Below are 1,153,433 nucleotides of genomic sequence, written 5' to 3'. Positions count from 1 at the left end.
TTATGCCCATCGTTTCCCACACCGGCGCGGGTCTCCGGGGTGGCCGCCTGGTTGGGAGCCGTACCTGCTCCTCCCTTGCGGCATCGGGCAGCTTTCCTCCGCGGTCCGAAATCCAAGGTGGCCGCTGCCATATTAGGCACGAGACCGTGCCTCCTTACTAGATTTAAAGGGACCTCATCCCTTTAATTGCTTACAGCTGTTTCCAATGCACCGGACCAGGGGAAGTATAAAAGGAGACTTCCTCTGCTCATTCCTTGACTTGGCAACTTCCGTGGTTGGTCAGGTCTGCTTGCTTCGGTGAGTCTTCTTGTGCTTCGGATCCTTGCTTCCTGGTTCCTGTCTCATCTCATTGATTCCTTGGTTCCTGACATCTGACTGGCAAATGGTGATTCCTGGTATGTGACTTCAGACTGGCAAGCGGCGATCCCTTTGTGCATGACCTCGGACTGGTAAGCGACGACCCTCTGGCACTTGACCTGGGACTTCTTCTGGACCATCGTATCCAAGGGCCCACCTAAGTCCCAGCAGCCCGGGTCGCTACAGGCCAGGCTCCTTCCAGGGGGACCACGGGCTTCCAGTGGCGAAGATACAGTTAGCTTCTTTGACGTCACGACTCTTCCTCTGCCTCCACGGTCACCTCAGTCTCCAGTGCCGAGGGTCAGCAGGTCACATCCTCTGTTCCGCCTCGCCACCCGATGGGAGAACCTAAGGATCCACTTCCTAAGGTATACTATCCTCCCATCGGCCCAAGAGTTCACAAGCCTGAGCATAAGATTGCCAAGTCCATGGACCCGGTGGAGGTATCTGCCCGCCAGGCCATTTCTGGAATGGCCCAGCATATGATGGACTAGCAAAAGACCCTGGATGCCCTTGTCTCTGCAGTGGAGGGCCTGAACCAATGCTTCGAGGCGTTAGTCCATGAACCCCACTCTGCTGTCTCCACCTGTGGCCTCTGGGGGCCGCTCTATTCGTCAGGGCCCCGTGCAGGCCACAGTGGGCGATCTCTGGCAGGTAACCCCCACGCAGCTCCCGGCGCCCTCTCAATACGCCAGAGATGCAAAGTTTTATCGGGGATTCCTTAACCAGTGCCGGGTCCCATTCTCCATGTTGCACGCTCATTTCCCTACCGACCTGGTCAAAACCAGCTACATCATGTCCCTGCTCAATGGGATACCCTTGATCTGGGCCTCTCACCTATGGGAGAGGAGAGACCCTGTGTTTGGAAACCTGGACCAATTTCTGTCTGCTTTTCGACAGATATTTGATGAGCCTGTCTGTAAGCATACTGCTGTTTCGGAACTACTCCTGTTGCGACAGGGTACTCGGACAGTGGCTGAGTATGCGACAGAATTCCGTACCCTGGCCGCAGAGCTAAACTGAAGGGAGGATTGCCTCCATGGAATCTTCTTGGAGGGGCTAGCCCCTCGCCTCCAGGATGAACTAGCAGCGAAGGAATTCCCGGACAAACTTAATGGCATGATAGACTTGGCCAATCGAGTGGATCGTCGCATGCGGTTTCATCTTCCGGAAGGGAAGGCAATAAGGAGGCCCTTGCCTTCTCCCAAGGGTGAATCGGGAGCCCCCGCACAGCTGAAAAAGAGCCCATGCAGTTGGGCCATGGGAGAATTTCCACACAAGAGCGCCGGCAGCGAATTAAGGAAGGACTTTGTTTCTACTGCGGCGCAGCAGGCCATCAAATAGCCGCATGCCCGGCGTGGCCAGGAAACTCTAGAGCCTAGGACCCAAAGGAGGTCTCTTCCTGGGTGTAACCTCACCTGCACCTCCACTATATTTAAAGGAACCTCGTCCCTTTAATTGCTTACAGCTGTTTCCAATGCACCTGACCAGGGAAAGTATAAAAGGAGACTTCCTCTGCTCAATCCTTGACTTGGCAAATTCCGTGGTTGATCAGGTCTGCTTACTTCGGTGAGTCTTCTTGTGCTTCGGATCCTTAATTCCTGGTTCCTGTCTCGTCTCATTGATTCCTTGGTTCCTGACCGGATTGGCAAGCTGTGATTCCTGATGTGTGACTTAAGACTGGCAAGCGGCGATCCCTTGGTGCGTGACTTCGGACTGGTAAGTGATGACCCTCTGGCACTTGACCTTGGACTTCTTCTGGACCATCGTATTCAAGGGCCCACCTAAGTCCCAGTAGCTCGGGTCCCTACGGGCTCCTCCCAGGGGGAGCGCAGGCTTCCAGGGGTGAAGTTCCAGTTGGCCCTTGCACCGACCTCATGACTCCTTGACATCTCAAAGGTCCACCTAAGTCCCAGTGGCCCGGGTCCCTATGGGCTCCTCCCGGGGGGACCACGGTCTTCCAGTGGCAAAGACGCAGATGGCTTCTTCGACGTTACGACTCTTCCTCTGACTCCACGGTCACCTCAGTCTCCAGTGTCGAGGGTCAGCAGGTCACATCCTCTGTTCCACTTCTCCACCCGATAGGAGAACCTAAGGATCCACCTCCTAAGGTATACCATCCTCCCATCGGCCCAAGGGTTCACAAGCCTGAGCACAACACCTACACTCTGTTTCCTGTCTTTTAGCCAGTTTGTAGTCCACAAAAGGACATCGCCTCCTATCCCATGACTTTTTAGTTTTCTTAGAAGCTTCTCATGAGGGACTTTGTCAAATGCCTTCTGAAAATCTAAATACACTACATCTACTGGTTCACCTTTATCCACATGTTTATTAACCCCTTCAAAAAAATGAAGCAGATTTGTTAGGCAAGACTTTCCATGAGTAAATCCATGTTGACTGTGTTCCATTAAACCATGTCTTTCTATAAGCTGGTCTATAGTTTCCAGGATTGCCCCTGGAGCCCTTTTTAAATATTGGGGTTACATTGGCAACTCTCCAGTCTTCAGGTACGATAGATGATTTTAAGGACAGGTTACAAATTTTAACTAATAGATCAGAAATTTCATTTTTTAGTTCTTTCAGTACCCTAGGATGCATACCATCTGGTCCAGGTGATTTGCTATGATATGATAATACATAATAGTATGGCGATAACATTAACGGCTACATTGCACACTCAGCTTTGTCATCCTATTTCTTTCTCTAGATTGAGGAACTAAAGAATAAGGCTCAGGAGCTGCGCCGAAAGCAACAGAGGTGGCTAGAACGGCTGAGAGTCAGACGGGATGGAGATAGAAGTAAGTTCATAATATGACCATCAGGGAGATTTTTACAATGTCTATGTTCTATTTCCACCGCTAGTTCACTAAAGGCCGATTACTCAGCATGACCCTATCTCTAACTAGAGTTTAAACAAACCTTCATGCAATCATACTTACACTTTGGCAATTAAGTTGGTAATGGACAGCACTGTCATTAAGTATTACTTGGAAAGCACCCTCAAGCCTAGCTGTAAATTCCTAAGGGTCTTCACATCCACTCTTGCTTTTATTCTCACTGAAAGTATATGGTCACTATCCTATACAACTATGTGCTGCCTCTTGGCTCCAGAAGCCTTGCAATGTAATTAGCCAAAGCTTCTAATCCTGACACTAAGTCTAACTCTGAGCCCATATCACAAGTAAGACATCACAAGAACATAAGAACATAAGAAAATGCCATACTGGGTCAGACCAAGGATCCATGAAGCCCAGCATCCTGCTTCCAGCAGTGGCCAATCCAGGCCACAAGAACCTGGCAAGTACCCAAAAACTAAGTCTATTCCATGTTACCATTGCTAATGGCAGTGGCTATTCTCTAGGTGAACTTAATAGCAGGTAATGGACTTCTCCTCCAAGAACTTATCCAATCCTTTTTTAAACACAGCTATACTAACTGCACTAACCACATCCTCTGGCAACAAATTCCAGAGTTTAATTGTGCGTTGAGTAAAAAAGAACTTTCTCCGATTAGTTTTAAATGTGCCCCATGCTAACTTCATGGAGTGCCCCCTAGTCTTTCTACTATCCGAAAGAGTAAATAACCGATTCACATCTACCCATTCTAGACCTCAACAAATTAAATGCTGCTGAAAATAATTTTTGTATGTTAAGGAAACATTCTATGGCCTTGACACCACCTATATGACGTGGATGTCCTATTTCCCTATTCATACACCTCTCTCAGAAAAGGAATGCCCTGTAACTGTATCTATGATCATGCACATCACACATTGTAGCATGTGAGCACATGACATGACATACAATTTTCTTCACAGGTAACAACACCTCCTAGCCATCCAAGGAGGAAGACGAGGAGGTGGAAGATGAAGACAAGGTCCTGGCCCCTGACCCAGCCCCAGCTAATGCCACTGCTGGGGCAGGAGCAGGATGCTCCCCCATAACCCTCTCCACCACTGAGGGTCCCAGTGGTAGCAGTCCAGACCCTCCACCCCAAACCAGTGAGCTCTGGGCCCAAAGAAGTAGATGTCCCTCTACCCATTCCAGTAGAGAATCATCCCCATACTACCCATGGATGTAGGGATTCCAGGACTCAGACTGGTCAACCGTTACTGGCCCAGGGAGTCCCAAGTCCCCCTCAAAGTTTACCACCATTACCTTCTACCTTGCTAAGGACTTATGAGCCTGTCTCATTATATACTTTGCCACCTGCTAATTGTCATGTACAAATGAAATTGGACTTATCCGATGACTGCAGTATTTGGGTGGGAGGTCTGGAAGAACTGGAGGGGTTTCAGGGTGAAGTGCTAGAGAGTCTAGGTGAACTGGAGAAGGTTACTGGGTAAAACAATGGAGGTATCAACAAATTGATACCTCCATTGTTAGATTAAAAACTTAGATTGTAAGCCCTCTGGGGATAGAGAAATACCTACAGTACCTGAATGTAAACCGGTGTGATATCTCAATTGAGATGAATGTCAGTATATAAAAATAATAAATAAATAAATAAATAAAAAAATAAAATTGGTGATTCCAATTATATTCACAAGTATTTTCATAATAGTGTATGCTCATATATGCCACCACATAAACTTCTAGATGCCTATTTGTGCAGTGTCACAATTATTTCAGGCATAAAATATATGCATGTATGTTTATAAAATAGGTAGAGAAAGAATGTGTTTTCTTTCATTGGAAATATATGCATGTGTATACTTTCATACCAGAAAAACAGAGTATTTTATAAATTGTGCAGCTTCCACATTAATCTCTGCACATCTTCCTATGTGATCAAATGCTGTATCATGGATAGTTTTGAAAGTTGGATTCCCTATGACTATGTTTGTAGCTATGGGATATGTCATCAAAAACATCCCTATCATAACAAAATTTCATCTATTTCACTGCCATATTTACATGTTTTTTGTCACTGGAAGATTACTTGAGGTTCATATTTCTGTCCGTCTACCCCCTTTCTATTTTCTATTCTAGTTTCCTATCCTAGCCTCAGGCTGAAAAATGACTGAATGAGCTCTGTGCAGTTCCTTATACATGTTCCTCTCACTGCTGACAGCTAGTAGCAGTTACTCGGGAAATGAAAATGTGTGGCACAAGCTCTTTTCACCTAGCCCTGTATCAAAAAAATATGAATCAGAGTTCAGTGACATTTGGCCTAGAGAAAGGTGAAAGAAGAATCAGTTTGGATCTGAATCTTGTCATGCCTGAAGCAGCAGAAATCATCATGCCAAGTTTCAGAGTATGATGACTGGCCTTTGATGTAAACTGACGTGTCTATCTTTAATTTGAATGGAGCACAAATGCTCTTATTGCCAAGGCATCTTTCCATTTAAGCAACGATTACTGGACAGCACTGAATAATTTAATGGACACACAATTTAAGACCCTTGTTTTTGGTTTTTTACTAGTTAAGTAGTGATTCCAAAATCCTACCTATGTTATATAAATGCCTATGTATTTTATTTCTTCAATATTATACAACTATAATTCTAATTCTTCTCATTATGTCATATGTTCTCTGAAATGTGATTTTCATAAAACATTTGGTTGAATTTTCAAAATCACATGTGCAAAACTGAGCATATACTCACCTAAGTCTCTTCCACTCATATATTCTGTATTTTATAAAAGTAAAAAATACATGTATAATTTTCACTTTCCCATGCTCATGTACATACATAAAAAAGGCTCAGTCTATAGGCATTCTATAGCGCAGGACCGCCCCCCCCTCCCCCGGGTTGAGCCCCTGCCCCCCATTAGCGCAATTTTCTAAAGTATCGCAGGCCCTTTATCTTCTTTCAACAGTTCTATCTCAATTAAACCGGGGGAAAAGCACACAGCCCAGTTGTATTTACAAGTATCTGTCTCTCCTACACCTTATCTGGAGTTCCTAAGATAAATACTCTCAAAACAATTTCAATCACTCTTAAACTTGCAGACATTAATAAGTTTGCCTCAATTCCCTCTGTATTTCACAATAATGGACACAAAAGCAGTCCCTAGGATCAGAGGCAGCAAGAGTCTAATTTCTTCCTGTGTCCCGGTTCCTCTCCAAGTGCTAAAGCTCTCACCAGATAATGTGGAATGGTAATTTGCAAACGTTTCAGCATGGAATTCCCATCAGACTTAACTTTAACAGGACTGATGTATAAAACTGACACTCAAAATCTGCAGCCCTGCTCCTACTTCAGTCCCACCCACTCCTTGTAACTGGACAGTGAGAGGAAGACAGCCGATTCCTTAATTTCCCCGAGGCTACTAAGTTTCCCACAGTTTCTCTGTTCCTGCCAGCACTGATAACACAATGCTGTTGGGGGGTTTTTTCTCTATAGCCTGTCACTGCCTGCACTTAAAGAAACGTGTCCTACTGCTCCAGAGTCTCCTCCAATTTCAGCCACAACAGCTCCTTCCCCCAGGTAACAACATACTTAGTGAAAGAAAGGAAAACATGCCATATCCAAGCAATGTTTTCTTTCAGCCCCAGGACTCAGGTCAGTAAAAAGTAATTTCTTTACCCTCTTATTTTATATTTTAACCCCTGGTGACACTGAAGATAGGGGAAGCCAAATCAGGGTTACCTGAGGTCCTTTTTTAAATTGCTTCATTTTTTTGTTATTTGGGGTTTTTGTTCATGTTTAATGATATTTTCAGTTTGACAAACAAACCAAACTCCCAAAAATATTAAACAACTCTAAAATACATCAAACTGGGCCCCTGCAACCCCCAGTCTGGGACAAAAAAATAATCCAGCCTGGCTGGGACCTGGGGCTTAGGCCAGAGCTGGGTCCCTTCTTCCACTCTGTTTATTCAGGGAGCAGGTAAGTTCCATCCTAGCCCCCACTTAATAGGGATGTGAATCGTGTCCTCGATCGTCTTAACGATCGATTTCGGCTGGGAGGGGGAGGGAATCGTATTGTTGCCGTTTGGGGGGGTAAAATATCGTGAAAAATCGTTAAAAATCGTTAAAAAATCGAAAAAATCGAAAAATCGAAAAAACCGGCACATTAAAACCCCCTAAAACCCACCCCCGACCCTTTAAATTAAATCCCCCACCCTCCCGAACCCCCCCCCCCAAATAACTTAAATAACCTGCGGGTCCAGCGGCGGTCCGGAACGGGCTCCTGCTCCTGAATCTTGTCGTCTTCAGCCGGCGCCATTTTCCAAAATGGCGCCGAAAAATGGCGGCGGCCATAGACGAAAAAGATTGGACGGCAGGAGGTCCTTCCGGACCCCCGCTGGACTTTTGGCAAGTCTCGTGGGGGTCAGGAGGCCCCCCACAAGCTGGCCAAAAGTTCCTGGAGGTCCAGCGGGGGTCAGGGAGCGATTTCCCGCCGCGAATCGTTTTCGTACGGAAAATGGCGCCGGCAGGAGATCGACTGCAGGAGGTCGTTCAGCGAGGCGCCGGAACCCTCGTATGGCCGGCGCCATTTTCCGTACGAAAACGATTCACGGCGGGAAATCGCTCCCTGACCCCCGCTGGACCTCCAGGAACTTTTGGCCAGCTTGTGGGGGGCCTCCTGACCCCCACGAGACTTGCCAAAAGTCCAGCGGGGGTCCGGAAGGACCTCCTGCCGTCCAATCTTTTTCGTCTATGGCCGCCGCCATTTTTCGGCGCCATTTTGGAAAATGGCGCCGGCTGAAGACGACAAGATTCAGGAGCAGGAGCCCGTTCCGGACCGCTGCCGTTCCGGACCGCCGCTGGACCCGCAGGTTATTTAAGTTATTGGGGGGGGGGGTTCGGGAGGGTGGGGGATTTAATTTAAAGGGTCGGGGGTGGGTTTTAGGGGGTTTTAGTGTGCCGGCTCACGATTCTAACGATTTATAACGATAAATCGTTAGAATCTGTATTGTATTGTGTTCCATAACGGTTTAAGACGATATTAAAATTATCGGACGATAATTTTAATCGTCCTAAAACGATTCACATCCCTACCACTTAACCCTTTTTATGATCCTCATTGAATAGGGGCAGGAATGATGCCTACTTGCTCCCACTTGAGTCCTGGTGCATTAAAAATGGTGCTGTCTACTTGGAGAATAGCACCAAAATAATGCCACTTCAAAGCTTTCCTCTGATGTGGAGGACACCATTTTGATGTACAGCTGTACATCAAAATGGCACCAGCTGCACTGGAGAAAGGCTCCAAAATGAAGTCACTTTGGCATCATCCTTCATGCAAATGGAACCATTTCTAAAGTACTGAGATACAGGCATGAGCAAGTGGGCATTGCTTCTGCCCTTTTCAGTAAGGATCGAAAAAGGGCATAAGTGGGGGCTCGGATGGAAACTCTCCAGCACTAGCACCTTTAAATGGGTGGAGGGCCCCCGATTTAGCTGAACTGGCTATGGGAAACTCTGGCATGGCAAGATTAGTTTTTTGGTCCAGGAATGGGAGAGGTCACAGGGGCCGAGGGAGGCCCAGCCAGGTCTTTTTTTCTGAAAATGCCATGACTATGAAAATTCCTGAAAATTTTGGAGTATTATCATAGGAGATTATTTTCAGTTCATTCCATTTGGAATGAAACAAAAATGGCCTCATTTGTTACATTTTTCGTATTTGTTTGAAAGAAATGAACATCCTTATTTCATATAGAGTTTTATATATGTAACTTCAATAACATGGGATGCTCATCCTCCATCTATTTATCATGTGCTCACTAATGGCACACTGTTTCATATCTGCTTCATACTAATTGATAACTTGATAACATGCAAACTGTAACCCTTTCTTGGTGGATAGCACATATCCTGAAGGGCTATAAAATAATTTATAACTGGAGCTGTTCTCACACTTCTCATTCCCCTTTCCCGTGTCCCCAGGGTGTGCATCCTTTCTATGGGGGTAAAGACTAACCTTCTTGGCCCAGGTAGTAGTGTTCTCCCATGTGTACACCAACAAACCAGGCAGGACTTGCTGGATAGGTGTCAAATTAATGTTTTCTGTAATTCCTCTTAAAAGGGGCCTCTACAAAACTATTCAGGGCGCTCAGCTAGCTGCAAACAGAGAACTTGCCTGATAAATGAAGGACATGTACAAGAGACAACACTGTAAAACTTTGCACAAATGAGCTCAGATGTCTTCGTAAAAAGAAAACACAACCAATGCACTCTTTTTTCCAGGAATTCTTACAAAATGTATTCAAACCTCAACTATGTTTACTAAAACCCCCAACCCCACCCCTACCCACAAAAAAACCCAACAGGAAACAGTTGCACATTGCATAGGCTCCTCAGCTCTCCTCCACACCTAACAAGGTATACAGCATAGACTTCAAGTTTTTGCCATGATTAGCAGGATCAGTTCTGTCCTGGATGTCTTTAGTCTGGATAATGAATATAGCAGGTTTAAAGAAGCTTAACCAAGAACAACAGTTTTTTGCAGGGGACCAGCCCTAGTCCTTGGCTAGTCACAAAGGAGCCAATGTAATAAAACCTGCAACAAAACCGGTGCAAAAATGTAGCTCCGATATTTCATACCACGTGTTAAAAACACAAGACCAAACTTGATACTGTAAACTAATGGCATGCAAATCAAACCTGTGCTAAAAATCCATGATAATCCCAAAAAGCATGCCAAAACCAGCCTTAAAGCTGAGATGAAAAAAAAAAAAAACCCATGAAAAAAATGTCGTTAAAAACAAGTGCTGGTTTGGAAAATGTTGCAGTGTTCTCTCTAGGATGATAGAAGTGGGCTCACAGGTCTGTGGTACATGGATGTCCAACTGGGGAGGAAATGTCCTGGTGTCACAGGCTGTTCATCCATGGGCAAGAGATTTCTGCATGGGTGTGGGAAACTCTGGCTCAAGAATGACAGGCCTTTGATAAAAATGGAGTCACATCAAAAGAAGATTCAGACCACTCAGTCTTTAAAAATCTCACTTTTGTAAAATCACATTTTGAAATTAGAACATACTAAACATATTAAAAGTATATTAGCATCAGAGCATACCACACATATTAAAAACTTTAGGGATGTGCATTAGTTTTTCACGAACCGAAAAACAAATGCAATTTTTCCAAAATTTCAGAAAAATTAGTTTTTCGGGTTAGTGCGCACTAACGTTTTTCTCAAACCGCGGGAAAAACAAAATTTCCCGTGGCAGGCTGAAAATGAAGCCCGAACCGAAGTGCAGTATTGCTGCACATCTCTAAAACACATATTAAACATATTTAAAAAAACATGGCCATAGTGTGTATTTCATTTTTTTTATCAAATTTAAAATTGGGGCATTTAAGAAAAGGTGTTTCTCATCCTTTTGTCTATGTCCTTGAGTGGACGTTAATGTGCATCTGATTGTTGGTCTGTGATTGTCTGTCATTTTGCCCACTTGTGTGTTTAGAGGGTGCAAGGAGGCTTATGGTTGAGCATGTCAGGCAGATGAGAGGTGACAGAGAGGATAGAAGGAGGATGTTGCATGGTTAATGGAGTGTTTCCAGGAAGGGGTTGATGGGGCAGTAAGAGAATGGCATGCATGAGGTGGTGGGTATACTTAGGGGGAGGGAGAAAAGAAAGTGGGTGAAGGGGTCAGAGAGATGGGAAGAGGTAGATCTAGTTGGTGAAATATCTGAGAGGGGGAGAGCATCACTAAAGATGTTAGCAGCCTGTCAGTAATAAGCAGGACAGTGGATCAGCTGAAGCGTCAATGGTGGGACACCAGTGCGGCTCTTAAGGCCAAACATATCCATGACAACCATCCAGGTTGTACCACAACACCTGGCACCAGCATGGGAGGTATTTCTACAGGTGCCACTGTGTTGGCAGGGCTTCAGATCATGACATTGTCTCACCAACAGGAATACTATTCTCCAACACTGATGTGATGGCAGACCAGCTTGATTGTAAGCAGGATCTTGTTGAGAACATAAGAACATAAGAAATTGCCATGCTGGGTCAGACCAAGGGTCCATCAAGCCCAGCATCCTGTTTCCAACAGTGGCCAAACCAGGCCACAAGAACTTGGCAATTACCCAAACACTAAGAAGATCCCATGTTACTGATGCAATTAATAGCAGTGGCTATTCCCTAAGTAAACTTGATTAATAACCATTAATGGACTTCTCCTCCAAGAACTTATCCAAACCTATTTTGAACCCAGCTACACTAACTGCACTAACCACATCCTCTGGCAACAAATTCCAGAGCTTTATTGTGCGTTGAGTGAAAAATAATTTTCTCTGATTAGTCTTAAATGTGCTACTTGCTAACTTCATGGAATGCCTCCTAGTCTTTCTATTATTCGAAAGTGTAAATAACCAAGTCACATCTACTCATTCAAGACCTCTCATGATCTTAAAGACCTCTATCATATCCCCCCTCAGCCGTCTCTTCTCCAAGCTGAGCAGCCCTAACCTCTTCAGCCTTTCCTCATAGGGGAGCTGTTCTATCCCCTTTATCATTTTGGTTGCCCTTCTCTGTACCTACTCCATTGCAACTATATCTTTTTTGAGATGCGGCGACCAGAACTGTACCCAGTATTCAAGGTGTGGTCTCACCATGGAGCAATATAGAGGCATTATGACATTTTCCATTTTATTAACCATTCCCTTCCTAATAACTCCTAACATTCTATTTGCTTTTTTGACTGCTGCAGCACACTGAGCGGACGATTTTAAAGTATTATCCACTATGATGCCTAGATCTTTTTCTTAGATGGTAGCTCCTAATATGGAACCTAACATCGTGTAACTACAGCAAAGGTTATTTTTCCCTATATGCAACACCTTGCACTTGTCCACATTAAATTTCATTTGCCATTTGGATGCCCAATCTTCCAGTCTTGCAAGGTCCTCCTGTAATGTATCACAGTCCACTTGTGATTTAACTACTCTGAATAATTTTGTATCATCCGCAAATTTTATAACCTCACTCGTCGTGTTCCTTTCCAGACCATTTATATATATATATATATATATTGAAAAGCACTGGTCCAAGTACAGATCCCTGAGGCACTCCACTGGTTACCCTTTTCCACTGAGAAAATTGACCATTTAATCCTATTCTCTGTTTCCTGTCTTGTAACCAATTTGTAATCTACGAAAGGACATTGCCTCCTATCCCATGACTTTTTAGTTTTCGTAGAAGCCTCTCATGAGGGACTTTGTCAAACGCCTTCTGAAAATCCAAATACTCTACATCTACCGGTTCACCTTTATCCACATGTTTATTAACCCCTTAAAAAAAATGAAGCAGATTTGTTAGGCAAGACTTCCCTTGGGTAAATCCATGTTAACTGTGTTCCATTAAATCATGACTTTCTATATGCTCTACGATTTTGATCTTGAGAATAGTTTCCACTATTTTTCCCGGCACTGAAGTCAGGCTCACTGGTCTACAGTGTGATGGCAGGATAGATGGCTATGCATGTTGTTATTTTTCCAGGTGATCATCAGCTTGTGGACCCAAGGGGCCTGTTACAGAGGGGCCTTGCAACTGTAACCAGCTTCTCCTACAAAAAATTGGAAATTCAGCAATCCATTAACTCAATACTTGCAAGGCATCAAAATAAATTGTGTTGAGGACATGTTGATACCCACCCCATAGAGTTTACGAGACTAATATTAAAAATGGCACTTAGCCAGTTAAGTGGCAACACTGAATATCTTACTAAATGGATTAGCTGGCAAGTTTTTAGACAGTCAAGTCAGGGGGTGGGGAATGGGTGAATCAGGGAGGAGTCAAGCTGACTGAATAAATTAAGCGGTTAACTGGATATTAAGAGATAGCTTGCTGATTTATCTTGCCAAATTTAATTGGACTAAAGGGCTGTCCTAAAGTTAGTCAGTTTTACATAATTGACTAACATTAAGATAGCCGGGTATATTCAGCATTGTGACTGCACCACTGAATATATAATGCTAGTTAAGTTGGTTATGTAAAACCGGCTAACTAGCAGAGCTGCTCAGCAACTGAATATAAACTCTACATTAATGGCAGAGTAGTAGGCACTTTCAGCACCAAGTACCAAAGCTCTTCTGATTTCAGAGTCTACATATTAGCTTCTTAGTTAACACTTTCAGTACCCTCGCCAGAAACTGTTCTTGTATAGTAGGGACTTAATCACTTTTGGCATCATACACCAGACAGCATGTTCTACTTCACTTTCGGTACCCACTCAAGAGAACTTACATTACTCTAACTGTTCAACCAATGCTTTCGGTGCCCACTCTAGAGAGCTTGCACAAATTTGTATAATGTGCATCTTTGGCAACATTTACTAGCCAGTGTACACTTTTTGGCTTTTAATAACTAATGCTTTGGTTTGTTTTCCATTTCTAACTTACCCAGCAGTCAGTTTTCACACTATTTCCCTTCTGCAATGGGCTTGAGCCAGGATGGCATGCTCCTCTCAGACTGTCCTTTCTTTTTGGCAATATGGTATCTTCATTCTCTCTCTTCCCTTTTGTCCTTACTCTAAAGCTTCTGCTGCTCTAATTCTTTGGTTCACTCACAAAATTATCAAAAAGAAAAAAATATATATGTAAGCTACAGAAAGGAACAGAGAAGCATTTACAGACAACACCACAATGGACTAAAATGGCCACTAGAAATGTGAGTTAACTTTTACTCCTATCCTGCCTCAGGTGTTAAATTTCCCATGTTAAAAAACATGCACTAATATGCCTCCCTGCTAAAGTGGCTCTCTGCATTGCCATGTAATAGTTAATGGCTTTGTTTAAATGCAATTTTCAAGCACACATTAACCATATTGCTGGTTTCTTAGTGCAGGATTTTTTGGCACTAAAACCCATATTACAGGGGTAGCCTCCCCTGGTCCACAAATAGACCTAGCTTTCAGGATGTGCACAATGAATATGAATGAGATATGTTTGCATACAATGGAGGCAGTGCATGTATATCTATCTCAGACATATTCATAGTGAAAATCCTGAAATTAGACCTACTCCTGGCTCTTCAGGATCTGAATTGGCCACTACCTCAATATCACAAATGAGTGATTCTGCACCATGATATATAACATCCAAGGGAAATGTGCAGAGAAGTCCAAAGACCACATGTTGGTTAAATAAATATTTTACTTGTTTATTCGGTACAGCTACTCCACAGTTTATATAGAACACAGTTCATAAATTTCAACAAATCCCTTGGATTTCCCTTGGATGTTATACACTACTGCAATATTACATATATGAGTAAAGCTATCGCCAAAAAAACCGAGGCTAAAACTAGAGTGAAAACCTATGGTAGGCTCACCACGGCTTATTATATTAGCCTCAAAAACAGGGGGCCACCTTCCAGTAGTACTCCCACCATTGGCAAATGAGAAGCCAGTACCCCCTCATTAATATAAATAAGAACATTTTCACAGGCCACCAGCAGAACCATGGTTAACAGGAAAGAATGATACACAGAGAGAAGGAATAGACACACACACACAATTGAACACTTCAAAAAAAAATCCACCTTTAGTAACACAAGGCACATTTATTTAAAAGAAATAGGGATGTACAGGGATAAACATTTTTAATTTTTTTGGTTCAATTTCAGGAGGATTTTTTTTTTTACCACTAATTTCAGTTTGTAGAATATTTGATTAATTTCATTCATAGAAAAAACCAAATCAAACATTAACCTCTTACAAAAAAAAAGAAAGAAAGAAAAAGAGGCCTCCTGTCCATACCGTTCATCCCTTCTACCTGGAAAAATGTCAGGGCCAGAATCACCCTGTCCCCACTTATCCCATCCAATGGGGATCTGCCAGCAAGACCTAGGCCCAAGCTGAAGCCTTGACCTTGAGTAGGTCGAGGCCTTGGTAGGTTGTTGTGTCCTTGGCCTCAGTTCACGCAAGGATGATGCTTTGGCCTAGGCCGGATCCTGGGAACAGGCCCAATGCCAGAACCCGGTCCAGAATCCGAGTCCCAATGCCTGGACCTTAGCCTATGCTGGAGCCTGGTCCTAAGCCTAATGCTTGAAGCCTGGCCTGGAGGCTGGGTCCTGATACCAAGACCATGGCCCGGACCCAGATCCAAAGCCAGGACCCATCCAAGTGGCCATATCTCAGCACATGGGTCTTGGCCCAGACCCAGGACTGATGCCATGGCCCAACCCAGAAGATAGGTCCCAATGCCTGATTTTAATCTCATTGCATTGGCTGCCAATTAACCATCTTTCCCAATATAAAACAGCCTGCATTTTACACAAAATAATTTACCGTGAAAAAACCGAATGGTTAAAGACAGCCATTTGATTACATGTTGCCCAAAGGAATCTCAGATCGGAAAACAAGGGTCTAGTAACAATTCCCTCAGTGAAGTCAGCACACCTGAGTCAGGTGTGAGAGTGAGCAGTATCAATAGCAGGCCCTAAACTCTGGAGTACGCTGCCAGCAGAAATTAGATCACAAGCAGATATAAAAAAATTTAAATCCGATCTTAAAATATGGCTCTTTAGCTGTGCTTACGCAGATTCTAAGGACCTTTTATTTATTGTCTTTAAGAAGCTGTCTATATTTTCACTGCTTTTAATTAACTTAATGTACTTAATCTTATCTTGCACTTGTTTCTTTTAAATTTTATATTTTACTTGTGCAAATTTTTTAATTATCTTAATTTTAGAACTATGTATCTTTTATTATTGTGTTCTTATTGACAATCTTTTATATTTTATTTCTTGTTATTGTAAACCGTCTTGATGGACATTCCGATACGACAGTATATAAACTCTAATAAGTTAGAAACTAGGGCTCGGCCAAGGCCCAATTCCATGGCACGGTCCAGAGACTGGGTCCTGAAGACAGGACCTCAGCCCTGACCTAGGTCTGATGCCATAGCCTGGTCTAGAGGACTGGTCTTGAACCTGGGCCTGGGCCTAGGCCAGGGCCCAGCCCAGGCCCGATGCCATGGTCTGATTTCAATACCAGGACCTGATGCTCAGGTCTTGGCCAAACCTAGGCCCAATACCACAGCCTGATCAAGAGGCCGGGTCCTGATGCCTGGGCCTTGACTCAGGATCAGGCCAAGGCCCAGAGCCCAGGCCTCAGATCTCCTGATGTGTCTTCTTTCTTCTTCTTTGTTCTTAAATTAAAAGCAGTCTTCTGGCATCACACCAGAGTTAAATAACTCCTGCACATTTTCCCCAGCAGATGCACTATTTTGATGTACGACAGTTCAAGTAGGCTGCCGTACATCAAAATGGCACCCTCCACAGGACAGAATATGCCAGAGTTATTAACTCTGGAGTAAGCAAAGCAAATAGTGTCAGTTGAAAAACAAAGAAGAAGAAAGAAGACACAATGGGCCTGTGTCCAGGCAGAAACACCTACATCAGACAGAGTCTATGGGCTGTGCCCCAACATTGGGTCTAGTGCTGGGCTCTAGCCTAGGACGAGGAAAAAGCGTCATCACCTGATCTTGAGCCTGGGTCCAGGATCTAGCCAAGGGCCAGTCCCAGACATCAGGCTCAGCCTCCAGGCTGGGCCCTTGCATGAGGTCAAAGCCTGGACCAAGGCACAGGCATCAGGACCCGGCCTGGCCACTTCTTGGATACCCCTTGGATCAGGTAAGTGAAGTATTCTGGGAGCTCACATCTTGGCCAAGTTGCTGGTGTCCTACCAGGCCTAGACCGAGACCTCGTTGTTGTGCTGGGGCCAAGGATTCAATCCTTGTTTTGGGCCTTGGTCAACGCCTTAGGTGAGACCTAGGCCTAGGCTGAGGCACCAGCATCATACTCAGGCATACTCTGTAGCCCCTGCTTTTGGTCTCAGCCTATGTCCTAGGCAAGGCCCTGGCCTTGGGCCTAGACCTATGCCCAACCAGATGTTTTAAATGAATTGCATGAATAAGGTATGTTTCATTTGCAGGGCCTTCAGTTTGTTTCGAGGTTCCCCAGATGAAATAAATTGTTTTTATTTGTCGCATTTTGCAAATTCTTTTACAATGAATGCTCATCCCTACCAAGCAATAGGTTACACAGGAAAAAGGTCTTTGCTGTCATTGTTAATGTGCCCACATAGAAAAACTAGTGTCAGTGGGTTTCTGTGCACAATAATAGTGTACGCATTTCTTTTACTGTGAGCATGCTATATATATTACATCATTCATTCAATGCCATGCTATCATGTGTGTTACATTTTTTTGTGAGACCACATTCATTTTTTTTTCTGAAAGTTTTATTCTCTAGGCCTCTTAAGAGTTAAAAATGAATTTAAAACAATGTTATTCAAATTATGCTGTTAGGTATATTAAAATAATATCCCTGATTTTTTTTTTTTAACTGTTCCTAATTGTATGTCAGAGTGTGAAAATTTGTATTCCACATCCTGACACATAGCTCTGACTTATGTTTAACAGAAAAACATGGCTTTAAGGTTTGCCACTTGAATGGTTTTGAATCAGAGTTCTTGATTGTGACAGGGACTCTTGAATTGTTTTAATTGCAGTGTGGATGTGGAAGTGCAGATAAAGAGATAGTTACAGAAGAAAGTGAAGAAGAAAGGAAGTAGATGTCCTGAGTTTGAATGAGTAGGAAAATGAAACTCTGTTCTGTGCAGGTACAATACAAAAAACTTTTCATCAATCCACACTTTAGATGGAAGAAAAAAACAGAAGTACCTGTACATTCTGCTGGTTCTGTTCCCTTTTCTAACAGCACTGATCAATCAGATAATATGCTCTGAAAACATTATGGGCACTCAATGTCCATTCTAATGAAATAATAATACATTAATGCTTAATGACTTTCTTTAGATGGTTTAAAAAATTGACTTAGAAAGCCTCTAAAAATACCAGATAATTTCAGTTATATGTCCTACCAGATAAAATTAAACTAAAAATGTTTTTTTAGGACAATGTATCAGTTGATCCCCTAGCTAATGGATGGCACATGGATCGCATTTGCCATTCACAAAGCAGTTCTAACAAGGAAAACATTAATATTATATGGCCTAATTTCTACATACAGCAACATTTGAGATGTTTCATTGACAAAATAAAAAAATAAAATCTCTGTTCATACCCCAGACTCTTAGGTTTTGCCTCCCTGCAAGCAGATAGAGTCAGATAAGAAACATTTACTGATAATGCTAATTAACCTAGAGCGCCACCTGCAGTCCCTCAGTATTTCTCTGTCTCCAGCAGATGGTAGAGGTATAAAACTTGCAGTCTGGAGAGTATTTTATTAAAAAAAAGATAAGAAGGTGGAAGTTTGGAAGAGTCCTGCCAGAAGGTTGTTCAGTCCTGGTGGGGCCATACCTCCAGGTGGAGGCAGGTGAGCAGGCAGTTGATGACCCTTTGTGTGCTTCTACCTTGAGAGAGTGCTGAAATCCAGTAGTGCCGTTCCATCATGCCTCTCTTCCCATCGCTACTTTGCTGCGCTCCCCATGTTAACTCTAAGACTACTGTCAGGGAAAGTATTTTATTTTCTTTTGAGTAAAAAAAAAATAGGTTGAGTGACTGGAGATGGGGAATGTGGAGGCAGCCTCTCCCATGGAGCAGGTGGATTATAGGCAGTGTGTTTGCCACAAGGAGGTGGAAATTGTTGCAGGCAGCTATGTGGCTGAATGCAGGAGGACCTAATCGCTGGCAGTTGTTTCGTACTGTTCAGCATGCAATGCTGGGGTACTCATTCCCACAGAGGATGGGTAATAAGGGGTCAGCAGCATCATGGCAAGCGAGCTTGCTCACTGCAAACAAATTGTTTTTTACAGAACCATTGTACTTGCTCCTGCTGGAGGTGGGAAGAGGAGTTCACTGGTGCTTTTCCGCACAGAGCAATCAAATTAATTTTCTGGTGCCACTTTACTTGATCACGCTGAGAGTGGGAGGGGAGGTCGGCCGACAGCACGGAGTACATTCCCATTCAGCACATGCAAATTGAATTTGCACCGCCATTGTATGCACTTCCACTGAAAGCGGGGAGAGGAGTCCCATGGCACCATGGCATTCATTCCCGCTCAGCGCAGGCAGTTTATTTTTGCAGTGTCAATGTGCTCACTTCTGGGAGCAGATGAAGGAAGCCAGTAGCATCATAGTGAGATGGTGCTCTCAGCACAAACAAATAAATTTAGAAGCACCATTGTAATTGCTTCTATGGGAAGTGAAGTCTAGGGACATGGTTATGGCATCAATCTCATAGCAGAAGGTACAGAACTCCTGCTGAGAGCAGGAGGAGGAGTTCCAAGGGGTCATGACAGAGGTTCCCGCCATGATGAAAGAGTTTCCCATGATGAAAATCTCACCCAATAAAAGTAGGGCGGCAGGGCCAGGTTCAATGCCTCTGGTTATAACCTGCAAGGGGACGAAAGTTCCATGTAGGGGGATCGCCATTCAGTCACCACGTGCTGCCAAGTGGCAGTTTTATCTTTCTCAGCCTCTCTCTCCTGGGGGAGTCCTAAGGGAGGTGGTTCCAGCAACCATTTTAAGGTCTCGGGTTATTGGAAAACCTCCGGGGGGTGGGGGAGTGGAAGGAGAGGAGATCAGGGTGCGGCAGGTTAATCCTAAAGGGAATTATACTTTTCAGCACTTTAGGGTTGGGCTTTTGAGGGACCCTTTCTCCAGGAATTGTGCTGGTTTCATTCCCTGCTGTTAGTCAAATGTTTCCCCACAGGTGTCCTGGTTGGCTTTACTACTGTGCACCCGAGAGACTGCTTGGTTCCTTCTTTGGTGCCAATTCCCTGATAGAGTGCTCTGAGGATTCCAGTAAGAGTTTGTGGTACTTATCTCTCACCCGAAGGGCAGGACAGCTAGACTCTTCCCTAGTGGGCATGGTAGATTCTGTTTTCATCCAGAGTTGCACTTCACCCATGGGTGTTGCTTTGGCAATACAATTGCTTGAAGGAGCTCTGGTCCACATCTCAATGAGGCAGCCTTTTCATTGAGGATGGGCTGTTGTTGAGTGTCATCTTGAGGCATCTGGTAAAAGTTTTGGGAGATTCCTTTGGTCTGTGGTTTCCCAAGAGAAACTCAAAGGTGCTGCAGTGAGCGATAGAGGGCAGAAATGAGATACCATCCAGGTAGAGTATCTTCCTCTTCCCAGGGACAGGGGTCTGGCAGGAAACAAGCAGAGGCTCTTTGGCAGTACAAAGGCAAAGCTTGGACAGGATCCAGACCTTTTGAGATGAACAGAATCTAACCCTAGATACCCCTGGACAGGGAATCGATAGAGCTAAGTCTTTGCAAGGAAGCAAGGCTGGTGTATAATTCTGAATGCTGGCCTGCTGAACTAGGCCTTACTAAGTTTATGTCATCACATGTCAAATGCATGCTGTAATATGTGCTGTAAAGAAAACAGCTAATTACAACTGCAGGATGTGGGCCAAATCAGTGGGAAGTGAAGGACATCTCAGAGGACATATGTATGGGCTGTATGAGAACCAACTAGAAAGGAAAATGCAGAGACTGATAAGAGATGATTGAAGTCTTCCTACAAAGTATTGTGGGAAGATGAAAATAGAATGGAAACTTGAACCCAAAAGAATGAAAGGAAGAAGGAGAACAGATATTGGGGTACAGATGGTCTAGGGAAAGGAAGCCAGGCCAGAGTGACACATTTAGAAATGATCAACACTTGGCAAAATAACTAGGGAAAAATATATATAAACCTTGTAAGATTGTGACATAAGGAAGGAAGAATCTCAAGGTGTCCGCTATTTCTTACTGACCCTGTATTCTCCTTCCCAGACACTTATATCATAATTAGTCAGTCATTTATAAACTATAGTAAACATCTTACTAAATTTCTAAATTTTCTCTGATCTCATGTCTAGTATATTGGGGCAAGAACCATACACCATACACGACTCTTCTTTTCCGGCTGCCAGGGGCTATTGGCCCACTTTTATGTGGAGTGGACCAGAATCACAGCAGAACAAGGGGTCTTGGAAATAACAAAGGATGGCTATCCATTAGAATTTTCTTGCCAGGAGCAGGAAGCCTACATTGTCTCTTCTTATGCTCCCCATGCCAAATAGGTGGCATTTTGCGGCACAGTGGACTGCGTGCAGCAGCTAGAGGCAATAGTACTGGTTTCTCTGGAGGAAAAGAGAAAATGTTGTTCCATTTATTTTTTGGTCCCAAAAAAGGAAGGATCAATTCCGTTTGGGTGCAGGTGGTAGCTTTAGGCTGTCTTTGGGGTAAATGCAGAGAGTGTCCCTGGCCTCACAATCTGAATCTCATTTGATTTCTTTGAGGGACAAAACATTTGTGGCTGCCAGTATGGAAGGTGTGTCACTCACAGAATCTTAATTTGATTCTGAGGGTGTTGTGTGAGACTCTGTTTGAGCCATTGTGGAGGATGACTAAAGGTTTTAACCCTGAATGTGCTTTTCTTTCTGGTGGCAATTTGTTCAGCCAGAAGAATTTCAGAGCTTCAGGCATTGTTTTGTACAGATCCCTTTTCTTCAGTTCATGGAGAATGGGTTTCATTGCAACCAGCGCCCTCATTTCAGCCAAAGGAGATTTCAGCTTTTCATCTGGGAGGGAACTGGGGAAGGCCCTATTGCGTTGCTGCGCATATTTAGGGAAAATTCTCCTCCTTGCGCCCACTGCCCATACATGGGTGTGTGGATTTTAAAATCCAGCATGCATGTGCGTGCAGCCATCAGATTTTATAACATGTGCATGCCGGTGCGCACATGTTACAAAATCAGTGCGCTCCTTTTAACATTGACCCCTATCCTTTTTCTTGGGTATATGCATGGTTTTCTGCCAAAGTAAAAAAAAAAAACAAAAAACAGTATAAGCTCCTTGCACTTTTTATGCTGAATCACCTGGAGGGGAGGAGAGGAGATGAGAAAGGAGGAGGAGACACCATGAAAAGGAAACAAGGGAGAAAATACTGGCAGTAATGTTCAAACATTTTTATCTACACTCTCATTTATATGAAATATTTAGTGTGGCCTTTCTAGATTTGTGATGTCAATTTGTTTAAAATAGTAAACTTTTTTTTACCATACCCTAGTAAATATGTCCCTGAAATCCCTATTCAATAAACATTAATATATATATTAAGGTTCTCTTCTGCATGCTAAAAATATCAAATATGCAAAGATGTGCATGCTAAAAATATCAAATATGCAAAGATGTGCAATAATGCCTTAATGTGCATGTTAAAGTGGTCTAAAAAGCTAAAAGCATGAGAACATAAGAACATAAGATTTGCCGTACTGAGTCACATGAAAAGTCTATCAAACCTGGTATCCTGTTTTTCAACAATGGTTAGTGCAGGTCACATGTATATTGCATGATCCCAAGGGGTAGCTTCCATATTGCTTATCCAAGGATAAGCAGTGGAGTTTTGTAACTCCATTTTAATAATGGTTTATGGACATTTCCTCCAGGAACTTCTCCAAAAGTTTTTTGTATACATCAACAGTTTTCACCACATCCTCTGGCAATGAAGAAGGGGTGCAGCATCTTTCAACACAGAATGTCAGACCTATTGAGAAGGGTTTTAAACTAGAATAATTGGGAATAGGTGAACAAAATCCAATCCTAAGGTAAGTAAAACATTAAATATTCATATAGGAATAAGAAATATGGGAAAATGGGCAATATTTGGAAAGCTATGTACAGTAATGTTCAAGGTATGGGGAATAGGGATATGCAGAGGGACCGCATACATTACATTTGGTATTCGTATTCGTGGTGGGGCAGATACATTCCATTTGGAAAGGGGGGGGGGTCCCGATCTGTTCATGCATTCCATTCTTATTCGTTTCCCTGCTAAAATGTTATTAACTACAACCCTCCACCCTCCTGACCCCCCCCCCACCCCAAGACTTGCCAAAACTCCCTGGTGGTCCAGCGGGGGTCCGGGAGCCATCTACTGCACTCACACTGTTGGCTGCCGGTATTCAAAATGGCGCCGATAGCCCCTGTGACATAGTAAGGGCAAAGGCAATCTGTGCCATTTTGATTACTGGCAGCCGACGGCCCGAGTGCAGGAGATCGCTCCCAGACCCCTGCTGGACCACCAGGGAGTTTTGGCAAGTCTTGGGGGGGTCAGGAGGGTGGGGGTTTTGTTTAAATTAGCTCCTTTAGATGGCTGAATAATTCGGTGAAGATTTGTTGTATTCGTGGGAATCGCGATACATTTCGCTTCCCCATGAATACAACGAATATGGCCCTATACATTGTGGATTGCCAATTTGTTGCAAATGAATGCACAGCCCTAATGGGGAGTGATGTCCCAGACCTAGAGGCAGTCATGGAAAAATCTGATTTAGATATAGTAGCTGTCATGGACACCAGGTACATGGAAAACCATGAATGCAATTTAGTTTTACAGGGATGCAATCTATTCAGAAAGGACTGGGTCAGAAGGAAGGGAGGATGCATAGCATTACATATAAAGAACAATATTAAAGGAACATTTTTGCTGGGCTTATGAGATTAGGAGGAGGCATTGTGGGTTAATCTGGCAAAAGGGAATGGAACTTCTATTTGTATTATACTGTTTTATCCACTAAAATCTGTAGATTGATGGAATATAAATTGTTTTAAATAAAAATAAATAAAAAATACTGGTGTAATATACAGACCTCCATCTCAAACATAGGGATGGACAGAAATTAAATGGAGGATATTCACAGGATTGCTGTGTAAGGGGAGGTGCTGCTGCTAGGAGATTTCAATCTGCCAGAAGTTGATTGAGACAACCCAGCTGCAGCATCATCTAGAAGCAGGGAGATCCTGGATTCTCTGCAAGAAGATCTGTTCTGTTCACTGTTAATGTTGAGCGCCCCATCCGCGTCCGGCCCATGCATGGGCCTGCTCACCTCTCTGGCTCCTCTGCAAGTCCTGGGTCGGCCTCCCCAGCGGCAGCCGCAAGTTCTTCCAGGCCTCAGCGGCCCTCGGCGGCAGTCGCCGGACCTTCCACTGTGCACCAGGCCTCACGCCGGAGTTCGGCGCCTCGCCCCTACGCACATGCGCGCAGACTGCCAGGCCTCTTGTAGGGCCAGGGGTGGGTCCTAGCTCCACGGAGTGCCCTGATTGAAGGAACTACTTAAGGAAGTCTCTGCCTGCACTTCCTTGCCTTGGCAATCGGGTCACCATTGTATTGTGTGCTAGATTGTCACAGCATTCTAAGCCTTGTTCCAGTCTTGTTCCAGTCTCGTTCCAGTCTTGTTCCAGGATCCTACTGTTCCAGCCATGTCTCCTCCAGTGCTCTGCCCCCTGGGTGCAGGTGCTTCCTGGTCCCTACCAGGGAGCCGTTCTCTACTGCTCCAGAACAAGGGTTCACCCCCGAGCGCAACAGTTAACAGTTATCTGTGGAGATAATCAATCGATGTATTCTTGTGGTATCTTTTATTTCTTCTTTGGATTTAGGTAATATGATGCAAAGTTACTTCAGCAATATTTCTGCTTTGTTTCTCGGTCAAACTGTGAAACTTTTTCTGATCTTCCACAAGTTATCCAGTTGAGAAGGAACGGTTTTCTGACATTTAGACAGGAAACCATGTCATTGGGATTTTCTTTCATTTTGAGATACCTATGTAAATATACCTTAAGGATGCTTTACTTTTTGTCTTCCTGAACAATTGAAAGCTTTTTTAGAGTTTCAGAATCCACCCACCTCCCTTCTCGGGCCTAGCAATTCTTAAAGGGGTTATTATGAAGTTTTCTGCCAGTTTCTTCTATGTTAATACCACTGCTTGAGTATTAACTTCTTTATCTCCCTTAATTTTCTTGGCTCTCTCTCTATTTGTATTACTAGGGTTTGGAAAATGGTATATATATATATATATATATATATATATATATATATATATATATATATATATATATATATATATATATTGGTTTCTTGTATTTTGATTTTCTTAATTCTTATTTTGAGTTTTTAATACCATATTCCACCTGTTTCTGTGACAAAAAAAATCTCTCTTATGTATTTTGAGAATCATTAACAAATAATTTAAAAAAGAATAAAAAAACAGAACCCACATGGGAGGGTGTGATTATGGACCCGGTGCTTACCAATGGGGACAATATTTCTGATGTTGTAGTATATGATCATCTGAGATCCAGTGACCACCAGATGGTGTGGTTCAATATTAGGATGCAAGAGAAGAAGGTTCATTCTAAGGCAAGGGTCCTAGACTTCAGGACAATGAACTTTCTTAAAATGGGAGAGTACCTCAATGAGTTGTTAGCTGGAAGGGAAAATCTGTAGAAAGTAAAAGGGCAGTGGGCAAAACTAAAAGGAAATATCATAAGGGCAAATAATTTCTTTGTTAGGAACATAAAGAGAAGAGGAAAAAGAGGCTGTTATGTTTTTTTATAAAGAAGTAGCTAAAACGGTAAGGGGTGAAAAGGTTAGCATTCATAAACTACAAGAAATAGCAGAAAGAGAAAGACAGTCGATAATATCTGGAAAAATTAAGAGAAGCTTGGAAAGTAGTCAGGAATGGAAACATTCAAAAAGAAGAAAAATAGCAAATATGGGGGGGGGGGTCATTTTTCAAAATGCAATAAGGTATTTAACTACACCTCTTTGGATTGTGTTAGGCAGTGTGATAGCTGCAATGTCTCCTGTAAGGACTATTTCAGCTGAATTGACAGGTTCAGAGGAGAGAGAGATAGAGAGAGAGACTGGCTATAATGGCATGGCCCATAGGTAGGTATTTGTATCCCTATGGTAGGCCCACCTAGTAACTCGAGGTGGGGATTAGGTAAGAGTGTAGGGGGTTAGGGGCCACTTTGACATTCTACGTGACAACTACGAACAGAACAGTGGTCTCTTGTGAAGATTTGATGACCTACGGAGTGAGGAAACTCACTTCAAGATGAGATTTGGGCAATGTTCACTCCAACTAGCTTGTTGTTACCCAGGTAGGGAGTCCATCAAGCTAGGTGGAGAGAACATTGCCCAAATCTCATCTTGGAGTGAGTTTCCTCACTCTGTAGGTCATCAAATCTTCACAAGAGACCACAGTTCTATCATATCTCCCCTCAGCCATCTCTTGTCCAAGCTGAATAGTTCTAACCAGTTTAGCCTTTCTTCATACTGGAATCATTCTATACCTTTTATCATTTTGATTTTTCTTTGCTGTATCTTTTCTAATTTTGCTATATCTTTTTTTAGATGTGGTGACTAGAATTATGCACAATATTTAAGACAAGATCACACTATGGAGAGATGCAGAGGCATTATAATATTCTCTATTTTATTTTCCATTCATTTCCTAATAATTCCCTGTACTCTGCTTTCTTGGCTGCTGTTGCATACTGAGCAGAAAATTGCAATGTATTGTCAACGATGATACCTAGATCCTTTTCCAGAATGGTAATTCCTGATGTGGAACTTTGTATTGTGTAGCTATAATTTGGGTTACTCTTCCCAAAGTGTATCACTTTGCACTTATCCATATTAAATTTCTTTTGCCATTTGTATGCCTAGTCTTCCAGTTTGCAAGGTACTCTTGCAAGGCTTGCAATTTCTTGCAATTCTCTGGTGATTTAACAACTTTTTAAAATTTTGTGTACCATTCCCTGTGGCACGCCACTAATGACCTTTCTCCATTTGGAAAAATGACCATTCAGTCCTACTCTCTGTAACTTTTCTTTTATTGAGTTACTAATCCACACAGTTTAAAATTGGTTATGCACTCTCTAGTCATTAGAACAATTGATTATTGTAATGTTTTATTTATTGTATTTTCTCAATCAACCTTCATCATGTTGAAAATTGTTCAGAATGTGACTGCTCGCATTAATTCTAGTTGGTGAATTTTAGATCACATCGCTCCAGTTTTATTTAAAGAACATTGGCTTCCTATCAGTAGGCACATAAAATGTATGGTCCTATTGTTAGCATACAAGACACTGTTTATCTTCCTCTTATTTGAATGTTCTCTTAAAGGTTTATCAGCTACATGATTGTTAAGATCATCATCATGAAATATATTGTCAATTCCACCAGCGCAACATATCCGCTTAGCTGAACCTAAGGAGAGAATGTTTTGTGTAGCAGGATCTAAGTTGTAGAACAACTTATCTGCTGAACTAAAGGCTGAAAGTTTGCTTCTATGTTTCAGCAGGCTTATACTGATCTGGTATGAAAGTTGATTTTGAATAGTTAGATAGCAGAAATTTTATATTGTACCTATAAGATGGCTTTGTAATATGTAGGCAGAGGAGTCTATTGTTTGTGATTTTGGTCTTGCTCTTTTGTATTATCACGTGTGTATATTGTAACCAGCCCAGAATTAGCGATGGGCAGGCTGTAAATATTTTAAATAAATAAATAAGGAATTGTGTCCCATCACATGTCTTTAATTTCCTGAGGAATCTCTTATAGAGGACTTTGTCAACTACCTTCTGAAAATCCAAATACATTATATCAGCTGGCTCACCTTTATCCTCATGTTTATTTACACCTTCCAAAAATGTAATAGAATTCAAAGTGAAGACTTCCCTTTGCTAAAACTATTTGATTCTTCCCCATTAAGCCATATCTGTCTATATGGCCAGTGATTTGTTTTCAATAATAGCTTGTACCATTTTGCTCAGCAGTGACAGTACACGTACTGGTCTATAGTTCTGCAGATCATCCCTGGAACTCTTTTTTAAAAACTGGTGTTACATTGGCCAGCCTTCATGTCTACAAGAATGGTGACTATTATTTTGAATAACTCTCAGTTTGCAGCAACCCTCTTTTAGCCTGGCTTTAGCCAATCTGTTCCCTCAGAGGACATGTCCATTTTTTTCCCTTCTTGGTCCCTTATGGCTCCTGGTCCTACTTACTTTTAGTTCTTTGGTTGGCTCTATTTCTAAGCAATGGCGTGTGTTGACATCCACATTAGGGGATTCAGGACAAGCTCCAAATATTAGTGCAATGTCTAACCTTACTCTCCCATATCTCCACTTAATCAGTACTATGCATATTCCATAATCAATTGCTGCCTTCTGAACTATAGCCCATTCCCCCTGGCCATCTTCAAACAAGTAGCACAAAATAAACATTTGTTGTGTATAACCTATCTGCTGTTTTACTTTTATTGCCCCAGAGCAACCCCTCTTTCTTCTTCTATTCCTTGACCCTGTTACTCTGCACCCAAATATTGATCAGCTGCTTACTCCCTAAGGCACCCTCACCCAGCTTCCCAATGAAGGTACTCTCTTCTCTTCCTTCTCCATCCTAGAACCTTTCTCTCCCCTTATCCTTTCCGGTCCTTTATTCATAGCCCTCCTGCTTCCCCTTCCCTTCCCCTATCAGTATTCCTTAATCTTACCCTTCTCCTTCCCCCTCCTTCCATTTATCATCAGGTCCCCCTTCTTTTCCAAAAGGATGTCTTCTCTCCTCCTTCCCCAACAAGAAAACCTCCTTCCTCATCAGGGTACCCTACTCTCTTCACCATCATAACTTTTGCTATCCCCCTTATCCATCATTCCTCCTCCCATTAGGTTCTTTCTTTTCTTAAATAAGGCACCTCTTCCCCCTTCCCCACCAGAACATTCTACTTTCTTTCCCATTATACTCCCTCCCCAATCCATTTCCCATCAGGAACTCTCTTTTCCTCTTTTTACATGAGGGCCACCATTTTCTCAGGACGACCTCTGTTTCTTCTCCCTTTACTTTCAAAACATCATTGTTTCCCATCAGGCCCCCCCAATTTCCTATTAGGGTTCCACGCCTTCCCCAATAATGACACTTTAATCTCTCCTTTCCAATCAAGGCAACCTACTTCCTTTCCCATTAAACTCTCTGCCTCCATTCTCCAACATGGCCCTCTTCCTCCCCTTCCCTTTCCACATTGATCCCTCCATTTCCCATCAGGCTGCTCTTTCTCCCGGCCAGTTATTAGATTGCCTGTTCCTACATTGACCAGTACTGTTCACTTTGAGTCATTTAGCTATGGCCACATCTGACCCAAGCTCTCCCTCCCCTGATCCAGCTGTTGTCTCAGGATTTTCTTCATGCACTGCTCCCTCCTGCATCATGACTCCCTGGGTCTTCCTTCATGTCTGCAGCCTTGGGCCTTCCTGCAAACTGCAACAAGACTTTAACTATGTCATTGACCTTCTTGTGCTTACCACTGCCACTCATCAGAGCTGTCTACCAATGACAGCACAGATAGGCACATATAGCACTACTGATTGGCACCTGGCTGTACTGCCAAATTATCTGCCTGCTTCTGTGCCAACTGCTCAGTGGCATGTAAATTATGCTGAGCCTTGTGAAGATTTACTGAATTTCTAGAAGGCCCTGATCATACACCATTGTTGCTAAAGCTCTGGGCCTTCATATCCCATCTGTTGCCATTTTGAACCCTGCCAGAGCCTTCCCCAATACCCCTGTTATTTCCCTCTCAACCCTCTCACACTAACATCCTGGGTGAGATGAGATGCTTGTTAGTTGAGCATTCCTGATAGTTGAATGCCAGATAATGGGACTTTCACTAAATAAATGTATATACATATGCATATATATATACATATACATATATAGGGATACATCTATCTATCTATCTATCTATCTATATCTATATCTATATATATATCTATATCTATATCTTAGTTTTTGGGTACTTGCCAGGTTCTTATGGCCTGGATTGGCCAGTGGCCACTGTTGGAAACAGGATGCTGGGCTTGATGGACCCTTGGTCTGACCCAGTAGGGCATTTTCTTTTGTTCTTATATTACTCCTGGGGGAATTCTATGCACAAAAACTGAAAATTCTGCAAAATTCTGCAAACTTTATATTGCTCAAAATAACACAATTCACATGACAGTCTTTAAGTAATTAACATTTTAAATTATTACAGAAAAAAATGTTTTTACTTAAAGTTGCAGAATTTTAAATATTTTGAGCAGAATTTCCCTAAAAATTCACTGTAAGAGTGTCCCTTCCACTTGCTCTCCCTACTCCCCTGGCCACTTTGCCCTCTCATGCCCCAACTCCTCCACCTGCCAATATCTCTCCCCACCTCTAGGCTCAACCCTTTCCACTCTATTGCCAGTTCCAGACTTTGACCTTGTTCTCAGTACTGCCCCTCACACAGGCTCCCTCTGTCCCTCCCTCTCTCACACACATGCTCCCTCTCTCTCTAATAAACATTTACACACCCTCATACAGGCTCCCTCGCATACACAATCCCTTCACACAGGCTAGCATCCTCACCTATACACAATCCCTTTTTCATGCACAAGAGCTCCCAATCTCTCACACACATACGCACTCCTTCACGATTTCCTCATATAGGCTCCCTCTCTCTGAAACCCACACTCAAGCATCCCCCAGCCCCCTCTCTTACCTCCCATGCTCTCTCTCACCCTCCTGCTATCTGTCACCCTCTCCTCCCCTCCACCACACCCCTCCCCTCATATAGGCTCCCTCTCTGAAACCCACAAGCATCCCCCCACTCCCCCTCTTACCATCCAAGCTGTCTCTCACCCTCCCCCACACCCCTCTCCTCTCTCACACACACATTCTCTCTCAACGGCATCCCCTTCCCCTCATATAGGCTCTCTTTCTCTGAAACCCGCACTCAAGCATCCCCCCACCCACCCTCTCTTACCTCCCATGATCTCTCTCACACCCTCCTGCTCTCTCTCACCCTCCCCACCCCCCTTTTACCAACCATGTTCTCTGTCACTCTCCCCTCTTGCACACACACACATTCTCTCTCACTGGCATGCCACGGGGCGTGCTCAGTTTGCGGAAAAGATGAAGGCCCGGGTGTGCCATTCGCAGCACACAGGGGCCTTCCCTTTTCACCACAAACGGAGTGCGTCCCATGTGCCATGGGACGTGCTCCATTTGCGGCATGCCAGGGTCTCCTCTGCTTTTTTCTGATGTGCTGTGATGCCCCTACTCTCTGTGCGCCACCTGTGCCCGCAATGACTTCGTTGTCCCGCGATGGCTGCTGTCCGTGCGCATCATGCTTCCTGTTTTGAATCCTCTTCTGGTGAGGGAGGAAATTGGTGAAGTGATGATGGAAATATGCAGGAAGGGTGACAAGGGAGGAAATCTGCGAGGTAAGGGAGGAAATCTGAGGGAAGGGGGAATTCTGTGCAAATTCTACATTACGCAGTAGCGCAGAATTCCCCCAGGAGTAATATATATATGAAAAAAGAGAGAGAGAAGCAGACAAACCCAATAACAGATATTTTTTCTAAACTGGACTATTGTAATACTCTTCTTCTGGGCCTACCTACCAACGCCATACGACCACTGCAGCTCTTGCAGAACTCTGCTGCTAGACCTTTGACTAATACAAAGAAATTTGACCATATCACTCCCATATTGAAAGAGCTTCATTGGCTCCCTATTGGCTACAGATCTCAGCACAAAGCACTTTCCCTAATTCATAAATCCCTTTACAATGAGAAGGTTGAATGGCTCAATGCAGCCCTACATTTTCACATACCAGCATGAATAACGAGATCCACTAATACTGGTCTACTACTGATCCCAACACTGAAATCTGCACATATGAACACCGTTTGAGAGAAAGCGTTATCCATTGCCGGACTTAACTTATATAACTCCCTACCACCGTACTTGAGGATGGAAACTAACATCAAAGTTTTAAGAAAGGAGTCAAAACATGGCTTTTTAATCAAGCTTTTAACAGTAACAGCTGACTTTGAGTTTATTTTTGTTTTAGTTTTTTTAGGTTTTTAGGATTTTATTTTTGATGCATAGCTGTTTTAGATTTTATTTCAGATATTTTAAGAAAAATTGATAATACGTATTTAGTTTTTCAATCGTTTATTTTAAAATGCAAATGTGTTATTGATGTCTTCCCTAGGATGTAAACCGACGTGATATGTTTTTACATGAATGGCGGTATACAAAAACGAATAAATAAATAAATAAATATATTCACATTCATTAATCACCTAACATTATTTGCCCTTGTAGCAAATTACTAAGAAGAAACAGGCCTGTCATTTCGACTGCAGAATTGTTATCAAAAAGAAAATTGCCTAATCTGGGAATTTTCAGATATGTAACTTTTTTTGCAATCTAATCTTGATGTGTTTTGTGAGCTGAAATTTCACCATGGTTCTATGTGGGTATATGGGCTTTTGAAAATTGCCCGGTGTTGAGGGTTTAACGCATAAGAGTATGAGTAGCCACAATTCTGTGCATATTTTTACAAGCATAACAAATAGGTGTTCTGTGTGCAGGGCAGAGTTGGAATAAAGATAGCCTGTATGCACAGACTTTTGATTTTCCAAAGTAGGTGTCTAAATCTACTTACACACATATATAACTTCTATCAATCAGGTGTAAATATGTGCGGATAGGTCACACTAGGTTCTGTACTTACCCGCTAATTTTCAAAGTGGAAATATACATATAAGTCCACTTTAAAAATGTGGTCTAAAGCCTGCTCTGCTCTCCCCGGACCATTGGAAATTGCTTTCAACATATTTCAGTAAATATTTGTTGGAAATCTAGCTGCTCCTTAATTATTTATTTCACTCTATTTTTTCTAAAACATATACGATCATAATTTAATTAATATTTCTTTTTTGTAGTTCAAAGATTTGGCATTTCTCTCACATGAAGTTGTCATTGCTATGAAGTATTTTCTCTCTCTCTTTTTTTTCATTTTTGTTAATGCAATAAAATGTATTATAACTATGCTAAAACAGAAATAAGACCATGGCTCCATTCTTAATTAGTATGCAGGATACAAGCATACAACCACCAAGAAATACTAAATTAGAAGTAAGGGATCCAAAGTAGCATGACCCAGTCCAATGCACTGCACAGAGGTCTGGACTGGTAAGTAACCCCAACAAGTACTATATGCTCCTTTTTGAATTAATGGTATAATATACTGTACAAAGAACTATTAGAATTTAAATAATTTCTGTGTTCCTAGTTTTAAATAGAATTGTGTACTGAATTGCCTGTTGTCAAGTATTTCTTTTGTCTATTAGCATCCATCAGGCTAAATTTCATGTACTAGAACTGTATTGCCACATCTGTTGACCTACTATTGTTCAACAGAAGACTACTGTGCCAGGAATAAAAGATAAACAAGAGGAAGTTTACTTTCACTGTTAAGAATTAATTTAGCAGGATTGGTGCAGCAAAAGTGCTAAACACAATCCCTTTACTGTTGTTTGTCAGGGTGTGTTATATCACCCTGGATTGCTTTGTCAATAATCTGCCTGGCCTGCAAGCTCAAAATCTAAGATTGCTAGAATGACTGACAGGCTGGAGATAGCTGATAATTTGAAGGAATTGGAGGTGTAAAATCTTTAAGGACCATGTGTACAGTATAAATGCCAAGATAGCTCCATATCACTCTGTACTTACAAAAGCAACAGCATTGTTAATGGCAGCCTGTCTGTCCATCAAGTTTGCTACAAGAGGATTTATCCCTCTTTCACTCCTTATCTTTCCTTGCTGTGTTTATTTCCAAACCAGCTGCAGAATAAATTACCTCTTTGCCTCCTACCCTGAGTACAATGATATGCTCTGTAGAGTCTGAGACTACAATATGGCACCTTTCAAACTCTCCTATTCCAACACTCTTCAAATTTCATGTGCATATGAATATCTATGATTTTTTTTATCTCATTTCAATTCCTGGAAATATACTTTCAGTTTATCTATTTCAAAAGTCACTGGTATTCACAAGTCATCCCTAAGAACTAGTTTAACCAGGAATCAAATACAGGAGTGATGGCACTAATGAAGCTATACTTAAAAAAAAAAAAAAGTTGATGTACTAAGCAGCAGCACTATTTTGTGTGTAATACTCGGTGTCTTTTTGCATGATAATTGGCTTCTAGGATGTACATGAAAATTCGACCAGCAGAAAGACAGTGCACACAATTTTGCTACAAAGATTTTTGTAATAAAAAAATAAATATTATAACTACAAATCAATGAGGTATAATTTTTTTTTTTGTGAACAAGGTTGTACACAGTAAATTTTGTTCATAGTTTTACTACACACTTCTAGTATCTAAGGAAAACCTTTGCATAGCTGTGCAATTTTTGCATGAATACAATTATGTTCAAAACTTTACTATTTATGAAAGTAAAAAACTTCACAAATTATGCTTCACATGCTAAATCATGAAATAGTGTATGCTATTGCAAGCAGCACACATTATTTCCCATTTTAGAATGCAAAGTGGGCTTTTTCCTCCTCAAAGTATGAAGTATGGTGTCAGTGCCTGCATTCCTTCAGGGTGTCTAATTTAAAACTATGATTACAGGTAGAAACATAATTAATTGTACAAGAAATATAATGATCTAAGCATCAATGTAAAAGACAGATTTCAGCTATGACTAACCTTAACCAAGAATATTTTTTTCATTTTATTGACTAGTATGTCATTATTTCCTAGAAGATATCATTAAACTATGAAACAATGAAGCATTGCTCACATTTAGGGCTCTGTGCAAGCTAGAAACCATCTGAGAAATTGAAACATGACCCTATAAATGGCAGGAAGGTTGATCTCCCCTATTACATGGTTACAGCTGGATTTACAGAAATCATTCAAAATTCAATACAAATGTACTTCTTTATTTCAGCAATGATAATAGGTTTCCTTTTTAAGTAAGTAACATATCCAAATGAAATGGACTACCAGTAACACAAGGAATGAAATATCTTACCATGCATCATGCAGTCACCTGTTGCACAATTCGTGCAGAATCAGATTCTAACACCCACTAAGCAGTCCAAATTAGCATTTTTAATTTCAAAGAGTTGGATGGGGTTGGTGTAAGATCATGCAAGTGTTGCAGTGTGTATGCAGTGGGGATATAACTGAAGGGAAAAGGTAAAGAGAAGGTGTTAAGAGGCTAGTATATGAGTGTCTAGGGATAATATGGCAGGGTATACATGATTTTGAGTTAGGGAGATTATGTACTGTGTAGATTTAATTATTTTATTTAATATTCTTATAGTCCAATTATCCACAAATTGTCCATTGTGGAGTACAATCAAAATACATTGTAAAGCAATGAGGATAATTTAAAAACAAATAAAAAGATAACACAAACTAAAATAAAAACCCATACTTATACATACCATCATCTAATTATATTGCTGCTATTAAGTATGATTATGTTTAGGATAGGCATCCAACAACTAAAATGCCATAATTTACAAAATTTCAAGTACTCTTTCCCATGTCTTAATTCATATAGTAGCTCATTCGATTGTATTGGCCCTATAACAGACAATGTCCTAGATCAATTTGCCTATAAATTATATACCACAATGGTAAGAACTCATAACATTTCTTGAGAAGTGGACTGCAATGCTCTTTTTGGCTCATAACAAAAAAGTTTGCCATTAAGACAAAATGAGTTTTGATAAATAGCCATAAGTAAAAGAATAAAATACTTAAATAATAAACTCTGGGTAATAGGTAGCCAATGCAACTCTTTCATGCACATTGTAACACTGTCCCTCCAATGCAAACCATAAATAACACTAACAGAAGCATTTTGCACAAATTGTGAAACTCTAATCAAATTCTTAAGCAATCCAGTATATTGGGAGTTACAGTAGTCAATGGTGCTAAGCACCATGACTTGTACCACCAAACAAAAATCCAATGATGATAAAATTGTCCTAAGGGGATAAACCAACTTCAGTTTATAGAAGGCCATGTTCACTACTTGTTTAACTATGGTGAGACCACACTTTGAATACTGTGTACAATTCTGGTCGCCACATCTCAAAAAAGATATAATTGTGATGGAGAAGGTACAGAGAAGGGCTACCAAAATGATAAGAGGAATGGAACAGCTCCCCTATGAGGAAAGACTAAAGAGGTTAGGACTTTTCAGCTTGGAGAAGAGACGGCTGAGGGGGGATATGATAGAGGTGTTTAAAATCATAAGAGGTCTAGAACGGGTAGATGTGAATCGGTTATTTACTCTTTCGGATAATAGAAAGACTAGGGGGCACTCCATGAAGTTAGCATGTGGCACATTTAAAACTAATCGGAGAAAGTTCTTTTTCACTCAACGCATAATTAAACTCTGGAATTTGTTGCCAGAGGATGTGGTTAGTGCAGTTAGTATAGCTGTGTTTAAAAAAGGATTGGATAAGTTCTTGGAGGAGAAGTCCATTACCTGCTATTAATTAAGTTGACTTAGAAAATAGCCACTGCTATTACTAGCAACGGTAACATGGAATATACTTAATTTTTGGGTATTTGCCAGGTTCTTATGGCCTGGATTGGCCACTGTTGGAAACAGGATGCTGGGCTTGATGGACCCTTGGTCTGACCCAGTATGGCATGTTCTTATGTTCTTAACCTGGAATACACTATGAAGTTAGTTCAAGCATTCAGAAAATAAAGTAACAAACATTTAAAAGATAAAACAAACCACCCAAGGCATCTTTAAACAGATAGTGTCATATGGCCCTATTCCTGACCCCATGAAAGGGCCCTCAAAGGAGCAGGCTCTTTGGCAGGCCCTTCAGAGAAGAGCTGCTGGTGGTGGCCTGATTATGGGCATCCTCCTTTATCCAGTCCATGGCAATACTGAATGATTTCATGGGTGGGCAGGTGGTGATACTTCAGTTAGGCCAATGGCAGATCGAATGAATGAGCAGGGAAGAGAAGAAATAATTCCTGGGAAACAGAAGAGAATCACAGCATCAGTAATCAGTGAGGTAATTAAATGACAGGAATACAATATAACTATATAAGCAATGACAGGAAAATGTAAAAGCACGAACACTGATCATGTAAAGTGCACACTATTAGATGGAAGGGGACATAGATAGAGCCCTATCCACAGCAGGTCCTAAGCAATGGAACACTCTCCCACCTGACCTCTGACAGGACCCCTGCCAAATCTCTTTCAAGAAAAAACTCAAAACTTGGTTATTCAAACTAGCATTCCCAGATCCCGCATATTAACCAATGGAGGTGGTTCTCAATGGAGGTGGTTCTCAATGGAGGTGGCTGACAAAATTAAAGCTAAAAGAACAGCATTCAAGAAATATAAAGGATCCCAAAGGGAGGAGCACAAAGAAGAATATTTGTATCAACTGAGGGAGACAAAGAAATTAATCAAGTTGGCAAAGAGTCAAGCGGAAGAGAGGATTGCCAAGGAGATAAAAAATGGTGACAAAACATTTTTCAGATACATCAGCGAAAAGAGAAAGGTCCAAAGTGGTATAGTGAAATTGAAAGGTGGTAATGATCAATGTGTAGAGAGAGACGAAGAAATGGCAGAAATATTAAACGAATACTTCAGCTCTGTGTTCACTAAAGAAGACCCTGGAGAAGGACCATCTCTAAACAACAAGAAACTGGAGGGAAGGGGAATAGATGAAAATCCTTTTACAGTAGAAAATGTGTGGGAAGAACTAAAGAACCTGAAAGTGGACAAAGCCATGGGGCCTGATGGGATTCATCCAAGGATATTGAGGGAGCTCAGAGATGTTCTGGCGGGTCCGCTGTGTGACCTGTTCAATAGATCCCTAGAAACGGGAGTGGTGCCGAATGATTGGAGAAGAGCGGTGGTGGTCCCGCTTCACAAGAGTGGGAACAGGGAAGAGGCAGGCAACTACAGACCGGTTAGCCTCACTTCGGTGGTGGGAAAAGTAATGGAGTCACTGCTGAAAGAGAGAATAGTCAACTATCTACAGTCTGGAGAATTGATGGACCAGAGGCAGCATGGATTCACCAGGGGAAGATCCTGTCAGACAAATTTGATTGACTTTTTTGACTGGGTAACCAAGGAATTGGATCAAGGAAGAGCACTAGATGTCATCTACTTGGATTTCAGCAAAGCTTTTGATACGGTTCCGCACAGGAGACTGGTGAATAAAACGAGAAGCTTGGGAGTGAGTGCCGATGTGGTGACCTGGATTGCAAATTGGTTGATGGACAGAAAACAATGTGTGATGGTAAATGGAGCCTTCTCTGAAGAGAGAGCGGTTTTAAGTGGTGTGCCGCAAGGATCGGTGTTGGGACCGGTCCTGTTCAATATCTTTGTGAGCGACATTGCGGACGGGATAGAAGGTAAGGTTTGTCTTTTTGCGGATGACACTAAGATCTGCAACAGAGTGGACACGCCGGAAGGAGTGGAGAGAATGAGACGGGATCTAAGGAAACTGGAAGAGTGGTCGAAGATATGGCAGCTGAGATTCAATGCCAAGAAGTGCAAAGTCATGCATATGGGGAGTGGAAATCCGAATGAACTGTATTCGATGGGGGGGGAAAGGCTGATGTGCACGGAGCAGGAGAGGGACCTTGGGGTGATAGTGTCTAATGATGTGAAGACAGCGAAACAATGCGACAAGGTGATAGCAAAAGCCAGAAGAATGCTGGGCTGCATAGAGAGAGGAATATCAAGTAAGAAAAGGGAAGTGATTATTCCCTTGTACAGGTCCTTGGTGAGGCCTCACCTGGAGTACTGTGTTCAGTTCTGGAGACCGTATCTACAAAAAGACAAAGACAAGATGGAAGCGGTACAGAGAAGGGCGACCAGGAAGGTGGAGGATCTTCATAGGATGACGTACGAGGAGAGATTGAAGAATCTAAATATGTACACCCTGGAGGAGAGGAGGAGCAGAGGTGATATGATACAGACTTTCAGATACTTGAAAGGTTTTAATGATCCAAAAACAACGACAAACCTCTTCCGTAGGAAAATAATCAGCAGAACCAGGGGTCACGATTTGAGGCTCCAGGGAGGAAGATTCAGAACCAATGTCAGGAAGTATTTCTTCACGGAGAGGGTGGTGGATGCCTGGAATGCCCTTCCGGAGGAAGTGGTGAAGACCAGAACTGTGAAAGACTTCAAAGGGGCGTGGGATAAACACTGCGGATCCATAAAGTCAAGAGGCCGCCAATGAAGAGTGGGTGACTCGCCAGAATGATGGCTATTGACACAATACCCTTATTAAATAAACATACACATGCTTACTGTGACTCCTACATCGCTCTAAGCTTCAACAGCAAGAGGTAATGGAAAAAAGGATTTGCACTCATAAAGAGGGGAGTAGCTGGCTTGTTACGGCGGTTACTACCCCAAACCAAATATGCCTGATACTTCACTTTCAATGCATATACAGCATAGCTCTCTGCTTCAATGACAGGGGAGAAGAATAACTGATACTTCACACATCCAGCAGAGCTCTCTGCTACAACGGCAAAGGAGAAGAAAAAGGGTTCGCACTCAAAACGCGGGGAGTAGCTGGCTTGTTACGGCAGTTACTACCCCAAACCAAATGTGCCTGATACTTCACTTTCCATGCATATCCAGCATGGTTCTCTGCTAGGGGTGTGCATTCGGATTGACCGCATTAGTAAAACGCAACTCATATTTTTTTTTTACTTAAAAAATTGATTCGACATAAACGATCGGATTTCCCACATATCGAACATAGATATGTTCGATATGTGGGAAATCGCGATTGTTGAGCCAAAATAAAAATATAAACCCCCTCACCCTCCTTAATCCCCCCCCCGACTTACCACAACTCCCTGGTGATGGAGCGAGGAGTGAGGACACCATTTCTGCAATCCTTGGCGAGAAGCATGTGACGTTGGCGGCACGTCGAGTGACGCCGGCGTCACGTGATTCCCGGCGTGATTCCCGGCGTCGCGTCACTCAGACGCGACGTCACGTGATTCCCGGCAAGTTCGCGCCGGACGGCTCGTTCGGCCCAAAAAGAACTTTTGGCCAGCTTGGGGGGGTCAGGAGGCCCCCCCAAGCTGGCCAAAAGTTCTTTTTGGGCCGAACGAGCCGTCCGGCGCGAACGAGCCGGGAATCACGTGACGCCGCGTCACTCGACGTGCCACCGACGTCACATGCTTCTCGCCAAGGATTGCAGAAATGACGTCCTCCCTCCTCGCTCGATCACCAGGGAGTTGTGGTAAGTCTGGGGGGGGGATTAAGGAGGGTGAGGGGGTTTAAATTTTTTTTTTGCACATATGTACATATACCCAACTCATTGGATTTTTTTTATGTCCATATTGGCCGCAAGTGGGACCCCCTTTCGGACATAAAAAATATGAACATAAAATTTTGCTCTGCACATCCCTATTCTCTGCTGCATCGGCATGGGAGAAAGACTGATACATCACGCATTTCCAGCATAGCTCTCTGCTTCAACGGCAGGGGGAAAAAAAACAAAAACCAAAAACAAAAAACTGATGCTTCACGCATATCCTGCATAGCTTCAACGACAGGGGTGAAGAAAAAAAAAAAAGGATTCGCAATCACAAAGCGAGGAGTAGCTGGCTTGTTACGGCGGTTACTACCCCAACCAAATGTGCCTGATACTTCACTTTCAAGGCATATCCAGCATGGCTCTCTGCTTCTACAGCAGGGGAGAAGAAAAAAAAAACCAACAAGAGCTGTACAACATAGTCTAGGTAAAACAAATAAGCATGGGTGTAGCTTGCTTATCGCAGCGGTTACTGCCCCTACTACCCCTAACTAATCAAGCTAGATATTTCACTTGCATGCAGCTCCATCACTGCTCTCTACATTAATGGTGGGGGTGGAAGGGGAATAGAACAAGGAGCTAAGAGTAACAGATAAGAATGAGAGAAAAAATGTGTGAGGCTTGCTGGGCAGACTGGATGGGCCATTTGGTCTTCTTCTGCCGTCATTTCTATGTTTCTATGTTTCTATGTTTCTATATTCTCACCTTATTTCTCACCCAGCCCATTCTCCCTAAAAGTTTGACTTGACACTATGCGCTCTCAAACTCGCTCTTCCTCACCCTAATCTCACGTTCCCCTTTTGAGATCCACAGACTCCCTCTGTCCTTTGCAATCACTTGGTACCACATCCTCTTCCTCTCTCCCTTTAATTCAACCTAGCCCAAGTACTTGAATCCACCGCTTGTATAAATGTTTTGCTATGTGATTTCAATCTGTTTAAATTATTATTTAAGTTTTAAATTGTTACTTAAGTTGCACACTGTTACTTAAAGTTTGCTTAGATATATCTTGTTCTTTGTAAAGCCCACAGGCAAGTTCTTACTGTTCATTGTAAACCGGTTTGATTTGTATCCAATGCAAGAAGATCGGTATATAAAAGCTAAAAATAAATAAATAAATATATAAATAAATAAATAAATAGGGAGGCACTGAAAGATCAAACAAATCCTGACACTGAGTCCAACTCTAATCCCATATTACAAATGGGGCGCCATCAAATAAAATACCATTGAAATTAATCTTCTGCATGTCAAATAATAATCCTTTGGCCTTGCCACCACCTAATGATGTGGGCTTCCCATAGCTTAGAGAATTTCCCCTTGCCTACACTTCTCCCAAAAAAGGAGTACTTTCTAACAGCCTGTATGTTCATGCACATCACATCATGCAGCATGTGAGCACATGATACGACACACAATTGCTATTCTCTTTACAGGTGAGAACTCCTCATTGCTGTAAGAGGAGGCAGAGGAAGAAGAAGATGGCAATCAGGCCCTGCATCAGCCTCAGTTGCTACTGCTGGGGAAGAGTAGAATGTTCCTCCCCCACCCTTTTCATCACCAGGGGTCTCTGCAGTGACTTTTCACCCCCTCTATTCTCAACCAGCAGGGCCTAGGCCTGAAGGGCCACAGATCCCTTTCCCCATCCCTGTAGGGCCTCCTTCCTATTATGCCCCAGGATCTATGAATGATGGGACTCAGTGGCCAGCTGTTGCTGGCCAAGGGAGGCAAGAATCCTCCTCTAACCATCTGACTATCAACTGCTGCCTTGCCAGAAGCTCCTGATACTTGCTCATTGTCTGAAGAACATGCTATTAAATGAAATCACAGCATGGAAGATAAGGAGCGCACTTGAGATGGACCTTTCTGAATCACTACTCTTTACAACTTGTGCTATAGATGTCCTGTTAGGAGCTGCTTTCAGCTGCAGAAGGCAGCTGCTTACAGGTCTTTTAAGAAATTTCAGTGTCCCATGGACTTCTTATGTAACAGAAAAGAAATGCTATATTTCTCATACTACAGAGATGCAATGTTATTTTTGTGCACCCTTGTGTTGGGTTGAGGTTGATGCAACCTATAAAGAAGGCCCTGTAGGTCCTCACTGCCAACTGGCAGAGCAGACGGTGCAGACTGGACTGTAACTTTGCCTATACCAGCCCCTTTCCCTTTGGGTTGAGCCTTTGGGTTCCAGGGCCAGCAGGTCCTAGGCAGCAGTCTCTGAGGCATAGGTAAAAGAGTTGCTTCAGTGTCTGGCTGCAGCCAAGGTAGACAACAGGCAAGGATGGTCTTGGTTCAGGCTGAGGTCAAGGCAAGTGGAAAACAAGGATTGGTGTGGTCAAGGCTGAAGTCAGGCAGGTGGCAAACAAGGGTAAATGAGGCACAGGCTATGATCAATTCCAAGAAATCAGTCTGAGGGTTGAAAGATGATGGAAAGGCTGAAGAAGAAGGACACTAAGAAAACAACTAGTACTTCTGCTAAGGTAGTCAACCTGTTGCTGAGGCACTGTAGCATTACACGACCAGGGTATAAATGCCTGGCCATGTGACATCATCTGGAGGCACCAGCCAGTGTTGTTCCCACTGTCGGGCTTTTAACTGTTGGTGCACACATAAAGGAGGGCCTGGCAGTCAATCATGGTGGCATCTCTGTATGCATAGCATGGCAGGGTTTTGGGCCACTCGTAGCAGCAGGACATGCATGTCTGGGTGGCATGGGATGAGTGACCTGGCTTGTGGGGGCAGCCCGCAAGCTGACAAGCATATCAGTACCCCATGCTAGCCTCCTCCTCAGGACCCAAGGCTTGAGTTTGGAGGGAAATCATTTGTGGGAATTCTTATATTAGCTGTGGTGCCTTGAGATTTATGGCAGGTTCCCACAAGTTCTCCCTGGGCCAAAATGCTTCCAGGTTATGAGGTATTCTAATTTATTACACATCCTGTGGGAATCCAAGATTATCTCTACTTCAAACTGGGTGTCTTCTTCCACTGCCACATCCGAGGATGTGGGAGGCTTCCTGGAGGGCCAGAAAAGGATCAACGGTTTCAGTAGGGAGACATGGAAGATGTTGTGGATCCTGAGGGTATTGAGAAGCTTCAATTGGTAAGTACCGGGACCTAGTTGCTTTTGAATGGGGTAGGGTCCAATTAATCATGTTCCTAGGTGAAGTGGAGGGGCCTGGAGATGAAGATGCTGGGGGTTCAGGCATATTAGATCACCCTTTTTGAATTGTGGTGCTATTTGGCATAGGTGTTTTCTGTATATAATCTGAAATGGAGAGGAACCAGTAGCACTGCTCACGAGGCTGTTGTGGGAAAATTCTGCCCATGGAAGTAGAAGGACCAAATTGTCCTCCTTTGGTTGACATACGGCTGGGGAAAGGTCTTGAGGACCTGGTTGATTCTTTCAATCTGCCCATTGCCCTGGAGATGGTAGAACATAGTGAATTCCAGGGAGATGCCCAACTTGCGGCAGAGAACCTTCTAATAGCGGGCTGCAAATTGAACACCTCTGTTGGTCAGAATGTGGGATGGCAAGCCATGCAGTCAGAAAACATGTTGAACAAATAGGCAGACTAGTTCAGAAGCTGAGGGGAGACCAGCAATAGGTACACATTGAACCATTTTAGAAAATCTATCCACTATGATCCATATCACAGTGGAACCGTATGATAGTGGGCGATCAACAATGAAGTCTGTGGGTATGTGGATCCAGGGTTCCCTGGGGGCTGGCAATGGATATAACAGCCCCCAGGATCAGGCACAATTAGCTAAATTCTATGCACAAGTTGGACAGAACCTCATGTAGTCTGTCACATTCTCCTTGAAGCGTGGCCACCAATAGTGTTGCAGAAGGAGCTCAAGAGTTCATGCCATGAGAGTCATGCACTCACTTCAACACCTTTTCCTGGAACCTCTTGGGAACAACCGTTTTCCCTGCAGGGATGGAAGTAAAAGAAGCAAGGATTATCCTTGCAGGATTAATATGTCGCAGGGGCCTCTAAGGCATCTTCAGTCAGAAAGGAAATGCATCTGCTCAGAGGTTCTTCTCTGCCAGTTTGTAGCGGAGCTTGAAGTCAAATCAAGAAGAGGGACCAGTGAACCTGCAGGAGGTTAAGGCATTGGGCCTGTGGAAGGTACTCTAAATTTTTATGATCTGTATAAATGGTGATCTTATGTTGAGACCCTTCTGAGAGGTGCCACTACTCCTCAAAAGCGAGTTTAACTGCTAGAATTTCTCTGTCTCCGACTGTATAATTCTTCTCTGCTAGTGAAAATTTCCTGGAGAAGAAAGAGCATGGGATTTTTCTGTGCTGTGTTGACTGAGGATACTCCAACCCTAAGGGATGAGGCATTTACATCAAGCACAAAAGGACAGAAGGTTACTGAGTGCTGGAGACAGTGTCCTTGGGTGAACTCCTGTTTAAGCATCTGAAACGCTTTGATAGTTTCCGGGGGCCAGTTTCTGGTATCTGCACCTTTTCATATAAGGACCGTGAGTGGTGCTGTGATGGTGGAGTATCTATGGTTGAACTGCAAATAGCAATTGGCAAAGCTAAGAAACCTTTGTAAAGCTTGCAGACCCACGGGCTGGGGCCAATCTGTTTTGCGGTATCCATACATAGACCAGTACTGGAGATATTGTAACCCAGGATAGGTAGTTGTTCTTGCTCAGAGAGCCAATGCTCCAACTTGGCATACAGATGGTATATGCATAGATGCTGGAATACTTGTTTCACATGGGATCTATGAGAAGACAGAGACTGGGAAAGATAAGGATGTCATCTAGATATACTACTATGGAGGAGTATAGGAGGTCCCAAAAGATGTCATTCATCATCTTTAGGAAGACTGTTGGGGCATTGTAAGGTCAAAGGGCATTACTAAGTATTCGTAGTCACATCCCTTATATTAAAGGCAGTCTTCCATTCATTTCCTTGCTTAATTCGGATGAGGTTCTATGCTCCCCGCGAGGTCTAATTTGGTAAAGACCAGGGTTTCTGCAGTCAATCAAATAGCTCGGATAGCAACTGTAGGGGTTAGGAATCCTTTTTGTGATAGCATTAAGGCCTCTGCAGTATATACAGGACCGGAGTGTTCCATCCCTTTTTGCTATAAAGAAGTAACCTGCTCGAGTGGGTGAGGAAGATGGGCAGATAAAGCCTATAGCAAGATATTCTTGGATATATTCACTCATAGCCTTGGTCTCAGTCTCCAAGAGAGGTACATTATGCCTCATAGAGGGTTCTTGACAGGGAAGAGCTCGATCCCACGGTCGTAGAAGCGATGAGGAAGCAATGTCTCAACTTGCTGCTTGGAGAATATGTCTCGATATTCCATGTATTAGGGAAGTAGACCTGTCTGAGTAGCATTAATGGTGATGTTAGACGGAGGAACGACAGAGGTGAGGCAAGAAGAAGAACAAGACAGCATCTGCCAGGTCTGACATTAGGCCTGGGTCCAGGCCAAGGCCCTGGCATTCGGGCCTAGCTTCCAGATCAGGACCTGGCTCAGGGTCTGGGTCTTGGCCTAGTCTGAAGCCGAGGCCCCAAGACCCATCCTCTGTGATGGGCCTTAGCATTAGGACCCAGTCTCTTGACCGGGCCATGGTGTTGAACCTGGGTCTGGATTTTGGTGTAGGGCTAGACACAGGCATTGGGTTATGGCTGCTTCACCAGGTCCTAGTGTCAGAACTGAGTTTGGGTCTCGGTTTATCCCAGGTCCAGGCAGTGGGTCTCGGTATCCGTGCTGAGCCCTGGAATTGGGCCTGCACCTGGGCTGAGATCCTGGCATTGGGACCTAGCCTCCAGTCTACATCCCAGCATCAAGCCTAGGCCGAGGTGTCAGGACCAGTTCTTGAAGCCTGAGCTTTGTGTAGTCCAGGCTGACCTACCACAGACTAGACCAAGGCCTGGTCAGTGGATTACTGATGGACTTGGTAAGTGGGGTCGGGAAGGATCCTGGCCCTGGAATTTTTTTGGGTGGGAGAGACAGACAGATTCAAGAGGCTCCATTTCTTTTTTTTTAATTTGCTTTTGGGGTGTTATTTATTTAATGTTTATTTTGTTTTGTAAATTAAATAAAATAAAATGAACATTAAACAAAATGAAATTCATGGAAAAAAACACCCCAATAACAAAATTAAAAAATGAAATGATTTTTTTACCCTTGTACACCCCTGCTGATTTCTCATCTATACAGATAGAAGAATTCAAGAAGAAGGCCCAGGAGCTGAACTGCCTGGAGGGAGAATGGTTAGAGCAGCAGACTGGCAGGCAGGAGGTAGCTGGAGCTAAGTTCTCATAATGCCCAACAGAGAGATGTGAACATAGTTTTTTATTTACTACTTTCATCACATACCCCATATTGCCCTGCCAGGCAACATAACACGGTCACAGTCATCAGCTTGTGCCTCCTTCACATAAGGTGCCATCCATCTTGAACTCATAGGGGTTTATTTAGTTAACTGGAGGACACAGCAGAACCTCTGGGCCCACCTTGCCATGAAGCACTACTTTTACAGCATTCACAAGTCAACTATATAAATAAGAAGTGTGTTAAAACTAACTTGAAGTACCATTACCAGGGAATCTCTGACTCCCTTCCAACAAACTCTTTTGCTATATGGTTACATCATGGTCATCCATGGGTTGAAATCCAAGGCACATTCCAACAAATATCATCCTGCCTTAGGGCAAACCTCAGAGCCATTATTAATATGTAGGGGGCAGTATGTTGTAAAGGACAGCTGTACAGAAGCTTTTGTTTCTGTTAGAACCTAAACCCGAAAACAAACCTTGTCACCCACTTATATTTTTATAGTATTTTAGACAGCAATAAATAGATATTTCTTTTTCTTTGTAGGACCTTCAAGAGTACAGTTTATATTATGCACAAACTGCATTTACCTATAGGTCCAACTTCACTTTATTATTTTATTATGTTTCTTATTTTCATAAAATCTGTTAGCAGATCTCTGGATCTCTCAAATAAACACTGTACTGAAGTCCAAGATGGAGCAATCTTTCTAAGTGACTTGGGGTGACGATTAGAATGTCAAGTTAAGTTTGAATTTTGAGTCTGTCCTTTTTGAAAAAAATAGTCACATAGAAAGATTGTTCCATCTTGGACTTCAGTACGGTGTTCATTGGTGGGCCCCTGTCACATGGTAGGAGCAATGGACAGCCGGCGCCATCTTGTGCTCCTACCATGTGACAGGGGCTGACCAATGGCACCGGTAGCCCCTGTGACATAGTAAGGGCAAAGGCTATTGGCACCATTTTGAATACCAGCAGCCGATGGCCCGAGTGCAGGAGAATGCTCCAGGACCCCCGCTAGACCACCAGGGACTTTTGGCAAGTCTTGGGGGGGTCAGGAGGGTGGGGGTTGTAGTTAATTAAATGTAAAGGGTTGGGATGGGGTTTTTTTTAAACTTTAATGGGAAACGAATACCATACATAACTAATGGACAGATCGGGGTCCCCCAAAAATGGATGTAACAGATTTGGGTCCTGACGAATACAAATACCGAATCGAACTGATGCAAACATCAACCTTCATGAAAAGCAAGCAGCACTACTTGTGCTGCTTGCTTTTCATGAAGGTTGATGTTTGCATCGTCATCTTTCCCATATCATTAGGGATGTGAATCGTTTTTGAACGATTAAAATTATCGTCAGATAATTTTAAAATCGTCCAAAATTGTTAGAGTGCACGATACAATACAAATGCCCCCGATTTATCGTCAGGGGCATTTGTATTGTATCGTTAAATAGGGCGCGGGAAAACTGGCACACCAAAACAACCCTAAAACCCACCCGACCCTTTAAAACAAATCCCCCACCCTCCCGAACCCCCCCAAAATGTTTTAAATTACCTGGGGTCCAGTGGGGGGGTCCCGGCGTGATCTCCCGCTCTCTGGCCACGGCTGCATTAAGAGAAATGGCGCTGGTGGCCCTTTGCCCTTAGCATGTGACAGGGCAAAGGTAGCGCCGGTGCCATTTTGGTTCCTGGCTCCCGACGTCACGCATGCAGGAGATCGCTCCCGGACCCCCGCTGGACCCCCAGGGACTTTTGGCCAGCTTGGGGGGCCTCCTGACCCCCACAAGACTTGCCAAAAGTCCAGCGGGGGTCCGGGAGCGACCTCCTGCACGTGGGCCATATTGCCAATATTAAAAATGGCGCTGGCGCTACCTTTGCCCTCACTATGTCATACGGGCGATGGTCGCCCGTATGACACGCGTGACGTCGGGAGCCAGGAACCAAAATGGCGCTGGCGCTACCTTTGCCCTGTCACATGATAAGGGCAAAGGGCCACCGGCACCATTTCTCTTAACGCAGCCGTGGCCAGAGAGCTGGAGATCGCGCCGGGACCACCCCACTGGACCCCAGGTAATTTAAAACATTTTGGGGGGGTTCGGGAGGGTGGGGGATTTGTTTTAAAGGTTCGGGGTGGGTTTTAGGGTTGTTTTGGTGTGCCGGTTTTCCCGCCCTCCCCCGATTTACGATTTTTAACGATTAAAAAAAAACACGACGATCAGATTTCCCCCCCCCTCCAGCCAAAATCGATCGTTAAGACGATCGATCACACAATTCACACCCCTACATATCATAGAACTGGAGGCTAAGATACTACTGAATAACCTTCCCAAATTTTCTTTGGCTACTGGCTCTTCACAGTCTTCTGGGATCGAGAATCCCAGACAAGATTCTTCCTTTGAATCAGTTGGTGAAGAAATGAAAGAGGAGCTCAATGCTGGTTCGGGGCGTTTCACGTCTGCCCCCCCCCCCCCCCCCCCCAAGCCCTGCTAATGTCAGTCTTGGATGACTCTCTCATCTTTTGCCTTTGCTCCAAAACAAGGCAAAGAAGAACAGGGAGTAGTGGTATATGCTTTCCAAAATTCAATTTATTCTGCTTTAATTTGCCTTCCTCTTCTGCCATTCTGGACCTAGCATGATAGAAAGTCCTGACATAATAAAATTTGTTGAAATGCACTGCGTACTGGCGTTTTGGATATTACAAATTAATTTATTGATACTATAACTGTACCTCTACTCATAGTATCACGCATTGTATTGTGACTCTCTCTTACATACACACATATACAGACACATATACTGTGCAATTGTACTGTGCTCAGTACAAGAGTGCTGACTTCACCAAACAAAAAACTGTTATCCTCTAACAGACCGAAACCCCCCCCCCCCCCTAATAGTTAACCTGGTAAGACTCTTCTCTTCAGTCTCTGAGCTTGCACTTATCTCATTGGTGTCTAGATAGAGCCAAAACAATTGCTAGTACTTCCACAACTGCAATCTCAAAATTGCCTCCCACCCTGACCATCCCCCAATGAAGAGAAACATCTGAATCAGCAACAGTGTACTGCCTATCTTTCTGATACAGTGAATGAGACTACTGCAGAAAGAGACAATTAGAAGCAACACTTTACTAGTGCCAAATCCAAAGGTTAAGCTTTTATAAAACTCTGTAAGTCCTTCTCTGCACAGAGATAGAGAGAAAATATAGACTGCTTCTTGTAAATGCTTGGACTTTATTGTGGAAGGTCATCAGTGTTACTTGATTCAGAATGCAGCAATAGGCTAGTTAAAAAGATGCTGTACCATAATTTGTCCTCTGTATATTCTCCTTGCCAACTTTTCTTGGTTTGCTCTGACAAGGTGGTGAGGTCACACAGGCAAGAGCTGAGTGCTGTAGATATGACGATTTTCACAGCAGTTCAAAGCCTGAAACTTCAATGGGCTATTGAAATGAATGGGAAGCATCAATGAATAGTATGAAGAGTATTTGTTTCATTCATGGGACTCTCCTTTTATTTTGTGTGGCCACAAATTAAATATGGGCTCATTTGTTATGTTTTATCGATTCATTTAAAGCAAATGTACATCCCTACCTCTTATTGAGATTGGATTTAGGACCCAATAAAGATCTAGGTTTCCTAATTAGAAATGTGAATCGGAATCGGTTCTGATTCCGGTTCCGAATCACATCATGATTTTTTTTTCGTCTGGCCCGATCGGGCTTTTTTTATCGGCTGCGCCCGAGCCAATAAAAAAAAACCCACCCCGACCTTTTAAAACTAATCCCTTAGCTTCCCCCACCCCCCAAAACTTTTTTCAGGTACCTGGTGGTCCAGTGGGGGTCCTGGGAGCGATCTCCCACTCTCGGGCTGATGGCTGCCACTAATAAAAATGGCGCTAATGGTCCTTTGCCCTTACCATGTGACAGGGTATCCGTGCCATTAGCCGGCCCCTGTCACATGGTAGGAGCACTGGATGGCCCGTGCCATTTTTAAAGATGGCACCGGCCATCCAGTGCTCCCTCCATGTGACAGGGGCCGGCCAATGGCATGGATACCCTGTCACATGGCAAGGGCAAAGGGCTATTGGCGCCATTTTGATTAGTGGCAGCCGACAGCCCGAGAGCGGGAGATTGCTCCCGGGACCCCCACTGGACCACCAGGTACCTGTGAAAAGTTTTTTGGGGGGTTGGGATAGTGGGGGAAGCTAAGGGATTAGTTTCAAAGGGTCGGGGTGGGTTTAGGGATTATATTTGTGTGCCGTTTTTCCCGCCCTCCCCCAAAATGATGCCATGAACAATATCATGGGGTTTTCCTATCGGTTTCGGGGAGCCCCCGATTTCTGACGATTTTGAAAATATCGTATGATATTTTCAATCGTCCGAAATATGATTCACATCCCTATTCCTAATACATTATGAACCATAAAATTATATTGCCTGTCACCTCCTGATCACCCATCAAATTTCCCTTGTCCATTCTTCCCACATCCTTTCCTCTTATCATTGGAGTTATTTTATGATTAAATTATTGCAAACATGCTAGTTTATATTTCCTGGTAAAATTTAATCTTTTGCTGATTTGGATTCTGTCCTGATGATGTTGTGGGAGTCTCAGTTTAGTGGACCCTTGGGCCGACCTGCTGGAGACTGGGAGTAGATGGTCAATGTCTCTAATGAATAGCAGACTGGGAGGCAGATGTTCAGGCAGGACGTAGAAGCTCTTCACCCTGGAAGCTGGTACTCCCCGGGGAGGAGCCCGTAGGAGCCCAACTGCTGGGACTTAGGTGGCTTCACCCTTGGAAGCCGAAGCCCCCCCCCCCCCCCCCCGGGAGGCACCCGTAGGAGCCTGGCCGCTGGGACTTAGGTGGGTTGTGGATCAGGACAGGTAACTGGAACCAGACTAGGACAGTAGCAATACTGTAACTGGGTTCAGGTTTTGGAACCAGGCAGGAACTATAGCAGGACTCAGGTACTGGAACCAGGCAGGAACTGTAGCAGGTAAATAGGAACCAAGCAGGTACTGTAGCAGGCAGGCAGGAACCAAGCAGGTACTGTAGCAAGCAGACAGGAACCAAGCAGGTACTGTAGCTGGCAGGCAGGAACCAAGCAGGTACTATAGCAGGAACAGAGCGACGAAGCCAAGCGAGTCATTCCGGGGCACAGCCCAACAGGAAACCGGAAAGCTAACCCATTGCAAGGCGAAGACTGGATGGCCGTGGCCGGCTTATCAAGGCCGCGGCGTCTGACATCAGGAGCTGGGCGGAGTCACCACTGGGGGGAAACGGGCCAGAAAGGCGCCCAAGTGGCGCGCGCACGCACCTAGGAGCAAGGCGTCCTCAGGCACCTTCGCAGTGATGCAGCCCCAGTGGGGACACCGCCAAACAGGCCGCAAGCCAGGGCTCTGGAGGTGGGAGCAGGTCCGGGAACAAGGAGGTAAGGGCCTGGCCACGGTGTTTGCAGCCAGGACCGCAACAGATGAAGAGAATATTAGATCTTGAAAGCTAATCAAGAAATGTATCATTATCATATATATTTATATATATATATTTATATATATAGACATTGTTTTTATTTGTTAACCTTTATTTCTGTGTTTCTCTGAGAAATATAACCAGAAACTGATCTATACATATGGAGAAAGCTGAATGACTTATTCCAGATATGATTGCTAGAGGTGTTCGGAATGTGCTGATGGCAAAAAAAAGGCTAGGGCCCATAATGACCTTGAGGTGTACTGGCAAGGCTACTGGGCTTGATGGACCTTTGGTCTGACCCAGTATGGCAAGTTTTATGTTCTTTTGTTCTTAGTACATGTGAACATCCAAACCATGCCCCAACGTGCCCCAAACATGTCTACTTTTTACGCCTTTACTTTCATGTGTAAATATGTGTTTTCATGTACTCTGCTTGTTTTTAAAATTGCTTGTAAGTGCACATGCTAAACATATATTCATACAAGGCTTTATTTTTTAAGTGAAAGCACTTGGAGATGTATTCCATACTCTATAATTTTTCTTTTAAAATAAAGTAGCATAAACAAAGCATTATAAAAGCACACGCTTGACTTGCACCCACTATTTGTGGGAGCAGCTATGAAGGAATATAATAGCACACATACCTTTCAAAATGCCAAGTTCAAGTCTTATTCCTCCAACCTAACCATGCCCTAGAATGCTTCTATTTCACCCACATAACCCAGTGCATTTGCTATAGAAATAGGGAGAAGAGAGGAGTTTCCAGCCAGATCAGTTTACTCATGTACATTGTTATTTACCATGGCAAAAGACTAAAAATTCTCTTCCTAAGTGTTTTATCAAATGACACATTCTCTAAATCAGATGGAAGAATTAGTCACCAACAGTCATATTACAATGGTATGACAGCCATGGTATCTAAATTGCCCTCTTGCTATCTTGATAGGTTGTAGTTTGAAATCATTGAGATCAGCTCAAATGAACTTAATAATAATATTTCTTTGGAATCCTATCAGCAAACAAATATAAGATAGCTTATGACAAATCACATGTATGTATAGATTATGGAATAGTACACACCAGTGATTTAACTTTTCTGACAGTCTTAGAAGTGGTTATATACAGTCCCTAGTAACAAATGTGATTCTTTCATCATTTTGGCACTCAGTGTGGTCAATAGGGATTTCCTGTCTATTCCAGAGATTTTGTGCATGTCTGAGGTTATCTTGTCCTCCCTATATCCTCACTCTTTCTTTGCTTAAGGGGTGTACTTACCGTGGTGCAATCGTTAGTAATCCTTTTTTTTTTTTATAATCACCTGGGAGAAGGGAAGTTCATTCTTTAATGCTTCAGGGTGAAAACTAAACGCTAATGGAAGAATGTTACTTGTTGTAGGCTTCCTAAATGAACGAGTAACAAATGTTCCTTCCTTGATACTAATTGTAACATCCAGAAAGCAAATCTCTTGTTTACTCCATTCCAATAATAAAATAAAACTGGTGAGGGAGCTGTTAAGATTTCAAAGGAGGTAAAGAAGGCCATCTTCCCCCCCTCCCCCACCACCTTTCCCAATGAAAAAAGTATCAGTGCTTCACCTTTCAATGATAGGATCCCTCTAACTGAAGTTGGCTAGAACATTGTCATGTTGATATTTAAATCTGTACAAATGATCTTTGGGATGTAGGCATCAAAACCTACAATGACTTTCTCACAAAACAATAGCATGTGGGACATGTTTTCCTACAGTATTTTTTTTTTTTTTTTACCTCACAGCAACCCCCAATAAAAGCATTCTACAAACAGTGAGATAACTCCAAATTCATTTTAGAGGATGCTAGCTCCTTACCATAGATTTTAAAAATCTTTTGTACTTCCTTCAATGTCATTAAATTCCATGGAACTTACAGAATTAAATGTCACCTTCATCTTCTGGAAGGTCATGAGCTATTTGCCTTTTATACCTTATCTAATCTCCCTAAACCCTGCCTTTGCCAAAAAGAAAAACTTAAACACCATGTTGTGCCATAGGAACAGTTTGGCAGTTTCTTCCCATTTAGGGCATTTTCCAATATTGCATGTGATACCAAAAAGGGGTGTACCTTATGCTAATAAGCATGTGTATCGCAAATTGTGATATCAGCTATGCAAAAGGCTACATTGCCAGTATGCTGCAGGATTTGGAGAGAAAGAGAGAGAAAGAGAGAGAGACTGGCCATATATCATGTCCCATAGGTAGGTATTTGTATCCCTATGGTAGGCCTACCTAGTAACTCGAGGTGGGCACTAGTTAAGAGTGTAGGGGGTTAGGGGCCACTTTGACATTCTACGTGACACCTACGAACAGAACAGTGGTCTCTTGTGAAGATTTGCTGGCCTTCGGAGTGAGGAAACTCACTCCAAGATGAGATTTGGGCAAGGTTATCTCAACCTAGCTTGATGGATTCTCTACTTGGGAACATCAAGCTAGATTGAGAGAACATTGCCCAAATCTCATCTTGGAATGAGTTTCCTCACTCCGAAGGCCATCAAATCTTCACAAGAGACCACTGTTCTGTTCGTAGGTGTCACGTAGAATGTCAAAGTGGCCCCTAACCCCCTACACTCTTAACTAATCCCCACCTCGAGTTACTAGGTGGGCCTACCATAGGGATACAAATACCTACCTATAGGCTATGAAATTATGGCCAGGTGCTCTCTCTCTCTCTCTCTCTCTCTCTCTCTCTCTCTCTCTCTCTCTCTCTCTCTCTCTCTCTCTCTCTCTCTCTCTCTCTCTCTCTCATATATATATGTGTCTTGGACCATTAAAAATGGTCCCCCAGTGGTTGAATGCAGGAAATACAATAGGTCTGGCACTTATCACAGATTCTGAAAATGGTATCACAATTTGTGCTACCTTAGTTCTTCACACAGGTAATTAGCAATAAATGCTATATTAGTATAAAACACACCCCTTTTGCTATCACATACAGTACTTACTGCATTTTGATACATCCAGGCCTAAGAGACCAAAATGCAATTAAAGCAGAAATACTAAGAAAATACAAACATGTATAAATATTTATTGCTTCAAAATTAACCAGTGCCTTTAAACTTAATGTCATCCTTCCCTTGGAGTTTACTTAGAGTGGAAGTCGAGATACACTTGCAGTTGTTCAGGTTCTCTGAATATATATCTTGAATTCTGATGGATAATCAGACAATAGCATGGATAGCGGAGCATATACTTAGCCCCTCTCGCAAGAACTTCTTCTCTCATGGCTATAAATCTTTTTCTTTTTATCTGCATGTTCTTGGTTATATCTGGAAAGACTTTTAATGGATATCCATAAAATTTATGATGCTGATTACGAAAGAAAGTTCTCAAGATTAAGTCTCTATCTGACAAGGTAGCGAACTGGACAAAAATGGTAGCTCTTTCTTTCACAATTAGCTCATGGGATTTTTCCAGTATACAGGTGACAAATCAAACGAGACATTCTCCTTCTCATCCTGTTCTTGATTTTTCCCTTTATCAACTTGAGGTAAATAATATATTCTAACAATTGTTGGCATCACCTGTTCAGGGATTTTAAGTATGTTCTGTAAATAACTCTTAAGCAATTCCCGATGTGTAAGTAATTTTCAAGATTTTCCATTTTTATCATCTGAAGATTTTCAGATTTGATCAAGTTTCCTTGAATGTTTCCAACTCTACCTCCTTTTGTTCAATGCCAGTGATAGAAGATTCAATTTGTTCATCTCTATTTTCTATATTCTGATATTTTTCAATACTTTCTTTCACTAATAAAGTCAATGATGTTATCGACTTTTCCATAGATGAAATAGCCTTCAAGATTTCTGCTAAAGTTACTTTGGTTGGATTAAGTTCAGAGACTTCACATACTACTCGTATTTCCCCTTCTCCCTTGCTTTCCTCCCAGGGCTCACCTCTTTCCTCAGCTTGATGCTATGCTTAGTCTGCCCGACCCCTGGAGCCCATTGACTTCGGGCTCTCTGAAGGCAGTGTACGTCCGTCACTCCTTCTCTGGGTGTCTTTCTCCAAAGCCGTTCTTTCCTCCAACAGAGCAGCTGAAATCAGCTCAGGTCCCATAGTCCCGAGCGGTGGATCCGGTGTGGTTGGTGTGCCTGGGTTCAATGATGTCTCGACGGCCAAGGGGCTCAGCGTCTGCTCTCCACTGAATCCACCAGTGGCCCCTCCCTCTAGCGACGGTTGCACTAGTCCGGCGAAAACCTCCTCGATCCAGGGCTGCCTTGTAGTCGGAATCGGGGTTGAGGTAAATTCTCTTATTTTTGCTTTGCGCTTCATGTGTGGCATTATTACCACCAAAGATTTCAAGGAAATAAGTAAATTCAAGAAATTTTTAGCAAAGCAAAAAAGTAAGATCCGGAGCTCGGCGTTTGCCGTTCATTCTTCAACGGCCATCTTGGTCTCTAATATATTTGAATCTAATGACCTCAGAATCTCCACAGATGAAATGCATGGATTTAGTTGAATCAGTCCTTCAGGGAGGATCTGTGGGCAGTGTTAGTGGAATGTCTATGATGCCCCTTTTAAATTATTTTTCAAGCTATGACAAATATTTTGTTTAGTTTTATGACAATTGAAAATTGGTAAAACCTGAACATTTTCTGTTCTTGAAATTGTTTGGAATGCCACAAAACGTATCAGTCCTCCCACTCTCTGCAGCTGGCACAATTTTAAAAAAAGTATCTATCTAACCTGATCAGAGATATGATGCTCAAAACAAAACTCTTTATCATAGACTACTTGCAAGTTCCTCACCTTTGATGAATACACCACCCTCTCCTCCTGAAAGGGAAACATAATCCTTCCCTGGAACAAGGACCCATTCAGTCTTGTTCCCATTTAAAATCAATTTATTTCTCTCCATCTAAAGAAAAATATTATTTAATGCTTCCTGAGCCTGCTTAATTGACTGATGCAAATCTTGCCCCATAGGCCAGATTTAACTGCACTTCATCCGCATTTAAAAAAAACATTAAGAACCAGGAGATAGATAAAATGGACAAGAGGCTTTAAAAAAATATATTAAATCAAAAGGGGAAGAATAGGGAACTGTTGCATTCATGGACCCTTAGACTGAGCTGGAGTTGACACAATCTTCAGAGAGGAGCCCTGCAGGTCCCCACCATCAGCAAGTGGACCCAGATGAGGCAGAGGCCCAACTGGAACCTTGCCTTTACCAGCCCATGTTCCCTTCGGGTTGAGCCTTTGGGTGCCGCGGCTGGCAGGTCTTAGGTGGGGGCTCTGCTGAAGGCAGTGAGATTCCTCATAGGGTAGCTGGCTCACAGAAGGTGGAGGTCAGGCCGTACCCAGTGACAGGCTGAGGTTGGTGGCAGGAGACAGACAAGCATATCCATATTTTATTTATTTATTAATTGTTATTTTATCTATTTATTATTACTTCTTAATTGTTAACATTATTATATATATTTTCCTGTTAGTTGGATTAACCATGTTCATTGTAAACCGCTAACTTGAAGCGATAGTTACTGTTCATTGTAAACCGGGGTGATATGTATATTATACAGGAACCTCCGGTATATAAATCCTTAAATAAATAAATAAATAAATAAATAAATAAATATCCAGAAGCAGGCAGTTGTCCGTGGCAGGCAGAGATCAATATGTCTGAGATCAGGTTAAGGTCAAACCAGGTATCCATCTGAAGGGAAAGGTGGAATAGATAGCAGGGCAGGAAGGCATGGAGAAGAACATGCAGGAGACAAGGAAGCAGGAAGGCACTGAAGAACTGAAGTGATAAAGGCAAGGATGCTGGATGAAGAACTGAAGACAGACGCAGGAGCAACTCGCACTATAAAGTAGGGGACCTGTTGCTGAGGCAAGTTGCTTTTTGGGCAGCACTGGTGACATCATCTTCAGTGGCCATGGGGCTGTTCCCCGCCACAGTCTCTTTAAAGGCCAAAGGGAGATGCGCATGCATGCCTAGGGGGAAGTATGCATGCTAGAGTCAGCAGCCTCCTGCTGTGCTGGGGAGTGGTGATTGCTGCATGGCAGCCCAACAGGGCTTCCCCGCACCAGCCAATTGTGTGGCTGACCTGGGGCTGCAGGTAAGTATAACGTTTCACAGGGTTAGCCCACGGACTGCAGAGCACAACAGGAACCCTGTGGAATTCCACGCTGAAATGAAAAAGAACCTGAAAATTCCCCCCTTACCCTCACCTCTGCTGTCCTAGTATAGAGAAAGAATCCAATCCACTGCAGCACTGACCCTCCAAAACCCATGGATTTACAACAAGCTAATAGGATCCCATGGTCCACTCGATGAAATGCTCTCGTCTGATCCCAAAAAAATCAAAAGCATCAAAATGTCCTTGTCTCTTGACTGCAAAATAATATCCTTACCTGCCACCAGCACCGCTTCAGAGCTAAAGCCCTTTTTAAATCTTGATTGGCAGATATCCAAGCCATCAATCTACTCCAAGAACATTGATAGCTGCTTACAGATCTTTTTCTCTATTACTTTAGCCAAAAAAGGGCTGTTAGCCACTGGTCTGTAACTAGTACAATCTTAATGATCTAATGAAGATTTTGTATGCAAAGGTGAGATCACCATTTGCTTCAACTGATCTGGCAAGCAGCCCTTGGTCAAAGATTTATTGACAATTGCCAACAAATCCACTTTCAATTCCTCAGGTGCCTGCTTTATCAAAAAGAAAGGGCAAGGTCAAACACACACATTCCTTATTTGCTGACAAAATCCCTTCCAACTCTAATAGCCCTAAAGGATAAAATTCCTCTAACCACCCAAATATTAGTATTTCCTGAATCACTCAAGCCCCTCTCAACCTCCTTTTCTGCAGGCCCTATCCTGGCAAGGGATGCTTCTACCTGTTTCCTACACATAATCATCATCTGTTCCCAGAACTGAGCAAAATTATTCCCTGACAAAACCATCAGAATACTGTCTCCTGGGCAACAAGTTTTTTCCAATAACTCCTGTAAAATCCAAAAGATTTCTTTGGGTTTATTCTCAGCATTTTCAATTTGCTTTTCTAAAAATTTTTTTTTTGCCTGTTGCACTTCGGAGTAATAACTATTTGCATTTTTATGCCACCTCATTTTATCTTCCCAAACTCAGGAATTACTCCATAACCTTTCTATCATTCTAACCTCTCTACACTCTATCTCCAGTTCCGAGTCAAACCATGGGGCTGAAGATCCACATCTATTACCCCCTGTTTTTTTTTTACCTTGAAAACTCAAATTCCAATGCCAGTTAGTTACTAATGTATCCACATGTTCTCCAGCTATCAAAAAAATGGTCCACATTAATCTTAACACATTTTTCTTCCAACCTATTGTGACCCATATCCATCCGGAACCTAAAAGAGATTACTTTATGATCTGACCAGATCTTAGCCAATCTGATAAATTATTTACTGGTAGTAAGTATGATTTAAATATCTCATGAAAAAAATAGAATACTTTTATCATAGTGGGGTTGTTTTTAATGTTGCCACTGATATTTTTCAACATCACCCATCAAATGGAGGAACAGGATGCACTTTTGAGCACCATTATGCTATGCTTTGTCTTGGATGGGCAGGTCAGTGTATACTGGTGCATTGTAATGTTTTCCCCCTATACTCCTCTGAAGTCAAACATTCATTTTGAGATAGATACTGCAAAAAATATTGTAGCATGTCTTTGTTGTATCAATTTAAATTTGGGAAATGGCAGCACCTGTGCTTATGGCAACATCTTAAAAGAATTATCTTGTACAAACTCCATCCTTTACAAAAATAAATATTCAATTGATCAAGAAAATGATATAGCACCAGTTCCATATGTCCTTTTCAATAGCTCATGTATTTCAATAACTCTCTCACAAAGTTTGATGCAAAACTTGCTGTGTTATTCCTTCCTTCCTTCCTGACTGAAGATTTCTGACAGACAAGCATGATGATTCATTTGACAGTGAGTACTGCATGTGCTTGACATGCCTGGACATGTTGCAATGTGCTTGGAATGTAGGGGAAAAGAACAATTTACTTACTATATTAGCATCTTATGGTTTTGCTGCCTGTAATGTTTAAAATTATTGTTGCATTAAAATGTAAAGGGCAAGACTAATATTTTAAAAATTTTGCAAATATCAATGAGCATTCACATAAAAAATGTATAATATAACAAATTCACTCTTCAACCCACCTTTAATGTTATGGAATTGACTGCACTTTGATCCCTTGCTTGCCCTAGTGCAACTCATGCAGCATATGCTCTTTGATAAGGGTCCAATAGGATGTTAGAGAACCACTGGTGGCAGAGCAGGAATTCTTGATGAATACTAATCTACAAATTCAAGGTATATTTTCAAATGGCTTGTATTGGGTCAAAAACCATGCATACTCTTTATCTGCAGACTTTGCATCATATCGAAAAGAGAAAGGGTGCAAGTACGTTTTGCTTTGAAACTTGCTATGGGTGCCATGGCACCTTCTTTTTAATGTGGATAACATTTTGCTGGTAAAGTGCACGCATTCCATACAATAGAAAATGTAATTTACCTGTACACTTTTTCTCTCCTGACCTAAACATGCTCCCAGGTACGTGTTGTACATAATTTCGTGTACACCGGACAGGGCAAATCAGAACACTTTGATTCAGAAACAGATTTCAAAATATAATTTATTCAGCTGTTTCAAGACAAGTGTTCTGGGAGATGCAATTGTGCCCACTATCTATACCAACTAGCATCTCAATAAATCGCTGCCCTGCTCTGACTTATATAATTAAAATCTAACATTCTCGAAGCTTCCAGAATGAATGACGTAACTGGCCAAAGACTTCCTTACAAAATACCTTAGGCCATTGTCATGACAATCTATCATGTATAGGAAATGCTTGTGAGGTCATGCTCCATTCAAATGTAAAAAATCATTCATTTACTAATCTTTCCTGATACCATCCTCCCATCATCCAAGTTCCTGTATCACTTTGGCTTTGATGCAAGTATTCTCTTCTGTTCTTCTGTTGTTCTTCTTTGTTTATTGTAAATAACTCACAGTCTGGGTCTTGAATAGAACTAGGTTTCAATTTTGTAGGTTGGCACCAGGGTTCATTCAACTTGGTTTCAGGTCATTGAAACCAGCATTTGCAAGATAAAGGCTTGCATCCTGATTTCCCTGCAGAACGAATATCCCTGCATTGTGAAGTAAATGTAGCCATTAAAATAGGCCTCTCCCTTGTTGTTGCCAGCAAATCTGTCCCAGAGATTCTCTTCAAGCCATGCTTCAGAAAGCACCCAGAGTTCATTCACCTCTGACAGGCTCCAATACAGCAAAGGCATCTGGGAGTTCTTGGTTTTCTGCTCAGCCTATTCTTCATTTCCCTCTATGTGACACCTTTAATGGATAGGTGTCACATCAATCAGTCTTCGATGCTAAGCCATGACAGAGGAACTTTAAAAGTGTAACCTAACCCCTAACCTTGGTATTTATCAGGTGTAGTGCATAGGTGTATGTCCCTCTAGATTCCCAATTAATATGAAGGATGCTCCCACAAGCATTCACTAGTTAATTAAACATCAGTATTCAAATTGAATTACAAGAATAATTCTCCAGTTCTATAGTTAAAATACAAATATCATACTGTCATAATGATAGTCTTACACATAAAATTTGCATTACATAAGAAGAAAATACTATACTTAAACTAATAGTATGAAGAGAGTGAGTTATTCCTACTAGAAATTAGTCTGCATACTACAAATCATATAATAGTACATCATATACTAATATAACTAAGATAAAACAAGAACTAAAAATTATTAAAAAATAAAATACCTATCATATTACATTGTTTATAAAAGATGCGTCTCTGCAAGAAGAACTGTCTCATATTGAGAACCAGGGATAGAAGTAGGTATGTGTAATAGGGAAGAACGAGAACGAATAAGTGATAACAGTGAAAAAGAACATTGGAAGCAACAACAGCCAAAAATCAGTATACAGAAAATAGCAAATACAGAAAATATCAATTTACGTAACCAAGCAATGGAAGGAAGCCAAGAAAATATAGAATCTAACCATGAATCCGTATCAGGATTTATACCACCTTGTGTATACATAACATGTGATAGATTTCGAAGGTGTTGGAAAACATAGGACATATTATGTTCATAAGCTGCTGTAGGAATATAGGTACAACATGCAGTACCAATGATAACACAAACCCCTCCAGTCGACGCAAGGACAGAATCCAAAGCTAACCTATTTTGCTGAGCAGTAATTGCAGTTGCTCTGAGCTCAGTATTGATAGCATTAAGACCTGCAGTAGTCAAATTAACAAACTGCATAAACTGATAACGAATAGTCTGAATCCACTTAGCATTTGCTGCAGCTTGAACACCAGGTGTCAGCCATGAAGCAAAAAATAATTCAGTTCTACTAAACAATTTAAATTCATCAGGGACATCAGTTGGAGTAAAATAAGCAGAACGACGTACCCGTTTAGAAAATATAGAGGGTGAAAATATAGAAAGAGGTGTAATAAATACAGGAGCAGCTAAAGTCACCATAGCACAAGTACCACGCCATCGAAAAGGAAGAAACTGATAGACAGAAATACCACATTGCCAGAAAACATCCATGAGAGGCTGTGAACCAAATTCTAAATATATAGCATGATAGACAGTATCACAAGAGGAAAGACCTAGAAAAGGTCCAGTACCATTTTGTGAAAAACAAAAAGGAAAGTGGGTAAACGCAGTATGAAACAAAGGGCCTGAAAAAGGAGGTGGCCATGTGTTAATAACAGAAGCAAAATGAGTAAAAGTACAAGTTATTGAAGGTCGTATAGGAATAGCAGAAACACATAATGTAGGAGTATCCGAAGTTCCACATATAGTCCATTTTTCTTTCTCTCTACAAGAATAAGTAAGGTAACTAAGTTGACGAAGTAAATGCTGAGGACACAAAGGGGAAGTCTCATTAATAACAGATGCATTCCACAAGGAAAGCATTGTAGAAGGGGAAAAACCAAATTTAGTATATTGATTAGCATTAGCAGCTGGAGGAATAGAATAAGGAGGTCCAAAAGTCTGATTACCATAAAAACAAGAAGTAACAGAAGAAATAAGGGAAGAAACTTGTGCTTGCATTCCAACAACTGGACAGGCAAGAGCATGATAGTAGCAAGAAACATTTGAAAGAGATAGTGGTATTGTCAGAACAAAACCAGCCATTTTAGTGGTATGAAAATGTTGAGAACACGCAATACAAGGAGTGTTGGGGTATGATGTAATAGCATGTTTATACATCAATTGATACCACATATTGGTAGAAAAAGGTATATGTGTAGGTAAAGAGAAATTAAGCAAACGGTCAGGGGAAAGAATAGTAAAAGAGTGAGGAAGTGAACCGAGTAAATAAAAAACAAATAGATACATGATTTCTAAAATTTATCACTAATAAAGAAAACAAAACACAAGAATTAACTAACTTAGTAACCTATCTAATTGAAATATACAGCTACTAAATAATACTTCCGTTGGTCATAGATTAGTTCTTTGAAGAACAAAACAGTCCTTAAAATACTCCTAAGAATCCTTTAAAATAAAATAAAGTCAGTTCAAGCCCATGAAACTGCAAAAGCAGATTTAAAAATAAAGTCTCATCAAGTAGCTTCTGTGCTGGGGCACAATCTCAAATCAATTAAATGAGTAAAAGTAGTGTCAGCATCTAAACAAGCCGCTGTAGGAGTTAATGTTGTTATTCTGTATGGTCCAGTATACACCGGATCTTTCCAAGTTCTGTGGGTAAAGTTGCGGCGATAGACTAGATCTCCTACTGCATACACCCTCGAAGGTTCTAACACTTTGGATTGCTTAGCTCTGGCAGCCTGTATTTGTTGACTTGCAACCTGCAAATTTTTAAGAAAAACAAACAGGTTATCTGGTACCTTAGCATGTTTCTGATACTCAACTTGTTGAGGTAAATTCATAGCTCTACCCATACACAGCTCAAAAGGAGTGAGTCCTATAGATCTCACTGGGCTCATTCTGATTGCCATCAGTGCAGCAGGTAAAGCTGTGAGCCAATTTTGCTCATAAGCCAACATCAGTTGTCTTAACTTTGTTTTTAGAATTCCATTCATTCTCTCTACCAAACCATTAGATGTAGGTCTATATACAGATACATGACGGCATTTGATATTCAGATCTGATGTTATTGCATGCATTAATTCATTTCTGAAATGTGATCCATTATCTGTCACAATTTTCACTGGCACCCCAAATCTGGGTATTATATGGGTCACTAAAGCTTTTGCCATACAAGTACCTGTTTCTGCTTTACAGGGTATGGCTTCTAGCCATTGAGTGTATGGACATACACACATCAGTAAATATCGATAGCCAGAACAGGATTGGATCATATCAGTATAATCACAATGCCATTCTAAATAAGGTCCCTGTGGTTTTGGAATATGTCCACTAGGGGTCACTGCACCTCTACGGGGATTCGCAGTAGCACATATTGGACATCTGGTCACAAATTGCGAACAAAGGCTTTGTAAATTTGGAGCCCATATACTTTGAGACAAATTCAAATACATTGTATGAGAACTATTATGTAACGGCCAATGAGCTTCATGTAACATCAGATTTAAAACATTCAAAGCACAACACAAAGTTCCTGCCGGATGGATCCAACCTAAATTTTTTACAACTGTACAACCCGCTAATTTCCATTTTGCTTTCTCATCACTAGTTGCTGACTCCTGTAATTGCTGGACTGTTCTTAAACCTGTATCTTTTTGTGCTCTTGTCTGCACTAATTCCTTCACTGCTGGCTGACAAGCTGTCTGTGCAACCTCTTGTGCTGCATAATCTGCCAATGCATTTCCTCTATAGATCCACGTATCAACAGCATGGTGAGCTTTCACCCAACAAATAGCTGTTAATAATCCTTTCTCTCCCCTTTCCTGTAAACGTGATAAAATTAATTCCCATAACTGCACATGTGAAAGAGGTTCTCCAGAAGCTGAAATAAATCCCCTCCTATTCCATTTGCGCAAATGTTCATTAACAGATGAAAATATATAATGTGAATCAGTAAAGATAGTCACCGACTCATTTGAACAATATAATAATACCCATAAAACGGCACAGAGCTCCGCTCCTTGCGCAGACACTTCTGTTGGTAATGAAAACTGCTCACATCTAAGAACTTGATCATCTGAGTTGTATTGAATAGCAGCAAACCCTGGACTTGCTTTTGTACAAGACCCATCTGTAAACCAAAAATCTCCTGCAACTAGAGGTTCATTAGATAGAACAACTTTATCAGGTAAAGGCAGAGCCGTGATTCCACAGGTGTGTGGAAGCACAACTGCTCCCTCTAGCAAATCTTGGAGAAAATTAAATTTAGATGCGTTTGTAATAGTCCTATGTAACACTGTAGAATTCAGTAATATAGCTGAATATTTCCCAAGCCTAGAAGCAGAAAAGGAAATATGAGTATCTCCCATAAGTGTTTTAACTGCATGAGAAGTATGCAATATAATTGGAATACCTGGCACATGTGACTGCAATTTACCTATAGCATCAGCACACGCAACAATACCTAGCTCACAGTCAGAAAATCCTTGTTCTACCACTCCAAAAGTGCCAGAAAAATAAGCGATGGGAGTGCTGTTATTATGTTGAGATGCTGCTGCTGTCCAACCATTCGAACCCTGATAGACCCATAAATCAACTGGACACTTTAAATCAACCAGAGCCAAACTAGGAGCATTTAATACTGACTGCACTAAGTCCTGCAATATTTCCAAATCTTGTTCAGTTAAAATCAATTTATCTTCACTAGCTGGGCTGCCTTTAAGATGTCTTCTCAATGACTTACTTTTGGTACTAAAAGCTGGAATCCACAATCTACAAAAGTTTAACAAACCTAATAAACCTCTTAACTGTTTCACTGTTTGCGGAACTGCCAATTCTGACACTTGCTCATGCAATGCACAACCAATACTCTTTCCCTCTATTCCTAGATTCAATCCTAGAAATGAAACTTGTAACTGACAGATTTGTGCTTTGTCTGAATTTACTTTATATCCTGCCTGTGCTAATGTCTGCAAAAGCATTTCAGTTGCTGTCATACATGCAGACCGTGTAGGTGCTGATAATAATAAATCATCCACATACTGAATCAGCGACACACCCACTGGTAGTTGAGTACGTACTCCCTGAAGATCTTTAGACAGAATTTTAGAAAAAATAGATGGACTTTCTACATACCCTTGCGGTAATCTCGCCCACTGATAACTCTGCTTATCATATTGAAAAGCAGTTAACTCCCTGCTTTGCCAAGCAAGAGGCACACAATAATATGCATTCGCCAAATCTAAAACAGTGTACCATTTTCCTAATGGCTCAGTTTGTAAAATAGTAGCTGGATTCGTAACATTAGGATATTCTACCACTACCATTTCATTAAGTGCACGTAAATCTTGCACTAATCTCCATTTCCCTGAAGGTTTCAAAACTGGGAACAACGGGGTATTAAATGGTGAACCACTAGACTCTATTATCCCATGTTTCAAAAGAGATGCAATTTCTGGTTTAATTCCTTCTTGTGCTTCTCTAGATAAAGGATACTGACTACGCTTAGGTCCTGTATAACCTGCCTTTAATTGTATTTCCACAGAATCTATACTCTTCACTTTACCATACGGATCATTCTCAGTTGCCCACACTGTCTCAGGCACATTAGGAAATTGGTCCTTTCTGTGTGTTATATTAACAAACTGTCTTGCAAAATGTAGTGCTGAGGATTTTGGTGCAAATGAGAGTTCTATTTCCAAGGCTTGTAACAAATCCCTTCCTAGTAAATTTACCGGACATTCTGGAGCATACAAAAACTGACTCATCACTTCTTTTCCTTCTAACTGCACACTAGTTTTTTCAGTTCTCTGTACTAACTTATCCTGTCCATTAAATCCTATTGTACAGATAGTTTCATCTGACAATGCAACTCCCTCAGGAAGTCTGGTGATCACAGATTTGGTTGCTCCTGAATCCAATAAAAAAGTATACGGTTGTTTATTTATATGTATTGTCAACATGGGATCTGCTATTCCTGCCCTAATTTGCACCACCCCTAAAAGTCATTGATTATACCCATTTCCTGCTCTATATCTCTGAATCTCATTTGCAGGATCCCACTGAGGGAATCCTCCTTGTCTCCCTCTATTACCAGTACTGTTATTATCCGGATTGGCTCTACATTCATATGCATAATGCCCAAATTTACCACAGTACCAGCAGTCTATTCCTGGTCTTCTATCAGGTCCAAACCCAGCTCCTTGTGATGGACTCCCATACATTCCTCTTCCACCTATCCCTCTTCTGCCTCGCAACATCCCTCTACCACGAATATTATTTCCTCTGGCTGTAATCACAGCACCTATTAATTGATTCTGGGAATGATTCTGTGGGAAATTCTGGGAGCAACCTACATTACACCCATCCTGTCCCGGTTGTATTTCTGACACAACTTCTTTATCTGAACATACTTTAACTCCTTCTGTCCCTATCACCTTATTTGTCTCTTCCTCTTTTTGTTTTTTCAGCTGTTCAATCTGAAGAGAGCATAACTTAGTTTGAATTTTAGTCAAATCATCCGTGCCCTTATTTTTCTCCCTAATGTACAAATCCCCATAATGGCAGATAGTACGAAACATTTCTGGCCATAATTTACTGTCTAAACTGACTACAAGATCTAATTTTTGTTGGACACTTTTTGGTAAAGTTTTCCTTAACGCTTGGAAAAACAGAGGTAACATTCCGAGCTGATCAAATGGCTGTTCCATCTGCCTAAACCAATCTTCCTGCATTGTTTGCACATGCAGTCTGATATCAGTTATCCCATCCCATACACGTGACATAAGAGTTGATAAATCTCTTTGTGTAGGGAAGTTTTGCCTTAAAGCTTCCCAGACATTCTGACGAAAATGATTAAAAGGATTACCATCATAATCTGAATTAGCTAATGTAATTTCCCTCATTCTAGCCTGTCTAAACAATGCATCTACATCAATTCCAGGCATTCTAGCTAATAATGCTTTTATATCTCCAATGGCTAATGTCAATCCACTAGTTAATTTTTCAAAATCACGAATCCATGCCCCTGCACCCTTGGTTAACGGAGGCAATTGCAGGATTAAATTAGTCAGATCAGTAAATTGCCATGGTGTATACCGAGGGAGAACCTGACCCCTTTCATTAGGTCTCCCTAACAACAGAGGATACTGTGCAACTTCAGCCCCTGCTTGGTTTTCATATTTCTCCCATACCATTAAACCATCATTCATATATTGATCATCCCACTCAGGATCCCCATAAGGACCTCTAATACACTGACGAGCTACATTCATATCTCTAGAAGATAAAGAACCCTGTTTTGGATACGGAGACATATCTCCTCTCCTGTCCTCAGTCCATCTAGATAACCTATCTACCCATAAATCCACATAATATCTACTAGCTTCTTTCTCAGCCACTATTTCTTTTGGTGTCTGTTTACACCCACTCTGAACTATCATAACCAGATCCCCTTTTTCATCTCTACAAGCTGTCTCTTCATCTTTCCCTTCATGTGTAATTATACAGCCCTGCGTCTTACATTTTCGGGGTGGCTGTTGTTTAGGAAAATAATTTCCTATCTTAATTGATTTTATCTTACCCTTTTCCCTTACGCTTTTATCCACTCCTGCCATACTTATAGCACTGTCCCCTGTTGATTCTATGCTCTCAGATATTGGAAGAGTAAGCACTTCTCCAAACCTTTTTCTTAACTCATCTACAGTTAAACCTGGTTGCACAGTGTTAGATGGATGCATTAACCCCTTTAAAATGCAAGTTATCTCCTGCCATCCGTCCTGTAATTCTTCCTGAGGAGGAACATTTCCCTCTACTGGCTGCACTACCACTGGTGCTTTCTCTAATGCCGAAGCTGGGGAAACCATTTTTGGCTTAACTACCACCTCTGGCAAAACAGAAGCACCAGCACTGGGGGACTTAGATTGCCCAGACTTACCCTCTCCTGAATTATCAACAACTGATAATGGAGTCACTGGGAGAGGATCCAACTGCAATGGTTTATATCCTGGGGCTACATCTTGTGGATTAACAGGTCCTAAGTCTTTAGGCATAGTATATACTGGAAAATGCCCTAAATTAAACTGTGGCAATGCTGGGTATAATCCTGAATAACTAGAGGCATGAAGCATGGGATTCTCAGGTGCATACGCTGGGGGTTTCTGGGGCTCCTCAGTGTTTGTAGTAACTGAATCTCTCTGCCTATACCATAAATCAAATACCTGCAAATGCTTATCTAACGATTTCCCTTTCTTAGAATCTCTAATATATTTAAGCAATTGTAACAGCACAGAAGATTGTAATGAGCCTGTTGGTGGCCACATGAAATCTGATGATACTTTAGATGATTTCAACCACTTACGGTGAAAGTCTGTGATGTCCTTACGATTAAGCGGATTAGCCTGAAAAACTGATTCTAACGGAGTTTTCATATTGTCCACTAGATGGCAACCCTATACCACAATCTACTTAACCCACACCAGTGCAAAAAATATATAGCTTATACCCCTATCCCTTTTTTTTTTTTTTTCTGTTTCTAGTTTAAGGCAGTCACAAGGACTGAAGGGGGGAAAAAAAAAAGTCAGAAAAGAGAGAGAACAAAATACCTAACTAAAACAAAATACCTGAATAAAATGAAACATACAATCACTATACATGTGCACACAAACACGCAAAAAATACAGATAATAAAATGAGAATACTTACAGACGTCTTGTTGGAAAAGTAATTACTGTTGATGTTTACCTGGAACCAGCCAGCTTCTTCTTGAACTCAAAAATGCTCCGGGATTACCTCCAGTCTGAACCTGGGAAACTCAATATCTTTGGATAAAAAAACCCAAGAACCTAGCACCAAAGTGTGTCCGCCACACTTAGCACTACAGCTAATAATTATAATAACAACAGCTATTAATGTCCCTTCATGGTAGCCAAAATGTACATAATTTCGTGTACACCGGACAGGGCAAATCAGAACACTTTGATTCAGAAACAGATTTCAAAATATAATTTATTCAGCTGTTTCAAGACAAGTGTTCTGGGAGATGCAATTGTGCCCACTATCTATACCAACTAGCATCTCAATAAATCGCTGCCCTGCTCTGACTTATATAATTAAAATCTAACATTCTCGAAGCTTCCAGAATGAATGACGTAACTGGCCAAAGACTTCCTTACAAAATACCTTAGGCCATTGTCATGACAATCTATCATGTATAGGAAATGCTTGTGAGGTCATGCTCCATTCAAATGTAAAAAATCATTCATTTACTAATCTTTCCTGATACCATCCTCCCATCATCCAAGTTCCTGTATCACTTTGGCTTTGATGCAAGTATTCTCTTCTGTTCTTCTGTTGTTCTTCTTTGTTTATTGTAAATAACTCACAGTCTGGGTCTTGAATAGAACTAGGTTTCAATTTTGTAGGTTGGCACCAGGGTTCATTCAACTTGGTTTCAGGTCATTGAAACCAGCATTTGCAAGATAAAGGCTTGCATCCTGATTTCCCTGCAGAACGAATATCCCTGCATTGTGAAGTAAATGTAGCCATTAAAATAGGCCTCTCCCTTGTTGTTGCCAGCAAATCTGTCCCAGAGATTCTCTTCAAGCCATGCTTCAGAAAGCACCCAGAGTTCATTCACCTCTGACAGGCTCCAATACAGCAAAGGCATCTGGGAGTTCTTGGTTTTCTGCTCAGCCTATTCTTCAGTGTCCTCTCAATGCAGCAACAATATGCATGTTGTGGAAAAATGCACAAACTTTTAGCCACATTGAGGAAGGTAATTTTCAGACAGACAACATGGATAAAACACTTTTCACCCACTGACAATAAATTGATTTGACAATGACAATGGGATCTATTCATATAAAGTTGAGACACAGAAAAAGGTTTGACATATCAAAATAGTAACATTATTTATGTATTTATTTGATTTTTATTCTACCTTTCAGTACTTCAAAGTGGATTACATTCAGGTACTGTATTCCTATCTGTCTTTAAAAATTATGCAGCTCAGAGGAAATGCATATCTTGGGAAAGCGGAACACCCCCTGCTCTGAATACATTATTGTCATCATTACAATACGCATGATACTCACTACTCTTTTTCAAATATTCAGTCATTCTCCTGATGTCACCAAAGAATGGAACAAGTAGAGAAAATACCTATAGCACCTGAACATAATCTGCTTTGAAGTGGCATGAAAGGTGAAGTATGAATTTAAAAAAATACAAAGAATAAGTTCCAACTATGAAGTTGGCTTGAACTATAGGTAAGAAGTTGAAAATATTTGCCCATTCTTCAGTCATCATACTGTTTTATTTCAATATACAGCATGTATGCAACATAAGCATTAATGACTTGAGCAAAAATGAAAAAGAAAGGCAAAATAGAAATCTTTCATTTCTGCTTGAACAATATACTGTCATAAATATAATGTTGTAAAGGAGTTAGAGAAGCCTCACATGTTTTTGAAATGAAAGGAAAACATATACTGTCTTAAATCAGTATTTCACACTTTGCCTTGCCTTTACTCCCTGATGAGCAACTCTGCACCTTGAGATGTACTAGTTCCTTCACAAACAACCCTTCTTCACACTCCCTAACATTGTTGCAACATACTCCCTACCCATCTCCTAGGACAGCATATACTTATAGTTTTGTATGACACAATACTGAGAACACTGCATGAGTAGGGAAAGACATGAACATACAGGACCACAAGCATTTACTGTATATAAATCTAATATTATGCTTTGTAGAATATGGAGGCAATGAATACGCATCAGGCAGCTTTCATGGCAGGCAGGAAGAGAAGGACTGAGCACACCTCAGAGCCCTCTTTTATTGTACATTCATACAAAGGCAGATGATGTGTCATTACATGATTGGCTACTTTCCCCATAGCAACAGACGAGTCATTACACCATTGGCTTGGTTCAGGGGGTGTATACGGATCATTTCATTGGCTGCTGAATTCTATACCTCCTGTCTCCGTCCTGCCTCCGACCAGGGAACACCCAGCCCCTCCCCCAGGAATTCAGGGCCAAGCACAAGCCAGAGAAATACATGATAGTCAGGTATCCTTTCCTAGGCAGAGAGGCTTAAGCACAAGTGATGCTTTTATTCAGTGCATAGGGCAGGGAGAAGGGAAGTTAGTGTTTAAACCCTGACATGGCTTGCTGGCAAGCGCATATTTCCCACATCTCACCCTTTCTGTTTTTGTTTAGGCAGCTCAATAAAGCTTTAGACCCTTACTGAAATCTGTTATGTCTTGTATGGGCTGGAAATAGGAAAAGGGGGATATGGAGGGAAGAAAGCTGAGTCGGCGTGGTGTGCCAGCAGCCGATGAGCTCCTGAATCTCCACATCACCCAGAGCTGGTGCAGCGTGGTGTGCCAACCACTGCAGGGCTCAGGATTCCCTATTAGTCATCTTACAAGACATCTTTGTATGTGGGCTGAGAGCAAGGTTTCAATATGGATATGAGGTTGGGTATGCACTGAATACAGCATCACAGGCAGATAATTAAGACAATTATGGTTATTATAATAGAAATCACCCTTTTGAGACCAGAAATATCAGGGAGCCAAGACCATAGCCAGTCCCATGGAGAAGTTGGTATTCTGTCTGAAAGTGGTGCATCAGCAACCATGGTTTCTATCTGCTCTATGGTATGTGTGAGGTTTGCTTTATAAACTGATATGTACACACAGCAATGAGATCCAATTAATGCACAAACACCACCCTTTAAGGCTAAAATAGTGTACAAGGTATAGCTGTTCTGAAATGCTACTTCTCTAATCTGAGAGACTTCTGTTGTAAGTAGTTTTAATGCATGGACTGTCTGATTAAATATGGCAGTCATCCAGTTAGCTAGGATGTGTAAGTCTCTGTAATTCTTATCATTTGGGTTATATAACTACAAAAGGTAAATCCTTCGTCCCCTCTATACTTTCTGCACCTGCTTGGGTCTCCCACTGCACATCCTGAAATCTGCCAATTGCATACATATATGTGGTATAATTATGTAAGTGTTCAGTGATTAATACAAAGGTTCGGTTACAATATGGATATTTCCCACCTGAAGTCCCTTCCCATCCCCTGTATCATAGTCCCAACAAAGAGCAGCAGTCTCTTGAATACGGCTACCAATGTGTAGTATGGTATTATTAACTGGAGAGTTAATGAAAACACCTCTCTGTAAAGGATAATTAGTCCATACTGTAAGGTTAAATGGTACAGCATGCATCAGTCGTTCTCCGCAGGCATGGGTTGGCATGTGTGTACAGATCCAACAGTCTGTTCGATTCAACAGGTGTGAAAAGTTCTGTGCATCGAGGATGTACATGTTGTCCTGTCAGAGTCCTTGTTCTGAATTCGCCATAGCTGGAGAAATAAGGCAAAGGAGGAGGATGCAGAACACAATTGTTAATGAGTAGGCATTCAGGCAAGAAAAAGGCGGCTAATAAGTTCTCTGGAGTTTTCTCAAGGCCTTGCTGTTCTAAGAGTTGTGCAGATTGGTCGGATAGGGCCTTGATCTGTCCCCAGGTCATGTGGTGCTGCTTTTTGCGAGGAGTCCGGTGTCTGTCCTTCTGAGGGCTGTGGAGGCTCAGGGAGAAGTTTGGGATCGGGTCCTGTAGACCTGGACACCTTTCCATCTCTCCACGGCTTGAAACCTGTGGAAGCAAGCAGAGAAACATATCCTCGTTCCCCATTTTAAGGGAACGGGACCGGAGCAGACATTAAATATTCTATACAAAACTGATGGCTGTGGGTGACTAACCCTAGTCCCATAATGATTACCCATGGCTGTGGTCTTATTTGAATTTGATATGTTTGGATGATTTAATAGTAAACAATACTTTGTTCAGCCAGTCCTGTTTAGGGGAAAATCCAGGGGCATTCCCTCCTTTTTGTTTTTGTTTTGTCAAGAAGCTGTCTTAAGGGTAAGATTGGCTCTCTCCACAATGGCTTGCCCTGTGGTGTTGTAGGGGATGCCAAATAAGTATTTGATGTTCAATTATTGACGAAATTCATGTAAAGGAATGGCTGCAGTAAGCAGAGCCATTTTTCAGAACAGAGGGTAGTCCCATTATCAAGAAAGTTTTTATGCAGTGATCAATTTTCATTCAGTAAAATAGCATAAATGTAAATTAATTGTTTAAAGGAAAAGTCATTTGCAGTAAGCTGAATCACAAATGACAAGTATTTTAGACATTATATTAAACATATGTTACACAAGACTGACACATATTCATTCATCCTGCAAATATTAATTTACACAAAACTGACACATATTCATCCATTCTGCAAATATTCATTCATAGTCTTCTTGACATCAAGACAGACAACAGATAACACATAATTTGAGCTAAAAATCTTATCAAAAAGGTATCAAAAACAAAATTAGATCAAGGATCAAAAATCAAAAGTCAAAAGGTGTTAGAAAAATGTTTGAAAATGTTAAAATAAGCTGCAAAGTGTTCATCTTCACATCTCTCATGGCAGGAAGGCTGTCAGTCTGGAAAATATTAAAAACTGGCATAGAGCAAAAATTTATTAAGGTAAGGATTAAAGTGAAGTTCTTACTTTTTTTAACCTTGCATAAATCAATTCCATTATTCAATTTAATAAAATCAATTTGGATTTGCAAGAAAAGGTTTGGGAGGGATTGCTTTATATGTAGCAACCTCTGTCAGTAAAAATTTTAAGGTTCAGAATTCTGCATAAAATTTTGTGAAAAAGAAAATAAAACTGAAGTTTCTGTAGGACATGATGACCGCAGATCTGAAAAATAAAAACTATTATACAACAGAATTATTAAAACAATAATATAATATAACTGGTAGAATAGCATAGTGCCTCCTAGTGGAGACACCATCATTACTTTTTAGATTGCAACTATTGTTCCAGGTTGCAATCAATAATACTCTGAGCTTAAATTCAATGTGGAATATCAGAATAGAATTTCTTCTTATAATTATTAGAATAGGAAATTAAACACGCTGTTCGCTCAGCTCTGTCTGCTGCACGCTAAAGTGACTGTAACTACTATTAAATGTCCTTGTCAGTAACCTCAGAAAGAAGTTTGAAAGTATTAAAAGATTAACAGAAAGAGAGTGAGACGAGGAAGGGCTAGTGCAGGAATGCATTGAAGGTTGAGGGAAAAGATTTGGATCAGCAGGAGATCTGATCTGTCTGAGTTATAACATATAGAAACTAGGGAGAGAAACTGCAGGACTAAGTCCAGTTTTTTTTCTTTTCAAAAGTTCTCCCTCCCCCCCCCCCCCCCCCCCCAATGAATGGCTACCAAGAGTTAGTAAGAGGGGGAGGAATAGTGTTTCTCAAAAGAAACAGAGCAGAGAACTCCACCCAACGAATTAATCCCTCAGTCAATAGGAACTGAAAGATAGCATTGTTTAACAATTTAGATTGCATCATCCAGAGACAATGGCTGGCAAGGACTTGCTGATTTCTTGCAGACAGATTCTATTTTAATTTACTTTTGTCCTGAAAGGGAGAATCACAGTAAAAATACAAGTTCTGTACGCTAGCAATTCAAACAATTGCTATAAACTTAAATCTCAGAGAAATGGAGTCATTTTAAATGTGAGCCAAATAAACTTTGCAAAAAGGGACATTTTCACATGTAATTTATACAGTAATTGTTCAAATTTCAGTACAGTTTTAACATAAGGCTTAGCATACACTTTCTGTGGGGGAAATACTCTCAAAGTATGCAGATTTTTTGTAACTGAATATCAAAGATTAACAGAAACCACTTCTTCCAAGTCTGCTGTGTCTGCTCAATTACTTTGTCTAATCTGGTCTGCAATAGGTCATTGAAGTGTCTAATTAAATCATTTTTTTCATATTGATATTTTCTTTGCTTGTAACGTAGGAGTCTAATTAAATCATTTTTTTCATATTGATATTTTCTTTGCTTGTAACGCAGGAGTGCAGCTGCCTGGCCCAAGGTCTTATACGCTGATTTCTTTGAAGACCTGGGGGCATAGCCACTGCTCATGGCACTCCGGGCGGCACTCAACTCTATTGCTGCCACACCTGGTTCTTTGTTCCTTTCTGTAATGGGAAAGGCTTGAATCCCTTTCAATAATTCCTCCCTTGTGAGATTTCCATGTTCTAGGTGAAATCCCATGCTGACCGCGGCACATAAATTGTTACCGGGAGCAGTGGTTTGAGATGGTAATTTACCTGGACAAATTGGTGATGCAGAATCAATGACTGTCTCAGGCAATGGCAAATGGGGGTACAGGGAGTTGGTGATTGGTGGGGGAAGGGCTTGCAGGCAAGATGGAGGGAGGCTAGTTTTTCTGACCTCAGTGTTTTCAGTTTCCTGGGGCCTTTTCTCTGAGGTGGACGCAGAGGAAGCCACAGGAGCCATGGTAGGGGACGGCGCCTTGTGAGTGTGTGTCCCCAGATGTTCTATTCCATATTCTGTCCCCCCTAGTTCATGGGTCTTTTCTGTGATGAGAAAGGCTTGAAGTCCTTCTAATTCTTTTCCTGTAAAGTTTTCTTTCTGCTGTTTCTGCTGAAATTCAATGCTAATCACCCCACCCAGGCCAGGTTGTGGTTCAATTGTGCTCAAGGACTGCTTTTCTAAAGAAGGCGGAGAATTGTGAATGGGCTTGGGTGTGGGTATGGAGAGACACAAAGAATTTGCTGTCTCTGAGGGAGATTGAGCATAAGATGGGGGAAGGGTATTCTGATTGAGTCTGCCTGCTTCTAAAAGCACATGGTTTGGAAATGCTGTCTTGAAACTTTTTTTCCTATGTGTTCTATGGCCTCTGTACATTTTTGCCAAATTAATAATTGCTTTATGGGAGCTCTGGGGACCATATGAAGACTATTGCCTATTAAAATCCAGTCCTGGATATTCAGAGTTCCAGCCTCTATTGAATACCAAGGGCAACGGCAAGCTATTTCACTTATTAATTTTTCTAAGTCCCCCAGGCTGACTTGTGCTTTTTTTCTTCTGGTGATGAATAAATGATTCTTGATGATTTTCTGCAGCTCCCTGGCATGTAGCCTTTGCTGTACAGATAAATCACTTCCCATGCTCACGAATGTGGGGGACAAACTTGCTGAAAAATACTTAAAAAATACTAAAAAGTACTTTAAAAATACTTACGATTGCAAATCTGTTGAACGGTACGTACCTAAGCTATGTCCAGCCGGGATGAGCAGGGAGTATATCACGTGCGGGATCACCAGATGTAGAATATGGAGGCAATGAATACGCATCAGGCAGCTTTCATGGCAGGCAGGAAGAGAAGGACTGAGCACACCTCAGAGCCCTCTTTTATTGTACATTCATACAAAGGCAGATGATGTGTCATTACATGATTGGCTACTTTCCCCATAGCAACAGACGAGTCATTACACCATTGGCTTGGTTCAGGGGGTGTATACGGATCATTTCATTGGCTGCTGAATTCTATACCTCCTGTCTCCGTCCTGCCTCCGACCAGGGAACACCCAGCCCCTCCCCCAGGAATTCAGGGCCAAGCACAAGCCAGAGAAATACATGATAGTCAGGTATCCTTTCCTAGGCAGAGAGGCTTAAGCACAAGTGATGCTTTTATTCAGTGCATAGGGCAGGGAGAAGGGAAGTTAGTGTTTAAACCCTGACATGGCTTGCTGGCAAGCGCATATTTCCCACAATGCTTACATAGGCCAACTAGGATGGACAAGATATTCCACAACTTGCCCTTCTTATATTGATAGCTCTTCCTTCCAATTAGTTTAACCTGATGACCATGGAGCTGTGTGGATTAATAAGACCATGATCACTGGCTCATTTCTGATGTCTCTGTGGTCAGCTATTGGGCTATAAAATCACAATCATCATAAATGTGTTTTTTCCCCATAACCTGACTAACCATGGTGGAAACTACAGCATCTGCATCACAAGTCCTTCTCCATTTCTTCCAGGTTATCAAAGGCAATATCACAAAACAGAATGGATCTGCTAATGGTTATTTCTATTCACACAGGTAAGCAACATTTTAAAATTATTTGTATGTTTTCATACAAATCAAATAAGGGTGGAGAAGTAATGTGGTGCACACAATGGAGAAACCACAGTATATTGAAGTGTAGTGCCAAGAAGTGTGCGGATCCTTAAACTTCAAAAGATTAATCAATCAATATAGCAGATGTCATCAATCTTAAATAAGTAGAGGTATGGTAGATGAAATACAAGTAGGTCCTACTTCAATATATTGTTGTTTCCATACAAATAATAACAAAAAACATATAATTTACATGCTTCTACTGATTTGCAAATAGTTGCAGATAGATCGGTTGCCTTTTAGAGCCAATCCCTGGCATCTTGTTTAAAAACCTAACTGACAGGTCTGTAAGTCAGGTGAACTCATGTAAATAAAATATTTCTATGAAAGTTATGTGTTTGCTGAGACTTGCTTGCTATAACCTTTTTCTGTCCTTACCTTGTAATCACCTTGATTTTATTTACTTTTTAGCGTATGAATTATCGCTCATCTGTCCCTCCCGACACATCCTTTGAGGCAAAACATGGTGTCCGTGTCAGGGGACATTTTTTACCTATAATATGTGGTCTGTTCAAGGCAGAGGAGTTTCCTTTGAACAAAGTGGTTAAACAATATGAACTTGTAAGGACACCTTACTCCTTCTGCAATCCCTGTTATTTGAATTGTCCTATCTTTGCAAATAGTTGGAATGTCTTAACTGTAACTAACCAAACATTCACAAAGAGCAAAAACGATCCTAATCATGAAACATTCAATCACACACAAAAGGTATCGGCTCCTACTGATATGATATCAAGGTCTTTCACCATCCATCAAATTATCAAATTTAAAGATAGAAACGGGATCACATCAGCAAGCCTTATGACGACGTGCCTGGTGTCACCAAGCCGTCCGGTCTTATCTATCATTTGCGACCCGTTTATTGGTAGGAAATGTTCATATTTTTGATTGTTTTTTTACGTATCAATATGCTCAAATAGCCCTGAGAAGAGTCTCATGAAATCAATAGTGGTATATCCGTGACCCGACAGCGGCCGTGTTTCGCAGCATAGCTGCTTCCTCAGGAGTCATCTATCAAAATAAAGGTTCTGCGGGAAACAACTCTCCTTCAATCAAATCTTTCGAGACGCCTCTCTAGCCCGGCGTCTCAAAGATTTGATTGAAGGAGACGCCGGGCTAGAGAGGCGTCTCGAAAGATTTGATTGAATGAGAGTTGTTTCCCGCAGAACCTTTATTTTGATAGATGACTCCTGAGGAAGCAGCTATGCTGCGAAACACGCCCGCTGTCGGGTCACGGATATACCACTATTGATTTCATGAGACTCTTCTCAGGGCTATTTGAGCATATTGATACGTAAAAAAACAATCAAAAATATGAACATTTCCTACCAATAAACGGGTCGCAAATGATAGATAAGACCGGACGGCTTGGTGACACCAGGCACGTCGTCATAAGCCTTGCTGATGCGATCCCGTTTCTATCTTTAAATTTGATAATTTGATGGATGGTGAAAGACCTTGATATCATATCAGTAGGAGCCGATACCTTTTGTGTGTGATTGAATTAACTGTAACTAATACAGAAATCATTTGGTAGTTATGATGAAATACTATATTTTTGTCTTTCTTCTTTCAAAGATTTTCAGACACAGCTGAAGCAAGAACCTTTATACAGTATGCAATGGCAAAGGCTTCTTCACTCTCTAGTAAAGGAAACATTTACTCTAGACTTCAGGCCTGTCGTGATGATGGTGGTTAAAGGGATATAATAAGCTGGACAAACTTAGGCCTATAAGTATTTTTTTTGTGTTCTTTCTGAACTTTTGGCTATATGAGTATGTGGCTGGTACCTTGTTTTAGACAGTAAAGACTAAAATAAGAAAACAAAGTTATAGCCACATACTCATATAACCATATGTTAGAAATAAATGGAGGATGCCCAAGAATTTAATCAAACATTTTTGTTTTATTTGTTTATTTTTCCCATTCAAACCTATAGTGCAGGGGTAGTCATTACCAGTCCTCAAGAGCCTCAAACAGGTCGATTTTTCAGGATATCCACAATGAATATGCATGAGAAAGATTTGCATGTGCTGCCTCCATTGTATGACAATCTATCTCATGCATTTTCATTATGGATATCCTAAAACCCAGGCCTGCACTGGTTCTTGAGGACTAGAGTTTAAAGCATATTTAGAATTTCTGCACTGAGAAAGCTGCAGTGAGACTAGTAACTATAGCAACCAGCCACACTTCCTGTGAGAGGTAGCAACTGGGCTGGACCTGAAGCAGGAGAATTAGGTAAGTAGATGAAATGGAGGACCAATTAAGGTGAAGCATTTTTTTAAATTAGTCTATAGCTGGCATCCAGATCAAGTAACACTCATGCCCTCCCACTGAAAAGTTGAAGCATGTGCAAAAAAACTTTATTTTATCTGTTGAATTTCACAATGAAAGCTTGTCTTTTTAGAAGCTGTTATAGTGCCAAAGAAAAGCTTTGAAAAGAAGGATATAGAAGAATTTTTGCATTAGAACTAGGCTTTTTCTGATCTTCACTGCTGCAATAATAGTTCTGTCATTGTAAGAGAGAGATAGCACTGCTTTCTGTCCTTTCACTATGACAGGGTAGAGGAATGGAGATCTAGAAGCAGTGAACAGTGATTTTTTGGTGTGTGTCTGATTCTGCACAGTGCATTGCACTGGTTATCTGAAAACAAATTGCAGCCTTCTTAGTTTATTCTCTTTCTGACAGGATTCTTTTGTGTGTGTTCGCAAAAAGAGTTAGTGAACACACATGTACTGTATATGTGTGTGTGGGTGTATGTGTGTGAGAGAGAAAGAGATACATTTTTCTACAAACTGTGATGGATACACCTAGAAAGATAATCAGTTTGTGTAACTAGCAAGTTTCTTAACAAAGGTGATGTTGCAGTGGATGATCATCTGGAATCCAGTGATCACCAAATTATGTGGTTCATTATTAGGACACAGAAGATGAAAGTTCATTCAAAGATACTAGACTTCAGAAAAACTAACTGTTAAAATGGGGAATGCCTCAAGCAGTTGTTGGTTGGATGGGGAAATCTAGGGAAAGTAAAGAGTAGTGGCTCAAACTAAAAGGAGATTTTCTTAGTATCCAGTCAGATGAATCCAGAACAAGTGGGTTATGCACCTCTACCAGCAGATGAGATGGAGGAAACTGACGTTACAGTATATAGCCCTGTAGTGACATCAGCCTACCAGTATTGTCCATCTCCAGCAGATGTTGGATGTGTATCTCACTACTGGGGATTGCTTCTATTTAAAAAAGGAGAAATAAGGAAAATAAATTTACCCCACTCTCCTGCAGTTGATACCAAAAAGTCCCTCTCCCAGTTGAAAATTCCTGAGGTGATTTCCATGGTCCCTCAGATGACTGTTAAGCAGCTGATAGGCAGTGGGTGCAGGAAGCCGAGTGCAGTGGTGACAGCAAATGCCTTCACCCCCCATAGCTGGAGACCGTCTCTGTACTCAGCCAGGTAAGGCTAAGCTCAGGTATGTGTTAAGAAAAAAGAAATTTAGAGTCAGAGAAGGAAGGTTTTTTTGCTGTAGGGCTTCCTCCTTCCCCCAGTCTCCTTGATTGGTGTGCTGTTCCGACTTTTATCCCGCTCCATGGGAGGTCGAGGGTCATGGGCAGCCTGGTGGGTTGAGCAGCCTCCGTACACTAGGCTCCGCTCTGAGGCTTTTTTGCTGCATGCCCCGTGCTAGGTCTCAATGGCATTTCACGTGCTTTCTATAGGCTTCCCTCTACAGAATTGTCAGTTTGGTGTGTGCATCTAGCTGTGCGTCCAATTTGTACGTCCAGTTTTTTTGGGCACTTCGGTAGGCCTACTAGTTTGTGCGTCCAAGTTAAGTGGTACCTTAAGTGGCCATCCGCTTACATGTATGCATAAGTTGAGTGTTGCTATGTGCTTAATTTTTTACGGTGCCTATCTTAAGGACGCCTAAGTCTTGGGTGCCTAGGCATTTAGACACCTAGAATTGAGAAGCCTAATTTTTGGACACCTAGAATATTTGGTCGCCAAAAAAAAAAAAGACACATGCTTCCACTGCCAATCAGCTCGCTGCTGGTCTAATGGCACTTAATCTAAGAAAGCTGAGTGCCTTTCTCTTGCACTGCCTGTCATATTCAGGCATATCAATTAAGAGTGCCTGTTGATTTGTGCCAGCACATTTTGGAGGCTCAGGGAGAATTATCTTCCTCTGATTTCACTTAGCCTGGTTCTTTCCTGCCAGATGTAGGTCTGGGTAAAGACTTTTCAGTTGGGGCACCTGATTTTGGAACTCCCCCATTTGGTTCTTCAGCAGAAGAAGGCAACTCAATGAGTATGCCTCAGGTACACCCTAGTCTGGATATTTCTACATTTTCATGGATATAATTTTTCTAGGGATTGCATTCCTTTCTTCAGGCAAAGTCCTCAGCCCCATCCAATGCTCCCAGGGGAGAGTTGCAGGTGCAAACCTTGTCTAGACCTATTGGTAAGCACCAGTATACTCCAAGAGTGCCAGCAGGACTACCCACTAGAGATCTGGATGACACGGATGATGCCACAGATGTTGCGGTCCCGACCACCTCCCCCATGTTCGGGGTTGGTTACGCTTACCTCCGCTCCGCTCCACGCAGGGGCACACCGGGGTCCCGGTCCTGTAGGCCTCTTGGTCTCGGTCTCGCCACATGGAGAACCCCGTCCAGGCCGCCCGAAGCTCCGCCCCCCTCTGCTGCCTCGCGCGCGAGGAAGGCCCTTATGTGCGCCCAGCACCCGGAAGTTCGGGACAGCCCCTTCTGCTGACGTCACGCCCCGGATCGCATTTAACCGGCACCCAGTCTCAACTAAACGCCTTGCAACGAGGTTCTCTGAATACTTGTTGCCTTCCATTCCAGTACCTGCCTCAGTGACCTTCTTGTTGGACTTCCTGGTTTCTGATTCCGGTCTGTTCCAGTACACTGCCTACCTGCCTGCCGCCTGCCTCGATCCCAGTCTGTTCCAGTACACTGCCTGCCTGCCTGCCGCCTGCCTCGATCCCGGTCTTTTCCAGTACCCTGCCTGCCTGCCTGCTGCCTGCCTCGATTCCGGCCTGTTCCAGTACACTGCCTGCCTGCCTGCCGCCTGCCTCGATCCCGGTCTGTTCCAGTACACTGCCTGCCTGCCGTCTGCCTCGATCCCGGCCTGTTCCAGTACACGGCCTGTCGCCTGTCTCGATCCTGGTCCACCACAGTACTCTGCCTAGCCTCCGGTCCGCTTCTGAACATCGTCTTCTGACCTCGGGCCCTGCCTCGGACCACTGCTGGACTACCACTCTTGTCCGACTCCAGACCCAGTCTGGTGTCCGCTCTCCTCGGGTCTACTGTCTGACTCCCGCAGGCCAGCCTCTGGACTTTCCTTGCTTAGCCTAAGTCCCGAGGGCCTGGGTCCCTACGGGCTCCTCCCGGGGAGGTTCCGGGTTCCTGTGAAACCTTGCCAGGCACTGACTCCACCTCCCGGTCTGCCATAAGGATCTCTCCTTGCAGCCCGGCCCAAGGGTCCACTACTCCTCTACCCCAGTATCTCAACTGCAACAACAGATCCTGACTCTTTTGAGAATTGTGAAATTCCTCCAGGATTAGAACTGTATAGGATAATATTATGGTTCTTCCATAGAGATGAACTGTCTGCCCTAATTTCCCAGACCTTGAAAATGCTGGGAATACCTGGGACAGATTCCATGTCTGAGCCAAAGAAAAATCCCATTTTGGTTTCTCTGTGTAAAGCTTCTTGTTTTTCCCTATGATGGAGGCCATTCAAGAATTGATTGATCTTGAGTGGGGTACCCCAGAAGCTAATTTCAAAGGAAGTTGGGTTTTGGAAGTCCTGTACCTTCTAGATATGGTGGTGAGAGAGCGATTACATTTTATGAAAGTAGATGCACTTGTATATACAGTCTTTAAGCAGACAACTTTCCCCATGGAGAGAGGAGCGGCCTTGAAGGATGTACACAATAGGAGGATTGAAACTATCCTTAAGCAGCCATTTGAGGCAGTGATAATGACTTTGCAAATTGCTTCTTGTTTTTCCCTGGTGATTCGCTCTTGTTTATTCTCTTCCAAGAGGTTGATGACTCTGGAGTGTATTCCAGGGCAGTTATGGAGCTAGTGGCCACCTTCTTAGCAAATGCAGACTGTGATTTGGTCTGCACCTTAGCCAGAGGGGTGGCTTTGGTAATAGTGGCCAAACATCAGTTATGGCTGAGAAATTGGTTGACCGATGTGACCTCCAAGGCTAACCTCATGAAATTGCCCTTTAAAGGCTTGCTTTTGTTTGGGCGTGAGTTAGAGAAACTGGCCAGTAAGTGGGGGTGAATCACCAGTTCTTTGATTACCGGAGGATAAGAAGCAGAAGCCATGTTTTTTTAGCATGAGAGTTCACGCTAAGGAATCCAAGTGTTTTTGACCCTATAGAGGTGTGACCTTTCAGAAGATTTGACCTTTTAATAGGTCTAAGACTTTTCATCCCAGACAGCCCAGAAGGGGTGTGGGCTCGGGTAATGGATCCTCCTGAGCCTCCCAATGAAGGTTTGCTGATCCACCCCTGGGAACAGGAGATATGGGGACACCTCTCTCTTTTCTATCAGGTGGGTCAAGATCACATCGGATCAATGGGTCTTGGAGATGATATAAGAAGGCTATGCACTGGAGTTTTGCAGTATTCCTCAGGAGGGGTTCATGGTCTTCCCTGCCACTTCCCACAGAAGAAGCAGGCAGTGGAGTATACATTGGCAAGGCTCCTCATTCTGAGGGATTTGATTCTGGTGCCCATATCTAAAGAAAATACAGGACAATATTCAATTTATTTTGCTGTACCCAAGAAAGAGGAATCCTTTCATGCCATCCTGGATCTTAAGAGTGTCAGTAGTCACCTACAGCTGACGTACTTTTGCATGGAGACCTTGCTGCTCAGTGATAATGGTCGTACAGTTGGGGGTATTTCTGACCTCTTTGGACCTGTCCGAAGTATATCTTCACATTCTTTTTGACTAGAGCATCAATGCTTTCTGTGTTTTGCAGTTCTGGGATATCTTTATCAGTTTTGGGCACTGTATTTTGGTCTGGCCATTGCTCCCAGTACATTTTTCAAGGTAATGGTGGTAGTTGTGGTAGAATTGAGAAAGGATGGTATCCTTGTACACCCGTATTTGAATGACTGACTGATTTGTGTTGTGGAGCGCTAGGAGAGCGATCCCACTCCTGGGAGATGTGTGTGCCCTTGGGCTGCGGCTCGACACCAGAGGGGTCTGGAGAGGTGCCGCGGGAGGCGTGGCATGCCCGAGCATGGGCTGGACGGGAGCAGGGCTGGAGTGAAGACTGGCTGACAGGCCCTTCTCTGGACCTGCGCGCTTCGGAAGACCCAACAACGCAATGTTGGTCTTGTGAACAGTCCTCCGACCGTTCCCAGCCCTTTCGGACCTGCCGCAGGGTACGGCACGAAGCGGCAGGCCAGATGGAGGCCAGGACAGTGAAGACTGGAACATGGATTCAGACGAGACTCAGGAATGACGTAGACTCAGGCGTAGACGTGGACTCAGGACGAGGTGCAGGATCCATAGACGTGGACTCAGGCATAGATGCAGGATCCTTAGATGTGGACTCAGGCATAGACGTGGACTTCAGGAACGGGGTGCAGTATGCATAGACATGGACGCAGGCAAGACGAGGACTCAGGTCGAGGTACTGGATGCACAGAGGTGGAATCAGGAACGAGGGCTGAAGGAAGACATGGGCACTGACCCTCAGGGCGCCCTACTCAGGCCACCCGCGGGACTGAGTCGCGGACCACCCTGTCCCATGCGCGCCCTACACAGCCCTGGAAGGCTGGTCGCGGACCACGCAGAGAGCGGGAGAGCACAGGAAAGAGGAAGCAGGTTCGCTGCTCTCCTGGCAGCACAAGGCAAGGATATACGCTGCTCTCCTGGCAGCACAAGGCAAGGATATACGCTGCTCTCCTGGCAGCACAAGGCAGGTTAGGCATCAGGATCAGGAACAAGGATATCTGGAACATCAGGACTGGAACACATATACTGGAATAGGAGACACACCTCTGGGCTGGAAAATGGACATCAGGAACATCAGGACTGGAACAAGAGACAGACCTTGAGACTGGAACGGCAGGCAAACATCAGGGCTGGAACACTGAAGACATCAGGACTGGAATGGCAGGCAGACATCAGGACTGGAACAACTTGACAAGAAGCTTCAACAGGAAACATGGAACACTGGACCTTGCAGAAGGCTGGAATACAAGGCATCTCCTGGAACGAGGAACTCAGGAGTGACCAACTCCTTGCGAAGGCAAAGATACACTGAAAGCTGAGCCCTTTAGTAGGGCTGAAGTGGACAACGCCCAGGGAGGGGTCAGCAGGGGGCCACACCTGGCTGGCCCTTGAAGAGCAGTAGAGAAGCGCGCGCTCGCGCCCTAGGAGGCTGGAGAGAAGAGCTGGAAGCCGGTGGCGTCCCCAGCCACGTGGAGGGCCCAAGGAAGCCGCGGAGCAGCCCTGGACTGGAGCTGGGTGAAGGCAGGTCACTGGAGCAGCTCCCAGCTGCACGGACAGAAGCAGAGAGAGGCAAGGCTGGCTGCGGGGGAAGGGCCGACTGCAGGAACGGCTCCATGCCGTGAGGACAGCCCCAGGGGGAGAGGTAAGACTGCAGGGAGAGTAGAGAGCTGTAGGCACCGGCAGAGAGAAGTGCTGGCTGCAGGGAACTGGGAGAGACTGCAGGCACCGGCAGGGATGGCTTCCCTGCTGGGCAAGGACCCGGGCTAAAGCAGGCACTGGGAGAGACGGCCTGCTTGCTAAAGGTCCCGGGATCGCAGCAGCACGTCGGGGAAAGGCAGAGACAGCAGCCGAGGAGCAGACCACATGGCAGCAGCTGTGGAACCGGCCCCAGCTGATTCAGGGAGAAAGAAGCAGCGTCAGCAGCCCGGCTGGCTGTGGCTGTGAGAGGTAAGAACCTGCACACGCTTCTTGTGGGCAGGAGCATAACAGTACCCCCTCCTCAAAGCCCCCCCTCAAGCCTCTTGTCAACAGCTTGAGAAGAAGGCGGTAGTCCATACCGTTGAGGGCAAGCGAGGATCCAAAGACGAGCTGGTATTTCTTGGCGAGTAACTGTAGCGAGAAGGATACAGAAGCAGAAGACAAGGCAGAAGTTGTCAAGGTCCAGGCAAGACAAAACATAGAACACGGAATGCTGAAGGCGTAGATCAGGCAGGTTGTAGGGTACAGAACCACTAGATGGCATCTTGGTTCTAGGATCAAGGCAGAGGCAAGGCTCCATCCAAGACTTGGCTTAAATGGAGGTCCATAGGCTTAAGACTGAAGCTGTGGTGCAGGCTGGAGTACTTAGGTGCTGATTAATGGTTCCAGAGACTTGGGACTCCAGTGACACAAGGTGGAAGAGCTGGAGCAAGGCATCAAGGTAGCAATGCTAGACGTGGCGAGAAATGATCTTGGTTTCACTAGAGGATGGAGGACATCCCAGTTGGTTCAAGTTGGCTTTGAAGTATGGTGGCACGCTCGGAGTTGGGTACCACACAGTAGTTCAAGGGTCAGGGTTGAAGGGCCCTGGTGACCGAATGACTTGGCAGTCATAAGAAGCTATGCCGTTTAAGCAAGCGTGACTTCCTTTGATGTGTAGATGCAAGAGGGCAGGTGAACTGCTAGTCACTGTTGGTGGTCACAGATGGAAATACACTTGACATGGAACATCGGGTGAAGTCCACAGGTTGGTCACCAGATGATGTTGCAGTTTCAAGCGTGACATCCTGATAAGCATAGTTCAAGATGGAGGGTGGACTGCTAGTCAATGCTGGCAGTCACAGCTGGATTCAGGCTTGGCAAAGCATGTAAGCTGGAGTTCTTTGATTGGTAACTGGACTCCTTAGTGAAGACATTGCTGATGCTCTGGTGGGAAGAACTGGCAGCTCAAGTAACTGGTGGTGAGAGTCAGGGTTAGAGCAGTGCAGAGGATCAAAGAAACAAAAGTTCAGTAACTCCCATCTAAGAGTGAGCCCTAAGACTGGGCAGAATCTTAGTGTTACTTGATGAATAGACACTCACACTCGAGTGGTCCTAGGCTGATGGTAGAGATGGACATCTTCAGGATGGCTTTAGAGCAAGCTGGCAGTAGGCTACTTGGAAAGGCACACTTGGACCAGTACCTTTGCTTGGATGGTGAAGCTTGCAGCGGATTCCCGAAGAAGCTGTTGGACTCGCGCTCGGGGTGGTGAGTGAGACAAGCACGTGGTAACAGAAGTACTGTAGAGGCTGAGCGGAAAGAGCGAAGACATCTGCTGATTCAGCTGGAAGAGATGACTGAGACTCCAGGCCCCATTGGACAGATTACCACAGATGGGGTGCAGGCGCCTCCTGCAGGTCGTCTGGAGAGGTGTACCACAAGCTGGCAGATAGTAGGCATCACTAGTAGCATGGAGAACACAGTGAGCAAGATGTACAGGAAATTCAGCAGAGTAAGCTCTTCTGGGCAGGAACCTCTTGCTGGTGAACAAGCATTCTCGGAGGGAAAAAATAAAAATTCTGGTCAAGATAGTCATGCAGCACAGGAACCAGGTGCTGCAGCATGGAAGACGGTGGTAAACCTGGGTGCAGGCGCCTCCTGCAGGTCGTACAGCAAGTGTACCCAGGCTAAGCAAAAGTCTCAAGAAGGCACTTGGTGAAAACAGGTGCTAGGCCTCTAGCGGTACGGGAAAACAAAAGTTCAAATAAGCTGGCGCCTCCAGCAGGTCGGTAAAGCACAGCGGAAAAACTGGGACTGAAGTTTTTTCCTTTTTTTTTTTTTTTTAAATTCCTTTGGCAAAGAAACTCCGGAACTTGGCACAGGCCCATCACAAGGACATGAACGCCGGACACATGGCCTTCGCAATCTGTTGTGGAGCGCTAGGAGAGCGATCCCACTCCTGGGAGATGTGTGTGCCCTTGGGCTGCGGCTCGACGCCAGAGGGGTCTGGAGAGGTGCCGCGGGAGGCGTGGCATGCCCGAGCATGGGCTGGACGGGAGCAGGGCTGGAGTGAAGACTGGCTGACAGGCCCTTCTCTGGACCTGCGCGCTTCGGAAGACCCAACAACGCAATGTTGGTCTTGTGAACAGTCCTCCGACCGTTCCCAGCCCTTTCGGACCTGCCGCAGGGTACGGCACGAAGCGGCAGGCCAGATGGAGGCCAGGACAGTGAAGACTGGAACATGGATTCAGACGAGACTCAGGAATGACGTAGACTCAGGCGTAGACGTGGACTCAGGACGAGGTGCAGGATCCATAGACGTGGACTCAGGCATAGATGCAGGATCCTTAGACGTGGACTCAGGCATAGATGTGGACTTCAGGAACGGGGTGCAGTATGCATAGACATGGACGCAGGCAAGACGAGGACTCAGGTCGAGGTACTGGATGCACAGAGGTGGAATCAGGAATGAGGGCTGAAGGAAGACATGGGCACTGACCATCAGGGCGCCCTACTCAGGCCACCCGCGGGACTGAGTCGCGGACCACCCTGTCCCATGCGCGCCCTACACAGCCCTGGAAGGCTGGTCGCGGACCACGCAGAGAGCGGGAGAGCACAGGAAAGAGGAAGCAGGTTCGCTGCTCTCCTGGCAGCACAAGGCAAAGATATACGCTGCTCTCCTGGCAGCACAAGGCAAGGATATACGCTGCTCTCCTGGCAGCACAAGGCAGGTTAGGCATCAGGATCAGGAACAAGGATATCTGGAACATCAGGACTGGAACACATATACTGGAATAGGAGACACACCTCTGGGCTGGAACATGGACATCAGGAACATCAGGACTGGAACAAGAGACAGACCTTGAGACTGGAACGGCAGGCAAACATCAGGACTGGAACACTGAAGACATCAGGACTGGAATGGCAGGCAGACATCAGGACTGGAACAACTTGACAAGAAGCTTCAACAGGAAACATGGAACACTGGACCTTGCAGAAGGCTGGAATACAAGGCATCTCCTGGAACGAGGAACTCAGGAGTGACCAACTCCTTGCGAAGGCAAAGATACACTGAAAGCTGAGCCCTTTAGTAGGGCTGAAGTGGACAACGCCCAGGGAGGGGTCAGCAGGGGGCCACACCTGGCTGGCCCTTGAAGAGCAGTAGAGAAGCGAGCGCTCGCGCCCTAGGAGGCTGGAGAGAAGAGCTGGAAGCCGGTGGCGTCCCCAGCCACGTGGAGGGCCCAAGGAAGCCGCGGAGCAGCCCTGGACTGGAGCTGGGTGAAGGCAGGTCACTGGAGCAGCTCCCAGCTGCACGGACAGAAGCAGAGAGAGGCAAGGCTGGCTGCGGGGGAAGGGCCGACTGCAGGAACGGCTCCATGCCGTGAGGACAGCCCCAGGGGGAGAGGTAAGACTGCAGGGAGAGTAGAGAGCTGTAGGCACCGGCAGAGAGAAGTGCTGGCTGCAGGGAACTGGGAGAGACTGCAGGCACCGGCAGGGACGGCTTCCCTGCTGGGCAAGGACCCGGGCTAAAGCAGGCACTGGGAGAGACGGCCTGCTTGCTAAAGGTCCCGGGATCGCAGCAGCACGTCGGGGAAAGGCAGAGACAGCAGCCGAGGAGCAGACCACATGGCAGCAGCTGTGGAACCGGCCCCAGCTGATTCAGGGAGAAAGAAGCAGCGTCAGCAGCCCGGCTGGCTGTGGCTGTGAGAGGTAAGAACCTGCACACGCTTCTTGTGGGCAGGAGCATAACAGATTCGAGCCAAGTCTATGGAGGAGAGCAACCTGGTGACCCACAAGGTGATCTCTCTGTTGCAGGAGCTCAATTGCGTTGTGAACCTGTCAAGAGCAGTCTTCAGCATGCTCAGTCAATGGAATACCTTGGGATTCAGTTCAAAGTAAAGCAGGGCAAGATTTTCCTGCTGGAAGCTCGTATTCAGAAGTTGATGGCACAGCTACGTCTATTAATGAACACTCTGTGCCTAACAATATGGTCCTACCTACAGGTACTTGGTTTAATGGCAGCAACCCTTGAAGTGGTACAATGGGTGAGAGTGCATATGCGACCTCTTCAGGGATCCATGTTGTCTCGGTGAAACCCACGGTTACGCTTGCTAAACACCGAGCTCCATGGCCAGTCTCGCTCACCCAATACTGCACAACAGTTTCAGGCTCCCTGGTAATGGCGGGGAGTAGCTGCTGACATAACCCTTTCTCTTCATGGCCCTGAGTGTGTTCTACTTCCTCGTGGCTGGGAACGCCGTCGACGTCTTGCTCTGCACTCATTCCCCTAGGCATGTGTGCACGCCTCTCTTCTAAATTGAAAGGGCCCACAATAGGAAATGCCCTATGGCCCTTGCTGATAATATCAGGAACCCAGGACTATATAAGGCTAGACCCTGCCTCCAGCCTTTGCCTTGGCAATAGGTCTCCTTGCTTCTGAGTAGTGGATTGCCATTCCTGAGTTCCTGAGTTCCTGCCTCCCATGTTCAATGCCTTCCTCCTTCATTCTTCGGATTGATCTTGGCTTTGACTTCAGACTGGACCTTGACCATGAGCTATGCCACTTGGCCTCTACCTTTGGCTGAACCTTGACCATGCGGTATGCCACCTGCCTCAACCGTTGCCTGTACCTTGATCTAGAGCTTGCTGCCTGTTCCTAACCTCAGCCTGAGCTCTGGCTACATTTATTCACCAGGACTTCCATCGCTGCACAGTCCCCACCTAAGTCCAGCTGGCCCCGGCACCCGAGGGCTCAACATAAGGGGAACGTGGGTTGGTAGTGGTGAAGCTCCAGCTGGGCCTCTTCTTCCCACCACCCTCACCTACCAATCATGGGAACCTGTGGGGCTCCTCCCCACAGGTAGAGTCAACTCCCTCTCAGTCCAAGGGTCCACCAGCATAACAGATTGTCAAGGCCATGGACCTGGCAAGGCTTCTGCTCTGCATGCCATTCTGGGCTTGGCCCAGAAAATTCAGGAATAGCAACAGTTTCTTGAAGCCCTGGTGGTCTTTATGAAGCTTCTTTGTGCCCTCCTAAACTCCTCTGTTCCAGTGGTCATGCTGACTCCATCTACACTGGTGCCTACTGTTCTAGTGCCTCCTCAATGCTCCATCATATGACTTCCAGCTCCTCCCCGCTATTCCGGGAAGCCTAAACTCTGTTAAGAGTTCATCAACCAATGCAACATGCATTTTTGCCTCCAAGATTCGCTGTTTCCAGATGACACCACTAAGATAAATTACATTCTTTCACTGTTGGATGGTAAGGCTCTCGCCTGGGTCTCTCCCTTATGGGAGTGCTCTGACCATATCCTTCGGGACCTCCCATGGTTTTTTGAACTTTTCAAGACCATTTTTGATGACCCAGATTGCCAGGCCACGTCTAGTTCAGAGCTCCTCTATATCCGCCAGGGCAATCATTCTTTCTCTGATTTCACTATAAAATTTCAGAGCCTGGCCACGGAACTCCATTAGGGAGAGGATTGCCTTCATTCCATCTTCCTGGACAGATTATCATCCTGAATCAAGGATGACCTGGTGGCTCGCAAATTCCCCGCCTTTCTAGACTCCCTTATAGAGTTGGCCGGGAGGATTGACCATCACCTTCAGGAGCGGACTCGAGAATTAAAACACTCTAAGAGATGCACGGCCATCAACAATCCCCCTCGGTGTTCCTATCCTCATCCAGGAGCCTCTCCTTCCCCCAGAATCCTGAAAGAGGAACTGATACAATTGGGCTGTGGCCAGCTGACTCAGGAAGAACACTTTTGGTGCTGCCTGGCCGGACTTTGTCTATACTGTGTTGAGGCCGACCATATAATTGTTCACTGCTCAGTAAGGCTGGTAAATTCCCAGGCCTAGGACTCAGCTTTTAATACCAGAGATGGCCATTATGAATACCTGGTCATGCCGTTTGCATTACGCAATGCACCAGCCATGTTTCAAAATATGATGAACGAGAAATTCAGAGACTTCCTCTATGAGTGAGTAGTCGTATACAATATTTTAGTCTTCTTGAAAGATCTGGCTACACATCGCCAAGACATCTCTCATGTTCTCCAATATTTCCATGATAATCGGCTTAATGTCAAACTCGAGAAGTGCTTATTCAAAAAAGAAAGACTCCCATTTTTGGGATATCTAGTCTCCAACAAGGATTTCACATGGACCCTGAGAAACTTAAGTGCATACAAGATTGGCTTCAGCTGAGCAGATTATGAGCCTTACAGAGGTTTCTGGGCTTCGCCAATTACTATCGCAGCTTTATTAACTATTACTCAAAACTGGAAGCTCTGCTCACTGCCCTGATCCACAAGGGGGCCAACGCCAAACTATGGCCATCTGAGGCTGTAACAGCCTTCCAAGAGTTAAAGGCTGCTTTCTTCTTGGAGCCCTGTTTCTGTCACCCAGACCCACTGTCTGGGTGGAAATGGATGCCTCTTCTAAAGGAGTAGGGGCTATCTTGAGCCAGTACTCATCCTCAGGAACCTTGTATCCTTGCTTCTCTTTCTCTAAGAAGTTTTCCCCAGCTGAGCATATGGAATTTGGTGACAAGGAGTTAATAGCCATCAAGATCACACATGAAGAGGTTGGAGGGGGCTCAGCATTGTATCACCATCTATACGGACCATAAAAACCTGGAGCTCCTCCACCATGCCCAACAACTGAACCATCAGCAGGCCTGTTGGGTAGTTTTCTTCACCCACTTTGACTTTGAACTCAAATACAGGTCCACAGCCAAAAACATCCAAGCAGATGCTCTTTCTCACTCCTTTTTGACTGAGGATACCACTGATCCACTCTGGCACATCATAGACCCTGCCCAGGTCCTCCTCACTTCCAACATGACTATACCTCCAGGGAAGATGGTTGTTCCTTGTAAGCACCATAAAAAAGTGTTGAGCTGGTCCCACAATTCCCATGTCGTAGGCCACCCTGGATGAACCCGGACCCTTGCATTGCCTCAACAATTCTACTGGTGGCCTGACATGTAGAAGGACATTTGAGCTTATATGGACTCTTGTCCCATCTACATGCAGCAGAAACCATTGGTGGGATAACTTTGGGGGCTGTTACAGCCACTGCCAGCCCCCAAAGAATCTTGGACTCACATTCTCACTGACTTTGTAATGGATTTGCCTCCCTTGAATGGCAATATGATCATCTGGCTGGTAGTTGACCATTTCTCAAAAATGGCACACTTCACACCATTGCCTGGTCTCCCTACAGCCCCAAAGATAGCTCAACTTTTTGTTCAGCATGTGTTCTGTCTCCACAGACTTTCCCAACACATCATCTCTGATCATGGTAATCAGTTCACCGCAAGATATTGACAATCCCTATTTAAAAAATTTAATATTACACTGGATTTCATAACAGCATATGACCCACAAGCTAATGGTCAGTCCGAATGGACAAATCAGATGCAAAACAATTTTCTTTGGGCTTATGTTAATGTCCATCAAGATGACTGGGCAGCTCTGGGCAGAGTTTTACATAACGCTCATTCTTTCACTGCTGCAGGATATCTCACTGTTTCAAGTCATAAATGGCAAGCAGCCACCACCTCCTCTACTGCTTTCTCTGACAGTACCCTCACCAGAAGCTCAGATGACTGCAGAAGAGCTGAAAAATCTCTGGAGCTATACGCAGCAGATGCTAAAGAAAGTGGGCCTAAAGGCCAAAACATTTGCTGACCTCCACCATAGACCTGCACGTCAGTTCAAACAAGGAGAAAAGGTATGGCACAGCAACCATCATATTCGACTCAGGGTTCCATCTATGTAGCTGGCTGCTCGGTATATTGGGTCATTTACGGTGCTACGACAACTTAGGCCAGTGACGTATCAACTCCATCTACCCACATCTTTAAAAATACATAATTCCTTCCACGTCTCTCTATTGAAATCCCTGGTACTCTCGGAGGGTGCCACAGCCACAGGAGATTGCCTCTGAGAGTGATACTTGTAAGAAGTTCTGGATGTGAGAAGACGTGGCTGGAGATGGGAGTATCTCCTCTCCTGGGAGGGATATGGCCAGAGGAGAATACCTGGAAGCCTGCCTCCAATATATTAGATAAGAAACTGATCAATTAGTTCCACACCTCCCACCCCAGGAAACTGAAACCCTCAGGAGGGGGGCTTAAAGGAGGGGCTACAATTACGCTTGCTGCAGCAAAAACAGTCCCGGGCTCCATTGTAGCAGCAGGAGCCACAGCAGACATCACCCTTCCTCTTCATAGCCCTGAGTGCCGCCCCTACTTCCATGTGGTTTGGGGTGCTGCTGATGCTGTCGCGGCCTCCCTCGTGGTTGGGAACGCCATCGACGTCTTGCTCAGCACTCGTTCCCCTAGGCACACACGTGCCTCTCTTCTAAATTTAAAAGGCACATAGCGGGAATACCCTCTGGCCCTTGCTGATGACATCAGCAACCCAGGACTATATTAGGCTGGACCCTGTCTCCACTTTTTGCCTTGGCAATAGGTCTCCTCACTTCTAAATATTGGATTGCTGTTCTTGAGTTCCTGAGTTCCTGCCTCCCATTATTTCTCAAATTCCTCCTTCATTCCTTTGGACTGATCTTGGCCTTGACTTTGGATTGGACTTTGACCACAAGCTATACCACCTGCCTCAACCTTTGCCTGGACCTTGACCATGAGATAAGCTGCATGCCTCGATCTTTGCATGGACCTTGACCAAGAGCTATGCCACCTGCCTCAACCTTTGCTGACCTTGACCTTGAGATTGCTGCCTGCTCCTTTCCTCAGCCTGAGCTCTGGCTAGGCTTCTTCACCAGGACATCCATCACTGCAGAGGCTCCACCTAAGTCCAGCCATCCCCAGCACCTGAGGGCTCAGCCTAAGGGGAATGTGGCTGGTAGTGGTGAAGCTCCAGCTGGGCTTCTGCTTCCCACCAGCCTCACCTACCAACTATGAGGACATTTGTGGCTTCTCCACACAGGTGGCGTCAATTCCCTCTCGAAGCAAGGGTCCACCAGCATAACAGCCGCAGTCTCAGGACTATTCAATTTGGCTCTATATGCTGATGGAGGTCTCCTCCTGACCGCAGTAGTGGCTACAGCTGGATTACAGGAACTGACAGTGCAAGGGTGCTGGGATGCAGAAGAGTCTCTCTGGAACATCAGTCATTTGGAGGCCAGGGCAGTCTGGCTGGCATGTTTGCAGTTTGGCGAAAGGCTGCATGGTCTAGCAGTTCATCTAATGTCAGACAATGCAATGACTATGGCTTACATAAATTGGCAGGAAGGAACCAAGTGCCAACAAGTGTCGTAGGAGGTAGATCAGCTTATGGAATGTGCCGAACTACATCTCCAGATGATCTCAGCCTCGCAATACAGCAGAAAAAGACAATGTAAGAGCAGACTTTCTCAGCAGGGACCTAGGAGAATGGGCACTATCAAATTAGGCATTTCAGTTGATTCTGGATCGCTCTCCCCTTTCTAGACCTGTGTGGCTAGTTCTCGCAATGCAAAGGTTCTGCAATTCTTCAGATGCAGGAGAGATCCAAAGTCATTGGGGATAGATATCTTGGTGCAGGAGTGGCCAGAAGATAAGTTGCTGTATGTCTTTTCTCCATATCCCATGTTGGGCAGATTTGTCTGAAGGATCGAGTGCCACAGAGAGATGGTGCTCTTGGTTGCTCCAGAATGGCCCAGAAGACAGTGGTATGTGGATCTGTGGTGGCTCCTGGTGGAATCACTCATTCAGCTTCTGGTGTATGGGGATCTGCTGCAGCAGAATCCTTCTCTTCATAAAGATCCAACTCAATTTTGTCTTAAGGTGTGGCCCTCAAAAGGGCTCGCTTGCTGAAATGTGGAAACTCTGCGGCAGTGATTTCCACCTTGCTAAGAGCTAGAATGTTCTCCACTTCCTTGGCCTATATGCAGGTTTGATGAGTGTTTGAGGCCTGATGTGAGGATTGAGGTACTCTTCCTTGTATGGTCATGATCCCACTCATTTTGAAATTTTTACAGGTTGGCATGAGTAAAGGCTTGGCACTTAATTCCTTAAAAGTACAAGTAGCAGCTCTCACCTTTTTCAGAGGTCAGGTGAATGGTTTATTTATTTATTTATTTATTTAAAATTTTTATATACCGACATTCATCCAGGATATCATATCGGTTCACATTGTAACGCAAAAACAAACGCACGGCATGGCGCTTTACATTGAACAGTAAAAAACATGATAACAAGGCATTAACGAGAGGGGGGAACAATAATATGGGAAGTTTTGCAATAAAATTATATACAAGAATTGCAATTATATACATATGTACAAAAGAAAGAAAACTATGAGGTTAATTTTAATCAGGCTAGGAGATAAGATGGGGAAGAGAAGGGAGGAGAGCAAGGAAAGAGGGGGGCAGAGAGAAAGAAAAGAAGGTGGGGGAGAAAAGGGAGGGGAGAGTGGGGCGGAAGAAAGGGAAACAGGGGAGGAGTGTGGAGAGTGGGAACAGTGGTGAGGTATAGTGAAAAATTAAGTGTATGCTTTTGCAAAGAGCCAGGTCTTGAGCTTCCGCTTGAAAGATTTGAGGCATTCTTCTTGCCGTAGTTCAACAGGCATTTTGTTCCAGAGGGTCGGCCCGGCTATCGATAGTGCACGGGCTCTTGTGGAAGTGAGTTTATAGAGTTTAGGAGAGGGGATAGGCATGGTTGCTAGATGTGCTAGTCTGGTGGGCTTATTAGACTGGTGTAAACGGAAGGATTCATTGAACCAGTTCATTTCGGGATTGTATAGGGCTTTGTGGATGAGAGAGAGAGCCTTATATTGTATGCGGGAGGCAATTGGAAGCCAATGTAGGTCTTTTAGAACAGGTGTAATATGGTCATGTCTACGTAAATTGGTCAAGATCCGGGCTGTGGTGTTTTGTAAGATTTGAATGGGATGGATGGCATTATTAGGTAGGCCGAGGAGTAGGGAATTGCAGTAGTCGGTTTTGGCGAAGATTGTGGTTTGGAGAACTGTACGGAAATCGGGGGGATGTAATAAGGGTTTGAGTTTTTTTAGTGTGTGGAGTTTAAAGAAGCCGTCTTTTAGAATGTTATTTATGAATTTCTTTAGTGTGACGTGACCATCAAAAATGATACCCAGATCACGGACTTGTTGAGTAAATTGGAACTGAGGAAAAGGGGGGAGGATCGGTTGGCTTTGGGGTGAGATGAGCATAATTTCAGTTTTATTGGTATTAAGAGCAAGGTGGATGGAGGAAAGGAGATTGTTAATGGACTGGAGGGTTTCATTCCAGAAGTCCATGGTTTTTGCTAGGGAGTCAGTGATGGGTATAAGCAGCTGAACATCATCAGCATATATGTAATGAGGGAGGTTTAGACTGGAGAGGAAGTGACAGAGGGGCAGAATGTAAATATTGAATAGGGTTGAGGATAGGGAGGATCCCTGAGGGACACCTCGGTTGAGGGGGATGGCCTTGGATACGTGATTTCCTAGCTGGATTTTGTAATCTCTATTACTAAGGTAGGAGTTGAACCAATTGTGGGCAACACCTGTAATACCGATTTCAGTTAGCCGCTGTAGGAGAATGGGATGGCTAACGGTGTCGAATGCGGAGGAGATGTCAAGGAAGGCAAGAATGTATGATTGCCCTTTCTCAAATCCTTTGATAATGTGGTCTGTCAGGGAAAGTAAAAGAGTTTCAGTGCTATGAGATTTTCGAAAACCGTATTGTGCGGAGGCCAGGATATGATTTTCTTCTAGGTATTCTGTGAGTTGCTTGTTGACAGTTTTTTCAAGTAGTTTAGAGATGAATGGAAGATTGGATATGGGGCGATAATTAGCTGGATCAGAAGGGTCAAGTTTGGGCTTCTTTAGAATAGGTTTGACTATTGCCTGCTTCAGGGAGAGCGGCACCTGTCCAGAGCTAATGGATAGGTTGATGATTTTTGTTAAAGGTTTGGCAATGATGTTGGGTATTGTAAGAAGATGTTTAGTGGGTATGGTATCAGATGGGTGGGTGGAAGGTTTGGCTTTCTTGATAAAGGTTTCTATTTCTAATGTTGAAGTGCAGTCTAGGGAGGAGAGGGCATTGGTGTAATTGCTGGTTTTTGTTTGATTGATGTTAGGTTCGAAGTGGTTGGTAGGATTGGCAGAGGAGGAGAACTTGGATAGCAAATTGTCGACTTTGGTTTGGAAGAATGTGGCAAGTTCTTCACATTTGGATTTGGCTACTACATCAGGGATGTGAGGGGTAGCTGTTTTAGTGAGAGAATTCACGTAATCGTATAATACTTTAGGGTTGTATTGGAATTGATGAATTTTGTTGGCATAGAAGTCTCGCTTTGTCTTGTTAAGTTTGTCACTATAGAGATTTAGGGAGGATTTAAATTGTGCCAGGTGCGTTTGTGAGGGATCCTTGCGCCAGATCTTTTCAGATTTCCGAAGGAGTTGTTTGAGATTTTTTAACTCTTGGGAATACCATGGTTTCTTACTCTTGTTGTTTTGTGGGCAGACACTTTTGGATTGTAGGGGACAGGTGGTGTTGGCTATACTATTGGTGATGTCAAACCATGAGGTAAGCGCTGTGTCTGCATTGGTGAGCTCTAGGTGGTCAAGTTTGTTGGCGAGAGCCGATGTAAGGTCGTCTCTTGTGCAATTTTTTCTGTAGTGAATGGTTATGTTAGTGTTGTCATGGCAGGTGGGTGTCTTAATGGAAAGAGAGGTTTCAATGAGGTGATGATCTGACCAGGGGATGGGTGTGTGGGAAGGGTGATCAGTTTGTATGAGGGCATTGGTGAATAGAAGGTCGAGGGTATGGCCCGCCTTGTGGGTAGGAAAATGGATAGATTGCTTATATCCTAAAGAATTTAGTGAATCAAGAAAAGCGTCACAGGAAGGGGTGCGAGGGGAGCTATCAACATGCAAGTTGAAATCTCCAAGTATGATGGCTGGAATGTCAATGGAGATATTCGTTGCAATGTATTCTATAAGGGTTGAGGGGTTGTTATGTAGGGTGCCTGGGGGGGCGTATATGAGACATAATTGTAAAGAGGGGGATTTGAAAAGGCCTATTTCAATTTTCGGAGGGGGCGGAGTAGAGTGGAGAATCATGTTGAACTTTTTCTTTATGATTAAGAGTAAACCTCCTCCTTTCTTTTTTGGCCTGGGGATGGAGAATGTATCATATGTTTCGGAAGGAAGCTGATTAAGGAGGACAGAGTCAGTATCCTTTAGCCAGGTCTCTGTTAAGGCACAAATATCTGGGTCTTGGTCAGAGAGTAGGTTGCAGAGAAGGGGTATCTTTTTGTTTAGAGATTGGACATTGAGAAGGACAAGAGATAGTGCAGTAAGACCAATAATTTGGGTAAGAGGGGGGGGGGCGATCATGGAGGGGAGAATAGTTTTTATATGAGAGTGGTGTCGTGGGTATAGGGGGATGATGGGTCTGCGTTTGTTATAGTTGAGGATGGAGATCTGGTGCTGATGCATTTTGTAGGATGGGGTGTTGGGAGGAGGTGTGAGAAAGGAAAGAAGGAAACAAGAAAAAGAAAGGATAATGAGGGATAATTGGGTGATTGGTACAGCTGAGTTGTGGTGGTGGAGAGAGTCACAATAATAGGTAAAAACTTCAATTTTGAGCACAGTGAGAGGAGCACAATGATAGGCAAAACACTTCACTTTTTGAGCACAGTGAGAGGAGCACAATGATAGGCAAAACACTTCACTTTTTGAGCACAGTGAGAGGAGCACAATGATAGGCAAAACACTTCACTTTTTGAGCACAGTGAGAGGAGCACAATGATAGGCAAAACACTTCACTTTTTGAGCACAGTGAGAGGAGCACAATGATAGGCAAAACACTTCACTTTTTGAGCACAGTGAGAGGAGCACAATGATAGGCAAAACACTTCACTTTTTGAGCACAATGATAGGAGCACAATGATAGGCAAAACACTTCACTTTTTGAGCACAATGATAGGTAAAACACTTCACTTTTTGAGCACAGTGAGCACAGCTCATCCTGATGTGGTCCATGTCCTGAAAGGAGTGAAACATTTTTGTCCTCATTTGTGGTTTCCAGTGCCTTTATGGAGTCTTGATTTGGTATTGGATTTCTTAGCGGGTCCTAAGTTTAGACTGATGTGTAACCTGAACTTGCAGTTCCTGACCTTGAAAATGGTGTTTCTTGTAGCAATTTGTTCTGTGTATAGGGTTTCCAAACTGCAGGCCATGTCTTGCCAAGAGTCATTCCTCCAGGTGACTCCAGGGGTGGTACAGCTGCGTAATGTTCCTTCTTTTCTATCAAAGGTGATCACTGACTTTCACTTGAATCAATCCATCTCCCTGCCCTCTCTGGACAAAGAGGAAGAGAAAGGATCCATCTGAAGAAAAGAGGAAGAAGAAAGATCCATCTGAAGAAAATAGAATAAAACATAAGCATTGTCAAGTTAAGTGTAAAACATTGATAAGACAGGTGAAGAGAGAATTTGAAATGTAGTTGTCCATAGAGGCAAAAACTCATAATAAAATATTTTTAAAATATATCTGAAGCAAGAAACCTGTGAGGGAATTGGTTGGACAATTAGATGACCAAGGGCTTAAGGGGCTCTTAGGGAAGATAAGGCCATTGCATAAAGACTAAATAAATTCTTTGCTTCTGTGTTTACTAATGAGGAAGTTGGGGAGATACCAGTTCCAGAGATGGTTTTCAGGGGTGATGAGTCAGACGAACTGAATGAAATCACTGTGAACCTGGAAGATGTAGTAGGCCAGATTGACAAACTAAAGAGTGGTATCCATCCTAGGGTACTGAAGGAACTCAAAAATGAAATTTCTGATCTATGTTACAATTTGTAACCTTTCATTACAATCATCCATTGTACCTGAAGACTGGAGGGTAGCCAATTTAACCCCAATAGTTAAAAAGGCTCCAGGGGCAATACGGGTAACTATAGACTAGTGAGCCTGTCTTTAGTGCCGGGAAAAATAGTGGAAACTATTCTCAAGATCAAAATCGTAGAGCATATAGAAAGACATGGTTTAATGGAACACAGTCAACACGGATTTACCCAAGGGAAGACTTGCCTAATAAATCTGCTTCATTTTTTTGAAGGGATTAATAAACGTTGATAAAGGTGAACCGGTAGATGTAGTTTATTTGGATTTTCAGAAGGCATTTGACAAAGTCCCTCTTGAGAGGCTTCTAAGAAAACTAAAAAGTCAGAGGATAGGAGGCGATGTCCTTTTGTGGATTACAAACTGTTTAAAAGACAGGAAACAGAAAGTAGGATTAAATGGTCAATTTTCTCAGTGGAAAAGGGTAAAAAGTGGAGTGCCTCAGGGATCTGTACTTGGACCGGTACTGTTCAATATATATATCAATGATCTGGAAAGGAATACGACAAGTGACGTTATCAAATTTGCGGATGATACAAAATTATTCAGAGTAGTTAAATCACAAGCAGACTGTGATACATTACAGGAGGACCTTGCAAGACTGGAAGATTGGGCATCCAAATGGCAGATGAAATTTAATGAGGACAAGTGCAAGGTGTTGCATATAGGGAAAAAGAACCCTTGCTGTAGTTACACGATGATAGGTTTCATATTAGGAGCTACCACCCAAGAAAGAGACCTAGGCGTCATAGTAGATAATTCTCTATTCTCTTCCTCTTGTTTTTCCCTTAACTAATTACATTTCAGAACTTTGCAATGTTCATTTATTAATAATGGTAGGGTACAGGAGATGTTCCCAGTGGTTCTTGCTGACTATCTACAAGATGGCACTCACCCAGCACCCCTGATCCTGCTTTCTCTGTTCCTTCTTATCTGATATCCACCATCTCCACATAGGAGGAAAAGAAGAGTCTAGGGGACAGGAACTAAGGCAGAAAACAATTACCCAATTATCTCATAAAAGCACACCGCTCCTGGGTACCTGCAGCCTTCTGGACAAGAAACCACTCATCTGGTTTTAGATGGATAGATGTTTATTTATTTATTTATTTAAAAATATTTATATACCGCTTTATAAAAAATAAATTTTGTCAAAACGGTTTACATTGAAAAAATAAAAATTTTAAAGTAACAAACAAAATCAAAATAAGTTTAAAATATACATAAAATTTAGTTAATAGCTGGAACGAATTCTAGCTTAAAATAAAATCAATCATTTACTCAAAATGAAAAAAACAAAAATTTTTGCCCTGGGACTTACTATTGCAATGGGAGGGGAGAAAAGGGGGCGGAAGAGAATTGGAATAAAAATGAAAGTATAACTAACAGGCAGAGGAGAGAGGAAGGGGAAGAGATGTAATGAAATGGATTGGATAAGTAGGAGCTATGAGTAGGTTAATGGATTATGTTACATGTTGCTTTTGATCTTGGGTGGGTATGTTAAATGCAAGCTGAAAGAGATAAGTTTTAAGTGATTTTTTGAAATGAGAAGAGTTTGATATTGACCGAAGGGGATGTTATTTTAATTATAGTATTAATAACACCAGCATCATAAACGCATACTTGCAGACAAAATGAAATAGTATTAATGGATTCCTTTAGATCAGGGTGGCGATTTGTGGTTTGTATATTTCCAAATATTTTTTAATTGAGGGCAAAGAGAATGTTCTAATCATTGGCAATCAGGCCCAGCATGATATGTTTGTTAATGTTCAGTCCAGCATGGCCCGTCAAGATCAGCAAAACCCCCACAGGCAAAAAAGTTTAATATGAGCAAGTTACTTTCTCCTACTCGTACCTGTCTTTTTAGTACTTTGATAGTAGAAAAGAAGTGAGTAACATTTTATAGTAATTACTGTGTGTAACTGTATTCTTAACAGCTTATTATTATGTAATGGGAAGAACAATTACCAAAGCCATTTATGCTAATAAATAACATTTTATACCCATAAATTAGCTGTCTGAAAACTGTCTCAAAACAGCTAAATGTATACATGCTATTCCTCATATTTTTAGTCACATTTGAAGGAGGCATTTTTTGGGGTGTGTTTTGGAAGGGATTGGAGAATAATATTCTTGGGCCTAGATTCATCATTCCACTATAAATATAGAATACAAATATAGTGGAATGATGAGCCATGAAGAAAAAAGGGGCGGGGAAATTGTGTGCACCCAGCAGAATTGTGGTGGTGCATTTTCACCCACCGTGGTTGTGGCATGGTGCACACTATCGCCCCCACAGCACTGCAGTAAAAGGTGATATCATTTCTGGCACTACTGCCAGTAATAATGTCTAACACATTCTTGCTTGCAGCAGTACTGGAAAAGAATTTTTCCTAACCCCGCACTAACCCCACCCCTTTCCCTCATTTAAATTGTAACGTTGTGATGCGGTCAATATCGCATGCATTAGGGCATTATCGCATTCGATAAGGCTCTACGAACGCAATAAGGCTACATCGCATTTTAAAGAATGATCCCCATAGATTGTAATTTTAATTCTATGTTCATTATTTCCCATACAATATCTATTCACCCAAAATGCAGGTGCAAAAACACACAGATAGTTTGTACTAGTGGCAAATTTCAAAGTAAAAGTATTTGCACACTCTCTTTAAAACTGGAGTAAAATCCATGGGTTAAAGTACCTACAGACTTTGGCCAAAAGCAAACAGTCAGTAAATTGTTTCCTTATTTTTGATTTATGTAAGCTGATATTTTAAATTTTAGAAAGGTATGGCCTATGATATTTCTATTTTAATTGAAGCTAGTGCTTATTTTGTAAAAAGAGGGAGGTGGCAACAACAGGTTGGGAGCCACAAATCACTGGTCTGCATCTGCCAGATTTGTATTTCATGAATATTTAACATTTATCAGTTGCAACTTGTTTTCCTTTCTCAGCCACATAGCAATATCCTTGCTCATAGCAGAGAACTACCAGGAAACAAGTAAACCCCGCACTATATTTGAGTACGCCTATTTTTTCTTTCAGAGTAGAAATAGAGGCTTATTGGTAGGACAGTTTGGGAATAATAACTGTAAGGCCTTGTTTCCCATTGCTATGGGTTGTAAATGTATTAATGAAATTTGTTTAGAATCAAAAACCCTTTGCTCATAACAAGTTGTTCTGAATAAATGAAAAAGAGGATCTATGACAAGAGTTAACAGCATGCTAATCTATTTTAAGCATACCTAGAACAAATTTAAATGTTTTCATGTAAAATAAAGATACAATAATCAGAAATGTGGTATTTAAAACAAATATTTAAATAGCCATTTTACTCAACGCTAAGCCACAACTAAAACTCATGGTGCATGATGTTATTATGAAAGGTAAATCTAAGTATCATTGAGAATGCAGTATAAGTTTTGGAAACCTTAACAAATACAATTATGTATATGGCACAATGATTTACACAATATCCTAAAGAGGAAACATTTATATTAGTGTTGTAACAAAAATGACTTTCCCCAAGAGAGATTCAAAGATGATCTAAGGTTCATATTGCATTAAGTGACAGTGTAATAGCATTAAACTCTAATGTGATATGATGGTACTTTTACTGTGATAAAAAGAATCTAATACAGTCTAATAGTTATATCCTATTAGATATCATTATGATGGATTAGACTCTAATAAGAATATTAATGTGAAATAATATAACATGATGATTAAGCATTCAAGTCATATTGACACATTTCGATCTATTATGTCATGGCCAAGGCAAATCATGAAGATAGATGCCAGATTATATGCATTAATCAAAGCAAAATGCTCCATTTCATAGTTGTGTTATAGAAGCACAACCTTAAAGCATAGATTAAGTCATGTTTATAGAAAAGGGCATTTTTAACAACTTCTCTATTTTGTTAATGAATGGAAAGATGACGAATAAAGATGGCTTAATAATTTAACAATTTTTGTTTGATAACCAGAAACACATTGGATACAGGCAATCATCATTTTTAACTAAGAATCAAAAAATATATTGAACGTTTTTCCCCAGAGACAATGGGACTGATTCACATAAAGGACAGTTTTGAAAGTCACACGGCTACAATGGGATTTACCCACGTTAATCAGCTTTTCTGAAAATGACCCTTCCTCGACATGGTTAAAACTATGGGGCAGATTTTAAATGCTCTGCGCGCGTCGGTGCGCCTATTTTGCATAGGCCGCCGGCACGTGCAGAGCCCTGGGACGCGCGTAAGTCCCGGGGCTTTCTAAAAGGGGCGTGTCGGGGGCGCGTCTAAAATGAAGCGGCGTTTCAGGGGCGTGACGTGGCGGGGTTGGGCTGGGGGCGTGGCGCCGGCCCAGGGGCGTGGTCGAGGCCTCCGGGCCAGCCCCCGGGTCGGGTGATCGTGCACCAGCAGCCCGCTGGCGTGCTTAGATTTACATCTGCTTTTAGCAAGCGTAAATCATGAAACAAAGGTAAGGGGGGGTTTAGATAGAGCCGGGGGGGTAGGTTAGGGAGGGGAAGGGAGGGGAAAATGGGGGGAGGGAGAAGGAAAGTTCCCTCCGAGGCCGCTCCGAAATCGGAGCGGCCTCGGAGGGAACAGGCAGCGCACGCTGGGCTCGGCGCACGCAGGTTGCACAAATGTGCACCCCCTTGCGTGCGCTGACCCCGGATTTTATAAGATACGCGCGGCTATGCGCGTATCTTATAAAATCCGGCGTACTTTTGTTCGCGCCTGGTGCGCGAACAAAAGTACGCGATCGCGCAAATTTAGAAAATCTACCCCTATGTGTACTTTTAACCGCATTAACAGGAGGCATTCCAGGAGGAGGGGGGTGGGTGTTCAGATTGGGGGAAGGAAAATAATGCAAAGAAATTACACTTTTAAATCTACCTGCATTATTTTACATAAAAATGTACCTGTACATAAAGCAGATGCAAAGGTCTGCGGATGTTTTGTACTCACAGATTTCAAATGGAAAGGAGGCACATAATTTGCTTTTGAGAATTGGTGAAAAGCTCACAAATAAAACATACCCAAGGACTTTATTCCAATGCAGGCATTCTTCTCTCTTACTTCAAACTTAAGATCCAAACTGTTTTCTAAGTTTCTTTGTTACAATGTAATAATAATAAGACATCTTGTCATATTATGCCAATGAGTTAAAATGTAAACCGATGTCATATACCCCAATGAATGTTAGTATATAAAAAACAAACAAATAAATACATAAATAAAAATTTGTGCTCATAGGCTTCCAGCTATTTTCCTTGGCTTGGTACGCTCTGTATTGTCTCTTATCTGCTTCACTGATCTACTCTGTTGCTCAAGTAGACTAATTCGCTTCTCGAAATTATGATTTTTCGCACAATCAGGGTGACAGCCTCATTCTATTCACCACTTCATCCTCCACTTTAAATGTCTATCAATATAGGATCCCAATTTCTTACTTAGGATCCTTTTTCTTTTCACAGAAACATGTAGGCCATCACTACAGATTTACTTTTATTGGTGCACTCATGACTCCAGTCCACAATATATTTAAAATCTTCTACTCTGCTCCAGGGTTTGAGCCACATGATACAACAGAGTCTTTCTTCTCCATGAACAGGCAATACTTCCAAAAATGCAATGGTCTTTTTCAGGTGCCTGTGCCTCTACCCTAAATTCTGTTATATTACCCTGATTCCATTTCTAGCAAGGTCATTGGTTCTTAGACTATAGCATCAATGTCGGAATCCCTTCTTTCTTCTCTGATGGTACTAAGAATATGGTTTGCTGCCACCACTGGGGGTAGGAGTGGTGGGGAGGAACAGGAGATTTGGCAGGGAAGACTTGTTCAAAGTAAACTGCACATATGGACAGCAATTTTCAAATGATTTTATCTGGCTAACTAAATAGCTATGCATCTAAAATCCTCAGTTGAAAATTGCCCTCCTTCTCTGTTGTTAAAGTATTTGCATCATTTTACCATGCTCCAAAGGGTTTAAGATGGGGGAGAGAGAGAGAGGAAGGGACATCAGATAAAGCAAGGGGATTTCATTTTCAAATCTCCTCATGTGATTTATGGTGTGGACTTTTCATGAGCTGTAAACATTAGCTCCTTAGTGACATCTAGGAATATCAATACAGTTCACTTTCTCTATGGTTTCCTCCTCAGTGACATGCAATATGGGTGTCGACCATGGCGCCTCAAACCAGTGAAAATACTGAGGACTCTGGCAAACAGGAGGTACAAAAAGGTCCACACATCCACTAGTTCTATAATACAGTAGATATTTGGAATGATAAAAGATTGCCTCAGGTGTTTGGATTACTTAGGTGAGGCCTTATAATTCCTCAGAGAAAGTGGCTAGGATTGTGATCATTTGCTGCCTCCTTTTTGTAGCAATAATAAAGCCACACAGGTTACGCACATAAGTTATGCGCGTAACCCTTTCAAAACCCCCCTGCGCATGCAAGCCCCGGGACGCGCGTAAGTCCCGGGGCTTTGCTAGGGGGCATTCCGGGGGGCATGTCGGGGGCATGGTCCCAGCCTGGGGCATTTCAGGGGCATGGCCGAGGCCTCAGAAATCACTCCCGTGCCGGGAAATCGAATGGCTGGTGCGCGAACAAAAGTACGCGCAGGCGTAAATTTATAAAATCTACCCCACAGTGTGCCACCAAAAAGTTGTTATAATTAGTAGGGATGTGAATCATTTTTTGACGATTTAAAACAATCGTCAGATATATTTTAAATCGTCAAAAATCGTTAGAGCCGTGATACAATAGCAATTCCCCCGATTTATCGTCAAAAAATCGTAAATCGGGGGTATGACATAGTGAGGGCAAAAGTAGCGCCGGCGCCATTTTGAATATTGGCAATACGGCTCTCGTGCAGGTCGCTCCCAGACCCCCGCTGGACTTTTGGCAAGTCTTGTGGGGGTCAGGAGGCCCCCCCCAAGCTGGCCAAAAGTCCCTGTGGGTCCAACGGGGATCCCGGAGCGACCTGCCGTCCGACGCCAGGACTCAAAATGACGCCGATAGCCTTTGCCCATACTATGTCACGGGGCTACCGGTGCCATTGGTCAGCCCCTGTCACATGGTAGGAGCACAAGATGGCGCTGGTGACCATGTGATAGGGACTGACCAATGGCACCGGTAGCCCCTGTGACACAGGCTATCGGCGCCGTGATGAAACCGGCAAACGAGTACAGCGATGGCTTCCTGACTGCCCGCTGGACCACCAGGGAGTTTTGGTAAGTCTTGGGGGGGTCAGGAGGGTGGGGGGTTGTAGTTAATTTAGTAGTAACGTATTTACAGATCGTCAACTTATTGAATTCTCCATACTTCCGCATGAAACGGAATTGACCCCCCACGAATACGTATCACGTACGGAACGAAAACATTTTGCCTGCACATCCCTATTGCCCAACTTAGCATATATGAAATAACATTCAGTGTTGGTGGGAGGGAATACCACCACAATAAAGAGGCCATTGCACCCCAAAAACAAAATAGCAAGGACAAAGGGAAATCATCTGTAGAATATTATGGACTGGTAACCAAAGGAAAATGAGAGCACAATGTGTTAAAAGTGATAGCCAGAGAAAAAAAAGACAATATAAAAAGTCCCCCAAAAGTCCTGAAAGGTACCACACTAGGCAGATAAGTAGGGGGCGTGCCATATATAAAGCATGGATGATGAAAAATGCCATAAGATAAACAAAGTGTTCAGGCAGGAGGGGCCATGGTCGATCCAATGACAAAAAGTTACAGAATAACATAAGTCTAACAGAAAAAACAAAAACCAAAAAAAAGCTGATCTGGAAACAAAAAGAAAACTGAAAAGCCCGATCCAGCACTGCGAAAAAGCAACTCCAGTTTACCACTCTGTGCCCCCAAAATGGCAGCTAAGGCCCAGAGAGCACAAATAGGGAAAAAGGAGAAAAATATAATGGAAACTCTGGGAAGTGTGAGTAACCATTGGAAAAGTCAGCTCCTTGTGACCTTGGGCAAGTCACTTTACCCTCCATTGCCTCAGGTACAAAAACTTAGATTGTAAGCCCTCCGGGGATAGAGAAATACCTACAGTACCTGAATGTAAACCGGTGTGATGTCTCAATTGAGATGAATGTCGGTATATAAAAATAATAAATAAATAAATAAATAAGCCATCCCGGTAGGCAATCAGTGCAGTCGGATCATCATATGACCCGGTCGAATTGCTGTGAGTGAATAGCATTCTGACTGGATAGAGCAGGCCATATTGTGTGCTGACCTCCCAAAGCTGCTGTTGCAGACCCAAAAAAGCCTTCCTGCAAGTGGTGGTGGTCTTGGCCACATCAGGAACATAAAGAAGCCGCATGCCATCAAAAGATATAGGCAATTTAGCTTTGGCATTCGCCAAGATCATCAGAACATGTTGATATCGTAGGATCTTCAATATAATGGGCCATGAGTGGGAGGCATGAGGAGTCAGCAGTGAAGGGATCCTATGGACTTGCTCTATTTCCAGCAGAAGTTCAAAGTGGAGATCCAAACTAATGAGAGTAAGCTGTAGAAGAAAGGACAGCATGTCAGAACCTTCCAACCCTCAGGCACACCAAGAATGTGAAGATTATTGCACCAAATCCAATTAGAGAGATCCTGAAAATCCCATTGCAGAGAGGTAAGTTTCTGTAAAACATGCTGAAGGTCAGCAACAGCCATTTCACAGGAGTCAAGTCGGCACTCCACCGTGTCCAAACGTGGTGCCAAAGTGGCCACATTAGCGGTAAGATCTGAGAGTTCCAACTTAATTGCACAAATAGTTTCAGCAGCTTTGTGGTGGAGCATAACTTTAATTTGGTGTAGCTCATGGAACATGTAATCTTGAGGTAGCATGGCCTGCCCAGCCAGCGACTTCTCCATGGAAGGTGGATCATGTTTGGTCCTCTTAGTCACAGAAACAACTGTGAACACTGCTTCAATTTTATCCGATTTGGTAGCAGACATTATATGGGAGCACACGGCAAACCAAAAGCGAATAATCTCAGAAAATGGGCAACAAAAGCTAAAAAAATAGTAGAGAGATCTGAGGAGCTAAAAGATTAAGCAGCCATCTTCCTTGGTGCTCACCAGCACCCTCCTAGAGAAGTACAGTAGATGGAGAACCAAGGAAGTCAGAGTTCAAGTCCTGTTTCTCCCACTACAGTGTTGTAAAGCTTTGCAAGTCAGGTCACCCTTCATTGCCTCAAGTATAACTGTAAGTTCTCTTGGGCAGGGAGATAACTGCAGTACTTGAATTGTAACTCAGTGAAAATGTGAAAGAAGTGAGTAATTAAATCTAGAAATCTGACTCACACAAAATTACACCTCCTCTTCAGAGGGTATAATATATACAGGTTAGCTTACTGCATATGCATACTTTTTAAATCAAAACGTGTAAGTTATAACTCTGCCCCCCTGGAATGCCTCTGCACTTCTTATAAATGTATGGGTTTAACTTGGTTGTACTCTACTTTTACATGCCCTGTGCCCCTGGGCTATTATATAATAGCCATTTATGCACATAAAACTTGGCTTTAGGCATGCAAACAGCTTTGAAAATGAGGTCTATTCTGAGCTGCTTCAGAGGCATTTCCGGTCAGCAAGCATTGGTTGTGGTGGTTTCATTTCCCGGCACTTACAGTATGCTACATGGATGTTAAGAATGCTGTGAATATGGAAGCCGTGTGAATTTCTGCAAATAGACAACCACCGGTATTATTTTTCAAACTTTGCTCAAAAAGGTTATTCATCAAGCTGTGTTCCAATGTATATGATTGCAACAAGTAGACCACCTTGCATGTAGCAATACCATCAGAGCCCCTGAAGCAGCTCAGAATAGAGCAAAACTCATTCTGAGTTGGGTTTTTTATGGTGGTTTGTGCTAATAAAGAATCCTTGGTGTTTACCGATCTTCTTCTTTTGGTCGCTACTTACAATATTGGATTGGTTTCCAGTTTGTTTCATTGGAACTTCCTGTGTGGAGGTGGCCTCTATTCTTTGCTCATATCCTTTCCTGGAGTCCAGTAGATCTTCTGATTCTCCTCTCAATACCAATAACCAGCACCATTTGCCAGACTTCCTCGTGTTTTATTTCAGCAAATTAAGAACATATATGAAGTATATCCATGAAGAAAATACATCTCCTTTTACTAAATATGAATAACACAGCTAATGACAAAAACAGTATTAAGAAAATAGCAAAATACAAAGTATGGGCATCTGTAGCCCTAACAAATTATTATAAGAGAAAAACAACATTAAGAGAAGTACTATTTAGCTCACAATGCAAATAGGTACTCCAACAAAAGAAAAAGAGAAAAATACAGTACAATCAAGTCAGAAAGGTAAAGTAGGCAGCAGCAGCAGCAGCACTTAACTAAAGATTCTAAAATTGACTGATTCCTATTCCTAATGCTGATTCAGGAGGACATAAATGCAAGAGTTTCTAGATAATGAGCTGCCAACTACTTCAAAGTCTCCAAATGACTAGAGTCATAAAATGTATATCTAACATTCTGCAACTTAACAAAATATTTTCTTGGAAATATAAGCAAAAATCAAATGCCAAGAGCTACAACCTCTTGGCATAAGTAGATATGTTTTGCATGTTTCTTGCTTATCCTTGGAGATGTCTGGAAAAATACATATTTTATGACCCCAAAATAGTTCCTTTTCATGAAGAAAATAATTTTTAAACATCTAGTTTTTGTTGGCTTGAAGTATAAAGGAAGTATATACATATAGTATATGTAACAACTATGACCTCCTTTTGCAAAGGTCTGGCTAATATCTTATTCATATCCAGGAAAATCTGTTCATATCTGACCTAAAGATACAGTACCTCTTCCTCTGTTCATTACAATATGTATACTTCTTATTATCCATTTCTAGTGAGCAGAGCCCCTCAGCTGATGTCACCAACATCTAGAACAGGGCAGAGAAAGTCATTTGGACAAGCACAGGCTATGATATCAGGAAAAGAAAATGACTCAAAAAAAATGTGTTTATATATTTTATCAGCCTACATTGACTCTTTTGAATACCTTCAATAAAAATTGCACACACCAGCTCCACATGAATTATTGTGGAGAATGGATAAATACAGGAAAAATTGCTATGATACTCTGTTATTTATCTAATTTATCTAATAGTTATTTATCTAATAGATGTTTGCAAATAGCACATGCTAACTGCAAATAGTGTGCACCATTTTCCAAAACAAAAAATATGAATAAAACGAGCCTCCGAAATAAAATTCAGCCAAAACATGGACTAAAAATGAATAAATTGAATAAAAAATATATATTGCCTGTACATGTTGTGATTGACCAATCCGGAAGTGGATCCTTGGGCCGACCGCCGGAGGGAGACGGACGGGAGGCAGACTAGATGAAACGATGAATCTTCACCTGGGAACCCGTGACTCCTCCAGAGGAGCTGTAGAGGCCCGGGTCACTAGGGCTTAGGAGTCTTCGCCCTGGAAGCCCGAGATCCCCCCAGGAGGAGCCTGTAGGGACCCGGACCGCTGGGTCTTAGGTGATAACAGAAGAATCCAAGGAAGCGATATGAACCGGGGTACAAGCAGGCAGAGAGCGGAGTCAGGCAGGCAGAGATCAGGAACCAGGCTGGCAAACGATACCGGAGTCAGGCAGGCAGAAGTCAGGAACCAGGCAGGCAGATAAACGATACCAGAGTCAGGCAGGCAGAAGTCAGGAACCAGGCAGGCAGATAAACGATACCAGAGTCAGGCAGGCTGAAGTCAGGAACCAGGCAGGCAGATGAACGATGGCAACTAGCACTCCGAAGAGAAACCTCGTTGCAAGGCGAATTGCAACTTCAAAAGTCCCGGCTTAAATCCCCTGCTCAATCAGCTGACGTCAAAAGAGGCGTGTCTGCACATCCGGGTGCAGACGCCTTAAAACACGGCTCTTCGCGCGCGCGCGTACCAGGGCTGGGGGGAGGAGTTTCTGACGACGTCTCCACGAGGAGACGCCGCTGCCATGCGGCCCTGGAGGCCAGAAACCCGGCGGTTCACGGCGCCACGGAGGAAGGTAAGAGCCCGGTCACTAGGCTAGTGACCGGGATCGTAACAGTACCCCCCACTTTACGCCCCCTCTTTGAAGGACCGGGCCTTCCAGGGTTGTCCAAGTGAAATTGGGACAGCAGAGTCTTATCCAGGATATTCCGCGCAGGTTCCCAGGAATCCTCCTCAGGACCACAGCCTTCCCAGGCTAGCAAATATTCCCACCGACGATTGTGAAATCGTACGTCCCGTACCTCGTGTACTTGATAGACCGGATCCCCAGGAGATGATGCTGAGACATCATCCGGAGTGAGGTGATGATAACGGGAGTGGACCACAGGTTTTAACAGGGACACATGAAATACATTGTGAATGCGCAATGATGATGGCAGTCGAAGTCTGTAGGATACCAATCCAATACGTTCTGCCACTGGAAATGGACCACAGAATTTAGGAGCCAACTTGCGAGAGTAGCCTGAAAGGTGCAAATTTTTGGTACTTAACCATACTTTAGTACTAGGTAGTAGTGTCGGAGCAGCCCGTCTATGACGATTCGCTGTTGTCTGTGCTTTCCGTGCTGCAGACGAAAGACGATGCTGAAGCGATTGCCATAGGTGACGAAATTGAGTCGCTGCTGACTGAGCCGCAGGAGATGCCACCTCCACTGGAACTGGGACAGGAGGTTTGAGATGACGACCAAAAACCGTTTGAAAAGGTGATTGGCCCGTGACAGAGTGTTCATGGTTATTATATGCAAATTCTGCCCAAGGCAACAACGCCACCCAATTATCTCTTTTCTCAGAAATGAAACTGCGGAGAAAAGACTTGAGAGACCGATTCATTCTTTCCGTCTGTCCATTACTTTGGGGGTGAAAAGCGGTGGAGAAATTTAACTGAACCCCGAACTGTTTGCAAAGGGCTCGCCAATAGCGAGCTGTAAACTGAGGTCCACGGTCAGAGACTATACTTTGTGGAAGACCATGGACTCAAAAGATGTGTTGTACGAACAGCTGTGCTAACTCAGGTGCAGAAGGTAGTTTGTCCAGTGGTACGAGATGTACCATTTTAGAAAAATGGTCCACAATAACCCAAATTACAGTCTTACCCTCTGAAGGAGGGAGATCTACCACAAAGTCTGTGGCAATATGTGTCCATGGTTCTGTGGCAATGGGTAACGGTTGTAGCAGACCCCAAGGTCGACCCGAAAGTGGCTTTTGCCTGGCACATACTGGGCAAGATGCCACGTATTCCTGAACGTCCTGACGTACCCGAGGCCACCAGTAGAATCGATTCAAGAGAGTGAGAGTTCTTACTCGGCCGGCATGACCTCCTGTAAGGGAGTCGTGAGCCCACTCCAGAATCTTCCTTCGGTCTCGTCGAGGTACTACTACTCGTCCTTGCTGAGATACACTAGTGCAGTCAAGAGAAATCCTGGCTGGGTCAATGATATACTGTGGAGAGTCACTCCTTTCCTCAAGGATGGTGTTACGGGACAGAGCATCGGCTCGGATGTTTTTAGCGGCGGGTCGGTACTTGAGGATAAAATCGAACCGACTAAAGAACAATGACCATCTCGCCTGCCTGGGATTGAGGCGTTGGGCTTGGGAAAGAAATTCCAGGTTCTTATGGTCAGTGTACACCGTGATTTGGTGCTGAGCTCCTTCTAGCCACTGCCTCCATGCCTCAAACGCCAACTTGATGGCGAGAAGTTCTTTATCGCCGATACCGTAATTGTTTTCGGCAGGAGTGAATCTCTTCGAGAAATACGAGCATGGGAGTAAAGTTCCTGCACTAGAGTGCTGAGAAAGTACTGCACCTACCGCCACACTGGACGCATCTACCTCCACTATGAAGGGACGTGACGGATCAGGGTGTCGTAGGCAAGTATCCAACAGAAACGCGTCCTTTAAATCTTGAAACGCTTTACAAGCCTCTGCAGACCAGTGGCGAACATCCGCTCCTTTCCTTGTTAAGGCTGTCAAAGGTGCCACCAGCCGGGAGTATCCTGGAATAAAGTGTCTGTAAAAGTTGGCGAAGCCCAGAAAGCGTTGCAACGCCTTTAATCCTGTAGGCTGAGGCCACTTCTTGATGGCCGAAACCTTCTCTGGGTCCATGCAAAATCCTGTGGCAGACACAATATACCCTAAGAAAGGCAAAGAGTCCTGCTCAAAGAGACATTTTTCCAGTTTGGCGTAAAGGTGCTGGTCTCGGAGAATTTGAAGAACTTGCCGGACCTGTCGGCGATGAGAATCCAAATCTTGCGAAAATATGAGAACATCATCCAGGTAGACAATGACACAAGTGTTTAGCAGTTCCCTAAGAATCTCATTCATGAGATGCTGGAATACGGCAGGAGCATTGCACAAGCCGAATGGCATAACCAGATATTCGTAGTGCCCGTCCCGGGTGTTGAAAGCAGTCTTCCACTCATCCCCGGGACGGATGCGCACTAGATTGTAGGCTCCTCTTAGGTCCAGTTTGGTAAAAACTCGAGCCCCCTGGAGTCTGTCCAAAAGTTCTGGGATCAAGGGTAACGGGTAGCGGTTCTTTTTAGTAATCCTATTTAAACCACGATAGTCGATGCAAGGACGTAAAGATCCGTCCTTTTTGGCTACAAAAAAGAATCCTGCCCCTGCAGAAGACTTAGACTGACGTATAAACCCCTTAGCGAGGTTCTCCTTAATATAATCGGACATGGCTTTAGTCTCTGGTTGGGATAACGGATACACCCTACCCCGGGGTGGTGTAGTACCGGGAAGAAGCTCGATGGCACAGTCGAAGGGACGGTGTTGTGGCAGCAACTCCGCCTTTTCCTTAGAAAATACATCGGAGAACTCACTGTACACCGCCGGAAGAATTGGCCCCGCATGTGCCAGAGTGATGGGAGAACTCCCAGTAGTAGTAATGCAGGACTGGAAGCACTGTGGACTCCATTGAGCAATCTGTAAATTGTCCCAGTGAATTATGGGAGAGTGTTGCTGTAACCACGGTAGGCCAAGAACTATAGGATGTACCGACTTTTCCAAGACCAGGAAATAGATCACCTCGCTGTGGAATAGGCCGGTCTGGAGAGAAATCGGAGCTGTAACCAAGGAGATACTCCCGGCCAATGGAGTCCCTTGAATGGAGGTGACTCGCAAGGAGGGCTCCCGAGGTTGAGTAGTTATTTGCAGGCGCTCAACCAGAGACTGAGCAATGAAGTTCCCTCCAGCCCCTGAGTCGATCAGAGCCCGAGTTTCAAAAGACTCCTCGGGAAATTTTAAAGTTACCGGTACCGTACATTGAGGAGCAGCGTTCAAACAGCCCAGGGGACACTCCTCCCTTACTCCTAGGCGTGAGCGTTTCCCAGCCGTTCTTTGCAATTAGACAGGAAATGTCCTTTCCCGCCGCAATACAAACACAGACCTTGTGTCCTGCGGCGGCGCTTCTCCTCCTCAGTCAGGGTAGTTCTTCCCAGCTGCATTGGCTCATCAGAAGATGGTGTTTGCGGTAGCCCCCGTAGACCGGGGAACAGAGGCAAGAGGTCTAGACGAGACCGGCGCTAGTGGCGTCATGCGCCGTAGTGGGCATACCTCTCTAGCCCGCTGTTGCAACCGCTGATCAATGCGTCCAGCAAGCTCTATGAGAGCATTGAGATCTTCAGGGAGCTCTCTGGCAGCAAGAATGTCTTTAATCCGGCCTGCTAGACCTTCAAGAAAAATCCCCCGAAGGGCATCATCTCGCCACCCCACCTCAAGCGCCAGGGTGCGGAACTCCAGAGCGTATTCTGCCAGTGTACGTGGTCCTTGGCGAATTTGCAAGAGCTCCGAAGTTGCTGAAGTTTGGTGAGCAGGCTCATCGAACGCGGCTCTGAACTCAGCCACAAAGATGTCCAGACTCGAGAGAGCGGCATCATTCTTCTCCCACATAGGAGATGCCCAATTCAGCGCCTTGTCATCCAGCAGGGAGAAAATGTACGCCACCTTGACTGCATCAGTAGGAAACTGATTGGGAAGTAGAGCGAACCGCACATAGCACTGATTGAGAAAACCACGACAAGCTTTGGCATCCCCAGCATAACGAGAAGGAGCAGGCAGCTGGGTCTGAGTCTGGAATGTGACTACTGAAGCCAGAACCGGAGGCGGAGCCTGTCCAGGAGGTTCATTGTCCATTCGAGTAGCCATGCGCTCAACCGTGGCTACTAACGAATCCAACACCTGTTGCTGCTGCACCAGGCGTTGTGCCAACCCAGGAATGGCCTGAAGCCCAGCGAGATCTGCCGGATCCATGGCCTTGCAAACTGTTGTGATTGACCAATCCGGAAGTGGATCCTTGGGCCGACCGCTGGAGGGAGACGGACGGGAGGCAGACTAGATGAAACGATGAATCTTCACCTGGGAACCCGTGACTCCTCCAGAGGAGCTGTAGAGGCCCGGGTCACTAGGGCTTAGGAGTCTTCGCCCTGGAAGCCCGAGATCCCCCCAGGGGGGGGGGATCTCGGGCTTCCAGGGCGAAGACTCACCTAAGACCCAGCGGACCTAAGACCCGGACCGCTGGGTCTTAGGTGATAACAGAAGAATCCAAGGAAGCGATACGAACCGGGGTACAAGCAGGCAGAGAGCGGAGTCAGGCAGGCAGAGATCAGGAACCAGGCTGGCAAACGATACCGGAGTCAGGCAGGCAGAAGTCAGGAACCAGGCAGGCAGATAAACGATACCAGAGTCAGGCAGGCAGAAGTCAGGAACCAGGCAGGCAGATAAACGATACCAGAGTCAGGCAGGCTGAAGTCAGGAACCAGGCAGGCAGATGAACGATGGCAACTAGCACTCCGAAGAGAAACCTCGTTGCAAGGCGAATTGCAACTTCAAAAGTCCCGGCTTAAATCCCCTGCTCAATCAGCTGACGTCAAAAGAGGCGTGTCTGCACATCCGGGTGCAGACGCCTTAAAACACGGCTCTTCGCGCGCGCGCGTACCAGGGCTGGGGGGAGGAGTTTCTGACGACGTCTCCATGAGGAGACGCCGCTGCCATGCGGCCCTGGAGGCCAGAAACCCGGCGGTTCGCGGCGCCACGGAGGAAGGTAAGAGCCCGGTCACTAGGCTAGTGACCGGGATCGTAACAGTACATCCCTACAATGTTATTGCTATTATACACTTTGCATGGCCTCACTTCCTTCTGACCAACACTGCATATCAAGACATGCTTTTAACCAAACTTCTCTCTCCTGTCGACAGCTCTAAGAACTCATTCCCCAAGCCACTCCTAGGATAATCTGACTTGCATCTTTAAACTGAACATTAGAGTTCAACCTATACAGAAGTAGTGGATGGAAGCAGAATGGAGAAAACAAGAGCATCAGGCTAGGATGCCATTATTTCATTAAAGCTCATTTGCACTAATTGACTCTTTCATTCCATACATACTAGAACTACTGAGAGGATTGCAGGCTAGTAAGGTATCTCTAAAAAAGGAGAAATATCTGGACACAGAGAAAGGACAAATACTACTTGTGTCTTTTGTTACCTTCTGATAGTAGAAACATAGAAATATAAAATATGGTATATAAGGAATATGAAAAAGAATCCAGCTGATATCTCACCTTCCCTTCAATTATTTATATTTAAGGATCCTCTGATCCTTATTCCATTCTATCTTGAATTCTATTACTATTTCTGTCTGTACCACCTCCATTGGGAGATTGTATCATTATTTTTATGCATTTATTTATTTCAGTTTTTATCATGTTGAATTATGAAAAGAAAATTCCTAGAGGATATCAAAAAAGGACATATTAGAAGGTCCATATTAGTAGGCCATGTAGTGGACACGTTATCCTGCTAAAGTTTGCCAGATAACTTGTCCCATATATTTAGTAGGGATGTGCCTTTGTTTCAAACAAATTTATAAACATGATGAATAAAGGCAATTTGTTTCATTTGCGGGGCCCTAAACTGAATCGGGGCCCCCGACTGAAATGAACTTTATTCATTGCATTATTTTGAAATTAATGAATAGGGCTAAAGTCTAGGCCTGAATTTGGGGTGCAGGACAAGGCTCAAAGTAGGGACCATGCGCCCAGGCCCTAGCATGACATGAGCACCTTGGCCTATGTCTAGGACCAAAGCCGGGGCCTCAATTAATGCAGAGGCTGAGGCCCAAAGTGGGGGAGGCAGCCTAGCGTGATACTGGGGTCTCTTTCCTGATCCATTGGGGATATCCAATGGCAAGTCTGGGCTTCAGGTCCCGAAGTCTGGGCCTAGGCTGAAGCCCAATGCTGTGACTCTGCCCAGAGGCCGGGTCACGATACCGAAGCCTCAGATTGGACCCTGATCCTACACTGTGACCTAAACCAGAGAACAGGTTCAGACTCCTGTGTCTAGGCTGGAGCCTGGACCCAGGCCTGATGCCACAACATGGCCTGGAGACCAAGTCCTGACACCAGGCCTTGGTCTGGACCCTGGTCCAACACCATGACCTGGCCTGAAGGCCAGGTACCAATGTCTGGGATTCAGCCTAGGCCAGATCCTGAAGCCAGACCCAACATTGTAACCTAGCCTAGAGGCTAGGAACCAATGATGGAGCATTGACCTGGACCCAAGACTGATGCCATGACTCAGTCCGGAGGCTGGGTCCCAATGCCTGTGCCTCAGCCTAGGCTGAAACCTGGCATCAGGCTTGATGCTGGAACCTGGCCTGGAGGCTGGGTCTGAATGCCTAGGCCTCAGCCTCAGGTCAGGCCCAGTCTTGGAACCCAGGCCTTGGCCCTGCTCCCTCTTCATCATCTTCTTATTTATGACTCTGTTTACTGGGGGAGCCAAAGTTACATACTAGAATTACTGAGAGGATTGCAGGCTAGTAAGGTATCTCTAAAAAAGGAGACATATCTGGACACAGAGAAAGAACAAATGCTACTTGTATCTCTTGACACCTTCTGATAGTAGAAAAAAAGAAATATAAAATATGAGAACAGATAAGGACTATGAAAAAGATTCCATCTGATCTCTCCCCTTCCCTTCACATATTTATATTTAAGGATCCTCTGATCCTTATTCCATGCGCTCATAAATTCTATTACTATTTCTGTCTGTACCACCTCTGTTGGAAGATTGTATTATTAATTGTATGCATTTATTTGTTTATTTCAGTTTTTATCATGTTGAATTATGAAAAGAAAATTCCTAAAGGGTATAAAAGGATATAAAAAAAAGGACATTTTAGGAGGTCCAGATTCAGTAGGACATGTAGTGGACAAGTTATCTGGCGGACAGCGTTCTTTTTATGTATGGCAATTGTAACGCAATGCTATACATCAAAATGGTGCCATCCACTAAGGTGAATGCGCCAGAGTTAATTAACTCTGGCGTATCCCTAGCGGACAATATCAGAAGAAAAAGAGGATGATGAGGGAACAACAATGAGGCCTGAGTTCCAGGACTGGGCTGGGGCCTGACCCTAGGCTAAGGCCAAGGCATTGGATCCAGACTTCCAGGCCAGGCCCTGGCATTCGGCCTAGGTCTGAGCCTGGGTCCCGGCAGAGTCCCCAGTGACAGGACCCGACCTCTGGGCTGGGTTGTGGCATCGGGCTTGAATCCAAGCCAAGGCCCTAGCCAAGGCCCTAGCCAAGGCCCTATCAGGACCCAGCCTCTGGGCTGGGTTGTGGTATTGGGCCTGCATCTGGATCGAGGCCCCAGCATTGAGACCCGACCTCTGGGCCGGGTTGCGTTGTCAGGCCTGGATGTGGGCTTTAGCCTGGGTAGAAGTCCTGGGGTTGGCCTAGAAGATGTGGTAGGCCTGATTGACAGACTGAAGAGTAGTAAATCACCTGGGCCGGATGGTATACACCCCAGAGTTTTGAAGGAACTAAAAAATAAAATTTCAGACCTAATAGAAAAAATTTCTAACCTATCATTAAAATCATCCATTGTACCTGAAGACTGGAGGATAGCAAATGTAACCCCAATATTTAAAAAGGGCTCCAGGGGCGATCCGGGAAACTACAGACCGGTTAGCCTGACTTCAGTGCCAGGAAAAATAGTGGAAAGTGTTCTAAATATCAAAATCACAGAACATATAGAAAGACATGGTTTAATGGAACAAAGTCAGCATGGCTTTATTCAGGGCAAGTCTTGCCTCACAAATCTGCTTCACTTTTTTGAAGGAGTTAATAAACACGTAGATAAAGGTGAACGGGTAAATGTAGTATACTTGGATTTTCAGAAGGTGTTTGACAAAGTTCCTTATGAGAGGCTTCTAGGAAAAGTAAAAAGTCATGGGATAGGTGGCGATGTCCTTTCGTGGATTGCAAACTGGCTAAAAGACAAGAAACAGAGAGTGGGATTAAATGGAAAATTTTCTCAGTGGAAAGGAGTGGACAGTGGAGTGCCTCAGGGATCTGTATTGGGACCCTTACTTTTCAATATATTTATAAATGATCTGGAAAGAAATACGACGAGTGAGATAATCAAATTTGCAGATGACACAAAATTGTTCAGAGTAGTTAAATCACAAGCAGATTGTGATAAATTGCAGGAAGACCTTGTGAGACTGGAAAATTGGGCATCCAAATGGCAGATGAAATTTAATGTGGATAAGTGCAAGGTGATGCATATAGGGAAAAATAACCCATGCTATAATTACACAATGTTGGGCTCCATATTATGTGCTACAACCCAAGAAAGAGATCTAGGCGTCATAGTGGATAACACATTGAAATTGTCGGTTCAGTGGGCTGCAGCAGTCAAAAAAGCAAACAGAATGTTGGGAATTATTAGAAAGGGAATGGTGAATAAAACAGAAAATGTCATAATGCTTCTGTATCGCTCCATTGTGAGACCACACCTTGAATACTGTGTACAATTCTGGTCGCCGCATCTCAAAAAAGATGTAATTTCGATGGAGAAGGTACAGAGAAGGGCTACCAAAATGATAAGAGGAATGGAACAGCTCCCCTATGAGGAAAGACTAAAGAGGTTAGGACTTTTCAGCTTGGAGAAGAGACGGCTGAGGGGGGATATGATAGAGATGTTTAAAATTATGAGAGGTCTAGAACAGGTAGATGTGAATCGGTTATTTATTCTTTCGGATAGTAGAAAGACTAGGGGGCACTCCATGAAGTTCGCATGGGGCACATTTAAAACTAATCGGAGAAAGTTCTTTTTCACTCAACGCACAATTAAACTCTGGAATTTGTTGCCAGAGGATGTGGTTAGTACAGTTAGTATAGCGGTGTTTAAAAAAGGATTGGATAAGTTCTTGGAGGAGAAGTCCATTACCTGCTATTAAGTTCACTTAGAGAATAGCCACTGCCATTAGCAATGGTAACATGGAATAGACTTAGGGGCGGATTTTAAAAACCCTGCGCGCGTAAATACGGCAGGATTTACGCGCGCAGGGCCCTCGCGCGCCAGCTCGCCTATTTTGCATAGGCCGCCAGTGCGCGTAAAGCCCTGGGACGCGCGTAAGTCCCGGGGCTTTCGAATAGGGGAGGGAGGGGGCGTGTCCGGGGGCGTGCCGTGGCATTTCTGGGGCGGGCCCGGCGGCGTGGCGCCGGCGCAGGGGCGTGGTCGAGGCCTCCGGACCACGCCCCCGGGACCGGAGAACGGAGCGGGGCTGCCGGCGACGCGCACAAAGTTACGCCTGCTTTCAGCAGGCGTAACTTTGCCGACAATGGTAAGGGGGGGTTTAGATAGGGCCGGGTGGGTGGGTTAGGTAGGGGAAGGGAGGGGAAGGTGGGGGGAGGGCGAAGAAAAGTTCCCTCTGAGGCCGCTCCGAAATCGGAACGGCCTCGGAGGGAACAGGCAGGCCGCGTTGGGCTCGGCGCGCGTAGGTTGCACAAATGTGCTCCCCCTTGCGCGCACCGACCCCGGATTTTATAAGATACGCGCAGCTACGCGCGTATCTTATAAAATCTGGTGTACTTTTGTTCGCGCCAGTGGCGCGAACAAAAGTACCCGCACATGTAGTGTTTGAAAATCCGCCTCTTAGTTTTTGGGTACTTGCCAGGTTCTTATGGCCTGGATTGGCCACTGTTGGAAACAGGATTTTATTTATTTTATTTATTTAACAGTTTTTTATACCGACCTTCATAGTAAATAACCATATCGGATCGGTTTACATTTAACAGGGGGTATAACTGAAGGAAACAATTCAGGTAAAACAATAGATAACATTAGATATGAATAAGTCAAAGTTACAATCAACTGGAATCGAGAACTTGGAAGCTTATAATAAGCTGGAAGGAAGATGAAGGTAAGTAATAATAATAAATGAATACGATGCTGGCATTGATGGACCCTTGGTCTGACCCAGTATGGCATTTTCTTATGTTCTTATGTTCTTATGTAAAATCACAATATTATCAACTCTAAATACTCTAAACTCTAAAGAGGCAATTTTAAATGATATCTCTCAGGCGGGCCGATACAGTACAATGCGCTCCGGTGGAGCGCACTGTTAGCCCGCGTTCAGACGCGTGTTTTCGACGAGCTAGCTTTACCCCTTATACAGTAAGGGGGAATAGCGTGTCGAAAACATGTGTCTACCCCTCCCCCCCGAAATTAATAGTGCCCTCAACATGCAAATGCATGTTGATGGCCCTATTAGTTATTCCCGAGCGATCCAGAAAGCAAAATGTGCAGCCAAGCTGCACATTTTACTTTCAGAAATTAACGCCAGTCAAAGGCTGGTGTTAATTTCTGCCGGCGCCGGGAAAGTGTACAGAAAAGCAGAAAAAACTGCTTTTCTGTACACCCTCCGACTTAATATCATAGCGATATTAAGTCGGAGGCCCCAAAAAAAAAAAAAATGAAAAATTAAAATTAAAAAAAACATTTTAAATCTGCCTACGGCCCTCAGGTCCGAAGATGGATGCTAAATTATGCCGACATCCATTTTCTGAACTCGTGGCTGTCAGCGGGTTTGAGAATCGATGCCGGCAAAATTGAGCGTCGGCTGTCAAACTCGCTAACAGCCACCACTCCTGTCAAAAAAGAGGCGCTAGGGACGCGCTAGTGTCCCTAGTACCTCTTTTTACCATGGACCCTAATTTGCGTAGGCACCCTCCTGAATCACCCACCCTGGAAAGTGGCCTGTGCACTCGCTGGGAGAGCGGGCTCTTGCCTGCTCTTCCGCGCATTTTTCTGTATCGGCCTGAGGGTAAGGTATTGTCTCCAAATGGGTTCATTTTGCACATACCTTGACATCATATGACAGGATATGTTAAGTATGATCTCAGTCTTTCAAATATTTTGCTAATGCTCTTCTTAAAACTTGTATTGTGCCAAAGAGAGCTTCCTTCTATTCCTTCTAAAGTTTATAGGGTGCAATATGTGCAGAAAACATGATTTGAAATGCCTGAAAGTTGCTTTTAATGAGGCCATTGGTGCCCAATGCTATTAGGAAAAATGTCTTTATCTTTATGTCACATTTTCCTGGTTTTTGATTGCATTATTAGTACTTGAGGATTTTTTCTCTCTCCATCATGCAGTCCACAGAATAATTGCTTGGTACTGACACTTCTATCAACAATGCCAATCTTGGGTTTTCCTCCTTTACCACAATGTCCAGTTTTCTTACATCAAGCTTTTTATCAGTTGAATTAGTGATGTGCCAGACGATCACAGCTTCTTCATTCTCTATAACTCTCTCAGGGGTTTATTTTGTAAGGCTTATCTCGTGCGATAAGCTGCTATCGCACATGAAAAGTCCCTTTTCCCGTGCGATAGCAAGCGGGGGGCGGAGTCGGGGCAGTGAGGGGAGGAAGTCGGGGTGACGAGGAGGTGGACTCAGCGCTGTCTTTGCTGGCGGCGATAAGGTAAGCAACGTTATCGCCGCCAGTAGTGTGCCCAACAGCACCACCTTTCACGGTGGCGCTATAGGGTACAAAAGCCAGCAGCGATAACACCGCTCTGGCGCGATGGCTGCCGGCTTTCGCAGTCCTGCTGGATTCACCATTCTGTGTGAGTGGAGAATTCAGGCCTCAGTGTCATAATTTCAGTGCTTTTCTGAAACAGTGATGTTATAGTGTTTGCTCAGTTTCCAGTGGATGAGCCATGTCCACCTTATAATGTTTTTCTGTATACAGACCTTCTGAAAAGCATTTTGGACCAAATTTTAAAAGCCCATATACATGAGTATGTGGACCACATGCAAGCGATGTGCATTTTAAAAGCCGGAAGTTATGCGAGTATATATGAATGCACATGTAACAAAAAAGGAACATAGAAGTGGTGGAATTAGGGGCAAGGCATGGGCATTTAGATGTGGGGCCAACTGTTACACACATAACTCTGTATTTTAAAAGCAGAAGCTGCAGCATGTGGTAGTTTGCTAGCTGAGCAGCTTTACTGCTGCTCTTAGTGAGGACCAAGTCTGCAGATCTCACTTTTTTGCCCTTACATGACAGGGTGAGAGGAACAGGTCAACTGGGGGGCATGCAGGATGAAGAACCAGAGGAGTCTGGGTGACCTTGAGATTGACTGGGAAACTGGTGGACTAATTTGAAGAACTGTGTGAGCATGTTTTAAAATCCAATTGCATAGGTGTGTTAAAGCCGGCAATGTCCTATGGAAGATATGTGATATAGGTTTACTCAAGTAAAATTAGGAACATGTATTCCTTGTATATCTAGAATGAAAATGATTATGTGAAAAGATTTTTATTAAACATTTTTTTTGTAATTAAAATAAAGGTTATTATAACAAATTATATGTCACTATATGATATATTTTGATTGATGGTGTGATATATTGCTAAAGTTGCCAAGATTATTTTATCCAAGTTGAATTAGGAGCTTCCTTCCGTGTGTTAGGCGTATTTTAAATCATATGCACAAAAGTGCATGTATGATTTAAAATTTGAGCATATCTCCGCTCGCTCACTGATACGCACCTACATAGGTGCATGCACTCATTTTAAAATTAGCCTGTGTGAGTGTAAAACACTGCTTTACCTGCATAACCGGTGCTTTGGAAAATTGCCCCACCTATATACACATATATATTCTCAAAAAGTATCTTTCAGTCATTTAAAATGTTCTATCTGAATCATATCCTCCAGTGAATAAGGTTTACTATCTTCATCTGAAGAGGTAGGAGGATAATAATGCTTTTTTAAAATGATTATTTATGAAGGAGAGGTCTTTTCTAAATTCCTGAATAAAGGAGGTTTCTTCAGTGTTTTCAATGCTGGGTCTAATTCATGGTTTGTTTCGCCAAAGTTGCCCAAAAAGCTTTTAGTGGAAATATCTCTAGACCCGAACTTGGGTGAAATGACCTCAGGATGATTTACACAACAGAGTCCATGAAATCATGAAAATGCTGCACAAGATTTTGTAAGGCCAGCTCTATTTTTATCGTACTGAAACTGAACATGGTATCTGCTAAAAGCTAGGGGAAAAAAGCTCACAAGCAGACACTGAGATTTGCAAGATGTGTTCTAAGTGTAATGACACTCTTCTTTAGCCAGTTAACTGGAAGTAATTGTTTCCCAGAAGAAAGAGTCACTTACAGCTCTATTAGACAATGATAATTCACTGTAACCCTTTCATGAAATATCATAACATATTTTTAGTTAATGCTTATTGCTAGTACAAGTGATTCTGATTACATATGTTTCAATCTGATTTAATTTTTTAAATTAAATATGAATTTATTTCAGGAAACTCAGAAAAGTTATTTTGCTTTTTAAATCTCACGGTTCTTGAATTTTTAAATAAGGTTGACATTGTCCTAACACTTTATCCCAATGGATATTTGGTCTCATTCTCCTGAAGATATGTTGCAACATGGATAGCCACAAATCTAGGGAAGATGAACTGGGCCTGCCTTGGTTTTCCATAGTAACATGATAGATGATTTCAGATAAGGCCCATTTGGCTCACTCAGAGATTGATTTAAAAAGTTTTGCTCATGCAAAAATGGACATATATGCAGGCTAGGGTGGCCCTTATTTTTCATTTTTGAAAATCTTTTCTCTCAGCCCCTAATCTTGCTCAAATATATGAAAAAGTGTTCCTTTTCAAATTTCAGCCCAACCTTAAGGCCCCAAAGGCCTTAAAGTTTCAAATTTCACTGAAAATTTGTATTTCATTTTTAAACATTGTTTGGGAAAATAATAGTCAAGCATAATCAAAAGACAATTTTATTTATAACTATTGTCTTCATACAGTTATTTACATGAAATAAAAACTAACCAAGATATTGAGCAAAAATTAAAACTAAAAGAAAAATACATATTTCACAAAATAACATCTAAAATGGAAATAACAATAAAAATGTAACGACACCAGATTTTACTGCTTCATTAGGCCAGTTTTGGAAGCATCTGGGTACTTTTTTCTGTGTTTACAGCCACTGCTCCCCATACCAGCAGTAACAAGTACTCTTCCTCTCCATCCCACCCCTCCCTCCATCCTCCCTCCTACAACTCTGATCTGCTTCTCCCCATTTGCAGATCCCTCCCACTTGAAGAAGAATTCATCTTTACTCTGCCCACCCATGTCTCCCAGCCAATCCAACCCAAAAATAAGATAGGAACATGTTGAAAAATGTGAGAAGAAAATGGCATCACAGAAAATTGTTCCAGAGCAACATAGCACACTTCCTTCTATGCCAGTGATATAATTATAACCATATAAAACAACTAACAAACAATAAGCACCAAAGAGCATAAGAACTTAATTAGCTGAAACCTCAAATCCACATACTATAGCCCATCTTCCTCCCCCATATAAGAACATAAGAAATTGCCATGCTGGGCCAGACCAAGGGTCCATCATGCCCAGCATCCTGTTTCCAATAGAGGCCAAACCAGGCCACAAGAACCTGGCAATTACCCAAACACTAAGAAGATCCCATGCTACTGATGCAATTAATAGCAGTGGCTATTCCCTAAGTCAACTTGATTAATAGCTGTTAATGGACTTCTCCTCCAAGAACTTATCCAAACCTTTTTTGAGCCCAGCTACACTAACTGTACTAACCACATCCTCTGGCAACAAATTCCAGAGCTTTATTGTGCATTGAGTGAAAAATAATTTTTTTCTGATTATGTTGCTGTTCTGGCCGCGAGCACCGCAGCCAGGCCCTTACCAGAGGCCTGGGTCGCGGCCTGTTTGGCAGTGTCCCTGCTGGGGCTGCGCTGCTGCGAGGTCTCCTTTGAACGCCCGGCTCCTAGGCGCACGTGCACGCCACTTGGGCCCTTTTCTAGGCCGTTTCCCGCCAGTGGTGACTCTGCCCAACACCTGACGTCAGACGCCGCGGCCTTCATAAGCCGACCGCGGCCACCCAGTCTTTGCTTTGCAACGGGTTAGCCTCCCGGTTTCCTGTAGCGCTGTACCCCGGAGTGACTTGCCTTGCTTCATCACTCCGTTCCTGCTACAGTACCTGCCTGGTTCCTGCCTGCCTGCTACAGTACCTGCTTGGGTCCTGCTTGCTTGCTACAGTACCTGCTTGGTTCCCGCCTGCCTGTTACAGTACCTGGTTGGTTCCTGCTTGCCTGCTACAGTTCCTGCCTGGTTCCAGAACCTGAGCCCAGTTACAGTATTGCAACTGTCCTAGTCTGGTTCCAGTTACCTGTCCTGATTCACTACCCGCCTAAGTCCCAGCGGCCGGGCCCCTACGGGCTACTCCCGGGGGGGCTTTGGCTTCCAAGGGTGAAGCCACCTAAGTCCCAGCGGTTGGGATCCTATAGGCTCCTCCCGGGGGAGCACCAGCTTCCAGGGTGAAGAGCATCTACGTCCTGCCTGAACATCTGTCTCCCGGCCTGCTACTCACTAGAGACATTGACCACCTTTCCCAGTCTCCAGCAGGTCGGCCCAAGGGTCCACTAAACAGAGACTCCCATAACAGATTGCAAGGCCATGGACTCGGCGGATGCGCCTGTTCCCTTGGACTTGCCAGGGTTGGCCCAGCAGCTGCAGTATCAACAACAGTACCTTGAGGTCCTTACTGGTTCGGTAGGGGAGTTGTCAGCCCAGTTGGATGCCAGAGCCTCGTCTGCCCCAGAACCAGCACTCGAGGCCCAAGACTCATCAGTGACACAGCTGCCCGCACCCTCTCGTTACGCTGGGGATTTAAGGACCTGCCGTTGCTTTTTGAACCAATGTTTTATACGGTTCTCCCTGTTGCCCCGGAAGTTTCCCTTGGATGCGGTGAAAGTGGCGTATACCTTGTCCCTGCTTGATGGGAAAGCCTTAATCTGGGCTTCTCCCCTCTGGGAAAACAATGATTCTTTGCTAACGGACTTACAACAGTTCATCACGAACTTTCGCCAGGCCTTTGATGAGCCCGCCCAAGTAGCCACAGCTACGTCTGACCTGCTGCAACTTCGTCGGGGGGCTCGATCTTTGGCAGATTATGCAATGGACTTTCGGACTTTAGCCCACAAAGTAGGTTGGCAAGATGGTAGTCTTAAGGCCATCTTCCTGGAAGGCTTCTCCGGATGCATAAAGGATTAAATTGCTGCTCGAGATCTGCCGGAGGACCTCAATGCCTTGATTGAGATGGCTGCCCGCGATTCAGTGGGATACGCTACAGATTGTCAAATGGAGTCCGTTTTGTCTAGCTAATTGTATGAAAGTGCCTAAGACTCCCACACTTCCCTTGATGCACTCTGCCGTGGGTCCGGCCATCCAGTGCTCCCTCCATGTGACAGGGGCCGGCCAATGTCACGGATACCCTGTCATATGGTAAGGGCAAAGGGCCATCGGCGCCATTTTGATTAGTGGCAGCCGACGGCCCGGGAGTGGGAGATCACTCCCGGGACTCCCACTGGACCACCAGGTACCTGTAAAAGGTTTTTTGGGGGGTCGGGAGGGTGGGGGAAGCTAAGGGATTAGTTTTAAAGGGTCAGGGTGGGTTTAGGGGTTATTTTTGTGTGCCGTTTTTCCCGCCCTCCCCCAAAATGATGAGAACCCCCACGAACAATTTCATGGGGTTTTCCTATTGGTTTCGGGGAGCCACCGATTTCTGACGATTTTGAAAATATCGTACGATATTTTTAATCGTCAGAAGCCCGATTCACATTCCTATTCAGTACCCTAGGATGCATACCAGCTGGTCCAGGTGATTTGCTACTCTTTAGTTTGTCAATTTGGCCTACTACATCTTCCAGGTTCACAGTGATTTTGTTCAGTTTGTCTGACTCATCACCCCTGAAAACTATCTCTGGAACTGGTATCTCCCCAACATCCTCATTAGTAAACACGGAAGCAAAGAATTCATTTAGGGGTAGATTTTAATAAAGTATGCCTGCGCGTACTTTTGTTTGCACACCAGGTGCGAACAAGAGTACACTGGATTTTAATAGATACGTGTGTAGCCGCGCGTATCCTTTAAAATCTGGCGTCGGCGTGCGCAAGTTTGCCCAAAATCAGCAGCTTGCACGCGCCGAGCCATGCAGCCTGCCTCTGTTCCCTCCGAGGCCACTCCGAAATTGGAGTGGCCACAGAGGGAACTTTCCTTCCTCCCCCCTGCACCTTCCCCTCCCTTCCTCTACCTAACCCACCCCCCCCAGCCCTATCTAACCACTTACCTTTGTTGCAAAAGTTATGCCTGCCTGAGGCAGGCGTAACTTGCGCGTGCCAGTCCGGCTGCCGGCACGCCATGTTCTCATCCGGGGGCTGGTCCGGAGGCGACGGCAATGCCCCCAGAACACCCCCGGGCCGGCACCACGCCCCCCGGAATGCCCCTGAACATTGCACCGCCCCCGACACCCCCCCCCTAGCAAAGCCCCGGGACTTACGCGCATCCCAGGGCTTGCGGGCACCGCCGAGCCTATTCAACATAAGCTCGGCAGGCACAGGGTGAGATTGGGGCAGGTTTTCGGGGGGTACGTGCATATCTTACGTGCGTACCCCTTTGAAAATCTGCCCCTTAGTCTTTCTGCAATGGCCCCTTTAACCCCTCGGTCATCTAATGGTCCAACCGACTCCCTCACAGGTTTCTTGCCTCTGATATATTTAAAAAAGTTTTTATTATTATGACAATGCTTATGTTTTATCCTATTTTCTTTAGATGTATCCTTCTTCCAATTTTTTAAGGATGTTTTTTGGCTAAAATAGTCTCTTTCACCTCACCTTTTAACCATGATGGTAATTGTTTTTCCTTCCTTCCACCTTTCTTAATGTGTGGAATACATATGGACTTCACCTCTAGGATTGTATTTTTAAACAATGTCCATGTCTGTTGAACACTTTTAACCTTTGCAGCTGCACCTTTCAATTTTTTTTTAACTATTTTCCTCATTTTATCAAAGGTTCCCTTTTGAAAGTTTAGTGTTTGAGCTGCAGATTTACTTATAGCATCCAGGGAGACCACGGATCCCCCTGGAATTTTAATGGATTTCAGGTATTAGTGTCTTTCAAAGAAGTGGAACCCCCAGATTTCCTCCAAAGGCATTTGCTGCCATTGTCAGCTCTCTGTCATTTAGGAAGTTCAAATTGAGCAGTAGAAGTCGTAGTGGCAGATGTTCCCGTATTGCCAAACACCTTTATTCCAGCATCTTGAAAATGTTTGCAGTGTCCACAGCCATTTTCACATGGGAAATGACTCTGCTTAGGGTGAACTCAAAACCAAAGGGGTAGAGCCATCTATAACGAACTTGATCATTCTGAAGAGCCTGTGTAACTTCTTTCATTTCTGATTTCCTCCTGAGTCACACTGGTAATCAAAGTTTTTGTTTCCTTCAGGTTTTTTGGTGTTCCAAATAGCATTTTTTATGTTGATCACAGATATTACTTTGAAATTTGTACATCACGTAAGGTTTTTGAGAAACGGCCAATTGTGAAATTTTAAAACATAATCTCGTGTACATATATTTTCTTGCTAGACAGTAGTTTTTATGATTTTTATAATTCATGTCGTATTTTTGATGGCCATAAGCAATGTAACATGTAACAGAGACTAACATTTTTTAAAATACACCAAGAAACTCTGCCTGATCATGCCAGAACTTGTTCAGGCAAGCCCCTGCTATGCTGCAAGATTCCAACTTGTTTCCATGATGACGCAGCCATATGTAAGCTGCAGCAATGAGTAGTCTCCTATGCAACGTCTGTGAGAATGAGCGAATCATATTGCTAAAACTGTTGATTTTAAAGCTTGTGGATTTAATTTCATATACTTTATGAAAAATTGTGCCAATGTCATAATAGCTGTGACACGTTTTGTTACATCTGTGGTGAGTTTACTCTGAAAGCACAGAAAAGGAGTATGACTGCACTCATGAAGGAGGCATATGAGTTATACTTTGGGTGTAAAATTGGTGTCCAGGGCAGAGCATGGGCTCCTCATATATGTTGTGCATCTTGCACCAGTAGAATGCAAGCTTGGCTGAAAGGTGTGTGACCATCCATGCCGTTTTCCATCCCAATGATATGGAGGTAACAGAAAGATCATATAAATGACTGTTACTTCTGCATGACGATTGTGTCAGGATACTCATCAAAGAACAGGAAGTTTATTGAGTACCCTAACCTTGCTTTGGCAATGAGACCAGCGCCACCTGATGACAGTCTTCCTGTTCCACAACCGCCAGAGGTGTGGACACTTGATGACGAGGATGAGGAGGTAGGTGATGATGGTGAGCCATCAAAGTTGGAAGCTGCGGCTGATCCTGACTTTGTGCCATCAAGATCCAGCGATCCTCATTTAATATCTCAGTCAGAGTTGAACGACCTGGTCAGAGATTTGGCTTTATCAAAGAGTCAGGTGAAGCTGCTTGGGTAAAGGCCACAAGGATGGAATATTTTGACATCTGATACAAAAATTTCAGTATTTTGCAGCCATCATGAAGATTTGACAAAATATTTCAACCAAGTAGACAGTCTGACTTTTTGCTGTGACATCAATGGATTTTGTGCTCTCAGATGTGACCATGACCCAACAGAATGGCGACTGTTTATTGATTCATCAATCTTAAGTTTGAAGACTATTTTGCTGCACAACGGCAATATCTATCCATCAATACCTTTCATACATGCCGTTCATATGAAAGAAACATATGAGAACATGCAGCTACTGCTGAGCCACATTGAGTACTCAAGGTACCACTGGAATTTGTGTAGTGATCTCAAGGTAGTTGCAATTCTACTGGGTCTGCAGCTTGGTTACACCAATATTGTTGCTTCCTTTGTGAGTGGGACAGTTGAACAAGAGATTTGCATTATGTCAGAAAAGTCTGTCCTCTCCACAAGAAGTTGGTTCCAGGGTAGAAGAATGTTGTGCATGACCCATTGGTGGATACAAGTAAGATTTTTCTTCCACCTTTGCACATCAAACTTGGGCTGATGAAAAACTTCATTAAGGCAATGAACAAGCCAAGTAAAGCCTTTGATTATTTGCGGCAAATATTTCCATGCATAAGTGATGCCAATATAAAAGAAGGTGTTTTCGTTGGCCCACAAATCCGAGCTGTGATGAAGGACAGCCACGTGTTGCATGGACAGCCTTCAAGAATGTCATTTGTAAATTTTTAGGCAACTGTAAGGGATCAGACTATGTCGAACAGGTTGGAAATCTGCTTCAGGCATACAAATTGATGAAGTACAACATGTCATTGAAGATACATTTTCTTCATTCCTACTTGGACTTCTTCCCAGACAACCTTGGCACTGTGAGTGATGAACATGGTGAAAGGTTTCATAAAGACATTTTCAAAATGGAAAAACGGTATCAAGGTAAGTGGAACCCCTCCATGCTGGGTGACTATTGTTGGACTCCCATCCACGAAGCGTCAGACAGTGATTACAAATGAAAATCTGCGGCAAAACATTTTTAGTTTTGTTTTGTAGTGCCAAAATTGCCATTATAGCTTATGCCACTACAGACATGTAACAATGCTTAATGTATATCTCACTTTTCTGGCAAATGGTACGTGATACAGACATAATAAATGCATATTTGTGTTCAGCTTGTTAAAATCTAAGGGCCGGATTTTAAAAAGATTATGAGCATAAATATGGAAGATTTACATGTGTAACCGGCTTTACGCATGCTGGGCCTATTTTAAAAAGGCCCGGCGACGTGCGTAAAGCTCCAGGACGTGTGTAAGTCCCGGGCCTTTAGTAAAGGGGTGGTCTAGGGGCAGGGCCAGAGGCTTCCAACAAAGCAGTCATTGCCGCTGTGTTGAAGGATCGCGTGCCGGCAGGCTGCCAGCGTGCACAACTTGCGCCTGGCCAGAGGCAGGCGCAAAAGGTAAGATAAACATTTTGGGGTGGGGGGTTACAGTAGGCCTGGGGGTGGAAGTTTAGGGGAAGGGGTGGTAAGGTTAGGTTGGGGGGAAGGGAAATTCCCTTCCAGGCCGCTCCGATTTCGGCCTGGGAGAGAATGGAGGAAGGCAGAGCGTCTTGGCGCGCGCAAGGTGCACAATTGTGCGCCCCGTTGCGCACGCCAACCCACGATTTTATAACTTGCGTGTGCCTGCATGTGTGAGTTATAAATTTGGGCGTACATGTGCGCGCGCTGGGTAGCGTGCGCACATGTATGCCGTGCACGCTCCTTTTAAAATCTACCCCTAATTGTTTCACCGAAGGTGGTGGAGGAAACAAAATATTCACAGAAATTTGTTTACCTGTGTCACTGAAGCCAAGTCAGCAAAGATCACAATATTGTGGCCCTGCGAAGCCAGATTTGTGGTTTATCCTGCAGCTTTCAAATATGCTTTTTCATTGCATATTTATGGTAGCACACAAGAATGTCCCGTGATCGATTAGCTTACTTCAGTTGCAATGCACAGTGAGCTCTCTGAAGTTCAGTGATATCTCCTGCCACCTCAGTGCTTGAGTCAACCCCCAACAAAATAAAATTACTAATGTCCAGCACCATAGACTACATGGCGGCATATTCATGGGTCTCAAGCACCCCCCTCAGCCACAAGTTTGACCTCCTTGAGTGGTTCTTCAAGTCCTCTATTTTATCCATGAGGGCTTGCTGTTCTTTATTCACCTCCAGATCTGCCTGCTTCAGCTGCTCTAATTTCTCGGCATGAGTGTCTAATCTAACTCCTCTACTCGTCTGCCAATTTCCAGTATTTCTTCCTTGAGCTCTGCAACTATGCCCATAATCTCAGATTTAGTAGCTTTCATATCTCGTTGCAAGTCATGAAACCACTTGTGGAATTCTGCTTTGGAGGGTAAGTCACTGCTTGGCACATTAAAAGGATCATTAGCATTCAGCAGACCTACCTCCAGCGAGTCATGGCCTGCACCATCTGGCATGGCAGCCTCAACTCCCACTCATGCCGTTATTTTAGCATATGTAAATTGCTTGATGTTGATCAATTACTTTTTAGCTGTCATCTCTAGCTAATGCAAGCATCCGTAGCACTGTTCAGCTACTGATGGCAAAGAATCCAGCAGATATTGCAATGTCAGGTTGGGAGATCATGAACTAAGCTGCCATTCAGGAGGTGATATCTCTTCCTCCTTCAGGGCCCTTTAAAATTCCTTAGGTTCCTCAATTCTGTGAAGGTGTAAAGGTAGAAAATTCTTGAGTGCTGGGCCCACTATAGAGAAGGGTAGAAGAATGGAGGGTTGAATATATAATTTAACCAGGGACAACTGACATGTAGTAGTAGGTTATGTATGACAGCTGGCTTACACTGGATGCTCCAGTGAACTGGCAAGCAATGTAGGGAATGTAAAACTGGTAAGATATGGTAACATATGTTTGCACCATTTAAGAGACTTGTTGCAGTGTTTTGAATGATCTAAAAAGCTCTCTGATCATGTTGAGAGGGAGACCTACATATAAAGAATTACAATACCTAGCAAAGAAAAGACTAGAAACTGGAGCACAGTAATACGATTGCCAGTTCATGGGAAGCCCCAAGAGCTGGCGCACTTACCCCCAATGCCTGTAGTGATGCTGCATGGCCGGGCTACCTCAGCAGCTTTGCCTCTTCTGTGTGGCATGAACACTGCTATCCTGGCCCCTCTCCTTGTTCACATAAGAACATAAGAACATAAGAAATTGCCATGTTGGGTCAGACCAAGGGTCCATCAAGCCCAGCATCCTGTTTCCAACAGAGGCCAAAACCAGGCCACAAGAACCTGGCAATTACCCAAACACTAAGAAGATCCCATGCTACTGATGCAATTAATAGAAGTGGCTATTCCCTAAGTAAAATTGATTAATAGCCATTAATGGACTTCTCCTCCAAAAACTTATCCAAACCTTTTTTGAACCCAGCTCACTAACTGTACTAACCACAAACTCTGGCAACAAATTCCGAGCTTTATTGTGCGTTGAGTGAAAAAGAATTTTCTCCGATTAGTCTTAAATGTGCTACTTGCTAACTTCATGGAATGCCCCCTAGTCCTTCTATTATTCGAAAGTGAAAATAACCGAGTCACATCTACTCGTTCAAGACCTCTCTTGATCTTAAAGACCTCTATCATATCCCCCCTCAGCCGTCTCTCTTCACCTTAGGTGCTCGCATGTGCCACGTCCTCAGCTTTAAAGGGTCTGTGGTGGGAAAAGGGCCATGGTGCCCACTGATAATGCCGATGCCTCAGCCCTATAAAAGGGCCCCTCTGACCCTTCCACCTCACCTCAGCAGTGGGTCTCCTACACTTCCCAGAGTGTAGTTTGTATTGCTGTTTCCTATTTCCTGCATTCCTGGTCCTACTCTTTCCCTTGTCTCTCCAGTCCAGCCTACCTCATTTCTCCAGCCCAGCCTACCTCATCTCATCAGCCGAGTCTCACATTGTTTCTCAGCCTGTCTAGCCTCGTCTTATCCAACCCTTACCCTCCTGCCTACCCTGCTGTGTCACTCCTTCGCCTCATCTCCCCAGCCTGTCCTTGGACTGACTGCTGGATCTGACCTTCACCTGATCACTGACCATTCTTGCTTGCCACCTGCCACTGACTCTTGCCTGAACTTCAACCATTCTTGTTTGCTGCCTACCTCTGACCTTGGCCTGGCTCTGAATCTATTCATTCACTACTTCCATAGAGACTGTCACCTAAGACCTGCTGGCACCTAGAACCCAAGGGCTCAAACCGAGGGGAAAGGAATTGATATAGGTGAAACCCTGAAAGCCCCCAATCATGTATTGCCTTTAATATATTTGTGCCATTGTCTGTGACAAAGAAACTTGTATTTAAACTCCTCATTCTCCTGTCTAGCTGCCAACCTTCCAGCATTTCTCTTATGCTGTGTAAACACCCTGTGTGTGTGTGTCAGCTGCTTATCTGCACCGTATGGTTTAAGCTATAGGGGTTTTCCTCTTTAAAGTTGTTAATTGTAACAGCTTACTATTTCACCCAGAGTAATTTTATGTTATTTATAATACAATGATTTTATAACATAATTCAAATTAATACATTTTTATATTCAGTTTTTTATTCATTTATGTTAAATATTGTTTTATTTTATATATATGTATATTAATTATTTATATGTCCATTTCTAGTTGCCCCTGAGGCAGCTCTGTGCAAAAAGAGCGAAACTCGGCCAGAGTCGGGCGTTTTAATAAAGGGCTTTCTTTTATCCGATTCTCATTGTCGTCACTGCTACAAAAAATATAAATAAGACATTTCTGTATCAGAAAATTAATTTTATTAAACTGGCAAATGTGTATTCTTGTTCTTCAGCTACTGAAAATAATTTTTTATTTCACAGATAATGGTTTTTCAAAATACAAATATGTTAAATGCAATATCTTGTTCAAACTCTCAAAAATACTGATTACTGTTATTTCAATATTTCTTTCAGCCACAAAACAACCCTTTCAATCAAAATTGTACTTTATCTAAAATAAGTACAAATTCTCAAAACCCCCTCACAGTTGAGCGGGTGACCAGTGCTCCATTCCCAAGGTGACACCTAGGTACATTAGCTTCCCTGGTCACCCGTCGCTATGTCCCACCAGCCATTAGACCTTATTTTCTCACTGGTTGCAGCATTAAAATTGAAAATAATCATAATTGAAATCATAAAATGAAATATAAAACCCCACTATAAACCTCCACAGTTACTCCCAAGCTATTCAGTCTCACTCACAAATCTCAGTGATACCTAGTCTGCCCAAATCCCATAAAAATCCCCCCAAAAGCCCTCAAAACCCCCCTTATTGTCATATTTTGAAAATTAAAATATCCAATGCCAAATTATCTATTAAATACACGTCCTTGACATTCCCCCATATATCCACCACTAACAAATTCATTTTCCTGAGCAGTTTTAATGACTTTTTATGGTCCCCGGGGACTTCTCTTTTAAAAATAAACATTTAGACTTTAATACTGGCATGTGGACGTACATGTGCATGCATTTGCCAGTTCCAGTCCAGAGACGCGTCCATTTTATAATATATGCGCATATATGCATGCATTTTATAAAATAGCCTAGACACGTGTATATGTGTGCACAATTTTAAACGTACATGCATATGCGCACAGATACCTCTTCTACTGTGTCACGCCGATACCATTACCAGGTTTCCCAGTTGGTTCCCAGTTCACCCAGGTTAGGGGTACGCCTTTCTAAGCTTCCCTAATTTAATAGCCTCCCTTTCCCCCTGTTAGCCCCAACCCTTAAAACCCCGCTGACTAGCCTAGATGTTTTGATTTTATTACTTACATGCTATCCATAGCAGTAGTAAAGTTACGTGACAGGGGAACCTGGAGCATGCCTTTGCATGTAAAGTAAAGTATTTATAAGCACATCTCTTGGCCTTCTTCCGACACACTTATGTCTGCCCAGCCCATACCCACTCCTCGCCCCTCTTTTTGCAAACTTTTTACTTGTGCACACTGTGGGAGATACATGCATCTTTGGGTGACTTTATAATCTACTTGGTGCACGCCGGCCCGATTTGTGCGCATAACTCCTGGTTTTGGTGCACGCAGGGCTTTTAAAATTCACCTTTAAGCTTAAATTCCAGTGGTGGTCACGTCACCAGACCTCCCTCTTATGACTACCACCCTGGCCTGGGTGTGTCAATAAGCACACTAGACTTGTTCCTAGGGCAGCAGAAACCTGGGGTGCAGAAGGTTAGCTGAAGATTTGCTGCCTTTCAATTGTGCTGAATCTCACTCAGCAGAGAACAGCATGCAGGAAACAGGAAAGCCTGCAGTAGACAGATCAAAGGGGGATTATTTTGGGGAGACTAGGAGTGGAGGGTGGGAAAAAAAGGCTGGGGGATGAGAGGGGCATTAGCTAGAGGGCGTAGATCTGTGTATGAGGGAGAAGGAATTGCATATATGTATGTATGTATGTGTGTGTGCACGTGCATGCATGTGTGTGTATATGTATGTCATATTGGGTGGGATGTTAGAGAGGAAAATACAAGGAGGAACAGGACTGAAGCATGGTAGTGACACCTCACTCCAATACTACCCATTCACTGCAATTCAAATCCTCAGTCCCTTGATCTTGGATTCTATCCTCCAGAAACTGGAACCTCCCTTCCTTCTTTCCTATCTCACCCTTCTCTCCAGATCTTGAAACCCAATCCCCAACCCTTCCTACACCATCCTCCCTTTCCTTAATCCAAGATCTTCCTCTCTCTCTCTCTCTCCTCTTGTTATGAATGCGGCCTTCGGATACTGTTATGAGTGCGGAGGCGCGATCATTTCTGGAACAGGTGATGTGAGCCCTTGGACCACGGCACAACTGAGGGAGGAGTCCCAAGACACACCGTGGGAGGTGAGCTGGTATGAGCACGGGTAATAAGGAGAAGGACAAGGCTGGAGCGAAGACAAGGAGATGGAGGGTCTGACCCTCTACCAAACTGTAGCTGAAGACATGGTGAAGAATGTTGAAGATCCAGGCAAGATGTAAACAAGACACTGAAGACATGAAACAAGCAGGGTACCGGATTGCAGGACAGCAGGCTTGCAGCTCGTTAAATTGATCAAGGTGGCAGAGATCAAGAACCAGAGTTCTAGAATAAACAGAAGGCATAGACAAGCAGTAACTGGGAATAAGGACCGTTCTTTGTTCAAGGTAGTCAGAGCACGTGTGGCAAGTAAACAAGTGTCATCTTCATGATGGCAGCAAGAAAGAACAAATCAGCCTTCAAGCTGGACTTTATAGCTGTGATGATGGAACTCAGGAGAGTAAGTAGACAACTTTCCAGCTGTTTTTGGATAGCAGTGGTGTCAGGAGGACTCAAATGGAAGTCCGATATACATAGCTCAAATGATGGAGAATTGACCCTGAAGGCAACTTTTGTCTAAAGAAGTTGGTGAATTCAATATCGAGGAAAGGCTCTCAGTGACGGTCGTAACCGGGAGACCCAAAGAATCTTCACCGCTGGAAACCCGAGATCCCACTGAGAGGATCCCTTTAGGATCCAAGCCACTTGGACTTAGGAGCAGTTACCTGGGGACTAGTGTACAATGAGAGTTACAGAGGATGTGAATTGAGCAGGAAATTGGAAGTGGGAGACCCACATAATCTTCACCACTGGAGACCCGAGATCCCCTCAGGAGGAGCCCTTGAGGATCTGAGCTGCTTGGTCTTAGGTGGGGTCTGCAGACGGTAAGAGTCCAAAGGGAATACCGAGGCTAGGCAGGTGAAAATGAAAAAGCTCAGGATTGCATGGCTAGAAGAGAAAAGTCTTTACTGTTTGGTACAGGATACTACATGTTGGGAAATCCATGAATATTTCAGGCACTCACAAGGGGTGACGTTGTTTTCAGACTTTATGGTCAGTAGGTGTTGCTATAGTACTTATGCAAAGGACTGTTTGCTGAAGATGATTGCTCCGATGACTGTGAAGATGAAGTTCACTTAGGACTGGGTCAAGGAGCCACTACGATGGATGGAGCTTCAAGAGACAGGCTCGAAGACAGCGGAGAATTTCATGGGTATGCAGTGAATCTCCACAGATGAATAGTCAAATGCAGGCACTGGTGAACATCCTTGCAGAAGAGAGTCACTGGTGGAAGGCACCGGGGTTGAAGAATACTCAGTGACTTCGTTGAGCTGTATGGAAAGCTTCCTGGGGTGATGAACTGAAGATAACCGCATGGGTTCCCCTGGGTTCAAGGAAGAAAAGGTCTCTTCAGGAAGATCAGCAGCATGGTGGTGCAAGCATACTGGACCACTGGAAGATAGTAATGCAGTCCTTAGCTTGACAGCGAGGCTGTACAGCAGAGCAGAGGGCAGGAAATCAGGATCCCCCAATCCGGATATTGGTGGCTTGGAATACAGCGTGAAGGATGCTAGAGGACCCATAGTGGCGAGCTCTGGGTGCAGGATCACTCACGAAGATGATCCTGGGTAGGATGCAGTTGCATAGAGTGGAAGCTGGATAAAACTGTGGATTCAAGGTGATTCACAGGAAGGTGACATCTGCAAAGAACCAACAAGTAGTCCATAGCTGGAATCTCTCTTGCGGATATGAAGAGAGACTTCTAGTTGAAGATGGCTCCTATGGCAAGCCCTAGAACAATGCAAGCAGGAGCAGAGTCAGAAGTGGGGAGATGAGGATGAGTCTAGGGTGCAGGTGCCTCCTGCTGGTCGTAAGAACCCTAGACGCAAACTGCGGAGAGAAGCTTCAGGCTGAGAAGACTCCAGACCAGCACTAGGCCAGTGCAAGCAAGGGATGAATAAACAGAGTTGAAGTGAAGACAGGTCACGGGTACAGGCACCTCTTGCTGGTCAGAAAAAGCCAAGACCTGGAGTGGTGTACAATACACTTCGAAGACAAGTACTCCCTGATGCTTGAAGATTCTCAATGTTGAGGATGCTGGTTGCGGAACCTGGATGCAGGCACCTCCTGCAGGTCATGGGAACCAGACAGCTGTAGAAGAGAGACAGCAACAAGAGCAAAAATGGGATAAAAAAAATTGACTAAAGCAAGTGTTAAATGTCCAGGAAGCCAGGAGCAAAATTTCTGGGAAAATATCAAGTTGAAAAAAGTCCAGAAGCTGAAGTAAAAAGTTTCCAGGCAAAAATCAAGGCCAAATAAAAAGTCCAAAAAACTGGAGCCCATTAAAAGCAAAGCTCACTGAGCTCATGGCCTTTGGATACTGTTACCAGCATGGCCTTCGGATATTGTTACAAGCGCGGAGGCGAGGTCGTTTCTGGAACAGGTGATGTGAGCCCTTGGACCATGGCACAACTCAGGGAGGAGCCCCAAGACACACCGCCGGAGGTGAGCTGGTGCAAGCATGGGTAACAAGGAGAAGGACAAAGCTGGAGCGAAGACAAGGAGTCGGAGGGTCTGACCCTCTACCGGACCTGCCCCAGGATGACCAACAATAGAATGTTGATCAATGAACAGGCCTCCGACCATTCCAAGCCCTTTTGGACCTGCCACTGGGTAACAGCAAAAGACGGCAGGCCGGACAGAGGAAGAGGGCAGACGGAGTCTATGGAACATGGAAGACTTTGGATGAAAACTCAGGCGAAGACACTGGAGACGAAGAGTCAGGCGACAACACTGTAGACGAAGAGTCAGGCAAGGACACTGTAGATGAAGACTCAGGCGAGGACGTGAATACGAAGGCAAGGATCAAGACACTGTAAACGTAAAGGCAAAGGATCAAGGCACTGTAGACGAGGAATCAAGGCATAGGATCAAAGTGCTGGGTCGAGACTGCGACGCAGCGTGCCCTACGCAATCCACCCGTGGGACTGGTCGCGAATCACGCTGGGCTCAAAGCAGACTCTAGGAGCAATAATGGAAGCTGATACTGGAACATGGCGAAGATACTGGAGGCCTGCACCAGGGCGCGCCCTACACAGTCCACCCACGGGACTGGTCGCACACCACGCTGGAGCGGAGCAGGTTCGAACGGAGTCTTTGGTATGGACAGATGCTAATGCAAGGGAGCTCCGAAGACTGGGACAAGATTCAAGCACAGGATTCAAGATTCTCAAAGATTCAAAGACAACTCAGGATTCAAGACTAAGAATTCAAGCAAAAGTCTTCCAGAGGCTTGCACTGAGCAGAACAAGATGGCCTTGTACTGTGAGGCGCCCTACACAGTCCTGGTCGCAGACCACGACAATGGCACACCAGGAAGGTGGACATCAAGGAACCAAGGCATGGAGGCAGAGGTGAAGGCAAAAGCATCAGGAATGTCATCGGACATCAGGAGGTACAAGTGAAGGACATCTGGAAGCATGGACGAAGGACATCAGGAACCTGAAGACATCTGGAGATACGGACGAAGGGCATCAGGAACATGAAGACAACTGGAAGCATGAACGAAGGACATCAGAAACATGAAGACAAAGCCGTCAAAGCAGGAGAAGACCAGAGAGGATCTGGACCAAAGATAAGACACAAATGACTGTGGAGCCCGATCCAAATGCCCGGAGTGACTGAAGTGGAGCCCTTTTATAGGGTAGACACAGGAAACAAAGACCAGCTGGATTCCGGTGGGGCCAGGAGCATTTCCTGCTCTGGCCCTTTCAATACATTGAAGAGGTGCACACCGGCGTTTAGAGGAGAGCCCTGGAGGAAGGCAAGACGCCCTGGACAGCGGCGTCTTCCTGCGCAGGGGCAGAGGAAAAGCAGGCAGGCTTTGGAGTGGCCTCCATGCCGCGGGATGACATCAGGGCGGCAGTGGCTTCCCTTGCCATTCGAAGAAGACCTCGGCAGTTGCTCCAGGTCGCAAGGCAGGTCGGTGGCAGCTCTAGGCCACAGAGAGAAGCGAGTGGGCGTGGCGTCCAGGCCATTTGCGGATGATGTCAGCCTGCCGCAGAGGGTCCTGGCATCAAAAGCAGTGGCACTCAGCTATGAAGAGTAGTAAAGTTTGCAGCTTCCCTGCCACAAGGCAGGAGATCCTGGCGGCGGTTCCTGCCATTTACAGAGGAGTCGGCAGCAGGGCTCAGCGGCGGCAACTTGAAATGAGGTGAGAGGCCTGCTTGCAGAGAGTAGCTCTGCGGGCAGGAATGATAACACTTCTTACCCATCACAGACTCCTAATCTTCCCCATCTCGCATTTCCCCCATCCCTAGTCCTCTTTCCTTTTTACACTCCTCCTCCTTTCTCCTCACCCCATTAGTGTACTGATTTCTGTGTATTGGGCGTAGAAGAACCAATCTTAGATTGTTCTATAATTAACTTACAGGGTGTGTCAGTAATGGGAGGGGAGCCTGCCAAGGATACTGTGTCTCCCTGTTTACTCAGTTGCAGGTGGAGAGCACCTTGCACTATCGTCCACCTTGTCATAGGAGGAGTTTCCTGTGCACTACTCTGTGAAATCTCACTCAGGCTGTCTTCAGATTTAATTTAAGGGTATAATGGTCGATACCCAGTTGCACATGTCAGTATGACTAGATCTTGTGGAGCAGTTACTGTATTTTTGTCCTCAACTTTATCCTCATAAGGAGATGGAGGTGGAGGAGAAGTAGGTTTTTCATCAGGAATATGGGCAGGGTTTGAACTAATCCCTTGATGGTGCTCTCTTGTGACCATGAACATATTGAAATAATGCAAGTGGCATGTTAGAGATTTTCCTGTCTTCCTATTTTTTATGAACTGCAACAATTGTTGTAGCACCGGGGCTGAGAAACTACCGTTCTCCGGCCAACTCATAAATGCATCCTGATCTGCCCATACTACCCATTTCTTACAGTGCTTAGTAATAGGGATGTAAATCATTTTTCTGATTGAAAATATCGTACGATATTTTCAATCATCAGAATATTGTACAATATTTTCAAACTCGTCAGAAATTGGGGGCTCCCCGAAAGCGATAGGAAAACCCCTCGAAATTGAGTAATGGATGGCCGGCGCCATCTTTAAAAATGGTGCAGGCCATCCAGTGATCCTACCATGTGACAGGGGCCAGCCAATGGCACGGATACCCTGTCACATGGTAAGGGCAAAAGGCCATCAGCGCCATTTTTATTAGTGGCAGCTGATGGCCAGAGAGCGGGAGATTGCTCCCGGGACCCCCACTGGACCACCAGGTAATTTTAAAATGTTTTTGGGGGGGTCGGGAGGGTTGGGGAAGCTAAGGGAGCTGTTTTAAAGGGTCAGGGTGGGTTTTTTGTTTATCGGCTTGGGCGCAGCCAATAAAAAAAAACCCGATCGGGCCGCATGAAAAATATTCACGATGTGAATCAGAACCGATTCCGGTTCCGATTCACATCTCTACTTAGTAATGTTCTTTACCTCATGGGAGAACAATTCACAAACTAACACTAAGGGACTGGAGGTTCCCATCGCTTGTGATATAATATTAGCTTAGAAATAATTCTCAAAGAACAAGCAGTAAAATGAAACAATAAAAAACACGTTACTTTACTGAAATAACAAAAAAACAATTTTGTTACTCATGTGCGTCCGTGACCTCACGTGTACTCACTGTTCATTGCATAATCGTGCCCGTGGCCCCGTTAGGTTTTGCTGGTTGTTAGAGGTGTGAATCGTGTGATCGATCATCTTAACGATCAATTTTGGCTGAGGGGGGAGGTAAATCTTATCGTCGGGTTTTTTTCTTTTAAAAAATCATTAAAAATCGTAAATCGGGGGAGGGCGGGAAAACCGGCACACCAAAAAAACCCTAAAACCCACCCTGAACCTTTAAAAGAAATCCCCCACCCTCCCGAACCCCCCCAAAATGTTTTAAATTACCTGGGGTCCATTTCTATTAATGCAGCCGTGGCCTGAGAGTGGAAGATCACACCGGGACCCTTCCACTGGACCCCAGGTAATTTAAAACATTTTGGGGGGGTTCGGGAGGGTGGGGGATTTATTTTAAAGGGTCGGGGTGGGTTTTAGGGTTGTTTTAGTGTGCCGGTTTTCCCGCCCTCCCCCCTCCCCTGATTTACGATTTTTGACGATAAATCAGGGGAATTCCTATTGTATCGCGCCTCTGATTTTTGACGATTTAAAATATATCGGACGATATTTTAAATCGTCAAAAAACGATTCACATCCTTACTATTTAACGATACAATACAAATGCCCCTGACGATAAATCGGGGGCATTTGTATTGTATCTGCACTCTAACGATTTTGGACGATTTTAAAATTATCTGACGATAATTTTAATTGTTCAAAAACGATTCACATCCCTACTGGTCGTACCCGCGGTCCTGACCAGATCTGCTAGTCGTACTCGCGGTCCCGACTGGTCCTGCCGCGGTCGCCAGGTTATGTAGAGTTTTTTTCAACCCTTTACCATGCGCTGCAGCCACAAATAAAACTTCAATTTCAGTAACTACAAGAAAATTGTATTAATCAATCTATCAAACAATGTTTAGCTCTGTATTTCAAATGGAGAGACAGAAAGGAAACCTAAGGAAGGACAAGGTTTTGATTCCTTAAGGGAGCAAACAGAGCCAAAGGACAGAATATACTGTTCCTCTAGCAATGCTGTTGCACGTTCTTCTGAGTTTAAACATGTCTTTTTGTAGTCTGCTAAACTTGGCTCACATATACAGCACTTGGTCTTATCATGTAGGCTGCCCCCCCCCCCCCCCCTTCCCAGGGCACCTCACAGAATGATTATTCATTTCATATAATGTGTCTGTTCAGCATTTCTTTGTGTCCTTGTGATTTCTCCCTGGTACCTTCTTTTGCATCCCCACTCATTTTTCACACCCATCCTTGCAATTAAACATTCAGCCTTGTTTCTGCATATGCCCGCCATTAAGCATTCAATTGTTGGTCACCTTAAACAGAAAATATTATTCACCCACAAGGAAATGGACAAGCAGAATGCAGCGATCATACTTTCAAAACCTTCTTTTGCTCATATATCAATGAAGGCCAGGACAAGTGGGCCACTCTTTTAACCTGGGCTGCATTTTCTCATAACACTCATGTCAACGCAGCCACCAGATCTTCCCCTTTCCAGTTGGTCTATGGGAAACAACATCTGCCTGCTCTGCCACAACCTATGACAGTTCCTTTGTCAGTGGCTCAACCTTCTGCCCAGAAATTGCATGAAATATGGGAATGGACTAATCACCTGATTCAGAAAGCTGCTTCCAAGGCCAAGAAAACTGCAGATGTCCATAGAAGACTAGCACCTCATTTTAAGGTTGGAGAGAAAGTGTGGCTAGCACAAGGTATTTATGCTTGTGGGTCTTCTCCATGCATCTGGCTCCATGTTACATTAGACCTTTCTCCTTGCTCCAGCAACTGGGACCCATCATGTATCAATTAAAGTTACCACCTATACTGAAGATGCACAATGTATTTCACAAATTGCTACTCAAACCACTGGTGCTCTCATGCCCTCTAGGGCATCACCTGAACCTCAGGATACCACCATCAATGGAGATATAGTATACAAATTCAAAGAGGTCTTGGATTCCCACTATAGGAATAAGAGAATTGAATACCTAATTTCATGGAAGAACTACAGTCTGGAAGAAAATTCCTGGGAGTCAGCCTCCAACATCTTGGACCACAACATTTTGAGAGACTTCCATCAATGACACCCAAGGAAACCCAGATCCTCAGGGAGGGGGCTTAAGAGGGGGATACTGTTGTGTTCAGCAGTCCACGGGCTAACTCCACAAACTGCCACCCTCATCTCTCAGGCCAAGCCCCAGTCAAGGCAACACATCTTCATGGCAGGGTGCTGCTCCTCTTTGCAGCAACATGCCACCAGTGTGGCATGGCCAGATACCGCCTACTCCCTACCTTCTCACTCCTCCTTAGGTGTCCGCGTACCCTTCACTGCAGAACTTAGGCCTGCAGCAGAAAATTCCCTGCGGTGCGACCCAATGACCTCATATAGCCAGGCCTATAAAAGACCCTCCTGACTTCCACTTCTTTGCCTCAGCAACAGGTCTACCTACTCCTGAAGTAGTGTGTGTTGCTCCAGCATCCTTGTCTTCAATTCTTCAGTTCCAGTGTCCTTGTTATCACTTCTTCAGCTCCAGTGTCCTCATCTTTAGTTCTTCAGTTTCTCCTTTGCTGCCTACCTGTTCCTCTCCATGCCTTTCTGCCCTGCCAATCCATCCCTCCTTTCCATCGGACAGATACCCAATTTTGACCTCATGCTGATCTTGCATATGCTTGACCGCTGTCTGTCACTGACTTGCCTCCAGATTCATTGGACCTCCATCTGCTTTCCCAGCTACTCTATGATAACCTTGTATACCATCAGCAGAGGCCCCTCCTAAGACACGCAGGCCCCGGCACCAAACAGCTCAACACAAGGAGAATGAGGGCTGGTGTAAAAAAAACTCCAGCTGGGCCTCTGCTTCATCTGGGTCCATTTGCCGATGGTGGAAACCTGCAGTGCTTCTCCCTGCAGGTTGCACCAATCTTGCCTTGGGCCAAGTGTTTCCGAACGCAACAGATGCTGTGATGAGAAGAACTTTATATTGAGAAATCAGTCCCCTGAAGAAGCTAAGCCAGTATGGCGAAATGAGGATCCCTTGTCGGAGAGTTGTTGCAAGAGAGGGGAGTAAACTACATATGAAGAATAAAACAGCATTTTATTTCTAGGAATTCTGAGTAATATCTGTTTCATAATGATATTTTATAACTATGTGTGTGTAATGGTTATGTGTGTTTTGGCAGTTTTGTGTTGGGTTATGTTATGTTAGGGTAATGTTGAACATATGACAAAAAATCATTCATTACTAATCAATAATGCTTGTATGAATTGTGCAATAAAAGTGGATCATCATAATACCCATAAAGCAGGGAGATGTGTTTTCTCTCCTCAGCTTTTGCCTAATGGGTCATATTTAATCATGGATCCACCATATATCCATCCAATATCTTGTTTTTCAAAACTATTTTTATAATATTTTTTCTTTTGCAACTAAAAGGCAGTTTAATATAGCAAGTTAATTTCCTTTAGACATTGTAACCAGTCATGATGGAACTTCAGTGTGAAAACCCGACAGCACTATGTTTCAAAAAACTTCATCAGGGGTTTGCACATTTTTTCTTTTGGCCTGAATATCTGCAAAAGTTCAAAAAGACAGAAACAAGAGGTAAGATAAAAGATATAGCACATTCATACAACAACAAATGTAATGATCAGCAACTATACATTTTCTTTGGTAAACTTCAACACTGACCCGTCAGCGATGTCTTTCAACAGTACTGATAATGTGTAATGACTTCCATTTTAAAAGAAGGAATTCTCCGTCAGTGTCTGTCGTAGATCAGTACTGACGTACACCAATGTGAAATGACAAACAGCTGAGAGAAAATGTGTTTTTTTTTTACAATCAGCTGTCACAGTTCTGGTAATATTGTTATATATTTGGTGATATTTGATGATTTAAAATTTGCATCAAAAGATTTATGAATAAAAATGTTTTTATAAACTGGTCTACATTTGAAAAAATGTTTTCTGCTGACCTAATTATTTTTGCTGATTTTACCCAAATGAAAGGCACTGATTCCAAATATGAAGTAAAACAATTTGCAATACGTCAAATGTTTTCACAAATGAGAAATGTTTGATTAAATATTATAAAGTCAAATCTCAAGGATAATAAGAAGTTCTGAAGAAGTGATAGCACGTAATATATTTGTTTCATTCAAAAAACGAGTCTATCGTTTAACCAAGAGAGCAATGGCTGCTCTAGAATAGTTATGATCAAGGTTGTTTCGCTGTAAACACCAGTTGAAGTCTGACATCATGTTTGTGTTCCATCTGCCTTGATATCTATGTTCCATCGTCTTGTTGTCTTGGTGGAAGCATTCTCCTTGTTCTTCGCTCATAGCTCCAAGATTTGAGGGGAAGTAGTTTAGGTGGCTATCAAGGAAATGCAATTTGACACTCATGTTTGCTCACAGTCTTTGAAAAGCAATCAACACATTTTGAACTAAAAGATTATAATTTTCGGCCCTGAAGTTGCCAAGAAAGTCTATAATCACATCAGAAACAGCAGACCAAGCATCCTTTTCTATAGTTTTCATGGTATTGAGGAATTCTCTTTTATTAGAAGCCTAATTTGCGGGCCATCAAATATGCCAGCTTTCAACTTCTCATGTGAAAGAGCAGGAAATTTGGTACACAGGTATTTGAAACACTCACCATCTTGATCCAAAGCCCTAACAAACTGTTTCATGAGTCCCAATTTTATTTGCAATGGGGGGAGCAACACTTTCTGAGGATTAACAAATGTTTCATTCTTAATATTCTTTTCTAGGGATGTGCAGAGGGACACCCTACGTTGCATTCGTGATTCGGATTTGTCGGGGAGCAGATACATTGCATTCAGCCGTATGGCACCCCGATGCATTAATACGGAGATTTCTATTCGTGTGCCAGCTAAAATTAAAATTAACTACAACCCCCCACCTTCCTGACCCCCCCCCCCCAAGACTTACCAAAACTCCCTGGTGGTCCAGCGGGGAGTCCGGGAGCCATCCCCTGCACTCTCACACCCTCGGTGCCGGTTTCATCATGGTGCCGATAGCCTTTGCCACAGGGGCTACCGGTGCCATTGGTCAGCCCCTGTCACATGGTCATAGGTGCCATCTTGTGCTCCTACCATGTGACAGGGGCTGACCAATGGCAGCAATAGCCCCTGTGACATAATATGGGCAAAGGCTTTCGGCACCATTTTGAGTACTGGCATCGGACGGTCGGAGTGCAGGAGGTCACTCCGGGACCCCCAGGGACTTTTGGCCAGCTTGGGGGGGGGGGCTCCTGACACCCCCACAAGACTTGCCAAAAGTCCAGCAGGGGTCCTGGAGCGACCTCCTGCATGCCAGCACTCAAAATGGCACCAATTGCCTTCACTATGTCACAGGTTCTGTCAGTTGGCCCCATTATATATCATGGTTCATGATGTTTTGTGAGAGAGAGAGAGAGAGAGAGAGAGAGAGAGAGAGAGAGAACCTTGCTATAGTGTCTCCTCCCTAGACAGGTATTTGTATCCCTATGGGAGGCCCACCTAGTAACTCGAGGTGGGGATTAGGTATGAGTGTAGGGGGTTGGGGGCCACTTTCACATTCAACGTGAGACGTACGAACAGAATAGTGGTCTCTTGTGAATATTTGATGGCCTTCGGAGTGAGGAAACTCACTCCAAGATGAGATTTGGACAATGTTCTCTCCACCTAGCTTGTTGTTGCCCAGGTAGAGTGTCCATCAAGCTAGGTGGAGAGAACATTGCCCAAATCTCATCTTGGAGTGAGTTTCCTCACTCCGAAGGCCAGCAATTCTTCACAAGAGACCACTGTTCTGTTCGTACGTCTCATGTAGAATGTGAAAGTGGCCCCCAACCCCCTACACTCATACCTAATCCCCACCTCGAGTTACTAGGTGGGCCTCCCATAGGGATACAAATACCTGTCTAGGGAGGAGACACTATAGCAAGGTGCGCTCTCTCTCTCTCTCTCTCTCTCTCTCTCTCTCTCTCTCTCTCTCTCTCTCTCTCTCTCTCTCTCTCTCTCTCTCTCTTTCCCTCTCCCTCTCCCCATTGTGAACCATGATATATACTGGGGCTGACTGTCAGAAACTGTGACATAGTGAAGGCAATTGGTGCCATTTTGAGTACTGGCATCAGACTGCCGATGTGCAGGAGGTCACATCCGGGCCCCTGCAGGACCTTTGGCAAGTCTTGTGGGGGTCAGGAGGCCCCCCCAAATTGGCCAAAAGTCCCTGGGGGTCCCAGAGTGACCTCCTGCACTCCGGCCATCCGATGCCAGTACTCAAAATGGTGCTGATAGCCTTTGCCCATATTATGTCACAGGGCTACCAGTGCCATTGGTTAGCCCCTGTCACATGGTAGGAGCACAGGATGGTGCTGATGGCCATGTGACAGGGGCTGACCAATGGCACCAGTAGCCCCTGTGACAAAGGCTATCGGCGCCATGATGAAACCGGCACCGAGGGTGTGAGTACAGGGAATGGCTCCCGGACCCCCCGTTGGACCACCAGGGAGTTTTGGTAAGTCTTGGAGGGGTTCAGGAGGGTGGGGGGATTGTTTAAATTTTTATTTAGGTGGCCGTATAATTCAGAGAAGATTTGTGTATTCGTGGGGAATCGTGATACGTTTTGCTTCCCCACGAATACTACGAATAGTGCAATATACGTTGCGGATCGCCAATACAGCGAAAATGAATGCACACCCCTATTCTTTTCACCGATCTTAAATTTCTCTCTAGCGGGCCATTGTTTCCTTGTATAATGTTCTGCCGTTGCTCGGCTATCCCAAAAGGCACAAGAAGCAAGGGAATTTTGTGTTACCGCTTTGTTGTCCTAGAAGCATCGATATAACCTTCAGCTTGCCACATAAAATCCAGCAATGATTATTATATTTGATTTTTTGGAGAATGGTTCTCATGGATTCATAAGTTGCGCATTAATTATCTTTTTGCATATTCAGCTTATCTAAATAATAATGTTACGTTATTGCTAAAAGAGTTTGAGTAGACAGCGTTTTGAGGAAAAACCGGATGTGACTGGAGGAAACGGATGTGATTTTTTTGATTCAGCACACTAAAATACATAAAGATCACATTATATTGTAGTCAGCAAAATTGATGTAGACCAGTGCAATTGTTAAATCCGAAAATAATTTAGTTTAAGTTTATTGAATAATAAGCTTGTATCCTGATAAACTTGAGTCTCTCTTTTGTGTATTAGATATCGCTTATAGGTTTGAGAGATTTATTGGCACCTTCAGTTGTATCATACCATGTATCTCATATGCGTAACTGAGCATGATAGAGAAGTAAAGGTTGAAATTCAAATAAATGTATTGTTAGATCAGTAGAAAACAGAGATTGGACTAATATATGCATTATGACAGCATAAAATATTTTTTCAAAGGCAAATGCTGTGATCCCCAGTAGGAAAAGCAGCACTAGCCATTTAATAAGTATCTTTTATATGGCAAAATATACCTGTATTTATTTAACAATAAGTTCTTATACCTTTTAGACATATTTTATGATAAGACTAAAAGAAGTAAATGTCTTTCTAGTTTTCCTATTTCTTTTACATTATTGCTCGTCCAGGTTTTTATTTTGTTTTTTTCTCTAATATGTTGGTCTCATAAGGCACTGGCAATGATTTACTTTAGTTATTTTTGTTGTATTAGTATATTTTCTGATGTTATGTGCATTTTCTTTACTATATCATTACATAGATAATAAAAGAGAAGGAACTTTGTTGCTGCTAGCTTTTCTAATTTTCCTAAAGTACAATAAAGCTATATAATTGTCAAAATCAGTCTTACAGGAATTATTGGGAGCTACATAGCTGCAGCAGTGATTTCCTATCCTCCCTTACTGCAGTCTCAAGCAAAAGTAATATGTGTGTATGAGATCTTCTGGAGGTGAATAAAAGGTGCATATGTATTTTGATAAATCATCTTTAATGTGAATGGAGTATCTAGGTTAACTCCTCCAGCATGGTTCAAATATATTTTCAGTCTATGCTAAATATTTTTTTTTTAAAAACTTCCCCAAAATAACGTCTGTCTCAATTGCTATTCAGATTTTCTTTTTCTGTTTATCCCTATAGAAATTGTGTGAATTGAGCTCAGTAAATGTGATGGCTAATGTCACAAAGTAACATATATTGAAGTAGTCATACAATATATCAAGAAAATCAAAGTAGTCTATTGACTTTGTTAACCCTGTTAAAGGATTAACTTTTATATAACATACACATAAAAGACCCCTTAATAAGATCACACAAGAAAAAAAAAATCCTTTGTCCAAAAATACTACAATCAGCTCCTTAAGCTCCTAGTTTTTAGAAATAGTAATACTACAAGGTGCCCTTATCAGAAGAAAGGTCTTTGTCCATGAAATAAAAAACAGAAACTATTTTTCTGTTTTGTGCTATTTATTTTCTTTACTGCAGAGTAGTTTCAATCTTCTGTAACATACTATCAAAACAAAAAAATTAGAGGGAATTTGTATCTGGCAGGTTGGAATAGTCTGTGGATTTTCTATCATAGTTGCATCAGGAAATGCAATAGAAATTGGTCACAAAATTGTCTTATTTTAACTTCTTGCTTTTCCCATTGATGGGAAACCAAATATCCTAGTGGGTGTTAAAACAGCTTGAACTGGGTACCATTTCTCTGTGACCCAAGGGCTGACATGGACTTTAAGGAGTTTAGCAACTTGATATCTAACATCTCTTCCAAGACTTGTTTCTTTATTTACTAGAAATAAACTTGGCTTCTCCAATTTTAAAGTACAGGGATCTTTTCTTATTTTGCATATATAAAGACTTCATAATAAACATTGCAGAAATTAACATTTCACTGAAATAGCTAATATGATAGATAAAAGGACCCTGGTGTAATATATTTTCTCATCAGGTATCATAGAACAGAGATGTGCACTCATTTGAAATGAATAGGTAAAATGCAATGAATGAGATGATTTTTGTTTCATTCATGGTCCTCTGAAATGAATGGAGGGTGCCAATGGCTAGAAATAAAAGCATAGATATTCAAAAGCCATTTAGATGTTATCCATCTAAATTGCTTAGCCATGATATTTGGTGACTTATCTGGCTAAATTCTAGCCGGATAGCTCTTTATCTGGCTAGAATTTAGCTAGATATGTCAGGGGCATTCCTGGGATGGTCAGTAGGCATTCCGTGAAGGAGTGAAGTTAGCCAGTTAGCCAATATTCAGAGTTAGGCAGGTCTAAAGTTAACTGGATATATCTATCTAGATAACTTTTAAGATAACCAGGTATATTCTGTGGTCCTGCCACACTGCTGAATATTCCAGTTAAGTTAGCTGGATAGGTGTATCCAGCTAACTTAACTAGCCACTCAGCAGCTGAATATGCACCCTAGAACTTTTATCTTCATTTGTGTATGTTTTCCTTTTGAGTCTATGGCATATATAAAGGTATAGCAATAAGGCTAGAAATAATAACAACCAAGCAATGCCTGTGATGTAGTAGAGTGAATGGAGTTGAAACAGGAGAATTAGGCAGGTAGACAGGATGGAAGACAGATCAAAGAGAAGGAAGAACCTGAATCAAGTGACACTGACATCCTTCTACTGACAGGTTTGAGCATGTGCAAAGAAACTCCATTTTCTCTGTTGGATTTCACAAGGAAAGGTAATCTTTTTGGAAGCTATGTTAATGTAAAAGAAAAGATGTAAAAAAGAAGGATTTTGGCATTGGTAAAGTAACCAATTACTGGGGGAAGTAACCAAACTCACAGAACCATTCTGAAACTATCTCCTTCTTTGTTTTAGAGAAGGCCATGCACCCTATAGTACTGGGACTACTGTGGCTGCAGCAGCATATGCCGCAGTTCAATTGGGCTACACTGGAGCTGTCATGATGGGACCCAGACTGTCACGGTAAATGCCTGATGGAGGTCGCTCTTATATCCTGCAGCCAACTACCCCAGTAATGCCAGGGTTACCGCCTCAATATGCATCTTTCCAAGATGTTTTTTCAAAAGAAGCTACGGACATACTACCGCCTCACAGACCTTATGACTGCGCTATTAATCTGAAGCCTAACACTGAGCCACCCAAGGGATGGGTGTACCTCTTCTCCGTGGCTGAGAATAAAGCCATATCCAAATATATTCAGGAAAACCTCCAAAAGGGCTTCATAAGACCCTCCAAGTCTCCTGCTGGCGCAGGTTTCTTCTTTGTGGGGAAGAAGGATGGAACGTTGCATCCATGTATAGATTACAGGGGTCTCAATGAAATAACAGTGAAAGATCGCTATACCCTGCCTCTGATCTTAGAGCTATTCGACAGACCACAGGGAGCCAAAATATTCTCCAAGCTTGATCTGAAAGGATCCTACAACTTACTTCGCATTCGCGCTGGCGATGAGTGGAAAACGGCCTTCAACAACCGGGATGGTCACTTTGAATATTTAGTGATGCCCTTCGGCCTGTGCAATGCCCTGGCTGTCTTTCAAAATTTAATGAACGATATTTTCTGGGAATTCCTACCTAGATGACATCTTGATATTCTCTCAAGACATGACCACCCACTGTTACGCTTGGGCTCCGGTCAGGAGTCGTGAACACCACCCAGCAGGGTGGCTCCAGGTGGAGAGAGACGGGGAGCTAGAAACAGTGTCAGGTTCCAGGCTGGGTCAGGGCAGGCAGCGAGTATCAGAGTCTGGGTTCAGGCTGGGTCAGGGCAGGCGGCAAGTAGCAGTGTCTAAGTACAGGCTGGGTCAGGGCAGGCGGCAAGTCAGTGTCTAAGTACAGGCTGGGTCAGGGCAGGCGGCAGTCAGCAGTGTCTGGGTCCAGGCTGGGTCAGGGCAGGCGGCAGTCAGCAGTGTCTGGGTCCAGGCTGGGTCAGGGCAGGCGGCAGTCAGCAGTGTCTGGGTCCAGGCTGGGTCAGGGCACAGTAAGCAGGGCAAGGCAGGTCAGAAGGCCCGTAGGCCACACACACACACACAGAAGGCCCGTAGGCCACACACCAATAGCGGGGCAAGGCAGGTCAGAAGGCCCGTAGGCCACACACACACAGAAGGCCCGTAGGCCACACACCATAAGCGGAGAAAGGCAGGTCAGAAGGCCCGTAGGCCACACACACACAGAAGGCCCGTAGGCCACACACCATAAGCGGAGCAAGACAGGTCAGAAGGCCCGTAGGCCACACACACACAGAAGGCCCGTAGGCCACACACCATAAGCGGAGCAAGGCAGGTCAGAAGGCCCGTAGGCCACACACACACAGAAGGCACGTAGGCCACACACCATAAGCGGAGCAAGACAGGTCAGAAGGCCCGTAGGCCACACACACACAGAAGGCCCGTAGGCCACACACCATAAGCGGAGCAAGACAGGTCAGAAGGCCCGTAGGCCACACACACACAGAAGGCCCGTAGGCCACACACCATAAGCGGAGCAAGACAGGTCAGAAGGCCCATAGGCCACACACACCCAGGAGGCCCGTAGGCCAGGTATGGAAATCAAGGAAGAAGGCCCAAAGGCCGCGCAAGGCAAGGCAAGGAAAGGCCCGAAGGCCACGCAAGGCAAGGCAAGGATAGGCCCGAAGGCCGCGCAAGGCAAGGAAAGGCCCGAAGGCCACGCAAGGCAAGGCAAAGATAGGACCGAAGGCCGCGCAAGGCAAGGAAAGGCCCGAAGGCCACGCAAGGCAGGCTAGAGCAGGGAGCCCAGGTGAGCTCGATGCCGAAGCACCGAGGCAACTGTCAGGCAGGGTTATAAGGGCACACCCAGAGCATAGAGTGGACATAGGAGATGGACTGGGCCTGTCAGGAAAGCCAGCACTAGAGGGACCCCTGGTGGTGAGGCGGTAGCACAGCAGCCACAGCCGTAACACCCACTTTGAGGATGTAAAAAGAGTATTGCAAAGACTCCGTGAGAATCATCTATACGCCAAGCTATCCAAGTGTGAATTCCACAAGGAATCAGTGCCTTTCTTGGGCTACATCGTTTCCAACCAAGGCTTTCAAATGGATCCACAAAAGCTGGAGAGCATTAAGAAATGGGCACAACCTACCAGTCTAAAGGCTCTCAGATGTTTCTTAGGTTTCACCAACTATTATAGGACTTTCATCAAGAACTACTCCTCACTTACAGTTCCGCTTACAGCTATGACAAAGAAAGGTGCCAATGTTGCAAATTGCTCTCCGGAGGCAATAGCGGCTTTCCAGAAACTAAAAGTTGCCTTTTTGAGCAAGCCGTGTCTCCGACACCCGGATCCCACCAAGCCCTTCATCGCTGAAGTCAATGCCTCAGACGTTGGAGTAGGGGCCATACTAAGCAAGGTCAGTGATTCAAAGGCTTTACAACCATGCTCATTCTTCTCCCATCATTTCTCTCCAGAAGAGAAAAATTACGAAATAGGAGATAAAGAGCTCCTGGCTATAAAGATGGCATTCGCAGAATGGTGCCCTTGGCTTGAAGGAGCGCAACATCAAGTCACTGTCTTTACAGACCATAAGAATCTGAAGTACCTCCGCCATGCACAGCACCTAAAACATAGACAAGTGAGATGGTTTCTGTTTTTCAACAGATTCAACTTTGTGCTAAAATATCAACCTGGAGATAAGAATATCAGAGCAGATGCTCTATCTCGCTCATTCCTCTCAGAGGACATTCCAGAGGAACCGCAACACATCATTGACCCAGAAAGGGTTATTTTGGCAGCTACTCACACAGTACCTGCAGGAAAAACCATCATACCCAAGAACCTCAGAAAGAAGTTGTTAGCCTGGGCTCACAACTCTAAACTGGCAGGACACCCTGGCCAACGCAGAACTCTGTGTAAGCTACAAAACATTTATTGGTGGCCCACCATGAAGGAATACACATTCTCCTATGTTGCTTCCTGTGCAAATTGTGGAAGACAGAAGATGCCACCCGGTCATCCTTGGGGCCTACTCCAACCCTTGCCAGTACCAGTCGAACCATGGACACACATCGCCACAGATTTTGTGATAGATTTACCACTTTCAGGAGGAACCAACACGATTTGGGTAGCTGTACATCGGTTCTCAAAGATGGCTCACTTTGTGGCTCTTCCTGGCTTACCCACCACCATGGAGCTCGCCAAGCTCTTCATCACGCACATCTTCCGCCTACACGGCATGCCTAAGCACATAGTCTCTGATCAAGGAGCCCAATTCACAGCTAAGTTCTGGAAGGCACTATGTAAGAAGTTTGATATTTCTCTTGACTTCACCTCAGCATACCATCCACAATCCAATGGGCAAACAGAAAGAATAAACAGGACACTCAAGCAGTTCATTCGTGCCTATGTGAACACTCGCCAGAATGATTGGAGTGAACTGTTTCCCTGGGCTGAATTTGCCATCAATTCTCATCCAGCAACATCCACTGGATCAACACATTTGAAGTGGTTTACGGACGACTACCACTGCCACCACTGCCACTTCCATTATCAGTGTCATCCCCGGCAGCTCTATCTACTGCCAAAGATATTCAACAACTCAGGACTCAGACAAAAGAAATGCTTCTTAAAGCAGGACTTCGAGCTAAAAAAGGATACGATGTTCACCACTGCAAAGCTCCAGATTTCAAGCCTGGTGACAAAGTCTGGCTATCCACTAAGCACTTAAGACTTAAACTACCTTCAGCTCACTTCGCTCCTTGCTTCGTTGGACCATTTCCCATCCTCTGACGATTAGGCAATCTCACCTATAGTCTGAAATTACCATCTACATTGAAGATCCACAATGTGTTCCATGTCTCACTATTGAAGCCATTGATTCTTAGTGAGTTCTCCAACAAGACATCAGAAGCTACTCCTATAGATGCAGAAGAAGACATCGAATACAAGGTAGATGCTATTCTTGATGTGAGAAAAGGAGGCAGAGTATGGGAATACCTCCTATCATGGGAGGGTTATGGACCTGAAGAAAACTCTTGACTCCTTTAGCTAATATACTGGATAAAGAGATGCTACAGGACTTCCATAGATTGCATCCTGAGAAACCAAGACCTGGTAGGAAACAGTGTGGACGCCCTTTGAAGAGGGGTACTGTTGCATCCGTCGGTGCTAGATGGCATCACCCCATTTTCCTCACCTTGTTCTTGGCTCCTCCCGATTACCTAGGAAAGATGGCTACCGCCACGTCTACAAGCCGACCTCTCCAGCGTCCTCGGAATGGCTATGGTGCAGCCTCCCACCATGCTCCTCCCAGGTACCTACTAGGGTGCGCACATCACCCACATCTTTATTCCAACCTTGGCGAGAACCATGGGGGCATTTCTCCCTTGCTGACGTCACGCCATCCGGGTATATAACCTATTCTAATTTGCTAGCTCATTGAGTTAGCAAGGACTCAAATCTGCTCCTGACTACGTTACTCTGCTGCTTCCGTGCTGCTGCTGGAAGCTCTCTCTCTGTCCTCCGGGGTAACTGCTAACCTGGGTACCCGCTCCTCGGGGGTTCTCTTCTTTATTTCAGGTGCCATACAGGGAACAGGTACTCTGTCCTCGAGGGCCTGCTCTTCCTGCCTCGTGCCTGCATTATCTTCTTCAACCTGATGGAATCGCATACCTACAGCAAACATCTAATGAGTACTCTAACTCTCAGTCTGTCTCATCCACAATACTACCTTGCTGGGAAACCTGCTTCATAACCTTCCTATACCAATGGGGTGAGAAGGGCTCCCTCTGCCGAGGACCCTGAGACTGCTACTACCAGACTGCCTCACTACTGCCACCTCTGGTGGTACTCTTCAAGCTGTATAATAAAGAACTAACTGTGTTTGTACGTTATGAGTCTAGCCTAGTACTGTGGCTCCTCACGTGGCTCCTCCTCGTGGGCATGGTCATCTGCCACAGTATCCAAGGATCCACCCAAACACCGCTTAACCATAACACCGGGTAACCCATTAGAGCTTAAAAGCTTCTTTGTGCTCTGAGCTTAATCATCGGTTACTTTGGAATATAAAGTCTCTTATTAAGCTAGAAATATGCTTAGCTTGAAAGCTAGTAAGATACTTAGTTTATAAAAGTTGACAGAGATGAAACTTCTCTATGATGAATGCTGCATTGTACTATTGCCGGGAGAAAGGTTCCTTTCAGGTACGCTCTTGTATCGCCCGTATAGGGTTTTTAAATAGACGTTGTGTTGTAAGGTCCCTTTTTGGTATTCCTTTTTGCTCACTGTCAAATCGCCCAACTCTGCAGGGTTTCAGAATATCCTCCTTCTTCAAGGATCCAGCAAGCTTGTTGATGCGAAGAACTTATGAACATGCCATAACTACGTATGTGCAATGTAAGTAATGTGTGGTTTCCTCTGTTGTAAATACATGAGAGACATAAACAGTAAACATAAAGTCATAGTCCTGTTTTTAAAGGTGCCCACAATATGGAACTAAGGATAATAGAAGATGTACGCATCTGAGAACGCTTACCAAGTGGTTGTCTGTGATCAGCGCTATTTGAAAATATGCTTCCTATCAAAGCAGGAGTTATGATAGCGTCTGACACAGTGCGGTGCATGCACTGCCATTTTATCTTGAAAAAGCCCGTGAAACAGCAGGGTGCCAGAAACGCGGCTGAATCGCCAGTGTGATTTAGCCAATGAGTATATTTTGATGAAATTGTATCAATTTGACTTCAAACCTAAATATAGAAAAGCTGATGCCTTTGTTACAGAATGGAATTGACTTGTTTGCAATATCAACAAAGAGAATCTGAAATGTGAAATCTAAAAAAGTACTACAGTGACAATGTGTGCCATTCAAACTTGTCATTAAGACCAGCTGGTTCTACTGTTTTAAGTTTAAATATCCAAAAATTCTCTTGAAGGTTAAGTTTTGCTTTGCGATCTCCACCTCTTTTAAATGCAGGAATGTGCTCTAAAATTGTCCACTGAAGGTCTGAGAAAAGGTGCCCTTTGAATATGCAAGGTGGAACAATTGATGTCTTTAAATCTTTTGTGTTAAGGCGACTTTGGTGTTCTATAAGTCTGGTTTTAATTTTCCTGGATGTACATCCAGCATATATTTTAGGGCAAGGACACCACAGTGCATAGATTACATGGTCCGTGTTACAATTTAGGCTTGTAGTCAAATTGATACAATTTCATTGAAATATATTCATTGGCTATATCACACCGGCGATTCAGCCATGTTTCTAGCACCCTGCTGTTTCGCGGGCTTTTTCAAGATAAAATGACAGTGCATGCACCGCACTGTGTCAGAAGCGATCATAGCTCCTGCTTTGACAGGAAGCATCTTTTCAAAGAGTGCTGATCACAGACAATCACTTGGTAAGCATTCTCAGATGCATACATCTTCTAGTATCCTTAGTTCCATATTGTGGGCACCTTTAAAAACAGGACTATGGCTTTATGTTTACTGTTTATGTCTCTCATTTATTTATAACAGAGGAAGCCACGCATTACTTTCATTGCACATACATAGTTATGCTATGCTCATAAGTTCTTCACATCAACAAGCTTGCTGGACCCCTGAAGAAGGAGGATATTCCGAAACCCTGCAGAGTCAGGCAATTTTACAGCGAGCAAAAGGGAATACCAGAAAGGGAGCTTACAACACGACATCTATTTAAAAACCCTATACGGGCGATACAAGAATGTACCTGAAAGGAACCTTTCTCCCGGCAATAGTACAATGCGGCATCCGTCACAGAGAAGTTTCATCTCTGTCAACTTTTATAAGCTAAGTATCTTACTAGCTTTCAAGCTAAGCATATTTCTAGCTTAATAAGAGACTTTATATTCAAAAGCAACCAATGATTAAGCTCAGAACATGAAGAAGCTTTTAAGCTCTAATGGGTTACCCGACTCATATCCAGGAACCCTGTGCAGTATGATGGTTGCTGGATAAACACAGTATTTTTGTCCATAAGTCCACCATCTAGTGAGAAATTTGTGCACATTTTTTGTAATTTAGTTTTTCTCACAGTTTTAGGTTCTTTTCATATAATATTGATGCACTGGGGCTTCACTTTTCTTGAGCTGTTCCCCATCATGATGGCTTTGCATCTACGGGGAGAAAACCTGGACAATACCTGGAAATGCTATTCAGCCAAGCATTTCCATGATTTCTAACAAGCTGCTTCAACGAACTCTTTTTACATCATCTCCGCTCTAATTATATAACCCCCCATCCCCCCTCCCTTTATTTTTTTTTCTCTCCCCCCTTTAAATCTTATTTTAGCCCACCCATCCTGACCCCCTCACCCCTACTCTACCCATTCCTATTCCACCCTGCTCATTATCAACTTTCGCTTCGAATTACTAATGCAGAAGTAAATTATCTTACACTACTGTTAACAATTTCTTATAAGACATCTGTACAATTAGGAATTAGGAATATTGAATAATACCATATTTTAGACATTGTTTTAAGGCCATTTATTTCTTCTTTTAAATGCTATTTAGAAAAGCTCAATCTAAAACATTAAGATTTAGACATATAAGACTTTGTTTTGTCATGTATTTTTTGCTCTTATGTTTAAATGTTATTCAAAAAAGTTATACAATATGTTACTCAAAAAGTTCATTGTTATATGTAATTGCCCACAAGCAAGCTTATTCAACTGTTCTCTGTAAACCGATTTGATTTACATACAATGTAAGAAGATCGGTATATAAAAACCATAAATAAATAAATAAATATAAATAAATGTTGTCTTTAAATCAGACTACAAAGCTATGGTAGATTTCATTAATAATTTGTATGTACATCCCTACTTTTTGGTGGACCTCTTGACAGACATGGTCTAATGCTGCCTATCTTATAATGCATTATTCCAGATCTCTTACATCCCTGGTATCAACAATAAAATTGTTCCTTTGCGAGGAGCACGTGACGTCCGCATCACGTGGTCCACCGCGGTTCCGCTCCCGGACCCCTCGTTGGACACAAACGGAACTTTTGGCCAGCTTGGGGAGGTCAGGAGGCCCCCCCAAGCTGGCCAACAGTTCCGTTTGTGTCCAACGAGGGGTCCGGGAGCGGAACCGCGGTGGACCACGTGACGGCCGCATCACTCCGACGTGACGCGGACGTCACGTGCTCCTCGCATTGGAATAGAGGAATGGCTTCCTGACTCCCCGCTGGACCACCAGGGAATTTTGGTAAGTCTTGGGGGGGGGATTAAGGAGGGTGAGGGGTTTAAATTTTTATTTAGGGAACCGGTGCACGTATGGACATAGACTCAACTTATGGAATTCTCCATATGTCCATATTGACCGAAATTGACCCCCCTTTTCGACTTATGGACTTATGAACATAAACTTTTTGTCTGCACATCCCTAGTGAACATAATGCAAAGTTTGCCTGGGGTTGTGTTGAGTCTGTCGCTGTCCGATGTCTCTGCTCCGCCCACATTACCTTGTTGGTGAATCCCTCTGGAGTTGATGGAAGGCTAGCTGCTGCAGCGTTTCCAGGCCTTCCTTCTCTGGCGTTCCCAGGACCGGCACGATGCTGCAAGCCGCCATGTTGACCAGATGCCTAAGGGCGCATGCACGTGCGCGGCCCGACTGATGTACCGGCGTTGGCGCATACCTCAGGGGCATCCCCCTGAGATGATGTCATCAGCTCCAGATATTTAAGGTCTCAGTTTTCGCTAACAAGATGAGTTAGCAAGGGATAGGTTTACCTAGCTTCCTCCAGGTCGCTGCGGATGGGATTCGCTCTTCGCAAACCTAGCTACTCTGCCTCCCCAGACTTCACTAGAGGTACCCGCTCCTCGGGAGCCTCGCTCTCTCTTTTTCTTTTCAGGTCGCAGTCCGGAACCGGTACTCGCTCCTCAAAGGCCCATGTCCTGGACCAGCTCCTGAATACCACTTCTGCTAGGAAGTTATCGCTGCTTACAACATTAGTGAGTTTCCATCTATCTCTCAGAGCTTTCCCTGGGACCAGGTACTCGCTCCTCGAGGGCCTACTGCATTCCAACTCCTGGGCTGCACTCACACCTTCACTGCTGGTTTCAAAATGGCACCGATAGCCTTTGACCTACTATGTCATAGGGGCTACTGGTGCCATTGGTCAGCCCCTGTCACATGGCCATCGGCACCATCTTGTGCTCCTACCATGTGACAGGGGCTGACCAATGGCACCAGTAGCCCCTGTGACATAGTAAGGGCAAAGGCTATCGGTGCCATTTTGATTACTAGCAGCCGACGGGGGTCCGGGGGTGACCTCCTGCACTCCGGCCATCAGATGCCAGTATTCAAAATGGTGCTGACGGTCAGCCCCCTGTGACATAGTGAGGGCAAAGGTGATCAGCGCCATTTTGAATACTGGCATCTGACGGCCGGAGTGCAGGAGGTTGCTACTGGACCCCCGCTGGACTTTTGGCAAGTCTTGTGGGGGTCAAGAGGGTCCCCCAAGACTTGACAAAAGTCCCTGGTGGTCCAGCGGGGGTCCAGGAGCGATCTTCTGCACTCATGCCGTCGGCTGCTAGTAATCAAAATGGCACCGATAGCCTTTGCCCTTACTATGTCACAGGGGCTACTGGTGCCATTGGTCAGCCCCTGTCACATGGTAGGAGTACAAGATGGCGCCGATGGCCATGTGACAGGGGCTGACCAATGGCACCAGTAGCCCCTATGACATAGTAGGTCAAAGGCTATCGGTGCCATTTTGAAACCGGCAGTGAAGGTGTGAGTGCAGGGGATGGCTCCCGGACCCCCCGCTGGACCACCAGGAAGTTTTGATAAGTCTTGGGGGGGGGGTCAGGAGGGTGGGGTGTTTGTTTAAATTGGGTCCTTTAGGCAGCCAAATTATTCGGTGGATTTGGTGTATTCGTGGGGAATCACGATACGTTTTGCTTCCCCACGAATACAACGAATAGGGCCCTATACGTTGCGGATGAGAAATGCGTTAGAAACGAATGCACACCACTACTATGGTGTGAGTGTTATCATCAAGGACTTGTTACAGAACTCTGCATATCCTACCTACTCACTTTCTTAGTTTCTCTACAGCTCAGCTACCTTGGGATCGCTGTTCCAGTACCTGAGGGACTACAGCCCAGCCGGGCGCTTCCAGTTCACTACTGCCATCTCTGATGGTTTAATATATTGTCTAATAAAAGAACGAGTGTGTGTCTGTCTCCTACACTAAGCCTGACCACTGGTACCTCTCGGGATCTCCCCCGTGGGCGTGGTCATCTGCCACTGGTCCAAGGATCTACCCCAACTATTCTAAATAATAACAGATTGCTATCTCCAGCAACTCCATTAATAACAGACTGCTACTCTCAGCTTTATCAACAAAGCTTTAATAACAGGTTGAGGGGTCTAGTTATCTTCTGCTCTGATTATAGGGTTGGGAACATCTCACCCTCCTGCATAAGTAAACAGGTGTTTGTTAAAAAAACAGGAAGGGTTTGGTTGATGAACCATTCCTGGCTCTAATAGCTGGATGTCACCACCCTACCTAGAAACTGCAAATGTTGCCATTACCAATTAATCAAAAGAAGGCTGCATCATACCTCATTCTTAGGCAGCTCACACAGTGCAACAGTGGCAAACAATTCAATTAGAATTGAAAGGGCCCACATGAGATAGGTTGACTAATAATTGCATAAATAAAGAGAAGCTGTGGTCATGATCTATCCAACTGCAAACTTCTACATTGTTATTGCATGGTGTTTGGATTTTTTTTCTTTTGAGGAGTGGGGTGGCTGTTTTGGGAGCCCTCACCCTGGGGTGCATGTGCAGCTGGACAGGGTTATGTAATCCACATATGGATTTGCTTATTTTATGTTTATATTATGTATGAGGTCGAATGTAAACCGTTTGATCAATTTTTAATTGAAAAGGCGGTCTATAAAAAAATTGTAAAATAAATAAATAAATATGTTATTTTCCTTTCCTGACCCAACCACCTCCCAGGCCCACCTACATTTTACACAGCTAAAGGTACATATATTCTTGAGCCGCACATATTTTTAGCCAGGTAAGAGCTAGTAGGGGTGTGCATTCGGATTGACCGCATTAGTAAAACGCAACTCATATTTTTTTTTTACTTAAAAAATTGATTCGACATAAACGATCGGATTTCCCACATATCGAACATAGATATGTTCGATATGTGGGAAATCGCGATTGTTGAGCCAAAATAAAAATATAAACCCCCTCACCCTCCTTAATCCCCCCCCCCCCCGACTTACCACAACTCCCTGGTGATGGAGCGAGGAGTGAGGACGCCATTTCTGCAATCCTTGGCGAGAAGCATGTGACGTCGGCGGCACGTCGAGTGACGCCGGCGTCACGTGATTCCCGGCTCGTTCGCGCCGGACGGCTCGTTCGGCCCAAAAAGAACTTTTGGCCAGCTTGAGGGGGTCAGGAGGCCCCCCCAAGCTGGCCAAAAGTTCTTTTTGGGCCGAACGAGCCGTCCGGCGCGAACTCGCCGGGAATCACGTGACGTCGCGTCTCAGTGACGCGGCGCCACGTGATTCCCGGCGAGTTCGCACCGGACGGCTCGTTCGGCCCAAAAAGAACTTTTGGCCAGCTTGGGGGGGGGGTCAGGAGGCCCCCCCAAGCTGGCCAAAAGTTCTTTTTGGGCCGAACGAGCCGTCCGGCGCGAACTCGCCGGGAATCACGTGACGTCGCGTCTGAGTGACGCGGCGCCACGTGATTCCCGGCTCGTTCGCGCCGGACGGCTCGTTCGGCCCAAAAAGAACTTTTGGCCAGCTTGGGGGGGTCAGGAGGCCCCCCCAAGCTGGCCAAAAGTTCTTTTTGGGCCGAACGAGCCGTCCGGCGCGAACTCGCCGGGAATCACGTGACGTCGCGTCTGAGTGATGCGGCGCCACGTGATTCCCGGCTCGTTCGCGCCGGACGGCTCGTTCGGCCCAAAAAGAACTTTTGGCCAGCTTGGGGGGGTCAGGAGGCCCCCCCAAGCTGGCCAAAAGTTCTTTTTGGGCCGAACGAGCCGTCCGGCGCGAACTCGCCGGGAATCACGTGACGTCGCGTCTGAGTGACGCGGCGCCACGTGATTCCCGGCTCGTTCGCGCCGGACGGCTCGTTCGGCCCAAAAAGAACTTTTGGCCAGCTTGGGGGGGTCAGGAGGCCCCCCCAAGCTGGCCAAAAGTTCTTTTTGGGCCGAACGAGCCGTCCGGCGCGAACTCGCCGGGAATCACGTGACGCCGCGTCACTCGACGTGCCACCGACGTCACATGCTTCTCGCCAAGGATTGCAGAAATGACGTCCTCACTCCTCGCTCGATCACCAGGGAGTTGTGGTAAGTCTGGGGGGGGGATTAAGGAGGGTGAGGGGGTTTAAATTTTTTTTTTGCACATATGTACATATACCCAACTCATTGGATTTTTTTTATGTCCATATTGGCCGCAAGTGGGACCCCCTTTCGGACATAAAAAATATGAACATAAAATTTTGCTCTGCACATCCCTAAGAGCTAGGCAATTTTCAGCCTGTCAGTTTACTTGCGGAAATTAGTTTCTGAAAATTGCCCTCCCCATTTATTTCAAAGTAGCTCAAAAATTTGACTATTGCCCAAAATATTTTAAGCAGGTTTTGAAACAAAACAAATGTACCCAAAACATAACTTATGCACAAAGCAAAAATATACCGTAAGCATAAAAACTCCGAGTTCTAAAAGATGTGCTAATAACACTTCATCTTTATCCAATTCTTAAATCTGGCCCTTAGATTGTTAGGCTTGGAAATAACTCTCTCAGCAGTCTTTGTAATTATTCTACAATGTCATGATACTAGTTTTAATTTATTCTAATAAGTATGTGCAATTAAATGTTTCTGTATGCCATCAGTTACTTTTGCTTCTTGCCCTCTTGAGCCCTGTATAAAGCAAATTAAATGTCGCAACAACATTGGTTTTATCACTGAGTAGGTAATGTTAATAAACATATAAATAACCACATAGGACATTTTTGGAAAATGAATGCTAATAGAAGCCACATGAGAAATTATGGCTGTCAAGCTATTATACATACATGTGACAGCAGATTATACAATCACAATTAAAATGATCAGCTTTTTTCCAGTGAAATTTTTTTAAATCTTTTAAAATCCTCTCATATTCAGATTACTCACTTTTATAATAAACTGCAGTCATCTTTAGTATATAAAATGAACAATCTATTGCAAACTTGATACTATGCTATGTGATGTTGATCTATTATTGGATATGATTTTCTTTTACTTTTATTGTCATGGGATTCTGCTTGTAATGTGTGTATAGCAGCAGAATAAAATATAGCTAAATTGGGTTTCATTTATAAGTAATGATACACAATATATACAGCAGATATAATGAGCCCAATATTCAAAACGGACCTAGCTAGATAAGTCTGACTTATCTGATTAAGTGGCACAATCTATATAAATAAAAATGTTAAATAGTTTGGACAAAATCGCTAATCTTAGAAACCACTGAACCGATTGCTTTCAAATTTGGACACAACCTTCATTTCGCATACAGGAAGGTTCTTCTGTACTTACATTACAGATATGTCACACCTGTGACAGGTAAAATAGGTTTAAAATTTTTTTCGAGAAAACAGCGACATCTGCTGGACATAAGCGCCATCTGTTACACCTTACACTAACACACACTACACTAATCATTTCGCCAGTCCAGGCCCACATTTCACTTCCATTTTAACACAATTGCGCACTTTTTTCGCCGGAACATAACTATTTCCTTTACAGATAAAATACACCCACCACCCTCCTCATGCCCCCCAAACACATGACAAATTGATTTACTTCCCACAGCCTCCCAACACACAAACCCACCCTCCTCACACCCCCAACACACATGCCAAATTTATTTACTTCCCAGGCCCTCACAACACACACAAAACCTGACAGAAGTCCGGGAGGCTCCAGCGGGGGGCCAGGACTGGTCCGGGACACATCTCCTGCACTACGGCCGTTGGCTGCCAGCACTCAACATGGCGCCGACGGCCCTTTCCCTTACTATGCCACTCGGGGACACCAATGGCGGCAGTAGCCCATGTGACATAGTAAGGGCGAGGGCCCCTCGGCGCCATTTTCAGGACTGGCAGCCGGCGGCCCTTTGCCCTTACTATGTCAGAGGACCTACCGCTGCCATTGCTCTACCCCACTGACATAGTAAGGGCAAAGGGCTGTCGGAACCCGTTTCGGTGCTCGCAGCTGACGGACCAACGCCAATACATCGCTCCCGGACTGCTCCTGAACGCCCGCTCCACCAACAGACATTTTTATCAGGTCTTGGGGGTCTGGAGGGTGGGGGGTGGTAATGAATTTATTGTGAACATCTTGGGGAGGGGTCATGAGGGGGGGCAGGTTTCATTCATTCAGCAACTCTGGAGGGGGCAGGGGGGGGGGCTACTGTTTTTCGCAGGGCTGGGGGAGGGGGCAGGAGAGTGAGGGGTGGTTAGTTTAAGAGAACTTTTCTCATACCGTTGTTTTTTGGGGGAAGGGGGAGGTTCACACACAAATACATACACTAAACTTGCACGATCTCAGGAACGCACCAAAATAGCCCTCCCTAGACCACAAAACAAATTTGGAAGTGCAAATTTGGTTAGGTACTCCCCTATTTGGCTACATAATGCGCACAGACGCCCAGGGACAGACCACATGTAGCACCAACAATTTTAATTTCCCAGGTCTTGGGAGGGGGCAGGAGGGTGTGGGGTTATTATTTGATTTAAAGGGTTGGGATTGGGGGTAGGGGGTTTGGGGTGGGGGTTCCCACAGAAATAGAAAGACAAAGGTTTTCTGATCTGAAGGGTAGGCAGTAGGCGGGGGGAGGTGACAGTGAGGGGAGGAAGAATGAGGGGAGAGGTGAGTGTGAGGGGAGAGAGTTGGAGTGGGGACAGGGGAGGGAAGGGGGGTGAGTGACCAAGAGGGAGGAGGATGAGTGACTGAGGTAAATGAGCAAGGGGAAGGGGGAGGGAGGGTAAAGAACCTGACTCTGCCACTGCAACGCGTGGCCGGGTACCGCTAGTATTGTTATAAACAAATTGTTTAAAATATTAAAAAATAGTATGGCATGTAAATTTGCCAAGACCCTCTGATTCAGTATGTTGTCTTGCTGAGTTTTCAGAGGATTATGCATGTTATGCTTACCTTGTGAAGGAATTAGAGTAATTTGATTTGCCAGAGGCTGAGGGTTCTCTTGGCTGAAGGCTGCTGTAATGAGAGTTCAGCCTTCAGTATTCAAATGGCTCCACAGTAGGACACAAGCGAGTATTTTGTTATCAGTGCAAAGACTGTGTAAAGACTGGAGTTAGCTGCTGATGTAATACCAGTTTGAAATCTTTGAGCAGGATTTCATGTCTAAGCCTATACAGTATTCATGTGTTTGTAGAGTGATCAGGTTTGTTAATTATTCAGTAAAGTTTAATACCTTTACATGCTAATAAAGTGTGTAGCTTCATTATTAGTGCTGGGTTATCAGTTGAACTGTAGATCTCTACAGCCTTAACCTTGCATAGTCTGAAGTTGGTTAACAATGGAGTAGTAACGTACATCAAGAAACTCATCTCACAGATATTTTGCAAGGTTACATGAAATTTGTGAAAGAATTTTGAAAAGACGTTTGGGTCAATTGTAAACTTCCTTAAGCATGTTACTGAAGTATGACTTCTTAGCCTTTTTAACCTCTAAAAAATAATAACTGATACTCGCCTTACGTTCTAGCACATTAGATAAAGATTTGTCTTTTCACTATTTTCTTTCTAGCTGCCTAGTTTGTTGTTTAAGGATTCGAAGATCTGAGTGAAACCAAGATTTGCCAATAAATGTCTTCTGAATATGATAAGAGAGGGGAGTTACTTTATCATATGCATTTTCCAGAACCATGTTATAGGATCAAATCTGAGTGTTCAGAGAAAGATAAAAGAAATCCAATTGAAAATTATTTAATAGAGCTGTTTAATTCTGAATTATTATGATCTTTGATCCTTCTAATAAGAACTTTGGCTTTGGCTGCAAGATTTAAAAATTGTGTATCTGAAAGAGAAAGGAACCAAAGAATACGCCCAAATCAAATATATATATAAATAATATATAAATTTGATAGATTTGTTATGGGAGTCTCTGTTTAGTGGACCCTTGGGCCGACCTACTGGAGACTGGGAAAGGTGGTCAATGTCTCTAGTGAATAGCAGGCGGGAGGCAGATGTTCAGGCAGGACGTAGAGATCCTCTTCACCCTGGAAGCTGGTGCTCCCCTGGGAGGAGACCGTAGGAGCCCAACCGCTGGGACTTAGGTGGCTTCACCCTTGGAAGCCGAAGCTCCCCCCCCCCCCCCCCCCCGGGAGGAGCCCGTAGGGGCCCGGCCGCTGGGACTTAGGCGGATTGTGGATCAAGACAGGTAACTGGAACCAGACTAGGACAGTAGCAATACTATAACTGGGCTTGGGTTCTGGAACCAGAAAGGAACTGTAGCGAGATTCGGGTACTGGAACTCGGCAGGATCTGTAGCTGGATTCGGGTACTGGAACCAGGCAGGAACTGTGGCGGGATTCGGGTACTGGAACCAGGCAGGAACTGTAGCTGGATTCGGGTACTGGAACCAGGCAGGTACTGTAGCAGGCAGGCAGGGACCAGCAGGTACTGTAGCAAGCAAGCAGGAACCAGCGGGTACTGTAGCAAGCAGGCAGGAACCAAGCAGGTACTGTAGCAGGAACGGAGCGACGAAGCAAAGCGAGTCACTCCGGGGCACAGCGAAACAGGAAACTGGGAGGCTAACCCGTTGCAAGGCAAAGACTGGATGGCCGCGGCCGGCTTATCAAGGCCGTGGCGTCTGACGTCAGGAGTTGGGCGGAGTCACCACTGGCGGGAAACGGCCTAGAAAAGCGCTCAAGTGGCGCACACGCCGCCTAGGAGCCGGGCGTCCATGGGAGGGCTCACAGCGGCGCAGCCCCAGTGGGGACGCCGCCAACCAGGCCGCAAACCAGGCCTCTGGAAGCGGGAGCAGGTCTGGGAACCCGGAGGTAAGGGCCTGGCCACGGTGCTCGCAGCCAGAACTGCAACAGTTTTCTGTGATAATAGAATATCAGCAGATGAAAAAGTGAAATCTAACACATGGCCACCATTATGCATACTTTGATATATCCACTGGATTAGTTCTAGATCTGCCATCGCTGAAAAAAATCTGAATTCAACTGGTTTATGAGGTTCATTGTCATGCAAGTTAAAATCACCAAGTAAAAGTAAATGTTCGCTTCTGAGTGAACATTCATTAATACTACTGACAAGACTGAGTAAAGCTGAATTAGTTACCAGTGGAGTCTGACAGGTGAGAAGTATGTTAAATTTAGTCTATTGATGCAATTTAAAAAAAAAAAAAAAAAGACTTTCAATGTGAGACGGTGAACAAAGAAATAATTATTTAAGATTAAGGGGCGTATGACAAATAATAGCAACACCTTTCCCTTTTTCTTGGTTTTGTCCTTTGAAAAAAGTTATAGCTGGGAAACAAACTTGTACTAGATAGGCTTTATCATAGTTCTCTCCTGTGCATCTTTTCTCTTGTGCCTGCATTTCTTCTAACTGAGGAGTTTTGGGGCCACACACCCCAGTATAACCAACAAAGAAGGGTTGGAGAACTAGGATGGCATCCTAGAGATGTACAATAAAACAGTAAGGTAGGGAACCAGAAATGAGATGGAATGGAAGTACAAACTTGTGTTTTTTATTTACATTTTTTCAATTGTTTATTCATGGGACAAAACACATCAAAAAGAAACAGAGTGGGCAAACTAATGGGACTGTAGAAGGGTACAACAAAACAAAGAACAAGAAAAAAAAGGTGGGTGGGGTGGGATATATGTTTTCCTTTTTTTTAAATTTGTTAGTTCTGGGGAAAAAACACCTTAGTATAAGCAATAAACAAACAATATGGAAGAACTAGGCTGAGATCTAAACAGCAAACAACATGGAGGTGCCAAAACTTACCATGCTGATAGATAATAGGCATAGCAGATAGGCAAAGAGGTAGAAGCAAGACCCCTAAAGTGGTATATCTTGGGCATTGGAGGCAGGCATGTGGCAGCAAGACTCCTAAGTTGGTATAATGGGGCATGGCAGGTAGATGGAACAATAGAAGGAAGACATCAAAGGTGATATATAAGGGGTACAGCAGGTACACAAGTGGCCGCAAGACCCCTAAGGTGGTACATATGTATCATGGCAGGTAGGCAGAGCAGTAGCAGCAATGTGGTACAGTAGTAAGCATGTGGCTGCCAGACCTCTAAGGCAAGAGACTTCTCATCAGTTGTTGAGTATGCTGAGCTCCCCTCACTTTCCAGAGACAAAAAATTCACCACCACTAGCACAACTGCAATCTCCATACTGTCTTCTACCCTGATGTCACTTTTGGTGCCACTTTGCTTCTTGTGCTGCCCTTGAGTATTCATTCCACTGTTGTTATATAAGAACATAAGAAATGCCATATTGGGTCAGACCAAGGATCCATCAAGCCCAGTATCCTGTTTCCAAAAGTGGCCAGCCAAGTCACAACTGCTGGCAAGTACCCAAACATTAGACAGATCATAAGCTACTATTGCTTATTAATTACTCTAATAGTAGTTTAAGGATTTATCCTCGAGGAACTTATCCAAACCTTTTTTAAACCCAGTTACACTAACTGCTGTAACCACATCCTCTGGCAATGAATTCCAGAGCGTAACTATGTACTGAATGAAAAGAATGTTCTTCAATTTGTTTTAAATGAGCTACTTGCTAACCTCATGGAGTTCCCACTGGTCCCTCTGTTATCCAAGAGAGTAAATATCCAATTTACATTAACTTGTTCAAGTCTTTTCATGATTTTGTAGACTTCTATCATATCCACCCTCATTAATCTCTTCTCCAAATTGAACATCCCTAGCTTTTCCTCATAAGGCAGCCATTCCATGTCCCTTACCATTTTGGTTACCCTTCTCTGTACTTTCTCCAGTGCAGCTATATCCTTTTTGAGATGCGGTGACCAGAATTGGTCTCACCATAGAGCAATAGAGAGGCATTATGACATCCTCCATTTTATTTTCCATTCCCTTCATAATAATTCCTAGCATTCTCTTTGCTTTTTTGATCACCACAGCACACTGGTCCACAATTTCAATGTATTATTCACTGTGATGCCAAGATCTCTTTCCTGGGTGGTAACTCCTAAGATAGAAACTAAAGCAAAGGATATTTTTCCCTATATTCATCACTTTGCACTTGTCCACGTTAAATTTCAACTGCCATTTGGAAGCCCAATCTTCCAGTCTCGCAAGGTCTTCCTGCAATTCATCACAATGCGCTTGAGATTTAACTAATCTGCATAATTTTGTATCATCTGCAAATGTGATCACCTCACTCATCGTATTCCTTTCATTTATAAATATATTAAAAAGCACCTGTCCAAGTACAGATCCCTGAGGTGTTCCACTGTTTACCTTCTTCAACTGTGAAAACTGACCATTCTCCCTTCTGATGATAACTACTCACAAGTTTTGTTAGAACTGATTGGAAAAAAAACAATTTAGGAGCTCAAAATAAGCTACAGTTCTTCCCTTTAGTTGTTAATGGTAAACAAATTAATAAAATAATTTTTTAATTTTTATTTTAAACTAATGAACCAAATAGAGGTGCCTTACAAAATGAACAAACTACAATGAAAATTATTCCTCAGTGCTCCCCTAATGTGTATAGTATATACCATTTTTCCTCTTAAAAATCCTTTGAAAATTTTTTCTCAAAAGGATGTTCAATGCCACATATTTTTTGTTTTTATTTCAGGGTTTGTTTTTGTTTATTTTTCTCATTCTTTAATGTTTTTTAGGGGGTTCAGTTCATTTGCCATAATGAACAAAATATTAAATGTGAGTATACAAACAAAAAATATGAACTAAATAAAAACAATGGGCCTTGGAAATATCTTCCTGTCCAGCAAAATGTGAACTCAGGGCCCAGATCTCCCAGGCTTGACTTCCCCATGCCCCTCTAACCCCCCACTTCTGGTCCAAAAACTAGTTTTCCTAGCCAGGGCATTTTCAGAACTGCCTGGGAGCTGTCTGGGTGCCCCCTGTTTCAATATGCCAGGGTCAGTAAAGTCTCACTCCAATCTAATTTCTCCCCTTTCTGGATCCTGAATGAAAAAGGGCAGAAGTGATGCTCACTTCCTCGCACCCAGGTTAGCATTCTGGTTTCCTGTTGCGTTGCACCCTGGAGTGACCCGCTTGGCTACGTTTCTCCGTTCCTGCTACAGTTCCTGCTTGGTTCCTGCCTGCTTGCTATAGTACCTGCTTGGTTCCTGCCTGGTTCCAGTACCCGAGTCCTGCTACACTTCCTGCCTGATTCCAGAACCCGTACCCAGTTACAGTATCACTACTGTCCTAGTCTGGTTCCAGTTACCTGTCCTGATCCACAACCCACCTAAGTCCCAGCGGCCGGGCCCCTACGGGCTCCTCCCGGGGGAGCACCAGCTTCCAGGGTGAAGAGCATCTACGTCCCGCCTGAACATCTGCCTCCCGGCCCGCTGTTCATCAGAGACACTGTCCATCTCTTCCTAGACTCCAGCAGGTCGGCCCAAGGGTCCACTAAACTGAGACTCCCACAACAATATCTTCCTGTTGAATGGCTCTGAACACATTAGAGACGTAGGAGTCACTATTGATCCAGAACTTTCACATGATAAGCATATTTCAATTAAAGTGAAAGAGGGTTACTTTAAACTCCTAAATCTGAGACGTCTAAAACTGCTGTTGTCACAAAATGATTTCCGATCAGTTCTACAGGCTCTAATATTCGCAAGCATGGACTATTGCATCTCATTATTTTTAGGTTTCCCGGCTTTTTCTATTTGCCCTCTTCAGGTTCTCCAGAATACAGCTGCCAGAATTTTAACCGGCAAAAAGAGATCAAATCATATTACTCCCACATTAATCGAACTACACTGGCTACCTATTGCATCTAGAATTAAATTCAAAACACTCTGCATATTACATAAACTGATTTATGGAGAGCAGATGGAATGGCTTAACATTAATATTAGATTACATGTACCTCAAAGGAATTTACATTCCACAAATAAGGGTCTCTTATCTCTTCCTTCAGTTCACTCAGTGCACTTAAACCAAGTGAGAGAAAGAGCATTGTCACTGGCAGACCCCAAAATTTGGAACACGCTTCCAACCATTTTAAGACTTGAGACCAATTTTTAAAAGTTCAAGATAAAATTAAAAACTGTCTTTTTAAGAGGCATATTCAGCTTAACAGACATCCTTTTATCTCTTTTAGTTTACTATATATATATATATATATATATATATACTAATTTTAATTGCATTATTTTATATTTTTGTATTAACTGATATTATTTTTTGTTATTGTTTGAGGATATTCTTAATAGTGGCTAGTATGAATATATATTTTATCTATCATTTCTTAATTTGGTTTTATTTGTTTAATTGTTCTTATGCATATCTCTTTTAGAAAACAATGTTTTTGTTAGTAAATGGTTTGTATTAGCAAATTTTTATTATGCTGTGAACCGCTATGATGGTACTCCCCAGTGACAGTATATAAAACCTTATAAATAAATAAAAAATAAATAAATTGATATTACTTTAGCACCCTCTATCAGTGTGGCTGGCACTATAATGATTTACAGCCATACAAACATAAGAGGCAGGCTCCATCTGGGCCAGATTAGTTTTTGGGCAAGGGATGGAGATTGGAGGGGTCCAGGGAGGCCCAGTGAAGCCGAACAAGGCCTTAGGTTTACATTTTGCTGGGTAGGAGGACGTTTCCAGAGCCACAAGAGGCCCATTTTTTTATGTTACAAATACGAAAATAGCCAAAACTTTTGGAGGATTTTCAAACAGGCTATTTTTATGTTCATTTCATTCAGAACAAAGAAAAACAGGCTCTTTTGTTGTATTGTTTGCATTTGTTTCAAATGAATGCACATCCCTATTATGCACATAAACATGTTTTCTGCATGAAAATGGCTTTGAATATTACCCCCCAAATGTTGTACTTAATTGAAAAAAATTCCAAGCCTTTATGAACAGTAATACCCTCTGTACTGATTAAAATGTATTTTTGATAGATTTATTTTTTAATTTGTTTATGTTGTTCTCTTGCAGTTTTTGATCTCACTAAGAGTGAGCAACCATCTTTTGAAAAGGGTCACAGTATGCATCACCAACTATAAATTCTTTACCTCAATGAACATAAAAAAGGGAGAGAGACAAAGAGAAAATCCTCTCAATATATATTTTTAACAGCACATATAACACAGTCATTCTGCTGTGGCTATTCAATTGGACAAAAGATAACATCTTCAGATTGTCAGGCAGCTGTATTAATTTTACACTCTTCTCTGCCCTCCTTACAATCTTTGTCATAAAAAGTGGAATGTGTAATGAGAAAGAGAACATGCAAGTCATTAACAATCTGTGATACCTCATTGCAGTGGCAAAGATAGCAGTCTAAACAGAAAATGGCACATGTAACATTCTCAAGACCTATGCGTGTAATAAAGACTGAGAAGAACATAAAATTGCTTAATTTACATAACAATCATATAGTTATTGTTTTCATAGTTAGCCTCCTGGGCTGTACATGTTTGTGGGCAAAACAAATAATTTCATACACAGAGTATTTTGGCATTCATTTTTTATTAACCAGAATAGATTTCATCTCCTCAAATTACAGTCATTGGATTTAGAAGTTTGTCTACAAGTGATAGGCATACAGTGCCTAGTTTTTGCCTAACCTCATTTTATATGTTGAAAATAAATCTACTTTCAGTTATATTTAAATAATAATAACAGGTCAGATTACTAGCATGTCCATTTAATAAGCCATGTTATGGATATAACACATGATAAACAGGGTTTAATGTGTGCTATCGCCATATCATAGTGATGTTTGCTCAAATTTCCTCCCTCTACTGCGTGCCTAATGCATATAATGCTTTTTCTGTTTCACTGTAAACCGGCATGATTTGCATTTAATGCAAGAATGTCGGTATATAAAAGTTAAAAATAAATAAATAAATAAATAAATAAATAAATAAATAATGCATGGAATAATCAATTCCATGCTAACAAAATAATGTATTTGACTTTGAAAAAATTCAGCCATGTTATATTATTGCACTTCGAGAAGGTGTAGTTATTTGTTCACAGGAACATTGGGTTGCTAATGCACATCCTAATGTCAATAGGAGGTCTGAGAAAGAGACAGAACTCCCAAAAACTGTGCCTTGTCCCCAAATTGATAAATGTCACCAGGGATCTGGGTTTGGCAGGTGCCAATACCAAAGTCTGCCTAGGCAGCCTGCAGTAAAAACATAAAAGAAAAAAATATAAGAGGGAAAGTTATGCGGCATACCCCCTACTCAAACCCCTCCCTTTTACAGTCAGCACTAGGGATGTGCAGCCAAAAGTGTACGTTGGATTCGGGATACGTATTCATCGGGGCCCAGATACATTGCATTCGGTCAAGGGGGGGAAAGCCTGATCTGTTAATACGTTGAATTCAGCATTCGTTCCGTTTAAATTTAATTAACTACAACCCCCCATCCTCCTGACCCCCCCAAGACTTGCCTAAAGTCCCTGGTGGACCAGCGGGGGTCCTGGATCGATCTCTTGCACTCGCGCTGTTGGCTGCCGGTATTCAAAATGGCTCCGATAGCCTTTGACCTTACCATGTCACAGGGGCTACCAGTGCCATTGGTCGGCCCCTGTCACATGGTAGGAGCACAAGATGGCGCCAGCCGTCCATCACTTCCAGAAAAGATTAATTTCCTGTTAGTCTAGGGCAGTTGCTTCTCAACCCACTCCTGGGGGCATAGCAAACTTGTCAGATTTTCAGGATATCTGCAAAAATATGCATGAGGTAGAATTGCATGCACTGCATCCATTGTATGCAAATCTATCTCATGCATATTCATTGCAGATATCCATGAAAACCTGACTGGCTATCTATGCTCTGAGGACTGGTTTGAGAAGCACTGCTCTAGCATAGACCAACACCCTCATCCTCCCCATCCCTTGCCTCAAAAAAAAGCAGTTGTGATCTAGGGCCCCCTGGATCCCCACCCCCACCCTTCCAGATGTCAATTCCTTTAAATGTAGCATTGGTGTAGAGATGTGTATCATTTTTATATATCGTATTGGTTCGTACTTTGTTTTTCCTATGGTAAACTTTGTTTTTTTCCATGTTTTTAGGTTTTTTTTTTCATATTTCACTAATTTGGTGTGCAGTAACGCGCACTAACGGGAGTTAGTGCGCACTAACATTTTCAGTTAGCATGCATTAACTATGTGCATTAACCCCCAACAACACACACTAACAAAAAATTCAAATTTTTCCTAAATTTCGGCAAATTATTGTTTGTTTCAGGGCACGTCAGAAACAGGAAGAATTAGACAATTTCATTGAAATTATATAATTTGTCTAAAACGAATGCACATCTTTAATTGGTAGTGGGGACCTGGAAAGTCCCTAGTTTAGAGGCCTGGTTGACTCCATTTTCCAAAAAGGTATTGGCTTGACTTTGCCGCTATCACGAGAGAAAACTTAGAGAAGTTCTGGCAGCTTTACTGGCTGACTCTTTCAATGCTTCTTTAGAGTTGGAAATTGTTTTGGATGACTTGAGACAGGCAGATGTGGTTCTTTTTCACAAAGGTGTAAGCAATGAGGAGGCTGAGAACTACAGGCCAATTAGTGGTATATTTATTAATATAATTGCTACTAAAACAGTGGATAGTACAGTTTCTGGAATACAATAGATTATAAACCCTGAGGCAGCAAGAATTTACTAGAGGTAGGTTTTGTCAAACAAGCTTGATCAATTTATTTGACTGAGTAGCCAGAGAGTTGAATTGGGGAGAGCGTAGGATGTAATATATTTAGATTTCTGTAATGCCTTTCATACAGGTCTGTATAGATAGCTTATAAATAACTCAGCACCCTTGGTGTGAGACCTAAAGTGACTGATTGGATTGGGATAAATGGAGTTCACTCTGAAGAAAAGGGCATTACTAGCAGTGTGCTGCAGGAATTGGTTCCTGGACCAGTTCTTTTCAACCTTTTCTTAAATGATATTGTGGAACAACTTTCCAGAAAGGTTTGTCTTTTTAAAGATGATATCTAATGGGTAGATTTTAAAATAGCCTCGCGTGAGCCTATAAATGCACATTTATTTATTTATTTATTTATTTATTTAAGTTTTTTTTATATACCAACATTCAAGACGGTAGTCCCATCATGCTGGTTCACAAGAAACAGGGGTGCAATAAACTTTACAATTTGAACAATGGTGCAGAAAAGCAGTTACATGTAACAGGGAATCAATAACTAGGAGTAAGAAGGAAAATCTCTCGCCTCACATATCTCGCCTCACGCAAAGATATGTGCTAGTTTATAAAGTATATATGTAGGTTTTAAAATACTCTTCACAGCATATGACTGCAGCCTTTACACACATATCTTATGTGCTTGGAGAAAGAGAGAGAGAGAGTGTTATAAGGCTCAGCCTGACACTCAATATATGGAGCACTATAAGGGGGCACTTTGATTCAGGGTGAGTTTTTGGGAGGTGGGTTGGGGTTTGGGATTGGTGTTACAGAAACATTCAGAGGTATTCCTCTTATAAGCAATGAAAATTCAGAAGAAGAATTGATTTGTACACTGTAGCCTCTGCTAGCTGCATTTGACAAATCAACTTCTTTTCTTCACTTATAAGGTCTAAAATTCTTTAATGATAGAAAGGGTGGTGGATGCATGGAACATACTCTCAGTGGAGATGATAAAGACATGGACAGTATCTGAATTCAAGAAAGAATGGGACAAGCCTAAAGGATCTCTGAATAGATTACAGCAGTTGTGTTGTTGGGCAGATTAGAGAAACCATATGGTCTTTCTCTGACTTCAGATTTCTGTGCTTCTATGTAAACACTTTGCTGGTCAGACTGGATGGCCCATTTTGCTCTTTACCTTCTCACATGTCCATCTTACTGTGTTACTATTGCAACCCTTTCTTCTGCTTTTTGGATTTCAGAGGCCACAAGAAGTCCCCAGGGCCAAACTCCTGTTATTCATGCACTAATAGCCACTGGGTTGCTTGGGTTTCATCGGCAGGGAAGAGGACAAGCCACCAGGGCCCTAGGCTCTTAGATGTGTGTATCCTATATGGTCTTTTTTTCTCTAGTCACTCCTTGTGTAGTTTGCAGTAGGCTGGATCTCAGAAACACAGGTGGAGATTTGGTGTGGTGTTCAACTAAAGATTTACCTTAAATTAAAAAATAAAATCCAGGCCAAAAATAGCAAATATCAAAAGAATGCATAGTAAAATGAAAAACTTCAAGTGCCACAAACACTTTCTCTGAGTCAATGTCCAAAGTCCTATCTCAGTGATAGGATGTTGGTAGAAAAATATCTCCCTCCTTCTTACAAGCAAACATATAACTTATTCAAAAATCAGTTCTTACTCTTGGGACAATACTGACCCCATTCTCTCTCTGGTTGAAGGCAAAGCCATACCCAGGCAACTGTAGATTCTGCTTTAAATGGGCACAGAGCATAGAAGCCTAGTCCCACTCCCCTCAAGCAGGAGGATAAAAACCTTAGCAGAAAGGGAGCAAGTTAAAACAAAACCCACTCTCTTAAAGACAAAAATCCATTCTTCTGAACTCTCCTTGTGAAGGCTTCAGCTGGGTCACTGTCCTTGCATATCCAAATGGTGCAGGCTAGAGGGCCTACTGGGATTCACCAGAAAGCTCTCCTCCTTCTCAGAAAAGAAATTTGTATCCATCCATACTACTCATGCTCAGCCAATAGGTTTTATAGCCTGAGCTGGACCAATCCCAGTACCCTGGGTGGGAAAAAGAAAATCTTAAGGAAGGTCTTCAAAGATGATAAAAATCTTCAGTGCTAATCAGTGGAAAGTTAGTAAGAGAAAACAAAGTATCCCTTCCTCTATGCTATTTAGTAGGAGTAGGATGTAGTACAAATTTAATTTCATTTTTCATATCATTTTTGGTGGTGTTTTTCACCCATGAATTTCATTTTCTGTAATGTTTCTTTAGTTAAAAAAACAAACAAAAGTAACATTAAAAAAAAGAAAAAGAAAAGAAAAAGAAACAGGGCCTCTTGAGTCCTCCCATGCCCATCATCAATCCCTCCCATCAGGCCAAATGACGGGGCCAGGATCCTCCCCGGCCCCATCTTACCCAGTCTGGAGGCCAGGTTCTGATGCCTGGGAACCAAGGCCCAATGCTGGGTCCTGACCTGGTCCAGAGACCATGCACTGATGCTTGGGCCTTGGCCCATACCTAGGGCTGACAACAGGGCCTGGCCCAGAGACTGGGTCCCAACGTCATGGCTTTGGCCTAGTGTCAGGCCAAGGCCCAGGCCCAGTACCAGGACCTTCTATCTTCTTTCTTCTTTTTTCACTGTTGAAATGACGCCGTCCACTCGAAGGTAATAAACTTTGGCACCTCCCAAGCTTACTGCATCATTTCAACAGTGAAGAAATTAGTAAGATGATATTAGATGAAGATCATTGAGGCCTAAGCACTCACTGGGCCCACACCTGATCCTGGGCTGAGACCCCACATCAGGACCCAACTTCTGGGCCGTGCCACAGCATTGGGCCTGAGCCCATGCCATGGCTTAGTCTTAGGCGAAGGGGTTGGCACCTGACATCTGGTCTGGGCCCTTGTGTTGGCCCTGGGTCATGGCTGAGGCTCTAGCATTGGGACTCAGTCTCTGTACCAGGCTCTGACTTAGGGCCTGGGCACGGACTCCAGCCTAGGCTGAGGACTAGACATCAGAGTTCTATTTCTGGGTCAGGCCTTGGCATAGGGCATGGGTGCATATGAGCCCCAGTATCAAGACCCAGTCTCCAGGCTTGGCCATGGCATCAGTTTTAGGTCCAGGCTGAGGCCCCAGCGTTGGGCCTGTGCCATGATGTTGGATCCCCTTTGGAGCAGGTAAGTAGGGACACTGCCGAGACCCCAGTGTTGCACTTGGGCCTAGGCAGTGGTTCCTGCATCAGCCATTGCCTATGCCTAGGCAAGCCTTCAGCCTTGGCCCTGGAGTTGTGCTTGGGCATAGGCTGAGGCCCCTGCTTTGGGTTTCAACCTATTTCCTAGATGAGGCCCTGGCCTCAAGCCTTGGCCTAGGCCTGATGGATCACTATTTATTTTGTTATGGTTTTCAAAAAGAAAACATGAAAACCAACAAAATTTAATCGGATTTTCGATAGTTTCACATTGAGAACAAAATGAAATGAAATAGGAAATGTGTCTCTTTCCTATTTAATTTCTCCCAAAAGTCTATTCCTAGCCTTTATCACTTTAGAAAATTCCATCACTTGGGTATAGATCCTAGGTGGTACTCTGGGCCCACATTGCCTGTTAGAGCTTCAATGGGTGGGCTAATGTAGATGATGATGGTGTTTAAGGACTGCTAGACCCCAAGGAGTTTTTTTCTATAAGGGATGAGTCCTAGAATTTGGTGTTTGGGTAGTCCACTGGACCACCAATGACAATTTTATTCAAAAATGAGGAGGTCAGATTGGGGACTAGGGTGGTTGGATGAGCTGCTGGCCTTTGGGGGCAAGTATATTTCTGTGAAGGGTTGGGGCTGCTTCCTTTGATACAAATTGCAAAAGTGGTGAGGGAGGGAGAAAGGGGGTCTAAGCAGAATCTCTCAAGGGTTTATGCAACTCACAAGTGGAGGGGAGGGAGATGTTCCAGGGGCCATGTGACCTCTTTAAGGCTAGGCTGTGGGTGCATCAAAACAAGTGTTAACATCCCAATGCACCCTTGGGAGATTAGCTATAACTTCTGAGTTGTAACTATTTTCTAATCAAATAATAAAACTTGCCAATTATTTAGCAAGCCATGTTATTATATAGTAGCATTATTTTGGAGTAGAAATAAGCTCATTTGTATGCATTTGCATGCTAATGAGATTATTTAAATAGGCTTGGTGCTAGAGCTCAGATAATTTGAGGGATTTGAAATACCTGATGTGATCCCTGCCTTAGGCCATTTACCACAACAAAATAGTACTTTTTGTGCAGAAATAGACCAATACAGTTTAAGGGCAGATTTTAAAAGGCCCTTTTGAGGCCGCTCCGATATCGGAGCGGCCTCAGAGGGAACTTTCCTTCCCCCCCCCACCTTCCCTTCCCTTCCCTTACCTGTCCCGCCCCCCAGACCGAAAAAAACCCAACCCCGTACCTTTGTTGTGGAAGTTACGCCTGCCTCTTGCGCTCGTTGGCCGAGTGCCGGCGCATGATCCCCTGGCCAAGCAGCCATACGGAGGCCTTTGTCCACACCCCGCTCCGCCCCCAGATCGCCCATTTTTTCAAGCCCCAGGACTTACACGCATCCTGGGGCTTTACGCATGCTGCCGGGCCTTTTGAAAATAGGCCTGGCACGTGAAACCCACCTATGCGCGTAAATCCTCCTGGATTTACGCACGTAGGGCTTTGAAAATCTGCCCCTTAGTGAATATGGCACTAAATGTGCTGGAGGTAAAAATATTTCAATTCAAAATTCATTTTGTGAGGATCCCAAATGAATTCTTTCGTTTCAAATCAAACAAGTGTTTTTCATTTGAATCATTTTTCATTTGCCATTAAAGTCATTACACTTTCTATTGAGTTCCAAAATTGGGGTTTTCTAATCAAGTGTCTTAGAAATTGTTGGAAAAAATCATCAGAATGGTTAATGAACTCCAAGTTACCTAGAAAGGATACTGGATACTAGATAGTGGCACTAAAAGTGGTATGATTTTCTAAGACTTCATAAACGACCAAAGAGGCACCACATTGGCAGGTACTCTCCAAGTCATTGTGAAAGGAGCAAAAAAGCAGAAAAAATGGAAATAATACCCCAAGTCTCCAAAAATGGGTGCCACCAGCAATGACATGAACCCTTGATGGTGTGTCAAGCGGCAAACTGGCATCAAAAGAGGCATCTGCATCTTAAGGCAACCTGAAGGGGGAATGAAAAAGTGGCAGAAAAAACACAAGGCAGGAACCGATAAAAGGTCCAAGCAGCAGAAAGAGTGGCTTCAAAATTTCAAAGCAGCATAAGAAGTGAAAAGCAGTGCCCCGTCCCCCAGTAAGGTTTAAGTTCTAGAGCATGACAGTAACATACAGTGGCAAAGAGAACGCCAAGGTGTAAGTTCTGGGCATGGAAGCAAGGCAGAGTAGCACAAAGATTTCCAAAATACAGGGTGAAATTTGGATTTTTTTGTGAAATGTACTTGCCAAATGAAAATGCTATCACATTCAGTACATGGAAATGGTTTAACCATGATAGGTGATTTATAGTAAGTTGTAAAGGTTGTTTATTATTGGAAAAAAATTCCAATATTCTGTATTTGAACTCTGGCTGTTGCATGTCTTGAATTTGTGGTTTTGCGTGATTTTTCTCTTACTACTCTAATTTCACGTAACATTCAGCATAATAAATCATTTGAATATCTTTTGTCTTGTGCCAGCATTTCTTCTATTGAATGAAGGGTTTTTTTTTTTTATAAACCACCCCAATTTAATCAACATCAAACAGGGTGAGAGATTCAAGCTGAGATTATGGTTGGGCTGGAGAAAAGTAAAAAGTAGAGAACAGGTGTTGTGCTGTGGTAGTGAAACCTGCATCTTTTTTTGATTCTTGTAAAATTTTTGTCACAGGGACAAAACACCCCAGGCCAGAATCCATCAAACTATTGCATTTGATAGGAAAAGGGGTGTGTTTTATGGTAATAGCCTATTTATTGCAAAGTGCACTATACATATTTGTGTTACCACAGAGTCACTTTTTCACACTTTGCAGTGAAAGAGAGAGAGAGAGAGAGACTAGCTATAAGGCTCTTCTAATAGGTATTTATATCTCTATAGGAGGCCCACTTAATAACGCGAGGTGAGGTTTAGGTAGTAGTATAGGGGTTAGGGACCACTTTGACATGCAGAGTGAGATGTACAAACAGAACAGTGCACTCTTGTGAGATTTGTACAAAGTTCTCTCAACCTAGCTTGATGTTACCCAGGTTGAGAGTCCATCAAGCTAGGTTGTTATTACTGCAAAGTGCAAAAACGGTAAGTCCTATGCGAAACACTAACATAGTGCACATTGTGATAAATAGGCTATTACCATAAAACACTCCCCTCTTCCTATCATATGCGATAGTTTGATGAATCTAGCCCTAAGTCAGAAATTAGGGAAATATGAAAAAATACCCCTGAACCATTTAAAGCACAAAAAACCTGAAACAAAAAAAATCAGTACACATCCCTAATGATTGTACACGTTGTTAATACAATATTTTGTAGCTTGGATCTTTATCTTTATTCTCTCTCTTTACTTACTCATAGTTTGGGGTCTGTACCTTCCAACCCAGTTGGAGTGACGAAACATGGTCTGTGTCGGGGGATTGAAAACAATACACATTTACTAATAAAAGTGGGAATTGCCTTGCAATCTTGTATAATTGACTGAATTGCCTTGCACTAACGCTAGCCCGTGTGCTCCTACCATGTGACAGGGACCAACCAATGGCACTGGTAGCACCTGTGACATACTAAGGGCAAAGGATATTGGCACCATTTTGTAGGGATGTGCAGAGCAAAATTTTATGTTCATATTTTTTATGTCCGAAAGGGGGTCCCACTTGCGGCCAATATGGACATAAAAAAAATCCAATGAGTTGGGTATATGTACATATGTGCAAAAAAAAAAATTAAACCCCCTCACCCTCCTTAATCCCCCCCCCAGACTTACCACAACTCCCTGGTGATCGAGCGAGGAGTGAGGACGTCATTTCTGCAATCCTTGGCGAGAAGCATGTGACGTCGGTGGCACGTCGAGTGACGCGGCGTCACGTGATTCCCGGCTCGTTCGCGCCGGACGGCTCGTTCGGCCCAAAAAGAACTTTTGGCAAGCTTGGGGGGGCCTCCTGACCCCCCCAAGCTGGCCAAAAGTTCTTTTTGGGCCGAACGAGCCGTCCGGCGCGAACGAGCCGGGAATCACGTGGCGCCGCGTCACTCAGACGCGACGTCACGTGATTCCCGGCAAGTTCGCGCCGGACGGCTCGTTCGGCCCAAAAAGAACTTTTGGCCAGCTTGGGGGGGCCTCCTGACCCCCTCAAGCTGGCCAAAAGTTCTTTTTGGGCCGAACGAGCCGTCCGGCGCGAACTTGCCGGGAATCACGTGACGTCGCGTCTGAGTGACGCGGCGCCACGTGATTCCCGGCTCGTTCGCGCCGGACGGCACGTTCGGCCCAAAAAGAACTTTTGGCCAGCTTGGGGGGGTCAGGAGGCCCCCCCAAGCTGGCCAAAAGTTCTTTTTGGGCCGAACGAGCCGTCCGGCGCGAACGAGCCTGGAATCACGTGATGCCGGCGTCACTCGACGTGCCGCCGACGTCACATGCTTCTCGCCAAGGATTGCAGAAATGGCGTCCTCACTCCTCGCTCCATCACCAGGGAGTTGTGGTAAGTCGGGGGGGGGGGGGGATTAAGGAGGGTGAGGGGGTTTATATTTTTATTTTGGCTCAACAATCGCGATTTCCCACATATCGAACATATCTATGTTCGATATGTGGGAAATCCGATCGTTTATGTCGAATCAATTTTTTAAGTAAAAAAAAAATATGAGTTGCGTTTTACTAATGCGGTCAATCCGAATGCACACCCCTACCATTTTGAATACTGGCAGCCGATGGCCCGATTGCAGGAGATCGTTCCAGGACCCCCGCTGGACCACCAGGGATTTTTGGCAAGTCTTGAGGAGGTCTTGGAGAAGTCAGGAGGTCTTGGGGAGGTCAGGAGTCCCACCCCCCCAAGAGTTCCCCCCCCCCAAGACTTGCCAAAAAGATATTACCAGAGGCTCCCAAGAATTTTCTTCGGGACCAAAACCTTCCCATGATAGAAGGTATTCTCAGGTTTTGCCTCATTTGCGGACCTCAACAATGGTTTGACCTTGTATTCTAGATCATCTTCTGCAATGATGGAAGATGGTTCCTGAGATTTGGAAGATAATTCACTGATGATGAGTGGTTTCAGAAGTGAAACATGAAAAGCGTTATGGATGTTCAATCCAGGTGGTAACTTCAGACTGTAGGTAACATTGCCAAGACGTCAGAGGATTGGAAATGGTCCAACGTAGTGAGGAGCAAATCGAGAGGAGGGTAACTTCAGTCTAAGGTGCTTAGTGGATAGCCAGACTTTGTCATCTGGTTGAAAGACAGGCGCTTTGGAATGATGAGCGTCATAAAACCTTTAGGCTCGATCACTCGCTTTGAGTAGCATTGCTTTCGTCTGAGTCCGTAATTGATGGATTTCTTTAGCAGTGGATTGAGCTGCTGGGGACGTCACTGAGAACTTCAGTGGAAGTGGCGGTGATGGTAAACATCCATATACCACTTCAAATGGTGTTGATCCAGTTGTTGTTGCTGGATGAGAATTAATGGCAAATTCAGCCCATGGTAACAGTTCGGCCCAATTATTCTGAGGGCAACTCACATAGACCTGAATGAACTGTTTCAGGGTCCTATTCATCCGTTCTGTTTTGCCATTAGATTGAGGATGATAGGCAGATGTATAATCTAGAGAGATGTTGAAGAGTTTGCACATTGCCTTACAGAATCTTGCCATGAACTGTGATCCTCGATCCGAGACTATGTGCTTCGGTAGGCCGTGGAGGTGAAAGATATGGACTGTGAAGAGCTTCGTAAGTTCTGAGGCTGAAGGTAAGCCAGGCAGTGCCACAAAGTGGGCCATCTTGCTGAAGCGGTCACCTGTGACCCAGATGATATTCATACCTACAGAAAGGGGTAGATCAACTACAAAATCAGTAGCGATATGCATCCAGGGCTGTTCCGGAGCTGGAAGCAGTTGCAGCAATCCCCACAGTTAGCCAGAAGTAGGTTTGTGCTTGGCACAGTTGACACAAGATGCCACATAGGAGAGTGTATCTTCCGTGATAGTTGGCCACCAATAATACTTCTGCAGCTTCAGCAGGGTACGGCGTTGACCAGGATGGCCAGCCAGCTTGGAATCATGCGCCCAATAGAGCACTTTCTTTCTGAGATGCATTGGCACAATGCAGCGGGCACAGAATGAGTAGCCGCTTGCCAACTTAATAGTCAGAAGCTCTTTGTCACTGATCCCATAATTCTTCTCTGCCAGAAAGAAACATCGTGAGAAGAAAGAGCAGGGACGTAAGGACTTGGAATCTCCAGTCTGGCTCAGAACAGCCCTCACACCGACGTCAGAGGTGTTGATCTCTACGATGAATGTCTTGTTGCGGTCCGGATGATGTAGGCATGGTTCCATGGAAAAAGCAGTCTTTAATTCTTCGAACACGGAAATGGCCTCCGCAGACCATTTAGAAGCATTGGCCCCTTTCCGGGTCATAGCAGTCAAGGGCACCGTTAAAGAAGAATAGTTCTTTATAAAACTTCTATAGTAATTGGAAAACCCCCAAAATCATCTCAGGGCCTTCAGGCTGGTAGGTTGGGACCAGTTCTTGATACTTTCTAATTTTTGGGGATCCATCTAGAAGTCATCTTTAGACACAATGTAGCCAAGAAAAGGTACGGAGTCTTTATGGAATTTGCACTTGGATAGCTTGGCATAGAGTTGGTGTTCTCAGAGTCTTATTAGGACTTGCTTGACAACTTCTAGATGAGTAGACAGATTCTGCGAAAATATCAGGCTGTCATCTAGACACACTATGACACTCTTGTACAACAAATCCCGCAGAATGTCATTCATCATGTTCTGGAACACAGCGGGTGCCTTACACAGGCCGAAGGGCATTACTAAGTACTCAAAATGACCATCTTGAGTGTTGAAATCCGTTTTCCACTCATCACCACTGCGAATCCGGACTAAGTGTAGGCCCCCTTCAGGTCAAGTTTCAAAAATATCTTGGCCCCCTGAAGCCGGTCAAATAGCTCTTAGATTAAAGGCAGGTGGTAACGGTCTTTAATCTTAATCTCGTTCAGACCTCGATAGTCGATACAAGGACATAAGGTTCCATCCTTCTTCCCCACAAAGAAGAATCCTGCGTAGGAAGGCGACTTTGAAGGTCTAATGAAACCTTTCTGTAAAATTTCCTCGATGTACTCGGACATAGCCTTATTCTCTATTGCAGAGAGTGGATAGACACGTCCTTTAAGAGGTTCAGTGGCACAGTCATAAGATATGTGTGAAGGGAGGATGTCAGCAGCTTCTTTGGAAAACAAATCACTGAATGATGCATATTGAGGCGGCAGTCCTGCCATCACTGGAGTTGTAGGCATGCAGAGAACAGGAGAAACTTCCTTGAGGCAACTGCCATTCTAACCTGGGCCCCAGCGGGAGAGTTCCAAGGAGGACCAGTCGAATTGAGGCTGATGCAACTGCAACCAGGGTAACCCCAGAATGATAGGGTTCATGGCCTTCTCTAACACAAAGAAGGGGATTGTCTCCATATGGAAGGCTCCGGTGCAAAGAGTCACTGATTCGGTGCGATAAGTCACATCACCAGGCAAAGGCTCTCCATTGATGGAAGACAAGAGTAGTGGAGCTTCTAAAGTAATGAGTGGAATCCTCAAATGTTCCACTAGGCATCAAAGTATAAAGTTGCCTCCTGCCCCCAAAATCCACAAAGGCAAGAGTTTGGATTGTAGATGATTCGCACGTCAGGGAGACTGGTAGAGAGAGCAGAGGAAAAGGTGTGGTAAGGCCTAAGAACAGTCCTCCTGCAGGACTTAGGCCTGTCCATTTTCCGGATGAATAGGGCATGTTGGGACATCGTGAACAGCTTGTCCACAGTACATACATAAGCCATGTCTTTTCTGGAGTCTTCTCTCTTTTGAAGACAAATGACTGCGACCAATTTGGATCGGTTCTTCTCCACTGGCAACAGGTACAGCTGGAACCATCTGAAGTGCAAGTTTAGCATGAGTCTCCTTCTGAATCGGTCCTTTATTAGGCTTGAGTTCTTTCACCTTATCACGAAGCCGGTGGTCATTTCTAGTAGCCACTAGTTCATCTAGCGAGTCAGGAGTCGCACGAGCGGCAAGTTCGTCCTTCAAGCGGGTATTCAGACCTCTGAAGAAGAGAGTTTTCATGCATCTAAGTTCCCAGCATAATTCTGTAGCAAGAGTCTTGAACTCTATTGCAAAATCAGCCAGTGGTCGGTTGCCTTGCTTCAGGTGACTGTTGCTTGCAGAACCAACAACAGTCACTCAAGCAGGATCGTCAAAAACAGATTTAAATAATTCTATAAATCCATCAATATCCTGCAGGATTGGATCCTTATGTTCCCACAGCATTGAAATCCAAGACAAGATAGAATATAAGTAGTCTTGGAATAGGCTGTGGAGAAATGTGCAGGCTGCAAGACAAAATACATGCAGCATTGGTTTAGGAAACCTCTGGTTCTTTGAATCTCTCCAGAGAAACGAACTGGAGCAGCCAGAGGTACCATAGTCTTTATAGTTACTTCAGGTAACTGACCTTCATTACTGGAAGTAGCGCCTTGCATCTTCTGTGCTTGCAGCTGATGAAACACTGAAGTGAGTCTCTCCAATGCATCTTGTAATTCAGCAGTGCGTATGGCCAGGCCTGGAATGGCCTGCAAGGCATTCAGCTGTGCTGGATCCATGGAGTTAGCAATCTGTTATAATTAGTGAGGTTTGGGTGGATCCTTGGATACTGTGGCAGCTGACCACACCCACGGGAGGCAGTCCCGTGAGGGGCCACACGTCAGGCTCAGCGGGGGACACACAAACAGAGATTGATCTTTTATTAGACAATGTGATGAAGCCACCAGAGGAGGCAGTGGTGAGCAATAGAAGTAGCCCAGCTGGGCTAGTATCCCTCAGGCGCTGGAACAGCGATTCCTCTGGTAGCAGTGCTGTTGTGCAAAGAACTGAGAATAATAAGTACAGTGGAATATGCACAAGCCCCAATATGGAAAACCCCAGGATAGGGAGAGTAGGCCCTTGAGGAGCGAGTACCTGATCCCTGAGAGCTGAGAGGCTTGAAGGTGATGTACTCACACAGTGGTTCCATGTAGGAGATGATAGGGATGTGCATTTGTTTCATTCGTTTCATTCGTTTCATATACAAGCATGTAATATTAAACGAATGAAACAAATGAAATGAATGCACATCCCTAGGAGATGGCACCAGGGCTGGAACGGAGGCAGGCACTTGAGGAGCGAGTACCTGGTTCCAGGGAACAGCTCTGAGGTGAAGATGGTAGTACTCACTGGTGTTGACGATAGCAAATCCTTCCAGGCAGAAGAGAAGGTAGAAGCAGGCAGCGAGTCAGGGAACATGGGCCCTCGAGGATCGAGTACCGATTTCCTGATAGCGACCTGAAAAGCAAGTGAGGCCCCCGAGGAGCGGGTACCCTGTTAGCATTAAGTGTCCAATAGTAGATTGGAGGCAGAGTAGCTGGGTACGGAGAGCAAATCCCATTTGTAAGGATTTCCCTTGCTAACTCAAAGGCTAGCAAACAAAGTAGGCTTTAAATATCCGGGCAGCGTGCCATCATCACAGGGGGATGCCCCTGAGGTTTGTGCCAAGTAGGAAATAAGAGGGAAGGCCGCGTGGCGCGCATGCCCTAAGGTACAGATGGAGCATGGCAGGAGGCAGCGCTGAAACCGGTCCAGTGACGCCGGAGAGATGGCAGGCAGACGCCGCAGCAGCCAGGTGTCCATCAACAGCAAGAGGAGGTGCAAGGAAAGAAAGGTAGGCAGAGTGAAACCGTCGAGAAGGGTCGGTTGCAACATCAGCCACTTATCCAGCTAAATTATAGCCAGATAAGTAGTTACCCAGCTATAGTTTATCTGGACAAAAAAAAGGAGCATTCTGGGACATTCCATGGAAGAGTTATGTTATCTGGCTAACCTATCTGAATATCGTATATATCCAGAGAACTTTAGATAAATGTACACTTCTAGTGTTAGCACCAGAGTAACACTGGAAGTGGCTGGGATTGCATTACTCTGCTATTCTGGCATAAGAAATGGCTCCAATTAAGGTATCAGGTGGGAGGGCTTCTGGTACCAGCACTGGGAAGGTGGTTGGTGGGGGGGGGGGGGCAGTAAACAAAGTTTTCTTTTATATTTAGTGGGGAGAGAGGGAATAGGGAGGGTCGAGCCTTGCACAGTGGTTTACTTTTTATTTTAAACCTTATGAAGTGGTTGGGAGAAAGATCTGGGTCAGCAGGTGGGTGATACTCAGAAAGGGGAATCAGGCTGAGAGGCCCATGAGTCCCATTATTTGATTTTATTTATTTTAGTAAGGAGCACTAATTACCCACATATCTTTTGAAAATATCTGGGTAAGTAGCAAGTTGGCCAGATAACTTTAGGCCTAAATAGCCATATAGCTGGCCAGTTAGACATAAAGTTACTCAGCTATATGTAGCTAGATAACTTTATAGTATTATATTCAGCAGGACATGTATCCCACTGAATATATGGGATAAGCTGTCAGGTTAACTTTAGCTGGATAACTTATCCACTACCTAGCCAATATGTCTTAAATATAGCCCAAATCAACCATTCAAATCAGTTTCCTTGGAAAAATACATCTTCCCAATAGGATAAGTAGCACCATTCCAATAAAAAAACAAATAAGAAACTGCTCCCAACATAGTAAACACTATTAGAGGTCACCCCATTGTTTTAGAGTAGCTTGCTGTCTAATGAAGAATTGCAGCTGAAATATGGAATGTGAAGCTTCAGTCCAGTGTTTAACCAGTAGTGCTTCAATCTTTTTAGTGCAGATACAGCTTTTATGCTAAACAATCAAAATGTAACAGGATTTTTCGCTTTAGCTACATAAAATAACTTGCATGGGCAAAGGATGGCATACACAATTTGCAAGGTGTTGCAATCAAACCGTTCTCAAATACAGTGTTGCAGCAGGAGTGAAGGATGTTGAAAAAAAATGAATTTGAAAACAATTCTCGCATACACAACACTACTTACACTTGAAAAAAAGTCGTTGTAAAGAATCCATACTCTGAGAAGTAGTGCTTTATGTGTTCATCAATCTGTCATGTAAGCTATGTCCGCTGGTGTGAGCAAAAATAGCTTTTTCCTCCAAAAATCTCATATACAGTTAAAATGTTCCAGTGTTGAAGAATAATCTTTTGATTATCATATGATCTTGGAGTAAATGGTAACATATATATTAAAGGACACTTCTAATTTTGTTTGCAAAAGAATATCTCTATCTGAATGTAGATCCTTCTTGAACACACAGCTGTTGACCTTAGAGGGATACAATCTTTGGAAAAACTGCTCAGCCATGCAGTTGGCCTGAAATCTGTATTCTTCCTTGGTGGAAATGCAAAAAATTGGCCAATTGGAATGTTCCGGAGACGTTGAGGGTGATAACTTGAAGAAATGTAACAAGGTATTTCTGTCTATTGGCTTATACAATGACTGAAGTAAATAATAAGGCGCAGCCCAGATAAAGAAGATATCATCACTAAAGTGTACTCACATCTTTATGTGGGCCAAAAAGAAGAGCTGTAGATTTATTTTTCTTTAAAAATTGTTACATACAAACATGCTACTGAGGGGCCATTGTGACCCTCATTGCCATGCTTTTCATTTGCTGGTAATATTGAAAATGAAAAAACTTTCTTACGGTTTCCAAAAATGCTACCCCGGAAATTTCAAAGATTTATTATTTACCTGATCAGAAAAATGTTTCTTCAATGATTGATCAACTTCACGGTCCTGGTGACTGAGATGGATTTCTCGACTCTTTTGGAGCATTCCACCTCTGAATGTATGGAAATATTGAGCCTTTTGCTAAGCTTTACCAGGGAGACAAATACATTTTGGACCCTTACATTTTTTTTTCGTCTTACTAATATAGTTTTAATGAGACAAAGAATTTTTATTTTCCCTGATGTCATCAGTGAAATTCAGGTTAGACAGAAACTTTTTCTTATAAAGAAGCTAGAGTTTTAGCTCTAGGTGCTTTATGTTACATTTTCCCTGCAAGTGTGTAATTAAGCTTCAAAGTTATAAATATGTTTTCATGGATCCCAGTGAATTGGAAGCTTTTTGTGCAAGGAAGGGTGGTTACTTCTGTTGGTGAGGATGAAGTGCTCCCTGTTACCTCCTAGGTTCATCCTGTTAGATTAAATTTGAATGTTCTTCTTTTTAATTTCTTGTCTTCTTCTATGCCCGTAATGTGGTCTAATATAGCCATAAAACATGTACTTTCTTTGAAGTATGATTATTTCTATATATCATTTGAATGATGGCATGCATTTTTTTTTAAGCAAGGTCTCTTGGGTATTAACATTTTTGTGAAGCCAATAAAGATAATAATTTAAATGTCTTAGCGCAATATGGGCCAAAGCGCAAATGAAATTTCTTTGTTCAGTGAACAAAACCATGGGCTCTAAACTGGCAGCAATGATGTTCAGGGTGGATTCCTGATGGGATGTTTTTATACAGAGCAGCAACATCCGTAGTGAACAATATCTAAGTAGAATCACAATAGTTGAAAGATTGTAATAATAATTGAATGAAATGAGATGAGTCACGGATGGAAGAGGGGCAACTAAGTATCCACATATTTGGAAAGAGGTTCAAGAAGTAGGGATGTGAATCGTTTTTTTGATGATTTAAAACAATCGTCAGATATATTTTAAATCGTCAAAAATCGTTAGAGCCGCGATACAATAAAAATTCCCCCGATTTATCGTCAAAAAATCGTAAATCGGGGGAGGGCGGCAAAACCGGCACACCAAAACAACCCTAAAACCCACCCGACCCTTTAAAAGAAATCCCCCACACTCCCGAACCCCCCCAAAATGTTTTAAATTACCTGGGGTCCAGTGGGGGGTCCTGGCGCGATCTCCCACGATCTCCCGCTCTCGGGCCACAGCTGCGTTAATAGAAATGGCGCAGGTGGCCCTTTGCCCTAACCATATGACAGGGCAAAGGTAGCGCCGGCGCCATTTTGGTTCCTGACACCCGACTTCTTGAGTGCAAGAGATCGCTCCCGGACCCCCGCTGGACCCCCAGGGACTTTTGGCCAGCTTGGGGGGTCTCCTGACCCCCACAAGACTTGCCAAAAGTCCAGCGAGGGTCCGGGAGCGACCTCCTGCACTCACGCCATATTGCTAATATTCAAAATGGCGCCTGCGCTACCTTTGCCCTCACTATGTCATACGACCCCGATTTACGATTTTTAACGATTAAAAAAAAAAAAAAACCAGCCAAAATCGATCGTTAAGACGATCGATCACACGATTCACATCCCTATCAAGAAGGGTAAAATCCTTGAGACAATAGGTTGACCTGAAGGTGTTTCAGTGATTTGTGAATTTTTGGAACTAAACAGAAAACTGGAAAACAGGTTGCTAGTTAAAGATATTTGAGTACATGTGTCTGGATAATTTTATCTTAAATGGCTATATTCAAAAGATATAGCTGGTGAAGTAATGAAAAAAACACACCATGTTTAAAAAGTATGCAGAACTGTAGTTCCCCCCCCCCCCCTCCCAATAAATGTTTGGAAGTTATTTCATTCTCCCCTTCCTCCCCAAGTCCTCTAAAAAATAGTGATACAATTGTGAGGCTATTGGACTGAGACCAGCTCCCCCTGAAATTTCAGAAAATATATGTGCCTCCAGGCCTTCTCATCAACCCAACCCACCTCCCTCCTGCTACCTCAACCCACCACAACTTTATCACTATCTTTAGGGTGTATGGGGCAGGGACAGGGGGAAATCAGGCACAATGTCTCAGATAACTTTCAAGCATTTAGTGGCATGGGAGGTGTTGGGGATCGAGCCTGCAGGCAGTGCCGATGAAAGGGTATCCAGCCACCCTAGGAAGTGATGTCCTCACTTAGGGGTAGCACGCGCTAGGGGTGTGCATTCGGATTGACCGCATTAGTAAAACGCAACTCATATTTTTTTTTTTACTTAAAAAATTGATTCGACATAAACGATCGGATTTCCCACATATCGAACATAGATATGTTCGATATGTGGGAAATCGTGATTGTTGAGCCAAAATAAAAATATAAACCCCCTCACCCTCCTTAATCCCCCCCCCTGACTTACCACAACTCCCTGGTGATGGAGCGAGGAGTGAGGACGCCATTTCTGCAATCCTTGGCGAGAAGCATGTGACGTCGGCGGCACGTCGAGTGACGCCGGCGTCACGTGATTCCCGGCTCGTTCGCGCCGGACGGCTCGTTCGGCCCAAAAAGAACTTTTGGCCAGCTTGGGGGGGTCAGGAGGCCCCCCCAAGCTGGCCAAAAGTTCTTTTTGGGCCGAACGAGCCGTCCGGCGCGAACGAGCCGGGAATCACATGGCGCCGCGTCACTCAGACGCGACGTCACGTGATTGCCGGCAAGTTCGCGCCGGACGGCTCGTTCGGCCCAAAAAGAACTTTTGGCCAGCTTGAGGGGGTCAGGAGGCCCCCCCAAGCTGGCCAAAAGTTCTTTTTGGGCCGAACGAGCCGTCCGGCGCGAACTTGCCGGGAATCACGTGACACCGCGTCTGAGTGACGCGGCGCCATGTGATTCCCGGCTCGTTCGCGCCGGACGGCTCGTTCGGCCCAAAAAGAACTTTTAGCCAGCTTGGGGGGGCCTCCTGACCCCCTCAAGCTGGCCAAAAGTTCTTTTTGGGCCGAACGAGCCGTCCGGCGCGAACTCGCCGGGAATCACGTGACGCCGCGTCACTCGACGTGCCACCGACGTCACATGCTTCTCGCCAAGGATTGCAGAAATGACGTCCTCACTCCTCGCTCGATCACCAGGGAGTTGTGGTAAGTCTGGGGGGGGATTAAGGAGGGTGAGGGGGTTTAAATTTTTTTTTTGCACATATGTACATATACCCAACTCATTGGATTTTTTTAATGTCCATATTGGCCGCAAGTGGGACCCCCTTTCGGACATAAAAAATATGAACATAAAATTTTGCTCTGCACATCCCTAGCACGCGCACATGTACACCCAATTTTATAACATGCGCGCGCAGGTGCATGCATGTTATAAAATTGGAGGTCGGTGCATGCCAGGGGGTGCACAATTGTGCACCTTGCGTGTGCCAAACTGCGCTGCCTTCCTCTGTTCCCTTCCCCCTAGCCTGACCTGCCTACCCCTTCCCCTAACCTCCCCCCCCAGCCCTACTCTAACCCCCCCCCCCCGACCTTTGTCTCACCTTTTGTGCCTGCCTCCGGGCAGGCGCAAGTTGTGCGCACCAGCATCCTGCCAGTACGCGATCCTCCGCCCCACCCCTTTAGTAAAAGCCCGGGACTTACACGTGTCCTGGGGCTTTACGCACGTCACTGGACCTTTAAAATCTGGTGCATAATCTCTCTCTCTCACACACACATGTAATACATACCTCAAAATGGAAAATACCCTCCAGCTCCGCTCCTCACCCATACCAATTTTTATCTCATCCGTCCTTTCAAAACTGCTGCCCTTACCAGCTTTACTCTGCCGCTCTGCCCACTTCCAGCACCCTAGGCCACCACCTATCCTGTCCAATGCTTCTGCAGGCCCTGCCTGTAGGACAGCTAACATTTTCTTTTTTATATTGTTTCTCTTTTCTTCTCTTAACCAGCTATATCATTTGAATATATATGTATCAAGAACTTTAAACCTGTCTATATTCAGACATAGTTGGTTAAGTTTGAAAGTTATCTGGGAAATGTTACCTGGCTATCTTTATCAGAACATTTCTCCCACTGAATATCCCTGATGACTTACCTAGCTATCTTTAGCTGGATAAGTTATCCATTCTTTGCTTTTCTGAATATTGACATCAGTGCTAATTTCTTTCATTTTTCTTCTAGAATATGAACAGCATTTTCTGTAGTCAAATTTCTTACTTTAAAATCTATCATTTCATAGCTAATATCCACAATTTTAGTATTTTTTGATTCTATAGATTTTCAGTTTACCATTCAATGCTTTTGTCATAATTGCCAATATTTCCAGTACTACATACTTGGCAGTTCAAGAACATTCTCCATTTTAGAATCAAACTGCTTGATTGCTTTCCTTTTTCTTTCCTGTTGCTTTAATGGCCATCTATTTCTCCAGTTGTAATATGTTTGTCCATTAACTCTTCATATATAATTAGAGTTAAAAATGGTACCTGCAGGATAAATTCTGCTATGGCTGAACAAAAAAAAAAAACAAACAAACACAGGATGATTCATGGAGCCAAACAGATGTATATCTTACATCCTCAGCTATATTACATGACCAAAGAAAGTGGTTTTAAAAGGGTGATTGCCATGATTTTAAAAAAAGCACCGTCTCTTTAAAAGTGATTTCTGCAATAAGAGAGAGAAGACTATGATTTTTACAGAGATGAAGATATTTTCTACATTTCCCTCTCAGGGCATATGGTAGAGCAAAATGTCACAGGTTGTTTAAGCTAGGTTTTCAATTTTGCAATGAAAGAAAAAGAAAATGAAAATGTCAATATTTCTCCCACAGACTCTAATGGGAGCTATGAAGCTACATAAAAGACCTTCCAGAGATATTTCAGCCCTAGGTGGAGATTTGAAGGCTATAGGAAGCGATTAAAAGTCATGTAAGTGTGCTGTGAATAATTTTGAGACTTACAAGTTTGGGGGAGAGGTAAAATTGTTAGTAAATTAATCTTTAGCTTGTGTGATTAATTAAAAAGAAAAACTGGGTAATTTTAGTGTGTATATCTAACTAAAAGAAAGGAAAGGTGGGTAATTATTTTTGTTAGGGGTGTGCTTCACTTTTTTTTATGTTGTTTTTGCTTCAGTCCATTATCTGATTTAATTTTTAAAATGGTTTAGGGGATATTTATTTTGTGATTCCCTAATTTCACAGTTAGTGTGCAATATTGGGATTTAGCTCACATTAACTAAAAATATTACCAATATGTTAAAAAGTGTCAATTGCGGAAGCAGTTTGTTAGCTAGCAGTATGCTTCTGAATTCCCATTGGCTGTCTCCTTAGAAACTTGTTTGTGTTGCTAAGGTTGCAAAGTGGTAGTTGAGTGGGGTTGGCCAGTACCTGGCAGCAAGTTTAAACAAACAAGTATTGTGATAATAGCATCAAGTTCTAATTAGTAAACAATTAAAAGCATGTAATGCAAATGCATATTTTGAATTTACCAATTCCTTTGTATATTAGGAAAGGGGCTCAGGCATTTTGGGATTATGCATAGTTTTAATTCTCCTGGTGTGTGTCTGTGTATTGAGGAGATGACGGGTGAGAGGGGAAGTAATTGCAGTGACTGTATGAGGTGATAGGTGGGTGAGAGACTGGTTGGGGTGGGGACTAGTAAGAGTGAGGCAACCTGGTGTGTGTGGGTGGGAGTAACCTGTAACTCCATACAGTCACCCCAGTCACCCCTCCACAAAACCCCATGCTACCTCTCTCTCTCTCTCTCCCCCACCTATCACCACATATAATCATTTCAGTCATTTCCCCTCTCACTAGTCACTCCTACACATACCAGGCTGCCTCTCTCACCAGCCTCCATTCCAACCACTCTCTATCTCTCCTCTTTCATCCACATGCAGTCACCCAGGTATTCCCCCTCTCAAGAGTCACTCCCACATACCAGGCTGCTTCTCTCTCACCAGTCACCTTTCCAACCAGTCTCTTGGCCACCTTTCACTCCATACAGTCATCCCAGTCAATCCCACTCTCACCAGTTACCCACAAATCCTGGGCTATCTCTCTTTCACCAGTCTCCACCTCAACCAGGATCACCCCTACCTGTCACACATACAGTCATCCCAGTCACTCCCCATCTCATCAGTGACTTTAATACAAACCAGGCTGCCTCTTTCTCACCAGTTACCACTCACCACTCCAACAAGTCTCTCTCCCACTTGTCACCCTATACAGTAATCCAAGTCACACTCTCTCTCACCAGTTACCCCACATACATCAGACTGCCTTTCTCTCACCAGTCACCAACCAGTCTCTCTCCCGCCTGTCAGCCCATACAGTCATCCCAGTCATTCCCACTCTCACCAGTCACCCCCACATACACCAGGCTTCCTCTCTCACCAGTCACCACATTCTACTCTAACCAGTCTCTCTCCCACCTGTCACTACTTATAGTCACCCCAGATACTCACCCTCTCACACCCACCAGGGAAATTAAAAGTATGCATATCCCAAAATTCCAGGCCCCCTTTCCTAAAATGCAAAGGGTTTGGCAAATTCAAAATATGCATTTGCATTTGCATTACATAATTTTGCTTTTGCTGACTAGAAATTAATGGTATTATTATATCACTTGTTTGTTTACATATGTTACCAGGAACTGGCCATCCCCCCACAAACACTACCTTGGAACCTTTGCAACATAAACAAGTAACTAAAGAGACAGCCAATGGGAATGCTGAATCATACCTCTAGCTAACAAATTGCTCCCCCATCTGACACTTTTTTAGTTAGCACATTATAGTTAGTGCGTGCTAACATCCAGTTAGACAGCACTAAGTCTTTTTTCGTTTTGCAGTCTTAATAAAACAGGATGAAATAGACAATTTTGTTGCTGTTTTCTAATTCATTAAAAATGACTGCACACAAAAGGCTGGATTTTTATTGGCCCACACGCATAAAACACAGGGGTTATGCACACAGCCGTGCCTTGTGTGCACCCAACGCATTTTCAAAGGGGCCTGGCCACACACGTAAGCCCTGTTGCACACAGAAGAGCCAGGCATCAGCAGTGGGGTGGTCCAAGGGGCAGAGTGGGGCTAGAGGTGCCAGGTACAGCGGTCATTTGCTGTTGTGCTGGGGAATTGTGCGTCGGCAGGGTGCTGGCATGCGCAACTTCCTTTGCAGGAGCAAAAAGTACGTTTAAAAAATGGGGAGGGCTAGGATAGTGATAGGGGCTGGTAGGATAGGGGAAGGGGAAGGGAAGTTAGGGAAGCCCAACGATGCATCGCCACACAAATTTGCTAAATTATACCTCCCTTGCGTGTGCTGACAGGGATTTTATAAGATGTGCGCACTAGCGTGTGCATGTTATAAAATCGCCCATCTATATGTGTGCGCGGGGTAGCTCACGCACATGGATACACAAGCATTCTTTCTAAAAATCTACCCTTAATTTTTATGTTCATTATTAAAAGAAAGGAAAGGTAGGTAATTATTTAGTGTGTCTTTATTTCACTCTCACCCACCCCAAATTCCTCTCACCCATGAGTATATTCTTTGATTTATAGACTCAGTCCATATAAGAGAACTAGAGATATGTTCACACCAAAAATCAATGAGGGATTTATTTAAAATAAAGGAATGACCCAGCTCTTATCAATACATTAATTATTATTTCCAGGCAGGATAACATTTAATACTTCTCATAAAATTAATAAGGATATGCATCTTTTAAAAAATGACATATCTGAAACGAAAAGACCCCATTTGTTTCATTTGTGGGGACCACAAAATAAATGGGGCCCTTCCCAAAAATGAAACATATCTTATTTGTTTCATTCATTTAGCCCTCATAGACTTGAATTGCTCATTAAAGTCTTTGGAGCAAAAAGATTCTAATAGAGGAGGTAATGTGGAAGTCTCCATGGCAACTGTGACTCATGTGTGACCTCAAAACATGTCAGGACTTGTGGGAAAGGGGAGCAGAATGCCAACATCATCAGAGTGAATTCAGTGAGGCAGATGTTGGGTTCTGAGCATGTACGAGGAAAGAACTCAGACTTTCATTTTGTGTTGGATTTTGTCTGGGAAGGGCAAGCTTCTGTATGAACTCTCACAGAGTTTAACAAAAGACAAAGCACAGTTGTACAAACTAGAAACATTTCAAATCATTTTGACTGCTGTTCTACTGCACTAGTCTTGGTCTCATTGTCACACTTACCCACTGAGAAAGGAAGGGTTGTGACAGGCTTCTAGCAATAGCAGTTTGGCACAACTTTTCCTCTCTCTTTGGGGAGGGTGAAGGACAAGTTGGTAGGGTTGCCAACTGGCTCCAGATGTTCATGCAGGTACTTACTTATAGTTTTACTTTTCCTAGGAAATGCAACAGGGAAATCAGAATAAGTCCCGGCATGTAATGGGGTGAAACCAGGACTGGATCAACCTGCCCTGAAAATCTGGAGCCAGTTGACATCTCTACAGGCAGGGTGGGAGAGAACTAGATCAGTGCCAGCACCGAGTGCTTTTTTCTCTGTCTGAGTCTTCAGTGCAGATAGTGCAGCCAGCAAGAAAGCAGCCAGTGGACACTTTGTGGATCCTACTTCTAAGTAGTGCACAGAGCGGAGCAGTTTCAGCTGTGCTATGTATGCACTAGTGAAGAGGATGACACTGTATTGTCTCTGTGTTTATAGTTCACACATACACAGAGTGATGTAGTCAGTGATATTATACACTAACACTACATACAATCAGTTCCATTCGAAATAATAAAGATTTAAAAATCCCTACCATTAAAATCCTCAATTGGCACTGCAGTGACAAATTAAAGTGCATCAAGTCTGGGAAAAAGCTTAGGCTGAGGGAAGAATTTAGGTGGCAAAAGAGGCCCTAAAACAGGAACACCCCCACCTAAAATTAAAAGGAATCTTTTCCTATCGAAAATGACAGGAGTGGCAGGCAGTTCCAGCCAGAAGAGATTGACATATGGAGAGGATGTGCCACCACCACTTGTTGCTCTCCCTATTGTTTTGGAGGGGAGGGAAATAGCAGGCAGTAGCAGCAGCAGCAGCAGGGCAGTAGAGATAGACATGCAAATCCTAAAACCACCAGCAGCTCAGTTTTCTTTACTTAGCACTGAAAAGGTAACAAAAGTAGTACTGGCAGAAGCATCATCAGAATCAGAATCCCCTTTTAAAAGGATTCCCTGAAAAGGAAATTGTACAACTATTAGATGAAGAAAGTTTTAGAGGATTAATAATTACCAGCATATTAGCCTCCACTTCACTGATATAGGAGAGAGAGGAAACTGGTGATGTTGGTGAGGGAGAGCAGGTGACAGTGCATGAGTGATGCCCCTGCCACTGTTTATCAGGGTCCACCCACCTCCTCCTCTACTCCACTGCCAGCAGCCACCTCCAAGGATATAGACTAGGATGCATGAAAGAAATCTGGGATCCGGAGGCACTTCTAAGTCAGAGAGAAACCATGCTTGGCTTGCTGCAATTATTGTGCCAAGGATAGCAGCCAAGGCAGACCAGCAGCCGCCTGTCAGAAGGCAGAAGCGACAACCCACAGTGGAGGAAAAGGGGTGGTGTTTGGTAATGATTGCCTTTGATGATCAGCCCTTGCAGTTAGTGAAGAATGTGGGTTTAAAGCATTTTTTTGCAGGTGTTATCCCCAAATTACAAAGTCCCCTCCAGGATCACATTTAGTAGAAAATGCATCCTCAGCTTGCAAAACCAGTTACTAGCCTTAACAGAAACATGGGGGTAACCTGTACAGACCGGCATTTACTACCATAAGAAACTTGCTTGGCAGCCTGGATTGACCATTTGGAGGTTTTCTGCCATCATTACTATATTACTATGTATTCACATCCCAGCACTGCTGGCTAAGGCAAAGGGAAGCAATATGGGCCAGATTTTATAACATGTGCGCAGGCGTAGATTTGTTCGTGCAACCCGGCGCCCTCCCGCTCCCTGTGACCACCGGATTTTCTAAGTTCTGCGAACTTAGAAAATCCAGCCCCATGTCTAGTTACATCAACACACATGTGTATATGTTGCCATTTTATATGTTGTATCAAATGTTATGCTTTTAATTATGATTTTTTTCATTAATTTATATTGAGTTTTATATGTTTGTTTATGTATTTGAACCCCTGAGGCAGCCCCAAATGTAAGGGGCGAAACTCGGCTAGAGTCGGGCTTTTTTTAAAATCATGTCTCCACAAAATACAGATTCTGATCGGACATCTAGCATCTATTCCACTTTGTTTCCCTATTCCTTCTGCCTGCCAGTCCCCAAACACCACTACAGAGACTTGACTACACTGAACACTCTCCTTCTGCCTGCCAGGCCCCAGATATGAGCACAGTGGCCCTGCTGCTACTGCTCTGCCTTTCTACCATGCTTATTATGAATGTGCATGGGAATTTTGGTGAGTAAAACCTGCCAGCTAGCTATGAAATATGATTTCTGCTAGCTACAAAGCCATTACATCTTTAGAGACCTATCCCATGGCCATTATCAGTAAGTCATAACCTCCCCCTTATAGCCAGTGCAGCAGTATGTGACTGTATTTGCTTAATGTTAAAATATTGGCTGGTAAAAGACTGTGATTTGTTATATTGTAGCTATTTTTCACAACCTAGTTTCAGGAGGAGTAGGCCAATATATTAGAGGCCAATCATTGTCTCCAGGAGGGGAGACAATGATTGGGGACAGTAGGGATCTCTATGGCCCCACACTATTGGGGAAAAGTCTCAATATCTTTCCCACTATCTATAGCACATTGATGAACTCAAGCTTTGTAGATGCTGTAAAGTATCAGAACTAGGGATGGGCACAGATTTTTTTCATGTCATTTTCATTTTGGGTTGTTATCTGTTTAATTTCTTTTTTAAAATGGTATAGGGATGTTTATTTCATGTTTCCCTAATTTTGGAATTAGTGCACGCTAACTGGATGATAGCGTGCACTTCCTACAGTTAGTGCAATCTAACATTCAGTTAGCGTGCACTAAGTCCAGTTAGTGAGAACTAACTCAAAATACTAATTTTAAGAAATTTCTGTTTCAGGTCATTCCTGAAACAAGACTAGACAATTTTGTTGCCATTGTCTATTTTGCCAAAAATGAATGTACATCCCTAATAAGAACACCTGCAACAATGGTGTGATAAGCCCCCTGCTACATCAACCAATATCAGCCACTTTCTCCACTGCAACATCCACTCCAGATCAGTTGTAAGCTTAGCTAGTTTAGACTTAGGTATTAAATGGTACAGAACTTATTGACACATATCACAGTATAAGAAAGATTAACAATATCAATCAATAATAAGCTAGATGCTAGATAACCCAGTATATTGATAAATAATCACAATTAAATCAGTATTCCTAATAAAAAAATAAAAGGTCCACCTATAAATAATCAAGTATATTAATAAACAATCAAATACACATTAAAAAAAATTAAATATAAATCAACCAAAAAGAAATACTTAAAACAAGGTCAGTTCCTATGTACACTTAAGTCCAAATGTGTCTTATTGAAAAAAGTGCAAAAAATGTAATCATAACTAGACCATAAAATACACACATAACATACATTATATCAAAGTTGAATATTGTTCATTCATCTACCCTTGTAACCAAACCACTGATCTCTGAAATGCTGCCTGTTCCATGCACAGGTCCCCAGAGGCAGGCAGAGCTCCGGAGTTTTAATATGTGGATGAAATGATGGTGCAAGGAAGAGAGATTCATTTTTCTAAGGAACTGGGGAACCTTTTGGGGAAAGGGGAGTCTTGTCTGAAGGGATGGACTCCAGCTTAACCAGAGTGGAACCAGGCTGCTGGTGCTAACCTTTAAAAAGGAGATAGAACAGCTTTTAAACTAGAACAAAGGGGATAGCTGACAGTCACACAGCAGCCATGGTTCAGAGGAAGGTATCTTCAAAGGAGACTAATGAAGCATTAGAGTCAGGACATCCCAACATAGAGGATCCAATAATAAGAAAAGTAGTCCAAGTGCCTATAATAAAACACTCACCTAAGCTAAAAGATTCCAATTTATCCCTGTCAACTAAAAAGCAGAATGTAAATACAAACAAAAAACACACTTTGCAATGTTTGTATACTAATGCAGATGTCTAAGAAGTAAAATGGGAGAATTAGAGGGGTAGATTTTAAAAAATAGCGAGATTGCGTACTTTTGTTCGCGCACCAGGCGCAAACAAAAGTACGCTGGATTTTATAAGGTACGCGCGTAGCCGCACATATCTTATAAAATCCGGGATCAGCGCGCGCAAGGCTGCCGATTTTGGGCAGCCTGCGCGTGCCGAGCCGCGCAGCCTGCCTCCATTCCCTCCGAGGCCGCTCCGAAATCGGAACGGCCTCGGAGGGAACTTTCTTTCGCCCTCCCCTCACCTTCCCCTCCCTTCCCCTACCTAACCCACCCCCCGACCCTATCTAAACCCCCCCACCTTTATCCATGGATTTATGCCTCCTGGAGGCAGACGTAAATCTACGCGCGCCAAGACCCGACCCAGGGGCTGTTCCGGAGGGCGTGGCCACGTCCCCGGGCCGGCGCCAATCCCCCAGGACCCGCCCCCCTAACACCGAGTCACGCCCCCCAAACGCAACGCCCCCGACACGCCCCTTTCAGGAAGTCCCGGGACTTACTCGTGTCCCGGGGCTCTGCGCGCGCTGGCGGCCTATGCAAAATAGGTGCGCCGGCGCGCGAGGGCCCTGCGCGTGTAAATCCGGCCGGATTTACGCGCGCAGGGCATTTAAAATCCGCTGGAGAGTGTATAACAGTGAATGATGGCATAGACTTAATTGGCATTTGAAAGACATGGTGGAAAGAGGTTAACCAATGGGATAGTGTTATACCAAGGTACAAATTATATTGCATTGACAGAGAGGAGCATCTTGATGGCGATGTGGTGCTTTATGTCTGGGATGGGATAGAGTCCAATAGGATAAAGTTCCTGCATGAGACTAAATGTACCATCAAATCTTTATGGGTAGAAATGCCTTATGTGTTGGGGAAGAGTATAGTGATAGGAGTACCCTACTGTCCACCTAGCCAAGATGGAAAGACGGATAGAGAAATGCTAAATTAGGGAATAATAATAGTAATAATGGAAGATTTCAATTACCCCAATATTGTCTGGGTAAGCCAAACTTCAGGGCATACTAGAGAGAGAAAGTTCCTGGATGGAATAAATGACAGTTTTATGGAGCAAATGGTTCAGGAACTGTCAAGAGAGGGAGCAATTTTAGATCTAAATCTCAGTGAAGCGCAGGATTTGGTGAAAGAGGTAACTGTGGTGGGGCCGCTTGGCAATAGTGACCATATTATGATCAAATTTGAATTAATGACTGGAAGAGCGACAGTATGTAAATCCATGGCTCTAGTGCTAAACTTTCAAAAGGAAACTTTAATCCAATGAGAAAAATAGTTACAAAAAAACCCAAAAAACTAAAAGGTGCAGCTACAAAGGTAAAATATATTGTTAAGAAATACCATCCTAGAAGCACAGTGCAGATGTATTCTACACAATAAGTGTTATACCTGAAGATTGGAAGTTGGCCAATGTAATCCCAATATTTAAAAAGGGATCCAGGGATGATCCGGGAAGCTATAGACCAGTGAGCCTGACTTCAGTGCCAGGAAAAATCATGGAAACTGTTATAAAGAATAAAATCACAATAAATTTAGATAGATATGGTTTGATGGAGCACAGCCAACATGGATTTACCCACGGGAAGTTTTGCCTCACAAATCTCCTACATTTTTTTAAGGGGTGAATAAATATGTGTACAAAAGTGAACCAGTAGATGTGGTATATTTGGATTTCCAGAAGGCATTTGACAAAGTCCAGCATGAGAGGCTTCTAAGAAAACTAAAAAGTCATGGGATAGGAGGTGAAGTCATTTTGTGGATTGCAAGTGGATTGTATTGAATTGCAAGAGGACCTTGAGAGACTGGAATATGGTGCTTCCAAATGGCTGATGAAAATTAATGTGGAAAATTGTGAAGTGATGAATATAGGGAAAATAACCCTTGCTGTAGTCACCTTGTAAACGATTGTGATCTATACATGGAACAGTGGTATATAAAAAGTCCAAATAAATAAATAAACCAATAAATAAATACCTGAATGTAATTTACTTTGAAGTGTTCAAAAGTGGAATAAAAATAAATAAATAAATAGATAAATAAATATATAAAAAGTGGCATAAATGCCAGCCTAAGGCTCCACAAAGGTGAAAAGGGTTAACAGGCTTCCAGCATTGACTGGAGTTCTCCAAAGCACTGTGTGAGAAGCAGATAAGCAGCAAAAGAACACTCCAAGGAACAAAAAGAGGATACCAGCAATATTTACTTGAACACTTGATGGCATCACGAGAAAAGTCCCTTATCGCGTGTGATACCAAGATGGGGGCAGAGTCGGCCCCGGAAGAGGAGGAGTCGGGGCGTCACCGGGGCCGACTACGCGAAGGCGCCGTGGACGATGAAAAGGTAAGGGCCTTTTCGCTTCCTATTTCGCGCCCAATAGCTACACCTTCTATGGTGGCGCTATTGGGTGCGAAACTGGCAGCGATCACACCGCGGCGGTGCGATCGCTGCCAGCTAGTGCAGGGCCGTCCCCCCATTTCGGCCCCCCCACCCCTCATAGGCCTGCGATACTTTAGAAAATGAGGCCCTAAGTTTGTTTTGATATGGTTGGAGCATGACATGCTGAACCTGGAAATGTCACCACAATGGTTAAATTTGAAGCATGGCATGAGGTAGCTGGTAGTGTCAGGCCACACTGGCTATAGCTGGAGCAAGTCAGGTTTATGCAAAATACACTAGGCCTCAGTGGATATGGTTGGAATATGGCATGCTGAAGTTGGAAGTATCAGGCCACAGTGGTTGTGGCTGGAGCAATACAGGCTTATGCAGGATATGTTAGGCCCTAGTGAATATGGCTGTAGTATGTCATGCTAAGTTTGGAAGTATCAAGCCCCAGAGGTTGTGTTTGGAGCAATACAGGCTTATGCAGTTTGATACAGTCCTGTGCAGGAGTCTTATAAATAAATTGACCACCCTTGGTATGCAATGTAGAGTGACTGACTTAGTTAGAAGCTAGCTGCATGGGAGGCAACAATGGCTAGTGGTAAATTGAGTTACTCTAAGGAGGAAGGCATACTGGTTCATAACACTAGAAGAGTGCATCAGGGATCAGTCCTGGTACCGGTTCTTTTCAACATTTTCTTGAGCATCATGCTGGAAGGATTGTCAGGAAAGGTTTGCCTTTCTGCCAATATTACTAAAATCTTCAACAGATTGAATGTGCTGAAAACATGAGGAGACATTTAGTGAAGCTCTAGGAATGACCTAGAAACTTACAACTGAGATTTAATGCTAAGTAATGCTTTTAGGGTCAAAAACCCAAGGGAGAGGTCCAGTTTTGAAGGTAAAATTCTTCTAAGCATGAAAGAAGAGCAGAATCTAGAGGTGATTGTATCTGATGATGTTAAGGTGGACAAACTGCTGAATAAAGCAACAGAAAAAGCCAGAAAGATGCTTGGCTGCACAGGAAGAAAAATGATCAACAGAAAAAGGGAGGTGATATTGCCCTTTTTATAGGTCCTTGGTAAGTAAGAATACCATATACAATCCTGGAGACTGTACCATCAAAAGGATATAAACAGATTGGAATCAGCCCAGAGGGTAGCTATGAAAATGATCAACAGTCTTAATTCTAAAGCATATGGGATAGATTTAAAGATCTAACCATGTATCCTGCAGAGGAAAGGCAAAATAAGGGAGCTATGATAAATAAATTTTAATATCTCAAACATTTCTATGAACAGGAATTTAGCCTCTTTTTCATGGAAGAGGGTGGAATGGGGTAGACTTATGAGTAATCTTTGGAAATATTTTTTTACAGGGAGGGTAGTAGATGCATGGAATATCCTCCCAGTGGGAGTGATGTAGACAAAATTGATATCTGAATTCAAACAAAGCATGGGATAAATGCAGGTGATCTCTGAGGGCACGATGTAGATTAGATGGGCCAAATGGTCTTTTTCTGTTTTTATGTTTCTATATCTATTTCTAAGAATTTTGATGAAAATTATATCTTACTCCACAACAAAGATGAATATCTGATTTATGCATGATACTAGTCTTTGTTGTGAAGAGAATCTGAGGTAGATCTTAAAAACGTACACGTGCACATACTTTTGTTCGCACAACCGGCGCAAACAAAAGTACACTGGATTTTATAAGATACGTGCGTATCTTATAAAATCCGTGGTCGGTGCATGCAAGGCTGTGCAAAATTGGCAGCCTGTGCGCGCCGAGCCGCGCAGCATGCCTCTGTTCCCTCCAAGGCCACTCCAAAATCGGAATGGCCTCGGAGGGAACTTTCCTTCCACGTCCCCCCACCTTCCCCTCCCTTCCCCTCCCTTCCCCTATCTAACCTACCCCCCAGCCCTACCTAAATCCCCCCCCCCACCTTTGTTGTGCAAGTTACACCTGCTTGAGGCTGGCATAACTTGCACGTGCCGCCTCGGCATCCCCCGGCACAGGCCGCAGTGCCAGGGAACTCTCGACCGCCCTCCTGGCTCGCCCCCAAACCATCACCACACCCCCGGACTCACCTCAGACACACCCCCGGCCCGCCGAGACACCCCAGACACACCCCCTCCTGCCCCTTTTACGAAGCCCTGGGACTTACGCACGTCTCAGGGCTTTGCGCATGCCGACAGCCTATGCAAAATAGGTGCGCCCTGGCTCATAAATCCGGCAGGATTTATGTGCGCAGGGCTTTTAACATCTACCCCACTATTTTCATCGTTGTAGTTTATCCTTCCACTCATTGGGTTTTTTAATAGTTGGTTTTATTTCTAAGAGTTTATATCAGGTGCGGACATTGTTTAAAAATATCATATTGGATGCCTAGACCAGATGTATTTCATACATTTAAAAAATTAAAGGAAGGCCAAACAATTGCCAGCATTGTTAATATGTGAGGGTAAAAGAACTTCTTTCAAAAATTTGAAAAATGATCCGTCTGAAAAAAAATAGGAAAAAGTATAAACATTGGCAAGTTAGATCTAAAATCTTGATAATTGAAACAAAAAAGAACATTTGAATAGAAACTGGCTTTAGAGGCATAAAGTCATAATATCATCTTTTAAAAACTATAAACAAAGCAGGAAGTTTGTAAGGGAGTCAACTGAACTGTTAGATGATTAGGGGGTTAAAGGGGCACTTAGGGAAAACAAGGCTATAGCAGAAAGACTAAATTAATTATTTGCTTTGGTATTTAATAAGAAGCATGTTGGTGAGATATCTGTGCTAGAAATGTATTTAATAGTGATGATTTGGAAGAACTGAAACAAATTATGGTGGAACCTGAAAGATATAATAGGGCAGTTTTATAAATCGCCTGGACCAGATGGTTTATATCCCAGAATTCTGAAAGAACTCAGTTACAGATACATTACATGTAATTTATAATCTATCATTAAATTTTCATATTGTACCTTAAGATTAGTTGGTGGCCAATGTAATGCCAGTTTTTAAAAAGGTGCTCCAGGATAATCCAAGAAACTCTATAGACCAGAGAGTCTGACTTCAATGCAGAGAAAAATCATATAAACTATTCTAAAGAACAAAATCACAGAACATACAAAAAGGCAGGGTTTAATGTACAATGTCAGCATGGATTTACACAAGGGAAGTCTTGTCTCACTAACCTTCTACATTTTTATGAAGGCTTTAATAAATATGTGGGCAATGGTGAACTATGGATATAGTATATTTGGATTTCCTAAAAGTGTTTGATAAAGTCCCTCATGAGAGAATCCTGAGAAAATGAAAAGTCATGAGATTGAAGGCAATGTTCTATTGTGGATTATAAACTGGTTAAAAGATAAGAAACAATATGACTCAGTGGAGAATGGTAAACAGTAGAGTGCCTCAGAGATCTATACTGGGACCAGTGCTTTTTAATATATTTTAAAATGATCTGGAAATGGGAACTCTGAGTGAGATGATCAAATCTGCGTATGACACAAAATTATTCTGAGTTGTTTAATATCAAGTAAATTCTGAGAAATTGCAGAAGGACCTTGCAAGAGTGGAAGACTGAGCATCCAAATTGCAAATAAAATTTAATGTAGACAAGTTCAAAGTGATGGATAAAGTAACCCACACTGTAGTTACCCAATATTAGGTTCCATACTAGGAGTTACCACCCGGAAAATTATCTGGGCATCATCATGGACAGTAATTTGAAATCCTATCTTAAGTGTGTGGTGGCTGTCAAAAAAGCAAACAGAATATTAGGAATTATTAGGAGAGAAATAAAGAATAAAATAGAGAATGCCATAGCACCTCTGTATTACTCCATGTTTAAACTGCACCTAGAGTCCTGTGTGCAATTCTGGTCATCATATCTCAAAAAGAAACAGTTGAACTGGAAAAGGCACAGAGAAGAGCAATCAGAATGATAAAGGGGATAGAACAGCTCCTTAATGAGGAAAGGCTAAAGAGACAGTTGAGGGGGGATATTAGAGAGTTGTATAAAATCATGAGTGGTATAGAATGGGTAAAAGTGAGTTGCTTATTTACTCTTTCAAAAAATAGAAAGATTAGGCGATACTCAATAAAGCTGTTAAGTAGCACATTTAAAACAAATTGGAGAAAATTATTTTCACTTAAAATACAATTAAACTCTGGAATTCATTACTGTAAGATGTAAAAACAGCACAGATGGGTTATTCAAAGATATGGGCAAGTTGCTGGAGAAGTCCATAAACTGTTATTAACTATAAAGACTTGGGAAAAGCTATTGCTTATCCCTGGGCATTAGCAGTATGGGATCTTTCTGCTTTTTGGGATATATGCCAGGTACTTGTGATCTGGATTAACTACTGTTAGAAATAGGATACTGGGCTTGATGGACCCTGGGTCTGACCCAGTATGTTAATTCTTATCTCTGTATGTTCTAATTGGTAGTGGAACAATTTATAGGCAAAGTTGAGGATATAGAACATCTATGATGGCTCTTCTTCCTGTGCACCCCATATATCTTTTATGTAGCCAAAATAGATATAGGGCCTTATTTTCCAATATCGCATTGGTAATGCATTAGGGGGCGTTACCAATGCAAATGCATCGTGTGCGGCGATGTTTTTGCCATTCACGAAAACATTAGCGCCACACGCAATGTTTTCCCACTGCACGATGATTCTTTCATCACAGTGCACAATATTTGCCAGTTGCCACGATACCTCCAGTCAGCCTGTTTCAGGCTCCCCAGGGGGGGAGGGGAGGGGAGAGGAGAGGAGAGGAGAGAGAGAGAGAGAGACTTACTATAGTGTCTATGCCCTACATAGGTATTTCAATCCCTATGGGAGGGCTACCTACTAACTTGAAAAATGATCCGTCTGAAAAAAAATAGGAAAAAGTATAAACATTGGCAAGTTAGATCTAAAATCTTGATAATTGAAACAAAAAAGAACATTTGAATAGAAACTGGCTTTAGAGGCATAAAGTCATAATATCATCTTTTAAAAACTATAAACAAAGCAGGAAGTTTGTAAGGGAGTCAACTGAACTGTTAGATGATTAGGGGGTTAAAGGGGCACTTAGGGAAAACAAGGCTATAGCAGAAAGACTAAATTAATTATTTGCTTTGGTATTTAATAAGAAGCATGTTGGTGAGATATCTGTGCTAGAAATGTATTTAATAGTGATGATTTGGAAGAACTGAAACAAATTATGGTGGAACCTGAAAGATATAATAGGGCAGTTTTATAAATCGCCTGGACCAGATGGTTTATATCCCAGAATTCTGAAAGAACTCAGTTACAGATACATTACATGTAATTTATAATCTATCATTAAATTTTCATATTGTACCTTAAGATTAGTTGGTGGCCAATGTAATGCCAGTTTTTAAAAAGGTGCTCCAGGATAATCCAAGAAACTCTATAGACCAGAGAGTCTGACTTCAATGCAGAGAAAAATCATATAAACTATTCTAAAGAACAAAATCACAGAACATACAAAAAGGCAGGGTTTAATGTACAATGTCAGCATGGATTTACACAAGGGAAGTCTTGTCTCACTAACCTTCTACATTTTTATGAAGGCTTTAATAAATATGTGGGCAATGGTGAACTATGGATATAGTATATTTGGATTTCCTAAAAGTGTTTGATAAAGTCCCTCATGAGAGAATCCTGAGAAAATGAAAAAGTCATGAGATTGAAGGCAATGTTCTATTGTGGATTATAAACTGGTTAAAAGATAAGAAACAATATGACTCAGTGGAGAATGGTAAACAGTAGAGTGCCTCAGAGATCTATACTGGGACCAGTGCTTTTTAATATATTTTAAAATGATCTGGAAATGGGAACTCTGAGTGAGATGATCAAATCTGCGTATGACACAAAATTATTCTGAGTTGTTTAATATCAAGTAAATTCTGAGAAATTGCAGAAGGACCTTGCAAGAGTGGAAGACTGAGCATCCAAATTGCAAATAAAATTTAATGTAGACAAGTTCAAAGTGATGGATAAAGTAACCCACACTGTAGTTACCCAATATTAGGTTCCATACTAGGAGTTACCACCCGGAAAATTATCTGGGCATCATCATGGACAGTAATTTGAAATCCTATCTTAAGTGTGTGGTGGCTGTCAAAAAAGCAAACAGAATATTAGGAATTATTAGGAGAGAAATAAAGAATAAAATAGAGAATGCCATAGCACCTCTGTATTACTCCATGTTTAAACTGCACCTAGAGTCCTGTGTGCAATTCTGGTCATCATATCTCAAAAAGAAACAGTTGAACTGGAAAAGGCACAGAGAAGAGCAATCAGAATGATAAAGGGGATAGAACAGCTCCTTAATGAGGAAAGGCTAAAGAGACAGTTGAGGGGGGATATTAGAGAGTTGTATAAAATCATGAGTGGTATAGAATGGGTAAAAGTGAGTTGCTTATTTACTCTTTCAAAAAATAGAAAGATTAGGCGATACTCAATAAAGCTGTTAAGTAGCACATTTAAAACAAATTGGAGAAAATTATTTTCACTTAAAATACAATTAAACTCTGGAATTCATTACTGTAAGATGTAAAAACAGCACAGATGGGTTATTCAAAGATATGGGCAAGTTGCTGGAGAAGTCCATAAACTGTTATTAACTATAAAGACTTGGGAAAAGCTATTGCTTATCCCTGGGCATTAGCAGTATGGGATCTTTCTGCTTTTTGGGATATATGCCAGGTACTTGTGATCTGGATTAACTACTGTTAGAAATAGGATACTGGGCTTGATGGACCCTGGGTCTGACCCAGTATGTTAATTCTTATCTCTGTATGTTCTAATTGGTAGTGGAACAATTTATAGGCAAAGTTGAGGATATAGAACATCTATGATGGCTCTTCTTCCTGTGCACCCCATATATCTTTTATGTAGCCAAAATAGATATAGGGCCTTATTTTCCAATATCGCATTGGTAATGCATTAGGGGGCGTTACCAATGCAAATGCATCGTGTGCGGCGATGTTTTTGCCATTCACGAAAACATTAGCGCCACACGCAATGTTTTCCCACTGCACGATGATTCTTTCATCACAGTGCACAATATTTGCCAGTTGCCACGATACCTCCAGTCAGCCTGTTTCAGGCTCCCCAGGGGGGGAGGGGAGGGGAGGGGAGAGGAGAGGAGAGGAGAGAGAGAGAGAGAGACTTACTATAGTGTCTATGCCCTACATAGGTATTTCAATCCCTATGGGAGGGCTACCTACTAACTCGGGGTGGGGATTAGGTATGAGCGTCGGGGGTTGGGGGCCACTTTCGCATTCCACATGAGACCTACGGACAGAACAGTGGTCTCTAGTGCAGATTTGCTGGCCGTCGGAGTGAGGACGCTCACTCCAAGAAGTGGTTTGGGCAACGTTCTCTCTACCTAGCTTGATGGACACTCTACCTGGGCAACAACATGCTAGGTGGAGAGAATGTTGGCCAAATCTCCGCTTGGAGTGAGCGTCCTCACTCCGACGGCCAGCAAATCTGCACTAGAGACCACTGTTCTGTCCGTAGGTCTCATGTGGAATGCGAAAGTGGCCCCCAACCCCCGACGCTCATACCTAATCCCCACCCCAAGTTAGTAGGTAGCCCTCCCATAGGGATTGAAATACCTATGTAGGGCATAGGCACTATAGTAAGGTTCTCTCTCTCTCTCTCTCTCTCTCTCTCTCTCTCTCTCTCTCTCTCTCTCTCTCTCTCTCTCTCTCTCTCTCTCTCTCTCTCTCTCTCTCTCTCAAAATTGACCCCCCCCTATGGACTTATGAACATAAACTTTTGGTCTGCACATCCCTAGTACTGTATTCTGTAAAATATTGGTAGCCAGTGTAGAAATTTAAGAACTGGAGAAATGTGATCTGACCTTTTGTGATTACTGAGTAATCTAGCAGCTGCATTTTGTAAAAGTTGAAGAGGAGTTATGGAAGAAGCAGGTAATTCAAGTAGTAATGTATTACAATAGTCTATTTTGGTAAATAGTAGAGTTTGCAGAACAATGCAGAAGTCAAAAAGTATTTAGTATATTTTCTGCCTTTTCTGGACTTAAATGTTTTTTTTCTTGTTTTGGAACACTAATTTTATGTGCACTGCTTTTGGTTGGTGTTGTGTCCGTCAGTTGCAGATGGTTGCAGATGGCTGCGACCGTTCTGCCTCACCTCTTTTTTGCCTTTCTCCACCTCCATGGGGAAGATGGCTGCCTCCAGTGCCGAGTGCCGAAACCCTCAGCGTCTCCAACTCAGCATGGGCCTCCCCGTCCACCATGCTCCTTCCCATGGCCTCCTAGGCGGGCAGGCGTGTGCTTGCATGCTGCCTATGCGTATCTACACATCAAGGCAGGAACCTCAGGGGAATCCCCACCGCATGACGTCAATACCTCCGGGTATTTAAGCCTCCGCTCTGCTCATAACGAATGAGTTAGCAAGGACTTCGGTTTAGCTACTCTGACTGCTTCTAAGCTGCATGCTTAGACTCCTTGCTACCCTCTGGGGTATTCGCTCCTGTAGAAGCTCTGGGCACCCTTTGGGGTCTTCTACTTCTAACTAAGACAACTGCTCCTCAGGGGTCTTTCTTCTCTTACAGGATCATCTGTGCTTCCTGGTACTCACTCTTCAAGGGCCTATCCAGCTCAGAGGTATCCTGCATAACGGACCGCTGGTCCCACCTTTACCAACTACCAGGAAGATTCCTGCACTACTCTTCAGTGAGTACCTCTATGATCCAGCTCTCCATTTCCATCCACCAGGTTGTACATCTAGGTGAGACTTTCCATCTGAGGCTGTCTGAACATATTGGCACCTTGCTGGACTTCAGTGCCATCTCTTCCTGCATTATTACCATCTATCTACAGCAGTATAATAAAGCTTTCCATCTCCATTGTCTGCTCTCTGAGTCTAGCCTATCACTGTGGTTCATAAGAACATAAGAAATTGCCATGCTGGGTCAGACCAATCCATCAAGCCCAGTATCCTGTTTCCAACAGAGGCCAAACCAGGCCACAAGAACCTGGCAATTACCCAAACACTAAGAAGATCCCATGCTACTAATGCAATTAATAGCAGTGGCTATTCCCATGGGAGGAGTCATCTCCACAACAACTAAGAGTCCACACTATGCCTCAAACCCAACAATTGGTTGTCTCTTGGTTTCCACAGATTAATCCTACTCATAGCCTACATCCATACATTTTTCCAGATGCTGCAAGTTGGATAGTGCTCAATAGTGTCTGAAGGTGACCCCCAGTGAAGGGGTATTACACCCAAATCAAATACATTCTAACACATTTTATTACACTCTACAGGTGACAATAACATTTTATTTATCTTGTTTTGTACTGTTTGTAATTTATATATGTTTTTACTTGTTTTTCACCTCAAACCATAGGAAGGGTACTGGTAATAAATCATTTAAAATAAATTAATAAATCTGGATAAAGTCAACCAAAGTTGTCCAGTTAACTTGGTCCTGACACTAATGGTTGAATATCAGTCTCTAGGTTTCTATGTTTCAATGTGTTGATTTGAGAAGATAGGTTACCTGAAATGACATTGGAGGAAAATAAGTAATTTAATGTAACTGAATTATGAATAGATTGTTGTGTGGATAGATGGTTCAGTGAGAAAACTTTGGAGAAGCAGATTGTGGTAGTCAATGTTGGAGGTAATGAGAGAGTGAATATAGGTTTAATAGTACGTTCAGAAAGAAAGGGGTGCATTTTGGTAATGTTACAGTGAAAGAAGCAACACATTTTAGCTGACATTTGGAAGTATAAAGAACAGGAAAGAAAAGAGTTGAAGATAATACCAATGTTACCGGATGAGTGTCTGGGAGAAAGAGTGTTATTTATTTATTTAAAAATGTATTTAAAAATTGTTTGTATACCACCTTTGCAAAATAGTATTTGATCAAAACGGTTTACAGCAATACAAATACAATTGTAGAATTAATAATATAAAAATGTAAAAAACAATAATATAATAAACCACAAAATAATATCAACTACAAGTAAAACCTAACCACAAAATAATATCATATACAAACAAAACTTAACATTAATGCCATAACTCAAATGCCAGTTTTGAAAAGAAATAGAAATAAGAGGAAAAAGAAGGGGAGTGAGGGAGGAATGGAGAATGGAGGGAGGGGAGATAAGAAAGAAAAAAACAACTGTCAGATTATAACAAGAACTATGAATCTAGTCAGTACTGAGTTTATTCTTTTATCAGGTGTTGAAATGATTTGTTGAATAAATTAGTTTTTAGTGCTTTCTTAAAATCTTGTGTATGTGATAGAAGGCGAATAGAGTCAGGTAAATAATTCCAAAGGAACGGAGCAGCCACAGAAAAGGCTCTTTTACGAGTTAACTCTTGCCTTGCAGTTCAAGCAGATGGTAGATCTAGCAAGTTTTTTTGTAAGAGATCTAAGATGTCTTTCTGGTTTGTAAATCCTAAGAGTTGTGTATAGCCATGTGGATGTTGGGTTATGGATTAGAGAATGAATAATTGAAAGAATTTTATAAAGTATTCTAAATTTTACAGGGAACCAATGAAATGAATAAAGAATAGGAGAAATATGGTCTCTGAGGGATGCACCTGAGAGAACACAAGCAGCTGAGTTTTGCACCAATTGCAATGGATGAATTGTAGAATCTGGTAGTCTCAGATAGAGCTCATTGCAATAGTCCAACCCTGAAAAGATCAGGGCCTGTAAAACAGTACGAAAATCTTGGATAAACAGCAAATGACGCAATCTTTTTAGAAGATGAAGCTTAAAAAAATATTTTTTTGTGATGGCAGATATATGATTTTTCATTGATAAATTCTTTCAATTATTCATTCTCTAATTCATAACCCAACATCCACATGGCTATGCACAACTCTTAGGATTTACAAACCAGTAAGACATCTTACTGACCTCATTTGACATACTGACATCTGACATCTTACTGACATCATTTGTCATGCAGAAGTAACAGTCAGTTATATGATCTTTCTGTTCCCTCCATTTCATTGGGATGGCAATCAGCATGGATGGTCACACACCTTTCAGCCAAGCTCACAGACTATTGGCACAAGATGCGTAACATATATGAGGAGCCCATGCTCTGCCCTGGTCACCAATTTTGCACCCGAAGTATAACTCGTATGCCTTCTTAATGAGTGCAGTCATACTCCTTTTCTGTGTTTTCAGAGTAAATTCACCACAGATGTAACAAAACGTGTCACGGCTATTACGACATTGGAGCAGCCTCGGAGGGAACTTTTCTTCCACCCCCCCTGCCCACCTTCCCCTCTCTTCCCCTACCTAACCCGCCCCCCAGCCCTACATAAACCCCCCCGACCTGTACTTTTCACGTTGCGCCTGCCTTCGGGTAGGCGTAGGTTGCGTGCACCGGCCGAGTGCTTGCGCTTGATCCCCTGCCTAGAGGCCCTACGGAGGCCTCTGGCCACGCCCACAATCTGCCCCAGACTGCCCATGCCTCATCCCTTTTTTCAAGCCCTGGGACATACGCTCGTCCCGGGGCTTGCGTGCGTCACCAGGCCTATGCAAAATAGGCTCGGCGCGCGTAGGGCTTTTAAAATCTGCCCCTAAGAATGGGGCTTTAAACATCTTTTTGAAAAGGTTTCCAGCTGCCTTGGATCTTTTCCTGGTGGCATGTTTGAATATATTCTTATTTTCTTCACTCTTTTAAGAGCTTATTCTACCACTACTGATTGAGTAATTGCACTCTTCTGAAGCTTGGTGATTTTTAAATTCTGTACTTGACATCAAGTTTCTTTACTACTGGGGCACAGGATTGGATATTTTCTCATTTTTAAATCTTTCAGGATATGATGAACCGGAATTGCTGCTGTGTCAGATGGAACTTTCATTATGAGAATAATGCTCAAGATGTCTGCACGAGAGTCTTTGCCCTTTCATACATCCATTCCAAGGGCTTTTCCTAATTTGTTCGGAAACCTGGAGTAGTAAAGGTCTTCCAGGTGAGATGAGTGTTCCTGTGTTTCTGGAGAAGAGTTGGAAGGAATTCCCATTGAATACTCTTCAGATTAAAGAGGAGAGGGAACAATGATCCAGGACTCCAATGAGGAAGCTGTTGACTGAGGAAGAGTCCTTGATCATCTCAGAGGAGAGAACTCCTGGCACATGACCTCATAGTAGCTAGAGTTCGCTGTACTTGAATGAATAAAAATCTAAATAAAATACATGGTCAAGAGGCTTATATGTTTTCTGACCTATTGTGTGTGGTAGAACATCTTCAGATTATATATATTAGTTTACCACTCACAGGTTGGTTCCACAAGTGGCTTCACTCACCCATTGCTGGCCAGACACTGGCTCTACTCTCTGACATGGCCTGGAGTGCCTCCAACCTCCCCAATTATGCCTTTGCCTGGTTTCCACGACATGCAACTGGAGAGATGATGCTGCTACTTGCTCCATGTGGTGCTGACACACCGCCATCATGCCACTCCTTCCTGTGGCCTGGAAGCACTGCCAATGCTGTCTCTTCATGGTCTGATCACTGCTGGCCACCTGCTAGGTGTGCATGTGTATGTCTCTTCAGCTTTTAAAGGGCCCATGGCAGGAAAAGCCTGCAGCACCCTGGCTGCCCTATATAAAGTCTCTTCAGTCTTTGCTCCTGGCCTTCACAAGGTCACAGGTCTCTGATTTCTTGTTTCTTCTCCTGTAGTTTCCTTGTTTTTGTTTCTGATGCCAGGTCTTCACTCCTGATTCCAAGCCTCTGGTCCTGCAAGGTCTCCTATGGTCTTCATCTCATTCAGTATCCTGGTGTTCAGCCTGGTTCAGTATCTTTGTCTGTGGCTTGTTTCAGTGTCTTGGTCTTTACTTTGTCTGGGCACCTGGTTTCCTCAGCTTGTGCAAGCATTCAGCCAGTGTCCTGTCTCTTCAGTCCATCTCTGCATTCTGGTATTTTCAGCCTTCAGGCCAGTGTCTGGGTCCAAGTCTTCTGAGTTCCTGAGGTCTGGTCTTGAGTCCTAAGTTCCAGATCCTTCTCTTCTGGAGCCTTAGTTCCACCTTGTTCTGTTTGGTCTTTGTTCTCATTGTTCATCTGGTTCCTCATCTTGCTGAGACTCCTTGTCTTCAGTCTTCACCTGGTATTTCATCTTGCTTGGACTCTGTTTCTTCAGCTTCAGTTTAGCTCATGCCTGGATGTACTCACCTGTCAATCATGTGGACCATGGCTAGCCCTGAGTTTGTGCAGGTCATGTTGTGGCACAGGGGCTCATGCATATCTGTAGTCCAAAAGGGGTTTTGGAGTGGCTGGGGGGCTACCCTCAGGACACTAATCATTGGGGTTGGCATCTCTGACACTAGAATAGAATGTTATACATCTTCTGGGCTTTTGTAGATTTTTAATTGGATGCCAATTGGAAACAAGAGGCACCAGAGAACAAATAGGATCTGGTGTTTCTAGACACAGTCCCTTTGACAACAATTTCATTGGTGAGCGTGCTCTAGTAATCGGTGGTGGAAGAGAGGATCATATTCCCTTCTACTCCTATAAAGAGCTTGCCATTATCAGATATAGTTGCATAGGATGATTTGCAGTTTGATGGATTGTTGCTTCTAATGGGTAAAGATGTTGATAATAGATGTTCTGGGGCTTGTTGTGTCAAAGACTTTTGCATCAATGGCATCAATGACTTTTTCATTGATGGCACCAATGAATTCTTATATGTTGATGGTGCCAAAAGCCTCAATAGCGTTGATGGGGCTCTGTGTATCGATGGCACTGATGTAGCCCTGTGGCATTGATAAGAGCAATGTAGAATTGTTTGTTGATGGCACTGATGTATCATGTGTTGATAGTGCTAATGCATTGTGCATCAACAGTGATGGTGCACACGATCCTCTGTGCTTCTTTGGTGCCCGATACTTCAGTTGTTCAGCAGAGTGGCTCTTACTTTTCTTTGATGCATGGAAGATATGTTTACTCAACCCCAAGAATTCAGCCTGTCCCACCAAAGGAGAACATATTTTATAGGAACTAGAGCTCAACTCTCTTTCTGGTGAGGCAGATGAGGCTGTGTTATTGGGAAGAAGATTGACTGTGGCTTCTACGAAATGTGCACTTTCCTCCATTTTCCAGACCCTGGAACTTTGTAACAATTGGCTTGATCATGGTCTGGACTCATGCAATGGTAGCAGAGTTCATGGCCATTTCTAATGGACATTTGACTGCCACAGATAGTCTTTAAACTCACTTACTATGGCATTTTTCTTAAAAGACATTCCAACAAGAATGTTTTGATTTATTTTTTGAGAGAGAAAGTTAGTAGTAAAAAGTGATGTTTGGAGGCTGCTGAGGCAGTCAGACAACTTTAAAGATAAATGCTTTGAAAATATCTTAGAAAAAATAGAGGGAGATAGAAATATGCATCCATTCTAGTGCTCAGATGAAAAGACTGAGGGGTTCATGAGGCAAACTCTGAGCAGGAATTCCTATACTTGCTCAGCAGAGCAAAGGTTCTACTAACTATGAGACAAGGTCCAGTTGGTGTCACTGGATGACATCACCCACTTGTTGTGACTAATTCAGCCCTGCATATTGATGGAAAAACACAGTTTTGGTTTACTGAAGGATTAAATGCCTTCTGCAAAATACTACATAGATGGTACAACTAAAAACTGGTGCTGGGAACAGGAGTTATCCTAACACCCAGACATTCAGTTGCAGAAAATCAAAGGAAAGAAATATGCAAATGATGTCCAATTCAAATGCTTCCAGTCAAAATGTAATTAAAACATTAGTAAAGTAATGCTACTTTTGAATATCTGACCAAGATTTTAAAAAGGCTTGTACAAAGGGTTTACAACAAAGGTGCAGTGAACTGTCCTAATCAGGGCTAGGTATTCCCCAACTGAGCTATCAGCCTTCACAGTACAATTAAATTAGCCTTTTACTGAGAAGCTTTTTTCTTTCCCATTAAAGCATACAGTCTGTGTTGCCTGCAGGCCTTTTCAAGCAGCATGTTTCATTCAAGTTTAAGTCTCTTATAATCTCTCTGCAAAGCTCTGTTATATCATTGTCTATCATGCAAGCACATTATACCTTAAGTTTCAAATTCTCTTTCTATTACACTTTCTAACAGTTTTAAGTTTTAAAGAAAGGTCATAATCAACAGCAATAGAAACTTTTAGTTAATCCACAGAATAAGCTCATCATGGAGAAATGAAGTCAAAGCTCTCCCTCTTTTCCTGAACATGGGCTTCAGACTCTGGGAGAGATCACATCGAGGGATACAAGAGCATTTAAATCTCAGTGCCCATCCTTCATCACTCCACTTAGCCTCCCATTGCCAATTAGTGTGCCAATTAGTTCTAGCTGAATGTTAGTTTTAGTAATATGGACACCTGTTCCCTAGGATCATGAACAAGACCACCGCCATGTTTCAGATAAGCCATCAAAGAACGATCAAATAGTTTGGAATTTTGGTCATCCCCTCTGATGTGGGTCGGAGTTGATCCAGTGATCCAAAGATAAAAGCACGTGGGTGTATAACCAAATGGGTTATAGTTCTTGGGGATGATGTACTAAAGAGCAATAAAGGATATGTGTTACTAAGGCTTTCAGCCTATCATGTGTTTATTGGGAATAAAAACTTTAGTAAGTCATGCCCAGTAATTCACTGGTTGCTAGGGAGCTATGCTTCCATAGTAATTCTTCTAAAGAACTACTCTGAAAGCATACACTTCAACACTTGCAAAACAATTAACATATGACTTACCTTGGGTAGCAACATGTAGTATGCGCATGTTGAGATGGCTGGGCACAGTCACAGTCTCCTGGGTGTAGCAGACTTCTGGTGGAATCGCTCTAGCCCATCCATCAAAGTTAAGGGAAGAGTTGGGTGGTGGGGGAAATACATTTCTGTAGGGATATTTGGATTTAAATGGTTGGTTAGAAGGGTGGTGGACAGCATCATGGGAACTACAGGGGGTAAAGGAGGTGAGGAAAGAAAAAGAGTAGGAAACTGTTGACTTCCCTCCTTTTCTCTCTCCTCAGTCATCACAGCAGCAGTCATCTGGGAGGATCTGTGGGTTGTTGGAGGGTTAATTCTGGAGTTAGAGTTGGGTTAGTGGTGTGGGGGATAGTGCAGTGTTTTGCACATTGAATTTTTTAAAAAGGAGAATCTCACTTTGAAGAAAAGGAGTAGGGGGGAGAAGTTAGATAAGCGATGAACGGGACTCTCTCTTTTGCTGATGAACAATTTATGTAACCATAGCGAAACAGTCAGCTGATAGCTGGATCTTAAACAATCAGGGAGAGACAGAGCTGGTTGCGTGGTAGAATTCCAAGATGTCATGCCAGTTGGGTCACCCCTCTGAGGCCAGCACTGGTTGACCAGACTTGAAGCAGTGGCAGCAAGGGCCTTTTTTTGTGTATCCAGAAGAGTGGAGGCACAATCCAGTGAGGCACAGGAAAATGAGGGTCAGGCAGTTAAGCAGCAGATGGACCAGTGAGGCAGAGTTAAGGAGCCATGTGTGATGTGTAAGTGCAAGTTGTGATGCAAGTCCCAAACCCAGTTAATTGCTGCTTTTAGTGAAGTGAGCACGAGGATGGAGGATGCAAGTGACACAGCACATGAGTGGTATGGATGCCATGGAGGCCAGTGACAAGGGTAGTGCCAGCGTGCGGTAGGTCATGTGAAAAGGGGAGATAGAGGAAGGTGTTGAGCTGTCTGGTGGCAGGTAACATGGGGGTGTGGGTTGCTTTGCCAACAAAAGGTTGCAGAGTGCAACAAAATGAGGGGTGTACAAGGATTGGTGAGTGAGCCATTGTGACACCAAGGCAGGTAATTCCTAGCCTGCTTGGTAGGCAGGGATAGAAGAGGTGGTCCTCAAGGATTCTTACACTGCAGTTGGCAAGAGGGAAGGTTCTGATGAGGGGACACGTGCAGAGAGGGCATTTTGAATATGGACAGGGTTTTCTCAAGTGAAATTGGGGGCCTGTGAAGCAAGTGTGGAAGATTAGTATCCTATCTCAAGAGGCTGCAGGGGCACACTAGCAAGTCAGGGTTGGAGCATGGCCTCTGGTGATAGAGTACTTCTAAATGTTTGAGTGATCAAGACATGTTAGAGGGAGTAGGAGTTTTATAAACTGAGGTAAGGAGGTAGAATTTGGGATAGATCAGGATCTGAGTGTACAAAGAAGGAGGGGGTTGTAGACTGGGGGAGGGGTATGTGGTGAGATGGGGTATGATGAGGATTGGAAGATTCTTCATGTGAGGGAGGTTTGTTTTGGGCAGAGGAGAATAGGACTGGGGTATCAGGGTGGATAAGCTGAAGCTCTGGGGAGTGGGGCAGTAGTGGGGTGGTAGGGGCAATTTGATAGGTCTATTAATGGACATTAAAGAGGGGCATGGTGAGGGGATAGGTTATCTTTTTTTTTTTTCCAGTTATAGTAAGTGGAGCTACTGCAGGGAAATACTGTCAGTGGAGGATTGGCTACTCTTTGGAGATGTAGCAAGGAAAGCCAACAGAGTTCTTTGAGGTAATGGGAGGAGGAAGATTGACATCCCATGATCTTTGGAACCAGTTGGCCACCAGTGGTAGTTGCATAAGGTGATGCTATGGCACATTCAGTACAAAATAAGAGCAGTAGGGACAGGATTCAGAGAGTGAAGTTGAGGATGATGGTAGTAGTAATATTAGAAAGTGGAAGAAGAAAGAAAAAAGGAGAAGGAGGGATAGCTTTAGATTATCTTCATGCTTTGATTCTAATACATCATCCCCTTCAACTTGGGGGGGGGGGGGGATAGGACAGAAAGGAGACAGGTAGTAGAGATGAAAAAAGCACCAGAGAGGGGGCTTCTGGCATTGATAACATTGACAGAATTGTGGGAGTCGGTACCCATGTCCTTGAGAAGAATGATTAGAAAGCATAAGTATATACTGTAGATATATTCAGGTTGCTTGAGTATTTATTGGTGGCTTCATTGATGAGGGTATTTGTGCTGAGAAATTTGAAAGGTAATATCATGGTGAGAGCAAAGCATATTCCAGGTTTGAATTAACAGAATTGCCGATGCCTTGTCTTATTTTATGTGATCTGTGTTCAGGAGTTTCAACCATGGGGCAGACAAAGACAGAACACCATTTCCAGGATTCTTACAGCATGGGAGTTGCTGTGCAGATCCCTAATACCAGCAAGACACACAGCATACTGCAATGGATGTCAGAAAGTGATGGAAGTTTTGCAGTGGCAGGGATGGCAGCTGAGGAGCATTATGGAAGAATTATTAATCAAATATATTGTTTTGATAAAGAATACAAGTGCTAGAAGGGCAGTGGTAAGTAGGGATGTGAATCGTTTTTTGACGATTTAAAAAAACCGTCAGATAATTTTTAAATCATCAAAAATCATTAGAGTTGCGATACAATAGAAATTCCCCCGATTTATTGTGAAAAATCATAAATCGGGGGGAGGGCGGGAAAACTGGCACACCAAAACAACTCCTAAACCCACCCCGACCCTTTAAAACAAATCCCCCACCCTCCCGAACCTCTCCAAAATGTTTTAAATGTTTTAAATTACCTGGTGGTCCAGTGGGGGGGTCCCGGCACTGGACTTTTGGCAAGTCTTGTGGGGGTCAGGAGGCCCCCCCAAGCTGGCCAAAAGTCCCTGGGGGCCCAGCGGGGGTCCGGGAGCGATCTCCTGCACTCAGGCCGTATTGCCAATATTCAAAATGGTGCCGGCGCTACCTTTGCCCTGTCACAGGGTAAGGGCAAAGGGCCATCGGCGCCATTTTTATTAACGCAGCCGATGGCCTGAGAGCCGTTGATCGCTCCCCACACTCCCGCTGGACCACCAGTTAATTTTAAACCTTTTTTTGGGGTTCGGGAGGGTGTTTTGATTATCGGATCAGGCGCAGCCGATAATCAGAACTCAAATCGGGCTGGGCAATAAAAATTTTAAGATTTGGATCGGAACCGGAACCAATCAGATTCAGGTTCCGATTCACATCTCTAGTGGTAAGCCATATAACAAGGTTTTCTTTCTTGACAAAGCAATTGGGGTAGGGTAACCAAAGAACCAGTTTCACTTTGTAAAGGATATTACAGAGATGGGCAAAGTTATGGGTAGACTGGAGGAATGGTGGTGGCAGATTACACATAACATTTTGGAGCAGTTATTGAAGGTACTTCAAGACATTTGTACTGAAGACTTTATTTATTTGGAGTTGTGTTTTTTTTATTTCCATTTTTGGTATGCTGAGTGTTGGAGAAGTTGTGGCAAGTTCCAGAGTAAGTAGGGAGAGTTAGGGTTTGCTGTTTGAGCATGTTGCCTTAACAGCAGATCAAGTGTGGTTGTGAGTTTGGAGGTCCAAGATGGATCATGAAAGGAAATGAGTGGAAGAAGTTTTAAGAATGATTCAGATGTGTGCAATATATTCTGTGTGGAATATCTGGAACTATGTGGCAGTTAGACTAGTGAGGAAGGGCACTTCCTGAAGCAGAGAGATAGTACACTGTTGATGCACTCAGTTCAGAGCAGTGATATGGAAGCTCTTAATGCAAATAGGATTAGAAGGTGATAAGTTTGGAACTCATTCCTTTTATATGGGGGCACCCACTAGAACAGTGGAGGTGGATATATCAGTGACAATAATAAAGCAAATTGGGAGATGGCAGTCTGGAGCGTATATTTCACATTAGATATCAGGAGTGTGGAGAGTGATGGTTATTTCTCTTTCTCTATTTTAATTGCAGATCATATACAGTTCAGAAAGCCCATATTGCTGGTTGGACATCCTTTGTACATTGCACTGGGTGGAGAACTGTGAAGAGCCCTTGGGAGTTTAACTTTGGTTTGGCACCTCAAGGGATATCATAGGAGTGGCCTGGTAATCAAGAAATGTGATGGTTCCAACTGCTGTTGGACCTGCATCATCATTTGACTTGGTAGCAGCATCCAGTAGAACTGGTGGAACATTTAGGTGGAACATTTAGGAGATAATGATTTGGGATAATGGACTTGTAAGCAGTTAGGACTTGTAAGTAGTTAATTAGGGCAGCAAACTTGGTAGAGAGAACATTGTACAAATCTACTCTTCTTTCACCTTTCGTAACTCTAAATCACATTAAATCTTCACAATTGGTAACTGTGCTGTTTGTACGTATGACTATGCATGTAAAACTGCCCTGCAAAACCCACCTCACCCCACAAACCTCATCCCGAGTTACTACTAGTGCCCCCTCTTACAGTGGTATAAAAAGTTAACTTTATTGTGAGCCTCTACAGAGGTGCTCTCTCTCTCTCTCTCACTCTCCCCCCCCTGAAAAAAAATGTAAAGCTATTGCAGGCATAACACTGAGAAAAAACATGTAGTTATTTCTGGTTTTAAATCCCATGATAGAATGCGTTACATTATTGCACGTAACATTAAACAGCCCTAATTTCCATTTTTCCCGCCTGAACTCCTCTTACTTGAATACATTTGCATGTGAAATGTGATATTTATCACGGACATTAGCGCTCTAACGCAATTTGATGAATGACCCCCTTAGCTGGATAAGTTAGATATGCTATTCAGCAGGTTTAAAGTTAGCCAGGTAAACTTATCCAGCTATTAGATAGCCAAGTTTATTTAGTGGTGCATCCACGCTGCTAAATATCCTAGCCAAGTTATCTAGATATGTTTATACGGCTAACTTTCTCAGCCAGATAGCGGCTGAATATAGACCCCTGAAAATCTATTTATTGAACAGATCTATTCCTTTAGCAGAGAATTTTATATTGCATTTTAGATGTTCACATCTTTTATTGGTTATTCATTTAATGCGGCTTTATGACATTTCTAATTTTGTGAATAAAAAATATTATTTTATATTATTATTATTAATCTATTTGATTTTCAAATAAATCAAGTCAACCTTGATATACAAAAAGCACAGCCAAACAATATACAGATACAAAAAGAAAAATATAGTCATAAAGTATATAGATTGCAATTATTTAGTTCACAACTGGGGGAGAGATTAAGAAAGAAAAACATTACAAAAAAGAATATCAGATTTAACTACTAAGGCTAGGTCCATAAGTACTATGATACAGAATCAGTTAGTAAATCCCTATTCTGCAAAATTCCTTCCAGCTGAATTAGATCGAAAAAGATATATTTAACGCCTTTCAATTTCACAACACACTTACATGGGAATTTTAATAAGAAACTAGCACCAAGAGCAGTCACCCTTTGACGTTTCAAAAGAAACATTTTCCTTCTCTGCTGTGTCTCCTTGACAACGTCTGGAAACATAGCAATCTTCTGACCCAAAAAAGATGTATCTTTAAGATGAAAGAATAATCTCATCGTCCATTGCTTATCCAACTCCTGCACAAAAATAATTAGAAGAGTAGCTGTATCTACAACTTCCGACTGTGGCTGCTGTAAAAAACCTGAACGATCAAAGTTATCAGAAGGTAACTCAATCTTACCCAAAATCTCAGAAGAAACTACTTTTTCTTGATCAGGCAAATAATATACCTTGGAAATTGAAGGCACAGATTCTTTAGAAACTTTCAAATACTTTCTTCAACATTTCCAAAGAGGAAATTAAGGAATAACATTGAAAATTAAGAAATCTCAAATTCTTCAGTCTAGTATAGTTTTCCATTGTGAGGACTGGCCGAGCAAAATCATCTGGACTGGAGCAGTAAACACTCTCACGCCATCCTTTTCTCTTGCAATTTTACTTTATTAACTTCATGCAGCAAAATAAACATCACAATACTGCCTACTTTTGAAGTCTTCTGAACACACAACTTCCCAGAGTGGTTCAGATGCTCCTAGTGCTGGTGGGACAGGGTCTCTCTATCCCAGTTGGGCTTACATTCTTATTCCCATCTCACTAGTCAAGCCCTCTGGGTTCCTCCTGCCCAGCAGGGTCCTGCCCATACAGTATTCTGCCTTTTGGGGATTTATGGTGGACCAGGCCTCTAGCCTGGTCCTGCACAGGTTTATAGGGGAAAATAGGGGCACTCTTTCACAGAACTCTCCCCCTCAGCTTGGACCCATTGAGCCAAGCATCCTCACTCACCCTGTATTCTAACCAGGGTGTTGCGCCCGTCGGTCGCAGACGGCTGCAACCTTTCCTGCTCACCTCTCTTTTCCCTGCACCAGCGATTCTCGGAGCCATGGCGGCCTCAGCCTGCAAACGCCGCCTTCCCCAGTGTCCCCATGATGGTGTGGATGATCCTGACCGCCATCTTGAATTGGAGATTACCTAAGGCTCGCGCACCAGGGCCTCTCTTATTCATGTCATATGTTACAATGTTTTTTACTTCAATAGTTTAATCAATTGTTATCTTGTTAAATGTAAAATAGGGCAGATCTCGCCCTATTCAACCTGTTACCTGGAAACCGATGTGATATCTCGATCGAATGTCGGTATACAAAATAAATAAATAAATAAATAAATAAATAAATGTCATGGTGGGAACCTCGGTGGCATCCCCTTCACATGACGTCACCCGCAAGAAGTATTTAACCCAGCCAGCCTATGCTTCCTACGAGTTAGCAAGGACTTCCTTCCTGTTTATTCCACTCCATTCGGAGATGCTTCACTTCACTACTTGAACTGCTTCCTGAACCTCGGATATAGAATGCCTTAGGTACCCGCTCCTCGGGGGCCTTGTTACATTCTGGCTATCGGCTTCTCGGAGGGCCTTTCTGCCTGGAGATTCCGGTTATCCTTATTCGGGACCTAACCAGTTCAGCCTTGTGAGTACTACTATCACTTTTACCATCTTGCTGATAGAACCACTGGTGTACCCCATGCCTAGGGCCACTACCATGCTCATCCCAGCTACCTGTCTACACTATGGAGTAAGTTCCATCATCTTCTTCACTCTGCTGATCTCCTGCACCTCTCTGAACTACTACTCACTGATCCTCGGCATAGCCCACGCTGCGGGCCACTTCCAGATCTACCCTGAGGGGTGTCATCAGGAGAGGAGTTTCCTGGTGTATCCTGCTCTGTGGGCCACTACCAGGGATATCATCATTGAGCAGCCTTACTACTCTGGACTGTGACTTCTCCCCACACTGTGGGTGTCATCTACGATTCCAGTATAATAAAGTCTCTCACTTCTGTGTCAGACTCTGCTGAGGCCAAAACTATTGTATTGAATCCCCACAGGGTTCCTCCCTGTGGGTGGAGTCAGCTGTCACTACAATCCAGGGTCCACAACCACACTGGATTATAACACAGGGAAGTGCTTCATATCGCTGGTCTCCTCATCAACACTCTTCCACACTAGACTTGGGCCCAGGATTCTAGGTTCATGCTCAGCCCCTCCTATTAAGGTTACCCTGGACAGCACTACCACACCACCCAGTGTACTATTCATGTAGTGTGTACCCACAGTCTTTTTACTTAGTCCTTTGCTGACTCTGGGTTCAAATTCCACAACGGAGCTTCTTGGACTAGCTGGAGGACATCAAGTGCTGGTTCCTCTGTTACCAGCTGTAAGCACGTCCTGGCATCTGGTGTCTCCTTTGTAGAGACATTCATTGGTTCCTCTATATACCCAGTTGCTGGGGTCTACACAGCATCACCCTCTAGGCTCTCTGTGATCTCCTCCTCCAGGTTCTCTACAGTGCCTCCCTCTGGGCTCTCCATGGTTTTCTCCTCTGTGATCTCTAGAGTGCCTCCCTCTGGGCTTCCCACTGTTTCCTTCTTTGAGTTCTCTGCAGAACCTCCCCCTGGAGTCTTCATCACACCTCCCTCTGGGTTCCTGTGGCATCTCTCACTGGAGTCTTCACAGCGCCTTCCTCTAGGGTCACAGTGGTAGCTCCCTCTGGGGTCTCGGTGGCAGGGCTCTATCTGGCTTCCCTGCCGATTCCACGCTGCATAACACAGGCCCTCTATTCCATCCCTTTTGTGCACTCTGGGTTGCTGCTTCCTGGTACAGCTACAAAGCTCCACCATAAGCTCTCTGTTTCTTCAAACACAGTTCGTGCAGAATTTAGTCATTTGTACCCCTGCTGCCAGCTTGAACTGCAGCCAGGAGCATCCCTGAGCTGCTGGGCTCCCACTGGATTCTCTGCAGTGGCTTTCTCAGGATAATTGCCTATGCTTGTTCTACTTTCAGGTAGCGTAAGCTCCCATTTGTAAGAGTGGCAAGAAGAGCATTGTTTGTTTCTTGGATCTTTGTAAACTTATCCCAGGTCAGCTAGCTCTGTCTGAGGCTCTCCTAATATTTCCTTTCATAAGAATATAAGATATGCCATACTGAGTCAGACCAAAGGTCAATCAAGCACAGTATCTGGTTTCCAACAGTGGCCAATCCAAGTCACAAGTACCTGGCAAGTACCCAAACATTAGTTAGAACACAAGCTACTAATGCTTATTAATTACCGTCATAGCAGTATATGGATTTATCATCTAGGAACTTATCCAAATCTTTTTTAAACCCACTTATACTAACTGCTGTAGCCACATCCTCTGGAAATGTATTCCAGAGCTTAACTATGCGCTGAGTGAAAAATAATTTTCTTTGATTTGTTTTAAATGAGCTAGTTGCTAACTTCATGGAGTGCCCCCTGGTCCTTCTTTATTTGAGAGAGTAAATAACTGATTTACATTATCTTGTTCAAGTCCTTTCATGAATTTGTAGACTTCTATCATATCCCCCCTCAGTCGTCTCTTCTCCAAATTGAACAGCCCTAACGTCTTTAGCCTTTCCTCATAGGGCAGCCTTTCCATGCCCCTTATCATTTTGGTCACCCTTCTCTATACCTTTTCCAGTGCAGCTATATTCTTTTTGAGATGAAGTTTCCAGAACTACACACAATATTCAAGGTGTTGTCTCACCATGGAGTGATACAGAGGCATTATGACATCCTCAGTTTTATTGTAAATTCCCTTCTTAATAATTCCTAACATTCTGTTTGCTTTTTTGATCGCCACAGCACACTGGGCTGATGATTTCAATGTATTATCCACTATGATGCTTAGATCTTTCCTGGGTAATAACTCCTAAGATAGAACCTAACATTTTGTAACTACAGCAAGGGTTATTTTTCCCTTTATGCATTACTTTGCACTTGTCTATGTTAAATTTCATCTGTCATTTGGAAGCCCAATCTTCAGTCTTGCAAGGTCCTCTTGCAATTTATCACAATCTGCTTGAGATTTAACTACGCTGCATAGTTTTGTGTCATCCACAAATGTGATCACCTTACTCATTGTACCCCTTTCCAGACCATTTATAAATATATTTAAAAGCATCGGTGCAAGTACAGACCTAAGGAACTCCACTGTTTTACCTTTTTCCACTGTGAAAACTAACCATTTAATCCTACTCTCTGTTAGAGATGTGAATCGTTTTCCATATCGTCTTAACGATAGAAATCATGTGGCAGGGCAAGAAAATCTTGTTAGGCACGATTTTTTAGTTAAAAAATCGTTAAAAATTGTTTTTTTCCGATTAGTGCGCACTATCGGGAGTTAGTGCGCACTAACTGAAAATGATACAATTTGACACTTTTCAGGTCAGTTAAGGTCAGTTTAGGAATGAATATGTATTCCTATTGGCTGCCCTCTTATTTATTCATGTTACCAAGCTTCCCACTGACAGTATATGGGGGATGGGAAATGGAAACAGTTGGTAGCTTGACAAAACAAGTAATGTGATCAGTCAATGTGACTAGAACTTGTGCCCTAACCCTGATACCAGGGGTATTGTGATCTTCCTGCACACAGTGCCCTATCCCTATTAATACCAGGAGTGTTGTGATCTTCCTGCACACAGTGCCCTAACCCTGGCACCAGGGGTGTTGTGATCTTCCTGCACACAGTGCCCTATCCCTATTAATACCAGGAGTGTTGTGATCATCCTGCACACAGTGCCCTATCCCTATTAATACCAGGAGTGTTGTGATCTTCCTGCACACAGTGCCCTAACCCTGGCACCAGGGGTGTTGTGATCTTCCTGCACACAGTGCCCTATCCCTATTAATACCAGGAGTGTTGTGATCTTCCTGCACACAGTGCCCTAACCCTGGCACCAGGGGTGTTGTGATCTTCCTGCACACAGTGCCCTATCCCTATTAATATCAGGAGTGTTGTGATCTTCCTGCACACAGTGCCCTAACCCTGACACCAGGGGTGTTGTGATCTTCCTGCACACAGTGCCCTATCCCTGGCACCAGGGGTGTTGTGATCTTCATGTACACAGTGCCCTATCCCTATTAATACCAGGAGTGTTGTGATCTTCCTGCACACAGTGCCCTAACCCTGGCACCAGCGTTGTTGTGATCTTCCTGCACACAGTGCCCTATCCCTATTAATACCAGGAGTGTTGTGATCTTCCTGCACACAGTGCCCTAACCCTGGCACCAGGGGTGTTGTGATCTTCCTGCACACAGTGCCCTATCCCTATTAATACCAGGAGTGTTGTGATCTTCCTGCACACAGTGCCCTAACCCTGGCACCAGGGTTGTTGTGATCTTCCTGCACACAGTGCCCTATCCCTATTAATACCAGGAGTGTTGTGATCTTCCTGCACACAGTGCCCTAACCCTGGCACCAGGGGTGTTGTGATCTTCCTGCACACAGTGCCCTATCCCTATTAATATCAGGAGTGTTGTGATCTTCCTGCACACAGTGCCCTAACCCTGACACCAGGGGTGTTGTGATCTTCCTGCACACAGTGCCCTATCCCTGGCACCAGGGGTGTTGTGATCTTCATGTACACAGTGCCCTATCCCTATTAATACCAGGAGTGTTGTGATCTTCCTGCACACAGTACCCTATCCCTAATACCAGGGGTGTTGTGATCTTCCTGCACACAGTGCCCTATTCCTGATACCGGGGGTGTTGGGATCTTCTTGCACACATCCCGGTATCAGGGATAGGGCATTGCATGCAGGAAGATCACAACACTCCTGGTATCAGGAATAGGGCACTGTGTGCAGGAAGATCACAACACCCCTGGTATTAATAGGGATAGGGCACTGCATGCAGGAAGATCACAACACCCCTGGTATCAGGGATAGGGCACTGTGTGCAGGAAGATCACAATACCCCGGAGGAGTGAGGGTCAGGCAGCTCCCCCCTGTCTGTGAAGCCAGCCTCTCACTAGTAATGCAGGGAGGGAGCTGTCTCAGACTTCACCATCCTCCCCCCCCCCCTCCCCCACACACCATTCACTAGCTGGGACATGGGGGAAGTCAGGAGTGAGGGTCAGGCAGCTCCCCCCTGTCTGTGAAGCCAGCCTCTCACTAGTAATGCAGGGAGGGAGCTGTCTCAGACTTCACCATCCTCCCCCCCCCCCCTCATCCACACACCATTCACTAGCTAGGACATGGGGGAAGTCAGGAGTGAGGGTCAGGCAGCTCCCCCCTGTCTGTGAAGCCAGCCTCTCACTAGTAATGCAGGGAGGGAGCTGTCTCAGCCTTCACCATCCTCCCCCCCCCCTCACCCACACACCATTCACTAGCTGGGACATGGGGGAAGTCAGGAGTGAGGGTCAGGCAGCTCCCCCCTGTCTGTGAAACCAGCCTCTCACTAGTAATGCAGGGAGGGAGCTGTCTCAGACTTCACCATCCTCCCCCCCCCCCCCCTCACCCACACACCATTCACTAGCTGGGACATGGGGGAAGTCAGGAGTGAGGGTCAGGCAGCTCCCCCCTGTCTGTGAAGCCAGCCTCTCACTAGTAATGCAGGGAGGGAGCTGTCTCAGACTTCACCACCCCCCCCCCCCCCTCACCCACACACCATTCACTAGCTGGGACATGGGGGAAGTCAGGAGTGAGGGTCAGGCAGCTCCCCTCTGTCTGTGAAGCCAGCCTCTCACTAGTAATGCAGGGAGGGAGCTGTCTCAGACTTCACCATCCTCCCCCCCCCCTCACCCACACACCATTCACTAGCTGGGACATGGGGGAAGTCAGGAGTGAGGGTCAGGCAGCTCCCCCCTGTCTGTGAAGCCAGCCTCTCACTAGTAATGCAGGGAGGGAGCTGTCTCAGACTTCACCATCCTCCCCCCCCCCCCCTCACCCACACACCATTCACTAGCTGGGACATGGGGGAAGTCAGGAGTGAGGGTCAGGCAGCTCCCCCTGTCTGTGAAGCCAGCCTCTCACTAGTAATGCAGGGAGGGAGCTGTCTCAGACTTCACCATCCTCCCCCCCCCCCCTCACCCACACACCATTCACTAGCTGGGGCATGGGGGAAGTCAGGAGTAAGGGTCAGGCAGCTCCCCCCTGTCTGTGAAGCCAGCCTCTCACTAGTAATGCAGGGAGGGAGCTGTCTCAGACTGGTATCAGGGATAGGGCACTGAGTGCAGGAAGATCACAACACCCCTGGTATCAGGAATAGGGCACAGGTTCTAGTCATATTGACTGATCACATTACTTTTTTTGTCAACTACCAACAGTTTTCATTTCCCATCCCCCCAACCATCACCTCAGTTGGAACCTTGGTAACATCAATAGATAAGAGGGCAGCCAGCCAATAGGAATACATATTCATTCCTAACTGACCTTTACTGACCTGGATAGTGTCAATAATTTGTATCATTTTTTGTTAGTGTTCCTGAGTTTCCATTTCCATTTCCCATCCCCCCAACCATCACCTCAGTGGGAACCTGGTTAACATCAATAGATACGAGGGCAGCCAGCCAATAGGAACACATATTCATTCCTAACTGACCTTTACTGACCTGGAAAGTGTCAATTTGTATCATTTTCAGTTAGTGCGCACTAACTCGGAGTTAGTGTGCACTAACACGATTTAACGATTTTTAACGATAAATCGTTAGAATTTCTATTGTATCGTGTTCTATAATGATTTAAGACAATATTAAAATTATCGGACGATTATTTTAATCGTTAAAAAACGATTCACATCCCTACTCTCTGTTTCCTGTCTTTTAACTAACATGCAATCCACATAAGGACATCACATCCTATCCCATGACATTTTAGTTTTCTTAGAAGCCTCTCATGCGAGACTTTGTTGAATGCCTTCTGAAAATCCAAATTTACCACACCTACCAGTTCACCTTTGTCCACATGTTTATTCACCCCTTCAAAATAATGTTGGAGATTTGTGAGGCAAGCCTTCCCATGGATAAATCCTTGATGGCTGTGTCCCATATAACCATATCTATCTAAATGTTTTGTGATTTTATTCTGTATAACAGTTTCCACAATTTTTCCTGGCACTGAAGTCAGGCTCACCAGTCTTATCTTTTCTGGATCACCCCTGTATCCCTTTTTAAATATTGGGGTTACATTGTCCATCTTCCAATCTTCAGGTCATCGGATGATTTTTATCGACAGGTTACAAACTTTTACTAATAGGTCTGAAATTTCATTTTTTAGTACTTTCAGAACCTTGGGGTTTACACCATCTGGTCCAGGTGATTTATTAATCTTCAGTTTGTCAATCAGGCCTACCACATCTTCCAGGTTCACTGTGATTTGGATCAGTTGATCTGAATCATCACCCATGAAAACCTTCTCCGGAATGGGAATCTCTCCAATATCCTCTTCAGTAATCACTAAAGCAAAGAAATTGTTTAATCTTTCCGCAATGGCCTTATCTTCTTTAAGTGCTCCTTTAACTCTTTGATCATCCAACGGTCCAACTGACTCCCTTGCAGGCTTTCTGCTTCGAAGATATTTTTAAAAGTTTTTATTGTTAGTTTTTACCTCTTTGGCCAAGTTCTTTTCAAATTTTCTCTTAGCCTATCTTATCAATGTCTTACATTTAACTTGCCAAAGCTTATACTTTATCCTATTTTTTCTGATGGATCCTTATTTCAATTTTTGAATGAAGATCTTTCGACTAAAATAGCCTCTTTCACTTCACCTTTTAACTATGCCGGTAATCGTTTTGCCTTCCTTCCACCTTTCTTAATGCATGGAATACATCTGGTCTTGATTCTAGGATGGTATTTTTTAACAATGTCTATGCCTGTTGCACACTTTTTACCTTTCAGTTTTTTTCTATTTTTCTTATTTTGTCAAAGTTTCCCTTTTCAAAGTTTAGTGCTAGAGCTTTGGATTTATATACTGCCCCCTTCCAGTCATTAATTCAAATTTGATCATATTATGATCACTATTGCCATGCAGCCCTACCACATTTATCTCTCTCACCAAATCCTTTGCTGCACTGAGAATTAGATCTAAAATTGTTCCCTCTCTCTTCAGTTCCTGAACCAATTGTTCCATAAAACTGTCTTTTATTCCATCCAGGAACATTATCTCTCTAGTATGCCCTGATGTTTCACTTACCCAGTCAATATTGGGGTAATTGAAATCCACCGGTGGATTGCCTAAGTGTATTCTTGCACCTTCTTCGGTTGACACTTGCTTATGTGCAAGGTTTGCTTCTGTCTTGGATGGTAATTGAAATCTCCCATTATTACTGCACTACCAGTTTAGTTAACTTAGCATTTCACTGTCCATCTCACCATTTTGGCCAGGTAGACGGTAGTATACTTCCTATCACTATTCTCTTCCCCAACACACAAGGGATTTCTACCCATAAATATTCAATTGTACATTTAGTCTCATGCAGAATCTTTATCCTGTTGGACTCTGTGCCATCCTGGACATAAAGTGCCACCCTGCAACCAAGATGTTCCTCTCTGTCATTGCAATATAATTTGTACTCTGGTATAGCACTGTCCCATTGGTTTTCCTCTTTCCACCATCTCTCTGGGATTCCAATTAAGTCTATGTCATCATTCACTGCTATACACTCTAATGCTCTCATCTTACATCTTAGACTTCTGGCATTAGCATACAAACATTTTAAAGTGAGTTTTTTTGATTATATTTATATTCTACTTTTCAGTTCACAGGGATAAATTGGAATCTTTCAGCACAGGTGAGTTTTTAATTATAGGCATTTGGACTACTTTTCTTATTATTGGAACCTCTCTGTTGGTATGCCCTAATTCTAATGCTTCATTAGTATACTTTGAAAATACCTGCCTCTGAACCATGTGCTGCTGAGCGACTGTCGGCTTTCCCCTTTTTTCTAGTTTAAAAGCTGCTCTATCTCCTTTTTAAAGGTTAGTGCTAGCAGCCTGGTTCCACTTTGGTTAAGGTGGAGCCCATCCCTTCAGAAAAGACTCCCTCCTTTCCCAAAATGTTCCCCAATTCCTTACAAAACTGAATCCCTCTTTCCTGCACCATTGTCTCATCCTCACATTGAGACATTGGGGCTCTGCCTGCCTCCGGGGTCTGCGTGTGGAGCAGCTGGCATTTCAGAAAATGCTACCCTGGAGATTCTGGATTTCAGCTTTCTACCTAAGAGCCTAAGTTTGGCTTCCAGAACCTCCCACCCACATTTTTCTATGCTGTTGGTGCCCACAGGTACCTTAACAGCTGGCTCCTCCCCAGCACTGTCTAAAATCCTATCTAGGTGACATGTGAGGTCCACCACCTTCGTACCAGGTAGGCATGTTACCAGGCGATCCTCATGCCCACCAGCCACCCAGCTGTCTACATTCCTAATAATCGAATAACCAACTATGATGGCCAACTTAACCCTTCCCTCTTTCCTGGAGGCTCTGAATTGACACTTACAAACTCCCTTAAGTCATGTTTCCAGACTGCTCATTTTGATTTTGCTCTTTCTTTTTTTCTCTCTCACACATTGATTTATTCAGTTTAAAGAGGAACCATGCCCTGTTTCAGCACAATGTACAACTGTGGGCTTTTTTCTCTCGCTCTCTGCTATACTTTTTTGTTTCAAAAAGGAAAAAAGTAAAGCAAAAACCTGCCTCACTGACTCTTACCATACTTTGATACAGGCCCTCACTTTAGTCAGAGCTTGTCTCTTTAGTCCACAGAAAACCTAAACTTATCCTTCTCCAGGCCCCACACACTGCTTTCTGCTTTCAAGCCAGTTTCATTCTTCTCTTTTTTCCCCTCTGTACTCTGCAGTCTTAGCAGCATTGCTTGGATTGAGTGTGCTCTTTGAGCCTTACTTTTTTGCCATCAGCTGTTTCTGTTAGGCACCACAGCAAACAGACTTTTCTTCCTTCCAAACAAACTTTTATCTTCTCTGTGCTCTGGTATACACTACAGCAATGCTTGCCTTCAAACTTCTGGAAGATTATGCAGACACAAACTTTTCTTCCTTCTTGACGCTTTGGGCTTTTCTCTGTAACAGGATCAGAGAAAAAAATCTCATGCAAGACACCATATGTGAGGACTGGCTGAGCAAAATCCTCTGAACTGGAGCAGTAACCATTATGACTCCAGACTTTTTTCTTGCAATTTCACTTTATTAACTTCACACAGCAAAATAAGCTTCACAATACTGCCTACCTTCACAGTCTTCTGTAAACACAACTTCCCAGAAAGGTTCAAGAGCTCCTACTCCTGGAGGGACAGGGTCTCTCTATCCCAGCTGGGCTTACAGTCCTATTCCACTCTCATTGGTCATGCCCTCTGAGCTCCTCTTGCCCAGCAGGGTCCTGCCCATAAAGCATTTTCCCTTTTGGGGATTTAAGGTGGACCAGGCCTCTATCCTGGTTCTGCACAGGTTTAAGGGGAAAATAGAGGCAGTCTCTCACACCCATATTCTCTAGCTTCTAATGGAATAATTGATTGCCCTTTATTAAGTAGCACCATCTGTGGCTTGTCTATATATGGCCAAAGTTGAAGAGACATATATCTGTCCTTCCCCCCTGTTTAAATATGTAAGATTCTATAAACACTTCATAGATGACTTATTTTGGATTTGGGTGGGGGATGATAAGTCATTGCAGATGTTTAAACAATGGATCAATCAGGTGGATGATAATCTGGTTTTTACTTTACAAATTGATAGATTTTGTATCTCCTTTATGGATATGAAAATATATTGGGAAAATGGAAAGTTAGTACCTACAGTATATGTGAAGCCGACAGACAGGAATTCTATTCTCCATTTTGAATCCTTCCATCCAAGGAGATTAAGGGAATCCATCCTATCAGTCAATTTCTAAGGTATAGGAGACTCTGCCACTCCACAGATGAATACAAATATAAGGTGCAGCAGTTGATGAAAAAATTTATTGCACGGGGGTATCCCAGAAAATGTGTGAAACAGGCATTCAAGAGGGGTTTGTATGCTAATATTTATTTATTTATTTATTTATTTACGGGTTTTTTATATACCGAGGCACGTTTGCAAAACATCACCTCGGTTCACAATGTAACATAACTGAGCAACAAGCTTTACAATAATAACATTTTTTTTAACATATATATATATAGGGATAACTTGTTGATAAAAAATACTCGCACTAACTTAGACCGGACGGTCTGTTGTATACCGTATTGCTCTAAAGTGATGTCCATTAAGAAAGCTATATTAAAACATTGGCCATTATTATTATTATTATTATTATTTATTTCTTTTATATACCGACATTCAATCGAGATATCACATCAGTTTCCAGATAACCAAGAGAATAGGGCGTAGTCCGCCCTATTTTACATTATAACATGGTAACCAAAAAAAAAACCAAAACAATTATAACATATTATAACAGTGGTACATGGAACAAAAGGTTATAGGATATAGCAAAAGGTTATAGAAAATAACATATGTACATGAATGTGTTGTTGATAAAATAAATTTAGGATTAGGGACTTGTTGGTTAGGTAATTTAGGAATAGAGGTGGGGGGGATGAGGGAAGGGAGGGGGGAAGGTGGGGTGGGAGGAAGTAGCGGAGTGAGGGATTCAGGGGGGTGAGAAGACTTGAGTATGGGATGAGGTGTGTTGCGTTCGGGCAGGTTAAGGGTCGGGTGGGAAGGCTTTTAAAAACAGCCATGTTTTTAGGTGTTTTTTGAAGGTTTGCAGTGATGGTTCATTTCTATTAAAAGCTATTCCGGGATTTAAGGAATTCACTGTGTTTGCATTCACAAAAGGGAGAAATTTAAGGTCTTTATTAGCTCAAGAAAGAAAAAAAAGACAGGATGCTGGCAATAAAAGTGTGGGTCAGATAATATGCTAGGGATATTTGGTATGTAGAAATATATTGGTAGGTGAAAAGTTTCAACATTTGGGGAAGGAGATAATGTATTTTCTGAAGGGTGAATTTTCCTGCATGTCTGAGAAGGCCCGTGCCAACTGATATATATATAGGACATACTAAATATGTCATGACGTATAAGGGAGATTTAAAAAAGAAAAAAAGGGGGAAATAGAATCCAGTTCCGCTGCAATGAGACGTTGACTGTAGGCGTTTTGAGGCTTTTACTGCTCGTGAGGGAGCTCTAATAAGAGGAAGGAGAATCCATGCCCAGGTGAGGTGAGACGCTTGCCGTAGGGGTTTTGAATATTATTGGAGATAAATGATGCATGTAAGTATTATGAGTGATTATTGGAATATGGGATATATGGTGGTAAGAATGGAGAATAAAGATTTGATAAGGTATTTGTATGCATTATAGGTTTATGGTGTGTTTTTGGCTGTTATCATGAAGCAGTGAGGAATAATGGAATAACATTGACATTATTAGTAAGTACATGGAGATGTGGTGTTGAGATGTATGAGATTAAATTTATTGCTGAGAGATGATATATACGATAAATTATTTTGTAGATGTAATTCCTGCAGACGGGGATCAGAATACATTCAGGTCTATCCTGTAAAGTGCGGCCGCATTTACCCTGCTCCTAAGCCGCGTTTTACTCACTTTCCAGCCGTGTTATCCCTTCCTGTGATCCAAATCCACTATAACCTACTCCTACCGCGTCCTAAAATCTCCGGCCAACCCCTTCCGCACGCGGCATGGATATTGCATGCAAACGAGCGAATTAGCTATTCCCTAGCATCCCGTAACCCGCGCCCCGACTATCGCTATCTTTCCCTGCCGTTTTGTCGCGCGTTTAACCTGCAAACTTACCGCCTACCCTGACCCTGCGGTAGAGGCAGGGGTAAGGGTAGGTGGCAAGCTTTCCCCCAGCCCCCGCTCACCTGCCCCAGCCATGATCGTGGGTGCCAGTCTCCGTGGCAGCCCCAGTCCTCTCCCCTCCTCCCGAAGCAAAAAAAAAAAAAAAAAAGCGAAAAAAACGTTGCAGCCCCCCTCCGATGTCCGGAGGGGGCTGCAAAAAGTAAGTTGCTTCGCCGCTGTCAGTTCTTCCCTCCTCCTGGAGCTGCTTTTTCAGCCTTGCTCCGGGAAGAGGGGAGAATAGACACTGACAGAAGCGAAGCGAAAAAAAACAAAAGCAATTTTGTTTTTTTTTCAAAATTTTGGTTTTTTTCCAAAAGCGACTTAATTTTGGGATCTGTCAAGATCCCAAAAGTAAGTCGCTTTTGGACGCCTGCACAACTTACTTTTTTTTTGCAGCCATCAGCAGGAACACATGGCGATCGTGGCTCCGGTAGCTCCTCCCGACGAAGATGGCCGCCTGCACGGGGGAAAGCGTGCAATTGGCCGCTGAAGACGTGACGTCACGACGTTTGGCGTCACGGGATGGAAAAAAACCAAAATTTTGAAAAAAAACCAAAATTGCTTTTGGTTTTTTTTTCGCTTCGCCGCTGTCAGTGTCCCTTCTCCCCTCCTCCCGGAGCAAGGCTGCTTTTCGCGCCCTGCTTCGGGAGGAGGGGAGGGGGGACTGGCAGTCCCAACTTCCTGGTATCTGTCATTTCAAATGACATTTGAAATGACAGATACCAGTGTGGCGTGAAGTGTTAGGCATGCACACCCAGGATACTGTATAGGCGCTCTATCCAGTAAAATGGGTTGCGCGGGCCTAAGGCTTCATGGATGCGGTTTACATTTACATAAAATTAATGTTCAGGATCGAGCGGTAGGTGTGCTGCACTGTGCGTGCTGCAACTGCAGGTGCCGCAGGCACTAGCGCAGCTCTTCCTACCGCTCGGTACAGGATAGACCCGATTGAAAGAATGTTAATATTGGTATGAGTTGAGTCAAGTGACATCGGAGGTGTAAAAGAGTGAGTAATAGGATTTAGGTTATATTTGGTTGATTTGTATTTTGGCGAGAAATTAGTAACATTTTGTATATGTACTGTAGGATATTTGGGGCGCCCGTGCACAGTGTATTGAGTTTGGAATTGCGGGGAGTATTGACACTACCAAGTTCATGAAGATATTGAAGATATTGAAGAAGAGAAACCCCTGAAGAAGCTACATATGGTGAAACATGGGTCCTTGTAGGGTTGTGACAATTTTAATATATGTAAAAACATCTTGGTTGTGGATATCAATACATGTAAAATATTTAGGAGGCAAATGAAAACATTAGTATTAAGAGGAGGTTATTAATTTTAATGTTGCCCTGTGAAGGGATATGGTGAATGTAGATGGATGAATGTGAAGGATGAATGTGGAGGTACTTTTAGGGGATAATTAATATTAGTGCAATAGGGAGGGTGTGTGCACAAGTGGGTGTCTAATTGATAAGGATTTAAATATTTAAATGAATTGAAATGTTATATATTAATTTGCTGATATATTGAAACATGTAATATTATTTTAATAATTTAGTAAATAAAGTGTTGTAATGTGACATGTGTAATAATTAATATTACCAAATACACTATCCTTAAAGAAAAAATAGACACATTAAACTCCAATAACAACCTTTATGTAAATCAAGAAGTTAAGATGCCTATAAAACCAAACATAAGTTGGGTTACTTTTGAAACTGTTTCATCTTTGGAAATCGAATCTCTTATTAAAAATCTTAACCCAGCTAAACATCCATTAGATGCCATCCAAGTTTGTTTTCTTAAATCCATTGCAGACACGATAGCTCCATTCATAACCGATATCGTTAATGCGTTGTTAACTGAGGGTATCTTTCCTGACCTATTAAAGAATACGATAATCAAGCCAATTCTGAAAAAGCCATCTTCAGATAATATTCAATTAAAAATTTTGAGACCTATCTCCAACTTATCTTTTTTAGCTAAAATTTTTAGAATCCAACAATATCTTACTTCCTAATCAGTTCGGATTTAGAAAACATTTGAATACTGAAATTCTTTTAATTGCTCTTATGGATACAGTTTTAAGAGATTTTGACACCTGTAAAAGCTATATTATAGTGCTTTTAGATCTATCTTTTGCATTTGACACCGTTGATCATAGTATTTTATTGAAGCGACTAACAGAAATTGGGATTAATTATATAGTTTTAAATTGGTTTGCATCTTTTCTTAACAACCGGTCGTACCAAGTTAAAATCAATAACTCCACTTCTGATAAAATTCCCCTACAAACAGGAGTTCCTCAGGGTTCTACATTGTCTGCCTCGCTTTTTAATGTGTAAGTTTTACCAATTTGCCACTTTTTAAATGGTCTAGGTTTAAAATTTTATCTGTATGCGAATGATATACAATTCTTGGTTCCCACAGAAAAATCGGTAGAGCACACATTAGAAATTATTAATGTTTATAGTCATTAAAAAAATTACTTCAGCATTTACGATTAATTTTAAACATGGACAAAACAGAAATTGTTTTACTTAAATGAAAATGTCATTTTAACAGTATTCCAGCACTGACATTTAATGATAATATTAAAATACTTCCTTCATTTTATACACGGGATTTAGGTGTTACTATTGACACAGATTTCTCTATGAAAAAACACATAGCTACAAAACTAAAGGATGGCTATTTCAAACTGTTAACTTTACGAAAGTTAAAACCTTTTCTTGAGCATAAAGACTTCAGGTCTGTCCTGCAAGCTCTTATTTTCACAAATATAGATTATTGCAACTCTTTGCTCCTTGGTTTACCTACTTCCAGTATTCAGCCTCTTCAGGTCTTGCAGAATGCTGCTGCACGAGTTCTGATAGGCCAATGAAAATGTGATCACATTACCCCTATCCTGATAAAATTATATTGGCTTCCAATTCATTATCGTATCCAATATAAAATTGCCTGTATAGTTCATAATGTTATATATGGAGAACTGAATGGCTTAACACATCTATGCGCCTCCATGTACCGCAGAGAAACCAGATATCCGCCAATAAGGGGCTTTTATCAGTGCCTACAATTAAATCAGCAAGACTCAGCCATGTAAGAGATTGTCTTATATCTATTGCGGGAACAAAAGTCTGGAACTCACTACCAACGCAGTTGAGACTGTCAGCAGAAAAAAAGCAATTTAAATCTGAATTGAAAACTTGGTTATTCAAGTGTGCTTTTGCAGAGCATGAAACATCTTTACAGAGTACGAATCTTTAGATATAAGCTGCAAAACACCAGAATATATTATGTGCTTAACCTCTATGAATTCTGTTTTTATTCTTATTTTATGTTTATAGTAATTAAGTGTATTGCTCCATACTGCTATTCATATTTATGCAATTTGATATTTTGTTTTAGATTTATTTTTATTTGATTTTATTTTTTACTCTAACAGCTAATTTATTTAATTTTCCTCTTTTATGTAGTTTTTAGCTGTTACTATTTTAACAAAACAATGTATTTCTTTTGTTTTTAACTTGTAAACCATTGTGAAGGCATGTCTGATATAACGGTATAGAAATGCTAATAAACTAAACTAAACTAAACTATTAATATTAGGATTGCCCTTTATTAAGGCCACATTATATTCATTCAGTTTCAATAATTGTCTCATCCAGTTCCTTAATTAAAAGTGAATGTTGATTCATCTGGGTGGACAAAGCACCTAAAGAATCTAACATTGAGTCTATTTTTGTAGAGACAGGTCCTTCTAAATTGTTGATAGTTGTCCATAGTACTTCAAGAATGATTACTGCAGGTTTCTCCAACAGGGAATGACTCACTACTTCAAATCTATTGGAAACTAATGTCATTGGATCCCTCCCACTCCCGTAAAGATTCAAGGAGCTCCCCATTGCAGAGAGAAGAATGAGTGGCAGTACTAACTACCACTGTCCCACTCCCAGTTAAAATTTGAGTCAACAAATCCACTTGCAGGAGAGAAGGACCATCAGGATTTAGAAAAATATATCTCATCCAGAACGGAGCCAAAAGCTCCAAGTTCTCAATGTCTGAAATACCTTGTCTCTGAAAATTAAATACCTTAAGAGTCAGCTGGGAAGAAGAAAAGGGGACAACCAGCTGAGATGGACAAGTACGAGTACTGCCTTTCCTCTTCTTACCCATGTTAATCCAGAGGCACAACAAATCAAGGAGAGATTAGCCTGGAATAAATTAGATATAGGAGTGTTCCTCTTTAGTGCAGCTTTGGTGTGTCAGCAGCGACATGCCACAGTGTACAGGTCTTTTAAAGGGACCAGGACTTCTTTTATGATGTCAGCGGGAATGCAAATTCACCATGGGAAGATCTCACAAGCTGGGCCGATGTTAAAACTCCTCTACACAATCTTCCCAAAAACGCCACAGTGCACTGCTATTTTAAAGGGAACAGACCTCCTTTGATGGTATCAGCGGGAATGCAAATATTAGAGGATAAATATTAAATACTATATATAACAATATCATGCATGTTCCTGTTATGCACAGACTTTATCACTAATTTTCAAAGTAATGTTATATACACAAAATTGATTTGAAAATGTAAGAGTACAGTTCTCTTCTGGTTTGCCCATGAGTTACTTGCAGAAAGTTACATCTGCCTCTAGAAGCATGAAATTTCTGCATGAAAGCCCCATCATTGCCCCAACTTCACACTTCCCTCCCCCAAAATGCTAGCAAAAGTGCATATAAAAGTATGTGTGTTATTGAGTTACATGCATACCTGCCAAAGCTATATTCAAAGAGCCACTAATACACATAAAAGGGTTGGGTTTTTTTTGTACAGATAAGTAGTTTGAAATTTACCTCCACAATGTACTCATTCACATAACTTTCATTTATTAATTGTTCCACAAAGCTGAATGAAAACTTGTAGAGAAAACTGCCTTTCTGAAATTATCACTTTAGGATTCATGTATATTCAGATTCCATTAATTAATCTATCATTTCGTCTTTGCTGTCTTGTGCCTTTATTCTTGGTAACAAACAGGTTTTATCTTCTATATTTTTAATATTTTAAAATTCTTTATATATCAATTGGCAAATTGGAAGTTCTCTAGACATTTTAAAAAGCAGAGTTACTGAGTTACAAAGTGAATTATTCTGCAGCTGCAAAATCAAGTGCTTTAGCTGAGTTAATGCTTTTCATTTCTTTTGCATGTGTCAGCATTAATGGAGGCAAGTATCTATAAAGCCTAGCATGTGAAGATGGTGCTGAGCAGACTAGATTCAATTCTGTTGAATGCTTTTTGCATTTTTTGGAATAACGCACAAAAGGAGACTTCAAATCAGGCTGAACTTCAAGCAAAGGTTAATGCTATTCTCTTTTGGGTTCAACCACCCACTTTGCTTAAGGTCACTAGTTGAGGCTAATGCAGCACAGAGGGGCTGCAGCAAACTTGGCATCTCCTTGATTAGGCTCCCTGCTGATCTAATACACATACCAGCTCACTTGCCAAGTCAAATAACACATTTAGTGAATTGGAAATAAGATTTAAGTGGGCCAGCACAATGCGGCTTGCCCTCTCATCTTTTTACCAAATCCTTCTCTTTGTATGCTAGACTGTGAAAACTGCTCTTGTTAGAGGACTTAATCTTCATTTTTTCTTGTAGATTATTTGGAAACAGGTCAATTGAATGTTGGAACTGCTAACTCCTCCTACCAAAGAAAGAAGCTGCTTGTGGCACACTGATTGCATCATTTAAATGAAAGGCTTGTATTATTAAGAAGAAAATACTGTAGTGGAAAGGCCTGCTAGAATGAAGGGGAGCCCTGTATTAATTGCAGTCACTTAAAACAAAAAATAAAAAAGCTGATTTCTTTGTCTCCTGATCTGCTTTCACAAATGTGCATCGAGCTGTGGGTAATGAATAGGAGTGACCACATCAGTATATATTAAAATTCATCTCCCATTACTGCACTTTTCTAGCTTTTAATATTATACAATAAATCCACTACCAAGGTACTTCTGTGTGACCTTCATAGGAGTAAGTTGAAGCACTACAGCTAACATTTGAGTATGAGTTGTTCTCACTTGGACCAGCATATAGATAAAACTAAAGAAGAATGTAAGTAGATGTTCAGAAAAATATTATGTTCATTATAATTTGAGTTTTTATATATGTTCTAGTAATCTCTGTAACTGTCTCATATCTCTGTGGTAAACATTCAGTTTCATGTTTTGATCTTTATGAGCTGCTTATTTCTTGTAGTCCAATAAATATATTTGAGCTTGTTTTCTGAGGTTCTGAAATCTCACTTTGTGTTCCTAGATATTCCACTGAACAATATGCAACCGAGGACTAATATTATTACTTATCACTGAAAAAAAAGCCCTTAGGATGCTTCAAAAGCACCCAAGACATTAAGAAAAGATTGTAGCTAATCTATACAAAGACAATTAAAACTTAAGTAATGGGGTAGTTTTCAAAAATGTCTAACTGGCTAGACCTGAGCTTTAAGGAAATTTTCTCTGCAAATTGGCTAAATGTTCACTAGATGGCTATATTTAGCTGCTCAAAAAGTGGGCATTCCTGGATAGTGCACTTAGCTGCTAGAGTAGTAATACGTTTTCAGTGCTTTAATTTCCCCCTCTAGTGTTTCTAGCAAAAAAAGGAGCTAGCCATGTGTATTTTACCCCGCTCAAAAGATATCCTTATTCCTCCAACACTGACTCCCTTCTTGAAAGAACCCTCTCTCAGTAGCAAACTCTGCCCCCCCCCCCCCCCCCCCCCGCCCCAAAAACCGATTCTCCTGCCCAAAAGCAAAAAAAGTGCACACATCCTCACCCAGCCCACCCCTTCAGGACTACCTTTCCTGGAGGGACCCTTTACCTTCTTAGCATGAGAGCCCCTCTGGGCTAGAACAATGCCTACTTTCTCCTGCTCCACTTGCACTAATGTTTTGTTTTTTTAATGTCTTTATTTATTTAAAATTAAATTCCAAGAATACATCTTGTTAGGAAAAGTAGGTAAAGTTTAGATAATGTAAATCAAATAAAAATAATGCAATCAATCTATTATACTTCATTTAAAAATGTGAAAGAAAATCAATCATCTCCATTAAATGTGTCTGAGTTATTAGAATCATCTGACAATGACCCGGTGGAAAAGAGTGGAACTGTTTTAGTAAGATTTGTGTTCCCATCGGATAGAGACACAGTTCTAAAGTTATTTTACGTAATAGATCTGTGAAATTCTATAACTATCAAATATGGATATACCCGGATATTGCTAAAACAACGCAATGAAAAAGGAAAGAATTTTTGGAATTGAGACAATTAGTTGAGCAGATTGGTGCCCAAATGACATTGCGATACCCATGTAAATGTTTATTAAAACTCAATGAAGTTAAATATGTGTATTTTGAGCCTCCGGATTTAAAAATCTTCTTGGAGGCAAAAAATTTAGGGAATAATAATGGCTGAGAATTTGACGTAAAATGGAAAAAATAGGGTGCTGTACTTTCTTTTTTCCTTAAATATATTTAAAGAAGAGCTCTATATGATATAGATTGTTTACTGCTAAAAAATTTCATAGTAACATGGGTATAATATCTTGGATTTTTATGTAAAGTGATATGGGAACTTATTGAATTTAGGTTCCAATATTATTTAAAACTTTTTGTGTACTTTGTGTATAATGAGATAATATTACCCGCATTCTGTTTTGACATGTTATGTCATAATAATTGAAAAATTAATAAAGTATAAATAAAAAAAAAAATAATAATAATGCAATCAACAAGAAATAACCTCACTTAGCACATAAAAGTCCACCATTTACTGAAGTGGGTAGATGTGGTCACAATTAATATTTCAAGAAAGTTAGAACACTAACAATAGGAAAAGAAAGACGATTCCCCAATTTTTAACAACATAATTAGGACACAATTATTCCTCAATTTTCTCTGACATCCAGGGTGACTGAAATCAGAGTCCCTTCATGAACCAGAGTAAGTTGACAAGGTTAAAAAAAAAACACATTTTATATTTTGATATTTAACAAAACATTTTGAGGTAGATTTTGGGAGATGCACAGATTTTATAACATGTGCAGAATATGCATGGTCTGGTGGAAAGTGCCACTGTTCCTTTTCCTCCCTCATCACTGAATTTACCCAAGTGAATAATGTTGCCATTGTGATCAACCTGCTCTCTCTTCCTTTTCCTTGGGTCATCCACCATTGATCCAATTTCAAAGTGATTATGTTGCCACTGACCCTGACTAGGGGGATATTTGGAGGAAGCTTGTTTGAAGTGAGGGACCATATACTTGCAGGATTTGAGCATTGGATCAACTGGCAGGAACTTTCAGAAGGGGAAAATTTGAGGATAGATCATTTGGTAAGGATTTGGCTATAGGGAAATGGGAAGAGGATTGATGTAGAGACTGAGAGTGAAAGAAGGGAAACGACAGCATCAGCTGGAGATTTAAGAGAGAAGCTGAGGTGAGAAGGTATTAGCTGGGAATATGTGAGAGAAGGACTAGGAGCAGAGAATACTGGGAAATGACAGATAGGGAATGTGGAATTAGTGATAAATGAATTGGAGATACAGTAAGAGAGAAGCAATTATAGAGGATTAACTGGGGTAAAAGAAGAGCTTGGAGATGACAGAGGATCAGCTGGGATGATGCAAAATGGCTTCAGTGGTTTTAGAATAAGAGATTGGGGATGTGAGAGGAGCTGGAGGATGTACGAGGGAGTCAACTGGAGAGGCAGAAGAGAGAGAGGGTCTGCTGGAGGAGAAGAGACTAAGAAAAGTAATTCTCTGGATGGGGTGGAGGTTGAGGAGGGGTGGAGGGTGAGAGAAAAGATCAGTTGGAGTTTGAAAGGAATTAGCTGGCGTACAGAAAGAGTAAAAGTGGAGTGATTGCTGGAGGAAAACCACCCCATGCTAATTTGTTGTGGTCATTGTCTGCCAATCATATACATTTTCAAGAGCTAAAATCAGGTCATATTGGTGAAAAGTTTGGGAAGCTTTGAATTAGGGCCATAAAATAAACTCAGAAAATGACAGGCTTCCAATAAAGACATTTAAACACTAGTAGGTTATCTTCCCTTAACCATATTCCTGTGATAATTATAGTGACAACATTCTTGGCTATCTGCAGGATGTGCAATGCTTTCCAATGCTGTCAATTTTTAAGATGAAAAAAGCATAGGCCAAGGCAGGATCACATTTTGTTTTGTTTAAAGGGGCCATATTATTTGTATCAGGGACCTGGTGGTCCCCCTCAGATCTCCTCAGATAGGGGAGGGTGAGGCTCACTTAAAGATCTCTCCCTCTCTTTCATATATACTCTCTCGTTCACATATGCTTTCTCCCTAGCACACTCTTTTGTCCTCTCTTCTCTCTCTCTCTCACATATCTCTCTTCTTATCTTTTACTCATACATGTACTCTTTCTCTTGACCTCTCACTCATATACCTCCTTCAATCATATGCTCTCTAACTCTAATGCACTCCATCATTCTCTCTCTTTTCACATACCTCCCCTCCCTTTCTCATTGATATACTTCTCTTCCTTTCTTTCTCACTCTTATACACTCTCCTCTTTCACTCAGACACTTTCACTCACATATACCGCTTTTTCTCTCTCTAACTCCCACTCATTCTCACTCACTTTTTTTGTTGCCACTGATGGCCCCTGGGGACCTCCATTCTTTTTTAGCCACCAGTAGGATGGGATCTTCCATCTGCCCTGGGGCCTCCCGTTTTTTTCATCTGACATAATCAACAGAAACCTGACATTGCTCTGACACACCCAACAAAAGGCCTGTGAGGATGATGGTTCCTGGTAGCAATGGGCTGGACAAAATAGAGCACTGGCACAAAATAGGTAGACCACATTAATCATGCTGACAGGCTGCTTCAGGCTTGTGGGCTACACTTTGCCCACCTTTGGCATAGATTAAATTGGTAAAATCAGATACAGTGAAATATCTACATTCCAGATGCAATTAACATAGTTGAAGTAAAGCATTTGATTTGTTGCTACTTCAATGATGTGGGATTCTGTTTTCAGCCTTCCATCAAAGACTACTCCTAAATTTTGAACATTATCTGTTGGACATAATCTGTTACTTTCCAACATCTGTTGAGGAACACCTATACCCCATGGATTTTTCTCACATACAAAGCTTTCATCTTGTAGAGATCCATCATAGATAATTGACAAATAGCAATTTCCTAATCTACTGAAGACTTCAGTTGAACTGCCAAATTACACTATCCCAATCTTGATCTAGGGGAATAATGATCTGGATGTCATCTGTATAAATATAAAAATGCAAACCAAAATTACCAAAGTAACCAATGGTGTGAGATAAATATTGAATAGAAAGGGAAATAGAACAGATCTCTGTGAAGCACCATAAACTGCACTCTTTAGAGAGAAACTAATATTTCCAAGAGCAATTGATAGCTCCTTCATTTAAAAAGCCTTCAATCTCTATTTCTTTTAGTATATTCAACAATATTCCATGCTCTGCAATATCAAATGTTGCGGAGAGGTCAAGTAGACTAATTAAGATCTTGATATCTATCTGCAGTACAAAGCTTCTTTTTTAAAAATAAGACCAAAATAATCCTCATACTATATCTGGCTCTAAACAGGGCTATCGTTCATCTGACAATTGATGCTCTTCTAAAAAATAATGGGGCCGATTTTAAATGTTACGCGCGAGGGGTACATTTGTGCACATTACCCGGCGTGCACAAATGTACACCCAATTTTATAACATGCACGCACTGCCGCACGCATGTTATAAAATCCGGGGTCGGCGCGTGCAAGGGGGTGCACACTTGTGCACCTTGCGCGTGCCAAGCCCAAGGGGAGCCCCGATGGTTTTCCCTTTTCCTGCCAAGGCCGCTCCGAAATCGGAGCGGACTTGGAGGGAACTTCTTTTTTGCCCCCCACCTTCCCCTCCCTTCCCCATCTAACCCACCCCCCAACCCTAACTAAATCCCCCCCCTACCTTTGTTTCAAAAGTTACTCCTGCCCAAGGCAGGCATAACTTGCCCGCGCCGGTCAGACTGCCACCAGCCCCCGGACCGCCCATTTTGGAAAGCCCTGGGACATACGCGTGTCTGGGGCTCAGCGCATGCAGGGGTAGGTTTTTGGGGGTTACGCGTGCATCTTATGCGCATAACCCTTTGAAAATCTACCCCAATACATTTGCTCATATACTGTTTGCACAGTAGCCTTAGCTAGAACAATATAATAGAAATAGGATGAAAATTATCTAAATTATTCAGATCTGGAAAGGACTTTTTCAAGGCAGGTCAGATAGTAGCTCTTTTCAAGAAATCAGGGTATCTGGCCTCAGAAAGGGAGACATTGATAATATGCCGGTTAAATTCAGTGAAGTCAAATTTAGCTGTTTTAATTAATCACACTGGATATTGATCCAGTGCATAAGATGTTAACTTAATATTCCTACTAGTTCATTGCACATTGTCTGAATTTATTGGGTGATGTGAAATTAAACTATCGACAAGTGGTAATCTGGGGCACCATGGCATGGTTATAAAATGACTTGCTCAGTTTTAGATTTAACTGAATCAATTTTAATTGTAAAATGCTTTGCAAACCCCCCATACTCATCAGTGGATGGTTTGATAGGAGAAACAATAGCTCATAAATTAATTAGATTAGATACTATGCCACGCAATTCTATAGTAGAACTTTTTGTTGATGTAATTCTAGATGAATACAATTGCTTTTTTATATCTATTACAACTGTGTTATCTATAGAGATGAAAGACCTGTACACTATTTTATCATATAACAGCCTTTTGTTTCAGACTCTTTCTTGTTTAAGTTTCCAAATTCCTTATAAATCCAAGGATTGGGCGTATGTTTCTTCCTTGGGGCAAACTATCTAATACAAGAAAATGACCCATCTTAGCCATTTCTGAGTATCAATATTCCACTGCTTCCTGCACTGACAAATTTTCCCAAATCTATCTTTCAAATATAACAGTATCTATAAACTTATCTGACTGTACCCTATTCTATTTTAATGTTGATTTTCCAAAGAAACAATCAGCATATGCTCATGACACTGACAGAAGTCACTAATTAGTTTCAACTGTTCCCATAAGGAAGAAAAGTGCCCAATCAATTTCTCAACAACCTAAATACTTTATATATTGTGAGTATAATAAAAATTCACTATATAAACACTAATGAACCTCCCAAATTTGAAAAAGAATTTCCAAAAATTAGAGCACCCCCTCAGCACCAACATCACCACCACTTTTATGTTCCTTTCTAACTTGTGCTTAACAAAGCTATCTAGGAGGGAAAGCCTGATTCATCATGTGTCATCTTCACTCAATCATACCTCTGTTACACATATAATATCAATATTTTCTTCCAGAATTAAATAATGAATTAATTCTTTCTGAACTGATTGTACTTTTAATGATAATTACTTCATGGGAGGCAACAAATTCATATTCTCCCCAACAGACAAAATATTAAAGTCAATAATGATTAGAATGAACAAAATATCAAAATATACCAATGAGGTATTGTTGCAGTTCTGGCCGCGAGCGCCGCAACCAGACCCTTACCTCTGTGCTCCTGGACCTACTCCCGCTTCTGGAGGCCTGGTTTGCGCCCTGTTCGGCGGCATCCCCACGGGGTCCGCACCGCCGGGAAGCTTCCCATGGATGCCCTGCTTCTAGGCGCACACGCGCGCCACTTGGACGCTTTTCTAGGCCGTTTCCCACCTGTGGTGACTCCTCCCAGTTCCTGACGTCAGACGCCGCGGCCTTGATAAGCCGGCCGCAGACACTCAGTCTTTGCCTTGCAACGAGCTTACCTCCTGGTTCCCTGTTGTGCCGTGCCCCGGAGTGAGTTGCCTCGCTACTTGCCCCATTCCTGCTTGCCTGCTACAGTACCTGCATGGTTCCTGCTTGCCTGCTACAGTTCCTGCCTGGTTCCAGTATCCGAGTCTTGCTACAATTCCTGCCTGGTTCCAGTAACCGAGTCTTGCTTCAGTTCCTGCCTGGTTCCATTACCCGAGTCTTGCTACAGTGATATTTACCCCCTTCATGATAAAATATCTCAGCACAATAAATGAGCTCCTAAGTTTGGCAATGGAAGTGATTTTCACAAGGAATTTTGGTAGGATTTAAACACGGCTTTCCTGGTTCACAACCTGCTGCTCTAACCACTAGGGGTGTGCATTCGTATTGAACATAAATGTAAAACGCTACTTATTTTTTTTTTTAACTTAAAAAAGTGATGAGACATAAACGATCGGATTTCCAATTTATTCAACATGGCTATGTTGAATAAGTTGGAAATCGCGATTGTTGATCCAAAATAAAAATTTAAACCCCTCACCTTCCTTAATCCCCCCCCCCCCCAAAGACTTACCACAACTCCCTGGTGATCCAGCGAGGAGTGAGGACGCCATTTCTGAAATTCTTTGCGAGGAGCACGTGACGTCGGCGCCACGTCGGAGTGACGCGGCGTCACGTGATTCCCCGCGGGTTCGCGCCGGAACGCTCGTTCGGCCCAAAAGGAACTTTTGGCCAGCTTGGGGGGGCCTCCTGACACCCCCAAGCTGGCCAAAAGTTCCTTTTGGGCCGAACGAGGATCCCGGAAGCGACCCCGCGGGGAATCACGTGACGCCGCGTCACTCCGACGTGACGCCGACGTCACGTGCTCCTTGCAAAGTTGGTCAGAAATGGCGTCCTGACCCCGCTGGACCACCAGGGAGTTGTGGTAAGTCTTGGCGGGGGGGGGGATTAAGGAGGGTGAGGGGTTTAAATTTTTATTTGCACATATGGACATATACTCAACTCATTGAATTCTGTTTATGTCCATATTGACCGCAAATGGGACCCCCTTTGGACATATGGACATATGAACTTAAACTTTTGCTCTGCACATCCCTACTAACCACTAGGTTCCTCTACTCCATTAAGGACCAGTGTATGCAATATCATATCTATGTAAAAAACAACAGATGAATTATCATTTGTGATATATTTTCTAAACAAGACTAATCTTATTTTGTTTCCCACTTGACTAGTAGCTTATTCTATTGAAATTGGTGCAAACTCATTGAAATACAGGACTACAAATAACTGGCTATGCCTAGACAGGCAGATAAAAAACAAAAAAATCAAACAAAACCATTAAATGGTTTCATAATATGCCTAAAAACATACAAAATAAAATTTGAAAAGCAATAGCCTTTGAAAAACAGATTTTGCATAGAAAACTTTAACTTGTGTTAAAAAACAGAACATTTGCGAACATTTATGTTATTATATGCCTACACGGTAAAGGGGACTTGTTCCTGTTTCTTTTTCCATTTTTCACCAAGTGAAAAAATGTTTTAAGTGATAAAATTGCTTCCATAGTAGGTAATGGGGGTTGCACATGAGCAGCAATACTCAGGCACAGATTTACAACAGAAGTACATTTATATGGGTTTGATGATTTGCAGAGATGAATAAAAAGCATGTATTAGCTGGGTTAATAAACTTTCTATTTGTGTCTGCAGTTGGGATAAAGAGCTTGTATGGTCTAAATAGCTTTTTGCAGCCCATGACATTTCTTTAACTTTTTTTTTTGCAATATTCCAAATACCCAATTTTGTTTAACATTTTTCTAGTAAGATGGCTGTAACATCAACATGTTGTCAAAGTGGGTGGCAAGGTATTAAATAACACCCATTCTCCCATATTTTACAGTTCTCAATCTCAGCAAAAAGGCTTAGAATGGACTCTCCTCAACTAATAGATCAGACCCTGTGTTTGGATTTTGACCAAAAAGAGGCTTAGTCAAAATGATCCCCTTCCAACTCACCCACCGCATACTTTCTGACCTACAAATGCTCAGTGATATTTTGGTAAGTCAAATCCACTGAATGTGAAATAAAACCTAATTTTTGCAAGATCTAAATCACTATATCACTAGAGAAAAAATAAAAATGGCATATTGATCAGTCTATGGTTATAAACATTATTTAATCATATTCCATCATTATCTAATGCTATAGACTTGTAAATTATCAATATTAAATAGAAATTTTATTCTCAGAATAAATAACATAAGAAGTGGTTAAGAAAATAACAAAATAAACATGCAGAAACAATATTGCTAAGCACAATCATATATTGTGCTCAGCAATAACAATGATTCTGCATGTCTCTTTTGTGTATGAAAAGATAGATAGACATGAAATCAAGAGACATTTACAAAATATATGAGGATGTGAGTGTAATATTTATAAGTTCAACCAAAAAAGGCCAATCATTTTTATGCATTTTTGCTTCAAGTCTATTTTGATAAATTGACAAGTCAGCAGGTTTAAGCTCATTCCCTCTAGCATGTAGAGTTCCTAATCATCCATTCGTCTCTGATTCAGATTGCTGACCCTCTCTGTTTCTTTCTAAAAATGTTTGCAGTCAAAATATTCTGTTTTATCTTTATACTTTTTCAGTTGGCTCTCTAGAATTTCTTTATTTTATTGACTTTTCCATCTCCTCTTGTAATATAGACTATGCTGAAGATATCAGCAAATCAGCACATTATCTATCTTCCTCACCTTATTCTTAGGATACTATTAGCTTTACATAAGGGTATTGTGCAACCATATGGTCTTGTAATTAGAACTTTAGGAACTCTTTTTTCATACCTATATAAAATATGACTTATCAGTTTAAGAATATTTGTATTTAAAACATGTTTCTATATCACTTCCCTACACCAACAATAGGAGTGCCCAAATTGGTGTATAATAAAATTAAATGATAATTTTAAAATATGCAATTTAAAAAATAATTCAACACTTATTGATACTTCTATTTATTATTGCTAGCTCCAAACATGCTTGGTCTAGGTCCAGCTTTCTGCATGACCTGGATAAACTATCAGGATCTGTATATGGTTTTTTTTTTCTACAGATTATGCGTAGGAAAAAAAGAGATGCTCATGTCTTACCTTGAGTACTGTGTTCATCTCTGGAGGCTGTATCTCTAAAAGGATATAAACAGTCTAGAAACAGTCCAGAAAAAACAGCCAAAATGGTGAGGAGCTTATTCCACAGGACACCATAAGATCATCAGATATGATTACCCCAGATTACACTCTTCTATTGTTGCTTTGAAGAATTTCATCCCATATACTATACTGCTTCATTGAAAATTTGCAGCCCAAATACATGACTCTGCATTTTTTGGCATTACATTTTAGCTGCTAGACTCTACACCATTCTTCTAACTTTATTACATCCCTCCTCTTGTTTTCTATATCTTCACGACTGTGTACACTGTTGCAGATTTTGGTATAATCCACAAAAAGACAAACTCCCAATAATCCTTCCACAAAGTCACTTATGAAAATGTTTAAAATCCTCATGGCACACTACTAGTATCTCCTATCTCAGCATGAAATCCATTTACCTCTACTCTTTGTTGCCTCCCACTCAACCAGTTTCTAACCCAGTAAATCACCTTTACTGTCTATATGGACGTGTCAAAGGCCTTACTGAAATCCAGGACAGCACATTTAATGCTCTTACCTGATCCAGCTCTCTAATCACCCACTCAAAGAAATTGATGAGATTTGTGTGACAAGACCTATCTCTGGTAAAAGTATGGTTGCACCCCATGAAAGTATGTTCTCCTTGCTAATGTTAATTATACAACAAACATATTTCTCTACCAGATCATTATGATGTTAGTAATTTTATATAAGTATGTATTTGTTTGAATTTCACTCATGCAATAGTTGCAATTCCCACATCTGATGTAGTAGTCCTCATCAGCTGACCTCCTTTACATTAGAACTAGCCTGCACATATACTGGCCTACCATAATGTGATAGGCAGTTTGGCTATGCACCTTCAGACTTCTCAAAAGTCGCTTTTGCTGTTTGGACAAGATGGGTGGAGCTTTAATGTATGCCCCACCCAAAGTTGCAAAGATAGTTCTGCTCTGCTGCGTATTCCATAATCTCACTCTACATCACGGAGTACCAATGGAGTTACGTCCAGATTTCCACTTAACACCATACACGCTATACATATTCACAAGATTCTATGTTGGGCATGAAGCTACTCTGCATGTAACATACAGGGCCATGTAAGCAGGAGTTTCCTAACACTATGGTGTGTGAAGAAGAAAACAAGAGGCAATAGTGAAGGTCCCCAGTAATAAGCTTCTTCTTAACCTCTGTCTTCCTTATGAGCATACATTGAGCATTCAGTGGGATGCAATAGCCCATATGATCTTGTCTGCTAGATAAGTGCCAAGCTGGAATGTGCCAGGGCATTCTATCATGCAAGGTGAAGTGGAGGGCACATTTTTTATCTTCAGAACTGTTAACACAAAAACCACACAATGAAAAAAGAGACAACCAGGAAGTTTAATTTTCAAAACAGTGACCACTTTATTAGCGAACACATGTAGTGCAGTGTTTGAAATAAAGTCAACATCTTAGGTAATCACATTCTGCAAGGACAAGATAGAAACAGCACAAAATATTGTACATTTCATGAACAGCACAATCAGTGTACACCTGTACATACAGAGATTGTCATGTCATCATTACATACATATAGGCTTAGCATCTTATCTTTTATGTACAATCATGATTATAACTAAGCACATAGAAAGCAGAAGTGGCATCCCAATACCTACAGTACTGCTATAATATAAGTTAAAGCAGCAGTACTATGTGCTATAAACTCAAAGGCCCCACACAGTCCATGTTAAAAGAGTGCACTGAAGGAGACAGCCTAAGGGCCACGGCAGCAAAGTTCAGCATGAAAGCAGCAGGACCATGACTGGCGAGTGCAACATCAATGCAGCAGGAGCAGCAGAAGAGCCAGCAGAATGGAGGCAGGAGGCCCAGCAACATGGAGACAGAAGGACCAGGAGGAGACCCAGCAGTATGGAAGCAACAGTTGCAGGAACTGAGATGACATGAGACACCAGCAGCATGGAGGCAGCAATTGTAGGAGCTACAACCCAAGAAAAAAGATCTAGGCATCACAGTGGATAACACATTGAAATCGTCGGTTCAGTGTGCTGCGGCAGTCAAAAAAGCAAACAGAATGTTGGGAATTATTAGGAAGGGAATGGTTAATAAAACGGAAAATGTCATAATGCCTCTGTATCGCGCCATGGTGAGACCACACCTTGAATACTGTGTACAATTCTGTTTGACACATCTCAAAAAAGATATAATTGCGATAGAGAAGGTACAGAGAAGGGCTACCAAAATGATAAGGGGAATGGAGCAGCTCCCCTATAAGGAAAGACTAAAGAGATTAGGACTTTTCAGCTTGGAGAAGAGACGGCTGAGGGGGGATATGATAGAGGTGTTTAAAAGCATGAGAGGTCTAGAACGGGTAGATGTGAATCGGTTATTTACTCTTTTGGATAATAGAAAGACTAGGGGGCACTCCATGAAGTTAGCATGTGGCACATTTAAAACTAATCGGAGAAAGTTCTTTTTTACTCAACGCACAATTAAACTCTGGAATTTGTTGCCAGAGAATGTGGTTAGTGCAGTTGGTATAGCTGTGTTTAAAAAAGGATTGGATAAGTTCTTGGAGGAGAAGTCCATTACCTGCTATTAATTAAGTTGACTTAGAAAATAGCCACTGCTATTACTAGCAGCGGTAACATGGAATAGATTTACTTTTTGAGTACTTGCCAGGTTCTTATGGCCTGGATTGGCCACTGTTGGAAACAGGATGCTGGGCTTGATGGACCCTTGGTCTAACCCAGTATGGCATGTTCTTATGTTCTTATGAGATGAGATGAGAAACTAGCAGCATTGAGTAGGAGATGAGATGTCATGACAAGAGGCAGTAGCTGGACATTGAGTGGAGGCCACTTTAAGGAGGCTGGAATACATGCAGAGCATTGAGGAGGCCTTCTTAGTTAGTGTGCTGAATGAAAATGGTTGAGAATATACCATCCATTTTACATGCTGGCTCAGCAACTCTGTAGTGAGTCATGGCCCAGCATGCTTCTTCCATCTAGAAAGCACAGCAACTCTGAAGTGAGTTGGGGTCCGGCAGGCTTCTTCCATCTAGATGGCACAGCAACTCTGTAGTAACTCTGGGCCCAGCAGGCTTCTTCCATCTAGATGGCACAGCAACTCTGTAGTGAGTCGAGGCTCAGCAGGCTTCTTTCATCTAGATAGTATAGATGAGCTTAGTTTTTACGTGTCGCGTCGGATTTTGGTTAGGGGGCTTCGTTGAAAAATTTCGTTTTTCCGTGGATCATTTTTCGGTGGTGCGGATCAGAGGAAACGAGTGGAAAACAAATCGGGAAAAAAAATGAATCGGGGGAAAAAAACGAATCAGAAAAAAACACCCCGACCCTTCAATTTTACTTTATTACAACCCCCCATCATCCCAATCCCTCCCCAAGATGTACTAAAAACCCTGGTGGTCCAGCAGGGTCCCACGAATGATGTCTCCCTCTCGGGCCATCGGGCCTACCACGAATCAAAATGGCACTGGTGCCCTTTGCCCTTACTATGTCACAGGGGCTACCGGTGCCATTGGTCAGCCCCTGTCACATGGTAGGAGCAATGGACATCTGGCGCCATCTTGTGCTCCTACCATGTGACAGGGGCCGACCAATGGCACCGGTAGCCCCTGTGACATAGTAAGGGCAAAGGCTATCGGCGCCATTTTGAATACTGGCAGCCGACGGCCCGACTGCAAGAGATTGCTTCAGGATCCCCACTGGACCACCAAGGACTTTTGGCAAGTCTTGCCTAATTCGTGATAAAAGAATGCACATCTCTACTAGACAGCACAGCAATTCTGTACAGAGGCCATCCCAGACTTCTCCTACAAATATTCTTCAGCCTTGTAGGCCAGGTAGTTGAACTGTTCATGGCCCCTTGCCACTTCGTGGCTTTCCACTTGAGGGGGCATTGGTTTTTTTTTTTTTTGGGGGGGGGCTACCTCATGGTTGTCTCACTTCACAGGGACTGCTGCAGGGTGTGGATTCTTAGATGTAGCAGAGGACTCTGATGGCTGCTCTGCAATCCTTTGGAGGATCTGTGTCAGAACATTAGTCATGTTGCTGATGGCAGCAACCAGTGTGTTAATGTTCTGCATGTTTGCTGCAGTTTCCTGTTGCAGGATGCAGTTCTCGCAGTTTAATGACCTCCTGAGGCCCCCCTAGCTTTGCACATATGTGCCTGAGCTCTGCAACATGCATTGTTGGTGCTGGTGCTGGTTCTCGTTGCGGTGCTGGTTCCAGTGGCAGTGCTGGTTCCAGTATCAGTGCTGGTGCTGCTGCCAGTGGCGGTGCTACTGGTCGTGCTGGTATCTCTGGCTGCAAAATGGGCATCACAGGGCTTTGTGTCCTCCTCCTGGTGAGGGCATTGTTGTTGCGGCTGGTGTCGGTGTGTGCTCAGAGCCAGCGCTAGCTTCTGCACTGCCCTGTGCATAGGGTCCTCGCTGCCGCCACCATGCCGCTGTGCTCCCACCCCATGCCGCTGCCGTGCCGCTACCCCCTGCAGTGACGTGGGAGACCCTCTGTTTCTTTGGCCACCAGAAGAGGATATGAGCTCATGCCCTCTTCTGGTGGTGGTGTTCTCTCCATCCTCCACCGCCGATGACCCGCCAGCCTGCCAGACCGCCAGAACAATTGCATAGTTTGCACACCCAGTTGCGCCAGCCTTGGTGTGCTGACTCATGGATCTACTGGTTCTGGAGGCTGCCATTCCAGGGTCCCTTCCTCCATGAATTCAGAGAGGTTCATGGAGACATCAAGTGTGCTGGGTACAGTCAGCAGTTGCAGTATGACCAATGTGTGTTCAGGTTGTAGCTACTGCTGCTCCTCCTCCTCATCGCTTACCTGGGTCTGTGCATCCATAATGAACGGCCTGTGGAAAGGTGGTACTGCATGGCTGCTAACTGGGGCATCCCAGCTGGTCCCTGGGGCTTCCTGGCTGGCACTAGCAGCTTCGAGAGTGAGAGCTGTGGAAACAAAACAGAAGACATTAGTACATATGCCAGCAAGTATCCTTTTTTGATTTGGCATGAGAGGTGCACTTTGCTTCTTTGCATAGTGAGCATCTTATGCCAAGTGATGTGTATACCCACTGCAGCCTGCCCATTTAGGGGTGAAGTGAGCTTACTAGCTGCAGCTTGTGTGGTGTCAAGCTGCTCAGCCATGCCCTAGAAAACATCCAGTCCAAGCCTTTCAATGAGTCCCTGCTCTATCTCCGTCAAGATGATCAGACAAGGGGCTACTCTTCTGGTCTGCCATTGATACTTGGCTTGGGCCACCACCCTTGCTTTCAGCTGTGCCTTTATGTTGTGGTATTTGTGTATGACCTGCTTTGCACTTCTTTCCACTTCTCTGCGCCTGGTGATGCTCTGTGCAATGTTCCGCCATATCTGACCCTTGGCTGCATTGGAGGTCTTGGCCGCCCAGTTGCCAAACAGCATCACAGAATTGTGCAGGACCCCCTGCAATTACCAGGTCATTCTCCTGCATGTTGAACTTTATGGCCCTGAGATGCTGGTGTGGGGCTGCCCAGCTGCCTGAAGGGGGTTCCACTTCCTCTTCTGGAGAGGTATCCTTCCTTTCCTCATTCTCTATCCCACTCCCCTCTCCCTTCCCTTCCTCCCCTCTTCATGTCTCTGCCCTACTGACTCCCTTCTGCTCTGCCGTATCTGTCTATCCCTAGCCTGCTCTACTCCTCCCTCCGAATTCACCTGCCTATCCCCTTCTTCCTCCCACACCCTGTTATCTTTTCCCTTCTGCTTCTCTCTGCTTCTGGGTCTGTCCCTACTCCTACTCCTCATTCCCCTGGCACTCCTGCCATCATCTTCCCACTCCCACTCCCTTTTCAGCCTCCTCCCTTCCTAATTTATGCCTCTTTTCTCCTGAACCCCATGCCCTTCATGCTCCATCCCTTCCACAACCTCCACACACAGACCCCCTACACACACACACACACACACACACACACACACATACACCCACACACACCTCCTCAACATCACACCTTCATACTCACACACCTTCTCAACACCACTCCTACTCCATCAGCACTCCTCCTCACCACCTCTTTTCCACACAAAAAGACAGATAGACAAACTGGACTAACAAACAAACACTTTACTCCAACAACACAAAAGACAAAGTTAAAGGTAAACAGAGGAAAACAGAAAACAAGACAACTCAGTAATTGAAAAACTCCTCTAAACTACAAGACCCACAAACCTCTTCTCCTCTCTCAACCAACGCCTGACACACCCTCAAAGAGGAACATGCAGGAAGCCAGTATATATACAGGGAAAAAATAATGCTGCATGCACTAATCGCGAGCCGCGATGACACATTACGGCATGTGATGGTGCATCGTGTTGTGCGATGCCACAACCCCGCATGTGATATTTAGCTATGCGATGTGGCTGGCCACTAATTATCCTAAACATACCTCTTTTTTTATCGCATGAGTTTTTTTTGCGATATTTATCGCAAAATGATGAATCTAGGCATAAGATAGCTGGCTATTAGAGATGTGAATCGGAACCAGAATCGGTTCCGATTCCGGGCTCGGGGACTATCGGGAAATTTTTTGCGTGTGGTCTGATCGTTTTTTTTTTTTATCGGCTGTGCCCGAGCCAATAAACAAATAAACCCACCCGACCCTTTAAAACACATCCTTTAGCTTCCCCCACCCTCCCGACACCCCCCAAACTTTTTAAAAGTACCTGGTGGTCCAGTGAGGTCCCGGGAATGATCTCCTGCTCTCAGGCCGTTGGCTGCCACTAATCAAAATGGCACCGATGGCCCCTTGCCCTTACCATGTGACAGGGGCTATCGGTGCCATTGGCCGGCCCCCGTCACATGGTAGGAGCAATGGATGGCCCGTGCCATTTTTAAAGATGGTGCTGGCTGTCCATTGCTCCTACCATGTGACAAGGGCCGGCCAATGGCACCAATAGCCCCTGTCACATGGAAAGTACAAAGGACCATCGGCGCCATTTTGATTAGTGGCAGCCGACAGCTCGGGAGTGGGAGATCGCTCCCAGGACCCCCACTGGACCACCAGGTACTTTTAAAAAGTTTTTTGGGGGGTCGGGAGGGTGGGGGAAGCTAAAGGATGTGTTTAAAGGGTCTGGGTGGGTTTAGGGGTTGTTTTTGTGTGCCATTTTTCCCTCCCTCCCCCAAAACGATAAGGGAACCCCACAAACAATTTCGTGGGGTTTTCCTATCGGTTTCAGGGAGCCCCTGATTTCTGACGAGTTTGAAAATATCATACGATATTTTCAATCGTCAGAAAAACGATTCACATCCCTACTGGCTATATTCAATTGTGTGGCTGCACTACTGAATATGCCTCCAACGAAAGCTGGGTAAGTTTATCCAGCTAAGGCCTAAATTTATCAAACTGTACTAAATATTGCATACAGTAGGAAAAGGGGCATATTTTATGGTAATAGCCTATTCATCACAATGTGTGTTATCTTAGCACAGGTAATGCAGCAAAGTGCATTAACTTTTTACATAATACCTACATAATTGCATTTTCCTACCTGCAGAGTGCTTGATTTCACTGAGAGAGAGAGAGGGAGAGAGAGACTATCTACAAGGCCCTTGTAGTAGTTACCAATTATTGCTACTATAGGAGGCCCACCTAGTAACTCGTGGTGAGGTTTAGATAGTACTGTAGGGCTTAGGGGCCACTTTTACATGCAGAGTGAGATGTACGAACAGAACAGTGCACTCTTGTAAATATTTTATGTCCTTCGGAGTGAGAAAACTCACACAAGGATGACATTTGTACAATGTTCTCTTATCCTAGCTTGATGGACTTTCTACCTGGGTAACCTTACACTAGCTTGAGAGAACATTGTACAAATGTCATCCTTATGTGAGTTTCCTCACTCCGAAGGACATCAAATCTTCACAAGAGTGCAATCTTCTGTTCATACGTCTCACTCTGCATGTAAAAGTGGCCCCTAAGCCCTACACTACTACCAAACTTCACCTAGAGTTACTAGGTGGGCCTCCTATAGTAGCATAAATAGCTGCTTACTATGGTATCACTTCCAGAGTCTCGCTCTGTCTCTCTCTCTCTCTCTCTCTCCCCCCCATCTCAAGCTCTTCCCCAGCCTAAAAATGCCCATAACAGAATTTGCAAAAAAATTGCTAATTGCATTATGGGCACATCACACAGCTTAATGCAATTGAAAAAAGTGTCGTTATTTTCAGTGTTAAAACTGTGTGATATCATGTGTTATGGCTTCGCACTTTGCAAAGCCAGTTCACTTTTACAGAATTCCTGCCCCTGACTCCTCCCCAATCTCTCCCCTTTTAAAAATTGGCATCGTACCATGCATCATGGTGCTTTTTGCATGCGTTAAGGTGTTTTTCGCATGCGAAAATGCCTTAATGCATGCAAAAACTCTATAACGCAATTTGATAAATGATCCTGTAACTTTGCTATCCGAACACTGTCTGAATATAGACCTCATAATGTTTTAAACACAGGTAGATATAAAGTTTTTCTCCTCTGAGGTAGATGTAATTCTGTAGCATAATGAATATTTTCCCATGGTAAACACTTTAAGAATGTTCATTTGCACTGCAAGTTAGAATCTGTGCTCACAATTGTGACTATTCATCATCATTTAAGCTATGCCCCAATGATTTTAATTTGTAATGACTCAGTATCAAACAAATCATACTTACAAAAATGAATTCTAGCAATTAAAATTAGTTGTAGTTTAAGATGAGGTATGCGATATGACTAGTAGGTAATAACTTTCTGTATGTGAGGCAATGATATCTATCACTTTTTAATGGATACATATGTTACCAAACCATATTAAACCATAATTTAGTATAATTTTCTGTCCTTTTCTTTTTTGTGTCTTGATCCATCTCTCTATGTAATCCTATAATCTATGAACAGTCTAAATGTTTTCAGTTTACTACATTTATTATAATTTCAGGTTGATAGGCTAATTAAAAATTTATGATTAGAAAGGTTATAAGTGTTCCAATGAAAAACATTTCCAATTGGTCCTAAAATAAGGATAATTCAGTGGCAAATCTTTTCCCATTGATTCTTTCCTTTCTTCCTTAGTAAGGATTATGTTGATGGGTTTCAGTAATAGAATTTGGTAGCTTAGGAAAGGCTTTAAAACATTCCTACAGCTTTAGATAATGTGATTAAGTTTATATGAAGTTTGTTTTTCTTCTTAAAATCTTATAAGGGTCAAGTATGCTTGTGATTCTCTTGGTGAGCAAGATTTTGGTAAATTCTAGGAGGTAGTAGTAGTTTGAGTTGTACACATTTAAGTTCTAAAATAAGCAAAAAAATATTTCCTCACATTATGCAACGTAAAAGCAAAATAAATACCAATTTAGCAAAACCACCACTCAAAGTGAAAATGAATGCAAATCCTAACTTTAAAGATTATTTTGCTCATGTATAACTAAATCTGTTCTGATTTTGGAGCGGCCTCGGAGGGAACGGAGGTAGGCTGCGCGGCTCGGCGCGCGCCGGCTACAAGAAATCAGTAGCCTTGCGCGCGCCGATCCAGGATTTTAGCAGATACTCGCGGCTACGCGCGTATCTGCTAAAATCCAGCGTACTTTTGTTTGCGCCTGATGCGCCAACAAAAGTACGCGAAGGCGCGCTTTTTGAAAATCTACCCCTAAAGTTATATACTGGACCCCAAGAAATGACATCAAAATATGGGTGAATATCCTGTGTAAAAGTCAATAGTAATGACATATACTTGTTATCTACCATCAATAACTTACATGAACCGATTTAAATTAAAGAGAACCAAATCAAGTCCTCATTCAATGTCTGTAATTTGAAGATTCAGTATTGTTCTCTGTTATTCTGTTTAGCCAACCTATTACCACCTCTATCTAAATATCCCAGTTGTTCTAAAATAGTACAAGATAATTGGGAAAAATTGTGTTTATAATCATGACAATGTTGTACAATTGGAGTTTTTGTTTTAGCTGTATTCAAACAACTTCTCTGTTCCATAAGAAGAATCCATATAGGTCTTATCACGCACCCTATATACATTTTTGAATACAAACACATTATAGCATATATTACAAAGCTAGATCTATAGTCAGTGAGTGTATGTCATGTTATTTTAAAACCCATTATTGGGCCTATCCATACATGTCCTGTGGTTGTACTCACACAAAAACCTGAACCGTTGACATAGTTTATGTGCTGGTAAAATATCCATCTGATCTTACACTGGACCTTTAAAAACTGCATGTGCAACATGTCATGTAAAGCCAACATGACATTTTTTGATGAAGGCAGCTATAGCAACTGCCTTTCTGGTATACTCTAACATGCACATTATTCTTGGCAAATCATCCCATGATCTGTATTGTAATAGACTAGATCAATGTGGGTACTCTGCTCTTTTGATAACTATTCTAGGATATCCACATCTGAAAAATTGTTGTGACTGAATCTTCACTTGATGTTTAAATTCTTCCGTTCTGGAACAAATTCTTCTGACGCAGAAAAAATGGCTCACTTTTAAATTTTCCTTCAAAGACCACTCTTTCTTAAAAATGGTGTCACTTAAAATACAATAAGGGGTAGATTTTAAAAGGGATATGCACATAAGTTATGCGCATAACCCTTTAAAACCCCGCCTGCACGTGCCGAGCCTATTTTGCATAGGCTCAGTGGCGCGCGCAAGCCCTGGGATGCGCATAAGACATATGAGGGCAAAGGCTAGAGCCGGCACCATTTTGAATACTGGCAATACGGCCCGAGTGCAGGAGGTTGCTCCCGGACCCCCGCTGGACTTTTGGCAAGTCTTGTGGGGGGTCAGGAAGCCTCCCCAAGCTAGCCAAAAGTCCCTGGGGGTCCAGCGGGGGTCCGGGAGCGATCTCCTGCACTCGTGCCGTCGGGTGCCAGGAACCAAAATGGCGCCGAGAGCCTTGCCCTTACTATGTCACAGGGGCTACCGGTGCCATTGGTCAGCCCCTGTCACATGGTAGGAGCACAAGATGGCGCCGGCCATCCAGTGCTCCTACCATGTTACAGGATCCGGCCAATGGCACGGATACCCTGTCACAAGGTAAGGGCAAAGGACGGCCCGGTAGCCAGAGGACGGCCCGGAGCGGGAGATCACTCCCGGGACCCCCACTGGACCACCAGGTACCTGTAAAAAGGTTTTGGGGGGTCGGGAGAGTGGGGGAAGCTAAGGGGTTACTTTTAAAGAGTCGGGGTGGGTTTTTTGTTTATCGGCTGGGCAGCCGATAAACAAAACGCGATCGGGCCCGATGGGAAAAAACTCACATGTGAATCTGAACCAAATGCGAACCGATTCCGGTTCTGATTCACATCTCTAGAGCACAGGAGGAGACAGAGGCTAGCTGGAGCTTTGCCTACAGCAACCCGGGGTTTCCGCAGGTTGAGCCCTTGGGTACCCGGGCCACCTGGTCTTAGGTGGGCCTCTCAGGGTCTCCGAGAGAGGAAGCACAGGGGCATGCCCACCACGAACAAGGGTGCATGGTCGATGTCCAAGCAAGAATGTCCAGAGGTCACAGGAGGCCAGAATAGAGTGTCTGAGTGGATAGCGAGGATCAAGGCAGAGTATCAGTCCAGAATGGTCAACTGAAGCAAGGGTCAATACCTTTAATCAATCCAGGAGTAGTCTGGTCAGGCAGAGGTCAAGTTCCAGGCAGTGGTCAGATGAAGTCAGTGGACAGGCAGAGGTCAGTTTCCAGGCAGCGATCAGATGTGGTCAGTGAACAGGCAGAGGTCAAGATCCGGGCAGCAGACAGACAAAGTCAGGAAAAAGCAAAGGTCCGTACCGTGAGATCAGTCCGAAGGGTACTACCAGGAATGGAGAGATGCTGGGACAGGAGAAGCTGGAATAGGAGAGGCTGGAAAAGGAGACACTGGAACAGGCAAACTAGATAACACCGGAGTGTACGACACAATTGCCAAGGCAGGGATCATGGGTTTGAACCCTGCCTTATATATGGAGTCCCTGTGATGTCATCAGAGTGCGCCTCTCGGAGATTTCCCACGCTTGGCCCTTTAAAGGGCTGCAGGCCTGCAATGCGCTTGCCTAGGGGCGGGGCTGATGATGCAGAGGATGCAGAGCCCCAACGGGAGCTCCACTATGAGGCCTGCATCGGAGACTGAGAACAGGGGAGCCGGAGATGTCTCAAACTAGCTGCGGCTGCAGAGGAGGGGAGCCCGAAGCTCGTGGACGGGAAAGCGAGGTAAGGAGGGCCGGCTGCAGAGCGTACGTGGCTGGAATGCGCAACAGTACCCCCCCTTCTAGGCCTCCCCCTTACCGACCTGGGCTTGTCAGGGAGAGCCATATGGAATTCCAACAGGAGGTCCTTGTCATAGATGTGGTGGGAGGGCTCCCATGAGTTCTCCTCTGGTCCGAAGCCCTCCCACAAAAGGAGGTATTCCCAATGACCTTTCCGTCATCTGATGTCCAATACCTCCTTTACTTATAAGGTGTTCTCTGGTTCAGTATTATGCTGTGTAGGTGCAGGAGACCTTCGAGAAGGCCAAGACAGGATTAACGGTTTTAAAGGAATACATGAAATGTGTTGTGGATCCGCATGGAAGTGGGAAGCTGTAGTTGATATGTGACTGCTCCTATGCGCCGGATGATCAGGAATGGCCTGATGAATCTAGGGGCCGGACGTTGTGATGGAAGGCGTATCCTGATGTGTTTAGAGCTCAGCCAAACCTTCTGGCTGGGCCGGAAGAGGGGTGCGGTGCGACGATGAGCGTCTGTGAAGTGTTTGGCCCGCTCGGCCGCCTGGGTCGGTCTTTTCTTGACCTGATTCCATATCCGGCGTATTGTCTGAGAGTGGCACAGGTAGAGGCAGGCGTGGTGGCAGCCAAAGACCACAGAAAAGGGTGAGACGTCAGTAGCAGAGGCAACATGAGTATTGTGGGATAACTCGGCCCAGGGCAAGAGGTCGGCCCAGTTATCCTGTTGATCATTGACGTAAGATCTCAGGATTGTTTTCAGGGAGTAGTTTGTCCTCTCGGCTTGTCCATTCTCTTGAGGGTGGTAGGCCAATGTCAGATTCAGGGAAGTATCAAACTTTTTGCAAAGTGACTGCCAGTACTTGGTGGCGAATTGTGGCCCTCAATCGGAAACAATCTCTTTTGGTAACCCATGTAAGCGGAATACGTTGTTTAGGAAGAGTTTTGCCAGTTCAGGAGCCGAGGGGAGTATTGCTAGTGGAACAAAATGTGCCATCTTTGAAAAGCGGTCGATAATAACCCAAATGACCATGTTGCTCTTTGATGGAGGCAGCTTGATGATAAAGTCAGTAGAGATGCTTGATCAGGGTTCGGTGGGAGCCGGAAGAGGTTGGAGGAGTCCCCATGGACGGCCAGTTGGGGGGTTTTGCTATGCACAGATGGGACAAGAGTCCACATAACTACGGGAGTCTTTAGCCATGCTAGGCCAGCAGTGATGTCTTCTTAACATCTCGAAGATCCGAGCCCGGCCAGGATGGCTGGCCAACTTTGAGTCATGGGCCCAGTGCAGAACACGCTCCCGGAGTCAGAGTGGGACCACCATCTTCCCAGCTGGTACCATGTTGATAACTGCGAGGGATATGCATTCTGGGTCTATAATGTGTCTAGGAGTCTCGGGCGCATCTTCTGGCTCAAGGGAGCGAGAAAGCACATCCACTCAGGTATTCTTTGCTGCTGGGCGGTAACAGAGTTCAAAGTGGAATCATTTGAAGAACAGTGTCCAGTGGGCCTGTCTTGTATGCAAGAGATGGGCTTCCTTTAAGTATTCGAGGTTCTTGTGATCTGTAAATATCGTGAATTTATGGTGTGCTCCTTCTAACCAGGGGCACCATTCTTGAAGGGCAAGTTTCACAGCAAACAGTTCATGATCCCCAATCATGTAATTTTGCTCTGTGGCAGAAAGTTGTGTGAGTAGAAGGAGCAGGGTACTAAGACCCCCTGGGAAGAATATTGGCTCAGGACCTCCCTGGCCCCAATGGTGGAAGTGTCAGCTTTGATGACGAAGGGACGATTGGGATCTGGGTATCATAGACATGGTCCAGTACAGAAGGCCTCTTTCAAGGCGTGGAAAGCAGATTGAGCCTTGGGGTTCCAAACTTGGAGGTTACTACCTTTCCTAGTCATGGCCGTGAGTGGAGCAGCTAGTGTGGAGTAATTAGCGATGACGTTCCTGTAATAGTTTGTAAACCCAAGGAATCTTTGTAAGGCTCGGAGTCCTACTGGCTGAGGCCAATCTCAAATACTTTGAAGTTTCTCAGGGTCCATGGTGAAGCCACGATTGGAGATGATGTAGCCCAGGAATGGAAGGTGGGTTTGTTTGAAAGTGCACTTCTCTAACTTGCGTAGAGGTGATTGTCTCTGAGGCGTTGGAGGACTGTCTGAACATGTGAACGGTGGGACTTCAGGTCTTTGGAAAAGATCAGTATATCATCCAGATATACCACAACAAATGAGTATAGTAGGTCCCGGAAGATCTCATTCATCAAATGCTAAAAGACCGCATGGGCATTACAAAGTCTGAAAGGCATTACTACATACTCGTAGTGGCCATCCCTCATATTGAAGGTGGTCTTCCAGATGTCCTCTGGCTGGATTTGTACAAGATTGTATGCACCTCGGAGATCTAACTTTGTAAAGATCTGAGCTCCTTGTAAGTGATCAAAAGGTTCGCTGACAAGGGGCAGAGGGTAATGATCATTGCGAGTCGTGGCATTTAGCCCACGGTAGTCTATGCAAGGACGTAGACTGCCATCTTTCTTCTTAACAAAGAAGAATCCGGAACCTGCCGGGGAATTGGAGGGTCTTATGAATCCTTTATCTAGATTCTCCTTAATGTACTTTGACATTGTTTGGGTTTCCAGAAGTGAGAGGAAGTAGATTCTGCCCTTGGGAGGTGTGGTGCCTGGCAGGAGCTCAATGAGACAATTGAACTTTTGGAGTGGAAGCAGGATGTCAGCATTTTGTTTGGAGAACACATCTTTGAAGTCAGAATACGGAGCAGGTAATCCGGAAAGGGTTGTAGACTTCAGAACGATAACCGCTGGAGACACCTGTCACAGGCAGCGGGGTTCTGCACTGGGGTCCCCACTGAATTAACTGCAGGAATTTCCAGTTGAAAAGAGGTGCGTGGACCTGGGGCCATGGAAGACCTAAGATTTCAAGAATTTCAAAAAGAGCTTAAAGACATGGCTCTTTAGAGAAGCCTTTCCACAAAGAGAGCGAGAGAGAAAAACGCTGAAAGCTGTACACATAAAATCTTCATACAGCACTAGCACATTTTATGTATGTACGTCATGAGTTTGTCTATTGCATCTTTTAAATTAAATGTATAATTTAACAGTCTTTATCGTAATCACAGGACAGATTAATCATCACTAAACTCTTAGCCATAGGGATGTGCAGAGCAAACGTTTATGTTCATAAGTCCATAAGTCGAAAGGGGGTCCCATTTGCGGTCAATATGAACATATGGAGAATTCCATAAGTTGAGTATATGTCCATACGTGCAAATAAAAATTTAAACCCCTCACCCTCCTTAATCCCCCCCCCCAAGACTTACCACAACTCCCTGGTGATCCAGCGGGGAGTCAGGACGTCATTTCTGAACTCCTTTGCGAGGAGCACGTGACGTCGGCGCCACGTCGAAGTGACGCGGCGTCAAGTGATTCCCCGCGGGTTCGCTCCGGGACCCTCGTTGGGCCCAAAAGGAACTTTTGGCCAGCTTGGGGGTACATCGGGGATATACACCTGACCCCCCCAAGCTGGCCAAAAGTTCCTTTTGGGCCCGAGGGTCCCGGAGCGAACCCGCGGGGAATCACGTGACACCGCGTCACTCCGACGTGGCGCCGATGTCAAGTGCTCATCGCAAAGGAGTTCAGAAATGGCGTCCTGACTCCCCGCTGGATCACCAGGGAGTTGTGGTAAGTCTTGGGGGGGGATTAAGGAGGGTGAGGGGTTTAAATTTTTATTTAGGATCAACAATCGCGATTTCCAACGTATTCAACATAGCTATGTTGAATAAGTTGGAAATCCGATCGTTTTCCCTCATCACTTTTTTAAGTTAAAAAAAAAAATAAGTTGCATTTTACATTTAAGTTCAAAACGAATGCACACCCCTACTTAGCCATTACTATGAAATGATGTACCGAGATCATCAGGCACCTCCATTTCTATTAATAGGAACAGTTGAATGTTCAATTTACTATATGTGCCTATATGTGAACCGTTGTGATGGTATACTACTAAACGACGGTATAGAAAATATTTTAAATACATAAATAAATAAAGATTACTGGATGCGTGGAATGCTTCAAGACGAACAGGGAAATTTCCTCTTCATGGAGAGTTCCCACGGTGAGGCGGAAGGCCATGGTGCGATGAGTAATGCGTCCAGGGAGGTGCTCTCCCTGGATAGATGCAATGCGGAGAGGCACATCCAGAGGTTGAAGTGGAATCTGGAGGAGTGTGACGATGTTATCCAGAATAAAATTGCCACTCGCCCCAGTGTCCAAGAGTGCGGTAGTGGCAAAAGAGCGAGCCTACTTAAAGAGGGACACAGGGAGTAGTAATTGTGGGCCAGTAACAGAGGATGAAGGTAATCTTGGTAGTCTCACTTGGGAATAATGCAGATTGCAGTGCGACTTGCCTAAAGCACTGGTTGAGGAAGCCTCGGCAGAGGCACGGATCCCCATTGAAATGGGGTGGAGCTGGAACGGCCAATGATGCCTGCGGGGGCAGGGTTTGAGCCAGACCCCCTGAATTGGCCATAACAAGATCCTGTAGTTGAGACCATTGTCTCTCCACTGACGAAGCCAAAGCTTCTAGGGTTTGCTGTTGATCTCGGACATGAGCAGCTATGCCAGGGATGGCCTGCACAGCAGGAGACTCCACTGAGTCCATGGCCTTGGCAACCTGTTGCGCTGGAAGTGGACCCTTGGCCTGGTATAGGATTGGTACGGCCCTCTGGTCAGACCCAGAGAGTGCCTGCCACTAGGAGACGGAGCACAGGAGGAGACAGAGGCTAGCTGGAGCTTCACCAATAGCAACCTGGGATTTCCGCAGGTTGAGCCCTTGGGTACCCGGGCAGCCTGGTCTTAGGTGGGCCTCGAAGAGTCTCCGAGAGAGGAAGCACAGGGGCGTGCCCACCATGAACAAGGGTGCGCGGTTGATGTCCAAGCAAAAATGTCCAGAGGTCACATAGAGTGTCCAAGTGGATAGTGAGGATCAAGGCCAGAGTATCAGTCCAGAATGGTCAGCCAAAGCAGGGATCAATACATTTAATCAATCCTGAAGCAGTCAGGTCAGGCAGAGGTCATGTTCCAGGCAGCGGTCAAAGTCAGTGGACAGGCAGAGGTCAGGTTCCAGGCAGTGATCAGACATAGTCTGTGAACAGGCAGAGGTCAAGATCTGGGCAGCAGACAGATGAGGTCAGGAACAAGCAAAGGTCAGTACAGGTAAGATCAGTCAGAAGAGTACTATCAGGAATGGAGAGACAAAGGAGTAGGAGATGCTGGAATAGGAGACACTGGAACAGGAGACACTGGAACAGGCAAATTAGATAACACCGGAGTATATGACCCAATTTCCAAGGCAGGGATCATGGGTTTGAGCCCTGCCTTACATATGGAGTCTCTGTGATGTCATCAGCGTGTGCCTCTCGGGGATTTCCCGCCTTGGCCCTTTAAAGGGCTGCAGGCCAGCCGTGCGCATGCCTAGGGGTGGGGCCGAGGACACCGAGGGCGCGGAGCCCCAACGGGAACTCCGCTGTGAGGCCTGCATCGGAGACTGAGAGCGGGGGAGCCAGGGTCGCCGCGAGCTGGCTGCGGCTGTGGAGATCCCAGAGCTCATGGACGGGATTGCGAGGTGAACAGGGCTGGCTGCGGAGCTGACACAGCTGGGAAGCGCAACAGAAAACTGTTCTTAGAAATAAAAAGAAATTGTTATAAGTGATATCTACAATATTATATTTTAAAATTATACATAATAGAAATGCAGAAATAATTCTCTCTTATTTTATGACTAAAAATAAGTAAACAAATGTTTTTTAATGTTAAATCAATAAATACTTACAATCTGATAGACACATTTTATTTGTCATTTTTCCAGTACTGCATATTTCACATATGTTACACTTTTTTTTTCAAAAGCCCATTAACTTTCATACCTACATCTTCCTATGAGAATTAGCATAGGTTTTATACTGTCCATGGCAGACATTCACTTTTGTCTTTTTATTATTTCTCTTTCCACTAAATGCTACAAATGTGATCCATTTTGACTTACAGAGTTGTAAGATCTCTGCATTAATTAAGTTCCTTTCGAACTAAAGATATCCTACTTGAGTGCTTTAATGTGCCTTAATTGCATGAACCCAGCTATACCGAGATCCCTGTCTGAGAGCGGATTAAAACATTATTTCACAGCCAAACAGAAACATGTTCCCAGTCACTGCACTTGAATTATTGTTATGTAGCTTGGGGCTTGTATTAAAATCACTGAATAATTGCAATCAGATTATTATAATCAAGTACTGGAACAGTAATTACAGGTTACAATCATTTTAAGCTGCCCTAAAAGTCTCATATACTCATCATATGCATATTAAAAGTTTATGTTAGTGATAAAATTAATGAACAGGATTGTAAACTCTTGTCTGCGAGATAGGTGACACATATCTTGCAGCACAGGGACATCTCTTTGCATAGTAAGGACATTGAGCGTGCTTACATGTTTTTTCAGCTCTCACAAAAACAGCTGTTATAAAATACCACAGACTATATGTGTTTTTTTTTTACTAGAAGTATGACTCCTTTTGTTGAAATGGAATTGAAAACCTACATTTTTTTTATTTCATTTATGTCACTCTGGGATCAATATGCAAACATGTTGCTGAGCATTTAAGATAAGCTGGAAACTTACCCATTTACACAGCTATTCAGCCGCATTTACCCGGCTAGTTGTAAGGCTGAATATCCAGTTAAATATACCTGCTCAAACAATAAGCAGATACATTTGCACTTCTGAAGTACGCAGCTAAATTTAGCTGCTTAGCAATAAATAGGCTGATTGAGAAAGCCTGCCCAAGGAAAACCTTTATCCTACCTCCATTTTTACTCAGCTACACTTGTGTGACTTGCACATAAATTTAGCTAGATAAAAGGGTCAGATATTTGCTTGGATAAAACCTAATTTTAGCCAGGTAAATATTTTCAGCATTGACCCCCCCCCCCCCCTTATTGATTTCAATGCTTTCTATCTGAAAAGTGGAGACATTGAGCCCGATATTCAAAATTGCAGTGAGCTGGCTTAGCAGCACTTAGCCGACTAAGTGGCACCAATGAATATCTGACTAAGGTCAGCAGGCACCCTTTAGCCACATTTTTAGCCAGACAAGACAAGGGCCAGAAATGGGCAGATCGGGTAGGAGTCGAGATGACTGGAAAAATTGACTGACGAACTAGATATTCAGAGTTAGCCAACTGATTTTTCTGGTCATCTGTGGTTAGGCCAAAGGGCTTACTATAAGATAGCTTGGTATATTCTACTGTGTAGCTGCACCACTGAAAATACAGTACTAGTTAGCTGGTTATGTATTATCCGACTAATTAGCAGACCCATGCGGTGGCTGAATATGGACCTCATTGTCTCAGGGTCTACTCCTCACCTTTCATGATAATAATGATATAAACCAATGTGAGGATTAAAATGTATTTCTGTAACTATGTGTTCAAAAGAAACCTATCTACAGTTAAATAGCCTCACCTGTGTTAATGGCTATTTTTATTATATGCAGTGCAGTTAGATGTTTAATCATAATTCATGTATGTAATCTTCAGATTGTTAAAAAGATAATGCCTACACAAATGTATTTATTTATTTATTTGTTTTTTATATACCGACATTCAACATGTCATCACATCAGTTTACATATAACAAATTGAAAAAGTAAAGGTTACATTGTGATAAATAGTAGAAAGTAGACAGACAAAACAGTAGAGGGAGAATTAATTAATGAGCAGGGGAAATAAAGTATGATTAGCAAAAATTAAAAAGAGTGGTGATGATGGTGATGTTGATTCTTCTTATTATGTTGGGTATGCTTTCTCAAAGAGCCATGTTTTTAATTTTTTTAAAAATGTTTGTGATGAAGGCTCAATTCTTAGTTCAGTGGGGAGGGTGTTCCATAAAAGTGGCCTGACCAATGAGAAAGCTTGTTCTTTTGTTGAGTTGAGGTGGGTTAATTTTGGGGAGATAGTTGCAAGGAGACCAGTGTTAGTAGAGCACAGATTTCTCTTTGGGACTTTGAACTGAATTATTGTATCCATCCATGTTGTCTCATTGTTATATAAAGCCTTATAGATAAGGGATACAGTTTTATATTGAATTCTGTAAGTAGTTGGCTGCCAATGCAGTTTTTTGAGAACTGGGGTGATATGATCTGATCTTCTGCTGTTGCTGAGTGATCTTGCCGCAGCATTTTGCAGAAGTTGAAAAGGTTTAATAGTGGAAGCGGGTAAGCCAATGAGTATTGCATTGCAATAATCTAACTGGAAAATAAGAGGGATTGTAAGGCTGTATGATAATCTTGATGGTGAAGGAGAGGTTTGATCCTTTTTAGTACTTGAAGTTTGTAGAATCCCTCTTTTATTATTTCGTTAATATGTTTCTTAAAGTTTAGTTTAGAGTTCAAATTAATTCCTAGGTCTCTTACGTTGAATATAATTTTTTTGTCAGTTATGTAATTGTTAAGATGGAGGTCAAATATAGGTGAGGATTTGTTACATATATAGAGAATTTCTGTTTTATTGTGATTTAGAGTGAGAGCCATTTGTACTAATAACTGTTGGATTGCAGTGAGGTGAGTGTTCCAAAGGTTTAGTGTACTAGTTAAGTTATCATTAAATGGGATAACAATTTGGACATCATTAGATAAATGTAATAAGATAATTCCAAATCTGAGAGGAGTTTACATAGAGGTAGTAAATAAATATTGAAAAGCATAGACGATAATGAGGATCCTTGAGGAACTCCATGTGGAAGTGATATTGGTCTGGATTCTTTGTAATTAGTTCTTACCATGTATGACCTGTTGGATAGGTTTGAAGTGAACCAACTGATGGTGATGTCACATAGACCAATTTCCTTTAACCTTTTCAGTAGAATCTTGTGGTTTATGGTATCAAACACTGCCGATATATCAAGGAGTATGAGGATGAATTTTTGGAATTATCTAGTCCTCTTAAGATTGCGTTGGAGAGAGATATTAAAAGGGTTTCTGTGCTAAGAGTGCTCCTAAATCCATGCTGTGCTGGGAAAGGTATCTTGTGTCTTTCTAAATCTTCCGAAAGTTGTTGATTGACAATTCTTTCAAGTATTTTAGCTATGAAGGGGAGGTTGGAAATAGGTCTCAAGTTGGTGATATCAGATTGATCCAGGTGTGATTTCTTGAGTGTTGGCTTAATCACAGCACATTTTTATTTAACATTTTATTTAACTATTTTTTATAGACCGATATTCGTTGGGAACATCATACCGGTTTACATAGAACAATAATGCAGCATCATGAAATAACCTTACAGGGAACATAGATTAATACAAGAAGTATTTTAATTTGTCAGGGAAAAAGCCTTCATTTAATGAGAGATTTATTATGTTTGCAATTGGCCTAGCGATGATGTTGGAGATTAGTTTAAGTATTTTTATTGGGGTTGCATCAATTGGATGTTTTGTGGGATTCAGTTTTTGGATGATATTTTGAACTTCAGCAGAAGATGTAGTATCAAAAAGGGATCATTTTGAATTGGGTTTGTTTGGAAGGGATATCGTATCTTCATTAATTGTTGGTATGTTCATGATGAGGTTGAGTATTTTATCTCTGAAGAAAATGGCAAAGTCATCAGATGTGATTAATTGTTGGTCTTTAGGTAAAGGGGGTTTGTTATGTTGAGTAAGTTCTTTGATGTATGTGAAGAGTTCTCTGGGATCTGTTTTGTAAATGTGGAGAATAGTTTTGTATCTATCTTTTAATTGATCTGTTGGGTTTTTCTCCATTTTTTTTCAGTTGATCTAAGTATTTTCTTGATTTTTTTTAGTTCTTGAGTGTACCATGGTGCTTTGTATTTAGATGTTTGTTTTAACTATTTTTTGATGATTGGGCATCTGTTCTTTGCTATTTCTGTAGTGATGGTGAGCCAAGAATTCACAGCAGAGTTGATGTTGAATTTGTCTAATGAATTTAAATATGTCTTACAAACTTACAGGGTCATTCATTAAAATGCATTAGGGCATTATTGTGGGCTTTAGGGCCCTAATGCCCATGATAAATTTATCGCACCATGAGATGCATATGCAAATTTTTTAATTTTAGTCAAAGGGAAGGAGTTTGGGCAGGGTTTATGAAAATGAGGGATGTTTTACATTGTGTGCAATAGCATAATGCACATTATTGTATGTTTTAATGCTGGAAATAACTATATCTTTTTGCCTGGTGTTAAGCTGTGAGATATGGAGAAGAGAGGAGAGAGAGATAGGAGAGAGAGAATAGCTGGGATGGCACCTATATAAGTCAACTGTTTATATCACTGTAGGAGGGTGAACTAGTAACTTTAGATGAGGTTTTGGTGGTGGTCTAGTGTTTTGGGGCCAGTTTTACATTCACAGTAAGACGTACAAACAGCACAGTACACATCACTGAACATTTGATGTGATATGGAATGAGCAAAGGTACACAAAGTTGAGATTTCTACAATGTACTCTCACCCTAGATTGATAGCACCTATGTGTTCCAAACTGAAGCCTGGAAATAAGGAGCCCTAGCCTAACAGACTTTTGCTGGTCCAACAGACCTCACAATGTTTGCTCAGTTCTATGACTTAGGTCTGGATTTATCAAAATGCAATAAGTATTGCATGCAATAGCAAAGGGGTGTGTTTTATGCTAATATACAGTTTATCACAATTTGTGCTAATTACCTATGTGAAGAGCTAAGTTAGCACAAATTGTGATAACATTTTCAGACTTTGTGATAAGTGCCATACCTGTTGTATTTCCTGCATATATCCACTGGGGGGGGGGGGGGGGTGTGGAGAGAGAGAGAGAGAGAGAGAGAGAGAGAGAGAGAGAGAGAGAGAGAGACTAGCCATGATGCACTGTCCCTAGATAGGTATTTGTATCCCTATGGGATGCCCACCTAGTAAGACGAGGTTTAGGTATTAGTGTAAGGGGTTAGGGCCACTTTGACATTCAACGTGAGACATATGAACAGAACAATGGTCTCTTGTGAAGATTTGATGACCTACGGAGAGAGGAAACTCACCCAAAGATGAGATTTGTTCAATGTTCTCTCCGCCTAGCTTGATGTTACCCAGGTACAGAGTCCATCAAGCTAGGTTGAGAGAACCTTGCACAAATATCATCTTGGAGTGAGTTTCCTCACTCTCAAGGTCATCAAATCTTCACAAGAGACCACTGTTCTGTTTGTACGTCTCACATTGAATGTCAAAGTGACCCCGAACCAACTATACTAATACCTAAACCTCATCTTCAGTTACTATTTGGGCCTCCCATAGGGATACAAATATCTATCTAGGGAGAGGCCATTATGGCTAGTCTCTCTCTCTCCCTCCCCCCTCCCCAGTTAGCCAGGCTGGTGCTCCAGGAGCTTCAAATGTACTAAAACAGGCCTTTCAGGAGACATTACAAAATGCACTAAAACCTTACCACCCCATAATGCAAGCTATCACACAGCTTAACACTACTGAAAAATGTGTAGTTAAAATCAGCATTAAGTCTGTGCAATAGCACTTCACAGACTGGCAGGCCCACCCCTAACTCCTCCTCTTTTTCAAATTTGTATCGCAGCATATGATATGGTGCTATCGCATGCGGTAAGGGCTTATTGCATGCGTTAACGGGGCTTAACACATATGATAAATGACCCACTTAGGTAGCAAGTGTAAAAGAATACAGACAAGTTCAGAAATGCATGCATGTTTTTGCTGGCTGGAGATGGCATTTCTTTTGGAGGCCCACCCCTAGGCCATCCTGAGAGCTGGAGACTGTTCCATGGAGTGGACTCCTGTAAAGATGGGAATGGCACAGGTGCAGGCAGTAGCAGGTGCTGAATTATTTGCAGTAGTACTGTGATCAAATTGTTGATTGATGTAACCACAGTGATATAGCCCTGTGTAAATGTCACAGTTTGCTGCTCTATAGCACATGTGTGCTGGGCCTAAGCCTTTCGCAATTGGACAAGCTCTGCCCATATATTATGTAACTGCAGCCCATGCCTCTGAAAGCTGTACACACAAAATCTTCATACAGCACACAGCACATTATATGTATGTATGTTCGGTTTGTTTATTGCACCTTTTAACTTGCATGTATAATCCAACAGTTTTTATTGTAGTTAAAGGACAGATAAGACAACATTGAACAATTAGCCATTATTATGAAACTATGTTACCGAGCTTAAAAGGCACCTCCATTACCAATAATAGGAACAGATACATGTACAATTTACTATATGTGACTCCATGTAAACCGTTGTGACGGTATATTACTGAACGACGGTATAGAAAAGATTTTAAATAAATAAATAAAATAAATGCCTCCTCTTGCTGAGATCAAGTGTGGCATGCAGAGTTGGATCCACCAGAGGTGGTGCTGCTAGTAGTGGGGATGCAGGTTGCTGAGTTGGTGTCTGAGACTGTAATGCTGTCATTGTTGGACTCATGGGCTGAGCTTACTGGGTAACTTCTTCTAGATTCTGCAGGACACATGGGATGCTGGAGGCAGCTGGTGACTGTGCAAGTTCTTCCCATGGCAGGGCAGTGCCCTCTATTAAGCTGGACAGGTTGAGGCTCATGTCAAGGTCATCAAATAACCTCTTCTGTGACTGCTGTTGCTGCTGCTGCTCCTCTTCCTCCACCACTGTGTCTCGGCAACCATCAGAAAGGGGACAATGATGCCTGGTGCTGCACTGCTGGAACTTGGTGCTGCATGGCTGAGACCTGGGGCTTTATGACTGGGACATGGGTCTTCCTTGGTGAGAGCTGTGAAACAAAGAAGAAGATATAAGTATGAATGCTAAGAAGTGCAGATGTATTGGTTTACATAAGATGTGTACTTTGCATCATTCAATGTGAGCATCCTATGCAAAAATAGTGTAGACATCTGTAACAGACTGCACATTTACAAATGATGTAACTTACCAGCCCTGGTTCAAGTCATGTCCAGGGCCTCGTCCATTCTGAGCTGCTGAGTAAACTGCTCCCTCATTCGCGTGAGGATGATGGGGCTCCTCCCTACAGTCTGGCACATGTATTTTTCCTGTTGGCCACCTTATTCCTCAACTGTACCTTGATGTTCCTGTATCAGTGAGTCACCTGCTCTCCAAACCTCTTGATATCATTCTGGTCTGCCATATCTGGTCCTTCCTTGGTAGTCCGGTTGCTGAAGAGCATGTTGTAATTCTTCAGGTCCCCAGTGATGAGCTGTTCATTATCCTCCATGCTGAACTTGTTGGCACATAGATGCAGATGACCTTCTGCCTGGCTGCTGAAGGATTGGGTGTCCCTTTCCTGATTCTAGCTCCCACTTCTTGCTCCACTCCTTTCCTCCCTCCCCCCCCCCGCCCCCCACCTGCACTGACAACTCCCCTATCCTCTGTCCTCTCTGTCTAACCTGATGTCCTCCTCACTCACCTGCCTTGACCCTCCTACTCCCGCCTCCTCCTATCCCTTCCCTTCTCATCTCTACTCCTTCTGTCCCTACTACTACTACTACTGCCATGCCTGCCCTCCTCCTCCTCTCCTCTCCTCCCTCTCCCCATGCCTTCCCCACTCCAACCTCTCCCACTCCATTCTTCACCACTCCTCTCCTCTCTACTCCTCGACACAAAGGGACAGACAGACAAACAAGTCAAATGCACAAAAACTAACTCTTCTTTCACATACAGATAAACACAATAGACACAGATAAAGGCAAACAGATGATAAACAAGAAACAGGACAATGCAATTGGGTAATTGAATCTAGAACTCTTCCAACTATTCCTCCAGCTATGCAGTAATTACTCATCACACTCCACTTCCTCTAGCTTCTGACACACCCTCAAAAAGGCAGCTGCAGGAAGCCAGTATATACATGTAAACAAAAAAAAAAATAAAGTGCCATATATAAAATGACATGTGATGCATAAAATGACCTTCGATGCAACAGTGCATCGCACAACACAATATTTACATATGCAATGTGGTATTTCATTAATTTTCCTAACCACGCCATCTTTTTATTGTGGAACACTAATGCGCCATATTTCTACTATTTTTACCATGGCTTGATGAATCTAGGGGTTTGTGAGCTTGTAAAAGTTAGTATTTGTTTGCCACAGTTAAGAATTATGTATGTTTAGAAATAGAACTTTGGATTATTTTGTGTTCTTGTAGAAATTAACATTGGGTTGCCACTATAAAGAATAGTGCATGGGAGGGTGAGAGAGAGGAGAGCAGAGACCTGCAATGACGCAGTTTTGAGCGCCTTACCATCTTCAGCTGGTCCCAAAAGAGCTCCCTTAGACCAGCTGCTTGCTCCGTGACATCGGCTGTGGAGGGGGCGGACCCGGAAGTGGCAATAAAATCCACCGTGCTGCTCTCCTGGTTGAGGGTGAGAGAGAGGAGAGCAGAGACCTGCAACGACGCGGTTTTGAGCGCCTTACCTTCTTCAGCTGGTCCCGAAAGAGCTCCCTTAGGCCAGCTGCTTGCTCCGTGACGTTGGCTGTGGAGGGGGCGGACCCGGAAGCGGCAATAAAATCCGACGTGCTGCGGCGCGTAGCAAAGCCAGCGCGTCGCTTAAGCCGCGCGCGCTCAAGGGGCGCGCATTCAACCACGGACTTTGCTGGACTTCGCCGGAATCGCCCAAAGTAAGATCACTCTATTTTCTCCTCTCTCTCGGGGTCAACTATTCTAAAGTAAAATTGCATTAAGTGAAGTTGGGTACTATCTTGATTGCAGGTTTGTTGTTTTTCTTGTAAGATATGCCTCCTAAACGAAAAGGCAGAGTAAGAGTTTTTCCTACTCTTCCGATGCTGTCCTTGCTGCAACAAGACATTACCACCTTCATGGCTTCTCCTATTCCAATAGAAGGAGAGACCAGGGACTTTGGTGTGCCAGGGGGTCAGGGAGGGCCCCCTGTGCCTACAGAGGAGGCCTCTCTTAGCCCCAACATTGGGCTACCGCCAGTGCAAAGGGAAAAGGGAACTGTTCCTGGAATGACTGGGGAGAACCAAGAAGATCTTGGACTAACTGTGGGAAATGCTCATTCCCACATCATTAGTCCAAATGGGAAAATAGACAGCTTAATTACCCCCCCCCCCCCCCAATTGAGGTAGGGGGGAAAGAAAGTCTGTCGTTTGCAACCCCAGAAATGGTGGGAAAAATCACTGTGCCTAATGACCAGCCACCAGGCACATCAACCCGCCCAGCACTAGTGACACTAGAAATGTTGTGGGATTTGATGGCAAGCATGTCAAGTAACATTAAGGATTTGGAAAGGAAAATGGATTTGCTAAATGGAAAAAATGAATAAGAACACTTTGATACCCAAAAACAAATAAAAGATACAAGTGAAAGAGTTAAGCTGTTGGAAGATCAAGGGAAAAAGGCTTTGGAATTTAATGTTGCTGTGGTGAAAGATAGGGCTGCTATTGATAGAAGATTAGAAATGTTGGAAAATAATACAAAAAGATTTAATTTAAGATTCTTAAACTTCCCCAGAATTGTAGGGGAAGAACCAATAATATCTTTAAAGAAATTTTTCATCGATCAATTAGGATTTACCTCCGACAGGTCTCCTACTGTTAATAGCTGTTATTTTCTCCCTATAAGAAATAGTTTGGCCAGAGATGAGAATTTCCAGGGAGACCTTACCAATTTTTTGGAAGACACCACAGCCAATGTAATAAATAGGGGAACTTTGTTAGTTACTTTTTATGCCACCACAGATATAAATACTATAATGAAGAAGTACTTTAGTAAGTATCCAATTACCTACTATGATAAATGTATAAAAAATTTTCCCTGACCTAGCTCCCTCTACTCAATTGAGGCGCAAAGCTTTTTTGGGGTTTCGGCAGGAAGTGATTTCGTTAGGTTATTCTTATACATTACGTTATCCGTGCAAATGTATAATACAGAAACAAGATAATACATATATTTTCTTTGTTCCGGACCAATTAAAGAAGTTTCTGGAACAAGCTAGAGTGCCGACCTCAACCCCACTTTCTAGTTAACTAAGGCAATAAAGAAAAGAAAAGATATAGGGAATGCAATAGTCTTAAAAATTTGTTTTATTCTTGATATGCTCCCACTTATAGGAATAATGACCCTCCATTATGATTGATAATTAAATGTAGTGGTTTAATTATATTTTTTGTTTCTTTTTTTGTCCAGTAAGGAATAAGTATAATGTATTTCATTTAACCACTCATTGTTATTTCTACAACTATGTAATGTGTAATATGTAATGAATTATATAGTGAAAATTGATAAATAAAGAATTAAAAAAAAAAAGAATAGTGCATGTTTAAAAATAGGACTTTGGGTTATTTTGTGAGCTTTTATAAGTTAGTATTTGCTTGTAAGTATTATAATTGTGATTATGAAAGGACTTGAATGGGTAAATGTGAATCAGTTATTTACTCTTTCAGATATGCAAGGACTGGGGCATTTCATGAAGTTTGCAAGTAGCACATTTAAAACAAATCACAGAACATTATTTTTTCACAAAATACACAATTAAACTCTGTTGTTCATTGCAAGAGGATGTGGTTAAGGCAATTAGTGTAGCTGGGTTTAATAAAGTTTTGGACAAATTCCTGGAGGAGAAGTCCATAAACTGCAATTAATCAAGCTGACTTAGCTACTGCTTATTACTATTTAATGTTTGAGTACTATTTAATGTTTGAGTACTTGCTATGTACTTGTAACTTGGATTGACCACTGTTGGAAACAAGATGCTGGGCTTGATGGAAACTCTGTCTGACCCAGTATGGCAACTTCTTATGTTCTTATATTGCATTAGTTGTCTGAACTTCATACAGGCTCATAGGTTAGATAATGGTTAGCTAATAAAAGCATTTCTGTCTTGATCATTAAAAGGAGTAGGTTGTATTCAGCTTTTTTTTATTGCTTATATATAGTAAACACCAAATTATCTGGCATTCAACCTACCAGAAATCTCAGTTAACTGACATCCATTGTTTTGCACACTCACTGAACCTGGCAGTGAAGGATGCCCTAGGGATGAGGTCAAATGTGTTGCGATTCTGCCCTCATGGGCAGCCTCTTACCTTCTCTCTGCCTGGAGGCCATAGTCCCCGGTCTTCCTTGCGACTGGAGCCGCTCCTCAGTCTGCCCTCTGTGGCTTGAGAGCTGCCGACAATGCTGGGTTGTTCCTCGGCCCTGCCCTGCTCTTCGGCGTTAGCAGCAGCATGGCCACTGGCCATGGTCCTGCACAACTTCATGCTTCCTCTTCCTAAGGTGTGGGCCCCACCTCTTCACAAGATTTAAAGGGCCAGCAGCCGAATATGCCCCAGGCCCCACCTGATGACTGCTTCCTGTCTCAGCCCTATAAGAGGGCTTCACCTTCTGTCCTGCCAGGCCTTGCATTGGAGTTACTTTCTCCTGGAAGTCTCGTCTTCCAGCACTCTGTCAGGTCTTCATTCTTCGTTGGAGCTCCATGACTCATCTGCTTCCTGTATTTGTGACTTCCTGATGTTCCATGTCTTCATGTCCTGAGGTTCCTAGTCCAGGCTTCCTGATGTTCCACTTCCTGATGTTCCAGGCTTCCTAATGTTCCACTTCCTGATGTTTCTGAGGTTCCACCCTCCTTCACTCATTTCGAGTCCTCCTAGCCTTCCAGCTCCTCTGGTTCTCCAGATGACACCTTGCCTCATCATTGGAGTCTCGTCTCAACTGGATTCCCTTCCTGCACTTGTCCCGCTTTCCGCGTGTTCCATGTCCAGCTTTTCTAGGTTGTGTAGGGCATACAGTGAGAGAGGGTGGTCCATGACCAGCCCATTGGGTCCGCCCGTGTAGGTGGGCTATGTAGGGTGCCCTGAGAGACAGTGCCAATGTCTGAACCTTCCCAGCTTCTCGTCTCATCCAAGAATCTTCCAAGTTCCTCGTCTCGTCGAGAGTCTTCCAAGATCCTCATCCACTTCCAGAGTCTTCTTGTCTATGTCTTGAGTCTTCTTTGTCACAAGGCCTCCATCTGCCCTCATCCTCAGTCCGGCCTGCTGCTTCTTGCCGATACCCAGCAGCAGGTCCGAAAGGGCTGGGAACGGTTGGAGGACAGTTCAATAACCAACATAATGTTGTTGGCTTCCAGAAGCATGCAGGTCCGGCAGAAGGTTAGGCTTTGTCTTTGCCCATGCTGGGGCACTCCTTGTCAACCCTCGGTGCTGTCTTGGATTTGTCTGGGGTCATGCCGAGGCCCATGGGCACACAATCCCCTCAAGTTGGGATTCTCTCCTAGCCATTCCAAATATAACAAAATGACCACTGGAATGTATTCCTGCAGAAGCTGACAGACATGTGCAGGAAATTAGAAAGGCATTTTCATGGAAGCATGAAGTTGGGACAGTTTCTCCATGAAAACAAGAAGATTTTGGGATTCTTCACAATCATCTCATTAAAGATGTTGGCACCTACTGGAATTCTACTTATATGATGCTGCAGAGGTTAGTGGAGCAGCAGGCACCCTTTAATGATCTATCTCAGAAAATAGAGATAAGTGGCAATGCCTCTTTGGGCATGGGCATCATGATTGCATAGTCGTGAAGCAACTTGTACAAACCTTGAAGCCCTTCAAGGATACCACCTGAGTTCCAGAAGCACTACCGAGGGTAGGGACATCCCTTTAGTAAATATTCTGGAGGAAATGTTGAAGGGCTTCCATCAATAAAAGGGAATAAGAACAGAGGTGTTGCAGTTTCTGAACTTCTTTCAGCAACAGGTACAAGAGAGTCTCAAACCTCTCAAGCAACACAATACATGCATGCTTGCTGCACTTTGTGGTTCACAGGTGAAAGGGAGTCTCACCTTCCCATCCCAGTGACTCACATTTATGAAAGAGATGCTGATAACTAAGGAATGTGATGAGGAATGCCAGAGCCAGAGGCAGACTAAGGATGTAGCATAGGAAACAGTGGCCACCTCAGAGATTAGTTCAAGCAGGAGCAGAAGCCTGTCAGCTAGCACTTCTGCCCCCACCTCAATACATCACAGTAATGTTGCCCACAATGAACCATCTGTTCTGACACAGGCCATAGCTAATGCAGCTGGCAAGAAAGATCCTCTGCCCAATCTAGCAAAGGAGATTCCAGCACAAATGTCTGACATACTATCTTGTAGAGCTCATTAAGAACATGGACACAGATGTGCTGTCATATTGGACACACAACTGCAACATCTGGTCAGCCAAAGTGACTATCTTTCCTTTCCACCAACCAGTGCACCCTGTGAACATATCTTCTCAATGATGTGAGCCCTCCTCATGCAAGACTGGTTCCACAGTGGATGGAAAAGCTGGTATTTTTGAAAAGTAATCAGCCTTTGCTTTGGTTGCCAGATTTTCCATGCAAATGGCAAGATGAATGAAAGCATTTTGAAGGCTTTGTTGCTGCTCTCCCTACTTGCCATGCCTCAGATATTCCACCTTAGGGGTCTTGCTGTTACTGCTCTGCCTGCCTGACCATCCTCTTATACCACCTTATGGGTCTTACAGCTACTGCTCTGCCTGCCCAACAATCCCTTTACCATAACGATCTCACGGTTTCCAATCCACCTGCCTGCAAATCCCCATATAACACCACAGGTTTCTTGATACTACCACTCTGCCTGCCTGCCTATCACCTAACACCATCACAGCGTCTTGGTTCCTCCTATCTGCATACCTGACTTGGCTCTTATACCACTTTGAGGGGCTGATGCAATATCATGTGCAGTAAAATGGGAGCTCGTATTGAGCACCTGTTTTCCTAACACATGCCTAACACCTTTCCTGGGCACCCGATGCTATATTATAATGAGCTGCCATCCTGAAAAGGATGCACTAGAGATAAATTGTGCATCACTAGTGCTCAAAGGCGTTGGATGCTCAGGAGACATGGGGAGGTGGGAAGTGAACAAGGTGTCTGTATATTTTGTGTAGCTATGGAGTTTGGGGCAACATTGCCAGGCACAAAGTTAAGTCTTGCCATTTGTCTGCTATTATGAATTGTGGAAGCTGGCAAGGCTGGCTGGGAACAGAGGCAAGCTGGAACTTCACCTGTGCTGATCCTCATCCCCCTCAGGTTGAGCCCTTGGGTGCCGGGGCCGGTAGGACTTAGGAGCACCCCTGTGTGGCTGGTCCCAGAGAGGGTAGAAGAGCGAGTGTAGAAAGTTTCAGAGAGGTTAAGCACAGTTCAAGACAGGAGCACTCTTGGAGGGAGGAGGAGAAAGAGTCTCGGCGAGGACAAGACCACTGCAGCACTGAAGGGAATAGAGCAGGACCAAGTAGGAGTAGCCTCGAAGAGCAGAGGTGCAGTTGCGGAGACCCAAACAGTAAGGTACAGTAGGAGAGCTAGAGTGGGTAACCCACTGTAGCTGATGCCTGAAGAGTAGCAGCGCAGGGGTACTGCCTGGGACTCAGCGATCCGGTGGCAAGATCTTCTGTAGCAGCAGCTTAGAGGGCTACCCCGAGGAGCGGGGCTCCGAGGCCCAGTCTGAAGGCATATTGCACTGAGCCAACTCCCAGAAAGAGAAGGCACTGTAGCAAAAGTTTTCCAGGAGAAGTACCGTAGGAATTCCCAGGAGCCGCAGACACTGCTGTTGGAACTCACAATAGGCTGGTGCTGAGCCTGGCCCCGAGGAGTGGGAAGCGCTGGGAGAGAGTCCAGATAGGTTGCGCTGAGGCAGGACCCACAGAGCGGGAAGTGTTGAGAGAGAGAGACCTGATAGGTTGTGCTGAACTGGGATCTGCAGAGCGGGAGGTGCAGAGAGGGCATCCGGGTAAGGTTGCACTGGCCCCGAGGAGCGAGAACCGCATGGAAAGATTGCGCTGAGCCAGGACCCAAGGAGCAGGAGTTGCAGATAGAGAGTCTGGATAAGGTTGTGCTGAGCCTGACCCCGAGGAGCGGGAAGCGCTGAGAAGGAGTCTGGTTAGGTTGCACTGAGCCAGGACCCGCGGAGCGGGAAGCACTGAGAGAGGAACCCGGAAGAAGAAGTGCAGAGGTATGACAACAGGAACAATCGGTCTGTGGAGAAAGTATGGCACCAAAAGAAACCATCGGCGCCATTTTGAATAATGGCAGGCGACGGCCCGAGTGCAGGAGATTGCTCCCGGACCCCCGCTGGACCACCAGGGACTTTTGTCAAGTCTTGGGGGACCCTGCTGACCCCTGCAAGACTTGCCAAAAGTCCAGCGGGTGGTCCGGGAGCCATCCCCAGCACTCACACCCTCGGCTGCCAGTTTCAAATGGCGCCGATAGCCTTTGACTTACTATGTCACAGGGGCTACCGGTGCCATTGGTAAGCCCCTGTCACATGGCCATTGGCACCATCTGGTGCTCCTACCATGTGACAGGGGCTGACCAATGGCACCGGTAGCCCCTGTGACATAGTGTGGGCAAAGGCTATTGGTGCCATTTTGAATAATGGCAGGTGACAGCCCGAGTCCAGGAGGTCGCTCCCGGACCCCCGCTGGACTTTTGGCAAGTCTTGCAGGGGTCAGCAGGGTCCCCCAAGACTTGACAAAAGTCCCTGGTGGTCCAGCGGGGGTCCGGGAGCAATCTCCTGCACTCGGGCCGTCGCCTGCCATTATTCAAAATGGCGCCGATAGCCTTTGCCCACACTGGTAGGAGGACGATAGCCTTTGCCCACATGGTAGGAGGACCATGTGACAGGGGCTGACCAATGGCACCGGTATCCCTTGTGACATAGTGTGGGCAAAGGCTATCGGCGCCATTTTGAAACCGGAAGCCGAGGGTGTGAGTGCAGGGGATGGCTCCTGGACCCCCCGCTGGACCACCAGGGAGTTTTGGTAAGTCTTAGGGGGGAAGGTCAGGAGGGTGGGGTGTTTTTTTTAAATTGGCTTCTTTAGGCAGCTGAATAATTTGGCAAAGATTCATGTATTCATGGGGAATCGCGATACGTTTCGCTTCCCCACGAATACAATGAATATGGCCACATCCGTTGCGGATTGCCAATACATAGGGACCGAATGCACACCCCTATTAACCTGTGCGCTGACCTGGGCGCACATTATTACATTGTAGGGATGTGAATCGTTTTTGAATGATTAAAATTATCGTCCGATAATTTTAAAATCGTCCAAAATCGTTAGAGTGCACGATACAATACAAATGCCCACGATTTACCATCAGGGGCATTTGTATTGTATCGTTAAATAGGGGGTGGGAAAACCGGCACACCAAAAAAACCCTAACACCCACCCCAAACCTTTAAACAAACCCCCACCCTCCCGAACCCCCCCAAAATGTTTTAAATAACCTGGGGTCCCGGCGCGATGATCCCGGCGCGATGTCCCGCTCTCTGCCCACGGCTGCTGTGAAGAGAAATGGCACCGGTGGCCCTTTGCCCTTATCATGTGACAGGGCAAAGGTAGCGCCGGCGCCATTTTGATTCCTAGCTCCCGACGTCACGCGTCCAGGAGATCGCTCCCGGACCCCCGCTGGACCCCCAGGGACTTTTGGCCAGCTTGGGGGGGCCTCCTGACCCCCACAAGACTTGCCAAAAGTCCAGCGAGGGTCCGGGAACGACTTCCTAAACTCGAATCGTTTTGCCGTACAGCAAAATGGCGCCGACCGTACGGCATGGTCGGCGCCATTTTGCTGTACGGCAAAACGATTCGAGTTTAGGAGGTCATTCCCGGACCCCCGCTGGACTTTTGGCAAGTCTTGTGGGGGTCAGGAGGCCCCCCCAAGCTGGCCAAAAGTCCCTGGGGGTCCAGCGGGGGTCCGGGAGCGATCTCCTACGCTCCTGATGTCAGGGGACAAAAAAACAAAATGGCGCCGGCGCTACCTTTGCCCTGCTGTCATATGACAGGGCAAAGGTAGCGCCGGCACCATTTCTACAACGCACCGGAGGTCCGAGAGTAAAAGATCACACCGGGACCCTCCCTCTGGACCCCAGGTAATTTAAGGTATTTTGGGGGGGTTCGGGAGGGTGGGGGATTTATTTTAAAGGGTCGGGGTGGGTTTTAGGGATGTTTTAGTGTGCCGGTTTTCCCGCCCTCCCCCGATTTACGATTTACACGATATTTTAAAAAACAAAACCGCGACGATAAGATTCCCTCTTCCCCCCCAGCCGAAATTGATCGTTAAGACGATCGATCACACGATTCACATCTCTATTACATTGGTCTGTAGGAGTCTTGATGCTACCACTCTGCCTACCTGCCAAACCCCTTACCCCATCAAAGGGGTCTTGATGCTACTGCTCTGGTTTTCTGCCAATTCTGTTACACCACCACCGGGATCTTGCTGATACCTGTCTACCTGCCATTCACCTCATCACACCATAGGGGTCTTGTTGATATATGCCTATCTGTCATGCTCTTTTTACACCACCAAACTGTTATTTCCCAATGCTAAAATCCCACACTAATACCAAAAGCACACTGTATCAACTTTGTTTTTGTTTTATTTATATATATATATATATATATATATATATATATATATATATATATATATATATCCTTTAATTTCTAATTTTCAAAAATAAAACGTAAAAACCTCATACAGCACAATTGAAGTCCATGCTTCAGTACTGCTCAGCATCCAGAAAATTTGTCAGCTGACATCACTGGGAAAATACCTTTCCAAAATGTTCTTAATTTAATTTAATTTAATTTTCATTTCTTCAAAGTGCTTTAATGCAATGACTGAAGCTTATATTGGCCTACTATTATCAGTTCTTAATGCTAACACACTATATAGATCCCCAAAAAGTAAGCCAAACTCTTCAAGCTCTACTAGGGCATTTTTTCAATAAGATGCCACCAGTATTGCACCTCTCTTACTTCATACAGTCCATCTAAAACAGCAAAGTGCAGAACTTATTTTGGAAAATATCATGTTCCCTGCACCTCATGGTGGTAATTGTGCAGTTCAGTTAATATGACGAAAACAACAGTGAATCTTTCAGTTAAGATCCTTACAATCCTGTGGACTTAAGTTGGCTATTGAATGGACCTACTGTTTATGAATGAGAAAATGGTCTGTGAATGAGGAAGAATCCTTGAAAAAGCAATGTGTTGGGATTGGTTGTTAAAATGGAGTGACAAATTTGACTGTTTTTTGAAGATTTGCATTTATTGTATCTTTAAAACGTATGTTCTTTTCCTGCTTGGAATTAAAATGGCCACCCAGGAAGTCACTGAGAATTTGTGATTTGAAGTTTGCCATGAAGCTGCTTGTATGTGTGTGAAACATGGCCCTGTTTACTTTTTTCCCAGGTAAGTATTTCACTTTGCCCAAAAAGGAAAGCTCCCTCTGACTATCAAACCTTTAACCCCATAATGATTAGCAGTTGCTACCCTTTGCCTCTTATTAATGAACTATTGGAACATCTTCAGGCAGCCCAAATATTCACTAAACTCAGTTTGAGGGGAGCATATCATCTTGTCTGATTTAAAAAGGGTGATGAATGGAAGATGACATTTCAAACATGCTTTGGCCACTTTAATTACTTGGTGTTGCTGTGTGGTTTAAGAAATGCTTCTTCTATATTCCAGAACCTGGTGAATGAAATATTTCATGACATGCTAGATCATCCCTTAGTTATCTAACTGCATGGCATCTTGATATTTTCCAAAGATCTGGCAGAGCATGACTAGGGGATCTGTCAGATACTGGGCCTTCTCCAGAAACACAAATCGAATGCCAAGCTTCAGAAATGTGAATTCGATGAACAATCAGTGGAATTCCTGGGACACATAATTTAAGCCAAAGGAATTCAAATGAACCCAGTAAGATCAGTGCTGTCGCTCAATGGCCTGTCCTAAAAAATGATAAGGAAATCCAATGCTTCCAGAGCTTTGTAAACTTTTACTGACATTTTATCCTAGGCTCTTCCAAATCAACAGCTCCTTTAATGGAGCATCTTAAGAAAAGGACCTCATTCAAGTGGACACATGAACAGCAAAACGCATTTGATCAGCTAAAGAAGGCCTTTATGACAGCTTCGATTCTAGTACACCCAGACCCACAACAACCATTTATAGTGGAACCTAGGGATGTGCATTCGGATTGACCGCATATGGAAAACGCAACTCAAATTTTTTTTTTTACTTAAAAAAAAGATGGGGCGTATACGAGCAGATTTCCGACATAAATGAACATAGATATGTCGGATACGGCGAATCGCCATGCGCGCGCTTTCTCGCCGCCATTACCTGCGACTCGAGCTCGGAGCCCCGGATTACCTGAAAATGGCGGCGCCCCTGCGGTAACCATGCCAACCTGTCTGACCCTGTCCTGTGAGTTTCAGTGACTCACAGGAAAGGGTGGGACAGGTCGGCATGGATACCGGAACGCAGCGAATCTGCGTTCACCTTTTCAGAGAAGCACTGAATGCAGCGAATCGCGCTGTCATTCCGTGCTTCTCTGAGGATTTCCTGACGAGCCAGCAGCACTATAAAAGCAGCAGCAGCACGAGGACTGATGGACATTTTCAGCGATTCAGTGGGGAGGTGGGATCGGGATCGTGCAGGGTGGGCTTAGGCAGGCTGAGGCAGAGAAGATAGCAGAACCCGATTTGATAGACAACACAGAACAGAACCAGATTTGATAGACAACACAGAACAGATTCTTTGTTAGGGAAAAAAAAAAAAGAACATTCTTATTGAGTGAGTCTGTACATTTTATCCTGGGCAGTGCCAGGCAGGGCTGGCAGTACTCTGCCTCATATTTGCTATTTTTAAACAGACTTAAAAGCATTCTCCTTGAGTGGTTCAGTGCTGGCTGGGCAGCAGTTCCAGGGCTGGGAGTACTCTGCCTCATATCTACTTTAGTTCTATGTGCACTGCAGTGCACACAGACAGACACATTCCGTGCATTGCCAGGCAGACAGTGAGGCAGTGGGCATTGTAAACAGAGTGAACATTGCCCTTCAGCGAGTCTGTTAAATTTGCTATTTTTAAACAGACTTAAAAGCATTCTCCTTGAGTGGTTCAGTGCTGGGTGGGCACTGGGCAGCAGTTCCAGGGCTGGGAATACCCTGCCTCATATATACTTTAGTTCTATGTGCACTGCAGTGCACACAGACAGACACATTCCGTGCATTGCCAGGCAGGCAGTGAGGCAGTGGGCATTGTAAACAGAGTGAACATTGCCCTTCAGCGAGTCTGTTACATTTGCTATTTTTAAACAGACTTAAAAGCATTCTCCTTGAGTGGTTCAGTGCTGGGTGGGCAGTGCCAGGGCTGGCACTGGCAGTACTCTGCCTCATATCTACTGAAAAGGAAGCTTGTTCTCTGTGCACTCACTGCACACACACAGACACATTCCGTGCATTGCCAGGCAGGCAGTGAGGCAGTGGGCATTGTAAAACGAGTGAACACATTCTCCTTCAGTGGTTCAGTGCTGGGTGGGCAGCAGTTCCAGTGCTGGGAGTACCCTGCCTCATATCTACTTTAGTTCTATGTGCACTGCAGTGCACACAGACAGACACATTCCGTGCATTGCCAGGCAGGCAGTGAGGCAGTGGGCATTGTAAACAGAGTGAACATTGCTCTTCAGCGAGTCTGTTACATTTGCTATTTTTAAACAGACTTAAAAGCATTCTCCTTGAGTGGTTCAGTGCTGGGTGGGCAGTGCCAGGGCTGGCACTGGCAGTACTCTGCCTCATATCTACTGAAAAGGAAGCTTGTTCTCTGTGCACTCACTGCACACACACAGACACATTCCGTGCATTGCCAGGCAGGCAGTGAGGCAGTGGGCATTGTAAACAGAGTGAACATTGCCCTTCAGCGAGTCTGTTACATTTGCTATTTTTAAACAGACTTAAAAGCATTCTCCTTGAGTGGTTCAGTGCTGGGTGGGCAGCAGTTCCAGGGCTGGGAGTACCCTGCCTCATATCTACTGAAAAGGAAGCTTGTTCTCTGTGCACTCACTGCACACACACAGACAGACACATTCCGTGCATTGCCAGGCAGGCAGTGAGGCAGTGGGCATTGTAAACAGAGTGAACATTGCCCTTCAGCGAGTCTGTTACATTTGCTATTTTTAAACAGACTTAAAAGCATTCTCCTTGAGTGGTTCAGTGCTGGGTGGGCAGTGCCAGGGCTGGCACTGGCAGTACTCTGCCTCATATCTACTGAAAAGGAAGCTTGTTCTCTGTGCACTCACTGCACACACACAGACACATTCCGTGCATTGCCAGGCAGGCAGTGAGGCAGTGGGCATTGTAAACAGAGTGAACATTGCCCTTCAGCGAGTCTGTTACATTTGCTATTTTTAAACAGACTTAAAAGCATTGTCCTTGAGTGGTTCAGTGCTGGGTGGGCAGCAGTTCCAGGGCTGGGAGTACCCTGCCTCATATCTACTGAAAAGGAAGCTTGTTCTCTGTGCACTCACTGCACACACACAGACAGACACATTCCGTGCATTGCCAGGCAGGCAGTGAGGCAGTGGGCATTGTAAACAGAGTAAACATTGCCCTTCAGCGAGTCTGTTACATTTGCTATTTTTAAACAGACTTAAAAGCATTCTCCTTGAGTGGTTCAGTGCTGGGTGGGCACTGGGCATCAGTTCCAAGGCTGGGAATACCCTGCCTCATATATACTTTAGTTCTATGTGCACTGCAGTGCACACAGACAGACACATTCCGTGCATTGCCAGGCAGGCAGTGAGGCAGTGGGCATTGTAAACAGAGTGAACATTGCCCTTCAGCGAGTCTGTTACATTTGCTATTTTTAAACAGACTTAACCGCATTGTCCTTGAGTGGTTCAGTGCTGGGTGGGCAGCAGTTCCAGGGCTGGGAGTACCCTGCCTCATATCTACTGAAAAGGAAGCTTGTTTTCTGTGCACTCACTGCACACACACAGACAGACACATTCCGTGCATTGCCAGGCAGGCAGTGAGGCAGTGGGCATTGTAAACAGAGTGAACATTGCCCTTCAGCGAGTCTGTTACATTTGCTATTTTTAAACAGACTTAACCGCATTGTCCTTGAGTGGTTCAGTGCTGGGTGGGCAGCAGTTCCAGGGCTGGGAGTACCCTGCCTCATATCTACTGAAAAGGAAGCTTGTTCTCTGTGCACTCACTGCACACACACAGACAGACACATTCCGTGCATTGCCAGGCAGGCAGTGAGGCAGTGGGCATTGTAAACAGAGTGAAGATTGGCCTTCAGCGAGTCTGTTCAATCTGCTATTTTTAAACAGACTTAACCGCATTGTCCTTGACTTGGTCCGTTCATTTTGTTATTTTAAACAGACTGAGCATTCTTCTTGAGTGGGTCTGTTAATTTAGTTATTTTAAACTGACCGAACATTATTATTGTGGGACAGTGGGCAGTGTTACCACTAGTACTCATTGACATTAAATCCATAATGTCAGGGAAAGGGAGATGCAAGCGACTTAGTGGGAATGGCAGCGGAGGCACTGCAAAAGACACCAGCGCAACACCACCAGTACAGGTAAAAAGGCAACTGTCGCAATCAAACGTCTTTGTAGGGGATGGCAGTTCCATGGCAAAAAAAAAGAAATCAGACCATGAAACTTTGCAATCGCCAGCACCTGTTTCTGGCACTGTAGTTTTGGAGGAGAGTGAAGAGGAGGCAGAGTCTAGCCAGACAAAAGTTACACACCCAAGAGCAGCCAGGGGACAGAAGTGTCCTGCAAAACTTTGCGGTGACAAGGTAGCGCTGGCACTGTTAGCTTCTGATTCAGAAGAAGAATCTTCTTGGATGGGATTCTCATCAGAAACGGAAGATGTTATACCTGAGCAATCTTCGGTAGAATTGTCAGTTAGTCCTGTTTTAGCCTCCACCTCCAGAAATCTGCGGCAGGGGAGACATTCCACTGATATCGAGGAGGAGGAAGAGCTGTCAGAAGGGAGACAGAGGGTGACTGTTGCCCCCGCTGGCATTGCTTCGCCGGGTGCAGTGGGTGCACCACCCACACCCAGTAGTACCTCAACTCCAGTGCCACCATCCACCCCCAGGGCGGGAAAGAGAGGAGGATCACAAAAGAAATCTGCGATCTGGGCACATTTTAAAGTGACAGAAGACCCGCATTATGCTCGGTGTAATTACTGTGCCAGGGATATTAGCAGAGGCAAGCAACTGGGACATCTGTCAAATTTTGGCATGGAGTATCATGTTAAGAGGCAACACCCAACAAGATTACTGCCATCTGGGGATGGTAGCATTTTCCGTCAGGGGACCCCTTCCCCTTCCAACCAGGGTGCAGTGGTAGGAAAGCAGCAGAGTCAGCCCACGCTCTCATACCCTTCTAGCAGTCAGGCGGCAGGCCAGAAACCCACTGACATGTGGGAGAAGCGACAATGCACCATGGAGGAAATGGGGTGGAGTGCGGTAACGCTATCCCGGGGTAGGAGGCAGGCAGCCGCAAAAGTAGTAACCAGGAGCATTGGGGAAATGATTGCCCTTGATGACCAGCCCCTGCAGTTAGTTGAGAATGTGGGTTTCAAACGTTTCTTGAAGGTCGTACTTCCAAATTACAAAGTCCCCTCCAGAACCACATTTAGTAGAAAGGTCATCCCCAGCCTGTACAAGCACTGTGTCAGTCGCGTGCAAGCACTGCTAGGTAAGGCAGACGGAAGAGTGCATTTCACCTGCGATATCTGGACCGCCATGAATGCTGCACACTCTTACCTCTCTCTGACAGCACACTGGTGGGACATGGCAGAGGCAGGGGCAGCCAGCAGCTCTATTACTGAACAAGCATCAGGGTGGAGGTGGGCTTTACTGAACACCCACCTGACGGACCATGCCCATACCGCTGCCAATATTCTAGCATGCATCAGAAAGATGCTGGCGAGCTGGAAAGTACACCAGCGAGACAGTAAAATGCGGGCAGGCTTTTTTGTCACAGACAACGGTGCAAACATGGTTAAGGCAATAAGCGATGGGCGGTTTAAGAACATCCGATGTTTTGCACACACTCTGCATCTGGTAGTGAAGTCAGGTTTGGGCTTGGAGTCCAAGGACAAGGAGACTGAATACCTGCGTAGGTTAATACAGAAGTGCAGGAACATAGCAGCACACTTCCACAGAAGTGTCAGGGCGGGGCAGGTTCTCCGAGAAAATCAGACTGCTTTGGATATGCCCGAGAAGCGTCTCATTCAAGACGTTCCCACCCGGTGGAATTCCACCTTTATGATGCTGGAGAGGTTATTGGAGCTGCAGACACCCCTTCATGAACTTTCTGGTACAATAGACATAGGTGTACAGAATCCCCTAGGGCATCACGATTGGTTAGTCATGAGTCAGCTGGTAAAAATCCTGCAGCCCTTCAAGGACGTCACGGAGGAGCTGAGTTCCAGAAGTTCCACCTTGGCTGACATCATCCCTATAGTGAAATTCCTGGATGACCATTTGGAAGGCATTAAACGGCAAGAGGGAATGACTGCTGAGGTGCTGCAGTGTGTGGACGTTTTGCAGCAGCAGGTGAAAGACAGATTAAGGCCTTTAACAGAGGACAGCACATACATGCTCGCCTCTGTCTGTGATCCCCGTGTGAAAGGTAAAATCGCCCTACAGACCAATTGTCTGTCATTTGTGAAGGAGCTGTTGTTAGCACAGGTCCGTGAACAGGAGCACCATAGGCGGAGACAGATTAGGCTTGAAGCACAGGTGGAAACAGCAGGCACGTCACAGAGTTGTGCTGCTGCTATCCCTGGCAGGAGAAGGACTGTGTCAGTGACAGATACTATTACTAGTGCCTCCACCTCAACGTCAGAACGCCCAAGGCATGTTGGCCATAAAGATACATCAGTAGTGCAACAGGCGAGAGAGAAAGTAACTGGATTGAGTGACTCTCAGCCCTCCCAAGCACAGGAGGAGACAGCAGCAGAGCTGTCAGTGAAACGGTATCTCTCAGAGCCGATAGAGAATACGCAGACAGATCCGCTGGCATATTGGGCACACAAGTCCACTGTCTGGCCACACCTAGCCAAAGTGGCTGAAGGATATCTGTCATGTCCACCAACAAGTGTGCCCAGTGAACGTGTTTTTTCAATGACAGGGGATATCATGAGCCCTCACCGCTCAAGGCTTTCACCGGTCTTGATGGAAATGCTAGTGTTTTTGAAAGTAAACCTGCCAGTGCTTGGCTTTCCCGATTTTCCTTGTGAATGGCAAGATGAATAAAAGCTATTGAAAGGAGCCTTGCAGCAGTTACAATTGCCTCCTATGCTCAAGATAATGTAAGCAGTAAGCACTGCAGCACATGTTCTTGACATGAATCGCTGTGTCTGACCGGCATCTACTGTGCAGCCCTAGTGTTCCCACAAGTGTTTTAACTCCGTTGCTGTTCCTGCCTGTACCTCCAGGCCTTGTGTCCCTAGCTGGGCAGTTCCATTTTGTTATTTTAAACAGACTGAGCATTGTCCTTCAGAGTGGGTCTGTTGATATTGCTATTTTAAACAGACTGAGCATTGACCTTCAGAGTGGGTCCGTTAATTTTCTTATTTTAAACAGACTGAGCTTTCTTCTTCAAGGCCGAAGTGGAGAAGGGTTCCATGTGAACAGCAGTTCAACATGGGTCAGCCGGTCCTAACAGATAGGCGAGCGCCGTTCGGAAGGGACGGGCGATGGCCTCCGTCATCCTCGGCCGATCGAAAGGGAGTCGGGTTCAGATCCACGAACCCGGAGTGGTGGAGAATCGGCGCTGGGCTCTTCCCTCTTCACTCGCCGTTACTGAGGGAATCCTGGTCAGTTTCTTTTCCTATGCGACTTGTGTCCCTAGCTGGGATTGACCTCTGTCCTCCAATGATGTGCCTGTTCCTCCAGGCCTTGTGTTCCCACAAGTGTTTTAACTCCGTTGCTGTTCCTGCCTGTACCTCCAGCCATTGTGTTTCTACTGGTGTTTTAACTCCATTGCTGTGCCTGCCTGTCCCTCCAGGCCTTGTGTCCCTAGCCGGGATTGACCTCTGTCCACCAATGATGTGCCTGTTCCTCCAGGCCTTGTGTTCCCACAAGTGTTTTAACTCCGTTGCTGTTCCTGCCTGTACCTCCAGCCATTGTGTTTCTACTGGTGTTTTAACTCCATTGCTGTGCCTGCCTGTCCCTCCAGGCCTTGTGTCCCTAGCCGGGATTGACCTCTGTCCACCAATGATGTGCCTGTTCCTCCAGGCCTTGTGTCCCTAGCTGGGCAGTTCCATTTTGTTATTTTAAACAGACTGAGCATTGTCCTTCAGAGTGGGTCTGTTGATATTGCTATTTTAAACAGACTGAGCATTGACCTTCAGAGTGGGTCCGTTAATTGTGTTCTTTTAAACAGACTGAGCATAGTCCTTGAGTGGGTCCGTTAATTTTGTTCTTTTAAACAGACTGAGCATTGACCTTCAGAGTGGGTCCGTTAATTTTCTTATTTTAAACAGACTGAGCATATTCCTTGAGTGGGTCCGTTAATTTTGTTCTTTTAAACAGACTGAGCATTCTTCTTCAAGGCCGAAGTGGAGAAGGGTTCCATGTGAACAGCAGTTCAACATGGGTCAGCCGGTCCTAACAGATAGGCGAGCGCCATTCGGAAGGGACGGGCGATGGCCTCCGTCGTCCTCGGCCGATCGAAAGGGAGTCGGGTTCAGATCCCCGAACCCGGAGTGGCGGAGATTCGGCGCTGGGCTCTTCCCTCTTCACTCGCCGTTACTGAGGGAATCCTGGTTAGTTTCTTTTCCTACGCTGCTTGTGTCCCTAGCTGGGATTGACATCTGTCCTCAAATGATGTGCCTGTTCATCCAGACCTTGTGTTCCCACGCGTATTCTTATTTCTGAGAGATTTTCCGATTCCTTTGTCATCAGCTAAAGTGCATAAGATGCGTTGATGAATAGTTTTGAAGATGACACATATGGCTTTATAGATGATACGGAAGTGGACGGGTAGCCAATGTAACTCTTTCAGAATGGGAGATATGTGGTCTCTCTTTCTTGCGCCTGTTAGTAATCGGGCTGCTGAATTTTGAACCATCTGTAGTGGTTTGGAATAGGATGAGGGCAGACCTAGCAATAGGGAACTGCAGTAGTCTAATTTCGCAAAAATGACTGCTTGGATGATCGTTCTGAAGTCTTGAGCATGGAAAAGAGGTCTTATCCTCTTCCGAACCTGGAGTTTATAGAAGCAGTCTTTGGTTGTTTTGTTGATATGTGCCTTGAAGTTTAGCCGGTTGTCTATTATCACTCCTAAGTCTGTAACTTGTGTGGTAGGTAGGTTGGTGGGAAGAGTAGTGTTGGAGATATTGTTTTCAGGAGAGATGAGTAGGATTTCTGTCTTGGATGAGTTTAAGATGAGGTGTAGGTTGTTTACTACTTGTTTGATTTTCTGGTGGCATGTTTCCCAGTAGTCAAGAGTTTTAGAGTATGTGTCTTTGATATGGATGATGATTTCAATATCATCTGCGTAAAGGAAGTACTTTAGATTGAGGTCGGTAAGAAGTTGGCAGAGAGGAAGAAGATAGATATTAAATAGGGTCAGAGATAATCAAGAACCTTGAGGGACTCCTATGACAGAGTCAAATCTTGAGGATTCCTTGTTTTGGAGTTTAACTTTGTAACCTCTGTTATCGAGAAACGTTTTGAACCAGGATCGGACGGTGCCGCTGATTCCTATGGACGAAAGCTGGTTTAGGAGGATGGCGTGGTTGACCGTGTCGAACGCTGCGGAAAGGTCTAACAAGATTAATAGGAAAGAGTTTCCTTTGTCGAGGCCCATTAAGATATAATATTATATCTTACAGTTGTGGTTTGGATCATATTCTTTAGGTCAAGACGGTTGTCTATAATTACTCCCAGGTCTCTCACATGGTTGTGGGTGAGAAGGTGTTTGTGATGGATCTGAGATGGGAGGTTTTCTTGCTTGTAGGAAATGAAGAGGAGTTTAGTTTTAGAGGCATTGAGGACCAGGTTTAGACTGTTGAGGAGATTAGTGGTGGCTTCGGCTTGTAAGCTGTTGTTCCAAAGTGCGATGGCTTTCTTAATAGATTCTGTTATGGGAATAAGAATCTGAACATCGTCTGCATAGATGTAGTGAATGAGGTTAAGACTACTTAACAGTTGGCAAAGGGGAAGGAGGAAACGGCGGGGGTAACGGCAAAGCTGCTGCCAGGGGGGGCTATAACACGCGCCGCCGGAGCGGCGGGCCACCTGCCCCCCCTGGGCCTTCCCAGCCGACATGGAGCCGGTTGCGGCGCTCCGCCGCGGAGGAAATGCGCCCTGCGGCCGTCCGGGAGGCGTTCCCCGCCCCCCCGCGAAAGGGGTGGGGGATGCGCTGAAAGCCCCCCCGGTCCCACCGAACCCGCCGCCGGGTTCAATCCTCCAGGCGGACTGCACGCACCCCACCCGTTTACCTCTTAACGGTTTCCCGCCCTTTTGAACTCGCTCTTGAAAGTTGTTTTCAACTTTCCCTTACGTACTTATTGATTTTATATATTTACTTAATTTTTTTTATTCCTGGACGGGGCCGGGGCCGTCCGGGAGGCGTTCCCCGCCCCCCCGCGAAAGGGGTGGGGGATGCGCCGAAACCACCCCCGGTCCCACCGAACCCGCCGCCGGGTTCAATCCTCCAGGCGGACTGCACGCACCCCACCCGTTTAACTCTTAACGGTTTCCCGCCCTTTTGAACTCGCTCTTGAAAGTTGTTTTCAACTTTCCCTTACGTACTTATTGATTTTATATATTTACTTTATTTTTTTATTCCTGGACGGGGCCGGGGCCGCGGACTGCACGCACCTCACCCGTTTAACTCTTAACGGTTTCCCGCCCTTTTGAACTCGCTCTTGAAAGTTGTTTTCAACTTTCCCTTACGTACTTATTGATTTTACTGCTTTACTTTATTTTTTTTATTCCTGGACGGGGCCGGGGCCGTCCGGGAGGCGTTCCCTGCCCCCCCGCAAAAGGGGTGGGGGATGCGCCGAAACCACCCCCGGTCCCACCGAACCCGCCGGGTTCAATCCTCCAGGTGGACTGCACGCACCTCACCCGTTTAACTCTTAACGGTTTCCCGCCCTTTTGAACTCGCTCTTGAAAGTTGTTTTCAACTTTCCCTTACGTACTTATTGATTTTATATATTTACTTTATTTTTTTATTCCTGGACGGGGCCGGGGCCGCGGACTGCACGCACCTCACCCGTTTAACTCTTAACGGTTTCCCGCCCTTTTGAACTCGCTCTTGAAAGTTGTTTTCAACTTTCCCTTACGTACTTATTGATTTTATATATTTACTTTATTTTTTTATTCCTGGACGGGGCCGGGGCCGCGGACTGCACGCACCTCACCCGTTTAACTCTTAACGGTTTCCCGCCCTTTTGAACTCGCTCTTGAAAGTTGTTTTCAACTTTCCCTTACGTACTTATTGATTTTATATATTTACTTAATTTTTTTTATTCCTGGACGGGGCCGGGGCCGTCCGGGAGGCGTTCCCCGCCCCCCCCCGCGAAAGGGGTGGGGGATGCGCCGAAACCACCCCCGGTACCACCGAACCCGCCGCCGGGTTCAATCCTCCAGGCGGACTGCACGCACCCCACCCGTTTAACTCTTAACGGTTTCCCGCCCTTTTGAACTCGCTCTTGAAAGTTGTTTTCAACTTTCCCTTACGTACTTATTGATTTTATTGCTTTACTTTATTTTTTTATTCCTGGACGGGGCCGGGGCCGTCCGGGAGGCGTTCCCCGCCCCCCCGCGAAAGGGGTGGGGGATGCGCCGAAACCACCCCCGGTCCCACCGAACCCGCCGCCGGGTTCAATCCTCCAGGCGGACTGCACGCACCCCACCCGTTTAACTCTTAACGGTTTCCCGCCCTTTTGAACTCGCTCTTGAAAGTTGTTTTCAACTTTCCCTTACGTACTTATTGATTTTATATATTTACTTAATTTTTTTTATTCCTGGACGGGGCCGGGGCCGTCCGGGAGGCGTTCCCCGCCCCCCCGCGAAAGGGGTGGGGGATGCGCCGAAACCACCCCCGGTCCCACCGAACCCGCCGCCGGGTTCAATCCTCCAGGCGGACTGCACGCACCCCACCCGTTTAACTCTTAACGGTTTCCCGCCCTTTTGAACTCGCTCTTGAAAGTTGTTTTCAACTTTCCCTTACGTACTTATTGATTTTATTTATTTATTTTATTTATTTATACCGGCATTGCATCCGCTGTAGGCTTCCCTGGTCGGTCTTGTGCATTTGAATAAACGGAGAGGAATTTGTAGGTCGATAATGGTGTGTTGGTGAATGATTTTTTATATCAAGGTGATGGATTTGTAAATGACTCTGAACTGAATTGGTAACCAGTGGAGGTCTTTTAGGACTGGGGAAATGTGGCCTCCTTTCCTAGTGTTTGTTAGTAGACGGGCTGCTGCGTTTTCAACCATTTGGAGTGGTTTCATGTATGAGGAAGGGAGTCCAAGTAATGTAGAGTTGCAGTAGTAGAAAATGAGGGCTTGGAGGATGGTTCTGAAGTGTTTGGCGTGGAAGAGTGGTCTTATCCTTTTTTTAAACTTGCAGTTTATAGAAGCAGTCTTTGGTGGTTTTATTGGGGGGCCACTACCGGCCTAACACCGTCCGCCGGCTGATCCTCCATCAGAAGGACTTGGGCCCCCGAGCGGCGCTGGGGAGCCGGTCTTCCGTATGCCACATTTCCCGCGCCCGCCGGACAGGCGGGGATTCGGCGCTGGGCTCTTCCCTCTTCACTCGCCGTTACTGAGGGAATCCTGGTTAGTTTCTTTTCCTCCACAGCTTGTGTCCCTAGGTGGACCCTGCGGGTCGGTACGGCAAGAGCGGTATTCAAACAGCAAGCAATGGGGTATGAAAATACAGACCCCTGTGTACTTACTTGGTATAGGTTTTGCTAGGAGTAAGAATTTGTTGAGGATAATGTCAGTTTCTTAATAAGATCTCATGCTTTGACTGTTGAGGAGATTAGTGATGGCTTGTAAGCTGTTGTTCCAAAGTGCGATGGCTTTGTTAATAGATTCTGTTATGGGAATAAGAATCTGAACATCGTCTGCATAGATGTAGTGAATGAGGTTGACTACTTAACAGTTGGCAAAGGGGAAGGAGGAAACGGCGGGGGAAACGGCGAAGCTGCTGCCGGGGGGGGGGGGGCAATAACACGCGCCGGAAATGGTATTTAACCTTAGATGGAGTTTACCACCCACTTTGGCCTGCATTCCCAAACAAACAGACTACGAGAAAACCCGGTCCCGGAGCGCCGGGGGCCGCTACCGGCCTAACACCGTCCGCGGGCTGAGGCTTGATGAGAAGGACTTGGGGCCCCGAGCGGCGCCAGAGAGGCGATCTTCCGTACGCCACATTTCCCGCGCCCGCCGGACGAGCGGGGATTCGGCGCTGGGCTCTTCCCTCTTCACTCGCCGTTACGGAGGGAATCCTGGTTAGTTTCTTTTCCTCCGCGGCTTGTGTCCATAGGTGGGATTGACCTCTGTCCTAGAATGATGTGCCTCTTCATCCAGGCCTAGTGTTCCTACTGGTGTTTTAAGTCCATTGCTGTGCCTGCCTGTTCATCCAGACCTTGTGTTCCCACACGTATTATTATTTCTGAGAGATCTTCCAATTCCTTTGTCATTTTCTGAAGTGCATAAGTAGGGTAGCTAAATGAGGAGAATATTGGAGGGGCGAAGTTCCATATTGAAAGCTGAGTAGCTTTACTTATCTAGTGAAAGTTTGAAGGATCAGGGAAGGCTTGTAAGAATAGCCAAGTTTGTTAATAGATTCTGTTATGGGAATAAGAATCTGAACATCGTCTGCATAGATGTAGTGAATGAGGTTAAGACAAGTTAACAGTTGCCAAAGGGGAAGGAGGAAACGCCGGGAGGGGGGGCTATAACACGCGCCGCTGGAACAGCGGGCCACCTGCCCCCCCTGGGCCTTCCCAGCCGAACCGTAGCCAGTCGCGGCGCACCGCCGCAGAGGAAATGCGCCCTGCGGGGGCCGGGGCCGTCCGGGAGGCGTTCCCCGCCCCTCCCCCACCCCCCGCGAAAGGGGTGGGGGTGGGGGATCCGCCGAAACCCCGGTCCGACCGAACCCGCCGGGTTGAATCCTGCGGGCGGACTGCACGGACCCCACCCATTTACCTCTTTACAATTTCACGCCCTCTTGAACTCCCTCTTCAAAGTTGTTTTCAACTTTCCCTTGCGGTACTTACTTATTTATTTTATTTATTTAAGGTTTTTTTATACCGGCATTCATGAAATCGTTCACATGATGTCGCTTTACAGAAAACAGGGGTGCAAAGAAAACAACCTATAACATAAATACACGTGGTGAAGAGATGCAGTTACAATTAACTGGGGCTATGAACTGGGAGTGTAAGAAATAAAGAGGGATAGAGGAGGTTAATTATATACATGTGTAGAATATAAAAATATACAAGAGTACATTACAAATATGGCGTCCAATATATACAGCTTCTGAGCTGAGAATTTATTGATGGTGTGTGTTAGGTGCAGTTCGGGAAGGCTTGCCTGAAAAGCCATGTCTTGAGTCTTTTCCGAAAGGTTAGGAGGCAAGGTTCATTTCTGAGATCTGGGGGGATGGAGTTCCATAACGGTGGACCTGCTGTGGAAAGGGCTCAATCTCTAAAGGTGCTGTGATAAGTGGTTTTGGAGGGTGGAACAAGGAGGCATCCTCTGTAGGCTTCCCTGGTCGGTCTTGTGCATTTGTATAAACGGAGAGGAATTTGTAGGTCGATTATGGTGTGTTGGTGAAAGATTTTGTATATCAAGGTGATGGATTTGTAAATGACTCTGAACTGAATTGGTAACCAGTGGAGGTCTTTTAGGACTGGGGAAATGTGGTCTCTTTTCCTAGTGTTTTTTAGTAGACGGGCTGCTGCGTTTTGAACCATTTGGAGTGGTTTTGTGTATGAGGAAGGGAGTCCAAGAAATGTAGAGTTGCAGTAGTCTAATTTGGAGAAAATGAGGGCTTGGAGGATCCTGGTTAGTGTCTTTTCCTCCGCGGCTTGTGTCCCTAGCTGTGATTGAACTCTGTCCTCGAATGATGTGCCTCTTCATCCAGGCCTTGTGTCCCTAGCTGGGATCGACCTCTGTGCTCGACTGCTGCGCCTCTTCATCCCGGCCTTGTGTTCCCACAGGTGTTTTAACTCAGTTGCTGTACCCATTCTTCCGGGCCTTGTGTTCCCACAGGTGTTTTAACTCAGTGGCGGTGCCTGTTCATCCAGGCCTTGTGTTCCCACAGGTGTTTTAACTCAGTGGCTGTGCCTGTTCATCCAGGCCTTGTGTTCCCACAAGTGTTTTAACCTGGTTGCTGTGCCTGTTCATGCAGGCCTTGTGTCCCTAGCTGGAATTGACATCTGTCCTCGAATGATGTACCTGTTCATCCAGGCCTTGTGTTCCCACACGTATTCTTATTTGTGAGAGATCCTAGGCTCCAATTCGTTTGTCATCAGCTGAAGTGCGTAAGTACAGTCTGAATTCACTAGACGCCAACGGAATTCACTAGACGCCAACGATATTCACTGGACGCCAATGTAAACACCGGGTACACACAACTCTAGGGGTGGACCCGTTCCAGGGAGTCCTTCCCTGAACAAGCATGAGGGTGGAGGTGGGCTTTACTGCACACCCACCTGACGGACCATGCCCATACCGCTGCCAATATTCTAGCATGCATCAGAAAGATGCTGGCGAGCTACCAGTGTTTTAACCTAGTTCCTGTGCCTGTTCATGCAGGCCTTGTGTCCCTAGCTGGGATTGACCTCTGTCCTCGAATGAAGTGCCTGTTCATCCAGGCCTTGTGTTCCTACTGCTGTTTTAACTCCATTGCTGTGCCTGCCTGTTCATCCAGACCTTGTATTCCCACACGTATTCTTATTTCTGAGAGATCCTCCAATTCCTTTGTCATCTGCTGAAGTGCGTAAGTACCGTCTGAATTCACTAGACGCCAACGGAATTCACTAGACGCCAACGATATTCACTGGACGCCAATGTAAACACCGGGTACACACAACTCTAGGGGTGGACCCTTTCCAGGGAGTACTTCCCTGCACAAAGGAAAGGGAACTCTCTCCTGGGCCAATTGATAAGAAAACCACAATTCTGCAGCCAAAAATAGGCTGGAAATCCTTCCCCCATTGACTTTAATGGGCGACATATGTACATATACCCAACTCATTAGATTTTTTTTATGTCCATATTGGCCGCAAGTGGGACCCACTTTCGGACATAAGAAATATGAACATAAAATTTTGCTCTGCACATCCCTAGTGGAACCTGATGCATTTAAGGTGACTCGGGTCTCTACTATCAAAATGGAGGGGACCTAAATACCTCTTTGATCCATGTGCCTTTTACTCTCTTAAGCTTACAGATGCTGAAAAGAATTATCATGTTATGACAAGGAAATTTTGAATATAAAACTGCTTTTAAGGAATGGCTTCACCTTCTGGAAGTGGCATGTCACCAAGTCCACATTTTTACTGACCACAAGAATTTAGAATTCCTAAAGACTATGATGGTCATAAGCCAGCTTGCGCCAAAGGATGCAGACATTTTATAACATACGTGCATATATGCACGTATGGTATAAAATAGGCTGTATGCATGTCATATGCGCCAGTATTATATATACGCACGCATGTGCACACACATGCTGCCTCTAATGCATAAGTGGGGGGATTTTAGTAGACACATGCACCGACACAATTATAAGTTTCCCCAGTTCTTTCTCAGTTCACCCAGGTAAAGGATAAGATTTCCTACCCTCCCTAGTTAAATAGCTTCCCTTTTTCCCTGTTAGCACAAACTAGGGATGTGAATCATTTTTCTAATGAATTGAAATATCATACAATATTTCTAAATTTGTTATATATCAGATAAAAAAAGAAACGATCACTTTTCCCCCCGAATTTTTGTAAAAATTGTTTTTCAGGTTAGTGCGCACTAACTCATGTTAGCGCGCATTAACAAAAAAGCGTTTATTTTTGTTACTTTTTGCTATTTTTTGTTAGTGCGCGCTAACATGAGTTACTAACTCCCGTTAGCGCACACTAACACGAAACCAATTTTTCACGAAAAAAAACGGGGATCCACGGGAAAACGAGATTTTCTCTCAGCCAGATGACCCCAAAAGTGGGAATGATTGGACACCCGATTCACATCCCTAGCACAAACCCTTGAAACCCTTCTGACTTGCCGAGATTTATTAATTTTATTACTTATACGCCATCCATAGCAGAAGTAGTTATGAGGTAGGGGACCCCAGAGTGCACTTGTTTATGCACTGGTTTCATTCATAAATCCAGGAATGCCCAGGCCCTGCCCAGACCATGCCCACACCCTGCCTCTTTTTTCAAAAAAATATTTTGTACACTTACTGGGACATACACATGAACACAGGCACCTTTTAAAATCTGCGCTGCACATGCCAGCATGACTTCTGCACATATCTCCCAGCTTTGGTGTACATAGAGCTATTAAAATTCATCTTATTTATTTATTTATTTATTTATTTAAGGTCTCTTTTATACCGACATCCGTTGACACATCACATCGGTTTACAAAAAACAAAAACTTTTGGGCGGAGCCCTTACATATAACAGCGGAACAAGATTAACTTTTGGGCGGGGCCCTTACGTATAACCAATAGAGTACATTAAACAGGGGGGTGAAAACTAGATATAAATATAAATCAATATGAGTAAACCAACTATATACACAGATAGGAGAGTTCAAAGTACAAAAAACAGCAAGCAAATTCTTAGTCTTAAATCGAAGGCATTCATAGTCATAGCTCGAAGAGCATATATTATAGAGGAATTCTCTAATGGGGGAAATTCTAAGTGGTGGGGGGGGATATGGAGTAGGCTTGCTGGAAAAGCCAGGTTTTCAGTTTTTTTTTTAATTTGGGTGTATGTGTCTCTAGGCGTATATCATGGGGTAGGGAGTTCCATAAGGTGGGGCTGGCGAGGGAGAAAGCTCTGCTAATAGTAGAGGAGAGTTTGAAAGTTTTGATGGGTTGGGCACGAAGGGTTCCTTGAAGGGCTGTGCGGGTGGGTCTGTTGGAGGTGCGGGGGAGGAGGGGGGGGTTGATCCAGTTGAGGTTGGAGTTTAACAGACTTTTATGAATGATGGAGAGTGCTTTATAAAGAATTCGTGATTTTATTGGGAGCCAATGTAGTTCTATGAGTGTGGGGGTAATATGGTCTCTTTTTCTTGTGTTTGACAGAATCCTAGCGGCGGCGTTTTGCAAAAGTTGTAAAGGCTTGGTATGTATTGCAGGGATGCTGAGGAAGAGAGCGTTACAATAGTCTATTTTAGACAAAATGATAGACTGGAGAACTGTGCGGAAGTCGGAGAAATGAAGCAGGGGTCTGAGTTTTTTTATCGTTTGGAGCTTAAAGTAGCATTCCTTTAGGATGGATTTAATGAATGGTTTAAAGGTGAGATGATTGTCAATAAGGACACCTAGGTTGCGAGTGTGCGGGGGGAAAGTGGTAGATGAGTATGCAAAAGGAATGTCTGGGAGCAGATGCCTGTTAGATATGATTAATAGTTCAGTTTTGTTGGGATTTAGAGCTAGCTGCATGTCATTGAGAAGTTGGTTGATAGAGGAGAGACAGGATTCCCAGTTCTGTAGCGCAGTTTGTAGAGAGTCAGAGAATGGGAAAATGAGTTGCACATCGTCAGCATATATGAAATGCTTGATGTGAAGGTTAGTGAGAAGCGTGGTAAGGGGAAGCATGTATATATTAAAGAGGGTAGAAGAGAGAGAGGATCCTTGGGGCACACCTTGAGGGAGACTGATGGGGTCAGATTCATTGTTGTCCACTAAAACAGTAAAGAAGCGATTTTGGAGGTACGATTGAATCCAGGTGAGGGCATTGCCAGTAATCCCGATACTCTTCAAGATATTGAGGAGGACATCGTGATTGACTGTATCAAATGCAGCAGAAATGTCAAGCATTGCAATCAGGTAAGAGGATCCTGAGTCGATTCCTCTGATGAGGGTATCATGTAGGGAGAGCAGTAGGGTTTCAGTACTTAAATGCTTCCTGAAACCGTGTTGGGTGGATGGGAGAATATTGTTCTGTTCTAGGTGATCAGATAGGCGTGAATTAACTAGTTTTTCCAGGACTTTAGCTAGGAGGGGTAGATTGGAGACGGGTCTGTAATTAGATAGGGTGGCAGGGTCAAGATTGGGTTTTTTGAGTAGCGGTTTCACTACTGCTTGCTTGAGAAAATTAGGGACTGTGCCATGCTCTAAGGAACAGTTAAGAATATTCGATAAAGGTTTGGCGATCACTTTGGGTATAGATAGTAAGAGTTTAGAAGGAATAGTTTCAGAGGCATGTGAAGAGGGTTTCATTTGTAAGAAGAGGGCTTCATGAAGAGGGCTTCATGTGTAAGAAGAATTCCAGGCAAGCTCAGTGACTTCACTTCTATACCCAGTTTGATTTTATATTAACTTAACAACCAGACTCCAAGAACAGTAAGGAAGATGCTTTGTTCTGATGGGAAGAGGAAGGATCTGTGGAACCAGAAGTTCCCACAACAATCCTTCAACCAAGGAACTTCACCTTCAGAATTAGAAATTCTGATTTGATGGAGATAATATGGGGGAACCTGCAGCATGATGAGTTTGCACAAGTCCAGCTACAGGGATTGGAAAACAAAGAAAAGGATACTGGGGTAGATTTTCAAAGGGGTATGCGCATAGGATACGTGCGTACCCCCGAAAACCTACCCCAAACCCCCCCTGCGTGCACCGAGCCTATTTTGCATAGGCTCGGTGGCGCGCGCAAGCCCGGGGATGCGCGTAAGTACCGGGGCTTGCATGGAGAGGCATGCCAGGGAGCGTGACGGTTGTGACGCGGCGTTTCGGGGCATGGCGCGGGTGATGCGACGTTTCGGGGGTGGAGCCGCAGGCATGGTTTCAGCCCGAGGGTGTTCCGGGGGTGTGGCTGCACCTTCCGGAACAGCCTCCGGGTCGGGTGTTGGCGCGCCAGCAGTCCGCTGGCGCGCGCAGATTTACGTCTGCCTCCAGCAGGCGTAAATCCGTCGATAAAGGTAGGGGGGGGTTAGATAGGGCCGGGGGGGTGGGTTAGGTAGGGGAAGGGAGGGGAAAGTGAGGGGAGGGCGAAATAAAGGCTGCGCGGCTCGGCTCGCGCAGGCTGTCCAAAATCGGCAGCCTTGCGCGTGCTGATCCCGGATTTTAATGGATATGCGCGACTATGCGCGTATCTATTGAAATTCCGCGTACTCTTGTTCGCGCCTGGTGCGCGAACAAAAGTACGCGCTCGCACAAAATTATAAAATCTACCCCACTGTGTGGAGCTGGCAAGAAACCTTCCTTTATGGAAAGAATTGACTCTATGTACTAGAAGGAACATCATGTTTGTAAGTCCTTTGAAACTGCCATGATTCTCCATTCACAAGTCATCCTGGTTGCTAGGGATCTGCAATTGTTTTTCCCAAATCAAGCAATGTTAATGAAATTGCCTAATTCGGAATGGTTCGGGAGAACTGAAAAATGATTGAATTTTCTACAAAATTTTGGAAAAAATTAATTTTTGAGTTAGTGCGCACTAACACGAAAATCAGGGCCCCCGAAAAAAACAACCCTGAACCATGGGAAAAATGAAATTCCCGTGGGGGGTGGGGGGCCCAAATTGAAGCCCGCCACAAAACGTTTACCCGAAGCACATCTCTACTGCTTGCCACTAAACTAAAGAACTATTTGCCCATGAATTTTTGTGGCCTGGATGGAGTCAAGATATAATTGAATATGTCACCTCCTGTGAAGTATGAACCTGGAATAAGGTAAGGTACCATGTTACCATCCTAATGGACCACTCTTGCCATTACCAGTACCCTTAAGACTAAAGGAATGGGTATCAATGGACTTTATGATGGATCACAAGGGAAGTCCATGGTTCTGGTGTTGGTGGAGGATCCATTTACTAAGATGGCCCATTTAATAGCTATTACAGAATTTCCTTTTTTCTCATGAAACACCAGATCTGTTAGTTTGCAAAGTAGTCTCTCAGACTGCCATCTCATATTGTCTCGGACTGAAGTAGTTTGTTGCAATTTTTCTGGTGAGAAATAACTAAATGCCTGGATGTACAACTCCATTTGTCATCAGCATGTCATCCACAATCTGATGGGCAGACAGAAAGGCTAAATCAGATGCTAGAGCAGTTTCATCATTGCCTCTGTAACTTTCATCAGACAAGCTGAGTACAGTTATTCCCTATGGCAAAGTTTGCATATATTAACTCCAAGCACTTGGGGGTGGTTTAAAAAAAAATACATGGGCATCCATGTGTGCGCAGTCCCCGGCGCAAGCACATGGAGGCAGCTATTTTATGTGTGCACATGTGCGGGCGGATTTTAATATCCACATGCACATGTGTAGGCAGGAGTGCTCTTCCACGCATGGAGGGGATTTTTAAAATTACATGCAGCTACACGATTTGCCTTTTTCCCAGTTCCCTCCCAGTCCACTCCAATATAGGGCCGGCAGTGCGTGTAACCCATTTACGTGCAGGGGGGGGGGGGGGTGTAAAATCCGGCCAAGAGCATGCAGGGCCCGACCACCTGTGTCACCCTCGAATTTTATACCCATGGACCTTTTAAAATTTGAGCATTGGTATTTAAAACCTCTCCATTCTTTGCATGCTATGGCTTCTAACCCCTTTTCCTCTCAAGGGACGCTCGGCAGTCCAGAATCCTCACAGTGGCTGAATGGGTAAATGTTTTAACAGAATTATATGTGCAAGTCCAACATGAATTGGAACAGTTATGATGGCAGAAATGGACCAAATGTTCTATTCAGTTTGCCCATCAAGTTTAAAGTAATAACTGCCAGTCTGTGCAGGCTATGCCTATATTTTTCTTAAGAGTAGTTACTGTCACTCAGTGAAGTTAACCCCAAACATTATGGGCCAGATTATCTAGCTTATGCCCTATTTTATAACATACGTGTGCAGCCACGTGCGCAGCCACGTGCATGTCAGCGCGCGCAAGGGTGTGCACGCCAAGCCCTAAATAAGCCAAGCCAAAGCCAAGCCAAAATCGAAGCAGCCTCGGAGGGAACTTTCTTTTCGCCCCCCGCACATTCCCCGCACATTCCCCTCCTTTCCCATATCTAACCCGCCCCCCAGCCCTACCTAAATCCCCCCCACCTTTATTATTTAAGTTGTGTCTGCCTCTCGCAGGCATAGGTTGCGCGCACTGGCACTTGGCCAGCGCAATTCCCTGGCCTAGCAGTCCTTTGGAGGCCTCTGGCCATGCCCCCACCCTGCCCCACCCCGCCCACTCCCTGCCCCCTTTTTCAAGCCCCGGGACATATGTGCATCCCGGGGCTTGCGCGCATTGCTGAGCCTATGCAAAATAGGCTCGGTGTGCGCAGGAGCAGGTTTTCGGGGTTACACGCATAATATACGCACGTAACCCTTTCAAAATCCGCCCCATGATACCCATAAAAACTTTAGCTAGTAATATTTTTTACTGAGTGATGAGCTTTCTTGAAAATTTAGACAGTGTTGCTTGACTTGCTTTGCTTATGGACTTGGCCATAGAAGAAATCTTGTACTTTTCCCCTTAAGACTATCAGTATCCCAGACCTTTGAAGTAAGGGCCCTCAATTATTGTCTCAATCCAATTCCCCTTTTCCCCCATCTTCTAAGCGGGAAGCATCTGTTAAGGGTAGTAACTGCTAAACCAACAAGTTATCTCCCTGCACACTATTCATTTCTGTCCACTAGTTGTCTAGGCAGGGAACAATATTGAGTTGCCTTAAAAGCATCAAGGCCTATTGATAATCTTACCAAGGCCTATTGGTAATCTCCATGCCTTCTGCTAAGGGTAGTCACCACCACACCAGCAAGTTATCCCCCTGCATGCTTTTCTCATTTCCGTCCTCTAACCTAGGAGCAAGAGACAGTCAAATACGCTGAAGCAGAAGTTTATGGAACCATTTCTGATTCAGGAACAAATAAATAGAGTGGCATTCAGCATTCCAGTCAATCTACATATCCTTATAGTGTTCCATGTAGCCCTTTTGAACCCTTATAAACCGAATCCTTTCCCAGGAAGATGACCCCCCTCCTCCAGCACCAGTCATGATGAAATGTCATTAAGAGTTTATTGTCTGCCAGATTCTGGATGCCAGTGTTATCAGGGGATGCCTGCGCTATTAATTGCATTTAAGAAGTGCTTGCAATTACAACTGGTAAATCTTGAAATTAATCACTCTCATGAAATGTTGTTGGTAACTGCTAACCTTTGGAGTATATGTCGTTATATTCCTCCTGGACTTTTTTCACTAACTTTCTCTCCTATTTTAGAAGCATTCATTTCTCCTGATATAAATTTGAATTCTACCTAGATTTTAAGAAAATCTGGTACTTATGTTCATGAGGTGCCATTGTCAAGTACTTGTCATTATTTTTTTACTTTCTATGATTGCATTAAGTTTTGAACAAATCATTGACGAACCCACACTTGAGAAAGGTCACATGTTAGATTTAATGTTACTTAATAAGTATTTTAGTACACAAAGTAACCCAGAAACTAAACTAAATTAGAGTAATATGGTCAGATCATTATTTAATCCATTTGCAACTACATTTTCCAGTGAAAAAGTCCAGTCAGTAAGTAGAACAATTTCCATGTATCCCTAAAGGCCATATTGATAATGATAAAGATACAATGGATACCTAATCTTATGAAATTATCTAAAAGACCCTATTTTATTATTATTATTATTATTATTATTATTATTATAGTTTGCTTTTTTGTACTTCAAAGCAGATTACATTCAGGTACTGTAGGTATTTCCCTAGCCCTAAAGGGCTTACAATGTATCTAACAGGGAGATGCATCAAGACACTGTAGGGCTCCAATATGTGTTAAACAGCATGAGATCAATATACAAAACTAAACTGTAAATGGGTAACTTGGATAGCCTGGAGTTAGAATTCATAACGTATGAGTTAGATGGATAACTTATGTGTTAGATGGAAAACTTGGAGTTAGATGATAACTTGCCATTTAGATGGATAACTTGTGAATTATCCATCTAATTGACTTTGAATATTGAATTCACTATATCATGCAATACTGTGTGACATACACAATGTTTTGCATAGCCCTCCTCAGATTCCCTCCCCTTTTGCAATGAGCTGCTTTGCATGGGATTTGCATGCATGAATTTTTTTAAATCCATGCAAAGCAGCTCATGAAAAGGCAATCACATAATTGTTAATTAATGCTCATTCAATCTCTAAAAAAAGCTGTAATAATTCATGACACCTTAATTACAAATAATCCTTACAGTTTCTGTCTAATCAAAACATGGCTCCATGATTTATTTATATAGAAGCATTTGTGAATTGCTTCACAGATTGAAGCAAACACCCAAAGTGATGAACAAAATCAGCAAACAAAACAAAATACAAGATTCACATATTTATATAACATAATCATTATAAAATTAAAATATAAGAATAATTAAAAATAAAATTATAGCAGTACATATTTGACCCCAACCCACAACTAATTTTTCTCCCCCACAGCAAACGAAGACTAGTTGTCAATCACTGAGATGATATTCTGCAAATGGCATGAATTTCAGACCCAAGATCTGTATAACAAAAGAATCTTCCCCTCCAACTTACTCTTATATTTTTCAGTCTAGAGGCTCTCGTAGAGGGGACTGCTTGGTGGTTTTATTTAAAAGAACACTTAACTTCTCAAAAATCAAAGTTCCTCTGTCTCCTCCCTATGAAATCCCCTGCTGAAATCTAGATGTCTGAACATTTGTTTAATATACTGCCCAACTGGCTTGTTAACCCATAACTTGTTAACCCATAACTGATATATTCTACCTAAATACATAATTGACAACAGGATAAATTAGTAAATTGATATTTCTTAGGTGTTAACCATCAAATTACCAAAATGAGGACTATCCAATGCAACTATTGTGGAGCCTTTATTCAGAGGGAGATCATCTGGAAACTTAAGGCTTGCCCCATTTGTTCAAAGCTTGCTTCCTTGAAAAAGGAGCTGGCTGAAGTTAAAGCTCAATTAGCTTCAATGAAGAAAGGCTCATCCTCTTTACAATATTTGGGAAGTATTTCCCCATTACCACAGAAAAACCAAAAGTCAAGGATAAAGAGATTTACAGTGGGCTCAGGCAGGATAAGACCTGTGACCCATAGGCACCCATTCTTAAAAGCTGTGCAACCCATTAGTCTAACCCCCCATTCACACAGGGCATTAATGAACTCAATAAACAAGATTACAGAGGGCTCTGGTAGAATTGAACCTCTGATGCAGAGACACACACTGTATCAAGTGCAACAAGTACAAAAAGCCTTCTCTGTATTAAATACTGAAGAAGCTCTTGAGAAAAAGATTGAAGTGTTATCTGAAAAGAGAGAAGAAACCCAATGCATACAGAAATTCTAGATCAGTTACCAAAGGAAAAAGCTGATTGTGCTGGATGAATCTGTCATCAAAGGCACTAATCTTTCCCCTTGCACAAATGCAAAGGGAAAGGGAAAAGTGGATAACGAAACTCAAGTAAAATCACAAAAGGAGTCCAGGAACAGCAGTAACCTGAACGTGGAAAGCTGGAAAGCTATGAGCACAAATGCTCATAGTTTGGGCAAATAAATCCCAGATCTGCAAGCCCTAATGGTGGAGGCGGACTTGGAAATTGTTGCTGTCACGGAGACGTGGTTCACAGAATCTCACGATTGGGATATGGCAATACCGGGCTATAACTTGTTAAGGAAGGACAGAGCGGATAGGAAAGGGGGAGGCGTGGCTCTTTATATCAAAAACAATATCCAAGCATCTGAGCTGCAAGAAAGATGGGGCAATGAAGAAGCACTATAGGCCAACCTAAAAAAAGATGGGACATCCATTTTTATTGGAGTGGTTTACAGGCCTCCAAACCAAAAGGAAGAGCTGGACAGAGATCTGGTTGAAGACATCCAAAAGATGGGAAAGAAGGGAGAAGTGGTAATTGTTGGAGACTTTAATTTGCCGGATGTAGACTGTAAAATCCCATCTGCAGAATCTAACAATAATAGAGAAATAGTGGATGCTCTGCAAGGAGCTTTGTTCAAACAAATGGTAATGGAACCCACAAGAGAGGGAGCTATACTCGATTTAGTGCTCACTAATGCAGATAATGTCTCTGATGTGCAGGTGGGCACCCATCTCAGCACCAGTGATCATCAAACGGTATGGTTTAATATCACAAAAAGGATATGGAAAAGAAGCACACGAACCCGAGTTTTGCAGTTCAAAAACACGGACTTTGATGAAATGGGGAAGTACCTGGAGGAAGAACTAGTAGGCTGGGAAAATGAGAGAGATGTGGAACAACAGTGGAGAAAACTAAAAGGAGCAATTACCAAGGCAACTAATCTATATGTTAGAAAAGTAAAGAAAAGCAAAAGAAAAATAAAACTTATCTGGTTCTCCAAGGAGGTGGCTGACAAAATAAAGGCTAAAAGAACAGTGTTCAAGAAATATAAAGGATCCCAAAAGGAGGAGCACAAAGAAGAATATCTGATAGCACTGAGGGAGACAAAGAAAGTAATCAAGATGGCAAAAAGTTAAGCAGAAGAAAGGATTGTCAAAAAGATTAAGAGAGGTGACAAAACATTTTTCAGATACATCAGTGAAAGGAGAAAAGTTCAAAGTGGTATAGTGAAATTGAAAGGTGAAAAGGATCAATGTGTGGAGAGAGACGAAGAAATGGCAGAAATATTAAACAAATACTTCAGTTCTGTGTTCACTAAAGAAGACCCTGGAGAAGGACCATCACTAGTTAACAAACTAGAGGGGAATGGAGTAGATGTAACTCCACTTACAGTAGATAATGTATGGGAAGAACTGAGGAAACTGAAAGTGGAGAAAGCCATGGGGCCTGATGAGGTTCATCCCAGGATACTGAGGGAGCTCAAAGATGTGCTGGCAGATCCGCTGTGCGACCTGTTCAATAGATCCCTAGAAATGGGAATGGTGCCGAGTGACTGGAGAAGAGCGGTGGTGATCCCGCTTCACAAGAGTGGAAACAGAGAAGAGGCTGGTAATTACAGATGGTTAGCCTCACCTCGGTGGTGGGAAAAGTAATGGAGTCGCTGTTAAAAGAAGGAATAGTGAGCTATCTACAGTCGGAAGAATTGCTGGACCAGAGGCAGCAAGGATTCACCAGGGGAAGATCCTGTCAAATCTGATATAATCTTTTGACTGGGTAACCAAGGAATTGGATCAAGGAAGAGTGCTCGATGTCATCTACTTGGACTTCAGCAAAGCTTTTGATACAGTTCCGCACAGGAGACTGGTGAATAAAATAAGAAGCTTAGGAGTGAGTGACAAGGTGGTGACCTGGATTGTAAACTGGTTGATGGACAGAAGACAATGTGTGATGGTAAATGGAACTTACTTTGAAGACAGAGCGGTGTTGAGCAGAGTGCCGCAAGGGTCGATGTTGGGACCAGTCCTGTTCAATATCTTTGTGAGCGACATTGCCGATGGGATAGAAGGTAAGGTTTGTCTTTTTGCGGATGACACTAAGATCTGCAACAGAGTGGATATGCCGGAAGGAGTGGAGAGAATGAGATTGGATTTAAGGAAGCTGGAAGAGTGGTCGAAGATATGGCAGCTGAGATTCAATGCCAAGAAGTGCAGAGTCATGCATATGGGGTGTGGAAATCTGGAAGAACTGTATTCAATGGGGGGAGAAGGGCTGATGTGCATGGGGCAGGAGAGAGAGACCTTGGAGTGATAGTGTCTAATGATCTGTAGTCGGCAAAACAATGTGACAAGGAGATAGCTAAAGCCAGAAGAATGCTGGGCTGCATAGAGAGAGGAATATCGAGTAAAAAAAAGGGAAGTGATTATCCACTTGTACAGGTCCTTGGTGAGGCCTCACCTGGAGTACTGTGTTCAGTTCTGGAGACCATATCTCCGAAGGGACAGAGACAGGATGGAGGCGGTCCAGAGAAGGGCGACCAAAAAGGTGGAGGGTCTTCATCGAATGACTTATGAGGAGAGATTGAAGAATCTAAATATGTACACCCTGGAGGAAAGGAGGAGTAGGGGTGATATGATACAGACTTTCAGATACTTGAAAGGTTTTAATGATCCAAAGACAATGACAAACCTTTTCCTTTTCAAAAAAAATAAACAGAACCAGTGGTCACGATTTAAAACTCCAGGGAGGAAGACTCAGAACCAATGTCAGGAAGTATTTCTTCATGGAGAGGGTGGTGGATACCTGGAACGCCCTTCCGGAGGAAGTGGTGAAGACCAAAACTGTGAAGGATTTCAAAGGGGTGTGGGATAAATACTGTGGATCCATAAAGTCTAGAGGATGTGAATGAAGAGAAGAGGCATGGGGGTGGCTTCAGGGAATGATGGCTACTACCTGGAGATGAATATCCTTATTCAATAATGCGACTCCAACATTGCTCTATGCTTCAACGGCAAGAGGAAATGTGGGAAAAAGGATTTGCAACCACATAAAAGCAGGGGAGTAGCTTGCTTGTTACGGCGGTTACTACCCCAAACCAAAAATACCTGATACTTCACTTTCAATGCAAATCCAGCATAACTCTCTGCTTCAACGGCAAGGGAGGAAGTTTGACACTTCACACATATCCAGCATAGCTCTCTGCTTCAACGGCAGGGGAGGAAGTTTGACACTTCACACATATCCAGCATAGCTCTCTGCTTCAACGGCAGGGGAGGAAGTTTGACACTTCACACATATCCAGCATAGCTCTCTGCTTCAACGGCAGGGGAGGAAGTTTGACACTTCACACATATCCAGCATAGCTCTCTGCTTCAATGGCAGGGGAGGAAATTTTGACGATTCACGCATATCCAGCATAGCCCTCTGCTTCAACGGCAGGGGAGCAAGACTGATACTTCACTTTCAATGCATAGCCAGCATGGCTCTCTGCTTCAACAGCAGGGGGGGATGAAGAAAGGTGATCTATATTCAGGCAACAATCAACAAGGACTGACTTACATAGTCTGAATAAACAGATAAGCATGGGTGTAGCTTGTTTATTGCGGTGGTTAATACTCCTAACTAAATTATAGGGATGTGCAGAGCAAAATTTTATGTTCATATTTTTTATGTCCGAAAGGGGGTCCCACTTGCGGCCAATATGGACATAAAAAAAATCAAATGAGTTGGGTATATGTACATATGTGCAAAAAAAAAATTTAAACCTCCTCACCCTCCTTAATCCCCCCCCAGACTTACCACAACTCCCTGGTGATCGAGCGAGGAGTGAGGACGTCATTTCTGCAATCCTTGGCGAGAAGCATGTGACGTCGGTGGCACGTCGAGTGACGCGGCGTCACGTGATTCCCGGCGAGTTCGCGCCGGACGGCTCGTTCGGCCCAAAAAGAACTTTTGGCCAGCTTGGGGGGGGCCTCCTGACCCCCCCAAGCTGGCCAAAAGTTCTTTTTGGGCCGAACGAGCCATCCGGCGCGAACTCGCCGGGAATCACGTGGCGCCGCATCACTCAGACGCGACGTCACGTGATTCCCGGCTCGTTCGCGCCGGACGGCTCGTTCGGCCCAAAAAGAACTTTTGGCCAGCTTGGGGGGGCCTCCTGACCCCCCCAAGCTGGCCAAAAGTTCTTTTTGGGCCGAACGAGCCGTCCGGCGCGAACTTGCCGGGAATCACGTGACGTCGGCGTCACGTGATTCCCGGCTCGTTCGCGCCGGACGGCTCGTTCGGCCCAAAAAGAACTTTTGGCCAGCTTGGGGGGGCCTCCTGACCCCCCCAAGCTGGCCAAAAGTTCTTTTTGGGCCGAACGAGCCGTCCGGCGCGAACTTGCCGGGAATCACGTGACGCCGCGTCTGAGTGACGTGGCGCCACGTGATTCCCGGCTCGTTCGCGCCGGACGGCTCGTTCGGCCCAAAAAGAACTTTTGGCCAGCTTGGGGGGGTCAGGAGGCCCCCCCAAGCTGGCCAAAAGTTCTTTTTGGGCCGAACGAGCCATCCGGGGCGAACGAGCCGGGAATCACGTGACGCCGGCGTCACTCGACGTGCCGCCGACGTCACATGCTTCTCACCAAGGATTGCAGAAATGGCGTCCTCACTCTGCTCCATCACCAGGGAGTTGTGGTAAGTCGGGGGGGGGGGGGATTAAGGAGGGTGAGGGGGTTTATATTTTTATTTTGGCTCAACAATCGCGATTTCCCACATATCGAACATATCTATGTTCGATATGTGGGAAATCCGATCGTTTATGTCGAATCAATTTTTTAAGTAAAAAAAAAAAATGAGTTGCGTTTCACTAATGCGGTCAATCCGAATGCACACCCCTACTAAATTAAGCTATTTCACTTAGATGCAGTTCCAAACCTGCTCTCTACATTAATGGTGGGGGTGGAAGGGAAATAGAATAAAAAAAAGGTTACTAAGAGCCAAGAGGAACAGATAAGTATGTGAGAGAAAAAAAAACCCAAAGTGCGAAAGCTTGCTGGGCAGACTGGATGGGCCGTTTGGTCTTCTTCTGCCATCATTTCTATGTTTCTATGTTTCTATATGTAACTCTTCTCCACTTGCTGAATGATTGGCCTGTACTGATGTTGATATACACAAAACTGTTATCTTAAAGAGATTTTAACTTGCATGTAGACCAGTTTCCACCCTCTAACAGATGTACTACCATTTTTAATACTTTGCTTGTGGATTGGAGCAGATAGTTCCTATTACCATCCATTCAGCAGGTCATATTCTTGATCTTATCTTCTGAAATCCTCTTATTTTTCCATTGAGCATGCAAATGTCTCTGCTATGAAAGTTCCCTTGTTTGATCACTCTATGTTGTCCCTTCCTTTGAAATCACTCTATGGAAATATGATGACAGTTGACACATAGTCAATATCCTTCAAGAGAAGATTTATTAACCTCGAATAATTCAAATCAAAATTTACTCCTCTCTTGGACAAACCTTGTCAGGATTCCCTGAAGCAATACTTAATTTGTAGGAGTATGCCCTTCAAACAGTAGTTGATATACTAGACTCAAAAAAATCAGGTGTTAAAAGTGATTTTGGCATGTTCCCTGGTATACTCACTCCAGTAACAGAAATGGCTATTAAGAAGATCTGAGAGGAAATGACAGTCTAGTCCTACCCCTGACCATTTAAATTCATATAGAAACCAGCTATAGTGTTATCAATCTGTTATATGTGCAGCTAGAAGTCTTATGTTTATGCTAAACTCTCAGCCTCATTAACAAGAAAGTTATTTCATTCAGTTAATCATCTCATTACTTCTTCTTACATTCCTCAGGCTAATCCAATGGTCAGGCCTGCTTCTAATCGCACAGAGACTTTCACACACTATTTTTCTGATAAAATAGAGTTATTACATACCACATTCTCCAATGATACTGGAACTTTTACTGATAATCTCCTTTCTGATGGAACCAGCTGGGGCAATTTCTCTCAGGTGTCAAAGTCAGAGACTGTGCAGATTATTTCTAATGTGAGATCATCTACCAGCCCAATAAATCCTTGTTCTACTGTACTGTTAAAAGTCATCTGGTATGACACTGCTGAATTTATTACTGAGTTTGTACATTTGTCTCTAACTGATTGTAGATTTCCAACTGCATTACAAAGAGGATCTGTTCATCCCATTCAAAAAATTAGAACTTCAACTGATTTGTCAATTCTATTTAATTATTGTCTCATCTCTTCCCTATCTTATCTAGCAAAAACAGAAAATGTTGTCATACAACAATTATCCAGTTTCCTTGATTCACATTCTACACTGCACCAGAATCAATTTGATTTCCATAAATTTAACAATATTGAAACTCTTCTCCTCTTTAGCTTTGACACTGTACCACAAGAGTTTGATATAGGAAATGAAAGATGCTTATCCTACTGACATTTCCTCCGCATTTGACACCATTCATCATACTATTGTACTGTCTCATCTTACCTCTCTAGGAGGCCGATGCAAAACAGTGCGCTCAGCCGAGCGCACTGTATACCTCGCAGTCGGATGCAAAATGAATAGGTGTTAATCAATCCCCTAATGCAATTGTTGCATTCGTGCCCCTTCTCGCCCCTCACTCCACCCTCTCTACCTGAGATGCAACTCCCTTCGGCTCTGACTGACAGTGCAGCCACGGCTTCTCTCCGCCTCATGGTCTTGGTTCCCCTGGGCTGGCCTGATGCTATGGATCCGCCATGTTTCTGATGACATAAGGGCGCGTGCACGCTCGCTCCAGACTTTGTACCAGCAAGGGCGCAAACCTCGGGGGCATCCCCCCCATAGTGAATTCATCCATTTTCACTTTAAAAGGTCTTTATTTGCTAACCTCTAATGAGTTAGCAAGGAACTCCAACAGGACTTGCTTCGGCAGTCCATGATACTTGCAACAATGATCCGAGTCAGCGAGGGGAATCCTTCTCCACTACTCAGCCTTTTCAAACTTACCAGGAGTACCCGCTCCACGGGGGCTCCGCTCTCTCTTCTTGATTTCAGATTGCCAGAAGACTTGGAAGACTCTTCATTGCCTGGAAGCAATCACGGACGTGAACACAGTGAATTCTATTACATAGGAATTGGTACTCGCTCCATGAGGGCCTACATTCCTATTGCTCTGAAGACTCCCTTCCATCCAAGATGTTATCGCAGGTACAGAGATCAAGAGTTAAATTGGCAAGAGGGCCCATGTTCCTAGAATATTATACAGACTCTCTTCTACTCTAGAAGCCATTTCTTATACAGCAATTGTGAGTTCATATTACAGACTGTTTGTGGGAACCAGTGCTCGCCTACGGCTCCTATTCCTGAATGTACTGAACACTCTCTGTGGCATAGAGACCATTGGGTACATCTACTATTGTGAGTGTACCATCTTGTATACAGTATACCCTGTCTACTCACTACTTCTAGTCTCTCTCTACAGCTCAGCCACCCAGAAATTATATTCCAGTATCAGAACGACTTCAGCCTTGCCGGACACAGCGACTCACTTCTGCCATTCCTGGTGGTCCAGCTTCCAGTCTAATAAAGAACTATTGTGTTTATCTCAAATTCTTGCCTAGCCAGTGGTTCCTCTTAGGATCTCTTACTGGGGGTGCTGTCATCTGCCATCGGCCCAGGGATTCACCATTTCCTCCAATTGGTCATTCCTTTTATTGTCACCTTGTGGGAGTCAACCACTACAGACCACTAACTCCGCTCACGGAAGTATTATATAGACAGCTACTCCTCTTTCTCTGAGACTTGCCAACAGCTTATATATATATATATATATACAGATTGCTACTCTGTAGCGGGGGCATGATAGATTGCTATCTCAGCAGCGAAGAACAATATACCTATTCTTAGCTCCTCTCCTCAGAAGAGTATCATTGCCAACTCCTCTTCTTTGGAGAGTTGATCCATAACAGATTGCTACTCCTTAGCAGATTGGTAACAGATTGTTACTTCCTTTCCTTACAGGAGCATCTAACAGCAGTTTGCTAACAGATCTACAGATAGCTAACTCCTCCCCTCTAGAGGAGGCGAGCATAACAGATTGCTAACTCCTCCCCTCTAGAGAAGGAGAGCGTAACAGCAATAAGGGGATTAGCGCTTATTCAACGAGCGTCCAACACAGAGTGAATCTAATAGCGCTCATCACATGCAAATGCATGTGAATGAAGCTATTAGACATTCACTCCGATGCAAAAAAAAATGTTGCAATATTAAGTAGGAGGAAAAACTTAAAGAAACAAGTTTAAAAAAAAACCCTTGACAGTCGGGTGCAGGAAACAGGCGCTCAACTGTCAAGTGTCTGTTTCCTGAACCCCCGGAATCGGTTTTCCTAACCAGCAGATGGCCAAGTTAGAAAACCGACACCAATAAACTAGACGTCGGTTGTCCTAACTGGCAGACGGACGAGGTAGGAAAACTGATTGGGTTCTCATTAGCAAGGAAGTGATAGGGGCACGCAAGCAACCCTAGCGCCTCCTTGCTAACATGACCCCTTAATTTAAATATTGCATGGTGCCCCCCTTGGGGACACCTGGGGTGTGTTAAGAAAGTGGGCGCTGAGTGTTCAGCATCCAATTTCTACACACATTTATTGCATTGGCCCCTAGGTCTTTCTGGTGCCATTCTTATGGTTCAAATCTTATTCATCCCATCATAGCCAACAAGTTGTGGTCAGTTTTGAATTGTCATCTTGGTTTGCTCTTTCTTCTGGTGTACCCCAAGGCTCATTCTTGTTGGAAGCATTATTTAACATCTGTCTCTCAGCATTATGTTGTTTGCTTGCTAGCCTTGCATAACACTACAAATTATATTCAGACAACATCAAGTTTTTTCCCCTCTAAAGACCTCTTGTGCTTTAACTGAACAATTTGCTTCACTTTGCTTATCCACAATCCAAAATTAATTGCAACACAATAATCACTGAATGTTAGTAAATCTGAAATTATTATCTTATCATGTTTTCTTTTAACTAATATTCCCTCTACCTTTCAAAGGACATCATATTCATATTTTTCATGCCTTTTGTACATTTGGTGTCCTAATTGATCCATCACTTTCTATGCATACCCACATAAAAGACAGATTTTGACTGGGTAACCAAGGAATTGGATCAAGGAAGAGCGCTCGATGTCATCTACTTGGACTTCAGCAAAGCTTTTGATACGGTTCCGCACAGGAGACTGGTGAATAAAATAAGAAGCTTAGGAGTGAGTGCCAAGGTGGTGACTTGGATTGCAAACTGGTTGATGGACAGAAGACAATTTTCTTCTGTCCATTATTTTCCAGGCTAGATGTTGCACCATCTAAAATCCCTTTCAGATCTGCCTGACTTTCATAAAGTCCTGCAATCTTTCATATTCTTTGGGCTTGACTACTGTAACTCCATTTATGTTGGTCTCCCTGCCTATGCCATATGACCACTCCAAATTCTGCCAAACTCTGCTGCCCAATTATTAACAGGCACGTTAACCCATGTTCATATTACTTTACCTCTTCAATCACTATCAGGTAGATTTTCAAAGGTGCGCGCACACATGGATGCACCAATTTTATAACATGCATGCGCAAGGGGGGGGGGTAGACTTTGGAAATTTCATGCAGCAATGCATCATGGCCTTCCCTACCCTTTTACCCTAACTTCCCTTCCTCTTTCCTTTTCCTCCCCGCCCCCTATCCCTATTCTATCTACCCCTGTTTTGTTTTTTTTTACCTTTTGCTCCCCAACAGGAGCAAGTTGTGCATGCTGGCAGAGTGCCAGCATGCGCTTCCTCAGCACAGTAGCAATGGTCACTGTACTGGTGGCTCAAGCCCCACCCCTTCCCGCCCCTTTTCTTTGGCCTGGCACTTCTGCGCGTAACAGGAATTACACGCACGACCGGGAAGTACAGCACGTGCAAGGCCTGGCCGTGAGCATAACCCCCAAATTTTACATGCACGACAAATAAAAAATTTGCCCATATATTGGCTCCCCATTCTCTCTCATCTTCAGTAAAAACCAGCAGTCATTATATACAATCTATTGAATAATATTATTTCTCCATGGATATTGTTGACTTTGAAACTATATATACCAGCACGATTCCTTTGATCGACTAACCAAGGGACTCCTTGAATTTGGCCTATCTCAAGGAGACAAGGGAGTGGGCTTTTTCAACTATTGGTCAAATCCTATGGAATGCCCTCCCAGCGTGCAAATGAAACATAAACATGTCCTTTGTCATGGTATTTGTCTTTTATTTTTGAGGCTGTGTTTTTATAATTTTACATTATCAATATTGTATCATTTTATTGCTTTGTATGATGCCTTTAACATATGTGCATTCTGTACCCCACCTTGAACAATGGAAGTACTGGTAGCAAATATATTAAATATATAAATACATGTGTCACTACCATTCAGAAAGGAAAGGGAGAATAAAAGTTTGTATGAGAAAATGTTAAATAATAAATAAGTGAAACATTTTATTGTGATTAATCTTTATATTTTATATAAAATCTTTATATTTTATATAGCATTTTAAGATGATCAGGAACCAACATTAAAAAGATATATAACGTATATGTTTCTGAAAATAATGAAGGGGTCCATATTCAGTAACTGAGCAGCTAGATAAGTTAGTCTGATACACCTATCCGGCTAACTTACATTTTTTATTTATTTATTTTTTATTTATTTAGGGGTTTTTTTATAACGGCATTCGTAGGTACATCATGTCGGTTTACATGGAACTGAATTAACAGGAAAAGAGAGGTACATGAAACTGTAACATTGCTAACAAAAACAGGGTTAAGGAATTTTAAGAGAAAGGATAATAACAATAAGATAACAATATGAGAACAACGAGGGAGGAGAAACAACTGCGAGGTTACAAAACAGAGGAGTTATGCATGAAACCAGATACTAATCGTGAAATATGATGGGCTAGACATAAGCTTGTTTGAAGAGCCAGGTTTTGAGGTTTTTCTTGAATTTCAGAGTGCACTGTTCTTGTCAGAGATCAGGTGGCATGGAATTCCAGGAGGATGGACCTGGATATAATTAAATAGGATATTCGGCTATCTTAAAAGTTAGCCAGATAGGTACATATGGCTAACTTTAGACCTGCTTGCAGCGCAGCCAGACTTAGCCTAACTTGTGAAGTCCGCTCCTCCCTGGAACACCTACCACCTATCCCAGCAATGCCCCAGACATAGCTAGCTAAATTCTAACCGGATAACTCTTTATCCTCCTAAAATTTAGCCAGATAAGTCACTGAATATCATGGCTAAGCTATTTAGACAGAAAACTTTTCACTTATCTACCTAAATGGCTTTTGAATAACTAACCCAAAAAGTTTTCTATTAAAAAATACATGTATCTTTCTTCTGAAGACAAGTATTTTAGAAGAATGTCTAAAATGTTAGTTAGTGGGACACTTAGCAGCTTGTTATTGCCTAAAAGAGCATCTGAGCAAATTTTAAAAAGTGCAGACTGAAGACATTTACATTAATTTTGATGATCAACCAACACAGGCATTTAAAGTGTCTTGAAAAAATAAACCTTTTGAGAACTAGTACATTTTAAAAAGTATTTTCTTATTTTAAACATTTTTAGTAAGATTTTACATTTTTCAAAAATACTTGGCTATTTTTGTAAAGTATTAATTAAAATGTCTGTTAGAAGTCCAGTGTTACGGCTATGGCTGCAGTGCAACCGCCTCACCACCAGGGGTCCCTCTAGTGCTGGCTCTCCTGACAGGCCCAGTCCATCTCCCCTGTCCACTCTATGTTCTGGGCTGTCCCTTATAACCCTGCCTGACAGTTCCCTCGGTGCTTCGGCATCGAGCTCGCCTGGGCTCCCTGCTCTAGCCTTCCTTCCCTGCTTGCTGTGCGTTTGGTCCCAGGACCTTGCCTTGCGCGGCCTTTGGGCCTTATTCCTTGCCTTGCCTTGCGCGGCCTTCGGGCCTTATTCATTCCTTGCTTTGCCTTGCCTTGCCTTGTGCGGCCTTCGGGCCTTCTGTGTGTGTGTGGCCTACGGGCCTTCTGACCTGCCTTGCCCTGCTTACTGTGTGTGGCCTATGGGCCTTCTGTGTGTGTGTGGCCTACGGGCCTTCTGACCTGCCTTGCCCTGCTTACGGTGTGTGGCCTACGGGCCTTCTGTGTGTGTGTGGCCTACGGGCCTTCTGACCTGCCTTGTCCTGCTTACTGTGTGTGGCCTACGGGCCTTCTGTGTGTGTCTGTGGCCTACGGGCCTTCTGACCTGCATTGCCCTGCTTACTGTGTGTGGCCTACGGGCCTTCTGTGTGTGTGTGGCCTACGGGCCTTCTGACCTGCCTTGCCCTGACCCAGCCTGAACCCAGACACTGCTATCTGCCGCCTGCCCTGACCCAGCCTGGACCCAGACACTGCTAATTGCCGCCTGCCCTGACCCAGCCTGGACCCAGACACTGCTACTTGCCGCCTGCCCTGACCCAGCCTGGACCCAGACACTGCTACTTGCCGCCTGCCCTGACCCAGCCTGGACCCAGACACTGTTTCTAGCCATTCCTGTCTCTCTCCACCTGGAGCCACCCTTCTGGGTGGTGTTCATGACTCCTGACCGGAGCCCATTCGTAACATCCAGTCTTTAGTATTTTACAACTGAAAGCAGAAAGATTATGTCACTGTACTTTTTTTTTTTTTTACTCATTTTGTATTTTTTAGCGCATTTTATGGAACAAGAAACATGCTTATGGTTTAGGTTTTGCCTGCCTGTCCTTCTGTCCATATGTGTTGTGTTATACTTACATCATAGATGGGAAGTAGCAGCAAGCAAGAGGTTAAGCTCAAATCATATGTTGTAGGAGGGGAGCAGTCAGCAGTTGGAGCAGTAGTGTTAGCAGGATTACCTAGGCCCTGCAAGCCAAAGATGAAGAGGGCTTTCTTCAGGTCAGAGCACCCATGCTGGTAGCATTCACCAGATCCTGCCAGTTGAAGATGAGTTGGATTTGTTTACTGAGAAGGTGGCTGTAGAAGTGGGAGGGAGTAAGGGGAAGGGGAGGGAAAGAAAGAGGTAGGGAAAACAGGGGAGAAATGAAAGGAGAAGGAAGAGAGGAGGCAAGTAGGGAAGAAATGGGGAGGAAGGAGGAGGATAATGTAGGAGAGGGAGTTTGAGTGGATAGAGGACAAAACACTGGAGAGTAGAGATGGCGTGATAGAGAATGGCAGGAAAGAACTTGGGGGTGTGGAGTGGAAGGGCGCAAGAGAGTCTGAAGAGGAAATAATATGCCACCCACCCTCACATTCCTCTCTATCCACCCTGACACACACATCTCTCACACACCCAATCTGCTACCCATACCTCATCCTCCACCTCCCAATACCCCCAGAGCAATTGCAAGATGCATAGTCACAAACAAACACACACACACACCTGGAGCTTCTTTCTGTAATGCACACATGCAGGTTATGAAGTCATAAAATGTATCATGAAATTCTAGATGTATTACTCATAGAATTTATTTCTTACTGTATATTTTTGTACAGTCTCATCAGGAAACTGAAACAGGAGAAAGGGCAATATTTGCCTGCTATCGACTTTGCTGTGAATGCCTAAACTGAATTTTTAACTATGTTTTCTATAATAAATACATTGCCTGGACCCTCCCAGTTGTCTGGGTGTCTTGACAGGACTCTCAGCTCCAAGGAACAGAGACTATCCTATGAGTATCTTGTAGTGCTATAGAAATGAGAAGTAGTAGTAGCAGTTGCAGCAGCAGCAGTAGCTTTCTTGTTCTTTGTAGAATGTCCTCTATATTCATCAGAATTTCTAAGTTGGTTTTGCTTGTTATAAGTAAATAAAAGGTGCTGCAATATTGATCAGCAACCATAATGTTAAAGGTAATAAGGTAATTTATGTTTTCTATATGCTTCCTGAACCTATAAAGCAAGAATGTGTGGATTTTAAACACGTTAAGTAAAGCATTAAAATCTTTGTGGTGCTAATCTAAACAGTTTGCTATAGGGCAAACCCATTTTGTAGACAAGTAAAATGAAAGCTCAGGCCTGAGTTTCCCTGTTTTCTATTAAGTAATGTTGCGAAGTAAGCAGAAGCTGGATTCAGATATATGATAATTATCTCCACACTATGTGTCACAGTAAATAATTTTAATTGGTTTAACTTTGAGGACCATTACTGGCCTAATTAGAAACATGAAAAGACTACAAGTATTAGGAAATATCTAAAGGAATGAGAACATTTGCAATTCTGTCAAGCAATTGTTACAATAAGTACATGGTAACAGCCACAGTTTTGTAAGACAGCTGGTAAGGAGCAGAAAGTACTCTTAAGAAATAGTATTTGTATGTTGTAGTAACGAGACACTATTTTATAAATTCATTAATGGACTAATATACCACAACTGTAAGGAATATGCATGCTCATTTATCAAGATAGCTGCTTTAAAAACCTTAAGAAGCAAGAAAATCTAAGCACAGTCTTTCACAGTATAATAGTATTGAAAAGATCAGACTTTAAGCTTATAGATCTACTTTAATTCTTACAGTCTTAATACTGAAAAAAATTGAATTGTTATACATGGAGAAATATTTATTTATTTGTTTGTTTGTTTATTTTACACTTTTTTATACCGGTATTAGTAGTTATATCATACCGGTTTACATTTGAATTGAAGGTGGAAATTACATCAAACAGGTACAAGGGATGGGACTACAGAAACAAAAGGAAAAGTAGCCGAAACTGGCAAGCAAGGGCAACATCATATGTAAAGCTAACAAGTAAAAAATGGAGCATAACTTTATACATGGGTTCCGCATATGTGCTGAAGCAACAAAGGGTTGAAGGCAGGGGATCTAGTCTGGGTATGCCTGTTTGAAGAGCCAAGTTTTTAATTTATTTTTGAATTTGATGGTACAAGGCTCAAGTCGGAGGTTAGTGGGTAGTGAGTTCCATCGGGTGGGACCGGCAATGGAGAGGGCTCAATCCCTCGTGGAGGTGAGGTGTGCCTCCTTGAGGGATGGCATGTGAAGTGTTCCTTTATTGGTTGCTCTGGTGGGGCGGTTAGTGAGGCGGAACAGCTCATCAAGCCAGTTGGAGTTGTGTCTGTATCCTTTTTCATACTGCAAAACAGATATTTGAACCTGTTTAGGAAATAATTGGCCTATCCCGTGGATATTTAATCCTGCCTTTGATTTTAAGTTTTGTATGGTAAAACAGTGAATGATGACAGAAAAAGATTGATTGGCTCATTCAGTCTCCCTAGGTATGATTTTTCCTATTGTGGATTGCAAACTGGTTAAATGATAGTAAACAGAAAGGACTAAATGGTCATTTTTCTCATTCGAGAAACAAAAATAGAAGAATGCCTCAGGGATATGTATTGGGACTGATGCTTTTATTATGTTTATAAATGACTCTGAAAAGGGGAACAGAGACTTGGTGGAAGGAGGATAACCAATGGGACAGTGCTATATCAGGGTACAAATAATTTTGCAATGATAGGGAGGATCAACTGGGTGGGGGTGTGGCAATTTATGTCCGGGAGGGTATAAAGTCCAACAGGATAAAGATCATACAGGAGACTAAATGCTCAGTAGAATCTATATGGGGAGAAATCCCATGTGTGTTGGGTTATAGTGATAGGAGTATATCATTTTGTCCACCTGAACAAAATGGTCAAACAGATGATGAAATGCTAAGAGAAATCAGGGAAGCTAACCAATTTATTTATTTATTTATTTATTTATTTTAAAGATTTTATATACCGACAACCGTTTGCACATCGTATCGGTTTACAAATAACTTAAAACTTATAACTTACAAATAACTTCGGAACAATGATATCAAGGGTAACAATTAGGCATGGGGCCTTTACAGTGAACAATAAAGCATGGAGATAAATCATTACAAAAAACAAAACAAACAAAAAAATATTAGGAGAAAGGTAGGGTAAAATTCAAATTGGGGGTGGAAAGGAGGGGAGGGGGAAACGTTTAAGTACCAAAATAAAATAAAATAGAAGACTATGTACAATATTTTACAAGATGGTCGATGTAGTTACTAGGTTTTGAGGGTGGAAGAAGGGACATTTCATGGAAAGTCGGGATTAAGGATTAATGATTTGGGGAGAAAAGATATCAGAATGGGGTTTTTTTTGATAAATTTGGATAATTTGGATAAATTTTTCAGTGTAATAATAATGGGAGATTTCAATTACCTCATATAAATACGTTGTGAAGCTACAATTTCTCCTTCAATGTGCTGTACATTATTAATGTAAATTAATTTGTATGAAGGACCGTCATAACACCCACGGTATACTAGCTGTTTTAGCTTTATGTATTAACTGCTACGGGTCATTTTTAATTATCGGTTCAAGTCCAAGTCCTTTTATTAATGATTATACTTTTTCATTTTTTCATTTATTGCTTTTTTTGTTTTCAATTTTTCTTAAAATTAATGTGGAACCGATACTTCCCTTAGTAGGTGACAACGCTGCCGCGCTTCAGAAAATCCAGTTCTTTTGATGGCGCTGCCGCACTTCAGAGAATTAATTTACTCAGGGGACAGTTGTTCAACGAATCCAGTCCAGTCTGACGTACGTTTCGCAAAGCTACTTCAGGGACTGCAACCAACATAGATTCTCCTATACAAGTCACTGAGATATGAAAATCATCATGTCCACATGGCTATTTCTATTCTATGAAGGACAGATACCAACATGACATGAACTTTAGGCTTACCAAGGGGGCTTAGGATGGTAAAGGAACTGAAAATTTCCACCGAATATCCCGAATTTCTTGAGCAGTAGTCCTACATTCTCAATAAATGTTCAATGGACCTCATGTTGTTAATTGTGAAACAAACACATAAAATCACACAGGAACTTCAGGAGTGGTCTCAAGCTATGCTGGAGTCCCTGAAGCAAGACACGGCTTTAGATGTGTTTGATAACACCTTTCAAGAATTTAAACACAATATGGATAAATTCAAAGCTGAAACTAAACTTGCCAAAATCAATAAATTCAGGAGGGTTGAAGGTGACTATAAGGATGGTTCCATTTATCCGTGGCTCAATCAGGATGCCAAGCCTAAACAAGTTACTTTAAACCTATCAGATCATTCCTCTGGTAGTGGGGAGGAAACACCATTGGGGGATCGCCCAAAAACAGCACCACAACGTGGAAAAACCAGCAGAGGGAGAAGACGGGGGTCTCACAATTATCAGAACACAAATTGGAGTTGACCCAAGACCAGATTGCAATACCAATCCAACAATTACCCCACAACATCCGGACAGAAAGATTGGCCGTGATGTCTGCAGTAATTAATATTTCAGGGTGTCCGATCTCAGCTTTAGAAGAGAGAGTCCTTAACAAGGGCTTGAATTTTGTTCCCACTCAAAGACATGATCCTTTTCAGTTTTGATGTGACTTTTTTAAGTTCATCAGACAACTTCAACGAAGAGTATTTTTATCACATTGTCCTTTTGAATCTTCACCAGCTGTTATCACACCCATAGTTAAGTTAAAATCAAAATGGTGCCCACCACCTCTGGGTGATGCAGCGATTAACACTTTTCAGGCATTAGTTATGCATGAAGTTGAAAACATTGAGAAAATGCAGTTTCATTCGTTTTTCAATTTGACTTGGGAGGAAGCACAAGCACTCCAACATCTGTGAGACAGGAGAGACATCGTAATAAAACCTGCGGATAAGGGAGGTGCGGTGGTCGTTATGAGTTTAACATCATATTTGAAAGAAGTACAATGACAACTTTCCAATACATCTATCAGGAACTTAGTTCGGATCCCACGGATGACATTTTAGCCCAGGTAATACAAATTGTGGAATGTGGACAGGAGTTGGGTTTTCTTACTAATAGTGAATGTGAATTCCTCATCAACAAACATCACAGAATTCCAGTGATGTATATTGTACCAAAAATTCATAAGAACCTTGACAACCCTCCAGGAAGACCAATAGTCTCGGCTAAGGAATCTGTGTTGGAACCCATTTCAATTTTTTTGGACAAAATTTTACAGCCTTATGTATCAGAAGCACCATCATACATCAAGGACACCTCCTATATGCTTCAATTTTTATCCCTGACCAATGACAGTTTATTAGTCACCATGGACATTGAGTCGCTCTATACAGTCATTCCGCAGGATGAATTGCTCACAGTCATTGCCACTATACTAAATAATCGCCCTTCACCGCAACGCATACCTACATCCTTCATCATGGAATTATTACATTTACATTACATTTAGAATTATTTCATGTTTCAAGATAGATTTTTCTTACAGGTATGTGGTACAGCAATGGGAGCCGCTATGGCCCCCGATGTGGCCATCTTATTTGTTACAGTTTTTGAGAAACAATACATTTATCAAAATCAGTGGTCATTACATTTAAAACATTGGAAAAGATATATTGATGACATTTTCATAGTGTGGGAAGGGACTCAGTCATCATTGTTAGAATTCCATGCCTGGTTAAACAATCTCAATTCATGTCTCAAATTCACTATGAATTTTCATCTATGAATTTTCATCAACAGCAAGTGGCATACTTGGATATCCTCATTACTAGATGTCAGAATTCTTTAACAACGACTCTCTATCGCAAGCCCAATGACCGCAATAATTTGTTGCGCTTTGACAGCTTCCACCCTAGGACATTTAAATCTAATCTTCCTGTGGGACAAATTATGCGGATACGACGACTATGCACTGAACATTCTGAATTAAATAGCAGGCCAAACAACTTGCAGGACGTTTCTTACAGCGAGGATACCCAGTATCATGTGTCAAAAAAGCATACCGACGAGCACTATATTCCAATAGAGATTTTTTATTTTTGCAAAAAAAGCCTGAGGATTCAAACCCACAGACACTGGTCATGAGGCACACACTGGCATCTTCACTTATCAGTAAAGCTATTAGGCAACACTGGTCAAGTCTACAGAATTTACATCCTTTATTCAAGGAACCTGTTCGCATAGCATATTCAAAAGGCAGAAATATTAAAGATCAAGTGGTTCACTCCAGCTTTCATAGTTCATTAACAATAACAGCAGATGTCAGCAATTGTACCAATTGTTCCTATTGCATTCTAAGATCTTCACAGACCACGATACATACATCATCAGGTCGTACCATTGCACTACCTTGTTTCACCTGCAAAACCTCTTTTGTAGTTTATGCAATTTTTTGTCCATGCCCACTTACATAAATGGGCATGACCAAATGCCCGATTCGCACTAGATTAACCGAACATAAATGTTGTTTAAAAACTGGTAGGATTGAAGAACCACTGGTGGCTCACTTCACAGAGGAGCAACACACTTTTTCTGAAATCAAATGGACCATTTTAGAAATAGTAGCGGCATTTTAGAGATGGGGCGACAGGATCAAACGCCTTCGCCAATGTGAACAACGTTGGATTTAAGAATTGAAAACAGTGACCCCTCATGGACTTAATAAGGAAATTGAGTGGATTCACTTTATGTGAACACCACCAGGCAGCTGAATTAAACACACAGGTGTAGTATAACAGATTACATATAATCAGTGGTGATCTTGTGGTAACCTTGCTTAGATGCTGACAAGAGGAAAAGGCGGCAAGGTTTGGTGAGTCTGTGTTCTCTTCTATAACCCTGGATGAGCTTTTTGTATTTGAATTTGAATCTATGTGCAGTGAATAAGCCTAAAGTTCATGACATTTTGGTATCTGTCCTTCATAGAATAGAAATAGCCATGTGGACATGATGATTTTCATGTCTCAGTGACTTGTATAGGATAATCCATGTTGGTTGCAGTCCCTGAAGCAGCTTTGCGAAACGTACGTCAGACTGGACTGGATTCGTTGAACAACTGTCCCCTGAGTAAATTAATTCTCTGAAGTGTGGCAGCACCATCAAAAGAACTGGATTTTCTGAAGCACAGCAGCATTGTCACCTACTAAGGGAAGTATTAGTTCCACATTAATTTTAAGAAAAATTGAAAACAAAAAAAGCAATAAATGAAAAAATGAAAAAGTATAATCATTAATAAAAAGGACTTGGACTGATGATTAAAAATGACCAGTAGCGGTTAATACATAAAGCTAAAATAGCTAGTATACCATGGGTGTTATGACGGTCCTTCATACAAATTAATTTACATTAATAATATACAGCACATTGAAGGAGAAATTGTAGCTTCACAACGTATTTATATGAGATATTGCGATTCGTTGTGCATTAAGGTTAACTGTAATTATTTTTGTAGATTTCAATTACCCCAATATTGACTGGATAAATGTAACATCAGGACTTGCTAGAGACATAAAGTTCCTGGATGTAATAAATAACTGCTTCTTGGAGCAATTGGTTCAGGAACCAAAAAGAGAGGGAGCTATTTTAGATTGAATTCTTAGTGGAACGCAGGATTTTGTGAAAGAGGTAATGGTGGTGGGGCCACTTGGCAATAGTGATCATAACATGATCAAATTTAAACTAATAACTGGAAGGGGAACAATAAGTAAATCTGCAGCTCTAACACTAAACGTTTAAAAGGGAAAATTTGATAAAATGAGGAAAATAGTTAAAAAAAACCTGAAAGGTACAGCTGCAAAGGTTAAAAGTGTTTAACAGGCATGGACATTGTTTAAAAATACAATCCTAGAGGTGCAGTCCAGATGTATTCCATGCATTAAGAAAGGTGGAAGGAAGGCAAAACGATTACCATCAAGGTTAAAAGGTGAGGTGAAAGAGGCTATTTTATCCAAAAAAAAACTTTCAAAAATTGGAAGAAGGATCCATTTGAAGAAAATAGGATAAAGCATAAGCATTGTCAAGTTAAGTGTAAAACATTGATAAGACAGGCGAAAAAAGAATTTGAAATGAAGTTGGCCATAAAGGCAAAAACTCATAATAAAAACTTTTTAAAATATATCCAAAGCAAGAAACCTGTGAGGGAGTCGGTTGGACCATTAGATGATCAAGGGGTTAAAGGGGATCTTTGGGAAGATAAGGCCATTGCAGAAAGACTAAATTAATAGGGAGCATTTGGCTGGCTATTCCAGGGTAGGGTATAGTCCATATCTGAGCATAGGCTGCAGACAAGATATCATGCAAGGCCAAACTGGTTAAAGACACATCTAACACCATCCATAAGTTCCAATGTCCACATCTTACTTGTGCTCCAAACAGATAAACATTTATTTTAATTCACAATGATAAAATTAGAAAGATCATCAGATTCAAATCACAGTTAAGTACCTTCTTCAAATCAGTTGTCATCTTGGTAAGATCATAGAAATTACTAAGGGTGGGAAAAAGTAAAAGTTTTGTTTTATATTTTGTTTCATTTTTATTTTTTTTCCAATGAATTTTGTTTCATTTTTATTTCATTTATTTTGTTAAAAAACCCCAAAATAAACATGACCCCCCCCCCAAAAAAAAATGGGGGAAAAAAATAGAAATGGAGCCTCTTGAGGCCTCCCATTCTCACTACCCATCCTGCCCATCCAAAAAAAATGCCAGGACAATGATCTCCCTGGTCCCTACTTACCTGATCCAGTGGGATCCAATGATGAGGTCTAACCACAGGCTAAATTCTTGGCCTTGCATAGGCCTGGGCCCACGTATGTCACCATGACCTTGGCCTAGACCCTACACGAGGCCCGGGCTTGAGATATCATCCCAACACCAGATTCTAGGCCTAGACCTAGGCCTAGGCCAAGGCCAAATCTGGATGCTGGGTCCAGATGCCTGGGTTTTGGACCTCCGATGCCAGGGCCCGGTCCAATTGCTAGTTGCAGATCCTTGGGCTTCGTCCCGCTAACATCTGGGCTCAGTCAGGAGGCTGGGTTCCAATGCAAGGGCCTTGGCATGGGTCCAGGCTCATTGTCGCAGCCTGGTCAGGAGGCTGGGTCCTGATGCCTGGGCTTTAGCCTAGGTTAGGACCCAGGCCCAGAGCATCATGCTTTGGCATTGGTCATGGCCCCTGTGTCAGGTTGCAGCCTATGCCTAAGTGATGCCCTGGCTTCAGACCTGTGCCTAGGCCTAGTACTAGTTGCTGACGTCAATCGAGTGTAGGCCAGGACACCTATTGTGTTTCTTGTCCTATTCCCAAAACGAGGCCCTGGCTTCAGGCCTAAGTCTAGACCCAGGGCTGAAGAATGACTTTTTTTCTTACAATTTTCAAAATGGGATGAAATTCCAACAAAAGTTTGTCAGAATTTAAATCATTCTGTTTTGAAAACAACTCAAAATGAAATAGGAAATTTCATCTCACTTCCTATTTCATTTCTCCTTAAAGCCTATCCCTAGAAATCACAGTTCACCTGCTTTACATTTCCACGTTGTTTAAATTATATTCCAGACCCTCTGTGGCTCCATCTCCTTCCTTACTGCACTTCAGGGCTATTTCTCTCACTTAGGGGCCGATGCAATATAGTGCGCTCAACCGAGCGCACTGTATAACCCGCACTCCGACCCCCCCCCCCCCCCCCCCGCTGGACCACCAGGTAATTTAAAACATTTTGGGGGGGTTCGGGAAGGTAAGGGATTTGTTTTAAAGGGTTGGGGTGGGTTTAGGGGTTGTTTTGGTGTGCCGTTTTCCCGCCCTCCCCCCCAAATAATTCCCCTAATGATTTTTCACGATAAATCGGTGGAATTTGTATTGTATCGCGCACTCTAACGGTTTTTGATGATTTAAAAAATATCGGATGATTTTTTAAATCATCAAAACATGATTCACATCCCTAGTATTAACTGCATTCTATTTGTTACAGAAATCAATTCATTTTCACATTTAATGATTTTCTTTTCTTGTTCTTCAATTTGATTTCTGTTAGCTTTAATCACACATAGAAATGACTCATTCATCTTAATAATATTACTATCAAGTTTTAATATCATTTTCCCTAGATCATCCAAGGTAACATTCCCCTGTAACACCACAGGGCTATGTATACCTTCACCACCGGTAGGTTGTTTTTCTTGAATAATCGATGTTACTACGTTCTCAGTCCATTGAGAATCAGCTTGGTTCACCAGGCCAGAGTCCCTTTGGGCCACACCTACCAGGTTTCCCGCTGCGTCTATTGATGGAAATCCAACTGGCTGTAGGGGAGACTTCAGTCCATCGCCAGGACTTAGGGAGACCAAAGAAGATGCTCCCAAACTGTCCTCTCTTGGCGTTTCTACCACTCTAACCACGTGATGGTTCATAGGTCCAATGCATTGTTGTTGCTACAAAGGAGAGGATGTGATGATCCGTGCTTTCCTCTTTTTACCCATCGAAAAATCACCAATAATATCGCCGGTCTCTGGTCACTCCGGTCTCGCTGGTCTAAGCTGGACCAAGCTGCGTGCGCCCCTTTGGCTCACGCGGCTTAGGCATGGCGCCGGCAGCAGCAGGGTGCTGCCCCTTCACAGATTTTAATGTCAGTAGGGGGGGAGTCATCTGAGCTGACGTCACAGCTCTGCGACATCAGCTCTCTCATCTCCAGGTGATGGTAATTACCAGCAGTAGCAGAAACACAGGGAGAACGGACCAGCTCCCTTCTCCTTCCTTCTCCCCACTCTTATGCCGCCCCTCCGCAGATTTGAAAGTCAGTATAGGGGGACGTCTGAGCTGACATCACAGCTCCGTGACACCAGCTCTCTCGCCTCCAGGTGATGGTAATTACCGGCAGTAGCAGAGACACAGGGAGATAGATCTTCAAAACATATGCGCGTGTACTTTTGTTCGCGTCACCGGCGCAAACAAAAGTACACCAGATTTTATAAGATACACGCATAGCCACGCGTATCTTATAAAATCCGGGGTCGGCGCGCAAAGCTGCGCAAAATCGGCAGCCTGCGCGCGCCGAGCCGCGCAGCCTGCTTCCGTTCCTTCCGAGGCCACTCCGAAATTGGAGCGGCCTCGGAGGGAACTTTCCTTCCGTGTCCCCCCACCTTCCCCTCCCTTCCCCTATCTACCCCACCCCCCAGCCCTATCTAAATCCCCCCCTACCTTTGTTGGGCAAGTTACACCTGCTTGAAGCAGGCGTAACTTGTGCACGCCGCCCCAGCATCCCCCGGCACAGGCCACAGTGCTGGGGGACTCTGGATCGCCCTCCCGGCCCGCCCCCAAACAGTCACCATGCCCCCGGACCCGCCCCCCGGATCTGCCCCCTCCCTCCCCTTTTACAAAGCCCCGGGACTTACGCGCGTCCCGGGGCTTTGCGCGCGTCGGCGGCCTATGCAAAATAGGCGCGCCGGTGCGCAAGTGCCCTGCGCGCGTAAATCCGAGAGGATTTACGTGCGCAGGGGTTTTAAAATCTACCCCAGGAGAATGGACCAGCTCCCTTCTCCTTCCTTCTCCCCGCTCTTATGCCGCCCCCTCTGCAGATTTTAAAGTCAGTGAGGGGGATGTCTTTGCTGACATCACAGCTCTGTGACACCAGCTCTCTCGCCTCCAGGTGATAGTAATTACCGGCAGTAGGAGAGACACAGGGGGAACGGACCTGCTCCCTTCTCCTTCCTTCTCCCTGCTCTTATGCCACCCCTCCGCAGATTTTAAAGTCAGTAGGGGGGACGTCTGAGCTGACATCACAGCTCCACGACACCATCTCTCTCACCTCCAGGTGATGGTTATTACCGGCAGTAGCAGAGACACAGGGAGAATGGACCAGCTCCCTACTCCTTCTTTCTCCCTGCTCTTATGCCGCCCCTCCACAGATTTTAAAGTCTTTAGGAGGGGGACGTCTGAGCTGACGTCACAGCTCCGCGACACCATCTCTCTCACCTCCAGGTGATGGTTATTACCAGCAGTAGCAGAGACACAGGGAGAACGGACCAGCTCCCTTCTCCTTCCTTCTCCCCGCTCTACATAAGAACATAAGAAAATGCCATACTGGGTCAGACCAAGGGTCCATCAAGCCCAGCATCCTGTTTCCAACAGTGGCCAATCCAGGCCATAAGAACCTGGCAAGTACCCAAAAACTAAGTCTATTCCATGTAACCATTGCTAATGGCAGTGGCTATTCTCTACGTGAACTTAATAGCAGGTAATGGACTTCTCCTCCAAGAACTTATCCAATCCTTTTTTAAACACAGCTATACTAACTGCACTAACCACATCCTCTGGCAACAAATTCCAGAGTTTATTTGTGCGTTGAGTAAAAATGAACTTTCTCCGATTAGTTTTAAATGTGCCCCATGCTAACTTCATGGAGTGCCCCCTAGTCTTTCTACTATCCGAAAGAGTAAATAACCGATTCACATCTACCCGTTCTAGACCTCTCATGATTTTAAACACCTCTATCATATCCCCCCTCAGCCGTCTCTTCTCCAAGCTGAAAAGTCCTAACCTCTTTAGTCTTTCCTCATAGGGGAGTTGTTCCATTCCCCTTATCATTTTGGTAGCCCTTCTCTGTACCTTCTCCATCGCAATTATATCTTTTTTGAGATGCGGTGACCAGAATTGTACACAGTATTCAAGGTGCAGTCTCACCATGGAGCGATACAGAGGCATTATGACATTTTCCGTTTTATTCATCATTCCTTTTCTAATAATTCCCAACATTCTGTTTGCTTTTTTGACTGCCGCAGCACACTGCACCGACAATTTCAATGTGTTATCCACTATGACACCTAGATCTCTTTCTTGGGTTGTAGCACCTAATATGGAACCCAACATTGTGTATTTATAGCATGGGTTATTTTTCCCTATATGCATCACCTTGCACTTATCCACATTAAATTTCATCTGCCATTTGGATGCCCAATTTTCCAGTCTCACAAGGTCTTCCTGCAATTTATCACAATCTGCTTGTGATTTAACTACTCTGAACAATTTTGTGTCATCTGCAAATTTGATTATCTCACTCGTCGTATTTCTTTCCAGATCATTTATAAATATATTGAACAGTAAGGGTCCCAATACAGATCCCTGAGGCACTCCACTGTCCACTCCCTTCCACTGAGAAAATTGCCCATTTAATCCTACTCTCTGTTTCCTGTCTTTTAGCCAGTTTGCAATCCACGAAAGGACATCGCCACCTATCCCATGACTTTTTACTTTTCCTAGAAGCCTCTCATGAGGAACTTTGTCAAACGCCTTCTGAAAATCCAAGTATACTATATCTACCAGTACACCTTTATCCACATGTTTATTAACTCCTTCAAAAAAGTGAAGCAGATTTGTGAGACAAGACTTGCCCTGGGTAAAGCCATGCTGACTTTGTTCCATTAAACCATGTCTTTCTATATGTTCTGTGATTTTGATGTTTAGAACACTTTCCACTATTTTTCCTGGCACTGAAGTTAGGCTAACCGGTCTGTAGTTTCCCGGATCGCCCCTGGAGCCCTTTTTAAATATTGGGGTTACATTTGTTATCCTCCAGTCTTCAGGTACAATGGATGATTTTAATGATAAATTACAAATTTTTACTAATAGGTCTGATATTTCACTTTTTAGTTCCTTCAGAACTCTGGTGTGTATACCATCCGGTCCAGGTGATTTACTACTCTTCAGTTTGTCAATCAGGCCTACCACATCTTCTAGGTTCACCGTGATTTGATTCAGTCCATCTGAATCATTACCCATGAAAACCTTCTCCATTACGGGTACCTCCCCAACATCCTCTTCAGTAAACACCGAAGCAAAGAAATCATTTAATCTTTCCGCGATGGCCTTATCTTCTCTAAGTGCCACTCCTCCACAGATTTTAAAGTCAGTATGGGGGGACGTCTGAGCTGACGTCACAGCTTTGTGACACCAGCTCTCTCGCCTCCAGGTGATGGTAATTACCGGCAGTAGCAGAGACACAGGGAGAATGGACCAGCTCCCTTCTCCTTCCTTCTCCTCCACACATTTTTAATCTAGAAAATTACCTGTAAAATTCTCGCTCTTTCCAGGGGTCTGGAATGAAAAAAGTAATCACTATCAGCAAAAATACTGGAGAAATAAAAACATCAGTCTTACTCAATCTTACATCAACCTTATATCAATCTTGCTGAGTATTTATTGCCTTGTTATCACCTAGTTGTTGTTGTTGTTTGGTTTTCACATATTTCCCTCGCTAAGCTTACTGTTCCTATATTTCCTTTGTAACCTCCCCCCCCATTCAATGTATTTTCCTCCTGCTGTTGTAATGTAAACCAATAGGATGTTGCCAAGAATATCAGTATCGAAAAAGTTATAAATAAATAAATAAATACTTCTATACTGCCTCTGTCTCTTCAGTAAACTCACCATTGTTGCGCTTGGAGGTTGACCCTTGTCCTGGAGCAGTGGAGAATGGATCCCTGGTAGGGACCAGGAAGCACCTGCCCTCAGGGGGTGGAGCTCGGGAGGAGACAGAGGCTAGTAGGAGCTTCACCACTGGAAGTCCGAGCCTGTAAAGACCCGGGCCTGTAGAGACCCGGGCCACTTGGATTTAGGTGGGCATTGCAGGGTCTTCCGGAGAGGTAGTAGAGAGGCATGCCCACAATCAGCAAGGGAGCGTAGTCAGACTTCACACTGTTGGCCTGAAGAGACAAGGAAGGTCCAACAGCGTAGGTGGTGACAAGGCAAGGGACAGAGCCAGAATCAGGAGACGTGGTCAATGGTAGCCGAGGTCAGAATCCAAGGGTCAGTCCAAGGAATAGTCAACAAGGCAGAGGTCAGGTTCTGAAGGTCAGATGAGGTCACAAGGCAGGCAGGGGTCAGGATGCAGGCAGCAGACAGGAAGGTCAAGGAACAGGCTGATGTCAGTACCAGAGAGACAGTCCGAAGGATGCTGGAACAAGGACACTGGAACAAGACTGGAACAAGACTGAGACAAGACTGTGAACGCAGAGGCAAACTAGTACACTTATAGTGCCAACCCGATTGCCAAGGCAAAGAAGTGCAGGCAGGGACTTCCTTATATTGTTCCATCAATCAGGGCACACCGCAGAGCTAGGACCCGTCCCTGGCCCTACAAGAGGCCGGGCGGTCCGCGTACACGCATAGGGGCGTGGCCAATGCCACCGGAGATGCCAAACTCTGGCGTGAGCCCTGATGCGCAGTGTAAGACCCAGCGACCAACGCCATGGGACGCCAAGGCCTGGAGGAGCTTGCGGCTGCCACTGGGGAGGGTGACCTGTGACCTGCAGAGGAGCTAGTGAGGTGAGCAGGCCTGTGCGTGGGCTGGGTGCGGACAGGGCGCGTAACATCTATTAGGGATGTGCAGACCAAAAAAATTTGTTTCGGTCCATTCATTCCTTTTATTGGGACCCATATTTTTTTCATTAGTTTCAAAATGAAAAAACAAATTTTGTTTATTTGTTTCATTAGTTTAATTCATTTTCCATTAAAACACAAGGGAGAATTATTGCAGTCTATAATTGTGGTGCATATTGTGATAATTAGGAATTAACATAAAACATGCCACTTTTTGCGCTGCATGTGATATTTACAGCAATTTGATAAATCCGGCTATTAGAGTCAGGGAGCTCCAGAATGGTCCTATAATCGGGAAACTTCCAGGCTACCCTTTCAGTAACTATTTGCAGTGAACAAGATAATAATTTGGTACTACAGAAACATTTTAAAAACAAAGACATTCTTTTCTGTGGTAAAAAGATTCAGATATTTCCAGATGTTGCTAGAAGTAGGAGAAAGCAATTTGTGATGTTAAAAGCTAGAGCCTTGTCCTTAGGGGCATTATTCTTTCTTAAATTTTTATATAAGTGTTACATTATATTTTGTAAGAACAGATTTATTTTTTATGGTCCTTCCCATCTTGAGACTTTTCTTGCAGATAAAGAATCTACATCTTGACTGTCAATGAGGTTTAGATAGTATTATAAATAATGTCTTTCCTATATATATATATATGCTTTTCCTTTTTAGATATTTTTCTTTACCTTACGAAGCACTCCCCCAGATTATTAAGGGGATAGTAATTAAGGAACAATTGATGCTATAAGTTATGTATGTCTTATTTTCTTGATTTTCTTCCTGGTTTTGCCTGTGATATTATTAATGTAATGATTAATAATATAATAGAGTATAAATTAAAAAAAAAAAAGAGGATGGCTGTCCAACAATAGTGTCCTGAGCAGATGATGGCAGCATGAGAGGCAAAGGGGCACCAAAAGTGGCATCATGAAGTGGGAATGAAGTAGAAAATGTAGTAGAAAAAAAATCCCAAGGTACAGATACAGGGACCAAGAATCGGAAAGAGTGGTATCAAGGTAAAGAATTCAAAATCATGGGAGAGGTGACCAGCAGCACTCCAGATTGGCAAGAAGTCCTCAAAGTGTAAGAGCTGGAGTGTGCCAGGAATATACAGTCAGAAATAAGAAATACGTTAAAAATATAAAGGTGTAAAATCTGTGCATGGCAGCAAGGCTGTGCAGCACAACCATCTGAAGGTGTAGGATGAGGGGCATAGCATTAAGGCAGAGTGGCATGCGAGATACCCGTCATTCCATTGGAGCATGCAGACAAACATAGAGAGGGAAAATGACTCTTCCTGTCAAAATATGGCTGCACCAGGATGATCCACCAGTCCAGTAGGATATGTTTGTGACATGGAGTAAGCCACACATGTTATTGCTAGGTAGTAGGTAGGTACCCAAATGCACAGTACAGAGGAACTGCTAGTGGTCCATGAAATCAGTTATGGTTCATGAAGCAGTGCCACAAGTGTGCGAAAGAATGGATAGCTGTGCAAGAGTAAGAAATGGCAAGCAGGTAAATACCATAGATGAAGAATGGTCTTAAAATCCTGAGGAGTGTTTCAGTAAGTTTGTAAAGCAATCTTTACAAAGTAGGGCCACAGTGGAAATGATTTGATCATGGCATGTGTACCTGTAAATGACAGGCCTCAGTGGATAGGGTTAGGAAATGGCATGCCATATCTGTAATGGATAGGCCTCAGTGTTAATATTTGGAACATGGCATGCTGTAGCTGTAAGTAATAGGCCTCAGTGGTGAGGATTTGAAAATGGCATGCCGCAGCTGTAAGTGATAGACCTTGGTGGTTAGTGTTGGAGTAAGCCAGGCTGATAAAGGATAAGTTATTCTTAAGTGGTGGGTTTTGAAAAAGAGGCAGAGGATCTCAGTGGAGACATGTCCCAGAGGTATGATCTCACTGACCTCTCTGCTTGCTTCACCTCAATACCTCTTTGGAGCGAAGCAGGCAGGGGAGACACTGAGACATGACTCCACTGTCTCTCCTTACCTGCTTCTCCTCAACAGTTGTTTGAGGAGAAGCAGGCAGGGGACAGTCAGTGGAGTCATGTCTCAGTGTCTCCCCTGCCTTCTTCACTCCAAAGAGGTATTGAGGTATTAAGTTTACTAATAAATACTTTGTATTAGACCAGTTAGCACAGGGCAACATGAACTAAGTTTGAGATTTGCTGAACATGTGGATATTTAAAGGGCCACATCCACTTTACCATTAGTTTTTGCGCTCATCTGTATTCTGCATATCGTTAGCTTAGTACATTGGAAGATACCATTTTTTTGCTCATGTACTGCAAATTGTGTGCCACTGACTTGCCCTGCCTTCTTCACCCCAAATAACAGTTGAGGAGAAACAGGCAAGGGGAGACAGTGGAGTAATGCCTCTGAGGTTGCGTTTGTTAAAAGGAGTCAGAGGATCTCAGCGGCGTCATGTCTCAGAGGTTACATTTGTTAAAAGGAGGGAGAGGAACTCAACGGATTCATGCCTCGTAGGTTGCATTTGGGAAAAGAAAGCAGAGGAGCTCAGTGGAGTCATGCCTCGTAGGTTGCATTTGGGAAAAGAAGGCAGAGGAGCTCAGTGGAGTCATGCCTCGAAGGTTGCATTTGGGGAAAAAAAGGCAGAGGAGCTCAGTGGAGTCATGCCTCGAAGGTCGCATTTGGGGAAAAAAAAGGCAGAGGAGTGCAGAGGAGTCATGCCTCAAAGATTATATTTAGGGAGAAGGAAGCAAAGGAGCACAGTGGAGTCATGCCATGAGGAGGTATCCAAGGTTCTTGAAGAAGTTGCCAAACAAATGGAACCTAAAGCAGTGGGTGAGCTGGAATGGGGGCTACCATCGGCACTTCCAGAGCCTGGCTGACCGTTTCCAGCACAGCTCTGTCCTGGCCATCCCCACTCTCTAATGCAGCTGCCCAGGCTAGAGCTGACCTGAAGCAGTTTTTGTTCCTATTTTGTTTTTTAATGAAGTTTGATGTATGTTTAAGATGTTTATTTATGAATCATAAAATTTGTTAGCTGTGTGCTGCTGGTGTGATTGGATCAGTTAGGCCAGAAACTCCCAAGCACTACTGTTGCTAAGGGAATTGAGCTACAATAAGGCTCTGTCCTGGACAAACAATGGCTAATTGTAGTGCTATTTAATATTTGTGTGGGTGGGGACCCCCATGATGATTTTGTTTTTCAATTGAAAGCAAGGCTTTCAGCTACTACTGCTACTAGGCTATTTCTTTGTTTCTCTGGTACTAGTCGCCTCTCCTTTTCCAGGACTCTTAGTGCTTCCTGCTATGAGTTGAAGCAGGGGAATGCTTCCTGAGTTTGGGTCTCTCTGAAGGAGCACAGAGTAAATGATGAGGCTGGCACAATAATGCCCATTGAAGTGGGAAAGTCTCAGTTGTTTTCTGCACTTTATGAGCAGACTCAGGCTTGTCTGGATAGAAAGAAGGCAAGCATAATAAGCTCCTGCACAGACCGGGAAGACTAGCAGCTGAAAAGATGCTAGTGCTCTCCTTCCTCCCACCATGCAAATCAGAAACCCCTGACCCTGCATCTCCTCTCTCCAGTGGCACCACAAGTTCTATTTTATTGTCTTTAGTTGGCACTTTAACAGTTTTGAGTTATAAATGTTTTCAACATGAGGTTTGTTTCCTTTCTTTCTTCTGCTGAAGGGACAGATCCTTGGCTGTAGTACATTTCTGATAGTTGCTCTATGAATGTTTATTTTTTGAGGCATTTAGAATATTATTATATACGTAAACTAGCAGTAGGGTGGTTGTGGAAGTGTGGCCCAACTGGCGGTGCTGGGGCCACACCAGGACTCAGCAATGCATCTCTTCCAGCCCTTGACCTTGCATCTTGGGCCTGGACAGGAACAGCAAGGTGGTACTTCTTGTGTGGCCCAACTGGCGGTGTTGTGGGCCATCATTTTGGTGTGTGGCCTTGGATTGGATTTACAGACTGTGGAGGCAGCAGCAATGTGGTGGTTGTAGTGTGTTCCCACTGGCAGTGTGGGGGCACAGCAGGGCACAGCATAGCATCTCTTCCAGCCCTCAATCTTGCATCTCAGGCCTGGACAGGTACAGCATTGTAATGGATGTAGTGTGGCCCAACTGGCAGTGTTGGGAACACAGCAGGGCTCAGCATTGAACACCTTTCCAGCCTTTGATCTGGCATCTCGGATCTGACAACATATCAATGTGGTTGGTGACATGTGGTCCAATTTATGATGTTGCGGGCAGAGCAGGCAGATGCAATTAGTCAGTCACAGTCACTAGATGTTGCTGGATGCTGGATGTAAGCTCTATTGCTGTTATTGAGGCATGGCATGCAAAAAGGCAGAGCAGCTAGCAGTTACAGGACCTTCACGTTCCATCCATTCATCTTGCCACTCGCATGGCAAATCTGGATAGCCATCGGCACCATTTTGATTAGTGGCAGCCGACGGTCCGGGAGCGGGAGATCGCTCCCGGGACCCCCCACTTGACCACCAGGTACCTGTAAAAGGTTTTTGGAGGGGTCGGGAGGGTGGAGGAAGCTAAGGGATTAGTTTTAAAGGGTCAGGGTGGGTTTAGGGGTTATTTTTGTGTGCCGTTTTTCCTGCCCTCCCCCAAAACAATAAGAGAACCCCCATGAACAATATATTGGGGTTTTCCAATTTCTGACAATTTTGAAAATATCGTACGATATTTTCAATCATCTGAAGCCCGATTCACATCCCTAGTATTATGTTGGCCAGTTCCTATATATCTTTCTGTTTCTTTTCCCTTTCTTTCAGTCTGGGATGACTATACACTGTAAGGATTTCCTCTTTGGTTTGGTTGCCTTTCTCAAAATTACTTGAGCATTATTATCAGTTCTGATCTGATTTTGGGTAAAACAATATAAATTTGTGTTCAGATTTATTTATGTAATCATGGTGCAGCAGAACTATGCCTAAAATCAGTAAAGGTTTTGTCTTTCATTGTTAGCAAATTATTACTGCAAAAATGCACACTTGTATTGTATTTCTCCAGTTTTAATATTTTCTTATATTAATTTATGATTAATTGCTTTGTTTTTATTGGTTTCTGTAATTCTACTTCATGAAAGATTTTGCCTTCTAACTTATGACACTATTGTGCATCAAGGTTCCTAACCTACTATCTATGAATATCTCTACGTTCTATTATCTGACTTAGGCGGCAGCAGGTTTCTTATCTGACAGCATTATAATTATGAAAGTGTCTGCATATTAATGATTCAGTGTTTACATAAACAACTAGCCTTGGAGAAATCTAATGAGCAAGCATTGCAGGATTTAATTTTGCCTAATTAAATGTAAACAATGTTAAATGTTGTATGTTCCAGGATTTTTTCAGGGTATCGTGAAGTTTCTCTTTTTAACTACAGAAAACATTTTTTATTCAAATCCTCATCAGACCTCTGTTTATTAGAAATAAAAATGCTGCCATATTAACCATGAAAGCCTCTTCATATTGTAGTAATCAGTTAACCTAGAATGTTCATTCCATTATTGGTTCAAACATGCATTCCCTTTTCCTATTCTGTAGGTCTGTGCCACACAGTATTATTTATTTAGAGAAGAACTGGAAAATCTTTTAAAAACATTGTGACACTTTTTCTCTTTTTTTCACCTTGTTAAGAACATAGGATATCATATATTTCAAAATATAACAACATTTTAGGTAAATTATTTGATGTACAATTTGAGGATCACAAATTATTTGACCACTTTTTAAAATATATGGTATTCTTCCTTTCATTAAAAAGGATGTTCTTAATTGACAATTTTTTTGTGTTCCTTATTTACTGAATGTTATCACTGAATTGTAAACCTACCTCAGTTGTCTTTCCTTTCCTCTACAGATTCTTCTTCCACTCTTTGGTCTGGGTATGTATATTAGGGCAGCGGTCCCCAATCCTGTCCTGGGGGCCCACCAGCCAGTCGGGTTTTCAGGATACCCACAATGAATATGCATGAGAGAACATTTGCATGTTATAGAGGCAGTGCATGCAAATGTTCTCTCATGCATATTCATTGTGGATATCCTGAAAACCCGACTGGCTGGTGGGCCCCCAGGACAGGGTTGGAGACCACTGTATTAGGGGACTGACTCCTTTTAAATTACTGAATACCATTTGCCGCCATCTTCTGGAGAAAGTTTGGCTTAGCTTTCTGTGAAAATAAGATGGATGGTCATATACTCTGCAACAGTGGATTCCTCCATCATGATTAAAATTCAAACCTAATATTGTAGAAGGTTTATCCAGAACTTTATTTGTCCTCAAGAGATCAGAATGTTTGATTACTAATATTTTTGAAAATTAAAAGAAAATAATAACCATTATCCATTGTGTAAAGTTCCAAAAGTCTTTAAGGCAAGCAGAACTACCCACTAAAAATATGCAAAAACTACATTAATCCAACCCTTACCAATTTTGGACATTCTGATTTATCCAACACACATTCTAAATTGGTGTACTATTTAAATAGTAAGTCCAGACAAAAAAGCACAATTCAGTTCAAATTTATAGTGGCAGAAGAAAGGGAAAGCAATAATCAAAGCCATATTTTCTAGTAAAATTGCCCACCCTCAATGCACATACATTTTGGAAGCCTCCCCAGAGGTGGGGGAGGCAACAACAAACCCATTGGTGATACAGCATTGTGTGCTTAAGTGAACCACAGTATTTTACAAACTGTGTGGCAAAAGTTACAAGACTATACATTTCTGCTCTAAATCTATATGGATATATTTCAGTATGTATGTACATTTCCAATACAAATAATCATTCTCTACCTAATTTATAAACAATGAAAGAGAGAGAGAGAGAGAGAGAGACTACCGACAAGGCCCTTATAGTAGTTAGCTATTAATATCTCTATAGGAGGCCCACCTAGTAACTCGAGGTGAGGTTCATATAGTAGTGTAGGGATTAGGAGCCACTTTTACATGCAGAGTGAGATGTATGAACAGAACAGTGCACTCTTGTGAATATCTGATGTCCTTTGGAGTGAGGAAACTCACACAAAGATGAGATTTGTACAATGTTCTCTCAACCTAGCTTAGTCTTTTGGCAAGTCTTGTGGGGGTCAGGAGGGTTCCCCAAGACTTGTCAAAAGTCCCTGGTGGTCCAGCAGGGGTCCAGGAGCGATCTCCTACACTCGGGCCATTGGCTGCCAGCAATCAAAATGGTGCCGATAGCCTTTGCCCTTACTATGTCACAGGGCCTACCGCTGCCATTGGTTGGCCCTTGTCACATGGTAGGAGCACAAGATGGCACCGGCAGCCGACGGAGGAAGGGCAGGAGACGCTCCGGGACCCCCGCTAGACCACCAGGGAATTTAGGCAAGTCTTGCGGAGGGGGTCAGGAGGGTGGAGGGTTGTAGTTAATTAAATTAAAAGGGAAACGAATGAGAATGGCACGTATCAATGGATCGGGGGGCCCCTTTGAACAGATACAACGTGTCTGGCCCCAACGAATACGAATGCCATATGAAACATATGTGGCTTCTCTGCACATCCCTAATGGAGACTGGTGGAATGTCTTTCTAAAGAAGCGTATTCATGTGAGACTTGAAGAAGAATAGAGGTAGAGCTGAAAGTACTAAAAATAGGATTAATTTCCATATGAAGCTAATAGTGAGAAAATGACTGGAGACAATAGTAAGCTAAGTATAATGGCATAGTCTGCTCAAGGATTGAACCTGAGGATGGTATGGCCAGTAAACTGGCAAGGCAAGTCAGGTAACCTCCAACTGGAACAGTGACAGGACATCTTCTGCTTCTAATGGCCATTATCCTTTTGGGTTGAGCCTTTGGTTGTTGGTGGCCTTGAATCAGGACTAAGCAAGGTTGGAATAAGAATCATAGGCAAATTCTGTAAACAGGAAGACCAGATGAGATGAATCAATCTGGAGAAGCAAAGCATACAATCAATGCTAGAGTCAATGCAATGAGACAAACTGGAAAAAGAACTCAACAAGAGGGCCAGAAAATGAGACTCAAGCTCTGACAACCTGCTGACTAAAAGCCTGGAAATTATGTACGTCAAGATAGGATGACTGCAAGCAGCAATTGTGGGCCAAGGAGCTGGGAAGACTGAACAAATATTCCTCAAAGCCCACAGAGGCCCCTACTGTTGAGAGGTGAAAACTGCCTATTGAGACCTCACACTGAGATGACAAAGATAGCTGACAAGCACAAGTGCTGAACACAGAGTATGAAAACTGGAAAAATCAGAAATTAGGGGTCAGATAAATTTCCAAAATCCATTCTGTTAAATTCTACAAACACATTTCTAAATGTTTAATTAACAAACACTACAGATGAAAATAAAAATCATAATACCAGGATTTTCATATCTGGAACTACTTGGTACCTCTATTTTATTATAGCCTCATTAACATTCCTAGTTATAATAATAGGTCTATGCACATTTTAGTAAATGTATTCATAAGAACATAAGAACATAAGAAAATGCCATACTGGGTCAGACCAAGGGTCCATCAAGCCCAGCATCCTGTTTCCAACAGTGGCCAATCCAGGCCATAAGAACCTGGCAAGTACCCAAAAACTAAGTCTATTCCATGTAACCATTGCTAATGGCAGTGGCTATTCTCTAAGTGAACTTAATAGCAGGTAATGGACTTCTCCTCCAAGAACTTATCCAATCCTTTTTTAAACACAGCTATACTAACTGCACTAACCACATTCTCTGGCAACAAATTCCAGAGTTTAATTGTGCGTTGAGTAAAAAAGAACTTTCTCCGATTAGTTTTAAATGTGCCCCATGCTAACTTCATGGAGTGCCCCCTAGTCTTTCTACTATCCGAAAGAGTAAACAACCGATTCACATCTACCCGTTCTAGACCTCTCATGATTTTAAACACCTCTATCATATCCCCCCTCAGTCGTCTCTTCTCCAAGCTGAAAAGTCCTAACCTCTTTAGTCTTTCCTCATTCAGAGGTAGCTTTTAAAAGCTCTGCTCATGCAAAAATGCCCAAAGCAGTACATGGAAAAAATAAGAGGGTGGAAAAGGGGCAGGATGGGCAGAGCATGGAGATTCTGGAGAGGTGCCAACAGTTATGCACGTAACTCCTTATTTTAAAACCGGAGAACATGGTGTATGTTAGCTTGCTATCCATGTAACTTTACTGCTGATCCAGATGAGGAGCAAGCCTGTAGATTTCAAGTTTTAGAACTTACAGGACATGGTAAGGGGTCTGGTTCAACTGGAAGGCATGCAGAATGAAGAACCAGAGGGATCTGGAAGACCTCAATATTAACTGGGCAAACTTGTAGATTAATTGGAAAAACTGGGTTGTCCCTCATGCAGGGCCAGTGCCGCCCCTCCCCTCCTCCTGCGTCTTATGGAGCGAAAAATACGGTAAGTTTTTGGTCTTTTATTTCTTGTTAATTTTATTTCTATAATGTTTTGCTGATTTAATTTTCAAAGTATTACATAAACGTGACGAGTGACGAGTGAAATATTATGCATGTTACGTGTGCCGTCCACAGCACACCCGCAGCTCGGTCCTCTCACCTCTTGGCATTAACTCCAGCTCCTGGTTCCTTGTTTCTGGCAGCGGTAGACTACCAGCTCCGTCCTCAGTCTTCTCCTGGTGCCTCCAACTCAGCTACAGTACCTGGCATTGCCAGTCCAGCCACCACTTCCATTGCTTCACGTCGGGCCTCTCCGCGTGGCCCGTGGAGAGACGCTGCTACATGGTGCTGCGCCCCTCCCTAGGTGTGTGCACACGCATCACTAATGCTTAAGTAGGGCCCACGGCGGGAACCTAGACACAGTCCTGATGATGATGTTAGCGGAGCACCGGTACTTAAGCCCGGGCTCCACTCCATAGTTTTGCCTTTGCAACAGTTCTCCTCGCTGGTGGAGTACTCGTTGCCTCCTCAGAGATTCGTCTCACTCCTGTGTTCCTGTTCCTGACTCCTTGCCTCTAAGTTCCTGCTCTTTACCTTTCCTCGGATTGCCTGCACAGACTTTGACTTTGCTTTACCTGACCACACCATTGACTCTCTCCAAGCCCAGACCTCTGCTTTACTTGACCATGCTGTTGCCTCTCTCCAGACCCAGACCTCTGCATTGCCTGACTACGCTGTTGCCTCTCTCCAAACCTCTGCATTGCCTGACTATGCCGTTGCCTCTCTCCAGACCCAGACCTCTGCATTGCCTGTTGCCTCTCTCCAGACCCAGACCTCTACATTGCCTGACTACGCTGTTGCGTCTCTCCAGACCTCTGCATTGTCTGACTACGTTGTTGCCTCTATCCAGACCCAGACCTCAGCATTGTTTGACTACGCTTGACCATCTTCATGTTCAGACCTCACCTTGCTTGCCACTGCTTACAGATTGCTGCCAGCCCTGACTCAAGCTTGTTCATTGACACCTCTTCAGACTACTACCTGGACTTGGTCTATTCAGGCTTCGGCCTGCTCTTGCTTGGGTGCCCCCTGTCTGCCTACGTTCCTTTGGTGCCCGGGTTTCCAGGACAATACCTTGTCCAGTATAGACTGTACCATTTCCCTTCTGCTGTCTCTGGGCTGATCACGATCTCCTCATCGATGACACACAGAGGCCCACCTAAGTCCAGCCGGCCCCGGCAACCAAAGGCTCAAACCATGGGGAATGAGGGCTGGTATTGGTGAAGCTCCAGCTGGCCTCAGTTCATCAGCCCACTCCACCTGCCGATGGTGGGAACCCACTGAAGATCTGTATATATCCACTCTATGGCTTGTCTAACTTATCCAATTAACTTAACCAGATAAGAGCGAAAATCACTACTTATCCAGTTAAGTTAACTGGATAAGTAATGCCGCCCTGATACGCCAACTGCCCACCCACAAATTTACAGGCTAAAAGATAGCCGGATAAATTCTACTTAACTGGCTATTGAGCACTGAACACACTTTCAATATTGGGCCCATAGATTCAAAGATTGATCAAGGTATTCAATCAAAAAGCTCTGGAGAGGACCCAAAGTGAAAGAATGTAGACAAGAAGAAGATTCAGCTACCCCAAAGTTAATTGGAGGGCATAAAGTGGAAGTGTACCTGCCACTTATGTGAACGTAGGTGAGTGTGGTCGCTTGCTCGAGAGAGTGAGCCCTTGGACCATGGCACAACCAAAGGGTGAAGCTCCAAGGTACACACAGTGGGTAGGCAAGCATATCCAAGCACAGGCTAGACAGAAGCTTGGAGACTTGGAACACTCGAGCCTCCACTGAACCTGCACACACAGGGGTGAGACCCAGCAATACAATGCTGGTATCTGGGGTAGCCCTCCGGCCACTCGATAACCCTTTTGGACTTTCCATTTGGGAATAGTTTGTGCATCAGGACAGAGAGAGGTCGAGGACAGAAGAGATAACATGAAAAAAGCATGGACTTGACTCAGAAGTCTCTTGGCAATGAGGACAAGATAAGGGCACTGAAGACTTGGAACTGAGATGAAGCCACTGAAGACTTGGAACTTAGGCAAAGACTCAGGTTCATAAACAGTTTCAGGTTCAAATGAGCTCTGCACTGCAGTGCACCCTACAAAGCCTGAAGGTTGGACGTGTACCACATCATCCTGCTGTGCACAATTCACAACCCGTGGGCCAGTAGCAGACCATGCTGGGGATGTGGCAGGTTCTCTGAAACTCGGGCATGGATGGAAGTCAGAACATCACTTGAAACATCATTTGAAACAAGGAACATGGCTTGAGATGTAGAACAAAGCTTAAGATGAGGAACTAGGAGATTTTCTGGCTGGACAAGCTCCACAAGACCAGAAGTAGGAACAAGACTAGGAACTTGGAACTTGAGACATGGAACTTGGAACTTTAAAACATGGATGGACTCTGAGGACTTGACCCAATGAAGATGGACTTGGAGACAGGTCTAGTGCCAGGAGGTGTCCTACACAACCCGCTGTGGGCTGGTCATGGACTACATCATTGGCACGCCTGAAGGAAGAACGAGACAGGACCTGGAAGACAGAACTTGAAGACAAGGGCTGGGACATTCAGAAGACTGAAGACTTGGAACATGCGACACCAGGAACATATGAGGACTTGACATCAGGAGATAATGATGCAGAAACCACCAAGAGTCCAGGTTATCACAAGTTATCCCGGTAAATGCTGACTTTTCAATATTTCACCCACTGACCTGGCTAGGAATAGCTGGATAACTTATTATCCATCTAAAGTTTAGCTGGATTACTTAGGGGCATTCTGGGGGTAATCTGAGGCAGAGTTAGGTTAGCTGGCTAAGGTATCTGGCTAGAAAAGTTGAATAGTTCAGCTCAGTTACTCACCTTGGAAAGGTGTTGAGGTAGTGTGATTGGGTTTGAATAGGGACCAACATTTGTTAATCAAGAGAGCAGTGAGTCACTCTGGCTGACTAACTGAAGTTAGCCAAGCCGCACATTTTACTTTCAGAAATTAGCGCCGACCCAAAGGTGGGCGCTAATTTCTTCCGGCACTGGGAAAGTGCACAGAAAAGCAGTAAAAACTGCTTTTCTATACACCCTCCGACTTAATATCATGGTGATATTAAGTCAGAGGTCCCGAAGAGTAGAAAAAGTAAAAAAAAAAATAAAAAAAAATTTGAATTCGGCCCGCAGCTGTCGGGCCAAAAACCGGATACTCAGTTTTGCTGGCGTCCGGTTTCCGAGCCCATGGCTGTCAGCGGGCTCGAGAACCGATGCCAGCAAAATTGAGCGTTGGCTGTCAAACCCGCTGACAGCCACCGCTCCGGGCTAAAAGGAGGTGCTATGGACATGCTAGTGTCCCTAGCGCCTCCTTTTGCCCGATTCTACCGCAGCACCTCATTTGAATACTGTATCGCGCACACCGGCGAGTGGCCAGTGCACGCGCCGGGAGAGTGGGCGTTTGTCCACTCTCCTGTGTTTTTACTGAATCGGCCTGATAATAAGTAGCATTGCAAATTATATATAGATATATAGATATATAGAGAGAGATAAAGTAGTGAAGATGATTGATGATCAAAGCATGGATTCTTGTTTTTATTGTGACAAAAGAAAGGAGTATATTTTAGCTAAGTTTCTGGAAGAAGCTGCAAGATTTCAAAGAGGAGCAGATACGGGAATGAAAAGAGGAACTAGTTGAATATGACTCCAAGATAATAGGAGTCTAATTGGGTGTGATGCTTTACATTGGTATAAAATAAAGGAGGTTTGAATAAAGAGGGAATCTGATCTCAGTTTTGACATGTACATCAAGGGGAATAAGCAAAATGATTTAAGAATAGAAGAGTACTTGAAAAGATCTGAGTGGCTGTGATGCTCCTAAGTATTTGGATGTAAGAGGGCACTTAAAAGTATTTGGAAGCAAGAGAGAGTCTTGAAAGGATTTAAAGTCAGAGTAATGCCAACAAAAGATTTGGTGACAGGCATATACCTACAAGAATTTGAAGGCATGGCTATCTTTTAAAGCATATTATGGGCATGGCTATGCACTATAGTTTTTTGTTTTAATAAAGAGAAAGAGTCCTAATGTGTTTTCTAGCTTTAAAAGAAAGGTCTCACTTTCTTTATAAACTGTAGGTATCATTTAAAATCAATCTTTGAGGTATATTTCCTGGCATTATCTGCATTTGTCAATTTGGCATGGATTACTCATTTATTGTATCTAATTTGACTCCACCAGATTAACATGCTGGTATTATTTAGGATATTGGAGGAGTTTGAACTCTTTAGCAAATCAACTGAGACAGAGGGATAATACTTCATGGTATAGAGATGCACACTGCTGTAACACACTTAGGGACCTCACAGGGAAGGTGCTGATGAAATTTGAATAAATTAGGGCATAACTGTTTTTCTGTTGCTGACAAGTACAAAGAGGAAACATACAGTATATAATATATTAAATTCAACATTGTCCTCTCTAAGGTTATAAGTGTCTTTTGTCTTAACCATGGTACAAGAATAGTGCCAACAATGTTTCCTTCTTTATTTTTAACATCCTTACTATAATAGGCCAGCTGTCATTCATTCACCTAGTCGGTCTGTAGCATTGAGCTCTGCATGTGCATGGCTATCAGTGGGATCTGCATATTTACAGCCAATGACAGACAAGAACATCTAGTGTGATTCAGGGCAGCAAGTCTATTAGGTGTCATTACTAGGAATGGGCATTTGGGAGAAACGAAATAGGAAATGATACAAAATTTCCTATTTTATTTTGGATCAATTTCAAAATGGAACAAGATAAATTCTGACAAAATGTCATCAGAATATAAGTTTGTTTTTGAAAACGTATACAAACAAAAATTTAAAAGTCGTCAGTCAGACCTAGCACTATGCCTGAAGCTGGGGCCTCCCTTGGGAGTAGGCCAAGACACAAAGATAGGTTCCCGGCCTATGCTCGAGCACGACTCCAGCAGTTTAGCCTAAGCCAAGGCCCAAAGCCTGGGCCTCACCTAAGCATAGGCTATGACCCAACAAAGGGGCAATGGGCTATGATAGAGTGTGATGCCGGGGTCTTGACCTAGGCCTTGGCCCGATGCCTGGGCCTAGGCTGAGAATTGAGCAAAGGCCAAGACCCAGGAAATTTCCTAAATACCCCCCATACTTACCAAATCCAATGCTGCATCCTGGGTTGGTCCCGATACCAGGGACTCAGCTCGGACCAAGATCCAACACCAAGGCCTGGTGTCAGTCTAGGCCAGGACCCAGGCCCAGGCCCAACACCACGGCACAGCCCAGAGGTTGGGTCCTGACATCCCAGGCACAAAACCAAGGCTGGGTCCCGATGCCTGGGCCTGAGCCTAGGCCAGAGTCCGGACCCAGGCCTGTTGCCATGGCCCAGCCCAGAGGCTGGGTCCTGACACCTAGGTCTTAGCCTAGGCTAGGGCTCTGGCCTAGACCTGATAATGCATCCCAGCCTGAAGACAAGATCCCAATGTCAGGCCCAAGCCCGATGCTGGAGCCTGGCCAAGAGGCTTGGTCCCAATGCCTGAGCCTTGGTCCAATGTCAGGCTCAGTCCTTAGAGCACCTCTTAGACATCTTCTTTCTTCGTGTTTTCTTCATCAACTGACAAGGTCCTCTGGGTCTGTTGCGATGGACTTAATTAACTCTGTCACATCCTCTCCAGTGGAGGACACCATTTTGATGTGCTGCAGATAATTCAACATGGGGCCCTGGTGTCAGGCCTGGGTTCAGTTAGTTTTGGTTCTAGGTCCCAGCTGAGGATCAGGTGTCAGGACCCAGCTTGTCCTGACACCTGACACCTGGTCCTCAGCCTTGTCCTAGGCTGAGGACCAGGTGTCAAATTCTAGCCTTCAGGTAATGGACTTCTTCAAGAACTTATCCAATCCTTTTTTAAACACAGCTACACTAACTGCATTAACCACATCCTTTGGCAACAAATTCCAGAGTTTAATTCTGCATTGAGTGAAAAAGAATTTTCTCTGATTAGTTTTAAATGTGCCACATGCTAACTTCATGGAGTGCCCCCTAGCCTTTCTATTATGCAAAAGAGTAAATAACCGATTCACATTTACCCATTCTAGACCTCTAATGATTTTAAAAATCTCTATTATATCCCCCCTTAGCCATCTCCAAGCTGAAAAGTCTTAACCTCTTTAGTCTTTCCTCATAGGGGAGCTGTTCCATTCCCCTTATCATTTTGGTCACCCTTCTCTGTACCTTCTCCATCGCAACTATATCTTTTTTCAGATGCGGCGACCAGAATTGTACACAGTATTCTAGGTGCGGTCTCACCATGTAGCGATACAGAGGCATTATGACATTTTCCGTTTTATTCATCATTCCCTTTCTAATAATTCCCAACATTCTGTTTGCTTTTTTGACTGCGCAGCACACTGAACCGACAATTTGAATGTCTTATCCATTATGACGCCTAGTTCTCTTTCTTGGGTGGTAGCTCCTAATTTGGAACCTAAAATTGTGTAACTCTAGCATGGGTTATTTTTCCCTGTATGTATCACCTTGCACTTATCCACATTAAATTGTATCTGCCATTTGGATGCCCAATTTTCCAGCATTACAAAGTCTTCCTGCAATTTATCACAATCTGCTTGTGATTTAACTACTCTGAACAATTTTGTATCATCTGCAAATCTGATTACCTCATCCGTTGTATTTATTTCCAGATCATTTTTAAATATATTGAAAAGTATGGGTCCCAATACAGATCCCTGAGGCTCTCCACTGCCCACACCCTTCCACTGAGAAAATTGTCCATTTAATCCTACTCTCTGTTTCCTCTCTTTTAGCCAGTTTGTAATCCACAAAAGGACATCGCCACCTATCCCATGACTTTTAACTTTTTCTAGAAGCCTCTCATGAGGAACTTTGCCAAACGCCTTCTGAAAATCCAAATACACTACTTCTACCGGTTCACCTTTATCTACATGTTTATTAACTCCTTCAAAAAAGTGAAGCAGATTTGTGAGGAAGACTTGCCTTAGGTAAAGCCGTGCTGACTTTGTTCCATTCAACCATGTCTTTCCATATGTTCTGTGATTTTGATATTTAGAACACTTTCCACTATTTTTCCTGGCACTGAAGTCAGGCTAAGGGGTCTGTAGTTTCCTGGATTGCCCCTGGAGCCCTTTTTAAATATTGGGGTTACATTAGCCACCCTCCAGTCTTCAGGTACAATGGATGATTTTAATGATAGTGTTGTACTCAGGGGTTGACCACAACACATAGGGGCGGATTTTAAAAGCCCTGCTCGCGTAAATCCGCCCGGATTTACGCGAGCAGGGCCTTGCGCGCCGGCGCGCCTATTTTCCATAAGCCTGCCGGCATGCGCAGAGCCCCGGGACTCGCGTAAGTCCCGGGGTTTTTTGTCGAGGGCGTGTCGGGGACGTGTCGGGGGCGGGGTCAATAGACGCGGCTTTTTGGGGGCAGGACGTGGCGTTTCGGGGGCGGGCCTGGGGCGGTACGGGGGCATAGCCACGCCCTCCGGAACCGCCCCCGGGTCGCGTCTTGGCGAGCCAGGGGCCCGCTGGTGCGCAGGGATTTACTTCTCCCTCCGGGAGGCGTAAATCCCCGGACAAAGGTAGGGGGGGGGTTTAGATAGGGCCGGGGGGTGGGTTAGGTAGAGGAAGGGAGGGGAAGGTGAGGGGAGGGCGAAAGAGAGTTCCCTCCGAGGCCGCTCCGATTTCGGAGCGGCCTCGGAGGGAACGGAGGCAGGCTGCGCGGCTCGGCGCGCGCCGGCTGCCCAAAATCGGCAGCCTTGCACGCGCCGAGCCTGGATTTTAGCAGATACGCGCGGCTACGTGGCTACGCGCCTGGAGCGCGAACAAAAGTACGCGAACACGCCGTTTTTAAAAATCTACCCCATAGATTACAAATTTTTACTAATAGGTCTGAAATTTCATTTTTTAGTTCCTTCAGAACCCTGGGGTGTATACCATCCGGTTCTGGTGATTTACTGCTCTTCAGTTTGTCAATCAGGCCTACAAAATCTTCTAGGTTCAGTCCTTCTGAATCATTACCCATGAATACCTTCTCCGGTATCTTCCCAACATCCTCTTCAGTAAACACCAAAGCAAAGAAATTATTTAATCTTTCCGCGATGGTCTTATCTTCTCTAAGTGCCCCTTTAACCCCTTGATCATCTAACGGTTCAATGACTCCCTCACAGGCTTTCTGCTTCGGATATATTTTAAAAAGTTTTTACTGTGAGTTTTTGCCTCTACGGCCAACTTCTTTTCTAATTCTCAGTCTGTCTTATCAATGTCTTACATTTAACTTGCCAACCCTTATGCATTATCTTATTTTCTTCTGTTGGATCCTTCTTCCAATTTTTGAATGAAGATGTTTTGGCTAAAATAGCTTCTTTCATCTCCCCTTTTAATCATGCTGGTAATCATTTTGCCTTCCTTCCACCTTTCTTAATCTTTTATCTGCTCCTGATGAGATTTCACTTAAAGATATTTGGAATGTAGTTATAGGAGTAGACTCTAAACTTTTAAATTCAATAACTCGCTTGTGTCTGTTTTCACAAGACACTGTTAAAAAATTAAAAGAACTTGATACTAGGTTGTCTTCTTTAGATGCTGCAATGTCTACTCAGTCTTCCTTTATTTGTAATTTACAGATGGTGTCAACTACAGGAATTAGAGATAGAATTTGTCTTTATACTAATGTTTAATTTTGGAAGACAGGCTTACGTCTAATAACCTTCATCTGTTAAATTTTCCTATTTCCCATCTGATTTCAAGTGAGGAATACTTTAAAAAATATGTGGTTGAGTATTACAATTCCCTCCTGAGAAGAAATTCCTGATAAACAATTCTTATTATATACGTGATAAAAAAAAAGATCTTCTGGCTGTGGGGCAGGAGAGGCAGATGTGCCAGTTCCTGCTCACTGTCCAGATCTGGGCTTCTGATGACCTGCTTCTTACTGGAGCTACCTTTGTTGTCTCATTTCCATTGTCTAGGGATAGAGAAGTTTTCTTTAAACAATATTTTAAATAAAAGGAAACTTCATTTTGTGGCAATAGAGTGATATTTCCTGATGTAATCAGGGAGACACAGATCAGAAGAAAACAATTCCTTCAATTACAAGTCTCGAATTCACTCTATTGGCGCTGTTTTATCTAGGATTTCCATTTAAATGTATTATTACTTATCAGGGAAACATTTGTATTTCTGGACCCTTTACATTTGGAAATAGTTTTGTTGGATAAAAATAATGGGTAATATTAGATACTATTAGTGATCTATTTAGAGTTATATTTAGCAGCTCCAAAAATGTGGATTATATTTTGCTTTTCTTTAGTTATTAGATGATTTACTGATGATGTTATGTCTTTTCATTTTCTGTATATATTAGTAAAATCAATAAAGAATTAATTATAAAATAAATGTTGTCACAGCAGAGAATCTAAGCTATGCAATTATCAAAATATAACACAGGATGACAAAATAATAAATATATACATACACTGCAGAGATAGAACATTGAGAGATTTGCTATTGTCTATATATATGTATATTGTCTGTCTTCAGTATCAGATCTCTGATGTGATTTCAAAATTACAGAATCCCTAAGTAATATCAAACTGTAACAATTGGCTGACTGTGACATAGGGGGTCATTTACCAGACGTGCAATACCAAGATGGGGGTAGAGTCGGCCCCAGAAGAGGAGGAGTCAGGGCGTCACCGGGGCCGACTCCGTGAAGATGCCGTGGACGATGAAAAGGTAAGGGCCTTTTCGTGTCCTATTTTGCACCCAATAGCTACACCTTCTATGGTGGCGCTATCGGGTGCGAAACTGGCAGTGATCGCACCGCGGTGGTGCGATCACTGCCGGCTAGCACAGGACCGCCCCCCGTTTTGGCCCCCCGCCCCTCATTACCTAAAGTATCGCAAGCCTGCGATACTTTAGAAAATGAGGCCCATAGTATCAGTCTTACTCAACCCGGAACACCGTCATGGCAGGATATCACCTGATGCCATTGCCAACCCTCACAGCCTTGGACACAGACTGTCTTAGGTATGTGTGCACATACAACTCTGCCTGATAAAGTCCCCATGGTGGGAACTTGGCCACAGCATCTTTGGATGATGTCAGCTAGACAAGACTATTTAGACCACCTTCACAGATCATTCGATGCTGCAGCAGCAGTCTCTTGTCATGCTTCTTGCTTGAAGTGCAAATTGCTAGTGTTCCTGTCTTGTCCTGCCTTTGTCTTGGTCCTGCTTGCCCAGCCTTTTGCCTTGTTTCAGCCTGCCCTGCCTTTGCTCTTCTTCTGTTCTTATCTCCCCTTCAAATTGCTCTCTTGTGACTGACTGTTGCTTGGATACTGATGCCACCTCATCTCTGCCTGCCCTGACCATTGCCTAGATACTGACGCTGCCTGATCTCTGCATACCCTGACCATTGCCTGGACACTGATGCTGCTTGAGCTCTGCCCGCCCTGACCATTACTGGGACACTAACTCTACCAGGATCTTTACCTGCCCTGGCCTCTGCCTGAGACCATGTTTCTTCTATCTGCTGTCTGCCCAGATCTTGGCCTGGTTACTGACTCTGACTACTTGCTCTTATCTGGCTTTGGAACCCAAGGGCTCAACATGTGGGAAAAGAGGCTGGTACAGGTTAATCTTAAAACTTTGACCCAGTCAGAGCAATTGGCCTGCTGTTGGTGGGGACCAAGCTGGGTTACCAATCAGGCAGCACCAATCTCACCACAGCTCAAGGACTTACACTCCGTGACAGTTTGCTGAGGCAATGAGCTTGGAGGACTCATCCTCAGCTCAGCCCATTCTTGGTTTGGATCACCGCGTTCAACAACTGCAAGATCAGTTGAATCAGAGAGCAGTGCTTCTCCAAGGTCTAGATGTCCAGATAGATGCAATCCAGGCCTTACTTTGGTACCAGCACCTCTTCCGCTCCATGTGCCAGCACCCATCTGGGTTCCAGGATATTTGGCTCAACCAGCACATCTTCCCAGAAATGAGAGAATTTCCAAGGCTTGTAGGGGGTTTTTTAATCAGTGCCTCATGCACTTCAAGCTGCAAGCCGCCAATTTTTAGTTTGACTGGACCAAGGTCAAACTTTATCCTATCTCTCCAGAGTGGCTCATCTCTTGCCTGGGCATCTCCTCTATGGGAATCTTGAGGAATTCCTGAAGCAATTTCACCTTATTTTCGATGAGCCAGGGCACTTCTCTTCCATACTCTCAGAGTTGCTTTACCTCTTTCAAGGAACCAAGACTGTCGCCGACCACGCTATCTACTTTCGAAAGTTGGCCTCTGAGTTCAGATGGAATGAAGAGGGCTCACAGCCATCTTCTGGCAGGGTTTTCAGGCCATTTTAAGGACATGCTCAAGGTGTGAGAGGTGTCATCTGGCCTTGATGACTTCATTGTTCTTTGCCTTTCAATTTGCGATGTTTTTCAAAAATACATACAAATAAATATAAGAATACTTTAGAGACCTAGTACAAGTCAGAGAGTTTTATTTTTTGGGTTAAAAGTTGAAAGTTCCATCCTTTACATTAAATATTCAATTAAGTGCCAATAATATGACCCTAAAACCAAGGCCAAAAAATAAAGTTTTGAAAAATGTAGGTACAAAATGGGGAATTGTTTTTATATGTTTCTGCCTCCTATTGGCCCAGTCAGAATGAATGATCCAGTCAACTTAAATTTTCTTGTTGGCCAAGAGCACATATGAAATTATATATAGTATATATACATATACAAGGTATAAATGAAATTATGGTATACATAGGAATAATTTTAGAATTTCAAATAACTATGCTGATAACTATGCAACATAAATCAACTGAACATTAAGTATAATAATATATTTCTAAACAAAATATTTTTATTTTAATTTCCATTTCATTTTTATGATGATAATTATTGTATTCCATACTCAAGCACCAAGTTGATATCATTTTGAAGGCTTACTGGTTCTATAGATTCCCAAAATATTAATTAAGGTCAATGTGGAATGTACCTGACTTCACTCTAAAAGGATCACTAATAGACAGTTTCTCACTCTTTGTTTTCAGTTAATCAGATTACTGTATCATTGGCAGACATACACCATGCTGCTAAAGGCAAGGGTCTTTAAAAGAAATAAAGATCAAACATTAATCCTGAAGTTGCAGATGAGGGTGTTCCCTCCAGTTTATGCCATGGAAACAGATGAGAAAAGAGCTGCAGATTAAGATCCAAAGTTGTAAGCATCTAGTATTTGATAAGTTTTGAGGTTGTTTCATTTTAAACTCAAGTTACTGAATGAAAGCTGCAGAATTACAGAAAACTGTACAATTTAACTGCCTCTTAATTGCAGGTCAGAGTGAAAAGCTGGAAATATTTGAGCTATTAAACAAGCATAAATAAACCCCAATCCCAAAAAACAATTATATGGGTAATTTTCAAAAGCTTATGAAGGGTTTGTGTGCATAAAATAATCTTGTATGCACCTGTGTCCTTTATGCAGGCCAAGTGTATTTTTAAACAGTCTTCGATATGCACTTACTGTTGACGCATAAAAACAGAGCATTTTGAGGTATTCTGGGTTGGGTCTGGAAGCACGCACACATTTACATGTTTTATAAGTAGAGTATGCGTACACGTCATCAAACAAATTTGCACACTTTTACACAGGCTGGCTTTTGGAGCATGACCCCCTCCTTCCCACATCCTTTCAAATGATGTCTGCAAGCAAGTGCTCAGGAATGCTGTGTAGGAGGAAGGAGCCTTCTGTCTGTGGTGGTCAGTGAAAGATCAGCCTTCAAGGAGGAGGAGGAGGAGGAGGGGAGATAAGAGAAAGAGGGGGATGCCGCTGAGCAGGAAACGGGAGAGATGGAATGGAGGATGGAAAGGGGAGAAAAAGAGAGTGATAATGGGCACTGTGGGCAAGAGGAAAGCAGGGTAGAGGGGATACTAGTGCTGGACAGAGGGTGAGGTGAAATTATTGGGGGTAAGTAATATATACTGAGCTGAAACCATTGGCACTGCTGAAGGAATGTGTGCTGTGCCAGAGCTGTTGCCAAGGTAGGGGGCACCAATTTAAGTTATCACACAGAGCATCAGTTAGCCTAGAGCCAGCCGATCTTGCTTTTACACTGCCCTTTAAACAACAGAATTTAAACGTCACTTGTCTTTTGGGACCTCATGGTTGGATTGGTGGTTAGTGCTAGAGGTTGCTGTGAATTGTTTGTTGTTGACTCATTGTCAGTGTTTGTAATCATCTGTTATTTGTGTGTTGCTTGCCTGCTCTTTCTTTCATTGCTTGTGTGTTTGTCAGTTGTGGGTCTTCTCTGTTTGTGAGTTTGTGTGTCTTTTCTGTGTGTTAGTTTGTCTGGAAATAATATTCAGCAAGCTAGTGAGCAGACAAGTTATCCCAATATCCCCGATTAAAGTTATCCGGTTAACTATAGCTAGATAACATTAAACTTTAACAACTAGACTTTGAATATGAGCATTAGGTCAAAAGTTATCCAGCCATAAGTAGCCAGGTAACCTTACATTTAACTGGATATCTTTAAAAATATCTAGTTAAGGTGCACTCCTATATTAAAGAAAAACCAAACTCCAAACTGTGAGCCATCTGGCTCAATTTCAACCCACTCACCAGACCACCATTAATCCCTCAAATCCCTGCTACCAGAGTCCCCAACACTTCCAACATGAAAAGATTCCTAATTATGCTGCCATCCTTCCTCTATCCATTCCCCCTCCCTCCCAAGAGAATAAAAAAAATACAGGCTCCTTGGCTTCCCCACCCACCCATGCTATTCATCCTCTCCTCTCCTCCAAACCCCCCCCCCTCCCCCCCCCCCCCCCCCACACACACACACACAGTACCTCAATCAGGGCCCCATTTGGAAGCCCAGGATCACAGTAAAATATGATCATGGGTGCTTCCAGCATAATTCTGAACAGCATGCCGGAAGCATAAGCTATCAGCATAGGGGTAGATTTTATAATTTTGCGCGAGCGCGTACTTTTCTTCACGCACCAGGCGCGAACAAAAGTATGCTGGATTTTATAAGATACGCGCGTAGCCGCGGTATCTTATAAAACCTGGGGTCGGCGCGCGCAAGGGGGTGCACATTTGTGCAACCTGAGCGCGCCGAGCCCAGCGTGCGCTGCATGTTCCCTCCGAGGCCGCTCCGATTTCGGAGCGGTCTCGGAGGGAACTTTCCTTCACCCTCCCCCCAGCTTCCCCTCCCTTCCCCTCCCTAACCCACCCCCTCGGCTCTATCTAACCCCCCCCCCTTACCTTTGTTGGCAGATTTATGCCTGCTGAAAGCAGACGTAAATCTGTGCGCGCCAGCAGGCTGCTGGTGCGCCATCACCTGACCCGGGGGCTGGTCTGGAGGCCTCGACCACGCCCCCAGGCCGGCACCACGCCCCTGGGCTCGCCCCCGAAACGCTGCATCACGCCCCCGAAATGCCGTTCATTTTCGAAACGCCCCCGACACACCCCCGGGCCCCGACATGCCCCTTTTATGAAGCCCCGGGACTTACGCATGTCCCAGGGCTCTGCGCGCGCCGGCGTCCTATGCAAAATAGGCGCGCTGGCGCGCGAGGGCCCTGCGTTCGTAAATCCGGCCGGATTTACGCGCATGGGCGTTTAAAATCCGGCCGATACTGTTTTCTTATTTATTTATTTATTTATTTATTTATTTAAAAATTCTGAGACTATCATATTTCCTAAGTAGTTTACATAAAAACATATATAAAAGTACATAAATCCATAAAACAGTAACATAAAACATGATACTTTGTCTCATAAAAACAGAGAATAAAAGTAATATAACAATTAATAACAAACAAAATACTAGACTCTGCCATTTTACATGTTCTATTGTCCAAACCTTAAAGCACCTGGCGAGCCTCAAAAAGCTAAAAAAAATAATATAACCTGCCTCTTACTAGTTAAAAGCTTGTTTAAAAAAGAAGCCCTTTACTAGTTTCCTGAATTTTTATAAAGAGTTCGCTCCCTTGATATCAAAAGGCAATAAGTTCCATAACTGTGGACCCTGCACATAAAAAAGACGTTCTCACATTTCTGCAGACTGATCATGTGAAAAGAGGGACTGTCAAGGAGATTCTGTGATGCAGATCTCAACGATATGGCTGCTTGGTAAAACTTAAGTGCAGAATTAAAGCAAGGTGGGGCAAGCCCATTTAGCCCCTTGAAAACAAGCATGAGGACCTTGAATTTAGTATGCCAACTGATTGGCAACCAGTGAAGTTTTGACAAAACTGGAGTTATGTATTGACATATTGGGGTACCAGATACAATATGAACTGCTGAATTTTGAACACACTGGAGTGCTCATAAAGATGGTGCTGAACATAGGGTAGGCATTCATAAAGAAATACTTCTAAATTGATCTATTTATTTATAGTGAAGATAGGTATGTGACAGATCTCTCACCACAGAGCATTTCCCCATCACTAAAGAGACCCTGAAACAATTCTGGTTGGGGGAGACAGCCCTGGATGCTTCTGTATAGAGTGACAAAACTCAAGAAATTACAAACATTGCATTTCATGCTCACTGAAATTTAAGTGTGTGGTAGAGTAAATGACCACTTGATGGAATGCATTCATGTACATTTACACAATACATTTGACTTTGCAAATTAGGAAGCAGTCAGTCACTATTCTTTATTGGAGGTTTCCCTTTAAGAAGGATGGAGAACAAATTCCTGTAGAGGGATTATTATCCCCCAGATTAAAAAGAGTAGATTAGGATTTTGGTGGAGAGTGATTGGAAGGAATCCATCTGGGTAGTGAGTTCAGCCCAGAACTACCTCTCAACTGAGAACGCCCTGCAGAGACTTTCCTCCTAAAGGAGAAAGATCCAAAATTGTAGGAAGTTCTCCTCACGGAAAAGTGGCAAAGAAGTGGTATGTCCACTCAAGAAGGGACAATTGGGGACCCATCTTGAGTCCCCAAAGTGGTGGTGGAGCTATGGAGAGAAGTAAATGGTGAAAGAAGAATTTTGAAGCAGAGAAGCTCAGAAAAGTAAGAACCAAGATACTGGGGAAACTTTTGATGATTACCTGGATGAAAGCTAAGAGAAAGAGATTCTGAGTGAACAAAGTTTCCAGATCCTCATAGAAGAGATACTGTGTAACAAGTAGTGAGTGCTGCTTTGTGATGTACACTTGGATGGATGCTGGGGCTGTGATATCCATGGCTTCTCAGAGAGAAGGGAGAATAATAGGGATGTGAATCGTGTGCCCAATCGTTTTAACGATCGATTTCGGCTGGGGGGGGGGGGGGGAATCTGATCGGCATGGGGTTTTTTTGTAAAAAAATTGTTTTTTTCGGTTAGTGCGCACTAACGGGAGTTAGTGCGCACTAACAGAAAATGATACAATTTGACACTTTTCAGGTCAGTTAAGGTCAGTTTAGGAATGAATATGTATTCCTATTGGCTGCCCTCATTTATTAATGTTACCAAGGTTTCCACTGACGTGATGGTTTAATATATGGGGGATGGGAAATGGAAATGGTTGGTAGCTTGACAAAAAAAATAATGTGATCAGTCAATGTGACTAGAACTTGTGCCCTATCCCTGATACCGGGAGTGTTGTGATCTTCCTGCACACAGTGCCCTATCCCGGTTACCGGGGGTGTTGTGATCTTCCTGCACGCAGTGCCCTATCCCTGATACCGGGAGTGTTGTGATCTTCCTGCACGCAGTGCCCTATCCCTGATACCAGGAGTGTTGTGATCTTCCTGCACGCAGGAAAATGGAAACTCTGCAGAGATGTCATATTCTTCTCTTGCAAATAGGAAAACAATATTACTAATCAGTATAAAGCATTCAAGCTTATGCATCAGGTTAGGAGGGGGATAGCTACCATAGAATCATGGCTCAAGAAGCTCTCTCAAGATTAGAACATAGTTTTTCTGGCATTTAATCTTTCCCATAGAGAATTGGGCGATTGCCTTCACTGTTTACAGCCTTCAGGAAACTATTCATAGCAATCTTGAATGTGTCTTGCTGACAGAAAGATCCATTTGATATAAATACAACCAGCCTAAATACAGTAAATTATTTCTCATGAGGAAGAAGATGTTTTGGATACCATATGGCCTGCTTCTTTACTGTCTACTAGGAGACAAAGTGAGTTGTCAAGATAACTAGTTCCAGGAGGGGGCCAGTTCTAGGTTTCAACTTATATCTCAATGCATTCTGGTATGTGAAGTCCTTGATTCAGCCCATAAAAATTCCTCCTGCAAGTGCTATAATGCCTCAGCATGGTGTTCTCAGAAAATCAGAACTGGCCTTAAATTTCCCTGTCCAGTAGCTTGGTAACTTAGCAGGTCTACTATGTCTAAAGGCTATAAGGTAAGTAACATAGAAACATAGAAATGACAGTAGAAGAAGACCAATAGGCCCGTACAGTCTGCCTAGCAAGCTCTCACACTTATTTTCCCATACCTTTCTGTTACCCGACCACTGAGTTCAGGGCCCTTATATGGTAACTTTTTGATTCCAATTTCCTTCCACCCCCTGCCATTGATGCAGAGAGCAGGTTTGAAGCTGCATCAAAGTGAAGTGTAAGACTTAATATTTGAGGGTAGTAACCTTCATAACGAGAAGTTACCCCAATGTTTGTATACTCATACCGCTCAGATCAATGCCTTGTTAGATGTTGTCTGGATGTAAATCCTCTTTTCCTCATTCCCCCCAGCCATTGAACCAGTGAGCTGCTCTGGATATGCATTCAAAGAGAAATATCAGTCTTAATTGATTAGGGGTAGTAACTGAAACAATAAGCAAGCTACTCCAACGCTTATTTGTTTACCCAGACTGTGCAATTCAATCCTTGTTGGATGCTGTCTGAATATAAATCCTCCTTTCTTCATTCCCCCTGCCATTGAAGCAGAGATCAATGCTGGATATGCATTGAAGTGAAGTATCAGGCTTAATTGATTTGAGGTAGTAACCACTGTAACAAGCAAGCTACTCCCACGCTTATTTGTTTACCCAGACTGTGCAGCCTTGTTGGTTGTTGCCTGAATGCAAGTCCTCTTTTCCACATTTCCTCTTGCTGTTAAAGCATAGAGCAATGTTGGAGTCATATTAACTGTGTGAATGTTTATTGAATAAGGGTGTTAATCACCAGGTTGTAGCCGCAACCACAAGCCACCCCATGCCTCTTCTCTTCATTCCTATCCTCTAGGCTTTATGATCCTCTAAACTTTATGGATCCACAGTGTTTATCCCACGCCCCTTTGAAATCCTTCACAGTTTTGGTCTTCACCACTTCCTCTGGAAGGGCGTTTCAGGCATCCACCACCCTCTCCGTGAAGAAATACTTCTTGACATTGGCTCTGAGTCTTCCTCCCTGGAGTTTTAAATCATGACTCCTGGTTCTGCTGATTTTTTTTCCAACAGAAAAGGTTAGTCGTTGACTTTGGATCATTAAACCTTTCAAGTATCTGAACAGCTGTATCATATCACCCCTGCTCCTCCTTTCCTCCAGGGTATACATATTTAGATGCTTCAATCTCTCCTCATAAGTCATTCGATGAAGACCATCCACTTTTTTGGTTGCCCTTCTCTGTACCGCCTCTATCCTATCTCTGTCCCTTCGGAGATAAGGTCTCCAGAACTGAGCACAGGGTACTCCAGGTGAGGCCTCACCAAGGACCTGTACAAGGGGAAAATCTCTTCCCTTTTCTTACTCGATAATCCTCTCTCTATGCAGAAGAGTGTCTCTGTCTCTAGGCATTATAGGCTTGTATTTTTAAAGACAGTACAGATGGATGAAATATACACAAAGAAAGCAGAACATAAGAACATAAGAAAATGCCATACTGGGTCAGACCAGGGTCCATCAAGCCCAGCATCCTGTTTTGAACAGTGGCCAATCCAGGCCATAAGAACCTGGCAAGTATCCAAAAACTAAGTCTATTCCATGTTACCATTGCTAATGGCAGTGGCTAGCCCTTCTCTGTACCTTCTCCATCACAGTTATATTTTTTTTGAGATGCGGCGACCAGAATTGTAGAAGGTATTCAAGGTGCGGTCTCATCATGGAGTGATACAGAGGCATTATGATATTTTCCGTTTTATTCACCATTCCCTTTCTAATAATTCCCAACAATCTGTTTGCTTTTTTGACTGCCGCAGCACACTGAACCGACAATTTCAATGTGTTATCCACTATGACACCTAGATCTCTTTCTTGGGTTGTAGCACCTAATATGGAACCCAACATTGTGTAATTATATCACTTATCCACATTAAATTTCATCTGCCATTTGGATGCCCAATTTTCCAGCCTCACAAGGTCTTCCTGCAATTTCTCACAATTTGCTTGTGATTTAACTACTCTGTCATCTGCAAATTTGATTATCTCACTAGTCGTATTTCTTTCCAGATCATTTATAAATATATTGAAAAGTAAGGGTCCCAATACAGATCCCTGAGGCATTCCACTGTCTACTAGGGATGTGAATCGTGTCCTCGATCGTCTTAACGATCGATTTCGGCTGGGAGGGGGAGGGAATCGTATTGTTGCCGTTTGGGGGGGTAAAATATCGTGAAAAATCGTGAAAAATCGTGAAAAATCGTGAAAAATCAAAAAAACGTAAAATCGCAAAACCGGCACATTAAAACCCCCTAAAACCCACCCCCGACCCTTTAAATTAAATCCCCCACCCTCCCGAACCCCCCCCCCAAATGAGTTAAATAACCTGCGGGTCCAGCGGCGGTCCGGAACGGCAGCGGTCCGGAACGGGCTCCTGCTACTGAATCTTGTTGTCTTCAGCCGGCGCCATTTTCCAAAATGGCACCGAAAAATGGCAGCGGCCATAGACGAACACGATTGGACGGCAGGAGGTCCTTCCGGACCCCCGCTGGACTTTTGGCAAGTCTTGTGGGGGTCAGGAGGCCCCCCCCCAAGCTGGCCAAAAGTTCCTGGAGGTCCAGCGGGGGTCAGGGAGCGATTTCCCGCCGCGAATCGTTTTCGTACGGAAAATGGCGCAGGCAGGAGATCGACTGCAGGAGGTCGTTCAGCGAGGCGCCGGAACCCTCGCTGAACGACCTCCTGCAGTCGATCTCCTGCCGGCGCCATTTTCCGTACGAAAACGATTCGCGGCGGGAAATCGCTCCCTGACCCCCGCTGGATCTCCAGGAACTTTTGGCCAGTTTGGGGGGGGGGCCTCCTGACCCCCACAAGACTTGCCAAAAGTCCAGCGGGGGTCCGGAAGGACCTCCTGCTGTCCAATCGTGTTCGTCTATGGCCGCCGCCATTTTTCGGCGCCATTTTGGAAAATGGCGCCGGCTGAAGACAACAAGATTCAGTAGCAGGAGCCCATTCCGGACCGCTGCCGTTCCGGACCGCCGCTGGACCCGCAGGTTATTTAAGTCATTGGGGGGGGGGGTTCGGGAGGGTGGGGGATTTAATTTAAAGGGTCGGGGGTGGGTTTTAGGGGGTTTTAGTGTGCCGGCTCACGATTCTAACGATTTATAACGATAAATCGTTAGAATCTCTATTGTATTGTGTTCCATAACGGTTTAAGACGATATTAAAATTATCGGACGATAATTTTAATCGTCCTAAAACGATTCACATCCCTACTGTCTACTCCCTTCCACTGAGAAAATTGTCCATTTAATCCTACTCTCTGTTTCCTGTCTTTTAGCCAGTTTGCAATCCACGAAAGGACATCGCCACCTAGCCCATGACTTTTAACTTTTCCTAGAAGCCTCTCATGAGGAACTTTGTCAAATGCCTTCTGAAAGTCCAAGTACTCTACATCTACCGGTTAACCTTTATCCACATGTTTATTAACTCCTTCAAAAAAGTGGAGCAGATTTGAGAGGCAAGACTTGCCTTGAGTAAAGCCATGCTGACTTTGTTCCATTAAACCATGCCTTTCTATATGTTCTGTGATTTTGATGTTTAGAACACTTTCCACTATTTTTCCTGGCACTGAAGTCAGGCTAACTGGACTGTAGTTTCCCAGATCACCCCTGGAGCCCTTTTTAAATATTGGGTTACATTTGCTATCCTCCAGTCTTCAGGTACAATGGATGATTTTATTGATAGGTTACAAATTTTTACTAATAGGTCTTGTACGTTATATTTTCAGGCATGTGCATTTTGTCACTTTATTTATTAGATCTGCGGTTTTGTATCGCTTATTTATGTTATTTGCTCTTTTAACCACTTGCCTTCTTTGGATTATTTGTACTAGATCAAATAAATAACAAAAATAATAATGACACCTCTCATCTGCCAGCTTCAAAGTGTGACCACATGCCAGAATTCACCTTCTCCCAGAATGCTTTTTTTTTTCTCCTTTCAAATCCACCATCTTGGGTAGAAAAGCAGACAGGTTCTCCTTTAATTCCCACCAGCACCACTCTTTAATGTCTACACACAGTTGCTCATGAGTCTACCTCCTTGAAGGTGCCTATCTCTTGGGGGTAAGGTGCATTGTGATTAATGTGGTGGAGGAGGCCCAGCCAGACATGGAGCATCCTTACTTATTTATTGTGTAGTTAACGCATGGCTTTTCATTTGTAACTCAAGGCAACATATCCAGATACAATAAGTATTTTTTTTTCTGTCTCCAGAGGGCGCACAATCTAAGGGCCTGATTTATGAAGGCCTTTCTTCCATTCTGTATCTATGGGTAAAATGCATAGTAAATGAGGCCCTAAGTTTGTACCTGAGGCAAAGAGGTTGAAGTGACTCACCCAAGGTCACTGAGTAGCAGTGAGATTTAAATCCTGGCTTCCAGCCCCCTGCTCTAACCACTATGTTACTCTTCTATTCCAGGAATGAGAAAGACATAACCTTCATCTGCCACAATCATCTGGGCCAGCATCCAGACATCCTGCATGCTGAAGTTTGGCTTGCAGGCCTCCCTGCACACTTCTGGAAACTGAAATTGTATACGTGCAAATTATGTGAATAACTTCCATTCACATGTAATTAATTGAATACATACACGCATAAGTTAGAGAATGAAAGTTCATGTATTTTATACATTGTTTGGCTCTTATTGCACAGTTTATAAAATTTGAGTGTACCTTATGCATGTTTGTTCCTAGTATGGCACTCCATTGAGAATTACTGTCCCTATAAACAACATTTTAAAATTTTGCTCAGGTTGATGACACAACTTTTCCTTTCAAGAAATGACATGAGTGTTTAAATAGTTAATATGAAGAAGCCAGGTTATTACACATTTCAATTCCAGAGTCAAATATAAAAATTTCTATTATAGGGACAATTAATTACATCTCAAAATGGCAAATGTGCATCCTTGTCAGGTAGAGTGTACTCTGATGGCCTTTCCTCAAACACTGAATGTGGAGATTTGATCTCTTCTAATGGTGCTGAGAAAAGGGTAATTACACTATGGTCAGAGCTAATTTGCTTTCTGCCAGATGAACTGTTGTATTTTATTGTACGCTGACATTTTAAAGTAATTACGGCACTGTTGACCTTAGACAATTCCAGTTGTATCGCTGTCTACAGCTGCAGCATTCTACCTTTGGCTGGCAGACAGAGGCTGTAACAAGGTAATGACACGGACAAAGAGCTCCATATGGGGCTCCTTCGAGGTATACAAAGCTTAGTGAAAAGAAACAAGAAAATTCATCTTAACATCATCATTGCAGTCACCTCTTTATAGCCATAAAAAAAAAAAATCATCCCCCAAATCATCTAAATTGTTTAGTTGCTTATACTTATTCTTTTTCAAATGGCAGCATGCATCAAGAAAGAAACAAGGTCATGTAGAACAGAGTATGACAGACTGGTCTTCCAGTGTCATAAGTTCAAAGGCTAAAGACTATTGATTGAGATAAAAGCTTAGGATCTTATCTCATGTTTAAAGACACTCCTTGTTGTTTGAAAGCTGTGCACATAATTAGACTGAAAGAAGAGCACTTCAGCCAGAAAATCACTGTGAACTGAGCTTCATTAAACTTAGATATTAGTTAATTTAAAGGTAGAAGTTATTATTCATTGATAGATTTTAATGAGCCACGTTTGAATGTCCTTCCTATAATCAGAAAAATGGGCTCAGTGAGTTGCCTGGTTAATACCGTGACAGCAATGTAAAAAAAAAAAAAAAAAAATATCAGTATCTTTGAAGAGAATATGGATTCATCCACTCCATGAAAACAGTAATAGTGTTTTCAGACAGTAATGTATTGTGAAGAGATTGCCTGAAAAGTGAACAGAGCTATTTGTTTTCTAGTGTACTGAAAACTGAGTAAAATATTTTAGAGCTCTCCTTCAGGGTAAAGGACTTCAATTTTGTTAACTTGTACAAAAAATGATAATTTGTTCAATGGATGATAAACCTTTCTGAGCAGAATTTCATTCCTAACAGTTTCATTGGATTAGACAAGATGATTGAGATTAGATTGGGGAAGTCATTTTTCGAAGCCATTTGTGCAGGTAGAATTTACCTGTGTAAATCAGTCATTTGAATATTGTCCTCTTTTAATGTGGCCCAAAGTATGCACAATAGAAGGAGACATTCCCAGGGTCATGTGTTGGTAAGGGAGAGAAAAATAATATACATGGGGGTCACTTAGTAATGTGTGATAACATGTTAATGCTTGATAAATAGCATTTACTGTGCGTTAAAAGTGAAAATGCACAGATAACATACAGAATTTGAAATTCTGCACATTTTCTATAATGCAACAAACCTCATGTAACACATATATGTAAAGTAGCTGTTTTTAAGCTAATATATGCAAATTGCCTCATTGATATGCAAAACATATAACAAGGCTTGCTTTATTTGATTGAAACTGTGTTATTTGATTGAAGTTAACTATACATAAAAAAATGTAGTTAACCTTCCACTAGGAGCATTGGATTGCTAAAGAGCATTCTGATGTTCATGGGGTAGGACCTTAAAAGGACTGTTTGGCCACTGAAAGCCCCTCAGTGCTGAGTGACAGTATCTCTGGAGTCCAGTGAGCACCCACCACCAATCCACTGCCCTGTCATCCCAAGCTCAGTCCTTATGGCCCAAAACATGTGAAAGATTCTAGGTCCCTTAGACTATGCCCTCTAAGTAGAAGCCCCACCCCTTTAAATATAATTCTCCCCAGACTCCCTCACCTAGCTCATTCACTGGAATCACCCAAAACATATTTCACATCCATAAAGTGTAGTGGGTGCAGGAGTGATGTTCATTCAGTCCTCCAATCTGCTGGTATTTTCAGAATTGGAAAATGGTGTCAGAAGGGCCAGAGCAAATGGATATCATTCCAGCCCCCATTAGGCTACAGGGACTTTAAGAAAGCTTTAGGGAATTCTCTTTAAAGGTGCATGGCCTAATGGCATGGACCCTTTTACTTTTTTGGCCACAAGACTGTGGGGGTAGGGGGTGGGGTACCTGTGGGATCCACTAGACTCCGGGGATACTGCCACTTGGGGCTGGGGAGATTCAGGAGCCATTTCAGTCCTTTAAAAGATGGCAGCCCTAAGATGTGGGGTCACCATCACACATTATTATAGCCAATTGTGTAAAATTCATGGTCTTGGCAACGTAAGAAACATTACCAGGGAATTTACTAACCTTCAGTATCTGGTACTACAGGTTAATAAAGCAAACAGTATTTTTATCTTTCATAAAATATTGCAGTTTAACAAATCAGCCACAGAGATTACATTTTTAAATCTAAAAGCATTATTTTCCATTCAGAAAGTACCCACAAAAAAAGAATAGGTGCAAATGGATCCGAGGCAATTTTCCATTTGAATGTGCAAATGAACTTTTTCTTTGAAATTTGAAGCAAAGATATAGGTAAAATTTCCTACTTACTTTATCCCAAATTAGACATTTTGAAAATCATCCCTTCCATGATGAGTTGGGAAGAGAGATAGTGAATACAGTTAGGAAGATCAAAGAGTAATATCATAAGGCTTGAAAAAGAATATCATAAGGCATGGAAGAAACCCTTTTCTTTTATTCTGCCATATAACATCTTCAAAATTAACAAGCTTCCTTTATTTTAAAACTTCGATATGTATTTTTGAGGGTCCAATAAAGCTGTTCCTGAATGAAAGTACAATGCTCCCCTATGAAAAAAATGTTTTGGTCTAAACTAATGCCTTTCTTACCCAATTGCATATCCAAATTATATGAATGTGAATCGGGTGATCGAAGGGCGCCATTTTGCCCTCACTATGTCGACATAGTGAGGGCAAAAGTAGCGCCGGCGCCATTTTGAATATTGGCAATATGGCCCGCGTGCAGGAGGTCACTCCCGGACCCCCGCTGGACTTTTGGCAAGTCTTGTGGGGGTCAGGAGGCCCCCCCAAGCTGGCCAAAAGTCCTTGGGGGACCAGCAGGGGTCCGGGAGCGATCTCCTGCACTCGTGATGTCGGGTGACAGGAACCAAAATGGCGCCGGCGCTACCTTTGCCCTGTCATATGGTAAGGGCAAAGGGCCGCTGGCACCATTTCTTTTAACGCAGCCGTGGCCCGAGAGCAGGAGATCGTGCCGGGAACCCCCCCCCCCCCACACACACACTGGACCCCAGGTAATTTAAAACATTTTGGGGGGCTTCAGGAGGGTGGGGGATTTATTTTAAAGGGTCGGGGTGGGTTTTAGGGTGCCGGTTTTCCCGCCCTCCCCCTCCCCCGATTTACGATTTTTTGACGATAAATCGGGGGAATTGTTATTGTATCACGGCTCTAATGATTTTTGACGATTTAAAATATATCTGACGATTGTTTTAAATTGTCAAAAAACGATTCACATCCCTATCAAATTATATTAATTACATTAATGTACATTAATCTACATTAATTTTCAATATTCAGTTACTGTGCGATTGGGTTAGTTGGCCAGATAAACCTATCTGGCTAACTATCCTAAAGCTAGCTGGATATGTCTATCCAGCTAACTTTAAGACAGGTCTTTGGGATGACCAAACTGAGGGCCAGATTCATTAAGGCTTTTCTTCCATTTTGTGTATATGGGGAAAACCCTTAAAGAGTAAAATATACTTACTCGAGTAAATGCTTTTTAAAATCAGGCTTTTAGTGAATCAGGTACTTAGCTGAATAAATTGTCTTGTTAACTCAGCTCTTCCCAGTTACATCCCCACCCCACCAGCTGCGCGCATGTTATAAAATCCAGGGTCGGTGCGTGCAAGGGGATGCACACTTGTGCACCTTGCACACGCCAAGCCCAAGGGGAGCCCCGATGGCTTTCCCCGTTCCCTCCAAGGCCGCTCCGAAATTGGAGCGGCCATGGAGGGAACTTTTTTTGCGATCCCCCCCACCTTCCCCTCCCTTCCCCTATCTAGCCCACCCCCAGCCCTAAATAAATCCCCCCCTACCTTTTATTTCCGAAGTTATGCTGTGCCGGAGGACTCAAGACCGCCCCCCGGACCGCCCCCAAACCTCCGCCATGCCTCAGGACCCGCCCCTTTTTCGAAGCCCCGGGACATACGTGCGTCCCGGAGCTTGCGCGTGTCGCCGAGTCTATGCAAGATAGGCTCGGTGCACGCAGGGGCAGCTTTTTGGGGTTTACGCGCGTATCTTACATGCGTAACCCTTTGAAAATCTGCCCCATAGAGCATACCATACGATTTGCTTATCTTGAAGGTAACGTTTGAAGACTTTTGAATCTTTGTATTCTTGAATCTGGATTTTCTACTATTTCTTCTGTGGATTTAGTTTTGTACTGGCTAAAACTAGTTAGTTTTGCAATTAAGCTTGTTTTCTATTAGCACAACCTTGATATTTATTTTATTTATTTATTTATTTATTTATTTAGGTTTTTTATATACTGGCATTCATGATAAATTCACATCATGATGGTTTACATTTGAACAAGGAGTGCAGGATAACAATAAAACTGAAACTAGTTCATAGGAAATGAAGTTACAATGAACAAGGGTAATGGAACTAGGAGAAGAGAGAGAAAGACATAAGTAAGTTAACATCATAATTAATTATTTACAGAGCCGGCGTGGATACATTCTTTGTGTGGATGAGGTGAGATTTAGGAGTGTTCTGGGAAGGCTTGTTTAAATAGCCAGGTTTTAAGTCTATATGGTATTGTTTGGTATTGATATAGGTATTGTTTTATTTTTTAAAACCTCTGTAGGTGTTCCTGTTCCCATTCCATGGGACCCAGATAACTTTTTATCCATTCTGGTTGAGAAAATCCAGTGATCTCTAGGGCTGGGTAGATGACCACAAGATGAGGGGGAAAGTGGTTACAAATAAATATATAAATATCATTATGTGCGCTATAGTCTGATTAGGATATCCACGGTTGCAGCCAGGATAAGTTTTGAGTTGCACTTATACACTAATTAATTATTTTGTCAATGCCAAGTTCATATCCTATTTAAGAGCTGTTCATTGTTATGAAGAAGGTTAAATCTTGGATGATGTATTATTTGCTCAAAAAAAAAAGATGTTTATTGTTTTCTAGAATGTGCTAAGCATCATATCACTCCAAACATATATATTCTCCCTAAAATCCATGTCATTGCAGAATTCATCGGGCTGCCCTATAGTTGCACCAAGTAGCAGCGTTTTGGAGCTATTGTCTAAGTTCAGTAGTTCACTGACAACAGATGGTATTTTGATAGTATGGAAGGGGAGATTCAGAGCAATTACAGGTGTTATTATGAATGGCTCAATCAAAGGGATCCCAATTTGAAATTTAGAAATGAACAGCAATAATGTTGAAATCCCATATTTAGATATAACAATCATGAAAGGTGCAGATGACAAGTTCTTCACCACAATTTATAGAAACCTACAGACTGAAACAAGATATTACATTTCCAAAGTGAATAATACTATAGATGTTTAAAGGAAAATCTCTCTGTCAGTCAATTTTTGTGACTTAGAAGATTGTGCTCCACTGGTGTCAAGAATGAGATGAGAGCTATGGAAATGAGGGAAAGATTTATGTTAAGAGGGTATCCTGAGCAATGTATTTCCCAAGCGGACATTACAGAGGGCTAGGAATATATTAGAAAAAACAGACAAAAGAAATAATGATAAGACTGCATGTTTAGTGAAATTCTTACATCATGCAACAAGCATCAGCAAGATATTATGTAAACATTGGCACAGCATTCAGGGTTTAGTTTATTTCAAACACAAGGTGTTCTTCTTTGTTGCTTATTTGAAAGGGCAAAATTTTAGAGACATGCTTGTTCATTCAGCATAAGATCCAGGGATGAAAGTTATCAAAAGAAAACCTAGTGGGCATTTTAGGTGTGATGGTTGTTTCCTTTATTCCCAGATGCTTCAGACCAAAAATGTTGTTCATCCTTTCACATGCAAAACATATCTTTTGTTTGATTTCTCTAATTTCAATACACAAAATGTTGTCTATGTGATTCAGTGCTCTTTGGGGTTAATATACATCAGTAAAACTAAAAGAAAATTGAGTATAAGGTTGTTAGAACACATAAGCTATATTAAAAGGAAAATATTTGACGCATCAATAGTTGAAAAATGTATAGCATATGACCATCAGTTTGAAGAATAGAGATTCTGTGTGCTGAAATTTGTGAGGTTAAACTGGAGAGGAGGAAACCAGGATGTTGTTTTATTAAGGTAAGAGCAACAGTTCATTTTTTAAATGAGGACTATTACTCCCTTTGGCCTTAATCTTGAATTGGACGTTTCTGTATTGGGTGTATGGCATCCATCACTGGGTTAATTTTATTTTTTTAATTTTTATTCTATTTAATATTATTTTATCTTATATGTTTTTGAATATTTATTTTTATTTAGTTTTTTAATTATCTATTTATCACACAAATAAATAGGAACATGTTTTCCTATTTATTTGTGTGGTTCACCCACCTCTCTTTTTATCATACCTTCATTAAAAACAGTGCACCTATGTGAAACTAGAGACAAGGTTTTTCCATTGTAGGGCCAATTTTTTAGAATACCATCCTAGAATAATTGTGAATAATCACCTGCACTCAGATTTTTTATTTCAGTTGCCATATCCAGTAGATTCAACATAGATTTTCCACAGTATTACATTTGCAGGGACAGATGGTAAATCCATTAATGTTTGTTTGTGATGGTTTTATTCTTTTATGAATGCTTTTACTGTAAATCGCCTTGAACTCAGCTAGTCTGGAATATAATTTTTTAAACAAATACATAAAATAATATACAGTGACTGCTGATGCAGAAAGAATGACCTCAAAATTCCGAGGCATCAAAAGAGGCAAAATGGTATCAGGGTTGGCATGAAGCCCCAAGAATCCATGAGTAATGCAACAAGTGTGTGAAGCATCAGATTGCCAGGGCAACATCAAGAGTCAGGGTAATGGAAGAAATTTGAAAAGAATCTTGAAAACAGCTAGAGAAGAGGAAGAACATCCAAAAGTACCAAAAGTGGATTGGTACAGCAGCAGTGCTGCTGGAGATTAACATCACAAATTGTAGGTACTGAGCAATACAGCAAGAAGAGTGGCAATGCTTAGCAGATTTATTAGGGATTTGTAGAGAAAAAAACATGTTTCGGGTTATTCATTCATTTCATTGGGACTCAAATTTGTTTCATTAGTTTCAATACAGAAAAACATATGTTTATTAATTTCACTAGTTTATTCATTTTTTCATTAAAAGCAATGGGGAAAGCATTGCAGTCTATTCTGGGTTCTGGAACAGTGACTTTCTTATCAATTCTAATGACACTTGTGGGAAGAAATGGTGAGAAGGGGAAAAGAACTGTAAGGTATATAACCTGTGGCAAAGTGGCACCAAAAAGTGCATAAATAGTAGCCTAAGGATACACAAAGGGGCAAAAGGATACAAGCATTGGCAGGAGTTCTCCAAAGCACAGTGAGAGGAGCAAAGAAGGAACAAGAGGATGAATAACATCCCAAGGTGTAAAAAGAGGATGGCAGCAATAGTGACAGGAACATAGTGACATAGAAACATAGAAATGATGGCAGAAAAGGACCAACAGTCCATCCAGTCTGCCAAGCAAGCTTATGGTAGTTTCTGCACGTATCAGTTTCCCAGACCATCAAGGTCAAGGCCCTTGTTGGTTTCTGTTTGAGTCCAATTCCCTGTTACCTTCTACTTTTGAAGCAGAGTTCAATGTTGTAGCAAGAGTTTCATGCTTATTAGTTAAAGGTAGTAACAGCTGTATCAGCAAGTTACCCCTATGCTTATTTGTTATCCCTGATCGCAAAATTCAATGTCCTTGTTATGTGCTGTCTGAATCTTCTTCCCACTTCCCACTTCCCCCTTTCCTCTTTCCCCCTGCCATTGAAGGAGAGAGGACTGATGGAGTAGCATCAACAATATGAAGGCTTATTGGCTAAGGGTAGTAACTACTACACCAGCAAGTTACCCTCATGCACTCATGTTCTCATTTCTACCTCTAGCCTTTAGAGATCCACAATGTTTATCCCATGCCCCTTTGAATTCTTTCACTGTTTTTGTGTTCACCATCTCCTCCGGAAGGGCATTCCAGGCATCCACCATCCTTTCTGTGAAGAAATATTTTCTGAAGTTGGTTCTGAGTCGTCCTCCCTGGAGTTTTATTTTGTGACCCTAGTTCTACTGATTTTATTCCAATGGAAAAGGTTTGATGTTGATTGTGCATAATTAAAACTTTCAGGTATCTAAAGGTCTCCCCTGCACCTCCACTCCTCCAGTGTATACATATTTATGTCCTTTAGGTCAACCATTCCTCATAAGTCTTTCGATGGAGACCACCCACCAATTTGGTCACCCTTCTCTGGACAGCCTCCATCTGTCAATGTCACTTTTGAGATACAGTTCTCCAGGTGAGGCCTCACTAAGGACCTGTACAAAGGAATTATCACTTCCTTTTTCTTACTAGTGATCAAATTTAAACTAATAACTGGAAGGGGGACAATAAGTAAATCTGCAGCTCTAACACTAAACTTTCAAAAGGGAAACTTTGATAAAATGAGGAAAATAGAAAAAAACTGAAAGGTGCAGCTGCAAAGGTTAAAAGTGTTCAACAGGCATGGACATTGTTTAAAAATACAATCCTAGAGGCGCAATACATATCTATTCCGCACATTAAGAAAGGTGGAAGGAAGACAAAATGATTACCATCATGGTTAAAAGGTGAGGTGAAAGAGGCTATTTTAGCCAAAAAAATCATCCTTCAAAAATTGGAAGACGGATCCATCTGAAGAAAATAGGATAAAACATAAACATTGTCAAGTTAAGGGTAAAACATTGATAAGTCAGGCGAAGAGAGAATTTGAAATGAAGTTGGCCATAGAGGCAAAAACTCATAATAAAAACTTTTTTAAATATATCCAAAGCAAGAAACCTGTGAGGGAGTCAGTTGGACCATTAGATGGCTGAGGGGTTAAAGGGGCTCTTAGGGAAGATAAGGCCATTGCAGAAAGACTAAATTAAATCTTTGCTTCTCTGTTTATTAATGAGGATGTTGGGGAGATACCAGTTCCGGAGATGGTTTTCAGGGGTGATGAGTCAGACGAACTTAACAAAATCACTGTGAGCCTGGAAGATGTAGTAGGCCAGATTGACAAACTGAAAAGTAGAAAATCACCTGGACCGGATGGTATGCATCCTAGAGTACTGAAGGAACTCAAAAAATGAAATTTCTGATCTATAAGTTAAAATTTGTAACCTATCATTAAAATCATCCATTGTACCTGAAGACTGGAGGGTGGCCAATGTAACTCCAATATTTAAAAAAGGCTCCAGGGGACATCAGGGTAACTATAGACCAGTATAAGCCTGCCTACAGTGCTGGGAAAAATAGTGGAAACAATTCTCAAGTTCAAAATCGTAGAGCATATAGAAAGGCATGGTTTAATGGAACACAGTCAACATGGATTTACTCAAGGGAAGTCTTGGATAACAAATCTGCTTCATTTATTTTGAAGGGGTTAATAAACATGTGGATAAAGGTCAACCAGAAGATGTAGTGTATTTGGATTTTCAGAAGGCATTTGACAAAGTACCTCATGAGAGGCTTCTAAGCAAACTAAAAAGTCATGGGATAGGAGGTGATGTGCTTTCATGGATTACAAACTGGTTAAAAGACAGGAAACAGAAAGTAGGATTAAATGGTCAATTTTCTCAGTGGAAAAGGATAAAGAGTGGAGTGCCTCAGGTATCTGTACTTGGACCGATGCTTTTCAATATATATATAAATGATCTGGAAAGGAATATGACGAGTGAGGTTATCAAATTTGTGGATGATACAAAATTATTCAGAGTAGTTAAATCACAAGCAGACTGTGATACATTACAGGAGGACCTTGCAAGACTGGAAGATTGGGCAACCAAATGGCAGATGAAATTTAATGTGAACAAGTGCAAGGTATTGCTTATAGGGAAAAATAACCCTTGCTGTAGTTACATGATGTTAGGTTCCATATTAGGAATTACCACCCAGGAACAAGATCTAGGCATCATAGTGGATAATACTTTAAAATCGTTGGCTCAGTGTACTGTAACAGTCAAAAAAGCAAACAGAATGTTATGAAGTATTAGGAAGGGAATGGTTAATAAAATGGAAAATGTCATAATGCGTCTATATCGCTCCAAGGTGAGACCGCATCTTGAATTCTGTGTACAATTCTGGTTGCTGCATCTCAAAAAAGATATAGTTGCAATGGAGAAGATACAGAGAAGGGCAACCAAAATGATAAAGGGGATGGAACAGCTCCCCTATGAGGAATGGCTGAAGAGGTTAGGGCTGTTCAGCTTGGAGAAGAATCGGCTGAGGGGGGATATGATAGAGGTCTTTAAGATTATGAGAGGTCTTGAATGAGTAGATATGAATCAGTTATTTATACTTTCGAATAATAGAAGGACTAGGGGGCATTCCATGAAGTTAGCAAGTAGCACATTTAAGACTAATCGGAGAAAATTCTTTTCACTCAATGCACATTAAAGGTCTGGAATTTGTTGTCAGAGGATGTGGTTAGTGCAGTTAGTGTAGCTGGGTTCAAAAAAGGTTTGGATAAGTTCTTGGAGGAGAAGTCCATTAACTGCTATTAATCACGTTTACTTAGGAAATAGCCACTGCTATTAATTGCATCAGTAGCATGGTATCTTCTTAGTGTTTGGGTACTTGCCAGGTTCTTGTGGCCTGGTTTGGCCTCTGTTGGAAACAGGATACTGGGCTTGATGGACCCTTGGTCTGACCCAGCATGGCAATTTCAACCCATCTTAAAAAATGGTGAGGGCCATCCATTGCTCCTACCATGTGACAGGGACCGGCTAATGGCACCAATAGCCCCTGTCACATGGTAAGGGCAAATGACCATTGGCGCCATTTTGTTTACTGGCAGCCGATGGCCTGAGAGTGGGAGATTGCTCCTGGGACCCCCGCTGGACCACGACTTTAAGCAAGTTTTTGGGGGGTCGGGAGGATGAGGGATTGTAAATAATTAGATGTGAAGGGTTGGGGTGGGTTTGGGTTTTTTTTTTTCTGTGTGCCCTTCTCACCCCCCAAAATGATAAGAAGACCACACAAAATTTAGTGGGGTTTTCCTATCATTTTCGGGGACCCCCGATACATGACTAAAAAGGAAATATCGTACGATATTTCCTTTTGTCATAAAAACAATGCACATCCCTATTCTTGTTAGTACAAGGTCCCAAGTTCACTTCCCCAGGGCAGTGGGTATAGCAGAAAATAAACACAAAGGCATGTATTCATATAATAAGAATATTTTATATAAGATAAAGCTTGTTCCAAGTTTGTATTACAGAGAATTGTGCAGCTAAGAGAGAGAAAAAACAGAGAAAGGGGGGAAGGTGTGCTGAAAGAGCCAGAAGTAAGAAAGGTGGGGTGTTGATCCTGTGTATGAATGTGACTGTCACTTTTAACAGTGTGAGATAGTTCTGTGATGTCATCAAGACGAAAAAGTGATTAGAGATATGACATCTTTACCCAAAAGTCAAAAGCATGTTTCCTTTAAGTGAATACCTACCATCTTGTTTAGTGATTGATCTTGATGGTTTTAACCTTTGTTAAACATAGGCTGCAATTAGGTCATTTTGTGTCTCTTTGTTTCTAGTGTAATTCTTTTAGAAATTGCTCAGTGTCTTATCAAACAAGTCATTACCTCCCACTAAGACAGCAGCCATTGAGTCTGAGAGCTTCCATATTGTGCAATAATTTCCAGAAGTATCAGTTCAGACCTCATTAGATTGTTAATAAGTACATGTGTATTGTATGTAGGCCCAATCTGAATTATATTGTGGATATGTACAGTATTTACATTTCCCACATTTTTTTCTTATGAGTGTGTGCATGGGGGAATGCAAAAGGAAATTGTGTAGTACCTGTAAGCAAGGCATTAAAAGCCTCAACTGCCTTGCATAGAAAAGTGGTCAACAGCATAACACAGCACTTGTGTCATACTTATGAAGCTTCTTAACAGCTCCAATAATATGTATCTTGCTATTTTAGCAGGTTCCCCTGTCCTGCACAATATCTTCTCCATAGCCATAGAGGTAAACAAGTCCCATTATGAATCTATACCTCATGTCTTAGTTGGGAAGCCACTACTGGCTAAAGTAACCCAATATGACACCTCAGTGCCTGTCATAGAGAGAATGAAAAGTGCATAATGGATGCAGGAAAAGGCTGAAAAGAGGTTGAAGGCTCAAGGTACCATGATGTGTGACTGAAAGTATATTGTTTTAAGAAGTAATAACATACTAAGTCTGAATCTGGGAAGCAGTATAGTAGATAAAACTGGACCAGGCCTGGGTTCAGAGGCAGATGCTAATATAGAATATAGTCAGTCAATTTATAATGTAAGCTAAAAGGCAGATGGTAACTTGCAGGACATGTGTTGCAGGGAGATGTACATCTCAAACCACAAGAAAATCATAACAATGCATAGTAGAATTTGTTTAACAATCAAAACAATAATAGAATGAATGAGAAAATTTAAAAACATGATTAGCAATAGGTGAATAGCCAAATAAACTCTCTCATGCAGAAATATGAGCATCTTTACAACAGTTTGTGGAATTTTCCCATTCTCATAGGTGATGTCATTCACTTATATGGAGATGGACTTAAGGTGATCAATATAGGCATAGAGTTCTATACATTTTAATGTCTCTTCTCTCATGCCTAGAGGTTGCAGGTGCACAGCACAAGAGATAAAGTCTGGAATGTCAACAGTCATTGGTAGCAAAGGGTATGGAATACGATGTGCTATCAATGGTATTTGAGGATAGTGGAAAATTGTTGTACCAGGTATCATTCAGTAGATAGTCTGAACTGTAGAGTTTAATTCCTTAGGAAGACAAAGGTCATATACTTTGAGCAATAGAAAAGGAAACATTCTGGGGAGAAAATAACTGGAAACAAATGTCCAGTTCCCAGAATAAAGAAAAATGTGAGGTGTTGGTTGAGTATGAGAGTTTTGCAGTTATTATCTAGTGGTTAAGGCGTGGAGGAGTAGCCTAGTGGTTAGAACAGTGGGCTACAAGTCAGGAGACCAGCGTTTGAGTCCTGCTGTTGCTCCTTGGACAAGTCACTTTACCCTCCATTGCCTTAGGTATAAACTTAGACCTGGATTTATCAAAATGAACTAAATACTGCATATGATAGGAAAAGGGGAGTGTTTTATGATAATAGGCAGTTTATTGCAATTTCTGCTTATAAATATGCAAAGTGCTATCTTAGCGCAAATTGCAATAACTTTTTTGCACTTTGCGATAAGTGCCAGAATTGTTGTATTTCCTAGGGATGTGCAGAGCAAAATTTTATGTTCATATTTTTTATGTCCGAAAGGGGGTCCCACTTGCGGCCAATATGGACATAAAAAAAATCCAATGAGTTGGGTATATGTACATATGTGCAAAAAAAAAAAATTAAAACCCCCTCACCCTCCTTAATCCCCCCCCCAGACTTACCACAACTCCCTGGTGATCGAGCGAGGAGTGAGGACGTCATTTCTGCAATCCTTGGCGAGAAGCATGTGACGTCGGTGGCACGTCGAGTGACGCGGCGTCACGTGATTCCCGGCTCGTTCGCGCCTGACGGCTCGTTCGGCCCAAAAAGAACTTTTGGCCAGCTTGGGGGGGCCTCCTGACCCCCCCAAGCTGGCCAAAAGTTCTTTTTGGGCCGAACGAGCCGTCCGGCGCGAACGAGCTGGGAATCACGTGGCGCCGCGTCACTCAGACGCGACGTCACGTGATTCCCGGCAAGTTCGCGCCGGACGGCTCGTTCGGCCCAAAAAGAACTTTTGGCCAGCTTAGGGGGGCCTCCTGACCCCTCAAGCTGGCCAAAAGTTCTTTTTGGGCCGAACGAGCCGTCCGGCGCGAACTTGCCGGGAATCACGTGACGTCGGCGTCACGTGATTCCCGGCTTGTTCGCGCCGAACCAGCCGTCCGGCGCGAACTTGCCGGGAATCACGTGACGTCGCGTCTGAGTGACGCGGCGCCACGTGATTCCCGGCTCGTTCGCGCCGGACGGCTCGTTCGGCCCAAAAAGAACTTTTGGCCAGCTTGAGGGGGTCAGGAGGCCCCCCCAAGCTGGCCAAAAGTTCTTTTTGGGCCGAACGAGCCGTCCGGCGCGAACGAGCCGGGAATCACGTGAAGCCGGCGTCACTCGACGTGCCGCCGACGTCACATGCTTCTCGCCAAGGATTGCAGAAATGGCGTCCTCACTCCTCGCTCCATCACCAGGGAGTTGTGGTAAGTCGGGGGGGGGGGGATTAAGGAGGGTGAGGGGGTTTATATTTTTATTTTGGCTCAACAATCGCGATTTCCCACATATCGAACATATCTATGTTCGATATGTGGGAAATCCGATCGTTTATGTCGAATCAATTTTTTAAGTAAAAAAAAAATATGAGTTGCGTTTTACTAATGCGGTCAATCCGAATGCACACCCCTAGTATTTCCTACATCAACCACTGGGGGGATCATGTTTACTAGTTTTAAGCTCCTGGAGAGCCAGCCTAGCTATCAGGGCCCTCCTACGGGGAGAGAGAGAGAGAGTCCATCAAGTTAGGTTGAGAGAACATTGAACAAATCTCATCTTTGGGTGAGTTTCCTCACTCCGCGAAGGTCATCAAATCTTCACAAGAGAGCACTGTTCTGTTCGTACGTCTCACTTTGAATGTCAAAGTGGCCCTAACCCATACACTAATACCTAAACCTCACCTCAAGTTACTAGTTGGGCCTCCCATAGAGATATAAATACCTATCTAGTGTGAGGGCATTATGGCTAGGTGCTCTCTCTCTCTCTCTCTCTCTCTCTCTCTCTCTCTCTCTCTCTCTCTCTCTCTCTCTCTCTCTCTCTCTCTCTCTCAGGGCCCTGATAGCAAAACTGTGAGCCCAGCCCATTTGGCCAAAAATCCCACCCCAATATCCTGCCCATTGCATTATGGTGTTTTCCCATGCATTAAAGGCATTTTGTGCATGCAAAAATGACATACAGCACTTTGATAAATGACCCCCTTAGATTGTAAGCCCTCTGTGAATAGGGAAATACCCACAGTACCTGAATGTAATCCACTTTGAAGCACTGAATAAAAGTGGAATATTAAATAAATAGTGATTATACCCATGTGAGATATCTAGAGGCTGTACAAGAGGGTAAATAATAGTATGCTGGCCTGATAATGGGATCAAAGTAGAGATACAGCATCCTTGTGATGAACAAATTGGAATATTAGCTGTCCTACAATCAAGGTTAGCATAGCAAATTTAGTAAACTGGTGTTAGCCATCTGGATGAGAGATGGTAGCCAGTGCCCTAGCAGTGATAAGAATTTCTTTAAGTGTAGTAATTTATTTATTTATTTATTTGTTAGCTTTTATATATCTACATTCTTGGGTACATCATGCCGGTTTACAATATAACTGAAGGAGGAAATTACAAAAAACCAGGGTGGGGGGAGAGGGAGCAGATAGGAAGAGAGAAGAGGCAAGAGAAGAGAGGGAAAAACAGGAAGAGGAGAAAAGGAACAGTACCTGATGGAAAACAACAGAAGAACATAATAAGTAACATTGCAAATTATACACTCAAAAAGGGACTGTGTATAACCTTATATAAATTATACACTCCAAAAAGTATTATATACAATAATAAAAAATATGATATACAATAATATACATTATCTTTAACTAGTACATACAGGAGACACTATATATGACATTACAAATTATACATTCAGAAAGGCAACTATATATTAGGGATGTGCAGAGCAAAATTTTATGTTCATATTTTTTATGTCCGAAAGGGGGTCCCACTTGCGGCCAATATGGACATAAAAAAAAATCCAATGAGTTGGGTATATGTACATATGTGCAAAAAAAAAATTTAAACCCCCTCACCCTCCTTAATCCCCCCCCCAGACTTACCACAACTCCCTGGTGATCGAGCGAGGAGTGAGGACGTCATTTCTGCAATCCTTGGCGAGAAGCATGTGACGTCGGTGGCACGTCGAGTGACGCGGCGTCACGTGATTCCCGGCAAGTTCGCGCCGGACGGCTCGTTCGGCCCAAAAAGAAATTTGGCCAGCTTGGGGGGGCCTCCTGACCCCCCCAAGCTGGCCAAAAGTTCTTTTTGGGCCGAACGAGCCGTCCGGCGCGAACGAGCCGGGAATCACGTGACGCAGACGTCACGTGATTCCCGGCAAGTTCACGCCGGATGGCTCGTTCGGCCCAAAAAGAACTTTTGGCCAGCTTGGGGGGGCCTCCTGACCCCCTCAAGCTGGCCAAAAGTTCTTTTTGGGCCGAACGAGCCGTCCGGCGCGAACTTGCCGGGAATCACGTGACGTCGCGTCTGAGTGACGCGGCGCCACGTGATTCCCGGCTCGTTTGCGCCGGACGGCTCGTTCGGCCCAAAAAGAACTTTTGGCCAGCTTGGGGGGGCCTCCTGACCCCCCCAAGCTGGCCAAAAGTTATTTTTGGGCCGAACGAGCCGTCCGGCGCGAACGAGCCGGGAATCACGTGACGCCGGCGTCACTCGATGTGCCGCCGACGTCACATGCTTCTCGCCAAGGATTGCAGAAATGGCGTCCTCACTCCTCGCTCCATCACCAGGGAGTTGTGGTAAGTCGGGGGGGGGGGATTAAGGAGGGTGAGGGGGTTTATATTTTTATTTTGGCTCAACAATCGCGATTTCCCACATATCGAACATATCTATGTTCGATATGTGGGAAATCCGATCGTTTATGTCGAATCAATTTTTTAAGTAAAAAAAAAATATGAGTTGCGTTTTACTAATGCGGTCAATCCGAATGCACACCCCTACTATATATAGACTAGCAGGGCTGCTATAGGGAAAAGTAAGGATTAAAGGATAGCGGAGGGGGTAAATAAAAGGGGTATAAAAGGGTTGCTATAGGGCAAAGGAAGGGTTTAAGGACAGGGGAAGGGGGTATAAGCGGTATAAAAGGGGGTATATAAGGATGTGCAGAGAAATGGGAGACAAAACAGAGTATAATTAAAGGAATAAAGGAGAAGGCTATGAGTACTGTAATGACAAGGGCTCTTCAATAAGTAATAAGTAATAAGCTCAATCTGTACCTGATCATGGGTTACAGCCCAAGAAATGTGATCTCTTAAATATTCTTCACGCACTTAGGTTGGTGATGTAAAATATCAACAATTACATTAGAACGTTTAGAATAAACCTCATTAATTTTATGTTGTGAAGCAAAACTTTAAAAGCATTGGAGATGTCATCCTATCTTATTATGGAGCACCTCTAAATCAATTGAATTAAGGTCACAAAGTGCAGTTCCTGTGCTGCCTAATATTGTATCAAAATTGATTAGCTTGGGGTGTGTCTGATGGCATATCAAACCAAGCATTAAGCATTTGCATGTGACTAATAACAACTGAAAACAATTTGGATATTTGTGAGTAACCAAAAAAATTTAAGAAACAGGTGCCAAGCAAGAAAATGGTATTCCACATCATATAAACATCATATGCTGCATCATGTTTAACCTGAAAAGAATACACTTAGGGGTAGATTTTACAAAGTTATGCACTCGCGTACCAGGCGCAAACAAGAGTACGCGGGATTTTAATAGATACGCGCGTAGCCGAGAGTATCCATTAAAATCTGGGGTTGGCGCGCGCAAGGCTGCCCAAAATCGGCAGCCTGCGTGCGCCGAGCCGCGCAGCCTGCCTCCGTTCCCTCCTGCCTCCCCCCACCTTCCCCTCCCTTCCCCTACCTAGCCCACCCCCCCCAGCCCTATCTAAACTCCCCCCTACCTTTATTCTAGAAGTTACGCCTGCTCAAAGCAGGCGTAACTCGCACGCACCGGCTGCGAGATTCCCCGGCCCAGGAGCTGTTTTGGAGGCCTCGGCCATGCCCCCGAAACACCCCCAGGCCGTAATCACGCCTGCGGCCCCCACCCCCAAATGATGCGCCACCACGACACGCCCCCTGACGCGTCCCCCCCAGGAAAGCCCTGGGGCTTGCGCGCGCCACCGAGCCTATTAAACATAGGCTCGGTGCATGCAAGGGGATCCTCGGGCAGGTTTTCGGGGGGGTACGCGCGTATCTTATGCGCGTACCCCTTTGAAAATCTTGCCAATAGAGTACTGAATGGGCAGAGATGATAGGAGGAGCGGTAGGTAAACAAAATATATATATAAAATCAAAGTCCTATAGGAATATGTATTTGTTTAATTTGTTTTTGTTTTTTAGCGCACACTAATTTTTTAGTGTGTACAATTTCAATTTAATGCACACTATTTTGAATTGGTGTTCATTAAAAAACAAAAATTTAGCAAACATGAAAAAAATGTTAAAAGTGAAACGAACTGAGAAAGAAAGTAAACATTTTCTGGCTGCACATCCCTTTCCCTAGTAATATGTTTTTGATTACTCTGGAGCCATATGTAGATAACTGTCCCTTGATAGGAGATAGATATTACATAGCATCAAAGCAGGAGGTCCAAGAAGTAAGTCTCCAGGAAAGTCATTAATTGTTGTGTTATTTCTAAAGAAGTGGAAATAGGTGGCTCACAGGCTCCTTCTGAACAGAACAGAAACTCAGGATGACAAAGTCTTTTCATGGAAAGATGGTGGCCTTCCAGATAGTAGTATACTCCATCTGAGGAATTAATCCATTAATAATTCCTGTAATAAAACTTAGTTAAAAGAAAATACAAACACCAATAAAACAAAACAGAAGTATGATAAAACAAATAAATAAATGTGGGATACATTAAGAGATAAAAATTAAGTAGGGAAGATGACTTTCAAAACTGCTTGCTTGCACCCATTTATGTGTCTATATGGGTGCATGCAAAGTTGCTACTGTATTTTATAATCTGGCAGGAATGATATGTGCAGGTTATAAAATATGAGTATATATGGACACACAAATGCTCACTTATGTAACAACCATGAGCCGAGCTAGTATGGACATCCAAATAAATGCCGAGTTATCCAGCTAAGCAGCAGCACTTAGCCGGATAAGTCCAAAAAGCACTACTTAAGTGGACAAGTAGTGATTTTCAGACTTATCCAGCTAAGTAGCACCAGCTTTTACAGGTGTAAGTCAGGGGATTTTATAATATGTGCACAGCAATGTAATAACCAGAGTTATCAATTAGCCTACTTGTTCACTCGGCCCATCTGTACCCCAGCTATGCAGTTCACTTCAACATATTCCATCATATCAGGAAAAGGGAGAGTTGGGGATGTTGGAAGGATTGGTAGCTTTGCAGAGGAAGCAATAAAAAAGGCAGCCCTGCACCTAAATTGAAGAAATTATTCTTTAGGTCCTGAAAGGCAGGAGAGAAAGGCAGCTTAATGCAGAAGAAACTGAAAATTTAAGAGTATGTGCCACTGCTATTTGTTCCTCTCTCTTTTGCTTTTGAGCAGAGGTTAAAGGTAAGAGAATCATCCAAGATTGGCATTAGCAGTGTAAGTGTAGCAGAATTACAGCATCCCAAACCTTCAGCATGCTTCTCTTTGGTTCCTGCAGAAGAATCTTGCCTGATTCACTGAATCAGAAGATATTAGGGATGTGCATTCATTTTCAATGTATTGGCAATCCGCAACATATATGTCCCTATTTGTTGTATTTGTGGGGTCACGAAAAGTATGGCGAACCCCCACGAATACAACGTATCTAACAAATAAACCCACCACCCTCCTGACCCCCCCCCCCCCAAGACTTACCAAAAGTCCCTGGTGGTCCAGCAGGGGTCCTGGAGCGATCTCCTGCACTCGGGCTGTCGGCTGCCGGTATTCAAAATGGCACCGATAGCATTTGCCCTCACTATGTCACAGGGGCTACCAGTGCCATTGGTCGGCCCCTGTCATATGGTAGGAACAATGGATGGCCAGGGCCATCTTGTGCTCCTACCGAGCAATGGCACCGGTATCCCCTGTGACATAGAAGGTCAAATGCTATCGGTGCCATTTTGAATACCGGCAGCCGACAGCCTGAGTGCAGGAGATTGTGCCAGGACCCCCACTGGACCACCAAGGACTTTTGGTAAGTCTTGGGGGGGTCAGGAGGGTGGGGGGTTGTAGTTAGTTAAATTTAAAGGGTTGGGATGGGGTTATTTTTGGGAAACGAATACATACGTAACTAATGAACGGATCGGGGTCCCCCTAGAATGGATGCAACAGATTTGGCTCCCCACGAATACCGAATGGGATCAATTCGTCCCTGCTGCACATCCCTAGAAGATATTGAACAGGTAGTAGCTAAAGAGAAATTGGGAAGTTTATAGTAGCTTCTAGTGAGGTGAGAGGGAAGAGAGATGATACTGATAATGTTGAGAAAAGCAGTTGGAGAGCATGAGCGATGACTCAGGCATTTTGCCTCAGGGTAACCCTGTAGCTCAACTCCAATGTCACCATCAGCATCCAAGGATGTAGAGAAGGTACTAGAAATGAAAGCCTTGATCTGGAGTCACTTTAAAGTGAGGGAGGACCCATGTTTTGCCCAGTCTATACAATTCAGAAAGGATATCAGTTGAGGAAGCAAGTGGGGCATCTCACAAACATGGGTATGCATCATCATCTGCAGAAGAAGTACCTGCAGGCATTGGCATCAGGGGAAGGTGGCAGTATTAGCCTGGGATCCACTTCTGCCACTCCAAGTAAAAGCCAGAGGAAAGTGGTTGAAAAGGAGAAGACTTTCCCCAAGGTTATCCCATGGCTTCTTCCAGCAGTCAGGTGGCAGGCTAGAAGTCCCCAACCATGCGTCTGAAGTGTTAACCATAGAGGAAATGGGGTGGTGTTCTGTTCTGTAGCACTGTCCCAGGGCACATGGCAGTCCACATCTAAAATAATAACTAAAAGTATCAGGAAAATGATTGCCCGTGATGACAAGCCCCAGCAGGTAATGGAGAACATGGGCCCTAAGCTTCTGCTGCATGTTTTAGCCGTGAATTAAAAAGTATCATCTAGGACTACAATTAGTAGGAAGGTCTTTCCCAACCTTTACAACCAATGCTGTATTCATATGCAGGCACAGCTGGCTAAAGCAGAGGGATATAGCATGCATTTCACTTGTGACATCTGGACCAGAACAAAAGTTATGAACTCTTACCTCTCCCTCATGGCAGGTGGGACCTGACTGAGGCAGAGATTGGCAGCAGCTCTAGTGGGGATGAAGCATCAGGGTGTAGATAAATTTTGCTGCACACCCAGCTGATGCATTGACTCCATATTTTGTTCAATATATATCTGCCATAAGAAAGATCTTGGAGGGTTGGCAGCTAGATGAGAAAGATAAGAGTCTTCTGGTGTGTGTGGGTTTTTTTTGTTTTTTTTTTGTGGCAGACTGTGGTACAAATATGGGAAAGGTAATAAAAGATGGGGGGTTTTAGGCTGTACATTTCTTTTCACACTTGCTACACCTAGCAGTAAGGGAGCTAATTCCTGACAATGATGTGAATCCACTCCTGGAGAACCCAATAGAAAGGTGCAGGAAAATAACAGGGCATTTTCATGAAGCGTGAAATTAGAGCAACTTTTCCATGAGAAGAAGGAAGAATTTGGAATGCCTCACAAGCAACTCGTCCAAGATGGTGGCATCAGCTGAAATTTCAACTATTTGATGTTGCAGAAGTTAGTGGAGCAGCAGACACCTCTTCATCATCTGTCTCTGGAAATAGAGATAAGTGTGCATTGCCACCTTGGGCATCATGATTGGGTAGTGATGAGGCAGCCGGTTCAAATCCTGAATCCCTTCAAGAATGCTACAGAGGATTTGACCCAGAATTGTCACTGTGGGTGGAGTCATCCCTATATTAAATATTCATGAAAAAAAGTTAGAGGACTTCTGTGAGCAAGAGGGAATGAAAGCAGATGTATTGCAGTTTCTGGACTCCTTGCAGTAGCAGGTGCAGGAGGGTGGCTATTAAAATGATCAGTGGTCTTCATTCTAAAGTATACAGTCATAGATCTAAACATGATTTCCTTAGGGGAAAGGCTAGATGGCTAGAGAGGGGGCAAAGTGATATAGACATTTAAATGTCTCAAAGGTTTCCATGCACAAGAGGCTAACTTCTTTCAATAGAAGAATGAGGCATGGGATGAGGGTAAAAGGGGGTAGACTCAGGGAGGGTAGTAGAAACCGAAATCCTTTACTTATCAAACAAAAACACATCCAACTCTAGCAAAGACAGAACCTCCAACCATCCACTCACCACCCTTTCCAACGAGGTCAGAGACCTAGGCATCCACCTTGGCTCAAACCTCAACTTGAAGAAACACATCAACCTGACAATCAAAGAAGGTTTCTACAAACTAAAAATCCTCAAGAAACTCAAACCACTTCTATTCCACCACGACTACCGCACAGTACTCCAAACCCTCATACTATCCAAGCTAGACTACTGTAATTCCCTCCTCCTCGGACTGCCCGCCACCACCACAAAACCACTTCAGCTACTCCAAAATGCCGCAGCCAGATCCCTCACAAACACCAACCGAACCTCACACATCATCCCTATTCTAAAAGCTCTACATTGGCTCCCCATATCACACAGATCTCAATTCAAAACCCTCACCATACTACACAAAACCATCAACAACCAAAAAATCAAATGGACTAAAAACCCTCCCCAACTTCAACATAGCCAAAAAAACCTTCGCTCCCAAAACACAGGCCTCCTGATCATACCACATACAAAACTTGCTCACCTGACCTCTACCAGACAACGCACCTTCTCAGTAGCTGGTCCAACCCTCTGGAACCAGCTACCCTCTCACCTCAGACTGGAACCTTCCCACCAAACATTCAAAAAACAACTGAAAACATGGTTGTTCCAGAAAGCCTACCAACTTGCGACCTAACTCACCCTCCCCCCCTCCCGCTCTCTCACCCTTCCCTTTCCCTCCCACCCCCTCTCCTCTGTCTCACAGATACTACAAGAAAGCCTCAATGTATAAAGGTTACTATGTTTAAGTAATGTATAAAAGTTACTATGTTTTAAGTAATGTATAAAGGTTACTATGTATAAAGTAATGCATTACTGTGCAATGTCAAAGTAATGTCTTTATGTTCCATTTTAAAAATGTTCCTACGTATAAGTTAATGTTACATTGTAAAAATAGTACGACCCCTCCGTCATACTATTACCCTGTTATAATGTGAACCGATGTGATGTACACCAACGAATGTCGGTATATAAAAGCAAATACATAAATAAAATAAATAGATGCATGGAATAGCCTCCCAATGGAGGTGGTGGTTTTCTGAAAGGTATCTGAATTCAAGAAGGCATGAAATAAATACAGAGAATCTCTTAGTTCATGATGGGAATTATAAGGCTAGATAAATTGAATGGATGGGCAGACTAGATGGGCCATATGGTCTTTTTCTGTTAATTCTATATTTCTATGTTCCTAAGAAAGACTGAAACCTCTCACACAAAACAATACATGCATACTTGCTATACTTTGTAGTCTATGGGTGAAAGTGAGTTTCGCCCTCCAGTCCCAGCATCTCACATTCAATCAAGGAGATGCTAGCAACTGGGGTATGTGAACAGGAGCACCAGAGCAGAACGATAGTGGGGATGTAGAACAGGAAAGATTGGCCACCTCAGTGAATAGTGCAAGCAGTAGCTGCACTCTGTCAGCTAGCACTTCCTCCCAAATCTCAATACACCAAACTAACATTATCCACATAGAACTGTCTTTGTTTTTACAGGCCATAGTTAAAACAGCTGATAAGAGAGAAACTCAGACACCCAGCAAAGGAAACCTGTTGCGCTGGGAGTGGACCCTTGGCCTGGTGCAGGATTGGTACAGCCCTCCGGTCAGACCCGGAGAGCGCCTGCCACCAGGAGGTGGAGCACAGGAGGAGACAGAGGCTAGCTGGAGCTTCACCAAAAGCAACCTGGGGTTCCCTCAGGTTGAGCCCTTGGTTACCCGGGCTGCCTGGCCTTAGGTGGGCCTCGCAGGTTCTCCTAGAGAGGAAGGTTAATGAGTGCCGACCACGAACAGGGGTGCGTGGTCGGTGTTCAGATAAGGAGAACTGGAGGTTGCAGGAGGCCAGAATAGAGTGTCCGAGTGTATAGCTAGAATCAAGGCCAGAGACTATATGCAGAATGGTCAGCCAGGCAGGGTCAGTAGCAAGGTCAGTCCAGACGTAGTGAGGTCAAGCAAGAGGTTGGTTTCCAGGAGGCAGACGAGAATAGTCGGTGTTCCAGGCAGAAGTCAGGTCAGGTGGCGATCAAGGATAGTCAGTTCCAGGCAGAAGTCAGGGCAGGCAGCAATCAAGGAGTAGTCAAGAACAAGCAGAGGTCAGTACCGTGAGATCAGTCCGAAGGGTACTACCAGGAATGGAGAGACAAGGAGCAGGAGATGCTGGAACTGGAGACACAGGAGATGCTGGAACTGGACACTGGAACAGAGAGACTGGAATAGGAGACACAGGAAATGCAGGAAGGCAAACATGCTATCAGAGATTGATCGACCCGATTGCCAAGGCGAGGTTCTGGGGGACAGGGCCTCGCTTATATACTAGGCAGGGATGATGTTATCATAGAGCGAGCCGCCCGGGTTTCCTGTGCTTGGCCCTTTAAATTAAAGGAGGTCGGCCGCACGCGCACCTAGGGGCGGAGCTGATGAGATGCTGGACTTGTAGCCCCAGCAAGAGCTCCGCTGTGAGGCCTGCAACATTGCTGGAGTCGGAGAGGGCCGAGGAGAGTGATGGGGACGGCCGGGACCGGCAGTGGAGGAGAGGCCTGATCTCGTGGACGGCCAGGAGAGGTGAGCAGGCCCGGCCGCGGAGCACACGTGGCTGGGAAGCGCAACAAAACCCAGCACAAATGTATATGACATGCATTTCACCAGCAACATCTGGACTTATGCAAATGCTACACATGCTTACCTCTTCCTGATGGCAGCATAGTGGAATGGAGGAGTAGCCTAGTGCTTAAAGCAGTGGGGTATAAACCAAGAAAACCAGGGTTCAAATCTCTCTGGTGTGCCTTATGAAACTTGGACAAGTTGCTTTACCCCCTGTTGCCTCAGGAAGAAACTTAGAGCCTAATTTGTTAAGGCTTTTCTCCCATTCCATGCCTATGGGGAAAATGCTTCATAAATGAGTCCCTTAGATTGTAAACCCTCTGGCTATAGAGAAGTATATACAGTATCTGAATGTAATCTGCTTTGAAGTATCAAAAAGTACAATAAATTTAATAAATAGTGTAGACTGGCAAAGGCAGCCATGACTGAGCATCAGGGTGCAGGTGGACTGTGCTGCATGCCCAGATGATGGATAACCCCCATACTTTGTGCAATATCCACCAGCCATGAGAAAAATGCTGGAGAGTTGGCAGCTACATTGGAGAGGCAGGAGTTTTTTTATGACAGTGATGCAAATGTTAAATTGTTTATAAAATGCATATACAGCATGATCAGTAATAACATTAAAAAAGATATACAAGCTCACAGTCATAATAAACAATTCCAACAAAAACCACAAGCAAAACTAAAAATACCCCACCAGCTGAGCCAGCCCCCTACCACTCTACCACAAATTGTCACAAAGTTATCTTCTCCCTAAAAACAAATCACACCATCTGCTTTTCCAATCCACATAGCCTTCCCGAGCCTTAAAAGGGAATAAATGGGTTTCAACCAGCTTCTGGAATTTTGAATAATCTAATCATCCCTCACCAGAATTGGAAGCGCACTCCAGGCCTGTGATGCAGCTGCTGTATACACTTGCAATGAGACTACTTGAAAGCCCTGAGATGATCTGGTTTGTAGGGATGTGAATCGTTTTTCAACGATTAAAATTATCGTCCGATAATGTTTATATCGTCTTAAATCGTTATAGAACACGATACAATAGAAATTCTAACGATTTATCGTTAAAAATCGTTAAATCGTGTTAGTGCGCACTAACTCGAGTTAGTGCGCACTAACTCCCCGTTAGTGCGCACTAACTCGATTAGTGCGCACTAACTGAAAATGATACAAATAAACACTTTCCAGGTCACTGAAGGTCAGTTAGGAATGAATATGTGTTCCTATTGGCTGGCTGCCCTCTTATCTATTGATGTTACCAAGGTTACCACTGAGGTGATGGTTGGGGGGATGGGAAATGGAACTGGAAACTAACGAACACCAACAGAAAATGAAACAAAGTGTTCACACTTCCCAGGTCAGTAAAGGTCACTTAGGAATGAATATGTATGTATGTATTCCTATTGGCTGGCTGTGCTCTTATCTATTGATGTTACCAATATGGTTGGGGGGATGTGAAATGGAAACAGTTGGAAGCTTTACAAAAAAAGTAATGTAATGATCAGCACTCACGTGACTAGAACTTGTTTGTTTATTATTTTTGTTAGCAGGCACCTGAAATGCTAGTGCATGTTGAATTTGCCAATCACTGTGCATTTTAGAAAGGTGGTCCTGGCTGGAACTGTACACAGTTCAAATATATGTAATTGATTGTTGGTAAGTGTATTTTTTAAGTAGCCACACTGGCACCAGTATGTTTACTTTTCCTCCTACTTAACTCACTAGCTCAGCTTTGTAAGAAGGGCTTCTCTGCTTGTGTGTTGTTTTTGTTTGGTGTGAGGAGAGCAGAAACATCAGATCTTTATTCAATCTACTACAGTCATCTCTTACAGTGCCCTATCCCTATTAATACCAGGAGTGTTGTGATCTTCCTGCACACAGTGCCCTAACCCTGATACCAGTCTGAGACAGCTCCCTCCCTGCATTACTAGTGAGAGGCTGGCTTCACAGACAGGGGGGAGCTGCCTGACCCTCACTCCTGACTTCCCCCATGTCCCAGCTAGTGAATGGTGTGTGGGTGAGGGGGGGGGGGGAGGATGGTGAAGTCTGAGACAGCTCCCTCCCTGCATTACTAGTGAGAGGCTGGCTTCACAGACAGGGGGGAGCTGCCTGACCCTCACTCCTGACTTCCCCCATGTCCCAGCTAGTGAATGGTGTGTGGGTGAGGGGGGGGGGGGGGGAGGATGGTGAAGTCTGAGACAGCTCCCTCCCTGCATTACTAGTGAGAGGCTGGCTTCACAGACAGGGGGGAGCTGCCTGACCCTCACTCCTGACTTCCCCCATGTCCCAGCTAGTGAATGGTGTGTGGGTGAGGGGGGGGGGGGGGATGGTGAAGTCTGAGACAGCTCCCTCCCTGCATTACTAGTGAGAGGCTGGCTTCGCAGACAGGGGGGAGCTGCCTGACCCTCACTCCTGACTTCCCCCATGTCCCAGCTAGTGAATGGTGTGTGGGTGAGGGGGGGGGGAGGATGGTGAAGTCTGAGACAGCTCCCTCCCTGCATTACTAGTGAGAGGCTGGCTTCACAGACAGGGGGGAGCTGCCTGACCCTCACTCCTGACTTCCCCCATGTCCCAGCTAGTGAATGGTGTGTGGGTGAGGGGGGGGGGGGGGAGGATGGTGAAGTCTGAGACAGCTCCCTCCCTGCATTACTAGTGAGAGGCTGGCTTCACAGACAGGGGGGAGCTGCCTGTCCCTCACTCCTGACTTCCCCCATGTCCCAGCTAGTGAATGGTGTGTGGGTGGGGGGGGGGGGGGGGGGGGGTGGATGGTGAAGTCTGAGACAGCTCCCTCCCTGCATTACTAGTGAGAGGCTGGCTTCACAGACAGGGGGGAGCTGCCTGACCCTCACTCCTGACTTCCCCCATGTCCCAGCTAGTGAATGGTGTGTGGGTAAGGGGGGGGGGGGGGGGAGGATGGTGAAGTCTGAGACAGCTCCCTCCCTGCATTACTAGTGAGAGGCTGGCTTCACAGACAGGGGGGAGCTGCCTGACCCTCACTCCTCCGGGGTATTGTGATCTTCCTGCACACAGTGCCCTATCCCTGATACCAGGGGTGTTGTGATCTTCCTGCATGCAGTGCCCTATCCCTATTAATACCAGGAGTGTTGTGATCTTCCTGCATGCAGTGCCCTATCCCTATTAATACCAGGAGTGTTGTGATCTTCCTGCATGCAGTGCCCTATCCCTGATATCGGGATGTGTGCAAGAAGATCACAACACCCCCGGTATCAGGAATAGGGCACTGTGTGCAGGAAGATCACAACACCCCCAGTATCAGGAATAGGGCACTGTGTGCAGGAAGATCACAACACCCCTGGTATTAGGGATAGGGCACTGTGTGCAGGAAGATCACAACACTCCTGGTATTAATAGGGATAGGGCACTGTGTGCAGGAAGATCACAATACCCCTGGTATCAGGGTTAGGGCACAAGTTCTAGTCACATTGACTGATCACATTACTTGTTTTGTCAAGCTACCAACTGTTTCCATTTCCCATCCCCCAGATACTGTCAGTAGGAAACTTGGTAACATGAATAAATAAGAGGGCAGCCAATAGGAATACATATTCATTCCTAAACTGACCTTAACTGACCTGAAAAGTGTCAAATTGTATCATTTTCAGTTAGTGCGCACTAACTCCCAGTTAGTGCGCACTAATCGGAAAAAACGATTTTTAACGATTTTTTAACTAAAAAATCGTGCCTAAGACGATTTTCTTGCCCTGCCACACGATTTCTATCGTTAAGACGATATGGAAAACGATTCACATCCCTACTGGTTTGTACTAGGCTAATTTATCTGACAAGTATTTAGGGCCGTTAGCCTTCTCCACTATCGGTAACCAATGTAATGAAGTAAGCAATGGGGATACTCTCTCCCATCTGGATTTCCCATAAACCAATCAAGCTGCACTATTCTGGATTAATTGTAGTAGTGATTTGAGCTACAAAGTCCACTAATAAGAAATTTCAATAATCCAGAACTCACATAACTAAGACCAATACTACAATTTTTAGAACATGTGTGTCCAAAAAAAGGGCATAGTTGGCATGTAATTTTCAACTGCTAATATGCCCTTTGGCATATTTGTGCAACAAAAGCATCTCAAGACAAAGCAAAATCTAAGATTAACCCTACATTTTTGGCTTTGTTTAAAATAGCAAGGGCCTGATTCACTAAGCTATTTTCCCATAGACACAGAATGGGAAAAAAGCTATAGTGAATCAGGCCCTGTACTTTATCACCTACTCTTGGTGGCACAGACAACATTAATGGTTTTTCAAACAATCTCCCCTCTCCTAAAATCTGTTTTTGAGTTATTTGATACCAATTCACTCTCTTGCATCCAAGCTTAAATTTTTATTAAACAGCATAAGGGGAAAGATTTGGGTTAACATGGGATTCATTGCTTTGAAAATTGTTGCACCTGGCAGTGAGGCATGCCCTGGTTCTGGGGACCAAGAAAAATGGGATTCCAGTCCTGAAGGACTTGTTAGAGAGATACAGGAAAATAACAAGCTGTTTTCATTATAAAAAAGAAGGAAGAATGTGGGATGCCTCCTAAATGGTTGATTCAAGATGTTGGCACCCAGTGGAATTCCACCTTTCTGATCCTGCAGAGGTTAGTGGAGCAGTAGACACCCCTTCATGATCTGTCTCTGGAAATGGAGATAGGTGTAGATCGCTGTTGGGGTATCATGACTGGGTAGTGATAGAAACATAGAAACATAGAAATGATGGCAGAAGAAGACCAAACGGCCCATCCAGTCTGCCCAGCAAGCTTTCACATTTATTTTTTTTCTCATACTTATCTGTCACTCTTGGCCCTTATTAGAAATGTTTTGGTTCTAGTTACCTTCCACCCCCGCCATTGATGTAGAGAGCAGTGCTGGAGCTGCATCTAAGTGAAGTATCTAGCTTAATTGGTTAGGGGTAGTAACTGCTGCAATAAGCAAGCTACTCCCACGCTTATTTGTTTACCCAGCCTGTGCAATTCAGTACTTGTTGGTTGTTATCTGAATATAAATCCTCTTTTCCTCTTTCCCCCCTGCCGTTGAAGCAGAGAGCTATGCTGGATATGCATTGAAAGTGAAGTATCAGTCTTATTTGGTTTGGGGTAGTAACCACCGCAACAAGCAAGCTACTCCCCCGCTTTTTTTGTGAATGCAAATCCCTTTTTCCACATTTCCTCTTGCCGTTGAAGCATAGAGCAATGTTGGAGTCGCATTAGCAGTGAGCATGTTTATTGAATAACAGGTAGTAGCTGTCATTCTTGCAAGCCATCCCCATGATGAGGCAGTTGATACAAATCCCGAAGCCCTCCAAGGATGCCATGGAGGATCTGAGAACCAGAAGAGCCACCATGAGTGGGCTCATCCTAATAGTAAACATTTTGGAGAAAAAGTTAGAGGATTTTAGTGAACATGAATAACTGGAAGCAGAAGTATTGAAATTTATGGTCTCCTTTCAGCAGCAGGTGCAAGAAAGACTGAAACTTTTAACAGAAAAAATACTTACATAATTTCCATTGTTTGTGATCTATGGTGAAAGGAAGTCTCGTACTCTGATCCCAACATCTCACTTACATGAAGGAGACACTGGCTGCTAGGATGTGTGAACAAGAATGCCAGAGGCAGAAATGTATTGATATGTAACAAAGGAAAGGGTAGAGAATAGTGCAAGAATGAGCAGCAAACTGTTAGCTATAACTTCCTCACCTACTTCAATAAACCATAGCATTGTTGCCCACACAGAACCATCTTTCCTGATGCAGGCCTTAGCTAAAACAAGCTTATACTTTTAAGTCATAAGTGAAGAAAACCACTTGTATTCTGTACATGCTGATAAAAACATGGACTGTAAAATATATCAACATTTTGAAACCGCAGATGATTGAACAGTCCGGTAGACCTTATCGGCAGATTGGGTACTTCATCTGGCATGCTGATGCGGCTTCTATACAAATTTAATTTAACTGAAATTATCAACAGAAAAAGCTGGAAAGCTGTTAATATTCTATATAAATAAAAATATAAATGTTTGTTTGTTCAAAATCTTAAATCTCCGAAAGTTCTTCACTGATTGCTTTGAAATTTTGACATAACATTGCATTCGAATACGTGCGTTTTAATATACCTATATTATATAGATGTCACACCTGTGACAGGTAAAAAAAACATGCTTTTTTGGAAAAACAGTGCCATCTGTTGGACATACAAGCAACACACGCTATCTACAATATAAATGGGCTCTGACCCACAGCCCACAAATGCGCAGTAGAGAGCAGCTCTACCGCGCATGTGCGGACCATTGAGCTCTGCGCTATGTTCTGGGTGTCACAGAGGGGAGGAGGAAAGGGCAGACAAGTTGCCACTCCAAGAAATGGCTCAGCCCGTTCCTCCCCCGCTGGGGAAGGGGGGAGGGAGTAGGGACTGCTGGACAGTTACACACAGGAGGAGGAAAGGGTAGAAGAGTCGCCGAGCCAGTCTGTCCACTGCCGGGCAAGGGGGGGAGGGAGTTGGGACGGCCGGAGCAGAGCAAATGCAGTAGAAAGCGGCTGTGAAGAGATCACAAGCAGCTGCAGCCTGCAGAAGCCAAAGCGCAAAGAGCTGAACAGAGAACAGCTCGCCCTCCTCCCCTACCCCCTGAGTCCCGCAGATAAGGAGAAGCCAAGTAAATATCCCGCAACTGCGGGGGGGGGGGGGGAGAGGGAGGGCATTGCTGTCAGCCCACCCGTGGGTCTCAGCTGCACGGGAAGAGTTTACATGGGCATCGCTCCACCCCCCACTCCCAGCAAAGCACCCTGACGAAAGTGAAAGCCAGAGCCCTGCTCCCTCCTCCCTCTGAAGCCCCCAATCGGATTTCTTAAAGGCACAGGTCTGCCAGAAAGATCAAAGTAAGCTAGGCAATGTGTCCCAAATATGTTGCAGTGCCTGACACCTGCCCTTTGCGAGGGTGGGGAGACAGAGTGTTTTCCTCTCTCTCCCAGACACAACTGGCATGGGAACTTTGCAAGCTCTTGTGAGTGCAGAGCAAAAACTTAGGTGGGGAGGGGACAAAAATCCCGTCCGTTTTAACTGTGTGAGAGAGGTGTGGTAATGTGCGCTGAAGGCGAGTGTGAGTGCCAGAGAGAGAGGGAGACTACGTGAGGGATTGTGTATGTGTGTGAGAGGGATTGGCCATGCGTGTGTGAGGAACAGAGGGAGAGTGTATGTGCAAGAGAGATAGAGAGAGGAAGCCTATGTAGGGGGCTGTATGAGAGAGAGATTCTCTACCCCCCCTGCTCTCCACTTATAGGTTACAGTGGAAGGGGTTCAGTGTAGAGGGGAATGGGAGAGCAAAGGAGTTGGGGCCTGTAAGGATAGAGTGAAAAGGGTCTGAGCCTGTCTCTCCGCCACTGGGGAAGGGAGAGGGAATTGGGATGGCAGGACCATTACGCCTCGCGAGATCCCCCTCGGCCACCACTGCAGCTCCTACCACCTCTGGCCCTTTGTGGTGCTGGGGGGAGGGAGCGGAGCAGAGCAAAGATGTAGGAGGAGAGGGGACAAAAATCTCGCCCGTTTTAATGGGCTTAACAGCTTGGACTAAATATTTTACAATTCCATTTCAATGTTTCTGATTGCATTGTTAAATCGAATTTTCATAGATTTCGATTTATTTTCATTTTGATTTAATTATTTCGTGTGACATTGTGTTGGAATTGAGCTGGATCATTTACCATACCGTTCATTTAGTGAGTATAGTTTATGATTTCTCTTTTTTCATTCTTTTTCATTTCTAGAATAATGCGGTTTACATCTAGACACGGATTGCTTCTCACATGGACAATTATATGTTGCGTGTTCTAGAGTCGGCAAACCAGACAATCGCTATATCTGCACAGACAATGGAACAACAAAAAATATTGTATACCCACAAGCATTGTGAAATTAGCCATATTCAAAATGTGTGCTTTCTCTTTTCTTTCTTTTCCATTTAACCAGACTGAGCCACAGCAACGCGTGGCCGGGTACAGCTAGTATAAAATAAATTCTAAAATGCTATAAAAATTGATAAGATAGAAGATTTCTGCTAGTATGTTGGAGTGAGCGGTAACACTAGCATACTGAATGTTTTTCATGGTCCCTTTTTCTATATATAATGCAGAGGTCAAACCAGGTTAGCAATCCGAAGGAGAGACTAAGGAACAGGAACAAAGGAACAAGGAAACAGGAACGGAGGCAATCAGGATCAGGAACCAGGAACTGAAGAGGCAATGAGTACTCGACTAGCGAGGGGACCTGTTGCAAAGGCAATTTGAGAAAGCAGAGCCCGGGCTTATATACCGGAGTTCTGCCGTCGTCATCATCCGGGGCCATGGCTAGGTTCCCGCTGCGGGCCCTATTTAAAGACTAGCTGTGCATGCGTTCATGCTTAGGGAGGGTCGCGGTGTTGGTTGGGGCGGTGCCTCTCTGTGGGCCATGCAGAGATGCCCGACCCGGAGCATCAGGAGCTGCAGCAGAGCCGGAGGCCCCAGGGGCGGCCCGAGGATGGAGCCAGCAAACCACAGCCGCCAGAGATGAGGGACAAGATGCTGGATCACTTTGAAAGAGGTGAGGGGGCCAAGCCACAGGTCTGCTGTGGCCGGCGCTCGTAATAGCCAGGTCACAAGTACCTGGTAGGATCCCAAGGGGTAGATATCCCAAGAATAAGCAGTGGATTTCTGCAACTCTACTTTAATAATGTTCAATGACTTTTCCTCCAGGAACTTTACAAACCTTTTCTATATACATCTTTACTAATAGCTTTCACCACATCCTCTACCAATGAATTCCAGAGCTTAATTTTGCACTGAGTAAAAAAAAATATTTTCTCAATAGTTTTAAATGTATTACCTAGTAACTTCATTGTGTGTCCCCTGATCTTTGTACTTTTTGAAAGAGTAAACAATTGATTAACTTTTACTTGTTCCTTTCCAGAGATCTGGTCTGGTCCGCCTTAAGCTCCAGATTAGACAACAGAGTATCCTGGTCCAGGAGGAGAACCCTGGGAAGGTATATATCTTGTCCGGCCCAGGAGGGAACCGGAGGCCCCGGAGAAATAGGAGGATCCTTAGGAAAGGCATCAGACCAAGAGACTGTAAGTTGCTATTTTGCTTTCTTTGTTTGCAAGCAGAGTGTTTTTCTGTTGTAACTTAAAGTTCCTGAGCTTATTCTCTGCTAGGGATGTGCAGAGGGATGCCATATGTTGCATTCAGAATTCGTATTCGTCGGGGGGCAGATACATTGCATTCGGCAAGGGGGCCCCCCGATACGTTAATGTGTTCGTTCTTATTCGTTTCCTGGCTAAAATTGAATTAACCACAACCCCCCACCCTCCTGACCCCCCCAAGACTTACCAAAACTCCCTGGTGGTCCAGCGGGGGGTCCGGGAGCCATCTCCTGCACTCACGCCTTCAGCTGCCGGTATTCAAAATGGCACCGATAGCCTTTGACATTACTATGTCAAAGGGGCTACCGGTGCCATTAGTCAGCCTCTGTCACATGGTAGGAGCAATGGATGGCCGGCGCCATCTTTTATTTTTATTTTTATTTATTTAAGTTTTTTATATACCGGCATTCATGACAGCAATCACATCATGCTGGTTCACAATGAAACGGGGGTGCATAATAAACTTCAAACTGGAGCTATGGTGCGGAAGAATACAGTTACATATAACAAGGGTGGAAAGAACTGGGCGAAGAGAGAAAAATAAAAGACAGGTTAAAAATGGCTAACGATAATTACAGAGAAGTAACTTTGAAGTGGCTGATATTTATGTGATGATGGCGAGATGTTAGTTTAATTGGGTTCCGGAAATGCTTGTTTGAACAGCCAAGTCTTGAGTCTTTTCTTGAAAATTGATAGGCAGGGTTCCAGTCTGTGGTCGGGGGGGATGGAGTTCCATAGAGGAGGACCGGCGGTGGAGAAGGCCCGATCTCTTAGGGTGATGTGTCCGGTAGTATTGGAGGGAGGTATCTGTAATGATCCTCTGTATGCGTCTCTTATTGGTCTTGAAGAAGTATATAATCTTGTGCTCCTACATGTGACAGGGGCTGGCCAGTGGCCATTGGCACCGGTAGCCCCTATGACATAGTAAGGGCAAAGGCTATCAGCGCCATTTTGATTACTGGCAGCCGACAGCCCGAGTGCAGGAGATTGCTCCCAGACCCCCGCTGGACCACCAGGGAGTTTGGTAAGTCTTGGGGGGGTCAGGAGGATGGGGGGCATTTGTTTAAATTTGCTCCTTTAGATGGCCGAATAATTCGGCGAAGATTTGTTGTATTCTTTGGGAATCGTGATACGTTTCGCTTCCCCAAGAATACAATGAATATGGCCCTGTACATTGTGGATTACCAATACATTAGAAACGAATGCACACCCCTATTCTCTTAAATGATAAAATCGAGTGGCAATCTCTCATTTAAATTCAGCAGGTACCTTTCAACTACGTATGTTCGTGACGTCAGTAGCACCGCCCATTTTTCGCCGCAGGAATTCCCTTTAAATATGGCGCCTGTAGTCGGCGTTCTCGCGCCAATAAAGGAGCCACAGGAGCAGCTGTCCGCTATTCAGTGAGTACCTTTAACACTTTTCAGCAAATAAGTTAACGCCGGTATTGAAGCTACAATGTTTTAAAACGACAGCATTCAATAACCGTGAACATCAGAAAATTCTTAGAGGTAATAAGAACATTTTCTTTAACTTTTTACTCACCCGTTTCGAATACAGTTTCTTAAAACTACATATTTTACATACTAATATTTGATTAGTCACACCGATCTTTTCAAAAAGTTAGTTTTTAAAAAAAGTAAAGATGTCACCACATTCATTTTGAAAAAAGTAAAGATGTCACTACATTCATTTACACAATTTTATTAACAAGGATATTTTTCACTGGTAACATTCGAGGGTAAATAGCGCTAGTTTCCCTCTGGTTCCCTCATTTTTTCAGCGGAGCTTCGCGGACCGCCAACGCAGCGGAATAAGTCCACATTTGATGAATCAACACTGCCATAGTAACAAGTATGTATTCTTTTCCACAGTGCCTAAGTTAAGTGAATGTTTTCAATAACTGAAAGATGTCTTCATGTATACTCTAATAGTGTTCCACGAGTCTTTCTTGAGAACAACCAGCCCTTGAAGAAGGAGCTAGTCTCCGAAACATCTGGATGTCGGCTGTGCAAGACCGACCACAGAACTAAAGATAAGTAACAATAATGGCGTTATTTATGCTATCATCAATGCAATAACTTGCGAAGTGGACAGTGGACACTTAAAGAGTTTTCATCACTGAGATACCTAATGATTTTTAAAGCCTTCATATAGGCTTACAGACACGATAGCTGAATTTCTCACAGCATCGTATGAAGGTACACTCAGACTTCAAATTGGCATCCATATAACAGGTCATTCATTGTTCACCCCTATTCTCTGCCATTCTGACTGCATATGGTGCCACACTCTTGAAAAAAGCTACTGTTCCACCTACTTAGCAGAGCTCAGACCACTAGCTCTGAGTCTGCAGCTTCCACTGAAATTATGAACTGAAACCCTGAGACTCCTGCCTCTGAGTCTACAGCTCTTCCCAGAAGATCTCTATATAAACTCGCTAGGAGCCAGTATATACAGTAACTTTCTAGGGAAGTTCCATTTACAGTCCAGAAAAAAGGGATGGCTTTAAAGTTGTGAGAAACCATTATATTTTCTGTCCTAAGTATATGAGTTTAGTGGGAACCCAATAGGATCCCTACATATACATGATTATTTAGTCAGCATAAGTCAATGAAAACGAAGAAGCTAGATAATTGACAAGAGGCAGTTGATTTTTAAATCAAGTCTGATCTGAGAATACTGATCTGAGAATTACATACTACTAATCCTTTCTTAAAGTATCCTTCTTATTTAATCCTTCAGAAATGCCTAAATATTTTCCAGGGCTTTTGGGGACAATCTTCTTAACTATTATAAAAATTGATCATAAAATCATGACTAACTAGGTGAATTACTGGCTGGGTTCCTTTGCTGGTTGGAGTGTATGGTAAACGCTGAATACATTTTACACCATTGTGAACTTTAGAAATAATTATCTCAAAAATAAAAGCTGGTTTGACTCACATCTCCCTCCTTAGAAATTACATCATGGGTATAAAAGTGCAAACTTTCCACAAGGAAGTACATGTACGGAGTTAATATGAACTCCCTGTGTGTACCTAACTGGTGCAGCCTTAGTCCCACCTATAGAACCACGCCTTTTTCCCATGAGAACAATTTAACACACTGTTGACAGCATTCATACTTTTTCCTTCAAAATGGGGGAGGGAATAATTATTTAAAGGGGCCTTTTCCACAGATGAACACCCACTGATGTTATGCTCAGGCTTGTGAACCCTTGGCCGACAGGAGGATGGTATACCTTTCGGACGATCCATAGGTTCTCTAGTCGGGTGGCGAGGCAGAGCAGAAGACGGGACCAGCTGACCCTTGGCACTGGAGACTGAGGCGACTGTGGAGGCGGATGAAGAGATGAGAAGAGATGCTGTGTCTTCACCACTGGAAGTCTGTGGTCCCCCCAGGAGGAGCCCATAGGGACCCAGACCACTGGGACTTAGGCGGACCTTTGAGAGGTCAGGGTGTCGGTGCAAGGGCTGACTGGAGCTTCACCCTGGAAGCCCGCGGTCCCCCTGGGAGGAGCCCATAGGGACCCGGGCCGCTGGGACTTAGGTGGGCCCTTGGAGACGGTAGTCTAGAAGGAGTCCTAGGTCGAGTGCCAGAGGGTCGTCGCTCACCAGTCCGAGGCCACACACCGAAGGATCACCACTTGCCAGTCCAAAGTCATACACCAGAGAATCACCGCTTGCCAATCCGAAGTCGTACACCAGAGAATCTCCGTAAGCCAATCTGAAGTCAGGAACCGGGAACACCAAGACGAAACAGGAACAGGATCCAAAGCTCAAGGAACTCACCGAAGCAAGCAGACTAGACAGCGCTGGACGACATTGCCAAGTCACTGGATGAGCGGAGGAAGATTCCTTATATACTTCCCCTGACTAGGCTGATCAGGAACAGGTGAAGCCAGTTAAAGGGATTAGGTCCCTATAAATCTGAAGAGGATGGTGGTGGCCATCTTGGATTTCCCCCGCAGAGGAGAGACGCCACTGGACGCAGCGAGGTGGGAGCAGGACGGCTCCCCCTGCAGCGAGCAGTACCAGAGGCCACGCAGGAGCGACAGCCTGAATCAGAGCCCTCCACTGGGGCTCCCGCGGCGAGGGAATGCCATGGACAAGGTAGGGGGCTGTGGTCATGGGGCGCCACGGCCGTGGAATACAACTGAACTGTATAGAATTGCCTAGAATATAGTCCCCAAAGGGCTTGAGAAGGCTACATTTTCCACATCGTTTCCTATGCCATGCAGCCATTTAAATGGTTTAGGGCAGGGTCCCAACCCAGTCTATGGGCCATCCCTAGCCAGCCAGATTTTCAGGATATCCACCATGAATATGCATGATACAGATTTGCATGCACTGCCTCACTGTATACAAATCTACCCCATGCATATTCATAGTGGACATCCTGAAAACCCAACTGGCTAGGTCTGTGCTAGACTGGGTTGAGAACCATTGGCTTAAAACATAACTAGTTGACGTTCAGGTAAATTTGATTTGTTTTAATTCATGCTGATATATTTAGACCTGCTATATGGGAAAACTCATTGTTAGAACAAGTTTACATTCATACAATACCATACGTGTAATGGCTATCATGGTGGTGAGCCTAAAAAGACTTCTAAATCATTAGGTAACTTGCTATTTGCACATGTCCGATGGTGTGATGAGATCTCTCTTATTGGAGTCCAATGACAAATAATTTATAATTAATGCCTGTGACTTAGCTCACGCTATCACACTTATCTTATTGCAGAAAATGTTGAAGCCAACATCACGATGTTTCAGAGTTAAAACACTCCTTCTTCAAGGGCTTGACATTGGTGATAGAAAAATTTGAGGGACTGCCGATTTAATGCTACTGCCGGAGATTTTAGCGAGCGGGAAGCTTTCGCTGATCTGTGCAAAGAAAAAAATGAGAATATCCTTAGAATAGTGAGGAGACACTTAAATATAGGTTACTGAGAACTGGAAGAGATACATACATGCAAAATTGTCAACCGTCTCACTGTCCATGTGAGAACGGCACGACACTGTGGCAGGTTGTCACTGCTAGCAGGGCTGCTTAGTGGTGATGGTAGTGATGCAGAAGGCTATCGCTACAGGCTACTGAAAAAAAGATTTGAGCAAGAATCTTGACTAACCATTAATCGGGACAAGAATACTCACTTATGCATTTTGAATGATACTCACTATTAGAAGATTTGGCAGCTCTCAACACAAGGTTAGTGCTGTACCTTTAATTGGTGCGGGAATGCTGAAAGCGGCGCCATTTTTAAAAGGAATTCCTGTGATTGCAAGAGTGACAGTCGAAATGATGTGGTACGACGTCACTGACAGTGGTAAAAAATTTGGGACATTTCTGTGCCCATAGATTGAGGATGAAAAATATACTGGTGTGTCAAATGATAAAAAAAGAAGCGGAGAAAAAATCATATTAAAGAGAGCCACTCTATTTTATCGTTAAGCCCTGACGGTTGTTCAGTCGATGTATCCATGCATTTTCTTTGTAATTCAAAATGTGTGCTCTGTCTCCTCCTCTCCAAGATGCTGGTATATGTTCAATGATGGCCCATTTAAAATTGTCAAATGTGTGCCCACTGTCTATGCAATGTTGTACTATTGGAGCTTTGAGGTCTTTGTTATTGATCCGGTACTTATGTTCTGTAAGATGCGTTCTGATCTTACGTTTAGTGTGACCTATATATATTTTCAGGCATGGGCATTGCAGAGCATAGACAACATGGTCAGTATTGCAATTAACATCACTGGTAAGTTTGATTTTATAGCCTAGTGACTAGTACAGCTGGCTCTAAAGCAGGGAGCCTAAAAATAGGCTGGAAATCCTTCCCCCATTGACTTTAATGGGAACCGGAAAACAAATTCATGCATTAACGTATTGGGGTGCCATACATCCGAATGCAATGGAAATGACCCCCGACGAATACATAACATGAATGCAACAAAAATTTTCTGGCTGCACATCCCTAGTGTTTTAACTCCGAATCATCGTGATGTCGGCTTCAAAGTTTTCTGCAATAAGATAATTGTGATAGCGTGAGCTAAGTCACAGGCATTAATTATAAATTCTTTTTCATTGGACTCCAATAAGAGTGATCTCATCACACCATCGTACATGTGCAAATAACAAGTTACCTAATGATTTAGAAGTCTTTTTAGACTCACTGCCACGATAGCCATTACACGTATGGTATCATATGAAGGTAAACTTGTTCTAACAATGAGTCTTCCCATATAGCAGGTCTAAATATATCATGTGATTTTTCTACATGCTATACATTTGGGTTTATTAAGCAGTATTTTAATTCAAGCTGACATCAAGGTAAGATCATACTCAGCCTGCTTTCCCTGTTCAATTCCAGCTGCTGATGATATCAGGAGAACAACTGTACATATCACAAAAAAGGGTAATGTAGGAGTTGAGTATTGCAAGAAATTTAATAATTCAAAATGGAGTTTGGTCAAAACAGCCATGCAAATTTTTTTTTTTTCAGTTTCCCAAGATTCAAAAGAGCTACATTGTTGTAACATGGGATGAGGTTACTTTTATTCATCACAGTCAAATTACTTTCTGCAGGGAATTTTCAAAGTCATAATTTTGAGTGAATTGATCCCAAATCTCCTTTCCATGGGTACAGTAAACCTTTAAGGGCTATTTGACAGCAGTTTAGAACTATTTTGTTCAGAAGGCTGTTCTCCTGGGAATGGCATCAGGGTTTGTGATACTGAATTTTCCAGTCATGCTGAGACACAAACATAATTTCGGACCAACTTGCTCAAGCCTCTTAACACCTTTTGCTTGCAATTGCTTGTCCTTGTCTGTTCAGCTCTTTCTCTTATCTAGCACAAATAGGAGAAAAAAAATCCATCACATATGAGCCCTAAAAAGCTTTTCACAACACAGAACAAAATATTTGTGAAAATCCAGCCATTCTCACAAAGAACATAGCAATACTTGGAGTTATCACAAGATAAATTATATTAGACATATGCTTCTCTATCCTTTAAGTCAATTGTTACTTAAAGTGTGATTTTTTTTTCAAAGGATGTGTGATTCTTGCTCTGCTGGGCAATGTATCACTCATCTCTATATACTTAAACTGGAATTTCTATATGCATCAGAAATAATCTTTATCTCTATTTTGCCATTGTTTAGTGCATGGTTCACTTCAGTATAACAGCTATACTGCATGAATGTTGGAATAGGAATTTTTGTTTTGATTTTAGTGTTTTTAATCCCAATGAGCCTTCTCTGTGCGGTTGCTTGTTGCAATGAGCTACTGTGCCCTGCATCTCTGTTACTTTTCTTTCCAGGTGTTTGAGATCTAGATCTGAAAAAAATGACAGCTACCACAGGAGATTTGTGCATCCAAATTCTTTTGATGATGAAAACTTTCGAGTGAAAACAGACTGCAAAATGGCTTTATTTTTTTAAAAAAATTGGTTAAAATATAATGGTGCAAGCTGACTTTTGATAATAAACATACTTAGTTGTATTTGACAATTCTGCTCTGATATTTAGTGCTGCTAAGCGTAACTATGTATTGCATCTTTCTTGTCATTTAAAAAACAAAATTTCAACTGTATCATAATTGAAAGGGAAAAAAGACTACAAACAATGCATTCTTTGCCTACAGCAAAACTCCTTCATGAGTAGGATACAATATCTGTGTCAAACTGGCATAGAATGCTGTTTATGCAGATAATGGCTGGTTTAGAATATCTCCAAACTGTCACATACCACTGGAATTAATGAGGCGATATAGGTCTAAGGTCCCTGAAAAGACCCATCCAGATTTGGGTCTATTAATCCCATGGTGTGTTGCCTTGCATCATAAAACTGACAGCAGACGCTTTTGATTTACTTTATAAAGTATCTTTTTTTTCCAGGCAGTGTGTGTTCTTATCCAATGGTGTGGGGAGATTGCTCCCTGTTAAATCTGAATATGGCAGATTCTAAAAACTATTTCTGAAAAAAAAAAAAAAGAAGAAATAAAATGAGGTAAATCTGAACAGAAATTATTCAGCTAATGGCCATCGTTCTTAAACATGTATTGTGGGGATTGTATCCCACGCATGTCTTTGCTAGAGCTGTAGGTAGGAAAACAGATATTTCTGTTTATGCTGCATGTGCTTCTGATTTCATTGAAAAGAAGGCAGTGGAAGAGCGTTGCAGTATCTTCTGTGGGAAATAACAGTTTGCAGAATCACTTTGATGCACCGGCATGCGGTAATATGCCTCAGGAATATAAATAGACCTGAAGAAAAGATTAGTATAGCAGGTATTGGGGTCAAACACTGAGAAACATGAAACCAAAGTTTATCACCTCTTGCAAATTCTGAAAGAATGAAAACCTACAAAAAGAAATTGATACCACTGAATATTTGTGGTTAAAAATGACGATTAAACTCCTCCCCCATGCTCTCTTGCTATGCTTTCCATTTGTATTTCCATGGTTGAAAGACCTTTGCTCTCAGTGAGAGCTTTTAAGCCAAGGAAAACTATTCTGGACACTTTTTTTTTTGTTTTGCTTTAGTTTCTGAAAGTAATTCAAAAGCATTAGAACAGCACCAAATTTATTAGGTGCTTAGCCTTTAATTTGCTACACATTAACATGAAATGGCCAAAAGAAGAGGTTATATTGGAGTGATTACTGTGATTGTAACAAGGCCTGACACACATTAGACACTTCAAACACGCAACCACCAACAGTTCCATTACAACAAAAGAGCTCCCAGCGCAACACATTTTAATAGTCAGAAGAGTTGTGAATTCACAGCTTGGCACAGCAGGTGTGGGAGCACATCTTTGCACCCCTAAATATACAAGCTCATCTAATCTGACAGATAAGACAATGGCACAAAAAATCCCATCACTGGTGTCTAAACAAAGACTTCATCTCTGAGGAGACAATGCTCTCTGCTGAATGTGTTGCCACTAATAACTTTTCCAAGTGGAAAACAATGTATATTTTATTAATAAAAGTCAAATCAAAGCAAGAAAAAGCAAATGCCTCCTCTCATCTGACATTTTAAATGATTTGCTTAGCAGCCTGCTTTGTGCCATTTATATTTACCTTCATATCAACCCTTAAGTGTTTTTTTTTTTTATTATTATTTTTTATTAGCTGTTCTGAGTGCAGTAGGGACTCAGAAACCATTCTGCTCTGAGAGCAAGATTAGAACCAGCATTCAAATTGAAGTGGGATTTTGCCATTTTCGGTGAGGAAGATAAAGTGGACAACAGCATACATTTTTAATTAGGAATGGAAATGTATATGTTGGATTAGCTTACCTTTTTTTAATCACCCACGCTGGACTGGCACGGTAACTTAATTTGTTTAATGGAAAATAATAGAAAATCTAATTTTCTCTTCAACTTACTAACCGAGTATTTAAAAAAAAAAAAAAAAAAAAAAAAAGAGTGAGGCTAGAGATGTGCCTATTTTCCACAAAGGACTAAGCTGGGCATTAATGCGCTCCCGAGGCTTATTTGGAGACAGCTGCACTTAGGATGAATCAGGAAAGAGAAACAGCAGTCCCAGTGTGCTTGAAGGTCAGCTGCAAATGCCGACTTCAGAGAGCTATAAATCTCCAGCATTACTTCAGCAACTGGCTCACCGGACACTTTCCTAATGGACCCCTATAATTTAAAGATTATGTAAGGTGTATACAGTGTGTGCGCTTGGTGAAACTGTTAATTTAAAGATAAATCCAGTAAATGCTCTGAAGCAGTGGGTTCTGCTGAGTGCAACCATCTTTTGGTTTACTTCAAACAGGACTTGCTGCTAGTTTTGTCAACAGTAGGAGGTCATGGAAGGCTGCCAAGTCAAGAAGGCCCTTTATTTATTTATTTTTCCAATAAAATGTTTTTTCTGAGATCAAAGTAGTCACTCTTAGTGCTGGTTTATCACTGATATTTTAACTTTGATGTACTGGCAGTTCCCTGAACCTGAAATCTTTATGATAAAAACAAAAGAAGGCCAAAAGAAATGAACATCAGTTAAGTCCTCCCTGCATCTCTCAAAGCATATGTATATGATCGAGTTTACACCTTATTAGTTCCTACCAGGAAAACATACAAGCACACAATTTAATGTTTACTAAAAGTATGTAGCTGTGCCCACCCACACTTAATTAGTAGAAAGCCTGCCCAGTACAACTTCAGATAATTGATCCAAGAAACACATTCAACATTTTGCAAAAATATGTTTCAGTACTTCATATTTTCATTCCTACTGTCAGTATGCCAGCTTAAAGAAAGTGCACGCTCCTTACAGAAGCATCTAGCTTTTACCATAAAAAGAAACAACCTCGCTCCTGCACCCGGGTGCCACAGCAGTGTATTTCACTAAAGACTGATTCTATTTTGTTAGGCTATGTGCATCTCATCTCTATAAAACTCAGCTGACCTCTTGTTTCATTTTAGAACTTTTCATGCAGACTATAAATCTGGTTACAATAGTGAGAGATTCAAATAAGCTCTTGTCTTATTTGATTGCAATTCAATTGACTAAAAGGTGTACTTTTCAGTATTTGCTTAATGAGTTTCTCAGGATTAATGAGTTTCTCAGGATTTTTCTGCATACATAGTTAATTCTGGGAGAGTTTTTCAACTATCTCTGTGTGTGTGTATATATATATATATAGCCTTTTTAAATAAAAGAAGAAAGGTTTAATAAGGTACAACAATCAAACACATACAATTATGAAACATTTGCTTTTGAAACACAACTGCTGTCAAAAGTACCATCAACTTACTGTCGGCTTTAAACATTCATTGACCTCTGACTCCCATGACTTCCATGACAAATTATGCACCAAAGTGTGTAAAATGAAGCCTGAGACCAGCTCATTCTCATCCCCCATCTTTAAAAGCATGGGTTAAATGGAAACAAGAAGTGGCTTGGACAGAAAACAGACATGGCAGTGGCTAAAAGGAAATGAAATCCTAATTATCTAACCCTTTGACTTTAGCAGTTTGCTGCACAGCAATGTGCTTTCAACCATTAAACTACTTTAACCTTCTGAGGAGCCCAAGCAGTTCAAATTTGCACAACAGTACCTGAGGCTTGGTTGGTTTTTAGTTTAAAAACAGCACAGAAGACAAGTATTGGCGTATGTGTTTTTAACCAGAAAATAATGTTGTTTTAATCACCTCTATCATATAATTATCTAGATGACAGGAAAGAAATATGTTCAGAAAGAGTTTTCACTTATTAATTTAGCAATTAATACACATTGTGCAAATATCAAGTGTAGTATACTTCTTCTGAGCATGGAAACCATTGAAATAGTAAATGTCCACATCACAGGTTTATGTTTGTTTTTCCGAATTAACACCTTTTTTTTTTTTTTTTTTTTAAATCAACTTGTCTTATTGACAGTTTTTAAAGAAATGTTTGAGCACAACAAAACTGTTTCTTCATTCTGTTTTTCCACGGTCTTATTGTATAGCCCTCATAGTAGTCTTTGCACCCTTTAGCTTGATGAGGATAGATCGTTAACAAGGTGGCCTTGTGAGACAAACTGTTTCATTCTGGTATGGCTGTGCTATATTTGTTAGCAGGATGCTAGGTGGCTCTGGTACTTTTAAAATGTCACTCACTAGTGGATCATTCAGATTTAGAACCATCACTCTCTCTGGAGGTCAGTCCTTGAAAATGTGATTTGCTGTTACTGTGCCAAGTCTGCAAGATGAGGATCACGGTTTTTGTAAAGGTCATCAACCACACCTCCATTTGTCACAAATTTGCTATCTGCATGCCCTTGACAAAATTGTACTTGGGTTAGAAAACTAGAACTATATAGCAGGATGACTTGGAAAACATACCCCTGCACTTGAAAAGTTTGCCACGGTCCTGTTTTTCAAGTACTTAATTGACAGCACAAGTTTAAATAGATTTGAAAAATCAAATGATGTGATTAGTTGGTGAGTTTTTCATCCTTTTTTTTACAATAACTTAGCAGTATGAATCTCATTTTGACTGGTGGCATTAGCTTAATGAAATCCTATTTTTTTGTCATACATGCATGGAATTTTTATATACTCATTACAGTTTGTAAAATTAAAGATCCATATACAATAAAGTTATGTTTAGATAACACTGTTTTCAAATAAAATAAGTTCAGTAAATTCAAGATTTTAAATGAAAAGAATACAAATCTATTAATGAAAAATATATTTTTGTAGCAATCATTTATGATTATATTTCCAGTTATCAATTGGGCCCTATCTAAATTACAGGAGGAACTTTCAAATAGTTGCAGCTGAGTAGCAGAAAAGCCAGACAAAATTGCAGGAAATGGCTGATCTGTAGCTCACTGACTAGAAACAACAGATCACTAAGTCTCTACTTAAACTGCAATTTTGTGGAAATTGCCAATCACAGAATATTAGGCATCTACCATAATTCAACTAAAGTCTTATTCATCAACAGTCAGACAATCAGCAGTGTGGACAGTGACTTATTCTGCACAGCAGAAAGTTGTTTAAGATCACCAAGCTTCTTGTTATTTTGCTGTTTGTACTTAAGAATGCTGAACATAGATATATACTAGGGATGTGCAGACAAAAAGTTTATGTTCATAAGTCCATAAGTCGAAAGGGGGGGTCAATTTCGGTCAATATGGACATATGTAGAATTCCATAAGTTGAGTCTATGTCCATACGTGCACCGATTCCCTAAATAAAAATTTAAACCCCTCACCCTCCTTAATCCCCCCCCAAGACTTACCAAAACTCCCTGGTGGTCCAGCGGAGAGTCAGGACGCCATTTCTATATTCCTTTGCGCGGACGTCACGTGATTCCCCGCGTGTTCGCTCCGGGACCCTCGTTGGACACAACCGGAACTTTTGGCCAGCTTGGGGGGGTCAGGAGGCCCCCCCAAGCTGGCCAAAAGTTCCGGTTGTGTCCGGTTGTGTCCCGGAGCGAACGCGCGGCGAATCACGTGACGTCCGCTTCACTCCGACGTGACGCCGACGTCACGTGCTCCTCGCAAAGGAATATAGAAATGGCATCCTGACTCTCCGCTGGACCACCAGGGAGTTTTGGTAAGTCTTGGGGGGGGGGGGGATTGGGGATTAAGGAGGGTGAGGGGTTTAAATTTTTATTTAGGATCAACAATCGCGATTTCCAACGTATTCAACATAGCTATGTTGAATAAGTTGGAAATCCGATCATTTTCGCCTCATCACTTTTTTAAGTTAAAAAAAAAATTACGTTGCGTTTTACATATGCGTTGAAAACGAATGCACACCCCTAATATATACATCATCATTTATGTAGTTAGAACAGCAGGAATCTGTTATGTACATAGCATGTATAATACAGCATACATAACAAAATATATCCATATTTTAAGCCTCAGCATATTAGTCACCCAAGTCAAACATTCAGATTTGTTGGCTCTATTTAAAAGGGTACATGCTAAAGAAATCCCCTCTTACTTTGTTCTTCCATAGCAAATGCTTTTAGTGCATTATTCTTTCTAGCTATATGTCCCATCTCTGTGGGAATTGCAACAGTAGCATAGGCCTGGATTCATCAAACTATTGCATGTGATAGAAAGAGGGGTAAGTTTCATGGTAATAGCACACTTTGTGATAAATAAGCTATCAGCGCTTCACATTGGTATTACTGCAGAGTGCAATAACTTTTCCACACTTTGCAGTATGTGCCACAATTGTTGTGGTTTCTACCTAGAACCAATGGAGAGAGAGAAAGAGTGACAGAGAGAGAGAAAATCCTAGCTATAAGGCCTTCATAGTAGTTAAGTATTTATACCTCTATAGGAGGACTACCTACTACTCGAGGTGAGGTTTAGGTATTAGTGTAGGGGTTAGGGGCCACTTTGACATTCAGAGTGAGACATATGAACAGTACACTCTTGTGAAGATTTGATGTCCTTCGGAGTGAGGAAACTCACCCAAAGATGTCCATCGTTAGGTTGAGAGAACATTGTACAAATCTCATCTTTGTGTGAGTTGCCTTTGAATTTACAACTTGCTTGTTAGCAAATAATATAGGCAGTTTAGAGACACCTGGGCTGCTTCAGCCTTATTTATTAATTTTAAAACATTTATATTCCTTTTAGGAAAACCAACAGTGCTAAGAGGAATACAATAGGTAAATAAAAATATAGAACACAGATAAACAAATGGATAAACTATAAGACGATACAAAGAATCCAGAAGCCACTTGCCAGACATGCTGTCTTGCCTCAACCATGGAAAAAAATAAAAGTCTCCTGAAATAATAAAGCTTTAAGCTGCTTTCAGTATCCAGAAGAGTATTCCAGACAGTGGAACCCAAAATGGAGAAGGTACGATGTCGGGGAGGTTTCAAGATGGCTGCCAACTGAGAGCTCCTGTAAGATGCCCCGCTGAGTTTTTCTAAAATCTTTGTTCCTTGAACTGATATCCTATGCCTCATATCAAGCAGAAGGTGAAGCTGAGGGAGAGCTTAGCTAACTCTCCCTCAGTGGAAGGTAACCAACCCCGGATTGACAACTTCTTTACAGGAATGCCAATTACAGCTCTGGGAGTGCTGAGGCCATCTCGTTAACCCCTGGTGCACTGAGCATACCAATTCCTACCTCACGAATCCTTCACTTGACATTGGAAGGCTCTTCAACCCCCCATGAGGTATGTCGGGGGGGGGGGGGAATGAATGAAAAGCAAGAAGGAAGAGAAGGGAGAGAAAATTTGGTTGGAGAGGCTGAAATAGTATGGATTAAGGCTGTATGTGTATGTATGGATGTATGGATGTATAGATGTATGTCTAATGGATATGTGGATTCAGCTGTTACTAACCGGCCCAGGGTCTCTATTCTTCAGCGCCTGAAAGAGCAGCAGATCTAGGGGGTGCGAGTAAGCTGAGGGAAGAAATTGCATTATAGATTAAATCTCCCCTAAACAAACCCCAAGAAATCACTTTGGAATCGATATGAGAGGCCTTGGTTATACTAGAGGCATCAATTTTGACTTTAATGAAAGTTGTTTTGGATACTAATACTCAAATGCAAGTAAATACTGTCTCTATAAATAATATTTCATCAGAATTGGAAGTTTTTGGAACTCGGATAGCAGATGTGGAAAAAGTCCAAGTCTCTCTTCTACAAGCAGAGCAAGTTCATGAGAAAAAGCTGAAAAATTTGGAAAATGTATCCAAAAGCCTTAACTTAAGAGTTCTAAATTTTCCTATTATAAGGATTATTTCACCTTTAGAACTCTTCAAAAATTATACTATTCAAGTATTGAAGATACCTAAAGAGGCTTTAACACTAATAATGAAAGCTTATTATTTGCCTTCTTTTATGGAAGAAAGAGAAGAATGTAGACAGCTGGGTGGCTGGTGGGCGTGAGGATCGCCTGGTAACATGCCTGCCTGGTGCGAAGGTGGCGGACCTCACGCGTCACCTATAAAGGATTTTAGACAGTGCTGGGGAGGAGCCAGCTGTCATGGTACATGTGGGCACCAACGACATAGGAAAATGTGGGAGGGAGGTTCTGGAAGCCAAATTTAGGCTCTTAGGTAGAAAGCATAAATCCAGAACCTCCAGGATAGCATTCTCTAAAATGCTCCCTGTTCCATGTGCAGGTCACCAGAGGCAGGCAGAGTTCCGGAGTCTCAATGCGTGGATGAGACGATGGTGCAAGGAAGAGGGATTCAGTTTTGTTAGGAACTGGGGAACCTTCTGGGGAAGGGGGAGTCTCTTCCGAAGGGATGGGCTCCACCTTAACCAGGGTAGAACCAGACTGCTGGTGCTAACCTTTAAAAAAGAAGATAGAGCAGCTTTTAAATTAGAACAAAGGGGAAAGCCGACAGTCGCTCAGCAGCGCATGGTTCGGAGAGAGGTATCTTCAAAGGATACTAATGATGCATTAGAATGAGGGCATCCTGACAGTGAGATTCCAATAATAAGAAAAGTAGTCCAAGTGCCTGTAACTAAAAACTCACTATCAATTAAAAAGCAGAATGAAAATACAAACAAAAAACAAACTTTGAAATGTTTGTATGCTAATGCCAGGAGTCTAAGAAGTAAGATGGGAGAATTAGAATATATAGCAGTGAATGATGGTATAGACTTAATTGGCATCTCAGAGACATGGTAGAAGGAAGACAACCAATGGGACAGTGCTTCGATGTTTACTGAAGAGGATGTTGGAGAGGTACCCGTACCAGAGAAGGTTTTCATGGGTAATGATTCAGATGGACTGAACCAAATCACGGTAAACCTAGAAGATGTGGTAGGCCTGATTGACAAACTGAAGAGTAGTAAATCACCTGGACCGGATGGTATACACCTCAGGATTCTGAAGGAACTAAAAATGAAATTTCAGACCGATTAGTAAAAATTGTAACCTATCATTAAAATCATCCATTGTACCTGAAGACTGGAGGATAGCAAATGTTAGGGATGTGCAGCCAAAAAATTTTCGTTGCATTCGTGATTTGGATTCGTCGTGGTGCAAATGCGTTACATTCGGCCGTATAGCGCCCCGATGCGTTAATACGGCGAGTTAAATTTGTGTCCCAGCTAAAATTAAAATTAACTACAACCCCCCACCCTCCTGACCCCCCCCCCCCCCCCCAAGACTTACCAAAACTCTCTGGTGGTCCAGCGTGGAGTCCAGAAGCCATCCCTGCACTCGTTTGCCGGTTTCATCATGGCGCCGATAGCCTGTGTCACAGGGGCTACCGGTGCCATTGGTCAGTCCCTGTCACATGGTCACCGGCACCATCTTGTGCTCCTACCATGTGACAGGGGCTGACCAATGGCACCGGTAGCACCTGTGACATAGTATGGCAAAGGGTATCGGCGCCATTTTGAGTCCTGGCATCGGCCGGCCGGCGTGCAGGAGGTCACTCCGGGACCCCCGTTGGACCCACAGGGACTTTTGGACAGCTTGGGGGGCCTCCTGACCCCCACAAGACTTGCCAAAAGTCCAGCGGGGGTTCGGGAGCGACCTCCTGCATGCCGGCCGTCCGATGCCAATACTCAAAATGGCGCCGATCGCCTTTGCCCTCACTATGTCACACATAGTGAGGGCAAAGGCGATTGGCGCCATTTTGAGTCCCGGACCCTCAAAATGGTCCCGGACCCTCAAAATGGCGCCACGGTTCTAAGAGAAACACCAAAATCAGAAAACCTAAGAAAAGGTTTGCAACAAGATAAGGCCTGAATTTCCAAAATTCTCCGAGCAGAGCAGATAGCTACCAAAAACACTGTTTTGAGGGTAAGGTCCTTCAGAATAACACACCTTAGCAGTTTAAAAAGAGGTTTACACAGCATTCTAAGGACCAAATTCAAACTCCAGGATAGACAAACAGCTCGATGTGGTGGATGCAAATGCTTAGCACCCCGAAGGAAATGAACCACATCCGGAAGAGCCGTTATGGACTCACAGTCCACCTTTCCATGTAAACATCCTAATGCCACCACTTGAACTCGGAGAGAACTGAACGCTAGCCCTTTTGCCAAACCCTCTTGCAAGAAGGCTAGAATGTGGACTATCGAGGCCCGCCTAGGGGAAACATTTGTCCTACTACACCAAGAGTCAAATACCTTCCAGACTCATATGTAAGAGAGGTGGAAGTTTTGCGAGCCCGTAAAAGAGTGGAAATCATCGAATCCAGATACCCCTTCTTTCTCAACTGCCACCTCTCATAAGCCAAGCTGCTAGACAAAAGCGATCCACCTGGTTGAAAAATACTGGACCCTGCTGCAGGAGATTCGAAAGATGACGCAGATGGAACAACCTGCCCACTGCAAGGTTGAGGAGATCGGCGAACCACGGCCTTCATGGCCATTCTGGAGCCACCAGCACCACTGCTCCTGGATGGGCTTCTATCTTTCTCAAGACCTTGCCTACCAGAGGCCAAGGAGGGAATGCGTAGAGCAGAATGTCACAATCCCATGGGAGGATAAGAGCATCCATACCTTCCGCTCTGTGCTCTCTTCTGCGACTGAAGAAGCGCGGTGCCTTGGCATTCCCTCGAGTTGCTAGTAAATCCAAACAGGGAATCCCTCAACGATGAGATATCAAAGTGAATGCCTCGGACAGCTCCCATTCTCCGGGATCCAATCTCTGACGGCTCAGAAAATCCGCCTGTACATTGTCTTCCCCGGCAATGTGTGAAGCCGCTATTTTGAGCAGATGAGTTTCTGCCCAGGCCATGAACTTGTCTGCCTCCGCCACTATGGGGTGGCTCTTTGTGCCTCCCTGCCAGTTGATATATACTAGAGATGTGCTTCGTTTTTTTCTGCCGGGTCGTTTTTTGACTTGGATACTTCGTGGTAAATTTCGGGTTTTCTCGTTTCGTTTTTTTGAAAAACGAAACGAGGAAACCCGAAACCGGGCCAAAAAATGAAACGGCAAAGGAAGCTTAAAAAAAAACCACCCCAAGCATTTAAAATCATTTTTCTACATACATACACTACCCCCCCCCCATCCCGATCCCTCCCCAAGACTTACGAAGTACATCCCTGGTGGTCCAGCGGGGTCCCAGGTTCCATTTGCCCTCCGTGCCCGTGCTACTGCAAGCCGTGCTCTTTAAAATGGTGCCGAATAGCCTCTGAACTACCATGTCACAGGGGCTACCGGCGCCATTGGTCAGCCCCTGTCACATGGCCATCGGCGCCATCTTGTGCTCCTGTCATGTGACTGGAGCTGACCAATGGCGCCGAAAGCCTCTGTGACATAGTATGGGCAAAGGCTATCGGCGCCATTTTGATTACTGGCAGCCGACAACGAAATCGCTCCCGGACCTCCACTGGACCCCCAGGGATTATTGGCAAGCCTTAGGGGGCTCCCGTGCAGTAGCACGGGCACGGAGGGCAAATGGAACCCGGGACCCCACTGGACCACCAGGGATGTACTTCGTAAGTCTTGGGGAGGGATCGGGATCGGGGGGGGGTGTTGTATTATAGTTAATTTAAATGTTTGGGGTGGATTGGGGTGGTTTTTAATTAAAAAAAAAATTTGTGCCCCTCTCCCCAGGCAAACCCGAAAAACAAAATTTCCCCGAAATTCGGGGAAAATTCTTTTCGGGTTTCGGGGCCTCCGAAAAAACAACGAAGTAGGAAATTTCGGGTAATTTCCTAATTCGGGCGAAAAATGAACCACATCTCTAATATATACTACCATCGTTGCATTGTCAGAGAGCACTCTCATAGACCGACAATGAACCAGAGGCAAGAACTTCTGCAGGGCCAAGTGGACTGCCCTGGTCTCGAGACGATTGATGGACCATTGTGCTTCCTGCTGCATCCATTGGCCTTGGGCTGCCTGAGATTGGCAAACTGCCCCCCCAGCCAGAAAGACTGGCATCCGTTGTCACAATAGTCCACTGAGGGACCTCCAGATCCATCCCCCGGGACAAGTGTTCATGAGTCAGCCACCAAGCTAGGCTGGACCTTCCCGGGGGGACCTGGAGGGGTAAGGGAACTTGAAAAGCTTCTGACTTGGGGTCCCAATGTGAGAGCAAAGCCCTTTGCAATGGCCTCATATGAGCAAAAGCCCATGGGACCAACTCCAGAGTAGACGCCATAGAACCAAGAACCAGTAAATAGTCCCATGCCCTGAAAACTGGCAGGGACAAGAGACACCGAACTTGTGACATTAGTTTGTCTATCCGGTCCTGCATCAGGAAGACTTTCCCAATCCAAGCATCAAATCTCACCCCCAAAAAATCCAGGACCAGGGCAGGGGACAGCTGGCTCTTGTCCATATTGATGATCCAACCCAGAGCACAGAGTGTCTGCACCACCCTGGCAACTGCTTCCTCGCACAGTTCCTTTAACCGCTTGAATGAGCCATTTGTCTAAGTAGGGATGGACCAGGATCCCCTGGCAATGGAGAGCCGCCGCTACGACCACCATCACCTTGGTAAATGTGCGCGGAGCGGTCGCCAGCCCGAAGGGAAGTGCCTGAAACTGGTAATGCTTGCTGAGGACCATAAACCAGAGATACTACTGATGGTCCTTCTGAATTGCAATGTGTAGGTATGCATCTGTCAAATTGAGGGACACTAAAAACTCCCCTGCTCTGATGGAGGTGATTACGGAACGTTGCATCTCCATATAAAAACAGGGCACTTTCGTAGAGATGAGTTGGAGTCATGCTGCCGGCTCCCCACAGGATTTGCAGCACCTGCACACTGAACAAGGAGGGGAGGGTGCAAAAATAAATCCCGATGCCCGAGAGACCGAATAAGAGCAGCACAGCTGCAAAAAACAACGCGTTCCGATTCTTTTTTTTTTTTTTTTTAATTTGCATTGGCCTCACCAGAGCACAATTCATGTTTGTCTCTGGGCCAGGGGGGGAGGGACCTGCCCACCAGTAAATCCCCCCCAGTCACTCACCGGCTGCTGCTCCTGGTACACTAGAATGAAGGGAAAAGCACACGGCAGACCTACCACGAAGGAGAAATGACTCTGCTCCTCAGGAGGCCCAGCTCTTTTTTTTTTTTTTAACTTTGTTTCAGCCAAACAAATTTAATGGACTCCTGTTACTGCAACTCTTTTTTTTTTTTCTTGTTTAGAATCAATTAGCCAGGACTGCAGGTTCTACCACCTTCATCTGCTGGAGACAGAGAAATACTAAAGGGGCTGCTGGTGGCACATCCTACTTACAGGGGTGTCCTTCAAGTTTTTCTCTGTCTCCATCTGCTAGAAGGGAGGCATAACCCAGCAGTCTGGGCTGATCCAGGAATGTTCAGGGAAACACATTTATCCACTGTTGGAGTCAGTGCAAGAAAAATGAACTGTGATAAATATTTTTTTCTGAACATACATTTTTCAAATACTCCCTGCTTGAATTTGATCTACTTGCTAGGTGGAATTTTGATTTTCTTGTGAAATGGGCTTTCTGAATGAAACTATTAATACATTCAGAACATGTGCATGGTTTCCCTAATGAGTATGGTTTGGTGTTTCTGGGAAGTTGTGGAAGGAATTTTATGACGTATCCATCCTTCTGATTCTGATATCATATTAAAGCATGTATTCATACGCTTTCTGTCCTCTGTGCTTTCTGTTCTGTCTGTATTTCTTCCTTCAGACTGAGGACTTGAGGGATATACCATCCACCAACCAGGGTGGAAGAACCAGGCCAGGATCATTGCAAAGGGGTTAGAAAAAAACAAAGAACTTTAAAATAGGTGGAGGGGAGAAGAAAGTTTTGGGTTTTTTTAAATTCATTTTTCTTTCCTGGGAAAAATAAACCCCGAACTCTAAGAATCAAACAACAGTGAACAACATGGAAGCACTAAAACTCTCATGCTCAAAAATAATAGCAATGGCAGGCAGTCAGATCAGTAACAGTCAGGCCCCTGTGATGGTAGGGTGGCATGGCAGGGTGGCAAAGTGGATGCAGTCAGGCTCCTATGGTGATATATGAGGCATGGCAGGTTAGCTGATTGCTGCAGTGCTGAACGTGCTCACCTCACTGGACTAGACTGGTGCAGTGGTGCCTAGTCCCCACCCAGAGAAAATAAACCACTCTGACAAACTGGCATACAGGACCACTGTAACTGTCCCCATACTCTCTCACACATTACACAGACTCTGCCTGCAACCTTCTCAGAAGAGAAATAAATCAGAACAGCAGCAAAATGCCACTAGCGCTGCTGCCAGCCTAATTGGCACATTACCACTGGATGACACTGGCATCACACCAGTGCAGTACTTCTGAAGTAGCAGGCAGGCAAGAAGATTATTGCTTAAAATGAAGAATATTTGAATGATATAGTTTAGAACAAAGTCTGTGTTATGTAAGAGCAGAGCACAATACACACTCTCCTACCAGAACAAAGTATAAGAAGAAATGTGCGGGAAGGGGATTGCTGTGCAGCAAAGGCTGAAATTGAAAAGAGCTTCACTCCGATATGCTGTCATGTTGGTATCCTTGCCAACACTAGTCCTGCCCAGTGCCTACCAGGCTATATCAATGCTTTCAGGTCATATATGACTCAAAGGGAAGGATTGGATGCTTTGCCAACAGGGATGGGTTGGCTGCCTGGCTGCTGGATACTATAAAACATTTTAACTGTAAGTACAATGAAGATGTTCACCTGTTACCACCTCATTGATTCCTAAGAGCCTATACATACATAAGAATGAATGGGAACAAAAAGAATGAAACTAATATTTATTTATTTATTTATTTATTTATAACTTTTATATACCGACATTCAAATGAATATCACATCGGTTCACATACAACTGGGAAACCAAAAAACTAATAGGGAGAAAGGAAGGATAAAGTTACAATTAACAGGGGATCATAAGGAACAGGGAGAGAATGCGGAATGGTCTAAGGGACCAAGTGAGAGTAATAGCAGGAAGGATACAGCAAACTTACAATTTTGTTGAGATAGCAACTATATTACATAATATATTTACAAAAACTGTATGACAGTCAAAAGCCCTAGTGGTTGCAGCAAATTGTTATGACAATGTATAATGTTTGGGTTTACCAGAGATAGCTATAGGAATGTTAGGAGGATAAAGGTTAAATGGATGGAATTATGGAAACTGGTAGGGGTGCAGAGACTAGGATGGGATTAAGTGAATGCTTGGTTGAATAACCAGGTTTTTAACCTGGTTATTTTTAACCTGGATATTCGTAGGGACATCCTACGAATGAAACATAATAGGATATGTTTCATTCGTAGGATGTCCCCATCCATTTTGTGGGCCCCAAGAATAAAAAGAATGTTCCTCATTCTTTATGGATGCACATTTGTTTTAAAATGAACGCACATCCCTACATTCCAGTAGCCTTGGTCTTTTGGACGTTCCATTTGACCAAGGCTTGTGATATGCTTTTTCAGTTGCAAGCCTTATTCTTTGGAACACAATTCCAGTTCTGTTATGTTTTATTTTATCTCATAAGTCTTTTAAGAAACAGCAAAAGGTATTATATTCTGTCAAACAGGGCCTGAGAAGATGGATGCCATACTATTATCTCTTGGTTTGAGATAATATCCACTATCAAGAGGAATATTTTGCCAATCGTCATATTTCTTTTTCAGATGCTTTTGATTGGGCATCCCATCTTTATTTATTTATTTTTGCATACTGATGTTCATGGTAGCTTCACATCGATTTACAGTACAAATAGCAAAGTCATATTAATAAGTATATTCGTAAAACAAATCATTAAATAACTATAAAACATCCATAAAACAAATCATTACATTACTATAAAACATCAAATTCTCATATAAATTGGCATAAAATACTGTACATAGAAATAAAACAATTTTTAAATAAGAATTAATACAAATGGAAATAAAATAAAATAAAATAAGCAGAACTAAAAATAAAAAAAACAAAAAACCTTCATTAATGCTAAGCTCATCAGGTAAAAGCCTGTAAAAATAACAGTTTTTAAGTTATTTTTAAAGTCTGTGTATTCACTTCTAGCCTTAAGTCAGGTGGTAATTTGTTCCATAATCCTGGACCTGCCAGTGATAGTGCTCTCTCTCACCATATTCAAATGTGCAGATCTGGGTAATGGGATTGTTAAAAGTCCTTTCCCTGCAGAATGCGGGTTACGCTGAGGGGTGTGTAAGCGTAAGGCAGCATTAAACCATTCGATTTTATCATTAAAAATTGTTCATGGCTGACTTAAATTCCAGTATCCCTGAATTCATCTGGAGAAAAAAAGTGTGAGGGTTAGGGATAGGGTCTTAATGGGACAAAGGGATAGAGATAGCCTAGGTTTCCCTGATTTTGGGGCTTGCTGATGGGCCATCCATTTGAAGAGGATTTTCTTGTTGTGGAGAGTCCCAGAGGAGAAATGCTGGATTGAAATGGAGAAATTCATTTTTCCTTTCAATGCATCTTTCCAATCTCTTTTGTGTTTGCTCTACAAACTGCAAAGACATTTGATTAGCGAAGATCCCATTTTTGGATGGAATATTACATATGTGGCATACCCTAATTTTTAGAAGAAAAATGTCTTCTTGTTTGTCAACAATAACTTCTATGTGGAATAATCATTTTTTTTTCCTAAACACATTAAAAGAACCAGTATTTCTTGGCTATATAGTCATGGCATACAGTATATTGGTAATTTGTTTAGTGATTAGAAATTTCCTTCCCACCAGTAACTAAAAGGTAAATTGTGTGCACACTCTGTACTTGTGTTTAGTTATCTACAATTACATTAACCTTATATCATGAAAGAGTGTGGATATTTCAGTAGAAAAATGAAACCATTTGAAATGTGTTTTTTGGAAGGATGTAATAAAGGATTAATATCAATATCAGATTTTGCTGAACAAGCCAGCTGATCTGAGTGAAAAATATAAGGCTCTCTAACCCTTAGAGCCATCAAAATGTTATAAATATAGCAGAAATAGTGACCAAGTTAAAAAAAAACGGGCATGTTTAGGCTAATTTCTTGTGTCCTGCATTGCTTAGGCTATTTCTGCAAAGCAATCTACCTTGGTGCATTGCGCGATGCATCAGCATGTTGCACAATGCGTCAGCGAATCACATTTAAGTAGCCACACGCCACATAAATAGCTGCATCGTGCATAGATTTATGTGTGGTGTGCTATTTTGTTTGTTTAGATATACCGGCTTCCTGCAGCTGCCTCGTTGAGGGTGTGTTGGGAATTGGAGAGAGGAGGTAGGTGTTGGTTAGTTGATAGTGGGAGGTTAGGAGATTCTTGCAATTACTGAGTGAGATGTTCTGTTTGGTGTTCTCATCTGTTTCTCTTTTCCTTGGTCTCATTTGTCTTTTTCTGTGTGTGAAAGCTTTTGTTAGTTTGTCATGTTTGTCTGATGGTCTTTTTGTGTGGAGGAGTGAGGAGGAGTGCTGGTGGTGGAGGAGTGGAAGAGTATGGAGTGGAGGAGTGAGGAGAAGTTGTGGTAGAGGAGGAGTGAAGGAGTGAGGAGGAGTGGTGGTTGTGATGAGGAGGAGTGGTGGTTGTGGTGAGGAGGAGTGAGGAGGAGTTCTGTTTGTGGTGAGGAGGAGAGGGGAGGATGAAGTGTGATAGGTGTGGGATGAGAGGACAGGAGAGGCATGAAGAGAGGAGGGGAGAAGGGAGGAGAGGAGGTGGGAGGACAAAGGCAGGAGTGCTAGGAGAAGGTGTAGGAGTAGGAATAGGGACAGAGACAGGAGTAGAGATAGACAGAAGGTTAGGAATAGGAGGAGGTAAGAGGGAGACAGGGATAGGCAGGTGAAGATGGAGGGAGGAGAATGGCAGGCTAGGGATAGAGAGAGCTGAGTGAAAGAGAGTTTGGAGGGCAGGGCAAGAGGAGAAGGAAGGGAGGGGAGAGGGGAGTGGGTAAGTGAGTAAGGAAAGGGAAGAATCCTCTCTAGAAGTGGAAGTGGCAATCTCTTCTGGCAGCCAGGAAGCAGGACGCCCTCATCTCAGGGCTCTCAAGTTTAATGTGCAGGACAACTAGATGGTGAATGCAGGGATCCTGGAGCATTATGCCATGTTCTTTGGCAACTGTGTAGCCATGGCCTCAAAAGCAGCCAAGGGCCAGATCTGGAGCACCACAACCCAGGTGATCTCCAGGGAGATTGGTATCCATTACAGCAGGGAACAGGTGGCCCACAAGCCAGGACATCAAGGTGCAGTTGAAAGCAAAGGTGGTGAGCCGAAATAAATACATAGTCCAGACCGGAGAAGGAGCCCCTTGTCCTATCATCCTTACACCCATGGAGGAGCACCCCAGTGCAATGGCTAGGATAAGATGTGTTTGAGGGCATGGCTAAGCAGCTGGACACCATGCAAGCCATAGCTGGTAAGTTCGCTTTACATGTAAATGACCAGGCTGCAAAGGTTGTATACATTAGAGATGAGCTTCATTTTTCTGGCTCGGGTCGGGTTTCAGTTCGGGCGCTTCATGGGAAAATTCCTAACCACCACTCCTCCTCACTCCCTTGCCAAAAGTCCCTGGTGGCAGCAGGGGTCCTGGAGTGATCTCCTGCACTCAGGCCGTCGGCTGCCAGTATTCAAAATGGCGCCGATTGCCTTTGCCCTTATGATGTGACAAGGGCTACCGGTGCCATTGATCGGTCCCTGTCACATGGTAGGAGCACAAGATGGTGCCGGCCGTCCATTGCTACTACCATGTGATAGGGGCCGAATTTTCCCTGAAGTTTGGGGAAAATCCATTTCATGGTTCACGTCCCCCAAACCACAACGAATTAGTTAATTTTGTTGAAATTGCCTAATTTGTGATAAATGAATGCACATCTCTAGTATACATCATTTGGTGTAATATGCTCAAAAAGCTTTAGATGCAAAGTGCACCTCTGATGCCAAATGGAAAGTACTTATGTCTTATTCTTTGTTTCCACAGCTATCACCCATAAAATTGGTGGTCCCAACCACCAAGCCCCATAAACCATCCAGCAAGCCCCACGGACCAACAGCACATCAGCCCTTAGAAAGAGGGCCTTGCTAATGGATGCCCATAGCCAGATGAGGGAGGAGGAAGAGGATCAGCATAAGCAACAGCCTCAGGAGGTTATGCAGATCCTTGAACCCCTGAGCTCAGCCAGCCTATTGAATGTATCCATGAACACTTCCAGCAACATTGAGGAACCCATCCTGAACTTGGAGCCAGTTGATGCAGCACAATCTCAATCCAGCATACCACGGCACATCCTGAAGCACCAGGCCCTCGGCAGGAGCAGGACAGCAGCCCCCTCATGCCACATTTGAAGTCCTAAATTTGAACATTCTGCATCACCAGCAGAGCACCACCAGCAGCAACGCAAGCAGCACCGGCACCAGCACCAGCACAAAAAACATCGCCAGAGTGGCCTGGAAGGGAACAGGGGAAGGCCATGGGTGTCGACGTGCGCAACATGCACTAGTGTGCACCCCCTTGCAAGTGCTGACCCCCGATTTTATAACACGCCCTCGCGTGGTTTGAAAATCTACCCCATTAAGTGCATTTATATATGTAAAACACAGTTTTAAGGGCCTGATTTTAAAAAGCATTTGCTCAAATAAAATTTGGTTTTATTCGAGTAAATGCACTTTACTCGAGTAAGTGGGTTTTTGAAAATTATTGCAATATATTTATTTATTTTTATTTTTATTTATTTGTGTTTTTCTATACCGGCATTCACGGGAGTTCGTATCATGTCGGTTTACATGGGCTTGGCGGAACCATTTCCACAGACTTATGCAAATGGAACACTTGACAGCACGTGCCTCCCCTCGACAACTCCGTCGTTTTCTGGACGTTTGGGAGCCGTATATTCAGGAGTTGCCACATCGTGCGAGGAGTTTGATTTTGAACAATTGACCAATGTTGTCTTGCACCTTGACTGTACGGGTCGATATAGTCTCACCCTTTGCATCACAGTATGTATGTTGGGTTATGGGTCTGCTGGGGGGGGGGGAAGGGGTTTGAACTGGGGGATCCACTTTGTAAGGATATATAATGGCAACTTCTCTGTGCGGTTGTCCGTTGGACTCTGAAGTGTACCTTTGTCCGACGGGCTGTTACTGTCTTGTTACCTTTACTATGCAATAAAAATTGTTTATGCTAAAACAAGGAGTGATCAATACATTATAACGTACATAACTAAAACATAAGAGTATACATTACAGGAGTATAACAAGTGCACGGAAGAAAAAAGTTACAATAAAACAGGGGTTATTCTAACTGGGATTAGAGTTAAAGGAAAGATAAAAAGTTTAACAAGAAGTAAAACATTGTAGTGATTGGTTGGTGGTGTCTGATTCAGTTTAGTAGAGAATGTTCTATTAAATAAATGTTCTATTAAATAAATATTCTATTTGATAGAAAATGTTCAGTATTGCTGCATTTGATTTTGCTGCATTTGATGGAAGTGAATCATTAAGGGTCTGGAAATGCTTTCATGAACAGCCATGTTTTCAGTCTCTTTCTGAAGGTTAGGAGACATGGTTCCTGTCTTAATTCTAAGGGGATTGAGTTCCATAGTGGAGGACCTGCTGTGGAGAAGGCCCGATCTCTCAATGTTCTATGTTGGGTGGTATTGTTGTGTGGTACCTGTAGATATTCTCTATATGCTTCTCTGATGGGTCTGTTTGAGGAGTGTTTTTTGAGAGCTATTTGTAGATGGAGTGGAGCCAGTCCATGAATATTCTTGTAGATTGTAGTGAGGGACTTATGAATTATTCTGTAATGGATTGGTAACCAGTGAAGGTCTTTAAGTACTGGTGTAATGTGATCTCTTCTCCTTTTGTTTGTTAGAATTCTTGCTGCTGTGTTCTGTATCAATTGGAGAGGTTTAGTATGTGCTGATGGGAGGCCTAGAAGAATCGAGTTGCAGTAATCAATTTTCGCAAATATTATTGCTTGGAGCACTGTTCTATAATCATGGAAGTGAAATAGGGGTTTTATTCTTTTTAATACGTGCAGTTTGTGGAAGCAGTCTTTGGTTGTTTGGTTGATAAATGATATTATGCCATTGAATTTTATTTATTTATTTATTTATTTATTTATTTTATATACCGACATTCAACCTCAATTGAGATATCACACCGGTGGTGATAAACTGCTGTCTTTTTATAAGTAGGGCTATTGAACCTGGTAGTAGGAGTTTGTGTTGCTGTTACTGAGATGACACTAGAACCAGAATATATTTTTTGTAAGATGAGTTGTATGAGGAATGTCATAATTCTGCTTTACATCCATAAATGTGGGTCAGGGGGGTTCCTGTGGATACAAACTGTACTTTTACATTTAGCCCTATGATGGTCATGTGTTCAGTGTGTCACGCATGTGAGAACAATCTGTCAGGTGTGTCCCAACAGAAAAAAGGTTGAGAATCACTGCTTCAACAGATAAGTTGCCCAGGGCTAGGGTGGAAGGGGGGGGGGGGGGGTGGAGTTGTGTTATTTATTTATTTATTTATTTATTTATTTAAATATTTAACATAGCAGCAAACCTAAAATTCTGACTCTTTTCTTGAAGTTACAAGGGAGCACAGTGCACTCTTATAGAAACAAGAGTCACCATCCTGACCCAGAACTTCAATCCCCAGGCAGTCCCATCCTTAATCATTCTTGCTTCTGCAACGATGCTGCTGTCTCGTCATGCACTTTTTATAATGCTAACTTTTATGTTTGTATCTATTTCATTTTGAGATGGCATGATGGCAAAATGATCAAAAAAGAGAGTAAAAAATAGATAAGAAAACATTTACTTAAATCTTAAAAAAGCCTTGCCTAAATAATGTAATCATATGGCCTGTAACTATTTCCATGGTTATTATACTTAAATTGTCTTCTATTTAGTGCTTGAATTTCAAGGACTTCAGCAATTCATAATTCCGATACCCTTTTTCCAACTGATTCGGATATGATAATAAACATTGAAGGGACTGATTTAAATTTATATTACAGAGTAGACACAAATAGTTTGACTTGGATACTTAAATGTATTTAAATGAATTTTTTATTATCCAAAACAAGAAGCAATAGAGTATTACAAAGCCCATGTCATTTAGTGTCCTGAAAAGTGACAAAACCTGATGTGACCTGCCAAAATATAACAGATAGTCATTATGTACAGTACCTGAATGAATGACTCATATCAAGTCTGAAACTTCATGCTTACAGACTATAGAAAGAAGAAATAATGTTAATTTTAGAAAACAAAAAACTTTGAATACAAGATAGCACTTGGTAAAAGTAAACAACTCAAGAATATACATAGACTCCTCTAGAGCTGACACTTGTCGCTCATAGATATTATGGTGAAAATATATTTGGACTATATGTCTAAGGGACAAATGGGATAAATTAAGTAAGGAGTTATTGTTTCATAAGTATGGTTTTCTATAAAATAATTTTATATCATTTACATTCATGTATTTTCATTAAAAATGAAATAATCACCTTTAGACTGAGTGTATTCATTGCAATGTTTAATTATTGTATCTTAGTCATCAAGTTTTCATGTGTAAATTCACAATATTTATTTATAATTTACATTTCAATGCTGCCTAACTACAGCTTCAGATGGTCTTACAATACGAAAAAGAAATAATTCATCAATAAAGCATTAAACCATATAAACAATGCAATAACAAAATCAACATATTGAACTATAAAGTTAGAATACAATAAAATAGTAGCAGAAAGAAAATTACACCACCACAGTAGGTCTGTACTCATTTAAAAGCTAACGGAAAAGCTAGGTTTTAGGCATCTTAGGAAAAATTAAATAATTTCCTAAAAATTGTGTCTTTTTAGGTAAAATATTCTAGAGACTGGAACCCAAAAATGTAAAATATTTCTTTTGTGTCTCTGTCAACCTAATGTCTTTTATGTTTGGAATTACCAAGAGTACATCCTTACAAGATTGAATGTTCCCAGAGAGAATGTTGCGCATCCCATCCGCGTCCAGCCTGCGCAAGGGCCTGCTCACCTCTCTGGTTCCATGGCGGGTCCCGGGTCAGCCTCCCTAGCGGCAGCTGTGAGCTCTTCCAGGCCTCAGCGTCCTGCGGTGGCATCGCTGGGCCTTCCACTGCGCACCAGGCCTCACATCTGTTGTGGATCTGGTTCCCCAGAGGGGAGGAGCTAGCAATCTGTTATCAATTAGCTCCTCCCGAGGGGAGGAGTGACAATCTGTTATGGATCTGCTTCCCCAGAGGGGAGGAGTAGGCAGAGATGTAGATCTGTTCCCCCAGAGAGGAGGGGTAGCAGTCTGTTATGGAATCTGCTCCCCTGAGGAGAGTAGCCAGCAGTCCAATGTACTCCGTAGATGGAGTTACTGATCTGTTGTGGGTAGGCTTCCCACAGAGTGGCAGTCTGTTATGATACCGCTCTAGTAGTGTAAGAAATGAACACTTTAATGTAAATTGGTGAATCCTTGGGCCGATGGCAGATGACAGCACCCCCAGGAGGATATCCTGAGAGGAACCACGGGCTAGGCTGGAGGAAGGGGACAAACACAGATAGTTCTTTATTAGACAGGGATGAAGTCCTTCAGATACTAGAATTTCAATCTCTGGGTTGCAGAGCTGTAGAGAGAAACTATAAGTAGTGAGTAGACAGGGTATGCTGGATACATAACCAGTAGTAGATGATACACTGACAGTTGTAGATATCTGTAATGGCTTCTATGCAACAGAGAGTCTTCAGTATATTCAGGAACAGGAGCCGTAGGCGAGTACGGGTTCCTATATACAGTCTGGAATAGAGATGAGCTTCGTTTTTTTCTACCGGGTCATTTTTTGAGTCGGACGCTTCGGGGTAAAGTTGGTTTTTCCTCGGTTAGTTTTTTGGAAAAACGAACAAAATATAATGGGGAAAAATGAAACGGGTCCAAAAAACAACACGGGAAAACGAAGCTCATAAAGCTCAAAAAAACCCACTCCAAGCATTAAAATTTACTTTAATACATTAAATACAAACCTCCCCCCACCACCACCACCATCCCGATCCCTCCTCAAGACTTACTAACATCCCTGGTGGTCCAGCGGGGTCCCATGAGTGATTTCTCCCTCCGTGCCGTCGGGCTTTCCGGCCTGCCTTGCATCAAAATGGCGCCGATAGCCTTTGACCTACTATGTCTCCTGACCTACTATGTCTCCTGATTCTGGCTCTGTCCCTAGCCTTGTCATCGCCTACGCTGTTCTGGTCCTCCTTGCTCCATCTAACCACCAGTCTCAAACCTGATCGCGCTCCTCTCCTGTCTGTGGGCACGCCTGTCTATCATCTCTCCAGGAGACCCTGCAAGGCCCACCTAAGCCCAAGCAACTCGGGACCCTACGGGCTTCAACTGGGGGGACCGTCGGCTTCCAATGGTGAAGCTCATACTAGCCTCTGTCTCCTCCAGTGCTCCACCCCCTGGGGGCAGGTACTTCCTGGTCCCTACCAGGGAGCCGTTCTCCACTGCTCCAGGACAAGGGTCCACCCCCGAGTGCAACAGAGAATGTACAATGCTATGCAATCTTTTAAGTACTGAGACCCCAAATCATGGGGAGGGTAATATTCAAACAGCCAGAATATCAATAAAGTCTGCATGTGACTTTTCCGAGTATTTTCAAAGTCAACTTACATACATAAGTTCACTTTGAAAATTCTCAGGTAATTGGCCAAGGAAGCACACAAATAACTTTGTGTGGTGTTAAGCCGCCTCTTTGGAGGACAAGTTATTTATGTTCACTTTGGCGCATACTTTTGTAAATCAAAAATTATTGGGTACGTTTTAAAAGGAACATGTGTGCACCCTTAAACGTATGAGCAAAAATATGCCTCATTTTTAGGGATGTGCAGCCAAAAAATTTTCGTTGCATTCGTGATACGTATTCGTCGGGGGTCATTTCCGTTGCATTCGGACGTATGGCGCCCCCGATACGTTGATATGTGAATTTGTTTTCCAGTTCCCATTAGAGTCAATGGGGGAAGGATTTCCAGCCTATTTTTGGCTGCAGAATTGGGGTTTTATTATCAATTTTGATGAAACTTCTGGGGAGCAATCATCACAACAACAAAAGAGCTCCAAGGTACTTAGACTGTGGCAAAGTGGCGGCAAAGTGGCACCATAGTGGCATGAATAGCCTAAGGCACTGTAAAGGTGCAAAGGGGTACCAGAAGTGGCAAGAGTGCAGCAAGAGTGTCAAAAACACACCACAACTTCAATAGAGAGCACCAATAACAGATGCATGAACCCTCGAAGGCAGCATGACAGGCAAAGCGGTAAAACAAGTGGCATTGACATCCTACAGCACAATGAAGGGGGAACATAGCAAGCAGAAAGACTAGCACCAACACACTGAGGAACCATGATAGTGGCAATAACACCACAAGGAGTTGAGTGAGTCATCTGGTGATTGGCAGCAAGGCAGAGTGGCAGAAAGTTGATAGGGGTAAGACAGGCTGGCAGAGCCGAGGTAGTCAGTTCCCTGTGGTTTGATAAGGGAAAGACAAGGAGGCAAGACAAGATGAGGCTCAGCATGTGGTGGGACTGTCAACTGTGCATACTGTGCACCCAACCCATCTTGAAACAGGGACCAGGGAGTCTAACACGAGTGCTAGGACCTGAAACATGAACTATGCCTGGTGGAGTGGAGCATCTGCGGGTGCCAATTTTGGTGGTAGTAGCAAATATTCAAACAAGAGCCCTGGGGAGAGTTCCCTTTCCTATGAGCAGGAAAGGGCTCCCTAGAATGGGTTCGCCCCTAGAGTGGGGTGTTTCCATTGGCGTCCAGTGAGCTCTCGTTGGTCTTTTAAAATCCGGTGGATGTAGCTGATATACAAACGAGAGTTTTCAAGGCCGAGCAGAGGAGGGTGAATGTGAACAGCGGTGCAACATGGGTCAGAGGGTAGAAACAGGCAGGCTACACCTGGGGAGAGTTCCCTTTCCTATGAACAGGAAAGGGCTCCCTAGAATTGGTTCGCCCCTAAAGTGGGGGGTTTCCATTGGGGTCCAGTGGGCTCTCGCTGGTCTTTTAAAATCAGGCTGGCTGTACCCGGGATTCCCAGGGACTGTAGTGTGTGAATATCCTTGACAAAAGACAGGTAGGCCGGAAAGCAGTCAGCTTGGCATAGAAAGAGGCTGATTTCAAAATGGAACAGTGGTTCAACATGGGTCAGAGGGTAGAACCAGGCAGGCTACACCCGGGGAGAGTTCCCTTTCCTACGAGGAGGAAAGGGCTCCCTAGAATGGGTTCGCCCCTAAACAGCAGTTCAACATGGTTCGGAGGAGAGAAAAAGGCAGGCTACACCCAGGGAGAGTTCCCTTTCCTACGAGCAGGAAAGGGCTCCCTAGAATGGGTTCACCCCTAAACAGCGGTTCAACATGGGACAGAGGGCAAATACAGGCAGACTACACACGGGACTCCGAGGGACTGTAGTGTGAGAATATCCTTGACAAAAGATAGGTAGGCCGGAGAGCAGTCAGAGTACAGCTTGGCATAGAAAGAGGTTGATTTCAAAATGGAAGAAACGACTGGAGGTAAAACACTAATAAAAAGGACTTCATCAAGTGAAGTAAAATCCCAAATGCCAGCTGTTGTTTTAGTAGAAACAGAGGCTTTGAAGAATTTTACTATTCTGAAGCTAAGAAGAAGTACTAATAAAGTGTGCTTGGCACCTAGCAACACAGATAGAAGAGAGTACATACAGATGAAGTATACTTTAGAAGAATCAAGATTTGATATGTGCTATCATCTGCACTCTTCCTGCATTTTGGTGATATGAAACTTGAATATACATATGACAATCGTCAATGCCGAGGCGGAGGAGGTTACCATGTAAACAAACAGCGGTTCAACATGGGTCAGAGGGTAGATAGATACAGGCAGGCTACACCCAAGGAGAGTTCCCTTTCCTATGAGCAGGAAAGGTCTCCCTAGAATGGGTTCACCCCTAAACAGCAGTTCAACATGGGTCAACAGGTCCTAAGAGATAGGCTGCAACACCATGGAGAGTTCCCTTTCCTAAGAGCAGGAAAAGGCTTCCTTGGAATGGGTTGGCCCCTAGAGTGGAGAACAAGCCTTCAAAGCGTGGCGACAGGGAGCAGGGTGCCATGTGAACAGCGGTTAAACATGGTCAACAGGTCCTAAGAGATAGGCTGCAACACTGGGGAGAGTTCCCTTTCCCAAGAGCAGGAAAGGACTTCCTTGGAATGGGTTGGCCCCTAGAGTGGAGCACGAGCCTTCAAAGCATGGCAACAGGGAGCAGGGTGCCATGTGAACAGCAGTTAAACATGGGTCAACAGGTCTTAAGAGATAGGCTGCAACACCGGGGAGAGTTCCCTTTCCTAACAGCAGGAAAGGGCTTCCTTGGAATGGATTGGCCACTAGAGTGTATAATGGTACAAATTGTTCGGATTAAATCATTTACAAACAGATCATGACTTCATAAGCAAGACAAAGGAAGTTCTCTTCTTTGCCCTGAAACTAAACAAACTTTATGTTTTATTTAAGGATCAATGCTGTGAAGGAGTACTAGTTTTAATTGTCAGATACTGAGGTTTCCCTTTGCAACGAGGGTTCAGCCATTAGGACTGGACATAAGGCCTGGACGGACAGGCAGAGCAATCGAGGTCAAACACTTGTAGGAACATAAGGCCTGGATGCACAGGCAAAGCAGTCGAGGACAGAAGTCAATCCCACCTAGGGACATAAGGCCTGGACTGACAGGCACAGCAATCGAGGTCAAACACTTGTAGGAACATAAGGCCTGGATGCACAGGCAAAGCAGTCGAGGACAGAAGTCAATCCCACCTAGGGACATAAGGCCTGGACTGACAGGCAGAACAATCGAGGTCAAACACTTGTAGGAACATAAGGCCTGGACGGACAGGCAGAGCAATCAAGGTCAAACACTTTTAGGAACATAAGGCCTGGACGGACAGGCAGAGCAATCGAGGTCAAACACTTGTAGGAACATAAGGCCTGGACTGACAGGCAAAGCAATCGAGGACAGAAGTCAATCCCACCTAGGGACATAAGGCCTGGACTGACAGGCAGAGCAATCGAGGTCAAACACTTGTAGGAACATAAGGCCTGGATGGACAGGCAGAGCAATTGAGGTCAAACACTTGTAGGAACATAAGGCCTGGACTGACAGGCAAAGCAGTCGAGCACAGAAGTCAATCCCACCTAGAGACATAAGGCCTGGACTGACAGGCACAGCAATCGAGGTAAAAAACTTGTAGGAACATAAGGCCTGGACAGTTGATGGTCAGGCACAGCGTTTGAGGTCAGGCCCTTGTAGGGAGGTACGGACTGGGCAGTGGATGGTCAGGCACAGCGTATGATGTCACGAACATGTGCTGCAGTGCTTATATTATCTGGAGCATAGGAGGCAGTTGGAGCTGTTGCAAGGCTTTGAATTGCTTTTATTCATCTTGCCATTCACAGGGAAAATTTGGAAACCCAAGCAAAGGCAGGTTTACTTTCAAAAACACTAGCATTTCCATCAGCTCTGGTGCCAGCCTTGAGCGGTGAGGGCTCATGATATCCCCTGTCATTGAAAAGACACGTTCACTGGGTACACTGGTTGGTGGACATAAAAGATATCACTGAGCCACTTTGGCTAGGTGTGGCCAGACAGTGGACTTGTGTGCCCAATATGCCAGCAGATCCGTCTGCATGTTCTCTATCGACTCTGAGAGATACCGTGTCACTGACAGCTGTGCTGGTGTCTCCTTTGCTTGGGCAGGCTCAGAGTCACTCATGCCAGCTGCTTTCTCTCTTGCCTGTTGCACAATTGATGAACCTTTATGGGCAACATGCCTTGGACATTCTGATGTGGAGGAGGAGGTACTATCTGTCGCTGACACAGTGCTGCTCCTGCTTGGGCTAGCAGCACAACTCTCTGAAGTGCCTGCTGTTTCTACCTCTGCTTCAAGCCTAATCTGTCTCCGCCTATGGCGCTCCTGTTCACGGACTTTTGCTAACAGCAGCTCCTTCACAAATGACAGACAATTGGACTGTAGGGCAAGTTTCCCTTTCACACAGGACTGAGGCGAGCATGACACAGACTGAGGCGAGCATGTACATGCGGTCGTCTGTTAAAGGCCTTAATCTGTCTTTCACCTGCTGCTGCAAAAAGTCCAGACACTACAGCACCTCAACTGTCATTCCCTCTTCCTGTTTAAAAGCCTCCAAATGTTCATCCAGGAAATTAACTATAGGGATGATGTCAGCCATGGTGGCACTTCTGGAACTCAGCTCCTCTGTGACATCCTTGAAGGGATGCAGGATTTTTACCGGCTGACTCATGACTAACCAATCATGATGCCCTAGAGGATTCTGCACACCTATGTCCATTGTACCAGAAAGTTCATGAAGGGGTGTCTGCAGCTCCAGTAACCTCTCCAGCATCATAAAGGTGGAATTCCACCGGGTGGCAATGTCTTGAATGAGACGCTTGTGAGGCATATCCAAATCAATCTGCTTTTGTCGGAGAACCTGCCCCGCCTTGACACTTCTGTGGAAGTGTGCTGCTATGTTCCTGCACATTTGTATTAACCTATGCAGGTATTCATTCTCTTTGTCATTGGACTCCAAGCCCAGAGCTGACTTCACTACCAGGTGCAGATGGGCAATAACCAATGGGCGCTTTAAGAACATCGGATGTTCTTAAAGCGCCCATCGGTTATTGCCTTAACCATGTTTGCACCATTGTCTGTGACAAAGAACCCTGCCTGCGTTTTCCTGTCTCACTGGTTTGGTTGCCAGCCCTCCAGCATCTGTCTGATGCATGCTAGAATATTGGCTGTGGTATGGGCCTGGTCCATCAGGTGGGTGTGTAGTAAAGCCCACCTCCACCCTGATACTTCTTCAGTAACAGAGCTGCTGGCTGTCCCTGCCTCAGCCATGTCCCACCAGTGTGCTGTTAGAGAGAGGTAAGAGTGTGCAGCATTCATGGTGGTCCAGATATCGCAGGTGAAATGCACTCTTCCCTCTGCCTTAGCTAGCAGTGCTTGCATGCGACTGCGACACTGCTTGTACAGGCTGGGGAAGACCTTTCTACTAAATGTGGTTCTGGAGGGGATTTTGTAATTTGGAAGTATGACCTTCAAAAAATGCTTGAAACCCATATTCTCCACTAACTGCAAGGGCTGGTCATCAAGGACAATCATTTCCCCAATGGTCCTGGTTACAACTTTTGAGGCTGCCTGCCTCCTACCCCGGGATAGCATTACCGCACTCCACCCCATTTCCTCCATGGAGGATTGTTGCTTCTGCCACATGTCAGGGGGGTTGCTGGCCTGCCACCTGACTGCTATAAGGGGATGAGGGCATTGGCTGACTCTGCTGCTTTCCTACCACTGCACACTGGTTGGAAGGGGTCCCCTGACTGGTACTGCCATCATCCCAGATGGCAGTAATCTTGTTGGGTGTTGCCTCTTCATATGATGGTTCATGCCAAAATTAGATAGATGTCCCATTTGCTTGCCTGTGCTAATATCCCTGGCACAGTAATTACACCGAGCATAACGCGAGTCTTCCGTCACTTTAAAGTGTCTCCAGATCGCAGATGTCTTTCGTGATCCTCCCCTCTCTAACACCTTGGGAGTGGATGCTGGCACTGGAGCTGAGGTAGTGGGTGCACCCTGAGAAGCAATACCAGGGGGGGGGCCTCAGTCACCCTCTGTACCTGTGCTGACTGCTCTTTCTCCTCCTCGTTTTCACTTTCATCTCTCCCCTGCTGCACATTTGTGGAGGCTAAGACAGGACTAACTGATTCTACCGAAGGTTCGTCAGCTATTACTTCTTCCGTTTCTGATGAGAATCCCACACAAGAAGATTCTTCATCTGAATCAGAAGCAAACAGTGACTGTGCTACCTTGTCAACGCTAAGTGTTAGTCGAGACTTCTGTCCTCCTGCTGCTTTTGGGTGTCTACATTTTGTCTGGCATGACTCTGCCTCCCCTTCCCTCACCTCCAAAACTACAGGGCCAGAAACAAGTGGTGGCGATGACGATGCATCATGGTCAGATTTCATTTTTTTTGGCATGGAACTGCCATCCCCTACAAAGAGTTTAGATTGCGACAGTTGCCTTTTTAGCTGTATTGGTGATGTTGCACTAGTGTCTTTTGAGGTGCCTCCTCTGCCAGTCCCAATCACTCGACTACATCTCTCTTTCCCTGACATTATGGATTTAATGTCACTGAGTAGTAACACTGCCCACTGTCACGGTGCCTGGCTGTGCACTAATGTGTGTGGCGTGTACACAGAAGCTGCTTGCTTGTAAGCACAAAAGAGGCAGACTCCCTGGGCACTTGACTGCACAGACCCACCCAATAGTTAGGTTCATTCTGTTAAAACTACCCACAACCCACTGTCACGGTGCCTGGCTTTGCACTAATGTGTGTGGGATGCATACAGAAGCTGCTTCCTTGTAAGCACAAAAGAGGCAGACTCCCTGGGCACTTCACTGCACAGACCCACCCAATAGTTAGGTTCAGTCTGTTAAAACTACCCAATGCCCACTGTCGCAGTGCTTGGCTGTGCACTAATGTGTGCGGCGTGTACACAGAAGCTGCTTGCTTGTAAGCACAAAAGAGGCAGACTCCCTAGGCAATTGACTGCACAGACCCACCCAATAGTTAGGTTCAGTCTGTTAAAACTACCCACTGCCCACTGTCACAGTGCCTGGCTGTGCACTAATGTGTGTGGCGTGCACACAGAAGCTGCTTGCTTGTAAGCACAAAAGAGGCAGACTCCCTGGGCACTTGACTGCACAGACCCACCCAATAGTTAGATTCAGTCTGTTAAAACTACCCACTGCCCACTGTCACCGTGCCTGGCTGTGCACTAATGTGTGTGGCGTGCACACAGAAGCTGCTTGCTTGTAAGCACAAAAGAGGCAGACTCCCCTGGGCACATGACAGCTCAGACCCACCCAATAGTTAGGTTCAGTCTGTTAAAACTACCCACTGCCCACTGTCACAGTGCCTGGCTGTGCACTAATGTGTGTGGCGTGCACACAGAAGCTGCTTGCTTGTAAGCACAAAAGAGGCAGACTCCCTGGGCACTTGACTGCACAGACCCACCCAATAATTAGGTTTAGTCTGTTAAACTGCCCAGTGAAGCCCAGTGCACAGAGAGACTAAGTAATTTGAATTAAAAAAAATCAGTTTAAAAAAGCTGGAATTTTTGTCACTCCAGAAAAATGAAAATAATATATCTCTCCAAGCCAGCCCAACACCCTAAATGGTGGTCAGTGCTAGCTGACCTAGCACAGCTTCTCTTCTCAGTCAGAGATCACCAAAATAAACAGCTTGAAAGAAACAGCTGCAGCTAGCACTGCAGCCAAACAAAGAATAATTAGCTTTTTCTTTCCTTAACTAGCTTAACTAGCCTATCTCTCAGTGCAGCCTTCTCTTACACCCAGCCCACCTCCCCACAGCATCACAGGAAATAAGTGCATGGCTCCTCGTGCTGATGTTTATATAGTGCTGGCTCATCAGTAAAATTGACAGAGAGCACTGAATGACAGCGCGATTGGCTCATTCAGTGCATGTCACAAAATGTCAGCGCAGATACGCTGCATTCCGGTATCCATGCCAACCTGTCCAACCCTTTCCTGTGAGTCACTGTGACTCACAGGAAAGGGTCAGACAGGTCGGCATGGATACCGGAATGTAGGGCATGGATGCTGCCGTTTTGTGAAAATCATAGGTAGCTAGTAGCTAATGGGGGCGAAGAAAAGCACGCACCGCTGGGTGCACCGAATTAAACGGATAATAAGTTAAATACGTGGGGAGTCAGGATGCGTTTCACCTCCCCACGTATTTAACGGATAGGACAAAATATGTTGCGGATCACCAATATGTCGAAAACGGATGCACACCCCTACTCATTTTATAAAGTATGCACGTAGCATTTAAAATACTGTTGCTGCGTGTACTTCTACAGTTCTTTATTCATGTGTCTGAGAGAGAGAGAGAGAGAGAGCACCTCTGTATAGGGTCAGTCTGACACTATATATAGACACCACTCTAAGGGGCACATTGAATCAGGGTTTATTTTTTGGAGGAAGGTTAGGATTGGGTGGTGTTGTTACAGACACATTCAGAGGTATTCATAGTAAAATTGAAATCAGTAAAGAATTATATGTGATGAAAAGTCTAAAAAGAGGAGTTGATTTTTACACTGCAGTGTTAGCTTTCATCACATGTACAAATGTATAGCTGATTTTATAACAAGTGCACTTATAAGCTCATATACGCGTGCAAGTTATAAAATCGATGTGGCCAGCCATGTGCGTAAGCTGGCAAATGCGTGCACATGTGCGCATGCATGTGGGTCTTAAAACTCACCTCATAAAGTTTAATGTACAGAAGAATTTGAACTGCCATGTTTTGATTAAACTGTTATCTATGCTATTGTGTTTTCTGAAATCTCATATATAAAACTCTATAATAATCTAAGTGAATGGTAATCACAATGGGCTGGATTTTCAAAAGGTTACGAGCGTAAATCCCAAGGGTATACACGTGTAAACGGCCTTACACACACCGGGCCTATTTTCAAAAGGCCCGGCGGCGCGTGTAAAGCCCCGGGATGCGCGTATGTCCTGGGGCTTAAAAAAGGGGTAGGAAGGGGTCGGTCCGGGGCGGGGGCAGTGTCTCCTGGCACAGCGGCAATTTGCCACTGTGTCAGAGATCGCGTGCCGCAATCGGCTGGTGTGCGCAAATTGTGCCTGCCCAGAGGCAGGCGCAAAAGGTAAAACCAAAATTTAGGTGGGGTTTAGAGTAGGGCTGGAGAGGAAAGGTTAGGGGAAGGGGTGGGAAGGTTAGGTTAGGGAGAACGGGGAAAGGCAATGCGGCTCAGCATGCCCAAGGTGCACAATTGTGCACTCCCTTGCGCGCGCCGACCCCTGATTTTATAACTTGCGCGTGCCTGCGCGCGCAAGTTATAAAATCGGGTGTACATGTGCATGCACCGTGTAGTGCACGCATGTTATAAAATCTACCCCAATATGAGAAACAGATGGCAGGTTATCTTGAGAGAGATAAGGTATCAGACTATAGATTATGCTAAACTGATAGAAACATGAATGACCACCTGAGAAATCTTAGGTTTAAAATTTAACTTTGTATCCAATATAACTCCCAGGGTAATAGGTGGGCATGCGCCTCCTGGCCAGACCCCACCGATAACGACACACCGCCCCCCCCCCCCCCACTCAGGATGACAGCACGAAGGAAAGGGAGGAGAGGCGAGCGGCGATGCCAGTAGGAGTATCGACACGCAATCAGGCCCACCCCCCCCCCGCGCGCAATGACATAGCATCTAAACCACGCCCTGGGGCGTCTACGCCTACTGAGAGCCGGCGGCGCGGGGCGATAACGATGTCGGTCCTTTAAAGGGCTGCGATGGAGGCCCGAGAACCCCCTTTTTCATCACGCGACGAAAAAAGTGGGATCGTGCATCAGCTGGAGGTGAGAGGTCCTTTTTGGTGCGGGCAGGTAGCCGGGACAGTGCAGGACGGGCGCCCTGTGCGCCTGGGGCCATTGGTTTACACACCGGCAATTCCTTTGATCCCCGATTCGGGCCTTACTTTCCCCAGGATGTCACCCATGCAGCCTAGTGGCCTGCAGACCCATGAAGCTCGCTGTTTGGGGTGGGAGCAGGCTGTTGCCGAGGATGACATCTGTGTGCCCGGGTTCCTTTTTCACAGTACCCCCCCCCCCCACACACACACACACACACACTTTTTTTCCCCCACTTCGGGTCCTCCTTCTCCCCGGATGTCACTTGCCTCTTTGGTCGCGGCCTGGCGGGATGCAGGCCCGAGAAGCGCAATATTCGGGGCAGGGGCAGGAGCAGGCTGGTGCCGAGGACGCAACCACGATCACCGCAGGTGAGTTCTTCCCGGGCAGCGGGAGAGTAGCGCAGGAATTACACGCTTCCGCTGGATGTGGTGGGGAGATCTGTGATTGGGCGGGAAGCAGTGGTGGGGAGCGAAGGGGGGAATCAGGCCACGCAAGGAGGGAGCCTGATCAGGGAGAAGCACGAGCTACTGGTGGCTCAGGGGTTAGAGCAAGCTACTGCTAAACCAGAAGAACTACGGTTCACATTCAACCACTTTTTAATACATACCTGGTCACTCGATTAAAAATAAATAAATAAATAAAATACAGAGGAGGTCAGGTCCGGCCGGAGGGAATGGAAAGCACAGGCCAGCAGCAACGCAGTAGGATTAAAGGGATTGTGGATTGCGGCCAGCCAACCTGATCGGCATCGGGAGGGGAGGGATAGCGGACGGGGCTGCCCCGATCCACATCAGGAGAAGTGGGACAGCGGAGGATGTTGGAGAGAAGCAAGGATTAGTGGGCCAACACTGCAGGATGGCCTGGAGTTTCCCTGGCCCGGGCACCCACATGCAGGGAGCACCGATGGCCTCGGGGGAGGGACCTGGGGGAGGGGGGGTCATCCCAGGTGGGAGAGGCAAAGGCAGGCTTAGGAAGGATCTATTTCCATCCCAAAACAGACTGAGAGGGATTTTAGGAGGGAGGGGAGTGGATTCACAGTCGAATGGCAGCCTGCAGGCTGCATGGTGGACTTGGAGACGCCCGAGGCAGTGGGGGACCCAGTGCACAGAGCAGCAAATACAGCACGCCTGTTTTTTGCTGCTGTCCGGCTCAGTGTCCTGGCGGATGCAACAATTAGCAGCCGCACCCCGTAGGCAGATCTGTCAATGGTGGTCACTAGGGATGTGAATCGTTTTTTGACAATTTAAAACAATCGTCAGATATATTTTAAATCATCAAAAATCGGTAGAGCCGCGATACAATAACAATTCCCCCGATTTATCGTCAAAAAATCATAAATCGGGGGAGGGCGGGAAAATCGGCACCCTAAAACCCACCCCGACCCTTTAAAATAAATCCCCCACCCTCCCGAAGCCCCCCAAAATGTTTTAAATTACCTGGGATCCAGTGGGGGGTCCCGGCGTGATCTCCCGCTCTCGGGCCACGGCTGCGTTAAAAGAAATGGCGCCGGTGGCCCTTTGCCCTTACCATATGACAGGGCAAAGGTAGCGCCGGCGCCATTTTGGTTCCTGTCACCCGACGTCACGAGTGCAGGAGATCGCTCCCGGACCCCCTCTGGACCCCCAGGGACTTTGGCCAGCTTTGGGGGGCCTCCTGACCTCCACAAGACTTGCCAAAACACCAGCGGGGGTCCGGGAGCGACCTCCTGCACGCGAGCTATGTCGACATAGTGAGGGCAAAATGGCGCCGGCACCATTTTTGCCCTCACTATGTCGACATAGTGAGGGCAAAAGTAGCGCTGGCGTCATTTTGAATATTGGCAATACGGCCCGCGTGTAGGTCGCTCCCGGACCCCCGCTGGACTTTTGGCAAGTCTTGTGGGGATCAGGAGGCCTGCCCAAGCTGGCCAAAATTCCCTGGGGGTCCAAAAGGGGTCCGGGAGCGATCTCCTGCACTCGTGACGTCGGGTGACAGGAACCAAAATGGCGCCGGCGCTACCTTTGCCCTGTCATATGGTAAGGGCAAAGGGCCACCGGCGCCATTTCTTTTAACGCAGCTGTGGCCCGAGAGCGGGAGATCATGCCGGGACCCCCCCACTGGATCCCAGGTAATTTAAAACATTTTGGGGGGCTTCGGGAGGGTGGGGGATTTATTTTAAAGGGTCGGGGTGGGTTTTAGGGTGCCGGTTTTCCCGCCCTCCCCCGATTTACGATTTTTTACGATTTAAAAAAAACAAAAACCATGACGATCAGTTCCCTCCCCCCCCCCCAGCCAAAATCGATCGTTAAGACGATCGATCACCCGATTCACATCCCTAGTGGTCACGGCTTGTTTTCTAAGAACATAAGAAATTGCCAGGCTGGGTCAGACCAAGGGTCCATCAAGCCCAGCATCCTGTTTCCGACAGAGGCCAAACCAGGCCACAAGAACCAGGCAATTATCCAAACACTAAGAAGATCCCATGCTACTGATGCAATTAATAGCAGTGGCTATTCCCTAAGGGCTAGATTTTAAAAGCCCTGCTCTTGTAAATCTTGTCGGATTTACGCGGGCAGGGCACTCGCGCACCGGCGCGCCTATTTTGCATAGGCTGCCGGCGCGCACAAAGCCCCGGGACACGCGTAAGTCCCGGGGCTTCGTAAAAGGGGTGGGAGGGGGTGTGTCCTGGGCGTGTCCGGGGGCGTGTCCAGGGTCAGGGGGGCAGTCCGGGAGGGCAGTCCCGAGTCCCCCGGCACTGCAGCCTGTGCCAGGGGATGCCGAGGTGGTGCGCGCAAGTTTTGCCTGCTTCAAGCAGGCGTAACTTGCACAACAAAGGTAGGGGGGATTTAAGTAGGGCTGGGGGGTGGGTTAGATAGGGGAAGGGAGGGGAAGGTGGGGGGACACGGAAGGAAAGTTCCTTCCGAGGCCACACCGATTTCAGAGCGGCCTCAGAGGGAACGGAGGTAGGCTGCGTGGCTCGGTATGCTCAGGCTGCAGATTTTGCGCAGCCTTGCGTGCGCCAACCCCAGATTTTATAAGATACGCATGGCTACGTGCGTATCTTATAAAATCTGGCGTACTTTTGTTTGCGCCAGTTGCGCGGACAAAAGTACGCGCGCACATACTTTTTAAAGATCTACCTCCAAGTAAACTTGATTAACAGCTGTTAATGGACTTCTCCTCCAAGAACTTATCCAAACCTTTTTTGAACCCAGCTACACTAACTGCACTAACCACATCCTCTGGCAACAAATTCCAGAACTTTATTGTGCATTGAGTGAAAAAGAATTTTCTCCGATTAGTCTTAAATGTGCCACTTGCTAACTTCATGGAATGCCCCCTAGTCCTTCTATTATTCGAAAGTGAAAATAACCGAGTCACATCTACTCGTTCAAGACCTCTCATGATCTTAAAGACCTCTATCATATCCCCCCTCAGCCGTCTCTTCTCCAAGCTGAACAGCCCTAACCTCTTCAGCCTATCCTCATAGGGGAGCTGTTCCATCCCTTTTATCATTTTGGTTGCCCTTCTCTGTACCTTCTCCATCTCAACTATATCTTTTTTGAGATGCGGCGACCAGAATTGTACACAGTATTCAAGATGCAATCTCACCATAGAGCGATACAGAGGCATTATAACATTGGAATGAGATTAGTTTAAATTTACAGGTGAATTTATTAATTAATCAGCTAGTGTCCTAACAGAGGATGATTAAACTTTCAGTAGGGGCTGGTACAATAGTATGATTTAGATAAAACCCTGATTGATTTTTAATGAGAAAGTTTCTCGTGCCTAAAATTCAAGGGTTGCATGGGTGGGAAAGACAGACACTAGAAATAACTATCTCTGGCTTGCTTATTACCTCAGACACACACAAACTCTAAAGAATATATCCCTTAATTTCACCTTTCACCAAACATTTATAAGCCCAAAGATTTCTGAAAGCTATACTTACAATCTTCTTTAACCAATGTTAAATTAATCTTCACTTACTGAATGGAAGGGATCGCTTGCAGTGACTTCTGGACTCCTCTCCCGGGGGATGCTGGGAGCAGTATGCAGATGAGCCTTCCGATCCTCCTCTACTGCAAAGGAATGTGGGGCCTCTGGAAGCTGGGGCTATGGACGTCAATCCCTGGATCGTTAGCGGTGACTTCTGGACTCCTCTCCCGGGGGATGCTGGGAGCAGTATGCAGATGAGCCTTCCGGTCCTTTTCTACTGCAAAGGAATGCGGGGCATCTAGAAGCTGGGGCTATGGACGTCAATCCTTGGATCGCTTGTGGTGACTTCTGGACTCCTCTCCCGGGGGATGCTGGGAGCAGTATGCAGATGAGCCTTCCGGTCCTCCTCTACTCCAAAGGAATGCGGGGCCTCTGGAAGCTGCGGCTATGGACGTCAATCCTTGGATCGCTTGCGGTGACTTCTGGACTCCTCTCCTGGGGGATGCTGGGAGCAGTATGCAGATGAGCCTTCCGGTCCTCCTCTACTGCAAAGGAATGCGGGGCCTCTGGAAGCTGGGGCTATAGACGTCAATCCCTGGATCGCTTGCAGTGACTTCTGGACTCCTCTCCCAGGGGATGCTGGGAGCAGTATGCAGATGAGCCTTCCGGTTCTCCTCTACTGGTATGGAAAATAAAAAATCATGTACGGGAAATTGATGTCTAATAATTATACTTGATTCCACTGAATTTTAATTTTGTCTGAACTTTGTTTTGTGTCTTTTAACTGTATTCGGTCAGACATGAGGTATATTATCATTGAATTGAATGGTTGGTGAGCAAAGGGAAAATGATTTATCAGTGCATTCCCGGTGTTCTGACAGCGAGGTGATTGACGGTACTGTGGGGGTCCAGGCTCCCTCCTCGGCTTTGCAAGCAGGACCAGGTAGCCATGTTTCAGCAGCTTGGTGTGTGATTGGGTGGCGGGCTATGGGGCTCATCAGTCATTGGTAGACATTGGAAAGAGGGTTGAAGTTGCAAACACTGGGGGGTGGGGTTGCATCGTTCGTCACAAATGGAGAGATGGTTTGAACGGTGCCTCACTTCAAACAGCAGAAGGCCATGGACTCGCAGAGTGGGCTATGGTTGTTTTCTACCTTCCCCATCACGTGTTGAGGTCAGTGGCTGGTGACATGGTGGATGAATTGAAGAGGATGAATCTGAGCATCGCTGCCTTGCCAGTGGCCTCCTCGGTGGTAGACAGCTTGTCTTGCCTCTTGCCTAGTGCACAACCTGAGATTGGGGCTGTCTTGCCTCTTGCCCAGTGCAGGATTGGAGCGTGGGGGGACTGGCTGTAGATGGGTCTTTGATGTATAAGGAGGCGAGCAGACGGGAGACTTTCACTTCTTGGCCTATTGTGGGGTTGTGTCTGGTTGGTTAGGGGCCTTCAGATAAACCTTAGTCCGATCAGAGAGGACATTCCCCAGGCTGCACATTTGTGAGGGGCGAATATACCCAGAGAACGCTCCTGTCGGTCACACGGGCGACCGGCCCAGTGCAGTTTCCCTACACAGATGGTGCAGACGGGATTTCCTGATTTGGCACAAGAAGCTGTCCTCCTTTTGGCTGCTGCAGTGAAGCTAGGAGGAGGTCGGTATGCGGGATGTTTCCAGGCTTATGAGAGTGCACTTGAAGTTTGAGATCAATGCTTGTGATCCAGCAATAGTGCAGTGGCGATGCAATCAGGGGGGAGCATCACAGATCATCCTCTAGGACGGACCATACATCAGGGGAAGAGGCCTTGGATGTGAGCTTGGAAGTAGGCATTCTCTAGCTGCTGGGGAGGCTTCGGTGGGAAATGGGTGTGGGTCTAGGAGGGACAATGTTGGGGAATCTAGAGAACTCTAGGCAGATCCTTCGCAGGAGTAAGGGACAGGGGAGAAGCATGTGGACCAACACAGCACCCCCCCCCCTTTTTTTCCTGGCTTATAGGATGCGAGCTGCAAACCACTCGGGGCAGGTGTCCACCGACAATGAGTCCAGCATGGACTCCGAACCAAATCATCCCATGGTGGGGGAGGTAGTTGCCCATGTTGTTGCTTTACAGCATCAGGGACTCTGATAAGAGCAAGGAGGCTGTTCTCCCAGAGGAACAATGTGGTAGGTGGAATTTTACATTTGGGTAGTCCCATAGTTCCCCAGATCATTGAGGTGGGAGAGGGACAGTCGGGAGCAGCTGTATTTTCATTATCCCATGATAGCCTACAGGTGGCGTTTCGCTGAATCAGCCAGCTTGACATCTCCTGACACTGGCAGGTGGAGCCCTGTGGTTCTAAAACCCAGCGCTTTAGTTTGGTGTCTGCGGATGCCAGGATTTGCCAAGGGGGAGAACCCCTGTGGGGATTCCTTCACTCCTTGTAAAGATGGAGTTCATTTGTCGATGGAATTGCGGATATGCCCCGCTTAATCCTCGAGTTCAATAGATCGAGTGGAGGCCTTGAATAATTTGAACAAATCGGGCTCTGCCCTGCGTAACAAGGAAAAGGGAACTGGAATACAGTCGTTGCCGTGAATGACACAAGCATCAGTGGGATGCAGAATGAATAACCAGTTAGGGATGCGCAGAGGGACCGCATACGTTACATTCGGTATTCGTATATACCTTACCCCCACAAGACTTACTAAAACTCCCTGGTAGTCCAGCGGTTGTCTGGGAGCCATCTACTGCACTCTCGCCGTCGGCTGCCGGTATTCAAAATGTCGCCGATAGCCTTTGACCTTACTATGTCACAGGGGCTACCGATGTCATTGGTCGGCCCCTGTCACATGGTAGGAGCAATGGACAGCCAGCACCATCTTGTGCTCCTACCATGTGACAGGGGCCGACCAATGGCACTGGTAGTCCCTGTGACATAGTAAGGGGAAAGGCTATCGGCGCCATTTTGAATACTGGCAGCCGACGGCCCGAGTGCAGGAGATCGCTCCCGGACACCCGCTGGACCACCAGGGATTTTTGAAAAGTCTTGTGGGGGTAAGGAGGGTCCCCCAAGACTTGCCAAAAGTCCCTGGTGGTCCAGCAGGGGTCCGGGAGCATTTTGAATACCGGCAGCCATTTTGAATACCGGCAGCCGACGGCGTGAGTGCAGTAGATGGCTCTCGGACCCCATCTGGACCACCAGGGAGTTTTGGCAAGTCTTGGGGGGGTCAGGAGGATGGGGGTTTTGTTTAAATTCGCTCCTTTAGATGACTGAATAATTCGGTGAAGATTTGTTGTATTCGTGGGAATCACAATACGTTTCGCTTCCCCACGAATACAACAAATATGGGTCTATATGTTGCGGATTGCCAATAATTTGCAAATGAATGCACACCCCTATAACCAGTGGTCTTTGATGGTAAAGCCAGGGAAGAAAATGTTAATGGTGGGTATTTATTGCGCTATATGCTTTATAAAAGGAACTACAACACCAAGATAGTAATGTTAGAGGAAGAGCCTGTTAAGATCCAGCATAAAGATCCCCAGGACACAATTACCTCACTAATTTCCTTCCACCTGACATTCGGGATATCCATGAAGATGACTGTAGGTAACCTGGGGAAGAATCACAGTTGAGCCTCAAGAATGGTAATGAGAAAGAAGGAGGAGCCATCGCTCATGTCAATGAAGCAGATATTCTGGGGATGGATCTGCCAAAAATAAGAAAACATTTAACAGAAGGCAATAAGTCCTTAGCGAATTCTTCCAGTCTTGGTATCACAGGAGTTGATCTCTTGGTGGACCAGCCTTTCTCCCTCGAAACATAGACATCCTTGATGTAATTCACCCGTTGACTGAGACCTGGATCCCCCACTTTTCAGCCACAGTTCCTCCTTGTCGGGTTGAAGTGCAGCAGGAGCAGCAGCGGAGGCGGCGCCCCACAGCACTTATTTCAGCAGCACCAATGGGGATGCAGTTCTGCACACTCACCCGTGCAAATAGCAGACCGATAATTCCAATAGGGGATGAGCAGGTTGTGAGTAGGTGTCTCCAAGAGATTGCAAGGTTGGAGAGGTGGAATTCAAATTTGTGCTGAACATCACAAACATTCCATGGATCCAAGTGACATGACTAAAAAATCATCGGTACGCTATGCTGCAATTCTCAGAGTTACATAAGAAGCTCATTAATACTTTCTGTAAAAACACAGATGATGGACTTGCAGAGGACCAGGCTCAGAGCACGGTATTGGATATTATGTGTTGGCTGGCAGGGTGCGTGAAGCAAAGGAAAGTCTGCTTACAAAAAAAAAAATAAAAATTCCTCTTTGGCATAATACGCATTTACTTCTTGGAGGTGGAATGGAGTATTGCTCGCAAATGTTCCCGTTTTTGACTGCATAAGTAACGAAAATGTAACCCTAGATGATAGGGGTTTGGTCAGGAAGCCTTGGCTTGACAATATGACCTATTTGCAGTCATCTCCAACTGGGGGATCGGGCTACTGGTATTTTGTGTTGTTAAATTATGTTAAGGATGAGGATTTGGCAGGACACAGCTCAGCTTGTATGGCGTTACTTGCTGCAGTATACAGGCAGCTGCAGGATAGGCTTACACCCATGGAGATTTTACTTCAAACAAGAGTTGGGGTGTACAGCTCGCCTTTTGACCCAGTCCAGTACGATTTGGAAAATGAGTGTCTCATCTCATTAAAATGTATATAAGAGCAAGGTTGGTGTGCAGTCAGATGACATTGATCTGTCAGATGTCCTTTCAGGGAAGGGGAAGGTTGGCAGTGGAGCTGAACCGGAGAGCAGTTTCACTCCCAACAGCAGGGCTCCTGAAGTTGAACTGGCATTTTACCTGTGTTTCCAACAGTGATGGGACCAGCATAGAAAGGGATGATGCAAATCTGATCATTAATCTTTCTTACATACACTGGACAGATAGGAGAGCACAGAAGAGAGCCTATGGACCACATTGATATTGGCACCTTTCAGATGGGTCGTCACATGGATGGGAAAGCCTGACATACAAGAGGAACATTTATTGCCCCTTCCATGGTGCCTAAGAGACTCAAGGGCTGCTCCGGATGTAATAATAATACATCTGAGGGGGCAATAACCTGTGCTCATTGACTTGCAAGTGGCCCTGGGAACAAGGCGGCAAGTGGTGATGGCGGCATCACAGGAGGGTGTGGCAGCCAATCAGCGCTTCGGGTGCAGCAAAAAGAGTGGGTGTGTCAGACGAAGATGATCAAGGCCCTCTCGCTTGGGGCAAGGTGGGGGGGGGGGCTATGGAATAAGGCAATTATCTTTGCCAAGGATTATTCAGACTGAATAGAATACACCGGTCTGGCATTGGCTATGATATCTTAATAATGCTCTACAGGATGCATTGGGGCATAGTATAACAAAGATAAAGACACAGGCCACAGCTTATTCATTAATTGGGGGGACACGAGGCAAGGGTCCTCCCTACCTCGTGTCTTGGCGGTTACCCGGGCCAGTTGGGCATATTGCAAGTGATACCGGTGACATCACAGGACGGCGTGGTAGCCGATCAGCACCTTGGGCGGCGCAAAATGGTGGTGGTGCGGAATGCGCTGATGGTCAGGGCCCCCTTGCTTGGGGACAAGGCGGGGGGCCCATGGAGTAAGGCTGCCTTGCTTGGTCCATACGACGGGCAGCAGTGGAGACATCACACCGGCTTGGATAACCAGGGAAGTTTTTCTTGATGTGTTAAATAAAAGCTGTGGCCTTATTATACCAACGACAGTTTCTTTGTTTTCAATGTTTACAAAATGAATGCATAATTTGCCTACGCTAAGGGGCCAGAAGGTAGGAACAGTGGCCACAGAGGGTCCCACCTGGGATAGGACGGAGGATTTCAGCTGCTGTGCTATGTCAGTGTTAGCGTTCCCCCACCTGCTGAGACCCAGGACATAAAAGGTGGGCACACGGAGGGTCCCACCTGGGATAGGACGGAGGATTTCAGCTGCTGTGCTATGTCAGTGTTAGCGTTCCCCCACCTGCTGAGACCCAGGACATAAAAGGTGGGCACACGGAGGTCCCACCTGGGATAGGACGGAGGATTTTAGCTGCTGTGCTATGTCAGTGTTAGCGTTCCCCCACCTGCTGAGACCCAGGACATAAAAGGTGGGCACACGGAGGTCCCACCTGGGATAGGACGGAGGATTTCAGCTGCTGTGCTATGTCAGTGTTAGCGTTCCCCCACCTGCTGAGACCCAGGACATAAAAGATGGGCACACAGAGGGTCCCACCTGGGATAGGACGGAGGATTTTAGCTGCTGTGCTGTGCCAGTGTTCCCATCCCCCACCTTCTGGGAGAGCTGGTGCATACAAGATGGTGCGCAGTAATGTGCCCTTTCCTGCCAGTTTCTCCTCCTAGTTTCCTGCTTCTGAATGGGAAAGTCAAGGGAGGGGGGGTCTCCATGCCTAAGTTCCCAGCTGGTTATACCTCAGTTTTTTCAACTTCAAGATATGTCAGGAGCTTCCAATGAACTTGGGATGTTTAGCCCTGTTCAGGACAAGTTGGTTACATCTTTGAGCCGTGCTGGGCCTATTCCTCCTAGATTTGGCTTAATGTTGTTGTCAGGCCTCTCCCAGTGCATGTGAGCAGGTAGTTGCTTTCAACGTCTGCTCATCCTGGGGATGGGAAGACCTTTTCGGCGTCTGGGACGGATTCATCTATGCCACCACCTGGGATTGGGAATATCTCTCAGTTCCCACTGGAGAAACCAGCTGTAATCAGCCTTGAAACTTTGTGGTTTGCAGTAACCAAACTGGAACAAGCTATCTTGTCTGAATTTGATTCTCTGTCCAAGTTTTGTCCAGTATTTTTCTCTTACTGTGAATGGTCACTCTTCATTGCCAGGTACTTGTAGCCTGGATTGGCCACTGTTGGAAACAGGATGCTGGGCTTGATGGACCCTTGGTCTGACCCAGTATGGCATGTTCTTATGTTCTTATGTTCTTCTTATAAGGGTAAAGTGGTGGCTGCTAGCATTATGTAATGCAAAGGAAGGACTAAGCCTTCCAAAGTCAACTATGGTAAGGAAAAAGATAAAAAAATGGCTTTATAAACCACCAAATCACTTCCATTTTTTGAGGGTTTACTTTCAATCTATTACGTCTTAAACAATTTAAATTGACTGTAACCCAGCATTCAATCTCTGAATGTTTTCTAGATGATAGACCCAGTTCATAATACAATTGGATATCAGCATAAACTGTATAGCTTAACCCAGTTTATTAAATCAGTTTAGCCAAATGTGTTGTGTAGTCTTTAGTGTTTTAACAAGAAGAGAGCTTGAGATAAAAAAAAATAAATTCTCATTTTCAAAGGGATCAATAAGAAGGTAAATACAGATTTGCAAATCTCTAATCTCTAGAATTCAAAGGGGCCACTATATTAAAATGTGCTAACATCATCTGTTAATGTGTATGAACACAGTATTTATCACATGTAGTAATGGCCACTATTAATGACATGCATTTGAGACAGACATAAAGTATGCACTGACTTTATTATGGACATTACAGCAAAAATGTAATTACACCTACCCAAGATGTAGTCAGGGCCAGCAGAACCAACTGCACTTGCACAGGGCAGCAGATATGAGGGGAGGGGGGCAGAGGTCTGGGGACACCAGCATTCTGCCTGGCAGAATCCACTCAACCAGCAACCAAAGTAGAGAAAAGGCTCCGGGCAATCCGCAGCATAGGAGACCCTAAGGAGGCTCGCGTGCTCAGATTTGGGCATTGAATTGGACAGGGGTAATCCAAACCCCTGCCCGATCCCATGTAGCAACATGTGGATCCCCTGCATGAGCCAGCAGCAGCAGTGTTTCAGTGAAGCCATCTTCTATTGTTGAGGGACTGGACTTGCAGTAGGAGCTGCAAAATCTCACTGCTCCTCTCAGAGCAGCCCTGTAGCTTCTGCTCCATTTCCAGAAGGAAGAAGAGCCTGAGAAGGGGAAAGAGGTGGGAAGTTACTGGTAAGAAGGCAGGAGAAGGAAGAAATTGGGGAAAGCATAGCAAAGGGTGAAAAGAGGGGAGGGAGAGAGTGAGAAGAGCTTCTAGAGGAAGGGAGGGGGGGAAAGCTAAGGTAACAAGGAAAGAGGGTAAGAAGGGCAAAAAGTTGAGATAGTGACTCACTAAGGGGTGAGAAGGAGAAGAATCTCTTGAGAGCCAGGGATGGGGGAAGAACTGGGGTAGTGTGAGAAGAGAGGGGAATATGTAGAGGGAGGGAAAGAAGAAGAGGGGAAAAATGGAGGAAAGTGCCAAGATGGTGAGGGAAAGGGGAGGAAAAGCTGAGATAGTGAGACTGTGGCTGCCTGGTGGCCCCCATTCCACCAGAAGCCAAAGTGGAGTGGAGACCACCTTGTGATCCCAACCCAATGGAGGCCAAAGTTAAGAGGTGGGCCCAGGGCTGCTGGTGAGCAAGTGGAAGAAAAGAAAATGAGGCCCACGTGTGTGAGAAAGACTGTGTGTGTGTGTGTGTGTGTATGAGACAGGAGGAGCTTGTGAGAAGGGTAGTTTGTGGGGGGGGGGGGGGAGTGTGTGAATGAGAGAGAGAATGTGTGTCAGTGTGTGTGAGCATATATGTGAGAGGGAGCATGTATGTATGTGTATGCAAGCATGCATGTGTGGGAGAGAGAGACTGTGTGCATCTGAGAGAAAAGGTATTAATGAGTGAGCATGAATATGTATGAGAGAAAATAAGTGGGTGTGAATATATAAGAGGTAGGAAAAGGTTTGTGTGCCTTCCCACACCCACTAATCCACAACAATCTCAGGTTGACTGGAAATTGAAATTTCCCAGGTATGTAAGGTGGGAGGGTTTATTTTTAATCCTTATTAGTTATTAGTTTTAATTATTTGATGTTATTATATTTGCTGTTTTGAAATATTTTACTGGTGTTTGGGCAATTAAAAAATACATTTATATGAGTTTTTAATTATTGAATTTTTATTCTTCTGTCTTGAAATATTTATTTTCATTATTAATATAATTTTTACATTCTTTTTACATTGTTGCCCCTTATTTAGAGTCTTGCTTGCAGTAGGGATGTGCATTCATTTTGAACGAATGCGCAATCCGCATCGTTTAGGTCCCTATTCGTTGCATTCATGGGGTTCCGAAACGTATGGCGACCCCCCACAAATGCAACATATCATTAATGAATAAACCCTCCACCCTCCTGACCCCCCCTCCCCCCAAGACTTGCCAAAAGTCCCTGGTGGTCCAGTGGGAGTCCTGGAGCAATCTCCTGCACTCGAGCCGTCGGCTGCCGGTATTCAAAAAGGCGCCGATAGCCTTTGCCCTTACTATGTCACAGGGGCTACTGGTGCCATTGGTCGGCCCCTGTCACATTGTAGGAGCACAAGATGGCACCGGCCATCCATTGCTCCTACCGTGTGACAGGGGCCGACCAATGGCACGGTACCCCTGTGACATAGTAAGGGCAAAGGCTATCGGTGCCATTTTGAATACTGGCAGCAGATGGCCCAAGTGCAGGAGATTGCTCCAGGACTCCCCCTGGACCACCATGGACTTTTGGCAAGTCTTGGGGGGGTCAGGAGGGTGGGGGATTGTAGTTAATTAAGTTTAAAGGGTTGGGATGGGTTTTTTTTTTTAACTTTAATGGGAAACGAATCCCTTATGTAACTAATGGACGAATCGGGGTCCCCCAAAAATGGATGTAATGGATTTGGGTCCCGACGGATACGAATACCGAATAGAATGTATCCATCCCTGCTGCACATCCCTAGCTTGCAGCAGTTTCCAGTTCACTTTGTCTGCACATTTTTATTTATACTTTATGCTCTCATTTTTTTATTCTGTATTTGGTCAGGGCCTGTCTGTGTTCTGCACATGTGACCAAGGTGAAGAATTCTGCTTGCGTGAGTTTCTGTATAGGGATCCATAGCAGCCTGATTTGTTCTGTTTTCCTAATAAGAGGTGTACTGGTATTTTAGGACCTGGTGTCATATTTGCAGCATACCTTTTCATAAGTAAGATTGTTATTGTTTGAGTGCTGGCAGTAATTGTTGATTTGGTATAAGAGGTTTACTATATTGTACTTGTTCAGTCATGGCTTTCTGAGGGTCAAGCCCACATCCAACATGTTACAATAGGCCTAATACCATATTGGTATTTTTACAGGGTTTTTTGTTGGTGCCACAGCAGTGCATGTAAACATAATATACAGTTAGCTGTAAGTCATATTTTGCCTTAGAAGTCTGTACTCTGAATGTTCTTTTTAATGTAAAATCTGTTATAAATTCATAATTTTTAAGAGGGCTGGGGTGGGATGGGGAGCTTTAAAGTTCTCTTAGAGCATCTAATACTTTTCCACTGGCCATGGGTCCCAAAGGAAAGGGGGTGGACGTGGGTAGAGAAGAACAACAGATTTTAAAGTTTAGATTACTGAAGGGAGATGAATGAATTGGGGGACATGGTGGGGGGGGGCCAGGGCCAGGAACGTAATTTGCACAGGGCAGCAAAAAGCTAGCATCAGCCCTGGATGTAGTTCAGCTTTTTTTTTTTATATATACATGTGCCTGGGAAGCAGATTGTGCATATTCTTTTTCACTGTGCTAATAGGTAATAAGTTGTTTTGCATAGTTTTGCATTACATTACCTCATTAACATAGTTTTTGCATCACGACTTTTGCATACAATACGTTAGAAATGTAAACCAAGCTGTTAGTGATAAACTATGTAAACTAGTGCTTGCATGTACTAACAGTGCTTTTCATGCAATTTAACATTTGTGAAAGCATTAATTCACTTTAGTACATTGATTCCAAAGTGTCAGAAAACATAGTACATATATTTAATATGAATACATTATATTAATTTTATTTGGTAGATATACAATAATGCTGATAGAAATTAAAATATGACAGCAGAGGTAGGAATGACTTAATCATTTCAAAGCAATTATACTTAAAATCACTTTTCCTATAATTTGTTAACCATGGATTTGTTATGGCTTTTTAAAATAAATGTTTAATATTTAATAATATTTTATATATCACTAAATGACCATAACATCTAGGCAGTTTACAATAAAATATTATAAAACATATCATAACAATCATACCAACCCCCAGACCCTTGTTCTAATCCTTCAACATAAAATAACCCCAAACAAAAACAATCAAATCAACCCCTACTCCAAACACATTTCCTTCCCCAAGCAAACCCATCATTCTGACATTCTATATAATAAAAGGATAACAACGTTCAGCTAAAACCATTTAACTAAAAACTTGATTAAAAAGCCTCATCTTGATTGATTTTATGAGCTTCTCATAATTTGTCTCTGTTTAATGTGAATATAACTGTTTTTGTTTTTAGAAAGTTTATATTCTATTAAGTACCAAGATAATAATCCAAAAATGAAGTATACTTTTCTTTTTATAAGTGTGTGTTTGTAACTTAAAAAATGCTGCCTTAAGAGATATTCTTTTTCATGTATGTTTAGTCATGGATATCTGTATGCAAGCTACTAAATTTTGCTGCTGGTAAATGAAAAGTCTTCACAGATGACTTAATTTGCTGTGGGAACCTGAGTTTTCTCTGATGAGTTACCTCCCCATTTTCCAGCTTGTGACCTTCAGCACATCCACCTGCTGGAAGCCATGTTTGAGTCTCTGACCAGGGAGATGCTTGCTTGACAGCAGAATGGTATCATAGGACAGAGTGATGGAATTTCTTTTTCTCTGTCATCATTAAGGGGGTTCCCCCTATGGTGAAGGGAATGAAAAGTATGATTTAATGTTCTCGGGAGAGTGGCAGGGAAAGAAAGCCTCAAAGCTTCACATGCTGCTTTCTGAGTGGGCCATTTCAGCCCTTGTGGCGCATGGGATGTCCCTGTGGAATTTACCATACATTGGCCTGAAAGGGAAAGGATTAAGGCTCTTTTAAGGATGGAAATGTAACAAAGGGAGCACTTTTATGATGTAGCAGCATAAAATAAGAGGCTCTATTGTGTAACTGATTGCTAAAGATCTTTGAATTGAGCAGCCTATGTTGTAGGCCCTGTTCCCTGAGGGTTTAGAGGCTTATACAAAATGATATGTCTACACAAGAATTGTGCTGGCGCTCTCATTTAGGGGCAAATAAGAGATTATTGGTTTGTTTCTGAATCATTTTTTTCCACACCTTCTCCAAAGTGGCCTATAGGGAGCTTATACTGTAGTGAAAGTTACTGCTAATTAAAACAAGTAATTAGTGGTTCCTCCAGGCTTTGTGGTTTTACTCACTTTTGCCCGCCAGACCACATTAGTTTAAAAGCAATCCAATTTCTAGCAATAGCAGACTGTAAAAAAAGTCATTTAACACGTATATAAGTATAAGGTTACTGTTCAGTCTTTGATTTATCTCCTCTTGGCTATTTAGAAATACTGCAGTAAAGTTGGGCTTGGAGAGAGATTTAAAGAAGCATGCCTTTTTTCTCACTTCAGAAAAATCATTTTACTGTATTCGCAAAACAAATATAGCATTTTAGGAAAAGTAGATCTACCCAATTACATTAGGACATAAATATTTTATTGACTGTAGTTTTCTGATGAGATGTACTGCTACTGTATTAGAAGCAGATTATGCTCTCATTATGTTATTGTATTTCAGCTCTTACATCTTTGCCTGATTGAGATTCAAACTGAAATTAAAATTGGAAACTCTGCAAATAAACACTCTAAATTCAATTTTCATTTTATAATGTTTGCATAAATGCCTACTTATTTTTAGCACAGATTTTTACAAAATTAACTTGTGTGAATAAATTTGGGAGAAGCAACTACTAAAGTGAATTTAATCATATATAAGTGATTGAATGATGTGGTGTATTATTAATCTTGGTCTCCCCTCCAAATGCCTACACACACCTGTACACACACAAACATGAACACATAGCTACATACATACATTTACTTTTACTTTTAGTACACACTTCATCCCTTAAACTAATATGACAAACAGGGCATTGTATACATTAAATTCTTTATTGCGAAAATTTTGTGAGACAATATCTGGGTTTTAGTCCTGTGCATAATGTTTTTGCTCAAATCTGTGCTTTGCAGAATTCATCCTCGTGTTTGTAATTTGTTGTTATTAGCAAACAGTAGAAGAGAAAAGTATAACAGTTCTGATTAGTGATAAAATAGTTTTGCATTGATAAAATTGACAAATTACCAAAATAGCACAAAGTTTTGTGTTGTTAGAAAAATCTGTAATCCTAGCTATTGCATGTTTACAGTACTTTTGCTTGCAGCATCTACGTAGAATACGTTTTAGTGGCAATACTGCCTGGTATCTTTAAACAAACAAGGGGAAATCCATACGTTTTGGGCTATTTGGAGACCTATTTTCAAAAACATTTTGCCATATGCCATGACTGGAGGGATCATTGTAAGGAAAGGTGCTTTGCCCTTTTCAGTTGCTTCATCTTCTGTGGTACAATTTAAATAGCATTACATTATGATTTTAGTACTTTGAGTGCCATTAGTCAGGCAGTGTTCTTGAGAATCCTGTCTGATGAATTTTTAATACCGTGTTTTGGTGATTGCTTGAATTGCAGGCCAAAATGTTAACATGTTAATGATTTTAATTTTAATGATAACATGGTTGTTGTTTTTTTCTCCCCTTCTCTCATTTCGAAACTGTTATGCAGTTCAGGTGCTTCCATCCATCCCTGAAGAGGCTATACAGTAATTATAAAGGCTGTTAAAATTATGTTTGGCTGAAATGTTTTAGGCAAAGCCAAACTACTATTTATAGTAGCTGTAACAGTAGTACTGGCTTTTCTAGTTCAGTCTGCTAATGTAATTTTCAAGGTCTTGTAGACATGAACACAAATAGAGGGCAATTTTCAAAGGCATTCCCATGAATAAAACATGGTTATGCCTGCAGAAATGACCTTTTACAAAATTACCCAGCCAATAGGCGGGTAAACTTATGGCCATACAGTCTGTCCATGCACACATTTTCTGGGACTTAAGTGAAGGTGTTCATGTGGGTAGAGTTGGAGAGGAGTTTGGACTTAAAATTGTCCATGTCCACAATAGGAGGAGTAATTGTTTGCAGGTAAATTTGGTGGAAAATTTTCAAAATAGAATAATGCATGTAAGACTGCTTTGAAAATGAGTGTAACTTAAGTACACATTTACCACCTACTTTAGGAAGGCTATTATACAATTAATACCCATAATTTTTACTTTTTCTGAATACTACAGATAAAACATACAGTCAAAATCAAGTTCTGGTTAAACATGCACAAAACATTCATATCAGATTTCTGACATAATTTGAAATAGTATGTGTCTATGGAAAATGTTCCAAAAAATATGTAAAGCCTGGCTTTTTTGCAAAAAGTTTTGATTGATTTGGTTCTGGCTGTATTATGTTCTAATTAACTCTATTGGAGTAATTTTCAAAAGGGTTTACTTGCTTAAAACTGGGTGCATGCGGAAGTGGGCTTTTGAAAATTGCTACGCTATATGCTACTGAGTTGCCAATAGGTTTTATGCCTGCAAGTTCACTTTAGATTTGTAAAAGGGCTTTTGAATATTGCTACTTTTATGCACATAAAGTCTTTTGAAAATGTCCACCATGGTGTTTAATTGCATTTATGTTTTGATTTGTACACCATTTTGTAACCAGTTTGGGAGATACGGTGCAGAAATCTAAAACAATCTAAATAAAAAAAACATCTTTGTCCAAGGAGTCAATTTCCTTCCTTTGCATGCAGAGGGGAAGATGGGAAAATCTTCTGCAAAGAAATTCTATGAACCTTTTGCCCAAAGATGCTAAACTATTTTGCTTTGGTGGGTTCTTCTGTCTTAATAATAGGAAGAAATTGAATTCTTAACAATTTCACAGCTGTAAAAGAAAATTGTCTTTAAGAGTTTTATATTGTCTTTGCCCTCCTTTTGCCCAAAACTTACATCTTTGACGCAAATTATCATGCAGCATGCAAAAATTCCAGTGGCATATAAGTAATTCAACTGTGGTAGATAAGTTGCATCAGTCCTTTGCCTCGCTTTGATATTTATTCTTTTTCAGAAATGTCATTCTGAAGGACTTTAGCATACTAAAAAACCCTCTTTATAAATCAGCAATTCATAGCGACTCATTTATTTAATTTAAACAGCATATAAATTGTTCACATTTGATCTTGAAATCTGCATTTTGTGTCCTAGCCCCTCTGCTTTACTGGCTAGAGCAATAGCAGAACAGACTATGGGGCACCAGAGGGCAGAATCTGCTGTAACTTGTATGGATGCAGTAAACTCTTTATAGATTAGCACAGGACCATAAAGGATGGCATAAAAGCTATAATTTTATGTAATAAGCCTTATTTGCACAACAATTTCATTAGAATACAGAATGCAATCTTTGGGAGTAATTTAGGAACAGAAAATATATTAATGCTGAGTCTAAGTAAAGGAGACCAATTTCCTCATGCAGTCTAGCTTCAATATACTCAGATGTCTTTTTAAAGAACTTTTAATGGCCATTGGATTTGATTTTAAACTTCATTTGCCATTTAGATTTGCAAGTTCTTTAAATGTAATATCTTCAGTTGCTGAGGTTCTCATTGCCTATATATTCAGTTAAATCTGCTCAACCTAAACTTGTCCTAAGAAAAACTTAAAGGTGGATAAAGAAGGTACAAAATGTGTAGAGCCCTCCCCAACTCGTCTTCCACCCACAATTCTTGTTAAATGAATAAACTATTAATTTTTATGTTATGGATGTGCCATTATTGAATGGCAAGAATTCATTTCCTCCATGGCTGTCATGTTTCTTAGTAAAATAGAAACATATTGACAAAATAAATGTCCAAATATATCTCTGTCTATCCCTAATAAGCAAAAAACCATGAAAGTTTATTTATTTTATTTATATTTATTTATTCTAAATGGCCATTCATCATTTTAATTAAGTCCTCTACCCTGCAAATAAATGGAAAGTTAAACTTTGGTATCCTTATTTTATAAAATACTCCATGCAGAAAAAAATTACGAGCCATGATTTTCACATCTAAGTACATATTCTAGAAAAATGATATTCACATAGGAGTCAATATTTAAAGAATTTCTGTGCATAAAATTAATATATAAATGCATAAGCAGCATGTAATTGTTGCACTGGAGGTGGACCCTTGGTCTGGTGTAGGATTGGTATAGCCCTCTGGTTGGACACAGAGAGCACCTGCCACCAGGAGGTGGAGCACAGGAGGAGACAGAGGCTAGATGGAGCTTCGCCAATAGCAACCTGGGGTTTCCGCAGGTTGAGCTCTTGGGTACCCAGGCTGCCTGGTCTTAGGCCAGCCTTGCTGGATCTCCTAGAGAGGAAGCACAGGGGAGTGCCCACCATGAACAAGAGTGCGTGGCTGATGTCCAAGCAAGAATGTCCAGAGGTCTGGTGCAGGATTGGTATAGCCCTCTGGTTGGACCCAGAGAGCACCTGCCACCAGGAGGTAGAGCACAGGAGGAGACAGAGGCTAGATGGAGCTTCGCCAATAGCAACCTGGGGTTTCCGCAGGTTGAGCTCTTGGGTACCCAGGCTGCCTGGTCTTAGGCCAGCCTTGCTGGATCTCCTAGAGAGGAAGCACAGGGGAGTGCCCACCATGAACAAGAGTGTGTGGCTGATGTCCAAGCAAGAATGTCCAGAGGTCGCAGGAGACCAGAAAAGAGTGTCCGAGTGGATAGCGAGGATCAAGGCCAGAGTATCAGTCCAGAATGGTCAACCGAAGCAGAGGTCTGTACCTGTAGTCAGTCAGTGCATAGACAGATCAGGCAAAGGTCAGGTTCCAGGTAGCGATCAGGAGTAGTCAAAGTACAGGCAGAGGTCTGTTCCAGGCAGCGATCAGGACAGAGTAGTCAGGCAGAGGTCGGTTCCAGGCAGCAGGCAGATGTGGTCAGGAGCAAGCAAAAGTCAGTACCATGAGATCAGTCTGAAGCGTACTACCAGGAGAGATAAAGGAACAGGAGACCCAGGAACAGGAGATGCAGGAACAGGCAAACTAGAGAGCACCGGAGTGTTTGACCCGATTGCCAAGGCAATGAGCTAGAGTCTGAGCCCTGCATTTATACAGGGTTTTCCCATGCTTGGCCCTTTAAGTTCACTAGAGTTCCGCGCGTGCATGCTAGAGGGCAGGGCTGACGCTGAGGAGGATGCCGAGCCCTGGTGCGAAGAGCGCTGTGAGGAGGAAGGCCCCGATGGGTCTGGGGCTGCTCGTGGACGCCGCAGTCGAGCAGAGCTGGGATTGAGAGAGGAGCTGGTAGACGGTCGCGCCAGGTGAGCAGGCCTGGTTGCGGCACCAGCGCGGCCAGGAAGCGCAACAGTACCACCTTTCTAGGCCTCCCCCTTACCGGCCTGGGCTTCTCAGGATGGGTCTGGTGGAACTCCGCGAGGAGGTCCTTGTCATAGATGTGGTGGGAGGGCTCCCAGGAGTTCTCTTCCAGCCCGAAGCCCTCCCATGACAGAGACAGGCCTCCCACATGGGACAGGCCTCTTCATCACCGGACATCAAGGACCTCTTTCACCTGGAGGATGTGTTTGGGTTCAGCGGTAAGTTGGATAGGAGCAGGAGACATTCAAAAAGACCAGGTCAAGACTAATGGCTTTAATAAGGAGACATGGAATGTATTGTGGGTTCCCATGGAGGCGGGAAGTTGCAGCTGGTATGTAACTGCTGCTATGCTTCGGATGATTGGGAATGGTCCAATGAACCTGGGAGCCAATCATTGTGAAGGTAGACATAACCTGATGTGTTTCATGCTGAGCCAAACCTTCTAGCCTGGCTGGAACAGAGGTGCAGTGCGACAGTGAGCATCAGTGAAGCGTTTGGCTTTCTCAGCAGCATGACCCAGTCTCTCCTTGACCTGTTTCTGTGCTATAGACTGGGCTGCAGGCGAGGGTATGGAAAGTGGCACTGGTAGAGGCAGGTGTGGCTGGTGACCAAATACTACTGAGAAGAGTGAGACGTCAGTGGCAGAGGCGACATGGGTATTGTGAGATAACTCAGCCCATGGCAAGAGGTCAGCCCAGTTATCCTACTGATCATTGACGTAACTTCGTAGGAATGTCTTCAGGGAGCGGTTTGTCCTTTTGGCTTGGCCATTCGCTTGAGGATGGTAGGCTGATGTCAGGTTCAGAGTGATATCAAATTTTTTACAACGGGACTTCCAGTACTTGGCAGCGACTTGCGGACCACGATCAGAAATGATCTCTCTGGGTAATCCATGTAGGCGGAATACATTTCATAGGAAAAGTTTTGCCAGTTCAAGAGCAGAGTGGAGGCTTTGTAGTGGCACAAAATATGCCATTTTTGAAAAGCGGTCAATAATAACCCAAATGACAGTATTGCCCTTTGATGGGGGCAGATCAACTATGAAGTCAGTAGAGATGCTTGCCCAGGGTTCGGTGGGAGCTGGAAGAGGCTGGAGGAGTGGAGGAGTCCCCATGGACAGCCAGTCAGGGATTTTTGCTGTGCACAGATGGGCAAGAGTCCACATAATTGCGGGAGTCTTTTACCATGTTAGGCCACAAGTAGTGTCATCTCAGTATCTCAAGAGTCTAAACCCGGTCAGGGTGACCGGCCAACTTCGAGTCATGGGTCCAGCGGAGCACCCGCTCCCAAAGGCGGCGTGGGACCACCGTCTTCCCAGTTGGTACCATGTGAGTAACTGCGACGGATATACAGGCTGGGTCAATGATGTGCCTAGGAATTTCGGGCATGTCTTCTGGTTCGAGGGAGCGAGAGAGCACATCATCATGGAGGTTCTTTGCTGCAGGACAGTATCAGAGTTCAAAGTTGAAACTTTCAAAGAACAGTGCCGAGCGGGCCTGTCTGGGATTCAGTAGCTGGGTTTCCTTTAAATGTTTGAGGTTCTTGTGGTCTGTGAAAATCGTAAACTTGTGCTGTGCTCCTTCTAACCAGGGGTGCCATTCTTGAAGGGCCAATTTTACAGCTAAGAGTTCACAGTCCCCAATGGTATAGTTTTGCTCCTCAGCAGAAAACTTGTGCAAGTAAAAGGTACAGGGTACTAAGGCCCCCTTGGAGGAATATTGGCTCAGGACCCCCCCCCTGCTCCAATAGTGGAAGCATCAACTTCGACGACAAAAGTATGGTTAGGATCTGGATGACGTAGACATGGACCATGCAGAAGGCCTCTTTCAAGGCGTGGAAGGCAGACTGAGCCTTGGGGCTCCAAACTTGAAGGTTACTTCATTTCCTAGTCATGGCTGTGAGTGGAGCAGCTAGCGTGGAGTAGTTAGCGATGACATTTCTGTAATAATTTGTAAATCCAAGAAATCTTTGTAAGGCACGAAGGCCTACTGGCTGGGGCCAGTCTCAAATACCTTGGAGTTATTCAGGGTCCATGGTGAAGCCACGATTGAAGATGATGTAGCCCAGGAATGGAAGACAGGTCTGTTCGAAAATACATTTCTCTAATTTTGTGTAGAGGTGATTGTCTCTGAGGCGTTGGAGGACGGTTTGAGCATGTGAGTGGTGGGACTTCAGGTCAGGTATATCGTCCAAATATACCACGACGAATAAGTATAGTAGGTCCCGGAAGATCTCATTCATCAAATGCTAAAAGACCGCAGGGGTATTACAAAGTCCAACAGGCATTACTACGTACTTGTAGTGAGCGTCCCTTGTATTGAATGCGGTCTTCCAGATGTCCTCTGGCTGGATACATACAAGATTGTAAGCCCCGTGGAGATCTAACTTTGTAAAGATCTGGGCTCCTTGTAGGTGATCAAATAGTTCGCTAATGAGTGGCAGAGGGTAACGATCCTTGTGAGTCATGGCATTTAGCCCATGATAGCCTTTGCAAGGATGTAAACTGTCATCTTTCTTCTTCACGAAGAAGAATCCGGATCCTGCCGGAGTGTCGGAGGGTCTTATAAATCCTTTATTCAGATTCTCTTTAATATACTCTGACATTGCTTGGGTCTCTAGAAGCAAGAGGGGGTAAGTTCTACCCTTGGGAGGCGTGGTGCCCAGTAGGAGCTCAATGGGACAATTGAATTTGCGGAATGGAGGCAGGATGTCAGCATTTTGTTTGGACAATATATCTTTGAAGTTGGAATACGGAGCAGGTAACCCAGTAAGGGTTGCAGAGTTCAGAACGGTAACCACTGGGGACACCTGTCACAGACAGTGGTTTTGGCACTGGGGTCCCCACTGAGTTAGCTGTAGGGATTGCCAGTCGAATTGAGGTGCATGTACCTGGAGCCAAGGAAGTCCTAAGATTACCGTTTGCGTGGAACGCTTCAAGATGTACAAGGAAATTTCCTCTTCATGGAGGGTTCCCACAGAGAGGCAGAAGGCCACAGTGCGATGAGTAATGCATCCGGGGAGGTGCTCTCCCTGTATTGATGCGATGTGGAGAGGTACTTCCAGAAGTTGAAGTGGTATCTGGAGTAGTGTGATGATATCCTCCAAGATAAAATTGCCACTCATCCCAGTGTCCACGAGTGTGGTAGTGGCAAAGGAGCATGATTCCCTAAAGAGGGAAACAGGGAGTAATAATTAGGGGCCAGTAACAGTAGCACCCAAGCTCGGGATCCCCGCCGGGCTCAGGCTTTGCAGTTTTCTGGACATATGGGGCAGGCTTGCAGGAGATGTCCGGAACTACCACAATATAGGCAAAGGCCTTGTTTCTTGCGTCGGAGTCACTCTTCAGGAGATATGCGCCCGCGATTAATCTGCATCAGTTCCTCTGGTGATGGAAGAGGTGCCGGTAAGGCCTTCAACTGGGGGCTCATGGAACGAGCTGGGCATAAGGCAGGAGGCCGGAGGACCTTCACCTCTTGGGGTCGCTGTCATAGGCGATGGTCAATCTTGCCAACCAGGGAAATCAGGTCATCAAGTGATGTGGGAATCTCACGAGCAGCCAGCTCGTCCTTGAGGGCAGGAGACAGGCCTTCTAAATAGATTGCCCATAGATAGTCCTCTTGCCACCCCACTTCTGTGGCTAGTGTCCTGAAGTCTACCGTGAATTCGGTGAGAGAATGCGAGCCTTGACGGAGGTGGAGAAGATGATGACCTGCAACCACCTGTCGGCTGGGATCCTTGAAGCACCTTCCCTGTCTCACATACATGACGCACCCTCCCTATCTCACACCACACACACACAGAAGCACCATTCCTTTCTCACATATACACCACTTACATACACACAGAAACACCATTCCTTTCTCACATATACACCACATACACACACAGAAGCACCATTCCTTTCTCACATATACACCACACACACACACACACAGAAGCACCGTTCCTTTCTCACATACTCATCACACACAGACACAGACACACACACACACACAAGCACCCTCCCTGTCTCATATACACAATACACACTCACAGAAGCACCTTCCCTGTCTCACATACATGAAGCACCCTCTCTGTCTCACACCACACACACACACACAGAAGCATCATTCCTTTCTCACATATACACCACATACACACACACATACACAGAAGCACCATTCCTTTCTCACCTACTCACTATACACACACACACACACACACACACAGAAGCACCTTTCCGATCTCAAATACACACACACACACACACAAAGGCCCCCAACTGAACAGCTCATATTCAGTCCATCGGCCTGGTCTCTGGTGGCAGTTAGCAGTGCAGGTCTTCATTTCTCCATCTCCTGCCAGCCTGATCTCCAGCAGTGTCTAGTAGCGAGAGTCTTCATTTCTTTGGCCCCCGCTGGCCTGGTCTCCAGCGGCGGCTAGCAGCACCAGTCTTCTTTTCGTCGACCCCCCTGGCCTGGTCTCCGGTGGCGGCTAGCAACGCCGGTCTTCTTTTCTTCAGCCTCCACCGGCTGTGAGTAGCACATGACACACCTGCCGGGCCATGGCGACACTGGTGTTTCGTGACACACCAGTTGAGAATCGCTGGATTAGAACATATCAATTAGAATCGCTGGATTCTAATCGCTGGATTAGATCATATCAATAAGCCAATCTCAGCTACATTAGGCCTGGATTTAGGCATAGAAAACATAGGCAACTGCCTCTGGGACCAATTTCTGATAGGAGCCAAACCATTGCTGCTGCTACTTTGACTCTATCCAGGTTTGCCTCCCAGATGCTTACCTAAAGTGTCTGTGTCCCCAGCCCATGGTGGCAGCAACTTGAAAAAATAAATTTGGTGCAGGGCCCGCGGCTGTCTATTGCACGCTCAAGGGCCCACACAGGAATTCTCTACGCGGGAAGGGGGTGGGGGCCACTGCAGGGCCTTTAGTGTGATGGGCAGCTACAGGCCCCACACTGAATTTGTTTTCAAGTTGCTGACACAGCAGAATGAGGACACAGCCACTTTATGTAAGAAGGTGGGAGGGAGTGGGCTGGGAGAAGCCAGCCTACCCTGCATATTGGGTGGAAGAGGTGCCTGCTGTTATAACTTCCCCCCCAGCCCCCCACACACATATACTGCCATCAGGTGCTGAAATGTAAATCCAACACTGAACTCCACCTCCTGCATGCTTTCACTTATAAACCCATCCTTCTCTGAGAAAATTAGATCTACACATTCACACCATGAACTGCTGCAAGGCTGCTGGTTTTCCTGTGTATCTATCTTAGTATATTTGTTCAGTTTCCTGGGAGAACCAGAAATGTCCCTGCTCTATTTCAAATATTTGTATGCGGATGGGGATTCCAAAGGTGGCTCCGCCCCTCTAGATGTCTCAACAATTCTCCAGTGCCTCTTGATGGAAGCCCCAAAGACTAAGAAAAAATACTAATACCCTGTTCAGGGACATTGAACTTGGCTTGAAACAAAAGGAAAATAAACTATCATGTTGGCTGTTTCTCACTCTGTTTCCTGCTCGTCTTCCATCAGGATTGATAGTGAAGCTACACTAAGGAAAGGGAATGGGGGGGGGGGATAAATGAGGTAGGGGATCCCAGTAACAGTGGGGAAAGGGCATATCCAGGACAAGGGAGGCTTTGAGGTTTGGACCAGCACTGGGTGTGGCCCATATTCCCATCAGAAGGTATACTCAGAAGATACACAGTGCTGGTTCAAGAGCCTTCTTGGTGTCCATCCTGAGGAAGTGTTATCCATTTGTTTCCTCATTTCCAAGCTTTGTTCTATCCTAAGTATTCATGTTCCAAGATGCCTGCATTTGTATTTGTATCTGGCACTCCTGCACATAAACCTTCTTTCTTCACAGTTCAGTCTCCAGTGTCCTGTTTGTGTCCAGTTCCAATGTTCCTGTTCCGAGTGTCTCTCCTGGCTCTTCTCCAGCTTCTGACTGCTGCCATTGTGCCTCCACCTTGCCTTTCTAGGCAGCCTCGATTGCCAAGATCAGCCCCCCGTGACAGTTTGGACCAGCCCAAACCAGAGACAAGGGTGCCCAGTGAATTCTTTTTTCTTTGTGAATCACATATCCTGTTGTACCATTCAGAAAAGACTTATGAATTCTTTTCCTGTCTTCATCAAGAACAAGATCTGTACAAAAGTACTTGTTCTGCTAAGCCTCTAGGATATGATTGCTAGCTATGGAAAGATGAAGAACATGTAGCCCAGGAAACAACATGGAAGCTGATCCAATGTAGCAAGGCAGCAACCAAGGAGAGTAGATCAGTAAATTAGGGATTCTTTATTAGTAGATATGATACAATTGCAGATAAAAGCCCACTTCCGGTTTGCAGACGCTGAGACATGCGATTCCCGCATCTGCCCAGCACAATTAAGTTAACAATTGTATAATTAAATGCCACATTGTATCTGGCAACAGAGGAAATCTTTATACAGAGAATGGGCCCTTAGATATATCTATGCATGAGGTGGTCTGAATATTACAGCCCCTGAATCAGCTCTTATGAGCAAAACTTAGCCTGAGTCGGGCCTTGATCTACAACTAGGCTTTTATCTGCAACTGTAACACATCTACTAATAAAGAATGCCTGCTTTACCGAAATATAGCCCAGGTCATGCACGATTCCACACTGGCATGCCAATATTCTAAAAGGATTCTTGACCTACTGTCAAAGACTCAGCTCCAAACTGCTGCAGTGATTAATGGCCAATGTCCTGGCTGCTCCTGACGCACTTCCAAAGACTCAGTCCCAGGATGCACCCACAGCAGTTCCCAGAATTCTTCTCCAGGCTGTGCCCACAGCGTCCAAGAATCTGTCTCAGTCTGGGTCCATAGCAGATTCAAAGATGCTACCCCAGAATGTGCAATACCAGATTCCAAGACCTTGCTTCAGACTGCTTCATCAGCAGCACTGCCTCATTTCAGGCTGCTTCTTTTACCGCAGTACCAGACACCTTGCTCCAGGCTGCATCCCCCATGGCAACACCATCAAAGACCTTGTTTCAGGCTGCTTCTCCTACAGCAATGCTAGAGACCTTGCTTAAGACTGCTTTTTCAATAGCAGCACCCCGAAGACCTTGCTCCAGTCTGCTTTTATTGCGGTAGCACCAGAGACATTGTGACAGGCTGCTTCTCCTGCGGCAGCACTAACAAAGACATTGCTCCATTGTGCTTCATCCACAGCAGCATCAGAGACCTTGCTCCAGGCTGATTTGCCCTCAGATTCAAAGACTCCATTCACAGCAATGTCAATTTCAAGGCCAAACCAGCTCCAGCAAGTCCAGTGCCATCTGCCCAGGCCGAGCCAACTCCTGTGATGGCTTTTCTCCATATTGAGCCAGTTCTTGCCACATCTCAGCAATGCCAAGCTGAGCCAGTTTCTGCCATAATTCTTCTTCACTCTGAGCCAGTTTCTGCCTTGTCTCAGCAATGCCGAGCTAAGCCAGTTCATACACCACTGAAGTCAGAGTCTCCTGTTATTATCACAGCTCTAGTACCTACTTGTACACTGGTAAACTATATGTAAGCTCCTTCATTAGCTCAAGTTCCTGTCCATGCACCGATAAGGTCAGCCCTAGCTGTCACCAGAGGTCCAGTGTCTGTCATTGCATGGTGAATTCTAAATTAAATGTCTCATCAACCCAAATTCCTGTTCTTGGACTCATGTCTGCTCGAGACTAGCCTTCCCTAGGTTGGATCTCGGACCTCAGCAGAATTTGAGGGTGTCCAGAGTCCAACCATGAGATGGGGGCATTGTGTCAGAGTCAATGGGGTTTGAACCCTCGAGCCTGGAGCTTCAAGACCATGAAAATGCCTCAAGGCAGGAAAGACTGCTGGTTTTTCCTGGAGCCTTAGTATATTTGTCCAGTCTCTTGAGAAAGTCAGACACACCCCTGTGGTGTTTGCCAATTGGACCAGCATTAGGTGTGCCCCATATTCTCAGCAGTATATAAGGAATGCTCAGAAGTCGCACAGTGCTGGTTCAACAGCCCTCTTGGCTTCCACCCTGTGAAAGTTCTGACCCTACTTCCCCCTCTGGAAGCAGCACAGCTGTATTCACTCATTTGGAAAATTAGAGAAGTTAAATCCTTCCTTCTTTAAACGACAAATATCTTCTGCAGTGAATCATCCTAAACGTCTTTTTCAATTAGTTAAATAGTTTACTAATGATAACTGTCAGGGTTAAATTTCATCACTTCAAGGCATTTCCTGTGACAAGTTTGCAGAGTTTTCTAATGAGAAAATAGAATCCATTCATTTATCTTTTTCATCTTCAACTAGTGGTGATGATAATGCAACTAAAAGTATAAAAGATTGGCTCAGGTACAACAAAGTACAACTGGTCCTGGCCCTGATGTGTTTTTTTCACTTTCATCTGGTAGTAATGTAATTGTGCCTGGTATGGAGGGGTCTATCTCAACTTCCCTTAAGTGTTTACCTTCTGAGGTTTGCTCTTCACAGGATTTAACCACATTTGCCAAGAAAATTTCCTCTTTCTGTCAATTTAAATAACTGGAAGTAGAAAAGCTGCTCTCTGAAATGAATCCTGAACTTCGTTTTTGGATCCTGTCACTTCTAAATTTCTTAATAAACTGAGCAAGGATATTTCTCCTTGGTGAACCTGTATTACTAATGCTCTATGATCTCAGGCACAAATGCCACAGCCTTTTAAAGGGCAGATATTAGAATCATTTTTTTTTTAAAAGTGGATTTTGTCCTGGGTCTATTACTAGTTATTGCCCAGTTTCTAATTTGTACTTTCTCTGCAAGGTAATTGAAAAAATAAAGCCCTCAGATTATAGAGTTCTTTAAAAAATTCAGAAGCTTTACATCCGATACAATGCAAATATACAACGGATCATAGTACAGAAACTATTTTAGTGGCTTCATTAGATAGACAAATGGATAAATAGATTGACTCCCTCTTTACTCAGATGGATTTCATAGCCACTTTTGATAAGGTTGATCATACTCTTTTTCTGAAATGGCTTGAGAATTTGGGGTTTAGGACTGAACCTTGACTTGGTTCACTTCAGTGAGTATTATGGGAAGGAAACTGTTCTAAAGGTCATCTGATATTGTATGGGATGCCATAGATACTTTCCCTGATATTGTTTAATCTCTATGTGGCACCTCTGGGGTTAAGAGATTGAAAGACACCACATTGATTTTCACAAGTATGCTGATGATATTCATTTGCTAATGTTTATGGGGGGAAGGATCAGGCTACATGAATTTCAAATCTTAATAACTATCTGGAGATAATTTATTCCTAGAGAGCTCAAAATAAACTGATGCTAAATCTAAAAAAAATCTCAATGCTAAGGATCTCTAGGAAAAATTCTGAATTAAGGGTCTTGTCTCAGTTAGCTCCTATTATCTAGAACAGGGGTGGGCAATTAATTTTCCCATGGGGCCACATGAGAAATTGGGATGGTTTTAGAGGGCCGGACTAATATAATTAACTCAGTTCTCAATAGCCCTACTTATGAAAAGACAGCAGTTTACCACCAATGTATGTCCTCTGAGAAAACACAACAAATAAGACCGATACAAACGCTTACATGCTAGCAAAATATCTCATCTCGGTAACAGACACAGAACCGACCTAACATACTCCCAGGATCTGTAGTAATGCACATAAACTAATCCGCACACAGTTACACCTGTATTATGGAATACACTCAAACAGGAGCAACCCTATCTATGAAAAGGCAACACTACAAATATTACATCAGACCCTAAACACCAATACACCTCTTATTAGGAAAACAGAACTAACAAGCAGCTATAGATCCCCAAACAGAAATAATTGTAAAACTATACTAATAAGCAGAATAAATGTTTCTAAACAGCTATGAACAGAATAACATCCAACAATTAAAAACTCATAAAAACTATTAAACATTCTCCAAACACCAATAAAATATTTCAAAAAAGCAGACATCACACAATTAAAATGGCAGTCAAGAAAAATAAACTTAAAGCCACCTTTACTTACCCCCTCCAGCAGCTCTCCTACTCCCCTTCCCTGCAGGCCATGGCACACACCAGAAGCAGCAGTAGAAGCTAAGCTCTATACTTATGGTCCTCTTCCTTAGTGCCCATGTCTCTCACACACACACCATACCAGTCATGCCCCCATGACCAGTTTCTGTCTCTCACACACCAATCATCTCCCAAACAGTCTTTGGCACACACACACCAGTCACCTTCCTGAACAGTTTCTCTCATGCCATACACACACACACACACAGGCTTCCCACTCCCGTGTTCTACTTGCATATATGGTCTTCTCACTCTCATAATCACTTTCTCTGTCTCTCTCTCTCACACACACACACACTCACTCACCAGTCTCTCACTCCCATGCTTGTTCTCTCCACATGCACAGGCTTCTCATTCCCAAAATCACTTTCTTTCTCTCTCTCACACACACACACACCAGTCTCTCACTCCCATGTTCTCTTTCAGATATACCGGCTTCTCTCTCCCATGATGTGTCTCACACACACCCGGGTTTCTCACTCCCATGCTCACTCTTCACATGCACAGGCTTCTCATTCCCATAATCACTTTTTCTCTCTCTCTCACACACACACACGCCAGTCACCTGATCTCACTCATGCATACACACACACACAGGCTTCCCACTCCCAAGTTCTCTTTCAGATATACAGGCTTCTCCCTCCCATGCTGTGTCTCACACACACCCAGGTTTCTCTCTCTCATGCTCACTCTCTTCACATGCACAGGCTTCTCATTCCCATAATCACTTTCTCTCTGTTACACACACACCAGTCTCTCTCATTTCCATGCTCACTCTCCACGTGCACAGGCTTCTCATTCCCTGAATCACATTCTTTCACATTCACACACACCAGTCTTTTTCTCTCACACACACAGTCACCTTACCAAGCAGTCTCTCTCTCTCTCATGCATGCACACTCACCCAGGTTTCTCACTTCCACAACTCCAGGCTTCTTATGCTCATGCTTTCCCACATACCCAGACTTCTCACTTCCATGCTTTTTCTCTCACACACACACACACATCAGTCACCTCCCTGACTAATGCCTCACACTCTCACATACACATCAGTCATCTCCCTGAGCAATCACTTTCATTGTCTCTCACATACACACACACATCAGCTCTCTGACCACTCAATCACACACAGGCTGGCTGGCTGCTTCTCACTCTCTCTTACTCACTTCCTCTTCCCCCTACATATGTCACGGAGTTTTTTGCCGGTCCGCGGCGCGCACTCCCGGTCTCTCCCGCTGCCGTTGCCGCTGGGCTGTCAGCACGTTCAAGCCCAGTGGGAACGGCAGCGGTGTTGGAAGAAGCTGTGGCACCCGCGGCTGGGCCTTTTCTTCTTCCCGCGCCTGCCCCCCCCGTGACCCGAAACAGGAAGTGATACATGGAGCGGTGCGCGGGAAGGAGAAAGAGCCGTGCCGCGTCGGCTGCAGCATCGGCCCCCGAGCAATTGAACCAGCCGGCAATCGAGAAGAGTCAGCAGCATGAGCCTCCCGCGGCCGAAGGGATTCTTCTTTCTTGGCCCGCTGTCCGATTGGCCGGTGCTGGGCAAGCCTTGCCCAGCACCGGCCAATCGGACAGCGTGCCTTCGCTCGAGTCACTCCCTCCTCCCCCCCCCCCCCCGACGCTGTAAAAAAAAAAACAGTTCATTCTCCGCTCCCTCGCTCCCCGATTGGCCGGCCAATCGGGGAGCGAGGGAGCGGAGAATGATCTGCTGCCTTCCCTCTGCAAGAGAAGGCAGCAGTGCCTCATTCCCCATCTGCTCTCAGCAGTGGGCGGGCCGGATTCAGACCGTAGGCGGGCCGGATTCAGACCGCGGACCGCCCCTTGCCCAGGTCTGATCTAGAAGGATTTCAAAGGGGCATGGGTTAAACACTGTGGATCCTTAAAAGGCTAGAGGATAGGAATAAACAGAAAAGCTTAACCAGCACGGAACGGCAGTTACTACCCTTAAGAGAAACATGGGGGTAACTTGCACAGAGCAGCAGTTACTATCTTGGAACCATTTTGGTTTTTTTCAGCTGTCATTACTATGTTAAAATGTTACTATGTTACCCTTAAGTTATCTCACTCAGTTTCAGATTTAGAGATTTTATTTCATTCTACCCTTTCTGGAGGATTGCACATTTCCCAGGTAGTATGCTCTGTTTTTAGTCATCTATGTCTAATCCATAAATTATAGTCATATCTAAACAATGCGACTTTGATTATTTTTATTTATGCTTTATTAACTAGGGATGTGGATTTGTTTAAAACAAATGTGCTAAATGGGAAAAACAAGGCAATTTTTGGTTTATTCCAAATGGAACAAATGAAAAATGGTTCTTCACGAAAATACCTTAAAATTCTGGGGTATTTTTAATTTTTGAAAAAAAAAACAAAAAAAAACCAGAGGTCTACCAATTTCCCTCCCACCACTCAGCAAAACCTTGGCGTATGGGCTGAGCTGAGCTGAACCCTGTCAAGGTCTCCATGTGCCCTTAAAATCCTCATGCCTAGTTTACCAGGGCCGGAGACCTCCCTGGACACCACTTAACCTTTCCATGGAGGTGGTTTCCAAGAAAGAGATAGAAGTGATGCATTTAATTTTTTTAAATGCACTTATATTCTGCCTTTCACGACACTTCAAAGTGCATTACATTCAGGTACTGTAGGTATTTCCCCATCTCCAAAGGGTATACAACCTAAGGGGCTCATTCACTAAGCTGCTTTAGCCCATTTGCCATGTGATAAATGCTGTTATTCATGTTGTACATGGCCTAACATGACGATAACGTGAGCTATTTCAAATACCTCACATTAATCTGGCCCTGTCACTGTGCATATTTGTATAATGCATGCTAAACCGTTTATAAATACCCTAAATGATGCAAATCAAATAACATGGCTTGTCAAAACAAATCTCAAGAGTTGTATCTAACTTCCAAGGAGCATCGGAATGTTAATGCATGTCCTGATGCTCCTCCTGAGTCCCTAAATTAAATGGGCTGACAGCTCCAAGTAAACCCCTGTCTTGCAAGTGGATAAAACCCCCCAGTGTTTCCATAGACCCCCTTGCCCCCCCACACACTGCTGCCCCTGGAGGTGGCTGATTGTCAAAATATAAAAAATTACTTTTCATAAATTAACACCAGGCCATACCTGTCCCACTCTAGCCCATCCTCCAGACCCCCTTCTTACTCACAATATTTGGTCTGGTGGTCCAGTGGAAGCCTAAAGCACGCCCTAGACTCTGTGCCCAGTAGTCTCCATTTTTCAAAATGGTACTGCCTGGCCTTTGCTCTGTCATGTGATGGGGCAAAGGCCAGGCAGATCCATTTTGAAAAATGATGGCTGCCAGGCCTAGAACCTAGAGGGCATTCCGAGCCCCCACTGGATCACCAAGGCTAATTTTGAGTAAGGGGGGGGGGGGGTTCTGGGATGGGCTAGGTTGGAGGTGTAGGTCCTGGTCTCTGGTTCTCAGATATTTTGATTAAAGGGGAGGGGTAGAGGGTTTGTGGTGGGGCCTAGCACTGATTTATAAAGTTTATTTTTTAAAATATTTTGACAAAAGGCTGTCTTCAGAGTCTAAGAAGACCCCCGGGGCTGTTGACTACTTTTGAAGGGGGCTTACTTGGGGTCTTTGGCCCCTTTAAGCTATGGTGGCCCCATAGTCCCAGGGCTGCTATCACGCATTGTTTGAGAATATTTGCAATGTGGAAAAATAGTAAATACCACAGAATTCACAAAGAGGCAGGGTCAATTACAGCAGCTTTATGACTCCCACAGTATTGTTATTTTCAACTTACTGCAGCTTAGTGAATAAGCCACTAAGTCAAGTACTTGAATCAAGGCCTTAAGCAAGTCAGTACTTGCTTAAGGTCACAAGGAGTATCAACAGGATTTGAACGATGGATTGCCTGCTGCTCTAACTGCTAGGCTACTTCTCCACTCCATTGTTCCTGTACCCAGCAATTCCTTTTCAAAATGGTAATAAGCGCCTGAGGTTGGCACCAAAGTGACGCCACTTTAGCATCTGTTTCAGGTATAGCTGGAGCCATTATGTTATATGACTGTATGCTTGCATGGGTATACAACATAATGGCACCAGCTGCACCTCAGTCAGCACTGGCACTTCAATGCTTTCCTCAGGGCAGGCAGTGCCATTTTTCTAAAGGAACTGGTAATAATAGGAACAAAAAGCATTGCTCCTGTCTGTCTTGGGCATCCTCCCCATGATAAGAGTAAGTGGAGGCTGTGGAGATCCTTGTCTTCAGCAAGCTAGCCAGGGAGTCAAGAGGGCCTGTAGATGTCCTGGCTATGCTCAGTATAGGCCCTGAGGCTTTGTTGAGGGACAGAAGGGGGTATAGAAAGCTTAATATTATTATTATTATTATTATTATTATAACTTTTTTTTGTTTTGTTTATAATCCTGTTTTTCAGTTTGGGAAATGAATGAAACAAAAACAAAATTAAACAAACTGAAAATGAACCTTTCCCCTTAACAAAAAAAGATAAAACAAACCAAAATGGAATTATTGATCCTTGCACAACCCTATTAATAATGTCAAGATCTGATTATTGTAATAACCTTTAACAGGGTCTGCCTAAGGGGCTCATACATTAAGCCAGTGATGGCAAACTCCAGTCCTCGAGTGCCACAAACAGGCCAGGTTTTCAGGATGTCCACAATGAATATGCATGAGATAGATTTGCATACAATGGAGGCAGTGCATGCAAATCTTTCTCATCCATATTCATTGTGGATATCCTGAAAACCTGGTCTGTTTGTGGCACTCGAGGACTGGAGTTTGTCATCACTGCATTAAGCTGCGGTAAATAAAAGCTATTATTGCACTATATTTATCAATAAAATTGGACTATAATAGTTAATTGTATACTATAGTATTCAAAATGGCTAGGAGGCATGGTTATGAAAATATCATACAATAAAATATCGCTTCACGCAATATTTTCTTGCTCTATGAAAGCCAGTATCTTGTTCCTTTTCTTTTAAGGGTTGGTTAGGTACTGGAGGAGAGAGGAGTGAGAAGTGAGAGAGAGGCAGGGCCGTGCAAGGGTGTTAGGCCTTCTAGGCAAACCTGCATTTTGCCCCCCTGGTCCCGGCCTCAACTTCATTCACTGAAACTCTGCTCATGGCCTGCTGAGTTTCTCCTTTTCTTGGCCATGAGCAGGATGGCCACTGCTCGCAGCCAGCTGATTTTGTGCTTCTCTGGGCCACAAGCAGGATAGGAACTTCTTGTGGCTCACCGAGTCTCTACTCCTATCGGCTGAGAGTGGGGATATTCTCTGTTCGTGGCCCCCACATGGCTGCTCTTCGTCAGCTCTTAATGGTTGCTGCCCTAGTTATCCTAATGGGATGCACCAACCCTGAAGAGAGAACCTTTTGGAGAAAGGAAGTTCTAGGTTTTGATTACTTGAATGTTTTGTCTTTTCTTTTCTTCTTTTCCTAATTCCATTAGCTTCTGTATTGTCTGTGCTCATTATCTGTGAGTGAGAAAAAAGTGTATGTGTTTATTCTGTTTGTCTTGTCTGTCTGTACTTTTAGTTTAGAGTGTGAAAGGGCTGGTTGTGTGTGAGTGCTAGAAGTCAGGATGGTGAGTGGCAGGGTAGTGAGTTGGTGTGAGAGAAATGTGACTGGGGTAAGTGAGGATAGAGAAGGAAGGTGTGCCAGGAATTGGCCAGGGAGGAGGAGGAGCACTGCAGTGCTAGCAGGGTCTGATGTGTCAGGAAGCTGCAGGACAGAGGTAGAGTGAGGAATTATGGCAGTGGTATTGGGAAGAGAGATGTGATGAAGGGAAGGTAGAAGACTGCTAGCCAGCAGAGAGGGTGCAGAGAGATTATTGCCCAATGAAGAAGCAGGAGTGTGGGGTGGGGGTGGAAGGGCAGGGAGAAGGGAATGAGTTGAAGAGACAAGAAAGGTAGGGAACAGATCCTTCCCACAGGAAGTGAAAAACCTATTCAGATGGTAGCAACACCGAGGGCAGACAGTGAATACATTCCTGCAAGTTCTCCATGGAAGAGAATAATCGTCTTATAGAGGAAGTCCTTGTGAACTAAGACCACAAGGACTCTCTTTGGAAGGCAGGCAGCCACAACCTCCAAGGACACAAAGACCATGATCTGGAAAAGTATTTCCCACAGGATTGCCACTGAGGGTGGAAGGAGATGTAGAAACAAGCAGGTTACCCACTGTTTTCATGACCTCAAGGATAGCCACAGTAGCAGTGGGAGACTGGAGGGCATGTATCTTGCCCAATTACTCTGGCAGTTATGGATCAGCATCTGAAATACAAACTGGGGTCAGATGTCTTCAATGGACTGGCACCGGATCTGGACACAATAGATGATGATAAGCCTTAGGTGTTGTGAACCCCAATCGCGTTTGCACGCGACCGGGCTCCCCTACCTTCTCCAGCCAGGCCAGCTCGGGTCCCCTTCCCCGCGGTCCGCGACGCACGGGCCGCGGCAGCAAGATGGCCACCATCCGGGGAGCAGCGTCGTCATGCCCGCGATCGGCCCCGCCCCTTAAAGGGGCTGGTACCCGGAAGAGGGGCCGGCCCCAGAAGAGGACGTCAGCAGGGAGGGATATTTAAATCCCTTGCAGTGTAGGGCTGATTGCCTTTGCAATAGGTCTGGTGGTTTGTTCCTGGTTGCGGTTCCCTGGTTGTTTGACTCCTGCCTGCCTGATTTTGCCTTGCTTGCTGCCTGCCTAGACCCGGATTGGACTCTGACTTTGCCTTGCCTGCTGCCTGCCTGGACCTCGGATTGAACTCTGACTTTGCTTTGCCTGCTGCCTGCCTGGACCCCGGATTGGACTTTGACCTTGCTTGCCTGCTGCCTGCCTGGACCCCGGATTGGACTTTGACCTTGCTTGCCTGCTGCCTGCCTGGACCTCGGATTGGACTCTGACTTTGCTTTGCCTGCTGCCTGCCTGGACCCCGGATTGGACTTTGACCTTGCTTGCCTGCTGCCTGCCTGGAACCTCAGATTGGACTTGACCTTGCCTTACCTGCGGCCTACCCGGACCTTCGGATTGGACACTGACCCCTGCCTGGAACCAGGACGATGTACCTGGTTGTCGTTGGCCTGTACCCCGTTCATGCTGAAGCCCAGCATAGGGTACTGAGGGGTTCTAGTACCGGGACTCCCACTTCCAGAGTCGAAAGGCACCTAGATTCCTCAGGTGGGTGACTTTTACTCTGGGTCAAGGGTCCACTTACATAACATTAGGGAGGTATGAGGGGAGGGTATAGGAAGTTTGATGGCAAATATTTTCACCTTTTAGATTAGAGAAGTGAATGTTTTATGTTATAAAAATCTAAATTGTGGTCCACTCATTTATAAGATCTTCTGCTTCCTTTCACAGGACCCATCAACCGGCAGGCCACTCAGGAGACACCAGAGCAGGAGACACACCAACAGCAAGAGGGAAAGCCCAGCCAGAGCCAGAGCTAGAGTCACAGCTAGAGGTGAAGGAAGACAGTGAAGATCAGGACCTAGCAGATCTATCATTTGAAACTGATACTAGATCTTACATGGGAGGAAGACATGCCAACATTGCTAGCCACCACCACATGTACAAGAGGAGAAAAGCCAGGCTACAGAAGGAGCAGATAAGCTAGCTGCACTAGTGCCTAGTCTTCAGAGTTGCCAACAAAGTCTCTGCTCACAATACCACCACCTTAGCCAGAATCACAGGCATCCCCACAGCTGCCAGATATCACCATTGCCAGCACACAAGAAGTTCGACATCTGTAAGGTAGCATACTGCAGGACCTAAGAAACCTTCACTGGGAAAATGCAAATGATGTGGCAGGTCTAGCAGCAGCAAAAACTAACACTTTTGCAGAGAATCAATACTTTAACAGCCCCTGCAAACAATTTAAATCCAAGCTGGACAACTGCCATCAACAATTTGCACACCATTATCCTGAGTATACATGCCTTCCAGCAGGTGGCCTCCAGTCCAGCATCACCATCAACTACACCCAGGAACAGTTCCAGGCTATCTGACTGTGGCCTGAGCAGAGGGACATATGAGCCCTGGCAAGAGGCCTAGAAGTCTTCAATATCCTGGCTCTTGGCTCCTATATATGGTCTCCAGTTTTTGCTCGCTTAGTTCCTGGTTCTTGCATATGGCCTTCAGTCTCCTGGCTCCTTCATCAGTTCTCCAGTCTTCTGGCTCATATAGCTGGTCTCCAGCCTTCAGTCTCCTGGTTCCTGCATTTGGTTTCCATTTTCCTGCATCAGCCTCTTTATTGGTTCTCACCTCTTCTAACTGAATTCCCATAGAAATTTTCCTAAATAGCCCCGTATCTATGGACTATATTGGTGTATTTGTTTATTTATTTATTTGTTTATTTAAGATACTTATATGCCCCACTATCCTGTGTCTTTGGAAGCTTACAGATTAAAAACATTCATTTAAATCACAAATATCAGTTAACTTGCACAAACAAATGGCAAACCTATATTTTGCCTTAGAAAATATAACATCTGTGCCATGAAGTAGATCAAGCATTAATCAATGTGCTTTATTTTACCTAATAGAATGCTTCTCTAAATAAATGAGCTTTCAAATGTTTCCTGAATATTGCAGCATTTTTCTGTTTAATCAATGAAAGTGGCAGTTGGTGAATCAGTTATTTACTCTTTCGGATAATAGAAAGACTAGGGGGCACTCCATGAAGTTAGCATGTGGCACATTTAAAACTAATCAGAGAAAGTTCTTTTTTACTCAACGCACAATTAAACTCTGGAATTTGTTGCCAGAGGATGTGGTTAGTGCAGTTAGTATAGCTGGGTTTAAAAAAGGATTGGATAAGTTCTTGGAGGAGAAGTCCATTACCTACTATTAATTAAGTTGACTTAGAAAATAGCCACTGCTATTACTAGCAACGGTAACATGGAATAGACTTAGTTTTTGGGTACTTGCCAGGTTCTTATGGCCTGGATTGGTCACTGTTGGAAACAGGATGCTGGGCTTGATGGACCCTTGGTCTGACCCAGTATGGCATGTTCTTATGTTCTTATTTGTGACCCAGTTGCAGACAATAGTTTATCATGGATTAACGAGAGTCAAATTGTTTTGTGATCTGGAATGTCCAGTAGGCATTGGCTTTCAGATCTTAAACCACCATGTCTATCAATAAACGTTTACTAGATTACTGATACATAATTGTGCTGTATCATTCCTGGCATTGTACAGCATGCATAAAATTTTATAGTGGATACACTATTAAATGGATAGCCAATGCAAATCACAGAGAATTGGAGTAATGTACTCAAATCTATTAGACCCAGTAAGTATTTTTACAGCTGAAGTCTAAATCATTTGTAAGGATTTTATAACTTAATGCGGGAGTCCTAAATAGATTTTGCAGTAGTTAATAGGGATGGGCATTCAGGAGAAACAAAATAGGAAATTAAATTAAATTTCCTATTTCATTTTGGATCATTTTCAAAATGGAACGAGTTAAATTCCGACTAAATTTTATTGGAATCTCCTTTCATTTTGAAAAACTATTAAAAAAAGAAAATAAAGTCACCATTTGGCCTGGGCCTGAGGCCATAGCCTTGCTTAAGGACTAAGATGCGACCCAAAACAAGGGACTCGGCTTACATCCAAGCACAACTCCAGTGCCTCGGCCTAGAACCAAAGCCTGAGCATCACCTAGGCATAGGCAGCTATCCATTGAAGGGCACATGGCCTACTCCTGCCAGGGCCTAGGCCAAGAAATGAACAAAGGCCAGGCTCAGGAAATTTTCCTACAATACCCACACACACACACACACACCATACTTATCAAATCTGACGCAGAGTCTTGGCCCAGTTCCGATACCAGATCCTCAGCCCAAACCAAGACCTGATGCCACCGGGTCCCAATGCCTGGGCCTCTGCCTAGGCCTAGGCAAGGGCTAAGGCCAAGGCCAGACACAAAGGCCTGGCCTGGATGTCGGGTCCTGATGCTCAGGTCTCGGCATGAACCCAGGCCCGATACTGGGGCTCGGCCCAAAGGCCAGGTCCCGATGCTGGATCTCAACCAGTGCCAGGCCCAAGCCCAGAGCCTAGGACTCAGAGCTTTTCTTTGGCATTTCTTTGTTCTCTTCTTCGCCAACTGGCACTGTCCAAAGGGTTCATTGCGTAGAACTTAATGAACTCCAGTGCATCCTCCCTAGTGGAGGACACCATTTTCATGTAAGGCCAGGATTTGGCATCAGCCTAGACCAAGACCCAGGCATTGTGTCCAGGCCTTCATGCCTGGGCCTTGCATAGGCCTGGGCCATAGTAGTGCACTGCAACCTTGACCTAGGCCCAATGCAAGACCCTAGCTTCTAATGGCGCCTAGGCCTTGTCTGGGTAAGTGGGGGCAGGGGAGGATCCTAGGCCTAGCATTTTTCTGGGTGGAAGGTATGTCCCATTATTTTTTCATTTCTGGGTTTTTTTTTCTGTTTATTTCATTTTTTTTTTTTTAAATTAAAGAAATGAAATAAGCATTACATGAAACAAAATTCATGGGGAAAAGCCCCCCCCCCCCCCCCCAAAATGAAATAAAAAATGAAATGAAATGTCCACTCTTCCCACCCTAGTAATCATCAGAGCCTGTAGAGTAGTACGAAAATCTGTGGCTTTTAAATAAGGTTTAAGTCTAAGAAGCATTGGAAGCCTCCAATTTGATTTTTGAATGATACTTTTAACCTGTGGCTTAAATAATAAAGTAGTTTCTAGTATTTCTCCTAATTTTTTGCTTGATTGAGATTGGGAATTTCTATGAATGAAAAGAAAATATAGATGGGATTAATCTGCTTAAGTTTTTGCTTCAATAGATTATTTCTCTCTTAGAAATTTTAAATGTGAGGCAAATATGAGAGTCAGGTATTGATTTCTCAAATGGTAAGTAAGCTGAATGAAGTTGAAGAATCTGTTGGTATTTATTTGTTTATTTTTATTTTAAAACTTTTCTATACCGTCGTTTAGTAATGTACCTTCACAACAGTTTACATTTAGGCACGAAATAGGTTTGGTTTGGTTTTTAAGTTATCCATAGGGTGCCAATATTTTACGGTTACAACCTTCAATAGTATACTCTTAAATGAGAAGTGTGTTGGAGCTACTATTTATATGATTGCTGGGATAATCATATATGTGAAGACTGTTTTAAATTTAATATTTAATTATGAGTAAAATAATAAAATAATTAAATCTTTTTTATAGGTGACTTTCAGCTGTATGAATATGTTGTTATTCAGTGACCTTACTGTGAAATGCTTTTTTGAAGAGCCAAGTTTTTAAGCTTTTTTTGAAAAGTTTTAATTCTTTCATTAGTCTTAGCTCAAGTGGTAATGTGTTCCATAATAATGGTCCTGCCAAAGATAGTGCTCTCTCTCTAACTTTGGTCAACTTTGCTGTTTTGACTAATGGTATGGTTAGCAGCGCTTTATTGGCCGATCTGAGATTTCTTTGGGGGACATGTAATTGTACTGCAGTGTTAAGACAGTCGGCATTTTCGTCGTTTATTAGTTTATGAACTGTGCATAGTGTTTTGAATTGGACTCTTTGTTCTATTGGGAGCCAGTGTAAATCCGCAAGTGTTTGGGTGATATGGTATGGGAATAAAAACTGAATGTTGCAAGCATAGATTCAATAATGAAGTTTAAGACCTGTTAAGAATTTACAGAGTGGTGAGAGTTAAATATTAAATAAAACCGTGAAGAGTGAGGATCCTTGCGGAACTCCTGTCTCGAGAGAAATCCAAGAAGATAGTTATGAGTTATACCTTACTTATTATAAACTGCTTGCAAGCTGTAAATCAAACCACTTGAGGACAAGTCCTGACATTCCAGTCTGGGCTAGTCAGAATTTTAAAATTTTATGATCCAGGATGTCAAACACTGCAAACAAAACAAGGGAGACCAGAATGTAATTTTTACCATTGTCAAACTCTCAGAGGATTGTATCTAATCTTGATCTAATAAAAAGCCAAATTGGTATTGATCTACTATGTTTCTTTGGTTTAGGAAATCTTGAAGTTGGCTTTAAACTACATTCTCAATTACATTGGCTACAAATGGAATTGAGATAGTTCATTCATCTAAAGGACAATTTGTTTGATTCATTTTGTTCACTATGTCTACGATGTTGCTGGGTATGACTGTCTCAAAGGAAGACCATGCAGAAATAGTAGAATCAGGTGCCAAATTGTTTGATCGTGGTAATGTGTGTAGTTGTTGATCTAGTGTGGCTATTTTATTTTTGAAAAATTGTGCAGAAGACTCTGGACTCAAGACTAAGTTCTGTTCTTGGGGTTTAAGATTAAAATTGGTGTAGGGATGTGAATCGTTTTTGAACGATTAAAATTATCGTCAGATAATTTTAAAATCGTCCAAAATCGTTAGAGTGCACGATACAATACAAATGCCCACGATTTATCGTCAGGGGCATTTGTATTGTATCGTTAAATAGGGGGTGGGAAAACCGGCACACCAAAAAAACCCTAACACCCACCCCGAACCTTTAAAACAAACCCCCACCCTCCCGAACCCCCCCAAAATGTTTTAAATGACCTGGGGTCCCGGCGCGGTGATCCCGGCGCGATGTCCTGCTTTCTGCCCACGGCTGCTGTGAAGAGAAATGGCGCCGGTGGCCCTTTGCTCTTATCATGTGACATGGCAAAGGTAGCGCTGGCGCCATTTTGATTCCTAGCTCCCGACGTCACGCGTCCAGGAGATCACTCCCGAACCCCCGCTGGACCCCCAGGGAATTTTGGCCAGCTTGGGGGGGCCTCCTGACCCCCACAAGACTTGCCAAAAGTCCAGCGGGGGTCGGGGAACGACCTCCTAAACTCGAATTGTTTTGCCGTACAGCAAAATGGCGCCGACCATACGGCATGGTCGGTGCCATTTTGCTGTACGGCAAAACGCCATTTCTGTACGGCATTTCTGTACGGCATTTCTGTACGGCATTTCTGTACGGCAAAGCACCATTCCTACAACGCACCGGAGGTCCGAGAGTAAAAGATCACACCGGGACCCTCCCTCTGAACCCCAGGTAATTTAAGGCATTTTGGGGGGGTTCGGGAGGGTGGGGGATTTATTTTAAAGGGTCGGGGTGGGTTTTAGGGATGTTTTAGTGTGCCGGTTTTCCCGCCCTCCCCCGATTTACGATTTACACGATATTTTAAAAAACAAAACCGCGACGATAAGATTCCCTCCCCCCCCAGCCGAAATTGATCGTTAAGACGATCAATCACACGATTCACATCTCTAGTGTTAATCATTTTAGCAACTATCAAGAAGAGCTCTCTGGGGCTATTGATGCTGTTTGAATGGACTTGTATCTGACTTGTTTTTTAACTTTGAATGGCTCATCTCTCTATTCTTCAAATAATTTATGGTATTTAGTTTTGTCATTTTCTTTCTTATGTTTACAACAGCGTCTCTCATGTAGCCTTAGTCTCACTTTTAAGGATCTTAGAGTTGGAGTATACCATGGTGCATTGGTTTGGCATTTGGTGACAATATTTTTATGGGGACAATTTCAATGATTGTCTTACTCAGGGTGTCATTCCAATGATTTACTGCTGCTGTGATATCATTCTGGTCTACTTCAGGGAATTGTGGTATCTATATTTCATGTAGATTATTGGTGTCAATATGGCCTGTTTTATGAATGATTATTAGTTGGTTTAGGCTTATTAAAAAGAGATGGAAGAGATATATTAAATTTCAAAAGTTGATATTCCTGTCCTAGATCTGTAAGCATGTCCATCACTGGTATATAGTGATTATTCAAGGATCTCAGAGGGCAGTAGAATAAGTATATTCTCCAATATTTGTTGTTAACAAGTAGTACTTCATTAGGGGCTACAATGACAACTGGGCAAGATACCAGATGTAATTTCTTCTTACACAGAATTAATAAACTTTGCCCTTTCCTGAGTAGATGAGGTTTGAGGAAAAAAATGTATAGTCAGGTAGGCATAATTAATTTTAACAAAATGTTATCTGTTTCCAACAGCCAAAATTCAAACACACAAAGAATGTCTGGTCGTTCATCTGACAAAAAATCATGGTAAATTTTCAGTCTTTTTTTCATTGATCTGGCATAAATTAAGCAGATAAGTAAACCACATGCAAGAAGGGATAAATTTGCCGTCTGACATGGGGTTAAATGAAATCTATTTCTAACATTTCTATTTTACTCTTGGCTGCCTACCCCGTACCTCTGAATAGTATTGGAATGTTTCATGCTTTCCTGCCTGGCTTGCACTCCTGAACTGTATTGGGGTGTTTCACTCTTGCCTGCCTGCCCTGCATCTATGGACTGTTATTAGGACTTAATAGTACTTTACATATATATGGACATGTTCCATTAACTAGTTATAATAGCCAGTGCTCTATTCAATTGGGTTGCCACTTCTGCTTAATGTGCTCTGTTTTGTATTCACCTGTGTGCTTAAGGATAAGATGTCATATTTGCAATCTAACCTTTCTTTAGTGGGCCAATGGTGGTAAATTGTATCATTGTTTTCATACCAATAAAGCATAAAGCCAAATTTGGCTTTTGTCACATCCTTTATCTGTATGGTGTTCTTGCAAGAATAAATGTTAATGTCTTTGTTTTGATAACCTATTTGTTGCCAATAAAAACACATTTTCTCTTTAACTCATGGTTTGAGCATCCTCCATTTTAAAGAGTCTATGCTTCTCAGGTCTTACTCTCACATTTCCCATGATGGAGGGAGCTATACACAATTTAGTGCTCACCAACGGGGATAATGTCTCTAATTAGAGACATTATTCTCAGCACCAGTGATGATCAAACGGTATGATTTTATATCGCAAATAGGATATGGAGAAGTCACACGAAAAGCCAAGTTTTGCATTTCAATAATATGGACTTTGTTGAAATGGGGAAGTACCTGGAGGGAGAACTAGAAGACTGGGAAAAAATGAGAGGGGTGGAAAAACAGTGGGCCAAACTAAAAGGAGCAATTACAAAGGCAACTAATCTATATGTTCGAAAAATAAAGAAAAGCAAGATAAATATGGCTCTCAAAGGAGGTGGCTGATAAAATAAAATAAAAAAGAATAGCGTTCAAGAAATATAAAAGATCCCAAAGGGAGGAACACAAGGAAGAATATCTGGTGAAACTAAGGGAAATGAAGAAAGTAATCAAGAAAGCAAAAAGTAAATCAGAAAAAAGGATTGCCAAAGAGGTAAAGCGAGGTGACAAAACATTTTTTAGATACAAGAGAGAAAAGGAGAAAGGTCCAAACTAAGTAGTATAGTGAAATTGAAAGGTGAAAAGGATCAATGTGAGGAGAGAGACAAAGAAAGGGCAGAAATATTAAACAATTACTTCAGTTCTGTGCTCACTAAAGACCCTAGAGAGGGATTGTCACTAATTAACAAGAGATTGGAGGGGGGTAGAATAGACAAAACTCCATTTACAGAAGAGAATGTACAGGAAGAGCAAGGAAAAATGAAAGTGGACAAAGCTATGTGACCCGATGAGGTTCATCCCAGGATTCTGACAGAGCTCAGAGATGTGCTGGCGGGTCCACTGTGTGACCTGTTCAATAGATCTCTGGAAATGGGTGTAGTGTCAAGTGATTGGAGAAGAGTGGTGGTGTACCGCTTCACAAAAGTGGGAGCAGAGAGGAGGCTGGAAACTACAGGCCAGTTAGCCTCACCTCGGTGGTGAGAAAAGTAATGAAGATGCTGCTGAAGGAAAGAATCGTGAACTAACTACAGTCAGAAGAATTGCTGCACCAGAGGTAGCATGGATTCACCAGAGAAAGGTCCTATCAGACAAATTTGATTGACATTTTTGATTGGGTAACTAAGAAATTGGATTGAGGAAGAGTGTTCGATGTCATCTACTTGGATTTCAGCAAAGCTTCAGGAGGCTTGTGAATAAAATGAGAAGCTTGGGAGTGCGCGCCAAGGTAGTGGCCTAGATTACAAACTGGTTGATGGATAGAAGACAGCGTGTGAAGGTAAATGGAACCTACTCTGAAGTGAGAATGGTGTTAATCAGAGTGCTGCAAGGATTGGTGTTGGGACCGGTCCTATTCAATATCTTTGTGAGCGACATTGCAGAAGGTAGAGTTTGTCTTTTTGCAGATGATATTAAGATCTGCAACAGAGTGGGCACACCAGAAGGAGTAGAGAGAATGAGACATGATTTAAGGAAGCTTGAATGATGGTCGAAGATATGGCAGCTGGGGTTCAATGCCAAGAAGTGCAGAGTCATGTATATGGGGTATGGTAATCCAAAAGAGCTGTATGTCTTGGGGATTGAAGGACTGTTGTGCATGGAGCAAGAGAGGGACCTTGGGGTAATAGTGTCTAGCGATCTGAAGATGGTGACGCAATGTGACAAGGCAATAGCTAAAGCCAGAAGAATGCTGGGCTGCATGACCAGTAAGAAAAAGTAAGTGATAGTCCCCTTGTATAGGTCCTTGGTGACGCTTCACCTGGAGTATTGTGTTCAGTTCTGGAGACCATATCTCAAAAGGGACAAAGACCGGATGGAGGCGGTCCAAAGAAGGGCAACAAAAATGGTGGGGGTCTCCATCAAATGACTTATGAGGAGAGGTTGAAGGAACTAAATATGTATACCCTGGTGGTGCAGGGGAGATATGATACAGACCTTCAGATACCTGAAAGGTTTTAATGATGCAGAATTGAAAAACCTTTTCCTTTGGAAAGAAATCAGTAGAACTAGGGGTCATGTAATGAAACTCCAGGGAGGATGACTCAAAACCAATGTTAGGAAATATTTCTTCATGGAGAGGGTGGTGGATGACTGGAATGCCCTTCTGGAAGAGGTGGTAAAGAGAAAAAATGGTGAAAGATTTCAAAGGGGCATGGGGTAAACACTGTGGATACCTAAAGGCTAGAGGATGAAAATGAAGAAAATAGTGCATGGGGGTAACTTGCTGGTGTGGCAGTTACTACCCTTAACCAATAAGCCTAATACTTTGGATGCAACGCCAACATTGTTCTCTGCTTCAATGGCAAGATGTAACAGGGAATTGGACTCAGACAGCAACCAACAAGGGCCCTGACTTTGATGGTTTGGGAAACTAAGTAAGGGGGTGACCCGTATGGTGCAGCAGATGCTATCATAAGCTTACTAGGCAGACTGGATGGACCGTTTGGTCCGTTTCTGCCATCATTTTCTATGTTTCTTTGTTTCTGTGTCCCTTTCATAAGGCTTGGTTCCTTTCACTATGCACTCTGTTACCTTCACAGAGGATGTTATTCAGCCCTGAAGATTCAGGCCTACCCTTGGCAAGAAGGTAGCAGAGTATGACCCCTAAAATGCTGCCTGTTGGATGTTATCAAACCTCACATTTAATGAAGAGGCCTTCTAATATAGAGCCCAGCCTCCTGTCCACATCCTATCTATTTCAGGTTTTTCCACAAACGTTTACAATAATTTGTATGCAGAGAAGCAAAATATGCCATCAGGATATGCACCCAAAGGTGAAAACATAACATTTTCTAGATATGGGCCATGTCACAAGCAATAGTGCTCCTTTTCATACTTCCAGGGTAACATCTTCTAATATTCCTTGCACCAGCTCGGGCATGTTCCTATAGTGAGAAATATGTAAAAAATATCTCCTTCACTACCATGCAAGCCTGGTATCAAAGTGTCATGGCTGTTAATACCGAATTCTGAGGGCTTCTTCAAAGAAGGTTTTTTTGACTTCCATGACAGCTGTCATGGTCAAAGTTACCTTCTGTCAATGCACAACTGATATTTTGACCTTTGGGACTGCCATTTCACTATGCCATTTCACATGCCATTTCACTATGTCCACCTGCAAGAATGCCTTATATACTCCTACAAAAGGACAAAGAATGCTGAGATCTACAAATGAAGTGGTGTCAGAATGCTTCAGCACATCTTCAGTACAAAAGACCCTTCATATTTTTCAAACAGAGATTATGAAATATGAAGACTGTCTGGATTCTACTCATAGGCCCTTATGGAAAACTGCCGCACATCTGGCTGCAAGAGCATCACTATTACATATAAGATGCCTGCATGAGACCTCTTCTATAAGGCACAATCCTATCTCTTTGCTATGGGCCCAATACTATAGCACAAGTTATCAGAGGGGTCTGCTTTGGTCACCCAGCCCTTATTATGCTTTACTTTAACCCCTTTGCTGGAAGGCTGACAGACATTAAATTGCTGATACCATGTTCTTTAAGAATACACCAGAGGCACAAAACCTCAACGTGGCACCTACGGACCCTATCAGGCCTGCCTGGAACAGACAAATGCTAGATGCTTGCCTGTCACATAGTGGGGATAAACCAACAGGTGGATGGCAATTTGCTCCCTAGTGGGCCAGCTGTCTTGACTAAATATATGTCCTACTGGCCCCAATTTGAAAAGTTGCTTTCATAATATGCAGTAGATGCTAAACTAGAGGAGGCCTATTTTTATTATTATTTATATTCCACATTTATTAACATTTCAAAGTGGATTACATTCAGGAACTGTAGGTATTTCCCTATCCCCAGAGGGCTTACAGTCACAGAGGATGACTTGGAAACATGTGCACGTGTGCCCTTATATGTTAATACAAGCCGTTAAGCCCGTTAAAACGGGCTACATCCCTCTGTCTCTCACCTCCCCCTCATTCTCTCTCCCCTCACTCTTCACCACCACCTACCTCCCTACCTCACACTCACCCACTCCTCCCCACCCTCCCTCTCCTCTCACTCAGTCCCTCCCTCCCACTCAGTCTCACTCACTCCCTCCCCCTCCCTCCCTCCCTCTCACTCACACTCAGTCCCACTCACTCTCACTCAGTCCCACTCCCTCCCTCCTCTCCCTCAGTTCCACTCCCTCCCTCCCTCTCTCTCAGTCCCACTCCCTCCCTCAGTCCCACTCACTCCCCCCTCACTCAGTCCCACTCACTCCCTCCCCCCCTCACTCAGTCCCCCCTCTCCCTCTCACTCAGTCCCACTCCCTCCCTCTCACTCAGTCCGTCCCTCCCTCTCAGTCCGTCCCTCCCTCTCTCTCTCGCCTCCCTCCCTCGCTACTGGCCGCTGCCGCTGCCACCGCCGCCACCACCCGCTACCTCCGCCGCCGCCGCCGCCCGCTGCCGCTACGCCGCCGCCGGTACCGCCGCCGCCGCCCGCTGCCGCTACCGCCGCCGCCATGTTTTTTTTTTTTTGACGCTGCCTAAGACCGACGTGCTCGCCCGCACATGCGCAGTAGAGCTGCTCTCTACTGCGCATTTGCGGCACGTCGGTCAAGCGTCGTTTATCTAGTTAGATAGAAGTGCTTGCCAATGTGTATGTATTTTATATCGTGCGAGCAAATGTGCATGCATGCATGATATAAACTACATGTATCTTTGCTTTCAAAGTTGCGCATGCACTTTTGCATACATTTTCATGATGTTTATTCACAAATGTCCGCATACCATCCATGTACACTTCCATGATGCACAACTTCTGGTTCCGCAGGGACGTTGTAAAGTGAGAATGCCATCACCAGTCGAATTTCATCACCAGGGATGTCCAGCACCTGGCATTCTTGGTGATGGAACATGAGGATAATCTGTTCCCCATCCATGGTGTATGCCAAAACCTCTGGCTGAACAAAAATGCTTGAAGGTTGGTGCACACCCTGTTCAATAGGAGAGCATCATACCCATGTGAGGTATGTAGAATGTGGGAAGTAAAGATAGTCTTAGCTCAGAATGTGCATGGGGGTCCCTGGGGGGAGGAGGCCATCTATGGGGGTAGGCTCAGATCTGGATGTTGGCAATGTAATATAATGAAACTGATTTAGTATGATGATAACAAGGAAAGATTTAAATTTTGTTTCAAGTATAGTAAAGGTGAAATTACAAGTCAGAGCTTGCAGTAGGAGGAGGAATAGCATACCAGTTAAAGCTATAAGCTGAGAGCCAGTGAAACCAGAGTTCAAATCCCACTGCTGCTCCTTGTGACCTTGGACAAGTCACATCACTCTCCATTGTCTCAGTTATAAACTTAGGGCCGGATTTTCAAAAGGTTACACGCGTAAATCCGTAGTTCCGGGGCGGGTCAGAGGCTCCCAGCAGAGCGGCTATTTGTCATTGTGCTGGGGATCGCGCGCCTTCAGTCAGCCGGTGCGCACAACTTACTTCAGCCCCAGGGATGAAGTAAGTTTTACAACAAGAAAAAAAAAAAGGTAGGGGGAAAGGGTGGGGGAAGTAGGGGAAGGGAAGTTGGGGTGGGGGGATAGGGAACGGTGGAAGGCAGCACGGCTCGGCGCGCGCAAGGTGCACAATTGTGCATCCCCTTGCGTGCGCCGACACCTGATTTTATATCATCAGGCGTACATGTGTGCACACCGGGTAACGCGCACACATGTACGCCTGCGTGTACCTCTTAAAATCTACCCCTTAGGGGGAGATTTATTAAGCCCCAATAGGGCTATAACAACCATTAAACAGCATATATAGTGCAATATATCCCTGTCATGGCTATATGCAGACAATATTCAAGGTGTGGTGACACCAGAAGCAAAATTATATTTTCCATTTTGTTCTCCATTCCTTTTCAGGATAAATACTATGGATCTCTAAAGGCCAGAGGATGGAAATAAAGAAAAGGGTGCTTGGGAGTAACTTGCTGGTGTAGTGATTACTACCCTTTACCAATAAGACTAGATGCTTTTGATGCAACTGTAACATTGCTCTCAGCTTCAACAGCAGCAGGGTACAAAGGGAATTGGATTTAGACCGCAATTAATGAGGGACCCAGTTTTACAGTGTGGGATACTTATAGACAAAACTGCAACATCGTTTTTCTGCTATGACAGCAAGGGGAGGAAAAGGAATTGAATTCAGGTGATAACCACTTTACCCTCCATTGCCTCAGGTGCAAACTTAGATTGTAAGCCCTCTGAGGATAGGGAAATACCTACAGTACCTGAATGTAATCCACTTTGAAGCGCTGAAAGAAGTGTGAAAAGCGGAATATAAAAAATAAATAAATAAATAAATAAATAAAAACCAACACAGGCCCTGACTTTTACAGTCTAGGGTACTGATACTCAGACATAAGGGAAAAAGCACAGGACTGCTTCTACAGCCAAGTCTATAAGCAAAGCATGTCAAGCAGCACTGTCTGAATTTTTCACAAGGCTCATCACCCAATAAAAATATTGCTAGTAGTACATTTTTTTTATGGGTTATCATCATATGGCTTGGGGATAACTGCACAGAGTGGCAGTTGCTGCCCTTAAGAGAAAGGTGGCGGTAATCATTTGGTCCTTTTATTCCTTCATTACTAAGTTACTATATTACTATGTTACATCATTGCTATCAATCTATTTGCTTTATCAGAGAAAGACCATTCCAAACAAATATGATTTTTTTTTTTTCAATTGGGTGATTTTAAATTTAGACCAAGATTGGGCACTGGATACATTTGGATTTCAGCAAAGCTTTTGATACTGTCCCACATTGCAGATTCATGAATCATCTGAGCAGCTTGGGGGTGGGTTCCAAGGTTGTGGACTGGATTAGAAATTGGCTGAGTGAGAAATGTAGAGGATGGTGGTAAATGGAATTTACTCAGGGGAGGGAGAAGTGATTAGTGGAGTGCCTGAGGGATTAGTCCCAGGGTCGTTTCTCTTCATTATGTTTGTGAGAGATATTGTAGAAGATTTAGAAGGTTTGCAGATGATACAAAGATATGGATTACAGTGTACACACCTCAGGGAGGAGATACCTGAGAAAAAAGAATGTAAAGTAACCTAAAAAAGCTTGAAGAATGGCCAAAGGCTTGACAACTAAAATTCAGTGCAAAAAAGGATGCAAAAATCCAAAGAAGCTGTAGACAATTGGAGGGGAGTTGCTGATGTGCACTGATCAGGGTAGAGACTTCAAGCTGATAGTGTCTGATGATCTCATGGTGGCAAAACAGTGTGACAGGGCAGTGATCAGAGCCAGAGGGATGTTAGGCTGCAGAGAGAGGCTTTACCAGAAGAAAAAAGGAGGCGATAATGCCCTTGTACGGGTCATTGGTGAGGCCTCACCTGGAGTATGGTTTTCATTTCTGGAGTCCATATGTTAAAAAAAATAAAGATAGGTAGAGCAGGGATTCTTAAGCCAGTCCTCAGGATGCACCTAGTGTTAGCGTCAACGTGGATCCTTGGACCGACCGGTGAAGAGGACTGGTCGGAAGGCAGACACACACCGAAGAATCCGGATCTTCACCTGGAAACCCGAGACCCCACCAGAGGAGCTGTTGAGGCCCGGGTCGCTAGGGCTTAGGTAGCTTCGCCCTGGAAGCCCGAGGTTCCCCCAGGAGGAGCCCGTAGGAACCCGGACCGCTGGGACTTAGGAGAGTCGGGATGTGAAGGAAAACCCGGAACGGAGCAAGGATCAGGCCAGGCAGCAGGAACCAGGAACGTGAAGGCAAACCGTAGTCAAGGCAGGCAGCAGGGATCAGAAGCGAGAAGACAACCGTGGTCAAGGCAGGCAGCAAGAATCAGAAGCATGGAGACAAACCGTGGTCAAGGCAGGCAGCAAGAATCAGAAGCGTGGAGACAAACCGTGGTCAAGGCAGGCAGCAAGAATCAGAAGCGTGAAGATAGGAACTGGTAACCGGAATCAGGAACTGCAACTAATCCTCCTAGGAGCGACCTCGTTGCAAGGCAAGGCAAGGAAGCAAGTTGCGGGTTTAAATCCCCCGCCGGGGCTGACATCAGGGAGAGGGCGGATCGGCACTTCCGGGTGCGGGGACCTTAAAAGGACTGCCCTCGCGCGCGCGTGTTCCCCTGCAGGGGGCGGAGCTACCATCGGGTCTTGCCGGCGTCCCCACGAGGAGGACGCCGCTGCCATGCGGCCAGGCCAGCCCGGAACCGCGTGGCTCGCGGCGCTGAGGGGAGACCCGTGGGGAAGGTAAGGACCTGGTCGCCGTGCAGGCGACCGGGGCTGTAACAGTACCCTCTCTCTTACGCCCCCTCCTCAGAGGGCCCGGTTTCCCGGGATTGTCTTGATGGAACTGAAGTAACAGAGACTTGTCTAAAATGTTTCGGGCAGGCTCCCAGGAATCTTCCTCAGGCCACACCCCTCCCATGCCAGTACATATTCCCAGCGACGAGCGTGGAAACGTACATCCAGAACTTCTCGTACCTGATAAGTAGGTTCTTCACCGGAGAGAGAGGATACGTCATCTGTAGCAGGGTGATGAAAACGGGAGAGTACCACAGGCTTCAGTAGAGACACATGGAACACGTTGTGTATGCGCAGAGATGAGGGCAGACGAAGCCTATAAGAGACTAACCCTATACGCTCCGCTACGGTGAAAGGGCCGCAGTATCTAGATGCCAATTTCCGAGAGTGGCCCGGCAAGTGAAGATTCTTAGTACTTAACCAGACCTTGGTACCAGGTATGAGTACTGGTGCTGGCCGTCGATGACGATTGGCACATCTTTGTGCCTTCTCTGCGGAGGAGGTGAGTCGCTGCTGAATGGTCTTCCAGAGATGATGAATCTGATGAGCCACCGACAGTGCCGCCGGTGAAGGCACTGTAATAGGGATAGGGACCGGCGGTCTCGGGTGGCGTCCAAATACCGTCTGGAAAGGTGATTGTCCGGTTACTGAGTGAGTGTGATTATTGTAGGCAAACTCGGCCCAGGGAAGAAGGGAAACCCAATTGTTTCCTTTCTCGGAGATAAAGCTTCGGAGGAAGGTCTTCAAAGACCTATTCATTCGTTCAGTTTGTCTATTACTCTGTGGATGAAATGCAGTGGACAGATTCAGCTGCACCCCGAACTTCTTGCAGATGGCTCGCCAAAACCGAGCGGTGAATTGAGGGCCCCTGTCGGAAACGATACTTTGCGGGAGTCCGTGAGCCCGAAAGATGTGTTGTGTGAATAGGAGGGCCAGCTCAGGTGCTGAAGGTAGTTTAGGTAGAGGTACGAGATGAACCATTTTGGAGAATCGATCCACTGCTATCCATATCACGGTGTTGCCGTCGGAAGGAGGTAGATCTACCACAAAATCAGTGGCGATATGGGTCCATGGCTCAGTGGGTATTGGTAGTGGCTGAAGGAGACCCCACGGTCGGCCGCTGAGAGGCTTCTGCCTAGCACAGACGGGGCAAGAGTCCATGTACAGACGTACGTCCTGGCGTACTTTGGGCCACCAGTAATAGCGGTTCAGAAGGTCAAGTGTCCTTTCCCTGCCGGCGTGGCCCCCAGAGATAGAGTCATGAGCCCACGCGAGGACCCTCCTGCAGTCCCTGCGGGGAACAACTATCCGCTCAAGAGAGGACACAACGGTACTAGCTAGCTGGATCTTGGCTGGATCGATGATGTGCTGAGGTGCCTCTTCTCTTTCCTCCGGAATGCCGTTACGAGACAAGGCATCCGCCCGGATGTTCTTTGTTGCAGATCGATACTTGAGGACGAAGTCGAACCGACTGAAAAACAGTGACCACCGCGCCTGTCTGGGGTTAAGGCGCTGAGCTTGATTCAGGAACTCCAAATTTTTATGGTCGGTGTAGACCATCACCGGATGAAGAGCTCCCTCTAGCCATTGCCTCCACTCCTCCAGCGCTAATTTGATCGCAAGTAACTCCTTGTCTCCTATTCCATAGTTGTTTTCGGCTGGGGTAAACTTCTTGGAGAAGTAGGAACACGGGAATAGATGACCGGAACTGGACTTTTGGGAAAGTATTGCTCCTACAGCTATGTTGGAGGCATCCACCTCTACGAAGAAAGGCTGTGTGGGGTCCGGATGTTTCAAACAGGTGTCTAGGAGGAAGGCTTCCTTTAAGTCCTCAAAAGCTTTACAGGCCACGGGAGGCCAGACTCGAGTGTCCGCGCCCTTCTTGGTCAGTGAGGTGAGTGGTGCCACCATTCGGGAATACTGTGGCATGAAGTGCCGGTAGAAGTTTGCAAAACCTAAGAAACGTTGCAAAGCCTTCAGGCCTACCGGTCGAGGCCAATTCCGGATGGTGGATACTTTGCTGGGATCCATTCGAAAACCGGTTGCTGAAACAATGTACCCTAAGAAGGGCAGAGAGTCTTGCTCGAAGAGACATTTTTCAAGTTTAGCAAACAGGCGATGATCCCGAAGAATCTGGAGTACCTGTCGAACGTGTCGCCGGTGAGAGATCAGATCTGGAAAATAGATGAGAACGTCATCCAAGTATACTATGACGCAGGAATGCAGAAATTCCCGAAGGATCTCTTTCATTAAATGTTGGAACACAGCGGGGGCGTTACAAAGTCCGAATGGCATTACTAAGTATTCGTAATGTCCGTCCCGGGTGTTGAAGGCGGTCTTCCACTCATCCCCAGGACGGATACGGACCAAGTTGTAGGCTCCCCGTAAGTCCAGTTTAGTAAATACTTGTGCCCCCTGGAGTTTGTCCAACAGCTCAGGGATCAAAGGTAGTGGGTAGCGATTCTTCTTGGTTATGGCATTGAGTCCGCGATAGTCTATGCATGGCCTCAGGGACCCATCTTTTTTAGCCACAAAGAAGAAGCCGGCCCCAGCAGGAGACTTCGGGGGACAAATAAAGCCTTTAGCGAGGTTCTCGGTAATGTACTCTGACATGGCCCGAGTTTCAGGTTGAGAGAGAGGATACACTCTTCCCCGAGGAGGGGTAGAACCAGGAAGCAGTTCGATTGCACAATCAAAAGACCGATGTTGCGGCATCAATTCCGCCTTTTCCTTAGAGAACACATCGGCAAAATCTTGATACGGGGACGGAAGCTGAAGTTTGATTTCTGTATGTGCTAGTGGTATCTGTTGCCCCTTACGGGATCGGATGCAGGAGCGGAAACACTGTGGACTCCATCGAACAATCTGAAAATCATCCCATCGGATCTCCGGGGAGTGTAATTGGAGCCAGGGCAATCCGAGGACCACAGGGTGTACGGACTTCTCCAAAATCAGAAATGAAATCCTCTCCGTATGGAGCAGCCCAGTCTGGAGGATGAGGGGCGTGGTAACAGTGGAGATGCTGCCAGAAAGGGGTGTACCCTGGATAGAAGTAACCCGTAAGGGCGATTCCCAACGTTGCGTGGAGAGTTGGAGTCACTGCACCAAGTCCTTAGAGATGAAGTTCCCTCCTGCCTCGGAGTCAATGAGGGCTTGTGTTCTGAATGAACCACCCGGGTATCTCAAGGTTACTGGAACCGTACATTGAGGAGTTGCATTTAGACAACCTAGGGAAACCTCCTCTCTTATCCCTAGGCGCGGGAGTTTTCTGCCCGTTCCTTGCATTGGGCCAAGAAATGACCCTTCCCTCCGCAGTAAAGACATAACTTCAAGTCCCGGCGGCGTTGCCTCTCTTCAGGGGATAAGGCGGATCTTCCTAAGTGCATGGGTTCCTCCGTTAGGTATTCCGCAGGGGTACTGGTGGTGCGTGACCCAGAATTCGATGGTCTAGAGATGGCCGAGGATAATGGAGGCAAGCGACGGGGAGGACGCCCCTCCTTAGCTCTTTGTTGAAGACATCGATCGATGCGACCTGCAACCTCAATAAGAGAATTAAGGTCCTCCGGGAGGTCGCGAGCCGGCAACTCGTCCTTAATTCTAGCTGCTAGACCCTCCAGGAAAACACCTCGGAGAGCATCGTCGCCCCAACCAACCTCTAGGGCAAGTGTGCGGAATTCCAAGGCATAGTCAGCTAGGGTTCGCGTACCCTGCTGGAGTTGGAGCAGCTCAGAGGTTGCGGAGGCTTGGCGTGCAGGTTCGTCGAATGCTGCTCTGAATTCCTTCACGAACCTGTTTAGGTCACTTAGCGCAGGATCATTCTTGTCCCACATGGGAGACGCCCAATTCAAAGCCCGGCCATCGAGCAACGAAAATATGTAGGCCACCTTAACCCCATCCGAAGGGAATTGATTGGGCAGCAGGGCAAACCGTATGAAGCATTGATTTAGGAAGCCGCGACAGGCCTTAGAATCCCCTGCAAAACGTGACGGAGCCGGAAGCTGCGTGGGGGTGTGGAGTGTCACCACAGGTGCTGGTGCGGGTACCGCAACCGGAACCGCTGCCGCGGGTTCAACGTCCATGCGAGTAGCCAACCGTTCCACGGTGGCGGCCAAAGAGTCCAGTACCTGCTGTTGTTGCACCAAGCGCTGGGCAAGTCCGGGAATGGCCTGCAGGCTGGCGAGGTCTGCCGGATCCATGGCCTTGCAAACTGTTAGCGTCAACGTGGATCCTTGGACCGACTGGTGAAGAGGACTGGTCGGAAGGCAGACATACACCGAAGAATCCGGATCTTCACCTGGAAACCCAAGACCCCACCAGAGGAGCTGTTGAGGCCCGGGTCGCTAGGGCTTAGGTGGCTTCGCCCTGGAAGCCCGAGGTTCCCCCAGGAGGAGCCCGTAGGAACCCGGACCGCTGGGACTTAGGAGAGTCAGGATGTGAAGGAAAACCCGGAACGGAGCAAGGATCAGGCCAGGCAGCAGGAACCAGGAACGTGAAGGCAAACCGTAGTCAAGGCAGGCAGCAGGGATCAGATGCGAGAAGACAACCGTGGTCAAGGCAGGCAGCAAGAATCAGAAGCGTGGAGACAAACCGTGGTCAAGGCAGGCAGCAAGAATCAGAAGCGTGAAGACAGGAACACTGGAACTGGTAACCGGAATCAGGAACTGCAACTAATCCTCCTAGGAGCGACCTCGTTGCAAGGCAAGGCAAGGAAGCAAGCTGCGGGTTTAAATCCCCCGCCGGGGCTGACGTCAGGTAGAGGGCGGATCGGCACTTCCGGGTGCGGGGACCTTAAAAGGACTGCCCTCGCGCGCGCATGTTCCCCTGCAGGGGGCGGAGCTACCGTCGGGCCTGGCCGGCGTCCCCACGAGGAGGACGCCGTTGCCATGCGGCCAGGCCAGCCCGGAACCGCGCGGCTCACGGCGCTGAGGGGAGACCCGCGGGGAAGGTAAGGACCAGGTCGCCGTGCAGGCGACCGGGGCTGTAACACCTAGCCAGTCAGCTTTTCAGGATATGCATAATGAATATGCATAAGATAGTTTTTCACACAATAGAAGCAGTGAATGCTAATCCATTTCATTCATATCTATTCTGGATATCCTGAATACCTGACTGGCTAGGTATGTCCCGAAGAATGGCTTGAGAACTCTGAGCCAGAGACAGTCCAAGAAAGGCAACCAAAATGGTATGGAGACTGCATCAAAAGATATGAATTGAGATTTCAGGACCTGAACATGTGTACCCTAGAGAAAAGGAGAGATAGGGTGGGGTGGCTATGATACAGACATTTAAAGACCTGAAAGATATTAAAGGATAAATAAATCTTTTCCAATGGAAGGGAAACTGTAAAACTGGAAGTCACAGTCTGAAGCTGCAAGGATGTAGACTCAGGAACAACATCAGAAAATATTTCTTCACAGAAAGGTTAGTGGATGCATGGAATGCCCTCCAAAAGAGGTAGTGAAGACATAGAGGTTAACTTTCAAAACTGCTCACATGCACCCATTTACTTGTGTATAAGGGTGCATTCAAAGCTGCTACTGGAAAGGTATTAAAAGCATAAATACATGGTTATGTAAAAACCACAAGCTGCGCAAGTTTGGACTTATCCGGATAAATGCCAATTTATCTGGCTAAGTAGCGGCACGTAGCCTGATAATCTGAAAAGCGCTACTTAGATAGACACTTTTAAGACTTATCTAGCTATGTAGGCCTGCTGTTGCTTAACCACATAAATCAGAAAATAGCCAGATAAGTGCTGCTACTTATCCGAGTAAGTTCAAATTTATCAGTCTACATAATGGGAGAGGTGCTACTTAGCTGAATAAATTGGAAATTAGCTGGATAAGTGTGCACAACTCATATACCTGCACATTTGTACTTCCAATTTTTCAAGGATACACATGTAGATTTTTATCACGTTAATTTGATGCTTTTACACCACTCCCCGTAAATTGGCTTTTACAAGCGTAAATCAGCATACTTTATCACCTGCACTTGGCAATGAAATAACCAGTTTTACCGTTTAGTCTACCAGTTCAGCCAGTCCATCTGCAGCTCATGAAAAGCCACCTAGCTCTTTAGTCTGAAGTCTTCCCATTGTTCTGAGACCCTCTACCCAGTCATTTTTTCACTTTAACTATGTTTATGTTTACTTATACCAAATACTGCGCAGAAGAAAATATACACAAGTAAAAGACTTACACGAGACACTTTGGCATGTTTTCAAATAGCAACTTATTTAGTAATTTTTATCCCTCTCAATTACCAAAAACTTGTTCTGGGTTTTTGTGTACATAAATGTTGGATCCACCCCAGAACACTATTGGTATGCCCCTTTCTTACACATATAAAGTTTCTCGCAGACCCCGATTTATGTGTGGAAGTTGCAGCTTTGAAAACAGTATGCGTTTGCGCATGTGCTATTTCATGCATGCAACTGCTAATTTGTACATGCTCAACGTTTGAAAATTCACCTAAAATATTCTAGCAGAATCCATGAAAGTATAGGATAAAAACATTGCCATATTTATTGCCATGAAGATGGAAACAAAATACTGGGGTAATATGCATGGACCGTGGTTCAAGCCAAAACCACATTCAAATGATTGCATTGTGCTTCCAGGAAAAGCTTATGGGATGATCCGTATGGAGCCAAAGAACTATCGTAAACAGAAAGCATGGGGGTGGTTATAACTTTAAACAAAGGCACATGGGTAACCTACATGGAGCAGCAGTTACAATCTTAAATACTTTGCTGGACAAACTGGATGGGCCATTTCTGTCTTTTTCTGCCATCATCTTCTATGTTACTATATACGTTTGTTCATTCATTTTCCCATTTTTTGTTGTGGGCTTTTTCATTTGGTTTCATTTTGAAGAGTAGTTTATGTATAGAAATGTTGTTTAGCATGCATAAAATTGAATCATGCATAAATGTTGTATTATTGAAAATGTAACTGTCTTCTACTAGGGATCTGCATTCATTTCATTCATTTTGGTAGTTTATGCCTGCAAAAAAATGCATGTATGTTGTGCATAAACTTTCAAAATGAATGAAAAATAATTCACACCTCTTGTATTGACCAGTTAAATTATCAACAATCTTTGCATATCCAGTGTATTTCAACAGAGCCATATGATACTCTCCTGAAGGGTAGTTCAACAAGAATAAAATAGTAGGTGGTCCCTCTTACACTGCTTTCCAATTAAGAGGCAAACTATCCATGTTGAAACATTTTCAATACTGAACAGCAGGCACTTATTACAGAAAGAGGTCATTAATGTGCCTCCCCATGGGACTGCATCCCCATTTTCCTGCTAATGCACACAACACTGGTACAAAGTACCCACATACTTTGCATCTACATTGAAACAGGTACAAAGTATGTGCTAGAAAGTGTGCACAGAGATTTCAAAATGAAATCTGAGTGTAGTTTCCCCTCTTCTGGTTTAGTCTTGCCCACTTTTACACATAATGAGGGAGGAGGGTAAATAATCAAACTACATTTTAACATGGTTAATTTTAAGTTTACCCGTGGGGAAACTTATTCTTGCCCCACCCACAGTTGTTTCTTCACTACAGCTCTTCTGGGGTGCAAAGACAGCACACTCATATATTAATAGTTAACTAAGACAAGAAGTTTTGCCTTCTCAAGTGAAGGGTGCTAATGAATCCTTTCCAATCAGTTACTTCAAATTAGCTGCTTTATTCTGCTCAGCTTTGGAACACACTGGGATCATCTGCTTCTCCTATGTAGAGCTTATTTACAGTTCTAAAGGCTAAAGGATAGGAAACAGAGAGTAGGATTGAATGATCATTTCTCTAGATCAAAAAATGGAAACAGTGGAAGGCCCCAAGGATCAGTACTGGGATCAATGCTTTTTAATCAACCTAATAAATGAAGGTTGACCGACGTGCCACAAATGCGCAGTAGAGAGCAGCTCTACTGCGCATGTGCGGGCAAGCACGTCGGTCTTAGCCAGCATCAGAAAAAAAAAAACATGGCGGTGGCGGCAGCGGGCGGCAGCGGTTGTGAGCGGCGGCGGCAGCGAGCGGCGGCGGCCAGTAGCGAGGGAGGGAGGAGAGAGAGAGAGAGGGAGGGAGTGGGAGGGACGGAGGGAGGGAGTGGGAGGGAGTGACTGAGTGAGAGGGAGGGACTGAGTGGGAGGGAGGGAGGGAGGGATTGAGTGAGAGGGGGAGGGACTGAGTGGGAAGGAGGGACTGAGTGAGAGTGAGGGAGGGGGAGGGACTGAGTGAGAGGGAGGGAGGAGTGGGTGAGTGTGTGGGAGGGAGGTAGGGGGTGGGGAAGAGTGAGTGGAGAGGGAGAATGAGGGAGAGGTGAGAGACAGGGATGTGAGTAAGTGGAACGGGGAGAGGGAGAATGAGGGAGAGGTGAGAGACAGGGATGTGAGTAAGTGGAAGGGTAAGAAGTTGTGGAGCAGAGAAAAAGGGAGTGGAGGAGGGCTGAGGGGGAGGGGATGGGATTGAGAGAGGGTGGGGAGTGACTGAGGGAAGGGGAGAGAGGTGGGAGTGACTGAGGGAAGGGGAGGGAGGTGAGAGTGAGGGGAAGAAGGCAGTGGGAGACAGAGGGTGAGTAAGACTGAGTGGAGGAAAGGGGAGGAGTGAACGAGGGGAAGGGGGAGAGAGGGAGAAAAAGTGTAGAAGGGTGCTGTGTTAGAAAATGGACTGAAAAAAAAATGTAATGTAGCCCGTTTTAACGGGCTTAACGGCTTGTATATTTATAAATAGAGATGTGAATCAGTTCCGGAATCGTGTTCGTAGACCCGTGGGAAATCTTTGTTTCCTGCTGTTCTGACCACTTTTTTTTTTTTCGGCTGTCCCAAGCCGAAAAAAACCCCCCACTCCAACCCTTTAAATCTAATTATTTAGAATTCCCCACCCTCCTGACCCCCCCAAAACTTTCCTAAAGTACCTGGTAGTCCAGTGGGGGTCCCGGTAGTGATCTCTCGCTCTCAGGTCGTTGGCTGCCAGTAAACAAAATGGCACCGATGGCCCCTTGCCCTTACCATGTGACAGGGGCTATCGGCTCAATTGGCCAGCCCCTGTCACATGGTAGGAGCAATGGTTGGCCAATGCCATATTAAAAATGGTGCGGGCCATCCATTGCTCCTACCATGTGATGGGGGCTAGCAAATGGCATCAATAGCCTCTGTCACATGGTAAGGGCAAGGGGCCATCGGTGCCATTTTGATTATTGGCAGCTGATGGCCCGAGAGTGGGAGATCGCTCCCGGGACCCCCGCTGGACCACCAGGTACTTTCTGAAAGGATTTTAGGGGTTGGGATGGTGGGGGATTCTAAATAATTAGATTTACGGGGTCAGGGTGGGTTTGGGTTTTTTTTTCTGTATGCTCTTTCTTCCCACCCCAAAAAACGATAAGAAAACCACACAAAAATTTCATGGGGTTTTCATATCGCTTTTGGGGACCCCCGATACTTGACGGATTAGAAAATATCATATGATATTTTCATCCATCAGAAAAATGATGCACATCCCTATTTATAATTGATCTAGAAAAGGGACAGATGAGTGAGATGATCAGATTCACAGATTTCAAAAAACTGAATAAGATCACAAGTCAATTATGAGGAAATACAAGATGACTATCAGATTGGAGGATAGTATATCTAAATGGCAGATGAAATTTAATATTTTGAACATACTTAAAATTCTTTTGAAAGGTGTTTTCTTTAGCCAAGGTGTTTTTAAAGATTTCTTGGTGAATAAGAAGGTTTGTTAAAGTAGATGAGAACTATTTCTTGAGAGACTTCAGAGGAGTAAGGATCTCTTCTGAGGATTTTTTTTCAGAATGCACATGGAGACTAAGGGCCTCATTTTCCAAGCCGCTCGCACACAATAAGGGACCTTTCACACGCGAAAAGTCCCTTATCGCGTGCAATACCAGGATGGGGGCGGAGTCGGGGCGGAGTCGGCCCCGGAAGAGGAGGAGTCGGGGGGTCACCGGGACCGACTCTGCGCCGATGCTGCGGACAGCAAAAAGGTAAGTGCCTTTTCGCTGCCTATTTCGCTCCCAATAGCTGCACCTCCTATGGTGGTGCTATTGGGTGCGAAACCGGCACCGATGGTGCTATCACTGCCGGATAGCGCAGGCCCGCCCCCCGTTTTGGCCCCCCGCCCCTCATCTTCTAAAGTATCGCAGGCCTGCGATACTTTAGAAAATGAGGCCCTAAGGCAGAAAGAGGCTGTCTTAGAAGCTGCAGAGGTAATGCACGTGGAGACTGCCTAGAAAGCTGGCTGGATTGAGGCAGATCTGTGTGCCAGAGACTGTGTGCCTGGAGGCTGTAGGGAGAACTGATGTGCTGGAAATCTGAAGCAGGACTCCTGGAGATTACAGAGAAAGCCTGTGCAGTCTGAGAGAAAGCACATAGAAATCTGAAGCAGGGCTGTGTGTTGCAGTCTGAGGCAGAGAGAAAGCCCATGCAGTCTGATAGAGGGCTGTGTGCTATAGACTGCCAGCAGAGCTGTTGTGACAGTGTGTGAAAGTGTGCTTATTGTAATTCTAATCCTTTTCTGAGGTAATAAATTAGTTAAAATTATGGATAACTTTCTATAGCTGGCCCACATTATTTTTGCCAGCTTTGACAGATAAGTGGATGTGAGAAAAGTGGATGATTGATGGTCTGACTCTGCGCTGATTTAATTGAAATACATACTACCTCAGAAAGAAAGATTTTCCATTAAGTCCTACAGACTTCAGATTGTGTACACTCCACCTGTAGATAAAGGTGCTACAGTGTTTAATCACAGGACCTGTAAATAAAGGTACCTCTGTGTTGTTTACTTAGAGGAAAAACAAATCTTTGACATAACTTGGAACATAGAAGTCCTACTACTTATTCCTGTCTTTACTGGCAAATAAGTGTGGAATGTGAGAGAGAGCGTGATTCAATATTTTATTTACTCTGTGAGTTCTTTCAAAGCAAGCATCCTTAGACAGGGTTGAAATAATTATTTTTTGATTTCTATTAGAAAGAACTCCAGTGTCATTTATATACACTAGGGATGTGAATCGTGTCCTCGATCGTCTTAACGATCGATTTCGGCTGGGAGGGGGAGGGAATCGTATTGTTGCCGTTTGGGGGGGTAAAATATCGTGAAAAATCGTGAAAAATTGTGAAAAATCAAAAAAACGTAAAATCGCAAAACCGGCACATTAAAACCCCCTAAAACCCACCCCCGACCCTTTAAATTAAATCCCCCACCCTCCTGAACCCCCCCCCCAAATGACTTAAATAACCTGCGGGTCCAGCGGCGGTCCGGAACGGCAGCGGTCCGGAACGGGCTCCTGCTACTGAATCTTGTTGTCTTCAGCCGGCGCCATTTCCAAATGGCGCCGAAAAATGGCGGCGGCCATAGACGAACACGATTGGACGGCAGGAGGTCCTTCCGGACCCCCGCTGGACTTTTGGCGAGTCTTGTGGGGGTCAGGAGGCCCCCCCCCAAGCTGGCCAAAAGTTCCTGGAGGTCCAGTGGGGGTCAGGGAGCGATTTCCCGCCGCGAATCGTTTTCGTACGGAAAATGGCGCCGGCCATACGCGTATGGCCGGCGCCATTTTCCGTACGAAAAATGGCGCCGGCAGGAGATCAACTGCAGGAGGTCGTTCAGCGAGGCGCCGGAACCCTCGCTGAACGACCTCCTGCAGTCGATCTCCTGCCGGCGCCATTTTCCGTACGAAAACGATTCGCGGCGGGAAATCGCTCCCTGACCCCCGCTGGACCTCCAGGAACTTTTGGCCAGCTTGGGGGGGGCCTCCTGACCCCAACAAGACTTGCCAAAAGTCCAGCGGGGGTCCGGAAGGACCTCCTGCCGTCCAATCGTGTTCGTCTATGGCCGCCGCCATTTTTCGGCACCATTTTGGAAAATGGCGCCGGCTGAAGACAACAAGATTCAGTAGCAGGAGCCCGTTCCGGACCGCTGCCGTTCCGGACCGCCGCTGGACCCGCAGGTTATTTAAGTCATTGGGGGGGGGGTTCGGGAGGGTGGGGGATTTAATTTAAAGGGTCGGGGGGGGGTTTTAGGGGGTTTTAGTGTGCCGGCTCACGATTCTAACGATTTATAACGATAAATCGTTAGAATCTCTATTGTATTGTGTTCCATAACGGTTTAAGACGATATTAAAATTATCGGACGATAATTTTAAATCGTCCTAAAACGATTCACATCCCTAATATACACACATGCTAGCAACATTATAGACTGTGGAAGATTGGCGGTGTGAAGCAAACAGTCTTTATTATTGATTTGGTTTGAGATAGCATAGTAGGCGAACCACTGTATCCTGACACTTCATGGTCAAGAGTGGTAGAACAGGTCCAGTCTGCACCATAAAGCAGCATGAGCTATTCCTCAATCACAAGCCACCAAAGCTTGACGGCGTTCCTGGGTCGGTGCTCTCTACCCAGCGCACCCAGTACTCTCAAAAATGATTACCCAGAAATCAAAGATAAATGCACACCAACAAACTGTGATACAAGTTTGATAAAATGCACTAGTGTAACATACGTGGACACACAAAATAGGTTAAAGATAACCTATTTTAACAAAATAGGTTATCTTTAACTTATTTTGTTAAAATAGGTTAAAGATAAAAGTTGTTAATACTTACCTGGAGATTTCTAGAATTGCCTAACAAGTTAACACAAAGAATCAGATTTTTTGAATTAAAGTTGAAATTCAACATTTGTTCCCATTAAGAAGTAATCTTTCTACAAGAATTGGTTTCTGTTTCAAACTGTGTTAAGAATTAGAGTGAGAGTCACATACGAAAAATTGTTTTTGTACACCAGAAGTAAATTATTTCTCATTGAAATTATTGACACTATTGAAAGGTTTGTTTGTTCAATAATTACACTTGTTGCTACAGGTGAAGAACCTAGAAAATTATCTATTTGCCAGCAAAATAAAATCTTTTAATTTAATTATAAACATGCTTCTGAAATCATTTTTCTAGTTTGATTTATTTTCTGGTGAAGACACTCTGGATGTGCAAACTATCTCCATACCATCTTTGAAAGCAGAAACCCTAATAGTCTTACCATCAGGCTACCTACTTGACAGTGCCCATGATAGTTTCATGCCCAAGGGTATTTACACTTATTTGGCTAACTGTAAGCCAGATAAATTATTATCCAGCTAATATTTAGCTGAATAAGAAAGGGACATGTTGGGGGTATTACAGGGCTAGGGTGAGTTAGTTGAATAACTAATCTGACTACCTCCAATAATGTATTTGGCTATCTCCAGATATGCCTGAGAGCAGATCGAAAGTAATCTGATAACATCTTCCTGATTAACTTTAACTTAACAAGCTATATGTAAAGGAATATAGTAGCAATGGTCTGATGAAAAAATGACAATCCAAATCTATGCCTCCCACTCAATGGTGCAAACAAGGTGCATGCTTCTCTGAGCATCCAACCCCTACCCTTAAATCCTTCCAGTTATTAAAAAAAAAGAAAGAAAGAAAGACTCTTAGCTGTCATGCCACCTCCCCATATTTCCACCCCTTTCCAATTCAGATTTGTCACTAAAAATTACCCAATCCTCTCTCTTCCTCCCCCCTACTTCCTCCACCCCAACCTTAACACATCACCCTGCTTGTACATTAAAATTGTAAGATCTTCAGCCAGGCTTGTAGGAGCAGCCTATTGTGACTCAGGCCAAGTGCTTCTAACATTGCAAGGGGAGCTACATTAGAAGTGTAATCTATGAGCATTGCTGTGAATAGCTACCATGATCCAGGCTGAAAATTCTACAATGTTAAAGTGCTGGCAGGGTGGGAGGATTAGGTTAATGGAGAGGGAGGAAAAGAGAAGATGTGGACACTTTTTGAGACAAATTGAACCAGGAAGGGATGAGGAGTAGTGGGGAGTAGTGCAACAGTTCTAAATACCTAGAGGAATTTGAAGGTGGGGGGTGGGTCTTGGGCCAGCAAGCATCTTGTTTGCATCATTGAGTGGGGGTCATGGCTTTATGCTGCCAGGCCTGAGCATCAATTTGTTTTTTCTTCACACCATAGCTACTAATCTGGCTATATATTTTCGAATATTAGCTAGTTAAGCTAAAGTTATCAAGCCACACAAATCCGGATACCTTTACACCTAACGAGTGATATTCACAAAATAGCCAGTTAGATGAAAAGTTATTTGGATAATGGTAGCCAAAAGCTTTAATTGCAAATATTCAGTTGGATGCTTACCCATCTTAATATCCTGGACAATTTATCCATGTTCAACAGTTTTTGAATATTGGTTTCACTAGGACTAAGAACACTCCATGAAAATATTAGGTAGAACACTTAAAATAAATCTTAGAAAGTATTTTTTTATGCAACACACATTATGAAAGCAGTTAACATAGCTGTGTTTAAAAAGGGTTTCGACAAACTCCTGGAAGAGAAATCTATAAATCATTATTAGACATGTAGAATTTGGAAAGCGACTGCTCATCCCTGGCTATGAATAAGAAGGATTGGATCATTTTTTGGGATCTTGCCAGATACTTGTAACATAGATGTCCACTATTGGAGACAGGATTCTGGGCTTGATAGACCCAGTATGGCATTTATTATTTTCTTATGTTCTTGTGTTTGGATCATTGGAGGTACAGATTATCTTTAAACATCTAAATGCATCTTTTTATTTGTTAAATCTGATCCAAGTAGGTGTTCTAAAAATGATTCGTGAAGATATTTCTCCATTAGTCATGGAAATAGTCAACTTATCCATGGAGGAAGGTAAGATCCCTAATTCCTTATAAAAGGAAATAAAAACTCCTATTCTTAAAAATAATCAGATGGACCCTTTGGATCTGAAGAAAATAGGATAAAACATAAGCATTGTCAAGTTAAGTGTAAAACATTGATAGGACAGGCGAAGAGAGAATTTGAAATGAAGTTGGCCATAGAGGAAAAAACTCATAATAAAAACATTTTAAAATATATCCAAAGCAAGAAACCTGTGAGGGAGTTGGTTGGACAATTAGATGACCGAGGGGTTAAAGGGGCTCTTAGGGAAGATAAGGCCATTGCAGAAAGACTAAATGAATTCTTTACTTCCGTGTTTACTAATAAGGATACTGGGGAGATAACAGTTCCGGAGATGGTTTTTAGGGGTGATGAGTCAGACGAACTGAATGAAATCACTGTGAACCTGGAAGATGTAGTAAGCCAGATTGAAAAACTAAAGAGTAGCAAATCACATGGACCAGATGGTATGCATCCTAGGGTACTGAAGGAACTAAAAAATGAAATTTCTGATCTATTATTTAAAATTTGTAACCTATCATTAAATGCTGCTTACAACCGACACCAAGGGGTAAAATAAGCAGCAAAATGCCACTGCTAGTGCTAGCAGCTTCTCTCAGTGGCACAGAGAAACCATCTCAGATCAATAAGAAAATTTGCAGTAAAAAAAACACAGGGCTAGTAGCTGGCACTGCATCCAAATGCAGCCAAATGCAGAACAAATATGTTTTTTCTATCGAAGTAGCTAGCCTAGCTAGCAATTGAATACAGATTTGATAACTCAGACTAGCTCTGAGTGCAGCCACCTTCCGCAGACCATCTCCCCAGACCACCCTTGCAAAGAAAGTGAGTGTCACACCACGTGCTTAAGTATATATAGTGCTGGGTTATCAGCAAAAGCGTCACCGACCACTGAATGAGAACGCGATTGGCTGCATTGCCAAAATTCTTACCGCTGATATGTTGCATTCTGGTCTCCTTGCCAACCTGTCTGACCCACTCTATGACAGGGCTGTGAGGTCACTGATGACTCACAGGAAAGAGCTGGTTTTTGGCTATTGATACACCCAAATGCGTTCTCCTATTTCAAACAGCCGCTTAGAAATGACTGTGAGCGCGCCAAAAGAATAAAACGTATGATATGTTTTATTCATGGGGGATCGTGATATGTTTCATGAACCCACGAATGCAATGAATATGGACCTATACATTGCGGATCGCCAATGCTTTGCAAATGAATGCACACTCCTAGAGGGTGGTAGCATCTCTTGTTTGATTTATTAAAGAATAGGTAACAAGTTGAGTTCAACTGGAACATATCAGAACCTTCATTATCAAGAGTTCTGGTTAGTGAGCTCAAATAACAGATGCAAACAAGAGATGCTAGCTGTCAAAGCTTCCCATCTCAATTCACTAAAGAAAAGCAGTATCCATAACAGCAAACTGTGTTCACAAGCCATGCCCACCAGCAACCTTTGTTAATAAGAACTAAGCTAAGAGCACATAAACAACACTGAACTTTGCAAACACTAAAAAGGCACGATTACGAGAAAAAGAGAAAATAGAGTTATATTTAAGAAGTTAAAGAGAAAACGAATTGACACAAAGAACACATAAAAAAAAGGTTTAATAATACCTGTGAAGTAATTCAGTCTTCTCATTTCTCAGAGCTTACCGTTTCTGGAAAATGAGAAAGAACACAAATAATCAGTTCTTAGGTTTGAGAAAAAACATCAGAATAGAATTAATAAGAAGTAGAAAATTTTAAGAAATGACTTAACTGATAAAAGTTGGTAGTTCTATAAAGGACAGTAGAAACCTAAAGTAAAGAAAATAGTTTGTTTGGCATAAAATTACAAATGTCTTTGTTGAAATTTGTCTTGTTTACATACTTGTGAAGCTCATATTTATAGTACTAAAGAAGTATTTTAAACTTCATTGAAATTTAACTGAGCTTATTAAGGGATTTTGCAGTTTAAAGGATTTAAATGTATTGTCTAACATAAAAATAACAACTCATTACTCTGCCAGCTTAATTTAAAAGCAAATACAATCTGATTCTTTTTAGGGTGGTGTCAAGTTATTATTTATTAATTTTCCACTGTGAACTTCTCTTTAAAATAAAAATTTGGAAGCCTTGAAGCCTAAACCATTGACCACCATTGTGACAAAGATGCAGAGAAGTTCCCAGCCCAGGAGGCTTTCATAACTAGCAATTATCTACAACACTCTCATCCTTTACTGGAGAGTCACACTCCTCCTTAATCCAGAAGGATAGGTAGGGCAATACTGATGCTTGCTTTAGGATCTGGCCCAAATCAGGTACAGGACCACACATTAATGAATGATGTTATACTATAGAAAACTCTGGTGTGTGATCTGGCTCATAATAAAATACCTAGGAAATCAGTGTTTTTTCAATGTTTTGAAATAACTCATATTTTGTCCAAGCCTTTGGTTTCCTGAAACTTAGGAAAAGAAAATATTTTGCGCTAAAAAAAAAAAGTGTAATTCAAAGAATTCACAAATAGTGTAGGGCTTTAAGTAACTATTACATTTAGCAGTGCTCTTCATTTATACTATTACATATAAGCATGACTTCATTGTTTAGTTATACCAAAGTAATATTTGGTAAATATAGATATACCTTGGAAGGAGGTTGTTTGTTAGTCACCATCATGTTTCAGAGCAAGAAAGAGGACTATTGAGGGCCTTACTGGTCCATCTAATATGTAATTGGCTTTTATTTATTAGGGGTATGCACTCAAAAATTATCATTTGATGTCTTTCATTTTGGGGTTGTTTGGTTTATTTTCTTATTTCATTTTGTTGTTTCATTTTATTGCATGCTAAAACCCATTTAGTGTACTTTAATTTTATTTAGTGAACAATAATTAAAACAAAATAAAACAAACAGCACATCCCTATATACAAAATAGTTTCTGTATTTTATACAAGCTCAGTTTCTTTTGGAGAGCCATTCATTGTCATTTTTAAAAAGCCAGAAATCCATAACCGGAATTGAGAAGTTTAGACTTTGCTCATACAATGATGAAGAGTATTTTAAAAACCTCTCTTGAGGCAGTTTAACATCAAGAGTAGGATTATAGAGATTTTTTTTTCCTGCAAGGACTGTCTGTCATTTAAATGTCTGAGGAGTGATGGAATGAATTATCATAAAATTTTGACAAATTTGACCACTCAGCCAAATGGGGGAATTGACATTCCACTTACTGGGTTCTAATAAGACATGACATTTAAAATGAGTTTACATGGCAGGAAGACCTTTACTTTTTACCCTGATTCAGAAACATTTGTATGGTTAAAGGCCATATTTATTTTTGCTATCTGCTCAAGAAAATAAAAGCATGTTATTCTTTCACTACCATTCACTAAAGTTTATTGAATACTAAAGAGATACATTTTATGTGAAACATTTTGTAATATCACAGTCCTCCTGACAAGTTTGCATCTACAAGTTTTTCTTAAAAAAAGACTTAAATATTGCTTTGCAAAATCAGAGCAGAACAATAACAGAGACTCCAGGTTTCCTTAATCTTCTGACTCATTCAAAAAGAGCCTGAGAAAAGAATGAGAGAAAAGTCTTAGTAAATCAGGCTCTTTTTGAATGAGTCAGAAGATTAAGGAAAGGCAACCCCTGGAACCTGGAGTCACTGTTATTGTTCTGCTCTAATTTTGCAAAGCAATTTTTAAGTCTATTTTTAAGAAAAACTTGTAGATGGTAGATGCAAACTTGTCAGGAGGACTGTAATATTACAAAATGTTTCACATACGGCGATATTGCATGCAATAAGCCTCTATCGCATGCAGAAAGGCCCTTTTCACGTGCGATAGCATGCAAATTAGATTGGGGCGGAGTCGGGGTGGGGAAGGGGTGGAGTAGGCGATAATGTTACCAACGTTATCGTCGGCAGTAGCGTTCCGAATAGCACCACCTTTCACAGTGGCGCTATTCGGTGCGAAAGCTGGCAGCCGGCACACCGCGACCGCTGAAATCACACTGCCGTGGTGCGAAGGCTGAGGGCTTTCGCAGGCCCACACACCCCCTTTGCCCCCCCCCCCCCCCACCGCCCCCCGTTTTCACAGGATTCATCATTCTGCGAAGAATGATGAATCCAGGCATTAGTTTGTAGCACAGTCATTCGTTCTTCATTTCAAAACTATGCTGTGCTCTTTATTCACATCTTCCAAAGGATTCCTCTTTACTTTTTATCATCTTCTTCCAAGGAACATGCATCTGAGCCAAGAGGCCAAAGAGTTAGACCCTGACTGGACTTGTTGCCAGACACGTTGAGGTTTTTACCTTTATTTAATATAAATGCAAAAATATCTCTAGCTGTCATTAATAAAAGAAAACACATGTTACTGGTAAAGCATTTGCATTATGCAAACTTTATCAATGGCACTAAAAACAGTTAGAATATGTGCCAGAAATTAATGAGTTGTGTTTAATGCAATTGTATGCAAAACAGCTCATAAGTTTAAAAAGGCTTAACATGGATCATGATAAAACTCACAATCTGTGTTAAATCTCATAAAAAGGTATAGTTAAATTTCTCCAGGATCATCAGCAGGCTAACATGCCTATTGATGCTTTTAAACCCCCCCTCCCCCCCTACTACCACCACTAAACTTGATTTTAAAAGGGACGTAGCCCCAATTTTTATTCCCCCCTCCCCCAAATGCCAACAGGAGTCAGAACCACTAATCTCCAGGCAGGACATCTGCCTACCCAATTTTTAAAGGAATTCTGAGACCCAATGCCCCTCCCTGCCCCAGAAATTCAAGATGGGACTACGGTTCCCCTGGATACTGCTCACCCTCAAACCACCACCCCCCTTACCCTTTAAGAAGCTCGAAGGTTTCTCCAGGCATATGGGTTCCCCTGTTGTTCCTGCCCTGTTGAAGCTGAAATTTAAAATATTACCTGTGGCAAAGGACAGTCATGGTCAGCAAGCCCTATTTTGAATTTTTAGGCACATGGGGCAGGAGCAACAAGGAATTGTTCTTTCTGGGGGGAACCTGAGATTGCTTCACTGAACAAGCAGGGAAGGAGGAGGAGGATCTGGAAGCTCAGAAATATCCTTTGAAACTCTATGGGGGGGAAGGATGGAACACATTGGAACTCAAAACCCCTTTAAACATACAAACATAGAACCATGTTGGCAGAAAAACACAATTTCAGCCTATCCAGTCTGTCCACCTTGGTGGGGGGGGGGGGGGGGGGGTCAACTGAGAGGTGAAGGAGGGATAAACTCTTAGGGCTACTGACTTATTAAAGACGGAGGACCAGGGAGCTGGGAGCATGAGTTCCTACAACCAGTAGCATGAATACAATGCCACGTATGCACATTTATAGATGCATGAACATGCATTAGCACTGCGATTATGAGATTTACAAGCTTAGGGTCTGATTTTCAAAAGCATTTATATGCTTAAAAATTGCTTTTACACTTCTAAATGCACTTTACCTATGTAAGTAGGCTTTTAAAAATTGCTCCAATATATACTATTGAATTGTCCATAGGATTTATTCATGTAAGTACACTTTGCGCTTGCAAATGGCTTTTGAAAATTACTATGACAGCATGTTACAGTTGCACATGTAACTCCTTTGAAAATTCACCTGTAAATGTCTTTTAGCAAATCCCATGTTCATCTTGGGATACTAAAACACATTAAAGCATATTTTTATGTGCTTTAATAAATAGGACTCTTAGTGCATTAAAAAAATTGGTTTTGTTCTACAATTTTTCTGAAATTTTAAAAATATATCTCAATGTATAATATCTATATTTTTTAACGCTTTATTTATATTTAAAAAAGCAAATATAAGAATATCTTGTATGGAAAAGGTAATACAAAGAATACAAAGTAACACCATATAAAAAGAAAAAAAATAACCTGTATAATCCACAATAAGGTGAAATCCAAGCAAAATATTAGGGGAAATATTCACAAAATTAGAAAAGAAAGAAATTTAGAGAGGATATACTCAGTACAGAAAACATTTTAGGATTGGACCATATAAGAAACCCTGATAACTATTACAAAGTAACAATAGGTGAACTAACCCCAAAACATCTGGTGTTAATAAGACTGCGAAGCTGAGAAGGTTCAAAGAAAATAAACATCTCAGTAGAAAAAGTAATAGTATATTTACAAGGAAATTGAAGATGATATCAAGTGCCATGGAAATAACCTCCTGCTTGATAGCTAAAAATGTTTCCTACGTTCTTGCATTGCTCTACAGTAGTCAGGAAATATACGAACTTTACAACCCATAAACAACAAGTTAATGGAATGAAATAAAAGGCAAAACACCAAATCCAGATCTTGTAAAGATGAGAAAGTCATTAACGAGGTAACACAATGAGCTTTATCTACAGTGGTAGATTTTAATACAGCTGAACCATCCAAATCGTCATCTACAGTTCATTGCAATGGAACTTGAGCCTACATTTTGAGCTACTTCTCCATCTTCAATATTACTCCTTGCAGGGAGGCAGAAGGCTTTACAAATCTTAGGCATAGTCCATGAGAGATACTGAATATATCCCGCATGCATGAGTTAAATAACTCGGCAGGAGAAATCATAGCAACCACAGGGAAGTTAAGAACTTGAAGATTTAACGTTTTAATAGAGATTAAATCTCTAAATTTTCAGTCCTGCAATGGATCACATTTCTATCCTGTATCAAAGAAGACTGGACAGAAGATATCTTATCTTTAGATTATTTCAGTTTATCAGTTTGATCTGTATGGGTCCCCAATATTTCTTGTTGAGATTGGGTCTGTCCATAAATATTGTTAACAATGCCAGTTAGGGTAAAGAGAGTTGACTCAACTGAAGATAACACAGACCAGATGATATCAAGAGTAATAAGAGAGGACTTTACTATACGTGGTCTAACTACAAGCAGCAAAGGAATTGATCCTCAGAACTTACTTGAGGACTGCAGGAGCCCACACAGGGTGCCCAGTGCAGGGACCTTCCAATCACCATCCACCCTGAGAGATTCACCACTTTTTCCCAATTGCTGCCCTCCATCAGCTCCAACTCCAACGAGGCCAATAGGCCTTTCCCTCTGCGTCTCCTGGCTCTCTTCGCCTCTACCCTGGTCACTTTCCAGCAGGTCTGAGGCACCCGATGATGATGTCACAGCAAGAATTGGCAGAGAGGGAGGCATCCTAGGTTTTTGGGGCTATTTGAGACTTTCACGTCGATCTCAGGTCATAGGTCTTCTCCCTAAAGGCCAATGGCAACAAGAGCAGCCTCCAACATCATCTGAGAAGGCTGAAAAAGCTCAGGAATCATGGTCTGATGCATTGGAGTTGGCTGTGAGAATAAGAGGGATATACCTGGAGCTTTCTCTTCTGCTTAAACATTGCCAAGGAAAAGGCAAAGGAAATCTAAACAACCATGACAGAGAGTTCTCTACAGCACATCCTCTTTGGATGCCATCTTGGATCTAATATTTTCAAGTTGGTATTCAGCATAACAATTTTCATAGCATTTCAAGATACAAAAAATATACAATAAATGGAGATAGATCATATGGCTATTTATGGGCAAAAAATTCTTAATGTTTGAACCACTAAAGAAATGTTTGTTTTATCTACTTAGAAGCAGATTTTTAAAGGAGAAATAGTTGGCAGAGCACTTACTGAAGATTAGATTGAATCTTTTTCCCATTTCTTCAGCTTGAAAACATTGAATTCTAGCTAATTGAAACAAAAAACTTAAATGCAAATGTACATAACTGCTCACTGTTCAAAGATCTAGTATTTTTAGATTGTGGCCTTTTGATATAGGCTCATAGTGCAATTACCTTTGTAGCACTGCTTTGTCTCATGGAATATTCTAGATGCTGATGACTAAAGTACACCAGGTTTCATGCAAAAGTTGTGATTTTCTGTTTGCAAGATTTCTACCAGTACTTGTATGCAAATAAATCCTGTAGTAAACTTACAACTGAGAACTTTGCACAAAAGATAACTACACCTCATAAAGGTGGTAACCTTTTTTTTGCAGGAAAAAAGGCCTATAAAAGCCTTTCAAGCATATTTTAGCACTGAAACATAGTTAAGGAGCTGTTTTGCATGAATTAGCAACAGAGCAGCTAATAAATGTTGATTTTACATAAAATGTTGCCTATGTAATCTTATGCATGCAAGTTTATTAAATGCAAAACAATTTTTTTGCAAAGTCTGCCTTATACCTAAAAAGGAAAAAAAGTGTGCCTAAGCCCAAAATAGAAACACAAGTTGTCATTTTTATATGCATTGTGGACTTTGCAAACTGCAGTGCACTTTAGTGTATTGGCCTCCTAGTTTTAGCATTGCTTGCTGTTTAACTTTATTATAATAAAAATAATGAATGTAGGTGCTGGCAAACTGAACTTCTACTTTGCCAATAAATATTTCGGCATTGCTTTGACATTTACTTCCTATAAAGGCCTTCACATTTTATATTACATCATGAGACCATTATCCTGCCATAACCTGCCATTCCATTGACATTATAGTCAGTAATATAGCCATCTGATCAACTGACACAAATTGTTCTTTTAGATATCAGAAATGGTTTTACATCTGATTTTCTTCTCAAATCCATGGCTGACAAGTACTGGTATTCTCATATTTTCAGTCATACCCGGTGATATCTGATTTATGCAATTTATTTTAAGATTTAAAATCCATCTTTTGTTCTTTTACATACAAGTTTATATTAGAAGTTTAGTTGCTGAATTAACTCTTATTCACAAGGTTAAATAGTAATGTAGTTGTTCTTTTTATGTTACAATTTGTATCAGGCAGTTATTTCATGCAATTAGTCATTGTGAAAGCTGCTTTGCTGCTGTTGTCTAGGCTACATGAAAATGATAACTTTAAGATGCATTTTCTTTGTGTGTATTGAACATATTCTGAGCAGAGATTTTGTGTAGTTACATATCTTAAAAGGATACCCTCAAGACCTTTATAGAAAATGCATTTAATATTTCCAGTCTGTCTTGCTAGGAGTTGGTACAATAGAACCAATATTAGCAGTTTTACATGTTTTTCTTGCAACATTTTGCCAGTATAACAATGTTTTTTTGTGTAGACATTGCTGAAGCTGCAGAGATATGACATAAAAATCCTACCACATTTCCATCAGTTTTGTTATGGAACACTGACTTCTGAAAGATATAACTGCAAAATTAAGATAGTGGTGTAAGGTTGCACTAAAAGTACTGCAGATCCATTTTATGATAACTGCAAGGCTCTGCATTGTTATCCTATTACTACACGTATCAGGCTGTTAAGGTCACTTGACATTCTGCCTCATGCTTTAGTTCATGAGTTCTTAATTCTGGACCTTGAGTACTACAAATAGCTCATGTTTTCAGAGTACGCAGAATATGAAAATGACTCCAGTTCTTGGATCTTATGCATGCAAACATATCTGATAAATATTCTTTGTGGGACATCTTGCATACCAGGCATGTTAGCAGCCTTCGCGGACGTGAGTTGAGAATAATTGCTTTACTTGTAGCTAGGGACATTCCTTTTCACTTTTTAATTTTCCTGTAAATTTATCAGCATTTATTTTAATGAACAAAAATTGGGAGAGAAATATACTTTTCTTTTTGTTAGTTATAATACACACTGATAAATTCCCAGGAAGAATAAAATAAAAACTGAAAACAAAGTTCCCTACTTGTATCACATTTGACGTATGCCAGGGCTTCCTAAACCTGACCAGAGGACCTCATAGCTAGTCAGGTTTTCAGGAAATCCACAATGAATATGCATGAGATACATTTCCATATCATAGAGATTCAGTAAATACAAATTTATCTCATGTATATTCATTGTGGATATCCTGAATACCTGAAAGGCAGTGGACAAGTTTAAGAAGCTCTGAGGTATGCAAAAATGTAGGACTTTTTGTATTTTTTAGCGCAGTTGACTATTAATTTGCTTTTATAAATACACCTACAGAAAAATATAGGATTGTGCATGGATAAAACCTTTTTGTTTTATGTTCTTTTATTTAGGCCTGGATTCTCTATGGTCGCAGACCTTAGAGAATCCAGCAGTAACGGGGGGGGGGGGGGGGCGCGATAAGGGTCCTTACTTTTCGCCGTCAGCGATGTCTTTACGGCGTCAGCCCCGGTGCCGCCCTGACTCCTCCCCTTCTGGTGCCGATGCCGCCCAGAACCCGCCCCGATTTAGGTATCACACGCGAAAAGTCACTTTTCACATACGATCCCTTTAGAGAATGACCCCCTAAGTTTGTCAATTTGTGTCATTTTATTTATTTTGTTTCACAATTTATATTGTTTTTTTCAATATTTCTCAACTCTCTCCTGGAGGCACACCTAATCAAATTTGTTTTTCTAGATATCAGTAATGAATATGTATGAAATAGGTTTGCATAGAAATATATGCAACTCTTTCTCATTTATATTCATTGTAATCCTAAAAACACTGGAGAAAAGAAAAGCAAAAAAAAGTCTTACATCAATAATCAACAAAAAAAGTGAGGAGTCACACTAAAAGGGATATCCATACATGTGTATTAACCAATAAAGTCAGTATAATAAAGTGGCGAACTAAATGTAAGGAAAATTACCACTATGTGTGCATGCCATATATAATACAAACAGCAAGACTTCTTATTGTCACATCAGACTATGTCTTATGGGCCTTAAAAATGTCATTCTTGGAATCAATTTATAATCATTTATCTTGCAAAGAAGAGGAGTGCAAAGGAACACACCAGCTGACAGACAAGGAAGAAAGGTAGTGTGAGCAAGAGGCATGAATTGTACTCAAAACGAAATAGAAGCAAAAATGCTTTTATTCCAAAGTGAAAGTAATTTAAACAAGTATTGACAAAAGTCGCCTGTTGCCATGGGACAAATATTTTAATCCCGAACCAACAAGAGATGTGTTTCACAATGAAACTTTATCAAGGGGAGGCAAACATCTAAAAAGTAAATAAAAAAAGTAAACAAATTACAAAAAATTGTAGCTAACAAACCAATGGACAAATAAGCAGAAATTGGAAAAATAAAATCTGAATGGCTTATATAAAACAAGGTACTTACAACGGCGAGTTGTTAATAGTTTATAGAGGTTTTCTAAGAAGGAGTATACAGAATGATAGGTATATATAAAAAAGGCTCCAAAGGTCACAAGAGCAAAACCAACCAATCAGCAAAGTGAAAAAATTAGCCAGTAGGAGTATGTTCACAACATTATAGGCAAACAGCCCATTTCCAGTATCAAGACCAGAAACATCCAATCAGCGTAAAAGAAAAACTAACCAATAGAAGTATGTGAGTAACATTACAGAATAGAAGCCCACTCATTTTCTGAGTTAAGGCCGGTTGGATGCCAAGTGTAAAGAAAAAATATCTAGCATTACTCTCGATGAACTAAATATAAGAAAAATTACCACCGCGTGTGCATGGCATACATAAAACTGTATATATTTCCGTACTTCAAAATGCTGCCATCTACTAGGATGAATGTGCCGGAGTTAATTAACTCCAATGCCTCCACAGTGGATGCTGTCATTTGGCGTTGAAGAGCCGAGGAGGACAGAAGAGGAGCTCCTAGGCTTGGGCCTGACCATGGACAGAGGTCCAGGCATCAAGACATGGCCTTTTTGCCAAGGTCCCGGCAATGGGTCTGAGTCTGGTCCGAGTTCCTGGTGCTGGGCCTGGCATCTGGGTCAGGTGGTGGCATTAGGCCTGGGCTTGGGCTCCAGCTTAAGCCAAGGCCCAGGCACTGGGACCCAGCCTCTGGGTCAGCTAACAGCATCAGCTTGGTTCTAGGCCAAGGGCCTGGCAAAGGGATCTGGTCTCTCAGTCAGTTTGCGGTGTCATGCCTGAGCTTGGACTCTGGCCTTGGCCAAGGCCCTGGCATAGGACCCAGCTTCCGGTTCAGGTTGCGGTGTTAGACTGGGGTCTGGGCTGAGGTCCCAGCATCAGGACTCAGCCTTTGGGTTGGGACATGGCATCAGGGCTAGGTCCTGGCCCCAGCCTAGGCTGAGGCCCCAATGATAGGACCCAGCCTCCATCTCAGTTCATGGTGTTGGGCCCTGGTACAGGCCCTGGCATCAGGACCTTGCCTTCGATGGATACCTGATGGATCAGGTATGGTTTTTTTTGTTTAATTTTTGGGGTCTCAGCCAAGGCAAGGGGTCAGTCCTTGTCTCCACCAAGACCCTGGCATCACACTCGGGCCTAAACTGTGTCCCTGCCTTGGGCCTCAGCCTAGGCCCAAATGCAGTACTGGATCCTCATCCTAGGCCCAAAGCCGAGACCTTGCCTAGGGCATAGGCCATGGCCCCTGCTTTGGGCCTCATTCTATATCCTAGGTGAGGCCCTGGCTTCATGCCTAGACCTAGGCCAGATGTAGTTTTTTAAAATGAAACAAACAAATAAGGTTTGTTTAATTAGGGGGGCCCTCAATTTGGTTCAGTGCCTTCTGAATGAAACGAAGTAGCCTTATTCATCGCGTTTTGCACTTTCATTTTAAACAAACTCACATCCCTAATATTTACTTTTTCCATTAAAGTGTATGGGCAGGAGTGATCCCCAGTCATTCCTGCTTCACCAGGTTGGTATGTCAAAATAATGTTGGCAGATCTGGAGGTCAGCACCATTTTCTTGTATAGACATTTTACTGTCTGTCCATATAACAAATGCCACTGGTCTCAGGGCTGGTCAGCACCATGTTGAAATACTGATCTTGTGGGGCAGGAAAAATGTAAGATCAATCCTGCCTTATTTGGATTTTAAAGACCAATGATTGTGTAAGAGGCATCTGGGAGAAAGGTGGTTAGAGGCCCATGAGACCTTGAATTTTTACATTTTGAGGTATTGGTAGGGGTTTGGCAGGGGATGAGTTCCTATTTTGATTTGTTATATTTGTTTTCAGTTGCATTATTTGTTTCATTCCAAATAAACAAAACCATATGAAATAAACCAGAAAGAAAAAAAATGAAAAGAAAAATCAAAACAAAATAAAAAATATATGCACCCAGCATAAATTATGGCATGAACAGCCCCAGGCACCAAAATAGGGGCAAATGGCACCAATAAGAGTTGCACAAACACCACAGGGTACCATGAGCCCCTAGCGCCTCCTTGCTAATGCAACCCCCTAATTTAAATATTGCATGGCGCCCACCTTGGCGGTGCCTGGGGCACGTTAAGAAAGCGGGCGTTGACTGTTCAGTGCCCACCTTCTACTCACATTTATTGCATCGGCCCCTATGTTGGAAGTGTATGGGATAAATTCCTAGTGCAAGTTTGATACAATCTATCACCAAAAAGTGATAGGTGGATATTAGTTAGTTTTGATAAGTGGATATTAGTTAGTTTTGATTATAGACTTTTCCTCCAGGAACTTGTCCAAACCTCTTGTAAACCCTGCTATTCTAGTTCCCTTGACCATGTTCTCTGTCAACAGATTCCACAGTATGATTGTGCGTAGAGTGAAAAAGTACTTTCTGTGATATGTTTTAAATCTCCTAGTTGTTAGTTTCATAAGTATTATTTAAAATGGGTAAATAGTAGAGATGCGAATTGGAACCGGAATTGGTTCCAGTTTCGGTTTCGTGGACCATCGGGAAATTATTTTTCCCGCAGTCCAATCAGTTTTTTTTTTTATCGGCTGCGCCCAAGCTGATGAACAAAAAACTCACCCCAACCCTTTAAATCTAGTTCTTTAGCATCCCCCACCCTCCCAAACCCCCCCCAAAACATTCTTAAACTACCTGGTGGTCCAGTGGGGGGGTCCCAGGAGCAATCTCCCACTCTCAGGCCATCGGCTGCCACTAATCAAAATGGCACCGATGGCCCTTTGCCCTTACTATGTGACAGGGGCTATTGGTGCCATTGGCCAGCCCCTGTCACATGTAGGAGCAATGGATGGCCCGCACCATTTTTAAAGATGGCGCCGGCTGTCCATTGCTCCTACCATGTGACAGGGGCCGGCCAATGGCACCGATAGCCCCATCACATGGTAAGGCAAAGGGCCATCGGCGCCATTTTGTTTGGCAGCCGATGGCCCGAGAGTGAGAGATCGCTCCCAGGACCCCCGCTGGACCACCAGGAACTTTAAGAAAGTTTTCAGGGGGTCGGGAGGGTAGGGGATGCTAATGAACTAGATTTAAAAGGTCAGGGTGGGTTTGGGGGTTGTTTTTGGGTGCCCTTTCTTCCCCCCCCCCAAAAAAAAAACTATAAGAGAACTCCACGAAAATTTTGTGGGTTTTTTCTATTGGTTTCCAAGACCCACCGATATCGTCAAAATTGTCAGAAAAATGATTCACATCCCTAGTAAAAAGCTATCCTTTATTTACCCGTTTTACCCTATTCACGATTTTATAAGCTTCTATTGTGTCCCCTCTTAGACTTCTCTTTTCCAGGCTGAAGAGTCCAAGCCTATGTAGCCTCTCATCATAGGAGAGCCGTTTCATCCCCTTTATCATTTTTGTCACCCTCATTTGCACCTTTTCCAGTTTCACTATGTCTTTTTTGAGATGGAGCGACCAGAACTGCACACAGTACTCAAGGTGCAGTTGCACTATAGATCAATATAGAAACAATGTGATATTGCAGGGTAGAGATATGCATATTTTATAATAAACACATATGTGATACGTGTGGGTTATAAAATACTATTAGAAATCCATGTGCAGCCATGCACGTGCATTACGTCTACCGTATACAGTTGTTTGAAAGTTATCCTTGATGCCTTATGGCAATGGTTTCAATTAATCGGGAAGGTGACAAGAAGAAGACTAATCTACCAGGCAAAAGAAAGAATAAAAAAACAGAGAGACAGACTTGTTCATGAGTAGGCAACTCCAGTGCACAATGAATATTCATGTATTTGCATGCAGTGGAGGCAGTGCATGCAAACAAATCTTATGCATACTCAGTGCAAAAATCTTGAAAACTCAACTGGCTTATGGTACCTGAGGATCAGAGCTGCCAAACCTTGCACTATATGATTATCATTGAGGCTGCATACCATATTGCAGCCATAAAATAGAAAATAAGTTTATAATAGCTTCCAGCTATCGTTCATAAATATTAAGTTTAATTTTTCTAAAATAAACAAACAAGAAAATCACCCTGCAGTCATGAACAGGTGACTTAAATGGATTTAAATGTTTTATTTATACTTCTATATTGTAGATTTCCTCACACATTACCATCACGATGGAGATAAAATGCTAAATACTTAAATCCCTTTATGCATGCTGGGTTGCTAAGGGCTAGTAAATTTTTGTTATTTCTTCTCACAACTTAGCCCTGATTATGCCTGCTGAGTGAAAAATTTTTATGTGCCAACAGGAATAGGAGCCATAGCATGCATTCTTGCACTCAGCAAATGCTTCAATACATCACAAAGATTTGCTCAACCCACCTTCAGAGACCAAATTGAGCATGTTATTTTCTATTTAGAACTGATTCTAGAGCCTATCAGTCAGGCCTGTGAATCTCCAGTTATTCCAGTGCTGTCTTATTAGAGCCCTGGACAGAGTGATCAGCCTTCTAACACAAATCTATTAGTGCACTTCAAATATGCATGCAAGCTCATTTTGCCCTCAGAAACAGTTAACCATTGCCCTAATTGAGGACTCAAGTTATGCATGAGCCAGCGAAGGAGAGGTTTAGAAGAATAGAAAGAGAATTCTAGTCTGAATTTAAGAGCTTGAGAAGAAAAATTTGTAGTGGGAATCAGAGCAGCATGCAGTGACACAGACAGTTGTGCGTAGGCACTGAGAGAGATTTCTTGCTGCGGGAAGAAGTAGTAGTAAATAATTTACAATAGCATTTCCCTTTTCACTGTAAGCAAAAGGATGCCAGAAAAATCTGAAGCAACTTTTAGGAGTCAGAGAAACCATTTAAAATAATCCATAATCAGACTTCTCATTAAGACAGTGCTCTAAATAGCAGGACCAGCACTTGGAGAAGTTACTTGAAGACCACATAATGGTTTGCCAAAAACTTTTACCAAACGGCATCCAAACTGTGAATAGAAGTTACTTGGATTTGGGTATCCCTGAAATGCCTTTAATACTGATGTGGTGGGAAAAGATTGACAGCCCCAGTGTACTGGCAGGTGGTGTTAAAGTCATACACTAATGGACCAAACCATGCAACAGGGAGACTAACCTAAGAGAACTCACCAAGTATCTTTATGTAGAAGAAGATGAGATTTCACTATAATTTAATTTACGTACAGAGGAAACAATAGACTAGGTTTTCTTACCTATTTACCAGGATCACTTAGTAAACCATGATTTTTTACCGCAGGAAGGGTGAAATATAAGGTGAGGTGTCCCCACGATATTTCATGCCTCCCTGAAAAAATATTGCAGGGACAAACGAGTGACAAAAAATCATGCAGCAAAATGGGGCCTACTCACATGATAGCAGTCCACCTCAGCAGGGGCCACCATTGTGTTTAAGGGCCTGAGGCTTTAAAATCAACCCCTCATGGAAAATTCCCCTTGAGAGTCCTGTGGAGATCCCGCTTCCAACTGCCTTATGAGGTGGCATAGACCCCCCCCCCCCCAGAAAATCCTTTAAAACCATGTGGCAATGCTTCATCTCCTTCCCAAACCCCCTCCCCTTGGGGCACATGGATTTTAAAAGACATGCGAGTACGTGTGTTTCTCCCGGTACGTGCACAAATCAAAAAATTGTAGAAAGGAGTGGGACTTGGACGTGGGTGTGGTCTTGGTGGACCATGGGTGAGACATGGGTCTTCTGAGAAGATAACGGCGTAAGTATTTACAGGCACATGTGCACACTGGGGTCCCCTACCATGCAACTTTACTTCTGCTATGGATGGTGTATAAGTATTGAAACAAAAAATTAGGCTAGTTAGTAGGATTTTAAGGATTAGGGCTAAAAGAGTAAAAGGGAGGCATATTAACTAGAGGGGTTAGGAAGTCCTATCCTTTACATGGTTGAACAGGTACCAGACTTGAGAAACTGGTAATTGCATCAGCACATGTATCGAATGAAATCCCCCCACCTATATGGTAGAGCCAGCATCAGCACACATATACATGTGCATTTTATATAATGGCTTCATCCATTAGCATGAGCCAGCATATACACATATGTGTTTGCCCGCATGGCTGTTTAAAAGTTACCATCCCAGCTTCTACCGAACAATATTCCACCTTCCTTTTCACTTGGTCTGCAAAATTATTTTGCGCTTATCAGTACCTTTTATTCTTAAAATGACTTTTTATCTTTTTCCAGTAGACTGTCATCTCTTTTTCTTGGATTACCTGATCTAAAGCTTGAATAAATTCTCTGTGTTTGACAAATTTCTTTTTAGAGTTCAGCATTTGATTTGTCTTCCAGTTAAGCAAGGGTGTCATGAAGTTTATCTAAGCACAAAATAAATATATATCCTCTATTAGTTGAAATCAGTGTTAGACCTTCTTACTGGGCTCGGTCTGAGGGCCAGGCATTGAGACCTGGCTAGGGTCCAATGTCGGGCCTGGGCCTAGGTCCAGGCCCAGGCCCAGGCATCAGCACGCAGCCTCCAGGCCAGGCCCTGGTGTCAGGCCTGGGCTTGGACCAAGGCCCAGGCATCAGAACTGGTCTCCGAGGCAGGTTCCAGCATCGTGCCTGGGATAGGACCCTGGCCCTGGCCTAGGCCCAGGCCCAGGCATCAGCACCCAGCCTCCAGGCCAGGCCCTGGTGTCAGGCCTGGGCTTGGACCAAGGCCCAGGCATCAGAACTGGTCTCCGAGGCAGGTTCCAGCAGTGTGCCTGGGCTAGGACCCTGGCCCTGTCCTAGGTCACCTAGGCATCAAGACCCAGTTTCCAGTCCAGACCCTGCTTGCGCCCAGACTCTGACCTAGATCAAGGCCCATGCATCGGGACCTGAAATCGTGACATTGGCCTGGACTCAGGCCTTAGCCTAGGCATAGACCCGAGCATCGGGACCAGGCCTCCACGCTTGGGCCGTGTGTAGGTTCTAGGCCAAGGTCTCATTGACCGGCCAAGGCCTAGGCTTTTTGCAAGTCTGAGGCTTCAGCCTGTATCTAGACCTTGTTGGCAGATCCCCCAGACCAGGTAACTGGGGGCGGGTAAGATCCTGACTCTGGCATGTTTTTCCAGTGGAGATGGGGGGCCTCGATAGACACTGTTAAATTTTTTTCTGTGTGTGTTGGGGGGGGGGGGGCTTAAAGTTTATTTAGTTTTTTAAACTAAATAAATGAAATAAGCATTAAACAAAATTCATAGGGAACCCCCCAAAAACAAAAAGAAAAATGAAACAATATTTTTATTTCTTTCTACCCTTAGGGCCAGATTTTAGTAGTTATGCACGGGCGTAGATTTGTGCGTGCAACATGACGTGTACAAATCTATGTCCGATTTTATAACATGCGCGCGCAGCCACACACATGTTATAAAATCCGGGGTCGGCGTGCGCAAGGGGGTGCACAAGTGTGCACAAGGGGGTGCGCAAGGGGGTGCACCTTGTGCACGCTGAGTCCTAGGGGAGCCCTGATGGCTTTTCCTGTTCCCTCCGAGGACGCTCCAAAATCGGAGCAGCCTCGGAGGGAACTTTCCTTCTGCCCCCCCACCTTCCCCTCCCTTCTCCTAAAAACCCGAGCCCCAGCCCTACCTAAATACCCCCCAACCTTTATTGCAGAAGTTGCGCCTGCCTCTAGGTAGGCGTAGGTTGTGTGCGCTGGCCAAGTACCGGCACGTGATCCCCAGGCTCAGCAGCAGTGGAGAGGCCTCTGGCCATGCCCACGCCCTGCCCCCAGATCGCCCCGCCCATGCCCTGCCCATTTTTGCAAGCCCCGGGACTTACACGCATCCTGGGGCTTGCACGTGTTGCCGGGCCTATGCAAAATAGGCTCGGCGCACGTAAATCCACCTGGATTTACATGCATAGACTTTAAAAATCTGCCCCCTATTGTTTAGCAGCCCCAACACAATAATCATTTGCTAATTTATTGTATCAACATCTTAAAAATTAAATATAGCATTCTTATTTAAATCACAGTTACTTTTAAAACACAAAGGGGTAAATAATCAAAATCGTGTGCCTAGGTTGAAGTCTTGCAGGTACTTTTAATTGTTATGCTGTGGCTCTTGCAGGAGAAGGAGTTTAGCAATCTGCTAGCGCTCACCCCACCAAAGGGGACGGAGTTAGTAATCTGTTATTGATCATCTCCCCCAGAGGGGAGGAGCTGGTAATCTGATGTAGATCACCCCGCCAGGGAGGCAGAGTTAGCAGTCTGATATGGATCTGCTTCCCCAGAGGGGAGTAGTCAGCAGAGTGATGTACTCCGTAGATGGAGTTAATGATCTGTTGTGGGTTGGCTCCCACAGAGTGGCAGTCTGTATGATACCGCTCTAATAGTAAAAGGAATAAACACTGAATGGAAATTGGTGAATCCTTGGGCCGATGGCAGATGACAGCGCCCCCAGGAGGATATCCTGAGAGGGAACACCGGCTAGGCTGGAGTATGGAGACAAAGACAGATAGTTCTTTATTAGAAAGGAAGCAGAACCACCAGAGGTGGCAGTAGTGAGTTGATGTGCCCGGCAGGGCTGAAGTCCCTCAGATACTGGAACTGTGATCCCTGGGTTGCTGAGCTGTAGAGAGAGACTATAGATAGTAGGGATGTGAATCGTTTTAGGACGATTAAAATTATCGTCCGATAATTTTAATATCGTCTTAAACCGTTATGGAACACAATACAATACAGATTCTAACGATTTATCGTTATAAATCGTTAGAATCGTGAGCCGGCACACTAAAACCCCCTAAAACCCACCCCCGACCCTTTAAATTAAATCCTCCACCCTCCCGAACCCCCCCCCCAATAACTTAAATAACCTGCGGGTCCAGCGGCGGTCCGGAACGGCAGCGGTCCGGAACGGGCTCCTGCTCCTGAATCTTGTCGTCTTCAGCCGGCGCCATTTTCCAAAATGGCGCCGAAAAATGGCGGCGGCCATAGACGAAAAAGATTGGACGGCAGGAGGTCCTTCCGGACCCCCGCTGGACTTTTGGCAAGTCTCGTGGGGGTCAGGAGGCCCCCCACAAGCTGGCCAAAAGTTCCTGGAGGTCCAGCGGGGGTCAGGGAGCGATTTCCCGCCGCGAATCATTTTCGTACGGAAAATGGCGCCGGCAGGAGATCGACTGCAGGAGGTCGTTCAGCGAGGCGCCGGAACCCTCGCTGAACAACCTCCTGCAGTCGATCTCCTGCCGGCTCCATTTTCCGTACGAAAACGATTCGCGGCGGGAAATCGCTCCCTGACCCCCGCTGGACCTCCAGGAACTTTTGGCCAGCTTGTGGGGGGCCTCCTGACCCCCACGAGACTTGCCAAAAGTCCAGCGGGGGTCCGGAAGGACCTCCTGCCGTCCAATCTTTTTCGTCTATGGCCGCCGCCATTTTTCGGCGCCATTTTGGAAAATGGCGCCGGCTGAAGACGACAAGATTCAGGAGCAGGAGCCCGTTCCGGACCGCTGCCGTTCCAGACCGCCGCTGGACCCGCAGGTTATTTAAGTTATTTGGGGGGGGTTCGGGAGGGTGGGGGATTTAATTTAAAGGGTCGGGGGTGGGTTTTAGGGGGTTTTAATGTGCCGGTTTTTCGATTTTTCGATTTTTCGATTTTTAACGATTTTTAACGATTTTTCAAGATATTTTACCCCCCCAAACGGCAACAATACGATTCCCTCCCCCTCCCAGCCGAAATCGATCGTTAAGACGATCGAGGACACGATTCACATCCCTAATAGATAGTGAGTAGACAGGGTATGCTGGATACATAACCAGTAGTAGATGATACACTCACAAATGTAGATATCTTGTAATGGCTTTAGTGCAACAGTATATTCAGGAACAGGAGCTGTAGGTGAGTACTGGTTCCTATATGCAGTCTGAAATAAGAACTCACAATAAGTGTGTGTGAGGTGGCTTCTGTAACAGAAGAGAGTCTTTGGAAGGTTTTTGGAACATAGGCCCTCGTGGAGCGCGTGCCGGTTCCTATCTGCAATCTGTAATAGTACTTCACAAGATATAGGTATGTGATAGCTTCTGAGATAGAAGAAAGTCTGTGAAGGCTTTTAGGAACATGGACCCTCGTGGAGTGAGTACCGGTTCCTATCTGCAATCTGCAATGACAACTCATGAACTCCGTACCTGCGATAATATCTATCTCCTCCCTATTTGCCACCTGCTCTCAAACCTCAAGCTTATCCATTACCTCTACGCAGATGACATCCAAATCCTTATCCCAATTTCAGAATCCCTTCAAAAAACGATCAGCTACTGGAATGACTGTCTACAGCCAATTAAAGACTTACTCTCAAGCCTCAATTTAGTATTGAATGCCAACAAAACCGAAATGCTCATTATCTCCCAAGATCCCCTCACCATCTCTTCAAGCTCCTCTCAACCAAACTCAATTAGCAAGTTCTCACCAGAGGTCAGGGATCTGGGAGCCTGGCTAGACAACAATCTAAACCTAAAAAAGTTTGTAAACAATACCGCAAAGGACTGCTTTTACAAACTACAAGTCCTCAGAAAGCTAAAACCCCTCCTTCACTTCTCTGACTTCCGGCTAGTACTTCAATCCATCATACTATCTAAGCTCGATTATTGCAACTCCCTCCTTCTCGGTCTACCCTCAAATACCATCAAACCCTTACAAATGGTTCAAAACGCCGCTGCCAGAATACTTACAAACTCTAATAAAAGAGATCACATCACTCCAATCCTTCGTAACCTACATTGGCTTCCTATTAACCACAGGATCCTCTATAAAGTGCTCACAATTATTCACAAAGCAACATACAATCTTGCTCCGATCATGTTAAGCACCCAACTCCAACCTCATACTTCATACAGACCAATTAGAAGCGCATACAAAGGCACATTGCAAGCCCCACAGGTAAAATCATCACTGAGCAAAAGAGCACTATCTTCAGGAGGCCCCCACCAATGGAATGCGCTCCCCCCAGATCTAAGACTAGAACCAAGTCATCAGGAGTTCAAAAAAAAGCTAAAAACATGGCTTTTCCGTCAAGCCTTCCCAGACATCTAATGCTACCTAATCAAGTCTTTTAACCCAAATCATGGGTTATCTCACTGTTTTTCCTATTACGATTTTTTTCAACTGTACCTTAATTTTTGAGCTCTTTCATCTTTTGTATTTATACTGTATTCACACTCCATTTACTCTATCTCTTTTATATTTATTTTCTATACATTATTTATTACTATATTACTATGTTTAATTGGTTATCTATTCTATTTGTTCCATCATTATTGTTAGTTCTATTGTTACCTGTTTTATTGTTCAACTGTTCTATGTAAAGCCCACTACTCTTTTTGGGCATTTAAAAGTTGTATGTAAACCAGATTGATTTGTAGTTCCTACAAGAACTTCGGTCTATAAAAATTAAAAATAAATAAATAAATAAATAGACAGAAGGGAGTCTTCAGAGATTAGGAACATAGGACATCGTGGAGCGATTACCGATTCCTATCTGTAATAGAACTCACAGTATTCACATCTGCGATCGCTTCCAGGCATTAAGGAATATTCTGAGCATTCAGGGATGTAGGCCCTCGAGGAGCAAGTAAAGGATTCCGTCTTAGCAGTCTGAAATCAAGAAGAGAGAGCAGGGCCCCTGAGGTGCAGGTACCCCTTGGTAAGTTTGTGGAGGCAGAGCAGCAGAGAAAGATCCCCCTTACTAACTCGATTCATAGTAGCAAACAAAGACCTTTTAAGTTGGAAGTGGATGACGCCACTACAGGGGGACGCCCCTGAGGTTCGCGCCCTTGCCAGTACATCTCTGGAGCGTGCATGAGCGCACCCTTATGTCATCAGGAACATGGCGGATCCGCAGCGTCAGGCCAGCCCGGGGATTCCAGGAAGTACGGTGAGGAGAAGCTGCGGCAGCATCTGTCTGTCAGACCCGAAGGGAGTTGCCACAAAGGTAGAGAGGGTAGAGCGAGGGTGAGAACAGGCATGAACGCAATAGTACTCCCCTTCAAAGGGCGGTCTACTTTTCGGTTGCCAAGTTAAGTACCAAAGATGCGAGAGGTGGAACTGATGAAGCATCTCTTTATCCAATAGGTCTGAGGCTCCAAAAGTGATTTCGGGGCCGAAACCCTTTCAGGCAATCAAACTCAGCCTCAGTACAAACATCCAGGGTCTCTAAATTCTTGAGTTCAAGTTTGTATTCATGATGACAGATGGATGTTGAGATTTGAAGAATCTCGCAGAGTGTATAATGAAGTCAGCTGCAATGAGAGGGCTGCCATGGATGTCACTGAGGTATCAGTGGAAGTGGTGATGTAGAAACTGGTCCAAAATCCACTTCTGAATAGCTCTTCCGCAGGACGCTGGAAGAGAGATGATGGCAATACCAGCAAAACTATCAGGGTGATTGATGGAGATATCTTCATCCTCGGAATCAACTGTACTGTAAACCTCCAGCACGACTTCCATGTAAACCAAAATGTTAAGTTGATAGTCAGAGATATCTTCTTCGGAATCAACAGTGCTGTACACCTCCAGCATGACTTCCAAGTGAACCAAAACGTTAAGTTGATAGTCAGAGATATCTTCTTTGGAATCAACAGTGCTGTACACCTCCAGCACGACTTCCGAATGGGCCAATCACAACACTGGTAGCTAGAGATGTCTTCTTCCTCAGAATCAACAGTGCTGTATACCTCCAGCATGACTTCCGAGGGGACCAAACAAAAGGCTGTAGATAGAGATATCTTCTTTAGAACTGATGGTATCATCAGGAAACAACCAGGCTGGTATTTAGAGATATCTTCTTCTTCGGAATCAACAGTGCTGTACATCTCGAGCACAACTTCCGAATGGACCAATCCCGAAAAGCTAGTAGGTAGAGATATCTTCTTTGGAACTGATGGTAGCAACAGCAGACAACCAGGCTGGTATTTAGAGATATCTTCTTCCTCGGAATCAACAGTGCTGTAATCCTTCAGCATGACTTCCGAGTGGGTAGATCATAGTGGATATCTCAATTTTGTAGTCCAGGAAGACATTAAAGATATAGAGCGCCCTCTAGCTAAGGCGCACATAGCAATCGCTATGAAAAACAGCAGGTAATAGAAAAACTGCTCGTGGTGTTGATAAGATCCTCAAAAGAAGTGGTGGTGCAAAGAATCGTCCAAGGCCCACTTCAAATTGTGACACAATAGTGGATCTTCAAATTTGTTGAATAGACTCCTCAGGTATTTCCACAAAACATCTGAGATTAGAGTTGCCTCCTGCCCCTAAGTCCTTCAGGGCAGAGGTTTGAACCATCACTGGTTCAGGAATCACAGAGACTGGACGAGAGAGTGGAGGAGACATTGCTGTATAGCCCAAGAATAGTCCTCCCATGGGACTCAGGCTTGTCCGTTTCCTGAATGAATAGGGCAAGCAGAAACATCATAGCCTGGCTGACAACAGTACATGCACAGGTCGTTCTTCCTCCTATATCTTCTCTCTTTAGAGGTCAAGTGACTGTGACCAGGTTCCTTCGGTTCCTTCTTCTCCACAGCAGTAGGTGCTGTACCCCTTAGTAGTGCAGGAGCATTGGTTTGCTTTAACCCAGGTAACACCTTAGGCCACAGTTCCTTCACCTTATCTCAGAGCCGCCAGTCAATCCAAGCAGCTAAGGCTATTAGTTCTTCCAGTGAGTCAGGTGTCTGATGAGCAGCCAGCTCATCCTTTGCGCGGGTGTCCAGGCCTCTGCAAAAGAGTGTTTTCAGATATCTGGAGTCTCAGTGAAGTTCCGCTGCAAGAGTTTTAAATTCAATGGCAAATTCCGCCAGTGATCTATTACCTTGCTTCAGGTCCACCAAAGCAACTCTAGCAACAGACATACGAGCAAGGTCATCAAAATTGGATTTAAACAAGTCAAAAATTCTTCTATGTTCTGCAAGATAGGGTCTTTTCGTTCCTACAAGGTAGATGCCCAAAATAAGGCTCTCCTATCCAAGTAAGACAGAATGTAGCTGGTCTTAGAGAAGCCTGTGGGAAACAGTGAAGGTTGAAAAGTGAAATGTAAGCTGCACTGGTTCAAGAAGCCCCGAATCTTCTGGAGTTCTCCGGAGAATCGTATAGGCACCACCAGTGGAACAGCTGACTTTAAAGTTACCTTTGGTAACTGGCCTTCTTGTGTAGAAGCTGTGCCTTGTGCCTTCCGCGTATGAAGCTGGTGAAAAGCTGCAGTAAGTTTCTCCAAGGTTTCTTGCTGTTCTGAGATGCATTGAGCCAGGCCTGCAAGGCAGAAAGATGAGCCGGGTCCATGGGCTACAGACATCAAATACCTTTAGCTGAATCCCCATGAGTATTGCTTCTCCAAATACTTTTCTTGAAAGCTGAATTCACTGAAGTTTTAGGCTTCTCTGAATTCTTTTCTTTTAAAGCCGAATTCAATGAAGTTAGTTTCTCCAAATCTTCTCCAATACTGTTAGCCAGATTCATTGCAGTTAGCAATCTGTTATGCTGTGGCTCCTGCAGGATTTGGAGTTTAGCAACCTGATAGCGCTCACCCCGCCAAGGGGGACAGAATTAGTAATCTGTTATTGATCAGCTCCCCCAGAGGGGAGGAGCTGGCAATCTGATGTAGATCATCCCGCCAGGGAGGCAGAGTTAGCAGTCTGATATGGATCTGCTTCCCCAGAGGGGAGTAGTCAGCAGAGTGATGTACTCCATAGATGGAGTTATTGATCTGTTGTGGTTTGGCTCCTGTAATAGAAGAGAGGCTTTGGTAGAGGTGTGCATCCGTTTTCCACGTATTTGTAATCCGCAACTTATTTTTTGCTATCTGTTAAATACATGGGGAGGCGAAACACATTGCAACACCCCACATATTAAACAGATTTCTGTTTAATTCGGCCTAAATAAAAATTTAAACCCCCCCCCCCACCCTCCTGACCCCCCCAAGACTCACCAAAACTCCCTGATGGTCCAGCAGTGGGGTCCGGGAACTCACTCACACCCTCGGTGCTAGTTTCATCACGGCGCCGATAGCCTTTGTCACAGGGGCTACCGGTGCCATTGGTCAGCCCCTGTCACATGGCCATTGGCGCCATCTTGTGCTCCTATCATGTGACAGGGGCTGACCAATGGCACCGGTAGCCCCTGTGACATAGTATGGGCAAAGGCTATCGGCGCCATTTTGAGTCCTGGCGTCGGACGGCAGGTCGCTCCGGGACCCCCGTTGGACCCACAGGGACTTTTGGCCAGCTTGGGAGGGCCTCCTGACCCCCTCAAGACTTGCCAAAAGTCCAGCGGGGGTCCGGGAGCGACCTCCTTTCACGCCGGCCTTCCGATCCCAATACTCAAAATGGCGCCGATCGCCGTCATAGTGAGGGCAAAGGCAATCGGCGCCATTTTGAGACTCTAAATCGCCATCCCGCCAATACTCAAAATGGCACACAACACAAGCTTTTTAACCAGGCAAATTTAACGCCAGCCCCAGAGCTGGCGTTAAGTCATTCACAGATCATGGGCTTATGAAAAAAATAAAAAATACTGTTCTCTGTGGTGAGATATTTTGTTCATGGCCTGAAATGAGGAGAGGCCCCAGTCCTGGTGAGTGCTGCTCTGGTTGCACTGCCCAGCGAGGGAGTTAAGCAGTGTTGTGCCACTTCAGGGAGATTGATGATCGCAGAGTCTGTGCAGAGGGATTTTTGGCTAAACTGCCACCATTGAGAGGAAGAGTGAGGTTCAGAGTGCCACAGTGACACTCTTTGGACCACCAAAGAGAAAGGTCTGGTGTTTGAGACCAGCTGCTGCCGCTGCTACTGAGGAAGGGAGCCACTTTAAAATGGTGCTAACTCGAGACTCTCCTGAGCCATTGCTGAAGGGATTGCTTCAACTACGACTGCCGTTGTTCCTGTTAAGAGGGACCAAAACAAAGGTAAGGTCGCTGCCAATAAAAATTTAAAAAAAAAAAGTAAAGCCGCTGCCATTGGTAAGGATCATCATGGTCCAGCAGCCCAGGCCTCAGTTGGTGCATGGGGTTGGGGCCCAGCTGTTAACTGAGGGTGCAGTGAGATGTCCATCGTTGCAGACAGAGAGAACCATCTTTGCAGAGGGAGGCCAGAATGCAAGCAGTACATACCTATTGGATGGCAGGGAAAAGGAGCTAGAGGACGTCTGTACTGATACTTCAGAGTCACCGCCGCTGTGGAGATGACCTGGGCACAGCCATCGGTAAAAAGGCAAATAAGCCACAGGAGAGTTGGAATGGAGAATCAGCCAACCGGTAGTGGTCAGCTGTGTTACCGAGGGCTACCGCTACCGGTGGCTTATTTTCCACTGCAAGTCAGCATCATGACAGCTAATAATAATAAAAAAATGATTATAAAAAGTGTGACGGAGGAACAGAGAAGGCCCAGACTAGGCCAAAACAGTTGAGCCAACCTTGCTGATGTCATCAATGATGTCAACTGGACACTAACCACTGTGAGGGGGCCCCCAAAAAGAGTGAAAATAGGCAAAAATAAGGAACATTTAAATAAAACAAAGGTTGTAGTCAGGTGAGAAGAGTCTAGTCAACTGAAGAACACCAACTCCTCCACTAAAAGAGCATTTAAAAATAATAAGAGAACCCAAATAGAGACCCACTAGTGAAAAAGATATTAAAAAGGAGGTAATCAAAAACATTTTAAAAATGACCTATAACAGCAGTTCTAATGATTCTGACCCAGCTTTTGAAATTTTTAGAGAAGTCCAAATTTTAAAATACATTTATCCAGAACTTGAGGAGAGATTAGCGTCCATTAAAAGGTTTAAATAAGTAAGAGAAAAATAGGAACTCATAGAAAATATTTTTTTTATTAAAAGAATACTTTTTATACTAACAACTGATTTAAAATAAAAGATATATATGCTATTGGAACATTTCATCCACCCCTAAGGCCACTAGTTTGGTCCAGGAAGCAGCAAAAGAGTAGGAATCGCCATAGTAATAGTCAGGGTTCTGAAGAAATATCTAGGATTGACATCACAATGGCTTCCCTAACTATAAGTGAAATGGTCAGTGTAATAACATTGATAAAAGCCAAAGTGCCAAAATGAATTCAAAAGAAAAACAAAAGTTCAAAGCAAAGATGTTATGAAAAAGGGTCCTAGTAAACTGCGTAATGGAAAGATGTTGAAGGAAAATGAATTAAAAAATATAATATAAGAAATAATAATATATATTGGAAAAAAATAATACTTATTAAATTGCTGAGCACTTATCTAAAGACTCTAAGACACTTAGGCCTAGATTTATCAAAATGCACTAAATATTGCATGTGATAGGAAAAGGGGTGAATTTTATGGTAATAGGCAGTTTATTGCAATTTGCGCTAATACCTAAGTGAAACACTATTTTAGTGCAAATTGTGATAATGTTTTTGTACTTTGTGATACGTGCCAGAATTGATGTATTTCCTATACACAACCACTGGGAGGACCATGTTTAGTAGGTTTAAGGAGAGAAAGAGAGAGAGAGAGCACCTAGCCATAATGCCCTCATGCTAGATAGGTATTTATATCTAATAAATTATATTAGGAACACCTAATATAATGTATTATATTATATAATTATAATAATGTATATATATAATAATTATTATAATAATACTATATAATTATAATAATATTATATAATATATAATATATATAATATGTATAATAAAAATAATATTATATTAAAATAATGAATATATAATAATTATATAATAATGTATTATATATTTAGATATATATAATTATATTAGGAACACCTAATATAATGTGCAACTAACCTCACTCATTACCCCTATCCTATATTTAACAATAGTGTTTTTCTCTTATATGTACCAACACCATGATATGTTAACATTGCTGTCACAGAAGATTGTAAATAAGTAATAATAATTTTATATGTAACAAACTAACATGCAAACCCAAAAATCTCTTTCTGTAGGATTTTTTGCTGTGTTGAAGTTTGTTACCAATCTTATGTCACGACCACTGTAAACTGTTCTGATGGTGAAACCAAATGATGGTATACAAAACACATCAAATAAGTAAATAAATAAATAAATAAATAGATAGATAAATAAATCTCTATGGGATGCCCACCTAGTCACTCGAGGTGAGGTTTAGGTGTTAGTGTAGGGGTTAGGGGCCACTTTAACATTCAAAGTGAGACGTACGAACAGAACAGTGCTCTCTTGTGAAGATTTGATGACCTTCGGAGAGAGGAAACTCACCCAAAGATGAGATTTGTGCAATGTTCTCTCAACCTAGCTTGATATAGAGGTGTTTTATGCATGCAAAAATGCCATATAGTACTTTGATAAATGACCCGCTCAGTGAAATTTACAGATACTGGTCAGTCTCTAAGCAGTCTTCAAGAGAGGAAGTAGCGCTATACAGGTGTTCTTCAATATTTTAATAGCAATATGCTTGGATGAATAGTAAATGATTAAAAATTAACCAGAATGATAGAAAACTGAATAATATACATCTGGATAAGCATATTAAAATAAAAAAATATTTTTTTTAACTTGTTGTTGCCCTCCATTTAAGTAAGGCTTGGAAATAGTTTAGTTAACATTAACTTCAGCTGTACTGCAAAAAATTACTGACAGCTTTAACAGAGAGCATTTTATTGACTGTAAAACACTGATTTTATATTCTGTTATGATATTTAATAGAGAGAGTGCTGTAATGTTGATAGAACGAAAGCTCTAATATCCGAGTGCCCTAAGAGACTATGAAGCTTTGAATAAAGTCATAGTACAGCAGCTTATGAATAATACTCAACCGAAGCTGACTGGCATTGGATGGAGCTTAAGTAACACCAGGAGTAACTGTTTCACTGTTTTGGTGAGTAGTGTGTATCTCTTTTCAATAAAATTGAAACAAAAACACTCTTTTGGTTAAAAAGAGTATTTATTTTTTCAAAAAGAAGCTGTTTGTCATTGCTACTCAATAAAGATTTTTTTTAATTCTTGCCTAGTTAAGGCAAAAGCAATAATCTTTTGTTTTTGATAGTTAGAATACAGTAACAATTAGATGCATCAGTAACATTTAGGGTACATACAAACTGAGCTGGCGGAAGAATCTTAATGCATTTAGAGAGATTGTATCTTTCATTGATTGTTTCAATTTAGGGAGTAGGTAAAGAAAGAAGTCAGCAGTGTTGTGACCATGCTGCCATTCGATCAGGTCACTCACCATGTTGTTGGCTAGCTCGTCCAGGCACATGACGGGCATGCCGACTACTACCTCCTGCTGTTGCACTGGAGCTCCTGTCGTCTCCACTGACTGAGTTTCTGGGTGTCCTCCTGTAGGATTAGTGTCCACTCTTCCTTGGTCTGGGTCTCCTTGACCAGTTCACTCTCAGGTGGAGGGTGCTCATCCGAAATGTCCAAGAACATGAATTCCAGTGTGGAAGGAGAGTCTGAATCTCCTTCCACACCATCTTCCACATTCTGAGAGGTCACGTTCACTGGTGCAGCTGCAGGAAAGGATAAAACTGTCAATAATTAGTTATGTTGATCACCCAATCACCAGTAAAAGAAATAAACAATGCAAACACTGTAATCATTTCAAAAATCGTACCTTCTGGACTCTCTGAGTTGCCAGACTGTCCATCCACCACCTCTGGATGCAGAGTTGTCATGATCAGATCCTCATGGGAAGTCAATGTCAGAGTGCAAGCAGGTCCACCACCTGTCTGTTTTCTTGAAGCCCCAATTTTACCAGCCTTCTTTTTAACCTCCCTGTGGGTGTCATGCCAGAAGTGCCGAATCTGCTTGACATCCCATGTCTTGACCCCCTGGAGACTGGCCTCTCGTGTAATCTGCACCCAGATTTGCTTCCTGGTCAATGCAAAAGACTTGGATTTGAAGAGCACCATGTAGTTTTCACAGACTATCCAGCACAGCTGCTCCTTCTCCGCATCAGAGAAGCACACATCACATACATGCTTCTGTGCAGGTTGGAGACCACTGGGCCCTGCCAGCTCTTCCTGCACAGTTGCTTTCTATCATCCTAAGACAACATTTGTTTTCATCCATTGCGCTGTCCATCTACTTGGCCATCAACATTTCGGCCGTTGTTCTCCATTTCACTTGCTTGCTGCTAAAACAGAGACAGGGAAGAAAAATATTGAACACCTGTTATTGGCAATTTCAAGAAGAGCAATGATACATGAGAAAACAAATAAGACAGAAAGGAAAACAGACTACAGACAATCATAAAAACAACAAAGACATAGGCCTCCCTGTGAGCATGGACAAATAAAAAAACCGACTGTCATAGGAAGGACAAAGACACAGGCTCCCAGAAAACATGGACAGAGTGAGAAAATGGCCTCCTAGAGAGCATGGATAAATAGAAAAGCAGACTATCATAGGAAGGACAAAGACACAGGCCTTCCAGAGAGCAGGGACAGAGAGAAAAACAGATTATCATAGGACAACAAAGACACAGGCTTCCCAGAGAGCAAGGTAAGAGAGAGAATGTCCCCCCAGAGAGCAGGGGCATATATAAAAACAGACTATCATAGGAAGGACAAAGAGACAAGCCTCCAAGAGAGCATGGACAGATAGAAAAACAGACTATCATAGGAAGGACAAAGAAACAGGCCTCCCAGAGAGCATGGGCAGATAGAAAAACAGACTAGAGGATATTCTTACAGCAGTTAGTGTAACTGGGTTTTAAAAAGTTTTTGATAAGTTCCTAGAGGATAAATCCATAAACTGCTATGTTGGTAATTAATAAGCAATAGTAGATTGTGATGTATCTAATGTTTGGGTACTTGCCAGTTACTTGTAAATTGGATTGGCCACTGCTGAAAATAGGATACTGGGCTTCATGAACCCTTGGTATGACCCAGTATGGCATATCTTATGTTCTTATGAGAAAGGTCTTCCAGAGAGCATGGACAAATAGAAAAATAGACTATCATAGGAAGGACAAAGACTCAGGCCTCCCAGAGAGCATGGACAGATATGAAAAAGTGACTCAAAGGAACATAAAACGTGCAATCATTGAAATTATAATGGCTCCGCTGGAAGCAGGAAAAAGACGGACTTTAATGGTGCCAAAATCCAACCTTTCGGTGTACAAGAAGTGGGCATCCTTTAAAACAATGCTTGTTTACAGCCGTCCTTTAATGAGTATTCTACTGACGTACAAGGCTTGGGCCTCACTAAGAGATTTCCAGGGACTGGAATACAAGGATGTTCAAAAACTGGATAAGAATGTTGGCGCTCAGAGGTGGATTGCACACCATTGATAGCTTACAATGCACATCCAGGAATTGGAACATCCATATAAACGTTCTACCTATTGACGTCTGGTAATTGAGCGTCAATAACTTGTTAAAGGATTGAAGTCTGAGATATAGGTGTCGCTAAATTGATTTTCAGGGACCAGAATGTAAAGGCACTGAAAAAAGTTAATAAGAATGTATGATGGACAAGCGGCCCACTAGTACTGAAAAAACATTCAAATCTATTTTTTTCAGTATCCTTACATCCTGGCCCCCTGATATCAATTTAGAGACACCCAATTCTTGGATGTCGGTCCTTCAAGGAGTTATAAAAGCTCAATCATCATATGTTGTTCGGTAGAACGAACACAAATGGGGTGTTTATTATGGACGTCTGATTCCTGGATGTCTTTTTTAAGCAGTGAATGGTGGGCAGATGGACACCCAGGAATCGGACGTCGATAAAAAGGATTCTGTTTGTGAACACTTTCAAGGATGTCCAATTAGTCCTCCACACCGACAAAAGTAGGGGACACTCCATGAAGTTAGCATGGGGCACATTTAAAACTAATCGGAGAAAGTTCTTTTTTACTCAACGCACAATTAAACTCTGGAATTTGTTGCCAGAGAATGTGGTTCGTGCAGTTAGTATAGCTGTGTTTAAAAAAGGATTGGATAAGTTCTTGGAGGAGAAGTCCATTACCTGCTATTAAGTTCACTTAGAGAATAGCCACTGCCATTAGCAATGGTTACATGGAATAGACTTAGTTTTTGGGTACTTGCCAGGTTCTTATGGCCTGGATTGGCCACTGTTGGAAACAGGATGCTGGGCTTGATGGACCCTTGGTCTGACCCAGTATGGCATTTTCTTATGTTCTTATGTTCTTAAGTACAGAATGAAAAAAACATTTAAATAAGCAGAATGCAACTACCTCTTACCTTTGGAAAATGAAGAAATTAAAGCAGAAACCATGTGAATTCAAGGGACCAGTTCATACCAGTCTATGGCCAGGACAGGTCCAGTTGAACTCAGCACGAAAGGAAAGTTTGCTTCGCAGCAGCGATTTATATACCCTGCTGATAGGATTATGATGCACATGCTGATGTCACAGTGGGGGAGCAAAGCCGGTTTCAAATATTTATTTTTTAATTAAAATATTGTAACTTTTGTAATTGAAACAATTGTATTACAGTTGAGAAAAGCCTTTTTGACAGGTATAGGCAGACACAGATTGCACTTGATATTAGGGATGTGAATTGTGTCCTCGATCGTCTTAACGATCGATTTCGGCTGGGAGGGGGAGGGAATCGTATTGTTGCCGTTTGGGGGGGTAAAATATCGTGAAAAATCGTTAAAAATCGAAAAATCAAAAAACCGGCACATTAAAACCCCCTAAAACCCACCCCCGACCCTTTAAATTAAATCCCCCACCCTCCCGAACCCCCCCCAAATAACTTAAATAACCTGCGGGTCCAGCGGCGGTCCGGAACGGCAGCGGTCCGGAACGGGCTCCTGCTCCTGAATCTTGTCGTCTTCAGCCGGCGCCATTTTCCAAAATGGCGCCGAAAAATGGCGGCGGCCATAGACGAAAAAGATTGGACGGCAGGAGGTCCTTCCAGACCCCCGCTGGACTTTTGGCAAGTCTCGTGGGGGTCAGGAGGCCCCCCACAAGCTGGCCAAAAGTTCCTGGAGGTCCAGCGGGGGTCAGGGAGCGATTTCCCGCCGCGAATCGTTTTCGTACGGAAAATGGCGCCGGCAGGAGATCGACTGCAGGAGGTCGTTCAGCGAGGGTTCCAGCGCCTCGCTGAACGACCTCCTGCAGTCGATCTCCTGCCGGCGCCAATTTTCCGTACGGAAACGATTCGCGGCGGGAAATCGCTCCCTGACCCCCGCTGGACTCCAGGAACTTTTGGCCAGCTTGTGGGGGGCCTCCTGACCCCCACGAGACTTGCCAAAAGTCCAGCGGGGGTCTGGAAGGACCTCCTGCCGTCCAATCTTTTTCGTCTATGGCCGCCGCCATTTTTCGGTGCCATTTTGGAAAATGGCGCCGGCTGAAGACGACAAGATTCAGGAGCAGGAGCCCGTTCCGGACCGCTGCCGTTCCGGACCGCCGCTGGACCCGCAGGTTATTTAAGTTATTTGGGGGGGGTTCGGGAGGGTGGGGGATTAATTTAAAGGGTCGGGGGTGGGTTTTAGGGGGTTTTAATGTGCCGGTTTTTTTGTTTTCGATTTTTAACGATTTTTCACGATATTTTACCCCCCAAACGGCAACAATACGATTCCCTCCCCCTCCCAGCCGAAATCGATGACCGCTCCTGCAGTCGATCTCCTGCCGGCGCCATTTTCCGTACGGAAACGATTCGCGGCGGGAAATCGCTCCCTGACCCCGCTGGACCTCCAGGAACTTTTGGCCAGCTTTGTGGGGGCCTCCTGACCCCCACGAGAACTTGCCAAAAGTCCAGCGGGGGTCCCGGAAGGACCTCCTGCCGTCCAATCTTTTTCGTCTATGGCCCGCCGCCATTTTTCGGCGCCATTTTGGAAAATGGCGCCGCTGAAGACGACAAGATTCAGGAGCAGGAGCCGTTCCGGACCGCTGCCGTCCGGACCGCCGCTGGACCCGCAGGTTATTTAAGTTATTGGGGGGGGGGGTTCGGGAGGGGGGGGGATTTAATTTAAAGGGTCGGGGGTGGGGGTTTTAGGGGGGTTTAGTGTGCCGGCTCACGATTCTAACGATTTATAACGATAAATCGTTAGAATCTGTATTGTATTGTGTTCCATAACGGTTTAAGACGATATTAAAATTATCGGACGATAATTTTAATCGTCCTAAAACGATTCACATCCCTACTATCCATTATTGGATGTCCAATGCAATAAAATGTATAGTGCTGTGAATGTTCTATTTTGAACTATGCTCACCTTATCCACATGCTTTTCATTTTTGATTCATTTAAATATTGCATGCCCTTTACTGACAAGAAATTTTGCATGCATTAAAACCACATGCATTGCTAATGAATGCATTTTCTTTGTGCGTCTTTTATTGCATTGGCCCCAAAGTTTCTAAGTACCCCAGCGATGCTCACTATAAAGAGACCTAGATACTTCTAATGAAAAATAAAAGTATGCACATAAAAGCAAAAATAAAAAGATATGTAAAACAAGCTTGTTTATTAAAGAAAGAGAAAAACACAACTGTACAAAGAGAAAGAACATTAGAAAGACAAAGTACTAAAGGGTGTATAAGACGGAAGACTTATCTGAACATTATTTCATCACCAAAAAGAAAGACATTCGTAGATACCTAGAAGGGAAAATAAATGCAAAGAAAACAAAAAGTATCAATTCTAAAAGTTTATATTAGACAAAATAAAAAACATAGATACATATATGTTATACTGAAGATTATAAAATATACTTATCTGACAAGAGTATTAGAAGAGATATTTGATGTTCTTTTAAACAAGTATTACTTGAAGAGATGTCTTTTTAATTTGAAACTTATAGAGTATAAAAATAGATTAAGAAAGTATTGTTTATAGTTTGATTATTAATAGCATTTTATATTAATAAAAATAGGATTGTTAAAAGATTATTGGAAATATTGAATTTGCCTTTATCCTATTTTATTTACCTCTACATCCTCTCCTAACCAGCAGGAGAACATTTGATTGGATATATCATTTCATTGGTATTGTTCAAAAGACCCAATAGGGAAGAGAAATGTTTGGGTGTGTCACTTTATAAGTCACATCAGGGTTCCCAATATATTTTACTCTGCCTTGGACAAATTTATATGGGAGTGTTAACCTAATAAAGGTGATTTACACCAACATCCTGAGAACCTCAGGAAATGAATCTGTTCTCTTCCATTTTGTCCTAGAAGGGCTCATAATAATTGAGTCATGTCCAGCCTTCATAGTTCCAATTAGTGGTCAGGATTGTGTTCACATAAGCCAACATGCTTCATACTGAGAAGGGTCATAAAGATCTACCACACTCACCAAGCCGAAAAAACACCTGATACAGTTCAATATCATCTGAGGTACCCTCTTCTCAGTACCACAACAATTCTCCATACCCTTTTTCTTCTTCTCCTCCTTTATTTATTTATTTATTTATACCTTTTATATACCGACTTTCATAATACAATCATATCAAATCGGTTTACATGGAATGGGGATTAACATCAATATCGAAGAATATGCCAGAGGCAAAAGTTACAATGAATAGGGGTAATGGAACTAGGATGGAGAAGCAGCCAGAGGAGATGTAACTCGATAACTATAACAAAGTAAAAGCATTGTTCAAGATAGCGTGCCCTAAACAATCTGATTTAGTATGTGATCTGTGTCATTGTTGGTGCCGGCCTAGGTTGGGTGAAAGGCTCGTTGGAACAACCAAATTTTAAGTTTTTTCCTAAAAGTCAACAGACAAGGTTCCTGTCTGAAATCAGGAGGGATGGCATTCCAAATGGCTGGTCCCACTCTCGAGAAGGCCCGTTCTCTGGTGGTTGTCAGGTGGGTGGTGAAAATATCAATGTACCTATTCTTCTTCATTTTATTCCTAAAAGAATGCAATACCAATTCCCAGAGCTCAGAATGTTCCACTAGAGTTGGTGGCCCCTTTTCCCGACTTTGATCGGTCTTCTCAAGCTCTGAGAAAGACCTGAGTTGTGATGACAAAAAAGAAGTAGAGGATGAAAAGGAGCCAGAGCCAGATGACATAGATGAATCCGTGAGATCACATTTACACCCTTTGCTTACTTCTACCCATTTTCTTTCCACCAGTCTGTGAACACAACACCTTGGGAGTCTTCCCACTTTTTTCCTGTGCCACTTTGCCACTATCAACTACTGATGCTGCAGTTGACTGCTACTCTTGCTCCTCTGGAAATGAATCACTTTCCCCATTAATAACCTCAGCCACTGAATTAATCACTGGGGGCCTCAGCAACTTACCTGAAGAAGAAGTATCCTGGGTGCCATCCTTTTGTGAGATAGCTGACTAAAACACATGAACATCCTCCCCTTGTAGAGCTATCAGCAGAAGTCTGCCCAATCCTTCTTTCCCCTTTATGGGATGATTCCTCCACTCCTCCTGATGAGAAGACTCAGGACACTCCACAGCACACAATGCCTCATGACATCTTGAAGCACTCAGTGAAGAAAACACCGCACTTAGAGGTCTCCCCAAGGCAACCAGCATCAACTTGCCCAGTACTAGGAAAATCAGGCTTAGGACTAAACATGTGCCCAACCCACCTTGACCAGAACCAGTGTGAAAACACTGATAGGCAGAGGAGACATACCATGCCAACCCCCAAAACTCCCACAACACACTCCAAAGGGTGTGACATGCCAGCCTTGTCCATCAAATCTCCAGCTCTGGTAGTAAAAGTCACTAAATAATTCAGGTATCTTACAATAATACCCTACCATGCAATATCCTGCATTGCATCACACCGCTTAGCACCCCATAAACTCCAGAATCATCCACACTAAAAAAAAGAATGAGCGACCTCAGGATATCATAAACCAGCCCCAGTCTCCCCACAGCTGCAGTAGGAACACCTCCTGCACAATCAAGCAATTGAATACCCCTGCTGCATGCGATTCAATGGCTCTGGCTCCCCAGCAATAGTTCTCCCAGGGCAATGTCCGACTTTCTAAACCTTGGGCCCCGCATACATAGCATTTCTGCCTCAACTTTGAAGGACAGAAAGAGGCCCAACAAAATTACCTGCAAGAGGTGTGCCATCAGTGCTGCACACATCTGCACATGTTCCGACATCTGCCCTACCAACGCATTATATGTGCACTGGCCCTTGCCCTCGATACCCCAGATACTGACTGCAAAGCTCCATCCAGTTTCCCAAATGAGTCATCAGATGTTGCAGTCTGCAAATTGGAACACTCCCTCAATATCCCAGATGCTCACTCGGCTAGCCCAGGGATCCAACCAGGCTGCTCTCAAACTGTTGAGCCTTGTGCTTCAGACCAGTGTTACCAACCTCACTTATTTCCCGCAAGATTGGGCATTTTTTTCTAATCATTAGCTTTTTTTTTTTTTCGATTCATGGGTTGCTTCTAATTGGGCGATTATTTCTGCCAATCGAATTTTTTTGGGCTTGGTGGGTGGGGCTTGTGCTCTGCTGTTGCAGTGATTGGCTGCTGCTGCCAATGAGGCCTGTCCATAGCAGGCGCACACAAAATCATTGCAGCAGTAAGCCAACCAGAGATGCAAACGTTCACAGGAGCACATGGGCAGACCCGGCACAGCAGTGCAGCAAATAACAGCGTCGCCCGTGGGCAGACCTGGCATGGCATTGCTGCAACAGCGAGGCAGGTGACCAAGGAACCTCTGTGCAGCAGCAGAAAGGGACTGTAGCACTCAGTTGGCTACAGCCAGGAATCAGGAAGAGAGGAATGAGTATGCTGGGAGGGGAGTATGAATGTGAGGGGATTGAAGATGTGTTTGTAGGGGGTGGGGAAGGGGAAATGAGTGTGTGGGGGCCAGGACTGTGCTTGGAGTGGGGAATGAGTGTGTGTGGGGGGGCCTGAGATGTGCTCGGAGGGGGGAATGAGTGTGGGGGGGGGGGGCAGAGATGTGCTCAGAGGGGGGAATGAGTGTGTGTGGGGGGCCAGGGATGTGCTCTGAGAGGGGGATGAGTGTGTGTGGTGGGCCAGGGATGTGCTCTGAGAGGGGGATGAGTGTGTGGGGGGGGCCAGGGATGTGCTCTGAGAGGGGGATGAGTGTGTGTGGGGGGGGCCAGGGATGTGCTCAGAGGGGGGAATGAGTATGTGGGGGGGCCAGAGATGTGCTCAGAGGGGGGAATGAGTGTGTGGGGGGGGCAGAGATGTGCTCGGAGGGGGGAATGAGTGTGTGGGGGGGGGCAGAGATGTGCTCAGAGGGGGGAATGAGTGTGTGTGGGGGGCCAGGGATGTGCTCTGAGAGGGGGATGAGTGTGTGTGGGGGGGCCAGGGATGTGCTCAGAGGGGGGAATGAGTATGTGGGGGGGCCAGGGATGTGCTCGGAGGGGGTGGAGAGGTGGGAATGAGTGTGAGGGGCTGGTGGGTTTTTTAATTTGTTCTACACCACTTTTCATTTCTTCTCCCTGCAGATGATCACCTTTGTAAGAAAGCCTGCCCATACTTGTTGTTTCAGTCATTGGCTGCTACTTGACCTAATTGTTTTGCTCTTCTATGGCTAAAGTAAGGACCTGGGCTAAGTACGGTAAAAGGTACAGCAAAGCTTGGGAAGAGGAATATGAACTAAAAGCATGAATTCAGTCTGTTGTCGGCAATGAAAATAAGGCTATGTGCAAATTTTGTAAATGCGAAATTCGTGCACATCATGCGGACCTCCTTCAACATGCTAAAATGGAGAAATATGCAAAAAATGTGGCTCTTTTGTCAATCTCACATGTTTTAGGCTTTTTTTGGGTTTGTTTTTTTGGAAAAAAAAGTGCTTGTTCTTTCATGAAAACCTGGCAACCCTGCTTCGGATGCACCTGACAGTTGCACCATCAGCCGCGATGCATCAACACAACCATCTGCTACCCCTGACATTGATTGCAGTAGGAGATTTAACAACGCTCTGCCTTCCTGTCCTAGAAGATCATGGACCTGGACTGTGACCAGCAGATTTCCCAGGCCCCTCAGACCTTTCCTTAGCCATAGTAGGTAACTGCATTCAGCTTTTCTAATGCAAAAACTGCAGGATGGCAAAGGTGCCGTCTCTTAGACCCTCCTACTCCCTTGTTCCCCTGAGGGTGCACAACCAAACAATGGTTAGCAAAAACCACTGCTTGGTTCAACCCCACAGCAGAACAACTGTCCCCTAACCACCCACAGCTAAACCAGCTGCCATATGACAAGCATGAGGAGGCTCAAGCCTGGGCGTGGTACTGGTACTCAAGTTATTCTGGGCAGTGAGAAATCCTGCTCAGGCCATTCCACTCATACTAGAAGGACTGTACTTTTTTTAGTGAAGCAGCTTGGAGGCTATTAAAATGATGCTTGCCTAGCTTTATTTTAAAAGGACAATGTTATAACATTGTGCATTAAAAAATTTGGGAAACATGTGCCTAAGTTATGTTAATTTTAAAAGTGAACTTATGCGCAAAAATCTGGTTTGAAAAAGATCCCATCAAATCTATCCGCACAGATTACACCTGCTAAACCATCTGTACAAATTTATCTTGACAATTTACACACAAAGGGGTAGATTTTAAAAGGTTGTACATTCGCGTCCATGTGTGCATGCTACCTGACGCGTGCACTGGACGCCCAATTTTATCACATGTGTGTGCAGGTGCATGCATGTTATAAAATGGCGGGTCAGTGCACGCAAGGGGGTGCACAATTGTGCAAATTGCACAGGCTGACACCCACGGCCTTCCCCGTTCCCTCCTGGACCACTCCAATTTTGGAGCAGCCTTGGAGGGAACTTCCTAATCCCCTAATCTAACCTCTCTTCCCCTTCCCCCAACCCTCTCGCCCCTAGCCCTAGTCTAAACCCCCCTGACCTTTATTTTACCTGTTGTGTCTGCCTCCAGGCAGGCGCAAGTTGCACGCCCTGGCAGCCTGCTGGCACGCGATCCTCCAACACAGCAGCAAAATAGGCCCGGCACCCGTAACCCCTCCTATGCATGTAAATCCAATGGCTTTTCAAAATCTACCTCATACTTTTTAAAATTCAAATGTGAATGCATAAATCCAAATCCCTCCCCATCTCTGCCCCCCAGGAATGCCTCCTCTCAGTCCAAGTAAGCACTGTTTTAACCACACAGAAGTCCTTCTGAAAAGCACTCTCCCTGTATGACTCCATTTTTGTTTCCTGGAGATATTCCCATGAGAATTGAAAAGTTGTTGTTGCACTTTTTATGGAAAGGGAAGGGATTTACATGCATACAACTGGGTTTTATATGTGTAAATGTACTTTACCCATGTAGGTGGGCTTTTGAAAATCACTACAATGTATGCCATTGAATTGTCCATAGACTATTCACATATAAGTGCACTTTACACACACAAATGGCTTTTGAAAATTGCTACATTAGTATGTTACATTTACATGCGCACCACCACCTTTGATAATTACCTCCAAAGGTTGCAGGTGGGTGAAGGGGAGGGGACAGGAGGTAGCCCGATTTTGAATTTAAAACAATAGGGAAGTGGGGGCTGACCTCAGCATATTTTAAACATCAGAGGGGTTGGGGGGGGGGGGTTTCAGAGGTGCATGGCCTGGCTGAACCATTTATTATATCAGGAAAGGGGGGTGACAATTGGGCTGTAGGCCTGCATGGTACTTTTTTTATACCAATATACCAGATATCTTTTAAGATATCCAGTTAAGTGAAAAGTTATCCAGCCACACAAGGCCAGAACACTTTAGATCTGCCCTGATGCAGGTCTAGCATTATCTGGATAACTTAGGTACAACTGAAATTTAGGTAAGTTAGCTGGATAATTAGGCCCACCCCGGAATGTCCCAGAATGCCTCTATTTTTCTGGCTAGATTCTAGTCGGATAAGTGACATTTAGCTGGACAACTTGTAAGTTTGCTGGCTAAATGGCTTTGAATATTGGCTTGTAAGGTGTAAAACAAAAATCCCAAATTGTGACTAGAAAATAATCTATTAACACAGTGCTCATAGTGTTAGCATTGGGTTGCAGCTACTTTTGAACTTTTTGAGATGGTGTTGTCCTTTTAACGCCAGGGCAAATGATCCCCAATACGAGAGGGAAACAGGCAATTTCTTCCCCAGGACCTACTTGGATAGAAATGTCAGTTTCTCCTCTGGGATCCTCTCCAGACTGTTTTGTAGGTTGCCACTTACATTTCTAGATTATAAATGAACCTGCTGCACAAAAAATAGGAAACATTTCAAACATGCTTACTTTTAAGGTTTTATTACAGGGAATTCCCAATAGCATATTGTACTTTCAAATCATTTTTTTCTTGGTTATTCACCAATCAGAGTAGTTTATAATTGTCCATATTTCTTCACATGTTGAGCTTGAGTGCCTACTATTATGAAGCACTATAACTTTAAAAGTGGCAAATATATCTGTCTGATTAACTGAGCAGTGGGAGAGGATTTGTGTTTTTTTCAAATATGCCCTTTCCCCACTTCATTCATAAATCCACTTCCTTATTAAAATAGCACAAGCTTCTCATTTCAGAAATCAAAATGGGGTCTAAAGAAATCAGGAAAAGAAAACCGGAACAAATATTTAGAAACAAACAACCTTTAACCGGGCAAGTAGAGAGGTAAGACAAGTTAATTTTTCAAGGTACTGAGCTGCCTCTACATCAAACAAGGAGGAAACATTAACAGTTTAACATTGTTCCTTTAAGCTGCATTTGTTCTTATTTTGTTTTTTTTTTGCAAAGATGTTCTTTTTTAATTTGCAATTTATAAAAGGTACACTGAAATAAATATTTATGGGAAATATCACATCATGTACAGAAATAATCAGTTTAATAAAAAAAAAAAAAAGAGAGAAACAAAAACACAGAAATATTTCCCATGATATGTTCAAAATATAAGGGGTGGGGGGGGGGGGGCAGGGGATGTTAAGTTGGCTGGACTAAGCGCAAATTATTTGTAAAAATGATTCAAATATTCCAAACTGAGCAATGCTATTATAGAAGCCCATGCAACCCAGAACCCCTAGGAAAAGTAAATCATACAGAATTTGTATATTTATTTATTTATTTATTTATTTATTTATTTATTTATTAACTTTTATTTACCGACATTCGTGCAGCACATCATGCCGGTTTACAATGAACTCAGGTGGAAAATACAGTGTAACGATAAAACAATATTTATAATAATGATAGTAAATAAATAACTGGCAATAACAATTAACAATGTGGGGATGGGGAAGAGAGGAGAACAAAGGCAGATAGAGAGAAGAGAAGTAAAGGAATGAAAACTATAGGAATAGAGGGAAACTATGTACAGATGACGGAGTGCACAGGTCTCATTAACTTGAGTATAGGTATCAGTAACTTAAGTACAGGTTTCATTTACTTAAGGAGGGACTCATGAGGACTTGAAAGCCACCAGTATTACTTGGGCTAAGGTGTTCATTCGGAGAAAGGTTATTGAGGGAGATTGAAAGGTGTACGGGGGGGTAGGGGGTAGAAGGTATATCACTTACAAAATTTCTTTAAATCCTCCAGGCCATAAAGTAAAAGATCTGCTTAATTTAATAAGATGCTTCTTTCCTCTTGGCTTCATTCACACAATCATATTTAGAAATAAGAGATGAGACAGAGAGAAATTCTATAATACGCCTTCTAAAACTGTCTGTCCTTAATATATGTTAAGATGCAAAAGGTAACACCGCAACACCAAAGGATTCCAGGATCCCTGCATGTACATCGCTCATACAGTAACTGCAGATGCTTTCAATTTTGCAGCGTCCTAGTATATAGTATGTACAATATTATATGTGTCACTACTGATAGGCAGCTTATCTGAGTAGTAACCATTTCCTTTTCATTATTATTATTATGTGATTTCTTTAGTGTATACAGTTTAAACAGTGCCTCAACCAAAATATGTTGTACAGGAGAGACACAAAAAAAAAAAAAAAGGAATAAAAAGGGCAGGGAAGAGAGAGAAGGAAAATTATGCTGCCTAGCTACAAACTGCAGAGGGAAATTAATATTCAAAAGGTTAAGGTGTCTGTAAAATGTATGTAATGAGTAACACTCATAGTTTGTTACTATAGGTTCATTGCCTCTAATGTTGAGGATGGCACATGGATAATTTACGATTCCCATTGTCCCCTCTGCAGGGATTAATTCTGAATTATTTATGCACCTATATATGCACAGAACTGAAACATTTTAGTTAAAGTCAACCACTCACTCATAGTCCTGGAATTATGCAGCCCTTGTTGCTAAAAAATGATGTTAGCCTCTTGTGATTTAAGTCATAACATTTTATTTTCACGCCCACAGAGGAAGAAGGCATACAGGCGAAAGATATATTTTCCAAGAGAAGTCTCTGAATCCATTTTTTACAGATGTAAATAGATAATGATAATTTTTTTCAGTGAAATAATTGTCAGAGAACTTGCATGTAAATAATAAGCCTGTATTTTGTTCATGATTTGAGATAACTGTTTCTGTTGTCCAACAAGGCGTTCTCCTTTTACAGATCAGTATCTTGAAAGGTTACGGGTTTTTTTTTTTCCCAGATCCATATCTTGAAATGTTAAGCTTTTGCATTTCAATGAGGGGAATCCCAAGCACTTATTTAATCAAAGACTATAGGGCTTCATTGTGTAGAATTGCTTCTAACCATCCAGAACTCCCACTGAATCACTGCCTCTGGTAAATGTGAATTTTTCAATGCTCTTTCAATTTTAACTTCAAGAGCTAGTCCTTCAGCAAATCCTTGACGCTCTTAAACACGCTTTAATTTCCATCAACATTCTGTAATAATGAGAAGTTGCAGGTAAATATTTTAAGGATGTTTTCATTAGAGATAGTGCTGTGATACTGGATAAGGATTATGTAACTCTCCAGCACAATATTAAAAAAGGTTTGTTTATGACACGAACAGGTCAAATTCACCTATAGTTGGTTTTACATTTATCATTTTAGTCCAGGTTGCTTAATGGTTTCCATATCTAGTCATGACTCTTCAGGATACCATTTGTGGAATAGGCAGCTTCAGGGAAAGAAATAAAACAAATGAAATCATACAAAACCAAGTTTTACACAATCAAAGGAAATATGATGTTAAAATAAACGGAGCCTGCACAGTTTTAACAGATGCCTTTGAGATTTCCAACAATATTACTTTTCTTAATCCTGCAAATGAACAACCTTAATTTTGATACATCACAAGCAGAAATAATCAGGCTACCTGAATGGGCTGCTGAGTGCAAAACAGAACAAGAATTAAAAGGATCAGAAGTGCAAAAGAAAAAAATATATATAATAGATCAATCTCCCTTTTTTCTATACAATTCAACAATTGCTAATAAATTACAAGGCAGAGCATATTGATATACTGCTTGACTGTAACACAAAGAAGTGTAGTTAGCAGAAAGCTGCAAAGAGTAATGAACAGTATTTTAGCTCAGCAGTTTAACCTCAGTGTCTGTCAGCTGTGACCTTTTACCAACCCCAATGAGAGCTTGATTTTTCACTTTTGCTGCTCACGGCTGGATGAGTGAATGTAGAATTTGACAGCAAGAGGTTTTACATGAAAAGGAAAGGTACTTAAAAAGCATGTTTTGTGATGATCGGCTACATTTATTCAGTGTTCATAACACTCAGAGCAGCAGCAGCATTGGTGGATTGATTGGGTGTGAGGAACCTGTCTTCTCTGGAAGTAAAGAGGCATTATTGACCTGCATGGGAGCTGCAGTGACCTCTAAATGACCTGCTTTCACCTGAAATTGACCTTGAAAGCAACCTAGGCTTCACCCCACATTAAATTTCAAAACGTGTCTTAACAGAACATGGATTATTAGAATTGACATATTGCAGATTTCTTTTCTTTTCTTTTTTTTTCTTTATGGAGGTGTGTGTGTGTGTGTGTGTGTGTGTGTGTCAGGGCAGGGAGGAGGGAGTCTTTCAGGTTTCCAGATCCTGCAGCTGCGCTACTTGGGTGTTTGTACAGATTTATGGACAGAGCCAACTAGACTTTGTTCTGCTTGATGCTAAATTTTACCATTCATCATTATTGATTAGAGCCTACACTCTATGACAGAGCCAAAACCTTGCTATGACAATTGCTATTTCAGTTGTTATGGACCATAATGGGCCATAGGGATGATTTAAACCAGCACAGTAGCGATCTGTAATTACACATGAATAATCCATGAATTCTCTGCCACAGTCCTTATAATCAGACCCTGACTATTCTTACAGCCAAAGCCAAGACATTTGTACATGTGTTTTGTTTCCTCTTTCGTTCCTAGACCCTTATGCTTAAACTCACTACGGACAAATTGCCTTCATCTCTTTCCATGACAATTATTGAGTTTCGAGCCACAGCTAAAAATAAATCAAGTGTAGCGAAAGAGAGCATTGCATTTCAATGATGATTCAATCATCTAATGAATTTGACTGCTTATAAAAGGGGTTGATCTATCAATTGCTATTTATTGAATATGCTTTTCTTTCCTAAATTTCATGTTTCAGTTACTCATGCCTAAAACTAAAAGCTATTATTTGCTACCTTGCCTTTTCATTACTACAAGGACACATATGCAGGAAAAAAAATGCAATGTTTAACCTTTGAGAACCAATAATTTACTGTAAATTCTCAAAGAATTAACTGCAATTGGATAGGAAGCTGTCACTCTCTTCCAGTCACATAAGGACCAGATTCAAAAAAGATGATATCCCATTCTATCTCTGTGGGAAACAGGTTTAGTCAATGATGTCCTTAATATGTGACTTCTTGCAACATGCAAAATCTCAGGAATTCATAATTCTCATTAGAGTGCATCCTCCAACTGATAGTGTAAGAGTCATCTGCTTCCTTTTCTTCCCCATTTTAAGTGCATACTGCTTCAAGATACTCTTGTATGAAGTATGCTTTATTCATTATTTCTACAATTGCCCAAGGAGAATGTCCATCATACCATTTACAGACAGGCCAATGCAATACAGTGTGCCCAAACTCCCGTGAAGCTAATAGCGCTAATCACATGTAAATTCATGTTGATGAGGCTATTAGCTATTATCCCTGATGCAAAAAACAAACAAACTGTGTACCCAACTGTGCACATTTTTACCCTCAAAAATTAATACCTGCATTAGTTTTTGAGCAGCCCCAAAAGTGTACGGAAAAGCCCTAAAAGTGTACGGGAAAGCAGAAAATACTGTTTTTCTGTACTTCCTTCTACTTAATATCATGGCGATATTAAGTTTGAGCAACAAAAAGGAGAACAATTTAAAAAAAAAAGTTTTAATAAAAGTGTGCCGTGGTCAGGTTAGGAAAGGGACTCTCTATTAACGAGCATCCATTTTCCTAACCCGCTGACAGACACCTCTCGTCTCCTGGGTATCCGCTACCGAGTAGGCGCTAGGGGTGCACAATTTCCCTTGGTGCCTCCTTTTTACTGTGACAGCCGATTTAAATATTAAATAGGGTGCCCCAGAGAGGTCGATTGGTATGCACTGGGAGAGCGGGCGCTCAATCATGAGCACCCATTTTCCCCGCATCAATACTGCATCAGCCTATAAGTATGTTAATCTAGGCCTCCAAAGACTGAAAAGTCTTACATTACAATAGTACTGCAGTGTTTTGACTGGAGGTTCCTATGCTGCTAATCTTATTTTTATCCCAAGCATCTGATCTCCCTAAACCTGTGAATGTTCCAAAGATGCTTGGCTCCCTGAGTCAAAACAAAAGAGTGTTTTATATCACATTTTACCTACCTTTTCCATCTTTACAAGGATGAATAACTGCTAGAGTTCTTAACAGGTTGCAATTGGCACTTTGTTATTATTCTCATGTAAAAGCTTCAGATTTTAATATTGTAAGTTAACTTTTTTTTTTTTTCTTTTTACTTTAAAGCCCTAAAGATTTTTTTCAAAGTTTGCTGAATGGACCTTAGGAAGGACACTTTTCAAAAGCATTTTACCAAGGTAATAGGATGTATAGAAATTGCCTTGACACAGATGAAAGTAGTTGATGGGATACACACCAAGGGGCGGATTTTAAAACCCCTGCGCGCGTAAATCCGGCAGGATTTACGTGCGCAGGGCCCTCGCGCACCGGCGCGCCTATTTTGCAGAGGCCGCCGGTGCGCGTAAAGCCCCGGGATGCGCGTAAGTCCCGGGGCTTTCGAAACGGGGAGGGAGGGGCGTGTCCGGGGGCGTTCCCGCGGCATTTCGGGGGTGGGCCCGGGGGCATGGCGCCGGCCCAGGGGCGTGGTCGAGGCCTCCGGACCACGCCCCTGGGACTGGAGGACGGAGCGGGGCTGCCGGCAACGCGCGCAAAGGTAAAGGGGGGTTTTAGATAGGGCTGGGGGGGTGGGTTAGGTAGGGGAAGGTGGGGGGAAGGCGAAGAAAAGTTCCCTCCTAGGCCGCTCTGAAATCAGAGCGGCCTCGGAGGGAACAGGCAGGCCGCGCTGGGCTCGGCGCGCGCAGGTTGCACAAATGTGCACCCCCTTGCACGCGCCGACCCCAGATTTTATAAGATACGTGCAGCTACACGCGTATCTTATAAAATCTGGTGTACTTTTGTTCGCGCCGATGGCGCGAACAAAAGTACCGGCGCACGTATTGTTTTAAAATCCGCCCCCAAGTGCACTTTTACCCATGGAAAAAGTCAGTTGGATCAGAGGCAAGATTTAATCGGGCAGGCAACATTAATGTGTTGCTTGGTTTTAGTATAAAATATTTTATTTATATTTAGAACAGAATATAACATCACAGCTTAACATATACATACCAATCTGTACTATCATAACAAAGTTAACAATAGACTAGCTAGCTACAGCAATGACAGTATATATTAGGATAAGAAAAGTAGTAAGAGTTCCCATATTTCTTTGAAACAGAAAAAATGGCCAGTATGGTCATACACTACGATTTCATAAGTACATAATAACATAAGATTTGCCATACTGGTTTAGACAAAAGGTCCATCAAGTCCAGTGTCCTGTTTCTAGGTTACAAGTCCCTGGCAGGATCCTAAAGGGTAGATAGTAGGGGTGTGCATTCGTTTTGACCGCATATGTAAAACGCAACTTTTTTTTTTTTTTAACTTAAAAAAGTGATGAGGCGAAAACGATCGCGATTTCCAACTTATTCAACATAGCTATGTTGAATAAGTTGGAAATCGCGATCGTTGATCCTAAATAAAAATTTAAACCCCTCACCCTCCTTAATCCCCCCCCCAAGTCTTACCAAAACTCCCGGGGAGTCAGGATGCCATTCCTGTATTCCTTTGCGAGGAGCACGTGACATCGGCGTCACGTCGGAGTGACGCGGACGTCACGTGATTCACCGCTTGGCCAAAAGTTCCGTTTGGGTCCAACGAGGGTCCCGGAGCGGACGCGCAGTGAATCACGTGACGTCCGCGTCACTCCGACGTGACGCCGACGTCACGTGCTCCTCGCAAAGGAATACAGGAATGGCGTCCTGACTCCCCGCTGGACCACCAGGGAGTTTTGGTAAGTCTTGGGGGGGATTAAGGAGGGTGAGGGGTTTAAATTTTTATTTAGGGAATCGATGCACGTATGGACATAGACTCAACTTATGGAATTCTACATATGTCCATATTGACCGAAATTGACCCCCCCTTTCGACTTATGGACTTATGAACATAAACTTTTTGTCTGCACATCCCTAGTAGATAGATTATATGCTGCTTATCCCAAGGATAAGCAGTAGATTTCTTTAACTCCACCTTAACAATAGTTTACTGACCTTTCCTCCAAGATCTTGGCCAAACCTTTTTTAAACATAGCTACACTGACAACCTTAATTTCACCCTCTAGCAATGAATTCCAGGGCTTAATTATGCTGTGAGTAAAAAAAAAAATATTTTCTCTTATTAGTTTTAAATGTATTACCTAGTAATTTCATTGTGTGTTCCCTGGTCACTGTACTTTTTGAAAGAGTAAGCAACCAATTCATGTTTACTTGTTCCACTCCATTCAATATTATATAGATCTCTATCATATCTCCCCTCAACCTTTTCTCCAAGCTGAAAAGTCTTAACCTCATTAGCCTTTCCTCATAGGAGAATCATTTCATTCCCTTTATCATTTTGGTCGCCCTTCTCTGAACCTTTTCTAAGTTTGCAATATCTTTTTTGAGATGTGATGACTAGAACTGTATACAGAGGTGTTAAGATATTCTCCGTTTTATTCTGTTTTATTTCTTTTCTAATAATTCTTTCCATTCTATTTGCTTTCTTGGCTTCTGGTGCATACTAGAGGTGATTTGGCCGCACCTTTCGGTTTGGCCTTCGTTATCAGCCCACCATGGGAAATTGTGTTTTCCCACAGTTCGGAACGATTTTTTTTGGCCGCCCCGAATTTCAAGGTTAACGCGCACTAACGGGGAATGTGCGCTAACTCTTAAAAACAAATTTTTCTGAAATGTTTGGAAAATCCACTTCATTTTTCAGGGTGACTGAACCAGGACAAATCCAGGACAAATCCTGGACGAATGCATATCCCTATTGCATACTAAGCAGATTTCTATATATTATCAATGATGATGCGTTGATCCTTTTCCTGAATGCTAATTCCAAATGTGGAACCTTGCATTGTATAGCTATAATTTGGATTATAAACAAACATAGTTCCACCACATATTCAAATCTAAAAACAATATTATTCTAATTTATATTCTCTATTTTGTGAAGCTTCACAATGGATTATATTTAGGTACTGTAGGTATTTCCTACCATCAGATGGTTTACAATGTAATGGTGTCATTCACTAAGCCATGTAGGCCATTTACCACATAGTAAATGGCTTAATGTGAGGATAACATGATGTATTTGAAATACCTCATATTATTCTGGCCACAATGCCAAACATATTCAAATTAGCTGATTAGCATGCTAATGCACGCTAATGAGTCCATTGCTATACTAAACTATTCAAATCAAATAGCACAGCTTTCCAAAAAAATTAGGTATATACAGGGATAAAAAATTAGTTATCATTTTTCAGTTATTTTTGGAACATTTTATTCTCCACTATTTTTGGTTTATGGAATGTTTGATTCATTTCATTTGTATAAAAAATCAAACATTAAAAAAAAAAAGACCCAAAATAAGGAAACCGGGCCTCCCAAGGCCTCCCATTCCATTACCTCCTGGAAAAAATCTGGGGTCGGGATCCCCCCATTCCCCACTTATCCAGACTGGTAAGGATCTGCTGTTGAGACCTAGGTCCATGCTGAAGTATGAGCCTTGCATAGGCCAAGGCTGTGGTAGGTTGCCAAGATCTTAGCCTCAGACTATGAAAGCTGATGCCTCAGCATTGGCCTAGGCCGGAGACTGATCCCAGGAATGATGCCATGGTTTAGCCTGTAGGCTGTGTCCCTATGCCATGGCCTTGACCCAGAACCAGGCCCAACGCTGAGAGCTGGCCCGGAGGTCAAGTCCTGACACCTGGGCCTTGGCCTAGGTCAGCACCCAGGCCCAAGCTTGACGCAGTGGCCTGGCTTGGAGGCTGGATCTTGATGCCTGGGCCTGGCCTGAAGGATGTGCCATTCGACTTTATCTCTATAAAACTCTGAAATACTAACTGAAGGTCCCTCCCAAAGCTATCATCATGATCATGGTTTATGTCAGGGGCCATTTACCAATATTGAAGATATGCTGTCGTATGACCAAACCTGGGAACTCTCAGGATTTCACCTTGAGACTCAGGGAATTTGCATCAGTTGCAGGGTTTCAGGGTAAACACTAGAAATCTCTGGGTATCTCTAAATATAGCTTAACCACTCCCCTTCCTCGTTAAGCCTGCAGAGAACAGGAGAAGTAGGGTGAGTCTGGAGCAGACACTGCAAGCAGAATGCTGGGAGAAACTGGAGAGGGGCTGCAACACACACACACAACTCAATCTGCAGCTGTGATTCCCGGTCCTGGTACTTATTCAGCCAAGGGTAGCATGAGGATGCATAAGTGATGGAGCTGTGACTTATAGGGGGCAGGAGCAAAGGGATTGCTGTGGTCAGGGAGAGAGGAAGGGGATTTATGCTGGGATCATCTCTGGTGGGGAGAAAAATGATGATGGTAGGAGGAAGAAAGAGAGAAAATGGGGAGGTAGAAGAAAGAGAGAAACTAGGGGAGGAAGGGAGACAGCTGTGGTAGTGGGGAGAGAGGAAGAGAAAAATAAATCATATTATTCCATTCTTCGCCACTCTGCCATCTGCTAATCAACAGCAATATCAGGGTGACCACAACTTAAAAGTTCCCAGGTACGCATATAACATATCACTGAAAACTCATTACAAATTTGCATAGAGCTTTATTAAGAGACTTGTGGACATTTTGAATCTATGACCTATCCTCCTTGATTATAGGAATGATTCAAGCCATTTAAGTGCCATGCCTTCGATGTCAATGTCCCTTAAGCATCAGATCCAGAGTTGGTGATCAACAGTATCAAAGGCAATTGAAAGAACATATCGGACAAGGCGGGTGTGACCATATTGATCCTCAAATAGGTGCATACTGTTGGTGATGGCCAACAGGACAAATTCCATATCATGGCTTTTTCTGAAGACAGTTTGGTAATGATGCAGGTTGTTGTACTCTTCTAGGATATCTTGAAGTTGAAGGTAAACCACGTTTCCTACTACCTTAGACAAGAAAGGGAGCCTTGAGATTTGGTGATAGTTGCCAATTATTTTTGGACTGGAGCCAGGCTTCTCTAGGATAGATTTGACTTTTTTTTTTAAGAAAGCAAGGCAGACAATCTTGAATTAGAATGGCATTTATTACACTGGTTAGCCAGGGGGATAGGTCTTGCTTCAGGTTACAGATAAATCTTGGTGGATAGGTTCTAATGGGATCATGGATTGGAAGATCTTCTCCACATTCTGGGGGAAAGAGTATCAACAGAAGGCCCAAATCTTGGTGGGTACTTTTTCCGCTTGGCAATTTTCAAAGGCAAAGTATGAAAAGTCTACAGGGTGTAAAGTCCACAGGGAAAAGTACCTTCAGACTTTGCAATAATTTGTATAGTTTTAAACATTGTCACAAAAGTAAATCAAATTGGCATATTCATATTTAAAAGTTGTTTTTCTATGAAAACATTTAAAAAATGTACAATTTTAGTCTAAATCATGCAAATCTTTTCTTTTGAAATGTTGTTTTTACAAATATTTTTCATTTGTCCATCATCAAGTAAACACACAAGTGAAACATTTTCTTTAATGGCTAATGCTTTACAGAAGAGAAAAAATGAACATCTTATAATTGGCATGACATTAGAAACTCGTGTACAAGCACAGTCAGCTTCCATCTCATCTTTGCTCCTACCTCTCTATAAAAGATAACACAATATTGCCCAGAGGAAGAAATAAAAGAAAATCCTCGTTAAAAGGTACATTAATGCAAAAAAAAAAAAAAAAAATTGGCTTTATTGGGCAGATGTGCAAAAAGGGGCGCTTAAGTAGTAAATGATAATTTACTTTTGAGGTATATTAAAAAGGTTTAATCTTACTGATCATGAGTTAAATTGGATGTTTTAATCAGTTAGTGAGTGCCAAAAATAATTATGCGAGACTGCTTAGTCTGCAGAATGTGTATACAAAGCATATAAATCCTTTTCTTCCCTAGGGATTTCTCAAAATAACATACAACTGAAAGACAAAAGTGATATCAAACTCATAAATTAACATTGCAAATGACCTAAAAATATAATAAATAACATGATTCCATCACTTTGAACACACTATATAGGGAAGAGTGTCCAACAAAAATATATTCATTAATCTTCTATATCCTTAACAAACTTTTTAAGAACATGTTTTTTCATATTCTTTTCACAGGTCAATTGAAGGTCATCTTATGCAGTCTCGAAAGAAGGCAGTGTAACTGTGTGAAATTCTGCTTTCTTTTCTAGTTTAAATGTTTGTGGATTAATCTAAAATATGACTGATTTAAACTTGAATATTTTCCAAAGTAAAATAAATATTTGCTGATAATTATTTTTTAAAACAAATATTTTACCAAGCTAAGCATTTTCCCCATAGACATAGAATGGGAGAAAAGCTGTAGTGAAACAGTTCCTATGATTCTGATATATTAAGGCTTTTCTCTCATTCTGGGGGTCATTTTTCAAATTGCGATGGGCTGTATTGCATGCCTTAGACCTAACACACGCGATAACACCCTAACCCTAAAATATGACTGATTTAAACTTGAATATTTTCGAAAGTAAAATAAATATTTGCTGATAATTATTTTTTAAAACAATTATTTTACCAAGCTAAGCATTTTCCCCATAGACATAGAATGGGAGAAAAGCTGTAGTGAAACAGTCCCTAAGATTCTGATATATTAAGGCTTTTCTCTCATTCTGGGGGTCATTTTTCAAATTGCGATGGGCTGTATTGTGTGCCTTAGACCTAACACACGCGATAACACCCTAACGCATGTGATAACAACCGCATTGTCACTTTAACATTTAAATGAGGGAAAGGGGCAGGGTTAGGGTGAGGTTTGGGCAGGGTAAATAAAATTTTTATGCCAGTACCACTACAGGTCATAATGTTTTACACATTATTGCCAGCAGTAGCGCCAGAAATAACAACACCTTTGCAGTGGTGCTATGGGGGCGATAGTGTGTGGCACAGCTTCAACTGCAGTGGGCAAAAACACACTTCTGCACTGCAGCCGGCTGCACACTATCATCTCCCTGTCTCTTTTCTGGATGCGGTTCATCATTCTGCTATATTTATAGTGGAATGATAAATCCTACAGTCTGTTTCTAAGGAAACAAACTTAGCTAATCAGGCCCTAATGGATCGATTTTAAAAGCATTGCTCACACAAAACCAGCCACAGATGCATGTATGCAGGCCTCACATGAGTAAAGCATGTCAAGAATAAGGAGGTCGAAAAGGGGCGAGGCATGGGCATTCCTTGAGGGGCCATGACTTACACGTATAAGTCCACATTTTAAAAAAGCTGACCATGGGGCACATCAGCTTATTATCTGCGTAACATTACTTCTGGTTCTGATGAGGAGCAAATTTTTCTGCTCATGCATTGATACACACATTTATGGGTATCTCTCCACTCGTGCACTGATACACACATATATGGATGTACGTGCATTCCTTTTAAATTTACCATTAGTCTATTTATTGGTAACAGCCATAGAAAGATTGAAAGCCATATACTTAAATCACATGTATGGGATCAAGCATCCATGAACTAGCCATTTCTTATGTCCAATTCTCTTTTGGATATGGACACTCTACATCTTCAAGGAACAGATGGGAGGTTTCATATCTGGCCAAATCTTTCTCCCAAAACTCAAGGAATGAATGCTTAAAATATCTCAAAATACTTGAGTTGGTATGTAAAGTGAAACTTTGATTTTGAGAATTGATCATATTGAACCTTTTGGAAGATCAATAATTTATTTAGTTGGCTTTCAATGAGGCACTATTGCACAGTAGTTCTAAATAGCCTTCATATAGATTAGCAAATAAAGGGGGGTCATTTTCCAAAAGTATCGCACGGGAAAAGGAACTTTTCGCATGTGATACCTAGATTGGGGTGGGTTCTGGGTAGCGTCCGCACCAGAAGGGGAGGAGTCGGGGTGGCACAAGGGTGGACGCCATGAAGACATCGCTGATGGCGAAAAGGTAAGGAGCCTTATCGCCATCTGTAACACGGCCAATAGCGCCACCTTTCACGGTGGCGCTATTGGTTTGTGAAAGCCAGCAGTGATAGCACCGCGGTGGTGCAATTGCTGCCGGCTTTCACAGGCCCGCCCCCCCGCTTCACCCCCCTGCCCCCCGTTACCACCAGATTTTCTAAGAATCCAGGCCAAACTGTCAATATATATATAAAGCAGATCGATATATACACCAGAGCATAATATACATTGTGAAAGAGAGCCAAGAATGAGATTTTCTGAAATCAAAAGAGTTTACTCTATTAGGCCTGGATTTTCTAAGGTCATAGACCTTAGAAAATCTGGCGGTAATGGGGGGCGGGGGGGCAGGCCTGTGAAAGCCGGCAGCCATTGCACCACTGCGGCGAGCTGGCTGCCGGCTTTCGCACCAAATAACTACACCATAAAAGATGTTGTTATTTGGCGCAAAACTGGCAGCAATAAGGGTCCTTACCTTTCGCCGCCAGCGATGTCTCTGCAGAGTCAGCCCCGGTGCCACCACGACTCCTCCTCTTCTAGGGCCGACTCCGCCCCGACTCTGCCCCGACTCCACCCCGACTCCACCCCCATTTAGTGATCGCATGTGAAAAGTCCCTTTTCGCGTGCGATCGCTTTTGAAAATGACCCCCTTAGTTACTTAGGGGTAGATTTTAAGAGGTGCGCGAACAGCCTACTTTTGCTTGCGCATCAGACTCAAGCAAAAGTACGCTGGATTTTAGTAGATACGCGCGGAGCCGCGCGTATCCACTAAAATCCTGGATCGGCGCGCGCAAGGCTATCGATTTTGTATAGCCTGCGCGCGCCGAGCCGCGCTGCCTCCCCCTGTTCCCTCCAAGGCCGCTCCGAAATCGGAGCGGCCGAGGAGGGAACTTTCCTTTGCCCTCCCCTCACCTTACCCTCCCTTCCCCTACCTAACCCACCCACCCGGCCCTGTCTACACCCCCCCCTTACCTTTGTCGGGGGATTTACGCCTCCCGGAGGGAGACGTAAATCCCCGCGCGCCAGCGGGCCTGCTGCGCGCCGGGCCGCGACCTGGGGGCGGGTACGGAGGGCGCGGCCACGCCCCCGGGCCGTAGCCACGCCCCGTACCCGCCCCCAAAACGCGGCCGACACGCCCCCGAAACGCCGCGTCGACCGGGCCCGCCCCCCGACACGCCCCCGACACGCCCCCCTCAGAAAACCCTGGGACGTACGCGAGTCCCGGGGTTCTGCGCGCGCCGGTGAGCCTATGTAAAATAGGCTCACCGGCGCGCAGGGCCCTGCTCGCGTAAATCCGCCCGGTTTTGGGCGGATTTACGCGAGCAGGGCTCTGAAAATCCGCCCCTTAGGTCATAAGTTTTTGAAGATCTGTGAAGATTAGACCACATAGTTGTCATCAGTGTAGATCATAATTAAGTAGAACTATTGATCATGATCAAGAACATAATGACTCATCTCTGTTGCCTTGAGGTATACGTACACATTTTACAATATTCAGTTGATATGATATTAAGTTTGGCAGATAGAATATTTTCCGCCCTTTATAGAGGGATTTTTCTCAAATAAAAGCACTAACTGAATACATGGGATCTCAGATTTCTTTAGTGTAATCTTGTGATTTATCCTATCAAATACTTTTGAAACATAACTCAGAATAATATTTATGATTTTATTCCCAGTAGCCACCAAAGAGATTTGGGTTAAGCGTGTGAAACCGAAAAATATTTCATTTGTGCTGTTTGGGGATTGTTTAGGATTTTTGCCCCATTTTATTTTAGAGGACACTAAAACCCATTTAGTGTGTGTTAACTGGAATTAATGCACACTAAATCATTTTACCATGTGTTGATTTTTTTTAGCACACACTAATATGATTAGCATTTGCTAAAATGACAGTGCACCTCTAGTTTGGGTAACTGATGATTAAAATGTTAACATCTATATTAATGTTGTTAAGTAGTAGAATCCCAGGTAACAACACCATAATAAAATACCATATAGGCTTCCTTTATCCTACCCTCTATGTGAACTTGACATAGACCCTTTAAACTTTTCTGCAACGCTACACTTGTTGATATGTGCAGGGCTCTCATTCTGTACTAATCATCTGGAGAATAATATTCAACACCACTTAGCTGAATAAGTTCTGATTTATCTGACTAAGCATTTTAAATATTTGGCCATGATCAGCAGCCATCACAACCAGATAAATACTTATCCAGCTAGGTATTAATCTGGCTAAGTGGTGAGAGGGGAATGGTCATAATGGCGAGGAGCTGACTTAGGCCTGGATTTATCAAAATGCGATAAGTATCGCATGCAATTGCGGCATGGTTTATGCTGATTTACAGTTTATCGCAATTTTCACTATTTACCTATGTGAAGAGCTAAGTTAGTGCACATTGCGCTAACCTTTTCAGACTGTGCGATAAGTGCCAGACCTGATGTATTTCCTGTATTCAACCAATGGGGGACAAGAAAGAGAAAGAGAAAGAGAGAGAGAGAGAGAGAGAGAGAGTGAGAGAGAGAGAACCTAGCCATAGTACCCTCTCCCTAGATAGGTATTTGTATCCCTATGGGAGGCCCACCTAGTAACTCGAGATGAGGTTTAGGTATAAGTGTAGGGGGTTAGGGGCTACTTTGACATTCAATATGAGTCATACGAACAGAACAGTGGTCTCTTGTGAAGGTCTGAGGACCGACGGAGAGAGGAAACTCACTCCAAGATGAGATTGCTGCAATGTTCTCTCCACCTAGCTTGATGTTACCCAGGTAGAGAGTCCATCAAGCTAGGTTAAGAGAACATTGCATAAATCTCATCTTGGAGTGAGTTTCCTCTCTCTGTCGGTCCTCAGATCTTCACAAGAGACCACTGTTCTGTTCGTTCGTCTCATATTGAATGTCAAAGTGGCCCCTAACCCCCTACACTTATACCTAAACCTCATCTCGAGTTACTAGGTGGGCCTCCCATAGAGATACAAATACCTATTTAGGGAGAGGGTACTATAGCTAGGCACCCTCTCTCTCTCTCTACTCAAACAGGCCTTTCAGGAGACATCACCAAATGCAATAAAACCTTACCACCTGGTAACACAAGCTATTGCATGGCTTAATGCTATTCAAAAAGGTGTAGTTAAAATCAGTGTGAAGTCTGTGCGATAGCATTTCACATACCTAGCCCACTCCTCCTCTTTTCCAAATTTGCATCGCACCATGTGATATGGTGCTATCGCATGCGTTAATGGGGCTTTTTGCATGCGATAGGCCCTTAACGCATGTGAAAACGCCTTAGCGCATTTTGATAAATGACCCCCTTAGGGAGGTAGGTTATCTAGCTAAATCCAGAGATAGCCGGATAACTCATCCAGCTAATTCTGGTCGCTCTTAGATATCTTCTGAAGTTAGCCAGGTAAACGTATCTAGCTAACTTTAAGATAGCTGGATGAATTCAGCAGTGTGGCTGCGCTACAGAATATATAGGATAAGTTAGCCAGATACTTAGCCAGCCTTTGCCTCATTCTTAACAACAACAAAACTGAGATCCTAATCATCAATCAAGACATCAACATCAAACTTCTAAACCCAGCTGACCTACTCAACTCATCCACTCCCATATTAAATCACTCACCACATGTTCGAGATCTAGGTATCATGCTAGACAATCAGCTCAATTTTAAAAAATTCATAAGCACAACCACCAAAGACTGTTTTTATAAGTTACAAGTCTTAAAAAAATTGAAGCCTCTTCTTTATTTCAACGATTTTCGGATGGTCCTACAAGCCATTATTCTATCAAAAGTCGACTATTGCAATTCGCTTCTCTTTGGCCTTCCATATTCATCCATCAAACCCCTCCAAATGCTACAGAACTCTGCAGCCAGAATCCTTACCAATACGAATAAAAGAGATCACATCACCCCCATTCTCAAGCTCCTCCACTGGCTGCCTATAAAGCAAAGGATCCTATATAAAGTACTCACCGTAATTCATAAATCCATTCACAATATCTCTCCTCTTCAATTATGTAACCAACTACGCCCTCACTCCTCCTCTAGACCCATCAGAGGAGCATATAAAGGCACACTCTATGTACCTTCAACAAAATCCTCGCATCATAAACGTGCCATATCTACAGCAGGCCCCATTCAATGGAATGCGCTCCCACCAGACATTCGGCTTGAGTTCTGCCACTCTTCATTCAAAAAAAAACTTAAAACCTGGCTCTTTAGCCAAGCTTTTCCAGGACCATGATCATCATTTTTTCCCCTCCAACCAGCAAGAACATATCTTCTTCACAAACCCCCATTTTCCATACCACTACCTACTTCGGTATCTAATCTCTTGCTGCAGGACACTTGAGACTTTCTCACTTATACGTTATAATTTTTATGCTCAATAAGACCTTTCAACTTAATTGTTTAAGTCTTTTTTTTTTTTTTTTTTTCTCCTTTATCTTTTGGTCATCAATGTTACAACGTTATTGTTAAATTTTGAACTTATGTACACTGTTCCAAGTTTCATAACCTTGTTCTATGTAATGCCTTTTGGCAATTTTCATGTTCTGTTTCAATGTAAACCGATGTGATCTTTATTTCATATAGGAACACCGGTATATAAAAATCTAAAAATAAATAAAAAATAAATACGTTTATCTGGCTAACTAGCTGAGCTGCACAGTGGCTGAATATGGATCTCATGGTTTTAATGTTTTCCTAACTAATGAAGAGTATGGCAGAAATATGATTTGTGAGGTTGATTGTCCATCGGCATGATTTTTCTAATTCATTCAATTTTTACTGCAGGGCAAATATTAGGATTTGGAGAGTATACACTGGAAAATCTTTCTGTCTACCTCCACAAGTACATTTCTGTCTTTTTTTAAATATTTGTTCTTGAAATACAGAGGTATAGCAGATCTGATATATTTTTTTGGGGGGGAGCATAGTTAACATTAGTGAGTACTGTACTAGACCCCTACCACCACCATTCCTTGCCCCATCTTATATAGATTTTCATAGTTGGAACTATAAAACTCTTTGATTTCTGGCAATAATCTGTATCGTCTGCCTTTTTACTATTTCCTTGCCCTATTGTTTCTCACACTTCCTCTGTGGTTATGGCACAGAGTAATTATGTAAACAAGCTTACATCCTGGCCAGACATTCCTGAACTTTGAAGATGCTGAGAGGAGAAGGGATAATTACCTGAAAAAAGTAAATGGAAAGAATTTGAGGGCCTCAAACATTTACATGTAGAGAGTGATAGGTCTCTACAAACAAATTTGTCCCTAGCTTAAGTTCTAGGCTAGGATTTTAGGAGGAGAGAGTAGTTTATAGTAGGGATGTGCAGACCAAAAGTTTATGTTCATAAGTCCATAAGTCGAAAGGGGGGGTCATTTGCGTTCAATATGGACATATGGAGAATTCCATAAGTTGAGTCTATGTCCATATGTGCAAATAAAAATTTAAACCCCTCACCCTCCTTAATCCCCCCCCCCCCAAGACTTACCAAAACTCCCTGGTGGTCCAGCGGGGTCAGGACGCCATTTCTGAACTCCTTTGCAAGGAGCACGTCACGTCGGCGTCACGTCGGAGTGACGCGGCGTCACGTGATTCCCGGTGCGTTTGCTCCAGGACTCTCGTTTGACCCAAAAGGAACTTTTGGCCAGCTTGGGGGTGTCAGGAGGCCCCCCCAAGTTGGCCAAAAGTTCCTTTTGGGTCGAACGAGGGTCCCGGAGCGAACCCGTGGGGAATCACGTGACGTCGGCGCCACGTCGGAGTGACGCGGCGTCACGTGATTCCCCGCGGGTTCGCTCCGGGACCCTCGTTCGACCCAAAAGGAACTTTTGGCCAGCTTGGGGGGGCCTCCTGACACCCCCAAGCTGGCCAAAAGTTCCTTTTGGGTCAAACGAGGGTCCCGGAGCAAACCCACGGGGAATCACGTGACGCCGCGTCACTCCGATGTGGCGCCGACGTCACGTGCTCCTCGCAAAGGAATTCAGAAATGGCATCCTGACTCCTCATTGGACCACCAGGGAGTTGTGGTAAGTCTTTGGGGGGGGATTAAGGAAGGTGAGGGGTTTAAATTTTTATTTTGGATCAACAATCGCGATTTCCAACGTATTCAACATAGCTATGTTGAATAAGTTGGAAATCTGATCGTTTTCGCCTCATCACTTTTTTAAGTTAAAAAAAAAAAAGTAGCGTTTTACATTTAAGTTCAAAACGAATGCACACCCCTAGTTTATAGATCATCCCTGTAGGCAGCTAGGCACCCCTACAGAGACTTATCTGGATTGATCAGCAGTTTGTTATAAAAACAGGTAGTGCATGTGGAGAAGCATAGTATTTTGAGTTGCAGTTTTGAGTATCAGGAGAGTTTGTTGAGTGTTCCCCATTTGTTTGGGCCCCACAGCCTGATACAGGGGAAGTGGTGCATTTGTAATAGTTTTGGAGAAGAAAGATAGCTGCAGATGAGATGTCCCAAAATGGGCCTTCAACCTGGAACTAAGGAATGAGACTCTGCCCTGATCAGTACACCCCAGTTCTGAAAGGAATTGTTTTGGAAGAGTGGAATAGGAGTTGGAGAGAACAGTTTGTGGGTTTGTTTGGTTTTTTTCTTAGAGTGTTGCCTTTTGGGATCCTGCTCCTGCCTGAGGAGGATTTGTCACATCTGTCTTGGGAGGTCAGGATAAGGTGCTGTCAATTTTTCCACTCAGCTAAGGAGAGATAGCAGTGACCTAACAGAAGAAGAGAGAAGTATTTTGCAGAGTTTTGTTCTGGTTGTTTTGGGAAGAATTATTTTGCCACCAGTTCCTGCCCACTGAGGAGAAGAGATTTTGGGTATTGAACACTTTTTGGAACTTTCTACCACCAGAAGTCCATCTTTTACCATAGGAGAAAGAGATAGGAGATCCCAGCCCCTCTAGCATCCCATTGTCTGTCACTCAGGAGTATTGGATCTTTACCTAGTGCATGCCATCCTAAAGGACACTGACTTGGCTGATAAATCTAAGGAACAAGTACCTTTTGACTGTTTATTTTTCTGTGATGATAAACTGGAGAATTTTGATGTGAATTGGACTTCAAATATTTTTGACTGCAGAACACCACACCAGAGTGTCCAGTGTCTTCTTTCAGAGTCAGAGGTGCTCAAAAGAAAGGACATCCAAATAATGATTATAGCTGAGACAGCAACCAAATAGAGACTAAAAGTCTTTGTGTTGGTGCCCACCCCGTGAGCCTAGGGCCCTGGATGTTAATGTTCCTCCCTTTTGGAATGAACCCCAGCACTCTGGGGCAAGTAGACTGTGTTTCTATAAGAAGAGGGGCATCTGGGAGTACAAGTAGCCCCAGGGACAACAGTGTGCAGATTCCGCAGAGGGGATTACACAAGATATGCATGAATAGGAATCCAAGGACATCCATGGGGGTGAATTTAAATAGTGGCAAAGAGAAGAGAGATGTTTTACAACTGTTGTGCAGTTTGGGAGGACTCAGCGAAAAACCGCTAAGGTGCACAAGATGGCCGTTACTCCCACTGTGGGATGGCTCAGTGGAAGAAATTGTGCCAGAAGAGGTAGAAGAAGATAATCATGTGCAGGCATGGATGTCACCCAGCCCATGATCATTATTCAGCCATTCAGGATCTATAAAGCAGCATGAGCAAAGGGCACAGCTAACTTAGCACAAGGAGAGCAGGAGTCTGAGCATGTATAGTATGGAACAACTCATTAGACAGAGAGGAGAAGCCAGCCAAGTTGAGGAAAGTTGTTTGAGTACTGAGATGAAGAAAGTCATGTCCAAATCCTTGCCATCTAGAGTGGAAGATGGTAACCTGTCATCATGCCCCAAAGAGGGTAGGAGCTTAGCGGTTGGAGCCTCCCAGCCTCATCATGTATTTTATTTTTGAAGATGTTACTCTCTGTACACACCCCGCCAGAAAGTTGTCCCCTAATTATTTGCAGTGAGGTAGATATTTGCTGAATCTCCTTTCAGGACTCTCATGGAGGAGCTAAAGACCTATGAGCCTAACTCTACTTCTTAGGTGAAGCAAGCACCAGTGAAAGTACCCACAGCATAAGATGTTTGATTAGCTAAGATGTATCCTGATTTTTTCCAGAAGGAACGGCTGCACTCTTTGGAGAAGGCTTCCCCAGACATAAAAGACAAGGGCTGAAGACCTGGGAGCTTTAATCTCCTCCCTAGATTGAGCAAGCACCAGTGACAGTGATCAGCTGTTACTGAGAGATTTTTACAGAAAGCAAGTATTTGCATATTTTTTGTGGAGAGTTTTTTTAACCACCCCTCCCCACTAGGGTTCCAGGGCTAGGATAGCCTGGTTACCATTTTCTAGAGACATTTCCTGCTTGATAAAGTCACTGTCACCAAGACTAAGGAGAAGGATCAAGATCCTGGAGTTTCCCAACCGGATTTCTGCCCTCTGGGATAAGAACAGGCTGGGTGAATGTTAATAAACTGATTTCAGCTATGACATTTAGTGTTTGAGGGGACCCCTCCAAAAGGAATCCCATTTGGCTGCTGGGAAAGCTTTGTGCAATTTAAAATCACCTTGGGAAGCTTTACCCAGATACCTGAGATAAGGGATATTAATCCAGAAGAAGAAAATTAACTGTACATCAGTCAACTGTTGCGGAGCACGCTCATCGGGACTGAGCTTATGGCCTTCAGGTACTGTTATGAAGCACACCCTCAAGCCCAGTCAGGAGCTCAGAAGCGCAATCCATCTGGAGAGGAATGTGAGCCCTTGATCCACGGCCTTACTCAGGAAGGAGCCCCAAGACACACCATGGGAGGTGAGCTGGTACCACACAGATGGAGCAGGAACAAGGCTGGAGTGAAGGCAAGGAGTGGATTATCCGGAACAGGAACAGGCTGAAGATACTGACCCTCCACTGGACCTGCATGCTACAAGAAGACCAACAACGCAATGGTGGTCAACAAACAGTCCTCCGACCATTCCAAGCCCTTTCGGACCTGCCACTGGGTAACGGCAAGAAGCGGCAAGCCGGACAGAGACCAGGAAAAACATGGATACTTGGACGAAGACTCAGTGAAGACGAAGGTACTTGGACGAAGGCTCAGTTGAAGACGTAGGTACTTGGACGAAGACTCAGGATCAAGGTACAGGAGTCAAAGACTCAGGTTCAAGGTTCAAGATCAAGTCAAGTGCTAGGTTGAGGCTGCGACACAGCGCACCCTACACAGCCCACCCACGGGACTGGTTGCGGACCATGCTGAATGCGGGGCAGACTCTAGACGAGATAATGAAGCAAGTGAGAAGGACATGTCCCAGAAACTGAGAGGTCTGCACAGGGGTGTGCCCTACATAGCCACTTGTTTATTTATTTATTTTATTTATTTAACATTTTTATATACCGACATTCATGAAAAAAGATCATATCATATCGGTTTACAAGGAACAAAGAAATAACATAATCTAGTGGAAGTTTAAAGTTACAATAAACCAGGGGTATGTAACTGGGGAGGAAGAGCATAGAGGGGACAGATAACTCATGAACTAATTACAACAAAGAGAAAGTAAGTGCAAGAGAGTCATGATCTTATCTAGATATGGCTGATGCTATGTGTCTGTTGTTAGCCCTGGTTAGGGAAGGCTTGTCTGAACAGTCACATCTTAAGATTTTTTTTGAAAGCCTGTAGGCAGGGTTCCAGTCTAAGATCTGGAGGTAAGGCATTCCAGATGGTGGGACCAGCTAACAAGAAGGCCCGGTCCCTGGTAGATGAAAAATGGGCGGCTTTGAAGGAGTGGGCATATAGAGATCCCTTGTAAGCTTCCCTGACAGGTCTGGAAGAGTGGTGCAGTTTAAGTGAGATTTGTAGGTCAAGCGGGACCAGGTAATGAATGGTTTTATGGATGATGGTGAGTGATTTGAAAAGAATTCTGTAGCTTATAGGGAGCCAATGCAAATCTTTGTGGCTGGTCGCGGACCACGCTTTGTCGATGCAGGTACCAAACAGAGTCCAACACATGGTCAGAGCAGACACAAGGAATCCGAGGGCTTCAAGCAAGGATTCAGGACCAAGACAAGACTTGGCTTCAAGTAAGGATTACCCTCCGGAGGCTTGCGCTGTGAATGAGGAAGGGTGAACATCAAGGAACCAAAGGTACAGGACATCAAGGCTGGATTACGGGACATCACGGATGTCAAGACTGGATCACGGATCATCACAGACATCAGGACTGGATCACGGAACACCAGGAACATCAGGAACATGGACATCAGGAACATTAGGGCTGCATTGCAAACATCAGGAACATCAGGAAAAATCCCAAACTACAGACGAAGGAATTCCAATGAGGGACGAGACCAAGACATCAAGACGAGGAGACCAGAAACATCTGGATCAGGAACATGAAGAACACTGAACATGAAGCCATCTACACAAAGAAGACCACGGAGAACCTGGACAAGCAGACAGAACACAATGATGTGCAAGCTGATCCGAAGGCCTTGACTGACTGAAGATGAGCCCTTATATAGGGCTGAACTAGGCGAGGACTGATGACCTCATCAACAAGGGCTTTGGGCTTTTCCTGCCTCTGGCCCTTTAAATAGACTGAAGAGGCATGCACCTAGAGGAGGGCCCAGAGTGAAGCAGGACCATGGACAGTGGTGTCGGCATCCTCTGCTGCGCAGGCAGAGGAGCAGGCAGGCAAGCAGGCAGGCATCGGGGAGGCCTCCAGGCCGCAAGATGATGTCGGAGCAGCAGCGGCTTCCCCCCACCACTCACGGAAGATCTCGGTGGTGGCTCCATGCTGTGATAGTGGTATTTCGGTGGTGGCACGAGCAGGGCCGCGATGGCTTGGACTTGTCGGTGCACTTGTCGCATGAGGTGGGTCCCAGCAGTGTGGCAATTTGGGCTGCGAAGGAACAGCAGTCTCAGTGGCTCCCTGCCGTGGAAAGGCAGTGCGGTGTTGGGCAGAATGTCGGCGGTGAGTAGGGTAAGTTAGATGGAGAGGCCTGCTCATGGGATGGCTCCGCAAGCAGGATTCGTAACAGTACCCCCTCCTCAAAGCCCCTCTTTAACCTCTTCTCAATGGCTGAAGGCGAGAAGGCATATCTTCTATACCAGCTGGGGAACTTGGGGGTCCAAACACAAGGATTTTCAAGGCTTGGAAGGAGATGAAGCGATGAAGCGAAGCAACATACTGAATGTAGACAGACAAATAAACTCAAAGACGACATGACCCCGGTTGAACTGGAGGCACAGAAGTAGCACTGGCATCTTAAAGAATAGTCCAGTAGCATTATAATTAAAATTAAGACGAAAATGAGGAACATCTCCACCACATCTTCTTCTTGAAAGCAATAACCAATAGTGGTTTAAGGCATCGGTGTTGGAATCTTAGATGCAAGGATGGCACTCCGGAATATATTGGACAAACTTGCAAGTGACAACTGTTTTAAATAAGCAGTGGTGACAGGAGGACTCTAATGGAGGTCTACTGACATGACTTAGTTGATGGAGAGTTGATCCTGGAGGCAACTTGCCTTATGGGGATGGAGGATTCCAGACTGCAGACTGCAAGAGTGAGAAAGCTCAAGATTACTGCTTCCAGGCTTGCAAGGTCAGATGAGAGAAGTCTCTACAGTTTAGTACGAGAATGTTGTATCTTGGGAATTCTAGGAGCTACTACAAACTCTCATAAGATAGTGAAATAGAGGTTCCTATGGACGGAGTCAAGAAATCAGTTGAGATGGATGGAGAGAGAGATGCACAGGGTTACCGAACCCAAACTCTTGTAAAGCCAGATGAATTAGAAAAAGTCTCTTTGAAAGGTTAAGAAGGAATTGCCTTTAAGGAATGGCCCACTTGTTACATGGGCTCTCATACCATGATAAAGTCCATAGGGCATCTAGATGGTCAACAGAACAACATGCCCAGTTTACAACAACAAGGGATGCTTTCTTGAATAGGATCTTCCAGAATGGCTTGATAGAAGGACAGTTTGAAGGTTAGCGAAAGCTACTCATTCTTAAAGATCCATCCTTAGATGGAACAGGGGGTCCTTCCTGATGGAACTTGAGCTGAAGGACAATACAGGCTTTTCATAGAAGCCTGAAGGTAGGAATCATGGACCATGCTGGAATCGAGGAAAAGAGACAAGGTAATAGGAAGTCTGGAGTTAGAAGCTGGAGCTCCCATTAGTGCAGAGCAGTGTCAGGATAATAGCTGTGAATAGTCCCATGATGAGCACCGAGCTGAAGAGAGCATGGATGAGCCACGTCAAGGGTGCAGGCACCTCCTGCAGGTCGTATGAACCCAAGGACCTGGAGTCATTGAAGAATCTTAATTCAACTAGGTATACCCTACTTGAAGCGTGATGAATCTTGAAGAAGAAACAAAGTTAGGTGACTGATGTAGAAACCTGGGTGCAGGCGCCTTCTACCGGTCGTGTAGAACCCAGGATGGAACACCACATCTCTGTGGGACTAAACAGAGATGGTCTCTGGAACTAGTGCAGGCACCTCCTGCTGGTCGAAAAGGAGTTCCAGGGCTGGACCAGTTTTAAAAAACTGGATGCAGGCGCCTCCTGCGGGTCGAGAAAATCTGGACATACTCAAAAATAAAGGCAAACAGAAACAATTTTTAACCAAGCAAAAGAGTCCAGGAAATTTGAAGCAAACATTCTGGGCAAAAGGTCAGGTTATCAAAAAGTCTAGGAAACTTAAGCTCACAGGCACAGCTCACCGAGCTCATGGCCTTTGGAACCTGTTGTGGAAATCGCTCATCGGGACCGAGCTTATGGCCTTTGGGTACTGTTATGAAGCGTACCCTCAGGCCCGGTCAGGAGCTTGGAGGCACGATGCATCTGGAAAGGAATGTGAACCCTTGAACCAAGGCCTGACTCAGGGAGGAGCCCCAAGACACACCACGGGAGGTGAGCTGGTACAGGCACGGATGGAGCAGGAACAAGGCTAGAGTGAAGGCAAGGAGTGGATTATCCAGAACAGGAACAGGCTGAAGATCCTGACCTTCCACCAGACCTGCATGCTACAAGAAGACCAACAACACAAAGGTGGTCGATGAACAGTCCTCTGACCATTCCAAGCCCTTTCAGATCTGCTGCTGGGTAACGGCAAGAAGCGGCAGGCTGGACAGAGGCCAGGGAAGACCTGGATACTTGGACGAAGACTCAGGTGAAGACGAAGGTACATGGACGAAGACTCAGGTGAAGACGTAGGTACTTGGACAAAGATTAGGATCAAGGTTCAGGAGACGAAGACTCAGGTTCAAGGTCCAAGATCAAGTCAAGTGCTAGGTTGAGGCTGTGATGCAGCGCGCCCTATACAGCCCACCCGCGGGACTGGTAGCGGATCATGCTGAATGCGGGGCAGACTCTAGATGAGATAATGGAGCAAGTGAGAAGGACATGTCCCAGAAACTGAGAGGCCTGCACAGGACGTGCCCTACACAGCCACTTGTGTCTGGTCGCGGACCATGCTTTGTTGATGCAGGTACCAGAGTCCAACACATGGACAGAGCAGACACTAGGAATCTGAGGGCCTGCAAAGTTCAAAACACAGGACCAAGACAGGACTTGGCTTCAAGCAAGGATTCAGGACCAAGACAAGACTTGGTTTCAAGCAAGGATTACCCTCCGGAGGCTTGCGCTGCGAATGAGGAAAGGTGGACATCAAGGAACCAAAGGTACAGGACATCAAGGCTGGATCACGGGACATCACGGTCATCAGGACTGGATCACGGTACATCATGGATGTCAGGACTGGATCATGGAACATCATGGACATCAGGACTGGATCATGGAACATCAGTAACATGGTAATCAGGAACATCAGGGCTGGACTGCAAACATCAGGAACATCAGGAAACATCCCAAACTAAAGATGAAGGAATTCTGATAAGGGACGAGACCAAGACATCAAGACAAGGAGACCATAAACATCAGGATCAGGAACATGAAGAACACTAAACACAAAGCCATCTATGCAATGAAGACCATGGAGAGCCTGGACCAGCAGACAGAACACAACGATGTGCAAGCTGATCCGAAAGCCTCGAGTGACTGGCGATGAGCCCTTATTTAGGGCTGAACTAGGTGAGGACTGATGACATCATCGACAAGGGCCATAGGCTTTTTCCACCTCTGGCCCTTTAAATAGACTGAAGAGGCACTCGCCGGCACCTAGAGGAGGGAACAGAGTGAAGCAGGACCACGGACAGTGGCATCGGCATCCTCTGCTGCGCAGGCAGAGGAGAAGGCAAGCAGGCAGGCATTGGGGCGGCCTCCAGGCTGCAAGATGATGTCGGAATGGCAGTGGCTTCCCCTCTCCACTCAGGGAAGATCTCAGAGGCGGCTCCATGCCACAAGAGCGGTATTTCGGCGGTGGCACGAGCAGGGCCGTGAAGACATGGACTTGTCGGCGGCACATGCTGCATGAGGTGGGTCCCAGCAGCGCAGCCATTCAGGCCGTGAAGGAGCAGCAGTCTCAGCTGCTCCCTGCCGCGGAAAAGCAGTGCGGCGTTGGACAGAATGGCGGCGGTGAGTAGGGTAAGTTAGGTGGACAGGCCTGCTCGCGGGATGGCTTCACGAGCAGGATTCGTTACATCAACTTAACTTCATATTTATGAAAAAATGGACTTTAATTTAATTGTTAAAAAATCAGTAAACATTTAATTTAACATCCAGTGCTTTGTCCTGCCTGGTTTGTCCCAGCATCTCACCTCTTGAGATGTAGCAGCTAATACCACACAGGGAGAAACGTACCATTGCCTGGGCCATAAGCAAGAGCTTCCCCCCACAAACAGGATCCACCCTTGGGACAGAGAGTCAAGGTTGGGAGGAGTGCTGGCCAGATGCATACACCGAAGAGTAAAAATAAGTTTGTTTGCAAGGATTATGCAAGACTATGTTTATCAAGGAAATTGCATAGTTGGCAGGTCTGATGCAGATACATGAAGGAGGACCTAACAATTTTTTATTCCATTGTGAAATGTTGGTTTAGTTGAAGTCTTAGACTTGATATTGATTCTTTAGAATGTAAGGGTAGAAGTGCTAGTGAGGGAAGTGATTGTAGGGGTTGATCATGGTGGCTGAGCCAGAGCAATTCTCATTTAGATGATTTTAGTCTGAGTTTGTGTTTGTAAGCCATTGGGCTACTGCAGTATGACAGTTACTAAGATTGCTAAGAACATATGAACATAAGAAATTGCCAGGCTGGGTCAGACCAAGGGTCCATCAAGCCCAGCATCCTGTTTCCAACAGAGGCCAAAACCAGGCCACAAGAACCTGGCAATTACCCAAACACTAAGAAGATCCCATGCTACTGATGCAATTAATAGCAGTGGCTATTCCCTAAGTAAAATTGATTATTAGCCATTAATGGACTTCTCCTCCAAGAACTTATCCAAACCTTTTTTGAACCCAGCTACACTAACTGCACTAACCACATCCTCTGGCAACAAATTCCAGAGCTTTATTGTGCATTGAGTGAAAAAGATTTTTCTCCGATTAGTCTTAAATGTGCTACTTGCTAACTTCATGGAATGCCCCCTAGTCCTTCTATTATTCGAAAGTGTAAATAACCAAGCCACATCTACTCATTCAAGACTTCTCATGATCTTAAAGACCTCTATCATATCCCCCCTCACCTGTCTCTTCTCCAAGCTGAACAGCCCTAACCTCTTCAGCCTTTCCTCATAGGGGAGCTGTTCCATCCCCTTTATCATTTTGGTTGCCCTTCTCTGTACCTTCTCCATCGCAACTATATCTTTTTGAGATGCGGCGACCAGAATTGTACACAGTATTCCAGGTGCGGTCTCACCATGGAGCGATACAGAGGCATTATGACATTTCCCGTTCTATTAACCATTCTTTTCATAATAATTCCTAACATTCTGTTTGCTTAATGCTATTCCCCTTAACTTTGATGCTGATGTGGAGCTGCAAATGACTTCACAAATGTGATTTTTCCATGTTAAAACAGCAAATTGTGTGCATGCTATTTGATGTTTCAATGCAAGAACTTCTGCATTGGTGAAATTGCAAAATATATGCTAATTCACCATATGAGCTCATAAATCATGTAAATGAGCTCATTAGCATTTCTTCAGGCACAACATTTAGCAAAAGTTGAATTCTGTACCAAACATTACAACTTATTATTAAAATGAGCCAGCACCATATAAAAATCTTTTTAAAGTATTGGCTCATTTCTGTGAGTTCCGTTGCAGCTTAGCACATAAAGGGTTATTATCTTTTAAGACCCATGCATATATTTTACAACCCTTATAAAGCACAATATTTTGCCATATATAATCCCTTCTATATTATGCATTTTAAGCCCTCTGCTTCAAATTTTCAAACTATGGCATGGTCATTAGTAAAACTCAATACATCACTTTGAAAGTCAAAAGAAGTTACAATAGTTGCAGAAAACTTTGCTATATCATGTGTTCACTGCATTTCCCAGGAATTATCTGGATGCATTTATACTTTGCAAATAAAGCAGCCATGTCATTTTCTTATTTTTACAGTTAAATTCAGATATATGGTAGATTTTCATAATCTCAGGCACATATTCATAGTCACAAATTCACAAATCATATCACTAACATGCACACAATGTGCAGCAATTCTTATGACTCCCACATCATGTAGCATTAACTATCTCTTTCTAGAATTCCCAGACTGCCTATTTTCCATATTCAGAAAAAAAACACTGAGCCTCCATAATGACTCACCCCATTAAGTCTGTCACATTTAGGACGGTGAGCTTGTTTAATCACTCCTTATGAAGCAAAAACATACTCCTATATATATTCCCTGTTGCTTCACATATTCTCATCTTTTCATTTCTATAGCTTTTTATGAAAGCCTCAGGTTATTGACAAAATTGTTCACATTTAAAGTTAAATACAGTAAAATACTGTCACATATGTGCAAGATTTCTATACGGTAATGGATTACTGTAATGCAGGGGTGGATACTCTAGTCCACAAGGGCCCCTAACTGATCAAATTTTCTGGATATCCTTAATGAATAAGCATGAAATAGATTTGCATGCACACTGCTTCAATTATACGCATATCTATCTCATGTATATGTATTAGGAATATCCTGAAAACCTAACACTGAGGTCCAAAGTCCCCAATTCTACAATAATGCATTTTCATTATACCTATTACATTTCAAAGGAAATCTCAGAAAGATTTTTCAGACTGTGAAGAGTGACTACAGGAGTCCATTTTGTTTTTACAATAAACCCTTACGCCCAATCAGATTACACAGTCCCTAATAAAAAAACCTACCTACAGATCTGAAGCTCTTAGTCTATACATGTTTTCATAAACTGGCTCAGTAATTCACATAAGTCTCTCAGGTCCTCAAAGATTTTCTGCAGTAAGCCCAGTTGTAATTAAGAATCATTCTTAAACTATATAAAGACACATTTCTGACTATAACATTATAAATAAAAAAAATCAGTATGTAATCTCTTAGCCAGGAGTACAGTACTGTAAATAAAACTCACTTATCCTGATAATCTTTGTCTCCTTTTTCTACACAAATGAATCACTAAGGGGATCCCTTTTCGTGTGCGATTGCTTGCTAGGGGCGGAGTCAGGGCAGAGTTAGGGCAGCGAGGGGAAGAGTCGGGGTGGCATTGAGACGGACTTCGTGATGTCTTCGCTGGTGGTGATAAGGTAAGAAACATTATCATTGCCAGTAGCACGCCCAACAGCACCACCTTTCACGATGGCACTATTGGGAGCGAAAGCTGGGCGCGATAACACTGCGGTGGTGCGATGGCTGCCGGATTTTGCAGGCCCGCCCCCCTTCATCCCCCCCCCCCCCCCCCCCGCCGTTTTTGCTGGATTCACCATTCTGCAGTAGAATGGTGAATCCAGGCCTAAGTCTCCATTTTGAATTTTCAAAGAGAACATAATCTTGTCATTCTTCTGGATCAGGTAATATTTTGGTCATATTTTTTATAATCACTAACATTTTTGCTGGGTAGAACCATTCAAATCTTGCTTTCTTGTTTCTTAGTTGCATTGCCAGAAATATCTTTCTTTTCTCACAGTACTGTACCTTGACTTTTCTGGATTTCCAATCATTGAGAGTATCTCAAAATACAAATCACCATTGACCTTGGGTATTTTTTGTTGCTGGTATTATGGGAAGGAACTCTATGCACTCTTTCAATCTCAAAGACCTTCATAAACTTAATTTCCTTTAGCTTAAGTTGAAATGCCGCCACAAATTTGATTGAATTATCACCTTCCTTTCCCCCTGAAACCTCCCAAATTCTCAGATTGTTCTTCAGATTCTTATTTGCATTTTCAAATCCATTTTCCCCTGTAAAAATGTCACAGTATCTTCCTTCAAAGTAGCCCTTTTTTTGCAAGTCAGTCTCTCTTGAATTAAGAGAATTGTACTATAAGAGAAGCCACCTCTATTTTAATGTCTTTACTTGTACCATGATTCTCAGTCATTAGTATCTTTAAGGACTAGATGTCCTTCATATTCGTAGTACAGGAGATTTCAGTTTCAATTTCTTTGCCAGTAGCCATGTTGATGGAGGATGCTGTTTGGTCCTTCCTGTTCAAACAATTGTTTTGAAATTTTCAGACAATTCCAATCAAAGAAATAAAACAATACTGAAACATACATAAAACAATTACCAAAGAAAGTTAATGCAGTGGGGAAGCACACTATATAGCACTCTCTGGGTAGAAAGATACTCCACGATTGAACAACGGCAGAAGAATCACTTAGGCAGAATGAAGTAAGCAATTATAAATTAAAATAGCAATCAACAGGCCCCACATGGCAATCCACTGGGCAATTCTATTTTATTTAACATCTGCAAGCTGCTCATATTTATAAAATAAACATGCCTAATGGCATCAAAAACAAATATTGAGTAACATAGTATTCTTCCAATTAGACATAACAGCTTAAACTGCAATAGAAAGCAAACAATCATGTAATTTTCCTTGTGATAAAGGTAATCTGGGCTGTAAAAATAAAGACCTCAAAATTATAATCTTATAAGAAACAGGCTGTGTAATATTCAGAATTTCAGATATTGCCTTCTAAAACTCCATCCAATAGCAGCACCACAGGACCAACAATTGTGAGAGGAATCCATCTTTCTTTATTGTTCATGGCTATGCATGTGATGAGCTACAAAAAAACATGGAGATTCGGATAGTAGACTTCCAGTACTGCTTCCAGGAGAAGAAATCTTCCAGTTAAACTTTATCTGCCCAAAGTTTCTCTAAACTACTGCAGTCCAAGTACTTCATCATCATCATATGCTTAAAATGGGAGACCTTGATAGACCTATTGAAGTAAAAAGACTATGACTTGCAGATGTTCAGTAAAAAGACTTAAACTATATTTACCAGATCTGACACAATGTTGCAACTACAACCAATGGAAAAAATTGAGAAGTCTGCAAAGAAAATTGAAAGGTCAACCTATAACAGGACATGAACTTACTATCTACAAATAATTGATCTAAAGACCATATTCCCATTTGCTGCCAGGTTATCCAATTGTGAACAAACCAGGAAAGGGACCTTGGGGTGATTGTGTCTGGTGATCTGAAGGCAGCAAAGCAATTTGACAAGGTAGTAGCACTAGCTAAAGCCAGAAGGATGCTGGGCTGCATAGAAAAAGGAATAACCAGCAGGAATAAAAAAGGTGATATTGGCCTTGTATAAGTCCTTGGAGAGGCCTCACCTGGAGTACTGTCTTCCGTTCTGGAGACCGTATCTCAAAGAGGAAGGATAGAGACAGGATGGAAAAGATCCAAAGGAAGGTGACCAAATATTTTATCCCTGGCTGTCACCAGAATAGTAAGCACTTTTGGGTATCATAAAATGTGATTGCAATAGGCCTAGGGTACTTGGCCCATTTCAGCAAGTGTGAATATACTCTATGCACTTGCTCTATTTCCAACAGTGGTGTAAATTTAAGACAATATCTGTGGGATAAAAGTAATCAAAAAATCTACCTGCCTGAACCTTCCTTTCCTTCTGGCAAGCTTAAAATACAATAATAACTTGACTCAGACCTTAACTCAGTACCAACGAACAATGCTACAATAATATATAATACGTTAGGTTTCAGAAATTTTTCAATAATGAAAGACAATTCCGATTTACAGCTCTGAAGAATATTATAGGTGGTTAAGTGACTCTCATACCATCCCACCAACTTTTTGGCATCTCTGCTCTCAAGTCGCATTAGGGATCATCTTTAATCATTGGTCACTGCTTAACCTGTATTTTTTGTTTTTTTGTTTGAATTTTTCTTTTGAATAAAATATTTGAGGCAAAAATACTTCCCTTTCGGGGATCTCAGTTCATGGAGGGTGCAACTCTTCCAGGTAATTCAGAGTGCAGTGCAGAGCATAGTTCGACGTGCACGTTTCGCGTCCTGTGCTGCTTCAGGAACTCCTCTGACTGTGTATATCTGCCAGAGCGTCTTCGGTAACGTTTAGATTTCTGAAAAGATACATTTTAATCACAAACCGTTTTGTTGGGATTCCACTTGCCTTGCTTAAGCTTCAACATGCACTTACTGCCCCGCGAACGTGAATGTTACTTCGTCGCGGTCCGGGAGAAATCTCCTACTAAAGCGGCGGCTCTGCGAGACTGTATTTAAACGCATGCGTGTGAGTTGGATTCAGCTGATTGTTGACTAAGTGATTTGATTTGATTTACTTCTGAGCACAAATAAGATTGATAATAAGGTAAACCTAAACTGATTTTCAGAACAGTGTGTTCGTGAGGAGTTAAATAAAAGTAAATAAGACAATGGGACTGGATGGCATACATTCGAGGATATTAAGATAACTTAGAAAAGTTCTGCCAGCTCCATTGGCTGACCTTTTTAATGCTTCTTTACAGTCAGGAGTAGTACCGGATGATTAGAGAGGGGCAGATGTAGTCCCTATTCATAAAACAGGAAGTGTGGAGAAGGCTGGGAACTACAGGAAGATTAGTTTGTGCTTAACAGAATCGCTGCTAAAACAGAAGATAGTGCAGTTAGTGCAGTTTCTGAATTCCAGCATGGTTTTACTAGAGATAAATCTTGTCAGATGAATCTGATCAATTTATTTGATATCGTGACTAGAGAGTTGGATCAAGGAAGAGTACTAGATGTAGTGTACTTGGATTTCAGTATGGTCTTTGACATGGTTACACACAGGAAATATACATAAATTCAGCACACTAGAGTGACAGACTGTTATATATTGACTGAGTGGGAGGCAACAAAGGTTAGTGATAAATGGAGTTTTCTCAGAGAAGGGAGGGGGGGTGTTTCTAGTAGTGTGCCTAAAGGATTAGTCCTGGGACCAATTCTTTTCAATATTTTTGTGAGTGACGTAGTGGAAGGATTGCCAGTAAAGGTTTGCCTTTTTGCCAACGATACCAAAACCTGCAACAGAGAAGACTGCCAGGAAGGTATGGAAAACATGAGGAGGGATCTAGCAAAGCTCTAGAGACTGGCAGCTAAGATTTAATGCTAAAAAAAAAGGTAGAGTAATGCATTTATGCTGCAAAACCCCAAGGGAGAAGTACAGTATTAGAGGTGAAATTCTTCTAAGCACAAAAGAATGCTGTGAAATAAATAAATCAATCAATAAACAAAAAGAATAGCAGAATCTGGGGATGATTGTAACTAATGATCTTAAGGTGGAAAATAGATGGATAAAATGACAGCAAATGCCAGAAAGATTCTTGGCTACATAAGGAGAGGAATGGTCAGCAGAAAAAGGGAGATGATATTGCCTCCTGAATAGGTCCCTGGTGAGATCTCATTTGAAATGCTGTGATCAATTCTGGAGACTATACCTTCAAAAGGATATAAACATGTTGGAGTTGGTCCAGAGGGTAGCTACTAAAATGGTCAGTGGTCTACATTCAAAAACATATGGGGATAGATAAAGATCTAAACTTGTACACCCTAGTGGAAGGGCAAGATCGGGGAGATATAATAGAGACATTTATACACTGAAAGGCTGATGCAATAAAGCATGCTCAGCCTATCATACAGGTTTATGCGCAGTTGGACATGCATTTTGGAAGTACTAGACTAGCACCCGATGCAAAAAGGAGATTAGTGTATCCAAAACACCCGCTAAACAAATGCACAGATGGTCACACTCATCACATGTAAATTCCATGTAGATGAGGCTATTAGTTATTACCCTCCAATGCAGAAAATCACTGGACACCCAATGCACACTTTTTAACACAGCAAATGTAACTCCAGCCCCAAAATCAATCCGTGAGTCAAGGGCTCAGGAGCAAATTTTAAAAAGTGTCCATGTGGTTTCTACCTTTATTCATAAACACCTACTGCTTGCAGGTTTAAGAATAAAGGTATAATGTAAAGGCTTGATGAATAAAAAAATCTGGACACATAGTATACACGTACAATAGACATCCTCCAGGCCAATTTCACCCTTTGCTATTGTGCATTATAGGGCAGATTTTTAAAGGAGCATACGCGGGGTACATTTGTGCACGCTACCCAGTGCGCACAAATGTATACCCGATTTTATAACATGCGCGTGCATGTTATAAAATCTGGGGTTGGCGCACGCAAGGGGGTGCACACTTGTGCACCTTGTACGCGCTGAGCCCTAGGGGAGGCCCGATGGCTTTCCCCGTTCCCTCTGAGGCCGTTCTGAAATCGGAGCAGCCTCGGAGGGAGCTATTCTTTCGCTCCACCCCACCTTCCCCTCCCTTCCCCTATCTAACCCACCCCCCAGCCCTACCTAAATCCCCCCCTACCTTTGTTCTCTAAGTTACACCTGCCCGAGTAAGGCGTAACTTGCGTGCGCTGGCCAGCATAGCCGCTGTGCCAGAGGGCTCGGGCCTGCCCCTGGACCACCACCCCGCCTCGGCCCCGCCCCTTTTTCAAAACCCCGGGACATACGCACGTCCCGGGGCTTCCGTGCGCTGCCGAGTCTATGCAAAATAGGCTCGGCGTGCACAGGGGCATATTTTCGAGGTTACGTGCGTAAGTTACATGTGTAACCCTTTGAAAATCTACCGCTATATTGGGTGTCCAGAAATTGACCTGCAGTGGAATAAAACAGATGATCGTATTGGGGCAGATTTTTAAAGGAGCGCATGCGGGGTACATTTGTGCGCGCTACCAGGTGTGCACAAATGTACACCCGATTTTATAACATGCGCGCGCTGCCGCACACATGTTATAAAATCCAGGGTCAGCGCGAGCAAGGGGGTTCACACTTGTATACCTTGCGTGCGCCGAGTCCTAGGGGAGGCCCGTTGGCTTTCCCCGTTCCCTCTGAGGCTGCTCCGAAATTGGAGTGGCGTCGGAGGGAACTTTCCTTTTACTCCCCCCACCTTCCCCTCCTTTCCCCTATCTAACCCACCCCCAAGCCCTACCTAAATCCCCCCCTACCTTTGTTCTCTAAGTTACGCCTGCCTGAGGCAGGCATAACTTGTGCGTACCGGCTGGCTGGTGCCGGAGGACTCGGGACCGCCCCCAGACTGCCCTCAGACCGTTGCCCCACCCCCAGCCCTGACCCTTCCCGGCCCTTTTTCAAAGCCCCGGGACATATGCGTGTCCCGGGGCTTGCGCACACCACTGAGCCTATGCAAAATAGGCTTGGCGCGTGCAGGAGGGTTTTTAAAGGGTTATGCACGTATATTACACATTTAACCCTTTGAAAATCTACACCATTGAGTGCCCATTGCAATTGTGAGTGCACAGCCATATCTCCTGGGCATTTCCTGCATTTTAGCACTAGGGAAGCAAAATTCTTCCCTCTTATGTCCTTTCTAATGCAGCAGCTTATTAAAATATAGCATTGGGCACCCAGAAGATACAGCTGTGTGCACGTTAGGAAAATGGGTGCTCAATTTGAGCATTTTAACTTACATCTTATTGCATTAATCCCTCTATCTCAAAGTTTTCCTTACACAAGAGACAAGAATCTTTCAATGGAAAGGAGGATCTAGAATGATGGTCATGGGATAAGGATGAAAGAGGGTAGACTCAGAAGTAATTTTAGAAAATATTTAATGAGAGAGCATGGAATGTCCTCCAAGTGGAGGTGATGTAGTAAAAAATGGTATCTGAATTCAAGAAAGCATGGGAGAAAAATACAGGGAATCTCTGAGGGAGTGATGGGAATTCTAAGGGCTACATAACTAGGATAGATGGGCAGATTAGATGAGCCATATGGTATATTTTTCTGCCATCATGTTTCTATGTTTCTTACCTTCTTTCAGTCAGTGGTACATTTACTTGCCATTACTTGCTTGGACTATTGCAATTGAGATTATGATGGTCTTCCAGATTCAATTGTGAAAACTTTGCAACTGGTCCAGAATGCAGCAGCACTTTTAATAATTGGTGTGTCTTGTTGGGAACATATTACCCCACCTTGCAAACTTTGCATTAAATTAAAGATGTTATGATTAGTCTTTAAATTACTGTATGGTAAAATACCACGTAGTATAAGTTCTGCCTTAAAGATTTATGTGCCTTCTGGCCAACTGAGAAAACAGTGGAGATACTGGTTTTTTTTTGACAGCTGTGATCTAGTTACCATAGGTTCTGAGATTTGGAACCATGTATTAAAATGTTCCAAAAGAAATCAAAATGTATTTTATTCACATGGGCATTTGACAATTAAAACTAGTTTATCTATTCAGTGTTTGTTTCAGCCTAAGTTTTGTGATGAATTGACAGAACTATTATTAAGTTTTATAATTGACAGCTAAATTATCTCCAACTTCCATTTTCTATCCAAAGTACTCAAAAAAGTAGTAAATACACAACTCCCCGACCACCTTGAAACTCATAACATCCTCTTCCCTTCTCAATTCGGTTTCCGTAAACTATTCAACACAGAAACTCTCCTTCTTTCCCTCACTGACACCATTCTATAAGGCTTTGATAAAGGTCACTCATACCTACTGGCACTACTTGACATCTCCGTGGCTTTTGACACAGTAAACCACAGCATACTCCTAACACACCTCAAGGAAATTGGCATCTCCGACACCCCCCTCCAATGGTTCAAATCATACCTTACCAACAGACTGTATAAAGTTAAAATAGATGACTATAAATCCAAACCCATCCATCTCCACCGAGACGTACCCCAAGGTTCCTCACTGTCCTCGACCCTCTTTAATATATACCTATTTCCCCTCTTCCAGCTCCTCTCCGATCTTGACCTCCCCCACTTCCTATATGCCGATGACATTCAGATACTCATCCCCATTACCGACTCTCTTACCTCCACCCTTAAAAGATGGGAAAATGCACTTTCATCTATAAATAGCCTCCTCACCCACCTTAACCTTGCCCTAAACTCCTCCAAAACGGAACTACTCATATTCGCACCGCCTCATCACAACATTAATACTCCCCCCAATGCACGAGATTTAGGGGTCACAATCGATCATTGCCTCAACCTCTAAAAATTCATCGGTGCAACCATAAAAGATTGTTACTTTAAACTCAACACTCTAAAAAATCTCAGACCTCTACTCCACTTTACCGACTTCTGAACAGTACTACAAGCTACTATCCTTTCCAAAATAGATTATTGCAACTACCTCCTACTTGGTCTACCCAAAGCCACGATTAAACCCCTTCAACTTCTTCAGAATGCTGCCACCAGAATACTCACCAACTCATGCAAATTCAACGACATCACCCCGATCCTCAAAGATCTTCAATGGCTCCCCATCCACCACCATATAACATATAAAATATTCACCATCATACATAAAACCATCTATAACCAGAACATGCACTGGTTTAAAGATACGATCCACTTCCACACATCCAATAGACCTACCAGATCATCATATGTTCCTCCCCATGGTACTGTTCCTATCTTTGACTTCTCCTGACTGATTTATTTCCATGCTGCTTCACCTTCTCCTCTTTTCTCATCTGCTCCACTTCCCCTTTCCCTGTTTCATTGTATTTTCCAATCTTTCACAGTTTTAGTGTAAACCGGTGTGATGTTCCCACGAATGTTGGTATAAAAAAGTTATTAAATAAATAAATAAAATAAATACATCATATAAAAGTACCCTTCATACTCAGTCTCCGAAACTTTTGCACCTCAAGTCTACCAAAGACCGTGCCATATCCATTGCTGGTCCCTATGCCTGGAACTCCAAGCCACCCGAACACAGACTGGAGCAATGCGCACAGAAATAAAAAAATAAAAAAAAACTCAAAACATGGTTATTCAAAGAAGCCTACCCCTAACCCCTATGCATCTCAATGCCCTCTGGATCATCTCTACATAACCTCACCTGCCTACCCTAGATGTTTCCTGCCTATTACAATCTATTTACACACAATGTGTTGAACACTCTAGCTACCTTTTCACCTGCCTCTCCCTTATGCCACTTAAGACATTGACACATGATTTGTAAATAGTTATCTACTGTTATATTGTTTTATACTGTTATATCTCTACTGCCATTGTAAAATTCTGTTTTAGTTTTTTGTTATTTATGATATCCTAGGTATGCATCTCTAGCCCTGCCTCTCTATCCTTTTCACATTCACTTCCCCCATTTTGCTGATCCCTATTTTTTGTAACTGATATCTCTTTCTATTCTCCCTGTTTTGCAATGTAAACCGGCATGATGTCTCTGATGAATGTTGGTAAAGAAAAGCCTTAAATAAACAAATAAATAAATAAATATGAAATAGGATGGGATTAGTGGGTAGTTATTGAGTTTTGTCTTTTGTAATTATATCTTTATTGAATTTTTCACAAACATTTGAGAAAAATCTAAGAAATATAATTATGTATCAAGCATCATATAGAAGAGGAACAAATTGTAAGAAATAAACATATTGGGGCAGATTTTAAAAGCTCTGCGCGTGTAAATCCAGTTGAGCAGGGGAGTTGGCGCGCACAACCTACGCATGCCTGGAGGCAGACGCAACTTTAAAAACAAAGGTCGGGGGGGTGTTAGGTAGGGCTGGGGGGTAGGTTAGGTAGGGGAAGGGAGGGGAAGGTGGGGGGCAGAAGGAAAGTTCCCTCCGAGGCCGCTCCAATTTCAGCCTCGGAGGAAACAGGGAAAGCAATGGGGGCTCCCCTAGGGCTCGGCGCGTGCAAGGTGCACAAGTGTGCACCCCTTTGCGCGCGCCGACCCTGGATTTTGTAACATGTGTGCAGCTGCGTTGCCATGTTATAAAACCAGGCATAGATTTGTGCACACCGGGTTGCGTGCATAAATCTACGCCCGCGTGTACCTCTTAAAATCCGGCCCATTATGTATCAAATACAAGTCCTCATCAAAAGGTGCTTCAAAAAAGAAAAAAGAAAGAATAGAGAAGGAAAATCAATCAGCATATTCAATGACCAGCTCAAACAAAATGAGTATGTACCCAAATACAATAATCCCATTTCCACCCTTGTTGACTTACAGCAGATTTATCAACAATAAAAGTCCAAGATGTAAAGGATCTGTAAAAATATACTTATTGCCGAAAGGGTGACAGTATATTTACAAGGAAATTTTAGGGAATAGAGACACCAAGGAGACAGCATGCCTCTTTAGCTGTAAAAACACTTTGGGGTAGATTTTCAAACATATGCATGTGCGTCCATGTGTGCACGGTTCCCGTCGCATGCACATGGATGTGCCAGCTTTATAACAAACGAGCGCAGGCTCTGGGACAGCAAGGAATAGTGCTGTCCCAGACCACCCTGCTCCGCCCCCTGGACCACCCCGTTCCACACCCTGCCTGCCCCGATCTGCCCCCCTGGACCTCCCCCTTTTGAGGCCCCGGCACTTACACGCATCCCGGGGTTTACGCGAGTAGTCGGGCCCATTTGAAAATTGCCTCAGCATGCATAAACCCCGGGATTTACGTGCACCAGGTTTTAAAACCCAGCTTATACTTTTTATAATATCTAATAAAATATGGGACTTAGGGAAATTCAATTTGCAAAGATTATTTTAGTCTAGTAGTCTTTTAAGGGGTTATTTTCCAAAGGCTTATTGCATGCGATACACATGCAAATTAGATTGGGGTGGAGTCGAGGTGGAGTCGTGGCAGGGAAGGGGTGGGGTCGGTGGTAGCTTCGCTGCCGGTGATAATGTTACTAACATTATCATCGGCAGTAGCACGCCAAATAGCACCACCTTTCACGGTGGCGCTATTCAGTGCAAAAGCCGGCAGCCGGCACACCATGGCCTCCAAAATCGCACCGCCGTGGTGCAAAGGCTGCGGGCTTTCGCAGGCCCGCCCCCCCCTTCGCCCCCCTGCCCCCTGTTTTTGCAGGATTCATCATTCTGCAAAGAATGATGAATCCAGGCCTTAGTTTGTTTCAATGTATTTATGTTTGTTTAAGATGTAACTCACTTGAGACAGCATTTTAAATAAATTAATAAATATATATATCTGAGGAACGTCAGTGCAGGGATTTCAAAATGAAAGCCCTGCATGGGCTTTCCCTCCCTTGACCTCCCACCACTCCTTCTTAGATTTGGTTAAAATTAGCTGAACTATGAACAGCGTGAGCACTTTTACCTGAAGAGGGGGATGAACAATTTTCAATGAGATATTTCCTAAGGGCAAAGGGCTGTTCACCTGAGGGAAAGGCTTTGAAAATTGTACTCGAGGATGCATTTTAGGACCCGCGTGCATGCACGCATGTGCACGTGTTTGCCGGCTCACGTACATGGACACAATGATTTTATAATATACGTGGTATATGCGGGTATATGTGTATCTGTTATAAAATTGGCTATAAGCGCATACATGTGCGCATGACTTTATACATAAGTGTGCATGTGCGTGCAAATACCCCTCGATCATGAAAATGGGGGGATTTTATTAGATATGTATACTGATGCAATTACTTGTTTCTCCTGTTCATTCCCAGTTCGCCCCAGTAAAGGAGAGGACTTCCTAAACCCCATAGCTAACTTGCCTCTCTTTTACCTATGTCTTGTCCCTTAAAATCCTGCTAACTAGCCTAGTTTTTGTTATCGTATTGCTTACATGCCAGCTATAGCAGAAATTACATGGTAGGGGACTCTGGTGTGTGCTTGTGCACATAAGTACTTACGAGCAAATTTCATTTATTTATTTATTTATTTTGAATTTTTATATACCGATATTCCTATAAAGAATATAGATCACACCGGTTTACAATGGAACCGGACTTTCGCTGGGAAGGCGATACATTGAACAATGAACATTAACCAATGAGCATTTAACATTTAAACAGTTGGAATCAAGGAACAATAGAAAACAGAGAGCAAAAAAAAAAAAAATGAATAAATAATAAGATAAAATAAAATAAATAAAATGAATAAAGTGACAATACATATAGTACATTATTTAAAACTAGAATATGTCCTTAAAGGGCTGTGAAGAGAAAGTTCAGAGAGTCCACTAAATGATAGTCATAGGACTTGCATTCATGTTTTGGGACTTGCATCAAGGCGAACCAGGGTTTTCAGGGAAAGTTTGATTGAACAGCCAAGTTTTTAAGTCTTTCTTGAAGGTTAGGAGAAACTGTTCTTGACGGAGGTCAGGAGGGTGAGTGTTCCAAAGAGTCGGCCCAGATGTAGATAACGCTCTTTTGCTTTCATGTCTTTCATGTCTGAGACTCAGCCCACACATGCCCTGCCCATTCCCCTCCCAGACCCCGCTCATGCCCTGCCCCTGTTTTGAACTTTTTGATTTGTGCAAGTACCAGGAGATATGCGCGAACTCACACAGTTCTTAAAATCTTTGCGGTGCACCCCGGGCCATGTCACTGGTGCATCTCCCAGCTTTGGCACACATAGAGCATATGCATATGCAGAATAGATACAGGGGGAGCAATATTTAAAGCTCTTACCAAGGAAAAAGCATTTAATCTTCAAAAATTGTGGCTTTGATATTGCCCAACCTGTCTGTGGGGAAAATTACGTGCGTTGTTCAACGGACTGAAGAGATGGACCCACGGGCAGAGAAAGGACAAAGCTTGGAACAATGCACGTAATTTTCAAGGGAAAATTGTTTGCAGAGAAAGCAGGCGCAAATCTCTGCTGATAACTTTTACGTAGGTGATAATGAAAGCAGAGTCAGACCAAGGATCTATCAAGCCCAGTAACCTATTTCCAACAGTGGACAATCCATGTCACAAGTACCGGGAAGGATCCCAAAAGGTAGATGGATTCCATTCTGCTTACCCCAGGCATAAGCAGTGAATTTCCCCAAGTCCACCTTAATAATGGTTTATGGAATATTCTTCCGGGAACTTGTCTAAATCTTTTTTAAACCCAGCTACACCTCATTCTCCAGCAACAAATTCAGGAGTTTAATTATGCACTGAGTAAAAAAAATATTTTCTCCTATTTGTTTTAAATGTATCATCTAGAATCTTCAATGAATGTCCCCTAGTCTTTGTACTTTTGAAAGAGTAAACAACTGATTCTTGATTACCATTCCACTCCACTCATTATTTTATAGACCTCTATCATAACTCCCTCAGCTGTTTCTTCTTTAAAATGAAGAGCCCTAACCTCTTTAGCCTTTCCTCATAGGGGAATCATTTCATTCCCTTTATCATTTTGGTCACACTTCTCTGTACCTTTTCTTATTCTGCTATATTGTTTTTGAAAAACCGTGATCAGAACTACACATAATATTCAAGGTGCTGTCGCAGCAAGGAATGATACAGAGGCTTTATAATATTCTCTGTTTTATTCTCCATTTCTTTCCTAATAATTTCTAGCATTCTACTTGTTTTTTTGGCAGAGGATTTCAACATATTACCCATAATGACACCTAGATCCTTTTCCTGGGTGGTGACTCACAATGTGGAACCTTGCATTTTGTAGCTATAATTTGGGAGCTCCTCCCTCCATGCATCATTTTGCACTTGTGCACATTAAATGTCATCTGCCATTTTGATACCCAGTCTGCCAGTCTTGCAAGGTCCTCTGGCAATTTCTCACAATCCTCTTGTTCCCTGCTTAGTGACACTGTGTATGCAGGCAATAAATGAAAAAAATAAATTAAATGCAAATAAAATTACATTAACTAAATAATTTTGTATCATCAGCAAATTGGATCACCTCACTTGTCATTCGATATCTAGGTTATTTATTAATATGTTAAAAAGCAGCGATCCTAGAATATTCCACTATTCACCTTTCTCCATTGAGAAAATTGACTATTTAGCCCTACTCTCTATTTTCTATCTTTTAACCAGTTCTCACTTCACAACAGAACATTGCCTCCTATCACATGACTTTTTAATTTCCTCAAGGTACTTTGTCAAATTCTTTCTGAAAATCCAGATACTCTGTATCAATTAGCTCACGTTTATCCACATGCTTATTCATCCTTTCAAAAAAATATAGCAAATTGGTAAGGCAAGAATTTCCTTGGTTAAATCCATGTTGACTTTGTCCCAATAAACTGTCTATCTATATGTTCAGTACTTTTCTTCTTTAGAATAGTTTCAACCATTTTTTCTGGCACTGACATCAGGCTCACTCTCTGTAGTTTTTCAGGTCATCTCTGGAACCCTTTTCAAAAACCAGCATTGCATTGGTCAGGGTCACCCTCCCTCTTCAGGTATCATAGAAATGACGGCAGAAGAAAACCAAACGGCCCATCCAGTCTGCCAAGCAAGCTTTCACACTTATTTTTCTCATATTTATTTGTTACTCTGACCGCTAAGTTCAGGGCCCTATTGGTAACTTTATGGTTCTAATTTCCTTCCACCCCCACTATTGATGTAAAGAGCAGTGCTGGATCTGCATTAAAGTGAAGTATTAAGTTTAATAGCTTAAGGGTAGTAACCGCCGCAATAAGCAAGCTACTCCCACACTTATTTGTGCAATTCAACCTGTGCAATTCAACCTGTGCAATTCAACCTGTGCAATTCAGTCCTTGTTGGTTGTTGTCTGAATATGAATCCTCTTTTCTTCATTCCCCCTGCCGTTAAAGCAGTGAGCTGTGCTGGATATGTATTCAAAGTGAAGTATCAGGCTTAATTGATTTGGGGTTGTAACCACCGAAACAAGCAAGCTACTCTCTGCACTGGATATGTATTCAAAGTGAAGTATCAGGCTTAATTGATTGTTTACAGATTACCAACATTAGGTCTGCAATTTCATTTTTCAGTTCTTTCAGCATTCTGGGATGTTTGCCATCTGGTCTAGGTGATTTGCTACTCTGTAGTTTTCCAATTTGCCCTAGTGCATCTTCCAAGTTCACTGAGATTTGTTTCAGTTCTTCTGAGTCCTCACCTTTAAATGTCATAGGTATCTTCCTCAGTAAAGACCAAAGCAAATAATTCATAAGGATGGTAACTTCCAAGCGGGCATGTAAGCATACATATACAAGTGAATATGGGCACACGACCATGTACATAGAAATTTTATATCCTCCATGCACATTGCATGGAGGATATAACATGCACGTTGCATGTTATAAAATTGCCCTGGTATGTGCATGTGTGGTCCTAATTTTATGTATGCATGCACAACCACATAATCTCAGCTTTGAGTGGTGCAAGTGAGGGAATTTTATAAAAGGTGCACATCCATGCCAAATCCAGTTTCAATAGATTGTCAACCAGTTTGCTAAGTATAGAGCTAGGCCCTCCAAACCCACCTGGTTCTTTAGCCTGCACTCCCCCTAGTTAACTTCAAACACTTCATAGATGTCTGGATATTTTTTTATTGAGACTTACATCTTCTCCATAGCAGAAGTAACACACATCTTATGGCCCCAGCCTGGAACACCCATACTCTGCCCACATCATGTCCACATTCTGCCCCTTTTTCCCCATTCTGAGATATTCATGCATCGGGGACTTGTGCATGAATGTTGGGAGCTTATAAAAGCAGGTGGACATGTGCATGTGCTACATGAAAATCCATCTCCCAAGTTTGGTGAAAGCCCAGCTTTTACAATTCACCTTTTAATCTCTCTGTTAGGGCCTTGTTTTCCATAAGTGCCCCTTTTACTCCTCGATCATCTAATGGTACATGATATGCGTACTGGCCGCGGCAGACTCGCGGCTCAGCCCTCTCACCTCTCTCAAGTAAATCCAGTGCCTGGTCCCTCATCTCTAGTGGCAATAGGCCGTAGGCTCCATCCTCGGGCCACCCCTGGTGCTTCCGGCTCAGCTACAGACCTTGGTACCTCCAGTTTAGCTACTGTTCCTGGTGCTAACTCAGTTTGTTAGCATTTTCAAAGACTTTTAAATATTGGAAGGAGATGACGTCATCTCAGGGGGACGCCTCTGAGGTTCGCGCCCTTGCTGGTACAAGAGTCGGGATGCGTGCGCTCGCGCCCTAGACATCAGGACAAGATGGCGGAGTTGCAGCGTCAAGCCAGTCTGGGGACGCCGGAGGGAGATGGCATGGAGACGCCGCGGTAGCAAGCCATCCATCAGACCCAGAGGGAGTCACCGCAGAGGTAAAGAGTGCGAAGTGAGGGCATCAAGCAGCGACGGATGCAACATAGACCTGATGGGCCGAATTGATCATTGTCTCTAAGAGCATCACCGGGAGAATGGGATGCCCAAGAAGCCCTCCTGGGTTCATTCCCGTTCGCCACCTACCACCAGCCCTGCCTCCAGTAGGGCTTTTGCCATGGCCAAGATGGAAGAACCCATGCAGCTGGGCCGTGGGCGGCTGTCCCTGGAAGAGCAACTCCGGCGGAGGCAAACAAGCTTGTGTCTGTATTGTGGAGCACTCGGCCACCATCTACAGGTCTGCCCAGTCCATCCGGGAAACTTCCTGGCCTAAGTTCAGTTAGGGTCCTGAACTTGGGCGAAACGTCCCCGACCCCTCAGTTATCCATACTTGGATTTCAGCAAAGCTTTTGATACGTCCCGCACAGGAGACTTGTGAATAAAATAAGAAGCTTGGGAGTGAGTGCCTGGATTGGGAGTGAGTGCCTGGATTGCAAACTGGTTGACGGACAGAAGACAATGTGTTATGGTAAATGGAACTCTCTCTGAAGAGAGAGCGGTTTTAAGCGGTGTACCGCAAGGCTCGGTGTTGGGACCAGTCGTGTTCAATATCTTTGTGAGTGACATTGTGGACGGGATAGAAGGTAAGGTTTGTCTTTTTGCGGATGACACTAAGATCTGCCACAGAGTGGACACGCCGGAAGGAGTGGAGAGAATGACATGGGATTTAAGGAAGCTGGAAGAGTGGTCAAAGATATGGCAGCTGAGATTCAATGCCAAGAAGTGCAGTCATGCATATGGGGAGTGGAAATCTGAATGAACTGTATTTGATGGGGGGAGAAAGGCTGATGTGTACGGAGCAGGAGAGAGACCTTGGGGTGATAGTGTCTAATGATCTGAAGTCGGCGAAACAATGTGACAAGGCGATAGCTAAAGCCAGAAGAATGCTGGGCTGCACAGAGAGAGGAATGTGGAGTAAGAAAAGGGAAGTAATTATCCCCTTGTACAGGTCCTTGGTGAGGCCTCACCTGGAGTACTGTGTTCAGTTCTGGAGACCGTATCTCCAAAGAGACAGAGACAAGATGGAGGCGGTCCAGAGAAGGGCGACCAAAAAGGTGGAAGGTCTTCATCGAATGACTTAAGAGGAGAGATTGAAGAATCTAAATATGTATACCCTGGAGGAAAGGAGGAGCAGAGGTGATATGATACAGACTTTCAGATACTTGAAAGGTTTTAATGATCCAAAGACAACGACAAACCTTTTCCATCAGAAAAAAATCAGCAGAACCAGGGGTCACGGTTTGAAGCTCCAGGGAGGAAGACTCAGAACCAATGTCAGGAAGTATTTCTTCAAGGAGAGGGTGGTAGATGCCTGGAATGCCCTTCTGGAGGAAGTGAAGACCAGAACTGTGAAGGACTTCAAACGGGCATGGGATAAACACTGTGGATCCATAAAGTCTAGAGGACGTGAATGAATGTGGAAAAAAGGATTTGCATTCACAAAAAAGCGGGGAGTAGCTTGCTTGTTATGGTGGTTGCTTCCCCAAACCAAATAAGCCTGATACTTCACTTTCAATGCATATCCAGCATAGCACTCTACCTGGGACTACGCTTCCCCAAGGGCATACTTATTCTCTGTCTCTTCCCGAGACTAAGGCCATGACAGAGTACATTCAAGAAAACCTAGTGAAGGGGTTCATTCGTCCTTCCACCTCTCCTGCTGGTGCAGGATTGTTATTTGTGACAAAGAAGGATGGGTCTCTCAGGCCGTGTATCGACTATCGCAGCTTGAATGTGATTACCCACAAAGGCAAGTACCCTCTGCCTTTGATCTCGGAACTATTTGATTGTCTGCATGGGGCCTCCATATTCACCAAGATGGATTTATGCAGGGCGTACAACTTGGTGCGGATTCACCCTGATGACACCTGGAAGACTGCTTTCAAAACTAGAGACGGACATTATGAATATCTGGTGATGCCCTTCGGCATGTGTAACGCGCCCACAGTATTCCAACAAATGATGAACGAAATTTTCTGAGATCTACTCTACACCAAGGTAGTGGCATACCTTGAAGACATCCTTGTCTTTTCCAAAGATCTGGTTATGCACTGCACTGATGTCCATACAGTCCTCCAATGCCTTCATGAGAAGCACTTATTCGCAAAACTGGATAAATGTTTATTTGAGAAGTCCAGCTTGCCTTTTCTCGGGTACATAATTTCACAACAAGGATTTTCAATGGATCCCACCAAACTCAAAGGAATCAAAGACTGGCCACAGCCCGTGGGCCTTAAAGCTCTACAACGATTCTTAGGATTCTCAAATTATTATCATCATTTTATTTCACATTATTCAACCCTGACAGGCCCTCTTACTGCATTGACTCGTAAGGGCCAAGATACTGGATATTGGACTCCAGAAGCTATTACAGCCTTTCACCACCTCAAAGAAGCCTTCCTAGCTGGTTCCTGTCTCCATCATCCCGACCCGAACCACCCCTTCCAGGTTGAGATGGATGCCTCCGTGATTGGGACAGGGGCGGTCCTGAGCCAATGATCCACTTCTGGATCTGTAGTCCCATGCTTATTCTATTCTTGCAAGTTCTCTTCGGAGGAACAAAATTATAGTATCAGAGATCGCGAGTTACTCACCATTAAGCTAGCCCTAGAGGAATGTGCCCGTGGTTAGAGGATGCTCAAACACAAGTTTGTTGTTTTCACAGATCACAAGAATCTGGAACATTTGAGCCATGCCCAACTTCTCAACACCCATCAGACCCGATGGGCCTAATTCTTTTCCAGGTTCAACTTTGAACTTCGTTATCGTCCAGCTGGAAAAAAACCTCCAGGCGGATGCCCTATCACTGAAGATACTCCAGAAGAACCCGGTCACATAATAGACCCAACCTATGTTTGCCTGTCTGCTACTCACCCAGTCCCCACTGGGAAGACTGTTGTGCCCCACTGACTCCATGAAAGAGTCCTCTGGTGGGCACATGACTCTAAGTTTGTCAGTCATCCAGGATGAGTGTGAACCCTGGTGCTGCTCCAGCGGTTCTTCTGCTCGCCCACTATGGTTTCTGATGTTAAAGCATATGTCGATTCCTGCAACACTTGTGCTCTGACAGGGGTCCACAATTTGTTGCCTGATACTGGCGCACCCTTTGTCGTAAATTTGGCATCAACATCAGTTTAACAACAGCCTACCATCCTCAAGCCAATGGACAAGCTGAGCGCATGAATCGCTCCTTGAAGTCTTTTCCTATATCAACAGTCGTCAAGACAATTGGTCTGAACTCCTTCCTTGGGCGGAGTTTTCTCATAACTCCCATGTTGCCACTGCCACAGGTACATCACCTTTTTCCATCGTCTATGGGAAGCAACCAAGACCACCATTGCCCATACTGTTATCAGTACCTTCTCCTGCTGTGCAGGCTACTGCTGATACCCTCAAGACACTCTGGGAACAGACGAACTTTCGCTTGCGCCAAGCCGCATCCCGGGCCAAGAGATCTGCTAACAGCCACTGACACTCGGCTCCTGAATTCCTTCCTAGACAGAAAGTCTGGTTGAGCACTTGGAATATTTGGCTCAAGATACCTTCTCAAATGTTTGCACCAAGGTACATTGGACCTTTTCTGATCATTCGTCCTGTTGGACCAGTTACACACCAGCTTTGGCTGCTGCCTCCATTGGGAATTCAAAAAACATTCCATGTATCTCTCTTGAAGACAGTGGTCTTGTCCTGGCCTTCATGAAAAGCTCCTGAATCATCTCCACTGGTCGCTGAGACTGATACCACCTACAAGGTTCATGAAGTCATTGACGTCCACTGTAGGGGCCACTGGTGGGAATACCTTCTTTCCTGGGAGGGTAATGGCCCCGCAGAAAATTCATGGGAACTAGCTCGAAACATCCTGGATAAAACCCTACTCCTACAATTTCACCGTGCCCATCCGGGCAAACCCAGACCTACAAGGGGGGGCATAAAAGGGGGGGACTGTTACGCATACCGGCCGCGGCAGACCCACGGCTTGGCCCTCTCGCCTCTCTCAAGTAAATCCAGTGCCTGGTCCCTTGTCTCTGGCAGTGGTAGGCCTCTGGCTCTGTGCTCAGGCTGCCGCTGGTGCCCCCGGCTCAGCTACAGACCCTGGTACCTCTGGTTCAGCTACTGCTCCTGGTGCTCCATGTCAGGCTTCTCCACGTGGTCCACAGGGAGACACTGCTACTTGATGCCACATCCCTCCCTAGCTGTGCGCACATGCATCAATGTGACTTAAGTATGGCCCAAGGTGGGAACTGAGCCGCTGCCCCAGATGATCATGTCAGCGGAGCACTGGAATATAAGCCCAGGCTCCACTCCCTAGCTTTGCTTTTGCAACAGGTCTCCTCACTGGTTGAGTACTCATTGCCTCCTGAGAGATTCTTCTTGTTCCTGTGTTCCTGATCCTCGCTGATTCCTGTTCCTGTTTTCCTCGTTCCTATGTTCCTGTTCTCCAACCTACCCTTAGATTGCCTTCTTGGATTTCAACCTCTGCTTTGCCTGACCACGCCGTTGACTCTCTCCAAGCCTGGACCTCTGCTTTGCCTGACTGCGCTGTTGATTCTCTCTAAGCCCGGACCTCTGCTTTCCTGACCACGCCATTGCCTTTCTCCAGACCCAGACCTCTGCTTCGCCTGAGTATTCCATTGCTTCTCTCCAGACTCAGACCTCTGCTTCACCTGACTACTCCGTTGCCTCTCTCCAGACCCAGACCTCTGCTTCACCTGACTACTTTGTTGTCTCTCTCCAGACCCAGACCTCTGCCTGACTTGACACTATGTCCTGATTGCCACCAGCCCTGACTCAAATTTGCCCTATGACGCTCCTTCAGTCTTGTCCTGAACTTGGCCTATTCAGGCTTCGGTCTGCTCTTGCTCAAGCGCCCCCTGTCTTACTTTGTTCCTTTGGCACCTGAGTCTCCGGGACTCTACCTCTTCCAGTTCAGACTGTACCATTTCTCTGTTGCTGCCTCTGGGATGACCTAAATCCTTCTATCGATGACGACATACGGAGGCCCACCTAAGTCCAGCCAGCCCCGGTACCCAAAAGCTCCACCCACGGGGAATGAGGGCTGATATTGGTGAGCGCCAGCCGGCCTCAGTCCATCAGCCCACTTCACCTGCTGATGGTGTGGACCCGTAGGACCCTTCCTACGGGTTGCGTCAACCCCACCTCGGCCCAAGGGTCCACCTCTGGTGCAACAGTACAAATGACTCTCTTGTAGGCTTTTTGCTTCAAAAATACTTGAAAAAAATTTTATTTTGATTTTTTTTTTGCATAAAAAGTTTGTATTAAATTTCAACAATTAATACAGTAAACACAATACCATTTCAAATGAAATTACTCAAAAGTGTCCGGACCCTCCCCCCCCTCCAACCCTTATAATACATCACAGTTGTATGTTGGAGAGATAGCATGACATAACAGTACATGAGAGAGCATAATGGAATACATAGATGGTGTGTTTACACCCAATGAGCAACCAAAAGAAGAAAAAGAAGAGAAAAACACATTGAAAATAATAAGAAAAAGTCAATCCCACTCTTCATATATTCTCCTAAGGATTTACAGGTATGCTTGGTGATATCTCTAATAGTGTCTGGTAATGACGATATAAAAGGTGTCCAGATTTTGGTAAATCTTTGTAAATATTCTGTTGTCTTCATCTGAATTAGATTATGCTTCTAAACATAATAAGTCAACCAATTTCTTTTGCCCAAAGATAACCTGTGGGAGAAACCAGATCTAACCATGTTAAAAGAATACATTGTTTCCCCACCAGACAACATTTCCTTACTCAGAATCACATTGTCCGATCTATTACCCCAAAGACAAAGTTCAGCTGAGCATTGTAAAGGAGTTCCCCACCATTGACTAACAGATTGAAAAATAACCTCCCATAACAGATGGATTTCAGCACATCAAGGTAGTGTCTTTGTGTCCACATTTAAGACAATTACCATAGTCCGTTATGCCAGCTTTGAAAGCGCGAAACGGTGAATAAATCATTCTGTTCAATATTCTATATTGTAACTCTCTAAGTATTACATATTCAGAGTTCCTATATAAAGAGTTAGCACATATAAAGATGTCATCATTGCTGTAAATCTGTACTCAACGTCTTTGTTAAAAATGGTAGAATCCTATAGGATTGAATAGAGTGTAAAAATTTGTACAAGTCCAACAGTGTATGTTTCTTTTGAGTGCATACAAGGTAAAACCTTTCCAAAGCCGCTGAGGTGTATTGAGTAGATTGTAAGTGAAAAAATGATAATAAAACTCCTAATTTTCAAGTAAGCTAGATAATGATGTGCCTGAAATCCCATGAGACATACAATAACTAAATGTATGAATATTCCTTGTATGCAAATTGAGAAGGACAAAATCAATGCTATCTGATTCCTATCAAGTTCCTTATAAATAACCATACTATCCCAGGGGTGAAGCATGGGTTACCTCTGAGAGGCAGTAAAAATGACTTCTCCCATGAAGAAGTGCATTTGTAAATATTTCCATGCAGCCTGTGCAGCTTTAATCCAAAGTGAATTAACCAAATGTGGAGGTAAAGAACGCATACCAAAGATAGTGTGGCTGCTAGAGCTTTTTCTAATGCTAAGTCAGAATAAAGACCTGCATTACCCAACCAGTTGTTCACAGGCCTCAAACTCCAAGCGCTGTTATAAAATCAAATGTTGGGAAAACCATTCCCACCATCCTTCTTAAAAGCCATAATTGATTTGTGAGGTATTTGTGATCTCTTACCTCTTCAGATGGGAAAAATAGTCTGCTGAGATTAGAAGGAAATCAATTCTAGTATCATGGGCCCTGGCTATATGAGTGAATCCCAACTCACTTGGGTGCAAAATCTCTAGGAATCTAAGAGGTTTAAGTTCTCACAGAAAAAAGGAATTCCTTTATAGTTGCCCATACATGTATATGGAGATTTCAATTGTCTATCCAACTCCCCATCCATTATGCAGTTAAAATCTCCCACCCCCTACCACTAGAGGTGCATTCCCCAGAGATTCAAGTTTAGTTACAATTTTGTTAAAAAAAAGTTATGTTCATACATATTAGGGGCATAGATTGATACCATCCAAATAGGCTTCCCAAAAAGGGACCCACTAATAGGAACATATCTACCTTGAGGATCAATACTAGTCTGAGAGAGTTAAAAAGCAACATGGTGATTAATTAAAATAGCCACACCATATTTTTTAATAGTCCCTTGTGCTGCAAAAACCTGCAATACCCAACGCCTTAGAATTTTGCCATTGAAGTACTATTGTATTTCACCCTGCCTGCCCTCAAATAACCAAGAAGTGGTGCATTCCCCTGGCCCACACCCAGCACCAGGTCATCAGACTGCTATTGAATCCCTCTCCTCCTGTCACATTTCGCCCAGTTCCTATGCCATAAACAAAGCACAGCTGTTCATGTTCTTTCGTATGCATTTCCTGTAAAAATGTGATCTGACACTTTAAGCAATTCAGCTGGGAAAGAACTATCTCATGTTTAACAGGCATGCCCAACCCTGCCACATTCCCAGTGATGAAATTATGTGACCTACCCATTGTTCATTAGAAAGGACTGAGTTATGAATGAAACAGCATTCCAAATAATACAAATAGAGACAAGAGCGCTTATATACACCTTTTTACCAATTTCCCGTGCTATCATGTCCCACAATAAATCCGATATAATAGATATCCAATGACCAGCATACTACCTTGCAAGCAAAATTACCCTCATACCCCCCTCCCCTCCCAAATCTCTTCTCCCTACAACAAACATACTCATAGTCATCATCTAACAATAGGCCGGAGGTCGATCAGATGTGCTAGGGTGCCACCTCCTCACCATCTTCAATTCCCTCAGTATCAAAGAAAATAAAATACAACATATAGCGAAATGACAACTGAACTGGTTTTGTGATGTCAATCGCAATATACCTGCCACCATTGGGCACATTGCCGGGAGTCACGTAAACAACAGAATAACAGCTGTGTTTTATGAAATATAGAAGCCATAATGTGCAATAACCCCAAATGTAGCAAGTATCAAAACCCACCATGAAATCAAAAAAAAGAAAAGAAAAAAAAAGAAATAAAGCAAAGTCTAAGAAAATTCATTGTATAATAACTCCAGAATGGTTTCTATGACTGCCAAAGAAGCTAGAAAAAATAAAAATAGCAGAAATATAAAGTATAAAAGAAAAGAAAGAAAACAGTCTAGACCGGACAATGAAAAAAAAATTGAAATCACTTTCAACTCCAGAACTCCCAGAATAACGTAATGCTCCATCAAGTTCAAATTAAAATTAAAAAAGAAAAAAAAAAAGGAACCAGCATCAAGCAACTTATTTCAGGCAGTAGATTCTCTTAGAAATCAGTAGCCAAAATAAATAAATAAATAAAAGTCAATGCCACTGACAGCTGTTCCTTCAGTCATATGTGGAGCTGAGTTAAGGAAAAATAAGATAGAATGCTCCTCAATAAACAAAAGATGCTTAAATGAATTGAGCCAGGGATAACTTCCACACATGGTATCTTATTCCAGCAGTGTCTGCAACTGAGCTACAAATTGCTTTGCTTCCTCAAACACTTGAAAGTCATCACTCTCATCTACCCTATTCAACATTTACCTCACTCCCCTCTGCCACCTCCTCACTGACCTTAAACTCAAATTCTACCTTTATGCTGATGATGTACAGATCATCATTCCCATTCACAACTCCATATCTGACGCCCTCGAGCACTGGGAAAAGTGCCTTGCAGCCATCAACGCCCTCCTCACCAACCTTCAGCTTGCTCTCAACACCAACAAAACGGAACTCCTTCACATCTCCTCGCACCCCCCTGACCTCCTACCTAACGACCCTAAACTTAACCTCCTCACAGCTCAACCCTCCGTTAGAGACCTCGGAGTCCTTCTTGATCCCAACCTAAGTATGAAACCTCACATCAACTCCATCCTCAAAACTGGCTTCTTCAAGCTAAATGTACTAAAGAAACTCAGACCCCTGCTCTACGCCCATGACCTCTGCACAGTGATCCAAGCTACCCTCACCTCCAAACTAGATTACTGTAATGCCCTCCTCTTAGGGCTCCCATTGTCTTCTATCAAACCCCTTCAACTTCTGCAAAATGCTACTGCAAGACTCATTACAAACACACGCAAACATGACCATATTACCCCCATCCTCAAGGATTTACATTGGCTCCCCATAATGTCCCGTATACACTACAAAACTCTGACCATAATTCACAAGTCCATTTACACCCACAACTCCAACTGGCTCGACCTCCCTTTCACTGCCCCCCCTGTCCACCCGAGCCACCAGATCTACCAACAAAGGCACCCTACATGTTCAATCCTTGAAACTGGCACATCTCTCCTCCACCCGAGACCGTGCCATCTCTATTGCCGGGCCCGTTCTCTGGAATACACTACCTGTCCACATGCGACTTGAACCCTGTGCATTTAAATTCAAAAAGAAATTAAAAACTCTCCTGTTCAACCATGCTTACACAGAATAACTCCTTCCACTCCCCCTCACAGTCCCCTTTCAGGTGACCTCCTTATATTAAGGAGACTTTCATTGTAAATTGTTTTGGTTATTACCTTCTTGTTCTCCTATCCTTCCTACTGCCTTTCTGTTCTTCCCCCCGCCCAGTTACATTCCCCTGTTGCAATGTATTTTCCAATCTTCTCAGTTACTATGTGAACCGGTATGATGTCCCCACAAATACCGGTATATAAAAGTTTCTAAATAAATAAATAAATGTTGTATGCCCTGGTGACAAATTCTTAGCTGTGCAGGATATTGCAATGCAAAAGGATGTGTTGCTGAACTAGGCTAGAACAAATAGGGGAGAATTCCCTGTATTTTATCATCATCCGATTTGAAAAATCTTGAAAGACAAGCATTCTCTGATTTTTATACAGTAAGTTATTTTTCTTTTGATAGAAAGCTCGCAGGATCATACCTTTGTATATATGATGGGAGAGATGACAATCACAGTCCTAGGCCTGGTACTTCCCACTGTTGCATGTCCCAGCCGGGTTGGTGCCACAACCGAGCCTGCTCACCTCACGCTCCATTCTACCAGCTCCGGCTCCTCGTCTCTGGCTGCCATGGCCAGCTCTCGCTACGGCGCTCCCAGACATCCCCAGGCCCATCGGGGCCTTCCAACTCTCAGTGTTCCTCATGCTGGGGTTCGACATCCTCCTCAGCATCGGCCCCGCCCCTAGGACCGCGCTGTCTTTTAAAGGGCCCAGCGCAGGAACCCAGCCCGCGGCACCTGGTGATGTCATCACGTAGTTCCTGTATAAAAGGTAAGTCCCCATCCCCAGAACCTCGCCTTGGCAATCGGGTTGACCCTTTGGTGTAGCTAGTTTGCTGTTTCTTGTTCCTCTGCCTGATCCAGTCTCATTCCAGTGTTCCTGTGTTCCTGCGTTCCTATGTTCCCGTGGTCCTCCTCAAGTTCCAGTGTCTCTCCTGATTCCTTCCTTCGTTCCTCCTCTTGTCGTACCTCCTCGGACTGATTCATGGTACTAACCTCTGCCTGCCTGACTACGTTGACCGCTGCCTGGAACCAACCACTGTCTGCCTACTGACCACGTTGACCACTGCCTGAAACCGACCACTGCCTGCTCACTGACCACGTTTGACCGCTGCCTGGAACCGACCTTTGCCTTCCTGCTGACCACGTATGGACTGATCTCAGAATCGACCCTTGCTTTGGCTGACCATTCTCAGACTGATACCCTAGCTTTGACCCTTGTGCTACACTCGGATACTCTATTTGCTCCTGTGACAACCAGACCAGCCTGCTCGGACTCTACCAGTGGCCTACCTCCAACTAGACCCATAGGACCTGCCTGTCTTGCCCGGAAGACCTTCATCTCCCGTCTCCTTCTGGAAGTCTCCAGTGATCCAGATCCAGGTCTAGTGTGTTATTCCTCATCAGCCACGCACCTTTGCTAGTGGTGAGCACACCACTCCGCTACCTCTCCGGGAGACCCTCTGAGGCCCACCTAAGTCCAGGCGGTCCGGGTACGCAAGGGCTCAACCTGTGGAAACCCCAGATTGCTATTGGTGAAGCTCCATCTAGCCTATGTCTCCTAGTGTGCTCCGCCTCCTGGTGGCAGGCCCTCTCTGGGTCTGACCAGAGGGCCTACCAATCCTCCACCAGGCCAAGGGTCCACCTCCAGCACAACACACAACATCTTGGGCCCTATTCAATGCACCCATTTGAAAATGTGTTTGCCTTGTTGATCTTGCAGGCCCAGTTCTGCAAGTAGCCTGTCATCCAGTAATTTGGGCAAATCAAGAGTTGATTCTTCCTCCATAATCCCAATGAAGCACAAATTCATCCTTCGTGCACGGTTTTCAAGATTGTCAATCTTGTCGTCTTTCTCTGCCATCTCTTTTTCAAGGATATGCACATGCTTTTCTAAGTGCAGCATGTAGTCTTTGACCCTGGAAATCCACCCTTCAGCATGATCAAGACGTGGTCCCATTTTCGCGAGAGATGACTTTAATTCCTCAATTTGCATTGAAATGTGGTAGAATCTGTTATCTAAGGCCTTTACAATGACAACCATTAATGTGTTTATTAGGGCTACGTTAAAGTCTTTGTTATTATTTGTGATAATTGAGGGTGGATCCTTGGGCTGGTGGCAGATGACCACGCCCAGGGGGGGAAGATCCCGAGAGGGAACACCAGTCAGGCTCAGAGTTGGAAGACAGACACACACTAGTTTTTTTTATTAACTGTTTTAGTGAACCACCAGAGGTAGCAGTAGTGAGCTGGAAGATCCCGGCTGGGCGGTAGTCTCTCAGGCACTAGAACAACTATCCCAGGATGGCTGAGCTGTAGAGAAACTGGAGATAGTGAGTAGGCAGAGTATGCAGAGTTCAGGAACAGAACCTTGATGGTAACACTCACACAATAGTCTCTTGAAGCAGCCCAGGTGCTGGAATGAAGTAGGCCCTCGAGGAGCACCTGGTTCCAGAGAAAGCTTTGAGAGAGAGATGGTAACTTACTGGTGTTGTAGGCAGTGGTGACTTTCTGGCAGAAGTAGCATTCGGTAGCAGGTCCGGGAACGTGGGCCCTTGAGGAGTGAGTACCGGTTCCAGACTACGACCTGAAAAGCAAGAGAGAGAGCGAGGCCACAGAGGAGCGGGTACCCCTGGTAAAGTCCGAGGAGGCAGAGTAGCAAGGTAAGCAGAGAGAAAATCCCATCCGCAGCAATACCTGAGGAAGCTAGGTAACCCTAAGTAAACCTTTGCTAACTCGATTAGCTATCAAGACGAGAGACCTTAAATATCCGGTGAGGATGACGTCATCTCAGGGGGATGCCTCTGAGGTTTGCGCCACAGCTGGTACTTGAGTCAGGGCCGCACCGCGTGTGCGCTCTTAGGCCTCAGGAGAACATGGCGGAAGGCAGCGTCTAGCCGGTCCGGGGACGCCGGAGGAGGTTGGCAAGATGACGCCGCGGCAGCCAAACTTCCATCAACCAAAGAGGGAGTCGTCAAAGAGGTAAGGGGCGGAGTGGAGACGTCGGGCAGCAACAGCCTCAACAGTCCTCCACTGCAGCAGTTTTCATGTAGTTGGCCATTTTGGGAGATGCTGGCTTTGCCTTGTCTTTATCCCTTTTCACAGATTGTACCAACATTCCTGCACCGGTAAGCTCTAAAATCAATCCTATGATAACTCTATGGTATCGTGCAACAGAATCAGGTGATTAGAAAAAATACCTTAGGTTTTTTTCTTCAAAAAGAAACAAAATATGGAAGGTGGTTCCCAGGGCTCTGTGCCATGCGTCTTATCAAACCCACTGCTTGTGACCACCTTATTTTGAGCTTATGCTGTTTCTTCTTTTCATCAGATTCCTTTTCCATTTTTTGAAGGATGTTCTTTTGGTTAGAATAGCCACTCTCACCTCATTTTTAACCAGGCCTGCAGTCATCTGGTCTTCGTTCCACCTTTTTTAATTTCCCCCCTCCCCCTATATTATGATACATGTCCCCCTATCGCTCCTCCTCCCCCCCTGCACCCTTCCCCCCCCTCTTGCTCTCCCTCCTTGTCCTTTTATAACTCATTAAGTTTGCTGTAAATTGTTTTACATTGTTTTTAACTTGTTTTACTGTAACTCGTTAAGTTCACTAAATCAATATGATGTACTCACAAATACCGGTATAAAAAACACTTAAATAAATAAAAATAATGCATGGAATACATCTGGTCTGGGCTTCAAAGATGGTATTTTTAAGCAATGTCATTTCCTGATGTAAACTTGACCCATGTAGCTGCTCCTTTCAGTTCTTTTCTGTTCATTTTTTCATTTTATCATAATCTTTCTTTTGAAAGTTAAATGTTATTGCAGTAAAATTCCTTAGTGTCATTCCTCCAGTCATCAAGTTAAATTTGATTCCTACTGCCAAGTAGCCCTAACACCAATACCTCTTTTACCAAATCATGTGTTCACTAAGGATTAGTTCTAAAATAGCTCCCTTTCTTGTCTGTTCTTGTACCAGCTGCTCCATGAAGCAGTCATTTATTTCAACTAGAAACTATACCTCCTTAGCATCTCCTCATGTGATATTTACTCATACTCAGTCAATATTGGGGTAATTGAAATCATTAGGGATGTGAATCGTTTTTTGACGATTTAAAACAATCGTCAGATATATTTTAAATCGTCAAAAATCGTTAGAGCCGCGATACAATAGCAATTCCCCCGATTTATTGTCAAATCGGGGGGAGGGCGGGAAAACTGGCACACCAAAACAACCCTAAAACCCACCCCGACCCTTTAAAACAAATCTCCCACCCTCCCGAACCCCCCCAAAATGTTTTAAATTACCTGGGGTCCAGTGGGGGGTCCCGGCGCGATCTCCCACTCTCGGGCCACGGCTGCGTTAATAGAAATGGTGCTGGTGGCCCTTTGCCCTTACCATATGACAGGGCAAAGGTAGCGCCGGCGCCATTTTGAATATTGGCAATACGGCCCGCGTGCAGGAGGTTGCTCCCGGACCCCCGCTGGACTTTTTTCAAGTCTTGTAGGGGTCAGGAGGCCCCCGCAAGCTGGCCAAAAGTCCCTGGGGGTCCAGCAGGGGTCCGGGAGCAACCTCCTGCACTCGTGACGTCGGGTGCCAGGAACCAAAATGGCACCGGCGCTACCTTTGCCCTGTCACATGGTAAGGGCAAAGGGCCACCGGTGCCATTTCTATTAATGCAGCCGTGGCCCAAGAGTGGGAGATCGCGCCGGGACCCCCCCACTGGACCCCAGGTAACTTAAAACATTTTGGGGGGGTTCGGGAGGGTAGGGGATTTGTTTTAAAGGGTCGGGGTGGGTTATAGGGTTGTTTTGGTGTGCCGGTTTTCCCGCCCTCCCCCCTCCCCCGATAAAACGATTTTTAAACCAAAAAAACCATGATGATCAGATTCCCCCCCCCTCAGCCAAAATCGATCGTTAAGACGATCGATCACACGATTCACTTCCCTAGAAATCATCCATTATTTCTGTGTTGCTATTTTTATTAGCTTCTCTAATTTTTATTATGATTTTATCATGTCTGTTCATTCTGGCCAGGTAGATAGTAGTACACCCCCACTGTTATTCTATTCCCCTTTTCATATGGAATTTCTATCTCTAACGTTTCTACATTGCATTTTCTTTCCTATAGAACTTTTATCCTGTTTGACTTTATGATCCTTTAACATTTAGCACCACCCCTTCACCAATTTGATCTACTCTATAATTGTGATATAATTTGTACCCTAGTATCATATGTTCCAATTGGTTAACCTCCGTCCACATTCAGTGTTATGCATTCTAGCTCTTCTGTTTTATTTTTTAGACTTTTAGCATTTGATAATAGACATTTTGTTTGAATTAAAAACCTGCTTATCAGTTGACAGAGGTAATTTGGAATATTTTTGCTCTATCTGCTCTTTACTTTAAGGTACCTGGTCTATTGTAGCATTACTGGAACCTCTCTGTTAGAATTCTTTAAAATCCTTGTTTTGCTATTATCCTTCAAAGTTACATCTTTCCAAGCCATGTGCTTCTGAGTGATTGTTGGCTTTCCCCCATTATCTAGTTTAAAGTTGCTCTATCTCCTTTTTAAAAGTTAGTTACAGCAACCTGGTTCTACCCTGATTAAGGTGAAGCCCATCCCACTGTAAGAGGTTCCCTGTTCTCCAGAATGTTCTCTAGTTCCTAATAAATGTAAAACTCTCTTTCCTGCACTATTGTCTCAACTACACATTGAGACTGGAGTTCACTATACCTCTGGGCTCCTACATGTAGAATAGGCAACATTTCTAAGAATGCAACCCTGAAAGCTCTATATTTCAATTTCTTACCCAAAATCTTAAATTTAGCCTCCAGAACCTCCTTCCTGCACATTCCTATGTCACTGATAGCCACATGTACCACAACAGTTGGCCCCTCTCCAGCACTATCTAAAATCATATCTAGGTGGTGTGTGAGGTCTGCTACCTTTGCACCAGGCAGGCAAGTCACCAAACGATTCACACACCCACCAGTTACTCAGTTATCTACATTTCTAAGGATCGACTCAAATTAGTGACCATTACCCAAGAACCAGTACTCTTACCTTTTCAGATCAAGTAAGTGACCTTTGCAAACTCACAATTTTAATATTTGCAAGCAAATAGTAACTAATACAAGCTAACGAAATAAACCAAAATCATATTTCTAAAAACACACAATTACTAACAGTGGCAAACAAATACTAACAGACAATAAACACAGACAGTAATTGTTTAACCCATTAAGAATTTTATTTTTTTAGATTTTAGGTGTTCTTTCCCAGCAAGTCCAACTTACCACCAGCATATGAACATAGTAACATAGTAATGACAGCAGAAAAAGACCAAAACGGTCTATCTAGTCTGCCCAGCAAGCTTCCCAAGGTAGTAACTGCCGCTCTGTGCAGATTAACCCCATGTTTATCTTAAGGGTAGTAACTGCCACTCTGTGCAGGTTACCCCCATGTTTCTCTTAAGGGTAGTAACTGCCGCTCCATGCCAGCTAAGCTTTTTTATTTATTCCCATCCTCTAGCCCTATAGGAATCCACAGTGTTTATCCCATGCCCCTTTGAAATCCTTCACAGTTTTAGTTTTCACCACTTCCTCCAGAAAGGCATTCCAGGCATCCACCACCCTCTCAGTGAAGAAATATTTCCTGACATTGGTTCTAAGCCTTCTTCCCTTGAGTTTCAAATAGTGACACCTAGTTCTACTAAATTGTTTCCAATGATGACCATGGATTATTAAAACATTTCAAGTATCTGAAGGTCTGTATCATATCACCCTTGCTCCACCTCTCCTCCAGGTTCATCAACCTCTCCTCATAAGTCATTCGATGGAGACCACCCACCATTTTGGTCGCCCTTCTCTGGACCGCCTCCATCCGGTCTCTGTCTCCTTTGAGATACGGTCTCCAGAACTGAACACAGTACTCCAGGTGAGGCCTCACCAAGGACCTGTACAAGGGGATTATCACTTCCCTTTTCTTTCAAAATCTACCCCTAAGTATGTGCATTCATCTATATAAATAAAAATGTAAATGTTTGTTTGTTCAAAATCTTATATCTCCAAAAGTTCTTCAACGATTGCTTTGAAATTTTGAAACAACGTTGCATTCGAATATGCGCGTGTTTTTATATACCTATATTATATAGATGTCACACCTGTGACAGGTAAAAACATGCTTTTTTGGAAAAACAGCACCATCTGTTGGACGTACAAGCAATACACGCTATCTACAATATAAATGGGCTCTGACCGACGGCCCGCAAATACGCAGTAGAGAGCAGCTCTACCACACATGTGCGGACCATTGAGCTCTGCGCTACATGCTAGGTGTCACAGAGGGGAGGAGGAAAGGGCAGATAAGTCGCCACTCCGAGAAATGGCTCAGCCCGTTCCTCCCCCGCTGGGGAAGGGGGGAGGGAGTAGGGACTGCCGGACAGTTACACACAGGAGGAGGAAAGGGTAGAAAAGTCACCGAGCCAGTCCGTCCACCACCGGGGAAGGGGGGCAGGGAGTTGGGATGGCTGGAGCAGAGCAAATGCAGTAGAAAGCAGCTGTCAAGAGATCACCAGCAGCTGCAGCCTGCAGCAGCCAAACCGCTGAACAGAGAACAGCTCACCCTCCTCCCCCACCCCCTGAGTCCTGCAGATAAGGAGAAGCCAAGTAAATATCCCGCAACTGCGGGGGGGGGGGGGGGGGAGAGGGAAGGCAGTGCTGTCAACCCGCCCGTGGCTGAATGTATGAAACACAAGGCACAGCCAAGTGTGATTGCTGAAAGGTGAATATCCATTGATGTACATAAAAGCAATTGTGTACACCATTGAAGACGCCTTGTTTTTTATACATGCATAGAATGAATCCTCACTGACTAAACCTAGTTTTTCCAAAGTATCCATAGTATACTGTTTGAATAGGTGCCAACCATGACCTGGCTTACAGAAAACCCATGATGATCACTGGCAAAGCTCCAAATATCTGCACATGCTTGACAACAGTATATGTGCTCAGGGTGTTTTTCATGACCAGGCTAAATCTCTAATAAATCTGAGCAGAACTGGTGTCCTTTCCTGCTATACTTTGTTGCACTTATTGAGAGAAGGTTATAGCCATTGGTAATATTGCATGGGTTTGCAATGTCAGGTGCAAGAAACAAAAATACAAGTGATAACTGTAGAGTATAACACTTTCAGCACACCATCAATAAGAAAACATTATGGTGTAGATTTTTAAAGAAGTGCGCAAGGGGTACATTTGTGCACTCTACCCGGCGCGCACAAATGTACACCCGATTTTATAGCATGCGCGTGCTGCCACTTCCGTGTGCATGTTATAAAAAAATCCAGGATCGGCGCACGCAAGGGGGTGCACACTTGTGCACCTTGTGCGCGCCGAGCCCTAGGGGAGCCCTAGGGGAACCCCGATGGCTTTCCCCGTTCCCTCCAAGGCCGTTCCGAATTCAGAGTGGCCTCAGAGGGAAATTTTCTTCCGCTCCCCCCCACCTTCCCCTCCCTTCCCCTATCTAACCCACCCCCCAGCCCTACCTAAATCCCCCTACTGTATTTCAAATATTTATGCCTGCCTCTGGTAGGTGTATCTTGTGTGCGCCGGCCGGCTGCCGACATGCCATCCCCTGGCACAGCCGCTGTGCCGGAGGCCTCGGTCGCACCCCCGGACCACCCCCAGACCACCCCCGGACCTGCACCACGCCCATGCCCCCGCCCCCTTCTTACACCTTTTTCAAAGCTTCGGGACATTTGTACATCCCCGGGGCTTTTGCGCGCCACTGAGCCTATGCAAAATAGGCTTGGCATGCACAGGAGGGTTTTTAAAGGGTTACACACGTATATTACGTGTGTAACCCTTTGAAAATCTACCCCTATATGTAGTATCTAGACTGACATTGCCAAGGAGGAGAAGAGACCGGTATCAAATAATGGCAAGGCTGTAGAAAGCAAAAGAGCATGGAATGGAAATGTTGTCAGCTTTATTCTGCATGTCACATACACTTCTCTGCATGGTTTCTTGGATGGACTTTGATATGTATATGCTTGGAGTAACAATTTACTGGACCCTAAGTAAACATGTCATCATCTACTTTAAGCTGCTGAACTGATTTATATACTTCCTTGCCAGAAGGGAATTGTATTCTGTCCAATATTGACATACAAGCCGTTAAGCCCGTTAAAACGGGCTACATCCCTCTGTCTCTCACCTCCCCCTCATTCTCTCTCCCCTCACTCTTCACCACCCCCTACCTCCCTCCCTCACACTCACCCACTCCTCCCCACCCTCCCTCTCCTCCCACTCAGTCCCTCCCTCCCACTCAGTCTCACTCACTCCCTCCCTCCTCTATCCCTCTCCCTCCCCCTCCCTCCCTCCCTCTCAGTCCCACTCCCTCCCTCCCAGTCCCACTCCCTCCCACTCCCCTTCACTCAGTCCCCCCCAACTCAGTCCCAGTCCCCCCCCACTCAGTCCCAGTCCCCCCCACTCAGTCCCACTCCCTCCCCCTCTCACACTCCCACTCCCACTCTCTCCTCCCCTCTCACTCAGTCCCTCCCTCTCTCTCTCTCCTCCCTCACTGCTGCCGCCCGTCTTCGCCGCTGCGGCCCTGTCTCTTACCTCTCCCCCTTCCACTTACTCACATCCCTGACTCTCACCTCTCCCTTATTCTCACTCAGTCCCTCCCTCCCAGTCCCTCCCCCTCACTCAGTCCCTCCCCCTCACTCAGTCCCTCCCTCCCAGTCCCTCACTCAGTCCCTCCCTCCCACTCAGTCCCTCCCTCTCACTCTCTCTCTCCGTCCCTCCCACTTCCTCCGTCCCTCCCTCTCAGTCCGTCCCTCCCTCTCTCTCTCGCCTCCCTCCCTCGCTACTGGCCGCTGCCGCCGCCCGCTACCGCCACCACCCGCTGCCGCTACTGCCGCCGCCCGCTACCGCTACCGCCGCTGCCGCTACTGCCGCCGCCCGCTACCGCTACCGCCGCGCCCGCTGCCGCCACGCCCGCTGCCACTACCGCCCGCTGCCGCTACCGCCGCCGCCCGCTACCGCTACCGCCGCCGCCCGCTGCCGCTACTGCCGCCGCCGCCGCTGCTACCGCCGCCCGCTACCGTTACCGCCGCCCGCTACTGCCGCCGCCGCCGCCGCCCGCTGCCGCTACCGCCGCCATGTTGGTTTGTTTTTTTTGACGCTGCCTAAGACTGACGTGCTCGCCCGCACATGCGCAGTAGAGCTGCTCTCTACTGCGCATTTGCGGCACGTCGGTCAAGCTTCGTTTATTAGGTAGGATATAATGCTGAGTTTAAAATATTTTAGTGGAATTCAAGAAACTGATTACTGTTCCAACATAATGCAGTCCTATATGTATGGACTCAGTCTTGTGAGTTAATAATAGCTATTGTTAGGAAGATAGAAATTGGGAGACTCAGATTTACACTTACCATCAGGAGGCAGGAGTTTGCCTTGCAATTCCTGTAGCAACTTGAGATCTTGCCTGTAGAAGACTCTAAAGGGCTACTTGAGGGCCTCCAGGTCCTGCTTTGTAAGAACATAAGAACATAAGAAATTGCCATGCTGGGTCAGACCAAGGGTCCATCAAGCACAGCATCCTGTTTCCAAACCAGGCCAAAAGAACCTGACAAGTACCCAAACACTAAGAAGATCCCATGCTACTGATGCCAGTAATAGCAGAGGCCATTCCCTAAGTCAACTTGATTAATAGCAGTTAATAGACTTCTCCAATAACTTCTCCAAACCTTTTTTAAACCCAGCTACACTAACTGTACACATCCTCTAGCAACAAATTCCAGAGCTTAATTGTGCATTGAATGACAAAGAATTTTCTCTGATTAGTCTTAAATGTGCTATTTGCTAACTTCATTGGGAGCCCCCTAGTCCTTCTCCTATCTGAAAGTGTAAATAACCAATTCACATCTACTCATTCAAGAACTCTCATGATTTTAAAGACCTCTATCATTTCCCCCCTCAGCAGTATCTTCTCCAAGCTGAACAGCCCTAACCTCTTCAGCCTATCCACATAGGGAAGCTGTTCATCCCCTTTATCATTTTGCCCTTCTCTGTACATTCTCCATCACAACTACTGTATTTTTTGGTCCATAAGATGCCCCTGACCATAAGACGCACCTAGGATTTAGAAGAAAATAAGAAAAAAAAATTCTGTCCCTATGACGGACTCTGTACAGAGCTCCCCCTGGAACGAATGTAGCGTCTCTCCCTCTCGTGCGCCGTCCCCCTCCTCCTCCACCCAACTCAGCTCAATCAGTATGGTGGCACAGTCAAATGCATGAAACATCTATTATATCTAAGGAAATGGCCTGTACTAACTTTGATGCCATGTATCGTCTCCTGCCGGCAGAGCTTCAGCTCCCTGCCGGTCTGCTGTTCCTGGGGTGCATGTTACTGTGAAGCTCGGCATGGCGCAGGTACCAATCCTCCTCCTCCCAACTCAGCCCAATCAGTATGGTGCAGGTCAAACAGTGTGTCTTATGGAGCGAGAAATACGGGACACCTTTTATGAGATGTGGCTTCCAGAATTATATACAGTATTCAAGGTGTGGTCTCACCATGGAGTGATACAGAGACATTATGATATTTTTTTGTTTTATTATTCTGTTTGCTTTTTTGACTGTTGCAGCACACCGAGAAGACGATTTCAAAGTATAATCCACTATGATGCCTAAATCTTTTTCCTGGGTGGTAGCTCCTAATATCGAACCTAACATCGTGTAACTACAGCAAGGGTTTTTTTTTCTCTATATGCAACACCTTGCACTGGTCCACATTAAATGTCATCTTCCATTTGGATGACCAATCTTCCAGTCTCGCAAGGCCCTCCTGTAATGTATCACAATCCGCTTGTGATTTAACTACTCTGAATAATTTTTTGTCATCCGCAAATTTGATAACCTCATTCATCGTATTCCTTTCCAGATCATTTATAAATATATTGAAAAGCACTGGTCCAAGTACAGATCCCTGGGGTACTTCATTGTTTACCCTTTTCCACTGAGAAAATTGTCCATTTAATCCTACTCTGTTTCTGTTTCCTGTCTTTTAACCAATTTGTAATCCCAGAAAGGACATCGCCTCCCATCCTATGACTTTGTCAAATGCCTTCTGAAAATCCAAATACAGTACATCTACTGGTTCACCTTTATCCACATGCTTATTAACCCCTTCAAAAAAATGAAGCAGATTTGTTAGGCAAGACTTCCCTTGGGTAAATCCATATTGACTGTATTCTATTATACCATGTTTTTCTATATGCTATATGATGTTAATCTTTAGAATAGTTTCCACTATTTTTCCCAGCACTGAAGTCAGGGTTACTGGTCTATAGTTTCCCGGTTCACCCCTGGAGCCCTTTTTAAATATTGGGGTTACATTGGCCACCCTCCAGTCTTCAGGTACAATGGATGATTTTAATGATAGGTTACACATTTTAACTAATAGATCAGAAATTTCATTTTTTAGTTTCTTCAGTACCCTAGGATACATATCATCTGGTCCAGGTGATTTTCTACTCTTTAGTTTGTCAATCTGGACTACTACATCTTCCAGGTTCACAGTGATTTGGTTCAGTTTATCTGACTCATCGCCCTTGAAAACCATCTCTGGACCTGGTATCTCCCCAACATCCTCTTTAGTAAACACAGAAGCAAAGAATTATATATATTTTTAAAAGTTTTTATTATGAGTTTTTGCCTCTACGGCCAACTTCATTTCAAATTCTCTCCTTGCCTGTCTTGTCAATGTTTTACACTTACCATTGTGCTATTAAAAACAAAATGAATTATAAGGCTGTAAAAGCCATGGTTCAGGCCTCCACTAAGTACAAAGTGACTGTGCCGAGCACCATATCTCTAAATCTTGAACCTCAACCCCACAGCAGATACTTATCACTCTCAGCATAGATAGGCAAACATTACTTTCACCCTTGTGTTTTGTTACTGCCCTCGCCATGAGCAGCATGCACAATTTCCTTAGTGCCATGAGACCAGCAACACATCAGAGGGTTGGTACAGAAATTTTCAATGTTAACAGAGGAATACTTACTTCTCCCCCTTTTACCTGTCTTTCAGCCCTCCCCTGACCTTCTGTCAAGATCTGTGCCCAGTGATATCTGCAGTTAGTAGCAGTGTCGAGTCCAAGTCAATAGGGAACCTATGACATCATGCAGAAAGACAATAGTTGCTCAGCTCTTGCCTCCTCTCCTACACAATCTATTTGTCATGATGGATACTCATGTAAGGGTCAAAGCAGTTTCAGGACTTTTCAGATGTTTTGCCTCATCAATTTCAGTATGCATTAAGGTTAATGACATAGCTCCTACACACACACTACTTACCCCAGCTGCAAATCTTCTTAATAGATTGCAAGATATTGGACTCACCAATATCATACTAAAATGGTTTAAATCATTTTTAGAGAATATAACTTTTACTGTGAAGATCAAAGATAGTATCTCTAAAAAGATAAAATTATCAACAGGAGTCCCAAAGGGCTCAGGCTTAGTGACTACCCTTTTTAATATATATTTACTTCCATTGTGCCATTTGCTTACTGGTTTGAGCCAAACTTATTTAATTTACGCTGATGATATTCAGCTTCTATTTCCAATTGAAAGCAATATAGAAGCCACCTTCAAGATAGTTGATATGTACTTAAAAATTATTGGTCAGCTACTTGCCCAAATGAAATTGATTTTAAATGTATATAAATCGGTTTTTATGATTTTAGATAGGAAAAATGTTAACTTAGAGAAGAAGGTGATCACCCTTGATAACAAAGCATGTTTTAGGTTAGTAGATGTAGCAAGGAATTTAGGACTTTTCATGGATTATGAACTAAATTTTAATGCTCATATATCAAAAAAAGTAAAAGAAAGCTTTTGTAAATTAAGGATGCTTAAACGTTTGAAACCTTTACTTTCATTTGACAACTTTAGATATGTCCAGCAGGTAATGTTATTTACGGGTCTTGATTACTGTAACTGTACTATGCTAGGTCTTCCAAAAACCACCATATGTCCCCTGCAAGTACTTCAAAACGTTGCAGCCTGGATCTTAACCAATACGAGAAAGAAGGATCATATCACCCCAGTTTTAAAGAATCTCCATTGGCTACCAGTCGAATATAGAATAAAGCACAAACTATTATGTATTGTTCATAAGATCATATATGGTGAAAGGACAGACTGGCTGAATACAACTATAAAATTATATAATCCTCAGTGAGACCTAAGGTCCGCCAACAAAGGCCTCCTTTCAATATCCACTGTAAGATCGGCGCATCTCAGCGAGGTAAGAGATCGTGCTATCTCGGTGGCAGGTCCAAAACTTTGGAACAGTCTTCCACCTGATCTAAGATTACAGCATAATCTAAAGAGATTCAAAAAAGACCTGAAAACATGGTGTTTCCAACAAATATATGGCCCCTAATTCCCAAGAGGACAGATGAGAGTCATGATAATCACCAAGAATGATTAATTTAATTTTCACATCATTATTTTTTTTAGATTTTTATTGTACTTGTATCTTTTTATTTTATTGTTTTTAGTTAATAACTAATAATTCTTAGTTTTATGAATACCAAGTCGAGTTTATATTGGATTTTATTGTACTTTTCTCTTTTCGAGATTATGTGATGAGTTTTTAATATGTAAACCATAGAGATAGAAACTTGCTTTCTGTGCAACGGTATATAAAAACTACATAAATAAATAAATAACTAAATAGAATGCAGCTAGCCCGTTGGGGAGAGAAGGCATATTAAATAAATTTTGTGGTACTTTGAGCCAAAAGGGCTACCCAGCCTTTATCCCAAAAATTGAACATTTTAACCCCAGATTAAAAAGCATTCTTAGGTTTATTTCTGCTTGATTCTGCATAGGCCTTGATCCTGGATTTTACACTGCCCCTCCTGTGTCTAGGATGGTTTAACGATGGGTTCTTTGGCGAGGACAAGCCTGGCCAAAAGTGACTTCTTTTCTATGAAAATATTTGGCAGTCTCCTGAGTATTGCTATTAAGTTGAATGTTATAACCAGTGATAGAGGGCACACCGCATCACAGGGCCCTGCATGTACATTTTTTTCTACATAACTGACTAACTACTGTATAATAAAAACAGACATGTTCAAACTTAGCAAGTTATCATTGACTTCTGGCTAAGAGATATTACTAAAGGTTAGCCAGTTTTGAAGAATAATTTTGCTATTTATGTATATTAAGTAGTCCATATTTAGAAAAAGCTGAGTACCTAAATTAGGTGCCTAAGTTATGCACCTATTTTCAGCTGAACTTTGGATGCTAAGTTTTCAAGTGAAAATTCACATTTATTTATTTATTTAAAAGTATTTCTATACCATCTTTACAAACAATGTTTAATCAAAACGGTTTACAAATATCAAATAAAAATAGAACTAAAAATAAATTAAGGATTAATTAGGAGTAAAATAGCTTATGGAGAATATAAAATTACAAAAATTTCGTTAATATAAAATAAAAAATTGTTTAAAATAAAAATAGGTAACATAAAACAAGTCAGTAGTCAAGCGGAGAGGAATCGGGTGCCATACTGAATATGTATGTATTCTGGGAGTGTGATGTAATTATTTGGTGGATGGTATATGAAACACAATTCGAAATAAATTAGTTTTTAAGGATTTTTTGAATTGTTTGGAATTAGATATGGTTCTGATGGAGTCTGGTAGTGAATTCCACAGAATGGGGCCTATGACTGAGAAAGCTCTTTTTCTAGTAATATCGAGGCGGGCTTGTCGAGGTGAAGGAATGTCGAGAAGATTTTTGTCCAGTGACCTTAAATGTCTAGTTGGTTTGTAAATTCGGAGAGTGGAGCATAGTGTGACCGAATTGGGAGTGTAAATGAGAGAGTGTATAATGGATACAATTTTGTACTGTATTCTGTGTTTAACTGGTAACCAATGTAATGATTGAAGTATTGGGGTAATGTGATTTTTTTTTGAAGAATTTGTTAAGATACGTGCTGCTGCATTTTGGATTAACTGGAGTGAGTGAAGTGTGTTTTCTGGAAGACCTATGTATAGAGAATTACAATAATCCAATCCGGAGAAGATGAGTGATTGAAGAATGGTTCGAAAGTCGTGGAAAAAAAGTAAAGGACGTAACCGTTTTAAGAGTTGAAGTTTGTAGAAAGAATTCCTAGTTAGCATGGATATGTGTTGTTTTAATGAGAGATCTGTATTGATGGTTATGCCTAAGTTTTTTGCAGATTTTGATATGGGGATGGTTATTCCATTGAATATGAGTTGAGGAGGGGGGCCTATAGATGAATCAGTGATTGAGGAGAGGTGAACTATTTCTGTTTTTTTTGGATTTAATTTCAAGCGATTATGAGAAAGCCAGGTGTCAATGGTTGTGAGATATAATGTTACTAAAGATAGTGTATGGGTCCAGGAAGTGTTATATGGTACCATGAACTGTATGTCGTCAGCATAGATTTTGACTTTTATGTTTAATGAGGCTAATATGTGACAGAGAGGTAACAAATAGATATTGAAAAGAATAGGAAAAGAAGAACCCTGTGGAACACCTGATGCAATGGAATATGGAGTACCCTAAACTTAGCACCCTAAATTTAGGCCTGCTGTACATTTGCCTAGATTAAGGATCGTTAGTTAGGTTCCTAGTGCTGAAAATCAGTGCCAAGCTTCTAACTTTTTTCCCCCACCTTAATTTTGCCTCTGTAGACTTAGCTGGGTATTTCCTTGTTTGAAAATTACTGGCTGTTCATACTTACTTGGTTATATTAGTGCTAAATGGTTTACTTAATATTGACTTTATAGGGTCTGATTTTCAAAAGCAGGTACGCATATAAAATGCAGTTTTATTCCTGGAAATGGACTTTTAGGAAATTGCTCAAGATTTTGAACATATAAAAGTGGACACTAAAGCAATTTCACATGTACTTTTATGTTCACTAGAAAGAAGCATTCCTGAAGGCAGAGTTTTCAAAAGTATGGAAGTAAGTATATACACATGCACATTTACACCTGCTCCAAGCAGTATAAATGCGTACATGTATGTCATGGTGGTTTCCACATATATCCATTAATTTCCGAAGTGAATTTAAGCATGTAAGTCTGCTTTGAATATTTGGGATGAAATCTGAATATATTTTCTACAAGCAGACTTTAGCCTACATGAACTGTTAATTATTCTTTAACAGGCCGATACAGTACAGTGCGCGCCGGTGGGTAAGAGGTAATAGCACATCGAAAACGCACGTCCAAATGTATCGGCCTGTTAAAGAATAATTAACAGTTCATGTAGGCTAAAGTCTGCTTATAGAAAATATATTCAGATTTTGTCCCAAATTTTCAAAGCAGACTTACATGCTTATTCAGTAAGGGGTAATAGCATGTCGAAAACGCGCGTCCAACCCCTCCCCCCGCCAAAACAAATAGCGCCCGCAACATGCAAATGCATGTTGCGGGCCCTATTAGTTATTCCCGTACAATTCAGTAAGTAAAATGTGCAGCCAAGCCGCACATTTTACTTTCAGAAATTAGCGCCTACCTAAAGGTAGGCGTTAATTTCTGCCGGCACCGGGAAAGAGCACAGAAAAGCAGTAAAAACTGCTTTTCGGTCCACCCTCTGACTTAATATCATGGCGATATTAAGTCGGAGGTCCCAATAGTAAAAAATAATTTAAAAAAAATAAATAAATAAAATCAGCCCGCGGCTCGCGGGTTGAAAAACGGACGCTCAATTTTGCCAGCGTACAGTTTCCGAACCCGTGGCTGTCAGCAGGTTTGAGAACCGATGCTGGCAAAATTGAGCATCGGCTTTCAAACTCGCTGACAGCCGCCGCTCCTGTCAAAAAAGAGGCGCTAGGGACGCGCTAGAGTCCCCAGTGCCTCTTTTTACCGCGGGCCCTAATTTGAATATTTTTTTAGTGAATCACGCGCACAGTTGAGCGGGCGCTCGCCCACTCTCCCGCAAATTTTACTGTATCGGCCTGCAAGTAAGCTAGTGGAGAAAATGAGGAATAGATTATTGGAATTGATAGTCTAATATTAACTGGCAGATGCAAACCACAGAAGCATAAGATTCTGCTTCTTAGGAGCTGATCAGTACTTTGTACTTTCTACTTCTCTGTATTTCAAGATATGGTAGAAATATATAGCACCCATCTCATTTCTGACTTCAATCTTTCAGTACAGACTACAAAGTAATGATCATCTCATGAGATTTGTTACATGTTTTATTGGTATACAATAAATATTAGAGGCAAGCAGGCCAAAAAATGCCATTTTGTGTTGTATTGTATCATTTGGCGTTCTATTTCATTGTTATTAATGTTTTTCTATTTGTCTTTTTTTAAGTTTTGGAAAGAGTATGCACTATTTCTGAATAGTGCACACTATGAATCATGCACACTATTTCTGCATAGTGCATTCTGCAAATACAGTTTGCACTAAAAACGATAGAAGAAAAAACACAAAATTTCATAATTTTTTTATGTCATTTTGTTTTGAAAATGAGTACATGTCCCTAATATAGATATTGGCAACTCGGTCAGCAAAAAGATGAGTCATGAATCATGATGTATTATCAGCATCATGTCATATCACAGTACCACAGTATCCTGTGTGAAACATACAGAATGTAAGCCTGATGATTTTTTTCAGTATCTTGTTTTGTTAATCAATGTAACTGTATGAATGCTTTACACCTTTGATTAAGATTAATGATTTTAATTCTCTATGTGATCAAATTCCTGCATTAGCCAGAACTGTGCTTTGAACATCAACATCTCCTCTTAAATTGATTTCAATAATACAAGTCATCCTCTAAGGTACTACTGTGTGAATATATTAACAGAAAAATCCATAATCTTGAAAGAATTGCTTACCTAACCTCTGGATGTCTCTGTTGGTCCACAGGAATATATATACTAATATATTAAGCTATAGAAACAGATCTATTAAAGGCAATGTTTAGAGATGTGCATTCATTTTAAATGAATGAGTAAAACATGATGAATGAGACCAAACGGAAAATAGCCTCCTACAAAAATACCCCCAAATGTTTGGATATTTTTGTATTCATGAATTTAAAAAAATAATGTGCCTTTGGCAAAACCAAGTCTCAGCCTGTAGGCATAGGCCCAACACCGTGGCCTGGCCAGAAGCTGGGACCCATTGCTGATGTCAAGGCCTATGCCTAGGCTAGACACCGAGGCCCATTGCAGAGGCCCAGGCATGAGGCCATGTCACATTACTAAAGTCCAAGCATACAACCAGGCCTAGAACCATATCTAATGCTAGGGCATGGCCCAATATCATGTTCCATTGCTGAGACACGGATATGGGCCCAGCTCAAGACTGGGTCCTATTGCAGAGGTCCAGGCCTAGGTCTAGGCCTAGCCCCAGAGGCCCTGGAGTTGGTTTTACACCACCTTGTTTCTTTTTTCCATTGAATAAAAATGATGCCATTCATATGGAAGACATGTCTCAGGGACACCAGTGTGTCACCTTCCTCTTGAGCAGGCAGAGCCATTTTGATGAATGACCATTGATATATATATTGCTGTACATCAAAAAAGCGCCATCCGTTTAGGAGGAAGATACCATAGTTGCATCACTTTGGTGTTTTTCTGATGGACAGCATCCTTTTTTTTTGTCAATAGAAGAAAGACGATGGGTGAAGTTCTGATCCTGCACCAAAGTCCTAGGCCCAAGCCTAGGCCCAGTCCTCAGCAATAGGACTTGACCTCAGACATGGGCCTATGCCTGGGCCTAGAAAAATGGGACTTGTCCTTGCTCTGAGTCCCATTGTTGGGCCTGGGCTTCAACAAGCCAAGCCATGATAATAGGACCCAGCCTTGGGCCTAGGCTTCAACAGAACTTGGCCTTGGCCTATACTGAGCATATAGCTTAGTAGTAGGCCCAGACCTGGTACTTAATGACAGGGCTCAGCCTTGGGCTGGGCCATGGCATTGAGCCTAGGTTTGGGCCTGGGTCTAAGCAATGAGACCCAGCCTCAGGCCTTGACGATAGCATCCAGCCTTGGCCTGGGCTTTGGCTGGAAGATGGATCCCAGATTTGGGCCTGAGTCTGGGCCTTGGCTACAGTGATAGGATTCTATATTGAGCTTGACCTGGTGTTAGGCCTTGGCCAAGTCCAGGACAGTTTCTACACAATAGGACCTGGTCTTGAGCTGGATCCCAATATTAGGCTTAAACAGAGGACTGACCTGGAGCTGGCCTTAATTGGGGCATTAGCATCAGACCTGGGACTAGGCAAAGGGATCAGTATTGGGTCAGGCCCCTTGTTGTGTTTAGGCTGAGGCCTGGACCTCAGTGATGGGACCCAGACTTGGGCTAGGCTCCAGCATCAGGCCATGCTAACTGGCCCCTGCCTTTGGGTTTGGTCCCGGTGTCAGCTCTGGAGACTTCAGCCTGGGCCTCAGTGATATGACCCATCCATAAGCTGGGCCTTGGGGTTAGGACCGGGCATCCACAACAGTATGGGTCCCAGCATTGGTCTTCAGCCTAAGGCCATGTCTCAGCGATGAGATCCGGCAGCAAGCCAGACTCCAGTATCGGGCCTGGGCCTCAGCTTCATTTCCCAAGGTAGATAGAGTGTGTTGCATGTCTGTCCAACAGATGTCGCTGTTTTCCCCACACACATGTAAAAACATGTTTTTTCTGTAACCTTGTGACATCTATGTAATCTAGATAGAGAAGAACCTTGCCGAAAGTGAAAGCAAGGTTGTGTCCAAATTTGAAAGCAATTGGTGCAGTAGCTGAGCCTGTTTAAGTTGAAAAAACAGAACAGAGCAGTAAAGGTTACAGTTTGTGGTTTTTTTTTTTTTTACCCCAAATAAACAGCACCAGCAAAGAATAGTTTAAATATGCAAGCACGCCTTCCTGGCCCCCCCCCCCAACCCGGTGAAATAGAGCAACCCACGCTACAGCCCCCCTCTCGGGAGATGTGGAGAATGAGTGCCCCCCCCCCTGTGAAAAACGCGAGGCGGAAAATAAGAACAGTCCCCCACCGTGCTCCTCCCCGGCTACCTGTGTAAACTGCCAGCCGGTGGCGAGGGTGTGTGCTAGGGTTTGTTCCGCCAGCTGCCATGTCGCAAAACTTCACCGGTGAAAGTGATGCGTCATGATTCCTGACCTAGTAAGGGCAAATGTCCGCTGAGGATATGGCGCCGACAGGCTGTTTGCCCTTACTATGTCACATGGTGTACCGACGTCATTGTTGTCTCCGTATAGCATAGTAAGGGCAAGGTCCACCAGTGCCATTTTGGTTGCTGGCATCCGACGGCCCTACTGAATGCGATGTGTCCCGGACCATTCCTGTGGTGCCGGCGGAGAAGCACGGACTTGTATCAGGTATAGTGTGTGATCGGAGTGCAGTGCGTGGTTGGGTGGACGAGGGCACTTTAATTTAAATTCGGAGGGTGTGTGAAATGCGTGGCTTCCTAATGTAGCAGCCAGGAATTCGTGTTTTGGTGTGTTTTGGGAGGCTGGGTGAAGTAAGTGACATTGGCAGGAGTGTGGGTGGGGGTGTGTGGTGTGATGAGTGTGGATTTCTGTGTGTTATGAGGGAGTGTGAATGAAAGACAATAGCCCTGTGTGGGGGTGTGGTGTGGTGGGTGAGTGTGTGTGAAAGGTGTAGGAGGTTGCGCTTGCGCTGATGGCCACCAGATGTCGCTGTTTTGTGTAAGCAATTTTTAAACTTGTATTACCTGTCACAGGTGTGACCTATATATAATGTAAGTGTATAAGATCCTTCCCGTATGGGAAGTGAATGTTGTGTGCAAATTTGAACGCATTCGGTTAAGCGGTTGGCGAGATTAGCGACGACGTACAAACTATTTAACATTTTTATTTATATAGATTAACCTGACAAATGACTCTGGCTTACAAAAATGAATAAACAAACAAAACTATTTTTTTTCACTTTGCACACCCCTAGTAATCATATAGGTATGAAAAATTCAAAAGCCTAGTTTGTTTCAATTTTGAAATGAGACTACATGATTGTAAAATGACTTTAGGTACAGAATACTATGAGGTAAATTTTTAAAGGCTTAGGTGCCTTTTCTACAGATAAAATAGAGCTTTATTGGTCATATTTTCTGATAGCTAAAATCCACTTAGCTAAGTGGATTTTCAGCTACTAAAATATACTCACACACTATTGTAGAATGAATGCTTTTGGCCTCATAAAAAAGTGTTTTGTAGAACTTTTTGGAAACATGGTTGTATGGCAGACCCCCCCAGTCTGACCACTAGATGCCACTATCCCTGTCCTTGGAACACACTTACTGGGTCATTCATCAAAATAAGTTAGGTCCCTAATGCATACGATAAATAACTCAACGCTCGTTAAAAAGCAAATTTTACATTTAGTATGCAAGTGGAAGGAGTTAATTAAATGTGTGGGTCTGGAGAAGGTACAGAGAAGGGCTACCAAAATGATAAGGGGAATGGAACAACTCCCCTATGAGGAAAGACTAAAGAGGTTAGGACTTTTCAGCTTGGAGAAGAGACGACTGAGGGGGGATATGATAGAGGTGTTTAAAATCATGAGAGGTCTAGAACGGGTAGATGTGAATCGGTTATTTACTCTTTCGGATAGTAGAAAGACTAGGGGACACTCCATGAAGTTAGCATGGGGCACATTTCAAACTAATTGGAGAAAGTTCTTTTTTACTCAACGCACAATTAAACTCTGGAATTTGTTGCCAGAGAATGTGGTTAGTGCAGTTAGTATAGCTGTGTTTAAAAAAGGATTGGATAAGTTCTTGGAGGAGAAGTCCATTACCTGCTATTAAGTTCACTTAGAGAATAGCCACTGCCATTAGCAATGGTTACATGGAATAGACTTAGTTTTTGGGTACTTGCCAGGTTCTTATGGCCTGGATTGGCCACTGTTAGAAACAGGATGCTGGGCTTGATGGACCCTTGGTCTGACCCAGTATGGCATTTTCTTATGTTCTTATGTTCTTATGGTAGCGCAGAATGCGAAAGAGTAACGCACGATTTAACTATACCTTTTTTCTGTGCATTATCAGGTAAAATGTATTTTATTGCAAGAGAGAGAGAAAGGAGATAGAGAGAGATGAAGACTCTGAATAGAGTCATTGTGACATGCTATTATATACATATACCATTGTAAGAGGGTACACTTTCAACTTGGGCTGGGTTTGGGGTCGTGCTTTTACATACTCAGTCAGAGCTAACTGCAAATTAGATATGACTGATGACTTTCTATCATTTGAATTAATGAACAACAAGAGGAGTTGATTTGTACAATGCATGCAATCTCTCACTCTCTCTCTCTCCCCAGGTTGGAAAAACAGATACTCAACCTACAAGTGTCCATTTTCTCCTGCTACTGGCATATACATGGCCTGGATTATGCAGAATTTTTTTTTAACCTAAATCTGCTTTCTTTGGTTCATCCTACTTAGTATCACAACGATACTATTAGGAGGAATTACAGAAAGCAGGATTTTTTTTTTCAATGCCCCCTTGAACATGGCATATCTTTATGCCAGCCCTGGACTGGCATAAAATTTGCCACATTGTAATGGGTGCTTTGGCCACATGTGAAATATTTTGCATTGCGGGGATTACCTGATAGCCTCATCTCCATGGAATTTGTATGTGATAAGCGCTATTAGCTACGCAGTGATTTGGACGCACATTTTGGATGCACTAATCCCCATATTGCATCGGGGGTTATGGACGCGCATCCACTCGCCGGGTGTTAAACCATGCGCTAGCCACTGCTCGTGGTATTGCATCATCCCCAATGTGCAATATTTATCTATACAATGCAGTAACTATACAATTTGCCTAGCCATGCCCATTTATTTTTATCGTGGGCGCTATTTATGCTATATTTATAGCATTTTGATGAATCTAGGGGTTAGATAGGAGTCATTCATACTCTTCAGTCCCTCCCACCAGGAGGCTCTGGATTGGATGTCTCAATACTATTTAGCCCAGCCCTTCTATTACATCGTGGGTTGAGTAAGGTTGTAATTTTTCCACATGATGGTAGGTCCTCCTGGCCTTGCCCTAAGGAATTTTCTTTCAGAAGGGATACCGCACCATGCACACCCTGCCAGAGGGTCCCTCTTACTTTATCTTATAGAGAGAAAGATTGTTGAGCTTGATACCCTTTAGGGGCAAATGAGTTCTTACCATGAGACATAAGACCTGTGAGCCTACTCTATAGGTGGACCTGCGCCGCATGGCCATAGCCCATCCTTGATGGAGCACTGGGACGCACGCTCGGGGTCTGCGTCCCGGTGGGGGGAGGAGTGAGAGTACGACAATGTGCTATCGGGCCTCCCCACCCCCAGCAGAGAGCAGGATGTGCCTAAGGTCCTCCCCTGCTGGTGGCGCAAATGGGGAGCGCCGGCGGTGCAGGCCAATGACGTCAGCGGGCCTTTAAAGGGCCGCAACGGAGGTCAGGAGACCCCTTTTCTTGCAATGCACCGGCAAGGGAGGGTGGCGGCGTGCGAGCGGTGACCGGGCAAGCAGCGGTGGCTCTATAAGTGTAGGCGGGATGGCAGGAGCGGAGAGACGGAGTGTTCGTTCGGACAGAGGGGAAGAGTCAAGACTGTGTTGCACAGGACGACCAGAGAGGCAATGCAACGCGAATTTGGAGCAGCGGTGTCCTAATCAGGCGGTCCGGTTTGGACAGGCAGCCACAAACACAAGTAAAAAAAAAAAAATCCCAAACATGCATCTCTTTAAACTTATTGCATGGCCTGCCCATGTGGATCTGAGCTGCCGGGAGTGGAAAGGGGGAGGGTGGTTTCGTTATCCTTTCCTTCCCCCATTACTGCCCCAGGTGCGATCGGCCACGTGTTCTTCAATAGTCACGGGACAGAGGGAAACAGGGGGTATGAGGGGAGTTGATATATATTTTTTTCTTTCGCTGCATTAGTTTTAGCCGGCTTTTAGGTTCTGGGAAGCCCCCCCACCCCCACCGGAGGCGAGGCTCAGGAGATGCGGGGAGGCGGCTGAGAGGAGGAGCAGCAGTGAGGAGGCAGCATGCTAGAGAGGCAGCTTAGGGGACAGAGTGGATCGCAGCAAGTATTACAAAAAAAAAGAGAAGAAAGAGAGGGAGAGAGAGAGAGAGAAGAGAGATAAAAGAAGATAAATTTTGTTTTGCTTCCTCAGCCACGCGGCTTCCAGGATCCTGGGGGGGGGGGGGGCTTTTTTGATGCTAGGCCAGTTTCCCTGTTGCCCGGTTCTGGAGTAAGAATTCCCCCCCCCCACCCGATTCGTTGAGGGGGCTGGTTTTGGAACGTGTTTTTTGGGAGGCCTACCCCATACGAGGGGGTTGATTTTCCTCGGCACATGGCCAGTTGGTCCGGGCCAAAGGGGAGGGGGGGGGAGGCCCACATCAGAGGGTGGGTTCGCTCAACCAGGAGCACCAAGGGAGTACCCGAATAAAAAAAAAAAGGGGGGAGAAAAGGGAAGGTCAGGTCCAGCAGGAGGGAATCACTAGAATGAGTCAGCAGGCAGACGGGGGGACGCGTTGCAGAGGGAAGGGGTCAGAGACAGGCGGAGAGGGCCTAGATCAGCAGAATATATTTAAAAAAAAAAGGGGGGGATTTATGGACTCAAATCAGGGGGTGCCTGTGGGGTCTTTTTAACCACGGGAAGCGGTGCTTGCCTTTGTCATTGCAGATTCAGTTCCCGCTTGGAAAAGGAAAGAAAGAAAAGAGTTAAAAAAAAAAAAAGGGGGAGGAACTATAGGAGTCAGAGCATGGATATGGGTGGCATGGCAGAGCAGCTGTGGTGCGGAATTGCGGCTCCAGTCTATTTGAGGGGGTGTGGGTTTGTGGCCTACGGCTACCAGTGTTGGAGTGGAGCACTAGCATAGTGGTCAGAGTAATGGGCTCTGAAGCAGAGAAGCCAGACTTCAATTCCCACTCAGGGATTACTAAAGGCAAATTACTTTTCCCTTTGACAAAAAAATAAATGTGGTGTTTAACCTTTCTGCACCAGCAGAGCAGCTGGGCTGCATTTGGCACGTGCAAGAGCTTCAAGGGGGAGAATTGAGGAGAGGCCAAGCACGGAGACCATGCTGCCAGCAGGGCAGGTGACATTTCAGTACAGGAGGCGAGCAGTGGCGGCTGGTAAGGTTTGAGGCCGTGTGGGTTGGTGCAGTGGACGAGAACAGTGCAAGCAACACAAAGGTGGGGTTGGTCGCAACATGGAGAGGTCTGCAGGAGATGCCACGAAGTCACAGCCACAGTGGTGCTCCTCTGTGAGGGCAGTGAATTTTACACACAGCACCACAGCCCGCACGGAGGTACACAGCTGCAGGCCAGCAGGAGTAAGTATCAGAGGCCTGCGGGCATGGTGAGCCATCTCCTTCTTTTGCAGGTCGTTATGCGGGGGACAGCCCTGCAAGGCAGTCTACCATATCCTGCCCATTACTCGGCAGGGCGGAGCTTTAGCGGCATTTCGGGGCGTGACAAGTTCTGGACATCGCTAACCATCCCAGTGCGGTCGTGTGCTGAGCTGTGCAGTGAATGTTCTAGAGGCAGGCATGGCTCAATGATGACGGGAGGTTTCCAGACAAGAGGGAAGAGAGTAGGTTCGGGACAGGGGGAACTCAGCCTTGGGATGCAGCGGCTGCTCCGCACCCACTGTCGAGCTGCCCAAAGGGACCAGCGACAGGGAGTAAGGATAAAACAGTTTAAGAGGATGCAGTGCAGGAAAGCGCCATCACCCAGCCAGTTGGCGTGCACATGTTATAAAATCCAGGGTCAGCGCGCGCAGGGGGGTGCACAATTGTACAACCTGCGCGCCCCAAGCCGAGCAGCCTGCCTCCATTCACTCCGAGGCTGCTCCAAAATCGGCCGAAATCGGAGCAGCCTCGGAGGGAACTTTTTTCTGGCCCCCTCCCCACCTTCCCCTCCCTTCCCCTACCTAACCCACCCCCAGCCCTAACTAAATCCCCCCACCTTTGTTATGAAAGTTACACCCAGTCAAAATATTTGATCAAATTCTTCTGACAAAACTTACTTCTGGTAAAAACTATGTTGCCTCATGTCATAATCCATTGGATTCCAGAAACTGCTCTATCCTCTGTTTTAGCAGTGATTCCATTAATTTTCTCACTACAGGTATTGGACTTACAAGTCTGTATTTCCCAGCATCCTCCTTACTTCTAGTTTTGTGAACAGGAACTACATCCGGTCTGCAGTCCTCGGTAACTACTCCCAACTAAAATAATCATTGAAAAGGCCAGCCAGTTGAGCTGCTAGAACTTTTCTAAATGTCTTTAATATCCTCAAATGTAGCCCATCCAGGATCATTATGTTAGTGGCGCCGGCCGCAGCAGACCACGACCGGGACCGGGTGTCATGGCCGCCGACCGCGATCGGTCGCGACGAAGACAGGATTAGGGGCAGCAGGCTTAACTTACCCGGTTCGCCGGGGTTTGGCTGCGGGAACTGCGGGGACGGACAGCCCTTCCTGTCTCTCCTTTGGCCGCCGCTACCGCTGAGCCGGCAGCGAGGCTCCACGGCCATCTGACTCCTCCCCCTGTGCCTCTTAGGGCCGCGCGCGCGGCTGCAGGAGAATCTTAAAGGGGCCATGACAGGAAGTGTCATGGCTCCCCCTGTAGCTCCTCCTCCTGCTTCCTGTACTTAAGGCAAGGACTGAGCATCCAGTCCTTGCCTTGGTATTAAGGTTCCTGCCTTGAGTGTGTTCCTGGCTCCTGGTTCGTGTTTCTTCATCCCGTCTTCTCCCCTGCTCCATGGATTGATTCTTGGCTGCTGACTTGGACTGGTGGACGTGTCTTCTCTGGATTGATCCTGGTACGGCTCTGGACTCTTCTTTTGCCTGACCTCGGTACGGATTTGGACCCTTCTCCTGTCTCGACCCCGGTACGGCTTTGGACCCTTCTCCTGTCTTGACCCTGGTATGGCTTCGGACCCTTCTCCTGCTTCAACCCTGGACTGGATTCGGACCCCGCTGGCATATTGAACTTGGACTGGCTTTGAACTCTTCTTCGATTCCATCCTCAGATTGTCACAACCTGCTGGAGGCGCCAGCCATCTGGAACCCACGACCTGCAGGAGGCGCCTGCATCCAGACCTCTTACAGTCTTCAGAAGAAGTCACCTAAGTCCCAGTGGCCGGACCCCTACGGGCTTCTCCTGGGGGGGTCGCGTGCTTCCAGGGTGAAGTCTTCTAGCAAGAGTCCTCAGTTCGAAAGGCCTCGCCCTTCGACGGTAACTGTTACCTCGAAAAAAGGATCCACTTTCACAACAGAATACCAAGGCCATGTACCCGGCAGAGGCCTTGGCTCGACAAGCCATCCCAGGACTGGCTCAGAAGGTCATGGAACAACAACGGATTCTGGAATCCATGGCATCATCATTAGAATGACTTAATGCACGTATGGAATCCATTGCAGCTGCTAAGACTGCTGCTGCCGCCGTACCAGCGGCGCCAAGTCCCGGCCGAACCACAATTCCGTTACCCATACCTCCACGCTATGCAGGGGATCCTCATTTGTGTCAAGGATTCATCGATCAGTGCAACATGCATTTTCAACTCCAGCCCTCTTTGTTTCCAGACGATCTCACCAAGAACACGTACATTTTGTCACTGTTGGAGGGGAAAGCCCTGGCGTGGGCATCTCCCTATTGGCGACGATCAGATCCCATCCTGCAAAATCTTCAAAAGTTCTTAGAACTTTTCATCACAGTCTTCGATGATCCTGGTTCTAAACTGCTGCAACTACGACAAGGTAACCGAGCCCTCGCAGACTATACCATCGAGTTCAGAACATTGGCTTCAGAACTGCATTGGGAAGAGAACTGCTTGCGTTCCATTTACCTGGAGGGTCTATCGTCAAAGATCAAGGACGAGATGGTGGCTCAGGAACTACCAAGGTCCTTAGACACTATCATCAATTTAGTAAACTGGATAGACCGTCGGCTGCAAGAAAGGGCCCGTGAAGGAGCTAACTACAGAAGAACCAGCTCTTGGAACTCTCCTCGTCCAGTACCTACCACTCCACAACCTACCACACCTTCTGGAGGAAATACTGAAGAACCTATGCAACTGGGGCGTGGTCCTCTTTCCCCTGAGGAACGACAGAGGCGCCGTCGGGCCGGTCTCTGTATGTACTGTGGAGGATCGGGTCACCTCATAGCCTGTTGCCCGATCCGTCCGGGAAACTTCAAAGCCTAGGCTCTGGCGGGGGAGTAACCCTAGACAGTACCTCTCCAGCTTCCCCACTTACTCTCCGGATCTCATTGGCACTAAAGGACCTCCATTTCTCCACCATGGCCCTAGTAGACTCTGGCGCAGGTGGGAGTTTCATCCTCCAAGATATCGTGAAGAAACTCCATATTCCTCTGTAACCTTGCCCCACACCATTGATTATATCCTCTATTCATGGAGACCCACTTCCAGGGAGGATAACCCATCAGACTGTTCCCCTCGAGTGTCACATCGGCCGAAACATTGTGAACAAATTTCGTTTTATGTCATCCAGAGAGCTATACACCCTGTGGTATTGGGGATTCCCTGGTTGCAACGGCACAACCCTCAGTTTAATTGGACGACCCTGAAACTTCTGCAATGGGGTGCTGCTTGTCAAGAGACTTGTCTTCAAGAATCCATACCTACTGACAGCTACCTCTGCACCGCACGACTCGAAGGTCTACCTGCACCGTATAGTCAATTTGTGGATGTCTTCTCTAAAAAGGCAGCGGATATCCTGCCCCCACATCGAGAGTTCATCTGTGCCATTAACTTAGTTCCAGGGGCCTCTCCTCCCCGAGGGAAGGTCTATGCCTTATCTGCTTCAGAGACTCAGGCTATGGCCAGCTATATTCAGGAGAATTTATGAAAGGGGTTCATTCGACGCTCTACTTCTCCGGCCGGAGCTGGCTTCTTCTTCGTGGGAAAAAAAGATGGAACACTAAGACCATGCATTGATTTCCATGGACTCAATGCTATCACCATTAAGGATCGCTACCCACTGCCTTTGATCGCTGAACTTTTTGATCGTTTACAAGGGGCCCAGATATTCTCCAAATTGGACCTCCAAGGGGCCTACAATCTTATCAGAATTCGCGAAGGCGACGAATGGAAAACGGCGTTTAACACGAGAGATGGACATTATGAATACTTGGTTATGCCGTTTGGACTGACTAATGCCCCTGCAGTATTCCAAAACTTTGTTAACGAAATATTCTGAGACCTGCTTTATATCTGTGTTGTGGTCTACCTGGATGACATTCTTATCTTCTCGGCTAATTTGCAAGCTCATTGACTACATGTCATTCAAGTATTACAGCGGCTTAGAGAGAACAGACTGTATGCTAAGATTGAAAAATGTATTTTTGAAAAGGAGTCTTTACCTTTCCTAGGTTACATTATATCTAAACAAGGATTTCAAATGGACCCCGCTAAGCTGAAATGCATCAAAGAATGGCCTCAGCCTAATGGACTGCGGGCGCTTCAGCGTTTTCTAGGTTTCACAAATTATTATCGCAGTTTTATTCGGAATTTTTCTAAACTTGCCGCACCTCTGACTGCCCTGACTCGAAAAGGAGCTAACATCAAGACCTGGCCTGTGGAGGCCGAGGAAGCATTTCAAGCCCTTAAAGACTCCTTCTTTCAGCAGCCCTGTCTTCGGCATCCCGATCCCAAGCGCCCATTTTTTAAAGAAGTTGATGCATCAGCCGAGGAAGTGGGTGCTGTTCTTAGTCAGACTACCACATCTGGAGCAGCGCATCCTTGTTCATATTTCTCTAAAACATTTTCTGCAGCAGAACGTTACTATTCCATTGGAGACAAGGAGCTGCTTGCTATTAAGATGGCGCTAGAAGAATGGAGACAGTGGTTGGAAGGAGCCCAATATCGCATAACCATCTTTACTGACCACAAAAATTTAACATACTTACAACAAGCTCAACGATTAAACCCCTGTCAAGCCCGCTGGGCCCTCTTTTTCACTCGTTTCGATATTGAAATACGATATCGACCTGCCGACAAGAACATTAAGGATGACGCCTTAGCCCGTTCATTCTCCACAGAAGATATTGAGGAATCAGAACAATACATCATTGTTCCGGCCCGTATCATCCTGTCTGCTACCTTCACAGTACCACCTGGGAAGATGGTGGTACCCAAGCGGCTGCGCAATAAAGTTTTGGCCTGGGGTCATGATTCCAGATTGGCAGGACACCCCGGACGACTGCGAACACAGGCGCTGTTACAACAATATTATTGGTGGCCAGAGATGCATAAAGACATACGAGCTTATGTGGATTCCTGTCCAGTCTGCGCTCAACATAAAGTCCTCACCGGGAAACCTTGGGGCCTATTACAACCGTTGCCCATTCCCACCAGACCATGGACACATATCTCCACAGATTTTGTAGTACAGCTTCCTCCTTCTGATGACAATATGATGTTATGGGTAGTGGTGGATCGCTTTTTTAAAATGGCCCATTTTATTCCACTCCCCTCCCTCCCGTCTGCCCCACAACTAGCTCAATTATTCATGCTGCACATCTTCCGTCTACATGGCCTGCCGCAACACATCACCTCAGACCGGGGCCCACAGTTCACGGCTCGATATTGGCTCAACCTCTGCAAGACGTTCCAGATTTCCTTGGATTTCACTACGGCTTTTCATCCTCAGGCTAATGGTCAGGCTGAGCGCACTAATCGCACACTAAAACAGTTCCTACGTTTGTATGTTAACTCTCGTCAAGATGATTGGGCATCTCTTCTCTCCTGGGCGGAATTTTCGCATAATTCGCATGCTGGGACCTCTACAGGTTCATCCCCCTTTCAGATTGTCTTCGGTCGTCAACCCCGTCCACCCTTGCCTGTACCCTTACCTGTGCCTTCGCCTGCGGCTCAGTTGACTGCTACTCAACTGAAACAACTTTGGGCTCATATGCAAAAGATGCTACAGAAAGCAGCCCGCTCCGTGAAGAAATTCACTGATCTGCATCGACGCCAGGCTCCGCAGTTCCATTCCGGGGAGAGGGTGTGGCTCAGCACCCGGCATATCCGTCTGAGAGTCCCTTCTATGAGATTGGCTCCTCGGTATATTGGTCCGTTTTCGGTTTTGAGGCAACTGGGTCCCGTAACCTATCAACTTCAGTTACCGGATTCCTTGCGCATTCACAATTCTTTCCATGTGTCTCTTCTAAAGCCATTGATCCTCAGGTGGCCTAGTCGGAAACCGCCAGAACCAGCGCACCATCAGGCTGTGGATGAGACAATTTATCAAGTGCAAGAGGTGTTGGATGTCCGGAAATGGGGCACCATTTGGGAGTATCTCCTGGCGTGGGAGGGAAATGGTCTGGAGGAGAACTCGTGGGAACCGGCAAAGAATATATTGGACAAATCATTGCTCAAAGACTTTCATGCCAAACACCCTGGTAAACCCAAGCCTTCTAGGGGGAGGCCTAAAGGAGGGGGTACTGTTAGTGGCGCCGGCCGCGGCAGACCGCGACCGGGACCGTGTTTTATGGCCGCCGGCCGCGGTCAGCCGCGACGAAGACAGGATTAGGGACAGCAGGCTTAACTTACCCGGTTCGCCGGGGTTTGGCTGCGGGAACTGCGGGGACGGACAGCCCTTCCTGTCTCTTCTTTGGCCGCCGCTACCGCTGAGCCGGCAGCGAGGCTCCGCGGCCATCTGACTCCTCCCCCTGTGCCTCTTAGGGCCGCGCGCGTGGCTGCAGGAGAATCTTAAAGGGGCCATGACAGGAAGTGTCATGGCTCCCCCTGTAGCTCCTCCTCCTGCTTCCTGTACTTAAGGCAAGGACTGAGCATCCAGTCCTTGCCTTGGTATTAAGGTTCCTGCCTTGAGTGTGTTCCTGGCTCCTGGTTCGTATTTCTTCATCCCGTCTTCTCCCCTGCTCCGTGGATTGATTCTTGGCTGCTGACTTGGACTGGTGGACGTGTCTTCTCTGGATTGATCCCGGTACGGCTCTGGACTCTTCTCTGGCCTGACCTTGGTACGGATTTGGACCCTTCTCCTGTCTCGACCCCGGTACGGCTTTGGACCCTTCTCCTGTCTCGACCCTGGTACGGCTTCGGACCTTTCTCCTGCTTCAACCCTGGACTGGATTCAGACCCCGCTGGCATATTGAACTTGGACTGGCTTTGAACTCTTCTTCGATTCCATCCTCAGATTGTCACGACCTGCTGGAGGTGCCAGCCGTCTGGAACCCATGACCTGCAGGGGCGCCTGCATCCAGACCTCTTACAGTCTTCAGAAGAAGTCGCCTAAGTCCCAGCGGCCGGACCCCTACGGGCTTCTCCTAGGGGGGTCGCGTGCTTCCAGGGTGAAGTCTTCTAGCAAGAGTCCTCGGTTCGAAAGGCCTCGCCCTTCGATGGTAACTGTTACCTCGAAACAAGGGTCCACTTTCACAACACATTATTTTATCTACTTTATGTTTTGCTAGCACCCCATGAACATGCTCTTCTGAAAATCTATTGACGTTTACCTTATTTTTAGTCCCATTTCTTTTCATTTTATATGGCTTTCCTCTGAACCTTCTGCAGTGAATACCAAACAGTAATATTTGTTAACCAATTTCACTGTTTTTCTTGTCAGCCTCTACATATTACTTCACATCACCTCTGAGTCTCACAATGCCACTTTTGCACTTTCTACAATCAATAACATATCTAAACATAGTCTTGCCTCCTGTTTTACCCTTTTTCTATTTGTTCTTCCATTTGCAACTTTGCATTCTTGACTACTTTCCCAGCTTCTCTTAGCTTTTCCAGATATTGTCACCAGTCTTCTTCCTTTCTTATAGTTTATGAACACTAACCTTTTTTCTCTAACCTTTTTATCCTTACCTTTTCAGCTACTTCTTTAGAAAATCATAGCTGCCTCTTTTTCACCTTTCCTTTATATACTTTCTGAACAAAAAAGTTACCTGCCCTTATAATATCTCCTTTTAGCTTTGCCCATTGCTCTTCTAATTTCCTTAATGATTCCTTGAGATACTCTCCCATTTTAACAAATGTTGTTTTCCTGATGTCTTGGATTATTTCCTCATCATGAAACTTCATCTTCCTTGCTCTAATTTTGAACCATCCCATCCAGTGATCACTGGTTCCCACATGAGTGTCCACTACAACATCATAAATCTGTCCGCACTGGTACTATCAGGATTGGTATTGCCCTCTCCCTCGTGGGTTCCATTACCAGTCGATGTAACAGTTTTCCTTGCAAAGAATCCAGGATCTCCCTACTTCTAGAAGACACCACAGGTTAAAGATAAAATTTTTCACTACTTACCTGGAGATTTCCAGAATTGCCTAAAGAGATTGAAATAACAAGTTAACACAAAGAATTAGATTTCTTTAATTAAAGTTGAAATTCAACATTTGTTCTCTCTAAGAAGTAATCTTGTACAGGAACCAGTTTCTATTCCAAACTGTGTTAAGGAGGGATAGTCACATATGAAAAATTGTTTTTTGTGCACCAGAAGTAAATTATTTCTCATTGACATTATTGAAAGGTTTGTTTGTTCAATTATTATCCTTGTTTCTAGAAGTGAAGAATGTAGAAAATTATCCATTTGGCAGCAAAATAAAATCCTTTAATTTAATTATAAAAGTGCCTCTGAAATAATTTTTCTATTTTGATTTATTTTCTGATGCAGATACCCTGGGTGTGCAAACTATCCCCATACCACCTTTAAAAGCAGAAACCCCAATAGCCTTACTATCTGGCTACCAACGTGACAGTGCCTGAGATAGTTTGGTGCCCAAGAGTGTTTACATTATCTTCATATAAATAAAGTGGGAATCTCCACAATCTAATTTGATTACATGGAATTATGCATTCTAGTTCTATCCACACATGGGACATGATCTGAAATTTCCAACAGTCCAATTTCTACTTTTAGAACCTGAAAAAAACTTGCCTCTGTATATAAAAAAAATCTATTCTGGAGTGGGTATTATGTGCTCGAGACATGAATAAAGTCTCTTTCCCCTGGTGTAAACATCTCCAAACATATATTAAATTAAGAGAATCACTCAGATATGGCACCCCCACCCCCCAATTATGTAAACTAGAAATTCTTAAATTGGCATGTGTTTTAATAATAGCAGGATCTAAAGTATAATTAAAATCTCTTCCCAGTACAAGAGGTATATAAGAGTATTGTGCAAGGAAATTAATCAAGATTACCAAAAATTTAAGTTGATAAGTATTAGGAGCATACACAGACCCCAATGCTATTGGTTTCCTAAATAGCAGTCCCTCCACTATGAGATATGTACCCTCAGGGTCTTGTATTAATATCTTCTTTTGAAAAGAGATCAAGTGATTGATAAAAATGATAACCCCACCTTGAATGTTGCTGAAGCAGAAAATACTTGTCCCACCCATTGTTACTTCAACTTAGCATGTTCCTGATCCATTAACCTAGTCTCTTGAAGGAAAGCAATGTCTGTCTTGAACCACTTCATTGCACGTAATAATTTGTATATCTTTACCGATATACATTCCATGTAAAAAGTAGGCAGGGGCAGATTGACCTATCGGGGGATCGGGCATCCCCTGGTGGGCTGGTCTAACTGGTCACATGGTCTCGACTGCATGGCTCTTCCTCAGCCCAGCCTCAGTGCCTCCCAGCCAGCCCCTGCCATTAGACCAAGCCAGCGTGGGCCGAAGAAATGAAAATCGAGGCCGGCGGAGGCCGAAGAAAAGAAGATCAGCCAGCCCCCATGGAAGACCAAGCCGGCAGGGGCCGAAGAAAAGAAGATGGGAGCCTCCCAGCCAGCCCCCGCCAGAGACCAAGTCGGCAGGGGACCGACTAAATTAAAATCGAGGCCGACGGCAGCGGCCAAAGAAAAGATGGGCACCCCCCAGCCAGCCTCAAGTGGGGGTTGGCTGGGCAGCGCCTAACTTCTTTTCTTCGGTCCCTGCTGGCCTCGATTTTAATTTCTTCGGCCCCCGCCGGCCTTGATTTAAATTTCTTCGGCCCCCACCAGAGACCAAGCCGGGGGGGGGGGGGGGGCTGAAGAAATTAAAATCGAGGCCGGCAGGGACCGAAGAAATTAAAATCGAGGCCCCCACTGAACAGCTGGTCTACGGCGGTGGTTAGCAGCACTTCACTTCTTCGGCCCCCGCCGGCCTCGATTTTAAGTTCTTCGGACCCCACCGGAGACCAAGAGGGCCGAAGAAATTAAAATCGAGGCCGGCGGGGGCCGAAGAAGTGAACACTGGTGCTGCTAACCACCGCCGGAGACCAGCTGTTCAGCGGGTGCCTTGGATCGGAAGGGTGCTTCTGTGTGTGAGAAAGGAATGGTGCTTCTGTGTGTGTGTGTGTATGTGTGTGTGTGTGAATGTGAGAAAGGAATGGTGCTTCTGTGTGTGTTTGTGTGTGTGTTATGTATGTGAGAAAGGAACCTGCCAGTTTAAAAAAAAATGAAATGTGATAGTACATATACCGCAACTTTTGTGCTGGTAGTGCAACTTTTGAAAAGTTGGATGAAAGATTCAATTACTGAATGTTAAGCATCCCTCTTCTGGAAAATAAAATTTATCAAAGTGGGTAGAGACAAATACTAAAGCAAAAAAAATTAAACTATTTAAAATGTTCATCTCAGCAAAATCACAAATTTAAGATACTGATGCCAGGTGGGGTTTGTTTGGGGGTTTTTTAAGCATAATTTAGCATGAAGACTAGAATAGTTCCAATCTGAAACTGTTTTGCCATTTTTTGTAAGCCTTTAGAAAATGTATATTTTTAAATGACTAAGACTGGAATCTTCCCATTTAAAAGGGAAGTTGACTAAGGATGTCTTTCGGTGCCGTATCTCCCACATGAATAATCATGTGACTGATAGTTTAAGAAAGACACTAGCTTTATTGCCTGAAAGCGCAAAACAAGAGAAGCTGTACTGTGTGGGTGGCTGTCCCTTGGGAGGACAGAACCTGAAGGAAGGATGTCATTTCACCTTCTGATAGGAATGTGGTTTTCTTATTTAATGATTGGGATCATCACTTTCACTTTTAGTAAAATTAAAAAAATGCTGCAAGTCTGAAATGCTTCTGTGAGAGTGTAATGTGTATGTGAGACAGGGAGGGTGCTTCTGTGTGTCAATGTGTGTGTGCAATAGAGATGGAGCAATTTTTTGGCTGGCTTGTTTGTGGCTGTGAGATAGAACATGTGTGTGATTGAGAGCTTGTGTGTAAGTAAAAGAGAGAGAGCATGTGTGTGATTAAAAAGCCTTTGTGTAAGAAAGAGAGAGCGAAAGCATTGTGTGATTGAGAGAGACTGGCCAGAGAGGTGACGTATATATGTGTGAGACTGATCAGGGAGATGACTGGTATGTGTGTCCTTGTGTGTGTGTGAGAGAGAGAGAGAGAGAGAGAGAGACTGGTTGGGGAGATGATTGGTATGTGAGAGACAGAAATTGGTCTTGAGGGTATGACTGGTGTGTGTGTGTGTGTGAGAGAGAGAGAGAGAGAGAGAAGAGATTGGTTGTGGTCCCTAAGGAAGAGGACCGTGAGGACAGCTGCAGCAACTACTGCTGCTTCTGGTGTGGCCTGCAAGGGAAAGGAGGAGAACTGCTGGAGAGGGTAAGTAAAGGTGACTTTTTAAATTCATTTCTCTTGATTGACTATCATTTTAATTATTGGGTAGTATGTGATGTGTCTGCTGTTTGAAATATTTTATTGGTGTTTGGTAAAGGTTTCAAAATTTGCTTGAGTCTTTATTGGATATTCTATTCATCAGCTGTTTTGAAATTATTTTATTAGTATGATTTTATAATTATGATTCATGATTTATATATCTTGATTTTATTGATTGTTTCATGAGGATTAGTGACATTTTTGTTTTTCCATTGTTGCATTGTATAGAGTCTGGCGTGATACGTTTTACAGTTTAGATTTTGTCTGTACATTTCTATTTATACTTTATGTGGCTTTATTCTGTGTTTGGTGAGAGTTTGTGTTCTGCATGCAAAGACTAAGATGAAACATTCTTTTAGCATATGGTTTCTCTGTAGGGATCTGTAGTAGCTTGGCCTGTTCTGTTTTCCTGATAGGAGGTGTATTGATGTTTTAGATTCTGGTGTAATATTTGTGGTATTCTTTTTCATAGGTGGGGTTGTTATTCTTTGAGTTTTGGCAAATAGTACTGTGATACAGGAAGACCATGCCGAAATATAGGGGTGTGTACATATAGATGTGAATTATATTGTATATGTAATTGGGTACCCATGGGCCAGTATGGAGAAAAATCCCCTGGGCCACTATTTTCCCCTCAATCCGCCCCTGAAAGTAGGGGTATGCATTCGTTTCCTACGTATTTGTAATCTGCAATGTATATGGCCACAGGGGCTGACGTATGTAGGAGCACAAGATGGTGCCGGCCATTATCATTGTCTCATCTGCCATATTGAAGATCACTGTCTTCACTGCTGAAGTGGTATTCCATAGCAAGTAACATAGGAATCCCAGATTAACAGAGAGGGAAACACCGTTCCCGGTGATCTCCCCTTAAGTCTTTCATTATTTCTCTAATAGGAAAATTATAAGACAAGTCCCTTTCTGTAATCTTGTATGGGCCTGTTACTGTCCGCTTACAAATTGGACAGAGGGAAGCCACATCCTAGGATGATGTACCCCTAAGTTTGCAATTCTCAGCTTCCCACCATTACTTACATCTTCACAAATGGCTTCTTAAATTTTCAACAAAAATAGTTTTGCAGATTCAGCAGTGTCAAAAATCTTAGAAGTGTCCTCATACCATATGCGGAGGCATGCTGGGAACAGTAGAATAAAACTAATTTGTTTTGAAATTAGAGAGGAGCAGACTCTGCAAACTCCTTTTTCTGTTGAGATACTTTCAGAGAATAGTCTTGAAAAATCCAATGTTGCAATTCATAAGTAATGTCTTGCCACTTGCGGTATTCTTGAATAATACTCTGCTTGTGCACAAAATTTAGAAATTTTGCGATCCCGACTCTCGATCTTGTGCCTCTATCTAGCTGCATCCAAAACCGGTGTGCTTACTCGATTATAATTTGACCTTTGAGTGCTGGTAAGCCTAAGGCCTCTGGGAGCTATGTGTTGTAGATCTGCTCCTCCAGAGGGAAGGAGTTAGCAATCTGTTGTAGATCTGCTTCTCCAGAGGGGAGGAGTAGCAATCTGTTATAATTCTGCTGCTCGGAGTTAGCAAACTGTTATCGAGCTCCTCCTGTAGGGGGAGGAGTTAGTAGTCTGATATGGATCTCCTCCTGGAGAGGGAGGAGTTAGCAATCTATTATCAATCCCTACTGCTAGGAGTAGCAATCTGTTATAAGTCTGCCAGGGAGATAGCAATCTGTTATGAGTCACCCTGCCAAGGGGAAGAGCTAACAATTATAATACTCTGTAGGTGGAGTTAATGATCTGTGGAGGGTTGGCTTCACACAGAGTGGCAGTTGTATAATACAGCTCCAGTAGTGTAAGGAATGACACTTGAAGTAAATTGGTGAATCCCTGGGCTGATGGCAGATGACAGCACCCCCAGGAGGATATCCTGAGAGGGACCACCGGCTAGGCCGGAGGATGGAGACAAATCCAGATAGTTCTTTATTAGATAGGTAGTAGAACCACCAGAGGTGGCCGTAGTGAGCTGATATGCCCGGCAGGGCTGAAGTCCCCCAGATACTGGAATTGCAGTCTCTGGGTTGCTGAGCTGTAGAGAGAGACTATAGGTAGTGAGTAGGCAGGGTATGCTGGACACATAACCAGTAGTCGATGATACACTCACAATTGTGAGATCTGTAATAGGGATGTGAATCGTGTCCTCAATCGTCTTAACGATCGATTTCGGCTGGGAGGGGGAGGGAATCGTATTGTTGCCGTTTGGGGGGGTAAAATATCGTGAAAAATCGTGAAAAATCGTGAAAAATCTAAAAATCTAAAAATCGCAAAACCGGCACATTAAAACCCCCTAAAACCCACCCCCGACCCTTTAAATTAAATCCCCCACCCTCCCGAACCCCCCCCAAATGAGTTAAATAACCTGCGGGTCCAGCGGCGGTCCAGAACGGCTGGGTTCCGGCGCCTCGATGAACGACCTCCTGCAGTCGATCTCCTGCCGGCGCCATTTTCCGTACGAAAACGATTTGCGGCGGGAAATCGCTCCCTGACCCCCGCTGGACCTCCAGGAACTTTTGGCCAGCTTGTGGGGGGCCTCCTGACCCCCACGAGACTTGCCAAAAGTCCAGCGGGGGTCCGGAAGGACCTCCTGCCGTCCAATCATGTTTGTCTATGGCCGCCGCCATTTTTCGGCGCCATTTTGGAAAATGGCGCCGGCTGAAGACAACAAGATTCAGGAGCAGGAGCCCGTTCCGGACCGCTGCCGTTCCGGACCGCCGCTGGACCCGCAGGTTATTTAACTCATTTGGGGGGGGTTCGGGAGGGTGGGGGATTTAATTTAAAGGGTCGGGGGTGGGTTTTAGGGGGTTTTAGTGTGCCGGCTCACGATTCTAACGATTTATAACGATAAATCGTTAGAATCTCTATTGTATTGTGTTCCATAACGGTTTAAGACGATATTAAAATTATCGGACGATAATTTTAATCGTCCTAAAACGATTCACATCCCTAATCTGTAATGGCTTCTATGCAACAGAGTCTTCAGTATATTCAGGAACAGGAGCCGTAGGCAAGTACTGGTTCCTAAATGCAGTCTGGAATGAGAACTCACAATATCTGTGTATGAGATGGCTTATGGAATAGAAGAGAGTCTTTGGAGGGTTTTAGGAACATTGGCCCTAGTGGAGCGAGTACCAGTTCCTATCTGCAATCTATAATAGTAATTCACAAGATATAGATATATGATAGCTTCTGATATAGAAGAGAGTTGAGAAGGGATTTAGGAACATGGGCCCTCATGGAGCGAGTACCGGATCCCGTCTTAGCAATCTGAAATCAAGAAGAGAGAGCGGGGCTCACGATCTCTGTACCTGCGATAACGTCTTAGACAGAAGGGAGTCTTCGGAGATTAGGAACATAGGCCCTCGTGGAGCGAGTACAGGTTCCTATCTGTAATAGAACTCACTGTGTTCACATTTGCGATCGCTTCCAGGTAGTACGGAGTCTTCTGAGCATTCAGGGACATAGGCCCTTGTGGAGCAAGTACCGGATCCCGTCTTAGCAATCTGTGAGACTGGAAAATTGGGCATCCAAATGGCAGATGAAATTTAATGTGGATAAGTGCAAGGTGATGCATATAAGGAAAAATAACCTATGCTATAATTACACAATGTTGGGTTCCATATTAGGTGCTACAACCCAAGAAAGAGATCTAGGCGTCATAGTGGATAACACATTGAAATCGTCAGTTCAGTGTGCTGCGGCAGTCAAAAGAGCAAACAGAATGTTGGGAATTATTAGAAAGGAAATGGTGAATAAAACAGAAAATGTCATAATGCCTCTGTATCGCTCCATGGTGAGACCGCACCTTGAATACTGTGTACAATTCTGGTCGCTGCATCTCAAAAAAGATATAATTGTGATGGAGAAGGTACAGAGAAGGGCTACCAAAATGATAAGGGGAATGGAACAGCTCCCCTATGAGGAAAGACTAAAGAGGTTAGGACTCTTCAGCTTGGAGAAGAGACGACTGAGGGGGAATATGATAGAGATGTTTAAAATCATGAGAGGTCTAGAACGGGTACATGTGAATCGGTTATTTACTCTTTCAGATGGTAGAAGGACTAGGGGGCACTCCATGAAGTTAGCATGGGCACATTTAAAACTAATCGGAGAATGTTCTTTTTTACTCAACGCTCAATTAAACTCTGGAATTTGTTGCCAGAGTATGTGGTTAGTGCAGTTAGTATAGCTCTGTTTAAAAAAGGATTGGATAAGTTCTTGGAGGAGAAGTCCATTACCTGCTATTAAGTTCACTTAGAAAATAGCCACTGCCATTAGTAATGGTAACATGGAATAGACTTAGTTTTTGGGTACTTGCCAGGTTCTTATGGCCTGGATTGGCCACTGTTGGAAACAGGATGCTGGGCTTGATGGACCCTTGGTCTGACCAAGTATGGCATTTTCTTATGTTCTTATGTTCTTAAATCAAGAAGAGAGAGCAGGACCCCCGAGGAGCAGGTACCCCTAGGTAAGGTGGTGGAGGCAGAGCAGCGGAGAAAGAATTCCCCATGCTAACTAGATTCATAGTAGCAAGCAAAGACCTTTTAAGCTGGAAGCGGATGACGTCACTATGGGGAGAACGCCCCCGAGGTTCACGCCCTTACCGGTACAAACTCTGGAGTGCGCGCGCGCTCCCTTACGTCATCAGGAACATGGTGGATCCGCAGCGTCAGGCCAGCCTGGGGATTCCAGGAAGTACATCGAGGAGAAGCCGCGGCAGCATCTGTCTGTCAGACCTGAAAGGAGTCACCACTAAGGTAGAGAGTCTGGAGCATGGGCGAGAATAGGCACGAATGCAACACTATGTGGCCAGCAAATCAGGCAAAGTCCTTTCCTCCAGATTTTCACTGAACCCCACAAAATACATATTATTTCTGTGAGAACAATTTTCTAGATCGTCCAGTTTTTTTTTCATGATCTAGCATTTATATTTATGTTTTCTTTAATCTTGATTCAGTCACCAACGACTTATCCTCTAACAGTGAAATACGGCCTTCCACTGTGTCAAGTCGAGGGCCTAATTCTGAAAGGGATTGTTGGTTAGTGGACCCCTGAGCTGAGACAAGGTTGGTACCACCTATAAGAGTGAACCTCCTGCAGGTCTTCATCATTGGGAGGTGGGTTCGGTCGGTGCGAAGACCCAACAGGACCTTCACCAATACCAGCCCACGTTCCCCGCAGTTGAGCCCTTGGATACCCGGGCTGGCTGGACATAGGCACAGGTCTCTGGTTGGTGATGAATCCCACAAAGATAGCAGACAAAACAGAGTTGGGCGTACCAGAGATCGGGGCCAGCAGCGAGCAACAGAGTCCAGAAGGAGGCCAAAGGTCAGGGCAGTTGGCAAGCAGAGAAGAACTGATGAATAGGCAGGAGGTCAAGGCAAGCAGCAGGTGGAGCGAAACCCAGAGAAAGTACCGAGGTCAGAACCAGAGAAGCAGTCCACGGGGTCGGAGAACAAAAGCGGGAACATGGAGTCGGAGCAGGAACATGGAGACAGGAACCAGGAGCACCGAGTCAGGAGCAACCAGCTACTCTCGCTAAGAGGGATCTGTTGCTGAGTCAAGAAGGAAGTGGCGAGGCTAGGTTTATATAGTTCCCCAGCCTGATGTCATCAGCTGGTGCCACGGGGAACTTCCCACTGCTGGCCTCTTAAGTTGGGGAGAGAGACTTGCACATAGGGGGCCAACGGGTTAGTCAGCATCGGTGATGTTGGCTAAAGTGGAGGCAGCAGCTCCCTGCTGCGTGACCCGAGTGTGGAGCTGGAGGTGGGTGGGCCATGCATGGACGGGGCAGGTGTGAGCCTCTTGCCCCAAAAGGTAAGGGAAGCCAGGCATGGAGGTTTACAGCTGGCAAGTGCAACAGGGAGTTTTTAAGGTCTGCAATCTGAGCAGCGATCTCTGTTAACTGCCCTGATAAAGCTGCAACCACAGCATTAGTTATCTCCTTTACTACTGAATCTCTGCTGATAGGTAAAGGTCCTGTTTCCTTTGTCACTCCCGCCATTTTGGCTGGTCACCCCCAAGATGGCTCCTTTTTTTTCCACCTTTTAAGAGTATTCCCTCAGGAGATTGCTGCATGTAGCGATCTATTGACATGTAGGTGATCTCCAGGGAATAAAATCTGCTGAGTCAAACACCAGATGGCAACGATAAATGCAGATTTTGTGAGGGTGACACTTGGAGCCCCGAGTTCAGCATCTCTCCAGGATCACCACCTCACTTGACCTCAACTTCTGCTCTTTTAATGTTTTCTAAAGACTTGTGATTTATTGTTATCAAACCTCAACATTTCTCTGAAATTAGGAAAATATGTGAATTCATCTTGAAAATTAAGCATTGAAAATATTTCAGATCTTATCTTTTTTGCGAATGATTTCTTAACTCTTGGATGCAGAAATACTGTTGCATGCATTAATATATGGAGACAGAATTAACTTACATTATTCATAAATATAATTATTAGCACTATAATTTAGCATTAAAATGACACATTTACATAATTGTGCTAGTTAAGTGTAAAGCTGAATTCATATCTTGGGTCTGAAATAACTGGTGGCAATAAACTAAACATTTGATTATGTGTTATTCATATATGTATGTATATTCTTGTGGCATTGATCTTTGTCAATTTACATATTTTATGTGTTTTTTCAGAATATGTAAGGCTGACTATAAATTATAGCAAAATTAGCTAATAAAATATAACATCTTAGTAACTAAAAATTTTGATTCTTTATTTCCAAAATGACCAATTCCATGCATTATCATCTGTCCAAAGTATATCAGCAGCCATATATGCAACATTATTATAACATTCTTCTCATAAAACAAATAATCTTATTTTTGCCAGAACTTTTCCACTGATAAAGATCCCCAGAATGAAAGAGGTTACACATTCCAGCATTAATCATATATATATATTATTATGTATATATATATAACACAAGTTCAGGCAATATTGATAATTAACTGTGTCTTTCGTAATCTATAACACAACAAAAACATTCTATACAAAGTGAAATACAGACAAATGGTTAATGTTAAAAAATCTTTTTATTACACAACATAATCAAACAGTACTTATCTACTCTATTAATTTTAAATGTATTGCACTGTACATTATTTGCACTTTATCCACATACAAAATTTAATTGACACATATCAGTACTTCATCTTTATAAAACATCCCTCCCCATAATCATACATCCATAAATATACATACTCATTCATACTAACAACACATTCATAAAAAAATCCCTCACAGCTATTTCATTAATTAAACACACTAGAACTAATTGTACATTAATTATATGACATATTTGTTTTGCCCATATAATTAAACCCCTATGGATTGTTCAAGATATTTTATCTCTGTAGTATATTTGCTCAAATCAATCTGTCCCTTCAAAATATTTTTCTGTGAAATATGTTCTCTCAAATCAATATGTCCCAAAGTATGTTCTCTCAATTCAGTCTATCCCAATCTGTCACGAAGTATGTTCTCTCAATTCAATCTGTCCCAACAAGGTCCTTGTTTCACCACCAGTTGGCTTCTTCAGGGGAAATACGCTACTAGAGAAGAACCTTATTCATTGTAAACCGTCAATTCATTGCTCTCCGTACAACAGAAACAATAATCAATCCAAAGAATGTTATATTGGAAATATACACTATCAACATAATTGTTTCACTTATTTTTCTATAACTCAACTGTTGTAACAATTACCTTGAACACTCTTAAATTTTGAACGAAACTTTACATGCATCTCATTTTGTTCTCTTTCAATTTTGTAAATTGTCTCAACACTGTAAAAAAATTGTTATATCAGTAATCAACAATCCCTTTCATATGACAATATTATAGGGATGTGAATCGTTTTACGACGATTAAAATTATCGTCCGATAATTTTAATATCGTCTTAAACCGTTATGAAACACAATACAATAGAGATTCTAACGATTTATCGTTATAAATCGTTAGAATCGTGAGCCGGCACACTAAAACCCGCTAAAACCCACCCCCGACCCTTTAAATTAAATCCCCCACCCTCCCGAACCCCCCCCAAATAACTTAAATTACCTGGTGGTCCAGCGGCGGTCCGGAACGGCAGCGGTCTGGAACGGGCTCCTGCTATTGAATCTTGTTGTCTTCAGCCGGCGCCATTTTCCAAAATGGCGCCGAAAAATGGCGGCGGCCATAGACCAACAGGATTCGACGGCAGGAGGTCCTTCCGGACCCCCGCTGGACTTTTGGCAAGTCTTGTGGGGGTCAGGAGGCCCCCCCAAGCTGGCCAAAAGTTCCTGGAGGTCCAGCGGGGGTCAGGGAGCGATTTCCCCGCCGCGAATCGTTTTCCGTACGGAAAATGGCGCCGGCAGGAGATCGACTGCAGGAGGTCGTTCAGCGAGGCGCCGGAACCCTCGCTGAACGACCTCCTGCAGTCTATCTCCTGCCGGCGCCATTTTCCGTACGGAAAACGATTCGCGGCGGGAAATCGCTCCCTGACCCCCGCTGGACCTCCAGGAACTTTTGGCCAGCTTGGGGGGGGCCTCCTGACCCCCACAAGACTTGCCAAAAGTCCAGCGGGGGTACGGAAGGACCTCCTGCTGTCGAATCCTGTTGGTCTATGGCCGCCGCCATTTTTCGGCGCCATTTTGGAAAATGGCGCCGGCTGAAGACAACAAGATTCAATAGCAGGAGCCCGTTCCAGACCGCTGCCGTTCCGGACCGCCGCTGGACCACCAGGTAATTTAAGTTATTTGGGGGGGGTTCGGGAGGGTGGGGGATTTAATTTAAAGGGTCGGGGGTGGGTTTTAGCGAGTTTTAACGATTTTAGCGGGTTTTAACGATTTTAACGATTTATCACGATATTTTACCCCCCCCCAAACGGCAACAATATGATTCCCTCCCCCTCCCAGCCGAAATCGATCGTTAAGACGATCGAGGACACGATTCACATCTCTACAATATTAATCCTCTTCAAATTAACCCACCTACTAAAACCTCCTCCAATCACATTTGGACTTTAAACAAACTCTATATCGGATAGCCCACTAACGGCTGCCCCACACTATATAGAGACTCTGCAGCAACTCCTTCCATACCCAAGAAGGACCGTCTTCAAACTGCAATCGCATTTCCTTCAATTTTTCCTCAAATGTACCTACCTTAGTACTCAGCCAAGAATCATTTGATCTCCAACTCATTATATTCCAGATGACTCACTGTTTGCCCGCACTACCACTCCACTGCCACTGATCCAAATACAGGGTTTAAACATTCCAACCCCTCACTTCTTGTATTAACCTGAAAGCCGTTAAAACATACTTTAATTCACTCACTGAAAGAACCACCACTAAAATATATACCATTATCCTAACTAACCCAAAACCATTTTTACTTCTTACCATTCCCGTGCTCCTTGTTTCATCTATTTCAACAGTGATCTAATAACTTATTATGTACGGTAGATGAAACAAGTAAGTCTCTCAAATTGTACCCCCTAGTACGAGCAAAAATGGGGTAATCTTGTAATGATTTATGCAACATAAGAATTTGCCAGTGTTTTAAAATAATGGTTTGAATTTGATGGGTCCTGGTAGAAAAAGGGAGGACACATACTACCTGATCAGTTGCTAATCGCTGACGAGTTTGTAATAACATATCACAGTTTGCATATAACCCCCACTTAAATGCCTTTTTAATCGTCTTCTTTGGATATCCAAACCCTGTATTGGGATCAGTGACAATGGAGTGGTAGTGCGGGCGAACAGTGAGTCATCTGGAATATAATGAGTACTAAGGTGGGTATTTTTGAGGAAAAATTGAAGGAAATGCGATTACAGTTTAAAGTAAAGTCGTTCTTGGGTACAGTTGGGGTTGCTGCAGAGTCTCTATATAGTGTGGGGCAGCCGTTAGTGGGCTATCCCCGATAGAGTTTGTTTACAGTTCAAATGTGATTGGAGGAGGTTTTAGTAGGTGGGTTAATTTGAATAGGATTAATATTGATTGTCATATGAAAGGGATTGTTGATTACTGATATACATTTTTTTTACATTGTTGAGACAATTTACAAAATTGAAAGAGAACGAAATGAGATGCATGTAAAGGTTCATTCGAAATTTAAGAGGTGTTCAAGGTAATTGTTACAACAGTTGAGTTATAGAAAAATAAGTGAAAAAATTATGTTGATAGTGTATATTTCCAATATAACATTCTTCTTTGGATTGATTATTGTTTCTGTAGTATGGAGAGCAATGAATTGACTGTTTACAACGAATAAGGCTCTCCTCTATTAGTGTATTTCCCCTGAAGAAGCCGACTGGTGGTGAAAGATGAAGTACTGATATGTGTCAATTAAATTTTTTATGTGGATAAAGTACAAATAATGTACAGTGCAATATATTTAATATTAATAGAGTAGATAAGTACTGTTTGATTACGTTGTGCAATAAAAAATTTTTTAATATTAACCATTTGTTTGTAAAAAAAATGATATATGGTTCATAAATGATGTATATGATATATATATCATATATATCATATATGATATATATATATAATTCATATTCAATGTTCTTTCTGGTATAATCTGTACATGAAAAGATATTCTGTAATGATCCATCAGTACAACATATTTTATCATAAAATGACACTATGTTGAACACTTCTTATTCTGTTGTGTTACATGCCCTTACATCTCCATATTCTATAGAAAAATGTTATGAATCCTGATAATATAATACAATAACTGACTATGTAATACTAATCTATATAATGCAATGCAATGCGCAATAAAATAGCTGGATAATACATTACAATACAAATATCCACCCTGCATTAAAACATATGTTATGACTTAACAGGTAAATGAAACATTACTCTCACAACATACTATTGCATTTTATTACATCATGCATACAAACAAGTTGATAGTAGCAAGTTGAACATAGCAGCCAAACATTTGCAAATCACAGAAACATAGTAATATGACAGCAGAAAAAGACCATATGGCCCATTCAGTCTGCCCATCAGTTCATATAATTTAGCATTATAATTCTCATCACTTCCTTAGAGATCCCCTGGTGTTATCCCACGCATTTTTTAATTCAGATACTATATTGTCTCCACCACTTCCACTTGGAGACTGTTCCACACATCCCCCACCCTCTCTGTAAAGAAATATTTTCTGAAATTACTCCTGAGTCTATCCCCTTTCAACTTTACCTCATGACCCTTTATTTTAGAGCCTTCTTTCCATTGAAAAAGGCTCACCTCCTGTGCATGGAAACATTTGAGATATTGAATGTTTCTACCTTATCTCCCCTATCTCACCTTTCCACTAGAGTATACATGTTTAGATCTTTGTCTATCCCCATATGCTTTAGAATGAAGACCAATGACCATTTTAGTAGCCACCCTCTGGACTGTCTCCATCCTGTTTATATCGTTTTGAAGGTGCAATCTCCAGAATTGTATGCAGCATTCCAAATGAGGTCTCACCAGGGACCTATACAGGGGCAATACCACTTCCCTTTTTCTGCTGACCATTCCTCTCCCTAAGAAACCAAGCATCTTTATGGCTTTTACCATCACTTTATCCACCTATTTGGCCACCTTAAGCTCATCAAATACAATTATCTCCATATTCCACTGTTCCTTTGTGCTTAGAAGAATTTCACCTCCAATATGCTAACTTTCCCTAGAGTTTTTGCATTCTAAATACATTACTCTACATTTTTTAGCATTAAATCTTAGCTGCCAGATCTTAGACCATTCCATGAGTTTTGCTAGATACCTCCTTATGTTTTAACCTCCTTCCTCAGTGTCCATCCTGTTCCAGATTTGGTATCATCGGCAAAAAAAATGAATCTTTTCTGACAAGCCTTCTGTTATATTGCTCACAAAAATGTTGAAATGAACCGCTCCAAAAACTTATCCCTGAGACACACAGCTAGTAACACCCCCCTCTTCAGAGAAAACTCTGTTTACCACTACCCTTTTTTGCCTCCCACTCAGTCAGTTTCTAATCCAGTCAGTCCACTCTAGAATCCATACAAGGGTGCACAATTTATTTATAAGTTTTCTGTGTGGAACCATGTCAAAGGCCTTGCTGAAATCCAAGTATGCTACGTCCAGTGCTCTCCAATGACTCAATTCTCTGGTCACCCAATCAAAGAAATCAATCAGATTCATCTGACAAGATTTACCGCAGATAAAACCATGCTGCCTCAGATCTTGCAATCCATTGGATTCCAAACATTGCACTATCCTCTGTTTTAGCAGCAATTCCATTAGTTTGATCACTACAGAGGTTAAACTAATTGGCCTGTAGTTCACAGCCTCCTCTTCCACTTTTGTGGAGCAAATTTGCTGTATAACTTATATAGCTATCTACTGATATTCAGAGTTAGCTGTATAAGTTACACGATATTCATGGCTTTGCCGTGCCACTAAACATACATTGTAATTTAGCTGAATTAGTCATATCCAGCTAAGGGGCCAATGCAATAATCTTTGCGGAAAGCGGGCACTGACTTTTCAGCACCCACTTTCTTAATGCTTGCAAGGTGCCTGCAAGGGGGTGCCATGCAATATGTAAATTAGGAGGTCACGCTAGGAAGAAAGTGCTAGGGTCGCTTGCGTGACCTTAGCGCCTTCTTGCTATCGCGACCTGCCGCAGCTGCCAGTTATGAAGATCAACGCCAGTAAACTCGGCCTCGGTATTCATAACCTGCCTGTCTGAGATACACATTTATCTTTTTGCATGCGGAGTGAATGAGTAATAGGCTCATTCACATGTATTTGCATGTGATGAGCACTATCTCATTCACTCTGCATCGGACGCGGGATAAATAGGCGTTAATCCCCCTATTGCATTAGGGGGTGGATTAGCGTCTATTTATCCCACATGCGATTGCGGGTTCTACGGTGTGCTCAGCTAAGCGCACTGTATTGCATCGGCCCCTAAGTTACTTAAAAAGCCAGCTTTCAATTTTGGCCTATTGAAACTCATTGCAGGAATCTTCAAATGTTAAATGTCTTGCAAACTTTAGTAGCAAAGTGACCAAGTCACCTTACCATTTTTCTTGACATCTTCTACAGCCAGAGGCAAGAATGAACATTCCAAGATTTCTTCACTTTCTCCAATAACTAGCTATTAACATTTTACTGACACTTTCAATACTCCTATTTCATTCTCTCTAATTAAAAAAGTCCAGTTAGCTTTTATTTCTTGGTTTTATTCTTGAAGTTTACATTCTGGTTAAAAAATGTTCATTACTAAATAAGTTTAGAACAATATTTTTGCTTGGAATGTGGGGAGGTGTATGTATTCAAAATATAACAGAAACATATTGTCATGATAGAACACTAAGCTGTGATTTGTACAAAGCTTCACCTGTAGCTGTTTGACTTGAAATTGTATTGTCTTTCACATAAGTCTTCCAGGGATGTCTAATATTGAGCTTCTAGAATATTTTTAAGAAATGTTAAAATGTCCTCAGACATACACACCATTTAGATTACTAGAAATCATGTACTGTGCTATTTTCTTAGATGAATGCATTCTCCTTTACAGAATCACAGTGTCTTCTTTTTGTTCAAGGTCTGGGTAAAGATGCTGTGAAAGCTTGATCCCTAGTATCCTTTTGTTCTGCCAAAGATTAAGGGTCTTTTTGGACTTGTCTCATAAAAAAAGATGCCTCGGACTATAAACACTGGTAGAGACGATTCTACCATACAATCACCAGTATCTTTTCTTGATATTTGGTTAACTCTGGAGAACAGAAATGGAATCTCATCTGCTACCTATAAAACAACTCTATAAGGCGAGCAAGATCAAGATAATTGCAAACAATTTTATAATTAATGGAGAACAGAGTGCTGAAATCTAAATTAAAATAAACTCTCACTATATATAGCTCCATATATGATATCATATCAAGTGAACAAATATTAACACTTTCTTTGCATAAATAACTCTTCCCTGTTTTCTTTATTCTTTTGTTTCACTGGGAGGCAATGCAGATCTAATTTAAAAATAAAATAACATGTAACCTTAGTTCTAACATTAAGAAAGTATTTGGCACAGCTTTTCATATTCTAAAAAAAAAAATACAGGAAGTAATTTTCAAAAAGGATTTACTACATGGATTTTACACAAGTAAATGGGCTTTTGAAAATTTCTACCTTTACGCACATAACTCCTTGAAATTTCACTGAATTTTCAAAAGGCTTTATGCACATCAAACCTCCTCTGGTGTTGGGCTTTCATCTGGATCCTCAAAAATAGCCAGGGTCTTGGAGACTAGTTCCATACCGCAGGAATGGGTCGACACTGGCCTCTATTGTGTTGCACTGGAGCCTAAAACACAGTCTAGGCTTCAGGGAATTAGTTCTCTTCTATAGTAATGGGGTTTCTTCAGTTAAGTGGAGAACAACATCCTTTTTCTCTCCATCCTCCTTTTCAATGGGCAAATTGAAGGGTCCCTTTGAATTGGTCTGAGTGCCAGGTCTTCACCCATCTGTTACAGGCAGCTAACTAGTAACTACCCATTATAAAACATCAGGCATGTAAAAAAAAACAAGACTCAGAGGGGTGCTTTCTCCTCCCCCATCTGGGGGATTATTAAGGGGCCCATGTACAATTCTCCCCTCATACCACTATCAGTTGTATGTTCAGTACAGCACTAAGCAGTAGATTTTTCTTCACAGTCCTTAGCCAGAAAAAAACCCCCAAAAAACCCTTTGCTTCTAGTTAGGCTCAAAAAAAGAAAAGAAACCACAGAGTATATCCAGGGATATGTCTTCCACACAGTTAGCCTTCTAATATTTACTCCTGGGGGAATTCTGTGCTACTGCGCAGAAAATAGCAGAAGAGACCCCGGCATGCCGCGAATGGAGCACGTCCCGTGTGTGCCGTGGGACGCGCTCCATTCGTGGCAAAGATGATGGCCCGGCACTTCGTTTGCGGCGAAAAGGGAAGGCCCCCATGTGTCGCAGGACACGCTCCGTTCGCAGCGAAGATGAAGGCCCGGCGCGCCATTCGCGGCACATGGGGGCCTTCCCTTTTCGCTGCGAATGGCACGCCGGGCCTTCATCTTCAACGCAAACTTAGCACATCCCGTGGCATGCCGGTGAGAGGGAATGTGTGTCAGAGAGGGGAGGGGAAGGGAGGGGAGAGAGAGCAGAAGGGTGTGAGAGAGAGCATGGAGGGGAGGATGCCGGTGAGAGAGAATGTGTGTGTGAGAGAGGGGAGGGTGACAGACAGCATGGTTGGTAAGAGGGGGTGGGGAGGGTGAGAGTGAGCAGGAGGGTGTGAGAGAGAGCATGAGAGGTAAGAGAGAGTGGGTGGGGGGATGCTTGAGTGTATGTTTCAGAATGAGGGAGCCTATATGAGGGGAGGGGGATGCTGATGAGAGAGAATGTGTGTTTGAGATAGGAGAGGGGGTGTGGGGGAGGGTGAGAGACAGCTTGTTTGGTAAGAGGGGGAGTGGGGGGGGATGCTTGAGTGTGGGTTTCAGAGAGGGAGTCTACATGAGAGGAGGGTGATAGAGAGCAATAGGTGTGAGAGACAGCATGGGAGGCAAGAGAAGGGAGCTGGGGGATTCCTGAGTGTGGGTTTCAGAGAGAGGGAGCCTATATGAGAAGATTGTGAAGGAGTGTGTATGTGTGGGAGAGATTGGGAGCTCGTGTACATGAAAAAGGGATTGTGTGTATGTGAGGGTGCTAGCCTGTGTGAAAGGATTGTGTATGTGTGAGACAGAGCCTGTGTGAAGGGCTGCGTGAGAGAGAAACATGATAGCCTGTGTGAGGATGTATGTGTGAAAGAGAAAGGGAGCTTGTGTGGATGTGTATGCAAGAGAGAGGGCCCTGTATGAGGGGATGTGTGTGTGCGAGAGAGTGAGGGAGCCTGTATTAGGGTGTGTGTATGTGGAAGAGACCCTCTTACAGTGAATTTCTAGGGAAATTCTGCTCAAAATATTTAAAATTCTGCAACTTTAAGTAATACATTTTTTCTGTAATAATTTAAAATGTAATTACTTAAAGACTGTCATGTAAATTATGTTATTTTGACCAATATAAAGTTTGCAGAATTTTGCAGAATTTTCAGTTTTTGTGGCAGCATTTTAATTTTTTTTTGCGCAGAATTCCCCCAGGAGTAAATGTTGCAACTCTAGCTTAACAGTGATTAGTGCTTTTTCAGATTCATACCTCTTGCTTCAGCTGGGTTGCCTGGGAGACCAGGGCCTACACTCTCTGTATGCTCCTGAATTAGATAGTACTTGAGGCTCCTGGGAACTGTAGTCTTTCATGGTTGTACTCCTTCCCTAGACTCTCTTGTCTTCTGTGTCCCCTGCGGGATGCAGGGCACAGTTCTTTGTCTCATATTTCGGTGGGAGAGTGGGCTGGTGCCCCTCTCCTGGGCATTTTTCTGTACGGTCTGAAATAGGTCCCTAGACTCTCTTGGGACTCCTGCTGGAGTCGTGGGTTCAAATCCCACTTCTGACTTTCTGATTGGTGAGTTTGATACTTTGGTCTTTCAATTGCCCTTACTTTCTAATGGAAAAAAAAGATGTTTCCTAGCAAAAAACTGTCCCTAGACTCTTTTTTCCTAGGCCTAGCTTGGTTCATTACTCCTCGTTCAGTGTCACTGACCTGATGTGGGAGTACTTCCATATCACAGTATGCAAATGGACTTTTGACAATTGCTATAAAATATGCTACAGATGTAAATCCTTTTGAAAATTAACTCCAAAGATTTTTTGGGTTTTTTTAATATTCTGCTTTTCTACTTCAGTATGTTCAGGTACTGTAGATATTTCCTTATCCCTAGATGATTTACAATCGAAGGATCTGATTTATTAAAGCCTATTTCATTCTCTGTCAGTGCATAAAAAGCTTAGGGCCGGATTTTAAGAGGTACGCCCAATTTTATAACATGCGCGCGCAGCCGTGCGCATGTTAAAAAATCCGGGGTCGACGCACAAGGGGGTGCACACTTGTGCACCTTGCGCACACCGAACCCTAGGGGAGCCCCGATGGCTTTACCCGTTCCCTCCGCCCCCCCCCCACAGCTTTCCCTCCCTTCCCCTACCTAACCCGCCCCCCAGCCCTATCTAACCCCCCCCCCGACCTTTGTTAAATAAGTTGCGCCTACCTCTGGGCAGGCATAGGTTGCGCACCAGCCAAGTGCAGGCGAGCGATCCCCCGGCACGGCCGCTGTGCCGGAGGCCTCGGTCCCACCCCCGCCCCGCACCTGCCCACTCCCCGCCTCTTTTTTCAAGCCCCGGGACTTATACGCGTCCTGGGGCTTGCGCACATTGCCGGGCCTATGCAAAATAGGCTCGGCGCGCACAGGAGCCGTTTTTTGCAGTTACACGCATAATATACGTGTGTAACCCTTTTAAAATCCGCCCCTTAGTAAATCAGACTTTAAATTTGTACCTGAACCAATGAAAGTTTAGTGACTTGCCCAAGGTCACAAATAATGTCAGCAGGATTTGAACTCAGGCTTCCCTGGTTCACAGCCAGCTGCATTTTCCAGAAGTTGTAGATGTGTGAATTAATACATAGAAGATATCAGGATGTGGAGTTAAACACAATTGTAAGGGACCTTTGGTTTCCCATTACTAAAGAAATGCACCATTAATCTATGGAGTTTCCATAGGAAATAATTGAGAGAGGTTTGGGTTTTGTCCCCCATGTGAGAACATGCAGATGGTGTGTCCTAGCTGTTTATTATCCCAGAACACCTGCTACCCTCATGGATTTTTAGTTTGGAACTTAAATTAACAGGTTGCTCTCTGTCTCTTGCATTCATTTTCCTAATTTATGGGAAAGGAGTAAGGAAGTATTCCCATTTATTAGAGATGTGAATCGGAACCGGAATCGGTTCGGTTCCAGTTCCGATTCAAATCTTATAATTTTTATCGTCCCGCCCGATTGGTTTTTTGTTTATCGGCTGCGCCCGATCCGATAAACAAAAAACCCACCCCAACCCTTTAAAACTGACCCCTTAGCCTCCCCCACCATCCCAACCCCCCCAAAAATGTTTTAAAATTACCTGGTGGTCCAGTGGGGGCGCGGGGAGCAATCTCCCGCTCTTGGGCTGCCAGCTGCGCTAATAAAAATGGCGCCGATGGCCCTTTGCCCTTACCATGTGACAGGGTATCCGTGCCATTGGCCAGCCCCTGTCACATGGTAGGAGCACTGGATGGCCGGCGCCATCTTTAAAAATGTGCCGGCACCATCTTTAAAAATGGCAAAGGCATGGCCGGCGCCATCTTTAAAAATGGTGGGAGATGGCAGCAGCGGCGAGGCCGGAGCTCGTTGAGGGCAGCGCAAGGTGAGCAGGCCCAGTTGCGGCCCCCACATGGCCGGGACGTGCAACAGCAGAAGAATTCTTTTTTTGCCTTAACTGTCTTTTGCATTGCCTCCTCTGTTTGGAGGCAAGTTTTATTTCATTTTTGGGGGAGTCCATTCTAATATTTTTTTCACTTGGAGCTGATAACCCATGGTACCTGGGAGTCAGCATACCCAGCCTTAGGAAGACGGAAGTCTTCCATCCAGAAAGATACAGATGTGTTACAAATTCTATCTAAAAGCAAGGAATCCCAGTAAAGTTCACTACCACAAGATCAAAGAAGATACAACAAGAACTTTGTTGATATTGAGGACAATTTTACATAAGGGGTGAGAAGTGCCTACCAGGCACTGTCTATGGAGTTAATAGAATCAATAACGAGAGTGAAGTACCTTTCTGATGCTGTCTGAGGATTTAAAGGATGTTTAAAGGATTTCATAGAAAATATTAATTCTGAAACTAAGTTCTGGTTAAATATTGAGACTCTATACATTCTAAACACTTCCAGTGGAAAGATTTAAGTATTAAATTAGGAGGTAAAGGAGGATAAATAAGGAGTGCTTCCAAAATGATTAATAGACTTTGTTAGAAGATGTGGTCACAAGTTTATTCTATCTGCTGTCTTATTATTTATCACTGCTAAATCAATTGAATAAGAGAAGAGTAAATATTATTCAATCATCTGATCAAACTATCAGTGGAAGCCACCATTCTTCTCCTGTGTGTTTATTGGATGCAGAGACAGTGTAAATTGGCAGTGCTATGAACTAAAGGACGGAGACAGGGCTTGATTGCATAGAAGCAGGGTACAAGAACTATTGTTTGTCCCCACAACTGGGAGCCTGGCCTCAGAGACTAAAGCTATCAGTGGAGCAAGGGAGAGGTATATATAGATTGTGGATTTATGAAAACAGAAAGGGTCCATTTTTAATTTTTTCTATGTTCACCTGAGTGTCAAGGATCTGTTCTGCCCAGGAGTTTCACAATAGTTCAAAGACAAAGGGGAAAGGTCAAACAATCCTTAAAGTATAGAAAACAGCATTAAACATTTAACTTCATACTTTTAAAGGGGTAGGTGGTACATGGGTGGCAACCTTCAAAGAAATATAAATAACCAGCAACATCACATATTTAGATTATTATATTTACTGCAACTGGTTCTTTGAGTTCTCAGCTTTGTGGAGCACCATTTTGTACAAAAGTATACATAAGCACAGAAGAAGGATAGACAATTCAGGTCCTAGAGTGCCACAAACAAGTCTGGTTTTCAGAATATCCACTATGCATATGTATGAGGTGTATTTACATGCACTGCCTCCACTGCATGTAAACCTATCTTGTGCATATTCATTGTGGATATCTTGAAAACAAGACATGTTTGTGGCATACCCAAACTGAAGTTGCCTACCCCAGTCATAGAATATGCACACACATGTAGACAAATAGATAGATTTAAATCTACCTATGTACCTATCAATTTATTCTGCTTGCCTTACTAACAGCTATCCATCCCATATCTTGAATGGTAATAGTACAGGACAGTGCACTTCTTCAGCTCTAGCACAGGGATAGTGGCAGTACAGAGCAGCGCATCTCTTCAGTGGATGTGTATTTGAGATGTGCCAGTAGAAGTCAAGATGAGTGAGAATCACAGCTGAGTAGGTTCCAGGATGTAACCAAAAGGAGTAAAAATCTATTATTTCCAAGTATAAAAAAATGTTTAACCTTCTTCCCCACCCCTTTCGATGCTACTCTGTGAAAAGAAAAACATTTTAAAATTCTTACCAGTCTCTTGTAACAGTGAGCTTTGCAGTGACAAAGGCCCTCAGCCTATGAAATTTCTAAGATGTTATTCACTGGGAGTTTCTTGTGGTAATGTTGCTCTGGGAGAAACGAGAAAATCTGAGAGTGATTTATGGATTGCAAGATAATGGTCATATTATTGATCTAACCAAGTGGAGTAAAGTGGAAGTTCTTGGTACTAGAAAAATACATATTTGTAACTATCAGGAGTTTGGGGAATTATTCATGACTAAGACTGAAACTGCAAATAAGTTTCCTGTGCTGGTTAAATAGCTGAGGTGACGTTGAAGAATTCTTTCCTCTACCCCCTCCCCTGATCCCAATATGGGTTAGACAATCTGAACACTTTTCTTTCCTGGAAATAAAAGATGCCACTAATCACATGCAGGGCCCTCCTTGGCCATGGGATGTGAAGGGGCAACCATTCAGGGCCCTGCCCCCTGCAACTGGCCACAGAATCTGTAAAATTACAGCATGGCAAATATTACCCAATGCTAGAACACTAATATAACTCTTGGGAAAATAGAACAAACTGGTCTGCTACCAATCACTACACAGAAACTATATACTAGTAGATTACCTCGCCTTGATCATGTTGCACTGGAGGTGAACCCTTGGACTGGTGCAGGATTGGTATGGCCCTCTGGTCAGACCCGGAGAGTGCCTGCCACCAGGAGGGAGAGCACAGGAGGCCATAGAGGCTAGCTGGAGTTTCGCCAATAGCAACCCGGGGTTCCCTCAGGTTGAGCTCTTGGTTACCCGAGCCACCTGGTCTTAGGTGGGCCTCAAAGGGTCTCCTAGAGAGAAAGTTCAAGGGAGTGCCCACCACGAACAAGGGTGCATGGGCGGTGTGCAAACAGGGAAGTCCAGAGGTCTCAGGAAGCCAGAGGAGAGTGTCCGAGCATATAGCAAGGATCAAAGCCAGAGTATCAGTCCAGAATGGTCAGCCAAAGCAGGGCCAGTAACAGAGGTCAATCCGGGCACAGTCAGGTCAGGCAAAGGTCAAGTTCCAGGCGGCGATCAAGAGTAGTCGTTGTTCAGGCAGAGGTCAGGTCAGGCAGCAATCAAGAGTAGTCAGAGAACAGGCAAAGGTCAGTACCGTGAGATCAGTCCGAAGGGTACTACCAGGAATTGAGAGACGAAGGAATAGGAGATGCTGGAACAGGAGACACAGGAGACACTGGAACAGGAGACGCTGGAACAGGAGACGCTGGAACAAAGGAACTGGAACAGAAAACACAGGAGCAAGACACTGGAATGCAAGAAAGCAAACTAGAGGCACCGTGTACGACCCGATTGCCAAGGCACCGTTCAGGGGAACGGGCCTTCTGTTTTATACAGAGGGAGTGTGATGTCATTGGGGAGCGCAGGGTTCAGGTTTCCCGCGCTTGGCCCTTTAAGTAGAGCGACGAAGGCCGCACGAGCGTCTAGGGGTGGGGCTGAGGAGCAGGAAGACGTAGAGCCTCTCCGAGAACTCCGCTGTGAGGCCGGCATTGGAGAAGGTGAGCGGGGGAGCCGGGAATGCTGCGAACTCGCTGCAGCGGCAGGGGGAGTGAGCCTGGAGCTGGTATACGGACGGGAGAGGTGAGCAGGACCGGCCACGGAGCGGACGCGGCCGGGAAGCGCAACAGTTCACATAGACAAAATATAATAAACCTTCAACAAATACAGAATAATTGATTGCAAATTATAAATAGAAATATGTAAACAAAAACCGAACTGGAAACTCCAAGTAGCCAGACTTTGTAGGTATAGCAATACTACAGAAATAGAAAAAGAAATGACTTTCCTTGTGTACCATAAAAAATACAAAGGTATCAGAGATGCTATACATTCCCATTCCCAAAACTGACATATTTGAATCACTAAACCAAGGTAGCCAACTCTGATCCACAAAAAACACAAACACTTCTAGTTTTTAGCATATCTACAGTGAATATGAATAAGATGTATTTGCATGCACAACCTCCATTGCATATAAATCTATCTCATGTATATTGTGAATAAACTGAAAACCTGGCCTGTTTGTAGGTCTCGAGGACTAGAGTTGTCTATCCTTGCACTAAAACAAAAGGAAAAGTCTTTTATTGTACATTTGTTGACTAGATACAGTATACGAAGAATAGAGTCTTGAAAGACAAGAATTTGAAGTTAACATGAGTAAAATGCATAGTTAGAGCAGTAAAATGGGTATATGATGGATGACAACCATATTCACCTTATACAACGTTACTGTTGCATTTCTTTGGGTTCCAGAGTTCCTGTTGGATATCTCAATGAAGAAATCTGTTAATGCAGGTAACTAGATGACGATTCTGAAGAAGATGTCAGTCTGCCTTTGAGACCACGAACCCTTAGGTATTTGTTCCTGTCAAAATGCTAAAAAGAAAAAAATGGTATAAAATGCAAGAAAAATAATGTTCCCACAAACTCCTTTGCATTTTCCTTCTCTTTTTTGTGCTACTAAAAATCTTTGTCCTTGTTCAGCCACAGTGTGATAGCGGATTGGTATTCATCATTGAGTGGGTTAAAATAACGTAATCTGATTCTGTTCACAGGCGTTGTGAATTTAGAACCTACAGCATAAATAACTATTATTTCCTTTACAGGCATTGAGAATTTCAGGAATTATTTTTCAGGTGGTAGATCCACAGCATGGAAGTTTTCAGCAGGAAACAGGTGCAAAGCAAAAGGAGCCCTGCGACTCCGTTAGGGAGCAGGGAACAATGGGGCGGGTAAGGCAAGGTAGGCAGGGCTAAGCGGGAGGAGGGGGAGGGGTGGCGGGGAGGGGAGGGGCGGAGGGGAAGGCGAGTAGAAAAGGGAGAGCCAGCACGGGCAGCCCCTCCTTTTCGTTCTGTGCAGAGCTGCTTCATCCCCTCCCGCATGCTACGTGCATCACTTTGCTATGGTTCCTTCTTGGGTGGAGGGAGAGAAGGAGGCTCTTTGCTGGATGCAGTCTGATACTCTATATATCGACCATTGTAAAGGGGTACTTTCATTCGGGGTGAGTTTTTGGGAGATGGGTTGGGATTGGGGGGGAGGGGGGTTGGGATTGGGGGGTCGAGGGGTGTTGTTACAAACTCATTCAGAGGTATCCATTGTAAAACTGACATCATTAAAGAATTTTAGATCTTATACGTTATGAAAAGGAGTTGATTTGTCCAATGCAGCTGGCAGACACTGCAGTATAGAAATCAGTAGGGATGTGAATCGTTTTTTGACGATTTAACATATCGTCCGATATATTTTAAATCGTCAAAAATCATTAGAGCCACGATACAATAACAATTCCCCCGATTTATCGTCAAAAAATCGTAAATCGGGGGAAGGGGGAGGGGAAGGGGGAGGGTGGGAAAACCGGCACACTAAAACACCCTAAAACCCACCCCGACCCTTTAAAATAAATCCCCCACCCTCCCGAACCCCCCAAAATGCCTTAAATTACCTGGGGGTCCAGCGGGGGTCCGGAACGACCTCCTGCAATCGAATCGTGTTGTCGCGGCAGGAGATCGCTCCCGGACCCCCGCTGGACCCCCAGGGACTTTTGGCCAGCTTGGGGGGGCCTCCTGACCCCCACAAGACTTGCCAAAAGTCCAGCATGGGTCCGGAACGACCTCCTGCAGTCGAATCGTGTTGTCTACGGCCGGCGCCATTTTGCGCCGCCATTTTGCAAAATGGCGGCGCAAAATGGCGCCGGCCGAAGCAACACGATTCGATTGCAGGAGGTCGTTCCGGACCCCTGCTGGACCCCCAGGTAATTTAAGGCATTTTGGGGGGGTTCGAAAGGGTGGGGGATTTATTTTAAAGGGTCGGGGTGGGTTTTAGGGTGTTTTAGTGTGCCGGTTCACGATTTTAAACGATTTTCACGATATTTTAAAAACCCAAACGGCGACAATACGATTCCCTCCCCCTCCCAGCCGAAATCGATCATTAAGATGATCGATGACATGATTCACATCTCTAGAAATCAGCTCTTTTTGTTAGAATTTTCATCACGTATAAGGTCAAAAATTATTTAATGATGTCAATTAGAGATGTGAATCGTGTGCCAGATCATCTTAATGATCAGATTCTGCTGGGGGGGGGGGGGGAATCTGATCGTTAAGATATGTGAATTGGAATCGTTTCCGATTCCAATTCACATCGCTAGGCCCACGCCGCTAAAAAAAACACCCGACCCTTTAAATCGAACCCCCCTCCCGACCCCCCAAAACCTTTTAAAATTACTTGGTGGTCCAGGAGCTCGGGGGGCCTCGGGGAGAGATCCAGGGTGGCCTCGGGGAGAGGAGAGATCCAGGGGGGCCTCGGGGAGAGATTTCCCGGCATCAGCTCTGATGGCTCTGATGCCCCTTTGCCCTTACCATGTGACAGGGTATCCATGCCATTGGCCGGCCCCTGTCACATGGTAGGAGCACTGGATGGTCGGCGCCATCTTTAAAGATGGCGCCGGCCAGGGGCTGATGACTAAAGTGGCCTGCGCCATCTTTAAAGATGGCGCCGGCCATCCTATGCTCCTACCATGTGACAGGGGCCGGTCAATGGCACGGATACCCTGTCACATGGTAAGGGGGGGGGGTTGGGGAGGGGGGGGGTCGATTTGAAGGGTCAGGTGGTTTGTTTTTTTTCAGCGGCGCGGGCCTCCCTAAAAAAAAAGGGTCGGAAGGGTGGGGGGGTCGATTTAAAGGGTCGGGTGGGTTGTTTTTTTATCAGGCCATCGACGCCATTTTAATTAGTGGCAGCCAAAATGGCGCCGATGGCCCGAGAGCGGGAGATCGCGCTAGGACCCCCCCCCCCCCACTGGACCACCAGATAACTTAACATTTTGGGGGGGTTCGGGAGGGTGGGGGAGGGTAAGGAATTGGTTTTAAAGGGTAGGGGTGGGTTTAGGGGTTGTTTTGGTGTGCCGGTTTTCCCACCCTCCCCCAAATAATTCCCGTGCCCTATTTAACGATACAACAATACAAATGCCCCTGACGATAAATCGGGGGCATTTGTATTGTATCGTGCACTCTAACGATTTTGGACGATTTTAAAATTATCTGACGATAATTTTAATCGTTCAAAAACGATTCACATCCCTAATGTCAATCTTACAATGGATACCTCTGAATGAGTCTGTAACAACACCCCTCCCTAACCCCACCGACTGCCCGAAAACTCACTCCGAATCTTAGTGCCCCCTTACAATGGTCCATATATAGAGTAATAGACTGAGTCTTATAAAGAGCCTTTTTCTCTCTCCCTCCCTCAAAAAGGAGCTGTATCAAAGTGATACATGTACAGCTGCATGCATGAAGAGTATTTTATAAACTACACACACATAGGTTATAAAATAGCCTGTATTTTTATGGGCACATGTGTGGCCTTTTTAATATCTACCCTAAGCGTAATTCAGAACTTCATCCTTCAATGCCCCTAGACATTCTTATCTTTATCTACGCGTAAAACAGAAAATACACGTGTATTCTCAAAATTTATAAAATAGCATGTACACATTTGCATCCTACTTATGCATATATATGTTATTTTTACATGAAAACTACTTTGAAAATTCACTCTTTAATGAGAAAAAGGAGGGTAAATATGTAATTGAAACATATGACTCTGGAGAGGTTAAAGTTCTCATTCCTTGGGATGCTTGTCTTTTCTGGGTCATATCAAAATATAAATATGTATATCCCAAATTGAGTAGTTTAAGTCCTATTCATTCTGATATATTTCAATGCAGAAAAAATCCAGTTATAATTTATGTAATATTTGTCATAGTGAAAAATATAGTATATTCTTAGTAAGATAGTAATTGATAGTAGATAAAGACCATCTAGTCTGCCCAGCTGTAATTTTATACTTACATACATATATAAACTTATGTACAACCAGGTCTTCTATAGTTATAAATTATATAACTGTCAGTTTATGAATCATAATATTTAAATTTCAAATAATAAAATGTGCATTTATGTTAATGTGGCATATTCTAGATTTATGCAATTTCAGTATATCTAAAGCATGTAACATAATAACATAATAATGATAGCAGAAAAGTACCAAATGGTCTATCCAGTCTGCCCAGCAAGCATCTTATGGGAGTATCTGTCGCATCGTGAAGCTTACCCCCATGTTTCTCTTAAGGGTAACAACTGCCGCTCCATGAAGTTATTCCCAAGCCTTATGATAATCCCTACAAAATTTACTGCTAGCAACATTTTACAGAGTGATGAGCTTGTGCACAAAGAAGAATCTGCTGTAGCAGACTGTAGGGGTCTGTAGAATAGCAAAAATGTATTCTACATATAAAACCAATTAGAGATAATTTTAAAAGCCATGTATATGCATAACCACTTGTTAAAAAAATTGCATGGGATTTGTATATGTAAATGAGTCACAAAATGATATTTCGGTCTACTTTTACCTGCACTGACCAATGGTATTCCAGAGGGGCAGGAGCTAGGCGGGGTTATTGTTTACACCAGAAAGGTGGTTTTTAAAAGCCTGACACATGCTCAAATTAGAGGATGAGCGAATATGTTGGGCCGGCATGCACCTAGAAGATTTTAAAAGCCACCCAGATACATGCGTACTTGCTACTGCATGCGCAAATTAAAAGTTCAAAAAAAGGGGTGAGGCATGGGCATGGTCTGGGTGGGGCATGGGCTTTCCTGCATTTAAACTGGAAATGAGCACGTACTTACGTACACTGGCATTCGCTAGGGTCCCTTGCCGTGTAACTTTACTTCTGATATGGTTGACATGTAACTTAAAAAACAAAAAGTCTAGAGAGATCAGCTGGGTTTTAAGGGCTGGGTCTAATAGGAGGAAGGGAAGGTATAAAACTAGGTAGGTTTGGAAGTCTTAAACTGGGAACGAACTGAGTAAACTGATAATGATATCATCGCGCATCTATTAAAATCCCCCCACTTACGTAGTAGAAGTAGTATTTGTGCACACAGGCATGCGCCCAGTTAAAATTGTACACACACGTGCATGAGGGCAGGCTATTTTATAACGTACACACATATATGCACGTATGTTATAAAATGGATGAGTCCCTGGGCATGCGCAGACGAACACCTGCAAATGTGTGCCTGCGTGCCATCTGAAAGTTACTGTCATATCATTCAATTTTGAAAAGTATGTATGTGTGGATACTTTCAATGGGTTAATTTTCAAAGGGAACTTATGTGCATGTGATGCCATGATATTAAAAATTAACCTGATGTATTTTCAAAAAGCTGTACATTTCTAAAACTGTTATTATTTTGTGAGTATTCTACATTGTGTTCATCTAACTTGAAAACTGTATTTTTTCTCATTTTCAAACATTAAAAAATAAAGCACCTGATTATAATAAAACTTTGCACACAGCAAAAACTCAAGTAATATTTATTCTTTGATTTTCCTGAGCAGTATAAATGATGAATAGATAGAGGTACTTGCCCTGTACATTTTTATCATGCTACAAACCAGATATTTCAGTCAGGTTAGGGCAAATTTTGTTCTGTTTCTCTTTGTGCATTTTTGGAAACCTCTAAATATTTTTTTTTTTAATTCTTACTTCTCATTGCTGGTAGCTTCATTTTAATTTTTTTTATTTCAAAATAATTTTTCTTTGTATATTACTACACTAGAATTTTATTTTTCATTAAACACTGGTTTAATCTTTGGAAAAATTCCATGTGGGATACACTACCAAGCTGCAAGGAACTGACTTTTTATGAGCAATCTCCACTGAGGAATTTGTTTGACAGCCTTGTAAGGATGTGTCAAGCTCAGGCAGCCTGGAACACTTCAGAACTCGTATGGGGGCATTTTTCAGTGTTTTCATCTTTACTGATGCTAAGTAAGCTGCTCAAAATACAAAATGAGACAAATTTCTCATTAAAGTAGATAAGGACCCTTTAGATAGAAGAAGGAAATGAGTTACAGCTATACTGGAAAGAGTCAAAAGCAAATTTGCTTTCATCAAGATAAAAGGCAAATTTATCTTAACTGTTTATTTTTTTGTTTTGCATAATTATATATTTCTGCGCACTACCCAGCGCGAACAAATGTACGCCAGATTTTATAACATGTGCACACAGCCACATGCATGTTATAAAATCCGGGGTCGTTGCATGCAAGAGGGTGCACACTAGTGCACCTTGCACGTCGAGCCCTAGGGGAGCCCCGATGGCTTTCCCCGTTCCCTCCGAGGCCGCTCCGGGCACGCGTAGGTTGCGTGCAGTGGCTGAGTGCCAGCGTGCGATCACCTAGCAAGGCCGCTGTGCCAGAAGCCTCGGTCCTGCCCCTGCCCCAGCCCCACCCCTTTCACAAAGCCCTCGGACATTTGTGTGTCCCGGGGCTTGTGCACAGCACCAGGCCTATGTAAAATAGGCTCAGCGTGCACAGGAGTGGTTACACGCGTAAATCCTTAGGATTTACGCGTGTAACCCTTTTAAAATCTGCCCCTTTCTGTCTTGTGCTATTATGGAGAATTTAGATACAGCATAGTATGTCAAATACTGAGATTAGTTAAAACCAACGAAGGGGGTAAATTTAAGCCAATGTAAGTTCTGAGGGAACTTTATACCTGCAGACAATATTATAATTTTCAAAGCAAAATTATATGCATCTTTTCATTTTGAAAATTACCCAGAAAAACTACATACACACATTCGTACCTGCTAATATTCTGAATGTAGCTTATCTAGTATATAAAAATACCCAAGAAGGAAAGAGCCCACTCAACTTTAGCAAACATGAAAAAGAATCTAGAGAATGCAAGGGAATCCTTTCCACAATATCCATATATATTCTTGCAAGACAAAGTCCTAGATAACCATCCATATATGCTTAGCACAAACATTTCTAGGAAAGGACCCTCTGAAATCAGTGAAGGTTCAGAACTCACCCAGACTCACGATGTGCCTTGAACCTCAAGACCCATTGACATCTGAGATTCCAGTGCTGTGGGGGATAGGAAACCATGGCCATCCCATACCACAGAGTAGGCAAAGGACAAGATAAAAGAGGGACATCAGCTATCTATCAACACCATCACAACTACATTCCTCTCACTCGCAAGAGGAATTCTCCTGGCAAATGGACAACATAGGCCTAGTAAATGCCAGATTAGTTAACAAGAAACAAACAACGATTTATGACATTGTGTTCCTTAAAATTATTTATTTATTGAATTCAAAAACATGAAATAAAATATAAGCAAAGAAACAAGCAATACTGCATAGTATAAATCAATGAAATGAATCTCAAGCACCCGTCTATGGATAATAATAAAGGTAAATAAGTGAAAGAAAAAGCAAAATCCAAACAGTGCTGTCCAAATGTTCCCACCAACCCCAGACCAAGCATGATAACACTATGAGTTATCACTCAGGAATTTCTCTAAATGGACAGGATCTGAAAAAACATATTTATTCCCCTGAAAAACAGTTGCAGGGAAACTTAAGGAAAAAAGAAGCACCAAGATCAATAACGCATTGCTTTAACTGAAGAAAAAGCTTTCTTCTTTCCTGAGTTTCCTAGCAATGTCAGGAAACATTTGAAACTTCTAACCATAAAATAAACTATTCTTATATTTGAAGTATTGGCAAAAAAATGAGGTCTTTATCTGATTCTAACACATATGATTCAATAATAGGTGCTCAAGTTGGAATGTTGTCCTGAGAGCTCTGTTAAAAAAAACAGACAGATCTGAATTAGCAGAAATAGCTAACAAGTCAGAAAAGACATTGAGGTTCATATTCAAATACCTTTTAGATGGATAATGTAATAGTTATCCATCTAAGAGGGTCATTTATCAAAATGTTATAAGGTGCTAAGGGCTTATTGCATGTGAAAACACCTTAGGGGTAGGCTTACCATTTTGTGAAGTCCTATTGTGTGGTTTTAATGCTGATTTTAGCTATACCTGCCTAGCTATCCCGGTTGTATGTAAGAGAGAGAGAGAGAGAGAGAGAAGCCATAATGCCTGCACCCTAGATAGGTATTTATATCTCTATGGGAGACCCAGCTAGTAACTCGAGGTGAGGTTTAGGTATTAGTGTAGGGGTTAGGGGCCACTTTGACATTCAAAGTGAGATGTTCGAACAGAACAGTGCTCTCTTGTGAAGATTTGATGACCCTCGGAGTGAGGAAACTCACCCAAAGATGAGATTTGGGCAATGTTCTCTCAACCTAGCTTGATGTTACCCAGGTAACAGGAAACAGACAGTAGGATTAAATGGACAATTTTCTCAGTGGAAGGAATTGGGCAGTGGAGTACCTCAGGGATCTGTATTGGGACCCTTACTTTTCAAAATATTTATAAGTGATCTGGAAAGAAATATGATGAGTGAGGTAATCAAATTTGCAGATGATACAAAATTGTTCAGAGTAGTTAAATCACAAGCAGATTGTGATAAATTGCAGGAAGACCTTGTAAATTGGGCATCAAAATTACAGATGAAATTTAATATGGATAAGTGCAAGGTGATGCATATAGGGAAAAATAACCCATGCTATAGTTACACAATGTTAGGTTCCATATTAGGTGCTACCACCCAAGAAAGAAATCTAGGAGTCATAGTGGATAACACATTGAAATCGTCAGTTCAGTGTGCTGCAGCAGTCAAAAAAGCGAACAGAATGTTGGGAATTATTAGAAAGGAATGGTGAAGAAAACAGAAAATGTCATAATGCCTCTGTATCGCTCCATAGTGAGACGGCACCTTGAATACTGTTTACAATTCTGGTCACCGCATCTCAAAAAAGACAATTGTGACGGAGAAGGTACAGAGAAGGGCTACCAAAATGATAAGGGGAATGGAACAGCTCCCCTCTGAGGAAAGACTAAAGAGGTTAGGACTTTTCAGCTTAGAGGGGGGATATGATAGAGGTGTTTAAAATCATGAGAGGTCTAGAACAGGTAGATGTGAATCGGTTATTTACTCTTTCAGATAATAGAAAGACTAGGGGGCACTCCATGAAGTTAGCAAATAGCACATTTAAGTCTTTGCCACTCAATGCACAATTAAATTCTGCCAGAGGATGTGGTTAGTGTTCCAAACTCAATCAGTTGTGGACCCTTGGTCCGGAGGGTATGCACCAGGGAGATGTCCAGACGAATTCCCTTCCGGAAGGTGGAGCAGTAACTCGATACAGGCGCCAGACAAGACAAAGTCCAGTTCCAGGCAAGGTCGAGGCAGGCGGCAGACAAGGCAAAGTCCAGTTCCAGGCAAAGGTCCGAGCAGGCGGCAGGCAAAGCAAAGTCCAGTTCCAGGCAAAGGTCAGGGCAGGCGGCAGGCAAGGCAAATCCAATCCAGGCAGGGTCAGGGTAGGCGAAGACAAAACAGAACACTAACAGCACCAGGAGAACCTTGTTGCAAAGGCCAAGAGCTTTCCCGGGGAGAGGTTTAAATCTCCCTGGGCGTCTGACGTCACCTCCGGGGCTGACCCAACTTTCCCGCCTCGGCCCCTTTAAGGGGGAGTGTCCTGCCACACTCTCCCCGATGCTACTTTACGGATGTGGGGAGAGATGCGCCGCGGCCCGTGCAATCCGCGGCCACCGTTGAGGGACCTGTCTGGCCTGGTAGGAGATCCCGGCCGGGATTCCCTTGGCCTGGGATCGCAACAGTACCCCCCCTCTTACACCCTCTTCTAGAAGGACCAGGCTTACCGGGATATGAAAGATGGAAGTTCTGGAAAAAGGTCTTATCCAAGATGTTTATGGATGGTTCCCACGAGTTCTTCTCTGGACCAAAGCCTTCCCAAGCAATCAGATATTCCCATCGCCTGTGGTTACGACGGACATCAAGAACTTCCCGTACCTGATAAATTGGATCATCCTCAGATGCAACTGTGGGTGGTTGAGAGAGAGCAGCATGGAACGAAGAGCAGATCACAGGTTTAAGCAAGGAGATGTGGAATGAATTATGAATACGGAGACTGATCGGAAGCCGCAAGCGATAAGTGACTGGACCCAAGCATTTGCTGACCAAGAAAGGTCCAATAAACTTAGGAGCCAGTCTCATAGATGGGATCCGGAGACGTATGTGATGGGTACTCAGCCAAACATGGTCTCCTGTATTAAATACTGGAGCTGGACGACGATGCTTATCCGACATCCTCTTGGAGGCGGCCGCCGCACGGAACAGCTGAGCATTAGTAGACTTCCAAAGTTCATGAAGTTGTGATGCAGAAAGGTGGGCCACCGGAGAGGCAACCGAAACTGGCAAAGGAAGAGGAGGTTGGGGCTGCTTCCCGTAAACGATCTGGAAGGGAGAATTCCCAGTAGCCGAGTGCTTGTGTGAATTGTGTGAAAATTCGGCCCAGGGTAACAGTGAGGACCAATCGTCCTGATGATCATTCACAAACAGGTGGAGGAATGTCTTCAATCCACAGTTGATACGTACCGCCTGTCCATTCCCTTGTGGGTGAAAAGCAGTGGTGAAGTCCAACTGTACCCCAAATTTTTTACACAATGCACCCCAGTATTTGGCAGTAAATTGTGGACCTCTGTCTGATGTAATGTGGAGTGGTAGACCATGAAGGCGGAATACATGAAGAGCAAACAGTTTTGCTAACTCAAGAGCGGACGGTAGCTTGGGCAGTGGAATAAAGTGCGCCATTTTTGAAAATCGGTCGACCACCACCCAAATAACCTGATTGCCGGAAGATGAAGAAGGTCCACAACAAAGTCTGTGGAGATATGGGTCCAAGGTTCCTGAGGTGGTGGTAGGGGTTGGAGGAGGCCCCATGGTCGGCCAGGTAATGGTTTCTGTTGGGCACATTTTGGACAGGAGTCGACGTAAGCCCGCACATCCCTGTTACAATTGGGCCATCAATAGTAGCGGGATAGTATGTCCAAGGTACCAGCTCTTCCGGAATGGCCCGCCGTGAGAGAATCATGCGCCCAAGAGAGTACCTTGGGACAATGGCGAAGAGGGACCACTACCTTCCCTGGTGGCGCCATCCTAGTGACGGCCAGGACCACTCTGGCCAGGTCAATAATATAGCTGGGGGAGTCAGGTGTGTCGTCAGTCTCATGCAGCCGGGACAGGGCTTCAGCACAGACGTTCTTTGATGCAGGTCGGTACCTTAATACAAAATCAAAATGACTAAAGAATAGCGACCACCGAGCCTGGTGTGGGTTCAATCGCTGTGCTTTACTAAGGTACTCCAAGTTCTTGTGATCTGTATAAACTGTAATCGTATGTTGCGCTCCCTCCAGCCATTGCCGCCATTCCTCGAAGGCCATCTTAATGGCCAGCAATTCCTTGTCTCCAATCCCGTAGTTCTTTTTGCCTGAGAAAATTTGCGAGAAAAGTAGGAACAGGAGAGTAATTTCCCTTGATTGGAGTGTTGGCAGAGTACCGCTCCAACCGCTACATCAGAAGCATCCACTTCCACAATAAACGGTCACGTGGGATCAGGATGATGGAGACAGGGTTTTTGTAAAAATGCAGTTTTTAGATCCTCAAAAGCCCTTACTGCCTCATCAGGCCAATTTCTAGGGTCTGCTCCCTTTTTCGTCAGGGCCGTGAGAGGTGCCACCAGGTGAGAAAATCGAGGAATGAATGTCCTGTAGAAATTAGCGAATCCTAAAAAAACGCTGTAGGGCCCGGAGTCCCACTGGTTGTGGCCATTCTCGGATGCTAGCCAATTTATCAGGGTCCATTTAAAAACCAGTGGTGGAAATAATATAGCCCAAAAATGGTAATGATTGTCTTTCAAATAGACATTTCTCCAGTTTTACAAATAACCGATTTTCTTGTAGTCATTGAAGAACTTCTTGAACCTTTATGCAATGGGCGGCCAGAGTTCTAGAGTAGATTAATATATCATCCAGATAGATAATTACTCCCTGGTACAACATATCTCGAAATATTTCATTCATTAAATTTTGAAATACCGCCGGCGCATTACAAAGGCCGAATGGCATTACCAGATATTCATAAAGTCCATCTCGCTGTCTTCCATTCGTCTCCAGGTTTAATCTGTCTTCCATTCGTCTCCAGGTTCCATTCGTCTCCAGGTTCGTCTCCAGGTTTGTCTCCAGGTTCCATTCATCTCCAGGTTCCATTCGTCTCCAGGTTCCATTCGTCTCCAGGTTTAATCTGTCTTCCATTTGTCTCCAGGTTTAACGCTGTCTTCCATTCAGCTCCAGGTTTAATCTGCACCAGATTGTATGCCTCCAGTAAGTCCAGCTTGGTGAATATTCTAGCTCCATGAAGGCGATCTAGTAATTCTGAAATCAGCGGGAGGGGATATCGGTCCTTGCAAGTTATCACATTAAGTCCACGGTAGTCAATACATGGTCTTAATGACCCATCTTTCTTGGGAACAAAGAAGAACCCTGCTCCTGCCAGAGATGACGAAGGTTGAATAAACTCTCGTTCCAGATTTTCTTTAATGTACTGGGACATAGCTAAAGATTCAGGCCCAGATAATGGATACACCCGGCCCCTGGGTGGACAAGTATTCAGAAGCAGATTAATGGCACAGTCAAAGGTGCGATGAGCTGGGAGTATCTCTGCCTCTTTCTTAGAAAATACATCCAAAAAATCTGCATATTGGGATGGTGGTAGCAGCTTAGAAGTGGCTAGTTGAATTCTGGGCTGAGGTCTCTGCTTTAAACAGGTAGTAAAATATCCTGGTCCCCAAGCAGTAATTTGAAGAGTTCTTCAGTCAATAATGGGTGCGTGCTTTTGTAACCAGGGGAGGCCCAACACTACCGGGTGGACTGCTTTTTCCAAAATGAAGAAGGATATCTCCTCCTGATGGAGGACTCCTGTCTGGAGAGTTATTGGAGCTGTGCAGGTGGTGACTTGCCCTGGAAGATTCTCCCCCTGGATTGAGGAGATGTATAATGGAGACTCACGATGGAGTATCGGTAGTTGTAGCTGGTGGACCAGCTCAGCCAGAATAAAGTCTCCTCCTGAGCCTGAGTCGATCAGGGCCAGTGTGGTGAGCGATCCTTGAGGATAATAGATTGTAACCGGAACGGTACATTGAGGGGTGAGACTGCTCCCTAGGGTCAACCCCTCCAAAACACCTAGGTTCGTTAGTTTCCCGGATGATCGGGGCACTGAGCCAGAAGATGCCCCTTATTCCCGCAGTATAGGCAAAATCCCATTCTCCTTCGGCGTTGTTTTTCCTCTGTGGTCAGGTGGCTCCTACCCAACTGCATGGGCTCCTCCTTGCCTTCAGTGGATACCTCCGGAGGGTTAGAGGAAATCATTGGACGGGAGAAGGTGGGAGCCAAGGGAACTGTGCGACAGTAGGCTCTCACTTCCTTGGCTTGCTGCTGTAGGCGACGATCAATACGAACTATGAGGTCAATCACCACTTCAAGATCCTCTGGAATCTCTCGCGCCACCAACTCATCCTTGATACGAGGGGAGAGTCCTTCCAAAAAAATTCCTCGTAGACAATCGTTCTGCCAACCCAACTCAGAAGCCAAGGTGCAGAACTCCACCGTGAACTCTGCCAATGTCCGAGTGCCTTGGCGTAGATTGAGGAGCTCCGAAGAAGCAGTAGATTGACGTCCTGGTTCATCGAATACTTGACGGAAGGTCCGAATGAATCGTGGTAAGTCGTTCAAAATGGAGTCTCCTCGTTCCCAGATCGGGGATGCCCAGGCTAAGGCCTTTCCATCTAGCAAGGAGATGATGAAGGTCGTCTTGATTTGATCTGAGGAAAACTGCTGTTCTTGTAAGGAAAATCGAATGAAGCACTGATTTAAAAATCCACGACATTGCTTGGCGTCTCCAGCGTAGCCGGGTGGGGCAGGCAGGTGGGTTGCCATACTTGTAGGGTTTGCAGTCGCAGGTGTTGGAACTGCTGCTTCTGCTCCACGGACTGAGTCAAGCCGGTTTGCTAAGCGTTCTACCGGGGCGGTCAGGGCCTCAAGGCATTGTTGTTGTTGTTGTTATTGCTGCCTCTGTTGCATGAGTTGTTGAGCCAGGCCGGGGATAGCCTGAAGACCTTGCAAGTTCACCGGGTCCATGGCCATTGCAATCTGTTCCAAACTTAATCAGTTGTGGACCCTTGGTCCGGAGGGTACTCACCGGGGAGATGTCCAGACGAATTCCCTTCCGGAAGGTGGAGCAGTAACACGATACAGGTGCCAGGCAAGAAAGTCCAGTTCCAGGCAAGGTCGAGGCAGGGGGCAGACAAGGCAAAGTCCAGTTCCAGGCAAAGATCAGGGCAGGCGGCAGGCAAGGCAAAGTCCAATTCCAGGCAAGGTCAGGGCAGGCAGCAGGCAAGGAAAAGTCCAGTTCGAGGCAAGGGTCAGGGCAGGCAGCAGGCAAAGCAAAGTCCAGTTCCAGGCAAAGGTCAGGGCAGGTGGCAGGCAAGGCAAATCCAATCCAAGCAGGGTCAAGGTAGGCGAAGACAAAACAGAACACTAACAACACCAGGAGAACCTTGTTGCAAAGGCCAAGAGCTTTCCCGGGGAGAGATTTAAATCTCCCCGGGCGTCTGACGTCACCTCCGGGGCTGACCCGACTTTCCCGCCTCAGCCCCTTTAAGGGGGCGGGTCCTGCCACGTTCTCCCCGATGCTGCTTTACGGATGTGGGGAGAAAAGTGCCGCGGCTCGCACGATCCGCGGCCACCGTCGAGAGACCTGTCTGGCCTGGTAGGAGATCCCGGCTGGGAACCCCTCGGCCCGGGATCGCAACAGTTAGTGCAGTTAGTATAGCTGTGTTTAAAAAAAGGATTGGATAAGTTCTTGGAGGAGAAGTCAATTACCTGCTATTAATTAAGCTGACTAAGAAAATAGCCACTGCTATTACTAGCAACAGTAACATGGAATAGACTTAGTTTTGGGGTACTTGCCAGGTTCTTGTGGCCTGGATTGGCCACTGTTGGAAACAGGATGCTGGGCTTGATGGACTGTAGTCAGGTAAACAAGCCATGGGCCAGGCTACACACATTACAGAGAGAGAGAGAGACAAGTCAGTCATTAAGAACAAGTTAATCATTAATAACCAGACTGCGAGCTCGATGTGAGAGCGACTGCAGGTAAGGCTGCCACACAGCGAGGAAGCGTCGGCGGCACTGAGGGTTTGTTCTGGCCTCTAAGCTTTCCATGGTCATCATGGTATGAAAACTATTCCGCCAGGCCCAAAACGAAGGATTTTCAGGAGACCACCACACCGAAAGAATTATCTTTTTCCCCACTAGGCATGCCTTATGAAGGAGCAAGCGAGAGCCAGGGTCCCGAATCCTAATCGGGGAAACACAACCAAAAAGTAGCCACATGGGAGTAGCTGGAAAAGCGACATCTAGCAAATCTGCTAAGTAAAACACCACACGTTTCCAGAACTTCTGGATGGGGGTACATGTTCAAAAGGCATGAGATAATGTGCCCTTACTATGACCACAACGAGTGCAGACTATGAAGGGGGCTATGGCAAAATGAAAAACAATTACCGGTGATACATATGCCTGGCTTAAATTGTGATTCCCGATAGTACTGGTTATTCGAGATCCTGGCTATACGCCTAAAGCATCCCCTCAAAATAGATTGAGTCACCACGAAGTACCCATCCCCATTCCAGCGGGTCTCTAACACCGAGCTCATGTCCGCTTCCGAATGCTTTTGCAAGAATGTATAATACTTAGAAAGCGAAGGAGCTACATTCCTATCAAAGTGGAACACCGTATCCAATGTATGGTAGGACGAAGGAGACTTTACCTCAGCAGCAAGGGCCTGTATGTAGTGACAAAGCTGCAAATAAGGGAATGGGTGTGTCACTCCAAAGCCATAAGTCGTCAGAAAGGCTTGGTAAGGCAAGGGCAGCCCCTCAGCAGTTAATAAGTGACCCAGTAGTGTAATACCCCAGGAAAACCAACCTCGAAAACTAGAAGACTGGCTTCCTGGGCTAAATTCTGCATTCCCACTTATCGGGAGGAAATAGGCACACATATTTGGGATCTGTAACAACTGGGTAAGCCGCTCCATGTCTATCGCAGTGGGCAAACCATTACCGTGCGTGTAAGAAAAGAAGGAAGATGTACCGAACTGGCTTGTACAACATAGGAAGGGGCCAATGGATACATCAGGGCCTGGTCTGCACATAACGAGGTATGAACCGAATGACCCAGCAACCAGTCGCGCACAACTCGCAAATTACTAGCTAGATTGTACGCACTCAAGTGAGGCAACCCAAGGCCTCCTCTACCACTCCTATCCTTCAGCCATGAAAGAGGAACCCTCGGCCTCCCTCCCCTCCAAACAAATTTTTGTATAGCCCCCTCTACCTTTTGAATATCCTTGCGCTGAACCAATATTGGAATGTTTTGAAAGAGATAGAGCCATCGTGGGAGAAGGATGAGGCTCCCACCCTCCTGTACCATGTCTCTCCCATCCTACAAGCAATCACGTAATCCATAGTCTAGCCCTCACACTCACCCATTCATACTCACTGCTACATATCCCCCTGAAACCGTCAACCCTCTGTCCCTCCCCAACCCCTTCCCACACCCACCCAACCACACATGGTTCCCCTTCTGTAACTCCATGTCAGCTACTCCCTCCCGACCTCACCCTAAGGAGATGAGAATCATGCACAGACGTGTCCGGGCACTGTCTTGGCACCATGTGCTATAGCACCCGAATTTCTGTTCCATGGTTTAGAGGCACCTGTGCAAGTAGGACCCCAAACCGCTCCATGTACCAAATATGAGATTTCCCCACCCCACTGAACCAATACTATAACCCCAAACAAGGTGAGTAGCAATGCTGGAATTTAAAAAAAAACAAAACAGCATAACCACCATAGTCCACATTTGCCAAGAGTTATAGCAAAGCAGCTCCACCAGTTCATCCGAAGGCCAGTGTCCACCCCGCGCGACTCCACTGCAGGAAGTTCCAGAGTCCTCTTGTGGTCCGTAGCAGAACCAGTTAGCTTCTTACGGATGGAATTAGAACTGGCCGGATCAACAACGTTGGCGTAGTCCAGGAATATTGCAGAGAAGAAACACACAGAACATCTGAACATGGCAACAAGCCGCAAAAAACTGCAAATGCTTTCCAACCAGAGCCTTGAACAAAGGACAGACTCAGTTCACCGATTTAAAATATATACGCGGTCTAGTGAAGCGCGGTCACCGAGACGGGCCTGGAGCTGAGCGAAAACAGGTCCGCCCTGCTAGCACATCACGTGACTCCATGTTCTTATGTTAAATGCCAAAAATAACTACACCTTTTTTCCTGGTATGTGCAATATGCCTGATATTGAGGGGGGAGGGGTTTGTGATAAATACTGCAGAGAGCGAGAGAGAGACAGACAGACAGACAGACAGACAGACAGACAGACACTAGGATGGCACACATATTAGTCAACTATTTATACCACTGTAGGAGAGTTAACTAGTAACTTGAGGTGAGGTTTTGGTGTTGGTCTAGGGTTTAGGGGGCAGTTTTACATGCACAGTTAAAGGAACAAACAGCACAGTACACATCAGTGAAGGTTTGATGTGATTTGGAGTGAGAAAAAGTACACAATGTACTCTCGTCCTAGCTTGAAGCTTGGGCAAGAGTACCTTGTATGAATCTCATCTTCGTGAACACTCGATCATGCAAGTACACAAGTATTTAAAATATTCCTACTGCATGTATGTATAGAGCTTTTATGCATCTACTCACAAGTAACTGTTGAGGAGGAGAGAGAGAGAGAGAAAGAGAGAGTGAGTATCTCTGTTAGAGAGACAATCTGAAACTCTATATATCTTCCACTGTCAGAAGGTCACTTTCAACTCAGGGTGGTTTTTAGGGGGGAGGCAGTGTTACAAGGATCTACAGATCCTTGTGCCCTAGGCAAACCAATGTAACACTGCCCCCCCCCCCCCAAATACTCACCCTGAGTTGAAAGTGACCCTCTTACAGTGGGAGATATATAGAGTGTCAGATTTTCTTTCTAACAGAGGTTCTCTCTCTCTCACTCACTCACTCTCTCTCTCTCCCTCCCTCCCCCCCAAATGTCCAGACTTGTGCCTCATCAGGACCAGTAATAAAATTACACAGGCAATATGGTGCTTCAGGGATTACATGCATAAGTCTTGGGAACACCCATGCTCATTATTGATGCACACACAGGTATGTACTTAAAGTCATGTGAGGTCCACATATGTGTATATGGGGCTGTTTTTGCCAAAGCAATGCTTTTAAAATCTACCTATTAGTTGGGAGGACTATAACGTGTGTCTTCCTGTCTAATCTTTGAGCCCTTTTGTGAGGACACATCTTGGGAATGGGAGGAGTAGGATCAGGAGGAAAAGATGTGTTTGCAGACCTGATTTTTAAATAAGTGGGATGGAGAAACAGGGGTTTTGGTGCCACATGTGATTGCTGCTTTGAGTGATGGTAGGGAGGATGTGGGTGGGCTGTTGGATTCCCATATCAACATTTTTCAAGGAGTGGGGTGCAAGTGAGGATGGCAGGTGGCTGAAGGCACTGTCCTCCACCCCTCATCTATCATTTTTTTCATTATGGGAGAAAAGGGGATTCAGAGAGACTCCACTACTTTATGTAGCATTGTTTGGGAGAAGACTTAGCAGGCTAGTGTTGAATTCCAGCACTAGACAGCTAAGATAACAGTTTCAATTTTAGGTTTCAATAGACAAAGTTAGGTGACTATGTTCAGCCCCAAATCAGATGAATATAAGCACCTAAATTTAGTGCTTAACTTAGGTATCTGTATCAAGTAGGGGAGTACATGGGCAATGTTTTCTTCAGGTCATTTCATTTGTTTCTTTTTTTCCCCTCACAGTTTTTTGTTTTGTTTATATTTGTTTCATTACTTTACACATATAAATTCAGTTGTATGCACATAAAGTCATGTTTAAACACATAACGTAATACTTTATACTTAATAATACAGTGATAAGCATGTAAAAAGCTATGTATACATAGCAAGTGAAACAAATGAATAAAAATACTGCACATCCTTAGTCTTTAAGTTTTCAGCACCCTTTCAGGATCAGGCTCTTAGTTAACAGCATACAAAAAGCATATTTTACTTGGTCAATAACTGATGTGCAACATCATCCATGAAAATGCTAGGCCTTTCCCTACCTCTAGATAGGCCCTTTATGGCTCAATTAGCCCTCCTCCCACAAGCAAGTAATTAAAAAGCCCCCTGAGGGCTAAGCAAATCATACCCCCTGACTGGTGCCATCTCATGGGAGATGCCAAAGACCTCTGAGCCCCAATGACTCCACTTCCAATCCTCTACAGTTAAAGGATAGCATCATGACAGTCAGGGCTGGCGTGTCCATTAGGCGAACTAGGCACTTATGGCGTCAACCATTAGGGGGCACTGAAGAGCTGCCATGTGGTGCTGCGGGCGGAGCCTATCCTACTCATGGCAAAGAGGAACAAAGATTTGTCAGGCCCACGAGCAGTCGGAGATGAGACTGGCAGGGGTGATGTGGCATGGGGCGACACGACTGGGGGGGTGGGCGCAAGGTAGACGTCATCTAGGGCACCTAATACCCCTGTACCTGTCCTGATGACAGTTAACATTTTCAGCTTTGGCATGAGCAGGAAGGGGGATATCTTTTCCCCTAATACACTTTCTGTAGTGTCAGATGGAATAGGCAAAGATGGAGGACCTGAAGGGAGGATAGCATGGTTTGGAGCCCCTTTGCAGCTTTCAAGGGGCAGCAGCTGGGGGGTGGGGGGGATGTGATGCTGAGTAGGTATGTTGCGTAGTCTACAGCAGGACCTTTATTCATTTGGTTGGGTGAATTGGGCCACAGATGTCCTATCTAGCCCACGATGTTGGGTAAGGCAGGGACACTTGCAAGCTTGTTAACTTTGAGCGAGAGTATCAGCAGACTAACAACACCTCATGAAATATAGTTAGCTTTATTTTAGATGGGGGAAGGGGGAGGATTTATTTAATTTATTTTTATTTAAAAGTTTTTATATACCGCACAAATAAGGCATCATTTACCATAAATTGCATGGTTTAGCATGGTTTACAATATCCAATTTTAATATTATTTATTTATTTATTTATTTATTTATAGATTTTTCTATACCGGCATTCGAGATTAGGAACCCCATCATGCCGGTTTACAGATAACGAGAGGGTGTGCACAAAAAACAGAACATAAACAAGTGCAAAGAAATAAAAGTTACATTACAACAGGGTCATAAAACTGGGGAGAGAATTAGAGTAAGATAGTTGAGTAGTAAAGATGAATTATTTACATTAATAATTTACATAATATTGTGTAATGTCTTATAAGATGTTACTGTCTTTCAATATGGATCTGGGAAGGCTTGCTTAATATTAATAGTCTTAATGGTCTTAATATTATTATTACTATTAATGGTCTTAATATTAATAAGCTGAATTTCATGTGAAACAGCTCATTAAAATATTTTGAGCATTGTGTTTATTTTTTGCTTTAATGGTACTACAAATAAGCAAATTATCATTAATGCATTTTAAAGCTTTAATGCAGCCATTTAATGCACATGAAATTGTTAACAGAGCCATGGGAAGCCCAATTTTATAAGAGCATACATAGGCATGAAGCCTGAACATACAGCATACACGTAGATTTTAGTCTGAATTTTCAAAGTGGACTTAGGGGCATAAGTCCACTTTGATAATTAGCAGGGCTGTATGTACCTTTGTGCGGCATAGGCATGCACTTTCGTACCTGCAAGGAAGCAGGTATAAATGTTCATGCCAATTGTTGCGAGCATGGAAGTGCAGTCACTTGCTCTAGGGGGATCGTGAGCCCTTGGGCCACGATGCGGCTCAGGAAGGAGCCCAAGACACACACCATGGGAGGTGAGAATGTTCAAGCATGGGCTGGAGCTGGTACAAGGCTGGACTAGGATCGAGACGTGGAACATTGAGGAACTGGAACAAGGCAGGTTCAGACCTCCATTGGACCTACCCGCACAGGTAAGACCCAGCAATGCAATGCTGGTCTCAAGAGTAGCCCTCTGACCACTCGATAGCCCTTCCAGAACCACCACTTAGGAATGATGAGGGTGTGAGGCCAGATGGAGGCTGAGGGCAGGAACAAGATTAGACATGGAACTCAGGAACTTGGAAGACTCAGACAAAGACTTGAGGAACTTGGAAGAATCAGATGAGGATTCGAGGAACTTGGAAGATTCAGTCAAGAATTCAAGATTCAGGCACTAGTACAGGGTGAGTAGTGCACCGCAGTGTGCCCTACACAGCCTCCCATGACTGGTCACGGACCACGCCAGAAGCAAAGCAGAATCCAGGTAAGAAGATAGAGACTTGAAACTGGAAAAATGACAAAGATTCAGGAGAAGCCTGCATCGAGGCATGCCCTACACAGACGCCTGTGGTTGATCGCGGACCATGCTGAAGCAAAGCAGGTTTTAGCATGAGTCTAGGGCATGGACAGAAGCAGGAACAAGGAACTCTGAAGACCAAGAACAGTATTCAAAATTCAGGATTCAAGGATTCAGAACTTGGATTCAGGAACAGACCTCAGCATAAAAGCAAGGGCCTTCCGGAGACTTGCACTGCAGATGTAGAGAGAGGCCTTATACCAGGAAGCGCCTTACACAGCCCCCCCTGGGCTGGTCTTGGACCACGATGGAGGCACGCCAGGAAAGGTGGTTGAGCAGGAAACCTGGAAGCAGGACAAAGAGCTGGAGATGGGAACACCAGGACCAGGACTGGAACATCAGGAACATGGAACACCAGAACATGAAACATCAGGAACATGGAACAGACGAAGGAGCTCCACAAGGAACAAGACCAAGATCATCAGGAATATCCAACGAAGAAGACCAGGAATATCAGGAATATCTAAAGAAGAGTCATCTAGACACAAGGAGACCACAGAGGACCTTGACCGGAGAGAAGAAGCATGAACAACCATGAAGATCCAATATGAAGGCCCCGAGGAAGTGGAAGAGAGCCCCTTTATAGGGCTGAAAATGAAGCAGAGTGATGACTTTATCTGTTGGGGCTGTGGGGTTTTTCTCGCCACTGGGCCTTTAAATGAAGTATAGAGGCGCACATGCGCCTAGAGGAGGAGCCAGTATGGAGGTGCAGGACAGGAGAAGAACAGCAGCATCAGCAGTGTTCCTGTCATGGAGAAGAGCACAGCGGCGGTGGCACCAAGGCTACGAAGAGGAGTGTCCTGGCAGTGGCCCATTGCCATGAAAGGTGAAGACTGCGGTGGCTCCTCCTGCCATGCACAATGGCGTTGGAAGCGGCTCATCAGCTGCGGAAAAGAAGAGGCAGTGGTGGCTCCCAGCCAAAGGAGCAGCAGCAAGCAGCGGTGGTCCAGGGTGGAGTTGGTCACATCAGGAGCAGGGAACCGGCAGCATCAGGCCAGTGGAGGGGGGGGGGGGTGTGAGTGAGGCTGCTCGCTGTCAGGACCCATGAGCAGCAGAATGCAACACCAATATTTACAATCATACTTTCAACAATTGAAAGCATACACATAAATTAATTCCCCACCCTAACTTTGCCACCAGAAATGCCTCTTTACAGCACTTGGAAAAATATGCATGAAATTGTTTCCATGTGTACTTTTATGTGTACAATACTTGAGGTAATTTTCACAAAGCTATTTTACTCACATAAATTATTTTGGAAAGTAACCCCAGTGAGCACAAATGCATTAATGTACTTTAGTAAATAGGCTCCTTAAGTTATTTTTCAGCTACAACCTAGCAGAATATGTTGTGACTGAAAATTATCCTAAAGACAGCCAGTTAAATATATCCAGTTATCTTGGTCACACAGCTGGTCTTTGAAAATTGGCCACTTAGTATTCTTGACGAGAAAATTCAGCATCATGACTTGTACAGATATAGACATACTAGTGATAGTTTCTTTAAGTTACCAAAGTAATTTCTTAAGTTAAATGTGAGTGTACCTACTAGTTTGTTTTCTTCCTGAATTGTCGATTTATTTTTCTGATTCATAAACTTTCATACTGTTGATTCCCTCTTGACCTTGTGCTTGTAACTGAATCCTGAGAGCTGGCTTGTGGCCCAGGAATATGCAGAAAATTGTTTATATTAGCAGCAAGCTGCCTTGAGCTGCAATGCTTTGATTTAATGTTACAACTGTACTAAAAGTAGCAGAGCTTTCCCATGTACTCTCTATTCTATTCAAATCCCTTGTCATTATAACAGATGTTTGGATTATTGTTCTGTAAACTATGTCAGAATTTCAATCTCTAGTATCTGTTTATTATTCTCCAAGGGTGATATTACAAATGTTCTCATGCACAGTTAATACTTATAATGCAGTCTGTTTTTTTCCCATAAAAGCTCTAAGCAGAAAGATTTGGCTAATAAGGGTAAATTAAGCTAATTTTAGAAGTTAGTCTATTATTTTAACTGTACATGTGCAAATAACTGACACCATTCCTTCTCATGACATTACGATTTACAGCAATATATGGAAAACTATTATTTGGTTAAACATAGACAGGTACACTGAAAAGTCAAGAGAAAAATTTAAATACTCTACATTAGGGATGTGCATTTGTTTCTATCCAAAGGGAGAAAGATAATGAATGAGTCAGTTTTTTTGGATTGATTCAGATCAACCAAACTGAATGGATGCAGCCCATGGAAATTCTGAATCCTTTTTGGTTCATTTAGATTGGTCCCTTTAAAGTATATGGGTGGAATCAAAGAATGAATTTCTTGTATTCCAAATCAGAAAGAGTGGAGCTATTTGGGGATGGGACAAGAAAGGGGCAAAACCATTCATATTTCAGCACTTTTTCAAACAGCCTATGCTGTCCGGCCCCTGCATGTGATGACTTCATTGTATTTTCAAGTGAAAGTGAAACTAAGAGCACTTTGAGCAGTGAACTTTTGTTCTCACTTAGTCATCTGTTGGAACACAGAGAGAGAAGGCAAAGATTCTGAAGTTCCTTACTTCAATATTTAGTAAAAGATTCAAAAAATATAATTTACAAGAGAAAGCCATTCAGTGCCAATATGCCTACCTGTGGTCTGGAGTGCTACTTAGTAACAGGAGAAAATCTGAAATCTCTGTGAAAGGGTTTATAATGTGCATCATCAGATTAAGACCATCACTACAGCTGGCACTATGCCAGGAGTTGCAGGAAAGATATAAAAAGATTGTTTCTTGAAGCATGTGCTCTGCAGTGACTTAGCAGCAGCCTCTTATTTTCTGTTTAAAAGAGTCAGTGTGGCAATGTACTGATTCTTGTGTGTGTGTGTCACTCTTGCAATAAATTTGACATTTTCTTAGGACTCAAGTTTTCTAAGGCGTTATACGAATAAAAGTACCATATATTGTACCAATTTTCAAAAGCCTATTTACACATGTAAAGTCCATTTAAATGCATAAAACATAGTTTTACATGTGAAAATCCTTATGAAAATTACCTCCATAGTTGATAACTTTCAAAACTGCTTGCATGCATCAATATACACGTGTAAATTGGCATACACAAATTTACTACTGTATTTCACAACCTGCACTCAAATGATGTGCATAGGTTACAAAATACAAATATATATGAGCATACATATGCTCGCATATGTAAAACCACGAGCCATAGAAGTCTGGACTTACCTGGAAAAGTAGCGGCACTTATCTGAATGAGTTCCGATTTACTCTGCTAAGTAGCAGCACTTAGCTGGATAAATCTGAAGAGCACTACTTGTCCATCTAATTAGCACTTTTCTGACTTATCTGGGTATGTAAGATAGCCAGATAAGAATAAAACAAAAGTGCTATTTATCCAGATAAGTTCAAATTTGTCCAAGTGGCAGCAAAGATGCTATTTAGCTAGATAATCCGGAATTTAGCTAAATAAGTGTGCTCAAATGATATATCCGCATGCTTGTACTACGAATTTTAAGGGTTGAATTTGTAGTGGATTGGACCAGTAGTCAGTAAGTACTATTAGAGAATTAAAAATTACTTTGAAAAAAGAGTTAAAGAGGGCATGAAACCATTAAAGGTAAATGGGTTTGGTTAAAACCGATTGCATACAGTTGGTCGGATCGGGATGATGGATTGCCTGTGTTAGGTGTAACCAATCCCAACAGCCAAGATATTGAGCAAAAGCCAGACTGGTAAAAAAATGGAGGCATAACCATTCCAAAGTGCCAGCAGAAGGACAAAATAGCAGGAAGACTGGCATTAAAACCACAAAGCATATATACAGAACAAGGTTACAAAAAGTGCGGCATGAGAACCCCAAGGCATGGCATACAGAGTGATGTAGCAAGCATGGTGGTATAAATGTACAATGAGAGCTTCAGCAAGTATATAAAGCATCTGATCAAGGCATGGCATACAGAGTGATGTAGCAAGCATGGTGGTATAAATGTGCAATGAGAGCTTCAGCAAGTATATAGAGCATCTGATCAAGGCATGGCATACAGAGTGATGTAGCAAGCATGGGGTATAAATGTACAATGAGAGCTTCAGCAAGTATATAAAGCATCTGATCAAGGCATGGCATACAGAGTGATGTAGCAAGCATGGTGGTATAAATGTGCAATGAGAGCTTCAGCAAGTATATAGAGCATCTGATCAAGCATTGGCATACAGAGTGATGTAGCAAGCATGGTGGTATAAATGTACAATGAGAGCTTCAGCAAGTATATAAAGCATCTGATCAAGGCATGGCATACAGAGTGATGTAGCAAGCATGGTGGTATAAATGTGCAATGAGAGCTTCAGCAAGTATATAGAGCATCTGATCAAGGCATGGCATACAGAGTGATGTAGCAAGCATGGTGGTATAAATGTACAATGAGAGCTTCAGCAAGTATATAATGCATCTGATCAAGGCATGGCATACAGAGTGATGTAGCAAGCATGGTGGTATAAATGTACAATGAGAGCTTCAGCAAGTATATAAAGCATCTGATCAAGGCATGGCATACAGAGTGATGTAGCAAGCATGGTGGTATAAATGTACAATGAGAGCTTCAGCAAGTATATAGAGCATCTGATCAAGGCATGGCATACAGAGTGATGTAGCAAGCATGGTGGTATAAATGTACAATGAGAGCTTCAGCAAGTATATAAAGCATCTGATCAAGGCATGGCATACAGAGTGATGTAGCAAGCATGGTGGTATAAATGTACAATGAGAGCTTCAGCAAGTATATAAAGCATCTGATCAAGGCATGGCATACAGAGTGATGTAGCAAGCATGGTGGTATAAATGTGCAATGAGAGCTTCAGCAAGTATATAGAGCATCTGATCAAGGCATGGCATACAGAGTGATGTAGCAAGCATGGTGGTATAAATGTACAATGAGAGCTTCAGCAAGTATATAGAGCATCTGATCAAGGCATGGCATACAGAGTGATGTAGCAAGCATGGTGGTATAAATGTGCAATGAGAGCTTCAGCAAGTATATAGAGCATCTGATCAAGGCATGGCATACAGAGTGATGTAGCAAGCATGGTGGTATAAATGTGCAATGAGAGCTTCAGCAAGTATATAGAGCATCTGATCAAGGCATGGCATACAAAGTGATGTAGCAAGCATGGTGGTATAAATGTACAATGAGAGCTTCAGCAAGTATATAAAGCATCTGATCAAGGCATGGCATACAGAGTGATGTAGCAAGCATGGTGGTATAAATGTACAATGAGAGCTTCAGCAAGTATATAGAGCATCTGATCAAGGCATGGCATACAGAGTGATGTAGCAAGCATGGTGGTATAAATGTACAATGAGAGCTTCAGCAACTATATAAAGCATCTGATCAAGGCATGGCATACAGAGTGATGTAGCAAGCATGGTGGTATAAATGTACAATGAGAGCTTCAGCAAGTATATAGAGCATCTGATCAAGGCATGGCATACAGAGTGATGTAGCAAGCATGGTGGTATAAATGTACAACGAGAGCTTCAGCAAGTATATAGAGCATCTGATCAAGGCATGGCATACAGAGTGATGTAGCAAGCATGGTGGTATAAATGTGCAACGAGAGCTTCAGCAAGTATATAGAGCATCTGATCAAGGCATGGCATACAGAGTGATGTAGCAAGCATGGTGGTATAAATGTGCAACGAGAGCTTCAGCAAGTATATAGAGCATCTGATCAACGCATGGCATACAGAGTGATGTAGCAAGCATGGTGGTATAAATGTGCAACGAGAGCTTCAGCAAGTATATAGAGCATCTGATCAAGGCATGGCATACAGAGTGATGTAGCAAGCATGGTGGTATAAATGTACAACGAGAGCTTCAGCAAGTATATAGAGCATCTGATCAAGGCATGGCATACAGAGTGATGTAGCAAGCATGGTGGTATAAATGTGCATGAGAGCTTCAGCAAGTATATAGAGCATCTGATCAAGGCATGGCATACAGAGTGATGTAGCAAGCATGGTGGTATAAATGTGCAATGAGAGCTTCAGCAAGTATATAAAGCATCTGATCAAGGCATGGCATACAGAGTGATGTAGCAAGCATGGTGGTATAAATGTACAATGAGAGCTTCAGCAAGTATATAGAGCATCTGATCAAGGCATGGCATACAGAGTGATGTAGCAAGCATGGTGGTATAAATGTACAATGAGAGCTTCAGCAAGTATATAGAGCATCTGATCAAGGCATGGCATACAGAGTGATGTAGCAAGCATGGTGGTATAAATGTACAATGAGAGCTTCAGCAAGTATATAAAGCATCTGATCAAGGCATGGCATACAGAGTGATGTAGCAAGCATGGTGGTATAAATGTGCAATGAGAGCTTCAGCAAGTATATAGAGCATCTGATCAAGGCATGGCATACAGAGTGATGTAGCAAGCATGGTGGTATAAATGTACAATGAGAGCTTCAGCAAGTATATAATGCATCTGATCAAGGCATGGCATACAGAGTGATGTAGCAAGCATGGTGGTATAAATGTACAATGAGAGCTTCAGCAAGTATATAAAGCATCTGATCAAGACATGGCATACAGAGTGATGTAGCAAGCATGGTGGTATAAATGTACAATGAGAGCTTCAGCAAGTATATAGAGCATCTGATCAAGGCATGGCATACAGAGTGATGTAGCAAGCATGGTGGTATAAATGTACAATGAGAGCTTCAGCAAGTATATAAAGCATCTGATCAAGGCATGGCATACAGAGTGATGTAGCAAGCATGGTGGTATAAATGTACAATGAGAGCTTCAGCAAGTATATAAAGCATCTGATCAAGGCATGGCATACAGTGATGTAGCAAGCATGGTGGTATAAATGTACAATGAGAGCTTCAGCAAGTATATAAAGCATCTGATCAAGGCATGGCATACAGAGTGATGTAGCAAGCATGGTGGTATAAATGTGCAATGAGAGCTTCAGCAAGTATATAGAGCATCTGATCAAGGCATGGCATACAGAGTGATGTAGCAAGCATGGTGGTATAAATGTACAATGAGAGCTTCAGCAAGTATATAGAGCATCTGATCAAGGCATGGCATACAGAGTGATGTAGCAAGCATGGTGGTATAAATGTGCAATGAGAGCTTCAGCAAGTATATAGAGCATCTGATCAAGGCATGGCATACAGAGTGATGTAGCAAGCATGGTGGTATAAATGTGAAATGAGAGCTTCAGCAAGTATATAGAGCATCTGATCAAGGCATGGCATACAAAGTGATGTAGCAAGTATGGTGGTATAAATGTACAATGAGAGCTTCAGCAAGTATATAAAGCATCTGATCAAGGCATGGCATACAGAGTGATGTAGCAAGCATGGTGGTATAAATGTACAATGAGAGCTTCAGCAAGTATATAGAGCATCTGATCAAGGCATGGCATACAGAGTGATGTAGCAAGCATGGTGGTATAAATGTACAATGAGAGCTTCAGCAAGTATATAAAGCATCTGATCAAGGCATGGCATACAGAGTGATGTAGCAAGCATGGTGGTATAAATGTACAATGAGAGCTTCAGCAAGTATATAGAGCATCTGATCAAGGCATGGCATACAGAGTGATGTAGCAAGCATGGTGGTATAAATGTACAACGAGAGCTTCAGCAAGTATATAGAGCATCTGATCAAGGCATGGCATACAGAGTGATGTAGCAAGCATGGTGGTATAAATGTGCAACGAGAGCTTCAGCAAGTATATAGAGCATCTGATCAAGGCATGGCATACAGAGTGATGTAGCAAGCATGGTGGTATAAATGTACAACGAGAGCTTCAGCAAGTATATAGAGCATCTGATCAAGGCATGGCATACAGAGTGATGTAGCAAGCATGGTGGTATAAATGTGCAACGAGAGCTTCAGCAAGTATATAGAGCATCTGATCAAGGCATGGCATACAGAGTGATGTAGCAAGCATGGTGGTATAAATGTGCAACGAGAGCTTCAGCAAGTATATAGAGCATCTGATCAAGGCATGGCATACAGAGTGATGTAGCAAGCATGGTGGTATAAATGTGCAACGAGAGCTTCAGCAAGTATATAGAGCATCTGATCAAGGCATGGCATACAGAGTGATGTAGCAAGCATGGTGGTATAAATGTACAATGAGAGCTTCCGCAAGTATATAGAGCATCTGATCAAGGCATGGCATACAGAGTGATGTAGCAAGCATGGTGGTATAAATGTGCAACGAGAGCTTCAGCAAGTATATAGAGCATCTGATCAAGGCATGGCATACAGAGTGATGTAGCAAGCATGGTGGTATAAATGTGCAACGAGAGCTTCAGCAAGTATATAAAGCATCTGATCAAGGCATGGCATACAGAGTGATGTAGCAAGCATGGTGGTATAAATGTACAATGAGAGCTTCAGCAAGTATATAGAGCATCTGATCAAGGCATGGCATACAGAGTGATGTAGCAAGCATGGTGGTATAAATGTACAATGAGAGCTTCAGCAACTATATAGAGCATCTGATCAAGGCATGGCATACAGAGTGATGTAGCAAGCATGGTGGTATAAATGTACAATGAGAGCTTCAGCAAGTATATAGAGCATCTGATCAAGGCATGGCATACAGAGTGATGTAGCAAGCATGGTGGTATAAATGTGCAATGAGAGCTTCAGCAAGTATATAGAGCATCTGATCAAGGCATGGCATACAGAGTGATGTAGCAAGCATGGTGGTATAAATGTGCAATGAGAGCTTCAGCAAGTATATAGAGCATCTGATCAAGGCATGGCATACAGAGTGATGTAGCAAGCATGGTGGTATAAATGTGCAATGAGAGTTTCAGCAAGTATATAGAGCATCTGATCAAGGCATGGCATACAGAGTGATGTAGCAAGCATGGTGGTATAAATGTACAATGAGAGCTTCAGCAAGTATATAGAGCATCTGATCAAGGCATGGCATACAGAGTGATGTAGCAAGCATGGTGGTATAAATGTACAATGAGAGCTTCAGCAAGTATATAAAGCATCTGATCAAGGCATGGCATACAGAGTGATGTAGCAAGCATGGTGGTATAAATGTGCAATGAGAGCTTCAGCAAGTATATAGAGCATCTGATCAAGGCATGGCATACAGAGTGATGTAGCAAGCATGGTGGTATAAATGTACAATGAGAGCTTCAGCAAGTATATAATGCATCTGATCAAGGCATGGCATACAGAGTGATGTAGCAAGCATGGTGGTATAAATGTACAATGAGAGCTTCAGCAAGTATATAAAGCATCTGATCAAGACATGGCATACAGAGTGATGTAGCAAGCATGGTGGTATAAATGTACAATGAGAGCTTCAGCAAGTATATAGAGCATCTGATCAAGGCATGGCATACAGAGTGATGTAGCAAGCATGGTGGTATAAATGTACAATGAGAGCTTCAGCAAGTATATAAAGCATCTGATCAAGGCATGGCATACAGAGTGATGTAGCAAGCATGGTGGTATAAATGTACAATGAGAGCTTCAGCAAGTATATAAAGCATCTGATCAAGGCATGGCATACAGTGATGTAGCAAGCATGGTGGTATAAATGTACAATGAGAGCTTCAGCAAGTATATAAAGCATCTGATCAAGGCATGGCATACAGAGTGATGTAGCAAGCATGGTGGTATAATTGTGCAATGAGAGCTTCAGCAAGTATATAGAGCATCTGATCAAGGCATGGCATACAGAGTGATGTAGCAAGCATGGTGGTATAAATGTACAATGAGAGCTTCAGCAAGTATATAGAGCATCTGATCAAGGCATGGCATACAGAGTGATGTAGCAAGCATGGTGGTATAAATGTGCAATGAGAGCTTCAGCAAGTATATAGAGCATCTGATCAAGGCATGGCATACAGAGTGATGTAGCAAGCATGGTGGTATAAATGTGAAATGAGAGCTTCAGCAAGTATATAGAGCATCTGATCAAGGCATGGCATACAAAGTGATGTAGCAAGTATGGTGGTATAAATGTACAATGAGAGCTTCAGCAAGTATATAAAGCATCTGATCAAGGCATGGCATACAGAGTGATGTAGCAAGCATGGTGGTATAAATGTACAATGAGAGCTTCAGCAAGTATATAGAGCATCTGATCAAGGCATGGCATACAGAGTGATGTAGCAAGCATGGTGGTATAAATGTACAATGAGAGCTTCAGCAAGTATATAAAGCATCTGATCAAGGCATGGCATACAGAGTGATGTAGCAAGCATGGTGGTATAAATGTACAATGAGAGCTTCAGCAAGTATATAGAGCATCTGATCAAGGCATGGCATACAGAGTGATGTAGCAAGCATGGTGGTATAAATGTACAACGAGAGCTTCAGCAAGTATATAGAGCATCTGATCAAGGCATGGCATACAGAGTGATGTAGCAAGCATGGTGGTATAAATGTGCAACGAGAGCTTCAGCAAGTATATAGAGCATCTGATCAAGGCATGGCATACAGAGTGATGTAGCAAGCATGGTGGTATAAATGTGCAACGAGAGCTTCAGCAAGTATATAGAGCATCTGATCAAGGCATGGCATACAGAGTGATGTAGCAAGCATGGTGGTATAAATGTGCAACGAGAGCTTCAGCAAGTATATAGAGCATCTGATCAAGGCATGGCATACAGAGTGATGTAGCAAGCATGGTGGTATAAATGTTGGTATAAATGTGCAATGAGAGCTTCAGCAAGTATATAAAGCATCTGATCAAGGCATGGCATACAGAGTGATGTAGCAAGCATGGTGGTATAAATGTGCAATGAGAGCTTCAGCAAGTATATAGAGCATCTGATCAAGGCATGGCATACAGAGTGATGTAGCAAGCATGGTGGTATAAATGTGCAATGAGAGCTTCAGCAAGTATATAGAGCATCTGATCAAGGCATGGCATACAGAGTGATGTAGCAAGCATGGTGGTATAAATGTGCAATGAGAGCTTCAGCAAGTATATAAAGCATCTGATCAAGGCATGGCATACAGAGTGATGTAGCAAGCATGGTGGTATAAATGTGCAATGAGAGCTTCAGCAAGTATATAAAGCATCTGATCAAGGCATGGCATACAGAGTGATGTAGCAAGCATGGTGGTATAAATGTGCAATGAGAGCTTCAGCAAGTATATAAAGCATCTGATCAAGGCATGGCATACAGAGTGATGTAGCAAGCATGGTGGTATAAATGTGCAATGAGAGCTTCAGCAAGTATATAGAGCATCTGATCAAGGCATGGCATACAGAGTGATGTAGCAAGCATGGTGGTATAAATGTGCAATGAGAGCTTCAGCAAGTATATAAAGCATCTGATCAAGGCATGGCATACAGAGTGATGTAGCAAGCATGGTGGTATAAATGTACAATGAGAGCTTCAGCAAGTATATAAAGCATCTGATCAAGGCATGGCATACAGAGTGATGTAGCAAGCATGGTGGTATAAATGTGCAATGAGAGCTTCAGCAAGTATATAGAGCATCTGATCAAGGCATGGCATACAGAGTGATGTAGCAAGCATGGTGGTATAAATGTGCAATGAGAGCTTCAGCAAGTATATAGAGCATCTGATCAAGGCATGGCATACAGAGTGATGTAGCAAGCATGGTGGTATAAATGTACAATGAGAGCTTCAGCAAGTATATAGAGCATCTGATCAAGGCATGGCATACAGAGTGATGTAGCAAGCATGGTGGTATAAATGTGCAATGAGAGCTTCAGCAAGTATATAGAGCATCTGATCAAGGCATGGCATACAGAGTGATGTAGCAAGCATGGTGGTATAAATGTACAATGAGAGCTTCAGCAAGTATATAAAGCATCTGATCAAGGCATGGCATACAGAGTGATGTAGCAAGCATGGTGGTATAAATGTGCAATGAGAGCTTCAGCAAGTATATAAAGCATCTGATCAAGGCATGGCATACAGAGTGATGCAGCAAGCATGGTGGTATAAATGTGCAATGAGAGCTTCAGCAAGTATATAGAGCATCTGATCAAGGCATGGCATACAGAGTGATGTAGCAAGCATGGTGGTATAAATGTTAGGGATGTGAATCGTTTTCCATATCGTCTTAACGATAGAAATCGTGTGGCAGGGCAAGAAAATCGTGTTAGGCACGATTTTTTAGTTAAAAAATCGTTAAAAATCGTTTTTTCCGATTAGTGCGCACTAACTCGAGTTAGTGCGCACTAACTGAAAATGACACAATTTGACACTTTTCAGGTCAGTTAAGGTCAGTTTAGGAATGAATATGTATTCCTATTGGCTGCCCTCTTATTTATTCATGTTACCAAGCTTCCCACTGACAGTATATGGGGGATGGGAAATGGAAACAGTTGGTAGCTTGACAAAACAAGTAATGTGATCAGTCAATGTGACTAGAACTTGTGCCCTAACCCTGATACCAGGGGTATTGTGATCTTCCTGCACACAGTGCCCTATTCCTGATACCGGGGGTGTTGGGATCTTCTTGCACACATCCCGGTATCAGGGATAGGGCACTGCATGCAGGAAGATCACAACACTCCTAGTATCAGGAATAGGGCACTATGTGCAGGAAGATCACAACACCCCTGGTATTAGGGATAGGGCACTGGTGCAGGAAGATCACAACACTCCTGGTATTAATAGGGATAGGGCACTGCATGCAGGAAGATCACAACACCCCTGGTATCAGGGATAGGGCACTGTGTGCAGGAAGATCACAATACCCCGGAGGAGTGAGGGTCAGGCAGCTCCCCCCCTGTCTGTGAAGCCAGCCTCTCACTAGTAATGCAGGGAGGGAGCTGTCTCAGACTTCACCATCCTCCTCCCCCCCCCCCCTTACCCACACACCATTCACTAGCTGGGACATGGGGGAAGTCAGGAGTGAGGGTCAGGCAGCTCCCCCCTGTCTGTGAAGCCAGCCTCTCACTAGTAATGCAGGGAGGGAGCTGTCTCAGACTTCACCATCCTCCCCCCCCTCACCCACACACCATTCACTAGCTGGGACATGGGGGAAGTCAGGAGTGAGGGTCCGGCAGCTCCCCCCTGTCTGTGAAGCCAGCCTCTCACTAGTAATGCAGGGAGGGAGCTGTCTCAGACTTCACCATCCTCCCCCCCCCCCTCACCCACACACCATTCACTAGCTGGGACATGGGGGAAGTCAGGAGTGAGGGTCCGGCAGCTCCCCCCTGTCTGTGAAGCCAGCCTCTCACTAGTAATGCAGGGAGGGAGCTGTCTCAGACTTCACCATCCTCCCCCCCCCCCTCACCCACACACCATTCACTAGCTGGGACATGGGGGAAGTCAGGAGTGAGGGTCAGGCAGCTCCCCCCTGTCTTTGAAGCCAGCCTCTCACTAGTAATGCAGGGAGGGAGCTGTCTCAGACTTCACCATCCTCCTCCCCCTCCCTCACCCACACACCATTCACTAGCTGGGACATGGGGGAAGTCAGGAGTGAGGGTCAGGCAGCTCCCCCCTGTCTGTGAAGCCAGCCTCTCACTAGTAATGCAGGGAGGGAGCTGTCTCAGACTTCACCATCCTCCTCCCCCCCCCCCCCTCACCCACACACCATTCACTAGCTGGGACATGGGGGAAGTCAGGAGTGAGGGTCAGGCACCTCCCCCCTGATTGTGAAGCCAGCCTCTCACTAGTAATGCAGGGAGGGAGCTGTCTCAGACTTCACCATCCTCCCCCCCCCCCCTCACCCACACACCATTCACTAGCTGGGACATGGGGGAAGTCAGGAGTGAGGGTCAGGCAGCTCCCCCCTGTCTGTGAAGCCAGCCTCTCACTAGTAATGCAGGGAGGGAGCTGTCTCAGACTTCACCATCCTCCCCCCCCCCCTCACCCACACACCATTCACTAGCTGGGACATGGGGGAAGTCAGGAGTGAGGGTCAGGCAGCTCCCCCCTGTCTGTGAAGCCAGCCTCTCACTAGTAATGCAGGGAGGGAGCTGTCTCAGACTGGTATCAGGGTTAGGGCACTGTGTGCAGGAAGATCACAACACCCCTGGTGCCAGGGTTAGGGCACTGTGTGCAGGAAAATCACTTAAAATCTACACTTACCAACAATCAATTACATATATTTGAACTGTGTACAGTTCCAGCCAGGACCACCTTTCTAAAATGCACAGTGATTGGCAAATTCAACATGCACTAGCATTTCAGGTGCCTGCTAACAAAAATAATAAACAAACAAGTTCTAGTCACGTGAGTGCTGATCATTACATTACATTTTTTGTCAAGCTTCCATCTGTTTCCATTTCACATCCCCCCAACCATTAACTCAGTGTTAGCCTTGGTAACATCAATAGATAAGAGCACAGCCAGCCAATAGGAATACATATTCATTCCTAAGTGACCTTTACTGACCTGGGAAGTGTGAACACTTTGTTTCATTTTCTGTTGGTGTTCGTTAGTTTCCAGTTCCATTTCCCATCCCCCCAACCATCACCTCAGTGGTAACCTTGGTAACATCAATAGATAAGAGGGCAGCCAGCCAATAGGAACACATATTCATTCCTAACTGACCTTCAGTGACCTGGAAAGTGTTTATTTGTATCATTTTCAGTTAGTGCGCACTAAATCGAGTTAGTGCGCACTAACAGGGAGTTAGTGCGCACTAACTCCCGTTAGTGCGCACTAACACGATTTAACGATTTTTAACGATAAATCGTTAGAATTTCTATTGTATCGTGTTCTATAACGATTTAAGACGATATTAACATTATCGGACGATAATTTTAATCGTTGAAAAACGATTCACATCCCTAATAAATGTACAATGAGAGCTTCAGCAAGTATATAGAGCAGCTGATCAAGGCATGGCATACAGAGTGATGTAGCAAGCATGGTGGTATAAATGTACAATGAGAGCTTCAGCAAGTATATAAAGCATCTGATCAAGGCATGGCATACAGAGTGATGTAGCAAGCATGGTGGTATAAATGTACAATGAGAGCTTCAGCAAGTATATAGAGCATCTGATCAAGGCATGGCATACAGAATGATGTAGCAAGCATGGTGGTATAAATGTACAATGAGAGCTTCAGCAAGTATATAGAGCATCTGATCAAGGCATGGCATACAGAATGATGTAGCAAGCATGGTGGTATAAATGTGCAATGAGAGCTTCAGCAAGTATATAGAGCATCTGATCAAGGCATGGCATACAGAGTGATGTAGCAAGCATGGTGGTATAAATGTGCAATGAGAGCTTCAGCAAGTATATAGTAGGGATGTGAATCGTGTCCTCGATCGTCTTAACGATCGATTTCGGCTGGGAGGGGGAGGGAATCGTATTGTTGCCGTTTGGGGGGGTAAAATATCGTGAAAAATCGTTAAAAATCGTTAAAAAATCGAAAAATCGAAAAACCGGCACATTAAAACCCCCTAAAACCCCCCCCCGACCCTTTAAATTAAATCCCCCCCCCCCCCCAACCCCCCCCCCCAAATAACTTAAATAACCTGCGGGTCCAGCGGCGGTCCGGAACGGGCTCCTGCTCCTGAATCTTGTCGTCTTCAGCCGGCGCCATTTTCCAAAATGGCGCCGAAAAATGGCGGCGGCCATAGACGAAAAAGAGTGGACGGCAGGAGGTCCTTCCGGACCCCCGCTGGACTTTTGGCAAGTCTCGTGGGGGTCAGGAGGCCCCCCACAAGCTGGCCAAAAGTTCCTGGAGGTCCAGCGGGGGTCAGGGAGCGATTTCCCGCCGCGAATCGTTTTCGTACGGAAAATGGTGCCGGCAGGAGATCGACTGCAGGAGGTCGTTCAGCGAGGCGCCGGAACCCTCGCTGAACGACCTCCTGCAGTCGATCTCCTGCCGGCGCCATTTTCCATACGGAAACGATTCGCGGCGGGAAATCGCTCCCTGACCCCCGCTGGACCTTGAGGAACTTTTGGCCAGCTTGTGGGGGGCCTCCTGACCCCCACGAGACTTGCCAAAAGTCCAGCGGGGGTCCGGAAGGACCTCCTGCCGTCCAATCTTTTTCGTCTATGGCCGCCGCCATTTTTCGGCGCCATTTTGGAAAATGGCGCCGGCTGAAGACGACAAGATTCAGGAGCAGGAGCCCGTTCCGGACCGCTGCCGTTCCGGACCGCCGCTGGACCCGCAGATTATTTAAGTTATTGGGGGAAGGGTTCGGGAGGGTGGGGGATTTAATTTAAAGGGTCGGGGGTGGGTTTTTAGGGGGTTTTAGTGTGCCGGCTCACGATTCTAACGATTTATAACGATAAATCGTTAGAATCTGTATTGTATTGTGTTCCATAACGGTTTAAGACGATATTAAAATTATCGGACGATAATTTTAATCGTCCTAAAACGATTCACATCCCTAGTATATAGAGCATCTGATCAAGGCATGGCATACAGAGTGATGTAGCAAGCATGGTGGTATAAATGTGCAATGAGAGCTTCAGCAAGTATATAAAGCATCTGATCAAGGCATGGCATACAGAGTGATGTAGCAAGCATGGTGGTATAAATGTGCAATGAGAGCTTCAGCAAGTATATAGAGCATCTGATCAAGGCATGGCATACAGAGTGATGTAGCAAGCATGGTGGTATAAATGTGCAATGAGAGCTTCAGCAAGTATATAAAGCATCTGATCAAGGCATGGCATACAGAGTGATGTAGCAAGCATGGTGGTATAAATGTGCAATGAGAGCTTCAGCAAGTATATAGAGCATCTGATCAAGGCATGGCATACAGAGTGATGTAGCAAGCATGGTGGTATAAATGTGCAATGAGAGCTTCAGCAAGTATATAGAGCATCTGATCAAGGCATGGCATACAGAGTGATGTAGCAAGCATGGTGGTATAAATGTGCAATGAGAGCTTCAGCAAGTATATAAAGCATCTGATCAAGGCATGGCATACAGAGTGATGTAGCAAGCATGGTGGTATAAATGTGCAATGAGAGCTTCAGCAAGTATATAGAGCATCTGATCAAGGCATGGCATACAGAGTGATGTAGCAAGCATGGTGGTATAAATGTGCAATGAGAGCTTCAGCAAGTATATAAAGCATCTGATCAAGGCATGGCATACAGAGTGATGTAGCAAGCATGGTGGTATAAATGTACAATGAGAGCTTCAGCAAGTATATAAAGCATCTGATCAAGGCATGGCATACAGAGTGATGTAGCAAGCATGGTGGTATAAATGTACAATGAGAGCTTCAGCAAGTATATAAAGCATCTGATCAAGGCATGGCATACAGAGTAATGTAGCAAGCATGGTGGTATAAATGTACAATGAGTGCTTCAGCAAGTATATAAAGCATCTGATCAAGGCATGGCATACAGAGTGATGTAGCAAGCATGGTGGTATAAATGTACAATGAGAGCTTCAGCAAGTATATAGAGCATCTGATCAAGGCATGGCATACAGAGTGATGTAGCAAGCATGGTGGTATAAATGTACAATGAGAGCTTCAGCAAGTATATAGAGCATCTGATCAAGGCATGGCATACAGAGTGATGTAGCAAGCATGGTGGTATAAATGTACAATGAGAGCTTCAGCAAGTATATAGAGCATCTGATCAAGGCATGGCATACAGAGTGATGTAGCAAGCATGGTGGTATAAATGTACAATGAGAGCTTCAGCAAGTATATAAAGCATCTGATCAAGGCATGGCATACAGAGTGATGTAGCAAGCATGGTGGTATAAATGTACAATGAGAGCTTCAGCAAGTATATAAAGCATCTGATCAAGGCATGGCATACAGAGTGATGTAGCAAGCATGGTGGTATAAATGTACAATGAGAGCTTCAGCAAGTATATAGAGCATCTGATCAAGGCATGGCATACAGAGTGATGTAGCAAGCATGGTGGTATAAATGTACAATGAGAGCTTCAGCAAGTATATAAAGCATCTGATCAGTTTGGTAATGGTACTGGCATGATTATTGATCAGAAAGCACACTGGAACTATTTACCTCTTCTACCAATCAAAACTGACTCTATAGCTCCTGTAATTGTTTGGTACCTGAACCTAATGCCCCTTTGAAATAATTTTACCTGATCTAAACTGATTTTCTGTTCTCTGCTTAGCTCTGTAATATATTATATTTGCCCTAAACTGATAGTCTACTAACTACTAGGGATGTGAATCGTGTCCTCGATCGTCTTAACGATCGATTTCGGCTGGGAGGGGGAGGGAATCGTATTGTTGCCGTTTGGGGGGGTAAAATATCGTGAAAAATCGTGAAAAATCGAAAAATCGAAAAATCGAAAAACCGGCACATTAAAACCCCCTAAAACCCACCCCCGACCCTTTAAATTAAATCCCCCACCAAATAACTTAAATAACCTGCGGGTCCAGCGGCGGTCCGGAACGGCAGCGGTCCGGAACGGGCTCCTGCTCTGAATCTTGTCGTCTTCAGCCGGCGCCATTTTCCAAAATGGCGCCGAAAAATGGCGGCGGCCATAGACGAAAAAGATTGGACGGCAGGAGGTCCTTCCGGACCCCCGCTGGACTTTTGGCAAGTCTCGCGGGGGTCAGGAGGCCCCCCACAAGCTGGCCAAAAGTTCCTGGAGGTCCAGCGGGGGTCAGGGAGCGATTTCCCGCCGCGAATCGTTTTCGTACGGAAAATGGAGCCGGCAGGAGATCGACTGCAGGAGGTCGTTCAGCGAGGCGCCGGAACCCTCGCTGAACGACCTCCTGCAGTCGATCTCCTGCCGGCGCCATTTTCCGTACGAAAACGATTCGCGGCGGGAAATCGCTCCCTGACCCCCGCTGGACCTCCAGGAACTTTTGGCCAGCTTGTGGGGGGCCTCCTGACCCCCACGAGACTTGCCAAAAGTCCAGCGGGGGTCCGGAAGGACCTCCTGCGGTCCAATCTTTTTCGTCTATGGCCGCCGCCATTTTCGGCGCCATTTTGGAAAATGGCGCCGGCTGAAGACGACAAGATTCAGAGCAGGAGCCCGTTCCGGACCGCTGCCGTTCCGGACCGCCGCTGGACCCGCAGGTTATTTAAGTTATTGGGGGAAGGGTTCGGGAGGGTGGGGGATTTAATTTAAAGGGTCGGGGGTGGGTTTTAGGGGGTTTTAGTGTGCCGGCTCACGATTCTAACGATTTATAACGATAAATCGTTAGAATCTGTATTGTATTGTGTTCCATAACGGTTTAAGACGATATTAAAATTATCGGACGATAATTTTAATCGTCCTAAAACGATTCACATCCCTACTAACTACATCCGATTTAAACTGTGTTCTGTTTCATTCTTAGCTCTGTAATACATTGTATTTCCATTAAAGCTGTCATTCTGTGCTTTGCTTAATCCCTATTAGGGATTTGCAGGGGAAAAATATTTGTTTTTGTTTTTATTTTGTTTTGAGAAGGTTTTTCTCCCACAAATTTTGGTTCATGGATTGTTTGATTCATTTAATTTGTGAGAAAAAAAAATGAAACAAGCAATTAAAAAAAAAACAAAAAACAGCCAAAAATAAAAAACGGAATGCCAGGGCCAGGATCCCCCCAGCCCCCACTTACCTGGTATGAGGAAGATCTGCCAGTGAGGCCTACACCCAGGCTGAAGTCTCAGCCTTGCGCAGGCTGAGGTTTCAGTGACTTACTGTACCCTCGGCCTATACAAGACCAATGCCTCGGCCGAACCTAGGCCTGATATCTGTCCTGGAGGCTGGATACTGATGTCATGGCCTCGCCCTAGGCTGGAGCCCAGACTCAGGCCTAACACTGTGACCCAGCACATTCACCCTACTGGACGGCACCATTTTGATGTATCCAATTGTGTCCAGACTGAGGCCCAGGTGTTGAAACTCAGAATCTGGGTTGGGTCATGGCATCAGGCTTGGGTCTAGACTCCATCATAGGCCGAGGCTCTGATATTGGGACCCGGACTCCAGACCTGGTCATGGCATTGGGCCTGGGTCCAGGCCGAGGCCCCAGCATCAGGATCCAGCCTCCAGGTCTGGTCATGGCATTGGGTCTGGGATTAGTCTGTGGCCTAGGCCTAGGCCTGGACATCAGGACCAGCTCTCTGGACTGGGTCACAGCATCCAGCCTAGGGAACAGGCTTCAGCCTAGGCCCAGACTTCAGAACTTGAGGCCCAGCCTTGCCATTGGATGCCCCCAATGGATTAGGTAATAGACCCAGTTGTTGCACTCAGGCCTAGGCCACGGCCCCTAATTTGGGCCTTAGTCTATGCCTTAGGCAAGGCCCCAACTTTGGGCCTAGACCTAGCAACAAATAAGGTTTGTTTCATTCAGGGAGCCCCTGATTCAATTCGGGGCCAACTGAATGAAACAAATTGCCCTTATTTGTCACATTTTTTTAATTTGTTTGAAATGAATGTACATCCCTAATCTCTATATAATTATCTACTAATCTATGAATTTGTACCAATCTTGTGTTATACTGCATTGTATTACACTGTAAAACAGCTCTATTTGTGATACGCTTTGAACTCTGGCTGGAAAAGTGAGTCATAAATACGGGTGTGCATACATTTTTTTTCATTGGGGTTTCTTTTTCGGGTCCTGGGCAGGCCATTTTAGTCCATTCCCCGGATTGGAAAACGTTTTTCGTCCAATTTCGGGAAAACAAAAAAAGCGCCACCCCTTCAAATTTAATTAACTACAACCCCCTAACCCTCATGACCACCCCCCCAAGAATTGCTGAAAGTCCCTGGTAGTCCAGCGGGGGTCCCGGGAATGATCTCCCACTCTCGAGCCATCGGCTGCCAGTAATCAAAATGATGCCGGTGGCCCTTTGCTCTTACCATGTGACAGGGGCTACCGGTGCCATTGGTCATCTCCTGTCACATGGTAGAAGCAATGGATACCCACGCCATTTTTTGAGATGGTGCTGGCTGTCGATTGCTCCTACCATATGATAGAGGCCGGCCAATGGCACCAATAGCCCCTGTCACATGGTAAGGGCAAAGGGCCACCGGTGCCATTTTGATTACTGGCAGCCGATGGCCCAACAACAGGAGATCACTTCCAGGATCCCTCTTGGACCACCAGGGACTTTCAGCAAGTCTTGGGGGGGGGGGGGGCGGGGGTTTGTAGTTAATTCAACTTGAAGGGTTGCAGTTGGTTTGGGGTTTTTTTTTAAATAAATGTGCCCTTTCTCCCCTCCCCCCCCAAAAAAAAAATGATAGGAAAACCACACAAAAGTTTGTGGGTTTTCCTTTCATTTTGTTCGTTTCCCGAAATGCAATGACATAGGAAATAAAGACAATATTTCCTATTTTGTTGCAAACGAATGCACATCACTAGTCATAAATAATGAAGATGAAAATTATAATTGTCGTTTTCCTTTTCTATGTTGTTAGGCATTCAAAGGCTTGATTCTGAATGGTTATATTTGGATGCACCAATATATTGATGAAACCAATAGTAAGTAAATACCTTAATGGTGTTGGAAAATGGCTTTGAAGACAGCAGGAGCAGAAGCAAAAACATCCAACAGCACCAAGAAAATGTGATTGTAAAGCAAGAAAGTAAGAAGGGTGGCATCAAATCCCCCAAACCATGGGGTGAAGATTGAGACAATAAACACAGTGGTATCAACAACACAACGCAGAGAGTGCAGAGTAAGGCAGGAAGAATGCCTGAAGAATGCAGAGTGATACAGCAAGTACAACAGCACAATTAGACAGAAGGTGCTGAACTAAGAGAGAGGCAGGGCAGAAAGAGCACTCTGGTCATAAACAGCAGAAGCAGGAAGACTCCAACATCCCAAGGCATCCATGGAAGGGCAAGAGATGAGAACATTTTTCTCGTTCTTAATGTTTGTTTTTTGAGGGGGATGGTCTAAACACTCCAATACAATCAATAGAGAAGTAGGCAGGATGAGCAGGCCAGGCAACAACAGTGTCCCAATAAGATGCTGATACAGAAGAAAGGTAAGGCATGAGGAGCAGGTTAGGCTGTAAGCATCAGCAAATTAACCAAAGAGCGACAGAGCAGGACAAGGGTTTTTATAGGTGGTGGTGGTGTTTGGGGGGGGGGGGGAAGTTTGAGGAAAAACACCCCAATACAACCAGGATAGAGACAGGTCAGAAGGAGCAGATTGGGCAGCAACAGAGGCCCAACAAGACAGCGAGGTACTAAACCAGAAATGAGGCTGGGCATGAGGAACAAATCAGGTAGTAGGCAGCAGCAGGATCCTAAGGCATTCCAAGAGAGAGATAGGGGAGGAAAAAGTTTGCCTTTGCTTTATGCTTTTCCTTTAGGGGTAGATTTTTAAAAACTGCGCGATCGCGTACTTTTGTTTGCGCAGCAGGCGCAAACAAAAGTACGCTGGATTTTATAAGATGCGCGCATAGCCGCGCATATCCTCTAAAATCCTGGATCGGCGCGTGCAAGGCTGCCGATTTTGGGCAGCCGGCGCACGCCGAGCCGTGCAGCCTGCCTCCATCCCCTCTGAGGCCGCTCCGAAATCAGAGCAGCTTCGGAGGGAACTCTCTTTCGCCCTCCCCTCACCTTCCCCTCCCTTCCTCTACCTAACCCCCCCCCCGGCCCTATCTAAACCCCCCCCCTACCTTTATCCATGGATTTACACCTCCCGGAGAGAGACGTAAATCCATGCGCGCCAGCGGGCTGCTGGTGCGCCGAGACCCGACCCGGGGGAGGTTCCGGAGGGCGCGGCCACGCCCCAGGAATGCCCCGTGCCGAAACCACACCCCCGGGCCCGCCCCCAAAATGTCACGTCGTACTGCCCCGCCCCCCCGACATGCCCCCTTCAGAAAACCCCGGGACCTACGCGCGTCCCGGGGCTCTGCGCGCGCCGGCAGCCTATGCAAAATAGGCGCGCCGGCGAGCAGGGCTTTTAAAATCCGCCCGTTAATGTATTATACTATCTATTTTAATCTGCATTCCTGAGCAAACCAAATAAGAAAACACTTGATCTCAGTAAGTCATAGGTCACTATCAACCTAACACCATCTAAGTTTTGAGCCTCAATGTGAAGGATTTGAATACCTGAGTAAAATGTATTTAAGTACTGTCTTTACAGATTCTAATCATGGAGGTTTAAATAATAAAATATACATAAAATAAAAGAACATACACTATATAAACATCTAAAATAATAAGTAGACATACAACAAATTAGCAGTTTAAAATATTCTACGATCTCCTTTTCTCATTCTAGATTAAGTAATAAATCAATCTAATAGCATATAAAAGCAAATCTAGAATAAGTATTTAAAATAGTAACATTGAACTCAGGCCATATTTACAAATATGAGTGTAATCTTCATGCAGTATCAAAAGCCATTATAAACAGTCAAGTTTCAACTCCTTTTTAAAACACTTAATATCTGATTGTACTTGGGAGTTCCTTAGACATAGTGTTCCATAATTTAGGACCAGATGATTTATTTAGTCTTTTGCCCTATACCCATGTCAGAACTGCTATGGACCTTTGATAGAATTGTTTCTGGCTTCAAGTCACTGTGATGCATTGTCCTTCTCATGGTGCTTTGGGGTCCTCATGATACTGTTATTTACACCACTTTACCATTATTATGCTGCCTTGGGGTGTCCATGCCATTATTGTTGGTGCCCTTTGCCCCCTTTTGGTGTCTTGGGTTTTCATGCCACTGTTTGTGCCCTTTTCACCTCAATTGTTGCCTTGAGGTCTTCATGCCACAATTGTTGATGTTCTTTGCCTCTCTTGTTTGTCTTGGGGTATTTGTTTGCTGCTTTTGCTTAGAACATAAGAATTTGTCATACTGGGTCAGACCAAGGGTCCATCAAGCCTAGCATCCTGTTTCCAACAGTGGCCAATCCAGCTTACAAGTACCTGTCAAGTACCCAAACATTAAATAGATCCCATTAAATAGATCCCATGCAACTAAAGCCAGTAATCAGAGTGGCTATTTCCTAAGTTAACTTAATTAATAGCAGTTTATGGACTTCTCCTCCAGGAACTTATCCAAGCCTTTTTAAAACCCAGGTACACTAACTGTTCAACCACATTCTCCAGCAATTAATTCCAGAGCTTATTTGTGCATTGAGTGAAAAAGAATTTTCTCCAATTTGTTTTAAATGTGCTTCTTGCTAAGTTAATGGAGTGTCCCCTAGTCCTTCTACTATCTGGTTGCTCCAACAATATGGAGTGCACATCTGACCCAAGTAGGAGACCGTGTGTTTTCTATAGTGGGTCCAAAATTTTGGAACTCACTACCCAAGATGTTACATTTGATACCAGATAGAAAGAGGTTTAAATGTGAGTTAAAAACATGGCTGTTTAAAACTGCATATAATCTTACTTAAAATCAACAGAAGGTAAAAGAACTACCTTATCAAGAAGGACAAGGGTTTAATTTGAAACATGAGAAACAAAATGTAACAAGAGAGCCAGGGAATTTCAGTACTACGAATGATGAAAGCTCATTGGACTGGAAGAATGTAGGGCAGACAAAATGAAATATGATTTACAATGTGCTGATTGCTATGATATATTAGCTGTTATATTATTTTCCTGTATGATTCGTTATGTTTTTTAGGAAGCAGATTAATTGGTATCGAAGCATTTCACTTTATATGTATTGTTTGTTCTAAAATTATGAATGTTTATTTTGTTAATTGTTGTGATCTTGATATGGAACGACAGTATATAAAACATCTCAATAAATGAATAAATAAATATCTGAAATAGTAAATAACCGATTCACATTTACCTGTTCTAGTCCTCTCATCATTTTGTAGACCTCTATAATATCCCCCCCCTCAGCTGTCTCTTCTCTAAGCTGAACATCCCTAACCTTTTTAGCCTTTCTTCATAGGGGAGCTGTTCTGACCCCTTTATCATTTTGGTTGCCCTTCTTTGTACCTTTTCCAATGCAACTATTTCTTTTGTGAGATACGGCTGCTAGAATTGGTGGGCCCGCGGCGCATGCAAAGGGTCCATGGCTTACCTGGGGCCATGGGCCGAAGACGAGTGGGATTTCCTCAGCACGGCAGTGCTGGCCAGCGCTCTGAGGGTGGCGTGGGCAGACGTCACCGCGCACAAAGAGGGGTGTTCCTGCGGGCCAGCGTCATCAGGGATGGCCGCGGCTGACCCTGATGACGTCGGCCCGGATATTTAATTTGCGAGCCACGCCACAGCTGGCCTCTTTCACCTCTCCCAGGGTACTAGTATCCTACCCACCCACCCCAAGGAAGGGATCAAAGGTATGAAGGATTAGGGTGTGGACAGGGCGCCTACCTGCGCGTAGGCAATGTCGCAGCTTGGTGGTGGGTACCCGGGCCAACAGAGAATTATTAGATCTAGGTCAGCCGTGGGGCTGACAAAAGGCAGGTTATAAAAGGGGTGGAGACCATGCCCGGAGGCAGGGCCCCCTTGCTTGTAAACGCGGCGGGGGGCCGGAATGATGTTGCCTTGCTAGAATCGTGGCAGGCCACAAAAGGGGGGCGTGGTTCCAGTAGTGGTGAGACTGTCCGATTGGCCCAGGCGGGTAAACTGTTATAATGTTGATTTCATATTAACTGTTATGTTAATAAAAGCTGCAGCCAATCAATACTAAAATTAATGTGTATCATGCAATTATTTCGGGAATGGAAAAAGGGCAGGATGCCGAAAGGAGCCCGAGAGGTGTCACGGCTCCCAGAGTCAATTGTGCACAGTATTCAAGGTGTGGTCTCACCATGGAGCGATACAGAGACATTATGACATTCTCTGATGTATTCACCATTTCCTTCCTAATAATTCCTAATATTCTGTTTCCTTTTTTGACCATTGCAGCAAACTGAGCTGAATATTTCAATATAATTTCCACTATGATGCCTCAACCTTTTTCCTACAGCATGGGTTATGTTTCCCTCTATGCATCGCCATTCACTTGTCCACATTAAATTTCATCTGCCATTTTGACACCCAATCTTCCAGTCTCACAAGGTCCTCCTGCAATTTATCCTAATCTACTTGTGATTTAACTACTCTGAATAATTTTGTGTCATCTACAAATTTGTTTACCTCACTCGTTGTATCCTTTTCCAGATCATTTATAAATATATTGAAAAGAATGGGTCCAAGTACAGATCCCTGAAACATTCCATTGTTTACTTTATTTCCACTGAGAAAACTGACCATTTAATTCTATTAACTGTTTCCTGTCTTTTAACCGGTTTGCAATCCATGAAAGCACATCATTTCCTATTCCATGGCTTTTTAGTTTTCTTAGAATCCTCTCTTGAGAGACTTTGTCAAACGCCTTTTGAAAATCCAAATATACTACATCTATCGGTTCACCTTTATCCATATGTTTATTAACCCCTCCCAAAAATTGTAGCAGATTTGTGAGGCAAGATTTCCCTTGGGTAAATCCATGCTGGCTGTGTTCCATTAGACCATATCTGTCTGTTCTGTGATTTTGTTCTTTAGATTTGTTTCTACTATTTTTCCCAGCACTGAAGTGAGGTTTATCAGTTTATATTTTCCAGGATAACCCCTGGCCACCCTCCAGTCTGCAGGTACAATGGACGATTTTAATGATAGGTTACAAATGTTTACTAATAAATCTGAAATGTGAGTTCTTTCAGAACCCTGGGGTCATGGGCCGAAGACGAGTGGGATTTCCTCAGCACGGCAGTGCTGGGTCCGAGGCCGACCACGCGGCCTGCCGCTCCGTCCTGCCGCTGCCCCGACCGGAAAGAGACACGATTGAAGGCCAGCCTACCCATACTTACCGGCAGCCAATAGGAAAGGGCACAGAGGCCCTTTAAACTTACAGCAGCTCCGGCGTCGCGCGCCGTGCGTCGCGCGCCGAAGGAGCACGACAAAGGGGCCTGCCCCTTTGTTTCGCCCCTTCGGTTCGCCCCTCACTCACCCCGAGCAGCACCCCATTGCTTTTGTGTTACCTATATTGTGTTGTTGCGTTGCCTACATTACCTTATGTTACAAGAATTGTATGCTACAAGAACCTATATTGTTTGTATGCCGTATCACTGCCTTGATGCCCATGTGCTCTTCTCCAAGCTCTGACCAGCCTAATTTCCCCACACCCCAGAGACTCCTCCCCCAAAAGGGCCACCACACCCTCCCGGCCCCACCACACCAGACATGTGCATACAATCTGTACCCATCCTATATCTCCCTCACCTGCGCAAACCCTGCGCTCCCCATCTCCACATTGCCAATCCTCGTTGCTCGCTAGTCCCAATTTTGACCTCTCCCCTCACCCAATTCCTTGGGCTAGCCACTCTCACCCTAACCCTCCTTAATGCACAATCCATCCTCAAAAAAGCCCCCATCATCCATGACCTGCTCACGGATGATAACCCTGACTTTCTTGCTATCACTGAATCATGGCTCAAAGAATCAGACCATGTCTATCTTAATCAGCTCCCCGGAAAACTATACGACACATTCTCCATCCCAAGACCTAAAAAGAGAGGTGGTGGTATACTCCTGGCCGCAAAAAAGCACCTGAACCTCAAGCTCCAACCCATCTGCCCCCCGCCTAAACTAGAAATCGGTCTCTTTAAATCACCCACCCTCCAGATTTGCCTTATTTACGCCCCACCCAACCTTCTCGAACACGACCCCTCCCCCCTCATTGAATTTATTGTAGACAACCTCAAAACAGATTCCCCCGCAGTGATCCTCGGAGACTTTAATCTCCATGTGGACTCCACTCCCCGTACCCCCTCTTGCGAAACACTCCTAACCACCCTCGAAGCCCTAGGTTTCAAACAGCTCATCACCTCCGCCACTCATAAGGCAGGGCACACCCTCGACCTCCTATTTATCAACTCCCATCTATCCACACCTTGCCCCCCCTCAACAACCCCCATACCCTGGTCTGACCACTTCATCATCAATGCCCAAATCCGCCTCACCTCCCCCACCAAGATATCACCATCCCAAAGGAAAACTATATCTTTCCATAAACCCTGCTCCTCTGAAAGCATAACCACAGCACTCGACAAAACTGTTGGTAACCTTGACCTCTCAAATCCAGATGCAGCCCTTCACTCCTGGAATCAGATAACCAAATCTATAGCCAATGATCTCTGCCCCGTGATACATAAAGAAATACCCATCATACAGAACAAAAAAAACCCCTGGTACTCCAACGAACTCCAAAGACTGAAACAGGACCTCAGATCAAAAGAACGCCTGTGGCGCCGCCACCCCTCCTCCCAACATAAAGCAGTGTATAAGCAATCACTGCACAACTACCGACAAGCCACAACCAATGCCAAAAGGGACTTCCATGCCAAAAAAATTCACGACCTACAATTCAACGCCAATGCCCTCTTCTCCTACGTCAATAACCTCACTAAAACCCCCCACCCTGCTACGACGGAAGAAAGCTCCAAGAAAAAATGCGACGATCTTGCTAAATACTTCCAGCACAAAATCTCCAGTATCCTCCTACGTTTCCCCCACCACCCCATGACCACACCCCCCTCCCCAATACACAATAGCTCCTGCATCAAAGCCTTCGACCCCACCTCCACGCTAGAAATCGAGACCATCCTTAAAAAAATGAAACCGGCCACACACTTCCTAGATGCAATCCCCTCCAAAACCCTCCTCTCCATACCCACCACCATCGCCAAACCCCTAGCCAACATTATTAACTGCTCCCTCACCTTCGGCAAAGTGCCAGATCCCCTCAAACTCGCCGTTGTGAAACCCCTCCTAAAAAAACCATCCCTTGACCCCTCTGACCCTGCAAGCTATCGGCCCATCTCCAACCTACCCTTCCTTGCGAAAGTCCTCGAGAAAGTAGTCAATACCCAGCTCACCGACTATCTCGAGGACCACAACCTCCTACACCCTTCACAATTTGGTTTTCGAAAAGGCCGAAGTACCGAGAATCTCCTCTTAGCCATCACTGATGCCATACTCATCGGACTTGACCAAGGAAAATCCTACCTACTGGCCCTACTAGACATATCGGCAGCCTTCGACACTGTCAATCATCAAATCCTTATCACACGCTTGACAGAGATAGGAGTCACCGACACAGCACTGGACTGGCTCACCTCTTACCTCACTAACAGAGAATACCTTATAAAACTCGAAAACTTTGAATCCGGCCACGTCCCCCTCAGACAAGGCGTTCCCCAAGGATCTTCCCTTTCCTCTACCCTCTTCAATATATACCTCCTCCCTCTCTGCAACCTACTCTCAAACCTAGGCCTGAACTTCTTCCTATACGCCGATGACGTACAAATACTCATACCCATTCAAAAAACCCTCAATGAAACCATCCTTTTTTGGGAATCTTGCCTAGTCACCATCAACGCCCTACTAACCGACCTTCACCTTGCTCTCAATGCAACTAAAACCGAACTACTCTTTATATCCAAGCAATCTGAGCATGATTCCTCCACCACACCACCGCCCCCTAACATCTCCCCCACTCTACCCCCCGCCGTAAGAGACCTGGGAGTCACCCTTGACCAACACCTCAATTTCAAACCTCACATCAAGTCCCTCCTTAAAGCAGGTTTCTACAAACTTCACATCCTCAAAAAACTCAAGCCTCTACTCCACACTCAAGACTTCAGACTAGTCCTACAGTCCACCATCTTCTCCAAAGTGGACTACTGTAACGCCCTGCTACTAGGCCTCCCTTTCTCCACTATCAAACCTCTCCAAACCCTCCAAAACGCCATGGCTCGAATCCTTACCAATACACGTAAAAGAGAGCATATCACACCCATCCTAATAGACCTACACTGGCTGCCCATCCATTTCCGCTCCCAATACAAAACCCTTACCATCCTTCATAACACCCTCTACAAAAACAACCCCCCTTGGCTTAAAGAAATGCCCCACTTCCACCTCTCAACCCGCCAGACAAGATCCACCTCCACAGGCACCCTTCACACCTCCCCCCCTCAAAACAGCCCGATTATCCACCACCAGAGAAAGAGCCTTCACCATCGCGGGCCCCGTCCTCTGGAATTCCCTCCCTACACACCTCCGTCTTGAACCCTCCCTACCCATCTTCAAAAAAGGCATTAAGACCTGGCTCTTCAAGCAGGCTTACCCCAACTCCAGCCCCTCGTAGCCTTCCCCCCTAGTCCACCCAGTCTCCCCCCTCTAGCCTCTCCCTAGTCCCTCCTCCCTTATTCCACCCCAGCCTCCCTCATCCACCCCAGCCTCCCCCCTCACCCCCCTCCCTCCCCTCACCTGTTCCTATATCCCCCCCAGCCCACCTCTCACTCCTGCGCTACCCTCTACCGTCCTCCGCTGCATTATCAATTTTAAAACATTTAACCTGTGCCAAAAACCTTAAATCAAGCTCCCTTTTAGTACCTGCTATAACCATAACTGTTGTAAATAAGCTAATATTTTACATTTTTGTGTTTTTAAATGTTCAAATAAGTTTTCATTATATCCCATAACTGTTGTAAGTAAGCATCCACTCTTCTCCCCTATATAATCTTTTACCCCCCCTTAACCGCTGTAATTAAACAACAATGTATAACCCCGTTAAGCAACCTCTCTTGTAAATACTGCTACGTTCCTTTTACCTGCTCAGCTGCTCTCTTTCCTCCTTACCTTCCTCCCTCTCTCTCCCCCCCCCCTTTTTCGCTCCTGCTCCATCCCCCACTCCCTGTTTTTTGTAATTTCCTCCTTTCTCAAGTTTATTGTAAACCGGTGTGATGTGCTTGCACGAACACCGGTATATTAAAAGCTGTTAAATAAATAAATAAAATAAATAAATAAATATACCATCTGTTCCAGATGATTTGCTACTCTTCAGTTTGTCAATCTGGCCTACATCTTTCAGATTACTGTGATTTGCTTCAGTTCATCTGAATCATCACCCTTGAAAAATGTCTCCGGAACCAGTATCTCCCCCACATTCTCATTAGTAAACACAGAAGCAAATAATGTATTCTTTCTGCTATGGCCTTATCTTCTCTAAGAACCCCTATAAACTTTTGATCATCTAATCCTGCAAGTTTCCTGTTTTGGATATATTTCTAAAAGTGTTTATTATGAGATTTTGTTTCTATGGCCAACTCCATTTCATATTCTTTCTTAGCCTGTCTTATCAATGTTTTACATTTATCTTTCAATGGTGTTATGCTTTTTCCTATTTTCTGCAGATTGATCCTTTTTCCAGTTTTTAAAGGAAGTTTTTTTTTGGCTAAAATTACCTCTTTCACTTTGCCTTTAATCATGCCGGTAATTGACTTTCTTTCCACCTTTCTTAATGTGTGGAATACATCTGGGTTATGCTTCTAACATGGTATTTTTAAACAATGTCCACGCCTGTTATGCCCTCTTAACCTTTGCAGCTGCTCCTTTCATTTTTTTCTATTTTTCTCATTTTATCAAAGTTTCCCTTTTAAACGTTTAGTGTTAGAACTGTAGATTTATTTATTGTCCCCCTTCCAGTCATTAGTTCAAATTGAATTATGTTATCATCACTTATGCTAAGCGGCTCCACCACCATTACCTCTATAACAAATTCTGCATTCCACTGAGAATTAGATCTAAATTAGTTCCCTCACTCATCGGTTCCTGAACCAACTGCTCCATGAAGCAATCATTTATTTTATCCAGGAACTTTACCTCTCTAACATATAACATTTACTCAGTCAATATTTTGGTAATTCAAATCTCCCATTATTACTGCACTGCCAAATCGGTTAGCTTCTTTTTTGGTATCTTGGGTTTTTCATGTCACTGTTGTTTGTGCTCTTTGGTTCACTTTTGGTACCTTGAAGATTCCATGCCACTGTTGTAGGTATCCTTTAACCCATTCTTGGTGACTTGGGGGTGTTCATGGGCCACTTTTCACCTCCTTTACTGCTTTGGGATCGTCATACAGATGTTTGTGCTACTTTGCACCTCTTTTGGTGCTGTGGGGTGTTAATACCATTGTTATTTTTATTTGTGCCCTCTCAACCTTTTTTTTATGCCTCAGTGGTCTTAATACTACTGTGTGTGCTGCTTTACCCCTCTCGATGCTGTGAGGTGTTACTATCATTGTTGGTGCCCTTTGCCCCTCTTGTGGTGCTTTGAGGGTCTTCATACTTCTGTGGTTGGTATACTTTGCTCCTCTGATGGTGACTTGGCGTATTCTTGCCATAATTTGTGATGCTTTGCCCATTTCATGGTGCCTTGGGTTGTTCATGCCAGTGTTGGTGCCACTTTTCCCACTCTTGTTATCTTAGAATGCTGTTCCATCTGCTGCTGTTGCCTGCCTGCAAATTTCATTAAACTTGGATGGACACCTAGTGTTAGCCTGGTTTAGGTCACATTGCTTCCACCATTAACTTTAATGGAAATAAATGGAACAACATAATAAATTAAATGAATGAACATGGGAACCAAGATGAATAAAACAATAAAAAATAGCAACTAAACCAAAATAATGGACCAAACCAAACAAGTTTCCCATGCACACCCCTACTGTACATTAGGGATGTGCATTCGTTTTGAACGTATGCGCAATCCGCAACGGATAGGTCCCTATTTGTTGCATTCGTGGGTTCATGAAATGCATGGCGAACCCTCACGAATGCAATGTATCATTACTGAATTTACCCCGACCCTCCTGACCCCCCCCCCCAAGACTTGCCAAAAGTCCCTGGGGGTCCAGCGGGGGTCCAGGAGCGATCTCCTGTACTTGGGCCGTCAGCTGCCAGTATTCAAAATGGCACGGATAGCCTTTGCTCTTACTATGTCACAGGGGCTACCGGTGCCATTGCTCGGCCCCTGTCACATGATAGGAGCACAAGATGGCACCGGCTGTCCATTGCTCCTACCATGTGACAGGGGCCGACCAATGGCACCAGTAGCCCCTGTGACATAGTAAGGGCACAGCTGACGGCCCTTTGCCCTTACTATGTCACAGGGGCTACCGGTGCCATTGGTCGGACCCTATGACATAGTAAGGGCAAAGGGCCATCGGCGCCATTTTGATTTCTGGCAGCCGACGGCCCAAGTGCAGGAGATCGCTCCCGGACCCTCGCTGGACCATCAGGGACTTTTGGTAAGTCTTGGAGGGGTCAGGAGGGTGGGGGGTTGTAGTTATTTAAATTTAAAGGGTTGAGATGGGTTTTTTTTTTTTGTTTTCCAACTTTAATGGAAAACAAATACCGAATGTAATTAATAGATGAATCGGGTTTCCCCCTATTAAAACGGATGCAACGGATTTGGGTCCAGGTGCAACGAATACCAAATAGCAACATATATTTTCCCTCTGCATATCCCTACTGTGCATATGATCTGACTTATAATGAATTATATAGTCAGTTAATTATGTCATCCTCATCCAATAATAAATCTCTGTTATATCAATTTTCTTTCATATTTCTTCATTAAGGAAGTAATTTTAAAAGGAGTAGCATACTATTGCAGCAATTTTTAAAAGGTATTTACGTGCATAAAGCACACTTGCACATGTATAACCTATGGACAATTCAATGGCATATATTGTATCAGTTTTTAAAAGCCTACTTATATGGGTAATTTGGCAATTTAAACATGGATATGCTTTTTTAAATTCAGGCCCATTAGTAACTGTTTAATGGTATGAAAGGGGTGTTTGCTGGAAGGAGACACTTAACCTTGCTTGGTAAGTTTTCAAAGACTGATTTGAAATTGAAGCATGCTCTGTTATGAATGATGCTGTATTTCGTTATTATAGAAAACCATATTAACTCCAAAATAATGTTCACCATTACTTTCGGTTTAAAAGCTTGAATGATTGCTTTTTCATAAATTGTGTTTGTGTTTGTCACTTGATGTTATTCGAAGAATTCTCTGGACTGTCCTATCAAGGTATCTTCAGCTAAAATAATTTTATATTCATTGTATGCTTAATAAATATAATATAAATCTGTAAATATGCTGAATGTAGAATAAACCTACGAAACATATTTGGGTACATTTTCAACTGCTGTGCAGCACAGCTACTTAGCCGGTTAACTTTATCCAGCTAACTAACAGTGCAAATTCAGCAGCGCACTGTGTAACTTATCCGGCTAATGCCACTCTTCCCTGGAACGCTCCTCACTTATTGATTCCTCACTTATCTGCATAGCAAGGCACTGTGAAAGTGGGCAGTGGGCAATTTAACAGATTGAACTTTAATATTGGGACAGTCTGTGCAGAGAAATCCCCAGTCTGCCTCTTTTGTGCTTACACGCAAGCTGAGTATGTGTGCACACCACACACGTTACATTAGTGCATAGCAAGGCATTGTGAAAATGGGAAGTGGGCAGTTTAACAGACTGAACTTTATTATTGGGACAGTCTGTGCAGTGAAATCCCCAGTCTGCCTCTTTTGTGCTTACACGCAAGCTGTGTGTGTGTGCACACCACACACGTTACATTAGTGCATATCAAGGCACTGTGAAAGTGGGCAGTTTAACAGACTGAACTTTATTATTGGGACAGTCTGTGCAGTGAAATCCCCAGTCTGCCTCTTTTGTGCTTACACGCAAGCTGCGTGTGTGTGCACACCACACACGTTACATTAGTGCATAGCAAGGCACTATGACAGTGAGCAGCCAGTAGGCACTAGGCAGTGATATTAAATCCATAATGTCAGGGAAAGCTAGATGTCGTCGAGTGATTGGGACTGGCAGAGGAGGCACTTCAAAAGGCACTAGTGCCACTCCCCATTAAAGTTAAAAAGGGACCTGTCACAATCTAAACTCTTTGGAGGGGCAGGCAGTTCCATCCAGAAAAAAATGAAATCTGACCATGATGCATCGCCATCGCCACCACCTGTTTCTGACCCTATAGTTTTGGAGGTGAGGGAAGGGGAGGCTGAGTCATGCCAGACAAAATGTCGACACCCAAGAGCTGTAATAATAATTATCACAAAGATAGCAGGAAAAACTTGAATCAATACTAATAGAAAAACATTCTGCTATAAAATAAAGGCTCTTATTGTATATAAAGAGTGACGATCATACAGCGCCCATGCAACTGGTGGCAGATTTAAATGAAAGAGTTGAATGGTATTCTCTAATTTAAATGCTGAGGTTTTCCTGGTGAGTAAGATGGCCACATCACACATTTTCCCTTCAACTGGGACATTTTCCCTTCAACCCCTTCAACCGACATTTTCCCGGTTGAAGGGGTTCCTCTCCATCCCCTTTTTTAAAAGATGGCGTCTTGTTAACATTTAGTGTCTACCTTATCTCAGTGATCAAGTTGGCCGCATTACACATCATTTTCAATTTTTGGCTTCATTCAAATTTCTTTATTTTATTTTTAGCAGTCTTTTTCCAATATGGCCGCTATAAAAAATGTCATTCACTTTATTTGGTATTGCCCATCCCCGTCACGTCCGGTTGTTATTTTTCAGCCGGTGGGGTTCCCTTTAAAAATGGCGTCTTTGTCAAAGTCAGTGTCAATTACAGGAAGGAATGCTAACAGGTAGCTTGTGGCACAAAAAAGTAAGTAATGTTCCCCGAGACAAGATTACATTTTAAAGACTTGGACATTTTGGAATGCGTGTTAGTTTTGCTTGTGTTATATTCACAGCACAATGAAAATCTACTCCTGATGGCATATTGATCACACTTTTCAAATAGTAAGTGTTCCAACTCGTCCCACAACCATGTTGTTTATATAAGTTACTAGCTGATTTTAAAGGGCTATTGTATTTATTTACTGTTGCTCAGATTTATCCTCTTGCAGCTCATAGCTTTGTGTTCCCTGAAGTAGAAGCACTTTGAAACATTGCAGTGTCGGTAGACACAAAGGAAGAGTTCAATTTTGCAGCACCATTGAGCAGTGATTCCAAAGGACAAGTGCAGAAGATTTTAGTACAGCTGCAATTTTGACATCTCGTTGCAAGATAAGTGCACCTTTATATAGTCCTCAATAACCAAAGCAAGGGGGAATATATTATTCTCATAGAATTTCTTCTATGAGCATACAAGAAGTGACCTATGATTATAAAGCCCCAACGCTCATAAAAGCTTATTCAGCATAAACCACCAGTTGCAAGGGTGCTGTATGATGGTCACTCTTTACATACAATAAGAGCCTTTATTTTATAGTGGAATTTTTTTCTATTAGTACTGACACCCAAAAGCAGCAGGGGGACAGAAGTCTTGACTAACACTTAGCATTGACAGTATAGCACAGTCACTGTTTGCTTCTGTTTCAGATGAAGAATCATCTTGTCTGGGATTCTCATCAGAAACGGAAGAAGTAATAGCTGACGAAGCTTTAGGAGGATCAGTTAGTCCTGTCTTAGCCTCCACTTCAGTGCAGCAGGGGAGAGATGAAACTGATGATGAGGAGGAAGAGCAGTCAGCGCAGGCACAGAGGGTGACTGAGGCCCCTGGCATTGCTTCTCAGGGTGCACCCACTACTTCAGCTCCAGTGCCAGCATCCACCCCCAAGGCTTTAGAGAAGGAAGGATCATGAAAGACATCTGCGATTTGGAGCCACTTTAAAGTGATGGATGACCCACATTTTGCTCGGTGTAATTACTGTGGCAGGGATATTAGCAGAGGCAAGCAAATGGGACATCTATCTAATTTTGGCATGACGCATCATATGAAGAGGTAATACCCAACAAGAGTACTGCCATCTGGGGATGTTTGCAGTACCAGTCAGGGGACCCCTTCCAAGCAGTGTAAAGTGGTTCAAAAGCAGCAGAGTCAGCCAACGCCGTCATCCCTTTCTAGCATGCAGGTGGCAGGCCAGCAACCCCCTGACACGTGGCAGAAGCAACAACCCACCATGGAGGAAATGGGGTGGAGTGCGGTAATGCTATCCCGGGGTAGGAGGAGGCAGCCTCAAAAGTTGTAACCAGGAGCATTGGGGAAATGATTGCCCTTGATAACCAGTCCTTGCAGTTAGTGGATAATGTGGGTTTCAAGCATTTTCTGAAGGACGTAGTTCCAAATTACAAAGTCCCCTCCAGAACCACATAGCAGAAAGGCCATCCCCAGCCTGTACAAGCAGTGTCACAGTCGCATGCAAGTGCTGCTAGATAAAGCAGAGGGGAGAGTGCATTTCACCTGCGATATCTGGACCGCCATGAATGCTGCACACTCTTACCTCTCCCTGACAGCACACTGGTGGGACCTGGCTGAGACAGGGGCAGGCAGCAGCTCTATTACTGAACAAGTATCAGGGTGGAGGTGGGCTTTACTGTGCACCCACCTGATGGACCATGCCCATACCGCAGCCAATATTCTAGCATGCATCAGACAGATGCTAGAGGGCTGGCAACTACACCAGTGAGACAGGAATCCTCAGGCAGGGTTCTTTGTCACAGACAATGGTGCAAACATGGTTAAGGAAATAAACGATGGGCACTTTAAGAACATCTGATGTTTTGCACACACTCTGCACCTGGTAGTGAAGTCAGCTCTGGGGTTCAATTCCAATGACAAAGAGAATGAATACCTGCATAGGTTAATACAGAAGTGCAGGAACATAGCAGCACAATTCCACAGAAGTGTCAAGGGGGGGCAGGTTCTCCAACAAAAGCAGACTGATTTGAAGATGCCTCACAAGTGTCTCATTCAAGACATTGCCATCCAGTGGAATCCCACCTTTATGATGCTCGACAGGTTAGTGGAGCTGCAGACACCCCTTCATGAACTTTCTGATACAATGGACATAGGTGTGCAGAATCCCCTAGGGCATCATGATTGGTTAGTCATGATTCAGCTGGTAAAAATCCTGCAGCCCTTCAAGGATGTCATGGAGGAGCTAAGTTCCAGAAGTGCCACCTTGGCTGACATCATTCCTACAGTTAATTTCCTGGATGAACATTTGGAGGCCTTTAAACAGGAAGAGGGAATGACAATTGAGGTGCTGCATTGTCTGGACATTTTGCAGCAGCAGGTGGAAGAGAGATTAAGGCCTTTAACAGAACAGAACACATACATGCTCGCCACAGTCTGTGATCCCCATGTGAAAGGGTAACTTGCCCTACAGTACGATTGTCTCTTATTGGTGAAGGACTTGCTGTTAGCAAAAGTCTGTGAACAGGAGCACCATAGGCAGAGACAGATTAGGTGTGAAGCAGAGGTAAAAACTGCGGGCACTTCAGAGAGTTGTGCTAGCCCAAGCAGGAGCAGCACTCTGTCAGCAACAGATAGTATTTCCTCCTCTACTTCAGAACACCAAAGGCATGTTGCCCATAAATATTCATATGTTGTGCGACGGGTGAGAGAGAAAGCAGCTGGCATGAGTGACTCTCAGCCCACTCAAGCAAAAGAGACACCAGCACAGCTGTCAGTGACACGGTATCTCTCAGAGCCGACAGAGAACATGCAGACAGATCCACTGGCTGTTGTGTTCGTGCCTATTTCTCGCTCTCGCTCCACCCTCTTTACTGCTGTGGTGACTCCCTCCAGGCCTGATGGACGGCTTGCTGCCACGGCGTCTCCTTGCCACTTCTCCTCGGAGTCCCCAGGCTGGCCTGACGCTGTGAATCTGCCATGTTCTGGATGATGTAAGACGCACGTGCGCATGCACTCCAGAGTTTGTACCAGCAGAGGCGCGAACCTCAGGGGCATCTCCCGTAATGACGTTACCCGCCTCCAACATAAAAGGTCTTTTTTCATGCTTATAAATCGAGTTAGCAAGGACTCGAATCATACTCTCTTGGATACAATTCACCCAAGCTACTCTGCCTCCTTGAACTACCAAGGGGTACCAGCTCTTTGTGGGGTTCGCTCTCTCTTCTTGATTTCAGATTCTAAAGCGGGATCCGGTACTTGCTCCTCGAGGGCCTACGTCCCTGAATGCTCAGAAGACTCCCTATTGCTGGGAGTGATCGCAGACGTGAATACTGTGAGCTCTCTTGCAGATAGGAACCGGTACTCGCTCCATGAGGGCCCATGTTCCTAATACTGAAGACTCTCTTCTGTCTAAGACATTATCGCAGGTAAGGAGATAGTGAGTGATTGTTGCACATTGCAGATGGGAACCAGTACTCGCCTTGTGACTCCTGTTCCTGGATATACTGAAGACCCCCTGTTGCATAGAAGCCATTACTGGTATATATAATTGTGAGTGTATAATCTTCTATTGGTTATGTATCCAGTAGTACCTGTCTACTCACTACCTATAGTCTCTCTCTACATCTCAGAAAACCTAGAGATCACAGTTCCAGTATCTGAGGGACTTCAGCTCTGCCGGGTACATCAGCTCACTTCTGCCACCTCTGGTGGTTCTACTACCTGTCGAATAAAAGAAATATATGTGTCTGTCTCCATACTCCAGCCTAACTGGAGGTCCCTCTCAGGGTATTCTATTGGGGGCGCTGTCATCTTCCATCAGCCCAGGGATTCATCAACTTACATTGGGTGCTCTTCCCCATACTACAAGAGCTGTACTTTAACAGTCACTTTGTGGGGAACCAACCCACTACAGATCAATAACTCTGCCTACGGAGTATTATCAATTACTACTACTCCCCTTCAGGGAGCATCATTGAACAATGGCATATTGGGCACACAAGTCCACTGTCTGGCCACACCTAGCCAAAGTGGCTCAGCGATATCTGTCATGTCCACCAACCAGTGTGCCCAGTGAATATGTCTTTTCAATGACAAGGGATATCATGAGCCCTCACCACTCAAGGCTGGCACCAGAGTTGATGGAAATGCTAGTGTTTTTGAAAGTAAACCTGCCTTTGCTTGGGTTTCCAAATATTCCCTGTGAATGGCAAGATGAATAAAAGCAATTGAAAGCCTTGCAGCAGCTCCAAATGCCTCCTATGCTCCAGATAATATAGGCACTGCAGCACATGTACCTGACCTGAAACGCTGTGCCTGACTGTCCACTGTCCAGGCCGTACGTCCCTACAAGGGCCTGACCTGAAACACTGTGCCTGACCATCCACTGTCCAGGCCATACATCCCTACAAGGGCCTGACCTCAAATGCTGTGCCTGTCCATCCACTGTCCAGGCCGTACGTCCCTACAAGGGCCTGACCTCTAACGCTGTGCCTGACCGTCCACATTTGGAATGTAACAACATAAAAAGCTGACTTAAGATGTTTGGACCTTGCATATTTCATATGCTCAATATTTTTCATGACCATGCCAACAGTAATGTTTCAAGTACTATTGAAAACTGGTGGTAGTTGCACACTAGTTCATCCTCTGTGTTCCCATTGTTTACAGAGGCACTGTGTAAACCACAAAGTCAACATAGGATGATATTTTAGATTTTGACTTGAGTAGCGGTTTTCTTATTTCTGAGAGCTCTTCATGTTCCTTTGTCATCAGTTGAAGTGCATAAGTACAATTAATAGCTTCTGGGTATTCAAAAATAATCTCCAGCTCAGTTCTTGCTTCACAAAAGGCAGTCTCCATTGCTCTAAAAGTATCCTCTGTTGAATTATCCTTCAGAAATGAAAAAGATGCCATTTTCTTCTGGCAGAGAACCAGTTCAGGAAGAAGTGACAGGTCAAACCACAACATAACTGCACAAAGGAAATCCTCTATTGCTGTGCCTGTCCATCCAGGCCTTATGTCCATACGTGGGCTTGACTTATGTCCTCGACTGCTGTGCCTGTTTGTCCAGGCCTTATGTCTCTAGTTGGGATTCACCTCTGTTCTTGATTGCTGTGCCTGTCTGTCCAGACCTTATGTCCCTACAAGGGTTGGACCTTGACTGCTGTGCCTATCCGTCCAGGCCTTATGTCCCTACTTGGGATTGACTCTGTCCTGTATTGCTGTGACTGTTCGTCCAGACCTTATGTCTCTACAAGGGTTTGACCTCGATTGCTTTGCCTGTTCGTCCAGGCCTTATGTCCCTAGGTGGGATTCACCTCTGTCCTCGACTGCTGTGCCTGTTTGTCCAGGCCTTATGACCCTATGTGGGATTGACTCTGTCCGTATTGCTGTGCCTGTTCGTCCAGGACTTATGTCCCTAGGTGGGATTCAACTCTGTCCTCGACTGCTGTGCCTGTTTGTCCAGGCCTTATGTCCCTAGGTGGGATTCACCTCTATCCTCGACTGCTGTGCCTGTTCTTCCAGGCCTTAAGTCCCTAGGTGGGATTGACTCTGTCCTGTATTGCTGTGCCTGTTCATCTAGGCTTTATGTCCTAGGTGGGCTTGACCTCTGTTCTCGACTGCTGTGCCTGTTCGTCCAGGCCTTATGTCCATACGTGGTCTTGACCTATGTCCTCGACTGTTGTGCCTATCCATCCAGGCCTTATGTCTCTACGTGGGATTGACTCTGTCCTCGACTACTGTACCTGTTTGTCCAGGCCTTATGTCCCTACGGGGGCTTGACTCTGTCCTTATTGCTGTGACTGTTCATCCAGGTCTTATGTCCCTACAAGGGTTTGACCTCAACTGTTGTGCCTGTTCGTCCAGGCATTATGTCCCTAGGTAGGATTCACCTCTGTCCTCGATTGCTGTGCCTGTTTGTCCAGGCCTTATGTCCCTAGGTGGGATTGACTCTGTCCTGTATTGCTGTGCCTGTTCGTCTAGGCTTTATGTCCTAGGTGGGCTTGACCTCTGCTCTCGACTGCTGTGCCTGTTCATCCAGGCCTTATGTCCATACGTGGTCTTGACCTATGTCCTCGACTGTTGTGCCTATCCATCCAGGCCTTATGTCTCTACATGGAATTGACTCTGTCCTCGACTACTGTACCTGTTTGTCCAGGCCTTATGTCCCTACGTGGGCTTGACTCTGTCCTGTATTGCTGTGCCTGTTCATCCAGGCTTTATATCTCTACAAGGGTTTGACTTCGATTGCTGTGCCTGTTCATCTAAGCCTTATGTCCATATGTGGGCTTGACCTATGTCCTCGACTGCTGTGCCTGTTTGTCCAGGCCTTATGTCCCTACAGGGTTGGACCTCAACTGCTGTGCCTGTTCATCCAGGCCTTATGTCCCTAGGTGGGATTGACTCTATCCTCGATTGCTGTGTCTGTTCGTCCAGGCCTTATGTCCCTTCAAGGGTTTGGCCTTGATTGCTGTGCCTGTTTGTCCAGGCTTTATCTCCAGATATGGGCTTGACCTATGTCCTCGACTGCTGTGCCTATCCGTCCAGGCCTTATGTCCCTGCGTGGGATTGACTCTGTCCCATATTGCTGTGCTTGTTCATCCAGGCCTTATGTCCCTATGTGAGCTTGACTCTGTCCTGTATTGCTGTGCCTGTTCGTCCATGCCTTATGTCCCTACAAGGGTTTGAACTTGACTGCTATGCCTGTTCGTCCAGGCCTTATGTCCCTAGGTGGGATTCACCACTGTCCTCTAATGCTGTGCCTGTCCATCCAGGCCTATGTGCCTACAAGGATTTAACTTAGATTGTAAGCCCTCTTCGGATAGGGAAATACCTACAGTACATGTGTGTAATCCACTATGAAGTGCAGGAAAAGCGTGATAAGCGGAATCTAAAGAAATTAAAAAATTGATTGATGTGCCTGTTTGTCCAGGCCTTATGTCCAGATGTGGGCTTGACCTATGTCCTCGACTGCTGTGCCTGTTCGTCTAGGCCTTATGTCCCTACGTGGGCTTGACTCTGTCCTGTATTGCTATGCCTGTTAGTCCAGGCCTTATGGCCCTATAAGGGTTTGACCTCGATTACTTTGCCTGCTAGTTCAGGCATGTCACTAGAAGGGCTTGACCTCTGTCCTCGATTGCTGTGCCTTTTTGTCCAGGCCTTATGTCCCTAGGTGGGATTCACCTCTGTTTTCAACTGCTGTGCCTGTTTGTCCAGGCCTTATGTCCCTAGGTGGGATTCACCTCTGTTCTTGACGGCTGTGCCCGTCCATCCAGGCCTTATGTCCCTACAAGGGTTGGACATCAATTGCTGGGCCTGTTCGTCCAGGCCTTATGTCCCTACATGGGATTGACCTCTGTCCTCCAATGCTGTGCCTGTCCAGCCAGGCCTTATGTCCAGTCCTAATGGCTGAACTCTCATTGCAAAGGGAAACCTCAGTCTCTGGCAATTCAAACTAGTAATCCTTCTCATCATGGATTCTTAAATAAAACAATCAGTTTTCTTTAGATTTAGGGCAGAGAAGAGAACTTCCTCCATCTTGCTTATGAAGTCATGATCTGTTTGCAAATGCTTAAATCCTAACAATTTGTACCATTATACACTCTATGGGCCAACCCATTCCAGGGAGCCCTTTCCTGCTCAAAGGAATGGGAACTCTCCTCGTTGTTGCAGCCTATCTCTTACCACCTTTTGACCCATGTTCAGAACAAGAAAAGATCTCCAAGGTCCTTAGACTGTGGCAAACATAACACAGTGAGACCATGCTCAGAGTGAGACCCTGCTCCAGGTCACCACACTTTAAAGGCTCGTGCTCCACTCTAGGGGCCAACCCATTCCGGGGAGTCCTTCCCGGCTCAAAAGAAAGGGAGCTCTCCCCGGGTGTAGCCAGTCTGTATCTACCCTCTGACCCATGTTGAACCGCTGTTTACATGGTAACCTCCTCCGCCTCGGCCTTGAAAATTCTCATTTCTATATCTGCTAACTCTACCAGATTTTAAAAGACCAGCGAGAGCTCACTAGACACCAATGGAAACACCCCACTCTAGGGGTGAACCCATTCTAGGGAGCCCTTTCCTGCACATAGGAAATGGAACTCTCCCAGTGTGTAGCCAGCCTGTATCTACCCTCTGCCTCTATGCCTTGCTGCTATACACCAGATGACTCTTTCAACTCCTTGTGGTGTTCTGGCCACTATCATGGTTGCTCAGCGTGTTGGTGCTAGTCTTTCTGCTTGCTATGTTCCTCTTTCATTGTGCTGTAGGATGTCGATGCTACTTGTGGTGCCACTTTTCTTGTCATGCTGCCTTCGAGGGTTCATGCATCTGTTATTGGTGCTCTCTTTTGAAGCTGTGGTATGTTTTTGACAGTCTCGCTGCTGCTTTGTGCCTCTATTAAAGCACTCTTCTTGCCACTCCTGGTACCCCTTTGCCCCTTTAAAGTATCTTAGGCTATTCATGCCACTTTGGTGCCACTTTGCCACAGTCTAAGTACTTTGGAGCTGTTTTGTTGTTCTGATGATTGCTCTCCAGAAGTTTCATCAAAATCGATAATAAAACCCCAATTCTGCAGCCAAAAATAGGCTTCAAATACTTCCCCCATTGACTTTAATGGGACCCGGAAAATGAATGCACGTATCAACGTATCGGGGGCACCATTGAACGAATGCAACGTATCTGGGCCCCGACGAATACGTATCCCGAATCCAACGGGATTGGAGAGAAGGAGGGAAGATGGAAAGAAGCCATATTTGATCAGCATTCAGAAAGAAGAGGCACAGGGAGGAGAAGACAACAGAGGCGTACTAAGGAGGGGGCAAGGGGTGCGGTCCGCCCCGGGTGGCAACAGGGGGAGAGGTGCCATTGCCACTGGCAAGAAGGTCCTGTGGCAGTACAGAACAATGACATGGTGGGGAAATCCCGCCAGCAAAAGTAAGGACCTGCAGCAGTGGCAGAGGCCAGCAGTGCCTCTGACATTTCTTGGAACTGGCAGCAAAGAACAGGCCCAGCGTTGCTGCCGGTGCTCTGGAGACGGTAGCTGAAGAGGCCCAGCATTTCTGCTGGCAGTCCCAGAGCCATCAGCCAAAGAAGAGGCCCTGTGATGCTATTGGCAGCTGATGAAGGAAGAGAATAGCCCTGTGAGCAGGCCCGGTGCCACCGGGTGTGCAAACCATGCAATTTCACAGGGTGGCACACCCAGTGGGGTGGCATCAGGAACAGGGAGAGGCTCGCAAGGCTGCCAGTAGACTCTATCTCACCGGCAGCCCAGAAGAAGAATTGGCCCATGAGGCCACCGGTAGTCCCGACTGCACCAGTAGCCCAGAAGAGCACCGTGAGGCCACCAGTGGTGCCCATCTCACCAGCAGCTTGGAAGAGGAATCGGTCTGTGAAGCTATCAGTGGCTGAGAAGAGGAAATGGCCCCCTGATGCCATGGGTGAATCCCATCTCACTGGCGGCCGAAGAAAGAAGAAGGACCCTGTTCTCTTACTTCTTCTTGGTACCGGTGCTCACTTTCTAAAACACGTGCAGCTAGGAGCTATAACGTTTTCTATGCTGATCGCACAATGCAAGAGATCAGCATAGAGGGTGCTAGGCTCGTGTGGTTTGATTAGCGCACAGGGAGGAGCAGTAGAATGGCTTCCGGTTGTGTGTATGTGTGTGTATATGTGTGTGACCAAATGAATGAATGAGAGTCTTATTGGAGTGTAGGATATGGTGTGTGTGAATGGGAGCCTGACTGGTATGACTGAGAGCCTAACTGGAGGAGGGATATGTGAATGAGAACCTGACCGAGGTGTGGGGGGGGGGAGGTATGTGAACAGGAGCCTGGCTGGAGGGTTGTGTATATCTGAATAGGAACCTATCTGGGGTACATGTGTGTGTATGTGTATTTCTGTGTAGGGATGTGAATCGTTTTTTGACGATTTAAAACAATCGTCAGATATATTTTAAATCGTCAAAAATCGTTAGAGCCGCGATACAATAACAATTCCCCCGATTTATCGTCAAAAAATTGTAAATCGAGGGAGGGGGGAGGGCGGGAAAACCGGCACCCTAAAACCCACCCCGACCCTTTAAAATAAAGTATGACTCCCTTCCCCCGTACTATGATTCCCCCTTTCCCTTACCCTCATTTTCCCTTACAAATTACTCCCTTCAAGTCAGACTTTTGTTAATATTATTACTCATATATATTTGATATGTATACTCCTAGTTTTTCTGTTAAATTAGCACTTTACTTATTCCACTTATGTTCATTGTAAAGCCTTTGGCTGAATTACTGTTTGCTGTAAACCGAGGTGATGTGCATTACGTGCTGCGGTATATAAAAAACTATAAATAAATAAATAAATAAATAAAATAAATCCCCCACCCTCCCGAAGCCCCCCAAAATGTTTTAAATTACCTGGGGTCCAGTGGGGGGGGTCCCGGCGCGATCTCCCGCTCTCGGGCCTCACTATGGCGCCGGCGCTATTTTGACTTTTGCCCTCACTATGTCGACATAGTGAGGGCAAAATTAGCGCCGGCGCCATTTTGAATATTGGCAATACGGCCCGCGTGCAGGAGGTTGCTCCTGGACCCCCGCTGGACTTTTGGCAAGTCTTGTGGGGGTCAGGAGGCCCCCCCAAGCTGGCCAAAAGTCCCTGGGGGTCCAGCGGGGGTCCAGCGGGGGTCCGGGAGCGATCTCCTGCACTCGTGACGTCGGGTGACAGGAACCAAAATGGCGCCGGCACTACCTTTGCCCTGTCATATGGTAAGGGCAAAGGGCCACCGTGCCATTTCTTTTAAGGCAGCCGTGGCCCGAGAGCGGGAGATCGCGCCGGGACCCCCCCACTGGACCCCTGGAAATTTAAAACATTTTGGGGGGCTTCGGGAGGGTGGGGGATTTATTTTAAAGGGTCGGGGTGGGTTTTAGGGTGCCGGTTTTCCCGCCCTCCCCCGATTTACGATTTTTTACGATTTAAAAAAAACAAAAACCATGACGATCAGATTTCCCTCCCCCCCAGCCAAAATCGATCGTTAAGACGATCGATCACCCGACTCACATCCCTATTTCTGTGTGCATGAGAACCTGACTGGGATGTGTGTGTGTGCAGTGTAGGTAGGAATCTGTCTGGGGTATGTGTGGATGTGTGTGTATGTGTGTATGGGAGCCTGTCTGGTGTGTATGCGTATGTGTGTGTGTGGGAACCTGTCTGGTGTGTGTGTGTGTGTGTATGTGTGTGTGTGTGAATGGGAGCCTGCCTGGGTGTGTAAGTGTGTGTGAAGAAACTTTGTGCTGCCTCACTAATCCATGCCTTACTCAGGATTTCTGGAAATAAAATGTTTTCAGGTATAGAGAACAGTGAATTTTCCATCCTTATTAGTTTAACTTATTAGATAAGTCGTTTAATTTATAGTTTCTTGACAAATTTTAAAAATGTTGTATGAGCTCTTAATTATTGGATGTTATTCTATTCCTTGGATCATTATAAAAATAATATTTCCAAGTATGGTTTTATTAATATTATTCATTTATATTCCTTGATTTTATTGTTTGATGAATTATTTATGAGGATGGGTGATATTTGTTTCTCAATTGCTGTATTGCATACAGAGTCTGTCTTGTTGCGGTTTACGGTTTCTGATTCAGATTCTGTTAAGAACATAAGAACATGCCATACTGGGTCAGACCAAGGGTCCATCAAGCCCAGCATCCTGTCTCCAACGGTGGCCAATCCAGGCCCTAAGAACCTGGCAAGTACCCAAAATCTAAGTCTATTCCATGTTACCGTTGCTAGTAATAGCAGTGGCTATTTTCTAAGTCAACTTAATTAATAGCAGGTAATGGACTTCTCCTCCAAGAACTTATCCAATCCTTTTGGAAACACAGCTATACTAACTGTACTAACCACATCCTCTGGCAACAAATTCCAGAGTTTAATTGTGCGTTGAGTAAAAAAGAACTTTCTTCGATTAGTCTTAAATGTGCCACATGCTAACTTCATGGAGTGCCCCCTAGTCTTTCTATTATCCGAAAGAGTAAATAACTGATTCACATCTACCCATTCTAAACCTCTTATGATTTTAAACACCTCTATCATATCCCCCCTCAGCCGTCTCTTCTCCAAGCTGAAAAGTCCTAACCTCTTTAGTCTTTCCTCATAGGGGAGCTGTTCCTTTCCCTTATCATTTTGGTAGCCCTTCTCTGTACCTTCTCCATCGCAATTATATATTTTTTGAGATGTGGCGACCAGAACTGTACACAGTATTCAAGGTGCAGGCTCACCATGGAGCGATACAGAGGCATTATGACATTTTCCGTTTTATTCACCATTCCCTTTCTAATAATTCCCAACATTCTGTTTGCTTTTTTGACTGCCGCAGCACACTGAACCGACAATTTCAATGTGTTATCCACTATGACACCTAGATCTCTTTCTTGGGTTGTAGCACCTAATATGGAACCTAACATTGTGAAACTATAGCATGGGTTATTTTTCCCTATATGCATCACCTTGCACTTATCCACATTAAATTTCATCTGCCATTTTGATGCCCAATTTTCCAGTCTTACAAGGTCTTCTTGCAATTTATCACAATCTGCTTGTGATTTAACTACTCTGAACAACTTTGTATCATCTGCAAATTTGATTATCTCACTCGTCGTATTTCTTTACAGATCATTTATAAATATATTGAAAAGTAAGGGTCCCAATACAGATCCCTGAGGCACTCAACTGCCGACACCCTTCCACTGAGAAAATTGTCCATTTAATCCTACTCTCTGTTTCCTGTCTTTTAGCCAGTTTGCAATCCACGAAAGAACATCACCACCTATCCCATGACTTTTAACTTTTCCTAGAAGCCTCTCATGAGGAACTTTGTCTCTTAATTCTGAATTTTGTGAGAGTGATTCTTATTTCTGCATGTTTAATTGAGGTGGCGTATTCTGTATTAAAAAAAAAGAGGAAGGGGCAGCACAGTAATTGTTCACACAGGACAGCAAAAATGTTAGCACTGGCCCTGTCTGTGAGAGTAAGTGCCAGTATGTGTGTGTGTGTATGAGTGGGTGTGTATGTATGTATGATGGAGGTGTGTATGAGGGTGTGTGTGTGTGTGTGTATATAAGGGGGATGTTTATGAGGGTGTGTGGGAGGGGGTTATATGTGGGTGTGTGGGAGATGTGTGGGAGGTGTGTTGGTGTGTATGTGTGCATGAGGGTAGGTGTTAGTGTGTATGAGGGTGTGCGTGAGTGTGTGAGTGTATGAGGGTGTGGTTGTGAGTGTGTATGAGGGTGGGTGTGTGTGTGTTTGTGTGTGTGTGTGTATGAGAGTGTACATAAGTGTGTGGGGGGTTATGTATGTATGAGTTTGTGTGTGTGTGTGTGTGTGTATGAGAGGATGCCTGTGTGTGTATGAGACAGTGAATGGTTAGAAGAGTGTGTGTGTGTGCCTATGAATAAATAAATAAATATATATATATATATATACTAACAAGAAACACTCCCTAAGGAGTGGAGTAAAAGCACTATTTATTTATGCCAAATCAATCTTTTTTATTGTGTTCATAGAAAAATATCAAAAACAAATGTTCACAATATATTAACCATTCATAAAATCTAAGTTAATCATTCACATCTTTATTTGATCACATCTCATAACAACCATACCCATTCATACTCGTACGTACTCAAACATACAATTTTCATTCAAAACATACTTCCAAAATTATACAATCCTGAATAGTTTTTTGCAAAATGCAATAAATATGTTTTTTTACAGAAAACAATCAATACTCAGTATTTCAATACAACAATTTTGGAACACAAATCCCTTGATGTTTACATTGATATCTCAAAGCAGAAATCACACAATATTCATTTCAGTGATTTTTATACCAGTATTTCATTGTTAAGAATAAATCTTGTAATCTTGCTGTTGAACTCATGATCTTTCTATTAGTCCCAACTGGGCCCTCATTTCAGGGGAATTTAAAATCATTGAACTACTAATATTCTTATTGAAACATCATGTGCACGATATTCTGCCAATTTGATAGACACACAACTGGTCTTCCTTGAAATTCCAACTTCTTTCAGTTAACATTCAATTTCTTCATCTGTATTTCTGCTTACAACCCACTGTCTTGACTCCTCCCATTGACCATCACAAAGCTGTAACTTGTATCTCTTCAATTTTCAATACTGCCGTACAAACGGAGACTGTCAAACTGCTTAATTTCCTTAGCCGCCGACTTTGTCCTTCTTAGATTTAAATGCTTCATACGTCTGTTGTATCTTAGCCTCGGAAATTAAATCTCCAAATATTTATTCTTAATACCTCCTTCTGCTCTCTTTGCAGCTTTACAAACGCATATATATATATATATTCATATCATATATATATTTTTATTTATTTATAAATTTTTGTATACCAGCATTCATGCAAAACATATCACATTGGTTTACATTAATGGGCAAATATCTGTTAAAACATTTGCAATTCAAAATTGGCAGTCTGAAATATAATTACATAATTTCAACATGTCATAAAATCTCTTAAACGACTAAAATCAATACTAAAATTAAATCATTAAAAACGTATAAAAATAAAATTCAGAAGTCATTATTGAAAGGCTTGGTTAAGAAGCCATATTTTAACTCCTTTTTTAAAGGCTTTAATAACCGATTCCATCCTCAAGTGCGGTGGCAGGGAATTCCATAGGTTAGGCCCAGCGATAGATAATGCTCTTTCACAGACAGTGTTCAGGTGGGCGGATTTCAGTGACGGTATTGAAAGGAGACCAGTATTAGTTGATCTTGTCATTCGTGATGGAATATGGAAGTGTAGGGTTGCATTTAGCCATTCGACCTTATCATTGTAGAGTGATTTATGGAATAGAGAGAGTGCTTTATGCTGAGATCTATAACCAATGGACAGCCAGTGAAGATCTTTCAGTATGGGTGTAATATGATCAGTTTTTTTTCGTGTTAGTTAAAAGTCTAGCAGCCGAATTCTGAAGGAATTGCAACGATCTGGTGACAGTGATGGGCAGGCCCAAAAGAAGTGTGTTACAATAGTCTAATTTGGTAAAAATAAGGGCTTGTAAAACCATCCTAAAATCATTTGGATATAATAGAGGTTTTAACCTCTTTAAAATATTCAGTTTAAAATATCCATCTCTGATTATGTTGTTAACCCATTTTTTAAGACTCACTTCACAGTCTAATATGATCCCTAAATCTCTCACATCGAATGAGGTGGGATAATCCTTTGCAGCTTCCAAGATGTCTAGTTCTTTCAGAGAGCTTAATTTTGGGCAGATATATAAAATTTCAGTTTTTTTAGCATTGAGAGAAAGACTCATTTGTATCAAGACTTTATTATTGGCGGCTAAATAAATGCCCCAGAGTTTCAGAGTTGAGTCTATAGAATTTTCAATTGGTATTAAAATCTACACATCATCAGCTTAGATAAAATAAGTACGATTAAGACCAGATAAAACCTTACATAATGGACGCATATGAGAGGTTGCCTGTGTATGTGTATGAGAGGATGCTTGAGGGGTTTAAAAGGGGTGGGGGTGACAGTGAGAGTGAGGAAATGTGTGTGTGTGTGCGTGGGTGAGACAGGAATCGTATGTAAGAGATACAGTGGAAGCGTGTATATGTGAGAGAGAGACAGAGGAAACTTGTGTGTCTCTTTCATACACACACACACTCAAGCTCCTTCTGTCTCTTACCAAGCATATATTCGTGTGAGAGACAGAGGGAACATATTTTGTTGGTGTCTTGTGTGTGTGTGTGTGTGTGTGTGTATACCAGGACATGACGATCTCAGGGTGACAGGTATGGAGAGTGGGGGATTTTTAAAATCCTTATTAGTTTTAATTACTGGGTGTTATTTGATGTCTGCTTTTTTGAAATATTTTATCAATGTTTAGGAAATGTTTAAAAATTTGTAGAGGATCTTCTAATTGAATATTCTATTCATCAGCTGTTTTGAAATGTATATTTTTTATTATGGTTTTACTATTCTGATTGATTTATGTTTCTTGATTGTATTCTTTTGAGGAATATTGATTTTTTGCTTTTCCATTCTTGCACTGTATACCGAATCTGGCTTGTGGTTTCCAGTTCAGTTTTTGTCTGCAAGATTTTGTGTGTGTCAGAGAGAGAGAGAGGAAGTGTGTCTGTATGTGTGTATGTGTGGTAGCATGTGAGAGAGACACAGAGGAAGCTGGTGTTTGTGTGTGAGAGAGAGAGAGAGAGAGAGGTGGAGAGCATGTCTGTATGAGAGAGACACAGAGGAAGTATGTGTGTGTGAAAGAGGTACAATCCTAAGATTGTTGTATACTGGGGGTACGCATGCACACACATACAATATGCTCCCTCTTTCCAGCTTGTGGCAAGCTTCCAAGTTCTCATTCCCTGTTGATTGTAACTTTCTGACTTATTCCTACCTATTGTTTATCCTTCGTTTACTTGAATTTGAATTGTTACCCCAGTTATACCCTTGTTATATGTAAACCGATCCAATATGGTTATTTACTATGAGGGTCGGTATAGAAAACTGTTAAATAAATAAATAAATAAATACATACATACACATACATGCTTGGTGAGAGACAGTGGGAGCATGTGTGGGTATGAAAAACACTAGGGATGTGAATTGTATTTCTGACAATTGAAAGTATCGTACGATACTGTCACATGGTAGGAGTAATGGATGGCTGGCGCCATCTTTAAAAATGGTGCGGGCCATCCAGTTCTCCTACCATGTGACAGGGGCCGGCCAAAGGCACGGATACCCTGTCACATGGTAAGGGCAAAGGGCCATCAGCACCACTTTTATTAGTGGCAGTCGACGGCCCGAGAGCGGGAGATTGCTCCCGAGACCACCACTGGACCACCAGGTGATTTAAAATGTTTGAGGGGGGGTTGGGAGGGGAGGGGGAAGCTAAGGGAGCTGTTTTGAAGTGTCGGGGTGGATTTTTTGTTTATCGGCTTGGGCGCATCCGATAAAAAAAAAACCCGATCGGGCCGCACGAAAAAAAAATGCACAATGTGAATCAGAACCGGAATTGGAACCGATTTTGGTTCCGATTCACATCTCTAAAACACACACACACACACTTTTTCTGTACCTCTCTCTCACACACACACTTCCTTTGTGTCTCTTTAACACACATATATGGTTCTTCTATCTGTCTCTCGCATACACACGTTTCCTCTGTGTCTCTCTCAAACACTAACACACACACACGCTTCCTCTCTCTCAATCACTCTCTCTCTTTTCTCCATTACACGTACACATGTAGGTAAAAACTGAACTGGAAACCACAAGCCAGATTCTGTATGCAGTGCAATAATGGAAAAGCAGAAAATCACTATTCCTCAAAACAATAGAGTGAGAGATTTTTTAAATCCTTATTAGTTTTTTTTATTATTAGGTGTTGTTTGATATTTATGCTGTTTTGAAATATTTTATCGATGTTTAGTAAAATTTAAAAATATATATTGGGGGGGGGGGGGGGGAGCCAAAGAAGTTTCCATACCATGTGTTCAAATACTCTAGGTAAGCCTCTGGACGACAAATAGGAGAGATTAAGAGTGAAAGCATTTGGAAAGGGTGTTAAGAGGGAGGAAGGCAGGAGGGAGTGCTATAAACTGTGACATTTTATAGAATTCCCTTAAAAGTGCTGCTGCAACTTAATGTTTTACTGAGATGTTTGTATTTATATGAGTGCTTTGAAAATGCTGCTATAACCTAATGTGCTGAGATGTTTGTATTCCTATCTAATTAGTCCTATGTTGATTTTACTAAAATGTGTTGTATTCTTATTCCTGGTTTTGACTTTTTACAAGCTTAGTCCTATTCTACATTTTACTTAGTTTATACCTGCCATTGATGAATAATTGGATATCAGATTTAGTTATTCCTGAAGTCTTCTTCAGACTATATGTTACCTTTCATATATGCTGTATCCTGCCTTGGGTGAACTTATTATTCAAAAAAGTCAGTAATCCAATAAATAAAAGGATACTTAGGATGGGGCCATGATGAGAGAGAGAAGGACTTATCCTGTTAAGTAGCATTTTTTTTAACATATCTGGATAAATAATATTTTTTTTAGACTTTTCAGGCTATCTTACATACCCAGATAAGTCCAAGAAGTGCTAATTAGATGGACAAGTAGTGCTTTTCAGACTTATTCGGCTAAGTGCTGTTACTTAGCAGCATAAATCAGAATTTATTCCGATAACTGTCACAACTTTTCCAGATAAGTCCAAACTGCATGGATCACAGTTTTTACATACATGAGCCTGTTTGTGCACTTATTTTAGAACTTGCACATATTTGTGCACAGGTTAATAAATACAGTAGTAAATTTGTGTGCGCCCATATACACATACAAGCAGTTTTGAAAGTTATCCTCGCAGTCTCTTGAAAATGCTCTTTCAGTATTTTTTTGGTTCTATTTTATCTAAAAGAGCTTTCATTTGTAACTGTTTTTCACATGATAGATATAGTTTAGCTGTAGAATTATTTCAGGAAAATAATGCTGGGGAGGGCCACAGATTTAGAGACTAGGATAAATTAGTCACTTAATGAAAGCCACCAAAAGGGTATTGAATCTTTCCTTCATTAACTTTGTCTTGAAAGAGAATATATCTACAACTCATGTGAAAGCTTCTGCAAGTATTCCTGCACAGATTATGTTTGCAGAAGTCGTATTATGCATTTGGGATGAAACAAAACCAGAGCCAGCTTTGGAAATGATGAATGCCTTTTTGCTGAAAGCTGTACTGAACGTCCTTGAGTTTAATCAAAACTATTTGTTTTTAGTCAGCTTTGCTGTTGTCTTTTTCACTCGTGTCCACTGATAGCTTGACATTAATGACATCATAAATCATGTGAAGTGGCGGCTTGGGTTTGGTAACATTTCAAGTGTTTGTTGAGATGTCCTAGACTATCGCAAGAGCCTGTGTGAGGATGGATATGAGCCCGGTCTTAGGCCTCATATTGCTGATACAAAATAGAGAATTTGCATTGATTGAAACAGTGGTGACATTGTTCATTTTGAAATTTATAAGGGGAAAAGTTTTTGAAAAACGTTTGGGCTGAATGGACATTTTCCCCATATCCCTCCCCAACCCCATATCTCCAAGTCAATGGTAATAAAGCCTTGCAAAATCAACCAAGATATAAAACTGAGGAACATTTCAGGAATGAGTATCCATTCTTGTGATTGCCAATTATCAAGTAAAATAACAGGAAACATGTGTTTTTCAAATTTGCACATTCTGTGCTCAAAAAGAATGACAAGAATAATTAGCAGTTTGATAATTTTTGTCAAGATTAACCTGACTAACAATAAAAGCAGACACATCTCTAGGACAGACAATAAGATATTAAGAAAATATTTAACTATTAAGGCTTCAGTTCGTAACACATTTTCAATCCACTGTAAGTTGAACCCCTAGTTATCTGTGAATCCCTTGGCATAATAATTGTACCAAGTTTGCCTTATGCCATGGAATCTAGTCCTGGCTACAGAGGCACAGCAAACTGCCAGAGACCAAATGATACTGTCACAACTTTTAGCAGCTCTCCCTATATCACACTTCTCTGGGATTTCCCACTCCCAATGTGGGCCAGACTATCCTGCCTTCCTGCTGCTACTGTTGACCAAACTACATCACTTCCTTCTTTCCTTCCTTCCCACCTGCTGATGTTGTCCAGATTGCCTTTTCCTCCTTTTTGCTGATAGGCCATCTGGGATGCCTTTCCTACCCTTCTCACCTACTTCCAGTCCTCAAGGACACTAATGGCATCTGAACCACTCTGGCAACTTCAGATGCTTTTGGAACTGTGGCAAAGCTTCTCGCTTCCAGCCATCACTGTGTTACTCACATAAAATAAGCAATTGACTTCCTGAAGGGAGGCAGTGGTAGCAGACTAGAACATTAGTGGGGAGGGGGAGGGGGAGAAGACATTGAACCCATAAAGGAAGCAGGGAAGAAGGACAATTTTGAAAGGTATTACAGACAAGAAAGGCAGGAGAGAAAAGAAGAGGGTCAATTGAGACAGAAGAGAGGAAGGAAAGCCTGGAAGATCAAAGAGGAAGGAGGAACAGGAATAATTCTTATTAACCTTTTTGGTTTTAAAGTAAATTATTATATGGATGATATTCAACTTTTACATACTTTAAATCATAATTGGTCTGAGATAATCCTGGCTATTAAAATGTGTTTACAATATATATCTTGTATGATGGCTAAGAAATGACTTAAACTCAATCCTGACAAGAAAGATGTTCTCTGGGAGAGCAAAATAAACAAGGAATCAGTACATTTTCAATTAGTTTTTGTCAGAGTTTCCCTTTTTTTAAAAAGTGGAAGTGAAGAGCTTGTCTGGTTTTTTTGGATGACTCATTCAATATGGTGAAGAATTTGTCTTCAGGACTTCTGGGTATGATGTCATCAAGGTCGGAAGCCTGATCTGCTAGCTCCAGCCCCCCCCCCCCCCCTCCTTCAATCATGCAACATCACCGGCCCGACCGACCCCCTGAATTCCCAGACGGAGCCCATGACATCGCCAGCTTTTTGGGCAAATTTGACCAGTGGAAAGCACAATATGTGCCATAGATCCTCACGTGGCCTTCCTGGGACCTGCAGCAACATGGCCAAGATGGCCGCCGAGGCCAGCAGCATTAAGCAGCTCACGGCAATTTCAGCAGAGGCTTTCCTTCAGATTTCTGCCAGCGTTTCTGCAGTGCTTGATGAGAGGCTCTTGAAAATACAGGCATCTATGGAGGACATTAAATCTGCTGTGGAGGGTCAAGTCCGGAGGAGTGAGATGGCAGAACAATGTATTTCTGATCAGGAAGATAGGATGAGCTCCACAGAAAGCCAAGTGCAAACTTAAACACCCAGAAAGCCAATTTTCTATCCAGGCTGGAAGACCAGGAGAACAGAAACAGGAGAAATAATATTAAAATCATAGGCCTCCCAGAGTCCTTACCTGACCGTGATCTCTATTCCTTTGTGGAGACCTGGCTCCCTGATAAACTAGGCCTGGTGCTGGCTCCTGACTGCTTTTGCTATGAATGAGTCCACAGGGTGGGCCTCCCGAGGGAGGCAAATAGCAGACCTAGACCAGTAATGGCTCGAATTTTGAATTGGTCCCACAAAGTGCAACTGTTAAAAGCTTTCCGGCAACACCCTGGAGTGGAATATCAGGGACATAAGATCTTTAATGATTTATCCGCAGCTGTAGCAGTGCAGTGAAAAGCAATGTCTCCTGCCTGTTCGGAGTTGCACAAAAGAGGGATCTCTTTTGCCTTACTATTTCCTGCAAAGCTGAGGTTGCAGCATGATAACAAAATCTTCTTTTTTAACCAGAAGGAAGAAGAAACCTCTTTTCTGGCATCATTGGATCTTGCTGCTGTTTCATAAACCCTGACCACCCTAATATGGGACTTGCCTGCTCTCATTAAGGGGGTGCAAACAGTAGTGTTATGCTGTATACTGCACTATGTGTGAATCATTGAAGTGGTTATCAAGTGCTGAAGGTCGCAGTACCTACTCTTTTAGACAGTGTTGAAGTTAACCTGTTTTTGTGCTTTCTCAAGTTATAGCCTATTGATAGTTCATATTCAATATGTTTTACTTTTCGGTCAGATCCTGCTGTTTGGATGGTTCAGTTTAAGGCAGGGGCTGAGGAAGGGGGGGGGGGGCTAGAGGAAGGGCCTATGAGTCCACATTGTGCCTCTTGGAGTGTAGAATGTGGTTCTGGGGAGCATGTTAGGATGGATATACGAAGTGTGTGTGTGGTGTGTCTGTATGTCTGAAGATTGCCTGGCAGCTAGGGGGAGGGGTCGGGGGAGGGCAAGGGAGTAACCAAGGGAGACCAACTGAAGAAGGAGGGATGGCCATAGGAGCCAATAAAAAAGTAATGTCTTTTTGTGCAGGCCGAGGCTCAGGCTGGGGAGCATCGGATCTACTGTATATTAGGAATGTGCATTCATTTGTGATGATATTGGAAATATAGATGATATTTCCTATTTCATCGCGGTTCGGGGGTCCTCGAAAATGAAAGTAAAACCCCATGAAATTTTGTGTCGTTTTCTTATCATTTTTTTTTTTGGGGGGGGGAGAAAGGGCACATAAAAAAAAACCCAAACCCACCCGAACCCTTCAGATTTAATTAATTACAATCTCCTACCCTCCCGACACCCCCAAAACTTGCCTAAAGTCCCTGGTGGTCCAGCGGCTGGCCCGGGAGCAATCTCCTCCTCCCAGGCCATCGGCTGCCACTAATTAAAATGGTGCCGATGGCTCTTTGCCCTTACCATGTGACAGGGACTATCGGTGCCACTGGCCAGCCCCTGTCACATGATAGGAGCAATGGATAGCCCATGCCATTTTAAGCGGGAGATCGCTCCCGGAACCCCGCTGGACCACCAGGGACTTTAGGCAAGTTTGGGGGGGGGGGGGTCGGGAGGGGGGATTGTAATTAATTAAATCTGAAGGGTTGGGGTGGGATTTTTTGTTTTGTTTTGTTTTTTTCACAAAATAGCAAGATAAAAGTTTTCCGATCCAGGGAGTGGACCGAAATGGCCCTCCCCAGACCCAGAAAATGGAAGGGGGATGAAACAAATTTGTATGCACACCCCTACTGTATATTACAGGATTACTGTATAATTTGATTGGGGGCTGGGACCCAACTTAAACAGCTGAAATGGCCACATTAAAGGTATCTTCGTTAAACATGGATGGTAGGGGTGTGCATTTGTTTTTGACGTATTAGCAATCCGCAAAATATATGTCCGTATTCGTTGTATTCGTGGGGGTCACAAAATGTATGGCAAACCCCCACGAATACAACATATCTAACAAATAAACCCCCACCCTCCTGACCCCCCCAAGACTTACCATAACTCCCTGGTGGTTCTGGTGTGATCTCCTGCACTCGGGCTGTCAGCTGCCGGTATTCAAAATAGCGCCGATAGCCTTTGCCCTCAGTATGTCACAGGGGCTACCGGTGCCATTGGTCGGCCCCTGTCACATGGTAGGAGCAATGGACTTGTGCTCCTACCATGTGACAGGGTCCAACCAATGGCACCGGTAGCCCTGTGACATACTGAGGGCAAAGGCTATCGGCGCTATTTTGAATACCGGAAGCTGACAGCCCGAGTGCAGGAGATCACGCCAGGACCACCAGGGAGTTTTGGTAAGTATTGGGGGGTCAGGAGGGTGGGGGTTGTAGTTAATTAAATTTAAAGGGTTGGGATGGGGTTTTTTTTGGGAAACGAATATATATGTAACTAATGAATGGATCGGGTTCCCCCGAGAACGGATGCAATAGATTTGGCTCCCCATGAATACGAATACCGAATGGGACGAATCCATCCCTGCTGCACATCCCTAAAGGATGGTATACACTCGCCCATTAAAAGAAAGAAATTGCTCTTCCTGTTTCATCGGCTGCGGTCTCATGAGGTATTTTTACAGGAGACCCACTTAACAGATAATGAACATGCTAAATTAAAAAGGGAATGGGTGGGCAGCTGTTATTACTTTTCCTATTCTTCCCGAAAGAGGGGTGTAGTGATTTTGTTCCATAAACAACTGGCATTTCAGCTGGATAAGGTGTGGAAAGATACGGAGGGGAATTATCTTGTTGTTACTGGCTTGCTCCAGCAGCAGAGAGTAGCTTTTCGCAATGTTTATGCCCCGAACTCCTACTCATATGAATTTTTCACCCACATTATAGCCATTCTGGCTAAATTGTCTGACCATGCCCTGGTGGTGGGTGAGGATTTTAATATGGTTATGGATAAACATTTGGACTGTAAGCCCCCTTGTTTACAAGGAAATAGAGATCACCTTATGGGAGTGCATTTTGTCAGTGCAGAGCTGGGTTTGCTAGATATATGGTGGACCCTGCATCCCGGTGAACAAGACTTCACATTTTTCTCTTACTCAAGACTTGATTATATTTTACTTTTTGAATCCTTGTGCCGCTTGGATCATAGAATGTGTTTTTGGGGAGTATGTTAGAATGGATATACGAAGTGTGTGTGTGTGTGTGTGTGTGTGTGTGTGTGCATGTTTGAAGATTGGCAGCTGGAGGGAGAGGTTGGGGGAGGGCAAGGGAGTAACCAAGGGTACCATAGGTACTATATCACTATCAGATCATGCACGTATATCAGTCAGCCTGGAGATAGGAAGACCTCAGAGGCCAGCTTTCTGCTGGCATATGCCCCCAGGCCTTATTTTGGACAAATCCTTTCAGACCTTTTTGCAGATGAGTTGGGAAGACTATGCCTGACTCAATGCCATTCCCAATGTGACTTCAGATATTTTCTGGGCTGCAGGGAAGGTGATGATGCATGGTCAAATCATTGCTTATGTAGCTAAAAGAAATAGAAAACACAATGAGGAAATTTTGCGCTTAACAGCTGACCTAAAAGCAGCCCAGTTAAGAAATATATCTAATATGTTTGTTCCAAATAAACAAGAGGTAGAAAATATACGAGTGGCCCTCAATACCCTATTATTTCAATTGGCCTCTAAATCTCTGTGGTACTATAAGTACCAGCTTTATAAACATGGCAACAGGCCTAGTAAATTTTTGGCCACTCTGATTTGAGCTAGGGGCCCAAAATCAATTATTGCTGGAGTCCAAGTTAAAGATGGTGGCTGTAAAACTGCCATAGAAGATATTACCTCTAATTTTTTGGACTATTACAAATCTGTATACAGTGCAAAATCCAGGAATGCTGAAGTCTCTGAGGTTTTGTTTTTTTTAGACTTCCCCTGGCCAAAGATAACTCGGGAGAGACTGGAGCTGCTAAATACCCCCATTAGAGATAGTGAAATCTATGCTGTTATACAAAAGTTGAAGATTGGCAAAGCGGCCGGACAAGACGGTTTAAGCAATGACTTTTATAAGATATTAAAGTTTCCCCTGCTACCGACTTTAACCTGTTATTACAATAATCTTCTTACTCACAAACATATACCAGAGGCAAACAATCGATCTACAATTGTCCTAATCCCGAAACTGGGAAAGGATCCCTATGATGTGGGTTCTTATCCGCTGATCTCGCTTATTAATGTTGATATTAAAATTTTAGTGTCTGTCTTGGCCACCCATCTCAATGCTATCCTTCCCGAGCTAATACACTCTGACCAGACGGGCTTTGTTAATGGACGGCAGGGGGTACAGAACATAAGGCGACTGATAGCGGCCCTTAGCTATCATCCCCAGGCTGAGGTGCTGATCTTAAGTCTAGATGGAGAAAAAGCATTTGATTCCCTGTCTTGGGATTATTTGTTTTGGGCTCTCCAGTGCTATGGGTTTGAAGGAGAAATTATGCATTGGTTACAGGTGCTTTATGCCAACCCTAGTGCTCGACTGCTAATCAATGTGCTTTGTCCTCGCCCTTTTCCCTGCACTGTGGGGTGCGTCAGGGATGCCCTCTCTCTCCCCTATTATTTGAATTAGTGATTGAGCCTTTTGCTGCCATACTTCGCAATGACAACAAGTTTTGGGGCCTGAGCATTGGTAATCATGTGTTGAAAGTGGCAATGTTTGATAATGATATTCTTTTGTTTGTGGGTCACCCCCGGGTGAGCATTCCCGTCATAGTTTTGATTTTCTCACAATTTCAACAGATAGCGGGCTTACAGATCAATTTCTCTAAGTCCGAGGCGTTACCCTTAAACCTGCAACTGCAGGCAACTTGGCCCGGAGCTTTTCTCTTTCTACGGGCTTCTGGGAAACTAAAATATTTGGGGGTATGGATTCCTAGAGATCTCACCGCCCTTTATGATATGAATATATGGGAAACAATCATGAATATCGGAGCCCAGCTGCTGACCTGGCACCATCTACCCCTGACATTCTTTGGGCGATGTGCCCTATTAAAAATGGTGATTGTTCCTAAGCTTTTATATAAGCTGCATATGCTCCCTATTTGGCTATCTACTGCCGATTTATGGCGGCTACAGTCCATTTTCCATAGTTTTATATGGACTGATAAGAGAGCACGTATTAAGTACCAGATCATGATGTACTCTAAGGAAGGGGGAGGACTTGGCCTCCCAGTCTTCCAGAGATATAATGTTGCCTGCCAGATGCGTTTTGTGGGAGAATGGCTTTTAGATTCTTACTCTTATTGTCAGTAGGGCTTGCTTACTAATATGTCTGCTCCTTGGTCTCCTCAAGCCAGTCCGTAGACGATTCGGACTGTGGACAGCCCAAAAGTGTTCCTTCGACCTTGCTGGCAGGCTTGGTGGTGGTGCGGTGACAATGCAACATGGTGGGCTCCTACTCCTTATTGCTGCCACTAGTGGGAAATAAAGACTTTTTGCCTAGACTCAACAGTAGTGCCATATTCCAAGGTTGGCCCATAATGGTCTGCCATTTTTTTTTTCCATCTCTATGAAGAAGACAGCCCAGTGGTCAGAGAATTCGCCTCCATGGCTCACACAAACCACATATCGTCGAAACATTTGTTTTGCGTATCTGCAGATGCGACATTACCTCCAGTCCTTTCACTGGGCACGAGAGCGATTCCAGCGAGAGTCTTCCTTTGCTAAAAACCTATTTGACACCGCATACTCTCGCAACTCTATTAAGGGATGGTGCACCTTGAGCAGGCAATATACTACAACTGAGTTCTTAGACACGCTTGCTGCTTACTGGTTGGCGTTATGGACGGAGCCAGTCACTAAGCCCTATATACAATTCTGTTTTAAGACTTTGCACTGTCACATCCCAGATTTGGGACTGCGCGAATTGCAGTTCAGAATCCTTCATCATACTATCTGTGATGATGTGCATGAATTCGAAATGGGCTATCTGCCCTCACTGCTATGTATTAAATGTATGCAAGAGCCAGACACCATGTTTCATCGGCTTTTCTCCTGCTCCAGCCTTGAGTCCTTTTGGTCTATCATCTTGGAGTTCATCGAGAAATGTATTAACAGGCAACTCCCAAAATCAGGTAGACTTCTTATAGCGGGGCTGAAAGGGTCCTTACCTACCTGCTTTGTTTCCCATGATCATTTTGAAAGACTTGCTATTCTTTTAGCATGCAGAGAGATTCTGTCGGGATGGAGTGACCTTCTTGCGGTACCTCAAGTGATTGCCTGGTATCGTCGGGTGGCAGCTCGTATGCAGCTGGAGTAGATGGACAGTGTCAAGAGTTGCACGAAACCTGCTAAGAGATACTGTGAGAGTTGGTACCATTGCTACCATCTTTTACCTGCATATATACAAACCGGCCTGGTGGTGGCCAGATACCTAGTGAACTGGCTGTAGTGATAGTGGGCCAGCTCTCTGGGCTTATGCCCCAAATTCCCATTTTCCTGAGTTGGAGGAGGGAAGCATTTGGGGTTTGCAGTGAGGGCTGTGGTTCTCTTTGTATTTCCATGTATTATCTGTTCATATGATGTGTACAGAGTGGTTGTTCTCCTGGGGACGGGGAATTGGGGGGGGGGGGGTTAGGCAGTAGATAGGATATGTGGATTGAAGTTAGATGGATGATGAATCACCACTACTCATTACTCCTCCTTGATTGGGACATTGTCTTTTTTAAAAGTATTGGGGCAAAGTTAACTATTTGGGAATATTATTTAGTGTGTTTGTGTGTTTGTGCCTTTAATAGTCAGAAAGGCAGTGAATAAACAAGTTGGACTGTTTGAATTTTTAAATAGTCAATAAAGTAGCTAGTAAGCAGTAGGTTGTGTGTTATTTTTAAAAAGACTGCAGAACTGAGTGTTTGTATTTAATACAGAGTGGGGTAGATCTTTAAAAAATACGCGATTGCATACTTTTGTTCGCACACCAGGCGCGAACAAAAGTACGCTGGATTTTATAAGATACGTGCGTACCTGCACACGTAAATCCAGAAGGATTTACGCGCACAGGGCTTTTAAAATCCGCCCCAGTGTTTGTATTGAAAAACCCCCTCACAAAAAAACCCCCCCCAAAAAGTAGCCAGAAGCTAGAAATAAGCTAGGAGCAGTGTACCTAAGTAAAAAAGTTGAATAGTTCACACTACCTCAACACCTTGGAAAGGTGTTGAGGTAGTGTGATTGGGTTTGAATAGGGACCAACATTTGTTAATCAAGAGAGCAGTGAGTCACTCTGGCTGACTAAGTGTTAAGGTTGTGTGTTTGATGTGAATAGGTATCATTCTTTGTTAATCAGCACAGCAGTGAGTCACTCAGGAAAACTAACTGAAGTGTACATCTCCTAAGGGATTGTTTTGCACTAATTTACCTTAGAAGCACATTATATATTACAAGGGAAGTGTTAAGGTTGTGTGTTTTATTTGATTACGTAACATTCTTTGTTAATCAGAACAGCAGTGAGTCAGTCAGAAAAACTAACTGAAGTGTAAATCTCTATAGGAACTGTTTTGTACTAATTTACCTTAGAAGCACATTATAAATTAGAAGGGAAGAGCTCAGTAACATACATTCCAGTGGGAACACTGAGAGGAGAGGATCACCTTGCTGGTGGCTGAAAGGAATCAGTAAGTTTTTGCTTGGGACACTGTCATTTTTAAAAGATTTGGGGCAAAGTTAACTATTTGGGAATATTATTTAGTGTGTTTGTGTGTTTGTGCCTTTAATAGTCAGAAAGGCAGTGAATAAACAAGTTAGACTGTATTTTTAAATAGTCAGTCACTAAGGTAGCTAGTAAGCAGTAGGTAGTGTGTTTATTTTTAAAAGTCTGCAGAACTGAGTGTTTGTATTGAAAATAAAATCCTCACAACCCGCCCCCCCCCCCCCCCCCACAAAAAGTAGCCAGAAGCTAGAAATAAGCTAGGAGCAGTGTATACCTAAGTAAAAAAGTTGAATAGTTCAGCTCAGTTACTCACTTTGGAAAGGTGTTGAGGTAGTGTGATTGCGTTTGAATAGGGACCAACATTTGTTAATCAAGAGAGCAGTGAGTCACTCTGGCTGGCTAACTGAAGTTAGACTGTTTGTATGGAACAAAGTCAGCATGGCTTTACCCAAGGAAAGTCTTGCCTCACAAATCTGCTTCACTTTTTTGAAGGAGTTAATAAACATGTGGATAAAGGTGAACCGGTAGATGTGGTATACTTGGATTTTCAGAAGGCGTTTGATAAAGTTCCTCATGAGAGGCTTCTAGGAAAAGTAAAAAGCCATGGGATAGGTGGCGATGTCCTTTCGTGGATTGCAAACTGGCTAAAAGACAGGAAACAGAGAAGGATTAAATGGACAATTTTCTCAGTGGAAGGGAGTGGGCAGTGGAGTGTCTCAGGGATCTGTATTAGGACCCTAACTTTTCAATATATTTATAAATAATCTGGAAAGAAATATGACGAGTGAGATAATCAAATTTGCAGATGACACAAAATTGTTCAGAGTAGTTAAATCACAAGCAGATTGTGATAAATTGCAGGAAGACCTTGTGAGACTGGAAAATTGGGCATCCAAATGGCAGATGAAATTTAATGGATAAGTGCAAGGTGATGCATATAGGGAAAAATATCCTGTGCTATAATTACACAATGTTGGGTTCCATATTAGGTGCTACAACCGAAGAAAGAGATCTAGGCGTCATAGTGGATAACACATTGAAATCGTCGGTTCAGTGTGCTGCGGCAGTCAAAAAAGCAAACAGAATGTTGGGAATTATGAGAAAGGGAATGTAAAACGGAAAATGTCATAATGCCTCTGTATCGGTCCATGGTGAGACCGCACCTTGAATACTGTGTTCAATTCTGGTCGCCACATCTCAAAAAAGATATAATTGCGATGGAGAAAGTACAGAGAAGGGCTACCAAAATGATAAGGGGAATGGAACAGCTCCCCTATGAGGAAAGACTAAAGAGGCTAGGACTTTTCAGCTTGGAGAAGAGACGGCTGAGGGGGGATATAATAGAGATGTTTAAAGTTATGAGAGGTCTAGAATGGGTAGATGTGAATCGGTTATTTAATCTTTCGGATAATAGAAAGACTAGGGGGCATTCCATGAAGTTAGCATGGGGCACATTTAAAACTAATCAGAGAAAGTTCTTTTTTACTCAGCACACAATTAAACTCTGGAATTTGTTGCCAGAGGATGTGGTTAGTGCAGTTAGTATAGCTGTGCTTAAAAAAGGATTGGATAAGTTCTTGGAGGAGAAGTGCATTACCTGCTATTAAGTTCACTTATAGAATAGCCACTGCCATTAACAATGGTAACATGGAATAGACTTAGCTTTTGGGTACTTGCCAGGTTCTTATGGCCTGGATTGGCCACTGTTGGAAACAGGATGCTGGGCTTGATGGACCCTTAGTCTGACCCAGTATGGCATTTTCTTATGTTCTTATGTTCTTATGTTCCTCTGCCTTACCACCATGCCTCACAACCATGCCTCACCACACCTCCTCTGCCTCACCACCACACCTCACCAAAACACAAAGACAGACAGATAAACAGGATAAACTATTAAAAACATTCACACACAGATCAAGATAATAGACAAAGTGAAAGGGAAACAGATGAGAAGCAAGCCACGTGACACCTCACTCAGAACTCGCTAAATATCTCCAACCAGCTACCAATTCACCTACTCTCCTCACCTCTCTCCAAACACTTGAGACATCCTCAAAGAGGCAGCTGCAGGAAGCTGGCATATATAAACTGGAAAAATAACTGCCATGCGTAAATCAACGTGCGATGCGTAAAATGACGCACGATGTGAAGACGCAAAGTGCAACACGATTACATAACACGCTTCACGAAAATTGCCTATGTGATGCAGTTGACATGAAATTATCCTAACCATGACCATTTTTTTTTTTATCACAGGTGCTATTTCTGCTATATTTATAGCAATTTGATGAATCTAGGCCTAAGTTAGCCATTTAACTTTAGACCTGCTTCAAAGCAGGTCTAACGTTATCTGGCCTTGTGTGGCCAGATAACTAGCAACTTACATGGATATATTCAGAGATATCCGAGTAAGTAGCACACCTTTAAAATAAAAAAAAGTACCAAGTCGCAGAACTTTTGGCACAATGTCCACCCCCACCACTTGTCTCTACCCCCCTTTTCCCCACTGACCAAAAAAACATGTCCCAATCTTCAAAACACAATGTTAAGATAAAAAAGATAAGCGCTGCCGTCCTTGTCCTCCAGAAATCCCTGCTAAAATATCTTTATCCCTTCTGCCCTTCCCCAAACATCCTCCCACATCCCCCATTCCCCCCAGGCAGGTATCCTTCCACCAACCCAGTTACCTTGAAATTGTACCTCTTGTCCATTTGGGCTTGCTGTGCTATTCAATCCTGGTAATTTCTAATGTTACTTAGGTAATAACGCCGGAAGCATACTTCTACACTACACAGTACGCTTCCGGTGTGATTACCTAAGTAACTAGTAGCATATTTCTATGTATCTTACCCTCTCATTCTGAATTATAAGGCTGTAACCATACAACTGCCTAGGTAGGTAAAACAAAGTTTACTTTTAGCTGTCAGTAGTCAACATAACCCCCTTCTAGCTTATGAAATGGCCAGTTTCTGTATGCTTGTGCAGCTTCCACTGGGCCAATAATGTGACCTAAGCATTGAACTTGCTCCAAATTTGATTCTCTTCAGAGGGCAACAAACTGATGATAAACAAGCTACCATGGCTCTTATATATGTAGTGATGGTAATGGCTTGATTTGTTTTCTAAGTGAAAAAGCAAATAATGCTACCAATTATTTTGCACTGTAAAATCACTGGCCATTTTTGGACTTAGCAGGTATTCCTACACCTTTCTGTTCTCATCATGCTCTGTTTTTCCAGTGCATTCTACAATGATCAGCAAACTTGTCCTTTTTTTTAAATAAAACTCCTCCATATATTATATATGATTAATGGTGTCTGCTAGAAATAGACAGGAGAGTAACAGCATCTCAGGATTCTGTTGATGTTTTTAAATCACTTGAGATTTACTCTTCTACACTATTGACATCTGCAAAATCCCTTGATAATGCAACAAACCTGTTATGTTTTCTATCTCTTATCTTCTTTCTGTGTGATTCAAAGTAAGTAAAAATGTTATTCATCAACGGTTTTCATTAAGGGTGGACTTGCTATGGTAAATTACAGTGCAACTGATTAATATACATGCCAATTATTATCAGGTTTAATTCTTATAAAATAGATGCATTTGGGGGACTTTACTATTTTTATCATAAGAACATAATATTTGCTATATTGGGTTAGACCAAAAGTCCATCAAATCCATATCAGAGGTATTGGACTTGAGAAGGTCCCAAAAGGTCATAAGATTCCATTCTGCTTATTTAAGGGGATAAATGGTGGATTTCCCCAACTCCAATTTAATATTGGTTTATGGATTTTTCTTCCAGGAACTTCTCCAAACCTTTTTTAAACCCAGCTACACTAACAGCTTTTACCACACCCTCTTGCAACATATTCCAATGTTTAATTATGCATTGAGTAAAAAATATGTTCTCCTATTTATCTTAAATGTATTACCTAGTAACTTCATTGTTGTCCCCTAGTCTTTATTCTTTTAGGAAGAGTAAATAACCACTTTGTGTTTATCCATTCCACACAACTCTTTATTTTTTTATCTCTATCATATCTCCTCTCAGCTGTCTCTTCTCCAAACTGAAGAGCCCTAACATTTTTAGCCTTTCCAAATAGGGGATCATTCCATCCCCTTTATAATTTTGGTCAGCCCTCTCTGTAAATTTTCTAATTCTGCTATATATGTTTTGAGATGAGGTGACCAGAATTGCATGCAATACTCAAGGTACAGTCTCACCATGGAGCAATACAGAGGCATTATGATATTCTAGGTTTTATTCTCAATTCCTTTTCTAATAATTCCTATCATTCTATTTGCTTTCTTGGCCACCACTGCACACTGAGTGGAGGACTTCAAACTATTTTCCACAAAGATGCCTAGATCATTTTCCTGACTGATGACTCCAGGACCAGTTCTGTAACAAGACAGGGTGAGGTGACTGCTTCAGGTGGCAAAATTTTGGGTGCACCAAAAATAAAAAAAACCCCTGCAATGGCTGCCTCACTAAGGGGGTCATTTTCTATCCGTATCGCACATGAAAAGGGACATTTTGCACGCGAAAAGTCCCTTTTTGCATGCGATAGCAAGCGGAGGGCGGAGTCATGGTGGGAGGAGAGGAGTCGGGGCGGCGAGGAGGTGAACGCGGTGGTATCTTTGCTGGTGGTGATAAGGTAAGCCACATTATTGCCGCCAGTAGTGCGCCCAATAGCGCCACCTTTCACGGTGGCGCTATTGGGTGCAAAAGCTGGCAGTGATAACACCGTGGTGGTGCGATCTCTTTCACGGTGGCGCTATTGGGTACAAAAGCTGGTAGTGATAACACCGTGGTGGTGCGATCTCTGCCGGCTTTCGCAGGCCCATCCCCCCTTCGCCCCCCCACCCCCATTACAGCCAGGATTCACCATTCTCTGCGAGAATGGAAAATCGAGGCCTAAGGGGGTCATTTTCTAAGCTTGCCGGGGGTGGAATCGGGGCGGAGTTGGGGTGGGGAGGGGAGGAATCGGGCCTACGAGGAGGTGGACGCAGCATTATCTTCTTGGTGGCGATAAGGTAAGGACCGTTATCGTCGCCAGTAGCGCGCCCAATAGCACCACCTTTCATGGTGGCGCTATTGGGTGCAAAAGCCAGCAGCAATCATACCGCGGTGGTGTGATTGCTGCCGGCTTTGGCAGGCCCGCCCCCTTGCCCCGTTACTGCTGGATTCACCATTCCCAGCAAGAATGGAAAATCCAGCTCTAAGACGGTAACTTTTAAACAGGTATGTGGGCGCACATGTGCGTGCGCTCATCAGCCCACGACAAGGGACATAATCATTTTATAACATACACGCATATATGCGCACAGGTTATTAAATAGCCTGACCATATGCATATGTGCATACAATTTTAAGTGGACACATGCCTATGTGTGCAAATGCCGCTTTTACTGCGTAAGTGAGAGAATTTTAGAAGACACACATGTGCCGACACCATTACCAGGTTTTCCAATTCATTCCCAGTTTATTCCCAATTCACTCAGGTAAGGAATAGTACTTCCAAATCCCCCTAGTTTAATAGCCTCCCTTCTCCCCTGTTAGCTCTGACCCTTAACACCTCGACAATCTCTCTAGTTATTTTTATTTTATAGCTTATATGTCATCTATAGCAGAAGTAAAGTTATGCGACAGAGGACCCAGCGTGTGCTTGTGTATGTAAGTTAAAATCCAGGAATACCATACCCCACCCAGACCATGACCACGCCCTGCCTATTTTTTTTCAACTTTTCATTTGTGTGCATAGTGGTATGTACGTGCATATTCTGGTGGCTTATAAAATCTGGTCGCACGTGTGAGCCTAACCCCTGCGTGTATCTCCTGGTTTTAATACAAGCCAGGCTTTTAAAATTCACCTTTATAATTTAATGCCAGCAAGGTTTCCACACCCTGCCAGCATAAAAACCAGTGGGGCTGAACTGACATGCAGGAGTCCGGTGGGGTTCCTACTTCACACCAGCTCTAGAGAAGGCTCCACAATGGCACGAAAAATGACATGCTGGCAGATTTCCCACTCCCTTCCAGCAAAAGGAAGAGCCAGTGAGGCCACCAGCATTTCCCCTCCAGCCAGGAGCAGAAGAAGAGACCCCTATGGCTGCTGCTATTTTCCCTGTAGCCAGTGACAGAAGAGGAGGACCCGTGGTATTGCCAGCATTTACTTTGCAGCTGGCCACCAAAGAAGAAAGACAGTGCCTTCACTTGCTGTTCCCATCTCTAGGTTATTTATAAATATGTTAAAAAGCAGTGGTCCTAGTAGAGATACTTGGGGCATTCCACTATTAATCTTTCTCCATTTAGCCCTGTTTTCTCTTTTCTATCTTTTAAGCAGTTCTTAATCCATAATAGAACATGGCCTCCTATCCCATGACTTTTAATTTTTTCAAGAGACTCTCATGAGGTATTTTGTCAGTTTCTGAAAATCCAAATACATTATGGGGCAGATTTTTAAAAAGTACGCGCACGCGTACTTTTGTTCGCGCACCCGGAGCTAACAAGAGTACGCCGGATTTTAATAGATACGTGCATAGCCGCGCGTATCTTTTAAAATCTGGGGTTGGCGTGCACAAGGCTGTGCAAAATCGGTAGCCTGCGAGTGCTGAGCCTCGCAGCCTGCCTCTGTTTCCTCCGAGGCCGCGCCGAAATCGGAGCAGCCTCGGAGGGAACTTTCTTTCCGGTGCCCCCACCTTCCCTTTCCTTCCCCTAACTAACCCACCCCCCGGCCCTAACTAATTCACCCTTACCTTTATTTCAAAAGTTACGCCTGCCCGAGGCAGGTGTAACTTGCGCGCGCAGGCCGGCTGCTGGCGCACCATGTTCCGGTCCAGGGACTGGTCCAGAGGTCGCAGCCTCGCCCCTGGAATGCCCCCGATGACGTGCAGGCTGCAACACGCCCCCGTCACGCCCCCCCTAGGAAAGCCCCAGGACTTATGCGCGTCCTGGGGCTTGCGCATGCCGCCAAGTCTATACAACATATGCTCGGCAAGCGCAGGGGGTGGAAGGGGCAGCTTTTCGGGGGTTATGCGCGTATCTGGCTCACCTTTATCCACATACATATTCACACCTTCAAAATAATATAGCAGGTTGGTGTGGCCAGGTTAGCAGAAGTGCAACCCCCAAAAACAGCAGCATGTTCCTACTTGATTTCTGCTTCTGAGGCACTGAATGCAGTATTTGTTTGCAACAACTGATTCTAAGGAAGAATCTTGTCTGGAATTCTCTGAATAAGAAGATATTGAAGAACTATTATCCAAAGAGAATTTTGGACATTTAGTCAGTAGCATCTTAGTGTTCAGCTCAGTGATAGAGATGTGAGATGATACTAATGATGTTGTGCTCAATTCCCAGGAAAAGCAGGCAGCACATGTAGAGAGTGTGAGCAATGCTCCTGACATTTTTCCTCAGGGTGCAACATATACCTCAATTCTAGTACTTCAGCCTCCAAGGATATAGAGGAAGGACCAACATTTTGCTCAAAGTATTCACTGCCGTCAAGAGAAGTAAATGGGGCATCTGACAAACACTGCTATGCAGGATCATCTGTAGAAGCAGCACCCACTAGCATCTTTAAGGTAAATTTTAAAAGCCTAGCATACACCAAAACCAGGAGAAATGCACACAAGTCAGGCCAACGCATGCCGAGCAGATTTTAAAGCTACTTGTGTACGCACTTATCTGGTCTGGGTGGGGCACGGGCATTCCTGAATTTCAACTTGAAATTAGCACGTAAATGCTGCTGCACAACTTTTCATTTGCTATGGAGAATGTGAAAATTGTAAAACAAAAAACGTGCATTGGGTAAAGCCATGCTGACCTTTTTCCATTAAACCATGTCTTCTTATATGTTCTGTGATTTTGATCTTTAGAACACTTCCCACTATTTTTCCTGGCACTGAAGTCAAGCTAACTGATCTGTATTTTCCCAGATCACCCCTGGAATGCTTTTTAAATATTGGGGTTACATTAGCCATCCTACAGTCGTCAGGTACAATGGATGATTTTAATGATAGTTTACAAATTTTAACTAATAGATCTGCAATTTTATTTTTTAGTTCCCTCAGAGCTATGGGGTATATACCATCCAATTCAGTGGATTTACTTCTCTTCAGTTTGTCAATCAGGCCTACCACATCTTCTAGGTTCATTCTGATTTGCTTCAGTTCATCTGAATCATTACCCATGAAAACCTTCTCCAGAATGGGTAACTTCCCAACATCCTGTTCAGTAAACACTAAAGCAAGGAAATTGTTTAATCTTTCCATGATGGCCTTATCTTCCTTAAGTGCTCCTTTAACCCCCTCGATCATCTAACAGTCCAACTGACTCCCTCATAGGCTTTATGCTTTGGATATATTTAAAAACGTTTTTACTGTGAGTTTTTGCCTTTACAGCCAACTTCTTTTCAAATTCTCTCTTAGCCTGTCTTATCAATGTTTTACAGTGGGAGTGTAGCACAGGAAAAAGTGGCTACCTCAGAAAGTACTGCAAGCAGGAACAGAAATATATTAGTTATCATCTCCTCCCCCACCTCAATAGGCCAAAGCCTGTAAAGAACCTTGTCTGCTGGGACAGACCACAGCTAAAACAACTGGCATGAGAGACCATTTGTCCAATCTATCAAGGGATAAACCTGCACAAATTTCTGTGACACACTATTGGATTGTGTTGTCCCCAAAAACCCTCAGTCAGAAAGAAGAAATGCAGACACAAGAGAAAATATATACAGGAGGGACCTTTATGTGTTCTGAATATGGTAAACATTTCAGTAGAAAGAGATAACTAATGCAACAACAACAACAACAAAACAACAAAGGGAAGAGACTGTCTTCAGCTACATAATATGGGAAAACCTTTCTTAATAATGCAAATCTCACAAATTGCCAGGAAAGTCACACTGATGAAAAATGATTTACATGTTCTCATTGTTACAAAAGTTTCAATTGGAAAGAAAATTTCACAAGAAACCCAAATTTCCACCCAGCAGCAAGATCATTTTCAAGTAGGGAATGTAATAAAAGCTTATATCATAAAAGTGATACTAATGACAGATTTTACTAAATCTGACAAGTAGCAAATGTTTCAACAAAAAGACACAATTATAACATATATATAATCTTCATAACCCCAAAACAGGGTGACACATGTAAAAAAAACATGTAAAGAACGTTTTATGATGAAAAATTTTTTTGGAAAAAGAGAGGAACATTTCATATATAGATATCATAAATCCCCAAAAGGGTAATATGATTATGATTATAATTATAAACGAACTTCCCCTGTCCAGTATTTTTTTTCTTGAAAAACTTGTGATCTACAAACACCAAGTGTGAACCTCTCTCATTTTTTTTTTAAATTATTCATTGTTGACAACTGTGAAAATTCACTCCATCAATCCTAGAAGCAATGAATATGGCTGTTCCAGTAAATTGTAATAATACCGTGAGGTCTTTATAAATGCTTTAACTCGCTTATATAGGACCTCTCAGGCATTAGAGAACATGAAATAGGCTTAAATTATAAGCTCATTCAATATCCCGACTTATCTGATGTTATCAATGGATGACCGACGCAGCTACGTTTCAAGTCCATCCAGGGACCTTTCATCAGGGAATTCCTTCAATCCTCGGTCGGTGAGTGTTGAGATGTAGCCTGGTAGATATTGTATGAGGTCTTAAACGTGAGTCCAATTGACTCTATCCGGATCTGACAACGCTGAGAATTACCGGATGCACTTTATTTAAACTTGGTGGTAGAATAGCCGCGTAGCCAATCTGTGCAGTGCTATGATGTCACAACGTACAAATGCAGCAACCAATCATGGAAACACATTGACTTTCAATGCTCGCACGAATCTGTAAACAACAAATGAATTACAGTAATGAATTCCAATCTAACGATTCATTCAAACCTTGTGGCGCTTGTGATTATAGTGTGAAAATCCAATATGCTTCCCGCTTGTTCAATAGTTTAATCCGATCTCCTCCGCGAGAGGATGCCAACACCTGATCAAGAATAGTCCATTTTAAATCTGTAAAAGTGTGGTCCTGTTGAACACAATGGGAAATGATCGGAGCTGTCAAAGTCTCTGTATTTAATTTAGATTTGTGCTCGTTTAAACGTATCCTGATTTTCCTGGTCGTTCTTCCAATATATATCTTAGGACAGGTACACATGATGGCGTATACAACGTGATCTGAATCACATGTAGTGTGTGATTTCCGAAAAACTTTGTAACCAGTACTGGGTTCAACCCAAGCTTCCCCATCAATGCTGTTTTGACAATGGCGGCAGTGACCACAATGACTGTGACTACCACTTGGCTTGTGAATAGAATGTTCTGTAGTTGCATGAATCAATTTATCTCGAATGTTAGGTCCCCGTGAGGTAACAATTAAAGGGGGTTCTTTGAAAACCTCATGCAATGCTAATACTGGCCAATGTTGACGGATCGAAGATGCGATAACAGAAGTAGCAACGGATTGCTTCAAAACACAGACTAATGCAGGATCTTGTTTAGATGGTTTGTAACTGAGCAAAGATGACCTATTAGAGTATTTCACCCGTTTATACGCCCATTTGATAGCTAATTTAGGATACCCACATTCTAAAAACCTTTCACTCAGGATCTGTTTAAATAAAGTGCATCCGGTAATTCTCAGCGTTGTCAGACCCGGATAGAGTCAATTAGACTCATGTTTAAGACCTCATACAATATCTACCAGGCTACATCTCAACACTCACCGACCGAGGATTGAAGGAGAAGGAATTCCCTGATGAAAGGTCCCTGGATGGACTTGAAACGTAGCTGCATCGGTCATCCATTGATAACATCAGATAAGTCGGGATGTTGAATGAGCTTATAATTTAAGCCTATTTCATGTTCTCTAATGCCTGAGAGGTCCTACATAAGCGAGTTAAAGCATTTATAAAGACCTCACGGTATTATTACAATTTACCGGGACAGCCATATTCATTGCTTCTAGGATTGATGGAGTGAATTTTCATAGTTGTCAACAATGAATAATTTAAAAAAAAGACGAGAGAGGTTCACACTTGGTGTTTGCAGATCACAAGTTTTTCAAGAAAAAAAATAATGGATGGGGGAGGTTCGTTTATGATTATAATCATAATCATATTACCCTTTGGGGGATTTATGTTATCTATATATGAAACGTTCCTCTCTTTTCCCAAAAAATTTTTTTCATCATAAAACGTTCTTTACATGTTTTTTTACATGTGTCACCCTGTTTTGGGGTTATGAAGATTATATATATGTTATAATTTTGTATTGAGGGTTCGATTTGTGGTTTAGTCAAGTTCGTTGGGAATCCCTCATAAATCATTTGGTGCTCATTGTCAGTTTTGGTATCTCAACAAAAAGACAGACATCTCTCATGATATTTTGCCTTTCTACTATAAACCTTCATAGGAATGTTTCTGCCATGCTTCCTTGCTGCTATACCTTAGACTCTACACCAGTCCTCGAGAGTCACAAAAAGGCCAGATTTTCAGTACTTCTAAAATGAATATGCATGAGATAGATTTGCATGCACTGCCTCTATTGCATGCAAATCTATTTCATTCAAATTCATTGTGGATATCCTGAAAACCTGGCCTGTTTATGGATCTCGAGGAACAGAGTTGGCCATCCCTGCTCTACACCTTGAGGTATTCTGTAGGGAGCTGTATTGCACTTCTCATGGTGCCTTGGGGTATTGATACCACTCTTCTGCTTTGTCCTTTTATTGATTCCTTGGGGTTTTTCCTATCCCCTTTTCTGCTTTGTTCCCCCTTCTTGGAGCCTTAGGATATTGATGCCACTCTTGGTGCAATTTTGCCTCTCATGCTGCCTTTGAGGGTTCATACCACTATTGTTAGTGCCCTCTTTTGAAGTCTTGGTATGTTCTTCCCATCTTGCTGCTACTTTGCTCCTCTGTCATTGCCTTGGAGAACACCTACCACCGCTGGGACCCCTTTGCCCTTTATGATGCCTTAGGCTAGTCATGCCACTTTTGGTGCCATGTTGACATAGTCTGATGCGTTGGCACTTCTTCACCCTTCAGATGATTTGGGGGTTCATTGCATATGATTCTCAGTTTTGTTCTTAGCATTCCAGTGTTCCATCTGATTTCTATTTTCAATTGTACTATGTTGTAAAAATCAATAAAGATATTTAAATTAAGTATAACCTTAACCAGGTAACACCTGTTTAGATGTGCTGCATGAATCAAATTTTTAATTTTCAGCCAGATAAAAATTATCCAGCTAAGTGGCTCCCACTTATCTGGTCATGTTCTCATTAAGCAGCAACAAGCCTACTCGTATCTCTGATTTTGCCCATGGCTGCAAAGACTTGAGGTCTCAGAAATGCCAATTTTAGCTCATCTGAGAGCCAGATAATGGAGAAGGTGATTAAGCAGTAAGCAGGCATGTTGCTTGGCACATGCCAAGCTTCAAACCTGACTTGCCATATGTTACCAGATGAATGTAGTTCACTGCCAGAATGGGTATGTTGAGGCTTGAAGGCCAAAATGGAGGCTTCTCCAGAGGGATTCTAAGAAACATGATGCCAAACTCTTCCTCCCTGTTTCTGAAAGGGTAGCCATCATGCCCCTAGAAAAGAAAATGTTGGGGAGTCTAGATGATGTCAGCATCAGTGGGGTTGCTGGAGTGAGTACTTTGATTGTTGACAGACCCCAAAATATTTATTTTATTTGCTATAATGTTTTTTGTTTACATATTGTGCTTGTAGATAACTAGGTATTCATTGCACATATGAGTCATTTGGGTACATGGGGCAGGGATTCTGTGGACCAAGCCCGTGATACCTTCCATGTCTTTATTCATATGTGCTTAATTAAAAGGGTGCATTAACTTAAAGCTTATGCTACACAAACCTCTACAAATCCTCAAATCTAATTTTTGGATTGCAACATGAACATTGGGAGTATGCTGTATGCTTTGGTAATTTTAGGTGTAACATGTATGGATGGGATAACCTGCATACTATGGCATAAGAACATAAGAACATATGAACATGCCATACTGGGTCAGATCAAGGGTCCATCAAGCCCAGCTCCCTGTTTCCAACAGTGGCCAATCCAGGCCATAAGAACCTGGCAAGTACGCAAAAACTAAGTCTATTCCATGTTGCTGTTGCTAGTAATAGCAGTGGCTCTCAACTTAATTAAAGCAGGTAATGGACTTCTCCTTCAAGAACTTATCCAATCCTTTTTTAAACACAGCTATACTAACTGCACTAACCACATCCTCTGGCAACAAATTCCAGAGTTTAATTGTGTGTTGAGTGAAAAAGAACTTTCTCTGATTAGTTTTAAATGTGCCACATGCTAACTTCATGGAGTGCCCCTAGTCTTTCTATTATCCGAAAGAGTAAATAGCCGATTCACATCTACCCTTTCTAGACCTCTCATGATTTTAAACACCTCTATCATATCACCCCTCAGCTGTCTCTTCTCCAAGCTGAAATGTCCTAACCACTTTAGTCTTTCCTCATAGGGGAGCTGTTCCATTCCCCTTATCATTTTGGTAGCCCTTCTCTGTACCTTCTCCATCGCAATTATATCTTTTTTGAGATTCGGCAACCAGAATTGTACACAGTATTCAAGGTGTGGTCTCATCATGGAGCAATACAGAGGCATTATGACATTTTCCGTTTTATTCACCATTCCCTTTCTAATAATTCCCAACATTCTGTTTGCTTTTTTGACTGCTGCAGCACACTGAACTGAAGATTTCAATGTGTTATCCACTATGCCGCCTAGATCTCTTTCTTGGGTTGTAGCACCTAATATGGAACCTAACATTGTGTAATTATAGCATGGGTTATTTTTCCCTATGGGGCGGATTTTAAAAGGAGCGCGAATAGCCTACTTTTGTTTGCGCTCCAGGCGCAAACAAAAGTACGCTGGATTTTAGTAGATACGCGCGGAGCCGCGCATATCTGCTAAAAACCTGCATCGGCGGGCGCAAGGCTATGGATTTTGTATAGCCGGCGCGCGCCGAGCCGCGCAGCCTACCCCCGTTCCCTCCAAGGCCGCTCCGAAATCGGAGCGGCCTCGGAGGGAACTTTCCTTTGCCCTCCCCTCCCCTCACCTTCCCCTCCCTTCCCCTCCCTTCCCCTACCTAACCCACCCGCCCGGCCCTGTCTAAACCCCCCCCTTACCTTTGTCGGGGGATTTACGCCTCCCGGAGGGAGGCGTAAATCCCCACGCGCCAGCGGGCCTCTTGCACGCCGGGCCGCGACCTGGGGGCGGGTACGGAGGGCGCGGCCACGCCCCGGACCGCCCCGGGCCGTAGCCACGCCCCCGTACCCACCCCCAAAATGCTGCCAACACGCCCCCGAAACGCCACGACGACCGGGCCCGCCCCCGACACGCCCCCCTCGGAGAACCCCGGGACTTACGCGAGTCCCGGGGCTCTGCGCGTGCCGGTAGGCCTATGTAAAATAGGCTTCCCGGCGCGCAGGGCCCTGCTCGCCTAAATCCGCCCGGTTTTGGGCAGATTTAGGCGAGCAGGGCTCTGAAAATCTGCCCCTATATGTATCACCTTGCACTTATCCACATTAAATTTCATCTGCCATTTTGATGCCCAATTTTCCTGTCTCACAAGGTCTTCCTGCAATTTATCACAATCTGCTTATGATTTAACTACTCTGAACAATTTTGTATCATCTGCAAATTTGATTATCTCACTCGTCGTATTTCTTTCCAGATCATTTATAAATATATTGACAAATAAGGGTCCCAATACAGATCCCTGAGGCACTCCACTTCCCACTCCCTTCCACTGAGAAAATTGTCCATTTAATCCTACTCTCTGTTTCCTGTCTTTTAGCCAGTTTGTAATCCACGAAAGGACATCGCCACCTATTCCATGACTTTTTACTTTTCCTAGAAGCCTCTCATGAGGAACTTTGTCAAATGCCTTCTGAAAATCCAAGAACACTACATCTACCGATTCACCTTTATCCACATGTTTATTAACCCCTTCAAAAAAGTGAAGCAGATTTGTGAGGCAAGACTTGCTTTGGGTAAAGCCATGCTGACTTTGTTCCATTAAACCATGTGTTCCATTAAACCTATATGTTCTGTGATTTTGATGTTTAGAACACTTTCCACTATTTTTCCTGGCATTGAAGTCAGGCTAACCAGTCTGTAGTTTCTCAGATCGCCCCTGGAGCCCATTTTAAATATTGGGGTTACATTTGCTATCCGCCAGTCTTCAGGTACAATGGATGATTTTAATGATAGGTTACAAATTTTTACCAATATGTCTGAAATTTCATTTTTTAGTTTTTTCAGAACTCTGGGGTGTATACCATCCGGTCCAGGTGATTTACTACTCTTCAGTTTGTCAATCAGGTCTACCACATCTTCTAGATTCACCATGATTTGCTTCAGTCCATCTGAATCATTACTCATGAAAACCTTCTCCAGTACTGGTACCTCCCCAACATCCTCTTCAGTAAACACCGAAGCAATGAAATAATTTAATCTTTCCGCAATGGCCTTATCTTCTCTAAGTGCCCCTTTAACTCCTCTATCATCTAACAGTCCAACTGACTCCCTCACAGGCTTTCTGCTTCGGATATATTTTAAAACATTTTTACTGTGAGTTTTTGCCTCTACGGCCAACTTCTTTTCAAATTCTCTCTTAGCCTGTCTTATCAATGTCTTACATTTAACTTGCCAACATTTATGCATTATCCTATTTTCTTCTATTAGATCCTTCTTCCAATTATTGAATGAAGATCTTTTGGCTAAAATAGCGTCTTTCACCTCCCCTTTTAACCATGCCGGTAATCATTTTGCCTTCTTTCCACCTTTCTTAATGTGTGGAATACATCTGGACTGTGCTTCTAGGATGGCAGTTTTTAACAATGACCACGCCTCTTGCACATATTTTACTTTTGTAGCTGCTCCTTTCATTTTTTTTCTAACAATTTTTCTCATTTTATCAAAGTTTCCCTTTTGAAAGTTTAGCACGAGAGCTGTGAATTTGCTTACTGTCCCTCTTCCAGTCATTAATTCAAATTTGATCATATTATGATCACTATTGCCAAGTGGCCCCACCACCATTACCTCTCTCACCAAATCCTGTGCTCCACTGAGAATTAGGTCTAAAATTGCTCCCTCTCTCGTTGGTTCCTGAACCAATTGCTCCATAAAGCTATCATTTATTCCATCCAGGAACTTTATCTCTCTAGCATGTCCCGATGATACATTTACCCAGTCAATATTGGGGTAATTGAAGTCTCTCATTAATAGCAGGCATGATGTAACATATATGGAGTGACAGGTTCAACAGTTTCAACCCTAAACAGCTTGCTGGATAGACTAGACAAGCCATTAGAGATTTCATCTGCCATCATGTACTATGTTACTGTCTATCTAGTATAGCCTGCTTTATTAGGATATAATATACTTACCACCGACCTATCTTGAATCTATCCTTGTTTATCACTGGCTAGATTAGAACATCAACATTCAGAGCTGAATCTCCAATTGTTTAAATCATCAAGTCCTGTTCACCACACACACAAGGAGGACATTTTATACTGCATTTAATCCATCATAAACATCACTGGATTTTTTAACTTAATACTCTGTATTCTATTGGTCTTAATCAGAAAACTGAGTGGTCTGTCTGTTGCTGATAATTATACCAATTTGTATTCTTACTGTTGCATATTACAGTTGATCTTTTGTAAACATGACTGCAGATTATTTAGAGACATTACTCTTTCTGAATGTTCTGTTCATTTTTTATTGTTTTTGGTTCCTCCTACTGTTGCTTGATTGGTCTATTGAGTGGTTGATTGCCTGGTTTCCTTCTTCTATTGAATACATATTTTCTGTTTTTTTTCTCTTGACTGAATTTACTCATGATTATTTGGTACCTTTCTTTAAAGACTTTTTAATTCTTTCCGCTTCTCTGCCAGATACATGAAGGCATACCTTAAGTTGCTGTAATTCTATATTAATATGTGATGTCTGATCTAAATTACACTGTCTATGGGCATTTTTCTAAAATTATATTATTTTCCTTTACAGATTGTTTTATTAATCGTCCTTAAGATAGCTACCCATGAAACATGGCTCATGTAAGGAGGAGGTTTCTGTCTTCGATTTTTTTTTTAAGTGATATGCTTTCTCTGTAAAATCCAGCTTAATCAAATCAAGTTATGAATCCACTCATACTTTATTTTGGGATCATCGTGATGTGTTAGCCATCCCAACATTTTGGAGATTTCACTGTTCAATTAGTGGCTCAGTCTCACTAATAACAATTTGGGATTTAATCTTTTTTTGTGACTTTGGGCAGTATTGTACATTTTATTCTACCCTCCCTTTTATTTTGCTATGCTGTTTCACCAACACTGTAGCTCTTTCCATTATGGCGTGTTGCCTCTTAGCTATACATGCACCGACCGATTTTAAAATGACCTGGGTTTCTTGCATATATCGTACCCTGCCTTCTTTATTAGCACTGGTTGGTAAATTACTTTTCTAGTGAGCAGAGGTCTTGCTTGGGCTGCTTTCCAATACCAGGCTAGACTTTCCTTCTTCTCATGATGCTACCAAGTCATTGCAATTTTATAGTTGTTTCCTTTTATTGGAGCTCCCTTCTCCCTAGGCCCTATTTTTTTAATGCATCCCATTATGCCATTAAAAGATGAGCCCAAAAAACGAACACAAGCATTTAAACTTTTCGCTATCCTCAGCAGATCCCAGCCAGGATGATGATGAATGTTCACTTTCATATTCTCTTACACTCTTACAAGTACATTTTCAAAAGGGTTATGCATGTAAATGTAACATGCTATCATAGCAATTTTCAAAATTTATTTAATGCGTAAAGTGCACTAACACAAATACATTTTTAACAATTCAATGGCATATACTTTTCAATTTTCAAAAGCCCACTTACACGGGTAAAGTGCATTTACACGTGCAAAACAGTTTTATGTGGGTAAATGCTTTTGAAAATCAGGCCATTAATGAATTGCCTCTTTTCACTTAAAACACTTGAATGAATCTATTGATATGAGACAAGGTAGCAGCTTGTGTTTGTGTCTGGAAGCTTAGGGCATCTGGCTCTGCATCAGACTCTGTATATCTGTCATTATTGCACTCCTTCTCTGGCATAGGTATTCCTTGTTGTACAGCCATGTTGTGGAGAACATACCAGGCAGTAAACATGTGACAGACTTTGTCTGCTCTATATAATAACACACCTCCTGTTTGCCCATAGATCTGATACAGGTCTTCAAAATGCCAAAGTTGTGGTCTATCACTGACCCTGTTCACTGTAGAGCCTTATTGTACCTTTCTTCTGCCAGTGTTGCAGAATATCTAATGGGCGAGCCAGATATTCAAACGGGTAGCTCTAAACATCTGGGGGTTGGAGCAGGAAGAGAGGAGAACCAAACAGACAGCTCTTGAATGTAAAACTGGGAAGCATGGTTAGAACTACTATTCATAAGGGTACTTCATGTGATGTGGCTCACTCTATAGCTACCTATGTCTCACTTCTCTTTAGTAGTCTATAATACAGGTAGACAATGCAATAAAGAGAATTTCTCTATGTCCCAGAGCCAAAAAGCACACAATGCTAGTGCCAAGGTGATGGGAGGGGAATGTGAATGTCAGCACCAAGATAACAAGCTATGTGAATTGAGAAACATGGGGTGCAGTGTACTCTGCAGGTTCACAGCTCCTAACTGTAAAAGGAGAGCTAGTGTAAGGCAGCATGAATATGTTACTTACCTAGATGCCAGCCATTTCCAACTCAGCCACTCTCAAAGTACTCAGCCAATCAAACTGGATGAAAATGTAAGCACTGTGTCCATGATAATGACTCTGGCATTGCTAGCTACCTGTATATTCATGAACTGGAACCCTTTCCTGTTCCAATAACTTCTTTCATACTCAGGTGGTGGCCGGAATGCCACATGGATGCAATCAGTAGCCCCCAGAACAGAAGGAAAGCCATCTACGTCAGATAAGACCCTCATAATTTGCTCTTTCTGTTCTCTTGTGATAGAAAGTGAAATATTGTCATTCTGTGCAGTAGAGCATAAAAAAATATGTCAAGGCAAGGGTACACTGCAGACTGTATAATTCCTGTTGTATCTTCTACTTGTTGCACGTCCTGGCCGCGTGGGTGCCGCAACCAGGCCTGCTCACCTTGCACTGCCCTCAACCAGCTCCGGTCTTGCTGCTGCTGCCAGTTCCCACCATCCTCGTCGCTCACCACGGCCCTCTCTGCTCTCTGGCTTCCTCCACACCGCAGGCCTTGCAGCAGAGCTCCCGTTGGGGCTCCGCCTCTTCAGCTGCCTCGGCCTCGCCCCCTAGGCGCACGCGTGGCCAACGTGCTTCAACTTAAAGGGCCAAGCGTGGGAAAACCAAAATGGGCACTGATTGATTACATCACTTGAGAGCCTTATAAATAGCGAGGCCCTGACCCCAGGACCTCGCCTTGGCAATCAGGTCGACACTGTGTTGTAATAGTTTGCCTTATCCTGTGTTCCAGTGTCTCCTTGTTCAAGCTTCTCCGTGTTCCAGCGACTCCTTGTTTCTGAGTCTCCGTGTGTTCCTGCGTCCTTACTCAGGTAGTACCTTCCCAGACTGATCTCTGGTATTGACCTCTGCCTGCCTGACCATTCTCTTGTCTGCTGCCTGGAACTGGTCACTGCCTGCCTGACCATTCTCTTTGTCTGTTGCCTGGAACTGACCCTCGCTTGCCTTGACTACGCTCGGACTGACCTTGGTATTGACCCCTGCTTTGGCTGACTACTCCTGGACTGATACTCTGGCTCTGACCCTTGCGCTTCACTCGGACACTCTCTCCTGGACTACTGTGACTACCAGACCAACCTGCTTGGAATCTACCCGCGGCTTTCACCTGTCTTGCCCGGAGAACCTTTCTGAACTGTTACCTTCCTGAGGTCTCCAGAGCTTCCAGTTCGGGTCTAATCCAACCCAGACTGTTATTGGTGAAGCTCTAGCTAGCCTCTGTCTCCTTGTGTGCTCTGCCTCCTGGTGGCAGGTGCTCTCTGGGTCCGACCAGAGGGCCGTACCAATCCTGCACCAGGCCAAGGGTCCACCTCCAGTGCAACACTACTGTTGTCTAGAAACTAAGCCAAGGGTGGGAGTCCAGGACCCCTTCCACTTGTGGACTTTACACCCTATCAGAGGGGTTTGATGGGGGTGGGGTGGTTCAACCTGGTAAAGCCCATGATTTGCTTATTTATTTTGAGTTTTCATTAACCACGCTATCCCTTGATGAAGGTGATGTACAAATGAACATTCATAAAATTGTACATTAAAAACAGCAAAATATCATATTAAAATGATATAAAATAACCATACTTGTAGAATAATATTGCTGAACTCACACATTCTATAAGAAACAGAGCTTTAGCTGAAGGTCTCGTGAAAAAGATATGTTTTCAGCTCTTTTTTTGAATTGCTTTATATCAGAGAGCAATCAAAGACCTTCCTGGAGAGCATTCCAAGACAGCCAGGGCAGCCACTGAGAAGACACATTCACGTGTTTCATTTAAACAAGCAAACTTAGCTGAAGGAACTTTTAGAAGACCTCTATTAGCAGACCTCTATTAGCAGAAGATGGGTGGGTTTCTAAAGTCTCAGGATGGAATTAATCTAAGAAGCCTCTGGGTTATTAATAAATTTAAACACCACTGTTAGAATTTTATACTTAACCCTCCAAAAGATGGGTAACCATTGCAGTATGTAATGAATGGAAGAAATATGCTTGTGCATTGGAGTGTAGGTCAGGATATGTGCAGCAGAGTTTTGCTGCATATATCCTGTTGGCAGGAACCACCTGCAAGGCATTAGTTGGCAGGCCAAAAAATAGATTGAAATAGTTGAGAAATGGAAAAAGCAACATTTGTAATACTGATCGAAAATCATCTGTATTTAACGATGGATTCAATCTACATAGCATCCTTAATTTAAAGAAGGATGCAGAGACAATATTCCTAATAATTGGGTGCAATGAAAAGGAAGAATTGACAATAATGCCAAAGTTCTTGGCCTGAGTTTTATGCCATCACATATAAACTGAGATGGTATACCTGGGTGGGGAGGGAGATGTGATTGGGTCACTAGGCCCACCTTTTTTTTAAATTATAGTTAGCAGTGCCACTTCATTGGCTGTATTCTATTGAATATAACCAGTTAAAGCTCAAGTTATCTAGCCAAATGAGGTCAGATAAATGTAGACCTGCTGTCAGCCACATTTTGAGTTAGGCAAATAACTAATTCAACTAATTCCAAATATTGGAGTTAAATAGATAAGTTATTCAGCTAACTCAACCCCATCTTGGCATGCCTTTCAGCAAAGTTTTAGCTGGATAATGACTAATTTTGCTAAAAGTTAGCCGGATAAGTACCAGGGATATTCAAAACGCAGCATTTAGTTGGATAGCTTACATGTTAATCAGCTAAATGCCATTGAATATTTGCCTCTTAGTGATTAAAGCCATTATTTAGCATGCATGCTAAAAGTTAACAGCCCTTAATGACTCAATCCTATTGTGTTATAAGGCAGAGCTATTTATAATTTTCCAATACTGATAACATAGGCTAGCAGCTACGCATGTGTAAAACCATAGGGCCGGATATTAAATGCCCTGCGCACCGGCGCGCCTATTTTGCATAGGCCGCTGGTGTGCGCAGAGCCCCAGGACGCAGGTAAGTCCCGGGGCTTCATAAAAGGGGCGTGTCGGGGGCATGTCGGGGGCGTGTTGGGGGCATTCCGGGAATGACACGGCGGTTCGGGGGCGTGGCGTGGCATTTTGGGGATGGGCCCGGGGGCGTGGCGCCGGCCCGGGGGCATGGTCGAGGCCTCAGGACCAGCCCCCGGGTCGGGTGATGGTGCGCCAGCAGCCTGCTGGCAAGCACAGATTTAAGTCTGCTTTCAGCAGGCGTAAATCTGCCAACAAAGGTAAAGGGGGGTTAGATAGGGCCGGGGGGGTGGTTTAGGTAGGGGAAGGGAGGGGAAGGTGGGGGGAGGGCGAAGGAAAGTTCCCTCCGAGGCCGCTCCGAAATCGGAGCGGCCTCGGAGGGAACAGGCAGCGTGCGCTGGGCTCGGCGCGCGCAGGTTGCACAAATGTGCACCCCCTTGCACGCGCCGATCCCGGATTTTATAAGATACGTGCGGCTACGCGCGTATCTTATAAAACCCAGCGTACTTTTGTTCGCACCTGGTGCCCGAACAAAAGTATGAGCTCACGCAAAATTATAAAATCTACCCCATAATTTTCAGTTCAGTTCATTACATTCATTTCCATCCTGCTTTTTGTTCAAAGTTTGTTTCAGGGGTTTAATTTTTCATTTTTATTTATTTGGAAAATAGTGCATGCTATTTTCCGATACAAATAAAAATGAAAATATTCGGATTGTCTGGGGGCCATTATTAATTTGGTTTGGACTTAATGATATAATCTAGAAATGATCTGATTTGGTATAGAAAAGAGGTTTGTTTAAAATAAATGCAAATCTTACTAGCAGCCAACAGGTTAGTAGCTCAACAATTGATATTCTGGGACTAGCCCAGAATATCCATTGAATATCACCTGATCGCAAAGAGGGAAGATGGCCTGATATTAAATTTTTCTCAATGGCTATTATTATCTTTTCTATCTAAGCATCCATCTTTTATCTCAATGCAGATATGATATTTTTCATTTTCAACAGAATTTAGAATGATTTATTTGGACTTTACGATTGAAGGTTTTTTGTTTTTTTTTTCAGTGAATCTTCCCGCACAGTGAGGGTGTTATTAATTGCTACTTAGCAGGATAAGTTAGGACATTCAGCTAAATAGTGGTGACCGAATATCCAGCCCGGCTGAACAGCTGCCATTAAATCGGATAACTAGTTATCTGACTAAATAGTCAGCTAAGTGGCAGGCAGGGAGGAGTTAATTTACTCAGATAAACTATCTGGCTAACTGAGAAGTTCAGAGTTTGCTGGATATCTTATCCAGCTAAGTCTGGTTGGCACATAGAGCTGTACTAAAGTTAGTTGGATAAACATGAATATAAGTTTGCCTGGCTAACTAATCAAGCTGCACAGCAGCTCAACATCTACCTCAGAATGTTTTCTCTAGAGAATTTCTTAAGTCTAATTTGTAATCCCTTGAGCCATTGGATCCAGTTTTGTCTATTTTATAGAATTGATTATTTGACACATAGTTGTTCTGGAAACTCATTTCCATCAGCAGGTGCCAAATCTACTTAAGACATATTGGTGTGCATTTGTCCAATTAGCTCATTGTGATTAAACTCCCCAATAATGGTGGAGACATTGCCATTTTATATCATCAAGATTATTTTTCAGAATGCTTCTGACAGCTTATTTGTTCTTGTTATTAAGAACTTTCTCAGAATCCAGTGTCTCATCTTCACCAAGTGATTAATGCTTTAATACACCTATTCATTTCACATTTATTATGAACTGGAACTTAAGAGATTTGCTGGTTCCTTCAATCCTCCCTCCTTTCATGAATCCACTTTGACCTGTAAAAAAAGCATTGGGCCATAGAGTTTGTAGTTACTGCAGCTCCCCCCCCCCCTCCCCAATTATGTTACAGCTGTTCATTTTCCAATATCCAACTACAGAATAAGGATTTCCATTATACCATTACCCTGAGATTTTGATTGTCAATCTACACATGTTGTATAGATTATTATGTGCCCATATAATTTGTGGGAAAGACTACCAGAAAATTGAGAAAATATTCATCATAGCCCTAAAGGTTGTTTAGCCAATCAGAGGATGGAATCACCTTTAGCAGATTGTAGAGGAAACCCAAATCTTGCAAATGGGACAAGCAGCTAAAATGGACTCTCTGATGGCTGAAAAAATGGACATTAGACTGTATGGCTATCTAATCTGCAGCCCAAATGCAGAAATTGGAAACTTGGCAGTTGCTGTGTATATGACCAGCTTGACATATACATGAGCTGCTCCCAGTCTGGAAGGTGCCCTGTGAACGCAGAAGAAAACATAAGAACGCTTGGTTTTATATGAATATGTGCAGACAGAATACTAGGAGCCTCTTTTTATGACTCTGAGGCCAATCCCCAAAGCATGACTTATTAGCTCACTGTCAGATGTGAACAACTGGTATTTTTCCTGGTGGCCTCCTAGCTGAACCTAGAGAAAGAACAAAGAACTCTGAAAAGAGTGAGAAAACACAGCCTATCAACACTTTAATTGTGTATTCACCTAACTATGTATGAAGCTACTGAATTATGCATAAGTGAGGCCTTAAAAAGCAGCAGGGAGCAAGCACTGGGGGTTGAACCCTGCCTATAAAGAAGAAGACAACCCATCTGAGTATTACCTGCACTTCCCTGCATCTGAGCTGAGAAAAAGACAATGATCTCAGCAAAGGTTATCTATGAGTAGATGAGCTGAGCACCCCTTGTTGCTGGCCAGTGACAGGGTAAAGCCCTCCTTAGTTCTGGATGATCATGACAACGGGGAGGCAAATACTGCTAGCATGAGAGTCTGGAGGCAATTTCCCAGAGAGCAAACTTTGTTAGTAGATATCCTCTGCATTGGTGAGAAATGGAGATTCCAATCATGGCCATTGTCAGAAGATTAGGAAATTAGGCTTTTTAGCCTTGTAGTCAGATAAGCACAGATGATAACATAAAAACATAAGAAATTGCCATGCTGGGTCAGACCAAGGGTCCATCAAGCCCAGCATCCTGTTTCCAACAGAGGCCAAACCAGGCCACAAGAACCTGCAATTACCCAAAAGCTAAGAAGATCCCATGCTACTGATGCAATTAATAGCAGTGGCTATTCCCTAAGTAAACTTGATTAATAGCAGTTAATGGACTTCTCCTACTAGAACTTATCCAAACCTTTTTTGATCCCAGCTACATTAACTGCACTAACCACATTCTCTGGCAACAAATTTCAGAGCTATATTGTGAATTGAGTGAAAAAGAATTTTCTCCGATTAGTCTTAAATGTGTTACTTGCTAACTTCATTGAATGCCCCCTAGTCCTTCTATTATTCAGAAGTTTAAATAACCGATTCACATCTACTCGTTCAAGACCTCTCATGACCTTAAAGACCTCTATCATATCTCCCCTCAGCTGTCTCTTCTCCAAGCTGAACAGCCCTAACCTCTTCAGCCTTTCCTCATAGGGGAGCTGTTTCATCCCCTTTATCATTTTGATTGCCCTTCTCTGTACCTTCTCCATCGGAACTATATCTTTTTTTAGATGTGGTGACCAGAATTGTACACAGTATTCAAGGTGTGGTCTCACCATGGAGCGATATAGAGGCATTATGACATTTTCTGTTTTATTAACCATTCCCTTCCTAATAATTCCTAACATTCTGTCGGCTTTTTTGACTGCTGCAGCACACTGAACTGACGATTTTAAAGTATTATCCACTAGGATGCCAAGATGTTTTTCCTGGGTAATAGTTCCTAATTTGGAACCTAACATCGTGTAACTACAGCATGGGTTATTTTTCCCTATATGCAATACCTTGCACTTGTCCACATTAAATTTCATCTGCCATTTGGATGCCCTATCTTACAGTCTTGCAAGGTCCTCCTGTAATGTATCACAGTCTACTTGTGATTTAACTACTCTGAATAATTTTGTATCATCCGCAAATTTGATAACCTCACTCGTCGTATTCATTTCCAAGTACAGATCCCTGAGGCTCTCCACTGTTTACCCTTTTCCACTGAGAAAATTGACCATTTAATCCTACTCTCTGTTTCCTGTCTTTTAACCAGTTTGTAACCCACGAAAGGACATCACCTCCTATCCCATGACTTTTAGGTTTTGTAGAAGCCTTTCATGAGGGACTTTGTCAAACGCCTTCTGAAAATCCAAATACACTACATCTACCGGTTCACATTTATCCACATATTTATTAACCCGTTCAAAAAAATGAAGCAGATTTGTTAGGCAAGACTTCCCTTGGGAAAATCCATGTTGACTGTGTCCCATTAAATCATGTCTTTCTATATGCTCTACGATTTTGATCTTGAGAACTCCTTCCGGCGTGTCCACTCTGTTGCAGATCTTAGTGTCATCCGCAAAAAGACAAATCTTACCTTCTATCCCGTCCGCAATGTCGCTCACAAAGATATTGAACAGGACCGGTCCCAACACCGATCCTTGCGGTACACCACTTAAAACCGTTCTCTCTTCAGAGAAAGTTCCATTTACCATCACACATTGTCTTCTGTCTGTCAACCAGTTTGCAATCCAGGTCACCACCTCGGCACTCACTCCTAAGCTTCTCATTTTATTCACCAGTCTCCTTTCGGAACCGTATCAAAAGCTTTGCTGAAATCTAAGTAGATGACATTGAGCATTCTTCCTCGATCCAATTCCTTGGTTACCCAGTCAAAAAAGTAAATCAGATTTGTCTGACAGGATCTTCCCGTGGTGAATCCATGCTGCGTCAGGTCCAGTAATTCTCCAGACTGTACCACCATCGAAGTAAGGCTAACCGGTCTGTAGTTACCAGCCTCCTCTCTGTTCCCACTCTTGTGAAGCGGGACCACCACCGCTCTTCTCCAATCACTCGGCAACACTCCCATTTCTAGGGATCTATTGAACAGGTCACACAGCGGACCCCCCAGCACATCTGAGCTCCCTCAGTATCCTTGGATGAATCCCATCAGGTCCCATGACTTTGTCCACTTTCAGATTCTTTAGCTCTTCCCATACATTTTCTACTGTAAAAGGGTTTTAGTCTATTCTACTTCCTTCCAGTTTCTTGTTATGTAGAGATGGTCCTTCTACAGGGTGTTCTTTAGTGAACACAGAACTGAAGTATTTGTTTAATATATCTGCCATTTCTTCGTCTCTCTCCACGCATTGATCTTTTCCACCTTTCAATTTCACTATACCATTTTGAACTTTTCTCTTTTCACTGATGTATCTGAAAAATGTTTTGTTACCATTCTTTATCTCCTTGGCAATCCTCTCTTCCGCTTGACTTTTTTCCGACTTGATTAATTTCTTTGTCTCCCTCAGTTGAATCAAATATTGTCTCCCTCAGTTGTCTTTCAGCTGTTTTAATTCAACTAGAAGTAAAAAAAGAGGGAAGTATTGCTTCACTTGAAAATAATCGCTCCCGTAACTGTGTATAGAGTTTCTTAAGTGGTTTTTTATTTTTATTTTTTTTTTATTTTATTTTTATTTTTAATTTTTTAATTTTTGGAGTTTTTAATTTTTATGACTTAGAAGACGACAACTTTTATGATAAGATAGTGAACCATATCAGCAAGCCAGTCGGCGTCACACCAGGAATTTATGGTGAGCGCCCGGTCTTCTCAATCATTTGCAGTCACTTATATATATTTTCATTCCATCATTTGTATTTAATTGTTGAACAAAAGAATTTCTAAGCTGGTGCGGACACCTCTAATATTAAAGACGGTAAGTGTCACTAGAAACGGCTCAACTGCGGCCGAAGTTTCGCTGAAACCAGCTTCATCAGGAGCCAAATTTAACAAGATTTGTCCAAAGGTTCCGTCTCTAAAGAGAACAACAAGCTGATACTATTTGATACTTCGTCTTCACAGGAAATATTTGAACATGAGGACCGCTAGGTCTTTTACTTCAATTCAATATCCATTTGTCACTAATTGAAAAGACAAAAATGTGTATAAAAATCTCTTAAATGATGGAGAATATCTCCTATACTTATCTTTATACGGAGCAGATAGTCGTATCCTTACTCTGGACGCACTGGTCTCACACATGAATTCAAAATGGACAGAACGGTATCACTGATCTCAACACCACTGTTATAGGACCGCTTGACCCTTACGTAGCCAATAGAATCTCACTGATGTCATTGCGTACTGAATCGAAATTCAAAGAACGTCTGATGTCGTTGCGTACTGAATCAGAATTCAAAGAAACACCTGTAGATCTGAATTTGCATTCAACCCCTTGGGTTGTAAGGTAAACTAGAACCAGATCAGCTGATGCCATGTTTTTCACCGCCGCGGTTTTTTCTGGGGTTGGAGGATCCTGTTTAGCACGCTTTGACCCAGCTGCTGCCGCGAATGTGGCTTCAATTTTACTCGGTTTTATTCCAGACATCTTCCTTGAGGAGGGTAAGTAATCCCGGTGCGATTTCTACCGCGTTTAAAGTGGGTTCGGCAATATTATTAAAGGAGGTCTGGTGGAGCAATGAGGTTAGGCGGCCATCTTGAACGCTGCGCAGGAGCCCCCTAGTGCTCAGAATATGATCAAATTTAAATTAATGACTGGAAGGGGGACAGTAGGCAAATCCACGGCTCTCGTGCTAAACTTTGAAAAGGGAAACTTTGAAAAAATGAGAAAAATTGTTAGAAAAAAACTGAAAGGAGCAGCTACAAAGGTAAAAAATGTGCAAGAGGCGTGGTCATTGTTAAAAAATACCATCCTAGAAGCACAGTCCAGATGTATTCCACACATTAAAAAAGGTGGAAAGAAGGCAAAATGATTACCGGCATGGTTAAAAGGGGAGGTAAAAGAAGCTGTTTTAGCCAAAAGATCTTCATTCAAAAATTGGAAGAAGGATCCAACAGAAGAAAATAGGATAGTGCATAAGCATTGGCAAGTTAAATGTAAGACATTGATAAGACAGGCTAAGAGAGAATTTGAAACGAAGTTGGCCGTAGAGGCAAAAACTCATAGTAAAACCATTTTAAATATATCTGAAGCAGAAAGCCTGTGAGGGAGTCAGTTGGACCGTTAGATGATTGAAGGGTTAAAGGGGCACTTAGAGAAGATAAGGCCATCGCGGAAAGATTAAATGATTTCTTTGCTTCGGTGTTTACTAAAGAGTATGTTGGGGAGATACCCGTTCCGGAGAAGGTTTTCATGGGTAATGATTCAGATAGACTGAACCAAATCACGGTGAACCTAGAAGATGTGGTAGGCCTGATTGACAAACTGAAGAGTAGTAAATCACCTGGACCAGAGGGAATACACCCCAGAGTTCTGAAGGAACTCAAAAATGAAATTTCAGACCTATTAGTAAAAATTTGTAACCTATCATTAAAATCATCCATTGTACCTGAAGACTGAGGGATAGCTAATGTAACCCCAATATTTAAAAAGGGCTCCAGGGGTGATCCTGGAAACTACAGACCGGTTAGCCTGACGTCAGTGCCAGGAAAAATAGTGGAAAGTGTTCTAAGCATCAAAATCACAGAACATATAGAAAGATATGGTTTAATGGAACAAAGTCAGCATGGCTTTATGCAAGGCAAGTCTTGCCTCACAAATCTGCTTCACTTTTTTGAAAGAGTTAATAAACATGTGGATAAAGGTGACCCAGTAGATGTAGTGTACTTGGATTTTCAGAAGGCATTTGACAAAGTTCCTCATGAGAGGCTTCAAGGAAAAGTAAAAAGTCATGGGATAGGTGGTGATGTCCTTTCAGGGATTACAAACTGGCTAAAAGACAGGAAACAGAGAGTAGGATTAAATGGACAGTTTTCTCAGTGGAAGGGAGTGGGCCGTGGAATGCCTCAGGGATCTGTATTGGGACCCTTACTTTTCAATATATTTATAGATGATCTGGAAAGAAATACGACAAGTGAGGTAATCAAATTTGCAGATGATACAAAATTGTTCAGAATAGTTAAATCACAAGCAGATTGTGATAAATTGCAGGAAGACCTTGTGAGACTGGAAAATTGGGCATCGAAATGGCAGATGAAATTTAAAGTGGATAAGTGCAAGGTGATGCATACAGGGAAAAATAACCCATGCTATAGTTACACAATGTTAGGTTCCATATTAGGTGCTACCACCCAAGAAAGAGATCTAAGCGTCATAGTGGATAACACATTGAAATTGTCGGTTCTGTGTGCTGTGGCAGTCAAAAAAGGAAACAGAATGTTGGGAATTATTAGGAAGGAAATGGTGAATGAAACGGAAAATGTCATAATGCCTCTGTATCGCTCCATGTCACTCATGGCTATGGAGATTCCCTTCCAGTCCATTACCATGGCTACTCCTGCCTCCACTGAGGCAAGGCTAGGTACTTCAATGTCCCCGGGGTTAGAGGGTTTGCGTGGTGATCCGGGGCTTAAGGTTGTATCCAGGGTCGGGGGGGGGGGGGGGGGATGGCACATGCTCCAATGCCGTTCCCCCAGCGACCAAGCAATCCGGAACTGTCTGTGGAGCCCCCGCAAAGAAACTAGTGATTTGTGGCTGTCAAGGGTCTTCTAATGGTGAGCCAATATTTTCACCTCTCAGACGACCTTTACATTTTTTATACGGTATCTTGTAATTTCTGTTAGTATTCAGAGAGAAGAACATTTTTGGCAGCTTTCCCTCCAGCGTTTCCCACGGTCTTATGCGTCGGCGGCCATCTAAGTCTTCACTGATGTCTACTGTGCTGTTTGTACCTCTGATTGTGCATATAAAATTGACCCCTAAACCCTAGACCACCACCAAAACCTCACATTGAATTATTAGTTGCCCCTCTTACAGTGGTATGAATAGTTTACTTATATGAGAGCCTTATAAAGAGTCTCTCTCTCTCTCTCTCTCTCTCTCTTATCATAGGCATCATAAATCTAGGTCTATGTGCATTTTTTCTAGTACATTTTTGCTTATTGTGTCTCGACTAGATTGTATTCTCCATGGAGCAGGAGCTGTCTATTATGGGCCAGATTTTAAATGCCCTGTGCGCGTAAATCCGGCCAGATTTACACGCGCATTGCCCTCGCATGCCGGCGCGCCTATTTTGCATAGGCCGCCGGCGCGCGCAAGTCCCGGGGCTTTGAAAAGGGGTGGGGAGTGGGTGTGTCCGGGGGCATTTCTGGGGTCAGGGGTGGTTTGGGGCTTGACCAGGGGGCATGGCGCCGGCCCGGGGGCATGGTCAAGGCCTCCAGACCAGCCCCCGGGTCGGGTGATGGTGCGCCAGCAGCCCGCTGGCACGCGCAGATTTACATCTGCTTTCAGCAGGCGTAAATCTGCCAACAAAAGGTGGGGGGGGTTAGATACGGCCGGGGGGGTGGGTTAGGTAGGAGAAGGGAGGGGAAGGTGCGGGGGATTGGAAAGAAAGTTCCCTCGGAGGCCGCTCCGATTTTGGAACGGCCTCGGAGGGAACAGGCAGCGCACGCTGGGCTCGGCGCGCGCAGGTTGCACAAATGTGCACTCCCCTGTGCGCAGCGACCCTGGATTTTATAAGATACGCGCGGCTACATGCGTATCTTATAAAATGCAGCGTACTTTTGTTCACGCCTGGTACGCGAACAAAAGTACGCGCTCGCACAAAATTATAAAATCTACCCCTATGTGTATCTGTAATGCCTGAAATATGCCTAATGGCTCTATACAAATAATAATGATAATACTATTTATTAAAAGTGATGTCAGAAGTGGACCACCTCCCTCGCCAGCCTTTTAAAAGAAGAAGAGAGAGCCGGCTTTGCCCCCTAGGAAGGAAGCAGGAAGTGCAGGACCACGGACAGCGGCCCTGCTGCGACACCGAAGACTGAGCTGAAGGAGGAGCAGGCCCCAAGCTGGAACTAGGCCCCAGGACAGGCCTCAAAGACATAGGAGGCTCCCTGCTGCTGAAGATAAGCCAAGGACGGCTCCAGCTGACAGGCGAGTCCGGGGATGATGACTCTCTCCTGCGGAGGGCTCAAGGTAAGGTTTGTGGCCTCCGGGCCACATGGGGATGCTGTAGCATGACACCTGCCTCATGAAGGAGCGGGTTGGCGGCCTCCGGGCCACTAAAGAAGTGGAAGTGCGGCTCCTGCCGTGAAAGTAGCACATTGTCAGTCTCCGGACCGCTTAGGAAGTTGCAGCATGGCTCCCTGCCATGAGGGGAAGTGCTGGCGGCCTCCGGGCCGTGCTGAATACAACAACGCAGCTGCACTGGAAACGTCAGCAGCCTCCCTGCTTCGTAGGTGTAGGGCAGTGCGGTTCCTGCCACGTGCAGGAACTTCAGCGGTTTCAGGCCGCTGGAGAGGCTGAAGCAGCATGGCTCCAGTCATGCTAAAGGAGCAGCAAGAGGGAAAAAAAAGAAGGTGAAGAGACAGTCTGTGGCTCCTGCCATAGGCCGGATCATAACACATTCACATAAGACAGGTCTTTGTCTCCAAAACCCTGGCTTGTTCTAGATCACCTAAGCCCAGGCCTAGGTCTGACAATGGGGACCGGCTGAGCTTGAGTCCCATCACAAACACTTTAGTCTAGGTCCAGGACTTGATCTGGGCCCTTTGGTATTTTTTATTTGTTTTAAAAAACATTATATTACATAAATCAGCCAAGGCCATCAAGATGGTTTACAAATAACATTCATAATAAAATACATAAAATACATTATTAAAACATTGTCACCAATACGCCAAATACAGTAATCATTTCTATCCTATATCAGCGTTGTCTTCCACTTTCAAACCTCTTAACCTTCTGCATTCTTCTTTTCTTGGTTTGATTACTAAAAAATATCCCCTTCACTGGATCATGTACCATAGTGAATTTGCTACAGCATCTGACTCAAAGGAGGATGGTAGCATTTTGTTATATAGCCATAAAACTGAAGACCAAATAGCGCCATCTGCCCTAATGGAATGTACCGCAGCAACATAACTGTGGCACATCCTCTGGGCAGAGAACATCATTTGTAGTCAATGGATCAAGAAAATAAATGTTGGAAGGCCTACTCCCAGCTCTCTATGTCTAGGACTGGGTCCTGGCCCCATTGTTGGGCTTGGGTCTCAGTGACTAGGAGCTGGAGTTAGATTGGACCCAGGCCTAAGCTTTAGCAACTGAAGTGAAGTCTTTGAAATTTCTCACTGCCATAGGATTTATCATTTATCATTCTGCTATAAATAATGGCCGGCGTCATCTTGTGCTCCTACCATGTGACAGGGGCTGACCAATGGCACCGGTAGCCCCTGGGTCATAGTAAGGTCAAAGGCTATCGGCGTCATTTTGAATACCGGCAGCCGAGGGTGTGAGTGCAGGAGATGGCTCCCAGATCCCCCGCTGGACCACCAGGGAGTTTTGGTAAGTCTTGGGGGGTCAGGAGGGTGGGGGGTTGTAGTTAATTCAATTTTAGCCGGGAAATGAATAAGAATTAATGCATGAACGTATCGGTGGCCCCCTTGCGGAATGCAACGTATCTATCCCCCGATGAATATGAATCCCGAATGCAACGTATGGCGTCCCTCTGCACATCCATAATATGAACTATCAAAGTCATTTTTCAAATCACAATGGGCTGTTATCGTATTCATTAGAGAGATATCGCACACAATAACACCCTAACTCACACGATAATGGCACCGGTAGCCCCTGTGACATAGCCAAGGGCTTGAGTGCAGGAGATGGCTCCTGGACCCCCTGCTGGACCACCAGGGAGTTTTGGTAAGTCCTGGGGGGGTCAGGAGGGTGGGGGGTTTGTTTAAATTCACTTCTTTAGATGGCCGAATAATTCAGCAAAGATTTGTTGTATTCGTGGGGAATGGCGATACGTTTCGCTTCCCCACGAATACAACGAACATGGCCCTATACGTTGCGGATTACCAATATGTAGGAAACAAATGCACACCCCTAGTTCGTATGCCGTAGTCTGAAGTGATGAATTTTTCACTGTAGAACCATCTGTGGATTTAAAGTTATTAGCTAACCAACAGGTCAGCAAAGCATTGAGACTCCTGAAAGCATAATCAGAATCTATTGCAGAACTATTGCAGACAGGCTATAAAGGCTACCAGTTTACATTATTGTGATGAAGCAGATCCCTAGTAATACTGCCTCTGAATAATCACTTGTTCATTTGGATCAGGCTTCACAATTGCAAATCCTGCCAGGCATTGGCCTGCCTCACACTGGGGCCAATGTAATAAGGTGTGCTGAAGCTGCTGTAGGTTTTTACATGCATGTATGCACATTTGTATATGTGTTTTTCTGTATAAAGCCCTATACAGATATGTAATAAGGGTTTTGGGCATGGGAAAAAACACACTTACAGACCCACATTTTTTCTGCATAAGTGCATGCTAATGGAATGCAATGGAGATGATGGCAATGGGCAATGCAGGGAGCAGGCAATGCAGGGAGCAGGCCATCCATTGCTCCTTCCATGTGACAGGGGCTGACCAATGGCATCTGTAGCCCCTGTCACATGGTAAGGGCAAAGGGTCACCGGCACCATTTTGTTTACTGGCAGCTGACGGGCTGAGAGGGAGAGATTGCTCCCCGGACCCCGCTGGACCACCAGGGTTTTTAGTAAGTCGGGGGGGATTGGGGTGGTGAGGGGTGTATTTAAGTAAATTTGAAGGGTTGGGGTGGGGGGATTTTTTCCGGTTTTTTTCGGCGAAAATTGCGGGAAAAAAAAAAGACCCGGCAGATAAAAACAAAGCACATATTATGTTTTTTTTAATGTGTGTTTTTACCACCATGGTCAGGACACGAGTTTGCCATTTTCTTCCATTGCTTGCATGGATGTGATGGTTGTGTGTCTGTGCAGCTCTGGTGTTAATACTATGGAGATTTCTGATTGTGTCCAGCTGTTCCTGATGCTGTGGTATATCTGACAGCTTCACCAAAGTATGACAGCACAGAAGGCTTGACAGGTGACAGAGGTCATGGCAAAAGAGAAAGGATCAGGAGGGAGTAGGCAGAGAGGAGGGATTGTGAAAAGCAGACTGTTCTAGCTTTATGCTCAGACCAGCTGGGCACCTATTTTGGTGCCTGAGCATCCAGATTTGCACCCAGCCCAGCTGAGTGCCTATCTCAGTGCACAAGGGTCCACATTTGCACCCAGCCAAGCTGAGAATCCCCTACCTCTCCCCCACCCCATAAGGCCTCCTCCCCATTCCTATTGGGGCAGTAGGGAGGCAGAGACACAGGGTCATACATTTGCTGAAAAGGAGACCCATTTGCTTGCTTGCTTTTATGCATGGATTATCAGTTTGGCTTTTCGGCATGGATGCAGTTGCTTATTACTTAGGGCCTTGCTGCGCTTATGTACGCACATTTCTTCACGTATCCACAGATTTCTGCGTGCAAATCATTTGCATAATTTATTTTTTTTTACATCCTATGGAGGCACCAGCTTTAGCCACATGCGGTGATCAAAACCCATTCTCAAAACTAGCACCTGTTTTGCCATAGGTCTTACTACATTCAGCCCCACTGACTGCTTCCATCAATAAACGCTATGGGATGATAAGGAGATAGTCTGTCTTGTACCAACTCTTAAAAAAATCAGCAATTCAAACTTTACATTTTTGGGTCTGTAGCACAAGGGTCTACTGGACTATCCGCTCAGCCCTAATCTTGCTACATGATAATTTTACCTCTACAATGAGTTTGAGCAGGGTGTCGTGGTTACTAGGGATGTGCAGAGCAAAAGTTTAAGTTCATATGTCCATATGTCCAAAGGGGGTCCCATTTGCGGTCAATATGGACATAAAAAGAATTCAATGAGTTGGATATATGTCCATATGTCGCCCATTAAAGTCAATGGGGGAAGGATTTCCAGCCTATTTTTGGTTGCAGAATTGGGGTTTTCTTATCAATTGGCCCAGGAGAGAGTTCCCTTTCCTTTGTGCAGGGAAGGACTCCCTGGAAAGGGTCCACCCCTAGAGTTGGGTGTACCCGGTGTTTACATTGGCGTCCAGTGAATATCGTTGGCGTCTAGTGAATTCCGTTGGCGTCTAGTGAATTCCGACTGTACTTACGCACTTCAGCTGATGACAAAGGAATTGGAGGATCTCTCAGAAATAAGAATACATGTGGGAACACAAGGTCTGGATGAACAGGCAGGCACAGCAATGGAGTTAAAACACCAGTAGGAACACAAGGCCTGGATGAACAGGCACATCATTCGAGGACAGAGGTCAATCCCAGCTAGGGACACAAGGCCTGCATGAACAGGCACAGGAACTAGGTTAAAACACTGGTAGCTCGCCAGCATCTTTCTGATGCATGCTAGAATATTGGCAGCGGTATGGGCATGGTCCGTCAGGTGGGTGTGCAGTAAAGCCCACCTCCACCCTCATGCTTGTTCAGGGAAGGACTCCCTGGAACGGGTCCAACCCTAGAGTTGTGTGTACCCGGTGTTTACATTGGCGTCCAGTGAATATCGTTGGTGTCTAGTGAATTCCGTTGGCGTCTAGTGAATTCCGACTGTACTTACGCACTTCAGCTGATGACAAAGGAATTGGAGCCTAGGATCTCTCACAAATAAGAATACGTGTGGGAACACAAGGCCTGGATGAACAGGCACATCATTCGAGGACAGAGGTCAATCCCAGCTAGGGACACAAGGCCTGCATGAACAGGCACAGCAACCAGGTTAAACCACTTGTGGGAACACAAGGCCTGGATGAAGAGGCGCAGCAGTCGAGCACAGAGGTCAATCCCAGCTAGGGACACAAGACCTGGATGAACAGGAACAGCAACCAGGTTAAAACACTTGTGGGAACACAAGGCCTGGATGAAGAGGCGCAGCAGTCGAGCACAGAGGTCAATCCCAACTAAGGACACAAGGCCTGGATGAACAGGAACAGCAACCAGGTTAAAACACTTGTGGGAAAACAAGGCCTGGATGAACAGGCACAGCCACTGAGTTAAAACACCTGTGGGAACACAAGGCCTGGATGAACAGGCACCGCCACTGAGTTAAATCACCTGAGGGAACACAAGGCCTGGAAGAACGGGCACAGCAACTGAGTTAAAACACCTGTGGGAACACAAGGCCTGGATGAACACGGATACTCAGATAGTAAATTTTTTTTTTAATGGATTTACATTTTTTTTTTAAAAAGTTTATAGCACTTCATACTTGATTACACTCAGGTACTGTAGGTATTTCCTTATCCCCAGAGGAACGCAAGGCCTGGATGAACAGGCACCGCCACTGAGTTAAAACACCTGTGGGAACACAAGGCCTGGATGAACCGTCACCGCCACTGAGTTAAAACACCTGTGGGAACACAAGGCCTGGATGAACACGGATACTCGGATAGTAATTTTTTTTTTTTTAATGTATTTATATTCTTATTCGAAAACGTTTCTAGCACTTCATACTTGATTACACTCAGGTACTGTAGGTATTTCCCTATCCTCAGAGGAACACAAGGCCTGGATGAACAGGCACAGCCACTGAGTTAAAACACCTGTGGGAACACAAGGCCTGGATGAACAGGCAGGCACAGCAATGGAGTTAAATCACCAGTAGGAACATGGATGAACACTGATACTCGGATAGTAATTTTTTTTTTTTTTATGGATTTATATTCTTTTTTTAAAAAGTTTATAGCACTTCATTTATTTATTTATTTATTTTTCATTTTTATATACTGACATTCTTGTATTCAATGCAAATCATACTTGATTACACTCAGGTACTGTATGTATTTCCCTATCCCCAGAGGAACACAAGGCCTGGAGGAACGGGCACAGGAACGGAGTTAAAACACTCGTGGGAACACAAGGCCTGGATGAAGAGGCGCAGCAGTCGAGCACAGAGGTCAATCCCAGCTAGGGACACAAGGCCTGGAGGAACAGGCACATGAACTAGGTTAAAACACTTGTGGGAACACAAGGCCTGGATGAAGAGGCACATCATTCGAGGACAGAGGTCAATCCCACATAGGGACACAAGCCGCGGAGGAAAAGAAACTAACCAGGATTCCCTCAGTAACGGCAAGTGAAGAGGGAAGAGCCCAACGCCGAATCTCCGCCACTCCGGGATCGGGGATCTGAACCCGACTCCCTTTCGATCGGCCGAGGGCGACGGAGGCCATCGCCCGTCCCTTCCGAACGGCTCTCGCCTATCTCTTAGGACCGACTGACCCATGTTGAACTGCTGTTCACATGGAACCCTTCTCCACTTCGGCCTTCACAGTTCTCATTTGAATATTTGCTACTACCACCAAGATCTGCACCTGCGGCGGCTCCACCCGGGCCCTCGCCCCGGGCTTCCGTGCCCACCGCAGCAGCCCTCCTACTCGTCGCGGCTTAGCAACGTCGACCCATAAATATTCTGGGTTGGGTATGTTGATACATAAAGATTTCCATTTAGAACTGAAACAGTCTTAATAAAAATGGTTAATATAAAAAAAAAAAAAACACTTGTGGGAACACAAGGTCTGGATGAACAGGCACATCATTCGACGACAGAGGTCAATCCCACCTAGGGACACAAGGCCTGCATGAACAGGCAGGCACAGCAATGGAGTTAAAACACCAGTAGGAACACAAGGCCTGGATGAACAGGAAGGCACAGGAATGGAGTTAAAACACCAGTAGGAACATGGATGAACACAGATACTCGGATAGTAAATTTTTTTTTTAATGGATCTATATTCTTTTTTTAAAAAGTTTGTAGCACTTCATACTTGATTACACTCAGCCACTCAGGTACTGTATGTATTATTTCCATATCCCCAGAGGAAAACAAGGCCTGGAGGAACGGGCACAGCAACGGAGTTAAAACACTTGTGGGAACACAAGGTCTGGAGGAACAGGCACATCATTCGAGGACAGAGGTCAATCCCACCTAGGGACACAAGGCCAGGCCTGGATGAACAGGCACAGCAGCAACTGAGTTAAAACACTTGTGGGAACACAAGGTCTGGATGAACAGGCAGGCACAGCAATGGAGTTAAAACACCAGTAGGAACACAAGGCCTGGATGAACAGGCACATCGTTCGAGTACAGAGGTCAATCCCCGCTAGGGATACAAGGCCAGGCCTGGATGAACAGGCACAGCAGCAACTGAGTTAAAACACTTGTGGGAATACAAGGTCTGGATGAACAGGCAGGCACAGCAATGGAGTTAAAACACCAGTAGGAACATGGATGAACACGGATACTCGGATAGTAAATTTCTTTTTTAATGGATTTACATTTTTTTTTTTTAAAGTTTATAGCACTTCATACTTGATTACACTCAGGTACTGTAGGTATTTCCCTATCCCCAGAGGAACACAAGGCCTGGAGGAACGGGCACAGCAACGGAGTTAAAACACTTGTGGGAACACAAGGTCTGGATGAACAGGCACATTGTTCGAGTACAGAGGTCAATCCCCGCTAGGGACACAAGGCCTGGATGAACAGGCACATCATTCGAGGACAGAGGTCAATCCCACCTAGGGACACAAGGCCAGGCCTGGATGAACAGGCACAGCAGCAACTGAGTTAAAACACTTGTGGGAACACAAGGTCTGGATGAACAGGCAGGCACAGCAATGGACTTAAAACACCAGTAGGAACACTAAGCCTGGATGAAGAGGCACATCATTCGAGGACAGAGGTCAATCCCAGCTAGGGACACAAGGCCTGGAGGAACAGGCACATGAACTAGGTTAAAACACTTGTGGGAACACAAGGCCTGGATGAACAGGCACATCATTCGACGACAGAGGTCAATCCCACCTAGGGACACAAGCCGCGGAGGAAAACAAAACTAACCAGGATTCCCTCAGTAAAGGCGAGTGAAGAGGGAAGAGCCCAGCGCCGAATCCCTGCCCATCCGGCGGGCGCGGGAAATGTGGCGTACGGAAGACCGCCTCCCCGGCGCCGCTCAGGGGCCCAAGTCCTTCAGATCGAGGCTCAGCCCGCGGACGGTGTTAGGCCGGTAGCGGCCCCCGGTGCGCCGGGACCGGGTCTTCTCGGAGTAGGGTTGTTTGGGAATGCAGGCCAAAGCGGGTGTTAAGCTCCATGTAAGGCTAAATACCGGCACGAGACCGATCAAACAGCTAGTAGCAATAGGAATCTCTGGATTGGCACTCGCCTGGTTCAAATCGTTTCTAACCAACAGAGGTTATAAGGTAAAAATCCAGAACAAAGAATCACCACGCCACGACTCGGCCATCGGAGTCCCACAAGGTTCCTCTTTATCCCCTACACTCTTTAATATTTACCTCCTACCACTCTGCCGACTCCTTACCAACCTCAATTTAATACACTTTCTCTATGCAGACGACATCCAGATCCTGATCCCCATCAAAGAATCATACTCGAAAACCCTTGAATACTGGGATTCCTGTCACCTAGAAATCAAAAGCCTCCTCAACAGCCTAAATCTGGTACTAAACTCCTCTAAAACTGAAGTATTACTCATAACTCCTGACAACAATCTCACAGCTTGTCTCCCAACCAACCTACAAACTACTCATGTGAGGGATCTAGGTGTGCTAATCGACAATTAACTGAACTTCAAAGCCCATATCAATAAAACCACCAAAGACTGCTTCTATAAACTGCAAGTTTTAAAAAGGATAAGACCACTCTTCCACGCCAAAGACTTCAGAACCATCCTCCAAGCCCTCATTTTCTACTACTGCAACTCTACATTACTTGGACTCCCTTCCTCATACACAAAACCACTCCAAATGGTTCAAAACGCAGCAGCCCGTCTACTAACAAACACTAGGAAAAGAGACCACATTTCCCCAGTCCTAAAAGACCTCCACTGGTTACCAATTCAGTTCAGAGTCATTTACAAATCCATCACCTTGATATAAAAAATCATTCACCAACACACCATAATCGACCTACAAATTCCTCTCCGTTTATACAAATGCACAAGACCGACCAGGGAAGCCTACAGAGGATGCCTCCTTGTTCCACCCACCAAAACCACTAATCACAGCACCTTAAGAGATCGAGCCCTTTCCACAGCAGGCCCACCGTTATGGAACTCCATCCCCCCAGATCTCAGAAATGAACCTTGCCTCCTAACCTTTCGGAAAAGACTCAAGACATGGCTTTTCAGGCAAGCCTTCCCGAACTCCACCTAACACGCACCAACAATAAATTCTCTGCTGAGAAGCTTTATATATTGGACTCCATATTTATATTGTACTCTTGTATATTTATATTGTACATATGTATACAATTATAATGTATAATTGTACACATGTACATCTATCTCTCTTTATTTCTTACACTCCCAGTTCATTAGCCCCTGTTAATTGTAACTGCATCTCTTCACCACGTGTACTGTATTTATGTTTTAGGTTGTTTTCTTTGCACCCCTGTTTTCTGTAAACCGACATCATGTGAACGATTTCATGAATGCCGGTATAAAAAAACCTTAAATAAATAAAATAAATAAGTAAGTACCGCAAGGGAAAGTTAAAAACAACTTTGAAGAGCGAGTTCAAGAGGGCGTGAAATTGTAAAGAGGTAAATGGGTGGGGTCCGTGCAGTCCGCCCGCAGGATTCAACCCGGCGGGTTCGGTCGGACCGGGGTTTCGGCGGAACCCCCACCCCCACCCCTTTCGCGGGGGGTGGGGGGGGGGGGGCGGGGAATGCCTCCCGGAGGGCCCCGGCCCCCGCAGGGCGCATTTCCTCCGCGGCGGTGCGCCGCGACCGGCTACGGGTCGGCTGGGAATGCCCAGGGGGGGCAGGTGGCCCGCCACTCCGGCGGCGCGTGTTATAGCCCCCCCCCCAGCAGCAGCTTCGCCATTTCCCGCGGACAAGGGTCAACCTCCAAGTTCAACAATTTCTTACTCTTTACTTTGTCTGTCGAGGCTTGACGTCTCTACAAGGGTTTGACCTCGATTGCTGTGCCCAGCGCCTGCTGTTTAATACCGCTCTTGCCGTATTTCATGAATGCCGGTATAAAAAAACCTTAAATAAATAAAATAAATAAGTAAGTTCCGCAAGGGAAAGTTGAAAACAACTTTGAAGAGTGAGTTCAAGAGGGCGTGAAATTGTAAAGAGGTAAATGGGTGGGGTCCGTGCAGTCCCCCCGCAGGATTCAACCCGGCGGGTTCGGTCGGACCGGGGTTTCGGCGGATCCCCCACCCCCACCCCTTTCGCGGGGGGTGGGAGGGTGGGGAACGCCTCCCGGACGGCCCCGGACCCCGCAGGGCGCATTTCCTCCATGGCAGTGTGCCGCGACCGGCTCCGGGTCGGCTGGGAAGGCCCAGGGGGGGGGCAGGTGGCCCGCCGCTCCGGCGGCGCATGTTATAGCCCCCCCCCCCCCCGGCAGCAGCTTCGCCGTTTTCCTTGGCGTTTCCTCCTTCCCCTTTGCCAACTGTTAACTAGTCTTAACCTCATTCACTACATCTATGCAGACGATGTTCAGATTCTTATTCCCATAACAGAATCTATTAAAAAGCCATCACACTCTGGAACAGCAGCTTACAAGAAGCCATCACTAATGTCCTCAACAGTCTAAACCTGGTCCTCAATGCCTCTAAGACAGAACTCCTCTTCATTTCCTCCAACCAAGAAAAACTCCCGTCTCAGATCCATCACAAACACCTTCTCACCCACAGTCATGTGAGAGACCTTGGAGTAATTATAGACAACCGTCTTCACCTAAAGAATATGATGAAAACCACAATTAAAGAGTGCTTCTACAGACTTCAGGTGTTAAAAGGACTCAAACCTCTCCTATATTTTCATGACTTCAGGACTGTTCTCAAATCCCTAATATTTGGCAAAATTGACTACTGCAGCGCTCTCCTCATTGGCCTACCCAACTCAACAACCAAGCCCTTACAGATGATACAGAATGCCGCAGTGAGAATTTTGACAAGCACCAACCAGAGAGACCATATTACGCCCATCCTCCGTAATTTACACTGGTTACCAGTCAGTCACAGGGCTCTACACAAAGCTCTAACTCTAATTCACAAATCAATTCATAGCCTCCTCCATCTCGACCTCGAATTCTTACTCAAACTCCACACTTCCAACAGACCAATGAGAGAAACCTACAAAGGAGCACTACAAGCCCCACCATCTAAAGCCACACGACTCATCTCTACCAGAGACCGAGCTTTTCCTACAGCAGGTCCAGCCATCTGGAACCACCTTCCTGCAGAACTCAGAATGGAACCGTGCCTACCAACATTTAAAAACAAACTCAAAACTTGGCTCTTCTTACAAGCCTTCCCTGATCCTTCAAACTTTCACTAGATAAGTACAACTACTCTGCTTTGAATATGGAACTTCGCCCTCCAATATTCTCCTCATTTACTAGTTTGCTACCCTACTTAATATGCACTTCAGATGATGAGAAAGGAATTGGAAGATCTCTCAGAAATAATAATACGTGTGGGAACACAAGGTCTGGATGAACAGGCAGGCACAGCAATGGACTTAAAACAGCAGTAGGAACACTAGGCCTGGATGAAGAGGCACATCATTCGAGGACAGAGGTCAATCCCACATAGGGACACAAGCCGCGTAGGAAAAGAAACTAACCAGGATTCCCTCAGTAACGGCGAGTGAAGAGGGAAGAGCCCAGCGCCGAATCTCCGGCACTCCGGGTTCGGGAATCTGAACCCGACTCCCTTTCGATCGGCCCAGAGTGACGGAGGCCTTCGCCCGTCCCTTCCGAACGGCTCTCGCCTATCTCTTAGGACCGACTGACCCATGTTGAACTGCTGTTCACATGGAACCCTTCTCCACCTCGGCCTTCAAGAAGAATGCTCATTCTGTTTAAAATAACAAAATTAACAGACCCACTCTGAAGGACAATGCTCAGTCTGTTTAAAATAAGAAAATTGAACAGACCAACTCAAGAAGAATGCTCAGTCTGTTTAAAATAACAAAATTAACGGACCCACTCTGAAGGACAATGCTCAGTCTGTTTAAAATAAGAAAATTGAGCAGACCCACTCAAGAAGAATGCTCAGTCTGTTTAAAATTACAAAATTAACGGACCCACTCTGAAGGACAATGCTCAGTCTGTTTAAAATAAGAAAATTGAACAGACCCGCTCAAGAAGAAAGCACAGTCTGTTTAAAATAACAAAATGGAACAGACCCGCTCAAGAAGAATGCTCAGTCTGTTTAAAATAACAAAATTAACGGACCCACTCTGAAGGACAATGCTCAGTCTGTTTAAAATAAGAAAATTGAGCAGACCCACTCAAGAAGAATGCTCAGTCTGTTTAAAATTACAAAATTAACGGACCCACTCTGAAGGACAATGCTCAGTCTGTTTAAAATAACAAAATGGAACAGACCCGCTCAAGAAGAATGCTCAGTCTGTTTAAAATAACAAAATTAACAGACCCACTCTGAAGGACAATGCTCAGTCTGTTTAAAATAAGAAAATTGAACAGACCCACTCAAGAAGTATGCTCAGTCTGTTTAAAATAACAAAATTAACGGACCCACTCTGAAGGACAATGCTCAGTCTGTTTAAAATAAGAAAATTGAACAGACCCACTCAAGAAGAATGTTCAATCTGTTTAAAATTACAAAATTAACGGACCCACTCTGAAGGACAATGCTCAGTCTGTTTAAAATAAAAAAAATTGAACAGACCCACTCAAGAAGAATGCTCAGTCTGTTTAAAATTACAAAATTAACGGACCCACTCTGAAGGACAATGCTCAGTCTGTTTAAAATAACAAAATGGAACAGACCCACTCAAAAAGAATGCTCAGTCTGTTCAAAATAACAAAATTAACAGACCCACTCTGAAGGACAATGCTCAGTCTGTTTAAAATAAGAAAATTGAACAGATCCACTCAAGAAGAATGCTCAGTCTGTTTAAAATTACAAAATTAGCGGACCCACTCTGAAGGACAATGCTCAGTCTGTTTAAAATAACAAAATGGAACAGACCCGCTCAAGAAGAATGCTCAGTCTGTTTAAAATAACAAAATGGAACAGCAATGGAGTTAAAACACCAGTAGGAACACAAGGCGTGGAGGAACAGGCACGTGAACTAGGTTAAAACACTTGTGGGAACACCAGGCCTGGAGGAACAGGCACAACATTCGAGGACACAGGTCAATCCCAGCTAGGGACACAAGGCCTGGAGGAACAGGCAGGCACAGCAATGGAGTTAAAACACCTGTAGGAACACAAGGCCTGGATGAACAGGCAGGCACAGCAACTGAGTTAAAACACTTGTGGGAACACAAGGCCTGGAGGAACAGGCACATCATTCGAGGACAGAGGTCAATCCCAGCTAGGGACACAAGGCCTGGAGGAACAGGCACAACCATGGAGTTAAAACACCTGTGGGAACACAAGGTATGGATGAACGGGCACAGCAATGGAGGTATAACACTTGTAGGAACACAAGGGCTGCACAGTAGACGCCGGTCAGGCACAGCGATTCATGTCAAGAACATGTGTTGCAGTGCTTACATTATCTTGAGCATAAGAGGCAATTGGAACTGCTGCAAGGCTCCTTTCAATAGCTTTTATTCATCTTGCCATTCACAAGGAAAATCTGGAAAGCCAAGCAAAGGCTGGTTTACTTTCAAAAACACTAGCATTACCATCAAGACTGGTGACAGCCTTGAGCGGTGAGGGCTCATGATATCCCCTGTCATTGAAAAGACACGTTCACTGGGCACACTGGTTGGTGGACATGACAGATATCCTTCAGCCACTTTGGCTAGGTGTGGCCAGACAGTGGACTTGTGTGCCCAATATGCCAGCGGATCTGTCTGCGTGTTCTCTATCGGCTCTGAGAGATACCATGTCACTGACAGCTCTGCTGCTGTCTCCTCCTGTGCTTGGGAGGGCTGAGAGTCACTCAATCCAGTTACTTTCTCTCTCGCCCGTTGCACAACTGATGTATCTTTATGGCCAACATGCCTTGGGCGTTCTGACGTGGAGGAGGAGGCACTAATAATAGTACCTGTCACTGACACAGTCCTTCTCCTGCCAGGGCTAGCAGCAGCACAACTCTGTGACGTGCCTGCTGTTTCCACCTGTGCTTCAAGCCTAATCTGTCTCCGCCTATGGCGCTCCTGTTCACGGACCTGTGCTAACAACAGCTCCTTCACAAATGACAAACAATTGGTCTGTAGGGCGAGTTTACCTTTCACACGGGGATCACAGACAGAGGCGAGCATGCATGTGCTATCCTCTGTTAAAGGCCTTAATCTGTCTTTCACCTGCTGCTGCAAAACGTCCACACACTGCAGCACCTCAGCAGTCATTCCCTCTTGCCGTTTAATGCCCTCCAAATGGTCATCCAGGAATTTCACTATAGGGATGATGTCAGCCAAGGTGGAACTTCTGGAACTCAGCTCCTCCGTGACATCCTTGAAGGGCTGCAGGATTTTTACCAGCTGACTCATGACTAGCCAATCGTGATGCCCTAGGGGATTCTGCACACCTATGTCTATTGTACCAGAAAGTTCATGAAGGGGTGTCTGCAGCTCCAGTAACCTCTCCAGCATCATAAAGGTGGAATTCCACCGGGTGGCAACGTCTTGAATGAGACGCTTCTGAGGCATATCCAAATCAGTCTGCTTTTCTCAGAGAACCTGCCCTGCCCTGATACTTCTGTGGAAGTGTGCTGCTATGTTCCTGCACTTGTGTATTAACCTACGCAGGTATTCAGTCTCCTTGTCCTTGGACTCCAAGCCCAGACCTGACTTCACTACCAGATGCAGAGTGTGTGCAAAACATCGGATGTTCTTAAACCGCCCATCGCTTATTGCCTTAACCATGTTTGCACCGTTGTCTGTGACAAAAAAGCCTGCCTGCGTTTTACTGTCTCGCTGGTGTACTTGCCAGCTCGCCAGCATCTTTCTGATGCATGCTAGAATATTGGCAGCAGTATGGGAATGGTCCGTCAGGTGGGTGTGCAGTAAAGCCCACCTCCACCCTGATGCTTGTTCAGTAATAGAGCTGCTGGCTGCCCCTGCCTCTGCCATGTCCCACCAGTGTGCTGTCAGAGAGAGGTAAGAGTGTGCAGCATTCATGGCGGTCCAGATATCGCAGGTGAAATGCACTATTCCGTCTGCCTTACCTAGCAGTGCTTGCAAACGACTGAGACAGTGCTTGTACAGGCTGGGGATGACCTTTCTACTAAATGTGGTTCTGGAGGGGACTTTGTAATTTGGAAGTACGACCTTCAAAAAACGTTTGAAACCCATATTCTCCACTAACTGCAGGGGCTGGTCATCAAGGGCAATCATTTCCCCAATGCTGCTGGTTACAACTTTTGCGGCTGCCTGACTCCTACCCCGGGATAGCGTTACCGCACTCCACCCCATTTCCTCCTTGGTGCATTGTCGCTTCTGCCACGTGTCAGTGGGTTGCTGGCCTGCTGCCTGACTGCTAGAAGGGTATGAGGGCGTGGGCTGACTCTGCTGCTTTCCTACCACTGCACCCTGGTTGGAAGGGGAAGGGGTCCCCCGACGGAAACTGCCACCATCCCCAGATGGCAGTAATCTTGTTGGGTGTTGCCTCTTAATATGATGCTCCATGCCAAAATTTGATAGATGTCCCAGTTGCTTGCCTCTGCTTATATCCCTGGCACAGTAATTACACCGAGTATAACGCCGGTCTTCTGTCACTTTAAAATGTGCCCAGATCGCAGATTTCTTTTGTGATCCTCCTCTCTTTCCAACCCTGGGGGTGGATGGTGGCACTGGAGTTGAGGTACTACTGGGTGTGGGTGGTGCACCCACTGCACCCGGCGAAGCAATGCCAGCGGGGGCAACAGTCACCCTCTGTCTCCCTTCTGACAGCTCTTCCTCCTCCTCGATATCAGTGGAATGTCTACCCTGCCGCAGAGTTCTGGAGGTGGAGGCTAAAACAGGAGTAACTGACAATTCTACCGAAGATTCCTCAGGTATTACATCTACCATTTCTGATGAGAATTCCATCCAAGAAGATTCTTCTTCTGAATCAGAAGCTAACAGTGCCAGCGCTACCTTGTCACCACGAAGTTTAGCTGGACACTTCTGTCCCCTGGCTGCTCTTGGGTGTGCAACTTTTGTCTGGCTAGACTGTGCCTCATCTTCACTCTCCTCCAAAACTACAGGGCCAGAAACACGTGGTGGCGATTGCAAAGTTTCATGGTCTGATTTCTTTTTTTTTGCCATGGAACTGCCATCCCCTACATAAACGTTTGATTGCGACAGTTGCCTTTTTAGCTGTACTGGTGGTGATGCACTGGTGTCTTTTGCGGTGCCTCCGCTGCCATTCCCACTAAGTCGCTTGCATCTCTCTTTCCCTGACATTATGGATTTAATATCAATGAGTACTAGTGGTAACACTGCCCACTGTCCCACAATAATAATGTTCGGTCTGTTTAAAATAACAAAATTAACGGACCCACTCTGAAGGACAATGCTCAGTCTGTTTAAAATAAGAAAATTGAACAGACCCACTCAAGAAGAATGCTCAGTCTATTTAAAATTACAAAATTAACGGACCCACTCTGAAGGACAATGCTCAGTCTGTTTAAAATAAGAAAATTAACAGACCCACTCAAGAAGAATGCTCAGTCTGTTTAAAATAACAAAATGAACGGACCCACTCAAGGACAATGCTTTTAAGTCTGTTTAAAAATAGCAAATTGAACAGACTCGCTGAAGGCCAATCTTCACTCTGTTTATGCCCACTGCCTGCCTGGCAATGCACAGAATGTGTCTGTCTGTGTGTGTGCAGTGAGTGCACAGAGAACCAGCTTCCTTTTAAGTAGATATGAGGCAGAGTACTGCCAGTGCCAGCCCTGGCACTGCCCACCCAGCACTGAACCAGTCAAGGACAATGCTTTTAAGTCTGTTTAAAAATAGCAAATTGAACAGACTCGCTGAAGGCAAATGTTCACTCTGTTTATGCCCACTGCCTGCCTGGTAATGCACGGAATTTGTGTGTGTATGTGCAGTGAGTACACACAGGACTAGCTTCCTTTTAAGTAGATATGAGGCAGAGTACTGCCAGTGCCACCCCTGGCACTGCCCACCCAGCACTGAACCAGTCAAGGACAATGCTTTTAAGTCTGTTTAAAAATAGCAAATTGAACAGACTCGCTGAAGGCAAATGTTCACTCTGTTTATGCCCACTGCCTGCCTGGCAATGCACGGAATTTGTGTGTGTGTGTGCAGTGAGTCCACACAGGACTAGCTTCCTTTTAAGTACATATGAGGCAGAGTACTGCCAGTGCCAGCCCTGGCACTGCCCATCCAGCACTGAACCACTCAAGGACAATGCTTTTAAGTCTGTTTAAAAATAGCAAATTGAAGAGGCTCGCTGAAGGCAAATGTTCACTCTGTTTATGCCCACTGCCTGCCTGGCAATGCACGGAATGTGTCTGTCTGTGTGTGTGCAGTGAGTGCACAGAGAACCAGCTTCCTTTTAAGTAGATATGAGGCAGAGTACTGCCAGTGCCAGCCCTGGCACTGCCCACCCAGCACTGAACCACTCAAGGACAATGCTTTTAAGTCTGTTTAAAAATAGCAAATTGAAGAGGCTCGCTGAAGGCAAATGTTCACTCTGTTTATGCCCACTGCCTGCCTGGCAATGCACGGAATGTGTCTATCTGTGTGTGTGCAGTGAGTGCACAGAGAACCAGCTTCCTTTTAAGTAGATATGAGGCAGAGTACTGCCAGTGCCAGCCCTGGCACTGCCCACCCAGCACTGAACCAGTCAAGGACAATGCTTTTAAGTCTGTTTAAAAATAGCAAATTGAACAGACTCGTTGAAGGCAAATGTTCACTCTGTTTATGCCCACTGCCTGCCTGGCAATGCACGGAATTTGTGTGTGTGTGTGTGTGCAGTGAGTGCCACCCCTGGCACTGCCCACCCAGCACTGAACCAGTCAAGGACAATGCTTTTAAGTCTGTTTAAAAATAGCAAATTGAACAGACTCGCTGAAGGCAAATGTTCACTCTGTTTATGCCCACTGCCTGCCTGGCAATGCACGGAATGTGTGTGTGTGTGTGCAGTGAGTCCACACAGGACTAGCTTCCTTTTAAGTACATATGAGGCAGAGTACTGCCAGTGCCACCCCTGGCACTGCCCACCCAGCACTGAACCAGTCAAGGACAATGCTTTTAAGTCTGTTTAAAAATAGCAAATTGAACAGACTCGCTGAAGGCAAATGTTCACTCTGTTTATGCCCACTGCCTGCCTGGCAATGCACGGAATTTGTGTGTGTGTGTGCAGTGCGTCCACACAGGACTAGCTTCCTTTTAAATAGATATGAGGCAGAGTACTGCCAGTGCCACCCCTGGCACTGCCCACCCAGCACTGAACCAGTCAAGGACAATGCTTTTAAGTCTGTTTAAAAATAGCAAATTGAACAGACTCGCTCAAGGCAAATGTTCACTCTGTTTATGCCCACTGCCTGCCTGGCAATGCACGGAATTTGTGTGTGTGTGTGCAGTGAGTCCACACAGGACTAGCTTCCTTTTATGTAGATATGAGGCAGAGTACTGCCAGCCCTGCCTGGCACTGCCCAGGATAAAATGAACAGACTCACTCAATAACAATGTTTTGTTTTTTTTTTTCCCTAACAAAGAATCTGTTCTGTGTTGTCTATCAAATGTGGTTCTGTTCTGTGTTGTGTCTATCAAATCTGGTTCTGCTTTCTTGTCTGCCTCAGCCTGCCTGAGCCTGCACCCAGCCCGATCCCGAGCCCACCTCCCCACACAATCGCTGAAAATGTCCGTGATTCCTCGTGCTGCTGCTGCTTTTATAGTGCTGGCTCGTCAGGAAATCCTCAGAGAAGCACTGAATGACAGCGTGATTCGCTGCATTCAGTGCTTCTCTGAAAACGTGAACGCAGATTCGCTGCGTTCCGGTATCCATGCCGACCTGTCCCACCCTTTCCTGTGAGTCACTGCGACTCACAGGACAGGGTCAGACAGGTTGGCATGGTTACCGCAGGGGCGCCGCCATTTTCAGGTAATCCGGGGCTCCGAGTTCGCAGCTAATGGCGGCGAGAAAGCGCGCGCATGGCGGTTCGCCGTATCCAACATAGCTATGTTGAGTATGTTGGAAATCCGCTCGTATACGCCCCATCACTTTTTTAAGTTAAAAAAAAAAATAAGTAGTGTTTTACATATGCGGTCAATACGAATGCACACCCCTAGTGGTTACAGATATGTGTGATCTGAACACCATTTATGTATGGAAATTTTTGCGCAGCATCAGCATAGGATGCCAATACAGGCTAAGTGCAGATTCTCATTTTATGTTCAGGTGAGTGAGAACTCTGCAAAAAGAAAGCAATTGGATAATCTGTCCCTCCTAATCGCTGTGTTAATGCTGTACCCAGAGTATTTTCTCCAACTACAGGGCATGGAAAGAAAATCTTGTGTGTTATTTGGATGTGTCAGCAAAGGAGCAGAAGTCAAAATGCATTTCAGTTTAGACATAGCATTGGTGTGCTGCTCCTCCCAAACGTAATTATTACATTTTACCAGGGAGTATAGTGAGGCTGCCATTTCAGCATAATTGTACATGAATTCACGGAAGACCCCACTAAGTCCCAGAAATGACAGTAATGATTTCTGATCAGTCGGGAGGCAATTTCTATATCAGCTCTACTCTCTGTGATTCTGCAGACTTACCATTCTGGCCAATGGTAACTCAAAGAAAAGAAACTTGGGATGTGCACAGATGGATTTTGGCAGGGTTAACTTTAAGACCAGCTGCCAGGAAAGCTTTCAAAATCTCCCTCACATGAGCCCAGTGTGCAGATTCACTCTCAGACTGAATTAAAATGTCATCTGCATACTATATTATGTTTTCTCTGCAGGACACATGTGAAAGATAGATGCAGAGTCTTTGTAACCCTGGGGAAGTATAGTCCATGCATACTGTTTATTTTGCTACTGAAATGCTGTTTTGTACTGGCATTCAGCTGCCAGGGGAAGACTCCAAAAGCCATTAGATATGTCTAAGACTGAGTAAAGTTTTCATTTAGGGTTCAGTGATTTTCTGGGTATCATAGCTGGCTAACTTTAAGATATGGTAATGACATAAAGAGAGAACACAGATCCCCTAAACCTTTACCAGAAACACAAGTATATAGGGAATCTATATAATAGTTATAAATGCTTTAATATATATTTTCATTCCAGCATAGACAATATTTTCTTCAGTAACAGCAGTCCCGGATTAATACTCCTGATCCCCCGGTATCCTGTAACACTTGTATATTTTGTATATTTACATCTTAGTTAACCATGTTACCGCCTATCTTGCCTCTCTCCTTTCTCTATAGCTTATGGGGTCCGCTGCTTCTGACCCCCGTTCTTTCGTTCTCCTCCCCCCACCCCCTGTTATTTGTATTTTCCACCTTTTTGTTATTATGTAAACCGATATGATGTGTATTTTAATGTCGCTATAGAAAAGCTGTTAAATAAATAAATACATAAACTTACATGATAAATAGTATATTGTTATAATCACAAATACAGTATCACAAATACATTTATTAGTCAATGATGCAACATCAATACAAACATGTGCAAAATAGCATAACCCAAGCAGAAATATTTTATCATCAATGATATCCCAAAATAGCACCAAAAATTGTTATCTATTCAAAATCAAAATACTAAAATATCCCTTCTACAGACATACTCATTCATACCTCACACACTCCCCACCCAATATAAAATCTAAACATATCAACCTTCTGAACAAATCTTAAAGGCTATATCCCATCATATTAATATTAAATGTCTATCTTTTTAATTCATCTCAGCATGATCCTACTTAATCCCACGCTGATTACATACCACCACCCCTTTTCTTTAAACTTTATCCAAATACCCTAATATGTCTTCTCATATATCTGCACAAAAACACTCCACTGTGTCCCATTATATTCTATCATACAGAATCTTCTCCTGTATCTGCACAGGAACACTCCACTGTGCCCACAATCTTCTCCTATATCTGCACAGAAACATTCCACTGCGCCCAAACAAGAATCCTTGTTTCGCCTCAGCTTCTTCAGGGGACAACTCAATCCCAAACCAGAAAATGAATCAGTGCCTCCTTCCTCCCACTTCTTCAAGGGATGGCTCAAAAAATAAGCCAGCGACTCATGTTTTCCCAAGAACCTCAATTACAGAGACAAAATTAAAAATCAATTAACAGACAATCCCTCCCAAAATTATCACAATAGCCTTATTCAATTCACAACTCACTTCCTCCAAAATTCTTATAACAGCAGCGATTATTCACCCATTTAACTGCGACTCAACCTAAAATAGATACAACTTATTAAAATTCTTTGTGTAAATACCACAACTCGCAATTGTTTGTATATAATAAATTCTAACCTTCCATAAGCTTTTAACATGCTGAAACAATCTTGAAATAACCACTCCATGTCTTCCGTTTCGCTATCCAACTCACGTGTACCTATTCAAAAACAAAGTACACAAGATAACACCAGCTCCAAAGACTTCCCAACACGCTCAAGTTGACAAAAAATACTACAAACCAATCTTACCTGCACGATTTTCCCGAAATCACTTCTCAATATGCCTTCACAACTCCACCAAACTCACTTCTCAGTATACCAACCACTATCTCACTCTGACCAGAACCCGTCTCTCAATGCAGCAAATCGGAACAGCAGGGTGTTGGTAACCAAATGGCATCTTACTGACCGTTATAAGGAAGCATTCATCAACCACACCCAAAAGATCCTACTAATCCTACTAATCCTTTGATCTTAGCATTTGAGTCTATGGTATTTCAGGATATTGAGAGATTGAAATTATCTCGAGAAAATTTGGAATTTAATATGTCCAGAACTGAATTGGCTGCTATTCAATCTTTAAAACAGAATAAAACGTTGGTGATGAGTGCCGTTGATAAGGGTGGGGCAGTTGTTGTGCAGAGTAGGCTGGATTATGACAAAGAGGCTTTCAGACAATTGACAGATAGTAAATATTATAGTGTCTGTTCTGAGGATCCAGTGGTGAACTTGAGTATCCGTATTAAAAAAATACTGGAAGATGCAGTTCGACAGAAAGCTATCTCTAAAAAAGAATATTTGTATATGTTACCAGATTTTCCAGTGGTACCATATATATATTTCCTCCCTAAAATACATAAATCTCTGTCCACACCGCCTGGACGGCCTATTGTGTCAAGCATTGGCTCAGTGTTTGAACCCATTGCAAAATTTATAGAAAGCTTTTTGCAGGAAAAGGTGGTGAATATTAAATCATATATAAGAGATTCTACCCAGTTTTGGGGGTGCCTTAATGAGATAGGAGTGGTGGGACTTAATCAGCGATTTGTAACCACGGATGTAACCGCACTTTACACTAACATCCCTCAGGTTGAGGCTATTAAGGTAGTTACTCAGGTTCTGACTGAAAGGGTAAGAAGTAATGAGATCTCCTCAGTGAGGATGGGGTATATGGTACAATTAGCAGAAATTATTCTGTGTGAGTTCTACTTTAGATTTCAGGGGACCTTTTATAAGCAGGTGACAGGGATCCCTATGGGTTTGCCAGTGGCCCCTTCAATCAACTGCCTATACATGTTGCAGTTAGAGGAAAAGTTCATTTATTCTAGTTGTTTTTTCTTGCAGATAAAATGTTACAAGAGGTTCATCGATGATCTTTTCTGGATTTGGGATGGTGATGAGTTATCATTACAGGAATTCGAACTGTGGTTGAATTCATCTGATATTAATCTTCAGTTTACTTTCCAACATAATGAGGATGATATTAGTTTCCTTGATTTAAGGATACGATGTATGAACCAGAAAATTGAGACTACAGAATTTGTTAAAAAAACGGATAGAAATTCTATCCTGCACTTTGAGAGCTTCCATCCTAGGAAACTTAGAGACAGTGTCCCTGTTGGTCAGTTTCTTAGATACAGGAGAATCTGCTCTTCGGTTGATGAATATAAGGTGAGGGCTGACTTCTTATCTCTAAAATATTTGGCACGTGGGTATCATAAGAAAGTTGTGAGACGTGCATTTAAACGTGATCTGTATTCCCAGAGGGAGAATTTACTCTTGAAGGCTAAGAAAGATCCATTGGATAGGATTGTATGTTGTTTACTGTATTCTGTGAGATGTGTGTCTATTCAAAGAATTATCAATAAACATTGGAGCTTGCTTAGTTCTATTCCAGAGTGTGAGGGACGTCCGGTGTTTGCCTTTTCTAAGGGTCAAAATTTAAGGGCTAGAATGACTAAGATGGATGACAGACAGCTTCGGATTGTGGAAACAGAGGATAAATGCTCTGGGTGTTCAGTGTGCCCGAATAGGTTGAAATTGTGTAGTTATCAATTTGATGAGAATCGTGAACCTTACATATTTAAGGAGGATTACTCCTGTACAGCAAGGAGGGTTGTTTATGGTATTGTATGCCCTTGTCAATTGTTGTATATCAGACACACCAAGCGTCAGATTAGATCACGCATTATTGAGCATAAGAGTAACTTGAGGAATAAAAGAGAAGGGGCACCGTTGGTGGCACACTGGAATCAGTTGAAGCATGAGGTTGATCAACTTCAATTTTTTGTGATCACTCAATTAAAGCCCAATGCCCAAGGAGATGTCACAAGTATGTTGTGGAAGCTTGAGCAAAAGTTTATATTTTGGTGGCGATCGGTTCAATCTTATGGCTTGAATGTGGGGATTGATTGAGAAGCATTCTATAAATAGTTTGCCTCTGGAGTTGGTTTAATTGTGTGGTGAATGGTTTGTATTGGTGTGCTTGTTGGTGTTTTGAATGGTTTTCCTATTATTATGTGGGGTTTGGAAGTGGTTATATATGTGTGAGGTGCGTGTGTGTATTTATGACTGTGTATGGTTGTTGTGCTTTCTTGAGAATTGGCATGCCTGCTTTATGTGGTTGGGGTATTTGAAGAATATTTGAGTAGATTGGTATGTTTATTGTGCTCCGTTGAGAATTGGTATGTTTCCACAGTGTGGTCAGGGTATTTGAGCAACAGTTTGTTGTGCTTATGTCGTGAATAGTTATCTCAATATAATTTTTGAGATAGTGGTTTTTGTGTGTGTCGGATGAATTTGGTGCTATTGACTGTTTCTGTATGGTGTGGGTGAGTTGGGATGATTGTGTTGAAGTTATGTTTCGAATGACCATTCTGATATGTGTTATGTATTGTGAACAGGTGTGTGCTGCCATAAGGGATGAGGTAGTAGTGACGGTTCCATTCCCATTGGTTGATTGTGTGCATGTCGGCTATGGGATGGAGTCATTGGTTATGGGTTATGGGTTATGTGTGGTCGTGTTGTGGATGGGTACATTGTTGCACATTATGAGGTAGTAGAGATGGTTTTGTCTTCATTGGTTGCTTGTGTTGGCTGTGGGGAGGAGTAATTGGGTGTGGTTGATGAATGCTTCCTTATAACAGTCAGTAAGACACCATTTGGTTACCAACGCCCTGCTGTCCCGATTTGCTGCATTGAGAGACGGGTTCTGGTCAGAGTGAGATAGTGGTTGGTATACTGAGAAGTAAGTTTGGTGGAGTTGTGAAGGCATATTGAGAAGTGATTTCAGGAAAATCGTGAAGGTAAGATTGGTTTGTAGTATTTTTTGTCAACTTGAGCATGTTGGGAAGTCTTTGGAGCGGGTGTTATCTTGTGTACTTTGTTTTTGAATAGGTACACATGAGTTGGATAGCGAAACGGAGGAGTGGTTATTTCAAGATTGTTTCATCATGTTAAAAACTTATGGAAGGTTAGAATTTATTATATACAAACAATTGCGAGTTGTGGTATTTGCACAAAGAATTTTAATAAGTTGTATCTATTTTAGGTTGAGCTGCAGTTAAATGGGTGAATAATCACTGCTGTTATAAGAATTTTGGAGGAAGTGAGTTGTGAATTGAATAAGGCTATTGTGATAATTTTGGGAGGGATTGTCTGTTAATCGATTTTTAATTTTGTCTCTGTAATTGAGGTTCTTGGGAAAAAATGAGTCGCTGGCTTATTTTTTGAGCCATCCCTTGAAGAAGTGGGAGGAAGGAGGCGCTGATTCACTTTCTGGTTTGGGATTGAGTCGTCCCTTGAAGAAGCTGAGGCGAAACAAGGATCCTTGTTGGGGCGCAGTGGAGTGTTCCTGTGCAAATATAGGAGAAGATTCTGTATGATAGAATATAGTGGGGCACAGTGGAGTGTTTTTGTGCAGATACATAAGACATAATAGGGTATTTGGATAAAGTTTTAAAGAAATGGGGTGGTGGTATGTAATCAGTGTGGGATTAAGTAGGATCATGCTGAGATGAATTAAAAAGACAGACATTTAATATTAATATGATGGGGTATAGCCTTTAAGATCTGTTCAGAAGGTTGATATGTTTAGATTTTATATTGGGTGGGAAGTGTGTGAGGTATGAATGAGTATGTCTGTAGAAGGGATATTTTAGTATTTTGATTCTGAATAGATAATAGAGGTGTGCATTCGTTCCCTACGAATTGGTAATCTGCAATGTATAGGGCCATATTTGTTGTATTCGTGGGGAAGCGAAATGTATCACGATTCCCCATGAATACAACAAATCTTTGCCGAATTATTCGGCTGTCTAAAGGAGCCAATTTAAACACCCCCCCCCCACCCTCCTGACCCCCCCAAGACTTACCGAAACTCCCTGGTGGTCCAGCGGGGGGTCCGGGAGCCATCTCCTGCACTCACACCCTCGGCTGCTGGTATTCAAAATGGCGCCGATAGCCTTTGACCTACTATGTCACAGGGGCTACCGGTACCATTGGTCAGTCCCTTCACATGGCCATTGGTGCCATCTTGTGCTCCAACCATTTGACAGGGGCTGACCAATGGCACCGGTAGCCCCTGTGACATAGTAAGGGCAAAAGCTATCGGCACCATTTTGATTACTGGCAGCCAACGGCCGGAGTGCAGGAGGTCGCTCCCGGACCCCTGCTGGACTTTTGGCAATCTTGTGGGGGTCAGGAGGGTCCCCCAAGACTTGCCAAAAATCCCTGGTGGTCCAGCGGGGGCCCGGGAGTGATCTCCTGCACTTGGGCCGTCAGCTGCCAGTAATCAAAATGGCTCTCGGACCCCCGCTGGACCACCAGGGATTTTTGGTAAGTCTTGGGGGGGGGGGGTCAGGAGGGTGGGGGGTTGTAGTTAATTTAATTTTAGCCAGGAAATGAATAAGAGTTAACGTATAAACGTATCCGGGGGCCCTTTTGCCGAATACAACGTATCTGGCCCCGATGAATATGAATCCCGAATGCAACGTATGTCTTCCCTCTGCACATCCCTAATAGATAATTTTTGGTGCTATTTTGGGATATCATTGATGATAAAATATTTCTGCTTGGGTTATGCTATTTTGCACATGTTTGTATTGATGTTGTATCATTGACTAATAAATGTATTTGTGATACTATATTTGTGAATATAACAATATACTATTTATCATGTAAGTTTGTTATAGAAGAAAATATTGTCTATGAAGGAATGAATATATATATTAAAGCATTTATTATAACTATTATATAGATTCCCTATATTCTTGTGTAACTTTAAGATAGCCAGGTATATTCAGTGGCACAGTCAGTGTTAAATCAGGGGAGAATGTTTGACATAGCATACTTGGATTTCAGCAATGCCTTTGACACGGTTCCACATAAATGACTTATAAACAAATTAAGCATCCTAGGTATGGGCCTTAAAGTGATTGGGTTAGAAACTGGTTTATTGAAAGTTGACAAGTGCTACACGGAGCTTACTCAAAAGAAAAAGGGGTTATCAAAGATGTGTCACAAGGATTAGTTTTTGATGCATAGGGAGAATAATAGCCAGCAGTAAAAAAAAAAGGTGATATTGCGCAAGATACCAGAGGCAGGCTGAGCTCCAGAATCTCAATGTGTGGCTGAGATGATAGTGCAGGGAAAAGGGTTCTAGATTTGTCAGTAACTGGGGAGCATTCTGGGATAGGGGAAGCCTATTCCAGCAGGATTGGCTTCATCTTAGCGAGAGAAAAACCAGGTTGCCGGCACAGAGCAGCTTTTAAACTAGATGATGGGGGAAATCTGACAGTTGCTCAGAAGCACATGATTTGAAATGATGTATCTTTGAAGGATACTAACAAAATGGGGATGTTAGGGCATCTTGACAAAAAGGTTCCAATAAATGTTAAAACAGCCCAAGTGCCTTTAAGTAAAGAGCAAAAAGATGCCAAATTACCCATCAACTGAAAAGCAGATTGTTAATTCAAACAAAATACAAACTTTGAAATATGTGTATAGAAATGCTATAATGAAAGCCTTTTTCCAGAATATGAATAATGATTTCATGGGAGGGGCGGTGAGGGTTTATCCAGATCTCTCGCGTCCCACCCAACAACGTCGGAGGTCATTTTTAGCTATGCGCCCGGAGGTTTTGGCCAAAGGGGCTAGCTTTGCCCTTCGTTTTCCATGTAGATGTATTGTAAAATACTCTGGAAATTTATATGTTTTCTTTATGCCAGACCAACTGAGAAAGTTTTTAGATGGAAGGGCCATAACATGAGTATTGGAGGTTAAGAAGTGTGAGAACACCAAGCCGGTTTAAATATATAAGTTTGTTTCAATAATGTCTTCTCTTATTTCCTTTGGGTATCCCCCCCCCCCCCCCCCCTCATTTCCTATGAAAAAACAAATGAATGAATGAACATTATGCTATCCATTATATATGATTATATGTATTATGGAAATATATACTCTCCTTTGTTAACATTTTCTGTAATTTCAGTCAAGATATTCTTGTAATTATTTTGAAAACCCATAAATAAAAAAAAAAAAAAAATGCTAGAAGTCTAAAAAATAACATGGGAGAGTTAGAGTGTTTAGCACTGGATAAAGAGGTAGATATAAATGGCTAGAGATGTGAATTATCTTTTGTGTTCGTGTCATTCTTCGTTTTTCGGCCGCTGCTGGAATTGTTGCTTTTTTTGCAGTTCGGGCTTTTTTTTTTTTGCGAAAAATCATTTTTCGGGTTATGCGCTAACCCGAAAAATGATTTTTTGCGAAAAAACGGGAAAATCCCGATCGTTTTTCGGGCTCCCAGAAACATGCTGAATTGGACAATTTTGTTGAAATTTTCCAATTTGGCAAAAACGAAGGCACATCTCTATAAATGGCATCTCAGAGACTTGGTGGAGGGAGGTTAACCAATGGGACACTTACTCCTGGGAGAATTCTGCACTAAAAAATTGAAAATTCTATGCACAAATTCTGTAAATTCTGTGAAATTCTGCAGATTTATTTGTCAAAATAACACAATATTTTTCCAAATCATCCTACATTTCAGTGAAATTCAGTATTTTCATTTAAATAATAGTACAGAAAACAAAGAACCTTCACATTCTTCTCACTTTGGTACAGATTTATTAAGATTTTTCTCCCATTTTGTGTTTATGGGAAAAACCCTTAGGGGCGGATTTTAAAAGCCCTGCTCGCGTAAATCCGGGTGGATTTACGCGAGCAGGGCCTTGCGCGCCTATTTTCCATAGGCCTGCCGGCGCGCGCAGAGCCCCGGGACTCGCGTAAGTCCCGGGGTTTTTCGAGGGGGGCGTGTCGGGGGTGTGTCGGGGGCGGGGCCGATCGGCGTGGTGTTTTGGGGGCGGGGCACGACATTTCGGGGCGGGCCCGGGGGCGTGGTTTCGGCCCGGGGCGGTCCGGGGGCATGGCCGCGCCCTCCGTAACCGCCCCCAGGTCACGTCTCGGCGCGCTAGCGGCCCGCTGGCGTGTGGGGATTTACTTCTCCCTCCAGGAGGCGTAAATCCCCTGACAAAGGTAGGGGGGGGGTTTAGATAGGGCTGGGGGGGTGGGTTAGATAGAGGAAGGGAGGGGAAGGTGAGGGGAGGGCGAAAGCGAGTTTCCTCCGAGGCCGCTCCGATTTTGGAGCGGCCTTGGAAGGAACGGAAGCAGGCTGCGCGGCTTGGCGCGCGCCGGCTGCACAAAATCGGCAGCCTTGCGTGCGCTGATCCTGGATTTTAGCAGATACGCGCGGCTACGCGCATGTCTACTAAAATCCAGCATACTTTTGTTTGCGCCTGGTGCGCCAACAAAAGTACGCGAAGGAGCACTTTTTTAAAATCTACCCCTTAGTGAATCAGGTACTTAGGGGCTGATGTAATAGTCTTCGTGGAAAGCGGGCGCTGACTTTTCAGCACCTGCTTTCTTAACTCACGCATGGCACCCGCATAGGGGGTGCTATGCAATATGTAAATTAGGGAGTCACATGACCCGCCATGGCTGTTGGTTATAAAGACCAATGCCGGTAAACTCGGCCTCGGTTTTCATAACCTGTCTGTCTGCCAGTAATGAAAATGGCCGCCGAGTCTGAGACACACATTTATCTTTTTGCATTCGGAGTGAATGAATAATAGGCTTATTCACATGCATTTGCATGTGATGAGCGCTAACTAATTCACTCCACGTTGGACACACGTTAAATAGGCACCAATCCCCCTATTGCATTAGGAGTGGATTAGCACCTATTTAACCCACGTCCGACAGCGGGTTAAACAGTGCGCGCGGCTGAGCGCACTGTATTGCATCAGTCCCTTAGTAATTTCCTTCTGGCAGAAAGTACACTCTCTCCCAGAGCCTGGGCCTCTTCTTCAGGTGCCAATGGAATGAGATTCTCTCTCTCTTTTCTTCGTGGTGGTGGTAGCCTGCTAGATCAAGGCATATCCTTTGATAACAGGAGTCACATTTAACCAAACTCCATCTCCTGCTGCTATGGGGCAGGTCTTGTGATAAGAACTGCGAGACTATCCCCATGGCAGCAGGAGATAACATTTGGATGAATGTGATTCCTGTTCCCACCTCTTTCCCCCTCCCTCTTCCCCTTTCCCTCTCCTTAATTCCCCCTTCTTCTTCTCCTTTTTCCCCTCCTCCTTAATCCCCTCTTCCTCCTTCTCCCCTCCTCCTTAATCCCCATCCCTTTCCCTCCTTCTTTATCCCCCTCCCTCTTCCCCTCTCCCTCTTCCCTCCTTCCTTTTCCTCCTCTTCCTTTCCCCTTCCACCTCCTCCTTAATCCCCTCTTTCTCCCACCCTCCTCCTTAATTCTACCCTCTTCCCCCTCCACCTTCTCCCCATCCTCCTTTCCCCCTTTGCCCCTCCTGCTTCCCACCCTTTACAGCCATTTATTTATCTCTTTCTCACAGGGCAGGAATAATATGCACTGATTAGGAAACAATGGAGTACAATCTTCAAGCTGTCTGGTTATGCTGCATTCACATAGAACCCGACCCAACTCTTCAGGTAGGCTCACTGAGCTCGGCTATAATCAGTGCTGTGTTGCTTCCCGTGAACCTGGCCCATGATTCTGGGATCATGGAGTCCTGCAGTTAAAACCCCTCCTCTTCCAGCAGGCTCGCAGAGCATTATTGCTTCAATCCTGCCTGCGTCTGAGGTTGGAACTATGGTGGGTCTGGAAGCAGCAAATTCTGCAAGTTAATTATGAAAATCTGTATGAAGGGTGAAATCTGCGGAAATTCTGCATTCCGCAGTAGTGCAGAATTTCCTCAGGACTAGATACTGTGATACCAGAGTACAAATTATATTGCAATGATAGGATGGATCATATTAGTGGAGGGATGGGGCTATATGTTAACGAGGGCATAGAGTCAAACAGGCTAAATTCTAGAGGAAACAAAATGCACTGTAGAATGTTTATGGATAGAAATTCCATATGAGAAGAGGAATAGAATAATTATTGTCCACAATTGTCTACCTGGCCAGAATGAACCGACAGATGATAAATTTCTAACATAAATTAAAGAAGCTAACAAAAATAGCAACACAGTAATAATGGATGATTTCAATTACCTCAGTATTGACTGGGTAAATGTCACATCAGGAGATGTTATGGAAGTAATGTTTCTAGATTAAACAAATGACTGCTTCAGGGAGATGCTGGTACAAGAACCGTCAAAGGGGGGAAGTTATTTTAGACTTAATCCTTAGAAGAATACATGATTTGGTGAAAGAAGTAACATAGTATTGTTGGCAAAAAAAAGACCAAATGGCCCATCCAGTCTGCCCAGCAAACTTCCCATGGCAGCAACTGCCACTCCGTGCAAGTTAGGCTCAAGTGTCTGCCAAGGGCAGTAACTGCTGCTTTGTGCATGTTAAGGATAGTAATACTTACAAGCAAAAACCAAACATTTTTCAAACCCATAACAAAATTACTGCAACATTTTTGCATGGTGAGGGGCTTTCCTGATAATTCAGACAGTGCTGCTTGAACATTCTTTGTTTATGAACTTGGCCATAGAGGCTTTATCCCCAGGGTCAATACCCTAGACTGTAAAAGTCGGGGCCCAGTGTTGACTGTTTTCAGAATCCAATACCCTTTTTCACTGCCCCACTTTCAAAGCAGAGTGGAATGTTGCAAATGTGCCAAAATTATCAAAGCTAATTGATTAAGGAACGTAATCCCCCATTCTTTCTGGTTAAGGGTACTAACTGCCACTCCATGCAGTCTACCCCCATGCACTCTTTTCTTCATTATCATCCACAAGTCTTTAGGGATCCAAAGTATTTATACTATGCCATTTTGAATGTGTTTACTTTTTTCATCTTACCACCACTTCCAAAGGGGCATTCAGAGCATCTACCACCCTCGCTATAAAACAATATTTCCTTATGTTGGTTCTGAGTCTTTTCCCCTGGGTTGTTATTTCATGAGCCCTAGTTTTACTGTTTCCCTTGCAACAGAAAAGGTTCAAAGTTTGTACATCATTAAATCCTTTCAGTTATCTGAAGGTCTGTATCATTTATTTATTTATTTGAAGCTTTTATATACCGAGGTTTAGCACATGCCTTCACCCCGGTTTACATTGGAACGAAACAATGATACATAGAACAATTTGAGAAACAAAAGTATATGCAACTAGCATATGGAGAAGGATGTAACAGGAAATAACTAAAAAATAATTTAATTCAAATAACGAAAAAGAAAATAGAAACGAAAAACGAGGAAGGTATATACAAACTCGTGCTCTGAATACAAGAAAGTCTGAATGGGAAAAGAAGGAAATGAGGGGGGGGATGGGGTAGGTAATGGAAGGAGGAAGTGGTAGGTATGCGGAGAAGAGAAGAGGGGAGAAGGATGGGAAGCTTAAGGCATCACAATTGTGGATTGCTTAAATCATCATTGAAAGTCTGGCTGAAGATCCAGGTTTTCAGTTCTTTTTTGAATGATTTATTTTCGATGATAGTGGTGAGGTAGCATGGTAGGGCGTTCCAGAGTTTAGGCCCCGCTATGGAGAGAGCTCTATTTCTGGTGTTAGTAAGCTTAGCCATGGGATATGTGGGTATTTCGAGTAGACGTTTTTCAGAAGTTCTGGTGTTCCGTTGAGGTTTGTGGGGGTGGAACATTTTACTGACTGCGGAGTTAACTGAATTGTGTAAAGCGTCATGGATGATCGTCAGGGTTTTGTATTCAATTCTCTGAATGATTGGTAGCCAGTGTAGGCTTTTTAGTATTGGGGTGATGTGATCCGATTTTTTATTTCCGGTCAGTACTCTTGCAGCGGCATTCTGCAGTAACTGCAGCGGTTTTAAGGTGGATTTGGGGAGACCTAATAACATTGAGTTGCAGTAGTCTAAGCTGCTGAAGATCAGGGTTTGTAGAACTGTTCGGAATTCCTGATGGTGGAGGAACGGCTTTAGGTGTTTTAGAACATGAAGTTTATAGAAACCTTCCTTGGTTTTGGCTGCTATGTGTGTTTTTAGGTTGAGATCTTTATTGATCCATACGCCGAGGTCCTTTGTTGAGCTTTTTAGAGGTATGGATATGTTGTTGATTAGAAGAGAGTTGTGGGCAATGGTTTGGTCTGAGACGTTTCTTCCAATGAGGATACATTCAGTTTTATTCATGTTTAGGCATAATTTTAACTTGTTGAGCATGTTTCTAATTGTGGTTAGGTGTTTGGCAGCTGTGCGAAGAGCGTCTTCTATTGAGTTGGTGACAGGTATGATGAACTGAATGTCGTCGGCGTACAGAAAGAAAGTTATTCCAAGACTGGAGATGAGGTGGCAGAGAGGAATTAGATAGATGTTAAAGAGGGTGGCCGAAAGGGCAGAACCTTGTGGTACACCGGTGTCTAGAGGGAGGGGTTTTGATGAGATGTTGTTCATAGTGACCTTGAAGGATCTGTTATTTAGGAAGGAGGTGAACCATTTGAGGGTGATGCCGGAGAGGCCGATGTTTGAAAGGCTAGATAGAAGGATTTTGTGATCTACAGTATCGAATGCCGCGGAGAGGTCTAGGAGTATTAGGAGGTGGTTAATCTTGATGTCGGCACTTCTTAGAATTTCATTAGATAGGTTGGCGAGAAGTGTTTCCGTGCTGTGATTTTTTCTAAATCCGTGTTGATTCGGGTGAAGTATGTTGTATGAATCAAGATGTTTGTTTAGTTGGGATAAAACAGCTTTTTCTGTCAATTTGGCTAGTAGGGGTAGATTGGATATGGGGCGGTAGTTATTTGGGTCTGACGGATCTAGGTTCTTCTTTTTTAGAATATCATTTTTTAGTATCATATCCCCCCTTCCCCCACCTCCTGTCTTCCCAGGTGTACATTATCTTATCTTTCAGCCTCTCCTCATAAGTCTTCCGATACAGACCCCACACCATATTGGCCACCCTTCTCTGGACTTCCTCCATACTGTCTCTATCCATTTTAAGATACAGGATCCAGTACTGCAGGTGAGGCCTCACTAAGGACCTGTAGAAGGATATCACTACCTCCTTTTTCTTACTGGTTATTCTTCTTTCTATGCAGTCAAGCATTCCACTAGCTTTAGCTATTGCCTTGTTCCAATGATTCACCACCTTCAACAGTCAGACACTATCATCCCAAACTCCCGCTCCCAGTCTGTGCATATTAGTCTTTCACCACCCATCTCAAACAGCTCTTTTGGATTACCGTACCACATATACATGACTCATAAGAACATAAGAAGTTACCATACTGAGTCAGACCAAGGTTCCATCAAGCCCAGCATATTAGTCTTTCACCACCCATCTCAAACAGCTTCTATCCTTTCTACAATATCACTCACAAACCTATTAAATGGTCCCAAAACCGATCTCTGTGGCACTCTGCTTAACAATTTTCTTTCTTTAGAGTAGATTTCATTTACCATTACATGCTGTCTCCTATCAGTCAACAAGTTTGCAATCCATGTTTTACCTTGGCACCTATTCCCAAGCTTCTCATTTTGTTCACTAATCTCCTATGCATAACCATATCAAAAGCTTTGCTGAAATACAAGTAAATCACATCTAGTGCTCTTCCTTGATCCAATTATCTAGTCACTGAATCAAAAAAATCAATCAGATTTGTCTGACAGGAACTTCCCCTGGTGAATCCATGCTGTCTCAGGTCTAGCAGTCTACCGGATTATAGAAAGTTCTCTATCCTTTCCTGCAGTAGAGTCTCCATTAATTTTCCCACCATCAAGATGAGGCTAACCGGTCTGTAGTTTCCAATCTCTTATCTGCTCCCACTCTTCTGAAGCAGGACAACCACCACTCTTCTCCAATCTCTCGGCACCATTCCCATCTCCAGGAATCATGTCTTTCAATGGACTGGCCACCACATCTCTGAGCTCCCTCAGTATCCTGGGATGTACCTCATCTGGCCCCCATGGCCTTTTCCACTTTCAGTTTTCCTAGCTCTTCCCATACATTCTCTTCTGTAAATGGTGTTTCTATTCCACCCCCATCTACGATCTTGTCAACTAGCAATGGTTCTTCTCTAGGGTCTTCTTTAGTGAACACTGAACCGAAGTATTTGTTTAATACTTCCACTATTTCTTCATCTCTCCACACATTGCTCCTTGCACCTTTAAATTTCATTACACTACTTTGGACTTTCCTTCCTTCTCTGATATATATAAAAAATGTTTTGTCACCTTGCTTTACCTTTTTGGCAATACTTTCTTACACTTGACCTTTTACTTTCCTGATTTCTTTCTTCAGCTCCCTCAGTTTCAACAGGTATTTTCCTGTGCTCCTCTTTTTGGGATTCTTTATACTTACTGCACGATGTTCTTTTTGCCTTTATTTTTTCAGACATCTCCTTTCAAAAAAGATCGGTTTCTTATTCTTCTTTCTTTTGTTTACTTTTCTAGCATATATATTTGTTGCCTTTATAATAGCTTCTTTTAATTTGGCCCACTATTGTTTCACCTTTCCCATTTTCTCCCAGCCTTCTAGTTCTTCCTTCAGGTATGTCCCCATTTCGACAAAGTCCGTGTTTTTGAAATTCCAAAATTGTGTCTTTGTGAGACTTATCTGTATCCTATTTGCAATATCAAACCATACCATTTGATAATCACTAGGGCTCAGGTGTAACACCAGTTTTTTAAAAGGATTCCCTGGGTGATCCAGGAAACTGCAGACCGGTGAGTCTATTGTCAGAGCCAGGAAAAATGGTTGAATCTATTCTAAAGAATAAAATTACTGAACATATAGATAGACTTAATTTATTGGAAAAAGTCTACATGGATTTAGCAGGGGTAAGCCTTGACTAACCAATTTGTTACATTTTTTAAGGCATGAATAAACATGAGAATAAAGGTAAGCCAAGTGATTTTCAGAAATCATTTGACAAAATATCTCATCAGAGACTCTTGAGGAAATTAAAAAGTCATGGGATAGGCGGCAATGTTCTGTTGTGGATTGAGAACTGGTTAAAATATAGAAAACAGAGAGTAATGTTAAATGGTGAATTTTTGTACTGGAGATAAATGAATAGTCTCATGCCCCAGAATCTGTACTAGAACTGCTCTTTTTTTTTTAACAAATTCATAAATGATTTAGATAATCATATGGCAATGATGAGTGAGATGATCACATTTTCTGATGATACAAAATTATTAAAATTTGTTAAATCACAAGAGAACTTTGAGAAATTGCAAGAGGATTTTGCAAGACTGGGTAACTGGGCATCCAAAGGATAGATGACATTTAATATGGATGAGTACAAAGTGATGCATGTAGGGAAGAGCAAAGCAAATTATAGCTACACAATGCCAGGTTCCACTTTGGGAGTCACCACCCAGGAAAAGGATCTAGGCATCATTGTAGATGATATGTTGAAATCCTCTGTGCAGTGTGGGGCAGCTGCCAAGAAAGAAAAATAGAATGCTAGAAATTATTAAGAAAGGATGGAGAATAAAACAGAGACTATCATAATACCTCTGTATTGCTCCATAGTGCAACCACACCTTGAGTACTGAATACAGTTCTGGTACAGCATTTCAAAATAAACATAGCAGAATTAGAAAAGATACAGAAAGGGTGATCAAAATGATAAAGAGGAAGGAATGATTCCCCTATGAGGAAATTCTAAAAAAAATTAGGGCTCTTTAGTTTACAGAAGAAACAGCTGAGGGGTTATATGATAGAGGTCTATTATGGATGCATGCTTTTTGAACATGCGCATATCCTATCTTCTGTGATCTGGATGTAGTGTGCAAATGAAACTGAAATGAAAAGCATGCAAAAAAAAGCTTGCTTTGTTCAAAGCAGAGCATCTGTAGCACTACACATTTTATTGCATTGGACGTCCATATAACATCACATGTATGATATGTCAATACGTATATCTGTCAAAAGGGCTTCTGTCAACTATAATACAGGAACATTTCATTAGAAAAATAGTATTTTGAAATTGACTTCTGCTCCCCCAATGTGACATCAGCATGTGTGTCATAATCCTGTCTGCAGAGTATATAAATCGCTGCTGGAAGGCAAACTGACCTTTTGTGCTCAGTTCAAATTGGATTTGTACTTGACATAGACTACTGTGAATTGGTGCCTTGAATTTGTGGGATTCGCTTTTGCAGGAGATTGACTTAACTTGCTTCAATTTCTTCATTTTCAAAAGGTAAGAGGTGTTTGCTTTTTGCTTGTTTGTTGGTTTTTTCTATGTGTACAGATTTGTTCATTGTTTTTTAGATTATATTTTACCTTTTCTTGATGGCTGTGGGTAAATGGACACCCTGGTCCTGGAGGAAGAATTGGGTGTCCGTTAAAAGTTTACCGATGCTCAACTCTTGGATGCATGTAGAAGGTGTCCATAAACAGATTTTTTATCGATGCCCCAGTCCTGGACGTCGATTATAAGACTCTATGGTCGCCTCATTTTGGAGGAGGAAAGCTGAAAGACAGGCTCCTCAAAGATTCCTTTTAATGGATGCCCGTCAGGCTGCTTTCCTCGGTAGGCCTCTGCTAAATTCATTTATGAACGCCTACATCTTGGACATCAGTTAAAGGTGACAACCATGCTTTGCAGAAATGTCCAAGACTTGGGTGTCTGCTAAAGACCTCTAAGGTGCCAATGCTTACTTATCCAGGACTGGGCATCCTTTTACTCAGGTCTGTTAATGGACTTGGGCACCATAAACAGGTCTTTAGCGACACAGAAGTCTTGGACATCGTTTATAGGCCCAGAACTTGGGCATCAAAAAAGGCCCATTTAAGGATGCCTTTTACAGGTTTCTAAGAATTGGGTGTCCTTAAACAGGCCTTTTAAAAGATGTCCAATTCCTGTATGCTGACAAAAGGAGCCGGATTTGAGTGTCTGAAAAGGCCATTGTTTTCCTGCTATCTGGGAGGCCTATGCATCTGTCCTTGTAATGATTGCCTGTTTTCCTATCTGTCCATGCTATTTTGGAGGCCTGTTCCTTTATTCTTCCAATAATAGCCTGTTTTCCTATCTGTACATGCTATCTGGGAGGCCTGTTCCTTTGTTCTTGAAATACTTGCCTGTTTTCCTATCTGTCCATGCTATCTGGGGCAGCTGCCAAGAAAGAAAAATAGAATGCTATTGCCTATTTTCATATCTGTCCATGCTATCTGGGAGACTTGTGCTGTTCTGGGCACCAGCCACAGAGGCCCGTGTCCTTCCCCTTCCACTTACCGGCATCACGCCAGTGTCCTCGTCGCCTCTGAAACCCTTGTGGTGGCGGAGAGCTGTGGCAGACGCGTTCCCTCGCACACTCTCCGTGCTGTCTACTGCCACTGGCGTGTCCCTCCTGAAGCGGCCCGGCCAACCGAGCCCTCCTTCCCCTGGCTGCCTTAGGCGCACGCATGTGCCTTTCTCTCTAATTTAAATGGACAGCGATGGGTGATGCCCCAGCTCTTCATTTCCAGTCCCAGCCTATATCAAGGCAAGGCCTGCCCCCTGACCTTGCCTTGGCTTCTCCTGGCTCTTCTTCCTGTTCCTAGATTATGGACCTTCGTCCTGCATTCCTGTCTTCCTTCATCCTGCGTTCCTGTATTCCTGGACCTTGGTTTGACCCTTGCCTGATTTTGGGCTATGAGTTTTGCCCCTGCCTTGACCTTTGCCTTTCAGACCATGAGATAAGCCACCTGCCTTGACCTCTGCCTGTCTTCAGACCACGAGATATGCCACCTGCTCTGACTCCTGCCTGACTGGACCATGAGATACGCTGCATGCCATGACCCTCGCTTCTCCTGGATCATGAGACTACCCGTATCTGAGACCCCATGTAAGTCCAGCCGGCCCCGGTACCCAAGGACTCAACCTGCGGGGAATGAGGGCTGGTAGTGGTGAAGCTCCCTTGGGGTCTCAGTCGCTCTCATGCCTCGCCAGCCGACGGTGGGAACCTGTGGGGCTCCTCCCCATAGGTGGCGCCAACTCCCCCTCGGCCCAAGGATCCACGACCATAACATCAAGCCAAGGCCATGGATTCGGCGGAGGCCACACCTCTGCAGGCCATACCTGGACTGTTTCAAAAAATACTTGAGCAGCAGAAGGTCCTAGAGTCACTTGTCACCTCCATGGAGCGCCTTAACGCCCACCTGGACTCGGTCGCCTCTGCAGGTTCCATGCCTTAACCTGCCCCGTGTGCCTCGGGGATGGCCTCATCGTCCAGTCTGGCCATTTCCCTACTGGCTCCTCTCCAATATGCGGGTGACCCACAGCAGTGTTGCGGGTTCCTCAACCAGTGCAATATGCACTTTTGTCTTCAGGTGGCACTATTTCCGGCCAACTTCACCAAGACAACCTACATTCTGACCCTGCTCGAGGGTAAGACCCTTGCCTGGGCCTCTCCCCTTTGGGAATGGTCGGACCCCATTCTGGTGGACCTCCTTGGCTTCCTGCACCAGTTCTGCTCTGTATTCAAGGACCCCGAACGACGGGCCACAGCCAGCACCGAACTCCTGCACATCCGTCAGGGTGGTCGCCTCTTGCTGAACTATACCATCGAGTTCAGGACCCTGGCGACCGAACTTCACTGGAAAGAGTCCTGCCTGAGAACCACTTCCTGGACGGACTTTGCCGTAGGATTAAAGACGAGCTGGCCACCTGTGACCTTCCTGCATCTCTGTACGCACTAATTGACCGCTGCCTCCAGGAGAGAGCACTGGAGTTCCCCAGCTCCAAGCAACGCACAGCCTTGCCCGGACACCCCCGACAGGCCTCGCCTTCACAACCACCTCCTACGGAGGGTCCTTCCGAAAAGCCCAATCAGTTGGATTGTGGGCCTCTGTCTCCGGAGGAGTGCCAAAGACGTCAACTGCGCGGTCTCTCTCTCTACTGCGGGGCACCTCATCGCCCAGTGCCCGGTCTGGCCGGTAAACTCCTGCACCTAGGTCTCAACCGGGAGAGTGACTCTAGGCCTGACTGCACCAGCTCTCCCTCTAACCCTGCTGTTTACCCTCTCCATAAGGGGCTGAGATTTCCCTACTTTTGCCCTCGTGGATTCTGTGGCAGTTGGGAATTTCCTTTTACAAGACATAGTTGACCAGTTGCTGATCTCTTTGTGCCCCTGCCCCGTTCCACTCACTGGAAGGATTATGCGCATGACCATTCCCTTGCTATGCCACATCGAGCCCGATCACCATGAGCGTCTCTCATTCTACATGATTCAAACGGCCATTCATCCTGTGGTCCTTGGCATGCCATGGTTGCAATGGCACAATTTGAATGGACCTCGTTGGGGCTCACCTAGTGGGGTTCCTCTTGTATCCGGACCTGCATGACCAACCCCACAGATTCCATCTGCTGCTTTACCTCCTTGATCCCTAAATGAGTGCCTTCTCAATATGTTCCCTACGCCGATGTCCTCTCCCAGAAGGCTGCGGACATATTGCCCCCTCACCGGGAATTCAACTGCACTATCACCCTGCTGCCTGGTTCCATACCACCTCGGGGTAGAGTGTATCCCCTGTCTCTGCTGGAGACCCACGCCCTGTCGGAATATATCCAGGAGAATCTACAGAAAGGTTTCATCCGTCCCTCCAAATGTCCAGCTGGGGCCAGCTTCTTCTTTGTGAGCAAGAAGGATGGCAGTCTCCGATCATGCATCGATTATCATGGCCTGAACACCATCACGGTAAAGGATCGATACCCACTTCCGCTGATATCATAACTCTTTGATGGACCCCAAGGAGCTAAGATTTTCTCTAAATTGGACCTTGGGGGGGGGGAGACGACTACAGTCTAGTCCAGATTAAGGAGGGAGATGAATGGAAGACAGCATTTAACACTCGGGATGGCCATTATGAATACCTGGTAATACCATTCGGGCTCAGTAATGCGCCTGCTGTCTTCCAAAATTTCATGAATGAAATCTTCTGTGTGGCACATTTAAAACTAATCGGAGAAAGTTCTTTTTCACTCAACGCACAATTAAACTCTTGAATTTGTTACCACAGGATGTGGTTAGTGCAGTTCGTATAGCTGTGTTTAAAAAAAGATTGGATAAGTTCTTGGAGGAGAAGTCCATTACCTGCTATTAATTAAGTTGACTTAGAAAATAGCCACTGCTATTACTAGCAACGATAACATGGAATAGACTTAGTATTTGGGTACTTGCCAGATTCTTATGGCCTGGATTAGCCACTGTTAGAAACAGAATGCTGGGCTTGATGGACCCTTGGTCTGACCCAGTATGGCATGTTCTTATATTCTTATGTTCTCCATTGCAATTATATCTTTTTTGAGATGCAGCGACCAGAATTGTACACAGTATTCAAGGTGCAGTCTCACCATGGAGCGAATCAGAAGCATTATGACATTTTCTGTTTTATTCACCATTCCCTTTCTAATAATTCCCAACATTCTGTTTGCTTTTTTGACTGCCGCAGCACACTGACCCGACAATTTCAATGTGTTATCCACTATGACACCTAGATCTCTTTCTTGGGTGGTAGCCCCTAATATGGAACCTAACATTGTGTAACTATAGCATGGGTTATTTTTCTCTATATGCATCACCTTGCACTTATCCACATTAAATTTCATCTGCCATTTTGATGCCCGATTTTTCATTCTCACAAGGTCTTCCTGCAATTTATCACAATCTGCTTGTGATTTAACTATTCTGAACAATTTTGTATCATCTGCAAATTTGATTATCTCACTCATCGTATTTCTTTCCAGATCATTTATAAATATATTGAAAAGTAAGGGTCCCAATACAGATCTCTGAGGCACTCCACTGCCCACTCTCTTCCAATGAGAAAATTGTCCATTTCATCCTACTATCTGTTTCCTGTCTTTTAGCCAGTTTGCAATCCATGAAAGGACATAGCCACCTATCCCATGACTTTTTACTTTTCGTAGAAGCCTCCCATGAGGAACTTTGTCAAATGCCTTCTGAAAATCAAAGTATACTACATCTACCGGTTCACCTTTATCTGCATGTTTATTAACTCCTTCAAAAAAGTGAAGCAGATTTGTGAAGCAAGCCTTGGGTAAAGCCATGCTGACTTTGTTCCATTAAACTATGTCTTTCTATATGTTCTGTGATATTGATGTTTAGAACAATTTCCACTATTTTTCTGGGCACTGAAGTCAGGCTAATTGGTCTGTAGTTTCCCGGATCGCTGCTGAATCAAGACATGGCTCTTTAAACAAGCATACCCCAATTCCACCCAATCCTAACCACCCAATCCTAACCAATGTCCTCCTGAACCACCTCAATCCCAACCTAGCCCACTACCTTTCTCCCATTCCCCCTTCTCCCACCTCTCTCTATCTCTCCTCTCTCCTTTGCCTACTCCCCCACGCCACCATCAACTTCTCCCTGAAAACTATCACCGTTTGTACCCGGTTCCCACCACCCCCGCCTCCCCCCGTGCCCCCTCCCTCCCTACCCCCCCCTTTAATCGTTCCTACGTGCACCTGCCCATGTCCTACTGTAAATAAGTTTCATATACTAAATATCCCAAGTGCACATGCCAATTAACCTTGTATACTGGTTCTTTTGTAACGCTGCCTGTTTGACTCTCCTCTCCTCTACTTTGTATATCACCCAGTTAACCCCTCCCCTGTTCATTGTAATTTCCTTTCCTTTCTCAGTTATTTGTAAACCGACATGATGTGTCCTACGAATGCCGGTATAAAAAAGTTTTTAAATAAATAAATAAATAAATAAATATTGGGGTTACATTAGCTATCCTCCAGTCTTCAGGTACAATGGATGATTTTAATGATAGGTTTCAAATTTTTACTAATAGTTCTGAAATTTCATTTTTTAGTTCCTTCAGAACTCTGGGATGTATACCATCTGGTTCAGGTGATTTACTACTCTTCAGTTTGTCAATCAGGTCTACCACATCTTCTAGGTTCACCGTGATTTGAATCAGTCCATCTGAATCATTACCCATGAAAACCTTCTCCAGTACGGGTATCTCCCCAACATCCTCTTCAGTAAACACGGAAGCAAAGAAATTATTTAATCTTTCCGTGAATGCTTTATCTTCTCTAAGTGCCCCTTTAACCCCTCAATCATCTAATGGTCCAACTGACTCCCTCACAGGCTTTCTGCTTCGGATATATTTTAAAAAGTGTTTACTGTGAGTTTTTGCCTCTACAGCCAACTTCTTTTCAAATTCTCTCTTAGCCTGTCTTATCAATGTCTTACATTTAACTTGCCAACGTTTATGCATTATCCTATTTTCTTCTGTTGGATCCTTCTTCCAAATTTTGAATGAATATCTTTTGGCTAAAATAGCTTCTTTCACCTCCCCTTTTAACCATGCCGGTAATTGTTTTGCCTTCTTTCCACCTTTCTTAATGTGTGGAATACATCTGGACTGTGCTTCTAGGATGGAATTTTTTAACAATGACCACACCTTTTGCACACTTTTTACTTTTGTAGCAGCTCCTTTCAGTTTTTTTTAACAATTTTTCTCATTCTATCAAACTTTCCCTTTTGAAAATTTAGCACAAGAGCCTTGGATTTGCATACCATTCCTCTTCCAGTTATTAATTCAAATTTGATCATATTACCGAATGACGGTATATAAAACTCAACAAACAAATAAATAAATAAATAAATAAATATTATGATCACTATTGCCAAGCGGCCCCACCACCGTTACCTCTCTCACCAAATCCTGTGCTCCACTGAGAATTAGATCTATAATTGCTCCCTCTCTCATCAGTTCCTGAACCAATTGCTCCATAAAGCTATTTATTCCATCCAGGAACGCTATTTCTCTAGCGTGTCCCGATGATACATTTACCCAGTCAATATTGGGATAATTGAAGTCTCCCATTATTACTGCACTACAAATTTGGTTAGCTTCCCTAATTTCTTTTAGCATTTCACTGTCCATCTCACCATCTTGAGCAGGTGGACAGTAGTATAACCCTATCACTATTGTCTTCCCCGACACACAAGGGATTTCTACCCATAAATATTCAATTTTGCATTTAGTCTCATGCAGGATGGTTATCCTGTTGGACTCTATGCCATCCTGGACATAAAGCACCATACCGCTTCCCGGGTGCTCCTCTCTGTCATTGCTATATAATTTGTACCCCGGTATAGCACTGTCCCATTGTTTGTCCTCCTTCCACCATGTCTCTGAGATGCCAATTAAGTCTATGACATCATTCACTGCTATACATTCTAATTCTCCCATCTTACTTCTTAGACTTCTGGCAATGGCATACAAACATTTCAAACTTTGTTTTTTGTTTGTATTTTCATTCTGCTTTTTAATTGATAGGGATACGTTAGAATTTTTTAGCTCAGGTGAGTTTTTAGAAACAGGCATTTGGACTACTTTTCTTATTATTGGAACCTCACTGTCGGGATGCCCTAATTCTAATGCAACATTAGTATCCTTTGAAGATACCTCTCTGAACCATGCGCTGCTGAGCGACTGTCGGCTTTCCCCTTTGTTCTAGTTTAAAAGCTGCTCTATCTCCTTTTTAAAGGTTAGCGCCAGCAGTCTGGTTCCACCCTGGTTAAGGTGGAGCCCATCCCTTCGGAAGAGACTCCCACTTCACCAAAAGGTTCCCCAGTTCCTACCAAAACTGAATCCCTCTTCCTTGCACCATCGTCTCATCCATGCATTGAGACTGCGGAGCTCTGCTTGCCTCTGGTGACCTGTGCGTGGAACAGGGAGCATTTTAGAGAATGCTACCCTGCAGGTTCTGGATTTAAGCTTTCTACCTAAGAGCCTAAATTTGGCTTCCAGAACCTCCCTCCCACATTTTCCTGTGTCGTCGGTGTCCACATGTACCACGACAGCCGGCTCCTCCCCAGCACTGTCTAAAATCCTATCTAGGTGACGCGTGAGGTCCGCCACCTTCGCACCAGTTAGGCATGTTACCAGGCGAGCCTCACGCCCATCAGCCACCCAACTATCTACATTCCTAATAATCAAATCACCAATTATGACGGCCAACCTAACCCCTCCCTCCTGTGCAGTAGGCCTTGGGGAGATATACTCCGTGCGAAAGTACAATGCATCACATGGAGAGTAGGTCCTTGCTACAGGATCCTTTCCTGCTGCACCCGGTTGATGCCCTCCAATCATGAGACCTTCTTCCTCCAAGGCAGCACCAGTGCTGCCAGTCTGAAGTTGGGACTTGGCTATTGTGTCCCTGAAGGTCTCATCTATGTACCCTCTATCTGCCTCAGCTCCTCCATGTCTGCCACTCTAGCCTCCAGAGATCGGACTCGTTCTCTGAGAGCCAGGAGCTCTTTGCATCGCATGCACATGTACAACTTCTCACCGGTGGGTAAAAAATCATACATGTGACACTCGATGCAAAAGACTGGGAAGCCCCCTCTTGCTGCTGGGCTGCTGCCTTCATCTCAATTTTGTTCAGTTCCTGGTTAAGTTTTAGGTTGCTATGGGAGTAGGAATGTGTCTAATTAATGTCCTTTAAATTTTTTAGTGAATTCACTATGTCTGGTAGTGGCCTTCAAGGGACTGATCAAACTCTCAATAAAGTTTTTTGGTTTTTTTTAAAGTGGCACCTGCCTATAGATTAAAGGATAAGCTAGGGGTGGGTGGGCGAGGGGTGGGAGGGTTGGGAAATCCAAACAGTCTAACTTCAGTTAGTCAGCCAGAGTGACTCACTGCTCTCTTGATTATCAAATGTTGGTACCTAATCAAACCAAATCACACTACCTCAACACCTTTCCAAGGTGAGTAACTGAACTGAACTTTTCAACCTTTTTACATAGGTATACACTGCTCCTAGCTTATTTCTAGCTTCTGGCTACTTTTTTTTTTTTTTTTTTAAATACAAAGACTCAGATCTGCTTACTAGTTGCCTTACAGACTTTTAAAAATAAACACACTAACTACTGCTTACTAGCTGCCTTACTGACTGACCATTTAAAAATACAAACAGTCTAACTTGTTTATTCACTGCCTTACTGACTTTTAAAAGCACAAACACACAAACACACTAAATAATATTCACAAATAGTTAACTTTGTCCCAATACTTTTGAAAAAGACAATGTCCCAAGCAAAAACTTACTGATTCCTTTCAGCCACCAGCAAGGTGATCCTCTCCTCTCTGTGCTCCCACTGGAATGTTGGAATGTTGAAAGGGTCTTTCTGTTCATCCCAGAAGATTGATCAAGGACATTTTCTGCTCCCCGGTGAACTAACCAAGAGGGTTATTTACTAAAGGTTTATCGCATGCGTTAGGGCCTTTTCGTATGCGATAGGATGTAAATTAGCTGGAGAGGAGGAGTCAGGGTGGGGAGGGGGAGGAGTCAGCCGCAGCACCACTGCCAGCGATAATGTGAGGAGCATTATCGCCAGCAGTAGCGAGGCAAATAACAACACCTGTTACAGTGTCACTATTTGCATGCACATGCATTCATCCATATAAAATTGTACGCACATGTGCGCAAATACTGTCGATTTTATAACATACACACATATACTCACACATGGTATAAAATGGCCACGTCCATTGGTACGAGCCAGCATATGCACGTACATGTGTGTCCGCGCAGATGTTTAAAAGTTACCGTCCTTTTGTGCAAGCCTTTAAAATTTGCACTGGCATGAAACATGCAAGCAGTTGTTGTATTCATCATGACATTGAATGGTCTTCCTTTTTTCAAACAAAGCAGGTTAATGCCTGCTTGCTGAGTGTCTCAATTGGTATCTCTCAGCCATGTGATCTATTTTTTCATTCCATGGGTTGATATTTTTATATCTATAGTATATTGTTACATTTGCAATATTTTCCATTGTTTTATTGCTAGTATATATATTCTAGTCATGCTTTTTGCTTTATATTCTGGTACCTTGTAATAATTTTATCGATCACTGTATTTCATGCTAATGGTTTCTTTGATACTTCATAACTTACATGTGTTTTTTCTATTGATAGTATAATTTTAGCTTTTAGGCATTTAGTTGTTAGATATTTCAGCTCTTGGCTAACAGGCATGTTGGTTTATACTTGCATCCTAGTGGTGTTCTCTCATATGATCTTTTGCGCCATTTTCTGAGTCTATATTGACAATGGTTGTCTTTGATCTGATGCATTGCTGATATAAGCTGATTTCAATCTGTTATGCTGTGCCTTTTTGAAAAGTGAAGTGTTTCAGATAGGTTTTCTTTATGGTGTCCATTATTAGGGATATGGGTGGTTCATATTGTCCCTGAGAGAGTTATATTTTTATATACTTTATATCTTGGTGTCCTTCCTGATGCAGCTTGTTAGTGAAACACGGCCTGTGTCAGGGGACTTGCAGTGATTGTCTTATGCTCTTATATCTCAAGTTTGCCAAGAATTGAATAAAGGACATGTTTTTCTATATGATGTTATTAGGACTTTATGTTTTTATACAGATAACTTTCCTACTCGACTCATGAGCTTATATTCAGTGTGGGTAATTTGTCCATCTCTTTGTTTTTGACATATATGCTGTACAACAGTATTTTACTATAAAAGCATGGAACCCTGCTGGCATATGTAATTTAATGTGCAGCTTGTCTCTCTTAATTTAATCAGGTCTTTACATCCCTTCTTTTATATTCCAATTGGATTCCATGTGCTAAAGCCATCAAGATTTTCAGGATGAAATGAATGCTTGTATTAATCCTGCAATTTCCATTTAAAACACAGCATTGATTTGATTAATAGGGTTTGATGCTGAATAATTATATGGCAAATATGTAGGATATAGGAAAACCACAGATGTGACCAGCAGCAAAAGCCTTGTGGGAGAAAGGGTCAAAGGGAAGCAATGGCCATGACTGAGGTGATGAATTCTTTGGCTTTTCTCTTATGCAATTAACAAGCAGTGCTTCTATTAATTTGCCACCCCTAGAGCCTTGACTGGTCAGATGTGTCAGGGTCAAGGGTCAGAGGGGAAGAGCAGGGGTCAGCATCACAGTGGCACTGAAACAAAATGGGAGGACTGGAGAAAATCCAAATTAAATTGAAGAATATACATTTTGTAGTACAGGAATAAAATGCATCTCTTTAATGTTAAGACTGCTGTTTTGGAATAATAAAAATGTTCCCTGCACATTTAATTCAAAGTAATCAATCTGAGGTGCAGTGCTTGAGCATCCAATAAAAGAAAATCAATGCGAGCTCTACAAGGGAAGACAAACAATGCTAGCTTTTACTAAAGGGATTATAGGTTAACATTTATTCAGTGTATTGTAATGTGATGTCAAGTGGTATAAAATCAAGCCAACAATCCATTACCACCCCTTATAGGGTAGGTGCTGATCTCATGCAAATTGACTTTTGGTAGAACTTATTAAATCATTTCCATGTTCTAGCAATGGAACATTTGTCTACAGCCAGTGAATCTCAATAAATTTTATTTCATGTCCAGTGCTAAGGATTTTTATTATTATTTTTAGTTTCACTGTATCACTAATTAATCCAGTACAATAATGTTAGACAGGTTAGTGTTCTGTATAATGCAAGTGAAAGTTACATAAATGAAATATTGACAGCATTATGCAGTGGATTTCTATTTCTATTAGTATATTAGTACCTATTGTGAAGGTATTCTGGAAGATAGTTACATGCTAATGAGGAAGGATGCTCAACATTCCTGTGAAATCTGAAGAACTTGGGGTATTTTCCTTCTTGAAAAGGTATTGATAATTTAAGTCCAAAATATCTATTAAATATTAGGAATGTGCAGGTTAGTGTGCACTATTGGGAGTTAGTGTGCACTAATGGGAGTTTGCGCGCACTAAATCCTGATAGTGCACACTAACCCAAAAATCAGGGCCACCCCCAAAAAAACGTCGAACCGTGGGAAAAATGAAATTCCCGCAGAGGGGGGCCCAGAAACAAAGCCCGACATGAAATTTTTACCCGAAGCACATCTCTATTATATATCAATGGCAGGAGAATGTTTCTAGGTGTTAAATTCAATTAAAATATGGGGTTATATATTTAGTAAAGGAAAATATTTATATAATTTGCTAATTCTAGATAACAGAATTTGCAGTTTTTCATAAATAATTATTTAACAACTCCTGTATCAATTTTGGTCATTTCCTGCAAACAAGAGATGTAACAATGCTCCTAAATACCTGTGAGTCATCTCTGGAGTTTCACAGTAGGAGGCAGCTGGAGGAGTTCCATTTTAGGGTGATGGCTCTCCTTTTTTAGAGTCAGGTCACTTTTTATATGCTGAAAAACATTCTTACATGTTTTAAATATTGTTGACAATCAGATTGACTACCTCAGCACTCTGCTACTTCAGAACATTTAATTGTTGCATGCTGGTAGAAAGGAGAATTAAACTTTACACTATTTTAACTATAAAGTAAAATCAGGGATGGTAACTTTCAAACCAGCTCATGGGCACACATACTTGCACATAGGTTGGTGCGCCTCCAGAGATACAGCCATTTTATATCTTGTGTGTACACATGTGCACATGTTATAAAATAGCTTGGCTGTGCACACATATGTGCACAATTTTAAGTGTGCATGCCCTCAGCTGCATTAATTGGGTTTCTACCGTGTGTTTTATAACTGGTGGCAACTCTGCTATTGTCAGTTTCACCAATAGCACTCACCAGAAGTAGCATGGGCTGCTGAATCTCTGTCCTCACAGTCCTCTTCCTTAGCACCCACAACCAGTCACTCACACACACACCTCCAATTAGACCCCCACGACCAGTCTCGGTCTCTCTCACACCAGTGATCTTCCTGACCAGTCTCTCTCTCACAAACGCACACTAGTCATCTTCCTGACCAGTGTCTCTCTCAATCACACTCATGGTCTCTTATATACAAGCTCTCGATCACACATAAATGCTCTCACACCCATTCACACCAGCTCTTACCCAGGCTTCCATTCACACCTACACACACAAGCTCTCACCCAAGCACCCATTCACACCAGCTCTCAACCAGGCTTTCATTCACACCCACAGACACAAGCTCTCACCCAGGCATCCATTCACACCCACACACACACAAGCTCTCACCCAAGCACCCATTCACACCAGCTCTCACCCTGGCACACACACACAAGCTCTCACCCAGGCATCCATTCACACCCACAGACACAAGCTCTCACCCAGGCTTCCATTCACACCCATAAGCTCTCACCCAAGCACCCATTCACACCAGCTCTCACCCATGTACCCATTCACACCCACAGACAAGCTCTCACCCAAGCACCCATTCACACCCACACACACCAGCTCCCACCCTGGCACCCATTCACACCCACACACACATAAGCTCTTACCCAGGCATCCACACACACCAGCTCTCACCCAGGCTTCCATTCACACACAGACACACCAGCTCTCACCCAGGCACTCATTCACACACAGACACACCAGCTCTCACCCAGGCACTCATGCACACACAGACACACCAGCTCTCACCCAGGCACTCATGCACACCCACAGACACACCAGCTCTCACCAAGGCACTCATGCACACCCACAGACACACCAGTTCTCACCCAGGCACTCAAGCACACCCACAGACACACTAGCTCTCACCAAAAAATGTATTCTTTCTTCACTACAGGGATGGGCTCCAGTTCTGCCGCGGCTTTACTCCGGCGGGTCTTCTTTTTGCGCCACCACGGGGATGGGCTCCCATGGTAGCCTCGGTCAGGGTCAGGTTTCCTCTTCACCGCCATGGGCTGTGGTGGCCATGCCTCATCAGCGTCCTGTTTCCTCTTCGCCGCCACAGGTAGTGGCGGCCATGCTTCGTCGGTGTCCAGTTTCCATGGCGGCCATGCTTCATCGGCATCCAGTTTCCTCTTCGCTGCCACAGGCAGTGGCTGCCGTGCTTCGCCGGGGTCCAGTTTCCTCTTCGCCACCACGGGCTGTGGCGGCCTTGCTTCGTCAGTATCCGAAACTGCTATTTCTTCCATCCCACCCCTGGGCTAGGCGATGCCTGCCTCACCAGCCAATCAAAGGCTTCCTCCCTTCTTCCTACTCCCACTGGTAGGTACAAGGGAGGAGGTTTACGATTGGCCTGCGCGGGGGCAGGCAGAATGAAGGAGGCTTCCCATTGGGCAATGGGGGTAGGAAGAAAGGAGGCTTCCAATTGGCCTGCAGGGGCTGGAAAAAAGGGAGAAGGGAAGTGCAAAGGGCAGTGGGACATCGGGAGACACAGGTGTTTGGCGACACACTAGTGTGTCGCGACACAATGGTTGAGAAGCGCTGCTCTAAACTGCTGTTCAAAGTTGTAAAAAACTTAATCAAAGACCTGTCTTCCTATTTCTTGAACAACCTCAGTTTCTCAAAGAATGCCTGCAATGATTATGCAAACCTCAATAGATTAGAAATCCAAATTACCAACAGCTCACAAACCAGAGAACCAGATACTATTCATGAACAAGCTAATTGGACCACATTTCAGAGAATAACTAAACTTGAAATCAATCAAATAATCTCTAAAATTAAGCCTGAAACAAATTCACATGACCCAACCCCAGCAAATTCTTTGAAACTGGTAAATGAAGTAATCACCCCAATAATAGCACAATTATCAACCTTTCACTCTCAGAAGGACTGATTCCAAATGGGGCAAAACAAGCCCTGATAAAACCAATCCTTAAAAACAAAGCTGGTAAAACTGATGATTGGAACTACCACCATTCAATGTCCAACCTACCTTTCCTCTCAAAAATACTTGAAAAAGCAGTGCTACAACAAGTGGAAAACCACCTAGAAGACCATGACATCCTACATCCTAACCAATTTGGAGTCATAAAAAATCACTCAACCGAGACTTTACTCATATCATTAATGAACCCCATACTACGTGGGTTTAACAATAAGGTATCCTATATTCTGGTGTTAATAGATCTAACAGCAGCGTTCAACACCATGGATCATAACCTGCTATGCCACCTGCTGAGAAAAATTGGAATAAACGGCAGAGTCCACAAATGGTTCACTTCATTCCTATCTACCAGGACATTCCAAGTAAAACTGGGAAAGAATATATGTGACACCTTCCCCATCAATACAGGCATCCCCCAGGGCTCAGCACTCTTGACTACCCTATTCAGCATCTACATGCTTCCTCTGTGTAAATTACTAATGGAATTAGGAATCACCTTCTTCTTATAGGCGGACGACATTCAGTTCTACATTCCATTCGAATCCTCTTTTGGAAAGGCAGCATCAACACTCTCAAAATACATGAAGGCAATACAGCCAGAACTCTCTAATCTAAAACTAACACTTAATACAAAAAAGCCGTAACTCATTTGGTTAAGGAGAAACTCCCCCATTGTTAAACCTCTATCACTAAACCTAGATAATTTTGATAGCACACCCTCAGATCAAGTCCGAAACTTAGGAATTCAGATTCATGAAAAAGTTACTATGAAAAGACACATAAATAAATTAATCACAACAGGATATGCAAAACTGTACATCTACATAGACAGAAACCATTATTAACCACAGAAGACTTCCTTACAGTTCTATAATTGCTAATGTTTTCAAATATTGACTACTGCAACTCCCTACTCTAGGACTCCCAACCAGCCTATTAAAAAAACTACAATTACTTAAAAATGCTGTGGCATGACTTTTAATTGGAACCAGGAAATTTGATCACATCACATCCTCACTTATAGCACTATATTGGCTACCGATACAAAATTGAATATACTACAAAGTGTTAACTTTAATCTCTAGAATCATACATAACAATAATCCAGGACTAATAGGCATGACACTTCCAGAATACACTCCACAATGAACCCAAAAGTCCTAAAACAAAGGACTATTAGCAGTACCTAGTACAATCCGGAGCACACACCTGTCAAAGATAAGAGATCGCATCTTCTCATAGAGGACCCTAAACTGTGAAACTCACTACCAGAGACAGTACGACTGATCCCAGAAAGAAAAACATTCAAACTTGAACTAAAAACTTGGTTTTCTAAAAATGCTTATTATCTAATTTAAATTCTATCAAAGTGCTGTGTCAGAAAGAAATTATAGCTTAACTTACTCTATCTGAATGCAGAGTTAACAGTAACAGGAACAAAAAACAATACCAAATATTAAGAGAGAACAAAGTAACGTATGACAACTCCCCTACCATCATGTAAATTACTAGACAGATTCGCCGACCTAATCCTTCCCTCCTTCCCAGGAAGGAAGGGTTAGGTCGGCCGTCATAGTTGGTGATTCGATTATTAGGAATGTAGATAGCTGGGTGGCAGGTGGGCTGGTGGTGGAGGATCGCCTGGTAACATGCCTACCTGGTGCGAAGGTGGCGGACCTCATGCCTCACCTAGATAGGATTTTAGACAGTGCTGGGGAGGAGCTGGCTGTCATGGTACATGTGGGCACCAACAACATAGGAAAATGTGGGAGGGAGGTTCTGAAAGCCAAATTTAGGCTCTTAGGTAGAAAGCTTAAATCCAGAACCTCCAGGGTAGCATTCTCTGAAATGCTCCCTGTTCCACGCGCAGGTCACCAGAGGCAGGCAGAGCTCCGGAGTCTCAATGCATGGATGAGATGTTGGTGCAAGGAAGAGGGATTCAGTTTTGTTAGGAACTAGGGAACCTTTTGGGGAAGTGAGAGTCTCTTCCGAAGGGATGGGCTCCACCTTAACCAGGGTGGAACCAGACTGCTGGCGCTAACCTTTAAAAAGGAGATAGAGCAGCTTTTAAACTAGAACAAAGGGGAAAGCCGACAGTCGCTCAGCAGCGCATGGTTCGAAGAGAGGTATCTTCAAAGGATACTAATGATGCATTAGCATTAGGGCATCCCGACAGTGAGGTTCCAATAATAAGAAAAGTAGTCCAAGTGCCTGTAACTAAAAACTCACCTGAGCTAAAAAATTCTAACTTATCCCTATCAATTAAAAAGCAGAATGAAAATACAAACAAAAAACAAACTTTGAAATGTTTGTATGCTAATGCCAGAAGTCTAAGAAGTAAGATGGAAGAATTAGAATGTATAGCAGTGAATGATGACAAGACTTAATTGGCATCTCAGAGTCATGGTGGAAGGAAGATAACCAATGGGACATTGCTATACCAGGGTACAAATTATATCGCAATGACAGAGAGGAGCACCAGGGAGACGATGTGGCGCTTTATGTCCGGGATGGCATAGAGTCCAACTGGATAAACATCCTGCATGAGACTAAATGCAAAATTGAATCTTTATGGGTAGAAATCCCTTGTGTGTCGGGGAAGACTACATTGATAGAAGTATACTACCGTCTACCTGGTCAAGATGGTGAGATGGACAGTGAAATGCTAAGAGAAATTAGGGAAGCTAACCAAATTGGTAGTGCAGTAATAATGGGAGACTTCAATTACCAATATATCCAAAAACTTATTCAAAATACAATGACTGCGTAAGCACTGCTAAACAAACACGTTGTACAATAATATTTCAATTTAATATGTGTGTGTTACTGAATATTATTTATTATTAACTCTATTAAGGACCATCATAACGCCCATAGTATGCACGCATCTTATGCATGTATTCTCAACCACATCAGGTCATCTTTAATTATTGGTCCTGCAACATCTATGTAATCTTTCTTAAAAGCTTTTTTCTTTTTTCTATTTTTAATATTTTTATAAAGTTTTTGTGATTTATACCATAAACTTTAGTATGGTAATATGTGGAATAAGTACTTCCCTTAATGTAGCGGAGTCTCGCTGTCAATGGGTTCAAATCAAAAACTGCTGCTGCCGTACAAAGGCACTCGATAACCTGTTTCTTTAGCGTTGATGTTTTTTCACATGGGTCAGTTCCCCGTTAGTTGTTTGCTAGCGCCGCCTCGCTGCCGCACAAGTCGGGTTCCAGCACCGCCGCACTGTTTATAAATCCAGTCCTGTTTTTACCACATTAGTTGTTTACTAGCACCACCGCGCTGCTGCACAAGTCGGGTTCCAGTGCCGCCGCACTATTTGTAAGTCCAACGTACGTTTCGCAATGATTGCTGCTTCAGGGACTTATCCTTATTCTGGCGTCTAAGTACTCCACATGTATTTCCAATACAACGATTCTATGAAGATAAAAATTCCATACTTATAAATCACACAACAGCTTAAAAAACAGTTATGGGCATCCCAAGGGCCTCCTGATAACCAAGTTATAACTCACTCAGATTTTACACCATGTCCTGATTCTGGCGTCTACGTGAGTTAGCTCCTGCACTGAAGCTACTTATATATTGCTTCTCATACCTCACCTGTATATGATTAACGAACCTGTGTGTAGTTAAAAAACCTAGTGAGTGGATATTCACATAAAGTGGATCCACTCAATGTCCTTATTGAGGCCATGAGGGGCTAATGACTGAAGTTGAAATATCCACTTCTGTTCAGATTGCTGGAGACGTTTGATCCTATTTCCTCTTCTCCAATGCTTAGCAACAATTTCTAATATTGTCCAGCGGAGATCGGAGTAGACATGATTAGTGTCCTTACAGTGTGATACTAAAGGTTCATCCATTCTACCCGTTTTCAAGCAACACTTATGCTCTGTTAATCTGTAATGTATTGGGCGTTTTGTCTTGCCCACGTAGGTCAGTGGACATGGGCAAAAAATTGCATAAACCACATATGATGTATTGCAGTCAGATTGGGTCAAAAGCCTAAATGGAGGATCGGTAGAGAATGGCACAAGCAGCATCCTGCACGCCGGAAGGCATGCACCGGTGCCAGCAGTGAGGAGGACCCTCCGGCCGCGGGGAACAAAGCAGGGCGGCACGGCCTGTGTCTTGCTAGCCACGAGAACAACAATCCATGAACCACATTGCTTGTGATGCCAGAGGAACATGTGGTTATGAGGTATTGCCTCAGCTATCAGGCAATCATAGGATTATATCAAGAACGCAGAGGGGATCTGGATCCGGTCACAGGCCTCACCAAAATAAAGTGCACCCCGCATTTTATGGCTGGCTACACCCATGGAGAGTTCCCTTTCCTTTGCATAGAAAAGGGTTCCCTAGAATGGGTTGTTGGCCTCTAGAGTGGAGCACGAGCCTTCAAGCATGGCGAGACAATGTGAAGGAGGTTTTCATGTGAACAGCGGTTCAACATGGGTCAACGGATGTTAAGAAATAGGCTGGCTACACCTGGGGACAGTTCCCTTTCCTTTGCGCAGGAAAGGGCTCCCTAGAATGGGTTGGCTCCTAGAGTGGAACATGAGCCTTCAAGCATGGCAAGTCAACATGGAGGAAGTTTCCGTGTGAACAGTGGTCTTGTTCAATATGGGTCAAAGGGTACTAAGAGATAGGCTTGCTATACCAGGGGAGAGTTCCCTTTCCTTTGCACAGGAAAGGGCTCCAGAGAATGGGTTGGCCCCTAGAGTGGAGCATGAGCCTTCAATCGTGGCGAGTCGACGTGGAGGAGGTTTCCATGTGAATAGCTGTTCAACATGGGTCAACGGGTGCTAAGAGATAAGCTGGCTATACCCTGGGAGAGTTCCCTTTCCTTTGCACAGGAAAGGACTCCCTAGAATGGGTTGGCACCTAGAGTGTGGTGGTTCCGTTGACATCTAGTGAATATCCAGAAGCTATTAACTCTACTTATGCACTTCAGCTGATAACAAAGGAACTTGAAGAGCTCTCAAAAATAAGAAAACTGCTACTCAAGTCCAAATCTACAATATCAACCTAAGTTGACTTTGTATCCTACAGTGCCTCTGTAATCTATGGGAACACAGAGGATGAACTAGAGTACAACTACCACCAGTTTTCTATAGTACTAGAAACATTAATGTTGGCACCTAAGTAACATCTAGGGAAAAATGGCCCATATTACAAAGGTCATGAAAACTATTGAGCATATGAAATATGCAAGCTCCAAGCTGGACAGACAGGCACAGCATTTGAGGTCAAGCCCTTACTGGGATGTAAGGCCTGGACAGACAGGCACAGCATTTGAGGTCAAGCCCTTGTAGGGATGTAAGGCCTGGATGGACTGGCACAGCTTTGAGGTCCGGCCCTTGTAGGGACGTAAGGTCTGGATAGTGGACAGACAGGCACAGCATTTGAGGTCAAGCCCTTGTAGGGACATAAGGCCTGGACAGTGCATGGACAGGCACTGCATTTGAGGTCAAGCTTTTGTAGGGACATAAGGCCTGGACAGACAGGAACAGCATTTGAGGTCAGGGCCTTGTATGGATGTGAGGCCTAGACAGTGGACAGACAGGTATAGCGTTTGGGGTCATGCCCTTGTAAATACCCAGAAGCTATTAACTGTAGTTATGCACTTCAGAAGATGACAAAGAAACTTGAAGAGCTCTCAGAAATAAGAAAAAAAGCTATTCAAGTCCAAATCTACAATAACAACCTATGTTACAGTGCCTCTGTAAACTATAGGAACACAGGATGAACTAGAGTGCAACCAGTTTTCTATAGTACTAGAAACATTAATGTTGGCACCTAAGAAAGATTTAGGGAAAATGGCCCATATTATGAAGGTCATGAAAACTATTGAGCATATGAAATATGCAAGCTCCAAACATCTTGTCAGCTTATTATATTCTTACATTCCAAATGTTGCAAAATAGGAAAAATTATATTCTGTAAAGAAGTGATGCATAAATACATGAAACTGAAATTAGAAATATTTGAACTAAACTCAGACAGGCAAAGCGTTTGAGGTCAGGCCCTTGTAGAGATGTAAGGGTTGGACAGTGGACAGTAGGGATGTGCAGAGCAAAATTTTATGTTCATATTTTTTATGTCCGAAAGGGGGTCCCACTTGCGGCCAATATGGACATAAAAAAAATCCAATGAGTTGGGTATATGTACATATGTGCAAAAAAAAAATTTAAACCCCCTCACCCTCCTTAATCCCCCCCCCCAGACTTACCACAACTCCCTGGTGATCGAGCGAGGAGTGAGGACGTCATTTCTGCAATCCTTGGCGAGAAGCATGTGACGTCGGTGGCACGTCGAGTGAAGCGGCGTCACGTGATTCCCGGCTCGTTCGCGCCGGACGGCTCATTCGGCCCAAAAAGAACTTTTGGCCAGCTTGGGGGGGTCAGGAGGCCCCCCCAAGCTGGCCAAAAGTTCTTTTTGGGCCGAACGAGCCGTCCGGCGCGAACTTGCCGAGAATCACGTGACGTCGCGTCTGAGTGACGCGGCGCCACGTGATTCCCGGCTCGTTCGCGCCGGACGGCTCGTTCGGCCCAAAAAGAACTTTTGGCCAGCTTGGGGGGGTCAGGAGGCCCCCCCAAGCTGGCCAAAAGTTCTTTTTGGGCCGAACGAGCCGTCCGGCGCGAACGAGCCGGGAATCACGTGACGCCGGCGTCACTCGACGTGCCGCCAACGTCACATGCTTCTCGCCAAGGATTGCAGAAATGGCGTCCTCACTCCTCGCTCCATCACCAGGGAGTTGTGGTAAGTCGGGGGGGGGGATTAAGGAGGGTGAGGGGGTTTATATTTTTATTTTGGCTCAACAATCGCGATTTCCCACATATCGAACATATCTATGTTCGATATGTGGGAAATCCGATCGTTTATGTCGAATCAATTTTTTAAGTAAAAAAAAAATATGAGTTGCGTTTTACTAATGCGGTCAATCCGAATGCACACCCCTAGTGGACAGACAGGCACAGCATTTGAGGTCAGGCCCTTGTAAGGATGTATGGCCTTGACAGTGGATGGTCAGGTACATGTGCTGATATCTGGAGCATAGGAGGCAGTTGGAGCTACTGCAAGGCTTTCAATTGCTTTTATTCATCTTGCCATTCACAGGGAAAATTTGGAAACCCAAGCAAATGCATGTTTATTTTCAAAAACACTAGTATTTCCATCAACTCTGGTGCCAGCCTTGAGTGGTGAGGGCTTTTCATATCCCCTGTCATTGAAAATACACGTTTACTGGGCACACTGGTTGGTGGATATAACAGATATCGCTGAGCCACTTTGGCTAGGTGTGGCCAGACAGTGAACTTGTGTGCCCAATATGCTAGCGGATCTGTCTGCATGTCCTCTGTGGGCTCTGTGAGATACCGTGTCACTGACATTTGTGCTGGTGTCGCCTTTGCTTGGGTGGGCTGAGAGTACTTCATGCCAGCTGATTTCTCTCTAGCCCATTCCAGAACAGATGATTTTTTAGGGGCAACATGGCTTTGGTGTACTGAAGTGGAGGAGGAAGTACTAGCTGTCGCTGAGAGAGTGCTGCTCCTGCTTGGGCCAGCACTACTCTCTGATGTGCCCGCTGTTTCCTCCTCTGCTTCATGCCTAATCTGTCTCTGCCGATGGTGCTTCTGTTAATGGACTTTTACTAACAGCAGATCCTTCACAAATATGAGACAATCAGACTGTAGGGCGAGTTTACCTTTCACACAGGGATCACAGACTGTGGCGAGCATGTATGTGTGGCCTGTTAAAGGTCTTAATCTCTCTTGCAACTGCTTCTGCAAAATGTCCAGACAATGCAGCACCTTTGCTGTCATTCCCTCTTCCAGTTTAAAGCCCTCCAAATTTTCCTCCAGAAAATTAACTATAGGGATGATGTCAGCTAAGGTGGCACATCTGGAACTCAGCTCCTCCGCGACATCCTTGAAGGGCTGCAGGATTTTTACCAGCTGACTCATGACTAACCAATAATGATGCCATCGGGGACTATGCACACCTATCTCCATTTCCAGAGAAAGGTTATGAAGGGGTATCTGCTGCTCCAATAACCTCTGCAGCATCATATAGGTGGAATTCCACCAGATGGCAATGTCATGAATGAGACGCTTGTGAGGCATCTCCAAATCAGTCTGCTTTTGTCAGAGAACCTGCCCCACCTTCACACTTCTGTGGAAGTATGTTGCTATGTTCCTGCACTTAATTATTTATTTTATTTTATTATTTTTATATACCAACATTTGATCTGGGATATCACATTGGTTTACATTCAGGTACTGTAGGTATTTCTCTATCCCCAGAGGGCTTACAATCTAAGCTTGGTACCTGAGGCAATGGAGGGTAAAGTGACTTGCCCAAGGTCACAAGGAGCGACAGCAGGAGTTGAACGCTGGTCTCCTGGTTCATAGCCCACTGCTCTAACCACTAGGCTATGCAGATATTCATTATCTTGGTGATTGGACTCTACCAGGTGCAGAGTGTGTGCAAAACATCAGATGTTTTGAAAGCCCCCATTGCATATTGCCTTTACCATGTTTGCACCATTTTCTGTGACAAAGAACCCTGCCTGAAGATTCCTGTCTCCCTGGTGTAGCTGCCAGACTGCCAGCATCTGTCTGATGCATGCTAGAATATTGGCTGAGGTATGGGCCTCGTCCATCAGGTGGGTGTGCAGTAAAGCCCTCCTCCACCTTGATACTTTTTCACTAATAGAGCTGTTGCCTGCCCCTGCCTCAGCCAGGTCCCACCAGTGTGCTGTCAGGGAGAGGTAAGAGTGTGCAGCATTCATGGCGGACCAGATATCGCAGGTGAAATGCACTCTCCCCTCTGCCTTAGCTAGCAGCGCATGGATGCAACTGTGATACTGGTTGTACTGGCTGGGTATGACCTTTCTGCTAAATGTGGTTCTGGAGGGGATTTTGTAATTTGTAACTAAGGCCTTCAGCAAATGCTTGAACCTCACATTTTCCACTATCTGCAAGGGCTGGTCATCAAGGGCAATCATTTCCCCGATGCTCCTGGATACATCTTTTCAGGATGCCTGCCTCCTTCCCTAGGATAGCATTACTGAACACCACCTCATTTCCTCCATGGTGGATTGTCACTTCTGATACATGGCAGGGGGCTGCTGGTCTGCAATCTGACTGCTAGAAGGGGCTGAGGGTATGGGGTGACTGCTCCTTTTCAACCACTTTACGCTGCCTGGAAAAATGGGTCCCCTGATTGGTACTGCCATCATCCCCAGATGGCAGTACTGTTGGGTGTTGCTTCTGCATATGATGCATCATGCCAAATTAGTTAGATGTCCCATTTGCTTGCCTCTGCTAATAGCCCTGGCACAGTAATTACACTGAGGAAAATGCGGGTCCGCCATAACTTTAAAGTGGCTCCAGATCGCAGATTTCTTTCATGATCCCTTCAAGGTGGATGCTGGCACTGGAGTTGAAGTAGTCAGTGCACCCTGAGAAGCAATGCTATGGACATCAGTCAAACTGTGCCTGTGCTGACTGCTCTTCCTCCTCCTCATCATCAGTTTCATCTCTTCCCTGCAGCACTGAATTGGAGGCAAAGACAGAACTAACTAATCCTCCTAAACCTTCTTCAGCTATTACTTCTTTCATTTCTGATTATGAGAATCCCACACAAGATGATTCTTTATCGGAATCAGAAGCAAACAGTGCCTGCGCTACATTTTCAATGCTAAGTCATCTGCTTTCGCACTGCTTCTTTTTGGGTATCACCCTTTTGTCTTGCATGATTCAGCCTCCCCTTCCCTCACCTCCAAAACTACAGGGTCAGAAACAGGTGGTAACAATGCATCATCTTTAAATTTCAGTTTTCTACAGATGGAACTGCCTGCCCCTCCAGAGATTTTTGATTGGAGCAGCTCCCTTTTTAAATTTAATGGGGGACTGGCACTGCCTTTTGAAGTGCCTCCTCTGTCAGTGCCTCCTCTGCCTGTCCCAATCACTTGACCATGTCTAGCTTTCCCTGACATCATGGATTTAATGTCACTCCCTACTAGAGATTTCAATTAAAAGAATTATTTCCAAAAGAGGCCTACTGGGGATTTGGCTTCAAAGAGCACCGCTGTCCCAATATATGTGAGTCTGCAAAACTGCCCACAGATTCAGAGCAGTGTCTTGATATACACTACAACTGGGACCGCTGTATGTACACACAACAAACTTGTAACTACAAAAGAGGCCTACTAGGGATTTGGCTTCAAGGAGCACCACTGTTCCAATATATGTGAGTCTGCAAAACCACCCACAGGCACACGATGCAGTGCCTTGATGTACACTACAACTGGGACTGCTGTATGTGCACACACCAAACTTGTAACTACAAAAAAGGCCTACTGGGGATTTGGCTTCAAATAGCACCGCTGTCCCAATATATGTGAGTCTGCAAAACTTCCCACAAATGCAGTGCAGTTCCTTGATGTACACTACAACTGGAACTGCTGTATGTGCACACAACAAAATTTTAACTCCAGAAGATGCCTACTGTGGATTTGAATTAAAAGAGCACTGCTTTCCCAATATATGTGAGTCTTCAAAACTGTCCACTACAACTGGGACTGCTGTATGTGCACACATCAAACTTATAACTACAAAAGAGGTCTACTGGAGATTTGGATTAAAAGAGCACTGCTGTCCCAATATATGTGAGTCTACAAAACTGCCCACAGATGCAGTGCAGTGCCTTGATGTATACTACAACTGAGACTGCTCTGTGTGCACAATTCCTAGTGATGCTGCTTCTTGATTGAAAATACCAACTCACACTATCTCCCACCCATACCCTGCCTGTGCCTGCAACTACCTACCCCAGGGGGGTAAGATAAGCAGCAAAATACCACTGCTAGCAGCTTTTCTCAGTGGGAGAGACCATCTGAGTTCAATAAAAAAAGGTACAGTAAAAAAAAAAAACCTGGCTGGCTGGCACTGCAGCAACACTGGACAAATATCTTTTTCAGTGGAAAATCCTATCAAAGTAGCTAGCAATTGAATACAGATTTGAGACACTCAGAATAGCTCTCAGTAAAGTCACCGCCCCGGACCACCCCCGCAAAGAAAGAGCATGGCATGCTGCGTGCTTAAGGTATAAATAGTACAGTGTCATCAGGAACAGCATCACAGAGCACTGAATGAGAGCGGAGATTGTCTGCATTAGAAAAATGCTTAGCTCTGATAGGTTGCATTCTCTTCTCCTTGCCAACCTGTCTGACCCACTCTATGACAGGGCTGTGAGGTCACTTATGACTCACAGGAAAGGTCTGGTTTTTCTTATGGATACTCCCACATGGCCTTCTTCTATTTCAAACAGCCGCTAAGAAATCACTGCAAACCAAAACAATGAAACTTATATGATATGTTTTATTCATGGGGATCGCCATGCGTTTTGCTTACCCATGAATAAAATGAACAAGGACTTATGCGTTGCAGATTGCACATTCATTGAAAACGAATGCACATCCTTAGTATGTAGCCACATTAATCATTATTTAAGATTCCCTCATGGAAGGCAAGGCTCGCTCGACTTGAAGAGAAGGTTTTTTTGCCATTGCCAACTTTCCTAGTGTTCTGAGAGCTAGTGAGTGCACTCATGTAGCCATCATCCCGCCCAATGGCAGGGAGGAGATCTACTACAACCGAAACCTGTTCTACTCCTTCGATGTATAAGTGGGCTGTTGATCCTTGACTGCACATTCTTGATGTACTCGCCAGGAAAGTTGGGAGCTGCACATGATTCCTTTATACTTAGGCAATCTGGTCTGTTTGAAATTTTTGAAGATGGCCTCTATGGTGATGGTTAGCTGATAGGTAAGAGGGCTACTTTTTTCTATAGTTCCTCTCCGACTATGAGTTTAGAGTAAATGGCACTGACAAGGGGGCTGTTCGGGATGTAACTGCATTGGTTTCATGAGAAGTGGCTTGCACAGTTAGGTCTGCAAGCCATAGTAAAAACTAAAAGATCTTCATTGGCTCCCAGTAAACTAAATCCATACTAAAAGATCCTTACTAAATCCATACTAAAAGATCCATACTATATCCATACTAAAAGATCTTCATTGGCTCCCAGTAAACTTTAGGATTCTCCATAAATCACTTACAATTATTCACAAAAGCATACACCATCAGACCCCTCTTGACCTGCTACACCCTCTAAAACTTCATTCCACGACCAGACCCTTAAGGGAAGCTTACATAGGATCCTTACACGTCCTTCCAATCAAAGCGGTGCACCAATCAAACATCAGAGACCGGGCATTCTCTACAATAGGTCCCTCCATCTGGAACACCATGCCACCGGACCTCAGGCAGGAAACCTGTCTTATAACTTTTAAAAAGAAACTCAAGACATGGCTTTTCTGTCGAGCCTTTCCCTGTTCCTAAGCCAATAGCTGGACTTAGAATTGTTCCTAACTCTACTGTGATTCAACAAACACTAAGTACTCATATACGTTATATTGTGGTGGGCTCCTTGTGCCTCCCCCACACCATCTTCTGTAAAAAGTTAATTATCTCATCTTTGCTCTCCCCCTTTTATTTCCTATCCCTAGTTTTTGCGCCCCTGTTATAATGTAACTTTTGCTTCTTCAATCTATGTCTTTTGTTAATTGGTTACGGTTAACCGCTTTGTTCAATGTAAACCGAGTTGATTTGATTTGTATCAAGAAAGTCGGTATATAAAAGCCTTAAATAAAATAAATAAATAGGCCAGGGCCCGGCTTTCTCTTGCCATGCTGTAGAGGCCTGCTAATGTTGCATGCCCAATGCACTTGCCACAAATCTCACCTATTGTTTACTATTACTATTTATTTTAAATATTTATATTACACTTATCTAATTTCTTATTGGTTCACAATAAAATGATCATAATGAAAATACATCATTAAAACAAAAAATAATGCAAAGTATATTGATCAGTAAAACAAAAACAATACAAAACAACATATTATTTGTTTTTTCAATGCCTAATATATTCATGTATTCAAATCCTAAAATGTCTACGTGCACAAAAGTAATCATTTAGTAAATATCATACAGGGTTTGCTTGCATTAAAAAATAGGTCTTTTTTTATATAAATAGCACATTTCACTACTGCTAATATTAAAAAAGCAATTACCTAATTTTTAAAAGAAGAAAAAAATTTAAACATAAACAATACCTGACCTGTTGCTATCTAACAACATCAAAAAAATTAAATATCTTCATATGCCTAATTAAACAAGTGAGTTTTAAGTAATTTTCTAAAACTGAGAAGCGAAGTCTCTTGTTTAAGCTCCAAAGGTAAAGAATTCCAAAACAAAGGCCCTTGGACCATGTACAGACGTTTACGAGATTCATCTAACCTTAACAATCTAACTGATGGAACCTCTATTAGTAATTGAGATGCCAATGAAAGGGATCTTGTGAGTCCATATATCTTTAGATCAGCATTAAAACAAGAAGACACGATCCCATTGAATCCTTTAAAGACAAACAATAAGACTCTAAATTTGATTCATCAAGTAATGGGAAGGCAGCCAGTGAAGTTGTTTCATGGTTGGAGAAATATGTTAGTGTATAGGAATTCCAGATACAATTCTTACTGCTGAATTTTGAACATATTGGAAAGCTTTTAGTATTCCTTGTGGTAAGCCCAAAAATAAGATATCACAGTGGTCAAGTGGAATTATAATCAGAGAATGATTAGCTGGGAGGTCTGGATGATTTGGGGGAGAGGTCATAGTAAAGAATTAGGAAGGTCTCGATGACCTGCAGAAAGACTGCATCAACTGGTGGAGGTTTTGGCAAACTGGGGATTTCAATTATGCGTGCATGTTTTAGAATATACTGACTTCTGTATGTACACAGGGTTTTTATGTAAGAAAGTCATGATTTTTTTCACACATAAAATATTTTTTATTTTTATATACTGACATTTGATCTGAGACATCACATCAGTTTACATTCAGGTACTGTAGGTATTTCTCTATCCCCAGAGGGCTTACAATCTAAGCTTTGTATCTGAGGCAATGGAGGGTAAAGTGACTTGCCCAAGGTCACAAGGAACAACAGCAAGACTTGAACGCTGGTCTCCTGGCTTGTAGCCCACTGCTTGAACCACTAGGCTATTCCTCTTCCTGCATATGTATGTTTTTAAAATAAGTTGAAAAAGCAAGTGCTTTCAATGCATTGCAGGTTTTAAGATTTAATCCTACCTGTGTGCATATCTAACATGTGTATACCTAACATGTGATTACCTAACATGCGCAAGTTATAAAATACTGTCACAGATCTCCGTGTAGCCATCTATGCGCATATATGGGGCCACGCAGAATTATTTAAAGCTTGCCCTCCCTCTGTGTATTTTAATTGTAAAAGATTAACTTACTTTCTAAAGTTCTAAATTAACATGTAATGTGCTTAAAAGCTTGTGCTAGGGTTGACCTTAAATTCCTTCAGCAGCATTAGATCCATAAACTCATACTGCAGGAAAATCTCTGTTGTAAGAGTGGAGTTTTATATTTAGCTTTCAAAATAAAAAAAAAATGTCTAATGTATATAGGCTAACGTATGTGACTGACAGCCATTTTTTATGTTTCTTTATTGTTCTGCACAGAGGGACATAAAAGGTTGGCAATAGGGTATTGTGAAATTGTTGTCGACTGTGGATTTTAGATATATCTAACCAGTTAAAGGTGATTGAACATCAAGGCTTGAGTAGTGCTTATTATACCTGCTCTTGTGAGACTACTATTCATTATTTTTACAGAATGAAACAACACTGCTGCTGTACAGGACATGCTTGTAGTATTGATTGGGTTTCTCAAAAGTCCTCTCTCAAGATGCTGAGTGCAGTCAAACATGCACAAACATCATTTAGTTCCCCTGATTCTGTCATGCTCCTTGTACCTCAAACCAAAGCAGCCTTAAAATACAGGAAAAGGCAACTTTAGTTGAAGGCAGACATGGTTCTAAACCGGACTCAGGGGGGTTATGCAGATATGCTGACCTTTTTTCCACACAGCAGATTTAACACTGAAATTGCCATTAAAGCTCATTTTCCCTAGAGGTCCAAAGTCAACTTGTGTGTGTTCTGTATTAGGCTAAAAGTCATTGTGGCATCAAGCCCACACTGTATGCTAAATGGAGTAAAACTATACAAAAAGATGCTTTCAACAAATGAGAAATATCATCAAATATCTGCACTTTTATTTGCATGCCAAGCAAAAACATTTTAATAGTAAATGACTTTCTGCCACAAACACGGTATTTTAAGCAAGTTGCTTAAAATAAGTTATGCAAGCGTTTTATTGAATTTTTATAGTTCTCTTATGTATATACATAATCTCATTTTAACTTCATTATTTATATCTATATAGCAGTCAACTATCTGCACATCTTTATAATTCAGTGCTATAAGATTGTGAGCATCTTTTTTCCACTTACTTTTTATTAAAAACTTTATTATGCATCCAAATCTGACTTGGAAGTGTTAGTGCTGTCAGCAATAAAGTATGAGGTCAATATTCAAAGAGATTTAGCTGCTAAGTTCAGGACTTAGCCACACAAACCCTGAGTTTTCAATTTCCTAGGCTACAGAATGTATACATTTTATGTGGGTAAATCATTACTTAGCCAAAACTTACCCTGACAAATGGAGGTGGCATTGAGTGCTTTTTGGGTATAGGAATTAAGTTTAGACATGTAGTACCAATATTGAGTACTACCTGGCCAAACTTATCTGGATATGTATAGTCTCTGTGATAGCTGTCCTAAAGCAAATACGTTACCCAGCTAACTTTATTCAGTATATTCAGCAAGAGACTAACCCAGTTAAGTCCCGCTGAATATCTTGGATAAGTTCCTGCTCAGGACACTACTCAATTAACTTCTATATGATTGTCATCCAAAATCATGGACAATATGCATCTAAATGAATAATTTTAATGAATAGATTTAAAAATCTAAGGGCCTCATTTTCTAAAGTATCACAGGCCTGCGATACTTTAGGTAATGAGGGGCGGGAGGCCGAAACGGGGGGTGGTCCTGCGCTAGCCGGCAGTGATGACACCACCGCGGTGCGATCGCTGCCGGTTTTGCACCCAATAGCTCCACCATAGAAGGTGTAGCCATTGGGCGCGAAGTAGGACGTGAAAAGGCCCTTACCTTTTCGTTGTCCACGGCGTCTTTGTGGAGTCAGCCCCGGTGACGGCCCGACACCTCCTCTTCCGGGGCCGACTCCGCCCTTACCTTAGTATTGCACGCGATAAGGGACTTTTCACATGCGAAACGTCCTTTATCACGTGCTATCCATTTGTAAATGACCCCCTAAATATGTATAACCAAGAAGAGAGAACAGACAGATTTAACGTGATACATTCAAATATCTCAATTTGATTGCACATGAAGCAAAGAGTAATTATACTGACGGTATAAGGTACTGGCTAGAGACAGAATGAACATGTTGCTGGCTAGAGACAGAATGAACAGAATGTGGATATGTTGCTGGGACTGTTTAATTAAGTGTTTGCCTATGAGTGAGATTAATATCGTGATACCCAGGAGGTGGTTAGAGCTCCCCTGAAGAAGCCCTGAGTGGGTGAAACAAGGTACCTTGTTGGGGTGAATATTCTTAAAGAGCCAAAGAGCCAAAGAAGGGGTAAACAGCGTTAAAGAAGGGGTGTATATAGTTAAAGAAGGGGTGTACATCGTTAAAGAAGGGGTGAACATCATTAAAGAAAGGAGTGAATATTATTGAAGAAAGAGGCAGAACCCTTTTGTATTTGAAGAAGATATATGAGTATTTTTAGAATTCATATGATTAGGTTCTTATGAATGTGTATGGAGTATGAATGTGGGTAGTATGTATGGGGTAATGGGTTAATACATGTCCATTTGTCTTTTTAAAAAAAATATGTGTTTAAGTGTAATGTAATGATTATACTGATATATCCACTCTAGATCTGATTGATATAAATTATTTAGTTAATATGTGTGTAATAAATGTTGTGATGATTATTTGGGTATGAAATGTATTTAATGATATATTTGTAATAAGTATATATTATGTTTACAATGGTAGAAGTGCAATAAATTAATAAATAACATTTTGTAAAATACATGATGTATGTGGTTTAAAAAAAAATTTGTGGAAACAATTGTATGGTATGGGTTGAAATTAGTGGGGTAAAATTACAGGGTTATAGTTTTTCATGATGCCCAATATGATGTATGATTGTTAGAGACAGAATGAGACACTTGAGCCAGGAACAACTGTATTAGATCCTAGAATTCACCCAGATAGAAAGAGGGACAAGATATTTGAATGAAGAGATACAGATAGGCTACCAGAGTGATGAAAATTCTTATTACCTAAGCCTGTGACAAAAAAATGTATGTGATGGTTAGATTTTTTAATTTCATACATGCAGAGGAATACAGCATCCAAATCAGTGGCCTACCCTGATGACATGAAAGGAAAAATTCCTATATTCCTCAGAAGGGTTTAAAATTATTTTAAATGGTCTTGTTACTCTACCACACTCTTCTCCTTTGCTTCTTCTGTAAAAACGTGTGTTGTGTGTGTGTGTGTGTGTGTATTTGGGCAGGGAGGAGAGAAGAAGAGAAGAGGATGCCCACCTTCCCTGTTATAGCATGACTATGGAGATGCCTGATGGACATCTTTCCTTAATTCCTAAGAGATCACTTTTGAGTGTCATTGCTTGTTTCACACAGCCCAAGATGAAGGTTGAAACAATTATTTAATGGATGACCAAATATTAGCTGCAGCAGTAATTCTTTTAGTAAATGACTCAACAACAGCAACAGATCAAATAATATCAACAACAAGAACATCAGCAATTAGGTACTCAATATCAGATAATTCAGCCACAGGTACTAAAAATCATCAGAAAATGCAGGAAGATAACCATGGGTAATTTTAGATACCATGAAGAAGTTATGAACTGGATCAGTTCATCAGCCAGATAATGCAGTGCAGTACATCAAGCCCGATTCACATCCCTAATTTACATCTGTTTCCTCATTCTGGCCAGGTGGTTAGCAATAAGTCCTCACAACTCTGCACGTCCCTATTACCGTTGGAATTTGTATCCATAAGGACTCCAAATTGCAGCTTGTTTTTTGCAAAATATTTATCCTGCTTGACTTTATACCATATTTATATCTGTTCTCTCATGTCAATATAATTTGTACCTGTTGCATGTCCCAGCCGCGTTGGTGCCATGACCGGGCCTGCTCACCTCGCGCTTCCCTCCACAAGCTCCGGACACTCTTCCCACTCTTCCCTCTTCCCTCGCCTCGGCTGCCAACTCTCGGCATCCTCTGCGCCTCCCTCGCTCACTGCTATCATCACAGGCCTCACAGCGGAGCTCCCCTCGGGCTTCATGTCCTCGGCATCCTCGGCCCCGCCCCTAGGCGTGTGAGAAGCCCGTGTTCTTCCCTTTAAAGGTCCAGGGCGGGAACCTCGGCCCGGATGCCGCCTGATGACATCATCTAGTCTCCGTATTTAAGGCGAGGCTCTGCCCCCAGAACCTCGCCTTAGCAAATGGATCATTCCTGTCCTGAACAGTTGCTCACCCTGGATCTCGTCCCCGGTTAACCGTACCGTGGACAATCCATTCCATCCGGTGTCCACTTCCTCGGTGGCTGGAGTATGGGTCTGGCAGGATGTCCATCGAGCACTGCCACAGGTCATCTCTATGGAGAAATTAGTTGCCATCCTGTGTTTCTGCATTCTTCCTTGCCTTGTTCCTGTGTTCCTGTTTCTTCCAGTGCTCCAGCGTTCCTGTTTTCCCATGGTCCTTCTTGTGCTCCAACATCTGTTTCTGTCCTGTCCCGCTACCCAGGTTGTACCCTCTCGGACTGATTTCACAGTACTGACCTCGGCTAGCCTGACCACGTCTGGACTGATTCCCGGTATTGACCTCTGCTTGCCTCTGACCACAATTGGACTGCCGACTGGAACTTGACCTCTGCCTGCATCTGACCACAATTGGACCACTGCCTGGAACTGACCACTGCTTGCTACTGACCACGCTCAGACTGATACCTGGAACTGACCCTTGCTTTGGCTGACTACCCTCAGATGGATACCCTGCTTTGACCCTTGCGCTCCATAAGGACACTCTCTTCGCTGCCCTGGTGACCACCAGGCCAGCCTGTTCAGATGCTACCCATGGCCTTCTTCCAACTAGACCTATAGGTACTGCCTATCTTGACCAGAGGACCTGCAGTTCCTGCCTTACTCCATTGGTCTCCGGTTCCCTCCATTCTGGTCTGGTCCAGCTGATCTCCCACAAGCCGTGCACCCTTGCTCTTGGTGGACACACCTCTCTGCTACCTCTTCAGGAGATCCTCCGAGGCCCAACTAAGCCCAGGCAGTCCAGGAATCCAAGGGCTCAACCCAAGGAGCCCTCAGATTGTTATTGGTGAAGCTCCAGCTAGCCTCGTTCTCCTTGTGTGCTCCACCTCCTGGCAGCAGGTGCCCCCTGGGAAGCCTCAGAGGGCTGTACCAATCCTGCGCCAGGCCAAGGGTCCATCTCCAGTCAACAGTACCCTAGTATCACAGTATCTCAATGTTCATTTTCCTTCCACCAGACCTAAGAGATGCCTATTATGTCTCTATCTTCCTTTAGCAATAAACATTCTAACTCTCCAGTCCTATTTTTCAGATTTCTGGAATTTACATACAGCCATTTTAAACTAGTTTTATTTGTATTTCTATTTTATATATACCCACAACTTGCTTATTATCACATGATACTGGCATTGTGGAATTATTTTTAACTGCATGTTCTGGATTTAAATGAAACTAGGCTTTTTCAGCTATTATAACCACCTCTTTATCAGGACATTTGCCAGTATTCTTTGAATATACATCCCTCTGAAAAATGTGCTATGGAACAACTGTCAGCTTTCCCCCATATTCTAGTTTAAAAGCTGCTCTATTTCCTTTTTAAAAGTTAGCACCAGCAACCTGGTTCCACTATGATTAAGGTAGAGTGCAATCCATCAAAGTAGGCTCCCTCTTCCCCAGAATATTCCCCAATTCCTAAAAAATCTAAACCTCTTTTCTCTGTACCATTGTCTCATCCAGGCATTGAGTCTCTAAATCACAATCTGCCTCTGAGGTCCTACATGTAGAATGGAGAGTATTTCTTTGAACACAACCCTGGAGGTTCTGGATTTCAATTTCCTACTTAAGCCTTTTGCATCTTCCCTTGTGGTTGGTTCCCAAATGAGCCACCACACCCAGCTCATTCTTATCTAAGTGCCACATGAGATCCACTACCTTTCCACAAGCAGGCAAGTTACCCTCATGTCTACCAGTCACCTAAGCATGTACTTTCCTAGTGATGTAATATTTATTTATTTATTTATTTATTTATTTATTTAACAGCTTTTCTAAACCAACATTAAAATACACATCATATTGGTTTACATTTTAATGAAAAAGGTGGAAAATTACAATAAACAGGGAATGGGGAAATGGGGCAACTGATAAATAAGAGATAAGAGACACAGAAAAGCGAAACTTAGCAAAATGAAACTAAAAAGGAACAATTTGCAAAATGGAAAAAACATATCTACAAATATACAGCAATAGTACGTGGTTACATGGAATCATCAGAAAGCAATTGAGTGGTGTCTTGGATCGAGGGGAAATCTAAGAGGTGCAAGGGAGGAGGGCAGGAGACCAGAAAGGAAATTAATCAGGGAAAGCCTGGTGAAAGAGCCAGGTCTTTAGCATTTTCCTGAATTTGAGAGGGCATGGCTCCAGACGGAGGTTGAGGGGTAGAGTATTCCAATGCGTGGGGCCAACAATCGACAGGGCGCAGTCCCTGGTGGCTGTCAGACGGGCCTTTTTAAGTGGGGGGACTTGTAATGTGTATTTGCAGTTCGTTCTGGAGGGACAGGAAGATTGAGTAAATTGTAAGGGTTCCCTGAGCCACAAGGAGTTATGGTTGTGGATGGCTTTGTGAATGATAGTTAGAGTTTTGAACAAAATGCGGTATGTGATGGGGAGCCAATGTAGGTCCTTGAGGATGGGGGTTATATGGTCTGATTTACAAGCATTGCTTATTATCCTTGCCATTGAATTTTGTAAAATCTGGAGGGGTTTGATGATGGAGAGAGGAAGGCCTAGGTACAGGGAGTTACAGTAATCGATCTTGGAAGTTAAAGTGGCTTGAATGACTGTTTTGAGATCATGAGTGTGGAGAAGGGGCTTGAGCTTTTTTATGACCATCTACCTTATAAATGGCCTGTGACCGACGGCCCGCAAATGCGCAGTAGAGCACAGCTCTACTGCGCATGTGCGGGCAAGGACGTCGGTCAGAAAAAAAAAATGGCGGTGGGGCCGCAGGAGCGGGAGGAGAAGCAGCGGCGCGCGCGCGCGCGCGGTGCCGCTGCTTCTCCTCCCCAGATCTGCCGGCAGATCTCGGGGGGGGGGGGGGCGCGGGAGTGACACCCCCCCCCCCCCGAGATCTGCCGGCAGGAGCGGGAGGAGTTAATGGAGCCGGGTGAGGGTTGCTGGAAGTCGCGCTTACGGCGCTGGGAGGAAATGGAGGTGGGTGTGGGCTGCGAGGAGTCGCGAGTACGGCGTCGGAAGGAAATGGAGGCAGGTGAAGGGAGGGACTGAGTGGGAGGGAGAGGGGGGAGAAAGGGAGGGAGGGACTGAGTGAGAGGGAGGGTGGAGAGGAGTGGGGGAGAGAGAATGAGGGGGAGGTGAGAGACAGAGGGATGTAGCCCATTTTAACGGGCTTAACGGCTTGTAAGTTTATAAAAACATCCTTTTATGACAGAGGTAATATGTTTTTTTAGGTTCAGGTGTGTGTCGACTAGGACACCAAGGTTCCATACAGGGGGACGAGATGTGAGGGTGGCAATCCTGGGGTCATTAGAGGGGGAGAGTTTGAAGGTCTGTTGGTTATGGATGAGGAGGAGTTCAGTTTTAGCGGAGTTGAGGGCAAGCTGCAGGGAGGTCAGAAGAGTGTTAATGGAGGAGAGGCATTTCTCCCAGTAATTTAAAGTAGCAGATAGTGATTCTCGGAAAGGGATGATGATTTGGACATCGTCAGCGTAGATATAGAATTTGAGACCAAGATTTGATAGGTGATGACAGAGGGGGAAGAGGTAAATGTTGAATAGGGTGGTGGAAAGGGAAGAACCTTGGGGCACACCTTGTGGAAGGGTAAAGAAGAAGGATTCTGAAGAACTAAGTTTAACGGAGAAACATTTGTTTGCTAGGTAGGATCTGAACCACAAGAGGGCTGTGCCATTGATGCCGATGTCAGTAAGGTGAGAGATGAGTAGATTGTGGCTTATTGTATCAAAAGCCGCTGAAATGTCAAGGAATGCTATGAGGAAACTATGGCCTTGGTCAAGGCCAGTGAGAAGAAAGTCGGTGAGTGAAAGAAGGAGGGTTTCTGTGCTTAAGTCTTTGCAAAAAACAAACTGCAAGGAATGAAGTATGTCATTATCATCAAGGTATTCCATGAGTTGGGTATTAACAACCTTCTCCATGATTTTAGAGATGAGAGGGAGATTGGAAATGGGGCGGTAGTTGGCAAGGTCCTTGGGATCCAGAGTGGGCTTCTTGAGAAGGGGTTTGACTACTGCATGTTTGAGGGGTTCGGGCACTGAGCCGGTGGAGAGGGAGCAGTTAATGATCTCAGCTAGAGGATGAGCAATGATGTTAGGAATGGAGAGTAGGGATTTTGTAGGTATAGATTCAGATGGGTGGGATGCAGGTTTAGATTTCTTGACGATGGCCTCAATTTCTTTAGCGGATGTGAGCTCTATGGTGTTAAATGTGTTTTTTTTTAGGGGAAGGGGGTTGTATTCAAGCTGGAGGGAGCCAGGAGGAGGGATGGTAGTATGGGGCAGGGTGCGGAGTAAGTTGTCTATTTTGTTGTGGAAGAATTGTGCAAGTTCTTCACATTTCGTGCTAGCTTCGTCATCAGTGATGGAATGGGGGGTGGGACTGGTAAGGGTTGTGACATAGGAGAAGAGGGCTTTGGGGTTGAACGTGTATTGATGGATCTTGGTGGCACAGTAATCACGTTTGGTTTTTTGAATGGCATTACGGTATGAATATAGGTGGGATTTGTAGGTGGAAGAGCACTGTGGGTTTGGGTCTTTGCGCCATGCTCTTTCTTTGAGTCTAAGGTTGTGTTTCATTAGGTGTAGGTCTGTGGTGTACCAGGGTTTGTTATTGGATGGAAAGGTGCATTGCGTATGGGTGATAAGGAGGCATATGTTATTAACCCACTACATCAGCCATCCTAACCCATCATTCATGGGCATTTACCTCTGGAGACACATCCTCAGTTCAATAGGATAAAGCATCACCTGGAGAGCAAGTCCTAGCTACAGGATTGCTTCCTGTTATGCTAAGTAGATGGTATCCTACCAGCTGAACTTGCTCCTCCAAAGAAGCAGAAGAGCTGCTAGATGAGAGAGAGAGAGAGAGAGAGAGAGAGAGAGAGGGACTACAAAGCCCTCATAGTAGTTAAGTATTTATATCTCTATAGGAAGGCCACCTAATAGGTCAAGGTGTGGAGTTAGTGGTGGTTTAGGGTTTAGGGACCAGTTTTGCATGTAGTGTGAGACATACGAACAGTACAGTGCACCTTAATAAAGATTTGACGTCATTTGGTGTGAGGAATGTCTCAAAAAAATGAACTTTTGTACTATGTTCTCTCACCCTAGCTTTATTATACCCTGTTACAGAGTCCATCAAACTAGGGTGAGAGAACATATAGAAATTTCATCTTTGTAAGTCTTTCTTCACACCAAATGATGTCAAATCTTTATCAAGGTGTACTGTGCTGTTCATATGTCTCACTCTACATGTAAAACTGGCCCCTAAACAACCACTAACACCTCACCTTGACCTATTAGGTGGCCTTCCTCTAGAGATATAAATACTTACCTACTATGAGCACTTATATATTCTCTCTCTCTCTCTCTCACTCCTTCTCTATTATTGCAGGGTGTGCTAACTTTACTGCACCATGTGATAATACCTATGTGAAGTGGTAACTTCAAAATTTCCATAAACTCACCCCTTTTTGATAACACATGCATTATCAACTTTTTTTTTTGGATGAATGATGGGGTCTGTTACATCACTTTTGAGATGTGATAACTAGAATTCCATACAATATTCAAGATGAGATCATACCAGGGAGTGATACAGAAGCATTATGATATTCTCTGTTTTATTCTCCATTCCTTTCCTAATAATTCCTAACATTCTATTTGCTTTCTTGGCTGCTGCTGCATACTGAGCAGAAGATTTCTATATATTATTCACAATGATACCTAGATCCTTTTCCTGAACGGTGACTCTTAATGTGGAACCTTGCATTGTGTAGTTATGATTTGGGTTACTCTTCCCTGAGGGGTAGATTTTAAAAAAGGGCGCCCTCGCGTACTTTTGTAGGCGCATCAGGCGCAAACAAAAGTACGCTGGATTTTAGTAGATACGCACGTAGCCGCGCGTATCTGCTAAAATCCCGGATCGGCGCGTGCAAGGCTGCCGATTTCGTGTAGCCGGTGCGCGCCGAGCCACGCAGCCTACCTCCGTTCCCTCCGAGGCCGCTCCGAAATCGGGGGCGGTTCCGGAGGGCGCAGCCACGCCCCCAGACCGCTCCGGGCCGAAACCACGCCCCCAGACCCATCCCCGAAACACCGCGTCCCGCCCCGAAAACACCGCGCCGATCGGCCCCGCCCCCGACACGCCCCCCTCGAAAAACCCCGGGACTTACGCGAGTCCCAGGGCTCTGTGCGCGCCGGCAGGCCTATGTAAAATAGGCGCACCGGCGCGCAAGGCCCTGCTCGCATAAATCCGGGCGGATTTACGCGAGCAGGGCTCTTAAAATCCACCCCTAATTGCATCACTTTGCACTTGTCCACATTAAAGTTCATTTGCCATTTACATGCCCAGTCTTCAAGTTTTGCAAGGCCTCTTGCAATTTCTAATAATCTTCTTGTCATTTAACTATTTTGAATAATTTTGTGTCATTGGCAAATTTGATCACCTCGCTCATTGTCCCCTTTTCCAGGTCAATTTTAAATACAGTATATTAAGAAGCAACGGTCTCAGAATAGATCCCTGGAGCACTTTCCTATTCAGTTTTCTCCATTGGCAAAATTTACCATTTATCCCTACTCTCTATTTTCTATCTTTTAACCAGTTCCCAGAACACAACTGAACACTGCCTCCCATCCCATGGATTTTTAATTTTATAAGAAGCCTATCATGAGGGACTTTGTCAAATGCTATCTGGAAATATAGATACATTAAATCAATTGGCTCACCTTTATCCACATTCCTGAGGAGGAGCTAGGTCAGTGGGCTTGAGACAATGAACAGTCAAACTGAAGGTTTTCCAGAAACATAATTTGGTAGGAAAAATGGTTATACAGACACTTTGACAGGTGGCAGCCTGGTAACAGAAAGAGTGAGGCATTGAGCCAGAGCAGTTATTATAGGCCCAAGACTTTTCCCAGAGAGAAAGAAGGCCAATGACTGCATTGATCTATAAAAGAGAGACAGGTGACCAGAGTGACGAAAATCTTCCTGTTGCTTTAGTCTTCAACACTGTTATGTAGCTTTCAGATCTTAACATGTTTAAGGAAACTTTAAATCCATAATAAATACACATTTTGATATCTTTGTGAGCATTAATATTTAGACATCAAAGCTTTAAAGGCTTATGCATTTCTTTTATAGCATTCAAGAAGTATAAAGGATCCCAAAAAGAGGACCACAAGGAGGAATACCTGGTGAAACCGAGGAAAACAAAGAAAGAAATCAGGAAAGCAAAAGATCAACTGGAAGAAAGGATTGGCAAAAAGATAAAGTGAGGTGGCAAAACATTTTTCAGATATATCAGAGAAAGAAGGAAGGCCTGAAGTATTGTGAAATACAAAGGTGAGAAGGAGCAATGTGTAGATAGAGATGAAGAAAAGGAAGAAATATTAAACAAATACATCAGTTTAGTGTTCACTAAAGAAGACCCTGGTGAAGGACTGCTGCTGGGCGAGAAGATTGTTGATAGGAGTGGTGTAGATTCAACTCCATTTACAGAAGAGAAAGTATGGAAAGAACTAAGAAAAGTAAAAGAGAACAAGGCCATGGGACTAGATGAGGTATTTCCAGTGTAATAAGGGAGCACAGAAATATGCTGGTAAGTCAGCTGAAAGACCTGTTCAATAGAATGGAAGTGGTGCGACAAGATTGGAGAAGAGTGGTGGCAATCCCACTTCAAAAGGATGATAACAAAAACTGCTGGAAACTACAGCCTCACCTCAGTTGTGGGAAAATTAAGGAAAGGATAATGATCTATGTATAATCTGGTGGGTTGGTGGACCTGAGGAAGCATGGATTCACCAGAGGAAGGTCCTGTCAGACAAATCTGATTGATTTTTTTGATTGGGTGACTAGAGAATTAGTACAAGGAAGAGTGCTCAATGTGATTTACTTGGATTTCTGCAAAGATTTTGATACAGTCCTGCATAAGAGGCTCATGAATAAAATGAAAAGCTTGGGATTGGATGCCAAGGTGTAGGGATGTGAATCAGGTGATCGATCGTCTTAACGATCGATTTTGGATGGGGGGGAAGGGAAATCTGATCGTCATGGTTTTTGGGTTTTTTTAATCGTAAAAAATCGTAAATCGGAGGAGGGCGGGAAAACCGGCACCCTAAAACCCACCCCGACCCTTTAAAATAAATTCCCCACCCTCCTGAAGTCCCCCAAAATGTTTTAAATTACCTGGGGTCCAGTGGGGGGGGGGGGGGTCCCGGCGCGATCTCCTGCTCTCGGGCCACGGCTGCGTTAAAAGAAATGGCGCCAGTGGCCCTTTGCCCTTACCATATGACAGGGCAAAGGTAGTGCCGGCGCCATTTTGGTTCCTGTCACCCGATGTCATGAGTGCAGGAGATCGCTCCCGGACCCCCGCTGGACCCCCAGGGACTTTTGGCCAGCTTGGGGGGGCCTCCTGACCCCCACAAGACTTGCCAAAATCCAGCGGGGGTCCGGGAGCAACCTCCTGCATGTGGGCCATATTGCCAATATTCAAAATGGCGCCGGCGCTACTTTTGCCCTCACTATGTCGACATTTTGAATATTGGCAATATGGCCCGCATGCAGGAGGTCGCTCATAGACCCCCCTGGACTTTTGGCAAGTCTTGTGGGGGTCAGGAGGCCCCCCCAAGCTGGCCAAAAGTCCCTGGAGGTCCAGCGGGGGTCCGTGAGCGATCTCCTGCTCTCGTGACGTCGGGTGACAGGAACCAAAATGGCACCGGGGCTACCTTTGCCCTGTCAAATGGTAAGGGCAAAGGGCCACCGGCACCATTTCTTTTAACACAGCCGTGGCCCGAGAGCGGGAGATCGTGCCGGGACACCCCCCCCCCCCCACTGGACCCCAGGTAATTTAAAACATTTTGGGGGGCTTCAGGAGGGTGGGGGATTTATTTTAAAGGGTCGGGGTGGGTTTTAGGGTGCCGGTTTTCCCGCCCTCCCCCTCCCCCAATTTACGATTTTTTGACGATAAATCGGGGGAATTGTTATTGTATCGCGGCTCTAACGATTTTTGACGATTTAAAATATATCTGACAATTGTTTTAAATCGTCAAAAAACGATTCACATCCCTACCAAGGTGGTGGTATAGGCTGACATGAGACAGCATGTAACAGTAAATGGGACTTACTCTGAAGGTGTGCTAAGTGGAGTGCCACAAGGAATGGTTTTGGGACTAGTTCTGTTTAATATCGTTGTGAGTGACATTGCAGAAGAGATAGAAGGTAAAGTTTGTCTATTTGCAGATGATACTAAGATCTTAAACCAAGTGGACATGCCTGAAGGAGTAGAAAAAAATTAAAATGATTTTGGAAAGCTTGAAGAGTGGTCAATGATTTGGTAGCTGGGATTCAATACTAAGAAGTGAATCATGCATCTGGGTATAGTAATCTAAAACAGATGTATGTGATGGGGGTGAAAGACTAATGTTCATGGACTGGGAGTTGGACCTTTGGATAATGGTGTCTGGCAATCTGAAGGCAGCGAAGCAATATGACAAGGCGACAGCTAAAGATAGAAGAATGCTGGGCTGCATAGAGAGAGGAATAACCAGTAAGAAAAAAGAGGTAATAATGCCCTTGTAGAAGTCCTTGGTGAGGCCTCACCTGGAGTATTGTGTTCAGTTCTGGAGCCTGTATCTCAAAAAGAATAGAGACAGAATGGAGGGAGTCCAGATAAGGGAAACCAAAATGGTGTGTAATCTGTATCAGAAGACTTCTAAGAAGCAGCTGAAGGATCTAAATATGTATACCCTGGAAGATAGGAGATGCAGGGAAATATGATATAGACCTTCAGATACTTGACAGGTTTTGGTGATGCATAAACTTCGAACCTTTTCCATTAGAATGGAAACAGTAGAACTAGAGGTCATGAAATGAAATTCGGAGGGGTTATGACTCAGAACCAATGTCAGAAAATATTTTTTAACAGAGAGGATAGTGCATTCCTAGAATGCCCTTCTGGAACAGGTGGTGTGGACAAAATCAGTAAATGAATTCAAAAGAGCATGGAATAAAGATTGCAGATCCCTAAATGATAGAGGTTGGAAATGAAGAACAGGGTAAATGGGAGTAACCTGCACAGAAAGGCAGTTACTACTCTTAACAGAAGGCATGGGGTTTATTATCCTTAGCCAATTAACCTTGATGATTTTGACACAAATGCAACATTGCTTTCTGTTTTGATGGTGCAGGTTAAAAGGGACATTGGATTCAGATGACAGCTAACATTGGCCCTGGCTTTTTCTGTCCGGGGTACTCTTACACAGACATTAGGGAAAAGCACAGGACTGCTCCTATGACCAAGTGTAAAAGCAAAGCATGTTCAAGCAGCATTGTATGAAATATCAAGAAGTCTGCTCACCCCATAAAAATGTTGCTAGCAGTAATTTTGTTATGGGTTTGATATTTGCTTGGTTTTGATTGCAAACAGTACAATCCTTAACATATTGCTTGGGAGTAACCAGCAAGGAGAAGCAGTTACTACTTTAACATAAGTCTTGGGGGTAACCTGCATGGAGTGGCAGTTACTACCATAAGAAACATGATGGGAAGACTGGATGGACCATTTGGACTTTATCTGCCATCATTACTATGTTAATATATAAAACCTTAGGGGTAGATTTTATAAGGTTTGCGCACAAGTCCTCGTGCTCACGGTTCCTGGCGCGCGCACATGGACTCACCGATTTTACAACATGCGCGTGCCGGCCCACGGATATTATAAAAATCCAATGGATGTGTGCATATGCTCGCTGGATTTTATAATCCGCATGCGTGTGTGCGGGAGGTGCGCGCAAGGGGGGGGGGGGAGAATTTATGCAAACTCCACGAGGCGACACATTTGAGCCTTCCCCAGTTCCCTCCCAGTCCTCTCCAATTAAGGAGCGAACTGGGAGGGAAGTTCCCTACCCCCTTCCTAAACTCCTTCCCTCTTCTCCTCCCTCTTCCCCTCTCCTCTCCTCCCCACCCCCTAAACCCTACCTATCTTTTTGTTTGTTTGTTTTATATCTTACTTCAAGTCCCGAGCTGAAGAAAATTGTGTACGCTGGCTGGCTGTCAGCGTGCGAGCCTTCGGGACAGCATTCAGTGTCGCTGTCCCGGCCTCCCCCGCCCCTCACCACCAGACCCAGCCCCCCAGCCCTCCCCTTTGAAGAGGCCTGGAACTTGTGGGCATTCCAGGGTTTATGCAAGTGGCTGGGCCTCTTTGAAAATTTGCATGGTGCGCGCAAGGATCTGGCCAAGCACTTATAGGTGAATTTTCAAAAGGGTTTACACATGTAAATGTAACTATTATCGTAGCAATTTTCAAAAGCCATTTATGCGTGTAAAGGGTGCTTATGCAAGCAAATCCTAAAGACAATTCAATGTCTTATATTGTAGCAATTTTCAAAAGCCCACTTACTCGAGTAAAGTGCATTTACTCACTATGGGGCGGATTTTAAAAAGCATTTACATGCGTAAATCTGGGTTTTACGCATGTAAATGCACTTTACTCGAGTAAGTGGGCTTTTGAAAATTGCTACAATATATGCCATTGAATCGTCCATAGGATTTATTCGCATAAGTGCACTTTACGTGAGTAAATGGCTTTTGAAAATTGCTACAATAGTAGTTACATTTATGCGCGTAACTCCTTTGAAAATTACCCCCTTAAAACCCAGTTTTACATTAGTAAATGCTTTTTTAAAATCAGGCCCTTAAGCCCTGGATTTTATGCGTGCAGTCCTTTTAAAATCTGGCCATTATTTCTTTCCTTGGACAGAATTAAACTTATTCAGTTTTCTGTTAACTTGTTCTTATGATTTATCTATTGATGATATGTAAAGCTATTCTATAAGCCTCATATTTTTTTCCATTCTTTAGGATATTTTTATTACTATATGCAGACTTCTAAGAAAGAAAATATATAGAAAATGTTGTCAAGCTACGGACAAATTAAACTCAGAAGACCAATTAAAAAAATCCATGAATCAAAGAATGTATCCTTATTAGGGTCTATAGCCTGAATGCCTATGATTGACCTTTCTTTGGTTTTAATCATTGAAACACTTGACAGCTTAATAATTTGAAGGTGTTGGATCACAGTCCAACTTAATAATGCCCACTGCAGAGCATTGACCAACTCTGATTGTTCCCATAAGTCTTAGCACATCTGGTACTCTGATCTTGGGTGAGAAATGTTTTCCATAACTTTCTTCATGTTCACTAACTTGAATGTAAATTGTTTTTTTTTTTATTAAATCAAGTACAATGCAATACTTTATATGTTTTGTACACTTTTATAGTTCTCAGCTTGTGCCATGTAGAGATTATTTTTTCACCCGAAAATGAAATTAAACACTATTTATCATGTCTGATTTTCTTTTCCCATCTACTTTTAATCTGGATCACATGTCTTAATTTGAATTTATGTGATAGCATTCATGAGCCAAATGATAAAGGCTTACTTTAGACACAGAATGGAAGGAAATACTTGATAAATCAGGGTTTGTGTTCAAGGCAAGTGTTTGTATATTTTCAGTTTTTCTAAAAATGATTTACATGGGAGAGCTTGTGAATTTTCATTGGGGTCAATTCACTCACACATAGGATTTAGAAATATTTCTAGCAGAAAGCTATTTACCAAGTTTGATGACTGAAAATAATCACATTCTGTGTTTAAACAAGAGAAGAAAATTAAAATTGTGCATAAGCATAGATATTATAGGACTTTTCGATATTACCCTATTGAAAATGATCTGATCCTTATCATGTTCCTGCCATTTTCAGTTGTGAAACATTTAGTGCAGGGCTTCCCAAACTGTGGGCCAGGACCCCAAATGGGGTCATACATCCTTCAGTTGGGGTCACAAGTCCCTGAAGTGACAGCACTCTTTAGGTGCCATCAGCAGCAGGATTACTAGTGGAAGTCAGCATGGGGCCTGTATAGAAGCACACACTCATAGGCTGTGCAGTGGCACAGCCCTTGCATGAGTTTCTGTATTTGCAGGAAGACCTGTGCAAGGAGGAATCAGGGCTGCTGCAGGGCCCGATGTGATCTACATGTGGTAGCAGCTTGGGACCAGCCATGAAAGAAGGGAAGGGTTGTGTGTATGGCCAGTGGAGATTTTCACTGCCACCCTCCACTGAACCTAACCAAGAGAAAAATGTTGCCCCTGTCATCATCTTGCTCTCTCTTCCCACCGTTATCATCCACATTTTGCCCAGAGCCCAAAGGAAAATTGCAGCATTGACTCTGGCCAGTGATGTTTGGAAGAGGGGCTATTTGAAGAAAGTTATGAGAGGCAAGAGGGTTTTTTTTTTGTGTTGGATAAGGTAGGGAGGGATTACTTCTGGAGAGTGAGAGAGAAGGAATGACAGAAGATCCACTGAGGGATGTAAAAAGAATGGAGATGTGAAAAAAAAAGGGTTGGAGGCAGGAGATGAAGCTGGAAGGTTTGAGAGAGAGGATGAGAGGGAGGAGGCAATGGGAGATGGCATGAGAGGGAGTGGATGACAGAGAATCAACTGGAAGATGTGAAAAGGACTGGAGGAGATGAGAAAGAAGGGTTAGGCCTGGGGAGTGAGAGATACAGAGATTGAGAGAGGGGAGGAGGTTAAGAGAGGGCATTAGATGGAGTACAGGAAGGGTTAGAAGGAGTGATTGATGGAGGAGAAATGCAACACTGCTAATTTGTTTTGGTCATCCTCTGGGCATACTTAGGAACTCTCTGGATTTGGCCTGGAGACTCCAGAATTCTGAACGAACTGTCAGGTCTCCAGGCCAACACCCAATAACTCTGGGTGCTGCAGAAGGCCGGAAGAAAAAGGGTCTGCAGCAGCACAGGCTCAATGAAGGAGGAGCGTCAGCATCTGTGCCTCAGGAAAATGACGTGAAAAGCGAGATGAGCAGGAGCGTTGCCCTCCTCTACGGAAAACAAGAACCTGCAGATGCAGGAGGAGGAGCAACAACGTCGGGCCATGCACTGAAAATAAAACAAGGGAAGAGCAGCCCGACACTGCAGGAGGAGGAGGAAGTGGATCATATGTCCTGCGGAAAGAGGAGGCTCCTGTGGCTGATAAGAATTGAGATGAGAAGAGAGAATGAGAGTGCATATGTGTGTGGAAGAGGGAGAGAAGTAAATGAGTGTGTATGTGTATGTGAGCGCATTCATTTATGTGCGTATGTGGAAAAGGGAGAGGAGTGAGTGTGCACATACATGTTTGGAAGAGGAAGAGAAGTGAGTTTGTGTGTGTGGAAAACAGGAGTGAATGCATGTGTGTGTGTGGAAGAAGAGAAGTGAGTGAGTGTGTATGTATGTGTTTGGAAGAGAGTGAGGGTATGTGTGTGTGTGTGTAAAAGGGAGAGGAGTGAGTGCAAGTGTATCTGAGTGCATGTATGTGTGTGGAACAAGGAGAGAAGTGAGTGTGCACATGTATGCGGACAAGGGAGTGAAATGAATGAGTATGTGAGAATAAGCATGTATGTGAGTGAGTGAACATGTGAGTATTCTAATGTGTGAGAGAGAATGTTTTTGCGCATGATATCACCCCCCCCCCCCAACCCTCGACAATCTTAGTGTGACAGGAAATCAAAAGTTCCCAGGTAGGCCTCTGGGGTCATATGAATTTTCAAGTTCCAAAAAGGGGTCACTTTGGATAAAAGTTTGGGAAGCCCTGTACTAGTGTAACCCCACCCCGGTGTGCAGGTCCAGCACGGGCGGGGCCATAAAGTTATGTATCAACTCTTTGGGACAGAAACCCTGATTAGCTCTTCTACTTCCCTTTCAAGTTAATTTTCAAAGGGCCACGTGCATAAAAAACAGGGGTTGTGCACGTGGCCAGGCCTTGCATGCACCACGCACATTTTAGAATGGGCCAAGCCATGTGCATAACCCCCGTTACACATAGAAGTGCCAAGCCCTGAGACAGGGGAGGGCCGAGGGGGCTTGGTCTGGGTGGGGAGGGGGCAGGGTGGGCGGGACAGAGGCCGGAGGAGCAGTAAGTAGTGCAATACAAAAATTTGGTATAGCTAGGTAGGGGTTAGGGGTCAGGCTGGAAAGGGGAAAGGCAAGGAAGGTTAGGCAGGGGGTAGGGAAATGGAGAAAAGCTGATCGTGTCGCTGCACGTAATTTGAAAATTCCCCCCTGCACATGTGAGTTGCAGTCCGTCCACACATGCATGCGCAGATGTTAAAATCTGTAAAAATCTGGCATGCATGTGCGTGCCGGCGTGCACGCATGTTATAAAATTGGTGCGTCCATATGCACGCACCAGAAACTACACGCACATGGATGCACGCGCGCAGTTTTGAAAATCGACCCCTTAAGTTCCAAGGTGTAGGTCCTTTTGACTGGGGGTGGAAATGGGTCCTCTCAGGTCCCAGTGCGGGATGGCTGACTTTCTTCCTGAGTGCTGTGAGCCCAAATAAGTTGCAGGGACCATTGGGTGAGTGTCCAAATGAATAATTTTACTGATGATAATGATGAATTTATGGCACAATAAATATGACTGTCTAGCACCAGAGTTCTCTCTCTTTCTCTCTCTTTAATTACAATTCTGTATCCTCTATCTGTGCAAGAGTCTCTTAGAAAGGCTGGGAATCCAACCACCCTCCTGGCTTAGGCTGATCAGTGGTCCCTTTAGTGGGCAGGAAACCCTTCCCAGATGGCATAAAAATCTGTCTCTGAAGAGAGAGCAAATTTCTCTCTTTCTCCAGGGGTTGTCTTCCTTTTATAAATGAGTTATGAGGGAAGGAGGCGGAGCAGCCAAGGAAATGGCTGCTCAGTCTCAGAGCTCCCATGTCTTGGGTTGTTTTTTTTTAATTAAGATATGTTATCATAACTAATTGTAAAATAGTTACTTTTACTAGAAACAGTTACAGAAATTATTCAGAACAATGGAAACTTTGAAGAACACAGAGCAGACAAGTAGAAATGTAATTTTTGAAGTTTTGACATACTGAGGAAAGCTGCAGGAAGAGTCACAGGAAAGCAAAGGAAAAAAATGTTTTTAAGTCATCGAGGTATATATGTAATTCCTTATATTTAATGAATGGAGATGGTTTCAAATAGATATCTTATTAGTCCTAAACTACAAAAGTTTTGTCTTTTTTTTTTTTTTGTGAACAATTTTTCTGTTTTATTTGAGACTGTATCATTTTCAGAAGCACAAGCCTGCTATGTATGGTGCAAGGGATTTGTTTTGAAGACTGTGTGACTAATTTGTGTTTCCAAAGGTACTTCAAAATGTTTTTTTTTTTCATGTTTGTTTTTTTTTTTGGACTTTCTATCAGTTAAGGAGTTGTCTGAGGAGTCTCATATTGAAAGTTTTTTATTTTTACTTTGAAAAGGGAACTTTGTGTCTGTTACCTCGGAGCAGGTGTATGTAATTGTGCTGGGAAAATGCAGCTTTGAAAAATGAAAACAAACTGTGAAGGGAAACAGTTATCTTGCTGAGCTACAGTCTGAATGCTTTATACTGATTTTTATTTTTCAACTTCTTGAACATATAGTTTGCTTTATTTCATCTTATATGAAAAAATAATGTATACAAAGGCTTTATATGATGTCATAACTTTTAAATTGTGCCTGTGGAAGCACATTACAGTGAATACACAACCAGAGGCAGAGAAACAGCAGGGCTGGTGTCAGCTGATTCTATGAAAATTATGCAATCCTGCTAAAAACCTTGCTGTATTAGTGTTGCTGAGAGTGTGATCTAGTGATCAGCAAGAAACTCGTATGTGCCTTTACACTAATAAGACCTCATAAGGCATTAAAATGTATAAATAGTAAAAAGGAAAAATCTGAGTCAAGCATGGCTGAGACTCTTGCGGTTATAGAAACCAGCACTATTCCATATGATGCAGATGTTCCAGTGATCAAAGCTGACATTTTTACTCTGATATCAGAAATGAAGCTGCTAAGGTCTCACATATTGCTGAAGTAATATCAGATTTCAATGGTGAGATAAAATCTTTAAAAAAAATGTATGACTCAGAATGAGATGCATATAGGTGAACAAATAGACTCAATGACTTGCAATTAAAGAAAGATGAATACTTTGGAAAAAATGACTACTGATTTAAAAGACCGGCAAATTGATTTGGAAAACAGGCAACATCACTCAAATATTCGCATATTTGGGAGTACATGAGTCTAAAGAGCAGGAGGAGTTATTTATCTTGGGTAAAGAAATATATTATCAAATAAACAGTCAATACAGTAAAGTGCACTCAGCTGAGCGCACTATTATACCCGCTGTTGGACGTGCGTATTGGATGAGCGTCCACTACTCCTTGTACAATAAGGGGTAGATTTTAAGACCTGTGCGTGGGCGTACATGTGCACGTGCTACCCAGCACGCACACATGTACGTCCAATTTTATAACATGCGTGCGCAGGCGCACGCATGTTATAAAATCGGGAGTCGGCGTGCGCAAAGGGGTGCACAATTGTGCACCTTGCGAGCGCCAAGCCGCACTGCCTTCCCTGTTACCTCCAAGGCCGCTCCCTCTGAGGGAACTTCCATTCCCCCTAACCTAAGCTTCCCACCCCTTCCCCTAACCTTTACCCCCCCCCCCCAAGCTCTACTTTAACCCCCCTCCAAATTCTTATCATACATTTTGCTCCTGCCTGGAGGCAGGCACACGTTGCGAGTGATAGCAGTCTGCCGGCACACGATGCTCTAACCCCGCCCCCGGCTCACCCCGGATCGTCCCTTTAGTAAAGCCCCGGGACTTAGACGTGGTTTTACATGCGTTGCCGGGACTTAGACGGGGTTTTACGTGGGTTGCCGGGCCTTTATAAAATAGGCCCGGCGTGCATAATGTACTCTATGCATGTAAAGAGGTTTAGCGTGTCCAAAACACGCGCCCAAACCCCCCGAAGCTAATAGCACTCATCACATGCAAATGCATGTTTATGAGGCTATTAGTCATTTGCCTGGGATACAGAAAAAAAATGTGTGCCAATCCACACATTTTATGCTCAGAAAGGGCAGGCATTAATTTCTGAGCAGCCCAAAAATGTGCGTACCGAATGCATTTTCTAAACGGCCCAACCACACACGTATCTGCCGATATGCACGGAAGAGCTGGGGTTAAGAAAAGGGGTAGGGAATGGGTAGGGCAGGGGCCTGAATGTATATTAAAGAAACTCAGATGCTTAAGTTGGAAAGAGCCCACAGAGCATTCAGAAAAGAAGGAGCTGCTGGCAGGTCACCAAGAGTGATTATTGCATGCTTTCACATCTTTCATGATAAACAGCTCATGAACAAAGTAAGAATCAAAGACTTTTTAATTTTAAAGCAGAAAATACTGCTTTTCTGCACATCCTCCGACTTAATATTGTGGTGATATTAAGTCAGAGGAACCAATAGGTTAAAAAAATATTTAAAAAAATTATGTCAGTGGGTCAGGTTAGGAAAATAGACGCTCGTAAAATTGAACGTTGTAGAACATACTGATGGACAAAATACCAGAGGCCTCAAAATGAATTAAGGCTCTGAAGAAAGAAGAAGAAGCTATGGTGAACTATGGCCTAGTTTTGCAAAGCAACATATGAACTATGACCTAGTAACACACACATTAGCAGAATCCAGGTGAAACGTCAACAAGTGAAGTCACAGGATGAGCATAAGATAAGAAGATGACAGGTCTGAGAAAGGGTATCTGTGAAGATAACAGATCTGAAAAAAGGGTATCTGTGAAGAAAGTTTGTGCATATGAAGTAAGATAAGATTAAACGGGAACAAAGAGTAGCTGCACTTAGCAGCAAGGTTAACTGAAATCTTGTGGTTTTGGAACAAATAGTAGTTATCAATTAGCTTACAGAAAATGTATATAAAAAGAGCTTGCAAAAAGAAAAAATTAAGCAAATGTTCCAGACCATAGATGTGCTATGTACATGTTGTAAGTATACCTTTGCTTCCTGCGTATACCATTGCTTATACTCAGTATAATAAATATATTATTGTGTGATTTAAGACTTAGTCAGAGTTGTTATTACAAACAATTGGTGGATTGAATGCGGGCATTTGTCACATGTTTGCGGAAGCAACTCTGATTATTTCTTGGGAAGAGTAGAAGATTTACGTTCTCTTGGTTTGATTCGCTAGGGCTCAGATTGATCAGCTGCAGCCCAATCGGTAATTAAAAGCCAAGAGTCCTGTGTAAATCGTGGTGATAGTTTTGAGAAAAGGCGCCTGAGGTTTTAACGCTGCAGCAATTGTTGTTTTTCTTGTATTTACTGTGTGGGTTGATATTAGCGTGTATATATTTTGTGTTCTTATTTTGTTTTGGTTACTATATACAGTTATATGTGCGTAGCCTAAGTAAACGACAGTTTAAAATGGTTAACACACACCCAACCCCTAAAAGGGTCCCAGAAGGACAATTAGGACAGCCTAACACGGTACGTACATTATATGTTAACAGTGATGATACATGTACGGCTGTCCAGCATGTAATTAATTTATTTCCATTTGAAAAAGACCTTATTAAGAAAACAAATGACAAATGGGGTAAATACTCTGCTAAAGATTCCTTTTCCTGGCCCATGGAAGGATCTTTGAAACTTAGTCATTTATTGCCATTGTTAACATTCCTACAAGATAATAAAAAGAAAAATAGTCTAAAGAAACACCTACATGTCTGGAATTTATTTTCAGTGACAGGTGACTTATATACAGCTGATAAAGAAATAAAAAAGAAAAATAAGGTTATAGGTGAGATAGGATCAAAATCCCTAAATCCGCCCCCATATGTGACTACATGTCCCCTGCTGGAAGACAGTGATCACGAAATTTTAATGCCTATACCAGCAGGCTATGGTCCGTTGAAAGGTCCTGTACAAAAGCCTAAACCCTTATATCCGGACTTAGAACAAGCAGCTAAATTTGAACGGGAAGCTGCTGAGCTTTTCCCTGGAACAGATAACTTTAAAATTAAGGGATTAGTGCACCTGACACCTGCCGATGGCAAGGACTGTCAGCAATTACGGGCTAATGTGTTATCAGAAACCCCACAGAGTCGGTTAACAGAAACGGCTCAAGGGTCATCCTTGACACCAGAGATGATTAAAGAAAGGATTAAAACGAATGAGGAAGGTTCATATGGGGCTCCATGGTGGACCACTGTTAAGACAGAATTAGGCAATGCAAATATAAACACTCCTTGCCACCCGGAAGGGCCAGTAACTGAAGCACAGCTTTCAGAAATAAGGGAATTAATCAACAAATATTGTACGGAGTCAGAAGATTTGGAATTTATCCAAAAAGGTCTAGACATATGGTTAAAATGTATACAAGATTTAAACGCGCCACCTTTTAAGGGAATAAGAAACAAGAAAGATAATTTGGAGTGTCCTATCTTTCTAAGAGATAATGGGCAACAACCACCCATTGCAGCCTATAAACCATATACACCAGTAGATATTAGTACGATTATACAAAAATTGCCTAGTATACATAAAGGAGCAAGGCTCTGGCTCGAGGCAATAGATACTAATACGGCCGGAACACATTTAGCCATAGGGGATTTTAAGGCGCTATGTGCAGCTTGCGGCATTAGTTTACCACAACTCTCAGCAGTAAGCGCACGTCCACGGCTTATCACCCATATTGCCGATGGAATTCCTTTCCAAGGACAAGATAGGATAGATTTGGTAAATGCTTTAAATGTCCTGTATCCTACCAGCATAGATTTTACAGCTATCACAGCAGCCAAATGGGATGGCTTAACTGATTTTGCAATGCACTTGACAAAATGTATGGACATGTATAAGGCACAAACCGGGCAGGATGCTGATATACAGCCAAACATCCCTGTATTTTTACATTTATTCTATGCTACTTTGCCTGCAAATATGCAGACTAATTTGAATAATGTTGTGGCACTTTCAACAAAAACATGGCCAGAGGTGAGAAACACTTTAATGCATTTCGCCTCAGTGCATTGCAAAATGATAAGAACTTCTAATAAAGAGCAACAGAAAATGGCTAGCAAATTAATGACATTACAGATAGCGGACTTAGAAGAGAAAAAGAATATGAAAACACAAAGAAATCAGGATACAGTAAACCTACAAGGCAGTGATATACAGGATTGTTATGTGATACAGGGTCCTCCGCGTACCCCGTATGCAGGAATATATCAGGGAGCATATCCCTCCTATATCCCCCGAGGTCGAGGGATGAGAAGGGGAAGGGGAGGAAGAGGTTTTGCACAAGGGATAATGAATAGACCGTCCCCTGATAGAAGAGCTCATGTGCAGTGTTGGAATTGCCAGTCATTTGGACACTATGCAACTGAATGCAGGCGATCAGGAGTCCCTGATCACACACAACAAACATTACAGATACCGCCGCCGCTTAACCAAACATTGCAGACACCGCCGTTATCAGCACCAGATCAGTTACAGGCTGGCCAACAGCCCTCACAATTCCCTGTGTGGGACCAAGGTAATTATTGACAGACTGCAGGGAATAGAGGAATGATCCAGGGAGATACTGTATTCTTACATAATTCAGAGCCGTTTATTCAATTATTAGTAGGTCCTCAGCAGGTTCCAATGCAATTTTTGATTGATACAGGCGCTACATCATCTGTTATTTGTGTTAAACCAAGCGCTGTAAAAAGATCCATTGAAACAAACACCACTATTGGCTTTGATGGCAAGCCCAGTAAAAAACATTTAACTGAATTAACCCCAGTAGTAATTAACACTACACAAGGTAAAAGAGAAGCTTCAGTTAAATTCTTAATTGCTGAACATTGCCCTGTAAATTTACTAGGACGAGACTTACTTACTCAATTTGGATTAACTCTCACCTTTAAAATCCCAGCATCTAAAAGCCTCCTTTCATTACTCACTTCAATAGGAAGTGAGGAGGAGAATGAAATCCCGGATGAATGGAAATGGGATCAACTACCTTTAGATTTATGGAGCACAGAGGAAGCTCCTTATGGTAGAGCAAAAACAGCTCCGGCTTATCGAATTAAAACAGTACCATTTGAGCTGGGACCAAATGTGAGCCCTTATCCAGTAAAAGAAAAATTAATGGAACCTACTATGAAACATATTGCTAGATTGTTAAAACATGGTATTATTGAAGAATCACAGTCACCCTATAATACTCCTTTATTCCCTGTGCCAAAAGGAGAAAATGATGTCAGAATTGTTCATGATTTACGTGCATTGAATGATATAGTGATTCCACAATATCCAGTTTGTGCTAATCCTCTGACATTATTACAAACACAGCCCATATATAAGTTCAACTCTGTCATTGATTTATCTAATGCATTCTTTGCAATTCCTCTACATACTGCTTCTCGTGATCTAACATCTTTTGTATTAGGCACAAAAGCTTATCGGTGGGCACGGATGCCCCAAGGTTTTACAGATAGCCCGACTGTATTTTCAAAACAATTGAACAAGGATCTAGAGCAGTTCAGAAGTATTTTACCTAAATCAGTATCTTTATTTACATATGTTGATGACATATTGCTTTCTGCTGAAACTAAAATAGAATGTTGTGAATGGACATTTAAATTATTACAAAGGCTTGGTGAGGCAGGATATAAATGTAATCAACAAAAATGTGTATTAGCTAAGACTCAAGTAAATTTTCTAGGTCAAATAATATCCTCAGCTACTAAACACATAACAAAGGACCTATTGTTAGAACTACAGAAACAGGAGTTTCCCCAGAATTTAAAGCAATTACGAGGTTTATTGGGAACTTTTAATTACTGTCAACAATGGATACCAAGTTATTCAGCGCGCATTTCTCCTCTACTGAGGCATTTACAGGTACCGGCTGGTACTGTTTCTAATGCGCAAATAAAATTGACTGAAGATGACGAAATGGTAATACAAGATGTATTACAGACTTTACTACAGGCTGAACCCTTAGGTACTGTAGACCCCAGGCTGAAAGTGCATATATGGGTCCGAGACATGGGAAACACATGGGCTGCTTTTGTAAATCAAGAAGATACACCGAAACAAGCAGTGGCATTTCTATCTGGATCCTATAGTCCAGTGGAAATGGCTCTACCTGAAATTCCAAAGTTATTAACTGCTATTGTCGCCGCTATTGGTAAATGGCGAGCTATGATGCCATATAGCTCGTTAATTTTACACTGCGCTCATTCAATACATCATTTGCTAACGACTAGTCAGGCTGCATTGACAGCAACCAGATTTGGTAAATATCAAACAATATTGACTGGCCAAGATATAGTAACAGCACCTCTCACGAAAGCTCAGAATAAGTTATTAGATTGTTTTTTTCCTAGTAATGTACAGAGACAAATTGAAAGAAAAGACATCCCGGACCTTTTACTGACCCAGTTTGATCCCCTTGACAAGGGACTAATATGGTTTACAGATGGGGCACAGAAAGACCAGCAAGCAGCGTTTGCAGCATTAAGTGTTACACCCAGTTTAGATATTATTACCAAAATACAGTATCAAACAGGGAAAGGTGTAACAGCACAAGAAGCTGAACTCCTTGCTGTAATAGCAGCTTTGAAATCTTCAGGAATAAAAGAGCACTGCACGATCTATACTGATAGTTCATATGTAGTTAGTTCTCTACAATACCATTTATTGAAATGGAAAAGAAGGGGAATGATTACTGCCACGGGTCAGCCCTTACAACATATCAACAACTGGAAACAAATACTGAACTTATTATCAAAAAGGGAAGGGGTTGGTTCTAAAACTGCTATAGTATGGACGCCAGCACATACTGGACATATGAGCTTTGAGGCACAAGGAAATGACCTAGCAGATAAAGCTGCTACAGAAGTGCTTACCGTGAAACTAATGACTATGCAAACACGGTTTAGCTCAGAATTAATGCATACTCCATATCCCATGCCACTTGACATACTCCATGAACAACCTAGTGGTGAGGAATTACAGAAATGGGTGACAATTGGATGTTATAAAAAAGGGAAAGAATGGCTCCACCCTAATGGAAAAAAATGTTTGACAACATCAGAAGTGTTGCGATACTTCTTTGCATGGCATGCAACCATGCATCTGTCTGCCACTGCACTATTAGCAGGCATACAAAGTAATCATTGGAACCAGAATCTTTATGCTTTAGCTGTACAGATAATTCATAACTGTTTAGTCTGTTCTACTCATATAGCTCGTCGAGGCCCAGCTGTGAGTCCTGGGAACTTGCCTATCCCCCAGGGACCAGGTTTGGAATGGCACATTGATTACACTGATATGATTGAAGCAGTTAAAGGAAAACGGTATGTATTGGTATGGGTGGATAGCTTTTCACATTGGATAGAAGCTTTCCCATGTACAAAAGAAACAGCTCATGTAGTTATTGATACCTTTTTACATAGAATTTTACCAGCCCATGGATGTCCAATCAAAATTGTATCTGATAATGGGACACACTTTAATAATCAAATTATGAATGAATTACAAGAGATCTGTAATATTATCCATCGACGTGTGTCAGTCTATAAGCCAACCTCGAATGGTTTGGTAGAACGATATAACGGAATATTGAAAACCAAATTGAGGGTATTGCTAGCAGCATTAAATAAAAACAAAACAAACAAATTATATACCTGGTTGGATGTATTACCGTTGGCCTTAATGAATATACGGAATACGCCAGGTACAATCCATGAGATTACTCCATTTCAATTACAGACAGGACGGATTATGAATCCGGTGAGAATAAGACAAACTGATACTCAAGTAGAGTATTGGAAAAAAGTTCAGCCCCTAGTAGCCATGGCAGCAGATCTAATACAGACTGAATCGAAAAAGGTTCCTAAACAATCTTTTTGCGCTTCCTTTTCAGTAGGTGATCAAGTACTACGAAAGAATTACACCCACAAGACTTGGAAGGATCCGATATACGTTGGACCTTTCACTATCACAGACCTCAGCCATACTGCTGCTAAACTATCTGAACATTCCACTTGGGTACATTTGTCGGATATACGGACATTTAATCCGATACTATAATTGGACTGTTGCATTATCTTTTCTCTCTGAAATAGACTGACGACTGAAGGAAATGAAAATGTTATGTTTACTAACCTGTTTATATGTACTAACGTATACATGGCCACTTGTTACTTCTTTCCCTCTCCAACAGGCCCCTGTTTCAGGATTAACAAATTTGTGGGTACAGACAATACAAGAATTAGTAAAGGCTCTTCCAGCAGATATTACGGATTGTATTGTCTGCACTCCACATCAAAAAGCCCATTCACATGTCCCAGCCATTTCCTTTCCAGTTCCATTACACCATATTTTAGGATTTAAAGATAATGGACAACACAATATGACCATAGATCCATTAGCAGGACAAACATGGACACAATATTTGGGTAATGCCAAACCTCCCCCACTTACAGCCGATTTACCAAAAAATGGTTTTCTTTGCCTTAGTAATGTTACTTCCCCCGAACCCTATTCCTTGCAACTATACTTACTCCACATACAATACAACATGGATTATTCGTAAGGGAACCATCTTACCCAGCACCCCTTTCACTGACATTGTAATAAGCTGTAATTGCACATTTTCACATATTACTGCATCTCCTCCACCAGGTTGCCTCCCATGTATAGCAAATCTGTCAAAGATTGTACATGTAGCCACCGACACCCAATACATACGCACTTTCAATTCCACATACACTGTCTGTCCACGTCTGTGTGACCTCTTCAACATAGCAGACAATAACTGTTCATCTGAAAATGACTTATCTTTGGTTCCTTGTAGAGTATTAGGAAAATATAAATCTCCTTTTGTTTATGGCCCTTATGACAATAGCAATGATACCGTAATACAAAACTTTGCAAATCTTTATGTTGGACATTATTGGTTGTGTGATGGAATAGTTTTCCTCAAACTCCCTACATACTATGAATTTTGTGTGTTAGTTACATTTAACTATTTTTCTCGAATTATTCCATTAAATCACCCTATGCATACCCGCTCCCGAAGGAGTATTCCCTCAGCTGTCCCTGAAGATCAAGCAATCCAACTCTCATTGGATTATATTAACACAACCTACCTTTTAACTAAAACTAGATTAGATGCATTAAGCTATACCTCATGGTTACCATTTGCCCAACCTGCAGTTGCAGCTGAATTGGGAATGGCCATTCGGCGACTACAATCTGTTCTCCATGTAGTCACGCATGAATTAGAAATCGCCCTTAAAGCCCTTCAAGACACGGTAGATGAATTAACTACTGTTTCTACATATAATCGACATGGTCTGGACTATATATTGGCTGCCCAAGGCGGATTGTGTACGGTACTTAATAGCTCTGAATGTTGTACAGTAGTGGTTAATCGCTCTCATATAGTTTACAACGCAATGCAAAAGATACAAGAACTGGCTAGACTTCAAGTTAGCGATTTTGAGGGAGGAATCTCAGTAACTTGGTGGGATTCCATAACCTCCTGGTTTTCTAACTTATCTAGTCATTTGAAGGGGATAGTAGGAGTTTTTCTTGGATTACTAGTTTTAGGTATAATGTTATGTTTTTGTATTCCATGTATTTGTTCAGTATTACAATATTGTCGACCAAAGATGCCAACACCAAAACCAGTAACCAATATGATAGCGTATAGCAATATAAACTTGAGAACTACTAGAATGATCCAAACCACAATCAGTACAGATGATAGCTGGGAAACGGAAAGTGAGAGCAGTTAAAAAAGGGAGGTCCTAGGGAGGTGTCCACAGATACAAAGAAGAAAACCCTAGTCTCTATGCTGTTCCCCTGTGTGAAGAATGAAGACACCTAATGTGAGCCAGAGTCAATCTGGCTCAAGGGAGGATTGTAGAACATACTGATGGACAAAATACCAGAGGCCTCAAAATGAATTAAGGCTCTGAAGAAAGAAGAAGAAGCTATGGTGAACTATGGCCTAGTTTTGCAAAGCAACATATGAACTATGGCCTAGTAACACACACATTAGCAGAATCCAGGTGAAACGTCAACAAGTGAAGTCACAGGATGAGCATAAGATAAGAAGATGACAGGTCTGAGAAAGGGTATCTGTGAAGATAACAGATCTGAAAAAGGGTATCTGTGAAGAAAGTTTGTGCATATGAAGTAAGATAAGATTAAACGGGAACAAAGAGTAGCTGCACTTAGCAGCAAGGTTAACTGAAATCTTGTGGTTTTGGAACAAATAGTAGTTATCAATTAGCTTACAGAAAATGTATATAAAAAGAGCTTGCAAAAAGAAAAAATTAAGCAAATGTTCCAGACCATAGATGTGCTATGTACATGTTGTAAGTATACCTTTGCTTCCTGCGTATACCATTGCTTATACTCAGTATAATAAATATATTATTGTGTGATTTAAGACTTAGTCAGAGTTGTTATTACAAACAACGTCCATTTTCCAAACCCACTGACAGCCACCTCTCCTGGGATTCAGCTGCTAAGGAGGCGGGATGCACTACTGTCCCTAGCACCTCCTTTTTAGCATGACCCCTCATTAAAATACAGTATTGCACACACAGGAGAGGTGGCTGGGCGTGTGTTAGGAAAGAAGATGTTCAACTCTGAGTGCCCGTTTTCCCATGCACTTTGTTGTATCGCCCTGAATGAGTAATAAAGAAACTCAGATGCTTAAGTTGGAAAGAGCCCACAAAGCATTCAGAAAAGAAGGAGCTGCTGGCAGGTCACCAAGAGTGATTATTGCATGCTTTCACGTCTTTCATGATAAACAACAGCTCATGAACAAAATAAGAATCAAAGACTTTGTTAATTTTAAAGGTCATCAAATTAGAATATTTTAAGATTTATCTCTATGCACACTGGTATGGAGACATATAGGGTCATTTATCAAAATGCTGTAAGGGGTTTTCGCATGCGATAGCACCATATCGTATGGTGCGATGCAAATCTGAAAAAGAGGAGGAATGAAGCCCTATTACATGGCTTTAATGCTGATTTTAGCTACACTTTTTTCAGTAGGGTTAAGCTGTGTTAAGGCTTTATTGTATTTTGTGATGTGTTCTCAAATGCCTGTTTTAGTACTTTTGAGGCTCCCAGAGCACCAGCCAAGCTATCGAGAGAGAGAGAGAGAGAGAGAGAATATTGCCCTACCCCTAGATAGGTATTTATATCTCTATGGAAGGCCCACCTAGTAACTCGATGTGAGGTTTAGGTATTAGTGTAGGGGTTAGTGGCCACTTTGACATTCAAAGTGAAGCATGCGAACAGAACAGTGCTCTCTTGTGAAAATTTGATGACCCTCAGAGTGAGGAAACTCACTCAAAGATGATATTTGTGCAATGTTCTCTCAACCTAGCTTGATGGACTCCCTACCTGGGAAACATGTCAAAGTGGCCCCTAACCCCTAAACTAATACCTAAACCTCACGTCGAGTTACTAGGTGGGCCTCCCATAGAGATATAAATACCTATCTAGGGGTAGGGCAATATGCTCTCTCTCTCTCTCTCTCATGGTTGTATGTAGGAAATGCTGCACTTATCTCAAAGTGCAAAAAAATTATCACAATTTGTGGTAACTTAACTCTTCACATTGGTATTAGTGCAAATTGTGATAAACTGCCTATTACCATAAAACATGTCCCCTTTTCTATGTCATGCGGTACATAGTGCATTTTGATAAATCCAGGCCATAGTTTGAAACCCTTAACATTGGTTTTAAGAGAAAGAGATATTAGATATAGTTGGGGATTCCCCTTATGGGCAAATTTTAAAATCCCCGTGTGTGCAAATCCCGGCAGATATGCACGTGGCCTAGCTGAGTGATTGCCGAGCGCATTTTCTAAACAGCCCAACCACACGCGCATCTTCCGCTTTGCGCGGAAGAGCTGAGGTTAAGAAAAGGGGTGGGGAATGGGTAGGGAAGGGGGCTGACCGGGAGCTGGCTCGGACAGCACCATTGTGTGCTATCCTGGGGAAGTGTGCACCAGCAACCAGCCGGCATGTACAATTTATTTCTACTCCTTAGATCAGGTAAGTTGTCAAACAAAAAAATACAGGATTGATAGGTAGGGTTTAGGGGTCGGGGTGAGAGGGGAAAAGGGAGGAAGGGTAGGTATTATTGAGGTGGACTGCGAGGGAACTGGCAAGGCCCAATTGCATTACCGTGCGTTCTTTCAAAAATTCCCCCCCTGCACGCATGAGTCGCAACTCGCGTGCACATGTGTGCGCCGATACAAAATCGGGTGCTCATGTGTACACAGGTATCGTATTTTATAACATGCATGCTGGGGGGAAGGGGGGGTTTAAAAAATTAAAATTTTGACTGAGAATATAGACTTAAGAGAGATGCAATTTATGATGATGCACAGAATATATATATATATATCCCTTGTTCAATCTTTTAAAAAAGGCTTAACTAATTCTGATAAATGCCCCAAATGTTTAATAAATAAGGGCACTTATTTCCATTGTTTTTGTATGTGTACTAAGATAGATGAGTTTTGGGACCACATTTTGCATGAGTTAAATACCATGGTTAAGTTTTCACTCATTAAAGGGTTGATTTTAACCACTTGTGTGCATTGTCGCGTGCATGTTATAAAATATAATGTCTGCGTGCACATGTGTGCTGGATTTTAACATCTGTGCGAGCACGTGCAGGCATCCCGTGACTCGTCCACAGGGGGGATTTTACAATTACGTGTGGTGACGTAATCAGCTTTTTTTCCCAGTTCTCTCCCAGTCCGCTCCAATTAAGGAGCAGATTGGGAGGGAACTTTCCTACTCCATTACCTAACCTTCTTTCCTTTTCCCCTCTCCACCCAACTCGTAACCCCCCTACCTAGGTACCCCAAATTTTTTTAATTCTATACTTTCTTCTCCTCAGGCACAGAAGTAAACTACAGGAGCTGGCTGGCTGCTGGTGCGCACTTACCCAGGACAGCGTCTAATGGTGCTGTCCCAGCCAGCCCTCACCCCGCCCCTCCCTGCTCTGACCACTCGCCCCTTTTAGTTGGCCCAGCACTTCTGCTCATAACGGAGGATTATGCGTGTGGCTAGGCCCTGTGTAAAAAGCGTATAGTTCGTGCAGTGCCCGGCCACACACATAACCCCTGTTTTTTTACTCCCGTGGGCCTTTTAAAATTGGGCCTTAAATCATTACAACTCTGTATATTGGGAATACCAGATAAAAATTTTCCTAAGGAAAAATATGTTAACCTTTTCTTTCAGAAATGTCTTCTAATAGCTAGGAAATGCATATTGTGCAAATGGCTAGATGATACAGCAGCTAATCGAACAATGTGGAGAATACAACTATATCAGATGATGATAATGGAATGTTTGTTTGGACAAGATGGCAAACCACAGATTTGGGAGACATTTCTGCAAATATGACAATCCTGTATTAATGATCTGCAAAATAAAACTCGCAATATGATCTTTAATACTTATCCAATGAAAAATAAAATTAGTTACATTTTTTTATTTAAATCATTAAGAGTTTATATTTAAATAAATAGACTGTACATTCTAAATTCTTATTTATGGTAATGATTAGAATTTACATTATTAAGAATTGACAAAAAAATAAATCTGAGATATATTACCCTTTTATTTCTTTTTGGAGAATGATGGGATGGGGTATGGGAGGGAAAGGGAATTTATTAGTTTTTATAGTTCTTATATTAATACTTACTTTTACTATTTTTTTAAACAGAACTTAGAAAAGAAGGGAGGGAATATTATAGTTAAGATTAATTGTATAACTGTTATTAATATTCTTTTTCTAATTGTTATTGAAGTAAATATTGATGCCTTATTTATCACCTGCTCATTGTAATTTGTAACAGTTGATTTTATATTTAAATACTAATAAAAATGGTTGAACATATAAATGAGTTATTACTCACAGTTAGATATCCTTGATCTTGCTGAGGATCCCTGATGGAAGGAATCCTTTATGGAACTGCTGGTCTCACAGTTACGCTGATGGGTAGGAAGAGAGGCAGAAAAAAACAATCCTCCTAGATTTTGGAAATCAATCTTGTCTATTCCCAAAAGCAAATAACACCAGATGTCCCTTGCAATGGGTCACCATTACTTCAGAGGGAGGTCTTACTTGGCATCTTCAACTCAGGGTTCTCCAATCCCTGAGTCTTGGAAAGACCAGGTGTTCAACGGGATACCTACCAAGCAAAATGTCCAAAATCCTAAATAGTCCCTGGACAACCACTCTGCTCCTCAGGTGGAGAGAACAGTAAAGGAGTCCTGACCAGAACTGGAGGATCTCAGAGGGAATGCAAGGCTCCAGGTAGGCCCAAAATATAACTCCAGAAAACCTCAAACCTTCCTCTCAGATGCTGAGCTAAGACTTCCTCCAGAGCCTCTGCAGAGCTCTGCTATAAAATCTCCTGCAGAGGATAACCATTACAGCCCCACAAAGGGAGGATTGCAAAATGAAAGGATCCTCCCCCTAATTATCTTTCTAACTGCTCTACTATATACGGTAAACATAGAAACATAGAAATGACGGCAGAAGAAGACCAAACGGCCCATCCAGTCTGCCCAGCAAGCTTTCACACTTTTTTTTTCTCTCACATACTTATCTGTTTCTCTTGGCTCTTAGTAACCTTTTTTATTCTATTTCCCTTCCATCCCCACCATTAATGTAGAGAGCAGTGTTGGAACTACATCTAAGTGAAATAGCTTAATTAGTTAGGGGTATTAACCACCACAATAAGCAAGCTACACCCATGCTTATCTGTTTATCCAGACTATGTAATTCAGTCCTTGTTGATTGTTGCCTGAATATAGATACACCTTTCTTCTTTTCCCCTTGCCGTTGAAGCAGAGAGCCATGCTGGCTATGCATTGAAATTGAAGTATCAGTCTTGCTCCCCTTCCGTTGAAGCAGAGGGCTATGCTTGGATATGTGTGGAGTGTCAAACTTTCTCCCCTGCTGTTCAAGCAGAGAGCTATGCTGGATATGTGTGAAGTGTCAGACTTTCTCCCCTGCCGTTGAAGCAGAGAGCTATGCTGGATATGCATTGAAAGTGAAGTATCAGGCTTATTTGGTTTGGGGTAGTAACCACCATAACAAGCAAGCTACTCCCCGCTTTTTTGTGAATGCAAATCCTTTTTTCCACATTTCCTCATTGCTGCTGAAGCTTAGAGCAATGTTGGAGTCGCATTAACCGTGTGTATGTTTATTGAATAAGGGTATTATCACATGGTAGTAGCCATCATTCCTGTGAGCCACCCACTCTTCATTCACATCCTCTAGACTTTGTGGATCCACACAGTTTATTCCATGCCCCTTTGAAGTCCTTTACAGTTTTGGTCTTCACCACTTCCTCCGGAAGGCCATGCCAGGCATCCAGGCAATATTTCCTGACATTGGTTCTGAGTCTTCCTCCCTGGAGTTTTAAATCATGACCCCTGGTTCTGCTGATTGTTTTCCAATGGAAAAGGTTTGTCGTTATCTTTGGATCATTGAAACCTTTCAAGTATCTAAAAATCTGTATCATATCACCTCTACTCTACAATGGTCCCAGGGCTTACAAGTCAAAAAGCTAAAAATATACTTATTTATTTATCTATCTATCTATTTATTTATTTATTTTGAATAGTTTGTATTCCACCTCATGTACAGTTTGAGGTGGGTAACACAATTTAAAATATTCAAAATTTAAAAACAAAAGACAAGAGCTAGCATACTTCAGAGTCAAATGATAGCCTGCTAGGCAGATTTTGAGTGAACTTCCATCATGTCAATGGATCAATATATCTGATGCACTGCTTGGGCCAGCGATCATATGATAATAATGATGAAAATGATATAGTGTCAAGAAGAAAATAAATGAAAAGGTACCAGAATAAAAAGTATTAATAAACAATAAAATGTCCATAAAAAGATCATATCATGAATGAACATGAATACTTACTAACTAAAATTGTCACATCCTTATAACTGTTTATTATGGATTGGGTAGAATGCAAGACTGCTCTCTAAGGGCCAGATTTTAAGAATTGTGCGTGGGCGTAGATTTGTGCGTGCAACCCACCACGCACAAATCTTCGCCCGATTTTATAACATATGCGCGCGGGGTCGGCACACGCGAGTGGGTGCACACTTGTGCACCTTGCATGCGCCGAGTCGCGCAGCCTTCCTCCATTCCCTCCGAGGCCGCTCCGAAATCGGAGCGGCCTCAGAGGGAACTTTCCTTCTGCCCCCTCCACCTTCCCCTCCCTTCACCTACCTAACCCGCCATCCAGACCTATCTAAAACCCCCCCTTACCTTTATCTGATAAGTTGCGCCTGCCTCCTGGCAGGCATAGGTTACACGTGCTGGCCGAAATCCAGCCCGCGATCCCGGGCAGAGCAGCAAATGGCCATTGTGCCTGGGGCCTATGGCCCTGCCCCCACTCCACCCCCTGGACCACCCCGCCTACTCCCCGCCCTCTTTTTCAAGCCCCGGGACATATGCGCGTCGCCGGGCCTATGCAAAATAGGCTCGGCGCACACAGGAGCGGATTCTTGGGGTTACGCACGTAACACTTTGAAAATCCGCCCCACAGTAAAAATGTGAATAAGTGGTTTGACACACTTATACAAGTAAAATATGTTACAGACAGCATCATAAAAATACTTGATATAATAATGATGTAAGTACAATAACTGCCAGCCAAGTCTCAGCCTCAAAACTGAATATTAATGACTGAGTGAGAGGCACTATATTTCTCTGTTAGGTGAACCCTAACCTGTTTGCCTTCACTTAAATTATAACACTTGTTTAATATATACTAAAAATATGTATGCTGCCCCATCTCATAAGATCCAGTTTATGTGCATCTGTATGTGTGTGTGTGTGGGGGGGGGGGGGGGGGATATTGAATTCCCAAGAGTTTCTATATACAAAAAACAACATTCAAAAGATTGTATTGCGTAAATATGTATCTAACCACAAAAAATGTGGTTTAAATATTGCTCCTCTCACCACAGTAAAATGTTCCTCAGTCTTGAGAGAGTACTGACAGCAAAAGTTACATCTGCTGATAACTACAATTTGCTGGAAAAGTGAGCTTAAATCCTGCAAAGTAATTTTTTGGAGGTTTGAACTATTAATGTGTGTGCATATTTATGTGCTGGTAAATAGATTTGGAAGCTTGAATTAATTCTGTGTGAAGTTTGAGTTTATTATTGAGTAACCTGGGAAACAGAGTCTGAATTAATTCTGTGTGTAGTTAAGGTTTGAATATAATTCTAAATTTATAATTTTGTGGGCACTGGGAAATAAACTAAGAATTTGATGTTTGATTCCCACCCACCACCCTCATCTCCCACCCAACCCAGTCACATATTTTGATATATAGATTGTTTATTCCATCAGGAGAAAAATCTCCAAAATAAAAGTTAATTAGGAATTTATAACAACATGCAATTAACCCTGATTTTAGTAATCAACTAACTTAGATCTATTATTGGGCAAAGGGCAGTGATAAATTATGGACGTAATCTTTTTATATACATTTATCAAAAAAAAAATATATATTTTTTTTAAAAAGTGTTTTCAAAAAAAGTACTATGGGGCGGATTTTAAAAGCCCTGCTCACGTAAATCTGCCCGGATTTATGCGAGTAGGGCCTTGTGCGCCGGCGCGCCTATTTTCCATAGGCCTGCCGGCGCGTGCAGAGCCCCGGGACTCGCGTAAGTCCCGGGGTTTTTTGTCAGGGGCATTCGGGGGCGTGTCGGGGGCGGGGCCGATCGACGTGGCATTTTGGGGGCGGGACGCGGCGTTTCTGGGGCGGGCCCGGGGGCATGGTTTTGGCCCGGGGCGGTCCGGGGGCGTGGCCGCGCCCTCCAGAACCGCCCCTGGGTTGTGTCTCGGCACGCCAGCGGCCCGCTGGCGCGTGTGGATTTACTTCTCCCTCTGGGAGGCGTAAATCCATGGACAAAGGTAGGGGGGTTTAGATAGGGCCGGGGGGGTGGGTTAGGTAGAGGAAGGGAGGGGAAGGTGAGGGGAGGGCGAAAGAGAGTTCCCTCTGAGGCCGCTCCGATTTCGGAGCGGCCTCTGAGGGAACGGAGGCAGGCTGCGCGGCTCGGCACGCGCCGGCTGCCCAAAATCGGCAGCCTTGCACGCGCCGATCCAGGATTTTATAAGATACGCGCGGCTACGCGCGTATCTTATAAAATCCAGCGTACTTTTGTTTGCGACTGGTGCGCCAACAAAAGTACGCGAACGCGCATTTTTTTAAAATCTACCCCTATGTGTTTACCCAAGATTATATGTGGCCCAATGGCAACCAAACATTGAAATATACGGTCTGGTGTTATAATAGTCCTACATTTAAATGTAATGCCGGTGCCTTAAATAGTCTAATATATTTTAGTAACATATAAGATTATTCAAAAAAATTCCTTTTCAGTATTCCAAAAGATCTTTATTCAAATACAAAACATTGAAATTTTTTTTTCATTTATCAAAAACACACATAAATGATTCAGTAACAAGTTTTAACATACAATACATAAAAACCACCATTCATCCAACATTCACACATATTAAAAAAATTCCTTATACATTGTTCCTTGTAGATATTATTAGAGGTTCTTCTCTTTTAAGCCTCCCTTATAATATTCCCAATATGTGTCGCTCAAAAAGCTTCTTCAGGGGAGCATAATTGCACAGAATTGGTGTTCCCGAATATTTCTAGCAAATATGCCTTAAATAGAGCATTATTACAACCAAAAGAAGGAAAAGTGGTTTTCAGATGTCCTTTTTCTCTTATTGAGTTTTCTGCTACATCTGTTTACTTTGGACAATCCTTCCATGGTCATTGAGAAATGACTGCCAGCATGCCTTAATGGTGAAATGAAAAAGGCAGCTGAAGTCAAAAGGGCATCTTTTAAAAAATGGAAAGCAGACCTAAAGGAAAAAAAAGAGTCAATAGCATATGAACTGGCAAGTTAGATGTAAAACAGTAGTATAACAGGCCAAGAGAGAATTTGTGAAGAAGTTTGTCAGAGATGCAAAACCTTTTTCAAAAGCATTCAAAACAAGAAGACTATAAGGGAGTTGGTTGGGCTGCTAGATAACTGAGGGATAAAAGAGTTGCTCAGAGAGAAGAAGAAATAGCAGACAAATTGCATGAATTCTTTCCTTGGTTTTTACTGAGGAGGATGTTCAGAATGTATACACATCAGAAATATTCTTTTGTTAGATGATTCTTAACAACTAAAGCAAATCTCTGTGATATTGGAAGATGCAGGAGATCAAATTGACAAATTAAAGAGTAACAAATAACCAGGACCAGATGGTGTCCACTCTAGATTTCTGAAGGAACAAAAACATGAAATTGCAAACCTTTTACTCTCATTTAAAATAGCTACAATACTTGGAGATTGAACAAAATAACACTAACATTTTTTAAAAGGAATCCAGGGGAGATCCAGGAAACTATAGACTGGTGAGCCTGACAGAGTTGGACAAAATGGTAGAAGCTATTCTTAAAAAGAAAATTCCTGGTCATTTTGTTAGACATGGCTTAATGGGGAAAAGTAAACATGGTTTTAGCAAAGGGAAGGTTAGCCTTACAAATCTATAAGATTGTTATAAAGATATAAATAAATAAATATATACAAATGTCAGCCAGTTGATTTAATATATTTGGATATTCAGAAGACATTTGACCAATTCCCAGTGGGAAAATCCACAGTAAGTTAGAACGTTATGGGATAGGAGATAGTATCCAATTGTGGAATGGTAATTGGTTAAAAGTCAGGAAACAAAGGATAGGACTAACTTGTCAGTTTTCCAAATGGAGAGGTTTCATTAGTGGCATTCAACAAGGATCTATTTGGGTATCTTGGCTGTTTAACATTCATAAATGAACTGGAAAAAGGCACAAGTGAGATGATCAAATTTGCCAACTACAGGTACACAATACTGGGTTCTGTGTATAACTGAATTTTTAAAAGTGTTTCTTATTTAAAATTTCTCTTTCTCATTGCAAAGAAGACTGACTTTTAAAGTCAGAACCTGCCTAATTTGTAAAAGAAAACAAATCTTCATGTAATCAACAGACTTACAGTAGATTTCTACTGCCAGTGCTCTCTTTTGAAGTTCCTGGGGCATTTTATGTCCTTAGCTGGGATGCAGTGTTGTAATAATTGCTACGCCAAAAGTGTCCCCATAAGAACATAAGAACATAAGAAATTGCCATGCTGGATCAGACCAAGGGTCCATCAAGCCCAGCATACTGTTTCCAACAGAGGCCAAACCAGGCCACAAGAACCTGGCAAGACGTTCAGTAAACTACATAGCTCCCATTAGGAAGTCCATTAAGGGAGACAGGATAAAATAACTAATTGTTCTTTATTAGTTTATAGGATACTTGTAAATTTAAATGGACAAATGAGATACATTTACATCATAGCTGAGCCAGTAGAAGACAAGCAATTGAATACTAATAAGACTTCTTAATTATATATTAAAAGGATGTCTCTGCCTTTGAGAGAGGGAGATATAAAGGGATGAAGCATGGAGACTTAAATTGCAATATCCAGCTTTCAGCTGGGGAAAAGGATAAACCACATTTTTGGTAACTGGAAGTATTTTTTAAATTAACTAACCTGAAAAAAACTATTTATTAAGAAGTATTGAAATGATTACAGATGTACACCAACAATAAATTCCTTTTGGTTTTTTGGTTCGTTTCATGGGTACTTCAATTCATTTCATTAGTTTTTAAACAAAAAAATTAAATTTGTTCATTCATTCCAATTGTTTTTCATTTTACTTTGAAGTCAATGAGGGAACACGCCATTGATTTCCCTGTAAAGAAAACAATCACCAGGTTTAGGTGTAAGGCCTAAGATCAGGTCTGACATTGAGACTGGCCTTGGCCAGGTCTTTATGATCAAGGCCTAGACCTGGGCCCTGGCCTAGGCACTAGATAGGCACCTGGCCTGAGACTAGATCCCAGTCATGAGGTCCACCCCTGGTTCCAATGCTGGAGCCTGGCTGGGCCTGACCCTGGGGTCAGGTTGGGTATTGGTTGCCAAGGTCAGTTTCTGGGCTTAGACCCATATCCAACAACAAGACCAAGCACAAGGCTGGATCTCAATTGCAGAAGCACTAGGCTTAGGCTTTGGTCCAACACTAAGGTCCAAACAAGGTCTGGTCCCATTCAGCTAGTCCCAGGTATAAGCCAAGGCAATAGGCTGATTCTGTGGCCCAGCCAAGACCAGGTCCTGCTTGCCAAGACCCAAACCTGGGCTTAAGGCAGTTAAGGACCTAGGCCTCAGCCCTGGCCTGATGCCAAGGCACAGCTAAAGTCAGGTCCAGGTCACTGATGCCCAGGCCTAAAGCCTAGGCCTATGCCTGGGCCCAACACCAGCACCCCACAAAGGCTGGGTCACTGTCATAAAGACCCAGGCTTGGACCAAGGCATAAGCCTGATGCCAGGGCCTGGCCTGAGACATGCTTCTGGTCATGGAAACGAGGCCCAGATGCCTTGTCCTTGCCAAGTTTGCAAAGAAAATCACCCACCACAACTCCGAATGTTTAAACAAAGTTACTCGGCTCGCATACCATCGCTGCCATGTATATTTCACCTGCTTAAAATCATAAACTTATGAAAACATTTCCACAAGTTATAAATATTTAAGGAAAGAGGCGGATAGTTTAATACTAGTATATTACACCATGCAATGTATCTGCTTTATATATAATCATTAACTACCGCCATCCGTCCACATGAATTTTTTGTGCTTATATTATTTTTTTTCTTTTTCTGCAGTGCTCTGAAACATTCTTTATAATCAAAGTGAAATAAAATCTTTTAGAAGAGAGTGAAACTTTTCATTCATGTAAATGAATCTTTCAGCGCATTTAAATGAGCCCAACAATGAAACAGCATACTTGCCAAGGCCAAGGCCTTGTCTCTAAAACCCTGGCTGGGTCTAGACTGGGTCCAGATCACCTAAGCCCAGACCTAGGCCTGACAATGGGGATCGGCTGAGCCTAGGTCCCATCACAGAGACCTTACCCTAGGCCCAGGACTTGATCTGGGCCCTTTGGTATTGTTCATTTGTTTTAAAAAATTTATATTGCATAAATCAGCCAAGGCCACCAAGGTAGTTTACAAATAACATTCATAATAAAATACATAAAATACATAATTAAAACATTGTCACCAACACTCTGAACTCAGCAATCATTTCTATCCTATATCAGCATTGTCTTCCACTATCAAACCTCTTAACCTTCTGCATTCTTCTTTTCTCGGTTTGAAGACTACAAAAGATCCCCTTCACCAGGATGATGTGCCACAGTGAATTTGCTACAGCATCTGACTCAAAGGAGGATGATAGCATTTTGTTGTATAACCATAAAACTGAAGAACAAATAGTGCCATCTGCCCTAATGGAATGTACCACAGCAACATCGCTGTAGTACATCCTCTGGGCAGAGGACATCATTTGTAGTCAATGGATCAAGAAAAAAATGTTGGAAGGCCTACTCCCAGCTCACTATGTCTAGGACTGGGTCCTGGCCCCATCACTGGGCTTGGGTCTCAGTGACCAGGAACAGGAGTTGGGTTGGACCCAGGCATTGGGCCTGGGCCTAAGCCTTGGCAACTGGGAGCTAGTCTTGTCTGGGCCACTGCATCAGGCTTGTGTCTAGACCCAGGCTTGGGCCTCAGTGACTGAGAACTGGCTTTGGCATTGGGCCCAGGCCTAGCCCTGAGCCTTGATGACCTGGACCCAGCCTTGTTCTGGGCCCCAGTGTTGAGCTTGGGTCTAGGCCAGCTTCCTAGGATCTGGCCTTGGCTATTGGGGTCTATCCTCAGCTGGGCCCCAGAATCAGATATGAGCCTAAGCCTGTGCCTCGTTAACCTAGACTTGTCCTCGGGCTGGGTAACAACATTGAGTCTAGGCCTAGGCTCAACTCAGTCCTCAGTAACAAGAGCCTGGTCTTGTCCAGGTCTCTGCATTAGGCTCAGGTCTAGTGCTAGACCTTAGCAAATGGGACCCCAACTTAGGTATGGGGTAGATAAGGCCTATCAGGCAGACCTATACCTAGGCCCTGGCATGGACCCTGTGGGTGGAACTAGACCAAGGTCTGGTACCACCAGATGTTTGTTTGTTTGTTTATTTATTTTTTATATAATTTCTTATACATCCAAATAAAGTGTTGGGAAAAAGACATGAAGAATGAGACAATGTAAGAAAAATAATAAAAGAAGATACATGCAATCTTAAATTGTCTTAAGACCACAATACAATGGTAAGGATCCAAATCCGAAAAAGCAGAAGTAAGACCTATATAAGAATTAGACTCTAAGAGCACCCACATCTCTCCTGAGCCAAGGTTGACATCATAGAAGCCATGCTCAGGCCTCTGCGGCATGGGGAGAAAAAATCAGGCCCTGGGGCAATAGCCCGCAGACATAAGTGTACATGCCATTTGTCATGGCAGTGATGCTGTTACATTCCCCACAGCCATCCCCATATCCATGCAATTTGCCAGAGATGGAATAGAGAAAGAAGTGTCTCTCTTACCTATGAGACAACCATCACCATACAGTAGGGATGTGCAGAGCAAAAGTTTATGTCCATATGTCCATATGTCCAAAGGGGGTTCCATTTGCGGTCAATATGGACATAAAAAAAATTAAATGAGTTGGGTATATGTCCATATGTGCAAAAAAAAAAATTTAAACCCCCTCACCCTCCTTAATCCCCCCCCCAGACTTACCACAACTCCCTGGTGATCGAGCGAGGAGTGAAGATGTCATTTCTGCAATCCTTGGCGAGAAGCATGTGACGTCGGCGGCACGTCGAGTGACGCCGGCGTCACGTGATTCCCAGCGAGTTCGCGCCGGAAGGCTCGTTCGGCCCAAAAAGAACTTTTGGCCAGCTTGGGGGGACCTCCTGACCCCCCCCAAGCTGGCCAAAAGTTCGCCGGGAATCACGTGGCGCCGCGTCACTCGACGTGGCGCGACGTCACATGCTTCTCGCCAAGGATTGCAGAAATGGGTTCCTCACTCCTCGCTCGATCACCAGGGAGTTGTGGTAAGTCTGGGGGGGGGATTAAGGAGGGTGAGGGGGTTTAAATTTTTATTTTGGCTCAACAATCGCGATTTCCAACATATCCAACATAGCTATGTTGGACATGTGGGAAATCCGATCGTATATGTCGAATCCTTTTTTTAAGTTAAAAAAAAATATGAGTAGCGTTTTACATATGCGGTCAATACGAATGCACATCCCTACCATACAGGTTGTCCTCAAAATTTTCACACAGGCCTGATTCCCTTAGTACAAAGGAATCATGCGCGGCTCCCAAATACCTGGCCACCATGTTGAGGATGCGCATTTGAGTATCACAGACCACTTGCATTTATTTATTTATATACCGACATTCGATCTGAGATATCACATCAGTTTACATTCAGGTACTGTAGGTATTTCCCTTACAATCTAAGTTTTGTACCTGAGGCAATGGAAGGTAAAGTGACTTGCCCAAGGTCACAAGGAACAACAGCATGACTCAAACCCTGGTCTCTTGGTTCGTAGCCCACTGCTCTAACTACTAGGTTATTTTGATAGAGTACAAGAGCTTTCTGTTGCGGTACATCTCCTCCCTGTCACGGGGTGAAATAATGGCCACGTGAGTGCAATTGATAGCTCCCAGAACATTGGGAAAGATTGCAAAGGCATAAAAGCCTCTCTTCAAGTCCATAAAGTCCTGACTGTCCCGAGGAAATGCTATGTAGTGATTAATGCGGTCAGAGACAGCTGTTATGACCTTGTCCAGACAGCAAGAAAAAGTGGTTTGGGACATTACCCCCATGACTCCTACTGTCTTTTGGAAGGAGACGGTTGCCATGAAATGCAGGGTGGCCAATAGTTTGGTGAGGCCAAGCACAGTGTGGGACCCTTCTGTGCAGGGATCCGAATTTCCTCGATTTCTCATATAATTCCAGGATAGCCCGAGAGCTGAGGTGATACCTGCAAACCACATAATCCTCTGGCATGCCCAGCAAGTATGTTCATGGAGGAAAGATGCACTCCCTGTATCTCCCCCACCGTGGCCGCCTGCGTGCTAGGCAGTGCCCTGGACCCCGACTCTGCAGGGTCCGTGCCTCTGCCTCTGGTGCAGGGACTTCCCTAGGAGGGCTTGGAACTGCCCTTGCCTATTCTTGAGGTTGTTGTTGTTCCACTTGCTGTTGTATGTGGCGAGCCTCCCGTAGTATTCAGTATCCCCCAACAATTAAACTTGCCACAAACATTATGGCTTTAGGAAGCAAGGCCAGGTAAGAACAGGTGTTTTTATTGGGCAAGGAAGGCCTCCTCGGTGTATCCTTTATAATTTGTTTTTTTAATCTCCTGCGATAATCACTGCAATAATACCCGTGATCTGCAATATCGGTGCGGGAGTGTGATAAATAGTTTTTTCATTGGACCACACAAAAAAAAGGTGTAGTTATTTCTGGTGTTAAATCCCGCGTTAGTGTGCATTACAGTATCACATTCCATGGTAGCAGACCCTCATTTCCAATTACTCTGCCCAAAATTCACCCACTCAATTACTCAATTTTTTATTTGCGTACGCATTTTGTGTTGCGGTATTTATATCGCTTGTTATGGAATTATCATGTGTGTTGCAGCATTACCACTTGCGATAAGGCCCTAATGCATTTTGATAAATGATGCAGTACGATGAATAACTTGTGAGTTTTTTGTCTACATGGCTTTTGAATATATACCTCCTCACTTACCAAAACCATACTGAGTCAGGTGTATAAGCCTTGGAACAGAAAATTGGCTTTCACTCACTTACCCAAATTCTCATTCCCTGACCCCCAACTCAGTCCTTTTTATTTGCTATTAGCAAAATTTCTGTGAAAAGATTGAAGTGAAAATAGTAAATTTATCTTGCAGATAAACTGCTCTAAGGTATAATTTATGTATTTATTTATTTTGCACTTTTATATACCGATATTCAAGTAACAGAGTTACCAATCAAGTCGGTTTGCATTCCAACAATAACCTTGACATGTTATATGTCAGGGATGTGCAGAGCAAAATTTTATGTTCATATTTCTTATGTCCGAAAGGGGGTCCCACTTGCGGCCAATATGGACATAAAAAAAATCCAATGAGTTGGGTATATGTACATATGTGCAAAAAAAAAAATTTAAACCCCCTCACCCTCCTTAATCCCCCCCCCAGACTTACCACAACTCCCTGGTGATCGAGCGAGGAGTGAGGACGTCATTTCTGCAATCCTTGGTGAGGGGGTTTATATTTTTATTTCGGCTCAACAATCGCGATTTCCCACATATCGAACATATCTATGTTCGATATGTGGGAAATCCGATCGTTTATGTCGAATCAATTTTTTAAGTTAAAAAAAAATATGAGTTGCGTTTTACTAATGCGGTCAATCCGAATGCACACCCCTATTATATGTCAATATATAATATATAATGTTGCTATTCTCTCGTGAACCATGTAAGCTAAAGTCCCTACTCTTAATCGCACAAAGTGATAACAAAAACCTTGGGAGGTGATTTCAAAACTGCCCAGATTGGTGCGAAGTCTGCAGGTAAATTTTACTCACTGACATTACATTAATTTTCAAAGTGAAAATGCATGCTTACATAACTAAGAAAAACTGCCTGCAAACATGCTAATTTCTCAGATAGTTTTCTAAGAAAAATTCCACACATACTTTTAAAAATTCAGAATTATACACTGTAAAAATAGGGCAGTTCTCGCCCTATTCAACCTGTTATCTGGAAACCGATGTGATATCTCGATCGAATGTCGGTATACAAAATAAATAAATAAATAAATAAATAAATAATAAAAGGTAGATTTTCAAAGCCATGCACATGCGGTTCCCGGTGCATATGGGCGCGCCAATTTTATAACTTGCGCGTGCATGTTATAAAATACAATAGCCGTGTGCACATGCGCACTGGATTTTAATGTCCATGCACGAATGTGCAGGCGGACCGTAACTTGCGTGGGCGGAGGGCGATTTTATAAAGTACATGCAGCGATGCGAGTAGGCTTTCCCCAGTTCCCTTCCTGTCCCCTCCAATTAAGCCACTTTGGCGCTTAACGGGGATTATGCGCGTGGCTGGGCATTGTGCGCACCGCGAGCATTTTACAAAGGGCTCCTCCCCCCCCACTGAAATTTACGTGCATAGCCCTTTGAAAATCGGGCCTATAGGTGTAAATCCCTCCCCAATCCCATCCCAGGAAAATCCCCTTCCACCCAGATATAGACTTCAGACAAAAGTAAGTGCACAGAGGTGCTGTGTATGTACTTTTATAGGCAGAGACAGTAGACATTTTTCTAAAAGCCCATTCCCATGGGTAAAAGCTTTCTTATTCTGCCTATACAAAGATCGAACATTTCTCATTCCCTCTCCATTGTACAACATAGAAACAGTTCTTCCTCATACTCTCAGTATTTTATATTCTGTGAAAACAATAACAAAGCAAAATGTGAGCTCTTTCACTGATGCCAAATCTAACTAATGAATGCACAAAAATAATGACAAAAATAATCCAGGATGGCAGATTAATTTGTACTGGCACACTTGATGTTGTGTTTAAATAAACAGCAAGCTCAGGCATTTGAAGTCTCAATTTACTTCTTTCATTTCCAAATGTGCCAAACTTTCATGTAAAGTACATCTGGAAGTAAGCACTGTATTTCTGGGCATGGTGGCATGCTGGCAGCAGTGGCTACAATCTAGGTAAATGGGAGACAGCACTTTGAATGTAGCATTTTTTTTTTCCCTATAAGAGATTAATAAAGCAAAGCCTCAAAGCATTTTTATGCTGTAGGCTTCACTAAACATCTCCTCTTCAGAGCTTTAGGCTTTTGTACAAAGTCTGAAACTGACAAGAAGCAGAGGAAAATGAAGAGCTGTTAGGTGAGTCAATCTAAACACTCAACTGACCTCTTTCACAACTTTGCAGAGGGTCGAAATAAATTGATAGAATGTTTAAAACCGGACTGCACTTAATAAGAGTACCTTGTTATGAGTACTAGACATGCAAAGACAACAAAAAGCTCTTGAGACAAGTGGTACAGTCTGAATAGCAGTTATGTCTTGGAAAGACAGGATTATAGAACACTAGGAGAAGGAATCCAATCCTGTGTTATAATTAACTTTCTCCATATCTCAGCCAAGGAAGTGTTTGCAAAAATTACCTGACGTTAAGAAAAGAAAGAAATGTAACCTTTAAAATAATAGCAAGTTTACTTAAAAAAAAAAAAAATTGTCTCTGACTTTTAAAATAGGAACTCAAAAGGATTGTGCCAGGCACACGGGAAGACTGAAACCTTTTGAAAAAGAAAGCTTTCCCCACTCCTCCTTCACACTGCACACACATATCCAGTCTTCCCCAAAAATACTAAATCCTTGTCAAAAATTAATTATATTAAAATTGCTGTTCTAGAAAGGAAACAAGGTCAAACTGCAATAATTTATCTGCTAGCAAACCCACTGTGAAATAGTAATATATTGCAATGCTGTTTACACAAAGATGTCAAGCAAGACCTAAGGATTTTTCTTTGTCATTTCAAAAGAGCTATCCATCTTTATTTAACCTCTGGCTCATGTTTAAAATATAAAAAAATGTTTTTTTGGTAATTATACGTACATAGTATAATGGTCATGCTCTTGTATAGCAATGTTTAACTTTAAAAGATGGTAGCTATTAACAGACATTTATATTTGTGTACCTGCAGGGTCAAATAATGTTAATATGACAGATATGTCTAAAAGATCCAGTAGAAAGAAACCATTTTTTTTCCATAATATTGACTAAATAAACTTTAGTATCATTGCCTAATGAGAGGGAAAAACATGGCCTTTGATGTAGTGATGAGAAACCTAAGAGAGACTTTCCATTTCTACTATTCAGATTTTAAACCCTACCAGAAAGTAAAGTACCCTGTAATGCAACTGAGGACTATATTATAATGACAGAAGGGACTGCTAGTGCTAGATCTGTCAAGACCCTGATAGGAAGAATGGATTAGAAGAGTGTTCTTTATTGTAAGGCCTGGAGCTGGTGGCTGCTTTAATTGACTCTAAATGTGGCTGCCTGACACTCTTGCTCCAATTCACACTCCTGTCCCACCCTCTCCCCAGGCTTATTGCTGGAGCTGCCTCTGGAACAGCTGTTCTGTCTGTTTTCCAGAGCCATAGGCAGGCACTAATTTAGCAATAGAGTTGCCAACTGACCCAGGTGGGCTGAACAGGCTGATCCAGTCCTGGATTTGCCTGCTTTCATGCCTCAATTTGTAGTTTGATTGTCCCATTGATTTTCTTAAGAAATTAAGAACTGCAAGTATATGCATGCAAGGGGCAAAACCAGGGCTGCTGTGTGCACCTGGGGTCAGCTGGCATGGCAACCATATTTGGTATCTGCGATCAAGTACAAAAATGCACCCTCACCCTGTATACCGGTATTTTACGAGCCAGTCCTAGAGAATACCCTAACCCGTCTGGTTTTCAGGATATCTACAATGATTATCATGAGATTGCATGCAACTCTTTTCTCATGCATGTCCTGAAAACCAGACTGGTTAGGGGATATTCCAGTACCAGCTTGAGAAACATAGCAACAGCACCAGGAGCTGAAAGAAAAATTTTTCTCCCACACCTCTGCTGTTAATCACTCCATTTTTCCTCTTCCCCTTTCTCCATCAGGTACCTCTCATTTCTGTTTCCCTTCTCCATCCCCCCTTCCCGATCAGGCATACACTTTTCCCAGTGGCCTCATTGGGGGTCCTCTCTTCTTCCAAGCCTTACCTATCAGGCACCACCTCTTTCTCCATTAGGAACCACTATTCTTTTCTCTTGTCCAACCCCTTCCCCATCAGGTACACCTTTTCCCCAGCTCCCTTATCAGGGACCCCTCTTCTCTCATCCCTCCCCCATTGAGCTCCCTCTGGCTCCCTCATCAGGTACAGCCCCCTCCTCCTTCACTTTCTCAATCAGGAGTCCCCCTCCTCCCCCCGTCTGTCTCATCAGACACCCTTCCTTTCCCTCTTCTTTTCCATGATGCAACCCCCCTTCCCCCTCCCTGAGACTCCATTCTATATCCCATAGGGTTTATGCCTCTTTTTCCCCTCATTTCTCCCATTATGTGTTCAAACATCAGTGAGAGCACAGTGGTCTGCAGCTCCTCCAGCTGCTGGCATCACTCCTCTACATCCTCTTCCATTCAGTGAGCTTTTGTTTGAACTGTGCAGGGCTCTGTACATATGAAGCCCCACAGAATTTTGCTGCAGGCAGATAAATGATTTGTCAGTCCTTGTTTGGGATTTAAAACTTAAAAACACACTTGCCTTTATTGTTCAAGATTCAATTCACTAAAATTAGTGCTACAGGTCTCATAATGTATCCAGATGGGGTTTTTAAAGATCCAGGACTGACCTAAAATACCTCTACAGGAATTGGGTGCTTCAAGCATTCTGCCTAGGCTTCAGGCATTCTGCTTGGCTGCTTGACTCTACTTAGCTACTCAAGCCTTCAGCCTATGGCCCTAGCAACTGAGACTGACCTTTGACCTTGAGCCAGATTTCCTAGCTTTTACCCCATTCGACCTGGATTTTTTAAAAAACCTTAGTAGATTAGGCCATTTGTTAACATAGTGACCAGTGAACTAACCACTTATTTTTGCCCTCTTTCCTGGCCATCTTCAGGAGAAGATGGCCAGGATGATGAAGCCCTGCCAAGCCTTTCACAGCAGCTGCAACAGTAGCCAGGCCCTTCACAAGTTACAGCAGCCAGTCTAGAAGCAGCAGCAACAAAGACTTCCAGATTCTCCTGCTGTGGGATGTGAAAGAGGAAAAGGATTTGGAGTATGGTACATATCCCTACTAGCCTTCCTAAAGGAGCAGTCAAAACATGATGTACAGGAGGAACCTTTGCTATGGGCAGATCAGGAAATGTTCACATACATAGAGCAGCAGGTTCAGAACATATAAGGGTTGAGGTACAAAGAGGAGAAGTCCATTACCTGCTATAAGTTCACCTAGAGAATAGTCACTGCCATTAGCAATGGTAACATGGAATAGACTTAGTTTTTGGGTACTTGCCAGGTTCTTGTGGCCTGGATTGGCCACTGTTGGAAACAGGATGCTGGGCTTGATGGACCCTTGGTCTGACCCAGTATGACATTTTTTTATTTTCTTAAGAGGAGGTACAGACACAGCATCAGAATGTCATAAACTCTGCCTTGCAGCTTTTCATACCACAGCTGTCCTTCATATCTGCTGCTGTTGCAGCAGATCTGCAGAGTTGACCTTTTTCTCAGCTAGTTCCTTTTCCTCCTGGGGCTGATAGTGAAAGTATGCCATATCCCCTCCCTAGTTCCTCACTTGATGGAAAGGATAACCACCTCAAAGGAACCCTATATCTAAGTATGTACCACTTCAGAGAAGCACATGGTTGGAAAATGGTGTGACTTGAAAAGTGAGAATGGAAGAAGTGGGAACATGTTTTGTTAATTACCATTCACAGTTCTTGTCTATTCACCATGCACATTCCCTTAAACTGTAAATAAATATGCACTTTTCACCTAAAACTGGTATTTGTCTCTAGATGCTTTGTAAGTCTGCCTCAGATTCAGGTTCCATTATTGTTTTCTCTGCCCTCTTCTTAAGGCAGTGATACTAATCATTATGTAACATATGTTGAGGAGAAAACAGCAGGCAGTGACAATGTGACAGACTTTGCCTTGGCTACACAGAAAGATCCCTCCTATTTAAGCTAGGCATCTACATTGTTTTTTGAAGATGCCAAAGGTTCACTCTATTACTGTGCTGTACCTTTCTTCTTCAAGAGTCTCAGAATGTCTAATGGGAGTTAATATTTTTTATTAAAGATTTGTCTGCGAGCCAGATGCAGCCATCAAAAGAGCCACATTTGGCGGTTCCCGACCCCTGGCCTAGACCATATAAGCATATCTGATCAATAAGTCTGTATCAATAGTACATTACTGCAAGGGTTTGGCATTAGACAATCCTAATTCAGGTGTCCTCTCTATTAGACAACTATTTTTTGCACACGAGGTTGCTTTTGCTTTGTATACTATCTTGGCTTTTGCAGGTGAGTCCAGGCCTGGTTTTGGACTGTGTTATGCCAGCAGAGACAGTTCTCACACAGACATTGCAAGTATGGCTATGTGAGGTACTCTTAAAAGCAATACAACACCATACATGTGCTATGTTCCTATAACCTCTATTAACTTTTCAACTCCTAACGTCTCCATTACCAATCTGATTCATTTTTCTATCTCTGAAGAGTTTACTATCTACTGATTCTCCAGCTACAGTGGATTAGAGATTTATACATTGAGATTATGGAGGCACATGTGTCATATTGATCATATAGTAAGAAAGATGCTCAGATGTCATGCTGGTCTGCTTGCATCACAATACATTAGGACCAGCTCTATGTGCTGCTTCTAACAGCCCCACTCAGAATGAACTTTAAAATGCACCTGGGATAGGCAGTGAAGGGGATGCATATAGATAGTTTCTATAGGCAATAAACATTATAGTTGCTCAGATCCTAACTTTAACTTTTCTTCTAACCACGCAACTGCGTATTTTTGTTCTATGTACACCGACGTGATATCTTTGATGAGCGGCGGTATATAAAAACCAATAAATAAATAAATAAATAAATAAATAAATGATATAGCCAGATATTCAGCAGCTGCTACTTACTTGATAAGTCAGACTTATCTGGCTTAGTAGCATTTGAACATGGACCCCTTGATGTCTGGCATCAGATATTCACTTTTCTAAACAAAAAGGTCAGTATCTTATAACTTGGCATCAATCATCCTATACCCTTCTCCTCAGACCTCCCCAAGGCTTACCTGCCACCTCTTCATTTGCTGTGTGTAGGTCTGGTGCCATTCCCTCAAAGACATCTGGCCCCAGTTCGTCTATCCAGCACTGCTACATGTCTAGGAGGGTAATCAGGCAAGTGGTGCACTCTACAGTCTCCCTTTCATACTTGGCTATCCTTGTTATTTTTTTCTTCAGGCTGACCTTCAGGTTCCAATATCTGTGTGCCACCTGCTTGCTTTGACATATTCCTCCACCCTCACTGACAATCCTCTTGGCAATCCTGTTCCAGATCATGATCTTCGTGCCCTTGGAGGTTTTAGCTGACTGCTATCCAAAGAGCTGATTATAGTTCGCAAGGACTCCCTTGATCAGCATGCCATTTTCTTCCATGTAGAACTTATGCAGCCACTGCTTGTCCTCGGTGTTGTTGCTACCTAACAGGGTTGCCACTTCTGGCAGGTGCTGGTGGTAGTATAATTTCCCTCCCATCCTGATTATCCAATCCACTCCCATCTCCCTGCCCATCCTCTCTACCTCCAGATCCTCCACTGAGTGATCTCTTCTTTCCCATTCTCTCAGCTGTCTTGTTCTCTCCTGTTTTCCTCCACCCTCCTCACTCTCCTACATTCCCTCCTCACCTTTCTTCTCCTGCTACCACTTCCATGCTTCCTCTATCTCTATCCTGCATCTTCCTGTCACCTCAAGCTCCACTAACATTCTCACCCTCCTCCTCCCTGACGCACTCCCAGCCCACCCTCCTTTCCTGTCCCTCTTGTTGTCTCCTCCCTTCCCTATCCACACTCATCTTAGTCACTTGCCTCTCATACCCACTCACTCCTCTGCCACTCACCATGCTCACCTCTGTCATGCACACACAAGCCACCCTTTTGACCTATCAAAAAAAACAAAAACAAACAGACAGACAAGAGAAACACAACAAACACCCACACTATTTTTTTTACATACTACAGACAATGAAAAAGTTAATGACACAAGAAAAACAAGAAAAGACAGGACAAAGCACTCAGGTAATAGATTTCTAGACTCTCCTTATGCTCCCAAAACTCCTCTCTCTTACCTCTCACTCCTCTCTCTACCAGTACCTAATCAACCCTCAAAAAAGCAAGCACAGGAAGCTGGCTTTTATAAAGCGAGAAGATATTGTGCAAAGCAGTATTTTATTGCTTCATATGGAGCATCATTTTATCACTTCAGGAGAAGCGATAAAATACCGCTTCACATATTTAAATAACCATATCTTCTGGCCTATCTGAATGCAGTGGTACACTTTAGCTATTAACATGCAATATTAACAGTAAAATATCATATAAGGTAATCATTTGTATTTACTGTGGCTTAGTGAATGAGCTCCTAAATTTGCACCTGAGGTGATCCTGTTACAAAAAAACCTGCCTGAAGACACCTGCTTCTCCAGTCTAGCTGCCAACTCTCCAGCATCTTTCTGTATTTTAAGTTCGTTATTGAAGTTTCAATTACACGAATCAAGAATCATTGACATTAGAAGCAAACTGGCAACTTATAGTTACATAGTCCGAAAAGAAAAAAATATATAGTTATAATCCCCAGTATATAGACCACCAGAGGGGAAGAAATAATGAGAAACACTTACAGGAAACAGAATCCAACCTTAATCAAATAATTCAAGGCTTCATACCTCTGTATTCCTAACAAGTAACAACACTATTTTGCAGGAAACTCTCAAGCTATTCTGATTAAAGAAAATATGTTTAGCATTCCCAATTTAAAATAACAATTACTCGGAAATTTCAAAAGAAATGTTGCACCTAAAGCAGTTACTCTCTGTTTTACCTCATAAAAGATTTCTGCCTTAACAGTGCAGAATTAGCAACATCAGGAAAAATAGCAACTTATGTCCTAGAATCTAAAGAATTTTTTTAATGTCTAATTTTTAACCAATATACTCAACAGAACGTCAGCATTGAAATACCTTTAAATTGACTCTGGAATCTAGAACAGAATCCCAATATTCATAATTTCACATACACCTGGTATGGGTTTAATTGACCTTCATAACGCCCCACGGTATTTAGGGCATTACTGCTCCATTTTTAAACCGCTAAAGGGGCCATTTTTAATCATTGGTCGTATTCAGTCCTGCAATCAAAAATATTTTTACTTCTTTTTCTATTTGCTTTTTTCCTTCTTTTTAAATATATTAAAATCAATATAGTATGGGAATCATGGTGCATGATAAATTCAAGGTGCTTTCCTTTCACCAGTATCAAAGCTCTATTCGGTTTAAATTCAGGTACTTCCCTTGAGTAGATAAATGAGCTCTGTTATTGGCGCCATTTTGAATACTGGCAGTCAATAGCCTTTGCCCTCACTATGTCACAGGGGCCAACGGTCGGTCCTGTGACATAGTGTGGGTGAAGGCTATCGGCGCCATTTTGAATAATGGCAGGCAATGGCCCGAGTGCAGAAGGTCGCTCCCAGACCCCCGCTGGACTTTTGGCAAGTCTTGTGGGGGTCAGCAGGGTCCCCCAAGACTTGCCAAAAGTCCCTGGTGGTCCAGCAGGGGTCTGGGAGCGATCTGCACTCGGGCCGTCACCTGCCATTATTCAAAATGGAGCCAATAGCCTTTGCCCACACTATGTCACAGGGGCTGCCGGTGCCATTGGTCAGCCCCTGTCACATGGTAGGAGCACAAGATGGTGCCGACGGCCATGTGACAGGGGCTGACTAATGGCACAGGTAGCCCCTGTGACATAGTAGGTCAAAGGCTATCAGCGCCATTTTGAAATTGGCAGCCGAGGGTGTGAGTGCAGGGGATGGCTCCCGGACCCCCTGCTGGACCACCAGGAAGTTTTGGTAAGTCTTGGAGGGGTCAGGAGGGTGGGGGTTTGTAGTTAATTTAATTTTAGCGGAGAAACGAATCAAAATCGACGTATTAACGAATCGGGGCGCCATTTAATTAATTAATTAATTTATTTATTTATTTATTTTTCTATACCGACATTCAATTTGACATATCACATCGGTTTACATATAACAAGATGTCTAAGGTGAGCCTTTTATGACATGATACAGTATAACCGCTTAATTGAGTAACTGGTTGCGTACATATAACTGTTTTACAACAAGATAGTAATACAATATAACGTGCTTAATTGCATAACTTTATACAGAATATATTAAGAGATAAATTAATTATGTACAGTAGCAGGGTTGGGAAACAGGGGGGGAGTTGGGAGGCTGAGGGGGGTAGGGGGAGTGTTGAACGATGGGAGAAGGGGCTGGCGGGGCTATTCGGGGCCATATGGCCGAATGCAACGTATCCGCCCCCCCCCCCCCTTCCGATGAATCCGAATCCCGAATGTAACGTATGGCGTCCCTCTGCACATCTCTAGCAGCTACTGAGCCTTAAACAAGCTTTCCCTTTTGGTTGCTGTTCTGCTCTCTCATCTAGGCACAAGTTGTTACTCAGCACAGAATAAAGCAATCCTTGCTGCTCCAGGAGTTTTCAAACAGATGGAAAAAAGAAGGTCTCACCTTCCTGGAGCAGCACTAGGACTCTGGCTGGTGAGTAGCCTGGGGAAAGAGCAGTAGCGAGCAGCCGAGAAGGGAAAGGAAGCAGAAAAGGAAAGCCTGCTTCCTTTAGGGAAAGAGAAGAGCAAAAAAACAAAAAATAGGGCCAAGCTGTATGAGAAGTAAAGGAAACTGAGCAGTAGTTCTCTGCCTCAGGAGAGAGCTCCTGCTGCTGCCTGTGGCCTCCATCCCTGCCTCACTTTAACAAGGCTGTGAATTCACAGAGGTAAGAGTTCATAGACATCAATGGGCCATGAACTTGAATGGGAAATATAAATGCATGAGATGAATATTTTTGTTTCATTTCTGGAACCACTCAGTTTGTTTTGGGGTGAAACAAATATGGACTCAGACAACAACCAACAAGGACTGAATTGCACAGTCTGGGTAATCAAATAAAAGTTGGGAGTAGCTTGCTTATTGCGGCGGTTACTACCCCTAACAAATTAAGCCTGATACTTCACTTTGAATGCATATCCAGCACAGCTCACTGCTTCAACGGCGGGGGGCGGGGGGGCGGGGGGGGGAGGGAATGAAGAAATAGGATTTACTCCAGCCAACATCTAAAAAGGCATTGATCTGAGCAGTATGAGTATACAAACATCGGGGTAACTTGCTCGATTCGTCAGATACTACCCTCAAACATTAAGGGGCAGATTTTAAAAGCCCTACGCATGTAAATCCAGTTGGATTTATGCGCATAGGGGGGTTACGCATGCTGAGCCTATTTTGCATAGGCATGGTGACATTCGCAAGCCCCGGTACGCTGTATGTCCTGGGGCTTGAAAAAAGGGACGGGGTGGGGCAGGGTGGGGTGTGGGCATGGCCAGAGGCCTCCATAGGGCCTCTAGGCCAGGGGATCACACAACCTTCAAAACAAATGTATGGAGGGGTTTAGGTAGGGCTGGGGGGCGGGTTAGGTAGGGGAAGGGAGGGGAAGGGAGGGGAAGGTTGAGGGGTGGGAGGAAAGTTCCCTCCAAGGCTGCTCCAATTTTGGAGCGGCCTCGGAGGGAACAGAGAAAGCCATCGGGGTTCCCCTAGGGCTCAGCATGTGCAAGGTGCACAAGTGTGCCCACCCTTGCGTGCGCCGACCCCAAATTTTATGACATGCGTGCGGCTTCGCACACATGTTATAAAATTGGGCGTAGATTTGTACGCACTGGATTGTGTGCACAAATCTATATACTATAATCTGGCCCTAAGCCTTATACTTCACTTTCATACAGCTCCAACACTGCTCTCTGCATCAGTGGTGGGGCTGGAAGGAAATTAGAATCAAAAAGATACCAATAAGGGCCCTGAACTCAGTGGTTGGAGTAACAGATAAGTATGAGAAAATAAGTGTGAAAGCTTGCTGAGCAGACTGGATGGGCCTATTGGTCTTTTTCTGCCATCATTTCTATGTTTCTATATGTTTCTATGACTCCTTTATTGTGTTTTACCCATTCTTTTCAAACAAATTTACATCCATTAGGCCTAATGGATAAGGCATCTGACTTCAGATCAGAAGATTAAGGGTTCAAGTCCCTTCATGGTTGAGAAAGCAAGTTTTTAATTTGACTTGGAAAATAGCCACTGCTATTACTAGCAACGGTAACATGGAATAGACTTAGTTTTTGGGTACTTGCCAGGTTCTTATGGCCTGGATTGGCCACTGTTAGAAACAGGATGCTGGGCTTGATGGATCCTTAGTCTGACCCAGTATGGCATGTTCTAATTTTCTTATGGAGAAGTCCATTACCTGCTATTAAGTTGACTTAGAATACGGATGTGCATCGTTTTTATGACGAATTAAAATATCGTACGATATTTCATAATTTGTCATGTATCGGGGTTCCCCAAAAATGATAGGAAAACCCTACAAAATTTTGTGTGGTTTTCTTTTCTTTTTTTTTTTTTTTTTGGGGGGGGGAGGGCACACAGAAAAAAAAAAACCCCAAACCCTTCAGATCTAATTAGTTACAATTTCCCACCCTCCTGACCCCCCAAAAACTTGCCTAAAGTCCCTGGTGGTCCAGCAGGGGTCCCAGGAGCGAAGTCCCCCTCTCAGGCCATCAGCTGCCACTAATCAAAATGGCACCATGGCCCATTGCCCTTACCATGTCAGAGGGGCTATCGGTGCCATTGGCCAGCCCATGTCACATGGTAGGAGCAATGGATGTCCCGTGCCATTTTTTAAGATGGCGCCTGCAGTCCATTGCTCCTACCATACGACAGGGGCCGGCCAATGGCACCGACATTTTGTTTACTGGCAGCCGACGGCCCGAGAATGGGGGATCACTCCCGGGACCCCCGCTGGACCAGCAGGGACTTTAGGCAAGTTTTTTGGGGGGTGGGAGGGTGGGGGATTATAAATAATTAAATCTGAAGGATCGGGGTGGGTTTGTTTTTTTTTTCGGATCGGGACAGCTGGAAAAAAACCTGTCAGAACTGTGGGAAACGAAATTTTCCTTGGTTCTACGAAAACGAAACCGGAAACGATTGCTGGTATGATACGCATCTCTATCATTGAACCTCTTGACTGCTGTCTTCCCCTTCACTTCTTAGCAAGTAACAATCCTCTGTACATGTTCCAAGGCTTTCTTGAACTGCTATTGTTTTTGCTTCTATCAACTTTCTGTGAAGAACTATTTCCTTTTGTTAGCACCAAGTAAGTCTGCCCCCTTGGAGCCCCACATTATGACTGCCAGCTCTAGAATTACCTAGCCATGGACCAGGTTACTGTATGTAAAGTTTTGTAGTCCTCTATTTAAAATATGGACTGAAGACTCTGCAATTAACATGAAATAAATACATCCACGCATATTGAATATAGAGTAATTACCAATGTACACACATTACATTGTATAATCACAGTTGAAAATTGAAAACTAAGCAGCAGCTAGAAAGCTAAAATAGGGGCATTTCCAAACATTTTAGCCCAAACTCTTGTTTCCTTACAGTACCCCAAAATCCTGTACAGTCCAGAAAAAATAAGGACAGACAGCAACCCTAAGCTGGCGAGATATACCTGGAAGTTTCAGCCACTATGTACTGAGTTATGTAATATGGGCTGTATTAAGAAGGATCCTGTGTCTCCAGAGTATTGTAGGCAAAAACAGTTTTGTTTTTTTTGCTAGTTTTCAAATCAAAATTCAGTGTGGCTTGTTAGAGAAAGAACTTGTTGCATGTTGAAATCTGGCTTGCTCAGTAGATAGATGTTTCTCGACTATCAGTGAGATGCATGCCATTAATGTGCCATCCGTTAATGTGATGTTGCCAACAGGAGTGAAATAGTCCTTTATTCCTTTATCTAGTTTGAGAGTTGTTCATCTGATTTTGCCAGGCTTCAGCAGAGTTACAACTTTTGCCTCTTTTTAAGCCCAAAGAATTATATTGCTTAGATGAATGGCAGTAAATAGAATCGCCAGCTATTCTTGCCCACGAAGTCCCAAGTTCTTTAAGAATTTGGGATAAACTTTCATTGCCTTCAGTGATATCATTTTAAAGGTCTCAGTCTCCTCACTTGGGAGACATTTGAGAATAAAAATCTGTTTTTAGCCAATACCTTCTGCATGACTGGCTGAAGCTGAGAAATAGAAAAAGAATTGTTCAAAAGCTGGATTTTATATCCAAACCCTCAGGTAAATCTAGATGATAGTTTAATAAGAATACTGAGGCTCTTACTGAAAATAGTTGTTTTTTTGTTTTGTTTTTTTTTACATAGCCACAGAACAACATAAAGTCCTTTATGCTTAAGGCATTAAGTGTGAATAGGAATAGCTTTCATGAAGTAACATTTACAGACAGTTTCTCACTAACACAATGCCACATTAAAAACAAACATTTAAAAAGTATTGATTCTTACAACAGATACATTTTCTGTTAATTTTCATAATAATCATTTTCTATTGCAATAATATTCTTTACAAAGTCCATCTTTAATGTGAAAACATGCATGTTGTTGTTGCATATGAAATACAATAACAATGAAAATCTGAAAATTGTTTTGCTGGTATAGTGGCCATCCACTGCTACTACCATGTGACAGGGGCTGACCAATGGCACCGGTAGCCCCTGAGACATAGTAATGGCAAAGGCTATTGGTGCAATTTTGAATACTGGCAGCTGACGGCCCGAGTGCAGGAGATTGCTCCAGGACCCCCCTGGATCACCAGGGACTTTTGGCAAGTCTTGGGGGGGTCAGGAGGGTGGGGGGTTATAGTTAATGAAATTTAAAGGGTTGGGATGGGGGTTTTTTCAACTTTAATGGGAAATGAATACCATATGTAACTAATGGATGAATCGGCGTCCCCGAAAACGGATGCAATGGATTTGTGTCCCGACGAATACGAATACCGAATCAGACGAATCCGTCCCTGCTGCACATCCCTATTGAGGCTACTCCTAGATGCTAGCTAGCTTGTCCGGGTCCATTTGGAAGCTTGAAGTGGAAACAGTGAAACCCAAGAAGGGCAAGGACTCCTGCTCGAAGAAGCACTTCTCCAATTAAGCGAATAGACGGTTTTCTCTTAAACGCTGAAGAACCCGGAGAACTTCATCACGATGGGTAGTCAGGTCCTTGGAGTAAATTAAGACATCATCGAGGTAGATGATCACATAGCTGTGGAGCATGTCCCTGAAGACCTCATTCATACGGCCCGAGTGCAGGAGGTCGCTCCCGGACCCCCGCTGGACTTTTGGCAAGTCTTGTGGGGGTCAGGAGGCCCCCCCCAAGCTGGCCAAAAGTCCCTGGGGGTCCAGCGGGGGTCCGGGAACGATCTCCTGCACTCGTGCAGTCGGGTGCCAGGAACCAAAATGGCGCCGATAGCCTTGCCCTTACTATGTCACAGGGGCTACCGGTGCTATTGGTCAGCCCCTGTCACATGGTAGGAGCACAAGATGGCGCCGGCCATCCAGTGCTCCTACCATGCGACAGGATCCGGCCAATGGCATGGATACCCTGTTACAAGGTAAGGGCAAAGGATGGCCCGGTAGCCGGAGGATGGCCCGGAGCAGGAGATCATGGGAGATCGCTCCCGGGACCTCCACTGGACCACCAGGTACCTGTAAAAGGTTTGGGGGGGGGGGGTCGGGAGGGTGGGGGAAGCTAAGGGGTTACTTTTAAAGAGTCGGGGTGGGTTTTTTGTTTATCGGCTGGGCAGCTGATAAACAAAACGTGAACGGGCCCGATGGGAAAAAACCCACATGTGAATATGAACCGGAATCCGAACCGATTCCGGTTCCGATTCACATCTCTAGTCTACTCACTACCTATATTCTCTCTCTACAGCTCAGCAACCCAGAGACCGCTATTGCAGTATCTGAGGGACTTCAGCCCTGCTGGGCACATCAGCTCACTACTGCCACATCTGGTGGTTCTACTTCCTGTCTAAATAAAGAAATATCTGTGTTTGTCTCCATACTCCAGCTTAACTGGTGGTCCCTCTCGGGAAATCCTCCTGGCAGGGCCGGTGCAAGGGGATTAGGCGCCCTAGGCAAGCCTTCGCCCTTGCGCCCCCCCCCCCCCAGTCTCGGCCCCGACTCCTACATCGTTCTTGATCACGCCCACCGGCTGTGTGGTTTTCTGAGTCACGAGCAGGTTAGGCACTGCTCGCGGCCTGCCAAATCTCCACTCCTCTTTGCCGCCGCTTATGGCCCATATGGTTCACACCCAGTGGCGTACCAAGGGTCTCCGGCGCCCGGGGGCTAATGCATTTGTGTGCCTTTCCAGCATCCCCCCCTTAATCCTTCTTGTACTAATGCTTAAGGTCACAGAAAATCAGTGGCATCTCTAGACAGAAGAATTTTTTTTTTTGGGGGGGGGAGCCAAAATGACATTTCTTCATCACACCCACCTCTACAGCATGGATCCTGTTTTAAAATTGGTTAAAAAAAAAAAAGTGTTAATAAAAAAGTTCAAAGGTCTTCTGCGTAATTTTAAAAAGCTGGCCAGTTTCACACTTCTAGTAAAACTACTATTAAATTATTTGATAGCCTCATTCAACTAATTCTATATGGCTATGAGAGTGAAGTCTAGAATATATAGGAAGGGACAGAATGTTAATACAAATCCTGCACCTCCAGTTCTCTAATTCTGTGCATCCACTGAAATTCCCCCAAACAATGGAGCTTGGATGTTTCCCTTACAGCTCATCATAGTAAAAGATATTTTCAAATTCTGGTGTCACCTCTCAGTAACAGCAGCACAAACAACTTCCACTGCCAGGCACATTGTGAACTAACACAAAACCCCACAAAAAAAGACACTCAAAATCTATACTGCAATCCCATCGTAACAAAACAGTAATAACACTAAGGACTCAAACAACAATAACCCTACCTGTGAAAAAGCAAGGGTAAATATTACACTGGGTCCTAGAATACCAATACACCACCTACTGAGGAAACAAACCCGATTGCTATAGATCCCTATACAGACACTACATGCTAGCAGAATCTCTCATAACAGTCACACACACAGAGCAGAGACAGACTCTCACAAAATACAGAATACAAAATGAAGGAGCACAAATTAGACAAAAACTGAAATGGAAACTCCAAGAAGCCAGACTCCGTGTATTAACAATAGGAAATAGAACCACCATGCCTCATAAAACAAAATCAAGAAACATAAAGCATCAGTTACAATAGTTAAACCATAATAAAAGAATATTTTAAAACTACTGATAAATAGAATTTATATTAATTAAAATCATATACATTTTTTACAATTTCCCAAACACTAATAAAATAATTCAAAACAGCACATATATCAAATAACATTCAATAATTAAAACTAATAAGAATTTTTAAAAGCCCCTGCTGTCCCCTTCTGTGGGAGCTCTTGATTTCCAGTCACCCTGATATTGTCAAGGATTAGGAGGTTATCCTCTCTCTCTCACACATACTCACATGTCCATTCTCTCTCACACATACACTGACACATACATACACTGGCACATACATACACATTCATGCTCTTATATCCACCATAACCTCTCACTCTCACTGACACTGACAGGCTCTAAGACACTTTCTCCCCCTCCATACCCCCCCCCCCCCACATACACACACAAACTCTTACTTCCTTGGATTTTCTCATACACACTCATGCTCTCACACTCACTGGCTCCCTCACATACACACAAACACTCACACCCAGGCAAGCTCCCAGTCATTCTCTCTCTCACACACACACACACACACTGACCCCCAGGCAGGCTCCCATTCATTTTCACACACACAGACCCCCAGGCAGGCACCTATGCATTCACACACATACACCGCCAGGCAGACTCCCACACCACAGACACATGCACACACTAAAGGCAGACCCCCCTCTCTTTCTTTTGCCAGCAACCTCGGAACCTCTCTCATTCCTCTGCTGCCACTGTCACTGCTGCCACATGGCTATTGGGGAGGTGCTGATTGCTGCTACTGACACTGAAGCCCATTCTGCTGCCGCCTCTTTGCAGGCCCCGTGGGCTTCCACTTCCTCCATGCTGATCTCGTACATTGTGAGATCCGCATAGAGAAAGTGCTACTCTTGCACATTCCCAAAGATTACATGTGCAAATTACTAAAAAGTAATTCTTTTTTTTTTTTTACCTTTGCTGTCTGATCTTAGTTTTCTAATCGGTTGGTCACAGGCTTTTTTTTCCCACCTTCCCTTTCTTATTTTTTTCCACCTTCCCTTTCTTATTTTTTTGCCAATTCCTTTTAGAGATGTGCTTCGTGTTTTGCTACCGGGTAGTTTTTTGACTCGGATACTTCATGGTAAAGTTCGGTTTTCCCCGTTTAGTTTTTGTGAAAAAAAAAAAAAACTAAACGGGGAAAACCGAAACCGGGCCAAAAAACAACGCGGGAAAACAAAGCTAAAAAAAAAACCCCACCCCACGCATTTAAATTAATTTTAGTACATTACATACACCCCCCCCCCATCCCGATCCCTCCCCCTCCCCAAGACTTACCAACATCCCTGGTGGTCCAGCGTAGTCCCCCCCGGGTGCCATTTGACCCTCCGTGGTGTGCCCAGTGTGCTAGTGCTAGCCATGCTCAAAATGGTGCCGAATAGCCTCTGAACTACTATGTCACAGGGGCTACCGGCGCCATTGGTCAGCCCCTGTCACATGGTAGGAGAACCGACCAATGGCGCCGAAAGCCCCTGTGACATAGTATGGGCAAAGGCTATCGGCGCCATTTTGATTATTGGCAGCCGACGACGACATCGCTCCCGGACCCCCGCTGGACCCCCAGGGATTATTGGCAAGCTTTTTGGCCAGCTTGGGGGGGCCTCCTGACCCCCCCAAGGCTTGCCAATAATCCCTGGGGGTCCGGCAGGGGTCTGGGAGCGATGTCGTCGTCGGCTGCCAATAATCAAAATGGCGCCGATAGCCTTTGCCCATACTATGTCACAGGGGCTTTCGGCGCCATTGGTCGGTTCTCCTACCATGTGACAGGGGCTGACCAATGGCGCCGGTAGCCCCTGTGACATAGTAGTTCAGAGGCTATTCGGCACCATTTTGAGCATGGCTAGCAGGCACTAGCACACTGGGCACACCACGGAGGGTCAAATGGCACCCGGGGGGACCCCGCTGGACCACCAGGGATGTTGGTAAGTCTTGGGGAGGGGGAGGGATCGGGATGGGGGAGGGGGTGTTATTATATTTAATGTTTGGGTGGTTTTTAATTTAAAAAAAAAAAAAAAAGTGCCCCTCTCCCCACACAAACCGGAAAAACGAAGTTTCCCCGAAGTTCGGGGAAAATCCTTTTCGGGTTTCGGGGTCCCCGAACCAGGACGAATTAGGCAATTTCTTTGTAATTGCCTAATTCGTGATAAACGATTGCACATCTCTAATTCCTTTTATATTGTCTTTTTTTCTGTTTCTTTTCTCTCCATCTTCTTCCCTCAAACACACAGTCAGGTTCTCATTCTCACATGCTCTCTCTCATACAATCATTCATATACACAGTATCTCACTGGCTCATGCTGTCTGACTCACACACACAGGCTCTCTCTCACTCCCACATGCTTTCTTGCTCAAGCACAGGCTCTCACTCTCACATGCTCTCTCTCATACAATCATTCATATACACAGTATCTCACTGGCTCATGCTGTCTGACTCACACACACAGGCTCTCTCTCACTCCCACATGCTTTCTTGCTCAAGCACAGGCTCTCACTCTCACATGCTGTCTCTCATACAATCATTCATACATAAAGTCTCTCGCTGGCACATGCTGTCTGACTCACACACACAGGCTCTGTTCTCTCTCACTCCCACATGCTGTCATGCTCAAGCACAGGCTCTTACTGTCATATGCTGTCTCTCTCACACAGAGCCTCTCACATGCTGTCTGCAAACATTCAGGTCCTCACTCCCACACACAATGTCTCAACTCATCTCATACACGCACACACACACACACTCTACAGACCCTCAGCCTCTCTCTTACCTCTGGGCTTCCTCTTCACGGGTCGCCGCAGGATGGGCTCTGCAGCGGCCCTGCTACCAGGCCTCTTCCTCTTCTTGGGCCGCTGCAACTTGGGATTTGCGGCGGCCCGTAAGCGCTGTTCCTCTTCTGCACGCGCTGATGCTCCTCCTCCTTCCTGCCCACGTGGCTCCGGCAACATTTACTTCCGGTGCCGCACAGGCAGGAAGGAGGAGGAGCATCAGCGCATTTAAACTCAATCTTTTTCTTCGGGCCGTAGTGATGTGAGCTCCACCACGGCCCTGCCGATCTGCCTGCTATATGCGTGTCGCTGCTCAGCCGCCAGTGGGATGAGGTCTACTGGCGGCCGCATGAGCCTCCCTGCGCCCGGGGGCATTGGCTCCCCTCGGGATACCACTGCTCGCGGCACCCCCTAATACTCGGCGCCCTAGGCCCAGGCCTAGTTCGCCTAGTGCTTCCAGCGGCCCTGCCTCTTGGGGGCCCTGTCATCTGCCATTGGCCCAGGGATTCACCAATTTACCTCAAGTGTTCATTCCTTACACTACTAGAGCGGTATTATACGACTGCAGCTCTGTGGGAAGCCAACCCACTACAGATCATTAACTCCACCTACAGAGTATTACAATTGTTAGCTCTTCCCCTTGGCAGGGTGATCCATAATTGATTGTTAACTCCCTGGAGGACTTATAACAGATTGCTATCCATAGCAGCAGGGACTGATAACAACAGAGTGCTAACTCCTCCCTTCTTGAGGAGTAGATCATAACAGATTGCTAACTCCTCCCTTCTTGAGGAGCCAAGCCTAACATCTCCCTAGGGGTGTGCATGCGGGAGACTCCGCCTCTTAGAGGCCATGGTGGGAAACTTTGGCCCGGCCCCGATGTATGATGTTAGGACTGAGGAGTATTTAAACCCTGCCTCGGTCCCTAGCTCCTTGTCTTTGCAACAGGTCATCTCCTCTGGGTGCTAGTTGATGTTTCCTGATGTCTTCAAGTTCCTGTCTTTAGTTCCTGATCCTGATCCTGTTCCTGTCCTTGGTTCCTGAGTCCTGTCCCGGCATTCCAGCTCTGGCTTTCCTGCCCGTGCCTGTGTTCCTGACTCCGTTTTTCTCCTCGTCCTCCAGTTCCTGTGCTTCCCTCCTCAGCTTGATCTCCTGGGCCTGACTTCAGCTCGCTTCCTCGTCTATGCCTGTCTGCTGCCTGTCTTGATCTTTGGCCTGGTTCCTCGTCTCTGCCTATCTGCTGCCTGCCCCAGATCTTTGGATTAGACTCTCGTACTTAACCTCTGCTGCCAGCCCTAACCTGGACTCCTGACCTTGCCTTCATCTGCCATCACTTTCATTCTCATTGAGGTGACCCGCACCCAATGGCTCAACCTGTGGGGAATGAGGGCTGGTATAGGTGAAGCCCAGCCGAGTTGTCCTCACCTGTACCACCAGCCGGCGATGAGAACCATTGGGGGCCGTCTCTCAGTGGTAGTACCAACCCTCGTCCCGGTCCAAGGGTCCACAGTTCTAACAAATGAGGTACCCTGTAAATTTGTATTGAGAGCCATATCAAGAGATGGATGAAAATATTTGTGGAACTAGAACTGTAGATTAAAGTTCATCAACTTAAAAATGGGAATAAGTTAAGGCTTAATTTATAGAAGATTCTGTGTTACATAAATGGTCAAATTATCAAAGTTCCTGTGGTAATGCAGCTCTAGATACTGCAGTAAACAAGCTGAATGAGTACTTAGAAAAGACTAAAGAGGGCATTATTGAAGTGGCTGCTCAGAATTCATGAAATTTGAACTGGTGGATTTTGATTAGGGATTTGATCTGGTTAGTTTCATGAGTATCAGCAAAAATCTTTACTTGTGTGACATAATTGCTGGAACTTTAGCAGGGACTTTTTGCCTTTCTGTGGATGACCATAAACAGACAATTGCATAGTAACTGATGTATTAAGTTGAAAATGCTCATAAATGTGCAAAACCACTAAACCTTTGCAGCCAGCTTAGGGGAGCAATGTTTCACACACACACTGGTGTGTGGAATTAAAGAGACCATGTGGTCTGTCTGATGCCCCCTCCCCTTTTAGTATTTCCAAAAATCCCTGGTGGTCCATGTGGACTACACTCTACCCTCGACTCTTTCCCCCAGTCCCCTTACCATAATTGCAAAAAAAAAAAAAAGTCCTTCATTGAGCCCCATTCCTTAAAACTCAACCCCCTCATTCCCTCCACACTGAGTGAAAGTTACAGTTTGAGGGCCCCCTTTTACCATCAAAAGCTTAAAATGGGTTAGTATATCAGCCTCCTAGTAAAGGTAATTTGAATTCAGTTGATCTTGCTGGATTAATATCTTCCTTAAACTATACTATAAGACTATTACTATTTCTCATTCTACAGTGCTTCTAGATGTATGCAGTGCAGAACAAGTCATATGTGTCAGTCCCTACTCTATAGAGCTTACAATCTATGAAGTTATTCATGGAATTATAATAAAATGCCTTGAGAAATGGCATGTGGACCCAAGAAAGTTGAACCGCTTCCTGTAAATTAGTCATGCACATTAGTAGACTGGGGTTACTAATTTTTACAAGCACTTTATTGAGTTTTCCAATTTACACTATGAAATGATCTCCTAAATATATTTTCTACATAAATGTCCTTTCTGAGTAAAAAAAAAAAAAAAAGATCAAATCATTAAAATAACATTTATGATAGTTTTAATGTATTATATTCCTGTAAAATTGTATCCTCATTGCACCATTATATTCCTGTAATACTTTACCCTCTTTCCAGTCCTGTCTGTAAATGTATAATATGTAGAAGCACCTCCTGGGATATCAGCATCACTTTGAGTATTCTCATAATGGTGCCCTACTCATGCTTACGGTGATACAGATCACTGTCTCATTTTCTCTCACTGCTTGCCCTCCAGTTCTTGGATACTCCCAGGAATAATCACACAGAGCTAAGCTGCCTTCATGACTGGTGTGCAAGACCTAGAAAATGTATTGCTATGAGCAGGCCTTATGAACCTTAGCCAGACTAATGATTCTGTGTATAGAACCAGAATTTTTCTTATGCAGGTGGCCAACAGACTCAAAAGGCCAAAAGGTTTGAGCATTAGAGCTGTTGGGTTTTCTTTTATTATTGTTATTATTGGGTGCTATTGTATTCAAGGTTTCTTGATTCTCTCTCAGTTTCTGTAGTTTCTCTAATCTCATAAAATCTTTAATAAAATATACACATAACTTAAAATATAATGTTCTAAATTATCCCACATTGTATTAGGGTTAAATATTCATAAATTATATCAGGAAAACCTGCAAATAACTGGAATGATTTTCTGGAGGCATGAAAGCCTATCATTCTAGTACTAACAAGTGTGGGTAGTTGTGACTTTAAAAAAAAGGCTGAGCATGCTTTCCATCAACAAAGACCTAAGGATTAAGGCAGTCAGTGAAGATGAAAGTGTAGGCAAATCTGCAGAAAAAAAAAAGGAGTTTGAAAGGAGTTTCTAAGCAAGTTTCGCACACAGAAAATGTTCTTGTGGAGTTTTTTCCACCTACAAATAACAGGTAGATTAAAATGTTTGTTAAGTGTCCCTTTTTTTAATGCTTGCCTAATGGTTCCTTTTCAGAGACCATAAACAAAGAGTTTGACATACATTCCCCATTACAATGTTGCATAGTTTTAGTGAAACTGAATCCTAATCATTTGAAATCAAGAATGATAAAGTAAATGTATGGGAATCCCTGGGTAAACTGGATGATACCCTGTTCTAATCCAGTCAACTGTGTTCTTATGGAATTTATGATATATTTTCCTTATGTACAGTATATTAATATTATTATTGTTATTGTTGTTTAAGAATGCCAGAAAGTGATAATTTGAAGTATGAGAATTGTGCTGACAGTCAGCTGTCATTCATTGTCCTTTATTCTGACAGCCTCAGGCATTCAGCCATGGATTCATGAGATTTTTTTTTCCTTTTCTCTTTATTTTTAAAAGAGGGAAGATGGTTGCAATGGGGGGATGGTTGACTATATCAGAGGATTCAGTACTGAATAGGCTTTTGTTTTGCTCTTTCTTTTGCCTCCTGACTGTGTCAAATGCAGTGTGTCTCTCCCATGCAGTTTCACTCTTTAGAGAGCCTTGACTGGGCTGGCTAGTTAGCATTCAGAAATAAGTCAAAGAGGTTAAAACTCTTCTCTTTGGTTTGCTTGGTCTGCAAATAAGCAATTAAACTTAAAGCTGTGAATTAGGAAGAAGACTTTGTCAACCTTCGTGGATGACTGCTATATGTTAGTTTTTAAAAGTTTCAAAGCTGAAAATAAGAGCATTTATGAATTTTAGAGCTTATATTGTAAAATATTATTTTTGCATTGACTTGCAGATGTTTTTACACTATAAACTATGAACTAAGGAATTTGATACTGAATTTTGCTTGTTTATTGTAATTGGAAACAAATGGGGGAAACTAACAGCTGTTACTAGTTACATTTTCCTATAGGCGTATGCAGGCAAAAATATGTTGCTTTTGATTCATTTATTCATTTTTTGGATTTTAATTTTGTTTTTTTGTTTTTGGGTTTTTTATTTTTTCATGTTTTTATTCATTTTCAGCCAATTGTGCATACTATTAGCAGTACACACTACTACTGAATAGTGTGCACTATTTGCAAATAGTGTGCTATAGTTGCTAATTGTGTGCACTATTTGCCGAAATTGAAAAATATTTTCAAAATTATTTTAAAAAATATTTTGGTTCATTTTACCCTTTTGCTTCAAACAAATGCACATCATCACTATCTTATGTAAACAATAAATAAAATAAACAGAGAAGAATTTAGTTGAATAATTCATTAAAAGAAAAATTTCAAACATTTATATTTATTATTAATCCAAATTATACAAGTATGGAAATAGGTTTGGGAAAATGCTAGCAAGAGTAAATAAAATTTTAGAGCTTCTTATGGATATATCAGTGGCCTCAAGGATGAGTGAGATAATCACTATAAAGGGAATATAAAAATGCAAATAGTATTACTTCAGTTCTATCAAAATGTTTATGTTAAGTTTGAAGGTTGTGAGGGAATTCATGATAACCTTTTCTTAGACTTGGAATTACCCCAGGCAATTGCCAGGTAGAAATGAAAAGGAAAATTATGACTTTGCCCAATTATAAAACACCAGGAACCTGGCTTTGTAGCATAATTTTATAAACAACTTAAATCTCAGTTGGCATCACATCTTCCTACTTTTTTTGAGACTATGGGAGTTATTTTCTAAAGCTATCGCACGTGTACGCTAGCTATATCAGGGCGGAGTCGGCCCCAGAAGAGGAGAAGTTGCGGCATTAGTGAATCCAGGCCTATGTTAGTGAATGGACCCTAGTCAAAAATGTCAAATTTAGGCCTGGATTTATCAAACTGCACTAAATATTGCATGTGATAGGAAAAGGGGTGTGTTTTATGGTAATAGGCAGTTTATTGCAAAGTGCACTAATATCTATATGAAAAGCTAACCTTTTCATAGTGATACATTTTGGAATTGTTGAATTTCCTGCATACAACCACTGGGAGAACCACTTTTAATAGTTTTGAAGCTGGTGGGGAGAGAGTGAGAGAGAGAGAGAGAAAAGCCGTAATGCCTTCCCACTAGAAAGGTATTTATATCTCTATGGGAAGCCCACCTAATAACTCAAGGTGAGGTTTAGGTATTAGTGTAGGGGTTAGGGGCCACTTTGACATTCAAAGTGAGATGTACGAAAGGCACAGTGCTCTCTTGTGAAGATTTGAGGACCTTCGGAGTGAGGAAACTCACCCTAAGATGAGATTTGTGCAATGTTCTCTCATCCTAGTTTGATGGACTCTCTTCCTGGGTAACATCAAGCTAGGTTGAGAGAACATTGCCGCAAGGCATAGTGAATCCCGGCGGTAACAGGATTCACTATGGCCCCTAACCCCTACACTAATACCTAAACCTCACCTCGAGTTACTAGGTGGGCTTCCCAAAAGAGATATAAATACCTTTCTAGTGTGAGGGCATTACAGCTAGGTTCTCCCTCCCTCCCTCTCTCTCTCTCTCTCTCTCTCTCTCTCTCTCTCTCTCTCTCTCTCTCTCAGAGCTGGCTGTCCAGGAGCACAAAACATCTAAAACCAGTAATACAACCTATTGCTAATGAAAAGGGTGCAGTTAAAGCTGTGCAATAGGGCTTCACAAAACTGTGAGCCCACTCCTCCTCTTTTTCAGATTTGCATCGCACCATGCGTTATGGTGCTATTGCAGGCATTAAAGGCATTTCCGCATGCATTAAAGACACTTAACGCATGCGAAAATGCCATAACGCTATTTGATAAATGACCCTGTTAGTCATAATAATTCTACCTACGAAAAAAAGGTACCTAAAACTGCCATCTTCCTACTGACCAATCTCCTTAATTAATCAAGATCTAAATATTTTGGCTAAATTATTGACTGAGAGGTTTAAAAGAATAACACCAATAGATACACCCAGATCAAGTAGGATTTCTAATTGGTAGACATGCAAACAGAAATTTTAGGAGATTGAATGTAGCTGAACAGTCAGAGGACAAAACAAGACTGATGCCATGCTAATAGGGACAGATACAGAAAAAGCTTTCAATAAAGTTAGATGGGATAACTACAGTATTATGGGTATTTGATAAATATGTCCTCAAGGAAATTTTGTAGATTATCCCTATACACAAATCCTAGGGCAATGGTTTTGGTAAATAGTGAAATTGCAGAATTATTTTTGATTTACTTTGATGCATAAAGCAAGTGTACTCTTTAGCACCTCTTTTGTTTGTTCATTCTAATGATCAATCTGCTTGCAGCAGAACTGAGAGCAAGGAATACAGGTAGAAGCGAGGACTTTAAAATCAAACTTTTCGCTGATGATATCTTTTTGTCATATAGTCAGCTTTATTTATTTCAGTGGTCATGCCGATTTTTGATGAGTTTAGCATTTTTGCAGATGTAGTTATTAGTTTTCAAACATCTGAAGCATTGCATTGCAGCCATCTATAAAAGAAAGATGGGTTGGTAAATTCACCCTTCAATGTGCTATGAATGAATTTAAGTATCTAAGAATTAGATTTCCTACTTCTGTTTCAAAATTATATATGAATAAAGTTAGAAAAAATTTTGCAATGGATGGAAGCTTGCCAAGTCTACATTTTTCTCTAATGAGAAGAGTAGCTTTGTTTAAAATGGTCTTGTTATCAAAATATCTATATATGTATTGCAATTGGTACCATGTTAGTTTAGAAGAGGTGATTTACAAACTTTTATGCAAATCTGAGATCTTTCCTGAGGAAGAAAAATAAATCATACATATGTAGAGACCCCTTGGGTTCTCCACTAGATGTCCCTAGTCCCAACCCTTGGGTAGTCAGCAGCAGAGGGACAAACCATTCATTACAGCATCTCGCCCAGAGTTTGTCTGGAATTGGACATCCCTTTGGTACAAGGATGGGCTAGTTTAGGTGAGAATAGTGCAGATGTAACTTGCTTTCAAAAGGTAAGGATGTGTATCATGTGTGCTATCTGAGTTAGGCCTCCAGTCTGACATAGGTTGAGAGAGAATGGGTACCGGGACATTGGAGCAGGAACAGAAGCTGAGACGGATACTGGAACTCAGGAGCAGAACAGCAATGCAGGAACAATGCCAGGAATGAGTGAGGAGACCTGTTGCCAAGGCAAGCTCTGACTGCCAGAGCTTGCCTTATAAACCCTAGATTGGCTGATGTTATCACTAGGGGCCGCGGGAGCTTTTCCCGCCTCAGTTCCTTTAAATTTTGGCTGGTAGAGTGAGCGCGTCTAGGAGCGGAAGGCTGAGAAGGATAGCAGCAGCAGCACGGCCCACGCGGTTGCAGCTGCAGGAGGAGGAGAGGCAGCACGAGCTGGCAGAATGGTATCCCCCACCATGCCAGAAAGCCCAAGAGATGCAGTGGTGGCACGACCGCGCAGGCGGCTGCCCACTGCTGCCAGAGAGAGATTGGCTGAGGATGGGGCCCAGCATCAGCGGATAAGTGGTCCCGGCTTAAGACCTCCATAGCCGGGAATCACAACAGTACCCCCCTCTTATGGCCCCCTCCTGGTGGTCTGGTTTCCTGGGTTGGTCAGTGTAGAATTGCCTAAGTAGTTCCTTATCAAGAATATTGATGGCGGGTTCCCTGGAATTATCTTCTGGGCTGTAGTCCTCCCAGGAAAGGAGGTAGTCCCATCTACAGCCCCTCTTATAAACATTGAGAACCTCTCGTACTTGGTAGGTAGAATCCATCTTGGAGACAAGAGAAGAAAGCTTCAGAATCTTGCAGATAGAGGCTTGAGGAGGGGGACGTGAAATGTGTTGTGTATGCACAATGAGTGGGGAAGACGAAGCTGGTAGGTTACAGGTCCAACATGACTGATGATTGAGAATGGTCCAATAAATTTGGGAACCAGATGTTGTGAAGGGAGCTTTAAGCAGATGTGGTGCGTGCTAAGCCACACCTTGCACTGGGTTGGAACTCAGAAACAGGCCTCTGGTGGGTGTCAGTGGTTCTTTTGACATTGTCAGTAGCTTCTTGGAGCATCTTGGAGGTGTGAGATCACACAGCATGTAAAGCCTCCGCCATGCCTGAGCAGCAGGAGACGGGACCGAGTGAGGCACCAGCAGAGGTGGTTGAGGTTGCCTACAGTAGACAATGGAAAATGGGGATGCTCTTGTAGACTCTCAGATGTGGGAATTATGAGAAAACTCTCTCCATGGATGAAGTTGGGACCAGTTGTCTTGTTGGGTGTTGGAGTAGGCTCAAAGGAAGGTTTTGAAAAAGTGATATGTGCATTTGACTTGGACACTGGTCTGAGGATGGCAAGATGTGATCAGGCTTAAGGTCACCCCAAACATCCGGCAGTGCCCACCAGTATCGAGCCATGACCTGATGTCCTTGATCATATGTAATGATCTTTTGAAGTCCGTTCAGTCAGAAGACATGGATGAAGAAGAGGCATGCCATCTCTGGTGTAGATGGCAAACTAGGAAGCGGAACAAAATGAGCCATTTTGGTAAACTGGTCCATGACTACCCAGATCACAGTGTTTCCATTGGATCTAGGGAGGTACACCATGAAGTCCATGGATAGGTGGGTCCAGGGTTCTCGAGGGGCTGGTAAAGGCTGCAAAAGTCCCCAGAGGTATCCCACCAGTGCCTTTTGCGCATATGTGGGGCAGGAATCCAAGTAGGCCCAGACATCCTGAGAGACATTAGACTACCAGTAATACCACTGGAGAAGGCTTAGTGTTCTAGGTCAGCCAGGGAGCCCGGCAAACCTGGAGTCATAAGCCCATCTTAGCACTTTCTCATAGAGCTGCGGGGAACCACAGTTTTCCCGACAGGGACAGTTACCGATGCAGACAAAAGGATATGTGCCATGTCTATGATGTGCTGCAACTCCTCCAGGACATCTTCAGGCTCAAATGAGTGGGAGAGTGTGTCAGCTCCTGTATTCTTATCCCCTGGGTGGTATCTGAGGTCAAAATTGAACCACAAGAAGAATAGCAGCCAGTGAGCATGTCTAGCATTCAGCTGCTGGGCTTGCTTGAGGTGCTCCAGGTTCTTATGGTCAGTGAATATGGTAAACCAATGCTGAGCCCCCTCAAGCCAAGGACACCACTCTTCTAATGCCAATTTAATGGCGAGCAATTCGTGGTCTCTGATACCGTAGAGCTTTTTGGTGGGAGAGAACTTATGTGAGAAGAACGAGCAGTGTTGTAGTTTGCCCTTGGGAGATCACTGGCTGAGGACTTCACCAACTCTGACTAAAGAGACATCCACCTCCATGACAAAAGGATGACTGGGGTCTAGATGTTGCAGTCAGGGTCACTGAAGAAAGGCCTCCTTTAAGGCCTTAAATGCAGTGACGGTTTCAGGGTTCCAGTTCTTTGGGTCTGCCCCTTTCCATGTGAGCGCAGTGAGGGGTGCTGCGAAAGCAGAATACTTGGCAATGAAGTGGTGATAGTAATTGGTGAAGCCTAACAAGCATTAGAGAGCATGTAGCCCAGAAGTTTGGGGCAAATTATGGATGCATTGGAGCTTGCTGGGATCCATAGCGAAGCCGTGGCTGGAAACTATATACCCTCTAAATACCAACTCGGAGACAGAGAAGAAACTGACAAGGCTCAGGCTAGTGTTGTTCACTGCCTATGAATTTAATAGTAGTTGCAGATTAGAAGACAAGGCATCAGTATACAGAGTGAGTTGGAAAGACAGGGTGGCATCAAAACCACTCAAGTCCTACAGCACTAAGAATCACAAATAGCAAAGAGACATTAAAACTCCCAAGGCATAGAATATGGATGGGGAATTATAAACAGTATGGAGGCATCAAAACCACAAAGGCTTAGAGTACAGGCTGGGTAACATAAACAGCACAGAGGCTGCAAAGGCCTCAAGGTGTAGAGTATAGACAGGATATCACAAACAACATAGATGCATAAAAACCCTGAGCTGTTGATAGTAAATAAGGTATCACAAACAGCATAGAAGCTTCAAATCCCATTAGGCATCCTGAAAGGTACAAAGGGGACCAACAATAATTGCATCAACAGCCCAAAGCAGTGATGCTACTAAAAAGAGCAGCAAAGGTAACACAAATAGAGGCATAAATTACCCAAGGCACCACACCCCAGTCCATAGCATATAACTTCCTGAAGAGATCAATATTGAATTGTACTTAATCATATAATCATGTTATGGATTCATTATATAATCATATATACATATAATCATGTTGACAAACATATAACCATATTATTTATTTATTAACTCGCATGTTATTTATTAACTGTTTAGCAATATATACTAATTTGTTTTGATTAATATGTTCAATGTAAACCGCTAAATGAAGCGATAGTTACTGTTCCTTGTAAACCGGGGTGATATGTATATTATACAGGAACTTCCGGTATATAAATCCTTTAAATAAATAAATAAATAAATAAAATGGCAAAACAGTACCCATAGTGGAAGATGTTTTCCAAGGTACCATGAAAGTTCCAGAAGCAGGCTAGGCATTCACAGTGACAAATTCAGACAGCAAGGTGTAGAGCCAGAAAAGAATTGGGGCGGGAAGCAAAACTTGTATTTGTTTTTTTTCTATTTTTAAAAATTTTATTTTTCTTGTCCAAACACCCCAGTATAAACAAGAGGGAAGGAGGATGGGAGAACTAGGCTGGAATCCTAGAGGGGTCCAACAAAACAGTAAGGTAGAGAATCAGAAACGAGCTAGGGTGGGAGAGAAAACCTCTATATTTATTTCCTTTTTTATAATTGTATTTTGGGGAAAAGCATCATAATATAACCAAGAAAGTAGAAGGGTAGAAAACTAGGCTGGGATCTAAGTGGCAAACAACATGGCATCATCAAAACCTTCAAGGTGTAACATCAAGGAATTGGCAGCTAGGCATCATGTCAGGAAGACCCCCAAGGTGTAGAGTATGAAGTATGGCAGCTAGACTGACTGGAAGAAAGAACTTAAGGTTGCATATGAGGGGTATGGCAGCAAGACATAGTGGCTAGAAGACTCCAAGGTGTAGCATCAGGTAAAAAAGCAGCAATACAGATTGACAGCAAGACCCTCAAGCTGTAGAGTTTTAGGTATAGAGCAAGGCTGAGTGGTAGCCAGAACACCCAAGATGGTACATCAGTGGTATGGCAGCAAGGCATAATGGCATCAATTCACCAAAGGTGTAGTGTCAGGGGCATGGCAGAGGATCAGATTGATAGAGTGATAAAAATACCTGGAATGTGTAGCATCAGAGGTTTAGCAGCAAAGAAGATTATTAGTAAGACCCCCAAGTTGTAGCATCAAGGGCATGAATGAAGCAAGGCAGAGTGGCAGCAAGATTTCCAAGGTACTTTCAATCATCTTACCATTTGCATAGAAATTCTGAAAAATTCTGCAAATGAAAATTGATTTTCCAAAAAAAAAACAACCCAACAATATTTCTATCATCTCTGGCTCAATGATGTCCTCTACCTTGAGAAAAAATGTTCCCTGGGCATGCTGTTTTCTGGGTAGGAAAGAATGCTGAGCCACCTTAGCCATCTCTAGCCAGACTGTGGATATTTGCCCATGTCTTCGATGTGCTCTCATCTGTTAGATAGCATGTCACAGGAATTAAGAGCATAAGAACATAAGAAGTTGCTATAGTGGGTCAGACCGAGGGTCCATCAAGCCCAGCATCCTGTTTCTAACAGTGGCCAATCTAGGATACAAATAGCTGGATTTCTGCTGGGATCACCCTTGCTGGAGTAGGGCAAGGATCACTTTTGCCAGCTGCTTTAGCTATGGCCTTTGTCAGGAGAGATGGTTCTGTGAGGAAAACATGGTAGCTGACTGGATTCAGCTTATACTTGCACTACTGTCTGAGGTGACCACTCCTTCTTACACTACATCCCCACTGCACCTTGGCTTTTCTTTCTCCTACTGAAATGTAAACTGTAGCCTGTGGGTTTGAAGACTTCTGTTGTGGCTGAAATAGATGTTAAATAAATGTAGTCATGTGACCACGCAGCAAGTAACAGATGTTATATACCACAGTCATACAGTTTAAGAATTAACATTTTCTATATATAATACCACTTATGACTCAATATATCAATTAACAAAGATTATTTTTATTCATAACAACAACCTAAACTAATATCTGCACTCATTATCATTTACTTTCTTACAGAAACTATACTTAAGAAGTCAACTGATCTTAAAGAACATCTATTCAAATTCTGTTATCAATGTCACAGTGACAAATTACTAGATAAGTACTGTTAAAAATTACCATGTAGCTCTACTTTTCATTTACATAAATATAAATCAACAATTTATCATTCCTAAGAACTGATTCTTTGTGTTGCATTCTTTTTCAGTACTGATGAAGCTGTATGCTGTTGATGGAACTTCAATAAAGGTAAATAGTGTTCTTTATTTTGTATTATTTTCTTTTCTATTTTTTCTTACTTTTATCCTTTTATTCTTAGCTTTTCCTATTATTCGCTGAACTCGGGCATGACTATTTGTATTGTCTGTGTATACACTTATCTGACTTTTCTTCTTTCTTCCATTGCTGGCCAGTTTTCTTCTTTTTCTCTTCTTTCTTCTTTCCTACTACTCTATACGTAAAATAAACCAATAACAAAGTCTATCTCTCTTACCCGCTCAGAATTGAGGTGAATTTTAAACAGTTTAAGAAAGGTTTAAAAACATGGCTTTTTAAGGAGGCATACGCCAATCAGTCCTAAAGTCTGTTTCTATGCTCTATTTTACTGTTTTATGTATGGACTGTAGAGTTGATATAGTTCATTTTATGTTTTCACCGTTATGTATTAACATGCTGACTTTACTGTTTTAGGTTATAAGGATTTCAGAATAGCTTATTCTAGGAGAAAGGAAGAAGATTGAACAGGTGTTTTGATGTATTTTAGGATCATTTATGAAATGTCACTTTTAGTTTTAATCTTTTAAGTTCTATATTGTTTTATGTTTTACTTGGCTGTTTTACTGTTTATAATATGTTTATAATGTATTTATTGTTGTAAACCGTTGGGATGGAACCCGAGTGATGGTATATAAGATCCAATAAATAAATAAATAAAATCTTCCGCACATTATATCTGTAGAGTACCCTGTGTGTATGTCTACGACGTCTAGCTGATACTGTATTAATTCTAACTATTAAAACAAATAGTAATTGTTCAATCCTATTACTTATGTAAAAGAACAGCTTGTAGTCTCATTCAAACTCATTCTATTACTATTCTTATTTTCAAGTCAAACTAGTTCTTGATAATGTTTCCCACTATTGCTTCTTTAAGAAACAGTTTTCCTATCAAGCATTCAGTTTAACCATACTTCTCATTTATCAATCACATTAATTAATGTTACTAATTTTGCTCTAATTCGCGGTGGAACATATAATTAAATTTAAGAAAACTATCTTAACACTTACCTTACCTTCGTTGGAAACATTTACACATTGATTTCATTCACTCAGCTATCATACTATAGCTGTTCTTTTTTAATTCTAGGCTTCCCTATACTTTATAGGCCTCAAAGTGTGGAAAGCAGTAGCAGCACCTTTTCACTCTCTTGAAGCCAACTCCTAACTGATTTCCCTAACTTGGGGTTATTCTTGTTCTTCATGCTGACATTTATGAAAATAGTACCAGGGGTGTTTAGTTAGTATCTTTATTGATCTTTATTTACTTCCTTTTTAATTAATTTCAAGTATGGTGGGTATTTATGAATTTTTTATACCATTGGTGACTTCTGATCCCTTTTCAATTTTAAAGAAAGTACCTGTGCTTTAACAGAGTTTGTAGAGTTGCACTGGACTCATCACCTGTAACCAGGGAAGCCATTGTTATAGTTCCCTGAATACAGATTTGCATCCCCTTTTCCTTGCCACGGCGGTACCTACTTTTTGATGATGCTTTGGTCTATAATGTTCACTATGGGCCAGATTTTCAAAGGGTTACGCGTGTAAATACTCAGGAGTTATGAGCGTAACCGCTCCTGCGCAAGCCGTGTCTATTTGCATAGGCCCGGCAAAGAGCGCAAGCCATGGGTCGCGCGTATGTCCTGGCGCTTTGTGAAAGGGGTGGGGTGGGGGCGGGACTGAGGCCTCCGGCACAGCAGTCGTGCCAGGGGATCGCACACTGACACTCGGCCGGCACGCGCAACCTACGCCTGCCCAGAGACAGGCGCAACTTATTAAACAAAGGTGAGGGGGGGTGTTTAGGTAGGGCTGGGGGGCGGGTTAGGTAGCGGAAGGGAGTAGAAGATGGGGGGGGGGAGGCGGAAGGAAAGTTTCCTCCTAGGCCGCAAAGCCATCGGGGCTCCCCTATGGCTCGGCATGTGCAAGGTGCACAAGTTTGCACCCCCTTGCGCGCACCGACCCCAAATTTTATAACATGCACTCAGCTGCACGCTCATGCACAAATATACACCCGCGCATACCTCTTAAAATCCGGCCCTTTGGGAGAGAACAGTTGATATCAATGTTAATTAAAATAACTCTTTTTCTTTCCTTTATCTTTAAAAAGCATTCAATCTGTTAATAAAATTATTCTTTAGTTTTACCTATCTTTCTTAAGTCACTCTGAACCTTTATGAACTACCAAAGCCCCTAGATATAATTTTTATAATCTGTTTCTTCTAAAATTCTTTATTTTGCTTATTTAGTTTCTTTTAATTTTTCTCTGTTAAACCTATTCAGCATTTTTCCTGTTTTTGGTAGCTTTCTATGTCTAAATATAGGTGCTTTCTGAGTGGCATTTAAAAGTTATCTCAGAGGTGGGGTACTGGTGTTGTCTAGGGATGTGCAGCCAGAAAGTATTCGTTGGATTCAGGATACGTATTCTTCGAGGCCCAGATTCATTGCATTCGTTCAATGGCGCCCCAATACATTGATACGTGCATTCTTTTTCCGGTTCCCATTAAAGTCAATGGGGGAAGTATTTGCAGCCAATTTTTGGCTGCAGAATTGGGGTTTTATTATCAATTTTGATGAAACATCTGGGGAGCAATCATCAGAACAACAAAACAGCTCCAAGGTACTTAGACTGTGGCAAAGTGGCACCAACGTGGCATGAATAGCCTGAGGTACTTTAAAGGGGTAAAGGGGTACCAGGAGTGGCAAGAAGAGTGCTTTAATAGAGGCACAAAGCAGTAGCGAGAGTGTCAAAAACACACCACAGCTTCAAAAGAGAGCACCGATCAGAGATGCATGAACCCTCGAAGGCAGCATGACAGGCAAAGCGGCAAGACAAGTGGCATTGACATCCTACAGCACAATGAAGGAGGAACATAGCAAGCAGAAAGACTAGCATCAACACACTGAGCAACCATGATAGTGGCCAGAACACCACAAGGAGTTGAGTGAGTCATCTGGTGTATGGCAGCAAGGCACAGAGGCAGAGGGTAGATACAGGCTGGCTACACCCGGGGAGAGTTCCCTTTCCTTTGTGCAAGAAAGGGCTCCCTAGAATGAGTTCGCCCCTTGAGTGGGGTGTTTCTGTTGGCATCTAGTGAGCTCTCACTGGTCTTTTAAAATCTGGTAGAGTTAGCAGATATACAAACGAGAATTTTCAAGGCCGAGGCAGAGCAGGTTACCATGTAAACAGTGGTTCAACATGGGTCAGAGGGTAGATACAGGCTGGCTAACACCTGGGGAGAGTTCTGTTTCCTTTGAGCCAGGAAGGGCTCACTGGAATGGGTAGGCTCCAAGAGTGGAGTACGAGCCTTCAAAGCTTGGCAACCTGGAGCAGGGTCTCACTTGAGCATGGTCTCACTGTGTTGTGTTTGCCACAGTCTAAGTACCTTGGAGATCTTTTCTCGTTCTGAACATGGGTCAACAGGTGGTAAGAGATAGGCTGCAACAATGGGGAGAGTTCCCATTCCTTTGAGCAGCAAAGGGCTCCCTGGAATGGGTTGGCCCATAGAGTGTATAATGGTAAAAATTGTTAGGATTTAAGCATTTGCAAGATCATGACTTCATAAGCAAGATGCAGGAAGTTCTATTCTCTGCCCTGAAAATAAAGAAAACTGTTTGTTTTATTTAAGTATCCATGTTGTGAAGTATTACTAGTTTGAATTGCCAGAGACTGAGGTTTCCCTTTGCAAAGAGGGTTCAGCCATTAGGACTCAACATAAGGCCTGGACGAACAGGCACAGCAGTCGAGGACAAAGGTCAAGCCCACATAGGGAAATAAGACCTGGACGGACAGACACAGTAGTCGAGGACAGAGGTGAATCCCACCTAGGGACATAAGGCCTGGACGAACAGGCACAGCAGTCGAGGTGAGAGGTGAATCCCACCCAGGGACATAAGGCCTGGACGAACAGGCACAGCAGTCAAAGACAGAGGTGAATCCCACCTAGGGACATAAGGCTTGGACGGACAGGCACAGCAATTTTTATTTATTTATTTATTTATTTATATTCTGCTTTTCATGCTTTTACAGCACTTCATAGTAGATTACACTCAGGTACTGTGGGTATTTCCCTATCCCCAGAGGGCTTACAATCTAGGTCAAACTCTTGTAGGGACATAAGGCCTGGATGGACAGGCAAAGTAGTCAAGGACAGAGGTCAAGCCCACATAGGGACATAAGGCCTGTACGGACAGGCACAGCAATACAGGACAGAGTCAATCCCACCTAGAGATATAAGTCCTGGACAGACAGGCACAGCAATACAGGACAGAGTCAATCCCACCTATGGACATAAGGCATGGACGGACAGGCACAGCAGTCGAGGACAGAAGTAAAGCCCACGTAGGGATATAAGGCCTGAATGGACAGGCACAGCAATATAGGACAAAGTCAATCCCACCCAGGGACATAAGGCCTGGATGGACAGGAACAGCAGTCAAGGACAGAGGTCAAGCCTACGTAGGGACATAAGGCCTGGACGAACAGGCACAGCAGTCGAGGACAGAGGTCAAACCCTTGAAGGGACATAAGGCCTGGACGGACAGGCACAGCAATCAAGGACAGAGTCAATCCCACCTAGAGATATAAGGCCTGGATGGACAGGCACAGCAGTTGAGGACAGAGGTCAAACCCTTGAAGGGACATAAGGCCTGGACAGTGGACGGACAGGCACAGCATTTCAGGTCAGGCACTTGTAGGGACATACGGCCTGGACAGTGGATGGTCAGGCACAGCATTTCAGGTCAGGTACATGTGCTGCAGTGCTTATATTCAGGTCGATCCAGTATCGTCCGCTCGAGGATTGCCCGTCTGTAACGTGCTCGTAGCGCACAATTCGGGCGCGCAAGGCAATTTGGCGATACAGTCTCCAGTTTCACGCGTCCGTATCGCTTCTGAAAACAGACGCATAACCCTTTCCGCACCCGGCATGTAAATGAACGAAAAAGCTGTATAATGAAGGAATTAGCTATTCCCCTGCGATACTGTAACGGGCGCTGATATTATCTCCTCCGTAACCCGCTGTTCTGCCGCGGCCTTAACCTGCTAGTTTACCACCTCCACCTAGTAGGAGTTAGTGTAGTGTAGTGTAGGGTAAAAACATTGCTTACCCGCCCTGGTCCCGTCCGGTCTCCTGCAGCCCCGTCCGGACCGGACGGGGCTGCAGGAGACCGGACGGGACCAGGGCAAAAAAAAACAAACGAAAAAGTAGCAAGGCTCGGGCCTGCTATGGTAAGTGTAAAAAGTGTAAAAAACAAAAAACCTGTGTGTTATATAAAAAAATAAAACAATTTTAAATACCTGTCGGAGGGCCGTGGGTCCAGGCGGCCGGTGGGCGGCGGGCAGCCATCAGCGGCATCCGGTAGTCCCTTCTCCCTTCCTCCCTCCCTCCCCTGCCTGGATGAGCGCCAAAATCGCACGGGCGGGTCGGCAGCGGGGGGGGGGGGCGGCAGCGGGGGGGGCGGCAGCAGGATCCAGGAGCGGCGGGTAGGCAGCAGCGGGGTCCGGGGGGGTAGCGGCAGCGGGGTCCGGGGGTGGCAGCGAGATCCGGGGAGCCAGCAGCGGCAGCATGTTCGATCGAGCAGGCAGGTAGGTGGCAAAGTAAAGATGGCCGCCTGCACGGGAAAATCGTGCAATTGGCCGCTGAAGACGTGACGTCACGACGTTTGGCGTCACGGGGTGTGACGTCATGTCTTCAGCGGCCAATTGCATGATTTTCCCGTGCAGGCGGCCATCTTTACTTTGCCACCTACCTGCCTGCTCGATCGAACATGCTGCCGCTGCTGGCTCCCCGGATCTCGCTGCCACCCCCGGACCCCGCTGCCGCTGCCCCCCCCAGACCCCGCTGCCGCTGCCCCCCCGGACCCCGCTGCTGCCTACCCGCCGCTCCCGGATCCTGCTGCCGCCCCCCCGCTGCCGCCCCCCCCCCCCCCGCTGCCGACCCGCCCGTGCGATTTTGGCGCTCATCCAGGCAGGGGAGGGAGGGAGGAAGGGAGAAGGGACTACCGGATGCCGCTGATGGCTGCCCGCCGCCCACCGGCCGCCTGGACCCACGGCCCTCCGACAGGTATTTAAAATTGTTTTTTTTTTTATATAACACACAGGTTTTTTGTTTTTTACACTTTTTAAACTTTTTTACACTTCCTGGTGCCTGTCATTTCAAATGTCATTTGAAATGACAGGTACCAGCGCACCCAGGTTACTGTATAGGCGCTGTTACAGCGCCTATACAGTAAAATGGGTTGCGCGGGCATAACCCTTCCCTAACGCTTCACAGCCGCGGCATGCATTTGCATGCGATTAGAGGAGAGTATCGGGGAGTTAGTGAAGAGAACTGTGCGTGCGGGGAGGAAGGGTGCGCCTGACACTACCTCACTGTTTTTACCGCGGCCTTACTGGATCGAGCCGATTGTTTGGAGCATAGGAGGCAGTTGGAGCTGTTGCAAGGCTTTCAATTGCTTTTATTCATCTTGCCATTCACAGGGAAAATTTGGAAACCCATGCAAAGGCAGATTTACTTTCAAAAACACTAGCCTTTCCATCAACTCTGGTGCCAGCCTTGAGCGGTGAGGGCTCATGATATCCCGTGTCATTGAAAAGACATGTTCACTGGGCACACTGGTAGGTGGACATGACAGATATCGCTGAGCCACTTTGGCTAGGTGAGGCCAGACAGTGGACTTGTGTGCCCAATATGCCAGCGGATCTGTCTGCATGTTCTCTGTTGGCTCTGAGAGATATCGTGTCACTGACAGCTGTGCTGGTGTCTCCCTTGGTTGGGTGGGCTGAGAGTCACTCATGCTAGCTGCTTTCTCTCTCGCCCATTGTACAACAGATGAATCTTTATGGGCAACATGTCTTTGGCATTCTGACGTGGAGGAGGAGGTACTATCTGTCACTGATAAAATGCTGCTCCTGCTTGGGCTAACAGCACAACTCTCTGCTTCACACCTAATCTGTCTCTGCCTATGGCGCTCCTGTTCACGGACTTTTGCTAACAGCAGGTCCTTCAACAATAAGAGACAATCGTACTGTAGGGTGAGTTTCCCTTTCACATGGGGATCACAGACTGTGACGAGCATATATGTGTTCTGTTAAATGCCTTAATCTCTCTTCAACCTGCTGCTACAAAACGTCCAGACAAAGCAGCACCTCAACTGTCATTCCCTCTTCCTGTTTAAAGGCCTCCAAATGTTCATCCAGGAGATTAACTATAGGGATGATGTCAGCCAAGGTTGCACTTCTGGAACTCAGCTCCTCCGTGACATCCTTGAAGGGCTGCAAGATTTTTACCAGCTGACTCATGACTAACCAATCATGATGCCCTAGGGGTTTCTGCCACCTATGTCCATTGTACCAGAAAGTTCATGAAGGGGGTGTCTGCAGCTCCACTAACCTCTCGAGCATCATAAAGGTGGAATTCTACTGGGTGGCAATGTCTTGAATGAGACACTTGTGAGGCATCTCCAAATCAGTCTGCTTTTGTCGGAGAACCTGCCCCACCTTCACACTTCTGTGGCAGTGCGCTGCTATGTTCCTGCACTTCTGTATTAACCTATGCAGGTATTCATTCTCTTTGTCATTGGAATCCAACCTCAGAGCTGACTTCACTACCAGGTGCAGAGTGTATGCAAAACATCGGATGTTCTTAAAGTGCCCATTGTTTATTGCCTTAACCATGTTTGCACCATTGTCTGTGACAAAGAACCCTGCCTGAGGATTCCTGTCTCACTGGTGTAGTTGCCAGCCCTCCAGCATCTGTCTGATGCATGCTAGAATATTGGCTGTGGTATGGGCCTGGTCCGTCAGGTGGGTGTGCAGTAAAGCCCATCTCCACCCTGATACTTGTTCAGTAATAGAGCTGCTACCTGCCCCTGCCTCAGCCAGGTCCCACCAGTGTGCTGTCAGGGAGAAGTAAGAGTGTGCAGCATTCATGGTGGCCCAGATATCGCAGGTGAAATGCACTCTCCCCTCTGCCTTAGCTAGCAGCGCTTGCATGCGACTGCAACACTGCTTGTACAGGCTGGGGATGACCTTTCTGCTAAATGTGGTTCTGGAGGGAACTTTGTAATTTGGAACTATGACTTTCAGAAAATGCTTGAAACCCATATTCTCCACTAACTGCAAGGGCTGGTCATCAAGGGCAATCATTTCCCCAATGCTCCTGGTTACAACTTTTGAGGCTGCCTGCCTCCTACACCTGGATAGCGTTTCCGCACTCCACCCCATTTCCTTCATGGTGGGTTGTCACTTCTGCCACATGTCAGTGGGTTGCTGGCCTGCCACCTGACTGCTAGAAGGGGATGAGGGCGTGGGCTGACTCTGCTGCTTTTGAACCACTTTACGCTGCTTGGAAACTGTCCCCTGACTGGTACTGCAACCATCCCCAGATGGCAGTACTCTTGTTGGGTGTTGCCTCTTCATATGATGCGTCTTGCCAAAATTAGATAAATGTCCCATTTGCTTGCCTCTGCTAATATCCCTGCCACAGTAATTACACCGAGAAAAACACGGGTAATTTGTCACTTTAAAGTGGCTCTAGATTGCAGATGTCTTTCGTGATCCTCTCTTCTCTAAAGCCTTGGGGGTGGATGCTGGCACTGGAGCTGAAGTAGTGGGTGCACCCTGAAGAGGAATGCCAGGGGCCTCAGTCACCCTCTCTGCCTGCGCTGACTGTTCTTCCTCCTCCTCATCAGTTTCATCTCTCCCCTGTTGCACTGAAGTGGAGGCTAAGACAGGACTAATTGATCCTCCTAAAGCTTCCGTTTCTGATGAGAATCCCACACAAGATGGTTCTTCATCTGAATCAGAAGCAAACAGTGACTGCGCTACATTGTCAACGCTAAGTGTTAGTAGAGACTTCTGTCCCCCTGCTGTTTGGGTGTCGACATTTTGTGTGGCATGACTCAGCGCTTGTAAGCACAAAAGAAGCAGACTGGGGATTTCACTGCACAGACTGTCCCAATAATAAAGTTCAGTTTGTTAAGCTACCCACTGCCCACTGTCACAGTGCTTGCTATGCACTAGTGTAATGTGTGTGGTGTGCACACACACGCAGCTTGCTTGTAAGCACAAACGAGGCAGACTGGGGATTTCACTGCACAGACTGTCCCAATAATATTCAGTCTGCTAAACTGCCAGCCCACTGAAGCCCAGTGCACAGGAAGACTGAGTGAGTTGAATTAAACAAACTCAGTTTAAAAAAGCTGGAATTGTTGGCACAGCAGGAAAAATGATTAAATATATTTTCCAGTGGAGATTCTAGCAAAATTGAATATATATCTCCCAGCCACAACACCCAAATGGTGCTTGCTTGCAGCCTAGCCCAGAGGGTGAATGAAACAAAATGGCACTGCTAGCAGCTTCTCTCCCTGGCATAGAGACCGTCTCAGATCACCTAAATAAACTGCTTAAAAAACAAACAGGGCTAGCTGGCCCAGGCACTGCAGCCAATTAAAGAATAAATAGCTTTTTTTTCCCTACTAACTAGCCTAGCTAGCAATTCAATAGAGATTTCTGAACTCAGACTAGCTTTGAGTGCAGCCTGCTTCCACAGAGACCCTGCAAAGAAAGTGAATGGCACGCCACGTGCTTAAGTATATATAGTGCTGGGTCATCAGGAAAATCGTCACCGAGCACTGAATGACAGCACGATTGGCTGCTTTCAGTGAATTTCACAAAATGTTATTTCTGATACGCTGCATTCCGGTATCCATGCCAACCTGTCTGACCCTTTCCTGTGAGTCACTGATGACTCACAGGAAAGGACTGGTTTTTGGCTCTGGATAGTGGATACACCGAAATGGTGTCCTCCGATTGCAAATGGCGGCAAAGAAAAGCGTGCGCACCGTGCACCGTGCAACGGATGAAACGGATGATAACTTATATTCGTGGGGAGTAGCGATACATTTCGCTTCCCCATGAATATAACGAATAGGGACATATACGTTGTGGATTGCCAATACGTCGAAAACAAATGCACATCCCTAGTGTTGTCTAGGTCTGTAGTGTTCCCGCACCTGTTCATTATTTTCTTTTTATTTCTAATTTACTTATTTTTCTTTATTTTTACTAAACTTAGTAGCCCTCTCCCCCCCCCCCCCCTTTTCAGAGGATTACGGGTACTGGTGACATCACTTCTGATATTTTCTGTCCTGGCCTTAACTATCTACTTTCATTGAAGCCCTCTCATGGTCCATCTTCTATTACAGCATTTTTTTTTTTTTTTAATAAAACAAAATGTAAGGAAACCCAAAGATACTCAACCAGTCACTAAACAGGTACATCACAGTCACTTCATTTTTTTTTTTAATATCCATTTATGGGAGGATAATACTGGCAGCAGCAGCAGTATTAATTTTTACAGATGACTGCCGCTGGCTAGCCACTTCCTTTTACTCATTTCTCTTCACTCATGGTCAGGTGCGGAGCATAAGTTCACAATGTCTTCTCACATGGCTCATTTCTCTCATTGCGGCTTCAACACGGTGTCCCTTTCTTTCACTGGTCTGTTATCACGGGCAGGCTTCTCTACTGTCTTCCCTAGCTTCTCTTGCAGCGTTTGAGTCTCCTGTGACAGACCAGCACCTCCCTTTCACAGCCTTACTACTAATCACCATTATGGCTTTGATTATCATCTCTGTTGCTGAGACACTCTTTATGCCGTAAACTGCCCTCAATCACTGTCTTCAGAGCGATCTCGGTCAATGCCTTCTCTCTTTTATGTCCTCCAGCACCCTTCAGAATTTTGGCCTGCTTTCATTTTCCCTAATGAAGCACTTTCGAGCTGTCATGACGTTCTGTTCCCATTGTTGTAGTGAGGAGGGACAGTGTCTGCAGTGTCACGATCGTCATCCTGGTTCTCTTCCTGCTGCTCCATCTTCTTATTTCTTTTTCAGCCTTCACGTCCTCCTTTGTGGCCTATCTTGATGTTTCTTTGTTTACTCTGGTGTCCTTTAGCATCAAGTGCTTTCTTTTCACCATGGCTCTTCCCCTCCTCTTCTTGTGGCTCTCTTTGGCAACCTGACCCATCATTTCTTCATTTCATCAGTCAGGCCATTGTCTTCTGTGGTTGACTCAAACAGCAATGACTCTCTACAGAAGACCATCTTCAGTCCTTGATCGCTGGGTTGGCTTGATATTGTCTTTTTTTTTTTTTTTTTGGGGGGGGGGGTTCCCAGTACAGGTTTACGCTGCTTCTTTTGGGTGGGCTTATTTGTTATTGTAGATCCCTCATCTCTTGTCAGTCACTTTTTCTTGGTTTCACTTCTTTTGTTGGTTTTAGGTTTTTTTGGGGTTTTTTTATTATTATGCTGCTTTTGCTGAGTTTCAGCCTTATGTAGAGGGCTGTTACTGTCCCGTACTTCATTGTTGTTACTGTCTCTAGCTTTAGCGTCTCAGGCCTTCTCGTCTTAGGACCCATCTGGACACTTCCCAAGCTTATCTATTTTTCTTTTACATTTTGGATACCCCATTACACAAACTTCTTAGCCACTGGTATCCCCTTCATATAAGTGAGATGCTGGGATCTTTTCACTCATGGATCACAAATTGTGACAAGCATGTAAGCATTGTTTTCTGTCAGAGGTTTTAGTTTCTCTTACATATGTTGCTTCAAGGTTTCCACAAACTGGGGAAACTCTGCTTTCATTCCCTTTTGCTCATGGAAACCTGCTAACATTTCTTTCAGAATATTTACTATGGGAATGACTCCTCCCAGGGTGGGACTTTTGGAACTCAGATCCTCCATGGCAACCTTGAACGGCTTCAGGGTTTGTATTTGCTGCCTCGTTGCTCCTGATTCATGATGCCACAGAGGGAGATCAACACATATCTCTGTTTCCAGATATAGATTATTAAGGGATGTTTGCTGTTCTACTAACCTCAATAGCATCAGATAGGTGGAATTCCAGAGGGTGCCAACATATGAATCATCCAAAATTCTTCCTGCTTCCCATGGAGAAGCTGCTCATTCTTCATGCTACAATGAAAATGCCCTGCTATTTTTCTGCACTTCCCTTTCAGGACTTTTAGGACTGAAATTCGGTGGTCCTTGCATTATCTGTCACAAAAAAAAATGCATCAAGACTCCTATCTCTCTTGTGAAGATGCCATCCCTCCAGCATTTTTATTATGGCTGTAAGGATAATGCAAGAGGTTTGGGTGGTATCCATAACTTGGGTGTGCAGCACAGTCCAACTTCAACCTGATGCTTGATCCCTGCTACAGATGCTGCTTGCCTCTGCCTCAACCAGCTATCATCAGTGTGTCATCAGGGAGAAGTAGGTGGCCATAGTATTCACACTAGTTCAGATGTGGTTGGTGAAATGCACACTACTCCCTTCTGTCTTGGCCAGTTGTGTCTACATGCAACTACAGCACTGATTATAAAGTGAGATAACCTGCCTATTGAAAGTATTCCTAGAAGGCACTTTATAACTGGAGTTTAAAGGTGCAACAGATGCTTAAAACCCAATTTCTCTACTCTCTGCAGGAGTGTAATCAGGTCATCCATGACAATCATTTCCCAGATGCAACTCCTTACTACTTTGAATGTTGTCTGTCTCTTGCTCTGGGGCAATGATACAGACCACCACCCCATTTCCTCTATAATGATTTGCTGCTGTAGACGCATCACAGAGAGCTACTGGCCTGTCACCTGACTGCTAGAATAGGCTGTGGTATCACTTTGGGGAAAGTCATACTTTTTTAAAACCCCTTTGCTGCTGCTTCTGCTTTGAGTGGCAGAGGGCATCTTCTAGTATTGTTATCCTACCCTGATGCCAATGCTAGCAAGAAGTGTTTCTACAGGCGATTCTGAATACCAGTGTTTGCCAGATGCCCCAGTAGTACCTTCTGTTGTCTAATGGCCTAACTGCAGTGAATACACTGAGCAAAACATAAGTTCTCCATCAGTTCATGGTGCCTCCAGACCAGAGTTAAACTTCTACAAACACTCACACCAGGCACACTATAACAATTATTTGAGTTGCCAACGCAACAGCATCAAAGCCTTCAGTCTTCAATCAAAACACAATTCCTCAAACATTACATCGCAACAGCTGATGTTGCTGTGGGGAAACACTATCATCATAGGAATTGTGCTAGATGGAATACATTACTTTAAAAAATGTTTTAGAAATTTCTATTGCAGCTAAAATGTTTTAATATTAATGACTTTCACATCATATATTGCAAGTACTTAGCTTTCATAGTATGGAACACAAACATCACCCAACGCTGACAGCATTTTGAGAGTGTATTTCACTGCTGCTTCAGGGGAACTTTAAATCTTGACCACCAACTTTTTGTTTCTGCGAGACAAAATGTAGTCAATTTATTCATTGATTACGTCTTCTCTCCCACCAATAACAATGACCCATTCCTTTTTCATCATCATTAAATGACCAATGGGATGAATGGACATCAGTAAATGTGAATTTTAAATTAAATTCAAAAGTTCTGAATGGATTGAACGAGGACATTGATTGGTATAATATTCTGTGACATACGTTCATCCCATTGGGCATTTAATGATGGTGAAAAAGTAGTGGGTCATTGTGATGGCTGTTGAGGTGTAATGTTTGTGAAATTGTGTTTTGATTGAAGACTGAAGGCTTTGATGCTGTTGTGTTGGCAAATCAATCCAGACCAGAGTTGGCACTGAAGTTAAAGTTGAAGATTAACCATGAGTTAAAAGGTCATGGACATCACTCATGCTCTCTTCCTGCACTACCTGCTCTTCCTGGAGGTTAGGCTTAACACTGACATCTACCTCCCCCACCTCCTCATTGGAGGCTATAACACTGCTGATTAACACTCCCAAATTCTCTTCAGCTACTAGCTCTTTCATATCTTCTGATTCAGGGAATCCCCGACATGATTCTTCCTCAGAATCAGTTCTTTAAAGTACAGTCTCTGATACCTCAGAAGCAGTAATCATGGAGACACATGCTGTTGGTTTGTGGTGTTGCACTTCTGCTGCCCCTAACCATGCCCCTGTCCTGCTAATGCCAATCTTAGATGGCTTTCCTGCCTTTTGCCACTGCTCCAAAAGAAGAGAGAAAGAAACAGGTTATGGTAGCATATGCTCTCCCAATTTCAATTTCATATTGCTTGAGCTGGCTTCCACTCCTGGCTTTTAGGAATAAAATGATCTATTTTAAGTGTAAGTTTAGGAATTTTTATTAGCACTGCTTGTTCTTCTGACAGGCTGGGCTAACTCTGCAGTAAAACCTGATCTTTTGCACCTGCTATTCCCTCTTCTCTCCTTTCTTTGCAGTGGCAAGATTCAATTAGAAGTGGTTACTGGGGGATTTTATATCACAATATACTTTATTGATATTGTATCAGCACTCACAAGTACTACTGTGGTACTGACTGAATGTGTCTGTCACATACAGTCAATTAGGTGTGTGTCAGGCACACTTCAGTGCTTAGGAAGCACAGTGTCAATTTCTCAGGCAGAGTTAACAGCTTGCTAGTTGCACAAACTCAGACTTTGTCTTTCTAGGATTATCCCTCACATTGTTTGAACAGTGTATTTATGTGCCCTGCTGACTGACTCTTTTTCCACACTCAAAAAAAAAACTGTTAGAAAAAGAATAAACCAAGAAGGCTGAAAATGCACTTATTTTCCCTTCAATCTGTCTACAGATAACCAGTGCAGTGCACTGTGCAGTGTGTCAGACAAAGAGACAGATAGACGCAGTCTACCCTGCCCCAGTGAACAGACAGAAAGCAGTGCCCCCTCTTTCTCTCTCTGTTACAGTGAGTGATAACACTGACTGTAGCAGTGAAGATAAGACAGAAAAAGCCCTTTGTCAATGCCAAAATTCTTCTGTCTAATTTTTTAAAGCTTTTCTTTCACTCTAAGAGAGCTTCTGAAAACACAAGCTTTTTCTGTGAAATCCAACACAGAAAATGTAGTTTCTTTGCACATGTTCAGACCTTTCAGTGGGAGAACGTCATTTTCACTTAAGCCAGATGTCAGCTATAGGCTAGTTAAAAAAATGCTTTGTTGAGGATGTGGACCATTGAGCCAGAGCGAGCGGTGATGACCGCCGAGGGGCAACCCTCAATGGAACTCATTTCCAGGAGGTGGCATAGACGAAGAGGAGGACTCACGAGGACCGGTTCCAGGGAATCAGGCAGGATGGCCCTCCGAAAAGTGGATAGCCTATGAACGCGGAAGAGCCCCCAAGGAGCGCGTACTCAGAGCGTTCACCCAGCGAGATAGGATCCGATCTTCATGAAGAGGTGGAATGGAGTCCAGGCAGAAGATCCGGGGCAGGCAGCGAAGAGGCGAAATGAAGTCCAGGCAAGAGATCTAGGACAGGCAGAGAAGAGGCAAAACAAAGTCCAGGCAGAAGATCTGGGGCAGGCAGCAAAGATGCAGAACAAAGATACAGGCCACAGGTCAGGACGAGCAGCAGACAAGTGAAGACGAGGAGACAAGCCGAGGTCAAACCAGGAGATCAAGCCGAGGAATGGGTCCAGGGACAGAGGCAGGAACTTCAGAGGCAGGGAACACTGAGGCAAAAGAACACTGAGGCACAGGAACATGGAGGCATAGGAGCACGGAGGCACAGGATCACAGAGGCACAGGAGCACAGAGGCACAAAAGCAAAGGATTGCAGCACAAAGGCACAACACAGCACTAGGGATGTGAATCGTGTCCTCGATCGTCTTAACGATCGATTTCGGCTGGGAGGGGGAGGGAATCGTATTGTTGCCGTTTGGGGGGGTAAAATATCGTGAAAAATCGTTAAAAATCGTTAAAAATCGAAAAATCGAAAAATCGAAAAACCGGCACATTAAAACCCCCTAAAACCCACCCCCGACCCTTTAAATTAAATCCCCCACCCTCCTGAACCCCCCCCCAAATAACTTAAATAACCTGCGGGTCCAGCGGCGGTCCGGAACGGGCTCCTGCTCCTGAATCTTGTCGTCTTCAGCCGGCGCCATTTTCCAAAATGGCGCCGAAAAATGGCGGCGGCCATAGACGAAAAAGATTGGATGGCAGGAGGTCCTTCCGGACCCCCGCTGGACTTTTGGCAAGTCTCGTGGGGGTCAGGAGGCCCCCCACAAGCTGGCCAAAAGTTCCTGGAGGTCCAGCGGGGGTCAGGGAGCGATTTCCCGCCGCAAATCGTTTTCGTACGGAAAATGGCGCCGGCCATACGTGTATGGCCGGCGCCATTTTCCGTACGGAAAATGGCGCCGGCAGGAGATCGACTGCAGGAGGTCGTTCAGCGAGGGTTCCGGCCCCTCGCTGAACGACCTCCTGCAGTCGATCTCCTGCCGGCGCCATTTTCCGTACGAAAACGATTCGCGGCGGGAAATCGCTCCCTGACCCCCGCTGGACCTCCAGGAACTTTTGGCCAGCTTGTGGGGGGCCTCCTGACCCCCACGAGACTTGCCAAAAGTCCAGCGGGGGTCCGGAAGGACCTCCTGCCGTCCAATCTTTTTCGTCTATGGCCGCCGCCATTTTTCGGCGCCATTTTGGAAAATGGCGCCGGCTGAAGACGACAAGATTCAGGAGCAGGAGCCCGTTCCGGACCGCTGCCGTTCCGGACCGCCGCTGGACCCGCAGGTTATTTAAGTTATTGGGGGGGGGTTCGGGAGGGTGGGGGATTTAATTTAAAGGGTCGGGGGTGGGTTTTAGGGGGTTTTAGTGTGCCGGCTCACGATTCTAACGATTTATAACGATAAATCGTTAGAATCTGTATTGTATTGTGTTCCATAACGGTTTAAGACGATATTAAAATTATCGGACGATAATTTTAATCGTCCTAAAACGATTCACATCCCTACACAGCACAGCCCAAGAGCAACAGAGGAATTCTGTTGCAAAGGCAATGAGAGGGAGTGGCTGCGGGGTTAAAATACCCCTCTGTAGCAGACGTCATCTTCTAGTGCTGGCTTGAATCTCCCACTGCGGCCCCTTTAAGAGGCAGGGCATCCCGCACGCGCTCGGGTTAAGGGAGGCCCCAACGCTAGCCGTGAGGGAAACATCACTCAAGCCGCGCAGCCCAGTGTCCACAGCCCGCCGCATCGGGGGATCAGCAGAGGTAGGGGGGACTGGCCGGTCGTGGCCAGGCGCCATAGCAGTACCCCCCCCCCACCCCTCTTATGCCCTCTCTTAGAAGGACCAGGCTTGTCATGGTGTGTATGATTGAAGGGCTAAAGTAAGGACTTGTCCAAGATGTTAGATGAGGGTTCCCATGAGTTCTCTTCTGCACCAAAACCCTCTCAGGCAATTAGATACTCCCAACATCTATGGTGTCATCAAATATCTAGGAACTCCCAGACCTGGTCGACTGGGTCATCATCTGAAGCTATCTCTGAAAGCTTGGGTGGTGTGGTATGGTAGGAAGACAGCACCAAGGGTTTTAACAGGGACACATGGAAGTAATTATGTATCTGGAGACAGGAGGGCAGTTTTAGATAATAGGTCACAGGACCTAGGCATTTGGAAATTGAAAAAGGACCAATGTATCTAGGTGCCAGCCATATAGATGGGACCCAAAGGCGGATGTGGCGGGTGCTGAGCCAAACCCGATCCCCTGAGTTAAAGAGAGGGGCTGGACGGAGGTGTTTATCAGATGTGTGCTTGGTGGTGTCAGCAGCTTTAATCAAGGTGGCGTTGGTGGCCTCCCATAGGTTGTGCATCTGGTCAGCCATGAGTTGGGCTGCAGGAGAAGTTACGGACAGAGGTAGTGGTAGTGGACGTTTAGGATGCCTTCCATAAACCACCTGAAATGGAGACAACCCCATGGCAAAATGGACGTGAGAGTTGTGGGAAAACTCTGCCCAGGGCAAGAGTGAAGACCAATCATCATGGTGGCTTCCTACGAAGGAACAAAGAAAGGTCTTCAATCCCCAGTTAAGTCACTCAGCTTGTCCATTTCCCTGTGGGTGTAAGGCAGTGGTGAAATCCAAGTGTACTCCAAACTTCCTGCACAAAGCCCGCCAGTACTTGGCCATAAACTGGGGACCATGATCAGATGCGATATGTAGGGGAAGGCCATGCAGTCGAAATATGTGCAACGTGAAGAGTCGTGCCAATTCTGGGGCTGATGGTAACTTTGGTAAGGGAATGAAGTGCGCCCTTAGAAAATCTGTCAATCATGACCCAAATCACATGATTGCCAGAAGAAGTAGGAAGGTCAATCACAAAATCCGTAGAGATGTGCATCCAAGGTTCCTGAGAAGCCGGGAGAGGCTGGAGTAACCCCCAAGGCTGACCAGACAAGGGCTTCTGCTGTGAACACATCAGGCAGGAATCCATGTAGGATCTTATGTCTTGAGCCATCCGAGCCCACCATAATATAGGGATATTAGTTTCAGAGTTTGAGCTCTGCCTGGGTGTCCAGCAGTAAGGGAGTTGTGTGCCCAAGCTAGTACTTTTAGTCGTTGGCGAAGGGGAACTACCATCTTCCCTTGTGGTATAGTGTCGGTAGCCGCTAGTTGGTCTTTGGCAGGATCCAAGATGTAGTGGGTTGTTTCCGGTGCATCTTCAGCCTCATGCAGCCAGGAAAGTGCGTCTGCCCGCATGTTCTTAACCACAGGATGGTAACGTAGTACGAAGTTGAATCGACTGAAGAAGAGCGACCAATGGGCCTGGTGCAGATTTAAACATTGGGCCTTACTGAGGAACTCAAGGTTATTAAGTCAGTGTATACAGTCATGGGGTGTTGTGTCCCCTCTAGCCATTGTCTCCATTCTTCAAAAGCTATCTTAATGGCTAACAGCTCCTTGTCTCCAATTCCATAATTCTTCTACGCGGAGGAAACTTGTGGGAGAAGAAAGAGCAGGGCAGGAGAGTCCCTTGAGGAGAGCATTGGCTGAGTATCATCCCTACTGCGAAGTCCAAGGCGTCAACCTCCATGATGAATGGACGAGCTGGATCGGGGTGGTGAAGACATGGTTCTTGTGAAAATGCCCTCTTGAAATTATTGAAGGTGTGGATGGCTTCATCTGGCCACTGTTTAGTATTAGCTCCCTTCTTAGTTAATGTCATTAGGGGTGCTACTATGTGTGAATAGTGGGGAATGAAATTCCTATAGAAATTGGCAAAGCCAAGAAACCTTTGCAATGAATGAAGTCCCACCAGTTGCGGCCACTCCTGAATGCTGGTTAACTTGTCTGGGTCCATGTGGAAGCCTGTGGTGGATATGATGAAGCCCAAAAACAGCAAGGATTCCTTTTCAAAGAGGCATTTTTCTAATTTAGCGAATAGACAGTGTTCTCTTAGACATTGGAGGATTCGATGAACGTTTATGCGATGTGTCCTCAAGTCCTTGGAATAAATTAGGATGTCATCCCCCTTGTGTAGCATATCCTGGAATATCTTGTTCATGAGAGTTTGGAACACTGTAGGTGTGTTGCATAGTCCAAATGGCATTACGAGATATTCATAATAGCCGTCATGTGTATTAAACGCCGTCTTTCACTCATCTCCAGGTCTTATCCGGATTAGCTTGTAGGCCCCACGAAAGTCCAATTTAGAAAATACCTTAGCTCTATAGAGGTAGTCCAGTAGCTCAGCAATCAATGGAAGTGGATAACGATCCCTTCGAGTGATTGCATTGAGTCCCCTGTAATCAATACAGGGTCTTAGAGAACCATCCTTCTTGGCTACAAAGAAGAAGCCTCTCCCTGCTGGAGAAGAAGAAGGGTGAATAAAACCCCGGTCGAGGTTTTCTTTTATATACTTAGACATCATCCGCGTCTCGGGTAGGGGCAATGGATACACCCGTCCATGGGGCGGAACTGTACAGGGTAGTAGGTCAATGGCGCAGTCGAAGGACCGATGCTCCCGAAGGGTCTCCACCTCCTCTTTGGAGAACACATCATCAAAGCTATTGTACTGAGGCAGTAACTGAAGAGTGGTACTAGCCAGCACCAACTGTGGTCGAAGTCTAGGTTGAAGGCAGGTAGAAAAGCAGTCCATCCCCAGGCTATAATTTGCAGGATCTTCCAATCAATGGTGGGTGAATGCTATTGTAGCCAAGGAAGCCCTAGGACCATGGGATGAATGGACTTCTCAAGAATCAAGAAGGACATCTCCTCCTTGTGGAGAACCTCGGTTCGAAGTGTTACAGGAGCAGTGCGAAGAGTGACCCGTCCCGGGAGAGGGTCTCCTTGGATGGATGAAATCCACAATGGTGGTGTATGGGATATTACGGGTAGTTGCAATTGGTGGACTAGCTCAGATAGGATGAAGTTCCCGCTGGAACCGGAGTCGACAAAAGCTAGTGTTGTAAAGGAACCCCCGAAAAATTGCAACATAACGGGAACCGTACATGGAGGAGTGGGATTGATACAGCCTAGGTTCAGCCCCCCTGTGATACCTAGGCCCGAGCGTTTCCCAGACATTCAGGACATTGGCCAACAGGTGTCCTTTGCCACCACAGTAGAGACATAAGCCGAGTCTCCGTCAACGCTGTTTCTCTTCAGTTATCAGGTGGCTACAGCCTAGCTGCATTGGCTCCTCCCTGCATTACGGCGAAGCCCCTGAAGTTGTTGGAGCAACCACTGGGCGAGAAAAAGTTGGAGCCAGGGAAACTGAGTGACGGGCTGGCTTAAATTCCTTAGCACGTTGCTGTAATCATTTATTGATCCAACCTGCCAGTTCAATGAGTGCCTCGAGGTCATCCGGGAGCTTCTGCGTGGCTAACTCATCCATTATATGGGGAGATAACCCCTCCAGGAAGATGCCACGCAGGTGTCCTAACGCCATCCCAGTTCGGACGCCAAGGTATGAAATTCTACTGCGAAGTCGGCCAGGGTGCATGAGCCTTGGCGAAGGTTAAGCAGTTCAGAGGTTGCAGTAGACTGGCGGCCCGGCTCATCGAATACTTGATGGAATGTCTGGACAAACCGAGGCATGTCTCCCAGAATGGAATCTCCTCGCTCCCAAAGCAGAATTGCCCAGGCCAGGGCTTTACCATCCAGTAAGGAGATGATGAAGGATGTCTTAACTTGGTCTGTAGGGAACTGCTGTTCTTGCAGGGAGAACCTTATAAAGCAGTGATTCAGGAACCCTTGGCACTGCTTGGATTCTCCAGAAAATCGAGGTGGAGCAGGCATATGGGTCACGGGGGTCGAAGCTACTGGAACTGCCAGGGGAGGGGCTGCAGCCCCGTGTCCAGAGGCAGAATCTAGGTGAGTTACCAGGCATTCTACTGTGGCAGACAGAGTTTCCAAGGATTGCTGCTGCTGCAGTAGGCGTTGAGCCATACCCGGAATGGCTTGAAGGCTAGACAAGTCCACCGGGTCCATGGCCTTCGCAAACTGTTGAGGATGTGGACCCTTGAGCCGGAACGAGAGGTGATGACCGCCGAGGGGCAACCCTCAATGGAACTCGTCTCCAGGAAGTGGAGTAGGCGATAGGGATGTGCATTCATTTTGAACAAATGTGCAATCCGCAACGTATAGGTCCCCATTCATTGTCTTCGTGGGGTTGCAAAACATATGGTGAACCCCCACGAATGCAACGTATCATTAACGAATAAAACCCCCACCCTCCTGACCCCCCCAAGACTTGCCAAAAGTACCTGGTGGTCCAGTGGGGGTTCTGGAGCGATCTCCTACACTCGGGCCATCGGCTGCCAGTATTCAAAATGGCACCGATAACCTTTGCCCTTACTATGTCACAGGGGCTACCGGTGCCATTAGTCGGCCCCTGTCACATGGTAGGAGCAATGGACGGCTGGCACAATCTTGCGCTCTTACCATGTGACAGAGGCTGACCAATGGTACCAGTAGCCCCTGTGACATAGTAAGGGCAAAGGCTATCGGCGCCATTTTGAATACCGGCAGCCGACGGCCCGAGTGCAGGAGATCGCTCCAGGACCCCCGCTGGACCACCAGGGACTTTTGGCAAGTCTTGGGGGGATCAGGAGGGTGGGGGTTTGTAGTTAATTAAATTTAAAGGGTTGAGATGGGGTTTTTTTTCAACTTTAATGGGAAACGAATACCATATCTAACTAATGGACAAATCGGGGTCCCCCAAAAATGGATGTAACAGATTTAGGTCCCGACGAATATGAATACCGAATCGGACAAATCCGTCCCTGCTACACATCCCTAGTAGGCGAAGAGGAGGACTCACAAGGACTGGTTCCAGGGAATCAGGCAGGACGGCCCTCCGAAAAGCGGATAGCCTATGAATGCGGAAGAGCCCCCAAGGAGCGCATACTCAGAGCATTCACCCAGCGAGATAGGAACCGATCTTCATGAAGAGGCGGAATGGAGTCCAGGCAGAAGATTCGGGGCAGGCAGCGAAGAGGCGAAACAAAGTCCAGGCAGAAGATCTGGGGCAGGCAGCAAAGATGCAGAACAAAGATACAGGTCACAGGTCAGGACGAGCAGCAGACAAGCACAGCTGAGGAGACAAGCCGAGGTCAAACCAGGAGATCAAGCCGAGGAATGGGTCCAGGGACAGAGGCAGGAACTTCAGAGGCAAGGAACACTGAGGCAAAAGAACACTGAGGCACAGGAACATGGAGGCACAGGAGCACGGAGGCACAGAGGCACTGAAGCAAAGGAACGCAGCACAAAGGCACAACGCAGAACAGCCCGAGAGCAACAGAGGAATTCTGTTGTAAAGGCAATGAGAGGGAGCGGCTGCGGGGTTAAAATACCCCTCTGTAGCAGACGTCATCTTCTGGGGCCGGCTTGAATCTCTCGCCGCAGCCCCTTTAAGAGGCGGGGCCTCCCGCACGCGCTCATCAAGGGAGGCCCCGACACTGGCCAGGAGGGAGATGTTGCTCAGGCCACGCGGCCCAGTGCCTGTGGCCCGCCACGGGGAGAGGGCCACCGCATTGAAGGAACCCCAGAGGTAGGGGGGCCTGGCCTGTTGCGGCCAGGTGCCACAACATGCTTCTCCTTGATCATCATCCAACCTGGCTGCTACTTCATATAGGCATGTGTTGGTTGCCATAGTTATCAATTAACCCTTGCAACTTTCTCACTAGGACACTTTTCAATTTGCCATAGACTTGAATAGGAATCTTGAATGAAACAAACATTTTTATTTAAATTTGTGGGCACCCTCCTTTTGTTTCAAGGGTTCACAAATGAAATGGAAAATGGAATCATTGTTGCATTTTACCAGTTTATTTCAAACAAATGCACATCCCTAGATGTTAGTAGTGGTAAAGAAGGCAAGATGTATCACTCTCTAGGTTACACACTTGTTTGTGGCTTGGATGCACTCACATTTCTGGCTCTTTGAGAAATACCTAAATGATGACTTAAAGCTCTGTAATGTTGTGTCCATTAGAGCAAGGACTAGAATGATGTCCCAAATAAACTGGAGCTAAACTGAGGCAGCTGTAAGGGTAAATGAGTGGAGTATAGAAGTTATAGGAAAGGGTTGCATGCCCATTTTCATGCAGACCAATGTGTGAATATGAGATTGAGTTCATTAGGCTTTCCTAAAAAAGACTAGACTCTGGAATGACATAGTATGTAGCATGCAAAAGTAGAAAACACAGAAAAGGTAACAATTATAAAATGTTTATTTAAAATATAAAATTTAAGACAATGTACAACATTTTTGTTGGAACATCTAGTGACATAACTATTTATATAAATAAAAGGCTCCAGGAACCTCAGGAGGATAGGTGCCATAGAGACATCCTAAATATAGCCTGATAACTTATAAAGCTGTTTAAAGATAGCTGACTATATTCAATGGGGTACATTTTCAAAAACAGCGCGTGCGCGTACTTTTGTTCGCGCACCACGCGCAAACAAAAGTATGCTGGATTTTATAAGATACGCGCGTAGCCACACGTATCTTATAAAATCCGGGGTCGGTGCACGCAAGGGGGTGCACATTTGTGCAACCTGCACGCGCCGAGCCCGGCGCGCGCTGCCTGTTCCCTTCGCCTCCCCTCACCTTCCCCTCCCTTCCCCTACCTAACTCACCCCCGGGCCCTATCTAAACCCCCCCACCTTTGTCGGCAGATTTACGCCTACCCGAGGCAGGCGTAAATCTGCGTGCGACAGCGGGCTTTGGCGCGCCATCACCCAACCCGTGGGCTGGTCTGGAGGCCTCGGCCATGCCCCCAGGCTGGCGCCATGCCCCCGGGCCCGCCCCGAACTGCCCCCTGACCCCCAGACACGCCCCCAGACACACACCCTCCCGCCCCTTTTACGAAACCCCGGGACTTATGTGCGTCCCGGGGCTATGCGCGCTCCAGCGGCCTATGCAAAATAGGCGCCCTGGCACGCGAGTGCCCTGCGCGCGTAAATCCGGCCAGATTTACGTGCGCAGGGCTTTTAAAATCCGGACCAATGTGTGTCTGCACCACTGTATATCCCTCCAAAGTTAGCTGGATTTGCTTATCTAGCTAACTTTACAATTAAGTCATTAACTGAATATTACCCCACAAAGTCTTGGATTGTTGATGCCAATGTGCTTCCTTCCTTATCCCTCACTCTGTATCTTGTGGGGTAATGCCACCCTCACCTTATGTCTTGTTATGTTCATGGCAATATTCATTCTGCTTTGTGCCTCTCATGTTGTCATGTGGTACTCTATTCACTATTGATGATATATTGCCCTTCTTACAGTGCCTTAGAATGTTCTCACTATTCTTATTTATGTTTTGCCCTGTCACCATCCCTTGGGATATTCTTGCCACTCTTGGTGCCACTTTGCTCCAATCTTGGAGGTCAATATTCAAAGCCTTTCAAGCTCACACGTTATCTGACTAAATGACAATTTTTAAAATATTGGGGCACTTATTTGGCTAATGTTTAGCAATTTAACTCATTATCAGGCTAAAGGTTAGCTAAATAAGTAATGGGCATTCCACGGGCATTCTGGAGTGGCCTTGTATGGCCTGAGAACTTACCCCTTAACTCGATATTTTTAAATGATATTTGGTTTAGTGGCACTGTTTAAAAATAATAGTTAAGTGTGGGCCTGCAGCCTGATTCCCCCACTCCTCCATGCTAAAAAAAATTAAATAAATGCCCCTGTTTGGCCAAGACTCCCACTCTCCAATGCCCTCAGATGTACGTAACATCAGTTTTGCAGGATCACAGTTCAGTGCCCCCTCCTTCCCCGGATTTTTTTTTTTTTCATCTAGCTCCCTCATGCCCTCCCCTTCCACTTGAAACCTCTTTGAGGCAGGCCACTCACCTCTGACCTCCATGCCTCCCTCCTCCCCAGATCTTTAGATTCCCTGCTGGGAGCAAGGGTTTTTTTTGTTTTGTTTTGTTTTTTTACCTACTTCCGGTGCTTCCAGCATTGAACTCTCAGCAGACACTCTGAAAATGAAAGCTTCCAACATTGCTGTCAGTTCACAACAGTGAAAGCTTATGCTTCCAGCCTGGCTGATGTCAGTTCAATACTGGAAGCACTGGGAGCAGATAAGAAAATATCTCTCTCCTGGGAGGAGATCTAAAGACCCTGGGGGAAAGGCATAGGTGTCTGGGAAGAGCAGATGGCTTCAAAGAGGTTGTAGATGGGTAGAGAGTGGGAAGGGAGTGGAAAGGGAGGGGGGGGGGCAAGAGGGAGCCAGATTTTTTAAAAAATGTGGAAAGTTGGGGCCCAACGTACAGCCCCACAACACAGATTTTAAGTAAATAAGAAGTGTTATTAGATGATGTGGAATGTACTGTATATTTCCAGATTTTTCAATCTATGATTTAAAGCTGCCTTGCTTTAGAACAGACTGAGTGTCACGCAACAACTTAATTTGATCTTCTACAGCAGTTATTCTACCTTACGTTTTCCTAAGTCTGCTATGATATCGCCGGGTGAGCTGCTGAGGAAGTTTTATATTAATTTCTTGAAGATCCCCCCAGAGACTATCCCACCCATAGTCAAAGCTGTGTATCTTCCTAGTATTATGACAAGGGTCTAATCATCATTCATACTCCTGTACATCCCAGGCATCCTGGCAGAGATCCCAATCTAACTGATTTCTTGCAGACTTCTCAATCTGAGGTAGATTCTAGTGCAACATTATTAGTAACTTATGCTCTTGAACCAGATAGAAACTGGCCCATGCAGATGTTTTTCAGCTTAAAAATAATGTTTTTCTTGGTGACAGGATTTCTTATTTTCCCGATGTAGCTACGCTACCCAGCAGAAACATAAATCATTTTTACTTAAGGGACATAGGGTTATTGCTTTGGGAGCATCTTTTCTTCTCCAGTTTCCTTGCAAATGTTTGATAACTTATGTTGTTTGTTTGTTTTTTTTAATCCAGAGAAATTAGAAGGATTTCTACAGAATACAGTGGTGTCAGAAATTTCTGTATTATCTAGATCATAATCTGCAATGAATATGTATGAGTTTAATTTGCATGCAATTGAGGCAGTGCATGCAAATCTCCCTCATGCATATTTATTGCGGATATCCTGAAAATCTGACTGGCTGGAGGTCCTCCAGGGCAAGTTTGGGAACCACTGATTTATGCTGTTAATAGTTGAACAGCCTTAGTACTGCTTAATAATAGTCTACCTGGTTTAAATTACTTTTCTTATATATATTTTTTTTTTTATTTGAAATGCATAGCCCCCAATTTTTGGTCTGATATTTGATGTATATTTATGTGGTGTATTATATTGCATTTTTTGTTATTTAATTGCATCCTTTTTTCTGTAATCAAGTGTTCTTTACATTAATATTCTATATAAAGAAATATACATTTAAAAACAGAAAGAAGTGTTCAGGGAGGACTTGGCCCTGCAAGACCATTTATTTAATATTTGGGGAGGGAGGTGGGAATCGAGCTCCTAGTCCACACTTCAATTTTATTTTTTTAAACAGTACCACTTAACCACATTTCTTTTGTAGATATTTTATTATTCCACTTTTTGGCACCTTAAAGTGTACATCAAAGCAGATTACATTCAGGTACAAAAGGTATTTCCCTTTCTCCACAGGGCTTACAATCTAATTTTGTACCTGAGAAAAACAGAGGGTAAAGTGCCTTGCCCAAAGCCACAAGGATTGACAGTGGGATTTGAATGCTGGTTTCCATGGGTTGTAGCCACACAAGGCCTGATAACTTTAACAGTGAACCGGTTATAATCAAACATAACCATTTAGGTTTTAAAATTATCTGGCCTCACAGCTGGATAACTTTATTTATTTGTTTAATAAATGTATATTCTTTATAACCAGTGCAAACTACACAAGTAATTTGCAGTATAATACAAATACAATTTTAAAACAATCACAAGCAAATAAAATCAAGCCAATGCCCTGTTTCTCTTTAACTGCGTTACCACAGATGACCAGTCAAGCTTACCAATCCAGTATCCAAATATCTTCCCAGGTAATAATTTATTTATTTAAACATTTATATACTGTTATTCCAAAAGAAGATGATAATGCTTTATAAAAAACAATAGTCATATTCTAGGTCAATATTCATAATCTAGGTCTCTACAACAACATATATATGTTCTAGGTCAACATAACATCATAAACAAGTTAATTAGAGGTCAGAACAGTAGTTTGTAATATGTAAGTAGCACTTCAGTGATCTTCATGGATTAGTCTGTAATGTGTCATAATATACTTTACATCGCTCATTACTTTTGCTCATTCTACTGATAATATCTATGATTTTTGACGGTGAAGTTATCTTCATATTGATAATTTAAGTTAAATCATATGCATTTTTTAAGTGCCAGGTCTTTAGTTCACGTTTGAAACTCTTTTTTTCTGTTTTCAGGCCTAATGTCTCTGGTAGTGAGTTCCACAACTTGGGACCCCTATGGAAAAGATTTGGTTTCTTATTTGTGTTAGGTGCATACTCCATGTTGAAGGCAAGATATTAGTTCTTTCTTTTGCGATTTAAATGTCTGCTGTGATATCCATGGTTGAAGTGTCACTCCTAATAAGTAGGGGCTTGTGTCATTGATGATATTAAAAATTATTGTTAGTACTTTATAATAAATTCTTGATTGTACTGGAAGCCAGTGCAATGCAATCAGCTAGGGGGTGATCTGTTCAAATGTCCTTATCCATAACAGATGTCTTGCTCTGAGGCATTTTGTAATAACTGTAGAGGTTTTAATAATCCTGAAGGTAGACCTAGTAGAAGGGAGTTACAGTAATCTAGGTTCAAAAATGTTATTGTTTGTAAAACAGTGCAGAAGTCTTTTAAGGTTAGTAAAGGTTTCAGCTGATGCAATATTCTCATTTTTGGAGTATCCTGATTTAATTAATTTGCTTATGTTCTTTTTCATTGTCAAGTTCTCATCGATCTGTATTCCTAAGTCCCATACTTGATCTGAGGGTGTAATGTTAAAAGTACCAAAATCTAGAGAAGGCAGTTTGACTATTGAAGAGCTTCTCCTTAACCACATAATTTCATGGGGGGTTTTGTGTTTAGAGTTAGTTTCAGTTAAGAACATTCTTGTTGTATAGCCTTCGAATATGTTGTCAGTGTCAAATGAATTGGTGAATGGAATATAGAACTGTATATCATCTGCATATAAGAAGAAGTTGATTCCTAGTTCTGCTAGTAATCTACACAGAGGCAGCATGTAGATGTTGAATAGTGTTGCCGAAAGTGCTGAACCTTGGGGGACACCAGTATCGATTGGGAAGGTATCAGATGTGTAATTGTCTAGTTTGACTTGGAATGTCCTTTCTGCTAGGAAGGAAGAGAACCAATTGAGAACATTTCCATCTATTCCAGTTTTTCTCAATTGTTCTACAATGTCAAAGGCTGCTGCTAAATTAATTAATACCAGTATAAGATTTGTCATTGTCAAAACCTTGTAGTACTGGGTCTATTAAAGAAATGAGTAAGGTTTCTATAGATTGATTTTTTCTGAATCTGAATTGGTTTGGAAATAGAATATTACTGTTTTTGAGGTGATTTTCTAGTTAAGATAACATTGCTTTTTCTACGACCTTTGCGATAAACAGCAGGTTGAATATGGGTCGATGGTTGTCCCAATTGTCAATTCTGCCAATTTTATTTTTTAGGATTGGTTTGATCACTGCTTGTTTTGCCTTTGTAGGAACCAATCGTTCTGATAGCAAGTGGTTAATTATGGTACTGATTGTCGGGGTAATAATGTTGTGTACCATTTTCAGGGAACTTACAGGGATTGGGTCTAGCGGGTGTATAACAGGCTTAAAAAGGGCTCCAGGTGCGATCCGGGAAACTACAGACCGGTTAGCCTGACTTCAGTGCCAGGAAAAATAGTGGAAAGTGTTCTAAACATCAAAATCACAGAACATATACAAAGACATGGTTTAATGGAACAAAGTCAGCATGGCTTTACCCAAGGCAAGTCTTGCCTCACAAATCTGCTCCACTTTTTTGAAGGAGTTAATAAACATGTGGATAAAGGTGAACTGGTAAATGTAGTATACTTGGATTTTCAGAAGGCGTTTGACAAAGTTCCTCATGAGAGGCTTCTAGGAAAAGTAAAATGTTATGGGATAGGTGGATTGCAAACTGGCTAAAAGACAGGAAACAGAGAGTAGGATTAAATGGACAGTTTTTTCAGTGGAAGGGAGTGGGCAGTAGAGTGCCTCAGGGATCTGTATTGGGACCCTTATTTTTCAATATATTTATAAATGATCTGGAAAGAAATATGACGAGTGAGATAATCAAATTTGCAGATGATACAAAATTGTTCGGAGTAGTTAAATCACAAGCAGATTGTGATAAATTGCAGGAAGACCTTGTGAGACTGGAAAAGTGGGCATGGAAATGGCAGATGAAATTTAATGTGGATAAGTGCAAGGTGATGCATATAGGGAAAAATAACCCATGCTAGGTTCCATATTAGGTGCTACAACCCAAGAAAGAGATCTAGGCGTCATAGTGGATAACACATTGAAATTGTCAGTTCAGTGTGCTGCGGCAGTCAAAAAATCAAACAGAATGTTGGGAATTATTAGAAAAGGAATGGTGAATAAAACGGAAAATGTCATAATGCCTCTGTATCGCTCCATGGTGAGACCGCACCTTTAATACTGTGTACAATTCTGGTCGCCGCATCTCAAAAAAGATATAATTGCGATGGAGAAGGTACAGAGAAGGGCTACCAAAATGATAAGGGGAATGGAACAGCTCCCCGTGAGAAAAGACTAAAGAGGTTAGCACTTTTCAGCTTGGAGAAGAGACGGCTGAGGGGGGATATGATAGAGATGTTTAAAATCATGAGAGGCCTAGAACGGGTAGATGTGAATCGGTTATTTACTCTTTCGGATAATAGAAAGACTAGGGGGCACTACATGAAGTTAGCATGTGGCACATTTAAAACTAATCGGAGAAAGTTCTTTTTTACTCAACGCACAATTAAGCTCTGGAATTTGTTGCCAGAGGATGTGGTTAGTGCAGTTAGTGTAGCTGTGTTTAAAAAAGGATTGGATAAGTTCTTGGAGGAGAAGTCCATTACCTGCTATTAATTAAGTTGACTTAGAAAAATGCCACTGCTATTACTAGCAACGGTAACATGGAATAGACTTAGTTTTTGGGTACTTGCCAGGTTCTTATGGCCTGGATTGGCCACTGTTGGAAACAGGATGCTGGGCTTGATGGACCCTTGGTCTAACCCAGTATGGCATGTTCTTATGTTCTTATGTTCTTAATTCTTATAATGATTTGTTTAATTTTGAGTTTAGTTTTCATGTCATTTTGCTTGCTCATGTTTTTCTTCATGTTTTTCTTCAGTTTCCTTTGTTGGTGAGCAAGCAAGGAATTGAGTTTTTAATCTATTGATTTTATCTAACAAATTATTGCAGGAAATCTTTGAGAAGTAGTAGTTTCTCATAGTTGAGGAGGATAGGTCTTTAATTAGATTTTTAACTGTTTTGAAGAGTAATTTGGAATTAAATATCACACCATGGATCTGTTTAGCATAGTATTCCTTTTTAGCTGTATTGATTTGTGCACGTTAGTTTATTAGGATAGATTTGTATTTTCCTAGAGATTCTGCCGATGGGTATTTCCGCCATTGTTTTCTCTGTTTTTCTCAGTGTCTGTTTAGTGCATCTAAGCTCTTCACTGAACCATGGATTTTTATCCTTAGAGTTATTCCATTCATTTTGGAATGATTTTATCTGGACTGGGCTTAGGGTATCTGCTATCTCACTGATGATTTTATCCAAGAGTCAAAGGCTGAGGAGGCTTTGGCTTGATTAAAGTCAGTTATTTATTTTGAATTGACTTTTCAAGTATTTCAGGTTCAATCTTTTTCTGAAGATAAAAGTTTTATTATTCCTTGAATTTGTTTGTTTTGAGTTGAGGAGGGTTACTTTTGCATTAATTAGTTGGTGGTCATACCAGGGCAAATTTTATGCGATATGTTTATTTTACAATTAATGTAGTTGGCAAATATTAGGTCAAGGATATGTCCGGCTTTACAAATGGGGTTTGTTACAAATGGTGACCATTCCATTGCTTCCATTGTATCTAAGAAAATTTCACATGCTGTTATTTTTGGTATTCTGTCTATGTGAATGTTAAAGTTACTTACAATTAGAATATTGTCAGAAGAAGGAAATACATTAGTGAATCGTTTGATTAGTGGTGAGCAGTCTTTTGAAGTGTTCCAGGAGGGCAGTAAACCATTCCTATATTTAGTTGTGGAGATTTAAGTATTGCCTCTTTGTAGGGAGGGGTAACCTCAACTTTATAAGGTTTAAGTTTGAGTTCTTTTTTACTGATTATTAGTATATCCCCTAGGGATGTGAATCGTTTTTTGACGATTTAAAATATCGTCCGATATATTTTAAATCGTCAAAAATCGTTAGGGCCATGATACAATACCAATTCCCCCAATTTATCGTCAAAAAAATCGTAAATCGGGGGAACGGGGAGGGCAGGAAAACCGGCACACTAAAACCCCCTAAAACCCAACCCGACCATTTAAATTAAATCCCCCACCCTTCCGAAACCCCCCCCCCCCCCAATGCCTTAAATTACCTGGGGGTCCAGCGGCGGTCCGGAACGGCAGCGGTCCAGAACGGCCTCCTGCAATAGAATCGTGTTGTCTACAGCCGGCGCCATTTTTCAAAATGGCGGCGCAAAATGGCGGCGGCCATAGACCAACACGATTCGACTGCAGGAGGTCGTTCCGGACCCCTGCTGGACTTTTGCAAGTCTTGTGGGGGTCAGGAGGCCCCCCCAAGCTGGCCAAAAGTCCCTGGGGGTCCAGCGGGGGTCCGGAAAACGATCTCCTGCTGCGAATCGTTTTCCGTACGGAAAATGGTGCCGGCAGGAGATCGACTGCAGGAGGTCATTCAGCGGGGGACTGGAACCCCCGCTGAACGACCTCCTGCAGTCGATCTCCTGCCGGCGCCATTTTCCGTACGGAAAACGATTCGCGGCAGGAGATCGTTTTCCGGACCCCCGCTGGACCCCCAGGGACTTTTGGCCAGCTTGGGGGGGCCTCCTGACCCCCACAAGACTTGCCAAAAGTCCAGCGGGGGTCTGGAACGACCTCCTGCAGTCGAATCGTGTTGGTCTATGGCCGCCGCCATTTTGCGCCGCCATTTTGAAAAATGGCGCCGGCTGAAGACAACACGATTCTATTGCAGGAGGCCGTTCTAGACCACTGCCGTTCCGGACCGCCGCTGGACCCCCAGGTAATTTAAGGCATTGGGGGGGGGGTGCGGGAGGGTGGGGGATTTAATTTAAAGGGTCAGGGGTGGGTTTTAGGGGGTTTTAGTGTGCCGGCTCATGATTTTCACGATTTTCACAATATTTTAACCACCCAAATGATAACAATATGATTCCCTCCCCCTCCCAGCCGAAATTGATCGTTAAGACGATCGAGGACACGATTCACATCTCTAATATCCCCACCTTTCTGCTTGGGTCTGGGGAAGTGAAAAACATTGTAGTTGGTATGTGCAATTTTATTTATGATCACATTATCTTTGTCATTCAGCCAGGTTTCAGAGATGCAGAAGATAGTTGGATTTAAGTCCTCTAGAAGATCATTTATCAGAGGGATTTTCTTTGACAGAGATTGAGCATTCAGTAATAGGAGAGTGAACATTAGGCAGGGTGAGATTATATGAGAGTTGTTACTTATCTTGGGTTAGACCAACTTTGTTATCTTTCTTTTATTATGTTTTGGGATTCACCATGGATCTCCAGATATTCCCCAACTTAGAATATATTGGATATCCTGTGTTTGCTCCATTCTTGTTGTTGTTGTTGTTTGTTCGAAGCAAAATTAATTTGCCACTTCGGGTACACACGAATAATGTAGCCATACAGTCAGCAACCTCAAAATCCAACTTACACGTTCCTAAATTGTACCTCCCAGAGAACAGGTGCACTTTAGCTAACTTACAGAGCTTTGAATAATTAAGATCTGTTCCCACATCGGTAGGCAAATCATTCCACAATTTTAGTGCAACTGACAGAAACTCCCATTTTGGGGAATGAGCCAGCCAAAACTTCCGAGCCCCAGGTGCCACCAATTGGGCTGTATGTGAAGACTTATGGGCACAGCTGAATCAATTCCAGAACAGCTTATCAAATAAGTATTTTGGTCCGTTGTCTATCATGCAGTGAAATACCAGTGTGAGTAGTTTAAACTTCACTCTCTGAGTGATTGGCAGCCAATGTAAGCTCTGCAACAATGAGGATACATGTGTATTATATGATTTCCTACAAACTAATCATGCTGCACTGTTCTGTAATAGCTGAAGTCTCTGAAGAAGGCAAGCTGCTAACCCCCACAAACAATATGTTCCTATAATCAAGGGCACTCAAGACCAAAGCAGACACCACCAATTTTACAACAAACAGATGTAGATATTGTCTCAAATACTTCACCAGTTTAATTGCAAATACCTTCTCCATGCTACTTCACTCACAAAAGAGTCTATTGAAAAACTTGAATCTAACAAATCATCCAACCTCTTTATTGTGGATGAAACAGGGATAATTTCATCATCCACTGCAGTGCTAATCAAGTAGGTTGGTGGAGTGTCAAATGCTCTTCCGACCTCCAAGATCTCTGTCTTAGCCTTGTTTATCACCAACGTATTATTTAGCAGCCAGGACTAAATTATAGACAAACAATAGTTCATATGCCTCACTGCCTCATCCCTGCCGGAGCCCAGAGTAACTAAGACCTGAATGTCATCGGCATAAATATGACTGGTGACACCTAGTCCCAGAAGTAAATCAACCAACAGCTTCGTAATAATGATAAACTATAAAGGGGAGAGGCATGAGCCCTGTGGCACTCCCATCTCTTTAGCTCAGGTGGCACAGAAAGACCTTCTTCCAGCTGCTGAAGATATGTGATGTTATCTGCTTCGCTACTTACTGAATATTTGGGCCTTAGCATCTTGGAGTGCTGTTCCTGCTGCTTCTCTTTCCTGCCTGTAATTTTTCATTAATTTTTAAGAGAAAACCTCACATTAGAATCCAAAATAGGATGCATTGTTTTCCCATTGACTTTAATGTAAATGAATTAAATGGACCTAGTGAAATAAATTAATTCTGGAACAAAAACAAAAAAAAAATGAAAATGGCAAATGAACCATAATAATAAACCAAACAAATGTTTTTCCATGCAGATTAATTTTTAGTAATGCATGCTGTTAAGCTACTTTTAACTAATGCAATCTCATGTTTCTTGTGAAGCTGAAATTTTTAAACCTTTATCCATATCCGTTTCAAGGTTATTTGGTATCTAGTGCCAGGGCTTAGACCAGGCCTGTCATGGATAGAATAATGTGCAAAATGATGAATAGCTGTACAAGTAGAAGCAAAAAGCAGGTTTGTAGTAAAGGATAAAACCTTCCACTTCTAACCCTTAAGGTCATTGTGTATACCTAATCTAGTTTTACAAAATAGATTCAACCTGCAAAAATGTTATGAAACATTTTATCCCCATTATTTCTCATGCTGTTCCTTTCGTGAAAACGATTACTGAATACAGTCTAGAGAAGAAAATATAAAAAACAGAATATAGAAAGACCCAGTGATATGTTACTATTGCGCTCAACTTATTCATTATGTTGTGTGCAGTAAATATTTTTTTCTATGAACTTGAAGAGTAATGGTAAAGAAAAACAGACATTTTTTTTTTACTTAGGTGGTCTTTGAAAAATAGGATATATTAAAACCTCAGCTCAGACAGAATAGCTAAATTACAGAGCCATATTTATAAAATGATTAATCTTTCTTTTAGTTATTTTAATTCAGTGAGACTGAAATTAGTATTTTGCGGCATTTTTCACATCAGCTACCCAGATACACATATAATTGTTAAGCATATGAAAAAAGGGTTACTTTTTTTTGTATTCCAATGAGTATATTGAAAACTGATGACTCGGCAAGGGTGTGGGTGGGTGAATGTACTATTTCATGAGAATGCTTGTGAAATAAGTGGAAACATATGCTACCCATGAATCACCGAAACAGTTTTCAAAGTAAAATACTGGCTTTTTATAAATTAAACCTGATCCACCTAGAATATTAAACCAGTGCCATTTAGATCAGGCTCCTAAATTAATAGGTCCTTAAAGACACAAGGTACTATGCTAGATTTTAATTTCATAATTTTTCTTTAGCATTTTTAAAGTGGTTTTCAATGGCAAAATGCTTTATTTTGCACTTTTTCACAAACTATGGTCCAGATTCATTCATATCCTCTACTTAAAAGTGTAAATCCCCCCAGTGACAGAAATATTAATGTGCCAACACTGTCATATCTATTTCAGCTCATGCATATGCAGTGTCTGCGCAAAGATTTATGTCAGACTTTGCTAAAGTGAGGTATTCTACCATTTTAGATAATAGCATGCCAAATTGATGCTATCAGGCACATTCAGCATTTGCTCGGGCAAAAGGGAGGTAGCATCAATTCCTTCATAGTTTATATGCTGTGGATCTGTTATTCATCCCGTTTCACAAGAAAATCTTGCCAGGTGGGGGAACAGTACATTTTAGAAGAAGATTATGGTCATCCTGTGGATTATCTTTTAATTAAGAATGGATGATTTGTGCCCACTCTGCTGTAGCAAACGTTTTGCTGCTAATGAAGTTTAAACAGACTTACTTTATTTAATTAGAGCTAATCACTGGGATAAAATATGGAATTGCCTTTGATCCAAATGCAGAGTGCTAATCCTTGTGGCAGATACGATCTCTTATTCCCTAAAATTCTTTGAAGTTTCTTCAGGTGGTTCCAGCTTAACAAAGGGTTAATTGAAATAGCTGTAGTGCTGTGATTGATGCATTTTTGCTTAGGGAAGCCATCCTGCTCTTTCAAGGCCTGCATTCTCTCTATGTTGAGTCACCTGCAGGGTATGCAGTGTAGTAGATGCCTTCTTGTTTGACATAAAGGACCTGAGGGGGCCGAGGTCCTGCTGGATCAGTAAGAGAAGGAACATAAATTGCTGAAGGGAAAGCAAAGGTTATGGGAAAGTGGCAGAGACCAATTTAAAGCAGAAGATGGCACTAGTAAACTGACCTATTCAACCTTAACTATTAAGTTCTCAGAGTTTTCAAAGCTTATCAATAAGCAAATAGGCAAAGCAATTTAATGTAGATCTGGATAATGCCATGCATTTTTTTTCATGTTAAGTAAACAATTTGTAAATAAAATGGGGGGAAAAAGAAAAGTGTTTCACTCCCAAGACTTTGACCTCAGTTTACACAATGCTCTCTCAATTTTTATTTAAATAAAAACAGAAAACGTTAAAGAAAAAAAAACCAAAGTGAATAACCTTTGCATGAACTAAGAAATATCATCAAAAGGGTGAGTGAATGGTTTTCTGCTTGAAAAAAACTAATCTGAAAACTAGGTTTTCCATATTTGGGAATAATTCTCCAGCATAACCTCTAAAAGTTTGATTTATACATTTGAGCTCTGGGCATACTGGGAATTCTCTCCAGATTTGGCCTGGAGGCTCCAGAATTTAAAAAGAATTGCCAGGTCTCCACGCGAGCAGCAGGATACTACTGATCTTGCAGCAGAAGCAGGCCCACAGGACCCCAGGAAAAAGAGTCAGGCTAGCACGGCTGAAGAAGGGAATGCGTCAAGCTGCATGGGCTGGGAAAAAGAAGAGCAGCATCGGGCCCATGCAGCTGTAGGTGGGACATTGAGCCATGGGCTGGAAAAGGAGCAGTATCGGGCCCATGCAGCTGTAGGTGGGACATCAAGCCATGGGCTGGAATAGGAGCAGCAAAGGGCCCGTGCAGCTGTAGGTGGGACATCGAGCCATGGGCTAGAAGAGGAGCAGCATCAAGCTCATGCAGCTGTAGGTGAGACATCGAGCCATGGGCTGGAAAAGGAGCAGTATTGGGCCCATGCAGCTGTAGGTGGGACATCGAGCCATGGGCTAGAAGAGGAGCAGCATCAAGCTCATGCAGCTGTAGGTGAGACATCGAGCCATGGGCTGGAAAAGGAGCAGTATCGGGCCCATGCAGCTGTAGGTGGGACCTTGAGCCATTGGCTGGAAAAGGAGCAGCATCGGGCCCATGCAGCTGTAGGTGGGACATCGAGCCATGGGCTGGAATAGGAGCAGCAAAGGGCCCATGCAGCTGTAGGTGGGACATCGAGCCATGGGCTAGAAGAGGAGCAGCATCAAGCTCATGCAGCTGTAGGTAGGACATCAAGCCATGGGCTAGAAGAGGAGCAGCATCAAGCTCATGCAGCTGTAGGTGAGACATCGAGCCATGGGCTGGAAAAGGAGCAGTATCGGGCCCATGCAGCTGTAGGTGGGACATTGAGCCATTGGCTGGAAAAGGAGCAGCATCGGGCCCATGCAGCTGTAGGTGGGACATCGAGCCATGGGCTGGAATAGGAGCAGCAAAGGGCCCATGCAGCTGTAGGTGGGACATCGAGCCATGGGCTAGAAGAGGAGCAGCATCAAGCTCATGCAGCTGTAGGTAGGACATCAAGCCATGGGCTAGAAGAGGAGCAGCATCAAGCTCATGCAGCTGTAGGTGAGACATCGAGCCATGGGCTGGAAAAGGAGCAGTATTGGGCCCGTGCAGCTGTAGGTGAGACATCAAGCCATGGGCTGGAAAAGGAGCAGTATCGGGCCCATGCAGCTGTAGGTGGGACATCGAGCCATGGGCTAGAAGAGGAGCAGCATCAAGCTCATGCAGCTGTAGGTGAGACATCGAGCCATGGGCTAGAAAAGGAGCAGTATCAGGCCCATGCAGCTGTAGGTGAGACATCAAGCTATGGGCTGGAATAGGAGCAGCAAAGGGCCCATGCAGCTGTAGGTGAGACATCGAGCCATGGGCTGGAAAAGGAGCAGTATCGGGCCCATGCAGCTGTAGGTGGGACATCGAGCCATGGGCTAGAAAAGGAGCAGCCTCAGGCCTATACAGCTGAAGGTGGGACATCGAGCCATGGGCTGGAAAAGGAGCAGCATCGGGCCCATGCAGTTGTAGGTGGGACATTCAGCCATGGCTGGAAGAGGAGCAGCATTGGGCCTGCACAGCTATAAGAAGAGCATCAAGTCACAGGGCTAAGAGAAAGAAACATAGCATCAGGCCCATGAGGCTGAAGGAGGAGAAAAGAAGCCTTCTGTGTCATCCCAAAGGAAAAGGCTAATGCTCCAAGGGGACCAAGGAGGAGGCTGTTTATCTTTGGTGGGTTTTGGGAGAGAAGACGAGAATAAATGAGCATGTCTGTGAGAAAGTGTGTGTATGTGTGTTTGTGGAGGAGGAAGAGAAGTGAGAGTGTGATTGAGCATTTGTGTTAAAGCATGTGGGCATGTGTATGTGTGGAAGAGGATGGGAAGTGGGTGAATGAGCATGAGTGTGAGAGTGTGTGTATGTGGGAGAATAAGAGGAGTAAAGGTATAAGTGAACATGTGAGAATGTGTTAGAGAATGAGAAATCACAGTGTGCAAGAATGAAAATTAACATTTGAGTTAGTGTGCGTGTAAGTCTTTGTGCATCTGGTACCACTTGCGCTGCACTCCTTCTCTCCCTTTTCCTCCCCCTCCCCCGACGCTAATCCATAGTAATTTCAGGGTGACTGGAAAGTAAAAGCTCCCAGGTATGAAAATTTGGTAGAGGAGCATGAATAAAAATGGGAAAGGATCAGGTGTTCTGGGAGGTATAATGAGGAAGGAAGAAAACAACAAAAAAAGCCAAAAAACAAAAGAAGACAGAAAAGGTACAAAAGAGACATGAGAAATGGTAAAGCAGTGGAAAAAGGAGGAAAAAATATAGAGAAGAAAGAAAAAAGGCCTATGTACTAAATGAGTAATGCAAGCAAAGGAAGTTACTATTCCTGCCAGTTTTAACGCCAGCGGTATAGAAAATTTTAATGCCCAATGTATTAAACTAATGAGACACAAACAAACAGAGCTTATCTTAATTTCCACTTGTGAAAACTACGTCCAAAAAGGAAATACCAACTCAACTATTATTTAACCAAGAGTGCCACTCACCAGAAATGTGTCAAATATTAAATTAATAGTTAAATTTTTAGTTAGGTTTTTTAGTTAAATTCTTTTGCCGCATCATCAAGCCTGACAGCATGCCCACCTAGCATTCAAAAGGAGGCCACCTGGTCTTCTAATTATTTGCGGTCACAGTCTTTTTTTCTTAAAACATTTTTGAATATATGGTCATGGTAGTTAATGTGTGTTACTCTTTCTTCAACACTTTCCATATACGCACTCAGCTCACTCTCAGCTCGCATTTGAAATCAAATATTATTTTCTTCAGCTCAGCTCGACAACCGGCCGATATTTCACAGAAAACTGCTTCATCAGGAGCTGCAGGTCTTAAAAGTCCATTTTTCAATAATGTGAATATACACACTGCTCCATGCATATTCATTCAAATTCCTTTCTGATATATTCCTGTATAACAAAAAATCATTATCAAAAACTGTCTGACAACTCCTATATTACTTATCTGGTGTTGACATAAAACTGGACCTTCCAACAGGACAACCATCGTCTCAAGAAATATTCACAGAAGGAACAGAGACCATCTTTACGTCAAGCGTCAGCTTATAACCAGATGTCGTCCAATCACAATCAGAGCAACGTCATTTCTCACTGTGACGTCATCACCATTGTTTTTTTCAAAGGAATGCATTTAATTCAAGCTCCGCATTTAAGCCTTTGGGATGTAATGTATCTAAAAAATGTATCCACTTTTGTTCTGCCTGTATTAATTTCTTGTTGATGTCTCCTCCCCGCCAATGAGGTAAGATTTGTTCCAAGACACAAACTCGTAATACATCGAATACATGTCCCTTTTCAAGACAATCCATTACTATAGGTACATTTAAGCGTTGTGTAGACAGACTAGAGCGATGTTCAATCACTCTAGTTCGTAATTGTCGCGTAATTGTCACTTGATTTTCCCTATGTATGTCATATCACACGGGCACTGGATAATGTACACTACTCCCATTGATTTACATGTAGTGTGTTGTCTCAACTTAATGGAGAGTTGAGGGTTTTTGAACTGAATATGAGTGGTGGTTAACATATTTCCACATACTGAGCATGACCCACAAACTTTATGTGAGCCATCGCTATGCCCCTGATGTTGGCAGCAGTGGTTGTGGTAGCAGTGGTAGCACTGATGCTTCCTCCTCTGGCAGCCCAACATCTAAGAGTGTGATATACCTGTTACTGATGGCTCTTAGATAAAAGAATGTCACTTGCATAAGAACATACCATACTGGATCAGACCAAAGGTCCATAAGCTCAACATCCTGTTTCCAACAGTGGCCAAACCAGGCCACAAGAACCTGGCAATTACCCAAACACTAAGAAGATCCCATCCTACTGATGCTAGTAATTGTAGTAGATATTTTCTAAGTCAACCTGATTAATTGCAATTAATGGACTTCTCCTCCAAGAACTTATCCAAATGTTTTTTAAACCCAGCTACACTAACTACACTAACCATATCCTCTGGCAACAAATTCCAGAGCTTAATTATGCATTGAGTGAAAAAGAATTTTCTCTGATTAGTTTTCAATGTGCTACTTGCTAACTTCATGGAGTTCCCCCTAGTTCTTCTATTATCCAAAAGTGTAAATAACCAATTTACATCTACCCATTCTAGATCTCTCATGATTTTAAAGACCTCTCTCATATCCCCCCTCAGCCGTCTTTTTTCCAATCTGAACAGCCCTAACCTCTTTAGCCTTTCCTCATAGGGAAGCTGTTCCATCCCCTTTATCATTTTGGTCACCCTTCTCTGTATCTTCTGCAATTATATCTTTTTTGAGATGCGGTGACCAGAAATGTACACAGTACTCAAAGTGCAGTCTCACCAGGGAGTGATACAGAGGCATTATGGAATTTTCTGTTTTATTCACCATTCCCTTCCTAATACTTCCTAACATTCTGTTTGCTTTTTTGACTGCTGCAGCACACTGAGTTGACTATTTCAATGTATTATCCACTATGATGCCTGGGTAGTAGCTCCTAATATGGAACCTAACATTGTATAACTTCTGCATGGGTTATTTTTCCTTATATGCAACACCTTGCACTTGTCCACACCAAATTTAATCTGCCATTTGGATGCCGAATCTTCTAGTCTCGCAAGGTCCTCCTGCAATTTATCACAATCTGCTTGTGATTTAACTGCTCTGTATAATTTTATATCTGTTGTGAATACGGGGCTAGTGGACCCTTGGGTCGGCCTACAGGAGACTTGGGAAGAACTTCAGTGGTCTCGACTGAACAGGCCGGGAGGCAGACTTCTGGCGGGCAGGAAGAAGCGGTTTCACCCTGGAAACTGGTACTCCCCTGGGAGGAGCCCTTGGGAGTCCAGCCGCTGGGGCTTAGGAGATTCACCCTGGAGGTTGAAGCCCCCCCGGGAGGAGCCCGTAGGGGCCCGACCACTGGGACTTAGGCGAGGCGATCGATGGAGAAGGAGCAAGCGAGTATCAGGCTTGGCTGAAGCAGGCAGGAACGTAGACAGGCTGGAACCCGGTAGGGCTGTAGACAGGCTAGAAACCGGTTCGGGCTGAAGGCAGGCAGGAACCCGGCTAGGGTCGTAGACGGACTGGAACCCGGCTTGGACTGGCTGGCAAGAGCCCGGCTTGGGCTGGCTGGTAGGAACCCGGCTTGAGCTGTAGGCAGGCAGGCAGACAGGAACCAGCAGGCAGGCAGGCAGGAACGGAGGAGCCAAGACGCTGGCAGACTCCGGGGCTCGGAGCAACGGGGGACCGAAGGAACCCAGTTGCAAGGCCCTGATCGGGTGTCCGCGGTGGCCCTAAGTATGCCGCGGCGTCTGATGTCAGACTCGGGGCGGAGCCACCCTCTGGTAGCAAATTGTCCAGAAAAGCGCGGGGCGTTCGCATGCGCGCGCACCTAGAGGCAGGCCAGCAATGGCGTCTCCCCCGCGGGGACGCCCAGATCCCGACTCTGCTTTGTTCCCAGCCGGCAAGAACCCTCGAGGTAAGGACCGGGACGTGAGCTTCACGGACCGGACCACTAGAATATCATCTGCAAATTTGATAACCTCACTCATCGTATTCCTTTCCAGATCATTTATAAATAAATGAAAAGCATGGGTCCTAGTACAGATCCCTGAGGCACTCCACTGTTTACTAGAGATGTGAATCGTGTCCTCGATCGTCTTAACGATCGATTTCGGCTGGGAGGGGGAGGGAATCGTATTGTTGCCGTTTGGGGGGGTAAAATATCGTGAAAAATCGTGAAAAATCGTGAAAAATCGAAAAATCGTAAAATCGCAAAACCGGCACATTAAAACCCCCTAAAACCCACCCCCGACCCTTTAAATTAAATCCCCCCCTCCCGAACCCCCCCCCCAATGAGTTAAATAACCTGTGGGTCCGGAACGGCAGCAGTCCGGAACGGGCTCCTGCTCCTGCATCTTGTTGTGTTCAGCCGGCGCCATTTTCCAAAATGGCGCTGAAAAATGGCGGCGGCCATAGGCGAACACGATTGGACGGCAGGAGGTCCTTCCGGACCCCCGCTGGACTTTTGGCAAGTCTTGTAGGGGTCAGGAGGCCCCCCACTAGCTGGCCAAAAGTTCCTGAAGGTCCAGCGGGGGTCAGGGAGCGATTTCCCGCCGCGAATCGTTTTCGTACGGCAAATGGCGCCGGCCATACGCGTATGGCCGGCGCCATTTTCCGTACGGAAAATGGCGCCGGCAGGAGATCGACTGCAGGAGGTCGTTCAGCGAGGCGCCGGAACCCTCGCTGAACGACCTCCTGCAGTCGATCTCCTGCCGGCGCCATTTTCCGTACGGAAAATGGCGCCGGCCATACGCGTATGGCCGGCGCCATTTGCCGTACGAAAACGATTCGCGGCGGGAAATCGCTCCCTGACCCCCGCTGGACCTCCAGGAACTTTTGGCCAGCTTGTGGGGGGCCTCCTGACCCCTACAAGACTTGCCAAAAGTCCAGCGGGGGTCCGGAAGGACCTCCTGCCGTCCAATCGTGTTCGCCTATGGCCGCCGCCATTTTTCGGCGCCATTTTGGAAAATGGCGCCGGCTGAACACAACAAGATGCAGGAGCAGGAGCCCGTTCCGGACCGCTGCCGTTCCGGACCCGCAGGTTATTTAACTCATTGGGGGGGGGGTTCGGGAGGGTGGGAGATTTAATTTAAAGGGTCGGGGGTGGGTTTTAGGGGGTTTTAGTGTGCCGGCTCACGATTCTAACGATTTATAACGATAAATCGTTAGAATCTCTATTGTATTGTGTTCCATAACGGTTTAAGACGATATTAAAATTATCGGACGATAATTTTAATCATCCTAAAACGATTCACATCCCTACTGTTTACCCTTTTTCCATTGAGAAAATTGATCATTTAATCCTACTCTCTGTTTCCTATCTTTTAACCAATTTATAATCCACAAAAGGACATCACCTCCTATCTCATTATTTTTTAGTTTTCTTAGAAGCCTCTCATGAGGGATTTTGTCAAACACCTTCTGAAAATCCAAATACATTACATGTACCGGTTTCCCAATTTCCACATGTTTCTTCATCCCTTCAAAACAATGAATCAGATTTGTGAGGCAAGACTTCCCTTGGGTAAATCCATGTTGATTGTGTTCCATTAAACCATGTCTTTCTATATGCTCTATGATCTTGATCTTTAGAATAGTTCCCACTATTTTTCCTAGCACTGAAGTCAGGCGCACTGATCTATAGTTTCCTGGTTCACCCCCTGGAGCCCTTTTTAAATACTGGGGTTACAGTATTTAAATGGACTGATATAAGCTGCTAAGTCTTATATAACTTGTTTATCTTGAACAATCTCAGCCTTGATTGGTATTTAGCAATGTAACTAGCCCTGCCTGCTGTATGTCTGTTTCTTTCCCACCCTTACTTTGTGCTCCCTAGAAGAGGAAAAGTGAAACTCAATGAGACTTTTTGTTAGTTCTGTGAATAGTGTAGATAGACACATGAACACACACTACAGCAGTGTTGACCAGAAATAGTAGAGACCTGAATTGGGGCGCAATTTAAACAACTCTGCAACCCCTGCAAAATTGTTTTCAATATTTTCTTACATTACCTGTTGTAATAAGAAGAGCAACAACATAGCTTCCTTATGTAGAAAAGGTAAAGAAGTAAGAGCTTTTCACCTTGGAGAAGAGATGACTTAGAGGGTTATAATGAATGTTTGTTTCTTAAATGGTATAGAACAATTTAATAGGAAATGAATATTCAGGGGTAGATTTTCAAACAAGGCGCGTTGGCGTACTTTTGTTGGCGCTCCAGGCGCAAACAAAAGTACGCGGGATTTTAGTAGATACGCGCGGAGCCGCGTGTATCCGCTAAAATCCTGGATCGGCGCGTGCAAGGCTATCAATTACGTATAGCCGGCGCGCGCCGAGCCGCGCAGCCTACCCCCGTTCCCTCCAAGGCCGCTCCGAAATCGGAGCGGCCTCGGAGGGAATCCTCTAACGCCCTCCCCTCACCTTCCCCTCCCTTCCTCTACCTAACCCACCCCCCCGGCCCCTGTCTAAACCCCCCCTTACCTTTGTTGGGGGATTTACGCCTCCCGGAGGGAGACGTAAATCCCCGCGCGCCAGTGGGCCGCTAGCGCGCCAGGACGCAACCTGGGGGCGGGTATGGAGGGCGCGGCCACGCCCCCGGACCGCCCCGGGCTGTAACCACGCCCGGACCCGCCCTCAAAACGCTGCCGACAAGCCCCCTAAATGCCGCGACAACCGGGCCCGCCCCCGACACGCCCCCCTCGGAGAACCCCGGGACTTACGCGAGTCCCGGGGTCTGCGCGCGCCGGTGAGCCTATGTAAAATAGGCTCACCGGTGCGCAGGGCCCTGCTCGCCTAAATCCGCCCGGATTTGGGCGGATTTAGGTGAACAGGGCTCTTAAAATCCGCCCCTTAGTCTTCAAATAGTACTACAACTAGGAGACAATCCATGAAACTAACTGGTAGAGGATTTTAAAAAATTAGGAAAGTATTTTCAAAGTAAAAACAATTAAGTTGTGAAATTTATTGGCAGAGAATATAGTCAAGGCTAATGGTATAAATGAGTTAAAAAAAAGTCTTGGATAAATTTCTGGGGGACAAGTATATTTACAATTATTAACCAGGTAGATTTAAGGATCATCATCTCTTACGTCTGGGAGTGAGCAAAAGGGAATGGATCTGCTGGATACTTCCAAGTGACTTGTTTGTCTGCTGTTGTATATAGGATACTGGGCTTCATGGACCTTTGGTATGATCCAACTTAATTCTTCTAATATTCTTATGTCTTTCCCAATACACTGAATACCAAAAAATATCAAAAGGAAAAATATAAAATACAAATAGCACAAAATCCCAATGAATAATAATCAAAACATATTGTCTAAACAAGGCCATCATATAAAAAATCAGAGGAGATCAAACTGTCAACTGTGATATAAATGATTGTAATCATTGGTCTAACATAAACTCAGTTCATTTTTTCAAAACCTTTTTTCAAATAGCTAATGCACTTAAAAAAAAACATAGTTGATTAATGTAATCACAACCTGACATGGCTTCATGTTTTGATGCCTTCTGTCTTAGGAGGGAGGACTTAATAAACTCACATCACCATTCCCATGTCCACCGTTTTGTATTGTGACTTGTGCTACAAGAGGGAACAATCAACATATTAACTTATATACATCACTGCGTGGAGTGCTCAACTTGGCCCTTCCCAAACAATTAAAGCAAAGAATGCCATTCCAGGTCCTCATTAAGAACGTTAGATTTCATAGTGTTTAATATAAAAATCCAAGATCACTCACAAAAATTTAAACAAGCAAAAGTATCTCAAACAACAGCACTAGGTAGAACCTGATTTAACCCAGTCCATTTTAAATCTGAAAATTCATGATGCAACTGAATGCAATGTGAAACTAAAAGTACTTGAATCTTGTACATATTGATTCAGCTCTGATGTTCCATGAGATGCACTTTTACAGCACGTTTAGTGCTCCCCATATACACCAGATCACAAAAGCATGCAGAGTTACAGTCCATCTGATGTTTCAAAATCACCCTCTTGCGAGTAGACAGATGTTTCCACTCCTTGCCTGAAAGGGCAGACACACAAAAAGAGTATGACCCACATGCCCGATGGCCAGGTTCTAAAATATTCTCAGGCAATGTTACTTCTGGAGACGAGATCCAACAACCATATCCTTAATGTTATATCCTCTAGAGAACACAATTTGTGACTGAGAAGTAAAAACATAATAAAGAGAAAGAACTTGCCAATGTGTATGTATGATGGAGCAAATTTTAGCTGCTCTGTCCAAAAACACATACTAAAGCATTTGAGGTGAATTTTCAGAACATTATACATGTAAAAATTAGTATTTACTCAGGAAAGTAGGAAAAGAGGAAATGGCGGTAAAACTTGAAAGAAATATCTGGAATATGTATGTGGATTTAAGAAAATATACTTCTTTAGATAAACATTGCCCGAAGTACACCATCCATCATAGTCCCTGAAGCAGCAGCCCTGCGAAACATACGTCGGACTGGACTTGTGTGGCAGTGCGGCAGCACCAACAAAAAAGGACTGGACTTGTGCGGCAGCATGGTAGGGCCAACAAAAGGGAAGTACTGTTCCACATTTTTTAAGAAAATAAGAAAAATAACATAAAGAAAAAGTATTCACAGTTGATAAAAAATAAAAAGGACATTTAGGTTTACGGACCGATGATTAAAAATGACCCGTAGTGGCTGAAAACACAAGCTTATTCGCTTGCAAACCACGGGTGTTATGATGGTCCTATACAAAAAATAAAATATATACACAGAAACGCTGATACACTGAAAGTTAAAAAACTTGTAATACATTGTGTTTGTTTGCAGATTTCAATTACCCCAATATTGACTGGGTAAGTGAAACATCAGGTCATGCTAGAGAGATAAATTTCCTGGTTGGAATAAATAGCAATTTTATGGAGCAACTGGTTCAAGAACCAACAAGAGAGGGAACAATTTTATATCTAATTCTAAGTGGAGCACAGGATTTGGTGAAAGAGGTATTAGTGGTGGGGCTGCTCGGCAATTGTGATCATAATATGAGCAAATTTGAATTAATGACTGGAAGGGGGATAGTAAGTAAATCCACAGCTCTAGCACTAAACTTTCAAAAGGGAAACTTTGATAAAATGAGAAAAATAGTATAAAAAAATTGAAAGGTGCAGTTACAAAGGTAAAAAGTATGCAACAGACATGGACATTGTTAAAAAATACCATCATTTTATGTAAATTAAGTATATGCCTGAGTATTTCCTGCTTCTTTCTTCCCCATTATTGAGGACTTAGTATAGTGGTGTAATAATAATAGACATGCTTAAGAGTTTACGGAATGTTTATTACTCAAATATATACTGTATAGTGAGCTATTATTCTCACCCCATTTCTCTATCAAGTTTTATGCTTGTATATTTCAAAATTGATAAATAAAGATTAAAAAAAAAAAAAATACCATCATAGATGTTGCGCTGCGTTAGAAGGGAGCTCTAGGGGGCACTCCCCAGCACAGGATAAGTGGTGTGTGCCCCTGCAGTGAGACAAGTCCAAGTCTGGGAAGGACACAGGAGACGGGTTGAGGACTTGAAATGAAGATCCGATGAGACGAGGACTGATGAGGACTTGGAAGGACTCTGAGCACTAGGAAGTCTCAGACGTTAAGGATGAGCAAGTGCAAGGAGCTCCGAACCAGGAAAGAGCAGAGTTCTGATTCAGATTCAGGTTCAGGTTAAAACAAGGTCTCGGAGACTTGCACTGCTGAGGGACAGTGGTTGTCACTGAGGTTCCTCGGTGACAACCACTGGAATTTTACCGAGAGCCCTACACACCCCAGCAGGGGTGGTCGCGGACCATGCAGGGACAGGATGGTGGAGCCACATGAGACATCAGGAACTTGGAACATCGCAGAGCTTGGAATAGGAACTTGAAACATCAAGGAACTTGGAACAGGAACTTGGAATATCACAGACCTTGGAACATGATGGAGCTTGAACTTAGAACATCACGGAACTTGGAACAGGAACTTGGAGCAGGACCTTGGAACATCACGGAGCTTGAACTTGGAACATCACGGAACTTGGAACAGGAACTTCAAGGAGAGGCCAGGCTGGAGCAGAAGACAGGAAGTCATGGAGAGAACATGCTCCTGGAGGACTAGCTCCTTGCGAAGGCAAGCTTGAAGTGGCAAAGAGACCCTTTTGTAGAGCTTGAAGAGACTACGCCCAGGGAGGAGTCCAAGAGGGCCACACCTGCACTGTAACTTTAAAAGAGGAAGAGAGCCACAGGCTTGCCCCCTAGGAGGAACAGCTCCTCCTCATGCTGCCGTGCATTGCCGCTGTCCAGACTTTGGACAGCGGCAATGCAGGGCAGCATGAGGAGGAGCCGCAGCAGGCCTCAGAACAGGTCTGACAAGGGAGCGGCGGTGTCCAAGCCATGAAGGCAGGTCGAGGAGCAGCTTCCCTGCTGCAGGAAGGACCGTGGATGAGGGCCCTCCCCCCTGGAGGGGGCAAGGGGTGTCGGCGGCCTTCTGCCATGTTGAGGGATCCTGGCATGGTTCCTGCCACGCTGGGAAAATGGTGGCCAGGCCGCGGGAACACATGACATTGGGGACGTCAGCAGGCAAGGACCCAGCTTCTGTGGCCTGCAGGTCACACAGGTAAGTTCCTCCCATGGCTCCAGCCACGGGAGGAGCGCAACACTAGATGCACAGTACATATGTATTCCATGCATTAAGAAAAGTGGAAAGAAGGTCAAATGATTGCCAGCATAGCTAAAAAGAGAGGTAAAACAGGCTATTTTAACCAAAAGATCTTCATTCAAAAATTGGAAGAAGGATCAATCAGAAGAAAACAGGATAAAGCATAAGCATTGGCAAGTTAAATTTAAGACATTGAAAAGACAGGGTAAGAGCGAATTTGAAAAGAAGTTAGCCACAGAGGCAAAAACTCAGAATAAAACCTTTTTAAAATGTATCTGAAGCAGAAAGCTTGTGAGGGAGTTGATTGGATTGTTAGATGATTGAGGGTTTAAAGGGATACTTAGGGAAGATAAGGCTATCACAGAAAGATTAAACAATTTCTTTGCTTCGGTGTTTACTGAAGAGGATGATTCTATTTATTTATTTATTTATTTGTTTATTTATTTATTTATTTGCGGTTTTTCTATATTGACATTCGTTGTTGGACATCACATCGGTTTACAGGTAACATGGAGTCAGCAACAGAGCTTTATAGTGTAACTAAATATAACAACTTTTACAGAGTAACTATAATAACTTTTACAGAGTAACTATAATAGTTTAGTAGTTTAACAGAAACAGCTAATCAGATTATATTTGTTTTAGTGCAGCAGTAAAAGGTTAATAATGTGACCAATAGGGGTTGCTACCTAATAAAATGTATATAATTATCTAGATTGAATATTCTGGAGATGATTTTCAAGGGTGATGGTTCAGATGAACTGAACCAAATCACTGTGGTAGGCCAGATTGACAAACTGAAGATTAGTAAATCACCAGGACCAGATGGTATACACCCCAGTGTTCTGAAAGAACGAAAAAATGAAATTTCAGACGTATTTCAATTAATTTGTAACCTATCATTAAAATCATTCTTTGGAAGATATCCAATGTAATCCCAATATTTAAAAAGAGCTCCAGGGGTGATCCAGGAAACTACAAGACCAGTGAGCCTGACTTCAGTGCCAGGAAAAATTGTGGAAACTGTTATAAAGAATAAAATCACAAAACATTTAGACATGATTTAATGGAACAGAGCAAGCATGGTTTTACTCAAGAGATGTCTTGACTCACAGATCTCCTATATTTTTTTGAAGTGGTGAATAAACATGTGGACAAAGGATACCCGGTAGATGTGGTGTATTTGAATTTTCACAAAGGTCTGCATGAAAGCATTCTAAAAAGTCATGGAATAGGAGGCAATGTCCTTTTGTGGATTGTAAGCTGGTTAAAAAACAGGAAACAGAGAGTAGGATTAAATGGTCTGTTTTCACAGTGGATAAAGGTAAACAGTGGAAAGCCTCAGGGATCTGTATTTGGACTGATGCTTTTTAATATATTTATAAATGATCTGGAAAGGGGTACGATGAGTGAGGTGATCAAATTTGCTGATGACACAAAATTATGCAGCATAGTTAAATCTCAAGTGGATTGTGATAAATTGCAGAAGGACCATGTAAAACTGGAAGATTGGACTTCCAAATGGCAGATGAAATTTAACATGGACAAGTGCAAAGTGATGCATATAGGGAAAACATAACCCTTGCTATAGGTTCTATATTAGGAGTTACCACTCAGAAAATAGATCTAGGTGTCATAGTGGATAATGCATTGAAATCATTGGCTTGGTGTACTGTAGTGATTAACAAAGCAAACTGAATGTTAGGAATTATTAAGAAGAGAATGATAAATAAAACAATGGATGTCATAATGCATCTGTATTGCTCCATGGTGAGACTGCATCTTGAATACTGTGTGCAATTCTGGTCACTGCATCTCAAAAAAGATATAGTTGCACTGGAGAAAGTGCAGATAAGGGTGACCAAAATGATTAGTGGCATGGAACAGCTGCCCTATGAGAAATTGCTAAGGGTGTTCAGTTGGAGAAGAGACAACTGAGAGAGGATATGGTAGAAGTCTACAAAATCATGAAAGGACTTGAACAAGTTAATGTAAATCAGCTTTTTTGTTCTCTCAGATAATAGAAGGACTAAAGGGCATTCCATGAAGTTAGCAAGTAGTTCATTTAAAACAAATCAAAGAAAATTATTTTTCACTCAGCACATAGTTAAGCTCTGGAATTCATTGCCAGAGGATGTGGGTATGGCAGTTATTGTACTGGGTTTAAAAAAAAGTTTGGATATGTTCCTAGAGGAAAAATCCATAAACTGCAATTAATTAATAAGCAATAGTAGCTTGAGATCTATTTAATATTTGGGTACTTGCCAGGTACTAGTAATGACTTGGATTGGCCACTGTTGGAATTGGAAACAGTACACTAGGCTTGATGGACCCTTGGTCTGACCCAGTATGGCATATCTTATGTTCTTATGATCAATACAGTTGGATGACCTGAAGGAGCCTGCATTAATATGTGTATTTTGGGTAATGTGTATAACACAGGAATCCTAGGAAATTGCACAGTCAAAAAACAAACTTCTCTACTGGTGAAAAAACATATTGAGCTCCAAACAATATTATTTTGTCAATCAAAATCTTTAAATCAATGCTAGGATCTGCATGTAATTTACTATAATATGTCTGTCCCCACAGCACTTTGCACTTATTATCAACACTCTCCAAATGTCTGAAATTCCAGGAATAGCCTGTTCCAAGTGGGTTTCGTCAGAATTGGTTACATAAGGGGAAATTCACTGTTTCTACAATTACATAGCAACTAGCAGATAATATAGTTCAGCTGGTGGTGTACATTGACAGGTGAGTTAAAAACATGCTTCACTTCAAGAAGATCTGCCTTCCTGTTGCTGCTGCTGCTGATGCTACTGCCAAGTCATGTGTGTATAACATAACTTTGCTCAGCATTTGCACTGCTGTATGAGAAGGAGCATGCGCAATAGCAATGGTGCTCCTGTAAATAGTTTAGAGCAACTAATATCTCTGAAGAGCTGATGTGGTGTGCACTGACAGATACTATAATTTAATATGCCTGCCTTGCTGCAACAAGATCTATCTGCTATATTCCTGTTGCTCATGAGATGTGTGCATTTATGTGCGACTGTGTCACAGATATATTAGTGTCACTGATTGTATTAAGAGAGAGAGAGAGAGAAACAACATGCATGATGTCAGGGGTGCGCCCTATATTCAGACTAGCAGATATTGTAGTACAGCTAACATGTACATCTAATGGTGCTAGTGTGATGTGCACTGATTGATGTTATAAATATGCTACATTACAAGTCCTATTTGCTTGATGTTATCCCTGACTGTGCTAGTGCCTATTGTTCCACATCCAAGTCAATTTTCAGACCTGGCAGGGTTGTTGCAGGTCTATGTTACATTTCAGGATGGTGAGCCCTTAGGCTGTTGTTGGATTGGCGCAGCCTAATTTGTGCGAACATGGACTAGGTCCTGGCAGTAGCTGACATGTTACTGGCTAAGGTCAAGACAGCCAGTGAACAGACAGAAATGCAAAGCAGGCTAAGATGAGGGCTGGTAGAGTTCAAGAAGAGCAACTGAGGTCAGGGCAGGCAGTAAGTGAAGCAGAGTCAAAGGTCAGGCTGGGTCAACAATGAGAAGCCAGTCCAAAGGAGAGAAGAAGCATGTCAGGCAGGAACTGAGGCAGACAAGAAGATGAAAACAGAGCAAGATGGGAAGCAGGCAAGGTCTGGAACAGAGGCAGAAACACAGCAGACAGACAAGCAGGAATAGGAGTCATGATCAGGAGCAACAGTACCACCTATGTGTTATGCCCTCGATGCGGCCAGAGCCGAGGTTGTGGACAGGATGTCCATCCATGCTGCTAGTCTCTCCAGTACCCCTGTCACCTGATCCAGGATACCTTGCTACTACTGTATACAACAATGGGCCATACCCAGGATGGCTCATAAGGTGTCTAGTGTGCCAGGTCCATGCATCAGCAACTTGTAACACCATCAAGAAAAGTGGACCTTTGGTGTTGTGGTGAGGTTGGCGCAACATATTGAGCATGCCCACTAGGCCAACACTGACAGCTGGTGGATGAGCCCAGTGATGGGACCAGCTAGAGTGTCACCTATACCAATCACTTTCCTCATAGGTTGAGCCCTTGGGTTCTGGCGGCCTGCAGGTCTTAGGTGGGTCCTTAGGTCGATCCAATGAATGGGAGTCCAAAGCCAGGTGAAGGTCAGACTGGGCATCAGACAACTGTGAGAGAAAAAGACAGAGGTTGGGATAAGCTGCAGACAAAGCAGGGGTCAGGTCCAGGCAGCAGACAAGAATGGTCAAGGTCCAAATCCAAAGTCAGAGTCTAGGAAGACAGTCCAAGGGAAGGCAAGATAAGACAAGACCCCCCCCAAGCTGGCCAAAAGTCCCTGGGGTTCCAGCGGGGTCCGGGAGCGATCTCCTGCACTCGTGACATCGGGTGACAGGAACCAAAATGGCGCCGGCGCTACCTTTGCCCTGTCATATGGTAAGGGCAAAGGGCCACCGGCGCCATTTCTATTAATGCAGCTGTGGCCCGAGAGCGGGAGATCGCGCCGGGACCCCCCCACTGGACCCCAGGTAATTTAAAACATTTTGGGGGGGGGTTCGGGAGGGTGGGGGATTTCTTTTAAAGGGTCGGGGTGGGTTTTAGGGTTGTTTTGGTGTGCCGGTTTTCCCGCCCTCCCCCGCCCCCGATTTACGATTTTTGACGATAAATCGGGGGAATTGCTATTGTATCACGGCTCTAACGATTTTTGACGATTTAAAATATATCTGACGATTGTTTTAAATCATCAAAAAACGATTCACATCCCTAGTACAAACTCTCCAACAGGAATTATGCACAGAAAGTCAAAAATAAACTCCCTGTGCATATTTTGCCAAGAGGTCTTTAGTGCCACTCCAGCCCCACTCTTTCCCCAGCACAGACCATTTTTCCCCAAAGAGAAGGGAAATTTTCAAAGATGTTTTTTCAAAGAATAAATGGGTTCCTTTGAAATTTGCCCCTTTCATTTTAATTCTCAGTCTGATTCCTCCCAAGAACAACAGTAGATTAGTTTAGTTTAATAAAGTTCTCTTGAATGGCCAACAACTTGGTTTGAGTTTGATGGATTTTGTCAGATTAATCTGAACTTTTCAAAAATCTGTCAAATTTTCATCTAATCATTGTTGAATTATGTACAGAATTTTGCATGCTCATCTAACTAGGTAGAGAAGTAATAAAGGAAAAATGGTGATTCAGATAAGGATTAATAAATTTAATATCTTAGAAGTGGCCAAACTTCAATGGCTGACAACTGGGATACATGCTTTAAATGTGAACAGGAATAATTGGGCAGAATGGATGAGCCAATTGGCATTTCTCTGCAGTTATCTACTATTACTGTGTTTCTATGCTGAAAGATTCTAGCAACAACCCCTAGACCAATATGCATAACCATGCAAACAGTGCTGGTCAGCGGTGTCTCTGAAATACCCATTTCATTAGGACTCTTGAAACCTATCACATTACACTTCAGAAGTAGTGACCAGATTATTTAAAACAAAGAAGTCTTGACCTTTCTCCCATCCTGAAATCAAAAACAGATGAACTTCAAATGACTCATTTCCTGCTTTAAAATATTGTCTAAGAAACATATTTCTGAGTACAGTTTGTGGGCTTTATTTCATTTTGTTTGCATAAATATCTTAGTCTCTCTTCGTGAAAGTCAACATTCTTATTACTTATACTCAAGTTGTCATTTGTTTTATTCCTTCTAATTTTTCCTTTTTTTCTTCAGTCTGGGTTGTTTGTAGCCATGACCTTTGATCCTCCAAATCTTAAAACAGCTTGGCTTTTAGCAGCTAAATATGACAAGGTCAGCGTTTTTCTGTTTTTACTGAGAATGCTATTTACCCTCTGGGTTTTTTGTTTTTTTTTAAGCAATTCAGTAAGACATCACTTGAGAAAAAGTTTGCTACATTCACAGAGACTTCTTAAAGTCAGGTCACAACACATGGCAACTTCTAAGATCTAACTGCTGCATTCAAAAACAAAGTCTGCACATGAAAAGGGAGAGCTTGCTGATCCTTGCTCTTTACTTTAAGAAAGTGCTTTCATTTCATTTCACATGCTTTTAAAAATAATAGCTATTTATGAAAATTATAAACTATTCGGGGAAATCTAAATTTGAAAGAAAGAGATTAACTTCTGGTTAGGGCAATGGGATAGAAACCAGAAAACCTGGGTTCAAATCTTGTTTCTGACACTCATTGTGACCACAGATAATTCACTTTGAAGGTAATTTTGAGTTCCCTATGGAGTTTTCATGGAGAATCCCTTTAAAAATTGATCCCTTTATCTCCCGTTTCCTCAGGTAGCCATTTAGATTGTAGACTCTCTTGGCAATGGTTCCTATCCCAGTCCTCTGGATATCCACAATAAATATGCATGAGGAAAAATTTGCATTCACTGACTTAACCGTATGCATATTTATAGCATACATATTCATTATGGACATCCTGAAAATCTGATTGGCTGAGTGTGTCTTGCAGACTGGGTGTTGTTATTACGTGTGTTTTAGTGGATCCTTGGGTGCTGTGGAGATGATCACACCCACGGGGAGGAGCCCCATGAGGAGCCACAGCACTGGGCTAGACTCTATACACAAAACACTGGAATTGAACTCTTTTATTATACAGCTTGAAGATAGCCACCAGGTGGCAGTGGTGAGTTGTAGTCTCAAGGACCTTGGCAGAGGGAGCCCTTCTCTCCAATATGACATCAGGAGGTTCCGCAGCAAGGAGTTACTGTGGATGAGACAGATGAGATATTAGAGTACTCACTCGGTGTTAGCTGTTATAGATGCGATTCCACCAGATAGTTGTCATAGGTACAGGCAATGAGGCAGGGAGAGCAGGCCCTCGAGGAGCGAGTACCTGTTCCCTGAATGGCACCTGAAAATAGAACAGAGGACCCCGAGGAGCAGGTACCCAAGTTAGTAGCAAAACTCCAAAGGGCAGAAGGAGAGCTTCCTGCAGACAGCAGGGAAGCGGCAGAGTAGCGCAGACAGGAACAGTTCGGGTCTATTCGAGCCTTTGCCAACTCAATGAGCTAGCAATCTTGAGAAGTAGATATACCCAGATTGGCTTGACGTCAGATGAGGAACACCCTCGAGGTTCGTGCCACTGGGCGTACTTAGACGTGGGTTGCGCGTGCTTGCGCACCCTAGAAGGTACCTGGGAGGAGCAATGGTGTACGGCTGCACCATAACCATTCCGGGATCGCCAGAGAGGTTGGCTTGACGTCGCTGCGGTAACCATCTTGCCCAGGTAAGCGGGAGGAGCCGAGATAGGAGTGCAACATGCGGGGCGAAGCCGTCGAAGACCGACGGATGCAACACTGGGTTGAGAACCATTGCTCTAGGGCATGACCTCATTGTACCTATGCAATGGCCTTCTGGGATTTTAACTTGAAATTTGCACATAAATACTAGGGATGTGCAGAGCAAAATTTTATGTTCATATTTTTTATGTCCGAAAGGGGGTCCCACTTGCGGCCAATATGGACATAAAAAAAATCCAATGAGTTGGGTATATGTACATATGTGCAAAAAAAAAATTTAAACCCCCTCACCCTCCTTAATCCCCCCCCCAGACTTACCACAACTCCCTGGTGATCGAGCGAGGAGTGAGGACGTCATTTCTGCAATCCTTGGCGAGAAGCATGTGACGTCGGTGGCACGTCGAGTGACGCGGTGTCACGTGATTCCCGGCTCGTTCGCGCCGGACGGCTCGTTCGGCCCAAAAAGAACTTTTGGCCAGCTTGGGGGGGCCTCCTGACCCCCCCAAGCCGGCCAAAAGTTCTTTTTGGGCCGAACGAGCCGTCCGGCGCGAACGAGCCGGGAATCACGTGACGCCGACGTCACGTGATTCCCGGCAAGTTCGCGCCGGACGGCTCGTTCGGCCCAAAAAGAACTTTTGGCCAGCTTGGGGGGGCCTCCTGACCCCCTCAAGCTGGCCAAAAGTTCTTTTTGGGCCGAACGAGCCGTCCGGCGCGAACGAGCCGGGAATCACGTGACGCCTGCGTCACTCGACGTGCCGCCGACGTCACATGCTTCTCGCCAAGGATTGCAGAAATGGCGTCCTCACTCCTCGCTCCATCACCAGGGAGTTGTGGTAAGTCGGGGGGGGGGGGGGTTAAGGAGGGGGAGGGGGTTTATATTTTTATTTTGGCTCAACAATCGCGATTTCCCACATATCGAACATATCTATGTTCGATATGTGGGAAATCCGATCGTTTATGTCGAATCAATTTTTTAAGTAAAAAAAAAATATGAGTTGCGTTTTACTAATGCGGTCAATCCGAATGCACACCCCTAATAAATACTTAAGCATCTTGGCATGCACCAGGGTCCCCACAAAACCTTACTTCTGCTATGGATCACATGTAATTGATAAAACAAAAAAATCTAGGCTGATCAGCAGGGTTTTAAAGATCAGAACTAATAGGGGGGAAGGAAGGCTATTAAACTAGGGGAGTTTGGAAGACCTATCCCTTAACTAGGCGAACTGGGAACGAACTGGTGTTAGAGGCAATGGCATCGGCTCGCGTCCCCTTTAAAATCCTCTTACTTGCACAATAGAAGTGGAATTTGCATGCACAGGAGCTCACTCACTTATAATTGAGCACACATTTGCGTGCAGCCAGCCTGTTTTATAACATGCGCACATATATGTGTGTATGTTATAAAATAGCTGCGTCCCTGGGCATGGGACAATGAATGTGCATACATGTGCACCCACATGTTACTTTGAAAGTTACCATCTTAGGATATTAGATAGTAGGGATGTGAATCGCTTTTTGACGATTTAAAATATCGTCCGATATTTTTTAAATCGTCAAAAATCGTTAAAGAGTGTGATACAATAGAAATTCCCCCGATTTATCGTGAAAAATCGTTAATCGGGTTTGTGTCCACTAATGGGAGTTATTTGGGGGGGGGCAGGAAAACCGGCACACCAAAACAACCCCTAAACCCACCCCGACCCTTTAAAACTAATCCCTTACCTTCCCCCACCCTCCCCAACCCCCCCCCCCCAAAAAAAACATTTTAAAGTCACCTGGTGGTCCAGTGGAATCCCCGGGACCAATCGCCCTTTCTCGGGCCGTCGGCTGCCACTAATAAAAATGGCGCCGATGGCCCGATAAAAAAAAACCCACCCCGACCCTTTAAAACTGACCCCTTAGCCTCCCCCACCCTCCCGACCCCCCCAAAAACATTTTAAAATTACCTGGTGGTCCAGTGGGGGCGCCGGGAGCGATCTCCCACTCTCGGGCCGTCGGCTGCCACTAATAAAAATGGCATCGATGGCCCTTTGCCCTTACCATGTGACAGGGTATCCGTGCCATTGGCTGGCCCCTGTCACATGGTAGGAGCACAGGATGGCTGGCACCATTTTTAAAGATGGCGCCGGCCATCCAGTGCTCCTACCATGTGACAGGGGCCGGTCAATGGCACGGATACCCTGTCACATGGTAAGGGCAAAGGGCCATCGGCGCCATTTTTATTAGCGCAGCTGATGGCCCAAGAGCGGGAGATTGCTCCCCGTGCCCCCACTGGACCACTAGGTAATTTTAAAACGTTTTTGGGGGGGTCTAGTGGGGGAGACTAAGGGGTCAGTTTTAAAGGGTCAGGGCGGGTTTTTTGTTTATCGGATCGGGCGCAGCCGATAAATAAAAAACCAATCGGGCCGGACGATAAAAATTATAAGATTTGAATCGGAACCGGAACCGAACCGATTCCGGTTCCGATTCACATCTCTATTAGGTAGGCAAGACATAAATATTTTAAATTAAATTAAGTTTACTTTTGTGATGCCACTATCAAAAATGATGAGTCTCCCTATCCTTAATCATCTCTCTCCCTGTGAACCATCGCTATCTCACACTCTCCTGTATTCTCATGTAAAGCAGCAGGCCTTGGTTCTGGGCCCAAAAGTGACTGCAGCAGCTGTAGATTATGAGTGAGTGCTGGGAAAGAGCACTCCATGTTCCCCTGGCTTTTGGACAGGAAGAGGAACCTGTGAGTATATACTGGCTCCGCCCCTGTGCTTACTTTCAACTTGCTACTGCCACTACTGCTACTGCAACTGGTGGGCCCAGTCATGGGGGATGTGAAGGAAATTGGTAGACACACCACGGGAGAGGAGGAGATGAAAACCCAGGGGACAAATTGGAGCAGGGGTTGGAGAACAGGGAGAGAAGAGGTGCATAAGAAGGAGGTGACGGGTTAGTGAAGGGAGATAAGGTCTGAGGGGTGGCAAAACAGGAAGGGGGAGGAGATGTGAGTAGAAATGCCAGGCTGGGAGAGAGATTTATGTTTGAAACAATAGCCAAATCTTTTGATTTTTTAGGGTTTATCTTATGATTTATGAGAAAGTGGGGCTGGCAATGCTGAGAAGTGGGGTTGGCAATCTTCTGAAACTCAACACTTCACTGTTTTCTTTTATCTATATAAATCATCCATAGGGCTTATAGTCACCCTATTGACTTTATTTTACTGAATAAACAATTGTTTGTTATTTGGCACTTTAATTTAAAAGGAGCTTTCTTTTGCATTTTCTAATGACCATTTTACATTAAGTTATACGACCATATAGTACAGACTTCATTTTTTCAAAAGCATTGCTTTTTTCAGCATGGTTTATAGTCATAAATATAGATCCATTCTCAAATTTGACAAAACTTATTTTTTATCCCTCTCCCCCACCAAATATGTATATATAAACGCTTGGACTGTCCCAAGATTATATGTATCAGTTCTTCAGTTCTAATTCTCAAGGGAGTGTCCCCAGTTTATGCCTATGGCAAAAATCTTTGGTAAATAAGACCATTAAATATTACAGAAAGTATTGTTCTGAAAGGCTTAGGTAAGCCATAAAGGAATAATAAAACACAACTTTGCATATGTTTTATTCTGCCATTACCATTTTGGTAAGGATCCAATTGATATTGATGTTGGCATTGATAGTTTAATGTTTGTAGTAATTGCTTTGTGACCTAATTAACATTTATGATGCAGGTATTGATCAAATTGCAGGCCAGGCAGTTTACCTACACATGAGAAAGCAAAACGTTTACCTCCAGTGCAATTAGACTGTAGAATTCAGAATCCACTGCTTGCAGATTCAGGGAGGGTTAAAGTCCTATAAAGACCGGAGGGTTTACAAGTGCACCAGAGCACTGGTTTTATTATGAAGCGCATTCCAGGGCCCTTCCTTGTGCCACCTATTCTATTTAGAATGGGTGGATTCTATTGTCTGAACATTCTCTAGAAAAACATGGTCTAGACATATACATGTACCAGTAGAATTAAATCATCAATAATCACTATCTAAAATGAATTACATTCCAAAAGCACGGGCTAATGAATTATCATTCCTTCATGGAACCGATCTTTATCAGATTGATTTATGTAGCAGTCAATCATGTTTCAGTAAACTACCGCCTGCACATGCATCTTGAAATGATGGTAAGCTGTGACTGTCCATTTATTTGTATACCAGCGAAAAAATAAAAAAAAAGAGTGTTTTATTTTTTAATAATAATATGTTATTCTAATATTCAACTCTTAAGAAAATAAAGGCACTCAGCAATTCTCTATTCATGTGAAATTTATAGACATATTGATAGGGAATGTAGAAACAAAAACATTTGTTGAAAATAGATATGTACCTCAAACAGCAAAGTTTATTGTGCCTTTGGATGTGACACCTTGTTTACTCATGAGCTTTATCTGCTTTATTCGATTTGAGTATTTTGCATTTGTGGCATGAAGAATTATTTGCCACATCATGTGTATCGCCTTGACAGTGAATGCTTTGGTTGACTCTTGGTGTGATTGACAGCCTTATACTCTACTCCTTAACCACCTCCTCAGAAACACAAGATCTGCAATTAATGGAAATCATTTTCAAACAAATCTAAGCACATGAATTGCAATGATTTAATATTTCCTGAAGTTGATTTTATAACAATTCAGCTTCTAGTGATTATTTTACTATCCTGTCTTTTCTTTCATCTTTGCCCAGGTTCTGTATGCTGCATTTTCATATATAGATGTCTGGGTTCCATCTCATCCTGGAGAAAACAATTCATACTGCAAGACCGATAAAATATCTTACAGCGAATCATATCATGGCTCATCATTTACTTTTCTGTATGATTCGCTGTAAGATATAGCATATACCAGAAACATCTAGCATGAACAGCTGAAGAGCGAATTTGGCAGGATAATTTTAAAAGAAGGGCATGTGGTTATAATAAAAGGTGCACACTTTTTTATTTCAATAAAACAAATTAGTACTGAAGCAATAGACAGAAGAAACTGCTACTTTGATATAATAATGAGGAATCTATTGGTGGTGCATCTTTAAAATATTAAAATAAATTGCTATGTAGTCCCCTTGAGCATTACCACCCAAACTCATTCTCCAAGCTCTGCTCTCTATCTCAGAGAAGCCATGTGCTGGACTGTCAGTTTTCACTATGGGCTTCCCAGTGTTGAATGGGCTCAAAAGAAGCAGCCACATCAAGGCTCCTAAAAGGAGCAGTTCAGAGAGAAACCAAAAAACAATTGCAGTTGCTTACTCTGGCCCTCCCTCTTCATAGGCTAATGTTTCTAAGGGGACCAGAGAGGTGGATACAGAGGGAAGAAATGTAAAGATCTTTGCTTGGTTTTCTAGGAAGCATAGTTCCAGGAAAGTTGTATGTGAAACCAACTGCAGCAAAGTCTCATCGCAGCATATTCAAAGTAGGCTGAGGTTTAAGAGCATGCAGTTTTGAACTAAAAGACCATCTCTGGTGAACAATCAGGGATTGGCACTCTTAGACTGAGCTGCAGCAGAAGAGGTGGTCAGTCAGATAAGCCTTCAGAGGAATAGAAGCTTGCTTTTTGTATCCTGTGGTACTGAGGCACAAAAATAGAGGAAAACAAAAACATAAAAAAGTAGCAGACTGCTACTCCAGGTTTCTGGAGCTGCTCCTGAATAAGGCCATGAGGCTACAGAAATGATTTAATAAACTACTGCCTGAGAACTTGTTGAGATCACTTCAAGAGGCTGGGGGAATTTGAATTTACAGCTTCTTTTCTTCTGAAAAAAAGTCATCTGTTTCAGGAGGAAGAGTGTCAGGCAACAAAGCGCCAGTACAATCTGTTTACCTGTTTGCTGCAGGGGAGAGGGAGCATTCTCTCAGGCAATCTAAGCAACCATCTGCAGTCCATAGCTCCTGAATTAACCTATGTTATGTAATCAGCTTCTCCTTACTCATACAATATAATTATATAGCATAATGTTCCATTTTATACTAACAGTCCCTGTACAAGGGCTACAAAAAATAGCAATATTTCAATGCTGCATTGCTGTTTACATACAATAGTAGTTTAAAAGTCTATCTTAAATTGCCTATATAATTATTGGTTTTAAATAATTTTCATTGCAGAATGCATAAAAGATAGAGAAAACACAAATAGGAACATGCCAGTTATTTTCTCTGAGATACCCATTTTTTTATTTATACTGGTGAAAGTTAACTATCCTAACAGGGTGGGATTAAAGGCTGGCAAGGCTCGGGCTAGTCAAGCTAAACAGAAATGACAGTTATAGTCCTTGTACACATATAAGACCGTAAATTATTTCCTGTTGTGTCACATTTCTCAGTTGGAATGAATTCTCGTAACAGGCTCAGATTAGGGAATCATATCTTTTGTGTTTTGGGGGATTTTTTTGTTTTAAAATGTAGGAACTTGTTGACTTGATTCCTTTGTAGAAATCAATAAACAATTAAAAAAAAAACCAAAACAAACCTCTTATAGAACAGTCCATTCCAAGGATAAAATGGTATCCTGGAAATGTTTGACTGAATGCATACACTCTGTCATCATTTTGTGAAAACAGATCAAAGCTCGATGCCTACTATTTGTTTAGTGGAATCTGAACATTTATGCAAGGGTCAAAAAACACAAGTGCAGGTGTTAATTTTTCTGTCTTTTCTACTTTATATCTTTCATTCCTCATCTGTCCATACAAAGGGTCAAATTTAGTTTTTGGAAGGAAAAAGGCATAAAAGCCTAATAATCAGCTTGCTTGCATAGTTTTGAAATTATCTGTCTTTTGCCCCAGGATTTCATTGATTTTAAATTTGAGAAGGGAAGAAATAATCCATAGATATAAACTGTGCAAAGAAAAACTGTGAACAGTGGACATGCGAGATTTCAGATTAGGGTTAAATTTTCACAGAGCTGTTTAAGGAATGTTTTCCCTTTCAAAAACTGGAGGGAATGAAATCCTTGGGCAAAAGATAGTTAATTTCAAAACTGTGCAAGCAAGCTATTTATTTTAAAGTTGCACAAGCAAAATCATTTGTAGGTTTGTTGCATTTTTTTTTGGTTCTACTTTAGTCTAAAACTTAAATCTTTCCCCAATATTGTGTTACATTTTTTTCCAACCATATAGCATTATGGAAATATTTAAAATGATACTAACTTTAAAGAACAGCAATAACTATATCATTCTGTGCTCCAAAAGTTGGTCACAAAAATCAAAGAAAAGAACTAATTGGCTAACGTGCAATACATTTTAAAGTGCATGTTAAGACTGTTTTGTACCTGCGACAAAATAGCATGATATCCAATAAGGCCTTACAATACACTTTAAAACAGCTTAAAGACATGTTAGCAGGAGTATGATAACATTAACAGCTATGTGGGCATCATAGACTTTGAAATCCTCGGTTCAGTGTGCAATGGTGGTGAAAAATCAAAAAGAATGTTAGGAATTAGGAAAGAATGGAAAATAAAATGGTGAATGACATAATGCCCCGTGTTACTCCAAGGTATTTTCAAAGGAGTTGCATGCGTAAATGTAACATACTATCATAGCAATTTTCAAAAGCCATTTACGTGTATAAAGGGCACTTATACTTGTATAACCTATGGACAATTCAATGGCATATATTGTAGCAATTTTCAAAAGCCCACTTATACAGGTAAAGTACATTTACATGTGTAAAACCCAGTTTTATGCATGCAATATTTTTTTAATTACCCCCTTAGATTATTGTGAGCAGTTCTGGTCACCGCATCTCAAAAAATATATAGTAGCATAGGAATAGGTACAGAAAACGATGACCAAAATGATAAAGGGTATGAAACGGCTCCTCTTCGAGGAAAGGTTAAAGAGGTTGGATCTGTTCTGCTTAGAGAAAAGACATCTGAGGGGGCATATGATAAAGGTAAATAAATAATGAGTGGAATACAACAGTTAAATGTAAATTGGTTATTTATTCTTTCAAAAAATAAAAGACTATGGGGCACTCCTTAAGATAGTAAGTAGTAGCACATTCAAAACAAATAAGTGAAAATTATTTTTTACTCAACACACAATTAAGCTCTGGAATTCATTACCTGAGGATGTGGTTAAGGCAATTAGTATAACTGAGTTTAAAATAGGTTTGGACAGATTCCTGGAGGAGACATCAATAAATTATTATTAACCTAGTAAACTTAAGAAATAGCTACTATTTACTGTTTGGGATCTTACCAGGAACTTGTGATTTGGATTGGCCAACGTAACTGGATGTAACTTGCCTTGAGCTACATTGAAAAGGCTTGAGATAAAGACATGAAATAATAAAATACACTGTTGAAACAGGATACTGGGCTTGATGGTTTCTTGGTCTGACCCAGTATACCAAGTTCTTATATTTTAAATGAGACTTTGACTTGATAATAGAAAATAGTGTGGTATGCTCTTATATGAGGACAGAGTTAAAGATCTAAACATATATAAATGAGAAAGGGGAGATATTTAAAACACCTCCAAGGAATAAATGCACAGGAGAAAAGTCTCTTTCAATGGAATTAAGGCTGTATAACTTGGGACCATGGGATGAGGATGAAAAGAGGCAAAATTTGGAGTAATCTATAAGAATATTTATTTAAAGAGAGGATGGTAGGTGCATGGAATGACCTCCTAGTATATGTGGTGGAAACAAAGAATGTGTTGGAGTAGGGAGATTTGGTGCTGCCTGTGGGGAGGAGCCCCACAGGCCCCCACCATTGGTAGGCGAGGCTGAAGAAGAGCCGACTGTCGGCCGACGGTCGGCCCCTGTGACATTGTGAGGGCAAAGGTAGCGCCGGCGCCATTTTGAGTACTGGCAATACGGCCGGAGTGCAGGAGGTCGCTCCCGGACCCCCGCTGGCAAGTCTTGTGGGGGGTCAGGAGGCCCCCCCAAGCTGGCCAAAAGTCCCTGGGGGTCCAGCGGGGGTCGGGAGCGATCTTCTGCATGCGGGCCGTATTGCCAATATTCAAAATGGCGCCAGCGCTACCTTTGCCCTGTCACATGGTAAGGGCAAAGGGCCATCGGTGCCATTTTTTTTAGCGCAGCTGATAGCGTGGGAACAGGAGATCGCTGCCCGCGGCCCACCTGGACCACCAGGTATTTGTAAAAAGTTTTGGGGGGGTGTTGGGAGAGTGGGGGAGGCTAAGGGGGTAATTTTAAAGGGTCGGGTGGGGGTTTCATTTATCGGGCCATCGGCGCCATTTATATTAGTGGCAGCCAAAATGGCGCCGATGGCCTGAGAGCGGGAGATCGAGCTGGGACCCCCCCACTGGACCACCAGGTAATTTAAAACATGTTGGGGGGTTCGGGAGGGTGGGGGATTTGTTTTAAAGGGTCGGGGTGGGTTTTAGGGTTGTTTTGGTGTGCCAGTTTTCCCGCCCTCCCCCTATTTACGATTTTTCACGATAAATCGGGGGAATTTATATTGTATCGCGACTCTTAATGATTTTTGACGATTTAAAATATATCTGACGATTTTTTTAAATCGTCAAAAAATGATTCACATCCCTAGCCGACAGCACTTTCCCTCCATGGGCCCTTTAAATAGCAGAGGGAGGAGCTCACGCACACCTAGGGGAACATCCGGCGCTGGAGGAAGTCAGTGGTGTCCCAGCCATGGAGAGAGGAAAGTCAGCAGCGTTGGCCTGGTGGCTCCGGTTGACCAGTATAACATTTAGTTGTCAGCTGTATATGTATATGCTCTTTTTTCTATCAAGTTATGTGCACAGGGCATGGTTTGTCTGTCTAAAATGGCTAACAGAAGATTAGTAGAGCCTTTGGCTTTCAATCACTATTGGTAAAGTAGTTCAGTTGTCTTGCCATGTTATTTCAGCTGAATGCACAGAGAGAAATCATTATAAGTTGATACCTTTTTATTGGATTAACATTATATTGCTTGACTAACTTTTGGGAGCTATGCTCTCTTCATCAGGTCTGATCAAAAAGGAATATTCATATTTCTCACTATAAATCTATCACTGTCTGTCTAAATTGTACACATACAATGGCACACTCATATATAAATTCACACAAGGCACATAAAATGATGAGAGGTTCTGACACTTTGGACTCTCAGGATTGTAGGGTTCAGCAGTTTGGGTCCTGCAGATGGTGAAGTAGACCCAGTCTAGAGACAATGGGTAGATTTCTTTTCTCTTAGGTTGGACAGGGATACCCCTTCTTGGATCTCCCCTCTGTGAACTCTAGTCTCTCTAAAAGTCTCTGGATCCTCATGGCTGGCCACCCAAAACATAATGACAAATTACCATTCCACACCAAAGTATAATACAAACCATGAACTCTTTATTTTCTGGCGTTATGAGTCAACAACTATATACAAAAATGTAGAGGGCAAAATAAGATTACTGAACAGCTCATAACTCAAAAGGATTCTCTGCCAAAATAGGGCTACAATCTCACTTAAACTGTATCATAAGAATTATGATGCCATCTCCAATAGAACTTTCTTCCATCCTTTCCTTACTCCTCCTTTAAAATCTACTCCTCACAGAAATGCAGTTCACATCTTTAACTCACTTCTCTTTATTCCTTTGAAACTTCATTCAGCAGGAACATATGGCCCACATCCTAAAGCACATTTCACTCTAACTGATTCACAAGTGGGACATTGGGCTCACATCCATAAATTACTCCTCAAGGTCACTAACATACCTTATACATCTTATACTCCTTTCTCCTCTGCTATTCATAATGAAGAAAGCTCTTCTAATGGTGGTACTTGCACTCCATAGAGCATTATGTGCCTCTTCCCTCAGGTCCTGTGTCCATCTCGCTAGAAGTGCTTAGGATTTCCACAGTCTCCTCCAGATTCTGGTCCTTGAATGGAAGAGTCCCTACAGAACTCACTCCACATAGAGAGGTCTCTGAGCCTAAATGCCTGGAGGCTGGCTCCCTTCCGCATAGTGGGGCGGATTTTAAGAGCCCTGCTCGCCTAAATCCGCCCAAAACCGGGCGGATTTAGGCGAGCAGGGCCCTGCGCGCCGGGAAGCCTATTTTACATAGGCCTACTGGCGCGCGCAGAGCCCCGGGACTCGCGTAAGTCCCGGGGTTCTCCGAGGGGGGCGTGTCGGGGGCGTGTCGGGGGCGGGCCCGGTCATTGCGGCGTTTAGGGGGCGTGTCGGCAGCGTTTTGGGGGCGGGTATGGGGGCGTGGCTACGGCCCGGGGCGGTCCGGGGGCGTGGCCGTGCCCTCCGTACCCACCCCCAGGTCGCTGCCCGGCGCGCAGGAGGCCCGCTCGCGCGCGGGGATTTACGCCTCCCAGAGGGAGGCGTAAATCCCCGGAGAAAGGTAAGGGGGAGGTGTAGACAGGGCCGGGCGGGTGGGTTAGGTAGAGGAAGGGAGGGGAAGGTGAGGGGAGGGGCGTTAGAGGATTCCCTCCAAGGCCGCTCCGATTTCGGAGCGGCTTTGGAGGGAACGGGGGTAGGCTGCGCGGCTCGGTGCGCGCCGGCTATACAAAATCCATAGCCTTGCGTGCGCCGATCCAGGTTTTTAGCAGATACGCACGGCTCTGCGCGTATCTACTAAAATCTACCGTACTTTTGTTTGCGCCTGGAGCGCAAACAAAAGTAGGCTATTCGCGCTCCTTTTAAAATCCGCCCCAGTATGTCATACTGGAGGTTATTCAGTCACTCAGCAGTGCATGGTTTGGAGGAATGTATTCTTGAAGATACTAATGACACAGGAGAGTTAGAGAATCCCAACAGAGAGGTTACAATAAAAGCAAATGTAATCCATGTGCCTATATGTAAAAAATCACCTGAGCTAAAGATTTCCAAATTATCCCTATCAACTGACAAGCAGGTTGTTAATACAAACAAAAAACACATTTTGAAATGTCTGAATGCCAATGCCAAAAGTCTAAGATGGGATAGATAGAGGGGTAGATTTTCAAAAAACGCGAATAGGCGTACTTTTGCTGGCGCATCAGGCGCAAGCAAAAGTACGCTGGATTTTAGTAGATACGCGCGGAGCCGCGCATATCCACTAAAATTCTGGATCGGCGCGCGCAAGGCTATGAATTCTGTATAGCCGGCGCGCGCCGAGCCGCGCTGCCTACCCCCGTTCCCTCCAAGGCCGCTCCGAAATCGGAGCGGCCTTGGAGGGAATCCTCTAATGCCCTCCCCTCATCTTCCCCTCCCTTCCTCTATCTAACCCACCCACCCGGCCCTGTCTACACCCCCCCCTTACCTTTCTCCGGGGATTTACGCCTCCCGGAGGGAGAAGTAAATCCCCGCGCGCCAGCGGGCCTCTTGCGCGCCGGGCCGCGACCTGGGGGCTGGTACGGAGGGCGCGGCCATGCCCCCGGACCGCCCCGGGCCGTAGCCACGCCCCCGTACCCGCCCCCAAAACGCTGCCAACACGCCCCTGAAACGCCACGACGACCGGGCCCGCCCCCGACACGCCCCCCTCGGAGAACCCCGGGACTTACGCGAGTCCCGGGGCTCTGCGCGCGCTGGTAGGCCTATGTAAAATAGGCTCACCGGCGCGCAGGGTCCTGCTCGCCTAAATCCGCCCGGTTTTGGGCGGATTTAGGTGAGCAGGGCTCTGAAAATCCACCCCAGAGTGTATAGCAGTAAATGCCTCTATGGCATTGACATAATTGGCATCACAGAGACCTGGTGGAAGGAGGATAATCAATGGGACAGTGCTATATCAGGATACAAATTATATTGCAATGATAGGGAGGATCAATTTGGTGGGGGTGTAGCACTTTATTTCCAGGAGGGTATAGAGTCCAACAGGATAAAGATCATACATGAGACTAAATGCTCAGCAGAATCTATATGTGTGTTGGGTAAGACTATAGTGATTGGAGTATACTACCATCCACCTGGACAAAATGGTCAGACAGATGATGAAATGCTAAGAGAAATCAGGGAAGCTAACCAATTTGGCATTACAATAATAATGGGAGATTTCAATTACCGCTATCAAACACGTTGTATGAATAATATTTCAAAATTAATGTGTGTGTTTTTTTTCCATAATTCATTTACTGCATTATTATGGACCATTCTGGGAATGAGGACATGGCGTGAAGTTCGGAAATGTTACTGATGTGGAATTTACAATGCACTTCTCAAAAGCATTATTTAAGTATACCTCTTAGTCCCTGAAACAGCAATCACTGCGAAACGTACGTCGGACATCTGTGATTCGGCGTGGCGGCGCTCAGCCTAGACCTGTGCGGCAGCACCGCGGCGCTAGTAAACAACGGACGGGGGACACCCGTGCGCAAAGTGGTACACTAAAGAACAGCGCGGCAGCGCTCAGTCTTGGAAGAACAAGAAGGCAAGTGATTCACTTTTGAAATGCTTTAAAACGCCAACAGAGGCATTTAAGCAGGACTGTTTTTGAAGCAGTAAGCGTATCACTGTATATGCGAGTAGAAGTATCCGAGCAGGATTTGCATGAAAGTAAAAATTCCTCCACACACTAATTTGAGAAAAAAAAGTTCAAAAAAAAGCAAAAAAAGCAAAACTTTTACAGGACCGATGATTAAAGATGACACAATGTGACTGAAAATACAGGCATCAAATGCATGCATGTCACGGGTGGTATGATGGTCCATAATAATGCAGTAAATGAATTATGGAAAAAAAACATACACATTAATTTTGAAATATTATTCATACAACGTGTTTGATAGCAGTGTTTACTTTATCGTTGTATTTTGTACAAAATTTGGATATTTTTGGTGGATCGTATTAGATTTCAATTACCCCAACATTGACTGGGTAAATGTACAAATCAGGACATGCTAGAGACATAAAGCTCCTGGATGTAATAAACGACTGCTTCATGGAACAATTGGTTCAGGAACCAATGAGAGAGGGAGCTATTTTAAATTTAATTCTTAGTGCAATGCAGGATTTGGTGAGAGAAGTAATGGTGGTAGGGCCACTTGGCAATAGTGACCATAACATGATCAAATTTAAACTAATAAATTGAAGGGGGACAATAAGTAAATCTACAGCTCTATCACTAAATTTTCAAAATGGAAACTTTGATAAAATGAGGAAAACAGTTAGAAAAAATTTGAAAGGTGCAGCTGCAAAGGTTAAAAGTGTTCAACAGGCATGGACATTGTTTAAAAATTCAATGCCAGATGCAATAGGAAAGGTGGAATGAAGGCAAAATGATTACCAGTATGGCTAAAAGGTAAGGTGAATGAGGCTATTTTAGCCAAAATAACATCCTTCAAAAATTGGAAGAAGGATCCATCTGAAGAAAATCGGAAAAAGCACAAGCATTGTCAAGTTAAGTGTAAAACATTGATAAGACAAGCAAAGAGAGAATTTGAAATGAAGTTAGCCATAGAGGCAAAAACTCATAATAAAAACTTTTAAAAGTATATCTGAAGCAAGAAACCTATGAGGGAGTCAGTTGGGTCATTAGATGACCGAGGGGTTACAGGGGCTCTTAGGGAAGATAAGGCCATTGCAGAAAGACTAAATGAATTCTTTGCTTCTGTGTTTACTAATGAGGATGTTGGTGAGATACCAGTTCCAGAGATGGTTTTCAAGGGTAGTGAGTCAGATGAACTGAACCAAATCACTGTGAACCTGGAAGATGTTCTAGGCAGGGTTGACAAACTAAAGAGTAGCAAATCACCTGGACCAGATGGTATGCATCCTAGGGTTCTGAAGGAACTCAAAAATGAAATTTCAGATCTATTAGTTAAAATTTGTAACCTATCATTAAAAACATCCATTGTACCTGAAGACTGGAGGATGGCCAATGTAACACCAATATTTAAAAAGGGATCCAGGGGAGATCCTGGAAACTATAGACCAGTGAGCCTGAGTCCTGGGAAAAATAGTAGAAACTATTCTAAAGATCAAATCACAGAGCATATAGAAAGACATGGTTTAATGGAACATAGTCAACATGGATTTACCAAGGGAAGTCTGGCCTCATAAATCTGTTTCATTTTTTTGAAGGGGTTAATAAACATGTGGATAAAGGTAAACCAGTAGATGTAGTGTGTTTGGATTTTCAGAAGGCATTTGACAAAGTCCCTTATGAGAGGCTTCTAAGAAAACTAAAAAGTCATGGGATAAGAGGCAATGTCCTTTCGTGCATTACAAACTGGTTAATAAACAGGAAACAGAGAGTAGGATTAAATGGTCAATTTTCTCAGTGGAAAAGGGTAAACAGTGGAGTGCCTCAGGGATCTGTACTTCGGTGCTTTTCAATAATTTATACATAATCTGGAAAGGGATATGATGAGAGAGGTTATCAAATTTGTAGAGGATAAAAAATTATTCAGAGTAGTTAAATCACAAGTAGATTGTGATACTTTGCAGGAGGACCTTGTGAGACTGGAAGAATGGGCATACAAATGGCAGATGAAATTTAATGTGGACAAGTGCAAGTTGTTGCATATAGGGAAAAATAACTTTTGCTGTAGTTACACGATGTTAGGTTCCATATTAGGAGCTACCACCCTGGAAAAAGATCTAGGCATCATAGTGGATAATACTTTGAAATCATTAGCTCAGTGTGCTGCAGCAGTTAAAAAAGCAAACAGAATGTTAGGAATTATTAAGAAGGAATGGTTAAAAAAAACGGAAAATGTCATAATGCCTCTGTATCACTCCATGGTGAGACCGCACCTTGAATAGTGTACAATTCTGGTTGCAGTATCTCAAAAAAGATTTAGTTGTGATGGAGAAGGTATAGAGAAGGGTGACCAAAATGATAAGGCGGATGGAACAGCTCCCCTATGAGGAAAGTCTGAAGAGATTAGGGCTGTTCAGCTTGGGGAAGAGACAGCTGAGAGAGGATATGATAGAGGTATTTAAAATAATGAGAGGTCTTGAATAAGTAGATGTGACTGGGTTATTTACACTTTCTGATAAAAGAAGGACTAGGGGGCATTCCATGAATTTAGCAAGTAGCACATTTAAGACTAATCGGAGAAAATTATTTTTCACTCAATACACAATTAAGCTTTGGAATTTATTGCCAGAGGATGTGGTTAGTACAGTTAGTGTAGCTGTGTTTAAAAAAGGTTTGGATAAGTTCATGGAGGAGAAGTCCATTAACTGCTATTAATCAAGTTGACTTAGGGAATGGCCTCTACTATTACTGGCATCAGTAGCATGGGATCTTCTTAGTGTTTGGGTACTTGCCAGATTCTTGTGGCCTGGTTTGGCCTCTGTTGGAAACAGGATGCTGGGCTTGGTTTGACCCAGCATGGCATTTTCTTCTGTTCTTATGTTTACCCAATTCCAAATCCCATCATACTTGATCAAGGTTAAATATCCTTCTAGACCACTCCTCTAAAGAATAATCTTTCCAGCTCTCTTATAGGAAACCCAAACAGAATCCCTTAACATAACTGGAACATTCCCCTTGACCAGCATATATTATTTATTTTGCTATCTAGTGGTTATTCACTGGTACTGTGGCCCAATACCATTTTCTCATCTAAATATATCAACAAGGACACTATAGGGCTCCCCACCCAAAGACTGTCCAAATATCCCAATTTGTGGTCCCACCACATTTAAATTTTCTCTCTTAGGGAAGAAATGTGCAGCCTCAACCTTTCTCCCCATTCAACAGTACCACCAGGTCCACACAATGTAAATGTTAAGATGAACACTTGCAGTAAATTTGGGAGATTAAGATCAATGGTTAAGTCATGTCACCCTCTATAACCTTAGGTCAATCATCAAATCATATTATGTCCTTTGTTCTTGCTAAATGGGGTCTAACATGCGCAAATCGCATGAAATATTTTGCATTGTGCACTGGTGAGCAAATTTGAAAATGAGTCTGTGAAAGCTAAAACATTATGCAAATTATCAGTTCCTACCACATTTTGTGGTGAAATAATGTGCAATTACCTGAGTTTTAATATGGGAAATAACATCACTATTCTTTGTTTTGTGGTAGAGGGCAAAACATTTTTTATCACACAACACTGGACATTATCACAGACTGTGGCTATTATTGCATGTGATAAAATGAGGTCTTCTATCAGACATAGCTATGAAGCCCTCCTGGGCCAAAAAATATACCTTTTTATTATCTGGCCTATCTTCCTAAAGCTACAATGTTAGGGGGAAGGTTACTTGTAGTGGGATATTGTCTGTTTCAGGCTGTTCAGCAGTGATGACAGGAACAAGAACAACAAGAATCACAACAACAGGCAAGGGAAATTCAAACCCATCATCCTTATCTAACAGGTATGTTTAGATCCACAACCCAAGCCAATACAGAGGTAGCAGCCAGTCTGTTGAAGTCTGCCTGTCCCAAGCAACAGCCAACCTCATTGCTGTCTGCACTTGGGCTGTGGGAATTCTGTATCCTACACAACTCCCTGACTCCTCCTCAGTTGTCATATAGCAGCTGACATGGTATTAGAGCAGACTGAAAGTAGCTGACATAATAATTTTTGTGTGAGACCTAAAAAGGCTTTGGTTTTGATTGCCTTTTAATTGGCTTGAGAACACAAGTAAGGGGCCCATTGTAATGCCTTGTGGGGTGATTAGTATAACTTCATCATACCACCATCTAAGATTCACATGAACACTATGTACTCTCTGACCTTGAACCCACAGCTGCACATTTTGGCTCTCTAGAGATGAACAAAAACTAGGATTTTATGTACTTTTCAAGTAGGCTTCTGACTAAATACTTATGTAATTAGAGCATTTGGTGCTAGACCCAAAGAGAAGCCCGTTGTTTGATCAGAGGTAATAGATCTTCACAATGGATGAAGCCAATGGTTTGTTATATCTGCAGCATGAGATTTGCATAGCTATACAATCTATTGATCACCAACAGAGTGAAGACATAGCTACAGTACCTCTAACTAAGCATTTATATACCTGTTCTACTGGACAGCGAATGGAGGTAAACACGACCTAGATAGTGGCCATCTCATATATATGCCCATTTACCTAAGACTTAGCTAAGAGTATGCTCTCTGAAGAAGACAACAGGAGCCAAATGTAAAACTCAACAGTAAGGAGTTTCCTATTTTACCCTTGCTGTCTTCCTTGGGAGCATTCCATGAGTTTTCTATTTAATGGCCTAGGCCACATGGTCTTGCATCTGAGACATGTGCCTAGTTGCAATGGCCAATGGCACTATAGAATGCAAGGTCATGTGGGTCCCAAATATTTTACATTGTGAACCCTTCAGACAAAAACCACAAAATGAAATGACACAACCAAAAAGTTTAATTTCAAAACAAATGACCAGTTTATTATACAATTTTAGTCAACAGAATCAAAGCACGACACCGTCTTTGATAATCACATTCTACAAAGATAAGAGATCAAATAACACATGACATTGCAACAGAAATGACCAGCACATTTAATGTATATACATAGTTACAAATGGCAACATGACATATACAGTATTATCAACTTATCCCTTTAAAAAAATCATAATTACAGCAAAGAAAAAAGAAAGTAGAAGGGCAATCCAATAGCTACAGTACAGCTCTAATATTAGAGCTGATACCAGCACAACTATGTGATCACAAGTGAAGGCCCAGACAGTCCATATTAAAAGAGTGCACTCAAAGTAGGGAATAGCCTAAGGGCAATAGCAGTAAAGTTCAAGTAGAAAGCTCAGATAGTCCATGTTGAAAGAATGCAATCAAAGGGAGGGACAGACTATGGGCCACAGCAGCAAAGTCCAAGTAGGAGGCAGCAAAACCAGGACTGAAGAGCACAGTATGGAGGCAGCAGGACCAGGAGATGACACACTAGCATGGAGGCAACAGGACCAGGAGATGTCACAGCAGTTCTAGGAGATGAGACAGTAGCATGGAGGCAGCAGCAGAATGAGAAGAGACACCAGCATGGAGAAAGCGACAGCAGATGAGACATGATGAGAAGAGACACAAACAGCAGGACCAGGAGATGAGATATGATAAGAAGATATACCAGCAGAGGACCAGGAGATGAGACACCAGCATCAGGACCATGACTGGAAACCGCATCAAGGGGACAGGACTAAGGGTAGAGCATAGAGGAGGGCATAAGAAGTAAGCAGCATATCAACACATGACAACAGTAGACCACACCCATTAGCAAGTCTGCACAGGAACGCTGTAGTGAGGATGGGCCCAACGGTCTTCTTCAATCTAGCTGGCACAGGAACTCTGTATTGAGGATGGGCCTAGCAGTCTCTTCCATCTAGCCGGCACAGGAATTCTGTAGTAGTAAGTAGTAGCCTGGCTTGTTTGGATAAGACATCTTTAAGTGAAATTTGATACTCTTTAAAAGGATTACTACTTGGGAAAGGGAGGCCTCATGGCCCTTTTCCATGCCTTGGCATTTGGCTAGTTGGGGTTGATATTTGTTTGGAAGGCCTATCCATGGACCCAATAACCAGGGACTGCTACATGGAGTTAACTCCTGAGAGGATGGGAATGGCGCTGGTGGAGGCTCTGGCAATCTTTGAAAGAATTGCATGACAGCAGATGTCAGGTTGTTGACAGAGGTGGCAATGATTGTAAGGCTCTGCATTAGGGCAGCTGAGTGCACCTGTAAGACATTGGTGTTCTTGATGTGAGCCCTCCTCAAACACAGCAGCTCTGTCCATACAAGGTGCAGTTGGAGCCATGCCTCCTCTTGATGTGGTTAATTGTTTCATGGACCTGCTGTTCCTCTGCTGCTGGTGCTTCTAGTGCTGCTGGTGCTGCAGGTAGAGGCAGATGCACTGTCTGTGGGACTGGCATGTCCAGGCTGGTGGCCTGATCAGGCTGGGTGTTTGTAGGATCTGGCTGGGGAATGGGTATGCTGGAGTGAGGTGGGGACTGGGCAGCTTGGTCCCATGGCATCAGACTGGAAAGAGTAAGGTTCATATCCCGTTGCAGGGGTAAGCCAAGGGAAGCAAACCGCTGGTGCTCTTCTGATGGCTGCTGCTAGAGCTGCTCCTTTTCCTCACTCCATTGAATCTGTGCTTCCAATTGGAGGGTTAAAATATGAGCTGCTGCTGCTTCTGCTGCTTCTGCTACTATACTGCTGGCCCTGGGGCTCCGCTGCTGGTTGTGGGAACTTCACAGCCGGGACTGACAGTTTCCTGGGAGAGAGCTGTGGAAACAAAGAAAAAGACATAAGTATAAATGCTATGAAGTGCACATGTAATGTTTGGCTTAAGATGTGCACTTTCAATCAATCCATCAGTCTGTCAATGTGAGCATCTCATGCCAAAATATGTGTACATATGTACAAGACTAGACATTTACAGGTGAGATGAACTTACTGGCTCCAGCTCACATGGTGTCCAGGGCCTCTTCCATCCTCTCAAATACATTCAGTCCCTGTCATTCAATCAGGTGCTGCTCCATGGCAGTGAGGATGATGGGACAAGGGGCTCCTCATCCCGTCTTTTGGTGATACTTGTTCCTGCTTGCCGCCTTGGTCTTGATCTGGGCCTTTATAACATGGTAGCACTGTGCCACCTGCTCCCCAGTCCTCCTTATTCCACTGAGCCTGGATATGTCCTGGGTAGTGGTGCCAACTACAACAAAGGCACTAGTTATATTTTCTCATATACCAATATAATACATACACCAAAAGAGAAAACATCAATTTTAATTAAATAATCCAAATGAATGACCACAAAATGTATTTATCAAATATCCTATCTATACACATTAAAAACTGCCTGTCTCACCGATCATTCAATACAAACTCTACACCACATTCACTCATTCATACACACCATTAAAATACAATGTATCAATTTATATCTTTACAAAGTCACTATGACAATATTGTAGTGTAACTCACAGTTATATCCTATAGATATTTACTAGGGATGTGAATCGTTTTTGAACGATTACAATTATCGTCAGATAATTTTAAAATCATCCTAAATCGTTAGAGTGCACGATACAATACAAATGCCCCGATTTATCGTCAGGGGCATTTCTATTGCATCGTTAAATAGGGCACGGGAATTATTTGGGGGAGGGCAGGAAAACCAGCACACCAAAACAACCCCTAAACCCACCCCAACCCTTTAAAACCAATTCCATACCCTCCCCCACCCTCCCCCACCCTCCCGAACCCCCCCCCAAATGTTAAATTACCTGGTGGTCCAGTGGGGGGGGGGGGTCCCGGCACGATCTCCCGCTCTAGGGCCATCGGCGCCATTTTGGCTGCCACTAATTAAAATGGCGCCGATGGCCCGATAAAAAAAAAAACCCACCCGATCCAGGGGGGCCTCGGGGAGAGATTTCCCGTTCCCAGGCATCACCTGTTCTAAAAAAAATGCCGCCGATGCCCCTTTGCCCTTACCATGTGACAGGGTATCCGTGCCATTGGCCGGCCCCTGTCACATGGTAGGAGCACTGGATGGCTGGTGCCATCTTTAAAGATGGCGCCGGCCATCTTTACTCATTAGCCCCTATTATACTATACTCTATAATAGGCTGATGAGTAAAGATATAATAGGGGCTGATGAGTAAAGATGGCCGGCCATCTTTACTCATCAGCCCCTATTATAGAGTATAGTATAATAGGGGCTAATGAGTAAAGATGGCCGGCCATCTTTACTCATCAGCCCCTATTATATCTTTACTCATCAGCCTATTATAGAGTATAGTATAATAGGGGCTAATGAGTAAAGATGGCCGGCGCCATCTTTAAAGATGGCACCAGCCATCCAGTGCTCCTACCATGTGACAGGGGCCGGCCAATGGCACGGATACCCTGTCACATGGTAAGGGCAAAGGGGCATCGGCGGCATTTTTTTTAGAACAGGTGATGCCTGGGAACGGGAAATCTCTCCCCGAGGCCCCCCTGGATCTCTCCTCTCCCCGAGGCCCCCCTGGATCTCTCCCCGAGGCCCCCCGAGGCCCCCCGAGGCCCCCCTGGACCACCAGGTAAATTTTAAAAGGTTTTGGGGGGGTCTGGAGGGTGGGGTCGATTTAAAGGGTCGGGTGGGGTTTTTTTTTTAGCAGCGTGGGCCTCCCTAAAAAAAAAAATAGCGATGTGAATTGGAACCGGAAACGATTCCAATTCACATATCTTAACGATCAGATTCCCCCCCCCCCCCCCCCCCAGCCAAATCTGATCATTAAGACGATCTGGCACACGATTCACATCTCTAATATTTACAAACATGACCAATAATTCAAATGTCTTCTAAAACCTTAAATAGGTGATGAACTACTAATTTTTAAACATCATCTCTAAAAAATATAACTTCAATGGTCCACTTAAGTTATTGAAAGTTTATTTTATATATCAAGCACTGTTCTTTGTATTAATCCAATTACGATGATCCTTCATCCAAACTCTTAACTGCTCCTTTATTCATGTAGGTAAATCTTCTAAACTATGGGAGCTATATATATAATTGTGAGTTACACTGCAATATTGTCATAGTGACTTTGTAAAGATATACATTGATACATTGTTTTTTAATGGTGTGTATGGCTGGGCAGTGGTGCGCCATATAAATCTTTGTGGAACAGTTCCCAAAGAGCAGACTGTAGTTCTGAAGGATCCTGATGATCAGCATCTCATTGTCCTTGATGCTGAACTTAAAGGCCCTTAGATGAGGCTGCCCTGCTGCCTGGCTGCTGGATGATTGAGTTGCCAGTTCCGGAGAGGTGTCACTATCCTCACTCTTGATCGCACTCCCAGTTCCCATCCCTTCCTCCCCATCATGCACCTGTCCTGCAAATACCCATCCCCTCTGTTCTTTCTGTCTATCCATAGCCTGACATCCTCTTCCTGCCACACTCATCTGACTATCCCTTTCCCCCTCCTGCCTCCTCCTATCCCTTCCTTCTTCCCTATCTCTTCTCTGTCCCTACTCCTACTCCTATCACTCTTGCCCACTGATTCCCTCCTCCTCTTCTACCCCTCCTCTCACATCTATCCTCTCTCCCCATGCCTTTCATGCTCCATACTCGCGAGCTTCTCACCACCACCACTACTCCTCCTCCAATACACAAAGTCAAACAAACAAACTTGACAAACTAACAAAATTGGATAAGTTCTTGGAGGAGAAGCCCATTACCTGCTATTAAGTTCACTTAGAGAATAGCAACTGCCATTAGCAATGGTTACATGGAATAGACTTAGTTTTTGGGTACTTGCCAGGTTATTTTGGCCTGGATTGGCCACTGTTGGAAACAGGATGCTGGGCTTGATGGACCCTTGGTCTGACCCAGTATGGCATTTTCTTATGTTCTTATGTTCTTAAAAACTTTCACACACAGATCAAGACAAGAGACCAAGGTAAATGGAAACAGATGACTACAGAAGACAAGACACCACACTCAGAAATTACTATTTCTATTTATGTATTTGTTTGTTTATTTATTTACTTATTTACTATCTGAGTTTTATATTACGCTTTTTGGTACTTCAAGGTGTATTACATTCAGATACTGTAGTAGCTAAACTCCTACTCCAATCTCTGACCAACAATCACCTTCTCTCCTCTCTTTCTCGTCTGACACCCTCAAAGAGGCAGCTGTAGGAAGCCTGTATATATAAACAAAAAATTAACACATGATGCGTAAAATGATGTGCAATGCAATAACATACCTCGAGTAGCGCAATTTTGGTAAGCAATGCAGTAAATAAGAAATTTTCCTACCATACCCCTTTTTAGCGCAGATGCTACTGTGCCATATTTCTGCTTTATTTATAGCAATTTGACAATTCTAGGTCTTAAATTGTAAACTTTTTAGGGATAGAGAAATACCCACTGTACCTTGATGTAATTCTTCTTGAGCTGTCAATGAAAAGGTACTAAATCTAAATAAATAAATAACAAATAACTAGACAGATAAATAATGCCCAACATACCCTGGTTTATGAGGTTCATTGCTGTCAAAGTTTGCAGAAAACTAATCCTTTTGAAGACACTTCGGACAGCCCTAATAGGAAGAAAAATGAAAATTATAGAAAAAATAATACTTTGTTTTAAAATTATGATTTTTTTCAAAGGGTTTATAGCACTATTTTTAGTATCATTCACCTGCAGGGAGCCTTTCAATCAACCCACAACTTTTGAGTCAGCAATGTAACTGTATTGTAATATGTCCTATTTTTAAATTCTACTGTGTGCTTTTCTCATGAGGCATTAACTAAATTTACTATCAGGTAAGGAGAAAATCATAAATCCAGCAACTAGGTATTTCTTAGGAATGTGTATTCACTTCCAACAAATGTAAAAAATGCAACAAATGAAGCCATTTCCAGGTTTTTCTGACTAGAACAAATTGAAAATAGTCTTCTACAAAAATACCTTAAATTCTGGGGTATTTTTATATTTGCAGCATTTTTTCAAAGCTCAGGGCTGAGCTAGGTGGTGAGCCTAGCTCTGAACTGGGTCTTAGCTCTGAGCCAGGAACTAGCGCAAATTTGAGGTCTAGCCCTGATCTTGGCCCATACCAGGACCCTACCCCTTGCTGGACCCAGCATAGAGACCTAAGCCTGAGCTAGGCCCAGCACCGAGACCTAACCCCAAGCCGACCTGGCACCGAGACCTAGCCTCGAGCTGGGACCAGTCCTGGGGCTAAGACCGGAGCTGTGTTCCTCCTCCTATTGACAATTGCTGGGGTCAGGGAGCTAGCACCCTGGCCCCTACTTACTCCTTCCCAGATCCTGGTGACAAAAGGGTAAAACTGATGCCTAGTCACTCCCACTCAGGTCCCAGGGCTTTAAAGATTATACTGTCATCCTGAAGGATAACATAGAAGTGATGTCACTTCAGTGGCTTCTACAGCTGTGACTGGTGTCATTTTGACGTACAGCCATGCATTACTATGGCCTACATCATAATGGGCCAGCCACACTGGAGGAAGATGCCAAAGTGAAGTCACACTGGCACCATCCTCCAGATAGATAGCACCATTTTTAAAGTGCTGGGTCCTGAACAGAGTGACTGGACATTGTTTTCTGCCATTTTGCCACCAGACTCTGTGATGGAGGAAATGGAGGGGGGGGGGGGGTCAACTCCCTGCCAGGGGAGGAGAGTAGTAGGTATAGACCTTGTCCCAACCCCAGCCCTAGACTTGGGCCAGCTCTGGGCAAGACCCAGCTTGGTGCTTTGCTCTAGCCCCAGCCCTGGCCTGGGAAAGACCAGCAGAGCTGATGGAATCCCACTTTTCTTTTTAAATGGTTTTTGTTGTTGTTGTTTTGAGGGGTTTTTTTCTAGTTTAATATTTTTTCTCAGTTTGCCAAATGAAATAAACTGAAAACAAATATTAGGCAAACTGAAAAAAAATTGAAAAAACAAAACAGAGCATTTTAGGACTGCACATCCCTGGTACTTTTATACCTGGGATTCAATTAGAAATATTTTAAAAAGATGAGATCATGGAAGAGAAAAGTTTATGTGCTGCTCATGTCCCATTAAGACACTATACAGAAAAGCTTGTTAAGTCCCGTTAAGTCACTTGTACATCATCCATAATGATATTGTCACCTTGGATATCAGTCTCTTATAAAGCTGGTGACTATGTGATACAAAAACAGATTGGCTTTCCATAAGCAGATGGACGGGTTGAATTAACAATGTGGAACTTGTAACTGCATGTTGTTAGTTTCTGTATATTGTGATATTTCCAAAATGGTAGTACTTAGAATAATCAAGCTGCTGACAGAAGCTCTCACAAGTTTATACTTAGAGATGTGTGAAAAGTATTTTATACCTATCTAAATCAAATTGTTTGCAACTACACACATTTTCAGGGAACTGTTTACAAGCATTTTTTGTTCTTTGAGCTCCCATTGACATAAGAGGTGAAAATTTCACCCAGGTCCATTAAGCACTATAGAGATTTCCAAACCATAATAATCTTTAAAATGCTAAAGTTGTTGTGCCCTTATAGTATTTCAACTTTAACATTTGTTTTCTTTTACATTTTTATGTTCTGATACATGTATTGTTTGTCTGAGAGATGTTTTCTGTAACAGATATCTTTCAATACCTAGTGGAGAGCATCAGGATTATTTTAAAAAGCTGTTTCACTCCCTTGAGAGAGGCCTAAACCCTGAGAGAATGTTTATTGGTGCAAAGAATATTGTTAGCGAAATCTCTGGTTACAAGCTATTAAGGAGCAAAGGGCAGAGTATGTTGATTCTGTTCTGTGTCTTAGGAAAACTTGCAGCCTATGTTCTATCAGCCATTAAAGGTATCTATGAATGTGAATGCGGAAATCTCCTTAATAAGTAAAGAGAAGTACCTTAAAAACTTCACATGGTAAGTAGCTGAGTTTTTTTGCTCATCTGTTTCTTGATAAACATCCTATAATTATAATATGTTGTGTATACAGGGGTTAATATACAGTAAGATGGCCAGCTGACAATCTGGCTGAATTTACCTGGATAATTTGTCCAAGATATTTAGTGGGATAAACATCTTGCTGAATATCCACGATCAAAATTGTACAGGTAATTTTAGCTGGATAACTTTTAAACATAAACGGATATAAGTGCATGTATCTAGTTGAGTTTAAAGTTATCTAGCTTTGTGAGGCCTAATAAATTAACTGGATTTCTTCAAAAGGTATCTGGTTAAGTGGCACTGTTTTGGAGGGGAAAATGAGTAAAAAGTGGGACTGCATCCCAGTTCCCATCCCCACCCCCAATATTCAAGAAATGGCCCAAATATGCAGAACAGCCCCTATCCCGCAAAATCTCCTATTGCACCTTTAAAGAACGTGGTTGTGGACTGTGGTTGGCTGCTCCCTCCCCTGCCCCCTCTCTGGTTCATCAAAAAAGCCCCCAAAGTGCCTCTCCTCTCTTCTCCATACCCCACACTCCAATTGTATCTAGCCCACCCTCCTAATACCTTGATAAGCTTTATTGTCAGCCTGGATTGTGGTACACTCCTACTGTAAGCTGGGCGCTGATGATGGTAGGAGCATAACTTTAGATCTGCTCTGAGGCAGGTATAACATTATCTGATTAACTTAGCTAAATACAATTTAAAATCATCTAAATTAGCCAGATTATTTTGGTTCACCCCACAATGCACCGGAATTCTTGTTTTTTTTATCCAACTAATTTTAACTGGATGATTTAACCAGCTAAAATTTAGCTGGATAAGTGGCCTAATATTCAATGGATGATATGAGTTTCGGAAATGCCACCATGGGGGGAGGGGGGGGGGATCATCCCTATAGTAAATATTTAGAATAAAATATTTGAGGATTCCTTGAGCAAGAGGTAATGAAAGCAAAACGGTCACAGTTTGTGGACTCTACAGCAGCAGGTATAAGAGAGACTGAAATCTCTGACATAAAACAATATATCACACATGATTGCTATACTTTGTGATCCATGGATAAAAGGGAGTTTCTTCCTCCAGTCCCAGCATCTCTCATTCAAGAAGGAAATGCTGTTGGCTAGGGTATATGAACAGGACCACCAAACACTAAGGTTCAGTGGGGATATAGTATAGGAAAGAGTGGACACCTCAGAGATTAGAGTAAGCAGGAGCAGCACCCTGCTAGCTATCAATTCCTCCTCCATCTCAATATGCCAAGCCACATTGTCGACAAAGAACTATCTTTCCTGACACAGGTGTTAGTTAAAGCAGCTGGCAAGAGATCCTTGGCCCACCCAGCAAAGGAGACCCCAACACAAATTTCTGTGACATGCTGTCTCACACAGCTCATCGTGGAGATGGACACAGATGCACTGGCATATTGGGCAAAGAAATCCACAGTCTAGGAATAGCTAACCAAGATATCTTAACACTATAATTCCTGCCCACAACCAGCATGACCAGTAAACGTGTCTTCTCAATAGTTGGGATCATCATGAGCCCTTATTGCTTAAGGCTTGCGCTACAGTTGATGGCAAAGCTAGTATTTTAAAAAATCTACATGCTTTTGCTTGGATTTCCAGAATTTCCATGTGAGGGGCAAGATGACCGAAAGTATCTTGAAGGCATTGTGCCACTCTACGTACCTGCCAATCACCTGATAAACCAACTTGGGAGTCTTGCTGCCACACTGCCTACCTGCTATACCCCAGATATACCACCTTAGGGGTCTTGTTGCTGCTATTCTACCTTCTTGCCATGTCTCTGATGTACCAACTTAGGGGTCTTGTTGCTGCTCTGCATACCTGTCATGACCCAGATATTCTACCTTAGGGGTCTTGTTACTACTTGACATACCTTCCATGTACTAGATATACCACCTTAGAACTGTACTTCACATTTTTATATATTTTATGTATTTAAAAAGCTTATATACTATGCAACTTGTCCATATAATAAAAGTGGTTTACAATAATTCACATACATAATTTAAAAAAACAAACAAAATCAATAAAATTAAAAGTACAATTAAAAGCACAATAACCCATACAAAATAATTAATAAAACATACAAGACAAAATAAAAATAAAAGCATACAAATAAAATAAAATAATAATAACAAAATAATAATAAAGCCTGCTGTACCTAACTCCCAACACTCATCCCAGTGCATAGTCAGAATTACTATCTCCTATTTCACCTCCATCTTTTCCCCCTCACTGCACACTACTCGACATAAGGGGACAAATGCATCCTAACCATTTTTCAAAATTTCAGATAATTACTCTCATTTCTTATCATCACAGGCAAACTATTCCATGTCTGAGGAGCAATAGCTATATAGGCTTTTCTAAAGCCTCAGTTACATCTAAATCTGAACCCATATGACAGGTATATTTTAGCAGTATGTAAAGCATGAACAGATCACCTCGGATTATACCAATTTAGGCGATAACTACTGAGGGCCATTTAAAAGTAAACTATGAAAAGTTATCATAATCAATTTTCCTCTCAGTGACTGAAAGCCAATGTAGTGTGGCTATCAATGGTAAAATCCCATTCCTCCTAGTTTTCCCACATTCCAGTTTCGCTGCACTATTCTGAATCTGCCGCAATTTTCTTACTAGGCAGCCTGGAAGATCTACCAACAGAATGCTACAATAATCCAATGACCCCATCATCAGGTCCAGTACCAATGTTTTGCAACTCTATTATCTAAATAGAGGCTCAGTTGATGAATTTACTTCATTTGTAAATAAGCTTTCCTATAAGCTTGATTGAAAAATACCTCCATAGAAAAATCTGCATCTAATACTACTCCAAGATTTCTTGCTTGAACCAGAACATTGCCTTGGGGGTTGTGCTCCTCACTATGATGGTTTAGAAATCTTTATTCTGTTTGAGGTTATTTCTGTTTGTATTTGTCTTGTGTGTCAGAGTGCATGTATTACTCTACAATCAATTAAATCAAATCTACATTTATACAAATAACAGATGGAACCATAGCTGATTTAATGATCCATTCACAGTTTCACTGTACTGGCCACGTGTACATAATACATGCATTTCATATTTTCATTTATGAAAATGTTATATTCCTCACATTAATTCACTTGTTCATGGCAAAGTAAATGCATGACTTAGTCTTTACAGAAGAACATGCTACTGACAGTTTGAAAGAAGAATATGTCCTACTGAGAAGGACATTCCCCATTCTATCTGTCTTCAAGCTGTCCAAATCCCCTACTCTTGGCCTTGCCCTGGCTATCCATTGCTTTGCACATCTGCTGCATCACTCCTCAAGCTTTTCATGCCAGTCCAGGTACCACATGACTTTTACAGTATAACAGAAACATTTGCTATTGGTAGAATCAACCATATTCCTCCTACTGAGATAGGCATCTCCCACTCTGGCTATCTTCTAGCTTCTATCTAAATCTCCTTTCCTTCTGATTCTTGATGACTCTTGGTCTTGCCCTGGCCAACAATTCTTTTCCATGCCTGCTGTACTACTCCTCAGGCTTTTGCTACCATTCTTCTTCTTCCTCAGTACTTGAGATACACCTTAGGAGTTTTATGGCTATGCTTCTTGCTGTGTTGTTCTCTCCTACCATTTCATTTTTTAATTATCACCACTGCCACTACTGCCGCTGTCCCTCTAAGCCAGTATTGGCATCTTAGGGTGCTTCCTCTACTGTTCTGGCTATTTATGAGGTTGTTTCCAAATCTTCTTTCCATAAGATACTTGCCGACTCTTGCTCTTGCTTTGGCTATCCATTTCTTTACAGGCCTGTCACACCACTCCTAGGACATTTGCTACCATTCTTCATCTGCCTCTATCTTTAAGGTACATCTTAGAGGTTTTATAGATATTCTTCTTGGTTCATTGTTCTGCTCCTACCATTTTAGGTTTTAATAACTGCCACTACCACCTCTGCTTCCACAACTCCAAACCAGTCTTGGTACCTTAGGGTATTTCCTCTACTGTTCCCGATGTCTTCTTGCGTTTTCCAAATTCCCTTCCCTTATGGTATTTACCAACTTCCCCTGCCCATCCAATACTTTTCAAAAGCCTGACCCACCCAGTTATCTTCGACAGTTTCATGCCCTCTTGGATATTTTCTTCAAACTCCATTCACTTACAGTTCTTGTGATTATTGGTCTCATCTGGTATTTATCCTTCAATAGATTATCCCACAGCAAAAGGCATGGACTGCAGAAGTACAGCACCCAGAACCAGGACTATGTTCCTCCATGATTACAGCTTCTGATATAATGGAGGCAATATATGCAAATACTGATTCAGAAGAACTGTGTACTGGACACCCAGACTCACAGGACATTGAAGAGCTAGTTGATAAAGAGTATTTGGTGCTAGTTAATAGCATCTTAGCGTCTAGTGAAGACCACCTCCAAGCTTGAACAGCTATCTCCCTTGTAAGGGACATCAAGCCTCCTTCATGCTGGCTGGAGCTTTATACCCATCTGGTATAAAAAGCTCCCCTCATTTGGAGCTTTTTATTATTCTTTCCACTCTGGGCGGCTGCTTTGTGCCTCTGATGATGCTTTAGGTTTTTAATGCCACTCAGTTGCTTTGAACCTCTATCACTAATTTGGGGGATTTTTCACCTCTTGTGATGTTTTGTCCCCCCTTCATGGTGCCTTGAGCAATGCCACACTTGGTGCCATTATGCCTCTCTTGTACAACCTTGGGGGGTTCATGCCACTTTTATTGGTGTCCTTTGCCCTAGTTTTGAAGATCTGGAGTGATCTCGTCAGTGTTTTTTTCTGCTTTCAGTGTCTTCCTCTTCCAGGGTCTCACTTCCAGTTTCTGTTTCTTCTGTCATCTCTGTTTATTTCACTTCTTCCCTTATATCGGTCTCTGACATTGATCTTTTCCTTTCATCTCACTTCACTGCCTCACTGTTTATTCAAGTAGATTTCACCCATTCCTTCTCCCCCTCCAGTTCTCGTTACTCAGACTTTCCCTTCTATTGTTCCTCTCAGTTCTACATCCACTGCATTGATTTTCAGATAATTGGCTCCTTTTTAATTACCTCCACTGCCTCCTTTCTGACTCATTCCTCCCCTATACCCCAGTTGACTCTCTCTCTCCAACATCCTTCTTCAAGTTCCCCTTTTCTGTCTCTTTACCTCATTCACCTTGCCATGTCTCCACATCATTTATTATTTTGCATCCTTCATCACTTCTTCCCATACTACTTCTCTCATACCCCCATTGTCCTTTCTAGTCCTCACAATCTCCTTATTTTCATGTTAACTACCTACCAACATTTACAATTTCACTCCTTCTTATCACTTCTTCCCTTCTCTCTCTTACCTCCTTCCCCATCTCTCTCTTACCTCCTCCCCATCTCTCATACTCACTCCTTCTCAAGTCTCCTCTTCCTATTGTGTTTTTCACCTACTCCCGAGTCTCCCATTTCCACCCTTAGTACTCACCCTATCCCAGTTCTCATCTACTTTCATCTGCCTCTCATTCCTCACCAACTATAGCTCATTCCTCACAAACTATAGCTCTTTCTCTGTCATGCACCGTTTCCCCTGACTCAAGTCTCTTTCTTCTGTCATCTTGAATCTTCTTTCCATCTCTAATCCAGTCAATGGAGTTAATTAACTCTGGCAACTGCCTTCTCAGCTGAGGTCATCATTTTGTTGTAGGGCAGTTTAAACAACTCTAAACTGCTCCCTAATATCAGCCCTGGGCCCTGGAATTAGGCCTAGACTTGGAATTTGGCCTAGGTAGAAGCCCAGATGTCAAAACTCAGCCTCTGGGTTGGGCCCCAGTGTCAGGCATGGACCTTGGTGGGGCACAGGCATTGGGACCCACTCTCTGGGCCTCGACCCGGGCCTTGGCCTAAACTGAGGCCTAAGTGTTGGGTCCTGGCCTCTAGGTCATGCCCCAGCATTGGTCTGGCCAGGCATTGGGACTGGGCCCCAGCATCTGACTTTGGCCAAGGTCCAGGCATCGGGATATGTGCAGGGACATCAAATTAGGTAATTAGGCATGTAGAAGTTTCCCTGCCCTGACAATATTTTTGGGGCCTGGGCTTTTACTTGGGTATCAGTCTCTGGTCAGGCCCCGACATCAGGCCTAGGCCTGGGACTTGGCCTAAGTAGAGGCCCAGGCATTGGAACCCAACCTCCAGGTTGGGCCCTGGCATTGGACTGGAAGAGATTCAGGTGTTGGGACCCAGTCTCCAAAGTGGGCCCTGGCATCAGGCCTGGGCCCTAGCCTTAGCCTAGCTCAAGGCTAGGCATTGGGACCTGGCCTCTGGACCAGGACCTGGCCCCTGGACCAGAACCCGGTATTGGGCCTTGGCCTAGGCCGAGGTCCAGACATTGAGATCCTGCCTCTTGGCTGGTCCAGGACATTGGATCAGGTAAGTGGGTTCCAGGAAGTTTCCCAGCCCTGGCAAAATATTTGAGGCCTGGGACTTTGCTCGCATCTCAACCTAAGCGCTAGTGTTGGACTCAGGCCTAGGATAAGATCTCATTCATCGTGCTCAGGTGCAGGCCAAGGCAACTATGTTGACTGCGGTCTATGCCTAGGTGATACTCTGGCATTGGGCATAGGCTGAGGTGCAGGGTGTAGGCAGAGGGCCTTGCTTTGTGCCTCGGTTTATTCCTTAGGCAATGCTCCGGATGCAGGCCTGGGTTTAGACATGACAGGTGACTTTTTTTTTGGTGGTTCTCAAAACAAAATGTGAAAACCAACAAAATTTCTGCATATTTTCAATCATTTCCTTTTGAGAACTAAATAGGAAATTTTCTTAAATCTTATATTGTTTATCCCGAATGCACATCTCCAGTAGTCCCAGGTAATGCTCCTCAGGGTCATTACACTACTTGCCTCTTCCTTCTCTGGTTGTGTGCAGAAATGGCAATTTATGCAGCTGGCAGTCACACTATTCCCTCCTCCTCCTCCTCACTGTTCAGTTTTGACCTCCTTTTCACAGCAATCCGCCATCATCTATATTGCATTGGTTTGGATCTCTTTTGGTCACAATGTGCTACACCATTTCCTCCTATCGGTATGGCCAGTGCAGAAGTCTTAGAGCAGAGCTCCTCAGGTGTGTGATCAACCCATTCTTAGCTGCACTTGCTTGTATCCCTTCCCGTGGACCCCTTCTGATATTCTCACAAGGTTCTACAGACCACAGAAGGGGGACCTGAGCTAGGGTAAAGAACAAATGCTAAAAGCACCCACATTACTTTTGCAACTGCTATTTGTGCAGGTAGCCGAGCAGGTACAAAATAGCATATATGCATTTCATAAATGAAAGCATGCATGCTGTTTTATGGTCCCACCTAAAACATGCCCTTGGCAATGCCTTTTTTTAATCCAGCTAAAAATATACATAGACTTCCATGGTGTACATGTACAAGCTGGGCAGAGGAGAACAATTTATTTACAGCCAGGATAATTTATCCAGGCAAATAAGATTTTTAGCCAGGTAAACAGCTTTGAAATTTCCCTCCACCTTCATGGTAAAATGAGATATCATGATAATATTTAAAATATCTTTTTCGTAAAAAAAGCATTCTATAAATTCATCCATTGATCAAACTGAAATTCTCCTGAAATAAAATGTGCAGTCAGCACCGGTGCAAGAGGATTTGGCACCCTAAGCAAGTCTTCAGTCATGCACCCCCTCTCCAACTTACCTATTGGTAGCAGCTCCAGCACAGCACTGCCTCCTAGTGGTGAAAGTGGCTCCAGCACAATACTTCCTTTTTAGCAGTGTTAGATCTGGCAGAGTGCCCTTCTATGCTTTGCACTGGCATGATTTTGCTGCCCCACAACTTTGGCACCGTAGGCGACCACCCGGTTTGCCTAATAGAAGCTATGTGTTGTCTAGTTCAAGATTTTAAATGCATTCATGAATCTATCCATTACAAGTTTCAAGGCAATTACAGTAAGAGTTGCACTAAAAGTGCAATTATGAATTTTGCACTTCAAATGAGGTAATATTTTAGTTTACTGAGCACATATAACTGTGCCTTTTGTGTGGTAATTATTCTGTTATATGGAAACTCAAATTATAATTAATAGCATGCAATCTGCAGGGCATAAATAACAAGAGTTATTATTTAACTCCATGATAATTAAATTATCAAGTCACTGCACAGTCATTTCATATTTGTTTGTGCAGAGTAAAATATAAAAGCACAAGCCACGTTTTGGAAGAACAAAAAAAAATCAAGTTAAAGGTCTCACAAGTCATCAGCAGCAGCAGCATATGAAGCATCACAAAGCAAATATTTGTTACATTTTCAAGTGTTACATCAGATCTTAATAAATAGTGAAACTCACTTATGGGTAAACAATAATCCTATGACATATATAATGGGAGTGACATATTTGTTTCATCTATGGACCCTCAAAATGAATGGAGGGATCCTCCAAATAAGACAAACATTTTCATCTCATTTGTTTATATTTCCAATTCAAATCTATGGACCACTGAAGTCTATAGCTTATAGTTCTGACCAAAAGAACAACTGGTAACTATAGCAATGATACTGTACAGCCTTGTCAGAGCTGAAATGTTGGCAAGGAAACTACACAGAGAACAACCACAGTGCAACATATTTTTAACTAGACTATAGCTGCTATCTGGAATAACTGACACAAACCTACTCCTACAGTAAACTCTGAGCATGTGCAAGAAGCTCTGTATTTCCTCCCTAGCAGTTGTTAGACAAGAATGTATTTGGAGAAGCCTTCCCAGAATTAAAAAAAAACAACTAGAAACTTTGGGATTTGGCTCTGGTAAAAGTGCTTCTGATTTTATGTATGCTTCTGTGATAAAAGGACAAAAGCACTGGCATTATTGCTGTTTTTTTATCCTTTTCTTCACTGGGGGTGGATCAGGGCAGGAGACAGTATCAAGATTGTAGCAGTGCTAATGCATATTTTGTATCTATCTAGATATCAGCAAGGTGATGTCATGGTTATGAGCCCTTGTGCTGTGGCATGGTTGACCAACCCATTAGGTGAACTTACTAAGTACTTGCTGAAGGCTGGCACACATGTCCTTCGAAGGGAGTGAGCTGGACCTTCACCTGCACCAGCCCCAATCCCTGCAGGTTGAACTCTTGGGTTTCAGAGGCCAGCAGTACCTAAGTGAATGCCACTAGGGCAGTGAACAAGAATGTCCAGAGACAGGCTAAGGTCAGGGTGGGCAGCAATCAGACATTTACTAGATTTATGCCAATAGTCAGGGCAGGCAGCAAGCAGGGCATAGACAGGGTTCATACCAGAGGTCTGTACCAGGTAAGCAAGAGGTGTCGAGGACTGGACAAGGACATGGAGCAGGAACGAGGTAAGGCTGGAGCAAAGAGTGAGGCAGGCTGGAGCAAGAAGCAAGGAAGACTAGAACAAGGAACAAGGGAGGATCAGCAATGCATGATCAGGAACATGGCAACACGCACTGCAGAAAATCAGGTAGACCTGTTGCTGATGCAAGGTTTAGGAGAACAGCTGGGACTTATATAATCATCCGTGTGACATCATCCAAGTGCACTGGCAGTGTTTCTAAGGAGGCCTGTGGGAGAAGTAGCATGTTGGCATCATAGTGACATTCCTGCCACAGAAGATATTTGCGGTGTCCTGTGGTGAGTCAGCTGGTCAGAATGAAGAAAAGAGTCTTACCTGGCTGCCAGTCTTTTTGGTTCTGTTAGTATTTAACAGATTTTTTGTGTGTGTATTTTAAAATGAGTCAGTCAAAACTGAATGCATACAGCACACATAAACACTGTATGTGTTTGTGTGTGTGTCTGTGTGTGTGTGTGTGTGTGTGAGAGAGAGAGATAGACAGTTCTCCATACTGTAAGTGGGGGTAGAGTTACAATATCAATAAATACATTAATTTGTAATATTCAAACACCCAGTATGAAGTGCACTTCAACAAACTCCATCATGTCAGGAAAAGAGAAAGGAGGGAATAGGAGGCTTGGATGCTTTGTTAGAGGCAGAAAGGTGGGTAGAGACTTAGCCCAGCCTACTAGCAGGAATTAAAAAGGCCGTCCTGCCACTAAATTGAAGAGAGACTTTTTTAGATGCAGAATTGCAATAAAGGCAGACCCTCTATAGAATGGCAGGAAAGGCAGAAACAATTGTAATTTGGAGAAAAGGCAGGAGAGCCATCCAAGAATGGTATTAGCAGGGACATGATATGGACAGGGGCAGCAGAAGTGCAACAGCCATAACCAGCTGCATGCTGCTTTGCATTGGTTATTGTTTCTGAGGCAATGAAGGCAATATTTTCAACAACTGATTATGAGGAAGAAACTTGTCTGGGATTCCCTGAATCAGAAAGTGAGCAGCTATTAGCTGAAGAACATTTGAAAAGATTAGTTAGTAGCATCTGGCATCCAATGCAGTGATTGGTGAAATAGATAATGATACTGACAGTGATGAGAGCAACTCCCAGGAAGAGCAGGCAATGCAAGTAGAAAGCATGAGTGTTGCCCCTGGCATTTTTCCTCAAGCTCAACAGCAGTGCCAGCATTAGCCCCCAAGGAAGTAGAGAAGAGATATTACCTATCATGTTTCATGGTTTACTTCAGTTTTATTTTGAAAAAAGAAAGCCAAACACTTCCCTAAGACCTTATGGAGTTGACTTTCCCTCCATAAGCACACCAAAAGGGGATCATCCGACACGGCCTACCAACCAAGTGCTCCTATTTCCCCCCAACAATAGAAACCACTCCAGTCCCTAATTGCTTCCTCTGAAAGGATCCAGAGAGGCAGGAGAGATAGCTACTCCCTCTTGCCCTGAAGTCACCTGCAGGTCGGTCATCCCTAAAAACAGTGACATTGTGTGATGTCAAAATAGTGCTGAGTGGCCTGTCACCATAGTGCGAAGTCAAAATGTTGCCTTCCCAGGACAGCCTGGTGCCATTTTCATGTACAGTCACATATTTAAATGTCCATACAAGAAAATGGCATCAGCCAGCCCTGAAAAAGTAGCATTTTGATGTTACTCTATGGCACCAGATCAACAGGTGCCATTTTTATGTCACACAATGGTACCAATCTTAGAGCTGATTGGCCTGGAGCCTTCTTCCTGTGGACCACCTAGGCATAGGAAGCAAGAGAGAATCCCTCCTGCCCCTTTGGACCTCTGTGTATGGGGTAAGTGGGAGTTTGCAGGATTCCTGTCCCCAGGACATTTTGAGAAGGTGAGGAGGTGTAATGGAAATGGACGCTAGTGCTGTGGTGTGATTGGCTCATTCTAGTATGCAAATCTATTAGGCCCACACTGACAGCTGGCAGATGCGCCCTGGGCTGGTACAGAGCTGGGGCTTCACTTGTACCAGCCTTATTCCTTGCACATTGAGAATCACCAGGTAAAGGCCAAGAGTCAGGGCATGCGGCAAGAAGAGCTTAGTCCAGGTCTAAAACAATGGTCAGTGGCAGGCAACAGGCAAGAGAATAGTCCAGGTACAAAGCTAGGTTCAGTCTGGGTAGACAAGTCAAGGCTAGGTAGGGAGCACAAGAGCAAGCTGGGTGAACAGGGCAAGATGAGGCAGGGCAGGCTAAACAAGGTAAGGCCAAGGTAAAGTATGGCAGGCTGAATAAGACGAGGACAAGGCAAGGCAGGCCTCTCACGATGAGGCAACACACTCTGCATGACCTGGCAAGAGACCCTCTTTTGAAGCAAGGACTGTATACACAACTGGGGTTTAAATCATCAGCCCTGGAGGACCAGCTCCTGCAGGTAGAGGAGAATGTGGGCTTTAAACATCTGTTGCAAGTGTTATCCCACAATTTCAAAATCCCCACCAGGACTACATTTAGTAAACAGGTTAACCCCACCATGTGCAACCAGTACTGAAGTCACATCCAAGCTCAACTGGCTAAGACATTTCACCAGCAATATATGGACCAGTGTGAATGCTATGCAAGATTTCCTCTATCTGATGGCACACTGATTGGACCTGGCTGAGACAAGGGCGAGCTGCAGCTCTAGCAGGGAGCGAACATCAGGGTGCATGTGAGCTATGATGCCCAAGCAGGTGATGGAAAGCCACCATACCTCATGCAATAAGAAAGATGCTGGAGGGTTAGCAGCTAGAATGGAGAGGCTGAAGTCTTCAGGCAATTTTACAGTATTTGTATCAGATGGGAAAAATATGAAAGATCAGTAGAAGAATGGGGATTTTCCAGAATCTGTTTCTTTGCACAATTGCTGCACCTAGCAGTGAAGGATACACTGGAGTTGGGGCACAAGGACCAGGGAAATGTATTCCTAAAGGGGAATGCTACATTGAATTAGAGCTTGTAAATATTTTCCTCTGAGACTACTTTTTATATACAGTACTCCAAGGAATAATTATTTTCATTTGCAACATCTCCCATTACATAGCAGTATGCAGATAAGCTTTCTGATCCTCTTCTACTGCAAAGAGTGCAGGGCCTCTGGAAACTGGATCTGTAAAGCTTGAAGCAAGAATCGCTCACTATGACCTCTGGAATTCTCTCCCAGGGGATGCTGGGAGCAATGTGCAGATGACACTTCTGGTCCTCTTCTACTGCAAAGGGTGCGAGGACTCTGGAAGCTGGAGCTGTGGAGCTCAAAGCCTGGATCTCTTTCTGTGACTTCTGGAGACCTCACTCTGGGGAAGTTGGGAGCAGTATGCAGATGAGCCTTCTGGTTCACTTCTAATGCAAAGCTTGCGGAGCCTCTAGAAGCTGGAGCTGTTGAGTTTGAAGCCTGGATCTGTCGCTGTCACCAATGGAGTCCTCTCCCTGGGGATGCTGTGAGCAGTATACAGATGAACCTTCTGGTCCTTTTCTACTACAAAGGCTGTGGGGCCTCTGAAAGCTTGGGCTGAGCAGCTTGAAGCTTGGATCACTCACTGTGATGTCTGGAGTCATCCCAAGGGATGCTGGGAGCAGTAGGCAGATGAGCCTTTTGGTCCTCTTCTACTGCAAAGGGTGCGGGGCCTCTGGAAGCTGTGGCATTGGAGCTCAAAGCCTGGATCTTTCGCTATAATCTCTGGAGTACTTTCCCAGGGGATGCCTGGAGAAGTATGTTGATAAGCCTTCTGGTCATCTTCTACTGCAAGGAGTGCAGGGCCTCTGGAAGCTTGGGCTGTGGAGTCCGATGCCAGGATCGCTCGCTGTGACCTCTGGTGTCCACTCCAGGGGGATGTTGTGAGCAGTATGCAGATGATCCTTCTGGTCCTCTTCTACTGCAAATGGTGTGAAGCCTCTGAAGCTGGGGCTATGGAGTTCAAACCCTGGATTGCTCGCTGTAACTTATGGAGTGGGATCCCGGGGGATGCTGTGAGTGGTATGCATATGAGACTTCTGGTCCTCTTCTACTGCAAATATTGTATGGCCTCTAGTATTTGGGGCTGTGGGGCTTTAAGCCTGGAACACTCACTGTGACCTCTTGCGTCCTCTCCAGGGGGATGTTTGGAGCAGTATGCAGATGAGCCTTCTGGGCCTCTTCTACTTCATAGGGTGTGGGGCCTCTGGAAGCTGAGGCTGTGGACCTCGAAGTATGAATCTCTTGCTGTGACTTCTGGTGTCCTCTCCTGGGGGATTCTAGGAGCAGTATGTGGATGAGCCTTCCAGTCCTCTTCTTCTGGAAAGGGTGCAGGGCCTCTGGAAGCTGGGGCTGTGGAACTTGAAGCCTGGATCACTCACTGTGAACTCTGGAGTCCTCTCCCAGAGGATGCTGGGAGCAGTTTTCTACTGCAAAGGCTGCAGAGTCACTGGAAGCTGGGGCTGTGGAGCTCAAACTCTGGATCGCTCACTGTGACCTCTTGAGTCCTCTTCTGGAGGATGCTGGGAGAAGTATGCAGGTGAAATTTCTAACCTCTTATACTGGAAATGGTACGGGGCCTCTGGAATCTGGGGCTGCAGAGTTAGAAGCCTGGATCGCTCACTCTGACCTCCGGATTCCTCTCCTGGGAGAAGCTGGGAGCAGCATGTAGATGAGCATTCTCGTCCTTTTCTACTGCAAAGGCTGTGGTGCTACTGGAAGCTGGGGAATTGGAGCTCAAATTCTGGATCATTTGCTGTGACCTCTGGTCACCATCGTGAGAATGTTGGCAGCAGTATGAAGATGAGCCTTCAGGCCCTCTTCTATTGCATAGGGTGCAGGCCTCTGGAAGCTTTGGGCTGTGTAGATTAAAGCATGGATTGCTTGCTGTGACCTCTTGAGTCTTCTCATGGAGGATGCTAGGAGAAGTATGCAGATGAACCTTCCAGCCCTCTTCTATTACAAAGGGTGTGGGGCCTCTGGAAGATGGAGCTGTGGAGCTCAAAGCTTGGATTATCCTCTGTAAAATCTATAGTCCTCTTCTTGGTCAATTCTGGAAGCTTTATGCAGATGAGTCTTCTGGTCCTCATCTACTGCAAAGAGTACGGGGCTCTTGGAAGCTGGGATTTTGGAGCTCAAAGACTGGGTTGCTCGATGTAATCTCTGGAGTCCTCTCCCAGGGGATGCTGGGAGCAGTATGCAGATGAGCCTTATGGTCCTCTTCTACTGCAAAGGGTGTGGGGCCTCTCAAAGCTGAGGCTGTGGAGCTTGAAGCCTGGATAACTCGCTGTGACCTCTTCCAGGGATGCTGGGAGCCTTTTTTACCTCTACTCCAGCAAAGGGTGCAGGGCCTCTGGAAGTTGGGTCTGTGGAGCTCAAAGCCTGGATTGCTTGCTGTAACCTCTGGAGCCCTGTCCTTGGGAATTCTGGAAGCTTTATGCAGATGAGTCTTCTGGTCCTCATGTACTGCAAAGGGTGCGGGGCCTCTGGAAGCTGGGGTTTTGGAGCTCAAAGCCTGGATTGCTCAGTGTGACCTCTGGAGTCCTCTCCTAGGGGATGCTGGCAGCAGTAAGAAGCTGAGCCTTACAGTCCTCTTCTACTGCAAATGGTGTGGGGCCTCTGGAAGCTGAGGCTGTGGAGCTGAAAGCCTGGATTGCTTGCTGAGACCTTTGGAGTTCCCGCTCAGGGAATGCTGGGAGAATTATGCAGATGAGCCTTCTGTCTATCTTCCATTGCAAAGTGTGAGGCAACTCTAGAAGCTGGGGCTATGAAGTTTGAAGCCTGGATTGCTCACAGTGACCTCTGGCATCCTCTCCTGGGGATGCTGTGATCAGTATGCAGATGAGCCTTCTGGTTTTCTTCTACTGCAAAGGATACGAGGCCTCTGGTTGATGGGGCTGTGGAGCTCAAACCCTGGATCACTCACTATGACCTCTGGAGTCCTCTCCCAGGAAATGCTGGGAGAAGTATGCAGATGAGCCTTCTGGTCCTCTTCTACTGCAAAGCGTGTATGGCCTCTGGAAGATGGGGCTGTGGAGCTCGAAGATTGGATCACTCACTGTGAAATCTTTTGTCCTCTCCCAAAACATGCAGGGAGAATAATGAAGTTGAGTATCTGGTCCTATATGACGGCAAAGGATGCATGGTCTCTGAAAGCTGGGGCTGTGAGCTCAAAGCCTAGATCTCTCACTGTGACCTCTTATGAGCAGTATGCAGATGGCCTTTCCAATCCTCTTCTACTGCAAAGGGTGTATGGCCTCTAGAAGATGGTGCTTTGGAGATCAAAGCCTACATCACTCTCTCTGACATCGGGCATCGTCTCCTGGGAACACTGGGAGTAGTGTACAGACGAGCCTTCCAGTATTCTTCTACAGAAAAGGGTGTGGGCTTCTGGATGCTGGGTCTGTGGAGCTCAAATTCTGAATCTCTCACTGAGACCTCTGAAGCCTCCCTGGAGCAGTATGCAGATGAGCCTTCCAATCATCTTCTAATGCATGGGTACAGGGCCTCTGGAAGCTGGGACTATGGAGCTCGAAGCCTGGATCGCTCACTGTGACCTCTGGCTTCCTCTCCCAGGGGATGCTGGGAGAATTATGCAGATGAGCCTTCTGGTACTCTTCTACTGCAAAGGGCACATGGCAACTGGAAGCTGAGGCTGTGGAGCTCGAAGCTTGGACTGCTACTGTGAACTATTTTGTCCTCTCCTAGGACATGCGGGTAGCAATATACAGATACGCATTCTAGTCCTATTTTGATGACAAACGATGCATGGCTTCTGGAAGCTGGGGCTGTGGAGCTCAAAGCCTGGATTGCTCACTGTGACCTCTTGGGAGCAGTATGCAGATGAGCCTTTTGGTCATCTTCAGCAAAGGGTAAATGGCCTCTGGAAGCTGGGACTGGGAAGCTCGAAGCCTGGATCGCTGGCTCTGACATATGCAGTCCTTACCTAGGGGATGCTGAAATAAGTATGCAGATGAGACTTCAGGTCGTCCTCCACCTCAAAGGTTGCAAGACCTCTAGAAGTTGGTGTTATGGAGTTTGAAGCCTACATCGCTCTCTCTGACATCTGGAGTCATCTCCCTGGGGATGCTCGGAGCAGTATGCAAATTAACCTTCCAGTATTCTTCTACAGAAAAGGGTGAAGGCCACTGGAATCTGGGGCTGTAGAGCTCGAATCCTGGATTGTTCGCTGTGACCTTTGGAGTCCTCTCCTGGCAGATGCTAGAAGCAGAATGCAGATGAGCCCTCCGGTCCACTTCTACTGCAAGGAGTGTGGGGCCTATGATGCTGGGGCTGTGCAGCTCTATCCTTGATCACTTGCTGTGACCTCTGTAGTCCTCTCATGGGAAATGCTTGGAGCAGTTTGCAAATGAGCTTTATGTTCCTCTTCTTTTTTTTTTTTTTGGTTTAAATCTTTTTATTCTTTATTGAATAATGCCAAACAAAAGTACAACCATATAATACCAACAGATAAAATGTGTACGAACCATATCAAAACAAGAAGCAACTATATATGTTACCAGTGTCAATAGTTAAAATGTGGCTTGACAAATGGTATTATAGAGGAATTCAAAGCAAGGAACTATAAGGCAAAAATAAGATTAAAAAAAAGAAACACTAGGTCAAAAGGAGAGATAGAGAAACAAGAGAAGGAAGATAGAGAAAGGGAGAAGCAAAGAGATAGACTAGGAAGAAGGAAAGAGGAGAGAGGGGAGAGTATTCATCTGTTCCAGATAAAGAGAGGTCTGGTACAGCAGGTGAAGAAATTAGTTGGAGGCTAAATAAGTGTCAAGTGGCTTCCACACTTGTGACCAGGTGGCTAGTCAGTGAGACTTAACCGCCATGACCTTTTCATATTTGCAATATAAATTAACAGAATTCCACCATAGATGCTCCGAGAACATATCCCCATGTTTCCAGTTAGATAAAATGTTGTGTTGTGCAACCTTAAGTAAGAAATCTAGTAGTTTGTGATGGGGATAGAAAGCGAATTATAAGACTATATGAGAGTGGCCAATTGAGGTGTAGAATATTGGAGACAGTCGACCAAATTTGGAGCCAGAAGGTATATATGTAAGGACAAGAGAATAGCATGTGCTATAAGGTAGCCTTGGGTGCTAAACATGACCAACAGGCATGAGTTTGAGTAAGACCTGCTCTATGGAGTTTCCATGGAGTCCATACCGCTCTTTGCAGAATAAAGAAGGATGTCTGTGTCAAACTGGAAAAGAGGGATATATGCACTGAGACATTCTATACGTAATTCCAGGCCTCTGCGGAAGGCGATTCCCCTATATCAGAGGACCAAAGACTGTATAAGGATTGTAAAGGGGTTTTCTGAGATAAACATTTAATAAGCTTGTATAGATGGGATGCAAGATGCCCTTTAGGCCATATGCCAAATAAATATCTAGTAAATATGGAGATTTAGTGGGAAAAAGATCACTCTCCACAGAGGAGAGGACTGGACAGCACTGTGTAGCTGCAACCAAGCATAAAATTGGGTCTGAGGTAAAGTAAACTGTTCCTGCAGCAATGAGAAGGGGAATAAAGTGGTATTCTGAAGGACAGAATTTAGGGTCCAAATATTCCTGTCTTGCCAGATCGGCCAATTAAGGGCTTTATTTCCAATATGGATTAAGGAGTTGTGCCATAAAGGGGCCAGTTTGAATGACCGCCATGAACATGTTAATTGCAGTCGTAAAGCTTCTAGTTCTAAATAATCCCGGTGCAGAGATCGTAATATCAGGCTAGAAGTGTGTTCAGGCAACAATGACATGCCCGGGAAGACTTCTAAAGGAAACGGGGAGAGTAAACTGCGTTCTAAACAGAGCCATCTTGGTTGGTCCATTTGAGTTACAGAGGTAGCAAAGTAGTAAACCTGTTGTAAAATAAAAGCTTGGTGGTATGTATAACAATCAGGAAAATGTATGCCCCCATTTTGTTTGCTAGCTTTTAATTTTTTTAATGCAATTTTGGGAACTTTACCAATCCAGAGGAACACCGTTAAAAGTCTATCCACATGAGTTAAAAATCAATTGAAAAGAAAATGGGGATCATAGATAGAATAGGACTGAAAAAACAGGAGGGTAGGTTGTCTAAGAACGCCGTTTGGGCAACAATATAGATTAGACACCAAAATAGTCCAAGTATAACTTTTTTATTTGAATGGAGACATATATATATATTCATTCAGGTGCCCGACTCTGGCTGAGTTTCGCCCCGCTTGGGGCTGCCTCAGGGGCTGTATGGAGAGGTTCTCTTTTTCTATATCACAACAATTCGCTTACGGAAAAAACTTCAATTATCTAATAATTTAGATAGAAGTACTGACGCACATGGTCTCCGCTCAGGTTTAAACCAAAATTTGGGTTTAAACCTGAGGTAGCCCCTAGCGGGGCGAAACTCGGCCAGAGTCAGTCACCTGCATGAATATATGTCTCCACTCAAATAAAAAGGTTATACTTGGACTATTTTGGTGTCTAATCTATATTATTGCCCTCATAGATAGAATATACATAATTTTTGGGGCTAGGACCATTTTGATAGTATCCAATCTACCCCACCAGGTGAGATGTAGCGGGGACCATTTGAGGGTGGCACTTTTGAGTTGCTGCAAGATCGTTGCTTCACTATGGGTTATTGTATCCATTGGGCAGGTGTAGAAATACACACCTAAATACTTGAGACCTTTGGAGACCTTTTGGATCTGATACTGGGAGGTATCTACCATGGAACCTCTATAGTTTAGAGGAAGAAGTTCCATTTTGTGCCAGTTGATTTTATAGCCAGAAATGGTGGAAAACAATGAGATAAGCTTGAAAAGATTAGAGAGAGAAGAATCAGGATTCGAAAGAAAGAGAAGACCATCATCAGCATAAGCAGACAGATTAAACGTATCTGGTCCAATATTAACCCCTGAAATAGAAGAGTCATTCCGGATGGCTGATAGCAGTGCTTCCAAAGCCAGGTCAAAAAGGAGTGGGGAAAGAGGACAGCCTTGACGAGTACCTCTAAACAGAGAAAAGGGTGGGGAGGTCTGATTGTTGATATAAAAAAAAGCAGATGGGGAATGATAAATGAATTGTATCCAAGATAGAAAAGCAGAGCCAATTCCATATCACCATAGGACATGGAATATGAAGGGCCATTCAACACGGTCGAAGGCTTTCTCGGCGTCCAGAGAAATTGCCACAGCTGGAGAGTCGGCAGAGAGCATGGCATTGTGTATATGAAAAAAAAAAGATGGTAATTGTTTGAGATCAATCGATTTTTGATAAAACCAGATTGGTCAGAGTGTATGAGATAAGGCATAATTTGGGACATTCTAGTGGCTAAGATCTTCAAAAAGATCTTGTAATCTGTATTAAGTAGAGAAATGGGCCGGTAGTTTGCAATGTTGGTATCATCTCTACTTGGCTTGGGAATCAGTACTACACAAGCCTCCGTGAAGGCTAAGAAAGCTTCAGGATGGGAGAGAAGAGAGGAGTAATACTCTTGAAGATGAGGAATAAGGTCCTTCTTAAATGTTTGATAGAAGTCAGTGGTGTACCCATCCGGACCAGGGGCTTTTCCAGCAGAAAGGGAAGAGATCGCTGTTGCAATTTCAGATATCGTGATCAGAGCATTTAGCTGGGTAGCCTGTGCTTCAGAAATGGCGACTTCGGGTAGAGTAGCCAGAAAATGGTGAAATGCATCTGTTAACAGGGAAGTCTCAGATTGGTAAAAAGAGGCATAAAAGTCCTGAAATGCTTGTAGTATCTCAGCTTCTGTGGCCAGCATCCGAACAATTCGGTTTTTACCCATTTTTTTCTTGAGGAAAGAGGATAGTAAGTGACCACATTTGTTATTCTCTGCGTAATAGAGAGCCTTAGTCTGAAAGATATTCAATTTCACTTGGGAGCTTAGAATTTGACTGTATTGAAATCTCGCCTTGAGTAAAGCAGTGAAGGACGAAGATGTAGGATCATGGATATGAAGGTTTTCCAATGTAGCGACTTCTTGGTGCAGGGCTTGTAATTCTGCCATCTGTGATTTTTTTCAGGCGGATAAAGTATCTAAGTATTTCACCTCGAATCGTAGCTTTAAAGGCTGCCCATAGGATAGGTTTAGTGATATCCAGAGTAGTGTTGATTTGAAAGTATTCCATAATTTTAGGCTTAAGGAAGTCCAAAAATAAGGAGTCCACCAATAAAGCTGAATTGAAGCGCCATTGAGGGTCAGCAGGTGTCGTGATCCGTATGCTATGGGTAAGAATCACTGCTGCATGGTTCGATATTAGGAATGGACATATTTTTGCAGCTTGAATTCTGGGGACCATGCTATTGGAAGTTAAGAAATAGACTATCCTGGAGTAGGAAGAGTGAGGGAATGAATAGAAAGTATAGTCCATTCCAGTAGGGTTCAATAGTTTCCAGGGATCCGAAAGGCCAAAGGTAGTAATTAAGTGCCACAGAGTTATCGTAGATTTGGAGAGAATAGGCTTGCTAGAGGATTTATCTAAAATGGGATCTAACAGCTGGTTAAAGTCCCCTCCTATAATGCATTGTGGAAAATCTGTGGAAAGCAAGTTTGCAAAGGTTGATTGAAAGAAAGTTGGCTCATCTTGGTTCGGTGCATATAGGTTAAGAATTGTGATTTTTTTCATCGTGTAGAAGAATCTGTATAAGATTCCAGCGGCCCTCCATATTTGCAGATTGGTGCAGCACCTGTGCCCCTAAGTGCTTGTGCAGCAGGATAGCCGTGCCTCGCTTTTTCTGGATCGCTGGGCTAAAGAAAACATGTCCGACCCACTGCTGTTGCAATTTTGTCGATTCAAAAGCTGTCAAATGAGTCTCTTGGAGAAGAGCAATATCCGCATGTAAAGTTTGCAAATAAGTCAGCACTTTCCTTCTTTTAATGGGGTGTGAAAAGCCATTAACATTCAGAGAAACTAGTGTGATTGTGGAGGAGATATTAGCCATGTAAAAAGCCACACAAGCATTATATTGTGCAAACAGGCCTCATTATTATTCCCAACCAAAAGTACCAAGGGGAGTTGCAGAGAAGGCCAGAAGTGGAAAAAGAAAGGAAGGCAGAAATAAGAGAGAGATAGAAATCATAATTATACATAATAGGAGTATAATTCAGATCTAAGAGAAATAAGCATGGAAAACCTACCACACCACTACCAAACAGTGCTAGCACAAGTGGTCGAGGGAAAATTAAAGAGCCTCAAGGCGGACAAGTGGCTCCCGACTCTCAACTTCCATGAGACAATATGTGCCTATGCACTTGCCAAGAGCATTCACTGGTTAGTATATTGTCTTCATCTTGAGGTATAGAAGAACAATCACTGGTTAGTGCATTGTCCTCATCTTGAGGTATTGAAGAACATTCACTAGTTAGTGCATTGTCCTCATTTTGAAATATTGAATAACATTCTCTGATTAGTGTATTATCTTCCTCTTGAGTTATTGAAGAACATTCACTGGTTATTGCATTGTCTTTTTTTCCCCCAAGGCAAATGTCCACACCAGCTGGCAACTCTGATGTTTGAGTAAAGCCCCTCTGGAGATTTTCTTCCGATGTTGCTTTATTCTCGAATGCTGAGAGAGAGTACACCTGTCCCTTCGGAGACTCAGTCTTAGACTTTTGCTGAATGGTACAATCATAGGGCTCCAGTGGAGAAAGAATATCAACTACTCCCTTGGAGAAGACCTTCCCGAAGGGGGTGCATTGGAGCAGCAAGCCCGGTACTGCTGGAGTCGCAGGTCTGGCAATAATAGGTGATATCTCCTTAAGGCATTTCCCATGACATTCTTGGCCCCAGTGGGAGAGATCCAGAGATGCCCAGTCGAATTGGGGTTGGTATACTTGCAACCAGGGTAACCCCAGGACGATGGGGTGCACAACCTTTTTCAGTACGAAGAAGGAGAGCGATTCCGTATGAAGAGCTCCAGTGCGGAGAGTAACTAATTTGGTTTGGCAAGCCACATCTCCCGGTAAGGGCTCTCCATGAATAGAGGATAATCGTAGTGGATTTTTCAACTTGATGAGGGGGATCCTCAAATATTCCACTAGACTTCTAAGAATAAAGTTGCCTCCTGCCCCTGAGTCCACCAGGGCATGAGTCTGAACCGTGATTGGTCCATAAGTCAAAGAGACTTTGAGAGAGAGAGTATGAGAGGATGCAGTAAGGCCTATAAATAGTCCTCCTGTAGGACTTTGGCCCATCCATGCTTTTGGACGAGTGGAGCATGTAAAGACATTGTGGCCGGGCTGACCACAGTACATGCAAAGGCCACGCTTCTTCCAAAATCTTCTCTCTTTGGAGGTCAAACGACCGTGACCCAGTTGCATAGGTTCATCTGTATCAGCAGCAGGGTTTACTGGAACCATCCGAGGTGTAGAGACAGCACTGGCCTGTTTCAACCCAGGTACCACCCTAGACCGGAGTTCCTTCACCTTGTCCCGGAGTCGAAGATCAATCCGAGTAGCTAAGGCTATTAATTCGTCCAGCAAGTTAGGTTTTTGGCGAGCGGCCAGCTCGTCCTTCAAACGGTTATACAGGACTCTGCAGAAGAGAGACTTGAGATATTTGGGGTCCCAGCAAAGTTCTGCCGCAAGAGTTTTGAACTCTATGGCAAATTCAGCCAATGATCTGCTGCCTTGCTTCAAATCCACTAAAGCAGAACCGGCTACAGACATTCGAGCAGGGTCATCGAAAACGGATTTAAACAAGTCTATAAATCCTTCTATGTACTGCAAGATACCCTCAAAGATACCCTCAAAGATACCCTCACCATTCACCTGGCTCCTGAATTAGAACATCTCGATGTTTCAGACGCAATCTCAGCCTCATCCTCCTGGTCTAAAATCACCAAAAAAGTGGCAGATATAACCTGCCCGTTAACCACCAAGGTACTACAATCAAACAAGGACAGCAGGAAACCTTGGTATACCCCTGAACTAAAAACCGTTAAGCGAGTACTCAGAAAGAAAGAACAAATATGGCGAAGAGCCCCTTCATCTGCTAACCTACAGGCATACAAATCCCTCATGCACTAATACAGGATATCCATCTTCCAAGCAAAGGGAAACTTCTATTCACAAAAAATTCATCACTTCATTTTCGATCCAAAAGCACTATTTTCCCTGGTCTCCTCACTCACCAAACCGGCCTCCGCACCCATCCCGGAAGACAAAGCCGCAAGCAAAGTGGAAGAACTAGCCATATACTTCAAGAACAAAATCACAAATCTCATGGCCTCCCAGATGGATAACCTGGACCCCCGTCCACGATACACTACCATGTTGTCATCACCACGGACCGCTATCCTGGAAACCTTTGATCCCACCTCATCACTAGAAATCGAAAATTTGCTTAAGAAGATAAAACCTGCATCTCACCCAATGGACGCAATCCCCACAAATCTTCTCATCACCATCCCAGAAGTCATCGGTAAACCTATTGCAGAGATCATCAACTGCTCTTTATCTCAAGGTACAGTCCCTGACCAGTTAAAACTTGCCATCCTCAAACCACTGCTGAAAAAACCTAATCTATCTCCTGACGACCCTGCCAATTTTCGCCCCATTGCAAACCTACTGCTTATTTCCAAAATTTTGGAAAAAATAGTAAATAAGCAACTCTCAGAATTCCTGGAAAACAACAAACTTCTCTCCTCATCACAATACGGCTTCCGTAAAGCCAGAAATACGGAATCTCTACTGATCTCACTGACCGACTCCACCCTGCTGACTCTCGACAATAAACAACCATGCCTGCTCATTCTCTTGGACCTATCGGCGGCATTTGATACGGTGAACCACGCCATTCTCATCGACTAACTATCGGACATCGGCATCAAAGGCATCGCTCTCAACTGGTTCAAGTCATTCCTTCAAAATAGATACTACAAGGTCAAAATCAACAACAGTGAATCACAGCCTGTCAGCGCCACCCTGGGAGTCCCACAAGGTTCATCACTATCTCCAACACTTTTCAACATATACATGTTACCGCTTTGCCAACTCCTCACAAAACTAAACTTAATTCATTACATATATGCAGACGATGTTCAGATTTTAATACCAATCACTGAATCACTCGTCAAAACCTTGGAATACTGGAACTCCTGCCTTCAATCCATAAACAACCTCTTAAAAGCACTCCACCTGATCCTGAATAACAAGAAGACGGAGATCCTCCTCATCACCCAAGAAGGAAATTCCCCTTTGTCTAACACACACCCAGCCAACCAACCAGGCTTTACCTCTCAAGTCAGAAACCTAGGAGTAATAATGGACAGCCAACTGAACTGCAAAAGTTTCATCAACACCACCACCAAGGACTGCTTTTTTAAACTCCTGAGCTTAGACTGGAACAATGCCCAAACACCTTTAAGAAAAGGTTAAAGACATGGCTGTTTGGTGAAGCTTTTGCCCAACTCGGATGACCATTATGGTTCAGACTAGGCAACGTTGTTGAACTATATCACAAGAAAGCCACTCTGAGGAGTGATATACCATCTTTTGTTCCTCAGCTGTAATACTTGTACCAAATTATCTAATTGTTTTTCCCCGTTTGTTTGGCTCCAAGTCTTGGTCTCCCTGTTCAATGTATTGCATCCTTGTGCAAAGTTTATTGTTTGAATGCAAACCGAGGTGATTTGTAACTTGTTACAAGAATATCGGTATATAAAAATGCCAAATAAATAAATAAATAAATAAGATAGAGTCCTTGCGTTCCCACAAGGTAGATGCCCAAGACAAAGCCCTACCATCCAGGTATGAAAAGATGTAGGTAGTCTTGGAGAGAGCTATAGGAAATAGAGACGGCTATAAGGCAAAGTGCATGCAGCACTGGTTAAAAAATCCCCGGGTCTTCTGGATTTCTCTGGAAAAGCGGATTGGAGCCGCCAGTGGTACAGCAGTCTTCAAATTTACCTCCGGTGACTGACCTTCTTGGTTGGAGGTTGTGCCTTGAACCTTCTGTGTGTGTAGTTGATGAAACGCTGAAGTAAGCTTCTCTAAAGCGTCTTGCTGCTCCACAATGCATTGGGCCAGGCCCAGTATGGCCTGCAAAGCACTGAGCTGTGCCGGATCCATGGAGTTAGCAATATGTTCTGGATTTGCTAGGGAGTTAGCAATCTGTTCTGGATTTGCTAGGGAGTAGCAATCTGTTCTGAATCTGATGCTTGATGGGAGGAGCAATCAGATAGTAGTTAGCAACCCGTTCGGGATTTGTAGTTATATATGAGAGTTGAGGGTGGATCCTTGGACCAGTGGCAGATGACCACGCCCCCAGGGAATGATCTGTAGCGGGACCACCGGTCAGGCTCAGAGTTAGGAGACAAACACACACTAGTTCTTTATTAGACAGTATACTGAACCATCAGAGATGGCAGTAGTGAGCTGGTAAGCCCGGCTGGGCTGTAGTCTCTCAGATACTGGAACAGCGATCCCTGGAGGCTGAGCTGAAGAGAGAATGAGATATAGTGAGTAGGCAGGGTATGCAGATGGTAACACTCACACAATGTCCCAATGAAGCCTATGAGCTGGAAAGTATAGGCCCTCGAGGAGCGAGTACCTGGTTCCAGGGAAAGCTCAGAGAGAATGATGGTAACTCACTGATGTAGCTGATATAGTTGGTAGTGAAGACTTCCAGGCAGAGGAGTATACGAAGCAAGTCTGGGATCAGGGCCCTCGAGGAGCGAGTACCGTTCCAGACTGTCACCTGAAAAAACAAGGAGAGAGTGAGGCCCCCAAGGAGCGGGTACCTCTGGTAAGTCCGAGGAGGCAGAGTAGCTTAGGTAGTGAAACCCCTTGCTAATTCGATGTGTTAGCAAATTCCAAGACCTTAAATATCCGTCGTGGGTGACGTCATCTTCAGGGGACGCCCCCAAGGTTCGCGCCAATGCCGGTACTTCAATCGGGGCCACACCGCGAGCTCGCCCTTAGGCCTCCAGGAAACATGGCGATTGCAGCGTCGAGCCGGTCCAGGAACGCCCGAGGGTCCTCAGCAAATGGACGCCGCGGCAACCAATCTTCCCGTGGACGGAGAGGGAGGTGCCAAGAAGGTAAGGAGGGCGGAGAGAGGGCGTCGGGCACCGACAGACACAATACTCTTCTACTGCAAAGGGTGTGGGGTCTCTGGAAGCTGGAGCTGTGGATCTCGAAGCCTGGATCACTTGCTATGATCTCTGAAGTCCTCTTCCAGGGGATGCTGGGTGAAGTATGCAGATGAGCCTTCCGGTCCTCTTGTACTGTAAATGGTGCATGGCCTCTGGAAGCTGGGTCTATGGATTTTGAAGCCTGGATCACTGAGAGCTCTTGGGAGCAGTATGCACATGTGCCTTCCTGACCTCTTCTACTGCAAAGGGTGCATGGCCTCTGGAAGCTGGGGCTGTGTAGCTCAAAGCCTGTATCGTTTGCTGTGTCCTCTCACTTCCTCTCCTGGGGTTGCTGGGAGAATTATACAGATGAGCCTTCTGGTGCTCTTCTAATACAAAGGGTGCATGGCCTCTGGAAGCTGGAGCTATGGAGCTCAAAGTCTGGATCACTTGCTGTGACCTTTGGATTCCTCTCCCAAGGGCTGCTGGGAGAAGTATGCAGATGAGCCTTTTGTTCTTCCACTGCAAAGGATGTGGGGCCTCTGATGCTGGGGCTGTCAAGCTCGAAGTCTAGATTGCTCACTGTGACCTCTAGAGTCCTCTCCCAGGGAATGCTGGGAACTGTATGCAGATGAGCCATCCAGTCCTCTTCTGCTGTAAAAGGTATAGGGCCTCTGGAAGCTGGGGCTGTGGAGCTCGAAGCCTGGTTCACTCACTGTGATCACTACCTTCCTTTCTCGGGTGATGCTGGAAACAGTGTGCAAATGAGCCTTCTCATCCTCTTTTACTGCAAAGGGTGCAAGAACTCTGGAACTTGGGGCTGTGGAGTTCCATACCTGCATTGCTGTCTGTGACCTCTGGAGTCCTTTCCTAGGGCATTCTGAGACAAGTATGCAGATGAGCCTTCTAGTCTTCCTCCACCTCAAAGAGTGCAGGACCTCTAGAAATTGGGGCTGTGGAGTTTGAAGCCTGCATCGCTCTCTTTCACATCTGGAGTTGTCTCCCTGGGGACACTGGGAGCAGTATGCAGATGAGCCTGCCGGTCTTAATCTTCAGAAAAGGGTGCAGGCCTCTGGAAGCTGGGGCTATGGAGCTCTAAGCCTGGATCATTTGCTGTGACCTCTGGAGTCCTCTCTCGGGGGATGCTGTGAGCAGAATGCAGATGAACCTTCATGTCCTCTTCTATTGCATAGAGTGTAGGGCCTATGGAAGCTGGGGCTGTGAAACTCGAAGTCTGGTTCTCTCACTATGACCTCTGGAGACCTTTCTTGGGGGATGCTAAGAGCAGTATGCAGATGAGTCTTTCAGGCTTCATTAACTGCAAAGATTATGGGGCCTCTGGAATCTGGGTCTGTGCAGCTAGAACCCTGGATCACTTGCTGTGATCTCTGGGAGTCCTCTTCTGGGGGATGGTGGGAGCAGTATAAAAATTAGCCTTCCCAGTCCTCTTCTACTGCAAAGGGTGTGGGGCCTCTGGAAGCTGAGGTTCTGGAGTTTATAGCTTGGATTGCTCATTGTGACTTCTGGAGTCCTCTCCTGAGTGATGTTGGGAGCAGTACACAGATCTGTTTTCCGGTCTTGTTCTACTGCAAAGTATACGGGGCCTATGGAAGCTGGGGCTGTGGACTTTGAAGTCTGTTTCTTTCACTGTGGCCTCTGGAGTCCTTACCCGGGAGATGCTGGGAGCACTATGCAGCTGAGCCTTCCATTCTTCTTCTATTGTAAAGGGTGCCTGGCCTCTGGAAGCTGGAGCTGTAGATCTATCAGTGTGACCTCTGGAGTCCTTTCCTGGTGGATGCTGGGAGCAGTATGCAGATGAGCCTTCCAGGTTTCATCAACTACAAAGGTTACAAGGCTTCTGGAAGCTGGGGCTGTGCAGCTCAAACCCTGGATTGCTCACTGTGACCTCTGGGAGTCCTCTCCTGGGGGATGGTGGGAGCAGTATAAAAATTAGCCTTCCCAGTCCTCTTCTACTGAAAAGGGTATGGAGCCTCTGGAAGTTAGAGCTGTGGAGCTCAAAGCCTGGATCTCTCTGGAGACCTTTCCTGGTAAATGCTGGGGGAGTTATGCAAATGAGCATTCTGGTCCTCTTCTACTGAAAAGGCTGCATGGCCTCTGAAAGCTGGGGCTTTGGAGTTCGTAGCTGGGATCGCTCATTGTGATCTCTGGAGTTCTCTCCTAAGAGATGTTGGGAGCAGTATAGAGATCTGTTTTCCAGTCTCATTCTACTGCAAAGATTGACAGGGCTCTAGAAGCTGGAGCTATGGAGCTCGAAGCCTGCATCACTTGCTGTGACCTCTGGAAGTCCTCTCTCGTGGGATACTTGTCACAGTATGCGGATTACCTTTCCTGTTCTCTTCTACTGCAAAGGGTGCAGGGCCTCTGGAAGCTGGGTCTGTGGATTTTGAAGGCTGGATCACTCACGGTGACCTCTTAGGAGCAGTATGCAGATGAGCCTTCCTGTCCTCTTCTACTGCAAAGGGCGCATGGCCTCGGGAAGCTGGGGCTGTGGAGCTCAAAGCCTGTATCATTCACTGTGATCTCTAGAATCCTCTCCCAGGGGTTGCCTGGAGAATGATACAGATGAGCCTTCCGGTGCTCTTCTAATGCAAAGGGTGCATGACCTCTGGAAGCTGGGGCTGTGGAGCTCGAAGCCTGGTTCACTCACTGTGACCACTACCATCCTCTCTCTGGTGATGCTTGAAGCAGTGTGCAGATGAGCCTTCTGGTCCTCTTTTAGTACAAAGGGTGCAGGAACTCTGGAAGTTGGGGCTGTGGAGTTCCATACCTGCATCACTGTCTGTGACCTCTAGAGTTGTCTCCCAGAGGATGCTGGGAGCAATATGCAGATAAGTCTTCCGGTCCTATTCAACTGTAAAGGATGCAAGGCCTCTGGAACCTGGGACTGTGGTGCTTGAAGCCTGGATTGCTCTTTGTGACCTCTGGAATCATCTCCCCAGGGATGCTGAGAGAAGTATGCAGATGAGCCTTCCTGTCCTATTCTACTCCAAAGGGTTGCTGGGCCTCTGAAAGCTGGGGCTGTGGAGCTTGATGCCTGGATCGCTTGCAGTGATGTCTGGAGTCCGCTGCTTGGGAATGCTGGGAGCAGAATGCAGATGCGATTTCCGGTCTTCTTCTACTGCAAAGTGTGTGTGGCCTCTGGAAGCTGGGGCTGTGGAGCTCAAAGCCTGGATCACTCGTTATTGCCTCTGGCATCCTGTTCCAGAGGATTCCGGGAGCAGTATGTAGATGAGCCTTTCGTTCCTCTTCTACTCCTCTTCTATTCCTCTTCTACTCCATCTTTCCCTTCCACCTCCCCCAATTTATGGATCAGAGATAGAGATATGAGATTCCTTTTGAATCGTGATCTTTCCTAAAATATCTATTGCTGATCCAATGTTATCATTGATTTCCAAACATAGAAGCATTTTTTTCAAAAAAGAAAACCACACCAGTTTAATTATGATCAGTTGATATAGAAGTATCATTTTATTTTATAAGGCCTTTGGAGTAGTGCTTTGAAAACTTAAGTCAAATCATTTTTTTATTGCTCTTATAAATCTTGTTTATGTTATTTACAATCACAAATAATAAAGTGGTGAAATTACTGCAATACACAAGCTGACAAATATTTAGATGGAGGAATGTATTCCTGACACATTTTACTTCCGTCCTCAGAGAAATATGTCATATAAGTAAATCTTTGTAGCACTTTTACAGTATTTCATCAACTTTAAAGATACATACAGGAAGAAGTTGATAAGCCATCCAAAACGGACCGCTTTTCACCATGCTGCTGCATCGGAAGGGTCAAATCAATCATTCTACAAACAATTAAATACAATCAGTGAATGCAAGAACCATACCAACAGGCTACTAACAGGAAAAAATAAAAATTAGAATTAATGGGTTGGATACCATCCGTATACCATCATTCCTGTTTCTTTTTAATTTGATAGCTTCTGCAGCTATTATTGGTTGGCTGCTTAATGGGCATGCAATCTTTTTCATCTATTCAACTTTCCTTGTATGCTGATTGGTCTACTGTGCTGTTGCTCTTGGATTGGTCAGTTTGTACCATATGATAGTAATGGCACATTTCTTGGCCTCCTTATCCCTTCTTGTTGATGTTAATTCTGTAAGCACAGTAGGAAATCCTTGCTGTTTGAAGATTCTTTTTGATGTACTTCTTGTTATACTGATGGTATGTAACCCAATGATTCTAGTTTTGATTGTATGCTTATACCTGTTGGTAAGCAAGATTTCATTCATTAATAGAGGAATGTTAAACATGGAGTTGAAAGTTGTAGCCATTTTTTGTTTCAGAAGCTTCAGAAGTAGAAATGAGGGAACACTTTTCTCCTGAAAAGCAAGATATGAAAAATGAACCATTACTGTCCTTTTGTCCACCTCCTGCGTTCATTCTGAAAAGATTAAAGAAGTGCTAATTCTGACAATACTGCTATTATTTTTGCAAATTATGGAGCCAATATATTAAAGTGCATTAACTCTAGGAGACAAATGCTAACATGTTAACTTTACATTTTTTTATGAACCCTAGCACAGAGTAAAACAAAAAATAATTTAATGAGCAGAATGGCATATGTAAACACCCTTGGGCACCAAACTATGTATCTTGGGCACTGTCACATGAGTAACCAGATGTTAAGGCTATTGGGATTTCCACTTTAAAAAATGTTATGGAAATAGTTTTAACACCCAAAGCATCTTCAACATAAAATAAATTTAAATTGAAAAATGATCTTAGAGGCACTTCAATAATCAAATAATTGTATTTACTGACATCATGTTGGTTTACATGCAGGTAGTTCTCTATCCCCAGAGGGCTTAAACTGAAGTTTGGTACCTAAGGCAATGGAGAGTAAAGTGACTTACCCAAGGTCACAAAGAGGGACAGTGGGACTCAAACTGTGGGCTATTTGGTTTATAGCCCACTGTTCTAACCACTAGGCTACTCCTCCTCCTTTTAGGTTCTTCACTTCTGGAAACAAGTGCAATGTTTGAACAGAATAAACATTTCAATAGTGTCAATATTTTCAATGAGAAATGATTTGCTTCTGATGTACAAAACAATTTTGTATATGTGACTCTCACCCTAATTCTTAACATAGTGTTTTCAATAGAAACCAGTTCCTCTACAAGGATTACTTCTTAACAAGATTCTAACAGATAAGCATTTTTCTCAGTTATTACTTCTTAATGAGAACACATCTTGAATTCTTAACTTTAATTTCAGAAATCTGATTCTTTGTGTTAACCTTTTATCATTACAGGCTTTTCCAGATATTCTGGAATCCTCCATAAGAACATAAGAAATTGCCATGCTGGGTCAGACCAAGGGTCCATCAAGCCCAGCATCCTGTTTCCAACAGAGGCCAAAACCAGGCCACAAGAACCTGGCAATTACCCAAACACTAAGAAGATCCCATGCTACTGATGCAATTAATAGCAGTGGCTATTCCCTAAGTAAAATTGATTAATAGCCATTAATGGACTTCTCCTCCAAGAACTTATCCAAACCTTTTTTGAACCCAGCTACACTAACTGCACTAACCACATCCTCTGGCAACAAATTCCAGAGCTTTATTGTGCGTTGAGTGAAAAAGAATTTTCTCCGATTAGTCTTAAATGTGCTACTTGCTAACTTCATGGAATGCCGCCTAGTCCTTCTATTATTCGAAAGTGAAAATAACCGAGTCACATCTACTCATTCAAGACCTCTCATGATCTTAAAGACCTCTATCATATCCCCCCTCAGCCGTCTCTTCTCCAAGCTGAACAGCCCTAACCTCTTCAGCCTTTCCTCATAGGGAAGCTGTTCCATCCCCTTTATCATTTGGTTGCCCTTCTCTGTACCTTCTCCATCGCAACTATATCTTTTTTGAGATGCGGCGACCAGAATTGTACACAGTATTCAAGGTGAGGTCTCACCATGGAGCGATATAGAGGCATTATGACATTTTCCGTTCTATTAACCATTCCCTTCCTGGAGCTCTAACCCAGGAATTATGTGAATCTTTGGTGACTTGTGATCGAGGGAATAGCTTATGCTGCCTGATGGTGCAGACTGGACCTGGACTACCAAACCTTATCACAAAGTCTCAGGATATAGTAGTTTATAGGGATGTGCAGAGGGACCGCATATGTTACATTCGGTATTCGTATTCGTCGGGGGGCAGATATGTTGCATTCGGCAAGGGGGGCCCCCGATCCGTTCATGCATTCCATTCTTATTCGTTTCCTGGCTAAAATTTAATTAACTACAATCCCCCACCCTCCTGACTCCCACAAGACTTGCCAAAAATCCCTGGTGGTCCAGCGGGGGTCTGGGGGCAATCTCCTGCACTAGGGCTGTCAGCTGCCAGTAATTAAAATGACGCTGATAGCCTTTGCCCTTACTATGTCACGGGGGCTACCGGTGCCATTGGTCGGCCCCTGTCACATGGTAGGAGCAATGGACAGCCGATGCCGTTTTGTGCCATTGGTGCCATTGGTCGGCCCCTGCCACATGGTAGGAGCACAAGACGGCACCGGCCACCCATTGCTCTTACCATGTGACAGGGGCTGACCAATGGCACTGGTAGCCCCTGTGACATAGTAAGGGCAAAGGCTATCGGCGCCATTTTTGAATACCAGCAGCCGATGGCGTGAGTGCAGTAGATGGCTCCCGGACCCCTGCTGGACCACCAGGGAGTTTTGGCAAGTCTTGGGGGGGGGGGGGTCAGGAGGGTGGGGGTTTTGTTTAAATTTGTTCCTTTAGATGGCCAAATAATTTGGTGAAGATTCGTTGTATTCGTGGGAAATCACAATATGTTTTGCGACGCAACGAATACAACGAATATGGCCCTATACGTTGCAGATTGCCAATACGTTGCAAACGAATGCACACCCCTAGTGGTTTACCTACTACGCTAACTCAAACCAAATCAATAATAAAGACTGACTTCCTTACACTACCAATCTTCTGTTCTCTACAGTGTTGCTAGTATGTACAATCTAATTGAGTCTGGAGTTCTTGCTAACAGAAATAAAAGTATAATTATTTCAACCCTGTCTAATTACGCTGGCTTTCTGAGAATGGCTTTTTAAATGCGCATATTCGGAAAATAATCAAACCTCTCATGGCTAGTTACAGGTACTAAAACAAACGCTCCAAAACTTCAATTTTAAAGGCAGAACTAACTTTTATGTTTTATGAGTGTGATATTTTATGCATGTTTATTATTTTGTTTTAATTTGTCTTAACTTTACCCTTGAATACCATATTGAGGAATAGCCATCTATAATTTTATCTTTACTTGTACAGCTAAAATACTTTTATGTGCTTTTAACTAATTTTAGCTGTCATCTTTTATTGAACTGTTTTACTGTATTTCCAATGTGTATATTGTAAACCGCTGTGAAGGCTAACGCCAATATGGCGGTATAAAAAATCTAATAAACTATAAACTATAAATAAAATATTCAATGGTGACTTACTCTCTCACATTCCACACCAGTTTGCCAGTAAGGACAGGATCAAATTATAGGATTTTTACATTCCAAATTATTTCAAATAGTTTTTCCTCTAAGGAATCAACCAGAAGTACCTTTATCTACAGGTCCTGTGATCAACACTGTAACACCGTTATCTATAAGTGGAGTGTATACCACTTGAAGTCTAAGGGACTTTCTGAAATATTTTTCTCTGAGGTAGAATGTGCTTTAGTTAGATCCAATCAGAATCATACCATCAATCATCCACTTTTCTCACATTCAACTGACTATCAATGCTGACTATAGATAATTGATTTAATGCTAACTAATTCCGTACCTTAAATAGGCTTAGAATTACAATAAAAACCACTTTCACACATTGACACAATAAACACCACTTTCACACATTGACACAAACAAAACTAGTGTTACTTAAGATATTTCAGTGCTCTTCCTATAGTGAAACCACAGTAAGGAGCGCTAGGGGTCGCTCCCGGTTCCGGGGAAAAGTGTGCCCTTTGACCTCGGTGAACCAGGAGAGGAGCTCCAAGGAAGCGCCGAGGCAGGTGAGACAATGTCCCGTCTGGGCTAAGACCAGGACCCCAAGCCTCGGTCGACCTGCACGGCCTCGTTGAGGCCAACCATGCAAGGTTGGTCTCTGAGTAGTCCTCCAACCACTCCAAGCCCTTTCAGACCTGCCGCTGGATAATGGCACAGGTGGCAGGTCGGACAGGAGGCGAAGGTGGAGGAGGACATCTGGCATGAGTAGGACACTGGAGACAGAGGTGCTGGGGGAGACGAAGACTCAGGGTTCTGGAGAAGATGAAGTCTTAGGATACAGGCATAGCAAAGACTCTGGAGCTAACGAAGATGAAGACGAGTTAAACTCAAAGCAGAGATATCCGGGCAAGGCTCAAAGCAGCACCACCTTGGACTGAACTTCGGAGACCCAGCGTGATCGACGCACCAGACAGGACATTCAAAGGAAGGTGAAACCTCCAACCTGGTGTGGAAGACACAATTGAATGTCCTTACAAAGTTGGACTGAGGATGACCCACTCAGTTAACACATCCAGAACCATGATATCCAAGAACAATAGAAGACTAGGTCATCTGGACAGGCTAAAATATCAGGCCTCCACAGTGGAGGCATGGGACATCCTCTTCGGACTTCCAGAACACTCACTGAAGGGCAGCGAGGAAGAGTGAGGCAAGGACATCGGCGGACTCTGGACCATGAAAGGAAACTGACGAAGGATCATGGAGGAGCCTCGTCCCTGACGGATGAAGATCTCCCACCGTGCGCCCTACTACCCCAGTGGAGGTGGTCGCGGACCACTGGACCACTGCGCGCCCTATACAACCCAGCCAGGCTGCTCGCGGACCACGCAGGGACGGGACAAGCAGAGCCTCGGAGACTTCAAGAAGACGAGAACATTAGGAGCATGGATGAAGACAGGGACACCTGGAACAACTTGAACAAAAGAGACATCAGGAATATCTGGCAGACAATGGAACAAGAAGAAGGACAGTCAGAGCAGAGACCAGGAACAACGATGATGAGGGATCCCAAGAAGAAAGGAAATGCCAAGCAGGAGCAGGAAGCAGAGAACTCCTAGGAAAGAACTAGCTCCTTGCGAAGGTGAAAGAGAAGTGATACCTGAGCCCTTTTGTAGGGCTGAAGAGGCGACTCCCAGATGACATCACTGAAGGACCTCTCCCTCACTGGCCCTTTAAAACAAGAAGAGAGGCACAGCCCCGCACCTAAGGGGGAAGCAGGAAGGAATGCAGGACCTTGGAGAGTGGCCCTGCTGCTGCAGAGAAGAGGAGGAGCTGGAGCAGGCCACAACCAGGCCCGATGTCGGAGGTGGTGCCCTGCCGCGAAGAAGGATCTGGAGGTGGCTTCCTGCCACAGGAAACACCGGCATCTGTGGCCTTCAGGCCGCGATGAAGATTATGTAAGCGGCTCCTGCGGTGATGGAGGAGGCTTCAGGGCGGCCTCTGAGCCGCGAAGGAGGAGGCAGAAGGCGGCTCGCTGCCGCCAGAAGTGGCAGGAAAGCTGGTGGATCCCCAGGCCACTTGGAAGGAGGCTGAGGGATGGCTCCTGCCATGGGAAGGCCTGCCACAAGCGGCTCCATGCTTCAGAGATCATATTAGCGGCCTCTTGGGGATGTTCAGGGGCAGCTCCAGCTGCAGAGGAAGGCGACGTCAGCGGCTCCTGCCACACAGTAGCAGTGAGATCAACAGCCTCCAAGCCGCGAAGGTAAGCACCTACTCACGGCACATCCTACTCGCAGGAGCGCAACAGCACCCCCCCCTCAAAGGAGTTCCCCTCCCCTCCTACAAGAGGTCAGAAGGCAGGCACAGCGAGGACATCTGGAACTAAAACATAGTGCAAGTGCCTCCTGCAGGTCGTATGAAAAAAACAAAAAAGAGAAAACTCCCCCCAAAAAAATTCTTGAGTCAGGATAAGTCCAGGAAAAATCCTGAGACAAAGATGGTCCCACTGGGCACATGGCCTTCACAATATGTAGCAGAACCACAGGAGGGAGAGCTAGGGGGCGCTCACGGTTCTGGGGAGAAGTGTGCCCTTGGACCTCGGCGAACCAGGAGAGGAGCTCCAAGGAAGTGCCGAGGCAGGTAAAATGTTGTCCTGTCTGGGCTAAGACTGGGACCCCAAGCCCCCACCAACCTGCATGGCCTCGGTGAGGCCAACCACTCAAGGTTGGTCTCTGAGTAGTCCTCGGACCACTCCAAGCCTTTTTGAAACTGCCACTGGGTAATGGCAGAGGCGGCAGGTCGGACAGGAGGTGAAGGTGGAGAAGGGCATCTGGCATGAGTGGACACTGGAGACAGAGGTGCTGGGAGAAACGAAGACTGAGGGTTCTAGAGAAGACGAAGACTCAGGATACAGGCATAGACGAAGACTCTCGAGCTGAAAAAGATGAAGATGACTTAAAACTCAGACGGAGATATCCACGCAAGGCTCAAAGCAGCACCACCTTGGACTGAGCTTCGGAGACCCAGCGTGATCGATGCACCAGACAGGTCATTCAAAGGAAGACGAAACTTCCGACCCGGCATGGAAGACACAACTGAAGATTCTTCAGAAGTTGGACTGAGGATGGCCCGCTTGGAGAACACATCCGGAGCCAGGACATCTGAGGATGACAGAAGACTAGGACATCTGGACAGGCTTAAACATCATGCCTCCATGGTGAAGGCTCGGGACATCCTCTTCAGACTTCCAGGACACTCACTGAAGGGCAGCGAGGAAGAGCGAGGCAAGGACATTGGCAGACTCTGGACCATGGAAGGACACTGATGAATAATCATGGAGGAGCCTCAGTCCTGACGAATGAAGATGTCCCACCGAGCACCTTACACACCCCAGCGGGGGCGGTCGCAGACCACTGGACCACTGCATGCCCTACACAACCCAGCCAGGATGGTCGTGGACCATGCAGAGACCGGTCAAGTGGAGCCTCTGAGACTTCTAGACGATGATAACATCAGGAACATGGATGAAGACGGAAGATCTGGAACAACTGGAACAAAGAGACATCAGGAAGATCTGGAACAACTGGAACAAAGAGACATCAGGAACATCTGGTGGACAATGGGACAAGATGAAGGACATCCAGAGAAGAGACCAGGAACAATGATGACGTGGTATCCCACGAAGAAAGGAAATGCCAAGCAGAGCAGGAATCAGAGAAGTCCTAGGAAAGAACTAGCTCCTTGCAAAGGTGAAGGAGAAGTGATGACGAAGCCCTTTTATAGGGCTGAAGAGGCGACTCCCAGATTACATCACTGAAGGACCTCTCCCTCACTGGCCCTTTAAAACAGGAAGAGAGGCACAGCTCCACGCCTAAGGGGGAAGCAGGAAGGAGTGCAGGACCTTGGAGAGCGGCCCTGCTGCCACAGGGAAGAGGAGGAGCTGGAGCAGGCCATGACCAGTCCTGATGTCGTAGGCGACGTGCTACCACGAAGAAAGGAATGGTGGCGGCTTCCCGCAGCAGGAAACACCGGCGTCGGTGGCCTCCGGCCCTGACAAAGAAGATGATGTCAGCAGCTCCTACTGCGATGGAGGAGGCTTCAGGGCAGCCTCCGAGCCACAAAGAAGGAGGCAGAAGGTGGCTCTCTGCCACTGGAAGCGGCAGGAATGCTGGTGTCTCCCCAGGCCACTTGGAAGGAGGCTGAGGGGCGGCACCTGCCATGGGGAGGTCTGCCACAATTGGTTCCATGCCACATAGACCATATTGGCATCCTCCGGCCAAGTGGGGATGTTCAGGGGTGGCTCTAGCGACAGAGGAAGGCGACATCAGCGGCTCCTGCTGCGCACAGTAACAGTGAGGTTGGCAGCCTCCGAGCCATGAAGGTAAGTGCCTACTCGCAGCACAGCGGCAAGCAGGAGCGCAACAGCGCTCCCCCTCACAGGGGGTCCCCTCTCCTCCTATGGGAGGTCAGAAGGCAGGCACAGCGAGGACATCTGTAACTGGAACATAGTGCAGGCGCCTCCTGCACCATGAAAAAAAAATTGGTCTCTGTGGATCCTAGACTTAGTATCGTTGTGATACTAAGTTCTATTGCTAACGGCACTTAAAACTGGGGAAAAATTGTAAGGACCCGATTATCAAAAAAATATTTCTGGGTGCACAATATACATGCTGCAGGCATGCATGTATATTGCGCGTATGAGTTATCTGCAGCAGGATAAAACAGACGCTCGTATTGAGTGCCCATTTTTCTGGCCTGCACACAGTCACGTTTCCTGGGTGCTCGATTCTTTTGAGCGCTATGGACACACAATTTTAGCCAAGCAAGTCCTTTTTAACATGGCAGCTCATTAAAATATAGCATCACGTGCCCAGGAGAGGTGGATGTGCGCATGTTGAAAAAATAATGTCGAATTTGGATGTACAGGCAATAGCCTGTGAAGTGGTCTGCTGTTGCTATGGCATTACCATGGCATTATCTATAGGATGGCTTATGGAGTTTTTTTCCTCTCTGAGAGCTGAACGGATCTTGTTTTTGACCACTTTTGACATTACCCATTAAAAGGAATAGGAAAAATTAGTTAAGTGAAACCAAACAAAATATCCACTCACACAGTTTCAAACTACACCAAATTTTCTCAGTAAAAGTAATGTTTCCTGTGTGATTTCATAACCATAACAGTTAATTTAAGCACTTTTGGAACTAATTATATTTTTAACTTGACTTAAAAATGTCTTCCTCAAATCAAAGGATAAAACCATGTTTTTATAACCCCACCTGGCGACCACCACCACCAAACCCTAGGTTCTGGCTTTTTTTCAATCACTTTTCAATTACAGGGAACCGCTAGGGAAACTAGGTGGGATAACTGGATTAATATTAACTTCTAACCCCAAACTCTGGATATGGTTAGGTTACAGGAACCCCTTAATAAAACCAACATTGTCAAAGTATTAATTTTTATTAATTCTGAGAAGTTTATTATACTTATTGGCACCAGATTCGCCAGGGTGCTTCCCTGAATTTAATGAGGGAGCCTCTTCCCATGCTCCCCACCAAAACTGCTACTTTATTAAACTTTTACAACTGATGATTTTTATTTTTATTAAATGTTTAAACTTTTAACTTCTCTCAGGTACTTTTGGGGGATGCCTCTTGCTGACAACATCCCCAATGTCAGCGAGAACCCCCTGGCCTGCAGCTCCATCGTGCCAGGACTTTGATTACTGCCCCAGCACTGTCTTCTCCTATAAGCTTGCAGTGGCAGTGGCCTCATTGCTGCTGCTGTCTTCTGAGCCCAGCCACACCGTCTCGGTATTTATTTATTAAAAAAAAAAAAAAACATTATTGAGACCCCCAGCTGTATTCGACGGCATAGATTTATTAAAAAAATTATTATTGTGGCACTTATGGACCTTTCTTCAGGCCAGTGGGAGCTCCCCAGGCTCCTGTGGCCCCAGCACTGCCTCATTTGTCTTGGGGAAGGGAATCCCCCGAGCAGAAAGCCCCTCCCTCATCATGGCTGCATGCCGCTTTCAGTTCCAGACATGGCTCCAGCGCCACCGGCAGCAGGAGGCTGCCGCTTGCTCCAGGTCCCCCTAACCTTTTTTTTTTTTTTTAAAGATTTGGGGGGACTTCTTTGGGTCCTCCCTAGCCCCAACACAACTGGGCCACTACCTCATGGGCATCCCTGAGCCCATCAACAATTGGGCCACCAGAGCAGAGGCACTCTCTAGCCCCAGCCAGCCATTGGGTCTTCTCTCCTGGGTTTCCTTAAGCTCACCAATGGCAAGTAACTATTTATTTAAATTTTTTTACCCTTACCTAAAGAATGCAAACCCATGCAAACAAGACCAGTAATATTAAAATAATTACCGCAAATCTTGTTAAACATTACAATTTATTTTAACTCACTGGCTAATTCTCAAATTGAACTAGACCTTGAAAAATGAAAGTGCATGAAAAACCTCCCAAGGTGGGAGAGGAAGAAAGAGCATACTGTCATTTAAGTGGTGATGTGGAGAAGGAAAAAAAAAAGTCCATGTGTCACGATATGCCAACCTAGGAAAGCCAGATTAGAACTGAAAAGGTTATCAGACCACCCCCTACTGTGAAAGTAATGAAACGACTATTGAAAAGATGAGTCAGATATTTAAGTAGGGAATTCTCAGGTGACAGCCCCCTGACTGCTGCCACTGACTTAACGTGAAATATCGCTTCACAATCAAATAAGGCAAAGTTCTAAAATGCTGAACTCCGATTGAAAGAAGAATTTATGTGGGAAATATACTGAAAGACAATCAGAGCAAACAAACAAACTCTTATCCTAAAGGACAAGAGGTGTCAGAAATCCTGGGGTACCTGGTTCTCTTAGGAGAGAAAAAAATATCAGAAAGAATAGAAGATCTTGCTATTATTCTCTTTTCAAAATCCTGCCTCGGTCTTGACCTTGTTGCTGAGAGAAAGGGGTCCCTCCAGGATAGGTAAAAGCAAATACACTGGTCTTGAGCTTAGCTGAGCCGGAATCACTGAGAGCTATAATTAGTACTAATCAATGAGCAAGCCATGAGCCTCGTTGATCTATAAACTTAAGCAAAGAAAACTCCTCCCACCAAGGAAGAAAAGCACAACATGAGGCTGGCCTGGAGCAGATGCAGAACCAGCCCATATCCTTCCCACTGCTAGTCCAGGGTGGGACTGGCCAGGAATCTACCTAGTTCCTCTGATATTTAAATATGCCAGGATTAGGGAGCTCCCACCCCAGTACCCAGTTACCCCCCTTCAAAGATCCTGAGTAGAATAGGGCAGGAGTGATGCCAACTGGCTTCTGCCTGGGACCTAGTACTTTAAAAATGATGCCACCCTCCCAGAGGACAGTGCCAAAGTGAGGTAAAATTGGTGCCTTCCTTTAACATGACTAGCACCATTTTGATACAGCTGAATATCATAATGGCACCATCTTCCAGATGAATGGCACCATTTTTAAAGGGCAAGGACCCAGGGAGAAGTGAGTGGGAATTGCTTCTGCCCTTTTTTTACTCAGGATATGGAAAGGGGGTAAGTGAAATCCAGGATGAGAGCTCCCCAGTCCTGACACATTTAAACAGGAGGGAGAGCCCTGGTCAGACCCTGGCCATGCCCCAGTCAGGCGCCAAGTTGTTCTCCGCTAGCCTCAGGCAAGCTCTGGGCTGATTCTGGGCAAACTGTATGCCTGTTCCTGGCTGGCACCAAGCAAGCTCCAGTCCAGCTATGGACAGATCTTGAGTAGGCACCAGCTAGGCTTATTAGTTCTTAGGGCCAGAAGTGGGAGTTGGAGAGGCCAGGGAATGGCTCAGCTAGGCCCAGGGAGGCCCAGCTGGCCAGAGTCCTAGCTTCACAGTTTCCAGGGCTGCAGGAAGACTATTTCTTTATTGTTTTGTTTTATTTTTTTTTCTATTTTATGTTTTTGTTTTGTTTTGATAAATGAACCAAACATAAAAAAGATTAAATCATAAAACTGAAAAAAACAAAACTGAAAAAAAAAACTGGGGGCTACCCATCTCTAGTGGATTCAATCTTTTTTAAAATACTTACAACAAATTTTCTATTATGAGACAAGACCACAGACTTGTTTGCTCAGTGATTTGTTTCAACATTGGATGAGACAACATGTGTCTTGCTAGAGGCCAATCAATACATGATAAATGATCCATCTAGGAATAAGATAGTAAAAATTACAATTTTGAGTAAGTGACATGTTGTAAAATTATTGGATGAGGCTGGTAATATTAAGATAAGCCTTCCTTCTGGGCAATGATTATAAATGAGAAATGAAAGAATGAAACTCAAGAAAAAGTCAGATGGCTATCTGAATATAGAAAAATTAAAATAAAGTGTGACCGACAGAAAAGAGAGAAGAAAGTATAGTTTCTAATGACTCTAAGAGCACCTACTTCTCTCCTAAGCAAAGATTTACATCTTAGAACCCAACACTAAGGTATTTTTTAAGCTCCTGGCTTCAACTGAGCTGTCACAGGAAGCTTTAGTTAGATATAAAATGTAGGAGTGCTGCAAAGCCCTTGACAATTGTAGTTCATGTATAGTCATGTGGTGTTGCTGTATGTACATTTGTATGTACCCAGAAATTATGCAGAGTAGTTTACTTATAGTGATAGCTAGTATCACTTACAGTCATGATGCGATCTGAGGCCACCCTTAAAGCACATAGGCTGAGCACTCCTGGGCTGAACAGGTTGCGGATTGTTCCATTTCCATGTCAGTCCACTAGTTTCCGTGGTTTTATGGTTCCAGGCCCTTGCTGATCCACATGGCTGGCAGGACTTGTAAGCAATCTGAAAGAGCTGCTGTTCTTTAGGCTGTGCCTCATGTGGTATTTGTCACTTTTGCAGTTAGTGGTGAGCAGGGCAAGTATGCTGATACACTCTCAATGATCAGGTCTGTGTATAGCATAAAGGCTAGAGAAACCGTTGTCAGCTGAGACCAAGATGGCCGCCGTGCTGTGAGGACGTGAAGGCAGTAGCTCCCGACTGGTCGAAAGTTTCCTGCTTTTCTTCGTAATTTCTTTGGACTTTTTTCCTGATAAACATGCCGCACACAAAAAGAAAAACTCGGGTAAGAGAGGGTTTACCTATTGCTGAAGACACCCGACAGCTGAGTATTGTTGCAGCCTTCAACAAGATGCCATCGAGGAACCCTGGAGGTGAAGTCGCTGGAGATGGTAAAGAGCAAGTACCTGCCTCCCTGACTCTAGAAACAACTATGAGCCTGGGGGCTCCAACAACGCCCGATCCCCCTGCGGGTGGAGAGGAGTTTATGTTTGAAAATCTACATACCCCTTGCTTGAAGAGAAGAGCAGACAAAATATCTGTTTCTTCGGAGAGTCCGGTGGATCCAGGGCTCCAGTAAGCAAGGAGAGGAAACTGCACAATGCGCAGACCATCGAGAAGAAGGCGCAACAGAGGTAGGAAATGAGAATGGATCTTTTTCGGTTACTTGCTCTACTCCTACACTAGCACCTTCCCTAGGAGAAATCAGGAACATATTGATTTCAATGCAGAAATCCATTAATGCACTGACTGTGTCGGTACAAGAGGCAATTACAAAATCTCAAAAAATGGAGTAGAAGAACGAAAATTTGGTAAAACGCTTTACCCAGATGGAGGGCAAAGTAGAAAATATGGAAAAGATTCAAGTAAATTTAATTCATCAGAGAAAATGCAAGAGAGCAAAATGGAGCTACTTGAAAATCAGATGAAAAGGGCAAACTTGAGAATATTAAATTTCCCGAAAACTAGGATGATGTCATCTAAAGATTTATTTTCAAGTTACTTGTTAAATATTTTAAAATATTATCAAGATAATTTGCCAGTATTATCGAGGATTTATTATCTGCCTCAACGTATTTCAATGGATAATAAGAATAATCAACACGCAAGTCAGCAAGGAGAAGATTTGAATTCGGATTTAAACTTAACTGAATTCTAGAGAAATCTTTTGAATCAGATATAAACACCAGAGCGACACTCCTGATTCAATTTGCAAGTGTAATCTACAGAGATAAAGTGCTAAGATCATATTTTAGATTTCAAAAATTGAAATTCTATGGACATCCGGTACAGATTTTTCCAGACATTGCAAAAAGTTCTCAGTTGAAAAGAAAAAAGTTTCTCGCAATGAGGGAAGAAGCTATTGAGAGTGGAGCAAAGTATTTTTTGCGTTTTCCCTGCAGATGTGTAGTAACCTTTAGGGATTCAAAATATGTTTTCAATGAACCAGAGCAATTATGTTTATATTTAGATTCCCATTCTCAATCCTAAAGGAACTCTGTATAGTAGTTGGATATAAATGATAGGTGTCACCCACAGCACGGTTATTTTGGTGTAAAATATAGTATAAATATTTCCTAGTAGTATTGCTCTAATTACCTATTGGTCTCCCCCAGATTTCTTTAGGATTTATTCAATATGATTACAGATTTATGGCAAAGTTTCTGGTTGTTTTGAATGATGATATATATGTATGATAATTCCTTATCTGTAATATTCATATTGTAATTTGTTTTCTTGTAATAATGAAAAAAAAATTCAATAAAATATAAATTTAAAAAAAAGAAAAAAAGAAACTGTTGTCAGCTGATAACTTCAGAAACCTATAAGCTATCTCCATAGTAAAAAGGCCACGGTGCTGAATGAATAGGCCTACTGTTCCCAGATGTCTATGTGGTTGGCATATAGAAACATAGAAACATAGAAATGACGGCAGAAGAAGACCAATTGGCCCATCCAGTCTGTCCAGCAAGCTTCACACTTCTTTTTTCTCATACTTATCAGTTTCTCTTGGCTCTTAGTAACCTTTGGTTCTATTTCCCTTTCACCCCCACCATTAATGTAGAGAGCAGTGATGGAGCTGCATCCAAGTGAAATATCAAGCTTGATTAGTTAGGGGTAGTAACCACTGCAATAAGCAAGCTACACCCATGCTTATTTGTTTACCCAGACTATGTTATTCAGCCCTTATTGGTTGGTTTTCTTCTCCCCTGCCGTTGAAGCAGAGAGCTATGCTGGATATGCGTGAAGTATCAGTTTTTCTTCTCCCCTGCCGTTGAAGCAGAGAGCTATGCTGGATATGCGTGAAGTATTAGTTTTTCTTCTCCCCTGCCGTTGAAGCAGAGAGCTATGCTGGATATGCATTGAAAGTGAAGTATCAGGCTTATTTGGTTTGGGGTAGTAACCGCCGTAACAAGCCAGCTACTCCCTGCTTTGTGAGTGCAAATCCTTTTTTCAACATTTCCTCTTGCCGTTGAAGCTTAGAGCGATATTGGAGTCGTAGTAACCGTGTGTATGTTTATTGAATAAGGGTATTATCTCCAGGCAGTAGCCATCATTCTGGCGAACCACCCACTCTTCATTGACGTCCTCTTGACTTTATGGATCCACAGTGTTTATCCCACACCCCTTTGAAGTCCTTTGAAGGCATGATGGCTTATGCCCTTCCTGTGCTGGTCTCTTCCAAGACATGCCTTTAGAGCCACCTAAGGTCTTGAGGAGCCCATGTCAGTCCTCAGACAAAGTATGTTTCTTATATGCCTCTAACAGATGTTTTTTATGCGGCCAGGTGTAGATAATAGAGATGAACTTCGTTTTTTACTACCGGGTCATTTTTTGAGTTGGACGCTTCGGGGTAAAGTTCGTTTTTCCTTGGTTAGTTTTTGGAAAAATGAACAAAAAACTAAGCGGGAAAAATGAAACCGGCCCAAAAAACGACACGGGAAAACGAAGCTCAAAAAAACCCACCCCAAGCATTAAAATGTACTATAAAATATTAAATACACCCCCCCACCACCATCCCGATCCTTCCCCAAGACTTACCAGCATCCCTGCTGGTCCAGCGGGGTCCCGCGAGCGATTTGTCCCTCTGTGCCGTCGAGCTTTCGGGCCTGCTCGCTCAAAATGGCGCTGATAGCCTCTGACCTACTATGTCACAGGGGCTGCCAGTGCCATTGGTCAGCCCCATCACATGGCCATCGGTGCCATCTTGTGCTCCTACAATGTGACAGGGGCTGACCAATGGCACCGGTAGCCCCTGTGACATAGTATGGGCAAAGGTTATCGGTGCCATTTTGATTACTGGCAGCCAATGGCGAGATCGCTCCTGGACCCCCGCTGGACCCCCAGGGACTTTTGGCCAGCTTGGGGGGGCCTCCTGCTTGGGGTGGTTTTTTATTTTAAAAAATAAAATGTGCCCCTCCCCCCGTACAAACCCAAAAACCACATTTTTCTCGTAGTTTGGGGAACATCTGTTTTGGGGAGCGGGGCCCTTGAACCACGAAATTGCCTAATTCATCATAAACAAATGCACATCTCTAGTAGCTAATCTTCTGTGCTGAGTAAGGACTCAGACTACCTCATTAGCAGTTAGGGACAGGCTGCCACAGACATCAATGTTGTTTGATTACAAACAGTCCAGGAACATACACAATGGACACTTGTAGGTACATGAAGTGCTGTAGGTAGTCAGTACTCAATAGACAAGTATGTGAGTATGTGACCCGGTGAGTGGCATGCTCTGTTAGCCTCTGTCATTCTCTGTGTCTGGGGGTTCTGTTGCACTTGTAGTTTCCTCCCTTACCACACCAATGCATACCCCAGAGCAGGCAGTGTGTATGCATTCATTTTGCACATTCTGACTTTGGACACCAGTGATCCAGTGTTTCCACTCTTGAGAAGAAGCACCTCAGAGTTGACTGTACGGGCTGCTGTATGAATGGGCTCAAGTATAGTACTCTTAAATTCTCCCTAGGATGCTGTTTATACCTCGCATTGAGAGAGGGGTGAGGATGTGAAACTTGCCAGCGGGATACCTCAAATATGCAGTCTAATGTTTGTGTATGAGTTGACATCTGCCTGTAGTGCACTCCTTTCACTTTCTGCCCCAGAGGCTTTTCCACCTAGTACTTGGAGTGAGCCTAATAGTCCAGTTATTTGGGGGTGTGCAGGGTTCCCAGAGCTTCAGCTGCCAGAGAGGCTTTCTACGTTTGGGAGGGAGGTTGTGGGTGTTAAGAAGCTGTCCACTGAATGTGGGGATGCAGCAATGGCAGGAACATGTAGTGGCAAGAACCAAGTAATGCTATCAATGTTGGGGTTATTCTGATTAATGGTTTAGGTGAGGGGTTAGTGCCAGCATGTAACAGATGCCCAGTGGTTTTCTTGGCAGGTGCCTGAAATCTAGTGGACATTCTATCTGGGATTCTCTTTTTCCAGTCACTGGTCTCCTTATCCTCCTCTCTGTTGATCATATCATGGACAGTTGAACATAGAAACTGCCACCCCAGGCTGAATCAGTTGACACTCACTCTGTCATCTGTATACACTGGCAGGGTAGGGCTACTTTCATTCTGCCATATGTAGGTCAATAGGTTTACTATGCATATATAGAGGTGGTGCGCCCTTATCTGCTGTAGAATCTAGGGGACAGGTTTAGCTTAAGACTTTTGGCGCTTCACTTGTCCACTTGTCAACCTTTCCCTTCACTAAGTAACGTCATCCTTATCTTACATGTATTATACAGATCCCCAACCTTGGCTAGTATCGGGGTACCAGCCAGTCTGTGGAAGTTTGCCTAGTCACAAGGAGCAGCAGCCCTCTAAGCTTCTGCTCTTGACCTGTGGACATTCTCTACATGACACTACTCCCTCACTTCTCCTCCCTAGTTGTCACATAGCAGCTGACATCCTGTTCCTGCAGCCTGCAAGTAGATGGCTTTTTTTGTTTAGTATGAAACCTACAAATGATTGGATACAGATAGCCTTTGAGTCATAACACAAGTAAGAGAGCCCAAGGTCAAGTCTTGTGTGATGATGATTCTAACTTCCCTTTAACACCACACAAGCTCTACATGTACACAATATACTCTTATGGGCCAGATAGCTAGTGTCAATCTCACATATAGGCCCATACTCTTAGTTAGCTAAGAGTATGCCCTGTGGAGAAGGCAACATGAGGCAATACTGAAGGTCCCTAGTAAAGAGATTTATCTTTAACAATTGCTATCTTCCTTAGGAGCATACACTGAGTGTTCAGTTGTATGGCCTAGCCCGTATGGTCTTGCTGCTAGATAAGTGGCTAGTTGGAATGTGCAAGGGCATTCTAGCAAGCAAGGTCACGTGGAGGGCAAATCTTGTTCCTAGTGAACCGTTTAAACAAAAACCACACAATGAAAAGATACAATCAGAAAGTGTATTTTTCAAACAAGTGACCACTTTATTACTGAACACATGTAGTCAACTGTTTGAAATAAAGTCAACATCTTTGGTAATTACACCCTGTAAGGATAAGATAGCAAATAGCACAAAACATAAATAAACTGAACATATACAGGTCTACACACCTGTACAATGTATGTACAGGTATGTAGACTTGTACATACTTTGCTTGAAATGGCATCATTACATAAACAGGCTTAGCATCTTATCCTTTTGGCACAATCATGATTACAACAAAGAACATGGAAAGATGAAGTGGCACCCCCAATAGCTTCACTAAAGCTTGGAGCTGATAGCAGCCTTGCTATGTGATGGCAAAAAAAAAGGCCCAAGACAGTCCATGTCCAAAGCGTGCACTCAAGGGGCAGCCCAAGGGCCACGGCAGCAGAGTTCAAATGAAGGCCCCAGACAGTCCATGCTGAAAGTGCGCACTCAAGGGGACAGCCTAAGGGCCAAGGCAGCAAAGTTCAGCAAGAAGGCAGCAGGACCAGGATCAAAGAGTGCAGCATGGAGGCTGAGGACCAAGACAAGACACAGCACCATGGAGGCAGGAGGCACACACCAGGCATGGAGGCAAGAGGCACACATCAGGAGGACACGGCAGCATGGAGGGAAGAGGCACAAGGGAAGACATAGCAGCATGGAGGCAGGAGGCCCAGGAGAATGCACAGCAGCATGGAGGCAGAAGCAGCATGAGCTGAGATGAGGTGAGACACAGCGGCATGGAGGCAGCAGCAGCATGAGCTGAGACAGATTCCAGCATCAGGAGCAGGAGATGAGACATGATGAGAAAAGGCAGCAGCTGGACCGTGACTTGAGGCCGCATCATGGAGGATGGAATTTGGGCAGAGCATTGAAGAAGACTTTATAGCTAGGCTATAGGACCACAATTGCAGACAGTAGACCATACGTTCTGCTAGCTGGCACAGGAACTCTGTAGTGAGGATGGGCCCAGCAGGCTTCTTCTATCTAACTGGCACAGGAACCCTGGAGTGACGATGGGCCCAGAAGGCTTCTTCCATCTTTTCGGCACAGGAACTATATAGAGGGGCCCGCCAAGGATTCTTGGTACAACTCTTCTTATTTGGCATTTGATTCTACCACCTTTGCTGCTTCATGACCCCTTCCCATAGTGTGGCTTGCCACTTGGAGTGGGCATGCCTTTTTCAGGTCCTACCTCTCGGGTATCTATCAGATCCAGACTGCTGTGCCGTGTCTTTCCCATGTCCAGTGATGCTGGGAAAGACACGGATGGATGCTCAGACATCCTTTGAAGGATCTGCATCAGCACATTGGTCATACTGTTCACTGATGTAGCCAGCATCACTACACTCCGCATGTGTGCAGAAGTTTGATCCCACAGGGCCTAGCTCTGCCTGTTCACAGCCCTCTGGAGGCGCACTAGCTCGGCCCATATCTGGACAAGGTGTATCCCATGCCTCCTTTCCAGCATTTCCAAGTGCCCATGTATCAATTACTCTGTTGGTTGTGGAAATGCTTTTGGTGCTAGTGCTGGTGACGGTGCTGGTGCTGGTGCCAAGGCTGGTAATGGTATTGGTAGCGGTGCTGTGATGGTGGTGTGGATTGTTGAAATTTGGGGCTCCAAATGTTACATGAGGGGGCTGCTAGGCTGCTCCTGCTGAAGGCCTGATGATTCAGGCTGGCACCATGGTAAGCTGGCTTGAGGTTGTGCTGCATCAATTGGCTCCCAGTCTTGCCTGGGTTCGTCCATGAAGCTGGAAATGTTAAGGGACACATTGAGTGGGCTGGGTGAGCCCAGGGTTTGAAGCATCTGCATAGCCTCCTGAAGCTGTTGCTTCTGCTGCTCCTTCTCCTCCTCACTCATCTGGGTCTTGGCATCCATCATGAAGTACCTCTGCAAAAGGTTTGGTGAGCTGCTGGTCCCTTAGCTTGATGGCTTGTCCTTCGGGCTAGCTGGCTGGTCCCTGGGGCTTGCTGGTTGGGACCAGCAGCTTTGTGGGCAAGAGCTGTGGAAACAAAGAATAAGACATAAGTAACAATGGCAGCAAGTATCCATTTTGCATTTAGCATCAGAGGCACCATTTACTTCTTAAGCATTGTTAGCATGTTATGCCAAATGATGTGTACAATCATTGTAGCCTGGCTATTTAAAGGTGAGGTGAACTTACAGGCTGTGGCCCACATGGTGTCTAGCTACTCAGCTATGCCCTCGAAGATATTTGGTCCCAGGCATTTCACGAGGTACCCCTCCATGAGTTTGAGGATGATGGGACAAGGGGCTCCTCCTCTGGTCTGGCGTATATATTTATTTTGGCTCTCCACCTTTGCCTTCATTGATGTTGTGGTCCCTTTGGGCCACCTGTTTCCCACTGCATTGGACTCCGCTGTGCCTGTAGATGGACTGGGCTGTGTTGCACCAGATCTGGCCCTTGGCTGCATGGTTTCTGAGCAGCATGGCATAATGCTCCAGGACCCCTGCAATCACCATCTCGTTGTTATGCATATTGAACTTGATAGCTCTAAGATGAGTGCATCCTGCTGCCTGGCTTCCAGAAGGAGGTGCCACTTCCACTTCCAGAGAGGTGTCCTACCTTTCCTCACAATCCCTCCCATTCCCCTATCCCTTCCTTTCCTCCCCCTCCTGCTCCTGCCCTACAAACTCCCTTCTGCCCTCTATCTCTATCCCTAGCCTGCCATCCTCCTCCCTCTGTCCTCACCTGCCTTTCCCCATTTCCCTCCCGCCTCCTCCTCATATCCCTTACATCCTACCTATCTCTACTCCTGCCCCTGCCTCTACTCCTACTCCTCCTCTTAGCACTCCTGCCCTCATCCTCCCACCTCCTCTCCTCTCTCCTCCCCTTTCTCTCCCCACACCTCTCATGCTTCATCCTCCTCACTTCTCCTCACTACAACCACCACTCCTCCTCCTTCCTCCACTTTTCTACTACCACTCCACCACTCCTCCTCACTCCTTCACTCCTCTACCACCACCACTCGGGATTCGTATTCGTCGGGGGGCAGATACGTTGCATTTGGCAAGGGGGGCCCCCGATATGTACATGCGTTAATTCTTATTAATTTCCCGGCTAAAATTGAATTAAGTACTACCCCCTACCCTCCTGACCCCCCCCCCAAGACTTACCAAAACTCCCTGGTGGTACAGCAGGGGGTCCGGGAGCCATCTCCTGCACTCACACCCTCGGCTGCCAGTATTCAAAATGGCGTCAATAGCCTTTGACCTTCTATGTCACAGGGGCTACCGGTGCCATTGGTCAGCCCCTGTCACATGGTAGGAGCAATGGATGGCCGGTGCCATCTTGTGCTCCTACCATGTGACAGGGGCTGACCAATGGCATCGGTAGCCCCTGTCACATAGTGAGGGCAAAGGCTATCGGCGCCATTTTGAATACTGGCAGCCGACGGCCCGAGAGCAGGAGATCACTCCCAAACCCCCGCTGGACTTTTGGCAAGTCTTGTGGGGGTCAGGAGGGTCCCCCAAGACTTGCCAAAAGTCCCTGATGGTCCAGCAGGGGTCCGGGAGTGATCTCCTGCACTCGGGCCGTCGGCTGCCAGTAATCAAAATGGCATCAATAGCCTTTGCCCTTACTATGTCACAGGGGCTACTGGTGCCATTGGTCAACCCCTGTCACATGGTAGGAGCCAAGATGGCACCAGCCATCCATTGCTCAGCCATCCATGTGATAGTGGCTGACCAATGGCATGGCTCCTACCATGTGACAGGGGCTGACTAATGGCACCGCCTGTGACATAGTAGGTCAAAGGCTATCGGCGCCATTTTGAATACCGGCAGCCGAGGGTGTGAGTGCAGGAGATGGCTCCCGGACCCCCCGTTGGACCACCAGGGAGTTTTGGTAAGTCTTGTGGGGGTCAGGAGGGTGGGGGGTTTGTTTAAATTGGCTCCTTTAGACGGCCGAATAATTCAGCGAAGATTTGTTGTATTCGTGGGGAATCGCGATACATTTCTCTTCCCCATGAATACAATGAATATGGCCCTATACATTGCGGATTACAAATAGATAGGAAACAAATGCAGACCCCTATCATATAGAGAGTGAGCAACGTTGCTTACAAAAGCTATGATTTATGCATGTTTATGCATGTGTATGAGCAAAAAATAAGGGAACCGAAAAGGGACGTAGCATGGGCATTCTGGGATAGGCCAACTACTATATGTGTAACTCTGTATTTTAAAACCGGAGTCAGCTGCACCTACAGAGCGTTGATACACATATGTTTGGGTGCACACATGCTCATTTTAAAATTAGCCTGATTATGGAGGCCTGTGCTAGTGTTTCCAAGCCTTCTCCTGGAAGCACACCTAGCTATTTGAGTTTTAGAATTACCACAATGAATATGCATGAGATAGATTTGTATACCCTCGTTCTCCAATGTGTGTAAATCTATGTCATGCATATTTAATATGGATATCTTGAAAACCTGACTGGTTAGGCATACCTCCAGGAGAGGGTTGGTTCATGGTAAAGGCCTTTTCTCCATACTAAGGTCAATTTTCAGCTACTGTGCGGCTCGGCTAATTAGACAGTTATGTCTAATCAGCTGTCTTTAGAATAACCCTATGGGCTAACCAGAGTTAGCCATATAGGTTAAGTGGCTAACTCCGAATATCAATGCTAGCTGCATAACTTATGCGGCTAACTCTGTTCTGCCCACATATGCCTCCCACCCATCCCTGGAATGCTTCCGAATTGTAGCAAGTTATGCACCAAGAATTTGGATGCATACGGCGATGAGTTATCCGTCTAAATGGCTTCTGAATATCGGCCTCACCGAAATTACCATGCTATGCAATAAGGCCTTAATGTGCATTTTAAATGGATCTCCCATTCATTAACATGTACACACTAATATTAGCGTGTAACCAAATGTAAATGAGGGAACATTATATACAAATGAGGCTTTCATGTGTGCATGGTAAATAGCATAATATTCTCTCCTCACACACTATTTAATATGGGCCTATTAACATCAAAATTATAACTCTAGATTTAACTAGGTATCAAAATGTTATCATGCACTCTACTTCTTGAAATCCCTCATTCTAAATGGACTACTTATCAAGGGGATTTCATTCCACAATCCTTCCAGCAAGATCAGATACCCTTGCAAAATTATTATCCCTGCCCTGCCCTCCAAAGTATTAATATCATCCTCCACATCCCACAGTGTCATCAGACACCTAGACCTACAACCTTTCTTTCCTCCTTACCTTCCCACCCCCTTGGAAATAAAGCACACAGACTACTTCACAGAACCCTTAACCCCTTAAGGCACCCCCTCAGTAGCCAAACCCAAGAGACCCCTACCCCCTTTGTAGAAAGTTTAAGTGAGTGATTAGCATCCCGGAGGGTTTCCCATTCTCATTATTAGGAGTGAAATCAGAGCCTTCATCAAGGCTGTTAGAGTGAATCCAATTGGAAAGTTCGAGCCAGGATGCAGTTATAACATATACCCTGATGATGTTGTTTTAAGTATTAGCTAATTGCAAATATAAAGAGTCCACTGTGAACATACTCATTTAACTTCAAAACACAACATCCACACAAATAATTTTCAAACTTATTGTGGTATCAGGAAATAGCAAAAATAAATTGCAAGGAACCATCATAAAAAATTGTTAGGGAGCACTAGGAGAGCAGTCCCATTTCCGAGAAGATTGTGTGCCCTTGGGCCATGGAAAAAGCAGACGAAGGCTCTGGAAAATGAAGACTCAAGACGAGGAACTTGGATACGTGAAGATACAGACGAGAGGCTTGAAAACGAAGACTCAGACGAGAAGCTTGAGCACGAAGACTCAGAATCAAGGTTCAGGAACAAAGTCAAGTACTGGCTTGAGCCTGTGACGCAGCGTGCCCTACACAGCCCACCACAGGGTGGACCCACAGGATTGGTCACGGACCACGCTTGAGTGCGAAGCAGACTCCAGACAAATACATGGAAGATGAAGCCAGAACATGGCGAAGATTCAGTAGAAGCTTCACCGAAATGTGCCCTACACAGCCACCCATGGCTAGTCACGGACCACGCTGGAATGGAGCAGGTTCAGTCAGAGTCTTAGGCATGGACGGAACAGCCACAAGAACATCCGAGGGCCGAGACGAGATTCAGGATAGGAGACCAAGACGAGACTTGGCTTCAGGCATGAGACAGGGGACCAAGACAAGACTTGGCTTCAGGCAAGGATGACCCTCCGGAGGCTTGCGCTGCAGACGAGAAGACAGGCTCATACCATGAGGTGACAAAACATGACATGGCATGCCAGAAGAGATAGCAATGAGGAATCACAGGTCCAGGAAGCAGAAGTGGAGACAAGGCATCAGGAAGGAACATCAGGAAGGCCACAAAACATCAGGAAGACCATGAAACCTCAGGATAAGATGAGAGATAATCCAGAAGAGACCACGAACATGAAGAACAATGAGGGATCCCACAAAGAACAGGAAATACCAGCAGGAATGAAGACGAGAAGTCCTTGAGAGGAACTATCTCCTTGCGAAGGCCACTAAGGACTGGAAGCTGGGCCCTATATAGGGCTGACTATCAGGAGACACCCAAGGCAGAGTCCAGGTGGGGCCCGGGGCATTTCCAGCCGCGGGCCCTTTAAATCTCTGAAGGAGACGCGGCCCGCGCCTTAGGAACAGGAAGCAGGAAGTTGTGTAGAACCATGGCCAGTGGCCTTGCACAGATGCTGATGATGGAGGAGCAGAGCTGGGCCGAGGAGCAGGCCCCAATGCCGGAGGTGGCTCCCTGCCTCAGAAGACAGGCTGGGGAGTGGCTCCATGCTGCAAGGGAACCTGAGGACCACAGCTTCCTGGCCGCGAGGAGGATGAAGGCGTCAGCGACACTCCATGCCATCCGTGGCTCCCTGCTGCGGTGAAGAGTAGTGACTATGACTCCTGCCGCGAAGAACGATGGCGGCTCTGTGCCGCGAAGGTAAGTGCCTGCTCGCGGCTAGGCCCGCAAGCAGGAGTACAAAAGTACCCCCTCCTCAAAGGGACCTGTCCCTTCTTTTGGGAGGTCAAAAATAAGACAAAAAGACATCTGGAACATCAATGGGTGCAGGCGCCTCATGCCAGTCATAAAGAAATCCATTGGAACGTGAAACTTGAAAACACGAAAACCCAAACACTGGAGATGAAACTGTGGGCGCAGGTGTCTCCTGCAGATCGTACGAACCCAGAAACGAAGATTTCAAAAGTATGACTCTTGGCAGTCCAACGGTATCGGCGCATTGCAAAACTGCTGTAACAACAAAGAACACAAAACACAAGAGAACAAGACACAAGAAACATGGCAACAAGCCAAGCACACAAGGAATACAAGACAAAAAACAGCCACAGAAACAGGACAAAAAAGTCAAAAAACAGCCCACAAAAAAGTAGAGATGTGAATCGTAACCGTTATCGGTTCGGATTCCGGTTCCGATTCACATCGTGAAATTTTTATCTTGCAGTCCAATCGGGTTTTTTTTATCGGCTGTGCCCGAGCCGATAACCAAAAAATACAACCGGCTCTTTAAAATGAGTTTGTTAATATCCCCCCACCCTCCAGACCCCCCCAAAAAAATTGTTAAATACCTGGTAGTCCAGCGGGGGTCCCAGGAGCATTCTCCCGCGCTCGGGCCGTCGGCTGCCAGTAAACAAAATGGCGCCGATGTCCCTTTGCCCTTAGCATGTGACAGGGTATCCATGCCATTGACCGGTCCCTGTCACATGGTAGGAGCAATGGACGGCCGGCGCCATCTTTAAAAATGGCGCAGGCCATTTGATGCAAGCAGCTTGCATCAAAAAAGATGGAACATGATAGAGCCAAGGTTGGGCGCAAGCGCCTCCTGCAGGTTGTAGAACCCAACCGGGCAACGCTGATATGATGAAAGTCCAGATGCATGCACCTCCCATGGGTCATAGAGTCCAAACAGCTGGTCAAAAAGATTCTCCGAGAATGCTGGCACCTCTAGCAGGTCGTAGGCAAAACAAGAAGTTCCCCCAAAAAATATTTGGTACAGGAAACAGTCCAGAAAGAAAAGCCCACGACAGGGACAGGCCCTTCAAAATCAGTACAGTTCTGTGATGGTTACGAAAAACAATTTGGATGCAAAATGTTCTATATCAGTCTCAGATATATTAAAATGGTGGATGGAGGTTGGATGGTTGATGATTAAAAAGATGACCAAAGTCATTACTGGTTAGTAATGCTTAAACTATATGAAACCTGTCACCTCATCTATATATAATTTTGGCTTTTAGTGATTGATTGGATTGATATAGCACATTTTGCATCCAAATTGTTTTTAATATCCATCACAGAACTGTACAGATTTTGAAGGTGTTTAAGATTGGGTGGGATTTTGAGATATACAGCTTTTACAGTGGTGACGTTTGTGAGTTCAGAGAAAGTAGCGGCAGCAGCTGAAATACTCCCCTGATGCAGAGATGGATTCTTGAAACATAGTGCCATGTTGGTCTACATAAATGAACAATTTTTAAGAACAATATAAAAGCAGTAGTACTACTTAGTTGTTTCAAAATATTGCTTTCTTTTTTGGTCATCTATCTTTATTTATCCTAACATATTCTATTCTCTTCATATATTGTTTCTAATAAAAGTTATGAACCTTTAATTGTCACCTTTTCTGCCATTAGACACAGCTTTTAAAATTCTTCTGAATCCACTCTTCAGCTATTTGTGCTATATAGATATTTTCCATATATTAAATGGGCTCTGTTGGGGGTAAGCATAGCAGTACCTTGATTGTATTAGATTTATAATTGTAAATGAAAATGAGAAACATAATTGTATCTATTTTAACAAATTATTTTTTTTACTACTACTACTGTAAGACATGCTTGTGCAAGTACAGATCTATTTTATCAGTGTGTACTTAGGACTGCCAAATCATTCTGCTTAAGGATTCACGGGAAGAATGCTGATACATTTTATATATAACAACAAGCAATCATAAATGAAAGCCAATTTCTCCCAGGCTGCATGGTAATTAAACATTAATGACTGTACGCCCTTGTCAAATGCTTCAGGTTTTACAGACTTCTTTAGTAGATCATGACAACTGTCAGTACATAAACTGGAATGCCAATGTTAGTTAAAATGTTCCAGAAAAATGCTAAATGCTGTCAATAGCTGTAAATGCATATGTGTCAATATACCTATGAGCTTATCAATCTCTCTATGTACTCTTCAAGATGAGTTATTCAGCTTGACAACTGGAAGACAGATAACTGGTAACAGTCAATCAACTGAAAAAAAAAACTACAAAATTGAGAGGTAATTTAAACACACTGCTTTCTTGTGTACTTCAATTATGGAAGTTTCTATCAGAGTTGACATCCTGTAAACCTTAAGCAGGACTTTATATTGTTAATTTTGATGCATGTAATGTGTGAGTATGGAGAAATAGTTTCATGATTTTGTAACTAGGGTAAGTTACTCAAATGTAGAGTGTAATGGGGTATAAAATAATTTTATGAAGCTCCAAGGCCCATTTTCACCTCTGTACAGTTTCTAGGACAATGGAGAGATATTACCTTTAACAGTTTAAATTAATACAGAGGCCATGTATATGAGCATATGTTTCTGAAATTATGTTTGCTTGCAAATGTCTATATGTTTATGAAATTATATTTTCTTGTAGTATAATAAGTGTGCATCAGTATGACCGATCCTAAAAAAAAAACAAAAACAATCATTGGACCCATCTGATCTCTCTAATTACTACCACAGTTCTTCTTTACTGTTTATTTCCAAAGGCATTGAGACAGCGGTATTGAACCAGCTATCCCAATTCCTTGATGAGAATTAAATCTTGGACCAACATCTATTTGGCTTTCGAAAATTTCACAATACTTAAACTTAGTTACTTTCTATCTTAGAGACAATTCACTGTGAGTATGATTCCGGAACATCTTATATGAATATTATAATAGATATCACAGCTGCATTTGACACCATAAATCATAGGGATGTGCATTTGTTTTCAATGAATGTGCAATCCGCAATGCATAAGTCCCTATTCGTTTTATTTGTGGATTCGCGAAACGTAAGGTGATCTCCACGAATAAAACATATCATATTAGTTTCATTCTTTTGGTTCGCAGTGATTTCTTAGCGGCCGTTTGAAATAGGAGAAGGCCATGTGGGAGTATCCATAAGAAAAACCAGCCCTTTCCTGTGAGTCATAAGTGACCTCACAGCCCTGTCATAGAGTGGGTCAGACAGGTTGGCAAGGAGACGAGAATGCAACCTATCAGAGCTAAGCATTTTTCTAATGCAGCCAATCACCGCGCTCACTCAGTGCTCTGTGATGCTGTTCCTGATGATGCTGAACTATTTATACTTTAAGCATGCGCATGCCATGCTCTTTCTTTGTGGGGGTGGTCTGGGGAGGTGGTCCGAGGATGGTGGCTTTCTCAGAGCTAGTCTGAGTGTCTCAAATCTGTATTCAATTGCTAGCTACTTTGATAGTTTTTTCCATTGAAAAAGATATTTGTTTTTGCTGCAGTACCAGCCAGCCAGGCTATTTTTGACCGCACTTTTTTTTATTGATCTCAGACGGTCTCTCTGTCTCTTCCACTGAGACAAGCTGCTAGCAGTGGCATTTTGCTGCTGATCTTACCCCCCTGGAGTAGGTTGCAGGAAGGGTTTGGGTGGAGTGAGTGGGAGATATATTCAATTGCTAGCTACTTTGATAGAATTATCCATTGAAAAAGATATTTGTTCGTTTTCACTGCAGTGCCAGCCAGCCAGGCATTTTTTGACCACACTTTTTTTTTATTGATCTCAGACGGTCTCTCTGTCTCTCCCACTGAGACAAGCTGCTAGCAGTGGCATTTTGCTGCTTATCTTACCCACCCTGGGGTAGAAATTTGCAGGCACAGGCTGGGTGTGGGTGGGAGATAGTATGAGTTGGTATTTTCAAACAAGAAGCAGCATCACTAGGAATTGTGTACACAGAGCAGTCTCAGTTGTAGTGTACTGTACATCAAGGCACTGCACTGCATCTGTGGGCAGTTTTGCAGACTCACATATATTGGGACAGCAGTGCACTTTTAATCCAAATCTCCAGTAGGCATCTTCTGGAGTTAAAATTTTGTTGTGTGAACATACAGCAGTCCCAGTTGAGTTGTACATCAAGGCACTGCACTGCATCTGTGGGCAGTTTTGCAGACTCATATATATTGGGACCGTGGTGTTCTTTGAAACCAAATCCCCAGTAGGCCTCTTTTATAGGTACAAGTTTGATGTGTGCACATACAGTGGTCTCAGTTGTAGTGTACATCAAGGCACTGCATCTGTGGGCAGTTTTGCAGACTCACATATATTGGGACAGCGATGCTCTTTGAAGCCAAATCCCCAGTAGGCCTCTTTTGTAGTTACAAGTTTGTTGTGTGCACATACAGCGGTCCCAGTTGTAATGTACATCAAGGCACTGCATCGTGCGCCTGTGGGCAGTGTTGCTGACTCACATATATTGGGACAGCAGTGCTCTTTTAATCGAAACCCCCAGTAGGCCTCTTTTGTAGTTCCAAGTTTGTTATGTGCACATACAGCGGTCCCAGTTGTAGTGTACATCAAGGCACTGCATCTGTGAGCAGTTTTGCAGACTCACATATATTGGGACAGTGGTGCTCTTCAAAAGGAAGTGCCAGTCCCCCATTAAAGTTAAAAAGGGACCTGTTCCAATCTAAAATCTCTGGAGGGACAGGCAGTTCCATCCATAAAAAACTGAAATTTAAAGATGATGCATCGCCACCACCTGTTTCTGACACTGTAGTTTTGGAGGTGAGGGAAGGGGAGGCTGAGTCATGCAAGACAAAAGGGCGATACCCGAAAGCAGCAGTGCAACAGCAGACTCGACTTAGCGTTGAAAATGTAGTGCAGGCAAAGTTTGCTTCTGATTCCGATGAAGAATCATCTTGTGTGCGATTCTCATCATCAGAAATGGAAGAAGTAATAGCTGAAGAAGGTTTAGGAGGATTAGTTAGTCTGTGTTAGCCTCCACTTCAGTGCTGCAGGGGAGAGATGAAACTGATGATGAGGAGGAGGAAGAGCAGTCAGCACAGGCACAGAGTGTGACTGATGCCCCTGGCATTGCTTCTTAGGATGCACCCACTATTTCAGCTCCAGTGCCAGCATCCACCCCGAAGGCTATAGAGAAGGAATCATGAAATAAATCTGCGAACTGGAGCTACTTTAAAGTGACGGAGGACCCGCATTTTGCTCAGTGTAATTACTGTGCCATGGCTATTAGCAGAGGCAAGCAAATGGGACATCTAACTAATTTTGGCATGATGCATCATATGCAGAAGCAACACCCAACAGTACTGCCATCTGGGGATGGTGGCAGTACCAGTCAGGGGACCCCTTTTTCCAGGCAGCATATAGTAACTGGAAAAAGGAGTCCCCTGACTGGTAGCAGACAGGTGGCAGGCCAGCAGACCCCTGCCATGTGTCAGAAGCGAAAACACACCATGGAGGAAATGGGGGTAACGCTATCCCAGGGAAGGAGGCATGCATCCTCAAAAGATGTAAACAGGAGCATTGGGGAAATGATTGCCCTTGATGACTAGCCCTTGCAGATAGTGGAGAATGTGGGTTTCAAGCATTTGCTGAAGGTCTTAGTTCCAAATTACAAAGTTCCCTCTAGAACTACATTTAGCAGAAATGTCATCCCCAGCCTGTACAACCAGTGTCACAGTCGCATCCAAGTGCTGCTAGCTAAGGCAGAGGGGAGTGTGCATTTCCCCTGTGATATCTGGACCACACTGAATGCTGCACACTCTTACCTCTCCCTGACAGCACACTGGTATGACCTGGCTGAGGTAGGCCCAGACAGCAGCTCTATTAGTGAACAAGTATCAAGGTGGAGGTGGGCTTTACTGCCCATACCTGAAGGACGAGGCCCATACCTCAGCCAATATTTTAGCATGCATCAGACAGATGCTGGCGAGCTGTCAGCTACACCAGAGAGACAGGAATCTTCAGGCAGGGTTCTTTGTCACAGACAATGGTGCAAACATGGTAAAGGCAATATGCGATGGGGGCTTTCATAACACCTGATATTTTGCACATACTCTGCACCTGGTAGTGAAGTCAGCTCTGGGGTTGGAGTACAATCATCAAGAGAATGAATACATGTATACGTTAATACATAAGTGCAGGAACATAGCAGTGCACATCCACAGAAGTTTAAAGACGGGGTAGGTTCTCCGATAAAAGCAGATTGATTTGGAGATGCCTCACAAGCGTCTCATTCAAGACATTGCCACCCAGTGGAATTCCACCTATATGATGCTGCAAGTGTTAGTGGAGCAGCAGACACCTCTTCATGAACTTTCTGCGGCAATAGACATAGTTGTGCATAGTCCCCGATGGCATCATGATTGGTTAGTCATGAGTCAGCTGGTAAAAATCCTGCGGCCCTTCAAGGATACCACGGAGGAACTGAGTTCCAGAAGTACCACCTTGGCTGACATCATCCCTATAGTTAATTTTCTGGAGGAAAATTTGGAGGACTTTAAACAGGAAGAGGGAATGACAGCAGAGGTGCTGCATTGTCTAGACGTTTTTCAGAATCAGATGCAATAGAGATTAAGACCTTTAACAGAAGATCACACATACATGCTCGCTACAGTCTGTGATCCCATTGTGAAAGGGAAACTCACCCTACAGTCCAATTGTCTCATATTTGTGAAGGACCTGCTGTTAGTAAAAGTCCGTGAACAGGAGCACCAAAGGCAGAGACAGATAAGGCATGAAGCAGAGGAGGATACAGTGGGCATTTCAGAGAATAGTGCTAGCCCAAGCAGGAGCAGCACTCTGTCAGCAACAGCTAGAACTTCCTCCTCCACTTCAGTATGCCAAAGCCATGTTGCCATAAAAAATCATCTGTTCTGGAATGGGCTAGAGAGAAAGCAGCTGGCATGAAGGACTCTCAGCCCACCCAAGCAAAGGAGACACCAGCACAAATGTCAGTGACACAGTATCTCTCAGAGCCCACAGAGGACATGCAGACAGATCTGCTGGCATATTGGGCACACAAGTCCACTGTCTGGCCATACCTAGCCAAAGTGTGCCCAGTGAACGTGTGTTTTCAATGACAGGGGATATCATGAGCCCTCACCGCTCAAGGCTGGCACCAGAGTTGATGGAAATGCTAGTGTTTTTGAAAATAAACATGGCTTTGCTTGGGTTTCCAAATTTTCCCTGTGAATGGCAAGATGAATAAAAGCAATTAAAAGTCTTGCAGCAGCTCCAACTGCCTCCTATGCTCCAGATAATATCAGCACATGTACCTGACCTGATACGCTGTGCCAGTCTGTCCACTGCCCAGGCCATACATCCCTAAAAGGGCCTGACCTCAAATGCTGTGCCTGTCAGTTTCATCTATTTGTGCATCACTTCTTTCCAGAATATTATTTTAGCTTTTTTGCAACATTTGGAATGTAAGAACATAAAAAGCTGACTTAAGATGTTTGGAGCTTGCATATTTCGTAAGCTCAATAGTTTTCATGACCTTCATAATATGGGCCATTTTCCCTAAATCTTTCTTAGGTGCCAACATTTATGTTTCTAGTACTATAGAAAACTGGTGGTAGTTGCACTCTAGTTCATCCTCTGTGTTCCCACAGTTTACAGAGGCACTGTGTAAACTATAAAGTCAACATAGGATGATATTGTAGATTTGGACTTGAGTAGCGGTTTTCTTATTTCTGAGAGCTCTTCAAGATCCTTTGTCATCATCTGAAGTGCATAAGTACAGTTAATAGCTTCTGGGTATTTACAAGGGCTTGTACTCAAACGCTGTACCTGTCCATCCAGGCCTTACGTCCCTACAAGGGCCTGACCTCTAACTCTGTGCCTGTCCATCCAGGCCTTACGTCCCAACAAGGGCCTGACCTCAAATGCTGTGCCTGTCTGTACACTGTCTAGGCCTTACATCCCTACAAGGGGCTGACCTCTAACATTGTGCCTGTCCATCCAGGCCTGACATCCCTAAAAGGGCTTGACCTCTAACGCTGTGCCTTCCATCCAGGCCTTACGTCCCTACAAGTGCCTGACCTCTAACTGTGCCTGTCCATCCAGGCCTTACATCCCTACAAGAGCTTGACCTCTAACGCTGTGCCTGTCTGTCCACTGTCCAGGCCTTATGTCCCTACAAGGGGCTGACCTCTAACATTGTGCCTGTCCATCCAGGCCTGACGTCCCTACAAGGGCTTGACCTCTAATGCTGTGCCTGTCCGTCCAGGCCTTATGTCCCTACAAGGGCCTGACCTCTAACACTGTGCCTGAGCGGAGACGGCATACGCTGACCAGCGGCATAAACGTATGAGGCACCATAAAGTGCATGGAGCCATCAAGAGTTTATGAGCTACTTGTTCTTTGTTAAGATATGACCGTGCTGCGGATCGTTTTGATCACCCATAGAATAATTACAAATCTGCTTCAAATTTGACAAGTTATTTGCAAGCCCCTGAGGCAGCTACTAGGATGTGGCGAAACTCGGCCTGAGTGGGGCGGTTTTATTGTTTTCATACGTCTCCAGCCATTAAAGATATTGAAAAAGACATCCTTTGGCATCTACTTTCCTACGTTTGCTCATGGCTTTTTTAGATTGCCTATCTTGTTGCTTTTTGGGCCCGTCCACTGTCCAGGCCTTACGTCCCTACAAGGGCTTGACCTCTAATGCTGAGCCTGTCCATCTAGGACTTACATCCCTACAAGGGCCTGACCTCTAACGCTGTGCCTGTCCGTCCAGGTCTTATGACCCTACAAGGGCTTAAACTCAAACGCTGTGCCTGTCCATCCAGGCCTTACATCCCTACAAGGGCTTGACCTCTAACGCTGTGCCTGTCTGTCCAGGCCTTACGTCCCTACAAGGGCTTGACCTCTAACGCTGTGCCTGTCCGTCCAGGCCTTACGTCCCTACAAGTGCTTGACCTCTAATGCTGTGCCTGTCCGTCCAGACCTTATGTACCTACAAGGGCCTGACCTCTTATGCTGTGCCTGTCTGTCCAGCTTGGAGCTTGGATATTTCATATTCTCAATAGTTTTCATGACCTTCATAATACGGGCCATTTTCCCTAGATATTTCTTAGGTGCCAACATTAATTTTTCTAGTACTATAGAAAACTGGTGATAGTTGCACTCTAGTTCATCCTCTGTGTTCCCATAGTGTACAGAGGCACTGTTGGGTAAAAAGTCAACAAAGGTTGATATTGTAGATTTGGTCTTGAGTAGCAGTTTTCTTATTTCTGAGAGCTCTTCAAGTTCCTTTGTCATCAGCTGAAGTGCATAACTACAGTTAATAGCTTCTGGGTATTCACTACACCCCAACAGAACCACCACACTCTAGGGGCCAACCCATTCTAGGGAGCCCTTTCCTGCACAAATGAAAGGGAATTCTCCCCGGGTGTAGCCAGCTTATCTCTTAGCACCCGTTGACCCATGTTGAAATGCTGTTCACATGGAAACCTCCTCCACGTCGACTCGCCACTCTTGAAGGTTCATGCTCCACTTTAGGGGCCAACAACCCATTCTAGGGAGCCCTTTCCTGCGCAAAGGAAAAGGATCTCTCCCCGTGTATAGCCAGCCTATCTCTTAACACCCGCTGACCCATGTTGAACTGCTGTTCACATGGAAACTTCCTCCGCCTCAGCCTTCAAAATTCTCATTTGTATATCTGCTACATCCACCAGATTTTACAAGACCAGTGAGAGCTCACTAGATGCCAATGGAAATATCCCACTCAAGGGGCGAACCTATTCTAGGGAGCCCTTTCCTGCGCAAAGGAAAGGGAACTCTCCCCGGTGCCAGCCTGTCTTGCCCCATCAAAACCACAGGGACTACTTCAGCTCTGCCAGCATGTCTTGCTCCATCAGCATTCTCCCACTCTGCCTTGCTGCCATACACCAGACAACTCACTCTACTCCTTGTGGTGTTCTTGCCACTATAATGGTTCCTCCATGTGTTGGTGCTAGTCTTTCTGCTGCTTTGTCCCTTTATTGGCACCTTGTGTTTTTTTCTGACACCCTGCTTGCTATGTTCCCCCTTCATTGTGCTGTAGGATGTTGATGCCACTTGTCTTGCCACTTTGCCTGTCGTGCTGCCTTCGAGGGTTTATGCAACTGTTATCGGTGCTCTCTTTTGAAGCTGTGGTGTGTTTTTGACACTCTCGCTGCTGCTTTGCATCTCTTTTAAAGCACGCTTGCCACTCCTGGTACCCCTTTGCCTCTCTACAGTGCCTTAGGCTATTCATTAGGCTATTCATGCCACTTTGGTGCCACTTTGCCACAGTCTAAGTACCTTGGAGCTTTTTTCTCGTTTTGATGATTGCTCCCCAGAAGTTTCATCAGAATTAATAAGAAAACCCCAATTCTGCTGCCAAAAATAGGCTGCAAATATTTCCCCTTTGACTTTAATGGGAAAACGGAAAATGAATAAAACTAATCAACGAATTGGTTTTCCCCCCTGTGAAACTATTGCAATGAATTTGGGTCCCGGTGAAACGCAAACCAAATTGAAACAAAATTTTTCCTTCTGCACACCCCTAATAAATCGTGTAATTCTCTATCTTGATTGTCCGCTATTGGGATAACTGGTTTGAATCAGTACTATCTTGATTAAAAACATATTTATCAAATTGTTTGCAGCAGGTTAGGTTGGGGCCAGTTAGCTCTTCCTGGATTATGACACGTTCAGATATCCTGCAATTGTTCATCCCTTTCTGCTGCTCTCTTCAATGAGTATCTCAGTCCTTTTTGTCACCTGCTTGCTCAGTTTGAGGTTCTTTACAAACTGTAAATGTAGACAATATACCTTTTTGCTTTCCATTAAAATTATCCTGGAAAGCCACTGTTGCTTTTCCTCTATGTGCTTATCTTCCTTTCACAGTTGGCCACACAATAATATGCTTTCCATAAATTTAACAAAAACTGAAATAATTATTCTCAGCCATTCTCCATTATTCTGTTGTGTTCCGCGGCTGCGGAAGACCACGGTTGCGCCCCCGTACCTCACCGTGACGGCGACCCGCCGCAGCAGCATCAGGGCAGATGTCTGTTGTCGGTGCACATTGTCCCTGCACACCGGCGTGGGCCTCCGGGTTGGCCGCCGGGTCAGGAGCCGTCCCTGCTCCTCCCTCGCGGCATCAGGAAACTCTCCTCCGCAGCCCGATCCAAGATGGCTGCCACCATCTTAAGCACGAGAAGGCGCCTCCTTCTGAGATTTAAAGGGACCTTGCCCCTTTAAATAACCACAGCTGAATCCTATGAACCTGAGCAGAGGAAGTATTTAAGGAGACGTCCTCTGTCCCTTCTTTGACTTGGCAACGTCTCCTGATAGCGTTGTTTGAGTCTGCTTGCTTTAGTGAGTATTCTTGTGCTTCATACCCTTGCTTCCTGGTTCCTGTCTCATCTTAGTGATTCCTGGTTCCTGACTTTGGATTGGCCAATGGTGATTCCTGGTGTGTGACTTCGGACTGGCAAGCGGTGATTCCTGGTGTGTGACTTTGGACTGGCAAGCGGCGATCCCTTGGTGTGTGACCTCGGACTGGTAAGCGAAGACCCTCTGGCACTTGACCTTGGACTTCTTCTAGACCATCATCTCCAAGGGCCCACCTAAGTCCCAGCGGCCCGGGTCCCTACGGGCTCCTCCCAGGGGGACCGCGGGCTTCCAGGGGTGAAGCTCCAGTTAGCCCTTGCACCGACCTCACGACTCCTTGACCTCTCAAAGGTCCATCTAAGTCCCAGCAGCCCAGGTGCCTACGGGCTCCTCCCGGGGGGACCGCGGGCTTCCAGTGGTGAAGACTCAGTTGTCTCCTCAATGTCACGACTCCTCGTCCACCTCCACAGCCACCTCAGTTTCCTGTGCTGAGGGTCAGCCGGTCGCATCTTCTGTTCTGCCTCGCCACCTGACGGGAGAACCTACGGATCTATCTCCTAAGGTACACCATCCTCCCGTCGGTCCAAGGGTTCGCAAGCCTGAACATAACATATTCTCAATTCTCTCTTTCCTTTGAGGGGAATTCTCTCACAATATCACAGATAGTGAAGAACCTTGGGGTTGTACTTGATCCTAAGTAATCCATGCAATATCAAATTAAACATGTCACCCAATTTTCCTTTGTAAAGTTGAAAATGCTTTCACATTTGAAACCATTACTGGAATCCCATGATTTTCACACAATATTACAATCCCTTATATGTATTTATTTATTTATCTATTTATCTATTTATTTAATTGTTTATTTAGGTGTTTTATATAACGTCATTCCAAAAGAAGATCACAATAGTTTACAAGGTCTACAAGGTCAGTTTTAGAATTCTTGGTCAGCATTCACATCATTGTCAGCTTTCATACTCTAGGTCAAAACAACAGCAAAATCATATTCTCATTTATATCCATACATATTCTAGGTTAACGCAGTTGCAGTATATAATCTAGTACAAATTCATACATTTTCTAGGTTGACACAACAGCAACTACAGATTCTGATTCTAGTAACTATACATTTTACATTGTTTGGTCCTTATTGCTCACTCCGCAAACTTAGTTGCGAGATCAGCAGAAAGGTAGTGCTAGCTCTGCGATTTTGATTACAGCAGGGCTTGCACAGGAGAAGGAGCAGCAGCTGAGCGGGCTGCCTCCTGCTCCCAGTTGGATCATGCACGGGCCTCTTCTTGCCTTTGCTGCCAGTGGGATGGGATCCATGGGCGACTCTCTTTTTTTCTTTTTTGGACTGCCATATTCCCCCCCCCCCGACATGTGTGCCTTTTACCAGTTCCAAAAACACCAGGACCATGCCACTCAGGGGCCAGCACCAGTTTCTGGCCTGATCACCCACTGCAAGGGGTATCTTGCAAACCTCTAGGTAAAAGTTATTTTTGTTATTATTTATTTACTCTTTTAAAACAACTATTCGCACTTCCAACCACAGGATTCTCCTTTTCTTTTTCCCCTCCATACTCTGGGGTATTCTCATGAGAGATGCTTTGCCTAGGACTAGAGCAGGGGTAGGCATGAATTAGAGTGTAAAAGGCTGTGAAAAGGAGACAAGTGAGTGTGCATAATCATGTGTGTATGTGTGAGAGAGAGGGAGAGAAGTGAGTGAGAATTAGCATATATGTGTGTGAATGAAGGAGTGAGTAAACAAGTGTGTATATTAGAGTGTGAATGTGTAAGACAAAGTTTGTGTACATACCCTCCCTCACCTCACTAATCCATGATAATCTCAGGATGACTAACAATCAAAAGTTTCCAGGTTCGCCTTGCAGTGCTGCCGTTGTTTGAAGAAGAGAAAGACTAGCCCTGTGTGAGTAAGTGCCAATGTTTGAGGGTGGGTGTGTATGTGTGTGTGTGTGGAGGTGTGCGTATGGGGTATATGAGGGTGTTTGTATGTGCATGAGAGGGTATGTTTGTGTATAAGGGTGTGTGTATATGGGGGTATGAGAGTGTGTGTGTGTGTGTGTGTGTGTGTGTTTGTGAGAGAGAGAGAGGATGTGTGTGCCTGTGGGTGCGTGTGTATGAGAGGGTACCTGTGTGTGTGTGTGTATGAGAGGGTGCCTGTGTATGGGGGTGGGAGTGAAAGAGAGGAAGCATATGTGTGTGGCAAAAAACACAAAGAGACAACCTTATACCGTGGAAAGATTTATTAATCAATGTAATACAGAGCCCGACTCCGGCCGAGTTTTGCCAATTAAGGCTGCATCAGGGCTAAAACTATAAAATAAAACAATGTTTTTAAAAAATTAATCAAATACTTAAAAACATCTTTAAAAACAGTTTTTTTAAAAAATGTTTTAAACTCACATGACTTCTGATGACAAAAGGAACTACATAAGTATACTCTTTGTAGTAATATTAACAAGTCAGATTTCAATCTAGAATAAAAAATGATGAATCTTTTAACAGAACTCACAGATACTAAACTTGTACAAAAAACATTTCTTAAGCAAAATTAGACAGAACCCAAAACTTTTGATAAAGGATTAAACATAACTACAACCCTCAAATTTGCATTACCGGCAAAAGTAAAGGGTTTTGAGAGAGAGAGAGAGAGAGAGAGAGAGAGAGAGAGAGAGAGAGAGAGAGAGAGAGAGAGAGAGAGAGAGAGAGAGATAGAGAGAGAGAGAGAGAGACTTACTATAGTGCCTATGCCCTAGACAGGTATTTTAACCCCTATGGGAGGGCCACCTACTAACTCGGGGTGGGGATTAGGTATGAGCGTTGGGGGCCACTTTCGCATTCCACATGAGACCTACGGAAAGAACAGTGGTCTCTAGTGAAGATTTGCTGGCCGTCGGAGTGAGGAAACTCACTCCAAGAAGAGATTTGGGCAATGTTCTCTCCACCTAGCTGGATGGACACTCTACCTGGGCAACAACAAGCTAGGTGGAGGAGAACGTAGCCCAAATCTCTTCTTGTTTCCCCACTGCACGAAAGAAGCCTCATTTGCATTGGTAACGCCCCCCTACTTGCGTTACCAATGCGATATTGGAAAATGAGGCCCTAAGTTAGTTATATATAATTTTGTTTGCATAATGATACTTTGTTATCACGGCAAGGATTGCCTGTGCAGCCTTTGCTCAAGAGATGTAAGATGTTTTTTGAAACAAAAAAATGTTAACTTGGTACTGTTTAATCCTTTATCAAAAGTTTTGCGTCTGTCTAATTTTGCTTAAGAAATGTTTTTTTGTACAAGTTTAGTATCTGTGAGTTTCTGTTAAAAGATTCATCATTTTTATTCTAGATTGAAATCTGACTTGATAATATACTACAAAGAGTATACTTATGTAGTTCCTTTTGTCATCAGAAGTCATGTGAGTTTAAAACATTTTTTAACAAAACTGTTTTTAAAGATTTTTTTAAGTATTTGATTAATTTTTAAAAACATTGTTTTATTTTATATTTTTAGCCCTGATGCAAGCCTAATTGGCGAAACTCGGCCGGAGTCGGGCCTCTGTATTACATTGATTAATAAATCTTTCCACGGTATAAGGTTGTCTCTTTGTTTTTTTGCCTTGGCTACGTGGGACCGCCTTCCGATTTGTTTTATTGGACCTTCCCTTGCTAGCATATGTGTGTGTGCATGGGTGAGACAGGAATTGTGTGTAAGAGATACAGAGGAAACGTGTATGCATGAGAGAGAGACAGAGGAAACTTATGTCTGTCTCTTTCATACACACACACTCAAGCTTCCTCTGTCTCTCACCAAGCGTGTATGTGTGTGAGACAGAGTGAGCATATTTTGAATGTGTCTTTGTGTGTGTGTGTACCTCCAGTTCACAACAATCTCAGGGTGACAGGTATGGAGAGTGGGGGGATTTTTAAAATCCTTGTTAGTTTTAATTACTGGTGTTTATTTGATGTCTGCTGTTTTGACATATTTTATACAATGTTTAGGACAATTTTTACAAATTTGTACAGGAGCTTCTAATTATTGAATATTATTCTATTCATCAGCTGTTTTGAAATGTATGGGGCAGATTTTAAAAACCCTACGCGCGTAAATCCAGCTGGATTTACGCGCGTAGGGGGGGTTACACACGCTGAACCTATTTTGCATAGGCCCGGCGACGCACGCAAAGCCCTGGGACGCGCGTATGTCCTGGGACTTGAAAAAGGGGCGGGGCATGGGTGGTCCGGGGCGGGGCATGGCCAGAGGCCTCCGTAGGGCCGCTAGGCTGGGGGATCGCTTGCTGGTACTCGGCCGGCACACACAACCTACGCCTGCCCAGAGGCAGGTGCAACTTGTAAAATAAAGGTGAGGGGGCGGTTTTAGGTAGGGCTGGAGGGTGGGTTAGATAGGGGAAGGTGGGGGGAGCGGAAGGAAAGTTCCCTCCGAGGCTGTTCCGATTTTGGAGCGTCCTCAGAGGGAACAGGGAAAGTCATCGGGGCTCCCCTAGGGCTCGGCGCACGCAAGGTGCACTAGTGTGCACCCCCTGATGAGCTGACCCCTGGATTTTATAACATGCGCGTGGCTGTGCGCGCATGTTATAAAATCAGGCGTACATTTGTGTGCGCCGGGTAGCGCGCACAAATGTAGGCCGCGCGAGTAGGTTTAAAAATCTGCCCCTATTTTTTTTGTATGGCTTTACTATTCTGATTGATTATATTTCTTGATTGTATTGTTATGAGGCATAGTGATTTTCTTCTTTTCCTTTGTTGCACTGCATTCAGAATCTGGCTTGTGGTTTCCAGTTCAATTTTTGTCTGCAAATGTGCATGTGTGTGAGAGAGAGAGAGAAATAGAGGAAGTGTGTGTGTGTGCATGTGTGTGTATGTCAGAGAGAGAGATGGAAGAAACATGTCTGTGTGTGAGAAAGACACAGAGGAAGTGTGTGAGAGAGGTACAGAAAAAAGTGTGGTGTGTGGTTGTGTGGTGTGTGTCTCACACACACACCTGCTCCCCTTTATCTCTCACCAAGCAATATGTGTATGTATGAGAGACAGGGAGATATTGTGTATGTATGTGTTGTGTGTGCTTGCTCCCAGTATACAACAATCTTAGGATGACAGATATAGAGAGCCTGGAGACTTTTAACATCCTTGTCTAGTTTTTAATTCTGTGGGTGTGTCTGCTGTTTGAAATATTTTATCAATGTTTGGGAAATTTTTAAATTATTAATTTGGGGGGGGGGGGGGGGTACCAAAGAGTATCTGCCCCAGTTTGCAATCTATCTAGGTACGCCCTCTGTTCAGAACACAGCAGCTCATTATGCTAACTGGCACAAAAATGCATGAACACATAACCCCTGGATTAAAATCTCTCCATTGGCTGCCCATCTCAGGGCGAATACAGTACATTTAGAACCTTCACCCTGGATCTCCTCAGCTCTAAGAATTTGCCCACCATCTCATAGGCTCCGTTCCTCTAATCAATTCCTACTTGATATTCCTTCTCCAAGGGCTGCATGACTCACAAAGACATGAGGCTGGTCATTTTCCATCTGCAGCCCTACAATCTGAATCTCTCTACCATCTGAGATCCCAAATGTTTAAGAAGATGCTTAAGATATTTTTAGTTAATAACACCTTTGCAGCACAGCGATTACTATGTAGTAATGTTTTATAAATTGCATCTACATTTTTTTCCACAGCAACACATCTGTTTGTTTGTTTTAATAATGTAAACTAATTATGTCTGTTTTATTGTAACTTGCCCCAAACGTATTGAAAGGAAGAGTAAGAAATATTCCAAATAAATATACAAGTAAATAAATAAATAAATAAATAAATAAATAAATAAATAAATAAATAAGCTCTGGGAATTTTTTATATTCTTTCTGTCTGTCTGGATTTAACAAATGTATATAGTGCACATGTACTATTATGGGAATTCCAAACCAAGCATCATATTTTCTCATAAGATGAATAAAATAAATATTTACTTTAGAGATTTTAGCTTCAGAGGAACAAAGAAAAGGCTAATGCTTGACAGAAAGGTGCCTAGAGACCAAATCAAAATTTCCAACTGTCCAGCAAAGTAAGTCCTCCTGCATTCCCCTGACTGCTATGAAGGAGATGGTCTGATTCACACTAGAAGAAGCTAAATCTTTTAAAGTCCACCAGATTAAAGCACTGGTCAAGCCTTGGAGACCAAATATTCCTACATGAAACATAATATAGCATGAAATGGACAAAAAAAGAGGCATTTGCTTTTAACCAACTAGTGTGAGACAAAGAGGCTGAGTGTAAGCAGATGTTGTTGCTACATAAACAAGTAAGCCCTTTGTCCACATAGGCCTTAAGAGCTTATATTCTAATGGACTGATGGATGCCCTTGGTTTATATAGTTCAAAGGTTGGAAATACCTATTTATAAGCCTGAAGATAACTATCTTCTAATAGCACAGCATTTGGTGATCACTTTGTAGTCTAAAAAAAATGAAGAATTTACTTAATAACAAAACAGATGCTTACATAGATCCCGCTAACTGGTTTAACACTTCTACAAGTTATAATGGCTGAAATTCAAAATTCTAAATTAATCCGGAAACCTTTTTTGAAACATTCCTGACTAGGAACATAGATAATGAGGAATAATGGTAGCAAATATGGCATATTTGTGTCAATCAAGAAAAATATCTGTTTATGATTATATAATTAATAGTTCTCTCCTCTTTTACCTTTTTTTTTTTTTTGGGGGGGGGGGGCAATTTGTCAACTGGACCGAAGCAACTTTATGTAAGCCACCTATCAAACAAATGATTGCATTATTATTTTATAATTTTCCCTTTTAAATATATTCAGGGTAATTTTCAAAATCTAAGTACTTGAGTAAATAGCTATTTATCTGGAAAACAGCATGAAAATTGCCTACGCTCTTTCTGGGTAAAAGTATACACAGTCATCAGCAGTGCTTGTACTTTTAGCAGTGGAAGAAGTAGGTGGGTTCAGAGGTAGAATATAGCCGGGAGAGGCAGCAACACATGTAGTTTTATGTTTTCAAAACTTTGCATTTTTCTTTATCTACGGAAAGAAGAACCTGCAGATAAAGCAGAGGCAAATATCTGCAGGTTATTTTTTCCCATAGGCATCGGAATGAGGGGAGGACACAGGAGCCATGGCACTCCCCCCCCCCCCGCTCCCCCCCCCAAAAAAAAACCCAAAACAAAAAAAAACAACTTTCTGCCCTAATGGAAAAAGAGAATCCTCATTGTCGATATCCCCTGCTCCGGTATCTGCCATTGCTGCAGTGCCTCTGCCCCTGCTGTGATTCCCTCTCTCACTCTCTGTGCTCCTAAAGAGTCAGAGGATCATGCCTTGCAGTGCCTTGGGCCTTCTTCCTCTTCCTCGGCTGCTGGTGCCTGACAATGACTTCAGGCCCTGACAGCCATGGAAGAGGAAGAGGACCAAGGCCCTGCAATCCCATGACTCTCCAACTCTTTAGGGGCATGGAAGGTGAGTGCGGGGATCATGGCAACACCAAGGGAGGGGAGAAGGGCGCAAATAAAGGAAAAAAGTGCCATCCCACCAGCCTCCAATGAGGCTTCTCTTTTTGTGGGGGTGGGGAAAATGAAGGGGAGGAGAGGAAATTGAAGAAATCGTAGGGATAGGGAATGAAGGAGGAGAAGGAGGTGAGTGAAGGGATTGTGGGGTGAAATCAAAGACTTGTGTGATAGGATAATCTTATTTATTTATTTATTTTATTTTATATACCTGGCAACCGTTTGCACATCGTGCCGGTTACAAAGAACTTCCAACCAAAGAAATATATAGGTAAAGCCCTTTACAAGGAACAGTGTTGTAACAAAAAACGCAGTAATAAGGCAATTAACTAGATAAATAAGTAAGGGAGGGAGGGGGGTAGGGGTAGACGAGAACAGGAGGTGGCCGGGGGGAGGGTGAGAGAGGATACATAGGGAAAAGCTAAGTACAGGGGTTCGAGGAACAAATGATATGTACAGAGGTTATATAATAATGGGGAGGAGAGGGAGTGTGAAAGTGGGGATTGGGGGACAAGAGTGAAGGAGGTAAGTAGGGGGATCAGAATAAAGTAGTGAGGGAATTGTGGGGAGGTGGGATGAAGGAGATGAGAAAATTGTGGAATGGAGGGTGTGAATGAGGGTGAAGGGATTAGGGGGAGACAGCAAGATTGGGGAGAAAGTGATCTGTGGGAAGAAGGTGGGACCTGGGGACAAGAGCAAGCAGGGATGGAGATAGAGGGCGAGAAGGGCTGAAAAAGAGGAGGTGGGGGAGAGAGGTAAGATGGTGGAGGGAGAGGAGGAGGGGATGGGATGACAGAATGAAGAAAGAAGAGGGGCTGAGAAGAGAGCCTAGTCATTGTTTTTGGTGGGGGTGTATTATATTGGGGCCACCGAGCCTTTGTTGTTTTCTTTCAAGCAGATCTTTCTTCTGTATCCCCTGGTCCCAGCCTTCTCCCCCCCCCCCCCCCCCCCCCCCCCCCCACTAGACTTCTACCTCTCATCCACCTCTTGTCCCTTCAGCCTCTCTACTCAGCCCCGGTCTCGCTCCACTCTTGCACCCTTCGGCCTGCCCCATTATCCCTCTTCTTCCTTTGGCCTCAATTCATCCTCTCCCTTCTTCTCCTTTTCCCTGCTCCCATCCCCTGCTCCCATCTCCTCCTCTCACTCTTTCTTCTCCCTCCAGCCACCACCTGTTTTCTTATCCTTTTCCTTATCCATACTCATACTCGTAACCCTATCTCTCCACCCCCCCCCCCCAAGAAAAATAACAAAGGTTCAGTAGGCCCAATATTCTACCATATTATGTTGAGGCAGAGCCTTTGTTGTTTTTCATGGGGTAGCCTCGCTTCCTGGTCCCATAACCTCTCCTCTTTCTTTCCTGCCTCCCCTTCAGCATCCTCCTCTTTCTTTTCAGCAAACTTCCTATATCCCCATTCCCCTTCTCCTTCAGTATCCAACCTCTCTCCATATCTCCATTCCTTCTTGCTCCCTCCCCATCTCCCTCTTCTCCTCTCTTCAGTACCCCATATCTCTCCCCATCCTCCCTTCTCCTCCTTTTATCAGCACACAACCCTCACCCACATCCACTCGCTCTTCCTCTCATACTTTATTCCACTCCCTTCTCTCCCTTCAGCTCCATCTTCTCTTCTCCCTGCTCCCAGTCCTTCTCCTGTTGTTCTCTCTCCCTCCTGTCTCCATCTCTATCCACCTCCCATAAAACAAATGGCAAAGACTCAGGGACCCCAACATAATACCATATTATATGGGCACCACAGAGGCTTTGTCATTTTTCTCATGGGAGGTGTTATATAACATAACAGTCCCCAGTCCCCACAAGAACAAAGACCTAGAAGGAAATGTATGGCTGTTTGTGCTTCAGTGTTGCATTGCATGAAGAGTCTGGCTTCATGAGGTTACCATTCTAGTTTTTGTGTGCACATGTCTGTGTTGCCTCACCTTTCTTCCTTCTCTCTCCTCAAGCCTTGGGAAGATGGCTGCTGCTGTATCTTCATGCTGCTCTCTCCGGCGTCCCTGGAATGGCAACAGCGATGCTGTTCGCAATGATTTTCCTGAGGATCTCCTAGGGTGCACGCGCGCACACCACCCACATCTTTATCCACATCATGGTGGGAACCTCGGGGGCGTCACCTCCGACTGACGTTACGACATCCTGAAATTTAGCCTACCCTTTGTTTGCTAACAAACTGAGTTAGCAAGGATTGGAATGCCTCTGGTCTAAGCTGCTCTGCCGCTTCCTCGCTGCCACAGGAAGCTCTTTCTCTACTCTGGAATAATTCATCGCTAACCTGGGTACCCGCTCCTCGGGGGCCCTTATGCTCTCTTTCAGGTACCTATCTGGGATATCAGGTATTCGCTCCTCGAGGGCCTGCTCTCCCTACTCTGGTGCCTACAACTCACTACTTCTGCCTGCCAGGACCTTCATCAATACAGTTTCTACTTCAGTGAGTACTAACCCTTTCAGTCTGTCTCATCTTCAGCTTCAGCGCTCAGAGTCTACATCCGGGACCTGCCTCTGCTGCCCGGTGCTGTCTACATCCAATCGAGTGTGGGACTGGACTCCTCTGCTGAGGACCCCTGGACTGCTTCTACTGGGTTATCTTCACTGCTGCCTGCTCCCCTGGCAGTACCACTGAGCTGTATAATAAATAGAATTCTCTGTGTCTGCGTGTATAGAGTCTAGCCTAGTACTGCGGTTCCTCACGGGGCTCCTCCCCATGGGAGTGGTCATCACCGCAGTACCCAAGAATCCACTCCAACACCTCAGAACCATAACAGATTGCTAACTCCATGGATTCGGCTCAGCTCAGCACTTTGCAGGCCTTTCCGGGCCTGGCCCAGCAAATCTCCGAACAACAGAATTTGTTGGATAACTTGATTGTTGCCTTTAATCAACTAGACGCACAGATGAATACACTGACTACCGCAGGTAAAGAAGGTACACCGCCAAGAATGACGGTCAACACTACAGTGCCTCTATCTGCTCCGACATGCTTCGCGGGAGAAGTTTGGAAATGTAGAGGATTTATTAATCAGTGTTGCATGCACTTTTCTCTGCAACCTAACCATTTCCCTACAGCGTATGTCAAGACCACTTATATCCTTTCATATTTGGATGGAAGAGCGCTGGCTTGGGCCTCACTGCTGTGGGAGCACAATGACCCTATCCTGAATGATCTTCCTGGGTTTCTTGAACTGTATAAATCAGTATTTGATGACCCTGCCCGGTACTCTACAGCAGGATCAACTTCGGTTCATCTAAAACAAGGTAATAAACCTTTACCAGATTTTGCCATTGAATTCAAGACGTTGGCTTCTGAATTACATTGGGACCCTAGGTGCCTGAAAACCCTCTTCTTTGAAGGCCTGAAATCCCGGTTGAAAGATGAGCTGGTGACTCATGAGATGCCTGAAACCTTAGCAGAACTGATGAAGTTGACAGCAAAGATTGACTGCCAACTTCGCGACAAGGTTCAAGAGGTCAAGAGTCCCAGAAGACCACTTCAGGGAGAGACTCATGTCAAGTCTGTACCCAGGCCTACACACCCATGGCCTGTTGCTGGCGAAGAAGAACCAATGCAATTGGGCCGCAGTCATTTGACTTATAAAGAGAGACACATTCGAAAGAGGTTGGGACTATGCATGTATTGTGGACAAGCTGGTCATGCTGTGCAAACATGCCCTATATGTCTGGGAAACTGGCAGACCTAAGTCCTGTAGGAGAACTCTTCTTAGGTCTAACTACACCCTCTCCTCCATTCTCTCTTCCAGTATCCTTAATCTGCGGGCCTTTGGAATACCAGACCCTTGCCTTAGTGGACTCTGGGGCAGGGGGAAATTTCATTTTGAAACGTCTAGTGGAACATTTGCATATCCCAACCACTACCATGATGTCTCCATTACTTCTGTCCTCTATTCAAGGAGAGCCCTTACCGGGTGAAGTAACTCTGCTTACAGAACCAGTGAGCTTACACACCGGTGCTCTTCATACAGAGATTATTTCCTTCTTTGTGCAAGAGAAGGCCATGCACCCTTTGGTACTTGGGCTACCATGGCTGCAGATACATATGCCACAATTCAACTGGGCTACTTTGGAACTTTCACGTTGGGGTCCAGATTGTGTTGGCAAATGCTTGATGGAAGTCTCTCCAATACCATGCATGCCAACTACCACGTTGTTGCCTGGATTGCCGCCTCAATATGCATCTTACCAAGATGTATTCTCAAAAGAAGCAGCTGATGTGTTGCCTCCACACAGATCATATGACTGCGCAATTAGTTTGAAGCCAAATTCGGAACCACCCAAAGGAAGGGTCTACCCCCTCTCCATGGTGGAGAATAAAGCGATGTCAGAGAACATCCAGGAGAATGTCCATAAAGGCTTCATGAGACCTTCCAAGTTGCCTGCCAGTGCAGGATTTTTCTTTGTGGGAAAGGACGGAACATTATGTCCATGCATTGACTACAGAGGTCTGAATGAGATCACCATAAAGGACCGCAATCCGTTACCACTCATCTCTGAGCTATTCGATAGGTTACAGGGAGCCAAGATATTCTCCAAGCTTGACCTCAAAGGAGCGTATAATTTAGTTTGCATCCGCTTTGGCGATGAATGGAAGACCGCTTTTAATACCCGGGATGGATACTTTGAATACCTGGTGTTGCCCTTCGGTTTGTGCAATGCCCCGGCTGTCTTCCAAAACATGATGAACAATATTCTGCGTGACTTACTCTACCAGTGTGTCATTGTCTACTTAGACGACATCTTGATATTTTCTCAGGACATCAGGAAGATGTCAAAAAAGTGCTGCAGAGACTTTGCGTGAACCTCTTGTACACCAAATTGACTAAATGTGAATTCCATAAAGAATCCGTTCCCTTCTTAGGGTACATTGTCTCAAACAAAGGCTTCCAAATGGACCCTCAGAAGCTTGAGAGTATTCAAAAATGGCCACAACTCACTGGCCTAAAAGCTCTAAGACGATTTTTGGGATTTACCAACTACTACCGGACCTTTATCAAAAATTACTCTTCATTGGCTATTCCATTAACAGCAATGACTAAGAAGGGAGCCAACGTTTCTACTCAGTCTACGGAAGCTGTGACAGCATTCCAGAAGTTAAAAGATGCCTTTTCAAGCAAACCATGTCTCCGCCATTTGGACCATACACGACCCTTCATAAGAATATAAGAACATAAGAAATTGCCATGCTGGGTCAGACCAAGGGTCCATCAAGCCCAGCATCCTCTTTCCAACAGAGGCCAAACCAGGAAAAAGGATGCTGGGCTTGGTGATAAAGTTTGGCTGTCTACCAAACATCTGAGACTTAAGCTTCCATCTGCTTGATTTGCTCCACGCTTTGTCAGACCCTTTCCTATTCTCTGACGATTGGGCTCACTCACCTATAGTCTGAGACTCCCTCCAGTTATGAAGATTCATAATGCATTCCATGTTTCGCTGCTGAAACTGCTTGTTCTTAGCAAGTTTTCCTCCAAGACGCCGGAACCTACTCCTGTTGATGCAGAAGATGACATCAAGTACAAGGTTGATGCCATCCTTGATGTAAGAAAGAGAGGCAGAGTTTGGGAATACCTCCTGTCATGGGAGGGATACGGACCGGAAGAAAACTCTTGGGAACCATTGCCTAATATACTGGACAAAGAGATGCTTCATCAGTTTCATCGCTCGCATCCTCAAAAACCAAGACCAGGTAGGGGTTCTGGAGGGGTCCCTTTAAAGGGAGGTACTGTTGCGTCCATCGGTCTCAGACGGCTTCGACCTCTGTGCCTCACCTTTCTTCCTTCTCTCTCCTCAAACCTTGGGAAGATGGCTGTTGCCACATCTTTATGCTGCTCTCTCCGGCGTCCTCGGAATGGCAACAGCGACGGTGTTCACCATGATTTTCCTGAGGGCCTCCTAGGGTAGGTGCGCGCATGCCACCCACGTCTTTATCCACGTCATGGTGGAAACCTCAGGGGCGTCCCCTCCGAGTGACATCACAACATCCTGGTATTTAGACTGCCCTTCGTTTGCTAACAAACTGAGTTAGCAAGGATTGGAATGCCTCCGGTCTAAGCTGCTCTGCCACTTCCTCACTACCACAGGAAGCTCTCTCTCTGCCCTTCAGGGTAATTCATCACTAACCTAGGTACCCGCTCCTCTGGGGCCCTTATGCTCTCTTTCAGGTACCTATCTGGGATATCGGGTACTCGCTCCTCGAGAGCCTGCTCTCCTACTCTTGTGCCTACAACTCACTACTTCTGCCTGCCAGGACCTTCATCAATACAGTTTCTACTTCAGTGAGTACTAACCCTTTCAGTATGTCTCATCTTCAGCTTCAGTGCTCAGAGTCTACATCCGGGACTTGCCTCTGCTGCCCTGCGCTGTCTACATCCAATTGACTGTGCGATTGGTCTCCTCTGCCGAGGACACCTGGACTGCTTCTACTGGGTTACCTTCACTGCTGCCCGCTCCCCGGGCAGTACCACTGAGCTGTATAATAAATACAATTCTCTGTGTCTGCGTGTATAGAGTCTAGCCTAGTACTGTGGTTCCTGACGGGGCTCCTCCCCGTGGGAGTGGTCATCACCGCAGTACCCAAGAATCCACTCCAAAACCTTAAACCATAAGAGTCTGTATGCATGGCACGCGCATGTTATAAAATGCCAGGTCGGCATGCGCAAGAGGGGTAGAGATCTGCAAATACATGCGGCGACACATCGGGGCTTTCCCCAGTTCCCTCCCAGTCTGATCCAATAAAGGAGCGGACTGGGAGGGAACTTCCCAATCGCCTAGCCTAACCTCCCTTCCCCTTCCCCTATCCTGCTCTCCCCCTATCCCTATCCTAAATCCCACCAAGTTCCTTGTCCTACCTTTTGCTCCTGCTTCTGAGCAGAAGCAAGTTGCGTGCACCAGCACAGCGGCAAATGGCTGCTGTTCCAGGCGCTTCTAGCCCTACCTCACCCCGCCCCACCCCTCAGACCTCCCCTTTCACTTATCCTGGGACTTACATGCGTCTCAGGGGTTTACGAGCGTGGACGGGCTTTTTCCAACAGAAGGTGTATTGGTGTTCTAGGGTCCAGAGTAAAATTTGCAATACTGCCTAATCGCAGGTAGTGTTGTTGCTTTTGGAGTCTTGAGAGTTAATGCTGCTTCAGCGTAGTAGATTTGCTACATATGTGCTGGGTGTTTTAGTTCTAGGATTTTGTATTATTTCACAATGTGCCTGATAGCATAATCTGCTTTGAACAACAATTTTGCATATTTGCAGAATATAAGAATTTTTAAAATAAATAAATAGTTGAGGAAATGTGTGTTTCTGTTATATAGATGACACCAGAATTTTTTTGTATGGTGAGCTGTAGGGGAAAATAACCTGCTCTGCTCCCATTGATAGAGGGCTGTATATATGTTGGGGGGGGGGTGGGATATCTGTGATCACAAAGTATATATTTACAGATCTGGTCACGGATGTGAACCCCTAGGCTGTGCTGTGGTTGACGCAGCCTAGTAGGTGAATCCACAAGGCCCACGCTGACAGCTGGCGGACATATCCTTGCTGGGACAGGAGCTGGAGCTTCACCTGTATCAGCCCCATTCCCCATGGTATGAGCCTTTCGGTTCCAGGTGCCGACGGGGTTTAAGAGAGCATCTGGTTTTGGGCCAAGGATCGAGGCAGGCAGCAAGAAGATGAAGTCTGAGGTAGGCAGTGAGAAGACAAAGTCTGGGTCTAAAGCAGAGGTGAATACAGCGAAGCAGGCCAAGACAAAACAAGACACCAAGGGCAAGGCAGGAAGGGCAGACCAGGCAGGGCAGAACCAGGCCAGGAGTGCAGACAAACAAGGATTAGAGTAGAAACAAGGCAGGGTCAGGCATGGACTGAGCAAAGGTAAGGCAAGGGAAAAAAAGTCAGAGAAATAAGTTAAGGAGGAGACACAAGATCAACACAAACTGCAATCATGGCAAGGGACCTGTTGCTGAGGCATTGGTGAATGGGGTGGGGGTTTAAATGCCCAGCCTCCCATGATGTCATCTTCCTGCACCAAACTGAGTATCCCACCTTCAAACGTGCTGGTTGTGTGTGTACCCACATCAGGCAGATTGGCAGCTGTTGGGGTGAGTGTGGCTGGTTGCAGGGCCTTCCTATGGCTGGCCAAATGTTACAAACTCGAGGTACAGAATTTATATTGGGTTTGTCTTGCACATACAATGACAAGAATGAACTTCTCTTAACCCAAAGTACAATATGCTGGGTATGATCTCAATCTCTGAAATGTATTGCTAGTGCTCTTCTTAATACTTGCATTGTGCCAAGCAGCTTCTTTCTGAAGCTTGTTAATGTATTATGTATACAGGCAACATATTTAGGTGAACTTGGAAGGTGATCAGGTGAGGGGTGCCCAAACAAATAGGACTGTTTCTGTATTGTTACATTTGGTGGTCCATAGGCTGCTCTCACAGACCACACTCACCTCCTCTGCCGGGGGCTCCTTGCCAACTTCTGAGGAGCTGCCCATGCCTCAAGCCAAGCTCTGATGCAGCAAGACACTGCTGATTTTCCATGTGGCCAGATGCCTGCAGCCTCAGCTGACACATACCTCCTTAGGTGCGCACTCACCGGACCTCTACCTACTTAAAGGGCCTGTGGTGGGAAAAGCTCCATGGCACTGCATGATTATGTCACTGCCTAAGCTCTATAAAGGGTTCACTTGCTCCTGTCTTCAATGCCTCAGCAACAGGTCTACTTACTCCTCAGTAGAGCAGCATGTTACTACCAGCATTCTGTTCTTCATTTCCAGTGTCCTTGACTTCAGTTCTTCAGTTCCAGAATTCTTGTCTTCAAATCTTCAATTCCAGTATCCTTGTCTTCAGTTCATCAGCTTCTTCCTTGTTGCCTGCCTGTTCTTCGCCTCACCTACTTGTCCTGCCTATCCATCTCTCCTTTCCTCTCGTAAAGATTCCCTGGTTTGATCTCTGCCTGATCCCAGATATGCTTGACCGCTGCCTGCCTCTCACCTTCACCCAGACCTCAGACTCACCTGTCTACGATCCAAGAAATGCTAGGACCTACTCTTCTGATGCCATCAGCAGAGACTCCACCTATCCATTCTTTTGCACTGAGTCCTACCTGTTGATGGGAGATTGTATGTGAGCACCCAGTGCAAAGAGCTCCTGGCTCTCAGAGAATGAGTCCGATCTCTTGAGACCAGTGTGACCAATCTGGAGAAGCTGAGGTAGACAGAGAAATATATAGAGGAGACCTTCAGAGACATAATAGAGTGATCCTAACTCCACTCTAGCAGTCCATGTGCTGCTTTGGAGGTTAAAAGTCACCTGGCAGGAAATCATCATCTTAGTGTGGCAGGAAGTGATCCTGCACCTAGGACCTGACATACAGGTGATGCTTTATCTTATCTCACTGAAGATATGTCTCCAGGGTTCTGTGTCCAGGAGGAGAGAGTTAGAATGACTATTATAGTGAACTATTTGATCATTAAGAAAGTAGATAGCAGGGCAGGTTGGTGGGCATGAGAATTGCTTAATAATTTGCCTGCCTGGTAAGAACATAAGAACATAAGAAATTGCCATGCTGGGTCAGACCAAGGGTCAATCAAGCCCAGCATCCTGTTTCCAACAGAGGCCAAACCAGGTCACAAGGACCTGGCAATTACCCAAACACTAAGAAGATCCCATGCTACTGATGCAATTAATAGCAGTGGCTATTCCCTAAGTAAACTTGATTAATAGCCATTAATGGACTTCTCCTCCAGGAACGTATCCAAACCTTTTTTGAACCCAGCTACACTAACTGCACTAACCACATCCTCTGGCAACAAATTCCAGAGCTTTATTGTGCGTTGAGACCTAACGCGCCACATAGATACGATTTTACAGAGTTCTGGGGAGGAGCCAGCTGCCATGGAACATGTGGGTACCAATGATACAGGAAGGTACAGGAGGGAGGTTCTGGAGGCTAAATGCAGGCCGTTAGGTAGGAATTTAAAATCTAGAACCTACAGGGTTGCATTCTCAGAAATTCTCCCCATTCCATGTACAAAAACCCAGAGGTAAGCCAAGTTTCAAAGTCTCAATGCATGGATGAGATGATGATGCAGGAAAGAGGGTTTTACATTTGATAGGAGCTAGGTAGCATTCTGGAGAAGGGGAGCTTATTCTGATGGGTTGGGGTTCACCTTAACCAGAGTGGAACCAGGCTGCTGGAGCTTACTTTTTAAAAAGGAGCTAGATCAGCTTTTAAACTAGAACATGGCTAAAATGGTGACTAGGGAAAAGTACATTTGTTTTGCACTTAGGAAGCTGGCTTGAGGAGAAGTGCTAAAAACACAAAAATATAGAAAATATCTTTCATTGATATTGTTACTACTATGATTCCCCATCCTATTTTTGAATACATTTCTAAAATTTGGCTAATTCTATTTAAGCTTTTTGATAGTCCTATTTCATTAAAAGAACATTTCAGAAGACTCTCCTAGTAAAGTAATTACCTAAAAGGAGCTCATTGCTTCTAAAATTAGCCCAAACTAAACAGTTAAAGAGGCTCATTCAGACATTACCTTGTTCACAATGGTAGTATTTAATTGCTCTAATCAGTACTGGTAAAAATGATTGATAAATTCCATTGCATCCCATTTGCAATGAGAGAACACCTTTAATGGAACTCCCAAAGAAGTCCTTCTGCTTGCACTGCTGCATTTCAGGAATACATATGCCTCAAAGGCATCATTAATTGACATCATATTTATTTACTTATTTACTTTAGCTCATGCCTTTAGCTCAAGGCACATTACATTCAAATGATGAAGGAATTTCCTTTTCCCCAGAGGGCTTAGAATCTAGAGGGGCCCATTAATTATTTTAATTTATTTTTATTTTTTTTATTTATTTAAAAAATGTTTATATTCTGCCTATGGCAACCAATGCGGACTAGGGGGCCCATTATCTAAGCTGCATCAAGCATTTACCATGTGTTAGACACCTTAACACAGTGATAATGTGTGGTATTTTAAATACTGTTATATTTCCCCCAGTAAGTTCCCAGATCAGCCATTTAAAGAGTCCTAGTGGCCTGCATAACCCACCTCTCCCAGTATTGTCAAAACCCCAGAGAGTCTCCTGAGAAAGTAAGGTAAGTCTCTAAGCTAGTATTAATATATACAATTACATAGGCTTATAGTACAGACTTGTCAAACCTTTTATTTATATGTTGTGATATTTTTGACACTGGGGTATATATTCAGTAGGCCATTTCATGGTAGCCGGATAACTTGTCCCGTATATTCAGTGGGATAAATGTCCCACTGAATAGACTTGTTTAAAAATATCTGGCTATATACATATAGCTAGATAACTTTAACCCTAACTGGCCATTGGTTGAATATGGCCGGATATCTTGAGAGATATCTGGGAAAGTAATACACCATTTAAAAAAAAAAAAAGCACCCAGTTGCAGGCCACATGGCTCGATGCCCACCCCTCCATCACATGGCTCAAACCCCCCCCCCCCCTCCACAAAAATGTGCACCAATCTTAAAAAAACAATGTAAATTTCCAAAAGATGAGTGCAGCCAGCACTGGCCTCCAGACCCCCCCAGCTAAAAAATCTTAACTTTATCTCTTCTGCCCCCCAAACATCCACTCATCCCCCTCAGTCAGGCACCCAACCACCCACCTGGTTATTACCTAAGTAACGCTAGGAATGTATGCTGACATCGCGTAGTATAGCGATCCCAGCAGGAAAAGAGGGCACGTTTTCAAGGTAACTGGGTGGGTGGAAAGGTGCCTAGCTGGGAGGGAGGGGTGAGTGGAGATTTGGGGGGGGCAGAAGGGATAAAGTTAAGATTTTTTTTTGCGGTGGGGAGGGGGCTAGAAACCCAGGCCGCCAAGGCTCATCTTTTGGAAATTTACATTGACTTTTTAAGACTGGGGCACATTTTTGTGGTGAGAGGCTGAGGTAAGTAGCTGTTATCCAGCCACACAAGGTAATGCACACGATAAACAGTGCATCGCAAACTGCGTATGCAAATTGGGCATTTGTATTCAAGTTGGTGGAGTTTGGATACAGTTAATGCAAAATAGTGTCTGCTAGCATTGCATTCGATAGTATATTGCACATTATCACGGGTTTTATCATGGGAAATAACTATACCCCTTTTCTTGGTGGTACAGTCAAAAAAGCAATTATTGCGGCCGGTATTGCAGATCACGCTGTTATTGTGGCAATTATCGCGGTTGATAAAAAATCCAATGATAATGGATACACCTAACAGGCCTTCCTGGCCCAATAAAAATGCCTGCTTTTTTACCAGGTCAGCCTTCCTAAAGAGATATTGTTTGTGACAAGCATACTTGTAGAGGCATACTTGATGCCTCTCCAGGCTCACCGCAGATGACAACACATGGAAGAAGAACAACCTGAACAGGCAAGGGCAGTTCCAAGACCTCCAAGGGGAGTACCAGCAGTGCAGGCAGAGCCACTGGTGTTGTGGGCTCAGGCCCCGGCCCAGCGGCTGACACACAGGCTGCCACGGCGCTGGAGATACAGGGAGCAGATCTTTCCTACATGAACATCTTTGCTGGGCATGGGCAATCCAGAAATTATATAAAGAGATCGGGGGTGGGGATCTGGATCCAGTCAGCAAAACGTCCCACGCTGACCCTGGCCTTACCGAACTCTTGGACGCCCTGCATTTCACGGCAAGTGGCTCCTTCCAAACCACATTAGGGCTGGTGGGGGGAATGTCCCAAACCACTTTCTCACACAGTCTCAACCAATTCATCGAAGCAGTCACTAACTGCATTCCTCGATACATAACATTTTCTCACAACAGGCAGGTCTTGATGGACTTGAAGAAAGATTTTTATGCCTTTGCACACTTTCCCAGTGTTGTTGGAGCAATCAACTGCACTCATGTTGCTATCGTTCCACCCCGTCAGAGGGAGGAGGCGTACCACAACAGAAAGCTCTTCCACTCTATCAATGTACAAGTGGTGTGTGACGCTCGAATGTGCATCCTCGATGCAGTGGCCAGTTACTGGGGAGCCGCACATGATTCCTTTATAAGTAGGCAATTGGGCTTCTTTGACAATTTTGAGGCTGGCCTCTACGGTGATGCTTGGCTCATAGGTAAGACATACTTTTCTTTCTGTATTCCATCTCTGCCTATGTGTATGTGGCTAATGGAACCCAAATGGGGGGCAGGCTGTGGGAGAGGGAATGATAAATGGCATGGCAACTGCCTTGTGCAGCCACGAATGCAGGCCTTTGCCCCAGGGCATGTCTTTTTCTCCACAATTTTCAAAGCCCTGCAACATTAGTGACAGCAAACAATGCACGGGACCTAAAGGTTGCTGAGTGAGAACCACTATACACTTTGTATGTCTTCATTACCAAAATGGCCCCATTCCTATCCTGCCCTTGGCAGCTCTTACAATGTCACTGGTGAATCACAAGCTTGAACTGTCCACACTGCAAGCACAGCACCATCACGTGTGGGCTGTTACAGAGGTATCAGGAAGATTGTCACACACTGTTACTGTATAACCTCCCACACCAGTACCACAAGCAGTGTCCTGTGAATGTTGGTAACCTGCCATATTCCCTGAGTGTGGGCTCACTAATGGGTTTCTATGGAGGACAGTCTACAGAGCTGCCACAGGCATTCACATGCACAGAATGAGGTATGTCTTTTGATGCTAACACAGGTGGGTCACCTCTTATGTATCTCTTCAAGGTTGGCAGGCTGCTACACACCAGTAGCTTTTGCTGGGTTACGAGGACCTGTCATGCAATCCTTCCAATAGCCATATCTTATTCAGTAGTCATGAACAAATGAGCTCCTTTAGGCTACAGCTAGCCTGCACATATAGTGGCCAACAACAATGTGAAAGGCACTTAAGCTATGCTAATAAGCCTTTAAGGCTCAGCAAAGCTACGGGCTACCTTAGACAGAATTAATGGATGCTGTGGTTTGCTATTCACATCTGCAAGTGACAGTGCTATCATTCATGCATTTCTTCTGTCATTGCCACAGGTGATTCAGGGTACGGTTGCAGGCCGTGGCTTCTCACAGCTGTTGCCATTCCCAACACACTGGCAGAGACAAGGTACAATGAGGCCTTATGTGCTACCCGCTGTGTCATAGAACATACCTTCAGACTTCTTAAAAGTCGCTTTCGCTGGTTGGAAAAGACAGGTGGAGCTTTAATGTATGTCCCACCCAAAGTTGGTAAGATAAGTGTTGCTTTGCTGCGAATTCCATAATCTGGCTCAATGCCATGGAGTACCAATAGACCTATGTCCGGACCTCTCCCAGGATCACCCATGTCTCCCTGCACAAACCCTAGAGACCACGATGACTGGCAGCCAGATTCAGCAAAACCTTATACAAAGGCACTTTGCCTGATAGGCCTCACCTACCAATTCCCCTTCTGGGGTGGGTCGCCTGAAGCCTGTTTGGTGCTCCTCTCCTAGCTATCCTAGCTATCCTCTTTCTTTCTCTCACTGCTTGGCTGTGTTGGTCACCGTGTTGCATAAAACATGTACGGCTACTCAGGATTCATCTTCACAATACACCACTAGACTGTACTTGAAGTACAGTTGTGAAAGTAAAGATTATATGAAAGACATGTTGCTGGCCCCATGTGTTCTGCCTGATAGAGACAGAAAAAGAGGCATGTGTGGCACTACAGTTAGTGGACTACCTAGCACGGTGTGGCCTGCGAGCACTCACCAGCAGACTTCATTCTAGCGCTCACATGTGGAGGATATAGTGCTATAAGTGTGATGCCACCCCACGTGGTCCTCGACCCTGGAGAGCTACATCTATACAAATGCTGTAAATCTGAAATAGTTGTGAAAGTGAAACACCCATGTGAAAGTTACAGCTAGATAGTTAAAGATTTGAGTGACAGATTTCCGATATTACACCCTCATTCCAAAGTGCTTAAAGGTGTGCAGGTGAAGTAATACCTCTGTACTGGGTGTGATTACAGTCGCATGGGCATGCCTAGACCGATGTCACACCAGTGCCTCAGCAGTTGAAGAGCCACTGTACACTAGGCTTTAGAACTGCAAATGGATTTCCAGGATATGTACATCTAGTCCTCTTCTTACTGTCATGCCTGGAGGTATTGAGAGTCTTGGTTTTGCTTCAGATACATTTAGGGAAATGTGATCAAAAGGCAGCATATACTTACTTGCAAACCTGGACAGGATTTACATGTCCAGAAAATCGGAGCTACATGCCAACAGTAATGCACACATCACAGTGCTGTAGGAGCACACCTTCCATTTCAGCCATGGTGAAAGCGCCTGTGCTACCTGGTACAGTTTTGAGTATGTGCCCAGCTCCTTCCAAGGAGCCATTCGTCTTTGTGTTTGCATGCTCACTCACATCCATGCACCCTACTATACCTAGCTACGCAATGTAGAAATATTTATGTGTAAAAGGTGAGGGCCTTGCCTGTTGTGATATCATAGAGGTTCCATTGGCTTCTTGGGGAGGCAACAGGAGGATGCACATCCAGCTCAGTGAAGACAGGATTGGGAATCAGATCCTGCCTTCACTTGTATTTTGCTATGACATCTGACAGGCCAATGGTCTAGGTGTGTGTGAACCTCCTGCAGTTCTGTCCCATCACACATTTCCTCACTCATATCTGGAGATGTCAGATTGGTGCAAGGTCATTGTGCATTATGTGTCAGAGATAGTCATGTGGTGCAGCTGTATGCACATATGTATATACCGTAAATAAATGCTCATTTGACCTTTAAGCTATACTTACTACTTGTTACAGTGTAGCTGTGATTTCTGAGTACCATTAAAGCACATTGGCTGAGCACTCCTGTCCAAATTAGATTGCGTAGCCAACATCACTGCATACATTTCCATGCTTTCATGGTTGCATACAGTTGCTGATGCACATGCTAGTAACGAAGTCTATGGAATGATGAACAGCTGCTACCCTCTAGGCTAAGTATTATGTGATATAACAGACTTCTACTGTTAGTTCTGAGCAGGCCAGTTCTGGTCCTATACAGTCCATGTAGTCCTCTGTGTATTGCATTCTGGGTATACCCAAGTCTTGTCAGCTGAAGAGGTTATAGGCCTACAAGCTGCCTCCATAGTAAACGCCCATTTACTATGCAGTGCTGAATGTATAGGCCTACTGCTCCCACAGATGTCATGTGCTTGCCCCGATAGTTGATGGTCTTTGTGTGTTGCTATCTTGGCAGACACACATTTTGTGCCATCGAAGCCCTTCAGGGGTCCATATCAGAATGTCACACTAAGTAGGGGTGATATATACCCTGACAGAAGTGTTTTCTGTGGACAGCTATAGGTAATATTTGGGGAGGAATGACTCACACTGCCTCATTACAAAGTTAGTGCATGCTGCCACACACCTCTATGATGTTTTATGATAAACATTTCAGGAGCATAGGCATTGCATGTGTGTAGGTGCAGGAAGTGGAGCATGTAGCCCCTACTGCTAACATAAGTCAGTGTGACTCAGTGACTGAAGTTCTGTGTGTGGCTTGGTCAAACGCTTGTTGCAATCTCTGACGCAGTTGCAGTCAGAGATTGCTCCCTTGCCCCTGCAATCCATGCCCCTTAGCAGGCAATATGTGTACATTAATTGAGCACAGACAGCTTTTGGACATCATTGATTGAGTGTTTGCCCTCTTGAGAAGGTGTGCCTCTGACAGGGCAGCATATGGACTGTGGTAGGAATGGGCTGAACCCTTAAACTGGTAAGTTTCCCCAAGTACACTCACTGCTTATATCTAGTGTTCACAGAGGGGCCGAGGTGTGCAGGTGGCCATCATGACACATCCAGTATGCTGTACAACTTGAATGTTATACTTAACATTTGGCTATTGTTCTCACTGTGCCCTCCCCCACCACAGTGATGCATTAACACCTACTGCTTGGAGTAGGCCGAATACTGCAGTTTTTATGGGGTGTGCTGCCTACCCAGACCTAGGCCTGGCACAGAGGCTTGCAACGTAAAGGAGGGAGGTAGTGCTGTTAAGAAACAGCCTAGTGAATGTGGACATGCTGTGATGCATGCAACATGAGTGTCAAGGACTAGGTAATGCTATGGCTATAGGACGGTCACTCCCTGTGACATAGTGAGGGCAAAGGCGATCGGCGCCATTTTGAAACCAGTCTAGCAGCACCGGCACCGAGGGTATGATTGAAGGGATGGCTCCTGGACCCCCCGCTAGACCACCAGGTACATGTAAAAGGTTTTGGGGGGGGTTGGGAGGGTGGGAGAAGCAAAGGGGTAATTTGTAAAGGGTCGGGGTGGGTTTTTTTTTATCGGGCCATCGGCGCCGATGGCCCGAGAGCAGGAGATTGCGCCGGGACACACACGCCCCCCCACTGTACCACCAGGTAATTTAACATTTTGGGGGGAGATCGGTGCCATACTGGCAGTCGATCGCCTCTGCCCTCACTTTGTCACAGGGAGCGACCGTCGCTCCCTGTGACATAGTGAGGGCAAAGGCGATCGGCACCATTTTGAAACCAGTCCAGCACCGGCACCGGCACCGAGGGTATGATTGAAGGGATGGCTCCCGGACCCCCCGCTAGACCACCAGGTACATGTAAAAGGTTTTTTGGGGGGTCGGGAGGGTGGGAGAAGCAAAGGGGTAATTTGTAAAGGGTCGGGGTGGGTTTTTTTTTTATCGGGCCATCGGCGCCATTTTTATCAGTGGTAGCCAAAATGGCGCCGATGGCCCGAGAGCTGAGATCGCACCGGGACCCCCCCCCCCCACTGGACCACCAGGTAATTTAACATTTTGGGGGGGTTCGGGAGGGTGGGGGAGGGTAAGGATTGGTTTTAAAGGGTCGGGGTGGGTTTAGGAGTTGTTTTGGTGTGCCGGTTTTCCCGCCCTCCCCCAAAATAATTCCCGTACTCGATTTAACAATTTTTCACGATAAATCGAGGGAATTCCTATTGTATCGAGTCCCTTACTGATTAATGATGATTTTAAAATTATCGGACGATAATTTAAATCATTAAAAAACGATTCACATCCCTATTCAGTAGCGCCGATATACAAAGCGATTTTTGCTGAATTTTCAGCAAAATTCGTATTTTGTGTTAGTGCGCACTAACGGAGTTACTGCACACTGTATATCTCTTAGTGTACAGTAATACCAATTAGTGCACACTGTTTTTCTAGCTAACGAACTCCTCTGAATTGATTCTTTTTAATTTTTAAGTTGCATTTTTTCGAGTGCGCACTAACATTAGTTACAGCGTACTACTACATATTTAGTGCAGTGTAAGTTCTATTAGGGCGCACTAACTAACCTGTTAGTGCGTACTAATGGGCCTTAATGCGCATTAACATCCAGCTAGTGCACACTATCTCGTTCGGTGTACTACGCACTAATGCTGAGATAGTGCGCACTAACAATGTTCTGCAACACTCAGCAAGTACACATTGTATTAGGTTTACAGTGGAAGCTACAAATATTTGTGTTCACATACCCTTGCACTCCTGACAGAAATAAGGGGGTAGAAAATAGAGTCTTGTATCATGATGTCATGATGACTCTAAGTTCAACTTTACACCACCCAAGCTGTACATGCACACTATATTATGTGTTGCCCATGAAGGTACTGAGCAGGTCACATACAGGCACATGTAAGCAGGAGTAATCAAATGGTATGGTGTTTAAAGAAGGCAACAAGAGGCAATAATGAAGGTCCCCAGTAAAGAGTTTACCTCTGCCAGTCTTCCTTAGCAGCATACACACAGCTTTCATTCTTATGCCATAGCCCAAATGGTCTTTCAAGCTTGATAATGCACAATTGGAATGGAGGCACCACTGGCAGGAGATGAGAAGAGATGACATACCAGCAGCATGGAGGCACCACTGGCAGGAGATGAGATGAGATGACACACCAGCAGCGTGGAGGCACCACTGGCAGGAGATGAGATGAGATGACATACCAGCAGCATGAAGCATGAGAGGGGACATCATGACAAGAGCCAAAAGCTGGAAAGTGATTGGAGACTACTTAAACAACTCTGTAATAGGGGTTGATCCTCAAGGAGAGCTTCTTATTTAGTGCACTGCATGAAAATGCTTCACAGAACACCATTCATTCTGCATGCTGGCACAGCAACTCTGTAGTGAGGACATGCAGAACAGGTTTCTTCCATCTAGATGGCACAGAAATTCTGTAGTGAGGCATACAGGGCAGGTTTCTTCCATCTAGATGGCACAGCAACTCTGTGAAGAGGCCGACCCAGTCTTGTCTAAAAAATTGTGTTCTTCCCTCTTACTGGCCATGTGCTTCACATATTCAAGGCCCCTTTCTACATCACGGCTTGCCACATGGTGGGGCATAGTTTTTCCGGGCCTACCCCTCCGGCGTCTTACCTCACTGGGGCTGCTGCATGGTGTCAATTCCAGTGACGGAGTGGAGGACTCTGAAAGCTGCCCTGGCATCCATTGCATATTTGGGAGAGAACATTTATCATGTTGCTGATGGCAGCAACAAGGGTGTTGATATTTTGAGTGTTGGCAGCCATATTGTGTTGCAGGATGCAGTTCTGGCAGTCGACCAGCCTTCTGAGGTCCTTTATCTCTCCATGTAATTGCCTGAGCTCAGCTACAGGCATGCTTGTTGCTGGTGCCAGTGCTGGTGATGGTGCTGCTGGCGGTATTGGTACTGCTGGTGGTGTGGGTGCTAATGGTGGTGCTGGTGTCTGATGGTGCAAGATTGGCATCAGCTCATGGTAGATCTGGTTCAGAAGGGTCTTACTCAATATTGCCTTCATCCATCAATGCAGACAGATTCAGGGAGACCTGAAGGGGCTTGGTGAACCCATCACTTATAGCAACACCATTGGCTGTGAAGACTGTGCCTGCTTCTGCTGCTCCTCCTCCTCCTCACTCCTCAGCATCTCTGCATCCATAAGTAAGGGCCTCTGTAATTCTGGTAGTGGCCAACTGCTCCTGGGAGCATCCCAGCTGGTCCCTGGGCCTTCCTGGCTCGGATCGGTGTTTGAGAGCTATGGAAACAAAACAGAAGAATCAAAAAAGAAGACATAAGTACATATGCCAGCAAGTATCCTTTTTTGCTTTGGCATGAGAGGTGCACTTTGCTTCTTTGCATAATGAGTATCTTATGCCAAATGATGTCTGTACCCATTGCACCCTGCCCATTTAGGGGTGAGGTGAACTTACCGGCTGCAACTCGCATCGTGTCCAGCTGCTCAGCCATGACCTCAAACATGTCTAGTCCCAGCCTGTCCATGAGCCACACTTCCATCTGCATCAGCAGGATTGGTCAGGGCGCTCCTCCTCCGGTCCGGTATTTTTCTCGGACCATCACCTTGGCCTTGAGTTGGGCCTTAATAATATCACTGTATCTGTGGGCAACCTGCTCTGTGATTCTTGACACTCTGCTCTGCCTGCTGATCGACTGTGCATTGTTGAGCCATATCTTCCCCTTGGATGATTGGAGGTCCTGGCCGCCCAGTTGCTGAAGAGCATGGGGGTAATTGTGCAGGACCCCTGCAATGACTTCATTCTCCTCAGTGCTGAACTTCATGGCCCTGAGATGAACGCGTGGTGCTGCCTAGCTTCCTGAAGGGGGTGTTACTTCCTCTTCTGGAGAGTATCCTCCCTTCCCTCACTCTCAGTCACGCTACCCTCTACCCTCCCTTCTCCCCTCCTTTCTGCCCCTGCTCCACTGAATCCCTTCCCCTCTGCCCTCTCTGTCTATCCCTAACCTGCCCTACTCTTCCCTCCAAACTCACCTGTCTAGCCCCTTCCCTCTCCCACACTCTCCTATCCCTTCCATCCTGCCTCTCTCTACTCCTGCGCCTGTCCCTACTCCTACTCCTATTCCTTTCCCTGGCAATCATGCCATCATCCTCCTGCTCCCTCTCTAGTCTCCTCCCCCTACGAGTATCCTGACACCTCTTCTCTCCTCTCTCCCCATTTCTGTAACACTTCATTCTCTCCACAACCTCCACACACACCTCCTCAGTGCATATACACACACACACACACGCACACACACTTCCTCACACCACTACTCACCACCACCACTCCTTCACAAAAAAAAACATAGAGTCAAACTGGACTAACAAACTAATACTTTCACTCCAACAAAGATGACTAAAACAAAGGGAAAGGGAAACAGAGGACAACAGCAAACAAGACAATGCAATCAGTAATCACTCTAAAGATCCTCCATCCAGCCACCAACAACATCTACCTACCTCCTCTCTCCAAACTCCTGACACACCCTCAAAGAGGTACATTCAGGAAGCCTGTTTGAATACAGGGAAAAATTTACACACGCCACAATGATGCAACACATAGTGCATTGACCCAACGTGGCGCGTGAAGCCACAATGCAGCATGCGTTATTTAGCTATACGATGCGGCAGGCCGGCAATTATAATAAACACGCCCCCTTTTATCGCAGGTGTTATTTGATGCAATAAATATAGCTAAATGTTGAATCTAGGCCTTAGCTGGATATACTCAACATTCAAATAAGTTAGCTGGATAATGGGACCCCTCCCTGGAACACCCTCAGAACGTCTCTTTTATATCTGGTTAAATTATAGTGGATAACAACATATCTGGGTATAATTTAATGGATAAGATGATGAATATGCCATATAAGCCATTAGACAGATAACTTGTGAGTTATCCGTGTAAATAACTTTTTAATATCTACCCCATAGAGTTTAGTCTTATCTAATAAAGGCACCATTAATATTTTTCTACTTTAATCACGTGATGTAATCACACCCATTGAACTGGGAATCTCTCTCATGATACTCTTCAGAGGGCAGGAATGAGCCTTAAGGTTTGGATAAGTTCCTAGAGGATAAATCCATAAACTTATATCATGGTAATTAATAGGGATGTGAATCGTTTTTCAACGATTAAAATTATCGTCCGATAATGTTAATATCGTCTTAAATCGTTATAGAACACGATACAATAGAAATTCTAACGATTTATCGTTAAAAATCGTTAAATCGTGTTAGTGCGCACTAACGGGAGTTAGTGCGCACTAACTCCCCGTTAGTGCGCACTAACTGAAAATGATACAAATAAACACTTTCCAGGTCACTGAAGGTCAGTTAGGAATGAATATGTGTTCCTATTGGCTGGCTGCCCTCTTATCTATTGATGTTACCAAGGTTACCACTGAGGTGATGGTTGGGGGGATGGGAAATGGAACTGGAAACTAACGAACACCAACAGAAAATGAAACAAAGTGTTCACACTTCCCATGTCAGTAAAGGTCACTTAGGAATGAATATGTATGTATGTATTCCTATTGGCTGGCTGTGCTCTTATCTATTGATGTTACCAAGGCTAACACTGAGGTAATGGTTGGGGGGATGTGAAATGGAAACAGTTGGAAGCTTGACAAAAAAAGTAATGTAATGATCAGCACTCACGTGACTAGAACTTGTTTGTTTATTATTTTTGTTAGCAGGCACCTGAAATGCTAGTGCATGTTGAATTTGCCAATCACTGTGCATTTTAGAAAGGTGGTCCTGGCTGGAACTGTACACAGTTCAAATATATGTAATTGATTGTTGGTAAGTGTATTTTTTAAGTAGCCACACTGGCACCAGTATGTTTACTTTTCCTCCTACTTAACTCACTATCTCAGCTTTGTAAGAAGGGCTTCTCTGCTTGTGTGTTGTTTTTGTTTGGTGTGAGGAGAGCAGACACATCAGATCTTTATTCAATCTACTACAGTCATCTCTTACAGTGCCCTATCCCTATTAATACCAGGAGTGTTGTGATCTTCCTGCACACAGTGCCATAACCCTGATACCAGTCTGAGACAGCTCCCTCCCTGCATTACTAGTGAGAGGCTGGCTTCACAGACAGGGGGGAGCTGCCTGACCCTCACTCCTGACTTCTCCCATGTCCCAGCTAGTGAATGGTGTGTGGGTGAGGGGGGGGGGAGGATGGTGAAGTCTGAGACAGCTCCCTCCCTGCATTACTAGTGAGAGGCTGGCTTCACAGACAGGGGGGAGCTGCCTGACCCTCACTCCTGACTTCCCCCATGTCCCAGCTGGTGAATGGTGTGTGGGTGAGGGGGGGGGGAGGATGGTGAAGTCTGAGACAGCTCCCTCCCTGCATTACTAGTGAGAGGCTGGCTTCACAGACAGGGGGGAGCTGCCTGACCCTCACTCCTGACTTCCCCCATGTCCCAGCTAGTGAATGGTGTGTGGGTGAGGGGGGGGGGGGAGGATGGTGAAGTCTGAGACAGCTCCCTCCCTGCATTACTAGTGAGAGGCTGGCTTCACAGACAGGGGGGAGCTGCCTGACCCTCACTCCTGACTTCCCCCATGTCCCAGCTAGTGAATGGTGTGTGGGTGAGGGGGGGGGGGAGGATGGTGAAGTCTGAGACAGCTCCCTCCCTGCATTACTAGTGAGAGGCTGGCTTCACAGACAGGGGGGAGCTGCCTGACCCTCACTCCTGACTTCCCCCATGTCCCAGCTAGTGAATGGTGTGTGGGTGAGGGGGGGGGGGGGAGGAGGATGGTGAAGTCTGAGACAGCTCCCTCCCTGCATTACTAGTGAGAGGCTGGCTTCACAGACAGGGGGGAGCTGCCTGACCCCTCACTCCTGACTTCCCCCATGTCCCAGCTAGTGAATGGTGTGTGGGTGAGGGGGGGGGGGGAGGATGGTGAAGTCTGAGACAGCTCCCTCCCTGCATTACTAGTGAGAGGCTGGCTTCACAGACAGGGGGGAGCTGCCTGACCCTCACTCCTGACTTCCCCCATGTCCCAGCTAGTGAATGGTGTGTGGGTGAGGGGGGGGGGGGGGAGGATGGTGAAGTCTGAGACAGCTCCCTCCCTGCATTACTAGTGAGAGGCTGGCTTCACAGACAGGGGGGAGCTGCCTGACCCTCACTCCTGACTTCCCCCATGTCCCAGCTAGTGAATGGTGTGTGGGTGAGGGGGGGGGAGGATGGTGAAGTCTGAGACAGCTCCCTCCCTGCATTACTAGTGAGAGGCTGGCTTCACAGACAGGGGGGAGCTGCCTGACCCTCACTCCTGACTTCCCCCATGTCCCAGCTAGTGAATGGTGTGTGGGTGAGGGGGGGGGGAGGATGGTGAAGTCTGAGACAGCTCCCTCCCTGCATTACTAGTGAGAGGCTGGCTTCACAGACAGGGGGGAGCTGCCTGACCCTCACTCAAGCAGAGAAGCCCTTCTTACAAAGCTGAGCTAGTGAGTTAAGTAGGAGGAAAAGTAAACATACTTGTGCCAGTGTGGCTACTTAAAAAATACACTTACCAACAATCAATTACATATATTTGAACTGTGTACAGTTCCAGCCAGGACCACCTTTCTAAAATGCACAGTGATTGGCAAATTCAACATGCACGTGTCTGCTAACAAAAATAATAAACAAAGAAGTTCTAGTCACGTGAGTGCTGATCATCACATGTCAAGCTTCCAACTGTTTCCATTTCACATCCCCCCAACCATTACCTCAGTGGTAACCTTGGTAACATCAATAGATAAGAGCACAGCCAGCCAATAGGAATACATATTCATTCCTAAGTGACCTTTACTGACCTGGGAAGTGTGAACACTTTGTTTCATTTTCTGTTGGTGTTCATGAGTTTCCAGTTCCATTTCCCATCCCCCCAACCATCACCTCAGTGGTAACCTTGGTAACATCAATAGATAAGGGGGCTGCCAGCCAATAGGAACACATATTCATTCCTAACTGACCTTCAGTGACCTGGAAAGTGTCTATTTGTATCATTTTGAGTTAGTGCGCACTAATCGGAAAAAACGATTTTTAACGATTTTTCAACGAAATAATCGTGCCAAACACAATTTTCTTCTCCTGCCACACGATTTCTATCGTTAAGACGATATGGAAAACGATTCACATCCCTAGTAATTAATAAACAATGGTAGCTTGTGATCTGTCTAATGTTTGGGTACTTGCCAGATATATGTGACTTGGATTGGCCAGTATTGGAAACAGGATACTGGGCTTGATGGACCCTTGGTCTGACCCAGTATGGCATATCATATGTATTGTCCTTATGTCATATACTCCCTGTTTCCTATCCCAGTAAATTATTTTGTATTTTGACCATTGTCATGTTTGTGAGGTAGATTTTAAAAGCCTGGTGTGCGCATCAATTGGGGGATGCGTGCACAAGTCGGACTTGCTTGAGCTGACCAAATTTTAAAAGCTGCCCAGAATTGCATGCATATCTCCCACTGCGCTCAGATCTCATTCGCTTTTAAAAAGGGGCATGTCCAAGAAATGTGCACGTGAATACTTATGTGCCCTGGTACATGCTCAGATCCTCTGCCACATAACTTTACTTCTGCTATGTAGAAGATGTAACTGTAACAAACAAACAAACAAAAAAAAAAACCCAGCCATTTTCGAGGGGTTTAAAAGGTCTGGGGTAATTGGGGGGAGTTAGGCTATTAAACCAGGGAGGCTGGAGGACCTAGCTCAACACTGGTCAAACTGGTGGAAGATCTGGTGAAACTTGTCACAGTGTGGACATGCGCTGATCTTAAAATACTGTGACTTACGTAGTGGAAACCTGATTTGTGCACTTGGGTGTGCGCACACTTAAAATTGTTATAAAATGGCTGTGTCTCTGGGCACACGCCAGCATAAACGCACCGAAGTGCGCCTGAGTGCCGGTTTGCAAATTATCTTCCCTTTGTTTTCTTTCCTTTTTTTCTTGTATAGCAACAATGGAAAATAAATGTCAGCAGTCTAATCATTATAAGCTTTAAATATATGTGAGTTGCTGTTCATTGCACAGGAAACAGTACACTATTTGCATTCAGAATATTGTATTAAAGTAATTCAAAATATTTCAGTAAGTTTACAGTGTTTTAAATGAGTGCTGCTTAAGAGTGTAATTGATTTAGTTCAGTAAACATTTTTTTTTTCCTTTTCGCTCCCACCATCTTCAGCATCCACCCCATCTTACTTGATGGCATACCTAGGTGACTCTGGGAGCCCTTGTTTCCCTGAGGGGATCTTGGGGCATCTCTAGCTTAATCTCCATATTTTCAATACAAATAAATCTCATGTAAAAAGTATTTAAAAGTTTGGCTGAGTGCTTATAAAGTTTCCATAAATCAAGTTATAATATTCACGTGCCATATACAGTATTTTAGTTTGTATACAGATGACTAATTCGGAAGGATTAATGTCCTCTTCTCTCTCTCTCTTTCAAATTTTTCATTACCAAATGGAAACTTCTGTGTGTTTGGTGAAGCACAATACTTTGCTGCTATATAAACACACAATGGGAATAAGTTAGATCTGACATCTATACAATCTAGTTGTTTGGTTAATATAAAACGTTTGGTTTGTTTATTGAATACGTGCTGGATATTTCTTGCACATTTCTAACCAATATTCCAGGCAAAAGTAGGTCAAACTATAAACAAGACACAATTTCAACTAAGTAAAGTTCAAGGGTTTCTTATGCAGGGCATGATAGGTTATAGGTCAGCCTCTGATAAAAGCCGAGAAAGGAGTCTGAAAATGGAAAAGAAACACATATCATGTGTTTCAGATGATGTGAAAGTGAAGCTTTATTTTAAACTTTTTATTGAAAAAGACAGCCTTACTAACAATAAACTTAGATGTCTGTGGCTCACGAGACATATAAAAGTCATCAGAGGTGTCCAAAGGGAGTTAACACAGTTGTCTCACTAAATGTCTGATGCAAGTTTGCTTAAAATTAGATTACTTAAAAATAACTTAAGAGAGCTAAGCAATATCCTGCTTCAGCTCAGCAGGGTGATTCCCATGAGAAAACAAAGTGGGCACAGAGAGCTTTCTCAGACAGACAAACATATTTACCCCTAGGTGAAAGATACAAATTAAATTAGCCAGCTACAAAAAAGAGATGTTTTCTCCTTCTGTTCAGATGTCATTGTAGTGAGGAAAAATAGTCTGTGGCTATGAAAAATGGCACAAATGCATTCATCCAAATTGCCATTCATCCGGTTCCAAGGTTTAACTAGAGTAGATAAAAGGGCACTACTATTGAAGCACTTCTTCTCCTTAGTTACCAAGTTAGATCTTGCAAGGGAGCATGGGAGCTGGAGGCAGGCATTTCTCTGAAATGTTTTAAAGTTTTTGAAAGACTACATGATCAGATACTGTATATCAATATGCCTTAAACTTTATAGGCTATTTCATTTTGTTCTGCATATTGTTTTTAGAGGAACATTTCAAACTTTTTCCATCTGTGTAGCTCTGAAACAGCTCTGAGTCAGCTACCTTCCTTATTGTTCCTTATCAAAATGCATGACTCTGGCACTCAATTTGATTCAACTAGTACATTTTCTAGTGCCTTATTCCTTATTCTTAGGAGGTGTGACCTATGCAGCCAGTTGGTTGTCATGAAATTGGAATATTTATTAAGTCTTATGAATTATGCAACAGAATGTTTATAATATTAAGACTTACATTTCATCTAGTTAGAACTTTCAACTGCTTGTTCTACATTCTTGCAAAACTATTAAGCATCTCCATAACACTGCAGATGGAATCTGTGTATATTTGCAATATTGAAAGGTGTCAGGACTAATGCATTACAACCTGGGTTTAACAGTCATATGTTTGAATGACATTACAAATATTTTCCCCTCCAAAATGGAAGACTGAGCTGCTTTACAGTTTGATACTTTTTTTCCTATTTCAGAGTAAGCTATAAACCAATCCAAATAAGCTTGTCAGCAGGCTTAGGGATATGAATCTTAAGAAATTGCCATAATGGGTCAGACCGAGGGTCCATCAAGCCCAGCATCCTGTTTCCAAACTGGCAAGTAGGGTTGCCAACTTTTCCACAGATCAGGACTGGACACAAGAACAAGGACTGAGGGCGGTGCCCCATCCCCTTCCCATCCCCTTCATTTGCATAAATTTGCATACAATAAAATCAAGAAATATAAAAATGTCAATAAATCATATCATAATAGGGCCGAGGGAAAGGGACGGGGGGGGAGGAGGGGGCAAGAGCAAGAGGCAGAGGGGATAGGAGGAGACAGAAAAAGAGAATTGGGAGACAGAAGGCGGCTGGGGGGAAGAAAAGTCTCCTCTCAACAGCTGCTTCCTCTGTCAGCAAAATCCTCCCCTTCTCCCTTCAGCCCCTCCCCATTCCCATGGCGCTTGCCCCATTCCCCCACTTTCCTCCCCATTTAGTCCCCCATTCTCTTTCTTTTTTCTGCCTCTTCACCCTCTTCTCTTCAGCCTCCCTCCTACGTTCCCCATTTTCTCTTCACCTCACTCCCTCTACAGTCCTCTTGCTCTTTCTAATGCCCCCACCTGGTTCTACATGTTGCTCCTGCTTTGCTCACCAGACACCAGATCTCCTCGTCCTTCCATCCATCCATTCACTCACTGTTTGCCATACCTGTGGTCCCTGTCTTGGTGATTACAAGTCCGTCTTGGACTGAAGACAGTGGTGTTGGACAGCAGGTAGCAAGTCTCGACCTGATCCCCCACCATGTCCTGGTTTGCAGGTCTGGATTGGAGACAGTGACGGTGCACCATGGTGGTGCTGAGTCAGACAGCAGCAAAGCCCCACGTGATGATGGCAGCAGGTCCTACCGAGTCCCGCACGCAGCGGCAGCAAAACTAAAGCAGCAGTTCCTGTGCTGCACAGTGTGCATGCAAGGATGCAGCATAGTGGCCACATTAAGAATCAGAGAAGGCTGAGACTTACCAGTGGCAGAGACATCGGCAAAAAGGGCAAAACCATGAACTATTGGGATTCTAAACTTGCTTATAGTGGAAGTTACATCTTCCGTTGCAAACAAGTTGCAGGCAGGGGGAGGAACAAAGCTTGCCTTATCAATCATTCCTTCACAGTAGCTCTCCAATTGGTGGGCCAGGTGGGGCCATGGCCCCTGAGGACCACCCCTTTCTGAAGCACATGCCCTATAGGCTGTGAGCCCCTGAGCATATGCATATGCCCTTTTTGTTGCCTGCCGAGTCCAGCCAGCCGATTGGTGCAGCAACCAGAAGCAAAAGGTAATCTGATTGGTCCCTATCCTGGCCACCATCTTCTCACTCTGCTGCCTGCCTTGTCTAGACTTTACAGTGATTGGTTACACTATGTAACCACAACTGAGTGGTTACATAGTGATTGGTTACACTATGTTTACACAACTGAGTGGAAAACCAGACTCTCCGGTTCAAAACCGAGCAGTTGGTCACCCTACTGGCAAGTGCCCAAACAGTAAATAAATCCCATGCTACTATTGCCTATAGTAGCTGCTATTTCCTAAGTCAACTTGTTAATAGCAGTTTATGGATTTCTCATCCAGGAACTTTCCAAACCTTTTTTAAACTCAGCTACCCTAACTACTTAACCACATCCTCAAGCAATGAATTCCAGGGTGAAAAATAATTTTCTCCAATTTATTATAAATGGGGTACTTGCCAATTTCATGTAATTCTCTGAATCCTTGTGTTATCTTAAAGAGTAAATAACTGATCCACAGTTACACTTTCTAGTCCTATCATGTTTTTATAGACATCTATTATATGAGAGACCATCTCTTTTCCAAGCTGAACAGTCCTGGCCTCTTTAGCCTCTCCTCATAGGGGAGCCATTCTGTTTGCTTTCTTTGACCACTGCAGTACATTGCGCTGATGATTTCAATGTATTATCATCCACTATAATGCCTAGATCTTTTTCCTGGGTGGTATGGATCCTAACATTGTGAAACTACAGCATGGGTTACTTTTCCATATGTGCATCACCTTGCACTTGTTCATATTAAATTGTATCTGCCATTTGGTTACCCAATCTTCCAGTCTCACAAAGACCTTGTGCATTTTATCACAATATACTTTTGATTTAACAATGCTGTATAGTTTTGTGTCATCTGCAAATCTGATCACCTCACTCATTGTTCCCAGATCATTTATAAATATATTAGAAAGCACTGGTCCTAGTGGAGATCCCTGAGGCACTCCATTATTTACCTTCCTCCAATAAGAAAACTGACCATTTAATCCTACTCTCTGTTTCCTATCTTTTAACCAGTTTGCAATCCACAAAAGAGCATTGCCTCCTATCTCATGATATTTTAATTTTCTTAGAAGGCTCTTATAGGGGACCTCGTCAAAAGTCTTCTGAAAATCTCTACTACGTGGATAGCTAAGAACTGCTGGAAACAATTGTAAATGCTGGTTATGTAGGATAGTTATAACAATGTCCTATTATAGAAAAGTTATATTTTCAATAAAGTTACTAGTAAATCTTTTTGTAGCATTACTGTATCTTTTCATAGCTTTAATAGCTTAGGAAAATATAATGCACTTATAGTCATTATACACCATTAGATTTTAAAAAGAAAATATTGATGTGTATTTTTCACTTATCTAGTTTTTCATTGTGTTCTCAAAAGCACATATTTTCCCTTTTGAAAGCAGAAAGTCTTGAAATGTGTCATGCTGTTAGCTAATGAAAAGCTTTAAATGGATAAGAAAGGATAAAAATAAAAACTGAGAAACTTGTCCCATCAAGATAAATGGAAGATTTTAAAAGCCTTGATCATTTGAATGGCAACAGCAGCTCTTAGCAGAGATTTGTCACCCCCTGACCTATGGCTGAAGATTTTTCATTTCACTGCAAACTTTGCAAATCCAAATAGTAGGAAAAATCAAAGCTTATATTTTCATAAAATATTAGGGATATGTACAGAAATAATTTTGGTTTGCTTTATTCTTTCAGTGTATTCGCCTCCAAGATTTATTTCCTTCATTTCAAATGAAATTTGTTTTTATTTGTGTCATTTGTTCATTTGTTTCTCATTATAGTAAAAGGGGGAAGCAATGCATCATATTTTGTGCTCAAAAATTGAGGTTTTCTATTCAAGTTTACTGCAACTTGCAGACAGACATCAACAGCAGAGGAAATAGTATTCTAAGACACAAATAGTGGTACAAAGTGACACCAAGAGTGGCATGAATTGCCCAAGGTCCCATAAAGAGCAAAGTAGCCCAAACAGGGGTATGCCTACCCCAAGACACTGTGAGAGAGACAGAACAGCACCAAGAATGGCAAGAACACCACAAATCTCCAAAAACTTGGCAATGGGAACAAACAACAGTGAGAGAAAGACCCAAATGCACCAAAAGAGAAGCAAAGCAGCACTATCAAAGTCATGAAACCCTAAGTCATACCAGGATAGTGAGGGAGCAAAGTTACCCAAACAAAGGCATGAAAGCACAATGTATATGAGTGAGACAAAGCATTAAGTGTGGAATTAAAACCCAAGGCAACCTGAAGCTTAGAATGAAGAGTAAGTCAAACAGCACAGTAGCATCAAAACTGCAAGGCATAATGTGAGCTGTAAGGCAGGCACAGTGGCATCAAACCCCCAAGACAAAGAATGATGCATATGACAAAGAGCATAGACACCCTGGCATCAAACCTTCAAGACATAGCATGATTGGTAAAGCAGTGAGCATAGAGTTATCAAAATCCCAAAGGCACAAAATAAGGAGTAAGGCATCCAACACAATGGCATCATCTATGAACATAAGAAATGCCAGACCAAGGTCCATGAAAGCCCAACAGCCTATCTCCAACAATAGCCATACTGAGTCAGACCAAGGGTCCATCAAGCCTTTGTCCAATATACTGTTTCCAATATTGGCCAATCAATGTCCCATGTACCAGGCAAGACCACAAACAATAAATAGATCCTATGTTGATATTGTCCAGTGAAAAGCAGTGTCAATTACCTAAGTTTATCTGGTTAATAACAGTCTATGGATTTCTCCTCCAGGAATTTGTCCAAACCTTTTGTAAACCCAGCTACACTAGCTGCATTAACTATATGAGAATAAGAAAATTGAATGACAATTACTTTAAAACATATTTTTTTATCTTTGTGTAATCTATTGTTCCTTCTTCTGCTGCTCTTTTCATTGACTGGTTTACACAGGTATTTGACTGACAGGGTTTCCACATTTAGCTCTCCCTTTAAAAATGGTGCTGTTTAGCCGCACTGTTGAGTTTTGATCCATAGACAACATGGGAATTGAAAGGTTCACTCTAGAATGATTAAGAGCTTTATGATAACTGGTAAGGTCTGCCAATTATGTTATCTGTCTTCACAATAATGTTTTCATTATTTTACATGATGTTAGCTCATAAGATTGCCTGTTTCACACTAAACAGTTTTAATGCTTTTCATTTACTAGGATTCATAACAGGGATTGATTTTCAAATTTGACAGCTGACAGGCGCTTATATTCCCTTCACTCACCTTTTAATTAACCCCTGAAGAAGAAGATGAGTTTCGAAATGCTGCAGTGTTGGGTTGGCTATTGATGAGTGATTTATTTGAACTTTGCTCCATCTATCTAAGGCCGGGATTTTCTAATGACGCACAGCTCTATGAATCGCGAGGTGCAGGGGGGTGGGGGCGGGGGTGGGCAAAGTGGGGGGCGGGCCTGCGATAGCCGGCAGCGATCGCACCTCCGCGGTGTGATCGCTGCCGGCTTTTGCACCCAATAGCGCCATTGTAAAAGGTGGTGCTATTGGGTGCGAAATTGGAAGTGAAAAGGCTCCTTACCTTTTCGCTGTCCATGCTGTCTTGGCGGCATCTGTCCTGGTGTCACCCCGACTACTCCCCTTCTGGTGGCTACTCCTCCCCGATCTAGCTATCGCACACGATAGCTTTAGAAAATAACCCCCTAAATGATTCTGATGAAATAAGTGTCTTTGGAAGCCTATCTTTGAGACTTTATCCCTTATTCCTCAGACCTGCGATAAATAATGGTCTTTATTTATTTAATGGGACCTCTATTTGAAATTTTATTTGCAATTCAAAATTACTCCAAAAAAATAAATATAAGCCTGAATGGTGTGAACTATCACAGAGAACTGTATTAAGCACTTATCTAAAGGACATAAGGCATTAACACAGATGGTGCATTCCCAGTGCTGTTGTATGAGGTCTTAATGTATGCAATAAAGTGCTCTTTTGGATTATTGTGTATTAAAATTATTTGAGTGTCATTTTGGGATTTTTTCTACTGTATTATACTTTTTCACTCTACAGATTTGTTTATTATGTACTGTTATCACTACACCTGACATGTCAGATACATAGTGTAACTAACATTGCCCAAGAAAACTCCTTATTTTAAAAGCACCCCCTTCTGCAGTCCCAGTATCAGAGTAACTTGGTGAGCTTGCCAGAATGCACAGGGCAACATTGATTCTGTGAAACAGCAAATCACCCCAAGAGGGTTGAGGATAAGTAAAGAACCTCAGATTTTTGTTGATAATGCTGAATTCCTTGCCAAATGGGCAGCCATCCTCAAACAATGCATGCTAGATCTGATGCTTTTAATTATAGAGTATACCAAGATTACTATGGAAGATATCAAAGCAAAGATTACAGTGGTATAAGAGGAACTAAAACAGCAGTTGCCGATTGAGTCATTTTCATCTTCTTTAAAATATTTACAGCAAAATATTGATAACTTTATAACAGAACATTGGTGGTATAGTGGTGAGTGTAACTGCCTTCTAAGCAGTTGATGTGGGTTCAACAGCCACTATATAAAAAAAAGAAAAACCTGAGCTGAAAGCTTGGTTTTAATGTTGCTCATTTTCAGAACCAACATCAAGAAATATTTCTTCATGGAGAGGATGGCGGATGCCTGGAATGCCCTACCAGAGGAGGTGGTGAAGATGAAAACAGTGAAAGAATTCAAAGGGGCATGGGATAAACACTGTGGATCCCTAAAAACTACAGGACAGAAATGAGTACATGGGGATAACTTGCTGATGTGGTGAATACTACCCTTAACCAACAGGCCTTCATACTGTTGATGCAACTCCATCATCACTCTCTGCTTCAACAGCAGGGGAAAAGGGGAATTGGATTCAGACAGCAAGAAATGAGGGCCCCCAACTTCTACAGTCTGGGTAAACAAATAAGCATGGGGTAAATTGCTGATGCCACAGTTACTACCCTTAACCAATAAGCCTGATACTTTTGATGCAAGTCAACATTGCTCCCTGCTTCCACAGTAAGGAGTAATGGGGAATTGGATTCAAACAGCAACCAATGAGGGCCCAACGTTTAAGGACTATTCATTTTTTAAGCGTTGTGGTAACCTGCACGTGTGGCAGATGCTACCGTGGCTTGATGGGCAAACTGGATGGACCATTTCGTCCTTTTCTTCCATCATTTCTATATTTCTATGTATGTTTCATCAAAGTTCATCATTCATCAAAGTTCATCATAATCAGCAAGATTACTCTGTGTCTTGGGTCTACCCTTAGCTGAACCGCCAAGCAAATTCCAAGCCAACACTCAGACCATTAAAGAAAGTGACATTTGCCTCATCTGATGAGTCATCCAGTGGCTCTGATGAACCCAGAAATTTAAGGCCAGATGAAAAACAATCCTCCAGTTTCTTATTTATTTTAGGCAGAGGCTTTCGGCTTCAAAGGCCAGAATATCCATGCAGGATATGCCAGCAGTTCCCTCCAGTGGAAGAAGTGCAATGGCACAAACCATTCACCTGATCACAAGTGAATCAGTGTTGGCAATGATTCATTTATCCACCCATCAGTTTATGCTGGCAGAAGAAAGAGTTTTGAATCGTGGTTTCTCCTTTGTACCAACTACTCTTCACTATCTCTTTCAAAGCCACATTTATCTGCACAGGTTTTTTCATACTCTTCAAGTAAAACTTTTTCTCACAATTGCTTTCCACAAACTTAGCTTGATTGTTAAGCCATGTTCAGATTGGATTCTATCAGGGCAATAGGTTCACACATTCAGATTTTCCAGAACATGGAACTCCAAGATTTGAATATGGCAGAACAAAGAACGATTAGGACTTTTTAAAATTTACCATCTGATGAATGTTCAGCACTCCGGTCTTTGCCTTGTATGCCTAATATTACAATCAAACCAGCAGATAAGGGTAGAGGCATAGTCATGCTCAATATCATTGACTATGTATCAGAAATCAACAAGCAGGGGAGGAGTCAAAATGGCCACGGCTTGAGGACGCTGAATCGTCCTGCTCCGCCAACCGCTTGTTTTTTGCCTGATTTCTTTACTTGCTCAAATTAAAAATTTTCCTCGAAATGCCTCACAAGCGGAAGGGTAAGGTGAGGGTCTACCCTCCGGACCTACCCAGCCCGGTGGGACAGAGGTACATCACCGATTTTGCGACTGTCTCTCCAATTGTGGGAACTCTGAGCGCCCCTGCGGAGGAGCCAAGAGAAGCGGCTATCTCGCCTGGCGAAGTCACCTTGAGCCCACCAGAACCTCGATGTCCACTGAGTAGCTCTCCCCTCCGCTCTAGCAATGGAGCTGGACTCACTGACGCTAAGTTAGTTGGGGGAGAACAGCGTGGAGGATCCGTTGTTCAGACTGGAGCAGGGCTTTCCCTCCCCCCCCCGGTTGGAGGCTCAAGAATTTCCTGAGAGAAGTTTGGAGAATGCGGGAAATAAATCTCTGGAAACAACAAGAGAGAGGCCACATGGGGAAGTAGGAGAAAACATCTTGGGTCCCCTGGAGTTTGAAAAACCAGCGGTAATAACTTTGGAAGCCATATGGGATCTTATGGCTGCAATGGTCCGTACCCTGAAGATACAATCTCAACAGCTGGGTAAATTTGAAAATAAATTGGACTCTGTGGACAAAGAATATTCGCAGAAAATTCAAGACCACTCTAACAGTATACAGGATTTGACTACAAAGGTAAACCAAACACAGTCACTTAATTCTTCTATTATGAAGGATTGTATTACATCTCAGAGAAGGCTGGAATCAGTTGAGAATTATCTCCGTTGCTTGAATGTTAGACTGGTCAATTTTCCTAAAGTATTGTGAGAGCCAGTTCTTGTGACTTTTAAACGTTTTGCAATTGAATCCCTAAAGATTGAAGCTGAAAAGGTGCCATCTGTGAAGAAACTTTTCTTTCTTACATCAAGAAGAAATAGTTTACAGATTACCTCTGGAGGAGAGAGGGATGATTTAAATAACTTAACACAATATCTTGAAAACTCTGAAATGGAAGTCACAGAAAGGGCAACCCTCTTTGTTCAATTTTTCACTGAAGTAGAAAAAGGACAGCTGATGAAAGCGTTTTTTCAAAATATTAATAATGTGTTTATGGGAGGTGTAGTGAGGGTCTACCCAGACCGTTCACGACCTACTCAACAGCGTAGGAAATTGTTTATAGCTATGCGCTCCGAGGTTTTGGCTAAGGGTGCTAGCTTCCTCCTCCGATTTCCTTGTAGATGTATTGTGAAATCAGCTGGTAATGTACGGTATATATCTTTTTTATGCCAGAACAGTTGAGACAGTTTCTGGACGGGAGGGCATAAGTTGATTTAATTGGGGGCAATAATGAAAGAGAGTCACAAGCTATTCTCTAGTAAATATATCTTATTGAGTACTCTGTTTTTCCTTGTTCTCCTCCCCCTCTAATTTCCAATGATAAAACAGCTGATTATGTGATTGCAAGCCATTATATATATATATATAGTTTGGGATTGTATTTAAAATTTCCAGATATTTTTTTTTCTGTAATTTCCGTCAAGGTATGTTCCTTGTATATATTTTGAAAAACTTATAAATAAAGAATTAAAAAAAAAAAGAATCAACAAGCAATTGCATGATGTTAAGTACCCAGCCAAATGAAGCACAAATCCAATACTGAACCTGACAAGTAAAATTCAGTGATTATTGAAAAAGATTTCTACAAAGAGTTTTCCTACACCGGAATAGCTTCAATACCTTTGCATCTATCATCCTCAGGTCCTTGTCATTTATGGGATGCCCAAAATATACAAAACATTGCTCAATCCCCTGTGTAGGCCTACAGTCTCAGCTAATGTCTCCGTATTAGAGCCTTTTGCCCAATTCTTGACCTGTTTCTATAGCCATGTGTACTAGAAGCAAACTCTTATGTTCAAGACATAGCAAACATGCTTTGTAAACTAACTGATCTGCCTAATGAGTCTTTCTTGGTATGCCTTGATGTGGACAAGTGCAAGGTGATGCATATAGGGAAAATTAATCCATGCTGTAGCTACACGATGTTAGGTTCCATATTAGGAGCTACCACCCAGGAAAGAGATCTAGGTGCCATAGTGGATAATACATTGAAATCATCAGCTCAGTGTGCCGCAGCAGTCAAAAAAGCAAAGAGAATGTTAGGAATTAATAGGAAGGGAATGACGAATAAAGTGCAAAATGTCATAATGCCTCTGTAACGCTCCATGGTGAGACTGCAACTTCAATACTGTGTATAATTCTGGTCTCCACATCTCAAAAAAGATATAGTTGCGATGGAGAAGGTACATAGAAGGTCAACCAAAATGATAAAGGGGATGGAACAGCACCTCTATGAGCAAAGGCTAAAGAGGTTAGGGCTGTTCAGCTTGGAGAAGAGACGGCTGAGGGGGGATATGATAGTGGTCTTTAAAATCATGGTGGGTCTAGAAATGTGTAAATGTGAATCAGTTATTTACTCTTTCAGATAATGTGTAAATGTGAATCAGTTATTTACTCTTTCAGATAATAGAAGGACTAGGGGGCACATCATGAAGTTATCAAGTAGCACATTTAAAACTAATCAGAGAAAATTCTTTTTCACTCAACGCACAATTAAGCTCTGGAATTTGTTGCCAGAGGATGTGGTTAGTGCATTTAGTGAGGCTGGTTTAAAAAAGGTTTGGATAATTTCATTGATGAGAAGTCCATTAACTGTTATTAATCAAGTTGTCTTAGAGAATAGCCATTGCTATTACTGGCATCAGTAGCATGGGATCTACTTAGTGTTTGGGTACTTGCCAGGTACTTGTTGCCTGGATTGGCCATTGTTGGAAATAGGATGCTGGGCTTGATGGACCTTTGGTCTGACCCGACATGGCAATTTCTTATGTTCTTATGTAGAATCGCTGTATACTGAAATATCTACAATCATTGATGAATAAAGTTCTTAATCAGTGGGTCAGTCCCCAAGAATACCCACATCTTTTTTGCACTCAGTAGTTGTAACAACATTTTTTCTTTTCAATCTGATTTTTACATTAAATTCATGGAGTGGCAATGGGCTCCCCAATGATCCCTGATGTAGCCAGCCTCTATGTAACTCAGTTTGAAGAGCAATTTGTCTATTCGTCTATGTATTTTGAACATCTATGACTTTGGAGTCATTACATAGATTTTGCATATGTGGACCCTTGAGCTGAGACGAGGTTGATGATGCCACCAGGAGAGGGCCCTAGTGGTTCTTGTCATCGGGAGGTGGTGCTGGCTGAGAAGACCCAACTGGAGCTTCACCTTTACCAGCCCACGTTCCCCGCATATTGAGCCCTTGGGTGCCGGGGTCGGCAGGACTTAAGTGCGGGTCTCTCAAAGCACATTGAATTGAAAAAACATAAAAGCAATATCAATCAATAAAAAACTAATACAACAATATCCCCCGGCACTGTCTTTTCTTAAAACCCATTAGTCTCTACTTTCTTTAGTCATCCTTCTCAAGCTCTTCTGCGGCAATTCCAATGAAATTAGAATATCATATCACCCTAGTAAAGGCCTGCTCATAAAAAAAGCGTTAACTACCTTTCTGGACTTTATCAAGGAAAATTCAATCTTAATCAAATATTGAAGAGAATTCCAGATCATAGGCTTTTGATTATAAAAAGAGTATTCCCCAAATTCATCTAATCAAATTTGCTTAAAGGGAGGGACTTGAAGTAAGTTCTTTCTGATCATAAAGTCCTGACTGGCTGATATAATTTCAACAAAAAGGAAAACATGAGCTCCTTTTTGGAGCTCACATGGAAACGGATAGGTTCTTTTCTATATTTGATATTTCAAGGCAGCGCTAAAGGAAGGGGGAGCAAGGCCATGAATTCCCTTAAATACAAGCATTGAAATCTTAAATTTAATGTGCCAAATGATAGGAAACCAATGTAATTTGTCTAATGTTGGAGAAATATGATCCTGAAGAGGTATGCCTGCAATAATGCATGCAGCTGCATTTTGAACCAGCTGTATAGTGCAAGTGATGAAAATAGACAAGCCCAGATATATTGAATTGCAATAATCCAGAGAGGAAATGATTAGGGTATACATCTCTGTTTTAAGATCAGTTTCCCCTAGAAAATGGCACAATCTTTGTAAAATACTCAGCTTAAAGAACAGGAAACAGAGAGTAGGATTAAATGGGCAATTTTCTCAGTGGAAGGGAGTGGACAGTGGAGTGCCTCAGGGATCTGTATTGGGACCCTTACTTTTCAATATATTTATAAATGATCTGGAAAGAAATACGACGAGTGAGATAATCAAATCTGCAGATGACACAAAATTGTTCAGAGTAGTTAAATCACAAGCAGATTGTGATAAATTGCAGGAAGAACTTGTGAGACTGGAAAATTGGGCATCCAAATGGCAGATGAAATTTAATGTGGATAAGTGCAAGGTGATGCATATAGGGAAAAATAACCCATGCTATAATTACACAATGTTGGGTTCCATATTAGGTGCTACAACCCTAGGTTGTAGCACCTAATATGGTGGATAACACATTGAAATCATCGGTACAGTGTGCTGCGGCAGTCAAAAAAGCAAACAGAATGTTGGGAATTATTAGAAAGGGAATGGTGAATAAAACGGAAAATGTCATAATGCCTCTGTATCGCTCCATGGTGAGACCACACCTTGAATACTGTGTACAATTCTGGTCGCCGCATCTCAAAAAAGATATAATTGCGATGGAGAAGGTACAGAGAAGGGCTACCAAAATGATAACGGGAATGGAACAACTCCCCTATGAGGAAAGACTAAAGAGGTTAGGACTTTTCAGCTTGGAGAAGAGACGACTGAGGGGGGATATGATAGAGGTGTTTAAAATCATGAGAGGTCTAGAACGGGTAGATGTGAATCGGTTATTTACTCTTTCGGATAGTAGAAAGACTAGGGGGCACTCCATGAAGTTAGCATGGGGCACATTTATTTATTTATTTATTTATTTATTTATTTATTTATTTATTGTTTTTGTTATACCGAGTTTCATGATAGGCATCACATCAACCCGGTTTACAAATAACAAGGAGTGTAAAGCATAACGTAACGTAAAAAACAATATTTTCAATAAGAACCTTGAACTTTAAATACAGTGAATCAGAAAAAGGGAGAGGGAAAGTTACAAAAAACAAGGAAAATAAACTTGGGATGGAAGGGGAGAAATTGAACAGCACAATATTTACATTTCAGCCTATTGATACATTAGAATAGCAAGTGAAAAAATAAGACTATGAAACGGTACATAGGTAATCAAATGAATAAATATGACAGTTGTGAATGGTAATAGTATGATAAATATTCAGCAGGAATTAGTGAGAGAGGGTTGAGGTTGGTTGATTCGTGTTTACATTCCATTATTGCATACGAGTTAGTGCTAGTGAGAGGAGGTTTTATTCAAGGCTTGGAAATGCTTTTTTGAAAAGCCAAGTTTTTAGTCTTTTCCTAAATGTTAAAGAGCATGGCTCTTGTCTCAAATCAGGTGGGATCGAGTTCCAGAGAGCTGGACCTGCTGATGAGAAGGCTCTGAGACTCAAGGATTTATGTTGGTAGGTTTTGGCCTTTGGAATTTGGAGTGACTCTTTGTAGTGTTCCCTGATAGGCCTGGCGGAGGTGAATTTTTTAAGTGGTATTTGTAGGTCAAGTTGCGTGTGTTGGTTGATAGTTTTGTATATGATGTTAATGGTTTTGTACATGATTCTATAGTGGATCGGAAGCCAATGGAGGTTTTTGAGAATAGGTGAAATGTGGTCAATTTTCCTGGAATTTGTAAGGACTCTGGCTGCAGAGTTCTGAACCATTTGTAAAGGTTTGGTGTAAGAAGCTGGGAGGCCTAATAGTAATGAGTTGCAATAATCTAGTTTGGAAAAGATTATTGCTTGCAAGATTGTTCTGAAGTCCTGAGTGTGATAGTAATGAGTTGCAATAATCTAGTTTGGAAAAGATTATTGATTAGTAATGAGTAACTCATTACTAATAACTCATTACTAATAACTCATTACTAATAACTCATTACTAATCAATAAAAGATTATTGATTAGTAATGAGTTGCAATAATCTAGTTTGGAAAAGATTATTGCTTGCAAGATTGTTCTGAAGTCCTGAGTGTGAAACAGCGGTTTTATTCTTTTCAGGATATGTAATTTGTAGAAGCAATCTTTGGTGGTTTGGTTAATGAATGTTTTGAGGTTGAGACGATTGTCTAGGATGGCTCCTAAGTCTCTTACGTGGGTTGTTTGAAGGAGTGTGGGTGGTTTAGGAAGTGTGTTATTGTTTTCCGGTGATATGAGCAGGAATTCTGTTTTCGAAGCATTGAGTACAAGGTTTAGACTGTTGAGGAGAAGTTTAATTTCTAATAGGCAACTGTCCCAGTATTCCATTGTTTTTGAGATTGATTCTTTTATAGGGATTACGATCTGTACGTCGTCTGCAAAAAGGAAATGTTTCAGGCTTAATTTTGTTAGTAGTTGGCAGAGTGGTAGCAGGTAGACATTGAAAAGGGTGGGTGAAAGTGATGATCCTTGCGGCACTCCTCTATTAGAAGGGTGGTATTGGGATTCTTTATTATGAATTTTGACTCTGTATCCTCTGTTTTCTAGAAATGTTTTGAACCAGTTTAGTGTGGCACCTGTTAAACCAATGTTTGCCAGCTGTTTTAGAAGAAGGGCGTGGGGCGTGGTTGACGGTGTCAAAGGCCGCCGAGAAGTCAAGGAGGATTAGAAAATATGCTTGGCCTTTATCAATACCAGAGAGTAGGTAGTCCATGAGTGAAATTAGTAGCGTTTCGGTGCTTGCGGCTTTGCGAAAACCATATTGGTTTGGGGACAGAATACTGTGGTCCTCTAGGTAGTTGGATAGTTGGGTGTTTACCAGTTTTTCCATGATTTTAGCTATAAATGGTAGGTTGGAAATAGGGCGGAAGTTGTTGGGATCACATGCATTTAGATTTGGTTTTTTTAGCAGTGGCTTGATTGAGGCAGTTTTTAGGTCATCTGGGTAGATGCCATGTGATAAGGAGCAGTTTATAATATCTGCTAGGGTTTAAAACTAATCGGAGAAAAACTAATTTAAAACTAATCGGAGAAAGTTCTTTTTTACTCAATGCACAATTAAACTCTGGAATTTGTTGCCAGAGGATGTGGTTAGTGCAGTTAGTATAGCTATGTTTAAAAAAGGATTGGATAAGTTCTTGGAGGAGAAGTCCATTACCTGCTGTTAAGTTCACATAGGGGCGGATTTTCAGAGCCCTGCTCGCCTAAATCTGCCCAAAACCGGGCGGATTTAGGCGAGCAGGGCCCTGTGTGCCGGTGAGCCTATTTTACATAGGCCTACCGGCGCGCGCAGAGCCCCGGGACTCGCGTAAGTCCCGGGGTTCTCTGAGGGGGGCGTGTCGGGGGCGTGTCGAGGCGGGCCCGGTTGTCGTGGCGTTTCGGGGGCGTGTCGGCAGCGTTTTGGGGGCGGGGCGTGGCTACGGCCCGGGGCGGTCCGGGGGCGTGGCCGCGCCCTCCGTACCCACCCCCAGGTCGCGGCCCGCTCGCGCGCGGGGATTTACTTCTCCCGGAGGGAGGCGTAAATCCCCGGAGAAAGGTAAGGGGGGGTGTAGACAGGGCCGGGCGGGTGGGTTAGGTAGAGGAAGGGAGGGGAAGGTGAGGGGAGGGCGTTAGAGGATTCCCTCCAAGGCCGCTCCGATTTCGGAGCGGCCTTGGAGGGAACGGGGGTAGGCTGCGTGGCTCGGCGCGTGCCGGCTATACAAAATCGATAGCCTTGCGCGCGCCGATCCAGGTTTTTAGCAGATATGCGCGGCTCCGCGCGTATCTACTAAAATCCAGCGTACTTTTGTTTGCGCCTGGAGCGAAAACAAAAGTAGGCCTATTCGCGGAGTCTGAAAATCCGCCCCGCAGCGAATAGCCACTGCCATTAGCAATGGTAACATGGAATAGACTTAGTTTTTGGGTACTTGCCAGGTTCTTATGGCCTGGATTGGCCACTGTTGGAAACAGGATGCTGGGCTTGATGGACCCTTGGTCTGACCCAGTAAGGCATTTTCTTATGTTCTTATGTTCTTAACGATCCCTCAACCAATTTTGTAATCTGGGGCTTCTTCGTTAATTTGGTGTCAAGAATGACTCCCAGGTTTCAAGTTTTTGAAACAATAGGGCTAAAAACATCCTCTACCAGAACTTGGTTGGGTAATTAGAGGTAATTCTAGCAAGATATAACATTTCTGGGTTTTTTTTAAATTCAAAAACAATTTATTCTCAACCATCCACTGAACAATTCTATCAATAGCAGTGGAAAAAGAACTTCCATTTGGGATAAAAAACTGGATGTCATCCGCATATAACCTGAAACTGAAATCCAGCTCAACCATCACCTTAAAAATGGGAGAGATGTAAATCTTAAACAGTAGAGCTGAAAGGACACTTATCTATAAGAGATAGGGCACTAACACATATGGAATTCTTGCAGTATTACAACTGTTATTTGAGTGAAATGTTCCCTTTTACTTTTACTTTTAACTATATCCTCAGTAATTAATTCCAGAGCTTAATTGAGCAATGAGTGAAAAAGTATTTTCTCCAATTTATTTTTTTAATGTGCTACTTATTAACTTAATGGAGTGACCCCTAGTCTTATTGAGATCCCTATTCAATCACTGTCTGGATAGAGAAGTTTGCCAAATAAACTTATTCGGCTAACTTTTATAGGTATATTGAAAAGTACAGCCACACTATTGAATATAGCTGGCTATCTTAAAGTTAGCCTACTAACTTTTTCCAGCTAACTTTAGTACAACTCATTGGCCTGACCAGATTTAGCCAGTTACATTATTCAGCTAACTCTAAAAATCAGAATTAATTGATTAAATTAACTGGATAACTCAACTCCTCCCAGTTATGACCCTAAATGCCCCTGACTAACCCCAAGATTCATCAAATCGATATAAAATTAGCAAAAATATTGCCCATGATAACAAGGGGTGTTGTTAGAGTAATTTTCCAGGTATTGCATCACATTGCTATTTTACTGCAACAAATTTATTGCACCTGGGATATTTTTGAGATAGTGAGAGAGAGAGACTCTTTACAAGTCTTTCATATAAGTAAACTATTTACATGACTATAAGAGGGGCAACTAATAACTCAGGGTGAGGTTTTGGTGGTGGGCTAGGTTTTGGGGGCAGTTTTACATACACAGAGGTACGAACAGCACAATAGACATCAGTGAAGATTTTATGTGATTTGGAGTGATAAAAGGTACACGAATATGAGATTTTACATTTTACTCTCGACCTAGCTTGATAGCAGCTAGGTAGAGAGTGCATCAAGCTAGGTCGAAAGTACATTGTACAAATCTCATCTTTGTATAACTTTCATCATTTCAAATCACATAAAATCTTCACTGATGTCTACTGTGCTGTTTGTACCTCTGACTGCCCCCCAAAACCTAGCACACCAATAAAACCTCACCCTGAGTTCAGGATGCCCCCTCTTACAGTGGTATAAAAAAATGTATTAATATGTGAGGCTCCCTCTTTCTCTGGGATTTGTGATACAACGTTAAGCACCCTCCCACTTGACTATATTTTTAAAATTTGCATAAGCATCTTGTGATGCATGGTTATAGCATGCGTTATTGCGTTATCATGGGAGTTAGGGCCATAACACCCACGATAAGACCCTAATACGATTTGAAAAATGACCTCCTAAGCTGGCTAAATTCCAGCCAGCTAATTTATAAGTTGGCTAGAATTTAGCCGGTTAAGTGCCCAAATCTTCATTTAGCTTGATAACTGAAAAGTTATCCTGCTAAATGCTTCTGAACATGGACCTCTATATTTAAAAAATGAATAAATAACTGATTTACATTTGTGCATTCTATTCCACTCATGATTTTATTGACCTCTATCATATCCCCCCTCAGCCATTTCTTCTCCAAGCACAGCCCTAACCTCTTTAGCCTTCCCTCATAGGGAAGCTGTTCAGTTCCCTTTATCAGTTTGGTCACTCTTCCCTATACCTTCTCCATGCAATTATATCTTTTTTGAGATGTGATGACCAGAACAACACAAAATACTTCAAGTAAGGCTTTACCATGGAGCGATACACAGACATGATGACATTCTTTGATTTATTCTGTATTCTTTTCCTAATAATTCATAATGTTCTGTTTGCTTTTTTTTTGTACCTCTACTGCTGATTGAACAGAGGATTCCAAAGTATTGTCCACTATGATGCCAGGTTCTATTCTTGGGTGGCAATGCCTAATACGCAACTTTATGTCATGTAACTATTGTGTGAGTTACTTTCCCCCATGTGTATCACTTTACACTTGTTCACATTAAATTTCATCTGCCATTTGAATGGCCAGTCTTCCAGTCTCACAAGGTGTTCCTTCAATTTTTCAGAATTCACTTGTGATTCAACAGCTCAGAACAATTTTATGTCATCTGCAAATTTGATCACCTCATTCGACATTCCCCTTTCCAAATTATTTACAAATATATTAAAAAACACTGGTCCCGGTACAAATTCCTGAAGCACTACACTGTTTTCCCTTCTCCACTGAGAAAACTGACTATTTAATCTTACTTTGCTTCCTATCTTTTAACCAATTTGCGGTCTATCACAGGACATTGCATCCTATTCTGTGACTTTTTAGATTTCTCAAGAGACTCTCATGGGGGACTTTGTCAAACCCCTTCTGAAAATCCAAATAAACTATATCCACTGATTCACCATCATCCACATGCTTATTAACCCCTTCAAAAACATGTAGCAGATTGGTCAGGCAAGATTTCCCTTCTGTAAATCTATGCTGGCTGTGTCCCATTAAATGATGTCTTTCTATATATTCTGTGATTTTGTTCTTCAAAATAGTTTCCATGATTTTTCCTGGCATTGAAGTCAGACTTACCAATCTATAATTTCACCTTTTTAAAGATTGGGGTTATATTGGCCACCCTCCAATCTTCAGGAACGATGGACAATCCCAACGATAGGTTACAAAT

This window comes from Rhinatrema bivittatum, chromosome 1, assembly GCF_901001135.1.
Source record: "Rhinatrema bivittatum chromosome 1, aRhiBiv1.1, whole genome shotgun sequence".
Classification (NCBI taxonomy): Eukaryota; Metazoa; Chordata; class Amphibia; order Gymnophiona; family Rhinatrematidae; genus Rhinatrema; species Rhinatrema bivittatum.
Note: the sequence above shows the minus strand (reverse complement) of the source record.